The sequence below is a fragment of the Ambystoma mexicanum genome, chromosome 9 (genome assembly GCF_040938575.1).
Source record: "Ambystoma mexicanum isolate Mex_15411 chromosome 9, UKY_AmexF1_1, whole genome shotgun sequence".
NCBI classification, from domain to species: Eukaryota; Metazoa; Chordata; class Amphibia; order Caudata; family Ambystomatidae; genus Ambystoma; species Ambystoma mexicanum.
Genome location: NC_090931.1, coordinates 1,093,017,591 through 1,094,171,023, shown reverse-complemented (window position 1 = coordinate 1,094,171,023; position 1,153,433 = coordinate 1,093,017,591).

Genomic DNA, 1,153,433 nt, shown 5'->3' with positions numbered 1-1,153,433 from the left:
AGTAGAGTTAATATTAAGATATTGTAGATAGTATCCTAGCTCCTACAAAAGCCTGTTTGATATGGACTTTGCAACTTTGCATCTTTTACCAAATATTCTAATTCTCTCAGTTAAGTAGTTGCAACTATTTTACTGGAATCTTCTAGTAATACTAAAAGCCTATATTTTGATGAAATTAAGTGCTCTCCCTTCTTAAACCCTTGAGTCAATTGTGGATTGTTCTGGGATCAAGTGATATGTTCCGTAGATAAGATCCTGGCAAATAATTGTTTCATTCAGCAAGACCAAACAACATGTTTATTTTTAAGTAGTACATTGACAAGGCCATCAGGGCCCGGTGCATGTGAATGTTTAAGCTTCAATGAAAGTTCCAAGACTGTTTCCTCCGTAACAAGTATATCCAATGATTTTGAGGACATAAGCGGGACATAATCATTTTCTGCCTTGCTTTGCCCGAAACATTCCTTTATGTGCACTGTCCAGTGCATTCCAATTATTAGATTGATCTGGCCCACATTAATAGTTTCTCTATATTTATTAAACATTTGCCAACATTTCTTAATATCATTATACTGAAGTGCATTGAAGAGTTAATTTGCCCATGTGCATTGATAATTTTGTATCCAAAATTCATTAAAGTAGAACGCTTTCCTTAAGTATTGTATATGTTGCCTTGATGTTTGTTTTCTGAAAACAATTCTGGCATCATATATGAGATATTAGATGAATGGAGGCATGCTCTAATGTCAGCAGGACCAAATACAGATGTTTGTATAATGATTGAGTGGACAATAACATCAGGAGGCACAACCCCATCAAATAAAGATGTGGGGATATTAGAATTCCCATAAAAGCGATAAGTGGCATGTAAGGTGTGCTCTGACCATTACATTCTATTACCACTCAAATTAGTAAAATTTTCACCCCCTTTAGTCTGATGTTGAGAGGTTTTGTCCAAACATATAGACAGGTTTAGCATAGCATGACCAAACAATCCCTAGGTACTCTTTTCAGGGTCATTATTCTACCGAAAACCCTTGAGCTTAGGAAGAAAAAATCACTTGTGGCATATATATGCCACACATTCCAAAAAAATTACCATGGATGTCCCCTGCAACTCTACTGTTAGTCATTACAAGTTCCTGTTCAGTCGTGAACTCAAGTCTCAAGCTATTTCTTGCACTAATGTCACCCTTTTCAGAGCGGTGTGCATTGAAATCCCCTACAATAAATATAATTTCTTTTGATTTAGAAGTTTATCTTGCAGTCAACGCTAAGAGCCAAATTTACAAATTGTTTAGCATGGAGCAAAGTGACTTTGCACTGCAAAAGTACACTGCACCACACTAAATGGGCCTAATTTACAAGAAAATTGCTACATCTGTGCTAGGTAGTTAGTGCGAGCAATAACATTGCATGGTACAAATGTACTGCGCTGGGAGTCGGTTCATGGAATCAAAAGCACCCAGAAACCTGCAGCACAAAGAAAAATGAGTAGCGCCTTGCATGGCCACAAAACGCCCCCATGACAAACAGAACATAGTGCTGTCGAACATCATTTGTGCGGGGCCCATGGGAAATAAGTATTCAAGGATTACTTACAAGTCATCAGCATTATTTCCCAAACTCTCCTGCGACTGGCAAGTCCTCTTCCAAGTACCCCCACAAATCTGTGCCCCAACCCCCTACATTAAGGCATTATCCAAAAGTCCGACCTCATTCTCGTACCCACACTAACCCCAGGAATTCCGCACTAACGCCCAGGCAATAATTATGCCTGATTCAACACCGCCATTTTCTTTTCCTAATGTAACACAATAACAGGCAAGTGTCTACATTTCCATCACAAAATGGCCAAGCTATTTTAACTTTACCCACATAAAATTGACATGTCAGCTTCAAATGTGCCATTCCAGTTTTCCCCCAGTTGGGTATAGTGTCATGTTGATGTTTATATAGTCATCAGAAAAAAAACAATCATGCCACTTCTGCTTTGCTTCATAACAAATATATGTCAGTTTCAGCAGAGCTATGTTTATTTTGTAAGTACAGGTTCCTCAAGTGATCCTACTTGCGCTGATACTAATAGTACTCAAAATCTATCTTTCCTAAATATGGCAACACAGGGTTAATCTGGCCCCAACAGGTAACAGCACGTATTGAACTAAACCATTTCACAATAAACCCTTATTGCGCCTTAACTAACACACCTCCATACCAGATCTATGTTCATCTTCCAATGTTTAATCAATTGTATAATTCATCCTGTAAATTACATCTTGTAAACCAATATTTTCCTTGTCTCTTAAACCTTCTTCAAAAATGTCTTCAATACAAATGATGCAAATATGATACATCCATACAATACAAACATTGAATGTCAATTTAGCAAATTTGATACATCTATATGATACACAAAATTCATGCAGACACATGTTTTGCTTAGAGATCACAATTAATCTTATGTGGTCTCTAGTGAGATTTTTCCAGGATGTAACAATCCTTGTGACTAATACATTTAATAAACATGATCTGTATTCAATTGTTCCATAACACAATCACTTCTTAGTTTCCCATTGCAAAAATTATCAAATATTATGATGTTCTTTTTTTGGTCTATTTCTTCTCACAGTATCACCCGTGCCATGATAAGCATGTGGAATCAGCGTTCTGAGCACATGATTAAGAAAGAAGGTTTAAGAGATAAGGAAATGATTGGTTTACAAGGTGTAATTTTCAGGATGAATTACACAATTGATAAAATATTGGAATATCAACATGGATCTGTATACAGGTGTGTTAATTACATGTGGCGCAATAGGGGTTTATTGTTATATGGTCTATGTTTATTATACATCATTTAATGCATGGTCATCTTACGTTCTTCATTGTTTTCAGAAAATGATGATGCATGCTTTCTAAAATGTCACTTCAATAAGGTCCTAAATTAGTCATTTTAATTAGCTAATTTCTTAAATTCCCCTAGGCAATTGTTCAACCCACTCCTCACTTGTCATTACAAAACATCTGCAATGCAATTTCCTGTTACACCAAGAAAGTGCCCTCTAACCACTCTCTCAATAACCCAGAAATTAATGCAGTTGCTTTACCATTGCAAGAGGATGGTAGGTTTCTCAAAACAAGTATACCAATTATTGCTTTTAAGGATTATCAAATGTATCCACTATTGGTGTTACCAAAACAAATTAGGGTGATATCACAGTAACTTGGTGTCAGTGCAAGCGCAATTGGCACTAGGGCAAGAAGTGCCCTAATGCAAAAAACTATTTTGCCAATGCATTTTGCACCAGGGCAATTAACCAGGATTAGTGCAAAGATGCATTAAAATAATGTCTTTTTTGCACTAGAAAAATATTTGCCCTAGAGCTAATGGTGCTCGGTCCAGGGCAAAGTTTCTGTAATATTGCCCGTAAAAGTTTCTAGTCCATAGTACATAAAGCTTCATTTAATCATCCATTTTAATTACAGTAAACATCGGCGAAATCAACAGTACATGCATTTATATATGTACTTTGTTGCTTACATTTTTATATCGAGTATTTGCATAAAAAACATACTGAACCATGGGATAAAGAACATAATTACATACTTTATTTTATTTAGTACAATGTGTTATAGTCCCAGAGGAACTTACAAATTTACAATAGAACATTTTAAAATCTAATAGTTGAAACACTAATATCAGTTTCATTCAAATTGTTGCCAGAATCCCTCTAGCAATAAGAAATCTGTATTCCATATGAATTTACCAAACAATTGATTACATACTTCAGACAGTGATGAACATTCCTTAAATAAATGCAGAAAATGCTCTCATTTAGGCTTTCATGCCTAAAACATCCTTAGTCAGATATAGATTCAGTTTAAATCTTAAAATTGAACTCCTAAAATCCTGTGACAGATGTTTAATCAAATAAGGTGCAACATTATTAGAAGCTTTAATATCCCATCTAATATCCCATCTAAAATGTTCAAAAACACGATATTACGTCAATAACTCTCTGTTCAAGATCCAGTCTGTTTCAAAGCATTTTTTTGTAGCTCCAGGAAGAAGGCTCAACTCCTCCTCCTCCGATGAGCCAATCCCTCTTAAGAGTGTGTCACAGCTAGTTTGCCATTTCAGTAGCTCCCTAGCAAACATACAGGCTAATTCCTCTTGAAGCATGACAAACTCCCTATAGGGGTGACAAAACTTTGCCATACAAATGCAACAACCTACTGGTAGAGTGTGCCTGGAGTGAAACCATACCCAATTGGTGCCTAAAAGCCACCATAGGGATACATTTAGGTAAGACAAGAACTTTTCTCCACACAAGTGCGTCCAATTTTGCCCAATATGACTTCATCTCTAGAAACTCGGAACCCATACATCTATTTTGGAATCAATTTTTGTTGATAGAGTCATAGTGAAAATCAACTAGCCAGAAAATTGGCCCTAACAGAAGTATTAATCATGTGTTTCACCTTAGAGGAGTAAATAGTGGTACCCAATTGCCAAAAACTATTCACTACCTCAAGCTTTTATTTTATCAATGAGCCAATCGAAATTGTTCCTGCAAGAAGTTCTTCCTGATGGCTTAGGAATAAGTATTTTTGATTTATCAGAATTTAATCTCAAACCCAGTTCAGTCAAATTAACATTCAGGACCATCAATGACCTTTGCAAACCTATAGGGGTTTGGTCGCATAAAACAATATCATCAGCATAAATCAAATAATGCACAAGAATTCTACCCAGTTTTGGTGGATTGGCCTATGCACTCATTAAAACCTTCCCCACATAAGAAAAATACATCATTAATTTATTTATTGTGCATTTGTAAGGTGCTTAATCAACAAGAAAGGGCAGCGGGGGAGGGAACATGGGAACAAAGGCAAATAAAATGAGCTGATGAACAGGGGAGGGACAAACCTACTAGGCCTTGTGAGCATTCAGAACATGGAAGTTCAGGGAGAGAGTGAAGGGACAGGGAAGGGGGGGTAAGTGCTAAGAATGCCAGAGAGGGAAGCGCCAGGAGTCTGTTGTTGTGCAACTGTAAGGGCCTGGCAGAGATTGTTTGGTACAGCGTGATCCCTGCCAATAGTAAGTGCAGGACTGTGAAACACAAGCCAGTGGTTCCCTGGAGGAAAGTGCTGGGATGGGTGGAGAATGAGAGTGATTGGGCAGATGTTTGGGACCCAGGTTGACATGTAAGGTCCCCAATCTCAGTGACTGTGGGGTATTAGTAAGGGAGTGGGAGGGGGAAGGAGGTGGTGAAGAGGAATGTCTTGAGCTTCTGGAATTTTAGGCGATCTGGCTCAAAACGGAGAGGAAGGGGGAGGCTGTTCCAGTGGAGGGAGCCAGCTGAGGAGACCGATCTGCCACCTGCTCGCTGCTTACAAAAGCCCCTGACAGGCAGAGAGTTGGAGCTGGAGGAGCGTAGGGATCTGGAAGGAAAGTATTTGGTGATAGCAAATTGTAGATAGATTGGACCTCGACCCAGGCAGGCTTATAAATGATGCAAAGGTATTTGAATTTGATCCTTGCAGCAACCGGGAGCCAATGCAGGGTTTTTAGTGCTGGAGAGATACAGTCCCTGGGCTGGAGGCCAAGATTAATCTTGCAGCCCTATTCTGGACAAGCTGGAGGGGGCAGAAAGAGGCACAGATTATATTAAGGAAGAGGCTGTTGCAGTAGTACAGCCTAGAGAGTACCAGAGCTTTAGCGACATTGAGCTTCTTGGAGAAAGAGTGGAAAGGAATGACACCTCTGAGGAGGTGGAGTTGAAAATGGGCCTTCTTTGCAAGGTCCAAGATGTGAAGGAGGAATGAGAGAGAGGAGTCGAAGATGACTCCAAGGTATCTGACTTCAGATGCAGCTAAATGGGGAGAGCTCATAGAGGGTGGCCAGAGTGAAGGGAGGAAAGAGGGAGTAGACATCACAATAGGAAGGATCTCAGTCTTGGTGGCATTGAGGCCGAGATTGTTGGAGGCACACCATGACTGGATAGGAGATAGGCAGTCAGGGACGGTAGAGGAAGTAGAGAGAGCATCAGTTGGAAGTTTGAAGAAGAGTTGGGTGTCATCTGCACAACACTGGAAGTGAGGGGAGAAAGTGGATATAAGGTGAGCAAGCAGAGTGAGATAGATGTTGAAGAGTGAGAGATTAGAGCCTTGGGGAATGCCACAGGTGGAGATAGAAGTTGGAGAGGAGAAAGAGCCAAGGATAACCTGGGATGGACGGTCTGTGCGGAAGGAGGCCAGCCAGACCACTGCCCACTCCGAGATACCAAGAGTATCCTGGAACCGTTTTACAAAGATGGAGTGGTTGACAGTATCAAATGCTGAGGAAAGGTCAAGTAGAATGAGACGACGGGAGAGTTAGTGCCAAGAGATGCAACCAGTTCTTCACGGGTGTTCCGAAGAGCAGTTTCTGTGCCTCTGGATACTCTGAATCCAGATTGATGGTCGTGTAGGCACCCAGTGAACTCAGTATGCTGGACCAGCTGGGGGAGGACCAGCTTCTCCAGGAGTATCCCAAGGAAAGGAGTGATAGAGGTGGGGCGGTAGCTAGCCAGACATGAGGAATCGGTCGAAGGCTTTTTCAGGATAGGATTTACAAGAGAGTGCTTGAGGGAGGAGGGGAAAGACCCAGTAGCGAGAGAGTGATTGCAGAAATCAGCAAGTGCCATGGCAAGTGAGCTGATGTTGTCCTTAATACGTTCTAGAAGAGCAGGGGGAGACCTGTTTGGAGGAGACCTTCATAGAACAGACAACCCTAATGACCTCATCCGAAGTGATAGGACAGAAGGAGGAAAACGAGGTTGAGGGAGGTTGGGGGGCCACGGGTTGCAGGGGGATGGGAGGAGGGGTCAGGGGTGGAGGAAGAAAGAGTGCTTAGGATGTCCTGAGTTTTTGCAGTGAAGTGGGTGGTGAGTGCAGTGCTTAGGGCCTGAGAGGTAAGAGGCGAGGTGAAGACTGCAGAAAGATTCACTAATTCCTTGCAGATTTTAAAGAGTTTAGCCGTGTTGATGAATGGATGTGGGCCCTCTTCTTAGAATGTATGGTTAGACGATATTGCCATTTAAGAAGGCGACAGCCCAGTTTCGTCAGAGGATGAGCCTGTGGTCTGCCACTTCTGTTTGGGTGCTCTTCATTTGCGCTTCAGGTCTGCTAGATCGGAGTCTTACCAAGTGTTCCACTTGGTGCGTGTTTCAGGCAGATCCTCTTGACTGGGGCGAGAATGTTGAAAGTGTTAGAGATGGTGACATGGAGTTTGCTGAGAGCAGAGTCGGAGGTAGAGTCAGCGTGGGGGGAAGGAGTGGGATGAAGGTGGTTGCAAAGGCAGCAACTGACACTCGTTTCATTGGGCGCTTGTCCGTGAATGAGGATGGCAGAGCTGGGTGAGGTGTGGTCAGAGGGATGAGAGGGCCCAGGTGGGAGGAGAGGAGGGAGTGGTCTAACCAGGAGATTGGGGTTTTGAGTGGGGTGTTGAGTGACAGATCTGTGTGGAAAAAGACATCAAGAGTGTGTCCAGTCAGGTGGGTAGGACCCAAGGGCAAAATAGAGAGGAAGAGCAAGGTGCAGAGGGTGCAAAAGTGAGTGGATCCTGTGCTTGACGAGTCAAGGTGGATGTTGAAGTAACCCACTAGAAGGAGGTTAGAGGAAGATGTCAAGAGAGAGGAGGATAACTCAGCCCATTCAAAAAGGAACAGTGTGATAGAGCTAGGTGGCCTATAGATGGTGACAATGGTCAGGGAGGAGGTAGGAGAGATTAACAACTTGCAGACCAGGCTCTCGAATGAGGAGTATGGCTGGACAGGTACAGGGGAGGAAGGGACCCACCCAGGGAAGATCAGGGCGACACCACCACCAGAACGGTTAGGGCAAGGCTTAGATATGATCTTGTAGCCATCAGGGAGAAGGGATTCAAAAGCAGTGACTGAACTGGAATTGAACTATGTCTCAGTAAGAGCGAGGATATGGAGGCCAATGTCTTCGAGGAGGAGACAGAGTGTTTGATAGTGTAGGGGAGGACTGGTCCATGAGGACCCCCCCTCGCCTACGCTTTCTCCCCAGGTGAGGACTATGGCTCTCTTGGGCGTCCCCTCATGCCACCCGGGCCCAGGTGGTGGAGGGTTCACCCACTGGAGACATTGCCCACACGTATTAAATGCCCACATGTATTAAAATTTAGCTAGGCCTAGAAACCATTCTGTCTGGTAAAAATGGTGTGAGCTCAGCGCACTGTAGCGCGGCCCCCACCCTCGGAGGGATTCAGTCATCCTTGCTGCCGCAGCACCCTGGCAGATCCGCTGCGTGCACGTTCCCACGAACAAGACGGACATGAGCTAGTGTAATACACTAACATTGTAACAGTTCACCTCCCGCAGTGTATCATCGCTCCCAGCATGACCCGGCCAGCAGGCCTAGGCAATGAAAAGAACAGTAAAGTAGTCAGTAGATGACAGACAACCTTTATATATTAATGTTGAGACTACTCGCAAAGGATGCTTTCTTTCACTAAATCCCGTATATTACAAGAGCCTGTAAAATGTATAAATTACAAGAAAATCATGTTTCCCTGATATAAGCAATGGTGAGCCCACACCATTGCAGTTTGGTGCTAATGATAAAGGAACGCACCAGGAATCTATTTGTTACGTGTATTACTGGGAAACTTACACCCCATGGGCTCGCGCCATAACTGAACTAATGCTGCTAGAGGACACAAGAAAGACAAATGTAACCATACCGAGGACCCATGTAGAGGAGGCACGAGAAGGCACATGTCATGTGTGCATATCCAGGTCCTATATGTGCCACCACCGTCACGAATAGTGGCGGGATACTTTCTATGTTCTCCACCAATCCTAATTCTACCTCTCTTATTGCAAATATATATATATGCATATAACCAAATACTGTGCTTGTAGAAACATAATGTATGAATAAGGTGCTCAGACTGGGTATAATCGAGACACATCCAGCAAAGTTTAAATGCATGTTTTGTATTGTTTTGAATAAGTATTAGAGAGTGTTCAAATGTTTGTCATGTCTTTACCTAAATCGGCAACACGCGAGGAAAATACCTTTGTGAAATACGTGCAAGGCCATTCCCCCTCCCACCCTGCGGAGGCTGCCAAAGCATGAGAGCAGAGACCGCGCCGCGCTGCATTACCTCCCCCAACCAGACTGGAGCCGCTTCAAAGACTTGTAACCCCCTCTGTAGCACCCAAGGCCGCCACCCGCCACCTGCATTATTTACAGCACAGCAGTAAACCTCTGCCTGAACACACGCGCCCCCTCGTAAACCTCACAACCCACCGAACCATCTCAGACTTATGGCCCTGTGCAATCAGGACACCCAACACTTTGACAACACACAGCGGAACATCCATAACAACTTCTAACAAGGCAGAAAGACATGTACCGCCCGTCCAAAGGCCCTGAAGCTTAGCCCCTCGACCTATGGCCCCGGTCAACAGGACACTGGTAACCATGCCCTGACGTATTACCTCCAGTCCCCTCACAAGGTGCATTCCTCCTGTGTTGCATTAACCTGTTGTATAACCTATTGAAAGATTTACTAAAAAAGATAATATCAAAATGCCTGAATGACTGCAGTGTGCATGGCCTAGGGATAATAAGTCAGGAGAAGACATTCGTCTCTGCCACTGGCCGCAATGGCCCACAACACCGCCTGGATGAACTCTGCCACCCTGCCAGGCCCAGCCCAACCCACGAGGCTGACCAGTGACGTCTTCCAGCTAAAGCCAACCACATCGCAGCAGCACCTATAGTTAGTCGTCGCCACCCAATCCCATTGAACTTGTGCCCCCTATAGTGTGTAGGTTCTTATGAGGATTTTTGTAAATATATACGCCTGCCTTTGCTATTGTCAGGCAGAGCGCTCTCGGAGTTTGCAGAGTTCTTTGCATGCCCTATTCTGATTGATAAACTCCCATTTACGCTCACCCGCACTCTGTCTTGGCCTTATTCCCATCTTGGGAGAGTCCTTCATTGTCTCTCATTGCGGGGAGGATCGTGCTGTGTGGGGACGCTTGCCTTCAATAGCAGAGCAAGTATTGAGTGTGGCTAGATGAAGCAGGTCACTGCCTTTGAGGGTTTTCCGAGAAGGGGTATTGGGGTGTGGTACCTCAGTCAGAGGAGGGGGAAAATGGACAGGGTGAGTGGAGGATAGAGAAGCAGGCACAGGAAGGAAGTTGATGTGGGATGGCAGGCACCAGTCAAAGAGGAGGAGGTTGAGTTGAGGACCTTGAACCATTATAGTGTCATTGCGATAGACAATAAGGATACACCTGGATGATGAGAAGCCTGCCAAGAGCACTTCCCATCTATTGCCACCATTAATGGGTGAAGATAGTAAAGGGGAGATAACAGAGATAAATGAGGGATCCAGGAATCTGGTGAGGGGACAGAAAAGAGGCTATCAGTGAACAGCTGTCTGGAAGTTGCGCTGACGTAGGTGTCTCTGATGGGTAGACCAGGATTAGAGGCCAGAAAATCTATATTAAACTTTTTCCACCAAGATTTCCTGAGAGAGGTGATAGTATAGCAGTTGGAGAAGATATGCGAGATGGTGAGTCCCATAGGGGTGGCGGAGAGATAAGGATGGTGGATAGAAAGATAGGCTGCACAAGCACAAACTCATCAGGCGGCCTAGTAGCAAAAATGGGAGAAAACAGATACAGTGTAAAAACGTGGGTAAACAAATTGGGGGTGTAGAGTTGCACAACATACCTAGATCTGGAATTTCAAAAGGCACACAAATGCAATCCAAGAATGTGGTGTGGAGTTGTACAACGCATCTAGATTTGAGATTTTAAAAGGCACACAAATGCAATGAAGAATGGGGGTGTAGAGTTGTACAACCACCTAGATTTGAGATGTCATAGGCACACAAATGCAGAAAAGGAAAGGGGTATAGTAGGACATAGGAAACAGCAGAAATGGCTTAAGGAACAGCTAGATTACACATTTAGTCCAGAGCGTAACTCACATGAACTCCAAAATGGGAAAAAATAGCTCCATGAGGCACAAGTTCGTGGAGTAGCTAGCTTCAGGCTGGTGAACTGTTCTACAAGGTGAGGGGAGATGAGCAGCATGAGGTGTTGCATGGACCAGATGAGAGGCCCTCCAAGCCCTCTCCGGGCCCAGACAGGCCATCGCAAGGGCCTTAGAAGAGGGCCTTGCGTGGTAGGGTGGCTCTAGCCTGCCAGCTCACCAATTGGCTATTGATTGTAGAGAAAGCCAATCATGCGGCAGCCCCAGATAGATGATAAAGAAGCACTCCAGTGCCTGGCACCACTGCAATGTTGTTGGAGATGTTGAAGGGAGAGAGCCACCAGCATAAGAAATAGCCTATCTGGCCAATGTAGGTGAAATACTGAAGCACAGGCTCCCAGATGATGTTGCATGCACACACAATGATAGTAATAGCCCAGACATGCAATTCAGGCTGCGTGTGCACTCGTCATCAGGGACATATGTGCAAATGTTTTAAGTTGACCATCAGAGGCCACTGAGCTTACCTGGCAGTGCTGGGGGCACATAGGAAGGATGCTACCCCATGGTCACAGGGAGAAGCAGGGAAAGTACCTGCAAGCACAGGCAAGCTGGGAGGAAGGAGAACATTTAATTGTGCTGCGGTGGGGTTTTTGTGGTTGACATTGGGAGGTAGTTGTCTCAGGGGGCAGTGAAGGTTCCTGCACCCCTGTGTCTGCAAGCATCATGTATGTGCATCCAAGTGGGCTTAGAGAATTCAGAGAGGTAAAATAAAAAAGGGGCTAAAACACAGCCCTGGTGCAAGCCAAGGTGAGTATCAATCCATCTTGAACAAGAACCTTTTTGGATCTAATCTCACCTTAACTTTTGTATTTTCATGTAATGCCTCCAAACACTAACTATAGATTAAATTACACAATCAAAAGCCTGTGTTAGATCTAAGAAGGCCAAACAAATAGGCCTTTTGGTCAGCTTGACCTGATTAGCCAGCAAATAAAGCACCAACATAATAATCCCAACAAATGAACCATCAAACAATTTAGGGATGTTCTGACTACTTTTTTGAACCCTGCTTGGGACACATCTAAACAGCTGGTACTATTCACACAATGCTGCAACTCCTTAAAAAGTAGGATGTCAAACATTTTGATCGATGAATCTAACAATGAAATTCGGCATTAGTTTGAATAGTTCAAATAACTGCACTTTTCAAAGACGGCGGGATCACCTGTTTGGTTAAAATATAATTAAATAATCCCAACAAAACCTTAGACCAGGGGTCCCCAACCTTTTGTGCGCAATGAGCAAAATTGGCATATCAAATTAAAAGGCGAGCAACATCAATTTTTCGACCGAACATATCGGCGCACAGTTGGCGGAAAAATGATTGCAACACAAATTAGAAATGTAACAAAGTTAAAACTGCGTATAGAACATTTAATTTGCAGTACTTAATAGTTATCTAGATCACGTGTTATCTAGTCAAGGAAATGTGCAAGGCCTTTAACTTCATTTGAGGTTAAGTGGTTTCTTACAAGAAATGTTGAGGAAACTGAGTGGTCAGTAGTACATTTTTAGACATGTAGGACCAGTCCAGCTGTTCAAAAATAAAGTAGGAGTAAATAAACATTACCAGGGGTTTCAGGTTCCCGGACAAAATATTATTGCAAATGTATGGACGGTAAAAATGGCCACAAACAGAGCACTGATTTCTCAGGTCTACTGAGATTCAACCATGGATTTTATGGAATCTTTAATGGCAAATGGTGCATTCCTAAGCATGCAAGATCGGCAATACTGTTCGACAGTTATTGATGACTGTATTGTGGATGGTTTTTTTCTTCAGGAATGTTTTGAAATGTTACATTTCTTATTGATCAAAGAGTAAACACAATCCTCTTGAGTACATTTTTCAATGGCCAGGGTAGGCACCACGAAGAAGATATCTGACAGCCAGAGAGGCTGGTTGGCGATGCCTACCCTCGCAAAGGAGGCATTGGAAAGAATTACTAATTCACAAGAAATTAAGATATTCTCTTAAAACTGTTGAACAGTTCAGATGCTACAAAGGAAAGCGTCAGTTTGATTGAGTCTTTAGGAGAAACTATTGAGGACAGAGCTATTGGCAAACCGTGCCCCCAAGTTCAGGAGTTCCAGGTTATAGAAAGGGATGCACCATGGTTCGATGCAGAATGTAGAATCTCGAAAAGAAAACTGAACCATGATTTAATGAGGGGTGTGTACACTGCTGGTCAGATTTATAGTTTCAAAATGGCATATAAAATTGCCTTAAGACAAAAAAAGAATTTGAAAAACAATGGGAGCTTTTTTGAAGGACACCAAATCGTTTTATGTTTATTGCTGTTGTCAAGACAGGCATTATGCCATCCCCTTAGACAAGTATTTCTTGGACCACCAGCCCCTCAAGGTTATAGGCCAATTCCCTTACTGGACATTGGGGCTCATTACGAGTTTGGTGGCATCTCAACGGTACCGTTACTGCAACTTGGTCCACTGGTATCACTGCCAGATTACAAGTGGTGGTTTGCCAGTGTTAGTCCCCAATTATGGAGTCCGTAGCACTCCAGGGTGGATTTTGTTGGTATTTGATTGATAGAAACCTAATGTGGTGTAATTGACATTTTATTGGAGTCTGTGACAAATCTGTGGATGCTGTCCCTTCTCCCCTATGGGGGAGACCATTCCCATGGGGCCAGGGTGGTAGGTCCTTGGTACAATAGTTCCCCTGAGGGTGGTGCACAGGGAGAGGATCACATGGGAGAGGAAACCCCTCATGTGACTAGGAACGGCCCTACCCTGAGAACGCAATATCCTTGCCAAACACCGGACCCTAGAACCCCCCTTCCAATGACCAAAAGAACAACGAACAACTCCTTCCCTAATAGACTCATGAGCTATAGTCGCCCTGCCATTTCCCTAGATAAGTACTGGGACTATGAAGAGCACAACCGACCCAAGGGAGATCAAGGCTAGAAATACTGCGACGAGGAAGAATGGGGAAGATTTGAAAGATATGCTATTGACAACCACTGAGAGAAAGAAGATGCATGGAGGAATGTAGAGTGTACCGCATAACCAACATGAGCATTCTAGACAACTTGAAATAAGAATAAGTACTGGGATGAAGAGGAGGAGCGGAGGGATGAAGAGTTCTCCTAAGAACCACAATGAGCGGTTTAGTTGTTGCTGGCTGCTCATTGGCCAATGCAGAGTAGAAAAGAAAGAGGGACTCAGGAAGAAGTTGTCTAGTCCTCCATGAATGAGCTGCAGGAGCCAGCATGGTACAGGAAGGTGCAAGGAAGCACACCAGGATGCCAAGGGGGTAGCTGGAAGGACAGGGGCCAGTCCACAGTGGAAGGACCAGAAGGGAGCTGACAGAGAGGAACCTGGTGTTCCTGCAGACAGGGAAGCGTGTGAAAGGAAGACCATGCTGCCCTGGGAAAGATTGACACTACAGTGTTCCCGGGCCGACCAGAGCCCACTACAAAGGGGGAGCACTCAGGCTGGCTGGTGGGAAAATTAGACGGTGCAGTCAGCATCTTAATAGTCACAGTACCTGGCAGGCATGTGGACCATGTCTGTCCCCCAACAAGAGAAACTTAAGGGTCTGGGACCCACCAAACAAAAGCAAAATGAGTCCTCTTCCTTGTGGCGGTACTTGGGAGGAAAGGGCTCCAAGTACCCTCATGCAAAGAAGGGGGGTTTGGGACCCACTACACAAGAAACACACAAGTCCTCTTCCTCGTGGTGGTACTTGGGAGAAGAGGGCTCCCAGTTCCCGAACATAAAGAGAGGTCTGGGGAACAATCCCATGAGATGAGAAGTGAGGCAGGGAAGTGAACCAAGTTGGCCGAAGCGGAAAGAGAGAGAAGCAGAGATTTGGGACCTACAAGAGAAGGAACCAGGGCAAAGGAGTCATTGCCCCTGGTTGTGGTCCAATAAATAGAGAGTTGCCAAGAGAAGGAACCAGGACAAGGGAGTCGTTGCCCCTGGTTGTTGCAAAGTTTGTGCACCAGAGAAATATCTAAGATCTTTATGGAACTTTGTTTTACATTTAAGAACGTTGGGTTTGGAACCTTTGTTGTTTGGAACTTTTGTTACTTGGAACTCTTTGATTGGATCTACAAACTATCCTTCTGAATTTAGAAGACCTTTTGGTTTTTATAGGTTAGTCAATAGTGTGAGGGATGGAAATAGGCTTTGGACTTGTGACGGTGTACTATTTACTTTAGACAAGACATCCTGACAGTTTCATTAGTTTTGGTTGAGGTAGGGAAAGCCCTCTTAGCTTTAGGGAAAGCCAGGAGTTTCCCCAGTCCCCCACCCTTTTACTTTCAATAAAAGTATAGGTCAATCAACATGAGCCCACTGTGTCCGAGTCCTACTTCGCCATTCATAAAGGTCACTAATGGTTTTTTAAGTCTTATCCAACATGATACGCAGACATCTCAGCATCTGTCCAATATACAAGATTGTGGAATTATACATTGTTTTCCAACACCAATAGAGGTGACAAGCAGGGATGTCAGTTGGTCCCAATGTATTCTTTTTGGATGGTGATTCTAGTACTTCCCTTAGGAAAGTTAATCCACCCTCCACCTGAATGGCTCATTTTATAGCATGCTTCCTTATGCAGAAGACACAGCTATTTTGGACTTGCCCCCAGTAGGTCTCCAACAGGGCCTGCTAAACACAAGTTACTATTTTGGAAATTACAGTTTGAAATTAAATATAATAAAAACAAAAATGATGGTGTTCAGGCATACCGTGAAAACTTGCAGCTAGTTTTAAAATGAATGTAGAGATGAGGGGGCAGTCTCATTTTTATTTGAGCCTACTCTTCTGAAAGAGCGGTGCTTGCGTCAGTCATTTTAAGAAGATAGGTGAAAAGACATAATTAATGATTAAATGACTTTTTACGTTGTTATTTCAAGTTTGCTACATTCTGTTTGGAGAAGTCTCTGGAGGTATATACGACAAAGGTCTGCTGCATGATTTTAAGGCCGAAAAATCTAGGGTGGTTAGAACTGTCATTTCCTGGAGCAGTTGCAAAATATATTCCTGTGCCAAATAGCAGGTCTCCCTGCAGATACACCTGCTAGCGCCTTGGAGCTGAATTGGGGGTGTTCAATTTGAAAGTGTCAGGCCAGTTAAGAATTTTTTTTCCTTATTTTTTAAAAGCACATCTGGGATTTTCTGCTAATCATAAAGTGAATTCAGATAAAGTGCGAGTGTAGCCTCCCCTGGTGAAGAAAATACTGTGGTTATGGGTGGTTGTAAGGCACTTTCCATTTGGGTAGGGATGGGATATAACTAAATTTGGTGCATTAAGTCACCTCAAAATAGCTCAAAAGCAAGAGCTTGTCCGATGGAAAAAGAGTCAGAAGTCCAAAATATACATAGGCTGCCCACTTTAGCATTATATACAGACTTACGTACACATATAAGAGGACAAGGAGAAATCGGTGAAATAAGATCCCCAGAATGCAGGAGGCTGGTGGTAATGGTACATTTAAATGTACCCACTACTCAATAAGTTAAGAAGGTGTGCAGGAGGAAGCACAAAGTGCACTTGCAAAATAGGAGTCAACGATTTGGTCAATTTTCTGTTAATTTGCCGTTGTTTCTCTGTTTTGCAAAAGCGTGGAATGCATGGGAGCTATGTTATATATAATTAAGTGTAATGATCAGGCTTTTATATATAGCAGGTTTGAATACGTTAAAGTTGCTTTTTTATTTTGGGCTTGTTCTGTGTGAATTGTATGAAAAATATTAAACCTGTTTTTAAATGTTGCTGACTTAATGGAGAAATACGATTAAATATTATTTAGTACTTCAGGTCATTACATGGTAGGCTTTGAAGATCACTTCATTGGGCCTTTGGAGGTTACTTCCGGAGAATTATTTGGGAATGTTATGGCAAATGTTGTGTTTTAAAGCTTCAGAACGCTGTTGCATTGGTGAAAAGGTGGTTAGGAATAAAAATGAAACCTTTCTCAATTATTTGGAGCCTATTTTCTCTGCCCAAAAGGAATTTTACACAAGACCTAGTGAGAAACATTGGTTAAACCTTTGAGCATTTGATGACCACTTTATAGAGAGGTGTGGTGGTGTTAACTAAGTATTTGAATCAATTAATTGGCTTGTTAGTTTAAACCGATTAACAATAACTTGATTGGAATACAGGTCAAATTAATTATGAAAATGTGACATGCATTTACCGTACCTGCCCATTAACCATGTGCCAGATGGGCAGAGTATCAAACGATGACCATTTATCCGCTAGGACACTATGTAATGATAAATACAGGTGACACCAAAATTAATATTGTCGATAAACATGCATGCAAACAAAGGGGGGTCTGGGAATCTCTCTACCAGCATGAACACAGCCCAATGACCGGTTCTTGAGTGAATAAACCCTGGGAGAGACTCTACCAAGTCTTTAGCTCACTGTCCTTTTCACAGAGAAGAAATTTCCCCGCATATCAGCCTTTGTCCTGCCCAGGGGCAGTCCAGCGCCGAAATGCTAGGCAATTCTCCTCTGAACAAGAGTACCATCAGTAACCCCATACACGTGTTTCAGCCTTGCTGGGCATCATCAGTGAGGTGGTGAAACTGTTGCCTCTCTAAGAACAGTGAGCAAGGGATCCACGTCTGGATTGCCCTGTTAACTTAGGGTGAAACCAAAAGTTAATGTATGCAAACAAAGGGGGGTCTGGGAATCTCTCTACCAGCACGAACACAGCCCAATGACCTGTTCTTGGGTGAATAACCCCTGGGAGAGACTCTACCAAGTCTTTAGCTCACTGTCCTTTTCACAGAGAAGAAATTTCCCCGCAAATCAGCCTTTGTCCTGCCCAGGGGCAGTCCAGCGCCGAAATGCTAGGCAATTCTCCTCTGAGCAAGAGTACCATCAGTAACCCCATACACGTGTTTCAGCCTTGTTGGGCATCATCAGTGAGGTGAAACTGTTGCCTCTCTAAGAACAGTGTGCAAGGGGTCCACGTCTGGATTGCCCTGTTAACTTAGGGTGAAACCCAAAGTTAATGTATGCAAACAAAGGGGGTTCTGGGAATCTCTCTACCAGCACGAACACAGCCCAATGACCTGTTCTTGGGTGAATAAGCCCTGGGAGAGACTCTACCAATTCTTTAGCTCACTGTCCTTTTCACAGAGAAGAAATTTCCCCACATATCAGCCTTTGTCCTGCCCAGGGGCAGTCCAGCACCGAAATGCTAGGCAATTCTCCTCTGAACAAGAGTACCATCAGTAACCCCATACATGTGTTTCAGCCTTGTTGGGCATCATCAGTGAGGTGAAACTGTTGCCTCTCTAAGAACAGTGAGCAAGGGGTCCACGTCTGGATTGCCCTGTTAACTTAGGGTGAAACCCAAAGTTAATGTATGCAAACAAAGGGGGGTCTGGGAATCTCTCTACCAGCACAAACACAGCCCAATGACCTGTTCTTGGGTGAATAACCCCTGGGAGAGACTCTACCAAGTCTTTAGCTCACTGTCCTTTTCACAGAGAAGAAATTTCCCCGCATATCAGCCTTTGTCCTGCACAGGGGCAGTCCAGCGCCGAAATGCTAGGCAATTCTCCTCTGAACAAGAGTACCATCAGTAACCCCATACACGTGTTTCAGCCTTGTTGGGCATCATCAGTGAGGTGAAACTGTTGCCTCTCTAAGAACAGTGAGCAAGGGGTCCACGTCCGGATTGCCCTGTTAACTTAGGGTGAAACCCAAAGTTAATGTATGCAAACAAAGGGGGGTCTGGGAATCTCTCTACCAGCACGAACACAGCCCAATGACCTGTTCTTGGGTGAATAACCCCTGGGAGAGACTCTACCAAGTCTTTAGCTCACTGTCCTTTTCATAGAGAAGAAATTTCCCCGCATATCAGCCTTTGTCCTGCCCAGGGGCAGTCCAGCGCCGAAATGCTAGGCAATTCTCCTCTGAACAAGAGTACCATCAGTAACCCCATACATGTGTTTCAGCCTTGTTGGGCATCATCAGTGAGGTGAAACTGTTGCCTCTCTAAGAAAAGTGTGCAAGGGGTCCACGTCTGGATTGCCCTGTTAACTTAGGGTGAAACCCAAAGTTAATGTATGCAAACAAAGGGGGTTCTGGGAATCTCTCTACCAGCACGAACACAGCCCAATGACCTGTTCTTGGGTGAATAAGCCCTGGGAGAGACTCTACCAATTCTTTAGCTCACTGTCCTTTTCACAGAGAAGAAATTTCCCCACATATCAGCCTTTGTCCTGCCCAGGGGCAGTCCAGCGCCGAAATGCTAGGCAATTCTCCTCTGAACAAGAGTACCATCAGTAACCCCATACACGTGTTTCAGCCTTGTTGGGCATCATCAGTGAGGTGAAACTGTTGCCTCTCTAAGAACAGTGAGCAAGGGGTCCACGTCCGGATTGCCCTGTTAACTTAGGGTGAAACCCAAAGTTAATGTATGCAAACAAAGGGGGGTCTGGGAATCTCTCTACCAGCACGAACACAGCCCAATGACCTGTTCTTGGGTGAATAACCCCTGGGAGAGACTCTACCAAGTCTTTAGCTCACTGTCCTTTTCACAGAGAAGAAATTTCCCCGCATATCAGCCTTTGTCCTGCCCAGGGGCAGTCCAGCGCCGAAATGCTAGGCAATTCTCCTCTGAACAAGAGTACCATCAGTAACCCAATACACGTGTTTCAGCCTTGTTGGGCATCATCAGTGAGGTGAAACTGTTGCCTCTCTAAGAACAGTGAGCAAGGGGTCCACGTCTGGATTGCCCTGTTAACTTAGGGTGAAACCCAAAGTTAATGTATGCAAACAAAGGGGGGTCTGGGAATCTCTCTACCAGCACGAACACAGCCCAATGATCTGTTCTTGGGTGAATAACCCCTGGGAGAGACTCTACCGAGTCTTTAGCTCACTGTCCTTTTCACAGAGAAGAAATGTCCCAGCATATCAGCCTTTGTCCTGCCCAGGGGCAGTCCAGTGCCGAAATGCTAGGCAATTCTCCTCTGAACAAGAGTACCATCAGTAACCCCATACACGTGTTTCAGCCTTGTTGGGCATCATCAGTGAGGTGAAACTGTTGCCTCTCTAAGAACAGTGAGCAAGGGGTCCACGTCTGGATTGCCCTGTTAATTTAGGGTGAAACCCAAAGTTAATGTATGCAAACAAAGGGGGGTCTGGGAATCTCTCTACCAGCACGAACACAGCCCAATGACCTGTTCTTCGGTGAATAACCCCTGGGAGAGACTCTACCAAGTCTTTAGCTCACTGTCCTTTTCACAGAGAAGAAATGTCCCCACATATCAGCCTTTGTCCTGCCCAGGGGCAGTCCAGCGCCGAAATGCTAGGCAATTCTCCTCTGAACAAGAGTACCATCAGTAACCCCATACACGTGTTTCAGCCTTGTTGGGCATAATCAGTGAGGTGAAACTGTTGTCTCTCTAAGAACAGTGAGCAAGGGGTCCACGTCTGGATTGCCCTGTTAACTTAGGGTGAAACCCAAAGTTAAAGTATGCAAACAAAGGGGGGTCTGGGAATCTCTCTACCAGCACGAACACAGCCCAATGACCTGTTCTTCGGTGAATAACCCCTGGGAGAGACTCTACCAAGTCTTTAGCTCACTGTCCTTTTCACAGAGAAGAAATGTCCCCACATATCAGCCTTTGTCCTGCCCAGGGGCAGTCCAGCGCCGAAATGCTAGGCAATTCTCCTCTGAACAAGAGTACCATCAGTAACCCCATACACGTGTTTCAGCCTTGTTGGGCATCATCAGTGAGGTGAAACTGTTGTCTCTCTAAGAACAGTGAGCAAGGGGTCCACGTCTGGATTGCCCTGTTAACTTAGGGTGAAACCCAAAGTTAATGTATGCAAACAAAGGGGGGTCTGGGAATCTCTCTACCAGCACGAACACAGCCCAATGACCTGTTCTTGGGTGAATAAGCCCTGGGAGAGACTCTACCAATTCTTTAGCTCACTGTCCTTTTCACAGAGAAGAAATTTCCCCACATATCAGCCTTTGTCCTGCCCAGGGGCAGTCCAGCACCGAAATGCTAGGCAATTCTCCTCTGAACAAGAGTACCATCAGTAACCCCATACATGTGTTTCAGCCTTGTTGGGCATCATCAGTGAGGTGAAACTGTTGCCTCTCTAAGAACAGTGAGCAAGGGGTCCACGTCTGGATTGCCCTGTTAACTTAGGGTGAAACCCAAAGTTAATGTATGCAAACAAAGGGGGGGTCTGGGAATCTCTCTACCAGCACAAACACAGCCCAATGACCTGTTCTTGGGTGAATAACCCCTGGGAGAGACTCTACCAAGTCTTTAGCTCACTGTCCTTTTCACAGAGAAGAAATTTCCCCGCATATCAGCCTTTGTCCTGCCCAGGGGCAGTCCAGCGCCGAAATGCTAGGCAATTCTCCTCTGAACAAGAGTACCATCAGTAACCCCATACACGTGTTTCAGCCTTGTTGGGCATCATCAGTGAGGTGAAACTGTTGCCTCTCTAAGAACAGTGAGCAAGGGGTCCACGTCCGGATTGCCCTGTTAACTTAGGGTGAAACCCAAAGTTAATGTATGCAAACAAAGGGGGGTCTGGGAATCTCTCTACCAGCACGAACACAGCCCAATGACCTGTTCTTGGGTGAATAACCCCTGGGAGAGACTCTACCAAGTCTTTAGCTCACTGTCCTTTTCACAGAGAAGAAATTTCCCCGCATATCAGCCTTTGTCCTGCCCAGGGGCAGTCCAGCGCCGAAACGCTAGGCAATTCTCCTCTGAACAAGAGTACCATCAGTAACCCCATACACGTGTTTCAGCCTTGTTGGGCATCATCAGTGAAGTGAAACTGTTGCCTCTCTAAGAACAGTGAGCAAGGGGTCCACGTCTGGATTGCCCTGTTAACTTAGGGTGAAACCCAAAGTTAATGTATGCAAACAAAGGGGGGTCTGGGAATCTCTCTACCAGCACGAACACAGCCCAATGACCTGTTCTTGGGTGAATAACCCCTGGGAGAGACTCTACCGAGTCTTTAGCTCACTGTCCTTTTCACAGAGAAGAAATGTCCCAGCATATCAGCCTTTGTCCTGCCCAGGGGCAGTCCAGTGCCGAAATGCTAGGCAATTCTCCTCTGAACAAGAGTACCATCAGTAACCCCATACACGTGTTTCAGCCTTGTTGGGCATCATCAGTGAGGTGAAACTGTTGCCTCTCTAAGAACAGTGAGCAAGGGGTCCACGTCTGGATTGCCCTGTTAATTTAGGGTGAAACCCAAAGTTAATGTATGCAAACAAAGGGGGGTCTGGGAATCTCTCTACCAGCACGAACACAGCCCAATGACCTGTTCTTCGGTGAATAACCCCTGGGAGAGACTCTACCAAGTCTTTAGCTCACTGTCCTTTTCACAGAGAAGAAATGTCCCCACATATCAGCCTTTGTCCTGCCCAGGGGCAGTCCAACGCCGAAATGCTAGGCAATTCTCCTCTGAACAAGAGTACCATCAGTAACCCCATACACGTGTTTCAGCCTTGTTGGGCATCATCAGTGAGGTGAAACTGTTGTCTCTCTAAGAACAGTGAGCAAGGGGTCCACATCTGGATTGCCCTGTTAACTTAGGGTGAAACCCAAAGTTAATGTATGCAAACAAAGGGGGGTCTGGGAATCTCTCTACCAGCACGAACACAGCCCAATGACCTGTTCTTCGGTGAATAACCCCTGGGAGAGACTCTACCAAGTCTTTAGCTCACTGTCCTTTTCACAGAGAAGAAATGTCCCCACATATCAGCCTTTGTCCTGCCCAGGGGCAGTCCAGCACCGAAATGCTAGGCAATTCTCCTCTGAACAAGAGTACCATCAGTAACCCCATACACATGTTTCAGCCTTGTTGGGCATCATCAGTGAGGTGAAACTGTTGTCTCTCTAAGAACAGTGAGCAAGGGGTCCACGTCTGGATTGCCCTGTTAACTTAGGGTGAAACCCAAAGTTAATGTATGCAAACAAAGGGGGGTCTGGGAATCTCTCTACCAGCACGAACACAGCCCAATGACCTGTTCTTCGGTGAATAACCCCTGGGAGAGACTCTACCAAGTCTTTAGCTCACTGTCCTTTTCACAGAGAAGACATTTCCCTGCATATCAGCCTTTGTCCTGCCCAGGGGCAGTCCAGCGCCGAAATGCTAGGCAATTCTCCTCTGAACAAGAGTACCATCAGTAACCCCATACACGTGTTTCAGCCTTGTTGGGCATCATCAGTGAGGTGAAACTGTTGCCTCTCTAAGAACAGTGAGCAAGGGGTCCACGTCTGGATTGCCCTGTTAACTTAGGGTGAAACCCAAAGTTAATGTATGCAAATAAAGGGGGGTCTGGGAATCTCTCTACCAGCACGAACACACCCCAATGACCTGTTCTTGAGTGAATAACCCCTGGGAGAGACTCTACCAAGTCTTTAGCTCACCGTCCTTTTCACAGAGAAGAAATTTCCCCGCATATCAGCCTTTGTCCTGCCCAGGGGCAGTCCAGCGCCGAAATGCTAGGCAATTCTCCTCTGAACAAGAGTACCATCAGTAACCCCATACACGTGTTTCAGCCTTGTTGGGCATCATCAGTGAAGTGAAACTGTTGCCTCTCTAAGAACAGTGAGCAAGGGGTCCACGTCTGGATTGCCCTGTTAACTTAGGGTGAAACCCAAAGTTAATGTATGCAAACAAAGGGGGGTCTGGGAATCTCTCTACCAGCACGAACACAGCCCAATGACCTGTTCTTGGGTGAATAACCCCTGGGAGATACTCTACCAAGTCTTAGTCTATTGGACTCAATGGGAATGGGGATTTACCAAATTCCGCCTCCGAAATTCCAGGGACACCAGGGTCGTAATGCCCTGGTATTTCCGGGAGTCACGGAGGCGGAATGGTAATACGAGTCCGGCGGTAACCAGGTGGTTTTACCACCTCGGTTACCACTGGACTCGTAATGAGGCCCTAAGTCTACTATTATTTTGTGGGTTTGTAACTTTTATTTCTTTTTTACCTTCCAATCATTGACCCTCCATCCCCCTCTTAATTTGCCTTTTCTAATTCCTATATTAGCCTTTTCCTCTTCTCCTCAAGAAAACAGGAAAAGGTGAGGTAAATCATTTTCAACCGAAACCACTGAATCAATAAGTGGTTCGATACAAACTACTCATGCATGTACAACTTTGCTTAATTACACCATCCCCACCACTGGTGAGTCCTTTATTAATGACCTCACTGAGCCTCAATTGGCCTTGTTACCCTCTTCTCCCACAAACTCTCCAAGGATGGGTTGTCAATAAGCTCCAATCTAATAAGGACTCTTGCTCATTTGCAGCCTTATTAAATGAGTAATGTCATTCTTAGCAGTTATTTGGGATGAATGTTTAATTTTACGTTTAACCATCCTTGGTATGGATGAGGTAGCAATAGCCTTCTTAAATCCCTTCTCCTCAGATAACATCTCCACTTCACAAGGAACAACACCCTCTATATTCATTTTTGAAGACAGCCCATAACATGTTTAACTAAGTTAACCTGCCTCGACAGAGCTTTTAGGTGACAGAGAAACTTCTGTGACCATTTTTGCAGACATTTGGACATATTCTTTAGGTTTTTTGATTTCTTGCCCATATTAACACCGGCTGAAAAACAGTGTTTTTTAGAAGACATCAAAATGTATTTGAAACTGTTTTGTTCAATTGAATACATATATATGTAAATTATATAGCCCTGAAGATGGTGTTTCACACCGAAATCCACTGGCTGAAATGTGTTACATAGAGACCTAACCTAGTCTTATTGACTCAAGAAATTGTGTGCATTAAACTCTATTTGAGACTTTTTAAACTAAGGATCTCCTCATTTTATAATGGGTGGACGTTTTTGGAGAATATTAAGAATTAAGAGAATGGACAAGTGGAATGATTACTGAACTTATTTTGAAAGATGAAAGAGATTAGAAAGGAGTGAACAAGCTCACTAAATAAGCAATTTGAGAGCATCAGACTTAAATCGTTTTTTTTCATCAGATTTTTTCTGTTCAATGCTCTAGGTCCATGTCACAAATTGCATTTGAATCATTTACTCCAGAAATATAGCGTATTGTCACCTGGTCTAATCTGGCAGCACATTTTTACACAAAAATCAAATGCTTGGAAATTTGCAGCGCTGTGTTTTCCTGAAAGAGCTGATTCCAGATGATTTTATGAATAACCACTGAAAAGGTCAATAGGGTGGGTGGGGTGGAATTTTAGAATTAAATACGAATGATATTATATTTTTTCCAAATGAATTTTGATGAAATGTGTTTTATATATGCTGATGAAATGTTTTATGATGCTGATAGAATCTGTTGTTGTTTCTTAGTCTGTGTTGTTTGTTTTCCCTTCATGCATATGTATTTTAACTTCTTTGCTTTTACATTTTAGCTTGTAAATGGTTATCTATCCAACAAAAAATCGACTTGAAAACCCTCTGCCTCACCTATAAAGCCCTAAATCACCTTGCCCCCCAGTACCTCACCAACAAATTCTCCCTCAAGCCTAACACAAGACTCACCAGATCATCCAATACTCTCTGCCTCACCGTGCCCAGATTCTCCGCTAAAAGAGCGGGGGGCTCAAGCTTTAGTGTCCTTGCCCCTCAACTCTGGAACACCTTGCCACTGAGTATTAAATTGACCAAATCCTTCCAACTGTTCAGAAGATCAGTCATTAGCTGGCTTCTAGAGAAGGAAATCCCCAGATAAATTAAGCTCAGTCCCACTTGCGTTTACTGTACATACCTTGAATAGATGATTGTCTTAGACCTGCACCAACTGTATATATTGTACATACCTTGAAATGCTCCTACTGCCTGCCTGTATACTCTATATTTGGCATCTTAACGCCACAATTGTATAACTGATTATTTACTGTAATTATGTAACCTATCCTTAAGCGCCCATTTACCCCTGGGTCTGGAGCGCTATACTAAATAAAACAAACAAACAAACAAACAAACGTATTTGGGCTATTTTTGTCTGTGTGTAATTGGCATGAAGTGAAAAGTTCCCTGTTGAACTATAACACTAATACATTCAATTCAGATGAATTTGATGTTATAAGAATGTTTTCTTTATTGGGTTTTCTGCCAGTGCATAGCTAAATGTTATCTCTCAACTTAAATATATATTGCCATTAGTAGTCAACATACATTAATTTCCAAGTTTAATAGTGTAATCTACACAGTGCTTTCTACAAGTACCTTCAATGCATTAATTCACTTGTTGCATACAATATTTCATGACTATCTGAATTTCATGACTTCTTTGTCCTGTGTAGGAGAATGGTGCCCTTCATTAATAGCAAATGTACAGATATCACTGCATCCACATGTGTATGAACCTTTCAGCAGCTAGGAAAGCAATGAGATTTCTGAAGAGGCAATTGCCGATTAATGGCGTGCGGTTGTGTGCATCTTCGATGAGCAAATTCAAATGACTGAATTTTCTTGGCCCCCGTTATGATATACACAGGTACAAACAAACAAGAGACCAACCAATGTAGTAAATCACTGCCAATTCCCATAATTTTTTCAAGTATTGAGCTCCAGGCAGTCACAAACAAATTGACACAAGTTCACACAGACATGGCTCAGAATCATAAATGTGTGTGAATGAATATATATTGTTGAGATTAAGGCAGGTCATATTTGAACATTCAATTGTAGATAATATGCACTCAATTATGTAGAAATATTGTGTACAACATTCACATGATTTAAGATAAATGGCGTGCGGTTGTGTGCATCTTCGATGAGCAAATTCAAATGACTGAATTTTCTTGGCCCCCGTTATGATATACACAGGTACAAACAAACAAGAGACCAACCAATGTAGTAAATCACTGCCAATTCCCATAATTTTTTCAAGTATTGAGCTCCAGGCAGTCACAAACAAATTGACACAAGTTCACACAGACATGGCTCAGAATCATAAATGTGTGTGAATGAATATATATTGTTGAGATTAAGGCAGGGTCATATTTGAACATTCAATTGTAGATAATATGCACTCAATTATGTAGAAATATTGTGTACAACATTCACATGATTTAAGATAAGCACAATACAATGTGACAAAACACTTTCTTCCCTAGTCCTCAGTCATCGACCCAATCACTCACAGCTAACCGTTTACATAATTGTAAACATTGTTACAAGAACCGTTATTGTGAACATAATTGGAAAAACCAACACGTGTTTCGACGTGAAAGAAGGGGGTGCTCAAATAGATACTCTGCATTCACTGATGTTTGAAAATCTGCCAATTCATGCAGTTCTTGATCGAAGTCAAGATGAGAAGCCACCGCAAATCGAGGCCCAGCTACCTTTACATCAGGGCAATGTAATATAAATTCAGATTTCTACAAGGTAAAATGAATATTATCACTAACAGTTGTTGGTGTTGGCATGTCCTATCGACAATTTAATTGTGTGAGCTATGTGATGTGTAATGATAAAGACTAGAGACACTGGGCCTCATTACAATAGTGCCAGTCCGGAAACAAGGGTGCCGGTAAGCCTACTAGCACCGTTATTTCTGGACCGGCAAACTAAAACTCTGTGGGTGATTGCCATCCCACCCTCCAGGGTCAGACCTGTCAGGCAGGAAGGCACCCGCTCACAGAGTTCTCACGGAAGCACTTGCACCGTTGGTAACGGTGCCAGTGTTCCCGTGTCCCCATTCGCATGGAGTCCTATTGGACTCCATGGGAATGGGGACTAACGCAATTACTGGCGCCTAACTTCACCGGCAGGGTTACCACCGGACCCATAATAAGGCCTACTGAGTCCATGAAGTGAAAGAAAGTTCTCAACTTTCGAAAGACGGTTGGTTACCATGTCCGAAACCAAAAGTTAAGTAGGAGCGAGACAAGACCTTATAGGTACTAATGACAGACTGAGAACGAACAAATTGCAAATTGTCAATTAACTATGCAGGAAGTGAAATAAAAGACACACATAGGAATGCTCACATTCTATTTTCCAACATACACCACATGACACTAACACAAGTATAATCATAATCAGTGCATCCCAAGAGGCCACTCACAATGAGTGGCCAAAAGCAAATTACGCTCACGTGCAGGTCACTGGCCCTCATTACGAATTTGGAGGTAATCATGGCTCTGTCAGTGCCAAGCTGGTCAAGTGGCACAGCGAGTAGAGGACTCGCTTTGACATCCATGCAGAACCTGCCAACGCAGGTTCGAATCCTGGCAGGGCCAAACTCAGCCCTTCATCCTTCCGAGGTCGATAAATGAGCACCACACACCGTGGGTAAAATAAGCAGTGCTCAGATACCTGAGGGTTTGTAGCGCTATATAAATGCCAAATTATTATTATTATGACTATCTCCAATACCGGTACCGAGTCCGCCCTCGTTCAATGGGGATTTACTGGTCTATTCCGACCTTTGCGGGACCGGTAAGTCCCCATTGAAAAAGCCATTCCCCATTCCCATTTCAGCCCCCATTGGGCTCAATTGGAAGGGTGAAGGCGCTAATAACGATACCGCAAATTGCGGTACCGTTATTAGCTCTGAAGTCCCTTAACAGGCCCCGTCCATAACGCCTGGTAAAACCAGGCATTAAGGAAGGAACCCGCTAAGGGACCTCGGAATAGGGCGCAAAGGGATTACCGGCACCGATGTCCTTAACGGTGCCCGGTATCCCTTTGCACCCACCTCGTAATGAGGCCCACTGACTCTTAGTGCGACACAAAGATAATGGACCTCATTCCGAGTATGGTGGTAGTCAAGGTGCTATTTGCGCCATGACTGCCTCCCATACTGGTACCGACTCCGGTTTGGTTCAATGGGGACTTACCAGTCCATTCTGACCTTGGAGGGACCGGTAAATCCCCATTTACCAAACCATTCCCCATTCCCATTTGAGCCCCCATAGGACTCAATGGGAATGGGGAGGGTGCAAATAATGGGCCGGCGTATGCCAAGCCCGTTATTTGTGCCCAGGTCCCTTAACGGGTCCTGTCCATAACACCTGGTCAGACCAGGCGTTAAGGAAGGGACCCGCTAAGGGACCTCGTAGTAGGGCGGTAAGGGATTAGTGTAAGTAATTCTCTAATGATCTGCAAACAGAAGCATGAAAAGACAATATGGTGGATAAAACAATACTTAGTAAGGATGGACAATACAAAGGAAAATGCATTACCTCGAAATTGTGAGGTATACCAGACTCAAACCTGTTTATCGGTTTTCACAATGCTGCATACAGCTTGTGTCGGCTGGTGTAGGAAATGCTCCTCCAATATGGGCAGTCTGTAAACAGAGGGTGCAAATGTAAAAACGATATTCAAAATGCCATGACTACGGATGACTACGGATGTGTGGCTTTGGTTACAATGATACTAGTTGGGGTCCGACTTACCATTCGGCTGAGAAAGAATCACACCTCTGCACAGTAGGTGCTTGCAAAAATGCCTCAGTTGAACCCCTATTTTAAGGAGACCAGATCGGAAATACTTGTGTATTAGTGCTATCGGGAGGCATAAGCGTTCCAGAGCCGGTAAACGTGGATACGAATGAATCGTACATATATGGTTGGTTGGTGAATATGAGCGCCATGTTTTAGATTCTTCACAAAGGCCCGACAGACAGTGTAAACACGGGCCAGAATTAAGGAATGCCCAAACATGCTCTAGTTCTCATTTTGCTTTAACATTTTATTTATTTGTTTGATACACGCCCAGACCCTGGGGTATCACAGCGTCGTTACAGACAGCTTTGGCATTGACCATACATACATTAAAACAGTCTACAGAAGTAAGATACAAGAAAAATCATACAATAAATTCATGGGCATTTTTTACAGGTTCAGTCAGTGATCAAAGACTAAAATGCATTAGCAGATCAATATGCTAATATTGGTTGAATAACCATGTTTTTAACTTCTTCTTAAATCCAGTAAGAGAAATCTCTTTTTCATGTTGACGCGGAGGGTGTTCCAGTGTTTAGGGGCTAGCACACTGAAGCTACTGCCCCCCACTTTGGTGGTTTTGTAACGAGGAGGCACTAAGAATAGATTTTCATTAGATCTCAGTGTTCTCGTGGATTTATTTTTCTTTAGAGCATTGTTGAGGTAGGTTGGGGCTTGTTTGGCGAGGCATTTCTGGGTGATGCAAAGTGTTTTAAAGATAAGTCTGGCTTTGATGGGTAGCCAGATGGCATCCTTCCTAGTCTTGGAGATGTGGTCAAACTTTTTATCCCTAATGATGCCCTTAAAACTGAGCTGCAATTTGGTGAGGTTGCATATAGAGGTTCCTAGTAATATCACATTGCAGTAAGCCAATTTGGATAATACCAAAGCCCTGGCCAAGGTTAGGCAGTTTGTGGGGGTCAGAAATTGTTGACTTAGAGCGATAAGCTTCGATGTATAAGCCGTGGATGAAGATAGCGAGTTAATATGTTTGGTCATAGTGAGATTGGCGTCTAGGTATACGCCTAATGTTTTCACTTGCTTCAGGATTAGGATCGGGGTGCCGTCGATATTGATAGAAGAATACTCTGGGTGTAATACAGCTAATTTAGACTGGGATCCTATGATGAGAAGTTCAGTCTTCTCACCATTAAGACAGAGGCTATTTAGTGCTATCCAGTTTTGGATGATGGCATATATTTTATTAATGGTCAAAGTGTCCTGGTCGTAGTTGCCTGAGATTGGTATGAGGATATGGGTGTCATCTGCAAAAATGGTGTAGATGACACCCATATCGTCTAAAGCCGAGAAGAGGAGCTTTGTGTAGGCATTGTATAGTGTGGGGGAAAGGTATGAGCCTTGGGGTACTCTGATGGGGACCGGGATAGATTCAGCCGCTTCTTTGCCTATGGCGACTCTGGAAGTGCGATCTGCTCGAAGGATTTAACCCGCAATGTGGCATCATTAGAGAAGTTGAAATCCTTGGCGAGTGACGTGCATAGTTTGTTGTGGTCTACAAGGTCAAATGCTGCAGACAGATCTAACAGCAGGAGTATGCAAAGTTTCCCTGAATCTCTGATAGTGTCCATCTGGATTTTGAGATCCAGGAGAGCTGTTTCTTTACTGTGATTGGGCCTAAAGCCTGATTGTCTAGTTCCGAGGAGTTGGTGCTGTTCAAGGTGTGTTTGGATTTGTGTGTATGCTATCTTGTCTATGAGTTTGAGTAAAAATGGGACCGTGGTTATTGGGCGGTAATTGGTCGGTATTGTAGGGTACAGTGTATGTTTTTGAGAAGTGGGGTGACCCACGCTTCTTTGATGCTGGCTGGGACTGTATTAGTGTTAAAAGAGGAATTGACAAAGTTGGTGATCATGGGGGTGAGGGTGGATGCACATGCTTTGACTAGTTTAGCTGGGACGCTGTCCCCTTTACAATTAGAGGCTTTTAACTTAGAGATGGTATCAAACACTAGTTCTTGAGTGACTGGGGAGAAGTGGAATAGGGAGTTTGAGTTATCATAAGTGGTGATGATGGGATTGGGGGTGGATGCATTTTTATCAGCTAGTAACAATCTTTTAGTAGTAATTTTGTTTTGTAGTAGGGCAATTTTGGAGGCTAGAGCGTCTTGTATGGTAGTGCACCATTCTTTACTGGAATAGACGGTGGTTGTGGTGGGTATGGGTTTTTCTAATTCTCTAAGGATAGAGAAGAGTTCTTTAGAATCTGATGCTGTGTTACTGATATGTGAGTTGTAAGCGTTAGCTTTATGGGAGATGATGGCTGTTTATAGATTTTGTTGGCATCCTTGGAATCTTTGGCAGAGTCGAGTGTGGGATGTTTGTTGTGGATGTGTTCAAGAGAGTGTTTTGTCTTTCTTAGGGAGACTATTTCTTTGTTGAACCAGAAGTGGTTCTTTTTGTTAGTACGTCGTGTTTTAGTTTTGATAGATGCAACTTCGTCAATAGTGAGGGTAAGGCATTTATGGTAGTAATCAGCGATGACACTAGGATCGTTGCTAATGACTGAGTTTGTTTGTAGTGTTTTATTAAGTGTAGGGGTGAAATTCTCTACAGTGAGCTTCCGGGGGCTTCTAGCTTCGTAGATGTCCATGTCTTTGGCCTTCAGCGGACAGCGCTCATCACTGATAATGGTGAAGTCTAAGTAAAAGTGATCTGTCCAGCTGAGGGGGGTAGTTGAGTCTATGGTGAGATTAGTGTTAAGTGTGAAGATCCAGTCAAGGGTTCTGCCTTTGACATGGGTGGGGGTATTGACAAGTTGGATGAAATTCATGTCTTTGAGAGCAGAGTGAAGGGCTGTGGCTTTGGGGTCTAGGTCATCATTAAAGCCTAGATTCATGTCTCAGAGGATAATGCACTTCGTGTTGGGTTTAATGATGGGTGCAAGTAATAGTGGAATGTCTATTTTTGGATGACTATTGACGCTGGCTGATCTGTAGATAACCACAATATTAATTGTGGTTTTTTGGTTCATAGCGAGTTTACCTAGTAGTAATTCATACCCTGCAATGTCTTCAATGGAGCTTGATCTGATTTGTAGATCACTTTTAGCTGTGATGGCTACTCCACCTACTATAGATTTGGTTCTGTCGGCTCTGAGGATGGTGTAGTTGGGTGGGATAGCTAAGGCTAGCAAAGGTCTGGGAGGCTTGGTGAAGCCAGGATTCTGTGATAACTAATAAGTCCAGGTTTTGTTCAAGGATAAAGTCATGGATTTCGGTTGTGTGTGCTCCTAGAGATTGGACGTTGATAAGGGCACTTTTGAGGCTGGTGGGTGGTTTGGGTTCAACTACAGGGGCCACCTTGGGCATCTGGGGATAAGGGGCATTGGATGTTCTTTTGGTGGTTGAGGCAGTAGGTGGGTTGTACTCTTTGTTTTGACAGGGATCGTTCAGTGGTTTGGAAGTTGTGAGGGTAGGGGTAAGGCTGCTATGGAGTAATTTGGTATGTGATCTTAGGCGAAGCTTCCTATCGTTCCCTTCTATGGGATAGGATTTGCTACCTAAAGTGACTTTGGGGGTGAGCGAATGGGTGTAAATACACTGTTCCACACACCTACAAAATCTGCTTGGCAAGGCATTGTTTAAGAAGCCAGAACAAATACAGCTCTTCCGGAAGGCATGAACCTTATCTAGCCGATTGCCATGGATGCCGAAAAGCCATGTGTATTTGGTTGATGAACGAAACGTGGGTGTAAATATGTGTGCTATGTTATAGATTCAAGAAACAGGTTTCGCAAATAAAGTGACCACTGGCCTGAGATGAAAAGGATTACCCCAATATTCTCTGATGATTGGTATACTTTTGCATGGGTGGCATTATACTGTCCCGCACATGTATAAAATGGGGTTGGCAAAACATTGCCAATAAATGCGGAGCCCAAACATTACTACACCAACAAGTCTCACTCCTCTCTCTCATTGAAGCTATTTCTGACTGAATTTGTTAAAGATATATATTAAGCTTCTTTTTAACAGCTTGACAGGCTCTCCCCTTCTGCAGGTATAAAGTGAGAGAGAAGGATAAAGTGACACAGACTCTGGGAGCTGGGAGCTGCTGTTATCACTTTAAGCAGAATTACCAGGGTACTGTGCAGTCCCTAAAGCCTGTCGGTGTGGCGGATGCAGAGCAGAAAGTGAGAGAGAAGGAGAAAGTGACACAGAGACTGGGAGCTGCTGTCCTTTAAGCAGATTTCCCAGAGTACTGTGCGGTCCCTATTCAGTCAGTTCAGTGTGAATCGTCATCAAAAATGGGGTAAATACTTTTGCAAAATGTCGGGCTCCATCTCTCTGTGACAGAGCCCGACATTGATGAAGACATTGATGAATACAATAATGAATACATTATTTCTCGGAGTAACAAATTGGCCCTGATTTGAAAAGGACACATGCTAGTGTCGAAACATGTGTCATCACATAGGGCAATGACAATCAATAAAATCAAATTTATATGACAAGTATAAATGAGAGGCGCGGAGATCTTCGTGTGAGGACAATCCATGTCTACTGTTTCTATGCAAGAGGTTGAGGCTTGACCTCATCTCTCAGTCTTTACATATTTGTGACACTGGAGAAATCCTAATTATCCAGGGCGCAGGGCCTAGTAAAGCTGGCATACACAACCCCACCTTTAAATCAGTACCTGGAAAAGAGAGGTGAGCCAGCATTGTGAAACGCCACGACTGTTCGACTGCCTGCGTCCTGCCCACTCGAGGTTACTTGATAACTCGATAACTCCATAGTTAAGAGAGGTGGTGGAGATTCCCAGTATTGAAAAGAGACACAGACCCAGGCTCTGATCTGTGTTGCAGTAACCGTAAAATGAAACTCTATAACATGATGAGCATGACGAACATGACAAGCACTGCAGATCCAAACACGTTGCCTTGCTCAACACATGATTTGATACATGATTTGAATTAACCCAACAACTACAACGAGAGTGTGTATGAGATTTCCTTGACAGTGCCACTTTGCACAGACAAATAAATGGTTGAATCTACTTTGGAATCCAGTGGATGTCCGCTAAGTCCCAAAAACCACTTCATATAAAAATACTTTATACAGTATTTCTGACCCCGGTAGTGGGGTCATAAAATCGAACACCCAACCACATAGAGGAAAAAAAGAAAAGGAAACAACTTGTCTCAGTGGACATAGACTCAATCAAATCCCTGGATGGTCCTTCACCACTAGAGCGTGATTACACAAACACTTCAGTAACCATGATAGTGTTTCCATTTGCGCAAACCCGAGAGATAGGACGCAGTGGCACTCCTCAAAGGAAAACAGAGATAACTGCACTGCAGAAACTCAGCACAATCAATGAAGTTGAACCACCAGCCTTATACACATTTGGCTTAAACTCCAAGAAAACTGCAGCTAATAAATCTTTACAAAGTGAGGCCTCACGCCTGTGGAAGCCCAGAGGTATCACACCAGCCTAACTACAAGGAACTCAACAGTTCTTCTACACCAGGAAGAACGAGTGGCAGGCTTTGGGGGTGGGGTAACACAAACTTGGAAAATAGTAAGGTTCTCCTACCCCAGACAAAAAACTTGAGCCTGCATAGAACAACTGAAAAAATGAAACAACGAGAACTGTAGACATAATGGGCCTCATTACGACCCAGGCGGTAAGTTACCGCCTGGGCCGTGACTTTACCACCATGGCGTAAACTACGTTTACGCCATGGTGGTTGGCGGACTTACCGCCCCATTCCGAGTTTGGCGGGGCGGTAAGTCCCCAATCCCCATTTACCCTTCCCCATTCCCATTTTTGCCCCATAGGGCATAATGGGAGTGGGGAAGGCGTTAATTACGCCACCGTAAATTACGGTGGCGTAATTAACTCCATGGTCCCTTAGCGCCATGGATTTTAACACCTGCTAAAAGCAGGTGTTAAATCCGCCATGGCGCTAAGGGACCTCGTACTCAGGCGGTAAGGGTCGGCGCTGTTTACGGCGCCGTAAACCCCTTACCGCCTGAGTTGTAATGAGGCCCAATGAGTCAGGGTCCAAAGGGACCACGGGCAAACACTACATTGCTGGAATTTACATATGCCACGTCAGGAAATGAGAATTGGAAGGGGGTCGATAGTGGGAGCATCTAGAAGAAACTGTATCCACACGGAAAGCAACACATGTCGATACAGACCTCCGAACTTGGGGGGAAAAAATAAGTGCTAGAGACAAACTAACAAAACAGGACGCTAGAAAGTTAGGGCAAAAAACTACAAATGTGGCAGTAACTCATTATTCTTCAACAAGCAAACGTCAAAGGCTGTCACCTGTTGAATCATGCCCCTTCCCAACAAAGACCTGTTAATGGACCTAGTAGCCTCCAAGATGGAACAAGGGAAGGATGACAACACCTCTAATAACACCATTGATGCAAACATTATAACAGCTTTTGCCATAACAATGGCCCCCTTCATGAAGCTTATTGAAAATCAAAATGATCAACTCAAAGACCAGACTACAGTGATAGCCATGCTTCACACTAAATTAATATATATAGAAGTATTCATTACTGCACTTTGGACAAAAACACGAAACAAATTACTCACATCTTGAAAAGTATAATTGAGCCAATTATATTGGACAAGGAAAGAAGAAGATCGGAAAGATTCACTTCTAAGACACGAGTTAAAAACCAGCTACTGGTGGATGACCCCAGTAAAAAGTGCCACCAATCAGAACAACGATCAGTGGCCAATGAAGAAGTGTCCTCATCTATTGATGGAAAAAATCAATGGCCAAACAGTGGAAGTAACACAGCAGACATAATATTTGTGGAAGAAGAGCAGGGCATGGGTCAATCATTTAGGAGCAAGGATCTGGTAACACCCACACCACAGTAGGGGAGTACCCTAGGTTTTGTCACACTACCTGGTACAGATGCACAATCTGTGGAAGTGGTTGGCCATGAACAGAATTAATTGTGCCTTCAACCTACGCCCAATACTTTTAACATCTTTAGCAAATTAAAAGGGGGAGATCCGGATGGTACTGGAGAAAATGACTCTCTGCAAACAAAAAGAACTGCCTTAAAGGAAAAACTGAAATCAAACAGAAAAGGTGCGGTGAAAAATATACTAGAAGAATCCCAGCAAAAAGTCAAAATGGCTAAGACTCATTTAAAAAAATCTTCCATTATTGTTCGCAACATAACAAAGCCAACTAAAGTGGTGGTTTTCGAAAGACCTGTCAATACATGTGCATCAAACATTTACAACAACAAGAACTTAAACATTGCTCCCACTCAGGTGGACCTGATACAGTATAAGGTCATCGAAGACTCTGATGTGGCACAAGGAGATGTGGACGCTCTCATTAACCTTTCAACATACTCCGATGGGCTGGTGGCGGCTAGCTTTGACTCAACGGGTATGTCCTATAGAGGGGGTCAAAACCGGAATGAGCAGCACAATGACGAAGATAACGGTTCTGGACCAGCAGAAGAAGGGAGCGCTCCCATAGAAGAGTGAGAGCCGATATCAAAAAACTCATTAAAAGTTAGATTCTCAGCTAAAGAGCAGGCAGTCTTGAGTGCATCACCAAGAAAAGGCTGCAAACTTAATACAAATTCGTTATTAGATAGGGACATCTGGGACACAGCAAATGACCTGAAGGACCGAGATCAACATCTAGGAGATGATTACAGGAGACTGGACCACAAAAGGAAGGAACTCACAGGGAGAGGAGAGCATGCCTCTGCATCAGGAGGCAGAACAGTTTTTAAGGACAACAAGAACCTTACAGTTACATCAAAGACTGTCCACCAAGCCAAGAGCATCATTTACAAATACAATCTGGAGAGGGTACTGAAAATTTATGACAAAATGATCCTGAATAGGGCAAACTGAAAACAATTAACTCAAAGGACTTGCACTTGATAGTGTTCCCTGACGAACACAGGCTAGATCGAGTAGCAATTTACATTTCAGAACTAAGAGTGAAGACCCTCCTGGATAGAGAAGGTGCAAGACTATTGACTATGGGATTTAGTCTGAAAGAACTGGACACAAGTGACTTGATCAATAGAAGGCTGCCTGAGGGCCCCACTGGTTGGTCTAAGAAACAGGAGGAAGATGACACAAGTTCGCCCATGGGCATGTTTGATTAAAAATATACCAAATAGGAAGGAACCAGCTGGGTACCAAGGGGTCAGAAAGTGCAGCCCTTCAGAGGGGTCACGAATGATAGACCTGGGGGCTCTAAAGACAATTCCACTCATACTGGTAAAAAAAATCAACATTTGAACAGTGAGGAATGGAGTTGGCTAGCAGCAACATTGGCTTCAAAATAATAACGCTTAGAGGACACACAAGACATCACCACTTCCCCACACGAAGTGATTACATTTGGTTCTTGGAACACTAAGGGTTTTATACAACTTTTTGGGAAAGGAGACTTGGCCTTCGAGGACTATGACATCTTGTGCCTCCAGGAACGTTGGCTGAGGGACGCACCAATCTTGGAGAGTTTTGAAATGTAGCTGAATCTTGCCCCGAAAGGGGAAGCCGGGCGACCTACGACCGGTCTGATCATTGCCATTAATAGATCCTGTGGCTGGTCGGTGTGTTCCAGGAGGAACCCAACTCCTCTAGTCAACTTCTTGTACTAAAAACCAATTCAACACTGTGAGACACGTAGATCGCTTGTGGTCTGTAACCTTTACTAGAACCCGGCCTCACTTATGGCTATGCATTGATTTTACAGAAATGGTAATGACTTACATCGACGGAGAAAGGGTTGCCCATAGTAATTCAGACATACTGATATGCTGTGACCTGAATGTCGAATGCTTTGACGATGCTAAGGAATTAATAACTAATTTACCAATAAATGCGACACCGAAGGTTACACAAGGTCTCCTCTAGAGGGAGGAACTAAAAAAAATATATATTTATATAGTCAGCGGATATTTAAACGGGGATATCCCTCAAACCATTACATGGAAGAGAGGAGTCCAGATCACAATTTTTGACTACGTATTTGCCACAGAAAATCTTCTGTGAAGCTGGGAACAATGAAGGTAATAAGAACTACCCAAAGTGATCACAATCTTATACAGAAAAAAGGAAATCAGTGGAATCCTCCATTTGAATCAACTGCAATCCCTCTTAAACTTGGAACTAACGCCAGGCCAGAATCGCGTAAGAATCAACAACATAGGGCTGGATCTCCTCACGGACCTCTCAACAACTGGCTCCATTAAAGATGAAGCAGGAAACCTCCTGTCGATCCTGGAATACCCACTGGTGCTAAAATCATTTGAAGTCAAAAGAGGATTTGGAAAACGAAGAGAATATTCAGGAAAGCATGTATTTAACCAAGAAGTGGCGGATAGGAAGAAAGTGTTAAACAAACTACGCCGGACTCACAGAAAAATTGCAACCTCTACATCCGCTGAGGCAGTCAGAGGGGTCAACCAATCGCTCAGAAATTGGTTAAAACACCACAGAAGCCTGTTATTCCAACTGGATGGTGAGAACATATTGAAGCTGCAAGCTACAAAGAACATAGCTGGAATGTGGAAGACGTTTAATGCATTAACGGCTCCTCACGACGCCCAATCTTGGTAATTCAGTATCATCAGAGGCATGGGAGAACCATTATGGCAGATGAGAGAGTCCTCGTCCCAAGACCAGTGATAAGAAGCAACAGTGTATGGTCTTTTGGAGTTGACAAGGAAGAAATAGTTAATCTGATAAAAAAAATCAAGTAGTTCTAGGGCCGCTGGGCCAGACAGCCTCACTAACGCCATCTTCAAAAAAGATCTGGATTTCTGGGCAGACTTTATGGTGAAACTGTTTGAGAAAATCAAAGCCACAAAGATCATACCTAAGTCATGGACTAAATCTATTGTGGTGGCTATCTACAAGAAGGGCGATAGGTCTGACCCTACCAACTACAGGCCTATCGCCCTTCTTGATGTAGTGGGCAAATTGTTCTCAGCAATTCTTTTGAAAGAACTGAATATTTGGAGTGCGGTTACAAAACACCAGGATCCTTGGCAGTCAGGATTTAAAAAAGGCACAGGTACTGCCCTAAACCTCTTCTTGATTAACTATTTCAAATGCAGTGTAAAAGCCACAAAGAACAGAAGAATCTATTTTGCATTGATAGATTTGGCACACACATTTGATTCAATAGATAAGAACATACTTTGGTTAAAATTGTAAAAATGGTGGTGTCTGATTCACCTAAGGAACTACTCCACATTTCAACCACAATTAGAGTCAGACTTGACAAGAGAGGGACTCTATCCAGGGAAATACCAACTTCCAAGGGTATAAAGCAAGGTTGTCGACTGGCCTGGCAATCTTCAACCTCTACATCTCAGACATTGAAGAGGTGTTCACCAATGTGAGATGCTTTCCACTGCAAATCTCTGGTACAGCAGAGGGCAGACTCCTCTATGCAGATGACCTCTTGTTATTAGATCAAACAGAGATATGCCAGCAACGACAGTTAGATGCACTGGCTACCTATGTTGATTCTAATGCGTTAAAGATAAACCCAAAAACATCAAAGATATTAACGTTAGGCAACGCCAGGGGGAAACATCACATTAAGAGATCTTGATACCTAAAAAGGGAGAAAGTCCCAGAAGTGGCAAAAATGGCGTATCTTGGATCATGCTTAAACAACAGCATTAATGATTCCTTTGGACTAATGACACCAAAATCTAAAGCTAGGAATTTGGCCACCCAAGCCACAATCATCAAGCAAAGGTACTGCAAGTTCTCTCTATATCCAGTTATTGAGTTTTATAAACTCAAGGTAATGCCTATACTTACATATGCCGTTAAAAACACAACTCATGTTAGCTGGGTCAGCTCGGCAACAAGTTGAGGGCATCTTCTGGAGGAGAGTTCTCAATATGCCGAACTAATTACATGTTGACACAATACGGAGAGAGCTGGGACTAACATCGTTGTATGCAGTCATGGAGTGGAAAACAGTATCTTTCCTATGAAAATGTTTGAGTCCCCCTGGGGAAGGAGGTTTTGAAGTATTGAATAATGCCCTGAAGAAAAATCATGAAAGGCCTTTGCTTGAGTGGAGAAGCATATGTATAGCAATACTTCAAAACCTGGCACTCTCAGAAGAAATGTTGCTAGAGAATCCAGGGTACGTAAAAAAAAATCACATTCGACCTTGACTGGATCACCACATAAAATTGAATGATTTCCTTCAAAACAGGAGGGGCAACATGCATTGACTTTAGAAAAAGTGGCGTGACTCCCAGTTATAAAAAGACATTTCCATCACCTGCTCTTAGACATCAGTTTATGGGACTCAGATTTAACTTGTTTCCGACAAAGGAAGTAACATAGAGACAGTTATTTGAAAGTGAGCATAACTATTCATGCAGACTCTGTTCTGAGCCATTTGAAACTCTGTTCCATCTTACAATACAATGCTCGGCACAGAATGACTTAAGTTCGAAGCACTTGGGTACATTTCTAAACAATCCCATCACGAGGACGCCCAAAGAAGAATGGGATCTCCTGATTCAAGGGAAAAGAATTACTGTGACACTGGCATTACTAGCTTTTCTAAAGGATATTTCCGACAAGCTTGCAAAGTAGAGAACGAGCTAGTAACTCACTTGAGGTGAACAAAAAGACAGTGATTAATGCTGGATTGTGTTTTCTTTTTATCTTTCACCAGATAGGGATATTTTATTCGTTAAAGCACTCCCTGTGTTATTCTCTCTGCCTGACCTATTTATTCATTTAATTTATCTATCTTGTACATTAAAAAGTTTTGTTTTGTTTTCTTTTTGATAATGAAATTAATAAGCATAAAAAGTTGAAAATTGTAAACGAAAAATATGCTTAATAAAAAATGAAAACAATGCAAAAATAAGTGGTGGTAACTGGGTGATAATATTGCCCTGATACTAAATTGTATTACCGCTACTGCCACTTGGTCCAGTGATATTACAGCCAGATTACAAGTGGCGGTAGGTGGTGTTAGTCCCCATTTATTTTAGTCCATTGGCCTCAATGGGGGATTTTGGCAGAATTACCATAGTAGTAATTCTGCCGTAGTAATTACATCAAAATTGGGTGGAAGGTTTGCGGTCACCTCCAGCTCATCGCTGAAGGCGAATCCTCCAATTTTCCGGGTGGTGCAGTAATGCAGCTATATATGGTTATACCACTGCATTTAACCCACACCGCCAAGCTTCTAAAGTGATTTTCTCAATGATAGTCCAACGTAGATCAACGAATGTGTCTCCATACAGGGCACAATGCTCCGTTATTCTTTTGGAGGCTGAATTAGTTCTGATACGTGAGCGATGTTACAACAACTTTATAGAATCTTTTCTTGTTGTTTCCCCTATGTAAATCATATTGTATGGGGAAAATTAAGCATACATTACATTACTGGAATTACAATTCGAATGGAATCTCAGTTGCCACTTAATATTGCCATATGTGAAAAACGTAGTCATGTTGGTCGAATTACTGGCATAACAATTCCTGCAGGTGTTATGATCCCAAATTCGTGTCAAACCCCAAAGTTCTGGTAAAGTTGGGTCTCGGGGCTCTAAATAAGTCTTGGCCAGTTTCTTTTTCAGATTACTCTCTCTTTGAAAGCCAAAAGTAACCTTTTTGCTTCTTAAAGTGTGTTTGATTATGGACCAGTTATTTCTAACTGCGTGTCGCAACAAACCACTGTGAGCAAAGTACAATTTTTCAAAAACCTGTGAGTGGAGAACATAAAGCCATTAAAGACTTTAAAAGTCAATAACAACAGCATAATGTTGAGAAAGGCAGATACAGGGGGAGACATTGTGATGCTAGACAGGAAAGCATATACCAGTGAATGTGAACAACAACTAAATGATAAAATCGACCTGGATCCCACAGAACGTTTGGAACAATTGATTGTAACCAAAGTGGAAAAAGCATTTAATAGGCGATGGATTTTGAAGCAAGAGACAGAATATCTAATTGCAGACAACCCTACTGTGCCGAAATGTTATGCATTACCAAAGACACATACAACTTTGGTTGACCCATTTCTGGGATGTGTTTGATTCTCGAACCCCTATCAAAATTAGCAGATTTCCATCTTAAATCATTTGTATTAGAGATGACCTCCTGTATCCAGGACACTACACAAGAATTCCAGCAACATCAACCCTCGAGACAATTGAAGAACTGTTACATAGTAAACAGCAGAATAATTCCACACCAAACTCACTTATTCAGTGGTGCACAGAAGTTGCCCTAACGGAACATTACCTTATCATCACCTGTAACTTTATTTGGCTGTAAGGCCATCAAAGTAAACATAAACATCATTACATCATATCAATACTCGCATCAATACAAAAATTAGTAACAAGAAAACCAGGGGGTCTCCCCATCTCAAGCCATTAACCACACAATGCCCAACCCCACCAAAGTCAATCCACAGTTATGCCAATAAATAAGGTACTTAAATGTGTCTAAAATGTGTTACAGGGCCCCACAGATCTTGTTGTCAGGGGAACTAAATTGGCTACCAAAAGCATCAAAAACTGGGGCTTGATGCCGAGTGGGGGTATGAGTCCTGTGGGGAAGATGAAATTGGGGAGGTGGGAAGTGTTGATTGTGATCAAACTGCTGGACATTAGCTGCCGTTGCCGCCCAATTCCCAATATGTCTGTGGCCATTCTTGGCTCCCCTAGTTCTATGTGGATGAGATCATAGGGGCATCCCTCCCCGAAAGATAGTCTTCTGGTGCTGAGGATATCCTCTCTGTCAAAAAGCAGCATCCATATACTGACCTCATCCAGTGAGTACATTTGTTTGTGAGAGAGTCACTAGATTCGACTTTGTTATTAGAGCATTTAGGGACCCTGTGCATAAATACTACATCCTTTCTTTGAAAGTTTGGTACACTATGAAATGGTGGATCTGAAGCTGCTTTGTATCCACCTTCCTTGCCCTCCCTCCCCCCAATTTTCCACCCCCAATTTTCCACCCCATATGCAATGTTGGCCCCCTTGGGTAACCTCCCCATCAGTTCCCCACCGAAGTGGATGATCGCTTTCTGCCTGGGCAGAATTAATTATGGGACTATGGGACTGGTGGCAACGTCAACTTGGTACAGGGACCCCTTTACAGACACCACTTCCGGGGGTGCCGTGGGATCATTCTTAATGAACTGGGTCCCAACCAAGGTAAGGATGCTGCTAAATTCCCTGTCAGGGATTACAAGTCCCCTAATGTTGGCATCACACTACTTCATGTGTAACAACAGACTTTTCCACCAAACACATGGAACAACTATGCGCTCAGTGGTAGCTCCCACTTTGAAACTAGCAAATTATTGACAGATACTAATCAATACATTGGGCCTCATTCCGACCCTGGCATTAACCAAGGCGCTATTAGCGCCTTGGTTGACGCCGTTATTTTTCCGACTCCGCCATGGTGAATGGCGGAATTACTGCCCCATTCCAAGGTTGGCGGGGTCGGTAATTTCCCATTCATCATGGGCCCTTCCCCATTCCCATTTTGAAGGGTAGTCACAATGCTTACCGCACGCATTCATAAGCACTGCAAATCAGCTGGGCTTGGAGCGGGGACGCCGACTGCTCCTGCAGTGGCGGGTCCAGCTCGGAAGGAGCTCCTGCTCCGGCGCTGGATGTAGAGAAGTAAATGAAGGATGGACAGGTGGGGAGCAATATGGTAACACACGAAAATGTGAACTCAATAAGCGAAACAAATCACAAGTGTTGGATGGAGTGGGTAAAAAGTGTACCACTGTTAACATGGCTGGAGAAAGACGAAGACCCAATAACTATACTACCGCTAACTGCACCCACACTGTGCTATCAACACAACGGTGATGTTGATGTTGGAAATAACAACAACTGTAAAAGTACAATAATGATACCAGAGGGGGGGTGCCGGCACAGCAGTTCTAATGGACCACTATTGGGCCTGCGGCCATAGGGCATACCAGACATTACCTCCATCATGGAATGGAATATACACTATGGTACACTTCAACGTACCATCTCTGGTTGTGCCTCAGAAACATGTCAACATGGCCAACATCCCCAAGATGGGTGAAGGAGACAAAAGCAGGAAAAGATCTGTGACGTTTAAATAAGGTGATGAGAACAACGACGCAAACATTCTATCGAGAGTGAAAAGACAAGGAGAACCACTGACGCAAAACTACCTGTGGGGAAGATCGGAAACATCTCTCACTGCCATTCCACCAGAACACAGACTATTTAGCAGATCAGCAATGTTCTTCTCATCAATAATACACCCAGGACTGCAGGCATATGCAAATGCAAAATGGCTCCAGATAACCCAATGGGAGCTAATGGGACAATTAACTCCACCGTCAATGGATTGAATGCAAAAAAAGAAGAAGTGAGGGCGGTATGTATGGCAGCACTACAAAACAGATATGTGCTGGACCTCCTCACGGCAATGGGAGAAGGAGTCTGTGCAAAAATTGGACAATCATGTTGCACATTACCCTGCTAATGATGCAGACAATGGAACACTTACTGAAGCAGTATCACAACTTGCCCTGATGCACACGAAAATGGTTGAAGAAAGTAAAGGAATAAAGAAAGATGGCAGCCGGTTCTCCTTTTTATGGTCATGGATGCCCTAATGGCTGTCAGATGGACTAAAATTGATAGTTGGCTGTTATTTGTCGGAATGGCCGTGTTAATTGGAATGAGGGTTTGGAAAACAAGAAAAGCACGTACAACGGATGAGATGATGTAAATGGTCGGCATGCAAGCCCTGCTACCAGCCGAAGATGACAAGCACACAGACATGATTATACAAGAAAGAGAAAGGTTGCGCAAACAGATACTTGACAATCACCTAGATCCACCATCTGTGAAGGTGTAGAACCCAAGGAACCCGAGCAGCTAAGTTGGAAGATGGGTATACTGTAAACCCGGTGGCGGATGCGTTTATATGTACTGGTCATTTCAAGATCATGTCAACCACTATGGACACCTGGCTGGAATAACGAAAGTATGGAGAGTAAAACGAGGTAAGGAAAAGGATCATATTGTGGTCGACAAGTCGACCACAGGGGGGACTGAAGTGGAAGAATGGGATAACACCCTCCCCCCAATCTCATCCAGACCATGGCCTAGGGGATCATTGCCCAGGCACCCCCCACGAGAGGAGTTTGCATATTTACCAGATGACAAAGTATCCTGCTTCAAAAACATGCATATACGAAGAGTATGCCCACTAGCACGCCCGGGTCAAGCCGACGCCTGCGACATGGATCAGCTCGACTAGAACAACAGCTGCAAGTATTCACATTGTTAGAGATGCCATGAAGACATAGCCAACAAACAAGAACACGCGTGCCACCATGCACACTGGTGACTTACACACCAACCAACACAAAGAATATACTCAGTGCTATGACATAGCGGACTGACATACCCACGGACATGCATCATTGTTATTTTTCACATAGGCCTTCTACAGCATCGCAGAAACGCAGGACGCCTGAAGAGCTGTGTATATGCTTGCTGATGCTTTCTTGCTACCTATCACTATGAAGATGCCACCATGTATCTCTAATGCTGCGTATGACACTCTATCACCCTGCAACCCCCATAGTATGGATTATGTACCGCCACCCACGAACTAGGCCCAAGTAGGCCGCAAGCAAGAGTCCCCAAGCAGGAGCCTCGCAAACGAAAATCCTCCGAGAACGAAATGCAAGTTCTGACCATGCAGAATGAGCCCCAACGAGAGCCCACAGCCAAAACCACGATGTTGCAACCCGCATGTCGCACGCCCAGCGCCAAGGTTATACCTACAGGTGCCAAGCCCTCAGAGACAAAATACAAAATCTAATGCTCATAATTCTACTCCAGCTACGGTCTCCCCACACGTGACTAAGCCGAACTGACAAGGTGCCAAGCGTACGAGACAGAGAACCGCCAGTGTCCCACGTCTGGGACACAATCTGCAACAACGAAGCGACAAGTTGGACACCTACAGCAATGGGAAAGACCTGCTCACCAGCCCATAAGCAGACCTGTCCATTGTCCGCACAAACACATAGTTGCACATTGTTACTAATGTCAGGTACACCGCGAGCTGGGAACGACGATGGTCCCAGGCTTGGGGGCTCACGGGAGAACCAATCAGAATACAGGGGGGCTCATCACTGAGGCTATTACTCTTAGCCAATCACCAAAGGTTCCCTTGTAACAATTCCAATGTAACAATGTTCCAATGTAACAACTGTTAGGGACAGCTCAAGTGTACCACCTGACCCATCCTCATCCACTAACATTTCTTCCCATAGGGTATCTATACTAACCCTACCACTCGGGGAACCAACCGGAAGTGGCAATAGGTTTTGTGATGATTTTCCCAGGTGACGCAAGTAGCGCGTCATACTGCTGTAAAAAGGGCCTGCGAGCCCCTCTAAGAACGAGAGCCCCGGAGGTCCGCGGACGGCTCTGCCGGCCCCCGGGAGATCACCCCGACAAGTTGGAGGCACTGCTGAGATCACCGGGAGATCACCCCGACAAGTTGGAGGCACTGCTGAGATCTGTTTGAGGTCCATTACCCTGAGAGCACCATTCCAAGGCCTCTTGCAACGGGGAGACCCAGCAGTGCGGCCCCCTCTGCCATTGCCCCCTTTTGAGGACTACAGGACCATCGCAGAACTGCGATAAGACCGGACAGCGCAAACCAGATATTGGCCTCTGGGAGCCGACTTGAGAAGTATCCCGCCCGCTGTTGGCGAGTGTCCAGGAGTGGTCCAGATGAGGGGAGTGGCGAGCTGCTTTGGAGGGGTGCATGCAGTTGGGAGGGCCCGCCTCAAGAGGACTTGGTGAGTATGACACACCCAACAAGCAACGTAATGATGTGCAGGAGGCGGGAGGAATTGTGGAAAGGGAGGCGGGAGGTGTTTACATTGTGCTGCAAAAGATTTGATAACTAAGTGATGATAGACGAGTGAGCGGTGGCTGGACAGGCATGAGGGCCGTCTTCTACCGCGTCACAGAGCGAATTAGGTGGAGCCGAAAGGTACCAAGTGTGGTTGTCAGAAGGCACTGATTTGTTCAGATCGCGGGCACCTGTAGGGAAGGGGTGTGGCTTTCCTATGAATTGGCTTTATAGATCAATGAGTAGATGAGGATCCCTACTAATTGAGTGTTGAAGCTTGTTAGGAAGATGAAGTTTCCCCGCAGGAGGTAGCTAGTTTGTTCCCAAGTGCGGAAGACGATTGGCTGGTTAAGCTCCCCGAGAGAGGGGGCGTATCACACGCGAGGCGACGCAGCATGTTCGGTCTGATTGTAAGAGTTTATTGTGGGTTACCTTGCTCCAGTTGAAGCGGGAGGACAGCTGTGAGGTTTACGGGGACAAAAGGGTTAAAACATATTGTGCGCTCTTTTCATCTTATCAAGGTTTCTTACCGGTAATAGTTTGCGGAAGGTGGTGACGTATCCCGCAGGGCTTGTATAGGACACCGCAACCATCCCGGGTTGATCAAGGGGTGGCCGGGGGATAGGAAGTGGGAAAGGGCGGGATAGAAGAGGTGAGGGGGGCTGCACACGGAGAACACCGGTAACTCTCGATAAGGGACAGACGAAAAGGAGAGAGGTGGCTGCGCATGGAGAACGCCGGTCACGCTCAGCAAAGGGTTTGGAAAAGGGGAGGGAGAAGTATGAAGAAGAAGGAAAGGTGGGGCAGCTGTAAAAGCATGCCACACGGGGCAAGCAGCCACAGGGGGCTTCATGTGCCACGGCTGTGGGGGGCCATACTGGTGACATCAAGGGGGACAAATAATAACGGAAAAAGGACTGCATATTTCCAATTGTATTACTTTTCAGCGGATGGTCGGAAGTCCCCAGTTTACGGGGGATGTTTACTATGGAAGGGGCAGCAGAGGAGAAAGGGAGCAAAGAAACGAAAGGGAGGCAAAGAGGAGAAGGAGAACGGAGGGGGCATGGGCACGGCGAGCAGCAATGCACTATGCGAAGAAGAGAGCAAGAAGGAGAAAGAAGGATCAGGTACAGCATCAGAAGAGAAGGTGAAAAAGGAAGGGGCAGAAGATATGCCTCTGGCGAAGGTAGTGAAGAAGGAAGAAGGAGGGTTGTACCCAGTAACGGAATTAAGAGATGCCGCCAGACAACAACTGACAGCCACTGAGGAGTACTCAAACCCTGCATACAGCCCTCCACCATATGCCCCTACAGATAGCTACCAGAGGGGGGAGGAGGTGACAAGCACGATAGACTTAAACTCCACACAGGCAGGCACGAAGGGAGGGAAGAAAAGTGGGGAACACATCGCAACCATAGGACCAGACGAATAGGAAGCAGCACAGGTGCTCCTAAAGCTCAGAGGGACACTAACAGGGAAAGAAGAGGACGCAGTGAGGAGGATAGCAAAGGATGAAATGGGTATCACACGGACAGGGACTAAGGTGAGTAAGACAAGAGAAGGTCAACTGTCACAGGTAGAGGAAGAAATGCTGGAGGAAAGGTTGGCTGAATTAAGAGACACACGAAGTGCACCGATCAGACAGTTCGAGCAAGAAACACGAGGAAGGAATAAGGAGAGAAAGGAGAATAGGGACAAGCAGGAGAGGATGAAGGAACGAATGGAAGAGAGGAAGAAGGAAGCAGAGCGGATGAAGGCAATAGCAGAGAGGGTGTCACGAGCGGAGCAACGAGAAGTGAAACGGAGGGAGGAAGAGAAAGAAAGGGAAATGGAACTGTGGAAAAAGAAAATATTATCTGAAAGCGCCTGGAAATATGAAGAAGGTAAAGTAATAGAAAGCATGTTAAAAAGGGAAAGGGCCAAATGGGAAAGGAAGGAAGAGGAAGAGAGGATATTAGCGAAGGTAAGTGCAGAGGTGTTGGAAGAACTAAAAAGGAAAAGAGCGGAAATAGGTGGTGAAATAATAGGGAAAAAGGATGAGTAGAGTGGAGATGGGTGGGTGGAGCACGGAGTAAGAACATACACACGCCAGGATTCGGAGGTGGCTACACGGTCAACACAAGGGGCAGCTGTTAAAGGAGGAGAGCAAAAGGAGGCGGAACTTAATAGATTTAAGGGCGGTGACAGTGGGTGGAAAACGCACAGAGTGGGGATTGTCTTTTCCTGATGGATTTTGCAGCGAGGAGGAAGAATGTTTAGGAAAAAATGGAGGAGATGGCAATAGGGAAAGTTTAGACAAACTGTACATTACACGCACCAACTGCGAGTCACCATGGTCGTGTGGAAGGAGGGAAGAAGATAAGAAAGGTGAAGAGCAGGTAAAGGAGGTAGCAAGGAGAACGTCACAACCATTAACAATGGCACCAGTGCAAACACCAAGCCCTCTAACAACACGACCCCTAGCACCACGCCCACTGACACCAACCCTTGTGCACACCCCATATGTCGACAGACTTAGGGACATCCCAGGACGCAGACAGGAAGAACGGGCAAGCACGCCCACAGTGAAAGAAGAGGGTAAAAGGAGAGGGAGTAAGAATGAAGGGGACGATAGAGCAATTAACTGTAATATTGATATGATTGAAGAATTACAAGACACAGAGGAAGAGGATGAATACACCGACATAACCCCATGGGCACGGGGGGAAATGAGGGGGTACAATTTAATGCCACTTCTGGAAAGGGGAGGGGCCAGACCACATTATGTCCCCTGGAAGCATGCCGATAAAGAGAATATTAAATGCAGACTCCCATCACTACGTGGAGGAGCATAAAAGTGGATATGTGAGATGGAAAAACACACTGCGGGGCAAAAATTAGCGGTGGGGGATGTGAAGGGACTCCTAATATCAATATTGGGGGATTTTGCAGATGACATTTGGAAAAGGGCGGGCTTCCCAGGGATCACTATAACTGACACATCACATGATGGAGCGCCAATTGCCAACTGCAGACATGCGCTGTGGCAGGCCCTAAGGGTCCAGTACCCAGACACGTCAGACATAGGAGCTATAACATCACGCATGATGCGTGAGAATGAAGATCCTGTTGATTACATCCAGGAGATTCAGGAGAAGTGGCACCTGGAAACTCGGGAGCAGTGGGATAAAACACTAGCAAATTTCTACCATATATTAGTACAAGGGCTCCCGGAGCAAGTACAAAGACAGCTGAAGAAAATAGTGGGGATGGAAGCTAAGGCCTGATCGGAAATACAACTAACTATAGTACACCACTGCAGGATGTGGCAGGAAAAGATGACACAAAAAGAGGAAGATAGAAAGGCAGAAGAGGCAAAATTGGTGCAGAAAAAGCTATCTAAATATGCCATGGAAGGAGCACTAATAACAACGCCTGTGGTAGCAACACCAACCCCCACACAAGTAACGGTTGCACAAGACACAACACAACAACAGGTAGCACAATTACAGCGGCCAGCACAAATTATAACACAGCAGATGCCCCCGCCCCCACCATACACAGCACACGCAGGAGGAGGATATATGCCAATGGGAAATGGATACTATAACAACTACAGGGGGAGGGGCGGCATGATAAGAGGGAGGGGCTGTGGCCAACCTGCATAACAGCAAGGGGGAGGGTTCCGGGGCTACTACCTAAACAGACAGCAAGGGTACCAGGACAACACAGTGACTTTCCCATGGCAAGCCAGAGAACAACCAATATGTTGGGTTTGCAGGATGGTGGGACACATGTCACGCACTTGCAGGATGAGGCCCACCCAAACAGCCTGGGGGGAACAAGGGCGGCAAGGGCCTATGGGAGAACAACAAGCTTACCAACGACAACAAGGAATACAACAATGCCTACCACAACAACAAGCGCCACCGCAACAACCACAGCAGCAGGTACAAAAATACACAACTCCAAAGCAACAGGTGATAGCAACACAACAACATCAACTACAACCGGTACAGCAGCTTACACAAATACAGGACAATGCAGTATCAACAACTGATGAACCGCTACAGCAGACACAGCTGGGGAAGGTGACAATGGTGGGTCACAACCCTTACACAGGAAGCAGTCAGTCACTATATCCACAATAGGACAGCCCACCGATGTCTTTGATGTGTCTCATCCTATCAGTAACACCTAATACTGCGGAGGAACCATGCATACAGGTAGCGATAGGTGACAACAAAATGTCCTTCCTAGTTGACACTGGGGCCACTAGGTCCTGCATGAGGGAGGGTAAATTTAAAATGTCAGGCGAAGCCATGCACGTTCAAGGATTCTCTGGGGCTAGAGGGTTGGTTCCCTTCACTGATAACATCTCTTTATCTATAGGAGATCATAACATGTCTCTCCCACTTCTGTACTCGAAGCAGTCACCAGTAAACATACTTGGGAGGGACATAATGAGCAGATTGAATATGACCATCTCCTTCACGGAGAAGGGCATAATTTGCTCTACACCAGGAATTGACATGCTCACAGCATGACAAATACTGCAGGCTTACTGTGGCCAAACAGTGGCCCGGGCTGAGACTGGAGATGCAGAGATCTTCCAATATAGGACAGACATGGCAATTGCATGGTTGCCTGGAATTGAGGGCAAAATTTGGAGGACCCCAGAAGCATACTTATTCAGACCAGAGACACCAGCAAGTGAAATTGAGGGGAAAATGATTTCAGTGAGCATCAAGAGCATTATGGCAACTCTAGACTACATCGCAGTACATGCCCAAGACAGGGAGGGGAGAGCCTGGAGAGCTGTAATATCACTGGCAGAGGGATGCAGGCTTATACATGTGTCTGATGAGGAGCTCTTCTCAGACGACAATGGAGAGGGAGAGATGGTGTTTGGGATGAGCATTAACATTTGGTTGAAGGTAACATACAAGCAGGTGGCACAGAAAATGGCAATGGCACTAGAGGCACCTGCTCCTACACCAGTGCCATTTTACGAGGAAGACATGGCAGCTGTACCAACATCACTGTGGACCACCAGTCCATATGACGTTGGCTGCATCAAGAGCATTGGTGGCGTAAAAATAAAATTGAAAAAAGGAGAAATGCTACCAAGAGTGAAACAATACCCACTATCAAAAGAGGCAGATGAGGGCATATATGAAACAATAACCGCCCTAATAAAAAATGGTATACTAGTACCATCAGAATCTTCTTGCAATACTGATGTGTACCCTGTACGCAAAGCGAAAGGAGGGTCTTGGCATTTTCTCCAGGACCCAAGGCCCTTGAACCACATTGTAGAGGCAGAGTACCCCATAGCAGCTCACCCGGCCACCATACTATGTGGGATACCAGCAGAGGCATCATGGTTTACCGTGATTGACCTCAAAAATGCTTTTTTCTCGATACCTCTGCACCCAGACTCACCGGACCTGAAAAGCTTCACATACTGCAACACAAAATGGAAACACACAAGGTTGCCCCAAGGGTACTGTGAGTCACCATCCATCTTCAACAGAGTGATACAAATGGATTTGGGAAACATCGAGATGGAGGGCACAGTGTTGCAATACGTAGATGACATCATCATTTGCAGCACCACAGAAGAAACGTGTAGGAAGGACTCAATTAAGATGCTCACAGTGTTAGCTGAGCAGGGGTACAAGGTAGACAAGGAAAGGCTACAGTACTGCCAAGAACAGGTACTCTACATTGGTCAGCTCATCTCACAGAATGGAAGGAACATTGCACCACAAAGGGCACAAGAAATAACGAACACTCCACAACCGCAGACAGTGAGAGTGAAACTGCAGCAGTTTCTGGGCCTATGCAACTACTGCAGGGCGTGGGTTTTTGACTACAGCTCATACATAGGACCCCTGCTCGAGGCCCTCAGAGAAGCACAGAAGGGGGACAAAATGTTGGGGTGGACAAGATAAATGGAAGAAGCATTTGACGAATTAAAACATGCCATCTCAACAGCACCAGTACTAGCCACTCCAAACTATGACCACCAATTTTTGATCTTCTCACATTGCGACTCAGCACTAATGAAGGCAGTACTGACCTAAAAAACAAGCATGGGACACAAGCCTGTAGCATTTTACAGCAGACACCTGGATCCTATAATGTTAGGTCACTTCCCTTGCGAACAGAGTTTGGCCGCCACAGCCTTTGCAGTGGAAAAATCATCATCAATAACAATGGGGTGCCCCAGCACACTATTTGTGGAACATGCCCTCTTTGCAATATTGAACAAGCCCAAATTAACATTGACCACACAGAGAGCATCAGGCTATGAAATAATTTTATCCAGACCAGAATTTAAAATTGTAAGGTGCAGCAATGTAAACCCAGCGAGATTTATAGCGGAGGTAGTTGAAGATGGTGACTACGCTCATGATTGCACACAGGCCACTGAAATTTACTCCAGCGCAAGAAAGGTTGAGGAAAATGCCCTGGGGGGGGGGATAATGTACATTGATGGGTCCTCAACAATTGACCAGAGTGATGGGGTAAAAAGGACAGGAGCAGCAGTGGTTAGGCTGACAGAGGATTGGGTGTATGTACCAGTAAAATGTGTACAGCTGCCACAACATTACTCAGCCCAAGCGGCAGAACTAGTGGCCCTGATTTTGGCATTAAAAGAGAGCTATGATAAGAGTAACAATATATTCAGACAGTGCATATGTCACATCAACGGTACACTCAGGATTAATAAAATGGCAAAGAAGGGGGTTCAGAAGAGCTGATGGTACCCAGTAGAACATGCACTGCTACTTGCTGAACTGATTGAAGTAATTAATGACCCTAGATAAATAGCCCTGGTGAAGTGTTAAGCACACACTAACGGGGAGGACCCTATCTCAAAAGGAAATGAAACAGCAGACGCACATGCCAAACATGCTGCATACTTTGGTGAGATGTGGACCCTCCTAGAAAAACAAGAAGATAAAGGGAGGGTGGGAGCAAAACAGATGCTATGAAGGAGGGATACACTCACATCCCTGAAACACAGATACTGGAATTACAGGCAGCAGCACCCATGGCGGAAAAGGAGCTGTGGGTCAAAAGAGGGTGCACAATGTCCCCCACAGATGCATTATGGTGTCAGAATAATACAGGCAAGGAAGTAATGCCCCTAGCCCTATTGAAAACAGCCCTGGCTCAGCTACACCATCAAACAGTTTTGCAGTACGAATAAAGGAGGACTGGTTCTGTCCGAGTTAAATTCACATGTTGCAAACTTTATCAGCAAATGCCTAACATGTCAACAGTTCACAGCCGGTCACACGCTGCAAGTCATAAAAGATACTATACCCCGGCCAGAAGGACCCTTCCTCCACCTGCACATTGACTACATTGACATGATCAAGGTATGTGAAGGACACAGATACATGATTGTAGTGGTATGCCCATTTTCAAGGTGGATAGAGGCTGTGCCCTGCTCTCATGCAGACGCCTTCAGAGTAGCAAGATTTCTGGTGAGGGAAGTTTTCCCGAGATGGGGAGTTTGCGAAGTGCTGCGGTCAGACAATGGCCCGCACTTTGAAAACGAAATGTTTGAACACGTAACTGCACTACTTCGCATCAAACACAAGTTTGCATGCGCATATCACCCACAGGCTAACAGTCTTTGTGAACTCCTGAACGGCCTCCTGAAAGAAGAAATTGCAAAGATCCAACAGACAACAAAGAAAAGCTAGTTGTACTGCCTCCCCTTGGCTCTGTTTGAGTTAAGGAATAGGCCAGGGTCAGTTCACCACCTCACACCCCACGAGGTGATGACTGGAAGTCAGATGCCCCTTCCACTAATGCCACCATCAAGGGCCTTGACCGACTATGACTGCAAATGTTTTTGGTGATGAAATGTATCAATATGTGTCTTCTTTGATTACTAGTGTCACCTTTATCTCTCAACAGCTCTAGCGCACGCCAGCGGGTCGAAAACCACTGGACAAGAAGAAACAAACGAGGAGCAAGGACAACAAGCTAACTAGACTATTGCGGAAGGAGACCACATTCTCATCCGCAACTTCAACCGCCGGTGGAACAGCCCCGGTTCACTGGGCCCCACTAGGTGGAAGAAGTAGATCCTCGAGCTGTAAAGCTCTGTGATAAGAAAGTGTGGAACCACTTACATGATGTCAAGCCCTACAAACCAGACCCGCCCTTGCGTTGACGAAAGGGCCAACACCGCAACAACAATAACAAAGGACAACACAGCAGCAGCTGCAACAAAAGATAATTGCGACACTGCCCCTGACCCCTCCCCAACCACAGACTATAACAACTTTGGACATTTGACCACAGCCCACCCCATGGTCACGAGATCCCAGGTCAAACAAAACCCTGCCCCAGCCAGCCCGCCCCTGCCACTACCCAAATAAAGGAAATTGCCTAACAAATTGTCACGTTGCACCACACTTGTAGACGTGCATGTTCTCTTTCTCTTTTTCGTTTCGCACATGCAGGTACTGCGCACAACTGTTTCTGTATAAGGAAAAGTGAAGAAACTAACATTGCGTTTTGCCCAGGGGGTAAATGCTACCCACAGACGATAACACCCCTGAAGCTTTGTCACACCAATTTGTATACGCTATGAAAAGACCAAAATATCTAAAGAAGAGAAGGATACGTGTATATTACCACACGTTCATTTTGGCCATAGAACAATCATTCCCACATCTCCCCGAGCACTTACCAGCTCTGAGAGATAGGTCACTGAGATTAGCGTGGGAACAGCTTTTTGCCTGGGCATTAAACAACTACCTGATAGGGAGAGCTTGACAACTAACACCTTAACGCATATTTTTTAGAAATGTTTAGGCGGGGCATCTTTCACATCACAAAGAATAAGCTGCAGGACCGCAGCAAAGGTCAGAGCAAAATGCCAGTGATATTAGCTATTGTAATACAAATTGTAGGAGTGTTGGTAATCACTGGTCTACTTGCTGCCTCTGTCTGTCAGACACACTATGCTTCTCGAATGGTGGCTGCACCTAAAACTAATGTACCCCCTCCCACAGCTGCAACAGGTACGGTGTCAGGTGGTACAAGTAATACAAGAGGTAATGGGAATAGGGTTAAACGTAGCACATATGGAGTTATTAATGGGATTGACACATATCTCACAGATTCAGCACATGTCACGAACAACATGTGGTATCAGCACATGTCCAAAATTGGTAAGCAGACAACTAAGGACAACTGCTATGTGCGCTCGTTGATCCCATACGCCATGAGCGCCTCAAGGACGTTTGTAGCTACTGAAGTACCAGCAAGGACAGTAGAATGCCTGATATATATGACACGGTTCCAAACAAAAGGACGATTTAAAGGGACAGTGGTATCATTGCAATGGAAGACAAGAGACTCATACCCATAAGAAAATAACTTCATCAAAACACTTAAGATGTACAACAGCTACCGCCTACACACTCAAGGGTTCAGATACGTAACGGATGGCCCTGAAAAAAGGAGAGACGAAAAATGTAACGTTATAATACCTGCCGTGTGATTGGTATGCAAGTGAAATTGCTGGTGAACAAGGTTGTTGGGAAAGAGCTCTCATTGTAATATATGGGAAGATATACACAAATTTGTTTGTTTGTTTGTTTGTTTGTTTTTATTACTTGTATTGCGCACCAGACCCGGGGGTAACCGGGCGCATTTTATAAGACAACTTGAAGCTTAGTTACAGGAGCAAATGGCAAAAATAGAGAAGCAAAAACAAGGAAATATATAGTAATATACAACAGACATGTACAAAAATATATAATAGGCAAAAGAGGATGCATGTATTTACAGTCCTGATCAGGAACTACTATGGATAAACAAGTCCAGGCAATGGGTGAAATATTGTATGTCTGCATTTTTGATCCACGTTATGAGGTTATGTCGGAAAGTGAGGAAGGGTTGGTCGGTCTTCAAGGTGGATGGTAGGGAGTTCCAGAGTTGAGCTGCTTTCACCTGAAAGCTACATCCACCGACTCTAGTCAGTTTAACTCTGGGTATGGATATATTGTTGGAGTTAGCAGATCTGGTGATTCTTGTGGGTTTTGTTCTCGTGAATCTTGCAGAGAGGTAAAGTGGTGCGGCGTTATTAAGACATTTGTGGACGAGCGAGGCAACTTTTAGTTGGATTTTCTCCTGAGTGGAGAGCCAGTTATTGGCTCGTCTACGTTCCGTGATGTGGGCTCTCCTGGGAATACCTAGCGCTGCTCTAAGCGCATTGTTCTGCAGAGTTTGAATTCTTTTGACAACTTCCTTATTAGCCCCAATGTAGAGTGAATTGCAGTAGTCCAACTTTGATAACACGAGCGCTCTCGCAAGTGTGATGCAGCTGTTGTTTGATAGGAAGGGTTTGCCTGCTCTTATCAATTTACAGGTGTACGCAGTTGCAGAGGCCATTGTGTTGAATTGTTCATTGAAAGAGAGGGTGGAGTCCAGGTAGAAGCCCCGAGTTTTAACCTCGTGGGCAGTTGTAATTTCGTTGTTGTCAATATTAAAGGAAGAGTAGTTAGGGCCCAGTTTTTTTAGGGAAGGGGGTGTGCCCAGGATGATGATTTCAGTTTTGTCATCATTCAGGCATAGTCCGTGAGTGGCCATCCATGCCTGGATGATGAGATACACTTTGTTCACCAAGGCCAAATCCTTGTCGTAATCACCGGTAAGAGGTAGGAGAATCTGAGTATCATCTGCGGAATTAGTGTAGGTGATACCAAGATGGTCCAGATCATCAAAAAGGGGCTTAGAGAAGATGTTGTAAAGTGTGGGAGAAACACAAGATCCTTGGGGCACACCACATGTGATGGGGATGGAGTCTGCTGCCTCAGTGGTGGAGAAGACTCTCATAGTCCTATTGTTGAGGAAGGATTGGATCCAATTTATGGCTTCTTCTGAGAAGTGCGCAGCCATATCCAAGTGTCTGCAAAGGACCTTATGGTCAACAAGGTCGAATGCATCTGATAAGTCCAGGAGGAGGAGTAATGCTGGTTTGCCTTGATCCCTAAGCTCATCAATTTGCGCCTTGAGGTCTAAGAGGGCAGTTTCGGTCCCGTGCTGGGGGCGGAAGCCAGACTGCCGTTCTCCTAGTAAATTGTTGGTTTCAAGGTGTTTCTGTATTTGAGAGTATGCCACTTTATCTATAATTTTTAAGAGGAATGGCACAGTGGTGATTGGGTGGTAGTTCGTAGGTATGGCTGGGTCTAGCGTCTGTTTTTTGAGCAATGGGAGTACCCAAGATTCTTTTAGGTTACTGAGTATGGACCCTGTTGTGAATGAGGCGTTAATGAGTTTTGAGATAAAGGGGGCCAGGTCTCTAGCTGCGTCCTTTATTAGTTGTGCTGGACATTGATCCCCCTGACAATTAGATGATTTGAGTGACAGTATGATTTTTTCAGTCTCAATAAAAGATACTTTAGAGAACTTGAAGCGAGGAATGTCGATGATATTTATGGGAGCGGTGGTAGTTATTTTGGGTTTAGTATCCAGACTGAGCGATGATTTTTTCATAGCGATTTTAGATTGGAGAGTTGTCACTTTGTTAGCTAGGGCTTGCTGAATGTTGGTGCACCATGTTTTATCTTTGACACAGTTGTCCGGCACTGGGATGGGAAATTCTATTTCCTTTAGGATAATGAAGAGTTCCTTCATGCTAGAGTTGGCTTGGGCTATTCTAGTGTTGTAGGTTTCCCGTTTTGCCGACAGTATTTCCTTTTTGTAAAGGGTGGAGATGTCTCTCAGGGTGCTCTTATTTTCTTCTGATGGCTGCAATTTCCATGCAACCTCGCATTGTCTTTTTTTGGTGCGAAGCGTTTTTAGGTAGGGGGTGTACCACGAGTTGAGGTGGGCTTTAGGTTTGCTTCGTCTCACTTTCAGTGGAGCAATTACGTCCAGAGCAGATGACATAATTTTATTATACTCATTCACTAGAGTTTCAGGGTCCAGGTTATCTGGTAAAGAGTTGAGAGTGGGGAGGATAAGCAGGAGTAGGTTATCTGGGGTGATGTTTTTCTTATTCTTGGTCGGGATGGCTGGTGCTAGCTGGGCTAAGGTAGGAGTAGGTCAGTCTGTTTCTAGAAGAAATGTTATAAGGTGGTGGTCTGCCCAGATTAGTGGGGAGATCGATAGAAAAGAGGCATTGCAATTGTGGTCTGCCACCCAGTCAAGTATTCTACCCTTGTTGTGGGTAGGGTGGAGTACTTTTTGTGAGAAGCCTAGTTCAGAGAGAAAGTTAGCCACTCTGCTTGCTAGTGGGTCGTTTTGATCATTGAAGCCCAAGTTTAGATCCCCTAGTAGGATGACTTGTGAAGATTGTTTTAAGTCATGCGAAAGAATGGTGGCGATGTCCTCCTCGAAGGTACCAATAGGGCCTGGAAGTCTATAAATGAGGTGGATGGTGATGATTTGGGTATTGTTAATAGCAAATTTGGCTGTTAGGCTTTCGCAAGATTTGGAGTCATTAGAGGAAGCTAGCCTGGTGGATAGGTTGGTTTTAACAATAAGGGCTATGCCTCCACCACAGGCTTCGCTTCTGTCTTCTCTTAGGATGGTGTAGTCGTTTGGGATTGCTAACATAAAAGCTGGTCCTGCCGCAGCATATAACCAGGATTCCGTAATGGCCAGGAAGTCAGGGTTTTCGGTCTGGATAAGGTCAGCAATCTCTGTGGCGTTAGCAATCATGGACTTAGCGTTAATTAGTGCACCTTTCAGGTGGGAGAGAGTGGATGGTGGTGTACATATCTTTTCTTGGGTCGTGATAGAGGTGTGCATAGATGCATTCTGTGTCTTCAAGTTTAGACTGTGTGGTTTTTCTGTGCCCCTAGTATGTGTAGGTTTGCTACGGTTAGATGAGGTCAGTGTTCTGGCGCGTGGTTCCTAAAGTTTGGCCAGTCTGGCTCGGAGTCTAGAGTTTCTAGATGTGGTGTTACATGGTTTGGATTCAAAGGTCCAACCTTGATGAGGTATTTCAGTTTGGTTATTACGACTCAACAGTAGTTGGGTTTGAGTCTGTGTCATGGCGGGGAAGTGGGCTGAGTGTTGAGGGGTAGTGTATTCAGTGGTGGGCGCAAGACTAATTCTGTAGAATATGAGTGTTGTTAATGTGAGAAGGGCAAGTATGGCTTGTGAGGTTTGCATCTTGTGGCGTTACCGTGGAGGGGTAGGCAAATAGTAGGCGGCCCCTAGGTTTGGGATAGTAGCAACTGACTAAAAATGCAACGGGCAGTGCATTTGACTCAAAAGCAGTAGGCAGTAGGCAACATATGACTCAAAAAGCAGTAGGCAACATAACGTGTCTCAAAGCAGTGGGGGCAATTGATTCAGGAGGCAACACCTAGATTTGAGAAAGGTAACAACTGACTAGACAATGCGATAGGCAGTACATATGATTCAGAGAATAGTGGACAGCATTTGACTCAAAAGCAGTAGGCAGCAGGCAGTAGGCAACGTATGACTCAAAAGCAGTAGGCAGTAGGCAACATATGACTGAAAGAGCAGTAGGCAGCATAAAGTGTCTCAAAGCAGTGGGGGCAATTGATTCAGGAGGCAATACCTAGATTTGAGAAAGGTGACAACTGACTAGACAATGCGATAGGCAGTACATATGATTCAGAGAATAGTGGACAGCACGCAAGTGCGTGGTGCAGAGGGACTCCAAAATAATTCACTCATATATAAAGGGCAACAACTAGGTTTACGATGGGGCAACTGACTGAGGTGCAGTGGGGCCGCACATAGGTACTGTTGACTCAGAAGGCATTCGGGCAACACAGTTGGCTAGGATGCGGGACCGCACTTGAGAGTAGCTGACCCAAGATCAGGGGACAGCACATAGGTATATAAGGTGCAAAGATACTAAAAAACAATGGGGTTGATAGGCTCTTATTTCAGAATTCTGGTCATAGAAGGTCACAGTAGGCAGGTTTAGTTATTGTGGTGAGGGATTAGAGCGCGCACATTATACAAATAGTTGCAGGATCACATGCTAGCATTAAGCATATTAGAGATCTATTGCAGTGGTAGCGTGTTCAGTGTAGGCACAGCTCGGTTCGAAGAAGAGGAAGTCATGCAAACCGAGACTGGGCACATTTAGTGAGGGTTGCAACGCGGGGCTCTCAAGTTACAAACATAGTTGAGATCAGGGCGGAGCCGTGCCAGGCCGCTTAAAGCAATATGATTGAGGATGGAACAGATGAGGCAAGTCTACTTGTGGTGTAGCGTCAATGACTTGTGGCACTATGAGTGCATGGATGGGCGGCCCATGCGTGCGTTGCCAGTGCAACAGTAGAAAGGTAGTTAATAGTTTGCACTAGGTTGCAGATGATGTACTGGTGGCTGTGGCCGGGATTACTTAGCCAGGAGGGACTCGAAGACGTTTGTGCCACAGGTAGTTATTTTGATGTACTGTGGGAAGGCGAGAGCCGTGGGCATTGAACGTGCATATGCAAGGTGCGGATTGCTGAGTTACTTTAGTGACGAGGCAGTGATGCAAGGCCAGGGGGACTGGCAGACGGCAGCCTCAGCAGAAACAGGCTGCAAACAGGCGAGGGCCTTGATCAGGTGGGCCTTCGTCAGTGGTGGGCCGGCTACGCCTGCCGGCCACCAATCAGGGCCGGCAGGCCACCAATCAGGGCAATAAGCAGGTGGGCCAATGGGGCGGAAGCTGATGGGCCTGTTTAGGCTCTGGAGGAGCCCCAGTATAGGCGGGCGGCCTTCTTGGAATGGAAAGGTACCTCGTGTACCTTAATGGCGAAAGCTGCGATCGGATGCAGCATTCTTTGTTGTATCGCTCGTTGGTGGATTATTCCGATTCCCAGTCGTAGGGGGGGGCGTGTAAGCGGCGTGCAGTTTCGGCATGCAATATGAAGGGTAGTCACAATGCTTACCGCACGCATTCATAAGCACTGCAAATCAGCTGGGCTTGGAGCGGGGACGCCGACTGCTCCTGCAGTGGCGGGTCCAGCTCGGAAGGAGCTCCTGCTCCGGCGCTGGATGTAGAGAAGTAAATGAAGGATGGACAGGTGGGGAGCAATATGGTAACACACGAAAATGTGAACTCAATAAGCGAAACAAATCACAAGTGTTGGATGGAGTGGGTAAAAAGTGTACCACTGTTAACATGGCTGGAGAAAGACGAAGACCCAATAACTATACTACCGCTAACTGCACCCACACTGTGCTATCAACACAACGGTGATGTTGATGTTGGAAATAACAACAACTGTAAAAGTACAATAATGATACCAGAGGGGGGGTGCCGGCACAGCAGTTCTAATGGACCACTATTGGGCCTGCGGCCATAGGGCATACCAGACATTACCTCCATCATGGAATGGAATATACACTATGGTACACATCAACGTACCATCTCTGGTTGTGCCTCAGAAACATGTCAACATGGCCAACATCCCCAAGATGGGTGAAGGAGACAAAAGGAGGAAAAGATCTGTGACGTTTAAATAAGGTGATGAGAACAACGACGCAAACATTCTATCGAGAGTGAAAAGACAAGGAGAACCACTGACGCAAAACTACCTGTGGGGAAGATCGGAAACATCTCTCACTGCCATTCCACCAGAACACAGACTATTTAGCAGATCAGCAATGTTCTTCTCATCAATAATACACCCAGGACTGCAGGCATATGCAAATGCAAAATGGCTCCAGATAACCCAATGGGAGCTAATGGGACAATTAACTCCACCGTCAATGGATTGAATGCAATAAAAGAAGAAGTGAGGGCGGTATGTATGGCAGCACTGCAAAACAGATATGTGCTGGACCTCCTCACGGCAATGGGAGAAGGTGTCTGTGCAAAAATTGGACAATCATGTTGCACATTACCCTGCTAATGATGCAGACAATGGAACACTTACTGAAGCAGTATCACAACTTGCCCTGATGCACACGAAAATGGTTGAAGAAAGTAAAGGAATAAAGAAAGATGGCAGCCGGTTCTCCTTTTTATGGTCATGGATGCCCTAATGGCTGTCAGATGGACTAAAATTGATAGTTGGCTGTTATTTGTCGGAATGGCCGTGTTAATTGGAATGAGGGTTTGGAAAACAAGAAAAGCACGTACAACGGATGAGATGATGTAAATGGTCGGCATGCAAGCCCTGCTACCAGCCGAAGATGACAAGCACACAGACATGATTATACAAGAAAGAGAAAGGTTGCGCAAACAGATACTTGACAATCACCTAGATCCACCATCTGTGAAGGTGTAGAACCCAAGGAACCCGAGCAGCTAAGTTGGAAGATGGGTATACTGTAAACCCGGTGGCGGATGCGTTTATATGTACTGGTCATTTCAAGATCATGTCAACCACTATGGACACCTGGCTGGAATAACGAAAGTATGGAGAGTAAAACGAGGTAAGGAAAAGGATCATATTGTGGTCGACAAGTCGACCACAGGGGGGACTGAAGTGGGAGAATGGGATAACACCCTCCCCCCAATCTCATCCAGACCATGGCCTAGGGGATCATTGCCCAGGCACCCCCCACGAGAGGAGTTTGCATATTTACCAGATGACAAAGTATCCTGCTTCAAAAACATGCATATACGAAGAGTATGCCCACTAGCACGCCCGGGTCAAGCCGACGCCTGCGACATGGATCAGCTCGACTAGAACAACAGCTGCAAGTATTCACATCGTTAGAGATGCCATGACAACATAGCCAACAGACAAGAACTCACGTGCCACCATGCACACTGATCACTCACACACCAACCAACACGATGAATATACTCAGTGCTATGACGTAGCGGACTGATATACCCACGGACATGCATCATTGTTATTTTTCACATAGGCCTTCTACAGCACCGCAGAAACGCAAGACGCCTGAAGAGCTCGTGTATATGCTTGCCAATGCTTTCTTGCTACCTATCACTATGAAGATGCCACCATGTATATCTAATGCTGCGTATGACACTCTGTCACCCTGTGACCCCCATAGTATGGATTATGTACCACCACCCACGAACTAGGCCCAAGTAGGCCGCAAGCAAGAGTCCCCAGGCAGGAGCCTCGCAAACGAAAATACTCCCAAAACGAAATGCAAGTACTGACCATGCAGAACGAGCCCCAATGAGAGCTCACAGCCAAGGCCATGATATTGCAAACCACATGCGGCACACCCATCGCCAAGGTTATACCTACAGGTGCCAAGCCCTCAGAGACAAAATACAAAATCTAATGCTCATAATTCTACTCCAGCTACGGCTACTCCAGCTACGGTCTCCCCACACGTGACTAAGCAGAACTGACAAGGTGCCAAGCGTACGAGACAGAGAACCGCAGTGTCCCACGTCTCGGACACAATCTTCAACAACAAAGCGACAAGTTGGACACCTACAGCGATGGGAAAGACATGCTCACCAGCCCATACGCAGACCTGTCCATTGTCAGCACAAACAAATAGTTGCACATTGTTGCTAATGTCAGTTACACCGCGAGCTGGGAACGACGATGGTGCCAGGCTTGGGTGCTCGCGGGAGAACCAATCAGAATACAGGGGGGCTCATCACTGATGCTATTACTCTTAGCCAATCACCAAAGGTCCCCTTGTAACAATTCCAATGTAACAAAGGTTAGGGGCAGCCCAAGTGTACCACCTGACCCGTCCTCATCCACTAACATTTCTTCCCATAGGGTATCCATATTAACACTACCACTCGGGGAACCAACCCGAAGTGGCGATAGGTTTTGTGATGATTTTCCCAGTTGATGCAAGTAGCGCGTCATCCTGCTGTAAAAAGGGCCTGCGAGTCCCGCTAACGACAAGAGCCTCTCCGGATGCATACGGTCTGAGCGTATCCCTGCCATTACTCTAATAAACAGCAGTGGTTACCTTGCTCCTTGTGTGTGTCTCATACTGCTTTTGGGACGCAGGAGGAGTTGGGGCCTACCCAGCCCCGGAGGTCCGCGGACGGCTCTGCCACCCCCCAGGAGATCACCCCTACAGAAACAATCCACTGAAGAAGTTCCCACAATAGAAAAATGTCTTTAGCGGGAATGAAACATGTTCCAAAGTTTGTTTTGAGCCACTCTAAAATAGCTATGTATAGAAGTGGATTATAGCAATTTGGAAGCTACACTTAAGTAGCAAGTATAATAAGAAATTCAAACTGTGATATCAGAATTTTCTGTTAGTGAATTATATTGTTTTTCATTGAAAATTTGTTATCCTGTATGTATTTTTGCGTGTTGGTTTAAGGCCGCTCAGCTCAGCAGGTATTGCACAAGTCACTTTATTGGGTTGCATAAGTCACTTTGAATAATTGAATTCATGATGTGATTTTAATACATGTCTGAATTGTTGTTTAACATTGTGTGTTGTTGTTAGTATTGATTACAATATATGCAGGATAAGAATGGCAATACTTAACTATTGTGCAATGTGAACTTACAAATATCAATACAAATATTTTAAAATAAAATAAATGAATTAGAGAATCCTTAACACTGATTACCCAACCACATTACCTGAAGCCGCAGATTTACATAGTCAATTGATTGATGCAAGCAAACATTATTTAACAGACTAAGAGGTTTATAGACTCATGAAACAGATGGGGGCCACCATCATGTAAAACCTGTTGATATACATATTGCTAATTATGATAAAGTAAGTGTGCATATAAAGATAGGGCTAGGTGTGAGGGCCTCTTCCTCACAGCCCTCAGCAGGATCATACATCAAGTATTATTGCAGAAAACAGCACTATTAAAGCTGCCAAAGATTAGAAGGGTAAGGCAGGAAGGCCAAGTAGAGGGTTAGAAAGACAGGCACAGGCTTTTCTTATGAAATTCTATGGGATAACAGATTTTCACCATAATTAACTTCACAGAAACCCAAAAGACATTTGTTTAAAGTTAGGGAAATGAAATACATTTGACAGGGTTATCTCCTAAGGTAAGTGATCAGCTGCAGGGCGTGGCCAAGAAGGAGCAGGTTGGTGAAAATGATATATCTGATAAGGGGAGGGTAGATACCAGGAGTATTAGAATCAGACAAAGCCTTCAGAAGAGCGATTCTGATTTGATGCCTGAAAAGGCAACACTTTGCCGAATGGTGATTTGAGAACAGATCTGAACTGCCTGAAGGGCCTGGTCAAAGTTCTCCAGAAATGAACTTAATTAAAAAAATTAAAAAAAAAAAAAAAAAAAATTAAAAAAATAGTAAATCAGCTATTTTGTTTCCAATTTATATGGAAGGGACCTGGTTTCATTTATAGGGTAAGTGGTACTGCCAATCCCACACAGAAATAAATGTCCTATCCACATAAATGAATCCCCTAGCTGCACATAGTGACTAGGGCAGATACACATAATTTGACTATGGAATCAGCCGTTGATTCCACATTAATAAACATATCATTCATAAACCTCCCCCCAGACTTAATAGTGTGATAGCTGTCACTCAGAGTTGATCTACAGGGAGAGTCAGCCAAGATAAATCATTATATAGCCTTTGGAGGTACATCTCAGTCAAATGATAGCATCAAATGTATGATAAATACGCCAAAGCTACAAAGTCAGTCAAGATAGTTAGGAGATGCCCCTTCCAAATAAAGGTATGCACTGCATATGTCACAAGAATGATTGATGTGTTGTTATCTCTGAAGTTCTGGTAAATTATTCCTGCCAGAGTATGCTAAGGAAACATATTTATGACTATATCCAAATCACTTTGAAGGGTGAATATTTGTCTCAGGTTTTATTATCAAAGAATGTAGAACTCTCCATTCAGCAGGATCCAGAATTCAAATCCAGGCAATGCCACCATTGTCCATGCTTGTTATACTGAGAGTGTCAATCTGAGAAATATTAATAATAATGAAACTGTTCCCTCAGCAATTACTACTTAGTACACTTTTAAGAACATCTACTCCATTATCAAAGAAGACCACATGTCAATTCACATGAATGTATTTGTGACCGAGGATGATGATAACAGGGTGGACCAAAATGATACACAGCAATCTTGCCTCCTCTTACTCGGCCGCCAATGTAACTTCTGAAAGTAAAGACACTACCTGTATGGAAGGTTTCAGCCTAAGTTCCACAAATACAGCATGTTGAAAGGCTAACAGTCTTTGTGAACTCCTGAACGGCCTCCTGAAAGAAGAAATTGCAAAGATCCAACAGACAACAAAGAAAAGCTAGTTGTACTGCCTCCCCTTGGCTCTGTTTGAGTTAAGGAATAGGCCAGGGTCAGTTCACCACCTCACACCCCACGAGGTGATGACTGGAAGTCAGATGCCCCTTCCACTAATGCCACCATCAAGGGCCTTGACCGACTATGACTGCAAATGTTTTTGGTGATGAAATGTATCAATATGTGTCTTCTTTGATTACTAGTGTCACCTTTATCTCTCAACAGCTCTAGCGCACGCCAGCGGGTCGAAAACCACTGGACAAGAAGAAACAAACGAGGAGCAAGGACAACAAGCTAACTAGACTATTGCGGAAGGAGACCACATTCTCATCCGCAACTTCAACCGCCGGTGGAACAGCCCCGGTTCACTGGGCCCCACTAGGTGGAAGAAGTAGATCCTCGAGCTGTAAAGCTCTGTGATAAGAAAGTGTGGAACCACTTACATGATGTCAAGCCCTACAAACCAGACCCGCCCTTGCGTTGACGAAAGGGCCAACACCGCAACAACAATAACAAAGGACAACACAGCAGCAGCTGCAACAAAAGATAATTGCGACACTGCCCCTGACCCCTCCCCAACCACAGACTATAACAACTTTGGACATTTGACCACAGCCCACCCCATGGTCACGAGATCCCAGGTCAAACAAAACCCTGCCCCAGCCAGCCCGCCCCTGCCACTACCCAAATAAAGGAAATTGCCTAACAAATTGTCACGTTGCACCACACTTGTAGACGTGCATGTTCTCTTTCTCTTTTTCGTTTCGCACATGCAGGTACTGCGCACAACTGTTTCTGTATAAGGAAAAGTGAAGAAACTAACATTGCGTTTTGCCCAGGGGGTAAATGCTACCCACAGACGATAACACCCCTGAAGCTTTGTCACACCAATTTGTATACGCTATGAAAAGACCAAAATATCTAAAGAAGAGAAGGATACGTGTATATTACCACACGTTCATTTTGGCCATAGAACAATCATTCCCACATCTCCCCGAGCACTTACCAGCTCTGAGAGATAGGTCACTGAGATTAGCGTGGGAACAGCTTTTTGCCTGGGCATTAAACAACTACCTGATAGGGAGAGCTTGACAACTAACACCTTAAAGCATATTTTTTAGAAATGTTTAGGCGGGGCATCTTTCACATCACAAAGAATAAGCTGCAGGACCGCAGCAAAGGTCAGAGCAAAATGCCAGTGATATTAGCTATTGTAATACAAATTGTAGGAGTGTTGGTAATCACTGGTCTACTTGCTGCCTCTGTCTGTCAGACACACTATGCTTCTCGAATGGTGGCTGCACCTAAAACTAATGTACCCCCTCCCACAGCTGCAACAGGTACGGTGTCAGGTGGTACAAGTAATACAAGAGGTAATGGGAATAGGGTTAAACGTAGCACATATGGAGTTATTAATGGGATTGACACATATCTCACAGATTCAGCACATGTCACGAACAACATGTGGTATCAGCACATGTCCAAAATTGGTAAGCAGACAACTAAGGACAACTGCTATGTGCGCTCGTTGATCCCATACGCCATGAGCGCCTCAAGGACGTTTGTAGCTACTGAAGTACCAGCAAGGACAGTAGAATGCCTGATATATATGACACGGTTCCAAACAAAAGGACGATTTAAAGGGACAGTGGTATCATTGCAATGGAAGACAAGAGACTCATACCCATAAGAAAATAACTTCATCAAAACACTTAAGATGTACAACAGCTACCGCCTACACACTCAAGGGTTCAGATACGTAACGGATGGCCCTGAAAAAAGGAGAGACGAAAAATGTAACGTTATAATACCTGCCGTGTGATTGGTATGCAAGTGAAATTGCTGGTGAACAAGGTTGTTGGGAAAGAGCTCTCATTGTAATATATGGGAAGATATACACAAATTTGTTTGTTTGTTTGTTTGTTTGTTTTTATTACTTGTATTGCGCACCAGACCCGGGGGTAACCGGGCGCATTTTATAAGACAACTTGAAGCTTAGTTACAGGAGCAAATGGCAAAAATAGAGAAGCAAAAACAAGGAAATATATAGTAATATACAACAGACATGTACAAAAATATATAATAGGCAAAAGAGGATGCATGTATTTACAGTCCTGATCAGGAACTACTATGGATAAACAAGTCCAGGCAATGGGTGAAATATTGTATGTCTGCATTTTTGATCCACGTTATGAGGTTATGTCGGAAAGTGAGGAAGGGTTGGTCGGTCTTCAAGGTGGATGGTAGGGAGTTCCAGAGTTGAGCTGCTTTCACCTGAAAGCTACATCCACCGACTCTAGTCAGTTTAACTCTGGGTATGGATATATTGTTGGAGTTAGCAGATCTGGTGATTCTTGTGGGTTTTGTTCTCGTGAATCTTGCAGAGAGGTAAAGTGGTGCGGCGTTATTAAGACATTTGTGGACGAGCGAGGCAACTTTTAGTTGGATTTTCTCCTGAGTGGAGAGCCAGTTATTGGCTCGTCTACGTTCCGTGATGTGGGCTCTCCTGGGAATACCTAGCGCTGCTCTAAGCGCATTGTTCTGCAGAGTTTGAATTCTTTTGACAACTTCCTTATTAGCCCCAATGTAGAGTGAATTGCAGTAGTCCAACTTTGATAACACGAGCGCTCTCGCAAGTGTGATGCAGCTGTTGTTTGATAGGAAGGGTTTGCCTGCTCTTATCAATTTACAGGTGTACGCAGTTGCAGAGGCCATTGTGTTGACTTGTTCATTGAAAGAGAGGGTGGAGTCCAGGTAGAAGCCCCGAGTTTTAACCTCGTGGGCAGTTGTAATTTCGTTGTTGTCAATATTAAAGGAAGAGTAGTTAGGGCCCAGTTTTTTTAGGGAAGGGGGTGTGCCCAGGATGATGATTTCAGTTTTGTCATCATTCAGGCATAGTCCGTGAGTGGCCATCCATGCCTGGATGATGAGATACACTTTGTTCACCAAGGCCAAATCCTTGTCGTAATCACCGGTAAGAGGTAGGAGAATCTGAGTATCATCTGCGGAATTAGTGTAGGTGATACCAAGATGGTCCAGATCATCAAAAAGGGGCTTAGAGAAGATGTTGTAAAGTGTGGGAGAAACACAAGATCCTTGGGGCACACCACATGTGATGGGGATGGAGTCTGCTGCCTCAGTGGTGGAGAAGACTCTCATAGTCCTATTGTTGAGGAAGGATTGGATCCAATTTATGGCTTCTTCTGAGAAGTGCGCAGCCATATCCAAGTGTCTGCAAAGGACCTTATGGTCAACAAGGTCGAATGCATCTGATAAGTCCAGGAGGAGGAGTAATGCTGGTTTGCCTTGATCCCTAAGCTCATCAATTTGCGCCTTGAGGTCTAAGAGGGCAGTTTCGGTCCCGTGCTGGGGGCGGAAGCCAGACTGCCGTTCTCCTAGTAAATTGTTGGTTTCAAGGTGTTTCTGTATTTGAGAGTATGCCACTTTATCTATAATTTTTAAGAGGAATGGCACAGTGGTGATTGGGTGGTAGTTCGTAGGTATGGCTGGGTCTAGCGTCTGTTTTTTGAGCAATGGGAGTACCCAAGATTCTTTTAGGTTACTGAGTATGGACCCTGTTGTGAATGAGGCGTTAATGAGTTTTGAGATGAAGGGGGCCAGGTCTCTAGCTGCGTCCTTTATTAGTTGTGCTGGACATTGATCCCCCTGACAATTAGATGATTTGAGTGACAGTATGATTTTTTCAGTCTCAATAAAAGATACTTTAGAGAACTTGAAGCGAGGAATGTCGATGATATTTATGGGAGCGGTGGTAGTTATTTTGGGTTTAGTATCCAGACTGAGCGATGATTTTTTCATAGCGATTTTAGATTGGAGAGTTGTCACTTTGTTAGCTAGGGCTTGCTGAATGTTGGTGCACCATGTTTTATCTTTGACACAGTTGTCCGGCACTGGGATGGGAAATTCTATTTCCTTTAGGATAATGAAGAGTTCCTTCATGCTAGAGTTGGCTTGGGCTATTCTAGTGTTGTAGGTTTCCCGTTTTGCCGACAGTATTTCCTTTTTGTAAAGGGTGGAGATGTCTCTCAGGGTGCTCTTATTTTCTTCTGATGGCTGCAATTTCCATGCAACCTCGCATTGTCTTTTTTTGGTGCGAAGCGTTTTTAGGTAGGGGGTGTACCACGAGTTGAGGTGGGCTTTAGGTTTGCTTCGTCTCACTTTCAGTGGAGCAATTACGTCCAGAGCAGATGACATAATTTTATTATACTCATTCACTAGAGTTTCAGGGTCCAGGTTATCTGGTAAAGAGTTGAGAGTGGGGAGGATAAGCAGGAGTAGGTTATCTGGGGTGATGTTTTTCTTATTCTTGGTCGAGATGGCTGGTGCTAGCTGGGCTAAGGTAGGAGTAGGTCGGTCTGTTTCTAGAAGAAATGTTATAAGGTGGTGGTCTGCCCAGATTAGTGGGGAGATCGATAGAAAAGAGGCATTGCAATTGTGGTCTGCCACCCAGTCAAGTATTCTACCCTTGTTGTGGGTAGGGTGGAGTACTTTTTGTGAGAAGCCTAGTTCAGAGAGAAAGTTAGCCACTCTGCTTGCTAGTGGGTCGTTTTGATCATTGAAGCCCAAGTTTAGATCCCCTAGTAGGATGACTTGTGAAGATTGTTTTAAGTCATGCGAAAGAATGGTGGCGATGTCCTCCTCGAAGGTACCAATAGGGCCTGGAAGTCTATAAATGAGGTGGATGGTGATGATTTGGGTATTGTTAATAGCAAATTTGGCTGTTAGGCTTTCGCAAGATTTGGAGTCATTAGAGGAAGCTAGCCTGGTGGATAGGTTGGTTTTAACAATAAGGGCTATGCCTCCACCACAGGCTTCGCTTCTGTCTTCTCTTAGGATGGTGTAGTCGTTTGGGATTGCTAACATAAAAGCTGGTCCTGCCGCAGCATATAACCAGGATTCCGTAATGGCCAGGAAGTCAGGGTTTTCGGTCTGGATAAGGTCAGCAATCTCTGTGGCGTTAGCAATCATGGACTTAGCGTTAATTAGTGCACCTTTCAGGTGGGAGAGAGTGGATGGTGGTGTACATATCTTTTCTTGGGTCGTGATAGAGGTGTGCATAGATGCATTCTGTGTCTTCAAGTTTAGACTGTGTGGTTTTTCTGTGCCCCTAGTATGTGTAGGTTTGCTACGGTTAGATGAGGTCAGTGTTCTGGCGCGTGGTTCCTAAAGTTTGGCCAGTCTGGCTCGGAGTCTAGAGTTTCTAGATGTGGTGTTACATGGTTTGGATTCAAAGGTCCAACCTTGATGAGGTATTTCAGTTTGGTTATTACGACTCAACAGTAGTTGGGTTTGAGTCTGTGTCATGGCGGGGAAGTGGGCTGAGTGTTGAGGGGTAGTGTATTCAGTGGTGGGCGCAAGACTAATTCTGTAGAATATGAGTGTTGTTAATGTGAGAAGGGCAAGTATGGCTTGTGAGGTTTGCATCTTGTGGCGTTACCGTGGAGGGGTAGGCAAATAGTAGGCGGCCCCTAGGTTTGGGATAGTAGCAACTGACTAAAAATGCAACGGGCAGTGCATTTGACTCAAAAGCAGTAGGCAGTAGGCAACATATGACTCAAAAAGCAGTAGGCAACATAACGTGTCTCAAAGCAGTGGGGGCAATTGATTCAGGAGGCAACACCTAGATTTGAGAAAGGTAACAACTGACTAGACAATGCGATAGGCAGTACATATGATTCAGAGAATAGTGGACAGCATTTGACTCAAAAGCAGTAGGCAGCAGGCAGTAGGCAACGTATGACTCAAAAGCAGTAGGCAGTAGGCAACATATGACTGAAAGAGCAGTAGGCAGCATAAAGTGTCTCAAAGCAGTGGGGGCAATTGATTCAGGAGGCAATACCTAGATTTGAGAAAGGTGACAACTGACTAGACAATGCGATAGGCAGTACATATGATTCAGAGAATAGTGGACAGCACGCAAGTGCGTGGTGCAGAGGGACTCCAAAATAATTCACTCATATATAAAGGGCAACAACTAGGTTTACGATGGGGCAACTGACTGAGGTGCAGTGGGGCCGCACATAGGTACTGTTGACTCAGAAGGCATTCGGGCAACACAGTTGGCTAGGATGCGGGACCGCACTTGAGAGTAGCTGACCCAAGATCAGGGGACAGCACATAGGTATATAAGGTGCAAAGATACTAAAAAACAATGGGGTTGATAGGCTCTTATTTCAGAATTCTGGTCATAGAAGGTCACAGTAGGCAGGTTTAGTTATTGTGGTGAGGGATTAGAGCGCGCACATTATACAAATAGTTGCAGGATCACATGCTAGCATTAAGCATATTAGAGATCTATTGCAGTGGTAGCGTGTTCAGTGTAGGCACAGCTCGGTTCGAAGAAGAGGAAGTCATGCAAACCGAGACTGGGCACATTTAGTGAGGGTTGCAACGCGGGGCTCTCAAGTTACAAACATAGTTGAGATCAGGGCGGAGCCGTGCCAGGCCGCTTAAAGCAATATGATTGAGGATGGAACAGATGAGGCAAGTCTACTTGTGGTGTAGCGTCAATGACTTGTGGCACTATGAGTGCATGGATGGGCGGCCCATGCGTGCGTTGCCAGTGCAACAGTAGAAAGGTAGTTAATAGTTTGCACTAGGTTGCAGATGATGTACTGGTGGCTGTGGCCGGGATTACTTAGCCAGGAGGGACTCGAAGACGTTTGTGCCACAGGTAGTTATTTTGATGTACTGTGGGAAGGCGAGAGCCGTGGGCATTGAACGTGCATATGCAAGGTGCGGATTGCTGAGTTACTTTAGTGACGAGGCAGTGATGCAAGGCCAGGGGGACTGGCAGACGGCAGCCTCAGCAGAAACAGGCTGCAAACAGGCGAGGGCCTTGATCAGGTGGGCCTTCGTCAGTGGTGGGCCGGCTACGCCTGCCGGCCACCAATCAGGGCCGGCAGGCCACCAATCAGGGCAATAAGCAGGTGGGCCAATGGGGCGGAAGCTGATGGGCCTGTTTAGGCTCTGGAGGAGCCCCAGTATAGGCGGGCGGCCTTCTTGGAATGGAAAGGTACCTCGTGTACCTTAATGGCGAAAGCTGCGATCGGATGCAGCATTCTTTGTTGTATCGCTCGTTGGTGGATTATTCCGATTCCCAGTCGTAGGGGGGGGCGTGTAAGCGGCGTGCAGTTTCGGCATGCAATATGAAGGGTAGTCACAATGCTTACCGCACGCATTCATAAGCACTGCAAATCAGCTGGGCTTGGAGCGGGGACGCCGACTGCTCCTGCAGTGGCGGGTCCAGCTCGGAAGGAGCTCCTGCTCCGGCGCTGGATGTAGAGAAGTAAATGAAGGATGGACAGGTGGGGAGCAATATGGTTACACACGAAAATGTGAACTCAATAAGCGAAACAAATCACAAGTGTTGGATGGAGTGGGTAAAAAGTGTACCACTGTTAACATGGCTGGAGAAAGACGAAGACCCAATAACTATACTACCGCTAACTGCACCCACACTGTGCTATCAACACAACGGTGATGTTGATGTTGGAAATAACAACAACTGTAAAAGTACAATAATGATACCAGAGGGGGGGTGCCGGCACAGCAGTTCTAATGGACCACTATTGGGCCTGCGGCCATAGGGCATACCAGACATTACCTCCATCATGGAATGGAATATACACTATGGTACACATCAACGTACCATCTCTGGTTGTGCCTCAGAAACATGTCAACATGGCCAACATCCCCAAGATGGGTGAAGGAGACAAAAGGAGGAAAAGATCTGTGACGTTTAAATAAGGTGATGAGAACAACGACGCAAACATTCTATCGAGAGTGAAAAGACAAGGAGAACCACTGACGCAAAACTACCTGTGGGGAAGATCGGAAACATCTCTCACTGCCATTCCACCAGAACACAGACTATTTAGCAGATCAGCAATGTTCTTCTCATCAATAATACACCCAGGACTGCAGGCATATGCAAATGCAAAATGGCTCCAGATAACCCAATGGGAGCTAATGGGACAATTAACTCCACCGTCAATGGATTGAATGCAATAAAAGAAGAAGTGAGGGCGGTATGTATGGCAGCACTGCAAAACAGATATGTGCTGGACCTCCTCACGGCAATGGGAGAAGGTGTCTGTGCAAAAATTGGACAATCATGTTGCACATTACCCTGCTAATGATGCAGACAATGGAACACTTACTGAAGCAGTATCACAACTTGCCCTGATGCACACGAAAATGGTTGAAGAAAGTAAAGGAATAAAGAAAGATGGCAGCCGGTTCTCCTTTTTATGGTCATGGATGCCCTAATGGCTGTCAGATGGACTAAAATTGATAGTTGGCTGTTATTTGTCGGAATGGCCGTGTTAATTGGAATGAGGGTTTGGAAAACAAGAAAAGCACGTACAACGGATGAGATGATGTAAATGGTCGGCATGCAAGCCCTGCTACCAGCCGAAGATGACAAGCACACAGACATGATTATACAAGAAAGAGAAAGGTTGCGCAAACAGATACTTGACAATCACCTAGATCCACCATCTGTGAAGGTGTAGAACCCAAGGAACCCGAGCAGCTAAGTTGGAAGATGGGTATACTGTAAACCCGGTGGCGGATGCGTTTCTATGTACTGGTCATTTCAAGATCATGTCAACCACTATGGACACCTGGCTGGAATAACGAAAGTATGGAGAGTAAAACGAGGTAAGGAAAAGGATCATATTGTGGTCGACAAGTCGACCACAGGGGGGACTGAAGTGGGAGAATGGGATAACACCCTCCCCCCAATCTCATCCAGACCATGGCCTAGGGGATCATTGCCCAGGCACCCCCCACAAGAGGAGTTTGCATATTTACCAGATGACAAAGTATCCTGCTTCAAAAACATGCATATACGAAGAGTATGCCCACTAGCACGCCCGGGTCAAGTCGACGCCTGCGACATGGATCAGCTCGACTAGAACAACAGCTGCAAGTATTCACATCGTTAGAGATGCCATGACAACATAGCCAACAGACAAGAACTCACGTGCCACCATGCACACTGATCACTCACACACCAACCAACACGATGAATATACTCAGTGCTATGACGTAGCGGACTGATATACCCACGGACATGCATCATTGTTATTTTTCACATAGGCCTTCTACAGCACCGCAGAAACGCAAGACGCCTGAAGAGCTCGTGTATATGCTTGCCAATGCTTTCTTGCTACCTATCACTATGAAGATGCCACCATGTATATCTAATGCTGCGTATGACACTCTGTCACCCTGTGACCCCCATAGTATGGATTATGTACCACCACCCACGAACTAGGCCCAAGTAGGCCGCAAGCAAGAGTCCCCAGGCAGGAGCCTCGCAAACGAAAATACTCCCAAAACGAAATGCAAGTACTGACCATGCAGAACGATCCCCAATGAGAGCTCACAGCCAAGGCCATGATATTGCAAACCACATGCGGCACACCCATCGCCAAGGTTATACCTACAGGTGCCAAGCCCTCAGAGACAAAATACAAAATCTAATGCTCATAATTCTACTCCAGCTACGGCTACTCCAGCTACGGTCTCCCCACACGTGACTAAGCAGAACTGACAAGGTGCCAAGCGTACGAGACAGAGAACCGCAGTGTCCCACGTCTCGGACACAATCTTCAACAACAAAGCGACAAGTTGGACACCTACAGCGATGGGAAAGACATGCTCACCAGCCCATACGCAGACCTGTCCATTGTCAGCACAAACAAATAGTTGCACATTGTTGCTAATGTCAGTTACACCGCGAGCTGGGAACGACGATGGTGCCAGGCTTGGGTGCTCGCGGGAGAACCAATCAGAATACAGGGGGGCTCATCACTGATGCTATTACTCTTAGCCAATCACCAAAGGTCCCCTTGTAACAATTCCAATGTGCCAAAGGTTAGGGGCAGCCCAAGTGTACCACCTGACCCGTCCTCATCCACTAACATTTCTTCCCATAGGGTATCCATATTAACACTACCACTCGGGGAACCAACCCGAAGTGGCGATAGGTTTTGTGATGATTTTCCCAGTTGATGCAAGTAGCGCGTCATCCTGCTGTAAAAAGGGCCTGCGAGTCCCGCTAACGACAAGAGCCTCTCCGGATGCATACGGTCTGAGCGTATCCCTGCCATTACTCTAATAAACAGCAGTGGTTACCTTGCTCCTTGTGTGTGTCTCATACTGCTTTTGGGACGCAGGAGGAGTTGGGGCCTACCCAGCCCCGGAGGTCCGCGGACGGCTCTGCCACCCCCCAGGAGATCACCCCTACAGAAACAATCCACTGAAGAAGTTCCCACAATAGAAAAATGTCTTTAGCGGGAATGAAACATGTTCCAAAGTTTGTTTTGAGCCACTCTAAAATAGCTATGTATAGAAGTGGATTATAGCAATTTGGAAGCTACACTTAAGTAGCAAGTATAATAAGAAATTCAAACTGTGATATCAGAATTTTCTGTTAGTGAATTATATTGTTTTTCATTGAAAATTTGTTATCCTGTATGTATTTTTGCGTGTTGGTTTAAGGCCGCTCAGCTCAGCAGGTATTGCACAAGTCACTTTATTGGGTTGCATAAGTCACTTTGAATAATTGAATTCATGATGTGATTTTAATACATGTCTGAATTGTTGTTTAACATTGTGTGTTGTTGTTAGTATTGATTACAATATATGCAGGATAAGAATGGCAATACTTAACTATTGTGCAATGTGAACTTACAAATATCAATACAAATATTTTAAAATAAAATAAATGAATTAGAGAATCCTTAACACTGATTACCCAACCACATTACCTGAAGCCGCAGATTTACATAGTCAATTGATTGATGCAAGCAAACATTATTTAACAGACTAAGAGGTTTATAGACTCATGAAACAGATGGGGGCCACCATCATGTAAAACCTGTTGATATACATATTGCTAATTATGATAAAGTAAGTGTGCATATAAAGATAGGGCTAGGTGTGAGGGCCTCTTCCTCACAGCCCTCAGCAGGATCATACATCAAGTATTATTGCAGAAAACAGCACTATTAAAGCTGCCAAAGATTAGAAGGGTAAGGCAGGAAGGCCAGGTAGAGGGTTAGAAAGACAGGCACAGGCTTTTCTTATGAAATTCTATGGGATAACAGATTTTCACCATAATTAACTTCACAGAAACCCAAAAGACATTTGTTTAAAGTTAGGGAAATGAAATACATTTGACAGGGTTATCTCCTAAGGTAAGTGATCAGCTGCAGGGCGTGGCCAAGAAGGAGCAGGTTGGTGAAAATGATATATCTGATAAGGGGAGGGTAGATACCAGGAGTATTAGGATCAGACAAAGCCTTCAGAAGAGCGATTCTGATTTGATGCCTGAAAAGGCAACACTTTGCCGAATGGTGATTTGAGAACAGATCTGAACTGCCTGAAGGGCCTGGTCAAAGTTCTCCAGAAATGAACTTAATTAAAAAAATTAAAAAAAAAAAAAAAAAAATTAAAAAAATAGTAAATCAGCTATTTTGTTTCCAATTTATATGGAAGGGACCTGGTTTCATTTATAGGGTAAGTGGTACTGCCAATCCCACACAGAAATAAATGTCCTATCCACATAAATGAATCCCCTAGCTGCACATAGTGACTAGGGCAGATACACATAATTTGACTATGGAATCAGCCGTTGATTCCACATTAATAAACATATCATTCATAAACCTCCCCCCAGACTTAATAGTGTGATAGCTGTCACTCAGAGTTGATCTACAGGGAGAGTCAGCCAAGATAAATCATTATATAGCCTTTGGAGGTACATCTCAGTCAAATGATAGCATCAAATGTATGATAAATACGCCAAAGCTACAAAGTCAGTCAAGATAGTTAGGAGATGCCCCTTCCAAATAAAGGTATGCACTGCATATGTCACAAGAATGATTGATGTGTTGTTATCTCTGAAGTTCTGGTAAATTATTCCTGCCAGAGTATGCTAAGGAAACATATTTATGACTATATCCAAATCACTTTGAAGGGTGAATATTTGTCTCAGGTTTTATTATCAAAGAATGTAGAACTCTCCATTCAGCAGGATCCAGAATTCAAATCCAGGCAATGCCACCATTGTCCATGCTTGTTATACTGAGAGTGTCAATCTGAGAAATATTAATAATAATGAAACTGTTCCCTCAGCAATTACTACTTAGTACACTTTTAAGAACATCTACTCCATTATCAAAGAAGACCACATGTCAATTCACATGAATGTATTTGTGACCGAGGATGATGATAACAGGGTGGACCAAAATGATACACAGCAATCTTGCCTCCTCTTACTCGGCCGCCAATGTAACTTCTGAAAGTAAAGACACTACCTGTATGGAAGGTTTCAGCCTAAGTTCCACAAATACAGCATGTTGAAAGGCTAACAGTCTTTGTGAACTCCTGAACGGCCTCCTGAAAGAAGAAATTGCAAAGATCCAACAGACAACAAAGAAAAGCTAGTTGTACTGCCTCCCCTTGGCTCTGTTTGAGTTAAGGAATAGGCCAGGGTCAGTTCACCACCTCACACCCCACGAGGTGATGACTGGAAGTCAGATGCCCCTTCCACTAATGCCACCATCAAGGGCCTTGACCGACTATGACTGCAAATGTTTTTGGTGATGAAATGTATCAATATGTGTCTTCTTTGATTACTAGTGTCACCTTTATCTCTCAACAGCTCTAGCGCACGCCAGCGGGTCGAAAACCACTGGACAAGAAGAAACAAACGAGGAGCAAGGACAACAAGCTAACTAGACTATTGCGGAAGGAGACCACATTCTCATCCGCAACTTCAACCGCCGGTGGAACAGCCCCGGTTCACTGGGCCCCACTAGGTGGAAGAAGTAGATCCTCGAGCTGTAAAGCTCTGTGATAAGAAAGTGTGGAACCACTTACATGATGTCAAGCCCTACAAACCAGACCCGCCCTTGCGTTGACGAAAGGGCCAACACCGCAACAACAATAACAAAGGACAACACAGCAGCAGCTGCAACAAAAGATAATTGCGACACTGCCCCTGACCCCTCCCCAACCACAGACTATAACAACTTTGGACATTTGACCACAGCCCACCCCATGGTCACGAGATCCCAGGTCAAACAAAACCCTGCCCCAGCCAGCCCGCCCCTGCCACTACCCAAATAAAGGAAATTGCCTAACAAATTGTCACGTTGCACCACACTTGTAGACGTGCATGTTCTCTTTCTCTTTTTCGTTTCGCACATGCAGGTACTGCGCACAACTGTTTCTGTATAAGGAAAAGTGAAGAAACTAACATTGCGTTTTGCCCAGGGGGTAAATGCTACCCACAGACGATAACACCCCTGAAGCTTTGTCACACCAATTTGTATACGCTATGAAAAGACCAAAATATCTAAAGAAGAGAAGGATACGTGTATATTACCACACGTTCATTTTGGCCATAGAACAATCATTCCCACATCTCCCCGAGCACTTACCAGCTCTGAGAGATAGGTCACTGAGATTAGCGTGGGAACAGCTTTTTGCCTGGGCATTAAACAACTACCTGATAGGGAGAGCTTGACAACTAACACCTTAACGCATATTTTTTAGAAATGTTTAGGCGGGGCATCTTTCACATCACAAAGAATAAGCTGCAGGACCGCAGCAAAGGTCAGAGCAAAATGCCAGTGATATTAGCTATTGTAATACAAATTGTAGGAGTGTTGGTAATCACTGGTCTACTTGCTGCCTCTGTCTGTCAGACACACTATGCTTCTCGAATGGTGGCTGCACCTAAAACTAATGTACCCCCTCCCACAGCTGCAACAGGTACGGTGTCAGGTGGTACAAGTAATACAAGAGGTAATGGGAATAGGGTTAAACGTAGCACATATGGAGTTATTAATGGGATTGACACATATCTCACAGATTCAGCACATGTCACGAACAACATGTGGTATCAGCACATGTCCAAAATTGGTAAGCAGACAACTAAGGACAACTGCTATGTGCGCTCGTTGATCCCATACGCCATGAGCGCCTCAAGGACGTTTGTAGCTACTGAAGTACCAGCAAGGACAGTAGAATGCCTGATATATATGACACGGTTCCAAACAAAAGGACGATTTAAAGGGACAGTGGTATCATTGCAATGGAAGACAAGAGACTCATACCCATAAGAAAATAACTTCATCAAAACACTTAAGATGTACAACAGCTACCGCCTACACACTCAAGGGTTCAGATACGTAACGGATGGCCCTGAAAAAAGGAGAGACGAAAAATGTAACGTTATAATACCTGCCGTGTGATTGGTATGCAAGTGAAATTGCTGGTGAACAAGGTTGTTGGGAAAGAGCTCTCATTGTAATATATGGGAAGATATACACAAATTTGTTTGTTTGTTTGTTTGTTTGTTTTTATTACTTGTATTGCGCACCAGACCCGGGGGTAACCGGGCGCATTTTATAAGACAACTTGAAGCTTAGTTACAGGAGCAAATGGCAAAAATAGAGAAGCAAAAACAAGGAAATATATAGTAATATACAACAGACATGTACAAAAATATATAATAGGCAAAAGAGGATGCATGTATTTACAGTCCTGATCAGGAACTACTATGGATAAACAAGTCCAGGCAATGGGTGAAATATTGTATGTCTGCATTTTTGATCCACGTTATGAGGTTATGTCGGAAAGTGAGGAAGGGTTGGTCGGTCTTCAAGGTGGATGGTAGGGAGTTCCAGAGTTGAGCTGCTTTCACCTGAAAGCTACATCCACCGACTCTAGTCAGTTTAACTCTGGGTATGGATATATTGTTGGAGTTAGCAGATCTGGTGATTCTTGTGGGTTTTGTTCTCGTGAATCTTGCAGAGAGGTAAAGTGGTGCGGCGTTATTAAGACATTTGTGGACGAGCGAGGCAACTTTTAGTTGGATTTTCTCCTGAGTGGAGAGCCAGTTATTGGCTCGTCTACGTTCCGTGATGTGGGCTCTCCTGGGAATACCTAGCGCTGCTCTAAGCGCATTGTTCTGCAGAGTTTGAATTCTTTTGACAACTTCCTTATTAGCCCCAATGTAGAGTGAATTGCAGTAGTCCAACTTTGATAACACGAGCGCTCTCGCAAGTGTGATGCAGCTGTTGTTTGATAGGAAGGGTTTGCCTGCTCTTATCAATTTACAGGTGTACGCAGTTGCAGAGGCCATTGTGTTGACTTGTTCATTGAAAGAGAGGGTGGAGTCCAGGTAGAAGCCCCGAGTTTTAACCTCGTGGGCAGTTGTAATTTCGTTGTTGTCAATATTAAAGGAAGAGTAGTTAGGGCCCAGTTTTTTTAGGGAAGGGGGTGTGCCCAGGATGATGATTTCAGTTTTGTCATCATTCAGGCATAGTCCGTGAGTGGCCATCCATGCCTGGATGATGAGATACACTTTGTTCACCAAGGCCAAATCCTTGTCGTAATCACCGGTAAGAGGTAGGAGAATCTGAGTATCATCTGCGGAATTAGTGTAGGTGATACCAAGATGGTCCAGATCATCAAAAAGGGGCTTAGAGAAGATGTTGTAAAGTGTGGGAGAAACACAAGATCCTTGGGGCACACCACATGTGATGGGGATGGAGTCTGCTGCCTCAGTGGTGGAGAAGACTCTCATAGTCCTATTGTTGAGGAAGGATTGGATCCAATTTATGGCTTCTTCTGAGAAGTGCGCAGCCATATCCAAGTGTCTGCAAAGGACCTTATGGTCAACAAGGTCGAATGCATCTGATAAGTCCAGGAGGAGGAGTAATGCTGGTTTGCCTTGATCCCTAAGCTCATCAATTTGCGCCTTGAGGTCTAAGAGGGCAGTTTCGGTCCCGTGCTGGGGGCGGAAGCCAGACTGCCGTTCTCCTAGTAAATTGTTGGTTTCAAGGTGTTTCTGTATTTGAGAGTATGCCACTTTATCTATAATTTTTAAGAGGAATGGCACAGTGGTGATTGGGTGGTAGTTCGTAGGTATGGCTGGGTCTAGCGTCTGTTTTTTGAGCAATGGGAGTACCCAAGATTCTTTTAGGTTACTGAGTATGGACCCTGTTGTGAATGAGGCGTTAATGAGTTTTGAGATGAAGGGGGCCAGGTCTCTAGCTGCGTCCTTTATTAGTTGTGCTGGACATTGATCCCCCTGACAATTAGATGATTTGAGTGACAGTATGATTTTTTCAGTCTCAATAAAAGATACTTTAGAGAACTTGAAGCGAGGAATGTCGATGATATTTATGGGAGCGGTGGTAGTTATTTTGGGTTTAGTATCCAGACTGAGCGATGATTTTTTCATAGCGATTTTAGATTGGAGAGTTGTCACTTTGTTAGCTAGGGCTTGCTGAATGTTGGTGCACCATGTTTTATCTTTGACACAGTTGTCCGGCACTGGGATGGGAAATTCTATTTCCTTAAGGATAATGAAGAGTTCCTTCATGCTAGAGTTGGCTTGGGCTATTCTAGTGTTGTAGGTTTCCCGTTTTGCCGACAGTATTTCCTTTTTGTAAAGGGTGGAGATGTCTCTCAGGGTGCTCTTATTTTCTTCTGATGGCTGCAATTTCCATGCAACCTCGCATTGTCTTTTTTTGGTGCGAAGCGTTTTTAGGTAGGGGGTGTACCACGAGTTGAGGTGGGCTTTAGGTTTGCTTCGTCTCACTTTCAGTGGAGCAATTACGTCCAGAGCAGATGACATAATTTTATTATACTCATTCACTAGAGTTTCAGGGTCCAGGTTATCTGGTAAAGAGTTGAGAGTGGGGAGGATAAGCAGGAGTAGGTTATCTGGGGTGATGTTTTTCTTATTCTTGGTCGGGATGGCTGGTGCTAGCTGGGCTAAGGTAGGAGTAGGTCGGTCTGTTTCTAGAAGAAATGTTATAAGGTGGTGGTCTGCCCAGATTAGTGGGGAGATCGATAGAAAAGAGGCATTGCAATTGTGGTCTGCCACCCAGTCAAGTATTCTACCCTTGTTGTGGGTAGGGTGGAGTACTTTTTGTGAGAAGCCTAGTTCAGAGAGAAAGTTAGCCACTCTGCTTGCTAGTGGGTCGTTTTGATCATTGAAGCCCAAGTTTAGATCCCCTAGTAGGATGACTTGTGAAGATTGTTTTAAGTCATGCGAAAGAATGGTGGCGATGTCCTCCTCGAAGGTACCAATAGGGCCTGGAAGTCTATAAATGAGGTGGATGGTGATGATTTGGGTATTGTTAATAGCAAATTTGGCTGTTAGGCTTTCGCAAGATTTGGAGTCATTAGAGGAAGCTAGCCTGGTGGATAGGTTGGTTTTAACAATAAGGGCTATGCCTCCACCACAGGCTTCGCTTCTGTCTTCTCTTAGGATGGTGTAGTCGTTTGGGATTGCTAACATAAAAGCTGGTCCTGCCGCAGCATATAACCAGGATTCCGTAATGGCCAGGAAGTCAGGGTTTTCGGTCTGGATAAGGTCAGCAATCTCTGTGGCGTTAGCAATCATGGACTTAGCGTTAATTAGTGCACCTTTCAGGTGGGAGAGAGTGGATGGTGGTGTACATATCTTTTCTTGGGTCGTGATAGAGGTGTGCATAGATGCATTCTGTGTCTTCAAGTTTAGACTGTGTGGTTTTTCTGTGCCCCTAGTATGTGTAGGTTTGCTACGGTTAGATGAGGTCAGTGTTCTGGCGCGTGGTTCCTAAAGTTTGGCCAGTCTGGCTCGGAGTCTAGAGTTTCTAGATGTGGTGTTACATGGTTTGGATTCAAAGGTCCAACCTTGATGAGGTATTTCAGTTTGGTTATTACGACTCAACAGTAGTTGGGTTTGAGTCTGTGTCATGGCGGGGAAGTGGGCTGAGTGTTGAGGGGTAGTGTATTCAGTGGTGGGCGCAAGACTAATTCTGTAGAATATGAGTGTTGTTAATGTGAGAAGGGCAAGTATGGCTTGTGAGGTTTGCATCTTGTGGCGTTACCGTGGAGGGGTAGGCAAATAGTAGGCGGCCCCTAGGTTTGGGATAGTAGCAACTGACTAAAAATGCAACGGGCAGTGCATTTGACTCAAAAGCAGTAGGCAGTAGGCAACATATGACTCAAAAAGCAGTAGGCAACATAACGTGTCTCAACGCAGTGGGGGCAATTGATTCAGGAGGCAACACCTAGATTTGAGAAAGGTAACAACTGACTAGACAATGCGATAGGCAGTACATATGATTCAGAGAATAGTGGACAGCATTTGACTCAAAAGCAGTAGGCAGCAGGCAGTAGGCAACGTATGACTCAAAAGCAGTAGGCAGTAGGCAACATATGACTGAAAGAGCAGTAGGCAGCATAAAGTGTCTCAAAGCAGTGGGGGCAATTGATTCAGGAGGCAATACCTAGATTTGAGAAAGGTGACAACTGACTAGACAATGCGATAGGCAGTACATATGATTCAGAGAATAGTGGACAGCACGCAAGTGCGTGGTGCAGAGGGACTCCAAAATAATTCACTCATATATAAAGGGCAACAACTAGGTTTACGATGGGGCAACTGACTGAGGTGCAGTGGGGCCGCACATAGGTACTGTTGACTCAGAAGGCATTCGGGCAACACAGTTGGCTAGGATGCGGGACCGCACTTGAGAGTAGCTGACCCAAGATCAGGGGACAGCACATAGGTATATAAGGTGCAAAGATACTAAAAAACAATGGGGTTGATAGGCTCTTATTTCAGAATTCTGGTCATAGAAGGTCACAGTAGGCAGGTTTAGTTATTGTGGTGAGGGATTAGAGCGCGCACATTATACAAATAGTTGCAGGATCACATGCTAGCATTAAGCATATTAGAGATCTATTGCAGTGGTAGCGTGTTCAGTGTAGGCACAGCTCGGTTCGAAGAAGAGGAAGTCATGCAAACCGAGACTGGGCACATTTAGTGAGGGTTGCAACGCGGGGCTCTCAAGTTACAAACATAGTTGAGATCAGGGCGGAGCCGTGCCAGGCCGCTTAAAGCAATATGATTGAGGATGGAACAGATGAGGCAAGTCTACTTGTGGTGTAGCGTCAATGACTTGTGGCACTATGAGTGCATGGATGGGCGGCCCATGCGTGCGTTGCCAGTGCAACAGTAGAAAGGTAGTTAATAGTTTGCACTAGGTTGCAGATGATGTACTGGTGGCTGTGGCCGGGATTACTTAGCCAGGAGGGACTCGAAGACGTTTGTGCCACAGGTAGTTATTTTGATGTACTGTGGGAAGGCGAGAGCCGTGGGCATTGAACGTGCATATGCAAGGTGCGGATTGCTGAGTTACTTTAGTGACGAGGCAGTGATGCAAGGCCAGGGGGACTGGCAGACGGCAGCCTCAGCAGAAACAGGCTGCAAACAGGCGAGGGCCTTGATCAGGTGGGCCTTCGTCAGTGGTGGGCCGGCTACGCCTGCCGGCCACCAATCAGGGCCGGCAGGCCACCAATCAGGGCAATAAGCAGGTGGGCCAATGGGGCGGAAGCTGATGGGCCTGTTTAGGCTCTGGAGGAGCCCCAGTATAGGCGGGCGGCCTTCTTGGAATGGAAAGGTACCTCGTGTACCTTAATGGCGAAAGCTGCGATCGGATGCAGCATTCTTTGTTGTATCGCTCGTTGGTGGATTATTCCGATTCCCAGTCGTAGGGGGGGGCGTGTAAGCGGCGTGCAGTTTCGGCATGCAATATGAAGGGTAGTCACAATGCTTACCGCACGCATTCATAAGCACTGCAAATCAGCTGGGCTTGGAGCGGGGACGCCGACTGCTCCTGCAGTGGCGGGTCCAGCTCGGAAGGAGCTCCTGCTCCGGCGCTGGATGTAGAGAAGTAAATGAAGGATGGACAGGTGGGGAGCAATATGGTAACAGACGAAAATGTGAACTCAATAAGCGAAACAAATCACAAGTGTTGGATGGAGTGGGTAAAAAGTGTACCACTGTTAACATGGCTGGAGAAAGACGAAGACCCAATAACTATACTACCGCTAACTGCACCCACACTGTGCTATCAACACAACGGTGATGTTGATGTTGGAAATAACAACAACTGTAAAAGTACAATAATGATACCAGAGGGGGGGTGCCGGCACAGCAGTTCTAATGGACCACTATTGGGCCTGCGGCCATAGGGCATACCAGACATTACCTCCATCATGGAATGGAATATACACTATGGTACACATCAACGTACCATCTCTGGTTGTGCCTCAGAAACATGTCAACATGGCCAACATCCCCAAGATGGGTGAAGGAGACAAAAGGAGGAAAAGATCTGTGACGTTTAAATAAGGTGATGAGAACAACGACGCAAACATTCTATCGAGAGTGAAAAGACAAGGAGAACCACTGACGCAAAACTACCTGTGGGGAAGATCGGAAACATCTCTCACTGCCATTCCACCAGAACACAGACTATTTAGCAGATCAGCAATGTTCTTCTCATCAATAATACACCCAGGACTGCAGGCATATGCAAATGCAAAATGGCTCCAGATAACCCAATGGGAGCTAATGGGACAATTAACTCCACCGTCAATGGATTGAATGCAATAAAAGAAGAAGTGAGGGCGGTATGTATGGCAGCACTGCAAAACAGATATGTGCTGGACCTCCTCACGGCAATGGGAGAAGGTGTCTGTGCAAAAATTGGACAATCATGTTGCACATTACCCTGCTAATGATGCAGACAATGGAACACTTACTGAAGCAGTATCACAACTTGCCCTGATGCACACGAAAATGGTTGAAGAAAGTAAAGGAATAAAGAAAGATGGCAGCCGGTTCTCCTTTTTATGGTCATGGATGCCCTAATGGCTGTCAGATGGACTAAAATTGATAGTTGGCTGTTATTTGTCGGAATGGCCGTGTTAATTGGAATGAGGGTTTGGAAAACAAGAAAAGCACGTACAACGGATGAGATGATGTAAATGGTCGGCATGCAAGCCCTGCTACCAGCCGAAGATGACAAGCACACAGACATGATTATACAAGAAAGAGAAAGGTTGCGCAAACAGATACTTGACAATCACCTAGATCCACCATCTGTGAAGGTGTAGAACCCAAGGAACCCGAGCAGCTAAGTTGGAAGATGGGTATACTGTAAACCCGGTGGCGGATGCGTTTATATGTACTGGTCATTTCAAGATCATGTCAACCACTATGGACACCTGGCTGGAATAACGAAAGTATGGAGAGTAAAACGAGGTAAGGAAAAGGATCATATTGTGGTCGACAAGTCGACCACAGGGGGGACTGAAGTGGGAGAATGGGATAACACCCTCCCCCCAATCTCATCCAGACCATGGCCTAGGGGATCATTGCCCAGGCACCCCCCACAAGAGGAGTTTGCATATTTACCAGATGACAAAGTATCCTGCTTCAAAAACATGCATATACGAAGAGTATGCCCACTAGCACGCCCGGGTCAAGCCGACGCCTGCGACATGGATCAGCTCGACTAGAACAACAGCTGCAAGTATTCACATCGTTAGAGATGCCATGACAACATAGCCAACAGACAAGAACTCACGTGCCACCATGCACACTGATCACTCACACACCAACCAACACGATGAATATACTCAGTGCTATGACGTAGCGGACTGATATACCCACGGACATGCATCATTGTTATTTTTCACATAGGCCTTCTACAGCACCGCAGAAACGCAAGACGCCTGAAGAGCTCGTGTATATGCTTGCCAATGCTTTCTTGCTACCTATCACTATGAAGATGCCACCATGTATATCTAATGCTGCGTATGACACTCTGTCACCCTGTGACCCCCATAGTATGGATTATGTACCACCACCCACGAACTAGGCCCAAGTAGGCCGCAAGCAAGAGTCCCCAGGCAGGAGCCTCGCAAACGAAAATACTCCCAAAACGAAATGCAAGTACTGACCATGCAGAACGAGCCCCAATGAGAGCTCACAGCCAAGGCCATGATATTGCAAACCACATGCGGCACACCCATCGCCAAGGTTATACCTACAGGTGCCAAGCCCTCAGAGACAAAATACAAAATCTAATGCTCATAATTCTACTCCAGCTACGGCTACTCCAGCTACGGTCTCCCCACACGTGACTAAGCAGAACTGACAAGGTGCCAAGCGTACGAGACAGAGAACCGCAGTGTCCCACGTCTCGGACACAATCTTCAACAACAAAGCGACAAGTTGGACACCTACAGCGATGGGAAAGACATGCTCACCAGCCCATACGCAGACCTGTCCATTGTCAGCACAAACAAATAGTTGCACATTGTTGCTAATGTCAGTTACACCGCGAGCTGGGAACGACGATGGTGCCAGGCTTGGGTGCTCGCGGGAGAACCAATCAGAATACAGGGGGGCTCATCACTGATGCTATTACTCTTAGCCAATCACCAAAGGTCCCCTTGTAACAATTCCAATGTAACAAAGGTTAGGGGCAGCCCAAGTGTACCACCTGACCCGTCCTCATCCACTAACATTTCTTCCCATAGGGTATCCATATTAACACTACCACTCGGGGAACCAACCCGAAGTGGCGATAGGTTTTGTGATGATTTTCCCAGTTGATGCAAGTAGCGCGTCATCCTGCTGTAAAAAGGGCCTGCGAGTCCCGCTAACGACAAGAGCCTCTCCGGATGCATACGGTCTGAGCGTATCCCTGCCATTACTCTAATAAACAGCAGTGGTTACCTTGCTCCTTGTGTGTGTCTCATACTGCTTTTGGGACGCAGGAGGAGTTGGGGCCTACCCAGCCCCGGAGGTCCGCGGACGGCTCTGCCACCCCCCAGGAGATCACCCCTACAGAAACAATCCACTGAAGAAGTTCCCACAATAGAAAAATGTCTTTAGCGGGAATGAAACATGTTCCAAAGTTTGTTTTGAGCCACTCTAAAATAGCTATGTATAGAAGTGGATTATAGCAATTTGGAAGCTACACTTAAGTAGCAAGTATAATAAGAAATTCAAACTGTGATATCAGAATTTTCTGTTAGTGAATTATATTGTTTTTCATTGAAAATTTGTTATCCTGTATGTATTTTTGCGTGTTGGTTTAAGGCCGCTCAGCTCAGCAGGTATTGCACAAGTCACTTTATTGGGTTGCATAAGTCACTTTGAATAATTGAATTCATGATGTGATTTTAATACATGTCTGAATTGTTGTTTAACATTGTGTGTTGTTGTTAGTATTGATTACAATATATGCAGGATAAGAATGGCAATACTTAACTATTGTGCAATGTGAACTTACAAATATCAATACAAATATTTTAAAATAAAATAAATGAATTAGAGAATCCTTAACACTGATTACCCAACCACATTACCTGAAGCCGCAGATTTACATAGTCAATTGATTGATGCAAGCAAACATTATTTAACAGACTAAGAGGTTTATAGACTCATGAAACAGATGGGGGCCACCATCATGTAAAACCTGTTGATATACATATTGCTAATTATGATAAAGTAAGTGTGCATATAAAGATAGGGCTAGGTGTGAGGGCCTCTTCCTCACAGCCCTCAGCAGGATCATACATCAAGTATTATTGCAGAAAACAGCACTATTAAAGCTGCCAAAGATTAGAAGGGTAAGGCAGGAAGGCCAAGTAGAGGGTTAGAAAGACAGGCACAGGCTTTTCTTATGAAATTCTATGGGATAACAGATTTTCACCATAATTAACTTCACAGAAACCCAAAAGACATTTGTTTAAAGTTAGGGAAATGAAATACATTTGACAGGGTTATCTCCTAAGGTAAGTGATCAGCTGCAGGGCGTGGCCAAGAAGGAGCAGGTTGGTGAAAATGATATATCTGATAAGGGGAGGGTAGATACCAGGAGTATTAGGATCAGACAAAGCCTTCAGAAGAGCGATTCTGATTTGATGCCTGAAAAGGCAACACTTTGCCGAATGGTGATTTGAGAACAGATCTGAACTGCCTGAAGGGCCTGGTCAAAGTTCTCCAGAAATGAACTTAATTAAAAAAATTTAAAAAAAAAAAAAAAAAAATTAAAAAAATAGTAAATCAGCTATTTTGTTTCCAATTTATATGGAAGGGACCTGGTTTCATTTATAGGGTAAGTGGTACTGCCAATCCCACACAGAAATAAATGTCCTATCCACATAAATGAATCCCCTAGCTGCACATAGTGACTAGGGCAGATACACATAATTTGACCATGGAATCAGCCGTTGATTCCACATTAATAAACATATCATTCATAAACCTCCCCCCAGACTTAATAGTGTGATAGCTGTCACTCAGAGTTGATCTACAGGGAGAGTCAGCCAAGATAAATCATTATATAGCCTTTGGAGGTACATCTCAGTCAAATGATAGCATCAAATGTATGATAAATACGCCAAAGCTACAAAGTCAGTCAAGATAGTTAGGAGATGCCCCTTCCAAATAAAGGTATGCACTGCATATGTCACAAGAATGATTGATGTGTTGTTATCTCTGAAGTTCTGGTAAATTATTCCTGCCAGAGTATGCTAAGGAAACATATTTATGACTATATCCAAATCACTTTGAAGGGTGAATATTTGTCTCAGGTTTTATTATCAAAGAATGTAGAACTCTCCATTCAGCAGGATCCAGAATTCAAATCCAGGCAATGCCACCATTGTCCATGCTTGTTATACTGAGAGTGTCAATCTGAGAAATATTAATAATAATGAAACTGTTCCCTCAGCAATTACTACTTAGTACACTTTTAAGAACATCTACTCCATTATCAAAGAAGACCACATGTCAATTCACATGAATGTATTTGTGACCGAGGATGATGATAACAGGGTGGACCAAAATGATACACAGCAATCTTGCCTCCTCTTACTCGGCCGCCAATGTAACTTCTGAAAGTAAAGACACTACCTATATGGAAGGCTTCAGCCTAAGTTCCACAAATACAGCATGTTGAAAGGCTAACAGTCTTTGTGAACTCCTGAACGGCCTCCTGAAAGAAGAAATTGCAAAGATCCAACAGACAACAAAGAAAAGCTAGTTGTACTGCCTCCCCTTGGCTCTGTTTGAGTTAAGGAATAGGCCAGGGTCAGTTCACCACCTCACACCCCACGAGGTGATGACTGGAAGTCAGATGCCCCTTCCACTAATGCCACCATCAAGGGCCTTGACCGACTATGACTGCAAATGTTTTTGGTGATGAAATGTATCAATATGTGTCTTCTTTGATTACTAGTGTCACCTTTATCTCTCAACAGCTCTAGCGCACGCCAGCGGGTCGAAAACCACTGGACAAGAAGAAACAAACGAGGAGCAAGGACAACAAGCTAACTAGACTATTGCGGAAGGAGACCACATTCTCATCCGCAACTTCAACCGCCGGTGGAACAGCCCCGGTTCACTGGGCCCCACTAGGTGGAAGAAGTAGATCCTCGAGCTGTAAAGCTCTGTGATAAGAAAGTGTGGAACCACTTACATGATGTCAAGCCCTACAAACCAGACCCGCCCTTGCGTTGACGAAAGGGCCAACACCGCAACAACAATAACAAAGGACAACACAGCAGCAGCTGCAACAAAAGATAATTGCGACACTGCCCCTGACCCCTCCCCAACCACAGACTATAACAACTTTGGACATTTGACCACAGCCCACCCCATGGTCACGAGATCCCAGGTCAAACAAAACCCTGCCCCAGCCAGCCCGCCCCTGCCACTACCCAAATAAAGGAAATTGCCTAACAAATTGTCACGTTGCACCACACTTGTAGACGTGCATGTTCTCTTTCTCTTTTTCGTTTCGCACATGCAGGTACTGCGCACAACTGTTTCTGTATAAGGAAAAGTGAAGAAACTAACATTGCGTTTTGCCCAGGGGGTAAATGCTACCCACAGACGATAACACCCCTGAAGCTTTGTCACACCAATTTGTATACGCTATGAAAAGACCAAAATATCTAAAGAAGAGAAGGATACGTGTATATTACCACACGTTCATTTTGGCCATAGAACAATCATTCCCACATCTCCCCGAGCACTTACCAGCTCTGAGAGATAGGTCACTGAGATTAGCGTGGGAACAGCTTTTTGCCTGGGCATTAAACAACTACCTGATAGGGAGAGCTTGACAACTAACACCTTAACGCATATTTTTTAGAAATGTTTAGGCGGGGCATCTTTCACATCACAAAGAATAAGCTGCAGGACCGCAGCAAAGGTCAGAGCAAAATGCCAGTGATATTAGCTATTGTAATACAAATTGTAGGAGTGTTGGTAATCACTGGTCTACTTGCTGCCTCTGTCTGTCAGACACACTATGCTTCTCGAATGGTGGCTGCACCTAAAACTAATGTACCCCCTCCCACAGCTGCAACAGGTACGGTGTCAGGTGGTACAAGTAATACAAGAGGTAATGGGAATAGGGTTAAACGTAGCACATATGGAGTTATTAATGGGATTGACACATATCTCACAGATTCAGCACATGTCACGAACAACATGTGGTATCAGCACATGTCCAAAATTGGTAAGCAGACAACTAAGGACAACTGCTATGTGCGCTCGTTGATCCCATACGCCATGAGCGCCTCAAGGACGTTTGTAGCTACTGAAGTACCAGCAAGGACAGTAGAATGCCTGATATATATGACACGGTTCCAAACAAAAGGACGATTTAAAGGGACAGTGGTATCATTGCAATGGAAGACAAGAGACTCATACCCATAAGAAAATAACTTCATCAAAACACTTAAGATGTACAACAGCTACCGCCTACACACTCAAGGGTTCAGATACGTAACGGATGGCCCTGAAAAAAGGAGAGACGAAAAATGTAACGTTATAATACCTGCCGTGTGATTGGTATGCAAGTGAAATTGCTGGTGAACAAGGTTGTTGGGAAAGAGCTCTCATTGTAATATATGGGAAGATATACACAAATTTGTTTGTTTGTTTGTTTGTTTGTTTTTATTACTTGTATTGCGCACCAGACCCGGGGGTAACCGGGCGCATTTTATAAGACAACTTGAAGCTTAGTTACAGGAGCAAATGGCAAAAATAGAGAAGCAAAAACAAGGAAATATATAGTAATATACAACAGACATGTACAAAAATATATAATAGGCAAAAGAGGATGCATGTATTTACAGTCCTGATCAGGAACTACTATGGATAAACAAGTCCAGGCAATGGGTGAAATATTGTATGTCTGCATTTTTGATCCACGTTATGAGGTTATGTCGGAAAGTGAGGAAGGGTTGGTCGGTCTTCAAGGTGGATGGTAGGGAGTTCCAGAGTTGAGCTGCTTTCACCTGAAAGCTACATCCACCGACTCTAGTCAGTTTAACTCTGGGTATGGATATATTGTTGGAGTTAGCAGATCTGGTGATTCTTGTGGGTTTTGTTCTCGTGAATCTTGCAGAGAGGTAAAGTGGTGCGGCGTTATTAAGACATTTGTGGACGAGCGAGGCAACTTTTAGTTGGATTTTCTCCTGAGTGGAGAGCCAGTTATTGGCTCGTCTACGTTCCGTGATGTGGGCTCTCCTGGGAATACCTAGCGCTGCTCTAAGCGCATTGTTCTGCAGAGTTTGAATTCTTTTGACAACTTCCTTATTAGCCCCAATGTAGAGTGAATTGCAGTAGTCCAACTTTGATAACACGAGCGCTCTCGCAAGTGTGATGCAGCTGTTGTTTGATAGGAAGGGTTTGCCTGCTCTTATCAATTTACAGGTGTACGCAGTTGCAGAGGCCATTGTGTTGACTTGTTCATTGAAAGAGAGGGTGGAGTCCAGGTAGAAGCCCCGAGTTTTAACCTCGTGGGCAGTTGTAATTTCGTTGTTGTCAATATTAAAGGAAGAGTAGTTAGGGCCCAGTTTTTTTAGGGAAGGGGGTGTGCCCAGGATGATGATTTCAGTTTTGTCATCATTCAGGCATAGTCCGTGAGTGGCCATCCATGCCTGGATGATGAGATACACTTTGTTCACCAAGGCCAAATCCTTGTCGTAATCACCGGTAAGAGGTAGGAGAATCTGAGTATCATCTGCGGAATTAGTGTAGGTGATACCAAGATGGTCCAGATCATCAAAAAGGGGCTTAGAGAAGATGTTGTAAAGTGTGGGAGAAACACAAGATCCTTGGGGCACACCACATGTGATGGGGATGGAGTCTGCTGCCTCAGTGGTGGAGAAGACTCTCATAGTCCTATTGTTGAGGAAGGATTGGATCCAATTTATGGCTTCTTCTGAGAAGTGCGCAGCCATATCCAAGTGTCTGCAAAGGACCTTATGGTCAACAAGGTCGAATGCATCTGATAAGTCCAGGAGGAGGAGTAATGCTGGTTTGCCTTGATCCCTAAGCTCATCAATTTGCGCCTTGAGGTCTAAGAGGGCAGTTTCGGTCCCGTGCTGGGGGCGGAAGCCAGACTGCCGTTCTCCTAGTAAATTGTTGGTTTCAAGGTGTTTCTGTATTTGAGAGTATGCCACTTTATCTATAATTTTTAAGAGGAATGGCACAGTGGTGATTGGGTGGTAGTTCGTAGGTATGGCTGGGTCTAGCGTCTGTTTTTTGAGCAATGGGAGTACCCAAGATTCTTTTAGGTTACTGAGTATGGACCCTGTTGTGAATGAGGCGTTAATGAGTTTTGAGATAAAGGGGGCCAGGTCTCTAGCTGCGTCCTTTATTAGTTGTGCTGGACATTGATCCCCCTGACAATTAGATGATTTGAGTGACAGTATGATTTTTTCAGTCTCAATAAAAGATACTTTAGAGAACTTGAAGCGAGGAATGTCGATGATATTTATGGGAGCGGTGGTAGTTATTTTGGGTTTAGTATCCAGACTGAGCGATGATTTTTTCATAGCGATTTTAGATTGGAGAGTTGTCACTTTGTTAGCTAGGGCTTGCTGAATGTTGGTGCACCATGTTTTATCTTTGACACAGTTGTCCGGCACTGGGATGGGAAATTCTATTTCCTTTAGGATAATGAAGAGTTCCTTCATGCTAGAGTTGGCTTGGGCTATTCTAGTGTTGTAGGTTTCCCGTTTTGCCGACAGTATTTCCTTTTTGTAAAGGGTGGAGATGTCTCTCAGGGTGCTCTTATTTTCTTCTGATGGCTGCAATTTCCATGCAACCTCGCATTGTCTTTTTTTGGTGCGAAGCGTTTTTAGGTAGGGGGTGTACCACGAGTTGAGGTGGGCTTTAGGTTTGCTTCGTCTCACTTTCAGTGGAGCAATTACGTCCAGAGCAGATGACATAATTTTATTATACTCATTCACTAGAGTTTCAGGGTCCAGGTTATCTGGTAAAGAGTTGAGAGTGGGGAGGATAAGCAGGAGTAGGTTATCTGGGGTGATGTTTTTCTTATTCTTGGTCGGGATGGCTGGTGCTAGCTGGGCTAAGGTAGGAGTAGGTCGGTCTGTTTCTAGAAGAAATGTTATAAGGTGGTGGTCTGCCCAGATTAGTGGGGAGATCGATAGAAAAGAGGCATTGCAATTGTGGTCTGCCACCCAGTCAAGTATTCTACCCTTGTTGTGGGTAGGGTGGAGTACTTTTTGTGAGAAGCCTAGTTCAGAGAGAAAGTTAGCCACTCTGCTTGCTAGTGGGTCGTTTTGATCATTGAAGCCCAAGTTTAGATCCCCTAGTAGGATGACTTGTGAAGATTGTTTTAAGTCATGCGAAAGAATGGTGGCGATGTCCTCCTCGAAGGTACCAATAGGGCCTGGAAGTCTATAAATGAGGTGGATGGTGATGATTTGGGTATTGTTAATAGCAAATTTGGCTGTTAGGCTTTCGCAAGATTTGGAGTCATTAGAGGAAGCTAGCCTGGTGGATAGGTTGGTTTTAACAATAAGGGCTATGCCTCCACCACAGGCTTCGCTTCTGTCTTCTCTTAGGATGGTGTAGTCGTTTGGGATTGCTAACATAAAAGCTGGTCCTGCCGCAGCATATAACCAGGATTCCGTAATGGCCAGGAAGTCAGGGTTTTCGGTCTGGATAAGGTCAGCAATCTCTGTGGCGTTAGCAATCATGGACTTAGCGTTAATTAGTGCACCTTTCAGGTGGGAGAGAGTGGATGGTGGTGTACATATCTTTTCTTGGGTCGTGATAGAGGTGTGCATAGATGCATTCTGTGTCTTCAAGTTTAGACTGTGTGGTTTTTCTGTGCCCCTAGTATGTGTAGGTTTGCTACGGTTAGATGAGGTCAGTGTTCTGGCGCGTGGTTCCTAAAGTTTGGCCAGTCTGGCTCGGAGTCTAGAGTTTCTAGATGTGGTGTTACATGGTTTGGATTCAAAGGTCCAACCTTGATGAGGTATTTCAGTTTGGTTATTACGACTCAACAGTAGTTGGGTTTGAGTCTGTGTCATGGCGGGGAAGTGGGCTGAGTGTTGAGGGGTAGTGTATTCAGTGGTGGGCGCAAGACTAATTCTGTAGAATATGAGTGTTGTTAATGTGAGAAGGGCAAGTATGGCTTGTGAGGTTTGCATCTTGTGGCGTTACCGTGGAGGGGTAGGCAAATAGTAGGCGGCCCCTAGGTTTGGGATAGTAGCAACTGACTAAAAATGCAACGGGCAGTGCATTTGACTCAAAAGCAGTAGGCAGTAGGCAACATATGACTCAAAAAGCAGTAGGCAACATAACGTGTCTCAAAGCAGTGGGGGCAATTGATTCAGGAGGCAACACCTAGATTTGAGAAAGGTAACAACTGACTAGACAATGCGATAGGCAGTACATATGATTCAGAGAATAGTGGACAGCATTTGACTCAAAAGCAGTAGGCAGCAGGCAGTAGGCAACGTATGACTCAAAAGCAGTAGGCAGTAGGCAACATATGACTGAAAGAGCAGTAGGCAGCATAAAGTGTCTCAAAGCAGTGGGGGCAATTGATTCAGGAGGCAATACCTAGATTTGAGAAAGGTGACAACTGACTAGACAATGCGATAGGCAGTACATATGATTCAGAGAATAGTGGACAGCACGCAAGTGCGTGGTGCAGAGGGACTCCAAAATAATTCACTCATATATAAAGGGCAACAACTAGGTTTACGATGGGGCAACTGACTGAGGTGCAGTGGGGCCGCACATAGGTACTGTTGACTCAGAAGGCATTCGGGCAACACAGTTGGCTAGGATGCGGGACCGCACTTGAGAGTAGCTGACCCAAGATCAGGGGACAGCACATAGGTATATAAGGTGCAAAGATACTAAAAAACAATGGGGTTGATAGGCTCTTATTTCAGAATTCTGGTCATAGAAGGTCACAGTAGGCAGGTTTAGTTATTGTGGTGAGGGATTAGAGCGCGCACATTATACAAATAGTTGCAGGATCACATGCTAGCATTAAGCATATTAGAGATCTATTGCAGTGGTAGCGTGTTCAGTGTAGGCACAGCTCGGTTCGAAGAAGAGGAAGTCATGCAAACCGAGACTGGGCACATTTAGTGAGGGTTGCAACGCGGGGCTCTCAAGTTACAAACATAGTTGAGATCAGGGCGGAGCCGTGCCAGGCCGCTTAAAGCAATATGATTGAGGATGGAACAGATGAGGCAAGTCTACTTGTGGTGTAGCGTCAATGACTTGTGGCACTATGAGTGCATGGATGGGCGGCCCATGCGTGCGTTGCCAGTGCAACAGTAGAAAGGTAGTTAATAGTTTGCACTAGGTTGCAGATGATGTACTGGTGGCTGTGGCCGGGATTACTTAGCCAGGAGGGACTCGAAGACGTTTGTGCCACAGGTAGTTATTTTGATGTACTGTGGGAAGGCGAGAGCCGTGGGCATTGAACGTGCATATGCAAGGTGCGGATTGCTGAGTTACTTTAGTGACGAGGCAGTGATGCAAGGCCAGGGGGACTGGCAGACGGCAGCCTCAGCAGAAACAGGCTGCAAACAGGCGAGGGCCTTGATCAGGTGGGCCTTCGTCAGTGGTGGGCCGGCTACGCCTGCCGGCCACCAATCAGGGCCGGCAGGCCACCAATCAGGGCAATAAGCAGGTGGGCCAATGGGGCGGAAGCTGATGGGCCTGTTTAGGCTCTGGAGGAGCCCCAGTATAGGCGGGCGGCCTTCTTGGAATGGAAAGGTACCTCGTGTACCTTAATGGCGAAAGCTGCGATCGGATGCAGCATTCTTTGTTGTATCGCTCGTTGGTGGATTATTCCGATTCCCAGTCGTAGGGGGGGGCGTGTAAGCGGCGTGCAGTTTCGGCATGCAATATGAAGGGTAGTCACAATGCTTACCGCACGCATTCATAAGCACTGCAAATCAGCTGGGCTTGGAGCGGGGACGCCGACTGCTCCTGCAGTGGCGGGTCCAGCTCGGAAGGAGCTCCTGCTCCGGCGCTGGATGTAGAGAAGTAAATGAAGGATGGACAGGTGGGGAGCAATATGGTAACACACGAAAATGTGAACTCAATAAGCGAAACAAATCACAAGTGTTGGATGGAGTGGGTAAAAAGTGTACCACTGTTAACATGGCTGGAGAAAGACGAAGACCCAATAACTATACTACCGCTAACTGCACCCACACTGTGCTATCAACACAACGGTGATGTTGATGTTGGAAATAACAACAACTGTAAAAGTACAATAATGATACCAGAGGGGGGGTGCCGGCACAGCAGTTCTAATGGACCACTATTGGGCCTGCGGCCATAGGGCATACCAGACATTACCTCCATCATGGAATGGAATATACACTATGGTACACATCAACGTACCATCTCTGGTTGTGCCTCAGAAACATGTCAACATGGCCAACATCCCCAAGATGGGTGAAGGAGACAAAAGGAGGAAAAGATCTGTGACGTTTAAATAAGGTGATGAGAACAACGACGCAAACATTCTATCGAGAGTGAAAAGACAAGGAGAACCACTGACGCAAAACTACCTGTGGGGAAGATCGGAAACATCTCTCACTGCCATTCCACCAGAACACAGACTATTTAGCAGATCAGCAATGTTCTTCTCATCAATAATACACCCAGGACTGCAGGCATATGCAAATGCAAAATGGCTCCAGATAACCCAATGGGAGCTAATGGGACAATTAACTCCACCGTCAATGGATTGAATGCAATAAAAGAAGAAGTGAGGGCGGTATGTATGGCAGCACTGCAAAACAGATATGTGCTGGACCTCCTCACGGCAATGGGAGAAGGTGTCTGTGCAAAAATTGGACAATCATGTTGCACATCACCCTGCTAATGATGCAGACAATGGAACACTTACTGAAGCAGTATCACAACTTGCCCTGATGCACACGAAAATGGTTGAAGAAAGTAAAGGAATAAAGAAAGATGCCAGCCGGTTCTCCTTTTTATGGTCATGGATGCCCTAATGGCTGTCAGATGGACTAAAATTGATAGTTGGCTGTTATTTGTCGGAATGGCCGTGTTAATTGGAATGAGGGTTTGGAAAACAAGAAAAGCACGTACAACGGATGAGATGATGTAAATGGTCGGCATGCAAGCCCTGCTACCAGCCGAAGATGACAAGCACACAGACATGATTATACAAGAAAGAGAAAGGTTGCGCAAACAGATACTTGACAATCACCTAGATCCACCATCTGTGAAGGTGTAGAACCCAAGGAACCCGAGCAGCTAAGTTGGAAGATGGGTATACTGTAAACCCGGTGGCGGATGCGTTTATATGTACTGGTCATTTCAAGATCATGTCAACCACTATGGACACCTGGCTGGAATAACGAAAGTATGGAGAGTAAAACGAGGTAAGGAAAAGGATCATATTGTGGTCGACAAGTCGACCACAGGGGGGACTGAAGTGGGAGAATGGGATAACACCCTCCCCCCAATCTCATCCAGACCATGGCCTAGGGGATCATTGCCCAGGCACCCCCCACGAGAGGAGTTTGCATATTTACCAGATGACAAAGTATCCTGCTTCAAAAACATGCATATACGAAGAGTATGCCCACTAGCACGCCCGGGTCAAGCCGACGCCTGCGACATGGATCAGCTCGACTAGAACAACAGCTGCAAGTATTCACATCGTTAGAGATGCCATGACAACATAGCCAACAGACAAGAACTCACGTGCCACCATGCACACTGATCACTCACACACCAACCAACACGATGAATATACTCAGTGCTATGACGTAGCGGACTGATATACCCACGGACATGCATCATTGTTATTTTTCACATAGGCCTTCTACAGCACCGCAGAAACGCAAGACGCCTGAAGAGCTCGTGTATATGCTTGCCAATGCTTTCTTGCTACCTATCACTATGAAGATGCCACCATGTATATCTAATGCTGCGTATGACACTCTGTCACCCTGTGACCCCCATAGTATGGATTATGTACCACCACCCACGAACTAGGCCCAAGTAGGCCGCAAGCAAGAGTCCCCAGGCAGGAGCCTCGCAAACGAAAATACTCCCAAAACGAAATGCAAGTACTGACCATGCAGAACGAGCCCCAATGAGAGCTCACAGCCAAGGCCATGATATTGCAAACCACATGCGGCACACCCATCGCCAAGGTTATACCTACAGGTGCCAAGCCCTCAGAGACAAAATACAAAATCTAATGCTCATAATTCTACTCCAGCTACGGCTACTCCAGCTACGGTCTCCCCACACGTGACTAAGCAGAACTGACAAGGTGCCAAGCGTACGAGACAGAGAACCGCAGTGTCCCACGTCTCGGACACAATCTTCAACAACAAAGCGACAAGTTGGACACCTACAGCGATGGGAAAGACATGCTCACCAGCCCATACGCAGACCTGTCCATTGTCAGCACAAACAAATAGTTGCACATTGTTGCTAATGTCAGTTACACCGCGAGCTGGGAACGACGATGGTGCCAGGCTTGGGTGCTCGCGGGAGAACCAATCAGAATACAGGGGGGCTCATCACTGATGCTATTACTCTTAGCCAATCACCAAAGGTCCCCTTGTAACAATTCCAATGTAACAAAGGTTAGGGGCAGCCCAAGTGTACCACCTGACCCGTCCTCATCCACTAACATTTCTTCCCATAGGGTATCCATATTAACACTACCACTCGGGGAACCAACCCGAAGTGGCGATAGGTTTTGTGATGATTTTCCCAGTTGATGCAAGTAGCGCGTCATCCTGCTGTAAAAAGGGCCTGCGAGTCCCGCTAACGACAAGAGCCTCTCCGGATGCATACGGTCTGAGCGTATCCCTGCCATTACTCTAATAAACAGCAGTGGTTACCTTGCTCCTTGTGTGTGTCTCATACTGCTTTTGGGACGCAGGAGGAGTTGGGGCCTACCCAGCCCCGGAGGTCCGCGGACGGCTCTGCCACCCCCCAGGAGATCACCCCTACAGAAACAATCCACTGAAGAAGTTCCCACAATAGAAAAATGTCTTTAGCGGGAATGAAACATGTTCCAAAGTTTGTTTTGAGCCACTCTAAAATAGCTATGTATAGAAGTGGATTATAGCAATTTGGAAGCTACACTTAAGTAGCAAGTATAATAAGAAATTCAAACTGTGATATCAGAATTTTCTGTTAGTGAATTATATTGTTTTTCATTGAAAATTTGTTATCCTGTATGTATTTTTGCGTGTTGGTTTAAGGCCGCTCAGCTCAGCAGGTATTGCACAAGTCACTTTATTGGGTTGCATAAGTCACTTTGAATAATTGAATTCATGATGTGATTTTAATACATGTCTGAATTGTTGTTTAACATTGTGTGTTGTTGTTAGTATTGATTACAATATATGCAGGATAAGAATGGCAATACTTAACTATTGTGCAATGTGAACTTACAAATATCAATACAAATATTTTAAAATAAAATAAATGAATTAGAGAATCCTTAACACTGATTACCCAACCACATTACCTGAAGCCGCAGATTTACATAGTCAATTGATTGATGCAAGCAAACATTATTTAACAGACTAAGAGGTTTATAGACTCATGAAACAGATGGGGGCCACCATCATGTAAAACCTGTTGATATACATATTGCTAATTATGATAAAGTAAGTGTGCATATAAAGATAGGGCTAGGTGTGAGGGCCTCTTCCTCACAGCCCTCAGCAGGATCATACATCAAGTATTATTGCAGAAAACAGCACTATTAAAGCTGCCAAAGATTAGAAGGGTAAGGCAGGAAGGCCAAGTAGAGGGTTAGAAAGACAGGCACAGGCTTTTCTTATGAAATTCTATGGGATAACAGATTTTCACCATAATTAACTTCACAGAAACCCAAAAGACATTTGTTTAAAGTTAGGGAAATGAAATACATTTGACAGGGTTATCTCCTAAGGTAAGTGATCAGCTGCAGGGCGTGGCCAAGAAGGAGCAGGTTGGTGAAAATGATATATCTGATAAGGGGAGGGTAGATACCAGGAGTATTAGGATCAGACAAAGCCTTCAGAAGAGCGATTCTGATTTGATGCCTGAAAAGGCAACACTTTGCCGAATGGTGATTTGAGAACAGATCTGAACTGCCTGAAGGGCCTGGTCAAAGTTCTCCAGAAATGAACTTAATTAAAAAAATTAAAAAAAAAAAAAAAAAAAATTAAAAAAATAGTAAATCAGCTATTTTGTTTCCAATTTATATGGAAGGGACCTGGTTTCATTTATAGGGTAAGTGGTACTGCCAATCCCACACAGAAATAAATGTCCTATCCACATAAATGAATCCCCTAGCTGCACATAGTGACTAGGGCAGATACACATAATTTGACTATGGAATCAGCAGTTGATTCCACATTAATAAACATATCATTCATAAACCTCCCCCCAGACTTAATAGTGTGATAGCTGTCACTCAGAGTTGATCTACAGGGAGAGTCAGCCAAGATAAATCATTATATAGCCTTTGGAGGTACATCTCAGTCAAATGATAGCATCAAATGTATGATAAATACGCCAAAGCTACAAAGTCAGTCAAGATAGTTAGGAGATGCCCCTTCCAAATAAAGGTATGCACTGCATATGTCACAAGAATGATTGATGTGTTGTTATCTCTGAAGTTCTGGTAAATTATTCCTGCCAGAGTATGCTAAGGAAACATATTTATGACTATATCCAAATCACTTTGAAGGGTGAATATTTGTCTCAGGTTTTATTATCAAAGAATGTAGAACTCTCCATTCAGCAGGATCCAGAATTCAAATCCAGGCAATGCCACCATTGTCCATGCTTGTTATACTGAGAGTGTCAATCTGAGAAATATTAATAATAATGAAACTGTTCCCTCAGCAATTACTACTTAGTACACTTTTAAGAACATCTACTCCATTATCAAAGAAGACCACATGTCAATTCACATGAATGTATTTGTGACCGAGGATGATGATAACAGGGTGGACCAAAATGATACACAGCAATCTTGCCTCCTCTTACTCGGCCGCCAATGTAACTTCTGAAAGTAAAGACACTACCTGTATGGAAGGTTTCAGCCTAAGTTCCACAAATACAGCATGTTGAAAGAAAAATGTAGCAAATGTGGAATTGTGCAATTTCTTTCCTAGGAAGATTTAAATAGTCTGCTTACTGGAAACATGGGGAACGGAACTGCTGCACCTGGGCAGTTATTTGGACTTTCAGGTGCTGGCAGCTAAAGGTGATTGTAGGCAACCTAGTGGAGGCTTGTGTGTATGGTTACAATCAGAATTTACTGTGAAGCCATTCATCGTTTACCTGAGTGTAGTGATGTTCAAGCCATTCTTATAGAATTGAAGCATATTCACACTTTTGCACTTAATATTCTATCCTTCTATATGTATCCATAACATTGTACCCTATTAGTGTATCGCCTTGTTGCCATCTTCCTTTTGCTTTAAATTGGGTTTGTGCTGGCCCAATACAACCCAGGTCCCATATAGAACTAAGCACATGCTGGCAAAATCCTGCTGACAAACATCTGAGTGATAATGCTACATTCCCTTTTCACCAAAGCCTGGTTTCATCAGTCCGGGTTGGGCACTGCAGCGAAAAACACTGTAGGGGCCCGCTCTACCCCTGCCACCTTCTCTGATATAGCAGACAACACTACAACCACCCCAGGTACCCTGTATCCCTTCCCCCACACAACTCCCTCATCTCATGTGGGGGGACAACCACAACTACTGGTCTCCCGCTATGCCCCGCTCCTTTGCATCCTGTGACTCTACCTCCTACACCATATTTTGGGATATTTTGACCCATTCCAAGGTGCCCCACTGATCACTTTACAAATGGTGAAAGAAACAGCTCAACATGGATGCACTGACTCCTGTGCATGCAAATATCTGCAAGACTGTGTTTGGGTCACAACCAAGAAAAAGGCTGCACATCCTGCCACATGCAGCCAGGGGGGGTTAAAAACAGAGTTCTCACTGCAGGAACATGCCAGTGGGCTCTGCCACAGTTAACATGGAGCAAAGCAGCAGAATTGGGCTGAAAACCGAAAATTCCTTTTAAAATGTTAGCTTTGCAACCATCAAAAGTGCTGTTTTTTGATGCAAGATCCATTTATTTCCATTGAATCATTGAGATTAAAAGGGTACTGAAATGCCAGGATCATTTAGTGTGGCTCAGAGGAACTAGGCCTCATGACTGACAGCTTTATAAAATGTTTCTAAGGAAAAAGCAGCCCAGGAACATTTGCTTTCATTTCCACAGGTAAAACGCAGCTAAAATTGCAAAATGTAACAGAATCAGCTGTGCAGACAGAAACTTTAAACAAAGGCAGGATCCATGTATTCAGACTGCAAACAATCCCAGCGCTCAAGGGAAGACCTCATGCTGGATAAATTGTGTATGTGCTGCATAGGAAAATCGGATTTAAAAGAACTCAGTTTAATGTGTTTTTCCATTAAGAAAGTGCAAAATCGCCTGTTTTGAAAGCATGTTTTTGTTGAAAGGCCTAATTCTTTAGGAAATGTCAAAGGGTTGCTAATGTAAAAATCCACCTATAAACTGTGTTCATTTTATAAGTTTAAATGAAAGATGTGGGGGAAACTTAAGTAACCCAGTCCGGAGTTAATTAACTATTTAAAAAAAAAACAATTCTGCCTAGACATTCCTCAGCCTGGGAAAGGTTGATACTTCCCTGCTGGCAGGAGGGCCTTGCATACTCATAACAAAGGACATCATTGGATATACGTCTTTGCTGAAGGCAAAGACAATGGAAGGCTTGGACACTCATCCTTCCAGGGGAGGGTCAGGATGCTGGGAGAGGCTTCTCAGTGAACTTCAAAGGACTGGACATTTGCTCCCTTTTGGGAAGTAAGAACAAAAACTGACCTGTGATTTTGGGTTTAAATTGCTTATTTTGCCACATAACTTCATGACATTTAACTTGGCAGCAAAAATAAGTAAAGGAATGAAAAGTACATACATTGAAATCTGAATTTATGATAGACATTTGAAGACTTGGTAGGATTTCTTACTGTGTAAGGAACTGAAGTTATGAAAAAGGACTAATTGTGCAGCGACTACTAATGCAGAAAATCTAATATTGTGTACCCATGTCCTAGGTGTGATTGCACATATATGTACCGAATTAGGAACTGTTAGGCCAAACCTTTATGATTAAAATTGCCAAAAATCAATAGAAAGACAAGACCAGGTCCCACCGACTTGGGACTTGGATGTAAATGTAACACACAAAATATGTAATGTATTTGTCTGATTTTATTAGAGGACGTAAGTATATACATATATATTTGTGGGAAAGTAAAATTTTGGTCCCAATAACTATGGGAGGTTTCCAAGTCACATCATAAAACATGAAAGCCCTTTCTGTCATCCAACCAGCAAAAAGCAAGGCGGAAACTGTGCCTTTCACCAATCATAGCCTTATGGGTGTGGGTTGTAAGTCTGCGCCTACCATAAACTTAGTGATGTCATTTGGCAGGATAAATAAGGGAACCTCACAACACACAAGCACACACTGATTCCTGACTCCCTCCTGATGTTCTGCGTGGCGCTCTGTTCCTGAATTCCCCATCTTTGTTCCTGATCCAGATTTCTTTGCAAAGCCAAGGCCTCAGCATTGCTGAACTCTTTTTCAGCTAGGCTCAAATCCTGAAACTATCCCAAAACCAAAGGGAAGTACATTGAATGAGTTTGGCTTGCTACCAATAATGCTTGCCTGCTGAAACTCGCCATCCCACTGATCTACAGTGTCCAGCAAGCAGAAGGGCCAATCCAATCCAATTCAGTCTGAGGTGGCCATCCAGTTGACCAGAACTGCCCAGCTGACCTATCCCGCCAGAAGTGACCCGTTGTCTGTAGACCCGATCCGTGATGAATAGAGCCATTGATGGTCCAATCTTTAATTAAAGTGGACTGTAAGTATCAAGAGGAATCTGTAGGATATTTTGTCTTATTGGGGTAAATTCGGGATTTGGCGGTATTTACTTACTGTAAAAATATTGGTGGTAATTTTGCATTAAACTAGCCTTACATTTAGCGTGGGTTTGGTATCACACTATTTTAGTGGTCATATCTTGTTAGCTTGTATTGCGGTAATTTTAGTGGTATCTTACTTTGCGGTATTTTCAGAATTATCTTATTCCTGTGGTATAGTGGTGAGCATGTTTTTTTTCTATAGCCCAATCATAAAACAAACCTTTCCTTTCTATTAGAATACCTTCTAGTCACCTGTAGAGAGCCCCAGGCTTAAAACACTTCAGAGAACCCAATGAGTTTATTCAAGGTGTCACCTATATTTTGTGGCTGATATTACTGGCTTATGTACATCCAGTAATCTATGTGTCGGATTAGACACCCCTTCCCATCATCATGCAAGTAAGGAATCACTCATCACATTGCACACAACTCTCTACTTTGTAGCTGTTTATTACTGACTTTCTTTTGTTTGCTATTTCAGTTACAGTGGTAAATTGGAAAAGGCACTACTGCACTGATATAAATCTCCCCTCTGTACTTCAGTTGCATAAATAATTCACAGATGATGAATGACACTAAAGTCTCCGTTGTTTTTATATGCACTTTGTATTACATGCCATTTACAAGCCATCAAATATTACCACATGTTATTTACAGCATCATCTGCAACAGAACAAGCAGGTATTTTGCAAACATGGATTAATGTTCCCACACTTTGAATATAGAGAGAGAAATAAGCATATAATATTCCTAAACTCCCTGCACTGCAATAAATCCCAGCCACACACGTACGTCTGTACGACTCCATGTCCAAAGCTATCGACATCATTGCCCCGCTGAAAATGCGCAAAGGTAAACCAAAAGCTCACCTGAACTCTTGGTACACTCCTGAACTGAAACTTCTCAGACAACAAAAAAGCAAACTAGAAACACTGTGGAAAAAACTACTCCCTCTCCAGATAATAGAACTAAGCTTACTAACATTACCACTCTCTACAAAAATAAGATCCTACAACTCTAGGGTAACCAAGGCAGGCTCCAGCATGAGAGAACTATTCAATATATTGAAGGAACTTGAAAACCCCAATCCACCCACAGATACCTGCACTAAGGATAAACCTTGGTGCACAGGCATCCAAAAATAAACGACAACAACTCACCTCAAGCTCAACTCCCAGTCCAACCCCACCATCGCTCACTGTTATCAACTCAGGCTTTAATTTCAAAAAGGTAACTATACCCGAAGTACAAAAAACTATTGCCTCCCTGAAACCCTCTAACTGTAAAGGGGACAGCTGTCCTGCCCAGATCATAAAAGACACAGCCAGGGATCTATCCCCGTTCATCACCAAACTAATAAACCTATCATTCACAAGCAACTCTATCCCAAGCAACTTCATACAATCATGGGTTCTATCAATGTTAAAATAAAAAACACTCGACCCGTCTATACCAACCAACTATAGACCCATCACCACCGTCCCTTTCTTACTAAAAATCCTAGACAGAGTGGCCTACATACAAATTCAAGAATACCTAGAAACCAAGCAACTACTAGGAATCTGTCAATCAGGCTTTCGTCCTCAACATGGGACAGAAACGGACCTTGTTGATCTCAAAAGTCAGTTTGACGAACTCAAAGATAAAGGTAGGGCTGCCATCCTCCTTCTTTTAGACCTCTCTGCTACTTTTGACCTGGTTGACCACAAAATCCTTTGTAACCACCTGTCAACGGCAGCACACTTTTCCCACTCGGCTATCTCATGGATCCAATCTTTCCTCGATAACAGGACCATGCAGGTCTTCTCTCCACTAGCAGCGGCCGACCCGATTCCCATCACTTGTTGTGTCCCACAAGGTTCCTGTGTTTTGCCCACTTTGTATAACATCTTTACAAAGCAGTTATTCGACAGACTGGACCATCTGGGTGTCACTTACACCAATTATGCAGATGACACCCAGATACTCCTAACTCTATCCGGTAAGTACAATACGGACATCAGCCGGATCAACAAAGTATTCTCCATCATTCAGGCATGGATGGCACACATGGCCTCTGCCTGAATGATGACAAGACTGAATTGCTCCTTGTCAGATCCCCCAATACCATCCAGAAACTTAGTCCCAGCTATACCAACTTCACCATTGATGGTAATACTATTCCCATTACTAAAAGTGTAGAAACCCTTGGATTCTATCTAGATACCAATACCAACCTATCCAAACACATCAATATGACCGCCTCAGCCACTGCCTACACAGGTAAGCTGATTAGGGCCTGCAGACCGCTGCTATCCACCAATAGCTGCCTTACACTAGCCAGAGCACTTATTCAGTCCAAACTTGACTACTGCAATGGCTTATATGCAGGTGCAAACAAATCCGTAATCAACAAATTACAAGTCCTCCAAAATAATGCACTCCGAGCTGCTCTTAATATTCCTAGGAGAGAACACATCTCTGCTATTAGAAAATCATGTAAATGGCTCTCCATCCAGCAAAAAGTCGATCTAAAAACGAACTGCCTCACTTACAAAGCCCTCAACCACCTTGCCCCGCCCTATTTAACTGACAAATTCACCTTGGAACCCACCACCAGAATCACCAGATCCACCAACACACTAAGCCTGGTGGTGCCTAAATATTCCCGTAAAAGAGCCGGCGGGTCTAGTTTCCCGGTTTTAGCTGCCCAACTTTGGAACAAACTTCCACTGGACATCAAATCCATCTCTACCTTTCAACCATTTAGAACTCAGGTCATCACCTGGCTACGGAACAAATAACTAACACCACCTCAGGTCCTTTGGGACACCTCACATACACACCAGTATGCACCCACTACCACCGTACGCCCAATGATACAGCCTCCATAAATCCGTCTCTTATGTACTCATTACAAATGTACTGTGAAATTTTACACTTCTGACTGCTCTTGTATCTATTGTATATTTGTAAACTGTATACATTTTGGATATTTGTAAACTGTATAAATTTGGCACTATTGCTCCTATGTATATACCTGCCATGTAACCATGTTCTTGAGCGCCCACATACCCCTGGATCTGGAGCGCTTTAAAAATAAAATAAACAAACAAACAAACAAACATACGCCATACAATCTGTTCCTCACTTAGCACTTCTTACCAAGGCCAGTAATCTTTAAAGTCCCTGCACGACCTCGCTGTGTTTCGCAATCCAGTCTCAGTGCGAAACTTCCCCGTACGTGTGTGGGGAGCACCAACTGATTAGATTCAAAGTCAGGGCTCGACCCTCTTGAGACAGCACCGTCTGTCTGTCTCCTGAACCCAGCACGAACTGCCAACTCTCCTCATTTCTCTTCCTTAGGAAAACTTTGACTCAGCCCTTTATTGACGTGGCTTGTCTGCCTACAATTTCTACCAATCAGGGTAAAAAGAATGTGCCCTGTGCCAGCCTTCGTTTTCAATACAATTGAAGACTTGATTTCCAAAGCAACTGTTTCCTTTTGCTTCCTGCATATTTCTGCTCTCTACAAGCTGAATAAAACACTAGTGTGCATTTCCTCATGGAAAAAAATGAATTTTAAACAGTGCACCCAAAATATGGATTGTACCTCATTGTGCATAAAAGACTGTATTATCAAGTTATAAATGAGCACTTTAGCAGGGTTAGTAATGTTAATCAGTTATGTATTTTAATATAGTCTTCACACATGAAGCATCCAACATACATGTGCACCTCATTATTTTAACCTGGCAGCACACTACATTTTTCTATGTGTTCTCTGAATGCCTGCAGTTTCAAACTGGGCCTGGCTGTGTACTTTGTATGCTAGCAATAGCACTATATATTATATGCTGGCAAAAATGCTATATACTATATGCTGGCAAAAATGCTACATACTATATGTTGGCAATAAAACCCCATATATACCCTTACCGGCCTTTTAGTGACAATTCTGGCTAACCAAACTCACAATTGGAGGAAACACAAATTGTTCTTCTTTCTTTTTCCATCATATGTATCACAATTGAAATAATAGCAACTCAATAAAATGAACATTTAAATATTTCATAATACCCCACCGCTTAATCATAACAAAAGTAAAACAGATCCCAAACGGGCTCAGAAATCCTCAGAGAAATATTGCACACGTTTCTTTCCAACCGAAGTGTCCATGTATGTTTGAATTTCTTTACAATCATATTCTTTATATAGTTGTGAAATCAACATTTCAGTTATGACAAAACAAAATAATAAAATAAATAAATAAAATGAATAACTAACAAAACAATTAAATAAAATAATAAAGTTGTGATTCTCCATCATCCTCATTTTCAGTCACATAGGATGATATTATGCTCCACCCGCAACGCTGCAGAATTAAGTTCAACTCACTACTGCTCCATTGATGACGTTCACCATCTTTATGACCGCACCTCTGAGCCGTCCTGATCATCAACATTTCATCATCTGGTTCATTCAGTGAAATTCTTTAATCCTGGGGCTCTTGGGCATCCCAGTCACTTTGTCTTCACCTCCATACTTTGGTTCGGAGGCTTTATTTGGGCTTCATCCCGTGGACTCCAGGGCTCCATCATCTCTCGCATCCTCCAGTCCTGCGACCTCCGACCCCAACCAAATGTCACTTACTTTTTTAATTTAAATAGAAAAGGTTCAGATTAAGTACACAGCATAATACCAATTTCACCCTTTCTACCACTTTGCCAAAAATCAAATGTGGTCCAAAACATTCCAATTGACTTTTCCAATATCTGCAACTAAGCACATGTTATAGAGAAAACAATAACATACATATGTCATTATCATACATCAAAATAAAATCTCAAATGTGGTATTTTCATCTGCATTTATTTCCACACTATTTCCACACTAAACCTTATATATTTTTTATTTAATTTTTTTATGGTGTGAGACACTATGAAATAGTCACTGCGTCTTTCTTTAAATGTACTCAGGGCACTTAAGCTGACTCAAGCCTCCTGATTTCATGTTTGGGGTGACAGGGCTTAATTTTGTTAACATGAACAAATTGTTCTGTCACCATTTCACCCTCTGTCTTTAATATCTTGTAAAATACTGAGGACACCTTATCCACTGTCTGAAATGGCACTTGCCACAAATGAAACTTATATACCCTATCACCTACATTATACTCTTTCACAGATGTCTTTTTATCGTAATATGATTATGATCAGCAGCGCTTTCTAAATTTTGCTGCACAAATGCAAATGCATGTTGTAAATGCTTCCTCAGTTCTTCCACATATTTGTGAACTGTAGATGCACTCACAAGTGTCTGCTCATGTGTCCTGTATAATAAATGTTGTGGCAGTACCATTTTCCTTCCTGTTAACACCTCATGAGGACTGATACCTCTCGCTTTAGCAGGAGTCAATCTAATTGCCACTAATACCAGAGGTAATCGTAAATCCCAACTGGAACCTGCCTCCGTTACAAACTTCTTTAATATCTCCACAATAGACCTGTTGCAACGTTCAATATTTCCAGAAGATGCGGGCCGGTATGCAAAATGCAGTTTCCTTTTCACCCCCAATATCTGCCACACTTTACTCATTAAGGTGCTTGTGAAATGACTTCCTCTGTTTGACTCTATTCTTTGTGGTAACCCAAATCTTGAAAATATATGATTTACCTGCAACGTAGCTGCTGTTTGCGCACTACAATCTGGTGCAGGAATACACTCTACCCATTTCGACATCAAACAAACCACTGTCAAAAGATAACGGTTTGCCCTACTCGACCTCTTTACAGGTCCTACACAGTGAATTTGTAAATCTGACCATGGAATAGTTAAACCTCTTTTCATCATTGGAGCTCTATGCATTGGTGAAGCAGGTTTAAATTGTGCACTTACAAGGCACCCCCTGGTATTTAATTCCACATCTTGGGACATATGTGGCCAGTAAGCATAATCTTTCAGTATTTCTAAAGTCTTTTATGAACCCCTGTGTCCTGCAATTATTGCATCATGTGCATTGTGTAGCATTAGCCCTCTGACTAAAAGGGGTACCACCCACTGTATCTGTCCTGTTATGGATTCCCTGATCATAAGTCCATCCTGTAGTCTAATCCGTTTTTTATTCTTTAATAACACCCTTAACTCTTCTTTTCCTGTACAATCATTTTCAGTTAAAGGATTTTGTTCGGGATCCATCAAATAATTTTAATAGATCCCCAATATTGGGTCATCTTTTTGCGCCTTAATCAGATCTTGATCTGGTGTATCATAACTCCATTGCACTACTGGTTGTTCTACCTCTTTTGAGCTTTAGAGAGTGTAACTGCATCTATGTGTATTTCACCAATTAAGTGTTCAACAAGACTCCCATAACAGCCCCAATCTTGGCTAATTGATGTGCTTTATCATTTCCGTCCTTATCTTCTCCTGGAGTTTTCAAATGTCCACGAATTTGAAAAATTCGTTAAATACTGTTAAATCATTCTCTGACACTAATTTGTCTATAGCTTGTATCATTTTCCCATGCTTGAGGTGCTTTTTATTATATGTGATCATGCCTCTTGCTTTCCAGCCAGGCAAATATTCTACAAAGCTATTTTGTGCATAATCAGAATCAGTCACCTGGAAAATTTCACTGAATTTGTTATCAACCGCAGTAGTAATTGCTTTATAAATGGCTCCTAACTCTGCTACCTGGCTACTCATAGCTTCAATTCTCAATCCTATACTAGGAATATCTTCACATCTCAACCAGACATTTCCTATCCCTGACACCAACTGTTTGTTGATGTCATTTTCAATGTGAAAGGCACATCCGTCAACATATACAGTTGGTAAATTCTTGCATGTATTTTCATCAAATGCTTTGTGTGGTGACTGTTCAAATTCCTGCAAACTAGATTCCACCTCTACTTCTTCTGATACATATTCAGCTGCACAGTCATGTAAATCTGCCAACCCTTGAGCAATTGGGCTCTTTTTATTCTGTCCATAGCTCACTTCTACAGGGAAACCCTGCAATGCCAATGTCCATGAAGTAATTCTGGACTGTGCTATATTACCCGATCTAATACTTTTACTCGTTAAAAACTGCAATGGTTAATGATTTGTCTCAATGATTACTTTCTCCCCTTGAAAAAAGGGAAGAAAATGTTGCAATGCCCACACAGTGGTCAGAAGAGCCTTTTCACACTCACTGAATTTAATTTCAACCTGGGAAAATGCCTTGCTTGCATAAGCAATAGTTTTATGGTTCAAATCATGTTTTTGAAATAACACTGCTGACATACAATGTTCAGGGAAACCTATTTCTATAAAGAAATCTCTGTTTTTTATGGGATATGCCAATCATGGTGCCTTTATGAGACATTCCTTCAATTTAGCAACTGCCTCAGATTCCTCCTTTTTCCATTTTTCCAGGGCGTATTCAGCTTCAATAGTTTAGTCAATGGTTGAGTAATTTCAGCATAATTTTCAATACATTTGCTGTTATATCCCGTCATTCCTAATAAACCTTTTAAACCTTTCACATTTCTAGGATCTGTATGACCGCCACCTTTTTCTTTTGTGGATTTAGCCCATGTTCAGTTACTTCATGGCCTAGGAAGTTCACCTTTTTCTTGCACCATTGGGCCTTCTGTAAAGATACTTTGTCACCCGCTTTTTGCAATTGGTCGAGGACATGTCTAATTTCATCAAAGTGACTTTTTAAGTTTTCATTTTTTATCAGGACATCATCTACATATACTATGGTTCGTCTTTCCGCTGCATCTGGCATAGCCTTTCTCAAAAATATGCCAAATTCGCTCCCACTATTGACATACCCGAATGGTGTTCTAGCCCAGGCATATTGGGTTTTATCAAATGAAAATGCAAATAAATTCTGAATGTCCTCTGGCAGTGGCACACACCAATATCCAGATATAAGATCTAATGTGGTAAACACCTTTGACCCATGCACTTCAGCAAGGCCTTGATCCATTAATGGCAGTGGCCATCTAGACACTGGCACTCTTTTATTTAACTCCCTCAGGTCTGCACACAGACGGCAGTGACCATTTGGCTTTAACACACCCAAAATAGGAGTGTTGGAAGTACTATGAACGGGACTGATAATTCCCCTAGACTCCAAGTTTTTAATTATCTCTGCCAACGACTCTAAGCATGCCAGTGGCAATCGGTATTGGTGCCCGAATACTGGATTTCTACCACACCCTTCTGGTAATGTGGCCACATGTAAATTAGTTAGGCTGCAATCATATGCATCTTTGGCAAAAACTTCTTTAAATTCCATAAATATTTTTTCTCAATTCAATCTTATCCTCTTTACTATCACATGCATCTGCTAACAGAATCTGCTCCTCTACCATTTTTGAAAATTCTGGGAAATCCTCCAGTGGAGGAACCTCTGTACTCTCTTCCATCTGTGTGGCTGTATCTCTCTGCAACGCAGCCACTTTTAAATATTTTGGCATATCAGCTTAGCACTTCTTACCAAGGCGAGTAATCTTGCTGTGTTTCGCAATCCAGTCTCAGTGCGAAACTTCCCCGTACATGTGTGGGGAGCGCCAACTGATTAGATTCAAAGTCAGTGCTCGACCCTCTTGAGACAGCACCATCTGTCTGTCTCCTGAACCCAGCACGAACTGCCAACTCTCGTCATTTCTCTTCCTTAGGAAAACTTTGACGTGGCTTGTCTGCCTACAATTTCTACCAATCAGGGTAAAAAGAATGTGCCCTGTGCCAGCCTTCGTTTTCAATACAATGAAGACTTGATTTCCAAAGCAACTGTTTCCTTTTGCTTCCTGCATATTTCTGCTCTCTACAAGCTGAATAAAACGCTAGTGTGCATTTCCTCATGGAAAAGATGAATTTTAAACAGTGCACCCAAAACATGGATTGTACCTCATTGTGCATATAAGACTGCATTATCAAGTTAGAAATTAGCACTTTAGTAAGGTTAGTAATGATATCAGTTATGTATTTTAATATAGTCTTCACACATGAAGCATCCAATATACATTGTGCACCTCATTATTTTAACCTGGCAGCACACTAAGTTTTTCTATGTGTGCTCTTAATGCCTGCAGTTTAAAACTGGGCCTGGCTGTGTACTTTGTATGCTAGCAATAGCGCTATATATTATATACTGGCAAAAATGCTATATACTATATGCTGGCAAAAATGCTATATACTATATGCTGGCAATAAAACCCCATATATACTGTTACAAATCATAGTGAACCATAGCATATATTGCCTAGTCCTATCCCAACCTATGACCTATCCCATATTTAACTTAAGAACCATAATATTGTCAGAACCATTCTTGCAACTCTGTCTGTGAATCTTCGTGTTAGCGCTGATTTTCTCCTTTTTGTTGTACTAAGACCGTAAGCCATTAGTGATTTGGTATAAATAAGATAATTCCCATAAAGAAAAATGGAGTATCGCCCACGTGAAGGGTTACAAGCGGCCATGCGTAACTGTGGAGATTCACAGGTGGCATTCTCTTTTTCTTAGCCATTGATATTCAACCTGTCATTTTAACACCGATTTTCTGTTTTTCTCTGTTCTATTCTCCAAAAACACCTCTCATTCAAACTGTCATAACTCCTTCAGTTTAATAGCTACGGACTTCATTTCAACTCTGACTTAAACCTAAGACCTTTAGCTACATCACTACCCCAAAACAGTGAATTTGACCCGTTTTTCTTAAAAATTGCATAGTGAAATTGAGGCGGGAATTTGCATTTTTGCAAAGGTTTTACACATGTAAATTCCAATTCAAAGTATTTCCAAACTTCCATTCTGATTCACAGTGTGTACTGTTGCTCATTTTGTAGCTCATGTTTGTTAGGATCTTTTCAGTGTTGCTCCCATAGAGATTTATATCAATTTAAAGATTTTTGCACACTTTCCATTCTTTTTCTAAGCCATTTTTCAAATGTCATCTTAAAGTGCACAATTTCCAAAAAGATTTTCTCTCTTGTTTGGGGAGGGAAGATTACCCTGTCCACTGTCCTATATTCCTAAATACCTGCTGTTTACTTATATCTGTGTAGAATTGCTTCTTTGTGAGTTGAGAAATTTGCAGCGGGAAATCTTAATTAAAGCGCTCTCTTTCCAACAAGCCAAAACGGTTCTTTTCTATGATATTTTTATTCTGTTTTGCTATAAGTGAATTCAACTGCCTTACCTACTTTCCTATTTGTATTGGTGATTGCCTATTTGATTTGAATTTTAAATAAATAAATAAATAAATAAATAAATAAATATTACCTTTACCAACCAGCCTGATTCCTGGTCCATTGTGACCTGGAGGTATTTTAAGAAGGGGTGTGATATGAGTGGTATATCACTCAGAATATTGAACCTATAGACACAGTAAATAAGTATTTCATTTGTGCATTGCATGACCTGGGTGTATTGCCTGATTGAAATCCTTAACAATATAACCCTCTGCCTTGTAGTCATGCCATTCTTTCTTCTCATCCTCAGGACTCTCCTTACTTTTTCCTGCTGCCACTAATTTCAGGTCACCTCACACATGCACAATTTCGGGGATGTGCTGTTCTATACAGGCCACCATTCCAAAAAAGCGCCATTGTGCATATTTTTTCAGCATAGGTGGGTGGTTCCAAGTGCAGGATTAATCTCTGATGTTGGAAATCGGCAGCGTGGGAAACTGGTAGTAAAGTGGCAGTTGATCTGCGACCACCAATTTACAATTTGTTTTCTTGTACTGCCGAACTTGCAGTAAGGCTTAACGCCTTTCACTTTTTGAACATTTACTGCTTTTGTTTTTGTCGCTACTACTCTCCAAATCCCACAGCCTGATGTGTAAACATGTATATCGATCCAGATGTACCTTATGATATGTGCATTGACGTGTTTCCAGCTTAAACATAGATGTTTATCTGGAATGTTTTTCTGAAATTACAAAAATAGAACTAACAATATTATCGATGGTGTATTTCAGGGAAACTGTTTATTAAATGCAATTCTAAACATATTGCATTTAGTTTTGGTAGGTAAGGCCAGTCACTTGACATTGTCTTTGATATTGAAATGTATAATAGCGTCACTTAGGACATCATTCCTTAGCAAAATATTTCCCAATTTATTATAACAGGGTCAAGAATGAAATGCTAAGCAATTCCACAGACATGCTTTCCAAGGAGCGGGTGTGTCATTCAAGGACATCCACCATCAAATAGCGGTTGCATTCATTTTTCATCTGTTCTACATAGTCCAGTTTCTAATAAATACATTCTCCAGTGATGAATTTACCATATATATATATATATATATATATATATATATATATATATATATATATATATATATATATATTTGTTTGTAATCTTAATTTCTAAAACATTTATCCAGGCCAACTTTGTATTAAAAATCACATTCATGCCATATGCCAGAATGGGTAAAAGCTTAATCTCGTATGATTTCAAAATAGGCATCCAAAATGTACAACTAAAGCAATCCTCATTGTTTAATGTATTAGAGGGACACCAAGTCTTTTTAGTTATCATTTGTTTTGGGACAGCCAATTTAGTTTCTGATCAAATAAAATTCATAAATATGTATAATCTGTAACAGTACCTCTTTTATGATTACTACACAGTTGAATTTACCATTGCTTCTAAATATCACAATAGCATATTGTGTTGTGTTAACATCAAGATTCAAATCTTGTAAATATCCATTTATCAAATTGTAAGCCTTTTTTTAAATTTTTTTTATTTTGATTTATATTTCAGGTGAACCTGTAATTTTATCAAAAGCAGTCTTGAGAATTATTTTTGAAGAGTCTTTCTTTCCAGGTTCTTCTAAAAAGGCTTTCCACAGATCAAACTATGTGAGTGATGCAGGGTATGACAGCCACAAAAGAGGTTGTCGCGCGTTTTGTCCACTAAGCTCGCTGCCTGAAAGCGGCCTCATTTAGGGGAGGTCTCGTTGATCTGTGTGAAAGCCAGTTCGACTAAGATCGCCATGGCCACCGTCCACCGTGTGGATTCTCCGGAGATTAATCTGTTCCACATATCGTCTTCCTTGGCCAACAGGGGGTTCATAATCAGCGCTAGCAGATAAGTGGTTCTGTTGTGTTTGGTGCAGGGACAAGTTAGCACCAGGTGCCTGAGCGTTTCCACGCTCTCCGTGTGTTTACATAGCCGGCAGGTTTGATTTTCCGCCATGCCTCGAATGGCGAGTATTTCTTTTGTCTGCAGTATGTTTAGTCTCACTTTCATGAACAGCAGTCTTTTTTTCTTTTCTGGAAATTTGCTGACATACTTGATTGGCACTTTTAGTTTGTTAAACGTGGGCGGAAGGTGTTGTAATAGTTTGTTGTCCGCTGCTGCCTGCAAAGTCATAATCCAGTCCCTTTCTTCGAGTTTGCGTTTGATTTTATCCGGATTTTCTTTTTGTTCTGTTTCTGTGCATGATATATCCGATAAACTTTCTTCTCTAATTTTGGCCCATTTCTTGAAGGCGACGCAGTTACCGTACTCCAGTTCGTCTTTGATCAAAGCGTATATTGGCAGGGAGTCTGCTAGGATGATTTTTCTGAATAGTCTCATTGCACTGAACTCGGCTATCGATGCCAAAGATAGCAGTCCCAGCTCTCTTCGGATAGCCGCGATTGCCGTTGATTTTGGTAGCCCTAAAACGCCTTTCCAGACCATACCTTCTATTTTGTTCCATATCGTCTGAGGCATGCTGAGTGAGGCCTCTGTTCCAAAGATTAGCGTCGGCACAAGTTTCATTTTGTAAAAGTTGATCGCTGGGATAAATGAAAATTTGCCAGTCAGACAGTCTCTTCACTTTGTCCCAGATTGCTGTTTGCATTGCCTGATCGGTTTTTGAGTTGTCTAGTTCGAACCCTAGATATCTGATCTCTTTGACTTTTTCAATTTTGATGTAATCTAAGTGCCATGACTCTGCTCTTGTTGGTTTTTTCAATTTTTTCTCAAGTGTCATGATTTTTGTTTTATTTTGGTTTATCTCTAGATGATTTGACGCAATGTATTCTGTAAGGTTTGTTAGTTTCCTTTGCAGTCCCACTTTAGTCTGGTCGATCAAAATTAGGTCGTCAGCGTAAAGCAGGCGGGAGATGATGGTTTTCCCTATTTTAGGCGGAAATGTTCTGATGTTTCCTCAGCGTATTGCAGGTCCCCCAGGAAGGCGATTCAAATCTTGTAATATCCATTTATCAAATTGTAAGCCTATTGTAATCTCCAGCGGTTAGATTGAATATCACTGTATTTTCTGCTCATGATAAACAGCAAACTTTCACTTTCCTTGCTTTTGGAGTATTTACAATTGAAAAATGTATTCAAATATTCCATAGGCCTCCGACATATAAATTAAACACATCAGTTGCCAACTGGCAACCCTGTTTTATTCAATTTAATATCTTAATTATGTTGGATTTGCTGCCAGATTTGGAGCATGGATTATAGCATCAATTATTGCTGTGAAGGTAAATTATAATTGATCATAATACATATGGGGTCCCTCATTTATCTTTATTTTAAGTCAGAATTAAACTATACCAAAGGTGTTAGATAGAAGATTGAAAAAGCCAGCATATAACAGCAGTTTTTCCCAACATTATATCTAGATACTAAAAGATACAATGTTGCTAGGTTATCAGGCATACCCACACCCTCATATAGTCTTGTTTGATAAAAAGGCTATCATTTAGGAAGGAATACCGGTAGTCATTAGTCCACTTGAAGGTGGAGACAGTGTCTACTCTGTCTGTGCCCGGGAGGGAAAACACATCAAGTTATATATGAGACGGAGCTCAAAAGACAGGTTGCACACCTGGATAAGTTCCTAAAACCACTGTATATAAACTTTAATTTGATACACATTAAGAAAGCACACAATTAATAACAATCATCACAAAACTGCTAAGTACATTACAAAAGGGTATCCACCTCACACCCTATGAAGAGGGCAACCACCACCACCTCCGCTGGAGGCAAGCAGGCCACAGCCACTGCCAGTGTGCCTGTGCGAGCTGGGACACAGCCAGCAAATCCTGCTGCCAGTGTGACACACTACTGACCCAGCAGGCCACACCCACACCTGTCCAAGGGGAGTCCCTGGAATCACCCGCCTCCACTGGGGAAAAACTTGATGCCAGTGTGGAGCCTGAGGGAGACACCGAGGTGACATGCCCGGCCACCCCTCGCCCCGTGCCCACCCCCTCGCCCCAACACCTGCAGTCACCCACCTGCAGTGAAGCTGATCCCTGCCTCCATGACTGTGACCTACCCACCTCTGAGGAGTACAGTCCCGAAAATGCCATCCACGTGACTGCACAACCCACCACTCCAGCCCCCTCCAAAACCCTGGAGACACGATTGTCGATGGTGGAGGCCCAACAGGAGGCCATGTTAGACCTACTCCGCCAGTACATAGGGGACGGGGAGGACACCAGATGGGGTATTGCCACAGCAATTGCGGGGAATACAGCGGCCATCGAAGCCAACACAGCCGCTGTTAATGCATCGGCTCGGCTAATGAGGGACTGCCTGAGGGCGGTGACACAGGTGCTGACTTCAATGCTGCTCCATATGCAGCGGCCACGGCTTGCAGGAGGTGTGGAACCTGCCAGCGACTCACCTACTACCTCCACACCAGCTTCATCTGTCCCCACCAGCCCAGTGCGCCAGACACGTAGAAGTGCAAGGCACACTGAAATGCCGCCTCTGGACAGGAAGAAGTCCCGGAAGTAGTGTGGGCGGACAATGGGAGTGGGGTGAAGGGGTGCATCTTGTGGAGTCTATTGGGGGTATTGGTGTTGGTTGGGGGGGTTGGAGTTTGCTGGGGGGTCTAGGAGTTTGTTGGGGGGGTCTGGTAGTTTGTTGGGGGGTCTGGGAGTTTGTTGGGGGGGTTAGGGAGGGGGGAGTGGGCACATTTTTGCTGTTGTAATATGTTCAGTGGCCAACTCCCAACATTCCCTGTGTGCATGTCCACATTGGCCCAGTGTCTGACTGACATATGTCTTTCATAGTCCCTGTGGGTCAGGAGTATTCGTGAATCTGTGCTTAGCGTACTGCATGGCCATCCCATGCATCATGTACTAGCAGGGGGGCTACTTCACCTTCGTCTACATCCTCATCATCCTCACCCGGGGGCATGCATGTCAATGTCAGGTGGCAGTGGTACATTTCTCCGGACGCACATGTTGTGCAGCATGACACAGGCCATGGTGATCTTTTCCACCTTCTCAGGCCGATATAGGAGTGCCCCACCAGACCTGCTTAGGCAGCCGAAATGCACCTTCAACAGGCCAAAGGTCTGCTCTATCACAACATGGGTGCGGGTGTGCACACAAATGTACTCCTCTTCATGGCTGTTCTGCGGGTTCCGCACAGGGGTAAGTTGCCATGGCCTCAAGTCATATCCTCTGTCACCTGCAAGCAAATACATGTGTGTCACTCTGAGCTGGCACCTTCAGGAAGCACAGTCATGGCGGCAGCTATTTGGTGTGGACATGCACATGTCCCTGTACGTATGCCAAATTGTCACCTATATGCATTTTAAACTGATATCAGGTGTGGTAGTCTATATGGCATTCAATAGATGATGCAGGGTGTAATCATGCATGCTGAAGCAGATGTGCTGTGGTAGTGCAACAATGTTTAGCCTCCAATTCATGCTGTTCATTCTTCACTATGCATGGTCACACTGACCACATTGCCACAGTTGCCATCCTGTTCATTCATGCATTACTTGCCATCCCTATGGTGGCCTGGTTGTGCCTCTTACTTGCAGTCATCGATAGGCATTATTTGTGATATATGGCCCAGTGATGTGTCATGTTCCGTTTGGCCGGTTCAGGTCAGGAGTGTTTAGTTCTGCATGCATTCTCCAATCACCGGCTATTGCCACCCAGGTGCAGTATGCCCCCAACCCTTTCCCACCCAGGTGCAGTATGCCCCCCCTTATGCATCCCTACACATCAGTACCCCAAAGCACTGCCATGGGACAGTTGTGCAACTCACCAAGCAGCCAGGCACGTGGTGCAGCATGTCGCTCCATGTGACGGGGTAGCGTGGAGTTACGCAGTACCATGGCATCATGTGTTGATCCGGGAAATCGGGCGCAGCAATGTGTGATGATCTTGCTGGAGTCACATTCCATTTGAACATTGATGGAGTGGTATTGCTTGCGATTGCGGTACACTTCCTCTATGGCATGGGGGACTACCAATTCCACATGGGTGCAACACAATTGGGCGGTACAGGGTGTGGATCTGCTCAGGGGTTAGGTTAAAAGGGCTGGGTCTGGTGCGAGGGATTGGTGGTTGCCTACGAGGCACTGCTGGTTGCACTGGTGGTAATTGCTGGGCCTGTCTCACCCTCCTTCTCCTCGTGCGTCTCCTCTGTTGCTGCCTGTTGTTGCTGCTGTAGTTGTTGTTGTTGCTGTAGTTGTAGCAGAATGGGCATGTCCTCCAGCGCCATGATTGCAACAGCTAGTGGTAGCATTTTGGTGTTGGAAGGGGTGTGGTGTGTGGATGTGCTCATTTTATACTGGCCCAGCCTCCATTGACTCCACCTGTGGGGATTGTGTGCACCTGTGGCAGTTGCCTTGTATCCTGATTGCTGTTTGCGGGTGGTCCGCAATGCCTGTATGGCCGGCATCATGCAGCCCGTGATTACCGGCTTTGTGATGCCGGTATTTGCATGTACGCGTGGGTTGGGATGTCCCACTATTAGCGGCATGCCGGTATTTGCTCCCCGAAGGGGCGCGTGTATGCGCCCTTGCCACTATTAGCGGCACCGTTTTTTAGGGTGCCGCTAATACCAGGGTCAGAATACACCGGAGTGGTAAACGATGCCGGTATTACCATACCGGCATCATTTTTTCCTTACCGACAACCTCGTAATGAGGCCCATAGACTCGCACAACAGCACACAACGACTACCGACTGTAAAACACCCCAAGCCAAGCCAACGGACCCACCGGGCTGTGGCCGCCAACAGCACATCACCGCTCTCTTGCACTTTTCCAGCTTATTCCCACTAACTCACCCCCCTCCCTTTTTCAGAGCCGCCAGAGCACCACGGGATCACTCCAGTGGTGATAGTGCGAAGTACAAATATCCTTTTACATTAACATTAACATTAACATCTCAAGATTCTCCTCCTCCACATTCCAGCCAATATTTATAAGAGCATTACACTTGCAGACCATTTAATACCTTAGTCTACAATTTGGATACATTTGAACACACATTAAATAGATTCTGAGGAATCCCATTGTGTTTTTCCAGAAGACAAACACACATTCAAATACAATCCTGTCAGGTCCTTGAGGGCAGAGACATGCCCACAAAGCTGAGGCGAGAACAGTGCCCAAGAGACAGATATGTAAAGAGTCCTGCCGATAAGAAAGGATAGGCCATACAGACAGGAAACAAAGGCAGTGAACAGAAAGGGTCCGGGAATACAAGTAAGACAAACATGCTAGGTTCCTACTTGGGGTGTGCGCAGAATGGGGGAAGTGTTTTCCACACCGTATGTGGAAGCTCTAGTCCGAGCTGGTTACTATTATAGGGCTCCCCCCTGAATGCACATGGAGAGAAGCAGCAGAATTGGGTGTCTGTATACAAACAAGGAAAGAATACTCACACAAATAAAGCCGTTATGGGTCCAGCAGGAATTGAACAGTAACTGCCTCCTGAAACAGGAACCAGCACACTTTTGCACAATATGGCATGAGAAACAATACTTTAACATGACAAAGGAAAGGGGCAGAGATTGTCTGCAGGGTATCTCAGCAGCTAAACCCTGTACAAAGGAATTACACAGGCACAAGTGAGGAAAAGCACCATAACAGAAATATCCAGGGAAAGAATAGGATGTCAAAGTGAACATGGTCCAAGACAGAGAACAGAAAGAAAGAGGATAAACAAGAATCTGAGTGCACAGGTAAAGGAGACTGGAACTGCAGACTGGACATTAAGTGGACAGAACATTAGACAAGGAAACAGAAAACTCAGGACCAAAACTCTGGGTTAGGATAATATGGACTGAACTGCACACTGGTAACAAGGAATTCGAAGAACTGTCACTCTGGATTGGAATAACAAGGGCACAACTGCACACAGATAACAAGAAAACTCAGAACTGAAATCTAGAAAGCTAAAGAAAGGCAACACAAACTATGGGCACAGAGCGAGGAACTGCAGGCAGGTAACAAGAGAACTGCTGGTAGAGAACAGGGGGCTGCAGGCAGAGAACAAGAGAACTGGTGGTAGAGAGCAGGGGGCTGCAGGCAGGGAACAGACCACTTCAAGCAGGGGAATAGGGCTGCAAGGTAGGAAGCACAGGGGTGTGGGCGGGGAAGTGCAGGTAGAGTAGCAGGGCTGTAGGACAGGGAACATCGGAAACTGGAACAGGAACATGTTCTGGAAACAGCAGCACAAGTACACATCAGAAATCCAAGGAATAAAGCAGGACAAGCTGTCAACAAACTCAGTGTAAGGGCCATGTGCTCCTGCAGGCTTAAATACTGAGCTGCACTTTGCTGAACCAGGCTCATTAGGAGACCTGCAGCACCAAACCTGAAGGCAATCTGAACCCCCCTCTGTGGACCTGGGAAAGTAAAAGCAGCATTGTGCTCTAGATCTTCTGGGGATTGTAGTTCTAAGACAGCTGCATAGGAATAGCCTGATAACGAACACAAAACTCCCAAAAGGTGCATTATGGGCGATGTAGTTTGTGAAATGAAATTGGGAAGTACTATAGTCTTACAAACAGAATGTAAAGACACATATATAAATAAGTATTGACCATGGAGGATTCTGTTATGTTATGTTATTTTATATGGCATTTGTATAGTGCACAATGCCATTGAAATGGCCTCAAAGAGTTGTGGGGTGAACACATATGGAGGACCAAAGTCCAAGGTATGAGGAATGAAAGGAGGAGTTTTAGAATGATTGTGTGCTGTTTAGCCAGCACAAAGCTAGGAAGAGGTGGCTAAGTCCCTTCTAGTGACCCATGGAGATCCGGCTAGTGGATGGGTGGTGTGATAGACTGTCAGGAGAGTAGGCGAGGAGACTGATTATGTGCCCATCTGGACAACATTTTTGTCGTGGGACTCAGTCGCATTCTAATGGCAGAGGTGATGTGCATTCTGAAGTCGAGTAGTGAATTGCTGCAGATGTATGCGGGTGAGTGGGCGTGCCCCAGGTGGGATATGTCTATTTTTCATTGAGATGGAGTGCTATACGTACCAGAGAGTGCCTGTAGGCTTTGAAATACAAACCTACATCATCATCCCTGAGGGATACATGCAGGGCAGTGGCACCAGACAGCAGCGAGATTCAAAATGCAACCCTACAACACTGACCCTGTGGGAAAAGAGGTAAGGTAGTGACACAGGATATTGGCTAGATTCAAAATTCAGTTAGATTCAAATTACCGGCCTGAAACAGTACTAGATGTGTGAACAAATCCTTGTTCCGTATCTGAATGTGGCAGCAGACAGCGGTCATGGCATGGCAGAGGCTGGGGCACCCATGACAAACAGTCAAGCAGGTGATGGATGTGCCCAAGGAGGTGCCTTTTTCCTAGGCTCTTAGCTGGTTGCCCAGGCAGGATGCACTGGGCAGTCTGTTTAAGTCTGTGCAAAGCAGGGACCGCTGACCCGCTTCCGTGAGCCAATCACAGTCGAGGGGGCGGGCAGGGGGTGGGATGGAGGCAGGGCTAGAGGGAGGCTAGGGAAGCACAGAAGATACCGCTGGAGTGTTCTCGTGGAAAGGCCTTGCAGGAGGGAAAAGTCTCTTGAACTTACCCAATGATCCTCACACCGGGGAAGGCTCCTTCACAGAGCAGAATCAGGCATGGAAAGCGAAGGATGCCTCTGTGCAGTGCAAGTCTGTGTGAAGCAGGGACCACTGACCCACTTCCTTGAGACAATCATGGTGGAGGGGGGCAGGCAGTGGCTGGGATGGAGGATGGGCTAGGGGGATGTGAGTACAGCCTAATGGAATATACTCCCTGCATAGTGAGCTGGGCAGGTTGGAGCTTCGCCCAAGAAAACACAGGCGGCAAAGCCCTTCTACTTAGCTCCCTAGGATCTCCAATAACATTTGGCAGGGCCTCAAATTTTTTGGATTCCTCATTTATTTATGTCATGGTTACAAAAATCCTAGGATTGTTTGCAAAGTTCTTAAGTAACACTGTTAAGATGGATTTCTAATATCTTGCCTGGTGGAGAGATTTCAGGAGGCCAACCTAGTCACAGGGGAACTGTGAAGTTAGGCACACCCAATCAAGGTAAGCGTGGAGAGTAGTCAAGGATCGTGCTCAGGAGAGGTGAGCCGGAGTAGGGGTCCACAATTAGTCCACACATAGAAATACACAATGATTCTGCTTAGACAGGTACGTGTAAACATACTCTATTTATTATAGGCCCAAAGACACATAGAAAAATGAATCAAGGAGGTAATACTGTATTTTTTTAAACATTTTTTTATTGTGCAATTAGTTTAACAATAAAACCTTACCACGTAAATAAAATAACATCATATACAAATAATTTAAATTATCACACACATGCAACAGCTTTATACATGATGCATGCAGTCTTGAACATTACCCTGGCCTGGTGAGGAAGCCAATCTAGTTCTCATAGAACGGGGCTGATTCGGACAAATTTCCAAGTACCTGTAATAGGATGTGCTGCAGCGTGGTGGCCTGCTTTTATAGGAGCCAGGTGAGCAGCTGGGATTCCGGTCATAAGGGCATTTCCCCAACAATGTGTGAGACTACAAGATTTGGAGACAGGCTGTTTGGGCCCTCTCGACTATGGGTTTCTGGAAGGACAGGCAGCTGTTAATGGTGAAGCCTAAGGATTTTGTTGAGTCAAGAGTTGTGGATCAAAATCCTCTAGGCGCATACTATTGAGCTGTTGTTGGATATTTTGTTCTTTAGCTGGAGGACCGATGAGGATGAATTCAGTCTTGGTCAGGTTAAGTTGGAGGTAGGTAGTCACCATCCAGGACTGGATGAGGGCTAGGTAATTGTGCAGACGACTGATGTTTTGTGGGCTTTTTACTCTCATGTACAACTGAGTATCATCTGCGTATTAGTGGATGGCTACTTTGTGATCTTTGAGAAGAGTGCCCACAGGTCCCATGTAAAGATTAAAAACGATTGGTGAGAGAAAATTGATCCATGTGAGACTGCACAAGGCTGGTAGTCAGTTAGAATGCAACAAGTTCATTCGGATGGCCTAGAGTCTGCCGGAAAGGTAGGAGGTAAACCAATTAAGGACAGTGTGAGAGGAAGAGGATGGTGCAGTGGTTGGTGGTTTTGAATACAGCCGACAGGTTAAGGAGAATGAGGAGGCATGGGTCACCCTTATCCATAGTTTGGTGGACAGTATCCACCACCTGGACAGTGTCTGTCTCAATGCTACACTTGTGGTTGAACCCTGACTGATAGTCATTTAAGTGGGGAAGGTATTCAGTTCTGCCGATTAGTTGAATAGCAACTATTTATTCCAACATTTTGCAATAAACGGGAGGTTTATAATTGGCTGATAGCTGGTAAGGTCATCTGGGTCTAGGGTCATATGAGACTAGTCTTGATGGTTTCTGGGAGTTACCCTTATGTGAGGGAGGCAATAATGATGCCGAAGAGCATGTTGAGTGCCGGGCCCAACAATTGTTTAATGACGGAGGTCAGAAGGATATTGTCAGAGAAATAAAGTAAGTTTGAAGGAAGCAATCAAGTTTAGAAATTGCTGTGAGAGAGAGCAGAGAATTCAGTCCAGAGGGGCTGTGTGCATGCCGGTGTGCTAATGCTGGGGGAGTTTAAATCAGTGAACTCTCAGATTTTGTCTATTTTTTTCAAAACAAATGTGTTGATTCTGTCTCATTTTACCTGTGCTTTTTATCTTATGGTCAGTTGAGGATTTGGTAAAATGCTTTATTGCTTGAAAGAGGGCTTTGCTCCTGTTAGGAGCTGCCTTGATGGTGGTGGAGAAGTAAGAACCTTTGGCCTGGGCATGGCCTGGGCAATCAGAAGCCTACAGCAAAGAGAGATTTGAGGTTGGTGAGGTCTCCAGGATTACAGTTTTTGCACCACTGTCTCTCTAGGGCTCTGATCGAGCCTTTATTGAAGGCGAGCTCGGGGTTGTATGTGATGCTGGAAATGCATCAGAGGGACAGGGCCTCTGAATCCTTGTCCTTTACTGCTTTTTATCGTGTGTTCTGTCATGTTTTCTGCTCAGGAGTCCATGTGGCACTCCTGGCAGTGCAGCTCTCTCTTTTGGTTTGGTGAACAGACCCATGGGATACCCTTATGGCACCCATGGGTAGGGGTACAACCCTGTGCCCCTAGTGTATGTTTTTGGGCACCTGTGGGTGGCCCACAGAGCAGGGTATGGGCTGGTGGCAGCTCCATGCTGAATTTGACAGGTGCTCTGGGTGTCCTCCATTTTGGGATACCCAGGCCCTGCCATTGGGATCAGTTGATTCCTGATAGGAAACAAGATGGCCCCTGTGGCCTCTTGCTTTCTATTGACTGTTACCTTGTTTCCCAAAGTCCTGGGAAGCCCTGACTCTGTCCCTTCCCCCTGACTGGCTGTTGGGTGGAAGTTCCATATATGGTGTTGTTGTGAAGGCCCAGCTAGACTGACTGGAGCCTTCCCAGTGACTGTATGTTGTGGGTACCTCCTGTGGGTGGGACCTGGGTGAATGGAGTGTGTGACCAATATACACTCCTTGTTGTGGTTGTCTGGTTTCTGGCATGAGAGACAAAGACTGAGACAGCCCTGCCCGAAACTGACCTGAATGCAGTGTGTAGTGTTGAATGGCTGGGTACTTGTCCCAATCCACATTCCTTGTTGTGAGTGTCTGAAAGGGAGGAGTGTGGCCTGAATGCACTGTGTGCCTGATTGGCTGACTGACTGCATGAATGCCCTTCTGTATGATTGGCTGCTGAGTGTGTGCCAGCAGTGTGGATGAGAGACAGAATAGTATATCTGGGGTCCTCTCACCACTGGTAATTGTTCAGAAGCGTTCAGAAGCTGAGTCTTCACTCTAAGAGTAACTGGAACTGCTGATCCTCGACGTCCAGCTGGAAGAAGAAGACTTGCTGTTGCATTTGCTTCGACCGATCCGAAGGCTGCCGAAATCGTCGAAGACTGACACGAGAGAGGACATGGTAAGGCGCCCTCTTCCCGTGCTCCGAGGGACCATCGAGCACCGCTCCATCTTCGCCGAAGCGCCCTGGAAGACAGACCCTCGAAAGGCTGCCGACCCGAGACGGGACCGCCGAGGAGATCGAAGTGAAGCACCCGGACATCGCCGCCGTCGAGGTCCATTGCCGTCGACCAGGGTTCGCAGGTTTGTGTAACCGCTGGAGGCCCGTCGAAGTCGTGTTGCCCAGCCGTGGGAACCACTTGACGCCGTGCCGCCGACGACCGGAGCCGTCCGCTCCTTGCCTAAGAACATTTGAATCGAAGGACTCCCTCGTCCGCACCGTCGACCGCTTTATCCTGCCGGAGAAAGTCGAGGATGACCAACGCGCCGAGGAGAAACCTACCGGTGGGTTTCCCGCCACCCGAAGACCACAAAGACTCGAACGACTCGACGCCCTTGCTGGGCCTCCGTCTCCACAATCTTTGCGGTCCAGAACTATTGTCACCGAGGTGCCCCGCACGCCTCTGCCTTGCAGGACGCCGATGCTCCGACGCCGACGAGCATCGCTCGGACGAAGCTGCCGCCTCATCGACGCCGTTCTACCCTGTTTGTTGTCGGAGGTTCGACGCCCCGTGTCTCCCGCTTGAAAGGGAAGGCATTCAAGAAGGGCCGTTGATTCCCCGACGCCGAACGCTGAGTTCCTCGACGGACGTTCGACGCCCCGTGTCTCCCGATTGAAAGGGAAGGCATCCAAGAAGGGCCGTCGATTCCCGCCGCCGAACGCCGAGTTCCTCAACGCTTCTCGATGCCTCTCGACGATCCGTGACTCCCGCTTGAAAGGGGGTCGCTCAAGAAGGATCTGTCGACGCCTCTTCGAAGAACTCGACTCCACCAGGTACATTGGGAGGGTAAAAACATTATAGGAGGGAATAAGACTTGCAGAACAATATATGGACTGGGCTTGTGCTATATCTTTATTTTACAGGTTGCCCAGGTGGGGGGATCTCCACACAGAACTGTGTCTAGTGGTAGGGGCCAGTATTCTGCCTATTGCTCAACCATCTTATTTTCTCTCCTCTCTCTATTGCTGGTTTCACTCTATTGATCTGTGTGACATTGTTACAGTATTGTTGATGCACTTGAATGAGATCTAATACAAAGGGTGGTACCACTTTAGAATTGTATATATTTGCCATTGTTGATTTTCCTAAGTACAAAGTGAGTTATTATGATAAGTGTACATAACCTTGAATATTGATTATATAAAGACTGTGTTCTAACCAATACAGTGTGTGGACATTCCTTTGTGGGGGCTTGGGGACTACACTGTACTTAAGAACCAGCCTGCATCACCTCCTGAGAAGCTAGGCCTTGATTGCTCGTCCATTGCTACCGTAATAGAGAATCTTGGCTGGGGTCTTCTGTGCCTCTCTTCTACCATATAGAGAGCAGAAGTACAGACACCCCCTACCGGTCCTTTACACTGGTGGCAAGGGTGGGATGCTTATGGTTTTAAGAATCAGTGTATAACCGTGCCACTTACAAAATATCTGCACTTTATTTAATTAAGGTTTAGTTGTGTACAAGATAACTGCATTACAAACAATGGAGTCTATTGCAAATGGCAAATTGACTCGGATGAGCTTGGAGGATCTCCAGAGTGCTTGTGAAGCCAGGGAGTTAGACTTTGTGGATAAGTCTAGGGCTGAGCTGAAAGCTGCCCTGGTGGACTACCAGACTGATGGTGAAACTCTTGATGAGGGGGGGAATGCAACCAATGAGGACTCTGCCCCTGGGGTTTCTGCTGAATCTGTTTCTGGGAATGCCGCCATTCCTGCTGCCTCTGTTCCAAACCCCAGCAATTCCTTGGAGCTTCAGTTATTAAGGATGAAATTGGCCTTTGAATACCGCAAGTTGGAAATAGATGCTAAACTTAAGAAAGAGGAGTTGTCTCAAAAAGTGGAGCTCAAGAATAGGGATCTTGAACTCAGAAATAAGGACCTTGAACTCAAGAGCCAGGACACTGAATGTCAGAGAATCCAGCTAGAGATAGCTAGAGTGGAGACTTCAGCTAAAACCAGTGAGAGTGTCAGGTCCCCAGCCACCAAGTTTATGAAAGATTTGGTTGGTGTATTCGTGGAGGGTTCAGATATCCTCCAATGGATTGAAGCGTTTGAAATGGCTTGTGCGATTCATGATGTTGATAAAAGAGATTGGGCTAAGTGTTTGTTAAGCAGAGTGCCTCAAACTGGATATGACTGTATTCTGAAGCTGAGTGTGGAAGAAAGGGGTCAGTATGAGTGTATGAAGTCTGCTTTGATTGCCAAGTTTGGCAAGACACCTACCCAATACCTTAAAAGGTTCAGGGATTTTAAGAAAAGAGAGAATGTGTCTTGGGTTGACTGGGTGAGTGCTGCGCACATGAACATGATGGGGTGGATTGATGGATACAAGGTTAAGACTTTTGTTGAATTGTCCCACCTCTTGTTTTTTGAGCATTTTTCTGAAGCCTGTTCACCAGAGCTGCGTCAGTATGTGGCTGACCAGAACATTTTGGACCCCTTTAAGCTGGCTAGGTTGGCTGACAAGTGGGTCTCCCACCGGGTGTCCCCTAAGGACTCCAGTGGGAAGGACAAGGACAAAGAAAAGGGGGCCTCTCAGAAAGCTGAGGAGTCCCACAAGCAGTCACAGTCGGGTAAACCTAAACCTTCCTCTCCCAAGACCCAAAAATCTAGTGGGGATAAGTCATCTGTGGGTGGGAATAAGAGTAGTGGTCCACCTGCTGCAAAGCAGGCTCCCAGTGGTTCCAGTACCGTACCCCGCACTCCTGGAACTTGTTGGGACTGTGGGGCTCTGGATCACAGAAGGGGTGACTCCAAGTGTAAAGGTAAGGCACTTGGAGTACAGGCTGTCAGCCTGACCTACCCTTACCCCGTGTCTGAGGTGGAGGCCACTGTCCTCCCCTCCTCTACCGGTATCACATTTGGTGCTCCGGTAGAGATTTCCTTAGTGTCCCTTGGGGCCTGGGACCAGTATGCAGAAGTACTGGCGACTATCCCACAGAACACCCGTAGGTTTTTGAGAAGTGTCCTCTTGAATGGCCAGCCTTCTACTGGTTTGAGAGACACTGGGGCAAGCATGACAGTGGTGGACAGGACCCTGCTCAAGCCAGAGGACTATGTAGGTGCTCCTCTGAGAACCACCAGGTTAGCTGGTGGGCCTCCCAAATTATCGCATGTAGCCTTAGTCACACTCATGATTGGAGAGAAGACAGCAAAGCTTCCTGTCCTGGTTCAGGACAATGTCCCTGCTAACATTCTGTTAGGAAATGATCTAGTAGAGTTGGGGTTGATCTCGGATGGTCTTCCCATGACTGCTGCTGCAGTCACTAGGTCACAGGTGACACCGGGTCTGGCTGTGAGTCAGGTACCCGAGCCAAAGGCGAGGCCTAAGGCAAGAAGAAGGAAGACCAAGAAGGCCACCACTGTGGAGGGAACACCTTCTCTTCCTGCTGTTCCGACAGCACCCATTGGGATCCATGCTCCGGACGGGCTGGGTCCAGTGGAAAACCCAAACTCAACTCCTGTGGGAGAAGAGACAGAAGACTCTCCTGTGGGAGAGGTTCTCAACCCGGAGGATCATCCCGACCTTCAATGCTTGTTAGCTGAAGGGGGACCCTCCCGGGCAGACTTCTGTAAGGGACAGAGAGAGTGCCACTCTCTTGAGGGACTGAGGAAACAGTCACAAGGAGAAGTGCCTAGGACATTCCGGATTTATTGGGAGGGTGAGCTCCTTGTTAGTGAGCCCACTAAGCCTGAACCTGGTGCCCTCAAGAGGTTGGTGGTACCCCAGGTTTACAGGCCCTTCCTACTGCAGTTGGCGCATGAGGTGCCCTTGGCTGGTCATCTTGGGACCAAGAAGACTAAGCAGAGGCTCTCTGCCCATTTCTACTGGCCACGGATGGGAGTAGAGGTGGAGTCCCACTGCAGGACCTGCCCAACTTGTCAGTTGTCTGGCAAGACTGGAGGTAGTGTCATTGCCCCACTGCAGCCATTGCCAGTGGTTGGCACACCATTTGAGAGGGTGGGCATCGACATCGTCGGTCCCCTTGACCCTCCCACTTCAGGTGGACATGGGTTCATCCTGGTCTTGGTAGATCATGCCACCACGTACCCTGAGGCAATACCCCTTCGGACTGTTACTGCCAAGGTGGTTGCCAGGGCTCTCCTGGGCATTTTCACCCATGTTGGATTCCACAAGGAGGTTGTCTCTGACAGAGGATCCAACTTCATGTCTAGTTACATGAAAACCATGTGGAAAGAGTGTGGGGTAACCTACAAGTTCTCCACGTCTTCCCACTTCCAGACCAATGGTCTGGTTGAGAGATTTAATAAAACTCTCAAGGGCATTCTAGGGGCTTTGGAAGAACCCCTAAGGAGGAAATGGGATCTCCTCCTGCCATGCCTGCTGTTTGCTTACAGAGAGGTACCTCAAGAGGGTGTTGGTTTCAGCCCCTTTGAGTTACTCTTTGGACATCCCGTGAGGGGGCCCCTCGCCTTGATCAGAGAAGGCTTGGAAGCCACCCCTCCAGGTCCCGCCAAGCAAGTGGGGGACTATGTGTTAGGCCTCAGACGGAGGATGACACAGATGATGGGTCAGGCAACAGCAAATCTCAAGGCCAGCCAGGAATTGAATAAGTACTGGCATGACCTTAAAGCCTCGCTATTGGATTGGACTCCGGGACAGGAAATCCTTGTGATGGAGCCTACCAAGCCTATAGCTTTGGCAGACAAGTGGACTGGACCCTTCAGGATCATCTCCAAGATGGGTGAAGTCAATTATCTGGTTGACATGGGAGCCTCTGGGGTAGCCCCTCAGATATTCCATGTCAACAGGCTCAAGCCTTTCCACCGGCGAGCAGAAGTCTCATGTCTCTTGCTAGCTTCAGGGCAAGAAGAGGATGAGAGTGAGCCCCTTCCTGATTTGCTGCATAGCAACCCTCAGGATGGCTCAGTGGAGGGAGTACATCTCTCTCCGGATTTGACAACAGAGCAACAGAGGGCCTGCAGGGCTTTACTCCAACATTATGCCTCTCTGTTTTCACTGACGCCAGGCCTTACACCGTGGTGTAGGCATGAAATTGACACTGGTGACAGTGTGCCTGTCAAAAGCAGGTGCTACCGTATGTCAGATACCGTCAAGAACCATATCCAGGCTGAGGTCGCCAAGATGTTGGATCTGGGTGTTATTGAACCCTCAACCAGTCCCTGGTCCAGTCCAGTGGTCCTTGTCCCCAAGGCAAGTCCCCAGGCGGGTACCAATGATTGGAGGTTCTGTGTGGACTACCGAGGAGTCAATGCCGTCACCAAAACTGACGCGCACCCATTGCCCAGGGCTGATGAGCTCGTGGACACCATAGGTGCTGCCAAATTTGTGAGCACCTTTGACCTTACCTCAGGCTATTGGCAAATAGCTCTGACGGACCATGCCAAGGAAAAGACGGCCTTCTCAACACCTGAGGGACTCTACCAGTTTAGGGTCATGCCTTTTGGGTTGAAGAATGCCCCTGCCACCTTCCAGAGATTGGTCAACCATGCGCTCAGTGGGCTGGAAGCCTTTTGTGTGGCTTACTTAGACGACATTGCCGTCTACAGTTCCACCTGGGAAGAGCATTTGACACATCTGGATAAGGTGTTGCAGTCCTTGAAAAAGGCTAACCTCACTATCAAGGCCACCAAGTGCCAGATAGCTCAGGGGAAAGTTATCTATCTTGGTCATGAGGTAGGAGGGGGTCAAATCCAACCTCTCCCCAGTAAAGTACAGGATGTACAGAACTGGGAGACTCCCACTACTCAAACCCAGGTGAGAGCCTTTTTGGGCCTCACTGGGTACTATCGCAATTTCATGGCAGACTATGGAACCATAGCTGCACCCCTGACAGCTCTAACTTCACCCAAACAGCCTAGGAAGGTTAATTGGACCGAAGACTGTCAGAGGGCCTTTGATGGCTTGAAAGAAAGTCTGTGTAGGGCACCTGTGTTGTGTGCGCCTGACTACAGCCGACCCTTTATCGTCCAGACGGATGCCTGCGACACCGGAATTGGAGCTGTCTTGTCCCAGTTAGATGACAAAGGGAGAGAACATCCTATCATATTCATCAGTAGACAACTCAAGGGTAGAGAACTTAGGTGGGCTACTGTTGAAAAGGAGTGTTTTAGCATAGTTTGGAGCCTTAGGCGTTTTAGGCCCTACCTTACGGGGTCTACCTTCAAGGTCCAAACAGATCATAAGCCCCTGAAGTGGCTTATGCAGATGAAGGGTGAGAATCCGAAATTGCTCAGGTGGTCCATTAGCCTGCAAGGGCTAGACTTCACCATAGAGCACAGACCAGGGAAGAGTCACGATAATGCAGATGGCCTTTCCAGAAGGTATGTTGACCGTCTGGATGAGGGTGTCTATCCCGTGGGAGATTAGACACCCTCCACCTCAGTCTGGGGGGGCGACTGTGATGCTGGAAATGCATCAGAGGGACAGGGCCTCTGAATCCCTGTCCTTTACTGCTTTTTATCGTGTGTTCTGTCATGTTTTCTGCCCAGGAGTCCATGTGGGACTCCTGGCAGTGCAGCTCTCTCTTTTGGTTTGGTGAACAGACCCATGGGATACCCTTATGGCACCCATGGGTAGGGGTACAACCCTGTGCCCCTAGTGTATGTTTTTGGGCACCTGTGGGTGGCCCACAGAGCAGGGTATGGGCTGGTGGCAGCTCCATGCTGAATTTGACAGGTGCTCTGGGTGTCCTCCATTTTGGGATACCCAGGCCCTGCCATTGGGATCAGTTGATTCCTGATAGGAAACAAGATGGCCCCTGTGGCCTCTTGCTTTCTATTGCCTGTTACCTTTTTTCCCAAAGTCCTGGGAAGCCCTGACTCTGTCCCTTCCCCCTGACTGGCTGTTGGGTGGAAGTTCCATATATGGTGTTGTTGTGAAGGCCCAGCTAGACTGACTGGAGGCTTCCCAGTGACTGTATGTTGTGGGTATCTCCTGTGGGTGGGACCTGGGTGAATGGAGTGTGTGACCAATATACACTCCTTGTTGTGGTTGTCTGGTTTCTGGCATGAGAGACAAAGACTGAGACAGCCCTGCCCGAAACTGACCTGAATGCAGTGTGTAGTGTTGAATGGCTGGTTACTTGTCCCAATCCACATTCCTTGTTGTTAGTGTCTGAAAGGGAGGAGTGTGGCCTGAATGCACTGTGTGCCTGATTGGCTGACTGACTGCATGAATGCCCTTCTGTATGATTGGCTGCTGAGTGTGTGCCAGCAGTGTGGATGAGAGACAGAATAGTATATCTGGGGACCTCTCACCACTGGTAATTGTTCAGAAGCGTTCAGAAGCTGAGTCTTCACTCTAAGAGTAACTGGAACTGCTGATCCTCGACGTCTAGCTGGAAGAAGAAGACTTGCTGTTGCATTTGCTTCGACCGATCCGAAGGCTGCCGATATCGTCGAAGACTGACCCGAGAGAGGACCTGGTAAGGCGCCCGCTTCCCGTGCTCCGAGGGACCATCGAGCACCGCTCCATCTTCGCCGAAGCGCCCTGGAACACAGACCCTCGAAAGGCTGCCGACCCGAGATGGGACCGCCGAGGAGATCGAAGTGAAGCACCCGGACATCGCCGCCGTCGAGGTCCATTGCCGTCGACCAGGGTTCGCAGGTTTGTGTAACCGCTGGAGGCCCGTCGAAGTCGTGTTGCCCAGCCGTGGGAACCACTTGACGCCGTGCCGCCGACGACCGGAGCCGTCCGCTCCTTGCCTAAGAACATTTGAATCGAAGGACTCCCTCGTCCGCACCGTCGACTGCTTTATCCTGCCGGAGAAAGTCGAGGACGACCAACGCGCCGAGGAGAAACCTACCGGTGGGTTTCCCGCCACCGAAGACCACAAAGACTCGAATGACTCGATGCCCTTGCTGGGCCTCCGTCTCCACAATCTTTGCGGTCCAGAACTATTGTCACCGAGGTGCCCCGCACGCCTCTGCCTTGCAGGACGCCGACGCTCCGACGCCGACGAGCACCGCTCGGACGAAGCTGCCGCCTCATCGACGCCGTTCTACCCTGTTTGTTGTCGGACGTTCGACGCCCCGTGTCTCCCGCTTGAAAGGGAAGGCATTCAAGAAGGGCCGTAGATTCCCCGACGCCGAACGCCGAGTTCCTCGACGGACGTTCGACGCCCCGTGTCTCCCGCTTGAAAGGGAAGGCATCCAAGAAGGGCCGTCGATTCCCGCCGCCGAACGCCGAGTTCCTCAACGCTTCTCGATGCCTCTCGACGATCCGTGACTCCCGCTTGAAAGGGGGTCGCTCAAGAAGGATCTGTCGACGCCTCTTCGAAGAACTCGACTCCACCAGGTACATTGGGGGGGTAAAAACATTATAGGAGGGAATAAGACTTGCAGAACAATATATGGACTGGGCTTGTGCTATATCTTTATTTTACAGGTTGCCCAGGTGGGGGGATCTCCACACAGAACTGTGTCTAGTGGTAGGGGCCAGTATTCTGCCTATTGCTCAACCATCTTATTTTCTCTCCTCTCTCTATTGCTGGTTTCACTCTATTGATCTGTGTGACATTGTTACAGTATTGTTGTTGCACTTGAATGAGATCTAATACAAAGGGTGGTACCACTTTAGAATTGTATATATTTGCCATTGTTGATTTTCCTAAGTACAAAGTGAGTTATTATGATAAGTGTACATAACCTTGAATATTGATTATATAAAGACTGTGTTCTAACCAATACAGTGTGTGGACATTCCTTTGTGGGGGCTTGGGGACTACACTGTACTTAAGAACCAGCCTGCATCACCTCCTGAGAAGCTAGGCCTTGATTGCTCGTCCATTGCTACCGTAATAGAGAATCTTGGCTGGGGTCTTCTGTGCCTCTCTTCTACCATATAGAGAGCAGAAGTACAGACACCCCCTACCGGTCCTTTACAGTGTACCAAGGGGCAGATGGCTTGCTCTTAGCGCAGCTATTTTTTAGGGGGCATGAGTGTCCACTAGTTTCATAGCAGAGTCGTTGAATAATTGTAGGAGGTCTCAGGCATTATCTGTGGTAAGGGAACACTGCAAAGTTTGCTTCTAGCTTATTGAATGGGAAGATATTTTATGAGCAGCACTGACTGAAGCCTGAACTTTGTGGGTGGTAGTCGAATGGGGGATTGTTTGTGGGATGAAGTCATGGTCAGACCATTTGAGTGTGATAGGGGCTGTGCAGGTGATGAGGGGTGATGATGTAAAGACTAAGTCCAGGGTGTTGCCTTTGTTGTGCATGGCTGAGAGCACAATTTGCTTAAGATCCATGCATCCCGTTAGTGCAAATAGCATGATTCGGGTGTGATTGTCAGCTTGAAACTTGTGGATGATAAACTCTCATAGAAAGACATTATTAGAGTGTGCTAGTTTGTCAGAGGAGAAAAGTTTAAGATGTCACCAATGAAAGAGTCATTCCTGTGAGGTGGTTTGCAAATTAGGAGGAAGATGATGGATTCCTTGTTAGATAATGGGAACTGGCAGGTGAGGGATTTGAATGAGCTTCTTCTGTGAGTGGGGATGATGTTGCATTGCCAATCGATCCTCTGGATGATTGTCACTCCGCCTTCTGATTTTCTGGTTAGTCTGCATGTTGGATGCATTATCATTGATGTAGAAGGACATTTAAAACATGGGGGTGAGGTGAACCATGTTTCAGTGATGACAATGGCATCAGTGTTGTTGTAGGAGATGAGGCCAGTGATATGTGCAGCATGAGTGACTGCTAAGTGAGCACTGATGATCCTAAGTGGGAGTTGAAGGCAAACGTCTCCAAAAGGCATTACCTGCCCCACAATGAGAGGCAGTAATGGACACACCCCAAGAGGGAATGAGGCCAAGACCAAGTGCGGGTAAAAGTAAAAAGGTACTTTATCTAATCAAATAGGGCATGCAAAGGACTCTGAAGCTCCGAGAGCGCTCTGTCTGACAATAGCAAAGACAGTCTTATTTAGTACAAAATTTCATCATAGAAACCTATACACTATAGGGGGCACATAATCTTGGGAATTGGGTGGCGTCGACTAAGTATAGGTGCAGTTGTGACGAGCTGCTCCGTGGTTGGAGGACATCAGCGTGGTGCCAACGTGGGGCGGATAGGTCAGCTTGGCTCATCAGGGTGGGGCTGCCAGGCCATGCGCGGTCAGTGTCGTTGATGGACAGGTGCCCTGACATTCTGCCCTTGTGGCCACACACACAGCATTCATTCATTTAGATAATTCCGGTTGTCCTGTAAATCCTACAATAGGTTACTCTAAGGGTTAATAAGACACAGGAGGAATACATATAATGTGAAGCTCTACAAATACATCAAGACACTGTTACTTCTGACCTGTTGACCGGGTGTCATAAACCTGAGGGTCTGGTCTGAGGGCATGGGGTGAGTTGCACTGTCATTCTGGTCTCGTTAGATGTAGTGAAGAGTACCATTGGATCAGCAAGGGTGTACCACTGGCCCCTTGGGGAGGTGGGGTTTTAGGACCGGGTTGTAAATAATTCATTTGGCCGACCATGACGGTCTGGGACATAGGGGGAGGCGAATACTTGAAGCGGGTCCAGCAGAATGCGGGGAGGTGCGGCTGTGCTGGTCGCACACCAGCTTGTCCTGGTGTGCCTTGGTGGGAGGGGAGGGGAGATGGCTGTGAGCAATTCTCTGTGCTTGGGCTGCACATTATGTAAAACAAGGAAATGATTAATAAAGTTGGTAATATTAAAGCATTTACACATTTCTACAGTCTATACTTTTGTATATTATTTTATAGTTGTCTACAATAATTTGGCAGTATTTCATACATCATTAAACATCGGGTGACTATATTTTAGCAATGTCACATGGTAGTAGCTGAATAACACATGAGGTAGTATTAGGTTTGGTGGCGTACTCAGGAGCATAGAAGCAATACATTCAGAGGCGATAATACATTTTCATTCTGGCTTGTACATTTTACCGTGTCGCTCCATGCACACACACACATGCTTGCAGTAATGCTTCGTTTGCCTTCCTTTGTACTTATCAGCATTTGTTAGTTAGCCCTAGGCGGTCTGTATCAATTTCTTTTCATTAAGTCTTCTAGACACATGGTATCGTGTATGAGCTGAGGCCATGCTTGCTTTACCAATACTTATGAATTTTTATCCCTTTCTTAAACATCGATGTTTATATTTAATATAGCAATCTTTGTAAACCGTCAGGCATTGGAGTGTGGATGGACATCGACAATGGTTCATACAAAGAGGGTATTGACATCATATATTTTACATATTACGGGTTAGATGCAGGGTCGAGGCCTGTTCTGTTAGGATGGTTTTCTGTTATTTTACAGACTTGAAACGCGAGTCAGGTCACTTCGGGGACAGTGATGTACTGCGGAAGATAAATGACACAGTGTTTGTTCTGGTACTTGTTCGTGTCTGGTTGCTCATGAGAACGGGCCTTCAGTGGATCTGCCATGGAGTGGAGGCGTAAGGGGAAGGGCATGGCTCTCTGTGAGTGTGGGCCAAGCTGCAGCATTCGCAGGCAGGCTGTCTCGTTGGGATTCAGGTTGTCAGTATCTAAAATGGAGTCATGATGCTTTCCAAAATGATGTTCATGGTCGGTTACAGTACAGCATGATCAGTCCTGTGTGTCGATCAGTAGTCACCCGTCACCTGGGCCCTGGTGACAGAGGGGCCCCTGACGAGCCACGAACCTCACATAGGTGGGGCATGTCAGGGAGGGGGGTCTCCTGGACCTATCCTCCCATACAGAGTGTACATTTGGTCCTTGGGTATTGGGTGGGGCGAGGGTGTAATTGATGAGATTTGCTAGGGTAGGTTAGCAGGGGCTGCCCAAGCCACTTGGCCATTCAAAGCCTGCTTAGGGTGTGGATGGGATGTAAAGGGAGGAGGCAAATGGTGATGTCTTCTAGCAAGTAGAAGTAGTAGTAAATGCTTTGTAGATGAAATACAGGATAGTGGGTCTGGCACGTGAACTTATAATGCGTGAACAGGCACAAAAAGGTGAGGTCCTTTGCTGAGGACACCAGCGATGAGGACAACTAAGGCGGACTGGTGAAATAGATTTTGGTCGGAGCGGCTGACTGGTAGGGTCTGGTAACGTGACCAACAGCCTATTCAATGCTGTCTGCCTGGAGCTGGCCTTGAGTCCTTAACTAGATGCTTGGACGGTGTGACAGGGCCTGGTCACGCCATCAACAGCCTACTCAATGCTATCTGCCTGGCGCAGTCCTACAGTCCTTAAGTAGATGCCTGGAATCCACAAAAACTGGTAGCGGGCAGAGAACATTAGTGGCAGGGCCTGATGACGTGGCCAGTAGCCTACTCAATGCCGTCTACCTGAAGATGGCTTAGAGTCCTTAAGTAGATGCCTGGAAGGCTCAAAACAGGTGATGGATGGAGTATGATATGATATTATATGACATGACATGATATGATATTTTATTTATATTGCGCTCATACAGAAGTGTTTCAGAGCGCGACCAGACAAAGGAAGGGGAACATGGGAGAACAAAACAACGATCTTACTAGGCCCAGTGACATTGAGAATGCACAAGTGCATGGAAAAGGGGCAAAGTGCATGGAAGGGGGGAGATGTGGAAAGTGGAGAACAGATGAGATAACAGAATAAATAATAAGTTAAATAAATAAATAAAGGCGATAAGCAGTGGTACGGCAGCCAGCAAAGTGGCAAGTGCAAGATAAGTCCGATAGGGTATATCTGATAAGTGCCGAAGAAAAGTGGGAGGGGGACTGTATGTGTACAGATACGGTCCCTAGTGCAAGGGGTGGCCCAGAAGCAGTGCAGGAGGGAGGCATGGTGAGCAGGTACCTGGGCCCAAATGACAGAGGGTGGCCAGGTGCACGGTGCTGAGAGAGAAAACAGATCCTCAGGGGAGAAAAGAGGCAAAGGCAGAGGCAAAGAGGAAGGTCTTGAGGTGCTTCCGGAACCTGAGATGGTTCTCCTCAAGTTTCAAGGTGGCCGGGAGGCTGTTCCAAAGGGAGGCCCCAATCGAGGACAGAGATCTACCCCCAGCTTGTTTCTTTGAAAAACGACTGACCCTGAAGGAGTTAGAAGTAGAGGAGTGGAGGGCTCGAGAACGGAGGTATTTACGGAAGGATAGTTGAAGGTATTTTGGACCCAGGCCTCAGAAAGCCTTGTTGACAATGCAGAGGGTTTTAAATTTAATCCATGCTTCCACTGGGAGCCAGTGAAGGGATTTAAGAGCTGGAGAGATACGATCCCAGGGTTTGAGGCCAAGGAAAAGTCTTGCAGTCCTGTTGTGGATTAGTTGTAAGGGTCGGCGAGTGGAGACAGGTAGATTTAGAAAGAGGCTGTTACAGTAGTCCAACCTAGAGAAAAACAGAATTTGGAACACAGTGAGCTTCTGGCGGAAGGAGAGGAAAGGCAGAGTACCTCTACGGAGGTGCAGTAAAAAGTTGGATTTTTTAAAGACGTCAGAGATGTGCGCAGAGAAGGAAAGTGTGGAGTCAAAGATGACCCAGAGGTTCTTAGCCTCGCAGGTAGGGGTAGGAGGAGGGCCAAGGGAGGCTGGCCAGAGAGTGAGGGGAAAGGATGTTTAAGGAGTACCAATGAGGAGGATCTCAGTCTTGTTGGCATTTAGACAAAGATTGTCAGAGATGAGGGAAGGAGAGGAGGTGGCTGAAGGAAGCCTGAAAATGAGTTGGGTGTCATTGGCATAGCACTGGAAGTTCGAGCAGAAAATTGAAATGCAGTAGGCGAGAGTTGCCAGGTATTGGCTGAAAAGCCAGGGTGCAAGATTATACCACTGGGGAACACCACAGATAGAGAGGGAGATGGAGGATAGGAAGAAACCAAGTTGTACCTTGGAGGGTCGATCAGGAAGGAAAGAGGTCAGTCAGGCCAGAGCCTGATCGGTGATACCCGGGTTGTCACAGAGATGATTGAGCAGGGTAGTATGGTTGACCATATCAAAAGCAGAGGAGAGATAAAGTAGGACAGAGAGAATGTTGGATTCAATGCTGGAGAGCAGGTCTTCACAGATGTTTAGGAGAGCAGTTCCCATTCTTCTGGCAGCTCTCAAACCAGATTGGTGGTAATGGATAGAGCCAACAGCGTCGGAGTGAAGATTAAGCTGAGAGATGGGCAATTTTTCAAGGAGCTTAACCAAAAAGGGAGTAATGGAAATAGGGCGATAGTTAGCCAGACAAGAGGTATCAGCTGTGGGTTTCTTGAGGAGAGGATGCATAAGAGGATGAAGCCGCGAGGAGAAGGCCAGAGGACAAGGCCTGCACTCCTCTTTGCAGCTCCGCTGCGAGTGCCTCCATCAGCTGTGCTCGATCAGCTGGCTACTGAATTTCATCTGCTTTACGGAGCTCCAGCTGATCCAGCGCGTCTCGCGCAGATTGCGAAGGCCTCCGCCATGGAAGGCATGATCACCGCAGACAATGCTTTTGATAAAGCATCTTTTGAATCTCCCGCCGAAACGACGCCGCTTCCCGCCCGCAGCCCGCAGCCTGATACGGCTTCCCGCCCTGCCGGCTCCACCCCCCCCACCATAAAGGGAGACGGGGCTCACCGCCAGGCGAAGCCGCGAGGAGAAGGCCAGAGGACAAGGCCTGCACTCCTCTTTGCAGCTCCGCTGCGAGTGCCTCCATCAGCTGTGCTCGATCAGCTGGCTACTGAATTTCATCTGCTTTACGGAGCTCCAGCTGATCCAGCGCGTCTCGCGCACATTGCGAAGGCCTCCGCATGGAAGGCATGATCACCGCCGACAATGCTTTTGATAAAGCATCTTTTGAATCTCCCACCGAAACGACGCCGCTTCCCGCCCGCAGCCCGCAGCCTGATACGGCTTACCGCCCTGCCGGCTCCACCCCCCCCACCATAAAGGGAGACGGGGCTCACCGCCAGGCGAAGCCGCGAGGAGAAGGCCAGAGGACAAGGCCTGCACTCCTCTTTGCAGCTCCGCTGCGAGTGCCTCCATCAGCTGTGCTCGATCAGCTGGCTACTGAATTTCATCTGCTTTACGGAGCTCCAGCTGATCCAGCGTGTCTCGCGCACATTGCGAAGGCCTCCGCCATGGAAGGCATGATCACCGCCGACAATGCTTTTGATAAAGCATCTTTTGAATCTCCGCCAAAACGACGCTGCTTCCCGCCCGCAGCCCGCAGCCTGATACGGCTTCCCGCCCTGCCGGCTCCACCCCCCCACCATAAAGGGAGAGGGGGCTCACCGCCAGGCGAAGCCGCGAGGAGAAGGCCAGAGGACAAGGCCTGCACTCCTCTTTGCAGCTCCGCTGCGAGTGCCTCCATCAGCTGTGCTCGATCAGCTGGCTACTGAATTTCATCTGCTTTACGGAGCTCCAGCTGATCCAGCGCGTCTCGCGCACATTGCGAAGGCCTCCGCCATGGAAGGCATGATCACCGCCGACAATGCTTTTGATAAAGCATCTTTTGAATCTCCCGCCGAAACGACGCCGCTTCCCGCCCGCAGCCCGCAGCCTGATACGGCTTCCCGCCCTGCCGGCTCCACCCCCCCCCACCATAAAGGGAGATGGGGCTCACCGCCAGGCGAAGCCGCGAGGAGAAGGCCAGAGGACAAGGCCTGCACTCCTCTTTGCAGCTCCGCTGCGAGTGCCTCCATCAGCTGTGCTCGATCAGCTGGCTACTGAATTTCATCTGCTTTACGGAGCTCCAGCTGATCCAGCGCGTCTCGCGCACATTGCGAAGGCCTCCGCCATGGAAGGCATGATCACCGCCGACAATGCTTTTGATAAAGCATCTTTTGAATCTCCTGCCGAAACGACGCCGCTTCCCGCCCGCAGCCCGCAGCCTGATACGGCTTCCCGCCCTGCCGGCTCCACCCCCCCCACCATAAAGGGAGACGGGGCTCACCACCAGGCGAAGCCGCGAGGAGAAGGCCAGAGGACAAGGGCTGCACTCCTCTTTGCAGCTCTTCGCTGCTCGGCTGCCATTTGCCACGATACTATGCAACATCACAGAGGTAAGGAGCTTGCCCACTGCCTCCTCCTACACCAAGACTTGGCCACCAGGAGCTCCAGACTACGTGCACGCACTATAGATCCCACCATCAGCTCCAATCCTCTTCCCACTAACATCCGCAATGCGCGGCTATGCTCCCGTATCTCGCAACCCAACCCACCCACTTACATGGCCATACCCAGGCGGTTAACCACAAAGCCTAAAGCCTTCTCAATTACCCCCTATACAGTAGCAAATGATACACTCCACCCCACCCCTAATTGTTCCACCTCTACCCGCAATTTCTCCCCATCCGTGCCCACCACCACTGAAACTGCGCCCCCCAGTACAAAATGTGTGATATGCAATTCTTCTACCCCCATTGTGAATGCTATTGTGCCAAATGTGATCTCACCTGTGCCCACCACTCCCAAAACTGCGCCCCCCAGTGCAAAATGTGTGATATGCAATTCTTCTACCCCCATTGCGAATGCTATTGTGCCAAATGTGATCTCACCTGTGCCCACCACTCCCAAAACTGCACCCCCAGTGCAAAATGTGTGATATGCAATTCTTCTACCCCCATTGTGAATGCTATTGTGCCAAATGTGATCTCACCTGTGCCCACCACTCCCAAAACTGCGCCCCCCAGTGCAAAATGTGTGATATGCAATTCTTCTACCCCCATTGTGAATGCTATTGTGCCAAATGTGATCTCACCTCTGCCCACCACCACTGAAACTGCGCCCCACAATGCAAAATGTGTGATATGCAATTCTTCTACCCCCATTGTGAATGCTATTGTGCCAAATGTGATCTCACCTGTGCCCACCACTCCCAAAACTGCGCCCCCCAGTGCAAAATGTGTGATATGCAATTCTTCTACCCCCATTGTGAATGCTATTGTGCCAAATGTGATCTCACCTGTGCCCACCACTCCCAAAACTGCACCCCCAGTGCAAAATGTGTGATATGCAATTCTTCTACCCCCATTGTGAATGCTATTGTGCCAAATGTGATCTCACCTGTGCCCACCACTCCCAAAACTGCGCCCCCCAGTGCAAAATGTGTGATATGCAATTCTTCTACCCCCATTGTGAATGCTATTGTGCCAAATGTGATCTCACCTCTGCCCACCACCACTGAAACTGCGCCCCACAATGCAAAATGTGTGATATGCAATTCTTCTACCCCCATTGTGAATGCTATTGTGCCAAATGTGATCTCACCTGTGCCCACCACTCCCAAAACTGCGCCCCCAGTGCAAAATGTGTGATATGCAATTCCTCTACCCCCATTGTGAATGCTATTGTGCCAAATGTGATCTCACCTCTGCCCACCACCACTGAAACTGCGCCCCACAATGCAAAATGTGTGATATGCAATTCTTCTACCCCCATTGTGAATGCTATTGTGCCAAATGTGATCTCACCTGTGCCCACCACGTCTAAAACTGCGCCCCCCAGTGCTAAATATATCATATCCAATTCCTCTACTGCCGTCCACCACAACACCACTGGAGCCCCCAGCTCCACACCGACCATGCCCATCACCTCACCCCCTCCTCCCACATACCCCTCCCTAGTCGTCACAGAACCCCACCTCAAATGCGCCATGATCAATGCTAGATCCATCAGCGCCCACGCTCTAGACATTCACGACCTCATAACCACCCATGACCTTGACCTGCTCATGATATCAGAAACATGGCTGCACGATGCCTCTGGCCCTGCGCTCTCCCTGGCACTCCCTTCTGGCTACTCCATCACCAGACAAGATCGCCCCTCTAAAGGTGGAGGGGTCGCAATCATCGCTAAGGACTGCTATAGTATTAGAAAGGTAGAAAAACCCCTACACAGCAACTATGACTACCTCCAAGTCAAAATTATCCTCTCCCCCAACTGTACCATTACCGCTCATATTGTCTATCGCCCTCCTGGCCCATTAGAAGACTTCCAAGCCGCCCTCATCCATCTCCTATCTGACAACCTCAAAAAACATTCGAAAGCCATTCTCCTTGGGGACGTCAACTTAGGCCTCCAGGATAAAAAGGACCCAGCAGCCAAATCCTTTGACTTAGCCCTAACAACACTAGGCTATAAGAACACCATCTTTAGCCCTACGCACACTCAGGGCAGAACACTCGACTGGATTGCTCAGCACAACTGCCCACTCATCATCACTGGAAACACACCCACCCCATGGTCTGACCACCATATCATCACATTTAGCATCCTCACCACCAGCTCCTCTACCCCGCCACCCCAACCCCTACCACCTTGCCTCACAAGAAGCTCCCGCCAGCTCACTAAGGAAAGACTACTGCCCTTCCTACAAGGCCCAGCTTTCAGACCACCTTTCTCCGCAGACCCAGAAACTCTTACATCAACCTACGATGCTGCCATTAAAGCAGCTATCAACTCCATTGCCCCACTAAAACCCCGTAAATACAAACCCACCACCCACTCTAACTCCTGGTTCACCCAGACTTGCTCGCACTCCGAAACGAGAAAAAGGCAGCACTTACTCAGTGGCAAACGTCCCACACTGACAAAGACAAGCTGATCTTTAAAGCCTGCTCCACGGAGTACAAAAAAGCTATCACCCGGGCAAAATCCAAATCCTTTGAATCCAGAATTTCGGAAGCCCAATCCAGCACAAAAGAAATCTTTGCAATTTTTAGGGAGCTAGAGACTCCTACTCCCACCCCCCAGAACTTCACCAAAGACAAAGCCTGGTGCGACGGAATTCAAACGGCAATGCTAACAAAACTGAGCCGCCTCCAAAGTAAAATACTAGCTACCAAACAAGCCCTGCCCAATACTCATATCCCTGTCCCACCACCAGCCCAAGACCCTCCCCAACCCTTCTCCTTCAAATCCATACAGGAAAAGGACATCATTAACATAATGAAGAACATCAAAGCATCCAACTGTAAAGGTGATGCCTGCCCAGCCACTCTCATCAAGGACTGCACTGAAGCACTTGCTCCCTTCCTGACAGCATTTGTTAATGCCTCCTTCGCAACAGGGAAAGTCCCCACCTCCCTCAAGGAAGCATGGGTCCGCCCCCTCCTAAAAAAAACCTACTCTCGATCCCACCTCCCCCAACAATTATAGACCCATCACCACTGTCCTTTTCCTCCTAAAAATACTCGACAAAGCAGCCTATCTGCAGGTTCAGCACTACATCGAAGAAAACAAACTCCTGGGACTCCGCCAATCTGGCTTCCGCCCTAGACATGGGACTGAAACCGCCCTACTTGACCTGAAAAACCAAATGGACGATGCCAGAGACATGGGCAAATCAGCTCTTCTCCTACTCCTTGACTTATCTGCAGCGTTCGATCTCGTAGATCATGACGTCCTTTGCCATCATCTCTCCTTCACTGCCAAGTTCTCCCCTGACGCCACAGCATGGATCAAATCCTTCCTACAAGACAGAACCATGCAAGTATTCTCCGACCTAGCCTCTGCCTCACCCACTACCATACTCTTTGGCGTGCCCCAAGGCTCATGCCTCTCCCCCACACTCTACAACATCTTCACACGACCCCTCTTCCTCATCCTCGACGCTATGGGTATATCCTACACTAACTACGCGGACGATACCCAGATCCTCCTTACCCTCACAGGCAACTACGACACCGACTCCATGACCCTTAACAACCTCTACAACACCATCCAAGCCTGGATGGCAGACAATGGACTATGCCTCAACTCTGACAAGACAGAACTCTTACTGGTAGGTTCCCCCGAAACGCTAAAAAAACTTGACTCCCAATTCAGTCACTTCACCATCGACACCATCAAAATACCTGTTTCAGACTCAGTCAAAACTCTTGGAGTCTATCTAGACTCTAACCTCTCCATGGACAGACAAGTCAACGCCATTGCCTCCTCAGCCGCATATCATGCTAAACTGATCAACGCAGTCAGGCCTTTCCTCTCCAAAGAGAACTGCACAAACATAGCCAGAGCCATCACCGGCTCCAGGCTAGACTACTGCAACATACTCTTCCTAGGAACCTCAAAAAAAAACTTGGAGAGGCTACAAGTCATCCAGAATAGTGCTCTCCGAGCAGCCCAAGGTATTGCCAAAAGGGACCACATCTCGGAAGCCAGACAACTAGCCCACTGGCTCCCAATAAATGAAAGAATAATTTTCAAAGCGCTCACACTGACACACAAATGCATCCATCTCACTGCCCCCGATTACCTCTCACAAAGAATCCACTCCGTCGCCTCTACAAGACCAACAAGATCACCCTACACCAACATGCTCTCTGTGCCATTAGTAAAAAGATCCAGAGCAGGTGGATCCAGCTTCCCCTATCTCGCACCCACTCACTGGAATGCCCTACCTCCCACCATCCGCGGTGAGCCCTCCCTCCTAGCCTTCCGCAAAGCACTGAAAACCACCCTCTTCTCATAAGGTCCCTCGCAGCTGCATAATACCAACCATATTACCCACTGCCTAAGTTGTATTGACCAACCGCATAAGCTGTAATGATAACCTTGCTTGTTCCTATCTGTATTATGCCTCTTACTGATACCATGCCTGTAACTAAGCTCATGCAAGTAACAGCGCCTCAATGCCCCTGGGCTGCTTGCGCGCTATACAAATTTAAATAAATAAATAAATAAAACAAGGGAGTGCTTCAGAGGTGAGGGGAAAGATCCAGAGGCAAAGGAGAGGTTGCAGAAATCGGCAAGGGCCGTAGCAAGGGTATTGATGTGGTCCTTGATGGTTTTAGAGGAACAGGGGTGGACCTGTTTTGATGAGGCTTTCATAGATCAGACTTGTCTAGCAACCTCATCAGGGGAGAAAAGCGGAAAGGCGGAGAAAGAGGGAGGGGGTAGCTGAGGGAGGGTCTACATGCCAAGATGGAGAGGGGGAATGAGGGAGAGCAGAGGGGGGGTGGGCAAGATGTCCTGGGTTTTAGAAATAAAGTGAGAGGCAATGCGTTGCAAAGAGGCTGGGAGGCGAGAGGAGGGGTGGAGACTGCAGCAGGGTTGGTCAACTCCTTGGAGATTTTAAAGAGTTTGGCTGAGTTGTTAGATGTTGAAGAGACGCAGGCTTGAATGTGGACTCTCTTCTTCGTGCGGAAAGCAAGTCGGCATTGCCTTTGGAGCAGGAGGCAGGCCAGTTTGTCAGAGGATGAGCAAGAAGTCCTCCATTTCTGCTCAGCCACCCTTCAATTATGTTTAAGTGTAGATAGGTCAGAGTCATTCCAAGAATTGCGCTTGGATTTGGACTTCAAACGGATCCTCATGATGGGGGCAAGAGCATCAAGAGCAGCAGAAATAGAGGAGTAGAGCAGGGACAGAAGTGTGTCAGGGTGTGAATCAGCTAGGGGCAGAAGAGGGGGGGAAATGGTTGCAGCAAAATCCTCAATTGACACGCTTCATGGGCTGGATGTCCGAGAAGGTGGGTGGCAATCTTGGGGTTGGCTTGGCTTGAGGGGAGGAGATGTGGAAATATGAGAGGAGCGGAGGCAGTGATCACTCCAGGAGAGAGGAACGGTGGTCAAGACATCAAATGTGTGACCAGCAGAGGGAGTCCGGCATTTACAAACAGTTTTTGGAACACAATTCTCTTAGATTCTCCTTGGCGGATTAACTGTATTGTATTGTATATTAATTTAAAACGCATGACAAAGACCCAAAGGAATGAAGGCGCTGAAGCAGTGGAATGCCAGAGACGGAGGCAAAAGAAAAAGGCTCAAAACAGACATGTTTTCAGCTGCCTACAAAAAGTGGATAGCGCCTGAATACTCCAGGTGTGCAGTGGGAGTGTGTTCCACAAAGCGGGTGCCAGCACTGAAAAGGATCTGACACCCAGCCGGGAATGCCAAAAGCGGGGGAAAGACAGCAAAAGCTGATCAGCCAAGCAAAGGTTTCTGTTAGTTTGATAGAGAGCCAACCTTGACTCAAGGAGCAAGGCTCCTGTAGCGTGGATGGCCCGATTAGTAATACATCACATTTTTAATTCTACCCATGACTTTACTGGGAGCCAATGAAGGCACCGCAGGAAGTCTTGGGACTGAACAAGTCTAGGGGCATTAAAGGCCAGCCTGGCTGCCGCATTTTGTAGGATCTGGAGTTGTTGCATTAAGACTGCTGGTTGCCCCAAGTAGATGCCATTGCAGTAATGAATGGCACCCATAATGGCGGTGGTGACAATTTTACTCCTAGCATTACTCAGAAGAATCTGAAGCACCTTCCTCAGTACTCTAAGTTTAGCAAAACCACTGCAGCAAAATGTTAAGATCTGAGCCTCTCTGGAGCCAGATGACGTAATCTTAACACCAAGGCTTTTCATGACACTGGCAGGTTGGGGGCAGAGCCCTAGACAAGTAGACCAGTACTCTGGAGTCCATCCAATGGTCTGACTTATTACCGTTAAGTTTTAGCTGATTGTCAGACATACATTGGCAAACAGCAGAGAGACAGTCTTTCAGAAGCGTCGGGGGCCAGTCATTCAAGGCATTAAGGTGAAAGAAGGTTGGTGTGTCGTCCGCACACATGTAGAAATAAACACAAAAACTGACAATCAATCAAGCCAGGGCAGCCGTGTAAAGATTAAAAAGCAGACTGGAAAGAACTGATCCCTGGGGGGCTCCACATTCAACCGCATTGCACAGCGAAGTAAAGGAACAGAGGGATACCACCTGGGTGCACCCTGGGTGTGCCTTTAATTCTTATTCTACCCATAACCGATTTGATTCAAGACAATTCATACTGTATTATATGTAATTGCTTATTATTTCTCAAATCTATTTGATGTTTATTTTCCTATTTATTTACATTTACTTTATTGTCCTCGGGTGACGTAATAGTTCCGTTCATCAGGCCTACCGTCTTGCTGTTTATTAGCTCTAAAGAAGGGTTTCATGTTTGTTACATCTTGGATTAGTTGTTAAGGACTTCTGGATGCCGGTCGCCGACAGAGAGCTGAAGGGTGATACAACTATGCAGGTTTGTATTATGCCTGACACGTGGCACCAGCACTTTCAGGTTCTCGATCGGTTTCCATGTGAGCATGTGCAGGAAGAGCCTGAACACCCCTTTATCAGTATGAACCATGGGAACTCACATCTTGTGTTCTCCTTGAAGGAGGTAGGCGAAGCACTCACGTCACAGTCAGCTAGGAAGGCTCCAGGCCCTAAAAATATTCCCATTGATATTTTTAAGAGCGAACATGCAATCTGGGTTTCGGTGCTGACGAAAGTGATCAATGCCATTGTGTCTGAAACTTATATACCGTAAAGTTGGACTAGTGCCGTTATTTTTGCAACGTTCAAGAAGGGAGATAGGGCTGTACCTTCGAATTATCGCCACATCTTCCTTCTTGATGCAACTAGTAAAACATTTGCTAAAGCCATCTTACAGCGTTGATGCAACACAAACAAGTCCCAGTTTCACTGCGCCAAGTATAGCAAAATAAAAATCGGGAGTCCAAGTGATTTGTATGAAAGAACAGCCTTTAAAGTCCAAGGTTTAGTACAAGCAACAGCCTAACACGTGTTTTGAGCCTTCCACGGCTCTTCATCTGAGGCTTAATGAAATTTAACCTGAAGGGACAATGCCCAAAAAGTACTCTGAAGGCTTCGCAATTGCGGTTAAAGCTGGTCGGCTGTAGTCTGTCTAAACAGCCGACTCCCGATTTTTATTTTGCTATACTTGGCGCAGTGAAACTGGGACTTGTTTGTGTTGCATTTGTACTTACCTCAGTGGAATTATACTGGCAGTATATCCACACTACCCAGATACCTGCAGCCTTGACGCTCTTTGTCTAATTTATACTTACAAGCGCTGTGGATCGTGACTTTTTCTGCCAATTTGTTCTTTCCTTCATCTTAAAGTGTTGCCCGGTTTGGGTCGAGGATGTCTCGCCTTTAAATTCCTTTAAGGAGGCTTCCAGGGCAGAATATGTACAGTGGACCAGAGCTTCAGGCTCCACCTAAACATTAAACAATACTTGCTGTTAACAAAAACTAGGCTGTATGCAGTGTTTGTGGACCTGAAGACAGCTTTCAATAGTCTTCCCAGAGGGCAATTGTGGGCTAAAAACATCCCTGAAACGCTTTTAAATCCAATCCAGCTATTGAACTCTAATAACACTGCTGTTCGTTGGAGTGTAGAGGGGGAGGTAAAACCCTGGGAGTAGCTAGAGGGGTGTGCCAAGGATGTGTCCTGCCACCCCTGCTATTTTGTATTCATTTAGATCCAATAATGGATGGGCTCTTTATGGCTAAATTAGATAAATCAAGGCTAGGAAGTGACAAGGGGCCTGCCCTATTATTTGCAGAGAACACAGTGTCACTGTCCACATCCCTGATGGGGTTACGACGGGCAGTGACTTGCTTTGCAAGCAAAAGTAATGAGCTTGGGTTGGAGAGCAACACTAGTAAGACCAAGTAAATTATCTTCAGCCCAAGGATACAAAGTGATAGACTTTTGAATGTTATGGTGGTAGACGTTGTCCTAGAGCAGGTATAGTGGTACAATTATCTGGGCATACGCTTTTCACCTGGTGCCTGCCTGGTCTGCCCAAGGTCTTAAGGCTAAGGCCACTTTGGAGAAATCGAGAGGGGCTCTGAAGAGGTACTACTATAGTCATGGGTGAATGGCAGTTACACCAGCTTTAGCAGTCTATCATGTTCAGGCAAAGGCTTTGGCCCTTTTTGGGTCTGAGATTTGGGGTTATGCGAACTGCAGCAGTTGGATGGAGTGTGATATCAGCTTTATTAGTGATGAAGCAGAAGATAGCCCAGTGTATTATTGGTTGAGAGTATGGGGCAGTCACAAAATTCCATGGCTTTTACATGTGAACAGATGGCTTTTCATATTAAGCCTAATCGCGTATTTGTAAAATCCTTTGGCTATCCCCATGGCTGCAAAGCTAACAGCCAAATCAGCCTATTTCAGGTATAGGAGAAATAAAGTAAGTATAATGTGCCCTGCACTGGTCAGTGGGCTAGACTATCTGAGATGTAAGACACTGCCAGGCTACGAGGAATACCTTGATGTTATAACTATGCCATACACTCAATCATTATAGAATAGACTACATTTGAGCACCCTGCCACTGAGGTCTGTCATTGCCACCTGGGCTAAGACACAGAGTAAAAGATGCCCAATCTGTAATGCTGGGAATGAGAGTCCTGATCATTTCTTGCCTAATGTGCATGCCTTAAAGATCTAAGGAGGAAGTATTTGACACCACTGTTTACACTCTTTGGGATTTCAACAATCATGGAAGCCGTGCACCTTTGTAAATCATCTAAAAATGTGAATGTTGTATTCTTTGTCTCTGTGTATGTTTGTCGGGCATGGTAAAAGAGGAAGACACTGCTGACTCTTACAACTTCAATTTTCTCTGCCCTCTGCATTAGAAATGTATGATATTAATTTGGTACTTTACTTTAAACGCATTGTGATTTATGGTTTTAGTCTGTTTTATCCTGACCCTTCTTGTGAACAGGGATTTTTTATTGGATATTTTTGGATCTATGTGTGTTTTATGAATGTTTGAATTTTGTACCTGATGGCTCACGCTGAATAAAGGTTTATAAACAAATTAAGGCATCTCGTTCACTTTTATTTTTGTAAAGGTGCATCATTTTCTTCCTGATCTCCTTCTCCATATGTATTTTGAGTTGAGATTTGTTACAGTTGTAACTCAATAGGTAATGTTTCAATGTATATCTTCAAAGATTTCATCCTCAATCTCTCAAGGGGAGGATAGCTCAGGGGCAACGTGCTCGGTTGTCATTTGTCTGATTTCTCGTTTTTTATTGGTTCATAGTCTGGGAGCATATTGTCACCTGGATCTGTGATATCTTCGTCAGAGAACGTAGACTCAGAATCTCCACCCTCCCCTGACTCCTCACCTTAGTCTTCTTTTCTTTTCTTCTTGATCGCTCCTTTTTTTAATGTAGGTAAGGATGACCACGGAAGGAAGCCACCGTGCCACCAAACAGGTGACCAGGGGTCCCCCCCTCAGGAACGCCGAGAAGGGGAAAAAGCCCTAAGGCACAAAAAACCCCTGAGCAATCACTGTGTATCTCGGAAGATATGGAAACCAGGACACTCTTGGAGATGATGCCAGACCGGAAGCGCGGATCTGAAGGAAGTTACTGTAGAACCCCCGGAGGGGGGTGCAGTCCAGACGGAGTGTGGCTCAGAACAAAGGGAACCAGGTAGAGGATATGGAACAAGGAGAAAAAGGCAGTCCAATACGCAGGCCGGGATCTGGTACACGAGGAAGCAAAACAGCAGAAAGAATCCAAACGGGTAAGAAGAAGGCAATCCAATATTCAGGCCGGGATCTGGTACGCGGGAGAGCCAGGCAAGAGGAATACAAACAGGTAGGGGAAGAAAACAAGAATACGGGGAAAACTAGCAGAATACAGGAAGGCAGGAAAAATAGGAACAAGAGGAAAAATGGGAAGAAGGGAGGGCTAACAAAGACAGGAAGGAGAGCGAAGGGGGGCAGAAAAAGGGTTAAGAAGCAGACACTAAAAGGAAACTAGATGAAAGCAAGCGGATATAGGCAGAAGGGAAGGCTGGGATCCGATCGGGGACCAGGACCCCAAGCAACAAGGAACGGGCGAGAGCAGGGAAGGCAAAAGCAATACAGCACTAGCAGACGAAACTGGAAGCGCTGCGACGCGTCCGCAACCCGGAAGGAGCAGGCTTTAAGCTCCGGGTCGCGTTGACGTGCAACCACTAGAACGGAACTGAAAGAGGGCGTGACGGGAATGGCAGCCGCGTGCGACGGGAGTTAGTGTCTGCGCCACCAGCGGCTCCACAAGCGCCACCTGCTTAGCGGCATGACAGTATGCCCCCTCCTACAGTTCCCTCCCCCGGTTTACCCGGATGAAAAAAATGGAACTTGCGCAGCAGGGAAGGGGCTGTAATATGTGTGATGGGTTCCCAGGTGCTCTCAGAGGAGGGGTAGCCTTTCCACTTTACCAAATATTCCAATCTGCCTCTACGATGCCTAGAGTCACAAATTTGAGCTACCTCATATTATTCCTGAGTAGAAACCCGAGGCAAAGAGACCCGCTCAGCTTGACGTGCCCAGGTGTCTACATGAAAGGTCTTAAGCTGTGAGACATGAAAGACAGGATGAACCCTATTGAGGCTGGTTGGAAGTTTTAGATGAAAAGCTACAGGGTTGATCTTCTGTACTATCTTGTATGTCCCTAAGAACTTAGGGGACAGCTTGGAAGGATGGGCCCATCGAGGTAAGTATCTAGTGGAAAGCATCACACTAGATCCCACATCCCACCCAGGGACAGGTTGGCGGTGTTTATTGGCTTGAAACCTGTAACGCTTCTGAGCCGACCTACGACCTTCCCCTGCCTTCTTGTGTATTTCTCTAAGGAGAGTGAGTGAGGAATCTACGGATGGCAAGTTGATAGAAAGGCCGGAGACAGGAAGAATAGAGCGAGGATGGTAACCATAGGTACCGAAAAAAGGACTAAACCCAAGAGCTGAGTGTACAGAATTATTATAGGAGAATTCTGCTAAAGACAATAACGAGTACCAGTTGTCCTGCTGGGAGTTAGTAAAGCACCTCAGGTACTGTTCAAGTGTTCCGTTAAGGTGTTCAGTTTGTCCGTTGGATTGTGGGTGAAATCCAGATGTAAGGTCTCTTTCGATACCCAGCCTCTCACAGAGGGCCTTCCAGAAGCGGGAAGTGTATTGACTCCCTCTGTCTGAGATTATCTTTGTGGACATTCCGTGCAACCTGAAGATGGCCTGGAGAAACACTTCTGCCATTCTTGCTGCTGTTGGGACCCCGGGTAAAGGGGAGAAGTGAGCCATCTTGGTAAATGAATCCACTACCACCATTATACACGTGCATCCCTGAGATGGAGGTAGATCCACAATGAAGTTGGTTGAAATAGAGCTCCAGGGGCCATCAGGTACAGCACAGGGTTCAAGCAATCCAATCGGTCGTTGACGTGAAGATTTGCTTCGAAGACAGACAATACAAAACCTGCCTGTTCCGCCTCGATGACCCGGAAGTTTTGAGTCATGGCACCAGGTCAAAGCGATCATGCGAAAGGCAGGTGTGGGTAAGTAGAGTCTACCCATTACCAAGTAGAGACCGTCTCTAATTTCGTATGTAAGGTCCTTTGGATGTTTCTCAACCTCAAAGCGACCTCCCGAATCCTCCTTGACTTGACTGAGAAACGTAGAAACCACTCCGATGCTCTTGGTTCGGGGAAACATCTGTTCAGGGGGCATCTCTGACTCTTGCAAATAATCACAACGACGGGAAAGGGAGTCTGCCACTACATTCAATTTACCTGGAATGTATGTGATGTGGAAGTCAAATTGGGCGAAGAAGTGGGCCCATCGAGCCCGTCGGGTGTTGTAACACTCGAATTGCCTCAGGATCTGCAGGTTCTTATGGTCGGTCCGAATGGTAAACGGAAACCTGCCTCCCTGAAGAAGATGACGCCGTTCCACACAAGCAGATTTCATGGCTAGTAACTCCCGTTCGATGACTGAATAGTTCCTTTGGCTGATATTTAGGGTTTTCGAGAATATGCGACTGGATGTTCAACTCCCAGGACTTCTTGTAGGAGGACAGCTCCAATGGTGGCTGCTGAAGAGTCGGTTTCTAAGATAAAGGGCAGATTTTGATCTGGCTGTTGTAAGATGGGTGCTGAACAAAATGCTTCTTTGAGGTCTCCAAAACTGTCTTCGGCCTCCACAGACCATTTGAATGGTTCCGAACACTTCTTGAGTAGTGAAGTAATGGGTATAATCTTTTGAGAGAAGTTTGGTATGAACCTCCGATAAAAATTAGCCAAACCCAAGAACTTTTGGATTTCTTTGACCAAAGTGGGTGATGGCCCAATCTAGTATGGATGACACCTTGTAGGGATCCATAGAGATTCCTTGATTAGACAGAATATACCCTAAGTAGGGGATGGACAAGGCAGAGAACACACATTTGGCAAGCTTGACCGACACGTGATTGTTTCTAAGTGTTCGGAAGACCTCCTTGACATGCACTTTGTGTCATTCAGGATTGTTTGAGTAGACCAGGATGTCATCGAGATACACTAAAGTGGTTTGGCATAGCAGATCGGAAAACAGTCTGTCCATAAAACGTTGGAATACTGAAGGGGCGTTAACCAATCCGAATGGCATAACTTGGTACTCAAAGAGTCCGAATGGAGTCCGGAAGGCAGTATTCCATTCGTCTCCGTTCTGCACGCAGAGAAGGTGGTAAGCATTCCTTAAATCGAGTTTGGTGAATATCGTGGCTCCATGAACTGCTTGTAGAATCTCAGTGATCAAAGGCATAGGATAATGATCCTTCACTGTTACTTTATTTAAGCCTCGATAGTCTATGCATGGCCTTAGTTCTTTGGATTCCTTCTTGGAAATGAAAAACAGGGAGGCCCCTGCGGGGGATTTTGAAGGTCGAATGAGCCCATTTGCCATATTGCTGTCCAAATATTCTCTGAGGAATTTTTTCTCCTCCAAACACAGCGAAAACATCCTACAAAATGGCACCAGCGCTCCCGGAGTAAGGTCAATGCAGCAATCCTCGGGCCGATGCGTAGGCAGTTCGATGGGTTTCTTCTCAGTAACTACCTCAGTAAACTCCTTAAGGTAATGGGGCACACAATGTACGTCCTTTGTCTCACAGCTGTTCGTTGTCTTAACGGTTTCGTATCTGGGCTCGGGTAAACACTCTGCCTTACAAAAAGAGGATTGAAAATTCAGCAGGTTCTTTGTCCAGTCGATATTGGGGTTGTGCTTGCGTAGCCAGCATATTCCCAAAATGATGGGGAAGTGAGCAGCTCTGATGATGTCAAAAGTGATTTTTTCGGATGTTGTTGTATCGACAAGGTGAGTTCTTCGGTGGTGTGGGTAATCATGCCAGAGCTCAATTATTCGCCATCCACCCCTTCTACCTTCTGATCTTCTTGCTTGGCGATTCTTTTGACCCCCTTTTGTTCTGCCCAGTGGGTATCTATGAAATTGCCAGCCGCCCCACAATCAAGTAGAGCTAAGGTTGTTACTTCTGTAGCCTCTAATTTGAGAGTAACTGTGAGCACCATCAAACGTGAGTCCTCAGAAGTCTCCGATGACGACACTGAAAGAGGAGCATAAGGACTTGGACCAGCCCCTCGGTAGTGAGTCCCAACACTTACCAAGGGCGAGCGTTTCCCGACCTTCTGGGTGGTACAGCCGGGCAATCCCTTAGCATATGTGTGGATGCTCACAGTACATGCACAGACAGCCCTCCCTGCGCCTTTTACGTTCCTCCGGTGTGAGTGGGGCTCGAGTTGTGCCAATTTGCGTTGGTTCTTCTTTGGAGGTTCGTGGGAAGGGTACTGACGTGGACGGGTGAGTGTCCAAGAGAGGGGGTACGTTTAACTTGGTTCTTTTCTTTTCCATGCGTCTTTCTGTCATTCTGAAGTCGATTCGGAGAGTAGCAGTCAGGAGCTCAGCAAAGGATAGGGGTCTTTCAATCCAAGCTAGTTCATCTTTTAGGTCTTCTCTTAGACCTCGCTGAAAAATGGCATACTGTGCCTGCTCCTGCCAACCTGCTTCAGCTGCCACCTGTTTAATGGCTGTTATGTATGTCAGGAGAACCGAACTTCCTTGTCGAATATCAAGAAGATCTTCTGATGCCAAAAAAGTGCTTTCGGTACGCAGAAAGGTTTGCTGCATCAAGGTTTTGAAAGCATTGTAGTCCTGCAATACAGGGTCAGGCTGGTTCACCAGTGGGGTGGCCCATGCGAGGGCGTTACAGGTCAAATGGGTGATCATAAACCCCACCTTGGCGTGGTCGGATGCAAAGGTCTGGGGGCGAAATGAGAAGTGTAAATTGCAGGCGTCCAGGAACTCTTTGACCCTTTTTGGAGAGCCATCAAACTTGCCCGACACTAGGGGAAGCGGTGGTAGATCAGTTGGGGCTCGCTCCCTCTCAGTCATGCGTTGCTGTAGGGTGGCATTAGCTGCCTTCAGATTCTGCATTTCCAAATTCAGACTTTGTACAGCAGCTACAAGTTCTTGTACTTGCTGCGGGGTGGCCATCTTAATCTCTTTCTGGCGTCGCATGGATCTGTGATATCTTCGTCAGAGAACGTAAACTCCGAATCTCCACCCTCCCCTGACTCCTCACCTTCGTCTTCCTTCCAAGAACCCTTCTTTTCTTTTCTTCTTGATCGCTCCTTTTTTTAATGTAGATAAGGACGGCCACAGAAGGAAGCCACCGTGCCACCAAACAGGTGACCAGGCCCCCCCCCCGGGAACGCCAAGAAAGGGAGAAAGGGAAAAAAGCCTAAGGCACAAAAAAACCCTGAGCAATCACTGTGTATCTCGGGAGATATGGAAACCAGGACACTCTTGGAGATGATGCCAGACCGGAAGCGTGGATCCGAAGGAAGTTACTGTAGAACCCCCGGAGGGGTGTGCAGTCCAGACGGAGTGTGGTTCAGAACAAAGGGAACCAGGTAGAGGATATGGAACAAGGAGAAGAAGGCAGTCCAATACGCAGGCCGGGATCTGGTACACGAGGAAGCAAAACAGCAGAAAGAATCCAAACGGGTAAGAAGAAGGCAATCCAATATTCAGGCCGGGATCTGGTACACGGGAGAGCCAGGCAAGAGGAGTACAAACAGGTAGGGGAAGAAAACAAGAATAGGGGGAAAACTAGCAGAATACAGGAAGGCAGGAAAAATAGGAACAAGAGGAAAAATTGGAAGGGTGGAGGGCTAACAAAGATAGGAGGGAGAGCAAAGGGGGGCAGAAAAAGGGTTAAGAAGCAGAAACGAAAAGCAAACTAGATGAAAGCAAGCAGATATAGGCAGAAGGTAAGGCTGGGATCCGATCGGGGACCGGGACCCTAAGCAACAAGGAACAGGCGAGAGCAGGAAAGGCAAAAGCAATACAGCACTAGCGGACGAAACCGGAAGCGTTGCGATGCGTCCGCAACCCGGAAGGAGCAGGCTGTAAACTCCGGGTTGCGTTGGCGTGCAACCACTAGAACGGAACTGAAAGAGGGTGTGACGGGAATGGCAGCCGCGTGCGACAGGAGTTAGCGTCCGCGCCACCAGCGGCTCCACAAGCGCCACCTGCTTAGCGGCATGACACATATATTCACTCCTCGGTATTACAATGTTTCCAATACGTTTCTGTAGTTCTTACCCAATAGTGATTAATTCATCTCCCGACGTTTTGTGTTCATCATGAACGGAAGTACTATTTCATATAGCACTATAAATTCTGATCTCTTTAATAATCATATTATTGTCATTTGAATCTAAATTGTTTCTGGTACTCAAAAAGTAATTTGTCATATCAAAACTTGATTCATGTTCTCTAATTACATGACCATCTGAAATAGTTTCTTTTTTGATTTGTTCAGTGACAAGCCACTTATCCTGATAAATTTCAATGTGTTTCTTTGGAAGATTATTAAACTGATTCCGTTCACCGGTCCTATCCTTGAATAAAGCATCCTCTTTGGCTTAGAATAAACAAGCACTGACCTTAATATTTGTATTTGTATTTATTTGAAGAACAACAGCCTACTCAATGCCCACATTTACAGATGGCAGAGGCATTCCCATTAAGGGTGCCTATATAATAGCACAAAGATGAGAACAATTGATGAGCCAATTTATGAGGGTGTAAACAAGTGAAACGTATACCATGGCCAAAACAAACCAAATAGAACAAAGCATGTATATGTGAAAACAGAGGATTTACACATTATAGGCACAAAGAAAAGAAATAGAGAAAATATAAAGAGGCTAAATCGAAACACCTGGTATGTTTAGCATTAAAGAACTAAAAGAACACCATTTTTATAGATAAATTCTCTTTTATAGAGAACAACATTGCATCTGCGTTAAACAGACTGTGTGAACTCTAACATTCAATAATTTTTTGAATCCTTCAAGTATGTCTTCCAAATCGGTCCCCTCCCAAACCCTAGAAAATGATGGTTATCCTTTTTTTAAACAAAAGATAGAAGCCATTGGAACCCAGGGAGTCCTTAAATCAGTAACAAGTCATGCATGGATGGGATGCAGAATAACTCTTACACAAAATAAAACCAACTCAGGAAGCTGGCATAAATTATCTTCCGACTGTTTTAATATCAATTGTCTAAAACAGGGAGTTACAACAGACATCAACAGCCGTTCGCGTAAGATCTCTCAAAGCATGTCATTAAAAAACATATTCATATTGCAAAAATGTGTCATACCTGACATCATACTATGTGGAAAATAAGAGAAACCTACAGGGGTTTTGCTACACTCAAAGGAAACATCTAAGTATACTTTCTATATAGTGACGGGTTGTGGTTGGGTCCCTACAGTCAGGTGGACAACTTATGTCCAACCCTAGTGCAAGTCATCCTCATCAGTTATTAGAAACACAGTATATTATTGGCTCTCAAAATATACAGCCCTTTGTTATATGGGCCTCTATAATTGGTTGCCACGCTTGTACCCTTCTGGAACATTTCGGCTCACTAGCAGCACGTAAGCTGGTACCCCAGTTGCCAGTGGGTGGATTAGCCCAACATCTTTCATCGCTTATGCCTTCTGACATTCAGATTGACTTTGAACTTGGCCTTGCAAAGTATCCTTGCTCCTGGGAATAAAAGGGAGTACAGGCACACGCTATCTCAAGTCCAGAGCAGCATGCCCACCTTCTGTTTTCATCCTTAGCTCCCATGACAAGAGGCCATATTTCGGCCTGTTTTGCGACGTTTAATTGTCTTTAATTAACAAACTTGGCACTCATAATGTTCTTGCTTTGTACCTTAACAAGAGACGATTCAGCATCTCATGGTTACTATTGTTTTCATATAGATTAGCAGGTCTTGGCTACTTTATCATTTGACACCAGGCCAGAGAGCTCTTCCAGGCCTTTCCATGCTTTTAACTTCATGTTGCTGTGACACAGATTTTCCGATCCTTCCTTCTTTGTGGGTCCGAGCTTACTAAACATGTGACACTGATGTCCAGCTTGTATATAATGATATGATATTTATAAGGACAGATCCGGGGATCAAACATGTTTTGCTCTGTGTCATCTTGCTTCCAAGGGGAGCACGTTGCCCCTGAGCTATCCTCCCGAGACACCACCTGCAGTCTATTCATTACATATAGCCAGCCTTTATGATTACTTACTCTACTTGCGTTGCTGTATCTGTACAGTTATTAAACGACTTGTATTTTATGCAGTGCTCTTCACACATTCAATCTTCATACTGCATATGAAAGTTTACTCAATTCTTTATTACGTTATCAGACTCCATAAACTCTATACATCCTCCTCTTCAGCCACTTTTCTTAGTGCATCACGCTTACTTCTTGTGACATCACCAACTTCGCTTTCTTTCATCTTCATATTCCTTCAGGGATCTCTTCAAAGGGATTGTCATATCTACGGGGATACATCAAATAGGATTTTCTCAATAGATGCCTTTTTTCAAAGGCTCTCTGCAGAATAGGCACAATCACTGGCATTGTGCATGTTACGACTACTGGCTTCCAGCATATAGGAAGGATGGGGGCGGGACTTCCTGCAGAGGCATTCAGCTGCTCCTCTACACTTTCAACAAGTTATCACTCAGAAAGCATCAAAACTGAATGTGATGTTTGAAGATTCTGAGCCAAATGTTGCGTCATTTAAATTTCTGGAACTTACCACTTACACCATTTTTAAGCTTTTTCAAAACCTCATACTGACTATACATATGTTCGATGGAATTCTGACCTATGCAGTGAAGACTAATGCTCTGGCATTACAACATTGTGTAAGAGCTTTGGTTAATTTCTCTGTGAGGGAGGGGATTGTCTCTCAGCTGCTAAAAAACACTACCCAAACTCCACTTTTGAAATATATCTCTTGATCCTAAACTACTGCAGAATTATCGACCAGTGACAGGCCTCCCCTAGACAGCTAAAGTGCTGGAGAAAATAGTGGCCTCTCAGTTACAGGCCCATTTAGACAAGCACCAAATTCTGGATACTTATCAATCTGGGTTTCGCCCATTTCATGAAACTGAGACATCACTAGTTGATGTGTGGGATGATGTGGTGAAGAATGCTGACGAAAGGGTATTAACATTGTTGACTATTTTGGACCTCTCTGCAGAGTTTGACACAGTACATTTTGACAGCCTGCTGGCCAGACTCTCAAATGCAGCAGGAGCGTCAAAGAAGGAATTACCTATGTCTCATTATTTCTTGATGGATCATCAGCAAAGTATTAAGCTAGGGAACTTCGCCTCTTTAGAAATCAATATACATTGCAGAGTGCCACAGGGATGATCTCTGCTCCATTTAAAAGAAATATTTATATGCAACCCTTACAGAAAATTATTTCTAAATTCAAACTTCTATATCACACATATGCTCAAGGACGTTACTAGGTTTGTAAATGATCTGGGGCTAGAGCCCATGGCAAACTTAGACATCACATAACTAACTATATCATATGAACGCAGACGCCACGTCGTGCTTTCAAGCATTAATATTGGATACTATACTGCTCATACTCATTTGGAAGATCTGCTAACATGTAGCTATACTGCCACTCCAAAGTGTGAACATTCGTCCAAAAGTGCTAGGTAATACTTTATGAGGTTATATTAGGCAAAGGAAAGCCTTTGGACAGGACAGCCAAAGGCTTGCTGTGGATTGAGAAATAGTATTTAAGAAGCAGCTGGAGAGCTACCTATTTGCCACATCAGCCGTACAGTCGCTTGCTGCTGGTTGTTGGGGTTGACACACTGACAGGGGGTAGCTAGTAGGCTTACAAAGTGGTGGGACATAATTTAATTATATAATGTAGTGAACATGCCCAGTGAGCGAGCCTGAACTTGACTTAGGGGTACAAGGCGGGGTCCTCCCCCGTGAGAACATTTTTAAAAAAACCCTGTTAATATCACACATATTTCAGCACAAGTTTTCCAAAATAGCCAGAACAGTACATATGTTTCTTAGTGATCTGAATACTGTAAGAGGATTTGTCTTATTGGGGTAAATTCGGGATTTGGCAGTCTTTTTATTACTAGCCAAATAACAAGCCTTTGCTTTCTATTAGAATGTCTTTTAGTCACTTGTAGAGAGCCCCCAGACTCATGACACTTTAGAGAACCCAATGAGCTTATTCAGAATGCCACCTATGGTTTGTGGCTGGTATTACTGGCTTATGTACATCCAATAATCTATGTGTCTAATCTGAGACTCCTTCTTTTCAGCATGCAAAGAAGGAATCAATCATAACACTTACACACTACCTTGCAGATATTTATTCACTTTCCCTTGCTTGCTATTCTACATACAGTGGTAAATTGGCAAATGCACTACCACTCTGGTATAAACATCACCTATGTGATTCCTCTATATAGAAATGATTCACAGATGCATGAATGACACCAAAGTCTCAGTCTTTGTTTTTTTGGTACACTCTGTATTAAATGACAATTATAAACAGCAATACATCTTATCACATGATTATTACAGCAGCACCTGCTAAATATAAAAGGAAACAGAAACAAACAGTCATGTTGCAAAACAAATTTAGTTTTAAGCACTTTGAACATAGAGAGAAACAAACATACAGTATTTTTCTTTTTCCTAAACTCTCTACACTACCAATAAATTGTATCAACTCACATTCGTTCAGCTTTCCTCACTTGGCACTAACTCACCAAGGTCAGGGAAATCTGAAGTCCCCATGTGAACTCGCTGTTTTTGCAGACCCAGTGCCAAACTCCTTCGCATGTGTGGGGAGCCGCCAGCTGTCTAGATTTGTAGCTAGCGCTCGCACCCACCTGGAGTTCATCAGCTGTAGCACCATCCGTCTCTCTGCCCAGCACAAACTGAATCCTCCCTCCTGTTCATTCCTTAATAAAATTCTAAGACACCCCTCTGTTGACGTGGATTATCCACCTACAACCCCTACAAATCAGAAGAATGTGCCCTGTACCAGCCTTTGCTTTTCAAGACAATGAAGATTTCAGTTGCAATGCAACTGTTTCTGTTTTTCTTTCCTGCTGGTGCATATTTCTGCTCTCCACAAGAGGAAAAAGAAATGTTCACATAAACTGAGTATGCCTCTCTTCATGGAAAAATGAATTTCAAACTGTGCACATAGAACATAGAATGCATTTCATTGTGCACAGAAAACTGTATTATAATGTTATGGGTTGAAATGAGTATGTTAGTAATGGAGTTAGTACAAGGGTAATCAGTTATGTACTTCTAATGCAGTTTTCACCTGAAAACCTCCAATTTATAAAACTGTGCACCTCTTTATTTTCTTTTTTTATTTTTTTTTATTTGATTTGGCTGAAAAATTCAACCTTTCAATACAAAATCCAATTACTTCATTAAAACATGTAAAATGTGGCATAACACTACATAAATATTATATTCATTTAACTGATCACAATTCTCATAAATTATTCTAAACTATTCTAAACATAAATCACTTAAAATCATAATAAAACGAAGAGAAAAAATAAGCAACAAGAAAATATAAAAGTATGGAAACAAAAAGAGAAAATGCTGTGTTCAAGGTGCAATCAAATGGCAGTTATTTAGCATACAGAGCAAGGTGCTTTCAACATTTCTCAACATAGCATATCATTATTATTTGTTTTGATTGAGTTATTTGTTATTTTTTACTTTGCTTTTTGTTCATCATCATTTTCTAGTTTTAATTCATTTAGAAAGTTTACCGTTGCATATCCTATTGATTTTGAGTGCACATGAAATATAAACTTCCATAGATCTTTAGCCTCCATGTGTACTCAATGTTTAAAAAGGTTTTTAAAGTATTTAACTCTTAAGCAATCCAACTTTGTGCACTCAGTGAGCAGGTGTTCTAGTGATTCCTCATGCTTATTACAGAAGCGACATAGACTACATTCTACAGCATCAGGAAACCATCTAGATGTAACTTCTCTGGTTTTCCATTGGTTTAACCTCAAGCGCAGAAGTCCTGCTCGATGCAAGACATTTGGTGATTTTAAAAGATATTCTTCAGGGGAGCCAAGGGATTTTAAGGCAAAAGGATTCTGTCTGAAGCATTTATAGACTTGACATTGTTCTCTAGTACTTATCCAATCCATTTCCCAGATCTTTTGCTTAGCTTTGTCAGGAATTTGTAACAAAAGCTCATTCCCTACATCTGCTTCTTGCAAAAATCTCTGCGCTTGGGCTTTCCAATGCTTAGCAAAACTATCATTCGATGTTTTTACATAATTTGCTAAATGTTTTACCAGCCTATTCTTATGATCTTCCAGGGCACATTTCCTGTATAGCATGCATACTCTCCATTTATAGGTGGCTTGCATCGGCATAAGCCCTAATTCATGCCTTATGAGGGCTCTGGGTGTAGATCTCGAGAGTTTCAAGAGATTTTTCCAATATTCCCCTTCTTTCTTATCCCAATAGTTGCGTATTTTGTATAATCTTGTCTCTGACCCATACAATTGTATTGGCAGAGCCTTTTGCTTATAGTATGTCAGCAGGGGAGCAATGGTGAATTTACAATACTTGCCGCTGATGATTTTTGCTTGGGAGTTTAAATTATTCCATTTTATTATTGCAGTAGTCTCATATGGAGTGTCCTGTGGGTTGTTGTTAATATTCACTCCCAGGTAAATATATTCACCCACTGATTCGAGCTGCTGATTATCTAAAACCCACCTATGTTCTTTGTTTCTTTGCTGTGAGTTTCCAAATTGGATCACTTTTGTTTTTTTAATATTTATGACCATGCCATTGAATTTGGCATAATTCTCCAATACATTAAGCATATTACGTAACCCCATCAGTGTCTTTGATAGGAGAAGGAGATCATCGGCATACAAGAGCCATTTAATCTCATGCTTGCTTAATTTTGGGGAGTCAGTTATGATGTTAAGAAACTCTTTACCCATGTCAGAAATGAAGAAATTAAAAATTGCTGAAGCAAGAATACACCCTTGCTTAAGACCTCTCGATGTGTCAATGGGGTCAGTCAGCAGACCATTGCTGTTTAATCTTATCTGGAGTGAGGTACCCTGATGAAGCTCAATGATCCACTTCAAGATGTTCCATGGGCAATTGTTTCTCATTAGCTTCTCCACTAGCAGTTCCCTCAAAATAGAATCAAATGCAGTTTTGAAATCGATGAATGCAATATACAGTGGTAGATTTTTACTTGCTTACTTTGCAATAATGCATTTATAGTAAATAGGTTAATACCTGTTCCTACTAGGCCTTTAATGAAACCTGTCTGCCAAGGGTCCCTCACGTTCTCCCTGTCTAGCCAGTTGTTAAATTCATGCAAGACAAGGCGAGCAAATATTTTCCCTGGACAGTCCAGAAGGGCTATCGGTCTATAGGATCCTGGATCAAGTCGTCTCCCTTCTTGAACAACGGGATTAAAATAGATTTTTTCCATGATGTTGGAATCAACCCGGCGTGCATTACTGCCGCAAATATTTTCATCAGTATTAGTGACCACACTTCTATCTCTTCTTTGATGGTTTTATTATCAAGCCCATCCGGGCCAGGGGCCCTTGAGGAGCTTAGTTTTGAGATGTAAAATATAATGTCACTTTGATCGAATTGTATCATGTGATCCCAATTCGTACCTTTAAGAGGCATTTGCTGGATCATCATTGGTGTCTGATATATTTTCAGGAAGTAATCTCACCATGTTTTGGCCGATATGGAGTTAATTTGAACAGAAGACTGGTTTTTGTAGGTGACATTATTCAGGACCTTCCAGATTTCCGCTGAAGATTTGGAGGCTATTTTTTTAAGCATATCCTCACTGTCTCTCTGGTAACATTGGGCCTTTCTACCTCTTAACCAGTTTTTATATACTGTCCGTATGTGCCTTATCTGCGGGAGTTTCTCTTCTAATGTTAAATCTTTTGGTAGTCGTATTTGTTTTCTCATGTTAGGTTTTTTGGTTTTGACATCAATGTCAAAGACATGAGCATGTTTGTACACTTGTCCTTGTGAGGTGTTTTTCACATATGCATATTTCTGCATTATTGATACATAATCCAAACCTGGACGTATGGACAAATGTTTGTCAAAATCCCACAAGGAAGCATTAGACCACTTGATTTTATTCCTCCTGTTGTTAGCGGTTATATCTCCATTATAGGTCTAACAAATGCTTTTACTGCAGGGTTTGTCTGTTTCCCACACCAGGCAAAGTTGGCTATGATCACTTTCCCTTTTTGACTTTACCGTCATGGACTGGATTAAATTCAGCAGTGCACTGTTCACAAATATGTAATCTAGTATGGCTTCAGATGGACCATTATGCCATGTATTAGCAGCCTGTGTGTCCCCCTCCACGGTCCCATTTAGCATAAATAACTGCATGTCTTCCATTATTGCTAGCCATCTTCTTTCTTCTATCGATCTTTTTCTTTTTCCCTTATTCAGCAGGTACATGTTAAAATCGCCCATGATCATTACATGATCGACATTTCTTTCTTTAGCAATTTTGGCAAATACTTGTTGACAAAGGTCAAAAAAACAATCAGCAGTTAGATGAGACCTTCCCCAATAGATGTTTATGAGTATAAGTAGATGTGAATTACTCTTCAATTTGATGGTTTGAATAAAAGGGGTGGTGGAATCATACATTGCTGTTGTAAAGCCTTTTGATTTCTTTACTGCAACCAGAAGCCCTGATAATCGGTCTACCGCGCGGTGGGCATATTGCTGGATCCAAGTATATTTCATATCCATCCCAGATTGGGGCTTCGGCCAACCATGTCTCCTGCAAGACCACTATGTCAAACTTGTCAAGTTCAGTATTCGCCGTATTCGTAAAATGCTTAAACCCCTGAGTATTCCAACATATCAGTTGGAGTTGCTCTTTTGCTATGGGTTGTTATGAACAATCTAAATGATTACCTCTGCCCTCATTTGAGGCAGCAAAGTTGGCGCCATAAATGCGGGGAATCCACTTTGTGGAGCCTGTGACTTCTTCATTCGATTCACAGTCTTCTTGATACAAATTAAAGCCCATTTGAAAGAGAGCATCCCTAGCCTGCCATAATATATCTGCAAGAATGGTTGAGTGTACAGAAACTCTGGATCGTGTAAGATCCTGATCATCCATAAACTCAACTCTGTCGATGTCCGACGTTGATATGTTCCTCAATTGAGATATCTCCCTGCAGATGTTTATGACGCTTGATCGATTCAGGTCAAATTGCTGGAATGGTTGGTCCCTACATTCCAGTATAAAGCAGTGACTGTTCTTCTGGGCCACTGCCCTCAATTTAAATGAGACCTCTTTACTCATATTCTTATTCTTTTGCCATTGCACTGTTTTCTTCATACTAGCATTCTCCATTGTCTCTTTATTTGAGGACATTACGTTGTTTACGAGACCTCTCACTAGGCGACCTTCTGGCATGGATTTTGTCTCCATCTTGCTAGATCCAGTTTCCGTAGTCTCCTTTAACCTGCTGGCCATGTAATTTTATACAGTTTTGTTTATTTCTTCTCTCATTTGTGCCTCATTTAACCCCCTCCACCTTGAATCTACCTTTTCATTGTTGGGGAGTGCCTGAGGTTGGGCATGGTCTTCTCATTGCTGTTTCCACTGCAACTAAATCATTTAATGGTTTGTAGAATAGGCTTGGTGTGATTTTATTTATGCTGCTTAAGGGCATAGTTTGCATATGCTCACTGCTTTCATCTGTGATTTTTGATTTTTCTCTGGTTTCTTTTATAGCACTTGTTATCTTCAAAATGTGTCTATTCTTTACTTTCCCTTTAACACCCTTTGCTACAGACATGGTGCTTTTCATTTTATTTGTTAAAGATTGACCCTCTTTGTTTTGCTTGTTCTGTTTTGCATCTGTTTTCTGTTGTCCTTTTTCACTATTATTGGTCTCAATAGTTGCTTCCACGATTGGCTTAGTCGTGGGCAGCTCACCATTGCTACCTTTTGCAACATTCTGTAACAGATGCTTTGAGGGTTCTTCAAGTTTATTAGTACTAGGCGCCCCACTAAAGTTGAATTGTTTTGGTTGCAAAGGAGTCTTAAACCTGCAGTTTGTAAAAGTTGGGGGGAGTGTGGTCTGGGTTCCCGACTCTTTTGATTCACAATGTCTAAATATTTGGTATTGTTGAATGCACTCTCTTCGTTCTCCCATTTCCTGGCAGCTGTTACTTTGATCTGTCAGTTTATTCAATAATATAGTTTGTTAGTTCAATATTTGGTCCATTGCTTCGTATAGTTTGGCCAACGATAGCAGAGCTGTGTTCATGCTAATAGGACAGAATTATTCTCAATCAGGGCCTCGGCCTCTTCTGCAGGACTTTCAACAGGAATCACCGGCCGTGCTATCCCACCAGTAAGATTTTTGTTTCCCCTTACAGCTTGCCCGGGGGTTGGAGGAGCAAAAGAGAGTGATTTCACAAACGCTTCTTCCTCAGAACATTCTAACATTTCTAAAGATGTCATTGCTTTGTAATTTTGTGATGCATTCATTACGTCATCCTCTTCAACTCTACGCCTGCTTGTGTCATGTTGATGTTGTATTGGGATAGGTGACAGATTGTCTAATTGCATTAAATCTCCTGTATTGGAGTGTACAAACACAACTTCCTCTTCACTCGTCGAGGCAGAGCTACAATCCATAAAATGTATAGCTTCCTCATCTACTTGACCTGTAATTTGCAAGTTACGATAGGCCTCTCTTAGTTTCTGCTGTGCTTCGACTGTACAGGGCTTGGGCGGACTTTCAACAATTTTTTCAAGTGTTTGAGGTGCATACACTTTATCATTTTCACAAACCGTTTGCTCTCATGTTCCATGGTAGTGTCTGAGATTGCATTTCCCACTCCGACATTTGATATTACAGGTGTGCTTACTTTAATGGCAGCTACTTCGATGTCAAGGCGCTTATTCAGCTCAGTGAGCTTTTCTTGATTCAGATGACAATTTTTAATTTGTTGTTGTTGTTCTTGGGGAATTTCGGTCCCTGTACTTGTATTCAAATTATAATATAAGCGGATATCAGGTACCTTTAACATTAAGCGGTTCCTGTTTCTGTTTCCCACTTTTTTCTCCCCTGCACAGGCAGCTCCTTTCTTCTTTGAAAGTGGGACTGTTGGAGTATGCGGCATAGCGACCATGTTTTTTTAACTTTGGATTAATTCCTTCTTTAAATAGTGCACCATTCATGGGCGGCATACCAGATTTCAATGTGTAGGGACCCTTCTCCATGCTATCACAATTAAACACAATTAAACTACCCCCTTTTTTTTGATCGATCACAACTGGATTATTATTATTCTGTCTTGCTAATATTGATCGCCAAATCTATAATCTTTTTCCACGGTAGTTTACGGTAGAGATTACAATATGGGTGGGAATAATAATAAAGGCAGTAGCCTCTTACCCTTTCACGTAGTGCACAGTTTTCCCCCTTTTTTTTTTACACCTTTCTTTCTCCTCCTCGTTTACAGTATGGCTAAGTCAAGTGCTGCCAACCCAATCCACGCACCAAGCACAACGAACAGCGAACAGCAAACAGTACTTATCCGTACTTAGTGCGCGGTGCGAGTGCGCCAGGGAAACAGTACTTGTATGGGGGGAGAGGAGGAGCAACTTGCACGTCACGTGATTAGCGAGGGCGGAGTCTCCCTCCAGGAAGTGCCCTAAACAGAAAGAATGAGGACACACTCTTAGTAAGGCTTGGAGTATGTAAAGACAATAACAGGCTTATCCAAGCACAAGTCCAAAAAGAGTCCAAATATACTCATAAGACACGAGTCCAATTAAATACACACACACGGGGGGCTGGGTACTTAATCACCTTGTGGATTAGGAAGTCAGGCAAACCAGCCGCCGCATGCAAAGACGTCCTCCTGGACGATTTACTTTGCGTTTACACGGCACGGCAGCGGGCTCAATAGGAGTCTCGTGGTGATTTTCTCCAGCGGGTCCAACAGGTCCAGCAAACCAGCAAACAGTACTTATCCGTACTGAAATGGCAGCACACCATGCTAAAACATTTTTTTTTTTCTGACAACTTTGCCTGCTGGCTGTTACTGAAATAATGTCTGCAATTTGAAAAATTGGGCCTGGCTGCATTTCTATGCTGCATGCTGAATGCTGGCAATAAAACCCCATATATATCCTTACACATTCCGTCCTTTTTCCGACAATTCTGGTTAACAAACACATAATTGGAGGAAACCTTTTAAAATGTACAGATCTCGATTGAAATAATAGCATCTTATTAAAATGAATATTTAAACATTTCATAACAAACCATTGCTTAATCATAACAAAAGTAAAACAGATCCCAAATGGGCCCATTAGTCCTCACACACATGTGCATGTGCATATATAACGGAATATTGTACACGCCTATTTTCAACCGAAGTGTCCACGTATGTTTGAATGTCTTTTCAATCATAGTCTTTATATATGTGTGAAATCAACAATTTTATACATGACAACAAAACAATACAATAAAGTAAATAGATAAAACTAATGACTAACATCACTAAAACAATTAAATAAATTAACAAACTTGTGAGTCCCCATTATTCCCATTTTCAGTCACATAGGATAATACTATGCTCCACCAGCAACACTGCAGAATTAAGTTCAACTCACTACTGTTCCATTGATGGCATTTACCATCTTCATGACCATACCTCTGAGAAGTCCTGATCACCAAATTTCCATTACATCATCGCTCCGGTGGAATTCTTTCATCCTGGTGCACTTGGGCGTATTTTACAGAAATCACCTCTTTTGGCATCCCAGACTCTTTGTTTGCACCTCCATACTTCGGTCCGGAGGCTTTACTTGTGCTTCCTCCTGTGGACTCCAGGAATCCATCACTTCTGGCGTCCTCCGGTCCTATGAATATGTCAGTTAGTTGTTTCTAAATCAAATAGAAAAGGAATAGATTAAGTACATAACACAATACCAATTTTACCCTTTCTACTACTTTGCCAAAAACAAAAATGTGTCCCAAAATATTATGTTCTATTCTTCCGAATACCTAGAACCAAGCACATGTTAGGGAGAAAACAATAATATTTATATTTCATATTATTATACATCACATCAATTTTCATGCAAATTATTTTAGCCTATTGTACCATAGTAAGTTAACCTGATTCAGCACCTTCCACACTTTTTCCAAATCTGGTACTTTCATTTGCATTTATCTCCACATTAAACAATATATCCGTTTTCTCATGGCGTGAGACATATCCCACTCTATCATTAGGTTATATGCATTATGAAATAGTCAACTGCATCTTTCTTTTCCATGTAATCAGTACACTTAACCTGTCTCTACCTGCTCAAGTCTTCTGACTTCATGTTTCAGATGACAGGGCTTAATTTGGTTAATGTGAAAAAATTGTTCTGTCACCATTTCACCCTCTGTCTTTAATATTTTAGAGGCTGCAAGGGACACTTTATCCACTATTTCAAAGGAACCTTGCCATGCCGCACAAAATTTTGAGTGTTTATGTTTACCTTTCCCAAAATGAAACTTATATACCCGATCACCCATTTTATACTCTTTCACAGATGTCTTTTTTATCGTAATATGACTTTGCACTATCAGCAGCTCTTTCAAAATTTTGCTGCACAAATGCAAATGCATGTTGTAAATGCTTTCTCAGGTCTTCCACATATTCATGAACTGTAGATGCACTCACAAGTGTCTGCTAATGTGTCCGGTATAATAAATGTTGTGGCAGTACCACTTTCCTTCCTGTCAACACCTCATGAGGACTGATACCTGTCGCTTTAGCAGGAGTCAATCTAATGGCCAACAATACTAAAGGTAATTGTGAATCCCAAGTAGAACCTGCCTCCGCTACAAACCTCTTTAATATCTCCACAACAGATCTGTTGCAATGTTCAACATTCCCAGAAGAGGTGGGCCAATATGCGATATGCATTTTCCTTTTTACCCCCAATATCTGCCAAACCTTGCTCATTAAGGTGCTCGTGAAATGACTTTGTCTGTCTCACTCTATTCTTTGTGATAATCCAAATCTTGAAAATATGTGATTTACCAGCAATGTAGCTGCTGTTTGCGCACTACAATCTGGTGCAGGAATACATTCTACCCATTTCGACATCAAACATACCACTGTCAAAAGATAATCGTTTCCTCTACTCGATCTCTTTACATTCCCTACATAGTTGATTTGTAAATCTGACCATGGAAGAGTTAAACATCTTTTCATCAATGGAGCTCTATGCATTGGGGAAAAAGGTTTAAATTGTGCACATACCAGGCACCCCCTGGTATATAATTCCACATCTTGGGACAAATGTGGCCAGTAAGCATAATCTTTCAGTATCTATAAAGTTTTTTGTAAACCTCTGTGTCCTGCAGTTATTGCATCATGTGCATGGTGTAACATTAGCCCTCTGAATGAAAGAGGTACCACCCACTGTATCTGCCCTGTTATGGATTCCCTGATCATCAGACCATCCTGTAGTTTAATTCGTTTTTTTTCTTTAATAACACTCTTAACTTTTCTTTTCCTATACAATCATTTTCAGTTAAAGGATTTTGTTTGGGGTCCATCAAATAATGATAATAGACCCCCACTACTGGGTCATATTTGTGTGCCTTAATCAGATCCTGATCTGGTGTATCATGACTCCGTTGCACTACGGGTTGTTACATTTCTTTTGGAGCTTTAGAGCGTGTAACTGCATCTATTTGTATTTCACCAAATAAGTATTCAATGGGCAACAATTCTCCCATAACAGCCCCAATCTTGGCCAATTATCTGCTTTATCATTTCCCTCCTTATCCTCTCCTGGTGTTTTCAACTGTCCACGATGTTCCTCCAGTATACTGTTTAATCATTCTTTAACACTAATTTGTCTATAGCTTGTATCATTTTCCCATGTTTGGGGGCATTTTGGTATAAGTGAGCATGTCTCTTGCTTTCCAGCCAGGCAGATATTCTACAAAGCTATTTCATGCATAGTCAGAATCAGTCTGTAGGACAATTTCACTGAATTTGTTATCAACTGCAGTAGTAATTGCTTTATAAATGGCTGCCAACTCTGCTACCTGGCTACTCCTAGCCCCAATTCTCATTTCTATACTAGGAATGTCACCACATCTCAACCGGAAAATTCCTATCCCTGATTCCAACTGTTTATTGCTGTCTTTTTCAATGTGAAAAGCACATCCATCGACATATAGAGTTGGTAATTCCTTGCATGTATTTTCATCAAACGCTTTGTGTGGTGATTGTTCAAACTCCTGCAAACTGGACTCCACCTCTATTTCATCTGGTACACATTCAGGTGCACAATCATGTAGATCTGCCAACCTTTGAGCAATTGGGCTCTTTTTATTCCGGCCATATCTCACTTCTACATGATAGCCCTGCAATGCCAATGTCCATGAAGTAATTCTGGATTGTGCTAGATTGCCTGATCTAATCCTTTTACTCTGTAAAAACTGCAATGGTTGATGATTTGTCTCAATGATCACCTTCTCCCCTTGGACAATGGGACACAAATGTTGTAACGCCCATACAGTGGTCAGAAGAGCCTTTTCACATTCACTGAATTTAATTTCAACCTGAGAGAATGCCTTACTCGCATAAGCAATAGTTTTGTGGTTCACATCATGGTTTTGAGATAACACTGCTGACATACAATGCTCAGTGAATACTATTTCTATAAAGAAATCTTTGTTCTTTATGGGATAGGCCAAACATGGTGCCTTTATGAGGCATTCTTTCAATTCAGCAACTGCCTCAGATTGCTCCTTTTCCAATTTCCAGGGTGTATTCAGTTTCAATAATTTAGTCAATGGTTGAGTGATTTCAGCATAATTGTCAATACATTTCTGGTTATATCCCATCATTCCTAATAAACATTTTAAACCTTTCATGTTTCTAGGATCGTTCAATTTCTGTATGGCCTCCACCTTTTTCTTTTGTGGATTTAACCCATGTTCAGTTACTTCATGACCTTGGAAATTCACCTTTTTCTTGCACCATTGGGCTTTCTGTAATGATACTTTGGCACCCACCTTTTGCAATTGGTCAAGTACATGTCTAATTTCATCAAAATCACTTTTTAAGTTTTCATTTTTTATAAGGACATCATCTACATAGACTATGGTCCCTCTTTCCGCTGTATCTGGCATAGATTTGCTCAAAAATATGCTAGATTTGCTCCCACTATTGACATACCCAAATGGTGTTCTGGACCAAGCATATTGTGTTTTATCAAATGAAAATGCAAATAAATTCTGAATGTCTCTGCCAGCGGCACACACCAGTTCCCAGATGTAAGATCTAATGTGGTAAATACCTTTGACCCATGCACTTGAGCAAGGCCTTGATCACTGAATGGCAGCGGCCATCAAGACACTGGCACTCTTTTATTCAATTCCCTCAGGTCTGCACACAGACGCCATTGACCATTTGGCTTTAATACACCCACAATTTGAATGTTAGAGGTACTATGAATGGGTCTGATAATTCCCCTAGACTCCAATTTTTGTATTATCTCTGCCAATGACTCTAAGAATTCCAGTGGCGCTCGATATTGGCGCACAAATACTGGATGTCTACCCCACCCCTCTGGTAATGTGCAACATGTAAATCAGTTAGACCGCAATCACATGCGTCTTTGGCAAAAACCTCCTTAAATTCCACAAATATTTTTCTGAATTCATTCTTATCCTCTTTGCTATCACAGGCATCTGCTAACAGTATCTGCTCCTCTACCATTTTTGAAAATTCCAGGAAATCCTCCAATGGAGGAACCTCTGCACTTTCTCCCAACTGTGTGGCTGTATCTCTGCAAAGCTGCCACTTTTAAATATGTTGGCATATCAGCCTTCATTTCAATGTGCAGATTTCCTGTTTCTTTTTCATTTAAGTCAAATACTATACAATTCTCTTGGTGACAACACACTGTTTCATTGGAATCATAAGGGTATACAGATTGAATTTTGAACATCCCTTTGGGTTGAGAATCCAGGTACTCTGGCAATACACCCTGTGCATCTACATATCTCTCAGGGATATTTCCAATTACCATATTATTGAAATCTGCAGTGTAATGTGATTTTTGTATGGCCATTCCTAGCAAGGAATTTTCTTCTAAATGAATATCTTGACATCCTCTATTATCCACCATGATTTGATGGACCCCTCCCCAACATCTATCAATGGGGTATATTCATAATCCAGCCCTTGCTGTTTCATGGATTCATTCAAGCACACAAATGCATCAGAATCCTTCATTTGTTGTCCATTATTGTGCTTTAGTGTTATAGCAACCTGCTTGGTGATTGCAGGAACAGTAATATCCATCTTCACTTGTAGTTCAATTTCATATGGCACCAATTGTGCACAATGATAAGCCTTTTTTTATCTTCAAATTCGGGTGCAGGCCCGCCTAGCCGGGACCATATTTTTTGGTTAAGGACATCTCACACCATGCACACCCTGTGCATGATATCATTGCCCAAATAAAAATCATTTTGTGTTCCACTCACTTTCCACACATTGTGGTAGATGTTTTTTGTCCAACGTTCATCTTTAGCATACACCTTCCTGCAATTCAATTTTCAAAATCTGGATTGGCCAAACCAGAGATGTATTGGTTTTTAATTCTAAATTTCGGGATCTCCTCCCTTTCCATTATTCTCTGCAGTAGTTTCTCATGAACAAAACTCCTTTCCTTGCCAAGCTCCAAAATGGCTTTTATCATTTTGGAATGCCCATTTATATCAATATGAATCCATGGCTGCTCATCTTCCATATGTATTTCAGCAAGAGTGGTGATGTGTTTTTCTTTGTCTGCTTTATAAATGGTGTTCTGTTTGCACTTCTTCTCTTTTAAATAGAAGCACAATGTGTGTTAATATATTTCAGTTTGCCATTTCTTCTTAGGATCCAAATACATCTGGACAGATTGTTTTTCTTTTTCACTTTGCATTTTGTCCTGACACATCAAAATAATGGTGACACTAGGTACACAGCTATTCTGGAGGTACACTTCTGCTGCATCATTCGATTTTGCAACAGTATGGCATTAATTTACACTGCTGTTGTGTGACTTTATTTTCTTAGACCTTAATGGTTTTTTGGTTAAAGAACACAGAACACATTTACCCCATCAATGAAAGGAATCAATCTTTTGAGGCAATCGGTTCCCATCAAGAATGGAACTTCATACTGTTTCACTTTGATCTGATTCTGTGGAGATCTCCCTTCATTGATACTTTTTACCAATTCTTTGGACATGATTGTGGCCTGTGCAGATGTGGCAATCATTGCAAATGTATTGCACGTCTCTTCCACAGTAAGGGGAGCATAATATATGTCTCCAAAAAGTGAGAATTTTTGCTAATTTCAGGACTCACTTTTCCTAGACCCTTCTCACTCTTGCCTAAGCACATCGGTAAATGAAAGGACATTTTTCCTTCCTTTCTGTTCATTTCCATTTGAGAAACCTTACTCATCTCCCCATGTTCAGAGATCATTTGGAGTGTTGCCACTGTTCGCCCTTCCATCCGGGGATCATCAGAGTTCACACTGCAATTCTCCAACTCAATATGCACATAAGCATCAACTGATAAGTTGTCATTTTCTAATTCTGGGCATTTGTTGGTATTTGACATAACACCAGTCTTTTTTATTTCTTTAAAAATCCGTGGCTCAAATAACTCTTCAGGTGACTGATCTGTACCCGCCTTTTTAGTACTTATGCTTCCTGCCTGTATTTTATTAGCATCTTGATTGTCTAGGAAGGGTGCTCTAACATTCACATCTACTCCCTCATCAAGTATTTTATCCGTGCATGAGTTGTCTTTCTTCAATCTGTCTCTTTGTTCCTTTGGACTTTCATGTTCTTCTTGTTTTCCTTTTTCATTTGTACAAATTTCCAATGTTTGATTCAACGCTAGATTAAACCAAACCTCTTTTTTAGATGTGTTTGCAATTTCTGCCTCATGTTCATTTGCAGGTATTTTCGTTTTTAAATCATTAAACAACTCAGGGTCATTATGCAAAACCGGTGTAATCTGTCTTTTTTATAATTGCAGGGGTTATGAATATTTAGTCACTTATTATCAGAAGCCACGAGGTCACTCCTATGACCTTCTGCCCCTTCATTTGATGACTGTTTTTGAGCTGTACAGAATTTTCCTATTTGTTCTGCCAACATTTTACTTGGGCCTCGAGACACTGGAATCTTTCCATTTCTCTAGAATCTTCTCTTTGCGGCCTATGCCGATATTGGCTGTTTTCCCCCTAGTTAAATCTATTCTGGTATCTCTCAGGAGAGTGATTCCTATTTGAGTTGTTTCTGAACTCCTGATTCATGTGGGGTGGAGAGCGGGGTGTACCTATTCTTTGGTTATTATCCCCTTGTGGCGGTGATTGATTGTATTGACGCAGAGCATAGTATTCTGTCTCATGTCCTGTCTCTCATTTTGTGAGTACTGTCCCCTATGCTGATTCTCATTTTCAGTAAATCAATCCACATACCATATATCATGGTGTTGGGGTCAAATCTGCTCTGTGTCCCCAATGTCTTGTAGGGACTATTACTTCTTTGATCTTGATTTTGCCTCTGATTATTCTTCATGCCTGACATATCGGGTCGATATATTGCCCGGGGTCTGTGTCCCTAAGTACCTAGGGCTAATGTAACTCTCCCTATTACTAGGATCATGTGACTGAAACATCAATGCCGAGGGTGGCAACCTTTTTGGGGTACCCCACTGTTTGGGTGTCACATTATTTTTGATTGGACTTTGAGCAGACTCAAGTGACATTTTAGCTGACCTGATCTCCATTACTGTAGCAAAGGACTCTTTAGATTTTGATCTTGTTTCTTTCATTTTATCACTCTCTCTACCCTGACAATAGAGTACTTCATCTAGTTTTGTACTTTGGTGCACAATCCATTCAAGGGACTTCTGACAATCAAATTCACTGACTAACTGTGATATAATGTATTTCTGCAAACCATAAAAACAGGCAGTTTTAAACTCATTGGAATTGGGATCAAAAGATACATCAAAATGAGAAAAAGCTCTTTTTAAGTCTTGAAGAAATTGGCGAGGGGACGTATTTGGCCGAGCTGTAATTGTGTATGTAACTTTCTTTGCCTCCTGTAATGACTGGAATGGAGAAAAATGACGCCTAATCTCTTTTTCAAATTCTGCCCATGACATGTTCTGCTGTTCATTTAATCCCCTGATGATGCTCTCTGTGGGGGCATCCAGAGTTAAGTGAAAGTACTGTCTGTATTGTTTGTTAGGTATGTGTAGGGCCTTAAATATATTGTTCACTGCTTCTAAGTGGTCCTCTATACAGCATTCCCCTCCTTTTTTGCACGGTTTGATCAGGGCCTTGATTGACTTCATTATCTTGATAGGACCACTTGGTGCTATATTTGGGATTGCACTACTTTGTGGTTCAACCCTTGTCTCAGGTGTATGGGATTGGTGGCAACCCCAATGGGTGTGTCAAATCCCCCCAAAGGTGCTGCAACCAAGCTCAGACACCACACAGCCAGTGGGACGCTATCTCCCCGTGTAGAAATGGAATTCACTTCAATCCCATTGAATGTAATGCCCTGTCGCTTGTCCTGGGACCTGGAAATACATATCTGCTGTTCCAAATCCTTGCACTTTTTAAGGAGTCGATCTGCTTCCTTACACAAGTAATTTTTTTCATCACACATTTTATTAGTCACATTTTGCATATCACTCATTGCATTTCACATTCATTAAACTCTTTGTCTCACTTGTCTCTTTCTTGAAACATTTTAGCTATCTCTTGTTCAACATTCTGAAGCTCGTCTTCTTTCTCTAAATTCTCTTTTTGTAAAACTTGTATTTCTAAAATAGCCTCGTCTTTATCTTGTCTAATGTGACCTACCAATCCTTTCAAGTATTGCTCACTGTCCTCAAATAGTTTTCTCCTTTGAGGCAATTGAGTGTCAAATTCTTTATACTTTGATTGCATGTCCTTTTGACATACCTCCAGTTCTGCTCTTCACTTTTCTCTTGTTTACTAGCTCCATCTAATTCAACTTTTAGTCTGATAATTAGCTTGGCATCATTTTCTTGCATTTGCAGAGACCTATTTAAAATTAACCATGTTTTGGCACATAGCCGTATCAGACAATCTTTCTCTGCAGGTTGGTCAGCAGCATTTAATAATCTAAGAAGACAAACTTGAATTATGCTACCCTCTTTAAAAATGTTGTCCAATGGTTCTTTCTGAACTTCCCCATAGATACGGTCATGCCACTTTCTGGCATTATTTGATGACCATGTTCCATGTGCATATCATTTTGCCTCCAAATATTTCACCAACTCTGGGAATGTGGCATCAATTTGAGACATTCTGAGATTCACTTTCAGTGTCACACTGCTCTCACAAAATTAGTTCTCTTTCATGCACGTATGGTAGTTTGGAACGCACTTGCTATGCCAAGCAGATGCTCTAGAGTCACGTTTCCGGCCAACCCACCATTCTTGTAAGAGGATTTGTCTTATTTGGGTAAATCTGGGATTTGGTGGTATTTTTATTACCGTAATATTTTGGTGGCAAATTGGCAGTAAACTGGCATTACTGTTAGAGATATTTTGGTATTACTCTATTTTGGTGATTATTTATTATTAACTTGGGTTGGTGGTAATTTTAGTGGTATCTTACTTTGTGGTATTTTCAGAATTACCTTATTTTTGTGGTATAGTGGTGAGCATGGTTTTTTATATACTACAACCCCATCATAAAAACAAACCTTTCCTTTCTTTTAGAATGTCTTTTAGTCGCCTGAACAGAGCCCTCAGACTTATGACACTTTAGAGAACCCAATGAGTTTATTCAGAACGCCACCTATGGTTTGTGGCTGGTATTACTGGCTTATGTACATCCAGTGATCTATGTGTTTAATCTGACACTCCTTCTTTTCAGCATGCAAAGAAGGAATCACTCATAACACTTACAAACCTTCCTACTTTGCAGATATTTATTCACTTTCCCTTGCTTGCTATTCTACATACAGTGGTAAATTGGCAAATGCGCTACCGCTCTGGTATAAACATCACCTATGTGATTCCCCGATATAGAATTGATTCACAGATGCATGAATGACACCACAGTCTCAGTCTTTGTTTTTGGTACACTCTGTATTAAATGACAATTATAAACAGCAATACATCTTACCACATGATTATTACAGCAGCACCTGCTAAATAGAAAAGAGAACAGAAACAAAGAGGCATGTTGCAAAAACGAATTTAGTTTTAAGCACGTCGAACATAGAGAGAAATAAACATACAGTATTTTTCTTTTTCCTAAACTCTCTACACTACCAATAAATTGTATCAACTCACATTCGTTCAGCTTTCCTCACTTGGTACTAACTCACCAAGGTCAGTGAAATCTGAAGTCCATATATGACCTTGCTGTTTTTGCTGACCCAGTGCCAAACTCCTTTGCATGTATGGGGAGCCACCAGCTGTCTAGATTCATAGCTAGCGCTCACACCCACCTGGAGTTCATCAGCTGTAGCACCGTCCGTCTCTCTGCCCAGCACAAATTGAATCCTCCCTCCTGTTCATTCCTTAAGAAAATTCTTAGACAGCCCTCTGTTGTTGACGTGGATTATCCACCTACAACCCATACCAATCAGAACAACAAGAATGTGCCCTGTACCAGCCTTTGTTTTTCATGACAATGAAGATTTCAGTTGCAACGTTTCTGTTTTTCTTTCCTACTGGTGCATATTTCTGCTCTCCACAAGAGGAAAAAAAATGCTCACATAAACTGAGTGTGCATCTCTTCATGGAAAAAGGAATTTCAAACTGTGCACGCAGAACATAGAATGCATTTCATTGTGCACAGAAAACTGCATTATAATGTTATGGGTTGAAATTAGTATATTAGTAATGGAGTTAGTACAAGGTTAATCAGTTATGTATTTCTAATGCAGTTTCCACACCTGAAAACACCCAATTTATAAAACTGTTCACCTCTTTATTTTGAAATGGCAGCACACCGTGCTAAAACATTTTTTGTTGTTGTTGTTTTTGTGTTCTGACAACTTTTGCCTGCTGGCTGTTACTGAAATAATGACTGCAATTTGAAAAAATGGGCCTGGCTGCATTTCCATGATGCATGTTGTATGCTGGCAATAAAACCCCATACATATCCTTACAATACTGTACCTCTAATAAGCTGTGGTCAGCAGCAAGTAGGCAGATAGAAATACCCAATATAACATAACATACTTGTGCCCAAAGAACATCATGGGGCTTGCCTCTCAATATGTGTTGGAGACATCATCAACCTGACGTGCCCGAAGACACATCATGGGGCTTGCCTCTCAATACAAACCAGTGTGGCAACCTTCATCAACTTGGGTGTGCCCAAAGACACCTTTGCAAGTCCCCAACCGTATAATATGCTAGCACTGCCACTGGAAACATTTTTGATACTACTTGTGTCCAAAGTCCATCATGAGGCTTGCCTCTCAATACACACCAGTGTAGCAACCTTCATCAACTTGGTATGCCCAAAGACAATTTTGCATGTCCCCAACCACATAATATGCTAGCATTGCCACTGCAAAAGATGTTCATGCTAGTTGTGCCCAAAGACCATCATGAAGCTTTCCTTTATTAATATATGCCAGTGTTGTACCCACTATCACTTGGACTATATAACCCTTGAAAGCCATTTTGACACTTTAAAAGTGTATGCCAAGTCTTCAATTAACTGGATGCTCAGTTCATATAAACAAATAGGCTTGGTGTCTTAACTCCCCCATCATGCTATGCTGCTGCACGCCAATTATCATGGTGACCAGGACTCATGCACAGTTCACTAGTCCACAAAGACCAATTTCTCTTAATCCCCTTAATTACACTGTGCACAAGCATTCAGTATAAAAATGCTTCTGTAAAAGCAGAGGTTTGCTGATTGGCTCATCTCCCTAAAATGAGCACCATCAACAAAAAATTGTGATCCCCAAATCTCCCAGAAACAAATTGATTCATCTATCTATTATTATAAAAATCATACAACCAGCCCCAAACTTAAGGACATACCTACCAAATCACAAATACAATGCAAAAATACTAAAGTTTTCACATGAAGATGATCATGCAATATGGATCCAATATTGAACACACACACCACACACACAGTATTTGGAATTGAAACACATTATTCTGAATGTTTAAATCTTTGTGAAAAAAGGATATGGTAATTAATAAAATCTCAGAAATATGTATAAACATTCTGAAATCTGCATGTTACAGACAGATCTCCACAGCAGTCGCTCAACCTGCTGAGCTACCTCACTAGTTTCCCTCTCCTGACCTGACATAGATGCAGGCTTGGAAGGGATCATTTGAACTTGTTTGGTCGCAAAAAGGAAGAAAGGAGGAGTTACAGGGAGTTGCCCAGTGCGGGTTCTTAAAACAAACAGAGAAGGCCTATCTTGAGGCCCTTGTTAGGTCAATGTCAGTCTTTTGAATGAAGTGCAAGTGATAAGTCCAGTAAAGCACTTCATTTAGATTCACAAATATGATGAATCCTCTGGGCTTCCAATTCACAAATATGATGAATCCTCTGGGCTTCTATTATACAAATATAGAATTTTTATGAGCCTCATACTAGGGCTCGAAAATAGTTGCATGCTTCACGTTCAGATTAACCTCTTTTCACTGCAGGTGCCTCAGTTTAAAGCTAATTGGAGATATTCCCCTTTACGTTCTTTATAGCACAGTTCATAGTAACACACACAAAAAATGAAGCAAGAAAGTACATAGTCCCAGGCACATATTCATCCCTTGCGTGATAACCGCAAGTTAACATGGCCCACATGTGAGGGTATAGTTAGGCAGTGTTGCCTGTGGCTGCCGCCGCCTGCCCTGTTGTCCCACTACCAAGCCAAGTGATGAGTCGAGACTCGAGAGCGCTGCAGCACCATGTACTGCTGTTGCTCAGAGGGGTGGGGAGGGCACATGCAGCATCACAGCAACACAATGGCTGGTGATGGAGGCCATGGCCAGGCTGCAATGAGCCCTCACCTGCGCTTGCAGGTAGGCCCTGGCCCACACCCCCCTGTGAACCCAAGCAGGCAGCACAACGAAAAGGTACTTACTAGTTACATGTGGCACTTAAAAAAGCTTCTGACATAAAGAAATGCATTAATATGTAGAGAGGACTTTCCTTCTCTGACAAAAAAAAGTGTGAGAGTCTGTTTGCGGGGTCATACACATGTGAGTTTTAAATTGAAATACTGTAATCATTTTCATTTTGAGAAAACAAAACAACACTGAGATGGCACCTTGCCAAAACCATGAGAGCGCACGCCTGGAACCAAGTTTAAACCAGATCCCGCGTATTTCTGATTTGTCTTAACATCCCATGTCCACTGACCATCCATTCTGTAGGCGTAGGAACAATTTATAATATAGATAAAAGTATTTAAATGACCTTTCAAAATTGCATTATCTTACAGTAAATCTGAATTTTCCTGATGTATTTCTTTCTAAACTGAAATCACATTGCAAAAGCATAACCAGAACTCATGGAAGGCTTAACTCCTTCCCTTCCCAAAAGGAGCGTAGGACCACACAGACAGCAAGTTCAAACTGTGGTTTAATACAGCCCAAAACCAACACGTATCAGTACAAGGATAAAGCTCCTGGAACATCACACGGATTTCTGGCTCGCAGGCCAGGTTTTAGACAAATCCATGTCACAACGACGTCACACTCTGGACCCTTCTCCAGCAAACCTATCGAGCAAGTGGATTGGGTGTGGAGTGGTAGTTCTCCTATAACACTCCTTATATCATTTATTTCACTGGCTCTTCCATGTCAGGTGTCAGGCCTGGACCATCCCCAAAAAGTGCTACTTCTACAATGTTGCAGTATGCAGATCTGATGATTAGTCTATGCCATTGGCTATACACCCCTAGGATCCTGAGCTGTGATTGGTTAGAGTTGCTGCCCCCAGGCCTGCGACCCAAGTCGGTTCTCAGCTCGAAGTGTGCCTGTTCAAGGTAATAAGAGCAACTATGTGTTTGCATTGTTAGCGTGTGTTAGGGAGAATTCTCAAGAATGGCTAATTTCCCTTACCTACTGAGTCCCTCAGCAGCTTTGCTGGATTTCTAGGATGCATTTCATTCACCTGGTAAGAGTGTGAGCCCTTTTTTCCCCACTGTTACATGTGTTTTTGCTGTGTGTGTTTAACATTTTTGTGTTCATGGACTATGGAGCCTCACCTACTGCATAAGCATCATCTTTTTACTGTGTGTTACACAGCACGTTCAATGCAGTGATTCAGGGTTGTCTTTTAGACTTCCCAACTCAGACTCCATTTTCTTGGACTGACTACTGTCTCCCAGAACACATAAAGTTGCCATTAACTTTATTAGCCTATGTAAAACTACAGACCGAGCACAAACCATCTTACATGGAGTACTGGAAAGGGTTAATACTTATGCTGTTTTGTCTGTTTCTCTTGGAGCATTGTTTCGCTCCCTTTTCATCAAGACTTGGCTGGCAGAAGTGGTAACTACCCTATTTTTTCTACTGCGGTTATCTTAAATAACCTTGGTATTGTTTTAGGCTATCTTGCTAGCCTCGAACTTAAACCCGCTAGACCATATAAGTTTTATTACGGTTCTGGCTGGCTTTATTTGCCATTTCTTTTTGTAAAAGTCTTTCTCATGTTGTACTCTGCGCGCCAAACCAAGTTTGATTCCTTTGTTCACCGTCTTTTCACAGGCTTCTATTAGGCACCTGTATGTCTGGGGGAACAGAATGTGAGGGAGGGGTTTAGGACTCCCTGCATAGGGTCTCCTTGGAGACCCATGTCGCACTCTGAAATGATTGGCTGGTGTGACTGTCCCGGTGATTGACAGCCAGGCTGTGTGAATGGGGGAAAACTGCATAAAAAGCAGGTCTCTTGGTCTGGAGTTGCCACTGCAATGAAAGAACTGATGAGGAGCTGACGGAAGAAGACCCCTACCATGACTGAACCACCCGGTGAAGCCCTGATGGAGGTCTGAATCCTCGAACTCCAACGACAGAGAAGATCCTCCATGAATCTTCTTCCCCTGAGCTGGTGGGACCAACAAGTTCGCCCAAACTGCAAGCCAGGAATCCCTCCTCTTGTTGAATTCGCTGTACAGAGCTACAGTGGGACGGATAGCCAGGAAAGTCGGACCCTGCTTGGGTTTTAAGGAGCGCACCTTTTATTAGTTGCTTTGCTCTGCTGCTGGTTTCTTCCCTGGGTAGTTGTCGCGGTTCGAGGGTTCCACGATGAGTCTGAGGAATCACTGGGGTTAGATGCCGCTAAAGTAATCCAGACTTCCTTCCTGAGAGCACAGCTTGCAGGGAAAAGAAACACCTGTCAGGCCAAGGGCTCAGGCAAAAAGGCAGAACGCACAGCGGAGCTAGAGGGAAGAAAACAAACAAAGCAAATATTACATACCGTTTGTTGACAATTCCAGTCCCTCTACCCCCTCCGAGCCCCACAAGCTTACCTGTGTATTCTTTTCCTTCAGCGGAACACCTACTTGTGACAATACACAAGAATGGGAGTGCGTGAAGGTCAGGGCTAGAATGAAGGGGGACCATAGACTTCCCTCAATGATGGATTGGTGATGTCAACAGTAGAGTGTCCCCCATTCCAATGAGTGAAAACAAAATCAAATGTTCCAAGAGCAAATAGGCAAAGAAAACAGCAGAGCGTCCCACTATCCAAGGAGTGAAGCCAAGTGTCTCAAGATCCAAGGGGGCGGAGTAAATGATGAGCACAGCAAAGCGTCCCAAAAAATCCCACAAATGATGAGCACAGCAAAGCGTCCCAAAAAATCCCACAAATGATGAGCACAGCAAAGCGTCCCAAAAAATAACCAAGAAGTGAGGTTCTCCACTCGGGGAGCGGGTGGCCAGGAGTGATTTGAAGACTACGGGGTTGAAGGGGGCCGGAAACCAGAGATGAGAAGCAGAATCCAAAATCAGTCCGAGGTGTATTCCGTGGTCGAGCAGGGGAGTTGATCAAACGAAGGTCTAAGGCAGAACCAAGGAGACGATAAAAAAGGTCCAAGGTCCAAGGTAAGCATAGAACTTCAGGAACCAGAAAGGCAAGGAAAAAGGGGAGAAGGAACTTAATCCAAGAGCGTAGCTCGCGTAACGCAATGGTTTAGGAGCACCGGCTTGTTGGGGGCGTGGCCAATTATAGGAAGTGAAATGCAATCGAGGCGTGGAACGCACGCAAAAAAGAAGTAGAAAGCGTTCCAAAGGTTCCTGGCGGGCATCGTCTTCTTGGGAGATGTAGTTGATTACCGGCGGTGGCGTCGGCGTTGCCGCAAACGCCAAGTTAAACGCCACGGGCTTCTCCCCTGGGCATAAGAATACCCTAAGAAACCGGGGGACGTGACAGTAGTGCAGGACCCTCCAGTCTTCCTACTTCGTGTCAGTCCGACAGGCTTCAGGAACTGCGAACCTGCAGGAACTACCAGGAACATTCGCCTCAGCTACAGCTTCTTCTCCATTTAAAGGTAGTGTGTAAATCTGATTGTGTGTTTCGTTCAGCCGCGGTGAAGGTGTGTGAAACCTTTCGCCAACTCGAGGGCTTGTCCTTCTCTTCTCTTTAAACTAACTTTTCTGCCGACCAACTTCGTCCGGAACTCTTGGAAAAGACTTAACCGCAAACTACCCTAAACTGTGTGATCTTGAGCAAAAGGCTTTTGTCCTATTGACTTTGGCCCTAAGCCTATTTGATTTGATTCCATCATGGTAGTTCCTCTTTCTAGATTGCCCTGCTTACTTACCTGTTGGTGCTGCTCAATTTCTACCTCACTTTGTTTTTTCCTCCCTTTTTAATTACTAGAGTGCCATTTTGCTCCAACTTCATTTTGTGAGCTTAACTTGTCTGGAAATTATTGGGAGTGGTGTGGCGTATTAGTAACGTCGTTTTTCAACTGCTTTACTTTAGTGAAATATTATACAACTGATGTGTAAATTAATGTATATTCTTTTACTCAGAAACCTTGAGCCAGTGTTTGTTTGAATCATAGTAATTGCTGTCCTTCGTGTAACTATTTGATACTGCTCACTTGCTCTTGAGATAAGTCTGGCTGCTCAGCCATCGCTACCACTTTTACTGTGTAGTACAGGCTTGTACCAAAGGTGAATTTGTACTGTCACTTGTAGTCCTAATTGTGTGTGGTGTTCCCAAAGGGTACTGCATATAATTCTGCCTAACACCATGTGTGACCACTATGGACTATAAGAGTGTCATTCTCATCATGCAATACTGAGCTCCTTACTGTATCAACTTTGTTGCAAGCCATTGTCTGTCTTGTGAGACCGTTCTGCTTCCCAGCTGCTAGTTTCAGTTCATCATCAGTTTGGCCAGTCACGTGTCCAGAGGCCGTGTTTCTGCACTCCGCTGCTGTGAATTCATCTGAGTTTGTGGGGATTTTTCGTAGTTCTAGGGCTGGTGTTACTCTAGGTCAGGGAAAGGAATGTTGCTTGCCTTGGTGGCCTTGGCACCGTCCCAATACAACACAGTTGCTTTCTCCTGTTCGCTGTGAACTCTAGCTCTGTAAGCTTTTACTGATACGGTTATGGCCTACTGTAATTTCCTAAGCCATGGCCTGGCTTCTACTGTTTCGTGCTTTTCATAGGTTAGTAGTTTATGGTCCTGTCAGGTCCCTCGGGTGCCCCTTCAGTTCCATGGGATTAGTTGCATCTAAGAATTTGCAAGCCTATACAGGATCTCTTGCCTCCTTGCTGTTTCACTGTTGCTGCACCAAGCTAATGACAAAATAATAAACGCGGAGACGGCATGTATATGTCTCTGTCCTCTGACTCATAGAACTGCACGCATGTGTTCTTCATGTATTTTGGGTGTGTCATAGTGTCGGATGGCACGTGTGCTTCATATCTAATGCTGCTATGTTATGGTATCTCTAACAACTTGGAGCGCATCTTCATGGTGCTTTTAGTCAAGGCTGTCAACTGCCAACTGAAGTGTCTCTGACAACATCTGGTGACTCCTAATCCACTCCAGGCAGTGTTGGTGCTGGTCCTGGGCGGTAAGCTTGACGGAGTGGGTACCTTTCAGCGTATTTGTCAAGCAGGGGAGCAATGGGGATTGGTGCAAACTCGTATGAACGCCCATATTGTCTTCAGTTCTTCTTCTTGTTCAGAAATCACTGACCATAGTGAGGGAGGGCAAACTAAACATATGTTATGTTATGTTAATTACTTTTATAAAGCGCACACTCGCCAAAGCATCTTGGCTCTTAAGTAAACCGGAGGGATTTAGAGACCAGTTTATAATCGCTGGAAAGCAAGAAGATTTTTTGTAGCCCTAAGTGAGGCCGGCAGTTGGTTCCACAATTTGGCGGCTGCCACAGATAAGGAACGGCTCACACATGCTCAAACTGGTAGCGAGGGATCACAAGAAGACAGGAGCCCTTAGAACCTAGTTCCCAAGATGCACATAGGGGTAATATTTGTCCTGGAGATATTCCGCCCCAGACCAAGGTTCGATGAACTATCACAAGTGATTTAAATTGGATCTGTTGAATAACCGGGAGCCAATGCAATGATCAGAGAACAGGGGAATTGTGGCACTATATGGGGTACCAGTGCAAATACGTGCAGCATAATTCTGGAGAAGCTGCAGACGATGAAGGAGGTACAGAGGCTGGACTAGGAAAAGAGAATTGCAATAATCCAGCCAATTGAGGACCAGAGAAGCCATCACTAAGGGCCTTAGTCGGACAGGAAGAAATGGGAGAACCTTACGAAGAACATGTAGTTGGAAGAATACCGCTTTGAAGACAGTCCCAACTTGTCCATCCATTAATAAGGAGGAAGAGAGGGTCACTCCCAAATTCTTTACTCCGGAGACCAGAAAGGGACATGGCCCAAGCTCCGTAGGCCAAAAAGCTCGGGACCAGGTCAGAGTGAACGAGGGACCAATTGTCCGTGGGCCATGTGGGGGGTAGACCACCAGGACCTTGGTCTGGTCCCCATTTAATGTCAGCCAGTTACTGCCCATCCATTCACTCACTGCCAACAGGCATTTCCTAAACTGAGATGCGATGCCCGCTGGGTAGAATCCAGCCGGATGATGATTTGCGTGTCATCAGCATAGGAGTAACACCTGAAGCCAAAGAAGCGGATGAGCAGAATCAGAGGCTGGATACAGATGTTAAAAAGGGCCGGGGACAAGGCCAAGTCATGGGGCACCCCGCACAACAGAACCACGGCGGCAGAGATAAAGGAGGCCAGTGTCAGTGTCTGAGTACGGTCAGCTAAGAAGGAGACTAACCAGGCCAAAACCTAGCCAGAAATGCCGGCCCCCACTAGCCAGTCCAGTAGTAGCAGATGATCCATTGTATCAAACGCGCCCAATAGTTCTAACAAAATAAGGGCACCTGTTTCACCTCCATCAGCCAACAAATGAAGATGATCATACACCAAGACTAATACACTTTCTGTCCCTTGGCCCGGTCGAAACCCAGACTGGAAAGGATCCAGGAAAGAAGAGTGTTCCAAAAAGGAAGTAAGCAGGGAGGAAACAAGGGACTCCAGCAATTAAAGAAGAGGAGTAAGGAAATAGGCCGAAAATTTGCCAAAGAGGAAGGATCTAACAAAGGCTTTTTCAGGAGTGGAATAACAACAGCTTGTTTAAGCTTAGGTGACAAGAGTCGTTAACCGCTTCTGTCACCCAAGATGAAATATACAGAGAAATGTCCTTCAAGATTCTCAAAGGGATAAGGTCCGAAGGTGAGGCAGATTTGAGTGTGCCAGCCGCAAGCTTGACCTCCTATACTGTGAAAGTAGGGACCACTGACCAAGTATGTTCTGAAACATGAAGAGATGGCTGCTGCACCAAGACAGCAGAGGCAGAAGAACAGATCTGTTCTCGAATCAAATTAACTTTATTAACAAAAAAAGCTGAAAGATCATCACAAAAGACTTGTGAATGAACGACCTGAGAGGCAGTGTCCAAGGGAGAAGAAAGTGAACTAACAACTGCAAATAGTTCCCGAGGTTGGTTAAGGGCCTTTTCAACCTTACAGGTGTAGAAAGCCCTTTTTGCCACCTGGATGACAAGATGGTAAGTGCTACAAGCCAGAGTAAAAATGAATTTAGCACTGGCAGAGTAAGTTCTCCGCCACTTCTGCTCTGCCTACCGTTTATTAGCCCGCACGATCTTAAGTTCATCTGTGAACCAAGGCTGAGATGGGTGCCCTCTCAATTTGCGGAGGGTAAGTGGGGCTAAAATATCAGCCACATCACAAAAAATGTTTATTAGGGTACAAAAATGTAGTGCATCTGCAACACAGCATTGAGCCTGAATATTAGAAACAATGTCCACATTAGATGTGTTTAACCAATTTCGTTATTTGGCTTCCACCACAGGCCGCCCATATTGAGACTGCATAAGGAAAGGCACAACTAAATGGTCGGTCCATAAAATAGAGAAAGCAGGAAAAGGGGGAGGTTTGTGGGTTCACCCCTTGAGAATTCCTTTTTAATAATATGTTAACATGTTGCATTTTGCAGTGCACTTTCTGTGATAAATTCGGTAAAAAGCCAGTTTACATTCTTCTTTGTAGGGTAAGATATGAAAAAAATCCATGAGATGCCAAGTCACTAACAATGCACAGGAACATTTTCAAGCACATATGCATTAATGCCTTTGGCTACTATATGTCAGTACTACACTCTGCAAGTGTAAAACACATGTTCATACTGATTGTGCCCACACATGTCCATTCTGGCGCACCTATATAAGAAAATACTCCTGTTTGCTTTGTCCATAGTTCCAGTAATGATACTATAACAAAACATATTTATGCTGGCTCTGCCAATATATGCCAGTATCCCCATGTAAGAACATACTCCTGTTGGCTTTGCCTTAATGCCATTAAGAAATACCATTCCACAGTAAGAACACATACCCTTGCTGACGACGCAAATCCCCCTCCCCATGCAAGATATCTTATGTTGTATATGTTCCCCAACTGCAGAAAAAAATATCATGGCACAGTAAAATGAATGTCTTGCAGGCTCAATACACATGCCTCAGTACCAATATATATAAAAAAAAAAAATTGCCTTTAGCCTCAACACCAGTCATAAAACGCAATGCCACAGTAAGAAAACATGCCCTTGCTGGCTAGCCGGTAAGATAGTTGAGTGGGTTGAGTGCTCGCTGTTGCGATCTGAGTTTTGATTCGCAGGTTAAAATCCTGGCAAGGCCAACTCAGACTTTCATCCTTCCGAAGTCGATAAATGAGTACCAACTTTGTGTGGGTGATAATTGTGTCTAACTATGTTCTCTGTATAGTGATTTTGCGAAAACACTATATAAATAACATGTCATTACACAAATCCCTCCCATATAAGAACACTCATGTTGTACTCATCATGTTGTATTTACCCTATAATGGCAGTACAAAATGTCATGCCACAGTAAGAAAACATTGCCTTGCTGTCTTCTCAAATGCCCCTCACACCTCCATGTATGAACACTTAAGTTACCTTTGACCATAACACCAGTAAATAAAAACATGCCAGCCCACAGTAAGGAAACATGCCCTTCCCCATGTATTAACACTCATCATGTTGTCTTTGCCCTTAATGCGAGTACAAAATTCCATCCCACAGTAGGACCCAGCCAGCCCAAATGTCGTACCCTCCCTCCACTCCAACCCCAACTTCACACAATAACACTCAAGTTGGCTAAATTACAGAAAAACATCCATTCTCCTATCAAAAGATGTTCATGTCCATGCCCACATGGTGCCTTCCTGCCTGCCGCTCTGTTTCCCTACTTAAGGAGCCCTCCAGCTTCTTTTCCTTTGCAGATGGGGAGCAGGTGCAAGTTGATTTAGGTCACCTGGTCTAAGCCCCGCCCACCTGGTACCTTCCTGCCTGCTGCTCTTTTTCACCACTTAGCAAGCCCCGCCCACCTGGTGCCTTCCTTCACCATCACTGTCTTGTGGCCAATGTTGGATTTGACTTTTATGGACTTCATTCATTCACGGTGTGTCACTCTTTCTCAACTCTCATGCTGGACTTCCTTTGCATCTTGTACTCATGGTGGCCCTGAATCATGATGTTCCCATCTTCATCTTGTATCCTGGCTAGCAACATTATGTGTTACTACTGACTTCTGGAATTGTATTTGCTCTCCACTCTTGCTTCTCCACTCTTTTTGACTGCTTACTCTCTTTTATCTCCTCCTTTCCCTTCTCCCTTTTCCTATCTCCTCCCCTTACTTTCTTCTATGCACTTACTGTATCAGAATTGTCCCTGGACCTAATATGATAGCAACCTCATCTGTTTCCTACACCCTCCCATTACTGTTTTTTTCCTCCCCACCATCCCTCCAGCACTATCTGAAATGTCGTCAGGCCTAGTATGATAGTCGCTTGTTTTGTTCCTCCCCTCCCTTTCTGCATCCCTCTCCCTCACCTTTTGTTTTTCTCTGGCTCTACCAGAAATGTCGTCAGGGCTAGTACGGTAGATACCTGTCTGTTTCCATTTCCTTCCCACTCTCCCCCTCCCTTCCTTATCTATGTCTTAGCTCTTGCACTATCTGAAATGTCGTCAGGCCGAGAACGATAGTTAATTTCACATCCTTACTGTTCATGGCCTGTAAGAATGTGGTTGCATTTTCCCTCCCTTGCCTTGAAGCTCTTTGAAAAAAACATTGTGTATAGGCGCTATATAAATAAACGATTATATCATATGATATCATGTTCCAATGCCTCTCCCTGGGCCCCAGCCCCCAGAGTGCTTGCAAACACACACACAGATACACACAGATACCACAGGCATGCACCCATGCAGCATGTTTGTCATACACACGAGCACCAAGAAAATGTACACTGCACTCTCATTCACACACACAGTTACACACATGTACACCATTCGCCCTGCATTCAGTCATATGCATGCACTTACAGACACCCTCTTGCATACATTCACCCATGTACACACTCCTTCACATCCATGCATGCATGCATACATTCAAACATGCCTCCATACATTCCTTGCATACACACAAACAATAATTTTTTAGTTAATGCTAATAATTGGCAGCATGGGCCATGTAAAATATTAACCCAGCAGTTAAGCCGTATTCTTCAACATACAGGAGTCTACTAATATCCCCTCGGCAGGCTTGTGTCCCCTGCCTCTATATTTGCTGCAGGCAGCAGTCTAGTAAATTACTGTTCTTTCACCTTGGAGAGTGGTGTATTTGCTTACTTTTAAAGTTTTATTAAAGTAATTAAATACACTGCTCTCTGAGATGAGAAATGTAACATCTTCTTGCTGTTATAGCCCAGTCTAGGCTTGGTGTCTCACCAGAGTGATGCCTGCTGTGCTAATGTTGGGACTCTGCCAGGGCTAGCCTTTTGGGGGGTAGCCCCAAATCTTCTATCCAGGGCTACAACCAAAAGACTCAGGACTATAGCCCCACCAGCCCCCCTCTAACAACGTTGCTGCAATATGCTGATGACATCAAGCTATATTTGCGGATTGATGATCCCACTGTGCCATTGAAAAATATCATTAAATGCACTGATGACCCTGAACAGACTCCAACTTAATCCCACAAACGCAGAAATGATACTATTAGGTCCTAAAGATTTATTTAAAAGAGGCAGAACACTCACCTACTGTTCGACTTACCCTCTACATACACCACTATGGTTAAGAAACGTGGCTATTACTGGTAGTCTGATTTGCATTGTAGCCAGAAAATCAATACTATGATTCAATCAGTTTATCACAAGTGTTGGTTGCTTGGGGCATCTCTCTTGGACCACAATGATGTTCCAAAAGCTGTGGGATTTTTGGTCAACTCAAAGCAGAAATATGACAATGTTATGTTAACAGGCCTAGTCCTAAATACCAGCTTTAAATATTACAGGTGGCCCAAATTGCGGCAGTTAGAATTATTTCCAAAGTTTCAGAATTTACTTGTGTAACAAATTATCAAACCTACATTGGTTGGTGGTTGGTCAGCAAACTGATTTTAAGGTTCTATGTTTGATGCACAAATGCGTGAACCAGTTGCCCCCCTCCATATCTCGCAAATACGTTTTCCTCGTATCAGTCTATGAGATCACTTCGAACCGAAGATAAAAAAAGGGATAAAAGTGCCACTATACTGCTATGCTCAAAGAGGTTATAGACACTTATCTGTCTATGGAACACGATTGTGGAACTCTTTGCCCATTGAACTAAGCAACATTACCCCTCTACTTATATTCTGTAAAGCTTAAAAACCTATCTATTTCAAGAATTAATAAAAAAAAATACATATTTTATTGTTCAAAGCGCAGAACTAGCTTGAAAGCAGTGGAACGCTGCACAAAGGGCAGCATTTGGGCTGGCATATTTAACAGGTGCAGTATACTATGAGGTCAGTGGATCGGTATAGTCATCCATTGGAATTAGTCCTTGGTCAGGCGCTGTTGAAAGAGTCATGTTTTGAGAGATTTGCAAAATTGGAGAATTGTGGGGCATTCCGAGCAGACACCGGGATCGAGTACTGTACAGGAGAAGGATTATTTGCAGGTTCTCTCATTTGCGGATTGAGTTGTGATTGAAGCCGGCTGTTTGATTTGCTGCGTGAGAAGCATGTGCCACAATATATGTGTAGCCTAGCCACCCGGTATGCTGGTGTGCTGCACGTGACTGCTTTGTATAGGATACATGCATCTGGAACAGTATCCTAGACTGGAGAGGAAGCTAATGTGGTTCGCAGAGGATGGGGAGATCCGGTCAAATATTTGTGCCCCCATAATAAGACGTGCTGCAGTGTGGTGGACTGCTTTTAGGGGAGCCAAGTGGGTAGCTGGAAGCCCTCTCAGGAGAGCATTTGCCCCATCAATGTGCAAGATTGCAAAGGCCTGTACTATGGTCCAGAAATATGCACTGTGGCAGATGAAGGATTTCATTTTTTGAAGGAAAGACATTTGGAGCAAGGCTATTTGGGCCTTTGTTATGACCCTAGGCGGGGTCAGCTGGGTAAAGGACACGTTGGAGGCCAGAAGTACTTATTGTTACTTTAATCAGGTGTCATCAGGAGATTCTTTAGTAGTTACAGGATCAGATTGGAGCCCACTGGCTCCCACCACCCAGGCTACATCATCTCAACTGTCCCTGGGTGGAACACACACCACACAGCATTCCAACCAATCATACCCAAACACTCCATTCATGACATCACTACTCAGGCACTCATCATACACACTCCAAGAGGACAGAGAATCACCCTTAACACCTCCCTTCCTTCAAAGCCTAACTATCCTAACACCTCCCTTCCTTCAGCCAACACCAACACATCACCTCCTTAAAGTGCACAACACTCACAGGGAAGAACACCAACCACACACACAAGCACACCAAAGCCAGTACCAGGCACCTGGGAAATGTTTCCAACATGACAAAACAAACGAGAACAAGACCCAGCCGCCTCAACTACTCTCACAACCCATCAGAAGACACTGATCACCTTCCATTCCCCACCGCCACCAGGGAACCTCGCAGCTGCCACCTACGAGCGCAAACCGGCCCCACCGTGGGCATACACACCAAAGCAAATCCACAGACCCTCAAAGAACTCATGACTCCTTTTATTTGACCCCTGCCACGGGCAAAATCGTGGGGCTGCCACACCCACGCGCAAACTCCCTAGCTCGGGATAAACCAGGTCTTGCTCTGACAAAGCAACCAATAACTCACTATGAAACAGTGACCACAGGGCGATATTAGGAAGGCACCAGATACCATATGTCACACGCCCGATACCAGACAGCCAGCAACTCACACACACAGCTCATACACACGCCCGATACCAGACAGCCAGCAACTCACACACACAGCTCATACACACTAAGGCCACTCCCACCAGAGGAATTCCACAACCAGTACCCAAACACCGATCCCAGAATTGGCGGCCGTTCCAATCTGAGCCATCAGCAGTCAGATCTCAACCCAACACATCTAACAACAATGAAAACCTCCGGCAACTAGATGGAAAAGTCGAATTAGCCTAAATTACAGGGAAGTGCCACCGACAAATGACACTCTCTGCAAATCAATTTAAGAAACAAGAAAACCAACCCAAGCCAACTCACAACTTGGACAAAATGCCACTAGGTGACCTTGGGGTGAAACGCACACACCCTTTAACTCACCATCAGACGCGAGTCGTGAAGGCGTCCCCTCACTCTCGCGCCACAAACAGTATGCAGGCAGCGTCCTGCCAAACAACTATTCCTAAAACCAGTTACCTCTGAGAACACCAAGTGTAACTCACATCAATGGGCCATAAACACCCATACTTAAAATACACTTCAAAGGGCTGCACGCACCCATACTCATAATACACTTTAATGAGTAACGCACACACGTGCTCACAACAAACGCACATCAATGGGCCATAAACACCCATACTTAAAATACACTTCAAAGGGCTACACGCACCCATACTCATAATACAGATGAATGGACAACACACACCCCTGCTCAACACACTCATCAGTGGGCCGCACAGGCCCATGCTAATGATATGCAACAGGATGCACATCATACCTACAGATGATTTCTCAGGAAGTAGATAACTATCTTGACATTTCCTACACCTTTGCTCACTTTAACATTTCCTAAGTCTACACTTTTAAACATTTGCTTTTTAGTAAAAGGAACACTAAAAGTCCATGTTGCCTGAAAATGCAACGTAACCAACCTGCAATTCCTCAAATAGATGTTAGACTGACACAAGCTAACCTACCCATTCCACCTCCATGCAAACGTAAATTCTAAGGAGTGCAAAGGCAACACCTTGCCGCATTATAAAGTCCACGTTGCATGGTTCCATGATGAAACATAACATCCTGCAAATCCTCAAACTGTTATTCTGATATGCAGTGAACCGCTATTAATAGCTCGCTATATTGCTGCACTCACCGCACAAAATCACTCTGGTCGAATCTTTTAAAATCTGCAACAAGCAAAACAGTCCACACACTCCTTTCACAACAATGAAACACAATCCCTCTTTGGTATTTCCAACAATAATGTACAACCTCACAAAATCCAACATTGCATTTTCTTGGCTGTGGAACATTCCGTCAAATCAGTATCTCGTCCATAAAATACTTTGCAATGACTGACTATGCTTGGGACATGGAGAAAAACAGTAACGGTAATAACGAGGCTCAGCTGGATTATGATGAGACCCTTGCTTGCTTCGAGACCAAGTTCAGTTTAATGCCAACCTGGGAGAGGCAGGCTCGCAACACTGCCCCATAATTTCAAGCAGCACTCCTTCGATCCCCTTGAAAGGCAATGATAGACAATTCATGTCAGTCTCCACTACGACGCAGCTAATACAGGAAACCCAGTACACGGAAAGGAAACTTCATTTCCTGGCCACGCTGAATGACGTTGCAAGGTCCATTATTCGAAACCCTGAGGCAGCTCACTGGATTGCCACGAACTTCAGAGCACCGAGCATTCTCTGACAGTACAGAATCTTTATGATCCAGCATTCCACACAATCGCTGAGTCCCCCTGCTGGGTTGATGACGTCATCACTACAGGATGGGAGATGAGGCCGCAAGGAGCTCCAGGGCTCCAACTGTCACCATGCGCGTTACGGGACGGCTGAAACTAATGTATGGAATCCCAATACATGGGTCATGCCCAGTACCACGGCTCCTCACTCACATAACATCGTGAACCATTAGGTGGCTGGAAAACTGACAACCCTTCACTGCAGCACACTCTTACTGCCATCCTACAGAAATGGGTGTTTTTCCATAGACACGGCTCCTTTAGGCAGTCTCAGCATACTATTGATTTAACGGCTCTCCAGGCAAGACACACTCTTCACTTCTTAGAGCCTGCACTTCCTAGCTCCACCTCAGCTCTACACCAGCGGTGACAGATGTGTCTCTGGCGCCTCTCCCTGGTACAACAAGAGCGACTTCTGGCACAAACATTTTAACCCTGTAGTGCCAACAGGAACAGTCTCTTGGGTTACATTGCGTGGAAACTAAAACACCACCTCTCATGTTACCGGGTGCCATTATCTGTTACCATTTTTTGAAAGCCACTGGAGACACCCTCTTTTCCCCTGGGTGGTGGGACTCATCATGGGGGGCAGTGGGCCCCCTCCTTTTTTCCAGTCTCTGTGATCCTGTGCTGCACCCCCCGCAGCAGTCCTTTCTCCTCTCTCTCATCCTTTTCTCCCAATGTCTGGCCCCATTCATGCAGGTACCTGTCTTATCCAGCTTCTTCTCAGGGTCCGCCTTGATCAAGACCATGCCTCGTCGCCAATATATGTTATGACCCTAGGCGGGGTCAGCTGGGTAAAGGACACGTTGGAGGCCAGAAGTACTTATTGTTACTTTAATCAGGTGTCATCAGGAGATTCTTTAGTAGTTACAGGATCAGATTGGAGCCCACTGGCTCCCACCACCCAGGCTACATCATCTCAACTGTCCCTGGGTGGAACACACACCACACAGCATTCCAACCAATCATACCCAAACACTCCATTCATGACATCACTACTCAGGCACTCATCATACACACTCCAAGAGGACAGAGAATCACCCTTAACACCTCCCTTCCTTCAAAGCCTAACTATCCTAACACCTCCCTTCCTTCAGCCAACACCAACACATCACCTCCTTAAAGTGCACAACACTCACAGGGAAGAACACCAACCACACACACAAGCACACCAAAGCCAGTACCAGGCACCTGGGAAATGTTTCCAACATGACAAAACAAACGAGAACAAGACCCAGCCGCCTCAACTACTCTCACAACCCATCAGAAGACACTGATCACCTTCCATTCCCCACCGCCACCAGGGAACCTCGCAGCTGCCACCTACGAGCGCAAACCGCTGTGGAATGAGAGGCTGATGTCAATGGTGAAGCCTCAGGATTTTGAAGAATCCGAGAATTCTGGATCAAATACTTCTATGTGCATATCATTGAGCCATTGTTGGACAAGTTGTTTTTTAGCGGGTGGACGGATGAGGACGAATGCAGTCTTCGCTTTGTTTAGTTTGAGTTAGGAAGTTGCCATCTAGGACTGGATGATGGCTAGGTAATTCCGGAGATGAATTCCTGAGGAGGACTAATTAAATAGATGGCGGATGGAGAAACTCAGTTGCAGGGCCTGGTCACAATGCCGTTGGCCTTGGGATGGCCTAGAGTCCTACATTGAGGCTTGGAAGGCACACAAACTGGTAATGGATGGATAAACTGAATGGCAGAATCTGGGGACGTGACCAGCAGCTAACTCAATGCTGTCCGCCTGGAGATGGCCTAGAGTCCTGAAGTAGAGGCTTTCTCTCCTCCTCTCCCCCTGCTGAACTCCTGGCTGAAATTGAAAATGCACTGGTCATCTGGCCACCGTCTGGTCTCCCCTGTCAGTTGCACCCCTGCACTGCCTCCCTGGCAACCCCCGCACTTGGGGACTGTATTCTGTATCCCTACAAGTCCCCCACCAGCACTTGACTCCTGATGTCTGCACTTACCCTTGCAATTGCCACCAGCTGGCCACACTTCTTACATATTACTTTTATTTATTACATTTAATTTTCCTGTCGATCCCATGTTCTGCACTGCCCACTCCCCGTTCCCTCTTGAACTTTTCCCCAACCCCCGTCCCCGGCACTTGCGCAATCTCAATGTCACCTGGCCTAGTCAGATTCTTGTCTCTGTCTTCCCTCTGTTCCCCCTCCCTTGCCTCGTTGCGCCTTGAAACACTTGTGTATAGGTGCATTATACATGCCATATCATATCATTCAATATTACGTTACCTCACATGCTGTCTGAATGTCAATTTCAGATCAGAGCCCACATGCAATTTATCTTGCCAGGCGCACAGGTAACAGCAACCTAAGGGGGCAACTGCTACACACTAAAGATGAGTACTATTTAAATGTACACAATTACATTCATAAGCATCACTGGAGGATGTGGTGGGGCAGATAAAGGAAATAAAGACAAGAGCAGGGGTAGCTCCCTTTTTAGGAAGTAGGTGAAATTTAAGCTGCGTTTTGAAGCTATCCACAGTTGGGCTGGCTTTGATTGTTATGGGCAGTGCAGTGGGTTCAAGTGAAGTGGGCCAGCAGGGAGAAAGAAGGAAATTGAGATGAGGCACAGGGAGGATATGGGATGGTCAGGTTGAGAGTAAAGGAGGACTGGAGGCAGTGGCGGCTGGTGAGTTTGAAACCTGGTGGGGCGTATATTTCCCCAGGGCAATTTTCGAAAAATGGCCTCCAAAATGTGCAATTTACTGTTCAAAAAATCCCACCGAAATATGAAAAAAAAGCATTAGGTTTTACATACTAATGGTGGTACATTATTCTTATGTGTGCAAGTGTGTGTGTGATGGTGTATTTTACAGCAGCTTGTATTGAGAATAGCTGGTACTATGGTGTATGCATAAAGACATTCATTATATAGTCAGTAATGATGGAAACATATATGTATGTCATGCTGTTACTGGCATTCATATGTCTTCATCCTCTTGCTAAGGTGGGATTTTAGGCATTTTTTGAAAGGGGAGAAACTAAGCTAAAATATGACATTTAAATGAAAGTCCCCCCACCCCTTGTCCCCCCTGAAATTACTCCCATGAATTCAAGGTGTTCAGACACTGAAATTGTCTTCTCCCTGATACTAAAATGGTGCACACAGAGCCAATGAATATATTCACCTTCCAAAGGGCATTCAACCTACCAGCGCTTTGAAGTCATACCAATGATACATAAGGCGCTATATAAATGCCAAGTAACATAACATACCAACAATTGTGAGACATTTTCTTTGAAAATCATATTCTCTCTGGCACCAAAAAGATGTGCACTCAAGTCTTAAAGAACTATAAGGTTTGCTATTTGCATCTTTGCAAGCAACAAGAGCTTGCAAGCAACAAGAGCTTGGTATGGCCACTGAAAATAATCCACGTCTGCCGACCAAGAATTTAGTGACTTTTCCTATACATTCAACAAGTTTTCTCTGTTAAAGTGAGCAATGAGGAGGCCTGCAATGGTTGCGAGCTGTAACAATACGTTTTCCATTATAATATTTGATCTCAATCACCAACATGATATTTTTGCCCTGCTTGATAGCTCGATGGATGGCTGTGTCGCAGAGCCTCCAGGGCCAGGCTCAGTCCAACAAGCCTACAATTTATTGGACTCAATACTCTTTACAATTGCAAGTACTGTGTCAACAAACACGAACAGTCACGCTGTTCTTTGTAAAGTAAAAAGGGTCTGCATCAATGCAAACAGCGTGAGCAGATCAAAACATAATGCAGCATTTCACTTGGGCGCGTGCCTGCTTCCAACAAACAATACATTTCCCAAGCTTAATGGGACGCCTACAATTTGCAGTAAGAAGACGAGGCAGTATTATTTAGTCATTTTGGTGGCAGTGGATGGAGTTCCCCCTCTGCAGAAGGGCCAGGTTACACGTGATTGTATTCACAGCATGGGAGGCCAGTAGTAGGCTGGGGAGGCAGCCCGTTTTCTTTGTGCTGGAGCCAGCGTTTGCCTTCAAGCTGTTGGGTACCCGTCACTAGCTCAGACTGAAGATCATACCAGAAGCACAATCTGAGCCAAACAGGTTTCTGGAAAAGGTTGCTGTATTGCAACCGCAACAGTAGATCTCAGCTGTGCAAACCTCTGGGCCTTCTGGGTGGGCCACCCTGAAGTCCCAGACGGTTGCACAGCTGAGATCTACTGGGGTGAGTAACTTCCAGGAAGCAGTGTTCAGTACTCACTTAAACAGTGTAGTATGGTAAAAGAAGACGAGTGCGTGTGGTTCTTTGGTGCAGCTCTTCAAATTTATGGGAATCGAGGAAAATAGCTGTCGTATGACTTCAGGCACACGAGGACCCCACCTGGACACAACTTCTTCCATACCCTTTGTGTCAAACATCTAGAAACAAACCCAGAAATAGAAATCTGACATCCCTGTACTGCATGCAAAGGCCAACTCCCAGAGACATGCCATTAAAGAGGCATACGGGTGCTATACATGACTATTCTATGTTAGATTAAGAACTCTACACCTCCACAAGTCACACCCAATTATCCTACTGCCACTCCAACCTGTGCACCCTAACACCATGCGCACAACAGGCCCCTATTTGGACACAAATGCCTCTATTTGAGTGATGGGGCAAACCACAGCCCTCTGGACATTATGGGGTGCCGTGCCACTCCCATCAGCCCTAGCTACCACAGTCAATGGGTCGGCGAATCGTAAGAATTGTGAACCAGAGTATATGGGGGACTGCAGTTTGCCCACCGCTGCTTTATTCACTCTAATTAAACCACACAAATAGACCAACAATACCCCGTGACTTCCGAACTGCTCACAACAATACAGCAGCAAAGCTACCTTGCTTTTCCCTCTCTCCCCACTGAGCTGACCCACCTCCTCTTGGAGGTGCGCCAGAGACCCCAAGACCGAACCTTGCCCGAGGGCGCCTCGGCCACATTTAAAAAAGTAAATGAGCACTATGTATTTCAAATACGTAGTGGTCATTTACTGTTTTAAACTTGGCCTTCACCAGGATTCCAATACTGGTCCAGGTCAGGAGGACATGATTGCAATCCTGGTGAAGGCCGGGTGGAAGGCCAGAGGCACAACACAATGGTCGACGGGCCGCGGCGCGAGCTGTGACATGCAGCATCTTGCATTCGCTAGTAAGCAGAGTGCTGCAGTCTGCGGCCCGCAGCAGCTGGCCACGCCACACACGACAAACCTCTTAGTCTTCACCATGCAGCATGTCGCATGGTGAAGACTAAGAGTTTAGCAGCAGCATGCAAGCCCAACAGGCCAATTAAAACACAACTTGTGTTATAATGGGCCTGTTGGGCTTGCATGCTTTACACAACGCCGGTTACGGTTTGTTTCACTTACCTCAAATCACTGTTGTTGGAGTTGGTCTTCGCCAGATACTCTGTCGGCGTAGGGCGGGCAGCAGGCAGCAGGCACAGCAGCACACGTGGATGGGCCTACTCGCGAGGGACAGCTGGCACGCACACGACCACCACACCAGCAAGGCCCTGTCGAAAGAACGAGAAAGAGAAGGTGAGGCACTGTGTGCCCACCTAACTCCGCCCACACCAGTCCACACACGGATTGTCATTGGCTGGCAAACAGCCAATGACAATCCAAAACTACCTGTTGCTATGCTGCATGGCCTGCCAGCATACAGTAGGTAGGAGGGGTTTGGAATCACTCGCTGGTGGTGCGCTGTTTGCGCACAATTCCAAGAGTGCGGGGCCACCCCTCCAGCGCCCCGCCAGCCTCCTGAATGGCAGAGTAGTTACGTAGAGTGCGTGGAGCTACGAGCTCCACGCACTCTACATTGCAGATTTTTAACTAAATCAGGACGCGCCCCCGGGGCCTCCGCAGCAGCAGGCCAGGCCCAGCCAAACAGCACAGCATTGCAGAGCGGCAGATTAATTAATAAATTATTAATCTGCCGCTCTGCAGAAATTTAATTTGCATTTTAGTTGAGAAGAAGAGAAATACTCTCTTCTCTTCTTCTCTCTCTTTGGGGGTGAGGGGCGGCTCCCCCCCACCCATTGTAAGCAGCCGCCACTGACTGGAGGGAAAGAGATGGTGAATAAACTGAGATGTAATTAGGCAGGTACTGAGGAACAAGACCATTAATAGCTTTGTAGACTAGGAGAGGGAACTTGAAAAGAGAGCGGTTGTGAATATGGAGAGCCAACCAGCATGTTGTTGGTAAATAGAAGAAGAGGATGAGGATCAGGGCTTTAAGTGGGGTAAGAAATCGAGGGGGGGCCCTCATTTGGGGGCGTGGCTTGTGGGGGCGTGGCCTAAAACGTACGCAAATCGTAAGGTATGCACATACATAGATATGCATGTTATATATCTGTGTGCGTACCTTACTATGGTTTGTGTACTTTGCAAGCCATCTTTTCTAAACATAGAAATATGTATTTCTATGTTTAGAAAAGATGGCTTGCAAAGTACACAAACCATAGTAAGGTACGTACACAGATATATAACATGCATATATATGTGTGTGTGTGCATACCTTACGGTTTTCCTACTTTTCAGGCCATTTTTTTTTTAAACATTTCGGTTTTATAAAAGATGGCTTTGGAAGTACACAATTCAAGCCATATTTTATAAAGCTTTGACTACGGACAAAATTGTCAGTCGAAAAAGCTTTATAAAAGATGGCTTGAAATGTGTACTTTTCAAGCCATCTTTCATAAACCTCGAAAAATGTCAAGGAATCCCCAGGTTCGCCGAGGGTTAAAGACGCCTCGGCGACCTGGGGAAACAAAGGGACAGTAACTGCCTCTGGTGACCCCTCGCGCGAGAGGTCACCAGAGGCAGTTACTATGACTTACAGAAGTGGCAGCCAGGCACAGCATCGCTGTGGTTGGCTGCTACTTCTGTCAGATCGCCTGACTTCAAAACAGGCGCATCTCCTGTCGCGGCTGCCGCCGCGACGGGATAATGCATCCCGCCAATGTTGCGTGTGGTGGGACGGGGGCCCCGGCAGGGCCCCGGCTCAGTCCCACTTTTTGGAGACGGCCGGGGCCCGGCCCCGGCAGGCCCCGGCCCACTTAAAGCCCTGATGAGGATCAAGGTAGGCTGTAGAGAGAGTTGGTAGCAAAGTCGAGGACTTTGTCTAGAGGGAGTTAAGATAGGAAGGCCAAGGAGTAGACTCGAATAGTAGTCAGATGTTCTGAGCATGAAAGTGTAGATTAGAGTTTTTGTAGAGTAGTTAATAAGAAAAAGACTCATTTTTCGAATGTTGAGGAAATTTCGAGCAGCAGAGGCAGAGGTTGTGATGAATTGTTGCAGTTGAAAGTTACTTTCAAAGAGGACCCCAAGTGAGCCTTGGTTGAGGGAGGAAGAAGGTCACAGGTGAAGGAGATAGGAGTGAGGATGTATGGATGGCATTAAAAGCTGGGTGAAAGATGACTTTTATTTTTGAAGAGTGCGACATCAGGCAGAAGAGAGCCATCCAGGGATGAATTGAAGTGAAACAGTTCATAATCCATTGATGGCTGGAATGAAGGATGGACATGAGAAAAATATTTGAGCGCCATCTGCAAAAAAAGGCAATAGTGAAAGCCACAGAATGATATAAGTCTTCCTAGGGCAGAAGTATAAAGGGTGAAGAGCAGAGGTCCAAGGGCTGATCTTTGATGAACACTAACATGCAGATTGGTAGAGTCACAGGTTTGTGAATTCAAGAGATTTTAAAGAATCAACCTTCTAGGTCAATAGATTATTTTGTGAAACCCTCGGTTCTGGATAGTGAGAAAGAGAGAGGGGTAGTTGATTTTTGAAGTGGTAGAAAGGTCCAAAATGATGAGCATAGAAGAGAGTTTGGAGAGAACATTAGAAACAAAGTTGGAGACATGCCTAAGTACATTCCTGGAGGTGTGTTTACTATGGAAGCAAGGTTGAAACGGACATCTATGGCCATTATCATCAGTGTATTTAGCAATCTGGTCAAAAAGACCACCTGCTCAATGAGTTGTATATAATGGGGAAGGAGAGAAACTGGGAGATGGTTTGCTGGGACTTGATTTAGCAGAGGGTTTATTCAATAGGGTGTGGTAGGTCAAGAGAAGGCGGTGGACCAAGTGGTGTCATTTCAGTAGTACAACTGTATTTAAATAATAAGAGAAAGGCCTACTTATCCCTGTTCTAAGGGTTTTCCCTACCTAACACAAAACTAACTAGGGTTTTCGTCATCATTAATGTAGTCCAAAGCAGAAGTCCGCCATCTGTCCAAAACTAGTCTGTCCTGACCGTACCAATAAACAAAGCAACCAAAAATGGGTACAGGATAACGACTCACTTCTCCTGGACAGGCTTGCTAAGCCTTAGTAAGCTATCTTTGAATAGCTTTTTGTGATTTATTGAATTCATTCTTTTGGTTCTTCCAGGGTACTTTACCACCTCCGGGGTGTACCCTTTTCTTCCTGTACTAAAGTAACTTGGTTTATCCAAGGAGGGTTCTGACCCTTCCTCTTGTGGGCAACTTGCAGTGTCTCTTTCTCACACCCTGTATTCAAACTTGCTTGTTCAGATCCGAACCAGCTTTTCTTCTGTGGATTATTTATCCACTTGTTTCCTTTCTTTGATATCGATATACTGGGACAAATAGACTGAGTCTCCAAGCACTCAACCGATTTTCTACTGGGCCTATTAAGCTGAGTCACACTTCACTTACTCGTCGAGCATTCTTCAATTATTCTTGTACTAGGATGAGTAGGCTTTGTCCCTAAGTATTTTTCACTCATTCTTGCACTGCAACGAGTAGACTGTGTTCCTAAGTATTCTTCACTTCTTCTTGCACTTGGACGCGTAGGCTGTGTACCTAAGTGTTCTTTACTTATTCTACTACTATCTGTTTGAACTCTCCCACCTTCACTGGTACAGAGATAAGTATAGTTCTTATTCTCTTCATTTACTAATATTTTATAATTCCTTATACTTGGAATGTCAGCCTTAGAGCCAGCAACAATTTACTCTTGTTTCCCTGCCATCCCTATTACATTCTCTCTGGAGGATTGCTGTCACCAGCCCTTTTCTCAGGACATGACTTCTTCTTCTTCTAGTCAGTTTGGCTTTGCAGTCTTCTCAGTCTCTCTTGGTCTCTCAACACTCATTCTGGATAGTCCTGGTCATGGAGGTCCTGGTGCTGCTCCTGAACAGCACTGTCCACCCTTCTTTGGTCACCCAACCAGTCACACCAGGTTCTCTGTGTTGGGGTTTTCTTCTCCTTTATTCTGCTGGTCCCAGCTCCCTCAGTACTTCCTTTGTACACCAGCTGGATGCCTTTACAGAGCAAAGGACTTCCTTGCTTTGTTCTGCTGTCCCTGCAACGCAGGTTTGAACATCCCAGGCTTCTCCTTCCCAGTGCTGACAGTCTGATAACAATCCGTCTTCTCTTTTTAAGCTGCTTAGTTGGGTCCTGCACAGTGGAGGATCATTATCCTCTTTCACTCTCCATGATGAAGTCTTCATTACTCTACCATTCTTACTCTTCACAGTATTGTCCATTTTCAAATGGTGCAGTTAGCAACATTACTCCTCTATTCTTCTTCTTCTTCTGTCGAGTGTCATTGATTTTCATTGGAGTGCTAGAAGTATTGTCACAATACCAAGCAGTGGTTTATTTGAAGTTTGATTTCCTGAAGCACTGATGGTGTGAGGGGCTCATATGAGAGAGGGTTGGGGAGTTCCTGGACAGAAAGGGAGTCCTTGTCCCCAAGATGGGAGTCTCTCTGTGTGAGGGATTGCTTGCCACCACTCCTAGGGGCAATATTGCATAGTGGGCTGACTTCCCTAGACTCACAGGAAAGGCTCCCTGCTGGGTAGAAGTGACTGAATCCCTCGATTCATCATAAGTGGTAAAACAGTTACAGATTTGAAGGAGGCAGGGGAGAGTTCAGCTAAGTGATAGAGAGGTGAAAGAGTTCAGATTGGTATGGGCAAGTGATTGGGACTATGACCCTCAATACGAGTATGCCGTTCTGGAAAAAATGCTGGTAAAACAGTCTTATTATGAGAGAGTCTATTCAAATAAATACCCACAGCGGCTCTAGAAGACGAATATGCATTTAAAATAGTTTCTATTTGCCACATATGAGAATAAAAGATATTTTTTGTTTCCCGTATGTGGATTACTCTTTTTTTCAGTAATTAGAGACAGAAGAAAGAACCCACGTATATGTTGAGCTCTCTGATTTGGTGGGCCAGTAGGTAAGTGGTTGCTAGTCGAGTGCCCCTGTGCTAAGGCAAGGGATCTGCTCGCTGTGTATGTGTTAGGCAGAAACCTGTGCAGTTCCCTCTTACCAACTGCATTGCAATGGTAACACGAGTAGACTGAAACAAGCGGTCATTGAGCTTTCTGCAACTGCGAGGCATTTTGAGAACTGAATCTGGCATTGTCCTACTCTAAATGTGGAGTTCTTATTGCTGCAACCTAAGCCTCTGATGAAAAGCTGTACACAGCTTGAAACACGTGTCAGGCTTCTCTTCGCACAAACAATAAAGGCTTTTCTTTGCACAAACAACTAATTATAATTCCTTGGCGCAGTGAGACTGGGAACATCTTTGTTTTTCTTCAACTATTCCTGTGGATGTGTATTGGCAGTACACCCACACCGCCCAGATACCCGCAGCCTTGATGTTTATTTTCTTAATCACTGTATAAGCTCTGTGGACTCGTGACTTTTTCTGCCATAACTTTGTTCTCAGTATATAGAGTATACAAGATAGGGCAATTTAAACAGTAGAACAAGCAGACACGGATCAGAGCTTGGGTGTAAAGATATATAATTATTTATTTAAAAACACATCTATGAAAAACACACTGGCACTAATATGGCAAACAACTTCAATCACAGTTACTATAAGTATATATCAATCCCATAACAATATGTCAACAAGTCTAGGTTCAAAGACACCACTTATTTGCAGACAGAGGTGAGTGCTTAACCTAGATGGCACTCTAGTATTCGTTAGAAAGGGAGAGAAAAAGGCAGGGTATGAAAGCAACTCAGTACCAACACTTTTACGAAGCAAATGCAAGGCAAGCAAGGCAGGGTCTACTGTAGATCACAAAGTTCAGAGGCCAGGCCCACTCGGAGAGAGGCAAGGCGGTATGACCCAAAAGTATCACAGTGGAAATGCACTTCGAGTCTTTGTAGCAAAATGTCACAGAAAGGTTGGACAAGTTTTAGAACAAAAGTGAAGAAGGTCTGGAGGTGACCCAGTGGAAAAGTAAGGATTTAAGACACCTCACGCTAACCGTCACAAGGGAAGCCAGGTGGACACAGTACCTTGAAAGTGAGGAGACAGCTCCGGCGGGGGCAGTTGTTCCTGGTGGTGGATGCAAGTCGGGGCTTTGCCAGAAGAAGAGATGATCTCGTCGTAGAGGAAAGTTGAAGATCGTTGCACCACCAGGGAAGAGACCAGCCGCGGAGTGCTCAGTCACAAGGCACGACCTTTTGGTCACGGTACAGTGGTTAGTGGCTATCCGGTTGCCGGGGAACTCAGCACGGGCAATTCAACCACTAGACGTCCTGGAAGCGAAGAAAAAGCAAGGGACTGGTTGTTCCCACCAGTCAAAGGGAAGAAGACTCTCCAGCAGGGAGATCTCCTCTGTCGTTGGGAAGTGGTGAGTCGGTTCAGCAGGGCTCCACGGGTGGTGTCGTCATTGCAGGTCGGCTCAGCTTTACCCTCGTCGGATTCTTAGGTCCTGTGGCGACTTCTGAAGTTCCAGTCCCCAAAACCCTGCTTTTATGCAGAAAACCCCCATTCATTCAGCCTAGCTGTCAATCAAACATGCTAAGTGGTGAGCGGGGCGGCTCACCACTTGGGCCAATCACACCAGAGGGCGACTTGAGTTGGCAAGGCAACTCAGTCCAGGGTGCCTAAACCCCCTCCCACACCCCCTGTGGTACCCAGACAGAATGGCACCACTCTGGAGGGCTTCTGTGCAGAAGCCCGCCAAAAGTGGAACAAAGGGCTCAACCTTTGGTTTGGAGTTACAGAGGCGAACACATACGCCATTTTAAAAACCGAGTTCTGGCAGAAAATACCAACCGGTGAATTCATTTTAATTAAATAAACCGGCGGTATGTTAGAGACTAATGTGAAAAAAGTATTAGCCTCGAACAATGGGAAAATCCCATAGGAATATATTTGCGGTCGAATATAAAAAGTAGTATCCACTGCCACCAGCCAAAACTCGATGAGGGGGGATGGGACAGTGCCCCTTCGAACAACAGACCCAGGGGTAATCGAATTACCCCTACCAGTACGTCCACAATAGGATGGTTTGTACTGGTTCTGTTGGTAAATCTAGGTCTAGTAAAGCCAATGGTGACTTTACATGCCCTGGGAGGCAGTAGTCAGTCCCAGGGTATGGAGTCTATGGTGGGGGTCACCTAGGATACCCCAGTGTTATGGCACGGAGGGTGCTGTGTAACACACATAGCAAAACACATGAGACCCTACGGAGTAAAAGACCCCATAGAACACATTAACATTCAAAGAAATCCCACAAATCATGTCCAAGAGTGGGAGAAAAAGAGTCTCACTCTTGGCAGGATGAAAAAAACAAACTCCAGAAATCCAGCAAAGCTGCTGGGGGACTCACTAGGTTAGGAAATTCAGCCTAAACAGAGAATTCTCCCTCACAGTATGTTAGTGTCTGGCCATCCAACTGTTTATTTTAAATGTCCTTATTGGTAGGAAAATTAGCATTTATCTGATTTGTGTATTCAATATTTGATACTTACCTACAGTACTGTAACGCTCACCTGATTCTCGCAGAGGCGCCGGTCTTGACTGGGCGACTACCGTATCTTCAAAGGTGATGTGTAGCACCCGGTTGGCTCTTTGGGCTGGACCTCTGTGCACTGTATGCCTGACGTGTAGAGAAAGATGTCTTAGGTAAGTGAATGCCGAGCTCTCCATCTGCCTCGGGGCAGGGTGCTGTAACCAGTTTCTTCACTGGATAGGTAGCGCAGGCCTCTTGACTTCAGAGGACTGCTGTCCGTTGTTTACTGCACGAACGGTAAGTTTCGAGTCATTCAAATGTCTTTAAAGTCTTTAGTAATGATGTCTCTTGTTTTGCAGGGTTCCGGCGATGGCGGATGACGGGCTGAAGTGAGTTGAAGATGGAGCCCGTGTGATGAATAGAAGCGCCTGGAAGCACGTAAGTAAGCGCTTGTTGCCTGCTTCACTATGCGCTCTAACTGTCTTTTTATTTTGCAGGTACGAGTTCGGAGCGGCTGCAGGGTGCCGGAATACCCACTGGATTAGATGTGGAAAGGAGTAATGGCACGTGAGTATTAAAGTTCCCCAATGTCTTTAAACGCACCTTGTTTTGTCTTTCAGATGCGGGATGCAGCGCCGAAGGCCTCCGGAGCGTGCAAAGAGTTGGTAAACTTTTGTCTTTCAGATGCCGGAATGCAGTGTGAAGACCTCCGGAGCGCATGAAGAGTAGGTAAGCCTTTGCCTTTCAGATGCCGGAATGCTAACCTGTTCTTTCTTGTCTTTATAGGTGTTGCTGAAGACTGGATTCAGGATGGTAAGCCTTTTTCCTTAGGCCCAGGACCGGATGCAGAAGACACGATGAGCGTTCTGCTGCAGAGGTTGCAGAATAACGCAAAGCAAGATTCATCCACCGGGTGTGGTTTAAATAGCCTCCTGTAGTGCTTAGGTGTCTCCTTCCACAGCCACGCCTAAGTAAGAAAAGAGTTCCTGGTAAGAAAAGAGTTCCTGCCTTCCAGAAGAGTTCCAGTGTTCTGAATCTAGGGAGTGACTCCAGCCCCACCCAACAGGAAAAGTAGTTCCAAACAGAAGAGGATCAGAGGCTCAACTGGCAGGCAAGTAAGCAGCATGGTCTGCTGAAGGTAAGTCCACCCAAGCATTATGAGCCCGGCGCTTCCAGCGCTGGGACTGGGCATATTTATGAGCCTGGTGCCACTGGCGCCAGGACTGGGTCCAAAAGGTCCCAATTGGGACTGGTTGGCACGCGGAACCTGGGTTATGGATCTGCTTCCAAGGGAGTTGGGAAAACCCTGACCTTTTGGAAGCAGAGATCATGACAGTACCCCCCCTCAAGGCCCCTCCCAAACCGGGCTTCTCCGGGGGTTTTGGCTTGTCAGGAAATGTTCGGTGAAATCTTTTGATTAGGCGAGGAGCGTGGACATATTCAGCAGGTTCCCAGGATCTCTCTTGGGGGCCGTAGCCTTTCCAGTCAATTAGGTAGAATAGTTTAGATTTGGAGATCTTGGAGTCCAGAATGCTTTTGACTTCAAACTCGAGTTCTCCATCCACTAGGATAGGTTTTGGAGATTTGGTTAGTCGGGTTTGAGGTTGCACAGGTTTTAATAGAGAGACGTGGAAGACCGGATGTATCTTCATGTGCGGGGGCAAGTCCAACTTGACCGCTACTGGGTTTACTATGGTAGTGATGGAATAGGGACCAAGGTATCTTGGGTTGAATGTGCGTGGCCCTTTTAGAGATAGATATTTGGTGGATAACCACACTTGATCCCCTACTTGATAGTGAGGGGCTTCCTTCCGATGTTGATCTGCTCCTTTCTTGTATTGTTCTTTAGCCCTTTGAAGGTGAGAAACAGATTCCTTAAAGGCTTGGGTGATTGTAGAATGCAGGTAGTCTACTGCTGGTGTTTCAAGATCTTGGAGGGGATCCAACTCCGAGGTTCGAGGGTGACTGCCGTACAAAAGAAAAAACGGGGTTTTCCCAGTTGCCGAATGGACAGAGTTATTGTAGGCATACTCGGCTATCCAAAGGATATCTTTCCAAGTTTTTTCAGTTTGTTGCAGCATACAGCGTAAATACTGTTCCAGAGTTTGATTGGTCCTCTCGGTTTGTCCGTCGGTCTGAGGGTGGTGACTGGTCGATAGTCTCACATCAATTTGAGCCGACCGACAGCAACTTCGCCAAAAATGAGAAATAAATTGACTACCTCGATCCGAAATTAGAACCGAAGGAAAACCGTGCAGTCGGACGATGTTTTCGAGAAATTCTCGGGCCAGAGTTGCTGCTGTTGGCAAGCCTTTAAGCGGAATGAAATGCGCCATCTTGGAGAATAAGTCCACGATTACTAGAATCGTATTGTATCCGGAGCATGGAGGTAGATCGGTGATGAAGTCCATAGAAAGCGTATGCCAAGGGCGAGGTGGGATGTCAATAGGGCGTAAGAGGCCTGCTGGTCTTTCCTTTTGACTCTTGTTTTGGGCGCATACTCCACAGGACATTATAAAGTCTCTGATATCTTTTTTCCAAGACGGCCACCAGAAGTAGCGCTTGATCTTTTCTGAGGTCTTGGATATACCGGGATGACCTTCCATTAAAGAGTCGTGATAACAAGAGATTACTTTTTTCTGTAAATCTGTGCTGGGTAGGTATAATCGTTCTTGGAAATACAATAAGTTGTCCTTTACTGCAAAGTCCTTTCCCTGCAGATGCCAATTCTGTATGTCTGCTGGAGTTACAAGTTGCCTGGCTTTATCCTTAACTTCCTCTATGGATTCTGTGGCGATTACACCCAGAATTCTTTGTTCGGGAATGATTGGTACAGGTTTAGGGTTGACCAAGTGTTCTTCCACTCCCATCCGAGAAAGGGCATCGGCTTTACCGTTCTTTGTACCAGGTCGATAGGTAATTATGAAGTCAAACTCGGCAAAGAATAATGCCCAACGGAGTTGTCTAGAGGATTGGGCTTTTGCGGTCTTCAAATATTGCAGGTTTCGGTGATCCGTAATCACAGTAACGGTGTGTCGGGCCCCCAGCAGATAATGCCGCCAAGCCTTAAAGGCAGACTTGATAGCCAGAAGTTCCTTGTCAGTAATCGTGTAATTGATTTCAGGAAGCGAGAATTTGCGGGACCAAAATGCCACGGGATGCAACTGATTGGTTACCGGGTCCTTTTGTGATAGAACTGCCCCCATGGCAAGGCTTGAAGCATCAGTTTCCACGATGTAGGGGAGTTCGGGGCAAGGGTGTTTTAAGATTGGTGCAGAGATAAATTTAGTCTTCAATTCCTGGAAAGCTTGTTCCGCCTCGGTAGACCATTCAAAACGTTTGTTTTTCTTTAACAAGGCAGTGATGGGCTGGACTATTCGAGAGAATTCGGGGATAAACCTGCGGTAAAAGTTAGCGAAGCCTAACATGCTTTGCACACCTTTTACGGAGGATGGCGATGGCCATTTGAGAACTGCATCGACCTTCTTTGAATCCATACGCACTCCGCCAGGTGATAATATGAATCCCAAGAATTCAACTTCAGTCACGTTGAAAACACATTTTTCCAACTTAGCGAAAAGTTTGTGTTGACGCAATCTTTCGAGGACCATTTTCACGTGTTTCCGATGTTCAGATTCCGATGAAGAATAAACGAGGATGTCGTCAATGTAAACAACAACACATACATCTATGAGCTCTCTGAGGACATCGTTCATAAAATATTGAAAGGCGGCCGGGGCATTGCAAAGTCCGAAGGGCATGACCTGATATTCAAATAGCCCATACTTGGTGCGGAAGGCCGTCTTCCATTCATCGCCCTCTTTTACTCGTACCAAGTGGTAAGCTCCTCTAAGATCCAGCTTTGTATATATGCATGCTTTTCTGACTTGGTCCAGGAGTTCAGGGATCAAAGGTAACGGATATCTATTCTTAACGGTGATCTGGTTCAGGGAGCGATAATCGATACAAGTTCTAAGGTCTCCTTCCTTTTTTGGAACGAAGAACAAAGCTGAAGAAGCAGGGGACTTGGAAGGACGAATGAACCCATTTGCCAGGTATTGATCCAGGTATTGTCGAAGGTGAAGGTTCTCAGGCTCGGTGAGGGCATAAATTCTACTACAAGGAGGAGTAGATCCAGGTATCAGGTCTATCTGGCAGTCATAAGACCTATGAGGAGGTAGAGAGTTAGCCTGATCCTTCCGGAAAACATCTTGGTATTCTAGGTATTCGGGAGGTAACTGGGGAGTCTCTGAAGAAATTGCGGCCAGTGCAACACCAGGTGGAGGGTGACAAGTAGAGACACATTCTGGAAACTGGACCGTTCTTGCTCGCCAATCGATCAGAGGATTGTGTTTCTCTAACCAAGGTATTCCTAGAATAATCTGAAACTGAGGGGCCTTGATCACATCGAACACGATCTTCTCATGGTGTCCATCTTGACTTACTAGCGTCACCTCTTGAGTGGTATGCGTTACTGGCCCGGAGGCTATCTCCGTACCATCCACCGTAGTAATGACGTCCTTTACAGCCTTGGGACAAAGAGTTAGATTCATCCTCAAAACCATTTCATGATCCACATAATTGCCGATGGCACCGCTGTCGACGTAAGCTTCAATTGCATGTAATCGATCCGGATTATCAGGGCTAATGAGGACCATAGGTATCACGAAATGCGAGGTCACGGAACTGGTTTTCACGCTCGGCAAGAGGACCTCTATTCTTGTCGGGCGAGGTCGTTTCCCTGCTCAGAGTTTGTAATTTTGGTAACTGCAGCTCCTACTGCCTTCTTGGCAGGTTTCACCGGACAGTCTTGAAGAAAGTGCCCTGAGTTTCCGCAATATAGGCATAATTGCAACTGTTTCCTCCTTTCCCGCTCCCTTTGTGTTAGAGGACCTTTCAGACCCCCTATTTGCATGGGTTCCCCGGAGTCTACTCCTTTGGAAGGAGTTGGCGGTTTGGAAAATACTCGAGCATCAAACTTGGAACGATCGGCCTTCCTGTTCTGCAGCCTGTGATCTATTTGAACGACCAAGTCTATATAATCCGAACAGTCTTGTGGGGGATTCACTACTTGGGCTAAAACGTCTTTGAGCTCTCCACGTAGACCGCTATAAAACAGCGTAATCCTTTTGTCCTCAGGCCATTGAGTTTCCACTATTAGTCTATTGAAAGATGCAATATAAGCCAAAAGGTCTTGATTACCCTGTCGCAACGAAAGAAGCTCATTGTCCAAGGCCTGCCCCTGTGAATGTCTTGCGAACAGTTTTTCCATACTAAGCTGAAAGGCTTGAAAATCATGGAGAACCGGATCATCTTGATTAACTAGAGGGATCGACCAGTCTGCCGCATTGCCACTAAGGTACGAAAGTACAAAAGCTACTTTTGCTTGATCAGTTGGAAAGGCTGCTGGCCGGCATAAGAAGGGCAACCGGCACTGATTGATAAATACTGCAAACCTCTTTGGGTCACCAGAAAATCGTTCGGGCGGAGCCAGAGGTACATTCCCAGGTAGGTTGATCTGCACTGGATTCATAGAGGATGTTGAAGGAAGATTTGCCCCTGATGCGGGTAACGGGGTCTGTCCGGCTTGTGACTGTAGCACTTGTCTAGCAAGATTGTCTGTTCTCTCCTTGGAAATAATTAGTTCACTTCTTAGAGCATTCGTTTCCTGACGAGCTGCATGCACTTCTGCCCTTAGTTCCCCAAGTAACCGGGCTAGGGGGTCAGTATCCGAGGTTTCCATAGCGCCTGGGCGAGAGTTTTGCGGTAGGCTTTGCGTTCTGTAACGCTCACCTGATTCTCGCAGAGGCGCCGGTCTTGACTGGGCGACTACCGTATCTTCAAAGGTGATGTGTAGCACCCGGTTGGCTCTTTGGGCTGGACCTCTGTGCACTGTATGCCTGACGTGTAGAGAAAGATGTCTTAGGTAAGTGAATGCCGAGCTCTCCATCTGCCTCGGGGCAGGGTGCTGTAACCAGTTTCTTCACTGGATAGGTAGCGCAGGCCTCTTGACTTCAGAGGACTGCTGTCCGTCGTTTACTGCACGAACGGTAAGTTTCGAGTCATTCAAATGTCTTTAAAGTCTTTAGTAATGATGTCTCTTGTTTTGCAGGGTTCCGGCGATGGCGGATGACGGGCTGAAGTGAGTTGAAGATGGAGCCCGTGTGATGAATAGAAGCGCCTGGAAGCACGTAAGTAAGCGCTTGTTGCCTGCTTCACTATGCGCTCTAACTGTCTTTTTATTTTGCAGGTACGAGTTCGGAGCGGCTGCAGGGTGCCGGAATACCCACTGGATTAGATGTGGAAAGGAGTAATGGCACGTGAGTATTAAAGTTCCCCAATGTCTTTAAACGCACCTTGTTTTGTCTTTCAGATGCGGGATGCAGCGCATAAGGCCTCCGGAGCGTGCAAAGAGTTGGTAAACTTTTGTCTTTCAGATGCCGGAATGCAGTGTGAAGACCGCCGGAGCGCATGAAGAGTAGGTAAGCCTTTGCCTTTCAGATGCCGGAATGCTAACCTGTTCTTTCTTGTCTTTATAGGTGTTGCTGAAGACTGGATTCAGGATGGTAAGCCTTTTTCCTTAGGCCCAGGACCGGATGCAGAAAACACGATGAGCGTTCTGCTGCAGAGGTTGCAGAATAACGCAAAGCAAGATTCATCCACCGGGTGTGGTTTAAATAGCCTCCTGTAGTGCTTAGGTGTCTCCTTCCACAGCCACGCCTAAGTAAGAAAAGAGTTCCTGGTAAGAAAAGAGTTCCTGCCTTCCAGAAGAGTTCCAGTGTTCTGAATCTAGGGAGTGGCTCCAGCCCCACCCAACAGGAAAAGTAGTTCCAAACAGAAGAGGATCAGAGGCTCAACTGGCAGGCAAGTAAGCAGCATGGTCTGCTGAAGGTAAGTCCACCCAAGCATTATGAGCCCGGCGCTTCCAGCGCTGGGACTGGGCATATTTATGAGCCTGGTGCCACTGGCGCCAGGACTGGGTCCAAAAGGTCCCAATTGGGACTAGTTGGCACTCGGAACCTGGGTTATGGATCTGCTTCCAAGGGAGTTGGGAAAACCCTGACCTTTTGGAAGCAGAGATCATGACAAGTACTTCAGATGGCTTAAAGCTGTTGGTGTTTGCTTTCTTTGCATCACTCACCATTGTACAGTGCTTTAGGTGTGCCGTGTTTGAAGGGTGATTTGCCAAAATAGTACTAAGTAATGCATACAGAATCATTCTGATTTTGGGAGAGATTTCATATCTAGACTTTGTTCTGCTCGTGATCTCCTGATGTTACGTATTTTATTGATGTAGTGCTATTCAAGGATAATTGCACATTTTATAGGTATGCACACCTTGCTCAGTGGCACTTCTCTGTAACTGGGGAAGCTGAAGAGTGATGTGGGGATATAGATACATTTTTAGAGGTTTGCTACCTAGAGGATGTGAATGAGGCTTGGTTTGACCATAGTGTTATTTTTGTTTGTTGGACTGATATGGCCTTCTTGTGTTGGTTGCCGTTTCAATATGTCAATGTATAATGCATATCAGTCTATGCCAGACTAGCAATATAATAAAAATTATCATGCTTGCTTTAGTATACATAGCCAGTACAAAATGGCATGCCCCAGTATGATATTATAGCTAGACTGGTTTGCAAAGAAATGCCAGTCTAGCCACGCAACACCTCTTATCATTATCTTATCAGCCCACTCCCACATTATCAAAGCAAGCATGATACATGTTATTACATGGCTTGACTGGCATTTTGGTGGAGGCAGTCTAGATATAATTTCTTTCTTGATGTCTATGATATATCAAGCATGATAAGTGTTATTAGGTGGCTATACTGACTAAAATTGGTCACACCAGGCTGCATGCATTCACTCACTGGGTCATTTTTTTTGTTTTTACCGGACATCATGCCCAGTAAAATAAGCCATGCTCCAGTAATAAACACACTGATTGACAAGCGGGGACTCCTCTTCTGTCAATAAGGATGTTTACACCTTTAGCACAATAATGAGAGGCGGCGGGGCCAGACTTCTGATGACTCTCTGCCTCCCATTATTGGGCCCTATTTTTGTTACAGAGGGACGCACCACTACTCAGAGGTAGGAAGCAACGTTTCCTATACAAATAAAGCACATGAGTGGACTGTGCTGCCTGGCACCCAAGAGAGGGGCAACACCCCGCCCATAACAACAAGCCACCACTTCATATGTCCCAGTAAAATAGCTTGATGAGTTAAGAGCTCAGCTCAGTATCTTTGTGCAACATTCGCTCAAATATTTCAATCCCAACAAGTCTGACTCAGATTTGCATCCTTCTTGGGACGATGAAAGGAGTAGCATTAATCTGGATTAAAATAAGATTTACTATTACAATGCTTAGAAGATGAGAAATCCTGCATGAAGAGCTAAATGAAAAATCTGATTGTGTTATTATTTATATCCTGCTCCAGGTCCATGAATGACTACTGCTAGTGCTGTAGACTGAATTCATATTGGACCAGTTATGACTGAATATGCATTAAGCAACAACAATATCGAAGCTAAAGGGCCGTTGACAGTAGACTAACTGTTACATAATCCAGGGTGGCCAGAAATCTAAAGATCCGAAAAACACGACCTACTGTAGCACTAGAATGCAATCCTATTCCCATCAAATCCCTGATCCCTTGTCAAATTAAGAACAATGCAAGATGAAATCACTTCCATAATCAACTGATCGTTGGCAGATCCTATAAACATATAAAACATATAAAAAGATGTGTTTATGTTTTTAGACATTTTCCGAAAAGTCCTGTATTCCATGTGAGTTTTCCAGCATTTTTCAAAATACAGACCATGAATTAGTCTTTTTCCGATATTGAAAACATTGAGTTGGATTTCTTCTATTCCTTATCTCAGGATTACATGACATTTAGAAAGAAATTGGAAGCTCACTTCTTTCTTTTGTGCTTGAGCTAAGGATTGTGTTTTCATTGCCAATCTGTGAGGATTTTATCACGTACTTTATTGTGCTGAGTTTTTTTTTTATTTTTAGCACTTCAACTGAGTTTCTTGAACAATGTTCAGATGCATGGGCTTGTAATGCGATTTATAAAAGTGTCATTATTAAAATAAATATATTCTTCATCTACTGCTGATATAAACGGAACTCATATTTCTAGGCAACTCTCTCGGTAAGTCTTGGTGTAATATTGACAGCCTAAATACCATCAGAAAAAAGCAGATCAGCCTGGAAGTTTCTTTACTGTTGTTTATGACTGAAACCATGCGGCTACTGGAGACCTCAAGCACTACTTGGTGAAGAAATTCAAAAGACAATACAGCACTTGTCAATGACATTTTAACATCGGCTGCCACACGAGGCAGCCTTTGCTCCTGTATAATTTATTAATTTTTATTGTATTTACTAGCAAAAAAGTACCCGTTCTCCGAACGGGTTCTGTGGACAGACATAACAACACTCGCATCAATTTTTGAAAATCAATGATCCTGTAGATCGCTGTTCCGATTCGTTTATCGCTTGATGCGGTTTGCACTGTGAAGTAAACTGCACTGAGAATGGGTATGTTTGGCCGGCTGGCATACCCTGGAGCAGACGTTGGGGGGAGGCGAGAGTTGGCATGCTGCTGCATACTGGGACCTACTGAGCACTCTCCCACCTGTTGCCTCCCACTGGCATGGTGCAGTTTGTTGCGCTGCAAATGTCCCAGAAACCATGAATTCTAGGGTTGAGGACCAGTCCTTCAATGACCACATTGATGTTTTGCTGATTTTAGGCAACCGTCTCATGTGTGAAGGTGCTGAAATCCAGGGAAAGAGGTAGTGTGACCAATGTTATGTAGCCAGTAATGTCCAGAGGGTTCTAACAGGTAAATATGCAAATTCTGGTGCACATTGATGAAACAGTGTGGAACAACGCTTTACCAAGCCACAAACCCACAAATGTTCACTTTTATAAGTATAGATCTGCAAACATACATGCAGGGAAACAAGCTTGTTTGGTCACAACGCAGTGTACAAAAGGTAAACTAGCAGATAAACAGGTGGCAGTGGTCCTTGCATAATGCAGATAGTTTGAGTGGCATTATGATCAGGATTGAGAAAGGGTACAATGGACAGACACTGGAACAATACGGTGGACAAACTGAGGACAAGTAAGTGTCAGCTGGTAGGTAGTAAGCATGATCTGTGACCTCAAACTATTAAGTGCTAGTGTGGTGTGTTAAAAAGAGGAAATAGTCCAGTTAATAGTGAAGGGAGGTGTAAATAGCAAGGCTGGAGAGGTGAGTCAAGAGGACAGCTCGGAAGCGAGGAGGTGGGCTGTAAATTTGCTTTTGTATACATCAATGTGGATTGTGTTTTGAATTGCAGAGCGGAGGAAGTTCAAAGTAAGCAGAGTTATAAGAGTGAAAGGGCACAATCGACAGGAAGCATAGGGTGGATGAGGTGCTACAAGAGTGGTAGAGGAGGCAGAACGAAGGCTGGGGGAGTGTTTGTAGGGGTTGATAGAAGAAGAGAGATACAACAGTGCATTTCTGCAGATACATTTGTACACTAGCAGCAGAAATTATTATTTGGCCCTGTTTTGCATAGTTAGCCAGCAAGCCTGCTGGCGATAGGGGGAAGTAGGGGTAAAGCGATGGAGTCCAAGTAGCAAAGTTAATAATTTTGTCAAGGGGACAGGATGCATAGTTTGGAGGACCAATGAGAATACCGACACAATAGTCTATTTTAGAGAAGACAACAGTGGTTACGAGATGTTTGGCCATTTTGAAGGGAAGGAGGTTCCTGATTTTCCTGAAATTTAGGAGGTTTAGGTGAGCCGCCATTGCAGTTATATAGATGAAGGTAGAGAATGTGTGTGAAGGGTCGTAGATGACACCAAGGATTATAGCTGAAAAGGAGTGCAGAAAAGAGTCAGATGTGAACTGGATAGGCAGGGGGGGGACGATAGAGAACATTGGGTAGGAAAGAAAAGCACCTAGGTGTTGGAGGAGTTCAACATAAGAAAGTCTGAGGCCATGCAGCATTCAATACCAGGGAGACAGTCAGAGATGTTGGTAGATAGGTCAGTGGAAAGTTCAGGAAAGAAGAAAAATATGTTGGTGTTTTCTGCAAAGAGCTGGTACAAGAGCCCAAAGGAGGGGATAAGTGTCCTGTGAGCAGAAGTTTACAGTATGAACAGAACAGAAGGGGACACATGCCAGAGCCATGCGAAAAAACAACTGTAAGTGTAGTGAGTTGAGAGATGTTGTTCCATGAAACAGAGAATTGACCGGAGCATTTTCAGTGGAGTGATAGGAGGGGAAACCAGCTTGGCCGGGGTATCAAGAAAGGTAATGAGGTGGTTGAATACAACTCTTTCCAACACCTTTGAGTAGTGAGGAAGAAGTGACAAAGGTAGAAAATTGGTTGGCAGGTTTGGATCAGCACTTTGGGTTGTCAGGAGATGGATGACCATGGCCGTATTGAAAGTGGAGGGAAAGCAGGCAGATTTGAAAGACAGGTTGAAGAGATTAGCAAGGTGAGAGGCCAGTAGAGGAACAATAGGTTTGACAACCTGAGGCACACAAAAATCTAATGGGGCACAGGAGGGGTTAACCTTCATCATCAGTGCAAGAACTTCCTCAGTGTTGTTGAAGATGGGGGCCCACGTCTGGCTGTCATGACCCCCACATGTCTTTGAGCCCAAACACTAAGACTCGACAGATGCACCTCACTTTTAGGCCCTTCACCACCATCGTGATCTACTGGGGCACAGGAGAGGTTAACCTTCATCACCAGTGCAAGAACGTCCTCAATGTTGGTGAAGACGGAGGCCCAAGTCTGGTCATCATGACCCCCACATGACTCTAAACCCAAAGACTGAGAAACGACAGACTCTTAGGCCCTTCACCGCCATTGTCTATGTATTGCAGATTTGAGAAACATTACTCTCTCAGACAGCCATTCAGGCCATACCCTGTCGATGATCTGGAGGAGATGGAGATGTCATCAGTCAAACAAGTGGACTGACTGCAAATCAAGAAATTAAGGATGTCATCACTGACATCACAACATAGCCATACTTAGACATGAAGTACATAGCCATCCATTCATGAAGCTACACAAACATGTATTAGCTTATTGCATATAGACATGAAACACATGCTTGTGACCCATACAGGTAGATGGCATACCTATCTCTATGTATAGTCACATTCTTCACCAAAGCTAAACTGCAAGATGCCAAAATATACTTATACCAAGCTTACATAAGCCTAACATGGAAAAGCCTTAAGGACACACATGGAAGCTATCGGCCCACTGAAATGAATGAGGAAGGGGAGACAAGTTTCAAGTGCATAGAGGTTCTTGCATGATCGCTGCAGCCCGAGGCAACTAGAAATTATGCACAAGGCCAAGGATGAGTGGAGATGGAAAGTTCCTGGTTATGAAGACGATAAGCCACCTGTGAGAAATTCAGACAATCTTCATAATTACAGGCAATAGAGCTCCATTTTGTGGTCTAAACAAACTTGACCCAGAGGAACAAGACAATGCCCATTCAATCAAGGTGGATGGAGAGAAGCTGTTCCCAGTGAATCAGAGGTAAAAAGATAACAAGTGTTGATCACAAACTGCCAACTGAATGTACTTTCCCAGGCTTAGGTGGTCCGAGGCTGCAACATTAGGGAACACACAGCTCCTCCATTCTCATTCTAATTTTCTTGAGAAGGTGCACTCAGGCTGGTAATTTTCCAGGGTCCCAGGGCTGGGAGGACCCACTCTTCCCAATCCAGAGTCACCTTTCATGTGAAGATATATTATGTGGCAGGAGCCAATGATCTCCCTGTGACCTTGCAACATTGTTGATTGAAACATGCAGAGGTGGTCCCAGGAGGAGCCACCAAATATGGCTATCCAATAAAATCCAAGAAACTGTGCTCTGACTACCTTAACTCTTTATATTAACCTCATATTGTTTCAGTGAGCCGTGCCAGAGCCTTTCTAGCTGCCTTGCCTGCCTCTCTATACTTCTCTATACCTGCATTTGTGTGCTGTTTGGGCAATTTTGACATCTGTACACCTCCCCATTTTTGCATTGCATTTGTGTGCGGTTTTGGCGATTTCGAATGTAGGTGTGTTTTAACATCTGTACCCACGATCCATTTTTGCATTGCATTGGTTTGGCCAATTTCGATTTTAGGTGTGTTTTAATATCTGTAGACGCCACAATTTGTGCATTGCATTTGTGTGCTGTTTGTGCAATTTCGAATTTAGGTGTGGTTTAACATCTTTACACCCCCCATTTTTGCATTGCATATGTATGCTCCTACTTTCGCTCTGCTACCCTCTTTTAGCTATCTATCCTGTCCTCCCCTACCCTTCTTCTCCCCCACCCTCTCTAACCTCTTTTGTCACAGCACTGCACTCTCCTCTCTTTGTCTTGTCTGTCCCCCCTCTCTCCTTCCTTTACATCACAGCACTTGCACTATCTGAAATGTCATCAGGCCTAGTACGGTAGTTCTGTTCTATATTGCATCTGTTTGTCTGTTTCTATATTACTTTCCTGCGCTGTTCCGTGTCTGTACCATTAAAACACTTTAGCACTTGCCCATTCTGAATGACTCAAGGCCTAGTAAGAATGTTGTCCAGTTGCATTTTACCCTTGTTCCCACCCTTGCCTTGAAGCACTTTGAATCACTGTTCCTTGTGTATAGGTGCTTACAAAAAAAACAATAAATGAAAATAGTAGAATTGACCCCTATAGGAAATATACCTAGTTCGCCTAAACTGACCAATGTGAATGCCCAAGAGTTTTCCGGGAAGGAGCTTTTTTTTAGTGACTTCACACCTGTATAAAACTGGGTGACACACACTCAGAAGACGAGAACCCTGAAGAACTCATGTTTTTCTAGTGTGACCCCTGTCATTTTGTTAGATAATAAAGAGTCTACGTCTTCCATTCCTGTGAATTTATTTTTTTAATTTGATGGGTCTGAGTGTCTCTCTGCTGGTAGCTGGAGTATCTGCTATAGAGCCCCACCGCTACAACAAGTGAAAGCAGAGGGATGGTCGCTAAGACCCATCAGCAGTAAGCCGCCCAATACCACCACATGTACGAGGGGCTGGGTGGCAACCCACGGAAACCGACGCCTAAAACCATGCATGAACAAAAAGAGAAGAGGTTGACATGAGCCGCCTTTGGAGAAAATTCCTACATGCGTCCCATGGGAAGACAAGCAGACCGAACGGCAGAGTGACAGGTTGCGGGAGAGTCAATGTCCGATGTGCTTCAGCGAACCACTGAGTGTAAATATAGACTCTGCTATATGGCAGATGTGGGTGGGGGGAATGTTCAGCTTGATTTTTTGTGTTGCAGTTTTTTGTTTTGTGCAAGGAGTACCCGTTCTTTAGGTGGTCAGTTTGGGAAGTCAGCTTAGATGGTCAGTGGATAAAAAACTTTGACATTTATTTTTTTAAATAATAATAATAATAATAATAATAATAATAATAATAATAATAATAATAATAATAATAATAATAATAATATAATAATGACCATAATAATAATAATAATCGTTACCCTGTGAGTAAGGTAATTTAGCTTGGTTCATGGATGATTATGTATGGTTTACCTCTATATAGGTGTCAGCGGGAGAATCAAGCTTATATCCCAAAAGGTGGTTTCGTAATGTATCTCTCTGAGATGTATTCCTTTATGGCGATGCTATAGAAGAGGGACCACGTGACTTAATGTTTTACCCTGTTAGTGAGACAGGAAGACAGCTCTGTATGTGTTACATCATGTTTGTGTTTGTGTAGCTAATAAGCCGATTTAAGTGTTGGACATGGAGAATTTTTTCTCTAAGTTATTGGTGATGTCACCGGCAAAGTTGTTTAATAGGACTTGAGATGCACTGGAAGTGGTGGTTTTCAGTGGTTAGACTGTTAATTTAGTTTTAGAACTAGTGTTGAGCCGTTTGGGCGGAGCTTGAGAAGTGTACAAGTGGAATTGTGATTTGGGCCTTCTGGGCGAAGGCCCGCAGTGGGGCGGTTGTGGAGGTTTCGGGCAAAATGATGAATAAAAAATACTGAATGCGTGATTTGGCTGAATTTCGTCCGTTTGAAAAATCTGACAGCCGAAAAGTTTGACCAAATCATGTATTCAGTGCTGGGGGCTGTGGGGGTGTCCCCCGCACCATTGCTCACTGTAATGTCCTGAAAAAAAAAGGAAAGTACCCTGCGGCTCCGGTTCCTGATCACGGAAGTGAAAGGGAACAGGTGTTGCAGGGACACAGCAAGACGGAATGTAAGGTAAGTAGGGGTGTGGGGTGTGGGGTGGTGGTTAGAGGTGTGTTGGGGTGTGGGTAGGGTTGCAGGTAGGGGTGTGTGCAAGTCAGTAATGTTCAAGGAGAAAAGACTGAAGATTATTTCCAAGAAATTATATTCAGTCTTTTCTCCCTCAAACATTTTTTGATTAAGTCTTTTAACCCCAAACCATGTATGGAGCATGCCCACAGTGATGTTGGTGAGCCAGAGATGCTAAGGAAAAGATTTAATTGCGCTGTTCTGATTTGAATACATGGTATTTGAGAGAGAGCTCTGAGATTGTGGATTGCAAAATTGCTAGGTAAATTTGGATGTGTCGAATTTCCAATTTGAGGTGATGTAAGTATTGACAAGTGTTATATAAGGTGATGAAATGAGGGATACGCCTCTCCAACAGTTATGTATGTCCCTCACACAGTATCAAGACAAAATACGTGAGTATAGCATGGAATGGACTTGCGGTACCAAGGATAAATTGGTAAAGACATGGACCGAAGACTGAAGCTTTTCCAAATGTGTGCAGCAACAATTCACCAATTATTTACATGCAGCCTATAAGGGGAACAAATTAAGCAAACGGCTGGCTGTATTAGAGTTATGAAAAATGTTTCAGGATGAGGAAGGGGACTCGATCCAGTGGCATTGGATGCTGAGTCAACAGGATATGGAAGGCGAACGGCCCTCGGCTCCCCTTCTGCTCCCCAAACCACAGACATAGATGCGGCAACAGAAAGTAAGGGAATTTACCCCATTAAAGAGTTAAAAGCAGCAGCGGGATACACCAAACCCACTTTCGCACATTCAGCATATAGTAGCAGAGATGCACTTAGTGGCATAAAGCAAGCGCATAAAGAAAAGCGAGATATAAGCAGGTAATGTAAGGATCTCAGCGAGCTGTAAGAGAAGCTAAAGGAGAATGACCTGGGGAAGACAGAGCTTAGTGAGGGCCAAGAATGTATAGTCCTGAATGAATGGGTAGGCGGACAGATTTTGCACAAACTGGACAGGAATGCCGCAAGTGAGACAGGGCATGTGGGGAAGGAACTACTGAGTCGTAAAGACACAGAGGAGGAATCTAAAAAATGGGTGGAGATAATGGAGGAAGTATATATAAGGGAAAGGGAAGAGAAAGAGGAAAGCAAAAAGGTTGCAAAAAGAGAGGAAGCGGGCAAAAGAACGAGAACGAGAAGAAAAGGAGAAATGAAAACAGAAAGAGCTAGAGGACATAGCAAGGAGGAAAGCAAAAGAAGAGCAGGAAAAGCAATTTTAAATAAAGAAAGAGAAAATGAGGTTAGAAGTCAAGCAGCTCGTTAAAGAACGCCAGCACAAGGGAAGAAGAGGAGCGGAGATGCAAGTGGGATAGAAACAAGAGCAGAGAGAGACGCTCCTTGAAGGCGGTGGAGAATAAGATGGACTTGGCATGTTTAGACAATGAGGATGGGGAAGGGATGCAAAGCAGGTCAGGGGAACTCTACAGGTGTATGAGAAACAGCATGGGTGCCCTAGAGGATAGATAGATGGATAGAGATAGTAGTGCTACTGGATCCTCAGTGAGGGGGAATGCAGAATTACAGATCAAGCAAAGGGAAAGCAGCGGGAAGACCTAATGTTAAGGAGGCTTAGCTTCGAGGATTTCGTCTTGCAAATCGAGCCAACCAAACTTTGAGTTCTGTTAATGTTTAGGTTGTCTGCGAGCCGAACTTTTAAGCAAAGCAAAGACATCTTGTGCTTCATATGAACTGCTATTCGAGTGTTGTCTGCGCTCACAAGCCTCATCCTTGTATAAACACTGAAACAATGAAGAGTAAACGATGATCGTATGTTTTAGCTGAACAAAATTGTAAGAGGTTCTCGAAACAAGGTTTACCGCAGATCCAAGAACCTATACCACCATTGTATTTTCATGGAAATATAAATTCATGTAATCGTTTGCATAATATTGTAAAATTTGTCATATGAACTAGGCACGAACTCTAGACACGACTTATTAACGTGAAGAGAGGCTGGACAATATTGTAGGAAATGTATAAAAATGCCAGTGTTTAGATGTCCAGTACCTCACTCTCCTCAATGTGTCGGCTGGTATACACGGCCAGGTGTTGGGTCCAGATAGCTATCTCTTTTGCTTTGTAAACTGTACAGTAATAAAAGATACTTGTATCTTTCTAGCCCGTGATTGGTGTATTTCATTTGTGGTACTCAGCCTCGATATTTCTTTGTTCTTTCATCGGGACCATGGGGTCAGACGAGGATCCACCCAGCCGTGAGGACGGCCGCTCTAGGGAAGCCAGCCCTGATAGGGACTGAGTATGGAGATGCAAAGAAGACATGGACAGAGGAGAGGAGAACATCAAAGGGCGACTGCTGTGTCCTGAGGGTTGATAATACATCATGGACAATATCACTCCCCATGCGCAGAGGCTGAGGGCCCTGCTAGGACAGAAACAGACAGAAATAGCAACGGTGTTCACTGCCATTAATGATCACAATGGTGGAATTCAGCACCAGCCCACATTTCAGACAGAGCATGCTGACTATTATGCCTAGGAACACATGCAAGCGTAGACATGCGCTCCACCACAGACATGCACACAGGACATGCAAATGCAGCCATATCAGCCAATGATACATGCATCGCAGATACAGGGACACATACAGCAGGCACCAGCACATCAGAACATCATAACCAGGACACATGCTGACTCCACAATGTTGACTCCCGTGCAAAAGCTGGGGGGAGTGACTGTTCTAGGGGGCAATCAATTCAAAGGAATGGGAATGTCATTATACCCACAATAGAATAGTCCAAAGACAGACCTATTGTGCTCAATCCTATCCTTCATACCCATTCCGGCTGAAGAACCACATATAGGGGTGACAATAGGTGACACAACTTTTTCCTTTCTCGTGGATACGGAGGCGACACAGTCCTGTATTAAGGAAGGAAGATACCCAATATCGGGCATTGCCATGAATGTGTGGGGATTCTCTGGGGCTACAGATCTGGTGCCTTTTACTGAAAAACTTCCACTTTCCTTAGGAGAACACAACCTGACCATGCCACTGTTATATTCCTGACAGACACCGGTGAACATAATGGGTAGAGACTTGACAAGCCGACTTAACATGACCATTTCATTCACAGACCAGGGGATAGAGTGCTCAACACCAGAAATTAATTACATGAACGCGAGGGAACTTATTCAGGCAAATTGTGGACAGACGGTACAGAGGGGAGTGCCAGCAGACATTGAGTTGTTTCGATATGGAGTGGAAGTATTGATAGAATAGCTCCCGGGGATACAGAGCAGGCTGTTACGCATACCCATTGAGTTCTTATTTAGACCAGAGATTCCCTTAGATGAACAGGAAGGAAAGGTGATCCCAACTGAACTCGAGGAAATTATAATGAGAGACGAGAGAATAACATTGCATGGTACTGATGAAACAGAACGATCATGGAGAACAGTGATGACAGTGGGGGAGGGATATAGGTTGACTGACGTGACAGATGAGGAACTATTTCAGGACGATTGATCAGATCACCAGGTGGTGTTTGACACAAGCATTGCATACTGGGTGAGAATACATTACAGGGGAGTACCACAGAGAATGGCCATATTGTGAAAAGCACCACCATAATTTCTCGAGGAACACTTGGGGTGAGGACCCAGCATCTTATGGACCAGTGGCCCCTATGGGCTGGGACTACTAAAAGGGATAGGGGCTGTCAAGATAAAGCTCAACCAGAGGCTAGCTTACCAAGGGCAAGACAATATCTCCTATCAAAGGAAGCATACAAAGGTATTCATGAGACGATCGCCATGTGAGTGAAGCAAGGCATTTTGGTACCTCCAGAATCCCAGTGTAACTCTGCAGTGTACCCTGTAAAAAAGGTGGCCAGGGGTCATGGCGTTTTATTCAGGATTTGCATCCCTTGAACCAAATTGTTGAAGCAGAATACCCATTAATTCCTAATCCAGCGACAATCTGTGTAGCATCCTGACAGAAGCTACCCACTTCACGGTAATAGACTTGAAGAAGGTCTTCTCTATACCGCTCCATGAAGAGTCACAGAAATGTACCTTGTTTATATATAGAAACCAAATGTTGAAAAAGACAAGATTACCACAGGGGTACTGTTAGTCACCTTCTATCTTCAATAGGCTCCTATAAATGGATCTTGGCATCATAAAAATGGGGAGCACCATCATACAGTATGCAGACACATTTTGATTTGCAGTAAGTCAGAGGCACAGTGTCTAAATGCCTCGGTATACTTATTGACAGTACTTGCAGAAAAGGGTTACAAGGTGGACAAAGCAAAATTACAATATTGTCAGAAGGAAGTGCTATATATCAGACAGTTGATATCGCAGGAAGGGTGAACAGTGAGTCCAGAAATGGGCAGAGGCGATCTGCAGAATGCCAATGCCAAAGTCAGTGAGAGAAATGCACCAGTTTTTAGACACCTGCAATTATCGCAGAGCCTGGGTGTTTGAATATTATATATACAAGATCCTTGTTAAGCTGACTCAGTCAGGAACAGAGAGGGGATGGCAAGTTGTTATGGACACATGAAATAACTGAAGCATTCAAGGAGCTAAAAAAAGCAACATGCACAGCTCCAGTGTTAGGGATCCCAGACTACCATGACAAATTCTATTTGTTCTCATACTTCAACAGAGTAGTGATGACTGTGGTACTCATGCAGAAGATTACCCTAGGGCACAAGCTACTGGCCTATAATAGTGGACATTTAGACCCAGTGATGAGACAACATTATCAATGCAAAGAAGCTCTGGCTGCTGCCGAATCTGCAGTAGAAAAGTCAGTGAATATTACGATGGGGTGCAAAACAATGTTTTATGTGGAGCATGCTCGCTTTGCAATTCTCGAAAGACCCAAGAATACACTGACCATGCATAGAGCTTCTGGATATGAGGTAATTATCTTGAATCCAGTGATAAAGGTGGTAAGGTGCAGGACTGTAAACCCAGCAATGTTTCTAGCTGAACCAGTGGAGGAGAGAGACTAGGTACACAACTGTACTATGTACATGGAACAGCATGACAACCTTCCCAAAGTGGGGGAGAAGCCACTTGGGATGGGAGAAGTGCTTTATGCTGACAGGTCTTTAACGATAGAGCAGACAACGGCAAAAAGATATACAGGGGTGGCAGTCATGAGAATAAAGACGGATGGGACATCTGAAGTAATAGCATGTGCATGGCTTCCTTCACATTTTTCAGCGCAAGCAGCAGAATGAGTGGCTCCCATATTGTCATTAGAAGCATGCAGGGACCAGGAAGTCACAGTATATTCCGACTTGGCCTACGTGATGTCTACAGTACACTCTGGGCTGTCACGATGGCAGAGGAGGGGCTTCCCACGTGCTGATGTCAAGCCAGTGGAGCATGCACCCCTATTGGGCAGGCTCATAGTTGCGCTGCAACTCCCATCAGCCATAGCGGTCATGAATTGCCAGGCCCACACGAGGGGATAGGACCTAGTCTCATGGGGCAATGAAGCCACAGATATGGAAGGGAAGCAGGCAGTATGTTGCTCTGAAATCACAAACTTTGATAATGCATCCAACACACGTATTCATGTGAGCAATGTGATTCTAAAGGAAGGCTATAATACCTTGCCAGCCATGCAGATAATGGAATTTCAGAGAAGGGCGCTGATAAAGGAGAAAGAATGATGGGTGAGAAGGGGATTTTCAATATACCCCATGGATGCTTTGTGGCGACAGGAGAGCACAGGCAAGCCAGTGATTCCAACAGCACTATTTCAGATTACGCTCATGCAATTGCACTATCCTACTCATCTGGGTAAGGACGTACTTCCTGCACAAATTGTGTAAGAGTGGTTCTGTCCAAATATGGAGGAGCAAGTGGCCACATTCAGGGAAACCTATGGCACTAGTAAGAAATGCACAGCTTGGTATTTTTTACGTGTAGTGAGAGGAGCCACACCCTGCCTAATGGAGCCCTTCTAGCACCTCCACATAGACTAAGTAGTGAAGGCAAGTCCCTGTTTATGCTCATACCAGAAAGAATACAACCCTCCAGGGAAAAAGGCCAAGAGATTGCTTGCAAGGATAACAAGGTTTAATTGTACGGCATACAAAGGTATCAGCAAATAACTCTGCTGCTCGAGAACGTTCTGATCCAACTTAGTGTAAGCAAAAGCTTAAAAGGAAGTACATCATCATCAATATACAGTAATAACTAGTGTCACTGATTGGCAAAACCATGTACATGGGCCTGCTCCATAGGGGATGCCAGGCTACAATTGGTTCACATTTCCGCCGTCTGTCAGTTCTCATGTGGGTCACCTGGGCTCATCTCTCCGAGGAGTGAAGGGCAGGTTCCTAGTAAGTTATAGTAACAGAACTGCTATGATACACTACGACGAGTACTGCATCACTGTGGCATGCACCTGGGAGGCTCGGGGACTGGTGCCAGGGGAATGGAGAAAGAAATACAGTCATGCTGACCTGCAGTCTGTGCTTTGTTGATATCGCACCCAACGCCACCACCCTCATTCTGATCTATGATATATCCCTCCCTTTAGCGCGTATTACAAAGGATCTATTTATGCGGGGAGGTGAAACAGCCGCACATACTCAGATCTTTTATGGCCATTGGTTTTATGGCTGGGGGCTGGGGTCACTAACTATCAGGGAATGCAGGGGTTCTTGGACTGGCTCAGTGGTGTGTGCCATTAGTCTTGATAGGATTGGTGGGGTTATGAGTCTGTTGAGGGTTCAGTGGTGATGAATGGGCACTGTGAGGAGCCTGGTGTTGTCTCATGGCCTTGCAGGGCGCATTCCTTTCAGTGATATTAAGTGATTGCAACAAGGAAGGGACAAGGGGAAACTTCGTTGAGAACTGGCCGTGCAGGCTTGTCCTGTCTAAATCTTATGGGCCTAGTCGAGATCTTCTGTTGAGCTAACATTGTGCCGAGCGGCCATGCAAAACTCTGCGCCTACCATAACTGCAAAATGGCGTTTCTTTCTACGTGAGCTCTGAATCTATGCATCTATTATTCTTGCTTTCATTACATTCATGCAGAGTGTATTGGCACAGCTTTTACCCCCCGTAGCACACTATACAGCTACTTATGGGATCTGTCTCACTCTAAAGTGCATAGTGTGGTGGGATAGACTTGTTTGGCTATACCATCACAGAAATAGTGTGTGTTGTGGGGGGAAAGAGAGAGGGCAGGGTGGTGAGGAGGCAACCTAGGGAGTGGGGGGAGCTGGCACAGATGAGGGGGGCACTTGGTGAGGGCCTGAAAGCATTTTTCGTTCTGCCAATTTTTCCCATATTTGCTGCTATATCGGAGGCTATAAAGGACTATGGATGGCCTAGGGCATGTGTAGTTCAGTACCCATGGTTACATTTTCTTTTTAGAAATATTTTTGCATGTGTAGTTCAGTACCCGCGGTTGTATTCAGAGACAATTTTTTGCCTTTTGCTGAATTGCATTCTGGTATTTGTAGTCTCCCAGTCAATAATTAAAAAATATATATTTTTACAGCATCAGTGGATTTCTCATCCCTGCAGTAATTGGGGTGAACACTGCTTAGCTTCCAAGAGAGGAAGGTGTCAGCCCCATAATGCTACGTTGCCTAATAAATGAGCCTGTCTTACAAGACCACTTAGAGAAACATGCCTAAGGGGGCTGAAACTAAGCAGGGTCAGTCCCGGTTACGGCATGGAATGGAGAGAGAGTCCACTGTCCTGAATGCCATGTATTTTCTTAGTTTTAAATATTTCATAACACACAGCATCTGCATTATTTTTGTAAACTGTGCTACTGTCAAGCCTTGAAGGTTTTGCACTCTGAGACCATTTTTTTTGCCTTTTGCTGAATTGCATTCTGGTATTTCTAGTCTCAGAGTCAAGATGGGGGAATAATGCCATAATTGTACACATTTTTTCCTATCATAGTTCTATAAGGATTTACATATTTGAGGGGCACTATGGTATGTGGAATTTTCAAGTTAGCTTTATAAAGAAGAGTATTGTTGCAAGCCAGACATGGGGGTGAGGAGGGGAAATGATGAGAGGGCAAATAAGTCACAAGTATTTGCCCACAATGTCGCAAGAAAGTTTGCAATCCTGGACACAGGTGCCATTTTTTTCCCCTGCCTGTGGCTACTTTTCAGGGCACCACTAAAGGACATATTTGGGTGGATAACGTAACTCTTTTTCAGAGGGCGGAAGCAACCCCTTGGCTTTTTTTGAAGCTGGCAAGCTTGCTCAAGTATTTGGATTCTAGGATTTTACTCAGGTTGTTATGTTCCCAGTGCAGACATTTACGCACATCAAGCACTTGTTTTGTATTGGGATTTAGTTTCCCAGGGAATATTTCATGGCACATTGCTGTGTTTAAAAGGTGAACACCTTTCATACTTTGCCAGCACATTTATTGGAACATTTCCTCTCTCAGGTTATTTTTCTGGTGTTCATTACTTCCAGTGCTATTTTCTCTTGCGCACTTTTGCCTAAGGAGTAGCTCTTTTGAACTACATTTGTATATTTCACTTTAAGATATATGTTCACTTACTGTGCATATATTCATGGGTGCCAGCTTTTGATATTAGCTACGGGGACAAAAGTACCTGGGCATATGTTATTCTTGCAGCTGGTCATTTTTTTCCCTTTTACGTGCTGCTTAAATACGGTTGGTTGGGGTTTTGCGAGAGACCAGCCATAAAACACGGGGCTTATAGCACGCTGCTTAACGAAAGTGTGTGATCCCCAGAAAATAATTTAATTTCACAGGGCATTAACTAAAAACATTTGGGGATCTCAAAGCCTGCTATCTTTTAAAAATAATAAAAAAATAGATATCTTCACAGCTACAGTGGCATCAGGGGTGAAAAAACACAGGTGTCCGAGGGCTCCCATCCATGCAGTAACTAGGACCAACCGTGCGTAGCTTCAAGAGAGGAAAATTCCAACCCCATCAAGCCATGGTGCCTAACAAATGAGGCAAAGTTATAAGACCACTTAGAGAAGCATGGCCTGAGGGGGTGGGCCCCCTTCTTCACTTTGAAGCCAAGCAGGGTTGGTCCTAGTTACTGCATGGATGGGAGACAGAGCACAGTCTGGTGCTGTGTGTTTTCTTCATTTTAAATATCTCATAACACACTAAGGAAACGCATCATCCATTTTTTTTAAAAACTGTGCTTTTGTCAGTGCTTGAACGTATTGCACTCAGATACCATTTATTCAGGTATTTGTAGTCTGCCAGTGAAGGGGTGGGGGTGGATAATGGCACAATTGTAAACTTTTTGCCTAACATAGTTCAATATATTTGAGTGACACTATGGAATGTGTACTTTTCAAGTTATCTTTATACAGCAGAGTATTGTTGAAAGCCAGACATCAGGGTAAGGAGGGGAAATGATGAGAGGGCAATTAAGTCATGACTATTTGCCCACAATATGGCAAGAGAGTTGGCAATCCTGGACAATGGTGCAGTTATTTTCTCCTGAATGTTGCTGCTTTTCAGGGCACCAGTAAACGACACATGTGGGTGGGCAACGTAACATTTTTTCAGAGGGCAGGCGCAACCCCTTTTTTTTGAGGTTGGCAAGATTGCTTGAGTATTTGGTTCCCAGGATTTTACCCAGGTTGTCATGTTCCCAGTTCAGACGCTTACTCACAAGACGACAAGCACTTGTTTCATTTTGGGATTTCGTTTACCAGGGAATATTTCACGACAGATTGCTGGGTTTAAAAATGAGCACCTTTTATACTTGGCCAGCATATTTATTGGAACATTTCCTCTCTCATGTTATTTTTCTGGTGTTCATTACTTTTTTAAAAAGTCCAATGCTATTTTGTCTTGCTCACCTTCTTCTTAGGGGAAGGTCAAATTAAGTACATTTGTATATTCACTTTAAGATATATGTTCACTTACTTTGCGTATATTCATGGGAGCCAGCTTTTGATTTTCGCTATGGGTGCAGAAAATACCTGGACAGTTATGCTTGCAGCCGGTCATATTTTTCCCGTTTCCATGCTGCTTAAAGGTGTTTAGTTGGAGTTGTGCAATGCATCACAACAGTCATCAAGAGACCAGCTATATAACAAAGGGCTTGGAGCATGCTGCTTAAACAAAGTGGGCCTCATTACGAGTTCGGCAGTAGCCATGCCGCTATTGGCGGCATGGCTGCTGCCGAAATCGCGTCCGGTCCGGGGCATCAGAATGAGGAATTACCGGGCCAATCCGAGTTCGGAAGGCCGGGTAATTCCTCCCTCGAAGGACCCGGACACGGTCCTTCCCCATTCCCATTTCAGCCCCCTGGGAGAGCAAACAACGAGCCATTACGAGTTGGCCCATTGTTTGCTCCCTCTTCCCCTCGCGGGATCGGTAAGCATGCCTGGTTTGATTGTTAATGCAGCGGTACAGGGTCAACGGCGCCAGCACCTTTTACGGTGCCGTTAACCCCGTACCGCCAGGGTCGTAATGTGGCCCAGTGTTTGGTCCTTGGCAAATAATGCAATCTCACTGTGCATTTCCTAAAAACATTGTGCCTTCTCAAGACCCGCAACCTTTTATTGATAATTTAAAGAAATAGATAATATTACAGCTACAGTGAAATCAGGGGTGAACAATCACTGGTGACCCGGGGCTCTCGTCCATGCAGTAACCAGGCCCAACCCTGCTTAGCTTCAAAGCATGGAAAATGCCAGCCCCATCAGGTCATGGGGCCTGACAAATGAGGCAAAGTTACAAAACCACTCTTTTATACATAACAATACCACTGTCAAAACAGGACGAAATCAGTTTGTGATTGATGAACGTCTTTGAGCGATGGGTTGCAAGTGTTTTAAAATATAGAGTGGCCGTGCCCACCAGCCATGGCCGAAGGCTAGTGGTCTGGTAGTGTTTTAAAATGGAATGGACATTGGTCAAGGCCAAAGGCTGTGCCCACTGATCATGGCCGTAGACCATGGTAGTGGTCTGGAAGCATTCTAAAAATCTATGGAACAACAAAACCCTTGAAATTCAAGAAACAACTTTAGTTGACATCACTAATTACATTGTGTAGAACTGATTACATCAATAATGAGATTAGACATAACATCTGTTATAATTCAGCTCATGAAAACTTTGATTACCTTAATAATAATTTAGGCTGGTGACTTGGCCATGACAAAGGCTGGGGTCACTGGCCAGCACCAAAGGCCATAGTTAGTTGTCAGTTAGTGTTCACAAATACCAATGTGCATGGTTAAAAGCCATGCCTACTAGACCATCACTGTTTAAAATATAAGGTGGGCAACGTTGAAAGATGTAGTCAGTGGCCATGGCTGAAGGTCATAGCTATTACCCTTTAATATGTTAGAATATACAGTTGGCACAGCCAAAGGCTGTGGACACTGGCTAGTATTGTATTGAAGACCATGGCTAGTTAGTTTATATAATATACAGTGGGCACGGCCGAAGGCCATAGCTAGTAGCTGGTTAGTCTTGTATAATGTACAGTAGGCACTGTCAAACACCATCACGTATTGCATTTTATTATTCCATTATTTTAAAATCTACAGTAGACATGGCCAAAGGATGCACAAACTGCTCAATGTCTAAGGCCATGGTTAGTGGCCCATTTATATGTTAGAATATATTGTGGGCACAGCTTAGCGTTGTGGCCACTGGCCAGTATTGTGCTAAAGTCCATGTCTAGTGACAGATCAGTGTATATAATATACAGTGCTCATGGTTGATAGCTGTATCCACTGGTATAGGCCAAAATGTATGGTTGGTAGCATGTTAGTGTTTTAATATATTCAGTGCACATGGGTGACGGTTGTGAACACTGTCCATAACTGAAGGCCATGACTAGTACCCATTCATGTGTTATTGCCAGTTACTGTTGTAATGGCATTAGTGATGTCACCAGTGATATGAACTGGGATGTCATCATTGTGGTCATAGGCTGTGCAACAGGGGGCATGCAGTAAAGGTGGCTTTAGCTGAATTTCAGAGGTTTTGTTGCATTACGTTCTCACCTTAATGTCCCTGCAACTAAAGTGTTTTCCATGAATATATTACAGGGCCTGTGCTATTGTGGACCTGTAGTTATGGTTAAATTACTCAACCCATAGGAAGAGCACTCTTTGGTGGCTTATTACTTAGCCCCCCATGACAAATTCTCACATAACTTTGCAAAACGAAGTATATGGCCCCATCAGATTGATCCTGCAGAGTTTGGTGAGGTTTCATCAAGGGGGGGAAAAGTTATAGGGAGTCCATAAATGTGTGGTTTTTCCCATAGATCCAATGGGGATATTTTTTTGCTGATTCCTACAGCCCATTCCACTGGACGGATTGTCACCAAATTTGCACCAGGAGCAGCAGCTTGGTGTGAAAAGCGTGCTTTTGTAAATTTGGTATAAATCCATCCATTTTGTAAAAAAACGACCAAAAAGTAGGTAAAAAGAAATGTATGATTTTCTGGGTTTGGTCTGCGGACTCACTTCCCTGTTCTTTCCGTGGAAGGGCCTCCGATTAGCCCAGATGATGGCGTTATGTCTGCAGACATCGGACGCGCCCGCTGATTGGATGGTGAAAAGCGTGAGGTGCGTCAGATTTTTGGAAACGCCCGACATGTTCGATTCGCTGACAGCGGCCAGTGTCCACGGACAGCGCATTGAAAACATATTAGAAACACAACATTGAACTTGTGAAACTAATCAAACAATCTGTGGGGAGCTGAGGGGGGATGGCGATGTCATGGAATATGGCCTTAACATGCCAGAAAATTGGTGTTTGTCTTCTCCAATGTCTGCAAACAGTCCGGGTTAGTTGTGAGGAAAATGCCATCCGCAGAGTGTGTGCTCGCCTGGGCTTTTTTTTGTTTTTTAGTAATGAAAATGAATGATGAGAGATCAACCTCGGAAAATGCATCAGGCCATTCCACACACATGTTCTCTGCTAACTACATGAAACATAAGAGAAACGTGAACTCTGGGTGGACACAGCCTACAGGTACTGTCCTCCCCTGTCATGTTCAGATGAATGTGACAGCAATGGGTACATCAACGCATCTTAAGAAGGAGGACGGCCCACCTTCCTCCAGCCATGGGCAGCCTAATTAAAATATCAAATACTCCATGGATCAGCTTTTCGTTTGTCTAGTTCAGCTGGTGGCAGTGCATACTCATGAGACATAATTGAGGCAAGTCTGGAGGGGCTTGGTTGCTGGACAAGACAAGAGGAAAGCAGGGTTAACACCCCTTTGGTATGCAATGTGTCAACTTGAAACTAGTTCCCACCCTCTCTATGAAAGGCAGTGAATGGCCTGTGTGGATCCATCAGTTAACATTGGTACCCCTACAGAGGGGAACCCTTTCGGAGGGAAGAAGTATGTGATTTGGGGGAGACAGGAAGTCTGCTCTCACCACATACTTCAAGGGAAACGTGCACTTTAATCAGGAATCACCGATGGCACAGTTAACCAGAGAGACATATTGATCTACAACAGACAGGAAGATGGGTGTGATTTAGGTGTATGTTGTCACCCCTTCCCTCTCCTATTGCAGAGCACTCTGCTCCTGACCTCACACATAAGAGAGGATTGTTTGTGGGGACCCAGGATTGGTTTCATGAAGTTAGGCTTAGCCTGCACCAATCGCTGGGGCCCATTTGGCTTTAAAAGCGGGCTGAACACCTCACTTAGCAGATCATTCGAAAGGAGTAAGAAGAAATTTGGACGTGGGCTGAATGTACAGTCTACCTTACATCTTCTGGCAGTTAAGGAAGATCAGGAGTTCCAAGAGGGAAGCAAGATCCCTCCCCAAAACATCTCCCAGGGAACAAAGGGAGATACCAGACTCAGAGGACCCATCCAGCAGCTCCAGAACCGGTACCCAGCCAGCACAGAGCATGCTTGCTAGGTCCTGCCAGCAAGCTTCCAGGGTGGGTCGTATTTTGTAGTGTGCTAGAACTGTCTGTTGTAGTAATAATAAAGTTGATATTTGTATACAACCTTGACTGGACAGTCCCTTTTATCATTGTGTAATAATTGTATTTTCACTGTGTTGCAACTAACCAATAATCCCCGACCTTGCGGAGATAAGCCTGCCGTTCCAGCCATGTTACCAAAATTGGACAAGGAGGTTTATAATTGACTTGTGTTCCAATCTGATCTGATCCCTTCTGGTGTACCAGAGGTGTGAGGCTGATTGATGGTTTAGAAACTGATATTGATTCCTGGATCACTGGTGCTCCGGAAGTTGATTTGGCACAGTAGTCCTGCGATGTTCACGGACATCTGAGATGTTCGGGGTCATGTATGCCTACATCAACATTACAGGTTGTGAAAAGCAGTTTCTTGATGACTTATAACATTGGTGCCACTCGATGAAAGTGCTTGAAATTCCGGAATTTGATTCTAGACATGATTCCAAATGGTTCTGGAGGGTGTGGTGCTGTTTTATCCAGAGGGAACAAAATTAGAGGGGTGGTCCCAAAATATTGTAAAGACTTATAAATGTGGTGCCATATGATATGTCTGCACAAAAGTTTGCAAAATGATTTCAGATATAGATATGAATGTTTCTGCAAAGTTTGGTGAGATTTTGCCAAGAGAGGGCAAAATTAGAGGGGAGCTCATCATTTTTATATGGCTTATTACTTTGTTGCCATTTGACGAATGTGGACAAAGGTTTATAGAAAGATTGGAGACCCAAACTTGAATGTTTGTGCATAGTGTGAATGGATTCTGTCAAGTGGGGGCTAAGTTATATGATTATTTCATGAACCTACATGTTGACAATTTTGAATAAATAAAGCATGGGTGGATTTGCAGCAAACTTGTGTAGGAAGCATTGGCAAGGACCTGAAAGCATGGTTTTGCAAAGGAGCCCAGGTTTTATTTTTTGAAAAATGTCATAATTTAGGTACACAGAATTGTGATATACTGTCGGTGACTGAGTTATAGCCTGTGGCCATGAGCAGTGGCCAGATTGTCTTTGTCATGGCTTAAAGCCATGACCTATACAACCTGGCTACTTTCCATGACCACTAGGGACCAGCCATGGGGTTAAAGTGGCCATGGCCATCTGGCGTCCGCTATGTAGTAATGTTTTTTTTTAATTGGGATAGACTTGAAAGGGAACAAAAATATGCTTGTGGGTACAGTTTGAAGTGCTGGATGGGAATGCAGCAAATATGCACAATGAGGGTCAGCAATTACTGGAAAGCTTGGTTTTCAAAATATGTCCTGTGTTTTTTTTTTTTTTTTTTAAAGTGTAAAATGTAAGTACACAACACAGTGATATAACATTAGTGTCTGGGTAATGGGCCTGGCCGTCAGCAAGGAGAAATGTGTTCTGTAATTTGCTTATTGGGGCATGCAGCATGGCCGAAGCAGTAGGTTTGAATGGAAAAAATATTCTGCTTGCAGTTACAGCCTGAAGTGGTGGAATAGATTACAACAAACTTGCGCAACGAGCATTAGCAAGGACCTGAAAGCATGTTTTGGGAAATATGTCTTGTGTTTTATTTTTTGAAATTGTAAGAATGTAAGTAGAAAAACTAGTGATATACATTTTGTGTCTGGGTAGTGGGCCTGGTCCTCGGCAAGCGCAAATGTGTACTCTGATTTGCTCACTGGGGAATGCAACTTGGCCAATGCCTATGTCCCATGGATTTGGAGACTGGCCATCACTGCAAGCCATGAGCACTGGCTATTGGTTACATTATTAAGATATAGTGGACACTGAGCTAGGATCCAGGGTAGGTGCAGTGAATAATAGGGGTGGTTTGGTTTGGCTGGGGTCATGGTGGAGTCTTAAGTCGTAGGCAATTGAAATATGATTTCCGTGCCCAGTGTGCGCTGCTCATAATGACAGACATAAGAATTTGTGTCAAAAATGTGGTATCTTAAAGGAGGTTTATAGTTCTTTCATATATATGAAAAGAAGAATTATTAATAACTTGCGATGTTACGGTTAAGATGCATGCCACCTTTGGGACTCCTCTGCTCCGGTGCAGTGGCGTTCCACCTTGGCATACCTTGGTATTTCCCTCCTGTGTTCTCATGAGCATTTGCCCTTCTGTACTGCCTGTTCTATCTATGCACTTCTCTCACTACACAACGCATATGTTCATTTATAGGATCATTGGGTACATTTTTGTTGCATAAGTAAGGGAAATGTAGATGCAAAAGATTTATAAAAGATTGTTAAGTGGCAGTAGGTGTGTGGAAGCTTAATATGGTCATATGTTTATATGTACAGTTTTTGGACGTAATTGGTGGATGGATGTGTGACTGTTTGAAAGCTGGCATTGAGGAAGTGTTGCAAATATAACATTAAAAAGGGTAGAAGGGCGATGTGTGCATGCGCCATCCAGGTCTTTTTATGATCTGTGGCGTGGAAAGGGGACTTTGGAGACCATGGATAGTTATAATGGTCCATCTATTATGTCCCTTATTGTATGCTAGAGAAAGGTATCTGGGACAGACAATAGTTTCTGTCATTTTATATTTTTCTTTAATATAGAATTGGACATTAGCACTCTGGGTGAGGGAGAGGGTGAGGGAGCTAGACAATTGGGTGGCTAGGAATGCAGGATTGAAGCCGGTACAAGCCTGATTTCCAAGCCACCTGACAGCCGGCTATCCCCACCACCATCTTCCTCCCCACCCTCGGTCCCACTATATTTTTTCAAAAACGGTTATTTTATTTTTAAAGTAACACAATGTGGGTACAAAGGATAACATAAATACCAGGCACAATCTAGGCAATTCCATCAACAGAGGAGTATGTGAGGCAAATTAGAATACAATATGAAGCAAAGCCCTTTTAGGGAGAATTTTCATTTCAGTGCTAAATTCCTCCCAATTTAGAGACCCCCAGATCTTTTTCTGGACTTTAGGACTTTTTAATTTTAAGCCTATGTATGTCTTTTGTTTTGAGTCTGACAAACTCCATAGTCATCTACTTTGTGTATGGTGGGTGACACACAGCACCTTCAGTGCAGTGTCACAGAAACATTCTCAAGATTTCTCTTAAGGTTTAAAATACCTTTTCTTGGGTGAACTACTGTTCCCAAAAATAGTAAAGTGAAATTGACTTAACTTACCTTTTTTCATATCTAGGTCCAGCACAACCCATTTTATGTGGAGTGCTGGGGGGCTGATTAGTAGCCCCTTTTCCTACTTTCTCATGTAACATTTTTTCTGTTACTCTCACAACTTTAAATGGCTAGTGACAGTGGTTTAATGTTCCTACCATTGTGCTTTTCTACTGCAGGCTGAATCCTCAAATGCAGTGTAGCACCCATGGGTGGCCATTGTGTCAAAATGGCCCTGGTCTTCTTTTTCCATCATTTCTTGTTTTTGAGGTCTTTCTTGGGTTTTACTCTGCGCATGAAACCAGGTCTTACCCTTTTGTTTGTTTTGCCTTTGGTGGGCTTCAGTACTGAATTCTGCCTCTGGCTCCAGTGTGTCTGGCAGGGCAGAAAGCGAGGGAGGTGCCCAGAACTCCCTTTCTTTAGTCTCCCTGGTTACCTGAATGCACCTGTGTGAGTGACAGCTAAAATGTGCATAAATGAGAGAAACCTCCATAAAAGGTGAGGTTTCTTGAACTGAAGACAGAGTCGACCATTGGATGAAACATCTGATGAAGAAATCGTGAAGCGCAGCTTGCTGCATCCTCCTGGACTGTTGAACTGCCCGGTGAAGCCCTGTTGCTGTGCTGAAACTGATTTTCCGAATCAACCAGAGAAGCTCCGGAAAGGACGACTTCTTCCCTTGGGTTGGTGGGACCAATTAACCCCAAGACAAACTTTGCTGGAAGACCTTCCCCAACCCCAAGACAAACTTCGCTGGAAAACCTTCCCCAACTGGCTGTCCTTCTTTGCTACTGCTGCAACCGTGTGCCATGGGTCGAGAAATCCATAGTCGAGTGCAACGTCTTTAAGCAGGACCAAAGCTCCAAGAAGATCCTTAGGATCCTCCCAAAGCAGGATGACCCAAGCTCGAGTCACCTCACCCGAGTGCTGGATTCAAGGAGTGAAAGCAGCCCATCAAGTGTCCAATATCTGCGGTGGTGCTTTTTGCTGATAGCTGAAACCGCTGAGTGACTCTGAACTGAAAAGAGCCCGTAGCCGTCGCCCACCTTTGAACTGCAGTGCAGAAGTCCTCCAGATGTCCTCCCTTGTGTCCCCATGTCTAAGGCCAAGGAACCCAGGATCTGCAACACTGCAACCAGAACAGAAGCCAACTGGAACCTCTTCTTCTAACCTTAGGTACTGTGCCGACTATGGGTTCCTTAACTCTTTTGTTTGTACCTTGCGTTATCTAACTTGAGACTTGCAGTAGCTGCTTTTTGCAGAGTTGATCTCAGCTCAGACTTTCACAAGCTGAACAGCTTGTGGCCCAACAGTGATTTTCTACAATCTCTCTAACTTTGTACACGTTTTTTTGTGCAATCTAAGAAGTGCCTCGGCTCCACAGACATTGTTCAGATTGACTTTGGCTGTCCAGGCCCCCTGCAGTCTCTTCTGACCCATTGACTTTGATTCTAACTGTCCCTCATAGGTGATACATTGGTTTACATTGGTTTAACTGATATTGCTGAGAATTATTCTATCTAGACTTAATTGGGAGATTGAAAAGTGTACACATGCTCTGAGAACCTGTTAAACTTGTTTCCTTCTCTAGCCTTTTCCTTTTCCACAACCTCAGAAGAAAGTGCAAAAAGTGATATATAAATGCCAAGACGGTCCTATTAATTGAAGTCTCCCCTGGGTGTAGACAGTGTGTATGAAGCATCTCTAAGAGTATCAACTTGCTTATCTTGATTCTGAGAACATGTTATGAAGTGTATTTTTATTTTTGCACATTGCCTTTTTTTAAGAATGCTTATTTAAAACTGGATGTTAAAATAAATAAATAATTATTTGACTAGAAAACCTTGAGTATAAGTGTTATTTGGATACTTGCATGTGTGGATTTCGATGCTACAGCTCTACAGCTCACATGTACTCCTCTTGAGATAAGTCTGGCGCTCAGTCACTCTACCAACTTGTATAGTGCAGACCTATACCAATAGGCGGGTTACCTAATACCAAGAGCACAAGACTGAGGTAGTCTCCCACAGCGTTACTGCATACAAACTTGCCTTACAAGCCCAGCTTCCACTGCACTCCCCGCCTCCTGGTATCAAACCGTTTTACAATGGTAGAAAGTGTTGCAACAAGGAGGGCATAACCACAATATCAGGGCAAGTCTCTGCAAAGTCAATAAAGGGGGTCCATATTTTGACATACTGTGCATAAAGTCCTTCACACAGTGACGTGATTTTGTCAGCAAGCAAGATGTCCCTGATCTTGACCCACCACATCTGGACCCCCCAGCCAACAATGGACTTCCAGTTACGCGCTGTAGTCAATTTTGGAGCCAGGAGAAAATGGCCTATTAGTGTGGCCATTGGGCCAGTAAGAGGGAACTGTCCCTTGCCCATATCCCCAGAATTACCACCCGTGGGTCCATAGGGAGTTGCAGTCCTGTAATGGATATTTTTTGGATAGCACATCCTTCCAGAAGAGGCCCACTTTAGGACACGACCACATTCCATATTCTCTGCCACACCTCATCCTCTATGGGCCCACATAGATCCGTCTCCGACTTAGCTATGTATGGTGGGTGCACAACCGGGTCACCTGTGTCCAATAATTTGTACCATTTCGAGACCCAACCCCTTGTTAGAGCCCCTTGTAATGATAACTCCAGGGCTGACATTGGCCAGTTAGCCCAGTGCCGCAGCTGTGCATAGCGAAACCGTTCTGTTTCTATCAGGGTAAAGGTGCGTTTGCATTCATCAAATGTTATTGGAAGATTTTCTTTGTAAAGCTGGTGCATGTGTGACAAGCCCCCCGCCATCCACTTCCCAAACCCTCACGATCACGGCCGGGTTGGAAGCTCGGGTTTTCCCACACCGGTGAAAGGCGGCCCATTCCATTGATACTCCCCATTTGCGGAAAGCCCTCCCGATGTAATAAAATGTGCACTTGGTTGTCGCTAGGATAGAAAAACCCCACTCCTGCCCCAAGTATTTTCCATCTACATAGGGTAGTTGTGCTAGGTCCACTGCCGACTGGGCCTGTTCGATTAGCTTCCACTTTGGAAGCAAGTAAAGACATAAGGTAGCTATGCAGCTAAGTTATAGCAGAAGATATCGGGAACCCGCAGGCCACCCATACCCATTGGCCTCAAAAATACTTTCCTAGATATTCTAATGTGCTTATTCCCCCATATAAATTTGAAGATCCAACCCTGGAGTGTTTTAAGCTCCGAGTCCAGGATTCTCACGGGTAACGCCAAATATAAATAAAGCAAGCACAGTCTCAAGTTCATTTTGACCGCCGTAGTATGACCAAATCAATATATCTCCTGGCGTCCCCATCTGAGCAAATCTTCAGCCTGTTCCTGAAATAGCACAGGGAAGTTGGTCCGGTAGACCTCAGAGGCTTTGCTAGGAATGCAAGCCACCAAGTAAGGAATAAACTCCCAAGTCCACTGTATTTTAGCAAGAGCCTCAATCCCACTCTTCTCATGGGGCCTCAAGGGATCCAGCCCATGTGATTTTATATAGTTTACCCTGGATCCAGAGACCCGGCCAAACGCTTCTAGCTCCTGCAGCACATCAGCTAAGGAAGAAGGGGTGTTACTCAAGATGAGCAAAATATCTGCATAAACCACAACCCGGACGCCCTCAATCGCCCCATTATCCCTCAATTGGTTGGCAAACAGCTCTATACATAAGGCAAAAGTCACCACAGATAGTGGTCATTCCTGCCTCAAAACTCCTGGTGATTGGCAGCCTAGAGGACAGAGCCTCATTGACCCTAAAGCAAGTGGATTGGTGTTGATAGATCGCCATTACCCAGCTAATGAACCCCGGCCCGAACCCAAACCCCTCCAGGACCCCACTGAGATAGCTGCAGGTCACTGTGTCAAACGCCTTGTATGCATCCATCGCAATGATGCCTTAATCTATGCCCAATCATTTCTCCACTTCCGATAAGCTTAGGACTCGCTGCACATTGTCGGCTGCGCTATGGCCTGCAATGAAACCCATCTAGTCACTGTCTATTAGTCCAGGGTGGGCCTCCATCATTCGACAGGCCAAGATTTTCGAAAAGAGCTTAAAGTCCATATTAGTTAGAGAAATGTGGCGATATGAGTCACAACATAGCGGATCCTTGGTCGGCTTGGGGATCAGGACAGTTGTAGAGATGCCCATGGTAGAGGCAACCCCTCCAGAAGACATATAGCAGTTAAAGAGGCCCACCAGGGGGGAACCAGGAGTACACAACATTTCTTATAGAAGGGAGCTGTGAATCCATCGGGACCCGGAAGCCTTATTCTTCAGGGATTGTATTGCCCATTACACTTCCCCCACAAGTTTGGTACCTCGAAGGGTTCCCAATCCCCCACAGATAGACTAGGCAGGTGCGAGTCTCTCAGAAATTGGGCTTGAGCTTCCACTAGAGGGAGCCTGTGCCTGGGTTTGATTTTATATAATTCTTTTCACCCCTTTCCCCGTAGATATCTTATTTCGGCAGCGATGGGTGTCGCCGCTGTATTTGCTCCTTCTATTTGCCTCCTGCAGGCCACCATGGAAAGGGAAAAGGGACACCATATGGAGCCCCTCATTCCCTTTCCATGGTGGCCATGTTGGAAAAGGATTTTCCTTCCTACAGAATCCTTTTGTGAAAAACCTTTGTTAAAGGGATGTTATGATTAAGTTGCACTAATAAAAACATACAAATTTCAATGAAAAATCCCCCAGAAATTCACCAGTTATGGTAAGCTAAGCAACCACTGTGCACTGCTAATACTAACACCCAGGATATCAAAGATGACATTACAAATGTCATTGATGACATCACTGATTACATCACATATCTGGGACACTTGTTTTGGTTCACTGACATATCAAAGTCAGGCAGTTTTGTTCACTAACCTTCAGAATATAAATTACATATGTGAGTCTGTGGTTGAGTCCAGTCAAACTCCAGTGAGCAGTGAGAGCGGCCCTTTTGACTTGTGGATCACACCTTGTACTGAAAGGAACTCTGTACATTTTATTCAAAGGGCCTCCTATAAAGACTCTTTTCCTGCGCCTAGTGCCGTGCATGAGTCCGTGGTTGAGTCCAGTCGAACTTCAGTGAGCAGTGGGAGTGGACCTTTTGACTTGAGAATTGCACTTTGTACTGAAAGGAACTCATGGTTGAGTACAGTCGAACTCCAGTCAGATTCCAGGAGGAGCCAGGAGCTTATGGAGGAAGAACTCTTATCTGACCAACTGAACCGGCCTAACACCAGGGTGAAGCAGCATCTCATGCCTTCGGCGGAGACATGCCAGCGAGGCGCTTCCTCAATCCAGGAATACAAAAGTAAATTGGGCATTTGGTGGTGCTCGGTAAGTGACACAACGATTGGTATGGGAGTGAAGTGTGTGACTGCTGAGTGTGGCAATGTGGATGCTGACATAGAAATTGGATGTGAGGGTAGGCAGAACACTCGCAGTATGGGGAATGGCCAGACGAAAATGCTCAACGTAGCTGATGCAGAGTTAAATGAGATCAGATCTTTTATAGATCCTCTGCGAGAGACACCGTTGCCAACGACTTGGGGAGGGCCAAAGGACAGTTCTTCTTACATTAAACATGCCCGAACCTAGTACCAATGGTATGAAATCGCAATTTTTACTAGGAGCGACACGAAATGATAGCACGGACAAGCAAGCAAAACGAAACAAAGCCCCTCCTTCTGAAGCCAAAAGTACAATGACTGATGCAAACTGTCAGGCGAGTAGCGAAACTCTCTGTGAATCAATAACAATAACAAATGATGAATCTGCTGACGGGCTGGAAAACATGAGTATACCCGACGGCACTAAGGATGACATGCATGATGGGGAAACAGACAAGAAAAAACGAGTTGTTAATCTCCCTTTTAACAACTCCTTGCAGACGGTTTCCAGCAAAACTGGAGAGAAAATACATAATGATGGAAGTGTACACGCCTCAGCCGGTGACTTGAACAGTCTGTGAACACAGCCATCACAACTCTCGCCAAAAAATGTATCAAGTATCTATAGAGCTCGGGATGACACAAATGGCGGGAAGATAGACAACGCCAAGGCAGGAAACAACAGAGAGACCTTGTCCATCCATTGTGGAGTGACAAGCTCGACAATAACAAAAAAAATGGCCAAAACAAATGTTGACACATTACACCAGATGAAGCAATTGATGGCACATTAAATCTATTTGAGGACGATGACTTATGGGTTGAACCCAAGTCACAATGTGAAAAGGACAACAACAAGGAACTTTTTGAAAGATAATGTATGTCATCAACTGGATATCATGGAGTGAGATGAAGACTTGAAAAATCATGCAAGAAATCGAATGCCAAAGCGGTTGATCAGCAAGAGAAGGAATAAAAGAAGCTTGAGTTTGAATGAAACCTCTATTGCAGAGGAAATAAGGGAATACGAATGGTGACAAAGCTTCATTAAAAAAATAAAAATACAAGACAGACAACGCCTAGACAAGGCACAGTTCACTAATGGGACGATAAATGATAATATGGACTGCTCAATAGAAACACAAGGGAGCTGTCACAGTTCAGTCGAAAAAGAAAGATGGCAAGACCCGGTCAAAAATAATGATTCACAAAGACGGGAGATCTGTATAAATGAGAAGTCTGAAACTGTGAAAAATGGCTGTAACACTGAGAAATCGAATTCTTCTGAGGACAAGGTAATGCAAATTCCCCCAAAAAAGCAAAACACGAGGACACATGTTGCAAAAGTGTCTGTAGATAATGAGTCTCTGTTGAAAGAATCACATCATGGACGGGGAACAGGTCAGAGGAACAGACAGCATTGCAACTCAGACTATCAAAATGAAGTGGTTGTACTTGTAGAAATGAGAGATATTAGACATATAAACAAGGAGAAAACGGCAGGGAAAAAAAGGAATGATGAGGAATTAAGTAACCCAACAACTGAAAAAAAAATCTGTCTATCGCTGCAGGAATGCAGATACATAACGTTATGGCAGCATTGACAAAATCCCTAGCCCCTACAAAAAATTATATGAATCCTTAAACGATAATGTTAAGGACAATACAACAATGCTCACGCTGTTACAGTCGAAATTAATCTCCATGAAAATGTTTGTAACTAAAGTTGAGGAGTGTCTAAACCAGGAGGCATAGACTCAGTAATTTGGCAAAGAAGGCTCTGCGACCTGGCATATAGTGATCAGGGTGAAAAATCTATTATCACTCATGCCCTAATGGATTCAATAAAATGGATCAGGAAAACAGCTGAAAGTAAGGAAAGGGAGAATTATAAATTAACAAACTCTGACAAGGGTCAATCATCATCATGGAGCAAAAGCCAGAGGCACTTAGGTCAGTAAACAACGTGGCAAAGGCCTCTCAGTCTCAATCGATAAATGATGCAACATCAGCAGTTAATATTACAAAGGATCAACAGCAGCAAAATAATGAAAGACACTCCTACAACGCACAATGCAGTAGGTAGTGGTCGAATCATGGGTCCAGAAAAACTAGTGCCCTCTATTGCGGGTTCAAATGCAATAAAAGAGCGACACAAGGAGGTCAGAGAGATATTTCCACATTACCAAATCAACAGTGAAGTCAAGACTATCCCAAATACGAACTCGAAGAAAGAGACAGCAACAAATAGGAAAGTTAGCAGATGCGAGAGAATATATAATAGTGTTTACATCAAAGCAAGGGCGCTCTAAGGAAAGCACAGAAACTGTGGAAGAAACTGGAAGACATATGAATGGCAAAACTAAGCATGAGGGTGACAAAGAAAGGCAAAAAATACCTAAAATATTAAAAGTATCCCAAAATCGAAAATGATTGGCTCAAGAGCCTTTCTTTGTAACATCCATATGTTGCCACGCACTAATACCACCCACAAAAAAAAACTCAAACTAAGAGGGGAAGGATACAATGCACAGCGAAAAAATGAAAGTCGAAACTAAAGTCAACTGTTCCAGGGATGAGAGCGAGCTAGATTCAGCTGCAGAAGACTTAGAGGTGACACATGATTTGATTGATGATATCTCCTTTTAAACTGAAGAGAACAAATCGAATGGATGACAATGAATGAGATGAAGTAGGAGAAAAAGACAGCTCTTTGGAAAATCTGAATGAGACAGAGCTAAATATAACCTATGGAATATCAAGTAATGAGGAAGAAAACGATGAAGACGCCTTAGTGGTGGATGTCACTTTTGTAAGGATGGAGGAAATCGCTAATCGATTCACTGGGAAAACCAAACCAAAAGTATAGCTTGCAAATATTCTTAATGAAAAAAATGAAACAAACCTGAACCAGACAAATGTATTGCATCTCCTACACTGTGTATCGCAACTAAAAGAAATTGCCACTGACAACACTGTGGTCCCTGAATATGTAGACGAAAATAGAGTGGACAGAGTAATTCTACATCTAAACTCAGTCAAAATGAAGAACATGTTGTTAAAAGGAGCCGCCAAAGTTACAGAAAATGGGGCTATGAATTAATAGATCATAGTAAGGATGAACTGGTCAGAATCTCAAAACCAGTACAAAACAAAGGGAACAAACTAATGGCAAGAAAAGAGAAACAAGCTGAAACAAAAAATTATATAGAAAACTGGACGTAAAAACATACAGATTACGTTCGGAAACACTAGTGTGTAACATAAAAAAAAGATCATATACAGAATAAAAACTAACAATGATTGGTCATGGGTGGCAAGCTCCTTAGTTGTTACTGAAAAGGATTAGCAAATGAAGACTGGTGGAAATGAACAGGATTCCCTAATCTCCTGGAATACAAGGGGATTTCACTTGTTTGACAAGCTGAATAAAACTCTGGGGAAGGCATCTATTATATGCTTACAAGAGACTTGGATTCACAAGCAGCCATCATGTGAACATTTTGAGGTATTCATGAACCCAGCCCAAAAAGGGAGATCTCAACTTAAAATGTATAAACCAACATGGAATACCAATCCTTGACCAACTGAGACGAGGTGAATCAAACGCAGCAAAATGGATCCAGATGGCAGAAGCAAATAATTTATCTATGCTGAACGGGCAGTTGAAGGGAGACATCCCGAGCAAACTGACCTGGATGAATGGCATTGTGAATTCAACAATAGACCATATTTGGATTCTGAACAACAGTGTACAACAGGTTGCCAATTTTGAGGTAATACCACAAAATGACAGTGATCATAACATACTGAGACTCACTTGGGCAAGAAAACAACAGGAAAGGCTTTATAAATAAAAACTGGCACCGTTATAATTAAATCACAGTGGTAATCGAGAGGTATAAACAAAAAGTGATGACTGATGATGCTGAATCTTCATATGATTCCTTACTGAAGATCTTTAAAATGAAGAACACCAGAATGAAGCTACCTCTTCTTAAGCCAAAACATCAATACAGTTCAACTGTGGTAGCTAAGAGGAAACAATCAAGACAAGAAATAAAACAAATAAATAAAACAGGTAACAGTGAAAACTAAATTCGTTAAGTTAAATTAAAGAGGCAATATTACAAGAATTGGCTGATCCGGTTCCGACAACAACGGGACCAGGAGCAAGGGGAAAGGATGCTGCAAGCTTTAGCACAAGCAACTACAAGAGACATGTAGTTAATAATTAACCATCAAACCCTAAATCAACAGAGTCGCTTGGCATGTGGAGTCTCAGAAACATACTGGCTAAACCATTACTCCAGGGTGTTTGGCAGTTGGGATCCCTCTATTCAAGAGTCAGTAGCAAATAAGGCACATCCCTGGAAAAAAAGTTAGATGAAGGCCAAATTGAACATAACATTTAAAAGTTGAAAGATTCCTCAGTGGCAAGCCCTGACAGGATAACAAATCTACACCTTAAAATTGATCCGGATAAATGGTCTGTATTGATCAACTTGATATTTAAGAACATACAAAAGCAAAAACTACTTCCAAATTCATGGACAAAAAGTATCACAGTTCCAATCTTAAAAAAAGGAAAGAGATAAGACCCAATAAACTATCGGCCCATAGCAGTGCTTGACATAATTGGGAAAATATTTGCAGCAGATTTGCAGTGCTGTTTAAATGCATGGGCGGAATAAAATTGAATTATAGACACCTGACAGACAGGTTTCATGAAAGGATGTGGAGCGGAATTAAACTTATTTATTCTGTCATCACTCAAACTAATCTCCATCAAAGCCAAAGAAAAGATACACTTGGCCTTCATAGATCTAAGGCAGGCTTCTGATTGGGTAAACCGGTCTAAACTATGGGCAAAATTGCTTAATTGGAAATGCCCAGAGGAAATACTTCAACCCATAGAAGCCATCTACACAAACACTTCGACGCATATAAGGACCAACGAGGGAATATTATCCGTGGATATAAGAACTAAAAAAAGAGTAAAACAGGGATGCCCACTTGCAGCTACCCTTTTAAAATTATACATTGCTGATCTACCAGAAGCCTTGAGAAACACGTGACATTTTCCACCGAAAATAAACAACAGTGAGATATCGATGCTTTGCTATGTAGATGATATCGTTTTTCATAGATCGGACCCAAAATTGGCCTCCAACATCTTCTAAATGAATTGAATTTTATATGGCATCAAACAGTCTTGAAATTAACATTGACAAAATGAACATCCTAACTATAGGAGGAACTAAGAAAGTTAGCGAAAAACGCTTTAACTGGAAAACTGGAGATGAGAGTTTAGAAAAGGTGAATGACATAAGGTTCCTGGGCATTAGATGTAATAAATGAATTGCTGAAAAAAACTGGGAGTATGAACTATTTGAGAAAGCTAGAAAGTTATGCTCACAAGGAATCATTCTGAATGGAAGATTCAGCAAATTTACAATTGCTCCAGTACCATCATTCTATCCATAAAAGTGACATCTATTTTGGTGTGCGGAGGAGAAGATGGTCTGAATTTATCATGGAGAATATGGGCGAAACTTGAAAGTATATTTTGGAAACCGATATTGAAACTGCCAAAATGCACGCCAATTGCCACAGTAGGATCAGAACTGGAACTTCAAACCCTATTTTTTTATTTTTTATTATTGTTTATTGGTTGAACTTGTCCGAGTTGTAACTAAAAAGTTATTTTTTTAACCACTTACATTTCATACATTCAATTCATTCTCCATTAAGATATTTAGGTTAAAAAACAACACATTTCCTAAAACATCACACTACTTCCTTCCTCTTGCTTAGAATAATGACAAGGATAGAGGTGAGGAAATATAAAAGAAGGGAAAACAGGTCCAAGTCTAATTTCCCCTTATTTAAAAGTTCACATGAGCTACCAGCTTCTTGTGTTTTTCAAACTTCAATTCTTTGGCTTTACTAAGACAGCTTCTATGAGCTTAGGAACTTCTAAGGTGAGGCTAATACTCCCCCCCATAAGCATCCATTCCCATCAGAGTACGTAGAGTCTCCAGGCTGGGACAGGGAGTTAAACAGTGGTTGAGGATTTCAACAATTCCATTTGATCCACAAAATCTGCCGTAAGCTTCATTCAAGGGTATTCATTTTCTCTCGAGAGCCACTTCTCTTGTGTCCAAGATGTTCAGTCTCACTCTCAGCAAGAGATCTCTGTACATAGGAAATTTCTGCAGATATAATGGAAGCTGGTTTAGTCCTCTTTGTTCTCTTTCTCGAGAGGGTTTTCTCATATCTAAGTTCCTCAGACGCACTGTTTGATCCAGTCTTGCTCTAATAGCTTCTTCTTGATTTTCAAAGGATGATAAAATAATTAATGTTCACACAGATCGCAATCTGAATAGAATAGCCTTTTGAATAACTCACCTGATAAGCTCCAGCCAAAGCCTAAACCGCCTCAATGCCCCCTGTTTACATTCTCCTCGGTCAGATCCAGGGAAGTGGAACTCATCATCAAAGGTCTCAAGTCTTTAAGGTGCCAAGGAGACATATGCCTGGCCCCTATCATCAAGGAATGCGCTAAAGAACTATCTCCATTCATCACCACAATGATAAACTCCTCCTTCTAGAATAATCTTGTCCCTAACAACCTTAAGGAGGCCTGGGTCATGCCTCTCCTAAAAAAGCCTAATCTAGACCTGAACACCCCAAAGAACTCTAGGTCAATCACAACCGTCCCATCCCTTTTAAAAATTCTGGACAGAGTAGCCTATCTGCAAATTCAGAAACACCTGGAGGACAACAATTTACTTGGCCTCTGGAAATCTGGTTTTCGGCTTAGGCATGGCACAGAGACTGCCCTGCTGGAAATGAAAATACAGATGGACGAAGCGAGGGACAAAGGTAGACTAGCCATACTCCTCTTATTAGACCTCTGGGCTTATCATGAAAACCTCACGGAACATCTAACCACCACAGAAGCCTTCTCCACGAATGTCTCCACTTGGATAAAATCTTTTGTTATCCAACCGCACCACCAGAGTCTTCTCGCCCTCTGCAGCCCTAATGCCCATCCACTGCGGGTTACCCCAAGGTTCTTGTATATCCCCAATGTTATAAAATATATTCACAAAGCTCCTAATTGGGGGCACCCAGGCCTGCCTTAACAAGTTAGACCTGCAGTACATGTCCTTCATTATTGATGGGAACACAATCAAAGTTGCAAAGGAGATAAAAACTCTAGGGCTGCATTACGAGGAATGTGGTAGGGGTTTAACGGGGCCTGTAGAGCTGCTGGCCCCGTTAAATCCCTACTGCCTCATTACGAGGTCTCCTTGTGGAACCCGCTAAGGACGCCTGCTTTTTCCAGGCTTCCTTAGCGGGTCCCGCGACCAGACCAGGATGCTAACAACAGGCTCGTCATTAACGGGCCCGTTGTTAGCATCACTCCCATTCCCATTGAGCTCTATGGGGGCTCGAATGGGAATGGGGATGTACCGGGGTCGGCTTCCCTGAATGGGGAAATACCGGGCCCTCCAAGGTCAGAATGGCCCGGTAATTCCCCATTCAGGGAACCTGGTACCCAGAATGGGAGTAGCCATGACGCACGGCTACCTCCATTCTTGTAATGAGGCCTTAGGTGTCTACCTCTACTCGACCTTATCACTAAAAACACAAGTGAGTTCCATTGCTTCATCGAAAGCCCACACAAACAAGCTAATCAATGCCTGTAAGACATACCTATCCCCCACAAGTTGTATGACGCTAGCAAGAGCTCTAGCACTCTCCAAATTAGACTACTGCAACACTCTCTTCCTAGGAACCGCTGAACAGAACCTCAAAAGACTACAAGTCTTACAAAATAATACAGTAAGAGCTGCACTAAATATCCCCAGATCCAATCATATCTCCAGCCACAGACAAAAATCTAATTGGATTCCAATGCGTGACAGAATCACGCTTCGCACACTGGCAATCACTCACAAATGCATCTCCAAAGCTGCACCAAAATACCTCTCAGACAAGTGCTCCTTACACCAAACTACCCGATCCACCAGATCATCCCAAACTCACCTACTCTCAGTTCCCAGGTACAACCTCAAAACGGCAGGTGGAGCCAGTTTCCCCATACAAGCTGCCAACCTCTGGTATGCCCTACCTCCTACCATCAGACTCTAACCCTCCTTCAGAGCCTTCAAAACCAGCGTTAAACTCTGGCTCTTCAGCAAGCTCAACAACTGATGCCCCTACGGCTCCAGTGTTTCTTACCCGCTACTTCTGAGTCCCATTGGTCCCCCTATGCGTATATCCTGATTGTACTTACTGTGATGCCTAGACCTTTATGTAACCCAGGTCAACCCTTTCCAACAATTATTTATTTATGCTTGTCATGTTTATATACTATTGTGCAACATGTTCAAAGTTTTCGCCATCTTTGCCTACCATTTTTCCAGCATTTGATTATTGATTTTCCTTTGGCGTTTGAAGATTTCCAAGGCGGAATTAGTTTCTGCCATTCTGGTTTTCCAATACAGTCCCTATATGGGATCGTGACTTGGACATCCATAGCTCTTCTAGAAAATGCGCAATACAACAACCAGTAGATGGCTATAAAATTCTAGCCACATATGAACAGGGCAAAAGTGTGGATTTGCTCAACTACTGGAAAGAAAATTGGATGAAACAGCTAATCAACCTAGACTCCTCATTGGAGGAATTAATATTAAATCCCAATCAAGTAAAAGAAAAAAGGAAGAGACAAGATTGGATAAATATGAGGGAACTTTGACTTTCATTTAAGTAACAAAAAAATTAATCTATAGAACATTGGAAAAGAGATATGATACCGCACTATCTGACGAAGTTCCCTGATAAACAGTATCGGGAAAGGTTGATGAAAATAAGACTCAGCGTTGATCCAACAAATGAGTTTCTGCATAACAATGGGAAGCGTGCTTTGATGAATAGCTCATGCAGATTGTGCAATAAACAAGAGTGCATGGAAACAACCAAACATCTCTTGCTTGAATGTTCAGGAGTGTTTGAAGAAAGATCCAGGCACCTGAACAGTTATTTTGAATCATTTAAAGAGAAATCAAAAGAAGAGCGTTGGACCAATTTTGTACAAGGAAGAATTGTCCGACTTTCATGTGCCACAATACATTTTTTAGACAGTTTAATGAATGAGCAACAACTGAAGCAAGACAAGGTGGAGCCATAAGGATTTCAGACAAGAGCAACAATTTATAAAAGCCACAATAGTACACATGGTGTACAAAAACCTAGATGCAAGCACTTTTCAGAACCTCAGGGAAAAATTATTAATTCAAGGTAGAATCTCAATTGGGGAATGATGAAATTTGTAATGTGTAAAAGTTTATTTTTGTAAAATTAATTCAATATAAAAAACATAAAACAATATCTGAAACAAGGACCAAGGAGACACGGCATAATAGCATTGCCTCTGGACATAACACTTTTTTTCCAGTGCTTAGAAGCTGAAAGGAATGCGTCATGGTCCATTAGCAAACCTGATAAAAGGAGTGTTGTACTTTGAATTAAAAGGACTGGATCGGACAGGAGAAAGTGATGGGTAGATATCCTAATACATGTTTCATTTTAATTGCAAAATTGTTTAAACGCATATTGTGTCACAATTTGATAGCCAAGTGAATTAAAAGGTCAACTCTGACATAGGCCAGCCTGCACTTTCCAAGTCCATATTTGAGGAGTGTTGAATCAGACCTCCATCCTTCTGATGTTGATAAATTAAGTATCACGTTTTGCAGTAATAGCATTTATTTTTACAATGCTTAGAAGCTGGAGGAGTCAGGGGTCAGACATGAAGTGATATACATACACATATGGCATACCAACAATTTCACCTGCATATGGGGAAATCTAGTCCACAGTAACACCAAAACATGAAGTATTTTCGCACACAATTATAAGTCTCAGAAACAGGCAATAATCAAGGTCACTATAAATAAGATCTTCTGGGTTAAGGCATCTATTCTGCCTGTCCTATATATGCAAACATTGGCCTCAAGCTGAACCTCAGCGATTATTACACATTAGAGAAAGCCAAACTCATGATTCGTGATTTTCGAAATTAAATAGGGCTCTAACTTTAACTCTGCCTCTGCAATCCCTGACCAGGAGTCACATAGGCAGTACCAGAGAACACAGGGGAGTAACCAGGGGTCTCAGTTGATACCCCTGGAAACCCGCAAATGAAGTCCATGTTGTTGTGTGTCACGTGTAAAGGATCCAGTGTCGGGTTTCCTCTGACTTTTGTCATTCTTTCGAGTGCTTCATTTTGCAGATTCTCTGAAGACTGATGTAAAGCTCCTTCAGCCATCAAGCAAACCCATCCATGGTATGATTGTTTGTTGAAAACATCATGGTACATTATAAGGCACTACACTAGTCCAATTTTCGCACTTGCAACACAGTTATGCATTGCCAATCTCTGTTTTTGCATGGAATTACATTATCTTCTGATGACTTGTACTGAACACTTCTGATTGTCCATCTACCAATGGAAGTTGTGCTAGACCTGTTGGCTTTAGAGGATTTACCTGCAGTCTGAGCACATTTTGTTAACCAATGCCCTTCTTCTGCAGCGATCATGATAAATGTTTGGCCTCTGCACATAACTGTAATGTATGCTTGTGGCCTTTCTCTTTCCAGTATGCTTTATGGTAGTTTAAGGGCCAGGGCATGATGGTATTAATGTAATGTGTTTGTGATTAGTAAACTTGCAATGGAGGTTACCTTTTTCATGTCCCATGATCTCCCAAACCCAAATGCCCTTATCAAGATCGACACCATCAAGCACATCCATAAGGGGAAAACCTTCCTCTCACTGATCCAGTCTTGGATGTCTAGTGCATACTTGAATCTCAACCCCTCCAAGACCGAATTGCTACTCCACACCAGCAACTCCGAAATCCCAGACATACAGACCTGGATATCAACCATGAACTCTGAGGGCTTGTAAGGAAAATGGGCATCTGAATTTCAGCTTGGGCAGACTCTGTTAGTAAGAGGTGTGAACACCAGAGGTGCGAGACTCTGATGTGAATCTGGTGTGAGTCAGCTCTGCTTATAAAGCATAAAGCAACATTTTAACCTAGTGTTGCATGGTAGCCGTACCATAGCATAGTGCATCACACCATGGTATAACATGTACAGAGTTGCAATGAAGCATAAGACTAACAATTAATAGCCCCTAACCTACACATCTCTAATAGCTTTCTAATATTTACAGCTCAGTTCATAGTTCAGTCCATAGCTATTGGTGCAAAACATAGTGCAGAATACGGGTACAAATTGTCTCAATTTATGAGTCTGCAAACACAGACTGTGCAGTGTTGCTTGAAAAATGCAAGAAGTAAAGCTGCTTCTGCAATGAAGATGTGGAATATGAAAAGCCACATTGTTCAAAGTAGCTCTATTGTTCACGTTCTTTTCCCTAGCCCAGTGCTCTCAATTACCCTCATGTTCCTCTGTTGTGATGGCCCGTAACATTCCAAGCGTCAACGATAAGTAACTCTGAAATGCGCGGTACACACCCCTGAACTCAGTGCTCAGCCCTATCTCGGCTTGGAAAACTCAAGCACCTTGATCCAATAGTTGACTTGTGTACTTTATTTGCACCTCCTTGTGTTGTGCGCTTGCTATACACCTTGTGGCAATCATAGCCTTTTGCACATTATTTCACATTATAGGCTGAACACAATGGCTAATGAAGCATAGCACCATCAATCAATATGTGCCCTTGATTGGTACTGTACATCAACAGTAATCCTCGCTCATGCTGGTTTGACATCCCCCATATCTACTGCATTTACTGTGGCTGCGCTCCATGGGTAACTATCCGATCCTCCTTACTGCCTCAGAATTTGTATGAATTCTTTACTTTGCAACCTCATTTTATATAATCTTTAACCAAAAGGTGCAATCTAAAGCTCTACCCCCCATTGTCCTCAGCACCTTGTTGCCCTGCCCTTTGGTAACACTCTTGAATGCTGTTTCTCAAATGTTCCTCCCACTATTTACATCTAGTTGCACTACCTAATTGTAACAGACCCAAATGTTATTGCTTAAATGTTCCTCCCACTATCACCTGCATCTAGCTGCCCCGTATAGTTTTGATAGTTGTTGCACCCTTGGTCAGTGCATCTAGCTGCTCCATTAACACTGCTACTCACTTAAGGCAAACACATATAGCCATCCTTGACACGATTGACCTTCCTATCTGAACTCGGTCATATTTGTATCATGGCTTAACCATCCTGGCACCTTACCTAAATTGATCCACTGTGCCTTAGAGACCACTAACATCACTGCTATGTCAGATTCCACACTGACGTGGATGCTCTTAGTACTGCAATTGCTAGCACTAACTTACTGGTATCTTGTGAAATGTATATATCCTAGTCCTCTTATGGATATTTCAACCATAAAGGATCTGCCTTGCTCTGCAGGTGAATACATTCATTTTAGAAATGGCCTAGGCCGCTTACAGTGTGCCACCCACCATCCTATCCCATGCCCGACTCCATTTTCTCAACACAATTGCACCCTTCCCAGCCATCCCTGCCTTATCCAATAAACCTGCCCGTACCCAGGACTTAGCGAAACTTCACCCTTGCCTTAACGCCGGCCCGCTAATCACATGACCACCAGACGGGCCTACTAGATTACACAGTCTATCTGTGCGAACAGCCCTGAGACATTCTCACGTCTCTACAGCCTACCCAACCTCTGTTCTCTTACCACAGAAACCTTTGCTACATGACTCACAAACAACCACCCCATTACTGCCTTCATGCTCCACTGTTGGGCCTACCAAAAGATCTAGACTATCTTCATGCTCCTCCCCAGGCAATTCCCAACGACCTACTAAGACACAAATACCTACTCTTCACCCTAATAATAACTTAGGTTTCACTAAAGGATCTACCACCTCCAACTTAACTCAACCCAAATCTCTCACATCAGACACAAACCCAAAATACCCCTTAAATCTTCACCCACTTACCAAGACCTCAGCTACTACCAATAAAACCATACAAATCACTCACAGATGCATCAACAAAACCGCTCCAGCATACCTACTGAAGCAATATCAAGGACCACATCCACTCGCCCCACCAGAGCTCAGTACACCAACCAGCTACACATACCACGCATGAAGAGAGCCACAGCGGGAGGTCTAGGCTTCTCCTATATTGCACCGAAACTCTGGAACTCACTCCCTGCAACCCTTAGAGCTGAAACTTCCATCTCTGTCTTCCGCAACAACCTCAAGGCCACTCTCCTCAACTAGCAAGTGGAGGACTGCCTCCTCCACTTCTGCCATGTATATTGTAATATAACACAAATGTAATATAACTATATTGTAACCTGTATATATACTGCTAATGACTATATGTAACTATATCGCAACCTGTATATATATTGCTAATGACCATGTAACTAAGTAACTAAGCTTTGTACTGTAACAAGTGCCACGATGTCCTAGGGCTGTTGTGCGCTATATAAATAAGAATAAAACAAACAAAGTAAAAGGGACACTGATCAATGCCAGATCTATCACCGCCCATGCTCTGGACATCGCAGATGTCATAAAAACCAATGATCTAGACTTTTTAGCAGTTACGGAAACATGGCTCCATACAGCCTCTGGCACGCAACTCTCCTTAGCCATTCCAGATGACTATTCCATCTTCAGGAAGGACAGAACAACCTCAAAAGGAGGCAAAGTAGCCTTAATAGCAAAGACAGCTTTGATCATAAGAACATCTTTTGAATCCCCATTCCCGCAGGTGAAACCATTAATTTAAAATTCTCTCCTAACATACTTGCACTCTCACATTACACATCGTGTACAGGCCCCCAGGTGCTATCTCTACCTTTGAAGAGAACATCACCGCTCTTCTGTCACATAACTTGAAATGCTTCTCTCAAGCCATCATATTAGGTAATTTCAACTTAGCCTGAACAACCCTCAGTATACACACACAAGCCTTGTGGCCAACTCAATGAAAACTCAAGGTTTCATACAAAGAATGTGCTCCTCCACCCACGAAAAAAGACGCACCTTAGATTGGATAGCTGACACTAACTGCGTCACTGAAATCCTCTCTAACACTCCCACACCTTGGTCAGATCACAATACCATAATCTTCACCACTACCCTTATCACCAAAACTATGAAACACCGCCCCATAGTACTGACAGCTGATCTAGAAGCATGAAAAACATCACCCAAGATAATATGTTGCCTCTCCTAACACCACTATTGGACACAACCTACCCTACCAATGATCCATCGGTCTTGATTAACCAATATAATACAGTCATATTCCCAGCTGTCAATAAAGTAGCCACGCTAAAAAGCAAAAAAGCCAAACCTAAGGCACACGGTTTGACTCAAGAAGAGCTCACACCAAAATCCAAGTTTGTACCGCAATTATCACTGGACAACATGTTAGATGCATTCTACAAGACAATGACATAGGAACTCAACAAGATCCATGACAAACAAGGAAAAACACTGAGGAAAATGGTGCACGCCACATTTTAAAAAGAAACAAAGATCTAGTTATAAAAGAAGCTGACAAGGACGGGAATATAATCGTGATGAACAGGACTGATTATGTCAAAATGGCTCACAACCACCTTGATACACCAAATTGCTATAAGCCATTATCAACCAATCCTAAGAATGGCAGTGTGCAGGATCTAAAAAACTCAATAGAGGGATGGCATAGATAGGGGTTTATTACAGATGATGAAAGAAGATTCTTAATTGTCCTAAACCAACACTACTGACAATCTATTTCCTTCCTAAAGTGCACAAGCCATTCATCAAAATTCCAGAAGGAAGGCCAATTCTTAGTGGCATTGGATGAGCCACAGAATCCACAGCGGGATTAATCGACAACATTCTTAGAACCAAGGTATACAAAGTTCCAGCACATTTGAAAGACATCACAGCAGCAATACACATTGTAGAAGGAATTCAATGGCACCCAACCTATTACCTTGCGACATGGGATGTGAAAGCTCTGCATACATAGATCAGACACGATCTTGCTTTAGAAACGATTGATTATACATTTAAGGAAGAATCTGCATCTCATTTTACTTTTGTTTGTATGCTCAAAGAGATGCTAATTGACAATAATATCTTTCTGTTCGAGAGCCAATTTTTCAAACAAAAGAGAGGCATCGCGATGGGCGTAAAATATGCACCAGCACTGGCCAACCTGGTCATGGGTATGTTTGAAGATCTCGTACAAAACCAAAGCATACAGGAAAAGTGTCATCAAATGGACACGCTACATTGACAATGGGGGTCATTACGAGTGCGGTGGTAAGGGGTTAACGGCACTAATTTAGTTCAGTTTAGTTTAGTTTAGTTTAGTTTCATTTATTATTTGTATGGCGCGCCATACCCTGGAATATCAGGGCGCAAACAGACAAGGATATGCTCAACTTAGTTACAGATACATGAAAATCAGATGAAGGTACAAAGATACGCTGAGCTTGGTTACAGATATGCTCGGCTAATTGCAAGTACAAGGAGAAGGCAGGAAGTGTAGACATAGGCATCAGCAATATTACAGTAAGCAGATATGAACAGGAAGAGATCAAGAGCAAGGGAGCAAGGAGCATGCTCCTGCATGGTCCTGTTCACGTAATATAAAGTTATATACAGTTATGTACAGTTATACAGTTATGTACAATGTGACAAGTGGAGTGGTTAGCTGTCATTGGCTCTCAGCCACCTAGTGAGGTTTCATCTAAATTTTGTGAAAGGCTGAGGTTCTCTGACGTCATGGGGGAGGGAGTTCCATAACTGCGCAGCCTTGACCGGGAAGCTATTTCCTCCTATAGTGGCAAGTTTGAAACGCGGAACTTGGAGGCAGTTTGCGGTGGCTATTCTGGTAGGTCTGGAAGAAGTTCTTTTACGTAATCTGTCCATGAGGTAGGGAGGAGCTTTGTTATTGATGCATTTGTGGGTGAGGGAAGCGATTTTGAGATGAATTTTGTCTATGGCGGAGAGCCATTTGTATTCTCTTCTAGTAGAGGATATATGCTAATTTCTGTTAATCTTGAGTGCTGCTCTCAAGGCATTGTTCTGGAGCACTTGGATTTTGTGGATGGTCTGTTTATTTGCTCCAATGTAAAGTCCATTACAATAGTCTGGATAGTATCAAGGCTCTGGCAAGTGTAATGCAACTATCTGTAGAGAGGAATTGTTTGCTCGCTCTGATAAGTTTGCATGTGTATGCTGTGGCAGAAGCTAGAGAGTTTACTTGTTTGGTAAAGTTCATGGTGGCGTCTAGGTAGAATCCTAGGGTTTTTACTTTGTGAGCTACTTTTATGTTGTTCCCATCGATAATGAAGTTGTCATAATCAGGGCTAAGTTTGGATAGATAGGTAGTGGTTTCCAGGATGATAAACTCAGTTTTATCATCGTTCAGGCATAAGCCGTGTGTGGCCATCCATGCCTGAACGATGCTATTTATCCTGTTCACTAGGGCCAGGTCCTTGGCGTAGTCTCCTGAAAGCGGGAGGAGGATCTGGGTATCGTCTGCGTATTTGGTGTAGTCGATACCCAGATGATCCATTTCGTCAAAGAGGGGCTTCGTAAAAACATTGTAGAGGGTGGGTGACACACAAGACCCTTGTGGAACACTGCATGTTATGGGAAATGGATCTGCTGAGGCTGATGGAGTGAAGACTCCCATTGTCCGATTACTCAAAAATGACTTGATCCAAATTATGGCCTCTTTTGAGAAGTGGGCTGCCGAGTCGAGGTGACTACAGAGGACCGTGTGGGCCACTAAGTCGAATGCCGCTGATAGGTCCAGGAGGAGAAGTAGGGCCGCTTGGCCATTGTCTCTGCAGTCATCTATTTGGGCCTTGAGGTCTATTAACGCTGTCTCGGTCCCATGTTGCGGGCAGAATCCTGATTGAGGGGTTCCAAGTAGGTGGTTAGACTCTAGGAAGTTTTGAATTTGTAGGTAAGCCACTTTATCTAAGATTTTTAGAAGAAAAGGCACAGTCGTGATGGGCCTGAGGTTAGTCGGAATGGCAGGGTCAAGGGTTTGTTTCTTTAGTAGTGGCAGTACCCAGGACTCTTTTAGGTTGATCGGTACTGAACCAGAGGTAAAGGAGGAGTTGATTAGTTTGGTTATAAATGGCGATAGTTATCTCGCAGCATCCTTGATGAGTTGTGCTGGGCATTGGTCACCTTTGCAGTTGGACAGTTTAAGTCCCAGGATTACCTTTTCTACCTCTATGATCGATACCTTAGAAAAGCAGAATCGGGCTCCCGTGTTAGGCTGTGGCGGTGGCACTGGGCTCTGAGGGATGTGTGGTGTTAGCGATGCCTTCTTGATGGCAATTTTGGTTTGTAGGTTTGCTACTTTGTTTGTTTAGGCAAGTTGTATGCTAGAGCACCATTTTTTATCCTTAGTGCAGTTTTCTTGGGGTACAACGGGTGTTTCCAATTCTTTCAGAATGCTGAACAGTTCTTTGACACTAGATTTTGAGTTGGATATTCTAGTATTGTAGGGTTCTTGTTTGGCTAATAGTATTTCTTTCTTGTATTGGGAGGAGGCTTTGGAGAGGTTGAGTTTATTTTTGACTGATGGGGAGAGTCTCAAGTTTTCTTTTGGCCAGCCTGAGATTTTTTAGATGGGGCGTGTAAGGATATTTGGCATGTTACAGCACTGCACAGGATCAATGTGTAGCATGTTTTTTATATGCAGCACCACTGCATGGGTTTGGTGCATTGCTATGATGCAATTGTTTCAAGCTAATGTGTTGCCAGTGTTACATGGACATTTAAGTGAGGGCAGGTTATTCAATCAAAAACGATTTTTACATATAAAATGCAAATTATTTTTTTTGACAGTTAGAAGCATATTTTTACATTCAAAATGTGCAATATTTTCACCTGCAATGCCTATGTTGCAAGAGACACATTTGGTAATTAACAAACTAATCCCACTAACAAGACTAATGATTATAACTCATTAATAAAAGAACGTGTCTTCACTGCAAAATGAGGCCTACACTGAAAATCAGTTTTAAACACACATTCAAGTTTTTTTTTTTTTTTTTTTGAATTTCTGTGCTCTGTCCACAGTAACTGCAGGAAGCAAAGACTTCGAATAAGCAGGAAATCAGTTTGGTTATAGTTGCAACTGTATAAGCCAAGCCATTGTGTGCAGAGGGTGGTTAGGGCATGATAGAATTTTATTGGTTAGGATCTTTTGGTAGGAGGGAACCAGAGTTTTTTTGTTTTATCTCGAGGAAGGAGCAGGGGAGAGACATCTTGACACAGCTCGAGGAAGGACAGGGTTGACAGCTGGGGATGCCTGATTCCTAAAGCAGATTCAACTTGGTTGCAGAGACTGGCTTTTCCAGTCAACAAGACCCAGTTTGAGTGACAGCAGATGCTTGTCCTTGCTGGATGAATCCCTCCAGAAGGCGACCAGTCAAAGAAGTTACATACTGAATAAGCCTGGTAATTATCTCGCTGAGGTGTGGGGGCAGAGTGTGTACGAAAATATTTAGTCAGTGTCGGAAAGGAGATTCCTATGCTTTACCCACGTGTTTAATGTTACAAATTGAATTCTTGTCTCCGCCACTCTCTTTTCAGTGTATCACAAATAATGCTGTTACTGTGCTATTTCATTTATTTCTGTAAAGAGTGAGATCGTGTTTAAATGCAACTTTTATAATACACAAAAATATCTGAAAGCAGACGGGTGGTGTGTTTTATATTTACCAATACAGTGCTGATGATGTGGGGCGATGTTTAGACAGTGTAATTGTCATTTTCAAGGTAGCTAAAAATAAGATTTGGCTGCAGCCATTCAGTATGAGCAAATGTCATTCAGTATGAGCAATTATAAATAACTGTGTGTGTTATAGTCTTTTTTTGCTGAAGGTACATGAGTCAGCAAAAATAGAGACCCGGGACATAGTTCACTACCGTATATAAGTTAGTGAAAAATACCACATGATAGCTCGCTGCCGTAGATAAGACAGCGATAAATTGCCCATGGTGGCACACTAAAAGTGAAAATGTGGTGTTCCTGAAATGCAAGCCTGAGGTCTCTATGGTGATTACACGAAAAATCTAAACAAAAATAAGGGGTTCTGGATATTGGGGTCACAAATAAAACAAGGGAATTATGCTCACCAAAATACCACCAACCACGCATACCAACCACGCATACCAACCACGCATGTCTGTGTACTGAAATAATGCATACCCACTGTAGTATTATTATTCATAACCCAATCTGAATACAAGGAGTGATTGTTGCTAAATTATTTTTGGCGGTAAGAAAATACGGCAAGGCCCCAAATCTACACAAAATACCCAACATATTTATGGTGCGTTGCAGGCCGGGAAAGTGATCACAGAGCACCTACTGGGTGTGGCAAATGTGTCTCACACTGCCATCGGTACATTAAAGGGAACCTATTTCATAATAGCAGTGTGTTACTAAAAACTAATTTCAGAATGTCACAAAGGGAAACCACTTTTTCAGACCTAGTGCAATATTTAGAGGCAAAGTTGTTTGCACATGGGACGTGGTCGTCGAACAGTAAAATGGCATGACCGCATTCAGGGTGAGGTGCAGAAAGAAAAACTAGACAATATATTTGCAGAAGGCAGCATAATTCAGGTCTGCCTTACAAGATTATTGAATGCAGCCGATAAAAGTGCAGAGAAAGACTGTTTAATACGGCTATGCGGCAAAATATGGTTTATTTTGAATAGGTGCCTGCGAATGCAGGAAAATTATACCCCAGCTAATTAACAGGTTAAAGACTGAATTAGATGGGGCAAGTAAAAATCATGAAATGTTAAGAGCAGAATTGGATGTGTGCCAAAAAGACATGCAATTAAAATGCAGAGACTTTGATGCTCAGTTATCCAAAAGCAAGAAACAATTTGAGGATAGTGAGCAAGAATTGGTACACTTAAAAGCCTTAGTGGACCATATTAGACAGGATAAAGATGAGGTTGTTTCAGAAATGCAGATTTTACAAAAAGAACGTTGTGAAAAAGAATGTGATCTCCAGAGTGCAGAACAAGAAATGATTAAAATGACTCAAGAAAAAGACAAGAGAAATAAAGAGTTCAATGAATGCCAAATGCAAATGTGCGACATGCAGGAGGTGATTAATAAGATGAGTGATAAAACAACTATTTGCAAAATGAAGCAAACAGACTCCTTAAAAAGTGTAAGGACTTAGAACAGCAAATGTGCATTCCCAGGTCCCAGGAGAGGCGGCAGGGTACCACATTCAATGGAGTGGAGGTGAATTCTAGTTCTGCCCAAAGAGCTAGTGCTCCGGTGACTGGGCCGGTGACTGAACTTGGTTGTAGCGCCCTTGGGGGATTTGATACTCCCATTGGGGGCAGCCACCAATCTCATACACCTGAAAACAGGATTGAATCACAAAGTAGTGCAATTCCATGCATTGCAACAAGTAACCCCATAAAAATAATGAAATCCATTAAAGCCCTGATCAAACCATTTAAAAAGGGAGGTGAATGCTGCATTGAGGATCACTTAGAAGCGGTTCATGACATTTTTTAAAGCACTCCAGATACCGAAGGAACAGTACAGACAGTATTTTCATTTAACTTTAGATGCCCCGACGGCCAGCATCATAAGGGGATTAAATGGACAGCAGAAAATGACATGGGTGGAGTTTGAAAAAGAAATTAGGTGTCATTTTTCTCCTTTTTGAGTCTGCTCAAAGCCAAGGTAAAAATAATGTGACACCTGAACAAAGGGGTAATCAACAAAGATCGCCCTTTCCTGTACCAATGTTCCAATCACATGATCCTAGTAATAGGGAGAGCTACATTAGCCCTAGGTATTTAGGGGACAGACCCCGGGTAGGATAACGGCCTGATATGGCAGGTATGAACAATAACCAGAGACAAAATCAAGATCAAAGAAATGATGGTCCCTACCAGTCATTGGGGACACAGAGCAGATTTGATCCCAACACCATGATATATGGTAATCAGGATAGACCCCGATATGTGGATCGATTTACTGATAATGGAAATCAACATAGGGGCCAGTACCCACAATCTGAGAGACAGGACATGAGGCAAAACATGAACTTCAATCCACGTCAGTACAATGATTCCCCACCAGGGGACTATAATCAAAGGATGGCTGCACCCCGCTTCCCTCCACAAATGAATCAAGAGTTCAGAAACCATTCCAACTGACATCAATCACATGAGAGGTATCAGAATAGATCCAATCAGGGGGAAAACAACCAATATCGACCTAGGCCACAGAAAGAGGATTCTAGAGAGATGGAAAGTTTCCAGTGCCTTGAGGCCCAAGTGAAAATGCTAGCTGAGCAAATAGGAAAGCTCTATACAGCACAAAAACAACCATCTAAAGAGGGGGCTGATGGCCCTAACAATGACGGGGGGGCTTCTGAGAAGTACTTATGACACCTGCAGTGCCAGAAAGACAGATTGCCCTGATGTAATTTTGCATAATGACTCTGAGATGCCTAATGAATTAAGAATCGAAAGCACCAATAAATGAACATGTAACAGAAAATGCAAATACTTCTAAAAAAGAGGTACGGTTTAACCTAGAACTAAATCAAACATTGAAGATTTGTGCAAATAAAAAAGAAACACCTGGAATTCCAAAAGAACAAAGAGACAGATTTAAGAAAAATGACTCATGCATGAGGAATACCAGTGAACAGGGAGTAAGTGGGGATGCTATAGCTCCTTCCCTGGGCAAGCAAAACAATGATCAAACACAGGTAGAAAAAGGAAATACTCAAAATGAGGGTACGGGTCAATCACCTGAAGAATTCTTTGAGCCACATATCTTTGAAGAGGCTGAACGGGCTGGTATCACTAAATTGCTGAATGATGTTGTTACACATGTTCAGTTGGAAGGTTGTAATGTGGTCTCTGATGTTATCCAGATGGATGGGCGAACAGTGGCCACACTCCAAAAAACCTCTGATCATGGAGAAATGAATAAAGTCTCTCGCGCAGAAATGGGTAAAAAGGAGGGAAAAATGTCTTTCCATTTACCAATGTGCTTAGCCAAAAGTGAAAAAGGCCTGAGAAAGGTGAGCCCTGAAATCAGTAAGAATTCACACTTCTTATGTCTATTAGAGGAAGTTGAGGACAGATATTATGCACCCATCACTGTAAAGGAAAAATGCCACACATTTGCTATAATTGACACTGGCGCACAGGCCACAATTATGTACAAGTAGCTGGTAAAGAGTATCAATGAAGGGAGACCCCCACAGAGTCAGATCACAGTGAAGGAAAATCAAGGTCCAGTGCATAACTTTAATGGGGAGGAGGTGCCCATCATAGGTGTTACTGAGGTTGACATACAAATAGGAAAGCACAGAATGAAACAAGAGGTATTGATCACATCTATTTGTGAAATTCCATTTCTGATGGGGACAGATTGCCCGAAAATATTGTCTCCTCTCATAGATGGGGTGAATGGAGTGCTGTGGTCCTTATCCAAAAAACCATTGAGGCCTAAGAAACTAAAATCACAAAACAGCAACATAAATGAATGTCACACCGTTGCAAAACAAATGATGCTGTGGAGGTATATCTCCAGAATAGTTGCATACCTAGTGTCACTGTTATATTGATGTGTCAAGACAAAATGCAGAGCGACAATGAAAAACTACCTGTACAAATATACTTGGACCCAAGGAAAAATTGGCAGACTGCCATAGATGAGCACACATTACATTTTTATTTAAAAGAGAAAACAATCAAACAGAATATTGCTCCTAAAACAGACTCAGAAAAACACATTACCACTCTTGCTGAAATACACATGGAAGATGGGCAACCATGGGTTCATGTTGGTATAAATGACTGTTTTAAAACAATGAAAGCCACTTTAACGCTTGAACAGGAGAGGAGCTTTATTAATGAGAAATTGTTGCAAAAAATAATGGAGAGGGAGGAAATCCCGAAATTTAAGATTAAAAACCAATATGTTTCTGGGTTGGACAGTCCAGACTTTGAAAACCGAATTGCAGGTAGATGCATGCTTAAAATTAGCATTGGGCAGAAAACAATTTACCATAATGTATGGATAGTGAGTGGAGCACAAAATGACTTTTACATGGGCAATGACATCATGCACAGAATGTGTATGGTGATAGATTTCCTTAATCAAAAAATATGGTCAGCCTAGGTGGCCCGGCACCTGAATTTGAAGACAAAAGAAGGGCTTATCATTGTGCACAACTGGTTCCTTATGCAATCGAATTACAAATGAGGAAAGATACTATTATTCCTGCATTTACAAAACAGTTTGCAATAACACTGAAATGCAAAAATGGACAGCAGATGAAAGACTCTGATGCATTTGTATGCCTGAATGAATCCATAAAACAGCAAGGCCTGGATTATGAACACATTCCATTGGTAGATATTGGTGAAGGATCTGTAAACATTATGGTAAATAATAAAGGTTGTCAGGATATTCATTTAGAGGAAAACTCCCCATTAGGAATGGCCATACAAAAAATCACATTATACGGCAGATTTAAATAACATGGTGATTGGAAATATCCCTGAAAAGTATGTAGATGCCAAGGGTGAGTTGCCAGAACACCTAGACTCTCAGCCCAAAGGAATATTTAAAATTCATTCTGTGTATCCGTATGATTCAAATGAGACAGTGTGCCGCCATCAAGAGGATTGCATAATATTTAACTTAAATGAAAATGAAACAGAAATCAACCCATTGAAGTGGAAGCTGATATGCCAAAATATTTAAAAGTGGCAGCTTTACAAAAAGACACAGCCACACAGTTAGAGGAAAGCGCTGAGATTCCCTTACTAGAAGATTTTCCAGAATTTTCCAAAATGATAGAAGAGCAGATCTCCTTAGCGGATGCGTGTGACAGCGATGAGGATAGAAACAATCTGAGGGAGATATTTATGGAGTTTAAGGATGTATTTGCAAAAGTTGCTTATGATTGCGGTTTAACTGATTTACATGTGGCCACACTACCAGAAGGGTGTAGCAGAAGTCCAGTATTTGTACGCCAGTATAGACTACCGCTGGCATGTTTAGAATCATTAGCAGAGATTATAAAGAATTTGGAAGCTCGGGGAATCATCAGGCCCATTCATAGCACATCCAATACACCTGTGTGTTAAAGCCAAATGGTCAATGGCGCTATGTGAGACTTGAGGGAGTTGAATAAAAGAGTGCCAGTATCCAGATGGCCACTACCATTCATTGATCAGGGCTTAGCTCAGGTACATGGTTCAAAAGTGTTTACCACATTAGATCTCACCTCTGGATATTGGTGCGTGCCATTGGCAGTGGAGATACAGAATTTATTTTCCTTTACATTTGACAGGACTCAATACGCCTGGCTTAGAACGCCGTTCGGGTACATCAATACTGGGAGTGAATTTGGCATATTTTTGAGAAAGGCCATGCCTGATGCAGCGGAAAGAGGAACCATAGTTTACATGGATGATGTCTTGATCAAAAATGATGGCCTGAAAAGCCATTTTGATGAAATAAGACATGTGCTTGGCCAATTGCAGAAAGCAGGCGCCAAAGTATCTTTGCAAAAAGCACAATGGTGCAAGAAAAAAGTGAACTTTCTAGGCCATGAAGTGACAGAAACATGGGCTAAATCCACAAAAGAAGAAGATAGAGGCCATACAAAGATTAAAAGATCCTAAGAATGTGAAAGGAGTAAAAAGGTTGTTAGGAATGATAGGGTATAACAGAAAATTCATTGAAAATTATGCTGAAATCACTCAACCATTGACTAAACTGCTTAAACTGAATACTCCCTGGAAATGGGAAAAAGAGCAGTCTGAGGCAGTGGCTAAACTGAAGGAATGTCTGGTAAAGGCACCATGTTTAGCATATCCCATAAAAGGTAGGGATTTCTTTATAGAAATAGGTTTTTCTGAACATTGTATGTCAGCAGTTTTATCACAAAAACATGATTTGAATCACAAAACAATTGCCTATGCAAGTAAGACATTTTCCCAAGTTGAAATGAAATTTAATGAATGTGAAAAGGCCCTATTAACCACTGTGTGGGCGCTACAACATTTCCGCCCCATTGTTCAGGGAGAAAAGGTGATTATTGAAACAAATCATCAACCTTTGCAGTTTTTAGCGAGTAAAAGAATTAGGTCAGGTAATCTAGCGCAGTCCAGAATCACTTCATGGACGCTGGCATTACAAGGCTTTCCTATAGAAGTGAGATATGGACAAAATAAAAAGAGCCCAATTGCTCAAGGGTTAGCTGACTTACATGACTGCGCAGCTGAACAAATATCAAATGAAATGGAAGTGGAACCTAATTGGCAGGAATTTGAACAATCTTTTGATGAAAAAACATGCAAGGATTTGCCAACTGTATATGTGGATGGTTGTGCTTTTCACATTGAAAATGACAGTAATAAACAATTAGTGTGAGGAATAGGAAATGTCTGGTTGAAATGTGAAGGAGTCCCCAGTATAGGGATGAGGATTAGAGCTAGGAGCAGTCAAGTGGTGGAATTGACAGCCATTTATAAAGCAATTACTACTACAGTTGATAGAAAGTTCAGTGAAATTGTCCTGGTGACTGATTCTGACTATGCACGGAATAGTTTTGTGGAGTATTTACCTGGCTGGAAAGCAAGAGGAATGATTGCATACAACAAAAAGCAACTTAAACATGGAAAAATGATACAAGCCATAGACAAATTGGTGTCAGAGAATGATCTAACAATATACTGGAGAACAATTTGTGGGCATTTAAAAACACCAGGAGAGGATAAGGAGGGAAATGATAAGGCAGACCACCTGGCTAAAATTGGGGCTGTGGTGGGCGAATTGCTACCTATTGATGATTTACTGGGTGAAATACAGATTGATGCAGTAACACGTTCTAAAGCACCAAAGGAGGTAGATCAACCAGTGGTGCAATGGGGCCATGACACGCCAGACCAAGATTTGATTGAGGCACAAAAGAATGATCGAATTTTGGGAATCTATTATAATCATTTGATAGATCCTGAACAAAACCCTTTAACAGAAAATGATTGTATGGGAAAAGAAGAGTTGAGGGTACTATTAAAGAATAAAAAATGAATTAGATTACAAGATGGACACATGATTAGAGAGTCCATAACAGGACAGATACAGTGGGTGGTACCCCTTTCATTCAGAGGGCTAATGTTACAACATGCACATGATGCCATAACTGAAGGCCACAGAGGTTCACAAAAAACATTGGAGATACTAAAAGATTATGCTTACTGGCCACATATGTCCCAAGATGTGGAATTATATACTAGAGGATGTCTAGTATGCACCCAATTTAAACCTGCTTCACCAATGCATAGAGCACCATTGATGAAAAGAGGCCTACCTCTCCCATGGTCAGATTTGCAAATAGACTATGTAGGCCCTTTAAAAAGGTCGAGCAGGGGAAACCGTTATATTTTAAGTGTGGTATGTTTGATGTCGAAGTGGATTGAATGCATTCCTGGACCAGATTGTAGTGCGCAAACAGCAGCCACGTTGCTGGTGAACCATGTGTTCTCAAGGTTTGGGTTGCCACAAAGAATTGAGTCAGACAGAGGAAGTCATTTCACAAGTGCTCTAATGAGTAAGGTATGGCAAATACTAGGTGTGAAAAGGAAACTACATATCGCATATCGGGCAGCGTCTTCAGGTACAGTTGAAAGGAACAATAGGTCTGTTGTGGATATTTTAAAGAAATTCGTGGCAGAAGCAGGTACCAGCTGGGATTTACGTCTACCTTTAGTTTTAATGGCAATCAGATCAACTCCTGCCAAAGCAACAGGTGTTAGCTCCCATGAGGGTCTTGACAGGTAGGATAATGGTGTTACCACAACACCTTCTATACAGAACACATGAGCAGACACTTGTGAGTGCATCCACAGTTCATGAGTACATTGATGAACTGAGGAAGCATTTGCAACATGCATTTGCTTTTGTGTAGAGAAATATGGAAAGGGCTGCTGACAGTGCTAAGACATACTATGATAAAAAGAACATCAGTGAGAGAATACAGTGTAGGGGATCAGGTGTACAAGTTTCATTTTGGAAAAAGTAAACAGAAAAATTCTAAATTTCTAGCAGCCTGGCAGGGGCCATTTCGAATTATAGATAAGATCTCTGCTGTAGTTTATAACATTTTGAAGAATGAAGGTGATACAGCGATAGAGCAGTTTGTCCATGTAAATCAGATCAAGCCATGTCATCCAAGACATGAGATAAAAAATCTGGAGCGTGTAGAAACAGAAAGCCCTGGGGCTACTGTCCACTGATGCACACAATACAACAGAAGTCCCTTGAACACAAAAAGATAAAATAAATGGGTACAGTTAGGAGGCAGTGGCAGAGAAGAGAGAAATTACCTAAAAATGGTTGATTATTATAATGATACATGAACACTATAATATATGTAAATATATATAATATAAAAGTAAGTAAATAAATAAATAAATAAATAAAACATACACATATATAATGGAAGCTCATGGTTGGTGTGCAGAATGAAAATGGATGAAATATTGAATGTTGTTTTATGTATGCTTGTTTTCTTTTTAACTTGTGTTTAATTTCAGAAGGCAAAAAAAAAAAAGCGAAATGTTTTTACCAAGCATGTTTTATTTTTGGTAAAAAGGTGAAGTTGGTATTGTGCTATGTACTTAATTTGTTTCTTTTCTATTTGATTTAGAAAATTAACATTATTTGGTCGGAGGTTCCGGGATCAGAGGCCACGGGAAACGATAGAGTCCTGGAGTCCCCTTGATGAAGACCAAAAGATGCTTGCCTCCAGGTGGAGGTGAAGACAAGATAACCAGAATGCCAAAAAAGATGACTCCTATGGATCCAAGATTGGCAAGATGAAAGAGTACTCGAATGAACCAAATGATGTGACATCGCTCGTCGGGACATATCAGAGGCAGACAAGTGTCCTGGCATATGGAGTTCCACGTATTTATTATTTTAATTATTTAGTTTAATCTGTTATGTTAATTATTTGTTTTAGTTAGTTGTTTTATTTTATTGTTTTCAATTGACTTATAAAATTGAAACTCTGGACTAAGGACACTTCCATTGGGAAGGCAAATGTAGAACATTTTGTAAACTGATGAACTCAGATGAATATTGTGTTGATTGCAACTTTTTCATTTATGCACGTGAATATTCATGTTGTTGGATTGCTACATTGTGAAAAGAAGAAAGGGGGCAAGTTGGATTTCTTCCGATTGTGGCTTGGACAAGGGCCAAATCCTCTGAAAAGGAGCAGGTTTTTTTTTAGGGATTGGCTTGGATCGTAGCCAAATAAAAAAAAAAGGAGGGTATGTAAGGATATTTGGCGTGTTACAGCACAGAGTACAGCACTACTGCACAGGATCAATGTGTAGCATGTTTTTTTATGCAGCACCACTGCTTGGGTTTGGTGCATTGCTATGATGCAATTGTTTCAAGCTAATGTGTTTCCAGTGTAACATGGACATTTAAGTGAGGGCAGGTTATTCAATCAAAAAGATTTTTACATATAAAATGCAAATCATTTTTTTTTTACAGTTACAAGCATATTTTTACATTCAAAATGTGCAATATTTTCACCTGAAATGCCTATGTTGCAAGAGACACATTTGGTAATTAACAAACTAATCTCACTAACAAGACTAATAATTATAACTCATTAATAAAAGAATGTGTCTTCACTGCAAAATGAGGCCTACTCTGAAAATCAGTTTTAAACAGACATTCAAGTTTTTTTTTTCTTTTGCATTTCTGTGCTCTGTCCACAGTAACTGCAGGAAGCAAAGACTTCAAATAAGCAGGAAATCAGTTTGGTTACAGTTTCAACTGTATAAACCAAGCCATTGTGTGCAGAGGGTGGTTAGGGCATGATAGAATTTTATTGGTTAGGATCCTTTGGTAGGAGGGAACCAGAGTTTTTTTGTTTTATCTCGAGGAAGGAGCAGGGGAGAGACATCTTGACACAGCTCGAGGAAGGACGGGGTTGACAACTGGGGATGCCTGATTCCTAAAGCAGATTCAACTTGGTTGCAGAGACTGGCTTTTCCAGTCAACAAGTCCCAGTTTGAGTGACAGTAGATGCTTGTCCTTGCTGGGTGAATCCCTCCAGAAGGCGACCAGCCAAAGAAGTTACATACTGAATAAGCCTGGTAATTATCTCGCTGAGGCGTGGGGGCTGAGTGTGTAGGAAAATATTCAGTCAGTGTAGGAAAGGAGATTCCTGTGCTTTACCCACGTGTTTAATGTTACAAAATGAATTCTTGTCTCCGCCACTCTCTTTTCAGTGTATCACAAATAATGCTGTTACTGTGCTATTTCATTTATTTCTGTAAAGAGTGAGATTGTGTTTAAATGCAACTTTTATAATACACAAAAATATCTGAAAGCAGACGGGTGGTGTGTTTTATATTTACCAATACAGTGCTGATGATGTGGGGAGATGTTTAGACAGTGCAATTGTCATTTTCAAGGTAGCTAAAAATAGGATTTGGCTGCAGCCATTCAGTATGAGCAAATGTCATTCAGTATGAGTAATTATAAATAACTGTGTGTGTTATAGTCTTTTTTTGCTGAAGGTACATGAGTCAGCAGAAATAGAGACCCGGGACATAGTTCACTACCGTATATAAGTTAGTGAAAAATAGCACATGATAGCTCGCTGCCGTAGATAAGACAGCGAGAAGTTGCCCATGGTGGCACACTAAAAGTGAAAATGTGGTGTTCCTGAAATGCAAGCCTGAGGTCTCTATGGTGATTACACGAAAAATCTAAACAAAAATAAGGGGTTCTGGATATTGGGGTCCCAAATAAAACAAGGGAATTATGCTCACCAAAATACCACCAACCACGCATACCAACCACGCATGTGTTCTGAAATAATGCATACCCACTATAGTATTATTATACATAACCCAATCTGAATACAAGGAGTGATTGTTGCTAAATTATTTTTGGCGGTAAGAAAATACCGCCAGGCCCCAAATCTACACAAAATACCCAACAGGCGTGAACCAGGAATTGAGGTGTTTTTTTGGTTTGCTATTTCTTAGTTTAAGTGGGGCTATATGATCCAAGGCTGAGGTCATGGCTACGTTATAATGTTCAACTAACAGATTAGGGTCCATACTGTCTGGTAGTGAGTTCAATTTAGGTATTATAACGGGCATCAGATTTGCTGCTGTCATTAGTTTTTTATTTCTCGTTGGCAGAGGTGGGGCGGGTGAGGACGGGGCAGTGGCCCCGTTGGTTGTCACTGTGAATAATAGCAGGTAGTGGTCAGTCCAGATCTGCGGTACAGAGTCCGTAATATTTACTTCGCAATTATGTTCTGCTATCCAATCAAGGATGCAACCTTTGTTGTGGGTAGGTAATTCAACTTTTTGGGAGAATCCTAGCTCTTTCAAGGTCAGAGCAATCGCTGTCGATTGGGTGTCGTTATTGTCATTATAGCCTAGATTAAAGTCTCCTAGCACTATTGTTTGGGATGTATTTGTTAGGTTATTGGACAAGGATGTCGAGATGTCCTCAGCGAAGGTTATGATAGGACCTGGTGGTCTGCAGATGAGGATGATGTTTAGGGTTTGGGAGTTGGCAGTGGCTATTTTGACCGTGAGGTATTCACAGGATTGCATAGTGGTAGTAGTGATGATCCTCATGTCCAGGCTAGTTTTAGTTATGATTGCTAGACCTCCGCCTCGGGAGGTAAGTCTGTCCGCACGTAGGAATGTATAGTTGTCTGGGACTGTTATTGATAAGGCTGGGCCAGCCGCATCATGTAGCCAGGATTCTGAGATGGCCAAGAACTCTAGGTTGTCTGTGGCAATGATATCTGAGATCTCTGTGGTGTGTGCGACTAGCGACCTGGCGTTTATAAGCGCACCTTTGAGATATGGTTTGTGGTCTGCTAGGTTAGGACAGGTGGTGTTGTGACTAGCTTTGGTTGTCTGTTTGGAGTTGTTTATTCTAGGTCTGTTGGGCTTGGCCTGTTTCCTGGTGGGTTCTGCAATACCCTTCAAGGGTAGCTGTATTTTATTTTGGAATTTTAGTAGTTCAGTTTTCTCGGCAGGTAGCTCATGCAGTTTGGACAGGCGAGCACATAGTCTTAGGTTTCTGTCTGTAGTGTTACATGGCCTTTGTAGAATGGTTAGTGGGTGATTTTAAGTCCAGTATTGGGTTGTTGTGTGTTCAGCATGATAGGACAGTAGGAGTAGGACGTGGTGCAAAGACTCAGAATGTTAGCTTTGGTGCTTATTATAAGTGGTTGTATTCCTAATGTGATGAGGAGGGCGATATACAAAGGTAGCCAGGGTGACCTGTGGGCAAGACCCAGGGTGTACATGCTAAATGGCTGAGTAATAGTCAGTTAGGTGTAGTTTCAGTGGCAATTGTGGTGGCTAAGGCTAGGCAGGCTAGATGCAGCTATCAGGCTAGGTACAGTTTCAGTAGCAATTTGAAATGGTCAAGAACAGGAAGGCTGGATGCAACTATCATGCTAGGTACAGTGCCAGGGCACAAGGGTACAATGCAAGTCAAATGTGGTCTATTAGCGACCATAGGGCACAGAACAGATCAAAAGTGGTCTATTAACGACCATGGGGCACAATGCAAGTTAAATGTGGTCTATTAGCGACCATAGGGCACAATGCAAGTCTATTAGCGACCATAGGGCACAATGCAAATCAAATGTGGTCTATTAGCGAGCATAGGGCACAATGAAAATCAGATGTGGTCTATTAGCGACCATAGGGCACAATGCAAATCAGATGTGGTCTATTAGCGACCATAGGGCACAATGTAAATTAAATGTGGTCTATTAGCAACCATAGGGCACAATGCAAATCAAATGTGGTCTTTTAGCGACCAAAGGGCAAAATGCAAGTCAAATGTGGTCTATTAGCGACCATGGGGCATAATGCAAGTCTAGTAGCGACCATAGGGCACAATGCAAATCAAATGTGGTCTATTAGCGACCGTAGGGCACAATGCAAATCAGATGTGGTCTATTAGCGACCATAGGGCACAATGCAAATCAGATGTGGTCTATTAGCGACCATAGGGCACAATGCAAATCAGATGTGGTCTATTAGCGACCATGGGGCACAGTACACATCAATGGAGTCTATTTACGACCATTATGTAGGTGTGAGACCAGTAATAGTGTGTCAGAGAGCGAGTCTGTAGTGCACGAGCTGGTAAGTTGAGGTGCATGTACTGTTTCTACATGTGGCAGTGGTAAACATACTGGATGCCGTATGCTAGTGAGGGCCCATATGGGTGCCCGAGCACTCTAGAAAAGGGAAAATACAGGCAAAAGTGGCTGGAATCTGGAGTGCAACTAGGGGAGGCATATGGCCTGCCTTGCATCTGGCAGGGTTCGTAGTCAACGATCCTGAAGCCTGCTACTCCTGCAGTGGATAGCGGGATCTCCTACTCCTCTGGCCTTCGGTTGAGTTGTTGGCATGGAGAGCATGCTGCAAGTATGCGCACGGGCAGAGTAGCGCGCTCCAGCGTGCGAACAGGGAGCAAACAGGGGGCCTGCCGGCGGATGCTGCGAATTCAAATCAGGCTTCAGTAACCTGGCAACGGGGCAGCAGCCTCGATATGGCGCTGCGTTGCGACCGGCATTACAGGGTCAGGCAGGATATGGTCAGGCAGGGTCAGTCGTGGTTGCTGGTGCTGGGCCCTCTGAATTAGGCCATATAATGTGATTCCTGGAAGCAGGTAGGGGTGAGGATGGGCGCACAAGCCTTACTAATGAACCAGGGAGATAATAACAGGCTAATAACGGGCCCGTAATTAACGGGCTCATTATTAGCTCCATCCCCATTCCCATTGAGCCCTATCTGGGCTCGAATGGGAATGTGGAATGGTTTTCTGAATGGGGACTTACCGGGTCGTCCAAGGTTGGAATGACCCAGTAAGAACCCAGACCCGGACACGAGTTTGGAGGCAGCCATGGCGCTAATAGCACCATGGCTACCTCCAAACTCGTCATGACCCCCAATGTCTTTCTAATATGGAATGGGATGAGTCAGGATTTGGAAAAAATCAATGATAACATCCTTGGTATTGAATATATTGGAACTACCAGTGCAACAGAGACCAACTTCTTAGACCTAACAATCTAAGTGTCAGGAGACCTGTTAAAGACAAAAACTTACAGCAAAGAGACTGAAGTCAATTCAACATTGTTTGCCACCAGCTGTCACTGTGAACCAATAATCAAGAATATCCCAAAAGGAGAATTCATAACAGCTAGGAGGAATTGTGGAGATCCATTACATTTCGATACGGAAGTGCAACAGACACCTAGACTTCAAACTTTGACATAAAAAGACAAAGAACCACAATTAGACAACAAAGTGAAATTTATCACTAAATACTGTGCCAATAACCGCCTCATCAGGAAGATTCTTAAAAGAAACTGGTAAATGCTCAAGCTGGATCCCCAAATAGGGTACTTCATCAATGACTGTCCATCTATAATCTACAGGTGAGCTAGAACACTTAGAACCAGCTTAAGCCCCTCGTTATTACCAGAAGGCAAAGACGAGACACCTAAGACCTGGCTTCAGCAACCCAATTCAGATTTCAGGAAATGTGGCACATGTTCTATGTGTAAATATGCGATGGCAACTACAGACACTTTTAAAGATCTAAATGGTGTTCAGATCAAAATAAAGGAACAAATAAATTGTCGGTCAAAATATGCAATATATGCGATCATATGGACCTGCAAACAAGTCTACATCGGAAGCACGATCCAGGAACTACGGCTTAGGATCAGAGAACATTTATCGGCGATTGGCAGTCAAGACAAAAACTTACCTTTAGCAGAACATTGGCAGAAACAACACCAGCTGAATGACAAACAAGAAATCAAATGTATTGGGTTGAAAAAGGTGACCCTGGGTTGCAGAGGAGGCAATCAGGAACTGCTTCTTCGGCAAGAAGAAGCAAAACTCATTTGTCGCTTTAGAAGTGTGGAGTGCGGTTTGAACACAGACAACGAGATGGCATACTTCCTCTAATTGAACAACCACCACATTATTATAATTGACCATTTTATAATTGACCACTTTAAACTGACACATATTTGTATTTGTGTAATTTTGTAAAATGATGTCATATATAATTAACCACTTTAAACTGACAAATACTTATATTTCTGTATTTTTGTAAAACAATGTTGTATACAAGTAACACAAGGGCATTCAACAGAACTGCGTCATACTGGACAATAATTAGGTATCCTGGATTGGCAAGCCAGCCCAGTGTTTTGGGTTCTGTTGACATCAACCAAGTTAATTCATATGTGCGTTTCCGCCATTAACAATATGTATTAGGACAACGTTTTTGGGAACTACAAGTCCCACAAGACACCAGCATTAATAATTGTATCACTTGCACAGCCCAGTGCATTTGACAATGACAACATTGCCTATGTTGAACCTAATTTACATGTATAGTTCACGCCATTACCAACATTCATAAGGACAATTCCAATGTAATCCGTTTGGGACCACAACTCCCATAAGACACCAGTATCATTTATTTGTATCTTTTAAAATTAGCTCCCAAAAACGACTCTGTGCATGGGTCAGCCTCAGGCAATCAGCATACATAAAATAATTCATCCGATTTACCTTATGGATATACTATATATCTCATGCACTTATTACAATCTCAAATTGAGATGCACACACAAATACATTATAAAATATGAAATCACAATACATTGTCACGTGAATGCCTAATCACTCTCCATACACCTAGATTGTCAAAACCTTGACAAGCTAGGTTGGCCGTTAATTACGTACTTTCCACATTGTACAAGCACAAGTCCCAAACCATGGGTGACTTGCTCCAACACACCATGGAAACTATGGTAGGACTACCATGTTTACATCACAATGGAGATAAACAGAGCAACTTGAGGACTCACGTCCATCATTTTCAACGTGAGCCGCATGAAACAGACATTTGCAGGTCAGCCCTAGGGGTCCTAGTGAGCCCACCTACTACTCTAGCCTATTCTGTCCATATCCGTGCTGTCATTGACATGGGCATGCTAACATTGCGCATGGCCCTAATGCGAGTTTTCCAGTGTTTAAAATCAGTATAAGGACACAGGCATTCTAACATTGCGCATGGCCCAAACGCAAGTTTTTCATTGTTTAAAATCACTAAAGAACCAGCAGTATAATCTTCTTGCACATAGTGTATTTGTTACGCTCACTTGGTCTCTGCGGAGGCATTGGGGCACGGTTGCAGCCCTTCCGGGGGTGAGGTCGCTCGGGTCCGACTTCGCCCTCTGCGCTTATGTGGTGACTGGTGGTAATAGGTGATGCTGCTCGGTTTTGCTCCTGCATGGAGAATAGAGGGCGTGAGTATGCCAGCTTGTGCGCCTGATCTCCTTCCAGACCCCTTCTCCCAAACCGTGGTACCCGTGGGATGCGCTGTCCCTGGAAAGCTCACCTGTTGATTAATTTTGGCAAGCACTCCGTCCTGCTGCTTCTGGCAGAGGCACTTGTATGATCTGGACCGAGTTCTTTCACTGGTCCCTTGCACCTGGTTGTTCAGTCATGCTGCGACTAAGCCACTATATTTCAGGTAAGTGTTCCTGTTTGCCTTTGTCTTTCCTTGTCTGTTTTTGTAAAGTTTGTTGTCTTGTATTGCTGTCCGTTCCACTTTTGATGTTTGCTCTTTTGCTTTCTTCCCTTGCAGGTGATGTTGCCAGCCCGGCGGAAGCTGCGAAGCTCGAGGTGGCAGCCAGAGGGAATGAGAAATGAAGCTGCAGTGGTACAGTGGCTGTAAATTGTTAAGTAGGCGGCGCGTGGGGTTCAAATGCAGCGCGGCCCTAGGACAGATGTTCTAACCTTGTCTTTCTTCTTCTTCACTAGGTCCGAGTTTATGGTTGCAGAGTGCGTTGCTGCCGCATCGAGATCAAGATCACCGGATTTCAGGAGATGAGTCTGCAGATGAAACGATGAAGCACCGCTTTCCTGGAGGTGAGAATGCAGGAGAATGCCAGGTTTTAAAGGTAAGTAAACTGGTCCAAGCGGTGGTGAGTGTCACGTTGCACGCAAGTGCACAGTAACATGAAACACCGGCCTTAAGGATGGAACAGCTTATATAGCTGAGCTTCTGAAGCTACGCCCACCAGGTTCAGCCTGCTTGCCACACCCTGTCACACCCGATGATTCAGCACAGAAAGACCAAGGGCCTCATTACGACCCTGGCGGAAATGGAAAAATGATGGCGGAAATGCAATACCGCCATCGAACACCGCTCGTTGCGATTATGACCCGTCACCGTAAAGTACGATGCCATTAGCGACACCGCAGTGAACGGCAACGCTAACTGCACCAAGTACGCGCACGCGCGCCTTGCAAAACCGGAATCACCGCCATGGCGCAACGGTACGCGAATTCTGACCCTAGCGGACATGTACTGAACGCCATCAAGCACGTCGTAAAGTACCATTCCGCCATGGCGAGAAATACGGCATCGTGAACCAACCGTAAATGGCCCACTGAGTGCCTGTACTCCACTCCCTGGCCACATTGCACAACTCCTGGCAGGCGCAATGTACTCACACTATGCAACCAGTGAAATCTACAATTCACCCATGCATGCCAACGTAGAAATGCATGCAGGGGCTCAAAGCGCCCCGTGAGTGGGCATCCATGTACGGCATGTCACCATAGCCGTACTGATGCAGCACAGGCATGTGAAGGTACAATACATCAAAATGAAAATCAAGAACACATGACACAAAACAACAGTAGTCCCCCATCGCTTGCCACCAGCGCAAGGCAACATCCAAAACAGCATCCTGAGGGGGATTGCACCAGCCCTGTACTCTTGCCAGTAAACAAACCAACCATCAGCAGAAGCATGTACCACACAAGTTGGCAGAGTGACTGAGCAGCCAGGCTCATCCCAAGAGGGGCCGATGGGAGCTGCAGGGCACAGATGGCATGAATACAGAAGCTATTCCAATGGACATGACCCCAGTCCCCCTCCAACAAACGCACGCAAACACAGTCACCTGTGACCAGCCACATTCTGAACATCCCATCATTCCACCAATCGACCTGGCTGACAGGCACCAGTCGGCCAAAAGCCAATCCCCCGCCCCTGAACAGCACATCATGTAAACAGTCACAATGGCAGCCCCTATCCGTGACCATACTGTGCTACGTAGGCAAACGCGGCCAGTACTGTACCACACAACTCAACTCAGAAGGCGGAACACAATGCAGATCATCTCGCAATACATACCGCCACAAATCGAAAATCGCCACATCACCTGCAAAGAATAACGCAACACGACAAATATCGGAATACAATTTAAATGCACATCCAAATGACAAAGGCCCCACAGCAATTTGCAAAATAACACCAAAACATCCATCATCACCGAGGGCTGCATCTGCAATAATTGACCAGCTTCCACTTGTGTGACGCCCTGTACCATCATGGCACACAGGGCCTACATCAACGTTCCAAAAGGCAACATGGAAGCGGCAAGAACCGCAGGTCCGTCCCATGAGGCAGGCACTAGTCGAGCTGAAAGGCCGAAATGTTGCACCTAGCCACCAGTACAGCGTAAGGGCATGTGGCCCATTGGCGATCGTCCCATAAGATCGAAATGGTGCTCCACTGATTCACCCGAAGCTGCAGGTGTCGAGAGTAAAACCCATCTGGAGGAGTGGCGTAGAGATGGCATCTGCAATAGGGCAGGAGATACCTGTCACCCAAATGAAACACAAATTAACCGATTGCATTACGGGACTCATGATGCATTACAATCTTCATTCAACACACCAAATCCACACCCATATGCATGCTAGCCCACTCCAAAGGAATATACAGACCCCTAAATCAGTATCGATTCATAACGAAATCAATCGAGGTAAATACACCATTGGCAACGTCGGTTACTGTGCATGCGTCCGTCAAGATAGAACCCATGACATGGGATTAGTAACGTGCCTAGACACAAGTGTATGAAGGCGCGTCGAGACAGGGAGGATCCGACAAGGGCAGATAGACGTAAGTCCCACTATGGCAGCCTTGCATCACATAGCGCAGGGGAAGGGGAGTGATTCAAAAAACCCATGTACATGGCAGACCCTAAACGGAATCATCTGTCCATGCATCCATTCATCATTCCCTCATCCCGCAATGAAAACGCATGAATATTCACTCACATAATATGTGAAACTTCCATCGCGTCTGTGCGTAATGCAGTCTGCAAAAACCACTGTGCTCCTGGCCGGATCTGTAGTGTTGTGAAGCAAGATGGATTTGGGAACGTCCTGCCTTATCGTCCACTACGCTATTGCGCATCCCATTCAATTCATATCATTCATTGCTTGCTCGTTATGGGCCATGTCCCAAGGACATTCTACAATAGAACGTTACATTTCCAGCCAGACCTGTGGGCGTATCCTCGCCGCTACTTCAAAACCAAAAATGCTGGCCTTCGAATTCCTCACTTGCAACATTACGTCGAAAAGGCTTCTGTGAACGCTTGCATTCACAATTACATCAATGTAGTGCGGCTGTGTGTCATAATGCTAACTGGCTGCTATCACAAATGGGACGCCACGCCCGTCGGTGAAGTACGTTACTGTGCTGCATGAGGGTCGGCCATCGATCGAGCCCTACATACCACTGACTCTACACAGGTATGTAAGCGGCTGCAATCATAGCATGTGTAACAATGGGAGCATAGCATGAAAATCAGTCAAAGTACATCACACTGCCATCGGGATTTGATACATGATTCCAATCCCAAGATGCCATGCGGCCAAATGCAGCCTTACGTGCGGGACGTGCTCGGCCAGAAGGGATTGCATCTGCCACAGATTCATTCAATCAGCACAGGTGGAGGCCATACAGGCCGACAGCACATATATAGCAGACCCAAACCCCTCCCACAACCACTCCCACTCCAAAATGCTACCGGCAGGACTAGCGATGTTGGGCCTGGGGGACCAGATAGCACTGCAAGTGCTACAACTACAAGAAGACGACGAACAACAACAGGTACAACAACCGGGCGCACAGGGGAGACGGAGGAGAAGGAGGAGGAGGAGGGCAAGGCAGGGTCAGCAAGGCCCACAAGCACTGCCACTACCACCACGCAGGCGGCCCGCAATCCCACGCCTCCGAGCCGATCCGTTCAACCTCACTGCTGAGCAGATCCACACCCTCTACCGTTTGGACCGGGACACCATAATCGCCATTGTGGACATGACACATGCTGACCTCGTGAGCATGATAGATAGCCCAACCGCCATCCCACCCCTACTGAAGGTGGTGTCTGCACTCCACTTCCTGGCCACAGGCACCTACCAGCACACAGTGGGACAGTTGCATGGCATTTCACAGCCACTGTTCTCACGGACACTCTTCCAAGTGCACGATGCCCTCCTGAAGCACGCCGACGACCACATCACACTACCACGCACGTACCAGGAGATTACCAACGCAAAAGTGGGATTCCATGCACTTGGCGGCATCCCGGGTTGCATTGGTGCCATCGACTGCACCCATGTTGAATTGGTTGTCCCACATGCCATGGAGGTCCAGTACCGCAACCGGAAACAATTTCATTCAATCAATGTGCAAATGGTGTGTGACTCCAACAAGATCTTTACGCATTGTTGTGCCAGATTTCCAGGATCTACCCATGATTCTATGGTCCTGAGGAACACAAGAATACCACGCTACATGGAGCGACACGCAGGGCACAGATCCTGGCTACTCGGTGAGTCTCATTCCATGCATGACATCGTGGCCCATTTGATGCGTCAATGACCTTGCAGGAGGGGGGGGGGGCTACTTAGCACTATCATTCCACTGACACCCTTTATTCGTCTCATACAGGTGATGCCGGGTATCCACTGAAGAGATGGCTCCTTACACCAATCCGGAACCCACAGAACGAGCATGAGGAGGACTACAACCATGCCCACTCACGTACCCGTGTGGTCATTGAACAGGCATTCGGCCTACTGAAGGCTCGTTTCCGCAGCCTCAGCAGGTCTGGCGGGGCACTCATGTACAGCCATGAGAAGGTTTCTAAGATGGTCATGGCATGTGTCATGCTGCACAACATGTGCATACGTAGGAATGTGCCCATGCCCCCTGACGCTGTACTGCATGCACCTGAAGATGATGATGATGATGAGGGTGGGGATGTGGAGGCACCTCAAGGAGTCCATGAGGCACAGGATGCACGTGCAATCCGACAGAGCATCATAGATGCATGCTTCTAGCAACCACGCATGGTGCCTATTACACGGAAAGGGGACCTGTGGCACTGTGTGTGTGTAGTACAGGCACATTGTGGACTGTACGCCTATGAAGGCCTCGTACGCAAATATCAATGTCCACACATGTCATTGGATGATAATGAGGTGCTGTATTGTTAATGTGATTTGATTTATACACCCTATGGACCCGCCACCCAGTGAAGCCCAACACACCCCCTCCACCCTACTACCTCCCCCCCCAACACCAGTGTCCAAATATGCATGCTGTCCGTGGTTAGACGCTATTGCAAGCCCCCTCTACGGGTATCAGGGGCACCCCTGCCCGTGGAGCGCAGGTTCCTGCCAGATCTGCGTTGGGGGCTGCCCTGGACGGAACTTGCCACGGATGATGTCTCTGCCTGCTCGCGTCCATGCATGTCTCTGAGGGTTTGTGAGAGCTCCGAGAGCACACGGCGCACAGCAGCAAGTTCAGCACAAACGTCTTTGGACGTCGCATGCAGTTCCCCCCTCAGGCTCTCGGTGCTTTTCTCCATTTGTGCTCTCAGGCTCTCGGTGCTTTTCTCCATTTGTGCTCTCAGGCTCTCGGTGCTTCTCTCCATTTCTCCCCTGAGGCTCTCACTACTTTTCTCTATTTGTGCCCTGAGTGTCTCGGTGGATGTTTCCATGGCTGCCCTGGAACCCCCGCATTCATTTGCATGGTCCTTGAGTAGCGTGGACACTTCCTGCTGTTGCTCGATCAGCAGGTCGAGGGACTGTTGCCTCTGCTGGGCCATGGACATTTGCGGTGGTGTGACAGGGGGGCTGCTCAACACATGTTGCCTTGGCACAGGACTTGTGGGGGTTGGCCAGTCGTCGTCTTCAGGGTGCCCCTGCGTGGTTTCGTCATGGTGTAGGGGATGGAACATGCAGGGGGATTGGGAAAGGTCATGGATGGTACCTACGTCGCCAGCACTGTTTTCCGTGTCGGAGCATGCTGGCATGACAGCTGTGTCACCTATGGTGCTGCTACCACCAGAGGCAGTGCCATCAGATACGTTCTTTGGGGGGACCTGTGGTGCTGGGGTTGTGGACTTGCTGGCTGCTGGGGTGCCTGTTGCAGTCCCCTCCAGTGTGCTGCCACTTGATTCCTGCTGCTGCCGTGTCTTGATCCTTGCACCTGAGGTGGAGGCTCTTGGGACGTTGGTCCTGGCCCTCTTTGCAGGCGTGCTGGTAGGGGTGTCCTGCAGCTCGTCGTTGGTATCGGACCCTGTGGTGGAGTAAAGAGGGGCGAGCGTTAGTTATGGGTCTGTCGGATTTGGAATGGCAACGTATCAAATGCATTGGGGTGGTACATGAGGCTGATTTGGGACTGGGCCTTGGAGGTGGTCTCATTTTCGTGTGGATTGAGGATGCATTCATTTGGCTGCCTGCAGTTAGGGGGTGCATGCTGCACATGTAGGGGTTGTTTATGGCATCTTGATTGATTTGTTTATTCATTCTGACTTTTAGAGGGCGCTGTCAGGGCAAAGTATGTATTGCACTATGGGGTCACATGGTACTGCACATGTTCGTGTTTTGTGGATTTCGCATTGTTTCTCTTGGCCAACCTACCTGATTCTCCGGATGTCGGCACTCCTTTCTCCATCCCTCCGACTCCCTCTATGCTCTCCATTCCTATGGTGGAGGCGCAGATATCCTCCCAGGGGGTCAACTTGATGGGCGACTCTGAACCCCCCCCGGTAGCTGTGGCGATGTTCCTGTTCGCAGAAAGTATGCTGCGTACGCGGATCCGCAGGTCGTCCCACCGCTTGCGACATTGCTGTGGCGTGCGGGGTGTTGTCCCCACCGCACTTACGCGCTGTGCCACCAGGGCCCATATGGCCTTCTTGTTGGCAAGGGCCGTCCTGGTCATTTGACTGGAGAAGACGACGGCGGCATTTTCCTGGAGGGTCTCGGTGAGCACGGTCAGTTCCTCTCGGGAGAAGTGTACCTGCCGCTTGCGATCACACGCTTTCTTGGCTACCTTTCCCATATTTATTTTTTTAACTGGGGTTGCTAACGGGTTGGGATGTGTGTCAGGGTCGGATTTTTAATGGTTGTGTTGGGATTCGGATTTTATAGTTGTGCGGCGTGCTGTTTCCCGTTCCGGCCACATGCTTTTACTTCCGTTTCCGTATATTTACGGTGCCCGTAATTTGCGGTGCCCGCTCGTTACGGTGACCGCTCATTACGGTGACCGCTAAGATGGGTGGCGGTATTGCACCTGGTGCAGCGTACGGCAGCGGTAAGGGCCGTTTTGGGGTCATTTCCGCCATCGCAGCCTTTCGGATTCCGCCATGGCGTAATGCTCGTGCCCGATGGGTCGTAATTAGCCGCACTTTGCTCCTTCGTGCAATGGCGGAAACGCTATTTACGCTGTTGCGGTCCGGTCAGTCACTTTCCGCCAGGGTCGTAATGAGGCCCCAAGTTTAGGTAGCCACACCCGATGAGTCAACACATGAGGATGTTCTCTGGAATAAAGGTTTTCAGCTCCTGGAAAGTTCTTGTAAAATAAAAGCATTCCTGCACTGAAATAAAGTGTTCCTACTCACATCTCTATATGAGCTTGGCGCCACAGTCCAGCCAGGTCCCCTGTGTTTATGGGTCCCAAAGGGACATAAGTGAGTCAAGTGACCTATTGCCCCCATCACTAGAAGGTATGGTTTTTGTGTTCTGGGGACTGTGGCCATGACAGTATTGTAAAATGGGGCACAAGATGCGAAGACTGTAATGTAGACCACTATATTATGGAAACAGTACCAAACAAATAGTTCGGCAACGTATTCTTGCAACACAAGTGAAATTAAAAGGGGTATTAAACCAGCCTCACATTATGATATTTCCCACTGTTTCTTTTTGCTATAGATGGGATTCACCCCAGTAATAATGGATTAGCTCTACAACTTTGCACTTATTAGAAACGGCGAAGGGTAAGGAAACCTCATGAACATTTGCACAATGTGTAGGGGAGGACTGGTCCAGGAGACCCCCCTCGCCTGCGCTTTCTCCCCAGGTGAGGACTATGGCTCTTTTGGGCGTCCCCTCATGCCACCCGGGCCCAGGTGGTGGAGGGTTCACCCACTGGAGACATTGCCCACACGTATTAAATTGCCCACCTGTAGTAAAATTTAGCTAGGCCCAGAAACCATTTTGTCTGGTAAAGATGGTGTGAGCTCAGCGCACTGTAGCGCGGCCCCCACCCTTGGAGGGTTCCAGTCATCCTTGTTGCCGCAGCACCATGGCAGATCCGCTGCGAGCACTTTCCCACGAACAAGACGGACATGAGCGAGCGTAATACACTAACATTGTAACAGTTCACCTCCCGCAGTGTATCATCGCTCCCAGCATGACTCGGCCAGCAGGCCTGGGCAATGAAAAGAACAAGTAAAATGGTCATCAGATGGCAGACAGTCTTTATATATTAATGTCAAGATTACTCGCAAAGTATGCTTTCCCCCACCAGATCCCTTTTATTACAAAAGCCTGTAAAATGTATAACTCCAAGAAAGCATGCTTCCTTGATATAAGCAATGGCGAGCCCACACCATTGCAGTTGGGTGCTAATAATAAAGGAACGCACCAGGAATCTATTTGTTACATGTATCACTGGGAGACTTACACCCCATGGGCTTACGCCTCAACTGAACTAATGCTGCTAGAGGACACAAGAAAGATGAATGTAACCATACAGAGGGCCCATGTGAAGGATGCACGAGAAGGCGCATGTCATATGTGCATGTCTAGGCCCCATATGTGCCACCACCGCCACGAATAGTGGCGGGTTACTTTCTATGTTCTCCACCAATCCTAATTCTACCTCACTTATTGCAAATACATATATATGCATATAACTAAAATACCGTACTTGCTAAAACATAATGTATGAATAAGGTGCTCAGATTGGATATAATCGAGACACATCCAGCAAAGCTTAAATGCATGTTTTGTATTGCTTAGAATAAGTATTATAGAGTGTTCAAATGTTCGTGATGTTTTTACCTAAATCAGCAACACACGAGGGAGATACCTTTGTGAAATACGTGCAAGGCCATTCCCCCTCCCACCTTCGAAGGCTGCCAAGGCATGAGAGCAGAGACCGCGCCGCGCTGCTTCACCTCCCCCAACAGGACTGGAGCCGCTTCAAAGACTTGTAACCCCCTCTGTAGCACCCAAGGCCGCCACCCGCCACCTGCATTATTTACAGCACAGCAGTAAACCTCTGCATGAACACACGCGCCCCCTCGTAAACCTCGCAACCCACCGGACCATCTCAGACTTATGGCCCTGTACAATCAGGACACCCAACACTTTGACAACACACAGCGGAACATCCATAACAACTTCTTACAAGGCAGACAGACCAGTACCACCCGTCCCAGGCCCTGAAGCTTAGCCCCCCGACCTATGGCCCCGGTCAACAGGACACTGGTAACCATGTCCTGACGTATTACCTCCAGACCCCTCACAAGGTACATTCCTCCTGTGTTGCATTAACCTGTTGTATAACCTATTGAAAGATTTACTAAAGAAGATAATATCAAAATGCCTGAATGACTGCGGTGTGCATGGCCTAGGGCTAATAAGTCAGGAAAAGACATTCGTCTCTGCCACAGGCCGCGATGGCCCCAGAACACCGCCTGGATGAACTCCGCCACCCTGCCAGGCCCAGCCCAACGCACGAGGCTGACCAGTGACGTCTTCCAGCCAAAGACAACCACATCGCAGCAGCACCTATAGTTAGTCGTCGCCACCCAATCCCATTGAACGTGTGCCCCCTATAGTGTGTAGGTTTTTATGACGTTTTTTGTAAATATATACGCCTGTCTTTGCTATTGTCAGACAGAGCGCTCTCGGAGTTTGCAGAGTCCTTTGCATGCCCTATTCTGATTGATAAACTCCCATTTACGCTCACCCGCACTCTGTCTTGGCCTTATTCCCATTTTGGGAGAGTCCTTCATTGTCTCTCATTGCGGGGAGGATCGTGCTGTTTGGGGACGCTTGCTTTCAGTGGTGACCCCGATAGCGTGAATTTTACTTCTTCCTGACTCATTATAACCGTCCCCTTTTTGGCACGAGAATCTCCGGTCGAAAAGGGATACGCACGGTGAGCCGGCTCCGGGAGGCTGCCCGCCAACGGCGACCGGTACACTAAGAAGTGCGCACTCAATAGAGAAAGGGTACGGGATCCCGGTTGAAAAATCCCCTTTGAGTACCGCTCGCCGGAGCCGGGGCTGACTGTTGAGCTGACGGCGACACTGCCTGGACGGACCCAGTTTCGGAGACTATCGGTTCAAGACGGGCACGTGAGTACTGAGTGTGAGCGATTGTAAAGGTAGCGGGGAAAGAAGTGTAGGACAGGGAACGAGAAGGGGGTACGAAGATATACTAAAGATCATTCTAAAATTTCCTTTCTTTTTCTTTGCATATGGCCATTAGGATAAGAGGTGAATAAGAGATAAAAGTGACGGGAACCTAGCTCCGAAAGGGGGTGGAAGGCGGCGCCGCATAGTGCTATATTGACTAGTACTGGGAATATATGACGAAGTGAAATACAAGATAAAAGTGTTCAGCAAAAGGGGACACTGAGAATATATTAGTGATCGCTATTATTTCTTTCTTTTCTTTTTCTTTAGGGGTAGGGGGAGAATAAAAAACAAGGTTAGCACAGACCTGGGAAGGAAGTAAGAGAGAAACGGGTCCTACTATAAGGGGGGAGAGCAGGTTAAAAAAATATAAATATATGCATATGCGCATCCATCTATCTAAGTAAGACGGACAGGGACAGCCGGCTAGGGAGGAAAGGGAGGGCAGCTTGAATGGTGCATTGAGTGTTCCAAGAGGTGTGTGCACCTCGTATGTGTCAGGGGACGACTTGAGGTTGTGAATGTGCATAACGGTTATAAATGTATAATAGTTAAACGGTCTTGGTAAGCGTGATGTGCATGTTTTGATTTCCAGATTGATACTGTCAAATAAATGATGGGTTGCCCTTGTATGTGCCCCTCCAACAGAACAGAGTAGAGGCTGTGTATAGCTAGTTTTATATCGTGCAATCAGAGGAAGGGGGGAGAGCCCAAACGAGCCCAACATTGAATGTGAAATAGCACAATATATATATATATATATATATATATATATATATATATATATATATATATATTTATTAATAATCCATTCACCTTGTAGTTGCAGACGCACAGAGACACACAAGCCCTAGGAGAGTATAGAGATGGGGGCTGAAACACCCTTATCACATATTTTTAAGAGTCTTCCAGGGTACGCGGAGCGAATTAAAAAATATCACGACCAATGGGTAACTGAGTTGAAGGGAGAGGGGTTACCCCAGATATGGCCAGAGGGAGGGTCATTTGATAAAAGTGTTCTGGATATGGTGGTCACATGCATTTTCTTGAAGTACAAAGGGAAGCAGTTGCAAAATAGGAGGGAAATATTAGATCTTTGGAGGTTATTTGAAGAGATACCACCACCTAAAGCACCAGCATTAAATCCTGATCTCCCATCCACCACCGACAATCCACTAATGATACAGAAAGATGTCAAAGAATCGTCCAGTGTAGCGCAACCAGTAGAGGTAATAAGCTTGTACCCAATATTAAGAAAACCTGTACCCGCAGAACGATACAGTGATCCGATGTATGTGCCTCCTCCGACAACCACTACACCCCACCGGCCCACTGCACCCCCACCATATGAAAATACAAGGGAGCGAGGCCAGGTGAATACACAAAGGGTGGACATAGAGAAACTCACAGAGGATTTACAGTCAAGACTCTCAATAGCAAAAGATGAGCTCTCGAGGATAAAAGACATGTGCGGACAAACAGCACTTAATGCGGCTAGATCAGGGCGCACGTCTAGAGCGCCAGGCGAGAATAGAAAACCTGAAGAGGGGTGGAAGAAAGGTGAGATACTGTTCAGAATTGAAGAAGAACCAACACGAATAATTGAAATAGAGACACGAGAGGGAGATACTGACAATGATGAAAGGCCTATGGGGGATCGAGAGGAATTACTATGCGACATAAGGGACGAATTAGAAGAAAGTGACAGTTTGAGCATGGCTATGGGAGGGGGAAGCGAAGGGGGGGATGGCACATGTTCAGTGAGAACACTGGACGATGAGTGGACGGGACGACTAAGGAACAGAGTGGGGAAAATGGCATCACTGGAAAAATCAGCATCCAAATCTGGTCCGGATGCCCTAACGAAAGGAAAGCTACAGCTCCCGCTGATACACAGAGGAGGAGGGAGGCCTAACTATATCCCATGGGAACAAATGGATAAAGCCAATTTATTAAAGCTATTGCCCCCTTTATCAGGAGGGGCAAGTAAGTGGATATACGCCTTTGAAAAACATACTGCTGGGGTACCCCTAGCTATAGGAGATGTGAAAAGTCTGCTCGTATCAGCGGTGGGCGATCAGGCTGAAAGAGTATGGGTTAAAGCAGGGTTCCCGGGAGTAACGTTAGATTGTGACCGCCATGATGGGGCCTCCTTTAACACAGTACGGGCTAGGGTGTGGGACGCCTTACGCGAAACATTCCCAGATACACCGGACTTACAGTCAGTGATGCAATGTACAATGAATGAGGGGGAGGAGGCTATGGATTACATTTTTCGGGTCCAAGAGATGTGGAGAGCGGAGACGGGCACGCCCTGGTATCAATCGACATCTTTATTTTACTTCATTATAAAAAGAGGGCTCCCCAAGGAAGTGCAGAAAGCGCTCGACAAGATAGCAGGTATTGAAGCAAAGGGATGGCCAGAAATCCAGAGCATAATAGTACACCATTGTAAATGAATAAAGGAGAGGGAGAAGGAGGTGGCGCAGAAAAGGTTGGCAGACGAAGCGAAGTTAGTACAGACAAAATTGGTGAAGGTCGCAGCAGCAGTAGCTGCGCTCCCACACAGCAGGGAGGGAGAGGACGAGGAGGAGGGGCTGATAGCAATACAAGGAAGGATGGCAACTAATTGGGCGGGAACAGGACAGCGGCAGTGGAATGAGCAGGAGCAAGGTGGAGGTCCGCAGTGGCAAGAGTGGACCCCTCGAGGGGGACGAGGTGGGTACAGGGGCCGAAGGGGAGGTGGAACGGGATACGGGGGAATGGGAGGAAATGGATGGCAAGGTCCTAGAGGTGCACAAGGAAGTTGCTGGAACTACGGGAGATGGGGGCACTATTCTAGAGAGTGCAGAAGCAGACCCAATAGCGGGTTCCAAGAGGTAGAACAATATGGCCATCCCCACAAGGGAAGCCCATATGGCCTCCCAATGGGACAACAACAACCAAGAAACCCAGGCCAAGGTAATGTCGGCCAGCAACAGGGACCTCAGTATAGAACACAGAACCACCCACAAAACAGCGACAGTATGCAATATACGCCAGGTAACCCTTTCGCGACAACAGCAAACGGGGCCCCCGCACCAGCACCTTACAACGGCATGTCAGTGGTCTCAGGAAACGTATTTAATGAGGGTGGGGCGATGAGACACCCCGCATAGGACAGCCCACAGAGAACACTTGCGTGTCCAGTTCTATCTACCACCTACAGTGCAGCTGAGGAACCATTGGTAGGGGCGCAGATAGGAGACAAGCAGTTTATATTCATGGTTGATTGGGGAGCGGAGAAATCATGTGTCAGAGAGGGCCGGTTCCAGTTATCTAACAGGAAGTTAGAGACGCAGGGGTTCTCTGGGGCTGTAATTGAAGTTCCTTACACAGAAGTTTTGGATGTAACAGTGGGGGGCAAGACTGTAAAGGCACCCTTACTATATTACGAACAGTCCCCGATAAATTTGTTGGGGAGGGATCTTATGAGTAAACTTAACATGACCATATCATTTACTGAAGGAGGAATAGTGTGTTCTACACCCGGGATATGCCCCTTGCGTGCAATGTTGGTAGTACAAGCCTACACAACCACACAGGAAATACGAGGGCTGCCACAAAATGAGGAAATGTTTATTGAAGGGCTAAAGACTTTGGCCCTCATAATTCCAGAGCTAAGAAGCATGGATTGGAGGATTCCAGCAGAGTTCCTCTTCCGCCCCATAGTGTGTCCGAACACAGCACCAGGATCAGTGGTATCGTTGGATTTGCACGCTGTGCAGGTATCAACGAAAAGGATCGCTGTGATTGGAATGGACAGGGAAGGATGTGAGTGGCGCACAGTGCTGTGTACAAACGCCAACCTCGCCCTACGCGAGGTAAAAGATGAGGATCTCTTTTCAGACACGGAAGCAGATGGTGAGATAGTAATGGAAATAGCGATGCCCTGTGACATTTTGATCCAAGCCAGGGAGATCCCCGTCCAATTGATGGCAGTGGTAGGAACACCACCGTCATTTTTTGATGACGACATGAGGCTCGTACCAAACAATTTATGGACAACAGGCCCCCATGATGTAGGGCTGTTGCACGGAGTACAACCTGTGATAATAAGACTAAAACAAGGAGCTATCTTACCCCGAGTCAAACAGTATCCATTGTCCCGTGAAGCTGAAGAAGGGATAAAAGAAACAATAAATGCACTACTAGCACAAGGGATAATAGTGCCGTCAAACTCCCCATGTAACACATGTATTTATCCAATCAAAAAAGCGAAAGGGGGATCTTGGAGGATGATACAGGACTTACGCCCCCTCAATGACGTAATTCAGAAAGAGTTCCCTCTAGTCCCGAACCCCGCATCAATACTATGCAGCATCCCAAAAGCGGCATCACATTTCACAGTAGTGGACTTGAAAAATGCATTTTTCTCAATACCCCTGGCTGAAGAGAGTAGATACCTTACAGCTTTCACACTGGGGGGAAAGAGATATGAACACTGCAGACTACCTCAGGGATACTGTGAGAGTCCGAGCATATTCAACCGCATATTGCATGAAGACTTGGGAAATCTATCAGTTGAGAGTACGATTATTCAGTACGTAGACGATTTATTAGTGTGTGCACAAGATGAGGAAACATGTCGAAAAGATTCAACAACACTCCTGACCTTACTAGCAAACAAGGGATACAAGGTAGACAAGGAGAAGTTACAGTACTGCCTTACTGAGGTCCTATACCTGGGACAGCTCATATCCAAAGATGGAAAAAGAATAATTCCTGACAGAGTAGAGGCAATAAGATCAGTAGGAGAACCCACGACAGTGAAAGATATGCAGAAATTTTTGGGGATGTGCAACTATTGCCGAGCATGGATACTAGATTATGCAGCATACACGAGGCCCCTCGTACAAGCACTCAAAGAAGCACAACAGGAGAATGAAAAAATAAAATGGTCAGAAGAAATGAGCATATCATTTCAATCACTGAAAGAGCTAATTTCAAGCGCTCCAGTACTAGCAAACCCTGATTATGGACGCGAATTTTACCTATTTTCACATTGCAAAGAAACACTTATGACAGCGGTACTGACACAAAAAACATCCTTAGGACACAAGCCATTGGCTTACTATAGTGGTACTTTGGATGCTGTGATGCAAGGTCATTTCGCGTGCGAACAATCACTCGCCGCAGCCGCATTCGTGATTGAGAAAAGTGCCACAATAGTAATGGGTTGCCCTGTGACATTGTTTGTGGAACACTCATTATTTGCAATACTTGAGAGATCAAAAAGCACACTGACCACACAGCGAGCAACAGCCTACGAGATTATATTGTCCAGCGCTAACATCCATATAGTGAGATGTAAGACAGTGAACCCCGCCACATTCATTACAGAAGCATGCACATTAGAGGATATGCAGAACCACGATTGCGCAACCTACACAGGAGAAGGAGGGGACAACACAGTGGTGTGTGAGAACGCTGTAAGCGAAGGGGAAGTGTACTTTGTGGATGGGTCTGCATCAATTGATGTGGACACGGGAGAAAAACACGTTGGCATGGCAGTAGTGAGGCTAGAAGAGGGTGAGTATGAAACACTAGTACAATACCGCCTCCCGTCACATTACTCTGCACAGGCCGCAGAGCTGATTGCGCTCATAGAAGCACTACATGCAGCAAAGGATTGCGCAGTGACAACATACACAGACTCAGCTTACATGACGACGACTGTACATGGAGGTCTAGCAAGATGGGGGCGTAGGGGATTCAGACGGGCAGACGGAACACCAGTACAGCATGCAGAATTGTTAAAAGAGTTAATTGAGGCCCTACAAAACCCTACTGCAGTAGCAATAGTGAAGTGGAGGCCCATACATCCAACACAGACGTTGTGTCTTTAGGGAACGCGGCAGCGGACGCTGCCGCCAAGGAGGCTTCCTATTTTCAGAAATACGACACAGGTGAGTTCATGATTAAGAACAAAACAACCGAAGAACTCCCAGAAGGGTACAACATGATGTCCGAATCACAAATAGTAGAATTACAGGAAGGAGCTAGTGCAGAAGAAAAATTGACATGGACAAAACGGGGATGCAGCCAATCGGGAACAGACCTACTATGGCGGCAAAATAACTCAGGGAAAGTGGTAATGCCACTACAGTTACTAGAAGTTGCATTTCAACAGCTACACTTCCCTGCACATAATACTAAACAGCACATCGCAGCAGAAATACAAGAAGAATGGTTCGTGCCCTGTCTCCAGGAGCATGTGTCTCGATTCGCAATGGAATGTACAACATGCCAAATATACAACTCAGGAATGACATTACGCACACTCCGGGGAACAATTCCCAAACCCATTGGCCCATTCAGAGAACTACATATAGATTACGCAGACATGGGGGAAAGGTGCAATGGCGCACGGTACATGATCGTGGTTGTGTGCCCATTTTCAAGGTGGGTGGAAGCAGGACCCTGTGCGCGACCTGATGCTAAAAGCGCCGCCAAGTTCCTAGTAAGGGAAGTGTTCCCACGCTGGGGAATTTGTGACGTGATTCGCTCAGACAACGGCTCTCACTTTGTGAATGAACTTTTCAAGGAAGTTACCACACTATTGGGTATAAAACATAAATTGTGTTCGATTTATCATCCCCAAAGTAATGGCGTAGTGGAAAAGATGAACGGACTGTTAAAGGGCAGGTTATCAAAACTATGCTTCTCATTAAAGAAAAATTGGATGTACTGTCTACCCCTGGCGCTATTTGAATTGAGAAATCAGCCAAGCAAAGACCATCATTTGTCCCCGCACGAGATCGTGACCGGGAGACGAATAAATACAGCACACTCTCCACTGCGCGAACACTCAGATGCTCACAGAAGCGCCGCGATATTGGGAGATGAGTTTACAGACTATTTACGAAAATTGACAAAAGCAGCGCGCGCCATTTCAAAGCAACTCTCCCCACCCTTCACTAGAGAAGAGGGAAATGTAACAACATCTGTCACGGAGCCAGAGCAACAGCTACAGCTGATGCCAGGCGACTCAATTTATGTCAGAAGCTTTGTGCGTCGGTGGAATGCACCACGATTTCATGGCCCATACGAGGTAATATTTTGCACGCCCACGGCAGTAAAGGTGAAGGGCTTGAGGTACTGGCTGCACTTGACCGACGTACGGAAAGCATACAGCAATGTACAAGAGGAGATAGATGAGGAGGCACAGACAACAGCAAACGATGCAAATGAGTAGGATGCCCAAATATGAACTTGTGTGTGTGTGTGTCAGCACTGGACTACAGTGGGAGAATAACTGATAAGGATATTTCAAAAAAAAAAAAAAAAATGTGTTTTCTTTTTATCTTGTTGAGTGGTATGTAATTAATGAAATAACCAAATTATAGCCTGTATACACCCTTGTCTGTGAATACCCCTCCCCGCATCCCCACCCGCTTCCATTACCCGTCAAATTTATATTGGCACCGATGGTGCTAGCAAAATGTTTACATCCATGCACTTAATGCACTTTTATATCTCAAACAGGAGCTTCCATGGCATCTAACGGGCAGCCTGCAATGGATAGAATTAGTAGAATGAGAAATTTAGTACATGAGAGATGCAGATATTCGTATGAGTGTGGATTATCTGTATGCATCACATTGTTTTTTATGGTAATGTTTGGCCTGGTTACATATTGGTTTATAGCGTTCATCTCTATCGAGATGAACGAGGGGGGAGGGATTAACAGCACTACCGGGCCCAATGCAACTACAGGTGTCGATACCAGGGAAGGTGATTTTTTGATATGGGACGGAAATAAACTTGTATGGGGGTATCATACCACACCATCCAGTGTTGTCACCTTACAAAGAAAAAAGCAACAAGGTGAAATGCAGAACAACACAGTGTCCCCACCAGAGGTATCTAATTACAATGCCCACAGTCTAAATGACCGAAATCCGTCTGCCATATCATGGTTGTACAACACCCTCACCAGCCAGCCTGCCCCCATACTAAAAAACAACCTGCCAGCTAACGTCAGGAAAGAAGACGAAAAGCTACTAGAAATGCACGAAATATTATATGATGAATGGGCTAAGGGGGGCGGGAATGAGAAAGGGGGGTCCAGCTTATCCATTGCCCAGGGAGGTGGGAAGTACATGAGGAACAAGAATAACAGACGGAAGAGGGAAGCAGGGAGGAGAAAGTATGATGAGTACTATGGGCTAGGTCTAGATAAGATGGAAGACCCACGACACCCCCACCAAACAAATAAATGGTATGCAGACATGAGCGCCACAGCTAAACAAACAACCAACGAGAGCTGCTATGTCTGTTCCCTCATCCCTCACGCATCAGGTACAACCAAAGTATTACTACCCAAAGAGTTGCCAATTGTAGATGCCCAGTGTCTCCTTCATCTCACGTTATGCAGGATTAGGAACACTTTTCAGGCACACGAAGTAACTTTTCAAATGCTGCAGAACGAGAAAACCTGTTACCCAAAACCGGCAGGGGTGGTATGTTTGAAAGAACCATTTTTTGTAATAGAAGGGACACTTTTTTCTGACAACAAGCGGAAGGATGAAGAAGTACTGTGCAAAGCGGAAGCACTAAGAGGTTTGGCACCGGAGAAATTGCAGTGGATAGAAGAAACATGTACACCAGTATGGAGAGAACACATTTCAAAACTAACTTGGGTAACTGCCATTGAAAAACCGTTCAAACTACAGAGTGAAATGGACTATGAACTGTGTTTTAAAGGAGAAGGGAGAACCCCCATGGGAACGAACAAGAACTGTAACAAGACCCTCACCATCCCAGATCTAAGAAAAGGTACTGCAGCCCTCATGGACACGTACTGGGTATGCGGCAACCAGGCATACCTACACCTCCCCCAGTCATGGAGTGGCAGCTGCTCGATGGCCACTCTGCACTCAGCCCTGATGGTGATACCACAAAGCCACATCGATGGGAACAAAAGGACACAGGAACGCGTGAAACAGAGTGTGGCTCAACCAACTGCAGAGTCACAAATATATGTCCTGTCTTCCGGAAGCAAGGGAGAAGTGCTGACCCGTAACAGACGAGCATCAAATTACATATCAAAGGCATCATCAGAACTATTGGCTCAGATCCCAGACAAATATCGATTATTCAGCTCAGCAGAAACATTTTTTGCCTCGCTCGTCTCAAGTGTCCAAGCAAGGGTAAACGCAAAAAGGCTCCAGATAACCCACTGGGAATTAATTCAGCTGGCAAACGACACTGAAAAAGGATTCAATATAATAAAGGTGGAACTAAGAGCTTTACGACTAATGACCATGCAAAACAGGTATGTCCTGGACCTGTTGACGGCGATGGACGGCGGTGTTTGCCGAAAAATAGGAAGTGCCTGCTGCACTTTCGTACCTTCTGAAGACGCAGAGAATGGCTCCCTGTCCCATGTGATCGAAGCAGTCCACAACCTAGGAGAAAAAATGAAAATGGAAGGTGGAGCAGAAGACAGTACATGGTTCGACAACATCTTCTCCTGGGTTCCCTCATGGCTTGGAATGACTGTGAAATTTTTGATACCAGCCGTCGTGTTCCTCCTTTTACTTTTTTGCCTGTGCCAGGTGGGTCTTCGAGTTTGTGCTAACGCAGTACCAAATGGTGCAATGATGATGGTGACAATGGGCAACTCACATGGTACAATAAAAACGATGCAAGAAGCACAAGTACAAACAGGGATAGACAACACACCCAGGTACCAACTGGTGCCTATGTACCACGATAAGGATATTGTAGATAAGTTGTGGCACACCACCATCAAAGAGCCCCGTATACTAGAATGGTATGAGGAAGTCTGGGTAGATTTGGAAGGAGATGGTGGATGTATATATCTAATGTGTACCCCAGATGAATACGCCGGGAGAGGCGAAAGCTTAAGGGGGGTGTGCAGAGCATGGATGCCCATTAAAGGAACTCCCGCATGGGATGAGGCGGTGATGGACGAGGCAGAATGTAGGAGGATAGAAGATTTAAAGAATTTGTTACTTTAGTAACGAAAGGGGGGAAATGTAGGGGAGGACTGGTCCAGGAGACCCCCCTCGCCTGCACTTTCTCCCCAGGTGAGGACTATGGCTCTTTTGGGCGTCCCCTCATGCCACCCGGGCCCAGGTGGTGGAGGGTTCACCCACTGGAGACATTGCCCACACGTATTAAATTGCCCACCTGTAGTAAAATTTAGCTAGGCCCAGAAACCATTTTGTCTGGTAAAGATGGTGTGAGCTCAGCGCACTGTAGCGCGGCCCCCACCCTTGGAGGGTTCCAGTCATCCTTGTTGCCGCAGCACCATGGCAGATCCGCTGCGAGCACGTTCCCACGAACAAGACGGACATGAGCGAGCGTAATACACTAACATTGTAACAGTTCATCTCCCGCAGTGTATCATCGCTCCCAGCATGACTCGGCCAGCAGGCCTGGGCAATGAAAAGAACAAGTAAAATGGTCATCAGATGGCAGACAGTCTTTATATATTAATGTCAAGATTACTCGCAAAGTATGCTTTCCCCCACCAGATCCCTTTTATTACAAAAGCCTGTAAAATGTATAACTCTAAGAAAGCATGCTTCCTTGATATAAGCAATGGCGAGCCCACACCATTGCAGTTGGGTGCTAATAATAAAGGAACGCACCAGGAATCTATTTGTTACGTGTATCACTGGGAGACTTACACCCCATGGGCTTACGCCTCAACTGAACTAATGCTGCTAGAGGACACAAGAAAGATGAATGTAACCATACAGAGGGCCCATGTGAAGGATGCACGAGAAGGCGCATGTCATATGTGCATGTCTAGGCCCCATATGTGCCACCACCGCCACGAATAGTGGCGGGTTACTTTCTATGTTCTCCACCAATCCTAATTCTACCTCACTTATTGCAAATACATATATATGCATATAACTAAAATACCGTACTTGCTAAAACATAATGTATGAATAAGGTGCTCAGATTGGATATAATCGAGACACATCCAGCAAAGCTTAAATGCACGTTTTGTATTGCTTAGAATAAGTATTATAGAGTGTTCAAATGTTCGTGATGTTTTTACCTAAATCAGCAACACACGAGGGAGATACCTTTGTGAAATACGTGCAAGGCCATTCCCCCTCCCACCCTGCGAAGGCTGCCAAGGCATGAGAGCAGAGACCGCGCCGCGCTGCTTCACCTCCCCCAACAGGACTGGAGCCGCTTCAAAGACTTGTAACCCCCTCTGTAGCACCCAAGGCCGCCACCCGCCACCTGCATTATTTACAGCACAGCAGTAAACCTCTGCATGAACACACGCGCCCCCTCGTAAACCTCGCAACCCACCGGACCATCTCAGACTTATGGCCCTGTACAATCAGGACACCCAACACTTTGACAACACACAGCGGAACATCCATAACAACTTCTTACAAGGCAGACAGACCAGTACCACCCGTCCCAGGCCCTGAAGCTTAGCCCCCCGACCTATGGCCCCGGTCAACAGGACACTGGTAACCATGTCCTGACGTATTACCTCCAGACCCCTTACAAGGTACATTCCTCCTGTGCTGCATTAACCTGTTGTATAACCTATTGAAAGATTTACTAAAGAAGATAATATCAAAATGCCTGAATGACTGCGGTGTGCATGGCCTAGGGCTAATAAGTCAGGAAAAGACATTCGTCTCTGCCACAGGCCGCGATGGCCCCACAACACCGCCTGGATGAACTCCACCACCCTGCCAGTCCCAGCCCAACCCACGAGGCTGACCAGTGACGTCTTCCAGCCAAAGCCAACCACATCGCAGCAGCACCTATAGTTAGTCGTCGCCACCCAATCCCATTGAACGTGTGCCCCCTATAGTGTGTAGGTTTTTATGACGTTTTTTGTAAATATTTACGCCTGTCTTTGCTATTGTCAGACAGAGCGCTCTCGGAGTTTGCAGAGTCCTTTGCATGCCCTATTCTGATTGATAAACTCCCATTTACGCTCACCCGCACTCTGTCTTGGCCTTATTCCCATTTTGGGAGAGTCCTTCATTGTCTCTCATTGCGGGGAGGATCGTGCTGTTTGGGGACGCTTGCTTTCAAATGCAATATATGATCACCTAAATGTAGCGAAAACGTAATGCTAATTAGATATACAAAGCTCTATGAGAAGGGATTTGGATACTAAGACAAAAACAGCCAGTCGCAATCCTTGTTGCACTAAATAATATATTGAAATACATGTAACACCACAATATGCACCCTATGTATTTTGCAATTAGGGAGATACTTGACTAAATAACCAATTTCTATGGAATTGTATTGGGGAGACCCCCGGCCGGCCCATAGAGTCAGGGTTTGCTCTGCAGTACTTTAAGACGAGATAGCTACACCTTTGAGATGGATGGGGGTGCGGGTATATTACTCCAACACCAATCAATAATGACAATTCAAAGTTTGGCAAAGGGGAGTCCGGTTAATGACAAGTACAAAAAACGGGGAAACATGGAAATCAACCGTGATGCGATAGTCCGTCTCGCTTCAACTCCTGCGAACTTCATACAAACAGTAACATTTATACTCAAAAATCGTCATCATCAACGTTTAACACTCAAAAGTTAACATGCAGTTCTATTAGTTAGGCAAAGGTAACTTTACTGTAGGTACTATATCTATATCTGGTAACAGAGTGTGAGGATTGGATAAACACTATCAGGTGGGAATCTAAGCCCTTCCTTCTAACATTACTCTTGTGGACGTCATTAAGAGTATGATGTCCCATTGGTTCTGCTATCTATAGGACCCTAGATTATTTGGTCCATTGTGATTGGGTTGGCTTCAACCCCATGCATACATTTCCACTTTACTCAGCAGCACGCAGAATGGTCAGCCAGGTGCACGGTGCCCCACGATTCACCCGGCCTTCCCTCAATCCATCATTACTTTGGTGGCTATGTGTCAATTAGTTGGCTGTGGTCGGCCTCAAAACTGTGTCTTCTTGTCAGGAAAAGTTATGATATCTCTGTCTGGGTGGCTGCCAAGAGTAGGTGTGAAGCCTTTCTTCTTCTTGCTCGGATGGTCACGTGCTGCTCACACCATGAATCTGCCTAGTTTCCTTCAAATTGTGCATTTAATTCTTACTCGGCTTGCCAACTGCCTACGCCTCCTTATCTTGACCTTCCAAAGATAGGATACTCTGTTCTTAAGTTTCGATTCTTCAAGGCTACTGTTCGTTCCTTCTATTGGTCTGACCTTGACTCTTTCTGGTGCATGTTGGCCCTGCTGAGTTTCAATTCAGCTGTCCCTTCTTGTTTTAGCTGGAATATGAATCTTGTCCTGTTTGGCCTCTAGTAACCTCAGTTGATTCTGTTTTTGTGTAAAGTGGACTCACACTTGTATAATGTGCTTTGTTGAGGTAGATATGTATAGGTGGTGCTTCTGCGGCCTATCTTCTACTACGCAAGCAAGCCGCACTGTTTTCTTTTCTTTCTTGCGGTTTCAAGCATATGTACAGGTGTTAGCTGGTTGAATGACTTCATCCTGCTTTATAGTATAAGCTTCCTTGTATTTTAACATCGCTTTCTTCTTCTAGGTTCACGATATCCTTAGAAGAACCTGGGAACGTCGGTAAATATTATGCTGACCAGCATACTAAAATCAAAGGTCTTCGAGGGGCAACCACCAATATTCATTGCTTCAATTGATCTGGTGCAAGCTTTTGATCGTGTAAACAGAAAAAAACTATGGAAAAAACTGGAGAAACAAAAATGTCCATCAGCCATTCTCGCTCAAGTAAAAGCGCTATATAGTGGAACATCGATCAAAATTCGACTCAATGAAGCAGGCTTGTTGTCGGAAAATATAAAAACAAACAGAGGGGTGAAACAAGGCTGCCCCCTGGCACCGGCACTATATAAGGCCTACATGGCGGACATTGCAGATCCCGAAAATGACACCAGATCATTTCCTCCTCAAATAGGCGACTCAAAAGTGACAAGATTGCTGTATGCAGACGACATCTTATTGCTAGATCAAACAGCAATTGGTCTACAGAGACAAATAGACAGCCTCACAGCCTACCTGACTAAAAACGACTTGGAACTTAATACATCTAAAACAAAAATCCTGATCTTAGAAAAACCTGCGAGAACAAAAAAAAAAAAGAAATGGTTCGCAAACTCGGAGCCACTGGAAATAGTGAAAAGCTGTACCTACTTAGGGGTAAAACTATCGTCGAGCAAAATTGAAATATCTATGCAAGAGCATCTGATCTCCAAAACAAAAATGTTAGCAGCTCAGGCAATATCCTTGGACAGAAAATTTGGGAAATTTTCAATCCTCCCATTAATAAACTTCTATAGAGCAAAGGTAGGTCCAACTTTGACCTATGGAGCCGAGGCCATGCTATACCTGCCAAAGTCATTGTGGGCTAAATTAGAAGGTATATTTTGGCGGAGAGTACTACATCTTCCAAATTCCACTTCTGCGACAATCATTCGATGCGAATTGAGTCTCCAATCATTGGAATCTTTGGTAACAAGAAACAGTCTCCTATTCCTGGGTAAAATCATAAGGCAGCCGCGTCCTAAAATACTGGAGATAATATATCAAGAGATGAAGAGTGAAACAAACCCAATGCTATCAAGTTGGTACAGCAGACTATTGGAACAAGCGGAAAAAATTGGATGTTCTGAATGGGAAATAGAACGGATCCCGGAAAAAGTAAAGAAAAAACTGAAAATACAAGACTGGATTGAGACTTTAGATAAGACAGAAGAACTCACAATTACAACACATCACACTATGAACACCCAAAAAGTAGATGAAGTCAGAAATTACCTAAAGAAGTTCCCAGACAAACGACTGAGAACAACTTTCTTGAGAGCAAGGCTAAACATATTGAAAACCAATGAGATTCTCTTTCGAAGAAAACAGTCGACAACCAAAAACTGTAGATATTGTGAGCAGAGGGAAACCGAAACACTACGCCATCTTCTTCTTCACTGCGCAGGAACGGCAACCATGCGAACTATCCATCTCAAACCACTCAAAGATCGGTATCAAACGGCAAACGAAGAAACCTGGTGGAATATGCTAATGTGCGGCAATTCCGCATCTTTGACGGTGGCCACAGCGACCTTCTTGGAAAAATTGAAGCTGGACGAAAAAGAAATAACAGAGAGCTTTCAAACATCCCATTGAACAGAAAATTCCAGGACAGTCCCAAAGGAAAACAGGAAACAAGGATATAAAAATTTGGACAGAATTTGTAAAAATTGTAATACAATTATATACAAATAAAAAAAAGAAAGATATCCTTATTGATGATATTTTGTCTCTTGTGTCATCTTTGGGTCGTCTTATCTTCTATCTGCAAGTCTGTCCGGGCCTTCGTGACATCACCATTCATCTTCAATTAAGGTCTTTGTGGTTTCGTCCGGGACTGTATTTAGGCTATCTTCGTTTCGTCTTGCTTGCTGGCAGGGTTTTCTCAATGGATACCTTACTGTCCATGGTTTTCTAGGTATCGGTATTTCGACAGGTGTTGTTCTCCTGATAGGCACTGGGCAGAGCCCTACTGCGGTTCTCTGCTGGTTTATTTGCTCATCATACATCACATATTTGGTGCAAATGTTCCTGGTACTTCAAAATGGGCGATGGGAGTGCAGGCTTTATTTGGGACCTCCTCTACAGAATGTGTTCTTCTCTCCTCTTCTCTCTTTCTCTCTCCCTTCTTTTTAGTTTTCTTTTTCTTATTATTCTCAAATTCCCTACTCACCTCCCTGACCCCCCCATCCCAAATCTCGGTCTTTGATATTTATATTGCTCTTATTATTGTTTCATTTGCATAACAACTGTGCCTTATGGTACCATTGGGGACAAAATGTGTGTTCTAATATGATCATATGCTGACAACATGACGTATTGTGTTTTTTTTCCCATAGTTTCATGCAATACCCTAGCACCCCTACCAACTTCCGGCCCATCACCACAGTCCCTTTTTTATTAAAAATAATTGATTGTGCAGCCTATCTGCAGATCCAAAAATTCCTGGAATGCAATAACCTTCTAAGCTTAAGGCAATCAGGATTCAGACGAGGCCATAGAACAGAAACTGCCTTTCTGGGCCGGAACACGCAAATGGAACAATTCAAAGATAAAGGCAACCTTTTGCATCCTCCTATTGTTAGACCTCTCTGCAGCGTTTGACTTAGTCAACCACAACATTCTATGCCAACACCTTGAAACAGTGACCCACTTCTCACCTGAAGCCATCAACTGGATCAAATCCTTTCTCTCCAATCGGACGACGAGAGTCTTCTCTGACACTGCAGCAGCCCCTCCTGCATTGGTGACCTGTGATGTACCGCAAGGTTTTTGTGTGTCGCCTACCCTCTACAATGCATTTACAAAGCTCCTATTCGACAAGCTAGACGAAATGGGTATCACGTATACAAACTATGCGGATGATACCCAAATACTCATACCAATTACAGGCTGTTATGATGCAGATACAAAAAACCTAAACAAAACCTATCTGGCAATCCAGGCCTCGATGGGCCTCAATGAATTGTGTCTCAATGAAGGTAAGCAAAACAAAAGAGGTGATGGCTGGAAGGTTTAGAATGAATCATTACCTCTGGCATTGCTCTGGGCAACCCTCCAGACCATCGTTCTTCACCTGCCAAGCCATTACAGAAGGGGAAACACCATATGCAAATCAGGCTTGGCCCCACCCCCAAAGGGTTAGACCAGCCCGAACTGCTAGGTCACATCCCTTCTGCACGAGACCACAAGCATCCCCAGACATGTTTCAACCTTGTTGGGCATCATCAGTGAGGAGTAGCGTGGGTCTCTAGGCCCAGCAGGCACGCGACTCATGTCTGGGTATACCCGTCCCACATTCGGGGTGACAATAGCAAAACAAAAGAGGTGATGGCTGGAAGGTTTAGAGTGAATCTTAACCTCTGGCATTGCTCTGGGCAACCCTCCAGACCATCGTTCTTCGCCTGCCAAGCCAATGAAGGTAAGACCAAGCTAATTCTAATCGGTAACAAAACTAAGCTTAGTAATCTCCCACCCCCAACTAAATAAAAACCCTTGGGGTCTACATCGACTCTTCCCTCACATTAAATAGACAGGTCAATGGCATAGACTCATCTGCTGCCTATACAGCTAAATTGATCAGAGCTCTTAGGCCTTTACTCTCAACAGACAACTCAATCACGTTGGCCAGAGCTTTGATACTTTCCAGGATTGACTACTGCAACTGGCTATTCGCAAGTACTAACATAAGAAACATCAAAAAATGTCAAACCATACAAAATCACACCATCAGAGCGGCACTCAATATTCCACTCCATGAACACATCTCACCTATCAGGAGAAACATACATTGGCTCCCCGTCCATGACAGGATCAAGTTTTAAATCCTGATGCTTACACACAAATGTATCTCGAATAATGCACCAACTTATCTCAGCATCCTGATCACTAAAACTAAATCCAACAGACCTACCCCATCTCCCTATACCAACTTGCTTATCAAACCTAGATATAGAAGGCAGAAAGCAGGAGGCTCTAGCTTTCCTCTGATAGCAGTAACACCCTCTCGACTCAACTAAGAAATTACTCTTCACTATTGTCATTCAGAAAAATACCTCAAAACACTATTATTCAGATCTGAACTTGCACAATAGGCCCTTGCCCTCTACTCACATCACATAGCGCCACATTAGCCACTGCCAGGACATGCCCCTAGTACACTCAGCATGAACTGTCAAAAACTTCATACAAACTTTGAAAATGTTAATATCCTTTGTTCCCAAGCCATTGCACACACCCTTGAATGAGTAACTGTCTCTTGATCCTACCGTAAATGTACTGACTTGTAACCCTGGAAAACTTGTAACTGTCCTGCGATGAAAATGTATCTAATGGAACGTTCCATAATGTATCAATATTCTTAAATTGCAGAACCAAGATGCCGCTGGGCTTAGCACGCTTTACAAACGTTTACATAAATAAATAAATGTTCTGCTGCAGGAAGCCAGCATACAGAAATGTAACTATTTTGGCATCTGTTTGCTGCCCAGAATCTCTGTGGAAAGGGGACAGGCAAAACATGTGTTCTCTGGAAGATTCCAGAGGTATGGTCATAGGAGGTGGTGTCTGATTGGTATGTGACATCACAGTCAGGGGCAGGAAATGCTTACACTTTCTAATGGAAAGCATACATCAAAGGGTAGATCACTAAGAGAGGCCTTAAAAAGAGAAGTACAGAGAGAGTCGGGGGATGTCTCTTGGAGGACTTTCTGACGGACGATCTGGCAAGTGTCTTGCTGGGTTTGTCCTGTTGCAGAGGAAGGAGGGTGCACTGTAGGGGAGAGAGCCGTTCTGAGACTGAGAACACAAAACTATTCCTTGTTGAGTCTGCTGGTGTGAATGTTTCAAGCATTCTTTAGGTGAGCACAAGTGAGGTGTGTAGCTTTTTACAATTACAAATGTAGATATCTATTTTCATGTATAAGTTTTCACCGTCCAAGAAGCAGATTTCAAACATAACTGAAGGCTTTAAGCTGTCAAGATAAACGATAAGCTTCAAGGCCAAATATAGCAGAGTTTGGGCCAACTATCACTAAAAGGCTGATGGAAGTTCACTGTGGGAAAAAGCGTTTTATCACTTGGGAAGCATTACTATGAAATGTGCTTGTAGATATGTTTTAGCCTGAAGAATGGAGTCTGCTATTTGCAAAGGGAAAATAATGGAATAGTGATGTGCTTTCATTTCTGTGTGGCAGAAAATGTCATACCGAACTCATTGCATTGCATTGCATAAGCTGTTTTGTGTAACTCATGAATCTCATTTGTTTATAAAGTAGGTGAACGAAACATTATCAGTTTGGTCTATTTATTGTGTGCTGTAATCACTTGTGATAAATCATGGAGAGGTACAGAGCTAAGCAGGTATTTTCTATTGCAGCCCACGGTAAAAAGCGAGGTATACCCAAATACTTTCAAACTGGGGCAAATCCTAAAGAGCTGATTCCCCATATTCCAGTTTCCTGGTGACCTGGTAGGTCTATTCTGAGCCTCTACCATCAATACAATACCACCAATGCAATACCACTAAGTTCGAGAAATTGTGCCCCAGTGCTTACCAGGTCTGGTTTTTGGCTTGCCACTCATAATCCCAATGTAAGAATACCACAGCTAGTCCTGTGTATCTGGGGCTCACATAATACCCCAGCAGGCTTCACACCCAAGCTCACCTCCTGCCCAAAGTCCCTCAGGATCCACATCGACAAACACTTCTCCTTCAAGACACACATAGCTAAGAATACTCAGGTAGCTTGGTATCAGCTCTCCCACCTTCGAAAAGTCAAGCACTTCCTCCCGCTTGACAGCTTTAGATACACCGTTCAAGCACTGGTCCTGTCCCACCTGGAATGGGCCAATGCACTCCTCAAAGGTCTACCGTCATCTTCCCTTGTGCCCCTGCGAAGTGTCCTACCCGCGGCTGCATGCCTCATCAAGGGTCTACGCAGATACGACCACATCACCCCGGCCCTCATCGACCTTCACTGGCTCCCACTGCATGCACAAATCACCTTGAAGTCGTCCAGCATCATCAATAAGACAGTCGCCCTCAAGCCATCCAGCTAACTCGCAGAGAAACTCTGCATCTCGGGCAGAGAGTGCACCACTAGAAGCCAGGACACATGCAGATTTGAAATCTGCCACTGCAATAAGGAAAGGACCAGAAAACAAGACTTCTCTGCCTGCGCCGAAGACTATGGAACCTCCTGCCTGTCAGCATCAGGCTCATCCGCACGCTCCTACAATTCAGAAATAACTCAAGACCCACCTCTTCAAGGAGCCTCTCCTCCTCAACACATAGGCCATCACATCACCCCTAACGCAACCTGACTCACTAGACGTTGCCCGCCCCTCTCCTCTCCACCAACCGCTACAGCTGTACCCCTCCTCTGTCCCCCTCTGTATCCTACCCCCACTGTATATCTGTTCTGTTGCTACCACTGACAAGCACTCCATTATGCATTTGTAATGTTGCACACCTCTGTAAAGCGCTCCTTTATGTATCTGTATTTGTGTAAGCCTCTGAAAGCGCTTCGATGCTTCTCAAAACTAGGTCCACTCTCACTAAATATAATAATAATAATAATAATAATAATAATAATAATAATAATAATAATAATAATAATAAGATTCTCTACAACTGCCTACAAAATGTTTAGTAGTAGTACTGTCACCTGGCCTACCTGGGAAATTCAATGAGGGGTGGCTGGTAGGAGTCATAGTTCAAAACATCTTGTGATCTGCAGGCTGCATTTTATTAGGATGTGGTTAGTAACCTGTGATAATGTTAACGGGTGTAACCTTTTTCATTTCCTTGCAGTTCCACCTACACCCTGCCCAATGAATCGATCAATACAGATATCAACAGTTTATTTTTTGTCCTCTTTGTTTTCAGGTATTATTCTATAAAGATATTTCAGATTGATTGATTCATAAATAAGTATAAACAAAGGCACACCTGAACAAGGCAAGTCTGCATTCATCTCAGATGTTCAATTGGTGGGAACCTTGTGGTATGTCTGCGGAGGTCACTCTGTGTTGGTATGAGGTAGATGGGAGAGACACTTGCCTTCCTAAGGAGAGGAGAAGCAGGTAAGTAGCCACAACCATTCATTTAGCTTGTTCTTAAGTTGATGGGTGGACTCCGCCATGAAGCGTGCAAGTGCAAAGGTCACAATGGTGATCCTGGGATTAGGAAGCAGGGATGCCTGAACAGTATGCATGCTGTCTTTCCCCAGGAATGCCTATAGATGCTAATGATTATCTGATCATCCTCAGGGGTAATGCCTCACAATGAGTATTCCGAAAAGGGGGCACAAGCAGTATTTTCTTGGAACAATCGTGATGTAGAGAGGGATTCTTACTTGTATGGGGAGCAAACCCAGCAAAGATTTACAAGCACGAATAGGGGTCACTGAAGTGCAGGTGTCCAGTGGACAGGTTTGTGATGTTATGGTGAAAATGAAAATAGGCAACATTGTCAACTGGATAGGGATTATGAGGTTGGACATACGGACTGTCATAACAGTCAGGTCGGATGGGTATGGTGTCGATGAGAGGATTGTGGGTACTGGGATGACTTATAAAAGGGGGGAGGGACATTCGTCCTGTTCAATTTGGGTGGTTATGCAAAGCCAATTTAATGAAATGTGCATATTTCACCTTGATATGCTAATTTCTGGATACATCACATCCCATTGCGTTTGTTGATGCGTCACCCCATTTACATTTTTAGGACTTGACCCCTGCTTGCACCTGTACCCCATTGCTGAGATTGGAGGCAGATTGGCCCACCTGGATAATTTTCTCACTAGATGATGTCATTCAGTTGGAATCATCGGAGATGGCTTCCAACCCTGGCAAATGTGTTGGCAAAAAAAGAAAAGAAACATAGGTCATGTTAATGTCACGAGCCCTCACACATGAGAAGAGCAAAGCAGGCAGTGTCGTGCTCCCATACAGTATTAAACCCTTCCAAAAAAGTCCATAGAGAATGGAGGAGATACGTTTAATGAGATACAACGTAACGAGCAGTAATTGGAAGCTTCAAGAGACAGTACTGTACCCTTCAATACATATGGAAAATACACTAGTTTACAGCTGTAGAAGGTACAGGGAAGTGTATCAACTTGCCTGGGGGGTGAAGACGAGCTTGTTCTTGTTTAATGTCTTGGCATTTAGTGTCACATTTTCCATCAGATAATGTCTAGACAATTGATGTGTTTCAGAATTGAACCTGCAATAACAGTGAACTTGCCAATCGTTCTCACTTCTAAGCATTGCACGTGCCACTGTCACAGCAGCAGGTCTATCATGGCCAGTTTTCACTTGCAGTGCGGTTTTCCTTGATGCAATCTAGTGGGCTGAAAACTGTACCAGGTTTCCTAACTGACTTTGCAAGCTCAGTATGAATGCAGACAATAACATTATACCCCATGTATGTCGTGGCATGCAGTCCTGATGGGAACAATGCAGCTGACGCTTTGCTCTAGCACTGCCTCAAGAAATACAATGCATTCTTGACCCCCTGACTGATCAGTTTCGCACACTCGGAGCATCACTTTTGAACAACCATGTACTGCAATACTCTGCATTGTTTTTTAGTTACAGTAATTATATTCATATTCAAAATTTATAATCTCAGCTCACACGTTATACCTTAGCTGTGATGCAAGACCGGTCGTCTTGACCACCAGCCTGTGAGGGATGAACTGTATTTCCCATCCCATCAACAGGACAGTAGCTAACTACTAAGCTAACTATATCTCATAAAACCATACAAAATAAATACATTAATAATAATATACTATTAAAACAGTGGGAATAAATACAAACATAAATACTGAATATATTTACTGGCTTCTTTTATGTATTTCTCACATCCAATTTTTACATCCAATTTTTAAAACAATACAGAAAATAACTGGGAGGCCTTACTGTATGCATTTGGAATAACTGTTTATTATGCCTTTTCCAGGCATGTACCCTCGTCTCCAATCTATCACATGTAGACCAGGCAGGCACTCACCCCCACAGCCACCGATGCTACCACAAACCACATACTTCCGAATGCCTTCTCCCCTCCCCTTTACAGTGTGTTTGTGGCTAGGGCCACCCCATGCAGAGGAGTGTGCTTTGACCCCCATTGAATGACAGGGAGCCATCTAAGGATGAAATTAAGAATACCATCTCAGAAGGTGGTGTCTGGCAAATATCAGAGATAGATACATTAGGCCCAAAAAAGTATCCATCAGATGACCAGTTCGATATGTCTAAATGTACAGATGTCACTCTCCAGCACAGCAGTGTCATCTACAGCAGATACCAGTCTAGCAATAACTAGATTGTACATGAGTAGTTTACTGTTTCTTCTGGGCACCGAATACGTTTTCCTACCTGAGTTTTCATGCGTTCTAGCAACTCTAACTATGATTTTGCCCTCACTAGACACACAAAGCAGGCACAGACCCATCACAAACAAAGGAGGACAATCACTGCTCCAAAACCTTAAAGATCTATCAGCTAACGTCTCTGTGCAAATATGCAAACCACAAATTGACCATATAATCAGCAGAGAGTAGAAGATGAAAAGTTTGAATACAATAAATGGCTATGGCAAAGTATGTACTTGTTGAAATACAATTTTGAAGAGAATGTAGTATGATTGGTACAAACCCTAGCCAAACAGATTGCGTCACTGAACTAATGTATGTATGTCGTACAACTCCTTTGACAAATGGATTAGACTTCAGTCTAGAAGCCTGAATATATTTGCATCAAAATGAAAGTTAATACGTCATGCAATTTAGGATTCCTTACTGTACACTGTATCTACGTTCGGACTTAAATGAGAATAAATTACAGGTTTGAATGAACAGCTGGGCCTTCTGTCCTACATTTCGAATACAACCCCAGAGTACTGACGACTTCTAAATGGTGGATATCTCCCTTCTAATTAATCCTTTCGGACTACTACATCAGTAGGAAGGAGTGTGCGTGGTATGCATCTACATGACCTAAACAAAATAATGCTGTTTGCAGCTTCGTTTTATCAATGACAGTGGCTAGAGGTTTAGTGAAAGTTGTGCTTTTTCTCTAGTGGGATTTCTTTGGATGAACTATTACACACATGTCAGGGGAGAGTTGACTTGTGATCTGGACATCTGCACCATGAAATTCTATTTGGTAGTTAGACAACATAATTTGCCTTAAGGCTTGAGGACCTCACAAGGGATCTGTATAGCACTCAAGATCACTCACCCTGAACTTTGGGAGATGCATACATCTCTGGCAAAGAAAAGTAGGCCTGCTACTCTGCTTCTCTAGCAAGCCATATTTTCCTCACAATTCGCCACGGATTGCCTTGGGTAGATACTTTCTTGCAGCAGGCAATGGCTTACCAATATATCTAGACACATCGTGGGGCACCTCTAGATATGCCTGCATGGTCAGTGAGCAGAATCTCTCAATGTTTCTTGTAGACTGCCTATGCACGACGTTCATTGAAGTCTCCAGGAGCCCTGACACAAACTGTTTTGAATTGAGCTGCAAGATTTTGGTGAGAGTTTCCTGGCACATCTTTACCAGAGTTGATTAAATATTTCTAGATCCATATTCTCATAAATACATGGCGCCCACACAATACATTGAACAGTTTCCATGAAATAAGACTTATTGGGGCTCATTATTACCTTGCTGGTCTGGAAACAATGGTGCAGACAGGGTTACCGGCTCTGTTGTTTCCGGACCAGCAAAGTACAACTCTGCTGGGCAGGTCACTTTCCAGCCGCGGGGTTGTAATACCCCAGTGTTACCAGCAAGTCAGGCACCGGTAACTGTTTACGGGTCTGGCGGATACCTGCCGGTTTTACCAGCACGCTTACCGCAAGACCCGTTATGAGGCCCAAAATATTTAGCAGACTAGAAGAGTCTGAGTCAGGGACTTCCTGCAGCACTCGTCATCTGGGTTAGCAGTCTACTCTCGGTCTTTCATGGTGATGGCTCATGCCCAGGCAAGTGCAATAGAAGCAAGAGGATTATCTAATAATCTGACCATCCACTCTGCCCCTGGTGCCATATAGTACCCTGGCTACCATGCAGACATTAGGCCTTGATTCCCTTTGTACTCCCTCATCTTTAGTTGCTGTGGAAGAAAAATGTTCCCATGCTGTACAGTTTTCTCTAAGCCCCAGCTACAACAACCCGGATTTCCCTCCTGGGAGACTGTTCTATGGTGTAGCTCCTCTGTGCAAGTAAAGTCATCTGCAGATCGAGGGTTATCTACTTGCCTTTTTCCATTGATTTCTGCAGTGCCTTATAATATAGCATATTTGTATGCTTCCCTTCGTGCTGATTCTCTAAATGATTGCGGATTGAAATGCATACTCTATTTTCACTTTAACCCTACTTTAACCCTACCTTTTATTTCTTGGGTAGATAGCATACGTTCCTTGAATTTGGTTTTAAGGTACTCCTTGAAAGTCTCGGCCCTAATAAGCCGCATCCGTCATGGAGGATCTTAAATCAGAAATGTTAGTAGTGAAACCCAATTTCAGTTAAAAAACGAGTATAAGAGATAGTTTACTGGCATCGTATACTCTTTCATGGTTAGTGTGACTATGGCTTACTTGCTTAACAGGGAATTTGGTATATGGCGTGAATGAGCCGAGGCCCTAGTGCACAAAGAGCAATATGCATCATTAGCTTACAGAATGAAAGCTGCAGATCACATAAACATCCTGGATCTGGCAGATGTGGTGGTGCAGGGCAGAATCAAGGTTCCCCAGTGTGAGGCAGGTCTGACTATGTGAAACATGGGCATAAGTCAGATGGAGACTGATCCAGGATCTGGGGGGGAAGGGGGGGGGGGGGGGGGGGGGGAGAGAGAGAGAGAGAGAGAGAGAGAGAGAGAGAGAGAGAGAGAGAGAGAGAGAGAGAGAGAGAGAGAGAGAGAGAGAGAGAGAGAGAGAGAGAGAGAGAGAGAGAGAGAGAGAGAGAGAGAGAGAGAGAGAGAGAGAGAGAGAGAGAGAGAGAGAGAGAGAGAGAGAGAGAGAGAGAGAGAGAGAGAGAGAGAGAGAGAGAGAGAGAGAGAGAGAGAGAGAGAAGAGAGAGAGAGAGAGAGAGAGAGAGAGAACGAACTGGTGGGGCTGTTAACACTTCAAATGAGGATAGCTTAGATCACAACTATAATAACATTAAGGGTCAGAGCGTCTGGCGAAAATTCCATCCAACATGGTGGCATGCTCATTTTCAACAATATGGGGTTGAACACAGTGTCATACTGGGGTGTTTTGTCATGATCACAACATGAAATGGACTCTGAGATATACCACAATTGATTGAAGTAGAGTGTCCCCCGTGACCATGAGGTTGCAATGGCTTCAAATCATTATCCTACTGAAAGTGCAATTCTCCTATGGTCATGTGAGAAGCCCCTTACCCTTAAGAACCAATATATTCTCAGTCCAAAAAGTGGTGCTTTCAAGTTGTGAATAAATGAGGAATGAGGATTCTGTTTCTGGAGTTCTTTTAGGAATATAACATACATCTCCTCTTTCAAGTCCTGACAACCAAAATTCCCTGACTTTAACTCCTGCAAATATCCACATTGATTAAAAGATTCACTCTTTGACTTGAAGGTGGTAGGAGTTGGGTTACAGATTTAGGGTGATTAACATATTTGAATCTGAAGGCACAATTCATCTTATTCTGCATTGATTCACATACATTCCTACTGTTGCATGCTGGTTATCTAACTCCGGAAGAGGACAGGCCAAGGCAGATCCCTGGGAGAACAAATGGATGACAGTATGTATGGACGGCAGGCTGAAGCACAAGGGAGGAATGGAACTGGGATAATGTGTCTGATCCTACACTCACATGTACTCCCGGGCTCAGATGTCCATGTAGTTCTGAAGCAACACAAGCAAAGACAATGCAGCTGAAACTGTGGAATACAAAAAAATAAATGATGGGTCCAGTCAAAGGGCATGTGGATTCTGTAGCACAAACCAATTGTGTTTCAGAATATGGGTAACATCCAGTAACAAGGGAAGTTGATTCACACATGCAAGAGACACATCACACTGAGGAGTGCAAAGACATCCCATCAGTGCAGAAAGCTACATTGTGGGTGATGATGTAGGGGTACAACCGAGGTTGGTTAAAGGTTTTATTAAGGTGAGATACCAGGTTTTTCAGATGATGGCAGCTGCTTAGCTATGTTATATGAACAGGTGACTGGCCGTTTGATGAGATACACATTCAACAATGGTGTTAAGGAACATAACTCCAGGCTAATGTCAAGAGCCATTCAGACGGAAATGAGGGCACATGGGGCATCGTCATAAGGGTCAGATGTCTAAGGCATTTCTGTGCTCTGTATTGTGATACTGGACTACATGTAACATGTAAGCCAAGTCAAGAGTATGGCTGCTCCTAAGTGTGCACAATTAATCACTGATGTGTCTTCCACTTCTGCCCTATAGGAAAGACTAAAGGATGGCACACATTGACAGCAGGGTGCCTGGAGCTTCTAAACATGGAAGCACTATGGCAAAATCAGAGCTTATACTCAATCTTAGAAATGTGGAAGGCTGAAAAATACATGTTCTCCACTTTTTTTTTAATTTAAAGTAGATGAGTTGAAAGATAATTTCATGGATGAGGGTACCTATAGGCCTTCTGCAGTAATTATCTTGTGGATGTCTGTTCAGTCCGTCAGATGAGGAGTGGTTGTTGTAGGGGGCAGGGGGAGGTCATCTCTACTTATTACCTGTCTAGGGCGAGAGATTAATCAGCATCTTTGGGAATGCTTGTTGGCACTGTTATATTTGGTTGGACAACAATACCCCATCTACAAACTGCAGTTACAATATATTCGGTATTGATTGGTCAATGGGGCTGGTAAAATGAGGGATCCTTGCACAGTTTTGTACCTATAGAGTATAATGTGCTCTGGAATGTGTGTGAATGTGGCACCTCAGGAAAAAAAATACATACATAGAATATATGTTCTTTTGATTGCTTAACTGTCTGGGGTTATTGAGGTGATATCTGAGCATTTATTTAACTATGTATTTGTGCTGCCATGCACGGGGCTTGATACCTATGAGAACGCCACAACTCCTACCTGTAGTAGTGTCAAGGTGTACAACTGTGGGAGCAGTAATATGGCTAGTCCTGTCAGTAAGTCAGGTGGCTTTAAGGCAACCACCACAATTTCTGTTTGACACTGGCCTGTGGTGGTATCATGTACCTATTGGCCGTTTACATCTTCTAGGAGTAGGAATGTTATGGTGTGGACCAGTGGGTTCAATGTGGTGATTAGTCTGGCAGTGGTGTAAGGCTCCTAACTCCCTGGGTTTGTCAATGGGATGAATGAACATCTGTAGGATTCCTATTTGGTGTGGAAAGGCAGTGGGTAGTTACAACCAGGACGTATACACCATATAAATATGACAATGTCAATGTCTGATGATATGATTTATGTCGATGGGATATGTGAGGTGAAACGTCTGGTAATGGGTGTTTGGGTGTTTGGGTAGCTTTAGGTACTTACATGCCTTCTCAGAATGGTATTGTTGAGGTCATTCATAGGCACTTGTGTTAGTCATGCTCTGCACCATCAGACTGAAGGGTCAAGAATCAACAGGCCCTTTATATCTCTTACCTAAAGCAATATCTTGGTGTAGGTGGCATAACAGAAGTGACTACTTGTGGCAGGGTTGTTGATTACCTATAAGCACTCACCAACTCCTACTGATAGGACTATTATAGCATAGGGATGAGGCAACAGAGAACAGAGTGGTGTATTGGTTCAAGTTTAAATTTATTTCAGATGTTCACAATAAGTTCCATAAAACTACAAAATACATTAAATTCATTTCTAAGCACCACATCTCTCTATATATAAAAGGGAAATTTGTGGATTTGTCTGTGTGTGTCTGTTCTAAATGTTCAGCATACTTCGCAACATGTGTTTTATTTAAGCAGTCTGCAATGCTAGAATATGTGTGTGCCTGTTCAAAATGTTCAGCATACTTCCCAACATGCTACAAACCTGACATTTGGTGTGTGGGTAGGTTCCATGGTGTGGACAATGTAAAAAGTATCAAATAAACATTTTTCGAATTTTTGCTGTGTGCAATGCTTGGATATGTGTGTGTGTCTGTTCGTAATGTTTAGCAAACTTCCTAACATGCTACAAACCTGAATTGGCATGTGGGTAGGTTTCATGGTGTAGACAATGTGGTAAGTATAAAATATACATTTTTATATTTTCATATTTTTTTCATATAACATTTTATTGTTTTAAACTTAGGACATACAATCAATAACAATCCATCAGCTAGTCATCACAAATCAATTTAGTTACACTTGCTGTAATAAAGCCGTCCTTCCATTATTAGAAAGCAGTACTGAAACCTGATACCAAGTCATCTTTGCTCTCTATTGCATAGATATTTAACCATGTCATAACTCATCCACTGCCCAATTCCCATTTGTGCCAGATAATGCGGCCTTTCCCATGCCCAGACATGCCCGAGCAGTATACATTTGGAGTTCCATGGACACACACCTATCTACATCAGAGATCCATTGCGCAAAGCTAGGGCAGTCCGAGGCCCCCCACTTCCTTGCAATGTTACGCTTGATCAGGCCTGTTGTTGTGGATAGAAAACATTTCTCGTACCGACCATAGAGCTCATCTTCCCAGATAGCCAGCAGTAGTAGTTTAGGGTCTGTGGGTGCTTCCACTACAAGTACATTTGACAGCTCGGTACAGCATGTCTGCCAAAAGGTATGAACCTGAGGGCATTCCCATAGGATTGGAATAAATGCACCTTCCCCACTCCCGGAGTCAGAAGGAGATTGCAGTTTCACGTGGATACATCAAAGCCAGTATCCAATCCTCTGGGTCACTGGGCACCACATCCCTTTCCCATTTCATCTTGAGACTAGATAGTTCTGAAGATGCAAAAGCCATGATTGCCTGATATAGTGTAGATGTGACCTTAGTAGCAATGGGTTCCAGGAGAACATTCCACTCTAGTGGTGTGCATTGTGGCATGTCTGATGGACAAGGAAGGTGTTTGCTTAATGCATTAGTGATCTGAAGAAAATGATAATGCTCTGTGTTTGACAAGCCATGTCCCCTACTGTTACAATGCCTGCTTCCACCCATTCTGACCATATAGGTAGTTTGTTCACTTCTGGCAGGTTATTATTCTTCCATAGGGGCTGTGCCATAGTCAATTTGCCATCCCAGGCAAAATATCAATGGGCTTCTTTCCATATGTGCGCCATATGGAGTGCCAGTGTAGAGCGGGCTGCAATACTTGGATATGTGTGTGTGTGTCTTTGCGAAATGTTCAGCATACTTCCCAACATGCTACAAACCTGAAATATGGCATGTGGGTAGGTTCCATAGTGTAGACAATGTAACAAGTATAAAATATTCCTTTTTTGGATTTTATTTTGAACGGTCTGCAATGCTTACCCCTGCCATATGGCTCTTTGCGCCGTAGTTCTGCCGTAGTTCTACGTTCATTGTTTCTAAAGTTCAGCAGTTCATGAAAACCTCAGCAGTTCATTGTTCCTAAACTTTCCACACTATCAGCATTCTAGCTGACATTAGCGGCAGTCACTTTTGAAGTCATGCGGGTAACACAATACATTATATTTGTAGTAATGTGGGTGACAGGAAACAGTGCATGTCTCTTCTATGGTGTTCGCAATGACGTTGTCCGTCCCATCGTGGCAAATCTCTCATGATAACTACAGAAACTTAATTTCCCACAGAAGTTGATGAATGTATGCTATCTCAACAATACAAAGCTTACGTGCTTCAGCCCCACACGTACGGCACTTATGTTCAGGTCGCTGCTGCCTCGGCTGTAGATCGGGACACCAATAATTCTGATGCTCAATCTCAACACTCCAACTCAAAGTAGCTGGAACCGATTTACAGGATTCATGTTTTTCTCATGATCAGCTTTATGTGGCTTGCTTCAGAGTTGGAAACAAAGACAATTTGTTCACACTAGCTTCTACAGGAAAGACTACCAATATTGCCTACAAAAAAGCATTGGTTTAGTTCATTAAATAAACATCTTTTGTGTTGCCAGTGCATTTGCCCGCACCAGACCTGTTGTGATATAAATGCCACTCGGTTTTGATTTTGCATGATGAATAGGGTTTGATTCATTGTAAGGCCACCTAGTTTGTGACCATATTTTACTATGGCACCACTGACCTGTGCCATTGTAAGCACAGCTGTGTGAATGTGTGCCCAAAGGTATCAACGAGCACGATCCCTAGATATGGGATTTGTTTAACCCATGTTAGTTTACTTCCTGCAGAGATTATGATAACAGGTTTTCTTCTATATGGACCGATACACATTAAATGCGATGTTCCTGAATTCAGATGTACACCACGCTCGGCAGTAGAACCTGTAAAGCTCTAGATGTACATGGAATCAAAACCACATTGTTTGCACAGGTAATTATGTTTATGTTTTTACAAGCGATTTTTGGAGTGGTTACCTGTAGGTCCCCCCCACCCCATATCATACCAGAAGGATTTTCATTGTGTAATTGTGAAGCATTGCCATATGGTCCTTTACAGGCACTGGGGGAGTGAGGAGGGATGTTTGAGATTCATTCTGTACTTGATGAGTCGTCTCTCATTCGTCAGCTCCATTCACAATGGTTGTTTGGTTCTGAGAAGCAGCCTAAAACCTGCAAAGAAAGTAATAGTCATTAATTCACAAAGAAAGTAATGTCAGACCTTGGTCAGTGCTGTTAGTGTGATAGATGTTCCTTTGCTTGGCAGCAGTGTCAGCATTATGGTAAATCTGTCCATTTAATCCAACCCACAGAGACACATGCCTTAGACATGTAAGGACATGGAGGAGGAAGCAAATGAACATCAGATAGTGAACACAGAAGCATGCTGCAATGAAGAGGGAGCACAGCTGCTACTTAAACAGAGCCAGGAATTGAATCCTGAGATTGCAGATTAAAAGCTGTTGACTCTGGTTAGTAACACAGAAGCAGCGATGAACTCAGAGGAGGAAATTCAAAAGAAGCAGAATGCTGATGTCAATAGCAATTCTGTAATTGCTGAATAAATACTGCTGAAATCGGGGTGAGGATGGTTGTATGGTCATTCAAGACTGTGATTAAATTATATGATGTGATTTGGTATTTTAACTCACGTGTACCCAAGTGTTTCTAGGTGACACAAGACAAGAACGGGGTGCACAGAATTAAGACAGGACAACAATCCTACTAGGCCTTGTGTCATTCGGATCGTGCAAATGCGACAACAAATATGCAAGGGGGGAAAGGAAGAGGGAGATGGGCAGGGGAGAGCGAAGGGCAAAGTGCAGTCAGGGCATCATGGCTCTGATTAAATGTAGCAAGGGAGCGTGACGCTGGGTGAGTGCATGGAGGCAGTAGAAGGCAGTAGAAGTTACAATTACAACCCCTAAGGTGCGCAATAGGCCCATAAGTAGTGCAGGAAGACTTGTCATGGAAGGGCCTGGTATTGATATTGATATTTTATTTCTATCGCGCTCGTACACAATTGTTTCAGAGCGCGACAAGGTAAGGGAGGGGAACAGGGGAGAACAAAACAGCGATCTTACTAGGCCCAGTGACATTGAGAACGCGCAAGTGCATGGGAGAGGGGGAGGTGGAAAGTGCATGGAAGGGGGAGAAGTGGAAAGTGCGAAGCAGAGGAGAAACAGATAAATAACAATAAATAAATAATAAAGGCAACAAACAGTTTTAGTGCAGCCAGCAATTTGCAAGTGCTTGGTTTAAGGCAGCAGACAGGGTAGTCTCATAAGTGCAGGAAGAAAAAGAGGGGGGCTGTATGGGTACAGATACAGACCCCAGTGCAGGAGGTGGCCCGGAGGCAGTGCGGGAGGGTGGCAGGGTGAGCAGGTACCTGGGCCCGGAGGACAGAGAGTGGCCAGGTGCACGGTGCCAAGAGAGAACAGATCAGCAGGGGAGAGGGGGCGCGAAGGCAGAAGAAAAGAGGAAGGTCTTGAGGTGCTTCCGGAACCAGAGATGGTTCTCCTCAAGTCTTAGAGTGGCAGGGAGGCTGTTCCAGAGGGAGGCCCCAGCCAAAGACAGAGATCTACCCCAAGCTTGTTTCTTTGAAACGACTGACCCTGAGGGAGTTGGAGGTAGAGGAGCGAACAGCTTGAGAGGGGAGGTATTTGCGGAGGGATAGCTGAAGGTATTTTGGACTGCCTTGTGGACAATGAAGTCTCTGTGAGAATCTGCAGGTACCCGACAACCAGTCAGGGCAGGCAGACAGGAAGGTTAGCAAGTAAGAGGGAGAGAGAAAGCAGAGGAGAAATTGAAGGTCATGAGCAGCTTTCCAGAACTTCAAGTGGTCCGGATCAAATTTTAGAAGGGCACAGAGTGTGTTCCAGACGAAGGCACCTGCAGAGGAAAGAGATATACTGCTCTCTGACCCTCAGAGAGTTTGAGGTAGCTGAGCAAACGGCTCAAGCAGGGAGGTATTTAGGCAGTGAGAGTTGGATATAGCTCAAGCAGGGATGTATTTAGGCAGAGAGAGTAGGATATAGTGTGGGAGTGACTACCGAAAGCCTAGTGAACACTGCAAAGGGTCTTGAACTTGATCCTTGCAGCCACCGGGAGGCAGTGAAAGAATTTCAGGGCAGAAGAGATGCGGTCCATGGGCTTGAGCCCAAAGATATGTTTTGCAGTCCTGTTCTGGATTAGTTAAAGGGAATGAAGGTTCAATTTAGGCATGTTGACAAAGAAGCTGTTACAGTAGTCCAGCATGGATAGAGCTAGAGCTCTGGAGTCAGTGAGCTTCTTGCGGAAGGTGAGAAAAGGTAGAATACATCTGAGGAGGTGCAGCTGGAAGCGGATAAAAAGGAAAAGACTATGATACAGAGAGTCTATCAGAGGCTGGAAACTCAAAGCAAAACACACGAAGTTGAACAAAAACAATACCGCCACATGGCCAAGATAAAGGGACCAATCATACACTGTAGAGAAGGAGTACAGAGCAGGAAAGAGAGGGGCCGGGAGGATGCGCATTAAGAAAAAGCCTGATAAAAAGCGAAAACTCGATCATGCAATGGGGAAAGTGACACAATTCCCCGAATACAGACCAAAAAGGATGCCAATGGAGAAATCACAAAAAATAAGTGTTTTACTGACTGCTGGGAGCAGTAGTCCTTCAAGAAAAAAAACAAAGACTTGAATAAATGAAATGCTGTGTGCCGAAACCAAACCAAGGCCCTCATTATTAGTTTGGCAGTATTTCAGTGGTATTTCCGCTGAACTAACATCAAAATCGATCACTGTTATAGCCACTTGTTCCAGTGGGTTTTATGTGGGTTTTTGTCTGAACTACCGCCAGTGGTAGTTCTGCCACACTAATTCTGCTGAAAATTGGCAGTAGCAGGTCAGATTTAAAACTGATCCCTGTGGTGAGTTGGAAGAAGGAGTCAGACTCTTTAAGGACATTGTGATTCACTTTCATTCAAATAAGAAGAAACAGGCCGCCTATCGTTCCCTATTTCTAGAGGAAATTCCCTACGTATCTAAAGGAATGTTGTCTTTGTCTGTCATCAGGAAGTCCCAAAGAAAAAGAAGTCCTCAGTCCGAATCTAATTCTACCTGACCCTACCACTATTATAACTAACTTGAACAAGTCCAGGAGATTGGATTGATCCTCCTGGTGTGTCAATATCTTCTGACAATCTCTTTGTATCAATATTGGGCTGCTTGGCTAACATGAACTTCTGTAATTAGTCTCTCTTTATCCCTTGGATTAACTCGTGTAGCTCTTATGCAACAGTCTTTGGTATTGTACTCTCTTTAGTGATGTATCTGTGATAACTTTCGTTGTGATTCTTTATCACCTTTTGTTTGCAGTTTTAGACCTCTCATTATTGATCCAGGCTTTCTCAGCTTGGATATGGTTTATTCCCACTTGGTATTTCCCCTCCCCTGGGTTCTCTCTTTGTAACTATCTTGCTCACTTGATAGTCTTGTCTGTCCTTCTTTATTACAAGATTGTATACCGCAGTCTTCCCCCACAGGATTATTCAATATCCTTTTTACTTTACACAGTTCCAACTATGCAGGTTTATATTAATTAACTCAGAGTGAGTACTAGGACAAGGTTTGCTTCTTGTATTCAGATGACCTGGCAGCCTCCCGCTTCTCCAGTTCTCTCCATTTTCTTTTGCATGTCGGGCAACGTTGCTTGCCTTGGCATTCGCTAAGGTGATCCTCTTCGATACAGCTTTTCTCATTCCTTGGATTTGTCGCTCCCCCGTTCTCCGCTTCCTATTGGCCGTATATGGAGATTGAAGTTGGGAATCTGATCATGTTCCCAGCTGCCTTCTTGTTTTGCATTTTCGCTGGTCTCCCATTGGTGGATTCCCTTCTGACTTATAAAGGGGTTCATGTTAGGAAGCTGTTTGCGCTCCCAGTTGCCTTCTCAGATGGCCTTGGCATGTTTTGTCAGTCATCCTGCCCAACACGTTACAGATATGGTCTCGCCACCACCTGACACAGGACTCTGCTTTCCAGTTTCAGAATGGCTTCTCCATTTTTGAGTACGCCGGGCCTCGAGCATCTTATCCAAGCATTCGCCAGCTCTTGGAAAGTCACAAGCTCCGCAGCTCGTCTGAGGTCTACCTTTCCAAGACGTGCTCACACCGGGGGGGCTTCCCCGCGTAGGATGCTCTCTGGTTCTCCATGTCCCCACTCGTCCCAGTTAAGTATGCATCTTCTCTTAAAGAGACATTCTCCTTTCCTTCTCCTGGCTGGCTGGTTCCAGCATTACCTTCAGCCAATTATGCAGATGTTACATTAGTCTTCATAGTAGAAAGTCACATGTATGCTACTATGCTGTGTGGCTTAGGGAGTTCCTCACAGGAATGGGAGTCCTTGTCCCCTGAGGGGGGAGTCTCTCCCAGTGAGGTTCCTCTTGCGCAGACCGCTACGTAGGGTCTTGCAGAGCGGGCTCACCTCCTTAGCCTCAAAGGGGGAGGCTCCCCATTTGGGAGAAGAGAGGAATACCTTTGATTCGTCACTCCGGCTATTGCCAATCAAGTAATTTGGCATTGTGGGAATGTGGCAGGATGCAGCGGTAACAGAACTACTGTTTCATTCCCACCGATTTCCCCCCCCACCGCCAACCTCACAGTGAGGCCTCAAGTCTTGCAAACATTAAGCAGACAGCTGAGACATGTGGGGAATGCAGTCTAGCGTCCTACAGAAAAATAAAGTGTGCACTTGAAATGGCGAGTGCCAAAATCTAACCAATTCTCATCAGTTGAAGAGTGAGAGAACTGATGTATACCAGGGATGTCATTTAGGGGTCGCCAGATGTTGCAATTGTGACCTCTGTGGTCTCCCTTGCGACCTTTTTTTTTTTTTTATTTTTTTAATGCAAGCTCCTGGGCTGTGGCCAGTGGCACCATGTGGCTCTTTACTTCTGGATTGGCTGGATTTCTTGTTCAGGCCCCTTAAAAAAAGAAGAAAAATAAGAACAGTAGTGCCACAAGTCTAACACTTTCAGCACTGACCCTAAATAAGAAAGAACAGGAATACCAAATAATGTATCTTTCTAGAATTCTATCGATTAATTGCTAGATTCATTGAAGGTTTATTTCAGGGACACTTCAAGGGGTGAGTCACTGAATTAGTATGTTCTTAAATGCCTCAACTCAGCCTTTCATCCTTCTGAGATCGACAAATCAGTACCAACAAAGGTTTGGTGATATTGGGTGTACATTTCTTTCTATATAAAGCGCTTAAGCGTAAGTGCTATATAATAACACATCATTATCATTTGGTCATGGACGTCAGCTTGCATTCTCACTAATTTGATAATATGGGACTGTACACATTGATCTTAACAATACTTATGGCGATCCATTCTTGTATGAAATGTACATCACATTATAGTGAGATCGTAACCATATTTGTCATAGTGTACAATGCTATGTGATGCCACTTTCTCTTTTGTCAATGGGTGAAAGGTCGTGTTCCATCGCTTCCTGTGATATCACTTTGGGGTGGTGTCAAATGACATCACTTCCTGTGATTTCATCAGGGGTCATGGATCGTGTGATGTCACTTCCGCTACCCCTGGCATTTTGGTGAAATGACGTCCCTGATGGATACAGGGACACGTACACCAATGTCCTACAGAAAAGACTCTAACACTTGAAACACACTGAGTCAAGCAGGGGAGGACGCGCCAAGAGGGAGCTCTGGTGTTTTACTTAACTTCTGCACCCTGGGCCTCTTCTGTGTTTTTGCACATTTTATATCCATATTTTATCATAGTAAAAGGGTTTGGCTAGCTCAAAATGTGCAATATAAGGCAATTTTGAAAATGATTTCCAGGACTTTTTTGGGGTCCTAGTCAGCCCTTGAGCCAAAGCCAGGCCACACCTGAAAATAAAGAGACTTGATTACATAAAGGACTGTGAACTGAAAGCCAGGTCACGAATGAAAACTTCTAAGAGTGTGCAAACAGATGCATGCTGGAACTGCTTGGCACAAAACCAAAACAGGATTGAGTGAAGCAAAGGTTTGACGATTGAAGCAAGTATTTATTGGCAGCATGAAGATTAACACTGACCAGCATAACATATATTCAAAAGCTTCCAGACATTAACTTAGAAAGACAGAAATGAGAAAGGAGCGGTTTGTTGCCAGGTGTTGTGGGACACCAAAGGAATAATGTAGGCTCTTGGATACCATACTAATAAACTGTTGAGTTCCTGGATACACATTCCACCACGTGTTTCAATATAATACGTGTCTAGTTTGCTTTCAAGTTTCGTCCGTCTTTTTTTGTTCGTAGGGCGAATTGTCACAATAGACAATGAGGAAGAAGCAATTTTCCACGAGAAACACATTTTTTTCAGTAGTACTAAGCAATCAGAGGTTTGGGTGCATTCAGTGATGTGGGAACATTCCTGGTTTTCACATGTGCTGAAGCAGCTTGTTTGCAGTGTGATTGTGTTATTTCTGGAGTGTGTCATATGTGATGTGGTAGGTGGGGCTTTAAAGCTAGCGCGTATCAGATAGATGTTGTATTGTATATGATTTAGGTTCGCCATGCCAAGTGGGGGGGGGTTGCATAACTGTGGAGGGGCATGTGTAGTCAGGAGAAGGCAATGTAGATGCAACAGATGGTGATGTAATGTGGTTGTACGTAGAGTGATGTAGGGGATGTGATTTGATGTGATAGGTTGCAGTTTTGTGTGGTGTGGTTGCAGTTTGCCATAGGTGTGGAATGATGATGCCAGTTGTGAATTTAAAGGTCAAGGCTTGATGCAACACCATTGGGAATGTTGTGATGTGATGGGAATGGTGTGTTGTGATTTGACATGGTGCGTTGTGAAAAGGCATGGTATTGTGTGTTGGTGTAAATTGTGATTAGGTATGGAGTGTGTGGAGGCGCACTCTGTGTTAAATACTTTCTTCTTAGAATAAGATCAATTCCCATGTTCTTAAGTGGATTTTCAAGGTGCTCCCAGCTAGTAGAGTGCTACGTCTACTCCAACAAATGTGAAAAGAAATGGTACAACGAAAACCTTGTTTTACAAACTGAGGCACAACATAAGGCAAAACAAATTTTGCTCCGGGTTCTTTTGCAATTACCAAAAACTTAGTAGTTCATCATTTTATTGGTGCATGTTAATTCATATTAATCATCTTTATAGTCATAAATGACATTTATTCTCATATAATAATTTATGTTTCATAGATTCAAGTTATACATCACAAACAAAAATGTTATTCACTCATATATATATATTTTTTTGACAATACAGATTTCTTTCACATATTTTTCTCATGTGTTACAAACTGTTAATTGTTCACGTGATCCAATAATCTTGATATGTTTCCAAATCTAGTTGCCTATCTTCTAAACTACGTGTTTCGGGCAATTAACGCCCTTCTTCAGGTTTTAAAGAGTATTGGATTCTTTTCTGTAAAACATAAATTGAAATATATTCAAATTATTTTAATTTGTATTTTTCTGAAAACTAAGAATTACACTTTTACTAGCTCAAAACTAATGAACTAACCTTTAGAATTTGTATAAAGAAAAAAGCTTGCTGCCCAGACAGAGTAAATTTCCAAAGCTGTAATAATAAAAAATGAAATGTGTGTCACCATAAAGTGATCATCAGTAAATGGGGCGGTGGTGTGCAGAGGGAACAGTCGCTGTGGTAAGCGCTGGGTCCCCCTGCTCATCACCTGATTTATACAAGTTTCAAAAACGATACATGTTTTACAGAATTGCATTTTTCACTCACCACTGTTAAAGTAGTTGAGTCTGTGGGACACTGCCACTGTCTCATATGGTGTTTACATTTCGGGAAACCCTGAAAAAAACATCAGGGGTAGATCTTAGGAAACGTACTGGATGCGGTTATCCAAGATTCTAATGACTATTCACCTTTTCACATGTTTCCTACCTTGATGGTATGTAGGCAGTTGCTTGCTTGCTTCAAGATAACCGAAGTTGGTAAATGACGAGCTTTTTCGAATGGCTTTTACTGGGTCCTTCCCAATTTCTACTTCTCTCGTAAATCTATGATAATGAGTTTTGGATTAGTGCTAAACTAAAAATGCTACGTTGGGCATCTGTGTTCAATGTTGTAGGCGCGATCATACGTGAGGGACTATTCCTACCTGCTCAGAGCCGGTGTATGTGCTGCTGAACATCGCTCCCTGTGAATTCCTCATTCGACGCGCTTCAAAGCGTGTCGCCTAGCAACCGCGGCTGCTTGTCGTAGAGTAAGTTAAATCAGTTCTAACTCGGGTCAATTTGGGTGCCATGTTGGGAGAACTGTGGTGTTGTTTACATTGATATTACTTATCTGTCAATAGGTATAACACCTAGCATGTACGCTAGAAACTTTACAATAGATTTAAACCAGTCCAGATGTAACTTATCAATGATGTTTCTGTAACTCTAAGCATAGTAATGCTGTCTTGTGTTGAGGCGCTATTGGATTCTCAATTTAGATTTCAAATTATAAGAATAGGTAATATATAACCGACCTACCTATTTTGTTCTTTGTTCGTTCACCCATTATTAATCAGATTTTTGGTTATATTGCTTGATGCAGGTGTATGAACTTATTTTAGATACTTCCCGTGACTCTATAATCTTTAGGATACATATACCGGTTTTACCGGATTCCCAATACTAATTAATGGCAAGCGAATCCCTATGCATTCAAAATACTCATGGCACTATTATTTGAGCACTTATGTGGTCTCTAGTTCATGGCTCACAAGAACTCTGTGTATACAAATTTCATCACATTTCATTTGACAAACAATCACTGTCATTTTCACAATTTAAGAAAATGACTATAGATAGCAATTCAGATCCCAATCTAAATTCATCCCTCTGGGATTCATTGTATCAAGTTTCTCGATCCAGAATATTTCCCTTTGTTGTAACAACTTGGTGATGTTACCTCCTCTTTTGGGTAATTTTACATGTTCTAGAATGACAAACTGTATTTGTGCAATAGAGTGCTTGCCAGCATCGAAGTGTTGTGCTACTGGAGATTTCACTGAATGATTCTGAATATTGGATTTGTGTTCACCCCAACAGGTTTTTGCTTTTCTGGTTGTTAATCCAATATAATATAGTCCGCATGGGCATTTTATGCCATATATGACATTCTTAGTGTCACAAGTTGAGGTGTGTTTCAGTAAAATACTCTGACCGGTGTAAGGATGATTAATCGACTTGCCTTTCATCACATTGTTGCAGGAACTACAATTGTTGCACGGTATAGTCCCTCTGTATATTTCTTTTGTTGTACTGTATCTCTGGCTAAAGTCAGATTTGATCAGATGATCTTTTAACGATCTACTTTTGTTATAGGCGAATAGTGGAGGAGATGGAAATAATTTAGCCAATGTGTCATCCTGGGATAATGTTTCCCAATTCTTCTTGATTATTTTCTTTATTGTACTACTTTGCTGAGAGTACGTGGTCACATATATCAAATCTGTCTTTGTGTTCTTTTCTTTTGTGGTAAGTGATTCTTGTCTCGTGATATTCTTAAATGTTGTTGCATGTTTATTCAGTATTTCCTCATTATATCCTCTCTTGATGAATTTTTGTCTTAGTTCACTTGATTTTGATTCATACTCATCTTCCTCCGAGATGATACGTCTGTACCTCAAAAACTGACTTAGTGGGATACTAGACACTGTATTCCTGGGGTGAAAGCTTGTGGCCAAAAGGAGGCTGTTCCTGTCTGTTTCTTTTGTGAAAATTGTTGTTTCCAATTTGTTGTTTTTCAAGTATATTTGGACATCTAAAAACTCCATAGTGGTCCGGCTATATTTGTGTGTGAATTTAATGCGTGGGGCTAAGTTGTTCATGAAATCAAAGAACTCTAAAAGCTCTGTTCCTCTCCACTCCAAACTCCAAATGGGTCATCAATGAATCTCGTAAGGAATTTAAGTTTGTCTTTCCATCTTGGGTTGTTGATTACTCGTGTTTTTTCCAAGTAGGACATGTAGATGACGTGCCTGATATTTGAACAAAATATCTATCTTCGAAAGAGAAGAAATTGTTGTTGAGTACAATCGTCAGGAGTTTCAAAATAAAAAAGATGGTCACTTTTTACTGGTTCTGTTGTATTGAGTAACATCCATTCCACAGCTTCCAGTCCGGCTTGGTGCGTGATGTTGTTATATAAACTCGTTATGTCCATAGAAAATAGAATATCAGAGTCAGTATTAAAGATTACTTCTCCCAATTTCTTCAGGAATTGATTGGTATCTTTTATATATGTTGTACATTTTTGTGCTGAATAATCTTGTCAATATATTGAGCAATTGGGTCCAATAAACTGTTTTAGCTGCAATTATTGGTCGTCCTGGGGGTTCCATCAAATTTTTGTGAATTTTTGGTAAGCTATAGATAACTGGTATCAATGGGTGTGTATTCGTGAGGAAATTTTTGGTTTTATGGGTAATGAACTCTTCAGTTTCATCTTCTTCCAATGTCTTCTTAATGATTTTGCGTACTTGTTCAGTGGGGTCTTGAAAAATTTCTAAGTATGGATCTTGATCATTGAGTTGTTTGTATTTACTGGTGTCCATTATGACTAGGGCCTCAACCCCTTTGTCAGCTGGTTTGAAAATAATCTCTGGGTTCTCCCATAAGCAATCCAATGCCTGTTTTTCTCTTGAGGTGAGATTACCTCTTGCTCTGTTTGTAAATTTGATCTTCTTCATATCCTTAAACACTGACTTCTGGAAAGTATCCAGTGCTGTATTCTGTATAGGTGGTGAGAAAGTGCTTTTGGGTTTCAACTCCAAGAAGTCTGAATGTTGTTGTTTGTCTGATATTTCCACGGTATCAAAAAATAGTTTCAGCTTCATTTTTCTAGTCAATTTGAAAAATGCAATTTTCTCTTTCAGTAGTGTACTACTATAATGTGGGACAAATGATATCCCTTTCTGTAGTGTTTGTATCTCAAAATTGGACAGTTTATATTTAGAGATATTTACCACTAAGTTTTCTTTGGGGGTAGTTCACTTTCCTTGGAGGATTTTTTCTTTTTGCTTCGTCGTGTCGGATTCGATCTAAAAAAGAATATACTGCTTTCGATTTCTCTGGTTGACACTTTGCCGCACTTGGTACCTGGTCCGTTTCTTTTGTTTCACTTTCAACTTGTTCTGTTTCAGTAGCGACTTCTGGAGTTTCAATTTCACTACTTGATGCCTCTGATGACGATGGTCTGGTCTCTGGTGGTGGTCTGCTCTTATTTGGAAATGGTCTCCCTCCCCTTTGTTGATCTTTTTGTTGATAGTATTCTTTCCACGAGTACACGATGTCTAATTTATAGTCTAGGGTATCTCTCCTAAACTTCCTTATTTTTTTAGACTCAATTTCTCTTTGGTAGTTTTCCAATTTTGTGTCTATTTCTGTCAACAAAGTTGTTAGTTCTTCTTTAATCATATAGGTTGATAAGGACTTCAAATCCACTTCAATGGACGTCAACGATTTAGACAATTCTTCAATTGTTAAAATTATCAAATCTAGTGAACATTTATTCAAGATGAGTCTCCATCTTTTCACAAATTCTGGATTTTGTTTACATAAGGTGGGCTCGAGATCAATACGTAATGCCCTCGGGATGCGTTGGGCCTTGTAATACTGGGCTAAAGTTGTTGCATGAAGTCTTTGACTTATTTCACGTCTAATTAGCTTTTCCAATTGGTACTCTAACTCTTCTGGTTTAGCTGTTGAGTTGAGCTCTTGTTCGGTGCTTTTGATAAGTTTTAGGATTTTTGATGCTTCTTCATCAGTGAACGCGAGGGTTTCTGCTTTATTTGTGGTTAGAGATCCAATTTTAGAAAATGACATATTGTATAAGGCGGTGCGTCCTCCAGAGTTGGTGTAGCAACAATGTAATAGGTATGGGGTGTGTGGAGGCGCACTCTGTGTTAAATACTTTCTTCTTAGAATAAGATCAATTCCTATAGTTCTTAAGTGGATTTTCAAGGTGCTCCCAGCTAGTAGAGTGCTACCTCTACTCTAACAAATGTGCAAAGAAATGGTACAACGAAAACCTTGTTGTACAAACTGAGGCACAACATAAGGCAAAACAAATTTTGCTCCGGGTTCTTTTGCAATTACCAAAAACTTACATTATAACGTGATTATGTACGTTATAATGTGATAGTGTGCTAGGTTGTGATGCCTTATGTCTGGGTTTGATGGAGGATGGTGGGGGGAGATCAGGAACGTGTGTGGTATTATGGGATTAATAACGTGTGCATGTGAGTGCTTGATATGATCAGCGGACATGTTGTAATGTGGCAAGGTATATTATGAAGGTCCTGGTGTGAAATGAGGTGGCATTATAAGGTGTAGCAAGATGTGGCATGATGCTATGGGCATGAAATGATGAGGATTCTTGTGAAGGGCATAATGGTGTAATGTTAAGGGGAACTTAGCGTGTCGTGTTGTAATGTAATGATCCTGTTGTGATATGATAGAAGGTCCATGTTATGATCTGTTGGAGTGTGGTGCAGCCTGTCCTGGATATCAATTGTGAAGAAGACAAGGTTTGATGGTGGTCTGGATCGGGATGTCTTTTGCAAAGCACTTACCTTCTACCTACTTCAATGTAAATGCAGCTAAACATAGGGTGAGGCAGGGTGCATCACTACCAGGATAGCATTCCTTCAGGCTCAACCACATCCCAATAGATTGTCATTTGTATTTTTCTGTCAGAAAAGAAGGTGTGATAACCCATTGGTACCAAATCACCATTGTAATATGACATAAGCGACAGATGTTATTGATTAATTTACTGATAGGTATTCCTAAAGTACATTGGATGCACTCTCCTGATTGCTTCTTTTAAATAGTACATGTTGCACACCCATTGATGATGAACTAGCTAAAAAACTAATTGTATGTATTTTTCTATAGAGGAGAGGATACGTTGAAGGAAGTCCACCCTCCTTTTTCACAGTTACTTAAGCATGGCGATGGCCATGGGCGTAGATCATGGGGGGAACAGGGGAGACAAATCCCCCCCACAATTTTAAGTGGGGGGATATAATGGCATTTAGCCCCCCAGAATATGTCTGTGTTGTGCACTGTAAACTGCAAGCTAAAAGTACTCCTGCTCGCTTTGTGCCACACACCTGCGCATTTGGTACGTGCCGGTGCCAGGACCGGGGAGCAAACTGCACATGCCCCTGCACAGTGCGCTGCTGCGCAGTCTGTGTTTGTCCAGGCTCATCGTCGAAGCGAAGTGGAGCAGCCAGGCAGTGATGCGTGCTGACTGAGACTGAGCAGACCATCGCACAACAGCGTTTGATTATCGAGGGAGAGAGACTCAACTCGAACTAAGGTAAGTGACTACCACTAGTGTGTGTGTGTTTGTGTGATTTTGTGTGATTGGAAAAGGGGGGACAGTGTGACTGGGTGTGTGGGGGGGTTGACGTCAGGTTCCCTTGGAACCTCAAATGTAAGAACTATTGTATTACCCCTATATGGCCTGCCGCCCGCGCCTGTCTGTGCTCCAAACGCTTCGATGCAGTACCAAACCTTTAATGCCATGCCATGGGAGTGGGACCTGGGTTCTTGTCGTGTAATAAATCACAGCAACACCAACACTACGGCATGCTGCATGCCCACAGCCATGCACGCTCACAGCCACATCAGGCCAGCCCGTGATGATGAGGCAGCCCCCCCCAGCCATAACAGGTACCTCAGGTGCAAGCCGAACCTAAAACAGAATGCAAAGGAGTTAGGAAGCCGGCAGGGTCAGGCTGTTAACAATATGCTTGTCAGACGTCTGTGCTATAATAAGTCAATAGCTACTGACCCTTATTAACATTACATATCCTTATTCCTTCAATTAAAATATCTCAGTGAAGCAACTGCACATGCACGTTGTTGAGCAACCAGTAAGGCTCGAAATAGAGAAGTATGCAAAACGACCTTAATTCTAAATTTCACTCAGTCTCATGGAGCCTCACCTTTACGGAACCCAGGGTCTTTAGGTCCTTTAATCACTGCTTAGTCAGTTGAAGAACTGTCCCATTCGGCTGCAGCACGTCCCGGAATGCTGACAAAACATGCTCGTCTACATCAGCCTACGCCAGCTCCCACAGATTGTAGGCACACAGCTGAGAAATAGATGTCGCGGCTGCTAATGCTCTAGTGTGTAATAAAAATGTTGTAACCAGGTTTGTGCTCAGTCACTCGATTTATAAGCACTATGTGTGTCCTTCACTGAAATCCTGGTAAAAACAAACATTGGCAAAGCCAGCAGTTTTGGCTTGTGTACAATTATTAGGCATTTGCCAAGTACTGCTGTTAGATGCTCAGGTACTCACACCACAAGTGAATTTGCCGACACAAAAGCCCAAACTGTTGGCATTGCCAATGCTTGTTCTTTTTCAAATCAATTAGGATAAAATCAATAGAAGAAGATATTGTATGATTAGATGTACTCCATTGGTGAAAGTAAGATGCAAGCACTTAGACATGGGACTTCAGAAATAAATCCTTATAATAACAGAAGCTTTATACATTGTGGGAAGTCTCAAAACTATTAGAATAGATATTTTAATATCCAAAGAGTAACATTGTATTCTTATAATGTGAATATTGTCAGGATGAAACAATATTCTGAATATAAGCAGAATACAGAATCGCTATAATCTCAGTAAAGTCACTTGACATGTACTTGATTTTATAATACATCACACGCTTGATGCTCGACCCATGTCTTTGCTTTGGGGCCCTCTGCTTTTAGGTTGATTTCTCCTAACCACCCCCTGCATCCTTGCTGATAGGGGAACCTGAGGCTAAACAGGGCAGTTCCTGTATATGGAGAGCCCTCACAGCCCTACTTTACGTGACACTAATGCAGGTTTTGACTAATGGGTGGGCTGATGCATTCTGCTCAAGGGTGTCAGCAACAAGAGGAAATTGAATTATCCTGGACCATATGTTTTGGTTGGATTGAGCCTACTAGCACAGGAACCGAGATTGAAACCAGCTGGTGTTTGGTGGTACTCAGGCACCTCAAAGAGGAAGGGAACTTTTATTTCTATATGGGAGCACAGCCTTTTGTTATTTTGTAGACATAGAATACCCTATAAGGTCGGGACTCTGCATTTGACTCCCTTCTAGGAAGGACTTGGAATGAGGGTACCATAGGAGCTCAAGCAATGACAAAAACACACCCCTCCTCTTTGTACACATATTTGAGCAATGTCTCAAATGCACTTGGACCACCTCTGATGGTTACACACCATATACATAAAAAAAACCTCTGCATGGCAAGCCTCAGCCTCATCCCCCAGCAACCATCAATCCCAGACTCCCATGACCTTGTGTGGAGATTGGTAAAATCAACTCACTCTTTCATGGATCGCCTCCTTCTTGTCCACATCACTTCGACTCGCCATTTGCACCACATATATCAAGCAGTGATGAACACTTTTCACCACCCCATAACTTTGGGGAGGTACAGCACTGTCCTCCTATGTTTTATACAACATTGTCCAAGATAACTGGGAAGTGGCAACATTTTTACGTGGACTGAGCCTTCTGAAATGAGATGCCACATTGAAGGATTTTATACTCTGAACTGCTTTTCTTTTTCTTAATTTTCTTCTTTCTTTTCTTCTTTTCTCTTGTTTTATACAGTGATGATATATGTAATGTAATACGTACTGCTATTTTAATTTTAATTTTGTGAAAAGTCGAGTTCTTTGACTAAAACACAATACATTTAAAAAAAAGCAAAGTGCCCAAGGTGTCCCCTGTCCCATCCAGTTTTTATGTGTCTCCTACGACCCTGGCAATGGCATTGCAAATAAGAAGGATTATCACAAGGAGTTGGGGTGAAAACATGATCCAGGAGTAAACAGAGAGAGTTCCAATTGCACAGATGAAGGAACATCAAAATGAGGTGGGTAGGCAACTTATTTTGATTGTGAAAAGATGAGTGAACCCATGCAAAGTATGGTGTGCAGTCCTTTGTGAGTCTGTACATCTTTGGAAAAGCTGTTCAGTCAGGAAGTAATGCAACCAAACTGATTCGAGGCTGCAACACTGTGCTAAGGCGCAAGTGTGTGGAACCCACTAAGAGCCATGGGAAGAAAACTGCAGAAAAACCAGTGAATCGACAAGCAGAAAGCCTCCCAAATAGAACGCTGCATTCTGAAAATTGGCATCACAATCCGACAACATATTAAGTCAAGTGTATAGGATAGTGTGAAACAAGTGACACATTTTGTGAGTTGAAATCACAGCCCCACAGCATTTACAATCAAAAGAAAGATACTGCATAAATGATGTGATGTGAATCTCGGGAGGATAGGTCAGTGGCAACGTGCTCGCCTTGGAAGCAAGACGACATGGAGCCACACAGGTTCGATCCCCGGGTCCGTGCTTAGAAACCTTTGGGTATTAAGCGTGTTATAAATAACATAGCATATCATACACTGACATTCTATTGTGATAGTCAGAGTAAAAAGTGCAGCATGTTCATTAGCAAGGTAAAGAGGCTGTGAATTAATAGAATGACTATTCTGGGAAATGTAGTAAAACTCCTCTAACATTGACATTTAAGAGTAGGTGAGTGTGTGAAGTAAGAAGAATACTGAATTCTTGGAGTTGGAGTATGCACCTGATAGTGTTTTTATTGAAAGAAAAAGAGAGTTGTGTGAACAAAGCAACAAGCTGAATGTTGAAAGTTGGGTTGAACATCCACTATATTCAAAACCAAAAAAGAGACTGTGTGACAGAAGAGAAAAGCTGCATCATGGGCATTAAAATCCCTTTTCATTTTGCAGCCAAGTCAAAAAGATATCCTGATAAATATTAATCAATAAAATAGAGCCTAAGAAATGTACTTGTTTACACTGAACTTCTTTATGATTATTTGCAAAATAATTCATGAACAAAACAGTGGACATCTTGAATTGGCCATATACTGCACCAGTAGAGACCTGACCACCAAATTCCTACCCACCAATCTGAAGTAGTTGCAGTATTGAGGAGCATACAAAAACAAAAAGAAACAAATATTGAAATTCACTAAGGAGACTTGCAAGCCCTACTGCAGACCAAAGCTCAGTCAGAGCGGACGACTTTGATTGTAGTGATTATGAATATGTGTTATGCCAGCACATGAAAGGAACCTTGTTCAAACAGATATTATAACTGCTATACCATGAGGCAATTATGGAAGAGTCACACATATGCCTAGGATGGGGGCCAAACATTTTATCGATGTAGGAGCTGGGGAAATTGATAAGGACTATAGAACATGTGTAGGCATTTCCACGTTACATTTGGAATATAACCTTTGAAGTTAAAAAAGGAACAAGTAGCCCATAATATGTAAACAATTTTCTACCCTAGGTTTGAAGAACAGGAGGAGTTGAGGGTATCTGATAGAGCTGTTGCAGTATTTGTGTCAAATGATGTTCAGTTGTTGGATAAGGAATAGAGGAGCCCAAAGGATAAGGGCAACATGGAGAAACAAGTGGGTAAAATTAAATAAGCCTGATGGTCAAGAAGATTTGAAGTCCACTGATTTCACCTATGTTCAACTATTGACCTCAAACTCAAACGTAGTTGAGAAAAAAGCCAGCACCTCTGAAAAATGTGTGATTTATATAGGCATGCATTTCATTTAAAGAAGAGGATTGCATCATCAAGTGGAATTAGGTTCAAAAGAGAATGGCCAAACATGATCTTGGTTACCGGCTCCACAACCATTTCAGAAGACAGCAATGGACATAGCGCATGCTCATTTAATGGCAGCTCACCTTGAAATTGCTAAAACTCAGGATCATGTGGTAAGTGAAATGTGCTCTCCAGGGACTTCCATTTCTGTCAAGAAATACTGTAATCCATTCCTAAGGTACCATAAATATCCAGAAAACACCTTCAATGTAATAGAATAGTCATGGATATTCTGGAACCTCTGGGACTATCAAGGAGTAGGTTATGTTATATTTCCATGATTCCGGATTATGCTGTCAGATACCGATATGGATTTACTCTTTCGTAAAATGCAACTCAGATTAATTAAAAGTTACTAAATGTACATCCCCTCTATAATCATGGTCCACCACTCCTGCTAATACGTACAATCCATTCTCCAGACTGATCCAGATGTGGACAATAGCCAGATGTATGTACTGGGAGGTGGGGTTTGAACTAGGCCAGTTGGTATTATCTGGCTCTCTCCCGGGCCATGGTCAGTTCTTAACTACTATAGGTCGAACCCAATGTACTCCCGGGTGATTACGGTTGGGGGCATGGCCCTATCTGTCAGCTTGGTGAATTGAAGGGTTCCTCGGTTTGTATCAACCAAGCCAGATCCCACAATGGGCACCATATGTAACAGTGCAGAAGTAAGACTTTGACACAGAGGGTCATGGTGATTATTAGATTTATTCAAGTGTAAAAAGGAAAGGAAAACCCTATCTCACGCTAACTCTAAGAGAGGTTTCATTGCCTCAAGTGAAATAACTAGTGTCAGAATGTCCAAAGCAAATGTCTCAATGTCCAATGTCAGACTCCTGACTCTGTCCCTCACATCTAAGTTTAAACTAAAAGTCTTTCCAGCTCAAAGGGAGTGGTACCCTTCCTGTGGACAAAAGACAGTTCTGGAATCTTCAGACCTTGAAGAATTGGGGAATATCTCCCTGGCCTTGTTCAGGCTTCTCATAAAGTTCAACAACAGTTGGGGGAAATTCCATCCCTTGATTGACCCTAATCAGGCTTCTTTTCTGTCCCTGGGTCCTTGACCCTGATTGGTAGACCTGGTTCATTTTAACCAAGGACAGTTGCACACACAGTATGGATGTGTTTTCGAAACTGAAGTGGGTCCTTGACCCTGGTTGGCAGACCTAGTTTCCTCCCACCAGGCACTGTGATGAAGAAGACCAGGGATTGGATGCACTCCCCAAGCTGCGGTGGGCCCCTGACACTGGTTGGCAGAGCTGGCTTCCTTCCATCAGGCACTGTGATAAAGAAGAACAGCATGGATGCTCTTCCCAAGCTGTAGTGGGTCCCTGACTCTAGTTGGCAGACCTTATTTCCTCCCACCAGGTACAGTGAAAAAAAGTACAGCCTGGATGCACTCCCAAGCTGTGGTGTCACATACAGACTTGGCTTACTCGCCTCCCAAGTACTGCGTATTCTGTCTATCAGCATCACTGTTCTCTGTATATGGGTGCAGGTCCCAGACACTTTGTAGGATCGGTTCACTCTCCTGCCAAGCCTTAGTATAAGTCCATGTCCAATCAACCATTTCTTTCACAGTCTCATGGTCACAGACCCTCTTTTCCTAGCATCTCAGCTCTTGCCACCTCCTCCTTAGGCCTCCAGTGCCTCTTTGGTCACCTGCATCCCTTACTGCATGGTCTGCATGGTGTTGGGTGCTCCAAGGCAGCTGGGCTTGGTCACAGGGCACTGGTGGCCTTTCGTTGCCTCTCTTTCGCTCTGTGGCAGCTCTGCAGTCTTCTTGTCCTTCCGGACATCATATTTGCTTCACTGTGCTCTCTCCGGTTCTCGGCTCTCGCTCTGCAGTGGCTCTGCATTCTTTTTGGTGTTACCGGCAGTCCAGTTTCTTCCCTGCGCATTCCCTGGGTTTGAAGGATGCCCAGAGTTTTAGCCCGCCTTCTGGTCATGAGGTCCTCACATCCTGGACCAGCCTTGCACTCTCGCTCTCTCTATTCTTGGCGTCCCTGTCAGTTTACACCTTCACTCCTTGTCCATGCTTACTTTTGTGGTTCCTCCAGGGAGGGATTGACACTTCGTCAAGTCATTCTTGTAAGAGGATTCAATTCAACACTACAGCTAAGTCAACGCCTAGTCTATAATACTGAATGAAAACCCTTATTGATATACCTTTATGTCCAGTTCATGCGTTCTGGATGACTACCCCTATATAACACCCCTCTCTTGGAATCCTCCTGACCCCACTGAGCCAAGAAGTAGTTCTGTTTTGCAAGTTAAAAGGTTTATTTGATAATTTAAACAATAGATATATATATCACACTTTATAATAAATTAATAATTGAATAGCACACTTAATCTGATATGATAAAGATTAACAACGGAGAATCTGGCACCAACACGCTTCTCTAAAATCAATAAGGAGTTGACATGAAATGGATAAGGTAGCACACAGGTGAATAGGAACAAAAGAAGAAGGTGGTACAGAATGCTTTATGTAAGCTCAGGTGGATGCAATATTCAATGAATGCAGTACAGAAAAAACTAAATATGATTTCAACCAAACAATGTAATCACTTTTCTCTGGCTATTCACTCCCCCCCTCTTTATGCAATGCAAGGAAATGGGAGGAAAGCACACAGTTCTCAGAAATGCAATCAATGTAATTCAGTTCAATCCCCCCCAAGCACGCTTAAAGAAAACAGATAGGAGTTTTGAAAACACAGGCCCAAATGCTTTTATATGTGCTAGCAATGGATGAGAAATATGCTGGAAATGCTTTTAATTCCCTTTCAGAGGTTCAGGGTGAGTGATAGCTACTCTCTATGAATTCAGGATCACCTTAACAATGCTTTAGTAGTAACTAGCAGGTAACAAAGTTTTTGGCAAGGAAAAACAAAACTGCTGTCTTTTTACACGTGGAGAAATTTGCAAATCGCGGTAAAATTCGCGAATGCGCCGAGCGCTATTACAGAGGAAATACAAGGACTATCACTATCGTTTTGGGGTCCTAGGGAAGCCTAGGATCTCAGCTTCCAGATGAAAGTTACTGCAAGTCTCTAGCACAAACGGTCACGGAGATATGAGCGATTAAATAAAGGTCGTTTTTCAGATTTGAAATTTTAAAGTTCAAAAAGACAAGTGCAGCTTGCAATTAGAAAATGACAGGTGACAGCTTTGCAAATGACAGGTGACAGTTAGGAGACAGTTCTACTTAGATTAAAATAGATTGAATTATATTATTTTAACTAGGAGATTGGTTCTGCGCAGTTTTCTAGGTACTCACACTATATTCTTGAGTGAAATGGGCCTCGCCATGGATCTGGTCAGGTTTTAGACGGGACTCTGGTCTCTGCACTTCACAGTGATCTGGGTCTGCTCTCTCTCTGGATTCTGAAGATTGAGGGATTTAAAGTCTGGATCTTTCTGCACAGCTTTCTCTGGAGATTGATGGAGGTAAAGTATGGATTTTCCCGGCAGAGCTTCCAGCTGCAAATGGATTTGAAAGACTCTATCTGTCCTGTCTCTCTGCTTTTATGTGTTTTGAAAATGGGTGTGTGTGAGCATCACTGACCCTACCTCTCTCTCAGCTTCTAATTGGTCAAACTTCCATTTCTCATTTGATTGGGGGAGCTAAGTTGTGTCAGCGTGATGTCATTTTACAGCCTGCAGAAAGTCCACTCCTCCTGTCAACTTACACACAAATCTAGATTTGAACCAAATACATATTTCATAACTACACAGTGGTTTGAAATTACATGCACCCATCACATATCACAGGAGGTATACCCTGTTCAAACTCTGCTCTTCCTGGGGGCTTGCATTCAGAAATGGCGATATTTTGCACTTTTTAACTGGTTTGCAATACCGTACATTACCCCAAATTTACACACATGTGCGCAAGGAGTATGGACATTAGTTGATGAAGTGTCAGATTTTTCACATGCACACATTTTGAGTAATATCCTCTTTTCCGCTAAAACCCCCCTGAACATGCCACCGGTTCGAAAAACCTCTTAAATGTGGGCAGAAAAATCACAAGAATTATGGTATCATTGATAAAATGTTCACATGTCCGCTCTATGAATGATCCATCTTTTTAAAGTTATGTTCTGGCTCCAAAGGGGTGTGGTTTACCCTCAGCACAAGGTTGAATTTCTGGTTTTTCCAGTTCTGCCAAGCCAGCTTGCTCTCACAGGCAGTGCTCCTCCCCTTTCCTTCAGGAGGAAGCCACTTTTTACGACCATTTACGACTCCTGCCATAAACCATCTGCCTGGGTGAAGGGGGTTACATTGTTCAGAGCTCCTGTATTCTGTAGGGCTCCCCTTAATTCAATTATCAGAGAGATGGTATATCCTTAGTGTGGCCAGCAAAAGGCAGATAGGCCTGGGAACACAGTTGTGACTCAAGTTTCACTCCTGATGGGGGTAGCTGTCAAGCAAAATCAAGTTCCTTAAGCCAGACTTTCAGCTAACTGTCATGTTTTGTGTTGCTTTTTAAATTAACTTGCAATTTTACACATGCAGCTAGAATGCTGATTCTAAGTGCAAAACTATGACATTTCAACAGTTACAAAGGCATGTGACACCAAACATAGGTCACTCATTTAATCTAAACATTTTCGATTTTAGTGTCTTTAAATCCAGTGCAACTTAAACTGCTGACTCCATAGCAGTTTTGTTATAAGCATTGTTTTGGGCTCTTCATTTCCCAGATTTTGTAGGCACACAACACTCCATTCTACCAAATGTCTGCTGGTGTCCAGTGAGTTTTTAGATGTGTTGCAATGTTTAAAATAGACATTTTGAGCCTGCCTTCAGAGAAACACAGGGTGGTTTTAAAGCGCTTTGAAGCTAACCGGCGCTACTGTTTTTCCTTTGGCAACCCATTTCCCTCATGGCAACCCGGCCTATCATTCTCGCACTGGTGGGTGGCAAGTGAGGCAACCATTTTGGTGTGCGCACAAACTGCGCAGCTTTCCTGGATTTTGGCGCACATGTGGGTTTTCCGCCATCTTGAATTTTCTAAGCCCACAGCACCAAATGTTGTAGCATGATAGCTTAAACGTGGGTCAGGACACCCAACAAGCCCCCCCACGCGACTGCACTTTGAATTTGAGTCGATGGGGAGTCGGGTGCACAAGGGTTTTGACCCACGCACCGGTCTGTCCGCATAATCTTCTTCCAATTCTGCAAATGGCACAGCTCAGCATCTTCTTCTCCATCCGGTACTGATCGATCGGTTCTCCTCGCCGGTCCTGATGGGAGTATTGGGCGGTACACAGGGCCCATCGCGTCTCTGCTCCCGGTCTCCGGATCGTCCTCCTTGGCCCGTCTCCAGGTTTTCTTTCTCCTAGGACGACAAAGGAAGAGCGGCAATACCTACTCATAGACGTTTTTCCACCACTGTTGAGATAGTGGGGCAGCATATGCATTTCATCATCACGAAACATTACATTCTTATTTTGAAAAAAAAACAGTATAACTAAGAGACAGTTTCATGCAAATCACAATATTTTAGAGACTAGATGTGGTATGTTTTATGGTTGGAACTGAATTAGTCTGAGACAGTGCCCGCTAGGATTCCAGAGGATTCCTCCAGTTGTTGCAGAGTGTGCCCGGGATGGCAACATTTCAACTGGTTTATGTGGACCCACTTGTCTTCCCCCTCTGCCGAACCGCCTTTGGGGATGCGGATCTTGTAGGCCACAGGGGAGATTTTGTCGATGATCTCAAAGGGTCCCTTCCACGTAGGCAAAAATTTCCGCTGTTTTGCCTGGTTCCTTTGGAAGTTGTATAGATAGACCCGGTCCCCCACCTGATATTCCTTCCTGGAAGTCTTCAGGTCATAATGGGTCTTCATGCTATCAGCCGATCTTTCTAGATTCTGCTGAGCGTAAGCAAAAGCATGTTGGAGGTGTTTCCTTAAATTCTCCACATACTCATGAGTAGTGGAGGCATTTATCAGTGTCTGCTCTTGGGTCCTGTAGAGCAAATGCTGCGGAAGCACCATCTTGCGCCCAGTCATCAACTCAAATGGTGACATTTTGGTTGCAGATGAAGGGGTAGATCTGATGGCCATTAGGACCAGAGGTAATCGGATATCCCAACTTGGCCCAGAATCTGCCACAAACTTTTTTAAGATGCTCACAATGGTTCGGTTATATCTCTCTACTGCCCCAGAAGAAGCTGGTCTATAAGCAATATGCAGCTTTCTCTTGACCCCCAGTATCTCCCACATCTTTGTCATTACTTCACTGGTGAAGTGGCTACCCCTGTCTGACTCAATCCTTTGAGGTAGACCAAAACGAGAAAAGATGTGGTTAATCATCAAGGCAGCTGCCGTTTCTGCCTTGCAATTTGGGGCTGGGAGACATTCCACCCACTTGGTAAACAAGCATGTCACTGTCAACATGTACTTATTCCCCCTAGCAGAGCGAATCACAGGGCCTACAAAGTCGATTTGTAAATCTGACCATGGCAGTGTCATCCCCCGCTTTTGGAGAGGCGCGCGGTGCGTGAGGGATGATGGCTGAAATTGTGCACACACGAGACACCCCTTCAAGTATTGGTCGAGGTCCTGCCCCATGTGTGGCCAGTATGCAACCTCTCTTAAGATTTCCAGTGTTGTGTGAAACCCCCTATGACCGGCGGTGGCCGCATCATGGGCGTGACTTAACATCAGGCTTCGGAATGAGGTAGGAACCACCCACTGATCGTGGCCAGCTTTGGATTTCCTTACCAGCAAACCGTCTTGGATTCGGAACATTTTTGGACATTTCATCAACACTCTTAGGTCCTCTTTCCCAATGTAATCGGTATCCGTCAGGGGAAAGTTCTCAGGGTCCTCAAGGTGCTGGTAAAATTTACCAATTATTGGATCCCCCTTCTGAGCTGTAATCAAATCAGCATCAGGGGTCTCCTTACTCCATTGTGCAATTGAAAGGTCGTTGTGAGCATTTGTCTGGGACCTAGTGATAGCAGTGACCTGGATTTCCCCCAACAGGGACTCAATCTCAATTAGATCCCCTTGGATGGCCCCGGTTTTGGCCAGCTGATCAGCTAAGTCATTTCCAGTTTTGTCTGGTCCCTCTACTTTGGAATGACCCTTGATCTTTTTCCAATAGATGGTCATCTCATTCGAGGTGACCAGATCATCAATGTTTTGGATCAACTTCCCATGTTTCAAGGGTTTGTTGTTAGCACATAACATGCCTCTGGTTTTCCAATTAACCAGGTGCTCCACGAACCCGTTCCGTACATAATCAGAATCTGTGATTATGACCAGTTCGTGGAGTTGATGTTGGACAGCAGTGAGGATGGCCTGATGCACAGCCATCAATTCTGCCACCTGACTACTTCGGGGACCAATTTTGTATCCAGCGGAGGGTTCTGGGAACTCATTCACCCATGCATTCCCTACGCCGGCCACCAGTTCTTTCTCCCCGTTGGTGTCAACATGGTAAGAGCATCCATCCACATACACAGTGGGCATTCCCTCACACTTGTCTTCTTCAAAGACTTTGTGGGGGGAATTAAGGTATGCCTCCTTGTTGTCCTTTATTTTTAGACTTTCGTCCTCGAGACAGTTTTCTCTGGCACAATCATGCAAGTCAGCCAGACCTTGCGCGAGGGGACTCTTCTTGTTTTGGCCATATCGGACCTCCACAGGAAAGCCTTGCATTGACAGAATCCAAGAAGTAATTCGGGAATTACTCACATTTCCGGCCCGGATTCTGTCACTTTGGAGATATTGCAGAGGCTGGTGTGGAGTCTCCACTATGATGTGTTCCCCCTGGATAAACGGGCGGTAATTCTTCAATGCCCACACCGTTGCCAGGAGTGCCTTCTCACAATCGTTGAATTTCTCCTCCACAGAGGATAAAGTTTTGCTCGCATATGAGATTACTTTATTGACCTTGTCATGCTTTTGGTATAATACTGCCGTCAAGCACGTATTAGAGAACCCCGTCTCCAGGAAGAACTCCTTGTTTCTGACAGGGTAAGCTAGGCAAGGCGCTTGTGAGAGGCTTCTTTTGAGTTGTTTTACTGCCTCGGTTTGTTCTGGACCCCATTCCCACTTGACCCCCCCTTTCAGGAGATGAATCAGGGGTCTGGTGATCTCTGCGTAGCCCTCAATGAACTTTCTGCTGTAATTAGTCAGTCCAAGGAGGCTCCTTAGTTCCCGCAGAGTTGTGGGGTCTTTCAGTTTCTGAAGTGCTTCCACTTTCTTTTCCTGGGGACAGAGACCCTGAGGAGTAATCTCATGCCCCAAGAAATTAACACGGGTTCTACACCACTGTGCTTTCTGAAAGGAAAGTTTTGCTCCGGCGGCCCTCAACTGCGTCAGAACATAACGGATCTCCGCTATGTGTTCCTCCACAGATGAACTTTTGATGAGGACATCATCTACATAAGCCAGGTTACCCCTCGCACCCAGGTCGGGCATGGCCTTATGTAGGAAAATGTTGAATTCATTGCCGGAGTTGAGGTATCCGAAGGGAGTCCGGGTCCATGTATACTGCTGGCCCCCAAAGGTAAAAGCCAGTTTGTATTGGTCCTCCCTACTGACAGGCACGGTCCAGTACCCATTGGTCAGGTCTATTGCAGTGAATACCTGTGACCCCTGGATCTGGGCCAGCCCTTGGTCAATGTAGCGCAGTGGCCATCGGGAAGTATGGACCCGTTTGTTGAGCTCCCTGAGGTCGGCGCAGAGTCTCCACTGGCCGTTTGGCTTCAATATTCCCAGCACCGGATTATTGAAGGTGCTGTGGACTGGACGGATTATTCCCCTGGACTCAAGGTTCTTAATTATTTCAGTAAGGGACTCCATTGATGCGAGAGGCAAGCGATATTGCTTCACAAACACAGGAGTCATGCCAGGGTCCGTGGGGATTGTTGTTGTGTGGATGTCGGTGCGACCACAGTCATATGAGTCTACCGCAAAGAGATCTTGGAAATCCAAGAAAACTTGTTTCAACTTTTGCTTTTGTTCCAAAGTCACACAGGCATCAGCTAGGTTGACTCTCTCTTCCACCATCTGCCTGAAGCCTGGAAAGACTTCTGGTTTGGCTATCTCAGCGGCCTCCTCCAGCTGGGTGGAGAAGTCCCTGGTCAGAGTGCTGATTTGGACTGGAGGCTTCAGGTGGGTAAGGCAGCCCTCATGGACCTGGAAAATCACCTCATCCCTCCTGAAGTCACAAGTCACATCTTCCTTACCATAGGGGCAGGAAGTGTACACCAGGAAGTTCCCCCCATGCCGGGTAAAAATCCTGTCTGGTGTTGTGTTGTCATCACTGTCACTGTCAAAGCAGTCCTTGGGGATTGGCCCTAACAGTTCATTTCCAAGATCAATGGAGAAATGTCGGTCATCAACCGCCATTCCAATAATGGTGCCTGCGGCTAGAGTAATACTCTTTAAGTCGCTGTTATCCACCTCTATTGGAATGGTGTCATGTTCTATGTTGACTAATGGTGTTGGGTTTACCCCCAACCCTTGCTGTTGGAGAGAAGCGTTTAGATGTATGTAAGCATCAGGGTTTTTCAAATGTTGTCCTCTTTTAACTTTCACTTCCAGGGAGAATTGTCGGGTCCTTTCTGGGATGGTGACCTCCTCTTTAATCTGGATTTCAACTGCATAAGGTAGCAATTGAGCTGACCTAAATGCTTTTTCTGGATCATCAAAGCCCATGGGATTATCCGCTAATCGTGACCAAGCTTTGAAGTTTATTAGGTCCAAACTAATGGCAAAGCGATTGAGAATGTCACTGCCTAAGTAAAAGGCGGCAGGGACGTCTCGCACGACCCAACAATTGTGGACTATGCTCTTGTTGCCAATGGAGATTTTGAGCATACACCTGCTTGGCAGGAGATGTTTGGAATTAGGTGCTTCCAGGTCCATTTCCCATTTGTCTATCAGTTTGAATGTGGGAATGGCTGGATCTTTTGGGAGTTGGCGGAACATGGCTTCGCTGATGAAGCTCTTACCGTTGTTCACACACACTCGAGCGAGAACAGAGTCCTTCCCATCATTTAACTGAACGGGGATGAACAACTGCTCTCCAATTTGCTGAATATCAGCCAGGCTCTGAGCTGATTTCACATCTTTCTGGACTATAGGAGTGGGAGTTTCTGATTGTGGATTAGTATAGAATCTCAGAGTGTTTCCTTCCAGCGTGGAGTACCACTTTAGACTGGAAGGAAGGTTGATTTTCAGAAATAGAGAGGACCCCCCATCACCAGTCTGTTGTCCTACTGCTATTACTGTCACGTCTGGAATTTGGCTATTCTGGAAGTGAAATTCTACTTGGTCAGATTTTTGTTCAACCATGTGGCAGGTGCCGTTTAAACTAACATGGTTGACACTCTGTTTTAATTTCATGGGTCGGCTAGTCTGGGTCCAGAGGACCTTGTTTACGCAATCTATTAGGGGTGACAACCTTCTCAGGAGGTCATTCCCTAGTAAACAAAGGGTGCCCTCTGGAGTCACAACTATGACTGGGTGTTTCAACTTGTGTCGCCCGATCTTAATGTCCAAGTCTGCAGTCCCCTCAACGGGAATTTCCTTCCCGTCAAAGTTCTGCAGTTGTCCAGGAAGAGAGGTGAGAGGAATTTGGTAATTCTCTCCCCTTCCTGCATTCAGTTCGTCAAAGGCCCTTCTGGACAGAAGGGTAGCTTGAGATCCAGTGTCCACCAGTGCCAAGATTGTACCCTGCCCCTGTACTTGTACCGGGGCATAATATCTTCCCTCCTTCTCCTCAAGGGGGCACAGATAATGTACATTTTTGGACAACTGGTGGGCTAATTTTCTGGTTTTGGACATCGCTAGCGAAGAGATTTGGGCAGAATTCTGTGGAGAGCCTTGGGAATCTGAAAGAAAAATTTGGCAACTGGAGATCAGAGCCATTGTGGGTTCCCCTGGCTCCGGTTCTGGGCCGCCCCCCCCTTTTTGGAGGCAGTCACCAGGATGGGTTTGAACCAGGGGATTTTCTTGCTGTTGGTTCTGGGATGAGATGGTGGGCGGCGGTAGCTCAGTCTCCACATCTCCCCAGTCTGGATTTGCATCCCTAGGGACCCATTTTTCTTTGGGAGGAGTTCCCCCCTCTCTGAAGGAGAAGATCCTTTTCCCAGGATCCTCTGAGGATCCCTCTCCCTCAAATTGGAAGATCTGTGCCTCCTCCTTAAACTGTGTCTGTTTGGGTCTTTTGTTTCTCCTACCCCCCCTCTGCTCCTTAGGAGGCAGACTATCAGGGGCAGGAGATTTTGTTTCCGGTTCCTGGGTTTCCAGGGGCTGTTTACAAGTGAGGAAGGAAGCTTCCTCCAAGGCTTTGCACCCCCCTTCCCCTTGTGCCTCCTCCCTGGGAACTGGTGTGTTATCGGGGTGCTGCCCCCGTCATTGTTCTGGAGCACCAGGTCCAGAGTTGGGTGCGTTCTGCGCCGGCACGCCCATCTGAGGGTTCTGCTGAGCCCTCAGTATGTGACCCAGATCCCGCGCCATGTTTTGAACCTGGCGCTCTAACTGGGAAACCCGCTCAGGCTGATACGGGGCCCTGTTTTCTCCCCTGGGCTGATCCCGGGAAGGGTAGCTGTCCCTCCTCTGGTAATACCCCGGGTTGGGAAGATTTGGGTACCCCTCCACCCTTGGCCTCCCCTCTCCCGGATTAGGTTGTCTGGGCTCAGGGAATTGGGGAAAGAAGGGTGGAGGATTTTGGGGCTGGAAATTGGGTGGATACCTGGGGAAAAAGTTCTGCCCAGGATTCGGAGAATTTCTGCCCTCCGGTGGGAAGTTAGGAGGAAAGTTCCCTGGGTTAGGTTCTTGGCTGGATCTCCCCCCTTGGGATGGAGGAGTCCACACATAACCCAGGATGGGTCTGTTTCCCTTGTAACGGGGGCTTACATAATCAGGAGAGCGAGGGACCCCATTTGTGGGGCTGCCTCCTTGGCTCCCTGTCTGTGACTGACCCGAGGACCTTCTGGGCCTAGCATTATTAGGTGCAGGTAGGTTTTTAGGCCCCCCCATCTCCAAATCCAAAACGGGGGTGACCTTTACCTCTGCCACCTTGGCAGCAGCAGGGGTGCTGTTGGCTTTGGGGTTTTTCTGGGCATTACTTTTGCTATCTATCGGTTTCTGCACCTCATAGATCCGGGTAGCCTGTTCAATGACCCAGTCTAAAGATCTTTTCTCGTGAAAATCCCTCACGAGCTGGGTCATGATATATTTGGGCAAGGCATGGAAAAACGTATTTATAAATTCTCTGCTATCCGTGCGCACCCTTCTTGTGGTCTGTGCAAAAGCACGCTTTAACTCCTGCACAAATTCTTGTGGGGCCTGATCCTCCCCACATTGCAAATTGTAGGCTGCCTTGCGAGCCTCTTGAGGATTTCTGTGAACAGAAAAATGTTTCAAGATGGCCGCCTTATAGGTGGACCATCTTAAATGATTTTGGTCCTCCAGCCCCGCAAAGAAACTGGAGTATTCCGGGGAGAAGGTCCACTTTACATATTGAATACAGCTTTGGCTGTCCTTCAAATGGAAAGTCTCCATCATTTGTTCAAACAACTCTAAGTGCTCCCAAACAGAATACTTAGCGTTCTTATGGTAAGGCGTGATGACGCTCCTGATCGCCTTAATCTGCTTTAAGGGGTCCTTAAGCAAGGCCCTTTTTGCCTTATTGGCCTTTTTGGTTCGGGTAACCCTTGTCCATTCGTCCTCGGACTCAGAGGCACTGCTCCCAGAGGTTCCCGTCTGTTCTTCCAGGTTTTCCCGGATTCTGCGAGCCTGGGAATGGCTGGCAGACTGTGGGGACCTGGTCTCCTGTGTCCTGCGCAGTTCAGAGGAGTCTTCAGATTCCTCCTTGCTGCCAGGATTTGATGGGTACCCCCTCCACTGACCTAACTGGGCAGAGGTTTTCAGGATGCCCTTAATGGGCCTACTCTCCTGGGGTTCCCCATTGAACTGTACTGTACTTGGGTGCCCATACCCGGATGCCCACCCCTCCATTCCTGAGTGGTACTGGCCTATGAGCCCCATACTCTTAGCTGGATAGTAATCTGCCATCCCTGTGGCCCTGTGCTCATGTGCGCCAGGGGACATGGGGGTGGTAGAGTCCAGGGACTGGGGGAGATGAAGGCCCCTGGTGTTAGGGCTCCTGCGGTTATGCTCAGGAGTTTCTCTTTCCCAGCGAACCTCATCTCTATCCGCCCCTGCTCCCTGTTGCAATGCAAGAGCCTGCGCCTTCAGTTCCTCAGTTAAGGCCTTACTAGACTCTATCAGTCTCTCCTGCATCGCTACCTGTTGTTGGAGCCTATCATTGTGCTGGCAGAGAGCCTCATTCTCTCTCTGCGTTTCCTGATTGGTCCTGGAGCACTGGGCCAGTCTTTGCTGCAGGAGGTTTACCTCCTGAGTCCCATCCCTACTGGCCTGCTCCTTTCTTGCCAGAGCATCTTCCACCCTTCTGGTGTGCTCTACCAAGTTCTGGTTTTCTTTTTGGAGGTCACCCAGCCCCTGGAGGGCCAGGTGATTTTCTTCAATTTCCTTTTTTAAGTGGCAGACTTCCTGGCCTACAGTGTCTCTTTCCTGACTGAGAGCCTGCATCTGTGCTGCCAGGTCGTCCCTTTGCCTTTGGAAGGCACCAGCTTTCTGGCGCTCCTGATCAAACTCTGCCTGGGTATCCAGGTCTTTCAGAATTATTTTGTTGCTCTCCTCTTTCTCTCTATCTAGCTGGCTTTGCAGGGTGACTACCTGCTCCGAGCATGCCCTGTTGAAATTGATCTGTTGCTCCAACTTTTTCTGGTTCTGCAGTAAGGAGTCCAAACTGTCTTGGTGCTCCTTCTGCAGGGCCAGAAATCTGGTATCCTGGTCTGGCTTTTCCTGTTGTAGGATGCCCATATCCTCTTTTATTTTAATGATGTACTGCCTGCTGTCATTTTCTGACTCCTGGCTCCCCTGCAGCCTCTGCTCAGAAGAGACCAGGTCAGATTGGACCTTCTCTAACACCACCTGTTGCCTATTTGCCAGATTTTGGCTTTCAGCACATCTATCCTGCATGTCTCCCATATATAGGTACAGGTATGCTGCTATCCTGGCAATCTTATTGTGTTCCTCTTTGGCTTTAGGAGCCATATATAGTTCACTCAGGGCCACATGTAATGGACCCTGATCTCTCCATAAGTCTGACCCTGTTTCAGTGACCTGTCGCGTGATGGCCTGCAACCAGGCATCCTGGCCCTGCTCAGCCCATTCACCTCTCACAAATAGTTTATGTAAGAAGTGCTCTCTGGCTATTTTCATATCTACCAAGGTCGTCATTCTAGAGATTGGTCTCTGTCCTGACTTACAGAAGTTAGTATTTTATTTTTGCAGAACAGAACTTTTCTTGGAGTGTCCCTTTTGAGGAATGCCACACAGCGTAATGCAGCGTGGTGATCCGACCGGATGTATGTATCCCGTCAGTTAGCACACTGTATTAAGCTGCACAAGTGGTATTCTAACCCAAACGTCCCGGACGAGCCCCCAGTTTGTAAGAGGATTCAATTCAACACTACAGCTAAGTCAACGCCTAGTCTATAATACTGAATGAAAACCCTTATTGATATACCTTTATGTCCAGTTCATGCGTTCTGGATGACTACCCCTATATAACACCCCTCTCTTGGAATCCTCCTGACCCCACTGAGCCAAGAAGTAGTTCTGTTTTGCAAGTTAAAAGGTTTATTTGATAATTTAAACAATAGATATATATATCACACTTTATAATAAATTAATAATTGAATAGCACACTTAATCTGATATGATAAAGATTAACAACGGAGAATCTGGCACCAACACGCTTCTCTAAAATCAATAAGGAGTTGACATGAAATGGATAAGGTAGCACACAGGTGAATAGGAACAAAAGAAGAAGGTGGTACAGAATGCTTTATGTAAGCTCAGGTGGATGCAATATTCAATGAATGCAGTACAGAAAATACTAAATATGATTTCAACCAAACAATGTAATCATTTTTCTCTGGCTATTCACTCCCCCCCTCTTTATGCAATGCAAGGAAATGGGAGGAAAGCACACAGTTCTCAGAAATGCAATCAATGTAATTCAGTTCAATCCCCCCCAAGCACGCTTAAAGAAAACAGATAGGAGTTTTGAAAACACAGGCCCAAATGCTTTTATATGTGCTAGCAATGGATGAGAAATATGCTGGAAATGCTTTTAATTCCCTTTCAGAGGTTCAGGGTGAGTGATAGCTACTCTCTATGAATTCAGGATCACCTTAACAATGCTTTAGTAGTAACTAGCAGGTAACAAAGTTTTTGGCAAGGAAAAACAAAACTGCTGTCTTTTTACACGTGGAGAAATTTGCAAATCGCGGTAAAATTCGCGAATGCGCCGAGCGCTATTACAGAGGAACTACAAGGACTATCGTTTTGGGGTCCTAGGAAAGCCTAGGATCTCAGCTTCCAGATGAAAGTTACTGCAAGTCTCTAGCACAAACGGTCACGGAGATATGAGCGATTAAATAAAGGTCGTTTTTCAGATTTGAAATTTTAAAGTTCAAAAAGACAAGTGCAGCTTGCAATTAGAAAATGACAGGTGACAGCTTTGCAAATGACAGGTGACAGTTAGGAGACAGTTCTACTTAGATTAAAATAGATTGAATTATATTATTTTAACTAGGAGATTGGTTCTGCGCAGTTTTCTAGGTACTCACACTATATTCTTGAGTGAAATGGGCCTCGCCATGGATCTGGTCAGGTTTTAGACGGGACTCTGGTCTCTGCACTTCACAGTGATCTGGGTCTGCTCTCTCTCTGGATTCTGAAGATTGAGGGATTTAAAGTCTGGATCTTTCTGCACAGCTTTCTCTGGAGATTGATTGAGGTAAAGTATGGATTTTCCCGGCAGAGCTTCCAGCTGCAAATGGATTTGAAAGACTCTATCTGTCCTGTCTCTCTGCTTTTATGTGTTTTGAAAATGGGTGTGTGTGAGCATCACTGACCCTACCTCTCTCTCAGCTTCTAATTGGTCAAACTTCCATTTCTCATTTGATTGGGGGAGCTAAGTTGTGTCAGCGTGATGTCATTTTACAGCCTGCAGAAAGTCCACTCCTCCTGTCAACTTACACACAAATCTAGATTTGAACCAAATACATATTTCATAACTACACAGTGGTTTGAAATTACATGCACCCATCACATATCACAGGAGGTATACCCTGTTCAAACTCTGCTCTTCCTGGGGGCTTGCATTCAGAAATGGCGATATTTTGCACTTTTTAACTGGTTTGCAATACCGTACATTACCCCATATTTACACACATGTGCGCAAGGAGTATGGACATTAGTTGATGAAGTGTCAGATTTTTCACATGCACACATTTTGAGTAATATCCTCTTTTCCGCTAAAACCCCCCTGAACATGCCACCGGTTCGAAAAACCTCTTAAATGTGGGCAGAAAAATCACAAGAATTATGGTATCATTGATAAAATGTTCACATGTCCGCTCTATGAATGATCCATCTTTTTAAAGTTATGTTCTGGCTCCAAAGGGGTGTGGTTTACCCTCAGCACAAGGTTGAATTTCTGGTTTTTCCAGTTCTGCCAAGCCAGCTTGCTCTCAAAGGCAGTGCTCCTCCCCTTTCCTTCAGGAGGAAGCCACTTTTTACGACCATTTACGACTCCTGCCATAAACCATCTGCCTGGGTGAAGGGGGTTACATTGTTCAGAGCTCCTGTATTCTGTAGGGCTCCCCTTAATTCAATTATCAGAGAGATGGTATATCCTTAGTGTGGCCAGCAAAAGGCAGATAGGCCTGGGAACACACTTGTGACTCAAGTTTCACTCCTGATGGGGGTAGCTGTCAAGCAAAATCAAGTTCCTTAAGCCAGACTTTCAGCTAACTGTCATGTTTTTTGTTGCTTTTTAAATTAACTTGCAATTTTACACATGCAGCTAGAATGCTGATTCTAAGTGCAAAACTATGACATTTCAACAGTTACAAAGGCATGTGACACCAAACATAGGTCACTCATTTAATCTAAACATTTTCGATTTTAGTGTCTTTAAATCCAGTGCAACTTAAACTGCTGACTCCATAGCAGTTTTGTTATAAGCATTGTTTTGGGCTCTTCATTTCCCAGATTTTGTAGGCACACAACACTCCATTCTACCAAATGTCTGCTGGTGTCCAGTGAGTTTTTAGATGTGTTGCAATGTTTAAAATAGACATTTTGAGCCTGCCTTCAGAGAAACACAGGGTGGTTTTAAAGCGCTTTGAAGCTAACCGGCGCTACTGTTTTTCCTTTGGCAACCCATTTCCCTCATGGCAACCCGGCCTATCATTCTCGCACTGGTGGGTGGCAAGTGAGGCAACCATTTTGGTGTGCGCACAAACTGCGCAGCTTTCCTGGATTTCGGCGCACATGTGGGTTTTCCGCCATCTTGAATTTTCTAAGCCCACAGCACCAAATGTTGTAGCATGATAGCTTAAACGTGGGTCAGGACACCCAACATTCTTTACTTTTAACACAGCTTCTGTGATACAGATGTTGAAAACCACTAGAATGTTCTGGTTAGTATTAAGTACTGCTCTGCGCCTCCTGCTCATCCCAGTTCTGAGTGAGGTATGATGTAGTAACTATAGATCTTCCTCATCTCAGTACTCCCTACATTTGTTGAGCTATACAAGTATGAAGTATATGATGGTAGGGGTAGAGAGAGAGGAGATGAAGGAGAGGTGGGGTTATTGTAGGGAGGGAGTCTAGGGTCAGGTTATTGGTGTGGATACCACATTTTCCCGATATGGTCATCAGTGGTCTCAAAGGGGTTTCCCCTCCCATGAGATACACCCCCACGGGGACTATTGGGTAGCGCCCTCACCATCCTGGTGTCATGGAAAGGTGCTCAACCTTTGAAATCAGTGACGACATCTTGGGATTCGTCACATAATGTGTGTGTTCCATAGGAGACAAACTACAGTAAAGGAAGTGTAACTTACTTTTTTGTCTTCACCTTAACAAAGCCACAGTGCATCAAAGAACAGGGGGTGATATAGCATGGGTAGATGGTGGGTACATGATCCCGAAGGAACCAGAGAGTAATCCATGTGGGCTGCTGAAGGAACACTTGCACATAGAGGGAGGTTTGATCTTGCGAAACTAAAGCAAATTCAAGCATAGATGTGAAGAAGTACAACCCTCTTTGAATCTGCAAAGCTTGGGCAATGGTGTGCAAAGGCAGAATGGGGGCCACTTCCTGTGAGCATGCAAATTTTGTGTAGACAGGTTGGCATGCAATCCGTTGTTAGCACATGAAACTTGGGTGAATCCGTACAGCCATGGGAAGGAACACAACCTGATGTGTATCTGTAAAGTTTGGGCACAGCTGTTCAAAAACAATAAGGCCGTGCATAAGCTGTGAGTCTGCAAAGCTTGGGCACAGTCTAATGGAAGATGCTGCTGATTAGCCCAGGGCTGGCTAATGTGACATGCAGCATTCTGGGAGTTGGATTCGCTATTGCATAGCATTTGCAGCCAAGAGAAGGAATTGTGTAAAATAAGTGATACGCTGCATTGTGGAAGTTGGGGTGACAATTGCCTAGTTTTTCACACTATGAGATTCAATTGTTTGAAGTAAGTGAAAGTGCATTGTGGGACAATGGGGCAAAAATGCAGTGTCCTTGCACAGACATGTTTTATAACTTCAGGACTAGGTCTGATCATCCAGAGAATGCCCTTGTTGCAAAGCTCATGACCAGCAACCAGTGGACCAGGCCTCCTCAGGAAAACAAAAATCTCATGTCCCCTTTAAAACCTTCTCACAATCCCTGCTTCCTTGAATATTAATGTTTATTTTTTTAAAATATATGTTAACAATGATCCATTTGTCTCTTCACTTCAACAGATTCTGCATCTTGCCACTATCGCGTGACAACTAAGTACATTGCCCCTACTTTTAGAAACTCACTGCTATGACAAATTATTTTATTTTTTAAACGTGCCAGCACCCTTCTCTGCTTCAAAACCAAAGTAGTAAATGGTTCTTTTGCTGGCCCGGCCTCCTTATAACTATAGCACTCCATTGCCTTATGTCTTCCATCATGAATCGTATTTTTGATAACATTATTATAATTATAATTGTTTTTTTATAACACGCTTAATACCGAAGAGGTTTCTAAGCGCGAACCGGGGATTCAACCTGTGTTGCTCAGAGCCGTCTAACTTCCATACTTTTATCAGGATTTTAGAATACCTCCTTGTCATTGTTTTTTCTTTCTCTAACTCAGTAACCCAGTTGGTGCACAGGAGTTGCATAATCTGAAGCTAGAAGTTAATATGGTGTCCATTCCCATATTCACATTTACATTAACGTAGAAGGTGCATGTCAAGCCTAAGGTGGGAAACTCCACCCCCTCTTTTTTAGAGAACTGTCCTTGACTCAAATTACCTGAAGAAATGCTTCTTCAAAAGCAACTGCAATCAACAGTAGTAGAGGCTGCAGACTCAGCTCTAAGGGGTGCATTCACTCCAGTAAATTGAGCTGGTCTCCCGCCCCCTGAGCAGTCATTGTTGGTGAAACAGCTTTGTGCGTTATGTAAACCTGCGTGCACACAGATGCACTATCCACATTTTGTTACACTTCTTTAAACACTCCAATCTTATGACTCCACCCATTAATCTATTAATGATGAACATTATAGTGCTTATCAAAATGCCCACTAGCTTTATATAAAATTATTCAAAATCTATATAAAATGATGATGTCATACCATAAAGGCCACAACCCACTCCTGCATTATCAAAGCATCACCAACACCTAACACTCGTCGGCTAACTCCTCACAACTCACTATGCCTTCGACCAAGCAACAGTGCACATGCGCTCTCCCATATTAAAATCATTTTAATATGAACTTTATAGTAAAATCATTTTATATCAAGTTGAGATTCACTTTATATCAAAACATATCAAAACACACAAACACTGTTTAGCCATTTACATAAATCTGATATACATTTGACATCCATCTGATATCTTTTTGATATCCCTTTTATATTAAATTGATATCAAAAATCCTATCAAGAGGGAGAAGGACTAATGACACAAAGGGGGCATGCCCACATGTCAAAATGTGATCACGTTAAAAAACCCCCATATATTACTGATTTCATTCATATCATGACCTATGAAACAAGAAACAAGAACAATCAAGACACAATCTTACAAAAGTGCTATGTCCTCTTCACCTCCTAAAGTGCTTTTAAAGTGGCTTGAGCTTAATTGAAGGCCAATCAAAATCAATTACATACCATTTAGATTCCAATACAAATATAACATATTCCTGTTGTGCCAAGCTCCACCTATATATTTTGTTTTAGCAAATACAAAATATTTGTATGACATTGAATTTTAAACCCTCACAGCATACGTAAGGCACCTCACACCAAAATGTTTAAAATAAAAGAAGAATGTCCGTCTTTTGGTCTTATATAAGGGAAACATTTGCTATGTCTTATTTTAGTAGGAGGGAATAATGATACTTCTCAGAGTTCCCCTTCTGACATTTTTTCTTTAAATATTGCAACCGGGCAGTGACAAGTTGGTATTGAATGCAGTGTGCTGCAGCGTACACGGGTTCAATGTCATCAAAATATCCCTTTATTCTTGGTGGGAATGTGTGTTGAAAATAATGGTGTGCTCAAGAGCTGCCCCAGCAGTGCCCTAACATGTCATTGGTCATCCAATTGGAGTAAACCTTTAATCACTGTCAGAGAATACTATCCCAAAAATACATGTGTGGTCCCATAATGAAAAGATGTTGGAAGCTTTTAAACCGTACCATACACATCACTCCTTTAGAGGCTACAACCTCCTCTAATGCATCTCAGTATTTCAAAAGTATGAGGGGTTTGAATTGAATTGTTTATGAAATACAGACATTCCTTATCTCAGGCCAAACTGCATCTCTGAAATATTCATGTAGAGTGACAGCATACCTTTTCAAACATCATTCTCAGTAGAGACCAGTTGCCAGATGTTTTCCTACCCCAATGCTCGACTAGTAAATGGATGCTGTTAGGGCTTGGGATCTATGTTTCTATTGTAAATGACATAACACACTCACCAAAAGTTTTGGAGAAGCTTAAAACTGCTGTCCCTCAGCAAAATAAAAAAACCAAGTCACTTTTTACTATTTGTGGCTTTCATAGACAATTAATAGTGAACTGTTTCCCAAAGTAAAGACATGTTGATATTTGATTCGCAAATATGTTCACAAAGGCCATTATTCTGTTCAGGTGACCCTATTGGAGGCAGTTGAGTTCAAAATGTGAAACAAACTAATCAGTGCATCTTCACCATGGAAGCCCTAGGTACAATAAGCAGAAGGGGCTCACTTGAATGGGGCATGGTAGCAATAGGTGCATTAACGCAAATGGGACTGCACATGATAATTAGGATTTTAACATTATTTAACATTAAAGCAAGGCAGATCAGGTGAAGTCATGACTTTGTAAGAGTTTTATAACAGATTTTATATAGATTTAATATGAAAAGGGTTTAGGGCATTTCTAGACACACCGTTATACTTTTATAATGTGAAGGATAGTCCTGGGAGGTTTGTGGCTATTTTAACACCAATTCAATTTGAATACAAATGATTTTAGAATTGGGTGTGCACACCATGGTGGGGCATGCCTGGCCATGTTTTGTTTATGAAGCGGACATTAAACCTTTGAAAATATTGACATTGGCTTTTGCATGGGTTGCACAATATAGTGTTCACAGCAACACATCTGCAGGTCGATAGGCAAACTGAAACCATTTGAAAATATACAGTGTTCACAGCAGAGTCCAAAATAATTAAAGACTGTATTTCAGGGGTGTATTCATGTTATACATAGTGCCAAATTCTATATAAGCAAGACAGCCAAAAGTGTCTATTTAAAAATACAGCAGGTTTTTGCTGGCAGGATCTCACACACACACACACACACACACACAGCAGCTCTGCTTTATCTATGAGGACAGCAGCACAGGCCATAGAATTCACAGATGATGACACAGGCGGCTGTTGGACCTGCCCATGTATTCAAAAATATATGAAACCGACCTTAGAATGATACAACCTGACCATGAAGCCCCAAGGCGTGTGCAATCTCCAGATGTCATGTGCTGAGTTGTCTAAACTGCATTTGTATTCGACCATTCATTGCAAGGTCACCGTAGCCCAGAGGCACGTGTAATCTACAGATGTCATGTGCTGTGTTTGTCTAAACTTCTTTTGAATGAGCCCATTCATTGTAAACTCAAATTGACTAGCAGGTTTTCAGAGGCACGTAGCAGACTGCATGTGGAATATGCAGGATGGAGGTTGTTCTGATACAAGGGTTGGGGGCTGGGCGGGAACACTAACTGAATGTCTTTCAAACCCAGGCTTTGGAAGCCTGCCAAAATAGCACTGTGGATTTCGGGAAATTAGCTTTATCTGAAGACATTGGTTGGAACTGAAGACCTCCACAATCTACAAGTCCTGTGATGACAGTGGCCTCATTTTTGAAAGACAAATAAGGTAATACGTGTTTTATTCATGTATTTTATGTAGCCAGCATAGAGATTTGAAAGCATTTTTAAATAGTGTTTTTTCTGAGCAGGCGGGCTGTGTTTTAAATGTTTAAAATATGTACACACTCTCTAAATCTAAAGAAGAGTATTTCTAGTGCTAGAAAGTGCTTCAAGGTGCTAACGAGTTTGTGACTGTGCATTTCTAAGTGCTTATAGCCCAGCTATTTCATGTGCAATATAAACAAAATATATCTGTTTTTAGGAGGACATGCCAGAATGAATTTGGGTTTACTTTGTGAAACACACATGTTGATGTACTGCTTGTAAATATTTTTAAAAGCTATGGTTGTTGTCAAATGCAGCTTTTATTTAAAGTTTATTCTAGAATCTGGCATTGTGTATTTTTAAGTATGGGCCTGTTTGAAAGGTGCAAAGTGATGCATAGTTGCAATGGTAGAACTGCCACATGTACAGGCTGGTGTTAGAGTAGCTGGTGTAAATATTTTTATTGTTGTGCTTCTGTAAGTGTTGGAACACGAAGCGCAGACGTTTTTACTGCACTGCTCCACACGGCATTGCGAGCCGTAGCTCTTGCCGTACCGCTTCCTGGAGGAGGCGTGTCTTCAGCGCTCCACGTGACCAAGCACGTGACTAGCCCACGGGCTTTTAATAAGTCTGGAAGCGCCCGAGCGGCGTATTGTTGTGCTTCTGTAAGTGTTGGAACACGAAGCGCAGACGTTTTTACTGCACTGCTCCACACGGCATTGCGAGCCGTAGCTCTTGCCGTACCGCTTCCTGGAGGAGGCGTGTCTTCAGCGCTCCACGTGACCAAGCACGTGACTAGCCCACGGGCTTTTAATAAGTCTGGAAGCGCCCGAGCGGCGTATTGTTGTGCTTCTGTAAGTGTTGGAACACGAAGCGCAGACGTTTTTACTGCACTGCTCCACACGGCATTGCGAGCCGTAGCTCTTGCCGTACCGCTTCCTGGAGGAGGCGTGTCTTCAGCGCTCCACGTGACCAAGCACGTGACTAGCCCACGGGCTTTTAATAAGTCTGGAAGCGCCCGAGCGGCGTATTGTTGTGCTTCTGTAAGTGTTGGAACACGAAGCGCAGACGTTTTTACTGCACTGCTCCACACGGCATTGCGAGCCGTAGCTCTTGCCGTACCGCTTCCTGGAGGAGGCGTGTCTTCAGCGCTCCACGTGACCAAGCACGTGACTAGCCCATGGGCTTTTAATAAGTCTGGAAGCGCCCGAGCGGCATATTGTTGTGCTTCTGTAAGTGTTGGAACACGAAGCGCAGACGTTTTTACTGCACTGCTCCACACGGCATTGCGAGCCGTAGCTCTTGCCGTACCGCTTCCTGGAGGAGGCGTGTCTTCAGCGCTCCACGTGACCAAGCACGTGACTAGCCCACAGGCTTTTAATAAGTCTGGAAGCACCCTTGCGGCGTTAAGCCCGGCGGTGACAAGGCCTCTAACTGTGCTGTTGTGCGGCTGTTGGCGGAGGGCGGTGAGGTGACTTTGCTAGATATTGGTAATATTTGCTATAATTCCAATCTCACAGAACCATTTACGAGACTCTGTTTAATCCAACTTTAGCTCATCTTTCAACCTATGTTATTAATATCATATATCTCAGTGTCTAATTCACAATAAGGGAAAAGTTGTACAACTTCAAATTTCTTTACCTGATTCATCCAAATGTTCACTTTGAAAACAGGCATGCCTTCTGATGCTACTAGAGATTTAATGGTGAACCCGCCAAATGATATGCCAAGTTCGTCGGATCATGAACCTCTCCCACAAACTCCCTTAAATAAGAACACTCCTAAAATACAGGATAAGTCTAAAAGTGGGACGCGCATCTCAAAGAAAAACATCATTCTAACTCCAACTAATAAAACTCCTAGCCAACATGATATTCGCAATTTTTATGAAAAATTGCAAAGTGGTAGAGCTATGACCGACCCGACCGACTTGGCTTCTCATGCAACTACTTTAACTAATTTGCCCGTAGCTAAATGTATTCCAAGTGATCCAAGTTCACCGAAAATCCTTCTCTTAAATAATGATATCCTTGTTCCCCCCTTAAGTGTTACTATTTCCGATCAAACTTTACTAACCATATCACATTCTCCAATCAAAAAAACCAAACTCGTTCAAACATTTGCCACAGTCATTGAAGAATCTATGCAAGAGTCTGTAAATATAATAAATGAAGGTCATACTTCAGCACGAGAAACATCTACCTTGAATGGCTCGATGGCATCTGTAATTATTGAAAATGTAGGGCAAGTTAGCCCAATTAAGTCTCTTTCACCCCCATGCCCCACCTCTTCTGAATGTAGGGACTTAGAAAGTTCGAGGGCTTCAGTCATGACTGATTATGCACAACCATGCTCCATGGATTCGACAAGACAGGATGAGGTCTCTTTTTTACAACCTACACCTCGCCGATGTCTAACTACTGACAGAAAAAAACAAGCCACTCTGTCTTTACCCAATCCTGCCCTCATAGAAATCACTTTGGGGGCCATTAATACCACTCTATCTAGCCTATTTAAGCTCTTTGATTCTTTGGACCAGAAAATAATTGCTCAAACAAGTAAGCTAGACTATATTAGTGAGTGGATGAGAGACAATACAGTTAAATCTAATAAATGTTTCTCACTAGAAAACTTGGAGCAAAGAATCAGCCTCCTTGAAACACACATATTATCTCAGCAGGGTTTGGTTGAAAATTCTGGTGTGCCTATCATGCAACGTCTTCGAACCTTAGAAACTACAAGCCAAGCACCTTATATCACTAACTCAGTATTACCAACATTTTCTAAAATGATTCGACCAATTGAGTGTGTCGAAGAAGTTACGACCACAAAAAACAATGAGTCTTGGATTAGTGTAGACTCCCCGGCGATGACTGTCAATCAACCTACTGTTAATCCTAATCCTCGTGGTTGTATTAAGCAAAATCCATCAAAAAATAGCCGCACAGCCGTGAATAATAGGAAATTAAAAGCTGTGCCAGCTAAGATTGGTATAAAAAAACAGTCCCAAATTAATCCTATGATAGAAGCCCCAAAAATTAATAAGTGCATTCCATCTACCCCCATAATTAGTGGTGGTGAAATCACAAACAGAGACACGGTTGCTACATCCAGTGATCTCCCAGTTGCGTCATGTAATTCATCCCTTCCACAAGTTGTTTTTAAGGAGGATCTAGCCTCTTCGGTTGATTATGACCCTCTGATTGAGTTGGTAAATTTATTAACATCAAATTCTGATAACACATTAGTAAGACAAGAATCGCCTGCTGCACAAACGACTCCCGCACATTATCAAACAACTTCAATTGGTGAAGTCAAGCGAGCACAGAAAGTCGTCCCCATAACAGGCGTTGATGATCGTCTAAGCTCATTAAGAGATGCAGTAGATTCTTATTTATTAAAAAGAATCTCAGAGGTTCTGCCTGAAGTTTCAAATGGTAATGGCCAGCCGCCTCACAGTCAAAAGCCACACATTGATAGCGTAATTGAGGTACCTGCCTGTAAAAACAGACCGGTTACCTGTTCAATTCTGAAACCACTTCCATGCAATAGTCGTCATAAACAAGATTTTATTAAACAAAACACCGGAAAGAATTCAGAAACTAGCAAAGCTGGTATAAAATCTCATATAAATGATGCCAGTGCTGCCTTGTCAAAGAAATTTAATTCATTCCATACTTTAATCTTGAAGTGTCGAGACGGGCCCTTCCCAAAATACGACTTATGTCGAGCTAGTGTCTTTAACATTTTTGGAGATATTGAAGGTTTGGATGCTATTTCTTCCACCGATATAGATCAAATAGAGTTTTTGTGTGACAAGAACCTTTCCATAATTAGATTGTGGATAAAATCGGGAATTGTCCGCAACACCCTATGGAATGCTAGAATGGACCTTTTTAATCTTGGTTTCTTACTAGCACAAGATCCAGCACGACAACCTCTCAAGGAGTCTAACACCAATGAGTCCTCAGTTGGTAATAATCTTCAACCACTGTGTGATTGTAACTACTGTTTGAATGAATCACTTTCAGATCTCGTGGCTCCTGCCAATCCTTGTTTATAACCACGAGCAAATTCTTCCATTACTGAAATTTCACTTGCTTGTTGGAACACCCGAGGCTCCTCTCACTTGCAATGGACATTAAATAACCATCTGAATACATATGATATAGTAGTACTACAGGAAACATGGTTACTAAAGCCGCCTACATGGGATGACCATGAGCTTATTCTTCTTCCAGCAGAACATAGTGGCAAAGGTAGACCTACTGCTGGTTTGTTAGTAGCGGTGAAAGTGAGTAAGGGTTACAAAATCTCGCCCTGGCAAGCACCAAACAAATATATACAAATGGTTAAGATTTCTTTCAACACACAAATATATGCTCTTATCAATGTGTATCGAAATCCTGTAGGTATTACTGATGATAGTTTTTATACTGCTCTATCGTCCCTCTTTGAATTGATCTCTGCTCAGGGCAATATCTCTGGAATTCTAGTAATGGGTGATTTAAATTTCTCTTGTGTTGAGTCTGATACAAGGAGCAAAAATCGCGATGGTGTAAGATGGTTATCTTTTATGAAAGATCTGGATTTAAAAATTGCAAATGGTGCAATCACAGGAGACATCCCTTCAATGAATACTTGGGAGCGAGGTAACTCAAAAACCACAATTGATTACATTTTTATGTCCAACAACATCTTTATGAACACTACCAAATTTGTTGTTGTAAAACAAACAGCTAGTGATCATCATCTTTTATCGTTATATTGGTCAGTCGAAATGACAAACTGTTTAAAAATTGTACGTCGTTATGAACAGACTTTGTTAGTTAACAATGGCAAAAATCGATTTAAATGGTCCATTAACAAATTACTAGCATTGAATGGAGCAATTTTAAATAATCAATGTTCTCAAGAGTTTGCATCCTATATAGACGTATTAAGCACCTTTGCAAATCTCCAGCCTGTTCAGAATAGGCCACCCAGGAGTCACGTTCATGGGTTTGATTTGGCTCTCTGTGAGAGAAAGAAAGCTTACAGAAGGGAAATCAGAAAACTTCGGAAACTACCATTAGATGATCAGATTAAAGTGATTAGATCTGCCAAGTCAAGATATCGAAATTGGGTACAGTCAAGGAAGGCTGCATTATACCAACTAGATAGTGAAAACTTTCTACGAGCATGTTGTAATAAAAACTCTGCTCTGGTCTGGGAACTGCTAAATAAATGTAGCACAGCACCACAAGTATATCTCCAACTTAATGGTGTCTCAGAAACTGCGTGGGTTGCACATTTTTCCACACTATATGATGATCCCGAGATGAGATGTTACAAATATATTGGCAGTTCTGCAAAATGTTGGAATTTGCAATGTACAAGAAATATCATTCAGTCCTTCATTAAAACATCGTCCTCGTCAAGAGCAGCAGGCCCTGACGGACTCTCAAATTGGATGTTTAAACAAAATATAAATGAATGGGCATTAATCTTGAACAACACATTTCATTACATTTTGCAAACTAAATGTATACCAGACTCCTGGCGTTCATCTGTGATTATCCCGATCTATAAAAAGGGTGATCGCATGGACGCCAAAAGTTATCGTCCAATAGCGCTATTGGATGCTCCAGGGAAGATTTTCACTAAGTTGGTATTAAGAGATTTCAACCTTTGGTCATCAACAGCTAGTCAACGTGACCCAGCACAAACTGGTTTTGTGGCTGGCCTGGGTACTGGTGTTAACTTACTCACTCTAAATGCCATCAGACAACAAGCACAGAGTAAGAGACAGCCTAGATACTTTGCTTTTGTGGATCTTCACTCCGCCTTTGATTCGGTATCACGACCAAAACTCATTGATAAATTAATCAAGGCGGAGTGTCCCTCTACTCTTATTGATATCATTTTTGCTCTTCATTCAAAAACCAAGGTTTTTGTAAGATTAAATGCTGAGGGCCTGCTAACATCTCCAGTTTACACGCATAGAGGGTTGAAGCAGGGGTGCAGTTTAGCGTCAGCCCTGTTTAATTTTTTTATTAATGACGTACGCTGGAAATTTAGCCAAATAATGGCTGATGCACCGAAACTAAACGGTGTCAAAATCAATGCATTATGGTATGCGGATGATCTTGTCCTAGTGTCAAAAACACCCAGTGGCTTACGCAATCTGTTGTCAGTACTTTGCTGCTACTTCAAAGAAAATGAATTAGTAGTAAATACTGCTAAAACACAGATTGTTACGTTTGTCCCTAAAGGTCAACGCAAGCATTTGCTAGAATGGCAAATAGAGGGAACGCCCATAAAGATAGTTCCAAAATATGTTTATTTGGGCGTCATTTTTGACGGTTGTCCCACATTAGAGTCGCAGCTGAATAAGATCAAACAGAAGCTAACTCTGGCAATCTGTCAAACACGAATAATTGTTGCCAAATATGGCAAATTTTCAATTAAAGCAGCTCTCGTATATTGGAATCAAAATGTTGTCCCAACTATTCTTTATGGCTTAGAAACGCAAATTGTTCCCTCTGGATTTCTTAATTTAATAGAATCCAAATTCTGGCGTGCCATTTTGCGTCTACCACAATGTATTCCCGGGGTGATGATGCGATATGAATTGGGCCTAATTTCATTATCTGCCCTACATAATTGGCGCTTATGCGCCTTATTACGCAAATGCTTGCTTTCCACACGAGACACCTCTACATTGTCATCTATCTCTAGTTATCTACTTGAATCATCAGAAGAGTTTCCCAAACATTGGTCCACAAATGTCCTCGCCATTATGGTGAATGCCGATATATCGCTTGATCTTTTAATGGTTCATCCGGAGCGAGCAAAGAAGAAAGTATACATGATGGACTGGATTGACACTCGAGCAAAGTGCTTAACTTATAAAGATTTTGACTCGGCAATATTTGGACCTAAATGCTATAAAGATACTGCATCCTACTTATGTTTAGCCCCTTCTGCTGCTATTAGATCTAACATTCTACGGTCGCGATTCAATATTTGGGCCACTCGGGAGGTTAAATAAAGAAGAAAGCAAATATCATCAGATCTTAATTGGTGTAGGTTTTGTCAAAATCCAGCTATTGTTGAGACTCTGCAACACTTATTATTGGAATGTTCAGCCCTCTCGAGTTTAAGAAGTATTCATTTCGTCAACTATCTCTCGTATTTTGCACAAATGGACCCTAGTAATAGATGGGTGGCTCTAGCGGCAACAGAATGTATAGGCATAAGGGTTGCTACCATTAACTTTTTAAAAGCCTTGAATATGGAATGATAATGTTACTTGAAGATGTCTGTCTGTAAATGTATATTAATGTTTGTTACATTGTTCATACTTTTTGAAAATTTGGATTTTTTATGTATAAATTGAAAAAGTTGTAATTTCAACTATATTCAATAATAAAATAAAAAAAAAAAAAAAATATTTTTATTCCAAACTAACTGAGGAATGTACACATTCTGGCTTTGAAATGTGCCTGGCTAAATAAGGTAGGCTTGCACTATGAACATTTATGTGCTATAGGGTTCAGGCAGCCTGCAGCAATGGCACTAAGCCCTATTTTTAGATTTAAAAAATGTCTAATATTTTATAATGCACACTCGTAAATAACCAGGGCATGTTTAAAGAGTCTGCACACACCACAATGTTACAACTTTGAAAGTACATTTTTAAAACCAAAATTATTTAAATGTGTTTAAAAATGCTAAACCAGGATAAAGGCTATGAAAGCAAATGTGTACACAAGCTACATGTGGCACTGTGAATTTGCCGTCAACAAATGGGTTCATATTAAACACCACAGCCCAGGGGGGTAATGTATTTTTATTTAACGTGGTAAATTACGACAATTTAAAACAAAAAGTGTGTAAATTCTTGGTGGGGACATGCTGGATTAACAATAAGCTGTGTTTTGAAGCTGGTTTGAACAACCAACACAATGAGTGTTAATAATCTCTGCTGCCGGCTAGATAAGCCAATCCCTGAACATGCAACCTTGTTTTTCATCATGTTTCCGGGGGGCGGCTTCCATCTCTGGTGTCATTGCCACGTCCGCCTGCAGAGGCAAAGCTTCACAGTCCTTGTCTTCAGAGCTCGCATCAGCCGCAAATGACTGCTCCATAACTGCATCATCATGGTCCCAAAACTCTTCAGGTTCATAACAGGCCATTAAGTCCTGAGCATCCTCCATTCCCTCATACACCATAAAATCCATGGGTGTTCCTGGGGTTGTTCTCCCCTCATCGTAGCTATATCTGATCATATGCACCATTTTCTGAATAGCCCTTGGTTAACTCAAAAAGTGCTGCGTTTTCCACCCCGTTGCAAAACGCTATATATCTGGGTTCTAAATCCCAACCCTGTGTCACCCTAGCCTTAAGCAAGCCCTTGCAATTTTATATCAAACATTCTTAAAAAATATACTGGCTTTATGTAAAAATAATATAAAATATATATAAAGTTTACATAAACTTTTTCTAGGTTCTTGTCAAAAACCCTGCCCACTTTTTATAAAACTAATAATGTTTATGTAAACATTACTTAGGTTGTATCAAAATCCCCTCCAGCTTTATATAAAAATTATTCAAAGGCTTATCAAAATGCCCACCAGGTATAAAAAAATTATTCAAAGTTTATATAACATTATTCAACGGTTTATCTACAACAACTGCGTATAAAATCTATATAAAATGATGATGTCATACCATAAAGGCCACAACCTACTCCTGCGTCATCAAACCATCATCAACACCTAACACTCGATGGCTAACTCCTCACAACTCACTATGCCCTTGACCAAGCAGAAGTGTACGTGCTCTCTGCCATATTAAGATCATTTTAATATAAACTTTAAATATTAACATCATGTGTATATCAAGTTCAGATTCAATTTAGTCAAAACATATCAAAACACTGAAAACACACTTTATAGCCGTTTATATTTTATTTATTTATCCATTTATATAGCGCACATAACCCAAAGGTATCTAAGTGCAGTTGTTATGAGTACATTAAGGTTACAGCAGAAAAGAACATTGCATTTACGTTCGACAACAGAGTAGATAGCTAACCATTTCAAGGTTTACAGTTAGAGTTATATCATAAATACAGAGGCGGGCTAACATAGAAAGAAGAAGCAATTAGTATACCTGAGACTTTTGATTGTATGTGACACATTACTGCTCCTGTGCGAAAAGCCATGTTTACAGACTTTTATAAAGGTCCAAAAAGTTGGTTCAGCTCTTTATGCCAATGGCAAGGTGTCCCATAATTTGGCCGCAACCACCGGGAAGCTATTGCCCACTGCTTTTTGAAGTTTGTATCTAGGAATAGTTAGAAGGTGTGCTTGTGTGCACCGTGTAGGCCTGTTAGTTTGTTTTTTTTGTGAATTTGTTTGTTAGATATTTAGGGGTTGAGTTCGGCATTTGTGCGTCAGTGATAGAGTTTTGAAGGAAATTCAATCCTGCACTGGTAGCCAGTGAACATTCTGTCTTGCCTGGGTAATGTTATTCTTCCTAGGGATTTTCAGGGCTGCTCTTAAGGCATTGTTTTGTGTGAGCTGGAGTTTTTTCAAGTTACGACTGTTTGTTCCAACATATAGGGCATTACAGTAGTCTAGTCTTGATAATAATAGGGCTCTGTCCAGGGTGATAGAGCTGTTGAGAGGAAGGTTTGAAATATAGGCTGCCACCGTTGCATTGTCTTGTCTCGTTAGTGTCAGGACAGAATCGAGGTAGACACCTAAGGTTTTGACTTCTTTGGATACTATAATGGTGTTATTGTCAATGGTTGTCTAGTTTGTTTATGGTATGAAATGATAGGTTATTTATAACACAGAGGTTTCTAAGCGCGGACCCGGGGATCAAACCTGTGTTGCTCTATGTAGTCTTCCTTCCAAGGCGACCACGTTGCCCCTGAGCTATCCTTCCGAGCTATCCTCTCATTTCCTGTTGGGCTAAATAAGGAGTAGCTCTGTTTTGTCATCGTTTAGGCATAAACTGTCGATAGCCATCCAAGCCTGGATAGTTTGGTATATTTCATTTAATAGTTTGGAGCCAGTGTCATATGAGCCTGTGATAGGGCGGAGGATTTGGGTGTCATCCGCATAGTTAGAAGACGCATCCTTCGCTCGGCTGAGAGGCTCTGGGAATATGCTAAAGAGAATGAACCTACTATTAACCACACGAAAACAGAATTGATACTGTATAGTCATGGCAAGGTGAGCCGCCCGAGAATGATGTTGAGAGGAATGGAAATTCAATACACACAGTGCTATAAATATTTGGGAGTGGAATTTGATGCCAGTGGGAATTTTCAATCCTGTGTGCAAAACCGTAAAATAAAAGCGGCCCAATTACCTGCTCTGATCTGTAAATTCTCCCGCAACCAGAGTGGTTTTTCTATTTGGGCGGCTCGCCAACTCTACATCCAAAGTTGGGTCCCTATGGTGATATATGGACTAGAAGCCCTGGTCGATCTTAACCTTGACTGGCTCCAAATACTGGAGGGTAAATTCTGGCGTAAGCTTTTAGGTTTACCACAGGGAATACCGATGGCGATACTGAGGTTAGAACTAGGCCTACTTTCGTTCAAAGCATTGGTCTTAAAGAAAAGAGCTGTCCTTTTCATTAAGATGCATATGAACAGTACCAATCAACTCCTGATGATGATGAAAGAGAACATAACTGGGAATAAACAGGTTAAGCTTGTGAGAGAAATGACCACCCTATTTGAGATGATCGAGTGGACACCCAACTGGGATGATAACTTTGAATACTCGAAAGCTCAAATGGGGGTAAGACTAAACATTTGGGACTGGCAAAACAACTTTAAACATCTGGAAAGCCTACACAGCTATGGGTTTATATCCCATTTACTTTACACCTATAGAAGGGCACAAAGATATTTGAACCTATGCCCTTCTGATAATTTAAGACGCTTTATATTACTCTTGCGTATTAATCACCTACCTGTCTTAACTGTGATAGGACCTGAACGGGCCATTCCCAAACCAGAGCGATTCTGTAGGATGTGTAAAAATGAAATCTCACCCGAAAATGCGAGACACGTCCTTACGCTATGCCCCAGACTGAGTCTAACTTATATAAAACACTATAGCAGCTATGTCCATAATCTAGATCACATTAAGTCGAAAGATTTTTGGTATATGTGTATTAATACTCTGAATGCAAGTTTACATCTGGCTCTATATAGAGTATGGCATATGGGCAAAGGAAAATTTGAAGAATAGTTACTCCCCCACTCAAAGTTCGCTTAAGAATTATAGGTGATTGGTGATTGATGCTTAGTATCCATTGGCTATAGGGACGGAGACTTTATGGCTCTGGGGGATAGCCAGTTTACAAGAACAACTACGGGAGGGACTGATTAGTGATCAATGGATTACGGGTGGATTGATAAATTACATTCTCCTTGCACGGTCAAAAACATTTTCTTCTCTACTTATGGATTTTACTCAACACAGGTTTATATGAAATTGAAGGTAGTGTACTCTTTTATATTGTATATAATTGTATGAAATTCGAATTGAGTATCTGATGAAGTTATATGAAAGAATAGACGAAGATGAAATATGTGTAACTTGATAAATGTATATGATGAAGATATTTATTTTTATTTTTCTGTATTATGTAATTTGATAACAATTTTATGAAATCATGTGTAAAGTTTTTGTTTAAAATTTTACATTAAAATAAAATAAATAAATAAATAAATAGTTAGTAAATGTGACACCCAAAGCATCCAGATGGTCAAAGATTGGCTTAGTAAAGTGGCTTAACAAATCTGATATACATTTGATATCGATCATATATCTTTTTGATATAATTTTTACATTAAATTCCTATTAAAAATCATATCAAAAGGGGGCAGGACTAAAGACACAAAGGGGCGTTCCCACCTGGCAAAATGTTATTGGTTTAAAAACTGGGCCCCATATACTACTGAAATCTCCTTTAGAGTTAATTTTGTTTATATTGTTTTAAATATATGTATGCTTTTGTGGGTTAAGGCCTGAAATAAATCACTCAAATAGAATCTGATTACTGGGTATGCTGTTCTGTTTTCTTTCGCTCTCCTCTATCTGCATGAATGCCTATTTGTTCTCTGGCCTCAGTCAGTACACTCAGTTTATCTTGGCTTGCATCCTCTTGTATGAAGTTGATCTCCTTTGGTTGCTACAGCCCTTCAAGGTCCTTGTCTGATCTACCCTATGTGTGGGCATTGCCTGCATCCCCATTGCTGTTTCTTGTCCTTGAGAGTTTTGTAAGGTACGTTTAACAAAACCATCAAAGACCCTATCATTGATTGTCTTATGTATTGCATAGACAGTAACCGTAACAGAAATTGTTTGTGAGGAGCTCACTGATCTTTGGAATTATAATGAAACCTGTGCTTCTTACTTCATATCCCTTTCTCCATTATTGCCATACCCTTCTAGCTCGCTTAACCTGATTGTTAATGTTTATGTTTTTTGGTTCCTGAGAGCATATGGTTGATGCTTAGCATCCAGAGAGGAACCACATAATCATGTGAAACAATCATGTTCAAGGGCTTCTGCACTATATTTTCTGGTGTAGTAATGAATGCTGCTGGCTCAAAGGAATCTCTCTGCCACTGTGGATGCCTGTTGCTTTATCTGCAATCTGCATGCATCCTCCCCACTCCCTTCACTAACCTCTTTTCTTGTTGGGCTCATGTGCCTCCATCCCCTTTTGTAACAACCACTACACGCGCTTTCAGACTACACTCTTCCTGCCAGAGTGCTCAGCGGCCATCTCAAAGTGAATGTTCACACATGTTTCATTTTATCAGCTCCACAAAAGATGGGTATGCTTTGCACATGGCCCAGCAGCTGGTTGCTAAGAGCATTATTGACTGGACTCCGAGGGCAATACTGAATGTCATGAGACTGTACTCCTCCTTATATGCCCTTGCTTTGGACAAGACCTTAAATAATGCTTCCAGCCTCTTAGCAATCAGGATTGTCTGGGTTTTAAGCAATAGTGCTTACATATTAACTATTTGTATGATACTCATCACATGCCCATGCCAATGTCTTTTACCTTGTGTCTTCTTTGGACATTGGACAGCTGTCCTTTCTCTGGGGTATTGCTCTCTGTGTGATGACTGTCCAAACTATCAGGGAGAAGAACCTCTATTGATTTGAACATAGCATTCAGTAGTTTCATTTTGTTATAGTTTACTGGAGAGTGTCTGGTTAGAGTACATTCTTCTGAACATTCTCAGGGGTCTCCGTCTCCTGCATCACTGTGAATAATAGAAAACGGATTATTCAGTCACATTGTCAAATATTGTGTACGGTTCTGTTGTGTGAATGATTGTAAGGTGTTAAAACCTAACAAAATAAATCCATTTGAAACGTTCAAGTAAAACTACATAAATTGTTCAAAAATACATCAGTCTTTGAATCACTGAAAAATATGTGGTTTGAATTATACTCAAAAGGTCAGCCAAGTACATCTCCTGAACCAGTTAATGTACGCATTTGGGATTGTGTGCTGGCCTTCTGCCACTGCAGCTTTTTCATATTATCCCATGGCTACAACAATCACAGTCTACGCAAACCTGTTTCCCTTGATATACAGGCATTTTAGACTATGCCTGCCAAGATCCCTCATGATTGAATATTCTAAGGATGATGAAGTTGTTGGCAATAATATATGAAGAGCTGAATGTTGCTTACTCCTGGTTTAGGCAGGTAGGCTCTGGGGTCATTGAATTTGCTTTTTGTGGTATTACAATACGGTTATGGTATTGATATAACTGGGAGCTGGGCATTATTCAACCTCTGCCAGTTGCTTTAAAGAGCATGGTTAGCTTATGTCCTTTGTGTCCAACAAAACTGCTTTCATAAAAATATACACGTGACAATACTCGTGTCTTGAATATTTGAGTGCCTACAATAAGCACCTTAATAAACATTTCCAATTGTGTTGTTTTTCAACTATGCCATATGATGGGCACGCAACCTTTTGAGCTCTTTGGTGTTTGCAAAACCTCAAAGTCAGGAGTTGACCATGGGCATAATACTAAGCCGATACCCATTGTCTAAGCTGTTACTCTGCAGTATTTTAAGAGCTTGATTATTTTTTATCTTACTACATTTAGAGTCATCTATAACATATTAAAAAAATAATGTACCTAATTTTGTGTACATATGGCTTTTAGAAAAAATAACAGTGTTTGAATGTCATGTTGAAGTTAGTTTTGCTAGGCACTAAAAACATTGAACATACTGCAAGGTCTCTAGAATTAGCCCCACTCACTGGTTGCAGTGCCATACACAGAAGCCACTTTTAGTGTCTGCATATCAACGCCTTTTTATGGTCCCTGCATTTAAATCCCAAGGTCACTACTGCCAAAGCTACCACCCACAGTTGTATCCTTGAATGCATACATGCAAGATCCAGAGTCTCGCCTCTACAATATTGCCACTATTCTATGTCAAAACACTGCTTTCTACACCACTACACCAAAATTCCAACTTTATTGCACAGGTCAAAATTCCACAATTAATTTGCATATCAAATTCATGATCACCCAGAACATTCGATCCAAGAGCAATGTGTGCATCAACGTGACAATATTCAGGTGTTGCAGTTGGTGTCTACTGAAGAAATAGTTTCTGGGTAGTCCACCGATGAAGTGTCCAATTATGAATTTGAAACCGTGCACCACAGCACTTAGGGGTTAGCCAATAAGACTGTCAAAATATTGAAATCCAACACATGAAAAACAGTACTGGGATACTCCACAATTCAACCTCAAAATAATGTGCTTGTGAACTGGAGTAAAACTGTGTCAAGAAATGTTTAACTTGAGGGTGTCGAATAAGGTGTTTATGTTTAAAGCTAAGAAGAAAATGTTTAATTTAACCAGTACAGCTTTGACTAAGTCTGAATGAAAATCCCCAAATGTTCATGATTCCCAGGTCATTCTTTGGGGTACGAACATGCCCCACTTGCATAACCCAAAAGCAACCCACTTTCCGCTTTGCCGATGCTCCCCCTCTACGCCCCCAGGCCTCCCACCTCTCTCAAGCACCATAAGAATTGTTTCAAATATTTTTCTATTCCCTAGACAAGAGCAATGGACATCCGAAAAATTGTTGAATCTGCCACTTCCCTTCCTAGGCCTGCCAAGCCTCAGTAGGGCAGTGGGCCATGCTAATGGGTGCTGTGTAGGATTTAAGGTGCCTGCCTTCCATTGCAGTGCCCTTATTTAACACCTTAGTGACCTCAAACATTTTCAGACAAATCTCCAGAAAAGTTCCGCAGATTTCTGGGACAACAAAACTAAGCATCTTTTTTCCAACCTTAGGCATTTCTTTCCCCAACTAATGGCTGATGTAAAACGAGTCTATTTCATTGGATTGATGCACATTATTTCCTGGTTGATGAAACCACAACTGTAAAATAATATTTCTTTCACAATATGTCCCAGTCTACCTAGAATCTAATATATGTTGGACTTATAAAAAGGAAATTATAGCAAGTGCCATGACAGTAATGCATGAAAAGACAGGCTGGCAGCAGAGTTTGCAGGGATTAGTTTCCTAAAAAACATTTGTTCAGAGAATACATAACAATGATTTATATTATTCAAGTGAATGGAATTTAAAATAATATTAAAAGGTTGCCGCATCATTTACTCACAGCGGTACCTATTCCACTCAAAAATCATTTCGTGTAGCCTTCAGGCAGATATCACCAAACTGCAGCCTTTTCGCTGAACTCTTGACCCATAAATCAACATTTATGGTTCTTGTCTGGCATGCACATACGATGTTGTGCGTACAATTGTTATTTCTTTTTACTTTCTTTTCACAGTAATAGGAAGAACTACTTGTAGACCCAGTGAACCCGAACACCCTTGCAATCACATCATTCCAGCTTAGTTCTGTTATGTGATCCAGGACAGACATATGCGCGCACAGAGGACATGCTGCTCACTCCACCATGACAGGTTACAGTGAGACAAAGAGCAAAAAGTGCTGGCAAGCACCACCTGCTAATTCACGAAAATGTAGACACCTCCTTTGCAATGTGTTTCTTTTTTAGTTTTAACTTGGATATTTGTTCAGTCCAAATAATATGTTTCGCTGCACCTCACACATACATGTAAAGAATAAAGCCATACTTTAACTTTAAAATACCACTTTGCGAGCAAGATAGGATCGTTGAAGAGAAGCATGACTGTATAGCCTTAAATACAAACTATATGTGTTTGGTTAAAAAGGGTTTACTAACATTTTAAATATCAGACATACCATACATAAAATATATACCATGATTTAACATAAAAAAATATCGGGCGAATAATACATTTTGAATTATTGAATTAAACATAAGAAGGCACAAAACACTAGATAGAAACAAACATTCACACCAAGTAATTACTATCAGTAAGTATGCAAATAGTATTGTGAAAGCAAGAAAGTATTATATCAATAATTAATAGTAGTGTTACTGGAGTCATAAAGGAACCATGATATATATATATATATATATATATTGAGGGGAACTGTTTGGACCTAAATGCAAATGTAATGTGACGCTGCTGGCCATTTACGCCTGATAGCAAAATGCGCTCCTATAAGTTTTCAATGATTTCCAGAAATAAAGATATTATTAAGAATTATAAATGATACCTGTTTTGTTTTGATGAAAATCACACAAGCCCACCATGTTCGCACAGATACGGAAGGTGCTGTTTTCCAATTAGTGGTTATTGTTTTTAACAGTTGTGGTTAATTTAAGGCTAAGCTAAAGTTGTAAGAAACAGAAATTTAACAATGGGCTTTATTGTAGTTATTTTATTTTGTATGAATTTTAGTCCAACGCTGGCTCTACCCAGAGGGTCTCGGAGCGCATTACATGGTTCAAAAGTGCAAAAGTTGGGAGGTGAAACAGAAGGTACAAATAGTTTTTTCGGGATAGCATAGGATGATTAGGATAGATATGTCAAAGCAGGGGAGGTGGATTGGCTGGATTAGGTGGAATAGGTGTGGAAAACATGTATGTTTTGAGGATTTTGCAGAGAGTGTTGATGGAGGGTGCAGTACGGATTGAAATGCTAGAGTGTTCCATGGTCTAGTACCCACTGAGTAAATATTTGTTTATTAGTTTGCAGAATTGAATGAAAAGAAAGTGTTGGCTAGCATGTCTGATATTTTGTGGGTTTTGGGTTTCAGTTTGTCAAGAAGATAAAATGGGGTTTTAAGTTGGATGGTATAAAATACAATGCAGAGTCCTTTGAAGGAAATTCCCTGGGGCACGGGGAGTGGAGCTGGGTGAGAGCTGGGGTTATGTGTGAGAGTTTGCATAGGCCGTGCATACATTTTGTTGCTGTGTTCTGGCATGGCTTTCAGGGGTACAAGGCTGCAGTTGGGGTGTCCAGTGAGGAGAGCATTACCATAGACCAGCTCGGACAGAACCTGTGCTTGGATGTTGTCATGGGGAAGTATGTGTCTTATCTTGCGGAGTAAGCGTAATTGTAGGTTCTATGTTCCGGTGACAGCAATTTTGTGGTGCATGATGGAAAGGTTAGGGTCGATGGTGAAGCTTAGTCATTTGGCAGTTATGGAAAGGGACATGCGTTGGTTGACTGTGGCATGCAGATGAGGAGGTATTCCATTTTGGAAGGTTTGAGTTTGAGGTAGTGGTTGGGCATCCAGGTGATGGTTGTTCAGAGACATCTGCGAGGATGTGAAATTGTGAAGGGGAACAGATTTGGGAGTATATTTGTGTGTCCTTTGTGTTTTGCTGCAATGTATCTTATGTTTGCTAAGGGTCTGTCCGAGGGATTTGAAAAACAGTTTAAAGATTGAAGGAGACAGGGAAGATCCTTGTGGGCCCCCATACTTGATTGGGTTTGGGTCGGCGCGATAACGGGGCATGGAGACAAAATGTGTTCTTTTAGTGAGGAAGTAGTGAACCATGTGAGGATGGTGTCTGAGAGTTTTATACTGTGGGATAGGATTTTGAGAAAAATGGTGTGGTTTATGGTGTCGAAGGCTGCTGCAGAGAGGTTGTGGAGAATCAGAAGGACAATGTGTCCTTTGTCTGTGATGTTGTGGATGTCATTGAGGATGTGAAGTGTAGAAGTGTCTGTACAGTTGCCAGTTTGAATAACACATTGAAAGAGGGACAAGGAGGTGTTTGTGGTAATGTGTTGTTGGAGTTGGGTTGAGATGAAGCATTCCATGATTCTGGCGAGATAAAGCAGGATTTTGATAGAGCTGTAGTTTTCGGGAGTGTGGGATTGAGGTGTGGTTTTTGGATGATGCAAATGTTTGTACAGTTTGGGGAATGGAGGGGATAGTACCATGGGAGAGACAGAATTTCTTTCGTTTTTTACGTTTTACAAAATAAACCTTTACAAATAAAACACATTTACAAAGTTTAAACAAGAGACATTCGTATTCATTCAGTTAATACAAGTCATCATTTAAAATTGCACAGTTCTATTCAATCCCATTCAATCATACAACATTTCTAAAAATGTAAAAGAAGTTAAAATCTCTAATAATAAGCTAAAACAAGGAGTATTAACAGGTTATACCCCTATCTCTCCTAGCTTTAAGGAATTTAAATACACAGGCCCTCATTCCGAGTTTGGAGGTAAGGGAAAAATGATGCCGGTAAAGGATTACCGGCATCTCTTACCGCTACAGGCTATTCTGACCAACCAGACTGCTATTAACGGCACCGTAAAGTACAATGCCGTTAGTTAATAGCGGGCTGGGCGTGCGCACCCGACCCACCATGCCAGCATTAGCGGCATGCCGTAAACCGGAGTAGATCACAAGTGAGGCAGACATGCAAATAACAGCCTCATGAAGGTGGAAAAAGTGCCTACTGGCATGCCGTAAATACCGGATTGCTGACCTGCCGTAAAGAGCCCTGAGCAGTGTTTCCAACAGCCACAGGTGCACACAATCAGCACAGGTGGAGGCAATGGAGTCAGGCCCAGTACAAAAGGAGCACACCCACACACAACACCCCCTCCCACACCAAGATGATTCCAATTGTAGTAGCATTACTGGAGCTGGTGGACCTGCTTGCATTGCCACAACATCAACAACAACAACAACAACAACAACAGCTGCCACCACAGAGGAGACGCAGGAGGAGAAGGAGGGTGAGACAGGCCCAGCATGCCCCACCAGTGCTGCCACGGTTACCATGCCGGCAGCCCCCAATCCCTCGCATCAGAGCCAGTCCATTCAACCTGACCCCTGAGCAGATCCACACCCTGTACCGTCTGGACCGGGACACCTTCACCACCATAGTGGACCTGATACATGACGACATAGTGAGCCTCATTGAAATACGCACCACCATCCCCCCTCTACTGAAGGTAGTGTCTGTGTCCACTTCCTTGCAACAGGCACCTACCAGCACACAGTGGGGCACATGCATGGCATATCACAACCCTTCTGAACCAAGTGCTGGATGCCCTCCTCAAGCACAAAAGGGACTACATATCCCTACCACGGACTCCCCAGGAGATATTTGATACAAAAGTTGCCATCCATGCAGTGGTGGGCATGCCAAATTGTGTAGGTGCCCTCAAATGCACCCACGTGGAGTTGGTGGTCCCGCATGCCATGGAGGTGGTGTATCGCAACTGCAAGCAATACCACTCCATCAATGTGCAGATGGTAAGCGACGCCAGCAAGATCATCACACATTGTTGTGCCCGATATCCCGGATCAACTCATGACTCTTTGGTCCTGCGGAACTCCACGCTACCACGCTTCATGGAGCGACATGCTGGACGACGTGCCTGGCTGCTTGGTAAGTAGCAGGACTGGCACATGGCATTGAAAAGGGGGGTGAGATGAACACACCACCATGCAGCCAATGTTGATGTGACTGCACGATGTGCACATCACCAAACATTGTGCTCCAAACTAACACATACCGTACAAGACAAACAAATCCGATATGAATGAAGGTCCACACCTATCACGACATGACTAACAGGAAACCACCCCACATCCCACGACATGTGCACCACCCATCAGCGACCCTCACCCTCCGTAACGCCATCCTGCACCATGCAGTGCATATGCACCATGTTGATGTCTCCAGCATATCACCATAGAGGACAAGCATCCCTGGGAGTGCATCATACTGAACCTATTAGAGAATCCACTGTCCGGAACAGGGCCGGCACAATCACAGGAGTGCTGCATGTTACCATGGGAATGCTGATGCTGATTGCCCAATATTGCACAGACTACTGCCAAATCTCACAGGACACAACACCTCACTATTTTGACACCAACACAGCTGTATGCATACACCATGCATGTGCAACTAGACATCAATGCACACCATCATCTTGAATATGAAACCCACACCATTAGACCATGGCACAGGACACATGGAGGGACGGAAAATGGTGGCAATGCATACAGGGACAGGTGCATGTGGGCAACCATAACCTGCAGGCATGTGTGACTAGTACAGCTGTCCTTCATGATTCCCCTGACATTTACCTTAATTTTTCTCCCATACAGGGGATAGTGGCTATCCCTTGAAGCCGTGGCTCCACACCCCTGTCCGAAACCCACAGAAGAGGCACAAGGAGGACTACAATCATTCCCATACCCATACACGTGTGGTCATCGAGCAGACCTTTGGCCTGTTGAAGGCACGATTTCGCTGCCTCAGCCGGTCGGGTGGGGCACTCCTCTACAGGCATGAGAAGGTGGCCAAGATCACCATGGCATGTGTAATGCTGCACAATATGTGCATCCGGCGGAACGTGCCCTTGGCCCCTGACATGGAACTGCTACTACCTAATGATGATGAAGGGGAGCAGGAAGATGTGGCAGGACATCATCACGGTGCCGATGCACAGGAGGGACGTGCTGTGCGGCAGTCAGTGATCGCATAATATTTCTGACCCACATGTCAACAGAGGGTGAAATAATGTTTGGACATAGGGCACTGGGTGTGGGGGTACATGTACACTATGCACTGTGAATGATTAAATGACACATGCTCAATGATGAATGTCCACCCAGGTCTTCTTTTTCACACAACCGGTGTATTTAATGTAACAATATTAACATAAGTGACAAAACCCTCCACCACCTTCCCCCCTCCCCCGCCAAGTCCCCCACACACCCTCACCCCCCTCCACCTCCCCCACAACTCCCCCACACACCCTCACCCCTGTCCCGCTCCCACACAACTCCCCACACACCCTCACCCCCACCCCCTCCCCCCACAACTCCGCCACACAAGTCCCACTGAGTCCACGAAGCCTACATGAGGCTGCCATAACATTCACTCGGCACTCCCAGAGCCAGAGGGTGGCATGTCCCGTCGGCGCAGTGCACGGACCGACTGGCGGAGCGGGCTGGTTTGGGTTGAACTGCAGCAAGATGGTGTGGCCTCCTGCTGAGGTTGAGGGGCGGGACAACCTGCTCCAAGGCATCAGCAATGTGCCCTAGCACCTGCCGGAGGGCCGAGACCTCCTTGCAGAGGCAGTTGGTGTTGTCTGTAAAGGACCGGCCCATTTCTGACAGCTCTGTACGGCACTCAACTCTGGCCTGACGGTTGTCCTCTACAAATTCTCGGATGAGTGCAGTGAGCACGTCAGCCCGCTGTGGTCCTGCGGCTGCACCTGTGGGTGTGCTGGGAATCTGGCTGGCATGCCCATCCTGCTCATCCTCCCCAACACTGAATACTGGACTGATATGTCCCTGGGTGTGGTCATGGACAAAGTGCTCTGGGGTGTTGGTGTTCACGGTATCGCTCGTAGATACCTGGGGGGATGCAATTTGCGTTGGGGTATGGGCCACATCCATTGTATCATCCTCCATGGTGCCCCAGATGTCCTCCTGGCTGTCTTCCACTGTGAGGGGTGCCGTGGCTGCCACCTCCCCAGCCACACTGGACTCCTCCGAAAGGGGTGTTTCACAGGTGTCTCCAGGCAGAACAGTGGGTGGGGGGGTGGTGTTGCTGTGCTCTCCACGGGCCTTGGTGGTACAAGTGCAATGTGTACCTGCGGTGACCTGGTTGCTGGGACACGGCAACCCCTGGCTTGTCCCCTGGAGGTTGACGGACGGTTGCTGTCCTCCTAGCACCTCTAACTGGGTGTGGCATGTGCAGAGGTGGGGTCCTGCTCTTTGCTGTCATGCTCACTGCCTGTGGGGGTGGAAGAGAGGGACGGCATGAGTGATGTCTGGATAGGCATCATAAATACATTGCAACAATTGCTCATCCACACAATTGTGGGTAATAGGCAATTGTGTTGGGAAGTGCACGTCATTTCAAACATGGGTGGTAAATGCAGCCATATGTTGGCGTCACTCATGTTGGCCAGGAACAGTGCTGTCTGACATGCTCACTATTTTGTTAATGCACGCAGTGTGCCTCGTGGAATTTCCTACTTTGTGTGGTATGTGTCATGTACGATATGGCCTTGCAGCAGGCATCAGCATGTGTCTCAGTTTCTTCGGCCTACTTTACAGGGAGTGTGTGTGTGGCCGACCATGGCGTTACTCTTTGGACAGACATTGGCATTGACTTTCATCAGATTTGGCTTAGCAGTGTTTACTTTGGACACTCACCTCCATCAGCAGATGTCGTGGTGCCACACTCCACCTCACCTACGCCTTCAATCGATTCCGACCCAATCATGCTAGCACATGTGTCCTCCCACGGGGTGAGCTTTATGGGTGAACTAGGTCCTCCTCCAGTTTCCATGGCCTGGGTGCAGTTGACCGATAATATGTTGCTCACCCTTAGGCGCAGATCATCCCACCGCTTACGGCAGTCTTTCACCGTGCAGGGTGTGTTGCCCACTTCACTAACCTTCTGGGCAACAAGTGCCCAGATCTCTTTTTTATGCAGCACTGCCTCTCTCCTCATGTTGCTGCTGAAGACTGTGCCTGCATGCTCAGGCAAAGGGTCCACGAGCATCTGGAGTTCGTCCTGATTAAATCTTTCCTTTCTGAGGTGGGCAGATCCCTTCTTCAGAGCTTTAGGCATTCTTGTGTTGTAAGAGGTACTTTTCAGTTGATCAGCAGTGTCCCAGGGGTCCTGTGTGCTGAGGATAGCAATGGATTGTGTTTTTTTAAGATGGCCGCTGTGCTCCTTTCCGTTCCTGTGCGATGAAGCTAATTATGGTTCCGCTATTTGGCAGTGACTGTAAATAGCGGTGTCTGCTAATTACGGTCACTGCTATTTACGGTTGTTAGGGAGAATTCTCATTTATGGCTAATTTCCCTCACCTAGTGAGTCCCCCAGCAGCTTTGCTGGACTTCTGGAGTTTATGTTTTTTGTACTTGGTAAGAGTGAGAGCTTTTCCCCCACTCTTACCTGTGTTTTGCTATGTGTTTCTACCTGTTTTTGTGATTGTGGACTCTGAAGTACACCACTTCAGTAGCCCCCTTTTTTGTGTGTGTCAAACAGCAACTTCAGTACCGTGGCACAGGGTTGTCTTTAAGACTCCCTCGACTCCATTTCTGAGGCGACTACCGTCCCCCAGAAAAGGGTAAAGTTACCATTAACTTTACTTAGTCAATCAACAACAGATCCAATAAACCCCATCTTCCATGGAGTACTGGAAAGAGTTAATTCGTATCCCTTTTTATCTGTACCTCCTGGAGCATTGTTTCGCTCTTTTAACATTTAGACTTGGCTTGTGGCAGTGGTACCTACCCTAACTTTTCTACCGCAATTATATCAGATAAACGTGGTACTGTTCTTGGCTATTACATTAGCCCCGAACATAAACCTGTTTGACCAAATCTTCTTTCTTTTGGCTCCGGTTGGGTTTATTCGCTATTTCTTTTTGTTAAAGTACTTCTTGTGTTTTACTTTGCACGGCAAACTAGGTTCGCCTTTTTTGTTCACTCTCTTTTGGCGGGCTTCTGCTCAGAAGCCCTCCTCAAGGTGTCTGGGTTTCTAGGTGGGCTGAATGTGAGGGAGGGGTGTAGTCACCCCCTGCACAGGGTATCCTAGGAAACCCAAGTCGCACTTTGTCATGATTGGCCAGGGTAGTTGTCCGGGCTGCACAACCCCCCTGCTGGGTGATTGACAGCCAGGCTGTGTGAATGGGTTTTTTTGCATAAAAGGCAGGTCTCTTGGGCTAGAAGTCAGAGAGTCGCCACTGGAACTACAAGGAACCAAAAAAAGAAGCAGTGAGAACGATGGCTGCTGCAACTACCCTGTCCCGGTGAAGCCCTACTGCAGTCCTGAGCTATCTTCCTTTCAATGACTCAGAGAAGATCCAGTCTGGAGTCTTCTTCCATTGAGCTTGGTGGGGATAACCAGCTCATCTTCTACAGCCAGAGGATCCTCTTCCTTGGTCAAAATCGCTGCACACTGCTGTAGTTGTCCGGATAGCCATCTGAAGAGCCTCTCCTGTTATTAAGGAGCACACCTTTTATTCCTCATCGCTGCTGCCGGCTTCATCCCTGTGTGTTGGTTCAGACCCCCTTCAGACGTCCTCCTTCACAACGAATCGCCAGGAATCGTGGGTCTGCGGGAAACCAACAGGAACAACTGCCAGGGCACCAGCTGCACCATTGGAACAAGGCACTGTGTTCTGCTTGAGGAAACTGGGTGAATCCCTTTTCTTCATTTCCAAGGCTTGCCCATGTCTTCCCTCCTTCTTATAACTTTTGCTTCCAAACATTGACAATATCGAAGTACTTTTGGCTACGTTGAATCGTGAACTGTCTGACTGTGTGATCTTCGGCAACAGGCCCCCGGTGTCTTTCGACCCTGGCTCCGACCCTCTGACTTTTAAACACCTGTCTCTCAGTGTTCCTCGATTCTGCCTGTATAACCAAAATATTGCCTGTGATTTGTGCCTCCAACTCCCTCTGGGTATCTCAGGTGCTAAGTGTGTTTTTGCCCCGGTAGCATTTCATGTCACGGATACCCGTTTATTTAGTAGACCGACCTGTCAAAAAGTGATCGCAATCGTATTTGCGGAAACATGTTTTGTTCGTAACACCGGTTCATTCAAACACAGGGTACTTACCTTGAGACTTACTGTACAAAGTGAATTGGTTAGTTGTAGTATATCTAACATGTGGTTTTTATTTAAGTTTAATAGAAGTGTTGTGTTTATAATGAATGGTTTAAAAATAAATGTACTTATATTTTTCTACCTGAAACCTTAAATCAGTGTTTGCTTGAGCCACAGTGATTGTGGTCCCTTTGTGTAATCTCTGCTACTGCTCATATACTCTTGAGATAAGCCTGGCTGCTCCGACACTGCTACCACTCTGACATAGTAGTACAGGCTTGTACCAAAGGTAAAACTTGTATTGCCACCTGTAGTCTTAATTGTGTGTAGTGGTCCCTAAGGGCACTGCACAGGATTCTGCCTAATAACGGTCACCGCTTATGACGCATTGGACTATGTCGGTAGTGTAATCTGCGCCTAGCTTGATGCCGGAAAGGGCTTTTTGGTTGCCTTTTGCGGCATGGCGCTAGGTACCTTACTGGCATGGTGCAAAGTTCGTGCCCGCAACGTCGTAATAGTCCTTTATTAGCGGACTGGTGCCAACACAGGCACGCTATTTGCGCCATGCCGGTAAAGGACGTTACTTACCAACAAACTCAGAATGAGGTCTACAGACACTGGCCCTCATTACGACCCTGGCGGAGATCCATGGTGCAATTTGCACCATGGTCCATGGCGCTAAACTGCCAACTCCGCCATGGTGGTTGGCGGACTTACCGCCCCATTCCGACCTTGGCGGGGCGGTAAGTCCCCAATCCCCATTTACCCTTCCCCATTCCCATTTTTGCCCCATAGGGTATAATGGGAGTGGGGAAGGCGTTAATTACGCCACCGTAAATTACGGTGGCGTAATTAACAACAAGTCCCGTAGCGCCATGGATTTTTCCGCCTGCAAAAAGCAGGCGTAAAAATCACCATGGCGCTACGGAAACTCGTAGTCAGGCGGAAAGGTACGCCATGCATTACGCCGGCGTAAACCCCTTTCCGCCAGGGTCCTAATGAGGGCCACTGTGACCCATTGACGTTGATTCAGCCTTTAAACAACACTTCCACAAATTATCAATATTAGCCCACTTTATTGTTAGTAAGAGTTTCTTAAAATAAGCCACCAGTCTATCCACACAGAGGGCCGGACATTCCAATAATAGGGATCTGATTGTTTCTATTGTTTCGCCATCCTTGCAGAAGAAACAACATGCCTCAGAACTATTCATTTTACCCCTTTTTAGCAGCATCTCATTAGTTGGTAACAAGTTCCATTGTGTGTGCATTAAAATTGAACAAATAAAACTGTTAGGGAACATGAGCAAATAAGGTGCTGCCATCCCTCTTTTGTTTATGCTTGTGCGACAGGTGCAGGAGAGGAGAGATGGATACTTATGGAATTGCTCAAATGTGTCCTATTTCCATAAAATAGGTCGATCTTCACTTTCCAAGGAGTCGCCACCAAATCCTTCACACCATGGTTAATATCCCCAAACAATATTTTGCAATACTCTCCCACTGATACGGCGGTTACCCTGACTTAATCCGATTTGCGAATATCCTTAAATTAACATTGTAATATAGAGAACCTTCAACAGAGGTTTTAATCTTAAAATACGCGCACAAGTGCCATCCCTTGGCTTGCACCTGTAAAGAAAGTATTCTCAATTCGTAGTGTATTGCTTCGATTGGGACTGCATTAGGTACACATAAGACCCGTCTCCACACAGAGGCCACGATTTTGTCCAACCAACCATAGACCCCGTTGGACCATAGTCCTGAGCCATAGAGTAGTTTTGTCAATATTACCCTCAAAAGAATCTACAGCTGGCTTCATTGAGAAGCGCCCATACCTTCTATCAATTTTAAATAGCTGATTAGATAGAGATGCTGCCTTTTGACTCAGAATGATACAAATATCCTGCAATGATTGTTGGCTCGTAATGTGAAAACTCAAATAGTTGACACTGGCTGAACTAGACAGAGTATATATTCTAAATGCCACCCATATCGATTGTGCTTCCTCCCCTTAATACATTTCAAAATTCAAGTGTTTCCAGGGTTCATAATAAGACCATTTTCTTTTGCATATGAACCAAAAGCTGTTAAAAGACACTGTAAACCTATTCTCATATATCAATGATTAAAAAGTCATCGGCATAAGCAAGCCATGTGACTTTAAAGGAACCCATCTTAGGGGGTATAAATATGGTGTGGCTTTAATGTTTCACATCACAAATGTACATATTCAAGAAGCAGAGTCGCCAATACACATCCCTGCTTTAGACCAGACTCTGTCTTTTTTCTACGGGAGAGTAATTCCTCTCTATTCAGTCTCAGTTTTATATCAGTGGATTCATGCATACCCATTATTAATTTCAATAGCCCTCCTGGAATTCCCCAACTGGCCAACTTCCCACAAATCCTTCCTCGGTTCACTCGATCAAAGGCTACCAAGAGGTCTATTGAAGCCACATTTGTACAAAGAGTCTTGTCTGGCCAAGCTTGCTCTTGTACTGCTCTCACCACCAGGCTATTTGCATTTTAGAGTACCCTTTGTGAAAACCAGCTTGGAATTTGCACAACCGACCAATGGATGTGGCCCATTCCTCCAAGTGCCTCAGTAAGAGAGACAAGAAGACTTTACTCTCTACATCGATCAAAGTAATAAGTCGGTAATTCTTTGGGTTTGTCTTCTCTCCCCTATTAAGAATTGGCATCACGATCATTCGGATGATACAGAGACAGGAATTGATGATGTTGAGCCAGCGCGGTGGGAGGGTGGTACTGCATTTTGATGCAGCTTGAGGTGGGTGCATCATCCAGGAATTGTGCAAGTTTTGTTTTGGTTATGAAGGTAATGAAGGTGTCTCTGTAGATGGGTGTCAGGACTATCAGACTGTCCTACTGGAGACCACGGGATCTGCTATGTCCTCCTCACCACTAGAATTGCTGCGCACCCCCAAAGTCCCTTCCTCCTCCTCACCTGATGAAGTAGAATAGTTCAGCTTCTTTCTTTGGGAGTGTTGCGCTTGAGACTTCTTCTTTGTGAGCAGATACGGTCTGCCTCGAAAGGAAGCCACTGTGACTCTATATAGAGAAATTCACGATGACTCCTCTCCGCGACAGTCAGATATGTTTCAGGGGAAAAAGCCACTAGGACACAAAAAAAAAACCACGATGCACAGAAGAGGACTGTCGATAGGCTGATCCGTTGTGAGGTAACTTGTAGATACGGAAGCAGAATCTCCAGAGGAGTACTCCAAAAGACGGGTGTGAGATGCAATATATATACTGCCACAACGTAAACAGAATGTTGCAGGAGGAGGAGAGGCAGGGAACCAGGAAGTAAGAGGCAGGGAGGAAGGGGAAGGAAAAACGGGAAAATATGGTAGTAAGGAAGGAAAATGGAAGCTGGGGAGAAGGAATGAGGCAGACTAAGACCGCAGAAGGAAACACAGAAACGAGCGCACGCAACACAGGAAAGCACAGTTGCAACGCACTGAGCTGCCGAGTAACGAATGGTGAAATACTCAGTGGTTGGCCATGTTGGAAAAGACTAGACCGCGCAATAGCGTTTCGAAGAAACATGGCAGAAAAGTCTAATGGCGTCGGAGTTTCCACCTCCGCCAGACTCGCCAGCTGCCAGCTGTCGTGACAATGGGATGGAAAGTGTTCCATGTGATTGAATATTTGGGAGTGATGTTGTGATGCTGTGAATTTAAGAGTTGAAATAGTCCATGAGGGTGTTTCAAACTGAGGTGGATGGGGCATGGATGGTGTGGATGTTGGTTATGAGAAAGACTTGAAAAGTATCCTAGTTAACATATTCTTCTCTTCATCCTCTACAAGAGTTTAGACACTTGAGTCGCTCTTCCGGAGAAATATTTTACATTTAAATCTGGTCATAAGTTCAATATGTTGCTAGATCCCATTCTCATATTTTTCAATATTTCTTAATTCAATATTATTGAATAGTGTTGTCCTAGTTACATTTGTACAGCTTCATTTAGCATCAGAGTGGCTCTCTGTTCAAGGTGTGTCCACTTGCATGCTGAAAATTCGAATGTAGAGGATGAGGACAAGGGTAAATTGACAGCGACACCTTGTAAAAATATTGATAATGGTAAGAAGTAAAAGGCAACAAAGGTACTTAAGGATGAGGATACGAGAACAAGCCCAAACAATATACAATCTTAAGGATGAAAACAATGGGCCTCATTACAAGGTAGGCGGTAGCCATGGTGCTATAAGCGCCATGGCTATCCCCTTACTGCATTCTGGGTCCGTGTTCCCGGAATAGGGATTTACCGAGTCATTCTGACCTTGGAGGCCCGGGTAAATCCCCATTCCGGGAACCATTCCCAATTCCCATTTGAGCCCCCATAGGGCTCAATGGGAATGGGGAAGTAGCTAATAAGGGTACTGCAATTTGCGGTACTGTTATTAGCTCTGAAGTCCCTTACCGGGTCCCGTCCTTAACACCAGGTCAGACCTGGCATTAAGGAAGGGACCCGCTAAGGGACCTCGTAGTAGGGCGGTAAGGGATTACCGGCACCGGTAAGGGCACTGGTGCCGGTAATCCCTTACCGCCTACCGTGTAATGAGGCCCAATGTATTAAAATATTTGGTTATTGAAAGCCAGACAACATTTTAACAAGGTAAAAATGTGCATTAAATCAATGGAATTCAAAAGCCACAAGGATTAATTGGGTACATAAAGAAATGTTTTTATTGTATTTAATGTTTTTGGCTGAAGGTTTTTAGCCTTTTGCATACGGTACAAAATATTACATGCTTCAAAAAACAACATACTGTTCTCTACATTAAAAACCAATAACAACATGTATCCATGAGTAATAGAAAAGAAAACATTATGTACAATACTAAATGGATGCATGTACTAATATCATCAATATCTAAAAACCCGCAGTCTGTTCAGTTACTACCATCGAGGTCCAACATACATTCAATATTAAAAGCACATTCACTTAAGGAAGGAAGTCAAATTCATTAATAAACATTGGGCATTTCAGCTGGTTGGCAAGTTCTATTCAGTTACAATCCTATTATTTAAACAGATTCTTTGAATAGTCTCCCGAATATGCATGGCTGCAGCGAAGATCACAAGAGAGTTTGCATCTAAAATCGTGGACCAAAACTGATCTGTTTCACTACTGCTTGGCTGGGTACAAAAACGTTCATAACCTTTATCATAGAGTTTTGTTAACGTTTCCCATGCAGTCAGTATATGTCTACTGGATTCTATAGATTTTGCACACAATCAACATAATATTTTATCATGTGAGATGTTCTGCCAGACACCAATGCAATCCATAACCGGCATGATATTTAGGCATAATACATAATAAAGCTCCTTAAAGGACTAGTACAGACCATAGTCAAGTAACTACATGGCTTATGGTATGGAAAACATGCTTTACATATTCTGCGTAGTGTTGAATTTTCACAATAATCAAAGTGCTTTTTACTCTATACCATTCCTGTGTTTTATTCTTTAATTTATGCAGGAAATAACCAATATCGCCTGCTCTGGTCAGAGGCAATCTGATGTTATCTAAAAGGTCCTGTACCGAAATTGCCATATCAAGATGTGCTGTATTATCCCTCCAGAAACAGGCATGTGCCTTGCACATCGAATATGTATCTGTTATGGCCATAGTGGTGTTGGCTCTTTCAATGTTTAGGAATAGTTTACTGCAGGTCAATTTTTGGGTAGTCTATGAAGATGTTGAAGAGGAAGTGTCGGGTATTGTCACCACTCCAGTTCCCCCCTCCCATTACCTATTGAGTTCACACCAAAGTATGTGACTATGAATATGTTATATAGTTAGTTTAAACGTGTACAGATGCAAATAACTGCAAGAGGCAAAGAAATCATGAAGCTTGCTCATGCTTTATAGTTGGTAGATTGCAGCAAGTGCCAACTTTTACAAGTATATACCTCAAGAAGCACTTTATGTATGAATGTAAGTCCACTACGCACATAAGCAGAATTAACAAAGGTTACAAAAGGTCACAGATGGAGTGTGTCGCAGCAAGAAAATCGAGACTCAAGACAGAACAAAACTCAGCAAAGGGATGACCATGCCAAGAAGCTAAGGTCTTATGTGACTGGAATGGGCCGACATTGGATACAATTAAGGAGAGAAAAGAACAGAGGATCCTATTCAGAAAGGTCAAGATGAGCCACAGACGTCAGAAGACTAGTAGTATTAAATCAAATATACAAAAAGACACGAAGAAAAGCAGATTTCACAGTGTCCAGTCGCGTGACAAAGGCAGGCTGGAAGGGTTAAACTTTCACACCTACGCATGGATCCCCGCCATGCCCATACTCCTTAAAAGTTCTCAGAGTACAGAACAGACACAAGGCCAAACTACAAAGCAGTAATTGACACATGACCACTGACGTAATGATTGATTGTAGCATAATTGGTGGGAAGCTGGAGTGCAGACGAGCTTCTCTGCACCTGGATGTTGTTTGTGTGCTGCTAGACGTAGGTGGAAATGTATGAGTGGGGTTGAAGCCAACCCAATCATAGTGGACCATGTAATCTAGGGTCCTATTGTGAGTAGAGCCAATGGGACGTCATACTTTTAGTGACGTTCATAGTGGCCATTTTGAAGGGAAGGCTTAGTTGCCCTACCGACATTTATTATCGAATCCCCTCTCCCCGTTACCATATACAGATATAGTACCTATGTTAAGTTACCTTCCTATAACCAATCACATTGCATATTAGGTTTTTAAGATTGCCACAAAGAATGGCGCCAGTACGTGCGTAGGTCGTACATCAGCAATGACAAGTGTTTGCTATAAATATTGTGTTTTTTCTAAAAGTAAAGAGAGCGAGAAGATTGAGAGATTGCTGATGTTCGTTGTACTCCCCATTTTATGAACATAAATGGACTCCCTTTGCCAAACTATTGAGCTGTCTTAATTATTTGATGTATGAGTATGAACCTGCATCCCCATCTATCTCAAGGGTACTGCTACTCATCTTAAAGGGCTGTTTGGAGATCATCCAGTTCACTTGGTAGCAGAGATTAGATGATTAGATTAGATGAAGATTCCCATTGACGGCGACATAAGTAACTTCGGGTCCTCGACAATATCATACGTCCTTTGCCATCCGGCTGATAGAACGAGAAGCTCCCTGCAGATAGTGGTTAGGTTAATTAAAAAACCCTGCAGGTTAGGTGTGACGGGTTGCTTGCTTTCCCCCAAAAAACCCTCCCACTTCTACAAATAGCAGATTGACGGGCGGCACCGAGAGACGGTAACGAAGGTGGTGATCCTGAGAGTCCGTAGATGTAAGACATGCGAACGGTAAGTAAAAAAGACTAACGGGGTAATTCATAGATTTCAGCGCAGTGGCAGCGCACGCAAGCAGCGCAGAGAGGAAGCGTGCACCAGCATGCGCCAGCCGTGTGCGCTAAACAGCATTCTGGCGCACTGCGTATTCATGGAATTTCAAAGCCATTTTGAGCGCTGGCTGACACAGAGAACATTCCGCAGCGGCAGTTACGCCCCCAAGAATGCCCCTTGCGCAAGGGAAAGGCATTGAAATCCCCAATGCAGCGCAAAGGGCCACGCTAACCCTGCACCAGTTCACAGGGCTGGTACAGTTTATTTCGGGGGAGCGCAGGAAGTTTTACACGCGATAGGGCTTGTGCGAGTGGGGTACGTGTATTTCGGGGGTGCACGGGAAGTATCACACGTGATAGGCCTTGTGCGAGCGGGATATGTGTATTTTGGGGGTGTGCGGGAAGTTTTACATGCGATAGGGCTTGTGCGAGTGGGGTACGTATATTTCGGGGGTGCGCGGGAAGTATCACATGCAACGTGTATTTTGGGGGTGCACAGGAAGTATCACACGCGATAGGCCTTATGCGAGTGGGGTACATGTATTTCGGGGGTGTGCGGGAAGTTTTACACACGATAGGCCTTGTGCGAGTGGGGTACATGTATTCTGGGGGTGCGCGGGAGGTTTTACACGCAATAGGGCTTGTGTGAGTGGGGTACGTGTATTTTGGGGATGCGAGGGAAGTTTTACATGCGATAGGGCTTGTGCGAGCGGGGTACATGTATTTCGGGGGTACGCAGGAAGTACCACACACGATCGGCCTTGTGCGAGAGGGGCACGTGTATTTCGGGGATGCGCGGCAAGTATCACATGCGATAGGGCTTGTGCGAGCGGGGTACATGTATTTCGGTGTGCGCGGGATGTTTTACACGCGATAAGGCTTGTGCGAGCGGGATCTGTGTATTTTGGGGCTGCGCAGGAAGTTTTACACGCGATAGGCCTTGTGCAAGCGGGGTACGTGTATTTCGGGGGTGCGCGGGAAGTATCACATGCGATAGGGCTTGTGCAAGCGGGGTATGTGTATTTTGGGGGTGCGCAGGAAGTTTTACACGCGATAGGGCTTGTGCGAGTGGGGTACATGTATTTCGGGGGTGCGCGGGAAGTATCACATGCGATAGGCCTTGCGTGAGCGGGATACATGTATTCTGGGGGTGCGTGGGGAGTTTCACACACGTTTTCGCTAGCGTGAGAGGGGTACGTGTATTCTGAGGGGTGCGCAGGGAGTTACACACGTGATTTGGCAGTGTGGTCCCTCCCTGGTGTTTCCCTACCCCCTTCCCCATGCCCTACAGGCAGTCCATCACCCCTGGGCATGCCCCGCAGGTAGGCCGCATGGCACCATGCACCTGGGAAACTTCACACATGTCCCCCACCCACCATTGACGGGCACCTGCCAGCAGGCCCCGACTCATGTCCCCCCACCCACTAACCCAGCCAGCAGTGACAGGAACCTGCCAGCAGGCCCCGAATCATGTCCCCCTGCACCCCCACCCACTCATCAGTGACAGGCACCTGCCAACAGGCCCCTGACTCATGTCCCCTGAACCCCCACCCACCAAGCAGTGACGGGCACCTGCCAGCAGGCCCCGACTCATGTTCCCCTGCACCCCCACCCACCCAGCAGTGACGGGCACCTGCCAGCAGGCCCTGACTCATGTCCACCCACCCACTCACCCACCCAGCAGTGACGGGCACCTGCCAGCAGGCCCCGACTCATGTCCCCACCCCAACATATCATCACGATACACACTCCTGGCCCTGCTGGGCACCCAAATCCCACCCCATGCCACCCCAGTCCAAACACCCAACCAAGCATTACATGCACCCCACATTGAAATCCTCATTACATGATACATCCCAAATGGCAAGTGTGTACATCAATACATGTCCGTCTCACACACACACACAATGGGTGCAAGTGAATGAGAAAACCCACATCGTGACATGCATGAAACCAATGAGAGAATACCACACATTGAAGTATGAAACAAAAAAGTATTAAATGCAAAAGCAAGGGAATGAGATGAAATCACACAATAATGGAAAAAATAAACAAAATGCTGCATGTCCAAAATAATAGAAAAAAAATGTATGAAAGCAGAATCCAAACAAATCCAAATGAAAAAGGGTCCAAAGTGTCCGTCCCTCAAACCAAATCCAAAGGTAAAAAATAAGAAAAATCCATTGATCCATGGTAAAATAAAAAAAGTGAAATCCAGTCTTCAACTATATACAAAGTACAAATCCAGGGTCCATGAGCCCAACTATTCAAAGGAAATCTACAAAAAACCCTACCTAATAAACAACTATATACAAAAAGGTGGGGCATTGTCCAAGCGCCCCAAATGAAAGAAAAACAGAAAAAAAATCTAACACTAATTAACTATATACAATGGCGGCGGGCAAGTTCTACAGCTCACTTGTTGATTTCCTGGGCCAGGGCATCATCGAACTCCTGTTCTACGTCCTGGAGGCAGGCCTGCTCCATGGCCCCGAGGTTTCGCAGGGATAAAGCCATGTCCAACTCCCTGCAAATTGCCTCGAGGCACTCAGCCCACCTCAGCGCCCTGCGCATGGAGTTCTCCGCCCTGACCATAGTGAGCCGTGCCTCTTCCGCCCACCGCCGCTCCGCATCTATTTGCTGGCCCAACCACTGCCACATGGAAGACACTCGCAATCCAGGGTCCTCCTGCCCTCCAGCCGATGCCTGCCCCTCTGATGTTGATGTCCCCGAGCCATCATCGCTCCCACCTTGAGCCTGCTGCTGCCGTGCCTTTGCCCGCCTCTTGATGCCTGCACGTCCTCCTCCTGCTGGGGTCCAGTCATGGGGGGCCCACCCCTGCTGGACCTCCGACTCCCGACTGTGGCAGGGATGTGTCCTCCACCAGCCTGGCCGCTGGGTCAGAGGCAGTTCGACAGGGTACCCAGGTATACTTGGGTGGGAAGATGGCACGGAGGATGACTGGCGCATAGGGGGTTCAGTTGAGGAGGGGGTCGGTACAAGGTCCAGCAGACAGAGGAATCCAGCACTGGTGACCCCCCTAGTAGGTCAACACAGTCAAAGAGGCATCCCAGATAATGTGCAGAGTCTTCACGAAAACCCTGCAGGTCATCTCGGATGCCCCGTTGACACAACGCCATCCCAACCAGGACAGGCTCAACATGGTCCCAGATTGCCACGTCCGCATGGAGAGGAAGGCCAGTTGTTGTGTGCTCATTCCCTCCCTGAAAACGGGTCTGGACGAAGGCATCCCTGCTGGTGTGGGATGATGCAGTCACAGGATCAGGGACAGGATTACACACAGGCACCTCCGCGGCGGCTTGTGCTGCCTCTTGTCCCTGCCCCTGGACTGCACCACTAGCACCAGTGGAATTCCCCCTCCAGACCCCGTGTGTGTCCCTTCCGCGGCCTCCTCCTCAACCAAACCCCCTACCAACCTGGATGACTCCGTGACATCTTCCTCCATCGGACCATGTGGGGTCTCAGCTGCCCCTTCTGCTGCTGAGGAGTCCGCCTCCAACCTCCGCCTCTTGGACCTACCCTCGGCAGCTGCGGCCACGGACGCGACACCAGACTCCTCACTCCCCAACAAGATGACAACATGGGATCGGAGCTGGGCCTTGCGTCTGCGGCTGGCGGTGTGATCCCTGCCGCTTTGCTCCACAGCACCGTCTCCACCCTCTTCATCAGTTGACGCTGCAGACAGGGAGAGATAGAACACAGGCATCAGGGCAGTGTACAATGTTCTGATACACACATGACAGTTGCACATGAGTGGCAGTGTCAAACTTCACACATGGCATCACACTCCCCAACACACATATCATTTCAACTCACACACATGAGGAAATCAACAGGAATGTTGCACCTGGCAGCACCATCCATACACAAACAACAGCATGAGCAGCCGAAGGTTAGCCTGACATCACATGCAACACGGGGAGTGCAGAACACATGCACACACGCCACCAGACATACATGCATCTGTACATCTCCACCACCTGTCGCAGTGATATCATCACCATCCATGTCACATCTGCCAATCAGCCTCCTACATGTCAGTGTCACATGCATCCATGGTGTATCACAGTTGCACACTTGTCAAATACACACACATGCACATGTACATAGTGCAGATACATGCAGGTGGAACCAGCATCCATGTGTGACACCACAGCCATGCCACAGTACATACACAGAAATTTAAACATGTGTGCACCCACACATGCATTCGGCCAGCACGCATTCCAGAAAATACACCATTGATGTGTCTCACACATGACAGGACTCACATGCGGCAGGTTCATGTCCCTGTACATACACATCCATACATGAGCCTACAAAGACATATGTGCAACCTGCACACTCCTGGCACACCTCAACATGCACAGCGTCCAATCAGTATGCATGTACACTTACCGCTCGACTTCGGACAAGTCTGCCTCTCAAGGACCTGGAGGTGGAGCGCTGGGTGTATACGTTCTAGGACCCTTATCTGGTTGTTGGTTAGGTGGACCCGGCACCCCTCAGCATCCGCTGCCTTCAAGAGGCAGAGGGCCTTGTTGAGGTTCCTGGACCTGAAGTCGTCCCAGCGCTTCCGGACGTGTTGAATGTCGCGGACTGCCACTCCCTCCACGTTGATGGCAGCCACAATGGCCATCCAGATCCTCTTCCGTCCTTCACTGTCGGCGCACAAACTTCCAAAGAGGGCATCATACTGCCCCAAGACTCGCTCCACCAGGATACCAACTTCATTGGCAATGAAGCTGGTAGCCCTCGGCCTCTCTGCTGGGGGGTTGCCACTGGTGCCAGATGGTGTTGTGTCCGACATGGCAACCCCCGAGGAATGTGTGGGTGGGCAACTGGGTCCTGGGGCTGGGCTGTGGAGCGATAGAATCCGCCATCTGCAGGGGTGGTCACAACAACTGGACCCCTGCAGATAGCTGACGTGCAGGCACCAAACAGCAGGGCACGTGGCCAGCAGGCAGGCAGCAGCAGATGGCAGGTGGGAGCATGCTCGGATCTCTGGGGGGCAGGAAAATGGCCTTCAGGGCAGGAGCGTGGTCTTCCGTGTGTTGTTGCATGGCCAGCTTGATACGGAGTGATTTGGCACGTGAAAAAACTGCATGTCAGCGTGTAATTTGAGGAAAGGCCCTTAGTATTAAGCGCATCTGTGACGTGACGCGCAAGGGCGTTTCCCTCAACACGGGTGCATGTTGATTGTACACATGCAAAAACTGCATGTCCGGGTGTCACTGCGTGTAATTGGAGGAAAGGCCCTTAGCGCATATGCGCGTAAGTGACGTTGCACATGTGGGCTGGGTTAAAAGGTACACGTAGGACGCCATTTTCTTGTATGTGCTTTTTGTGGAGAGCGAGTGGGTGATTCTTGTACTTCTTGTCGGTTCACACACGGTTCCAGTTCATACTCCCTGTATACTCAGACAGCGTTCAATTCTTCTTTTGGCGGGGGGGTTGCCAACACGCACACGCACGTCTTTTTCACATTCTTTTTCCAGGCAGACGGTGAGTCGCGCATGGATTATTCAACTGTGGTTACCCCCGTTTGTCGCGTACCCATTCAGAGGTCATTGTAGCCTGCGTGTACCATGCATACATTTTTGTGTTTCTGGGCGCCACAGCGTAGTGCAGGTTCTTTATTCCACGCAGGTGGTCTACCAGGGGTCGCGTGCATGTTAAATTTTGTTTTCGAGGTGCCTGAGCGTTGCGTGACCTGTCATCTTCCCCCAGGGGTCACAGACAGCCTTGCTAGAGCACTAGGGTACATATTCCATCTAGTACCCTACCCCTTTCACCCCCTTTGTCCAGGAAAATTGTTTACTGCACCTCCCATTCGCACAACAACATCAGTGCCATGGTTGGGAGGCGACCAAGCAGTAAGGGAGGCAAAGGTGGCCGACCTCAAAGAGGTGGGCGTGGTAGGGGACATGGCCAGGATGTGCAGGGTAGCCCAAGAGGCGAGTGTGTGGAGAAGGACCAATCAGGGACACCTATGCCCCCCCAATGGGTCAGGGAGATGTAGCTGACACCATCCCAGCTCAAGCCCATATTGTCAAACGAACTGACACAGGATGACTCCCAGGCTGACTTCCATGTCACCAAGTCAAAGCCACGTGTGTTGGCATGTTGGCATCCGACAGGGACCAACGGGCTGGACTGGAGACTCTGTGCACAGCCATATCTGCAGAGTCACAGGCCCACAGGGAAGTCCTGAGGTTAGAACACAGGTCCGTCAGAGATACTCTGTGCGAACCTGAGGTGTCCCGGAGTACAAGGTCAGAACAGCAGCTGGAGCAGCTGACACGCACACTCTCAGCTAAGCTCCAGGCAACCCATCGGAGATCCGGGCATCACGTGAGGCCTTGCAGGCAGAAATGCATGCTACCCGTGAGGTGCTGCATGGGGATCTCCGTACCATCATCCTGCAGAACCAAACCTTTGACACCCGCATGCTTGCTGCCATGGAGGAGCATGCCAGGGCTTTGCGTGCTCTGCCTCCCATATCACACCCACCTTCTGATGTAGCACCAGAGGGTGATGACAGCGATGGCAGTTCTCCCACTGTAGCGTAGCCGTGCAGGCCATGAGCCCATGGAGGGTTTTTTTTTATTCTCGACATCCACGCATGTGGGTGTTGGGGTGCACCCTGTACCTCATCCCTCCTGGGTGGCCTCACCCCCCCCCAGTCCACACATGGTCATTTTTAAAAAAAAAAAAATATTTTACAGTGTGTTGCTTTGTTTGGCTCCCGTAGGCATCCACTGTGTATTCCAGCTGGGCACATGCATCATTTGGTTAGAAATGTGGGTTCCTGACACACACCCCTCCTGCTTCCCCTTTCCATGGGCTCCCAAAGGGTGTGACCAAGTGACAGTAACTTACACAGTGACATTGGGCTCCCATAAGTTGTGTGGGCAGTCTGTAGTCAAAACTGTGTATACATCCCTAGTGGGGATTGTTGTTCAATTCTCCACTGCATGGTGGATTTATATATAGTTCTACATCCATGACTTTATCCTTATATACATGTACCTTCTTCATGTCTTAACAAGCCTGTCTCCTTTGCAGATGCAGTTCATGTTGTATGCAGTACACTGACACATTTGCCTACCAGCAACACTCTGCAGTTAGAAGGGGTCGATGTGCTACCTTGGTCAGGTTGTGACACTTGCACTACTTTAATTTTTTAATGTCATATATTGCCACTGTTTGAGCCTGTACTGATGTTTTGCCTTGCTGGTAAGTATTTGTTCATGTGTGTTGTTGTTTTTTATTCATTACTGAGAGCAAATTGTCTATGGCCTGTTTCCATTTGGGACAGTGCACTTTGTGACACTTGTGTCATATGTTGTGCATTCATTTGGTTGCTTTCACATTCCATGCCATGCCATGGTGTGTTGGGTAGCTGAGTTGGGGAGGGGTTGGGTGACATGCCACTATTTTGATGTGGTATTTTGCAAGGGGGTATTTCTTCATGATGCATGAATGTGTGGCTTTTTCTGACACAGCATTGGGTGACTTTAAGTAGCTAGGGATGCACACAATATAGCACTTCCAGGTGTACAATCTCAGGCTGGTATGGTTGTGACAGTTGACTGTCAATTTTGTCATCATTGATTGTCAGCTGGTATGTGCTAGGCCTGTGTGCACTCAGCAGGGGTTGGATTTAGGTGAAGTAATTTGCCACAAGCTGGGTAGGCACTGTCCCCTGGCGAGGTGATAATAGTTGTCATTAGTGGGGTTTTCACATTTCTCAGTCTCTGACATGCATGCATGTGCAGAGGCATTTATACTCACCAATTAGCCATGTGTCGCCATGCCGCCCAGCTTCCAGGTCCCGGTTTAGGGGTGACATTCTGAATATGAAACTATCATGGCTGGACCCTGGATAGTTGGCATATACTGAGGTGATGATTGCCTTGGCATTACATACAACCTGCACGTTGATGGAATGCCAGTGCTTGCGCTTTCAATAGATGTGCTCAGTGGTCCTGGGAGGACGTAGAGCCACATGGGTGCAATCAATGGCACCTAGCACTTTGGGCAAGTGTGCCACCCTGTAAAAGTCCTGGATGACAGCCTGCCTTCTGCAGGTGTTCTGGGCATGTATATGTGCCTGCAGACTGAGAGGTGTGCAGTCATGATGGCCAACACCTGATGTAGGCAGCGTGACTGTATGGCCTGTGAGACACCACGACTATGGCACTTGTCCACTGAAATGACCCAGTAGCCAAGAAGTGTAGTACATTGAGCACCTTTTCCAAGGGGCTTAGTGCTTGGGAGCGCAGGGTGGCTGATGTGAGGTCATCCTCCCACTCCCTGACCAGTTCTAGGATTATATGTGGTGGAAACCTGTACCTCCGATACACCTGGTCATCGGGCATCCCAAATAGGTTGGTCCTGGGCAAATAAATGTGGGGCCTGGCTATCCTCCTCCTCCTGCGGTGTCCCACAACCACTGCTGCAAGGAACGGTATATTCATCATAGACAGGAGATGAGGATAGAACTGATGAGATGGCATTCACACAGAACGAATGGATGGGAGGTCAGATTTTATTGAAACTCAATGGTAAAGTCATTAAGGACATGAGACAAAAGGGAGAACGAGATGAACAAGAAAGTAGGGATAAGGAAAATGCCAGACGATTGAGAGATGAAGGAGAGAGAAAAAAGGATAGGCAGAAACGAGAGCAGTTATACCATGATGATCAGATCTGTGAGACTGCCCTTGCGGGAAATTGTTCACAGTCTGTTGTGGCTGTAAGTTTTGTTGCTCTCTCGGCGCTTGATGCTGTACAGTTTGATTCTGCACAAATCCATCTCCACCACAATATGCCATTTGAGTTTAATCTCATTTATTGGGTGAAAATGATTAAAAGAGAGGTGCCACAGAGGATGATGATGGCACAAAAACGCCCTGAATATTTTGATGACGACATGGCAAAGGTGCCTGTCTCAGTATGGACTACAGGCCTTTATGATGTAGGCCTACTAAAGGGAGTTGGAGTAGTGAAGATTAAGTTGAAACCAGGAGCAATTTTACCAAGAGCACGACAATATACCATGTCTAGAGAGGCAGATGAAGGGATTTTCAAAACAATTTCTGCCATGATGGAGCAAGGTATCTTAGTGATGTCAGAGTCACCAAGTAATACGTCAGTGTTCCCGGTGAAGAAAAGTAAGGGGGTGTCTTGGAGGATAATATAAGATCTTCGACCGATAAACCAGATAGTAGAGGCTGAGTTCCCTCTAGTCCCTAACACATCTACAATCTTATGTAACATACCTGTTTAGGCACGTTATTTCACGGTGATTGACTTAAAAAATGCATTTTTGTCAATCCCATCACACAAAGACTCACAAGATTTGGCTTAGCTGTTCTCAAAATAGCTTCAGCTCTTTTAAGTTCCGTCAAGTCCATCTGAAAAGCACACAGTTGTCCCAAGGTTATTATGAGTCTCCTTTGATTGTCAATAGAGTCCTGCAGATGGACCTAAGCAACATTGTATTAGAGAGTGTTGTTTTGCAATACGTGGATGACATTTTAGTCTGAAGCACAACAGAGGAAGAGTGCAGACGCGATTCCATTTGATTATTCACTAGACTCGCTCCACCAGGATACCAACTTTATTGGCAATGAAGCTGGTAGCCTTCGGCCTCTCTGCTGGGGGGTTGCCACTGGTGCCAGATGGTGTTGTGTCCGACATGGCAACCCCCGAGGAATGTGTGGGTGGGCAACTGGGTCCTGGGGCTGGGCTGTGGAGCGATAGAATCCGCCATCTGCAGGGGTGGTCACAACAACTGGACCCCTGCAGATAGCTGACGTGCAGGCACCAAACAGCAGGGCACGTGGCCAGCAGGCAGGCAGCAGCAGATGGCAGGTGGGAGCATGCTCGGATCTCTGGGGGGCAGGAAAATGGCCTTCAGGGCAGGAGCGTGGTCTTCCGTGTGTTGTTGCATGGCCAGCTTGATACGGAGTGATTTGGCACGTGAAAAAACTGCATGTCAGCGTGTAATTTGAGGAAAGGCCCTTAGTGCATAAGCGCATCTGTGACGTGACGCGCAAGGGCGTTTCCCTCAACACGGGTGCATGTTGATTGTACACATGCAAAAACTGCATGTCCGGGTGTCACTGCGTGTAATTGGAGGAAAGGCCCTTAGCGCATATGCGCGTAAGTGACGTTGCACATGTGGGCTGGGTTAAAAGGTACACGTAGGACACCATTTTCTTGTATGTGCTTTTTGTAGAGAGCGAGTGGGTGATTCTTGTACTTCTTGTCGGTTCACACACGGTTCCAGTTCATACTCCCTGTATACTCAGACAGCATTCAATTCTTCTTTTGGCGGGGGGGTTGCCAACACGCACACGCACGTCTTTTTCACATTCTTTTTCCAGGCAGACGGTGAGTCGCGCATGGATTATTCAACTGTGGTTACTCCCGTGTGTCGCGTACCCATTCAGAGGTCATTGTAGCCTGCGTGTACCATGCATACATTTTTGTGTTTCTGGGTGCCACAGCGTAGTGCAGGTTCTTTATTCCACGCACGTGGTCTACCAGGGGCCGCGTGCATGTTAAATTTTGTTTTCGAGGTGCCTGAGCATTGCGTGACCTGTCATCTTCCCCCGGGGGTCACAGACAGCCTTGCTAGAGCACTAGGGTACATATTCCATCTAGTACCCTACCCCTTTCACCCCCTTTGTCCAGGAAAATTGTTTACTGCACCTCCCATTCGCACAACAACATCAGTGCCATGGTTGGGAGGCGACCAAGCAGTAAGGGAGGCAAAGGTGGCCAACCTCAAAGAGGTGGGCGTGGTAGGGGACATGGCCAGGATGTGCAGGGTAGCCCAAGAGGCCAGTGTGTGGAGAAGGACCAATCAGGGACACCTATGCCCCCCCAATGGGTCAGGGAGATGTAGCTGACACCATCCCAGCTCAAGCCCATATTGTCAAACGAACTGACACAGGATGACTCCCAGGCTGACTTCCATGTCACCAAGTCAAAGCCACGTGTGTTGGCATGTTGGCGTCCGACAGGGACCAACGGGCTGGACTGGAGACTCTGTGCACAGCCATATCTGCAGAGTCACAGGCCCACAGGGAAGTCCTGAGGTTAGAACACAGGTCCGTCAGAGATACTCTGTGCGAACCTGAGGTGTCCCGGAGTACAAGGTCAGAACAGCAGCTGGAGCAGCTGACACACACACTCTCAGCTAAGCTCCAGGCAACCCATCGGAGATCCAGGCATCACGTGAGGCCTTGCAGGCAGAAATGCATGCTACCCGTGAGGTGCTGCATGGGGATCTCCGTACCATCATCCTGCAGAACCAAACCTTTGACACCCGCATGCTTGCTGCCATGGAGGAGCATGCCAGGGCTTTGCGTGCTCTGCCTCCCATATCACACCCACCTTCTGATGTAGCACCAGAGGGTGATGACAGCGATGGCAGTTCTCCCACTGTAGCGTAGCCGTGCAGGCCATGAGCCCATGGAGGGTTTTTTTTTATTCTCGACATCCACGCATGTGGGTGTTGGGGTGCACCCTGTACCTCATCCCTCCTGGGTGTCCTCACCCCCCCAGTCCACACATGGTCATTTAAAAAAAAAAAAAAATGATTTTACAGTGTGTTGCTTTGTTTGGCTCCCGTAGGCATCCACTGTGTATTCCAGCTGGGCACATGCATCATTTGGTTAGAAATGTGTGTTCCTGACACACACACCCCTCCTGCTTCCCCTTTCCATGGGCTCCCAAAGGGTGTGACCAAGTGACAGTAACTTACACAGTGACATTGGGCTCCCATAAATTGTGTGGGCAGTCTGTAGTCAAAACTGTGTATACATCCCTAGTGGGGATTGTTGTTCAATTCTCCACTGCATGGTGGATTTATATATAGTTCTACATCCATGACTTTATCCTTATATACATGTACCTTCTTCATGTCTTAACAAGCCTGTCTCCTTTGCAGATGCAGTTCATGTTGTATGCAGTACACTGACACATTTGCCTACCAGCAACACTCTGCAGTTAGAAGGGGTCGATGTGCTACCTTAGTCAGGTTGTGACACTTGCACTACTTTAATTTTTTAATGTCATATATTGCCACTGTTTGAGCCTGTACTGATGTTTTGCCTTGCTGGTAAGTATTTGTTCATGTGTGTTGTTGTTTTTTATTCATTACTGAGAGCAAATTGTCTATGGCCTGTTTCCATTTGGGACAGTGCGCTTTGTGACACTTGTGTCATATGTTGTGCATTCATTCGGTTGCTTTCACATTCCATGCCATGCCATGGTGTGTTGGGTAGCTGAGTTGAGGAGGGGTTGGGTGACATGCAACTATTTTGATGTGGTATTTTGCAAGGGGGTATTTCTTCATGATGCATGAATGTGTGGCTTTTTCTGACACAGCATTGGGTGTATTTAAGTAGCTAGGGATGCACACAATATAGCACTTCCAGGTGTACAATCTCAGGCTGGTATGGTTGTGACAGTTGACTGTCCCTTTTGTCATCATTGATTGTCAGCTGGTATGTGCTAGGCCTGTGTGCACTCCGCAGGGGTTGGATTTAGGTGAAGTAATTTGCCACAAGCTGGGTAGGCACTGTCCCCTGGCGAGGTGATAATAGTTGTCATTAGTGGGGTTTTCACATTTCTCAGTCTCTGACATGCATGCATGTGCAGAGGCATTTATACTCACCAATTAGCCATGTGTCGCCATGCCGCCCAGCTTCCAGGTCCCGGTTTAGGGGTGACATTCTGAATATGAAACTATCATGGCTGGACCCTGGATAGTTGGCATATACTGAGGTGATGATTGCCTTGGCATTACATACAACCTGCACGTTGATGGAATGCCAGTGCTTGCGCTTTCAATAGATGTGCTCAGTGGTCCTGGGAGGACGTAGAGCCACATGGGTGCAATCAATGGCACCTAGCACTTTGGGCAAGTGTGCCACCCTGTAAAAGTCCTGGATGACAGCCTGCCTTTCTGCAGGTGTTCTGGGCATGTATATGTGCCTGCAGACTGAGGGGTGTGCAGTCATGATGGCCAACACCTGATGTAGGCAGCGTGACTGTATGGCCTGTGAGACACCACGACTATGGCACTTGTCCACTGAAATGACCCAGTAGCCAAGAAGTGTAGTACATTGAGCACCTTTTCCAAGGGGCTCAGTGCTTGGGAGCGCAGGGTGGCTGATGTGAGGTCATCCTCCCACTCCCTGACCAGTTCTAGGATTATATGTGGTGGAAACCTGTACCTCCGATACACCTGGTCATCGGGCATCCCAAATAGGCTGGTCCTGGGCAAATAAATGTGGGGCCTGGCTATCCTCCTCCTCCTGCGGTGTCCCACAACCACTGCTGCGAGGAACGGTATATTCATCATAGCATATGAGCTAGTTTGTTGTTTGGGTGCACTTTTATGCTGCGCGGGGCCGCTTACACCTGCTTCCTGCTGGCGTATTTGTTTCTGGATTAGCGCGTCTTTTTTGGCGCACGGATTTTCCCTGTTCGATTCCATGAATACGTGTTGTTAGCGCGCGCGTGGGCGTTGCAAGCATTTGCCTCCTGTACTTCCCTCGTAACACCCACATTTTCACGCGTTGTTCCCCATTCCGCGTGTTATGCCCCGTCTTCCACCCACTTTTCTTGTGTGCGCTACACAATGTGCGCTTTCCCTGTGTGCATCGCGCATGCCGTTTAGTGACGTGTGCGCCCACGTGCGCCACCCACGGATTTGGCGCACATCCCAGGTTTTACAAGTGCAGCGCATTCCATGAATCGATGAATGGCTGCGTGCGCGTCTTTAGCACGCGTGCGCTGCAATTTTCACGCTTGCGCTCCCCTTTTCGGCACACATTTATTCCATGAATTACCGTGTGAATGTTTTGGCAAAGCATGCATGCATAGAAAACAAGTAAAGGGAAGGTAACAGAGGGAGGCAGGATAAAATATAACGTCAGAATAACAGTGTAATGTATATATAAGAGGAATGAAATTGAATCGAGTGTGGCCGAGCAATATAGTTATTGTGAGTGTGGCAGCGATAAGAGTATATGCCCAGTGCCTAGGTTTTAAAGAACGCTAGCAGAAGCCCTTATCTAAGTCCTGATTAATAGGATGACGTAGAAGATCAGATTGATTAAAGATGATCTGAAAGAGATAGGCTTGAATTCCATGTTGGAATAAACATAGGGGTAAGATGCGTCTTAGAGAGCAGACAGCATAAGGTTCATGTGGCTGGCCAGAGTTTGTCTGTTTGTTTTATGTGTTTAAGTAAACTTGTGATGTCATAATCGAAAACTGAGCATGAAAATTGCAAGGTTGTAAAAGGAAATTGTTGCATGACATGAATTGGTGGTTGTTTTTTAGCAAGAGTAAAGTAAAAAATATTGTTGACATAACAGGATTGGAGCTTTGCGATAATTGGTGCTCGCTCATATTGTTGATTGTTGAGACGTAATTGTAATAAAGTGTAAAGTGAAAAAATCAGCAAGTATTATATGAATATTGGATAAACAAGTTAAGCATGGAAGATATCACCGCAGACAAAATAGTTATGCCATGGCCCAAGGCGGATTGCTATCTAAAATGGTCCTACAGCACATGACGACATATTTGCATGCTGCATACACTGTTCAAAAGTTAGAAAAGAGGCCGGCTAATTAAGAACTTTGGAAGATGTACCAGGAAGAAAGAGAGGAGGAGCCACCATTAGATTTGATACTGAATATATGCAAAGAGGGGGGTGAAGAGCCTTCTGCGCCACCTGCCCCCATCTGAAATAAAAAAACAAAGCTAGTAAAGATGAAGGATTGTACCCACTAAGAGAACTTAAAGCAGCAACGGGATATAGGAACCCGTCATATGAGTCACCTATGCAAAGTAGTGACGAAAGCTCAGAACAAGACAAGGAAAGAAATATCACCTCCGAAGTCCCCAGGGGCAAGGAGATACGCGAAAAGGAAAAAGGTGATCAAACACAAGCAAGTACATCTCTAGGGACAGGAAGAGAGGTAAAGAGATGGACAGGAGATGAGGATAGAACTGATGAGATGGCATTCACACAGAACGAATGGATGGGAGGTCAGATTTTATTGAAACTCAATGGTAAAGTCATTAAGGACATGAGACAAAAGGGAGAACGAGATGAACAAGAAAGTAGGGATAAGGAAAATGCCAGACGATTGAGAGATGAAGGAGAGAGAAAAAAGGATAGGCAGAAACGAGAGCAGTTATACCATGATGATCAGATCTGTGAGACTGCCCTTGCGGGAAATTGTTCACAGTCTGTTGTGGCTGTAAGTTTTGTTGCTCTCTCGGCGCTTGATGCTGTACAGTTTGATTCTGCACAAATCCATCTCCACCACAATATGCCATTTGAGTTTAATCTCATTTATTGGGTGAAAATGATTAAAAGAGAGGTGCCACAGAGGATGATGATGGCACAAAAACGCCCTGAATATTTTGATGACGACATGGCAAAGGTGCCTGTCTCAGTATGGACTACAGGCCTTTATGATGTAGGCCTACTAAAGGGAGTTGGAGTAGTGAAGATTAAGTTGAAACCAGGAGCAATTTTACCAAGAGCACGACAATATCCCATGTCTAGAGAGGCAGATGAAGGGATTTTCAAAACAATTTCTGCCATGATGGAGCAAGGTATCTTAGTGATGTCAGAGTCACCAAGTAATACGTCAGTGTTCCCGGTGAAGAAAAGTAAGGGGGTGTCTTGGAGGATAATATAAGATCTTCGACCGATAAACCAGATAGTAGAGGCTGAGTTCCCTCTAGTCCCTAACACATCTACAATCTTATGTAACATACCTGTTTAGGCACGTTATTTCGCGGTGATTGACTTAAAAAATGCATTTTTGTCAATCCCATCACACAAAGACTCACAAGATTTGGCTTAGCTGTTCTCAAAATAGCTTCAGCTCTTTTAAGTTCCGTCAAGTCCATCTGAAAAGCACACAGTTGTCCCAAGGTTATTATGAGTCTCCTTTGATTGTCAATAGAGTCCTGCAGATGGACCTAAGCAACATTGTATTAGAGAGTGTTGTTTTGCAATACGTGGATGACATTTTAGTCTGAAGCACAACAGAGGAAGAGTGCAGACGCGATTCCATTCGATTATTCACTATACTTGCGGAGCAACGATATAAAGTTGACAAGGAGAAGTTACAGTATTGTCAGCAAGATGTAACGCTCACCTGATTCCCGTAGAGGCGCCGGTCTTGACTGAGCGTATACCGTATCTTCAAAGGTGATGTGTAACACACGGCTGGCTCTTTGGGCTGGACCTCTGTGCACTGTATGTCTGGCTCGAAGGGTAAGATGTCTGCAGATAGAAAATGTGGGATTAATGAACTGGGTTATTGAATGTCTCTCTCTTCTTCCCTTTCTTTTCTCCTGTAGAACCCCAAAGGTTAACGCTCTCACCTTAGGTAAGTGAATGCCGTGCTCTCCATCTGCCTCGAGGCAGGGTGCTGTAACCAGTTTCTTCACTGGATAAGGGGAGCAGGCCTCTTGACTTCAGAGAACTGCTGTCCGTCGTTTACTGCACGAACGGTAAGTTTCGAGTAATTCTAATGTCTTTAAAGTCTTTAGTAATGATGTCTCTTGTTTTGCAGGGTTCCGGCGATGGCGGATGGCGGGCTGAAGTGAGTTGAAGATGGAGCCCGTGTGATGAATAGAAGCGCCTGGAAGCACGTAAGTAAGCGCTTGTTGCCTGCTTCACGATGCGCTCTAACTGTCTTTTTATTTTGCAGGTACAAGTTCGGGGCGGCTGCAGGGTGCCGGAATACCCACTGGGTTAGATGTGGAAAGGAGTAATGGCACGTGAGTATTAAAGTTCCCCAATGTCTTTAAACGCACCTTGTTTTGTCTTTCAGATGCGGGATGCAGCGCCGAAGGCCTCCGGAGCGTGCGAAGAGTTGGTAAGCTTTTGTCTTTCAGATGCCGGAATGCAGTGTGAAGACCTCCGGAGCGCACGAAGAGTAGGTAAGCCTTTGTCTTTCAGATGCCGGAATGCAGCGCGAGGCGTTGGTGACAGCCGATGGACCAGGTAAGTGAAGAGCTGTCACTGAAGACCGTAATGCTAACCTGTTCTTTCTTGTCTTTATAGGTGTTGCTGAAGACTGGATTCAGAATGGTAAGCCTTTTTCCTTAGGCCCAGGATCAGATGCAGAAGACACGATGAGCGTTCTGCATCTGAGGATGCAGAATAACGCAAAGCAAGATTCATCCATCGGGTGTGGTTTAAATAGCCTCCTGTAGTGCTTAGATGTCTCCTTCCACAGCCACGCCTAGGTAAGAAAAGAGTTCCTGTTTTCCAGAAGAGTTCCAGTGTTCTGAATCTAGGGAGTGGCTCCTGCCCCACCCAACAGGAAAAGTAGTTCCAAACAGAAGAGGATCAGAGACTCAACTGGCAGGCAAGTAAGCAGCATGGTCTGCTGCAGGTAAGTCCACCCAAGCATTATGAGCCCGGCGCTTCCAGCGCTGGGACTGGGCATATTTATGAGCCTGGTGCCACTGGCGCCAGGACTGGGTCCAAAAGGTCCCAATTGGGACTGGTTGGCACTCGGAGCCTGGGTTATGGATCTGCTTCCAAGGGAGTTGGGAAAACCCTGACCTTTTGGAAGCAGAGATCATGACAGTACCCCCCCTCAAGGCCCCTCCCAAACCGGGCTTCTCCGGGGGTTTTGGCTTGTCAGGAAATGTTCGGTGAAATCTTTTGATTAGGCGAGGAGCGTGGACATATTCAGCAGGTTCCCAGGATCTCTCTCGGGGGCCGTAGCCTTTCCAGTCAATTAGGTAGAATAGTTTAGATTTGGAGATCTTGGAGTCCAGAATGCTTTTGACTTCAAACTCGAGTTCTCCATCAACTAGGATAGGTTTTGGAGATTTGGTTAGTCGGGTTTGAGGTTGCACGGGTTTTAATAGAGAGACGTGGAAGACCGGATGTATCTTCATGTGCGGGGGCAAGTCCAACTTGACCGCTACTGGGTTTACTATGGTAGTGATGGAATAGGGACCAAGGTATCTTGGGTTGAATGTGCGTGGCCCTTTTAGAGGTAGATATTTGGTGGATAACCAGACTTGATCCCCTACTTGATATTGAGGGGCTTCCTTCCGATGTTGATCTGCTCCTTTCTTGTATTGTTCTTTAGCCCTTTGAAGGTGAGAAACAGCTTCCTTAAAGGCTTGGGTGATTGTAGAATGCAGGTAGTCTACTGCTGGTGTTTCAAGATCTTGGAGGGGATCCAACTCCGAGGTTCGAGGGTGACTGCCGTACAAAAGAAAAAACGGGGTTTTCCCAGTTCCCGAATGGACAGAGTTATTGTAGGCATATTCGGCTATCCAAAGGATGTCTTTCCAAGTTTTTTCAGTTTGTTGCAGCATGCAGCGTAAATACTGTTCCAGAGTTTGATTGGTCCTCTCGGTTTGTCCGTCGGTCTGAGGGTGGTGACTGGTCGATAGTCTCACATCAATTTGAGCCGACCAACAGCAACTTCGCCAAAAATGAGAAATAAATTGACTACCTCGATCCGAAATTAGAACCGAAGGAAAACCGTGTAGTCGGACGATGTTTTCGAGAAATTCTCGGGCCAGAATTGCTGCTGTTGGCAAGCCTTTGAGCGGAATGAAATGCGCCATCTTGGAGAATAAGTCCACGATTACTAGAATCGTATTGTATCAATAGGGCGTAAGAGGCCTGCTGGTCTTTCCTTTTGACTCTTGTTTTGGGCGCATACTCCACAGGACATTATAAAGTCTCTGATATCTTTTTTCCAAGACGGCCACCAGAAGTAGCGCTTGATCTTTTCTGAGGTCTTGGCCATACCGGGATGTCCTTCCATTAAAGAATCGTGATAACACAAGATTACATTTTTCTGTAAATATGTGCTGGGTAGGTATAATCGTTCTTGGAAATACAATAAGTTGTCCTTTACTGCAAAGTCCTTTCCCTGCAGATGCCAATTCTCTATGTCTGCTGGAGTTACAAGTTGCCTGGCTTTATCCTTAACTTCCTCTATGGATTCTGTGGCGATTACACCCAGAATTCTTTGTTCGGGAATGATTGGTACAGGTTTAGGGTTGATCAAGTGTTCTTCCACTCCCATCCGAGAAAGGGCATCAGCTTTACTGTTTTTTGTACCAGGTCGATAGGTAATTATGAAGTCAAACTCGGCAAAGAATAATGCCCAACGGAGTTGTCTAGAGGATTGGGCTTTTGCGGTTTTCAAATATTGCAGGTTTCGGTGATCCGTAATCACAGTAACGGTGTGTCGGGCCCCCAGCAGATAATGCCGCCAAGCCTTAAAGGCAGACTTGATAGCCAGAAGTTCCTTGTCAGTAATCGTGTAATTGATTTCAGGAGGCGAGAATTTGCGGGACCAAAATGCCACGGGATGCAACTGATTGGTTACCGGGTCCTTTTGTGATAGAACTGCCCCCATGGCAAGGCTTGAAGCATCAGTTTCCACGATGTAGGGGAGTTCGGGGCGAGGGTGTTTTAAGATTGGTGCAGAGATAAATTTAGTCTTCAAATCCTGGAAAGCTTGTTCCGCCTCGGTAGACCATTCAAAACGTTTGTTTTTCTTTAACAAGGCAGTGATGGGCTGGACTATTCGAGAGAATTCGGGGATAAACCTGCGGTAAAAGTTAGCGAAGCCTAACATGCTTTGCACACCTTTTACGGAGGATGGTGATGGCCATTTGAGAACTGCATCGACCTTCTTTGAATCCATACGCACTGCGCCAGGTGATAATATGAATCCCAAGAATTCAACTTCAGTCACGTTGAAAACACATTTTTCCAACTTAGCGAAATGTTTGTGTTGACGCAATCTTTCGAGGACCATTTTCACGTGTTTCTGATGTTCAGATTCCGATGAAGAATAAACGAGGATGTCGTCAATGTAAACAACAACACACACATCTATGAGGTCTCTGAGGACATCGTTCATAAAATATTGAAAGGCGGCCGGGGCATTACAAAGTCCGAAGGGCATGACCTGATATTCAAATAGCCCATACTTGGTGCGGAAGGCCGTCTTCCATTCATCGCCCTCTTTTACTCGTACCAAGTGGTAAGCTCCTCTAAGATCCAGCTTTGTATATATGCATGCTTTTCTGACTTGGTCCAGGAGTTCAGGGATCAAAGGTAACGGATATCTATTCTTAACGGTGATCTGGTTCAGGGAGCGATAATCTATACAAGTTCTAAGGTCTCCTTCCTTTTTTGGAACGAAGAACAAAGCTGAAGAAGCAGGGGACTTGGAAGGACGAATAAACCCATTTGCCAGGTATTGATCCAGGTATTGTCGAAGGTGAAGGTTCTCAGGCCCGGTGAGGGCATAAATTCTACTACAAGGAGGAGTAGATCCAGGTATCAGGTCGATCTGGCAGTCATAAGACCTATGAGGAGGTAGAGAGTTAGCCTGATCCTTCCGGAAAACATCTTGGTATTCTAGGTATTCGGGAGGTAACTGGGGAGTCTCTGAAGAAATTGCTGCCAGTGCAACACCAGGTGGAGGGTGACAAGTAGAGACACATTCTGGAAACTGGACCGTTCTTGCTCGCCAATCGATCAGAGGATTGTGTTTCTCTAACCAAGGTATTCCTAGAATAATCTGAAACTGAGGGGCCTTGATCACATCGAACACGATCTTCTCATGGTGTCCATCTTGACTTACTAGCGTCACTTCTTGAGTGGTATGCGTTACTGGCCCGGAGGCTATCTCCATACCATCCACCGTAGTAATGACGTCCTTTACAGCCTTGGGACAAAGAGTTAGATTCATCCTCAAAACCATTTCATGATCCACATAATTGCCGATGGCACTGCTGTCGACGTAAGCTTCAATTGCATGTAATCGATCCGGATTATCAGGGCTGATGAGGACCATAGGTATCACGAAATGCGAGGTCACGGAACTGGTTTTCACGCTCGGCAAGAGGACCTCTATTCTTGTCGGGCGAGGTCGTTTCCCTGCTCAGAGTTTGTAACTTTGGTAACTGCAGCTCCTACTGCCTTCTTGGCAGGTTTCACCGGACAGTCTCGAAGAAAGTGCCCTGAGTTTCCGCAATAGAGGCATAATTGCAACTGTTTTCTCCTTTCCCGCTCCTTTTGTGTTAGAGGACCTTTCAGACCCCCTATTTGCATGGGTTCTCCGGAGTCTACTCCTTTGGAAGGAGTTGGCGGTTTGGAAAATACTCGAGCATCGAACTTGGAACGATCGGCCTTCCTGTTCTGCAGTCTGTGATCTATTTGAACGACTAAGTCTATATAGTCCGAACAATCTTGTGGGGTGTTCACTAGTTGGGGTAACACATCTTTGAGCTCTCCGCGTAGACCTCTATAAAACAGCGTAATCCTTTTGTCCTCAGGCCAGTGAGTTTCCACTATCAGTCTGTTGAAAGACGCAATATAAGCCAAAAGGTCTTGATTACCTTGTCGCAACGAAAGAAGCTCATTGTCCAAGGCCTGCCCCTGTGAATGTCTTGCGAACAGTTTTTCCATACTGAGCTGAAAAGCTTGAAAATCATGGAGGACTGGATCATCTTGATTTACTAGAGGGCTCGACCAGTCTGCCGCATTGCCACTAAGGTACGAAAGCACGAAAGCTACTTTAGCTTGATCAGTTGGAAAGGCTGCTGGCCGGCATAAGAAATGCAACCGGCACTGATTGATAAATACTGCAAACCTCTTTGGGTCACCAGAAAATCGTTTGGGCGGAGCCAGAGGTACATTCCCAGGTAGGTTGATCTGCACTGGATTCATAGAGGATGTAGAAGGAAGATTTCCCCCAGATGCGGGTAACGGGGTCTGTCCGGCTTGTGACTGTAGCAATTGTCTAGCGAGATCATCTGTTCGCTCCTTGGAAATAATCAGTTCCCTTCTTAGAGCGTTCGTTTCCTGACGGGCTGCATGCACTTCTGCCCTTAGTTCCCCAAGTAACTGGGCTAGCTGGTCGGTATCCGAGGTTTCCATAGCGCCTGGACGGGAGTTTTGTGGTAGGCTTTGCATTCTGTAACGCTCACCTGATTCCCGTAGAGGCGCCGGTCTTGACTGGGCGTATACCGTATCTTCAAAGGTGATGTGTAACACACGGCTGGCTCTTTGGGCTGGACCTCTGTGCACTGTATGTCTGGCTCGAAGGGTAAGATGTCTGCAGATAGAAAATGTGGGATTAATGAACTGGGTTATTGAATGTCTCTCTCTTCTTCCCTTTCTCTTCTCCTGTAGAACCCCAAAGGTTAACGCTCTCACCTTAGGTAAGTGAACGCCGTGCTCTCCATCTGCCTCGAGGCAGGGTGCTGTAACCAGTTTCTTCACTGGATAAGGGGAGCAGGCCTCTTGACTTCAGAGAACTGCTGTCCGTCATTTACTGCACGAACGGTAAGTTTCGAGTAATTCTAATGTCTTTAAAGTCTTTAGTAATGATGTCTCTTGTTTTGCAGGGTTCCGGCGATGGCGGATGGCGGGCTGAAGTGAGTTGAAGATGGAGCCCGTGTGATGAATAGAAGCGCCTGGAAGCACGTAAGTAAGCGCTTGTTGCCTGCTTCACGATGCGCTCTAACTGTCTTTTTATTTTGCAGGTACAAGTTCGGGGCGGCTGCAGGGTGCCGGAATACCCACTGGGTTAGATGTGGAAAGGAGTAATGGCACGTGAGTATTAAAGTTCCCCAATGTCTTTAAACGCACCTTGTTTTGTCTTTCAGATGCGGGATGCAGCGCCGAAGGCCTCCGGAGCGTGCGAAGAGTTGGTAAGCTTTTGTCTTTCAGATGCCGGAATGCAGTGTGAAGACCTCCGGAGCGCACGAAGAGTAGGTAAGCCTTTGTCTTTCTGATGCCGGAATGCAGCGCGAGGCGTTGGTGACAGCCGATGGACCAGGTAAGTGAAGAGCTGTCACTGAAGACCGTAATGCTAACCTGTTCTTTCTTGTCTTTATAGGTGTTGCTGAAGACTGGATTCAGAATGGTAAGCCTTTTTCCTTAGGCCCAGGATCAGATGCAGAAGACACGATGAGCGTTCTGCTGCTGAGGATGCAGAATAACGCAAAGCAAGATTCATCCATCGGGTGTGGTTTAAATAGCCTACTGTAGTGCTTAGGTGTCTCCTTCCACAGCCACGCCTAGGTAAGAAAAGAGTTCCTGTTTTCCAGAAGAGTTCCAGTGTTCTGAATCTAGGGAGTGGCTCCTTCCCCACCCAACAGGAAAAGTAGTTCCAAACAGAAGAGGATCAGAGACTCAACTGGCAGGCAAGTAAGCAGCATGGTCTGCTGCAGGTAAGTCCACCCAAGCATTATGAGCCCGGCGCTTCCAGCGCTGGGACTGGGCATATTTATGAGCCTGGTGCCACTGGCGCCAGGACTGGGTCCAAAAGGTCCCAATTGGGACTGGTTGGCACTCGGAGCCTGGGTTATGGATCTGCTTCCAAGGGAGTTGGGAAAACCCTGACCTTTTGGAAGCAGAGATCATGACACAAGAGGTGCTGTACATAGGCCAATTGATTTCAATTTAGGGAAAAAGGATACTCCTACAAGAGCTGAAGCTATTTTGAGAACAACTAAGTCACACACAGTAAAACAAATGCAACATTTTGTAGGATTATGTAATTATGTCAGGGCATGGTTCTTCGTCTACAGCTCTTATACCAGGCCCTTATTACAAGCCTTAAAGAAAGCACAGGCAACAAAAGAAAAAAAATGTGTGGACTAAGGCCATGGAGGAAGGGTTTGATGAACTAAAAATGCCCATTTGCACGGCACCAGTTTTACGGATTCCCAATTATGCAGAGGATTTCTACCTGTTTTAACATACAGATGCTACTCTTATGACAGCAGTCCTTACACAGAAAACCACGTTGGGGTACAAGCCCCTGGCATACTACAGTGGGATTTTAGACCGAGTAATGAGAAGTCATTTCTCGTGCAAACAATGTTTGGCTGCGGCCACGTTCACCATAGAGAAAGCTACAACCATTGTAATGGGGTGCCCGATGACGTTATTCGTTGAGCATGCATTATTCGCCATTTTAGAGAAACCAAAAGGTACATTGACATCACAAAGAGCTTCTGCTTATGAAGAGGTCATATCAAATCCAGCGATTCAAATAATTTGATGCAGAATAGTGAACCCGCTATGTTTATAGCAGAACCAGTTACTGAAGGAGAGCCAATACATGATCGCAGTATTTGAACACATCAGCTTGGTATAAAGCACAAGTTTTCATCAGTGTATCATCCGCAAGGGAATGGAACATGCGAGAAGCTCAACTGCTTGTTAAAAGAAAGGATAGCCAAGTTGCGAACTAGAGCTAGATGTGATGCTCAGCCAACAGGAGAATCGCTAGGATTGGAAATGCAAAACTACCTGAAATGTATGACTTCCAGTTTTTCTGTAATTTCAGGATAGCTGCAGCGACGACAAGGAGGGTGTAGAGAAGTACAGAACACAGAAGGAGATACTACAGCTGACAAGGTTCCGGAGTTTCGTATACCTCAACTATACCCTTGGGATACCGTGTTAGTTTGGAATCAAACAAGGAAAAGGTGGGACGAACCAAGGTTCCACTACCCATTCACTGTAGAGGATACTATGCCATCTGCAGTCAAGTTACAGGGAAGAAGGGCTTGGATCTTCCTTGGAGACATCAAGCCATATGTTGGAGAGTCCCCTCTGCCTGCACCCCAACCCGGAGAGACTACAGACAATGGGGAAGAACCACAGCACATGCATACGAGATCCATGACGAGGAAGAAGGACGCATTACCAATCAAGTGAAAAAAAGCAAGGAAAACTTTGTGATAAGGTTGTGGCCCAGTTATAAGACATTTCCTTTGAGCAAAATAAGGGAAAAAGGACACACATTCGAACACTCTGTACATCATAGTTGCAGAGTAGAAGAAGAATTGCGTTTATTGAGCCACAAATAGCTTGTTGACTTTGGACTTAGGCACACTAAAACCTTGATAAGGAAAGCTATGCCAAATTTTGATCGAGGATATATAAACTGGAAAAGAATACAATATCCTGAGTCCTTCCACACAGAGTCTTTGTTTGGACTTACTTATGGTGTCACACAATAGTGACCTCACTAGGCACATACTGACCTATTTCGAATTGGTATTGAGGTATTATCCATCACTGGTGGGGAGACTTACAAGCATAACATAATTTCTTCAAGATCCTGATAACGAGAAAACAATAAGAAGACTGCTCACAGTGATTGCAGAACAGTTTCTTTTACTTCCAGAGTACAGTGAGGACACCACAAATGTCCCTATCACCAGAGAATCATAGACTGGCAAATTCAGTATTTTTTTCATTTAATTGAAGACTTTCCAGACCTTGTTAGGAGACATGCCAATGTTGATGTACTCACATTCATCCAAGATCCAGCTAACACAATAAACTTGAGTATGCTTCTGCATAGCATAATTATTCAGGTTGCACTTTCTTCTCATCAAAATCACAGAACAGTGTAAAGACTTTCATTCGAGGCACAGATCATGGAAGTATTTGCAAAAAATATACTTTTGCTGACAGGGAAGCAACATGTCATCTGGAGTGAAGCAGATTTGAGGTATAGACTGGGAACTAGTCTACATGGAACATGTATTGTAGACTTACCAAGGTCATCGTTCAATTTTGGAACATTACATTGCAAAAAGAACTGTTTCCAGAGACAAAAGACAGTCCATTATCCCGAATCAGAGGACAACTGGTTCACAACTATTGATTTGTGAAGCAGAGACAGCAGAATCCAGAAAAAATGATAATAATAAAAATGTATTAAAGAACCAGTTTTTGCTTCTTGAGATGATCGAGATGGGAAGCCAGAGCAGCAGCATTGTTCTCCCTGAGGAGGATAGACATTCATATTGCCCAAGAAACAAATGCTGTAAGATGACCTACTGATGCATTTTTTATTCATGCATTATATTCATAATCGTATTACTGTCATTAACGACCAGAACTGCCTTTTTTATAGGTATACAAAGTGTTGTTCCCGTGCACCCACCTGAGAATGCACGCTTCATACCCACAAGATCGCTCCATACATTATATAGTCATTCCTGTTCCAAGAAATAATGACAGAGTGACTGAGCTTGAAATGGAAGTGGTAAGCAATGACACACACACGACACTTGTTTTAGCAAATGAGTTGAAACGCCGGAGACAGGGTCAGCAAAATAAACCGGACAAGGGATTGATGAAAGTTATACCCACACACATAATGCATGCAGATACACCTCATCCAATGACAAAAGGCCCAAGTACAAGTCCCACAAGACAATCACATGCAGAGATGATATCAGAATCAATATGGCCGTTCATAAACAGAGTCAGAAAGAGGCAGAGGGATAAAGAAAGACTTACTGAACTTTCTTCTACTCAGAGAACCCAAATAGATGTGCCTGAAAATCCGACAGCCAGAAGAAGTTATACCGATGTGTTAAGAGATATGGTTATAGCAAACTACAAAAAGACTTTGAGAATTAAAAGAAGCACACAAGATGACAACAACTAATTAAATGATTACCTGGATAGCACAGCACACTTGGGAAACAACATATGATACCAACATATGAAGGAAATTGGAAGACAAACTTCGGATGAGGAATGCTTTGCATGTGCACTTCTGCCCTACAGCATGGCAAGGTCAAAAATCTTTATAGCTATTGAGATAGATGTGCAGACAGCACACTGTCTGTCACATATAACAATGTGCAAAACCAGAGGTCAGTTCATGGGAAGTGATGTTTCTCAAATGGGTGACTGAAAAAACATATCCAGATGAAGATGATTATGTACAAGACATACAGACAAGAAACAATGCCAAAACGAAGAATATTGTAATCAGATATGAAAAACCTGGAATAAAGGGAGCAGAGATCAGAAGAGAAGTGAAAAAAAACATTTGAAACTACAGGAAAGACTTCAGAAGAATCTCAGAGATGGAAGAACAGAGGTCAAATGCAAATCTGGGGAACAGTGCTTTCACCAGATGGATGGGAGAAAGGAGTAGTGATTTGCAGAGCATGGGTAATAGGTTGTTACCATGCTACCATTGACATAGTGCAACATAGATGCAAGCCTTTATGGCCAAGGATGCTAAATTACTGACATTGGTCGCGGACAGAGGAGGACACTTGCAGATAATACCATTGGAGAGCCCAACATTCTGTTTCAGAAATAATGGCACAAGGAAAATGGGAGAGAATCGCAATTGTAGTCGAGTCTTTGACATTGCAGGAATGGTGCATGGTACTGCAGTGATCATGGATCACCATTGGGCATGTGGATCCCAGGCATACGTGAGATTGCCGAAAAAATGGGGAGGCATACATACATTGGTGAATGTCCATGTTCCAGCGTTGATGATTCCAAAAAGTGATGTGAACATTGACAGTTTCCCGAAAGCAGATGCTCACCTGAGAAAGAAAATATCTCTGGAGCTTATGATGAGAACATGGGGGAAAATTATTTCTCTGCAAAATCCATAGAAGCTTTTGAAGCTATCCCATACGAACACAGGTTGTTCAGCCTGACCTCATCAGTATTTACGATGATCCTGATGCCAAGAATTCAGGTTGGAGCAAATACTAAATGGCTGCAGTTAGTGAGTTACTGCAGACCATCAACACAACCATAAAAGGATTCAATGCAATCAGAGAACAGCTGAGAGCAATCAGACTGATAACACTCCAAAACTGATATGTCTTAGACATGATCACAGCTATGGATGGAGGTGTTTGTGCAAAAATTGGAGAATCATGTTGCACATTTATACCTTCACACGCTGACGAGAATGGAACCTTAACGGAAGCCATATATATGCTGAAAAGACTATAGAATCAGATGATAGATGAGGCTGACAAAGTTGATGATGACAGTTGGTTTGGAGCACTGTTGTCATAGACTCCACAATGGATGGCATTCAATGGATGGCATTCAAGTTCTTAGGAGCTCTGTAGGTGATGATATTACTTGGATTCTGTGATATAAAATTAATAATCTCACAATCCCAGAAGACTGCAAAGAAAGCCATAGAAATGACGATCATGTTTGATGTTGAATCAGGGTGGAAGCCCAAAGACCTAACTGATGAAAAAATCAGAGGCTTTGTAAAACCAGCATTTATGCACCAGAAGGACCCAAGTTCGTGTATCCAAGAAATCATGAGAAAATATGTGGGAAGATGGATCTATTGCAGTCCAAGTGGAGAATGCCAACTGATGACATGGAACAAGGATGAGCATGTAAGAACAGCAGGGTGCTTGAAAGGAGTCATAAAGATATGGACCCCAAGGAAGTACCTCTTCAGACCAAAATGTCTGGATCCAGAAGATGAAATAAAAGTGAAGGATGAAGAAAAAGTAGATGCAAAGAAAGAAGTGAGAGTGGTCGATGAATCACCCAGAGGGGGGAGTGAAGAGGAAGTTCTGAGTATCTTCCCCATGCAAGTTGCCCCCTCCCATTAGCTATTGAGTTCACACCAAAGTATGTGACGTATGAAGAACAGGTGAATCAGCAAAGAGCAACATATGGGCTCTGCCCAGTACCTATCAGGATGACAGCACCTGTTAATATACCAAAACCTGGACAGTAAGGTATCCATTAAAAAAGCCATATCTACATTCTAAACATTATGACGGTGTTATAATAAAATACCTCAAGAAGCTAAAATGATAATGAAGGAAGATGAATGGTGACGTCATAAGTAATTGGACTGACGCACATATAGAAGATATAACGACCTGAGACTACTGACAAGAGAAGAAATACCATGGATAAATGACATCTTGAGCCTAAGGTTAAGAAGTTGATGTCAAGATGAAGAAACTTATGCCACAAACATGATTAAGACATTTAGTTAGTTTAAACGTGCACAGTTGCAAGTAACTGCAAGAGGCAAAGAAATCATGAAGCTTGCTTATGCTTTATAGTTGATTGATTGCAGCAAGCACTGACTTTAACAAGTATGTACCTCAAGAATTACTTTATGTATGAATGTAAATCCATTACGCACATAAGCAAAATGAACAAAGGTTACAAAATACCACAGATGGATTCTGTCGCAGCAAGAACATTGAGAATCAAGAATGAACAAAACTCAGCAAAAGGATGACCATGCCAAGAAGCCAAGGTATTATCTGACTGCAATGGGCTGACATTGAATACAATTAAGGAGAGAAAAGAATAGAGGATCTTGTTCAGAAAGGTCAAGATGAGCCACAGACGTCAGGACACTGGTAGAATTAAATCAAATATATGAAAAGACACAAAGAAAAGCAGATTCCATGATGTCCAGTCACGTGACAAAGGCAGGCTGGAAGGGTGAAACATTGACACCTACGCATGGATCCCCGCCATGCCCATACTCCTTAAAAGTTCTCAAAGTACAAGGCCAAACTACAAAGCAGTAATTGACGCATGAACACTGAGGTGATGATTGATTGTAGCATAATTGGTGGGAAGCTGGAGTGCAGACAAGCTTCTCTGCACCTGGATATTCGTTCTGTGTGCTGCTAGACATAGGTGGAAAAGTATGAGTGGGGTTGATGCCAACCCAATCCTATTGGACCATGTAATCTAGGGTCCTATAGTAAGTACAGCCAATGGGATGTTGTACTTTTAGTGACATTCATAGTGGCCATTTTGAAGGGAAGGCTTAGTTGCCCACCTGACATTTATTATCGAATCCCCTCTCCCTGTTACCATATACAGATCTAGTACCTATGTTAAGTTACCTTCCTACACCCAATCACCTTGCATGTTAGGTTTTTAAGATTGCCACGTAGAATGACATTAGTATGTACGCAGGTTGTACATAAGCAATGATGAGTTTTTGCTATACATATTGTGTTTTTTCTAAAATTAAAGAGAGCGAGAAGATCAAGCGATTGCTGATGTTCATTGTCCTCCCTCTTTTATGAACTTGTCATTAAACGGACTCCCTTTGCAAACTATTGAGTTGTCTTAACTATTTGATGCATGAGTATGAATCTGCATCCCCATCTATCTCGGGGGTACTGCGACTCATCTTAAAGGGCTGTTTGGAGATCATCCAGTTCAATGTAATACCAAGTTCCATTCTCACAGCGGCCACTGGAACTGACAATGGAAGACCCAATAATTACCCAAGTATTTTCAGCTGGTCAAAACAACCCATGTGTTTTCTGGAATTGTTTCCATGCCATATAATATACAAAGAACTATTGCTTTGGTAAATACTTTAGAGAGTCCCACTATTGAATTTCTACCCACTCTTTTAATAGCACCCCTCAACACCAGCCATCGACGCAGTGCTTTGGTTTTTATGTATGCATAGTGTTTAGCAGATGTGGGGGCACTAAAGAAGGGTAATCCAAGGTAAACGTATGTTTTAACCTACTCCAACCCAGTATCATTAATATACCAATTAGAGGTGGTAAAGAGTTTACCCTTCTCTTGTATGTGCATGACCTTGGTCTTTGTATAGTTGATTTTAAGCGATTGCCTTCTGAAAATTGGGCCAACTTGTAAATAGCTCTTTGCAAGCCTATGGGTGTATGGTCAAGTAATACCGTGTCATCTGCATACATAATCCATGTCACCTCAACCCCACCAATCCACGGTGGAAAGGTTTGTGGCCTGCCAATAATTTCCCCCATGTCAGCCACATATAGGCTGAAGAGCAGGGGTGCCAGAATGCACCCCTGCTTCAGACCCCTATTCTTGGACATGGAGGAAGTAATGCCCCCCTCGTATGAAAGTTGAACAGTACTGTAGTGTCCGTATAAAGAGCCTTAATGAAGTATAATACATGTTTACCAATGCCACATCTTTCCAGTTTGGTCCATCAAATCTGCTGATCAACACAATTAAACGCTGTTATATAGTGGACAAAATATAAGTAAAGATTTCCTTCCGACCAATTTAATATTTCAGCTGTTAGCAGGGACAATATCCACATTGCCTGTAAACCTAGTTGATGGGCTTTAAGCATCTGATTGTCAGTAGTCCACTTGTTCAGCAGTTTTAGCAATATTGTTGTAAACATTTTACTACTTGCGTCTAGCATAGCCAGTGATCGGTCTTTATTGGGATCTGTACGGGACCCACTTTTGAGGATCGGGACCAATATTGAATTTTGCCAGCTGGAGGGAATAATACCATAATTGCATATTTTAGTGAACATTTCATGCAGTATTCGAGTGCAAAACTGGGGATTGGATTTCAATACAACATTGGCCAAGCTGTCCGGTCCTGTGGCCATCAACGGTTTTAGCCTTGCCAAAATGTCCAATATAATCCCTGAATTCGATGATCAGGGCCAGTCCACATGTATTTGTAAAGGAGGTTTCTTGTTTTGCGTTGCTCTGGTCCCAGTAAGCACTCAGCCCAGTAAAGACCCCTCACATGTACCTTCCAGTCTGCTTCTGCAATGGTGCAAACTTCCTTAGGGACTGTTGCCGCCAACTATGTTTGATATAGGAACCAGAATTTATGAGAATCGTGTGTATGAATCAGCCCATATACCATTTGTCCAGTTTGCTGATTCAAGGCTGGATTTCTGGCGGCGTAGCCAATTCCGATGTTTGGTACTCACCACCCCAATCTCCATTTTTTTTCTTGTTAAGTCCACATCTTGCAAGTCTTGATGGCCTTCACTTTCCTGCGAAACCAACGCTTTTCTATGTGGTTTCTATGGTAAAAATTGCAGGGTTATACCTTCCTTGTATTGATGTTTTGCCTGCCACGTAGAGAAAAGGCTTTATTAATACACAGGGCCTAATTACACGGTAGGCGGTAGGGGTTCACCGGTACCGGTAAGGGCACCGGTATCGGTAAACCCCTAAGGCCTTACTACGAGTTCCCTTTGCGGGACCCGACTTTAACGGCTGGTTTTACCAGCCGTTAAAGTTGGGTGCCGCAAAGGGACATCGGAGCTAATTATGGTACCGCAATTTGCGGTACCGTAATTAGCACCTTCCCCATTCCCATTATGCCCTATGGGGGCAAAAATGGGAATGGGGAAGAGCCTTGGTGAATGGGGAATTACCGCCCCCGCTCACCTTGGAGTAGGGCGGTAATTCCGGTTCTCGGGAAGTTTCACACGCGATTATCCTGGGTACGTGTACATCAGGGGTGCGCGGTAAGTAACACACGCGATACCATCAGGGCACATGTACTCCAGGGGTGCGCAGGAAGTAACACACGCAAAAACAGCAGGGTACGTTCATTTCAGGGGTGCGCGGGAAGTATCACACGCAAAAGCAGCAGGGTATGTGTATTCCAGGGGTGCGCGGGAAGTATCACACGCAAAAGCAGCAGGGTACGTGTATTTCAAGGGTGCGCGGGAAGTATCACACGCGATTCCATCAGGGTATGTGTATTCCAGGGGTGCGTGGGGAGCACCACACGTGAATTGCCTGTGTGGGTCCTCCCAGGTGTTCCCTCTACACCCTCCACAGCCCCTGCAGGCGGCCCACACCACAGGGGACTACCCTGCACATGTCCCGCAGGCAGCCCATCCACCATGCCCATGCCCCCCAGCCAACCCACATGTCACCTTGCACTATTGCCCACCAACACATGTCCCCCTACACCCCCAGCAGCCAGGGGCACCCTCCACCAGGCCCCCACTCATGTCTCCCAGCACCCCCACCCCCCAGCAGTGCAGGGCACCCTCCACCAGGCCCCCACTCATGTCCAACTCATGTCTCCCATCACCCCCAACCCCCAGCAGTCAGGGGCACCCTCCACCAGGCCCCCACTCATGTCCAACTCATGTCCCCCTGCACTCCCACCCCCCAGCAGTCAGGGAAACCCTCCACCAGGCCCCCACTCATGTCTCCCAGCACCCCCACCCCCAGCATCCAGGGGCACCCTCCACCAGGCCCCCACACATGTCTCCCTGCACCCCCACCCCCCAGCAGTCAGGGGCAGCCTCCACCAGGCCCCTACTCATGTCCAACTCATGTCTCCCAGCACCCCCACCCCCCAGCAGTCAGGGGCACCCTCCACCAGGCCCCCACTCATGTTCCCCTGCACCCCCACCCCCCAGCAGTGCAGGGCACCCTCCACCAGGCCCCCACTCATGTCCTCCTGCACCCCCACCCCCCAGCAGTGCAGGGCACCCTCCACCAGGCCCCCACTCATGTCTCCCATCACCCCCACCACCCAGCAGTGCAGGGCACCCTCCACCAGGCCCCCACTCATGTCTCCGAGCACCCCCACCCCCCAGCAGTGCAGGGCACCCTCCACCAGGCCCCAACTCATGTCTCCCATCACCCCCCACCCCCCAGCAGTGCAGGGCACCCTCCGCCAGGCCCCCACTCATGTCTTCCATCACCCCCACCCCCCAGCAGTGCAGGGCACCTCCACCAGGCCCCCACTCATGTCTCCCATCACCCCCGCCCCCCAGCAGTCAGGGGCACCCTCCACCAGGCCCCCACTCATGCCCCCCTGCACCCCCACCCCCCAGCAGTGCAGGGCACCTCCCACCATGCCCCCACTCATGTCTCCCAGCACCCCCACCCCCCTGCAGTGCAGGGCACCCTCCACCAGGCCCCCACACATGTCTCCCATCACCCCCACCCCCCAGCAGTGCAGGGCACCCTCCACCAGGCCCCCACTCATGTCTCCCATCACCCCACCCCACAGCAGTGCAGGGCACCCTCCACCAGGCCCCCACTCATGTCCAGCTCATGTCTCCCAGCACCCCCACCCCCCAGCAGTGCAGGGCACCCTCCACCAGGCCCCCACTCATGTCTCCCATCACCCCCACCCCCCAGCAGTGCAGGGCACCCTCCACCAGGCCCCCACTCATGTCCAGCTCATGTCTCCCATCACCTCCACCCCCCAGCAGTCAGGGGCACCCTCCACCAGGCCCTCACTCATGTCCCCCTGCACCCCCACACCCCAGCAGTGCAGGGCACCCTCCACCAGGCCCCCACTCATGTCTCCCATTACCCCCACCCCCCAGCAGTGCAGGGCACCCTCCACCAGGCCCCCACTCATGTCTCCCTGCACCCCCACCCCCCAGCAGTGCAGGGGCACCCTCCACCAGGCCCCCACTCATGTCCAACTCATGTCTCCAAGCACCCCCACCCCCCAACATCCAGGGGCACCCTCCACCAGGCCCCCACGCATGTCTCCCTGCACCCCCACCCCCCAGCAGTCAGGGGCAGCCTCCACCAGGCCCCCACTCATGTCCAACTCATGTTCCCCTGCACCCCCACCCCCCAGCAGTCAGGGCACCCTCCACCAGGCCCCCACTCATGTCTCCCAGCACCCCCACCCCCATCATCCAGGGGCACCCTCCACCAGGCCCCCACACATGTCTCCCTGCACCCCCACCCCCCCAGCAGTCAGGTGCAGCCTCCACCAGGCCCCCACTCATGTTCAACTCATGTCTCCCAGCACCCCCACCCCCCAGCAGTCAGGGGCACCCTCCACCAGGCCCCCACTCATGTCCCCCTGCACCCCCATCCCCCAGCAGTGCAGGGCACCCTCCGCCAGGCCCCCACTCATGTCCAACTCATGTCTCCCTGCACCCCCACCCCCCAGCAGTGCAGGGCACCCTCCACCAGGCCCCCACTCATGTCCCCCTGCACCCACACCCCCCAGCAGAGCAGGGCACCCTCCACCAGGCCCCCACTCATGTCTCCCATCACCCCCACCCCCAGCAGTGCAGGGAACCCTCCACCAGGCCCCCACTCATGTCTCACAGCACCCCCACCTCCCAGCAGTGCAGGGCACCCTCCACCAGGCCCCCACTCATATCTCCCAGCACCCCCACCCCCAGCAGTGCAGGGCACCCTCCACCAGGCCCCCACTCATGTCTCCCATCCCCCCCACCCCCCAGCAGTGCAGGGCACCCTCCACCAGGCCCCCACTCATGTCCCCCTGCACCCCAACCCCCCAGCAGTCAGGGGCACCCTCCACCAGGCCCCCACTCATGTCCCCCTGCACCCCCACCCCCCAGCAGTGCAGGGCACCCTCCACCAGGCCCCCACTCATGTCCCCCTGCACTCCCACGCCCCAGCAGTGCAGGGCACCCTCCACCAGGCCCCCACTCATGTCTCCCATCACCCTCACCCCCAGCAGTGCAGGGCACCCTCCACTAGGCCCCCACTCATGTCTCCCAGCACCCCCACCCGCAGTGCAGGGCACCCTCCACCAGGCCCCCACTCATGTCTCCCATCACCCCCACCCCCCAGCAGTGCAGGGCACCCTCCACCAGGCCCCCACTCATGTCTCCCATCACCCCCACCCCCCAGCAGTCAGGGGCACCCTCCACCAGGCCCCCACTCATGTTCCCCTGCACCCCCACCACCCAGCAGTGCAGGGCACCCTCCACCAGGCCCTCACTCATGTCTCCCATCACCCAAACCCCCCAGCAGTCAGGGGCACCCTCCACCAGGCCCCCACTCATGTCCCCCTGCACCCGCACCCCCCAGCAGTGTAGGGCACCCTCCACCAGGCCCCCACTCATGTCTCCCATCACCCCCACCCCCCAGCAGTGCAGGGCACCTTTCACCAGGCCCCCACTCATGTCCAACTCATGTGTCCCAGCACCACCACCCCGCGGCAGTGTAGGGCACCCTCCACCAGGCCCCCACTCATGTCTCCCATCACCCCCACCCCCCAACAGTCAGGGGCACCCTCCACCAGGCCCCAACTCATGTCACCTTGCACCCCCACCCCCCAGCAGTGCAGGGCACCTGCCAGCAGGCCCCCACACATGTCCCCCAGCCAACACGTCATCACAATCCAGATCCCAGGCTCCTATGCCCACCCAAATCACACCCCACACCACCTCAGTACAAACACCCAACCAAGCTTTACATCCATTCAAAATTGAAATATCCATTACATGATAGATAACAAATAAGCAGTATGCGCATGAGTACAAGTCGGTCAGACCCACACAATGGCAACACATGACTGTGAAAACCCACATTGTGGCAGGCATGAAACCAATGAGAGATGTCCACACATTGAAGTAAGAAACAAAAATGTATTACAGTGTAAATGAAGTGAATGAAATCAAAAGAAACAATAATGGCAACCAAAATCAAAATTCTGCATGTCCACCAAAATAATAAATAATGAAAATGGGAATCCAAAATAACCGTAATGAAATTGTGTCCAAAGACACCGTCCAACAAAGCAAATCAAAAGGGAAAGTAAAGTGAAAATCCATTGCTCCATGGTGAAAAAATAATAAAAGATGAAGGCCACAAATCCACTGTCAAACTATGTACAAAGAGCAAATCCAGGGTCCATGATCCCAACGATGTAAATGAAACCTACAATAAAACCCGCCTAACTAATAACTATATACAAAAAAGTGGGGCATAGTCCAAGTGCCCCAAATTAAAAAAAATAAATAAAACCTAACACTAATTAACTATATACAATGGCAGCGGGCTAGTCCAACGGCTCAGTTCTGGATGTTGCGGGCCAGGGCATCATCGAACTCCTGCTCAATGTCCCGGAGGCGGTCCTGTTCCATGGCCCCGATGGTCCGCAGGGACGACGACATGTTCTCCTCCAACTCCCTGCGGAATGCCTCGAGGCACTCGGCTCGCCTCAGGGCCCTCCGCATGAAGTTCTCCGCCCTGACCATCGTGAGCCGTGCCTCTTCTGCCCGCTGCCGCTCCGCATCTATGGCATGGCCCAACCGCTGCCACACGGAAGACACTTCCCGTTCTGGGTCCTCCTGCCCTCCGGCCGATGCCTTCCCCCCCGATGTCGAAGGCCCTGAGCCATCGTGGCTCCCACCTACAGCCTCCTGCTGCTGCTGCTGCTGCTGCTGTCCATGTGCACTGTCTGATGGTGCCTGCACATCCTCCTCCAGCTGGGGTACAGTTGTTGATGTGGCCACCCCTACTGGACGTCCGACTCCCGACTGTGGCAGGGATCTGTTGTCCACCAGCCTGGCTGCACGGTCAGAGGCAGCTCCACAGGGCACCCATCTGATACATGGGTGGGAAGATGGCATGGAGGACGACTGGGGCATAGGGGGTTCCATTGAGGAGGGGGTCGGAACAAGGTCCAGAAAACGGAGGAATCCAGCCATGGTGAGCTGTCCCAGTGGGTCAACGCGGTCAGCGAGCCATGCGAGAAGACGTGCAGTCTCATCATGGCAGTCTCATCAGGTCAGCTCGCATGGCCCGTTGACGCAACGCCACCCCACCCTGGACAGGCTCAACCTGTTGCAGGATAGCCACATCTGCAGGGAGAGGAAGGCCAGTTGGTGTAAGCCAATCCCATCCGTGAGAACGGATCTGGAGGTAGGCATCCCTGCTGGTGCAAGATGATGTAGTGACAGGAGCAGGGACAGGATTGCACACAGGCACCTCCGCGGCGGCCTGTGCTGCCACCTGTCCCTGGTCCTGCACTGCACCACTAGCACCAGTGGAATCCCCACCTCCAGACCCCACCTCTGTTGCTTGCACAGCCTCCTCCTCCACCAAACCCCCCGCCAACCTGGATGACTCCGTGCCATCTTCCTCCGTTGGGCCCTGTGGGGTCCCAGCTGCCCCTTCTGCTGCCGAGGAGTCCAACTCCAACCTCCCCCTCCTGGACCGCCCCTCGGCAGCTGCGGCCTCGGACGCGCCACCGGACACCACACTCCCCGATGAGATCACAACCTGGGAGGGGAGCCGGGCCTTGCGTCTCCGGCTGGTGGTGCGACCCCTGCCGCTGTGCTCCACAGCACCTTCTCCGCCCTCTTCATCAGTCGACGCTGCAGACAGGGAGAAATAAAACACAGGCATCAGGGCACTGTATAATGGACTCATAAACACATGACAGTTGTACATGAGTGGCATTGGCAAACCTCAGACATGCCATCACAATCCCCAACACACATGTCATTTCAACTTGCACACATGAGCTATACCACAGCCATATCGCAACAGCCAGCACCATCCATACACATACAACAGCATGAGCAGGCAAAGGTGAGCCAGACATCACATGTGACACAGGGAGTGCACTACACATGCACACACACCACCACACTTGCATGCATGTGTACACCTCCGCCAACTGTCGCAGTGTTCAGATCAGCATCCATGTCACACCTGCCAATCATTCTCCCACATCCTTTGCCATGCAAGCCTACACACACAAGCACCATCCATGTGTCACACATGAGAGCCCTCGCATGTGTCAGCCTCACGACCCTGTACCTCCCGCATACTTGGCCACATAAAACCACATGTGCAACCTGCACACTCCTGCCACACCACCACACACACAGCTTACAATCAGTATGCATGTACACTTACCGTTCGACTCCAGGCGGGTCTGCCTCTCAAGGACCTGGACGTGGAGCGCTGGGGATATGCGTTCCAGGACCCTCATCTGATCTTCCGATAAGTGGCCCCAGCGCCCCTTCGCATCCACGGCTTTCAGGAGGTGCCGGGCCTTCTTGAGGGTCCTGGACCTGAAGTCCTCCCAGCGCTTCTTCACATGATGGAATAGTCGGAATGCCACCCCTTCCTCATTGATGGCAGTCACGATGTCCGTCCAGATCCGAGTCCGTCCTTCCTTGTCGGCGCGCAACCTTCCAAAGAGGGCATCATACTGCCCCAGGACATGCTCCACCAGGACACCAACTTCGGTGGCAGTGAAGCTGGTGCCCTTCTGCCTCTCTGGCCGGGGGTTGCCACTGGTGCCAGATGTTGCAGTGCCCGACATGGCAACCCCAGAGGCAGGAGTGGGTGGGCAACTGGGTCCTGGGGCTGGGCTGTGGAGCGATGGTATCCCAGTCGGGAGTCTTCGGTTCCAGCAGGGGTGGTCACAGCAACAGCACCCCTGGCTGATGTGCAGGCAGCAAATGGCAGGACACGTGGGCAGCAGGCAGTCAGGCAGCAGCAGATGGCAGGTGGGAGTGTGCTCGGGGCTCTGGGGGGCAGTAATTCAGCCTTCTGGGCAGGAGCATGGTCTTCCGTGTGCTTACGTGTGGCCAGCTTGATACGGAGTGATTTGGCACGTGAAAATCCATCACGTCTGTGTGTAATTCGAGGAAAGGCCCTTAGCGCGTAAGCGCATCAGAACAGGTACGTTAATTCATTGGCCCAAAGGCCCCCAGGCGCATCTATGATGTCACACGCATAGCCGTAGAGAATGTCGCGTGTCCGAGTCTCAAAGCGTGTAATTGGTGGAAATGGCCTCAGCGCGTATGCGCGTATGCGCGTCTGTGACGTGTGTATAAAAGGTATGTGTAGAACACCATTTCCTTGTACGTGCTTTTCGTGGAGAGCGAGTGGGTGAAATCTGTACTTCTTGTCGGTTCACACGCCATTTACTTCACGCCGTTTCAAGTTCGTACTCCCTGTTACCTCTGACAGCTTTTTCTCTTTTCCTCTTTTTCCTGGGCCTGTTTCCTCAAACAGCGTTCCCTTCTACTCCTGTCCTGTCTCCTCAGACAGCGTACAATTCTTCTTTTGGCAGGGGTGTTGCCAACATGCACACGCGCGTCTTTTTCACGCTTTTTTTCCTGGCAGACGTATTTAACATCTGTGCTTGCCCCGTGTGTCGCGTACCCCTTCAGAGGTCATTCTAGGCTGCGTGTGACACGCATACATTCATTCTTGTGTTTCTGGGTGCCACAGCGTAGTGCAGGTTTATTTTTCCACACACGTGGTCTAGGAGGGGTTGCGTGCTCCTTACTTCCCTTTTTTGGGGTGCCTGTGCGTTGCGTCACCCGTCATCTTTCCCCAGGTGTGACATACAGCCTTGCTAGAGCACTAGGTTACGATTACCATCTGGTACCCAACCGCTTTGACCCCCAATTGCCCAGGACAATAGTTCACAGCGACTCCCATACGCACAATAACATCAGTGCCATGGCTGGGAGGCGAACAAGCCGTAAGGGAGGCAAAGGTGGCCGAGCCCCAAGTGGTGGCTGTGGTGGATCCGGTACGGGACGTGGCCATGACTTGCAGGGTGCCTCTAGCCCCCCATGTGTGGAGGACCAGTCAGGGACACCCATGCCCCCCCCTTGGTTGAGGGTAACGTGGCTGACACAACCCATGATCAGCCCTTGTTGGACCAGCCCACTGTGGCACCAGACCTGGCACAGGGTGACTCCATGGCTGACTTCCAGGTCAGCAGGTCTAGGCCACGTGCGCCGGTGCACGTTGGTGTCATCAGGCTGTAAGAGGATTCAATTCAGCACTACAGCTAAGTTAACGCCTAGTCTAGAATACTGAATGAAAACCCTTATTGATATAAGGTCGTTTTTGGGTTTGCAAATTTCAAAAGCTCAAAATGACAAGTGCAGCTTGCAACTAGCAAATCACAGGTGACAGCTTTACAAGTGACAGGTGACAGTTAGGAGACAGTTCTACTTAGATTAAAATAGGATTGAATTATATTATTTTAACTAAGAGATTGGTTCTGCACAGTTTTCTAGGTACTCACACTATATTCTTGAGTGAAATGGGCCTCGCCACGGATCTGGTCAGGGTTTTAGACTGGACTCTGGTCTGGTCTGGTCTGGCCTCTGCACTTCACAGTGATCTGGGTCAGCTCTCTCTGCTGGTCTGGGTCTCTCTGGGTACAGCACTGCTTTCTCTCTGGTTCTCCTAGTTCTGGATAGATTGAAGTCTCTAGTTTGGCTTTCTGGAGGTTGATGGAGGTAAGTATGGATTTTTCCGGCAGAGCGTCCCGCTGCAGATGGATTTGGAAAGTCCCTATCTGTCCTGTCTGTCTGCTTTTATGTGTTTAGAATGTGGGTGTGTTCTAGCATCACTGACCCTACCTCTCTCTCAGCTTCTAATTGGTCAAACTTCCATTTATCATTTGATTGGGGAATGAACTGTGAGTCAGAGTGATGTCATTTTACAGCCTGCCGAAAGTCCACTCCTCCTGTCAACTTACACACAAATCTAGATTTGAAACAAATACATATTTGCAGAGGTACATATTGTTTTAAAATCATATGCACCCATCATGCATTACAGGAGGTATCCCCTGTTCAAACTCTGCTCTTCCTGGGAGCTTGCATTCAGAAATGGCACATATTTCACTTTTTAACTGATTTTGCAATTTCTGACATGGACCCAACTTTACATACATGTGTGCAGGGAGTAGGGACATTAACTGATGAAGTTTCAGATTTTTAACATGCATACATTTAGAGTTATATCCACTTTTCCGCTGACACCCCCCTGAACACGCCACCGGGTCGAAAAACCTCTTAAAATGTGGGCAGAAAAATCACAAGAATTATGGTGTCATTTATAAAATTTTCACATGTCCGCTCTATGAGTTATTCATCTTTTTAAAGTTATGTTCTGGCTCCAAAGGGGTGTGGTTTACCCTCAGCACAAGGTTGAATTTCTGGTTCTTTCCAGTTCTGCCAAGCCAGCTTGCTTTCACAGGCAGTGCTCCTCCCAGCTCCTGCCAAGAGGAAGCTACAATTTACGACTGCGGTAATAAAAACCTTTGCCTGAGTGAAGAGGGCTTTGTTCACTCTCTTGCAGAGCACAGATAATTCAATTATCAGATAGATGGCATATCCTTAGTGTGGGCAGCAAAAGGAAGGTTGGCCTGGGAACACAGTGGTGACTCAAGTTTCTCTCCTGATGGGGGTAGTTGCCAGGCAGAATTCAGTTCCTTAAGCCGGGTTTCAGATAAAATGTCACTTTTTGTTCCCCAGTTTCTGCATTCAAATAAAACTAAACATTTTCACATATGCAGCTAGAAGGCTGATTCTAAGTTTAAAACTATGACATTTAAACAGTTACAAAGGCATGTGACACCAAACATAGCTCACTCATTTAATCTAAACATTTCCGATTTTAGTGTCTTTAAATCCAGTGCAACTTAAACTGCTGACTCCATAGCAGTTTTGTTATAAGCATTGTTTTGGGCTCTTCATTTCCCAGATTTTGTAGGCACACAACACTCCATTCTACCAAATGTCTGCTGGTGTCCAGTGAGTTTTTAGATGTGTTGCAATGTTTAAAATAGACAGTTTGAGCCTGCCTTCAGAGAAACACAGGGTGGTTTTAAACTGCCGGCTTTTGGATAGTGGTGAGTACTGGTACTGCACCCATTTTTGGGATTTAAGAAAATGAATTCCCAACAATTCTAGGTTGCATTTGGCAATCAGCATTGCCATTCCCAATGGTTTCAGACTACTGTGCGGGTAGTCCAATGGTGGTTTTAAAGCGCTTTGAAGCTAACCGGCGCTACTGTTTTTCCTTTGGCAACCCATTTCCCTCATGGCAACCCAGCCTTTCATTCTCGCACTGGTGGGTGGCAAGTGAGGCAACCATTTTAGTGTGCGCACAAACTGCGCAGCTTTCCTGGATTTCAGCGCACATGTGGGTTTTCCGCCATCTTGAATTTTCTAAGCCCACAGCACCAAATGTTGCAGCATGATAGCTTAAACGTGGGTCAGGACACCCAACAAGCCCCCCCACGCGACTGCACTTTGAATTTGAGTCGATGGGGAGTCGCGTGCCCATGGGTTTTGACCCACGCACCGGTCTGTCCGCATAATCTTCTTCCTCTTCTGTAGATGGCACAGTTCAGCATCTTCTTCTCCATCCGGTACTGATCGATCGGTTCTCCTCGCCAGTCCTGATGGGAGTATTGGGCGGTCCACTGGGCCCATTGGATCTTCGTTCCCGGTCTCCGGATCATCCTCCTTGGCCAGTCTCAAGGTCTTCTTTCTCCTAGGACGACAAAGGAAGAGCGGCAATACCTACTCATAGACGTTTTTCCACCACTGTTGAGATGGTGGGACAGCATATGCATTTCATCATGACGAAACATTACATTCTTACTTTGATAAAAAAAAACAGTATAACTAAGAGACAGTTTCATGCAAATCACAATATTTTAGAGACTAGATGTGGTATGTTTTATGATTGGAACTGAATTAGTCTGAGACAGTACCCGCTAGGATTCCAGAGGATTCCTCCAGTTGTTGCAGAGTGTGCCTGGGATGGCAACATTTCAACTGGTTTATGTGGACCCACTTGTCTTCCCCCGCTGCCAAAGGACCTTTGGGGATGTGGATTTTGTAGGCCACAGGGGAGATTTTATCGACGATCTCAAAGGGTCCCTTCCATGTAGGCAAAAATTTGCGCTGCTTGGCCTGGTTCCTTTGGAAGTTGTATAGATAGACCCGGTCTCCCACCTGATATTCCTTCCTGGAAGTTTTCAGGTCATAATGGGTCTTCATGCTATCAGCTGATCTTTCTAGGTTCCGCTGAGCATAAGCAAAAGCATGTTGAAGGTGTTTCCTTAAATTCTCTACATACTCATGAGTAGTGGAGGCATTTATCAGTGTCTGCTCTTGGGTCCTGTAGAGCAAATGCTGAGGAAGCACCATCTTGCGTCCAGTCATCAACTCAAATGGTGACATTTTGGTTGCAGATGAAGGGGTAGATCTGATGGCCATTAGGACCAGAGGTAATCGGATATCCCAACTTGGCCCAGAATCTGCCACAAACTTCTTTAATATGCTCACAATTGTCCGGTTATATCTCTCTACTGCCCAAGAAGAAGCTGGCCGGTAAGCAATATGCAGCTTTCTCTTGACCCCCAGTATCTCCCACATCTTTGTCATTACCTCACTGGTGAAGTGGCTACCTCTGTCTGACTCAATCCTTTGAGGTAGACCAAAACGGGAAAAGATGTGGTTAATCATCAAGGCCGCTGCAGTTTCTGCCTTGCAATTTGGGGCTGGGAGACATTCCACCCACTTGGTAAACAAGCATGTCACAGTCAACATGTACTTATTCCCCCTAGCCGAGCGAATCACAGGGCCTACAAAGTCGATTTGTAAATCTGACCATGGCAGTGTCATTCCCCTCTTTTGTAAAGGCGCCCGGTGTGTGAGGGATGTCGGCTGAAATTGTGCACACACAAGACAACCCTTCAAATATTGGTTGAGGTCCTGGCCCATGTGTGGCCAGTATGCAACCTCTCTTAAGATTTCCAATGTTGTGTGAAACCCCCTATGACCGGCGGTGGCCGCATCATGGGCGTGACTTAACATCAGGCTTCGGAATGAGGTAGGAACCACCCACTGATCGTGGCCAGCTTTGGATTTCCTTACCAGCAAACCGTCTTGGATTCGGAACATTTTTGGACATTTCATCAACACTCTTAGGTCCTCTTTCCCAATGTAATCGGTATCCGTCAGGGGAAAGTTCTCAGGGTCCTCAAGGTGCTGGTAAAATTTACCAATAATTGGATCCCCCTTCTGAGCGGTAATCAAATCAGCATCAGGGGTCTCCTTACTCCATTGTGCAATTGAAAGGTCGTTGTGAGCATTGGTCTGGGACCTAGTGATAGCAGTGACCTGGATTTCCCCCAACAGGGACTCAATCTCAATTAGATCTCCTTGGATGGCCCCGGTTTTGGCCAGCTGATCAGCTAAGTCATTTCCAGTTTTGTCTGGTCCCTCTACTTTGGAATGACCCTTGATCTTTTTCCAGTAGATGGTCATCTCGTTCGAGGTGACCAGATCATCAATGTTTTGGATCAACTTCCCATGTTTCAAGGGTTTGTTGTTAGCACATAACATGCCTCTGGTTTTCCAATTAACCAGGTGCTCCACGAACCCGTTCCGTACATAATCCGAATCTGTGATTATGACCAGTTCGTGGAGTTGATGCTGGACAGCAGTGAGGATGGCTTGATGCACAGCCATCAATTCTGCCACCTGACTACTTCGGGGACCAATTTTGTATCCAGCGGAGGGTTCTGGGGACTCATTCACCCATGCATTCCCTACGCCAGCCACCAGTTCTTTCTCCCCGTCGTTGTCAACATGGTAAGAGCATCCATCCATATAGACAGTGGGCATTCCCTCACACTTGTCTTCTTCAAAGACTTTGTGTGGGGAATTAAGGTATGCCTCCATGTTGTCCTTTATTTTTAGACTTTCGTCCTCGAGACAGTTTTCTCTGGCACAATCATGCAAGTCAGCCAGACCTTGCGCGAGGGGACTCTTCTTGTTTTGGCCATATCGGACCTCCACAGGAAAGCCTTGCATTGACAGAATCCAGGAAGTAATTCGGGAATTACTCACATTTCCGGCCCGGATTCTGTCACTTTGGAGATATTGCAGAGGCTGGTGTGGAGTCTCCACTATGATGTGTTCCCCCTGGATAAACGGGCGGTAATTCTTCAATGCCCACACCGTTGCCAGGAGTGCCTTCTCACAATCGTTGAATTTTTCCTCCACAGAGGATAAAGTTTTGCTCGCATAGGAGATTACTTTATTGACCTTGTCATGCTTTTGGTATAATACTGCCGTCAAGCACGTATTAGAGAACCCTGTCTCCAGGAAGAACTCCTTGTTTCTGACAGGGTAAGCTAGGCAAGGCGCTTGTGAGAGGCTTCTCTTGAGTTGTTTTACTGCCTCGGCTTGTTCTGGACCCCATTCCCACTTGACCCCCCCCTTCAGGAGATGAATCAGGGGTCTGGTGATCTCTGCGTAGCCCTCAATGAACTTTCTGCTGTAATTAGTCAGTCCAAGGAGGCTCCTTAGTTCCCGCAGAGTTGTGGGGTCTTTCAGTTTCTGAAGTGCTTCCACTTTCTTTTCCTGGGGACAGAGGCCCTGAGGAGTAATCTCATGCCCCAAGAAATTAACACGGGTTCTACACCACTGTGCTTTCTGAAAGGAAAGTTTTGCTCCGGCGGCCCTCAACTGTGTCAGAACATAACGGATCTCCGCTATGTGTTCCTCAACAGTTGAGCTCTTGATGAGGACATCATCTACATAAGCCAGGTTACCCCTTGCACCCAAGTCGGGCATGGCCTTATGTAGGAAAATATTGAACTCATTACCGGAGTTAAGGTATCCGAAGGGAGTCCGGGTCCATGTGTACTGCTGGCCCCCAAAGGTAAAAGCCAGTTTGTATTGGTCCTCCCTACTGACAGGCACAGTCCAGTATCCATCGGTCAGGTCTATTGCAGTGAATACCTGTGACCCCTGGATCTGGGCCAGCCCTTGGTCAATGTAGGGCAGAGGCCATCGGGAAGTATGGACCCGTTTGTTGAGCTCCCTGAGGTCGGCGCAGAGTCTCCACTGGCCGTTTGGCTTCAATATTCCCAGCACCGGATTATTGAAGGTGCTGTGGACTGGACGGATTATTCCCCGGGACTCAAGGTTCTTAATTATTTCGGTAAGGGACTCCATTGATGCGAGAGGCAAGCGATATTGCTTCACAAACACAGGAGTCATGCCAGGGTCCGTGGGGATTGTTGTTGTGTGGATGTCAGTGCGACCACAGTCATATGAGTCTACCGCAAAGAGATCTTGGAAATCCAAGAAAACTTGTTTCAACTTTTGCTTTTGTTCCAGAGTCACACAGGCATCAGCTAGGTTGACTCTCTCTTCCACCATCTGCCTGAAGCCTGGAAAGACTTCTGGTTTGGCTATTTCAGCGGCCTCCTCCAGCTGGGTGGAGAAGTCCCTGGTCAGAGTGCTGATTTGGACCGGAGGCTTCAGGTGGGAAAGGCAGCCCTCATGGACCTGGAAAATCACCTCATCCCTCCTGAAGTCACAAGTCACATCTTCCTTACCATAGGGGCAGGAAGTGTACACCAGGAAGTTCCCCCCATGCCGGGTAAAGATCCTGTCTGGTGTTGTATTGTCATCACTGTCACTGTCAAAACAGTCCTTGGGGATCGGTCCTAACAGTTCATTTACTAAGTCGATGGAAAAATGTCGGTCATCAACCGCCATTCCAATAATGGTGCCTGCGGCTAGAGTAATACTCTTTAAGTCGCTGTTATCCACCTCTATTGGAATGGTGTCATGTTCTATGTTGACTAATGGAGTTGGGTTTACCCCCAACCCTTGCTGTTGGAGAGAAGCATTTAGATGTATGTAAGCATCAGGGTTTTTCAACTCTTGTCCCCTTTTAACTTTCACTTCCAGGGAAAATTGTCGGGTCCTTTCTGGGATGGTGACTTCCTCTTTGATCTGAATTTCAACTGCATAAGGTAGCAATTGAGCTGACCTAAATGCTTTTTCTGGATCATCAAAGCCCATGGGATTGTCCGCTAATCGGGACCAAGCTTTGAAGTTTATTAGGTCCAAACTAATGGCAAAGCGATTGAGAATGTCATTGCCTAAGTAAAAGGCGGCAGGGACGTCTCGCACGACCCAACAATTATGGACAATGCTCTTGTTGCCAATGGAGATTTTGAGCATACACCTGCTTGGCAGGAGATGTTTGGAATTAGGTGCTTCCAGGTCCATTTCCCATTTGTCTATCAGTTTGAAGGTGGGAATGGCTGGATCTTTTGGGAGTTGGCGGAACATGGCTTCGCTGATGAAGCTCTTACCGTTGTTCACACACACTCGAGCGAGAACAGAGTCCTTCCCATCATTTAACTGAACAGGGATGAACAACTGCTCTTCAATTTGCTGAATATCAGCCAGGCTCTGAGCTGATTTCACATCTTTCTGGACTATAGGAGTGTGAGTTTCTGATTGTGGATTAGTATAGAATCTCAGAGTGTTTCCTTCCAGCGTGGAATACCACTTTAGACTGGAAGGAAGGTTGATTTTCAGAAATAGAGAGGACCCCCCATCACCAGTCTGTTGTCCTACTGCTATTACTGTCACGTCTGGAATCTGGTTGTTCTGGAAGTGAAATTCTACTTGGTCAGATTTTTGTTCAACCATGTGGCAGGTGCCGTTTAAACTAACATGGTTGACACTCTGTTTTAATTTTATTGGTCGGCTAGTCTGGGTCCAGAGGACCTTGTTTACGCAATCTATTAAGGGTGACAACCTCCTCAGGAGGTCATTCCCTAGTAAACAAGGGGTGCCCTCTGGGGTCACAACTATGACCGGGTGTTTCAACTTATGTCGCCCAATTTTAATGTCCAAGTCTGCCGTCCCCTCGACGGGAATTTCCTTCCCGTCAAAGTTCTGCAGTTGTCCAGGAAGAGAGGTGAGAGGAATTTGGTAATTCTCTCCCCTTCCTGCATTCAGTTCATCAAAGGCCCTTCTGGACAGAAGGGTAGCTTGGGATCCAGTGTCCACCAGTGCCAAGGTTGTACCCTGCCCCTGTACTTGTACCGGGGCATAATATCTTCCCTCCTTCTCCTCAAGGGGGCACAGATAATGTACATTTTTGGACAACTGGTGGGCTAATTTTCTGGTTTTGGACATTGCAAGAGAAGAGATTTGGGCAGAATTCTGTGGAGAGCCTTGGGAATCTGAAAGAAAAAGTTGGCAACTGGAGATCAGAGCCATTGTGGGTTCCCCTGGCTCCGGTTCTGGGCCGCCCCCCCCTTTTTGGAGGCAGTCACCAGGATGGGTTTGGACCAGGGGATTTTCTTGCTGTTGGTTCTGGGATGAGATGGTGGGCGGCGGTAGCTCAGTCTCCACATCTCCCCAGTCTGAATTTGCATCCCTAGGGACCCATTTTTCTTTGGGGGGAGTTCCCCCCTCTCTGAAGGAGAAGATCCTTTTCCCAGGATCCTCTGAGGATCCCTCTCCCTCAAATTGGAAGATCTGTACCTCCTCCTCAAACTGAGTCTGTTTGGGTCTTTTGTTTCTCCTACCCCCCCTCTGCTCCTTAGGAGGCAGACTTTCAGGGGCAAGAGATTTCGTTTCCGGTTCCTGGGTTTCCAGGGGCTGTTTACAAGTGAGGAAGGAAACTTCCTCCGAGGCTTTACACCCCCCTTCCCTTTGTGCCTCCTCCCTGGGAACCGGTGAGTTATCGGGGTGCTGCCCCCGTCATTGTTCTGGAGCACCAGGTCCAGAGTTGGGTGCGTTCTGCGCCGGCACGCCCATCTGAGGGTTCTGCTGAGCCCTCAGTATGTGACCCAGGTCCCGCGCCATGTTTTGAACCTGGCGCTCTAACTGGGAAACCCGCTCAGGCTGATACGGGGCCCTGTTTTCTCCCCTGGGCTGATCCCGGGAAGGGTAGCTGTCCCTCCTCTGGTAATACCCCGGGTTGGGAAGATTTGGGTACCCCTCCACCCTTGGCCTCCCCTCTCCCGGATTCAGTGGTCTGGGCTCAGGGAATTGGGGAAAGAAGGATGGATGGTTTTGGGGCTGGAAGTCGGGTGGATATCTGGGGAAAAAGTCCTGCCCAGGGTTTGGTAAATTTCTGCCCTCCTGTGGGAAGTTTGGAGGGAAGTTCCCTGGGTTAGGTGCTTGTCTGGATCCCCCCCCTTGGGCTGGAGGAGTCCACACATAACCCAGGATGGGTCGATTTCCCTTGTAACGGGGACTTACATAATCAGGAGAGCGAGGGACCCCATTTGTGGGGCTGCCTCCTTGGCTCCCTGTCTGTGACTGACCTGAGGACCTCCTGGGCCTAGCATTATTAGGTGCAGGCAGGTTTTTAGGCCCCCCCATCTCCAAATCCAAAACGGGGGTAACCTTTACCTCTGCCACCTTGGCAGCAGCAGGGGTGCTGTTGGCTTTGGGGTTTTTCTGGGCATTACTTTTGCTATCTACCGGTTTCTGCACCTCATAGATCCGGGTAGCCTGTTCAATGACCCAGTCTAAAGATCTTTTCTCATGAAAATCTCTCACGAGCTGGGTCATTATATATTTGGGCAAGGCATGGAAAAATGTATTGACAAACTCTCTACTATCTGTGCGCACCCTTCTGGTGGTTTGCGCAAAAGCACGCTTTAACTCCTGCACAAATTCTCCTGGGGCCTGATCCTCCCCACATTGCAAATTGTAGGCCGCCTTGCGAGCCTCTTGAGGATTTCTGTGAACAGAAAAATGTTTCAGGATGGCCGCCTTATATGTGGACCATCTTAAATGATTTTGGTCCTCCAGCCCCGCAAAGAAACTGGAGTATTCCGGGGAGAATGTCCACTTTACATATTGAATACAGCTTTGGCTGTCCTTCAAATGGAAAGTCTCCATCATTTGTTCAAACAACTCTAAGTGCTCCCAAACAGAATACTTAGCGTTCTTATGGTAAGGCGTGATGACGCTCCTGATCGCCTTAATCTGCTTTAAGGGGTCCTTAAGCAAGGCCCTTTTTGCCTTATTGGCCTTTTTGGTTCGGGTAACCCTTGTCCATTCTTCCTCGGACTCAGAGGCACTGCTCCCAGAGGTTCCCGTCTGTTCTTCCAGGTTTTCCCGGATTCTGCGAGCCTGGGAATGGCTGGCAGAATGTGGGGACCTGGTCTCCTGTGTCCTGCGCAGTTCAGAGGAGTCTTCAGATTCCTCCTTGCTGCCAGGATTTGATGGGTACCCCCTCCACTGACCTAACTGGGCAGAGGTTTTCAGGATGCCCTTAATGGGCCTACTCTCCTGGGGTTCCCCATTGAACTGTACTGTACTTGGGTGCCCATACCCGGATGCCCACCCCTCCATTCCTGAGTGGTACTGGCCTATGAGCCCCATACTCTTAGCTGGATAGTAATCTGCCATCCCTGTGGCCCTGTGCTCATGTGCGCCAGGGAACATGGGGGTGGCAGAGTCCAGGGACTGAGAGGTATGAGGGCCTCTGGTACTAGGGCTCCTGAGGTTATGCTCCGGAGTTTCCCTTTCCCAGCGAACCTCATCTCTATCCGCCCCTGCTCCCTGTTGCAATGCAAGAGCCTGCATTTGTGCCTTCAGTTCTTCAGTTAAGGCCTTACTGGACTCTATCAGTCTCTCCTGCATCGCTACCTGTTGTTGGAGCCTATCATTGTGTTCACAGAGGGCCTCGTTTTCCCTCTGTGCTTCCTGGTTGGTCCTGGAGAACTGGGCCAGTCTTTGCTGCAGGAGGGTTACCTCCTGAGCTGTGTCCCTATTGGCCTGCTCCTTTCTTGCTAGAGCATCCTCCACCCTCCTGGTGTGCTCTAACAAGTTCTGGTGTTCTTTTTGGAGATCACCCAGTCCCTGGTGGGTCAGGTGATTTTCTTCCATTTTTCTTTTTAAATGGCAGACTTCCTGGCCTAAGGCGTCTCTTTCCTGACTAAGAGCCTGCATTTGTGCCGCCAGGTCGTCCCTTTGCCGTTGAAGGGCACCAGCTTTTTGGCGCTCCTCATCAAACTCTGCCTGGGTATCCAGGTCTTTCAAGATCAGCTTGTTGCTCTCTACCTTCACTCTATCTAGATGACTTTGCAGGGTGGCTACCTGCTCCGTGCATGCCCTGTTAAAGTCTAATTGTTGCTCCAGCTTTTTCTGGCTCTGCAGTAAGGAGTCCAAACTGTCTTGGTGCTCCTTCTGCAGGGCCAGAAATCTGGTATCCTGTTCTGACTTTTCCTTTTGCAGCACATCCATATCCTCCTTCATTTTAGTGATGTACAGTCTGCTGTCATTTTCTGCCTCCTGGCTCCTCTGCAGCCTCTGCTCAGAAGAGACCAGGTCAGATTGGACCTTCTGTAATGCCAGCAGTTGCCTACTCGCCAGATCTTGGCCTTCAGCACATTTGTCCTGCACGGCTCCCATATGTAAATATAAATACGCCGCTACCCTGGCAATCTTATTGTGTTCATCTTTGGCTTTAGGAGCCATATATAGTTCACTCAGGGCCACATGTAAGGGACCCTGATCTCTATATATATCTGACCCTGTTTCAGTGACCTGTTGTGTGATGGCCTGCAACCACGCATCCTGGCCCTGTTCGGTCCATTCACCTCTCACAAATAGCTTATGCAAGAGGTGCTCTCTGGCTATTTTCATGTCTACTAAGGTCGTCATTCTAGAGATTGGTCTCTGTCCTGACTTACAGAAGTTTGTATTTTATTTTTGCAGAACAGAACTTTTCTTGGAGTGTCCCTTTTGAGGAATGCTTCACAGCGTAATGCAGCGTGGTGATCCGACCGGATGTATGTATCCCGTCAGTTAGCACACTGTATTAAGCTGCACAAGTGGTAAATCTAACCCAACGTCTCGGCTCGAGCCCCCAATTTGTAAGAGGATTCAATTCAGCACTACAGCTAAGTTAACGCCTAGTCTAGAATACTGAATGAAAACCCTTATTGATATATCTTTAGGTCCAGTTCATGCGTTCTGGATGACTACCCCTGTATAACACCCCTCTCTCGGAATCCCCCTGACCCCACTGAGCCAAGAAGTAGTTCTGTTTTGCAAGTTAAAAGGGTTTATTTGATAATTTAAACAATAGATATATATGACACTTTATAATAGATTAATAATTGAATATCACACTTAATCTGATATGATACAGATTAACAACAGAGAATCTGGCACTAGCACACTTCTTTATAATTACTAAGGAGTTGAGATGAAATGGATAAGGTAGCACACTGGTAAATAGGTACAGAAGGATAATGTGGTAGAGAATGCTTTATAGGGTTCAAGGAAATGCAAGGTTGAATGAATGAAATGCAGTATAGAAAATACTCAATATGATTTCAACTAAACAATGTAATCACTTTTCTCTGGCTATTCCCTCCCCCCCCCTTGATGCAAGGCAAGGAAATGGAAGGAAACACACAGTTCTCAGAAATGCAATCAAATGTGATTCAGTTCAATCCCAGCAAGCTTACAGAAAACAGATAGGAGTTTTGAAATCACAGGCCCAAATTGCTTTGATATGTGCTGGCAATGAATGAGAAATATGCTGGAAACGCTTTTAATTCCCTTTCAGAGGTTCAGGGTGAGTGGTATCTAGTTAATATTAGTCCAGGCTCACACTAGCAATGAGGCAGGGATAGTTAACAGGTTAAACGAATTTCTGGCAAATGGAAAGCAAACAGCAGCAGTTTTTACATGTGAAGAAATTGCAAATCGCGGTAAAATTCGCGGATGCGTGTTCCGCGATTGCGGTAAAACTATAAGGGGTAGGAATGCGGTACTTGGTGCGCTTCAAAGCTACGATTCTAAGCTATCAGAGGAAAGTTACTGCAAGTCTCTAGCCCAAACGGTCGCGGAGATATGAGCGATTTAATAAAGGTCGTTTTTGGGTTTGCAAATTTCAAAAGCTCAAAATGACAAGTGCAGCTTGCAACTAGCAAATCACAGGTGACAGCTTTACAAGTGACAGGTGACAGTTAGGAGACAGTTCTACTTAGATTAAAATAGGATTGAATTATATTATTTTAACTAAGAGATTGGTTCTGCACAGTTTTCTAGGTACTCACACTATATTCTTGAGTGAAATGGGCCTCGCCACGGATCTGGTCAGGGTTTTAGACTGGACTCTGGTCTGGTCTGGCCTCTGCACTTCACAGTGATCTGGGTCAGCTCTCTCTGCTGGTCTGGGTCTCTCTGGGTACAGCACTGCTTTCTCTCTGGTTCTCTTAGTTCTGGATAGATTGAAGTCTCTAGTTTGGCTTTCTGGAGGTTGATGGAGGTAAGTATGGATTTTTCCGGCAGAGCGTCCCGCTGCAGATGGATTTGGAAAGTCCCTATCTGTCCTGTCTGTCTGCTTTTATGTGTTTAGAATGTGGGTGTGTTCTAGCATCACTGACCCTACCTCTCTCTCAGCTTCTAATTGGTCAAACTTCCATTTATCATTTGATTGGGGAATGAACTGTGAGTCAGAGTGATGTCATTTTACAGCCTGCCGAAAGTCCACTCCTCCTGTCAACTTACACACAAATCTAGATTTGAAACAAATACATATTTGCAGAGGTACATATTGTTTTAAAATCATATGCACCCATCATGCATTACAGGAGGTATCCCCTGTTCAAACTCTGCTCTTCCTGGGAGCTTGCATTCAGAAATGGCACATATTTCACTTTTTAACTGATTTTGCAATTTCTGACATGGACCCAACTTTACATACATGTGTGCAGGGAGTAGGGACATTAACTGATGAAGTTTCAGATTTTTAACATGCATACATTTAGAGTTATATCCACTTTTCCGCTGACACCCCCCTGAACACGCCACCGGGTCGAAAAACCTCTTAAAATGTGGGCAGAAAAATCACAAGAATTATGGTGTCATTTATAAAATTTTCACATGTCCGCTCTATGAGTTATTCATCTTTTTAAAGTTATGTTCTGGCTCCAAAGGGGTGTGGTTTACCCTCAGCACAAGGTTGAATTTCTGGTTCTTTCCAGTTCTGCCAAGCCAGCTTGCTCTCACAGGCAGTGCTCCTCCCAGCTCCTGCCAAGAGGAAGCTACAATTTACGACTGCGGTAATAAAAACCTTTGCCTGAGTGAAGAGGGCTTTGTTCACTCTCTTGCAGAGCACAGATAATTCAATTATCAGATAGATGGCATATCCTTAGTGTGGGCAGCAAAAGGAAGGTTGGCCTGGGAACACAGTGGTGACTCAAGTTTCTCTCCTGATGGGGGTAGTTGCCAGGCAGAATTCAGTTCCTTAAGCCGGGTTTCAGATAAAATGTCACTTTTTGTTCCCCAGTTTCTGCATTCAAATAAAACTAAACATTTTCACATATGCAGCTAGAAGGCTGATTCTAAGTTTAAAACTATGACATTTAAACAGTTACAAAGGCATGTGACACCAAACATAGCTCACTCATTTAATCTAAACATTTCCGATTTTAGTGTCTTTAAATCCAGTGCAACTTAAACTGCTGACTCCATAGCAGTTTTGTTATAAGCATTGTTTTGGGCTCTTCATTTCCCAGATTTTGTAGGCACACAACACTCCATTCTACCAAATGTCTGCTGGTGTCCAGTGAGTTTTTAGATGTGTTGCAATGTTTAAAATAGACAGTTTGAGCCTGCCTTCAGAGAAACACAGGGTGGTTTTAAACTGCCGGCTTTTGGATAGTGGTGAGTACTGGTACTGCACCCATTTTTGGGATTTAAGAAAATGAATTCCCAACAATTCTAGGTTGCATTTGGCAATCAGCATTGCCATTCCCAATGGTTTCAGACTACTGTGCGGGTAGTCCAATGGTGGTTTTAAAGCGCTTTGAAGCTAACCGGCGCTACTGTTTTTCCTTTGGCAACCCATTTCCTTCATGGCAACCCAGCCTTTCATTCTCGCACTGGTGGGTGGCAAGTGAGGCAACCATTTTAGTGTGCGCACAAACTGCGCAGCTTTCCTGGATTTCAGCGCACATGTGGGTTTTCCGCCATCTTGAATTTTCTAAGCCCACAGCACCAAATGTTGCAGCATGATAGCTTAAACGTGGGTCAGGACACCCAACAAGGCCACGTGGATCAGGGGCAGCTAGGTCATCTGCTGCCCCGCGTAGGCAGGCTGGGGAGGCTGCAGGGGCAGCTGCTGCTCCATCCAGCCCAACTCTCACTCACCCAATTAGGACAATGTTGTTCCTAGTCCATCCTGCTGACATTCCCCCTGACACCATCACACTTGAGCTAATGCCTGCACCAACTCCCATGCTGAGTGTGTAATCCCGCCGCTCCTGCCCCTAGTGTCCAGAGCGGCGTAGGACACTCAGGATCCCCACCACCTTCCAAGCGGAAGAGGAAGAGTGCTCGTCCAGTAGAGGCTGATGCCCCAGACACGGCTACACAGTCCGGCCCGTCAAGGAAGCCCAGCTTCAATGAGGTCGAACTGAATGCACTTGTAGAGTATGTGTCCGCACATGACCGCGAAATGGTGATTGTTGCAGGATCCAAAACCACACCTGCACAACGTCTGGCACACTGGCAGACCATCGCGGACATCATAAGTGCCCTTGGAACCGTGAGGCGCACAGCTACTGAATGCTACAAGCGCTGGAATGACCTGAAGCGCAGGGCAAAGAATAAGCTGGCCTCAAGTCATGCCGCTACTCTAGTGACTGGAGGTGGGTCTCCAGCAGAGGACATAGAACTCACTCCACATGAGCATGTTGCTGGGACCTACGTCACGGAGGAACAGATCCAAGGCGTGGGAGAACTGGCAGATTACGAGGCATTGTCCGGTGAGTGCACATGCATGTGTGTGTCATCCATGTGAATGAGGGTGTGTGTGCCTGAGTGGTTTGGGTCACTCATGTGCCTCATCCAATACATTCTGCGCACCAGCATTTGGGTATAGCAGTATCCCTTCTGCCAACAGTAGACATCCAGCCCAACACCACGCCAGTTGCCCTTGAAGTGTCATCTTGCCACAGCATTGTTGCTTATTTTTCTCTGTTTATTCAGGCAGATTGTTTGCATTCCACCACTTTTACTAGGCATTTCTCAGTCCTATTGTCACATGTCTGACATGGCTATGGTACAGTGGACTGACTTTTTTTCCTGGATATCATTTGTTTAGACATGTCCCTGTGCTATAGGACCATTTTGGACTGGCAGCTCCAGGTTACACATTTGAACCATTTCAATGAAAAAAGCAATTTCATGAGCAAACTAGACTGAATGAACAATTGGTGCCCTCCTCTCCCTCTTCACTTTATGGCTAGGGTACATGCCATCTGTGTGATGGCATGTGTATTTGACCTGCCAATCACAGGCCAATGTGTGATGCCACTGCTAGGCAGCATGCAGCAAATGTGTTCATCTTCCATCTTGGTGTCATCAATGTGTGCCATCTGCCTCCCCTTCACATGCAGTGACGGTGCATGCATGGGAGGGTTTTAGTCATGTGGGACATGTGTCAATCAAGTACTGTTTCTGTAGCTTCTCAGCCCTAATTGTGTGCCATAGTGCTAATGCCTGTTTCCATTTCTTTTCTTTTATGTCTTTGCAGGGGATGACACACTTGATACTGCTGGGGTTGTGGAGATGGTGCAGACCCAGGAGGGGTCTCAGTGCCGACCGACCACCAGTGAGGGACGTGGTGTGGTGGTGAGTGAGAGCCCACAACTGCTGCAGGTCGTGCTCTCAAGGGGTGTCTCTGGGTGCACCTCCCCCGAGCTGTATTCAGGTGTCGATTCGGATGATGAGACCTATGTGCAGTCGCAGGTGAGTGTTCCTGGGAGGGATTCTGTTCTGTCCGACCCACCTCCACCAGGGGTAGAACCCTCAATGGGGATGTCAGTGTTGGCAGGTACGCCTTTGGTGGTTACGGATGCAGGGTCACACTCCGCAACATCTGATCCTGTTCCTCGGCCAGCAGATCAGAGGGGGAATGCAGTCCCGCAGCCTTGCCCCAGACAGGTGTGGTGCCCGCCGACGTGGTGGCCGTACGCCACCTGGCAATACAGCATCGGAGCAATCCATATACGGTATGGCAACCCAACAGGCAGCATCATCAGAAATGATGGCTCAGGCCATGGATAGGGTGGCCACTTCCATTGTCCCCCCAGAAAAGCTGATGGAGCGACTACAGCAGGCAACAGACTCCATCTGCCAGTCACACAGGGAGGACATGTTGGCGTCCAACAGAGACAGGCGGGCGGCACTGGAGACTCTGCATGAAGCCATTTCTATTGAGTCCCAGGGCCACAGGGAAGCCCTGAGGGTGGAACTCCGTCAGCTCAGGGCAACTCTGGTTGGGCTTGAGGCTTCAGCTAACACTAGGACATAACAGCAGCTGGAGCGAGTCACACGTACGCTCTCAGCTGAGATGCAGGCAACTAGGGCGGAGGTCCGGGCATCCCGTGAGTTGTTGCATGGGGACCTACGCACAATTATCCTCCAGAACCAGACCTTCCACACCCGCATGCTTGCTGCCATGGAGGACCAGACTAGGGCTTTGCGTGGGCTGCCTCCCATAGTGCCACCACCTCCTGATGCAGCTGCAGAGGGTGAGGAGAGCGACAGCAACGATTCTCCCACAATAGGGTAGCCGTGCAGGCCATGAGCCCATCGAGGTGTTTTTTTTTCGCAAGATCCACACAGGTGGGTTTTGGTGTGCACCCTGTCCTCAGACCTCCTGGGTGGCCTCCCCCACCGCCCCAGGCCCATTAATGGCCATTTTTTTTTTTTTGGACAGTGTGTTGCCTTGTGTGGCTCCCGTGGGCATACGCTTTATTGTGGCTGGGCACATGCATGCTTGTCATGATTTTGGGTCAGATGCTTGGGTTTGTGTGACACACACCCCTCCTGCTTCCCATTTCCATGGGCTTGCAAAGGGTGTGCCCAAGTGACATTGACGTACACGTTGACGATGGACTCCCATTTGATGTGTGGGCAGTCTGTAGTCAATACTGTGTATACATTCCTAGTGCATATTGTTGTTGTATTGTACACTGCATGCTGTATTGATATGTGCCTCTGCATCCATCTCATCCTCCACATTTGCAGGTCCATTTCTCATGTCTTCACAAGGAGGTCTACTTTGGAACTGGAGTCCATGTTGTAAGCAGTGCACCTACACTCTTGTGTGGCGCTAACACTGTATACTTGGAAGTATTCGAAGTGCTGGCATTATCAGGTAGTGACGCTACCAATTTTTTAAGTCCGTACTGTCATGTTTAAGGTAGGTTGGAGGCTGTGTAGGTGATTGGTATTCTTGGTAAGTATTTGGTAATGTGTGTTGTAGGTCCTGCATTACTGTGAACATTTCATGTGTGGCCAGTTTCCATTAGGGACACTGTAGTTGGTGACACTTGGGGCATGTTGTGGGGATTAATTTGTTTGCTCTCACATTGCATGACATGCCATGGTGTGTTGTGTGGCCGTGCCGGGGAGGGGTTGGGTGACATGGCACTGTTCTCATCTCATATAGTATTTTGCAAGTGGGTATTCATTTCTTCTGCATGGAAGTGTGTCTTTTGATGCCACTGCATTGGTGGTGTTTGTGTAGGTAGGATGCACACATTGTGACACTTCCACATGAACAATCTCAGGCTGCCATGGTTCTGACAGTTCACTGTCCCTTTGTTCGTCATAATTGTCAGGTCGAGTCATCATTTCTTATCAGATGGTATGTGCCAGGGCTGTGTGCACTCCACAGGGGTGTGATTACTATGTGAAGTAATTAGCCACCAGCTGCGTACGGGCTGCCTCACCCCGTGCCCTTCCCCTCCCATGCGCAGCAGGCGTGCATGTGGTTGGGGATGTGGGGGCACCACCATGTCCACAGCCAGGCCCCGGCGTGTTGCAACATTGTGCAGGACACATGCTGCCACTATGATCCTGCACACTACTGGGGGCGCATATAACAGCTGCCCGCCAGAACGGTCAAGGGAGCGAAAGCGTGACTTGAGCACTCCGAATGTGCACTCCACTATGCCCCGGGTTGCAATATGGGCTGTGTTGTATCTTACCTCGGGAGGCGTGATGGGGTTCCGAATTGGCGTCATCATGTGGGTGCTCAGAGGGTAGGCACTGTCCTCTGGTGAGGAGGTGATGGTTATCATTAGTGGGGTAGTGACATGACTCTGCATCTGACATGCATGCATGTGCAGTGGCATTCATACTCACCAAGCAGCCATGTATCGCCATGCCGCCCAGCTTCTAGGTCCCGGCTTAGGGTAGACATTCGGTAAATGAAGCTGTCGTGGGTGGACCCTGGATAGTTGGCATATACTGAGGTGATGATTCCCTTGGCATTACATACTACCTGCACGTTGATGGAATGCCAGTGCTTGCGGTTCCTATAGATGTGCTCAGATGCCCTGGGGGGATGTAGTGCCACATGGGTGCAGTCAATGGCGCCTAGCACTTTGGGGAATTGTGCCACACCGTAGAAATCCAGGGCGGCAACCTGCCTTTCTGCAGGTGTCCTGGGAAGGAATATGCGCCTGCGGACTGATGGGCGTGCAGTGATGATGTTCAAGACCTGGTGTAGGCAGCGTGACTGCGTGGCCTGTGACACCCCACCCACTATGGCACTTGTCTGCTGAAATGATCCAGTGGCCAAGAAGTGCAGTACATTAAGGACCTTCTCCAGGGGGCTGAGTGCTTAGGAGCACACAGTGGGTGATGTGAGGTCATCCTCCCACTCACTCACCAGGTCCAGTATTATGTGAGGTAGAAACCTGTACCTCCCATACACCTGGTCATCAGGCATCCCAAAAAGGCTGGTTCTTGGTGTGAAAATTCGGGCCCTCACTATCCTCCTCCTCCTCCTTTGGTAACCCACGGCCACTGTGGCTAGGAACGGTATATTCATCCTGGCGTCTGAGCTTGTTTGTTGTTTGCGCGCACTTTTATGCTGCGCGGGTCGACGTACGCCTGCTTCCTGCTGGCGTATGTGTTTCCTGATTAGCACGTTTTTTTGTGCGCATGCCTTAGCCCCGTTCAATTCCATGGATACGTGTTGTTGGCGAGCGTGTAAAACTTCCCGCGCACCCCTGTAATACACGTACCCAAGCAAATCGCGTGTGAGAATTCCCACGCACCCCTGTAATACACGTACCCAAGCAAATCGGGTGCGAGAATTCCCACGCACCCCTGTAATACACGTACCCAAGCAAATCGTGTGTGAGAATTCCCGCGCACCCCTGTAATACACGTACCCAAGCAAACCGCGTGTGAGAAGACCCGCGCACCCCTGTAATACACGTACCCAAGCAAATCACGTGTGAGAATTCCCACGAACCCCTGCAATACACGTACCAGGCCAATTGCATGTACGCGCACTTTCATACAATTACACGCAATGATACTCTGACGTGCAGTGTTTCCACGTGTGCTCTGTCATCACGTGCTATGAGGGAAACACCCACGCGCGTCACGTCACAGACGCGCATATGCGCTAAGGGCCTTTGGTCCAATGGAATCGGATATGTGTGCTGATGCGCTTACGCGCTATGGCCCTTTCATCGAATTTCACGTTGACGTGCAGGATTTTCACGTTCCAATTCACTCCGTATCAAGCTGGCCACGCGTAAGCACACGGAAGACCACGCTCCTGCCCAGAAGGCCGAATTACTGCCCTCGAGAGCCCCGAGCAGCCTCCCACGAGCCATCTGCTGTTGCCTGCCTGCCTGCTGCCACCGTGCCCTGCCATTTTGTGCCTGCACATCTGCCATCTGCAGGGGTCCAGTTGCTGTGTCCACCCCTGCTGGAACAGAAGACTCCCGACTGGGATACCATCGCTCCACAGCCCAGCCCCAGGACCCAGTTGCCCACCCACTCCTGCCTCTGAGGTTGCCATTGTCGGAATCGAAATGATATTATGCCTCCTATCGCAGTAATTGGATGTGTATTGGCCTACGCCAAGTTGTCTAAAATATCATGCGAATAGACTCTGCGGCAAGGTCTTGACCTTAAAGAAAGTAATGTAAGTCGCCATCTTGGATTCAGCCGCCATTTTAGGTTCTCTTGTAATTTGGCAGTCACCCTGAACATCAAAATGGAGGCTGAATGACGTTCTGAGAAGATTCTGGCCTTTGTGACCTCTGCACACACGAATAATTAATATGCCTGCAGGCCACTTGTCGGGGTCGCGAACTGAGACCTTGTCCTATTGCTGACCTATGTGTAAATGAACAACTATATCAGCGAAACTGATCAAAATGCATACATTATAGGATTGACCTGGCAAGGAACCCTAGGCCTGATCCCAAGAATGGTTAACTCGCGAGAGGGTTGGCCAAGGGCTGGACAAACCATATAAAAGACCCAAGTATTCCAATGTACGGTCTCTCTACTAATGCATCGAACTCTCGTTGAAGTTCGTTACGTTACTCTGAGAGCCGAATAGCTATCCGTTTGTCAATTGACTTTGGTAACTGTTGTAGATTTTAAATAAAGCACTTGTATGTCCTTTGTAACCTGTGTTGGTGTGTTTCCTTTGGGCTTCCCAGCCTCATATCAATTTTTATGTTTTCACACCATGTCGGGCACTGCAACATCTGGCACCAGTGGCAACCCCCGGCCAGAGAGGCAGAGGGGCACCAGCTTCACTGCCACCGAAGTTGGTGTCCTGGTGGAGCAAGTCCTGGGGCAGTATGATGCCCTCTTCGGATTGTCACGCGCCAACAAGGAAGGACGGGACAGGATCTGGGACGACTTGGTGGTTGCCATCAACATGGAGGGGGTGGCAACCCGCAACATCCAGAAAGTCAAGAAGCGCTGGGAGGACTTGAGGTCCAGGACCCTCTTGAAGGCCTGGCGCCTCGTGGAGGGGGGCCGGGGCCGCATGAGTACCATCCAGCTGAGGGTCCTGGAACGTGTAGACCCAGAGCTCCACACCCAGATCCTTGCGAGGCAGACCCGTCTGGAGTTGAGCGGTAAGTGGGCAAGCATTGCTGTGTGAGACAGGGCATGTTGCAGTGTGCTGGTTGTCTGATGCTTGCCTGTATGTGTGACATGGGCCATGTACGCATGTATGTGTGCAGGGACATCATGGTCATGCATGTGAGACCAGTAATGTGTGAACCACACGGTTGGTGCATGTGTTTAAATGCAACATGGGGAGTCCTATGCGGATTGGACACATGAGAGCATGCCAGTCTCTGTTCCTGGACATGGGTGGGGGTCAGGGATGGATGCTGGTGCCATGTACATGTATGGTATCCATGTCTGTGTGTCTGACCTGCGTGTCTGTGATTTGTGAATGCCATGGATGCATGACACATGTCTGTGACAATGTACAGATTCACAGATGCAGCCTAGTTATCCTTGTATCCACTGTGTCTGGGGTGTACAAGGCCAGATGGATGAAATTACGTTGATGTGTGTGCATGTGATAGGCATGACCCATGATGCATGTGAGTTCCATAACCACATTGTATGTTTTGAGAGTCCCTTGGACATGTATGCAAATGTCCATAGCATGTGCCATGCCTGTTACTGCATGTGTTTTGCCTGCACTGACCCATGTGTTGTGGAGGGACATGATGGAAGTGATCTTTGACAGTTCCACTCATCTGCTATTGCTTCCTGTCTAGGGGACCATTGTACAGTACCCTGATGCTTGTGTTCTATGTCTCCCTCTACACAGCAGCAAGTGAAGAAGAGGGCGGAGATGGCGCTGTGGATCAAAGCGGCGGGGATGCCCCCACGGCTGCAGCGGAAGGGGTGGGTGAGCCCCCACAGGGGCTTGCAACAGCAGAAGACGGTGTGGAGCCATCCAGGTTGGTGGTTTCCACAGAGGAGGAGGAGACCGCTACTGAGGCGCACATGGGGCCTGGTGGGGGCATCCCTGCTGGTGCAAGTGGTGCAGTCCAGGGGCAGGAGGCAGCACAGGTCGGCGTGGAGGGGCCTGTGCATCTCACTGTCCCTGACACTGTGACTGCACCACCATGCACCAGCAGGGATGCCCCATCCCAGGCCGGTCCGCAGGTAGGGGGGATGTCCATGTCATCTGACTCCCCTCCACCTGCGGACGAGGGGACCCGTGGCCGTATGGAGAAGGTCCTGATTGGTGTCGCGTTGCGCATGGGTGTCATTCGTGATGACGTGCATGCTTCCCGGGAGGAGCTTGCACGTCATCACGAAGAGCACCGTGCCAACGTGGCCCAGTTGGGATAGGCCGTGGTCGGGGGTTTCATACATGTGTCGACCAATCTGGCGGCCCTCTCCTCCTCTGTGGAGACTATACGCCAGTCATTCTCCGTGCCGTCTTCCGCCCAAATGCCACCAGGGCCCCCTGTGGACCTGCCCTGACCAACGCAGCCAGCTTGGTGGGGATCCCATCCCTGCCACAGTCGGGAGTCGAAGGTCCAGCAGGGGTGGACACCACAGCAACTGGACCCCAGCAGATGGAGGATGTGCCGGCATCATTGGGCAGGGCACGTGCACGACGGCGTCGGTGGATTCCATAAGCCTGGATGCCGTCATGCTGGCAGAGGCAGTTGCGTCGGAGGCAGCAGCGGAGTCAACGTGGGAGGCATCATGGCTCAGGGCAATCTACATCGGAGGGGCAGGCATCGGCCGGAGGGCAGGAGGACCCAGAACGGGAAGTGTCTTCCGTGTGGCAGCAGTTGGGCCAGCAAATAGGTGCGGAGCGGCGGTGGGCGGAAGAGGAGCGGCTCACAATGGTCAGGGCGGAGAATTCCATGCGGAGGGCCCTGAGGCGGGCTGAGTGCCTTGAGGGAATCCGCAGGAAGTTGGAGGAGGACATGTCGGCGTCCCTGCAGACCCTCGGGGCCATGGAACAGGACCACCTCCGGGACATCGAACAGGAGTTTGATGATGCACTGGCCCGGGACACCACGGAGTGAGCCACTGGACTAGCCCGCCGCCTTTGTACATAGTTAATTAGTGTTAGGTTTTATTTCTTTTTTTTTAATTTGGGGCGCTTGGACTATGCCCCACTTTTTTGTATATAGTTATTAGTTAGGTAGGATTTATTGTTGGTTTCATTTACATCGTTGGGATCATGGACCCTGGATTTGCTCTTTGTACATAGTTTGACAGTGGATTTGTGGCCTTCATCTTTTATTTTTTTTTTCACCATGGAGCAATGGATTTTCACTTTACTTTCCCTTTGGATTTGCTTTGTTGGACAGTGACTTTGGACACAATTTCTTTACGGTTATTTTGGAGTCCCATTTTCGTTATTTATTATTTTTGTGGAAATGCTGCTTTTTGATATTTGTTGCCATTATTGTTTGTTTATATTTCATTCACTTCATTTACACTGTAATACATTTTTGTTTCTTACTTCAATGTGTGGACTTCTCTCATTGGTTTCATGCCTGTCAGAATGTGGGTTTTCACAGTCATGTGTTGCCATTCTGTGGGTCTGACGGACTTGTACTCATGCGCATACTGCTTATTAGTTATCTATCATGTAATGGGTATTTCCATTTTGAATGGATGTAAAGCTTGTTTGGGTGTTTGGACTGGGGTGGCGTGGGGTGGGATTTGGGTGGGCATAGTAGCCTGGGATCTGGATTGTGATGACGTGTTGGCTGGGGGACATGAGTGGGGGCCTGGTGGAGGTTGTCCTGCACTGCTGGGGGGTGGGGGTGCTGGGAGACATGAGTGGGAGCCTGGTGGAGGATGCCCTGGGCTGCTGGGGGGTGGGGGTGCAGGGGGAAATGAGTGGGGGCCTGGTGGAGGGTGCCCTGCACTGCTGGGGGTGGGGGTGCTGGGAGACATGAGTGGGGGCCTGGTGGAGGGTGCCCCTGGATGCTGGGGGGTGGGGGTGCAGGGGGACATGATGAGTGGGGGTCTGGTGGAGGGTGCCCCTGGATGCTGGGGGGTGGGGGTGCTGGGAGACATGAGTGGGGGCCTGGTGAAGGGTGCCCCTGACTGCTGGGGGGTGGGGGTGTAGGGGGACATGAGTTGGACATGAGTGGGGGCCTGGTGGAGGGTTCGCCTGGATGCTGGGGGGTGGGGGTGCTGTGGGACATGAGTGGGGGCCTGGTGGAGGGTGCCCCTGACTGCTGGGGGTGGGGGTGCAGGGGGACATGAGTTGGACATGAGTGGGGGCCTGGTGGAGGATGCCCCTGGATGCTGGGGGGTGGGGGTGCAGGGAGACATGAGTGGGGTCCTGGTGGAGGGTGCCCCTGGATGCTGGGGGGTGGGGGTGCTGGGCGGCATGAGTGGGGGTCTGGTGGAGGGTGCCCTGCACTGCTGGGGGATGGGGGTGCTGGGAGACATGAGTGGGGGCCTGGTGGAGGGTGTCCTGCACTGCTGGGGGGTGGGGGTGATGGGAGACATGTGTGGGGGCCTGGTAGAGGGTGCCCCTGGATGCTGGGGGGTAGGGGTGCAGGGGGACATGAGTGGGGGACTGGTGGATGGTGCCCCTGGATGCTGGGGGGTGGGGGTGCTGGGAGACATGAGTGGGGGCCTGGTGTAGGTTGCCCCTGACTGCTGGGGGGTGAGGGTGCAGGGGGACATGAGTTGGACATGAGTGGGGGCCTGGCGGAGGGTGCCCCTGGATGCTGGGGGGTGGGGGTGCTTGGAGACATGAGTGGGGGCCTGGTGGAGGTGCCCTGCACTGCTGGGGGGTGGGGTGCAGGGGGACATGAGTTGGACATGAGTGGGGGCCTGGTGGAGGCTGCCCCTGACTGCTGGGGGTGGGGGTGCAGGGGGACATGAGTTGGACATGAGTGGGGGCCTGGTGGAGGGTGCCCCTGACTGCTGGGGGGTGGGGGTGCAGGGGGACATGAGTTGGACATGAGTGGGGGCCTGGTGGAGGCTGCCCCTGACTGCTGGGGGGTGGGGGTGCAGGGGGACATGAGTTGGACATGAGTGGGGGCCTGGTGGAGGCTGCCCCTGACTGCTAGGGGGTGGGGGTGCAGGTGGACATGAGTTGGACATGTGTGGGGGCCTGGTGGAGGGTGCCCCTGGCTGCTGGGGGTTGGGGGTGCAGGGGGACATGAATGGGGGCCTGGTGGAGGGTGCCCCTGGATGCTGGGGGATGGGGGTGCAGGGGGACATGTGTGGGGGCCTGGTGGAGGGTGCCCCTGACTGCTGGTGGGTGGGGGTGGTGGGAGACATGAGTGGGGGCCTGGTGGAGGGTGCCCCTGGCTACTGGGGGGTGGGGGTGCAGGGGGACAACATGAGTTGGACATGAGTGGGGGCCTGGTGGAATGTGCCCCTGGATGCTGGGGGGTGGGGGTGCTGGGAGACATGAGTGGGGGCCTGGTGGAGGGTGCCCTGCACTGCTGGAGGGTGGGGGTGATGGGAGACATGTGTGGGGGCCTGTTGGAGGGTGCCCCTGGCTGCTGGTGGGTGGGGGTGCAGGGGGACATGAGTGGGGGCCTGATGGAGGGTGCCCCTGACTGCTGGGGGGTGGGGGTGCAGGGGGACATGAGTTGGACATGAGTGGGGGCCTGGTGGAGGGTGCCCCTGACTGCTGGTGGGTGGGGGTGCTGGGAGACATGTGTTGGTGATCAGTAGTGCAAGGTGACATGTGGGTTGCCTGGGGGGCATGGCCATGGTGGATGGGCTGCCTGCGGGACATGAGCAGGTTTGCAGGGTAGTCCCCTGTGGTGTGGGCTGCCTGCAGGGGCCGTGGAGGGTGTAGAGGGAACACCTGGGAGGACCCACACTGTCAATTCATGTGTAGTACTACCCGGCACCCCCGAAATACACATACCCTGCTGAAATCGTTTGTGGAACTTCCCGCGCACCCCGGAATACACGTACCCTGCAGGATTAGCATGTGGAACTTCACGCGCACCCCGGAATACACGTACCCTGCAGAATTAGCGTGTGGAACTTCCCGTGCACCCCATAATACACGTACCCAGGCCAATCACGTGTGGGACTTCCCGCGCACCCCGGAATACACAGACCCAGGCAATTTGCGTGTGGGACTTCCCGCATACCCCGGAATACACGGACCCAGGCAATTCGTGTGTGGAATTTCCCGCGCACCCCGGAATACACGTACCCAGCCAATCGCATGTGGGACTTCCCGCGCACCCCGGAATACACGTACCAAGGCAAATCGCATCTGGGACTTTCTGCACACTCCGGAATACACGTACCCAGGCCAATCGCATGTGGGACTTCCCACACACCCCGGAATACACAGACCCAGGCAATTTGCGTGTGGGACTTCCCGCGCACCCCGGAATACACGGACCCAGGCAATTCGCGTGTGGAATTTCCTGCGCACACCGGAGTACACGTACCCAGCCAATCGCGTGTGGGACTTCCCGCTCACCCCGGAATACTCGTACCCAGGCAAATCGCGTGTGGGACTTTCCGCACACCCCAGAATACACGCACATGCTATTTTTCACACAGCGGGTGTCCGTGTTTGTCGCGTACCCCTTTGCACGTAATTTGTCTTAGAGGGCCACAGTATGTGACATTCATCATGGCTGTATGTAGGTGCTTTTTGTTGGCGCACATTTTGGCGCACATTTATTTCAGGGGCAGGGACACTACCGCCTGCTTTCTTGTGGCGGACGTGTTTGGGCCTGTGCGCTGGTTTGACCGTGCGCTGGTTTGCCCTATTGGATTCCATGAATACGTGTTGTAGGCGAGCGTGTGGGCGTTCCGTGCACTTGCTCCTGTACTTTCCCCGTGACGCCCGCATTTTGACGAGTTGTTCCCCATTCCGAGTGTTACGCCCCGTGTTCCGCCTACTTTTGTTGTGTGCGCCGCGCTATGTGCGATTTCGCTGTGGCCGTGGCGCACGCCGTTAGATATCCCGTGCGCCGGCGCGGGCTGCGCAATGTTTCAGAAAACATCTGATATTTTTCTCGTGCACGGCCTTCCATGAGTCGATGGGCGCTGGTTTCCCTGCAATTTTCACACTTGCACTGCGATTTTCCCACTTTTACTTCGAATCGCACGTTTTGGCACCTCTGCGCGGGAATTTTCGGCGCACATTAATTCCATGAATCAACACCATAATCTTTAACAGCCTTTTAAATGGATCTGGTGCATGCAAGCATACTGGGAGCTGTCTTGTAACTCGCCTGCTGGCAAGTCTCTGCTTTCCGAGCAGCCACACCCAAAACATGTAGCCTTTACCTACGGCCACAGGCTTCACGCATCATGTATCAGGCATGGTCCGTCAGGCTCGGAACAGTAGCCACACTAGCCACCCCCTCTACTGCCGTCTGCCTGCTCCACTCACCGTCTATGCCTCCACCAGCGATAGGTGCAACCGGCACAACGAGGTGCGACGTGCGGACATCGACAGCAGTTGCGGAGAGAACGAGACAGCAGATAGTTTCCAATGGCTACCGGCTGCTTGGAGGATAGCGCCTCAGCATGTTATAGACGTGCAGTCTCAAGCTGCACTGACATCGATCAACGTGTCTCTCTCTGTCAGCCGCTACCGACACTCTTTCGCTACATAAAGAACATTTGAAAATGATGTTTTTCTTTTTACTTTATCAATGTGGACCTTATTAATCGAATTACTAATGAACTACAAAAACGCAAGACATTAACTCTTCAAATATTTCTTATGTTCTATTTTCTTCAGTTTGAGTATTGGAAATAACCCAAACATTTTTCTAAATATTATTTATATTTTAATATGTTTGTTAGATCTTATAAATGCAAGAGTATTTTCTTTATTGTTGATAAATCTGCAATGGACAAGTGAATGTGCAGATGCAGTCTTAAAAGGAAGTTCATGCGACTCTAAATCTGTATTTAGTGGAATTTAGGTCGAAGCACATCTGGGCAATTGTCATATGCCTTTCTTCAAAAATATGGAATTGCCCAGTAGTGTATGATGAATCAAACAAAGACGTTTAAAAGAAATGTGTTGATAAATTGCTAACCAATGAAGACAGTAAGCATTTAAAGTTAGAGCAAAAATTGGCATTAAGCGCAAGTCGGGCGGCACAATCCTGAATGATTTGAAGGCAATTGCAAAGTTATGATGAAGTAGAGGACACTTGCATAGTCAGGAAGACATTAGAGCTGAAACCACTGATGGTCTAGAATCTGTGGAAATAAATGGAAGAATTTTCTTCTGTAATTTTATAAAAGCAAAACAGCTGCTGGATACAGCATTAATTTGAGCAGCACGTGATAGATCATAATCCAATTTGATTCCATAGTTATGGACATTAGATGCCGGGATAGGTGTGGCTGACAATTCAATGGGCTAGTATTCTGAGCTTCATCTATTAGTATCACTGCTGACCGCTAACTCTTCCCTTTTGCTAGTATTAAGTTTCAAGAAGTGACTAGACATTCATTGCTCAATGGCTCGAGACATGCTGTGAGTCTGCTCTCATTAGTGTCTAATTCAGGGTCAAGTCATAGTAAAATATGGGCGTCGCCAACATGGAAATAAAAGGGAAAAAACCTCATGAAAAGATGTATCATCGGTTGTACATGAACACTTAATAACAAAATGGATAGATTGGAACCCTGTGGGACTCTGAGACAGATGGAAAAAGGTTTAAATAGAAAAAAGCAAGAGAGATAGCCTGAAAGTGGTCTGTGAAAAAGTAGCAAAACTAGCCATGCACCCTGCCCTTGATGTCCATGTTGGCCTGTTGCTGTAAAATGTGCCAAGTGCTGCATACAGATATACAAATACAGGACTGAAAAGCCATTGACATATTAGACAAGAAAAAGGTCATGCAAATGCAGAGGGGAACACTGATTTTGTTGCACTAGCTGGATGACAGCCTACCTGAAAAGGATTTAATACATTAGACTGTTCCAGGATATCTTGGAACCAGGATCTCACTACACATTCAAGTAGTTTCCCCATGGCAGGTATTAAGGAACTAGGGTGAAAGTTTGAGAAAACCTCTAGATTAAGATATGTTTTTTAGAAGAGGGAGCAGAAGTGCAGTTCTTTAGGAACACAGCGTTCTATGATGAGAATAATTATTTTGGTGTTTAAAGTCTGGAGTTAGAAACTCAGAAATGTTTTTGAAAATTTAGATTGGGAATGGATCAAGTTGTGTCGGCGATTTATTCGACAAAGAAGTATAATGCTCCAGCCTTTCCTCTCTCACTCTGGGCGCCCACTTTGAGCCCTCTTCCTGCTCCTTCCTGTGAGGCTAGGAACCTTGGTGTCATCTTTGACTCCACCCTCACCTTCTCTCCTCACTTCTCTGACGTTTCTAAGAAGTCAAACTATCAGTTTCACACCCTCTGAGTTAGTCTTCCTTTCCTCACTTTCCCCCAGAAGCTCACTGACTCCAGAGCTCTGTTCCTCTCTAGGCTAGACTATCGCAACAGACTCTTGGTAAATCTTCCTCCCTCTACTCTTCGACCTTTACAACTTATCCAGAAGAGGAATACGAGACTTGGCCTTGGCTTCAAGCCCAGGGATTGTATCGCTCCAGCTATGAAATCTCTTCACTAGCTCGCTGTGGCTGCAAGGTTCAACTTCAAATCCTCTGCATCATCCACAAGGCTTTGTGGGGCCTGGGACCACTTCACCTGCAAATTTCTCTTCCAAAACATGTTTCTTCTCGAGCTATCCGCTCATCCACCTCCAAGTCTCTGAGAGTCAGACGCTTCTCCAAGCAGAGAGTTAGGGGCAGATCTATCTCCTCGACTGGTGCCTCCCTCTAGAACAGCCTCCCTGCCTCTCTCAAACTTGAGCAGAACCACGTCCCATTCCATTTTACTTCTGCTTTTTCTCTTCCTTTCCCCTGCTGATGCACCTGACTGCTCTGCGCACTGGTCACCCGGTCAGCCTCTGAATTCGGGCCCACGCTCTTGCATTTTCCAGTTGCCCTTGCCCTCCCCCCCAGGCTCCACAGCAATTAAGGGTCTGTATGTGCAACCCTACAGTCCCTTCTCTCTGCATTTATGAGCCACCCGCTGGCTGCACTTGTGAGTTAACTGCACTTCCCCCTTCGCCTCCTCCCTGGCACTTCTCCCCTTCCCTCTTCCCTGCGCTTACACGATCTGATTGACACAAGGCCTAGTAAGATTGTTATTTTGTCCTCCCTTTGTTTCCCCCTCCTTGTCTTGTTGCGCCTAGAAACACTTGTGTACAGGCATGTTATAAATGCCACATCATATCATATCATAATGGAGTCCTTTCTGTCACAGCTATGAAAGATGACCAATTACTAGTGGTAAATACCATCTTGAATTGAGTTGGGGTGGCCATGATGATCGGACAGCGTGTAGATGCTGTCTTTATGCTTCCTTAATCTAGAGTACATTGTTTTAACTCTGTCTTAAACAAGAAGTTAGTCCATCCATCAGTTATGGAAACCAAGTTTCAAACAATCTGTATTAGTGGCTGTGGTGCCTCAGTCATGGATGGGCAAGCCTCCCGTGCAGTGATTGAACACCAATTGTGTTCAACCGCTCCGCAGTTATGGATGAGTATGGCACATTAAGAGTTTAGTATGATCAGGTGACCTGGCGAGACAACCAGACCCTCCTAGCTAGTAGAATACCACTGGCCACCTTAGGATGGTCAAAATGCAAGTGAAATCTATTAATTGAAGATATAAAATAATATAAAACTTCTACCCAGACACTTACCAGCTTCAATATCGAGGTTACCAGGAAACCAGAAAAAAGACAGAGTGGATGCTGACAAATCACTGCGAAGTAATCCCTTGCAAGGAAAAGATGAAGGGGTAAATAAAATAGAAAAAAAGAAAAAAACATCAGCATACAGCTGATCCCCAAGCCCCTCGTAAACTATTAAGACTATTAATATCAATTTCATCCATTTGTCAAAATGCTAAGGGCAGCGTAAGTGACACATATCCGATAACATCAAATCAAGAAGCATCCTCTGGCCTTTGACCATGACAACATCACAGGAATTGATCTCATATGACCATATGCCCTTGGTAAAATGACAGGAAGTGAAGTGACAAAATGTAAAAAATAACAAAAAGTGTATGATTAATAAAACAAAAAATACTACTAGATTAGACAAAAGGCTATTATAGTTTTCAAACGTGTACTAACTGCTGTGGTGCCTTTAATATGTAATGGGTGCAATCATGATATGTCAGTGGCACACCCAGCCGAGCAGCCATAGGTCACGAGCACTTGTTTCTCATGCCAGAACATCTTAATATGGCCAGCTACTAATATTTTACCTCTGTTAAATCCTCACATGCAAGGTAGATTCCTCACCTCTGAGTTATCCTCTTTACCTACCTCGTATCTGCCTGCTAGATAAACATTTTTCCTTGCCACTCACATGCTTCTGTCCCTCAATTCCTCTGCCTCCACTATAGCACTTCGCCATTCATGGTCACATCCAGAGCACAGCTAGCCGTACCATGCTTGCACTTAAAAGTGCCCAGTGTTCATTGTCCTTAATCTATGTATGTAAACTTACGTATTTTCCCCAGTGATTGTTCCTTTTACTCCCCTCCACAACCTTGTCAGAAAGTTCCTCAAACTCACCGCATTTCTGATTTCGTATCTGTTGTACAGTCTTTTGTGATCACAAGAGCATTGCTCCACCTCTACATACATACATAAATAAATAAACAAACTAAAAATAAATGAACAATATGTTAAATACTGCCAGGCAATGCTAAAATATACCCAAGAATTACCATCTTAGTCCAGGTTAAGCTTGGCATGACATGTAGGTTTATCATTTGCAAGCTACTGCCAAGTGTTGTGATTGCATACCAAGTGCAGCCTAAATCCCTCAAGTACTTTTGTATTATTCCAGTTAAAGTCTGATATCCCAGATATTTGGTACAGCTTGATTTCTTGTATTTCTTTTTTTAAATACAAATTGAACCGAACCCCTTCAGTTTGATCTCGGTTTGAGAGGTTAAGGGAAATTAGCCTTTATGATGTAAAGTGATCTCCCTAGTATTGCAAATGTTGCTTAAGCTCATGCACAGAGCAATACACAACCAAGGCGCAGAATTCCGGAGAGACAAATTACGCCTAGATCAGCCAAAAAGAATGCTCAGACCAAGCAACGACATTCACCTGGAACCGAAACCCTACAACAAAAGAAACCTCGGTGGATCTTTTTTCTCTCACCAGGCACTGAAAACCTGGAACGACTTACCAAAGAACATACGGAACACAAGAAACCACCTACTATTCAGGAAACTGCTCAAATCCTGGCTCTTCAACCACAGGAACACACACACACAGCCAAAACAACGATGAATGAAGATAACTGTCCTGGCTCCCACCAAGAAATTCAACTACAAACAGAATCTAAGGAAGACACTCCACGACATACCAAACCACATGATGAGAGACAGCCACGATAGGATGACACAAAGACTGAATACATAGACAGACCAAGACAAAGGCTCTCGGATGATTCATCAATAGGACCCTGGCCCTATACCACACCCAAGCTCCAACAGACCGATGTCACACAGCAAGAGAACAGGGGGCACCCAACCCTCAGCCCCAACACTTAAGTGGGAGAACAGACACACCCAATCACACTATAGAAAGTTTATTAGAATACAGCTGGGAGTGTGCCACGCCATCAGCCACAACAGCCAGGCGGTCAAGAAAGGAAAGCAGCAACTAACCCCACCCATAGGAATACAAATTAAATCAAACAAGATGTGCCATAGCCAGGATGGGATGTCACACAGCAAGAGAACAGGGGGCACCCAACCCTCAGCCCCAACACTTAAGTGGGAGAACAGACACACCCAATCACACTATAGAAAGTTTATTAGAATACAGCTGGGAGTGTGCCACGCCATCAGCCACAACAGCCAGGCGGTCAAGAAAGGAAAGCAGCAACTAACCCCACCCATAGGAATACAAATTAAATCAAACAAGATGTGCCATAGCCAGGATGGGAGTGACTACCCACTAACCTTACCTTCACATTTCTGCATACCCGAAAAAATTCACACAGCCATCTCTCGCCCAGCAAGCCGCACACACTTTAACACACCACATCAACAACAAATTAACAGGACATAAACAGCACCAACAGCACACAGGTCTTGCCCCAGGCCAATACTTACACCAAAGCTCAGCGCCCAATGTATACCGAACTGAAGCCGCCAACAGCACACCACCTCTCTCACTCTCCTATTCCTTCTTTTCCCGACTAACCCAACCCAGCCCAGCCCAGCCGTCTCTTATTTACAGAACCACCAGAGCGCCTGGTGACCAACTCAGTTGGTGACTGTGCACAATACAAATACCTTTAACATTTAATATTTACATTTAACATTTAAATGCAGATGCTGTGATTTGTATCAAAGTGGTGTGTTTCATTGTCTCCCATTAACTCAGAACGCAAAATCTCCTGCTATCCTGTCTTTCGTCTAACGCCAAGATATTAACATTATTGCATTGAGTTCTTTCATGAGCAAATCGTTTTTGTTTTGTTTTGAAAGCGTGAATGTGATGCACAAAACCACATTTTAAATCAGTCTGAACATAGAAAAGAATCCTTTATCAAACACAGTTTATTAAAACAAGCAGGATTTATTGTAATAAGATGCAGATGCAGGAAGAACAACACACACACACAAACTCTCTTTCGCACACACTTCCCTACAACATAATAATTCTAAAGATGGCATGCCAAGTGATATTGTGTATAATGTGTAGCTTCCTTATGCCAGTGGACAAATCTGGTACTCCTTCATTCATTCATTTTTGTCATTTGTATAGCACCTTTCACCATAATCATGGTCCCAAAGCGATGTTTGATTGAAATTTGGGAGAATTGGGAGGTGCTCGCATTTCGACTATTACAGCTAGTTATAAGGGGGTGGCCAAGACCCTGCTAGTCAACCATGTCTGAATGTCGTGTGGATGGGCGCTGCTGGGGTAAACTATGAATTTAACAGGGTGGATTGTGTTTTAGGAGATAGAGATTATGTTGGAAGATACAAATCGAAATCTTGTCATTAAAGGCAGCACTTTGATAAACCACGAAAAGTGGTTTACTACTTCTAAAGGGAGAGAGATGGAGACATGTATTTGCGTCAGAGATGTGAATTCATGTTTCCTAGCATCCCCTTAATGATATTATGTTGCTAGAAATCTATCGCTCCTCACACAACTCACATTTGTAATGAGAAGGATCTATTAGAGAACAGTATGTTATGTTAAAGACACGTATACCGCTCACACGCACCCATAGGTCTTTAGTTGCTAGGGTAAAGTGAGAGACAGTGGCAAATATTGGTCATTTTCAGAAAACTGACATGATTTTAAGAGTGCAATGCCCAAATGCCTAAGGAAGTGAGGTCTATACTATTATTGCCATGGATAGAAGAAGCTGTGAGAGCTTCAATTTTACTGTTTCGCAAAGTAAGAGAGTGACAAGGACTGTTTTACATTCATTGCTTAAAAATGAAGGTCCCTTATAGGGTGCTCTTATTCAAAAGCTGAAGTTAGCTGCATACTTAGAGCTGGTTTCTTATTCAACCAGCTTCGCCTTCACTGTCAAAAGCACAATAGTTCACTATATGGGCATTGTCTAAACTAGAAGTGACTGCCTCATTTTTAGGCATTTCATCGCTTCAGGGGAAAGCAGCAGAAGACGTGTGTGCAGGGAAGAACATGGTGAAACGGCTACTATCTGCGGAATAGAGAACAACTCCGATTCATTTAAGAATCCAATGTTTAATTTGTTTTCTTTGTGGAAGTACAAGTTCTTACTTAGCTCATGTTGACAGAGATAGGAATACCAGAGGTCATATTTACCTACTACAGTCAGAGCCGTATTATTGTATAGATTCTGCATTTCCTCTAACCCCTCTGCTCTCAAAGTTTACCCTCATGGCAGGCAAAGGTGATACAACAACTCCCTCCTTAAATGCCAATTGTCTAGACAAACAGCCAAGTGTAGGAAGATATTTAACTACTGCAAAGGTAAAAAGGGAACTTCATCTTTTACAGGAGAATTATATCTGTAAATATATGGTGAAAAAATAAAAGGCTTATTTATTGAATACATAGTTGTTTTCTCAGCACATGGTAAGAGAAGAAGGGTAGCTAGCTTGCTGGTTTGGATCAGCGGTGCCCTAATACCTCATAGGAGGGGATATTCTGGTGGTAGGTTCATCCATACTAGAATAGATATCCAGAGATCTTAACTGAAGATGGTGTGTGTGTATATAGTTCCACACCTGATGAAAACCTCTTTCGGAAAGAGACTGCCACAAGAGTCATGAAGATTAGTGTGAACCATTGGTATTTTATGAAGAGATTAACATACTGATGAATCCTCTACTGCACACATCATCCAGACGAACACCCATCAAGAACTCAGAATTCAAAGGCAAAGTTCAGAAACATTTTCAAAAGATACAAACGTATAGTTCAACTCCTCATTTTGATAGTGGTCAAGGTTCATGAACACAGGACATTTAATGTTGCCAACCCAACTGGGAATCAGCACTTGTTGAGCAGCTCTATATTACTTGTAAGTCTTTGTTTGACTGGAAACTGCTCCAAAGTCCCTGATATGAGTACAGTCACTCTATGACCAAAAGGTGAGCCTTTGGTATTGTAAAGGATAAAGCAATGGCATTGATGGGCAGAAACAGATAAAGTAGGATATTCGTGGGCTACGGGAGGGTAAAGAGTTCACAAACTGAGATCTCAGCAAGTAGATTCCAGCAAATACATTACCTGGATTCATGATGTTTTGGAAGTCTCTCTACAAGGAAGTCCTCTGCCCCACATAATTCTAATTCAGGACTGCCCTTCAACTGAAGGCCTGTGACAGCATAGAGTGCCTGATAATGGATCAGGAAATGTGGGTGGGAATGCATGGAATGAAACCCCACAAGGATCCATAAGATGACCAGCCTAGAGATGAGTTCTATAAATCCTTTTAAAACCTATTATGTCCTCAACTTCAAACTTTCTTTTTGTCTTTACACCCTGTGGGTTCTATGCCAGGGTCTCTACATAATGCCCTCATTTTTGTTATCCCTTATCCTGGCACGCACCAACAGAGGACCGTAATTGTCACCTAATCACTTTTATCTATCAGGACTGCATGGTGAAGGTAATCCATTTTTTCTGCTGGCACTGGCATTTCAACAATAAAAAACATAAATCATGAACAAATTGTATATGCCAACATACGTCCTAATAGATCAGATTAGTACTAGTGGGCCAGCTATTAAATGCAGATCAATTAGCCTTCCTACTAAGTAGATACTCTGCGAATAATGACAGACTGGCTTGCCAAGTTATAACCAATAACAGACCCATCTCTGCGCTTAGTGTCCTCATGTTTTAACACTCTTTGAAACAGTGTCTTGGAACTTCACTTTCCAAACAAGGGACCCCTTAGTCTTTGGAGTAAAACAGCTTATTATTACTAGGATTTATTATTATGATTATTATTGTTACAACTACTATTATCATTTGTTTTTATTACTATCTAGTGTACGTATTGCGTGCAAACTTATCTTTGGAAAGCAACCAAGCGCTTTGCAGAGTAATAGGGAGAAAACATGAAAGGTAGAGTTAGAAACAAGGGGTACAACATAGGTGTAGGGCCGATTGTTTAAGGGGAGAAGTGACATACCATAGATGCAGAGGACAGTGGGCTAATGCAAGATAAATCTACGAGGAACAGAGTGTTATTCAAAAGATGTTATTATAGTGTCAGGCAGAGGAACACAGCAGATTGCTATATAGGAGGGGTACATTCTTGCACAGGCTGGTGGGAGAGGGAAATGCGAGAGGCCATTAGGAGGAGGGGGTACATAACAGCCCTAAAGGTTCAGTTTTCAGGGAGAGCAAGGGTGAAGTCCTAGATGTTGAGGAGGAGCAAGTCCTTGACGAGTAAGGTCTTAAGCTCCTTCCTGAATTGCAGAAGAATGGTGGTGAGACTGAGGTTGATGGGGAGAAGTGCCAGATTCTCAGGGCATAGACAGAGAGGGCATGTCTGTTAGTGCTTTTCTTCCAACAACAGCATTGTTCTAGTGTGATCAAACCTTGTCTTCTTGTGGATAGCTGCCTGCCAGAGATTGCGAGATTCATGGCAACATAGATACGGTAGTTGAGAATGACCATCTTACAGACGATGCAGCAGGAGTTTAATTGGATGTGTGCATATAGCAAGAACTAATGAAGCTTGATGAGGGGCTGTATGACGTGGTCAAATTTTGTGAAGTCCTATGATGAGACATGCAGCTGCATTTGGGGAAACCTCTCAAGGGAGCTTGGGTATATCTTGAGGGGCCTTTCAGAAGAGCAATGCCACCATCCAAGTGGGAGAGGATGAGGGCTTGTCTTTGCTATGTGTGTTTTGAAGATGTGGTTTCTGTTGATGAAGAACACAAGGGACGTGCTGAAGGTGTGGCACCCTTGATTTTCATGGAAGAGAGCCAGGTCTGAATGGCTGAATGTTTGGTGGTGTTAGTGAACAGGAATTTGGTCTTGGATGGGTTGAGCTTTAGGTGAGAACTGAATAGCCAGAACTGGTTTAGTGTAAGGCAGGCATTGAGTCTGTGGATGTCTTCAATGAAGGGGATCTTGATGTAGAGCTGCATGCCATTAGTGTATTGGTGGATGTGGTGGTTAGTGAGGTAGGACTTGAACCATTTGAGGAATGTCTTGCTTATGCCGATGCAGTTATATAGGATGTCAGTGAGGGCTAGGTTGTCTACTGTGTCGAATGCAGCCATGAGGTTGAGGTGAACCAGGAGGAATGGATGTCCATTGTTGAGGGCATCGTAAATAGCTGGGATGGTTGCCATCTTGATGCTGCATCTGGGTTTGAGTTCAGATTGGTAAAACTGTAGGGAGATGTTGGTGGAGTTGCGTGGCAACTAATTTCTGAGGAACTTGCCTAGGAAAGGAGGATGGGTGATAGCATGGTAGTTTCTCAGGTCATAGGGGTCCATTGTGGGTTTCCTGATGAGAGGGAGGATTGGTCCAGTCTTGAAGGCTGAAGGGAAGGTGCCTTGTGTGAGGAGCATCTGGGGATTGTAAGGAAGGGGTGGAGTGTTTCTGTAGGTAGGGAATTGAGGACATTGGCTGGGAGGGTGTCTTCCACGTACAATGTGGACTTAAAAGAAGCTATGGCTGATGTGGTCTTAAGGGATGCTATGGTAGCAGTCAGGTGTTCCATGGTGAATGTTTTGCATGCTGTCCAGGGACATGTGGTGTGTTTGTTGTGGTACTGTCATCTATGTTCTGGTGGATGTGCTGATCTTATTTATAAAGTTGAGTGGAAGCCAGTGGTTTTTTCAATGGAGTGTTGTTTAGGTGGGATGGTAGAAGGTGTATGCAGCACTTGAGGGCCTTGAATAGGGCTCTGCTTTAATTCTGTATGGCTATGATATTCTCTTGCTAAGTGGCCTTGGCCATGATGTACAGTTGTAGACAGATTAACCTTAGTTAATTGATTATTGTGAGGTCAGAAGCACTCTGGGATTGGCGCTAGTTGTTTTGTTGTTTTGTGACACCTCTTGTTGAGGTACCAGGGTGGGGAAGGTTTCAGCCTGAGGTTGCATTGTTTCACTGGGGCAAGAGAGTTGATATTGGATGTGAGGGTGGATATTCACTTGCGATTGTACAGGCTATGTAAGGTGAAGGTTTTAAGGTCCTTCTTTGAGTCGTACACTAGGAAGTTCTTAATTGAACTGAGGGCTAGTTGGCATGGTTTCTGGAGAATTTGACAGGGTCATTGTGCATAATGACAAAGGATATTGCTACATGGTTTCCCCAGTTGAGTGGAGTGGAGATTTGAATCAGATGAACACAGGATACTTAATGTTGGGCAATCCAGCTTGGATAATAATATTTTCTGCAGCAGCCAGTGGCTGTCCACACTGAGTTGATGATCCCTGACATGTGGGTCAGCTTGTTTGAGCTGGGTTTTAAAAAAAAATCTTTTCAATGCATCGGTTCACATGGAAATAATGTCCTCCTGTGAATAGCAACCACATGTGCTTTCATCTTTCCCCTCAGGCGTATGCTGTTTGAAATTTGTTCCATTGACTCTGAACTGAGGGTACTGAAAGGATTGCAGAAGATACTTCATTTTCCCCAAACAAAATAATGCATGGGTCCTGTCAGAAGGTTGAAAGTAGGTGTATGGCCAGTTTCACTGATTCTATAGCACCAGGCATTTTGTTTTCACATATCATGTTGAAAAGATCTAATTCCAAGTGATACGCTAATGGCAGAATCTCACTAAGTGGCATATGGTACAGGCTAACACCCACGGTGGCCTCTTGGAAAGGCTGGAGTAAAGAGAAAATGTTGTCCAGCATTTACCACTGAATTAATGTTAGGTAGGCACTATCAAGGTGACTAGTCCACCTATTACAATAGTGGTTCAGTGTTGCACTGTTCTCACAGACACTCTAGCATATGCGAGGTTGAATTTAATTGAGTCTGCATTGCAGTTTTCATTTGCTTATGAGGGTGTTGGTGGCATGAGATCAGCTTTTCTACCATATGTGGAGCATTATAGTTGGCTCAGATGTGTTGGGTCACACTGTTGGGTCACACTTACCATTGCATCTATTTATGAGTAATGGCTTATGAATATATTCACCACAAAATGAAAGAAATTGCCAAGGCAGGGCACATACATGGTTTTGCTTATCCTTGCGGACCGATTAGAACCATTCCAAGCTGCCACAAAACCCACTGGCAATCACCATTGTAGGCTCGCACAAAGGTGCCAGCTATCAAGTGCATTAAGAAAACCACAGGAGTCCAATTGTCACGACCTAAGGGCAAATTAAACATCAGAATCCCCAGGGATTCTGTTTCCAAACATGTACTTGTGTTGGAATTGAAATAATATTATGCCTCCTATCGCAGTAATTGAATGTGTATTGGCCTACGCCAAGTCGTCTAAAATATCATGTGAATAGACTCAGCGGCAAGGTCTTGACCTTAATGAAAAGTAATGTAAATCGCCATCTTGGATTTAGCTGCCATTTTAGGTCCTCTTGTAAATGTGGAAGTCACCCTGAACATCAAAATGGAGGCTAAATGACATTCTGAGTGAGATTCTGGCCGTTGTGACCTCCGCACACACAAATAATTAATATGCCTGCAGGCCACTTGTCGGGGTCGCGAACTGAGACCTTGTCCTATTGCTGACCTGTGTAAATGAACAACTGTATCAGCGAAACTGATCAAAACGCATAAATTAAAGGATTGACCTGGCAAGGAACTCTAGGCCTTATCCCAAGAATGGTTAACCCGCGAGGGGGTTGGCGAAAGGCTGGACAAAACATATAAAAGACACAAATATTCCAATGTACGGTCTCTCTACTAATGCATCGAACCTTCGTTGAAGTTTGTTACGTTACTCTGAGAGCCGAATAGCTATCCGTTTGTCAATTGACTTTGGTAACTGTTGTAGCTTTTAAATAAAGCACTTGTATGTTCTTTGTAACCTGTGTTGGTGTGTTTCCTTTGGCCTTCCCAGCCTCATAGCAATTTATATGTTTACACAGTTGGCGCCCGAATAGGGACCCTCAAGATTGATGCCGGATCATTGAAGGTTGACGCAGACTATCGAACCGGGATCGGACGGTGTGATACTGCGGGCCTGACCGAACGAGACGCGATACCTCGGCAGCGCTGCACGATCCGATCCTTGGACGATAGTCGTGTGGTCTGACACGGCATCTTGACGAGGGTCCATTTTTTGAGGCGGGCAGATTTGTCGAAACCACCAAACACATGGTAAAATTTGTTAGGTAAGTTCTTTGATAAACCGTACGGTCCTCCTTAGGTTTGGTCAGGTGCAGTCGTGACCTGGCTCTTAATTTAACCCTGACAATTTGAATTTGGCGTATTGTATCTGCAGACACAATTATTGACCAGGTAACACCAATTTTTTGTGAAATGCCTGGGAAATTGTCTAGCTGCTTTAGGGCTCTGTTCCGCAGCAATCGACAATCTTTGGAATTTAGCCATCCGGCACCACAGGATCGGTCGCCGGCATGTACTATGTACTGTAAGTATGGCATTGGTAGTATAGTATTTAATGATATTTGGCACAGACAGACCAGACATGTCTCCGAATTTCAGTGGCCAATCAATGGCAGTTTTGAGATCCCCCGTATTGAAAACCTAGAATCGGTCTTGCTAAAAAAGAAGGCTAGACCTGCAGCCTTTGATGTTTTACAGAATTGGAAAAAAGAAGCATTACAGCAGCTTAAAAGTAGGGATAAAAATGCACGCCTTCATAAAACAAATGCAGAAAAAGCGTTGTTATATGATAAAGAAAAACATTCAGAATCAGTTAAAAATATGGATAGGGCTTTTTTACTCGGAATACAGAAAATGTACCCCTCTAAAGATTTTCATGTTTCTGAAGAATTTATTGAAAAATTGTTAAACGAACGCAGGCCTGGTTCCTCTGCGCCACCTCCGTATGATCCCTTTTTGGGCGCTCTGCCCATTCCTGCTGTTGTTCCTGCTGTTATTTCTGTTCCCCCTGAACAACCTATTGTTCCTGTTCCTCTAGTTGTTGTTCCTCCACCTATCGCACCGCCCCTTCCACCTGCGCCGATAGTCGCACCCTTATTAAATTTACCTGCACCTCTGCTCCCGAGTGGTCCCGTATTGACTGAAGTTGATCAAGGTGCAGGGTCAAAGATTGTCACTCGTAATACTGTTTCTGTAGATAAGAAACATGAATTGTTTGCATGGGCTAAGCACTGTATGGAGAAAGGTGATCAAGTTGATGTTTTTCCACATTATCTAATTTGAACAGTTTTCCCGAGAAAAATGTTTTTATCGAAGGTTTGGGGACTCATTTATGTGCGATGTGGGGTAGATTACAAAATTCGGATCTTCCACAAGGGGTAAGAGATCTAAATGCTTTGGCACTTTCGAGGGACACAGAGCAGAAAGTATATGGTCATGTTGAAAGATTGTTTGAGTATAGGAAGGACTTTGAAAAGTCACGAGATGAGGATGATGAAGACGATAGTATGTATGTACAGAAACGGTTCCTTCCGTGTCGTAGATCGGCACCTGAGGAAGTACGAATTTGTACCAAAGATGCGATTCGATGGATCTCGGATTCATCGATTCCGCCAGATGAAGTATATGATATGTATAGTCAGTATACAGTAGAAATGCAAAGAAAGGTAATTCAGGTAATGGTACAGTACCTGCAAGAAGAATGTGTAAGAAAGAAGGTTAGTTGCCCCATAGAGTTGTTGGGGATTTGTAAAAGGGCTTTTTCGCCCGACACTTCTTCGGCTGCCTTAGCGCTCGACCTGGCTCTGTTGCTTAGTAAGCGGCCGGAGGTACCTACATCTCAGTTGCCTATGAGAGAGGTTCCTCCGACCTTCGTCCCAAAGGTTGAGATTCCCGCTAACGCTGGGACCGGTGCACCCGCTGTGGATATCCCTGCGCATTATGTATCGCAATTCGTTCACGTCCCGTTTTCACGACAGGAAGTGAACACTATTAGACAATCAGTTCCCGATTTCAGGAAAAACCCGACAGGGTTTTACAAAGAGATAGAGTCTGTCTTGCAGTCCTCTGTGTTCACCTTAAGTGATATTGACTTGCTATTCCCTGTACTCCTATCCGTAGATGTATGGAAGCAGGTTCGGACAATAGACGATGTGCCAGGGTTGGGAGATACGTGGGCTAATATGATTAGGGTTGATGGGGAAAGACCAGCAGGTGAGAAACCACCTCAGGTAATACTTACTTTGCCTGATAGAATTGTCGCAAAATTAAAAACTATAATTCCAGAGAAAAGAATTATTTGGGACAAGTTTACGGCCTGTGTTCAAGGGAAAACTGAAGGCGCCACCGAATTCTTTAACAGATTCGAGCAGGTATTTTCTGACTTCAGTGGGCAGGACTTGGTTACAGAGTCTGGGAAAAGGTTGTTTGTGGACAAATTTGTACGTAGATTGTTGCCCGACATCCAGTCACAGATTATTTCCTCTGAGAGCGCTTGGCAGGCAAAATCTCAATCTGAAGTTTTGCACATGGCTCAGTATTATGAGAACCGTGTTAATAATGAGAAGGAGAAAATAGAAAAGAGGAAAGGAGATTTGAAAACCAAAGTATTATTACAACAAATTGTTAAAAACCCCAGAGGAGGTACGACACAGACTAGAGGTCAGTATCTCCCAAAAGGAAATGCTCCTTTGGGTTCTGTGAATATTAATCAATGTGCTTATTGTCGCCAGGAAGGTAATTGGCGAGCACAGTGCCCCGTCCTTCGACAAAGGTCAAACAGTGCGTTTGGGAGTATGGGTAGACGACCTAGGGGCCGCCCTGGAGCAGGGGGCCCTGATAGAGGTCAGTTTTTGCAAGATCCTCAGCAACCTTTTTCACGGGAAAATCAGACTCGAGGAACATATTTTATCACCCTTCTGCTGCCTACCTTTCTGAAGAGCTTCCTTCCGACGATACTCTATTTCATTAGGACTGCCCGAAGCAGGGTTTGGAACCTTCACCTATTCCCGTTAATCAGAGAGGCACCTATGTTGAATTATTAGTAGGGAATAGGAAACACCAGTTTTTGATAGACACTGGAGCACAGAAGTGCTCCATTGATCATTCTCGGGTTCCAAACATTCCACTGTCAGGGCAAACGAATGTTTCTGTAGGGTTTTCTGGTATACCAATTGTCTGTCCGGATTCTTCACCAGTGTCTGTTTCTTTGGGTCCCTTTACGGACCATTGCCCTTTTCTTTTGACTTCGAACTGTGGAGAGAATTTGCTGGGGTTAAATTTGTTAAAGAAATTGAATGCAGTAATTCATTGTTCCTCTGATGGAGTACGGCTGACGGTTTCACCACAGCAACTTCCTAATTCTCAGTTTCTGATTCGACCTTTGCCTCCTGAGTTTAGCATTGTCCTGGAATGCTTATGGGAGGTTGACGACAATGATGTCGGGGTACTACAGATTGAGCCCGTTAAAATAGTTTTGAAACATGGAGTTAAACTACCTTGCATTCCGCAGTATAAAATATCAGTTGAGGACGAGCGTGCTTTGAAATGCATTGTCTCCGATTTTGTGCATCGTGGGGTGATCGAGGAGATTACAGGTAGTTTGTGTAACAGTCCGATCTTGCCTGTATATAAGAAAGGCGACAATGCAATCCCATACCGGTTCATAATTGATCTTCGTGCTATTAACAGAGTTGTTTCCCCACAATTTCCAATCGTGCCTGATGTAACGAAGATATTGACAATGATCCCTGCTACGGCTACGCACTTCAGCGTTGTGGATTTAAAAAATGCTTTCTTTAGCATTCTGATACATAAGGAATGTAGATATTTGTTTGCGTTCACCTTGGGGGGACATTCATTTACATTTACTAGGGCACCTCAAGGGTATACTGAAAGTCCAAGCATTTATAGTAGAGATTTGAAAGAGCAGCTCAACACCCTTGAATTGCCACCTACTTGTACACTGCTTCAATATGTCGATGGTTTTCTTTTGGCTGCAGACTCTGAAAGTGCTTGTAAAGAAGGCACTGTACTGTTGCTTGTTCATCTAGCTAAAAATGGTCATAAAGCTTCGCTCAAAAAATTTCAATATTGTTGTCAGGAGGTCGCCTATTTAGGCTACCTCCTGTCAAAGGAGGGGAGAAGATTGACACCTGAAAGAATGAAACACATTTCTGGCATGTCTGTTCCAAATACACAGAAAGAAGTCAGAGCCTTAATAGGTATGGCTTCTTACTGTAGGTTGTGGATCCCGAACTTTTCACTAGTGATAAAACCGATGTTGGCTTTGACGAAGAAGGGCATTTCTCGGCCACTGCCATGGAAATCGGAACATCAACGATCATTTGAGCTTCTCAAAAATGCGTTATGCTCTGCACCGGTTCTGGGTACTCCAAATTATGACAAGGCCTTTGTGTTGTTTGTGCATGAATATGATGGATGTGCTTTGGCTGTGTTAACACAGGAACACAGAGGGAAGAATAGGCCGTGTGGCTACTACTCCGCCCTTGATCCTGTCGCATGCGCTTTGCCAAGATGTTTGCGAGCTGTCGCTGCTGCTGCCGCGTCTGTAAAACAGAGTGAGGGAATGGTCCTAGGCCATGATTTCATTTTGATGGTACCTCACTCTGTAGATATCCTATTGAACAAAACCCAAACGCAACACCTCACCTCTGCACGGGTAACAAGGTATGAATTAATTCTGTTTGCCCCTCACATTCAAATTAAGAGGTGTCGTGTTCTTAATCCGGCTGAACTCTTACCTTTCCCGCAAAACACTGTTTGTGGTGACGAAGAATTACATGACTGCCTGTATACCACTGAACAAGAAACGAAGGGCAGGATAGATCTTATAGATAATCCTTTGGACAATGCAGAAGGGGAGCTGTTTTGTGATGGCTCCTGCTTCAAACTTTCAGATGATACATCTACAGATGCTTACGCAGTTACTACGTTGAGTAAAGTTGTTGAAACTAAGAAAATTTTGTATAACTCCGCGCAGGCCACAGAGATTATAGCATTGACCCAAGCTTGTGAACTCTCCGAAGGGCGTATAGTAAATATATATATACTGATAGCCAGTACGCCTTTGGGGTGGCTCACAACTTTGGGAGGCTCTGGTCAGAAAGAGGGTTCCTGACCTCACATGGGACCAAGATTCAGAATGGCCCCTTAATAGTGCAATTGCTCTCGGCACTCTCGCTCCCTAGGCAGTTAGCGATCATGAAATGTGCAGCACATCGTAAGGTCATAGATGATGTGGGAAAAGGGAACACTTTTGCGGACCTGATAGCCAGGCAAACGGCCACAGACCTTAGCACGGACATGTATGCTCTAAGGGAAATGAAAGATGCTTATGTAATGGATGAAGGTATTTGGGTCTGTGCGAGATATTCAAACTGATGCCACAATAGAAGAATCTAAAAGGTGAGCCGAAGGAATGGGGAAACTAGATGATGATGGGTGTTGGGTGGATACATCTGAAGGAAAATGGTTGCTCCCTGATTCATATGTGCTGGGAATGGTTACGATGGCACACGGTCCTACACATGTGTGTGCTCAGCAGATCACGAAAATGTTAGAACAAGCCTGGGTGAATAACAAGATTCCGGAGACTGCACAACGTCATGTCCGGAACTGTATGATCTGCTTACAGCACAATGTGGGCAAGGGGACAGTAATTCCAAGGGGAAGCTTTGGGCCCCTTCTGTTCCCGTCGAGGTCATTCACTTTGATTTTATTGAGATGGAGCGGTGTAACAATCTAAAATATGTTCTTGTAATTATTTGTGCTTTTAGTAAATGGGTCGAGGCTTTCCCCGTTAAAGATGCTACTGCCATAACCACTTCAAAGACTATGGTAAAATAATTCTTTCCTCGATTTGGGCTCCCAAGGGTAATTTGGTCGGACAATGGTCCTCATTTTGTTGCAGCAGTAATTTTGCAGATATGCACAGCGTTACATATTGAGAAACAATTTCACTCAGCCAGACATCCTCAAAGTGCTGGGTTGGTGGAAATACATAATGGTATCTTAAAGAATAAGCTTGCAAAAACATGTGCCGATACCAAGCTGAAATGGCCAGATGCTTTACCTGTTGTATTATTAGCTATGCGTACCACACCTCAAACTAAGACTGGGCTTTCTCCATTTGAGGTAGTAATGGGGAGGCCTGCTAACATTTGGGGTCTCCCAAAGCCTGAAGCCCTGAGAGAGGTGGAAAATGTATTGCTTGTAGACTACTGTAACCAGTTAACTAAAAACCTGCATTTCATTTATCACCAGGTTTATTCAGCTTTACCTGTACGTTTTACGGGCCCAGGACACGATATACAGCCTGGAAGTTGGGTCCTAGTGAAGGCCTACGAAAGGTCTTCCTGTCTCGCTCCTCGTTGGAGGGGACCCTACCAGGTGCTGTTGGTCACCCGGACAGCAGTGCGGGTGGCTGAGAAGAAACACTGGATCTACGCGACGCATGTCAAGAAACTTCCTCACCCGACGCCACACGTTACAGAAGAAGCAGAACCCCTCGCTCATGCTATAGTCTCTGATCTTGGAGTAGCAAACAGCGCTGTGAGTGCGTCGGAGAATTTCTCTGAGCCCGTGGAGCTTGGGGAACAGTCCATTTTGTCTGCACTCTCTTGAAAAATCACTTCCGGAAAACACTGTTTCAAGTCCTGCGACTTCCGTCGCCTCTGATACGTCGCTTCCCTCAGGAAGTGACGACACCTTATTTTCGGATCAAACAGTCTTGGGTGCCACCAGGTACAACCTTCGACGAAGGAAATAGAACTACAGCACATGTTTTTCCGTGCATTTGGAAAAGAGAAGTGGTTGAAAGTTTTTCTTTTGTATAAGAAAGTTTCTGTTGAACAAAAGGGATTCTGCTGGCTAGGGTTGGGAAGGACTAAGAAATCACGCGACCGTAGCGTCGCCAGCAACGAACATTGGGGTCGTCGATTGAGGAACTACAATGCCTGCCACCTCCACTGCTGCTCCCCGCACTGGACTTGTGAATAGGGGGGTGACCAACTTGGACAATGAACAATGCGCCTGGGCCCCGAAAACGTATTGCTGTGTTGTGATAATAATAATTGGTATTTTTGCAATTACCGCTGTAGGACTTTGGTACTTTGAAGAAATTTACCCTCTAAAACCTCTACTACCAATCGAAATTGTACCAACTGCTTTGACTCCCTCTGTACACCTTCACACTTTGTCCCCTAGAGACTCCCAACGTAGACAAAAGTATCATAATAACACTTTAATGATAGTAATGAATGCAACGCATGCCATTTTTAATAAGAGTAATTGTTGGATTTGCACTCATTTACCGCAACATGGGAACAAGGGGCTAGGATGGTATATTCACCCTTTACCTTTAACGACTGCTTGCTATGCCTCTCTTAGAGCACTATTATTTGGCCGTTGGAATGATAGCATCTCAGGGAACTTTGATGGAACTAATTTGAATGATTTCGAGAAACGTGAATTGACTCCCCTGGGATGCTCGCTTTTTGCGAATAGAAGTAAACCTAACGTCGCTTCTATTAGGCCGTCTGATAAACTATCTCTTCCCTTTCAAACTCTAATTTCCTTTAAAATGGCTCCGATAGGCAATAAGGACGCTGTGCCTCCTTCCTACTCTATAAATCATAGCCCTGATTCAGTCCCCTTTTATGTACAAAGAAATGGCACTCGGCCAATGGGAGATTTTGAAGGTTGTGTGAACATTGTAAATTTGACTGGAGAAAACAGGCCTCTGTATGTAGGGGGGCCTGTCTATTTTGTTTGTGGTAGTTTAGCATTTCCCTGGTTGCCCAAGGATTGGCAGGGAACCTGTTATTTAGGAATCCTGTTACCTGGGGTATTTGTAGCTAGTACATTGGAGGTTTCTAAGGCTCGCCCACGGCGGGACAAGAAAGGAGATACCCCTGGGCAAGTATTGGGAGATATAGCAAAATCAGTTGTGCCCTTTTGGGGACAGATAACAAACTCTGAGAACATTAGGGGATTAGCAAGGGTACTGGAGAGAACTATCAACCGGACCACGGACATACTCTACAATATGACACTAGAACAAAAAGCAATAAGATTGGTAGCACTCCAAAATCGGATGGCATTAGATGTCATTCTGGCAGAACGAGGTGGAGTATGCAAATTGGTGGGGTCCGCTTGCTGTGTTTTCATACCAGATTCCTCGCCGACAATTTTTAAAGCAATACAGAACTTACATATCCTTAGTTCTGAAGTACATATCCCTGTAGGAGATTGGAATCTTAGCACCTGGTTTTGGGATTCTTTACGATCTTGGGGCTGGAAGGTGCTCTCTGTCATTCTGGTTATATTGGGGATCCTGCTATTCCTTTGTTGCTGTTTTCAATGTCTTCCGAGTATATTTGGATTGCTAGGGGGATGTTGTGCCCAAGCAGTGAGAACAATAGGGCATAGAATATATGCCCCAGATACAGCATCTAAAGAGTTTGTGTTACAAGAGGTTCTGATGAACGACCTAATGGCTATAGATATTACAGAAAATGATTCGGGATGTATGGATGACAATGCATGGAGTTATTTGCAAAAGTATTAGAAATGATATTAGCACTTGGCATAGGCCAAAATGAGGGTCTGTTGGAATTGAAATAATATTATGCCTCCTATCACAGTAATAGAATGTGTATTGGCCTACGCCAAGTTGTCTAAAATATCATGTGAATAGACTCCGCTGCAAGGTCTTGACCTTAACGAAAAGTAATGTAAGTCGCCATCTTGGATTTAGCCGCCATTTTAGGTCCTCTTGTAAATGTGGAAGTCACCCTGAACATCAAAATGGAGGCTAAATGACATTCTGAGTGAGATTCTGGCCGTTGTGACCTCAGCACACACGAATAATTAATATGCCTGCAGGCCACTTGTCGGGGTCGCGAACTGAGACCTTGTCCTATTGCTGACCTATGTGTAAATGAACAACTGTATCAGCGAAACTGATCAAAACGCATAAATTATAGGATTGACCTGGCAAGGAACTCTAGGCCTGATCCCAAGAATGGTTAACCCGCGAGAGGGTTGGCCAAAGGCTGGACAAAACATATAAAAGACCCAAATATTCCAATGTACGGTCTCTCTACTAATGCATCGAACCTTCGTTGAAGTTCGTTACGTTACTCTGAGAGCCGAATAGCTATCCGTTTGTCAATTGATTTTGGTAACTGTTGTAGCTTTTAAATAAAGCACTTGTATGTTCTTTGTAACCTGTGTTGGTGTGTTTCCTTTGGGCTTCCCAGCCTCATAGCAATTTTTATGTTTTCACACTTGGAATACAGTCACAACATGCACCAACTTAGCAATTGCTCTGTTTGATTCATTCAATACACCAAGCCCGTCTTCTGAAGGCACTGCTGCAGAATCAATGATGGTATCTTTTATGACAGGAAATGGTCAGAAATGTTGTGACATCTATCTATGGAATATCTTTTCCTTTCCCTTGTTTCAAAGAATAGGAAGAAATATCATCAGCTTTATTGCGGTTTAAAACCAGCACACTAATACAGTGTCAATGTCAGTGAGAACAAATGGACAAGCAACATACAAAAATTAAGCAAAAATACATTCTTAAAATCTAGTTACTTTTATATAACAGAACTTCATCTAACCTTTCTCAATAACGGTGGTATTGGCACATTAAAATATGATTCCTAGCACAACTTACATTTAGGATTCATGTTCCAACTTTCAAAATTAATTGTTTCGCTTAAGCCAATGAGGCGACTAATAACTAGTCTAAGTGATAAAACTGCCCTGATTGGGCAATAGTAGACATAAAAACAGAGACAAAGACATCAAAATGGTAATGAACAATTACAATCCTCACAACTTGTTATATAAATGCCCTATCACTGCACAACATATTCCAACTTCTAAGCCATGCCCTGTGGATATTTTTGGCAATTAAATATAACATGCTATGATCTTCACATTTTCAAACACCCTCCTAATACCTTTTAATATGCAAATTGGCATCAAATTGACAGTAAGTACATTGCCCGGAGATCACTATATCTGGGGCATAGGAGCATATAATGGAGGACTGGTTCATTGGTCACTCCCAATATCGATCAAGACCCAGCTCTTTATATGTCTCAGCCAAGAAACTGTGAGACTGCCTTCTAAAGCCAGGAAATTTGGCATTAGCTCTTTGAACAAATGCAGGACGGGTGCTGACCAAATGCGGGACAATAAGAATAAAAGGGTTAAGGCTATTATATGCTTGATCAGTCGCACATCGCATTCTAGATACAATGTGGCATGCGGAGCACTGGTTGGTTGTGATATTATTGACTTTAAAGATGTATTTTCAACTATGCCCAGGCTTGCCGAATTTTCACAGCTGAGAGCTCTGCGATGTATACTGCTGCAGATACAGCTTTAGGCCGGTAAAGTTCCAGGACTGGTGTCAGTGAGCCTTTACCGTGCATACAACAAAACCTTCTAATACTCCCAATGTGGTTCGAGGTTGCTTTAGAAACTTGACCTCACCAGGCTCCATTCTCTGCAAAACACAGGCCCAGATAATTATACGCTGTGACCTGCTCTAATTGAACCCCTTCTTTTTTTCATACTTCGCGTGCCCTGCTCTTTTAGCTCTAAAGATTACAACCTTTGTATTACTCTTATTAATCTGCAGGCCAAGATTGGCACAAGTATTTGTGAAAACGGATGCAGTGTGTCATGCCCATTGGTGATGTTGCCAGAAACACTGCATTGTCTGGGAAGAAAAAAGTCCTGAGAAACGAAGGGGGCCAACCCTGAGTGTGTCCATACCACTGTTCACCAACACCTCTATCAACCTGATTGTATAAATACAAAAAAGGAGCGGGCTGAGCACACAGCCCTGTCTAACCCCTCGCCAGAGTGGTTAGACAGTGTTCTCACGACTCAATCCCCACCTAACAGAAGCACTGTTATTTGAATACAGAGAATGAATGATTATCAATAGGCCAGGAAGAATGCTGTAGTCTTGTAAAACCTGCCATAATTTCCTGTGAGCGACAGAATCTACAGAAAATCAGCAAAGATTGCATATTATTGACAGTTAATGATGCATGTATATTTTTCCACAAGTAAATTAAGTCTCCAACACTGCTCAATAGTGCCCATACCCTGTTGGAAGCCCACCTGTAGTGGGACCATTTAAAAAAAAAATGTTTTCATTATGTTGACAGTTATGAAAATCTTTTACATATTTATTGTTTTAACACATAATACATCATATATAACTTCAAAAATACCTTCATAAAAAACACAATTCAAAATCAATTACAGTAGACTAAAACAAAATAAAACAACTCTATTTACATAGACACCAAACAAAAAAACAAGAGGGTATCACATATAACTAACTAAAGAGAACAATCACGGAGAAAAGACCTCAAAGCAAACAATCCCTACAAGGGAGACATCATTAATGCATTTGGGTTCTAGCTAGTGAGCTTTTGTAACAGTTTTACCTCTTCCTCAAACTTTCTTAGAAGCTTGTCCGCACATTTCCAGATCTGCGTAATGGCTATAATAAGAGTCTTGCTCTGCCCACCCATACATCTCAGCCAAAATGCCTCCCCTTTAATACATTCGATATTCTCAACATATGCTGAAAAATACCATCCATATGCCGATTTCATGCCTGGGCAATTGGTAAAAATATGTCTGGCAGATTCAAGTTCATTTTTATCAGCACACATTCTACAGGATCTTTCCTTAGCTGGTACATTGGTCCAGGCCCCTCTACTTTCTAAAATATTCAGACGATTTAAATGAATATTCATAAAGATTGGTCGTGTTTTCAGGGAGGGCAAACGTTTTAAGTATAGCTGAGGTTATTTGCCCCTAAACGGCATTCATGCAAAAGTGTGCAGAGATTTTAGGCTCGCCACCTTTTCATGGCTTTTAACCCAGTCAAACTTTTCTGCACAATTTTTTAGTGATTTAACTAAGGCTCCTTCCCCATATTCCCATCTAGGGCCCTCATTACAACCCAGGCGGTAAGTGTTTAACGGCGCCGTAAAGAGCGTCGGCGCCGTTAAACACTTACCGCCTGATTACAAGGTCCCTTAGCCGGATGGTGACTTTAACGCCTGCTTTTTGCGACCTTGGCGATAATTACGGCAACCGTAATTTACGGGGCCGTAATTATTGCCTTCCCCATTCCCATTATGCCCTATGGGGCAAAAATGGGAATGGGGAAGGGGCCATTGGTGAATGGGGAATTACCGCCCCACTCACCTTGTAATGGGGCGGTAATTCCGCCATTCACATGTGAGCAGCGACTGTTACCCCGTACAAGGCAGCAAAGGCAAGCTCGTTAAAGAAAACTATATAGAGAGTCGTTCCATCCCACGTGAGAACATTTAGAAGATTTATCTAAATGAGGAGCGGCACGGGATAAAGTCAACTATTAAATAGAACAGGAATCCACAAAGTAATCACGCTAGGAATGCCTCCCAGTGATCGCAGATAGTGGTATCCAGTTGAGAGCCAAGCACACCCCAACATCAGACAGACTTTAACTAGGAAGAGGATTGTAAATCGAGGGGGACCCCCCAAGAAGACACATAAGAAGAAGTCAGCCTGTAGAAGTGTATACGTTTTTGAAGGTTGGACCCTAAAGAAAAGTGCGATGGGATCTCATTGAAAGCTGACCCCGCAAGAAATTAAGTCTACAAGAAGACTGATACGATTGTGCATTTAATTGAATGTTGTGTAAATTTTACCCCTGAAGAATTTCCTTGTCAATAGTGTGTAAGTGTGTAAGGAATGAAACATGTCGGGTATGGTATGGATGTGGTATGAAAGTTAGCATGATTTTTAGGAAGAATAAGTGAAAGGTTGTTACGGACTGGGTGCTTGTCTCGACGATAGGGGTGAGCAACTTGTAGATCCAGGATAAGAGATGAATTTTTGCTAATTATTAAATGGTCAACTGTTACATGAGATTAAATGTATACAACGATATTGCATGGTAATGGTGCAGATATTGTGATTTGCATACTATCAGAAATACTCCTTTTTAAAAAAGATAAAAAAATTGGAACTGTGAAGAAGAAAAGATAAAAGAAAAAAAGTTTTTTACTGTTGAAATATGAAAAATAAAATACTATTTTTTGATACAATGTGGTGAAGTATGAGAATCTAATGGCTATTAACCTCATACAGTAAGGTTCAACCAAATATGGACTTGGGGAAGCAAGGGACCGAGTGAACATTGTGTATTGTTTAAGAGTTCTGTTTATAGAGGGCTGTTCACTATCGGTCATAGGAAATATTACCTCTAGTCTCTCTTAAGTTTATTGGGAATCGTAACTTTAGCAGCATGGACCGTGGTGCTAATAGCACCATGGTCCTCCACCAAGGTTGTAATGAGGGCCTAGGTGTCCAGCACACAATCTCAAAGAACTGTTCATTCATGGATTTAAATCTGTTTACTGAAGTTCCTATCCCATCTTCGAAGGCTGAGCGAAAACTATATAGAAGGTTATGCGAGCTAGCATACATTGGGCCTCATTCCGAGTATGGCGGTAAGGGATACCGGTCACCGTTAACGAGACCGGTGCCGGTAATCCCTTACCGCCACATTCCGAGTTCCCTTTGCGCCCTCATCCCTAACGCCTGCTTTTAGCAGACGTTAGGGACGAAGGTCCAAAGGGGCTTTTTAGCCAATAACGGTGACCGTAAAGTACGGTCACCGTTATTTGCAATTTCCCCATTACCATTGAGTCCTATGGGGGCTCATTTGGGAATGGGGAAGGGCCCTGGGGAATGGGAAATTACCGCCCTGGTCAACTCGGAATAGGGCGGTAATTTACCATTCCACCAGGGCGGTGCCAGTACGGGTCCGGTGCCGACCAAGGCACTACTACCGCCATTGGTTAGCACCGGACTCGGAATGAGGCCCATTATCTTAATATACAGCTTGGCACGATTGATTTTAATCTGGGTGGAGAGCAAGATTAGTCCCATCTCAAGTCTTATCGCTTCAATGGGCGTGTAACTGCTAAGGCCCAGAATTTTTCATCATATGTGGCCTTCAATTTTATCCGGCCATACCGACCAGTCTGTATATGAGGCTTCAAGTGAATAGAGGAAGGCCGCAGCCAATTTCTGCTTATATGTGGTACGAATTCCAATGAGACTATAACCTTCCCTTTGTTTAGAAAAGGCAAGAACAGCTCCCATAGTGGACAGAACCTTTGCTCTCTTATTCATCAGAGTTAGCATGTTAACATCTGGGGTTCCTACAATGACTTCATGCCCAAGGTATTTGTACTTTTTACGCTGCCAATCGGGCAGGATATGCTAGTCTTCCTACATTGTCCTTTTCCTATGACCATAAATTGGGTCTTAATAGGTGAATATTTAGGCCATTAGTATGCGCATACTCGCAGATAGCCTTAGTGCTGTTACATATGCCAAATGTGTCATTAAAAATGACAATGTAATCAGCATAGTCGATCCAGCACAACTTATCCCTTCCTAGCCTAGGAAAGGCATTTAGTTTCTCCAAAAAGATATCACCAAAATCTGCCAAAAACAGATTAAAGAAGGTGGGCACCAAAGTACACCCTTGACGGACTCCCATCCTCACCGGTATCCAGTCGGACATGAGACTCTCATTGTTCAATCTAACCCTAGCCCAGTTCTCTTCGTACATGAGCTTACAGATGTAGAGGAGGTGAGATGGCATACCCATACGCTCAAGCTTAATCCAGAGTTTACACCTGTCTACCATGTGAAAGGCAGATGTAAAGTCCACAAAGAGAATGTACAATGGGGGACTAGAGAGTTGTTTAGCATGTTCGATTAAAGTATTTACCAAAAGGATGTTGTCCACAGTAGAAAATCCTCTATGGAAGCAAGATTGGGCCCTATTCAGAATATTACGTTTAGCTATCCACTCATTTATCTGTTGGAGAACAAATGTGCAGAATATCTTGCTTGGTACGTCTGTGAGTGTCAGCAGACAATACTTTTCGGGAAGGTTCCTTACTCCATAGTGGGTAAATTATTCTTGACACATCCACCCATCCCAGAAATGTTTTGGCATACAACTTCCCCACCCTGTCGAGCAGGGAAATTGGTCGATAGTTTTCTGGTTGATTTTTGACCCCTTTTTAAGATTTAGGACTATTACAGCATCACACCAGGTGTTGGGGGCTAGGCCTGTTGCAATCACAGCATTACAAACTCTTGTCATCACCGGGCCCCATATTTTCAATGACTTTTTAAAACAATCCATGGGTATGCAATCAAGGCACATTTACACCCCCCAAGGCTCGGATGGCAGCAGCTACCTGCTCACTGTGACCTCTGGGTCTTGCCCAGGCTGTGCCCCATCCTGTGTAGCCAAAGTGATTATATCGCTAAGAATCTCTGGGTCTTTATACAAATTAGAAAAATGGGCCTTCCAGGTTTCCGGGTTCATACTGTTGGGTAATGCACGATCTTCATCAGTGGACATACTCATTATCAGCCTCCAAAAAGCCTGAGTCTCCTTTGCATTACTGCCTCGATCAGATATTGGCAGCTTGCTCTGTAAAACAACTTTTTTTCAGAGGCAATCATAATTTTGTATTTTGCCTTCAAGGTATTTAACCTAGATGGATCAACAACCGGTCTATTTTTCAGGCGGTTCAGGATCTCCTCACAGGACTGGCATTCTGCATCATACCACCCCTCGACAAACTGCTGGTTTCATGAGCTTGCCCCCTGGTTTGGTAAACACTGGGTACGTGGCTATTACCAGATCATCATAGTGTGCCAACACGTCCTGCGGGCCCCTGGTCAGGTCGCAAATAGCTTCAATGTGTATTATGATTACTACATATATATCTGGCAACCAATCTTTGCTCACCACCTTCTCATAGGCTCACTATTATCGACAATTATGGAGTTAGCATCTAAGAAAGACCCGACATGTGTGTCAGACGCTAGTGCAATACTGCAAATAATGGGTCTATGATCACTCTCATTCCGTTCGAGAACTTCAAATGATCTAGTAAGCCCCAGTCTTTGACACTTATCATTACATAGGGCCTCATTACACGGAAGACGGTGAACCATGGCGCTATTAGCGCCATGGCTCATGCCGGTAAAATACCGGCACCGCCTTGGCGGAAAGGGGATTTACCGCCCCATTCCAAGGTTGGTGGGGCGGTAAATCCCCCTTCCGCCATTGCCCTTCCCCATTCCCATTTCTGCCCCATAGGGCTCTATGGGAATGGGGAAGGCGCTAATTACGGCACCGCAATTTTGCGGTGCCGTAATTAGCTCCGAGGTCCCTTAGCGGGTTGGTTTTTAACGCCTGCAAAAAGCAGGTGTTAAAGCACCAACCCGCTAAGGGACCTCGTAGTAAGGCGGTAATGGTTAACGGTCACCGTTACCATTAACGGTGGCCGTTAACCATTACCGCCTTCCGTGTAATGAGGCCCATAGTCTTTTTCACTCGTGCAGTTGTTACCAAAAAAGTAGGTTTAGGAGGTTGGTCCTCAGTGCGTCGACCATTACAGGCCCTAAGATTGATGGTATTCAAGAGGTGAGCCACTTCATGTGCATGACAGTGTATTTTCTCGGGGGGGGGGTCTGCTTCATCATTATATTACCAGCTACAAGAGTTGTACTGCTGTCGCCTGGCTCGCTAGTCTTATCCTCTATGAGGTATTGCAACTTTGTTAACATTTTCACTGGAGTTGAACTCATGGGTCAATTAAAGATGTTGTATAGGTGCACCCTTTACCCATTGTTGTTTCCAAGATAAGATATTGCAGATCAGTCGAATCTGTTGGTACTTGGGATACTTTCCAGTTGGGCAAGGAGCTGACCCAAGGTAATATTCCCCCGCTAGGACGACCTCTTGCCCCCTTAGATGCTGGTACTGTATAAACTGAGTACCCTTGTATGTCAATATACTTCAAGGCCCATGTCTCCTGCAAGCAGATCAGGTCAAACCCTGAGATAAAATATCCAGTCCAGATCTATAATATGTTTTGCTAGACCTGCAATGTTCCATGAGAGGACTCTGATTTCGTTAGGAGCTGTATCCAGTAAGAGGACCTGCGGATGGCTGAGTCAGTCAACTACTTCCAAACCAAAATCAGCTTGTGCACGCGTCTGTACATTGTCAGGCTGCCCCAACACTCTCATTCTGGTTGAGTCATGGGGCGGGGATGAAAGCATGGTAATGTCGGTACAGCTAGTTGAATGAGTAGCCTCTATGGATAGAAGGCCATTTGCCAAAGATTTGTATCTTAGTGTCAATTCTATAAAATCAGAACCACTTTGGGATGATTGTTTCATTCTGCGTGTAAGAATGTCCTCTCTAATTAGTGAGACACAACCTCTTCTGTGCCTGATCCAATGAATTGCTTTTTTGGTAAATTATTCACAATTTTCATATTGGCCTTTTGACAACTTCTAAACATTATGCATGTAAACACTGCATTTGTCCTCGGCATAGTTACCACTAGCCTGCAGCTGGTTTGGTCTGTTGTTCCTCGTATACCCAGGGCCATGCACTGGTTTGGGCAGGATTCTATTTGATGGACATAATTGCGAAGTCCACCTGCATGGGTTATCTTGCACAAATGTATCAATGACTTTGCAAATGCCCGGAGAAAAATAATTTCTCTGGGGTTTTGTGGCAATCTGGGCAAGTTGGTTTGAATGGCTCTGTCTTGCTGGGGGTGGTTTGGCTACCCCTTTATTTGGGGCAAGCACAATGGAGGGGTTCTTTAGCTGTGAATGTTTTTTTTGGCAGAATTGATGACAGATAACTTCCTTCAATGCCAAATGTAGCCTTACTCAACCTTGGGTAATCAGCTGACAAGTGCCACCTCCTTCACTTTCATGCTGATGCTTAGCTCTGATCTTACATTCGGCACTTGAGTGCAGGTTTAGCAGCACCTAGCAGCAGATCCCTCTTTTACAGGAGCGCATTTTGGGTCACTCTCTTTGCTGAGTACAACTCACACTCGAAAATCTATTTTCCTGATGAGTTCCTTGATTAGAGACTTAATTTCACCCATATCATCTTTGACAGAAATAATGCTTGGCCCGTTGGCATCTGCCCTCTCTTAACCACTGGAGACCGTACTAGAAACCATGACAGGGGCTCTGTTATTACCAGTGTTCTCTAAGTTTTTTGCAGGAGTAGCAGTCATAACTGCTCGATCTTCCATAGCTGATGTTGTTGGTGGGACTGCCAGGGCAGAATATCTATTAGATAAAGCCAGATGTTTACTTCCTGTCTCTGCCCTCTTCTTTCTCCTCCTCTTGCAGTTGCATTGACCCATACAATTTCATCAGACCCTATACCCCCCTCAGTTATGTGAGCTGTATTTCCTGTCAATTGCTCACCCACGTAGTAGTACTCTGTTTACCATCCTGTCCCGTATATCTTTTTGGCCCACCAGGCTTCCTAAACATGTCTTCCTTGTTGACTCTCAGCATTAACAGGGACTTCAGCAGTAACTAGGTAATTATTGGGTGTGGAGAGCTGCTAAGGGGATTTCCTCCATGGTTGTTACCACGCTGGTAGTCAATGAGGGTTCTAAGATGACTAGAGCACTTATTCCTTCAGTGGCATACCAGTGCACTAACCTTGTTTTCTCTGACAGGAATGCAATAATGTTTGCCTTCAGTCTGACACAGTCTCTTATATACCTCACAGCCATCTAATGAATCAACATGTCCTCCTTTTTTGATACAAGGTCTGGGAGTCTCTGCTGCAATGCTGCTCGATGCAAAGTCAATGATGTCCAATGTGCCTCTGCTCACGATGCAATTAGCTATAGCTCCACCTCTCTTCAACCCTCCTCTTTCCTCGAACATATCGATATCATTCAGCAATCATTTGATCTCAATCACAAGCAAGTTTACTTCATATATTGGCTTAAAGATCTTGTCAAGTTTGTTCCTTCCATCAATGGGGGAGATACTGCGAGTGGCCTTTAACATAGCCATTGTGCTTAGCTCATGCAGTCTGATATGAGACAAAAGGTCCAGGGGATATAAACAATCTTAGTCAACAGTGAATCAGTCAATCAGATACCCTTACCTTACATACAGCTTCTCTGCCAAGGTAGTCGTTGATATAATGTGGGCGCAGGCTCAGTTTCCAATAGAGAAACGGCAAATGTAGAGGTCTGCTTTGTCTGAGGAAATAGCTTTTTTCTGGTCCATTTCAAGCAACTAACATGTACAATCAAAAGCATGGTGTGCATGACCTCTGAGCCATCTTCTGACCCCCCAAGCAGTCACTGCTGCTCCAAACAGGCTGCTGCAATCCCCGCAGCACCGATACCCTTGCAGCATTTCCCACCACAACAATCTGAGCCAAGAAATAGGCTGATGTGATTGATTTTATTTTTTGAAAAATGAATCAAGGTATTAAATATGGTGGGGGCGCTGTTGAGCAGCCTGCAAATTGGTTGCCTAGCTTCTTAGCTCTGCATTACACCTAAACAAGACTGACCAAGGCGGCGGCTCCGCCAATCCTTCGATATCCATTTCACTGCTCTTACCTGGTGATACCTGGGGCACTGTTGGGCTGGATTCTGGCAGGATTACCCCCCCAGAGCTGAGATCCTACTGCCAGCAGCCTAACAGGTGGTGAGCAGCAGGCCCTGGTTTCTCCTCCCCCTGTTCTGCGGAGACCTGCCAAAGTGGGTCAGTTTCTGAACGTTCCGCCCATACACATCTTGGAGTGTTGGGCCTGTGGCCTGAGAAATACTTCCACCCTAGCCCCCCCACCCCCTTCTGATCACTGTTTTTAACGGTTGACGGCTTGGGGGTGTGGGACAGCGATTTAACTGAAACAAAGTTTTTTGAGCGGTTTGCCTGTCTACCGGCGCTGCTGATCGCCTGCTCTTACTGCCTGCTGGCACGAGCGCCGTACCGGGGGGAACTGCGTGCCTCTGCGCCCGGCTGGCTACCTGCATCTGCAGCTATGTGAGCCCGAACCAAGAGCATTGCACTAGAAAGGGGACAACAGACCACAGCGCAGCTGGTTCTCCATGTCCCTGTCTGATCTGGGACCCCGGCTCCACATCTGCAGTGGACCTATCCCGGGGCATCGAGGGAGACAGAGCCCGACAAACTGCGCCAGCTCCTGACCATTGCATGCTGTCCCCTGCATGGGAGCCCCGAGTGTGTGGTGGCCTCTCCCCACCGACCGTACAGGAATAATTTAATCGCCTGTTTTGGGTAAGAGGGGGTGTACCCCGCAGCCGGGGCGGTCGCCCGACCCCGGTCCCGCACGGATGAGCTGAGGCCCAGGAATTACTTCCACTAAGGACCCATTAGCTCCTGCGATCCCCGGAGAACATTGGTGCGGCAGGCGCCGTGCACTGTGACACTGCCCTTGCGGCTTAAGTGGCGGGAGGTAGACATCTACACTATGTGACTCCCTTGCTTCCTCTGATCCAACTCTATGCTGATCTACCTGGGCACGGCGGCCCTCCCTTGGTCTCTGGGCCGGCCCCATTCTCCTATGTACTCAAGTAAATGAGGGGATGTGTGTGGGTCCTGGCCGGGGAACTTCCCAAGATTGCACCGTGAAACACTAGTGAGGCAGGTCCCCACAACTCTGGGCCTTCCTTGTGCCACTGGCTGGGTTGGTCGCCCCCCCCCAGTATCTGCTAGGGCCCCGCCTAATCCCTCACCCATTTGGCAGTTACTCTGCAGCGCGAAGGTGCTTACATTCTATGGATTGCCATCCTAAACAACTCCATGAGGCCCTCCTACTGTAGCGCATAAGGTGCGGGAGACCCTGATTGCTGGCTCATTGCTGTGGGGCCGCCCCTCCTGCTGCCTTCTTGTGGCTTTCCGTCCTGCTTGCCGGTACTGAGGATCCACTTTGTAACTTCTCAGGGGTGCAACACTGGCCCCTGCTGGGGACACTACCTACTTGGCGATTGCTGATATCCTCAAAAGACACTCAACCGGCCCCTAGAAGGCCCCCAGCTACCTGCCACGCCCCACGGTATCTCATCTGGTATACCAGGCTGCTCTGGGGCTTGTCCACGATCGCCAACTCTGATAGGAAGTCTGGGTCTGGGCCCAGGCGGGGTGCCGTGAAGGGAGTGTTTACACCTAACATGACTAGAGGTGCCCGGGGGGAGTAAGAAAATCAGAACCATGGACACATTTTCAAAATAAATGCCAAGGTCCGAACAGGGGCAATCGACCCAAGGTCAGGCTGACACCTCCATGCCTATTTCTGTTCCTGCCCCTGATCTAACCAACATGATGGAGGCTATGGCCAAAAACTTTGCATCCATCCATGAAAAACTGGATGATATCAACACTAATGTGGCGTCACTTAAGTCCCAGTTGGCCCAAGAGGGCGCCAGTATCACTGAAGCCAAAATCAAGATCGGAGCCAATGAGGACGATCTACATGCACTCCAGGACATGGTGGCAGACCTTACCCGGGATATGAAGTTTGTGAAGAACAAGTGTGATGACCTCGAGTCCCGCTGACGCAGAAATAATATCTGTGTAGTCGGGGTGCCCGAGAATGCATTCACAGAGAAAATGGAACTGGCCACCGAGAACTTACTCAAAGACCTTCTGGGGAACCCGGATCTGTCCCCTTTCTTTGCTGTGGAGTGGGCCCACCATGCACTGACCCCATGCCCCAGACCTGGTGACATCCCCAGGTCCATTATTGCAAAAATACTGAGCTTTCGGGACAGAGATCATCTCCTTCAGCTTGCCCGAGAAAAAAGAAATTGAAGTTGGGATCCCAGACCATCAGGATCTTCCCGGACTTTTCCACCGGTGTACAGTAAGGCCGGCACCAATTCCTTGGGGTGAAAAAGATGCTCAGGGAAAGGAATATTCAATATGCCATGTTGTTTCCAGCACGCCTCAAGCTCACTTTCCAGGGCAAGCTCTACTCTTTTACTGTCCAGAGTGAGGCAGTGAAATTCATTGAAGCTCAGATACCAGTGAACAATCCTGCTGACGATCAATTGGTGGACAACCACGCTAACTGAGAATACCTGGTTTATATCACACTGCTTGAGCTCATTGATCCCCTTACCAGCATGAGCCAATAGTGGCACAATATAACTACATTCGTCTCCCCTACTATACGACATGGGTGCTCCACCCAAGATCCAATATAGGTGGTTGTGTGGCAGCATCGTACCCTCTTGCAGTTGCAATGTTCGTTTTTGGGGTTAAGTTGTTCTCATGTCCCTGGTGGACCACTCAGAAAAGTGTAGGGGTGGGAGGGTTGATGTTCACAAGAGAGGTGGTGGAGGGGACTGGGAAGGGGAATGGCACTGCTAGATTGTGGTTTGCAGTGGGGGGGTGGGAAGGCGATTGTTTTGAAGCTACCTGGGACAGTGCTTGGTTGGGGAGGGCAGTGCAGGAGGGGGGTATCCAAGTTGGGACAAGCAAACACAAAACTGGCAAGAGCAGCGTGGCAAAACACACATTTGGAATTGAACATATGAATGTGACAGACGCACTATCTGGTGATCAAAGGCGGGATACCTGGGATGTCCCCTAAAATGTGAGATGGCAACTAAGTTAATGTCATGGAATGTCAGAGGGGTAGGTAATTTCACTAAGGCGTGCAGAATCATCGCATATGCACAGAGGCATGGGTTAAAGATACTACTCCTGCAGGAGACACATGCTATGAGGCACACAGCGGCTGGCCTAGCACCATCCTGGGGACCCAATCCATTCTACACTACCTTCTCAACACATACAAGGGGAGCATTGAGGCTAATTCATAAATCAATCAGATTCACATTGAAAAAGAATTACACAGACCCCGAAGGCAGATATGTAATCCAAAATTGCGTGATTGCTGGCGGGGAGTGAACCTTTACTGCCCAAATGTTGACACCCCTGAGTTCTTCGATAAAGTGGTCTCCATCCTAAAGGGGTACAAGGGGATCCAGATCATCTGAAGGCAGACATAAATCTGATACTCAATGCTTTCCAGGACAGAACGGGGTCGGCACCTAGGTCCTTGTCAAGGGTGTCCCCAAGATTGACCTCACACATGACATCATTAGGCCTACAGTACGCCTGGAGAGTATTACATGCTCAGGAAAGACAATTCTCGTTTTACTCATTGGTATATGTTTCTAACAGCTTGTACCTTGATAGGCAAAGTTGTGAAAACTGAAATACTCGCCTGCACGTTATAAGACCACTCTCCAGTGACACTGTCAATAGTGCTGGGATCGACACCACCCACTCATGCCACCTGGAATTTTAAATCGGAGGCCCTGTCGGATATCGTATTCAAGGCAGAGATCCAATCTGACATCGCTTTTTTTTCCGATTGCAACACTCAACATGACAGGACTGCAGGAGTAAGATGGGAGGCCTTCAAGGTGTACATACGGGGCATGTCTATATCCAGGGAAGCATGCATATTGAAAGTGATTAGGAATGATCTTTGTCGCTCAGAAGCAAAATGCGGGGTGCTGGAGCAGGAATGTACAACTGCGGCGAGCCCTGATAAACTGGCACAGATACGAACCAAGTTAGAAATCTTTGAGTCGCACACCCTTTGGGAAATTCATTATTTCTCAAGCCCGCGTGTGGCAAAAAAATATGAGGAGGTAGAGAGACCAGGTAGGACACTAGCTAAGTTGACCAGGATGCAGGGAAGTCGAATCCAAGTGGAATGTATTACTGAGGAACATGGCGCCCTGCAATGGGCGGATCATCACATTCTTGATAATTTTTCCAAATGTTACAGTACCCCGTATACATCGAGCCAACCATACGATGTAGCTCCATTAGCCCCCAAATTAGAGATAACCTCGAAAGCCTGATCCCCTTTGATGAATTAGTGGAAGCTATAACTGTGCTTCTGAAAGGTAAGGCCCTGGGGCCGAATGGCCTCACTCCAGAATTCTACCAAGAACACGTAGTGCTACTTACCCTGCAACTACTAGAGGTCTGGGACAAATCACTCCGCAAGTCCATTCTCCCCCCTTCCCTGCACGAGGCCACCATCACTATCCTCTTGAAGCCTGGTAAACCGGGAAATGAGTGTGGATCATATAGGCCCTTCTCACTTATGAATATAGATACCAAAATATTTGCTAAAACATTAGCAAATAGGTTTTTACCACTCATGCCTCACCTGATACTCTTTAATGTAATGTCCTGAATTTATCAAAGGGCAGAGGCAGTGGCTGTCGCACTCAATGCTCATAAGGCTTTCAACATGGTCTCATGGCAATACATGTGGGATGTCCTGGAAAAGATGGGTATTGGGGTATAAGCGATTAAGTACATCAAAATATTGTAGATATGTCCTACAGGAAGTGTATTAGTCAACTCCCAAAGGTCCCCCCCTTTGTTGAGCTGAGGCAACCAGCAGGGCTGTGCGTTCTCCCCCATCCCTTTCGCATTGGTCATAGAACCTATGGCAGATTACGTTAGAGCATGACATGCCCAAAAGAGGATACAGCTGAAGGACCACCCTGAGATAATATTGTTATATGCAGACGATGTACGTTTATACATCAGAGATCCATCCACGAATTTGGATCCAATATTGAGAGATCTGATCCGTATGGGCACCGTCTCTGGATTAACGATTAATTGCAGTTAGTCTGACATTTTCCCACTCATCATGGCAACCAAACGTCCCACATGCGAATACCCTCTTCGCTGGTCAACCGATGGAATCAGGTACATAGGGGTCCAGGTGTCCAGAACGAGACCAGCGCTAATGGCTGATAACTATTTCACTGCAGAAAAATATGTTGGAAAACAATACTTAGATAGGCTAAATGGCATCTGCACACAATTCCTTTGACATGCCGGGCAGTACGTAAAAAGTGGACGCATATGACTACCCTACGAGAGAGGTGGCTTCACCGCCCCAACATCAAACTATATTAGATAGCAGCACAGGCCCAATATGCCTCGTACAGGTATGCTGATGCTGGGAACACACCTCATGTTAAATAAGAACAGTTGGCAGCAAGTGAAATAAACCTTAGAACACTGATTCTACATCAGACCTACAAGGAGGACTCCCCACTGGACCCCACAACCGCCACGTTGCTGGCATGGGGCCGAGTATTATAGTCACTGCCCGAGTCACGCCCCTACTATAAATGGCACTCGATCTGGGGATTCCCTGGACTCGTAGCTACACATGATGCAGCACTGATGCAACATTGGCAGGGACTGGGATACAGGGCGCTTACCAACTTATTCCCAGAGGGGAGGTTCATCATACCCCAAACATGGCTGCCTGGGCACGCAGGGTCAGCACTGGAAATGCTACAATATTATAGGCTTTGCGCCTCCTTCCACGCCACATGGCCTTGCTACCCAGATGGGTCCCCTGACATACCAGAAATACACTACATTGCAAACCCCAGTGGAGCTCATGGGGTAGTTTCCTCCTTATATAAGATGTTACTAAAGAAAATCCCTGACCAGTCATCCAAAGTACATGATGCTGCTGCAAATGAATTAGACCTCAAAATCTCAGACACCATGTGGAAAAATATGTGTTCCCACACACGAAAGGCCTTCCTCAATTTCCAGTTCCGTTGCATGCAGTACAAACTTCTGAATAGGCTATACTACACCCCTCACAGACTCAACAGGTTCACCCAACACTCAACTCGCACTTGCCCGAGATGCCACGCTGCAGAGGCCTTCCATATACATATGCTTTGGACGTGTACCAAATTCCAAAACTTTTGGAAAGAGATCCTACAGGTGCTCTCCGAGACTGCTGGTTTTACTATTGGCCTGGATCCAGTCGGGGTCCTGTTTGGGATGTGGGAAGATATCGGAAGTAAGAAATCGCTAACCTTTTAGAATGTATGTTGTACGGTGGCCAAAAAATGTATTCTCCAACACTGTAAACAACTCTCTCCCCCGTCTTTTGCAATGTGATTTAATGCACTTACCTGGACTCAAACATGCGAGGAGGAATATGTAAACTCACTGCCTTCACCATCTCACCCGAAAAAAGTATGGACTGAATTCCACACCTACCTTTCCAACCAATCTGATGGCAGTCCTCGATCACCCGAACTGTGCCTATCTGAATCACTGCCCTAGCACATAATATGTAAAGTAGTAGTGACTATAGATAGTAGGCACATATTTTTTAATAGATATAGATACACAGATACACATTGTTTGATTTTACTTTTGCGAACCCATCAATATACAGTATAGGATTATTTATAAATGAAACTCACCCCTCTCTGAAATGAAAATGGAAAGAATTTCTCAACAAAATGTTTGAAACAAAACATGTACTTAGTTTTCTCTGAAACCACTAATATGTAATGGAATCAGAGAAATGTGTGTACTTTACAGTACAGTCCACTCATTCTCAGACTGATTTAAATCAAAAATGTTGGATGCGATCTATTAAAAACTATGGGCCCTAGCTTGGGCATAGATATTATTTCATATCTTCTGTGATGTTGGTTAGATGATATATAATTTTGTGGTTTTCTCAGGGTTATTTTTGCTTTTGGAATGCTGGTGCAACAGTGCCTAACTCACTGACTATTTTCAAGGAATCAGGTTCATCATCACAATACCCTAGTTCCATATGTTTATTAAGGTGTAGAGGTCAATTGGTTTATTGACTATGAAAGAACCCTATCAAAGGACTTGTCATTCCACTTTTCAATTTGAGATATATAAGGCTGCCAAAGATCCCACATTTCAGAAAAAAAATGCTATTATGTCAATGCTACCTAAGGTTTCAATGTGAATTGTAAAGCAAAACATACATAGACCTTGCACTGTTTCCCCCTTTGTCAGTGATATCACAGTTAAGCAGGGTTAAGGGACTGCTAAAAATACATTCAAATGCTATTCTAAATGCAAATAATTTTTGGGAAAATCGTATTAATAATCTGCGGTTATGATACTGACTTTCAAAATCCCATGACAGGTATGGACAATGACTGGCCTCACGCAGCTCTGCTACGTAAGCCCTTCCTTTCAACATGTGTGCCTGCTTCCAAACTTTACCCCTGCATGCATTCAGTCCAATGTGAGAAAGGAACCTTTTGGGGAGATTTCCCCATTAGTTACTTCAAGTTTGTATCCAATCTGCTTCTCTATTGCTGGATGGATTCTCTTCTATGTGTTTGAGCTAAAATACTGAGCAAACACCACCCAATGAGCATCATTTGACAAGGCATTTTGGATTGTACAGAGTCTGTGAAAGGTTCCCTTCACTTTCTCACACCATACAAGGTTCACCTTCTTGTTTCGAGTTGCGCATGGATTTGTATTTATTGTATTTATGTATTTATTTATTTGGATTTGTATAGCACACATCTGCCCGGGGGCATTGTGGCACTGTAAGCAGTCTTACTTGTTACCTAGCATACATGGTGTATAGATTGAGACAGGACAGAGCATATTTACATACAGTTGTGCTTATTTACATACAGTTGTGACATACAGTAGAATAGGGTGGGGAGGAGAGGGTTATTTGAACAACGTGGTTTTGAGTAGTCTGCGGAAAGCATGGTATGATTTCTCGTTCCTTAGTGCGGTGGGTAGTGCGTTCCAGTTTTTGGGTGCTAGGATTTACTTCTTTTGAATGTGGGTACGTAGTTCTGGTTAGTCAGGTGTGACCTGGTGGGTCTAGTGGATGTATTAAGGGTGATTCTTTCAGAAAGATAGGGCGGAGCGTTGGCGGAGAGGTATCTGTGGGTGATGGCCATGGATTTGAATAGGATATGTTCTTTTATTGGTAACCAGTGGGTTTATAAGGGGATGTGAAGTACAAATGAGTCCTTTTGTTTGTAGTAAAATTGACATTATATTGAACTGGAATACTATGTATTTAAGCAATTCTCCATCTGGACATGTGATCGGGTAACATTGTTTATATTTGTAGGAATATTTTCAATACAAAGAGATCTTAATGTTTTTGCCACTTGGTGCACAATGAGATTATGAAAATATTCCAACTATGCCTAAACTATGCATTTAAGTATATAATGTTTATATGCATACGATTCTCCCTTACTTTCTGAATTCAGATCTATATTTCAGTTTAGAGTGAGACCAATGGTTCTGAATTTACCCTTGATAATATATGTCCAACAGTCACTTTGAATACATCTTTTGCAAGGGGATTTTATACATCTGTTGATTTGCATTGTCTGTTTCACTCATCTGTGGGTTTAATTTATCATTTAACTTAGCAAAAGCACAAATTGGTAAATATATCTGTGTAACTCAGGCCTAATGGTACAATTGTAAATTATTTGTGAAGCATGCTGCTCCCCAAGATCCCAAGTAAATAACCTGTATCAATCCACTTCTTTAAAGTTTCACTTGCTGATTGATGAAGCACTTATCAGTCATTAGTTGGGTAACTTCATAGATTCGCAACAGAAAACAAGACCAGTTAACTGATTTTTCTGATGCAAACTATTGGCATTTCAATGCATTTCTTGTGGTTTGCAAACAGGTAGCATTGTCTTCTCTAAAGACAGATAAGACCATTGATCTTCCATTAATTGATCATAGTAATATATAATTGTTCTGGACATGCATCCTTCACTAAACAGCTGACATCTACACAGAAACAGACATTGTGGTTCCTATGCAGTTCACAGAACGAAAATGATGTTTGCAATGTACATTGTACTATATAATATGCATATGATTCTCCAATTTCTGCTGAATTCATATCTTTATTTGGGTTCACAGTGAAACCATTGTATCTGAAATTACACTTGATAGTATATATCCAATGGTCACTTTGAATCTACCTTTTTAAATCGCATCTTACTATGCTTCTTTTTAATTGCATTTTATGCCTCATTCATCTGCCGGTTAAAATGATCATTTAACTTATAAAAGTACAAATTGATAAGCTATTCATTATGACTTTGGCCTAATGGTACAGTTTTAAATTATTTAAATTTAAATTATTTGTGAAGCATACCGCGGCCCAAGATCTCAAGTGAAGAACCTCTCCCTAAATGCTTCTTTAAAATTCCACTTACCGATTGACACGGATCTCATCAATTAATGTTGGGGTAGTTTTATAGATTATCTAAAGAAAACAAGACCAGTACATTGATTTTTTATGATGCAAAAATACTGGCATTTAAATGTGTTTCTTGTAGTTTGTAAACAGGGACCACTATCTGCTGTAACCACAGATGAGCACATTGATCTATGAAGTGAACTAAGGAATGCCTGGGCATTCTTGATTGACTAAAGATCTGAATTCTGCACAAAAGCATGCATGTTGGTTAATTTGCAGGTCACATAATTTCAATGATATATGTTAAAGGAAAATGTCCTACTTCGGACATTTCTTCTTGTACTGGCAATAAAAGGATCAATATGTTGATTCGTTCGTAGATATGTTTGATCTGATGTTATTCGTAATTAACTCACTGTGCAGCAATTCCTTATAAAACACTACAATTCAGGTTGTACCATATTCTCTTATACATGGCAGCAAACGTAGAAGGGCACTGGAGTCACATTTTTCTATTCATAAGGACTGCACACATAGCATTTTTTCATCATAAAAGAATGACTGTAAATTTCACTTTTACTTTGTTCTGTCTGTGTATCATTAATTATATAATATTTCAGTATACAATATCATTCTGACTTAGTATCTTTCAAACAAATCATATTTTGCAAAGGGCATAGATGGTGTTCTTAAAGCAGCACAGTGAGCAACGCAAAAATCATAAAAACATCATAACATTGTACTATAATCAACTCTTTCTCACGTTAAGTGAAGGTAAACAATGAGCACTATCCACTGCAAGGAGTCACATTTTTTCTATTCATAAAGCCTGAAACATAGCATTTTTCCTCATAAAAGAATGACTGTACATTGTGCGTTGATGTTGTTCTGTTTGTTTATCATTAATTACTTGATGTTCCAGTATAGCTGCGTTGACTGAGGGTAGGGTTATTTTCGTGGGATAATGACCATCCACCAAGTTAGCCTGGGGCTATAAATTGGGGAAGAGTCATTATCCTGAGAGATAATGACACCTCCCATAGTCTATAAGGCTATTGGCACATCGTGGTAATTGCAATATATATTTTGGAGACTTCGGGGTAAAGAAAAGAATTATAGAATGGTAACAAAAGTAAAGAGAAAACTGTTAGTAAATTAAATGTGGTTTTATTTTGTAGTATTTAATTAACAAGATTGTCTTTATAAGTTAAGCATTTTGGTTGAAAATGTGGCTGAACTATAAAATGTTTTAACATGAGAATGTGTTAGGAGTAACAAAAGAAATTGATTTCTCTAAAACAAAAGTGAAAGCGTTTTCCAATGTTTAGCTTTCTCTTTGGTGTGTTAACTTGAATGTTGCAGTGAATACATCTGCGTCCAGGGAGGGATTGTATTTCAAAAAAAGATTGTGCCCTAAAATGTCATTGTTGCTTCACTGTCTACTTTGGGAAGTGAACATGTTCAGAATGCGGTCAATACCAACAATAATATGTGAAATCAGCAGGCTGTCTGAAAGGAGTCATAAAGATATGGGTCCCTAAAAAGCTCTTCTTCAGAAAAGAATGCCTAGATGTGAAGGATGATGAGAGAGTGGTCGATGAATTTCCCAGAGGGGGAGTGTAGAGGAGGTGCCAAGTACCCCCCTCCAACTTCCCCGCCTCTATTACCTATAGAGTGGGAAACAAAGTATGTGACGTATGTGGAACAATTGAACCAGCAAAGAGCAGAGCGTGGACTCTGTGCAGTGCCAATAAGAGTACCTATACCTAAGATGATCTGGGAGGCAAGGTACGCATTGAGAAAACCGGACCTGCATGCCACACAATATGCTGGCCATTTAAATGAGATTACTGAAGAAGCAGAGCAGATGAAGGGCGAAGATGAATGGTGACGTCACACAGAGAGGGATAACGCACACAGAAGAGATGCAGAGACCAGGGAATGCAGATATTGTATATGGTATCAAGAAAATATCAAGGATAAGTGACATCTTGGGACCAAGGTGAAGAAGTTTATGCTACAGCAACAGATGAAGATATTAAGCTAGTTTAAAGGTGGACAGATGCAACAGAAATGCAAGCAGCAAAGTAATCTTGAAAGCTAGCTTCAAGCTTTATAGTAAATAGATTGCAGTAAGCGTCAATATATATATATAGATGAATATGGACAAGTAAAAGATAGATGTTTCCACTACGCATTATAAAGCCGTGCTGAACATTAACAAGAAGGCCTCACTTCAGTGTGTTGCAGTTAAAAGCAATTAAATTACAAATGAAATCTCAGCAGAAGGAGTTGAATGAGCCAAGAAGCCAAGGTCTTATCAAACAGGAATTGGCTGACATTGGATACAAATTATGTGAAAGAACAGAGACTCCTGTTCAGAAGGCTTGAACAAAACAAAAGACACCAGAGAACTTTTAGAAAATAATATTAAATACACAAAAAGGCTCGATTTCATGGTGTCCTGTCACTTGGAAGGAGGAAGTCGGATGATCGAGGTGGTCACACCTGCGCACGAGGGCAAGCTGTGCCTGCTCTCCTTATAAATTCTCAGAGCACAGTACAAACTCAAGGCCAGTGTTCAAAGCACTAATTGACACTGGTGTCAGGAATCAAGGGAGGTCGATTCCGTCTCCGTATTGTCAAAGACAGTATGGACATTCCAGGGTACGAAGTACACACATGCGCTCGCAGACGCCAACACATGAAACCCCTTTTAGGGAGAAAGGAACATCTTGCAGACCCCAGCCATTACAAAAGTACACCTCTTGTTCCTCCCGGTGGAGGTTGCCATGGAAATTGAGTGCAAGACGCTGATGCATCCGACGTCAGACGCACGTTACAATCATGTGACCGTAAAACTCCTCCTCTCCCGACACTCATTGCTTCTGATTAGTTGCAAACTATGTTTTGTTCTTGCTGTCAAGTTGCCTACTTTGTGATTATTGCCGGTGTGAAAGTCTAGTAAGAGACTTATTCCTTGCCATCTCCATACCCACCATTTTCCCCTTCCTCTTCTGTGCCTTGTTCCCACTACCTGTGTGTCTATTCCCGCTTCAGACCTACCTCTTCGTCGCCCTCCCTGATCCCCGTTCTCACCTGGACTGATTAGTGGATTGCCTTCGCCTCACGATTTCAACGCTGTTTGCTTCCTGCATGTTGCCGACCCGGACTGCTTAACGGATTGCCTTTTGCCTCCCGATTGTCCTTCTCTCGTACTGTGATCCGGAAACTTCCAGACCACTAAACCACCACGGACCCATATCAACGCAAGTGCTCTCCTACATAAGACTGTGGATACTCCCTCCTCGCCTTTCTTCAGTACGGACTAGAGACTGCCATTTGTACCCTGGGAAGAAAGGGGGGAGCATCCTCGTTTCGTCGGGTGTACTTGTGGGACTTCCTCTCCATAGGCATTTGCGTGCCGTCGGGAATAGTCCCAGACCTGTTGTACCTTACAGTCTTATTTTGGAGCACTTGTCCTGCCTCTATTTGGTTTCCTGAACCACCTAGGTAAGAAATGTCTGTCCTGTTTTGCTTTTCCTTCATGCTTTGGTCACTTGTGAGTATTTAGAAGTTTTTCCATTGTGTTTTCTCTTGTGCTTAGAATCAGAGTTCCAGGGCTCCCATTCTGTGATACTGTTTTCACGCTTCTTCCCTTGGGGTGTTTGAGTATCTACATTAAGGTATTAGATTTATTTAGTTGTTACATTCTTTGCTTAGGAAAGAAGTAAGATTGTTGTTAACCAATCTTTTCCTTTCCGGTTTAGGGAGTCTTCTGCCACGCGTTTGGGTCCATTCTTCCAAACAATCGATCCCTGGTGTTGGTTTCATTGTAGTCACACACAGGGTTATATTGTAGGGTAGAATTCATCAGCTACACTACGAGGGCAAGCCCGCACAAGCGATCCTGACAACTGTACTATTGAGGTGATGATGGATTGATATATTAATTTGAGGGAAGCTAGTGTTAAAACGAGCCGACCAGCACCTGGACGTTCAGTCTGCATGGTGCTAGACATAGGTGGAAAAGTACTGACGGGGGTTAGAAGTCAACCAATTGTAGAGAACTGTGTAATCAAGGGTCCTATAGTTTGTGTAGCCAATGGAACGTTGTGTATTTAGTGATGTTCATAGTGGCCATTTTGAGGGGAGGGCTTAGTTGCCCCACCTGATGTTAAGTACTTTATCACTCTCCTTCATAGTTCTATACTGATATGGGATTTATACTTAGATATTCCCTTAGAGCCTATAACTTTTCCTGATAAGTTTTGGGGTTTGCCACGTAGGTAGTGATGCAGGTCAACACATCACTGATGATGATTTTATATTATATAACCTCAGTTTCTGCTAAAATAAGTTGAGTAAGAGGAACAAGCATAATTTGAGTAAGAGGAACGAGCAAATTCTGATGTTCGTTGTACTCCCTGTTTTAGACCTTTAATATTAAAACAGACTCCCTTTTTCCAAACTACCTGAGTTGTCTTGATTATTGATGTATGAATACAATCTGCATCCCCATGAATCTCCAGGGTATTGCTACTCGTCTTAAAGGGCTGGGCAACCCAGTTTAGAGTAAACAAGTATATTTCCTTTGTTTTTCCTGTGTTGTTTTTTACAGTTTTTTTCTCGTGAAAAAAGGTTTAATATGGACTGGAATAATACTTCATTGTTTTTTTCCTAACAGGCAGGTGGCAAAACAGTGCCAAAAGCAGTGTGTCTATGTTTACCACAAGTGCAAACTTTACATAATGTGCCATATACTGGGCAAGCCAAATCTTTCGGGATGTGCTCCCTGTTACACGGCAGAAAAAAGGTGTTGAATAGATTAGTGGAAAGCTTCAATTGGTGATTTTTAGTATGTTTGAAAGTAAAAAAGTCAGGTAGCCATTTCTGACAGGGGCATTGCTTGTAGTTTTAAGATTTTGCAGACTGCAAGCAGTTCCCAAGAAAAGGGATAGAAGAATATCTATGTCCATTAATTTCAGAGTGATTGTGGAGTGTGGGAGAAACATATGACTAAAATTATAGAGCAGCTAGAACCAAAGGTGTTTTCTGTATTTGATCTGATTATGCAGGCTCTATATGCCTATAAGGAAGCAATCCTGTTGCCAGAGATATCTTCACAACTGTTCTTCCAGATTGAGTTGGGAGTGATTGTGCTGTGCCTGGAGAAGGGGAGTGTGGACAGATGATCTTAACAAGAAGATATTTTACATCTGAACATTCGTCCTCGTCATCTACGGATGTCTCAGCCTGTGAAATGCCTCCCTATGTAGGTGCAGACTGTATGCCCCATAGTGGTCCAAGGGGCAGTCATTGCAGAAGAAGAGGTGGTTGGCATGGATGGGGATGACATTGTGTTCCTTTGTTCCTATATAAGATGAACAACAAACTGATATCTTGGGAGGCAGGAGTAGGGGATCTGGCACCTGGAACATAACCCCACAGCGTATTCACAAAAGATCAGCCTGAGACATCATACTGAGCATCAAAGGCCAAAGGATAGTGCCAAGGAAGCGAAACCTTTGAGCTCATTGTCATGGAATCCATTCTTAGGCTCTTAATCCATGACACATCAGATAGTAGAGATAGTCACCAGAAAATGGAATCTGAGCAATGCTACCAAAATACATCAGTGGAAGCACATTGATATTAAGTTGAGAGCTTACAATGTATTGCTTATGAAGAGGGTGTAACACAATCATCATGAAGCCGTGGAAGAACCCTAGAATTCAGCTTCAGGGCTCACATGTTTTAGAGAAAATATGATCCTTAGAAGACTTTGTAATTCCACAAGGTTTATGGAGTTTGATAATAATGCCAGATGGGAGATTCGTAGTGCTGTGGATGAGCTTGCTGCCTTTCATGATATCTGGGCCATATAAATGCACTCCTTACTCAGGTTGTACTTATCAGGGAATGACACCACTTTTGTCGAGCAGCTGTTCAATTTCAGGGGGTGATGTGCATTCAAAGATTAGATGCCACAAAAACCAAGGACTGTGACATAAAGGTGTGGCATTGCTGTGCTGTCAGACACCCCATTCTCTGAGGTGAGGGTTGTGCCTGGGCAGGGACCTTGGAGCACCACACGAGGCACATCTTGGTTTGAACCTGGTAACAAAACCTGTGGAAACCTATTTCAACAATAGGAGAAATGTGGTGGTGATAATTTCCTTGCAAGTTTTCAATTGGCCGAAGAATTGATAAGAAAAGCTTAACCCATGTAGGTACAATGGAACAGAATACATCATCCATTCAACCTGAGATACAGCCATCTTCACACAGGGAACCGCTGTCATCACCCTTTGGTTTAGACAATGAATATGCTTTGTATGAGATGTTCTCAAAAAAGTGAACTCAATGCATAATAAAATGGTAGTGCATGGAGTGTCCAAAAAGTCATACATAATTGCACATTGGAATGTCACGAAGCATGGGTAAATAATCTTAACCACTTTGTGAGGAGCAACATCTGTATGCAAATACTTTACAGGTTGCTAGTGGTTCTTTTGTAATATTCTGGACAGTGCAGCCATGGCCAACGTGTTTTTTTCCACACACTTTTAAATGATACCTTTGGTTTATGAGTTATTTAATGCATAACTGCGCTCTGCTTGGACCGTTTGATACCTACATCCCCAGAGTACAAGACCTGAGCTAGACCTATGCTGTTTGTCATGAGCTAATGCCGTTTTAAGGAAAATTGGCCTTTACTTTGTCTGAAGGCGGTTAGGATATACAGGAGCTTAGCTAAAGCCTGTGATTCCTACAATCACTTCCCCAACCCTGAGCTGTCACCTGATAGCTTAGAGCTATACCACTATGCCCTGGTTAGTAGAGCACTTGATATATGATTCCCACATAAATGTAACAAACATGGGGTGTGGATTTCAATCCCTGTCTGTGTTTAGTGGGCGTGTGTCAAAGACATGGAGCGTCTGCCATAGAATTAATCTGATACAAAATCTGTCAAAGTACTTTCTCTCATAAACACAAAATGTAAAAAGTGCACCTACCGGATGATCTGTGCTCTAAGTGCATGTGCTTTAAATATTCATTTCGCAGCTGAAAAATATTTCTTTTTGGGGACACCCACTCATGTCAATTAAGCAACACTCGCCAAAATGACCTGTTTTGGATTCTTGTACAGATGAGAATAAGTCCTTTTGATGGTTTCACAGTACAACAATAACACCTGATATTACGAGACAAGAAGCAAAGTGTAGCATTTGTAGCATTACTTCTATTTTAAAATAGAAAACATGATCAAATGTAGATTATTTACAAAATGCAGCAAAGGACGAGTTCATATGTTTCACTGTTGGCAAACACAGGTTTTATCTGTGTTCATTAATGTATAAAGTGCTTTCAATAAAGCACTGTAACGCAATATAACAGTATGATAAAATTAACATGCCAAATTACTTAAACATTAGGTTGCGGCAAAGAGGAAAGCAGAAAAGCTTTAAGGCAAGAGCTGAATTGACAAACGGATGGGAGAAGATCTAATGACAAGAGATAAGGGATTCAATTTGTTAAGACAGTGCGAAAGAGCAGAAATCGGATTGCGCCCCAAGGGGCTTATGAACAACAAGGAGAAAGTGTATTTAGGAATGAAAAGTGTGAGACGAAACATAGATAGAAACCAGAGAAGATCAGTAAGAAGGGGCCAGGCCATTGATGCATTTAAAGACAATGAAGGAGAAAATGGGATTCAAAGAGAAATCAGGAAATAGAAAAAGAAATGGAAGTGGGAGATGAAAGGCAGAATAACATCGGAATAGGCAAAATTAAGATTTACAATGGGGGAGAAAGTTGACAGGCAGAAAGAGAGTCAAGATGGGACACATCGAGCGTGTGGAGATGAGTAGTTTTGAAGCATGGAAATAAAGAAAAGAATGAGCTTTATGTGGAAATGAAGACGACACACTGGGAGGGTTAGGAAGCAGCGCAGGGTTGGAATCCTATGTTGTAGGATTCCAACTAGATAAATAACATACATCACAACACTTCTCCCCCCCATAATCCTATAGAAAACATACCAGCCACACAAAACCACTCATACACTACGCACCCCCATACAATCAAAAGCGCTCAACGAAGAAGGAGGAGGAACGCTAAACTGGGATACAATAACAACCGGAAGAACCCTACTGCACAAGGGCACCTACAACGTAATCATTACATTTGGAAGGCATCTTCCTCTCCCGCATGGTGTAATTGTTGATCCTAATGGGGGCAGTGTAAATTGAGGTGGCAACCGGGGTGCCGACCCCGGTAACCACCCCAGAACCCCCATCAGCACAGGCAGCCTCAGCAGAAGCAGAACCCGCACCCACGTCCCGGCACTCTGACTGGACGCCGGCATCGGTACAAGGTGGATCAAAAGTTGGACTCACAGTTACCTCGGAACTAAAATCCCAGGAAGGATCCTCAGGATTGACCCCAGCGCCACCCACACCCTTATCATCCTTATCGGGTTTACAACCCACTTGCCCTTACTCTACAACCACCACCCTCCTCTTGCACCACCTGGACCCATCATCGAGTTTGACATATCCTCGACCTGTCTTCACCATCACCCGGGGCTGCATATACCTGCTACACCCTTTGGGCACTAGCCTACGGTTCCTAACTTGGAGTAGATCCCTTACTTTCACCGCCAGGGGCTTCCTACACTCCAACTGTTTCTGAGCGAAAGTCTCTTACTTGCAACGCACCCGATCTAATACCCCTTGCATGTTAACCTCTGAGTGGGTCCCAACGCCGGCACCCTCAGTTTGGTGCCAGGTCTCCTCCCCCGCATCAGCTTGAATGGGGAATGACCTATAAGCACTGACGGAGTGTAACTGTATGCCCTAAGGGCCTCAGAAACCAGATTCCTGCACGGGAGACCATTGGCAAGAGCGAGCTGAATGGGCGCCTTTACAAACTGGTTCATTCTCTTTACAAGGCCGTTGGCCTCAGGATTGTACAGTGAAACCCTGTGGTGACAAATACCCAGGTTCCTTAAAAACTCCTGCATGTGACTGGACACAAATTGCACCCCGTTATCGGTAACAATCGCAGCTGGTACCCCTGCTCTATCGAAAACACTGGTTAAGAAATCAACAACCTTCTCGGCTTTCACGGTAGACAGTGCAGTGGCCTCCACCCACCTAGATGTGTAGTCAACCAGCACCACTATAACCTGAGGCCACCACCCAGGGCGTCCATGAGGCCCATTATGTCAACAGCCACTTTTGATCAGACTTCCTTCGGGACTTCAACTGGATACACATGCTGGGGGGAGGGGCCTTACTCTTGTCGCTCGCGGAACATGCCGCACACTCCCTCACCACATCTTCCACCTCACCATCCATCTTAGGCCACCAATATGATTCTCTCAACGTCCTCTTTGTCATGGACCTTCCCAAGTGACCCTTGTGAGCCAACGCCACAAGCTTACTCTTGAGTGACTCCGGAGGAACTAATCTCTGGCCCCTAGCAACTCCCCACGGGCCCTCTGACAGTTCATGCCAGACATGACCATAGAACTTGGTCAAACTATCACTCAAAATTCCACTCTTGAGAGCAGACCTGATCTCAATCAGCATGGGGTCATAAGTGCACTCCTCGCTCCACACCAGCTCATCAACAGCTGGAATGACGCTTGCTACCAAGGTGCACTCATCACCATCCATTTTGTGCACCTCATCAACACTGCCCAATCGGGGAAATAGTGACAAGCAGTCCGCCATGGCATTCTTTACCCCAGGAACTTATTCTATTCTGAAATTGAACTCACTCATGTCTGCCATCCACCTCATAATTCTAGATGAGGCATGCGATAACCCCTTTGTGGTCAAGACATGCCCTAAAGGCTTATGATCTGTATGAAGGGTATATTCCACACCCCACAGGAAGGTTCTAAAGTGTATTGAAGCCCAGACAGCTGCCAGAGCCTCCCTTTCTATGACTGTGTATCTATGTTCCGCCTCTCTCAGTACCCTGGAGGCAAAAGCGATAGGGCTATACTCCCCACCATCCCACTGTTTCAATACAGCACCAATTCCAAACTCACTGGCATCAACTGTCAGCACAGTTTTCTTGCAGGGAGAAAATGAACCCAGGGAAGGAGCTTGATCGACTTCTCTTTTCAATCCCTCAAATTCCACTTGACACTCGCCAGACCACTCAAAGTGAACATCCTTCTTCAATAAAGCCCTCATGTTGACGATTTTGTCAGCATATGATAACACAAAGCGACTGTAATACTCAGCAAGACCCATGAACGATCTAAGCTGCTCTTTACTTGTGGGAGCCGGGGCATCCTTCAACACCCTCACTAGGTCCTCCTTGGGATGAATTCCCTTTGCATCCAAGGTGTGCCCAAGATAGGTTACACTGGGTACTCCCACCTTACACTTGCTTAATTTGACAGTGAGGCCACTACTTTTCAATACCTCCATCACTTCCAAAACTCTCCTATCATGCTCGGCACGACTCTTGCCCCAAACCAAGATGTCGTCCTGAAAGCGTTCAACTCCCTGAATGTTCCTAAACAGTTTCTGCATGATTCTTTGGAAAACCGCAGATGCGGATGCCAATCCGAAAGGCATCCTACAGAACCGAAAGGCTGCAAACGGGGTCACAAATGATGTTAATGGGCAGGATTCAACATGAAGATCAATTTGGTGGTAAGCAGATGAAAGATCAAAGGTGGAAAAGCAAGAAGCTGCCCCCACCAAAGTAAACAATTCGTTTATACGGGGCAGGGGATGCCTATCTAACCAGATGCAAGAGTTCAAATCCCTAAGGTCCACGCACATCCTCATGTTCCCATCTGCCTTCTACGCCAACACCGCAGGCGCCAACCATTCGGAACTCTCCACCTCCTCCATTACAAGGGCTTCCTGGAGCTTGACCAGCTCACTCTTAAGCCCCTCCCGTGCTAACATGGGGACTCTCCTGAGCTTATGTACGCTGGGAATGGCCCCTCTCTTCAGTATTATTTTGTGGGAGAAGCCCTTTATTTTTCCCAATGTCGAAGTAAAAACAGTGGGAAACTTTCCTTCAAGATCTTCTGCAGTCAGCCGCACGACCCTCATGGCACCCTCCTTGTCCTCACTCACACTCAACCCCGGGACAGCTTTACCAGGTAGTATTTCAATCTCTAAGGCTGCTTGTTCATCCCACCCGACTCCGGGATCTCCCTTGTGGGCCACATATAGCTTCCCTCAGGTCCTACCCCTTCAAACTCAATGGTGACCCACTCGAACCCCAGAACCTTTATTGGAGCTCGGCCATAAGCACATGGATTAATGTCTGAAGGAGGCAATTTGGTTACTTGCTTCTGAAACTTCGCGATGTAGAGTTCAGGGGGAATCATTGTGTAAGGCGACCCAGTATCGACCATCATCTCCATAGATGCCTCATTAACCATCAGGGTGGCCTACGCACCCTTCCTCCCATGGTTATTGCCCACACTCAACAGCAATCCCTCTCACACACCTTCACTCTTGGGGTTAGGGTTACTCACATACCCCACCACTGTCACATTTGCTTCATCTTGGTCAGCACCCACCATCCTAACTACCTCTCTGTTTTGTACAACACTTCTACACATACGAGCATAGTGCCCCTTCCCTTTGCACTTTTTACAGTCAACTGTGGAAACGGGACACTCCTTTGATCCTGTCCGATGCCCTCACCATCCGCATCTTCTGCATGCATCCCTCGGTACATAAGTCCCTTTTGTGTCCTTGGATCTGCCTCTGTAATCATCGCCCCTCCTGGGCATCACAGCATGTACATTCTCTCCCTTGTCCGTCATTTCTCTGACACTCTTCTTGGATTCTTCAATGGCTCTCGCTATCTCTATGACTTTTTCCAGAGGTGGATCCCTCTCTATCTATAGTCTCTCCCTCACTCTGGAGTCGCTAGTGCGCATCATGACCTGACCCCTAATATACTTATCAACCAAGCCAGTGAATTTGCATGTGGCTATCAAAGTTCGTAGAGCTATTATGTATGAGTCAATGCTTTCGCCGGTTCCTTGTGCCCTGGAAAAGAAATGGTATCTCTCCAATACTACGTTGGCTCTTTTTCTGAAGTGCGCCTCCAACTTCCCTAAGGCTGTCTCGTATGCAAGTATTACACCTTCACTTGCATCTCCTGCATCCCCACCATCAGTACGGGGGGCACACACATTGGGACCCTGAAGATGCCTGAAAATCCTGAGCCCTTCAGTGCCCAGGCAATTCAACAGGGAGGCCTCCTTGTCATAATCTGTGAGTTTGGCCCTACCCGCAGCCCTGAGATACACTTTAAAAGTGTCTGCCCATAAGTCCCAAGCTATGGGCGGCTTGCCTGGATTGGGAAGGAAGGTGGGAGGCGGGCACGCATTGCTGTGTTGAATAGTTCACTTTGGTTAACTGTAACACGTGAGGTGAACCTAGTTGCTTGATAGACTAGGTAGCCTGCATCACTGCTCAATTGGCTGGTTAAAAAAAAGTTTCAAATGTTGAAGAGCAAGTGCTACTGGCATTCACAAGGTTTCACCACTCTGGGTGCCTACTTGCTGCGGTTGGAGCAAGGGTTACTCTAATTTATATGCTCTGAAGTGGTAAAAGCCCTTGCACACTACTATCCCTTGGGTTCCGGCTGTCTTCTCTCCACGTCCTCTCTCTGGGAAGGTTTTTGCGAAACCGGGTTGTGAGGTAAGGGTTGCTCCTCCCCCTCCCCACCTCCAGATTGCGAACTACATGCTTGTTCGTATAAGGATTGGGCAGAAGGAGAGACGTTCCCTTTCCCTCCTTCGCTGCCTAGTTGAGAAGGGACACACCCCTTCTCGTTGACGGACAGCTGGGCGAGTCCCGATGCGGCTGCCTTTCTTGTCCTGGAGTACGCGGCATTCACAACGTCGTGCAATGCATAGAGCCGAGGGGCGGGACACCAAAATCGGCTTCCTTCAATTAGTTGGCTGCAGGGGTGGGGAGCTTCGGGCAAATGCTATGCACGGCCTCTCACCTGGACATGGACGCTGGAGACTCTTGCAGGCAGCAGGAGGCGGCAACGTGCTGACTCCTCGCTTGGGAGCGTAGGTCTCATGGGACCTCACCAGGCCTTTCGACAGTTCGCTCTCCGCCAACACGACGCTGGAGACTCTTGCAGGCAGCAGGAGGCGGCGACACGCTGACTCCTCGCTTGGGAGCGTAGGTCTCATGGGACCTCACTGGGCCTTTCGACAGTTCGCTCGCCGCTGTGGGTGACAGGCGGTGGCAGGAGGTGGAGGCAAAATGCTTTCTCTTCACCTGCTGGGCGTTGGGCTCATAAGGCACGTGGGTTGGTCAGGTCAGCTACCCTCGTCGCCAGTGTGGAAATGAAGACGACACACTGGGAGGGTTAGGAAGCAGCTTTATTGTAGCCAACCTGAGCCCAGCAGGACTCCGCCATCACCTCTCCAACCGCTCATCTCTGGAACCTAGAACCCTCACGTAAGTAAACACGAAGTATACAGCAGGGTTGGAATCCTACTTGGTAGGATTCCAACCAGATAAATAACACACATCACAACACTTTACAAATGTTGTAAAGTTGACATAGACATGATCAGGAAATATTAGAGATGTGAAGGGAAGAAGAGAGTGAGAAGTCGAAAATTAATACTAAGTTACATGCAAAGGCAAAAAAGCAGATATCAAAGGGAGGAAATGAGAGAGGAGGGAGAGGGAGTGGAGCAGTAACATTTGAAGTGACAAAGAAATAAATGTCAGTTTTTGAGGCATTAAAATTAAACTGTGTGAGCAGTGTGTTTCTGTGTGGACTACTGACTGGACGAGACACTGCTGACGGTCTGTTTTCCCACCTGCAGTCTTTCTATTGCCCTTACTGCAATGTTTTCTTCTGGTGGTGGACTCGAATACACAGGCACATGCTGAGCACGCAGTGTGTTTCTGTATATGTGTCATTGGGTGGAGTGCGGTCCCATTCGGAACTGGAGGCACAATTCCCATCAAGCTATATCAGGGGCTTGAAGACCGCCCCAACTGCTGGGTAGAAACCGGTAAGAGCCTTGAACGAAGGCTTAATCTATTTCTGACTTTGTTATTGACATTTATCATCTCCAAAGCCTGGAAGGGGGAGAGCGCAGGATTGCATCGGTGGCTGAGAGTTGTGGCTTTAAGACTTCCTCATAGCTGGTGGGAACAGTGGCACATAGCAAGCGTATTACCTGCCTCACCCTAACTGCCCTCGATTCCCTTGAGAGAGAAAAAAGAAATTGCTTAGTGTGGCTGGCAAAGGCTTGAAAAAAGTGAGGCAGTGAAATTGAACCTTTCTTATTCACCCCGGAGAGGAAATGCTGAGAAAGGCACCCTACAAACAAAGGGTATATAATCTTTGGAAAACTAAAAACAAGCCGTCAGTTAAATTTGGCAGCTACAAGAGGGCAGTAACCTCAGAGTCTCCGGCGACAGGTCGGGAACCCCGTGAAGATGGAGTGGTGGATGTGCAACTTGGATCACTCCCTGTGGCTATTCAAACCCACCGCCTCTGCTTCTGGCCAAATTATGAAGTATTTCCAGACCAAAAGTGCCATACCATTCAGCGGGCCAGCTGTTCTCGACAATTTTGATGAAAGAATGAACAAATCAATGGGAATGTTGCCACTAGAGGCACACTCCAACTCCACATTCAGGGATAAAGATAACAACTAACTGCTAAGACTTTGTCACAAGATGTGTTCTGGAGGTTGCTTGCTGACCGAGAGGTGGAATTTGTCTAAAGCAAATATAAACTCTACAGGTGTGGGCTCCCAAATTGCCCATCCGAAGGGCACAAAGCTTCCCCCACCTATTACTATTCCCTCTTCTTCTCAGCCATTACTTCCCCTTCCTCCCTCCTTACCACCTTTAACTATTCTGCCCACTGGAACACAGTTTTCTTCCCATCGGCTCTCTGCCAAGCACAACATGTTTCAATTTCCTACTGCTCATCCTCTGGACAGTCAAGGGGCGAGCAAGGCGGGGGGGTTGCTGTCAGAGGTTAGGGAGTCAGCCATACATTCAGGGAAGAGTTCTCCTACTGTGGGGAACCTTTCAGCACAACTGGAGGTGGGCACTGTTATGCAAAGTTTGAATGCAGTACCTTCTGGGAACACTACAAATAACTCTAACTACAGGTATAGGCAACCCAACCTTTGGTATAAGCTTGTACTAAACAGTTTTGGTAGCGTGTTGAGCAGCCAGGCTTATCTCAAGAGGGGAAATGTTAGCAGTAGTGGAGTTACACAAAGTTTCAAAGTTACAGGTTTTCAAATAAACTCTTACACTCAAGGTTCCTTGCATAAACAATTATTAATGTATTTATCAATCAGTTATAAAGCCTTCTTTAGAAGGGAGCAATATAATAGTAACACAAAAATACACTTCAATACTGTAATAAGAAAAGACCCTTTTGGGATGGTCCACAGACACAACCTACACCCACGGGTGACTTCAATAATTAGGGACATTAATATCTTACTGTTGGCATTCAGAATACCCTTAAAAGTTGGTATAAGGCAAAGGTTATTAGAATACAAGAGATCACACATTTCTTAAGCAGGGTAAAACACTTTTAGATCCTCTTAGAAGAGTCATACAATTCAATAGGCTAAGCCAAAGTCAATGGGCAAAAGTCTTGGATAGGATGAAGCACTTCTGGTAAGTAAATGGAAAGTTCTTTGCACAAGTTCTTAGGAGTCTTTGATGAAAAGAATTATCAAAATGTAGGGCCACAAGCTGATTAGACTTATGAGTTGTGGAAGTTACAAGCACTTCTGCAGCAAGAGGTAAGTTCTCTTAGACTTGTTTTACAGTACCTTAGAAATGAAGAAAAGATGCAGCTGATGACTTCTGTTCCTATGCAGCTCTACAGATCTCACTGTTCCTGGGCCTCAGTCGTGGGGACAAGAGAGAGGACGTCGGGGGACTCCTGCAATGCACTGGGACAGTCAAAACTAGCAACCGGCAAACTTCACTTTCAGTGGCTGTTTTGCGTTTCAGGTCCTTGTGACTACTGCAAATAGCAACAACCTGGTTCCTGGCTGTTGAGGTGGGCTTTCCTTGCTTCTGGGGTCCCGCACTCTGTTGAGGGGGCTCAGTCTTGGTCAGTCCTGCTTCTGGGGAGTCCAGAGAATCTTTCAAAAGCCAGCTAAAAAGCATCACACACAATCTGGTGTTCCTCTCCCTGGCTCTATGGTTTCCAGCAGCAACTCTGTGGAAATTCAACCAACTCCGAGATGGATGTCCAGGTGGCTTACTTTGGAATTGATTGGTACCACCAACTCAAAGGGAGCAGTCGTCCTTGCAGGGTCTTCCGGCACTGCAGCAAAGCTTCACCAGGCAAACCAACGGCCCAGGAGTTGCAGCAGGCGTCCTCTTCAAGTTCTTCTTCGATTCCTTCGTCCAGTGGTCGACTCTGCATTCCAAGCCAAAAGACTTGCCTTTTATTCAGTTCCCTCCCATTCATTCCAGCCTAGCTGTCACTCACCCAGCAGGCTGGCTGTCCTTGCCGAACAGTCAGCCAGCCAATCACCACAGAGTGCATTTGGGTCTCCTGGGAGACTAAGCACAGGGAGTTTCTGGCACCTCCCTCACTTCCTGCCTACCCCAGAGACTCTGGAGCCAGAGGCGGGTTTCACTTCTGAAGCCCGCTAAAGGCGAAATGAACAAAGAGACCAAACCTGGTTTGGCACGCAGAGTAAATCTCTAGAAGGACCTTTCCACAAAGAACTGGCAAAAAAGGAGACCCAGGGTCATATTCTCAAAGATGGCTCTGCGCCATTTTGATAAAGATGGCTCCCACGGTTGCTTTACCGGAGCTGTGAACGCAGCACGCACTAAATGCAAACCATGGTAGTTCAAACGAAACCACTGCCACCAGCCATTCAGTGAGCAAAGGGTAAAATAAACATTTTACATGAGGAACTATACACAGGGAATACTAAGTAGCACTCTATTGTAAGATAGTGGGGGCTGAGTCTAGAAAGTTACAATGGTAAGTAAAGTCAATCTCACTTTACTGCTCTGGGAAACAGTACAATTCCATAATGTCTTCAGTACATGATATGCCTTCTTCTGCCACTCTGCCACTTAGCCAATAAGACCATCAAATTAAACCTTATCTCCTGGCTGTTCAAACCGAACAACTGCTTTGCTGATGACTTAGAAGACCCAGTCCTTAGCATGTTCCTCACGTTTGCTAACAACATCATCCTCACAGACTTCATCTTCCCAGGCAGCATGGCTGCCAAGAGTATTTAGAAAGCACTGATCAGCCCATTCGACACACTGAACCTCACCCAACATTCTACTGACCCAATACCAAGCAGGAGAAAACTCTAGACCTTATCATTACTGTGATGCTGACTCTCCATTAAAACACACCCTTGCTCCTTGACTAGTCTGATCACCTCGCCATTCCCTTCACCATCAACCTTGTTGCCACAACCAACCAAAAACTACCTAAGTCTATCAAGCAGAAATTCCTCCTTCAAAGACTTCCTGAGAGAACCACTCAGTGATGACCTCACTAACACACTTCCTCCCTCTCTGACACACCCAGTACAAGTACGTAATCCTAGAGGTTTTCAACAACACCATGAACAGCAACATCATCACCCATTCCTCATAGAAGCAACAAACCATCAGGCATAAACAAGAAGCCCCTGTACACACAATCATTTAATATCAGAAAAATAGAAATTTGTAAGCAAGTGAAAACCTGGCGCAGGTCCAAAACTTCATCTGACCTAACTCGTCGTAAAGAACTTGCGACTGCCAGCAGTCATCTGATTGTCAGAGCCAAAGCCACAACAGAAGACCATAGAGAAAGCCAACAATGAACACAAAGCACTCTTGTAGGTATTCAAACAGCGCAACAGATCTCTTCCCAACCCTATGATCCCTCATACCATGCAGGAATCCACAATCACCAACTTCTTCATTGACAAGAACAGCACGATCCACAAAAACATTGTGGCTAATCATGGCACATACACTACCGCACTTATCTTTGTGAAACAATGCCATGGACTACCTTCAAATCTCTATTCATGGAGGAACAGCCAATACGGTATCATCACGCAAAGCCACCTCCTAATCTGATTACATGCTGCCAGCCTCCACCCTCAAGATGTTTCTCATAGAAGCACTGCATACTTGCTTGGCAATCATCAATGCCTCCCTCAACCAAAGAACATTTGTCACTACCCTTAAAACTAGACAAATATATCAATTCCTAAAAAAGAAATAATGCTGGACACTGATGACCTCAGCAGCTGTCGCCTCATTAAAAATGCTTTTTTCTTATGCGGGTGCCTCAAATTTCAAATTCAAGAACACGCTGTGTTAAAGGACTTCACGTCAGCAATCCCACTAAGTCAGTGCCTCATCTGGAACGCCCAAGGGAAGCCCTTAATTATATATTTTTATGACAAGTTATACTCTGGATGATAAACCCTTATATAACGCCCCTCTCTTAGAATCCCCCTGACCTCACTGAGCCAAGAAGTAGGTTTGTTTTGCAATTTAAAAGACTTATTGAATAATTAAACAATATATATATATCACACTTTTATAAATAAATTGATAATGGATAGCACACTTGTGAATATGAGCAGTAATCAGCAATAGGTAATCCTACAGTACCACAGTTCTTGGTTACTTATGAATAAGAACAGAGGACTAAGGTAGCAGAGAATTCTTTATATGGTTCAAGGAAATGCAAGGTGGGACAGAATGCAAGACAGAAATAATTTCATATGATTTCAGCAAAAGATAATATGATTACTTTTTCTCTGACAATTCACTCCCCCCCCCCTATGCAATGTAAGGAGATGGAGGTAACACACACAGTCTTCAGGAATACAATCACATGTAGTTCAGTTCCCCCCTAGCAAGCTTAGATCACAGGGATGATTTTAAAACACAGGCAAAATCCTTTTATATGTGGTGGCAATGAAGTAAAATATGCCAAAAATGGTTTTTAATTCCCTATAAGAGATTCAGAGTGGGTGATAGCTACTTTAAAATAGTTCAGGATCACTTCAGCAATGCTCTATGAATGATTGTCAGGTTGCAAATGAATTTCAGCAAAGGAAAGCAAGAAGCTGCTATTTTGACAAGTGAAGAAATTTGAGCCAAATAGCAAATAGGGGCACTTTTCCGAGTGCGTCGAGCGCGATTATGGAAAAAGTATAATGAATAGAAAGTCGGTTTAGAGTTTGTTGGAAAGCTTTAAAATGGAAGTTGAATCTAGCTTCTAGCACAAACGGTTCAAGAGATACGGACGATTTTGTGAAGGTAGATCCTCAAAATAAAAGTCAAGCTCAGAATGACAGATGACAGTTTTGCAGCTTTGAAATGACAGAATGCGCACACAATTCCTATAATGCAGTTCTCAATAGGTTAAAATAGTTTGAATTAGATTATTTTAAACTAAGAGATTGGTTCTGCACAGTTCTGGCGAGATACTCAGACTATAAATTTAAACGGAATGGCCTTGTCACGGATCTGGTAAATAGGTTTAGCTACGGTTCTCTCTGCTCGGCGGGTCAATCAGGCACTGGTTCTGCTCATAGCGGTCTGGTCTGGATCTCTGGTTCTGGTCTCTCTGGTTCTGATCTGGTCTGTGGTTCTGCTGTCGGCACTTCTTTCTGGGTCTGCTACCGGTTCCGGCAAAAGTTCTTGGCAAAGATTTCAACAGCTCGCCCGGCTGTAGAATAGTTTGGTTGGATTGCTGGATTCTGAAGGCCTGCTGAAAAAGGATTTAGCTGGTAGTCCAGGCCTCTCTGCTTTAAGTTCTGGAGTGAAGTTCTGGAGTGAAGTTCTGTAGTTCTCCATCAGCGTGCTGCGCAGGAATTCAGTTGAAGGTTGGAAAATGAATGTCCCTGTCTGGCTTCCAGTGGCTCTTTTTATGTCTTTTGAAAATGGGTGTGGATGCTAACTTTCTTTGCCCAACCCACTCATGATTTGATAGGTGAAGGATTTCTCTTTGACCTGATTTGAGAAGGGAGCAGTGAGTCATCAGGTGTCATCTTTATGGGATACAGAAAGAACACTCCCCTTTGCTTTTACCTTAGAAAATCATTTTCATAACTAAACACATTTCCCAGATACACAAGTGGTTTACATTACATATACACATCATATATCACATAAGGTAGTTTCTGTTCCAACTCTGATGTTTCTAAGAGCTTGGATTAAGAAATGACAACATTTTGCGCTTTTTGGTTGGTTTACCAATATTGGATTTTTACCAAAAATTACACAGATGTACATCGCCTTTCTACACATATTCCAGTAATTTTTCATTTTTCTAGCGTGAACCCCGTGTCTGCAATCTCCATAATTCATGGGGTTTTGCCTCAGAACATGGTACAGAGTTCGAACACCTCTTAAAATGTGCACAGAAAAATCACAAGAATAATGATATTAATTATATAATTTTGGCAAGTCCGTACTATGAATTATCCATCTTTTTAAAATTATGCTCTGGCCCAGAGGGGTGTGGTTTCCCAAAGCACATGGTGGAATTTCTGGTTTGTCCACTTCCTCCAACTCAAATTGCTCACAGAGGCACTGCCCCTCCCCGTTTCTCTCAAGAGGAAGCCATTTACAACCCCCCTAATTTTACATTTGCATGAGCCAAGGAAGGCTCATTGTTCAGTTTCCTGCAGTCCCCAGCTGCTCCTCCCCTAATCCAATCAGAGAGGTGTCATCTCCCTTTGGTGGGGGCAGCAGAATGCAGCCAGGCCTGGGAAGAGTGGCTGAGCAAGTTTCAACTCCTGTCGGGGGTAGTTGCCAGGCAGAATTCAATCTCTTTAAGCCAGGCTTCAGCTAAATGTCACTTTTGTTCCCAGTTTTTCTTCATCCAAATCAAACTTACCATTTTTACACATGCAGCTAGAACGCTGATTCTAAGTTCAAAACTATGACATTTAACAGTTGCAAACTATGTGACACTCAACAGTAGGTCACTCATTTATTTTAACCATTTAGATTTAGTGTCTTTCAGTCCAATTTCACTTCAGCTGTTGACATCCACGGCTCAGCCAGTTTCATTATGAACATTATTTTGGGCTCTTTCTCTTTCCAGATTTTGTATGCACACAAGAATACATTCTGCCAAATGTCTGCTGGTGTTCAGTGAGATTTTTGAATATCTTGCAATGTTTAAAATAGGCATTTTTAGCTTGCATTTCAGAGAAACAAAGGTGAGTCCGTACTATGAATTATCCATCTTTTTAAAATTATGCTCTGGCCCAGAGGGGTGTGGTTTCCCAAAGCACATGGTGGAATTTCTGGTTTGTCCACTTCCTCCAACTCAAGTTGCTCACAGAGGCACTGCCCCTCCCCGTTTCTCTCAAGAGGAAGCCATTTACAACCCCCCTAATTTTACATTTGCATGAGCCAAGGAAGGCTCATTGTTCAGTTTCCTGCAGTCCCCAGCTGCTCCTCCCCTAATCCAATCAGAGAGGTGTCATCTCCCTTTGGTGGGGGCAGCAGAATGCAGCCAGGCCTGGGAAGAGTGGCTGAGCAAGTTTCAATTCCTGTCGGGGGTAGTTGCCAGGCAGAATTCAATCTCTTTAAGCCAGGCTTCAGCTAAATGTCACTTTTGTTCCCAGTTTTTCTTCATCCAAATCAAACTTACCATTTTTACACATGCAGCTAGAACGCTGATTCTAAGTTCAAAACTATGACATTTAACAGTTGCAAACTATGTGACACTCAACAGTAGGTCACTCATTTATTTTAACCATTTAGATTTAGTGTCTTTCAGTCCAATTTCACTTCAGCTCCTGACATCCACGGCTCAGCCAGTTTCATTATGAACATTATTTTGGGCTCTTTCTCTTTCCAGATTTTGTATGCACACAAGAATACATTCTGCCAAATGTCTGCTGGTGTTCAGTGAGATTTTTGAATATATTGCAATGTTTAAAATAGGCATTTTTAGCTTGCATTTCAGAGAAACAAAGGTGATTTCAAAGCGCTTTTTGAGCCAACCGGCACTGCTGTTTTTCCTTTTGCACACATTTCACCCATGGCACTCCTGGCCCATCACACTCGCACTGTTGGGTGGTAGGTCAGGCGACCATTTTGGTGTGCGCAAAAACTGCGTGGTTTTCCTGGATCCTGGCGCAAATGTGGGCTTTTCCGCCATCTTGGATTTCCTAACCCCACAGCACCAAATGTTGCAGCATAATAACTCGAACAAGGGTCAAAACCCCTGACAAGCCCCCCCGCTCGACTGCGCTTTGATTTCAAGTCGAGGGGAAGTCGTGTGCAAAGGATGTTTTGATCCACGCGCCGGGATGTCCGCATCATCTTCTTTCAATTCCGCAGATGGCACAGTTCAGCATTTTCCTTCATCAGGGTTGTTCGATCAGTTCTCCTTGCCAGTCCTGATGGGAGTATTGGGCGGTACCCCGGGCCACTCAGATCTTTGCTCTCGGTCCGCAGGTTGTCTTCCATGGTCAGTCTCCATGGTTTCATCTCTCCTAGGATGATAAAGCAAAGCGGCAATACACATTCCTAGACATTTTTCCACCACTATTAATGGTGCGGCGAACATATACATTTTATACATCAGGATACATTTTGCAGTCTTATTTTAAAAGCAAGATATAACAGGATACATTGGCATTTAAGAATCATAATATTTTAGAGACTGTATGTGGGATATTTTAGGGTTGGAACTGAATTACTCTGGAGCGGCCCCCTCTGGGATTCCAGAGGATTCCTCCAGTTGTTGCAGAGTGTGCCTGGGATGGCAACACTTCAACTGATTTATATGGACCCACTTGTCTTCCCCTTCCGCCAACCTACCCTTGCGGATGCGGATCTTGTATGCAACTGGGGAGACCTTGTCTATAATTTCAAAGGGTCCATTCCATGTAGGCAAACATTTGCGCTGTTTGGCCACGTTCCTATGGAAATTGTATAGATAGACCCGGTCTCCCACATTATATTCCTTCCTAGTGGTTTTCAAATCATAGTGAGTTTTCATGCTATCAGCTGATCTTTCTAGATTCCGCTGAGCATAGGCAAAAGCATGTTGGAGGTGTTTCCTCAAATTCTCCACATACTCATGAGTTGTGGAGGCATTGATCAACGTCTGCTTTTGGGTCCTGTATAGCAAATGCTGGGGAAGCACCATCTTGCGTCCAGTCATCAACTCAAATGGTGACATTTTGGTTCCAGATGAAGGGGTAGATCTGATGGCCATTAGGACCAGAGGTAATCGAATATCCCAAGTTGGGCCAGAATCTGCCACAAACTTTTTTAAGATGCTCACAATGGTTCGGTTATAGTGTTCTACTGCCCCAGAAGAAGCTGGTCGGTAAGCAATCTGTAGCTTCTTTTTGACCCCAGTATCTCCCACATCTTAGTCATTACTTCGCTGGTAAAATGGCTACCTCTGTCTGACTCAATCCTTTGAGGTAGACCAAAACGGGAAAAGATGTGGTTAATCATCAGGGCAGCTGCTGTTTCTGCCTTGCAGTTTGGGGCGGAGACCTTCCACCCACTTGGTAAACAAGCATGTGACCGTCAACATGTACTTGTTTCCCCTAGACGGGCGAATCACAGGGCCTACGAAGTCGATTTGCAAATCTGACCATGGCAGTGTCATCCACCTCTTTTGGAGAAGCGCACGGTGTGTGAGGGATGATGGCTGAAATTCTGCACACACCAGACACCCCTTCAAGTATTGGTCGAGGTCCTGCCCCATGTGTGGCCAGTATGCAACCTCTCTTAAGATCTCAAGTGTTGTGTGAAACCCCCTATGACCGGCGGTGGCCAAAATCATGGGCGTGACTTAACATCAGGTTTCGGAAAGAGATAGGGACCACCCACTGATCATGGCCAGCTTGGGATTTCCTTACCAACAAACCGTCTTGGATTCGGAAATTTTTTGGACATTTCATCAACACTCTAATGTCCTCTTTCCCAATGTAATCGGTATCCGTCAGGGGAAAGTTCTCAGGGTCCTCAATGTGTTGGTAAAACTTACCAATTATTGGATCCCCCTTCTGAGCCGTAATTAAATCAGCATCAGGGGTCTCCTTACTCCATTGTGCAGTTGAAAGATCATTGTGAGCATTTGTCTGGGACCTAGTGATAGCAGTGACCTGGATTTCCTCCAACAGGGACTCTATTTCTATTAGATCCCTTTGGAGGGCCCCGGTTTTGGCCAGCTGATCAGCTAAGTCATTTCCAGTTTTGTCTGGTCCCTCTACTTTGGAATGACCCTTGATCTTTTTCCAGTAGATGGTCATCCCATTCGATGTGCCCAGATCATCAATATTTTGGATTAACTTCCCATGCTTCAGGGGTTTGTTATTAGCACATAACATGCCTCTGATTTTCCAATTAACCAGGTGCTCCACGAACCCGTTCCGTACATATTCTGAATCTGTGATTATGACCAGTTCGTGGAGTTGATGTTGGACCGCAGTGAGGATGGCTTGATACACAGCCATCAATTCTGCCACCTGACTACTTCGGGGACCAATTTTGTACCCAGCGGAGGGTTCTGGGGACTCCTTCACCCATACATTCCCTACGCCGGCCACCAGTTCTTTTTCCCTGTTGTTGTCAACATGGTAAGAGCATCCATCCACATAGACAGTGGGCATTCCCTCACACTTGTCCTCTTCAAAGACTTTGTGTGAGGAATTAAGGTATGCCTCCATGTTGTCCTTGATTTTCAGACTTTCGTCCTCAAGACAGTTTTCTCTGGCACAATCATGCAAGTCAGCCAGACCTTGCGCGAGGGGACTCTTCTTGTTTTGGCCATATCTGACCTCCACAGGAAAGCCTTGCATTGACAGAATCCAGGAAGTAATTCGGGAATTACTCACATTTCCGGCTCAGATTCTGTCACTTTGGAGATATTGCAGAGGCTGGTGTGGAGTCTCCACTATGATGTGTTCCCCCTGGATGAGCGGGCGGTAATTCTTCAATGCCCACACCGTTGCCAGGAGTGCCTTCTCACAATCGTTGAATTTTTCCTCCACAGAGGATAACGTTTTGCTCGCATAGGAGATTACTTTATTGACCTTGTCATGCTTTTGGTATAATACTGTCATCAAGCACGTATTAGAGAACCCGGTCTCCAGGAAAAACTCCTTGTTTCTGACAGGGTAAGCTAGGCAGGGTGCTTGTGAGAGGCTTCTTTTGAGCTGTCTTACTGCCTCAGCTTGTTCTGGACCCCATTGCCACTTTACCCTCCCCTTCAAGAGATGAATCAGGGGTCTGGTGATCTCTGCGTAGCCCTCAATGAACTTTCTGCTGTAATTAGTCAGTCCAAGGAGGCTCCTTAGTTCCCGCAGAGTTGTGGGGTCCTTTAGTTTCTGGAGTGCTTCCACTTTCTTTTCCTGGGGACAGAGACCCTGAGGAGTAATCTCTTGCCCCAAGAAATTAACACATGTTCTACACCACTGTGCTTTCTGAAAGGAACGTTTTGCTCCGGCGGCCCTCAACTGTGTCAGAACATAACGGATCTCCGCTATGTGTTCTTCCACAGATGAACTTTTGATGAGGACATCATCTACATAAGCCAGGTTACCCCTCGCACCCAGGTCGGGCATGGCCTTATATAGGAAAATGTTGAACTCATTGCCGGAGTTGAGGTATCCGAAGGGAGTCCGGGTCCATGTGTATTGCTGGCCCCCAAAGGTAAAAGCCAGTTTGTATTGGTCCTCCCTACTGACAGGCACGGTCCAGTATCCATTGGTCAGGTCTATTGCAGTGAATACCTGTGACCCCTGAATCTGGGCCAGCCCTTGGTCAATGTAGGGCAGAGGCCATCGGGAAGTATGGACCCATTTGTTGAGCTCCCTGAGGTCGGCGCAGAGTCTCCACTGGCCGTTTGGCTTCAATATTCCCAGCAGCGGATTATTGAAGGTGCTGTGTACTGGACGGATTATTCCCCGGGACTCAAGGTTCTTAATTATTTCAGTAAGGGACTCCATTGTTGTGAGAGGCAAGCGATATTGCTTCACAAACACTGGAGTCATGCCAGGGTCCGTAGGAATTGTTGTTGTGTGGATGTCGGTGCGACCACAGTCATATGAGTCTACCGCAAAGAGATCTTGGAAATCCAAGAAAACTTGTTTCAACTTTTGCTTCTGTTCCAGAGTCACGCAGGCATGAGCTAGGTTGCCTCTCTCTTCCACCATCTGCCTGAAGCCTGGAAAGACTTCTGATTTTGCTATCTCAGCCGCCTCCTCCAGCTGGGTGGAGAAGTCCCTGGTCAGAGTGCTGATTTGGACCAAAGGCTTCAGGTGGGAAAGGCAACCTTCATGGACCTGGAAAATCACCTCATCCCCTCTGAAGTCACAAGTCACATCTTCCTTACCATAAGGGCAAGAAGTGTACACCAGAAAGTTCCCCCCATCACGGGTAAAGATCCTGTCTGGTGTTGTATTGTCATCACTGTCACTGTCAAAACAGTCCTTGGGGATTGGTCCTAACAGTTCATTTCCTAAATCAATGGAGAAATGTCGGTCATCAACCGCCATTCCAATAATGGTGCCTGCGGCTAGAGTAGTACTCTTTAAGTCGCTGTTATCCACCTCTATTGGAATGGTGTCATGTTCTATGTTGACTAATGGTGTTGGGTTTACCCCCAACCCTTGTTGTTGGAGAGAAGCATTTAGATGAATATAAGCATCAGGGTTTTTCAATTTTTGTCCTTTTTTAACTTTCACTCCCAGGGAGAATTGTTGGTTCCTTTCTGGGATGGTGACTTCCTCTTTAATCTGAATTTCAACTGCATAAGGTAGCGATTGAGCTGACCTAAATGCTTTTTCTGGATCATCAAAGCCCATGGGATTATCCGCTAATCGGGACCAAGCTTTGAAGTTTATTAGGTCCAAACTAATGGCAAAGCGATTGATAATGTCACTGCCTAAGTAAAAGGCAGCAGTGACGTCTCGCACGACCCAACAATTATGGACTATGCTCTTGTTGCCAATGGAGATTTTGAGCATACACCTGCTTGGCAGGAGATGTTTGGAATTAGGTGCTTCCAGGTCCATTTCCCATTTGTCTATCAGTTTGAATGCGGGAATTGCTGGATCTTTTGGGAGTTGGCGGAACATGGCTTTGTTGATGAAGCTCTTACCATTGTTCGCACACACTCGGGCGAGAACAAAGTCCTTCCCATCATTTAACTGAACAGGGATGAACAACTGCTCTCCAATTTGCTGAATATCAGCCAGGCTCTGAGCTGATTTCACCTCTTTCTGGACTATAGGAGTGGGAGTTTCTGATTGTGGATTAGTAAAGAATTTCAGAGTGTTTCCTTCCAGTGTGGAATACCACCTTAAACTGGAAGGAAGGCTAATTTTCAGAAATAGAGAGGACCCCCCCCATCACCAGTCTGTTGTCATACTGCTATTACTGTCACGTCAGGAATTTGGTTGTTCTGGAAGTGAAATTCTACTTGGTCAGATTTTTGTTCAACCATGTGGCAGGTGCCGTTTAAACTAACATGGTTGACGCTCTGTTTTAATTTTATCGGTCGGCTTGTCTGGGTCCAGAGGACCTTGTTTACGCAATCTATTAGGGGTGACAACCTTCTCAGAAGGTCATTCCCTAGTAAACAAGGGGTGCCCTCTGGAGTCACTACTATGACCGAGTGTTTCACCTTGTGTCGCCCAATTTTGATGTCCAAATCTGCAGTCCCCTCGACGGGAATTTCCTTCCCGTCAAAGTTCTGGAGTTGTCCAGGAAGAGAGGTGAGGGGAATTTGGTACTTCTCCCCCTACCTGAATTCAGTTCATCAAAGGCCCTTCTGGACAGAAGGGTAGCTTGAGATCCAGTGTCCACCAGCACCAAAATTGTACCCTGCCCCTGTGCTTGTACCGGGGCATAGTGTCTTCCCTCCTTCTCCTCAAGGGGGCACAGATAATGCATATTTTTGGACAACGGACAACTGGTGGGCTAATTTTCTGGTTTTGGACATTGCGAGAGAAGAGATTTGGGCAGAATTCTGTGGAGAGTCATGGGAATCTGCAAGAAAAAGTTGGCAACTTGAAAGAGGATATTCGAGTTCCCCTGGTTCCGGTCCTGGGCCACCCCCCCCCTTTTTGGAGGCAGTCACCAGAATGGGTTTGAACCCAGGGATTTTGATGCTGTTGGTTCTGGGATAGGATGATGGGCGGCGAAAGCTCAATCCCCACATCTACCCAGTCTATTGATTCGGTTTTAGGTTCCCCTGGTTCCGGTTCTGGGCCGCCCCCCCCTTTTTGGAGGCAGTCACCAGGATGGGTTTGAACCAGGGCTTTTTGGTATTGTTGGTTCTGGGATAGGATGATGGGCGGCGACAGCTCAATCCCCACATCTACCCAGTCTGGGTTGGAATCCCTTGGGACCCATTTTTCCTTGGGAGGAGTTCCCCCATCTCTGAAGGAGAAGATCCTTTTCCCAGGGTCCTCTGAGGATCCCTCTCCCTCAAATTTGAAGACCTGTACCTCCTCCACAAAATGGGTCTGTTTGGGTCCTTTGTTTCTCCTACCTCCTCTTTGCTCCTTGGGTGGCAGACTTTCAGGGGTAGGAGATTTTGTTTCTGGTTCCTGGGTTTCCAGGGACTGTTTACAAGTGGGGAAGGAAGTTCCCTCCAAGGCTTTACACCCCCTTTCCCCTTGTGCCTCCTCCCTGGGAACAGGTGGGTTATCGGGGTGCTGCCCCCGTCATTGTTCTGGAGCACCAGGCCCAGAGTTTGGGGCATTCTGCAGTGGCATGCTCATCTGAGGGTTCTGTTGAGCCCTCAGTATGTGACCCAGATCCTGTGCCATATTTTGGACCTGGCGTTCAAGTTGGGAAACCCGCTCAGGCTGATACGGGGTTCTGTTTTCTACCCTGGGCTGATCCCGGGAAGGGTAGCTATCCCTTCTCTGGTATTACCCTGGGTTGGAAAGATTTGGGTACCCCTCCACCCTTGGCCTCCCCTCTCCCGGATTAGGTGGTCTGGGCTCAGGGAAGTGGGGAAAGAAGGATGGATGATTTTGGGGTTGGAAATTGGGTGGATACCTGGGAAAAAAGTTCTGCCCAGGATTTGGGGAATTTCTGCCCTCCTGTGGGAAGTTAGGAGGGAAGTTCCCTGGGTTAGGTGCTTGGCTGTATCCCCCCCTTGGGCTGGAGGAGTCCACACATAACCCAGGATGGGTCGGTTTCCCTTGTAGCAGGGACTTACATAGTCAGGGGAGCGAGGGACCCCATTTGTGGGATTACCTCCTTGACTCCCTGTCTGTGACTGGCCCGAGGGCCTTCTGGGCTGTGAATTGTTCGGTGCAGGCAGGTTTTTAGGCCCCCCATCTCCAAATCTAAAATAGGGGCAACCTTTACCTCTGCCACCTTGGCGGCAGCAGGGGTGCTGTTGGTTTTGGGGTTTTTGGGCTGATTCTTGTTTTCCACTGGTTTCTGCACCTCATAGATGCGGGCGGCTTGCTCAATGACCCAGTCTAAAGATCTTTTCTCGTGAAAATCTCTACGAGCTGGGTCATTATGTATTTGGGGAGATCATGGAAAAATGTGTTGATGAATTCTCTGCTGTCCGTGCGAACCCTTCTGGTGGTCTGCGCAAAGACACGCTTCAATTCTTGCACAAATTCTTGTGGGGCCTAATCCTCCCCACATTGCAAATTGTAGGAGTATTCTGGGGAGAATGTCCATTTGACGTACTGCATGCAGCTACTGCTGTCTTTCAAATGGAAAGTCTCCATCATTTGCTCGTAAAGCTCCAAGTGTTCCCAAACAGAATACTTGGCATTCTTGTGATAAGGGGTGTTGACACTCCTTATTGCCTTGATCTGCTTTAAGGGGTCCTTAGGCAAGGCCCTTTTTGCCTTATTGGCCTTTTTGGTTCGGATAACCCTGGTCCATTCATCCTCTGACTCAGAAGCACTGCTCCCAGAGGTGCCCGTCTGATCTTCCAGGCTCTCCTGGATTCTGCGAGCCTGGGAATGGCTGGCAGAATGTGGGGACCTGGTCTCCTGTGTCCTGGGCCGCTCAGAGGAGTCTTCAGATCCCTCCTTGCTGCCAGGATTTGATGGGTACCCCCCCCACTGACCTAACTGGGCAGAGGTTTTCAGGATGCCCTTAGTGGGCCTACTCTCGTGGGGTTCCCCACTAAATTGCACTGTGCTTAGGTGGCCATACCCGAATGCCCGCCCATCCATTCCTGGGAGGTACTGGCCTATGAACCCCATACTTTTGGCTGGATAGTAATCTGCCCTCCCTGTGGCCCTGTGCGCCAGGGGACATGGGGGTGGCAGAGTCCAAGGACTGGGAGAGATGAAGGCCTCTGGTACTAGGGCTCCTGAGGTTATGCTCAGGTGTTTCCCTTTCCCAGCGAACTTCATCTCTATCAGCCCCTGCTCCCTCTTGCAATGCAAGAGCCTGCACTTTCAGTTCCTCAGTTAAGGCCTCACTAGACTCTATCAGTCACTCCTGCATGGCTACCTGTTGCTGTAGCCTATCATTGTGCTGACAGAGAGCCTCATTCTCTCTCTGTGCTTCCTGATTGGTCCTGCAATACTGGGCCAGTCTTTGCTGCAGGAGGGTTACCTCCTGAGTCCCATCCCTACTGGTCTGCTCCTTTCTTGCCAGAGCATCTTCTACCTCCTGATGTGCTCTAACAAGTTCTGATGCTCTTTTTGGAGGTCACCCAGCCCCTGGAGGGCCAGGTGATTTCCTTCATTTCTTTCTTTTAATTGGCAGACTTCCTGGCCTAAGGTGTCCCTTTCCTGACTAAGAGCCTGCATCTGTGCCGCCAGGTCATCCCTCTGCCTTTGAAAGGCACCAGCTTTCTGCCGTTCTTGATCAAACTCTGCCTGGGTATCCAGGTCTTTCAAAATCAGTTTATTGGTCTCTGTCTTCTCCCTATCTAGGTGGCTTTTCAGGGTGACTACCTGCTCTGCGCATGCCCTATTGAAGTCCAGTTGTTGCTCCAGCTTTTTCTGGCTCTGCAGTAGGGCGTCCAAACCTTCTTGGTACTCCTTCTGCAAGGCCAGAAATCTGTTATCCTGGTCAGACTTTTCCTGTTGCAGGATATCCATATCCTCCTTTATTTTAATAATATACTGCCTACTATCATTTTCTGACTCCTGGCTCCTCTGCAGCCTCTGCTCAGAAGAGACCAGGTCAGATTGGGCCTTCTCTAATGCCATCCGTTGCCTATTTGCCAGATCTTGGCCTTCAGCACATTTGTCCTGTATGGCTCCCATATGTAAATATAAATATGCCGCTACCCTGGAAATCTTGTTGTGCTCATCCTTGGCCTTAGGGGCCATATATAGTTCACTCAGGGCCACATGTAAGGGACCCTGATCTCTCCATATATCTGACCCTGTTTCAGTGATCTGGGGTGCGATTGCCTGCAACCAGACCGCCTGGTCCTGATGAGCCCACTCACCTCTCACAAATAGCTTATGTAAGAGGTGTTCTCTGGCTATATTGAAATCTACCAAGGTCGTCATTCTGGAACTTGATTTCCTTCCTGACTTACAGAAGTTTGTATTTTATTTTGCAAAACAGACCGTTTCCTTAGAGCATTCCTTTGAGGGGTGTATTTACAGTGTAACACGGCGCGGTGATCCAACAGAATTTATATATCCTGTCAGTTAGCACACTGTATTGATCTGCACAAGTGATAGTTCTAATCCAGAATCCCGGGCTACGAGCCCCCACTCTGTTAAATGACTTCAATTCAGCAATCCCACTAAGTTATTGCCTCGTCTGGGAGGCCAAAGGGAAGCCCTTAATTATATATTTGTATGACAAGTTATACTCTCTATGATAAACCCTTATATAACTCCCCTCTCTTTGAATCCCACTGACCTCACTGAGCCAAGAAGTAGGTTTGTTTTGCAATTTAAAAGATTTATTGAATAATTAAACAATATATATATATCACACTTTTATAAATAAATTGATAATTGATAGCACACTTGTGAATATGAGCAGTAATCAGCAATAGGTAATCCTACAGTAGCACATTTCTTGGTTACTTATGAATAAGAACAGAGGACTAAGGTAGCAGAGAATGCTTTATATGGTTCAAGGAAATGCAAGGTGGGACAGAATGCAACACAGAAATAATTTGATATGATTTCAGCAAAAGATAATATGATTACTTTTTCTCTGATAATTCACTCCCCCCCATGCAATGTAAGGAGATGGAAGTAACACACACAGTCTTTCAGGAATACAATAACATGTAGTTCAGTTCCCCCTAGCAAGCTTAGATCACAGGGATGATTTTAAAACACAGGCAAAATCCTTTTAAATGTGGTGGCAATGAAGTAAAATATCTAAAAATGGTTTTTAATTCCCTATAAAAGATTCAAGGTGGGTGATAGCTACTTTAAATTAGTTCAGGATCACTTTAGCAATGCTCTATGAATGATTGTCAGGTTGCAAAAGAATTTCAGCAAAGGAAAGCAAGAAGCTGCTATTTTGACAAGTGAAGAAATTTGAGCCAAATCGCAAACCGCAGCACTTTTTCTGAGTGCGTCGAGCGCACTTATGGAAAAAGGATAATGAATAGAAAGTCGGGTTAGAGCTTCTTGGAAAGCTGGGAATCATAGCTCTAAAATGAAAGTTAAATCTCGCTTCTAGCACAAACGGTTCAAGAGATACGGACGATTTTGTGAAGGTAGATCCTCAAAATAAAAGTCAAGCTCAGAATGACAGATGACAGTTAGTTTTGCAGCTTTGAAATGACAGAATGCGCACACGATTCCTATGATGTAGTTCTCAATAGCTTAAAATAGTTTGAATTAGATTATTTTAAACTAAGAGATTGGTTCTGCACAGTTCTGGCGAGATACTCACACTATAAATTTAAACGGAATGGCCTCGTCACGGATCTGGTCAATAGGTTTAGCTGCGGTTCTCTCTGCTCGGCGGGTCAATCAGGCACCGGTTCTGCTCACAGCGGTCTGGTCTGGATCTCTGGTTCTGGTCTCTCTGGTTCTGATCTGGTCTGTGGTTCTGCTGTCGGCACTTCTTTCTGGGTCTGCTACCGGTTCTGGCAAAAGTTCTTGGCAAAGAATTCAACAGCTCGCCTGGCTGTAGAATAGTTTGGTTGGATTGCTGGATTCTGAAGGCCTGCTGAAAAAGGATTTAGCTGGTGGTCCAGGACTCTCTGCTTTAAGTTCTGGAGTGAAGTTCTGGAGTGAAGTTCTGGAGTGAAGTTCTGGAGTTCTCCGTCAGCGTGCTGCGCAGGAATTCAGTTGAAGGTTGGAAAATGAATGTCCTTGTCTGACTTCCAGTGGCTCTTCTTATGTCTTTTGAAAATGGGTGTGGATGCTAACTTTCTTTGCCCAACCCACTCACGATTTGATAGGTCAAGGATTTCTCTTTGACCTGATTTGAGAATGGAGCAGTGAGTCATCAGGTGTCATCTTTATGGCATACAGAAAGAACATAACTAAACACATTTCCCAGATACACAAGTGGTTGACATTGCATATACACATCATATATCACATAAGGTAGTTTCTGTTCCAACTCTGATGTTTCTAAGAGCTTGGATTAAGAAATGACAACATTTTGCGCTTTTTGGTTGGTTTACCAATATTGGATTTTTACCAAAAATTACACAGATGTACACCGCCTTTCTACACATATTCCAGTAAATTTTCATTTTTCTATGGTGAACCCTGTGTCTGCAATCTCCATAATTCATGGGGTTTTGCCTCAGAACATGGTACAGAGTTGTAACACCTCTTAAAATGTGCACAGAAAGATCACAAGAATAAAGATATTAATTATATAATTTTGGCAAGTCTGTACTATGAATTATCCATCTTTTTAAAATTATGCTCTGGCCCAGAGGGGTGTGGTTTCCCAAAGCACATGGTGGAATTTCTGGTTTGTCCACTTCCTCCAACTCAAGTTGCTCACAGAGGCACTGCCCCTCCCTGTTTCTCTCAAGAGGAAGCTATTTACAACCTCCCCTAATTTAACATTTGCCTGAGCCAAGGAAGGCTCATTGTTCAGTTTCCTGCAGTCCCCAGCTGCTCCTTCCCTAATCCAATCAGAGAAGAGTCATTTCCCTTTGGTGGGGCCAGCAGAATGCAGCCAGGCCTGGGAAGAGTGGCTGAGCAAGTTTCAACTCCTGGCGGGGGTAGTTGCCAGGCAGAATTCAATCTCTTTAAGCCAGGCTTCAGCTAAATGTCACTTTTGTTCCCAGTTTTTCTTCATCCAAATCAAACTTACAATTTTTACACATGCAGCTAGAACGCTGATTCTAAGTTCAAAACTATGACATTTAACAGTTGCAAACTATGTGACACTCAACAGTAGGTCACTCATTTATTTTAAACATTTAGATTTTAGTGTCTTTCAGTCCAATTTCACTTCAGCTGCTGACATCCATGGCTCAGCCAGTTTCATTATGAACATTATTTTGGGCTCTTTCACTTTCCAGATTTTGTATGCACACAAGAATACATTCTGCCAAATGTCTGCTGGTGTTCAGTGAGATTTTTGAATATCTTGCAATGTTTAAAATAGGCATTTTTAGCTTGCATTTCAGAGAAACAAAGGTGATTTCAAAGCACTTTTTGAGCCAACCGGCACTGCTGCCCATCACGCTCGCACTGGTGGGTGGTAGGTCAGGTGACCATTTTGGTGTGCGCAAAAACTGCGTGGTTTTCCTGGATCCTGGCGCAAATGTGGGCTTTTCCGCCATCTTGGATTTCCTAAACCCACAGCACCAAATGTTGCAGCATAATAACTCGAACATGGGTCAAAACCCCTGACAGCTGACACCATTATCCACCTACAGACCTACCAATCTGGCTTCAGGCCCAGATGTTGAACAGAGACTGCCACCATCCAAGTGGTAAACAATGCTCTCTGCATCCTTTATGGTGGACACTGATGTCTCCTGTTCTCCTTGATCTCTCTCTGCAATATTCAACACAGTACATCATAAATCTCTAATTTCCGTGGTACACAAACACATTGGAATTGGTGAAGCCTTCCTTTAGTGGTTCAACTCATGCTTAAAAGACTGGCACTGGTTTGTCCAGATGGATATCTCCAGAACACTGCCATTCTCTTGCACCCTAGGAGTCCCACAAGGATCCATCCTCTCATCCTTGATTTTGAACTTCTATATGGTGCCCCTGGGGTCCATCCTTGCCTGCAAAACATCTTCATTACCCAACAGGCAGATGATACTCAACCATACCTCAAAATATCTTCAATCAAAGAGATCCACCAGTTCGAGGCACATTTTAACATGAAACATACAGGGATGCTCAGGGCATACTTCCAACTGAGCCTCGCCAAAATGGAATTCCTTTTCCACTTCAATACAATAACACTGAAGATACTTAGATGAAGACTTCACTGTGCACCATGAACCTAGAGGAATTCCACCTCACAGTTGACACTATGTGTCAAGGCTCTGGGATACCACATAATCAGTTTCCTCTACTTCAGAGCATTGCAAAGAGAAGATAGCTTGGTACCAACTAGCTCCCTTGCAGAAAATTAAGCCCTTCCATCCAGACAATGGGTCTCATTACAAGTATGCCGGTCCAGAAATAGCGGTGCCGGTCACACTGTACTGGCACCTTTTTCATGACCAGCATACTCCGAGTCGCGATGCCGCAAACTCGTCACCACAAGTGACCTACCATATCCGGCAGCACCATGAAAAGAATCTGTATAATGAAGCGTCAGCCGTGCCTGAAACATTGGCACAGCAGTAGTATGGACACATTCCGAGTACCAACATCACGGAAACACCAGCATAAAAGTGGCAGTGGCACTGTGATGACCACGTCGGACACAACAGCTTAGCGCACCATGCGTTAAACAGTGTTGGGTGTGCCGGAACAGGCAACAGGTGGCTAAAATCAGCCCAGGTGCCCACCCTGAGCATTGTAAAAGCACAAAAGGACCATTCCCACACACAAAACCCCTTCCAAACAACCATGCCTGCAGCAGCAGTAATGGAGCTGGAGGCCCTGAATTCAGGGATACAAATGTAAGAGGCAGAGGATGCAACGTACGCACAGGATGAGAGGAGGGTCTTCATGGCCATGCAAAATAACAAAGGCCAGCAGGTAGCACCCTGCAGGCAGCCACCCATAGCCTGCATAAGGGCCACACCCTTTAACCCCAGCCAAACACAGATCCACACCCTGCACCTGCTAGACAGGGACACCATCACCTCCATAGTGGACCTGATCCACGATTACCTCATCAGCCTCATCCAGATCCATACTGCCACCCCCCCTCCCCTTGCTCAAGGTAGTGTCTGTGCTACATTTCCTTGCAACTAGCACCTACCGACACACTATGGGTGAACTGCATGGGCTATCCCAACCCTGTTTTTCCAGGGTCCATTTTCAGGTTATGGGTGCCCTCCTACAGCACGTGTCTGATCACATAACCCTATCCAGAACACTTGACCAGGTTAATGCCACCAAATTTGCATTCCATGCCTGGCCGGCATGCCCAATGTGATGGGTGCGTTGGACTGCACACATGTTGAGCTGGTGGTCAGGCATCCCATCGAGGCAGCCTATAGGAACCATAAACTTGACCACTCCCTCAATGTGCAAAGGGTTGTGATGCACACCACCTCATCACCAATTGCTCTGCAATATTTCCTGGATCAAAACACTATTCTATGGTGCTGAGGAACTCCATGCTGCCAGGGTACATGGCACATCACATCAGAGATCGCTCCTGGCTGTTGGGTGAGTGTAATTACCAAAACATGTGCACTATGCAATTGGGTGTGTGATGTTAACTGTCTCCAGTGCATGTGTGTAATGCAATGTCAGACACACAAATTGCATGTATGACTTGAAGGGCATGACTCGTCTGTGTGAAATGTCCAGATGGAGCATGCATATGCATAATAACAGCAAAGCTTGACTGGCACATGAAATGCATTACAGCTCCCACAATGCATCACACCAATGGCACAAACCCATGCAAAGACACACTGAGCACAACCCCCACCACCTGCAGCACAGACAAGTCATTCCAATGCAGCCCACCACCCCGCCTCCCCACCATGTGCATACCCCACAGCAGGTACCCAGTTCCCCTGCCTATTACAGGTGCACATACCCATATGCATGTCACATGAATGGCAACATTTTGCATGATTCATAGATGATCATCAACTACTCCCATGCAGCATATCATGATAATCCTAATGCAAGTATGGCTGCACGCATGTAGTACTTCCCAAAATATATGCAAATGCAATTTGTGCATGTAAACCAACATTAGCTTCTGTGACAGGTCTGCCTACCAGGTCTGCAGCGCCCGGCAGGGTCAGACCTGTCGGGCACACTGGCTGTGGCAGGCAGATTTGTATTTTCCCAGCCCGTAAACAAGGCTCCTGGTAAGACCAGTACACTTTGACCTGGCCAAGCAAAATTAACAGTTTCACTGTGTCATTCCAATGACACTGATGAATGCAGACAGAAAACCGGCAGATCACAGATTCAATGCATAACTATCCGTAAAATTCAGACACAGCAATTTCCATTGACAATGCGCATGGTACCAGGGTAATCTGTGAAATATGCAACGCCTTGTGCCAATCGCATGTAATAACTTGCATGTGTACACAACCAATATACAGACTGTACCAACATGATACTGGCACCACAATGATTGCGCCCCCTTTTTATACCTCTCACGCAGGTGATGCTAGATACCCCTTGATGCCATGGGTGATGACCCCCATGAGGCAACCACAGAACCAGCAAGAGCAGGGATACAACCGTGGTCACATTAGGACACAGTGCACAATTGAGCAGCCATTTGGCTTGTTAAAGGCAAGGTTCCGCTGCCAGAGCAGATCAGGGGGTGTACTGATGTACAGCCCCATGAAAGTGGGCAAGATAGTCCTGGACTGCGCCATGTTGCACAACATGAGTATCAGCCGCAAAATCCCACTCCCCCCAGACATGGACATGCACCCACCTGAGGTGGAGGATGAGAATGACAGTGATAAGGAATTGCCATTGGCATATTGCAGGGATGCCATGGATGGGTGTGATGCACGCAATGCACTGATTAACCACTATTTCGGAGCACATCACACAAGCACATGGCATAGGCCATCAAAAGCACTCTGCACTGTACAGGAAATTAAACACTCACTCACACTGTAAATGAATGCCCAGTCATGATTTCTATGCAGCACCAAGGGTAAAGTAATGAATGAAATGCAAAACAAATATGGAACTACATCCACCAACCAAACTATTCCTCCCCAGTCCCCTCCACAACTATCCCTCCCACTCCACCTCCCCAACTATCCCTCCCCACTACCACTCCCCAACTATCCCTCCCCACTTTCCCTCCCCAACTATCCCTCCACAACTCGTGTCACTTTGTCCATGTAGTCCAAGCCAAAGACACATCCAGGGCACATGTTTGTTGTTGGTTTATTTGTGTGCCCACTTGCCATCTGGCGTGCAACTGTATGGAATGGATGACAGTCACATCGACCGATGCCTTGAACTGCTGAGCACTGAATTTGAGGGTGTAGAGCTCGTGGATGGCATGTGTGTCTGCTCAGTGGACCGTCTCTCCAGGAACGCCTGAAAGCACAATGGCATGGGCTCGGCAATGGAGGATATTATACTGTTCCCCTCACGTACCCTCCTGGCCATCAGGATGAATGGCAGTTGTGGCACGTCCAAGAGCATGTGCATTGTGCTGTCCACTGGTCTGTACACTTTCCCTCATCAACTGTGCCTCTTGAAGGTGCAGCTGCACTAGGGCAGTTAAGGCATCCTGCCGTTCCTCGATACAACGTAGTTAGCCATCCATTTCCCTGACACTGGGGAAGGGTGGGCGTTGTGGTCTCTTTAGGTTTATCAGGCTAAATTCTGCAGGCTTGTAGCTCATGTGGTCGCTGTTCTCCCCTGTGTTATCTCCAGCATTGTTTGCTATGTCTCAGCACTTGAATCATGCCCACGTGCATATGGCTGTTGGGATGGTGGTGGTGTAACAACAGCAGTTGGGGCTGTCTGCATGGGCACAGCAGTGGTGACTGTGGCATTTGGGGCTGCCTGCATAGGCGCAGTAGTGTTGACTGTGGCAGTAGGGCTGCCTGCATGGGCACAGCAGTTGCGACTGTGGCCGTTGGTACTGCCTGCGTGGTGTAGCAGTGGTGAATGTGGCATTTGGTGCTGCCTACATGGGCACAGCAGTCGGAACTGTGGCATTTGGGGCTGCCTGCGTGGGTGCAGCACATGTCACTGTGGCAGTGGTCGCTGCGGTGTCCTGGTTGATGGTGGTCATTCGTGCTGTCCTGCAGATGCGTCTGGTGTCCCTTGAGGTGCTTGCATGGCCCACTCACTGTCAGATGATTTGCCTGAGAGAGTCAGAAAGGCATGTTGTCAGTGAGCAATGTGGATTCAGGAAGCACAGATACATGCATTGTGTTGGTCATGGCTGTGCTGTGACAGGGACATGGCCTGGTACATTTCATGGTGCACACATGCTTGTGTTATGTGTACTGAGCTGCAGGATGTGTGATGTTTTTACATGGTAGACTTCTGCGCTGGGGATAATGTTGTGGTGTACTGCCACTTGCTGGGTACGGTGTGAGGGGAGGTGGCCATTCCACTGTGGGATGCTGGTGTAGGGAGGAGTGTGGTATGGATGGGGCAAGCATGGGCTTGCTGCCTGGACCAGTTATAGGGCCAGTATGTGCATTTGTGTTCGGCAGTTGGGCTGGCTGGGACGAGTGGGACACATGTCATTGACTGTTTGTGTGACGGGGTCATGTGTGGGTGAAGATGGGGCTCAGCACTGCTGTGTTTTAGTGCTAGTGGAAGCAAGGCAGGTACACAGGCAATACACTGTGGCAGGGTGATGTGTGTCTGTGTGGGAGTAGATGCTTGAACAGTTGGCAGTACTGGGTACCGGTGCTGTGTGCAACAAGTATTTCAGGTATGGGTCATTGTTAGGTGGCCAGGGTGTATGTCCCTGTATGTACCCTGGATGTTGGTTCTTGGGGGGTGTATGCAGGGTATTTTGGCAGGGGGGGTGAATGGTGCAATTCCCCCTTCAGTGATATGTTGGTACAGTGGTTGGAGCAGGGGGGCAGGGATGTTGATTATTACATTGGGGTTATGTGTTCTCACCAACCCCTTCGGGTGTCCCTTCTCTGGCCTCCACAGCACCAACCCCTTCAATTGACTCCAAGTGCAGCACACTGCTGCACCTCTCCTCCCCAGGCATCAGACGTATTGGTGATGTGCTCCCGCCACCTGTGGCCATTCTGTGCCTCCGCTGGGCAGAGAGGAGGTTCCGTACCCTCAGGCGCAGGCTGTCCCAGCGCTTGTGGCAGTCTCGGACTGTGCGTGGTGTTGTGCCCTCTGCCGACACCGTCTGTGTCCCCTCCTCTCAAAGGCTCTTTTTGCACATCTGTGTCTGCCAACGCTGGTCTTTGCTGAATAGCTCACCTGCATGCTGAAAAATTGTGTCTGCAAGCATGTTGAGCTCCAGCTACGAGAAGCGTCGCTTTCACTTGTGGGTCTTAAAAACTCGAGATGCCATGGTCCTGGTTATATTTATTTGCTCATGATGGGTGGATGTCACCTTTGAGTATCAGATTGCAATGGATTGTGTTTTTGTAATGGTCGCCAGCTAGTTTTCTGTTCCGCGATCACTTTATGTCCGGTGCCACTGGGTCCAGCATCGTAATGCTGGATTCGGGGGCACTGGCACCAAGGGGAACGGTGCTGTCAATTTTTGTGAGTTTTCACAGTGTTTCCATGATGCCGGTACCGCCTTTCCGGCATGCTGGAATGTGCATGCCCGACAACCCATAATCATCTGTTACTTCCGAAATCACGGGTTGCTGGAAACGGTGGCACCGGCATGACGGTAACTAGGAAAACTTACTGGAAATGTCATAATGAGGCCCAATAACTTGCAATCCGTGGTACAGGCCCTTGACCATTCTCACCTGAAAGGTGGAAACATCCTGATCACAGGCTTACCCACCTCTACCCTGGCACCAAGGAAAGGCGTCCTTCACATTGTGGCCCACCTCTTTGAAGGTGAATGTTACCTGTTACCTTGCACGCTCCCACCTGCTGTCCACAAACTCACATTTCTGGCAGCCAAAGCTCCACAAGAAGTCAGGAGCTGGTCAGATTAGGGCTGCGAAAATGCAAAAAAAGATAAAAAGAAACAGGAAACAGACATTCTGGACCTATGCCCCCAGGCTGTAAAAACCTTGTACCCATCAACATTAGACTAACACCCACCCAATTCAGAAATGAGCTCAAGACCCTCCTCTTCAAGTAAAACCTTCTTAGGCATCATAATAGCCTGGATCTCAGCAGCCAACCCTGTGTCACCAGGGATGTCATTTCACCAAAATGCCAGGGGTAGCAGACGTGTCATCATACGACCCTTGACCTCTAATGACATCACAGGGAGTGATGTCATTTGACCCAACCCCAAAGTGAGATCACAGGAAGTGAACGAACACAACCTTTTGCCCCTTGGAAAAACAGGAAGGGGCATCACATAGTATTGTTCCTAACTACACAACGAAAAATATGGTTACGATATGATAATGTGATATACATTTCATGCAAGAATGAATCGCTATACGTATCATCAATATTGGTGTGTATATCAGACATCCGAGGCCAAATGATAATGACGTGTTATTATAAAGCACTTATGCTTAAATGCTTTTTATAGAACAAATATACATACAATATCACCCAAGCTGTGTTGGTACTCATTTATCGACCTCAGAAGGATGAAATGCAGAGTTGAGGTGTTTAAGAACAGACTAAATCATGGACTCACCACCTGAAGTGTGCCTGAAATAAACCTTTAATGAGTCTAGCAATTTCTGTATAGAATTCCAGAAAGACAAATTATTTGTTACCCCTGTTTTTTTAAACATTTTTTAAGAGCCCTGAACAAGAAATCCAGCCACTCCAGAAACAAAGAGCCACATGGCACTGGCCATAGCCAGCCCAGAAGTTTACATTTAAAAAAAAAGAAAAGAAAAAACTGATTTCATTTATTTTTTTGGGGGTAGCAAAGAAGACCCCAGAGGTAGCAAGAGAGACCTCAGGGTTCGCAGTTGCCCCTGGCGACCCCCAAATGGCATCCCTACTTATCACCCATAATTACTGCTGCTGTTGCTAAAATGTAATGTCTTCATCTAACATCTTGGGTCCAATAGCTATCATGGGCACTGTTGCTTGATGGGCAGTCTCAGCAAGTGTCAATAGCAGTGATACAAATGCCTGAGAGCTGCAAGATAGGGCTGTAAGCACATGTAAAGAAGGGGCAGTTTGCAATATGTTAATTTTTTTGTTAAAGTTGTATTATTATCTGGCCCTTTTCTTTTTCTTTCTCTTAAATACTTTTACTCACTTCCAACTAACCATTTGCAATAATGTTGAATGATTTCAATCATTCTGTAATTATTTAATTGTTATTTAGTTCACTGTGATGTAATATTGCTGTCTTTATATGTGCACTGTGGTAATATGGATTTGTTGATTGTGAAAGGTTAATTTATAACCATATACAATAAAAAAAAAAGTAATGTGACAACCCTGTTATAACTTTGCTGCATAACTAATAGTCCTACAAACATCTGATGCATAGCACTCTGCTGGGTTTTAAAGCGAGGTCAATGGTCCAAATGGTCCAAAAATATACAAAATAAATCAAAAGGCATGTGCCATGCAGTTGTAGCTTAGCAAACGGTGGTGGGTTAGCAGGATTGCCCAGCTACCTGCAAATGTTCCATGTCGGGTATGAGCATGTTATCCGGTAATGGAATCACATTTTCATTGGAGTAGTTTTGCACATTCTTTGTTAAATGCAGTATGCTATGCAACAGAGCCCATACAACTAAAAGAGATGCATTGTCCAGGTAAGATAGAGAAAACATTGTAATGAAAAGGCTGCAGCGAAACGTAACCCGGTTTTATCTCCAGAATCCAAAAAGAGACTCACAAAAAACCTGTCCACGAAATACAGAAACTGGCAAAAAATGCAGAAAGCGTCTATTAGGATGGTGAACTGGATACATCTGTTCAATTGGTTAAGATAATACAATAAGGCCATTTCTGGTGAAATTGCCATAGCTTTAGAAACTTATCACCTAAGATTGATTTAAACCCTATATCCGAGGAAAGTTGGGCAAACTACATCCGTAAACTATACTGCCCTAAAGGCCAGGTATTGGTAGAGTCAATTGGAAGAGAGAAAATAACATGGGGTAGTGTTGATCCAATTTCAAGAGCAAAACTGGAAGAAGCGTACTCTGAAACTAACCTAGAACGGCTAATAATAAATCAAAAGCCTCCCGAGCACCGGACTCCGGACGGCATACCAAACCTGGTTTATAAAGTCGATGCCAGCCTTTGGGCAAGAATCTTGGCACACCATTTTGGGGAAATATTAAAGTCTGGCCTAATACCCGAGAGCTGGCGACAATCTATGTTGGTCCCAATTTTTAAAAAAGGGGACAGATTGATAACAACAAACTACAGACTGCTGGCGATGATGGACTCTTGTCAGAAACATTTTGTGGGCGTTCTTCTGGAACTGCTGAACATTTGGACAGAAAACAAGAACATTTTGAGCCCTTTTCAAAGAGGTTTCAGGAAGAGCTATGGCACAACAACCAATATAGCAGCACTGCAATTTTTTAGAGGATTACGCCCAAAAGGGGAAAACACGTTATACTGTTGTTACAAGCATTTTTTGAATGCTTTTGACTTGATATCTAGAAGTAGATTATGATCCAAACTAAAAGCATGGGGCATTGATCCTGCTCTCCTATATTTCATACAAAAGCTATATACGAACACTATGGTGGCAGTACGTTTTAACCAAGAGGGGGTGCTGACTAAATATATTCCCACTAGTGAGGGTTTGAAATAGGGTTGTGCACTGGGTCCCATCTTGTGCAACCTATATGCGGCGCACATGGACCAAGCCTTTAAGGATATAAGAAACTTACCTCCAACAATAAACAGCATAAACATTGTTATTATGGCTTACGCTGATGATATCATAATCTTAGACCAAACACAAATTGGTCTTCAGCGCTCATTGAACGCCCTTGAGGACTACGTAAAAAGAGAACCATATCAGTATAGATAAAAAATAAGACAAGAATGATGTGTCTGAAATATTCCAACAGAAAGACAAAAAAAACATCTCGGTACCTGGATAACATAACATTGGAAATGACGACAGAAGCTTTATATTTGGGCTTCCCCATATGGGCGACTCCTTCGGCCTTGCAATATAAAGATCATATCATAATTATCATAATAAAGATATGGAGGAGGTGGTTGGCAATACAATCATACGTGGATCACAGAGGTGGTAGTAACATAGAAGGATTTATCCATATCTATAAAACCAGCCTATGCCTGTCGATCCTGTATGCACGTGAGACTCTGTCAGTAAAGGATGTTGTGTGGCTTCCCAAAGTGGAAGGTAAACTTCTGCGGTCCATAATTAATATGCCTAGGTGTGTTCCGGTGGAGGCCCTGCACCTGGAGTATGGATTACAGCCTTTACTTTCATGCTGGTCAATCAGAAAAACCCTATTGTATCTAAAAATGGAAAAAGGGGTAGCAGGAGCAAATCATCTTTTACAGCTGCTGGGCAAAACAACAAATGGTGATCGTTCTAACTACTTCATGAAGGAGCTGTGTAGTTTCACTGAAGATTACCTGTGCAAATTGGGACTAAATCTAGACTCAATATGTGAACGACCGGATTATGAGTCAGTGATCAAAAAGAAATCTCGGGAGAGGGACATGGTTATGGATATAGATAACTTGAGCAAGCTCAGCAGATACAGAGACTACTCTAATCAAGGCTTTAAGATTGGTAAACCGAAAAGCTACTTAGTAAAATGGTCTAATGCATCGCTTAGGCGATTTATGGTGCAACTAAGGTTTAACATACTGGGTTCTATAGAATACACAAATAAGTGGAAAAGAGCTGCCCAGGAGGTCGAAGACGTAATGTGCAGGCACTGTCCACTGAACTGGAAACAAGTGGACATCTATTGACATCGTGTATTGCCTTGAAACTCCTGTACATCAAAGGATATGGGGGTCGAGTTACATCTATGGAGAGCATAAGCAGGGATCAATTTTAGTCAGATTTGATTGGGGCAGAATCGGTAGTACATAATGCCGCTGCCTATAATATATGGCATATGGTGATAGACTAGATAATGAATTAAAATGGACATACAAGAAGTCATTAAATAGTTCACTTAGATAGTGATTACTGTTATATACATACTGGTGTTATTCTTTTAGCTAATTGTGCTCATTAATTTCTTTCTTTTTTATGGAGCAGATAATGGGCCTCATTACACGGTAGGCGGTAAGGGTTTACCGGTACCGATAAGAGCACCGGTGCCGGTAAACCCTTACCGCCTTACTACGAGTTCCCTTTGCGGGACCCGACCTTAACGGCTCGTTTTACCAGCCGTTAAAGTAGGGTGCCGCAAAGGGACCTCGGTGCTAATTACGGTACCGCAATTTGCGGTACCGTAATTAGCTCCTTCCCCATTCCCATTATACCCTATGGGGGCAAAAATGGGAATGGGGAGGTGCCTTGGTGAATGGGGAATTACCGCCCCGCTCACCTTGGAGTAGGGTGGTAATTCCACCATCCACCAAGGCGGACACGGTAAAATACCGGCGGCAACCATGGCGTTGAATATAAACTAAATGCATGAAAAAATACAAAAAATAAGAGATACATATACTGATTGAAACTTTAATGTACAAATTAGAAATTTCATATCAATAGAATAATCTTGCTGGGCGAAACTATTTAGCAGGACAGGTCATGCTTTTGTTGAATAACATTAGAATGTCTTTCTTTCAAGGTAAAAGATATTCCTTCAAAATATGCTGGGTTTTAATTTGCTATTACTTGGTATTCTAGTATTTGTAGCTCAACATTTATTATGTGAAATGGTAAAAGAATACTTGCGAGAATGTATAGTGATGGCAGTTAAAAAAAAGAGAACACAAATCAATTAATGTTCTTTTCAAACTTAACTCTTATCGATTTTTCCTGACCTGATCGCTTAGTCTCCACGACTGTGTTAAAGCACTGGATAACTGCTGGTCTAGTTTGCCTACTTTGTAACAATCGCTCAAAGTGACTGTTAACATTAACTAAATCAGAAGTGGTACTGCAATCATAAAACATATTTACTTGAGCTGCAAATTACATGTTGTGTATGTGTATTTCATGACAGCCTGATTGGCGCCTTATTCTATAGTATGCATCATCAGAGTTTCGCTATGCTGCAAGTCAACTTCAGGTGCCCCTCGTTTGACTTCGGGGGCCAATTTATCTAACTTGTGCAACAGTTCTAACACTGTGCAAATACTCAGATAGCACTGAATGAAGCAATAATATCTATTATCTAAATACGTTTGTTCTAAGGCAAAAACGAAGCAGACTGTTTTTGTACTTTGCTTGTTGCATGCCTTAAAAAGAAATGTATTTCCCACATGTCTTTTCTTGTTTAACTGGAGACATAGTAGATAAAACAATCTGCTTAATTGGGTTCCCATTTGAAAGCATTGTTAGATAATATAGAACGGAGCTAAAACCTTTGATCCATTCTGCATTATATGAACAGCAACATCAGTAGTAGGTTTATTTGCTCCACCTTTTGCACCTGGGCAAGGTTTTGATATTTTGGCTACCGGGGAAAGATGAACAAAATTTTACCCCTGGTCACAAATATTGGAGCAAATGTATTGAGCACCAATTTTGCGGCTTAGACAATATGAACTTGAGGATACCTATTTAGACCCCAATCATTATTGTCTACAATGTATTCACTGGCGCGAAAAGGAGCATATTGTTTATTGTTTAATGTATTATGGATGCAGCATAATATGAAGAGAAGCATGCTAAACACATGTCTTCTCATGTCATGCAGACAATGTATTAAAGAGAACAGTATGATTCTTTTTGCCATATTGGAAATGTGTTTAGATATTATTGATTCTGACCAAACCTGTTTGCTTACTTCTGTATTGTCTAGGGGCCTGATTTACAAAAGTGTTTTACAAGTGCAACCCCTTTGAAAAAGGCGTTATGAATCAGGTGAAAGTGTTAGGTAATCTGGGCCCAGTTGACTAAGACATGTAAAGAAGTTAGCTCCTCTACACTCAATTACAAACCACACATTTGGTAGGTGAGAACTAGTGTTGAAATGTGGTCTGCCTTCACACAAAACTCTAATGCTGTCCATTGTTCAAGCTGTTGATTTCCACAAAAACAAAAAATCCTTTGGCTCTGTGATGGCGTCAGTAGTTTGCAGGAGAAGACAGGATTGAGAGGGTGGGCAGACCTTCCAGGAGCGGTTGCCAGGATCGCTAAGTATTTATCCTAGTTGTAAAGTATTTTAGGAGGGGCATCATGGTCCTGCATATGAAGCTCCTCCACCTTTTCCTTCTCTAGCCTTCCTGAGCCTAGAATGTATCGTTCACCCTCATCCCAAGTATCTACCCGACTTTCCTTCTCCCTACCACTTCTGCATGTTCTATCACACGCCCCCTTTGCCTTTCTGACAAGCGAAGCACTGCAACACCATAACCCATGGCAGGAGGCACTATACAAATGCAAGGTAACATAATGTATCAGCACAGAGGAGTGTGAGGCTCTACCTTACACATGATGTTGGCTATTCCTGGCAGAACATTGTAGTATGGATGTTTTGTTAACAATAGGCCAGATAACAGACTCCACAATATGTGAGGTTTACGTTCTTATGTAGGGTTCCCTGTGTCTAAGGGAGGGCCTGCTAGCTCTTGGTAAATCACACACCACCAGTACCGCAAATAAATAAATACAGCACAGTCAGTGATCCTGTGGCTGCTTCCCGCCAATGTACACAAGCTCTCTACCCTATATTAGTGCAGTAACGCATACTTGCATCACCACATGCATGTCTGCATGTATGCAACTACAGACTGGCAAGTCGGCCCAATGGTGATCTGGCAGCCAGTCACTCTGCTCTCCCTCCCACATGCTATTACCACACTCAGCCTGTGGTGTCACATCTGCTGCCCCAGGGGATTTAACGATTTGATGCCCCTGTGCGTGACAACTCTGTTGGGATGCATGCCCAGTTCCTCTGTCCCCCCAAGAGGTTTTGGTTAAGATCCATATGCTAGGAGCGTTTGTAGATGATAACATGTGGGGGTTGGGGGAGCTATACATGAGCGGCAATTGGATATTAGTTCTTGTAGTAAGTGTAGAGATTGTAGCAATTAGGTATTTTTAGTGGCAACATACATACTGAACTAGCACCATCTTGGAAGCTAGGCCTCACTGGCCAGGACCCTATACTAGAGAATAATAGTTATGCGCCCCAGCAGTAGAATACGTTCCCATCCTCATCCCAGGTAGTAGACCAGAAAGTCATTTTTATCAATGAATGCATAGCCCTTCATTGTTTCACAATGCAGGCCCATGTATCACAAAAGGTATGTGAACCAAAGAGCACAGGTAGGGTTGCGCCTGTCCCTGAAGGGCGATCCCATGGGAGTCAAGGCGGAGGTCTGGCACTGCCAAGACACCCATCCCAGATTTCAAGTACACGTACCCCCAGACCCACCACCAGCTTCTATTTGAACTGCCAGATGCCCTCTTTTGGAACCCCTAAATCCATCAACATTCAATGTTTAATGGGGGGCAGTCAAGGGAGGGGACAGATGCCAAGGGTGGAGCCGAAGCTGGAGGCTCCTTGATTTGTGCTGTGAGGTGCGCAGGGTGCGATTAACACATTTAGGCCAACGATTGGGAGGCATGGAAGGGGCACCAGAGTGTCTGGAATCGAACAAAGCTCCTCGCATTTGGGAGAACTCTCTTGACCTACAGAGTATTCACTGAGCTCATGTCTAATTATCAGGTGCATATCACGTGGCCAATATGTGGGGAGAAGAGCCCTTTTTACTAATGAACCAATAGTGCTACAAGGGCCCAAAGGCAGCAAGGCAAAAGACCACGTGAAAGAAGATTGAAACAAGGAGCGGTAGCCAATCACTTGGTAGGTGCTCAGAAGCAGGCTATATGTCTGCAGGGAACTACCAATGGGAATGATGAGATAATACTGTAAATTGTTGCTGCATTTTAAAACGTCTTGTTTGCTTTGAACTAACCAGTGGGCTCTGTGGCAGTAGGGTTTGAATGCCCCTGGTGGCATGTATTTTTACGTTTATGAGAATTAAAACGTTGTTATCCTTGCAAAAGGTCCATCGAGCTTCTTTCCCTGGAGGGTGGCATTTTGTCTTGTCTGGTTGTCTGGAGGTCCACCTTACAAATCCAAGCAGAGTATGTGTCTCTGGGAGTGTGCCATTATAAAACACTTCTGTGAATCAGGCCCTTACCCTCTTTAGCAAGAAAAGTCTATCCCCTTGAATGGCAGGGAACATGGCCGATGTGTAAGAGGTGACAGCTGTAAGCTAGAGAATAAGGGGGACCTTGCAGCTAAGTGAAGCTCAATTTCCCGCAACATATTTCCTGTGATACATAAAACTAGGTCTGAATTGGCCACACCTACGCTAAGCACAAATACATTCAATGTGTAGTCTGTAAATGACATGAAAGTGCACCATCAAAATGTGCATGAGTGCAATCTGTATCAGAATCCGAATACATATATCATTAAAGTAATGGTCAGACCAGGGTGCAATATACCCTTCACAAACTCAAATAGCAATTTCCACATCACTGAACATATCAGTCACAAAGCAAATATGCACATTTTACCATTGGATGTATTCCATGTTTATTCTTCAACTGACTGTTATAGGAGGGACATGTAAAATGAAAGACGTTTGTATTCACTGCACCAAATTAGCTTTCATTTCCAGGACTGCAAAATACTTGCTGTGTTTGTATCATATTGGTCTGATTTTAATTAATGGGCATTGGTCTGTGCAAACACGTGTGTGTATATTAATAAGGAATCAGTATACTGAAAGGGTGTGTAATACATCATGGGCCCTTAGCATTTGTCTAGGCTATAGCTGAATTCATGTGCAAACAAACATAGAATGACCATTGCGGTGTACAAACTGCTTATTTAGGCTTTTTTTAAATATGACCATCACACGTTTAAATGTCATGCTGAGAACTTGGCAGCTTTTTAAAATTTAGAATTTATTATGCTGAATTTTTCCAAATGCAAAGAGAAAAGCATAAAAAATAAAAAATAAATAGATGTCAGCTTTTATTTATTTCCCATATAAATATAGACAATTTGGTCCTCTCCCCAAATGCAGGCAGATTAGATGAGTTAGACAGTAGTCAATTCATTTTGCATAGGAATGGCTCATTAAAACAGGGCCCCAGATTTGTATTATGATGTGATTGGACAATGCACAAAACGAATTTACAATGTCACTCAGAGATGTAGCAGGACTAATGAGCGAGGGAAAGGCGATGGGGGAGAGGGTGAATCTACAGGACAGCAGATCCATTCCCTCAGCTGGCATAGCTCACGCTACTGAGGTGTCCCTCATTATGCACGTGTCTCGGGAGCTTCCTTTAATATTTTAATAAATAACAACATCAGCCCAACAAGAAATTAATGAATAGTATCATTAATAATGAGCAAGCGGCGTGCAGTGATAGGACAGATATTAAATTGAAGCACCGTGGGGCTCTCTCTGGAGAGTTGGGATTTTTTCCAGCAGCAAACAAGGCCAGGGAATGAAGCAGCCATCACTCTGTGCCAACAGCTTTTACAACAGGTTGGGAGTAATAAAAAAGGATTTTCTGCACGATAAAGTTAAGCCCCGGAAAATCTGCTGGTGGAGATCGGTGTGAAAAGTACTGCCAAAAGTGATCCTTAATTAAACTTTAATCAAGATAACGTTTTATACAAGCGACGTAAAGGTACGGGCTATTTTCCTACAAACTTGAGAGCCGATAACAGTGCTGTTCTGCACAGCTAAAATATTGCCATGCACCTGCCTTTCAGTGTCAATAAAAAATGCATCTGCACAGCCCTACACAATGATTGTGTTGCTCCCATTAAGATGAAAAGGGCGTCTTTTGATCACATCTTTTCGGTGAAAGAAATGCCTTGTCAATCGCCTATTTATGTTTTAAGACGAACAATCCGTACCATCCCGGGAGTGTCGAAAGTTGCTTTCAGGTGTAGAGCGACAACACAGTGTCTAATCAATATTTAAATCATTTTCAAAAATAAATACACACATAGACACCAGTCTATCAAATGTTCGAATTAGTCATTACATGTTTAACTGCCTTTTTGGTCACCGGGAATTGACGTATTCATTTTGTATATACGTCAATTCCCGGTATTGTGCCTTTTCCCTCTAGTGTATCTTTGTGTCTGTACTTGTCGCATTCTGGGCAGTACCTCGTTGCACTGCTGTATGTAATGAGCGCCGAAAAGCTGGTTCAGTGCTATTGAGTGGGTAATACATATAATATACAAACGAACATATACAATATGTCCAATTGATGTTCATGCTACTTTTGTACTTCATGTAAAATTAAATTGGGCATTAACCAGCGCCTTTATTATAGTGCTTAGAAGCGTTAGGAATATGTTACCGAACTCTGATATTATTATCCTCTAGCATGTTATTCTAGCTTATAAATCGTTCAATTGTGTATAGTTGTAACCCAAATGATGAAAACTTAATAGTGCTTTACTTTTTGCAGAGCACAATAGATGTTCACGGGTGTACAATATATATTTATATGTCAAATTATAAAATACAGTCACGCTGGTGTTGGAAGCATGAGTTGGATCACCTACATGTTTAAAGGAAGCACGGGATATCGGCCAGTATTCAAACACTCTATAAATGACTCGCAGTCATGTTAGTAGCTAATAGTCTTTGAACTATTGACTGGTGTCACAGTCATAAACGCCTCGCCGCACCTCTGCCCTGTACGTCTTAAAAGCACTAGAAATATATTGAATTTTAAAGGTCTTCCTCCCTCGTTTCTTAATCAATGAATAAATATTTACAAAAGCCTTTAAGAAGAAAGGGGGTTTGTGAGTGTGCACAGGGGTTATAGCACAGAGCTGAAAATGTTCGCAGCACTTCACTAAAGGTTTAATAAAACAGAGGTAGGATGCACTCGCCGAGCTCCACGGGGAAGGCGTGTTCCCCAGGGTCGACATGTGATCGCCAGTTGCTTTTGAATGCTTCTTGGTGCTTTGGTTATATATAACCTCTTGCCATTTGCTTGCTTATTCACTACAGTGGGGTATGTCTTCAATAACCTCGCTCAAACCCCCGGCATAGCTGTTTTGTGCACGTCACATTTATTTAGACATGCTCTAAATAATTGAAACTAAAGATAAACCTGTTTAAAATTATAGTTTGATGGGCTACAAAAGAATGCGCAGCCCGAAGCAATCCATCATTCACGGCCTACGCCATTTTAAATAAATTACCCAAAATCGCCTTTGGTCTCAAGGGGGTTCAAAACCAGGAACACAGAACACATTTCGCCTACACTAATACTATTGGATGAAACACACGTTTGTGTTATTCTTCAACACAATTTAGTGCTGCGGCAGGTAGGCTGATCTCAGAATGGGTGGCAAAACATTGTTAAACTGTTTTGCAAGATCAGAAAATATAAACAGATGCAAACTAATGTGGAAATCGCATTATCACTTCCGTATGGTCTGGCAAATCAATAACACTGTTACCCCCCAGATCCCCCTCATCCCATTAACAATTCGGCCTCCGAGTTATGGGATATAATGGCGAGGGCACAGATATATGCCTTTCATTTTCCCACTGGACAGTAGAAATCACAGAACATTCCCAGCCTCTCGTATCTTCTTTAGAGTCTGAAACTTCAAACAACAGCATGACCAATCAAGAGCAGTCAGCGGTGGGGCATCAGTCACATGAGCAGGCATGGTGTCCATTGCAGTGTTGAAAGCTGAAATGATGTATGGAATAAAGCACTCCCAGCAATTCGTTCATGGATAACTGCTTGACCATTCCAGCCCATCACCTGATGTGAATTCATCGTGTGTGTTCATTTGTCTACATAATGAGAGCTAGCAAATAGCCATGAAGGGTGTTCAGAAGGAAAAAATGCACCGAATATATCCCCGTGAAGAAAAGTGTTTTTTTTTTTTTATCCACATTGAAAGTGATGTCTGTAGCACTCTTGCACAGAGATAATTAATTTTGCAAGCCCCCCGGACATGGAAACAGATATTTGTACTGAATGAAGTTGACCCTAGGCAAAATCTAGCACACAGCCCTTTTGGTGTTAGTTTTTCGGCCTGCCTCAATCTAAAATTTGCAGGAGGGCGCAGAAGACAGCTTCTGGAACAGGGCATATGGCGGGATTGTGACCTTGGACATTGCTGCCAAAGCTACATTTCATGGGCTGGAGCCCCACGCAAATGACCGCTTCCATGGTGCGAACCCGAACAACTACTGAGCGTCTCCAGGCATGAAGGCAGAACACAGTTTGGTCACATTGTGGGGAGTCTAAAATGTCACTTGGGTGGATCATTTCTCTCTTCGAAAGTTGGGAGCCATCAGCTCTTGTTCACCCCACAAAAGTGAGGGGCTATCACTGATCCCCTTGAAATAGCAAACAATATGCACAATTGTACCTTATAGCAACAGAAGCATCTCGACTCTCCTTGTGAAGAACAGGCCGCTGTATGGATCATGGGCCCACAGTGCCCAAGTGCGCAAAGAATATATCACACCCAGTACACGTTGTTCGGCTGTGCCTGCATACAAGTTTGGAGTGCTGTCATTATGACACTGGCTAGACTGATGCTGAAGCCCATACAACGCCTGTAAGAATGTTTCAATTGAGAGACACATGTTCAGGAGAACGCCTCACACGCCCACCAAAGCAAGATCTGCACAGTTACCTATTTCACATGATTTGCCTGAGAGAGGAGCCCCAGTTTAATCGTTCCAAAATACAAGTCCACCACACAATCGTTCCAAAATACAACAATCCCACCACACATTGGGACTTTACAACAATTTAAATAAGAAAAGTGTATAAAATGCAGGTCTCTTTCCTAGCAACAAAGTGTGACTTCACTTGATTCACTTCGAATAGTAATGATAAGTGCAGGATTTGAACAAAACACAAATAACATAGACTACAGTTAGTCAGCTTAATTTCCCCATCTCCGTATGGATATGTCACATGGCATCACTAATCCAACAAGTGCATTCCGTGCACGAATCCAGACATAAGTGACCATTAAGTGAGAGTGTCGAGCCAGGACACCATGCGGACTCAACAGATGTGTTGACATCACTATGAATGATATATGTTCTCAGTGAGTATGCCTAATCCTTTTCCCTTCCATTGCGATTAGTTAGCAGAGATGGTTATAATGCCGATGGGATGGGACCTAGGCGATATAATTCATTTATGAGTTCACAGATCTATGGCAATGTTAAGGACTCTGTTCTCATACTACCACGCCATACAACATCCTAAATTGACAGAACCTCATTGCTTTACAGATTTTGAGGGAAACTAGCATGGGCGTAATTTTTTGGCGGGCACAGGGGTGTTTGTCCCCCCCCCCCCACCTTCATGGCTCACCATTTTGTCCCCATTCATTGGGCTGGTGCACCCTTTCTACAGATGTCATGTCCCCCCCAACATTTTCAGTAAAGTTACTTCACTGGAAACTAGGGCTCTTACTGTGGACCCTCCTAACTTCACAAAGACCTTTTACCAATGCTTGACTACCTGGCTGACAGTGCCTTCTCCATACAGACGAATCCTAAGTCCCATGTAAGTTGAAAGTGTACAATAATTATAACTATTGGCAAGTTGGTCAAGGGACAATGTGAGCAATTAATATGCTTCACATGGATTGTCTCTATTGGTAATGATTACCATTTCACTCATGAGCAACCAATAATAAGTTGCTGTTATCCTTTGTCCTTATTGCAGAGCATCACGTCCTTTGACAGAACAGTATATACCGCTCAAAATGATCGGTAGAGATTTAGCTATCTAAGAATCAAACCCCTGAAGAATTTCCCTCCAACGATATACAAAGAGGTTTGTACGGGAAATAACCATGTTGGGTTACCTTGAGCTATAATGACAATACTATACTTTAGAAGCTTTCTTGGTTATATGTTATGTAATTATAATGGCTTGTGTGTCATGCTCTCTTGATTAACTTTCAGTATGATGAATGTTTTGACTGCATGTTCTTTGTTAGGTGGTGTGTCCCCAATCACCAGATGAGTGTAAGGAATTGTTTTGGAGTAAGTTTGACCTACACTTGTAATGTGGTTTCTTAATATTTGATGTGGTTTTTAATCAAGACAAAATAGTTTTGAATAAACTGTATGATACTTTTTCATTTTCATAGAAGTACTATTGAATCCTTATTTACCCCTCTAGTCTTGTCCTGTACACGTGTCTCTCTGCAGTTTGGACGAATCTTAGCAACCAGTCTTTGTGTATTGTTTGTCTGGATTTCCTACCAGGGTTGACTGGTTTGATTTTTCCCTGGAGTTCCCCTTTTGTATACCGGTCTAAATGAGACAAGAGTGTACCGAATTTAATTGTCTAATGTAACAAATACACAAGAAAATGATGCTGCCTTTCCAAATTTTGCTAATTCAATAATGATTTAATCTCAACAAATTACTATAATCATGTTCTTAGGAAAGGTCACAATTTAAAAAATATGCATGTAGAATTAATATTTGGGTGATGCTAGCGTCAATGACAAATATCATAGCTTCCAAAGCGGCCATGCACTGATGGGCAAAATTCCTGGCAGGTTCGGTTAACGCTGCACCTGAGCAAGCTAAAGTGAGATATTCAGACAGCTCTTAGCCTGCCACCAACATTCTAAGCAAGATGAAAAGAATGCCTGCAGTTTTCAAAACTCGAGCATCTTTTACTCTAAACCAAATGTTCATGCCACCCCTAATCCTTATCACTTTGCGTATGGTAATGCATGCATTCTCCAGACTGCAAACTGCCCCCTGATTCATCTACCAGTTCCCAAATCCTTGTTGCAGAGTGGATGTTTTAGAAGTGGCACAGGCAGCTATTGGTGCCAGGGGGCGGTGCATGGCTCATGAAAGGGCAACAGGATTCTAAATTATTCCTGGGTCCGACCTCAAAGCTGGTGAGTGTTTCCATTGAAGGGAGCTAAATATTTACCTAAATGTGCTCATGACTTAGAGAATCGAGGGAGCCCAAAATGAATAAGGTGGGTTTGAGCCCCCCACCCACAAGAACATTTTTAAAATAATGTCTTGAAATGGTGCATTTTGCAGTACAATTTGTGAGAACTGTTGATTAAAAAGTCATACAGTTTAAAGTTAGTTTTCTAGGGTAACACATGAAAAATTCTAGTACATTTCATAATTCAGGGCCACTCACATTTGGTGAATATGTTCAGTGTATATGCCTGCATTTTTCCCCACATTAGCGCATACGACAGAGCATACCGAATGAGCCCAAAAAACATGTGAGGGCTTAGAGGAGGGTGGGGGATTTCACTGATCAAGTTTTCAAAATAATGTGTTGAAATGGTGAATTTTAAAAGCAAAAATATATGGTAAAAAGCCATACAATTTCCAATTGATTCTGTAGGTCAGGGGTCTGCAACCTGTGGCCCTCCAGATGTGTTGAACTTTTACTCCTGGTGGGAGTTGTCCAAAACTTCTGGGGAGCCAAACGTTGCAGACACCTGTGCTAGGCATGACAAAATCCATGGCATCAACAGTAGACAGGTTCACTCTACACACAATTTTCATGAGGCTGCAGCTACAGTCTATCTATGCCAGTTATGGTCACTGTGAATCGTATGCATGAAGCGGAGCCCACAATCTAACTATGTCATTAATGGTCAATATAAAGCACTTCCATGAAGTTGCAACCATAATCTATGTCAGTAATGGTCACTGCAAACCTCTTGCTTGAGGTTGCGTCCGGAACCTATCGATGCAGTAATGCTCCCTTTGAATAACATGCATGAAGCTGCACCAATAAACCCATCTATGCCAGAAATGCCACTGTAAAACACATTCATGAAGCTGCAGCCCCAACCTATCTATGAAAGTAATGGTCACTGTGAATCACGTACCTCTGGCTGCAGCCACAACCTACCCATTGCAGTAAACGTCACTGTAAATAATATGTATGAGGCTGTGGCCACAGCCTATAAATACCAGTTGTTTGCTCATTGCGAATCACACACATTAGGCTGCAACCACAATTTATTCATGGCAGTAATGGCCATTTAAAATCACATGCATGAGGCTGCAGACACAATTTATCCTTGGCAGTAACGGTCACTGTAAATCACGTGCATGCGTGTGAGGCCACAACGTACCAATGTAAGTAAGGGTCACTGTTAATCGCATGCAGGAAGCTTCAGCTACAACCTATATATGCCAGTAATGGTCACTGTTAATTGCATGCATGAAGTGGAGCATGACATCACCATAGAAATCAGTATTGTTCTGTCCCTTCACCATTTTATGGTGGGGCCAGAGCAATAATGCAATGTATTTTATTCTCCAACAATGAAAGCTAATGCACTCATTTCATTCATGCTTACACTTATGGCCAGACATGCACAAACTCAGTCAGGCATGCCCTCATGCACACACTGTCACTCTGATGATAGCATACATACACAGCTACGGACTCACTGAACTAGTTTCACACTAATGCATACTGCATGCCTTTGTAGGAGATTTAGGTGGCACACATTTTCAGATAGTGCAAATTACAAATAGGCCAGGAATCACAACTCAAACTCCTACAGAAGAGATATGATAGTGTGTATGTGAGACACTGATGTGAGACAGCATTTAGAATTCATACAAACCAGAGTGGAGGGGTAATCTGGGATTTACCCTTTCAGGGTGCTGCACTTCATAAATATCTAACTCCTAACATGTAACCGATTAAAATATTTAGTGTTTAGAATGGGACAGCTGAGTGCATAGCACATGGTGCAAATCATTGGCGCAAACCTACGGTGCAACCTGGGGGTGCAAATGGGACTGCAGACACAGCCTCCTCGATGCTGCTTACAAAATAAATGTGTTTGGAATGGTGGATGTGAGGGTTAGAGAACTTGGAATTTGCAAAATCCTGCTGCCGAAAGCAGGCCTATTGTCCGAGATGTTAGCGCGGGCAGCCAGAATAAAAAATGTAACTCATTGATTCTGGTGTCCCTGGATTAAAACTCTGCTCAAAGGTGACAGTAGAAAGGAATCAAGCCTTCTGGAAGTTTACAGGTTTAGCTATGCAGAAGATGTATCTGATTCCTGTATGACATCACAGCCAGGGGCAGGAAGATCATATGCCTTCTGTAAGGGGATATAAGTGAAGTGGGTTGGCACAAAGAAGGTTTAAAAAGAAGACACAGAGAGCAAGGTGTTTTTGTTGGGGGAGCAGTGGGCTATCCTTTAAGGGAACAGCCGGGCAACCAGGGTCTGGTCACCCTGGACAGTGGGATGCATCAGCTGGGCAAAGACAGGTCTGCTCACTGGATTCTCCCAAGGGGCCAGCAGCCTTTCCTGCTTGATCCGTGAATTATTGCGATTGTTGTAGGGTTTAGTTCTGGATAATAGTTCTGCCTGGATAGGAGGTTCTGCCTGGATATGGATCAGCTATCTCTGGCCTGGCTCTGGAGTCTGGAGACTTGCAGGGTGAATGTGGAATGTTGAATGTCTGGATCTCTGGATTTTGGATGTCCTGAATTTTGAATGTCGGATTTTTGAATGTCCTGACTCCCTCTATGCTTCCTCCTTTTATAAGCAGGATGACATCAGAGGATTTGTACTATGTGGGCAGAAATAACCTGGACATACCTCTAAGATAGGATAGGTCAGGCTGTGGATGTCGCCACCTACCTCAGAGCTGATTTGACCCAGGGAAGTGACATCAGATTTAGGGTGTGTGTTTTATGATGTGCATTGTTATATCACATTTACTTTTTCCAAAATCAGTTATGAAACAAAACACTTATATTTGCAATTGTTATCCTCCTGAAAATCAGATGGGTAGATCCCATATTTTACAAGGAATATGCTGGTCCAAATCCGAAGGCTGGGCAGTGCTGTTTTGCCCTTCTGGCAATCTTTTGCCATTTCTATCAAAAACATTTAATCTAAAATTCTACAAATGGCTATATTCCCAAAGGAGATGTAAAAGCAAGGAAATATCGAGGCTGAGTACCACAAAAGGAAATACACCAAACACGGGCTATAAAGATTCACAGATCTTTAATACTGCACAGTTACAAAGAAACACAGATCTGATACAGATAGCTATCTGGCTCTCGACACCCCACAATGAGTACCAGCCCATCAGGGTGAGGAGGGAGAGTGCTGGACATCTAAACATTCGCATTTTTTACATTTCCTACAATATTGTCCAGCCCCTCTACAGGTTAATAATCTGCGGTCTAGAGTATGTGCCGAGTTCACATATAGCTCATACAATAATATCCATGCATGGATTACATAGGTTTGTGTTTCCAACAAGTTACAATGGCGAAGTGTATTCCTGGATTTAGCAGTGAGCCCTAGTACATATCCCTTCACAATGTAGTTCTGCTAGTGTCCACGCTCGACATTTACATAACATTGTCCTCGATGTGCACTGGTTAGTGCAGACAATCCTAGGACAACAAGTCATACTTGGTGCAAGGTCTCATTACCTAGTCTAAACAGTCGGCCCTCGGACAGTCTAACCATTAACAGAACTCAAAGGTCGGGAAGGCTTGGTTGCAAGTTAAAAACACAGTCCACCATTTTAGAACAGAGAATCACATACGAACAGAAATCAAAATGGCAGATGATTCTAAAATGGCGGCGAAGTCGATCTAAAATCGGAACTTTGCAACGCGGTTTTCTTTGCAGAGCGACTAGGCTTAGGCCAATATAAATCGAAAGGAGGCACGATATGATTTCCCGTTTAACAAACCCTCCTTTTGGCCTAAGCCAAGCGCTAAGCTACAACTAGTCACTTTACGAATAACTCCACGTCTCAATGTCCATACAACCAGAATCACAATCATCAGCGATATCAATCGCCATAAGGTCTGTAACAGAAATTTCCTTCAACACAAATTTGTTGGTCATTCCTGCCAGTGCACGTACCTTTTGTCCTAATGTTCCCATAGTCTGTGCACAACATCCCCTAACATTGAACATATGGCAGGAAGACATTGTATACAGCAACAGCAGAACAACAGAATACCCAGAATAATCAATAAGATTGAAAGTAGCTTCCATCCCCAAGATCGTAAGAAGTCCCAGAACCAAGCGCTAGGATCCCAATTCCCGTCGGGAACATGCACTTCTGAACTAAGGACGTGCAGATTTTGTATAGCCTTAAAGATGGTTGGGAGGAATCCGGTATGAAAACACAACAAGCGGACCCCACTAATTTACATACTCCATCACGCTCAGCCAGGATGACGTCTAACGCCATCCGGTTCTGTGGTGCTACTGACCTTATTGCTTTCTGTTCTAGAGTCATGTTATAGAGTATGTCAGTGGTCCGGTTGATGGTTCTCTCCAGTACTCTCGCTAGTCTCCTGATATCCTCGGAGTTTAGTATTTGCCCCCAAAAAGGTAGAAAGGATTTCGCTACGTCACCCAGAACTTGTGTCGAAGAATCGCCATTCTCGTCCCGCCTTGGACGAGCCCTAGAGATTTCTGTGGTACTAGCTATAAATACCCTTGGCAACAGAATTCCTAAACAACAGGTTCCCTGCCAATCCCTAGGTAGCCATGGGAAAGCTTCATTAGCGCAAACGAAGTAGACAGGTTTGCCTACATGCAAAGGTCTGTCCTCTCTGGTCAAGTTCGCAAAATTGGTGCAACCCTTCAAATCACCCATTGACTGAGTACCATTCCTCTGTATGCAGAAAGAAACTGAGTTGGGTCTATGGTTAACAGTGTAGAAAGGTGGTGTGGCATCCCTATTGCCTATAGGAGGCATCTTGAAAGAGATCAGAGATTGAAAAAGTCAAGACAGTCTATCAGAAGGCCTAATGGAAGCAACATTAAGCTTCCTTCTATTTGCTAAAAGTGATCATCCCAGGGGCGTTAGAACTCATCTTTCAAACACATTCAAATTTGTTCCATCAAAGTTCCCTGAGATGCTATCATTCCATGGGCCAAAGAATAGTGCCCTTAGAGAAGCATAGCATGCAGTAGTTAGAGGCAAAGGATGAATATACCAGCCCAACCCTTTGTCTCCATGTTGCGGTAAATGAGAGCAGACCCAACTGTTAGACCTGTTCAAAATGACATGTGTTGCATTCATTATAAGCAGTAGTGTGTTATTGTGGTAACTCTGTCTGTGTTGAGAGTATCTAGGAGATAGAGTGTGCAGATGCACAAAAGCTGTAGGTACAGTGGGTACATTTTTAGTGGGCAAAAGTGTTTCGAGCGGATGTATTTCTTCCATGTACCAAAATCCTAAAGCAATTACTATTGTGAAACCGGTTAACATGATTACAAGAAAACAATTTGTTTTAAAAGACCATGTATTCAATCGTCCATTGTCTTTGCTGGCCACACAGTCACTTATTTGTTCCGTACGGGTAGAGGCGATAACAGGCATTGTTCCTTTGAAACAAAAACACTGTAGTCCATTTTGCTTGTGATCTCAGATCACACGTTTTCTTAGTCTTTCCCTATCCCCAGCCAACAACTTTCCTTTGTATGCAAAAGATAGGGCAAAGGACAAGCCCTATGATGATTTTCCTGTTGGCACAGCTGAACCGTGCAGTAAGTCTAGCTCTGTGGACGCAGATTGCACCTTGTGACTCCTGGTACAGTGTGATCTGCAAATAGCGTGTCGTTGCTTCCTGATGGAAGTGATGAATTTGCAACAGAACCTAACATCGGTGAAAAAGGCGATGAGAGTGTGGCAATGAAGCAGCTGTTTCCCCAAGCCCCAAGGGCTCAGGGAGTGTCTGCGAAGCACTCTCAGTACCGCTCAATGCTGAGTGATCGTTGGGAGCAGAGCAAGTAAGTTTCTCTGGATTTTCTTTATCGTGTGGCAAAGGGAAGGGTATCCTCTTGACATGCAACGCATGTATCCAGTGCCTCTTGCCCTCCACCCGACTCATCATCTGTGTGGCCAGGAGGACCTGGTGCGGTCCTCTCCACCGCAGTGCGAGACAGGATGCTCTTTCGAATGTCTTAACGAGCATCCACTGCCCAGGTCGGATACTATGACCTGTCCCCTCGTACTTTGCTGGGAGGGCTTCTCGCACCTGCTGGTAAATCAAATACAGGTTTTTAGTTAACCGGTCACAATAATCAGAAAGAAGTACATGCTCAATCTCCCTCAGAGCCCTGGGTTTTGGGAGGTTCAAAATGTTAGCTGGCCTACCCATTACCACCTCATATTGGGAGAGCCCAGTCTTAGTCTGTGGGGTGGTGCGCATTGACAGTAACACTATCATTAGGCGTCCGGCCATTTCAATTTGGTGCCGGCACACGTCTTAGCGAGCTTGTTCTTTAAAATTCCATTGTGTCTCTCTACCAATTCAGCACTCTGAGCATGTCCAGCCAAATGGAACCGTTTATCGATCTGTAATCCCGTGCATATCTGAAGAATTACAGCAGCGATAAAATGTGGACCAGTGTCCGACCAGATGTCCCTTGGCAAACCAAACCTAGGAAAATATTCCTTAAGCATGGTTTTCGCCATTGTTATTGCTGTGGCATCTTTTACAGCAAAGGCTTCAACCCATTTACTAAAGGCGCAAATAACAACCAAAACGAACTAAAAATTGTTACACCAGTCCATTTCAATAAAATCAAAGTGGATTACTTCAAAGGGGACAGAAGGTGGACCAAAACTACACCTTGGTGTCGATGTGCCCTTCCCCATATTGTGCTGTAGACAGATCATGCAACTTTGGACAAAACGCTCAGCTGTTTTTGAGATGTTATCGTTCACCCAGACATTTTCTAACATTTTGAAAATCTTCCTCACGCAAATGTGGGTGGGCCCATGACCCATTGCGACCATCATAGTAATGTATGCATCTGGCAGCATCCATTTTCCCTCTAACTTATCCACCCAACACCCATCATCATCCAACCTCGCCAAACCCTCAGCCCATTGCTTAGTTTCTTCTGAAGTGACATCGGCTTGGATATTCTTTACAGATTCAATACCTTCATCTATGGTACAAAAATGTGTGGCTTCCCTTGTGTATATATCTGAATAGAGATCAGTAGCAGTTTGTTTGGCTATCTGGTCAGCAAAAGCGTTCCCTTTATCAACATCATTTATGATTTTCTGATGCGCTGTGCATTTCATTATCGCTAACTGAGTGGGAAGTGCAAGCGCTGAAAGTAACCGCACTATCAAGGAGCCATATTGAATCTTCGTTCCATGTGAGATCAAGAAACCTCGTTCTGCCCAAAGTCTACCGAAGTTGTGAACTACCCCAAAGGCATACTGACTATCAGTATATATGTTTACTCTAAGCCCTTAAGGAAAGTTCACAAGCTCGAGACAATGCAATAATCTCTGCGGCCTGCGCAGAGTTATGCAAAATTCTTTTGGTTTCCACAATCGTGCTTAGTGTGGTGATGGCATAAGTAGCCCTGGATGTACCATCCGGAAGTTTGAAACAGGAGCCATCGCAAAACAGCTCCCCTTGTGGGTGGTTCAAAGGTGTATCTTTCAGATCAATCCTGCCTTTAGTCTCTTGTTCTGTGGTGTAAAGGCAGTCATGTGACATTTTGTCAATGCAAGCAGTACCTTGCAGGAAAGGTAATAGTTCAGCGGATTCAATATACAACACCTCTTGATTTGTATATGCGGTGCAAACAAGATTAATTCATATCTCGTTAATCGTGCGGAGGTGAGGTGTTGTGTTTGTGTTCTATTTAATAGAACATCTACAGAGTGAGGTACCAACAAGGTTAAAGCATGCCCAGGACCATACCCTTGCTCTGTTTTACAGACGCAGCAGCAGCTACAGCTCTCAGACATCTCAGCAAAGCGCATGCAACAGGATCAAGGGCGGAAGAAAAGTAACCGCACGGCCTATTCCTCCCTCCATGTTCCTGCGTTAATACAGCCAAAGCACATCCATCATGTTCATGCACATACAACTCGAAGGCCTTTTCATAATTTGGTGTGCCCAAAGCTGGTGCTGAGCACAGAAGCCATTCCTATCAAGGCTCTGACTTCCTTCTGTGTATTTGGGACAGACATGCTAGAAATGATTTTAATCCGTTCAGGCGTCAACCTTCTTCCCTCCTTTGACAGGAGATAGCTCAAATAGGCGACCTCCTGTAGACAATATTGAAACTTTTTCAGTGAAGTTTTATGTCCATGTTTTGCTAGGTGAATAAGCAATAACACGGTGCCCTCCTTTCAGGCATTTTCTGAATCTGCAGCTAAAAGAAGGTCGTCAACATACTGGAGCAATGTACAAGTAACAGGCAACTCGAGTGTATCAAGCTGCTCTTTCAAAGCCCTACTGTAAATGCTCAGACTTTCTGTGTATCCTTGTGGCGCACGGGTGAATCTAAATGAGCGTCCCCCTAGGGTGAATGCGAACAGGTATCTGCTATCCTTGTGTATAAGAATGCTAAAGAAAGCATTTTTAAGATCTACGACACTAAAATGAGTAGCAGAAGCTGGGATCATAGTTAATATCATCGTTACATCGGGCACAATAGGAAATTGTGGAGCAACAATCTTATTGATAGCGCGTAAATCAATGATAAAACGAAAAGGAATTGCATTATCTCCTTTCTTATACACAGGCAAATTCGGACTATTGCACGAACTACCTGCAATTTCTTCAATTACCCCACGGTGAACAAAATCGGAAACTATACACTTCAAAGCTCGCTCACCATCAACCAAAATCTTATACTGAGGAATACGTGGCAACTTTACTCCTTGTTTCAAAATGATTTTAACAGGCTCAATTTGTAGAACACCGACATCATTGTCATTGATCGCCCATAAACACTCTGGAACATCACTAAATTCTGGCGACAAAGATCTAGTCAGGAACTGTGAGGCAGAAAGTTGCTGTGGTGAAATCGTCAAACGCATTCCGTCCGCAGAACAATGAATTACCGCATTTAATTCCTTCAACAGATCAACCCCAACAAATTCTCTCCACAGTTTGTTGTCAAAAGAAACGGACAGTGATCCATAAATGGACCCAGTGTAATTGGTACCGGCGAGGAAACCGGACTAACCAGTGGTGTACCAGAAAACCCTACAGAAACATTGGTTTGCTCTGACAGTGGAAGTTTGGAACCCGTGAATGGTCAATGGAACACTTCTGCGCTCCTGTATCTATCAAAAATAGATGTTTCTTATTCCCCACTAACATTTCAATGTAGGGACCTTACTGATTAACGGGAATAGGCGTCGGTTCCAAACCCTGCTTCGGGCAATCCTAGCGAAACAATATATCATTAAAAGGTAGGTCTTCAGAGAGATAGGCAGTAGAAGGATGATCAAAAATCTTTCTATTATCCACATTCGGTGACTGATTGTCTTGTGAAAAAGGGTGTGAATTCTGAGAAAACTGGCTTCTACCAGGACCCACTACCCCAGGGCGGCATCTGGATCGTCTACCCATGATACCTAATGTGTTATTCGACCTCTGCTGGATGATCGGGCATTGTGCTCGCCAATGACCCTCTTGTCTGCAATAAGCACATTGGTTCGCGTGTACAGGACCCAACGGCACAGTACCTTGTGGAACATACTGTTCCCTAAACTGTGTACTACCCCCTCTATGGCCTCTAACAATCTGTTGCAATAAAACTTTAGTTTTCAAGTCTCCTTTTTTCTTTTCAATCCTTTCTTTTTCATTATTGACTCGGTTCTCATAATACTGAGCCATATGCAACACTTCAGGCTGAGCCTTAGCTTGCCAAGCGCTCTCAGAAGTTATAATTTGCGACTGGATGTCAGGTAACAATCCACTCACAAATTTGTCTACAAATAGTCATTTTCCAGACTCTGTGCTCAAATCTTGTCCACTCAAATCTGAAAACACTTGTTCAAACCGATTAAAGAATTCGGTAGCACCCTCAGACTTTCCTTGGACACAAGCAGTAAGTTTGTGCCAAACAATCCTTCTCTCAGGAATTAAGGCTTTCAGTTTTGTCACTATTCTATCAGGCAAAGTAAGTATTACCTGTGGTGGTCTCTCGCCAGCTGGTCAATCTCTATCTTGTCTAGCCATATTATCCCACGTGTCCGCTAACCCTGGTACATCATCTACTGTCCTAATCTGTTTCCACAAATCAATGCGTAGGAGCACAGGAAATAACAAATCTATATCACTCAGAGTAAATACTGACGACTGTAAGACATACTCTGATATCATCTGTCTTTATAGAACCCTGTCGGATTCTTTCTAATATCTGGGATGTATTGCCTAATGGTGTTCACTTCCTGTCTTGAGAACGGGACGTGAACAAACTGTGATATATAATGTGCAGGAATGTCATAAGCAGCAGTACCTGCTTCGGCATTAGCTGGAACCTCAACTTTTGGGACAAATGTCGGAGGAGCCTCTCTCATAGGCAACGGAGAGATAGGAAACTCTGAACGCTTACTGAGCAACAGAGCTAAATCGAGCGCTAGAGCAGCTGAAGGAGTGTCAGATGAAAAAGCTCTCTTATAGATATTCAATAATTCTGTGGGCAAAACATCTTTTTTTTTATACATTCATCCTGCAGGTATTCTACCATAAGCTGTATCACTTTTCTCTGCATTTCTGGCGTATACTGACTATACGTGTCATATACTTCTACGGGAGATATCGACATGTCTGAAATCCATCTAATTGCATCTTTCGTGCAAATTCATGTTTCCTTGCTCATCGACTTACAAAGAGGAAGGAACCGTTTCTGTACAAAAATAGCGTGCAAACTATCAACATCAATTTCTTCATTCCGTAACATTTCCAACTCCCTTCTATACTCAAAAACCCTCTCGATGTGCTCATATACTTTTTCCAAAGCATCTCTTGAATATGCTAAAACATTCAGATCCCTCAACCCTTGTGGGACATCTACATCATTCAGTCTGTTCCACATTACGGATAAATAAATTCCCAGTCCTTCGATAAAAATCATTTTTCTCAGGAAAACTTTCTAGATTAGAGAGTGTGGAAAAAACATCAGATTGTTCACCCTTCTCCATGCACTGTCTAGCCCATGCCGTCAAATCACGCTTTCTCTCTTTAGACACAGTATTGCGAGTTACAATCTTTGATTCCGCTCCCTTATCAACTACAAGCGGAACAGAGCCACTTGGAAGAGAAAGAGTAGAAGAATCTTGTACAATTGGTAACAACGGTACGATCACTGGTGCAGAAGACAAATCTACCAGACCTGTAACAGTAGGCAAAGGCAGAGGTACAGATGGAGGAGCAGCGATAGGAGGAGGAACAATAACCGGAGGAAGAGGAGCAATAGGAGGAACGATAGGAGGAGCAGGCACTACCACAGGAGGAGGAACGACAGCAGGAAGAGGTAAAGCAACAGGAATAAGTACATACGGAGGTGGCGCAGTGGCACCAGGCCTTCGTTCATTTAGAAGCTTGTCAATTAATTCATCAGACACATGAAAATCTTTAGACGGATATATCTTCTGAATACCAAGTTGAAAAGCCCTATCCATATTTCTAACTGACTCTGACTGTTTACTTTCATCATACATACAAGGATAACTAAACCGAAAAGACACAGACATCCCTGACCGGGGAGAGTAAAGCCCACAGCAGCTGGACGATGACATCGGATAGACAGGAACACAGGCGGCACGCGCAGAGATTGAGTCAACCAACCCAGACAATCCCACCAACACTTTCGCCCACCCTTAATTTAATTACCGGCAGGTACCACATTGGTGTGGAATTATCGAGACATCGGCAATCTCCCCACTACCTGAGAGGTTGACATTGGCAGATGCACTGGCCACTAGAGGCTAGAGGATAAGGGGAGCTATGAGAGAGCATGTTAGTGGCGGGGACTAGTAGAGTTTGGAACCTGTATGCCAGTCAGACCCACATCAGGACAGAGCCGCAACAGGGGAGACTACGCAAGCCGAGCGCTTCAATTCAAGATAGAGACGCAAACTAACCAACCCCACTAACAATTTCCCTTTCTGCATACACCTCTCAAACTCCAAATCAAACACAACCAAAACCTACAGCACAACAAACCGCACAAACTTCACTACATTGCAACAACAAAACAAAAACACACATAGCCTTGCACACAGTACACGACGACTACCGGCCGCAAACACCCCAGGCCCAGCCAACAGACCCACCGGGCTGAGGCTGCCAACAGCACATCACTGCTCTCTTGCACTTTTCCTGCTTCCTCCCACTAACTCAACCTCCCCTCCTCTTTCAGAGTCGCCAGAGCGCCAAGGGACCACTACGGTGGTGATAGTGCGCGGTACAAATGTCCTTTAACATTAACATTAACATTAACATACAATAACGCTTTCTCAGCGTTGGACATATGTCGGTGCACATGTTTCTCTCTACTTTTAAGTTGCTGCATATCTTCTTTCTTCCAATTTTGTAATACATCAAATGCTGCAGGTGTAGCTTTTTTCTTTAACAATATAGACTCTAAATATTCTATACAAGGAATCTCAAAGCTACCATTGGTTGGCCACTGAAGTTCGGAAGCATGTCTAGTTTGTCTGTGCCAAATATCATTAAACACTACACTACCAATGCCATGCTTACAGTACATAGTAGACCCTGGCGACCCCTCCTGTGGTGCCGGATGGCTAAATTCCAAAGATTGTCTGTCTCTGCGGAATAATGCCCTGAAACAGGCAGACAATTTCTCAGGCATATCAGATTCCTGGTGTTATCTGGTCAATAATTATTTCCCGCAAGAACAATACGCCAAAATCAAATTATCAGGATACTTAAGAATCGGGTCCCAACTCACCTGATCAAAGAACTAAAGGAGGTCCGATCGGATTACAAAGGACAACTAAGGACCCTCGTGGTTGGTGATTATGGCAAAACTGCCCGCCTCGATATATGGACCCTCGTCAAGATGCCGTTTCGGACCGTGGGCTCACCGTCCAGGGATCGGGTCGTGCAGTACTGTTGAGGTATCGAATCTCATCCAAGAAGGGGCTCCCTTTCTCACCGTCCGATCCCGGTCCGATAGCTTCAACGAAAGGGCATCAATCTAGACGGTCCCTATTCGGGCGCCATTTGTAAAAGCAAAGAAATATCGAGGCTGAGTACCACAAAAGGAAATACACCAAACACTGGCTATAAAGATTCACAGATCTTTAATACTGCGCAATTACAAAGAAACACAGATCTGATACAGATAGCTATCTGGCCCTCGACACCCCACAATGAGTACCAGCCCGTCAGAGTGAGGAGGGAGAGTGCTGGACATCTAAACATTCACATTTATATACATTTCCTACAATATTGTCCAGCCTCTCTACAGGCTAATAATCTGCGGTCTAGAGTTCGTGCCGAGTTCACATATAGCTCATACAATAATATGCACATGAATTACATAGGTTTGTGTTTCCAACAAGTTACAATGGCGAAGTGTATTCCTGGATTTAGCAGTGAGCCCTAGTACACATCCCTTCACAATGTAATTCTGCCAGTGTCCACGCTCGACATTTACATAACATTGTCCTTGATGTGTATTCATGGATGAGGCTTGTTAGTGCAGACAATCCTAGGACAACAAGTCCTGCTTGGTGCAAGGTCTCATTTCCTAGTCTAAACAGTCAGCCCTCGGACAGTCTAACCATTAACAGAACTCAGCGGTCGGGAAAGCTAGGTTGCAAGTTAGAAACACAGTCCACCATTTTAGAAAAGAGAATCAAATACGAACAGAAATCAAAATGGCGGATGATTCTAAAATGGCGGCGAAGTCGATCTAAAATTGGAACTTTGCAACGCGGTTTTCTACGCAGAGCAACTAGGCTTAGGCCAATATAAATCAAAAGGAAGCATGATATGATTTCCCGTTTAACAGAGAGGGAAGGAATATTGTAGAGAGAGGGAGTAAATTGGCTATGATCGCCGACAGACAGCCAAGCTGCCCATTGCTAAGTGGCCTACTGCAGCAGAGAAAGGATGGTGCTAGAGGGAATCAGAGCCCAGCAGCCGAGGGCACATAGGCTGTTCCTTGCTGGTGCTGCAAGCACAGATCCTTTACAGTATTTTCACAAGCATTCAAGTGGCAAAGTGTGAACATTACCTCCCATTTTTATGTGACAAAATGTATGGATGTGGCGCACAACAAAAACACTTTCAAGTTTATTAATGTCAGATTCAGCTTTGAGAAGGCAGCCAACCTGTCTCACCCCCCGCCCACCTTGATGTACACCCCGTGTTGCAATGGACCATGAACCAGGCTGGTGTGTGATAATGAAATATTTATTTCTTTAAAGTTCAAATGAAAATCAAACAGATTTAGTATAGGGCAGCAATCACCAGTGTGGTTATAATTACACAGTAAAATGATAGGATACACTTAATTTAACTTTCTAACATCAGACACATAAATGCAAAAATAAACAAAAGCAAGATTACTTTTTGGGTAACACTTTTAAATGTCACCACGGTTATTCATTCCCCCTGGAACACTCCCTCAAACCTTTGTTAACCAAGCTTTGTGTGGGTGGAGCGATGTAGCAAGGAGTCAGGTATACTGGGCAAGAAACAGATCGAAAATCTGACCTACCACCCCTAAATGGGAGGCCAAAATCAGATGGAGAACCCTTGAAATTGAGCTAAATGGCACTCAGAATTACTAAATAGTTATTTTAGATGTGCGGTTAAATAGATAAGACAGGAATGTGTGTGGCTGTACTAAAGAAGTAAGAAAACTTACAAGCTACAAGGCAAGGTACTAAACAACATGCATACAGGTTAAAAAATCTACTTTGGGAAGGAAAAACAGTGCAGCAAGAATCACATATGGCAAAGATGCAATTTCTTAGTTTTCACAGGTTTAAAACAAGCAAACAGCTTCAGAAATAAGCTAAACAGACAGAATCGAAAATCGGTTTTACTGATGAGGTACAAAGGCACATAACTGGTATGAAACTAAAGTGAAAGGGTGACTCTTTGAGGTGACAGTGTGGGATTCTTAAAAGGAAAGGAAAATCGGATTTTAAAAGGGAAACACTTTCACAGGCAAACTCGGTTTTGTTAGAAACATTATTTGTTCTACTGCAACTATATTTTAATGGCTAGATTATTAAAGAAAGACATGGTATGCAAGGAGGTTAATTTGCAAGGTTAACCTATTCATGCTGCGTTCATCTCTATGGGAAATTAATTAGCTTATTCAAAATAGACTTACACAATGGACTGAAATGATGTGGAAAAAAGTATGCTACACATGCAGAGTAACACAGATTTTTCCAAGGACAGGATACACAGAGGATTCTGACAAGTTAAGTAGTTACTAGGGTACGTATAGAGTTTCTTTAATAATTGGACAGAATGCAAGGTAACACATCGGTTTATGCAGCTTTTTGGATACTGGGGAGGGGTGATACTTACAAAGTGCACTTGAATTGGGTAGTTTGGACAGCTAACCAGGTCACTGGACAGAGGGACAAGGATCTGGTCACTGCGCGGCTGTGGGCTATCGTTTAAGGGAACAGCGGTGCAACCGGGGTCTAGTCACTGTGGACAGTGGGGTGCATCAGCTGGGCAAAGACAGGTCTGGTCACTGGATTCTCCCAAAGGGGCCAGCAGCCTTTCCTCCCTTCTCCCTGAATTATTGGGATTGTTGTAGGGTTTAGTTCTGGATAATGATTCTGCCTGTATCGGAGGTTCTGCCTGGATATGGATCAGCTCCCTCTGGCCTGGCTCTGGAGTCTGGAGACTTGCAGGTTGAATGTGGAATGTTGAATGTCTGGATCTCTGGATTTTGGATGTCCTGAATTTTGAATGTCGGATTTTTGAATGTCCTAACTCCCTCAATGCTTCATCCTTTTAAAAGCAGGATGACATCACAGGATTTTTACTATGTGGGTGGAAATAACCTGGACATACCTCTAAAACAGGATAGGTCAGACTGTGGATGTCACCACCTACCTCAGAGATGATTCGACCCAGGTAAGTGACATCAGTTTTAGGGGGTGTGTTTTATGATGTGCATTGTTATACCATAGTTACTTTTTCCAAAATCAGTTATGAAACAAAACCAGATGGGCAGACCCCATATTTTACAAGGAATATGCCGGTCCAAATCCGAAGGCTGGGCGGTGCTGTTTTGTCCTTCTGGCAATCTTTTTCCATTTCTATCAAAAAAAATTCACCTAAAATTCTACAAATGACTCTACATTAGCCTTTTAATGGCAGGCATATTTCCATTTAATTTTACATCTGTGTCGTTTACGCTTTCCCCAGAAATTCCTCTTTAATGCCATTTGCGTCCCCCACATGCAAGGAAAACCCACATTGTCTTATTTTAATGGTGCAAAAATTACATTAAAACTGTCATAATTTCACATTACTGCTTTTTCAGATTACTTAAATAAATGTCTTAATGTAAAAAGTCTTTTAAATCAAATGGGCTGGCTTTGTTCCCAAAAGCGGGCAGTCTTTCCAACCCCCCAGCCAAATCTTTTTCCCTGGTCACTTGCCCAGCGGTTGCCATGGCTTCTCCTTTGAAGTGCTTCAGTTTGAATGCAGAGGATTTCAGACTTCTGAGGCAAACACATGGGTTGGAATCCCCCTTTATTCTTGGTAGCCTCTCTGCCATGCAGGCTGTGGCACCCATAATCATCACACTTGACAGTTCATTGAACAGGCCCCTGCCCTGGCAGTATCAAATCATGGGGAAGTGCAACATTTGGCCTTTAAGCCAAACTGGTCTAACAGGAATGCCAGCCTCAGGTAAGCTGTTGAAGTTCTTTTTGTGAAAAAATAAAATACACAGAGTTAATTATACCTATATTTTTGGGGATTTTCTTCCAAAAATGTTCAGTTGTGTTTCTGGGCATTTTATAGTATTCTTTCCCATTTAGCTGCCATAATGTCATTTAATTTCTTTGTAAAGTAACACGGGTTCATTTTATTTTTATGTCCATTTAACAAAATGCAGTTTTCCTCGCATTTTGCTTTCTGAAAGCATTCATAGTCTTGGTCAATTTCTGTACACAGGGATATGTTCAAGAAATGGGTTCTTTGAAACTGACACAAAGCAAAGCAAGAGAGAGAGAGCTTCTTTTGAAGAGCTGTGCGTATTTTAGTTTGTTGAAAAAGTAAACGCTGGCCGTGCAGACTGAAATGAATTTCTCTGTTCTTCACAGATCTTACTTGACAAAACAATGCTGTTCAGGGACGAATGGCCCTTATTTGATGATGTTCATCCTGAATATAGATGGGCATGGCTGTATTTTACTCGAACCAAAACTGTGTAATGTTTAAAGATGGAAATAGCACCAGTGCTAGGTCATTTTAAACACAGAACATTTTCTTTCTCAGTTTGAAGTTTTGAGCTGACAGCATAGCAGCGCTGAGCCATTCTGCCTTGGAACCCTTCTCTTTGGTGTTCACATGAGAAAACAAAATGCAGCCATTCTCGGGGTGTCTATGTTTCATCTCGCCCCACATGTGCTCAGCAGAGACAGTGCTGTCATTACTTCTGTAAATGCTAAAAACTCAGTTTTGTGATGCAAGGGAATATGTGCTCAGCAGACCCAGCACAGCCATTATTTTTGTAACTGCTAACATGCACTTTTGTGATGCAGGGATTTCTATTGGGCTGGTAAATGTACCCCACAGAATGCAGGTCAAAGTTCCACAGATAACTCCATGTTCGCCTGCCAAATTCTCTTGACGGAGATTATAACCCGTTTGTATATTGTAAAAAAGGGTTTTAGAATATTTTCGACTACATGTGTAATGTGGAATAACTTTGCATTCTGCTAATGTTCACTCTCTGTATTTCGAATGGTGCTTTTGTAAAACTGCATTTGGGCCATGTCCAGATATTGAACAAAACTGATAAATGCCAAAGAGCGCTATAATAAAACAGCAAGCTGTGTGGCTGATCCTTGTGTAAGTGTTCTTTCATGATAAAATGTGAAGTGTTCAGTACTGCATCAAGGTCTGAGTCTCTCGGCATGAGGACCCGGATAGAGTGAGTTGATTCCCCATGTTATAAATACATCATGTTTCAGGTGACCTGGTAAGTCTACTCTGGGTAGTTACCTAGCAATCCAGTATAACTATGGTAAAGACAATGTGCATTTAGTGCACAACTAAGTCCTACATTTGTCTTGGCTAATGATCCCAGTATAAAAATAATAATAGCTAGCCCTAGCACTACTCACAAAGATATCCAACACATTTTTGGTGGAGATGCCGGAGAGTAGCCTGTAAAGAGATTGCTGGGCATGGCTTTGCATAGCATAGTCATATTGTGTTTCACTGGTTGTACTTTCAATTTAGTTCACTTTGTTCCTCCCCGCAAGAGGTGTACTGCATGAAGAAGCAGTAGTGATTGTGCCGGCTGCACATTGAATTCATCTTCATTGCGTTGCTGGCACTGGGTTCAAATATGACGGAGATTGAAGTTGAATTTACTGATCTGTGTAATTATGCAAAGGCAAAATTATTCACCTTAGCAACGTTGTCATCCGAAACGCTATGAAACTGGGGCGAAAGTATTCATTCTGAAATTGAAAAAAAAAGTTTTAGTTAGAATTTTGCTGAAGGGAGCATTTTATAGACATGTCATGCCTGGCTATTTCTGCAGGGGACTGGAAACAAGAGGTTGACTGTCTCATTCGCTTATATGCCAAGCTTTGGTTTTCATTCCACAAACATATTAAGTTGCAAGAAAAAGGCTCTCATGTGATTGCTGAATTACAGTGTGATTTGCCTGCTGAATGTAAATGACTGTTACAAATGGAAGCAAATTTGAAACAGATAGAGCTCGATGCACAGCTGTGAGACAAATATGATGATGTCTGTGCACAGTTGATTCAGAAAGAGAAACAATTTTCAGATTGTAAGGAAGAGATAATGCAATCTGTTTTATATGGTGTTCAAAAAAGACAGGGACCTAGGAATTGTGGAAATTCAGACACTCAGAAAGGGTGGTAGTGAAAAATCCAAGGAATTGCATGCAATGGAAGATGAGATTTTTAGACTTATGGACGAGAATTATAGAAGAGCACAATTATTGGATCATTACAAAACGCAGGTTACTGAAATGTAGAGAGAAGTTGTTCAATTGAGAAGAGACAATTCTGCCCTTTATAGTCAAACTGAGGATCTGCAAGCCTAGTGTATGGTGTTGACATGAGAATTCAGTGTCAGGGGTGATAAGAATACAGAGCTGTTCTTGAATCCCTGTAAGCAATTGGGTATTACTCTGGGAAGGGAGCCAGCTGTGGTTCAGTCAGCAAGAACTGGCTGCTTTCCAATGCTGGAGGCTGAGTATGATGTCCCAGCACATAGAAATGAGGGCCACAATGACTCATCATGTAGAAATACACAAGGCAGTATATCATGCAATGCACTAAAGATAATTAAGTTTATCAAGGCCCTAATCAAACTGTTTAAAAAAGGGTTGGATACCTCGATCGAGTACCATCTAGGGAGTGTAATTGAGTTTTTTCAAATGCTTGAAATTCCCATGGCCAAATACAGAAGATGTTTCTATCATAGCCTCGATTCTGCATCTGCATCATATTCGAGGCCTAAATGAGAAGCATCTGTTTTGGGAAGATTTTGAAAAAGTGATTAGAAGGCAGTTCTCGCCGTTTCATTCTATTCAAGAGACAAAGGCCGCTTACAGCATGTCCGCCCATGCAAATGAGTTTCCTCACCAGTTCCTATAAATCCTAAAAAGGGCATTCTCAAATTTTGATGTGGCCTATGACCCTCACTCAGCAGATTTTAAAACTGTATTCCTTTAAAGGTTGCATCGAGACATAATTTCTCAGCTGGTGAGCAAGTTTAACAGAGACAAATCTTAAGAATTGATCATTGAACAAGCCACTCAGATCTATGAAATAATATTGCATGAGAAGGGAGAAGCTAGGAGTATGGAACCCAAGCAAAAATCTAACGAATCTACACCTGTAATTCTAGAGGCGAAATCTGGAAAGATGCCATTAGAGACAGTGCAAACTCAAATAAGGAATGACACTCAACACAATCAGAGGGGTGTGCCATCACAGAGGACACCACCCAAAACACCTGTGTTCCAATCTATAGATCCCAGAGAAAGAAGCACAAACATTTGTCCTGGGTAGCTTGGTATCCCTCCCAAGGGGGGGGGTTTGCAATGATATGTTAGGGCTAAATAACACCCAGAATCAAATGTATAACGGGCCATTACAGGCATTGGGGGCACAGAGTAGGTTTGACCCTGCCACAATGGCATATGGCAATCAAGTGAGACCAAGATATTGAAAAGGGATACATTCCAGACACATGAAAGACAGAATGCAAGCTATGCACCTCAGGTATAGCCTGACTCAAATGAATTAGCTCCTTTATGTATTTCCTCATTCACATTTTCTTATGCGTGTTCTCACTTGTGCAAATCTTAAGAAGCTGTGTTTACTGTCCAAAAGGTTTTTATTCTTACAGTTTTGATCCGCTACCTTTTCTCATTGATTAATAGCTGCATTTGATTTGTTGTCCATAAACAGCATTTTATACGGTTACGGTACACGCATGTTGGCTTTCCAGAGCAAGGGTCAGCTGTATACAAAGCAATATCCGCATGGTGGGGTAAGTGTTGCTGCCACAGTCACAGGGCTCTTACTTGGATACTAACTTTTAAATCTAGTCAGCGCTGCAATACTTATGCATTGCTACTCGCCTCTACTAATCTAAAATCATGTAATTTAATTTGGCTGAGTTCGTTGGTGCCACAGAACCTGTGTTCCCTCTGCCCCTCCCCTTGTTGCTTCCTGTCCCTTACTCCTCCTCCCTCCTTCCTGCCCACTGCCGGCCACTGGGGAATGGGCCCGTCTGTGTGTGTGTGCCTCTGAGCTCACACAGGCTCTGATCATTGTGCCTGATCCTCAAGGTGGAGTAAGTGTTGCTGCCAAAGCCAAAAGGCTCTTACTTTGGATATTAACTTTTTTAAAATCTTGTTAGCGTTGCAGCGCTTGTGCAGGGCTTCTCGCCTCTACTAAACTAAAATAGTGTAATTTAATTTGGCTGCACTCCTTGGCACTGCAGTGCCTGTGTTCCCTCTACCCCTCCCCTTGTTGCTTCCTGTCCCTTCCCCTCCTCCCTGCCTGACTCCCACTGCCTCCCATTGGGGAATGGGCCTGTCTGTGTGTGTGTGCCTCAGAGCTCACTCAAGCTCTGTTCATTGTGCCTGATCCTCGTGGTGGGGTAAGTGTTGCTTTGGATACTAACTTTTTAAAAATCTAGTTAGCGCCGCAGCGCTTGTGTAGGGCTTTAAGATTCTACTAAATTAAAATAATTACATTTAATTTGTCCATGCTCCTGGGTGCAGTAGCGCATGTGTTCCCTCCATCCCCTTGTTGCTTCCTGTCCCTTCCCCCTCCTCCCTCCCTCCTGCCTACCGCCTCCCATTGGTGAACAGGGCCAAAATTAGGTTAGTCTTCAGGCAGCCCCTGACTGGCAGCCCTTTGGCAAAGGACCCTGAGGCTAAGGATCACTCAGTGTGGCCGCTGCAAATTGTCTCTGCCGGTGCCCAGCATGGTAGCAAGTAGCCTGCATCCATCAACCTGCTGCAACATATAAGGTAAGCTTAATCTGCGTGTGTTGTATTGTGCTGTGCTCAGAAAACCTAGCCTTTTGTCCCCCTTATAGGAAAGTTGAATCTAGGTGCATTGTTCCGGTAACTGCTTTCCCACTTAGATCCCATCACAAGGCATGCTGTTCATTGTGTTAGTTACCTATTCCCCTTCTCTCTCCTTGTTGCGACCCCTGCCACCTCCCCCCTGTGCATTCTGAGCTGTGCGGCACAGGGCTGTGTATCTCTCGCTCTCTCTTCTCTCATGCCCTCTCCTCCTCCTGCCTCCTTCGCACCCACTATGGTGCTCTCTGTTTCTCCAATATTCTCTAACTGCTGCTCAATCTCCTATCCTTTCCCTCTCACCAAGTCTGAAAGAAGGAAGTTCAAGAGGGACATCCTGGTTTCCAACCTGGGCCTCCCTATCGCTGATACCTACATTAGTGCTTCCTCCAGATAGGCTCTCACGGACAACCTCTTTGTCGTTCCCTCTCCAGACTTATGGACCCCTTATATGGTACATATTCTCTCTCCATTTTCCTCCTTTCCCATTAATGGTGGCACTAGGTGGGAGGTCCTCTTGGCCTTGTCCACTCTTCCAAGACCACTCTTCCATAGACATCATTAATGTCTATCTGAATGTCACTGTCTTAGTTCAGGGCCCTAAACCCAATCTCCTCCTTTTCGATAGGTGTTACCCATGCCTTATCAACTTCCTCCCTTCTCTGTCTACTCATTCCATCACCTCTATGGCACCCTCCTCTTACACCTCTGCCTATCCTTTGGCCCCTCTACCACCTCCGCAGGGCATCCCTCAAGCCTGTACCCCTCCACGGAAGTCTTTCAAAACACCTCCTTGTAGAACCTGACCTAGATGTCCTTGCGCTCACTGAGACATAGTTCACTTCCAGTTCTGTCACACGTTTTGACACTCTCCTCCCAGGGCTACAAGATACTCTCTGAGCCTAGAACCAACGATCCCGCAGGTGGAGTAGCCCTGAACTTTTTGGAGTGGATCCCTGCCTCTGTCATCCCTATGCAGGCATACTCCTCCATTGAATGCCTGGTCTGCAGGCTCTCTGTCTTTCCTTGCCTCTCACTAACTGTGGCCAACATCAACAGGCCACCTGGCCAGGTCATCCTCTTCCTCTCTGAGTGGGATGACCTCTCCTCCTCTCTCCTTGCTTCTACCTCTAAAATTCTCATACTTGTGCAACATACATCTGGACATTCATTTCTAACTCCTCTTCAGAGCTATTCTGCAATCTCTGCGACTCTCTCTCTCTTTCTATTCTACCCAGTGGCCTGACACACTCTGCTGGGCATACCCTGGAAGTTCTTATCTCCTCTGTCATCCATCCCTCTACCTATCTCACCAGTCTCACCACTTCTCTCTCTTGAACTGACCACTTTCTTCTCTCTTGCCACCTCACACTCTCTGTCCCCAAGGCAAAGCCAACCCCAGCACTGCCATCCACCTTCTAGGTCATCTCGCCCATGAAGTGTCTGTCAGTGGAGGCTTTCACCACTACTTTCTCTCCTCCTCCTATGCCTGCAGCTGACACACACTCTGACACAGCCCTCTCTAACCTGCATCTTTCTATCATTAATATTCTTGTTGTCCTTGCCCCTGTCATGAGGATCCATTTGAAGCCCACCTCCAAGTGCAACTCTTGGTATGACTCTGACCTCACCACCGTTAAACGCAAGTGCAGGGTGGCTGAGAGGAAGTGGAGGGCATCAGGAGCATCCTCTGAAAAACTGGCCTGCCGCCTTCTCCAAAGGCAATCTAGACTCTCTGTCTTGTCCAAGAAGAGAGCATACATCCAAGCCTGTGTCTCTGCGGCCTCTAACAACATGGCCAAACTCTTCAAAGTCTGAAAGGAGCTGGCCAATCCTGCTGCAGTCTCCACTTCTCCTGTTCCCTCGCAGGCCCTTTGCACAGCACTGGCTTCTCACTTCAGTACTAAAACTCAGGACATCATGTCCTCTCTCTGATCTTCCTCTCACTCTACCTCTCTCGGCCCCTCTCAGGCCACCTCTCCCTATACTCCTCTTTTCTCCTTTTTCCCTGTGTTCACTCCTGACAATGTTTCTAGATGTGTCTTCTCTATGAAAGTGTCATCCAAGCAGGTGCTCCCCTGCTCCTCCAGAACCATCACTAACTACTTTGACACACTTGCTCCAGCCTTGGCCGATTTCTGCAATCACTCGTTTTCCACTGGAACTTTCCCATCCCTCTCAAGCACTGCTGATCCTTCCTCTCTGGCTAACTATTGCCCTATTTCTATCACTTCTTTGTTGGGCATATTCTGGAAAAGCTGACTATCTCCCAGCATGGAAACTGCTCTCCTGGACACCCATGAAGACCTGCTCTCAAATCTTGACTCTAGCCTTCCTTCTGTCCTCAAGCTCCTTGACCTTTCCTCTACTTTTGACACATTCAACCAAGCCATCCTGATCAATTGTCTCAGTGACAACCTGGGCATCATGAATCAGGCCTTAGCCTGGTTGACCTCCTTCCTCTCTGACCGACTCTCCCAAGCCCAAATGGGGTCCTGTCTCTCCACCAGCACTGTCTCTACATGTGGTGTTTCCCAGGGCTCTATCCTCTCACCCTGGCTCTTCAAACTTTACTTGGCACCTCTGGCCCACCTCATCTCTACCTTCTCTCCTAACTTTCAGTGTTATGCAGATGACACTCAGCTCTCAGGCTCCCCTCCTATGGGAGGCAAGTGACCATTTATCCTTATTTGGTAACCAAAATACTGTTCATACTTCTACAGAAAGGAAAATTCCCCAAAATACAGGTGCAGGCCAGTCACCTGAAGAATATTTCGAGCCACAGATGTTTCACGAGGCAGAAATGTAGGTAAGTGTCACACACCAGAAACGGATATGTTATCACATGACACTTGTGAAAATATAGAATGACTAGGCTTCAGAATGGAGGTAAGTGGAAATGACCGAGGCAATGGGGAAAAAACAGTAGAGGAATGTGGATGAATACTGGTTTTCCCGAGAAAGAGGGGCAGTCAGTGGTTACACTTCAAATGAGCTCTGATATGTCCCTTTGCCAAGCAAGAAGCCAGGCAGGCATAAGAAAAGTAGACCCTGAAATCAGTAACAATTCACACTTTCTATATGTACTTGAAGAATGTGAAAATAGGTATTATGCCCCTATTACTATTGAAAGAGAGGTGCAACATGCTCACAATGATTGACACAGGTCCCCAGACAACAGTGATGTCAAGAAAATTATTGTGCAGCCTAAATCTGAGAAAATCCCCACTGGACATGTTGAATTTGAGTCAAAGCTAAGGCCCTGTGCATACTTTCAATGGGGAAGAAATGCCAGTGAAGGATGTCACTAAAGTTGACAAAATAGGGAGACATGGAATGAGACAGGAAGTGGTGGTCACACCCATGGATGAGATACCATTCCTTATAGGAACAAATTGCCTCAGGAGACTTTCACCTCTTATTGATGGGGTAAATGGAGTGTTGTGGTCTTTGGCCAAAACAAAACCTGAAAGCCCATGACCCAGAGTAACAGTGCAAAAGAATGACACACCATCGCTAGATCAGAAAGTGCAGTGGAAGTGTATCTTCAAAATGGCTATGTGCCTAGTGTCACTGTTTTCCTCATGTCAGAGGGTAAAATGCAAGGAGAAAAGGAAAAACAATCTTTAGAGATTTTTCTGGACCCAGAAATAATTGGCAGATAAAGATAGATAAAAACACATTGCGATTTTACCTAAATGAGGAAAATTGTAAACCAAATTTTGCTGCAGCGTCAGATCAAGAAAGATATATTTCCACAATTGCCGATATACACATGAAAGAAGGGCAGGCCCGGATCCCTGTGTCTGTGAATGGGCATCCATTAATTATTGTTGCTGTATTGGCCCTAGAGCAGGAAAAGAGTTTCATTAATGAAAATATGTTTAAACAAATGCTTGACAAAGAGGAAATACCAAGTTTTAGAAGAAAATATCAACAAATCTTTGGTCTGCATAGGGACAGAAAATCGTGGCAAAATGCATGTTGAGAATCACAATTGATTCCAAAAGCATTTATTACAATGTTTGGATTGTAAGTGGGACCAAGAATAAGTCCTATTTGGGAAATTACATCATGCACAGATGGTTTTAGATTTCTTGAATCAGAAGAGCTGGTCTATGCTGGGTGGAGTGGCACCTGAATATGAGAACAAAGACAAGCTTTGTTTGTGCCCAAATTATGCCATATGCAATTGAGCTTCAGGTAAAGAAGGATGTCAATATTCCTGCTTTCACCAGGCAATTTTCAATAGAATTAAAGCACAAAAAGGGACAACAGATGAATGGGCATGATGCATTTGTGTTCCTTAATGAATAAATAAGCGAGCAAGGGTTAGAATGTGAATATACACCCACTAGTAGAGATCGGGGGATGGCCCCATTCAAATACAAGGTGAATAACAAGGGGTGCCAAGACATTCATATGGAAGAAAATGCAGAATTAGGGATGCCAGTGTAGGACTCCCACTACACTGAGGATTTAAACAACCCAGCAATCAGGAACATCTTTGAAAGCTATGTAACTTCACAGGGTGAATTGTCTGAGTCATTGGATACTAAACCAAGGGGGATTTTCAAGACTCAGTCTGTTTACCCCTACGAACCAAAAGTTGTGATATGCTGTCATCAGGATAATTGCATCCTATTTAAATTGGATGAATCTGAAATACAAGAGCAGCAAGCTGAAATAGACCAAATTGAAATGTAGGCCGATGTCACAAAATATTTGAGGGGGGGGGGGCTATCCAAAGAGACACTGCCACACAATTAGAGGAAAGCACAGAAATCCCTCATTTGGAGGATTTCCCAATAATGCTTGCTTCTATTGTGACAGATCAGGCATAACATGAAAGAATGTCCTAGAAGACCCAAAAAGACATCTGGGGTTCGGAAGACCCATCCTTAATGAGATGGGCATGGATGAGTCTTGCCCATGACACTCCTCCCAATCAGACTATCAGGAATGCGTCTACTAATTTCTTTGTAACAGCTAATCTTGCTATTCCTGGTTCCACAGGTGCTGATGTCACAGTACTAATGGAGTCCGGGGCTACCAGTAACTACAGTGATATCACCTTAGTAGAGTCCTTGTCCATCCCACTCATGGACAAGAAAGTACCAGAACCCATTAGAGCAGTAGATGGTACTGCATTGGTCTATGACCCTATTACATATGATACATGCACGCGACTGTGAATCTTGATGCGTGACCATTCGGAACTGCTGTCCATGAATCGTATTGCAGCTACACAATTCGGTATAAGATTAGGGATCCCCTGGTTGACCAAACATAATTCTGGGATTCACTGAGAACCACACACTTTGACCTTTTTGTACTCTTATTGCCTGGAACATTGTCTCCAGAAAAAAATGACAGTGACCACTCCAACTCAGGCTCTAGTGTCTATCAGTCATCTTGCAATATTGTCTGCTTTCCCAATAGAATACCATGCGTTTGAGGACATATTCAATAAAAAGTGGGCAGATACATTGACACCACACCAGCCTTTTGACTGCCTGATTGATTTTGTACCGGGTGCAGTCATACCGAATGGTTGTACCTATTCCCTAACTCAGAAAGAAGATATGGTTTTGAACGGCAAGCAGATTAAATCATTTGAGGATGGAAAGAACAACGTTTCCAAAGCCTAAGTAGTCTAAAGTATATTTTCTTTTTATGGGGAAAGAAACAGCAACCACGGCGGACAAAACCCTTGCATGTGCCAAAAACCTACAAAAACCTACAAACCTGCCACCCATGGTGCATGTGCGGTGGGATAGAGAACGCCCTGCAAAAATGTGCCAGTGGGCTCCATGACCAGCAAACAGAATGCAGAGAGAGAAGCAGCACTTTGCAAGTGAAACCCAAAAATTAATGTGCATACAAATGACATCTGCTTTGTTGCTAAACACTCCCAAATGCCTATACACACACTTCTCAACATTCAAAATCTTGCCAGGTGCTAAAATTCACGTATCTAATGAAACATTGTGAACATACAAAGTCCCAATGTGAAGAGCAAAACATTCTTCAGACAAACTGGATTGTCTGAAAATTGACAGCATAGGCCAAAATCTGGGTACAGTACCCGGGGCTACCTGAATGACAGCTGTCAGAGGAGTACTGAGGAAACTTTAAAAGGACCTAAAACTAAAAAGTCTGCTGGATTACCAAACATAAAAAGGATTGTTGCCAAAAAGGAATACAGATTTTAGTTGTGTTTTTTTCCCCCACAGATTTTAAGGCCAAGAAAGAAATGTATTTATGTTTGATATAACACATTTGGTTTTTGCTGGATTGAATAAGTTAATTAGCCTGTCTGAAGCTGCAAGAACTAGAAAAGCAGGTTTTCTCTCCCAGAAGGAGGGCCTTCCTCTCAGCAGAAACTCACTGGGAGATGTTAATTGCGGGTTAGAACAGAATCTTGTCTACAGAAAGTGAAGGAACAATGACAAAGCTTCAGCCCATGAAATTGGAAGTGTGAAGGCAGTCGTAAACTCTCTTGGAAGGAACAAGCAAGGAGGGGGATGCCCTGGACTGCAGGGAGACAAAAAGGGGCGGACCATCTGTTGCTAAACATGAACAAAGATCATATGTTTAAAAGACTCATAACTTGCTATTGAAAATGGTAAGAATATAAAAAGGACAGAGTTGTTGTGTGGCATGTTCTGGACAGGAATGGCAATATATGTGGGTTTATGCAAAATGTATTACTATTAGAATTGTGAAAATGTACACGCACATTCCTATGTGAAACACACACATTTGTGGAAAGTTGCCAAAAATTTGGAAATTGTGTTCATATCGAAAAGGACAACATTTTGTTGAAAGTTGAGACAAGAACCCACAGCTACAGGGTTTTGAGGAATAGCTGCTGCATAAAATATGGCATCTTTGTGTGTGATTTGTATAAAGGTGACCAATGTAGAAATGTACATTTAGTATCAAATCCAATTTTGAGACCAGTGGCTAAAGGGAGGTCTCTGAGGGTTGTAAAGCAAATCATAAAATGTGACATCATCCGGCCTTGATCCAATCACTAAAATTGCAAGGCGGAGATGAAGTGTGGTCCTATCCCAGCTCACAGGGGCAAGCTTAGCTAAGCCGGCCCACACACCCCCTTTGTGATGTCATCCTATAGCATAAATAGAGACAGCTGACAACAGATAGGGACACACAGATCCACTCACTTTCCTGATTCCGGCAAAGCACTCTGATCCAGCATCGTACATCCAACTTTAATATTCTTCCATATCCAGATGCCAAATCTGTTGCCAGCAATAGAGAACTATTTGATTTCCAGCAAGGCCCAAATCCTCAAATGTATTCTCTCTACCCAGTGAAGCACTGGGTGGTGTAAGAAGGTCTTTTGAACCAGTATCCTGAAATTCTCTGGCTTGCCACCACTAGGCTTGTCTCAGGAACTCGCAATCCAGCTGATTAAAATACCCACAGACTAGGGGAACCGGCATAGCTGATCCAATACCGTGCCTGATGTGCTATCTTTCCTAGACCAGACCCAATCCATGACCAGAACTGACGGTCTAATTTAAAAACGTATCCTGTGAGTATTTATAGGAAGAACTGTGGCCCATAGTATATTTGCATTGTCATATTCCTATTTCAAACCCATCCTATCTTTCATTCAGAACCAGTATTGTTAGAATTATCTTTGCGCTGACCCTTCTCTCATCTGAAGAAGTCGAGTTTCCTTAGCAGGCGGGTCACCCTGATCAAGTGACTATAAGATCCCTGTGTGGTATTCGCTTTTTCATAGTCATCCTTTAGTGTAAGCAAACCCATTTGTCATTTTCATAAGTGCATTTCTGTTTTCCATTCTCACACCTATCTCTCAAAAACGACCTTTACTAAAACCTTTATAACTCCCTCAGTTTTTGTGATAGAAACGAAATCTTAACTCCTACTTGTACCTAACATCCATAGCTATCCATAGAAACATGAAAAGTTTGCCGCGATTTTAAAAATCTGAAAGGTTTACACGTGTGAAATAGCTCTAGACTGCTTCTGACTTGGACCTTAAGGTTTCAAATGTTTTCGGCTGACTAAATCTTTGCTTGTGATTGTGTGCAACTGTTCAAAGCAGCTCCCGTAATAATTTAGAACAATTTAAGTATTTTTGACCACATTTGGTGTTTTTGCCGAGTCAATTCTGAAAGACAATTTTAAAGCCATCCTGACAGCTGAAAAGTCAATTCCATTTTTCTCTTGTGTTTGAAGGGGGAAGGTGGGACTGATATTCTGTTGATTTGTGCTATTCCTGAATACCTGCTCTCTCCTCCTATCTCGTTTCATTGCCTATTGGGGATTGAGGGGTATTGCAGGGGGAACCTCTAACCATAGTGCTATCTGTCTTAACTAACACAAAAGTATTCTTTTCTGTGCTGCATATGTTTTTGGTGCTCATTACTTGATTCATAGTGTATTAAAGACATTCTTCAGTGTTCTGTCACCCCATTGGTGATTGTTCTCAATCTATTTAAACATATTGTGATTACATTTTCAATGCATAAATAAATATTTACCTTTGCAAACTAGCCTGATTCCTGGTTCAGTGTGACTGGGGAGGTTCCAGGAGAAGGGTGTGATATGAGTGGTATATCGTACAGAATATTGAACTTATAGACAAAAATAAATAAGGGTTTCAGTTGTGCACTACATGCTGGGCTTTGACTTGGGTGTGTGCCGGATTGAAATCACTTACAAGTTCACTTCACTGCCCTTACTTGTAGTAAGCAGTAGGACACCTCACCGATGCAGTTATCTTCCCCTCCTTCACTGTGGAAAAGGCCCCCCAATCTTCCTCCAACACCCTTTTTCCAGCCCACTAGCAGCTGCGCTTTTCTCCTTTGGTGCCGCCTATTTCCCACAGTCACCTTATCCAGCCCACTGCTGAGCTAGATATGACAGATCTGATGCCATCTAAACCCACTCTATTACTACTCCACCTCCAGCAATTTATCAATCCTCCCTCACGAGATCACTTCTCTTTGGTCCACATCCACCCAGCCCTCTCTCATGCGCTTCACAACTCCAACCCCTTCCTACTTAAACTCAATTCCATATCTAGTGTCCCAGTCCCCGGCTATACATCTCCATGCCCTCACCCCCGCCCACCTCCAGCCTCAGCGCAATCTCAGCCCTGCCTAGGCAGACAAAGAATAGCAAATTGGTGCGCCAGGACAATGCCTCCAGAGCTCACACCTCGTCACAACACATATCCCATTTGGGTGCTTCAAGAATCAGTGCATCTCCTCCCGCACCTTACCCCCACTCCTGACTTGTCCCCCTCCATTCCCCCAACCTCCTAACCTCAACAAGAGTGAGCCATTACTTGACAAGTGCAGTCAACTCAATGTGGATCTAATCAACACCCATTACCTATGCACACATGCTACCAATATCCATGAACTCATAGGTAATCACCCCCTCAACCTTATTACTGAATCTTGGCTGGACAGTGCAGCAGGGCCATCCTTCTCACTTGCTATGCCACCAGGCTACTCCATCTTCAGATCCAACAGACTGGAGGTGGTGTTGCTCTTATCACCAACACCTCTCTCACAATAAGGGAGATCCCCACCCCCCAAAGCCAGGTCAAACCCCAAACAACCCTTAATGTCCTCATTATTTACCACCAGCCTAACCACCAGAACTGCCTAAATTGGACATCCCCCTTTTCTTCACCCCTTTCATCAAACCGTCTACCAAGGTTATGATTTCATGTGATTTTAACCTAGGCTTCAATGATGCGTCTGACACCCGAGCTAATGACCTCACTAGCTCACTCGCAGCAATGAACATTGCCCAGCAGATCCACTGCCCAATGCACACTAAAGGATGCACCCTAGATTGGCTCCTCACACTGAACATCTCGGACACCATCATGGCTATTTCACTTGTGCCCTGCTCTGAATACCCTCTCATTGAATTCAGTCTGTCTCATGCCCAAGCTGCAAATAATCTGACAACTTTATTGCCACTGATCCTCTCCCACAAAACACGTAGACTCACCGAAGATAGCCTCTCCCCATCCTTGCTCAAGCACCTTTCACAGCATATATCATCTCTTGCTGACCCTCAGGCTCACGCCTCCTGGATCCTCCCAGCCCTCTCACATACTATCAACTAAACACCCCAGTAAAACCCCCAAACTACAGTGAAGGGCAAATAGTTGGTTTAGAGAAGAACTTATCTCTCTGCGCCAACTCATATGTGCTATGGAACACACTTGGAGAAAATCTCCCACACCCTCTGATCTGAATGCCTGCCTCATCACCTCTAAAAAAATGCTGAACACCATCATAATGACCAAAGCTAAATAATTTAACACTAGAATCTCTGAAGCCAGCTCCCACTCAAAATAACTCTTTGACATCCTTAAAGAACTTGCAAACCCCACACCCGCCTTCTCCCTGACCCATGTCGACAAAACCTGGTGCTCATCCATCCAATTAGCCCTCTCCATTAAAATTGACAAATTCAAAGACAAAATCGCTGCAAAGAAACTTCCGCTCCTAGCCAAACCCTCCATGCTGACATGCCCTCCCTCCATTACCCAATCCCACTCTCCCCTACAGTACCTTTCCTCCCCTGTCACCACGGAAGAAAACGTCACAACCACCCAACACTTCAAACCTTCAGACTGCAAAGGAGATGGTTTCCCAGCACAGATAGTTAAACTATGTGCAGCTACCTTAGCACCCACCATAGCTGACTTTGTTAATGCCTCTGTTGCCTCTAATAATGTCCCTAACTACCTCAAAGCAGCCTGTGTTTCCCACTCATTAAGAAATCATCCCTTGATCCCACCCTCCCCACAAACTACTCACCCATCACCACAGTACCCTCCCTCCTTAAAAAGCTAGACTGTATTGCCTATTCCCATGTCCAAATCCACTTCAAATAACATCAACTTCTTGGCTCCAGTCAATATGGCTTCCGACTAAAGCACAGTACCGAAATAGCACGCTTGGATATCAGAATCCAACTCTTCAGCTTCAGTGACACTGTCAACATCGCCATGCTGCTCCTTCCCAACCTCCCAGCATTGTTTGATGTTGTGGATCAGGACAGCCTTTGCCAACACCTCCTATCAAACTTCCACTTCTCACATGAGACTTCTCTATGGATCAAATCTTTTTTATTGGGTGTACCTCCAGGGTATTTATTGGAGCCTGATTTCTGCTCCCATCCCTGTCCCATACAGGGTCCCACAGGGTTCTTGCATCTCCCCTGCCCTCTGTAACTACTTATACCAAGCCTCCCTTTGACCACCTCGATGCCCTGGGCATTCCTTACACCAACTTTAACAACGATACCCAAATCCTGCTACCGATTTCAGGGAATTATGTGCAGGATGTTGAAATGATCAACCAGATGTACAACGTCATTCAGAACTGGAGGGCCTTCAATATTCTTTTTCTCAATGACGAGAAAACTGTGTTGCTCATTGTAGGCTTCCCTCAACATTTAATTTCCGTGGATCCATCCTACTCTTCTTTCACCATTGATGCATGTTAAGACGCTTAACGTTACTTTGATGCCAAACTCAACATGTCACGTCACATCAATGCGCTTGCATTCACCACAGCCTGTATGGCTAAACTCATTACCCTGAGCAGGAAATTCATTTCTCCGGCACACTGCCTAACTCTTGCATGAGCCATAATTGGCAGGAAACTGGATTATTGTACATATTCTTCTCGGTACCTCCTGCTAGAATCTTGCCAAACTTGAACTACTACAAAAAAAGGCCATAAGGGCAGCATTAGGTTTACAATATTCTGAACACATTTCTGCAACACGATGAGAGGTGCACTGGTTACCCATCAAAGCAACAATAGAATTTGCAATTTTGGCTATCACTCAACGATGCCTGCACCAGAACGCCACCTCATACCTCATCCCATACATTTTGGCAAAAACAGCTGTGCACCCTCTTCATTCTTCCTCCAGCCTTGCTCTGCTTATGCCCAGGACTCTCATCTGTGTTACTGTGCCCACTCTGTGAAACGCTCTCCCTGGTCACAACCAGAATGAACCTTCATATCTCACCTTCATAAAACTCTTAGAATCTTGACTATTTAACAAACATATATATAATATGTATCTGTTATACGAACATTGGGGGTCATTCAGAGTAGGGCGTAAAGGGATACCGGGCACCGTTAAGGACATCAGTGCCTGTAAACCCTTTGCACACTACTACGAGGTCCCTTTGCGGCCCTGTCCATGACGCCTGCTTTGACCAGGCAGTATGGACGGGATCCGCAAAGGGACTTCAGAGCTAATAATGGTACTGTAATTTACGGTACCGTTATTAGCACCCTCCCCATTCCCATTGAGCCCTATGGGGGCTCAATGGGAATGGGGATTGACATTTTCAATGGGGACTTACCGGTCCTGCAAAGTTCGGACTAGACCGGTAAGTCCCCATTGAATGAGGGCGGACACGGTACCGGTAATGGTGCTAGTCATGGCGCTAATAGCGCCATGACTAGCACCATCCTCGGAATGAGGCCCATTGACTCACTCTGTCTGTACCTACTCACTCTGCACCAGTGCTGAGATACCTCTGGATTTGGGCGCTACATAAATGAAATAAATAAATAAATCCACACACTTGGTTTAGTTAGACACATTACTTACATAGCATGTCTCTGGGGCTGGTGCTCAGGGAAGGCATCAGTATTGTTGGACCCTCTCATGGGAAAACAGGGATCTGGTCAGGCACCTCATTCATATATAGCTAACATCTGTCATCCCTCTATTTGGCTCTCTTTGCAAAGATACCAGCATATGTCTCTGTTTCCCTGATTTCCTTCAGCACTCTCATCAGCAATTCCACTCCAGGTAGTGTCAGGTACCTTCCAGGCAAGGTGAAATTCGGCAAACCTCTTTCAGTATCCACCGAGTTTATTTTAGGGAGCTCTCCTCTCTCTGGCTTGTACATCCACTTGTTACCCTCAAAGACACACCTCCAAAATTTGAAAAATAGGGGGTGCTAGCTTATTAGCCCTGAATATTAATTGGACCCCTACGGTCCTCTCCACACCCAAGGCCCAGCCTCTTTCTGTGTATAGGCCTCTGGAGTTATGTAGTTGAAATGATGGGAGTGATGAATCCACCGAGTGGAGTTTTCATTGTACACTTTTCAATTTTTCACCTAAAGTCACTACATGGCAACTTTCTTCATTTTAAACATAAACCTAACGTTACGTTGACGCCACACTCAACATGTCCCATAACATCAATGCGCTTGCATCCACCACAGCCTGTATGGCTAAACACATTACCCTGAGAAGGAAATTCATTTTTCCAGCACACTGCCTGACGCTTGGACGAGCCATTATTGGCAGTAAACTGGATTATTTTAACATATTCTTCTCGGTACCACCTGCTAGAACCTTGCCAAACTTCAACTCCTACAAAACAAGGCCCATCGGGTTTACAATATTCTGACCACATTTCTGCAATGAGAAGAGAGGAGCACTGGTTACCCATCAAAGCAAGAACTGAATTTACATTGTTGGCCATCATTCAACGATGCTTGCACCAGAATGCCGCCTCATACCTCATCCCATGCATTTTGGCAAAAACAGCGGTACCCTCTTTTCACTCTTCCTCCAACCTTGCTCCGCTGACTCCCAGATTCAGTCTTAAGGGAGCTGGAGGACTAGCATCTCTGTTACTGTGCTCACTCTGTGAAACGCTCTCCCGAGTGACAACCGGAATGAACCTTCATATTTCACCTTCAAAAACCTCATAAAATCTTGACTATTTTGCAAATATATAAAATATGTATCTGTTATACAAACATTGACTTGCTCTGTCTGTACCTACTCACTCTGTACCAGTGCTGTGAAACCTCTGGATGTGGGTGTTAACTAAATTAAATAAATAAATAAATAAATCCACAAACTTGGTTTAGTTAGACACATTACTTACATAAAATGTCTCTGGGACTGGTGCTCAGGGAAGATGCCAGCATTTTTGGACCCTCTCGTGGGGAAAAACAGGGATCTGGTCAGGCACCTCGATCATGTATAGCTACCATCAGTCATCCCTCTATTTGGCTCTCCTTGCAAAGATCACAGCATCTGTCTCTATTTCCTTGATTTCTTTCCGCACTCTCATCAGAAATGTCACCCCAGGTAGTGTCAGGCACCTTCCAGGCATGGTGAAATTCTGCAAACCTCTTTCAGTATACACCCAGATTATTTTAGGTAGCTATCCTCTCTCTGGCTTGTACATCCACTTTTTACCCTCAAAGTCACACCTCCAAAATATTGCAATTAGGGGGTGCTAGCTTATTAGCTTGGAATTGTAATTAAAACCCCAACGTCGTCTCCACCCCCAAGGCCCAGCCCCTCTCTGTGTATGGGCCTCTGGAGTTATATAATTGAAATGATGGGAGTGATGAATCCACCCAGTGGAGCTTTCGTTGTACAATTTTCAATTTTTTACCTAAAAGTCACAACACTAATTGCCAACTTTCTTCATTTTACACATAAACCTAACAACATATACATTTTTAGCTTACTCTAATCATGCCACTCATAATTTACTAACTCCCGTATTGGCAGGAGGTTGCAGGTGCAAACAGCAATTCTTTTCACATTTTATACAAAAATGATGATAGTTATGTCCTTGACATTTTCTACCCAGATATCTAATTTATTAAGTTATCACATCCCCAAATCCCTGCTTTGTGAAATTTTCTGTGGAGTTAAAACACATTTTAAGTTGCAACTCTTCTCCCCAAACCTAATATATAGGTCTGCTCTGCAGCATTTTATTGATACTTGAACATTAGAGTTTGACTTATGATTCTTGAGAAAATGAACACACTATGATTGTCCATTTAAACTAATGAGAATATTCAAAAATATATGCAGGTCCTGACTTTCATTTGACAGTTCAGTTTAATTTCTCTTCAGAGCATCTACTAGAGTCTCTGCTGCGCCGTTGTTGACTTTAGCCTGCAATTACCCAATCAGCGTTTCTTCTCTCAGGGCTAATGGCCATTTTATTGCTTATATCAAAGAGCAGGTGTTAAGTGACTTCAATTCAGCACTCCAACTAAGTCAATGCCTGGTCTGGGATGCCCAAGGGAAGCCCTTATTTATATATTTTTATGACAAGTTATAATCTGGATGATAAACCCTTATATAACGCCCCCCTCTTTGAATCCCCCTGACCACACTGAGCCAAGAAGTAGGTTTGTTTTGCAATTTAAAAGATTTCTTGAAAAATTAAACAATATATATATCACACTTTTATAAATAACTTAATATTTGATAGCACACTTATGAAGATGACAGTGATCAACAATGGATAATATTACACTAGCACTCTTTTTTAATTACTTAGGAGTTGGTATAGAGAGGATAAGGTAGCTGAGAATGCTTTTATGGTTTCAAGGAAATGCAATGATGGAAAAGAATGCAGCACAGAAATAACTGAGATGGTTTCAACAAGAGATGATATGATCACTTTTCCCCTTGTGGCAATTCACTCCCCCCCTATGCAATATAAAGAGATGGAAGGGGAGCACACAGTTTTCAGGGATATAATCAAATGCAATACAAATTCTAGTTCCCCCCTAGCAAGCTTAGAGCAACCGGTATGCTTTTAAACAGTCAAAAATACTTTTAAATGTGATTTGCAATGAAGTGAAAAATATGCTAAAAATGGTTTTAATTCCCCATAGGAGATTCAGGTGGGTGAGGGGGGGGGGGTGACAGCTACTCTGAATCAGTTCAGGTCAACACTAGCAATGATTCATGAGGGATTATCAGATTGAAATACATTTCAGCAATGGAAGCAAAGGACAGCTATTTTTGACAGGTGAAGAAGTTGAGTCAAATTGCAATTTGCTGCACTTTTTCTGAGTGCGTCGAGCGCGATTGCGGAAACACTATAAGGAGTAGAAAGATACTCACTCCTAATTTTGGAATATACCATCAAGATCTGGTCAATCGGTTTAGCTGCCGTTCTCCCTGCTCTGCTGATCTGGATCTCTGGTTCTGGCAAAAGTTCTGGCACTGCACAGCGGTCTGGTCTGGGTCTGGTCTGCGGTTGGGATACAGCTCTGATTTTTGGGTCTGGTATTGGCACCGTGGTCTGGTCTGGGTATCTGGTTCCGGCAAAAGTTCTAGCCAGAAGCGAACAGCACAGCCCGGCTGTTGAATTGTTTGGTTAGGTGGCTGGATTCTGAGGGCTGCTGAGAAGGATTCAGCTTTTGGACTAAGCATCTCTGCTGCAAGTTCTGAAGTCTGGATTCTAAGTTCTGGTTCTGGAGTCTTCTGGAAAAGCGCATCGCAAGAAATCAGTTTGAAGTGGAAAAAGTGAAAGTCCCTACCTGGATCTCAGTGGCTCTTTTTATGTCTTTTGAAAGTGGGTGGGAAGGCTGACTTTCTATGCCCAACCTTCTGAGGATCCTGATAGGCTATAGGATTCTCTGTCGCCTGACTTGGCAACTGAATTGTGAGTCATCCCATGTCATCAGGCATCATTTTTATGGCATACAGAAAGAACACTCCCCTTGTCACTTTCCAATCTATTTTTGACTTAAGTGCATATTTATCTATGTACCATTTTTCTAATATTATATGTCCAGTTAACATATTTTCTGTAGCGCCAAACCATCCGATCCCTGTCTTTGTAAGATGTTGTGTTCACTTCTGACAGAATTCTGCCCTTTTCATCCAGAACACAATCTCTAAACTTTTCCAGAATTTACACAAATGTGCGCAAGGAATATGGGCATCAAATGATGAAGTGTCAGATATTTAACATACAGACATTTGGAGTAATACCATAATTTCTGCTACTACCCCCCAGAACATACCACAGAGTCCTAACACCTCTTAAAATGTGCACAGAAAAATCATACAATTTTGTACTATGAATTATCCATCTTCTTAAAATTATGCTCTGGCCCAGAGGGGTGTGGTTTCCCAAAGCACATGGGAATTTTTGGTTTGTCCACTTCCTCCAAGCTCAGCTGGCTCACAGAGGCAGTGCCCCTCCCATTTCCTTCCAAGAGGAAGCCATTTACGACCCCCTGATTTAGCAATTGCTTGGAGCAAAGGGAAGTTCATTGTTCTGTTTTCCTGCTCCCAGGTACCCCTCCCCTGATTCAATCAGAGAGGTGCGATCTCCTTTTGGTGGGGCAGCAAAAGGCAGGCCAGGCCTGTGAATACAGTTGCTGGGCAAGTTTCAATTCCTGTCGGGGGTAGTTGCTGGGCAGAATTCAGTCCCTTTAAGCCAGGCTTCAGCCAAAGGTCACTTTTGTTCCCATTTTTCTTCATTCAAATCAAACTTACAATTTTGACTCATGCAGCTAGAACGCTGATTCTAAGTTCACAACTATGACATTTAAACAGTTGCAACCTATGTGACACTCAAAAGTAGGTGACTCATTTATTTTAAACATTACGATTTTAGTGGCTTTAAATCCCATTTCACTTAAGCTGCTGACATCCACAGCTCAGCCAGTTTTGTTATGAACATTATTTTAGGCTCTTCATCTTTCCAAATTTTGTATGCACACAAGACTTCATTCTACCAGACGTCTGCTGGTGTTCAGTAAGATTTTTGAATATCTTGCAATGTTTGAAATAGGCATTTTGAACTTGCATTCAGAGAAACAAAGGTGATTTCAAAGTGCTCTTTGAGCTAACAGGCACTGCTGTTTTTCCTTTGGCACCACGTTTCACTCTTGGTGCTTCTGGCCCATCACGCTCGCACTGGTGGGTGGCGGGTCAGGCGACCATTTTGGTGTGCGCAAAAACTGCGTGGTTTTCCTGGATTCTGGTGCAAATGTGGGCTTTTCGGCCATCTTGGATTTTCTAAGCCCACAGCACCAAATGTTGCAGCATAATAACTTGAACGTGGGTCGATACACCTAACACAGGCCCCAATAAAATTCCATCATGAGCACTGCTTGAGTGTTCTGAATAGAAACAGAGTTCTTCTCACGAAATAGAAACCCAAAGTCATGTCTCTAGAAACAGGCACTTATATTTGTGAAGGATACATTTCCTTAGGCATGTGAGGTCTTTTTAATATAATTTAGTCGTGCCGCCCATTGTTCATTTTCTCATCATGATATGTTCCTTTTGGAAAGGGAAATTTTAACTCAATGTGTTTAATTTTTCAGCTGCAAAATACACCCACTTCAATGATCCCAGTTTCTATGTTTGCAAATGCCATGCTTTCCATGTGGAATAAGGCTTGAATTTTTCTTAGATTTATCAATCACATGCAATGCTCAGTCAGTAAGTAACAGTTTCAAACAGCATTATATGTGACCAAAGCGAAATGAAATACTTCCTTTTCATTTTGCCATTCATCTCACCATGCTTCCAATGCCCTGCATTTTTTTAGGCCTAATGTGGCTAAATGCAGTTTCTGTCTTCTTGGTCAAACTATATCACACAGTCTTCCGACAGCAGGAGGGCTTTAAGGTTGAATTTAAATTGTGGTAGAGAATGAACTGAGCGGAGATGGAAAGGAAGACCATTCCATGGTAGGGGAGTGAGAAGAGAGAGGGATGGGAAATGAGAAGGAGCGCAGGGGCCTCGAGTGGTGGCCAGGAGATGGGCAGAGGATGACCTTAGAGTGTGAGGGGGAGAGTAGAGAGTGAGGTTGATAGGTAGCTAAGGAGGGGCCTTGCTGTGTGTGGTTTTGAAGATGATGAGAAGACATTTGTATTTATCTCTAAGTTACATTGGTAACCAACCAATTTGGCGTTGGGCCGATGAGGTAGAAGTAAATCGGGGAAGGTTGAAAAGTGTGCAAACAGCAACATTTAGGACTTTGTCCAGCAGTGAGAAAACATAGTTGGGACGGCTGTAACACAGATTAGCATAGTAATCAGTTTTAGGAGGAGTAGGGAAGTTATGAGGTATTTGATAGAGTTGAAAGGAAGTTGATGACATATTTTGTGGACATTGAGGAGGTTTATTCTGGCAGCTGTAGCAGATTTCAAGATGAAGACCGAGAAGTTGTGAGATGGGCCAATTACAATACCAAGGTTGCGAGCTGAAGTAGAGCAAGTTAGATAGTTCGGGGAGAACAATAAGGGAGGCACTGAAGAGGGACGTAAGGTGAGGGGCAACAGTGGGTGCTATAAATTTCACTAGTTGAGGGGAGAGAGGGCACAAGAAGGATTCACTGTATGGAGAAGTGCGTACATTTCTTCAGTGTAAGTGGGGTCGAAGGTGGACATAGTGGTGAGAGAGGAGGGTAAGGGTGGTGGGGTGTAGTGGGGAGGAGGTGGGGATAGCAGGTCATTTTTGAAGGTATCTCAAATGGTAGATATTGTAGAAGCAAAATAGAAAACAAGATTGTTAGCATAGAGAGTAAAAGAGATGGTGGAGGATTTGGGGGAGAGCGAACAGAGTTAAACATTTTTTGGAGGAATCTGGGTTAGGAGGATTGGGACAAAATAAGGGAGTATTAGAAATCATGGCAGTGTCAAGTGCTAAGGAGTAGTTTGAAAGAACAAAGAGGTAGATTTGGAGATCAGGGGAGAGTCTAGATTTTTGCCAGGTTTGAATCTTTTTTCGCATAGCTGATTTCAGGATCCGTGTGAGTAGGTGTGAATCATGGCCTGTGAGGGGTGGGTTTAATAGTGAAATTGGATACAGGGAAGTTAGTATAGATGGGGGTATGATGAGCAGGGATGAAGTTGGCGAAGGCTTCATCAGGGGTTGGGAAGGTGAGTTCAGCATATGAAGAAAGTGATTGTTGTAGGTCAGAGGGATAGATTTTGAGTTTAGAGGTAGAAAACATGTGATAGTACCATTTGTAGAGGGTGGCAGTAGGGAGGAGGGGTCAAGATAGAGGCAAAGGCTATTGAATGGCCAGATGGAGAGGGGGCAGTAGAGATTTTGGTGACTGAGAGTAGGGATGAGAATAAGGTCAAGGTAGTTCCCGTTAGTGTGGGTGAACATGGAGTGGATAGAAGAGAGCGAGTGATAATGGATAAGGAAAACAAAGTTGGTGAAAGTGACCATGGAGCAAGAGGACATTTTAAAGTCACCTAAGACAATGAGATGGTGATCGGGATGGAATGAGTTGATTAGTTGGTAGAGGTGGTCAATGAATTGGCCTACCAGACCTGGATGCCTGTAGAGAGAGATGATATGAATATTGTAAGGTGCAGTGAAATTAGAGGTAGTATATTGGAAAGCAGGAGAATTGGTTTGGTGGGGGATTAAGCTGAAGTAGAGATACCTCACAATTCCTACCCGTGAGGCAGATAGCCTGGGATAAGCTGTTGAGAGGTTTGTGGAGGACAGTAGATGGAGATATACAGGTTTCAGTGAGGGTAATAATGTTGACAGAGGGGGAATGAGAGAGTAGGAAGTGAGAGTTGAAGGAGGTTTTGATGCAGACAGATTGTGCATTCCAGACAGCAATATATATATATATATATATATAGAGAGAGAGATGTGGAAGTATATTGGTGTAGGGTTTGAGGAGTAGAGAGATGTTGAGGATATGGATTTGAGGTTTTCGTTGAGATTAGACTTATGAGGGTAGTGAGAAGTGATGCGTGTATGATGACACTGAGATGCCACAACTTAAGGCTGATGAAAACTATGTGGAGTTGGCCATCAATCTAACACAGGGTGTGGTTGCATCTCCCACCACAGGTGAGCTCCAAATACCACCCCTGCCACAGGATGGCAGTACCACTGAGAATGGAACACTGTCCATTAGTCCAAGTCACACATTTCTGTGACCACAAACTTCAGAAGGAGGAGGATCTTCAAAACTGAAGCCCATGCACATCATGGGAGGAAGATATGCAAATGCATCAGCGGGCTGTGTACACCTGACAGCCATCTGCATCAGCCTGGGAGAGACTCTAATAGGGCTATCTAGGGAGGTAGTCAAAAAAATGCAGGCCCTGGTACAGGAGGCCAGCGTGATGAAAACAGAGCACATGGCTTTCTTAGAGGAGACCAGGGCATACAGGGAAGAGCATGAATAGATGTGAAACTGCATGCAGTGCACAGTCCCTTAAGATGACCTGGCTGCAAATGAGCCAGCATTTGGAAGCCATGAGTGCAGCTAACTGTACAGCTGCTGCCAACAGTCAGACACAAGCTTCTCCTTATGCTCAACAGACCTGAATTCCCAGACCCTTCTACACCTCTCACATAGCTGTCACATTTCCCAGTTCCACGCAGAATCATTGAGCCAGTCCTGTTTCTATGTTTGCACTGCATGCTGGGACTTATGACTTATAGGTTCACCCTTACAATGGGAAAAATGAAACTACAAGTTCCAGCATGCAATTGGAAGCAAAAAGCAGGTCTGGCTTGAGATGTCATGCATGGAACTGGAAAACATATCAGGGAGGCTCTCAGTATGTCATCAGCTGAGTGGAGGGCAGCACCCATGCTGGGCTGAGATCTGAGACGGAGCAAGCGCCATGCCCACAAGTGACTGACATTGGTTTTGGAACAGAGACATCTTTATGGGAGGGTGAAAGGGGCAAGTTCCCGAAGCCCACACCTTTGGGAGGAGCCCCACAGTCTACCTGATTAATAAAAGTCAGTTCCCATTGTTTACATAAGTTAAATATCACATGTCAGGATATTTTATGGTGTGTTGTTGAGGCTCTAAACCTATTGCCTGTCTGTTGTTGACAAGTACACTCTGCTCTGATCCATTCATCCTGTAATGTTTTCTGTACTCACTGTAGTAGACATAGTTTGTGCGTGCACTACGACATAACACCTGTAGCATTCTCACCTTTCTGTGGGAATACTATTGATCATGTGCAAAAGCCAAAGTTGTAAGCCAATGCATATTGATATATGTGTGCCAGGATGATTCAGAAGATAGCTCTGTGAGTTAATCACTCATTGCAGAGATATGCGTTCATGTGCATGATTATAATAACAAATTACAGCAAGGTTGACTCAGCCGTTCCTATGTCTGAGTTGATAAACTTACATGTATATGTACTTTGCTTTGTAGCACAACAGGTGCTATAATCAGCAATGCACCTGCACCAGATAGTGGCTGCAATAAAAACTAACATAGAGTCAGATGGGGAGTTGTAAAATCTAGGCAGACACCTACAATGATGAGCTTAAATTGTAAGTTTGAGAGATGATTAGGTATCCAAATTCAAGAATGTGGAACCAAATGGTTCATGCCTGTATCCTCGTTTTGCCAGCAAATGATACAATAATGCTGGGCAAATCTTCTAATATCACTGATATCACTCTACTGCCTGGTGTGTAAAGGATTGCCTTTTTTCTGGGTTCCCTAGTTTGTTGGACATGGCTCAGGTTTATTTTATTGTGAACACTTTGTTGTATTTCGTGATGTGTTAAGGTAAGACAAATACAGACGTGGTTGCTGCAGCTGTGTGTTGTGTCTCATTCCACCAGTGACTTGCATTAAGATACTGCTCAGACTCACCAAGAGAGATTACATCACGTCAACATGAAGAACCCTACACTGGCTTCCAGTAAAAATAAATGATTTCTTCAACACACTCTGAATAACCCACAGAACAATCCACAGCCATGGTGTTCATAAAGGAAAATAAAATCTATTTACAAACAAAATCAAGCACTGAGGTCCAGCAACGACATTTGGCTTGAACCAAAACAATACTGGAGTTTGGAATTGGTTGGATCAGCATTCTCCTGTATCTTGGCAAAACTTTGGAACTCACTCCCAAAGGAAATATGTACAACTGAAGAACACTTGACATTCAGAAAATTACTAAAACATGGTTCTTGGACTCACTGAGCTAAAGAGAAAACTCGTTAAAAGGGAAACAGCCATCGCAACACAAGAGAAACACTCATAACAACCTAAACCTAATGAAGCGAAACCTGGATGCCCAATGAAATTAAACACTTCAACGCAGGCTACCATAGAAGATTCTGAGTCCTGCCAAAGAAACATAACTTTTGACGGAGAAGGGCACACACCACTGTGATGATTCATAGGATCTTTTCACTTTTCCCCAGTGGCAAGCACTTCCATGTGTGGCTAGGGAGGTGAGGCCTCTACCCAATATTTCCTCTAGTGGTTGTGGAACACGGGATCTCACAGGGAGAGACTCACCTCCTGGGGATAAGGACTCACACTTTGTGAAGGAACTCCCTAACCCATTTTCCCTTGCGACTCAGTCCCTGTCAGAAATCCCTGATAAAACTATTGTCTGCTATGGTAATGTCTCTTCAGTTGTTGATTCACAAAGTAAAATAACCAAGACAAGACGAGTCAGAGAAACCTGCAGAGTAATAACATGTTGCCTTACCATGGTATTGAGAAGAGTTCGTCCAAAGGAGGCATAACGATTAGTTCACCAACAGTAAAGAAGGACTTTGACTTTATGCTGGGGAGAATCCATCTACAGGAAATAAAGCATGAGAAAAGATTGTGGAAAAGAGAGTGCAGCCAGCTTGAAGCCACCCCAGCCCGGGAAGTTCAAACCTGGGAACACAAAGCTGCACAAAACATGATCACTGGTGGTGTGAACATCAAGCTATAGTCTGCTCAGCACTGCAGTGGAAGCCACGTTCCTGACCATTGGAAGGGAGAGAAACCAGTGGTGGCATGACCTCGAGGAGGTGGGCTGGGTGGTCCTGCAACTGTGCCAGAGCTGTATGGCCACAGTCTCTGCAGAGCTACAAGGATGAAGTGGGGAGAAGAGTGAAGGAAGCAGGAAGTGCTGAAGCAACACGAGTAAGCCCATCGCCCCAAAGAAAAACTGGTGATGCTGTCCTGACATGTTGCAGGTAAAAGGAACAGCGTGAGACCTGGTAGTGGTTTGGTAGTAGTGATATCCAGAAAACCAGGAGCCATGAAAGTCTCTGGAGTAATCTCCGTCATAACAATAATGATACCCAGAGAACCAAGAGAGCTTTGGCTCAGGAGTAACAATAATGATACCCAGAGAACCAAGAGTCAAGAGAGCGTTGGCTCTGGAATTATCTTCCTTGTCACAGTGGTGAGATTCAAAGAACCAAAAGTCAAGAGAGTCCCGGGAGCAATCAACCTCATTACAGTAGTGATATTCAAAGAACCAAGAATCAAGAGTGCACCAAGAGGAATCTCCTTTGACACAGTGATCATCCAAGTAGGATTAAAGAGAGTATTAGACAACAAGAACTGTCTGGAAGTAATCTTCATAACATCATACGACAAGGAAGAATTGCTGGAATTGTAAAACAAGCTTTTCAGAATTGTTATATTCTGACCGTCAGTGAACAAAACCACCTTGCTTAGATATGTCTGTGAACAAAAACAAGTGACCCAGATCTGTGATTTCATCAGTGATGTCATCAATGACATTTGTGATGTCATCTTTGATGTCCTGGCAGTTAGTCATAGCAGTGCACGGTGTTGGCACGAGTTATATTTGCTTAGCTTACAATAACTGCTGAATTTTTGAGGTTTTTCGGTTTTACTTGTAACCATAATGTCCCTTTAGCAAAGTTTTTTCAGTGAATTTCATAGGTTTTTATGAGTGCAACTTAACCATAATGTCCCTTTAACAAAGTTTTTTCAGTGAATTTCAAGGGTTTTTTCCAGTGCATACTCATTTTCTAAAATGTACTAATATCATACTTACCCCAATATAGCAAGATCCTTGTCCAATTTAGAAAGTTTCACCTTAAAACACTGCCATTTCTCACCTTCTAGCATCATTTTTAACTCTTCTATACACTTGTTACAACTTTTCCCACTGCTTTTGTGTTTGTCAATGTCCGAGAATGTCTGATGTCATCGCGAAGCTTTCCGGATAGTGCCACGTGACCACACGCTTGTGCACGGCTTGATGATGTATCCCTGAATGCGCCTGCACTTCGCGATCGGGTCCATGGTTCAAAGACAGTTCGGAATGGTATTTTCTACTGATCTAGGAACTTTCAAGATAAAAATGTACACTTGCACAGTGCTTATACCTATTCTTACTCATTATACTTTATCAATCGAGTATACAGCACATAATTGGAAGAATAGTAGCAAAACTGCTATTTATCTTCAAATGGTATCAGCTATTGCCATCCTTCCTCCCCAAGAGCCACCACCACCACAAGTTGGAGGACCTACACAACAAAAAAAGCGCAGTACTTCCAAAGTCAATGAAGAGGGCCAAGAAGATGAGTGAGAGGAAGCACCCCGAGATAATCATGGCAGTTCTTTATCACTGTTGGGAATGCACCAAAGGCTAAAACTACCAAAGTGAAATGCACTGAGTGCAACTTTGTACTCAGTCAGGGACTACGGGACCACCTCCATGCACCGCCACACCAAATCCAACCACTGCAATGCTTTCAGAAAGGTTGTTCCTTTCTTAGCAAGCAGTAGGCTGTCTTCCTCCACTTCATCTTCCTCAACCATCTTCCTCAACCAATACTGTAACCACACAGCCTACTTTTGTGGGACACAAAATCCCACCAGCTATCTTGCAAGCAATTAAAGAGGCTGATGATCAATATCTTTACAAGACAATATTCCTCTGTGTATATGCTGCAACACACCACTCTGCAGGGGGCAGCAATTTCAAAGTGCTTTTGAAGCCGTAATCAAGGACCATTAGAAACAATTCCCCATACCTTAGAAGTAGCACAAGTGCAACATTTTCCCCTGTCCACCTGCCCATCCATTTAGTGTTTGGTGCCTCTTCCCTCATATCCCTCCCCACCTTAAGATCTAACCCCTCCTGCAAAAAAAAAGAAAAATCAAAAAACAACAAAAGAAAGGTTCCTTTAGGAACCGCCTTTCACAGTAAAAAAAAAAAAACCTAAACAAAAATCTTATAGGCTCCATCTACTTTACAATTCTCAGTAAAGTCCATAGACTCAATAAGATTTTCCAACATTTCCATTAGCATTTTTTGTTATGCTAATGATTAAAATGGAATCGATCCCCGGTTCCAGGCACTGGAACAGAGGATAATGGCCCGGCAGCCCAAGTTATCGGCCCAAGCGAAGTAAGGGTGGATAACAAGAGCGCTGGACCTTTATCCCCGTTCAAGGCCCTGCAATGGGGGATGAAGGTGATTAGCACCCTGGGTACCATAAGCGGTAAACCGGGGTGCTAAAAAAAGGATGTTTCTTCTTAGACCGGGACGCGCGCAGCGTACCGCTGTAGGAAGGAAAATCCTTTTCCAAGATAGCCACCATGGAAAGGGAAGGCCGGGCCCCATACAGAACACCTCTACCCTTTCCATGGCAGACTGCAGAAGGCGAAGAGAGAAGCCTATGACCATATTACCTTAAGCTCATTTTTTTCCCTTTCAAACCTATCCCACTTTTGAATAACTTTACCACATACCTGGTCCCAGGTGGACATGACCACTTTAACCCCATTGACCGTCCCTCATGGTCATGGCCAGTAGCCCGATTGCCTGGGTCATGACCTTATGCCATGACCCGGACAATCTGGCCATTGCCCATGGCCACAATCTATACCTCAGTCACCAAAGGTATATCACAATTTTGTGTACCTACATTATGACACTTGTCAAAAAATAAAACACGGGTACATTTGCAAAACCATGCTTTAAGGTCCTTGCCAATGCTCCTTACACAAGTTTGCTGGAAATCCGCTCATGTTTTATTTTTTCAAAAGTGTCAAAATGTATGTACATACAATAGTCATATAACTCATCCCCCACTTCACAAAATCCATTCAGTCGTTGCACAAACATTCAAGGTTGGGTCTATAATCTTTCTGAAAATATTTGTCCACATTTGTCAAACGCCAACAAAGGTATGAGCCATCTGAAAATGTTGAGACCCCCTCTAATTTAGGCCCCTCTTCATAAAATTAAACCAGACTTTGAAAAGACACGTATATCTGCGTTTAAAATCATTTTCAGACTTTTGTGCAGATTCATCAAATGGCGCCACATTTATAAGCCCTTGCAATATTTTGGGACCCCCCTCTAATTTAGTTCCCTCATGACGTAACAGCTCCACAATTTGCAAAACCATTCAGAATCAGGTCTAGAATAACATTCCAAAATTTCATGCAGTTTCATTGAGTGGCACCAAAGTTATAAGTCATCCAAAAACTGCTTTTCACCAACCCTGTAATGCAGAAATAGGCATAGATGCGCCTGAGCATCTGAAGTGTTTGCTAACATCACAGGACTGTACCCGAACGTCCGGACTGTTTGCAGATTTCGGGGATGGAAAAAAAGCATTGTGTTGGCTTCTTACAGCCATATCCCATGCCATCCTCAACACCCCTCACCTCCCAGAGATTGTTTGATAAGTTTGACAAATGCAATGTTTTGTTTTTTTGTTGTTTTCACCGCGATGTTCGCGGACAACGGCGGCTGTCAGTGCATCCAACATGGCGGGCGTTTCAAAAATCTGACACACTTCACGCTTTCACCATCCAATCAGTGGATGCGTGTAAACTGGGAAGTGATTCTGCTGACTGAACCCAGATATCACTAATTTTTTTTGACCTACTTTTAGACTGTTTTAAAAAAAAAGTACTGGATGGATTGACACCAAATTTACACAAGCACGATTTCGGGACGAAGCCGCTGTTCCTGCTGCAAATTTGGTGAACATCTGTCCAGCGGTTTGGGTTGTAGACGTGAGCAAAACATTTTTTCCATTGTGTCTATGGACTATGGAACAAACTGACATTTTGGAACCCCCCCTATAACTTTGCCCCCCTTGACGAAACCTCACCAAACTTCACAGAATCGATCTGATGGGCCATATACATTGTTTACAAACTTTGGTAAGGACTCGCTGTGGGGGCCAAAGTTATATGCTGCCCAAAAGGTGCTCTTACTATGGGTTGCGCAACTTAACCATAACTACGGGGCTGCTACCGCAGACTCTGTAATTGCACGGCCCGTGGTAGCAGCCGTGTAGTTATGGTTAATCCAAAGGAAGACCTTTTTTTGGGAGGCTTATAACTTCGCTTCTCCTGGACGAATCCTCACCAAACTTTGCAAAAAAAGTATTTGTGCAGCTCTTAATTTTCCCATTTTGGTGAGGTTTCTTCCAGGGAGGGCAAAGTTAAAGGGGGGGGTCCCAAATGTTTTTCAATAGACTGAATGGAGAAAAACTTTGCTCACGCCTACAGCCCAAACTGCTGGATGGATTTTCACCAAATGTGCGGCAGGAGCAGCGGATTGGTCCCAGAAGTGTGCTTTTGGTGGAAATCCGTCCAGTCGTTTTTTTTTTAAATGACCAAAAAGTAGGTCCAACAAAGTTTGAGATATCTGGGTCTGGTCCGCGGACTCACTTCCCTGATCGCTCCGTGGACAGGACTTCAATTGGCTAGGGAGGTGCTGTCATGCCTGCGGGCACATAATGTGTTCGCTGATTGTTTGGAATGAGGCGTGAGGTGCGTCACATTTTCTTGATGTGCCCGTCATGTTGGATCCGCGGATATCCGCGGACAGCGTGGCATGGAACAGAGCAGAACTCTCATTTTGGGGAGTGTGTTGGTGTGGAAGAGTGGCGGGAGAGGGTGGGGGAGTGAGAGATGGGTCAAATGCTGTATTTGTTTAGGTGGAAGAAGGTTGTGCTGTGATGAAGTTGTCCGTGGTTACTGTGGAGGTCCACGGAAATAATAAACACTGGTCAGACTGTTGGGTATTTTACTTTGCTGTGAAGTATTGGTTTTGGGTAGTTAGTTTGGGAGTATTGTGTGAAGAGAGTATGTATTGAACAGTTTGTACATTGGCAGTAATTACTGTTTTTGTGTGTTAAGTGAAGTGGAGAGGTCTTGAGGTGTTTGTGTTATGTTTTTGGGTTGTGGTCAGTGGGCAGGTGTTTGCTTGCATGGGTGTGTTATGCTGCGGTGGTTGTGGCCAGGGCCTAGAGTCTTAGTTGCATGGCTGAAGGCCATAGGCCCTGGCTACAACCACCACAGCAAAACACACCCATGCAAGCAAACATTTTGACTGTGGTATGTGGGCTTTATAGGGGGTATGTTTTCAAATGTTTGTCTACTGGTTGTCAGTAGTGTGATAGTATGTATAGGACAGTGGACATGGTGTGTGGTAGTTGGTTTGTTGGACTCTGTTCAGAATGTTGGGTGTATGGTATTGTATAGCTGGCTACAACTATTGTAGTATAACAGGTATGCACTGAATGTTATGACTCCACTCCAATTATTGTATACATACTGTTTGCATTGTTGATGCTGTATGCAGTGTTTTGCATGGTATGGGAAAATGTAGCAGACATTGTTTGTTCATTCTCTGTGATAAAAGAAAAGATCACATGTTAGGGTAGGTAGTTTGTAATGAGTTATTGCATTGCATAGCAGGCATTTATTTATTCAAACCAGTGTACTGTGTAATGTGCTCAGTTCCTGTGTGTGTTCGTATAATCATTGGGTCTGTGGGAGAAAAAAAATGCATGCAGGATCAAAAAAAAATCTTTCTACGTTATGGTACAGTCTTTTCAGTGTTTGATATCAGTAGGAGGAATTGAATAGGTGTATGGTTTTTGGTTTGGAAGTGGTGGTAATAATGTAGCAGTTAGATACCGGTTGGGGTATTCTAATTGTTTATTTCTTGTTGCATTTTAGCAGTATTCATTTATCTGTTTGGTTGTTGCAGAATTTTGGGGAAGTTAGATACCTGTTGGCGTATTCTAACTGTTGATAGTTTTGAAGTTGTTGAGGGTCTTTTTATAGGTAATAAGTGTTGCATGGTTTCCTTCATAAAATCTATATTGCAGTATTCTGGCTGTAGTTCGATACCAGTTGGCGTATTGTCACTGTTTACAGTTTTTCACTTCTGAAGGGTATGTTTTCAAGCATGTTTTCTCTTGTTGATGGATGTATACATTCATGGTTAGATAGCTGTTGCCTTATTCTATTAGTTTGTGGATTTAAAGGTTGAGGATATTTTGTAGATGCTCATACTCAGATTAGTAACAAAAATGTTGGTTTTAAGAATATTAAGTACGCGTTTATAAGATTTGCTGGTAATCTCTGTTTTAGAGTAATGAAAGTATCATTGCATTCAAACCATCCACATTTCTTTTTGATGTATGCAGTATAGTGACCTGCATTGGTTGTAGCTCCTACTTGGTAGATTATGTCTACTGTGGTGAAGGTTTTCTTGCCAAGTGATACTTGTCCATGCGTGAATCCAGTCAGCCTGCAGTTGTTTTTGGTACCATCTGCATTGTAACGCAAAAGCATTACTTTTAAGTATTCACTATGTGACTGTATGTGTAAGGTAGAACGATTATCGGAATTGCAAGTAGTACATAATATGCCATGGTTTGCATTTTTACAAGCTGCTGAAATGAAATGGATTCACAGTTAGGTATGTATACATACAGGAAGTGTTCATTAGGTAATTGCTCCTGTGCCACTTGGCTGCAGAGAGTGCATGTATGTTTACACATGTATGAAATCTGGAAGATTTCATTCATAGGTATGTTTTTTGTTTTCCAGTACTTGCAGTAAGTACATTAGAAATTCTTGTGGATCTTCTTGCGTGTTTATAGTGAATCTGACCATTCAAGCACAGTAGTCCAATTCCTGCCTTATTCCAGTGTTGTCAGGATTGTTCGTTTGATTTCTGTGAAGGACTAACATTTGTAAACATAATTGGTCTGTCCGGTTTAAGTAAATGCTTTCAACAATTGGTGGCAATTGGAATACAATATTGATTGCTACATTGGCATAGCAATTTACACCAGTGGTATTGGAAAATATGAATGTACTAGGCGGTTCTGTGTCTGAGACATTTGATGGAAGTGCACATTTTTTCTTTGAAGATGTAGTTGCTTTTGTTTGTGAAGTAGATCCTTCTTTGGTTGTGGTAATTGATGAAGTACCAGATACTTTTAATTTCTTTAGCGGTATTGTTGTGAGATCCTGTATAAGTTGAGTCTGCACTATTTTTCTTTTATAAAGTTTTGCTTTTTCAGGAACATGGTAGATTTTGAGATGGGGTGCATAGAGTACACCTAGTCTATTGTATTCTACAATGCAAAGAATATCAGCGTTTACTTTACTTGTATCAAAATTGACTATAAATAGTCCTTCCAGTCTAGGTAGGCGTGACAGTGCTACATAGCTCATGCCTTCTTTAAACACTCTGCTGCTAATATTTGTCAATGCTTGATCTAGGGTAAGACCTTGTGATTTATGAATGGTGACTGCGTATGCTAGAGATAGAGAAAATTGTTCTCTGTATACATAGATGTCTTTGAAAAGAAGGAATTGGCCTGTTGAGCGTCCTATCCTTTCAACTTCTGAAAGTTTGTCAAAGTGAATATTGACAAACTAAATGTTTTCACGTGGGTATGTTTGAAACCACCAACCGTACCAAGTGCCCCATTACCTAGTCCTTGCTCCACATCAAGGTTACGTTTCGGCATTACTCTACAGTTTAAAGACAATGTCAATATTTTCTCAAAAACCAGTTGTGTTAGAGATAAAGTTTTCTAAGGTATTTAGTCATGCTGTGGCTTGTTCACACATGGATAGTGACATACTGTGCATGTCCAGTTCATCTGTGGAGTAAATTTGAACTATTGGTTGCATTTCTTTTTTCAACATTGTTTCATTGAATTGTGCACAGCTTGCAGGAGTTGGCATCAAGGACATACAGTTTACATTTTTGTGTGCTAATTGTTCCATGACATCAGTAGCACATGAGTTATGCCCGTAGCGTGCATGGACGTGTCTTGTATTTAATATAGATTGTGCTTCTTTAGATAGTACACCAACTCTAATACTTTTCAAAATGTTGGCGTAGGTGAGGTCTGCAGACTGATGCATGTTTTCATTTAATTCTTTGTATTGGAAATGTTGCCAAAGATTTACATTTCCCATGCTGCCAAGAGTTTTACGGCATAGTTTGTGCCCTAAGGTTTTAAAAATAGGTTCACCTTTCACTGGTGTTAATTGAAGAAGATCTCTGAAAACAATAATGTGTTTTCCTCCAAAGAGTTCTTCGTAGTCCGTTTTGAGGACCTCTTGTAATCTGAGGTGATTTAAAGCCAACATTAGGTTGGAGACCATGCTCACCTCATCTATTAGGAGCATTTTCATTTGTTTCAAAACTCTGCATAGTACCTTTGGAGCTTCTGGTGAAAGTCTGCAGTAGTCTAATTTGTTTTGGTGTTCTACTGGAAGAAGTAGCAATCAGTGTAAAGTGACACCACCTATGTTGTAGGCAGCTAAACCTGCGGGGGCAGTTACAACAGCTGACAGTTTGTTGTTTGTCAATTGTTGGAGGAACTTGCTCATGATTTTTATTAAGTATGTTTTCCCTGAACCAGCTTGACCACTCACATATAACAGTATAGGTTTGTACTCTTGACAGGTACAGGTTTTAGTTTTGTGCTGCAGACCATGTTCAATTTGTTTAGTTACTTCTAGGAAAATGCTATGCCGTTCATTGTTTAATTGTGATTTGAGTACAGTGAAGTCCTCAGTAGACTCTTCATACTGGCACATGGTGTTTTCTACTTTAGGTATGGCTAATTCTGAGTCATTTGCTCTGAGTGGCTGTCCAAGTGGTTCTGGGCTTCCTGTTAGAGAAGGTTGACTGCTGTCAGTAGTTTCTATATTTAGCAGTGTCCTGAGTTCTTCTTCTTCTTGGTGTTCATTGTCTAACATGGTGTGTACTGTGAAAAATGTATATCTGTTATAGTGCTTTCATTTGCTTAGAAAGCATCTTCATAGGAGACATGGGTATCTAATAAGTGTTCTTCTTTTCTCCACGGTTTAAAAAGTTGTAGTAGGGCCATGCAATACAGTTCTTAATGTTGAAGAGTTTTTAATGACAATTTCATGTGATTGAATAGGCTGAGCGTTTGGTAAGTTTCACCAGGTGCCTTCATATTTTTTGACTCTGTATCTACCTTTCTTCTCATCTGGTTTAATATTATTTTTGTATGTGAAGTTTTGAGCTATGTGGTATAGACACATGGTTTCCAAAGCGGTATTCCTGTTTGGGTAGTATGTGTCTAGTAAGTTGTTTTTTAAATTGTCTTGGTTGTTGGGATCATTTTTGGCTATTGTTTGTACGGCTTCATATGATTTGAGAACTCTATTTCTGGATTTTCAGATTTCCCATACAGAGCAGTGCTGGTTAAATGGCCTCTGGCTTCATAGCAGCCACATTCTCTGTGGGAGTGCATTTTCATGCCAAAGCTGTACAATTTTTGGGACAGAGTTTTGTCAGATGATATGTCATCCAAGAGGTCTTTCAGCTCTGTGTTCTCTGTTTTCGTTAAGTAGGCTGGGACATATCGTGCAACTGCAGTGGTATTGTCTGCAATGTACTGCACATCTATATTTGCATTCCATGGGAGGGCAATGCATTGTTATCAACGATGTACTTTGATCCTTCTTTTCTTTCTATGCAGTATGTGTTCTTGGGTGATTTTCCTTTGAAACTATGTCTAACTGAAGACATGAAGTTGTTCACTTGTCCTTTTGTTGAAACTGGTCTAGGGAGACCAGAGCAGAATTTGGTGTAGTATTTCCCTTTGTTTTTATATTTGTGCTGACAATACTTGCCACACTTGTGTCTTTGAAATTGTAAAATGTGTTTATGTAGGTCGCTATGTGTAGTTTTGAAGGGATTTCACAAGTGACATATTTCTGAATGAATTGCAAAACAGTGGCATCACTGTCCTGACCAAATTTCAGAGCATCTTTAATCCACAAAAGCATGTGGATATGTGGTGCTCCTCTTGCTTGGTATTCCTTTCTCCAAAAGAAGTGTTGCACTTCTCTGAGGGGAGAAACAGTTTTATTACAAATGCAGTGTAGCATGGCAATAAAGCGATGAATGAAGTATCTTGATACATTTACAGGATCAAGAGAGCAGAGTTCTCCTGGTGTTTTTTTGTTTATATATGTTTTGTTTTTGTTCGCTATGCGTAGGAAATCGTGCAAATCTTCCCATGCATACTCTGCACAACTTAATGTCACAAACCATGTGGGTGGGCCAAGGTTTCTTATCATACAGTATACTTCTGCATGTCATCGGAACCAGTATTCTTATGTACCACGAATGTTTGCTAAAAGATTTGTAATACTTGACTGTAAAAGTTCATCTTTTTCTTGCACCTTTTGTAGTAATTGCATAGCAGACATATTTTGAAAATTGGTACCTGATTTCAATTTGTGAGCACCTCCGTAGCATAGAGTTGCTAGTTCACTTTCAAAGAGAAGGTTGAATATGTATTCAATTTTTTGTCTGAATATGAGGCCTTCAAAAGACATTTGTAAAGAGCAGGATTCTAATGCTGTCATTTGTGTGAGTCTTTCATCGTACCTTCCTCCTTTTCCACTAGGAAAGAGTAGAGGAAAGGCTCGTGCTTCTACATTTTTTCCCATATGCTGATTGGAGATCCTTTGATTTGCCACATTTGGTAAGTTTCCGGTACATTATTTATGGTGTCTTTGGTGTGCAGTGGGTGAATTGTATAATGGTCTAAAATATTGGATTCTGTAGTAGGATCTAGAAGTTGAAATTGGCCAGTTCCTGATGAGTCTTGAATTATTTCAGTGGTTTCCCTCAGGTTTTCTTCAATGTTTATTTCTTTGTAGTATTAATTGTTGTCTTTTCGATATTGCAGTGCTTCTCTAACTTTATGTAAGTCCACTAGTTGCTGGCAAATTTGTTTGTCTTTTGTAGGTACGCCATTCACTAGGATAATCAAAAATTGATCTATTGGCCGTTGCACTCTCAGAGTGTCTACATTTTCTTTGAGATCTAATGGCAAATAAACTACTTTGGCACAAATGACTTTCAGTAATTCAGAGGGAGGTAGTTTTGCTGTTTCTGATTGAAGGTGTATTATTGCTTGAAATGGGTGCACTGTTTGAATTATAATGCTTTCATACAAGTTACGTTGTTGCAGTGGTTTTGGCAGTGGGCATATTTCCAAGTTATTAGTTATATCACGTGAAGGTATTTGGTTGTTGCCAAGTATTGCAGTGCAGTATCTGCAAAGTATTGAGGGGTTAGTAATTATTTGTTTTCTGCTATAAGATAGATAGATAATTTAAACCACTTTGATTGTTCATTGTCTTCTATTTTGTACATTATGTCTACAGTTTTTGTGCTCTTTTTATGAAAAGTTCTGCGGCAACACACACACATGGTTTGGTACTTGTTGTTGCTACTCTGTTCTAAAGATATTTAATTTTGTAAGTGGGTTTCACTTCCAAAATATTTTCTTTGGATGTGCTCTATTTCTTCGAGTAGTTCTTTGACTGTACCATGTAGAAGAATGTTATTTACATTGTCCAGTGCTAAAGCAGGACTTTTTGCATAGTGCAGTTTATGAACATGATTTGTTACAGTTGAATGGTGTGCTCCTAATTTTTTGATATGATGCAAGGTGCTTCTGCAAGTAGGTCCAGAAATGCAGGCTAATAAATGTCCTTGTAGTCCTATGTATTTGCGCACTGGACAGGAGTCCATAGTTTTAATAAAATGTGGCTTTGCCTTTCACACACTGATTGAGGAACTGGTGTGAAGATGTAAAAGATTTTTCTGTACGTTACACATTGATGTGCACAGCCATTTGTAGACTGGACGTATTGGTTCGGTGGAATGAAGAGTTGATGCTAAGTTTGCGGGGGATATTTTTGTGAGCAGCATTTCTTGTTCCATAATAATGGTATTGTTTTGTATTGTATAGTATTGTTAACCTTTTCATACCCTCATCCCGTGCTATGCATGGCAATTGGGTTTGTTTGCATTTTGTTTGTATGCTTCTCCATTGAAATATGGTTCTGTGCTGATGGCGTGACTCCACTCACCTGCACAAATGTTTGCAAAGCTATCTTTGTTGATATTACGTTGTGTAGTTTAGTAATTAGTTTTGTTAGTGGTTTCATTCTGTTTAAAACTAATATAAATAATGTCCTTTTGAGAAGGATTGAACTGTCTCTGAGAACTTCTAAGTTTTCTGCTGTAGGTTTTAAGGGTTGAGCATGATTTGTCCCCTGTTTTTATAAGGTTCTGAAGGACTCTGTGGCGGAACATTTTTTGTAAAATAATGTTTTGGTGTGCTTACTTGTGGCTACATCACGATTTATAGGTGCAGGGTTAGCACTAGTGGTAGTTGCAGTCTTCTTAATACCTTTCTGTTTAGTTTTACATTTTGAAAGAGGAGTCAAGGTTTCTTTCCTGCAAGCTGCTTTAGTTTTGCTAAGTGACTGTATTAGCTGTTTTGCTTGAACTTTTTGTATGCATTCTGCTAGAAGTGGATGGCTATTTTGTACACTTTTAGTTTGATTTGATTTATGTCTGTGTTGCTTTCTACAGAGTTGCTTTTTGGTAGGCATTCTTTGGTGTCTGTTGGAGAAAAAAAGAAAGTGTGGGTTGGGCCGTTGTGCAATGTATGTGTGCATTGTGCATGAGTGTCTGAGTATGAGGGTAGGCATGCATGTAGAGGTGTGTCATTGTGGAAAGGGCTCTTACTTCAGGTTGGGAAGGCAATTCTCGTATCTGTGTGTTACTATATTGGTGTTCAAATGACAATTCAAAGTGTGCACCTGCTGAGGTGCAATCAGTAATACTGAATCTAATGCTGTAGGGTTGATATAATTGTTTGTTCTACAATACAAGAATACTACACTGTTTGATTACTGCAACAGTATTGCACTTACTTTGTTCGATGCAAAGAGTAGGTTTCTTCTGGGTTCTGTCTTGTACTTGAGATGCTACTGGCTTTCAGGAGTGTGCTCTTCACTGCAATTGGGAAAGAAGGAAGTTAGTACATACGCATGTTAATGGCACAATCATTTCACTTGGAGAATAGATTAGTTACAGTTGCAGAAGGATTTATTTCCAGGAACAGGTACTGTATGAGTTAAATTGCATAGCTTTGTATATGAATGGGGATTGTGGAGCATCAGCATCTTTGCTAAGGGGGTTAGTGGAGTATTTATAAGTGTGTCCTATGAGGTGCACATTTGAAAGTGTATGTGTTTCTGTTGCACTATTTACTCTGGTAATGGATTAGTGGAAGTCATAGTAAAACGAAAAAATCTTGGAAAGATGTACAGTTTGAAAAGGATAATGTTTTTGTGTGTGGAATTCCATTAATTTATCTGTGCATAGATACTTGCTACATGAGTGCAGGAAACCTTTCAGTTATTTGACTTATTTATCCACATTTATATCAGCACTGTTCTGAATGAACACATGTATTTGTTTGGATTTGCAAGAATGGAAAGTGGCAGGCACTCTGTTTAAATGCATGTAATGCATGCACATGCCATGCTTTGGCAAAATACCAGCTGGTTTCCTGTTTTGTGTGCATTCTAGGAATTTCATAATCGTGTTTAAGGGGAAAGTGGTTGTGAAAATGACAGAAGGAATTAAGAGAATAACAGTTTGCACATTAAAATGAGTAATATGGGTAAATGAAAACTTGGAAAGCAGACAGATTTGTTAGTGAACTTGATTATAGGAGATGGGAGAAATGACAGTATGCTCTTTTCTTCAGATTATGCAGGGTCAGTGGCAGGCACCCTGCTCATATGCATTTACAAAAGAGTTGGAAATGTACTGTACACACAATATTCATACCTGTAGTTTGTATTGATGTATGTAGATGTGGATGAATCTGTAAGGAGAAATCTTGGAGAGTTTAACTGTAGTTTTAGCTGTAGGTTCTTTTCAATCACAGGAGACTTGTACTCAGAGTGGTACACAGTTCATCTAAAGTGCTGAATTGTGATGACAGAGTTAGATGTAGAGTTCTTGGATATGATTGGTGGATGGATGTGTGACTGCTTATGTATAGCCAATGAGAGAGTGGTGCAGAGAGTGATTTGGAAAGGGAAAAAGGGCTGCCCCGTGTAACGGGGTCTGCGGACACCGCAATAGTTTGCGGACAGGGCGTGCCAAATACGGGGCTTCTCAGCATGTCTAGCATGGAAAGGGCACTGTGGGGATTAGCCAATCAGGTGTTGAAGTTGTTCTTTGTAGGAAGAGAGGCTGTGTGTAGTGAAGATGGCAGAGGTGAAGAAAGTGAGGGTTTTGGTAGTTGGAGATTTGTTTGTAAATGTTTTAGAGAGGTATGCTAAGTCTAAAGATATGGCTGCCAATTTTGGTTTTGAAGGAATGGAGGTTTTGTGGTCAACTGTGCCTGGTTCCAATATGCAGGCAGTGGTTGGAGTTTGTAAGAGTGTGTCCATGTGGAACAGTCCAGATTTAGTGGTACTGCATTGGGGTGCTGTCCATTTGGGATACATCGGTGCTCCTACTTTGTTGAGTGCTCTTGAAAAATTGGTTCAGGCAGTGATAGCGGTTCTTCCAAGTGCCGAGGTTATTTTTTCTGAAATGCTACCTAGGGTACTATGGGATAAATTTAATGTTTTCTCTTCCCAGCAAAATGGTGCAAGGTGTTTGGTTAACAAAGGCATGTCTGTTTAGAGCGGAGATGTAGTCTTGTAATAATGAGAATTTTAATTCTGTTAATGTTCATTATTTCAAAGCAGATGGCATTTCTTTATCATACTGCGAAATGCCATGTTATTTCAAAATATAAGGAATGGGCTAGAGAGGATAATATAAAGAAATATGGAGGAAAATAAGTGGGAAAAAATGAAAGGTGTTTCTTTAGAAGCACCTTTATAAAAAAAGCTCTGTTCAGAGCCCCCATCAAAGAGGAAATGGAGTAGCTTGCTTACATTTTCTTTCCCCACCCTCACAGATTTCACGATATGTCCGCGGACACTACGGTCGTCCACAGAGCGTACATGTCACATCCGGGGATTTTGAGGCTTGCAGGCATGAAAATGAGACTGTGCAGGCCATTGGATTGGTGAATAAGGTTTACTGGGTGTGATCTGTAAGGAGAGACTTTGGCGGAAAGTCTGTTTGCTGAGAGGAGAGCAGATAGCTATGGCTGTGTCTTACAGGAGGCAGAATGTCTGAATTTTGAGTAACTCCTGGAAAATTGGTTGAAGGTGAATGCAGGGCACTGTGGAGTGGCTGCACCACTTCGATTCCCTCACGTGGATGTGCAGTGGCATGGAGTGGGCAGAATGAAATGGCTGGATTTGGTTCCACTTTGTGTCCCTTTGATGGCACACCATCATCCAGACAGTATTATTACTCATTGTGGAGGGAACAGTTTAGGACATATTACTGGAATCTCCTTGCAGTTTGCAATGAAAGAAGGACTTGTAAAAGTCATGGACATGTTTGCAAACTCCTGAGAAATATTTTCTCGTATTGCGCAGAGGCAAATGTGGCTGCGTTCTTCTTCATTTGGTCCGCAAATTGAGAAAGTGAGGCGCAATGTCAACAAGGCTGGAGAGAGGAAGTTGTTGGGTGGGCCTCCCTTGGGTAGGTGGCACGCTTTCTCATCCTCCCGGACCGAATCCTCAAAAGCACTCTGAAATTGTTACCCCCCTGCAGAGTACTGCATCGCAGTACATACACAATACAGTGACCCTCGAAAGGTAAGGGTCTACTGCATCACATAAGGCCTGCAAGGCTTGTTCAGGGATGCGCTGTCCCAGAGGAGTGTCTCTTGTGGCGACAGAAGCCAATTTGGAGGATATTGTAGAGGAACTCAACCTACTGCCTTGTTCAAAGGGGACGACCCTCCAAACTGCTGCCTTGTGGTATGACCTAAGGTGTCGCTGCATGGAAGTTGTCCCGTAGCTGTACAAACACGGTTTGCTATGACTGAGCTCCATGTAGCACTCAGTGCAGCACATCTTGTGTGCACGTGCCTTGGCTACCCCTCCAACAGTGTTAAAGAACCTCCACACCCAAGACTCTCGCTGACTGGCAGTAGTAAGGACTTCCACTACCACTTCATTGTCTTCCTTTCATCCCTCTCTACATCTACACACCTGTTCCCCTCTCCAGGCCCTGGTGGAGGGCGTGGGGGTGGTGCTGAGACAGAAGTAGCACCAGAAGCAACAGCAGCTATGGATGCCATTAGGACAGCTGTCAGGAATGAGGAATAGCAAAAGCTGAATAACCTTGATTAGCAGAAAGGAGCCAAAATTATTTGCGGTATTTTCCAAATGGAATTAAGGCACGAGCAAAAGCAGGTCCAGCAAGGATTGCAAAAATCAGCAATCTGTAGTAGTGCTCTGTCTTAGACAGAAAGACAGAATGAGGAGCGGCTCTTCAGTGTGGCCTTTTATAGGGGTGCTTTAGAGCGCTCCGCGTACATCGCTCTGTCCGTACACACTTCGAACAACAAAAAGGGCTCAAAAACTTCCAATAAAGTATCCAGATCGGTAGGGGCATAGTCTGGAACCTCTACAAGGGTGAAGTTTAATTGCAAAACATCTTGAATTCCTCAAAAAAGTGCTTCTTCGGTGTCAGGGGGCCCGGACACTGTCCGCGGTCACGGGCGTACCTTCAGCGTGTGTGCAGTCACATGATGATGTCACGGACATGTTCGTGAATGGGACGGCTGTCTGTAGGAACCCTATTGTGCGCGATCGATTGTGCGCATGCGTACGGGTGTTCTACGGACAGGGTTTGCATCCCCAAACTAATTAAACGTGCGACACACGTGCGGCGGACATTTCTGGACAGGCGCGATGTTCGTAGGACCTTAATGGTGGGATTTGCATGTGGATAAGTGTCTGCCGGACAGGGCTATGGTCCCCGAACTAAATAAAGGTGCGTCACATTTTTGCAGACATGCGGACATGGCAGGTGTTCTACGGACACCTCCATTTTGATTGCAAGCAGACCGGACAGGTTAAGTGTCCGCAGGACACCCCCATTTTAATTGATTACAGACATTTCGGACAGATGCCTTGTTCATAGGACCCTGAAAGTGGAATGCTCATGCGGTCAGGTGTCCGCTGGACAGGGCTAGGGTCCTCAAACTAATTAAAGGTGCGTCACAGCTTTGCGGTCATGCGGACATGTTATATGTTCTACGGACTCCTCCATTTTGATTGCGTACAGTACGAACAGGTTACGTATCCATAGGGCACCCTCATTTTGATTAATTGCGTACATTCCGGACAGTCGTGCTGTCCATGGACTTGAAAACAGCTTTTTTTTTTAAAACACAGACACATACAGCTACAGTATTCATAATACTTTTTTTATATACAAAAATATAGAAATTATGAATGAGAGGGGGGAGCAGAAATGGAGACATATACGGGGAATAAGGGTCTCCTAGAGGTAGTTTGTTAGGGGAGGAAGGGATTGAGGTCTCATCATAATGTTTTTGGTGATGGGGAATTTCTGGGGATGGTTGACTGGGACAAGAAGAAGGGGTACAGGTGCACGTGGGGCAGTGATATTTAATTTCCTCCATGATATGTCTTTGTACAAAGTCTTTCAAATCAAGGAAATTGGTCAATAATTGATCAATTTTTCCTTCTAAGAGCACTAGGTGATTTGCCACAGTGTCTGTTTGTTGTTCCATATGTTGTTGGAGTACTGCATGATGTACTGTTTTTGGAGGATTGTAGTTATATTCTGTATGTACTGTTAAAGAAAAAAATATATTAGATACATGTGAAATAAAGTGTATTAATTGTATTACTTTGGAAACTGCAGTGTGTACCAGAGGTATCACTGTCTTCACTCATTTCATCCTGGGGAAAATGTTCCTCAAGCCACTCCAGGGTGCTAGACATTTATGTTTAGAAAAAGATAAATTATTGTTTAGTGTATCCTACTAAAGGAATTCATGTAGTGTACTTACCAGTGTGTTTTTCAGTTGTGTTTTTGGTATGATCCATTATAATGTACATCCTACAGAACTGCATTGTTTGTTTCTTAAATATACACTTTGTATTTCTAGTTTATTTTTGTTTGTAATTCATTTATGTGCTGCTCTTTGAACATGTTCAGTGTGTTTGTTGTATGCTACAAGAATGTAAGGTACCCCCTGAGCTTTTGGACAGTGTGGATGTTGCCCAGGTCCACGGACAGTTGCATAGTCTGCGGACCCTATGGCTATTAGTATGGGCTAGGGTGTTCAGTATGTTGTATGGTATATGTACGTAAGTGTACACTGGTAAAAACCTATGAAATTCAGTGAAAAAGCGTTGTTAAAGAGACATTATGGTTAAGTTGCGCTACTAAACACCTATGAAATTCAGTGAAGAAATGTTGTTAAAGGGAAGTTATGGTTAAGTTGCGCTTCTAAAAACCTATCACATTGATTGAAAAAACGTTGTTAAAAGGATGTTATGGATACAAGTAAAACTGAAAACCCCCTGAAATTTGCCAGTTATGGTAAGGTAAGCAACCATAACTTGCGCCACCACCGTGCACTGCTAAGACTAATACCCATGACATCAAAGATAACATCACAAACATCATGCATGACATCACTGATGACATCACATGTGCATTTAGTTTTTATGCACAGCCTCTACAAGGAATTGTCATTATAGTATTGGCAGAAAAATGTCAAAAAATCATTGGAAGAACTATCATGTGCCAAATAGTTCATAAGGTGATGCATTGCTATACACGCCATTGTGTTACTGACTTCATTCCAGTATATGAATGAACTCCTATACAAATGTAGGCATTCTCTGCATCATGCGCCATAGAGCTGCAATATTCAAAACCTTACTATGTTGGATAGTAAAATGATGAATCCTTTCGTTTCAGCGTTTTGTGCACTATGACACATGTAATAATTACCTAACAATGCCTCCCTTACTGCATAATTGTACTACTACACACAAAACATAAAGAGACCACAATGCACACAAATACGATTATATACAGGGAAAGTAAAGTAAGCACAAAACCAGCAGCATTACCAGAAAGTGTTCATAACTATTTAAGTTCATGCACAGACATGATTGCTGTGTCTCAAGGCTGCTTCTTCCCTTATGTATAGTATTTTATGATGTGAGTGTAGTGTAAGTACATAAGAGAAGAGTAAGGTCTACAAATATAGTACCTTTTGCATTTTTACTTCCTGGCTGTCAACGAAGAAAACCACCTGGCCCAAATATGTTAGTGAACACAAAGAAAGTGTAGCCAGACATGTGATGTCATCTTTTATGTCAAGGATATTAGTTTTAGCAGTGCACAGTTTTGGCGCCAGTTATGGTTGCTTAGCTTACATATTGAAATCAGTTGCACCAAGGATTTTGCAGAAAGAATAGCTAAATGAGCTGCTATGTCTGTGTCAGAAGAGGAATACATTCCCCTTGTTAAAAGTAGTCAAGTTCTCTCTCTATACAAGACCATGAAAGGTTTGGCTCAAATGTAAACGTATGCCCCCTCTAGTGAGGAAGATAACTGGATAAGAAAGGTTTTTCAATTATATGACTACTATCTGTGGTGAGATGACTATGAGTGATTAGTGGCACGCATTATATTATTGTCACATCTTGTCAGGATGTACCATGGCCAGCCTCTTGTGGGGGAAGAAGGGATGATTATGTCAATTAATAAGTCCTGGTTTGCTCCCAAGTTCAATAAAATGGCTCATAAGTTCTGTAGGCGTTGCACCATATTCCTCCAGAATAACATGGGGAGACTGTACCTGCCACACAGGGAGCACACTGGGTGGAGGCATATGTAACGTTTACCTCTGGTGTCTTGCAGGAGTGCCAGGTCCGGTCTGTTCCGAAGCTTTGCCGGCACTCGATGGACTGGTTATGATGGACACCCAAACCACTCCTTCACCACTGTCCCACTGAAGAGCTGTAGCCCAGTGACCAGTGTGTTTGCGAGTGGCCCGGTAGGATTCTGAGCCTCTGGTAAGGTGTGCAAGGGAGTCTGGATGGAGAACTAAGGACAAGGAAGTACAGGTATTCAGTATGTGTCTCCCGACTCTACCCCACCTCCCACTTGTGTATTCCTTAGCTATGCTGGCTGGCGCACAGGCAGTTGTGCTCACCGTGTTTAAAAGAAGAAAGGCTGAAGGTCACAGGTAAGCATCCGACACCAGTTGCTACACTGGGAGTAGTGGCCCAGGCCAGCTGCGGCACATAAGATGTGGTGGGTGCTGAGGTAAGTCTTTGAATAGCACATCGTTAGAGTTCTGGCAGCTTGCGACGCGAAGCACGGCTTGTTTTGTATGGTTCATTCTTTTCTGGTGACGCGGTGCGCTTTAACAAGACTCTTTCTCCTTTCTTTTCTGCAGGTGTGGATCACGCAAAATGCTGTTACAGATCAGGCCGCTGCACGAAGAATGATTGAAGCAGCAACCAAGCAGGAATCTAGCCGGCTGACCACTTGTTCTGGTAAGTGTGTTCTCAATGGGGAATTCGGGTGGGCATTGTCATCAACTTCAGACTCTTACTGAAGTTTCTCTGTTTCAGGAGCTGCAGTTGCCACAGGACCTGATCGATGAAGATTTCAAGTAAGTTTCAAGAACTGAGGCTGCTACAGAGTGCGGTCAATGAAGTCTTCAGATAAGTATGGATGCAAAGACAGATTCGAAATGCAGATGAGTTTGGGCATGCACCGGTAATTAAAAATCCCAGCGCACGTGGAAACAGGAGCGGTAAGAATTACACTGCTCTTGTAGGTAGCAGAAGAAACGCTAAGCATAGGGTGTGGCCAGGGGCATGGTTTTATAGCCTTGAGCTGCACCCTGTAACACTAGACCAACAGGGATCTCAGGCTCATGGACCAGCTGGGGGCCATCTTGAGTTCCAAAGCAGGTCCTAACTTGGTGGCCATGTTGGTGTGGGTCGTAGTAGTTTCCTAATAAACGTCGGCACCAGCCAGCCATGTTGAATGTCCAGTCCCTTCCTACATTACCATATGAGTGTGTGCCTTGTGTTCTCACTGCCCTGCCTAGAGGACCACTTGTACCCAGCCACTCTCATTAACCAGGAAATGTTGTTCTGCTGAAGATGCATCAGATGAAGTCGGCTTTGGCTCTATGTTGGAAGGGGCATCTGCAGAATCTGTTGGTAATTAACTCCTTTGTTAAATTGCAAGGACACATGATATAGGTCCATGTGACCCACTGCAAATGGGCTGCAGCACCTATGAAATGGAACAAATCAAAATGTCTGTTTCATACACTTTGGTGTCTTGTTCCTTCTCCTGGTTTCCAATGTTTCTTATGCCTCGTCTTCTGAATTAAGGTAGAGCTATACCCGCTCCAACATGGTCATCACCTCAGAACTTGAGATGTAGCCATGGTACTGAAGGGGGTACATAATTCACTGACAAGGAGGCACCTCTGTGTTCCTTGGATGCTGGGAATGTGGAGTGCCTTTGTTTCTTGGATTTCTCCCAAAAACTGCCAGGCATCCCCCAGGGCCCTTCCTTATCTCTGCAAGATCCTCTCCAGTTGGATCTCCTTCAAAGACTACCCCAGTACCTTAAACACTGAGCTACAGTCCTCAAAATAAACCCCACTCTAAGAGTGTTGTTAACGAATGAGACCTTTGTTACTAAACCAACCCCAGCCCCTGAAATGTACCCTGAACCCTACCATATTTCAGGTTTAATGTATTACTGTCACTCTAGTCTGTACTCTAGACTGGGAAGAAAGGAAATTCTGAAGATTATCTACTGGTACCAATATGTGATGTATACAATGATAGTGGTGAGAGAAAGGATGCAAAGAGGTAATGAGCGCAGGGTGGTTGTACTGAAAAAGTGCAGTTTTAAAGATAATAGTGCAATATTCTGAAATGATTATAATAATCCCATGGATATATGCTGATATTATGTACTAAGTACTTTGAATTCCACAAACAATATTGAAGTGGTGAGGGTGTGTTCAAATACTACTCGTGTTTAATGTCAATGCAATGCTGACTTAGATAATATAATGTGCATATGTAATCCTGTTTTGGGTGTCACTTACATTTAATGTCACTGTGTTCATGAATAAGAGGCAGATGTGTAGCCACTCCCTATGGGCTGGCACAGTAAGTAAGATAGATAAATCAGAGTTTAGGTATGTTTTTCTGAGCACCACATTGGCCACCTTGATTTTTACCATCCTCTTGTCTGCATTTCAGGTCATGACTCTGCTTCCCTACAGTTCAGAGGGGGCCACTATCAGCCTTCAGAAGCAGACTGAAGAGTTGTGCAGAGAAGGAAAGAAAATGGAAGTAGCTGATCCTATTTGGGATGGGGACAATACAGCCCTTGCAGCTATGTATATAAGGGGCCATTTAGGCCTCTTAAAAAGAGCAACAGTGCTTATCTCTGGGGCACAGCTCACCAACATCAACAGTGAGGAGCAGCACATAATAGGCACTCTCAGCAGACTGCCAGGAGATGCCTAATCTGAACTTTAGTGCTCAGCAAGCGTGAGTACTGTGTGAGCATACTTCTTGCTATTCATCCCTACTCTTCTGTGCCCCTCAACAATGTTCTCGAATTGCACTCCTTTTAACCTACACAGATTCTCTCTATTTTTTTCACCCTATCACTGTGGTGGATGGCTCCATGGAAAGTTGCTCTTTGTTTAAGTTCCCACTGCTCATCTTTAAATACATACATAGACCACATCTAAATGCACTCTTCCCCTCAGATGATCTGCTATGCCACTTACCCTCATTTTTCCTACTCGCTCAGCCACACTGGACTTCTCTGCCCTGGGCCATACTTGATATTGTATTTGTTGAAAACTCCAATACATGTCTGAGACTCTATCTTCTACTAAAGAAAGAAGCTCCCCACACCCTGCTTAGCTATACTAACAGCACATTTCATCTCTCTTGCTTTCAGCCTTCAGAATGCTCTATATACATTTTAATTATGTAGATCCAGAACACAGGCTCTTAGTGTTACCTAACGTTTGTTTAAAGTCGTTTCACCAAAGGCCTGTCTCCAATCTCTCTTATTCCTTACTTTGTAAGGCATTTCTGTTCAAAATGATACCTTTGTTTTTCAATAAGGGCAAGTACAGATACGAACACTTGATCTCACCACCTGGGGACACGTTCAGCACCACTGTCTGAGCCTAAACCCAACCCTGGTCCCCAATCCACATTTCACAAAACGTGGATTGGCACCAGCATCACAGTCCAAACACGGAATTTAATAAAACACCCGGAACCCCACATTGGAATCTCACAATCAAGACTTCAACCCCATGATAGCCTGCCCTCCAAAGCGTGTGCATCCTCCTTTGCTGAATGTGCCTTACAACCAACCACCAACAGTTCAATTGGAACAATGTTTGTTGCTTCACTACATTCAAGGCTAGCCATTAGTGGCCAGAGAATCAAAAACAGTGCCAGGGAATCAAAAACAGTGCTGTTAAGTGACAAGTGTGAGGTATACAAAAATCTGAGATACATAACTGCAACTTTTGTCAACTCTTTATACGGAGAACAAAATATAGAGGTGTGCACGTGAGATGTTATAACGCTATTGGAGCCATTACATGGATTGTTATGCCTCAACAACATGTAAGGTTTTTTTATTTCCCACCTTAGCATTTTACTGTTGCATCTCCTTTCTGATTCTCTTGAAGTTGATGTTACTCTAAATGTGTAAATACTGCAAAAACCTATACTTATATACTGATAATACATGAGACTGAAAAAAGCAGAGCTTTGAGATTGCTTACTGATAGTAAACCAATGGAATCCTATGGAATTTGACTGAATTTGCCACCTAGTGAAAGCAGGCGGATTCCATAGGAAACTGTTGCAAATGCCTCCTGTTATCAGGAATTGCGGAGACAGAGTGAATGTTAATGGAGAATTTGACAGTATTTTACTATTTAATTTCTACTCTGTTTTGGAAATGGAGACAATTGTCCTTAAGTACAAATGTTCTTGGTCCACTCCCATGTAACATCCGTCTTTTTCAAAATGACCTCATGTCTGTCTACTGTTCTAAGGCCTTCTGGTGGCATTAGAACTCACTCTAATTCTTCCCATTGGCTCCAGATTCCCTTTTTATAGCACATTAAGGGCCTGATTCACAGAAGCATTTTATAATGGCGCAATCCTGTAGGCAAATACTCAGTGAATCTGGCCCTAAGACGTTAATTCTATCTTACAGAGAATGCGTCATTTTTCTAATAAAGTGCTATTTCTGAAACAAAGATTAGGTATCCTCACTCCAGGGGAGTTCAATTGAAAATGTGTTGATAGATAATTGTTGCAAAGTTTGTCTAGGTATATCTAAAATCAATTGCAATTCCTATTCTTTTTCCAAACTATGCTTCACTCGGGAGCCTCTGGCTTAGACCATTGTTCCTTTATTTCAAATATTAAAACTGTCCAGGAAGCATTATATATGTGTCGCTCAGGAATTGAAAGCATGTATGTATGTATGTATGAGTATTTATAAAGCGTGGCAAAGACCCAAAGCCATCATGGCGCTGAGGGCAGATGCCACCAGAGAAGAGAGAAAAGCAAACCAATTTAAACAGACACGTTTTTAGCTGCTTGCGGAAGATGGATATGGATTGGATGGTCCTGATATGCAGAGGGAGAGCATTCCACAAAGTCAGGGCCAACACAGAAAAGGATCTGCCTCCCGCACGAAAGCATCGGAAGCGGGAGACAGTCAAAAGAAACTGATTGGCCGAGCGAAGATCTCTCTTAGGTTGGTAGAGAGGCAGTTTTGACTGAAGGAACTTAGCACCCAAGGAATGGATGGTGTGTTGGACCATACAGAGGACCTTGAACTTAACCCAAGTTCTAAAGGGCAACCAATGAAGACGCTGAAGTAGGTCCTGAGAATGGGATAGTCTAGGGGCGCTAAAAGCCAGCCTAGCTGCCGCGTTCTGTAGGATCTGAAGTTGTTGGATCAATACCTCTGGCTAGCCCAGATAGATGCCATTACAGTAATCAATTGCACCCATAATAGCAGCAGTGCCAATTTTGCTCCTGGCCTTGTTGAGATGAAATGGGAGCACCTTCTTCAGAACTCTAAGTTTTACAATGCCACTCTGGAAAACCGCAGAAATGTTCGCCTCTCTAGAGCCTGACATCATGATCTTGATTCCAAGACTTTTAACAACAGAAGTGGGTTTGGGACAAGGTCCCAGGCAAATAGGCCAACACTCAGAAGTCCAACTATTGGGTGCCTGGCCAATCACTAGTATCTCAGTATTTTCCCCATTCAAGTTAAGCCAGTTTTTGGACATCCAATGACATACCGCTGAGAGGCAGGCTCTCAGAAGTTCAAAGGGGCTTTCCTTAGGGGAGTTGAGATGAAAAAAGATTTGAGTAACATCTGCATACATTAAAAAAAATGCACACCAAAGCTGCAAATAAGCCTAGCCAGGGTGACCATGTATAAGTTAAAAAGCAGAGGGGAGAGCGCCGATCCCTGAGGGACTCCACAGTCAACCACCATAAAGGGGGATGTAAAAGGAGGGAGAGACACCACTTGAGTGCAACCAGACAGAAAAGAGGAGAAACATTTCAGGGTCACATCTGAAACATCAGCATCCACTAGACACTGCAACAATCTCTAATGGTTGATGGTATCAAAGGCAGCGGAGAGATTGACTAAGATAAGGACGCACGTCTCTCAGCAGTCTTGTGCCAGCGCAATATCATTGTGGAGTGCAATCATAACTAATTCTGTACCCATCCCTGGTCAAAAGCCCGCCTGGAATGGGTAGAGGATGTTATTGGCTTCAAGATGGGTTGAGAGCTGGGGGTAACAATTGATTCCAACAGTTAAGTCAAAGCGGGGATAAGCGGACTCAGGCAGTAGCTTTTCTGCCAGGTAAGGCTTTTTAAGCAGCGGGGAAACTACAGCATGCTTGAGGGAGGGAGCAATGAATCCGGCAGTACATGAGTATTGAAGCGCCTCAGTGAGCAATGGAACCAAATTCGAGTACAGGTCTTGCAGATTGTTAAAGGAATAGGATCTGCGGATGAAGCAGATTTTAACTTTAGTAGCACGTCAGTTACTACACCTTCCCTAATAGTAACAAAGTTAAACGTGCTAGAACATTTGACAATTGGGCAATTCAGAGATGAGGCAGTGCCAGGATGAATAACTCTCTCAGTACATATCTTCTCTCTAATAGTGCACATTTTATTGTGGAAGAAAGAAACAGGAAGATTGCAATGGAATTGCAAGTGGGTGGCCATGGAAGGAGCTTGGGCAGGTGTACTAAGCTCCTTGGCAACCGTGAAAAGCTCTTTGAGGCCTTGAAGATACGGTCAGCATAATGCTGGGCTTTAACTGCTTTAGCGCAATCTTGATAATGATTCCTAGCTTGAGTATATTCCAACTTAGATTCAGGGACAGATAGTAAACACCACTTCCGCTCCATGCGATGGCATAATACCAGGGGGTTGAAGGCACACTGCGCGTATGAAGTAGCTGGAGAGAAGCTAACGAATCTGCTGTGTCCTTAAGAGCTGCAACCAAGGCATTACAAATGTTCAGTCCCTTGTTTCTATTTTGTTGAGTAGATTCAGTGACAGTGTGGGAAATAGTCTCAAAAGGAACCTTGGACCAGAGCCTTTGAAATGTCATAAGGGGTGGGGGGGCTTGGCCTTACAAGAGAAATGGGGCCAAGCAAAAGGAATCAGAAAATGATCAGACCATAGCGTGGGCAGAGAATCAAAAACCTGGAGACCAGAGATATTTGAGAAGATTATGTCAAGTTGATTACCACCAGTATGAGTACGACTATAATTCCAAAGAGAGAATCTGGAGTCTGTGAGAGAAGCAACGAGATTCTGTGCATGAGAGAGGACTGCAGAAAATGAAGATTAAAGTCCCCGAACACAACTAAGTTGGAATAGGTCAAGGCAAGATCCACAATAACTTGTACAAAATCAGCCACAAACTGGTTGGTAATATAGCCAGGGGGGCGATACACCACAAGAAAGAAAACAGCGCATTCTGGGGAAGCCTGCAGTTTAGTAAGAAGCAATTCACAAGGAAGATTATGCGCAAAAGATACAGACTGGCAGTTATAAGATTTCTCAACTACCAGCGTGACACCACCACCAGTCTTGAGAGGTGGTTGGTCTAATTGCATGTCATAGTTAGCTGGCAAAAGCTGGACAATGTCCGGGCCAGAGTTTGGATTGAACCATGTTTCGTTAATATAAAACACGTTAGGAGCGTGTGTTTCTAAGATGTCTCTGAGATCATACCAATGCGCAACCGCCATCTTTAGTGTTTCAAACTACCTCTGCTATCTAAATCTTTTTATTTTCTGATTTTAGAAAGTTTTTAATGTTTTGTTAGACCAACTAAAAAATGAATTTCCGAAAGGGGGATATGTGCTCTGGATAAAATGAAGTCCTATGTGTTGAACATGAACATGACACCCTTTCATTAAGGGCCTGCTATACAGAACATATTCCATTGGGATTGCGCCATCATAAAATGCTTCTGTGAATCAGGCCATTAATGTTCAAAGTCATTGGAAATCCATTTGACTTTTAAGCCGTTTTACGATGTTGATGTTTAAGTGTTTTTATACATGGTTGGCTGTTGATTTTTATATCATGCCTAATTTCTACTTATTTCTTGTCCACTATCCATAATAGGAACATTGAAAGCATGCACCATTTTGTTTTGCTGTGTTCTGTATTATGCATTGGTAACTTTCTGTGTTCTGCTACTGTACTTATGAAGTGTTTTTCAAATATCAGAAGGTGTTACCAGACCAGCCAAACTATCATTAACCGGGCCTGTGGTTCAGTGGACTAATGCATACACTAGAGTGGACTGTGTTTGACCTCCTGATCACAGGTTCAAATCCTGGCAGGTCTACTCAGCCCTTCATCCTTCTGAGGTTTATAAAATGAGTACCAATAAGTTGGGTAACAATAAACATCTGTTATTAGCGCCAAGATGGCCCTTTGAGGTGAACGAGCGCTATACAAATACACGTTATGTTGTCAGTGTGATTTTGTGCTTAATCGTTTGTGCTGCATTTTTAATTTTTTTGGTTTCAAAAACAAACCTTTTTGCTGCATGACAGTTAACAATAAAAAGAAGGCAACCATTCATATTTCGTGAGTGAATTTACCAGGGGCGAACCCCTTATCTTACATGTGAAAGTAATCCTACTGAACTGTGCAGAGCACGACTTGAAGTCTCTTGAGCTCCTTCAGATTCAGCTTTAGCTTTCCTCTGATTCGGGTCCCCAGTAACGGCAAAGGAATCCTTCAAGAAGGGTAGCAGTGCCAATGTTAATGAGACTCGTTCTCCCAGCATTAAACAAATCCACCAATCCTTTGCCAATAGAGTTGTGAAGGGATCGAAAAACCTCCCCAGCCACTTTGACCTCAATTCTCTCAGACCAGGGCATATCAATGTTAAATGGAACAGTCATTCTCATTTGGCTACACATAGTCTGCATTGAACGTCTCACAGTTCCTTTTCCTTTCTAACTTCCATAACTTCTTTTGTTGGCATCAGATTCAGACAGACGCACAGGAACTGAGCATGCAGATGTCGGCTGAGAAATCTAGATAAATAAGTGGGGACCGTGCCCCTGGCCCTTATATCAGGGAAGTCATTCCCATAGAGCTTAGAGGTTCTCTGGTTCTCTAATGTCTTTATACAATCAAGGTTGTGTAGTTTCCTTTTTACCTGTACTGGATTCTTCAAGAGGCTAGCTTTAGATTCGATCAACTTTATCAGTATGGCGAACCAAGACGACCTCCAGGCCAGCAGTAACTGTTCAGTGGAGTTAGTCATGTCTTTCTTTAGGGCTGCAAAACCTCCCTCGGGTTGTTCCAAGCCACACTTTCGAAAACACAACAGTGTTTTTAACACTGTTACGGTATACAGTGAGGTAACTCCAAGTTCAGCTCTTATGACCTGGATAGGCACACAAATAGGCAAAGATAAAACTCCTCTCCAAAAAATGCCCTGGGGTTTAGACCAGACCCAGCAGATATAGTGAAGGACGCCTCTGCAGAGTATGTCAGGATTCGCATCACTTTCAGACAATAAAATTAAATCACTGGGATCAAGGAAAATTTGCAGTGCTGTGCCGTTCCTGGGCAGCTGCAATGTAGTTTCTCGCTGGGCATATGAGGAGCTATCATTTAAGCACATGTCAAGGCGTGTTAGATATTCCACTTCCAGGATATTTTCCCATTTAATGTACCAGCATTTCACTTTTCCCTTTTTAACCCCTTGTTTGTGGCCAAAACTCAGGATACAAGATCGTTGAATGTTTATTCTCAGTCTATTAGAGTGCACATAACACGCCAGGGCATCCAGTTGTCTTTGTAGACCCACATGGGTTTGATCTAAAAGAATCAAGTAATCAGAATAAGGTAGAAGCCTGATTGGTACTACGGCTTATACAAGGTGGAAAACATCTAATGTTTTTAAAGGCATTACGGATGTCCGATATAAATAAGTTGAACGATGTTGGAGCTAGGGCGCATCCTTGCTTCAGTCCATTAAATGTACAAATGGGTTCTGTCAAGTTTCCATTGTAGTCTAACCTCACTCGTAAGGAAGTTTGCACGTGAATCTTCTTCAGAGCATCTCTAATATCTTGAGGGGATCCCCACTTTTTTTTAATTTTGCCCAGAGGAGTTGCCTATCTACAGTGTCAGAAGCCTGTGCTAGGTCGATTGATGCGAGATATAATTCAGACTCGTTCTTCCTCTTAGCTTTGGACTTTAGAATGTTATTGGTCGTAATGGTGTGATAACTTGAGCAAGTGCAGAATCAATGAACCAAAAACCTTGATGATTACTTTGAGCAAGCCGATTGGCCTATAATTGTTAGGGTTGGCACTTTCGCCTTTCTTGAAAACGGGCACAATTATAGAAGTGGTCCAAGACTCTAGGAGTCTTTTTTCCCTCTTGATTTCACCAAAGAGTTTGTGTATCCTGTCTGCCAATTTCTCTGGTTCTTTCTTCAGCATTAGGTTTGTAATGCCATCAGGACCAGAGGCCCTGGAATTGCTGGCCTTCCGAATAAGGTTCAAAATCTCGCTCTTTTATGTTGAGAAAATCCCCTTCGATTACTTCACAATTGTCCGGCATCCAAAAACAATGATCTAAAGTTTTCCACCTATGTCTCCGGTGATATTGGATTTGAGATCAAAGATGTCTGTGGAGCATTTAGACTGTTCAGTAACCTCCACATTTAGGATGTGTTTTTCGTGGTCACTAACTTCAGCATTTTTTTTGCTTCCTGTTGTAACATTGTAAACGTGTGCCCTTTTAGCCAGTTTATAACATTTTGTTTCAATACCCTTGATGTCTGCCTCCACTCTGGTGTAGATTCAAGGTCGTTTGTGTGTAGATTCAAGGAAATTTGCTCTAACAGCTTTCTTCAGGGCCTTTTTCTTCTTCGCCACCTCAGCGTCAAATTTGTGGCAAGCAGAAAATCCACATTTTTGAGTGCTTGTTCTAACTTCGTTGAAGGCGGTAAGATAGGGACTTGCCTTAAAAAGTGCATTACCTCCCAGGGCCACACCTGCATTGCTAGCGGGTCCCGGCTTTATCCTCAGTCTATTTCTGCCAGAGCTGACCACTAGGTTTGCCAGTGTTCTAATGGCTGGCTCAGTTATCCATCCATTGATGGTACTTTTATAATGTTATGATCACTGAGGTCAGTATCTAGCACCGTCAAGTTAGATCAGTTGTCCAAAGCAAATATATAGTCAATTATTTTTTTCTCATGGCCCCTAATCCAGGTTGGTTTTGCAGCCACATCCCCAGTAGTGTGTTCATTAGCCAGGAAGATTTTTCTCAGGGCTAAGTTGTTCCTCCATTGAAGACCTCTTGATACCTGTGGAGTGGCTAATGAAGTATGCTCTTCAATCAATTTTGAATTGTCATCGAAAAGAGGGGATGTTGTAATCACTGCATAATATAATATCCACATTTGTCCAACTCCCCATAGCCTCATCCACAAGATCCAACACTGAGCCAGCAAAGCCTCCAACCTTGGGTGAGGCAAAGTTCCATTAAAGGTTTGTTATCATCACCATCTTGACGGGCTCGTTTTGACAGGGTCCCATCCTTATTGTGAAAGCCTGTATAAGAGGAGATGGTTGACTTTCAGAAATCACTTCAAAACCTCAGCTATTTTTTAATGCCATTAGGAGGCCCACTGTTGGTCTCCCAGTAGAACCCTTGTCTGCTGGTTTTAAGTAGATAGTAAAGTCGTCCAGGAGGGGGGATTCCCGGAGCCACGTCACTTGTAGACAGATATCAAAATCATCAAACTTTAGGGCCCCGTTCCCAAAAAGGTGTGCGAAGCCTCTGGTGTTCCAGCTGCAGAGCAACATAGGATGGAGATCTGGTCTGTTGGACAGTTCCACCTTCAACATAGGGCGCAATGCCAGCGAGCTTCTGGTAGCCAGAGCCCCTACCAGCCAATCCCAGCTAACTTCATCTAATTTGTGCTGCTGAAAACCATCTTGGTCTCTTTTCTCTACCACTCTGCTGTTATTTCCAATTACAATGCAGGTATTTCCAATTTTTAGGTGCGATGCTTGCGTCGAATGAGTGGGCCTGTACTCAATTTTAGGCCTCTGTTTGTCTAGCTTATTTTCAATCAGACTTCTCTCAGATGGTCATCTTCACGTGTGCAGCATTAATTCCACCCTTGTTGATTTGTGTCATAGTCCGATAGAGCGAATCCCATACAGAGCAGATTCCCCATCACCCGAATAGGAGATTTGTTTTCCCAAACGAAAACAGATACATCACTGCTTTATCCAGATGGTCTTCTACTGGATATTCTATCAGGTGCACTTCCTTAGAATGAATTTGCCTTAAAGCAGATATTTTGTGGAGGAGGCGTAATACATTTGCTCTGTTTAAGATTACATTTTCTTTGATATGCAACACCCTTTCCAGTAATAGTCTAAATGTGTCACTAGGCCTATCTTGGTCACTTTTCATTTGGCCAAGCTCTCAAGTGTTCGACTTCTTTAAAGTGGCATCGTAATTGCCCCTCGTGGCCGTCGTGCCTTTGTGGGAGTCCTTTCTTCTTTGCTCCAGTGTCTTGTCAGGAGACAAAGACTCATACTGGTCACTACCGTTCCCCAGGTGATGGGCATTAGCTTGGTAGACATCATTGTTATCCCTGACTTCCCTGGTGGATTGGTCCCTCCTCCTTCAACAATTGCCATGTTATTTCTCCTACGAGATGTTTTTTCCCTTTTTGATCTCTCTGCTGTAGGGGAGAGTTCCATCATCCTCTTCTTCCTCACTAAGGCTCTCCAGTACACTGGAGTCATCTTGAGTAAGACATCTGCGAGAGAAGGGCTCATCTGCCCCCTAATCACAGGCAGTGATTTCCCCTTCTTTCCTCTTGTTGTTTCACCCAGATCTGATATTTCATTTCCACAACCCAAAACCTACTCCTCTGCCTTGCGGTAGAAGAAGCGTTGTTTGGACAGTAGATTTGCAGGGGCAAGACCTCTAGGTTTCCCACATGACTTCGGCGACAGCTGTGCATGGTTTCTTTGTTGGCCCTTTGAATCGGCTTTCCCAAATCCATATACGACCATTGCTTCAGGGATAGTAGTTGTGCCAGAGTCTGAGGACGGCATTGCACTGCCTACCAAATTACCACTTTCTTTTTGCAGTTCATCCGTTAGCTTGGGGGAGGCTTCCCAGAGCTCAACACCATTCAAACCAGAGATGCCTCTTGATGACACGTGGCTCCTTCCTCCTCTCTTTCTAGGGTGTTCAGCGGTGATACCGTAGTGGCTCCTATTTTGACCTGAAACCAATAGTGCACGATCTAAGGGGACGAATCCCCCCCTCCTTATCGCCGGATGGTGTGGGTGCCTGCTCTTACAGTGGAACTATCCCATGCCCACCTTCTTCCTGGTCATAGCAGATGTCTTTATTAGTTTTGATTTCACACCCTCCGGTGGAGATATTCAGCTGAGACAATGTGAATCTCCGGTCTTAGCCTCGTGTGTTGGTCTTTTTCGGCAAGTCCGGCGTCCAGTATCCTAACTGTGTTTTGGTTAATGCTGATGGAGGCCAGACCGGGGAGACGTTTTCTCTATTGCTATCAGTGAATTAATCACTCCTCGCCTACAGGCCACCCTTAGATGCTTACCGTTCTCCTTTTTTATTGAGACCTCTTCTTGGCTCAGCTCTGATCAAAGGGGTGTTCCCTTGCAGTCTCCGAGCCAGACTGCGACCCGGGCTCACTTCAGGTTACTATTGGCTTTCTTTAGCACGCTTCTCAAGCCGTGTAGAACGCTAATGATTACTCCATAATTACAAGTGTACTCACATGCAAAATTCAGGTTCCGGGATTGCGGCTTGCTCCTGTTGCTGTCTGCGGACTGCAGACTGCCACTTAGTACCACTTCATGGCTGCTTCGCGGATCCTGTGTTGTTTTAAGCTTTACAGGGGGATGGAGCTCATCTGCCCTACACAGCTTCCCCAGGCCGAGGAATAAAAGGAACAGCAGCCTGAATGCTCCTGGATGGATAATAAGCACTCCAACAGTTCTGAACTGGTTTTAGATTCCTCCGCAGAGCCGTAAACAACCATCAAGCTACATTACTATAAACCACGGCTGACCCACTTAAAAAATAAAATCATGACAGGATTACCAATCACCCTGTCATGACTTGCGCCTGCGCCTGTTTCAAAAGGTGCAGGTGATGAACTAATTTCAAGGCATTTAAAAACACATCCCATTTGTGAATTTGAGACGTGCTTTTAAATGCCCTGAAACGACCCATTTTTTTGCACAAATCTGCTCATTGAGAAGACCCTTGTGAATTGGCTTGATCCTTTTTGATTTTTGGGAATCAAGCCCTCTGTGAATATGATGCGGAATTTCATCAATATTCTGAAATGCTATTCAGGGGTGGATGCAGATACTGTGTGCATTATTTGAAGAATGAAGCAATAGTTCTAAGCGTTACATGATTTGCTCAGTGTCACAGTGTTGTTTTCACCATGTTATATCGATCAAAAAGGGGCATTATTGTCGAATGGTCTATATGTCTGCCAATCAAAAATTACAATTAGCATTTTATCACAGCGACACATTTAGAAATTAAAGCATTTTTTTTGACTACAAGGATCTAAATTCAAGCTTAGAGACTTGCCTAATAGAGATTCTGTTAATAAACACTTCCTGCAAACACATTTCAAGTTTATTTCTGTATTGTTGTGTTTCTCTAACTTTTCTGTTGTGCAATGTCCATTCCTTGTTATCTCTCTACTGCGTGTCCTGTCAATGGGACACACAATAACACACACGTACATTGTGGAGACATTTATTTTGAACAAATATTCGTTTCCAGTGGGATAAGAAATGTGGCATTTTCCGAGTGCTAAATCTAAAATGCCACTGCTGTACCATCTTCTCACCTTACATCAAAGTAGCATGCATTACTTTCTGTCTGCTTGCACAAAGCTGCTGAGCCTACAATTGTATTATTGCCCTTAATTGTGCAATTTGTTAATTGTTTTTATTTACATTTAAATGGCGATGCAATAAAAGGAAATCATTGCTAATTTATATGGATTGTTTTCCCCTCCACTAATCTGCATTTAATCATAAAACCATCCAGTAATGAGAAAACTGCTGGTGTTTTTGCCTTTGATGTGCGAGATCCCAAGGTTCCCTCCTCAGTGATTACGTTTAGTAACTCCCTTTCGCTGTCTGACGGCACAGGCAGTTTCTCCATAATAAAAAGTGGATTAACATGTACCAGGAAGTGGAACCACCAGCTGTCGCTTTTGAAATCAGGCTAGTCTAGCCCGCTTTCAGGATGATAATGGATAAACTAATAAATGGCAGGCAGTTTTTCTGTTTTTATTAAATAAGTGGCTAATGCAGAGTAGCGCCATCTGTAATAAAGCAAAAGGAACGGGCCAAAGACGTTGCTGTAGTCAAATAAAAAGAGAAACGAACAGCATTGGCATCTGGAACCTTATTTTAGTAAATAACATAATGTGTATTGTTTTACATGCTTCAGCACTCGACCATATGTGCCATTTCAATTCCCAGAATCCATTGATAAATGAACACTGCAGTATTGCATGCTGGGAAGGTGGTGGATTCCCAAGCCACCTGTACTTTGTATCCAGCTCGTACAGTCTATATTTGCCAATTCAATTGCTGAACCGTTGATAAGACTGTGTGTGCCAGTCATAAAACATGTTCATGAAGTTACATGTTTTTTAAAAAAAAAGCATATTTTATAAGTTATCAGACACGTTTGAGCTTCACTTATGATATATCTGTAACGCACTTTGCCAACGAGGTTCTGAACTTGTATGCCTTTAGTCTTTCTTTCCCTGGCATCTCAAATAACTGCAGTGATTCAGACGTACCAATGTCCTGTTACACAGAGTCCCAAAAACATAGCTTGTATTACCGCTGTCTAGTTGCATATCCATCAAGCCAAAATCCTCTCACTGTGAGAGACGCCATTTTATCTTGGTCAGGCCTCAGTAAGTACAGAAGGGGGTCCCCCCGGGGTGGATTTGGGCACTGCACAGGTCAGCGAGCTGGCCTGCGCATAGCGCGCCGCGGGGGGGTATTTAAGGGGCAGGGAAGGTTCGAGAGCAGGAGACCGTTAAGGGCAAGTTTTTGTCAGGGTCTCCTGCTCTGGAGCTTTCCTTACCTCGGGGCCTACTAGGTAGCGGAGGTGAACAGGGAGGGCTAGCTGAGCCGGAGGTGGTGGGGGTTGAGCGGGTGTAGGGCTAGGGGGCAAGAAAAAAAAAATATATATAATATAATAAAAAGGGGGAATAGGGAATAGCGGGGGTAACGTAGATAAAGTACCCCCTCCTTACCTGGGGCGAGGTCTGGGTCATCACTGGTGTGGGGCGAGCCGCTGCCATGGGGCGGAGCGTGGCCGGCGAGCATGTTAGGTCAGGGGGGAAGGCTGTCGCGGGCCGGCGAGTGCTCGAGCTTGGGCGGCTGGTGCTCGCCGAGAGCAGCTGCAGTGGGGAGGGGCCGGGCGTAGAAGCGCATGCCTTAAAGGGGCTGCGTTAGAGGAAGAGCAGGCTGTATGCCGCACGCGAGTGCAGTGTGATCAGAGCACCTTCAAGTGGCGTGAGGTTTCAGGAAGGTGGGGTAGGGTGAGGGTGTTGGGACGGCCTCAGATTTCGGAGGGGCATAGCTGCCTCTCTGGGCCCAAGGGGCAAGCAGGAGGGAGAGGGGGCAATTTGGGGGGTAGGATATATAGATAAATAAAATAAAAAAGGGTTATAAAGGGATTAGTAGCAGGTGGGAGGGCTAAAAAAAAAGAAGAAAGAGAAAGAAAGGAGGGGCGAGATAAGGAGTAGTAGAGGCACAATTGGGACAACCCATAGTTAATACACAGTGTGGGGGGAAAAAGTATGTTGGGTGAGGAAGGGGGGTGCATGATTTGGGGTAACCTTGGGCGTTTGCTTGGCTGGGGGCTGTGGTAGAGGATCTGGGCAGCAGTTGGTAAGGCAAGAGGCTGAAGAAAAGGAGGCTCCAGGGGCGGTGCTAGCAATCGTAGGTTGGCACGTGTTGCATGAGGGAGGGCAGGATGGTGGGCCGCGGGGAAAGCAAAAAAGGGCTGGTTGACGCCAAGGCATTGAGGGAGGCCCTTGCGATTATCAGCAGGGCCTCCAAAACACAGTTGGAGGGGGCAGTGGTGGAAGTTACTGGCGAGGGTGATGGGCAGGGGGGAAGGCCACAGCGGCGAGCGGTGGTGGACGGGGCACTGGCGGCGGTCACAGTATGCAGCCTTTTGGTGGTGGGAAAGGGGGGTCTGGGAGGTGGGGGGTAGGCAGAGCAGGGGGGAGATCCCTAGGAGAGCATCAAAGAGGTCCAGGGAAGAGGGGAATGGATCAAGGAGGGTTTCGGGGGAGGAGGTCGAGGGAGAGGAAGGAAGAGAGGGGAATGTGCACAGGGGTGCTGGTGGTGGGGAAGAAGAGAGTAGGGGTGCTGAGGGGCGGGGGGTACGTTAGGGCAGAGAGGTAGGGGCGGTAGTTATTTGCAGAAGGGTGTCAGAGGTAGAAGGAGGGAGCGGTCGCCGGAGAGCAGCGAGGAGAGGGAGAGGTGCGGAACGACCTCCCCAGTGAGGATGGCATCGGTTGGAGGGCTTGGGGCGCCCCCCACAGTTCTGCAGGAGCGGCCAGGAAAGGGCTTAAGAACGGCCCTCTACAGGTTATCAGGGAGCAGCCTAGAGGGCGCAGCATGGCCCCTAGCAAGGAGGAGCAATGGGTGGAGGTGAGGACCCCTCGCCCAAGAAGAGAAGAACAAGCAGGGGTTGCTACGGCCCCGCAGAGAGCGAGAAGGAGCGGCGGGGCGGACGCCCTGAGTTCAGAAGAGGAGGAGCTGCCCGGCCCAAGCATGTGCTCGCAACGGCCCTGGTATGGCATAGGGGATGATGAAGGGGTCGAAGAGTATATGGGGCAATGGTTGGAGGAGGGGTTTGGTGGGGCTAAGAGGAGGGGAAGAGGCTTTGGGTCAAGGTGTGAAGAGGATGACGAAGGGTAAGGAGTTCAGCAAGGGTGGGGTCTGGGCAATTATCGGGAGAGGGTTGACATGTTTTCTTCTCGCACCAGGAGCTCATTGAGGAGGGAGATGCGGAGCATTGGAGTTGAGGCAAGACTGCAGACGGGTGGCAGGGGGGCAGAGCGAGGTGAGCAGGGGAGGGAATGGTCAGTGGTATGGCAAAGGAGGGATGGGAGGTTGGGGGCAAATGGGGAAGGGTCAATGAGAGAGGTGGGCATGCAGGCCATGGGAGCAGTGGGTGAGGAGAAGAAAGTGTCCTCGGTGGAGGTCCAGACTGACAGGGCGACTGAGCCCGGGGCAACTGAGGTTCAGGTAACAAAGGAAAAGGATGGAGAAGGTAAAAGAAAAGAAAATAAGTTGCCCTACATGGGCATCACTAAGCCATTGGGAGCGCACTTGATGGCATCTACAAAGGAAAAGATCTGGGCGGGTTAATTTGTGGACGATTTCAAGTTATTACATTGGGAGGTCAGAGCAAAGGAGGGCTCCAAGGAAGAGGAGAGGGAGTTAGCGATGCGCCTGAAAGTACCTGTGTCTATAGAGAATTGGACGCCTGCATTTATCATATATGCCAGTGTGTATTGCGAGAAATTTCCGGAGAGGTGTGTAGCACTGTGGAAGTATATGGATGTGATTAGGAAGGCTTTTGCGAACTTTGGAGGTTTCATGTGGGTGTGGTACGACGAGGAATTTAGGGAAGACTGGCAGAAGACAGCCAGGTGGTCTGGGGGGAGATTGACATGGACCTCTGGCTACAGTGGATGGCGCCGACAAGGCCTGCGCCGACGGTGCACACGGCAAGTAGCTTACCTGTGCCTTACCGGCCCTTTCTTGGTCGCCCCACCCATGAGAGGGTGTTGGGGATGAGGCAGGGGCCAGCAGTCGGCAGTGTGTTGGGGCTTCAATAAGGAGGGCTGCACGAGAACAGCGTGCAGGTTCAGACACGAGTGCACCAGATGTGCAGGTCGGCACCCAGTCACACAGTGCTTTCAGCAAGGGGATCGAGGGCGGGGGCGGGGAGCAGGTCGAGGGGTTGTGGGGAAAAGCTTTTACTCCAGTTAAAGTTGAAATTCCGGAGAGGTGGCTCAATTTTTATCCAGATAGGGAGGGAGCGAAGATCCTGGGGGATGGTTTTCGGGAGGGATTCAGGCTGGGGTACCAAGGGCCAAGGGTGCGTAGATGGGCGGAAAATTTGAAATCAGCCAAAGAGAATGGGGAGGTGTTTCCGGACAAGTTGCTCAAGGAAGTGGAGGCAGGGAGGGAGGTAGATCCATTTGTAGATCTGCAGGACGATTTGGTGATATGCCCATTGGGGGTAGTGCCCAAGAAGGTGTCGGGGGAATTCAGGTTGATTCATCATTTATCTTGGCCAGAGGGCTTGTCTGTCAATGATTTTATTGCCCCGGAGGATTGTGGGGTGTCATATGAGAGCGTGGATGAGGCAGTGGAGTTGAAATGGAAGGTGGGTCGCAGAGCATTTTTGGCCAAGTGTGATATCAAGGCAGCGTTCAAGTTGCTGCCGGTGCACCCAGAGGATTTATGGTTGCTGGGGATGCAATTTGAAGAACGCATTTTCGTGGACAAGGCTCTATCGATGCGGTGTGCAATATCCTGTGCATTAATTGAACGTTTTAGTTAATTCTTGCAGCAGGCTTTTACGTTTAGTTCAGGTGCGGAGTGGGTTTTGCACTATCTGGATGATTTTTTGTTCATCGGCGGGCGGAGGATGAATCAGAGTGCAGGAACATGCTAAAGTCTTTTCAGGCATTGATGCAGGAATTTGGGGTGCCTTTGGCTGAAGATAAAACGGAAGGGCCGGCTGTGGTTTTGACCTTTTTGGGGATTGATCTGGATTCCAGGACCATGGCCCTCATTACAACTCAGGCGGTAAGGGGTTTACGGTGCCGTAAACAGCGCCGACCCTTACCGCCTGAGTACGAGGTCCCTTAGCGCCATGGCGGACTTAACACCTGCTTTTAGCAGGTGTTAAAATCCATGGCGCTAAGGGACCATGGAGTTAATTACGCCACCGTAATTTACGGTGGCGTAATTAACGCCTTCCCCACTCCCATTATGCCCTATGGGGCAAAAATGGGAATGGGGAAGGGTAAATGGGGATTGGGGACTTACCGCCCCGCCCAGGTCGGAATGGGGCGGTAAGTCCGCCAACCACCATGGCGTAAACATAGTTTACGCCATGGTGGTAAAGTCACGGGCCAGGCGGTAACTTACCGCCTGGGTCGTAATGAGGGCCCATGACTTCACGCTTGCCATACGACAAGGTGAGTCGTTTAATGGGTTTGCTGGAGAAGGTGGTGGTGACGCGGAAGATGACCTTGCTGGAGATGCAGCAGTTGATAGGGCATTTGAATTTTGCATGTAGGGTGGTGGCTCCGGGCCATACTTTTTGTAGGAACATGTTGCGGGCCATGGTGGGAGCTAAATGCCCATATCATCGGGTGAGGGTCTCAGGGGCGGTGCGGGAGGATTGTAGGATTTGGTTGCATTTCTTGGAAGGTTTTAACGGGGTGTCCATGTGGCTTCAAGTGGATCCTGTAAATTGGGAGGAGCAGATATTTTCGGATGCAGCAGGTGCGGGTGGTTTCGGAGTTTTCTGGCAAAGCAGATGGTGCGCAGAGAGGTGGCCGTTGCGGTGGTTGGAAGAGGGAAGAAGTACAGCATTCCTTGAGTTCGTTCCTTTGTTGGTGGCGTTGGAATTGTGGGGCAGGGAGTTTTCAAATATGAAGGTGAATTTTAATGTGGACAACAAGTGCTTTGTCAATGTTGTCAACAAGCAGTTGGCAAGGGACCAGAGGGTGGCGAGGCTGATGAGGGAATTTGTGTTGCAATGCATGGAATGGAATGTGCTGTTCAGGGCAACACACGTGCCGGGTAAGGATAATGGCATCGCTGATGCATTATCTCGTTTTCAATGGCGAGATTCCATGGATTGGCACCTGGAGCAGACCAGATTGGGCAGTGGATCCCCGAGGAACTGTGGAAGCTAGGAAGTTGAGAGCTCTGTCGTTAGTGGAGGGTTCCCTGGCCCCGGCGTCTAGGGCAGCTTACAGAAGGGCGGGGGAAGAATTCATGAAGGGGGGGTGTGTAGCTGGAAGGGTAGGGAGGATGCTGAGGAACGCAGACAGGATGATGTGGTCAATTTTCTGTTATGGTGTATGGATAAGGGTAGGTCGAAGGCGACCATAGCTGGGAAATTAGTGGGAATAGCTTTCTATGGCAAATGGTTTTGGGGATTCCCACCTAGTGGCGGGGAGATGGCGAGTAGGATGTTAGAGGGATGGGCGAGGGAAAGGGGTAGGGAGAAGGATAGCAGATGACCGGTAGCAGCGACCCTGTTGGTCAGCTTGTGCAGGGCTTTGGAAGAAGTTTGCTGGTCGGCCCGGGAGGGAGTTATGTTTCAAGTCTGGTTTACGTGGTTGTTTTTCAGGGCCTTCTGAGTATCGGAGCTTGTGGGGGTTAAAAAGGGAGCTGGTGGGTTGCAGTGGGAGGATGTCCATTTCTCAGATTTGGGGGTGGATATTAGGATTGGGAGGTCAAAGACGGACCAGAGGGGAAGGGGCTGCTGGGTGTCGCTGGGGTGGGGAAGTAAGGAGCTGTGCCCGGTAAGGGCAGGTTTGGCATGGAAGGAGCTATCTGGAGGGAGGTCGGGCATGGTCTTCCGGCATGAAGGGGGGTCAAGCGTGTCAGCAGTGCAGGTGCTGGGGGTACTGAGGAAGGCATTGGAGGTAGTGGGGGAGAAACCGGAGGAATTCGGGACGCATTCATTCAGAATGGGTGCGGCCTCTGAGGGTAATCGCTTGGGATTATCAGAGGACGAAGTTAAGAGCTTGGGCAGGTGGAGGTCTGGGAAGTGTAAGGGATATATGAGGGAGCTGGGAAAAAGGACTGTTTGAGAGGGGGCAGCAGGTTGTGGTGGGGGGCTGAGGGGGTTTAGGATGGTGAGGTGATAATATGATTTCTTTTTCAGAGACGGTGACAAGGCTGGGGCAGATGCGGCAGATCTCGATCGTCGGGCACTCAATTGTGAAGTGGGCGGGTAGAGAGGCATAGAAGAGGATTTTTGGCATGCAGTTGGGTTGCAGCTATCAAGTAGGGATTGTGAGGTGGTCGGGTCTCGGGGGGTTGCGCTGGGACCAACTGCTGCCCATGCTGGCGGGGATGAAGGAGCTTTTTGGGGTCCTGCTCGGGTTGATCATTCATGCTGGGGAGAATGATTTGGTGCGGGATACAGGAGTAGCTCTTTTGAAGAAGATGAAAAGGGACCTGGCATGGCTTAGGGAAATATGGCCTAAGGTAAGTCTGATATGGACTAAGTTGTTACTGAGGAGAGTGTGGAGAGGTGCGGTAAGTGAGAATGCGGTAGAGCGAACATGGAAGAAGATTAACAGGGAGATGATAAAGTTTTGTGGTTTGTCAGCAGTGCGAGTTTTGGGGCTCAAGGAGATTGTATATGAGAACTTTGAAGTTTTTAGGGAAGATGGGGTTCACCTGTCAGTGTATGGAAATAGCTACTACCTTTTGGATTTGATGGTCCTAGTACAGGACATGGTGAAGAGTTGGAGGTAGTACGCAATTCAGTGGTGGGGCAGAAAAGAACACCTCAGGGGAGGGTTTTTTCTGGGGCTGGGGCGCATGGCCCCTTTGGATGAGGGGGGAGGCAAGCAATTGGGGGAATAGCGTGGGTAAGGATAGGGGTGGTGCTGTTTGCACGAATGGGCTACCCCGGGGGTGCGGAGAGGGGAGCAGGTCTTGAAGATGGAGGGTCATGGCCCCAGGGATATGATGCCAGAAAGCGGGAACGAAGGTTTGAGTAGATGGTAAGGGAATGATAAGGACCTGGGGATAGGTAGGGAGGTAGTTGTGGTTCATTATTTATTTATTTGTTGGGGGCATAAAGAGTTATTTATTTATTTAATGTTTTGGCAAATTGTTAAAGCGGTTAATTATAGTCTGTAAGGACAGGGGCCAGGTTAGCGTTTATTTGTGAGCTTTGGCCTGTCACATTAAAGGAACCTTTTCCACTTTTAAGCGAGTCTGGGTTTTTGTACAGTAAGCCCAAAAGTAACAGCGTGACTGCTTTTCCAACTCAGCCTCGGTAATCTGAATGCCTCCATTCTAACGCTGGAGAATGCATCCCTAAGCCCCTCAGCAGCTGCTCCTCTTGCAAAGCGTGAATGCTAGGAAAGCAAGACTGGTCAGCTGAAGCTTCTCAATACATGCTATTCAACCATGGAACAACCTGGCAGGGCACATACGACAGCGAAGACGGGAACATATCTGCCGAGGAACACATAAATGCTATCTGTAGTCTGTAGCAATACAATGTTTTGCTCTTGATTAAGACTGCATGGCAACAGTTTATTGCACTGCACGTATCTGTCCTGCACAACCTCCTCAATAAGCCTTTCATATAGGTAGGAAAACTAATCGCACTGATTCCTGTGATCAATGCCTACGTACCTTTAATCCACCATCCAAAGAAGGCATGCCTACATGAACGAATTACTGTCACACAGCACTCTCTCATCCCGACATACAATTTCTCTTGAAAGGCTTTAAAATGCTCTAACTACGAGGTGCTGCTGCTTTCTTCCGAAATATGAAAACTTTGTAACTGAACTCGGACTTCCCCTTCATTTGGTGAGCGTTACTAAACTCCTACCTCCCACTGCGGCCATTTTAAAGCTGCACTGCAAATGGGTGTCAACATGCAAACTCCCACTTGAACAAGTGCTGCGTCTTCTGAACTCTTCTTTACCACTACTTGATTGTTGGGACTGGGTAGCCTCCAGAGACACTCCAGATGATCAATGCCCTGAGCTTTCCAAGCTCTCAAGTGATACCTCAGCTTACTTCACCAATCCGTATGCTCTGCTCAAACACAGTTTAATTCCTCTCACATGGCGTGAGGCACCTCACATTCCTTTCACTTCTATTACTGTACTTAATGCTGGTGTCTCTCTTCAATCTTCTAAAAAAATATATCTTCACTTGTTACTACAATTTAACTTCTGTTAATGCATAGCCCTCAGTAAATAACCAAGAGCTTGGAACATCTAAGCTCACCTAACAAGCACACTCGCCCCAAGTCAGACGTCACATTGATCATGGCTATGTTCATGCACCCCTCTGCGCCCCTGTAACGGTACCTATCGACCTGGCCAATCTTTTCCTCATTTGTACCCTACTTTCTTTTTGCCTTTTGAATCTCCTCTAGTTAGTCTTTTCTGAAAACCAACACTAACTTCCCATTGTGATGCTGGAAATGCATCAGAGGGACAGGGCCTCTGAATCCTTGTCCTTTATTGCTTTATCATGTATGTTCTGACTTGTTTTCCGCACAGGAGTTCATGTGCGACTCCTGGCAGTGCGGCTCTTCCTGTATTTGGTTTGGTGAACAGACCCTTGGGATACCCTAATGGCACCCATGGGTGGGAGTATGACCCTGTACCCCTAGTGTATGTTATTGGGCACCTGTTTGTGGTTCTCAGAGCAGGGTACGGCCTGGTGGCAGCTCCCTGCTGAATTGACATGTGCCCTGAGCGTCCTGCAATTCGGGATGCCCAGGCCTTGTCATTGGAATCGGTGGATTCCTGATGGAGACAAGATGGACCCCGTGGCCTCTTGCCATCCATCGCCTGTTACCTTAATTTTCCTGAATTCCCAGGAAGCCCTGACTCTGTCCCTTCCCCCTGACTGGCTTTTGGGTGGAAGTTCCATATATGGTAGTGCGGGGAGGTGCCGACCAGACTGGCTGGAGCCTTCCCAACGACCGCATGTTGTGGGTACGCCCGTGGGGTGGGACCTGGGTGAATGGAGTGTGAGACAAATACGCATTCTGTGTTATGGGTGTCTAGTATCTGGTGTTTGACACACTGACTGAGACAGCCCTGCCCGAAACTGGTATGAATAAAGTGTGTAGTGCTGAATGGAAGAGTAATTCTGTGTTTTGAGTGTCCGGATGGAGAAGAATGGCCTGAATGCACTGTGTGCCTGATTGGCTGACTGACTGCCTGAATGCCCTTCTGAGTGATTAGTTGCCTGAGTGTGACCCAGCAGAATGAATGGGAGATCAACTAGTATATCTTGGGGCCTCTCACTGCTAGAAATTGTTCAGAAGCTGAAGTTGATACTTGATGCTTATTCTCGAAGCCGAGCCGGAAGAAGGTGAACCGCTGTTCCCTTCCATGTAATCTGAAAGCTGCTGTGCCTTCAAGAACTGATCCAAGAGAGGACCTGGTAAGGAGACCTCGTCCCGAGCTACTAGGGAGCATCATGAACCAGCTGATCTTTGCCAAAGCTCCCTGGTAGACAGACCTATGAATGGCTGCCGGCCGGAGAAGGGGACCGCTAAGGAGAACAAAGAGAAGCACCGGACAGCCATCGCTGACCAGAGCCGCCGTGCTCCAGTTTGCCTAAGAAAGTTTTGATCCAAGAACTCCCTTGTTCATAATCGTCGACTGCTTTTGTCCTGCCGGAGAAAGTCAAGGCTGCCGACGACCGAGGCAAATCCTCCAGTGGGTTTCCCGCCACCCGAAGACGTCAGAGACGCTGACGAATCTACTGAAGCCAGCCGTGGTCATGTCCCGTTCGCCATACGCCAGATGCCAGATGCCGACGACTCCACACCCTTGCTGTGCCGAAGTTCTTCACTAACTCTTTGCGGCAATGAACCATTGTCGTCAAGGTGCACTGCATGCCTCCCCTGTTGCAGGACATTTTCGATCACTTGTCTACGAGCATCGCAAGGACCAAAGCTTCTTTACACCCATTAGTGGTGATAGTGCGTGGAGTGAGGGTGATTGACATTAATACTATCCTGTCTGTTGTGTGATGCTGGTTCCTATCACTTTATGAAGCCTTTTCAACTTCCCTCTACACCATTGTTGTTGTTGATGTTAAGGTCTGGCAAGGCAATTTCTTGGGTGGATTAGGGAGTTTTTGTAAGATTCCCACGATATTGGCACTGAGTATACAGTTTATTTGAAGATTCTTGATGTTCATTCAATTTGTTTGGTCAAAGTCTGTTGAAACATCGCACTGATCACCGACCAGGGAGAACGTCAACAATTGAGGCATTCTGCCTCCTCAGAAGCACTATTCAGTGCACCTTACCAAGAACAATTCGGACACCACGCTGCATCATTCCTTTCCCCCAGAACATTCAAACATCCTTTGATAAAGACCCCTGTGTGGTTGAAATACGTGTCAGCACTCACAGGGACAATAGAGACCTAATGGCACAATATTAGAGCAAGTGTGCTCCCTCTTTCAACAAACAGTGACCAAACAAATTGAATGAACATCAAGAATCTTCTAATAAACTGTGAACGCAATGCCAATATCATGGGAAACCTACAAAATCTCCCTAATTCACTGCCTGGGCCATATGAGCCGTGCCCCATTGGATTCCTACCAGTGGCTGCTTGTATGTAACTCTTTGAATTGGATAAGTTCAGCGCAGTAGCCAAATGTTCCCGCTGCTCTCACCCGTTTTCTAACAGATTTTTTAGGTAGCTGTTCATGTATTTTTTTTTTCAAAACGCAGTTTTCTTTATACAAACTTCCTGTTAGGACTAGAAACATGTCTGAGTAAAAAGGGGAAGTTGAAGGAGTACTTAAGGTTTCTGTAACTATTTCTTTAACCCTACTACTTTAGTTGGTGCTGTCATCATTTAATTTGACCAAGATTAGATTAGATTTTATTCACGCTTTCGACTCAATGAGTCTTTCGTGACGAGAAAATATAGTGCATACACAATAATCTACAAAAAGAAATGTACAAAATACGTAAGAAATACTAAACATGACGGAAAGATCATCATATTAAAACAGAACCTGAAAAAACATAATAAAACATTGAACATTTCATGGGAAGACGGGGATAGATGGTAAATATAAAAACGTATCTTAGAACCACACCAAAAAATAACGAAATGGCACAATGATTAATCCTCAGTGAATAGCCCTTTAGTATTTTCTCAGGCTCTAAAACAAGAGGGATAATTTAGACCTTAAGGAAGAGCTGGTGATGATCCTCCTGTATCTCTGGCCATGCTTGCAGCCCCCGGGCCATTTCTAGTACCAACAGTTTCAAACCTTCTTAGGTCTCTGACTATAAGCTCCAAAAATAAAACTTGCAATAGCTTTGGTCCTATTGCTATCCTGGTGCCCCAGAAAAAAAAATCATAGCATCACCTGGATTGTCCCAGAGGCCTTCACTTCTTAAGAGAGGCAGAATATGTTGAGCCCATAGAGAATTGTAAACAAGGCCTACCAAACTAAAATGGAACACGTCCTCTCTTTCTGCTGAGCAAATTGTACATCTTGGATGTGATTATTCCTTCCATTTGTTAGTGACAACCGCAAGGGGTAAAATGTGTTCTCAGCAAGAAAAAAGAGGCTTCTCATCTGCGGGTTAGTGAGGGTCGATAGGTTTGGTTGGTGGCTTTCACATCCTACAAATATGTTACTGTAGAGGATATGCGCCAAACCGGTTATCTATTCCTTACTCAGCCTCAGTTCTCTATGTTTTTAGGCTTTGTTTAAATTAAGCAGTGTGAGCCGTAGCTATCAGCTGAGTGAAAGTCCTGATTGAGAATGGGCCCAAGGCCCAGTTCAGTAAAGTCCTTCAACAGATTTTTTCTATATGGGGAAACAAAAGTTTGTAAAGCGTGTTCACACCATGCCATATCCACTGCTTCTTTTGACTCTGTTGTTATCCTCTTGATGGCATATCTGGCCGGACTGTCCAACACCCTTCTTTCTTGTTTCTGGAAGGTTAGCATCTGCATAAGGTACAGCAGATGGGAAACTTCTGGGTAGGTACATCAGGTTCTTTCAGATGAGCCTCTTGCAAATGTCTATTTTCGCTACTGAATTGTCGAATCCCATAGCTCTGTGCCACATGCTACTGTGTGACCCAGTTTAGCACAGAATCCCTTTTCAATTACTGCTGTATAGTTGTCTGTGTATTTACAGGTCAACTTGATGATTGCTCTACCAGCATTAGAGGCTTTTCTACAAGCAAGCTCAATGTAGGCCTTCCAACAGAGGTTTGATGTGAATGTCACTCCTAAATATGCAAACCTATCCAGTACTTCAATTAGTTCCCGCTCTAACGTAAAACTGGGTTTTGACCTAAACCTGTTTGCGTTGCTGAATATCATCACTTTTGACTTGCTTTCATTTAAGATGAAGTGATTGCAAGTACAATAAGAATAAACAGCCTGTAGCTGGGCTCTGAGGGCATTAGGAGTATGTAGAGACTTATGTTTTCGCCTCGCTGCAATCACACGCACTCGTGGGCATTGTTTAGAATGCGAGCCGCGTGACCACAGGAGGCAGTTGCTGTAGAGTTTTGAATAGTGAGGCCGTAAAATACTGAGGGCTCCGGGGAGCTCCTTTTTAATAAAGAACTCACTTGATTTCCTGTGCCGCCTAAATCCTTTCAATTGGCGACGAGGATGGGATGAGGCATTTCTCGCTGACGCAAACTTATCACCACCTATGGCAATCAGATAGGTGTCAAATAACTTTTTCCACCTGTCCCACCTTATTGATGGAGCACCAGGTTCTGGTAGAAACGGTGGTGGTGGTGCCATACTTGCTGCAGCCATCTTTATATAGTTCCTGATGTGCTCTCGCACCAAATTGCACCAATTCACAATTGCCTTCCTTATGTTCTGTATTGCGTTCTCCACAACTGTACAAACGCCTTCTATTTGTCTCTCCCTTTTTTTTTTTTTAAATCGTTTTCCTCCTCACAGTGTTCTCCTTTGCAAGTCTTGCCAATCCAACCTTCCTTTACTTGCACCTTATCCACAACTCCACTGGTGCCCAGCTCCTCCTAAAGATTTCTTCTGGTGCCCAGCTCCTTACTCCGATCACTTTCTTTATATTATTTCTGGGCCTGTTGGCCTCAGTTAGCCACTCCTTTCTCTTCTGGTTGTGCCCTGCCCCACACCCCCTGCTCCTCACCTTAGTGTCCAATGGGAAGCCGGGTGGGCGGCACCAACCAGGAACAGGACCTGCTGCGCAGGCTTCTCAAGTGCGAGCGGAGGTGGGGAGAGCGTCCTCCTGCAGCGCCACGCTCCCTGGGCGCCGCGGAGACAGCCGCTCGTATCAAAGGTGAGACAAATCTCCTCTGGCAGCGCCGTGCTTCCAGGGTACTGCGGAGACAGTCCCCTTGCAGCCCCTCACCTCACCGCTCACAATGTGGCCTGAGCTGCTGCCGGTTGCGGCCGCAGCGCTGTGGACGTCCCTCTGCCTCAGTATTTTTTTGCGGCCTCACTATTCAAAAATCTACAGCAACTGCCTCGCTGCAGTCACGCGCACTCGTGGGCATTGTTTAGAATGCGAGCCACGTGACCACAGGAGGCAGTTGCTGTAGAGTTTTGAATAGTGAGGCCGTAAAATACTGAGGGCTCCGGGGAGCTCCTTTTTAATAAAGAACTCACTTGATTTCCTGTGCCGCCTAAATCCTAGCAAGGAGGGCAGAGTCATCAGCAAAAAGAAGCATAGGTACATAGGTAAATTTAAATTTGCAATGTCCCTTGCAGCTTCCTCCCCATATTTCGGCATGTCATTTGCAAATAGACAAAAAAGGATTGGGGCACATAGACATCCCTGTTTTGCACCTTTTGTAGTTAGGACCTTTTGCGGCGGCTGCCCCTTTGCTCCTAACCTTATTTGGAGGGTTCTCTTAGTATAAAGGGCCCTGGTGATGTCTAGCAAGCTTTTTTCTATCCCCAAGGCAGCAAGTTTCGTCCAACCACTACATCAAAGGGAGAGGCGAAACCTAAAAAAACAACGTAAAGGGACATTTTCTTAACAAAGGCATACTTATGAGAACGATGACAAGAAAACAAAAGCCTGATTGACGGTGGACAGCCCTGATCTGATGCCATAAAGGGCAAAGTATAAGACTTCGTTTTTATTAATCCATCTGTTTAATTCCTGAAGAATCATGTGACAACAAATGTACATTCGATACCTATCAGGACGTATCAGGCTAATGGGCCGATAGGACTTAACATCATTTGTGGGACCTCATTACTCACGTCTGAGTAAAAAGGGGAAGTTGGAGCAGTGTAAAGGTTGCTGTAACTAGTTCTTCAACACTGCTACTTTAGTTGGTGCTCTTGTTCTTCAACACTGCTACTTTAGTTGGTGCTGTCATAATTTAATTTGACAAACTGCTGGATGGTCATGAATTGCATGACCTGTGCAGGACGTTGTGGCACTTTCGGAGGTCATTGACTCCGTGTTGATAAATATTTATTTCCCGCTAATCCTTTCTTCCATTATTAAGAAGGATATTTGGACCTATACCACATTTTCACTGAGCAATATGTTTAAAGTGCTCTTTTCTCTACACAGTATCTCATTAAAATTGAAAATGATAAATGTGTTTCTTTTGATAACAAAAACGCAGATTTGTAAAATCATTGAATGTTTTACTTTGGAAAGATTCATCCATGGGTTCATCGAGCAGCACTCTCTCGTTAATGTAAAATAAAGACAACGTTGTGGACACTGCATTTGTTAGTTACCATATATAGTATACTGGGAGGAGGGGGTCTTACAAAATATCTCAGAAGGTAGTCTATGTTTGGACAGACAATATGTCGAAGTCCACAGAGCAGGTTCTAACGTGGAATAATATGTTATTTTTTGCCATAGGGTGTAATTGCCAGTTTGGTCGTATTGCCTCCAGAAGTACCTCAAACAGTAATGCCATTACAGCATATGGTACAAAAGCATGCAGAGAGGAATATTATTCAAGTTTGAGACTCATAGTTTGATGAAGTGGTAAAACATCCGGTATCTGTAATCAGCGCCATAGTTTGAAATAAGCCATGAATCTCACATCGGCCTTGCCAAAGCCCATTCGATATTTCAAGAGGGATCAATAATCCATGGATCATGCTATTTGGGCATCAGTTTTAGACAGACTAATGTAGGACAGAAATGTACGGTAGGATTTCTCTTTAAAAAATCCACTAGATTGCATTCTTCATTGAATAAAATACAGAAGTGTGGGAATATTATTCAAGTTTGAGACTCATAGTTTGATGAAGTGGTAAAACATCCGGTATCTGTAATCAGCACCATAGTTTGAAATAAGCCATGAATCTCACATCGGCCTTGCCAAAGCCCATTCGATATTTCAAGAGGGATCAATAATCCATGGATCATGCTATTTGGGTATCAGTTTTAGACAGACTAATGTAGGACAGAAATGTACGGTAGGATTTCTCTTTAAAAAATCCACTAGATTGCATTCTTCATTGAATAAAATACAGAAGTGTGGGTCCAAGTGTGAGCAGTCCAGGCAGCGTTACACAGGAGGACCCCAGCATGAAAACCCAGAAGTTCTGCAGAAATAAAACACTGGTGCAAAGCTCAAGAGCGAAGTGTGTGTCCAAGTGTGGGCAGACTAAGCAGCATTACACTGGGCCTCATTACGAGTCTGGCGGTAACCAGCCGGTTTTTCCGGCTCGGTTACCGCCGGACTTGAATTACCATTCCGCCTTCGTGATTCCCGGAATTACCGGGACATTACAACCCCGGTGACCCGGGAAATCCGGAGGCGGAATTCGGTAAATCTCCATTCCCATTGAGTCCGATAGGACTCACTGGGAATGGGGACCATGGAAACACTGGCACCATCTCGTGATGGTGCCGGTGTTTCCACGTCCGCCTGCAGGCGGGCAGTGTTAAACCCGCCAGGTCAGACTTGGCGGGAATGACACCTCCGCCTGCAGGACTCCGAATCACCCGGTATGGAAACAATGGTGGCGGCGAGTTTAACGCCACCGTTATTTCCATACCGGGTAACTCGTAATGAGGCCCATTGTCTTTTTCCTACGCTGTTGAAGGATTGGGGCGGATCCTCAGCACAAAATCCCTGAAGCTCGGAAGGAATAAAACATCAGCGCTCGAGAAAAGCGTGGGCCCAAGTGTGGCCAGTCTAAGCTGTCCAGGCAGGAGGTGCAGAGGAAACCTGGGGCCTCACCTTTGTTGCAGAAGGGTCTCAGCACCTAAGGAAGTTAAGAAAGAGTGAGATGCCGTCTTTGAATGGTTCCGGATTTGACAACAATGTCTTATAATTTCAGAAGTCAAAAAGGAACTCCTCTTTTGCCAGTTATGCAAGCCCTTTGGATTTAGCACAGGAGGACATGCCTTTAATCCATCTATTTCTCTGGAAGCAGCACTGAGAAACAATTTAACTCAGATAAGCAATAATTTACGGCATAAGCAACTGGATGTCCAGCTTGAGGAAGGAGGAGAGAATTCTGGTCGATCTGTTGCCACACCTGAACCATAACCAGTTAACAAAAAGAGGACTATAAAAGACCACTTCAATATGTTTCAAAAGGAAGAAGGTAAAGCATGGACTGCTAAGGTACAGCAAATGGAGAGGGGGCCAAAGCCATAGGAAAAATACGCTTTGCAGAAAGACCTCCCCAGAATGCAAAGCTAAATTCTTCTCCTTTTTGTCCCTATGCGTGAGCCTTGAAAACTCATGTAAAGAATATATGCCATTATGTCTTCCCTGGATGGACGGAACTCTGAGTTCTTTCTTGGACCAATCTACTCTGAATGGAATCTTCAAACTTATAAGGGTGGGTCAGACACTATTTAACACCTATACCCTTTACTTTACTTTTACTTGAATAAATGTATACCACGCAAACCATGAAACCATTAGCTTAGGGCGCAAAGACAACAGAGAAGACAGACAACAAGCAAAGGATAGTAAAGCCCACGCTAATCAGAGAGGAAATCCAGGATGGGAAGCAGGGTTAGTCAAATAACAAAGTTTTCAATTATTTCTTGAAAAGTTCAGTAGACTTCAGATCCCTGAGATCAGGGGAAGACCATTCCATACTCTTGAAGCCGCATTCTGAAGTGCTCCATTTGTGGCCCTGGTGGTGTTACATCTGGGGGAGGCCAACTGGTTGGTATTATTGGATCTAAGGGATCTCACATGAGTTTTTTCTTTGAGCAGGTCCTGTAAATAGGCGGGCATCTTGCCCAGTCCACATTTGTGAGTGATTAGCAGAAGGCAATATAATATCCTTGTCTCAACTGGAAGCCAGGGTAGACCATATCTGGCCTCAGAGACATGATCTTTCCATTCGATTCCAGTAACCACTCGTACTGCGCTGTTCTGTATTATCTGCAATCGGTTGCAGTCCGCTTTGTTGATACCATACATGAGACTGCAGCAGTAGTTAATATTGGCACCCACTATGGCCCTTGCAATGGTATCAGCATTGGGTTGTGTAATAAACGTTCATAGATTGGCCAAAAGCTTGATATAGTATGCTGAGTACGAGACCAGACTGCCAATATGAGCTTTCATGTTTAGATGTTGGTCGAGGAAGACTCCTGGCTTCTTAAACTTTTTTTGTTTTTTGGGAGGCAATTCTGGTTTCCTCTCTGCAAATGCTTTCATACACAGGTCCCAATTTCCTTATCAGGTTGGGAGTACCAATGACCATAAGCTCAGACTTGTCTCTATTCAAGGCAAAGGCATTCTGTACAATCCAACTTTCAATACATGTGTAAACCTCATTAAGATGAAATTCATCTTTGTCATGATGTGCCGGATACCCTGTGAGCCTTACATTTGGTTCGGTAGCACTCCATGAAAAGATGGCCCCGGATATTGCCATTCACACAGGAGCATTGTTTGACCTCAAATTCCAAAGCACGGATCACTATAACATGTTTGTGAAGTACAACACAGAGGAAGAACAGCAATATTTTAGCTGTAAGTCTCTATTAGCAGGGTAGAAGAAGCCATGCCCCGTGGAAAAGCATGATTTTTAATGGGAATGAAGAACCACACAACCCTAATGTTGAAATAGAGGTGCAAAGGGAGGTGTTGTGGAGAAAGAAGGGCCCAACAACTCACCCCCCTGAGGTTTAACAGAGAAACAAGTAAGATGACCGAAAAGAAGGGCAAAGGAGTGGGTGAGAAAGATTTTCTGCCATTCCGAAGGTGAACGATGATCATAAATAACCCATGACGGTGGCAGGATAATCTCTAAAATAAAGACATGCCTAAGTTTAGGTATAGTGCATGGCACTACTTATGATCATGACTGCCACCTCCCAATTTATATTGTTGATGTGTCAGCTCCTTTGAGTCAGCTCTGCTGTGGAAGGTGATGTGTATTCTGGTCAACCAGGTCTAGGCTGCCAAATGGCAGGACAGGAACCTGGAGGGCCGGGCCTCCTCTTTGATCTCTTTGTGAGGTCAGGTAACACCCTCTATGCAATAAGGCTGCACAGCAGGCAGCTTTCCTGGATCCAGGTATCAAAAGAGCACACCTGTTCAAAAGTAGTAGCCTCACACCAGGGTTCTGCATCTTTAATGATCTTTGTTCTTAGTGAGAAGGGCAGGTGGGATTAGGATAGGCAGGAGTGCGCTGGTCAATGGAAGGAGACTTCCACCATTTTGTTTCTGAAGAACTCATTGGACTTTCTTTGGGAAAGTCGCAAGCTGACCCAAACCACTGCAAAGTCACTCATCAATCCCCCTCAATGGCTAAATCATGACTCCTACTACATGCCCGCTTGCTGCTTGGGCCTACACAATCCATCAAGCCCAAACTTAGCTTGATCCATTTGCTTCATCGTTCGACACCAGGTCTGATTCTATCAGCATACTAAGAACTGAATCCAGGTACTGTTGACTCTGAACTGCCCCCTCGGTCCACTTGGACCCTAGAAACTGGTTAGGTCATGATTGCTCCTGTTTTCAACTACCATATCCATTTTGTGGCTAGTCATTTACCTACCACCCTTGGAATTATGCTCAGAGTGCTGCTTTACTCAGTTTGTCACATCTTCTCTGCTCTTCATTCATGGTGAGTTTTCGTACAGTGTTTTGTGATTGTTCTTTTTGCAGATGGTGTATTTGATTAAAGTATATATATTTGAAGAGGGGTAGTTGAATCATACACGTGCTCCCCCTCCCATAAAACACATGGCCCGGAAGAAGAACCGATGATACCATGATCGCCCATACCATTTTGGACCAATTGCCAGTGCTCCTATGATAGACAAGTATGTCGAGAGGTACCCACTCAGCCACACATACAGCCCAGAAGCAGTGCAACCACTACCCAGAGTGGACGAGGAGCCTCAAGATGCAACTAAGGAGACCTCAATTGACAGTCTTGACTAAAGTGTCAAGAAGCTCTGCTGCTGACATCGTTAGAGACACCACAACCTAGCAGCATTAGACATGAAGCACACGTGCAATCAGCACATCGGGACACCAAACACGCACCCGAATGCATGAAGAACATCTGCGGAAAAGTTCTATAAGTTAGAGGACAGATACATATACATACTGCCTTCCCTTTTATTATTTTGTCATTAACTTAATCGCAGCAACGCAGAACCACAAGAAGCTAGAGATCCTGAGCAAGCTTGCAGATGCTTACATGCAAATAACAAATGGAACTTCAAAAGCAACTACGGGACCTAACAGCACCAATGTGTTACTAACATATGGGGAAGTATAGAATAACACACATATGTAGGAGCCATGCCATGGCTTGGGAAAATCACAATAGGCCACAAATGTCTTTGTAAAAGCCGAGCTTAGCTGAATTCAGACTGAGCAGACAAGCAACCGTGTGAGACAGGGCCGACTGCCAAAACCACGAAGATACAAGCAACATTCCATTCTCTGAACGGCAGTAACACCAGCTGCAATAGGGATGAATAATTCCACATAAATCGGAGTAATTCAAAGCTCAAGAAGCCCCAAAATATGGTCTCTGAACACGTGACTCAGTAGCTTGGATGATGAATTGAAACCAATGCTGGGAAAGAGGACCAATCTCACGCCATCAGACAGAAGCATGCAACAAAGACGTTACAGCAAGAGACAAGAGTTGCATGATGAGAATGGGCACTGGCATAGACTTTGGTGGTACACACACGTTACAATGCAGACACACAGTTGTTCTTATTACCTTGAAGAGGTACACCTCGAGCTGGGAACCATTTTGGATCCCAAGCCTAGGGATGTCAGCTCTAGCCAATCACAGTCCAGGTCCCTAGGGGTGGCTAGCAATGGGCAAGAACTAATGATCAGACCTGCATACTGAAACATTGTTTAGTAGCAGCAATATTGGGATGGGCCAGGCCTGATATCTGACATGGGCGAGCCAGTAAACTAACACGGATAAGGTCCACTATAGGTGGACGACCACTCAACACCCAATACCGAGAGGCAATAGGTTTCCTGGAGAAGGGCCCAGGTTGTGACGTTCTCGTGATGCAATGTCCCATCAAAACTGGCCTGCGAACCAGAGCTCAATGAGATGTTCCAGGATTCTTGCCTATCCTTGTACTTATCCCTGTTGGTTTTGGCTGTAATAAACCACAGTTTAAACTTCCTGTCTGGCTGGGTCTATGTTCCTTTTGGGGGAAGGTGTTGGGCCTTCACTGAGTTTGCAAACTCCTAGTAGCCCTCGTACCTGCCTGGGAGTTCATCCCCATCAAGTTGGTAGGCAGAGGATGGTTCTCTGCACCAGCCCGTCACTAAGCCGGCCCCTTCACCGCTGAACCTTAGAGGCTGTGGGACCCTTGCATGTATTTTGAGAAGAACGGGAAACACGTTCCCGTTTTCAAAGGTTGTCGGGAGCTGTTTAGGAAATCATCCTGCCCGAGATCAGCGAGTTTGTCCAAGCAGACCACGATGGGGAAGCAAGCACCTTGATGGGGGAGCCGGCAGCCGCGCAGGGCTGGTGCAACACGGAATGTAAGTATTGATCCGGACTGACAGCAATTGTGGGTGTGAGGGAGGGTGTTAAGTACTGGAAAGTATTGTGTATTGTTATTGTATATCATCAGAGTATTGTCTAGTATTTAGGTAGGGACTGGAGCAGAGGTAGAAGTACCCTTTTCTATGTTTAGGTCATGTTTGGTCTTAGAGGGCTTGGATGACGAGATTTAATGAATAAAGTATTCCTGTGGGTTGGGCGTTGTAGCTCGGGTCATAGATGATGTATCCCCATAAGGGTTAGCTGGAGCCATCCTAGATTGCTGAAGGTGAATTGACTGGTTAAGTCTCCTGGAGAGAGGTGCTTCACACGTTAGACAATGCAATGGGTGCAGTTGGATCACAAGAGAATATTGGTATACTCTGCTCTGGTGAAGCAGGAAGACAGCTGTGGCGTATGTGTGGGGTTGGAGTAATGGGTTATTGTTGTGTGTGCACGATCATCCATCTATCTCTATTGTGAATTCAGCTTGGTGATGTCACCCTTAAGATGGTGCTGTTGGGATGGAAATGAGCCTAGCCCACCCCACCAGGTGCTTCCACATAAGGCAAAACCCATATGAAACAATCTAACGTACAATGGGGGAACAGTCTGCATCCCTGGCCACCATATAAAGACCTTGTAGTGCATAGAAATGAATGCTTAGCACTAGAAATGTCCATATTACACAATTCCATTGTGTAATAGGCCCCAGACAAGACAGGCCACAGACCCATGCTTCTTGTGTTCCCTATTTACAGAGCCAAATTGCTACATAGCATGCAGGCTCCGCTTGAGCCTTGTTCCCACAGAAGTCCATATCCCTCTTGTCCCTGCAGTGTGGCAAATACTCAGTATCGCCTTCAGGAATGTGCCCGATACAGAGTGTGAGACAGTACCAATCCCCAGGACGTGTCTTTTCATCTCCACTAAACTGCCATCGAGCCTCTGACCCTCTCCCAGCCAGCCTGGTGCCGGCTGCACATCCCTAACCTGACCCCCACTCCCCTGGTTCTCTGATAAGCACCCGACCCCAGGTCCTAACCTCCGTAAAGTGCCCACCAAAAGATCTAAATCCCACATGACTGTATTTCTCCCTAGCAGAAACACATGTCCCAAGTAACATGATATACAGAGAAGGGTAAATCAAAGATCAATCTCCAGCAGGGATACATTAGGTGCGGGGACTGTGGGATCAATGGATCCCTGAATGTATGTGTCAGCATGACTGTATCTTATCCTCCCCTCTCCTTGGCACCCCTTTGCTGTGCTGCCCAGGTGCCTGTCACAATGAATGAATAGTCTCTCTTAGTTGTTTAGCTTAGCTAGGAAACAATGTGGTTTATGTCTGCCCTGACCTTCACTGTAAGCATGAGCCCAGCTGACCCACATGGAGCCATATTGACAGAGAAGAACCAGCCAATTAGTGCTTGGCATCCCCTATGGAGTGTGCCCATGTTTAGGGTGCCTCCAATCAGGAGCACCAAGCACCAACATTCTTGTATAGCTATGGCGCTTTTTGTGCTTATAACCCCATGTTTGATGATGTAAGACTAGAGCGCTCTCGAGCAGCAGAGTTCTTTGCTGATATTTGTATTTTGTACGAGTAAACCTTGTTATCCTTGAAAAGCTATCTCTTGGCCTATTTCCCTAGTGAGTTGTATTTACTCTGTAGTGTGTGTATAAAGGGACTTGCCTTCATTTGGTGACGTGATTCCTCAGTCCCCGTACTTGCAGCGATATCCAAGTGGCCTCTCCGAAAGGGTAGTGCTCACCTACAGTGCCTAGTCCGACAAAATGCATCCTTGTGGGTACCAGCTTTGCAGAAACCTGCTTGCTCGTTGGAACAGGGTGCGGCCCTAGGGGAGGCCCAGACCTGTTTTTTAATTCCCGCGAACAGAAGCTGTCAGAAGAACATGAACACGTGAGTATAGATTGCAAGGAATAACAATGTCTGGGGCACGGTATGGAGCAGTATGTTAGAGGGGAACACGCAATGAGTGAAAGTGAATGGATAGACTGTTTTTTTTATTGCTGATGTTTTTATGGCCATTTTTTATTTATCTTCTAGTTTTTATGGTATATGAAGAATATAAAGAGGAAGGAAAGGGAGCCTGTCTGTCTGTGGAGAGAAGGTGGCAGCCACAGTGCACTGTCCCAACCAGTGCAGGAAAATAAGAATAAGGAGAAAGCTAGGGACCCCGTATAAGTAGAGGGCTCTGGAAAAAGTAGCAGTTGTTGTTTTAGCTTGTTATTTTAGTCCACAAGGCCTTCTGGGACCTGGGGCCTCAATACCTTCAACTCTCTCTTCCTAAATATCTTCTTGTCGGCTCTTCGCTCCTCCGCCTCCGCCTCCAACTCCCTCAGGGTCAATCGCTTCTCCAAGCAACGAGTTGGTGGTAGATCTCTTTCTTCGACTGGGGCCACAATCTGGAACAGCCTCGCTGTCTCCCTGAAACTTGAGGAGAACCATCTCCGGTTCTGGAAGCACCTCAAAACATTCCTCTTTGCTTCTGCTTTCTCTCCTCCTCTTCCCTGCTGAATTCCTGGCTGAAATTGCACTGGTTACCCGGCCACCTTCTAATCTCGGGCCCAGGTCCCCTCCCTCACCAGTTACACACCTGCACTGCCTCCCTGGCAACCCCTGCACTGGGGACAGTTTTCTGTATCCCTACAGTCCCCCATCAGCACTTGACACCTGATGTCTGCACTTACCCTTGCACATGCCACCAGCTGGCCCTACTTCTCTTATTGTTTTATTTATTCTATTATCCCATGTACTGCACTGTCCCCACCCCCTCCCACTCCTCACTTTTCCTCTTCCCCCTTCCCCTTGACTTGCGAGATCCGAGTGACACTTGGCCTAGTAGTATCTATATCTCTGTCTTCCCTCTATTCCCCCTCCCTATAAATGCCATATCATATCATATCATAACCGCCACTAGCCTGATTATTCTGAAAAAAATAGGGCCCAAACCAAACTAAACAAAATATTTGTAGATACCATGGGCCTCATTACGAGGTGGGCGGAATGGGTTTAATGACGCCGGTAATGGTGCTGGTGCCGGTAAACCCATTCTGCTCTATTACGAGGTTCCCTTGCGGGTCCCGCTCAGAACGTCTGGTCAGACCAGACATTCTTTGCAGGTCCCGCAAGGGGACCAGGGGGCTAATAACGGGTTATTAGCTCCCTCCCCATTCCCATTGAGCCCTATGGGGGCTCATATGGGAATGGGGATGGGTTTTTTGAATGAGGAATTACCGGGTCCTCCAAGGTTGGAATGACCTGGTAATTCCTCATTCAAGGAACCCGGACCCGAGTTTGGAGGCAGCCATGGCACTACTTGCACCATGGCTACCTCCAAACTCGTAATGAGGCCACATGTCTTGTCTCATGCCCAACCCGTATTTACTGCTGAATGTCTTCCCTTGTCTTTCCATGCTATCACCCGGATTGTGGCTTTATGAGTCCCACGCAGAAAAGAATCATCAAGACACTGTGAAACTTCAGAAGGAGGAGACAGACCAATGTATGTCTTGTTCAACAACATTTATTATGACATAATAAAGAAAATGCCTAACTTTCCTTAACCTAAGGATTTCCCTACCTTACCAAACTAAACTAGGGTGATCATCATCAATAGTAAAGTTGGTAACCAAAAGTCTGTCCTTCATCCCAAAGCTAACCTACTCTGACTCTACCACTTATAGTAAATAACAAAAAAGGCCAGCAGAATGACTTCCTTCTCATGGGTTGCTTTTCAGCACAGGTCTCACGGTTGTCCTTAATGAGAAAGCCTCAGGTAGTCCATTGCCACTTCTTGTAGCAAATCTTCCAGGCCCTTGTATTCAGGTTCTTTTTTTCCTCTGAGATTTCTCTGAATAATGCAAATGATAAATGATAAACAGGAACACCCACTTGCATACTTGTCAGACACCTTTTCTGAAAGTAAACACAACTACACTGTGTTAGAAAAAAAACTTCTCACAATAAAGACAGCCTTGAAGGAATGGCAACCTCTACTCCTAGTAGCCAGACAAACAGTGGAAATTCAAACTGACCACAAAAGCCTCCCAGTCTTACAGCAAATGGAGTGTTGTAATAGTCGTCTGACACGGTAGGCATATTTTATCTCCCAGTATGACTACAGCATCACTTATATACCTGGAAGTACTAACACAGTGGCTGATCCTTTTCTCTTTTACCCTTCCAAACCTACTATTTGTAATGAATCTATTCCCAAATCAGATTCTTTCATATTCCACATTGACACCTTTATGTTGGCGGTTCAAGAAGAAACACAATAGTCTATTCAGGAAAAGCCTTCCTTTTTACAATCCAGCAACTATACCTCCAAAGAAGGTCTTCTCTTTAAAGGTTCCAAGTTGTTTATACCCAGTCCATCTCATGAACAAGAGAGTATGTTACTATGTCATGACAGTAAGATCAATGGAAACAGAGGAGATACAAACACTACAGAAATCATTCAGCAATCATTTTGGTGACCTTCCAGGTGTATGGATGTGGAAATGTACATTGCATCTTGTTCTGTTTGCTTTGTGAATAAACACACGACTACTCAAGCTATAGGTCAAATACAACAGGCACCATTACCAAGTAAACCATGGGAGATCATAGCCACTGCTTTTGTGGTTGAATTGTGCTTCACACAATAAAGACAGCCTTGAAGGAATGGTGACCTCTACTCCTAGTAGTCAGATACACAGTGGACATTCAAACTGGTAGTGCACCGCAGGCCTTCCTATTGCAGACACCTATGCAACAGCTTCTGCCATAGAGAATATCACTGACATCCTCTTCTTCGTTAACTCACATGATCTATGGACTTGCTACATGGTCGGCTTTCTCTCTCCTATCGCCTCTTCACTCATTAATGGTGACACTCACTGGGAGGTTCTCCTTGACCTCGTTGCCATTTGCAGAGTCATCATTAATGTTTATCTCAACCCAACCTTCTTCTCTTTGACAGGCTCCTCCTTCGCCTCTCTAACCTCACCTCTCCCTCCATCCAGACTCCCTTGCCTTCTGTGCCTTCCTCCTTATCTGCACCGGCTCCCTTGCCGTCAGTGCCTTCCTCCTCCTCTGTACAGGTTCCCCTGGCTTGCCGTACTGTCCCTGCTCTCTTTTTGTCCTTGGCTCCTTCCCCAACCTATACTATCCCATGGCCCTCTTTCTGTCCTCTGGGGTGACCACCGTCCCCTGTGCCCCCCCCCCCCCGAGGAAGACTCTCAAAGGTGGCAAGCTGCACCACATTTCCACTCTCAACACTCGCTCTGCGGTCAAATACTCTACTGACATCTGCAACCTCTGCAAACTCATGGATCTCAATGTGCTCGCCATCACTGAGACTTGGTTCAAGGAGAGCTCCATCACAAGCTTTGACACACTCCTCCCTGAATGCTACAAAATCCTCTCTGCACCCAGGCCTAAGAAGACAGGTGGGCGAGTGGCACTTATCGTCCCAGAATGGATACTTGTGTCCATCATCCCTACTCAAGCATACTCCTCCTTTGAGTGGCTAGTTTGCAAACTCTCACTATCCCCAAAATCTTCTCTCATTATGGTGACCTTCTATCGGTGACAAGGTCAGTCCACTCTCTTCCTCTCAGAATGGGCAAAACTGGTCTCCACCCTTCTTTCCTCTTCCTCTCAACTCCTCTTGATGGATGATCTGAACATCCATCTGGACTCTCCTAACTCTGCAGTCCTTTCTTCAACCTTTGGGATAATCTTGACCCTTTCCATCCGTCCCTCTAGCCCCACACACTCTGCCGCCCACACCTTGGGTGCTCTCATCTCTACTGACATCCCTCTCACTACCTCCCTCTCTTGGACTGACCACCCTCTTCTCTCCACACACCTTAAACTCTCATCTCCTCTTGCAGCAATACATCCGGCATAGCCACTGGGCTTCAAAAATACCAGATCAATGAAAAAAGTCACAGTGGCTGCTTTTGCCTCCTCCTACACTCCTCCACCTACTCCCTCGGCTGACTCCCACCCTGACACAGCCCTCGCTAACCTCAATCTCTCTATCTCCAACACCATTGACACTCTTACCCCTGTCATGAGTGTCCGACTGAAGCCTTTCAAAAGTGCAACTCTTGGTACGACTCTGACCTGGCTGCCCTTAAACACAAGTGTCGGGAAGCTGAATGGAAATGGAATGCATCCGGCGAACCATCTAACAAACTGGCCCACTGCCTCCTTCAAAGACACTATCGACTCTGCAGCTGGACCAAGAAAAGAATCTTCATTCAAGCTTGAATCTCTGCGGTATCAAACAACACGGGCATACTCTTCAAAGTCTGCAAGGAGCTAGCTGATCCTGCAGCTGCATCGTATTCACCCACTCAGGAACTTTGCTTGGCACAGGCTGCACACTTCGCCACAAAAATGCAAGACATCATTTCCATCATCTCTTCCAAACCACAGCATACACCAACATGGGAGCCTCCCTTGGCTCCCCTTCATTTACCCACTCTTCTCTCTCACCTGTCACATCGGATGAGGTTACCAGACAGGTCCTATCTATGAAGGCTTCATCTAAACAGGTGGACCCCTGCCCCTCAAAAATCATTAAAGACAATATCGACTCCTCGCCCTAGCCTTGGCTGAGCTCTGCAGTCTCTCCGTCTCCACTGGAGTTTTCCCAACTGCATCGAAGCACACCCTTTTGCACCCTCTGCTCAAAAAACCCTTTGCCAACCCCTCCATTCCAGCAAACTACTGCCATATCTCCATCACTCCCTTCCTGGCCAAACTCATGGAGAAACAGGCTGACCCTACACACTGAATCTATCGTTTGCTTCCATGAACATCAATCTGGCTTTCGCGCATCCAGAGGCACAGAAACTACTCTTCTGAACACCCTTGAAGACCTGCTCTCAAATCATGACACTTATACCCCATTCTCCTTGACCTCTCCTCTGCCTTTGACAAGGTTAACCACAATATCCTGATCGCAAGTCTCTGTGACACCCTGGGAACACAAGTCAGGCTATGGTGTGGTTAACCTCCTTCTTCTTCGACCACCCATCCCAGGTGGAACTCAGGGCCTTTCACTCGACTATCACTCTCTCAACCTGTGTTGCTCCCCAGGGATCTAACCTATCCCCCTGGTTCTTCAACATCTTTTTGGCTGCACTGCCATGGGTGATTGCCACCTTCACCTCTAACTTCCAGTGCTATGCGGATGACACACAACTCTTTTTCAGGCTACCCTCAGCTGCCTCATCCTCCTCGCTCATATCTGACTGTCCGCTATTCAGTCATGGTGTGCTGCAAATGACTTCTGCCTTAATGCCACTAAGAATGAGATTGTTTTCATTGGGACCCCTGCTCCCACTTTCCCACTTTAAATCTAGCCAGCCTCCCTTGGCCCTGCACCTGCACCCACCTGCGAAGCAAGAAACCTTGGGGTCATCTTTGATTCCGCTCCTTCTACTCTCACATTTCTGACATCTTTAAAATGTCTAACAGCTACACCTCCTCAGAGGTACTCTACCCTTTCTCACTTTCCCCCAGAGGCTCACTGTCTCTAGAGCCCTGCTTATCTCCAGGCTGGACTATTGTAACAGCTATTCCTCAACCTACCTTCTTCTGCCCTGCACCATCTACAACTCATCCAGGACAAAACTGCAAGACTTATCCTTGGCCTCAAGCCCAGGGACCGCATCTCTCCGGCACTGAAATCCCTCCACTGGCTCCCTGTGACTACAAGGATCACATTCAAGACCCTTTGCATTATTCACAATGCCCTCTGGGGCCTGGAACCCATCTACCTTCAATACTGCCTACCTAAATACTTTCCCTCACAAACTCTCCGCTCATTTACCTCCAACCTTCTGCAAGTGAGCCGGTTCTCCATGCAGAGATTTGGTGGCAGATCCTTATCCTCAGCAGGTGCCTCCCTATTCGAATAACCTCCCTGCCGCCTTACGTCTTGAGGCAGATCTCCTGAAATTCCAGAAACTCCTCAAGACCTTTGCTTTTCCTTCTCTCTCCCGCTACCCTTCTAACCTAGTTCTCTGTCCTTTCCCTCTCTTCCTCCTATTTGTTACAGCATGCTGACTGGCTGCCTGGTGTACCTACCTCAGAGTCTCACTGGTCCAGGCACCCCCAGCAGTCCTCTCTCACACTTGCCTTAGGGCCCTACACCCAACCCACACTCAATGCACTGAGAAATTAACCCAAGAGAGTGGCTCTCAACCGACCGGGTGCACTTTATCCTCACCCCCCCCCTGTGAACCTCTGTGCACTTGCACGATCCATACGGACCAAGCCTGAAGACCGTCTGTCTGTTTCTCCCCTGTCTTTGCCCCTTATTGTACTGTTAAAATTGCGGAATCGATGTCAGGCCTATTTGCTCTATCCCATACTGTTAAATGTATTTTATGCACTTACTCTGCCTGTGCAGACTATTATCGTCTACGATTTTCAAAGGCTATGAGCGACTGTTGTTTTTTCTTCATGTTCCCATGCTCCTAGAGTGCTTTGCCTGTGTATAGGCGCTATATAAGTAAATAATACCATGCCATAATATACCATACAATACCATTGCCTCCTTCACAAGGATATCAGGCAGGAAGTCAAAGATCCATTAGAGAGAGAAATATTCTACACTGAAATGCCCATCGATTGTGGTGTTCCACAAGGCACTAGTCTAACCCCGCTTTTGTTCAACCTCTAAATGGGGTTTCTCTGCATAGTGCTTGATAACATAGGAGCCTATTTCACAAACTATGCAGATGACACCCAGTTGGTGGTGGAACTAAGCAGGTGTTACATCAAGGACAGCGCCAAGGTGGAAACCATCTACAATACCATCAAAGCATGGATGGTGAGGAATTGGATGTGTCTGAATGGGAGTAAGACAGAGTTGATGATTTTTGGCTCAACTCAAGCCCGAGCCAAACTCAGCCCAGAGTTTAAGTCCTTCACTATCAAAGATGCCTCCATTATTGTTAGTGAGAAAGTATACAAGTTTGGCCTGTTCCTAGAAGCCTCCATGGATGCTGAGGTACAGGTTATGTATCTGCACAAAAACTGCCAGTACTATCTCCTCCTCAAGTCCATCCGACCCTACCTTAGCGAGGAGAATTGTGCCACCATTGCTAGAGCAACAATTCTTTTGCAGTTGGACTATGGGAACACACTGATGTTGGGTGTCAGTAAAGGATCCCTAATTAAATGTCAGATAATCCTAAACAATGCACTGAGAATAATTAAGAGGAGAACAAGGAGAGAGCATATCACCATTGGCTCGCCATTGAAGATAGGGTACTCTTCAAACGCATGGCAATAGCACACAGATGTTTGTTCATTCATGCCCCAGCCTATCTTAAAGAAAGGATCACCCAATATATACCAATAAGATTCTTAAGATCAGATGCCTTGAGTCAGATTAAATGCCCAGCTTTCAAACGGTCTAATGGCATGGGTAGAGCATTTTCAGAGAGTAGACCAAAACTGGAATAGTCTCCCAATCGAGCTAAGCCTCGAAAGGAACCATAAGAGCTTCAGAAAAAAGCAGAAAATGCACCTTTTTAAGTGAACATATATGACACAGTATTCCCTCTACCTTAGCTGAGCTGACTTTTGTCATGTATTTGTATATGTTTGTATATGTTTGTTCTTTGTCTTTTTGGTACACCCTGAGGCCTGGGGGCTTCGGCGCGGTACAAACCAATGAATAATGAATAAATAATACTACTGCCATCATTGTTGTAATCGATGCATACACAAAAAGGGCTCATTTAATTCCCCTTAAAAAAATAAACATAATAATTGAAATGGCTAGTGTTTTTCTCAGATAAATATTTCAACTCCATGGCCTTCCATCCACCATAATATCAGACCGAGGATCTCAGAATACTTCTACATTTTTGAGTGTTTTATGTAAAGCCCATGGCATTCAACAGGCTCTTTCTTCAGGCTAGCACCCCCAAACCAGCTTACCGAAAGAGCAAAGCAGACAATGGAGCAGTATCTGTGTTGTTATTCTACCTTCCATCCAGATGATTGGGTGTCTTTATCACCCAAAGCTGTATGTTCATATAATAATGCTCTACAAAGATCTATTCATATGACCCCTTTTTGGTATACCTAAGATCTCCATCCTAGGATTTTACCTATGTCAGTGCCTTCAGAATCAAGAGTATCCACAGTCGATCAACACGTACACCATTTCCAAGAAGGACACATAAAGCTTTAAAACTGCTTCTTCATAAGCAAGAACAAGTTAAACGGTGTGCAGATAAACATAATCTCAAAACTCCTGAATACACAGTAGCAGATTTTGTATGGATCTACTTAATATTAACCACATATTCATCCTTCAAAATTGTGCCCTCTGTAAATCCTGTAGCCTTCAAGCTATCACCCTTCTTGTTCTTGTGATAGAATTCACATAGTCTTTCATAGCCCTTCGCTCAAACCTGAAAACTCCAATCCCGTTTCCAGGAAGGGACACACTGGCTCCTGCACCTGTAGTGATTGACAACAAATGCTGATTCTTGGAATAGAATCCACCTAGTCTTTCACAGCTCCTTGCTCAAACCTGAATATCCAAGCCCATTTCTTGGTAGGAACAAATTGTCTACTGTACCTGTAGTGACTGACAACAAATCTGAGTATATTATTAATCATATTTGTGACTCTCTGTACCACCAAGGACAACTACAATATTTAGTTAACAGGGAAGGATATGATATCTCAAAATAATCTTGGGAACCTTTAATACATGTACATGCCCCAAAGTTAGTACATCGTTTTCATCTACTCCATCCCTGTAAACCAGGACATCTACAACATGGGAAGGGACATACATTCAGATCATGTAAATTTCAGGATCGCTTGTCTTTTCTGCAACATTGACGTTTCCTGTGCTATACCATTCCATTACATATCGACAATACATATCGGCACTACTTCTACTTTGCACGCTCTAGTTTATTTAAAAGATGGCACCTGCCAAAATCCAGTTTTGGATTTAAGCACTCAGAGAAAATAGCACATTACTCTGAAACATGGGTAATCCTGTAGACACTCCTTTCTTCTCACTGTTTCCTTCTTGTATGCCTGACCTTCCTGGTCATTCTGTACCTCTGTTTCCTAGAACTCAATTTTTGCTCATCCTTTCTCCAGGTGCTTGACTCCTTCTCCACCTCCAATTGCAGCTGATGAAGAATCCTGGCTCTGAACTCCTTTTCCAGTCTCCACATCGACTATATCTCCACCAAGGTTTATTTGCCTGTTGTCTTTTTTCCTCTGGACTCATTACAGCCCTTGCTATCTTTTGGGGTTGAGATGTACTCTTTCATCTCACCCCTCAAATTGCTGAAGCTGCATAGTCCCCCATGCCTGGCTGTGCCATTTTCCATCAATTGTATCATGGTAAGAGGTGGGGTACTGGGTGTATTATTGGACTGTATCTGACACATATCAACTTGTCATGATGTTCACCATACTCTGCATGACAGAGCTTAATATCCACCCCAAAGGCAGTTTAAATTCCCACCTGGGGCTATGGAAGGTTTTGTGGCAGAGAATAGTACTGTACCTGTGGCAAAGCTCTGGAGAAAGTTGGGTCTTGGTGCTTTAATGTAAGAGAAACTACTACCCCACAGCATCTGACAGGCTTACTATTGGACAGCAATATTGTTCTGGGTCCACCTTCTAGGTGAATCTATGTATCAGTGCTTTCTACTAAATCAACAAGTGTTTGCACTTGCAATATAGTGTCTTATATACTCATAAATTGAAACACATTAATAATGTTCTCACTTTAATATTTAGCGTGTATATATATTCTCTTGTACAGATAACATATAAACATTAAAAATAAAACAGTCAAGAAATATAGAGTTCCTAATATGAGGAATTTTCTTTTTTAATGGTTTATTACAAACCTTTAAAATATGTTGCATTCGTACACGTTTCTATTCACATTGCTGAATTGCCACTCACCAAATTGACCTCATATTCTTTGAGTTCAACATTCAGAGGAAAAGTAAAGCAAGACAGACAATAATGATAGAGCTAACATGTGCAAAGCAAAAACATGGGAGAAACTACAAAAAACAAAACAAAGTGATCAAATTTGCTCACTTCCATAACTCATGAGCAAAAATATTTACAGCTCCTCATTCAAAATTAAAAAACTAGACAACATCTCTCCCAAAAGAAAATGTGAAATCAATAGTCAAAGCCCTGTCAGTCTCATCAAACATTATCTGTCACCAGTCTTCAGCACCTCACGTAGGCGAGTTTTCCATAAATTTTCCTCAGATGGTTTGTTCTTGCTTGTCGGTTGCCGGGCAAAACAGCGTCAAATGTTTTAGGGTTTCTTCATTAGATTTGCAAAGTCTACATTGCATAGTCATGTTGTTAAGTTCGTCCCAGAGGCTTACTTTTTCTTTTGTTTTAAACAAGTTTAAGTGAAATTTAATACATGTTCTCCTTAGTTGGGCATCAGGGAATAACTTCCAAACGTTTTGAATCTCATTGAGAGCTCTTTTGTCCTGTGGGACATGCTGCATTATTCTGTGATTACTTTTCTGAACACAAGTACAGCACCAATCCTGTCTCCATAAGATTTTTTTTGAAAGATCAGGGTTAGTTTATCGAACATCTAACTTGATATCAAGCTCTATCATAATGTCTTTGCATCGATTCACCCACAACTCAAATACTGAGCTCTCATTACCAGGTCTAATTACTTGCAGAATCTTGAACTGAATTGGAGCATCTCTCAGCGTAATTTTCCTGTATAAGGAAAGCATGTTCCAGCACACCTGGGCTTTGATGGATGTTAAGATGAGTTTGTGACGGATACATGCGGTCGGAGTTCCCTTAGGTAAACACAGGACTCTGGACCAGAAGATATTCTCAAGCGTGCTCCAAAGATCTTCTGGACAACCAAGTGCACATATGGGGCCAAAAATTAAAGCAAGGACCACCTTTGATTTATAAAATGCCAAAACCGGTAGCAAGGAATATTTCCCATGTTTCCTGTTTAAGGCAGTAGCCTGAATTGCTAAGATATGACATTTTTTCTTGGTTATTTCAACCCACGGAGAATCGTTTAAGTTTGAGTTGATTTGCATGCTCAAATAACGAACATTTATTGTTAGATTCAGAGGAGTTTTGTCTAGGTGCCAAAAGAAATTTGGACGTAACTTTTTCTTTTGTCTACTTAGATTTTCAAGCACAAGTATCTCCGATTTGGAAGCATTGATCTTCAACCCATTATTTCTTACATAGCCATCCAGTGCGTTTAATTTTCTTTGGAGGCCAATTGGTGTTAAGTCTAATAGTATTAAATCATCTGCATACAGCAGATGACTTATGGGCACTCCATTTATAGTTTCAATAGCTTGGTCAATATCGGAGATAGACAAATTAAAAATGATGGCAGCCAAAGGGCATCCCTGCTTAACACCACGCTGAGTTTTAATAGGTACCGATAGTTTACCAGATTGATCTAGTCTGATTCTTATTGCAGTGTTCGTGTGTAATTCTTTTATTGCTAACAAGTGGCTTAAAGGGCAGTTCCAGTTAGACATCTGTATCCACAGTTTCTCTCGATCTATGCTGTCAAAAGCCTGGGATAGATCAATTATAGCTAGATAGATCTTGCTGCTTGTTCTTATCGCATCCATCTTCAATATGTTAATCATTATTAGATTTAAACTGCACCCAACACCTTTAACAAAGCCTGTTTGCCTCTGATCGATGTGGTTAGTAGATTTAGACCAAGCTAAAGCTTACGTTGTAATTGCGTGGCATAGATCTTACTCAAAACGTCCAATAATGCAATTGGGTGGTAGTCACTTGGATTCATCATATTGCCCTTTTTAAATATTGGTATAATTATGGCACTTTTCTAAGAAGACGGTGTCGCACACACTCTTGTGATATCCTTGAATAAATTGCAGCAGAAATCCGCCCAGGTCTCGGCGTTTTGTTTTAATGTTAAGTTGGTTAATCCATCTGGGCCTGGCACTTGTGAAGTACTTATTATGATAATAGTTCAGAGGATATCAAGATATTCAAAACACAGGTCCCACGTCTCCAGCACTGGCAGAACAGGGTCAAGAGAGTTTTCTATCTTCTTGTAAAGCTGTTCGTAATGGTTTACCCAAGCATTTTCCGTCACAATATTTGTCTGAAGTGCTACCTGGAAACTCTCCTGCTCATTAATTAGAGTCCAAAACTGCTGTGTGTTCTTATTTTGCATTTTACATAATATCAGTTCAGCATCTTGTTGAAGCATTATAAAGCAATGTGACTTGAGCCAATTTTTATAGGACTGTTTAGCTTTTTTAATAGTCACCAAATCCTCAACAGTATATGGCTTCTTATATGCTCTGATTTTACATCGCAACTGTCGCTTATGTTTCAAGATGTCGAGATCAAAGGCATGTTTGTTAACAAATATTTGTTTCCTCATGCCTTGTTTAGCTGCAAAATTGGTTAATAGATGTTGATATTCCACACACCCATTTTCCAACTGATAGGCATGATTAAGCGATCTCACATTTTGTTCTTTTAATCTAATTCTAATACAATTAGGTTCAACCGCTATGTCATGTTTCCATATTTGTGACAGCCCAATTTGTGGGCAGCAGGGAACCAGTCGTACTAAATAATTGTGGTTGCTTTCAAGTTTAGGTACTACATGGAGTTCTTTGACACATTTGTGAAGAGTTTTGGATACAAAATAATAGTCCAAAATTGATTGTTGTGTCTCTCTCTCCCAGGTCGGGTTAGTTGGTGTGTCGCCGGGGGTGTTGCCGTTCAGAAGGTGCAGATCTCTCAGATTCATTTCTGAGCACCATTGAGCAGCTTTGGAAGCACTTCTCACATTTCTAGTGGATTTTTTGTTTGGTAATTCTAAGCAATGTATGTTCAAATCTCTGCGGATTAGAATTTTCGGTGCTTCTTCTTGTACGTAGATTTGGCCTTTGAATTGTGTTGCCAATAAACATTAAAGATGTATAAGATTTCTGTTTTAGACCCAGGTCGTCCGCCCATGACTAATACCGCTTTTTGAATATATGGTGAGATGGTAATGTCTTCCAAGATTTTATATCCAGAGTTCCTTTGTACAAGTATCAGTAGCCCCGCCAAAGTTCTGCCCATTTTCTTTTCAATGGCTGGATTCAGGGCAAGTTCATAGCCATCAACTATCGGGCATTCATTTAGCCATGTTTTCTGCAAACAGGCTATCGCCAAATGATCCAGCCTATTAGATTGAAACAAGTGGGTAAAACCACGGGTATTCCAGCATCCAATATTAATTGTCTTGGGTGCCCCCCATGTCATGACATTAGCTTTGAGTTTGAGCGGCAAGGGCTGATGGGATCCAACTCCAGTCTATAGTGGCAGCACTTCAATGTGTTCTGCTAGCCACACAGCCATTTTCTCCAAGTGTGTGCCCCTCATGAACAAAGGTTATCTTGATGGGATCTCTGGATTCCAATGCCTGTGTAATCATTGGTGAGTCTTGTGGCTGAGGAATATTTTTAATGTCTGATGTATACTGTCTTTAAAAATCGCGAAGACTTCCTCCACAGCATTTGAACTTATAGCTGCAGGTCGCGCTGGGTTTTGGAGGTCAATATTACACCCTCTAAGGTCATCCGATGTCGATGGTAGTTGCAGATCACCATTTGCATTATTTCCTGCATTTTGTACACTTTCTACCGTAATTTCAGCAGTTGATGCGGATACAAGTACTATCTCATCTTTATCGACATTTGCTAGAATCGATGGAATCAGAGGGTCCTCGCAAACTGTATTTCCCTTCCCTGAAATGCTTTTTGTTGGCACTTCATTGGAAACAGATGTGACCTTGAACAGTTGGGTTGTTGTCAAGTTTAGTTCTATTTGTTCAGTATTTGTTCAGTTTCCGGTGAAGGCTCTTCAGACACTTCCTCTACAGCTTCTTTGTTTGCTACCTCTATGTTTAGTTCATGAGCTACTAAACATGGGCAAGCTGGCTCACTGTCATGGTGACTATTTCCATCATATCGAAGATGTTTTTGATGTCTTAATAGCCCAAGAGCTTCTTTGGCCACTCCAGCCAAGAGCTTTTTATCATCAGTATTCATTTGCCAAGGAGCAGTCGATTTTATTTGTTGAATCATAAAACATTTGCTTAAATAAGTTATTGTCACACTCCAAATTAACTACTTTAGAGTTCATCATGGCAACTAATGTGGTTAAATCATTCATGCTGTCCTTCATTTGTTCATACAATTTAATGAATGCACAAGGAGAGAGAGATTCATTGAGGATATTAAAATTGGCTGCACCTCACTCACAATTTTGCCGATTGAATCCTCTTGTTTTGGAGGTTCAGCCAATGATCTCGACTTAGTTCTATGTTGTGTTCTTCGGATTTTTGGTTACTCTCGTTCTATAAATGAGGAATTAGATGAAGAGTCGTCGGAGCTAGATTAATTTTCATTAAGCGGGGAAATCCGGTTCAACAATGAAGCTGTAAGTCTCTGGGCAGAACCATTATTAGTTTTTGCTGTGTGTATTGCATGTTGATTCATCAGATTGTATACAGGCTGTTGTGAGCAGACTATATCTGGAGAATCAATCTCATCAATCCTCCTGCCTTTAACGGGGACAAATCGACCCATGATGTCACTACAATAGGATCTTTTTGGTGAAATTGGGGTAGATCTGTCTGCTATTGTAGAGCGAGATCCAATTGTAGACTCGTCTAATTTTGCTGCAACTCGGGCCAGATTGATTGTGTGAGATCTTGTAGTAATGTATTCACTACTTCTAGTGAATTTGTGCATGACAGTCCATTGCTAGGATTTTCAGGCACACAATTGAGATAAATGGAAATAGTTTCCCCAACATGCTGAATGCCTGCTGGATTATCCTGGCCTACAGGAGTGTGTGCCAATGTATGCCCATGCTCAATCGTCAGCTCACTTATGGTCTTTTCTTCAGGTGTTCTGCGGCATCTGCCCAACTGTGAATCTTTTACAAACGCGGCTTCCTGTGTAGAGACACATGTTCTAGATTCATTTAACCCTGCAGTGTTGTTGTTGACTTTATATGTTGTACAACTGTCTTCAAGGAATTTACTTTCTGTGGAGACAGCGTTATAAAAAGATTCTGTGCAGTCTCTATCGAGTGAATTGTTCGGCAAACTTAATGATGCATTAACTGGGAACGGAGAGTGTGTTATGTGTTTAAACACACTTCCCAATGCAGCTCCAGGCATCTCTCCACAGTTTCATCCAATGCAGAGAAAAAATGAGACACTTGCGCAGGGGAATCCACCTCCCTGCCAAGCGTCAGCAGCCCGAGAGGCTCGCATAGCAGCCGACGATGGAACGCCTGCACGTGCGCGGTGAGCACTGCCAGAGCAGGAACAGCCCGCCCACAAGCCATCCGATGCCCTCTGCCGGCCACGAGCCCTCTGCCGGGTCCAGGCATCACCTTCATGCATACCCCGACGGGCTCACTCACACCTGAGTCCAGAGCCTCACCAGCGTCCCCAGTCGCCGACACCAAAGCCAGCGAAACAGTGAGTGCCTTATTAGGCTTGTTGGTCATGTTAGGGGAAAACGCTAAAGCTGGCGCGGTGCTGATGGGGTGCGGGTGTGAAAGCTGCTTGATTCCCTTCTGCACGATGCTCAGGGGGGTAGCGACAAGGCATTGGCGTTGGTTGCCATCGGAGTAAACAGATGAGCCCCTGTGTCTGAACTTTGAGAACAGCTGTGTAAATTCATATCAGTTTCACTTGGTATACATGCTTTAGGCCTGGAGGCCGCCACACAGCTAATAACATTATAATCAATGTCGTTATCAGTAATTGGTCTTACTTGAGTGCCAAACGCTGTTTCCAGTCTATGTGCAGCTTCATGCAGGTGCGTGCGCTCCACAGCTCCCCAGCGCAGCTGTGCCCGGGTCAAGGGATGTTGCAATCTGCACACTCGTCCCTTTAGGCCCGAGGGAGTTCAGGTTCAGGTTCATGCTCAAGTTCATGCACTCGGTCTTGCATTATAAATAGCCGCACCACCACACCTCCAAAGACTCTCAAGACTCAGCTGACACTGCGTCCACTCCGCGAAGAGTCTTGGGATTTATGGTGTGGGTGGCAAAAGGCTCTGCCTCCAGACAGGAGCAATAGAAGAAATCCTTAGGCAGCAGAGTAAGCAGGAAACAGGAAGACTCTCAAGACTCAGCTGACTCCGCGTCCGCTCCGCTGAGAGTCTTGGGTTTTATGGTGTGGGTGGCAAAAGGCTCCGCCTCCAGGCAGGAGCAATAGAAGAAATCCTTAGGCAGCAGAGTAAGCAGGAAACAGGAAGACTCTCAAGACTCAGCTGACTCCGCGTTCGCTCTGCGGAGAGTCTTGGGTTTTATGGTGTGGGTGGCAAAAGGCTCTGCCTCCAGGCAGGAGCAATAGAACAAATCCTTAGGCAGCAGATTAAGCAGGAAACAGGAAGACTCTCAAGACTCAGCTGACTTTATTACTATGAGTAATAAAGTAGTCAAGTAGGTACCCAGCATCTTACTCTTCTAAAAAATTTAAAATGTGCTACTTCCAGTCACAGATTTGCATGTAGCCATTGTGGCCCAGGAACACTTAAAATCATACCCACAGTTTTGATGCTTAGGATTGGCAAGCCAGGGGACAAGTGAGTTTATATGGACCAACATCTGGAAAACCAATTAGGGGGAAAGGGTTAAAAGCTCTGTCAAAATGTTCATGGCATCTATGGGTAGTTAATAAGGAACAACCTAAAAGTGATCTAGAGCCAAGTGTCGACAAAGATTGCATGTAAAACATATCAAAACCCCCTGGAAAGGATTCCCCATGCCCATCCTCTGTGCTTTGATGGTGTCCCTTATCCTGGCCAAAGAAGTATGAGGGGCAGCACAGGTTATATATGGATCATGTGCCGGACGGGATCCGGACCGGGTGTGGGTTGTTTGTTCGTGCCACATTTGTTTACAGCCGAACTGACTTTAGCCTAATTGCTCGGGACTCATTTTCATTTCCATCTTGTTTTCCACCGCGGTCAATATAATGGAGGTGGGGGACACCCTGCCCCCCCAAAACCCCAAAATAGCAAACATGGAGAGAGGGGCACACCCCCGCAGCCCCTGCTCTTCATGTTCAGTTATTTTGGTCTTGAACAAATTGGTAACACCCAATTTGATCAAAACATCCATATGGACATTTTGTTTCTCGATCAAATTGGGTGTTACTGCCAAATCTCATTCCACACTTGAGTGCTTCATTAGCACAGAGAAAGATTAAAGTCTAACGTAACAAAAATACATCAGGGTGTCTCTTAATGGTTCGACCATGGAAAATAAAAATACATGCTGAAAAAATTGGTATAAATTGTTTATTTCAGCCCCAACAATACTGAAACCATCAAAAAGTAGAATTTGGAAAAATGGGCAAACTGGCAATGTTTAGCCCCATGAGTAGTTTTCTCTCAAAGGATGAAGGAATCTGTACGCTGTTTGCTGCTTGTTTCCAAGGCAGTACATTAGTTTTGCCTCCCCATTATTGAAGCAAGCATCAAAAATCAGAATTCTGGAAACTTCACAAATGGGTAGTTTTAGGACCAAAAACTAGAAATACAGTCTTTCTATAATCATTAAATCTTCTTGCCTTTGTTACACAGGCATGTCATGATCTTCTGCATCAGCAGTGTCCTCCAGTTCCTACTCCTTCATGGTTCCGCAAGGTGTGACATCTCAGAAACTCCTCCAAGCTTCTCAAACAGCTGATTTTTAAAGGTTAAGAACCACACCTGTTGTCATGTTAGCCAATCACATTCAAACAGATATCAATGTGAGTGTTTTACCTTGTTTAAAATATTGTGTATGTTTGTGACGTCCTGTATTCATTGCTGCGTATGTTTGAAAAAAATTGCTTGGAAGTTTCTAAGCTTAATTCAATAACAATACTGATAAAGTGATCACACACTCGTTAAATCTCATCAAAGAGATTGTTTGAAAACCAATGTAGCAACCTGTACAAGGATAGCAAATACACTTGTTCTTAGGCAATGTCTTATACTGTGCATGCTGCATATAAATAAATATATGTGTTCTAAATGCAACAAGCTTTTTGGTTTCCAGCTGACAAATTAACAACATAATGCGTTCTGAAAATTGTCAGTAATGTTCTGCATATTTCCAATTTTGCTTGAGAAGAGAATTCTGGCAAAGGCATTAATTAGAAGGGATATTTGTCAAATGCTTCATATGTGACAACAAGCTAATTTTGGCCTGGTTTGCAGTTTAGAACTGCTCATATTACAATGCAATTTATGACAACCATACCACAAAATGAATTTCAAAAGCTCAGAAATTCTGAAAATATCCAACACAATTCTGGCCTCCCTTGTCTATCAAAACCTTTTCAAAAGATACTAGCTATTCTAGGCATAACATACGCGCTTCTAGCATATCTTAAAGGTCAATTTCGGTCAGTAATTCATAGGGTCACTAATGTCCCCCTTCTGAAATATCGGAATTACCACCAATTGCTTCCAGGAAGGGGGCATAGGTCCCTGTGATTCATTAATGGTCATTGACAAGGCTAAATGTATCAGATGGAATGAGAGGTATGGCCTGTATAAGAGCAGTATCTAAGTTCCATCAATCACACAAGCCTCTATGATGTCTCTTTGTAGATGCGTGATTGTCAAACTTGTTCCTTTGAAGAGTCCTTAATGGCATAAGATTGTGTAATACCATAATTACAGTACCTGCTTTAAGTTTTAGCTGCAGCATTTCACTCTTTGGAGACTGAATTGATGAGCCAGCTATTAACTGTTCATTGACACTGGAACTGCTGTGCCCTATGTGAATAGAAGTGGGGATGGAAAGAAGTAACTTACAAATGTTTGTGATAGTGTAAGGTGAAGGTGACCGCATAGAACTGTGCTCATTCGGTTTGTTAAATGGTAGCTGTTGTTTAAGTGGGTGCACTTTGCCATTTGGAAAGCAGAGGGCTACCTAACACTGATAAATTGCATCAACTGAGCACGGAAACATACCTAAGCATTTTACATATATAGATTCTCAGCACCTAAACATGTCGAAGACAACTGATTCATTAACTAACTTTACTGAGGATTCTTATCCTGCCACAGGATGGAATCAGCTTTGTTCTCAACATAGACTGATTCGCTTTAAGAATATTTTGAATAAACAGGAAATGTGCTGATTACATCATATGTATGGCATGGGCAAGTCCAATATGGTGGGCACTAATTAGATTACATCAAATCAAAGTAAGATAGCACATGTTTATGTTTTAAACCCTGCACAGTAGAAGCAGGAGACATAAATATAGATATGAAATGATAATGTTTTATTAAATAAATCTTCACAACAATGCTTTGAATTCTATGTGCCAGGTTTGAGGCAGTGGGCTCAAAGCCAGGAGTTACATTAGGCCTGCTACCACTCAAAAATACAAAACTGCTAACTCATAGTGTAATGGACACCGGAAATCAGTGATAACATACTTCATTCCCGAAAGAAGTGCCTGGCTTTGTCTGTAGGCATTTGGGCTTTATCCCAGCTAATAAAACAATATATATGAACACCCCCATGATGAAGGGTTGCAAAGGATATGAGGCGATAGGAGGCTACAAGCAGACCAGACAATGCAAACAGAGAGCATTCCAATAAACAGATGCCAGCATACATTACAAATGAAGAGCGACTTCACTGAATATTACAATGCATTTTACAGTGCCCAAGGCTCCTGTCATTTTGTATTACCTTTCATAAATGAATGGGTCAGCATAAATTGGGGAAATCTCCACTCTATGATGGCAGCTAAGGAATACCAAATAACAGTTAGTGGAAACTGACAAGGGATGAGGAAAGAATGAAGTTAACATGGGAAACAGTTGACAGGCAAGACTGTCAATGTTTGCTGGTGGCCTGCTCTGGAATTTTCCACCTTCTTGGGAGCTCTCCAGCTCTCTGTGATTTCAGCTGCTATCTGAAATTATTAGAAACCAGACCTCTTGTGTTGCTGCTCGCATATCCCTCTGCCTCCCCACGCCAAGATAATGCCTCTAATTGCACAATCTCCCACTCCCCAATCACCCCTCCACACCACCAATTGCCATTGTCACCTTAAGGTTGTCGGGTTCTTGTAGCGGAGTGTCCTCCATGTAGTCCGCTGGGTCCTCTCTATCCTGACAATGCTCTCAGCAATATTGCTATATATCCACAGTGTGCTATGGTGTGATGCTCCACAGCACGCTACTGAAGCCCAAGTTTAGCAGCAACCATGTTCGGTTTTTTGTCACAAAAGAGGACTTGCTGATTTCCTCCCCCCTCTCCTCAAACCCAGAGCAAGACAAATATATGAATTCCCATGCAGGCGTCCCATCTTAGTTTCCTCTCTCAACTTTTAGAGGTATGCTTTATGGAAGCAGGTGGGGCATTAGGGAAAGAACAGTGGTATTTAGGCTGCATTTCTATTTCTCAACAGATGCTCTTAGTTTCTACAGTTTCTTTGATAACCAACCCCCGCTTCACCATAACCAACCACTCATGTCAAGGCCTGATTACTGACTATGTCACCCCCCCCCACCCTTTCTCCTAAGTCTTCCTCATTTCCCCCTCTCCCTGTGAGCTGTCTGGCTTTGGATACTGTACATAAAATCATCATTGGCTTATTTCAAGATGTCCGATGAATGAAAAATGTTATAAAGCAAGGAACCACTTCACAACATCAATACCAATTGTGCATGGCATGTCACCAACTTCAATACATGAAAATGGGGCATAATGTAAACTAAATGCATAGACACCTTATGCAAGGTTCTAATACATTTTGTTCATATTAAGTGGAGCTGAAAATTTTGCGCCAAAGTGTTTTTGTGCCATCTTTGACAGGGGACTCCAAGTCAACATGGACGAGTCGAAGTAGAAGACAACAAAGTAAATGTGGTTGATAGACTCACATAGAACTGTATGAGTCTGGTTTGTGTTTGTGTTTGTGTGTATGTGTGTGTGTGTGTGTGTCTTTATGCATGCATGAGCCTTTGTACATGTGCTTTTTTGAGTGTGTATGTGTGTTTGTGTGTCTGCGTGTATATGTACAAAATAAGTTGTTTGTGTCTGGGTGCTCTTTGAGGTAACGCTGAGAACAAGGTGCATGGTTGTGTTTTAAGGACTTCTACTGGGTTGACCAAGAGGCTGGTAGCCTCTCCAAGCTTGCAGATGATGGGCCTGGGAGTGGTATAGAAAGGATCCCGAGGTTACCACCACTTTATCCCTTTCATTTGGTAGGGGACATCTGGAGATTACCTTTTGGCAATCATAGATGTATCTCCTGTTTTCCCATTGTTAGGGAGAATTCTCACCCAAGTGCTAAATTCCCTCTACCTTAGAGTCCTTCAGCTCTTGTGCTATATTTTGAGACTTTGAACTTTTCATTTTCAATGTGCTTTACTTTTGTGTTCTTTGGATATGGAGTTTTAAAACAACTCCATAGGCATCATCATTTTATTTTGTGTCACAAAGCACTTTCAGTGCAGTGGCACAGGAATGTCTTTCAGACTTCCCAAGGTTTAAATACCATATCTGGGACTGACTACAGTCTCCCAGAGCATGTCAAATTAAATTGGCTTTACTAGTGTTTTTAAATGTACAGACCTAGTTCACACTATCTCCCTATAGAGTATTGGATGGGTTGCCTAGCATCCCCCGAGTGTAAACACTCATGTAACAGTCAAATGTTACCCTTTCCCTCTTGAAATGGCTGGTGGCAGTGGTTTAGAGCAAACTACCATGATGTTTCCCAACCGCGAACACCGGTAGCTAAAAGTCAAGTCAGCCATGTTTTTCAATATGGCGCCCAAGACCTATCTGTAAAAACAGACTCCGGTCATCTTTGTTCACCGTTTCTTTTAGGAAAGGTCCTTCTTGTGTTTAACTCTACGCGCCAAACCAGGGTTGGTCCCTTTGTTTGTTGGCCTTTGGCAGACATCCGTGCTGAAGCCCTCCTCTGGCACCTGAGTGTCTGGGGTGGACAGTATGTGAGGGAGGTGCCCGAAACCCTCTGTGCTTAGTCTCCTAGGAGACCTGAATGCACTGTGGTGTGATTGGCCGGTGGCTGTCCGTCAAGGACAGCATTCCTGCTGGGTGAGTGACAGCCATGCTGGAATGAATGGGGGAAAACTGTTTAAAGGCTGGCCTCTGGGACTTGGAAAGCAGAGTTGACCACTAGAACGAGAGAACCTAAGACGAACTGAAGGAAGACGACTGCTGCAACTCCTGGTCCACCGGTGAAGCCCTGCTGCAGGTCCAAATTGCCTGAAACCCCCTCGAGTTAGAAGCCCTTCAAGGACGACTTCTTCCCTTGAGTTTGGTGGGAACAACCAACTCACAAGTCACCTGGACACCGTCTCTATACTGGTCGAACTTTCTTCAGAGTGCTGTTGAAAACCGGATAGCCATTGAGAAGGATACCATTTTGTGGTCTTTAAGGCACTCACACCTTAAACCAATGGTTTGACAAACTCGTGTCCTCTTTCCTGGGCAGTGCAGGAACCTCACGATTTCCTCCTTCTTGTCCCCACGACTGAAGCTCAGGAACAGTGAGATCTACAGGAACTGCCAGGAACAACTGCTTCAGCTACAGCTCTTCTTCATTTAAAGGTACAGTGCAAACGCTGTAAGGAAATCCTTTCTGCCGCAGTGAAAGTTTGTGAAACTTTCCCAACTTCGAAGGCTTGTCGTTCCCTAAACCGACATATAACTTTTTGTCTGAACACTACTTCTAAAAACCGTGGCAAAGACTTTACCGTTTACTACCAGAACTGTGCTATCCTATCCAAGACTCTGAACCATTGACTTTGGCCCAGGCCTATTGAATTGAATTCCTGGTTGTAGTGACCTGAAACTATTTGCCCTACCTCTGAATGTATTGGTGCTTTTGATTCTTTTAACCTTGTCTTTTTACCTCTTTTTAAAGTAACTGAAGTGCCATTTTGGTCCCACTTCAGGGGAGCTGAACTTGTTCAGAAACTGATTGGTTGTGTATTGTAGTATATTCGATTGTGATATTGAGCTGCTCTTGCTAGTGGAATGTTTTCGAACTGACTGTGTAAATAAATGCGAATTCTTTTACCAAGAAACCTTTAGTAAGAGTTTGTTTGAACCACAGTGATTGCTAGTCCTTTGTGTAACCCCTTGTACTGCTCACTTCACTCTTGATATAAGTCTGGCTGCTCATCCACTGCTACCACATTACTGTGTAGTACAGGCTTGTACTAAAGGTGAAATTATACTAACACTTGTAGTCTTAATTGTGTGTAGTGTTCCCAAAGGGTACTGCATGTGATTCTGCCTAACACCCGTCTAAGGCTCGCAGGTGTTCCCAGAATGTTTAAACCTGCATATATCATCCCTTTAAGAGAACAGAACTTTAAGAGTTTAGGAAAATATGTAGTATATAAATCATTTGTTTACCAGCACTGACAGCCGGGGATAATTTAGACAGCAGAGGCACATGGAAAAGACTTGCTCAACTCTTACCAAGAGCTCACATAGAAAGGTTGCTCTCTCGTACCAATCCAGAGCAAGAACATACAAGAGGTCAAGCATGGCACAAGGCAGTAGCTAGGGATTTCCCATGTGAAGGGGCTAACCCCAGATGTGAGGACGATAACATGCAGGGTGACATCAAAGTGGTGATGGTGTGCTGCAGGTGGTGTGGAGGAAAAGCTCAGCGGCATGACAGGATGGTGAAATGGTCCTCCTGACCCTAGCATGTTGAAATGGGAAAGGCAATCTGGCCTGGCCTATCTAAGTGTTATGGAGAAGGTGGAACTTTACCTATAACTGGTGGTGATGTCCATAGACGACCGGATAGGTGGAGGGACTCTGGGGCATATCAACTTTAAAGAAAGACCATGTGAGCACTCCATGAAGCACAAGGGTTCACATTTTAAGATGCAGGATCAGGGACCCCTTTAAGCCAAATGCTACAAACTTTGAAGAAGTATGAACCTGAAGACACAGATAAAAAAACAAAATAGGACACAGATACATTTAAAAAATGTGTATTGCATCATTTGGTTTGAATGATTCAAACCTTAACGCATTCACATAACAAAGAAGACCAAGGATGATACATTACAAAAATACTCATTAAGATTATACGAAGTTAGTCAAAAGAAAAAAAAATACATATTCTAAGATCCATTACATAGCATTCTATTACTTAAAAATGTTTTATACAATTCACCGATCCAATAGCAGCAAGAAATTGGTAAAGTGCAATTAACATGGTTAATGAACAGTAATGCATAGAGAACCTGTCCCATAAAATCTCCCACAGCGTGACTCTTAAATCTTGCACACCCTTGTAAAAATATGTATTACGTAAATCTATGATAGCATTACACCCAGCTAATAAATGATATAGGCCCTGATTCACAGAGCGTGTTCAAATGGGTTTTTGCCTTTATAAAACGCTTCTTTGAATTAGGCCCACACTGTCTCTGGGCTTGCTGCTCAGTATCGACAATCCGGCCCTTTAGCATCAGAATCCTTTTTCACATGCAATGATTTACTGTGTTCAGGAGTAGGTTACAACGGAAACGCAGTACCGTACGTGCACATTTCCATGAAGGATACTTAATAAGATAAGTCGCATGGGGAGCCCAATGTCTGTTGCCCTTTCACTAAGCCCCCAAATCTTTCATAGGAATTTAATTTATCCACAGTGTTCGTCAAATCTTGCCTACATATTTTTTTCTTGCACTGAGCAAGCTCTGTGGGGAACTCATCAGAATCAAAACCCATTTTATGATACTATGCCATGCAAATCTTAACAAGGGGCTTAGCAATTCCTACATTGCTAGCATCTAACATTTCATACAAAGAATTGGGCGGGGAGTTAATTAATCTATCATGTTGTAGCCTTTTCCAAAATATGTTTGTGTTCAAGGATGCTAAGCCTAATTCGTATCTAATGCAGGTCATTGGAACTGATTGATGGAGCCCAAAGCACCCCTCCAAAATATACTTTCTAAAAGATGGAAATCAAAGTTGCTCAAAAGTTGGTACATTTCTAAACAATAGAGTGGGAAACAACTTTGCCTCATAGAACAATCGCTGGTTTCAAAGAATACCTGCCAAAATGGTTCTGAAAATGTTTCAATTGCGGTAAGAGGCGCTTAGTTTTTTTCTTTTTATAGAGAAAATCAATTATTGAAGTTTACTCATTCAAGTACAAATATGGAAACCTAAATATCTAAATTCTAACCCCTTCTCTAAGCAAGCATCATTCAGTTTCCATCTCCAGCATTTGAACTTTTTCCAAGCTTTAAACATGAGTAGTTTCGATTGAGAAACACTTTTGAAATATGAAGTACATGCACCCTGGTATCACAATGACTGGAAGGAGTCAGCCACATTTCAGTGGAATACAACACTCAAAATGCCACAGCAATTTCTTTGTTCTTATTTCTATACAAACACTGCTGGAGTTTGTCAGCAATGGCACGCTCCCAAAGTTCATGCCAGGGATTTCCGTTAACCACACCTGTGCTTGCTTGTGCACAGCCCAATCGTACAGATTCACCCTCACTGTCCTCCCTGTTAGCACTGCTTATTAGCTGACACGCCCCCAAGATCCCTGTACTTGCATTACATTCTCAACCTCGTGCAGCTGTGACCCATTTGCAATCATTCTCTGCCTTGCTCAACATTCTTCCTTTTGGCTTGACAGTGCTTCTTTCCAGCTCCTCTCCTTCCTTGCTCCTATTCTTACAGCCCTGCCTTGCAGGCCCAATCCTAGACCTTCCGCTTGCCGCCAAAGTGTTTTCTTGCCACTTTGTTCTATGTCCCTGCCGCCATTTCCCCTGTTCTTGTACTGATTCCCTGTATTTGCCAGACATTGCTTATTGTGTCACGTCCCTCCAGCTTCCAGCTTCTGTCACTTGCACAGTTTCCCTTCTGTCTCCCTTGTTCTTATCTGCTCTGCCTTCTCGTGCCTTTTCAGGTCTATTTAGTTTTCATTTTTTATTAATATAATTTTAACCAACGGCTATGTATATACAACAAATATTACATTACAAAGGCAACACAAAATCCAAACAGGAAAGTTCCATTGATGGCAAGACAGTGTCACAACATCCAACACAGAAAAAACAGTATCTAATACAATTTGAAATAAAGTCATTTTCCTGTAAAATATCTTTCTAACATTAAAAACCTAGAACTACACCCATATTTAAAACAAAAATACCAGTTCTAAAAACTGTTTAAAATATCAACAACACGTAAGTAAAATAGCACCATAAAATAGATAAGGATACAATCATGACCCTGCATAAAATGATGCCACATGTTGGAAAGATGGCCAATATCCAACATATTATCATAGGATTTTAGATATTTCAATCGCCGTTCCAACATCAAATGTTCTAGGGGTTCTATCACCTCGCCGAATACGCATAGATCTGGACCACCCCAGCTGCTCACCTTTAGTTTCTAGAACATCATAATTATTACATTTCATCAATAGATAAAATCGAAAGGTTTTAGGACTAGGATAGGCCATAATATATTTGGGTCTAGATACACGGGCCAGTCTATGTTGACAGTAAGGGCCACTGTGTGATTTCGTTGCTAAACCCACAAGTGGCGTTCGTGGCTTACTAGTGCCAACCTCTTATTCAGCGCACCTTTTAATTGCTGATGCACGTTATGTACAGAGGTTTGGACAAATCCAACGGCCCATTTAACATACATGGTTTTAATTTTACCTAACATTCCTATAGATTTGCTATTCTCAATTTGCTCAAAGGCCCGCTGTTATAGCTCAGAACCATTCCACTTATGACTTCAGACTCAATGCACTTCATACCGGATTCGAGAAACAAATATTCGACAGATATGTTTCTAGGTGGCCGCATGAGTTTGCGAAGCAACAAGGCTTCAAGCTGCCTCAACTTTGTAACATATCTATCTCCCCAGATTTCAATTTTATACAGGAGCATTGCACGAATATTTGTTGTATACAACATTAAAACAGCGAAGCTGAATAGACATTATTCCTACCTATAAAGGCACTGAGTGCACTGGCCGATACGAGGCATCTTTCTTTAATAAATTGCCTTCCCCATCTAGGTTTGTCATCTACTATGACACCAAGATATTTCTAATGATGAACTAGTTTGAGCGTCTCATTATTCAGTTGCCAAGCTACTTTTCTTTTAGATGTTTTTGCTGGGAAGATCATGACTTTGCTTGTGCCGATGTTTATTGTGAGCCCATTTGCAGTGGAATAATCAGCCAGTGCGTCCATCAACTTCTGTAGGCTCGAAGGGGTATAATCCAACAACAACAAATCGTCAGCATAGGGCAACCATCCCACAAGGGAAGTGGCTACCTTAATAGGGCAGGTTGATGGTATCATAAAAACCTGTTGCATGTCTGCCAAATACAGGTTAAACAGGGTTGCTGCCACTATACAGCCCTGCTTAAAACCACAATTTGTTGGTATTAGGGCTGACAATTTCCCTTTCGCATCGAGTCTAATACTTACTGATGTATCCGTGTACAGAAGCATTAACATTTTTAATAAGCCCAATGGGATGTTGCATTTGCTTAGCTTCTTCCATAGATGGTTTATGAGGACTGAGTCGAACGCCACAGACAAGTCTATAAAAGTGCAGTAAACGCGTTACTCTCTCCTTTTCCAGGCATATTCAATAGCTGAGGTCAGAATAACAAGGTTGTGCGTAGTGCTATACCTTTGCCTGAACCCAATTTGATTTACTGGCAAAATACCATTAGCACTAATCCATTTGTTCAGTTCAATTATCAAAACCAGTGCAAATATCTTTGAAGGGATATCCAGCATCGCTAGCATTGTTAAATTGCTAGGATCATCCCATGCACCTTTTTTTTGGAACCTGTAAGAATGTGACTGATCTTCCAAGTTTTAGGTATCATTCCAAGCACACTGACTTCTGTGAAGAGCATGTGGAGGGCGGTTGCCCACAATTCAGGAGCTAGTTTTAATAAATTGTTACATACACCGTCTGGGCCTGCTGCCAGAGAATTGTTCAAGCGAACAATAATAAAGCAATGTGACCCGAGTGGCGGGGGCATTACCGACTCAGGTAATGCCCCCGCCATAAGGGTCATATTGCTTTTAGTAACCCGGCCCGCATGATTTTCATGACCGGGGCACTAAAAGCATTTTTTTCTGTCCCGAAACATTACGGGGCAAAGAAAAAAGACCAAGAAAATAGCCGCTGTGAAAGGCAAAACAGAGTCCGTTTTCCCTTTCCATGGTGGTCATCGGGAGCAAATGTGCTGGAAACAGAAGTGTTCTCAGCACAGTTAGGTATAGTGGTGGAGTGAGTGCACACCCAAATAGAGGAGATGTTTGAAAATATTATTTTGAAAACCACAAGGAGTGGTGTCGATACTTTTATGAGGTGCAGAGGAGGAAAAGAGGGTTTTGGCACAAAAACCCTATAACAAATCAGAGCAAGGGAAGAGGACCCAAGGCTGGAGTCCTCCCGTCCCCTGCACACTCTTGGACTATGGAACAAGGGCGTAGATTCTTAAGGATATAGTTAGCAATATTCGTTTTTAAGTACTCTTTAGAGAATTGATTCGACAAAATTTATAACATGAAACAGAGGAACAATGGTTTTTGTATTTTAGGTGTTCAGGGATGAAGTGAGCACCTATTTATTTATACATAAAAATGTAGTGAAGACAGGAGAAATTGCATAACAACATTATAATGTCAACATAATCAAAAGTTGATGGAAATTCCACTCTCAATGGCTTGACGCGTTTCGAGGTGATACCTCTTCTTCAGAAGCCTCTGTGGATCTACTGTCTAGTCAAAATGCATTTAGGGAAAAAATCAACAGTTGGTAAGTTCGTCAACCAAATAAACAACAAGCAGCATTACTTCATTCAAATTAAGTATCTACATGTAGTGTGTTAAACAGTGCAAACATTCAATTTAGTTTGACCAGAGTAACTATCTGGCCATGTTTTTAAAAAATTCAAAACACTGTCTAGTATAATCCCGTGCACCTCTAATCGGAATCAAACCAAATAGAATATCAATAGTAATCTAAAAATGGAAGCTATAATGAAAGCTTCTAAAATTCAATTCAACAAATGAAACATATTCGATTTTAAGGGCATATTCAACCAGTGTATGTTTACTGTTAAGCATGGTAAATACAAACTACACACCAAAGAAGGTTTTTTTTCCACAAAGAGGATATTTTACATTAAAAAAGTACTAACCTATTGAGGTTTAATGTTGTAGCAGAAAAGCCATCTATGGCGAAAAATAAGTCCAAGTGGACATGCTTGCAGTGCCAAGACCTCGATTTAGGTGTTTTCTTGTTACAGAAAGGTACTTCAATACTTCCGGTAATCTCTGTGGATAGCAATGTTAATGTACGGGTCACTGTGTGTGACTAAATATCTATTCACAAGTACAATAATGCGTTCATTAGTGAGGAAATGACCATATACCTGCTATAATTCGTGCGGTAGAGCACGCGGGTATGTTGCGGCAGGGTTCAATGTACGGCGGACGTGCAGGATTCCTCTGTGTTGCATCTAACGTTGCAGGAAGAACGGGTGCAGATAGATCTGGGAGCTCGTAAGTACGAATGCTTTCTGTGGAGGACAGTGTGGTGCTAGTGAGTGTTCAAGATCATATGGATCATTGATCACACGGTCAAAAACGTGTACAGAAGTGTTCTCAGCACATCCATTCCCGAAAGAAGACAGAGAAGAAGGTAAGTGGGGTTGGGAGGGAGGAAAGAAGGGAGGAAAAAAAAACAAAAAAACAAAAACATACCTGCGTTGCCAGCAGGGGACGATGGAAGCCTCCAGCCGTGTGGAGGCACGGAGCAGGGATGGCCCCACTCCAAGTCTCCACACAGCTGTAGGATGCCATCGTCCCCCACCGGGGACAAAGGAGCAAGAAGGTAAGTGGGGTGGGGAGGGCAGGGAGGAGGGAAAACAAAAAAAAGAAGCCTTACCTAAGTCCCCGGCAGGGGGCGAAGGCAGCCTCTCAGCCGTGGGGAGAGTCGGAGCAGGAATGGCCCCACTTCAAGCCTCCTCATTGGCTGAGGGGCTGCCACGCCACCTGCCGGGCACAATGGCCATGGAATCCCAGCCGAGGGAATCCCGGCCGGGTAATGCCTCGGCGAGGGCCATTCTGAATGGTTGTTTCATTCTGATTGCGCCCTCGCCTGGTACTAATGTAAATTATATCTAGGACAGATGTCTTACAAGACCCACTATTGGATGGTAATGGAAATGCCTCACTATTACATTCTTTCCATCCTAGTGTAGATGCAATATGGGAGGACCATATTTTTTCTGATATGCAATTTATTGAAAGCTCTCTTTTTTTTGCACTGTGGATAATTTTCCATATACCAGTAGAGTTACGCGACTAAGCAAGGAGGGTGATGTCTTGCCATCGCTTGATTTCACGGCTGAGCAGATAATGTCGAAGCCATTGTCTATAACCAATTTTTAATAGATTTTACCTTGGCAGAGACACTCTCAGAGGCAAATCCTACTTGAATATAATTGGTCACCACCGCAATCATGCTGCGCATAATCTTTTTTGCTTTACTAATGGACTTATCTTTGTAGCATCTACTAGTCCTCACTTTATTGTATCTTTCTAGTGTAGATTTATAGGTCCTTTGCTCCTGGATATGATCACTGATATCGGATATCATCTCACAAAATGTATGTATGATACAATTGCTATTGTTATTATTAGCAAGCAAGCTATCTGATATGAACACAGGTATTATGCTAGTCACCACCATATTTGCCTTATCAAGATTGTTCTTGTGCCAGTGAATATGATTATGACCCTCATTAATAAAGATATGCCCATTCTGATCATAGTTAGGTGCCGTTTTGCAAACTTTTGGGAGAGCCAAAAGAACACATAAGGGGAAATGATCGCTCTCGTCTTTTCTTACGATGCCCATATTCACTATTGTGATGCTGGAAATACATCGGAGGGACAGGGCCTCCGTATCCTTGTCCTTTACTGCTTTTTATCGTGTGTTCTGTCGTGTTTTCCGCGCAGGAGTTCATGTGGGACTACTGGCGGTGCAGCTCTCTTTCTTTTGGTTTGGTGAACGGACCCGTGGGATACCCTTAAGGCACCCATGGGTGGGGGTACAACCCTGTGCCCCTAGTGTATGTTTTTGGGCACCTGTGGGTGGCCCGCAGAGCAGGGTAGGGGCTGGTGGCAGCTCCATGCTGAGTTTGACAGGTGTACGGAGTATCCTCCATTTTGGGATACCCCGGCCCTGCCATTGGGATCAGTTGATTCCTGATGGAAAACAAGGTGGCCCCGGTGGCCTCTTGCTTTCTATTACCCATTACCTTGTTTTCCCAAAGTCCTGGGAAGCCCTGACTCTGTCCCTTCCCCCTGACTGGCTGTTGGGTGGAAATGCCATATATGGAGTTGTTGTGAAGGCCCGGCCAGACTAGCTGGAGCCTTCCCGGTGATGTATGTTGTGGGTACCTCCTGTGGGTGGGACCTGGGTGAATAGAGTGTGTGACGAATATGCATTCTGTGTTGTGGGTGTCTAGTATCTGGTGGTTGACACAATGACTGAAACACCCCTGCCCGAAACCGGTATGAATGCAGCTTGGAGTGTTGAATGGCTCGGTGCTTGTCCCAATACACATAACTTGTTGTGAGTGTCTGGAGAGAAGTGAATGGCCTGAATACCTCATGTGCCTGAATGGCTGCCTGCCTGCCTGAATGCCCGTAGTCATGATTGGATGCTTGAGTGGGACCCAGCGGAATGAATGGGAGATCAACAGTATATCTGGGGACCTCTCACTGCTAGGAATCGTGTTCAGAAGCTGAAGTCCACTACGACGAGTAACTGGAGTAACTGACGCTTGACCTTGAAACCTCCGCTGGACGAGAAGGAGTGCTGTGGCTCTCCCTCGCAATCTGAAGGCTGCTGTGTTTCCAAGGACTGACCCAGAGAGGACCTGGTAAGACGCCCTCTTCCCGAGCTATGAGGGACCATCGTGCACAGCTGATCTTTGCCAACGCTCCCTGGTAGACAGACCTTCGAAAGGCTGCCGACCCGATATGGGGACTGCTGCGGAACTCCAAGGAGAAGCATTCGGACTGTTGTCCGCCACTGTCGATGACCGCCGTCGCCGACGGGAGCCGCCGTGCTCCCGTTTGCCCAAGAACTTCAATTGATCATTGGACGCTCTCGTCTGCATCGTCACCCGCTTGTCTTCCGCTGGAGAAGGCCTGACCGTCGACACGCCGAGGAGCATCCACCGGTGGGTTTCCCGCCACCTAAAGACCACAGAGATGCCGACGACTTGACGCCCTCGCTGGGCCACAGTTCTTCATCATCTCTTTGCGGTCCAGAACTATCGTCACCGAGGTGCCCCGCACGCCTCTTCCTTGCAGGAAGCCAATGCTCTGTCATCGACGAGCACCGCTAGGAATGAAGCTGCCACTTCCCTGCCATAGTTCAACCTGTTCACCGTCGGACGTTCGACGACCCGTGACTCCTGCTTTAAAGGGAGGGCACTCAAGAAGGGATGCCGATTCTCCAACACTGAAAGCCAAGTACCCCGACACCTATCGACGATTTGTGGCTCCCGCATGAAAGGGAGGCACTCAAGAAGGATCGGTCAACGCATGGTCGGAGAACTCTACTCCACCAGGTACATTGGGGGGGTAAAACCTTAATAGGAAGAAGTGAGACTATTGAACATATGGACTGGGCTTGTGATATATCTTATTTTACAGGTTGCCCAGGTGGGGGGATCTCCACACAGAACTGTGTCTAAGGTACGGGGCCAGTATTCTGCCTACTGTTTCAACCATCTTACGTTCCTGCCTATCTCTATTGCTGGTTTCCTCGTTATTAATCTGAGTGACATTTTAACCGTACAGTTGATGCACTTTAATGAGATTTGATAACATTGGTGGTACCACTTTAGAATTGTATATATTTATCATTATTGACTTCCGAGTACAAAGTGCGTTATTGTGATCGTGACATACCCTTGAATATTAATTATATAAAGACTGTGTTTTCAGTAATACAGTGTGTGGACATTCCTTTGTGGGGGCTCGGGGACTACACTGTACTTAAGAACCAGCCCACATCACCTCCTGAGAAGCTAAGCCTTGATTGCTCGTCCATTGCTACCACAATAGAGAATCTTGGCTGGGGTCCTCTGTGCCTCTCCTCTACCATATAGAGAGCGGAAGTACAGACACACCCTACCAGTCTTTACAACTATGTACTTGAGACCTATGGAATTAACAACTACATAGTCAAGGGTTGAGGCAGAGCATCCATCAACACGCGTAAATGCCATTTTAGAGTCGCTCATTGTGCGCCCAGTTAACATAATTATGTTATGCTGTATCTGTGTTTTATTCCATAGCTTACCTTGTTTATTTGTTTCGCACAATGGAATAGGTGACGAGGTATGGTTATTAAAATGCACGGTAGTGCTTACTGCAGCACCAATTTTTGCATTAAAATCACCAACAATCCATATTGGGTATTTATGCCCACATAGATTAAGGCTATTGTCTACCACTCTTGTATTTTCTTTAGTGGCTGACATATTTGGTGGATCGTAAACATTTACCAATAGTAACACTGTCTTTTGATACAATAACATTGCAACCAATATGTTTGATGTGGATTCCCCTATCATTGTCACCACCCATGGGGTTTTTACAGATATAATTAATCCACCTTTTGGTCTCCATTGTGATCCTTTTACTGCTACTCGCTGTATTGTACAACGTCCATTAAATTGTATAGATTCAGTACACCAGGTCTACTGCAATGCTACAAATAATACATTATCTAGTACAGTTACTAAACCCTCAGCATCAAATAAATGTGCATGTCCCCTGGCATTCCAAGTGTATAACAAGTCAACATCATCGATGTTCAGACATGAAATGGGACTTGAAGGCTAATGGGATCCACTACCAGTATCCAGTGTTAGATAACTCATGGGTGTTATCCCCATGGTCTCTACTTGTATTAACGTTCTCAGTGGCAATCATTGCCTTCTTGCTACCACTTAAACCACGAGAGATCCCTTTGTCCCGAACGGCTGCCACAGGAGCCACTTGTGTGACCTTTGAGTTAGTATTCTGTGGACATGATTTATAGGACTATTGGGAAAACAGTTTTGTGGTTAAGATCAAAACCACTTTGCATGTGCCACCCAATCTTAACAAATCAACCTCAAACTTCATTACATACTGTAAAGTGGTTTCAGTAACAAACCAGACATTTCTTATATACTCTGCAGCTACTTCGACCTGATCGACAATCTTTATGTCAGGGTAGTGATAGTTCTTAGTGGTACCACAGAATGTGGAATGCACAACACGGCAGCTCTATTTAATGGCATCTGATTTGCTTCATGGCAAACTTGGATCATTTGTAAGGCTTTTACCTATAGGCCTTCGTCCAATACATTGATGTCATTTCCAGCAGGTTTATTTTTATACCTTGGCACCTGCCAAGGTATAAAAATGCCTTGGCAGGTGCCAAGGTATTTTTATGTTATGCCAAAGATTTCTCAGTGTACTTTGAATCTTGCGGAGGGCTATCTGGTCTCCTAATTTCCCCCTCCCTAAACTTGAAACAGTCAACATCAGCGGTTGACAAAGTTATAATTTCCTGTTGTGCAACCAACACCGCCGAATTGGAACCATTATGACTAGAGGGCTCTTGCTAAGGTGCCACCACAAGCTGAGCTTCATCTACTTGTGAGCCTTCTTTGGTGTTTACTGGCATATTTGTCACTGTCTTTGTATTTCTTGTCTATTCACACAATTTAACTTTGTCACTATACATAAAGGCTTATTTAACTGGTGCTGACTTACGTTTCACAAGTTATTTGTGTTTCCTTTATTTCCGTTCTGGATGTGAAGCTTACCACTTAGATACATTCATGGGAGCAGGATCAATCTCTATCACAAGGTCTGAGTCTAATACATTTGACCCTACGGATCTACACAGAGAGATACATTTACCACTATTGCATACTAATTTACGATCAGGGTTCCACTTTTTGTGCAGCATTAGGGTTTGGATAGCCATATTTTGTTCCAGACCCTCACATTAGAGTTTTCATCAGATTCTCAAATGCATTGACCATATCATCAGAAGACATACTTATATCATTGACACTTACCTTTGCACTTTCACTTGGGTCAGAGATAGCCTTAAGCATGGCTCTCTCAATCTTCACATGATTTACTCACAAACCCAAAAAGAGCCTAATCAGACATTATTTCACACTGTCCATCAATTTGATTAGTTTGACATACGGAAACAAGACAAGGGACAGTATTTACAGTATGACTGCCCATATGCGCAGACATTTCCATTAATATTTCTGGGGTAGGTGTAACCTCAGAGGATGACATATTCATGATATTGCCAAGATATTCTATATCAGGTTCCTCTAGGTCACAATTGGGCAAATTAAGACTGACCGTAGCTGTCTTAATAGCACTCTCTGACATCATGCACCATAGCCTGCACACTATAGTTATTTTTGTCTCCTTGGGGGGCTAACTTAGCACAATCTACTCCCTGTGCCATGGAGGCTGTGCAGCCCTTTTTCAATAATTTGAGCATGCTCTGTGCACCACTGAAGCTGGTACCTGTGACAGTAACAGACCACATAGAGTTGTTACTGAGTATGCATGTTACACCATCTGGGAACTCATATTGTCCACACGGCCCACACTGTCTGGGCATTCTTGAACCAAACATAACATCATCTATTAATTTAGAACTTACACACCCCAACCCATTTGTCAAGTCAACAATCAATTCACTTGTGGCCATACTCTGTGACAGCCCACCTGGAAATTATTTTTTGGGAAATATTCCGTCAGCTGCTTACACAGTATTCCACATGTCTTGGAATTTGTGATGATTTTTTTGAGACATATGCGCCTCCCACATTGTACCTTGTGCGGGCTTACATCTACTATGTTCTCATCCATATTCAAGCTCTTCAAACGCTCTTGGGTGTGTGCAAATAGAGATTCTGGCCTAGAGCACCTGAAGACTTGCACACTGGCCCTGGCACACTGGCTCACACTGGCACACTTGCACACGGGCGCTGCCCGAGCAGGGTGGTAACTAACAAGCCAACAGGCAACAATGATCAGACTAAGTGCGCATCAATGTACGTACGTCATGTATAGCTGTTCATAGTAGATAATTGTAGTCAATTGCGAGCTTAATAACATACTCTTACCCAAGCTAAACTGTGATTTCAGGCACACGTTACAGCTGTGTACTAGTGCACTACTACTAAATTTGCCAGGGTAAAGAAATTCCAATACAAGTACACTGCAAACAGCCCAGGACAACACAACAGAAGAGAGGAGATAAAAAACAGAGGTTTGAAATTCGGTGGAGATTCTGGAGAATAATCAAGTTGTTTTTTTTTCAAGCGAGTTTCAGCTCACCTGCTCACTTTGAACTCATCCAACGTATTCCCAACTTCTCCCATACTCATGGTCACTAGTATGCGTGGAGACGAACGTCAGAGAACATGTGCATATAGAGAGCCAAACGACCCATTACACTTCAAAGTAGTATTGACAACAATTGATGCTTCGAGACGTATTGTTGCCAGGATGTAAACACTGAGTGGGCAAATTGTTTTACGGCCCTACCCCCGAGCCGTCAAACAGCCAAACAGCGACTTTCCAGCAACTTCTGAAAGCGAGTGCGGAATAGCATGCAGGCCCCAGATTTGTAGGGCTTCTGGGATTAAGGGTGTGGCCTCAACCAGAACTACAATAATCTAAAGAATACAGGTTAAATACTTAAGATATTAAGAAGGTCCACTTTAAGTCCAGTTGTAGTCCCCTTTAGAGTTTGCTGATGTAACACAGTAATACTGCTGCTCCGTACCGTGTTGAATCAAATACGGGTATTCAGAGCACTCCACCAGCAAACAGCAACTTTACAATGACTTTTTAAAGCAAACTCGGGATAGCGCGTGGTGCCCATATATGTAGGGCTTCTGGGGCGTGGCCTCAATCAGATCACGTTGAAATAAGTATGGGTATTCAGAGCACTCCACCAGCAAACAGCGACTTTCCAGTGACTTCTGCAAGCCAGACTCTGTTTTACTTGCTTATGTGTGTACCGCTCCCTTATTTCTGGTCCTGTGTTCCACAGTCTTGCCTTGCATAGTTTGTCTGTTTCCAGTCCAGTTTCCCAACCTGATTTTGTTAAATAGATTCAGGAACCTCAGACCAGCACCCTGCTTTGTTACCTTGGACCAGTACCTTTCCTCTATTCCCTCATGGAGGTACCTTGCCTCTCTTTCCTTGTACCAGTACCTTGTCTCTGTTATCTTGCATCAGGTTATTGACTCTGTTACCTTGCCCCAGTTCAGTGCTATGCTTTTCTGCATTCCTAGTTACTGCTTTCCTGCTCTGAATTCTTGTTTCCCTGTTGGGACCCTTGGTGTCTGGTGTTTTATTTTATCCATGCCTGTGCCTCAGTGTATTCCTTTGTACAGAGATAGGCTCCTATAACCTAAAAGGCAATCTCTGCCAATTCCATTGTCACATCATACCTGTATTGTATAGTTTATTTCATGTAACAGTGAAATGCTTTTTGTTCCCACAGAAGGCATCCACCGTATGTTCTGGCTGGGCCCACACAGGTTGGTATTGTTAATGTACACTCCTTGTTGTTGTGTTAGGGTCCAGAGACAGAAGCCACTCTTGCTGCCCCTTCCATGGGTTTGCAGGCAGGCTGTGATCCCTGTAAGAGTAACTTGCACAAAAGCATCAAGCTTCTCTTGTTTTCATGGCTAGTGTCAGGTCCGACCGGTGTACACCCCTAGTAGGATTCTTCATTGTTTGTCCAGTACATGGTTCAAATCTGTCCTTGTCAACCACTGCAGTCTGCCTTTCTTCATGTTCCATTGTCCTTATTTAACTTGTCTGTTCTTCTTTCTTGTTTACCCTCCTGTTGCATGTGCTTGCATGTTCCTTTATATCAGCATAGCAGCTCCCAAGTCTACCTGGAGTGTCCTGTGCACCTTGTGACAATATCTTCTTTGTGGTTGGTTTTCCTTTCTGAATGAGATTCTGATTGGCCCTTTACCTTAGTGTGTGTTTGTGGAGGAATAGTTTTCACGGCTACTGTGGAATTCCATCAGTAACTATAGTAATGAATTACAGTTCCTTTTGCACTATAAAATCTATTGCTGATTAGAATATTTCTCAGGAAAATTGTGCTGTAAGATGTACTGTTTTGAAAATGCACTAGACAAAGTTTTAAAAAACATCTGGTTTGGTACATTATTGTGTGAATTGGGAGGTATGATGCCTCACTAGTCACACAGTTCACGGGAAAACCAAGGCTGAATGTCATGATATCTAATTCAAGGTTGAGTTGAAAGGATAGAGAGCCCTAGGTGCATACGTATACATGTCTATGATTTAATTCAAAAGATGTGTACTTCCAATTAATCGGCTATAACTTTAAGTATGTCATCTCACCTAGTTTAGAGGGTTTAAGACTAATAATTCAGAATTCATGAAAATGACTGTTCCTGTGGCCAAACCCTATTTAGTTTAATTTGTACTACTTTGTGCAGCCTACTGAACAATTTGGGACGATGTTCAGATGTAACAAATTGACACAAGCGGGCAAAATCAGTTGCTCTGTACCACACTCTACAAATATGAATATGCATTAACAAAGTACTAGTATGTCCGTTTTGTGTGTGTGTCAGCCAAGAATTAGCATAATATGTCCTGTTACCCAAACCGTTTACAATCTATGTCCATCACATGCACGTTTGCTTTGCCTGAGAGCAACATTTGAATATGAGCATCTTGTATCGTCTGCAATTGTCATTGTATTGACACATATGGCCCTATGACCCTTTTGGCAACAACATCTCTTGAGTTGTGATTGATGCTGCCACGGGAAGTGCCATCTATGATTTTGCCACTAGGTGTACTGTGACATTCAACAGAGATATGTATGACTGCACATGGATGTCTTGTTAATCGAGCACATGAGCATGCTGCTCTCAGGAATGCAAGCTCTAAGGTGCATGTCGCCATCAATGCATTGGTAGAGTGGAGCTTGGAACACTAGACAAGCACACAAAAAGCAATGAGTGTACCAAAGTTGTCCTTTAATTTTCTTTTTATGTTCACCTTTGTTCATCCATCTTTACCACTTTTCTGCCAGGGCATTAGAAGCCTCAGGGAACTAGTTACAATTGTACTATGACATCATTAGTCTAAAATATGAAATATGCACAGTTTGTTTCTTCATAGATGACCAGTTGTTGTAGGGCAACTGGTTGTTGCCAGACCTTGTCATCATTAACCTGAAATTATAATGTAGCCTATTATTTCCATCTGTGAAATATAACCTGCCTAGATGACTTATCTACACATATACTGTTGTTTACTGTTGTAATTTCGCAGGTTCCCGACTTAGGCTTTCCTAAAAGCTGCCCCTCCCATAGGTTTTAGACTCTGGCTTAGCTTCCTGAAGCAGCTGTATAAGAGTCCAATTTTAACCTCGTTCTCTAAGGACTTCACTTCCTTTATCTTCCTCCCCAGAGTGCCTCCTTATTGATACTCTTTATGGCTTTCCCTTTGCTCTTCCAGTTGTTTCCACATCCTTTCTTTCTGTAGCTCCTGCTTCCCATACATTCCTTTCCATTTTCTCTCGGATGCACGTCCTGTTCTGACTACACTGAAGCCTCACCTCCGCTTTGCTCCCACACCCTCTTCATGTCATGCCTCTGCTTCTTCGTTTTCTATCAGCAAATGATTTGCTTTCACTCTGTCTCCTTCTCTCTGCTTTGAGTTTCCACTCCATCATCATGCCTTTGGTATCCTTCCTCTTTCTCTTCTCATTTATCTCTCATTAATCTGCCTTCTCCTCTGTGTCTCCCCCTCGCCCTACGTTCCTCTGCACCCCTACTTTATCACCTTTCTGATGATTTCCCTAAGTATCTTTCTCTTCTTCTTTCTCACATAAAGTTCCTCCCCCCACGCTGTCTATCTCTATGTACTTCAGCCCTGCTATCTCTACTACTCCCTCTCTATCTACATGTTCCTACTCCTCCACTCATCCCCCTCTATATTTCTCATCTTCAGACTCTCCTTCTGACACTCATTTGATTCCCAATCCGCTTCCTCTTCAACCATACATAATGTGCAGCAGCTGTGCACAGGTTAGGAGCAAGCTTGACGATTGACGTAGGCTTGGGCAGACTATATTTCCCTAGGTGATCTCTTCAATGGACCACACTGCAATTCAGGGTACCGAGATTATAAAAAGACAATCCACCATCTTGGTATCTGACTGCATTTCCCGTGTGGGACCACTGAGGTTTGCGGGGCAATTATTCCTGAGCTATGGAGTTTAGTTTTCCCCTAAAGACCATGGACGCCTGCCATCTGATGTGAGCTGAGCTTGTGATGGTGTTTGCGAGCGCGGCTTGCATAACTGTTTCTCCTTCCTATCAGATGAGACTTGCTAATGTTATCTGGCTGCTCACTGAGCCCTATGGTCTCTCGTCTGAGTGCGTCTCGATCTGCATTATTCAGGCTTCTATTTTTGGAACGTATGCGATAGTTCATGGTCTACAATGGGGATTTTGCTGTGTCATGTGAAACTTGACACACCGACCATGGTGATGCTCTTTGGATTGACACATAAAGTAAGGGATGGGGTTGGGCCCTGGGAGGTTCAGAATCATATATTAGTTGGTGTTTCCTGGTTTCAGGGTTTGCCCATCCCCATCCAATAGCCACCTGCATGTCACCTTGTTACATTAGCACATGTGTTACATGACAGGCTGTCCGTGTTCAAGAACATGCATTACAGGTTTACTGTAGGTATTTGCCCAGTTTAATGATATGAAATATTGTAGAAAAAAAAGTAGAATATTGAATTGTGCTCAATAGCCTCTCTGTGAAAAGTTGAATTTAGAAGTGTGCCCAATAGCCTCTCTGTGGAAAGTAGAATATAGAAGTGTACCCAATAGCCTCTCCGGGAAAAGTTGAATTCAGAAGTGTGCCCAATAGCCTCTCTGTGAAAAGTAGAATATAGAAGTGTGCCCAATAGCCTCTCTGTGAAAAGTGGAATTCAGAAGTGTGCCCAATAGCCTCTCTGTGAAAAGTGGAATTTAGAAGTACATTTAGAAAGTTGCATTTAGAAATGTACCCAATAGCTTCTCTATGGAAAGTTGAATTTAGAAGTGTGCCCAATAGCCTCTCTGTGAAAAGTAGAATATAGAAGTGTGCCCAATAGCTTCTCTATGGAAAGTTGAATTCAGAAGTGTGCCCAATAGCCTCTCTGTGAAAAGTAGAATTTAGAAGTACATTTAGAAAGTTGAATTCAGAAGTGCACCCAATAGCTGTGAAATGTTGCACTTAGAATTGTGCTCAATAGCCTCTCTGTGAAAAGTTGAATTTAGAAGTGTGCCCAATAGCCTCTCTGTGGAATGTAGAATATAGAAGTGTACCCAATAGCCTCTCCGGGAAAAGTTGAATTCAGAAGTGTGCCCAATAGCCTCTCTGTGAAAAGTGGAATTCAGAAGTGTACCCAATAGCCTCTCTGTGAAAAGTAGAATTTAGAAGAGTGCCCAATAGCCTCTCTGTGAAAAGTAGAATTTAGAAGTACATTTAGAAAGTTGCATTTAGAAGTGTAGCCAATAGCTTCTCTGTGAAAAGTTGAATTTAGAAGTACATTTAGAAAGTTGAATTCAGAAGTGCACCTAATAGCTGTGAAATGTTCCATTCAGAAAGTTGAATTCAGAAGTGCACCCAATAGCTGTGAAATGTTGCATTCAGAATTGTGCTCAATAGCCTCTCTGTGAAAAGTCAAATTTAGAAATGTGCCCAATAGCCTCTCCGTAAAAGTTGATTTTAGAAGTGTCCTCAATAGCCTCCCTGTGAATTAGAAGTCTCTGAAAGTGCATGAAACCCATCATATCTCACCAACACGCTTACTCTCTCCTTACATCACCACTCAACTAGAACACAGAGATACTATGACACCATTCGGTATAACTGTTCTCATATCAACATTCGCTGCTCACTCCACATCATTCTAAATAATCACTGCTGGCTACACACCCCCCAGCAAGGCGTTCTCCTCAGGCCTAACGCAGCCACATCCGATCTGGATTAATCCTGCCAGAACGAACACATACTCCTGACCTCTCAACCACCACACCTACCGCTAGAAAGCAGCTATTACACTGATACTGCACGAGCTGTACACATACCTGGTGCTCACACGCACCTTTTGACTCTCTCTACTCTCTCTACTGATATGAACTTCGGTTCCCAAGGGCGTTCAACCTACCAGCGCCTTCAGACCATACCAATGGTATATAAGGCGCTATATAAATGCAAAATAACAATAACAATAACAAATGTTCTTTTTAATGTGTTGCTTTGGTAATGGCCATCCTCCTGTCTGTCTCACGAAGTTGTAGTGTGTCCTAATACTACTCTTCTATCCCTCTCCATCGTAACATCCCACTTCTTTATCTAGGAATCAGAAGGGAATTGAGTCTCAACAGGCCTTTGATCTACCGTGCGATAAAATCAGCCTTTTTGCCCAAGTCACCTTCATTGGAATTTCATGTGTGGTAGGGGAGCCGGGGGTGGTGTACTTTCTTGGGTCATACGCATTCAAGCATGCTTGGTATCTGGAACGTTGATGATTAGAATACTCTGGGACAGAAACAGTCCCAAGCATATGCGAATGTCCTACTCCTTAGCAAGTATCTCTTATTTTTCTAAATTATATTGTAATTATGCTATTATAAATATGCTTAGCACACATCTCAAGAAATAGTGATTATTTAACAAGTGATTAGTGCATGCATACGTATACTGGATGCCTTTAGGAATGAAAATGACAGTGCAGCAATGTCTACGAATAAAACTCACTTCTCCAAACCTCAAAGGTGACATGTATATTTTATCATATTATATTAAATAGGAGTGTTTGGTAAATGTTTTCTGTGGTTTCTGTATTTGCAACGATCAGCCCTCCACTGCAAATACGATGTATCCCATTTCTAATTGGGTCAGCAAAATTAAACATAGAACTGTCAGGTTGTGTCATGATGGCAGAGGAAGAAAATGAAATGCTTAGCACACATGGAAAGTGGGGGTTCAACAGCTTTATTCTTAGTGTGAATGGGGTAAAAGATCTACAGCAGCAAATGTTACCATTCTCAGCTGTACTTTGGAAACTGGGAATGGGATTGGAACAGACAAAAATGAAACATTTAGAATTACCTTGGTTTCTACACCTAGAACTTGCCTCCCAGGTAGGGACCCAATGTCACTTCTAGGGATTAAACTCATCACCAGGACTTGGAGCTCAGGAGCATGGTTTGGATGAACGCCAAAAGTCTGTAGACCGACAGCAACTGAAACTCAAGAGTGCAGGTCTATGGCTAATGCAAGGGTTAATACAAATAAATGGCAGGTCCTATTTTAAATTGACCTGGTGTCTCAGTCATGGTTCAGGTTCGTACTATTAATCAAAGAAGCACATGATTTATATGTCCGAAGGGCTTCTGTCAGCCCACTGATGGTTAAATCAGCCCAGTACACTTATTTCATGAGCATGGCAGTTGCACCTGTTGCAGATCTGGTTCTCCTTTGATCTTGGTTCTCCTAGGCTTTGTACATGTTGACACAGAACACATCAGGAATACCCCAACTGGCCATCAACAGACATTTCTCCCCTGATTCCTCAATGACTTTTTAACTGAAGTTATTCTAAACCACTAACAAGCAGTCTCCTTCCTCGACCTGAGCCTTTCACTGGCCCTGCTCTATTTCCAAGCCTTTAGCTCCTGCCAGGATGTATCCCCAGCAGGTTTAGTGATACTCGGTAATCTCTGTGTCGCAGGAACATCACCAGGGGTTGGATTAGAGCCGCCAGTAGGCTAGTAAAACAGGTTCTTCTTTATGGCTTTTGGCATCCAGATTCTTGCACCAAGCTCTTCTTTTTCTCTCATCCCTTTCAGGGATTGTGCTAACTGTTTCAGCCACCTGATCATCTTTCCTCCTCTCGCTTACTGTGCTAACCCCCCAAACTCTCTGGAATACCACACTAACTCCCTCACTGATGGTGACTCCTTTATTATTTTATAATTAAGCTCATGTTCCTTAATAATATTTGGGATTGGCTGCACCTTTTCCCGCTAAACATCTCGTCTGAGGATTGGCTATTGTGTCATTGTCCACTTCTCTCCTTTGTTTATCTAATCTCATGTCTCGTGCTTCTTCTGATTGGCCGTGTTTCATGATGGTGTGATTCATTGAAATCCTGCTGGCCAAGGGCTTGAATGTGACAACCCTCATCTTAACAGTAGGCATGATTTCATGGGGTCTAAGGAGCTCTCTGAGTTGGCTCCCTGCGCTATGAGTGAATGTCCTACCAAGCTAGTGTGTCCTGCTGCACACTGAGAACATATATCTGGCTTGTTTCGTGTTATTCTTCAGCAAACTCTACTCTCTATCCATGACCCTCCCACAAACCTAATAATGCAGGGGATCCTGCCCAGCTGTAACATGTGTGAGCTTGTTGCACTGTCAACTAGATTAATTGAATTGTTAAGCAAACAGGAAGAGCATTGTTAAATTAATGTATTATTTGTAGTTATATTACATTTTTCAGGAATGTGCTAGTTTTATTAATTAGCTATTTTAAATGACATGCTTTTATTACACAGCCAGGGTAGTGGCTGTGTAGTTATGGTTAAGTTTCTATTCCCATAGGAAGAGCACTTTTTGGGCGGCTTATAACTTCGCTCCCCCTGGACGAATCCACATCAAACTTGCAAAAAAAGTATATGGCCCACCCTGAATTTTTTCTGCAAAGTTTGGTGAGGTTTGGTCCAGGGTGGCAAAGTTATAGAGGGGGTCCCAAAACGTATTTTTTCTCACGCCTACAGCCCAAACGGCTGGACGGATTATCACCAAATTTGTGTCAGGAGCAGCGGCTTGGTGCCAAAAGCGTGCATTTGTAAATTTGGTGAAAATCCGTCCAGTAGTTTTTTTAAAAAATGACCAAAAAGTAGGTCACAAAAAATTAGTGATATCTATGTCCGCTGCGCGGACACACTTCCCTGTTCGCTCCGCAGACAGTGTACTGATTGGCCAATCGGCTTGCGTAATGTCCGCAGACATGCAACGTGTCCACTGATTGGATGGTGAAGGGCGTGGAGTGCGTGGAGTGCGTCAGATTTTTTGGAAACTCCCGCCATCTTGGATCCACGGACATCCGCAGACAGCGCAGTGACAAATGGTGGTGAAATGCAACTTTGGCAAGTGTGTTGGTGTGTAAGAGTGTTTGGGGAGGGTAGGGGAGTAAGAGATGGGTCAAATAATGTTTATTTAGGTGGCAGGCACCCTTGTTGTCCGTGGACAGCTGCACTATCCAGGATGTCCGTAATTGGGCAAACAGGGGTGTCCGTAGGACACTATTCTTGTTCATACTGTCCGCAGGCAAGTTGAAACTGTTCTAAGAGCGGGCCTGGTGTCTGGGATGTCCGTACCTACCAAAAATGGGGGTCTCCTAAGGACACTATTCCTGTCCGTAGTGTCCGCATGCAAGTTGAAATGTTCTAAGAACAGGCGCGGTGTCCAGGATGTCTGCAATTAACCAAAATGAAGGTGTCCTAAGGACACTATTTCCTGTGTCCGCAGGCAAGTTGAAACTGTTCTAAGAACAGGCGTAGTGTCCGGGATGTCCTTAAGCAATCAAAATGGAGGTGTCCTAAGGGCACTATATCTGTCTGTGCTGTATGCAAGCAAAATAAAACTGTTCTTAGAACGTGTTAGGTGTCCGCGGACATACAAATGCCCATACTGTATGGTTAAAATGTTTGGTTCTATGGGTGTGATCTATGAGTGTGATATGCTGCGGTGGTTTTGGCCAGGGCCTAGAGTCTTATGCTGTGGTGCTTGTGGCCAGGGCCTAGAGTCTTGGGTGCATGGCCGAAGGCCATAGGCCATAGGCCATGCACCCAAGACTCTAGGCCCTGGCCACAACCACCGCAGCATATCACACCCATAGATCACACCCATGGAATTGAATATGTATGAAATATTTGCAAATCTACAGTTTATGTACTGTTTGATTTCTATAGATTGTATGTGAAGTTTTGGGTACATCATGCCATTAAGATTGTAGAGTTTGGTAACAAGCACTGCAGTATAACATATCCATGGAAGTAAACATTTTGCATTGTGGTGTACGGTTACATGTTTGCTTCAATGGTTGTGTTATGGAGCAGTATTTATGAGTTGTACTTATTATAATATACTTACTGTTTGGTTTGGTAACTGGAGCACATATATTCTTAGTCAATTTCTGTGATAAAAGAAAAGATCATGTTAGTGTTGGTAGTTTATGTGGACTTATAACATTGAATAGTAGACATTTTTGATTCAGTTCGACCCTAGTATTTAGTAGATTACAAACTAGTGTACTGTGCAATTTGCTCAGTTTCTATGTTTTTTGTTAAATCATTGGGTCTGTGGAAAAAATAATCCATGTTGGATTAAAAAAAACTTTTTTTCTTTTGGTACAGTCAATTTATTATTGTGTTTTCAGTGTTTACTTGTTGTTTTTGGCTAATGTTGGCTTGTTGCAGATTGTTAGATACTTGTTGAATTGTAACTGATTATACGTTTTATTTATATTCTCAAATTGTTAATTGGGTTGTTGCAAAATCTTGGGGCAGTTCGATACCTGTTGGCGTATTCTAACTGTTTATTTACTGGTATTTATTTATCTGTTTGGTTGTTGCAGAATCTTGGGGCAGTTAGATACCCGTTGGCATATTCTAACTGTTTATACTTTTTTTAATTGAAGTTTTATTAATGTTTATGCACAGATTAGTTATTAGTGGTATTGATTTATTTGTTTGGTTGTTGACAAATTTTGGAGCAGATACCTGTTGGCATATTCTAACTGTTTATAGTTTTCTAATTGAAGTTTTGTTAATGTTTAAGTACAGATTAGTTATTACATTTTGATTTTAAGAAGATTAAATAAGCGTTCATAAGATTTGCTGGTAATCTCTGCTTTAGAGTAATGGTACTATCATTAAATTCAAACCATCCACAATTCTTTTTTATATATGCAGTGTAGTGACCTGCATTGGTTGTGGCTCCTGCGTGGTAGATTATACCTATTGTTGTGAATGTTTTCTTACCAAGTGATACTTAACCATGTGTGAATCCAGTCAACTTGCAGTTGTTTTTGGTACCATCTGCATTGTAACGTAGAAGCATTAATATTACGTATTTACTATGTGTTTGTATTAGTAAGGTGGCGCGATTATCTGAATTGCAGGTAGTACATAATCTGCCATGGCTTGCATTTTGTAAAAGTTGCTGAAATAGAACGGATTCACAGTTAGGTATGGATACATACACAAAATGTTCATTAGGGATTTGTTCATATTGCACATTGTTGCAAGAAGTGCATGTATGTTTCCACATGTATGAAATCTGGAAGATTTCATTCATAGGTATGTTTTTGTTTTCTAGTACAATTCTTGTCTTATTCCATGCACACTGTAGGTGTTGTCAGGATTGTTGGTTGTGTTTCTATGAAGGACTAACATTTGCAAACACAATTGCTCTGTACTGTGTTAGTAAATGTTGTCAACAATTGGTGGAAATTGAAATAGAATATTCATTGCTACATTTGCGTAGCAACTTACACCAGTTATCTTTGAAAATTTGATTGGACCAGATATCTATGTGTCCAAGTCATTTTTTTGGAGTGCGTGTTGCTTCTTTGAAGAAGTACCTGAGTTACTTTGAGTAATAGGTTCTTCTTTGGTTGTGGTAATTGATGAAGTATTAGTTTCTTTTACTCTCTTTGGAGGATTTGCAGTGAGATCCTGTTGCATTTCTGTTTGAACTAGTTTTCCTTTACAACGTTTTCCTTTTTGTGAAACAGGATATGTTTTTAGATGGGGGTGTATAGTGAACGTAGCCTATTGTATTGTAAGAGGATTCAATTCAACACTACAGCTAAGTCAATGCCTAGTCTGGGATACTGAATGGAAACCCTTATTGATATATCTTTATGTCCAGTTCATGCGTTCTGGATGACTACCCCTATATAACACCCCTCTCTTAGAATCCCCCTGACCCCACTGAGCCAAGAAGTAGGTTTGTTTTGCAAATTTAAAAGATTTATTTAAAAAAAATTAAACAATGTATAGATATATCACACTTTGATAATAAATTAATAATTGGATATCACACTTAATCTGATATGATAAAGATTAACAACGGAGAATCTGGCACTAGCACACTTGTGAATAGGAACAGAAGAAGAAGGTGGTAGAGAATGCTTTATATAAGTTCAGATGGATGTAATGTTGAATGAAAATGCAATACAGAAAATACTCAATATGATTTCAACAAAACAATGTAATCACTTTTCTCTGGCAATCCCCTCCCCCCTTTATGCAATGCAAGGAAATGGAAGGGAAGCACACAGTTCTCAGAAATGCAATCAAATGTAATTCAGTTCACCCCAGCAAGCTTAGACTACAGATCGGGGTTTTAAACACAGGCCCAAAATGCTTTTACATGTGCTGGCAATGAAGTGAAAAATATGCTAAAAGGCTTTTAATTCCCTCTTGAGGTTCAGGGTGAGTGGTATCAAGTTAATATTAGTCCAGGCTCACTTTAGCAAGGATCTAGGATGGTTCTTAATAGGCAAACGAATTTTTAGCAACTGAAAGCAAGAAAACTGCTGTTTTCACATGTTGAGAAATTTGCAAATTGCGGCAAATTCGCGAGTGCGTTTTCCGCGATTGCGGCAGAAGTATCGAGGGTAGGAATGCGTTTCTAGGTTCGTAGGAAAGCCACGGTTCTAAGCTTTCTGAGGAAAGTTACTGCAAGTCTCTAGCACAAACGGTGACGGAGATATGAGCGATTAAATAAAGGTCGTTTTTCGGATTTGAAATTTTAAAGTTAAAAAAAAAAACAAGTGACAGCTAGCAACTAGAAAATGACAGATGACAGTTAGGAGGCAGTTCTACTTAGATTAAAATAGATTGAATTATATTATTTTAACTAAGAGATTGGTTCTGCACAGTCTTGCTAGGTACTCACACTATATTCTTGAATTAAATGGGACTCGCCACGGATCTGGTCAGGTTTTAGACTGGACTCTGGTCTGGTCTCTGCACTTCACAGTGATCTGGGTCAGCTCTCTCTCTAGCCTCTCTGGATTCTGGAGATTGATGGATTTGAAGTCTGGATCTCTCTGCACAGCTTTCTCTAGAGATTGATGCAGGTAAAGTATGGATTTTCCCGGCAGATCGTCCCGCAGCAAATGGATTTGAAGGTCCCTATCTGTCCTGTCTGTCTGCTTTTATCTGTTTTTAAAATGGGTGTGTGTGCAGCATCACTAGACCCTACCCCTCTACACTTGCCATTGGCCCAATTCTCCCCTCTCCCATGATTGGGGAAGGAACTGTGAGTCAGAGTGATGCTGTAGGTTTTATGGGTCAGAGGATCCTCCCCTGTCAAATTGCACACAATCTATATTTGATAAAAAAAAACATATTTCATAGCTACACAGTGGTTTGAAATTACATGCACCCATCATGCATTACAGGAGGTATACCCTGTCCAAATCTGCTCTTCCTGAGAGCTTGCATTCAGAAATGGCAATATTTTGCACTTTTTAACTGGTTTGCAATACCGGACATTAACCCAAATTTACACACATGTGCGCAAGGAGTATGGACATTAATTGATGAAGTGTCAGATTTTTCACATGCACACATTTTGAGTAATATCCTCTTTTCCGCTAAAACCCCCCTGAACATACCACCGGGTCCTAACACGTCTTAAAATGTGGGCAGAAAAATCACAAGAATTATGGTATCATTTAAATAATTTTCACAAGTCCGTACTATGAGTTATTCATCTTTTTCTAAAACCATATTCTGGCTGGCAGGGGTGGGTCTTTTCAGGTCACATGGTACAGAAACCAGTCTTTCCAGTTTCTGCCAAGCTCAGAGACCCTGCCCCTCCCAGCTTCTGCCAAGAGGAAGCTGTTTTACGACATCTGCAATAAACCATCTGCCTGGGTGAAGGGGGTTGCATTGTTCAGAGCTCCTGTATTCTGTGGGGGCTCCCCTTAATTCAATTATCAGAGAGATGGCATATCCTTAGTGTGGCCAGCAGGAAACAGCCAGGCCTAGGAAGTTACTTGTGAATCAAGTTTCACTCCTGATGGGGGTAGTTGCCAGGCAAAATTGGAATCTCTTTAAGCCAGTTTTTAGCCAATGTCATTTCTGTTCCCCAGTTTTCTGCATTCAAATAACTAACAATTTTTTACATATGCAGCTAGAATGCTGATTCTAAGTTTAAAACTATGACATTTAAACAATTGCAGCCTATGTGACACTCAAAAGTAGGTCACTCATTTCTTTTAAACATTTAGATTTTTAGTGTCTTTCAGTCCAAATTTACTTAAACTGCTGAAATCCACAGCTCAGCCAGTCTTGTTATAAACCTTCAAGTCACTTCAGAATATAACTTTTCATCCTCTTTCCAGATTTTGTATGCCCACAAGACTTTATTCTGCCAGATGTCCGCTGGTGTTCAGTGAGATTTTTGGATGTGTTGCAAATAGGCATTTTGAGCTGGCATTCAGAGAAACAAAAGGTGATTTTAAAGTGCGGTTTTTCCTTTGGCACACATTTCACTCATGGCACCCCGGCCCATCCTGCTTGCATTGGTGGGTGGCAAGTTAGGCAACCATTTTAGTGTGCACAACTGCGCGGTTTTCATAGATTCTGGCGCACATGTGGGCTTTTTCGGCCATCTTGGATTTCCTAAGCCCACAGCACCAAATGTTGTAGCATAATAGTCCAAACGTGGGTCAGAACACCCAACAAACCCCCCCGCCCGACGGCACTTGGATTGAGTCGAGGGGATGTCGGGTGCACAAGGGTTTTGACCCACGCACTGGTATGTCCGCATAATCTTCTTCCAATTCTGCAAATGGCAGAGTTCAGCATCTTTTCCTCCATCCGGTACTGATCGATCGGTTCTCCTCACCGGTCCTGATGGGAATATTGGGCGGTACACCGGGCCCCTTGCGTCTCTGCTCCCGGTCTCCGGATCGTCCTCCTTGTCCCGTCTCCAGGTTTTCTTTCTCCTAGGACGACAAAGGAAGAGCGGCAATACCTATTCATAGACATTTTTCCACCACTGTTGAGATAGTGGGTCAGCATATGCATTTCATCATAACGAAACATTACATTCTTATTTTGAAAAAAAAACAGTATAACTAAGAGACAGTTTCATGCAAATCACAATATTTTAGAGACTAGATGTGGTATGTTTTATGGTTGGAACTGAATTAGTCTGAGACAGTACCCGCTAGGATTCCAGAGGATTCCTCCAGTTGTTGCAGAGGGTGCCTGGGATGGCAACATTTCAACTGGTTTATGTGGACCCACTTGTCTTCCCCCGCTGCCAAAGGACCTTTGGGGATGTGGATTTTGTAGGCCACAGGGGAGATCTTGTTGATGATCTCAAAGGTTCCCTTCCATGTAGGCAAAAATGTTCGCTGTTTGGCCTGGTTCCTTTGGAAATTGTATAGATAGACCCGGTCCCCCACCTGATATTCCTTCCTGGAAGTCTTCAGGTCATAGTGGGTCTTCATGCTATCAGCTGATCTTTCTAGATTCCGCTGAGCATAAGCAAAAGCATGTTGAAGGTGTTTCCTTAAATTCTCCACATACTCATGAGTTGTGGAGGCATTTATCAGTGTCTGCTCTTGGGTCCTGTAGAGCAAATGCTGAGGAAGCACCATCTTGCGCCCAGTCATCAACTCAAATGGTGACATTTTGGTTGCAGATGAAGGGGTAGATCTGATGGCCATTAGGACCAGAGGTAATCGGATATCCCAACTTGGCCCGGAATCTGCCACAAACTTCTTTAATATGCTCACAATGGTTCGGTTATATCTCTCTACTGCCCCAGAAGAAGCTGGCCGGTAAGCAATATGCAACTTCCTTTTGACCCCCAGTATCTCCCACATCTTTGTCATTACTTCACTGGTGAAGTGGCTACCCCTGTCTGACTCAATCCTTTGAGGTAGACCAAAACGGGAAAATATGTGGTTAATCATCAGGGCAGCAGCAGTTTCTGCCTTGCAATTTGGGGCTGGGAGACATTCCACCCACTTGGTAAACAAGCATGTCACAGTCAACATGTACTTATACCCCCTAGCAGAGCGAATCACGGGGCCTACGAAGTCGATTTGTAAATCGGACCATGGCAGGGTCATCCCCCTCTTTTGGAGAGGCGCACGGTGCGTGAGGGATGATGGCTGAAATTGTGCACACACAAGACACCCCTTCAAGTATTGGTCGAGGTCCTGCCCCATGTGTGGCCAGTATGCAACCTCTCTTAAGATTTCCAATGTTGTGTGAAACCCCCTATGACCGGCGGTGGCCGCATCATGGGCCTGACTTAACATCAGGCTTCGGAATGAGGTAGGAACCACCCACTGATCGTGGCCAGCTTTGGATTTCCTTACCAGCAAACCGTCTTGGATTCGGAACATTTTTGGACATTTCATCAACACTCTTAGGTCCTTTTTCCCAATGTAATTGGTATCCGTCAGGGGAAAGTTCTCAGGGTCCTCAATATGCTGGCAAAATTTACCAATTATTGGATCCCCCTTCTGAGCGGTAATCAAATCAGCATCAGGGGTCTCCTTACTCCATTGTGCAATTGAAAGGTCGTTGTGAGCATTTGTCTGGGACCTAGTGATAGCAGGGACCTGGATTTCCCCCAACAGGGACTCAATCTCAATTAGATCCCCTTGGATGGCCCCGGTTTTGGCCAGCTGATCAGCTAAGTCATTTCCAGTTTTGTCTGGTCCCTCTACTTTGGAATGACCCTTGATCTTTTTCCAATAGATGGTCATCTCATTCGAGGTGACCAGATCATCAATGTTTTGGATCAACTTCCCATGTTTCAAGGGTTTGTTGTTAGCACATAACATGCCTCTGGTTTTCCAATTAACCAGGTGCTCCACGAACCCGTTCCGTACATAATCCGAATCTGTGATTATGACCAGTTTGTGGAGTTGATGCTGGACAGCAGTGAGGATGGCCTGATGCACAGCCATCAACTCTGCCACCTGACTACTTCGGGGACCAATTTTGTACCCAGCGGAGGGTTCTGGGAACTCCTTCACCCATGCATTCCCTACGCCGGCCACCAGTTCTTTTTCCCCGTTGTTGTCAACATGGTAAGAGCATCCATCCACATAGACAGTGGGCATTCCCTCACACTTGTCTTCTTCAAAGACTTTGTGGGGGGAATTAAGGTATGCCTCCATGTTGTCCTTGGTCTTTAGACTTTCGTCCTCGAGACAGTTTTCTCTGGCACAATCATGCAAGTCAGCCAGACCTTGCGCGAGGGGACTCTTCTTGTTTTGGCCATATCTGACCTCCACAGGAAAGCCTTGCATTGACAGAATCCAGGAAGTAATTCGGGAATTACTCACATTTCCGGCCCGGATTCTGTCACTTTGGAGATATTGCAGAGGCTGGTGTGGAGTCTCCACTATGATGTGTTCCCCCTGGATAAACGGGCGGTAATTCTTCAATGCCCACACCGTCGCCAGGAGTGCCTTCTCACAATCGTTGAATTTTTCCTCCACAGAGGATAAAGTTTTGCTCGCATATACTTTATTGACCTTGTCATGCTTTTGGTATAATACTGCCGTCAAGCACGTGTTAGAGAACCCCGTCTCCAGGAAGAACTCCTTGTTTCTGACAGGGTAAGCTAGGCAAGGCGCTTGTGAGAGGCTTCTTTTGAGTTGTTTTACTGCCTCGGCTTGTTCTGGACCCCATTCCCACTTGACCCCCCCCCTTCAGGAGATGAATCAGGGGTCTGGTGATCTCTGCGTAGCCCTCAATGAACTTTCTGCTGTAATTAGTCAGTCCAAGGAGGCTCCTTAGTTCCCGCAGAGTTGTGGGGTCTTTCAGTTTCTGAAGTGCTTCCACTTTCTTTTCCTGGGGACAGAGACCCTGAGGAGTAATTTCATGCCCCAAGAAATTAACACGGGTTCTACACCACTGTGCTTTCTGAAAGGAAAGTTTTGCTCCGGCGGCCCTCAACTGTGTCAGAACATAACGGATCTCCGCTATGTGTTCCTCCACAGATGAACTTTTGATGAGGACATCATCTACATAAGCCAGGTTACCCCTCGCACCCAGGTCGGGCATGGCCTTATGTAGGAAAATATTGAACTCATTACCGGAGTTAAGGTATCCGAAGGGAGTCCGGGTCCATGTGTACTGCTGGCCCCCAAAGGTAAAAGCCAGCTTGTATTGGTCCTCCCTACTGACAGGCACGGTCCAGTATCCATTGGTCAGGTCTATTGCAGTGAATACCTGTGACCCCTGAATCTGGGCCAGCCCTTGGTCAATGTAGGGAAGAGGCCATCGGGAAGTATGGACCCGTTTGTTGAGCTCCCTGAGGTCGGCGCAGAGTCTCCACTGGCCGTTTGGCTTCAATATTCCCAGCACCGGATTATTGAAGGTGCTGTGGACTGGACGGATTATTCCCCGGGACTCAAGGTTCTTAATTATTTCAGTAAGGGACTCCATTGATGCGAGAGGCAAGCGATATTGCTTCACAAACACAGGAGTCATGCCAGGGTCCGTGGGGATTGTTGTTGTGTGGATGTCAGTGCGACCACAGTCATATGAGCCTACCGCAAAGAGATCTTGGAAATCCAAGAAAACTTGTTTCAACTTTTGCTTTTGTTCCAGAGTCACACAGGCATCAGCTAGGTTGACTCTCTCTTCCACCATCTGCCTGAAGCCTGGAAAGACTTCTGGTTTGGCTATCTCAGCGGCCTCCTCCAGCTGGGTGGAGAAGTCCCTGGTCAGAGTGCTGATTTGGACTGGAGGCTTCAGGTGGGAAAGGCAGCCCTCATGGACCTGGAAAATCACCTCATCCCTCCTGAAATCACAAGTCACATCTTCCTTACCATAGGGGCAGGAAGTGTACACCAGGAAGTTCCCCCCATGCCGGGTAAAAATCCTGTCTGGTGTTGTATTGTCATCACTGTCACTGTCAAAGCAGTCCTTGGGGATTGGCCCTAACAGTTCATTACCTAAATCTATGGAAAAATGTCGGTCATCAACCGCCATTCCAATAATGGTGCCTGCGGCTAGAGTAATACTCTTCAAGTCGCTGTTATCCACCTCTATTGGAATGGTGTCATGTTCTATGTTGACTAATGGTGTTGGGTTTACCCCCAACCCTTGCTGATGGAGAGAAGCATTTAGATGTATATAAGCATCAGGGTTTTGCAAATGTTGTCCTCTTTTAACTTTCACTTCCAGGGAGAATTGTCGGGTCCTTTCTGGGATGGTGACTTCCTCTTTAATCTGAATTTCAACTGCATAAGGTAGCAATTGAGCTGACCTAAATGCTTTTTCTGGATCATCAAAGCCCATGGGATTATCCGCTAATCGGGACCAAGCTTTGAAGTTTATTAGCTCCAAACTAATGGCAAAGCGATTGAGAATGTCACTGCCTAAGTAAAAGGCGGCAGGGACGTCTCGCACGACCCAACAATTATGGACTATGCTCTTGTTGCCAATGGAGATTTTGAGCATACACCTGCTTGGCAGGAGATGTTTGGAATTGGGTGCTTCCAGGTCCATTTCCCATTTGTCTATCAGTTTGAATGTGGGAATGGCTGGATCTTTTGGGAGTTGGCGGAACATGGCTTCGCTGATGAAGCTCTTACCGTTGTTCACACACACTCGAGCGAGAACAGAGTCCTTCCCATCATTTAACTGAACAGGGATGAACAACTGCTCTCCAATTTGCTGAATATCAGCCAGGCTCTGAGCTGATTTCACATCTTTCTGGACTATAGGAGTGGGAGTTTCTGATTGTGGATTAGTAAAGAATCTCAGAGTGTTTCCTTCCAGCGTGGAGTACCACTTTAGACTGGAAGGAAGGTTGATTTTCAGAAATAGAGAGGACCCTCCATCACCAGTCTGTTGTCCTACTGCTATTACTGTCACGTCTGGAATTTGGCTATTCTGGAAGTGAAATTCTACTTGGTCAGATTTTTGTTCAACCATGTGGCAGGTGCCGTTTAAACTAACATGGTTGACACTCCGTTTTAATTTTATTGGTCGGCTAATCTGGGTCCAGAGGACCTTGTTTACGCAATCTATTAGGGGTGACAACATTCTCAGGAGGTCATTCCCTAAAAAACAAGTGGTGCCCTCTGGAGTCACAACTATGACCGGGTGTTTCAACTTGTGTCGCCCAATTTTAATGTCCAAGTCTGCAGTCCCCTCAACGGGAATTTCCTTCCCGTCAAAGTTCTGCAGTTGTCCAGGAAGAGAGGTGAGAGGAATTTGGTAATTCTCTCCCCTTCCTGCATTCAGTTCGTCAAAGGCCCTTCTGGACAGAAGGGTAGCTTGAGATCCAGTGTCCACCAGTGCCAAAATTGTACCCTGCCCCTGTACTTGTACCGGGGCATAGTATCTTCCCTCCTTCTCCTCAAGGGGGCACAGATAATGCACATTTTTGGACAACTGGTGGGCTAATTTTCTGCTTTTGGACATCGCTAGCGAAGAGATTTGGGCAGCCTTCTGTGGAGAGCCTTGGGAATCTGAAAGAAAAAGTTGGCAACTGGAGATCGGAGCCATTGTGGGTTCCCCTGGCTCCGGTTCCGGGCCGCCCCCCCCCTTTTGGGAGGCAGTCATCAGGATGGGTTTGAACCAGGGGATTTTCTTGCTGTTGGTTCTGGGATGAGATGGTGGGCGGCGGTAGCTCAGTCTCCACATCTCCCCAGTCTGGATTGGCATCCCTAGGGACCCATTTTTCTTTGGGAGGAGTTCCCCCCTCTCTGAAGGAGAAGATCCTTTTCCCAGGATCCTCTGAGGATCCCTCTCCCTCAAATTGGAAGATCTGTACCTCCTCCGCAAACTGTGTCTGTTTGGGTCTTTTGTTTCTCCTACCCCCCCTCTGCTCCTTAGGAGGCAGACTTTCAGGGGCAAGATATTTTGTTTCCGGTTCCTGGGTTTCCAGGGGCTGTTTACAAGTGAGGAAGGAAGCTTCCTCCAAGGCTTTACACCCCCCTTCCCTTTGTGCCTCCTCCCTGGGAACCGGTGAGTTATCGGGGTGCTGCCCCCGTCATTGTTCTGGAGCACCAGGTCCAGAGTTGGGTGCGTTCTGAGCCGGCATGCCGATCTGAGGGTTCTGCTGAGCCCTCAATATGTGACCCAGATCCCGCGCCATGTTTTGAACCTGGCGCTCTAACTGGGAAACCCGCTCAGGCTGATACGGGGCCCTGTTTTCTCCCCTGAGCTGATCCCGTGAAGGGTAGCTATCCCTTCTTTGGTAGTACCCCTGGTTAGGAAGATTTGGATACCCCTCCACCCTTGGCCTCCCCTCTCCCGGATTCGGTTGTCTGGGCTCAGGGAATTGGGGAAAGAAGGGTGGAGGATTTTGGGGCTGGAAATTGGGTGGATACCTGGGGAAGAAGTTCTGCCCAGGATTTGGAGAATTTCTGCCCTCCGGTGGGAAGTTAGGAGGGAAGTTCCCTGGGTTAGGTGCTTGGCTGGATCCCCCCCCCCTGGGCTGGAGGAGTCCACACATAACCCAGGATGGGTCGACTTCCCTTGTAACGGGGACTTACATAATCAGGAGAGCGAGGGACCCCATTTGTGGGGCTGCCTCCCTGGTTCCCTGTCTGTGCCTGGCCCGAGGACCTTCTGGGCCTAGCATTATTAGGTGCAGGTAGGTTTTTAGGCCCACCTATCTCCAAATCCAAAACGGGGGTGACCTTTACCTCTGCCACCTTGGCAGCAGCAGGGGTGCTGTTGGCTTTGGGATTTTTCTGGGTATTGCTTTTATTTTCTATGGGCTTCTGCACCTCATAGATCCGGGTCGCCTGTTCAATGACCCAGTCTAAAGATCTTTTCTCGTGAAAATCCCTCACGAGCTGGGTCATTATGTATTTGGGCAAGGCATGGAAAAACGTATTAATAAATTCTCTGCTATCTGTGCGCACCCTTCTTGTGGTATGTGCAAAAGCACGCTTTAACTCCTGCACAAATTCTTGTGGGGCCTGATCCTCCCCACATTGTAAATTGTAGGCTGCCTTGCGAGCCTCTTGAGGATTTCTATGAGTAGAAAAATGTTTCAAGATGGCCGCCTTATAGGCGGACCATCTTAAATGATTTTGGTCCACCAGCCCTGCAAAGAAACTGGAGTACTCTGGGGAGAATGTCCACTTTACATATTGAATACAGCTTTGGCTGTCCTTCAAATGGAAAGTCTCCATCATTTGCTCAAACAACTCTAAGTGCTCCCAAACAGAATACTTGGCGTTCTTATGATAAGGCGTGATGACGCTCCTGATAGCCTTAATCTGCTTTAAGGGGTCCTTAAGCAAGGCCCTTTTTGTCTTATTGGCCCTTTTGGTCCGGGTAACCCTGGTCCATTCATCTTCTGACTCAGAGGCACTGCTCCCAGAGGTTCCCGTCTGTTCTTCCAGGTTTTCCCGGATTCTGCGAGCCTGGGAATGGCTGGCAGAATGTGGGGACCTGGTCTCCTGTGTCCTGTACCGCTCAGAGGAGTCTTCAGATCCCTCCTTGCTGCCAGGATTTGATGGGTACCCCTCCCACTGACCTAACTGGGCAGAGGTTTTCAGGATGCCCTTAATGGGCCTACTCACCTGGGGTTCCCCATCAAATTGCACTGTGCTTGGGTGCCCATACCCGGATGCCCGCCCCTCCATTCCTGGGTGGTATTGGCCTATGAGCCCCATGCTTCTGGCTGGATAGTAATCTGCCATCCCTGTGGCCCTGTGCTCATGTGCGCCAGGGGACATGGGGGTGGCAGAGTCCAGGGACTGAGAGAAATAAAGGCCTCTGGTACTAGGGCTCCTGGGGTTATGCTCAGGAGTTTCTCTTTCCCAGCGAACCTCATCTCTATCCGCCCCTGCTCCCTGTTGCAATGCAAGAGCCTGCGCCTTCAGTTCCTCAGTTAAGGCCTTACTAGACTCTATCAGTCTCTCCTGCATCGCTACCTGTTGTTGGAGCCTATCATTGTGCTGGCAGAGAGCCTCATTCTCTCTCTGCGTTTCCTGATTGGTCCTGGAGCACTGGGCCAGTCTTTGCTGCAGGAGGGTTACCTCCTGAGCTGTGTCCCTATTGGCCTGCTCCTTTCTTGCCAGAGCATCCTCCACCCTCCTGGTGTGCTCTAGCAAGTCCTGGTGTTCTTTTTGGAGGTCACCCAGTCCCTGGTGGGCCAGGTGATTTTCTTCCATTTTTCTCCTTAAGTGGCAGACTTCCTGGCCTAAGGTGTCCCTTTCCTGACCAAGAGCTTGAATTTGTGACGCCAGGTCGTCCCTTTGCCTTTGGAAGGCACCAGCTTTCTGGCGCTCCTGATCAAACTCTGCCTGGGTATCCAGGTCTTTCAGGATCAGTTTATTGCTCTCCTCTTTCTCTCTGTCTAGTTGGATTTGCAGGGTGGCTACCTGCTCTGTGCATGCCCTGTTGAAATTGATCTGTTGCTCCAGCTTTTTCTGGCTCTGCAGTAGGGAGTCCAAACTGTCTTGGCGTTCCTTCTGCAAAGCCAGAAATCTGGTATCCTGGTCAGCCTTTTCCTGTTGCAGGATGTCCATATCCCTCTTTATTTTAATGATGTGCTGTCTACTCTCATTTTCTGACTCCTGGCTCCCCTGCAGCCTCTGCTCAGAAGAGACCAGGTCAGATTGGACCTTCTCTAACGCCATCTGTCGCTTATTCGCCAGATCTTGGCTTTCAGTACATTTATCCTGCATGTCTCCCATATATAGGTACAGGTATGCCGCTATCCTAACCATCTTGTCTTGTTCATCCTTAGCTTTAGGAGCCATGTATAGTTCACTCAGGGCCACATGTAGGGGACCCTGATCTCCCCATTTATCTGACCCTGTTTCAGTGACCTGTTGCGTGATGGCCTGCAACCAGACCATGCGGTCCTGGTGAGTCCACTCACCTCTCACAAATAACTTATGTAAGAAGTGCTCTCTGGCTATTTTCATGTCTACTAAGGTCGTCATTCTAGAGATTGGTCTCTGTCCTGACTTACAGAAATTAGTATTTTATTTTTGCAAAACAGACCTTTTTCTTAGAGCGTTCCTTTGAGGAGTGCTTTACAGCGTAACACAGCGTGGTGATCCGACCGGATATGTGTATCTGGTCAGCTGGCACACTGTATTAATCTGCACAAGTGATAGATCTAATCCAAACGTCCGGCACGAGCCCCCAATTTGTAAGAGGATTCAATTCAACACTACAGCTAAGTCAATGCCTAGTCTGGGATACTGAATGGAAACCCTTATTGATATATCTTTATGTCCAGTTCATGCGTTCTGGATGACTACCCCTATATAACACCCCTCTCTTAGAATCCCCCTGACCCCACTGAGCCAAGAAGTAGGTTTGTTTTGCAAATTTAAAAGATTTATTTAAAAAAAATTAAACAATGTATAGATATATCACACTTTGATGATAAATTAATAATTGGATATCACACTTAATCTGATATGATAAAGATTAACAACGGAGAATCTGGCACTAGCACACTTGTGAATAGGAACAGAAGAAGAAGGTGGTAGAGAATGCTTTATATAAGTTCAGATGGATGTAATGTTGAATGAAAATGCAATACAGAAAATACTCAATATGATTTCAACAAAACAATGTAATCACTTTTCTCTGGCAATCCCCTCCCCCCTTTATGCAATGCAAGGAAATGGAAGGGAAGCACACAGTTCTCAGAAATGCAATCAAATGTAATTCAGTGCATCCCAGCAAGCTTAGACTACAGATAGGGGTTTTAAACACAGGCCCAAAATGCTTTTACATGTGCTGGCAATGAAGTGAAAAATATGCTAAAAGGCTTTTAATTCCCTCTTGAGGTTCAGGGTGAGTGGTATCAAGTTAATATTAGTCCAGGCTCACTTTAGCAAGGATCTAGGATGGTTCTTAAGAGGCAAACGAATTTTTAGCAACTGAAAGCAAGAAAACTGCTGTTTTCACACGTTGAGAAATTTGCAAATCGCGGCAAATTCGCGAGTGCGTTTTCCGCGATTGCGGCAAAAGTATCGAGGGTAGGAATGCGGTTCTAGGTTCATAGGAAAGCCACGATTCTAAGCTTTCTGAGGTAAGTTACTGCAAGTCTCTAGCACAAACGGTTACGGAGATATGAGCGATTAAATAAAGGTCGTTTTTCGGATTTGAAATTTTAAAGTTAAAAAAAAAAACAAGTGACAGCTAGCAACTAGAAAATGACAGATGACAGTTAGGAGGCAGTTCTACTTAGATTAAAATAGATTGAATTATATTATTTTAACTAAGAGAGTCACAGTCTTGCTAGGTACTCACACTATATTCTTGAATTAAATGGGCCTCGCCACGGATCTGGTCAGGTTTTAGACTGGACTCTGGTCTGGTCTCTGCACTTCACAGTGATCTGGGTGAGCTCTCTCTCTAGCCTCTCTGGATTCTGGAGATTGATGGATTTGAAGTCTGGATCTCTCTGCACAGCTTTCTCTAGAGATTGATGCAGGTAAAGTATGGATTTTCCCGGCAGAGCGTCCCGCAGCAAATGGATTTGAAGGTCCCTATCGGTCCTGTCTGTCTGCTTTTATCTGTTTTTAAAATGGGTGTGTGTGCAGCATCACTAGACCCTACCCCTCTACACTTGCCATTGGCCCAATTCTCCCCTCTCCCATGATTGGGGAAGGAACTGTGAGTCAGAGTGATGCTGTAGGTTTTATGGGTCAGAGGATCCGCCCCTGTCAAATTGCACACAATCTATATTTGATAGAAAAAAACATATTTCATAGCTACACAGTGGTTTGAAATTACATGCACCCATCATGCATTACAGGAGGTATACCCTGTCCAAATCTGCTCTTCCTGAGAGCTTGCATTCAGAAATGGCAATATTTTGCACTTTTTAACTGGTTTGCAATACCGGACATTAACCCAAATTTACACACATGTGCGCAAGGAGTATGGACATTAATTGATGAAGTGTCAGATTTTTCACATGCACACATTTTGAGTAATATCCTCTTTTCCGCTAAAACCCCCCTGAACATACCACCGGGTCCTAACACGTCTTAAAATGTGGGCAGAAAAATCACAAGAATTATGGTATCATTTAAATAATTTTCACAAGTCCGTACTATGAGTTATTCATCTTTTTCTAAAACCATATTCTGGCTGGCAGGGGTGGGTCATTTCAGGTCACATGGTACAGAAACCAGTCTTTCCAGTTTCTGCCAAGCTCAGAGACCCTGCCCCTCCCAGCTTCTGCCAAGAGGAAGCTGTTTTACGACATCTGCAATAAACCATCTGCCTGGGTGAAGGGGGTTGCATTGTTCAGAGCTCCTGTATTCTGTGGGGGCTCCCCTTAATTCAATTATCAGAGAGAAGGCATATCCTTAGTGTGGCCAGCAGGAAACAGCCAGGCCTGGGAAGTTACTTGTGAATCAAGTTTCACTCCTGATGGGGGTAGTTGCCAGGCAAAATTGGAATCTCTTTAAGCCAGTTTTTAGCCACATGTCATTTCTGTTCCCCAGTTTTCTGCATTCAAATAACTAACAATTTTTTACATATGCAGCTAGAATGATGATTCTAAGTTTAAAACTATGACATTTAAACAATTGCAGCCTATGTGACACTCAAAAGTAGGTCACTCATTTCTTTTAAACATTTAGATGTTTAGTGTCTTTCAGTCCAAATTTACTTAAACTGCTGAAATCCACAGCTCAGCCAGTCTTGTTATAAACCTTCAAGTTACTTCAGAATATAACTTTTCATCCTCTTTCCAGATTTTGTATGCCCACAAGACTTTATTCTGCCAGATGTCCGCTGGTGTTCAGTGAGATTTTTGGATGTGTTGCAAATAGGCATTTTGAGCTGGCATTCAGAGAAACAAAAGGTGATTTTAAAGTGCGGTTTTTCCTTTGGCACACATTTCACTCATGGCACCCCGGCCCATCCTGCTTGCATTGGTGGGTGGCAAGTTAGGCAACCATTTTAGTGTGCACAACTGCGCGGTTTTCATAGATTCTGGCGCACATGTGGGCTTTTTCGGCCATCTTGGATTTCCTAAGCCCACAGCACCAAATGTTGTAGCATAATAGTCCAAACGTGGGTCAGAACACCCAACAGTATTTTAAAATGCAAGGAATATCAGCGTTTACTTTACTTGCATCAAAGTTGATTAGAAATAGACCATCAAGTGTACATAAGCGTGATAGTGCTACGTAGCTCACGCCTTCTTTAAAAGTTGTGTTCCCAATATCTATCAATGCTTTATCTAAGGTAAGAACTTGTGATTTGTGAATGGTGCCTACGTATGCTAGAGTTAGAGAACATTTTTCTCTGCGAACATACTTGTCTTTGAAAAGAAGGAATCGAGCTGTTGAGCACCCAATCCTTTTTACTTCTGAAAGTTTGTCAAAGAGAATATTGACATACTGAATGTTGTTGTCACGTGGGTATGTTTGAAAGCCAACAGCTGTACCCAGTGCTCCATTAACTAGTCCTTGCTCCACGTCAAGGTGACATTTAAACATTACTCTACAGTTTAAAGGTAATTTGAATATTTTCTTCAAACCAGCCGTGTTGGAGATTGAATTTTCAAAGGTATTTAGTCTTGCTGTGGCTTGTTGACACATGGGTAGTGTCATACCATGTACATCCAGTTTTTCTGTTGCGGACATTTCTGGTTGCATTTCTTTTTTCAGCAATGTTTCATTGAATTTGGAACTGCTTGCAAGAGTTGGCATCAAGGTCATACAATTGACATGTTTGTGTGCTAATTGTTCCATGACATCAGTAGCACATGAGTTATGGCCATAAAGTACATGGATGTGCCGGGTTTTTAATATTGCTTGTGCTTCTTGAGATAGCACACCAACTCTAATACTTTTTAAAATGTTGGCGTAGGTGAGGTCTGCAGACTGTTGCATGTTTTCTGTTAATTCTCTGTATTAGAAATGTTGCCAAAGGTTGACATTTCCTATGCTGCCAACAGTTTTACGGCAGAGTTTGTGTCCTAAGGTTTTAAAAATAGGTTCACCTTTCACTGGTGTCAATTGAAGAAGATCTCCGAATACAATAATATGTTTTCCTCCAAAGAGCTCTTCGTAGTTTGTTTTAAGTACTTCTTGTAATCTGGGGTGAATCAAAGCCAACATTAGGTTGGAGACCATGCTCACGTCATCTATTAGTAGCATCTTCATTTGTTTTAACACTCTGCGTAGTTCCATTGCAGCTTCTGTATAAAGTTTGTAATATTCTAATTTGACTTTGGTGTTCTACTGGCAGGAGTAGTAATCGGTGTGAAGTGACACCACCTATGTTGTAGGCAGCTAAACCTGTGGGGGCAGTTACAACAGCTGACAGGTTGTTGTTTGTCAATTGTTGAAGGAACTTGCTGATGATTTTGATTAAGAATGTTTTGCCTGAACCAGCTTCACTACTGATGTATAGTAGTATAGGTTTGTAATTTTGCCAGGTAAATTCTTTATTTTCATGTTGTACACCATGTGCAATTTCTTTTGTTACTTCTTGAAAAATGGTACGCTGCTCATTGTTCAGTTTTGATTGTAGTACAGTTAATTCTTCTGTATCTTCATAGTGACACATGGTGTTTTCTTCTTCTTTTATTGCAAATCTCATTTGCTATTAGTGGCTGTCCCAGAGGTTCTTGGCTCCCTGTTACAGAAGGTTGACTACTGTCGGGAGTATGCTTATGTAGTTGGGTCTGGTGTTCTTCTTTATGTTGCTGTTCATTGTGCAACATTGTTTTGTAGTATGTAAAGTGTAAACTTTGTGTTACATTGGTTATAGTGCTTTCATTTGCTTTGAAAGCGTCTTCAAAGGAGTCATGGTTATCTAGTATCTCTTCTTCTTTTCTCCATGGTTTAAAGAGTTGTAGCAGGGACATGTAATATAGTTCTTTATGTTGAGGAGTTTTTAATGAAAATTTGATATGATTAATTAAACTTGGTTTGGTAAGTTTTACTAAGCTGCCTTTACAATTTGTCATTCTGTATCTACCTTTTTTTCATCAGGTTTTATATTATTTTTGTATGTGAAGTTTTGGGCTATGTGGTATAGACACATGGTTTACAAAGTGGTACTTCTATTTGGATAGTATGGGCCTCATCACGAGTTTGGCGGTAGCCCTTAAATCTGGCGGTAGCACTGTGATTGCCGGATTAAAGGGTCCGCCAAATCACGGCTCTGGCTGATTTCCCCCAGCTCTGAGCTGGGGGGAAAGCCATTTTTGATTTTGCCAATTTCCGGCGCGTTTACTGCCGGTGGGAAATCCACTGGTGGTAAAAGCGCGAAATTTCCCCATTGAGCCCAATGGGGAATGGGGAATTCCCGAATGGGCTCAATGGGGAATGGACAATACCCGTTCCGCCAAACCTGTGATCCAGTGCTAATAGCACTGGTGGGTTTGGCGGTCAGGCTAATAATGCCGGCGCTAAGCACCAGCGTTACCGCCCAACTCGTGATGAGGCCCAATGTGTCTAGTAAATTGTTTTTCAGAATGTCTTGGCTGTTGGGATCATTTTTGGCTATTGTTTCTATGTCATCGTATGATTTGAGAACTCTTTTTCTAGATTTAGCAGGACCAAGACTTAGCCATAATTTAGTTTCAGATTTTCCACAGAGAGCAGTACCGGTTAAATGATCTGCAGCTTCATAGCAGCCACATTCACAATGGGAGAGCATTTTTATGCCCAAGCTGTACAATTTCTGAGACATTGTTTTGTCTGATGATTGGTCATTCCAGACGTCTTGAAGCTCTGTTTTTTCTGCTTTGGTTAAGTAGGCTGTAACATATTGTGCAACTGCAGTGGAATTGTCTGCAATGTAATGCACATCTATGTTTGCATTCCATAATAGGGCAATGATTGGATTGTAATCATTGATATATTTTGCTTCTTCTGTGCTTTTTATGTAATATGTGTTTTTAGGTGATTTACGTTTAACACTATGTCTAACTGAAGACATAAAGTTGTTCACTTCACCTGTTTATTTAACTGGTCTAGGGAAACCAAAGCAGCAATTGGTGTAGTATTTCCCTTTCTTTTTGTATTTGCAACAACAATATTTGCCACATTTGTGTCTTTGAAATTGTACAATTTGTGCATGAAGATCACTATTTGTTGCTTCTGATGGTATTTCACAAGTGACATATTTTTTGATAAACTGTAAAACAGTGGCATCACGTCTTGACCAAATTTAGGAGCATCTTTAATCCATAAAAGCATTTGGATATGTGGTGCTCCTCTGGCTTGGTATTCCTTTCTCCAAAAGAAGTGTTGCACTTCTCCTAGGGGAGGAAGAGTTTTATTACAAATAAAGTGTAGCATAGCAATGAAGCGATGATGGAAATATCTTGAAACATTAACAGGATCTAGAGAGCAAAGTTCTCCAGGTGTTAGTATATCTATGTTTGTTTTGTTTTTGTTTGATATGCGTAGGAAATCATGTAAATCTTCCCATGCATATTCTGCATAACTTAATGTAACAAACCAAGAGGGTGAGCCAAGGTTTCTTATCATACAACATACATCTCTGTGACATCGGAACCAGTACTATTTAGTGCCATGCATGTTTGCTAACAGATTTATAATGCTTGATTGTAAAACCTCATCTTTTTCTTGCACTTTTTGTAGTAATTGCGTAGCTGACATATTTTGAAAGTGGGTTCCTGATTTTAATGTGTGTGCAACTCCGAAACATAGAATTGCTAGTTCACTTTTAAAGAGTAGGTGGAATATGTATTCCACATTTTGTCTAAATCTGGGATCTTCAGAATACATTTGGAATGAGAGGTATTCTGATGCTGTTATCTGAATAGGTCTATCATCATACCTTCCTCCTTTGCCAGTAGGAAAGAGTAGAGGAAAAGCATGTGCTTCTATACTTTCTTCCCATATGCTGATTGGTGATCCTTTGGTTTGTCGCATTTGGTATTTTTCTAGTGCATCATCTATGGTGTCACTAGAGTGTAATGGATGAATTGTATAATGGTCTAAAATGTTGGATACTGTAGCAGGATATAGAAGTTCAAATTGACCAGTTTCTGGTGACTCTTGAATTATTTCATTTGTTTCCCTTAATTTTTCTTCAATATTTATTTCTTTGTAGTATTCATTATTATCTTTTAGATATTACAAGGCGTGTCTTTTGTAGGTACACCATTTACTAAGACAATTAAAGATTGCTCTATTGGACGTTGCACTCCCAGAGTGTGCACATTTTCTTTTAGATCTAATGGTAAATAAACTACTTTGCCATGAATGCCTTTCACCAATTCAGAGGGAGGTAGTTTTGCTGTTTTTGGTTGAAGGCGTATTATTGCTTGAAATGGGTGCACTGTTTGAATTATGATGCTCTCATATAAATTCAGTTGTTGCAGGGGTTTCGATAGTGGGAATAATTCCAAATTATTTGTGATAGCACATGAAGGAGTTTGGTTGTTGTCAAGTTTTGTAGTGCAGTAACTGCAAAGTATTAAGGGGCAGTTATTTCGTATTTGTTTTCTGCTATAAGGTAGAGAGCTAATTCAAACCATTTGGAATCTTCATTGTTTTCTATTTTGTATGTTAAATCTATAGATTTTGTGTTACTTTTATAAAAAGTTCTGCGGCAACACCCACACACATGGTTTTGTATTTGAGCAGATGTACTTTTAAATTTTGGTATTTCTTTTTGGTATGTGTGTAGTAGAAGATTGCCATCTGTACAATTCTTGATAGTTTTTTGTACAGCTACTGTATTTTGTAAGTGGCTTTCACTTCCAAAATATTTTTCTGGAAATGCTCTATTTTGTCCAGTAGGTCTTTGGCTGTACTATCTAGAAGATTGTTATTTAAATTGGCTAGTTCTAAAGCAGGACTTTTAGCATAGTACAATTTATAGACTAGATTTCTTATAGTTGATATAATTTTGATATGATGGAAGGAGCTTTTGCAAATAGGTCCTGAAATGCAGGCCAATGAATGTCCTTGTAGTCCTGTGTATTTGCATACTGGACAGGTATCCATATTTTGCAGCAGTTTCATTTTGATTTTGTCTTTCCCTTTCACATATTGATTGAGGAACTGTTATAAAGATTTGAAAGATTTTTAGGCAATGTTACACATTGACGTGCATGGACATTTGTATACTGGAAGTTCTGGTTCAGTCGAATGGAGAGTTGATACTGAGTTTTCTGAGGATAATTTTGTAAGTAGTATTTCTTGTTGCATTATAGTAGTTTTTCATAACCTCGTCCACTGCTATGTATGGCAATTGTGTTTTTTGATTTTGTTTGTTCGCTTCTTCATTAAAATATGGTTCTTTGCTTGTGGTATGACTCCATTCACCTCCACAGATATTTAAGAAGTTATTTTTGTTGACATTCTGTTTATTGAGAAGTGTTTTTTGTAATTTAGTAGTCAGTTTTGTTAGTGGTTTCATTCTGTTTAACACTAAAATAAATAACTTTCTTTTGAGAAGGATTGCACTGTCTATCAAAGCTTCTAAGATTAATTTTCTACGGTAGGTTTTAAGGGTTGCGCATGATTTGTCTCCTGTTTTTATAAGATTCTGAAGGACTCTGTGGTGGAACATTTTTGCTAAAATACTTTTTTGGTATGGTTACTTGCCACTATATCAAGATTTATAGGAGCAGTTTTAGCAGTAGTGGTAGCTGCATTCTTGTTAATCATTTTTGTTTTCTTTTACATTTTGATAGAGGAGGCAAAGTTTCTATGCTGGAAGATTGTTTTGTTTTGCTAAATGACTGTATGAGCTGTTTTGTTTAAACTTTTTGTACAAACTCTGCTAGAGATGGATGCTTATTTTGGACACTTTTATTTTCATTTGCTCTATTTCTGCATTGCTTTCTATGGACTTGGTTTCTGGTAGGCATTATGTGGGGTCTGTTGAAACAAAAAAAAAAGAAGGTATGGGTTGGGCTGTTGTGCAATGCATGTGTGCTGTATGCATGAGTGTCTGAGTATGATGGTAAAGATGTATGTGGTGGTGTGTAATTGTGCATTGGACAGCTACAATTATTTGGGAAGTCTATTCTTCTATTTGTGTGTTACAATACTGCGGTTCAGATGACAGTAGAAAGTGAGCTAGTGGTGAGGAGAAGCACTAATAGTAAATCTAATGGTATAAAATTAAAACAGTTCTTTGTTTTGTAATACTAACATTATAAGGGTTGTGATATTATTTGTGTTAAAACAAAAATGGGGATTTGTGTGTCATTCTGCCTGCTAATCCCTGTTTAATAAATGGTGATTTGTGAGCAGAATGGTGCACAAATCTTCGTTTTATTGGTGCACAGATTATATGAATCAACCACACAACAAAACAATAAGTATAGCAATTAAACTGTAGTGCAGTAGAACTGAGAGGGAGGGGTGGGGAAGAGGAGGAGGAGGTAAACAGATGGGGTGAAAGGTGAGAATGGGGGAGAAGATAAGGCAAGGGGGGAGGGGGAAAGAAGAGGGGAGTGGTTTCATGGCGGGGAATGGAGAAGGAGAGATTTGAGGGAAGTGTGGAATGGGGAAAATGTAGAAATAGAACAGAGTGAGAGTGGTAAGGAGTGCCAGTCCAGAAGGGCTAGGAGATGGAAGGAGTAGAAACAGGATGTGGCACAAGGGGAAGGAGGAACAGTGAGAAGGAAGTGGTCAGCAGAGCGAAGGGAGTTGGAGGAGTATAGAAAGAGTTGAGGGAAGAGAGATAAGGGGGAGTAAGACCGTGGAGATATTTAAAGATTAGGCAGAGAAATTAAGGTCATATTGTACTTTTGTGGAATGAGCAGGTTTCTTTGGAGTTGTTGTTTGTAGTTCAGATGCTGCTGATTTCCAGGAGAGTGGTCTTCACTGCAATTGTAAAAGAAAGAAGTTAGTAATGTTGTGTGTTTCTGGCACTGATGTTAATTGAGACGTTGATTTTTATGTTTTTGTATTAGTATTCTTGTTTGATATCTGAACATGGTGTATGCATGTAGTTTCATTTGACTATGTGTAGCAAACTCATTTTGTACAGCTGTGTTATAGGATGTTAGGAGAAAGAAGAAATAATGATATATTTATTTTGCAATTTTTATAAGGTGAATGGCAGAAACTGTATAGAAAAGCATGGAGTGTAGGCATTTGTGAAGATGTGGGTAATAAAGCACAAGGATGTGATTTACAGATAGTGGTGTTATTGCAGCAGGGATCTTTTCAATGATAGTGTCTATGTGTGTGAGTGTACGAAGAAGCATGACCTTTTGCTGGCTGTTTGTAATTTTATAATACACTACTAAGTTTTTTTCCACAATGATATTGTTATTTCTTTCATCTTCTAATATTATAATTTTTTAGATAGGTGTGTGTGTAAAATAAAAAATGAGATAGCAGGCAGGTTTGGAAATGGCAGTTGATTATAGCAAATGGGAAAAATAACAGTAAGTTCATTTTAAAGGTTATACAGGTTAATTTGCAGTTACTCTGTTTATATGCATTTATAAGATTTGTACATGTACTGTGCAGAAAATATGCATACCTGTAGTTTGTATTCATGGATGTGGATATGCATGCAGCTGCAAGTAGAAATCTTGGTGTCTTGTAGACTAGTTTTTGTAGTAGGTGCTTTCCAATGATATAAGCCAGCCTTGTACTCAGAGTGATCAACAGTACATTTGAAGTGCTGAACTCTGATGATGGAGTTAGATGTAGAGGTCTTTGGTATGGATGGTGGATGGTTGTGTGACTGGTTAGCTGTATCCAATGAGGGAATGGCACAGAGAGTGAAGTGGAAATAGTAGAAGGGCTGTCCAAGTTACGATATGTTCGCGGACATGGCGGTAGTCCGTGGACATTGCATATTACATACAGGGATTTTGGGATGAAGAGGCATGCAAATGAGAATGAGCAGTGGAAGGGATTGGTCAGTAAAGTTTACTGGGTGTTTTGTGTAAGGAGAGAGTTTGCCAGTAAGTCTTTTTCCTGAGAGAAGAACAGTTAGCTATGGCTGTGTGTTTCAGGAAACAGATTATCTGGATTTTGGGAGATTCATGGATACATTGGTTGAAGGTGCATGCAGAATGCTGTGGAGTCGCTGCAGATCTTGGATTCCCTCATGTGGAAGTGCACTGGCATGAAGTGCGTGGAATGAAGTGGTTGGATTTGGTACCTCTCTGTGCTACTTTGGAGACACAGTGTCATCCAGACATAATTATAATTCATTGTGGAGGGAACAGTTTAAGATATGTGTCAGGAATTTGTTTGCAATTTGCAATGAAAGAAGGACTTGGGAAGGTCATGGACATGTTTCCAAATTCCCAAGTAATTTTTTCTCGTATTGCGCAGAGACAAATGTGGCTGCGTTCTTCTTCATTTGGTCCACAAATGGAGAAAGCAAGGCTGAATGTTAATAAGGCTGTTTGTGCCTTTCTAAGAGATGCTGGCATGTCTTCTTTCCACAATGAAAATATTATGTTTCGTAGCACATACATTTTTCGCAGAGATGGAGTCCATCTTACCTATGCTGATAATCAGATTTTTCAGAGAAATGTACAAAATGCATTACGACCTTTTGTGCAATTGCAGCCATCTATTTTGCAGTAGGTGTTGACTATTTTAAGTTTTTCAAACAGAAAAAAACACCACCAAAAGGCTCTTTTCAGAGCCACCACTTCCTCCCAGAGAAAAGTGCAATGGTTTTGATAGGGCTGCCCTCTTAAAATTGTAGATCTCCGCGAACTGTCTGCGGACTTCTAAAAATAAATCACAGGGTCATGCTCAATTTATTTGCCACTTCTATTTTTAGACTGTGAAATGCGGCTCTGAAAAGAGCCTTTTTTTGGGGATTTTCATTGTTTTATATTTTTTTGGCTTTTTTACACACGACACACTAGGAGAGGAGGGGAAAGGAGGGTAAGGGGGGACACCAACCACGGGGATAAGAAAGGGCAGGTGGAAAGAGGAAGATGTAGGGTGGGCCTTACTTAGTTAGTGGGCAGGTCTTCTTGTGCTCCTTGACCACAGTCTCGAAAGCACTTCGAAGTCTCTCCCCCCTTCAGACTACTGCGTTGCAGTACATACACAAAACTGTGACCCTTGAAAGGTAAGGGTCATCAGCATCATGGATGGCCTGTGAGGTAGCTGGAGGGATGCGCTGTCTCACAGGAGTGTCTCTTGTGGTGACAGGAGCAGAAACAGAGGATGTGGTAGAGGAATTCAACCTACTACTTTCCTCACAAGGTACAACCTCGCGAACGGCCCCACCGTGGAACAACCTTAGGTGTCGCTTCATAGATGTCGTAACAAAGCTGTACGAACCAGGCCTCCCGCAACTCAGCACCATTTTGCACTGGTTGCAGGTGACCTTGTTCGCACATGCTTTTGGTACGCCACTATGAATGGTAAATAACCACCACACCCAAGACTCACGGCGAGTGCTGGTAGTAGGGACTTCCACTACCTCATCCTCGTCATCCTCTCCATCCTCCACCTCTACATCCTCACACCTGTTCCCCTCTTCAGGCCCTTGGGGAGGTGGTGGTGGAGGGGGTGGGGGTGGTGCTGAGACAGATGTAGCAGCATGTATTGATGCCATCAGGTCTGATGGAAAGCAGCAGCAAGAGCAGCAAAATCTGGAAGATTACTAGCAAAGTAGACAATGCTCTGTCAGATAGCCAGAAGCACAATCAGGATGAGCTCTGGGGTGTGACCTTTTATAGGGGTGCGTGGGCGCACTTCGCGGACACCTGCGCTGTCCGCGGACAGATCGAACACCCAAAAAAGGCTCAAAAAGTTCCAAAAAGTATGTAGAAAGTCAGGGACATTGTCTGGGACATGTGCTATGGTGATTTATTACTATGACATACTTTGGATTGCCTTAAAAAGTACTTTTTAAATGTTCAGGGACCCGGACAGTGTCCGCAATTCAGGACACACACTCAGCGTGGGTGCGGTCACATGATAACGTCGCGAACACGTCCACGAAGGGAACGGGTGTCCGCAGGACACCAAATGTACGGGAACGTCTGCGCGCATGCGCGCAGGTTCTCTACGGACAGTTTTCGGGTCCTGAAACTAATTAAAAGTGCGACACAACTGAGACGGACAGTTATGGACAGGCGCGATGTTCGTAGGACTTATGGGTGTGGTGCGCATGTGCGTAGATGTTCTACAGGCAGTGCAGACAGGTATAGTATCCTTAGGACGCCTCCATTTTTGTTAATTGCAAACATTCCGGACACCGAGGGTGTTCTAAGAACACTTTCATCTTGCTTGCGGACAGTACGGGCAGTTATAGTGTCCTTAGGACACCTCCATTTTGGATAATTACGGACAACCCGGACACCCCCGTGTTCTTAGAATAGTTTCAACTTGTTTGCAGACAGTACGGATGGGTATAGTATCCTTAGGATACCTCCATTTTGTTTAATTACGGACAACCCGGACACCGCGCATGTTCTTAGAACAGTTTCAACTTGCTTGTGGACAGTACGGACGGGTATAGTGTTCTTAGGACATTTTGGTTAATTCCGGACATTCCGGACACCCGTGCTGTCTGCGGACATCTTAAATGCCTTTTTAAAAAAAAATAAGACACAAAGGACTGAATTAAAACACAGCTAATTTCTTTTTATTATATATAGATATAACATTTATGCAAGAGAGGGGGAAGCAGAAACTGACACAAACACAGGGGAATTGGGGGTTTGGAGAGGATGGATGGGAGGAGATGAAGGGATGGAAGTCTCATCATAACGTTTTTCTTGGTGGGGACGGTTTGGGGATAGTTGATTGGGACATGGAGAAGGGGAACAGGTACATGTGGGACAATAATATTTATTTATTTCTTTTATGTGGTCCTCCACAAAATGTTTCAAAACCTTGAAGTTGTCCATTAGCATGTCAATTTTTTCTTATTCCATGCGGTGTAGAGTATGTTCTAATATGTCTTTAGGTGTATTATTCTCAATGTTTGTATGGTCTGTGAAAACATTTAATGTTAAGTACATATAAAGTTATGATTATTAATTTGGTTATATAGAGAAGTGTCTACCATTAGTATCACTATCTTCAGTCATTTCCTCACGTGGAAAATTTTCCTCAAGCCATTCCAAAGTACTGGCCATTTCTGTGTAAAAAAATATATATATTATTTTTAGTGTACCTAATACAGAAAGTTTAGAAATATATAAGAAAAATGAAGTTTACTTACCAGCTTCTGGTAAACTGTGTTCTTACTGTTGTGTACGTCTGCTGTTGCTCCTAGCTGTGCAGTTTCTGTGAGGTAATCATGTTGGGGGCATATCTTTTTTGTTTTGGTATATTCCATTTTAGTATGTATGGGGCCAGATTACAGAAACTTTGCACCGGTGCAAGTGGAAAGTTGCACGGTATTAGCACTAGGGCAAACTTTGCCCTGATGCAAAATGCAGTAGAAATGCATCTTTTTTGTACTAGGACAATGATTGCCCTGGTGCTTTTAATATGCCAAACTGCCCTTGTCATGGTACAGTAGTTTTCTAGTGTGTGCCACTGTATTTAAAAATAGGGAAAACTTTGCTCTAGTGCTAATACTGTGCAACTCTGCCCTTGCCTTGATGTCATCAATGACATGTGTGATGTCATCTTTGATGTCCTGGGTGTTAGTCTTAGCAGTGCACAGTGGTGGTGTGAGTTATGGTTGCTTAGTTGGCGAATTTCAGAGGGTTTTCGGTTTTACTTGGAACCATAACGTCCCTTTAACAAAGTTTTTTCACTGAATTTCATAGGTTTTTAGTAGCACAACTTAACCATAATATCCATTTAACAAAGTTTTTTTACTGAATTTTATTATACATATTTTTGTTTACCATCTGGTGTCATGTCTTAAATATTTTTTTACACCACAAATGTGCCTCATTAAAGGACATCGCTTTAATCTTTACTAGAATATTTTCCAACTACATTTCCCAAAATTCCCTGCATTCAGGTGAGATTCACATCATCAACTAATGCCACAGTGCCTAAAAGACGTCTGTAGGCACTTTGAGTTTGTTAGGTCCTGTTTGGGTGTGAAACAGAATTCAGTGCTTCTTGTTGTTCATTTTTATGTTTCCTAGTTTACCATCACTACCCAATCTTGTTGTAAATTATATTTTAATTATAGGTACTGTAGGATACTGTATTACAATCTTTGTAATATGGTGGAATGGTATTGATGATTGTAGTCCAGTTGAGGATAGTGTTTATGGAATATGTATTTGTTTCTTTGTGAAAATAACAAATAGGCAAATATTTGGTATGGTTACTTAGTTGCAAATTGTAATAAAACTGTAATCTCTAGTTCTTTTTCTGTGAAAAACCCCCCTAGTATAATCTGTTAAATGGGATAGTTTAAAAACTTTAATTGCAAACAATGTTACATATACATTTACTTTTTGACCCTCATAAACAATACATTATATGTACTATGATTGGCACAACATTAGTGCGTGCTACACTGTTGTTGTATTGACATTAAATAATCATCGGGTCATTGGGAAATAAAATCCATAGAGGATTAAATAAACCCTATTATAATTATGTGAGTGTGAGTGTGATAGTATGTTTGTTTGAAAGTGTGTTGTAATTAGTCTGTATTCTAAGTATATTGGACTTCATAAAATGTTTTACAGTAAGAATAACTATGATGGCATATTGGAAGTGTATTGTAATGAAGGGTATTTTAGAAGTAGTTAGATACCTGTTGGTATATTCTAACTGTCTTGGGTTTTAAAAGTACTATTGTGTTATTTTAGATGTAGTTAGATACCAGTTGGCCTATCCTGCTGCTTATTATACTACAGTTCAGTGATTCAATTTAGGATGAAGGAATATTATGTAGGCATTTGTTCGTTTTGGTGGTAACGTTGGCATATTGTAATTATATTGGATTTTACAAGAAGTATTGCATTAACAACTGTTATGGCATATTTGAAGTCTATTGCAATGAAAGGTGTTTTTGAAATAGTTGGGTACCTGTTGGCGTATTCTAACAATTTTGGTTTTTATTGTACTATTGTAGTATTATGGATGTAGTTAGATAACCGCTGCTGTATTCTAACTGTTTATTGTTCTACAGTTTTGTGACTAAATGTGGGTTGAAGGAATATTAAATCGGCATTTGTTAGATATGCTGGTATTTTTTATGTATTTATTTGTTTATATGTTTTAGTTCATAGAACATAAACGTATTTTGTATTTAAAGGTACAATACATATATGTTCACATGCATAAAACAGCTATAAAACATATAAAACATATACTCATATAGCAGAATTTATTTAAAGTACTCAAAATTCTCAATCTTCTACCACATCAGTCTACTTCATTTTCAAATAACTGGTAACCTTTGTTTGGATCAATAGAGGTGTTGTTACATTCAAACTAACCACATATGCATATGCAGTAAAGTGGCCTTAAGTGGTTGTGGCACCAGTGTGGTAGATTATGCCCACTGCTATGAAGGTTTTCATGTTGGAGGCATATCTTTTTTTGTTTTGGTATATTCCATTTTAGTATATATGGGGCCAGATTACAGAAACTTTGCCCACTGTTGTGAAGGTTTTCTTGCCTAGGTATACTTTGCTGTGTGTGAAGCTAGTAAGCTTACAGTTGCTTTTGGTACCATCTGCATTGTACCTTTGAATCATTAGTATCACATATTGGCCATATGAGTTTATTTGTAAGCTGGAACGATTGTCTGAATTACAGAAAGGGCATACTATGCATTGATTTGCATTCTGCAGAAGCAGTTGTAATGGAATGGATTCAGAATTTGGTATGGATACATACACACATCGTTCATTAGTGATGTGCTCTTGGGAAACATGGTTGCAGAGAGTGCACGTATGTTTCCACATATATCTGGAAGATTTCATTTAAATGGATGTTTTTCGTTTCCAGTACTTGTAGTAAGTACATTAGGAATTCTTGTAGATCTTCCTGTGTGTTTATGTGAATTTTCCCATTCCTGTGCAGTAGTCTAATTCTTGCCTTATTGCTGAGACACTTTAAGTGCTGTCAGGATTATTTGTGACATTCTATGAAGGAGGAGCATTTTCAAACACAACTGGTCTGAGCCGTTTAAGTAAATGTTGTGAACAATTGGTGGCCATTGGAAGAGAAGATTGATTGCTGCATTATCATAGCAAATTACTCCAGTTGTGTTGCTGAATTTAAAGGGAACAGAGAGTTGTGCCTCTGCTCCTTTGATGGGCCTGCAGTTGTTTTTACAGAAGAAACATTTGTCTCTTTGTCTTTTGATATGCTGTTGATTTTATACTAGACACGTTTGTAGTTGTATTATGTGATGCAGCAGCAGTTGGCCTTTGTTTCTTTAGCGGTATTGTTGTGAGATCTGCTATACGTTCTATTTATATTAGTTTTCTTTTTAAAGGTTGTCTTTTTTTGAGATACAGTGTACATGTATTCTCGGATGCAATGAATGTCAGCATTGAATTTGTTTGCATCAAAGTTAACTATGAGTAGACCAGATGCGAAAGTGATATGCAACTCATACCTTCTTTAAAGACTGTGCTGCCAATGTCAATCAATACATGATCTAGGATCAGACCTTGCGATTTGTGAATAGTGACAGCATAGACAAGTGATAGAGATAATTGTTCTCTGCATACGTACATTTCTTTGAAGAGAAGGAAACATGCTATTGTGCAATTTTTTTTTAACTTCTGCATGTTTGTAAGAATTGATGTTGACAAACTGAATGTTGTTATCATGTGGATATGTTTGGAAGCCAACAGCTGTACCAATTGCTCAATTGACTAATCCTTGTTCGCCACCAAGGTAACATTTTAAAATTACTCTGCAGATTAAACACAGAGTTCATACTTTTTATAATCCAGCTATGTTGGAGATTCATTTTTCTAAACTATTTAGTTGTGCTGTTGCTTGTTGAAACATTGGGAGTGTAATGGTTTGCACTTTCAGTTTGTCTGTGGAGCTGATATGCAGTATGGGTTACATTTCTATTTTCAACATTGTATCTTTGAATTGACAATACAATATAGGTTATTCTAGCCCCAAAAGATGACCCACAAACCATTTCACTCACTCTACTGCCTGAGGTCGACAGAATTTATATGAAAAAAGAAGAGACAGGAAAATGCAGTATACAACTCAAACTGCTAACTGATTATTATTCAAACTGTAATGCTTGGTCCTGAAAAAAAATGACTCACTAGCATGTTAAAAAAATTACAGATTCAATTTTATTAGAAATGTATATTCATTTTTAAACATAGTATACATCTAAAAAAGTTCTATGAATACAACACCCACACAAATGATAGGAAGATTCAAAAAGCACCTCACATATGAAACATACATAATAATAAATACAAAAACCTAAAACCATTTCATCTACCACAATATGACACATAATAAATCCCTGCTTGCCCGATTTGTTTAACAACAATTGTCGGCCCAACATGTTTCTGTCCCTAGCACCACAATGGTTGATATTCATCAGGGAATGTCCACTAAAGTACTTTAGTGAAGCTTCTGATTCTTGTATGGTCAGTGGGTTGTTGGTCACATTTATTGCAGATGGGGTAACAACCTCCCATTAATATATCCCAAACATCAAAGGTTAACATAAGAAAAACAGAAATAAAAGAGAATAGTCACCACTACTACACACCATAATAGATTCATCTGTATAAACCAGAGAAAAAACTTTATTTAGTCTCATCCAGTCAAAGTTTGTGCGGAAAACACTAACTTCACATTTAGCAGCAGTACCTGCTTGTTGTGCATGGTAACACCATCTCACTGGAAAATGTATTTTTCAATCCTGTTGAAAAACGGACTCAAATTGGCCACTGCACCCCCCTGCAAAAGACACAAAAGACATAAGAGACCTACTCATTAACGAGCAAGGGATTTTCAAATTCACCTCCTTGCAATATTTATTTGCATCACACAGAATTCATAACACCCACATAGGTCTGGCCTCCTCATTACTATAGTGGCATATCTTTACAGGATCAATGCAAGTCCTCTGAGCGCTTCGACTCAACAGGTGATGACATTTTCACCAACATTCCCAGTAGTGGTATAGAACAATCCAATAGTCATCCAATTACAGCCAGAAGGGAAATCAGACACAGCCATGTTTCTATTACTATGCTGTAAAACCACTATAACCTATCTCCAGGCAACCATATGTGTCATCCAAAAATGGTACCCCCAAAGCAAGGAAGAAAATGCGGCTCTGCGGGTAACCATGTGTCTGTACTGAGACACACACTGCATGTGTAACAGGCTATGTCTTCGGCAAAAAAATGTCTAACAGCCCACAACTGGCCGTATTGTTTACACACACTGAGGACACACAAAGGCACCTTTGTGAGGCATCCTAAAAAGTGCTGGGGCAGATATCCCCAACCCACATGGGTATATTTTATAGATGGATAGCCTGAAATGTAACCCACCAGGCACTATAGCCCCCAGAAAGGCCAAAGCTGGGGCAGACATATCAGATCATGCTCAAATAAAAAAAACTCAACTGAAACAGCTTCTTACCTGGTTAGGAGATCTAATTTATTCCAAACCATGCCAGGTTCTCAGTGTCTACTCTCCAAAACAAAGGTGTCAGGCTGCTTGCATATCACAAAACAAAATTAATAAAGAAACCCACGACACAAATGACATGCGGCCATTCACAAGTATTGATCTACATGGCAGACAGCTTAGCAGGGCGAAAACAGTACACGCCTCTGTGGCTATGTGAAGATATCAAGCAATGTACTTGTCCTTTTTTGAAATCTGATCTAGGGAAGCCAAAACAACATTTGGTATAGTATTTACCTTTGTTTGTATATCTACGTTGACAGCATTTGCCACACTTATGTTCTTGGAAGTGTAAGATGTGTGAACATAGGTCACTATGTGCGGTCTCTGAAGGAATAAACTGTAAAACAGTGGCATCACTGTCATGGCCTAATTTTGGAGCATCTTTTATCCACAAAAGCATGTGAATGTGTAGTGCTCCTCTGGATTGATATTCTTTTCTCCAAAAGAAGTATTGCACTTCTCTGAGCGGAGGGGTAGTGTATTCACAGATTAAGTGCAGCATAGCAATGAAGCATTGGTAAAAGTACCTTGATACATTGACAGAGTCACAAGAACCAAATTCTCCTGGTGTTTTCATATCTATTCCTTCTTTATTTTGGTTTGCAGCGATTAAGAAGTCTTGCAAGTCATCCCATGCGCACCCTGCACATCTTAAAGTAACAAACCATGTGCATGGTTCCTTAGCATAAAATGTACATCAGTGTGACGTCAGAACCAGTATTTGTTTGTACCATGCATGTTTGCCAAATGATTTGTGATACTTGACTGCATAACTTCATCTTTGTCTTTTATCTTTTGGAGCAGTTGGGTAGCGGATATGTTTAAACAATCAGAGCCTGTTTTTAATGTGTGTGTAACTCCATAACATAGAGTTGCTAGTTCACTTTCGAACAGGAGGTGGAAAATGTATTCTATGTTTTTTCTGAATCTGGGGTCCTCGAGATACCTTTGTAAAGAGCGATATTCTGATGCAGTTATTTGTTTGGATCTTTCATCATATCATCCTCCTTTTCCTGTAGGAAAGAGTAAAGGAAAAGAACCTGCTTCCACACTTTTTTCCGATATGCTCATCAGCGATCCTTTGGCTTGATGCATTTGATATGTTTCTAATGTATCTTCAGTGGTGTCTTTGGAGTTTAATGGATTAATTGTATACTGGTCTATAATGCTGGCTGTAATAACAGGATTTACACTTTCTAATTGGCCAGTTGATGGTGAATCTTGAATTATTTGGATGGGTTCCCTTATGTTTTCCTCTACGTTTATATCTTTGTAGTTATTCATTGTTTTCTTTGAGATATTGTAGGGCTTGTCTAAATTTGTTTAAGTCGACTGATTGTTGTCAAATTGTTTTTGGCTTTCGTTGGCACATCATTAACTAGCATAATAACAGATTGATCTATTGGCCATTGTACTCCTAGAGTTTCTACATTTCTTTCAGATCTGATGGAAAATATGCTTCTTTGCCACAGATCCCTTTTAGTAACTCAGATGGAGGAAATGTGGCTGTTTTCGGTTGAAGGCGTATTATAGCTTCAAATGGGTGTACCGTTTGGATTATAATGCTCTCATACAAGTTAAGTTAAGTTGTTGGAGAGCATAAGTTAGTGATAGCATTTGGTTATTATCAAGCTTTCTATTGTAGTATGTGCAATCTATTGATGGGTCAGTTATTTTGTATTTATTTTCTGCTGTTAGATATACAGCTAATTGGAACCATTGGAATTCCTTTGTAAGCCATATCTACTATTTTTGTGCTCTTTTTATAAAAGGTTCTGCGACAACCGACACATACTTGGTCTTTCAGAAGATGTGTTTTGAAACGTAGCTATTTCTTTATTGTATGTGTTTGTTAAGAGGTTGGTGTTTGTGAGGTTTGTGCTAATGTTTTCTGAAGTTTTCTGAAGTTACTGAATTTTCTAAGTCAACTTCAGTTCCAAAGTATTTACTTTGGACATGCCCTATTTCTCAAAGAAGTTCTTTGGCTGTTCCATGTAGGAGAATGTTATTTAAATTTTGCAGTTGTACAGTAGGACTTTTTGCATAGTATAATCTATGCATAAGATTCTATATAGCCAAATGTGTGTTGCTAACATGTTTATGTGGTGGAATGCAAGAGGTTCCTGAAATGCAGGCTAATTAATGTCTTTGCAGTCCAGTGTGGCTGTGCCCTGGACACGAGACCATGGTTTGTAAAGTTTTATTCTACTTTTGTCTTTTAGTTTCCCACAGTGATTGAGGAATTGTCATAAAGAGTTGAAGGATTGCTGGCATATGTTACACATTGCACTGCATGTCCATTTCTACACTGGATGGTTTATTTGGGCGAAAGGAACATTTGGGTGAAAGTTTGTTGGGGATGTTTTTTCAATAAGGGTTTCTTTTGCCACAATGGTGTCTCCTACCATTTCATACCCTGGGCCGTTACTGTCTATGGCAATTTGTTTGTTTTTTTGTTTTTGTTTATAAGCCTTTTCATTGAAATATGGTTATGTGCTGCTTGTGTGAATCAATTCACCTTCAGAGAAGTTTGAAAAGGTATCTATATTGACATTGTGCATGTTTAGATTAACTTTTGTAATGTATTGATTGATTTAGTTAGTGGTTTCATTCTGTTTAAAATCAACATAAGCAAAGTTCTCTTTAGTAGAACTGCACTGTCAATTAGATCTTCAATGATTAGTCTTCTTCGGTAGTTCGTAAGAGTAGATCTTGACATTACAGTACTTTTTATAAGATTATGAAGACCTCTACTGTGGAAAGTATTTTGTAAAATACATTTTTTTATATGCTTTACCTTAGCTCCACTAACATTGGTAGATGCCGTGTTAGGTTCACTAGTAGGTCTGCTTTTGTTTATACATCTTTTTTATTTTTATTTTTTGCAAGAGAGGCCTTACTTTCTTTTAGTGGTGGCTGGTTTAGCTTTGTTGAGTGAGATTAATAACTGTTTTGTTTTAATGTTTTCTATAAAGTGTTTTAGAGGTGGATGAATATATGGCTTGCTTTTAGTCTTATCTGCTCTATTGTTTCTACGGAGTTGTGTATTGCATATGCATGTATTTTGCATTGGTGTATGATTGTGATTGTTGAGATGACTAGAGTACAGTGTGTTTGTCTAGTGGGATGGTAGGTGTGGTCGGGAAGGTTGCAAGAGTAAGAGTCTGTACAGGTTTGATGGGCTTTGGTTAGTGAGTAAGGGAGCAGTGCTGTGATTGAATAAGAAGGGACAGAATGATGTGTTGGGGAAAACAGTGGGCGTTATAATTGAGGTATTTAGATGGGAATAGAAGGAGTGTGATTGTTGCGATATAATGACTAAGAGTGAAATTAATGTTGTTTATTCAAAAAGAATACTATAGGCTAATATATAGTGAACATACATTGTTATGATTAGAGAAATATACTGCATTAATGTACGTACTTTGTAGGATGTAAAAGAGTGTTTGTTTTTTGGTAACTGTGTTTGGCAATTTTCTTTCCTGTAATTGTAAAAGAAAGTTAGTCAGTATATGTGGTAATGGTGAAGTACTTTTAGTAGAGAGGCTGCTATTTATGAAGGTAGGAAGAGTTGTTGGGAAAAAGAGCTAATAACGTTATGTTATGGGTGTTCTACAAAAGTATGTTAACTATATTTTAAAACAATTGGAGTGTGAGTAGTGTTGTTTGGGACATTAGAAGGAACGGTGCAAAATGGGTGTGAGAAAACTGTGCATGTCTAGGCTTTGTTTGAACTGATGATTTTAGTGAAAGAAGTGCTGTGTTTGTGGTTCAATGTATTTGTAATGTGTTGCAGTGTTTTTAGAGAAAAGGTAAACAGTGGCCTAGTGGTAATGCAATGGTGGATTGTTGTTGCAGTGATTTTTTGTTTCTAATAGTACAGTTTGAGTAAGAAGAATACTTTGGCGGTATACAAAAACAAAACTTTGTGAGCAAACAGAGACTTGTGGCAGTGTAGGGGATGTAATAATTGAGGTTTGAAAGTGTGACATTTATATGGAATGAAAAATGAAAAATGCTCAGCGTTTAATAATGTTTGTTTTTAGCAGCATTTTCATAAAAGTTAAAAATTGCATATGTGCATTTATATCAGCATTGTATGTAACCTTTTTGGAAAAGAAAAGAAAAGCACATTTTTGAGTATTGAGTGGTACTTGGTGTGTGGAAGTTTAATATGTTGGCAGTACATTACATGCCAATATGATCCATTCCAATATGTAGGTGCTTATCAAGTGTTGGTTTTATTCTTTGCATTCTGCGAGTTGTAGTTGCACTTTTCCCATTAGGAAATTTGGACAACAAGGCCCAGAATGGACAAGTCCAAGAATTCAGAGCACTGTATAAAACCTAATAATTGGAATGGGTCATGCTTGCAGGTATGCAGGTATATTAAAACTTCCACACACTAAGTTGCACTTAAAACTGTTGTATATATCTTTTGCACCTGCTTTTTCTTTCTTTTACAAAGGAGTCACATACAGTGCTGTCATAAATGCATCTATGCATTTCTTAACTGTAATGAAAATGCTTCTAAAAAGAAATATTTTTATACACATAGATTGGAATGGGTCATGTTGGACAGTATGCATGCAAGAGCCATTTAATAATGTAGTACACATTTTTTCAATCTGCTTTTCATTTCTTTTAGAACAAAGGTTACACACAGTGCTGCTATAAATGCACATATGCATATTTTAACTTTCATGAAAATGCTCCTAAAAGCAAACATTTTAAATGCACAGCATTGTAAGTAACTGCCACTTGATTTGAGCCGGTGTTGCATGCTGCAATGCATGCATTCGCTAGAGTGGTTAAAAAAGACAATATGCTTATTGATTAGGTTATTACAGGGTTAGCGGCAGGAATCCTCAATATATACATTTGTAAAAGAGTTGACAAAAATACTTTAAAAAATATAAGCATACCTGTATTATGTCTTGTTAGATGGAGATGTTTTTGAATTTGCAAATAGAAATCTTGGAGAGTTTTACATACGTTTTTGATGCAGGTGGATGTGAGTAACAGGAGACATGTACTCTGAGAGTTAAAGAGTACATCTGAAGAGTTGGACTGCTATGACCAGGTTACATGTGGAATTTTTGGATGTGATTGGTGGATGGATGTGTGCCTGTTTGAAAGCAGCCAATGAGGGAGTGTTACCAACATAAAAGTAAAAAGGGTAAAAGGGTCCTGTGCTATGGTGCATGTGGTCACTGCAGTAGTCCGGAGACACTGCACATGCCATTTGGGTCTTTTAGGATGTATGGCATATAAAGGGGACTGCAGAGACCACGAACAGTTGGGGATGTCCATGGACATTGTGGGATCATACAATCAGGTTTGCTGGGTGTGGTGTACAGGAAGAGAGGGTTGCAAGGGTTTTGTTTGGTGAGTGCACTGAAGATGGCTATTGCTATTTCTTTGAGGAAGCAGAGTGTCTGGATTTTGAGAGACTCTTGGATCTATTGGCTGAAGGTGTATTGCGAGCATTTTGGATTGTCTGAGAATCTTTGATTAGATGAGTTTTAAGTTTCATGGTATGGAGTTCAAGAAATGAAGTGGGCAGACTGCCTCCAGTTTCGTGAGAATATGGTTCACTTCAATCATCCAGACATTATTGTAGTTCACTGTGGAGGCAACAGTTTGGGCTATGTTACTGGAATGTCATTACAGTTTGCCACAAAGGATACATTTGGAAAGTTGATGGAACTGTTTCCACATTCAAAAATATTTTTTTCTCTGAAAGCTCAGAGACAAATGTGAATGCGTTAGAATGTATTTTGTCTGCTTTTTAGCGGGATGTTGGCATGACATCTTTTCATAATGAACATTTTAGACTTTATATTGTCAACATTTTTTGAAGAGATGGAGTATTTCTGACTGATGTGGGCAATCAGATTTTTCTTTAAAACATTCAAAATGCATTGAAGCAGTTTCTGTGAACACAAACAATATGGATTCAAGTATTCTTTAGTAGTTGAAGTAATCAAAAACGAAAAACAGAAAACTATTAGAAGCACTTTTTGCGAAATAATTAATTTCAGTCGATTGTTAGTTCAGTTCATAAAACCAAATCATCAACAAACAAAAAAAGCCAAAAAGAAAAAAAAGGTTTTTTTAAGAGCCACCATTTTTGAACAAAAAACAATTAAAATGATTTTTATTACCCCACCCCACGCCTGGAATTTTCCAGGTATCTTCGGACTATCGCAGGGTACAAAGGGTCCTGTGATATTTTTTTTAACTTCTATTGTTTAACTGTGAAAGGTGGCTCCTAAAGGAACTATTTTTTTTATATTTAGTGCTTTTGTGTTTTTTACAGGAGAGGCAACGTAAGGTGGGGAGGGAAGGATGGGAAGGGAGTTAAGGGGCACTAACCACAGAGACGGCGGGGCAGGTGGACATGCGTAGATGTTGGGCAGGCCTTAAAAGGTAAGTGGTACTATTTCTCGGGCTCCTTGACTGTGGCCTCAAAAGGAAAACTGCTCCCACTGCAGATCAGTGAATCACAATACAAACATAGTACTGTGACCCTCAGAATCTGACCATGTCTGCCCAAGCCTTCAGTACACCCCCAACGGTGGTGAAAAACCACCACACCAATGACTCACTTCGGGTGCTGGATGTAGGCCCTTCCTTTAGCTCATCTTGCTCTTCCTCTTCATCATCATCTGCATCTCTGAGCCTGTTCCCCTGTCCAGGCCCTCCAGATGGTTGTTGTGGTGGTGCTTGAGGCTGGGGAGGAGGAATGGCCATTACAGATGCCATTGGATTCAAAGTTCTGCAAAGCAGGTCTTTTTTAAATGTTCCATACTGGTCTGCCAGATTGAGAATGAGGAAAAGTAAAGGGTGGGCATAGACCGCGCTACTATCCCCAGACTACTGAGTCAAAAATAGGCTTTGGAAAGTTATAAAAAGTTGACAGATCAACTAAGAATGGCTCTCAGAGCTCTGGAAGGGTAAACTTTCAATTTGAAACACCATAGATTGGCTGAAAAAAATATAGTTTTAAACTGTCCATGGGCAGGCCGTCAAGCTGCACAGGTGTGGCCATATGATGACGTCCCTGGACATCACGGCGCTGATAGCTGCGAACACCATTGGGCGGGAGACCACCAGGATTCTCCATAATTGTTTCTTCATATAAAGTATGTGCTTTAAGAAAATAAGATATTATTTCATAGGGTTCTGTATATATTACATTATTTGTTAATATTTACAGATGTATTATTTACCATTAAAGATGTCATCATCACTCATTTCTTCTTTTTGGAAGTCATCTTCCAACCACTCAAGTGCGTTTGCCATTTTTGTTAAAACAAATAAAATAGTGCTTTTCGCCTATAGGAAATGTTTACATAATGAATGGTAATGAATGGTAATAATAGAGAAATAACTACATTTTACTTATTATTTGGTAAGAGGTTGTTTTGGAAGGAGTGTCTGGCATATGTGAGTCTGTATGAAGAGTTGTCTTGAAGTGTTAATATGAGGTGTACAGTTATGGTTTGTGCTTGGTGCATTCCATTATATTGTGTGCTAAATAATGTGTACAGTTTGAAATGATGATTTGTACAAAAAGGCATATTTGGGTGTAGCACATATAAGTAATGTTGTTTTATGTATATGTGTTATTTGGTTGAAGGGTACAACATTTTCTTTTGTCTCCTGTGCTTCTGTGCTCTGTGAATGCTACCTGCCGTCCACTGACTTTCGTATTGTCCACGGACTCTAGAGCTGCTACATTGGGGGTGATTATAATACAAGGAACCTTCAGCAAATTAAGGGTGCACTGGTAAAAAAACCTATGAAATTCAGTGAAAAAAACGTTGTTAAAGGGACATTATGGTTAAGTTGCCCTAATGAAATAACTATGAAATTCAGTGAAAAAACATTGTTAAAGGGACGTTATGGTTATGTTGCACTCATAAAAACCAATGACATTCAGTGAATACACTTTATTAAAGGGACGTTATGGTTACAAGTAAAACGGAAAAACCACAGAAATTCACCATTCATGGTAAGCTAAGCAACCATAACTTGCACCACCACTGTGCACTGCTAAGACTAACACCCAGGACATCAACGATGATATCACAAATGTCATTGATGACACCACATATGAAATACATTTTGATGACAAATGCCTACAAGGGGTTGTGCTTACAATGCTAGTAGCAAGATATTAGGGGTGATCGCGAGACCGCTTATGAAGTACTTCATGTATTATAAAATTTGCTCATCTGAACAAAACATTATATTGGAGGGTTGTTGTTAATACAGGAACCTAACAATACATATGCATAGGCAATAGGTGCAGCATGCACCATAGAAGTACATTGTTTTTAATCTGGTAATATTGGCTGATAAATAATAAATGCAAACCAATCAGAATGTTGACTAGCATTAAACTTGGAATTAATAGCTAGCAATACAAGACTCATTATACACTTCTGTTAGTATAAACAATACATATGCAGAGCCACAATGCATAGAAATCGGAGGCACATACAGGGACACTCCAGTAAGCAGGAAAGAAACAACATCACCAGAAAATTACAGTAACATTCAAGTTGATCATCATGTACTCAAATAAATTGGGTGTTTGAGGCCTGCGTGTTGCCCATGTATGTGCACCATGAGCTCAGATCAAACTGTAAGGAAAGTATTTTAAGAACATATGAGAAGGTTGATGTCTAGATAAATAGCACCTTGTCGATGTTTGACATTGGCACTGTTAGTGAACCAAAGCAACTAATCTAGATATGTCAGTGAACACAAATAAGTGTGCCAGATATGTGACGTCATCAGTGGCATCATCAATGCCTTTTATGATGTCATCTTTGAAGTCCTGGGTGCTAGTCTTAGCAGCGCATGGTGGTGGCGCAAGTTATGGTTGCGTAACTTACCATAACTGGTGAATTTCTATGGGTTTTCGGTTTTACTTGTAACCAGAACGTCCCTTTAACAAAACATTTTCACTGAATTTCATAAGTTTTATAAGTGCATCTTAACCATAATGTCCCTTGCCAAGTGTTAGAGCATTCTGTAGTCCGCAGGTCTGTGGGTTTGTGTGGTTGTGTGGCTCCTGAGAGCAATCCAGACAGGTTTTGGACCCACTTTAAAAAGTTACCTTCTAATTTGAACTCTTTCTGCAGTAGTTGATCAGAGACCATTGCTAAAGTAAACTATTGGTTTACCCTGGAAAGCACACGCGTCGGATTGGAGTGAAGGAGAACCAGCAGATGACTTTAGGAGTTAAACACATGTTTTTCTTTTTTCTTTCTTATAAAATGGGGAAAATACACTTTTCAGGTGAAGGAAACCCTTTTGGGGTTTAACATATTGAATTCCCGGGCAGCGGCAGTGAACGGTTGCAGAGCAGCAGAAGCTGTCAGCACCTGGGGAAACTCGGGAATACCCTGGGCTGCAGCAGTGATTTCAAAGCAGCATGAATCTTTGCCTTTGAGCTCGTTCACAGTCTCGAAGGCTTCAGATAAGTGAAAGTTTAAGTTAAGCCGCCATCAACCCTCACCTCGCTGACTCTCCTTTTGACTCCCCCTCGCCCCTCTTTTTCACCCAGCAAGAAAGGCCCCGGCCGCACAAGACATGTGGAGGACATCAATGAAAGGTGCAATGAGGGGTAATTCAGCTGGTATACTTAACACGTGAACCCGCGTCCGGCTGCTGAATGAAGATAAAAGTTTGCAGAGAGGAGGGGTGGGAGGTGGTAAAGAACATACGATGCCAGCAGGGAATGCCAGTAAGATTACCGACTACTATAAACAGGGCATAAGTGAGCAACCAGTTGACAAGCCCATGGAGGAAGACATTTCTGGTGGTAGCATTAATATGTCTGACTGCGACTTTGGAGATATTGATGGTGGATCTCTGCTGGCTATGTGTTATACATGGCAGGCAGCTACTGGAATTCGAGTGGAGGAAATGTCCAGGTGGGTCGAAACTGCAGCGTCAGGGGCCAAGGCAATGATTTTGCAGTCTGAGATTCCTGAAAGCCCCCAACAACAATCCAGTGATCATGTTCCCTGCCCCCTACTCTAATGATGAAAACAGTGGTTATCCATATCTCCCAATCTTTATGAAGCATCTGAACCAGTGGAAAGGGACCTGAGCATTTCAAACGGGTGCAACCGCTTTAACCAAATTGAGGGAAATAAAAGGCAAGTGGATGTGCTACATTTTGCGGTAAAGCTTCTACTAAAGCTATTTGGGATAATACACAATGGTGTACAGAGTCAGGGCAACACACTGGCCCCATTGGACAACAGAATGGAAGAACTGGTAAAGAGGTCCGGAATAGGGTTGGAATGAATGCCCCGGACAATTGTAGTCCTACATTGCGAAAAGGCCATATTGCATTTGAACAGTCAAAGGTGGGCCCCTCTAAGGCCTCAATCCTGATGGATGCAGCATTACTGGAAACCACTATCCATATGACTAGAAAGGAATGAAGGTTGGCAAAGAGGGCCAAGGCCCATTTTAGAACTAACCAAAATGTTGTAGTGGGCAACAAAACTCCTAAAGTGCCATCACCCGAACCCCTGAACTCCACAGTCATATCTCATGAGGTGGGTTACAAAAGGAAAGTAAAGAGAAAGTGACCAGAAAGCAAAGGAGGCTACCAAAAACTGTTGGAACACTGACTAGTTTCATATTGGCCGACGGAGGCCCACAGTATGAAATAGGGCACACCGGTGGCGTTTGCGAAGTTGTGGAGCGAAGTTGTGGAAATCATCCAATCCTTTCCCCTAGATGCTATTAGCTGTGCTCCTGCAAAAATAACCCCTGATCCTATTATCCACCAGCAGAAATATGTATGTGGTAATTTACCACAGGTGGACTCAGGTGAAGAGGGTGGTTTGTGATCATCATCCTGGCAACTAGACAAAACAATCTTTACATTGGGGAGAGGAGCTCAGACTTTTACTATATAAATAACCAACAGATCAGACCTCCTATTAATCTGCAACAAAGTTCTCCAACTGCAGGTCCTGTCGTCGGCCAACTTCAGCTTTGTAGAGCCACTGACCCATGTGGGTGGTAGCTACATCAGGGTCCACTGTGTTACACCTGAGGTTTCAGCACTATACAACCCCACCAACCGATTTTAAAGGAGGGGTATCAGGAGAATGAGTCAGCCCAACAATTCTCCCAGGTGATAAAGGGAGCACAAGGAGTACCAGGAGGATTATCACAAAAGGATTCGGGGGAAGGACAAGTATCACAAATCAGGAAAGCGGATGCCCATGGATGGGAATGGTTTAAAAGATTTATGAAGAAAAACCTAATGGAATGTGCATGAAATGTAATATTATTAAACTGGAACACTAGGGGGCATAGTCACTTGTTGAGTAAGAACTGGGTCGCTGCCACTTTTGTGTGAACACGACATTCTAAAAATGGTTGACCAAGCCGATACAACTCGAAGGATATCTGGTATTCCAGCAGCTGGCAACCAAAGGCCACGTGGTCGGCCATTCGGGGGCCTGATTGTGACAATTAGACAAAGCCTGGGACTTGGGAGTGTGAGAATGCTACGTGCAACTGACAAAATACTAGCCATTGAGGCAAAGGTCGGAAATAGTAGCACCTGTTGCTCGATATTAATGGTAAACCTGTATATTCTGCCATCACTTGTGGGTGCTGATGCAGAGTAGGAATCCTTAGATAAGCTGTGCGCTGAGTGGTTTACCGTTGATGCAACAAGTGTGCTATAGTAGGTGGTGACTTGAATGCACGGACCATAATAAATGTGAAAGCTACAAGTTTGTGTACCCAGTAAGTGTGTTAAAACAGAAGGGGAATTTAAAGGGGGCCTCTTGGTTACCGATCTTGAAAGAATGGGGGTTGTTTATGCTCAATGGGAGAACAGAAGAAGACCAGCCAGGGAAACCGACATTGTCCCTGAATGGCAAAACATCAATCCTTGTTTATCTCTTTGTTAGTAACAAATGTACTGTGATGATTGAGTCACTGCAGGTATGTGAGTCAACGTATAGTCACAATTCAACAATGGTACTGACACTTAAAACTGGTTCCCCTGGGACAAAAGATGAGGGAGGGGCTGGCGTAAAAGTAAACTACTCTGGTAACAGAATCTTCTGCACAGAAAGAAACATCAGTAAAGCTACGTGGGCCACCAGGTGTCTCTATAAATAGGAGCTACCTAATTTTCTTATGCTGAGTGTATCCGAGATGGGCGATCGTCTGACCCAGTTGGCTCAGATGACTGGTTCTCTATCAAAAGGCAAATTGTGTTCTATCCGGCAAAGCACAAAAATCTATTTGATTATGAAGTGCAGCTAGCAAAGCAGAATAGGCGCTGTAAAATAAGACTAGCCCAAAATGAGGGTGGTGATACTGAAATCCCTTAGATGCGAATTAAAAAGCACAAAACAGCATATAAACAATGGCTCAAGGAAAGGGCGGGGGATTAAAAAATGGCCATTGGCAGAACATGATCAAAGTAATATGCAGTAGGAACACCAGAGAGATATGGCAGCATTTATCCAAAGCAAAGGGTGATGAAAGGGTGATGAAAAACGGGGTCTAGTAAATTCATAGCAGCTATATGGATCAAATATATAGCATCCAAACACAAAACTTCCAAGCAAATCTCATATGATCAGGTTCCACTGGCTTCCTGGCCGCTTCAATTCACGGCAGACAAAGTATTTACGGCAATGGTTTGCCTCAAGGGATCTTGTGCAGCAGGATAAAGCGGTCTGTCAAATTCTGCATCGAAGGCAAACCGCACTGAGTGGACCGAGTTGCTTAAGACAATGTACAATAACATCTGTAAGTTTGGTGTGTTACCGAAAGATTGGCAGCGTGCTATATTGTTACCTGTGTACCAGAAAGGTGATAGGGAAGCACCGGCAAACTCCTGATTGCTTTCCCTACTTGATGTATCAGGAAAGCTTATTTCCTCTCTGTTCTCGGCCAAACTGCAGAAATGGGTAGAAAACATAACTGCATTGCATCCAACACAAACAGGGTTTAGGCCTGGGTCGAGCCCCACGCATAATATTAGACCGTTGGACTCAGTGAAAAAAGGGGGCTATAGGGAAAGACAGCCTGGCCGGATATCTAATATTTGTAGACTTTTTTGCAGCATTTGATTCTGTAAATCACGCAAAACTATGGACCAAGTTGTTAGAGCAGGGTTGCTCGGACTGGCTAAAGGACATTGTCATAAGATTTCACACTAATACATTGTCCAAGTGAGACGTGATGATAGGGGAACTCTGACACAGGAGGTAATGATGAACAGGGGGGTAAAACAGGGATGTGTGTCTGCCCCCCTGTTGTTTAACCTTTTCTTGTCAGACTTTATGACCCTGAAAGAAATGTTTAAACTAAGCTTGAAAACTGGAATTGGGTAAGTAAGTTTGACTCATTGGGAAGCTAAAAGTCTATAGCCATGTTTCAGGTGCCACGTACACATATCTAAAACCTGAGCAATATCTGGCAAAAAGCCTGAGCCCATTGGTAAGAGACTTTCAATTGCGACTGAGCATAAATCAATTACCACTGTTCAGTGTGCAGGGAGTCTACACCCTAATCCCATTTGAAGAGCAGTTTTGTTGCATTTGCAAGAACAGAAACGAGCCCAAGAGTGCCAGGCATGTCGTGACTCTTAATGAAATTTTCCTAACTAAATTTTTACTGAAATTATGTTTTTATAAATTTCAGAAAATGAAAATAACCTCTTTTTAAGTTGACATGTATAAATATATGTGATGCGTAGTGCGTAAATTATATGAATTGTAATGAATTGTAATGTAATATTGTCTGTTTGTTTGTCCAAATGGTAAATGTGTTCCTGTTTTTTGTAAAAGTTCATTATTTGGACTAAAAACAAATACATGTATTATTATAATGTCCCTTTAAAGTTTCACTGAATATTTATATGTATATATCTGACCTTCTTCAGCTTAAATGATGTGGTAGACAAGACAAAAGAGCTTGTAGACATTGGAGTCTCATTCATAGGCTGGTCTACTGTTGTTGTAAAATTCGTTGTAAAAGTCGTTTTTTAGGCAAAAAAACCGTTAGAAACAACAATTCACAGTCATTGAGTAGCTCAAGAACATTATTTGAAACTATTCAGAACCTTCTCAAGCCGATATATATATATATATATATATATTTGGAGTAATTCCATCAACACATGAGCATTGTGAAGCATTTATTCCAGATGAAATTACATTTAGTTCCAGTTATTTGTTGTCCTTTGTATTTAATGCACTCACTTTAGTGTCTTCGAGAAGGCCTCTAGTGGAGGAGACAAGTTTAAATTATTTAAAGTTCTTTGCTTCACTAAACTTCTAATGAGGTTACTCCAGCGATGGCTACTAAAGAAAATGTGGTGGAGATTGCCCCCACCATTATTAGGTTCCTTAATCTATCACTTACTTTTGGATTAATCCCCAATTCCATTAAAACCGCTTTTCTCTGCCCCTAACTAAACAAGTCACATCTGGACCATTGTAATCTAAATAATGTTCAACTCATTGTTAGGTTTCCTTTGCTATCAGACTTTTAAGAATTAATTTAGAAAAGCTGGTTGTTGTTCAATTAAAAAAGCAATAGTTCAAATATCTTGCCATGGACTGCCATGGAACTGAAACAGCTGTGATATCTGTTTGGGCTAACCTGCTGAAAACAACTTATGATGGATCTCTTAGTCTGCTGGTTGCGATGGACACAATCGACATAGACCTCTTAGTGGACCAACTTAAATCCAATTTAGATGTTGTAGGTACCTCATTGAGCTGGTGTTGCTCTTTTCTTGGCTAAAAACGCAAAAGGGTGCTATTGGGTCAATTAAATCCTTCATCAGTTGTAGCAAGTTGAACTTAAGGGCTCCTCCTTATCCCCTCCACTATTTAACATTTACTTACACCCTCTATTAGATATTATAACCTCATTGCATATTCACTATCATGCCTACGCGAGTGATACATGGAAGTGTCTGTGTGTCAAAGGGCTGCCAAGATGGGTTTGCTTCATTGCTTCGTGGACTTGAACCAGTCCAATTTGGATGAAAGAATAGTAAACGTGATCTAAATATGTCTCTGAAGGAAATCCATGTAATAGGTCCAGCACACATATTGGTAAATCCTACTAGATGCCTTGAGCCACCCACTGTTTTTGCGCAAGTAGTTTTATTTGCCAAATATGTACAAAATGTTGGGGAGAGGGGGTACTTATAAATGTAGGGGTCTCTTTATCAAATCAACACCATCTGCAGGAATTCATTTTTTCGGCTTCACCAATAGAGTCACATCTTGACTTTTCCTCATGCAAATTTACATTGCCTAGTGAATGAATGCCTAAATAATTCTAAACTGGATTAATTTTACCACTCTTTTTGCAGGTCTTCCTGAGTGCCTGATGTAATGTCTTCAAGGCATTACAAACGCAGCTGTTTGACTTATTTTAAGCATTGAAAAAGAGATCCTATTCACCTATTTCTTCCAATCAATCTTTTAGCCATGTGCTTTTATTGAGGATTCCATCATCTAGGCCAACAAAGAAAGTGAAACAGATTTTTATTTCTGGCTCCCACACTTTGGAACCCCCTTCCACATGAATTTGGTGGCACTGGCAATCTAATTGCTGTTAGATAAGCCATTAAGACATTGCTCTTCTCTTGACTAACGTATTTCTTAATTCGTCCAGTGCCTACATGACTACATGCAATTTAGTTTGCAGAGTTGCAAATCATAATCATAGATTAGATATAATTTCCCCCACACTACCCTTTCCTCTTCCAGATCCCCCCACCCCCACAAGTGACCTACATCAGGAACAGCTTTTCCCCTGGCATTGCCAGCCTATGGAGAATTGGCAAATACAATTGCATATAATCCTTTCAAAGTTCGTCCACCACACTACCAATGAGCGGCCCCTTTTGGGGTGGAACCAAGCCTGATATGTATATGGTATTTCCCCCTTTGTAAGGGCTTGGCAGGTGAAGCGCGAAGGTCTGGAGGGTTTCCCAGCGCAATCCCAGCCGTCAAGATTAATTCTAAACTTTCCAGCCATCACCTATTTTGTTTTGCCTTTGCCTTTCATTTTGAGCAACTAACCATTTTCTTTTCTGTGAAGCAGACTTCAACCTGTAAGGGGTAAACAACAAGTATTTGCCCAATAGATGACAGCTTGCCTGCTCACAAAAACCAACTAGATGGTGAGATTTGTCTTGCTTGGTGTCAATTACATTTGCACTTCAAGTGGCAGTCGAGTAAAGGATTGCATTTAACTGTGCGCACCGAGTCATCCATCAATCTGATGATAGCCTTGCATAATCACAACCCCTTTGGCAAGTGATCTCTGCTGTCTCTTGTGTGTCACCAAACAATAACTTTACTTTGCATTTCATGTGAGGGTAAAAACAGTATACAGTATATGCTTGCCTAATCGAACGTGCGAGAATAACTCATTAAAATTAATCCCACAGTAAGGAGACAAAAATATAGGATTCTAGATGTCTCAGCAATATAGCTTTAAAAGTTTGGAAGAAAGTGTGTTACAATTTTAGGATTTGCTGCACTGTGTTTCGTATTCCTACATACACCTGAAATAGGTATTAGGTTCACAATGGAGTAAGTGACGAGTATTACAATAGTTACTGTGTACTGATGGCTAAGTTAGACTTCTTATAGGAAAAGCACTGTTTCACAACCTTATAACCTTAATGCAATTTAACAAAACTGCAGGATATTTGATGAAATAGTATGCATCCAACTCTGATTTTTTCAAAACGTTTCATTAAATTATTTTCTGGAAGGACAACATTAAAATGGGGGTACCAAATATGTCTTTCCTCTGAAAAATTCCACTTGTTTCATTTGCTCTTTCCTACAACAAAAACCATCCATCAGTCAAAATGACCAATGAGCATAGATGCTGGATATTCCCTGTAGCTACACTCATGCTCTGACAAAGCCTGGGACATGACTGAAGGTCATAACCTCAGCAAACTATTCACTTGGCAAGACTACATGCTCTGCCCAGTGGTCGCTGTAGGTTACTAGGTGATGCCAGTAGCTGAATGCCAAGACCCAGGCAAAGGGAACATTGGGCATTGTGGACTGATGAAAGCACATTGGGCACTTTAGGCATCTAGGTTGTGCCTGGGGCATGGTTTAGGGCAGAGTTTGTTCAATGGTGGCTGGGTACTGTCACCCACTACATGTTGCAGGACCAAGGGTAGTATGGGGAGGATACCCTCGTCTACCCACGCTTCCATCTCTGCATGGCCAGACACTGGCCTTTAAAATATCCTACTCTCCTTACGTCAGCCATTACTATATGTCCCCTCTACCCATCGTAGGGCCATAACAATAGGCCAAATGCCATGGAAAGCCATATTTATAAATGGGTATCCCCTCAACAGGCTGTCAGCTGAATTGGACCTGCAGCTCTGTGGTGCAGAGAGCTGTGAGAAAAAGCAGGACAAAGTCCCTACAGTCTTATGAAAGTTGAGCCCTGCATACATACCAAAAGTATTTACTTAGAAAACAGAACTAGGAAGATCAAGAGAGACAAGGAGGAGGCGGAGAGAGAAGAAGAAGGAGGAGAGATGTGACCTGGTGTAGGAGGAGGTGACAGACCAGGAGGTGGTCGAGTTAGTAAAAGAGTGGATAGTGTTGTCTCTCAGAATGGTGAGGGGGATAGCTCAGGGGCAATGTGTTTGCCTCGGAAGCAAGACAATGTAGTGCGACACAGGTTAGAATCCCGATCCCACGCTTAGAAAACCATGTTTTTAGCATGTTCTAAAAGCACAATTATAATGCCTGGGCAAGAGCGGGAATTCGGTGGGAGCCATGCAGTTGTGGCAAAAGAGCAATAGGAGCTCATTCCAGACAACAATATGGTACAAGGTGGAAAGGCCAGAGTTCCCGAGGAGTGTGATAGTTGGAGGTACTTGAGGAGAGTATCCAAGAACGGGAGTGGGGTGTCAGTCCGATTTTCCCCAGATAGGAGATAGAGGATCCCCTCAACTACACAGCTAGGTGAGAAAGTAGTGGGGATTTCGGAACAATAACAAGAACGTAATACAAACTTATATGACACCGAAATATGTTTGAAATAAGTTTGAAGTATGATTCACATAAAATCTTATAAGATAAAATCATGAGAAGTAAACCACTATGAAGAAATTGAAGTGTGTGTGTGTTGTTCAAAATAAACCCTCGGGAAGTCTTGTAGTTGGGGCAATGTGTCCTTTTGACACAGTGCAGGAGGCAGCAGATGTGTAAATCAGTGAATGTGTTCTATTGTACTGGTAATGGGCAAGCATTAGCTCAAATGAAGCCTCGTTCCAAAGTGGGTTGTGGCAAAAAGTCTGTAGCACAACAGGAGTGACCAAGGTGAGAAAAAATGATTACCCAGCCAAGGAACGCTCTTGCAGGGATTTCGGGTATTTGAAAATGCCATAGGATGGTCACAAGATCTCTGTGGAAAAATAAGACTTATACACATGTCCTGTTGGCTCAATTTTAGACATAGTCCAGCCAATGAGATCACTCAGCAGCATTTACACCATGGCAGCCCAACCACTTCCTGTCCCTAACTTGTTATAACTGTTGTATTGTCCACTTCTGATAACCAGCTAAAGGCATGGGACATTCTCTGTGAAGGCACTGCGGGATATGTTGACTACATGATTGTAAATCATGGTGGTTCCATAGACACCGTCCTAATCCCAAATCCTATATGTCCCCAAGGTTTGATGCACAAGAGGATCATCAGCAGTATTGCAAGATTCACCCTAGCTGCTGACATTGTGACTGGAACCTCAGTTAAAATGGTGGCTAAAGGATTTGTCATTGCTTCAGATATCTGCAGACATTAAAGATGGATGACCAGCCAACACGTCTCCTCATGATAGAGTACATATTCAGATGATGTGTTCCATGAAAGACATAATTACAGGAAAACGTTCTTAATTAACTCGAGAATCCTAAAGCTCCTTAAAGCATGGGACTTCCTCCTACCATGGAGAAACTATCTTCTACATGAGTAGACAAAGGGTCAATGATTCTGTCATAGCACACAATCGTCGACGAGTGAAAGAGTTGCAACAACTCCAGATCACTGGTATGAATGGAAATAAATACTCTGATTCACCATCTCCATCCATTTGTCTTCAGGGCATGGAGCAACTGAAATGTGGGCTAGGCGTAATGGATTCTGGCCATGAAAATCATTAGCCTGCGAAACATCTGGATGGACAATCCAATGCAGAAGGTCAGCAGTAGATAGGCTGCAGGCCCAGTAGAAGGGATCATTTAAGCACAATTACCAGTGCATGCATTCAGAAAGAGTGCCACGTTCATAGGACTGGGAAGGTAATGTGGCATCTTTACTCTGAGCATTAAAGTGGGTAAAGGGGGAAGCATGCTTTGAGAAATAAGTGCCGGTTTAGTGCCACAGAATCTGTGGTGAAGCTGTGGTGAAGCAGCTCTTGCAGGCGTGTTCGTCTCACCACTTAGAGATGTAGGAGTGCATTCTCAAAACGCAGGTTCTGTCGCTGTAGCAGATTGCCCCAGGTGCTTTTCTTCCAGCATCTCTATTATTGGGATTCATTATTAATATTTTCTTCTTTTTCATGGCGTAATAACTTCGAGATAATAAATCAAGGAAAGGAACCAAAACTGCTCCCTTCCATCATCCACAGAAGTCGTTCAGCCCTTTTGCTTCTCCCTCAAATACAGACAACAGAGAGCGCTTGCGAGAAATGAGTGATGTTGAGTGTGCAGAAGGCTGCACTTGCTCTGCTGTGCACCACCATGCACTCACGTGCCACAACCAACAAGGCTCGCATCTGATGTCCGTGTGCACTGCATGTGCGCATAAGCTGTGAGTGCTACAGAAAGAGGAATATCACCCCTTGTTGGCATTGGAACCAGAGCTGCAGCCTCTCATTCCGATGTGTTCAAAGGAGTCCAAACCGCACACTCCCTATGGCAACACAACTGCTGCCTGGGGTTTCTGTGGGCAGAGAGCCCTGCAGGTCACTGACACTCTCAGGGCAAGAGTCAGACAATCTGTAGAGGAAAGCCTCGCCAGTGATAGGCAGCTCACACATATGCATGCATATGTAGGTTACCCGCAGCTTCCAAAGAGGCAGAATTATTTGTTTATGTGAGCAATCAGACAGCATCTCCTCAATTTATCAATGCATTGTTTTTCAAGACAACTCCTGCCACCTTTTACACACACCATCCGATCCATTAACCAGTAGGAGCAGGAGCTCCCTCCACTGCTTGAGCAGTGCCCCAGCTCCTGATTTGAGCCGGGGACATCACCTTAGTGAAAGGTAGGCTGCGTGGTATTTATGCCACAATATGCTGCAAGCTTCATCTAATTCCATGACCATATCAGGACTCCGCCTGATAATTCCTCTTTTCTGCAACTGATGCATGCAAATTGCGTTATGGGCCAAAAAATCGCATTATTACATTGAAGCCATGCATCTCTACTGTGCCACCATTACAACACACGAGGCCGTCGGCTTCCCCTGTGTTGTTGCCTAATTCGTCCTGCCTCTTGATCCTGCTTCTCGACCCCATTGGCCAGGGCTCACTTATCTGAGCCAATCATTCGCTGGGAGGCGAACGCCAGACCAGCCCACAAAGGGCCACACAACAAGGAACTGGTCCTGTCCCGAGCCTGTCCAGAGCCTACAGAGCCCAGGGCCAGGAACTCTGCCCGTGCAACTTAAAGCTGCACACAACCCTTTCCTGCGATCACCGTCTGTTAAGCGGGTAAGAAGACCTAAATCGGAACTACTGGAAACTTCTTTCCCACGTGTACGCCTACCACCTGTAATCTACTGTCAACTACCCAGCTTAACCACCCTCGATCTCCTTTGTTGTGCACCCTATCCGTGCCTTTTGCTCAGCATTGACTCCTGAACAGTGCTCATTCCATCCATTATATCAACCCACGTGTTGCCCCTGCTACCACTATATGTTGCACAACCACCTACCAATTTGGTCTTGTTTGCAATGTGGATTACCATGCCTATTATCTAGGTGATTTCATTTGCTCCATTGTGCCCCTATTTTGTCTGCAATGACCCTTGTTGTTATGCTCAGATCTTCATACTCTGCCTCCTTGCTGCCATTGCGACTGCTTCCAGCCTACCGCACCCCTGACAATGCATGAGCCGCTGCCTCTACCTTTAGCCCTTTGCATCGTCGACACTGCATCTAGACTCTGCCACTGTATTTGCCCTTTGTGCCTGATACTTCATCTAGCCTCTGCCACTGTATTTGCCATTTGTGCCTGATACTGCATCTAGGCTATTTGCCCTTTGCACCTGATACTGCATCTAGCCTATTTGTCCTTTGTGCCTGATACTGCATCTAGCCTATTGGCCCTTTGTGCCTGATAATGAATCTAGCCTCTGCCACTGTATTTGCCCTTTGTGCCTGATATTGCATCTAGCCTCTGCCACTGTATTTGCCCTTTGCACTTGATAATGCAGCTAGCCTCTGCAACTGTATTTGCCCTTTGTGCCTGATACTGCATTTAGTATTTGACACTGTATTTGCCCTTTGTGCCTGACACTACATTTAGCATTTGACACTGTGTTTGCCCTTTGTGCCTGATGCTACATTTAGCATTTGACACTGTATTCGTCCTTTGTGCCTGATACTGCATTTTGCCTACGGTGACAGAGTGTAAAATGTTGCCAACCCTAGACTCATCTGGCATACTGCATTGGTCTCAGTGGCTGCAGCTCACCTACTGGCTATCACTGTATTTTAGATCTTCTGCTTTATTGTGTTTTCTAGTCTTGAGTCTATAAAAGAAAGCTTATAAGTGAGTAACCTAGGCCAATCTATGCTGCGAGAAAACACACAGCCCCGACCTAGAACATTATTACTAGCTTAGGTGCAGCTGTCAGACTGCTCAGACTGCTAACCCAAAAACAACAACAGCCATGACAACCTGGACTATTTTCATCATATTTCCCTTTTTCTGCTCGACCTACCCTGCACAGGATTGCACTTCCGCTCCCACCCTAACGGTTTTAGCAGGCCAGTATGTCCAAGGCACCATCCTATCCCATGTCCCACCCCATTCCTACCCAACATAAACCTATTCCAGCCCGCCATCACTGATTCTCACCCCACGGCAGACACTTGCAGTATCCAAAAAGCAATGCGTGACACTATCCATTGCATTCCTACCCCAAAGAACAATACTATCAGGAACTCCTATCCCTGCATAGGCACAATGAGACAGGACTACCTCAGATCCAGGACACACACCACCTCGACGACTCCTAACATAGGCTCATGCAAAAGCAAAACTAAACCCAAACCAGCCACTCACATCACACACACAACAGTATCTCCCGACCAGTTCACGCCCCGTTCCAATGCCTCCTCCCCCGTACACTCAACAGAAAACCACATCAAGCTACCACCGAAACAATCAAAGGCGCACTTATCAACCCTAGATCATTAGTCGCCCATGCCCTAGACATAGCAGACATCATCTCTCTCAACGATCTAGACTTCATAGCTATTACCGAGACCTGGCTCCACGCAGTATCAGGACCCACCCTAGCGCTAGCTATCTCCAATGACTACACCATCTACCGCGCAGACAGACAAACAACCAAAGGCGGCGGTGTAGCCATTATTGCAAGAAGCTCCCTTAACATAAGACACATACAAAACCAATCACTCCCATCTGCTGAATTACTCACCATCAAACTTTTCACAACTAACACAAGCACTATCACCACCCATCTTGTCTACAGGCCGCCGGGCCCCATATCCTCATTTAACGACGATATAGCTCTTCTGCTCTCAAACAACACCAAACCCAATTCATGGTTACTTATTCTAGGTGACTTCAACCTGGGGTACAATAACGAGAAAGATGACAAAGCAAGCACAGTCGCTAATACTATCTCAGAATTGGGACTCCCCCACCACATCTCTCAACCCACACACAATAAAGGCTGCATCCTTGACTGGATAGCAGACCTCAACTGCAACACCACCATCCTCTCCAACACACCTTGTGCCTGGACTGACCATCAGCTCATCACTTTCACCATCAATAAAGACAAACAAACACCTGCGTCCCTTCCTAATGCTCTACCTACACTCACAAGAAACAGCAAAAATATATCAGTCGAGAAACTCATCCCCCTACTCCAACCCATCATTGACTTCACACCTACCATTACCAACCCCACAGAATTAGTAGACCTCTCAAACCATTCTCAAAGCCATAAATACTGTAGCACCACTTAAATTACGAAAAGCCAAACCACGTGCACATCTCAACTCCTGGTTCACTCCTGAACTAAAAACTCTCTGCAAAAACAAAAGACAAGCTGAATCAGCTTGGAAACAGTGTCCTTCCGCTAATAATAAAACATCCTACTCCCTAGCCTCCAATATCTACAAGTCAGCAATCATCCAAACAAAAAAATACATGTACAATGAGAGAATTTGCAATGCCAAATCTAACACCAAAGAGCTCTTTAACATCCTGAGAGACCTCGAGTCCCCATCTCCCATCCCAGACACATGCACCAAAGACATCTCTTGGTGTACCAACATACAAAAAGCACCCCTTGGTAAAATTGCTATGTTACAAGCCAAAATTGAGTCAAAGAAAGAAAGTCTCATCTTCATAGACAATCCCATCTCTCCCACCCACACCTCACAAATGGACAATAACAACCTATTTGAATTCTCCACCATCACTACCAAAGAGGTTGAAGCATAATAAACTCTCTGAAACCCTCCAAATGCCAAGGTGACATCTGCCCTGCTCCAGTTATCAAAGACGTGGCCAAACATCTTGCCGCTTTCATCACATCTCTTATAAACTCATCCTTCACATCCAGCATAGTACCTAACATGGGTTTTACCTCTACTCAAGAAACCCACGCTAGACTCCAGTGTCCCCACGAATTGTAGACCTATTACTACTATGCCCTTCCTCCTAAAAATCCTTGACAGAGCTGCCTACCTGCAGATCCAGAACCACCTAGCGACAAATAACTTGCTAGGACTAAGATAATCGGGCTTCCGCCCCAAACACAGCACAGAGACAGCCTTGATCGATCTAAAGACACAAATGGACAACCTCAAAGACAACGGCAAACTAGCCCTTCTTCTCCTCCTCGAACTGTCGGCCGCCTTTGACTTGGTAAATCATGATATTCTCTGCAAACATCTAGCCTCAGCAGCTACATTCTCCGACAAGGCCAATGCCCGGATTTAGTCCTTCATGAATACTAGATTCATGAGGGTCTTTGCTCCCACAGCCTCTGGCAAACAAGCCCCTGTTACATGTGGCGTCCCTCAGGGCTCGTGTGTTTCCCCCACACTATACAATGTGTTTACAAAACCTCTCTTCGACATTCTGGACCATTTGGGTGTCATCTACATGAATTACGCAGATGACACTCAAATACTCACCCCACTAACAGGCGATTATTCCACCGACAACACAGTATTCAACAACATTTATTCCATTGTCCAAGAATGGATGGCCAAACACGGCCTCTGCCTCAACAACGACAAGACCAAGCTTCTTCTCCTAGGGTCCCAATCCAGACTCAATAAACTCGACAAACATTACCAGACATTCACCATTGATGACAACAACATTTCTGTCTTCAACAGAGTTAAAACTCTTGGGATTTACCTTGACTCCTCCCTTACACTGACAAGACAAATCAACACCATCTCATCCGCCAACGCTTACACATGTAAGCTCATCAATGCCAGTAGACCTTACCTCTCGGCCTCCAACTGCACTACCTTAGCCAGAGCACTAGTACTTTTTAAAGTCGACTATTGCAACGCTCTCTACCTGGGTGCCAGCCAAAAGAACACCAACAAGCTTCAAGTTATCCAAAATAGCGCACTAAGAGCAGCTATGAACATACCCAAACACAAGCACATCTCTAATGCTAGACGCTCCTGTCAATGGCTATCTATACCCCAGAGAATCAAATATAAAACATTCTCTCTCACACACAAATGCTTATCCAACCAAGCACCTAGATACGATTCGTACAACTTCACGCACCACACCCCATCTCGGCCAACTAGATCAGCCCAAACACATTGCTTAAATATCCCCAGATTTAGGCTCCAAAAAGCAGGCGGCAAAAGCTTCCCTGTGCTTGCCGCTAAACTCTGGAACTCACTACCAGCCGATCTCAGATCCGAACCATCCTTTCAACGATTCAGACAAAGTCCCAAAACTTGGCTACTGGCCAAAGAAGCCTTAAACGCCCACTTATTATCATACAAATGTATATACTGCCTGTATATTCTGCACAACTACAAACCTTGTAAATATGTTATAATGTGTATATTATCAGTAACTGTTCTATAATGTCTATATTACCTGTGATGCTTACCTACTGACCATGCTTGTAATATTTTGGCTACGTTGTAACCATGCCAATCGCCTGGATGTCCCAGGGCCAGGCGGTGCTATGTAAATAATAAACTAAACTAAACTAAACTAAGCTTTTAGTTCCCTCAAAGCATTTTAAATGAAAGTATTACAGGAGGGAAACGGTCCACAAGACTGTCAGCCTGATTCATTGAACTATTTGCGTGAAAAAGGCAGATTTGCGCGCCTTTCTGCCCGAAAATCCCTGTGTGAAGTATAGCGATTTTCGGGCAGAAAGGCACGCAAATCTGTGTTTTTCACGCAAATTATTCCATGAATCAGGCTGTTAAACACAAGAATACGTTAGGTCTCTTACAGATTTGATAAAAGGTGCAATGGCCTATCTTTCTACCACCTGTGGAACACTGTGCCAATGTACAAATGGACGTGTGTGTAGTAATGCTAACTCTTCAAAGTTAGTGACCTTAAAACAAAGAGAATGTGAGCCTAAATTGTCTTCTTAATCAAGTATTGTCTGTTGAATTTTTGTGGAAGGAGATGAGTGCCACTAGTTGCAGAGAGGCAACTCATCTACTCTCAACGTGTCTGTGCCTCACAGACATTCTGACTAGACATGTCTATCACTTGTGGGCATAGTGGGTGAGGGCATAGGGTGGACTAAGCTGCACATGATATATGTACCCAATTGCCCCGTAATCACAGATGAGAAATTTCACTAGGCACAGTACGAAATGCAAGATAAGGCAACATACCATTAATTTGACTTGATGCTGCAGGTTTTGAATTAATTTAGCATGTAAGCACTAATGAAGTATTCTATCCAATTAGCACATCATGGCCAGAATCCATTATTCCCAGTTAGCAAATAATAGCCAGCGATTCACCATGTATTATGAGCAGTTATAACACTTCTGTACGATTCCATTGCATATATACTATTGTACAGGGCCGTGTACACGGCCAAAGTGCAGGTTTTCATTAACACAGTAGTACCACTATAGATCCTAAGCCTACAGCTGCCTCTAGCAGTGACAACAGGCAAAGCTATGCAAATTGGCATTGTCTCTATGTATCCTAAGGCAACAGCTCCCTCTAGCAGTGACAACAGGCAAAGCTATGCAAATTGGCATTGGGGGTCATTCCGAGTTGGCCGGTAAGGGTTAACGGGCACCGGTAAGGATGCCGGTGGCAGTAAACCCTTACCGCCCTATTCTGAGGTCCCTTAGCGGGTCCCAGCAGGAATGGCTGGTCTGACCAGCCGTTCTTTGCGGGACCCGTTAAGGGACCTTGGAGCTAATAACGGGCCCGCAATTTGCGGGCCCGTTATTAGCGCCTTCCCCATTCCCATTGAGCCCTGTGGGGGCTCAAATGGGAATGGGGAATGGTTTACTGAATGGGGACTTACCGGGTCCACATAGGTCGGAATGTCCCGCTAAGTCCCCATTCAGTGAGACCGGACCCAGACCCGCGTTTGGAGGCAGCCATGGCGCTAAAAGCGTCATGGCTACCTCCAAACTCGTAATTACCCCCATTGTCTCTATGTATCCTAAGGCAACAGCTCCCTCTAGCAGTGACAACAGGCAAAGCTATGCAAATTGGCATTGTCTCTATGTATCCTAAGGCAACAGCTCCCTCTAGCAGTGACAACAGGCACGGCTATGCAAATTGGCATTGTCTCTATGTATCCTAGGTCTACAGCTCCCTCTAGCAGTGACAACAGGCAAAGCTATGCAAAATGGACCATTGTACATCCTAGGGCAACAGCTCCCTCTAGCGGAGCATTCTGTGAGTTCGGGCAGCCTCTGTTGCGCATGACGGCATCGGACAAACATACATATGACCTTTTAATATATAGTAAGATAAGTTGTATACACAGTATTTGACATCAACATTTGTGATATTGGCTGAAATTAACCCTTGGAAGACCCTTTCTCTCAGCGGATGATCGTTCACTCTGTGATGTGGGGCTATACAAACTGTTCTGCATATCTGCAAGATTTTTGCAGAGCGGAGTGACGTTGACGTAAGATGATTTGCTAATGTTTTTGTATGCTTCTACGGTCTTCATTGTTATGATGTAAGTTGTTGAATGTTTTGGATGCCTCCTCCAAAAACTGGCTAGCCATGGGAGCTGGGTTGCATCTCATCTCATCCAAAGCCGTTTATAATTTGCCTAGTTCTTTTTTCTTTTGCTGCTTTTATTTACCCGTTGACAGATGGAACAAAAACACATAAGGGAAATATAGGGTTGAAGCTTGTGTACCTTTGGGGCATGAACTTGCCTCTCGCCTTGGTTGCTGAGGAGTTATACTGCTGTCTGTGCAGCGATGCGTGATCATCTGAGGCAGTCTTTCCATGGGCCTTTGCTTTAGAACCCCTTTACATCCGACTCGACGTATTAGTACAATCTCTATAAACAGTCACATTTTTAAATTACTACTGAATTTAATATGCATGCTTCTCTGTGGAAATGTGCACTTCAATTTTGACAGTTTTAAAAAACAATGTCTTTCATTTGAATTTTGTTTTGGGTTGCTTTGGGGTCATGGCAACAACATTGCAACTTGCTTAGTATATGACAATGGGATTGTCATTTAGTGTGAAATGGCTCGGTTTGGGATCTCTATGTATTGAATCTTGGTTGTTGGTTGTCTTTACTCCTAAGCTACTTCTATTTTTTACTCCACATGTTTTAGACTTCCGAATTGTGTAACGGTTTATATTTATGGAAATGCATAATGATGTTTTGGCCACTTTGTTATACTTTCTTTAATTTGACTTTTGGGTTGAGGATGAGGGTGTCCCCGTGAAATGGAGAGGTTAACTGCCTACAGTGGTATTGTTTTGTATTGTATTGGTTTCTACAACACTTTGCTCAAACCTCTGTAAATAATAAAATGGTACAAAACATATGATAGGACAATTTCTGAGAACGTACACAGTGAGCAGAAGAAAGGATAATGTTTTTTTTAGATTTAGATGTAATCATGAACGGGTAGACAAGGGTGTAATGTCAAGGGATAGCTAGTGCCAGTTATAAGGCACAACGAGAAGAAAGGACTAGAAAAAAGAGAGGGTGCACGGAGGTTTGGGCCCAGCAAGTGAGAATTAACCTTGTTAACAAAGGGGACGACAAGGGACATAGAGAGTGTGCAGTGAAGCCAGATAAGAGAGAGACTGTCCATGTTAGAAACAATGCATAGGAAATGAAAGAGTAGCCAAAATGTGAAAGACAGCAAGGGAAGGACCAAAGGGGGGGAGGGGAGGGGATAGAAGTATGGGCAGAAAGCATTAGTATGAATGGAAAAGTAATACATTGAGCGGATTGGTGTGAGACAATAGGCAGGAAGACTAATGAGTTAGGCAGAACAGTAGTCAAGGCGAGAAAGGACCTAGTAGCGATAACTCGTTTGGTAGCATGAAAAGAGAGGAAGGGACTGGATCTACGTGTATTTTACAGTTGATGGCGACAGAAACGTGCTGTGTTAGAGATATGTGTGATGAAGGAGACACAGGAGTCAAAGTAAATGCCAAGCTTGCGAGCTGGGGCTGAGGACGAGAAATTGGACAGAGGAAAGAAAATAGAAGACGTACAGCATGGGCAGGTGAGAAAGGAAATCCGGTTTCTGAAGCGTTGAGATGGAAGAAATGGGTGTGTATCCAGGAATGTATTACTAAGAGCCAAGAACGGATAGCGTTCTGGAGAGGGTTTGAGAAAGAAGTACACGAAACAAAGATTTGGGAACCCGAATTACAAATTATAATCGTGTCATTGCTTGCTTGTGTAATTTAACTGCAATAACCTGACCCTAGATCACTCGGTGTCTCTCAGACATGTGTCCTAGCTAAGAGCCCTCATAGGACCCCTGCGATTATAGGCAAATATGGGGCAAGACTTGATTTATGCATGTAGGATTAGTATAGTGACTAAAAACATAGTGGCCCTCATTACGACCCTGGCGGAAAGTAACTGACCTGACCGCCATAGCGTAAATAGCGTTTCCGCCATTGCACGATGGAGTAAAGTGCGGCTAATTCTGACCCATCGGGCACGAGCATTACGCCATGGCGGAAGTGCAAAGTCCGCGATGGCGGAAATGTCCCCAAAACGCCCCTCACCGCCGTCGTACGGCGCCCTAGGTGCAATTCCGCCACCCATCATAGCGGTCAACGTAGTGAGCGGTAATCGCAAAATACGGTGACCGTAAATATACGGAAACGGAAGTAAAAACATGGGGCCGGAACGGGAAACAGCACGCCGTACACCTATAAAATCAGAATCCCAACACAACCATTACAAATCCGACCCTGAGACACATCCCAACCCGTTAGCCACCCTAGTTAAAACAAGCAAAATGGGAAAAGTTGCTAAAAAAGCGTGCAACCGCAAGCGGCAGGTCCACTTCTCCCATGAGGAACTCACCGTGCTCACAGAGACCCTCCAGGAGAATGCTGCCGTCGTCTTCTCGACGCAAATGACCAGGACGGCACTTGCGAACAAGAAGGCCATATGGGCCCTGGTGGCACAGCGGGTAAGTGCGGTGGGGACCGCACCCCGCAACCCACAGCAATGCAGAAAGCGATGGGACAACTTGCGGATACGCGTACGGAGCATACTATCAGCCAACCGTAACATTGCCACAGCTACCGGGGGAGGATCGGAATCACCCATCAAGTTGACCCCCTGGGAAGAAATCTGTGCCTCCACCATTGGAATGGAGAGTATAGAGGGAGTCGGAGGGATGGAGAAAGGAGCGCAGACATCCGAAGAATCAGGTAGGTGGGCCAAATAAAACAATGCTAAATCCACAATGTCCAATCATGTGAAGTACCATGTGTCCACATAGTGCAACAGAAACACATGTCCAGGAGAACGTCCACATACATTGGCCTGATAGCGCACTTTAAAAGTCACATTAAATACATGAATAATGAAAAATCCTAAAAACACCCTCTACACGTGCAGCATGCACACCCTAACTGCAGGCTGCAAAACAACTGCATCCTCAATCCACACAAAAATGAAACCACCTCCAAGGCCCTGACCCAAATCACCCTCAGGTACCACCCCAATGCATGTGATACATTGCCATTCCAATTTCCACAGACCCATAAATAACGCTCGCCCTCCTTTACTCCACCACAGGGTCCGATTCAAACGACGAGCTTCAGGACACCCCTACCAGCACACCTGCAAAGAGGGCCAAGACCAACGGCCAAAGACCCTCCACCTCAGCTGCACGGATCAAGACACGGCAGCAGCACAAATCAAGTGGCAGCACACAGGAGGGGACTTCAACAGGCACCCCAGCAGCCAGCATGCCCACAACAGCAGCACCACAGGTCCCCCCAATGGATGCCACAGAAGGCACTGCTTCTGGTGGCAGCAGCACCATAGGTGACACTGCAATAATGGCAGCATGCTCCGACACAGAAAACGGTGCTGTCGATGTAGGACCCATCCATGACCTGTCTCAATCCCCCTGTTTGTTTCATCCCGTACACCATGAGGATACCACGCAGGGGCACCCACAAGACGGCGACTGGCCATCCCCCACAAGCCCTGTGGCAAGGCAACATGAGGTGATCAGCCCCTCTGTGACACCACCGCAAATGGGCATGGCCCAGCAGAGGCAACAGTCCCTCGACCAGGTGATCGTGCAACAGCAGCAACTGGCCACGCTCCTCAAGGAGCATGCTGATGAATGTGGGGGTTCTAAGGCAGTCATAGAAACATCTACTGAGACACTTAGGGCACAAATGGAGAGAAGTACAGAGACACTAAGGGTACAAATGGAGAGAAGTACAGAGACACTAAGGGTACAAATGGAGAGAAGCACCGAGAGCCTGAGGGGGGAACTGCATGCGACGTCCAAAGACGTATGTGGTGAACTTGCCGCTGTGCGCCGTGTGCTCACTGAGCTCTCACAAACCCTTAGGGACATGCATGGACGTGAGCAGGCAGAGACATCATCCGTTGCAAGTTCCGTCCAGGGCAGCCCCCAACGTAGATCTGGGAGGAACCTGCGCTCCACAGGCAGGGGTGCCCCTGATACCCGGAGAGGGGGCTTGCAATAGCGTCTGCCCACTGACAATGAGCATCTTTGGACAATGGTGTTCGGGGGGGAGGTAGGAGGGTGGAGGGGGGGTGTTGGGCTTTCTTGGGTGGGGGGTCGATGGGGTGTGTAATATAATTTCACATATGCTATAAACATTTCATAATCATCCAATGAGATGTGTGGACATTGATCTTTGTGTACGAGGCCTTTATAGGCGTACAGTCCACATTGTGCATGTTCCAGACACACACAGTGCCACAAGTCCCGTGTCCATGTATCAGCCACCAGGCGTGAGTGCTAGAAGCATGAATCTATGATATTCTGACGAATTTCACGGGCCTCCTGTGCCTCGCGGACTCCTTGAGGTGCTGCCACATCCCCACCCTCATCATGACCATCTTCAGGTGCTTGCAGTTCTGCGTCAGGGGGCATGGGCACATTTCTACGTACGCACATGTTGTGTAGCATGACACATGCCATGACCATCTTTGCAACCTTCTCATGGCGGTACAGGAGTGCCCCGCCAGACCTGCTGAGGCAGCGGAAACGAGCCTTCAGTAGGCCGAATGCCTGTTCTATGACTACACGGGTATGTGAGTGGGCATGGTTGTAGTCCTCCTCATGCTGGTTCTGTGGGTTCCGGAGTGGTGTAAGGAGCCATCTCTTCAGTGGATACCCGGCATCACCTGTATGTGGACAATAAAGGATGTTTGTGGAATGACATTGCTACGTACGCATCCACCCCCCCCTTCCTGCCAGGTCATTGCTGCATCACATACCCCACATTATCATGCATGAAATGAGACTCACCGAGTAGCCAGGATCTGTTCCCTGCGTGTCGCTCCATGTAGCGTGGTATTGTAGAGTTCCTCAAGACCATAGAATCATGGGTTGATCCAGGAAATCGGGCACAACAATGTGTAAAGATCCTGTTGGAGTCACACACCATTTGTACATTAAGAGAATGATATTGTTTCCGGTTGCGGTACTGGGCCTCCATGGCATGTGGGACAACCAATTCCACATGGGTGCAGTCGATGGCACCAATGCAACCCGGTATGCCGGCAAGTGCATGGAATCCAACTTTTGTGTTTGTAATCTCCTGCTCCGAGCGTGGTAAAGAGATGTAGTCTTCTGCGTGCTTCAGGAGGGTATCGAGCACTTGCAATAGTGTCCGTGACAACAGTGGCTGTGAAGTGCCATGCAACTGTCCGACTGTGTGCTGGTAGGTGCCTGTGGCCAGGAAGTGGAGTACAGACACCACCTTCAGTAGGGGTGGGATGGCGGTTGGGCTATCTATCACGCTGACAAGGTCAGTGTGTGTCATGTTCACAATGGCGGTTATGGTGTCCCCGTCCAAACGGTAGAGGGTGTGGATCTGCTCAGCAGTGAGGTTGAATGGATGAGCTCGGAAGCGTGGGATTGCGGGCTGCCTGCGTGGTGGTAGTGGCTGTGCTGGTGGGCCTTGCTGGCCCTGCCTTGCCCTCCTCCTCCTGCGTCTCCTCTGTGCGGCCGGTTGTTGTAGTAGTTGGTGCTCGTCTTCTTCTTGAAGTTGGAGTACTTGCAGTGCTATCAGGTCCCCCAGGGCCAACATCGCTAGTCCTGCCGGTAGCATTTTGGAGTGGGTGTGGTTGTGGGAGGGGGTTGGGTGTGCAATTTATGTGTTTTCAGGCTGTATAGCCTCCACCTGTGGTGATTCATTCCACCTGTGCCAGCTGCAATCCCCTTTGGGCGAGCACGTCCCGCACACAACGCTGCAATGTGACGCATGGCATCTTGCTATTACAATCATGTATTTAATCCCGATGGCAGTGAAATATTGGTTTATATGTTCATTCTGCTATGGTCCCATTGTTTCACATGCTATCTTTGCAGTCGCGAACAAACTTGTGAAGGGTCAGTGGAATGTAGTACTCGATTAACGGTGGACCCTCATGCAGCACTGTACCGAGGTTCACCGACGGGCGGGGCGTCCCATTTGTGAGTGAAGCCAGTTGCCATTTTCACACACTGCCGCACTACATGGATGAATTTGTGATTTCAAGCGGTCACAGATGCCTTTTCGACGTGATGTTGCAAATGAGGAATTCGAAGGACAGCGCTTTCGGTTTTCAGCTAGCGGCGAGGAGACGCCCACAGGTCTTACTGCAAATATAACGTTCTATTGTTTAATGTCCTTGGGACAGGGGCCATGGCGAGAATGCAATGATTGATATGAATAGTATGGGATGCGCAATAGCGTAGTGGACGATAAGGCAGGACGTTCCCAAATACATGTTACTTCACAACACTAGAATTCCGGGCTGGAGCACAGTGGATTTTGCAGACTGCATTACGCACAGACTCAATGGAAATTTCAAATGTGATGTGAGTAAATGATCAGGCGTTTTTATACCGGGATGAGGGAATGATGTATGGATGCATGGACAGATGATTTAATTGAGAGTTTGCCATGTACAAGGCTTTTTGGAATCTATCCCCTTCCCCTGCGCTATGTGATGCAGAGCTGCCATAGTGTGACCATCGTCTATCTGCCCTTGTTGAACCCTCCCTGTCTCGACGCGCCTTCAAACACTTGTGTCTATGCACGTTACTAATCCCATCTAATGGATTCTGTTTTAACAGACGCATGCACACACACACTCGTTTGTAATAGTGTTTTCACCTCGATTTATATAGTTATGATTCGCAAGTGATTTTTGGGTGGAAATAATCTTTTTGAGTGGGCTAGCATGCATATGGCTGTAGATTTAGTGTGATCATTGAAGTGAGTAATACAAATGAAGTTCTGATGCCCATACTATTCTTTTTCATTTCATTTGGGTGACAGGTATCTCCTCCCCTTTTGCCGCTGCCATCTGTATGCTACTCCTGCAGATGGCTTTTACTCCCGACACCTGCTGCTTCGAGTTAATCAGTGGAGCACCATTACGATCTTATGGGACGATCGCCAATGGGCCACATGCCCTTATGCAGTACTAGTTGCTAGGAGCTACATATCAACCTTTCAGCTGGACTAGTGCCTACCTAATGGGACGGCCCTGCGGTTCTAGGCGCTTCCATGTTGCCTTTTTGAACGTGAATGTAGCCCCTGTGTACCATGAAGGAACAGGGCATCACACAAGAAGAAGCTGGTCATTTATTGCGGATGCAGCCCACAGTAATGAAAAATATTTTGGAGTTTATGACCTAATAGCTGTATGGGCTTGGTGAATTTGATGTGCATTAAAATTTTATTCTGATATCAACCGTGTAGCGTTATTCTTTGCAAGTAATGTAGCATATTCCTATTTGTGGAGCGATGTATTGTGAGAAGATCTGCATTGGGTTCCGGCTTCTGAGTATAGTTGCGTGGTACTGTACTGGCCGCGTTTGCCTACGAAGCCCAGTAAGGTCAGGGATAGGGGCTGCCATTATGACTGTTTTAATGATGTCATGCTCAGGGGCGGGGGATTAGCTTTTGTGTAACAGATGCCGGTCAGCCAGGTGGATTGGTGGAATGATGTGATTATCAGAAAATGGCTGGTCACAGGTGCCTGTGTTTGCGTGCGTTTCTTGGAGGGAGACTGAGGTCATGTCCATTGGAATAGCTTCTGTATTCGTGCCATCTGTGCCCTGCAGCTCCCATTGGCCCCTCTTGAGATGAGCCTGGCTGCTCATTCACTCTGCCAAATTGTGTGGTACATGCTTATGCTGATGGTTGGTTTGTTTACTGGCAAGGGTAGAGGGCTGGTGCAGTCTCCCTCAGGATACTGCTTTGAATGTTGCCTTACACTGGTGTCAAGCGATGGGGGCCTGTTGTTGTTTTGTCTCATGTTTCAGTTCATATTGCTGTACTTGAACCTTCACATGCCTGTGCTGCATCAGTACGGCAATGGTGACATGCCAAATATGGATGGCCACTCACAAGGCACTTGGAGCCCCTACATTCATTTGTTCGTTGGCATGCATGGGTGACTTGTACATTTCACTGGTTGCATTGTGTAACTTCATTGCACCTACGAGGAGTTGTGCAATGTGGGCAGGGAGTGGTGTACAGGCACTCAGTAGGGCCATTTACGGTTGGTTCACGATGCCGTAATTCTCACCATGGCGGAATGGTACTTTCCGCCATGCTTGATGGCGTTAAGTAAATGTCCGCTAGGGTCAGAATTCGCTTACCATTGCGCCATGGTGGTAATTACGGTTTTGCATGGCGCGCGTGCGCGTACTTGGTGCAGTTAGCGTTGGCGTTCACTACGGTGTCGCTAATGGCATCGTACTTTACGGTGACGGGTCATAATCGCACCGAGCGGTATTCAATGGCGGTATTACATTTCCGCCATCGTTTTTCGATTTCCGCAAGGGTCGTAATGAGGGCCATTGAGTAAATGAAATAAAACATAATTAATACTTGAATGTCAGTAACTACAGTACGATCAGTAGTATCCACCATATAGAGCAAAATAACATTGGTGGAAAGGATTGGAACATGATGCACAGTTAATTGAGGGGTTCTCCTAGATTGTGATCCATGACCAAGTGGTATGCACTCCACCTCTAATATTTTTAATAGTGAAAAAGCCCAGAGAATGTTGAACACGTATTGGCACATGTTTTTTAAAAAATATATAGCCAAATAAATCATCCAGAGTGCGATCAGACTTACATGACGTGATTGTTTGGAGTATTAAGGGCCACTATCTCAGGCGCAGAGCGCATGCGACTTGGTCGTAGACCAAAATGTGTGTAACAAAGGTTACCCAGTGCTTTGAAAAGGTATCGACAATTCACGAGCATGCCGCACTCTCACACCAACTGGTAACATCACAGCAGGTGTAGCGCAGAACCACACCATTCAAGCCTGTGTTTTTTGCCGATTAGTTCTCACAGATTGAACCCTGGTTCTTAAGCTAATGCGGGCAAGCAGGCCGGTGCACAAGCTCATATCCGCCAATGTCACAGGAAAAGACAGGTACCCGAATGCCTTTGTGCTTCAAAGGACATCTACAGCACACTCCCCTCCTCAGAGTGTGTTCTGCGGCCAGGGATTACACAGGCAGGTTTTCCAGCCCCTGTTGAATGAAGAGGAGCCGCCCAGTTAAAAAACGATGATCAGCATCTTGGGAGGCTGCGTGGAACATGTTTGAGAGGAACCTGAAAGCCAAAAATAGATGCGAAATGTCCCTATGTGGACACCGATTCGGCGATAAAAAAAGAATTATATTTTCTCTCTGTTGGCCAGAATAAATGTATGGGATTTTCAAAATGCAATCGTATCTGGAAAGCACTGGTGCATTGTATATGGGGCATGCACAAAGCGGGTAAGTAGGGTGCTAGGTTAACAGAGGTTTCATGAATGTGTAGGGTGAGCACAGAAGGTGGGACTCTAAGATGGGACAAGAGAAGTAGTGTTGTGGGGAATGATCAGCAATTGGCAAGAGGTTCTTTGAATAGGGGGTGTTTCGGGCCCTTGCTTAAGTGTTGGATGGAGATGGCCAACAGACATCAAACATCAGAACGTACACCTATAAGACCAACTTATATACCACATCCTCAGCCAATGCTTTTTAGCACCATGGTCAGACAAGTCCCCCCTTCGGACACAGAAACCTCTATGCTGGTAACATAGAGCAACTTGAATGCAGAACACGCTGTACCTCTAGCCTGCATACATCAGCACAACAGAAAAGCTATCTTTCAGGGCACCTGTAGGTCACATATGCATGGTAATGAAGCACTTTATAAATACCAGTTACATAACATTTGGCATATGTTCCATCTGTGTTGCAAGGCCTGATTCTATTATGCCCACTGAGCAGTACACATCCTGATTTCATTATACACTACTAGCACTACAATGCCGGATTCAATTATTCCCCCCGATTGCGACTGCACACCCTCATTCCAGAATTCCCAGTTAGCACAATCCCTATTCCCCATCAACGTCAACAGTACCTCTGCCAGGAACACCTGGAGACGGGGAGAGCTGCCTTCCCTTCGCTTTCTTTCTCCACATCCATTTCCGCACCCTTACAGCAGAATCCGAAAGCAGATGAGGATAATGACAACATCCGGGAAATCATGCAGATGAAGGTGGGGGATTCTGGGCCGATTTACTATTGTTTTAAGTACTTACTAATTAGGTTAAACTGAAAATGGTGCGTAACTGATTAATAGCTGCTTGGGTACGATATGATAGGTTATATATACCCAGAGGTTTCTGAACGCGGACACGGAGATCGAACCTGTTTACTACTTCTCGTCTTGGTTCCAAGGCGAGCACGTTGCCCCTGAGCTATCCTCCCGGCTAAACTCTGTATACATCACTCGTTGTGCTCTCCAAACGATTGAAACCATTTACACTTTGTATTTGTCCCGAAACATGTTGGAAGGGAATTTCCCCACATGACACGGCACTCACCTCTGCCCACTTTGTTTGTGTCTTTCACTGCTCGTCTGGTGCCCCTTTATGTGGCTCCATTAGAGAAGTGGCCACAGATATCATGCATATTACCGCCATCTCCATATTTCGAGGCTTTCAGGTTTAATCAGGAAACCGCTGAATCATCTGAGGACCATCACAGTGCACCATTGGAAAAGTAGGATTCCAAATTATGCTATTTTCAGTGCAATTTACTATGCTTCACTGTTCCTTGAGAAGGAGACACCTAAAACCAATTAGGTTGCTTAACTGCAAATGTTAATACTGTAATAAACTTCAGAATTGACATTCCCATAGTGTGAATAAAAATAAGCTAGTTTAGTGGATTTCCTTTTGAAAGATTCTGGCTTTCTAGTTTTCTTCTCATCCATAATGGCTTTAATGTTATATATGACAGTCTTTTTGACATGTATAACCATGTACAGAGCCAATGGCTAGCAGACCCTCTGGGATTTGAGCCACAAAACGTCAATTCCTGAAACTCTTACATTCAGCAGAAGAGTTAAAGAATAGGGTACACTGTTAAAAGTGTGTGAAGCACTAACACTTCATTGATTTTATACTTAAATACTACTCAGTTTCAGAGACTGAAACCGCCATTTGTTTTAAAGATGCAAGTGTGTTCTTAATTATTGAACAGATGAGTAACAGCAGTGTACATCGTTTTAAATTTAAAAAAGATATGTATCAGGAAGAAAAAGCGCCTCCCTTGATGGCGGAGCGCTGGCCAGTTACTTAGCAAACATCATATAATGCGTCTGCCACGAATGTGCTTGTATATGGTCATTGGCCTGCTGCAGTTTAAAAGTATTAAGGATATTCACATTCACCAGATGGATGGTTCAGTAACTGACGTCACCAGCGCTCGTAGTATGAATCTTTTTATAAATAAGTGCAAGCTTTTTAAAAAAAAGTATTGTTCTGCATTTAGAATAAATCCCAAAAAATGAATGTTTTACTGTTATGCAGTCTTTTTAATTCTAAATCACTTGTGTACAGGGACATAGGTATTTATTTATAATTTCCCTAATAGTCTGGTAATGACTTTTAACCATCGTAATGACTTTTGAGACCTCAGAACACCCACATTTCTTAAAATAAATTCAGATGGCCTGGTTATAAAAACATGGAATGGTTGTAGATGAAGAGAGTTTTTCCTGGCCCACGAACTCTTTGAATAGGCTAACCTTCAGGCATTGGAGACTTCAGCAGACTCTGTACTTGGCCTCCTGCTGCGTTGATTGACGTGAACATTGGTTGCAAGTTTATTGTGTGGGAGTGGCCGGCTGTCTGGTCTGCAAGTGGAGTCACTAAGCTTGTGCCAGAATAGAGCAAGGACACATCTTGCCCCTGCGCCCCTGGATTGAGACTCACAGCATTAGAAGAAGGAAAGCAGCTGGTGTACTACATTCTACCGCACCAAAACCTCCATCGAACCATTGCCAACCAGGTTCATATGCATTCAAACCAGCGGAAGATGCAGTGCTGTATTTGGCACTTCTTCAAAACATTTCAAACCAATGTTGTTGCTCCTCAAACCAGTTTGCTGTTGCATCATGCCAGTTGAGTGCATCACTTGCTCTGACTGAAACAAGAAGCTCACCACTGTGGAAGTCTTTCAACTGCCATATGTTCAACAGCTCCTTGAACCACCTGCATCTTTGCAATGGACCCAAAGCTCAACCATCAACTCGGGCCTGGTGGCCGTATCGACCTTCATCCTTTGAACTCCAGATCAACCCAAAGCAAGCTTCATCTCATACCCGACTCAGAGCCTGCCCCCGTCTGGATGACTGTGACAGTAGAGTCCCGTGAATGGAGATGAGAATGCCGTCCCTTTCGGTTTCTTGTTAGAAAGTCGAGCGAGTTCCGCCTGCCGATTTCAGCCTGTAAGGAACGAACAACACTCATTTTCAAGGTTACCATGAGGAATTTATTACAGATTACTATCTGCCCAAGATTATCACGCACTTGACAAGCGTTTCAGCAATAAAGGTTCGTCATCCACGCTATTGGGTGTGTCAACACAAGGAGTCTATAACTTTTGTGGAAGAAGAATAGCAACCTTATCATGTGAACCAGAAGGTTCAGAAAACTGAGCAGGTTGGAACCCATATGCGCTGCGCCCACTATACTATACTGAAGATTCCAGCTACGGGACTCCCCAAATACCCCTTTCAAATTGAAGGGGTCTGGTTCAAATTTGCCCTGAGGAAGGCTTCAGCAATTGCCAAGCAGTTGGCAAGATGCCAAAACATGTACAAGTGCCCTACAAGACTTGGAGGGGCCCCTCAGTGAATTTATAATGTGTACATACACGTACATGAATAGTTACTTACCATGCTTGTGCTTAGAGGAACTTCAAACGTTTTGGGACATTACTAGTCATACTTCTATCATTTAATAAGCACCAATGATAAAAATTGGGACTTGTTTACCCTTTTCATAGATGATGATATTTGTTTCCTCTCCAACTCCGAAATCAATGTATGTTCTTTTTGGTTTTCTTTCTTTTCTGAATTTGAAATCAATGTATGTTGTCTTCATGAAATTCAGGATCTATTTCCTGTTGTCTCCTCTTTCACCAACCACACCCTTTGTCAAAACATTTGTATGTGTCTGAAAGAGTATATATCATTTTTGTAGCCTTTTACATTTGTCCATCAATTATCTTTCCTGTGTTGTTTGAATACAAACATTCCAATCAGAGAAATTGCGTGAATGTGTTCAGATTGGTATTGGGATAGCACAATGGGATATCATGATTGATACTTGTATCGGATAAAAATAACAATTCATTTAATGAGGAATAAGACTAGTTGTAGGGTGAACCTTAAAACAGCATTTGAGTGGATGACTGTGTCTTGCTACAGCTGACCCTAGTTCCAGCTGTATGAAAAATGTTAAGAACCCTGTTGTAATGTTGTTGAACCGATAAAGTTACTGTTGGAAATACCCAGCCCTCCTGGTCTATTTGCTAAGCCTATTTGTTCACCTTTTTTTCCAAAGACATATTCTGTTTTTTAAAAACATTATCGAAATGTATTGCATTTTTCCTACGTGCTAAATATCCAGAGTGGTCATACCATAATATTCATCATGTCTCTGTCTTCCTTGACAGGGGATGGCTTTTATTGCTCTCCAGTAAAGTTTTTTATTGTATTTTGGCATATTCAAATAAAGTATAGATATTTGTATAGAACTTGTATTGGACATTCCTTTATTAGGGGCTTCTGTGCTATTGCTTTTTGTCTCCCATTCAGACACCTCTTCAAATTACAGCCTGCCCTCAGCCCAAGTTACTACAAAATACGAAGGAGGAAAGGCGCTGAAGTGTGACTGTTTCACCTTAATGATTGGTGTGAAGGGTTGCCATCAGGGGTGTAGAATACATGGCTTTTTTGATTTGCATTAAATTAATACAATTATGCAGGTAATTTCGTCTCTAAAGGGGTAATCTGCTAATCAGATTCCCCTTTCATAACTCTTATGCCAAAAGCATAGTGTACACTTGCTCACTACCGCATCAGTAGCCCGATCTGCAGCACCTTCTCTCCAGTGGCACAGAGCAGTTTCAGAGGTTATAGGTGCCATCTGACAGCTGCAGTGACAGCCAACTCTCTACAGCGCAGAGGCCAGTGGTCGAAGTGTACGAAAAGAAGTAGTGGAGCTATGTTCCCTACTGGTCTGCACCACTCCCAGCAAACCCCATCGCCATACCCCCTCCCATGCACAGTATAAACCCCCAAATGCATGCGCCTGCAGTTTAAGGGAATGTTCAGTGCACTGCACTGAAAGTGCAAGTTTCAACTGCTTCCTACACATTTATTTTAAAACAAAACCGTTCCGGAACGGTTTCTTTTTAAAATAATAGTGTAGGAGCTGTAAAAGGTAATTTAAAAAAGTATAGGAGCACCGCTCCCGACCGCTCCCGCTCACTTCGACCACTGGCAGAGGCTGCATTTGCAATATGCATCCATGTTTCAGAAACTACATAACTATGAGGATGCTGTCCTCGTGGCATGCTAAACTGTAATGATAATCCATACCTATACTAAAGGAGTGGTGTCCAGCATCTTTCATAATTATCAAAGCCACATCCATTTAATATCACACATATGTCATCCCTGTGAGCCCAGCTCAGCTATAAAAGGATTATGTGCATTCCCACATCCAGGCTGCCCTTGCTGCAGCCAGCAAGACTGTAGTGCTTGGGTTTTTTACACAAGGAGTAGCCTTACAATAGAGTGCTGCATACCAGACAGTTTTTGATTCTCAAGGGAAGGGAAGGGAGTGGGGTTAGTGTAGCCAAGGGAGCAGAGTATGCTGGATGTCATGTCAGAAGGCAAATTCCATTCTTGTTTCAAAAGCAGATATTGGACCCTTAAAGCAGGCTTGCTTTTCGTTCCCCAACCACTTCAATGATTCATTCTTGACCAAAAGCCAGAGGAAGAATTCATTGCACCTCTGCTGGGAGAGTTGATCTTTCCAAGGTCATCTGCCACTGAGATGAAGACTGAATGTCCAATGCAGAGGAAGGCTTTGTTCCCTAACCATCCCCAAAACACATTGGGGGTGATAAGATACATTGGGATAAGACTTTCGTCTCTTCCAGCCACAGTGGTAGCCAAGACCTCATTGTGTTGAAGGATACCTGCTGTGGTGGACCACCATCCCTGTGTTAGGGACCCAGAGAACAAGATCTAAAACGTAACCTTGAGTTCCTGCATTTGGTCTCACTGCAATCTGAAAGTCAAGGCTTCCAGAATCCCTGTGCCCCTGAGATCAAATCAATTTTAACCATGATTCAAGACTTTTTGAACACATCAAACCAACGGGACCATCCAGAGCTGACTTTGGCACTCACCCGCTCTTCAAACCGCTGAAGAGCATGTTTGAACCTTTTTGCTGTTGCACTGCACTAGCTGAGAACGACTGCCTCACCTCAAACTAGAGCTTGTTGTTGCATCGAACCACTTGAAGCAAACTGAACATCCATTCTCCAGATTCTTCACAGTCAAACCGACTGTTGAACCAAACGTGGGGCCCTCATGATCCAAACAAGCTTCTGTTTGACCTCTGCTTGACACTCCCCGCTGCAAAAAAGCAGCAAACCACTGAACTGCACATTTGAACCTCTTCACCATCGTACTATGCTAGCTGATAACGTCTTTGCACTGGCACAAACTACAAGCGCTTTGTTGCATCTGCCACCTTCGAACAGCTGCTCGCCCCACCAGTATCTCATCTGCTGATCTTCATCGCCAGTCGAGCCAAATCTGGTGGATCCTTGAGTCCCATCCATTAAATGGCCTTCAAGATCTGCACTTTTTCAAGCATCGCGTTCAAATGAGCTATGTTCGACCTGTGTTCAACACCGCTCCCCATCTAGAACAATATGCCTACAGCACCCAAACTGCGTTGAACAGCACACACAGCTATTAGAAGCCTGATTCCATGCTGCTAAACAGCCAAGAACTGCAAAAGATATTATTCTTTTGTATTTTATTGTTTTAATATAGATTGATAAATGCCCTCTTCGTCCACCTTTGGGCCCTAGAGACTGATTAGATCACCTTTAATCCATGTTTCCACCAGAACATATCCTTCAAAAGAACATTGTGGTCTTTACTTGCCTTACACCACTGATTTATTACTCAGAGTGCTACATCTCGCTATCTTTCATTATTCTATGTTCTTTCCTAAGGGATGGGTTTTGCATAGTGGTTTTCTATTTTAGTTGTTTTTGCAAATGCTGCGTTTAATTAAAGTATATATATTTTATAAAACCTTGATGGGACACTCCCTTTCTTTTGGACTGTTGAACTGTTGTTGTTTGGGGTGCTCCTGAATCACATACACACCCCTCCTGTGATTATAGCCTTCCCTCGGCCCATGTTAACTGGACCAAGGTAAGGCAGTATATGCCTTAACTGTCATTGTATTAAATGTATTTATTTTGTTTTGTAGAAGTTTGAGGGCTGTGTAGGCACTTTAGCCACTACTCTCTTGTACTCCTGCAGAACAGAGGTTATTTCATAACAATTGATATAAAATTTCTTCATAGAAATGTGACAGCTCAGTAGGCGGTTTATCCAGTACTCTTCCTTATACTCCTCGAATCGCAATTACCCATCACAATCTCAAATACCAAAAACAAAACAGCATCATTCATAGTCATTACCAAGTACTAATAATTATGATTTATTTGGAACTAGCTGATTTACCTGAAATTGCCCAGGATTTGATTTTCATACAGGTACTATTTGTTAGAAATACCTTAAGGTAAGCTTTACACATTTCAGAAAGGCTCCATATAAAAGGTGAATAGAGAAATTCACTAACTTTTTTGATTATTTCTCATTTAAAATAAAGACAGCACAACACAATCGCCCTCATTACAACCTTGGCGGAGGACCATGGTGTTATTAGCACCATGGTCCATGCCGCTAAGGTTACGATTCCGCCATGGTGGATGGCGGAATTACCGCCCCATTCCAAGGTGAGTGGGGCGGTAATTCCCCATTCACCATTTGCCCTTTCCCATTCCCATTGTTGCCCCCATAGGGCATATGGGAATGGGGAAGGCGCTAATTACGGCACCGTAAATTACGGTGCCGTAATTAGCTCCAAAGTCCCTTTGCGGGTTGGCTTTTTAACGCCTGCTAAAAGCCAAATGGTTTTCCCTCCTGAGATACATTGAGGATCATGGGGATGGGCCTACGAGTGAGGCACATCTGTAGGTTCTCTGCCTTCATGTTGAGAGTCCTGTGAGGGGCATGAGGGTCAGATTTGGCCACCCATCTACAGTCCTCCCTCAGGTCAACCTGTTGACCACACCATCCAAACAACTCTCTTGGTTTGTCTGCAATTTTGGGAGCCAAACCTTTGTTATCCCTCCAACATGTCCATAGTATTTTGCATGGTCATCAACACTAATATCAAAGCTGCTGACAGTACTTTCAATCCAGTGGCCATCCATATTCATATCCATGAGAATATATAAAACAGCCAACCTTTGTCCTTTCCTACATTTTTTGTTTCTGTGATGGCCTCTGTCAGCCTCCCATTGCCTTTGCATTGGAAGAAACGAATGTACAGCAATAATACCCGATCTTAATGCAAATGCCTCCCTCCATGGCTGTGAGGAGATCTAGCTGCTGACAGTACTTTCAATCCAGTGGCCATCCATATTCATATCCATGAGAATATATAAAACAGCCAACCTTTGTCCTTTCCTACATTTTTTGTTTCTGTGATGGCCTCTGTCAGCCTCCCATTGCCTTTGCATTGGAAGAAACGAATGTACAGCAATAATACCCGATCTTAATGAAAATGCCTCCCTCCATGGCTGTGAGGAGATCTAGAACATATCTATTCTAGAGGGTTATTACCCTAACTGCTCTCAGCTCTTCCTTGATGGCCTTGAACCCCTTGATGGCAGAGTTTACTGTCTGTATCAGCTCCCTACAAGTAATCTGGAGGCATTTGGCCATGTAGTTATGGTTACGTTGCTGTTTCCATAGGAAGAACACTTTTTGGGCGGCTTATAACTTCACTCTCCCTGGACGGATCCTCACCAAACTTTGCAAAATGCAAAAAAAAGTATTTGGGTCACTCTGAAATTTTTTGCAAAGTTTGGTGAGGATGCGTCCAGTAGTTTTTTATAAAATGACCAGAAGGTAGGTGAAAAATTAGTGATATCTGTGTTCAGTCCGCGGACACACTTCCCTGTTCGCTCCGCGGACAGTGCCCTGATTGACCAATCGGCTTGTGTGATGTGTTCGCTGATTGGACGGCGTGGAGCGTGAAGCGCGTCAGATTTTCGGTAGCGCCCGCCATCTTGGATTCACGGTCGTCCGCAGACAGCGCAGTGAAACTTTCTTCAAAATGTGTATTTAGTAGAGAGTGTTGGTGTGTAGGAGTGTTTGGGGAGGGTGGGAGTGTATGAGGTAGGATGAAAGTTGTGTTTTTTATGTGTTAGACATTCTTTTTGTGTTAGATTTGTCTGCGGACATCACGGGTGTTCTGAAATGTTCTAAATAAACTGAATGGGGGGTGTTCTGAGGACTCAGTGTCCGTTTTGTTTGCAAGCAAACTGAAACTGTTCTAAGAACACTCACAGTGTCCTGAAATGTTCGCAAATAAACAAACTGGGGGTGTCCTGAGGACGCTGTCCGTATTGTCCATTGTCAAGTTGAATATGTTCTAAGAACACTTGCGGTGTCCTGAAATGTTCGCAAATACACAAAATGGGGGTGCTCTGAAGACGTTGTCGAACACTCGCTGTGTCCTGAAATGTTCGCAAATATGAATGGGGGTTGTGGCTGACAAGTTGAATGTGTTCTAAGAACACTCGCGGTGTCCTGAAATGTTCGCAAATAAACAAAATGGGGGTGTCCTGCTGACGCTGTCCTTATTGTTCTCTGTCAAGTTGAATGTGTTCTAAGAACTCTCGCGTTGTTGTGAAATGTTCATAGGGGGTGTCCTGAAGATGCTGTTCATATTGTTCTCTGTCAAGTTGAATGTGTTCTTAGAACACTCATGGTGTCCTGAAAAGTTTGCAAAAAAACGAAATGGGGGTGTTCTGAGGACACTGTACATATTGTTCGTTGTCAAGTTGAATGTGTTCTAAGAACACTCGCGGTGTACTGAAATGTTCGCAAATAAACAAGATGGTAGTGTTCTGAAGACGCTTCTAAGAACATTCGCGGTGTCCGGGGAATGTTCGTAGGGGGTGTCCCGAGGACGCTGTCCGTATTGTTCTCTGTCAAGTTGAATGTGTTCTAAGAACACTCGCGGTGTCCTGAAATGTTCGCAAATAAACAAAATGGGGGTGTTCTGAAGACGTTTCTAAGAACACTCCCGGTGTCCTGGAATGTTCGTAGGGGGTGTCCTGAAGGTGTAGTCCGTATTGTTCGCTGGCAAGTTGAATGTGTTCTAAGAACACTTGCAGTGTCCAAGGACATTAAAAGTTTCCATAGACCATAGTTGAAATGTTTGACTCTATGGATGTGATATGCTGCGGTGGTTGTTGCCAGGGCATAGAGTCTTCGGTGCATGGCCATTTGGCCATGCACCGAAGACTCTATGCCCTGGCAACAACCACCGCAGCATATCACATTCATATTTGCTTATAACTTTGGGTGAAAAACAAATGTATAAGGAACAAAGGTATTAGATACTATGGATGTGATATGCTGCTATGGTTCTCCTTATTATTGTATACTTACTGTTTGGTCTAGTAACCGGAGTACATGTATTTCTTGTTAATTTCTGTGATAAAAGAAAATAGCATGTTAGTATAAGTATTTTTTAATGACTTATTACATTGTATAATCAATATACTTTTTTTTTTGGACCCTCATATTTAGTAGATTACAAATCAGAATACTGTGCAATTTGCTCAGTTTCTGTATTTGTTGCTAAATTCATTGGGTCTGTGGGAGAAAAAAAAATCCATGTTGGATTAAAAAAAAACCTTTTTCTGTTATGCTACAGTTTATTTGTTTGTTTGTTTTCAGTGTTCACTAGTTGTTTCTGGCTAATGCTTTATATTTTGGCTTGTTGTATTTTTTTGGAGCAGTAACATATTATTTATTTGTTTTGATATTATAACATTTCGGAGCAGTTAGATACCAATTGGCGTATTCTAACTGTCTATTATTTTGATATATTTTAGTGGTATTGATTTATCTATTTGGATATTGTTAAATTTTGGGACAGTTAGATACCAATTGGCATATTCTAACTGTGTATTTTTTGGTCTAATTTAGTGATATTCATTTATCTAATTAGTTGTTGTAGAATCTTTGAGCAGTTAGATAGCTTTTGGAGTATTCTAACAGTTTATATTTTTTTAACACAAGTTTACTTAGGGTTTAAATACAGTTTAGTTATCAAATTTTGGTTTTAAGAACATCAAATAAGCGTCTGTAAGATTTCCTGGTAATCACTGCTTTAGAGTAATGGTACTATCATTACATTCAAACCATCCACATTTCTTTTTTATATATGCAGTGTAGTGCCCTGAATTGGTTGTGGCTCCTGCGTGGTAGATTATACTTATTATTGTGAAGGTTTTCTTACCAAGTGATATTTGACCATGTGTGAATCCAGTCAGCTTGCAGTTGTTTTTGGTACCATCTGCATTGTAACGTAGAAGCATTAGTATTATGTATTTACTATGTGTTTGTATTACAAACGTGGAGCGATTATCTGAATTGCAGGTAGAGCATAATCTACCATGGTTTGCATTTTGTACAAGTCGCTGAAATGGAATGGATTCACAATTAGGTATCGATATATATATGAAGCGTTCATTGGGGATTTCTTCTTGTGTCACATTGTTGCAGAGAGTGCATTTATGTTTCCACATGTATGAAATCTGAAATATTTCATTTATAGGTATGTTTTTGTTTTCCAGTACTTGTAGTAAGTACATTAGAAATTCTTGTGGATCTTCCTGTGAGTTTATAGTGAATTTCACCATTCCAGCACAATAGTCCAATTGTTGTCTTATTCCATAAACACTATACGTGTTGTCAGGATTGTTTGCTGCATTTCTGTGAAGTACTAACATTTGCAAACGCAATGGGTCTGTACTGTATAAGTAAATGCTGTCAACAATTGGTGGTAATTGAAATAGAATATTCATTGCTACATTTGCGTAGCAACTTACACCAACTATATTTGAGAATTTAAATGGTCCATGTAGTTCTGTATCTAACTGCTTTTTTTGGAGTTTGTCTTCCTTCTTTAAATAAGTACCTGGTTTACTTTCCCTAATTGATTCTTTTTTGCTTGTGGTACTTGATGAAGTATTAGTTTCTTTTAATCTCTTTGGAGGATTTGCAGTGACATCCTGTTGCATTTCTGTTTGATTTATTTTTCTTTTATAACGTTTTACTTTTTGTGGAACAGAATATGTGTTTAGGTGGGGGTGTACAGTGGGCAAAGTCTATTGTATTCTAAAATGCAAGGAATATCAGCGTTTATTTTACTTGCATCAAAGTTGATCAGAAATAGACCGTCAAGTGTACGTAAGCGTGATAGTGCTACATAGCTCATGCCTTCTTTAAAGACTATGTTACCAATATCTATCATTGCTTTGTCTAGGGTAAGACCTTGTGATTTATGAATCGTGGCTGCGTATGCAAGAGTTAGAGAAAATTGTTCTCTGCGTACATACATATCTTTGAAGAGAAGGAATCTAGCTGTTGAGCGTCCTATCCTTTTTACTTCTGAAAGTTTGTCAAAGAGTATATTGACAAACTGAATTTTGTTGTCGCGTGGGTATGTTTGAAAGCCAACAACTGTACCCAGTGCTCCGTTAACTAGTCTTTGGTCCATGTCAAGGTTACGTTTAAGCATTACTCTGCAACTTAAGGATAATTTTAATATCTTTTCTAAGCCTGCTGTGTTTGAGATTGATTTTTCTAAACTATTTATTCTTGTTGTGGCTTGGTCACACATGGGTAGTGTCATTCCATGTACATCTAGTTTGTCTGTGGCGCTAATTTCCATGATTGGTTGCATTTCTTTACTTAGCATGATTTAATTGAATTTGAAACAGCTTGCAAGAGTTGGCATTAAGGCCATACAATTGACATTTTTGTGGGCTAATTGTTCCATAACATCGGTAGCACATGCATTATCGCCATAAAGTGTATTAATGTGCCGGGTTTTCAATATTGCTTCTGCTTCTTTACAAAGTATACCAACGCTGATACTTTTTAAAATGTTGGCATAAGTGAGATCTGCAGATTGTCACATGTTTTCTGTTAATTCTCTGTATTGGAAATGTTGCCAAAGGTTGACATTTCCAATGCTGCCAACAGTTTTACGGCAGAGTTTGTGTCCTAATGTTTTAAAAATAGGCTCACCTTTTACTGGTGTTAATTGAAGCAGATCTCCAAAAACAATAATGTGTTTTCCTGCAAAGAGCTCTTCATAGTCTGTTTTGAGTACTTCTTGTAATCTGAGGTGAATCAAAGCTAACATCAGGTTGGAGACCATGCTCGCTTCATCTATTAGTAGCATTTCCATTTGTTTCAATACTCTGTGTAATTCCATTGCAGCTTCAGCAGAAAGTTTGTAATAGTCTGATTTGTTCTGGTGTTCTACTGGTAATAGTAGTAATTGGTGTAATGTAACGCGACCTATGTTGTAGGCAGCTAAACCTGTGGGGGCAGTGACAACAGCTGACAGTTTGTTGTTTGTCAATTGTTGAAGGAACTTACTAATGATTTTGATTAGGAATGTTTTGCCAGAACCAGCTTCACCACTGACGTACAGTAGTATAGGTTTATAATTATGGCAGGAACATTCTTTATTTTCATGTTTTACACCATGTGCAATTTGTTTTGTTACTTCTTGAAAAATGCTACTTTGCTCATTGTTTAGTTTTGATTGTAGTATAGTTAAGTCTTCCTTATTTTCATACTGACACATGGTGTTTTCTACTTCTATCATAGCTAATTCTGCCTAATTTATTATTAGTGGTTCTCCCAGTGGTTCTTGGCTTCCTGTTACAGAAGGTTGACTACTGTCAGGAGTGTCCTTATCTAGTTGGGCTTGGAGTTCTTCTTCGTGTTGCTGTTCATTATGCAACATTGTTTTGTACTGTGTAAAGTTTACATCAGTTATAGTGCTTTCATTTGCTTTGAAAGCATCCTCATATGAGTCATAGTTATCTAGTAATTGTTCTTCTTTTCTCCATGGTTTGAAGAGTTGTAGCAGGGACATGTAATATACTTCTTTATGTTGAGGAGTCTTTAATGACAATCTGATATGATTAATTAAATCTGGTTTAGCGAGTTTAACTAAGCTGCCTTCACAGTTGGTCACTCTATATTTACCATTTTTTTCATCAGGTTTCATATTATTTTTGTATGTGTAGTTTTTTACGAACAATTCAGGACACCGCGTGTGTTCTTAGAACAGTTTGAACTTGCTAGCGAACCCCTCGAACAGGTATAGTGTTCTTCAGGACACCTCCATTTTCATTAACGTACGAACATTTCAGGACACCAATTGTGTTCTTAGAAGAGTTTAAACTTGATAGCGAACACTACGGACAGATATAGTGTTCTTTAGGACACTTTAATTTTTTTTACGAACATTTCAGGACACCGCGTGTGTTCTTAGAATAGTTTCATGTTGCTAGCGAACAGTACGAACAGGTATAGTCTTCCTCAGGACACCTCCATTTTCGTTTATTTACGAACATTTCAGAACACCTGCACTGTCCGCGGACACCTACATTGTTTTTTTAAAAAAAAAAAAAAACTATTTACAACACAATATAAAAAATTAAACTTTATTTAACATATATTAATAATTTATGACAGAGAAGGTGAGGCAGAAACAGAAACAAAAACAAAAACAGGAGAATTAGGGATTTCATCATGATTGTTATTAGGTGAAGAAGGGATGGAAGTTTCATCAAAACGTTTTGGGTTATGGAGAGGGTTTGGGGATAATTGACTGGGATATGGTGAGGAGTGACAAGTACATGTGGGGCAATGGTACGAGGTTTTTGGTTTAAAATGATCTTCCACAAAAGTTTTCAAATTATTAAAATTAGTCAACAATAAATCAATTTTTTCTTTCTTCTATACTGTGAAAAGTGTTATCCATAACAGGTTTTTCTGAAGTATTTTCTATTTTGGTATGCTCTGTACAAAAATAAATATATATATATATATGTTAAATGTATACAAAATAATAATAATTAAATGGTTTATATTATAAAGTGTTTACCATTACTTTCACTATCTTGTGACATTTCTTCATGTGGGAAATGTTCCTCTAGCCATTCCAGAGTACTAGACATTTCTGGGAGAGAAAAAAAAAGATAATATATGTTTTAATCTAATACAGAAAGATTATAAATATATGAATAAAATTAAGTACACTTACTATTTCAGGTAAGATATGTCCTATGCACTCAGTGGGTCTGCTCTTGTTCTCAGTTCTGTCGTGTTTGTGAGGTAATTATGTTGGAAGCCAATTTATTTTCTTGTGGTATATTACATTTTAGAACATAGTGCATTTAAATGAATGGTTAGTGTGTTGTATGTATGGGTTAAATTTCTTATGTATGTCATGATCTCTGCTTCCAAAAGATCAGGACTTGCCCAACTCCCTTGGAAGCAGACCCATAACCCCGGTTCCGAGTGCCAGCCAGTCCCCATTGGGACCTTTTGGACCCTGTCCTGGCGCCAGTGGCACCAGGCTCATAAAGATGCCCAGTCCCAGCGCTGGAAGCGCCGGGCTCATAATGCTTGGGTGGACTTACCTGCAGCTGACCATGCTGCTTACTTACCTGCCAGTTGAGCCCCTGATCCTCTTCTGTTTGGGACTACTTTTCCTGTTTGGTGGGGCAGGAGCCACTCCCTAGGTTCAGAACACTGGAACTCTTCTGGAAAGCAGGAACTCTTTTCTTACCTAGGCGAGGCTGTGGAAGGAGACACCTAAGCACTACAGGAGGCTATTTAAACCACACCCGATGGATGAATCTTGCTTTGCGTTATTCTGCATGCTCTGCAGCAGAACGCTCATCGTGTCTTCAGCTTCTGATCCTGGGCCTAAGGGAAAAAGGCTTATCATCCTGGAATCCAGTCTTCAGCAGCACCTGTAAAGACAAAGAAAGAACAGGTTAGCACTACGGTCTTCAGTGGCAGCGCATCTCTTACCTGGTCCATCGGCTGTTACCAGCTCTTCGCACGTTCCGGAGGTCTTCGGCGCTGCATCCCGCATCTGAAAGACAAAAGAAGGTGCATTTAAAGACATTGGGCAACTTTATTACTCACGTGCCATTACTCCTTCCCACGCCGAATCCAGTGGGTATTCCAGCATCCTTCAGCTTCTCTAAAGCTCCGAACTTGTACCTGCAAGATAAAAAGGGACAGTTAGTGCGCATCGTGAAGCAGGCTACAAGCGCTTACTTACGTGCTTTCAGGCGCTTCTCTTCCTCACGCGGGTTCGATCCTCAATTCTCTTCAGCCCGCCATCCGCCATCGCTGGAACCTGCAAAACAAGAGATATCATTACAAAAGACTTTTAAGACATTTGAAGTGCCCAGAACTTACCGTTTGTGCAGTTAACGACGGACAGCAGTCCTCTGAGGTCAAGAGGCCTGCACCCTTATCCAGTGAAGAAACTGGTTACGGCACCCTGCCCCGAGGCAGATGGAGAGCTCGGCGTTCACTTACCTAAGGTGAGGGCGTTAACCTTTGGGGTTCTACAGGAGAAGAGAAAGGGAAGAGGAGAGAGGCACCCAATAACCCCAGTTCATTAATCCCATATTTTTCTATCTGCAGACATCTTACTCTTCGAGTCAGACATACAGTGCACAGAGGTCCAGCCCAAAGAGCCAACCGTGTGTTACACATCACCTTTGAAGATACGGCATTCACCCAGTCAAGACCGGCGCCTCTGCGGGAATCAGGTGAGCGTTACAATGTATTAGTACATATAATGTGTTTGTGTGCTTCTTTTTGAATTTGTTAAATGTTCCTATGTTATGATATAACAATCAAACATACCCCCCCAGAGTTTTTAGGTAGTGGTACTGTTCTTCGAACATGTCCGCGAACATTAAATGAGTTTGTGGACATCAAGTACAGTAGAAGAGGTTCAGTCAGTTCCATATCATATGTATATAAAGTGAAAGTCATTATTGTTAAGTTGCACTACTAAAAATCTATGAAATTCAGTGAAAAAACTTTGTTAAATGGACGTTATGGTTAAGTTGCGCTACTAAAAACCTATGAAATTCAGTGAAAAAACTTTGTTAAAGGGACGTTATGGTTCCAAGTAAAACCGAAAAACCCTTGAAATTCACAAGTTATGGTAAGCTAAGCAACGATAACTCGCGCCACCACCGTGCACTGCTAAGACTAACACCCACGACATCAAAGATGACATCACATGTCTTGCTCACTCGTTTTTCTTTTGCTGGCATTTCTAGGCCACATGGTTTTCTTTATTAACAGTCAGAAATTAAAAATTATATTTTATTTGTAGACATATTTTTCAAGTAGGTTCTTACAGTAATTCCCTTAGAGTCCAGTCACATCATATGAAACATATACATACGGGAAGACACAAGCCTGAAAGACAGCAATCCTTTTTGCGCATAAAGATAATCAATAGACTTATGAGCACTTTCTGATAGTTCTGTTGTTTTTTTTTTTATGGCTGTACTTTCCCTGTGGGTCCAATCACATCAAGTGATACATATACATAGGGTAAATAGCAGCTTTGAAACAGAGCAATCATTTATTTGCATGAAAATAATCAGTTAAGTTATGAATTGTTTCTGTTACTGCTTGTGCTTTTTTGCTAACTTCACTTTCCCTGTATATACACATATTGGTATGTGTTCTTGTGTCTTTGTGTTTTGTCTATAGTAATGCAATTATGTAATACATGTGTTTTATTAGCTACCTATTACATATTTCACAGTACACAAAAATCTATTAAGAAAACAATTATCGTTTCATTATTCAACATATTAACATTATGAATATTATATCTTCATCTTGTACGCTGCACACAATGTTATGTTTCTGCATGAGTAGCTTAGTATTCTAAATAGAACCCCACAATAGAATGCTATTTATATCAATGCATCGTTCAATGCACTAATTAGGGTATGATATTTATTGCAATGATCCTTGACACTTGTTTCGCAACATTATAATAAGAATCCCTTGTACACATATTTCATGAAAAGTACATACACATGTGATGTCATCAGTGATGTCATCAATGACATGTGTGATGTCATCTTTGATGTTGTGGGTGTTAGTCTTAGCAGTGCACGGTGGTGGCGCGAGTTATGGTTGCTTAGCTTACCATAACTGGTGAATTTCAAGGGTTTTTCGGTTTTACATGGAACCATAACGTCCCTTTAACAAAGTTTTTCACTGAATTTCATAGGTTTTTAGTAGCGCAACTTAACCATAATGTCCCTTTAACAAAGTTTTTTCACTGAATTTCATAGGTTTTTAGTAGCGCAACTTAACCATAACGTCCCTTTAACAAAGTTTTTTCACTGAATTTTATATACATATATATATATATGTATATATGCGGTCAATTGTGAAAAGGTCAATTGTGACCCTTTAAATTCAGTCAATTGTTCATTTGAACAATTGTAAACGAACAATTTGGGTAATACCGAGAGAAAAACATCAAGGCAAAACAGCAAGGTACCTACAGTGGCCGTCACCAGCAGGTATTGACATGTGAATCATAGATGTAGGCAGCACTATGCATTCTCCTTATTCAGGACATAGAACAGCTAGGCCTGCCAAATTTGGTTGGAGAATGCACAGGAACACAAGCAAGCAAGGTCCCAAGTCTTGGCATGCAACTCAAGAAGGTGGCAGTTCAGTGGACTACTCTGTGGTAGAGCTGGACGGTTCACTAGATGGCCTAGGAACACTTCTGAAGGGGCTCATTCGGTGGGAAGGCAGGGGCGGCAGAGTAGTTGTTCCCACTACTGCAACGGGGCAAAGCGCCTTGGCAGGCCTTCTTGATCCAGGAAGAAAGCAGGGGTCTGACGAGACAGCAAAGGGCGAAGGGTGGCAAAACCTTCCAAAGTGTCTCTATTCAATTTCACAAGTCTGTTTCTTCATGCAGGAAGCTTGGCTCCATCGTAGTTTGGTGTGAAGTCAGGTGATTGACATAGAATGGATGCAGAGCCCCTTCTCTTATCCAAGATTAGCTTTGCACCAAAATCGAGGACTTCCAATAGAACATCTGCTCTCATGCATGCATCCCATTTGTGGGCCAATCACGGTCCCTGGTGGTTTCAGTCATTCAGGCTCTCCAGACATCTTGGCACCATTAGTGTGGATTGGGACCAGACAATCCCAGCCTGCTTCCTGGGCACACACATGTGACAGGCAGAAGCCTGCAAAAGAGATTGGATTTCACGGGAGGCTACATGCCCAAATAAGGAAAACCTGGGCTACTCGACCTGAGTGAAGGCAAGGGTCAAAATGGCCATGGGACAGAACAAAAGACTTAGTGGCTCAGCCATTTTTGGACCTGGCCACAGTGTGAAGCCAAACGCTGTAAACACGATGAGATTCCATAAAAAAGAATTAAAACACTATTAAAAGTAACTGCTGCCACCAGTTCGTCACAGGCACACATGTACAATCACCAACAAAAATCCTTTGAGGGTGTCTAGGGCCAAAAAACAAAATGGACCCCAGGGCACGGTATAAGACGGTACATTGTGCACTGTTAGAATTTTACCAGGGAATGGAAACATAGTCAAGGACTAAGGGAAACCTAGTTGCCCAGTACTGACAGTCTGAAGAACAGTTTCTCCATAACAAATGCGCAAAAGGCCAGGGGAGTTCAGTTGAAGGCTGGGCTCCACTGGAAAAAGTCAGGATACGAAAGCCAAACAAAAGTAAAAAGTTTGGAGGGTCCACAAATGGAGGGAAAATTACACATAAATGAAATCTAACTGAACAAAGCGCATGGGCCCAGCTCTGTGAGGCACTTGTCATTTTCTTGCTTTACTACTTCCATTGGTCCATTAGGAGAGCATGTGCTTTGCTAGCAACCACTCCTTCTTTCCATTCCGTCTGTTGTGTATACCTGTACCTGTCCATACACCAGAATCCCCTGTCTTTACCAGCATCCTGGCATTCCTCCTATTTCTATGGGTCCTTTTTTGGGACACTGTAACTCTTTCTGGGTCGCTGTCTGTACTTCTTCTTTGCACTGACCCTCTGTGATATACTTTTATCTGTATTCCAGTAATCGTCCAACATTTCCTGAATCTTTATGTAGTTATCTTTGTACGAGAATGTCTTCGTGGACATCCACCTTAGTGTAACATGCTTCCCTTCAAATCGTCCTCTTTTGGTGCATAGTGATACATTTATGAGGCATTGTGCTCTTGGCGCTCTAATTTCAGTTGCCATGGATATTCTCAATGTACTCATGGCATAGGGGATGAGAGAGAAAACATAACAGCGCTCTTCTGTTCTTTCCCCACTTTGGCCATGTGGCTATACCACATGTTGTTTGATACACAGGCCGAATCAGCAATGTAGGAATTTACCTCATTGAAATCTACCTCTGCTCTGCGCCTAACCCTCTTTACTTCTTTTGCAGTGCCTATTGCTTGCCTAAATATGGCTTCAGTAACAGCAAGGATCAGGGTTACATTAGTGAGGGTCAAAGCTCGTGCTTGGGAAAACAACAATCTTTGTAGAACAAAGTGTGTAAAGAGTTAGAGACAGCAGAAGGCACAAAACTTCATTACAATGTTATGAATTACATTTCTTATGTTGTTATTCTTGAGTGTTTCTTGCGTTGATCCAAAGGTCTGTGCAACTCACCTGAGAAGTCTGAGAAATGTGTTGTTGTCGTGTTTGTGTCTGTTAGATTGAGCTCTACGCATATAGTATTGGGCAAGTTCAGTGAAGAACAATCACCCCCACACTATACGGATTCTCAAATCACCAAGCAGAGTAAGGATAGATGGATTTCCACGGGTCAACTGTGGGTATGTCTGGGCTACATAAAACAAAAGGGCATGAAAAAACAATGGTAGAGGATACATTTGTTCAATTTCTGTCCATATCACAAAGCAGAGAAAGCATTCCTGAAATAGGTTCAGTGATTTTAAAACCATATGATTTGGACAATTCTTACTTTCTCGATGAATACCTATTGTTAAGAAAAGAACGTGTGCCTAGTCTAGGTGTGCATATTTTCTTTCCCTAACTCTGTTGCTCTGGACCGTGCTATCCACAGGTGTTGATATTCTTCCTTGTCTTCTTCTTGCATTAAATAGTCTTCTCTTAGACTGGAAGAGGTCTCACCCCGGCAGGGCTTAATGTCTCCAATGTAGATCATTGTTTTTTCCCATTCCATTTTATTGATTGGTCTGTGGCTTGCTTTACTGCTTAGGGGCCCTCGAATCAATTCCGTACACAATTCCGGAGTAGGAATGTGCCCCTGGATAAAGTAGTGGTTCCTTAACAAGTTTTTTACCAGCAATTGGGATGATATTTTCCTCAATGTTCTTCGAACTCTCCCCCTGCAATTACAGTTCGCGAGACATAAAAGAGGCACTAGCCATCAAAGAAGCCACATATTTACATATTTCATTTCCAAACACATCAGAGGTTGCATTTGCATCTGTCAATGCTCTAGTGGGAGGAGCAAGGGGTAGTCGCATGCACCATCCTGTTACCACTTCATGTGGCATTCAGTGGTGGTCGGATCCGGGCTGATTACACAGTGCGAACAGAAATAAGGGGAAACAATGGAGCCATCCTTTTTTCATGGTTACTTTTATGTTTGCAATGTTTTCCTTGAGCAGGCCATTAAGGCACTCACACACTCCATTCACCTTCGGGTGACAGGCACATGAGAATTTGTGCTGTATCCCCACTAGGGTTGTGTGATGTGCTCAAAAGTCTCAGTCACAAAACGAGGCCCATTGCCTGACTGCAGTACCTCACACCCCCATCCCCCTATTGCAGGTATACCTCTCTAACAAAGCATTCTGCAGCCCTGATGGCATCGAGGTGTGAACAGGGTCCAGCTTCGATCCATCAGGAAAATGGGCATACAAGCACTAACATGTAGCAGTAGCCCTGGCACACCTGGATCATATTGACTTTGTCAATGTGGAGATATTGTAAATGCCAGATTGGGTGAGGTATGGCTCCCCTCATTACATGTAAAGTATGTCCTGCAGTGAACTTTGTACAGGTGACACAGTTTTCCATGAATGTGTCTATATGCTTCGCCATATTAGGAGAGAACTAATCTTCTCCAATGTGGGCAGCAAGTACTTCTTTACCCATATGAGTAGGATAATGCAGCTGCGTAAGTGCAATCTGCAATAATGCTGTTGGGAATATGTCGCCACATTGAATCTGTAGGAGAAATTAAACATTCCCTTTTCACCCATAAATCTTTCTCCTCTGTCGAAGCCCTTCCCTGAAACTCCATTATTTGTGCAGCTGGTAACATATTAAAGCCTTCCTTTAGAATCATATTACAAATATGGATATGTGTGTTTGATGGGGTTTTAAAGTCTGTTATCACTGAAAAATATGCTTCATGCTTTGCTTCCGCATCTGCTGCTTCATTGCCCTGGGAGACTGGGGCATCCCCCCTGCTGTGGGCCTGACACTGTACTACTGCTATGGCTGCTGAGAGTTGGAGCACAGCTATCAGCCTGCCCAATAGTGGCAGGTGCTGCACTGGTGTGCCATCAACACATCTGAAGCCTCTCCTCTGCCATCATGACAACAGCCCAGAGTGTACTGTAGACATCACGCAGGCCGAATCTGGCCCCTGTGCACTTCTAATGCCATTATGAGAGCCACCAATTGTGCTGCTTGCCCTGAAAAATGTGAAGGCAATCTCGGGCTTTCTATTAAGTCTGCTGTAGTGTCTGCTTTTAGTCTCACCACTGTTGCGTCTGATTGTATTTCCACTGTTGTCTCATCTATTGTCGATGACCCGTAAATATAAAGCACTTCTCCCCCTCAAGTGGCTTCTCTTCAAACTTTTGAAGGTCGGCATACTGTTCCGTTTATATAGTACAGTTGTGTTCCTAGTCTCCCTCTTCTACTGGCTCAGCTAGAAATATCACCGGATTAACAGTCCTGCACCACACAACCTTGATTGCTGGGTTTGAGAAAATTACCTCATATCCAGAAACAAGCTGCGTGGTCAGCACATTCTTGGGCTTTCAAGAACTGCAAAGATAGTGTGCTCCATGAAAAATATGGTGATGCACCCCATAGTGATACTCTCTGACTTCTCTACCGTGAATGCTGCAGCAGCCAGAGCTTGCTCAAAAGGATAATATCCACTCATTGTTGGGTCTAAACATCTGCTATAATAGGCAAATGGCTTGTACCCTAGGGTTGTCTGCTGCATGAGTACCACACTCATTAATACTCCATTGGAGTGTGAGAACAAAAACCATTTGTCTTGATAGTCTGGGATCCCTAGCACTGGAGCTGTGCATATTGCTTTTTTGAGCTCTTTGAAGACTTCAGTCATTTCATGTGTCCATACCAACTCACCATTCCCTCTGTGCCTCCCTAAACCCACTCAACAAGGGTCTTGTATATGTACTATAGTCAAACACCCAAGCTCTGCAAAATTTGCAAAGGCTCAAAAACTGCTGCATTTCTCTCATTGTCTTTGGCATTGACATTCTAGGGATCACCTCAGCCCTTTCTGGAGTCACTTGTCAACCTTCTTGTGATAGCAACTGCCCTGTATATAGTACTTCCTTCTGGCAATATTGTAATTTTGCCTTGTCTACCCTGTAAATCTTTTCTGCAACACTGTCAGCAAGTATACAAGTAATTTGGACATTGTTCCTCTGACTTGCTACAGATTAAAATGGTGTCCACGTATTGTATGACTGTGCTCACTATCTGTATGTTTCCTAGATCCATCTGAAGGACTCTACTAAAGATGGAAGGTGACTCACAGTACCCTTGTCTGAGTCTTGTGTGTTTCCAATTCCGGTTTCTATATAGGAAGGAAGTTTACTCCTGTGACTCTTCGTTAAGGGGTATAGAAAAGAAGGCGTTCTTCAAATCTATTACCATGAAGTGCAGCTTCCATTGTGATGCTGCACAGAATTGTCGCTGGATTCGGAACTAATGGGAGTTCTCCTTCAACAATTTGGTTCAAAGGGTGCAAATCCTGGATGAAACACCATGACCCCCGATGACCTTTTTCACCAGATACACTGCAGTGTTAAACTGTGATTCTGAGGGTACCAGAATTACTTGTTTCATTAATGCAGCAATCGTCTCATGGATGCCCTTTTGCTTCCCTCCATAGGGGATATTGTATCATCCCTGGTAAAATAGCCCCTGGTTTAACCTTTATCTTGACCACTCCTATCCCTTTTAACAGGCCCATGTCATAAGGACTATTGGTCCATAAGACACTGGGCACCCACCCTAAGTCTTCCTCAAGAAATGACAGGGTCAAGTCATGTTCTCCCACAGAAAGTGATAATTCGTCAGTAAAAGCAACCAAATCCATGGACCAAGAGAATCCCTGCAATTTCATGGCAATGCTTGACATTGGTTATCTCCCCTCCCTTATACATGATCTAGTTGCCCCCATATCCATGAGAAAGGAAAACGCCTTGTCACCTATTGCCACCTCTATATGTGGTTCCTCAGCCAGATTGGGTTTAACAGATAGGACTGAACACATTAGGTCTGTGTAGGCTGTTCTGTTTTATTGTGGATATAATGACATTCCCGTCCCTGTAAATAGATTGCCCCCTACACGAGTCGCCCCTCCCAGCTTTCGCACAGGAGCTGACTTTGTAGAACCTGCATGTGTTGTGATTATTACATTCTGTTGAACTGGTCACTACTGTGCTGGTTGTGATTGCTGCATGTGTCCCTGCATCTGTAATGCATGTGTCATGGGCTGATATGGATGCTTTTGCATGTCTAGGGTATGCATCTATTGTTGTGTGTACATCTGTGCATGTGTGTGATCTTGGGAATTATATTCAGCCTTCTTTGTCTGATATGTGGGCTGTTGCTGCATTCCCCTATTCTGAGGAACCCCGCCCCTGTATCTGCATTCTCGCGACATGTGGGCAATCTTTCCACACACCCAGCATCGTGCGGGACCACCATTGGTCTTTGCTGACTCCCATGAAACTCTCCTACATTCTGCGGCATTGGGTATCCAAACCCTCTTGGTCGAGGAATCCCTCCTCATCCTCTCGGCCACTGATTCATATCTCTTCACTCTGAAAAACCTCCACCTCTCATCTGTGGTCAGTTCTGTGCCTGCTGAGCAACTATGCCTTCTCCGCTTATTAACATTGCCCCTTCCATTGTATACCTAGATAATTTCTTCTGCACTAACTTTGCTTCTTCTTGTTTCCTCTTCTCACACTTTTCTCATACTTCTTTCTCGCATTCTCTTGTATTAGATCACCTTGCCTCAGCGGCCCATTTCTACCCCAAGGCAATAGCTTGCATTGAATCATTCCTGTCCAACATGCCCATGAGAGTCTTCTCACCATCATCATCAGTCTTCCTGCCCCAGTCCCATGTGGTGTCCCTCAAGGTTCCTGTGTCTCACCTATGCTATACAACATAGTCACAAAGCCACTCTTCAACCTCATCGACTCAATGGGAATCTTCTACACTAACTATACAGATGATACCCAAACCTTTTTCGCCATATCCGGTCAACTACATTATTCACACTAACTCACTGACCACAACCTATCAAAGTATCTGGATAGCTGCTGCTCATTGGATCACAAAAACATTGTATCAAACTGGACAAGGCCTACACATCCTTTACCCATAGATCGCAGTTCAATCCTAGTCTCCAAAGAGGTAATAACCTTGGGAGTATACCTGGATGCATCCCTCACTCAAACCAGACAGGGAATGCAATATCCTCATCCGCAGCCTACACAACTAAATTTACCAATGCAGGCAGACCCTTACTGTCATCCGACAGCTGAATTACCCTAGCAAGAGCCGTCATTATATTCAGACTCGACAACTGCAATGCCCTAATTCGGCAGAACATCTATGGGCAATGTAAAAAAATGACAAGTGATTCAAAACAATTAACAAAAAGACCACAAAAATTCCACTTATGCGCTCCAAATTATAATTGTATTCCAAACAGATTCAAAATAATTCCTTTCATTATTTTTCACATTTGTTCCATTTACTCCAATGTTAGAAAATGTATAGATTCATTTTCATTCACATTTGTAGCTCTCGTATTTATACAAATGTTGAAAATATAGTCTTCAATTGCATTTGCTTTTGTTACTCTAATGTACTTTGTGGCTTGTAATAAGACCCTCTACACGTATTTCACCAACAATTTGGTTTGTATGGTTCTTCAGGAGGGATTTAGGTTAATTGTGTATGGGAAACTATCTCGATGCTGTTATAGCAGTTGGGCTAAAGGAAAGGGAACAAGAAAAATAACCATGATGTTGACTTAACCTGTGCGCTTCATACCCAGTGCCATTCAGTAGTAACATTAACTTCTTTACTTACTTGTGCTATGCTTTCGTTTTGTTTGTGCTTCCTAAGTTCACTTGTTTGTTGACAGCATAGCCATATGTGGATAGTACTTCATTCTGCCCAAGGTTTTCTATAAAATAATAACGGGTGAAATTCGTATTGTATAATTTACCATTCTAACATTATGTAGCTAAGATATTAGTGCTTTCTCTGTGGCATTGGTATTATAAAGCACACCTTGGTCTTTAGATGCTGCTGTTCGGCGTTGTGGCAACCCAATTTTGACGAAATGCATCGGATTCGATTGTCCGATGCAATCCTCAAAATGGCCGCTCTAAATATTGCGTCTGGAACATCACGACGCAACGTGATGGCGTCATCGCGCTCCAGACACAACGCGTGTGTCCTGGTCACCATTTTGGATCAGGATTGATGCTGTTAGGACCCTATAAAAGAATTATCTGCATATTTATGCATAAGGGTATATATATTGTGACTTAGATTATTTTCCTTGAACTGAGTGCTGGTGATAATTACAGAATTTCCAAATCATGATGTTGAGTCATTTCTTGTGATTTGTTTGACTAAGCAATAGTGCATTAAGATTACAAAGTACATTAAGGATTCTTGTTGACTCTCTTGCTTTACATAAAATGTCCCATTTCTGTATCAAAATTTAGGCCGAGGTTACAACAGTCTAGGATACAAATTAATTTTGCTTCATGCTTTCGGAGTTTCTTCTCCCTATTTCCTCCTCTCTGTCCAATTTTGACCTGCTCTATGCCGAAAAATCTTATCCCATCTATATCATCTTGTAAATGTTCAAGTGCAAAATGTTTTCCAAGAGGGTATCTGATGTCTCTGTTTCTGAAATCCGAAATTCTGATTTTTCAGAGGCCTTACTGTGCTGCCTATATAGATCTTAGTGCATATGCATTTAATACCATATATTGTATAGCCTGTGTTTCAATTCATGAAGTCAATGATTGTATGCGTTTTTTCATTAAGTAAGCTAATTTCTTTTTTGACATTTTCTGCGTATTTGCAGTAATTGCATAGGCCACACTTAAAAAATCCTTTGAGTTTGGCTTGTGACCATAGTTGGACTTTTCAAAACAATGCCTTAAGAGCAGCATTGAATATCCTTAAAAAATACCACATATCTGCGGCCAGAAAAAGTGTCCATTGGCTCCCAGTTCGCGATCTGACCACGGCTTAGCCTCCATTCCAACTGGTTTCTTAAGCTGCTTTTGCACTTGATCAGGTAACCCCTCACATAATATGTGATAAAGAAAACATTGTTTTGTCTCATGTTTTTTTCGTATCAAGATGCCATTTCTCTGGAATTTGTTGAATATATGTTAGTGGGTCTGCTTCCTCACGCATTTGTTTTCCATGATCGCACTTATGTCCAAAGTGTCTGGGTATTGCACCCTTAAAGCTTGCCATTCAGCCGTTCAGCAGTTATTGAATGGCCCACCATCATAAGCCGTGTTTTCTGCAGTCACTCAAGGATATCCTGCTCTTTTCCATACATCATCAGCTACCTCCCAAAAAATGTCTGAGAGTAAGCTCTTTATGTCCCCTAATGCAAATGTTGTTCCTGCTGTCAGTCTTTCTATCTCATAAATCGACTTGCTAGCCCCAGCGTTTTATGAAGACAGCTAGCATCTTAAATTTTCTTTGCCCATTTGCTGCTCTGGTATATATTGAAGTTGTTGCCCACCCTTATTGAGTAATGGGAACTGTGTCAGTGTTATCCCTCAGTCCAGTCTACCCAGATCTTTAGTGGTGGTGCCATCTCTGTCTCTGTCCATCCTAGCCAGGCACTGAACCTCTGCGCATATGGAGTGATATTTTCTGCACTCTGCGACCCACCCTTGGGATGTGGTAGTCGCACTTCGATGTCCTCCTCTCCTCTACCCATATATTTTCTTTGCCAACCCATATTGTGCCTCAGTCTGGGCTTCTCTAGAGTGTTGAGAGTGTATTCTCTCCTCCTTGCCTTTGCTCCCCTGTGAATCCTCATTTGACCCCACGATCCCAATATTAATTTCACTGTCCTCTTCTCTGTCTTCCTCGAAACTAAGTCTCCTTAATGTTGTGTCTTCCTGCTGCTTCCCCTTTGTTCAATTTCTAACTCGGTGTTCCCCCCTCAGTGAGGGTTCAGCACTCCTGCTGACCGTGGGGCAACCGTGCTGCTCCTCCTGCTCCTATAGATTTCCCCTAACCTTGTTTGTATACTTTACCCATCCTCATCAGCTAAACATGACAAGTCCATCATACTTTGTACCGCTTTGCAAAGAGTGTCTTTCTCTGCTCTCGTTCGCATCTGTGCTCCTCTCCTTCCCTCCATTGGAGTTCTTTAGAAAAACTAGCCTAGACATGTCAGTGAACAAAAACAAGTGGCCCAGATATGTGATGTCATCATTGATGTCATCAATGCCATTTGTGATGTCATCTTTCAGGTACTGTGTGTTTGTCTTAGCATTACACAGTGGTGTTACGAGTTATGGTTGCTTAGCTTAGTATAAGTGGTGAATTTATGTTTTTTTTTTTCGAAATTACCTGTAACCATAACGTCCCTTTTAATAATGTTTTTTCTTTGAATTTCATAGATTTTCATCAGTGCAACTTAACCATAACGTCCCTTTAACAAAGTTTTTCCATTGAATTTCATGGGTTTATATTAGTGCAACTTTACCATAACATCCCTTTAAAACGTTTTTTCAGTGAATTTCATAGGTTTTTACCAGTTCACCCTGATTTGCTACAACACACTAATACCATCTTTACCCCAATATAGCAATATGTTTCTCCAATTTAGAAAGTTTAATCTTATAACTCTTCCATTCCCCACTTTCTAGCATCATTTTTAACACTTCTATACACTTTTTGCAACTTTTTCCGCTGTTTTTAAGTTTGCCGATGTTCGCAAACATCTGACGTCATGGGGAACTTTTCGAACAGTGTCACTTGACCACACCCGCATGCGGCAAGATGACATGTTTCTGTATGCATCTGCACTTCCTGAACAGGTCTGTGTTTCATGAACAGTTTGGAACTGCATTTTCAGCTGATCTAGGAACGTTGAAGCTCAAAATGTATCCTTGCACAGCTACTACATCTATTCTTACTCAATATCCATTACCAACATAGCACACAGCACATACTTGGAAGAATATTAGGAACACTGTTATATATGTTTCCATCCCTATTTCAATCCCTCCTCCCCAAGAGACACCACCACCAGCTAGAGGACCTACACGGCGAAAGAAGCACAATACTTTAAAAGACAATCAAGAAGACCAGATATAATCAGTTCTTTACCACTGTTGGAAATGTACCAAAGGCTAAAGCTACCAAAGTGAAATGTACTGAGTGAAATGTTTGCTAGGCAAAGTTTGTATGTAGTACCCTCTAGGACCACTAACACAATTAGGACTACCAGTGTAAGCAAAACCAGCCTTTGGTATAAGTCTGTACCACACAGTTTTTGATAGCGAGCTGAGCAGCCAGGCTTATCTCAAGAGGGAATGTGAGCTTTTAAAAAAGGCATAAGTTGATAAAATGAATATTACAGTTACTTTAAAACAGTGCAAATAGTTTGAGTTCACCAGAGGAGTTGATTCAATGCAATAGGTCGGCCAAAGTAAATGGGCTAGTGTCTTGTATAAGTAAAAACGGTTCTGGTATTTAAAACGGAAAAGTATTTGCCATGGTTCTTAGAAGTAGTTCACGGAAGAAAGGTTTGTATGTCGGGTCACACGCTGACTAGGCCAGCAAGTTGCCAACGTTCCACAAACTTTCGTGGTGAGAGGTAAGTTCTCTCGGTCGGGTTTTCACAGCACCTTATATTGAAGAAAAAGATGCAGCTGAAGACTTCTGTTCCTGGCAGTTCCTGCAGATCTTGCTGTTCCAGAGCATCAGTCGTGGGTAAAAAGAGGGAGGACGTCGGGGGACTCCCTCACTCTAGGGGGACGGGTCACAAAGCTGGCAAATTAGCAAATCTTCGATTCCGGTTGTTGTTCTTCATGCACACAAGCTGGTGTCCTGTGCTTAGTCTCCTAGGAGACCCAAATGCACTTTGGCATGATTGGCTGGCTGACTGTCCGGCAAGGACAGCCACCCTGCTGGGTGAGTGGCAGCTAGGCTGGAATTAATGGGAGAAAACTGTTCAAAAGTTGAGTCTCTTGGACTGAAAGGCAGAGTTGACAACTGGAACGAAGGAACCGAAGACGAGCTGGAAGAGTACGGCACCTCCCTTACTTCCTGCCCACCCCAGACACTCGGGCGCCAGAGGCGGTCTTCAGTCCTGAAGCCCACCAAAGGTATAGAAACAAAGGGACCAAACCTAGTTTGGCGCGCAGACACAAACTCTATAAGGACATTTCCAAAAAGAAATGGCGAAAAAAGAAGACCGGGACCTGTTTAAACAAAGGGGGCTCAGACGCCATCTTGAAAACATGACTCCTGTGATTTTTATCTACCAGTGTTCGCGGTCTGGAAAAATCATGGTAGTTTGTTGTAAATCCACTGCCACCAGCCATTTCGATAGGAAATGGTAGTATTGGACGGCTAAATGAGTTTCTAGACATATGGGATACTAGGTAATCCCTCCAGCACTCTATGGTAGGATAGTGTGTGCTTGGTCTAGGAATTTAAAAAGACTAGTAAAGTCAATTTAACTGTACATTTTCTGGGAAACAGTAGTTTATCCCAGAGAAGGTATTTAAACCTTGGGACATCCTAGAAAGGCTTCCCTGTGCCACTGCACTGAGAGTGCTGAGTAACACACATGAAAAGATGATGCCCATGGAGTTGTCTTAAAACACCATAATCAAAGAACACAAGAGTAAAACACACATCAAAATACATGAGAGAGTGGGAAAAAAGGCTCAAACTCTCTATAGGAAAAACAATCAAGCCCTCAAAAATCCCACAACGTTGCTGGGGGTCTCTAAGGTGAAGGGAATTAACACATTTGTGAAAATTATCCCTAACACTGTTGTACTCAGTTGTAGACAACCTGGGCAGTACTCCTATGGGACCACCTCCATGCGCCTCCACCCCAAATCCAACCACTGCAATGCTCTTAGAAAGGCTGTTCCTTTTTTAGGAAGTAGTAGGCTGTCTTCCTCTACCTCATCTTCCTCGACCAATGCTGTAACGACACAATCTACTTCTGTGGGACACAAAAATCCCATCAGCTACCTTGCAAGTGATAAAAGAGGCTGTTGATCCATATCTTTCAAAAACAACAGTACTCCGTATATACAGAAACACAACACTCAGGGGGAGCCATTTCAAAGTGCTTTTGGAGCTGTAATCAAGGAGCATGAGAAACACTGTCCTCTACCTTAGATTTAACACATTCACAACATCTTCCCCGTCCACCTGCCCCTCCATATCTGTGGTCAGTGCCCCTTCCCTCATTTCCTTCCCCACCTTATTTCCTGGCCTCTCCTACAAAAAATAAATTAATAAAAAACATAATAATGGTTCCTTTAGGAACCACCTTTCACAATTAAAAAAGAGAACTACAAAAATAAGCTTATAGACTCCAACTTCTTTACATTTTCCAGTAAAGTAGTTAGATTCAATAAGATTCTTCAACATTCCCATTATCATTTTCTACTATGCTAATGGAAAAAATGGACAATTGTATGCTAGCAAAAAAAAAAAGGACAGAAACAGATTTCTGTCTGAAATTCTTCTCTCTAGTATAGAATAAACACCAAAATTGTGTGCCATTTATAAGTATCCACCGTCTAGTCCATGCCTTATTAGAAAACCCAGATTGCACAGCGCACACCATCACACAAAAAAGACCTTCTCCTCTTTTTATTGTTATGTTTGTAACACTCCCTCATTGCCTGCTTTAAACCAGAGAACAATTACAAACCAGGCTGACTACCCCTCTCTAATGGTCCTGTGAAGACACAGGTTTAGATACAGAGAGGCTGCTTACTAATTTTACAGACTATGCACCTTATGGGAAAAACCTATTTCAACTCAATGCAATGTAGCATAATTATAAATCACTTTAATGTTACTTCATAAAAACATCATTAAAACACATTGGCTTCTACGTGAAAAAGTCATACCTTTCATTCCACTCATACGTTTAACAAACACGGGGTTCTACAATTTGAATGTTCTTCTAGCATATTAGTTATTCGTGATATGCATGACATAGGAAAAAACATTTAGTTTCCTTTTGAGTCGACATATGTGTCGGCCCTTGATGGAGTACCACCGTTGTCGGAGGTGGTCAATAAAGCAGATGTTGGGCCATCTTCAGGACATTCATTTTTTCTTAGATGATTAGTTTACTTCCTCATTCACATATAAATGCCAGATCTGTGATGCGCACCATTTAATAAGGACCAGTGAGCTAGGACTTCTGCATATATGGATTATTCTCCAGTGTCCGGAACCGGAGGGCACCTCTGTGTAGGTATGTCTTCAAAACCACTTTTATATTAGTATCGTTGAATGGTGGACAGCTTCCATCATTTGTGGCTTGATCAAGCCGGCTGGCGCTGTTTTCTTCAATACGTGTATTGAAGAAAACAGCACCTGCCGGCTCAAATGCAACCAAGGATTTCCAAACGAGCTCTGACTCACAAAGAGGCAGCACTCCAGTTAACAGAGGTGGATGCACATGCTCCAATAAGTAACTCAAAGTAGGCATTCGTCCTTGCTGCGGGCCAGGCCCATTTTCCATGCACAAAAATTATATCACTATTTTTTGTGCTCACATTTGGACATTTTCGAAAAATAAAACATAAAACAGATGTGCAAAACCATGCTTTCGGGACCTTGCTGATACTCCTCACGCGAGTTTGTTGTAATTCAGTAGTGGACTTCAGGCTGTAGCCGCAAACAGAATATTTCTTCCCATTCAAACCTAGGGTTCGGCCTTGCTGCATACCCCAATAATCAAATTAGAGTACACGATTATCAAGCAATTGCAGGGCTGTAAAATGGGTAGATCATTGCGCTTCATCTACAACTTTAAACAGATTTCCCTGTTACTGGTGATGGCATTTTGTTCTGAGGGTGCCCTTCCTTATTCAAGTGTTTCAAATAGGACAGTGAGCCCTGTTCACCTCAGCTCTGGGTTCAACAATAAATAATGGTTGTTGTAATGAAGCAGTCTTCAAAACCATTCTTGATGCTATATTTATTGTTAGAATTCAGCTGACGTGTGATTCGAATCTCTAGGGTCTTTCTCAAGGCATGTGGCTAGCGGGCCAGTCATTGCTGCAAGGTGTAAAAATGAGTCTGGCATCCAATCCCAATATATTGTGCCACTGTGGTCGCAAATAAGGGTGTTTAATTATTTCAAAGGGTGGCCTGCTGGCCACGTGGGCACCTGGTTTGCTGTGCTTGATAATGATCTGCTGATAACCATTCTCTCAGAGTGTGTGCAGCGATAGTCACAGCGATCTGTTGATGTGATGCTGTGCAGCACTTCGGGCTGTAACCTCAGACAAAATCTCTGATACAGGCGGACTTTGTTTTCCCATTCAAACCAATGCTGATTTTGAAAAACTTCACCACATAGCCAGTCTGTGGCCTTTGCCCAAGCCTTGGATAATCTAGCCACTGCCCATGACCACAGGCCTTAACTCAGACAATCTGGCCACTGCTATACCTCAGTCACCAAAGGTATATCTCTATTTTTTATACAAAACCATGCTTCCAGGTCCTTGCCAATGCTCCTTGCACAACTTTTCTGTAAATCCATCCATGATTTATTTTTTTAAAATATTTTGTCAAAATGTACGTACATAAAATAGTCATATAACTCACCTCACAGTTGACAAGATGAATTCAGACTTTGCAGAAAAAATCATGTTTGGGTCAATAATATTTCTAAAATCTTTTGTGAACATTCGTCAATCGGCAACAAAGTTATGAGCCATCTAAAAATGTTCAAACCCCCCCTCCCCCTAATTTTGCACCCTCTTCACAAAATCCCACTAAACATTGCATAAATATTCAAATCCGGGTTTTACATCTTTTTTGCAACCTTTTGTGCAGTTTCATGAAAGGGCACCAAATTTGTAAGCCTTTAAAATATTTTGGGACCTCCCTCTAATTGTGTTCCATCTTGGGATAGCAGCACCAAACTTTGTAGAACCATTCAAGGTTAGATCTAGAATGATATCACAACATTTCATACACTTTCATTAAGGGTGCCAAAGTTTTAAGCAATCCAAAAACTGCTTTTCACCGACCCTGTAATAAAAAATATATATAGATGCCTCTGAACATCTGAGATGTTCGTAAACCCCTCAGGGCTGTCCAGAACTGTTTGCAGACTTCGAAGGTGGAAAATCCACTGGTTGTTTGGCTTTTTATGGCCATATCCCATCCCACTCTCATCACCCTTCACCTCAAAGATAGTTTACAATGTTGTGTTTTATAATATGTTTTTACTGCAATGTCCGTGGACAACAGCGGATGTCAGCAGATCCGATATGGAAGACGTTTAAAAATATATGACGCAGCTGGAGTTTTTCGACATTCATACAGCGGGTGCGTCCGATGTCTGCAGACATAACGCCACTATCTTATTGGTCTGGGAGGGTGTCCACTGACTGAATAGGGAAGTGAGTATGCGGACCCAATACAGATTTCACAAATTCTTTTTCCCTACTTTTGGGCCATTAAAAAAAAAAAAACTACTGGACGGATTTACACCAAATTTACAAAAGCATGCTTTCTGGACCAAGCTGCTGCTTCTTGTATAAATTTGGTGAAAACTTACCCAGCGGTTTGGGCTGTATGCATGAGAAAAAATGTTTTTCCATGATATCTATGTTAAAAAAACACACATTTGGCACCCCCCTATAACTTTGCCCCCACTTCATGGAACATCACCAAACTCAGGGGCCATAAACCTGTTTTGCAAGGTTTTGTGAGAATTTGTCCATGGGGGGGTGGAGTTATAAGCCACCCAAAAAATGATCTTCCTATGGATTGAGCAACTTAACCATAACAACATGGCCACTACCGCAGGCCGGGTGATATATTCAGGGAAAACACTTTCGTTGCATGGACGTTAAGGTGAGAACTTAACACAACAAAACCCCTGAAATTCTGCAAAAACCACCTTCACTTTGTGCCCCTGTTGTGCAATCTGTGACCACAATGATGACAACACAGATCACATCACTGATGCCATCACCAATTTCAGGTTGTGGGAGAACACTGATCACATTACAAATCATATCACTGATAGCATAACTGATGACAACACTAATTACATTGTATTTAACTGATTACATCATTAATGGATTTAGATATTACATGATTTATAAGTTAGCTCATGAACACTTTGATTACCTTAATAACCATTTAGGCCATGGACTTGGCCATGACAAAGGCTGTGGTCACTGGCCATCAACAAACACCATAGCTGGTGGTCAGTTAGTGTTGCAAAATACTAATGTGCATGGTTAAAATGCCTGTTAGCTGATCACAGTTTTAAAAGATACAGTGGGCTACGTTGAAAGTTGTAGTCAGTGGCCCTGGCAAAATGCCATAGCGAGTGACCATTAATATATTATAATATACAGTAGGCACATCCAAAGGCCGTGGCCACTGGCTAGTATTGTGTTGAAGACCATGGCTAGTGACTGGTTAGTGTAAATAACATGCAGTGAGTCTGAAGTTGTGTATTGTTGGTATTTTAAAAAATACAGTGCATATGGCCAAAAGATGTACAAACTGCTCATGGTCAAAGGCAATGGCTCATGAGGCCCATTTATATATTAGAATATATAGTGTGCACAGCCAAAGATTGTGGCCACTGGCCAGTATTGTGCTACTGCCCATGGCTACTGGCTGATTATTGAATATAGTGTATATAATATGCAGTGGACACAACTGAAAGCTGTACGCACTGGTGAAGGCCAAAGTAAATGGTTGGTGGCCTGTCAGTGTTTTAAAATATGAATGCAACTAAAGTTTTTTCCTTGAATTTCATAGGTTTTGTTACAATGTCTGTAACTTAGCAAAATGATTTAGCAAAATCTTGAACACCCTGCCGCTTCCTCTCAGACCTCAGGAATCATTTTGAATCTTCAGGAAACAACTCAAAACTTACCTCTTCACCCAAAGTGTGAGTAACCCAGCACCCCTCTCAACTAGCTCGTCTCCACCCCCACCCCTCACCTGAATCTGCAAGCTCTGTCTGTTATTATGTTGTCGCCCTCTGTCTATAATGTTATTATCTTCACTTTGTCTTTTGTGTAACAATTGTAACTTCTATACTCTGTAAGAAAGCGCGCAGATGCCTTTGGGATCAGGTGTAGGCAGAATGGACTGAGGTTCGGTGTTAGTCAGTGGAAAATAACTAGTAATTGTATTGGAATTCTATGGAACAGATGATAAATACTGCTGTGCTAATCTTGCTACATGCAATTTCACCTTATGTTTCACATGAGCCTTGGTATACATTTCACCCACTTCACCCCAATGTACCTGGCCAAGATGTTGAATAAATACTAAGGTTCCCAACCTTTGAGATGGCTTGTTTGAAGTTCCCCTCTTCAAAACCTTACCACAGAAATCGCACATGACCTCCTCCTGTTTAAATTGCGGCAATTGAAAAGGATGTACTAACTTTGTATTCCATTCCATGGCAGACATCTTTTTAATTTGCAAAATGCTGGTGTGCCTTGCAACCGGATAAAGACACTGTTAGTAACCCAGTCTAATGGACCAGAGTCCTAATAGCAATAAGCCCAGAGCAAGAGGGGCATTACTGCATCAAGTAATGCCCCAGGATCTTTGTTAAGGCCCTCACATCAGTCTGACCTGTAACTATGGGCTCTTGGGCATTGCCTTAATAATAAGCCCCACGCTCAGGGCTTATTATTAAATAATTATTTTCTGCAACGCAGATGTGGATTGTAGTGCACATTTAGATTGAAAAGACACTAATTCCCCAAACCTGTGTGTAAATTGATTTCTTTGCATGTTTTTCATTTTTATTGAAAAGTAATATGCATAGAAAAAAAGAGTTAACTATATAGATCTTCTTGAATCTGCAAATAGAAATCTGTAAAAGGATAAACAATAGTTGATCATAAAACAATCTTGAAATAACACAACAAATGCACTCTCAGACATTCCACTGTAAATAAAGCTGTAAATATATACTGACACTTACTATTTGCCTATCCAAAAGACCCACAGATGTTTACATCATCAACAGTGACTTCTGCAAACTTATAAATAACACCATGTCTAATGCCGTAAGTGTTTCGTCTATGTACACATAATCGTTTTGTTTTTCTAACAGTGACTAGAGGTAAGCATTACACTGTCTTGTTTCAGTAAAGATTCTATCACCCATGCTATAACAACTTCTACTTCCGGTTTCAAAGGATACGTTAGACTGTGGTGAAGTTTCTTAAACCAATCTATCCTAATATTAACAGGATTAACATTTTTAATGCAGCCCATTCAATTAACATTTAATGACCAAAGCAATTCAGGGACAGCATCAATCAATTCCTTACTGGAGACACTCTTAAACACTCCACCTGGGGACAAAACAATGCAATGTGCATAGAAGGTCTCTCCCAAGCAGATTGGCGGAAGCTGATGGACTGTGGACAAAAACGTGTGTTTTAGTGTTTGGACCTAAAGGAACTGTTACAGGTTTGATAATGCAATGAGGGACAGGAATATTGGACATGCTGTTTGTCTTCAATGTATCAGCAAACAAAGGGATATCTGGAAAAAATAACACTGAATAGCTGTCCTGCTTGCTCCAATGTCTACTAAACAGGCATAGTGATGGAGGTAAATCTTCCACTTTAAGACTTACCAAGGCAAGATTACCACTTGGAGTAAATCTGTCAAAATCCTCATGGATTCCTGTGGACTACAACAATGGGGATCAACACCATACACCCAAAGAATCGAGTGGCAGTAACAGTAACCTAATTTTGCGCTAACTCAGCAGATGTATTGCTGAATTGCAGCTAAACCCGTGATAAGGGCCATACAGATGTAATTTCTCAGGCTGTCTCAGTAGTGGTCTTCTTCATTTCAGGGTTGGTATAACTCTGGTTATTCAGAGTAAACTTTGAAGCTTTATGATTTGTGAATGTACCCTGCCCTGGTGAGGAATAAAGAAGAATATGTATCTGATTGTAGAGGCATTCATTCCCCCAGTGTCCCACCTGTTTGCAATAATTAGAGGACATGGAATCTATGTGCAGGTCGTCCCTGCTGATCCCCGATCAGGGCACCACTTACCTTCTCTCTGCTTACACCCCCAAAACCTTCTCTAAACCTGACCCTACATGTAGGGGGACCCATAGAGTTTCTGTATATGTATTGTCATAAGTTAATTGTCAATGTTTTCCTTCTTTTTTTAATCAGCACGTTACACAATGATTTGCTAACACCATCTGTGAAAATGGTTTAATTTTCCAGGCTATGTAAAGGGCTTTCAACTGAGCTTGTTATTTAGGCTGTAGAAATTAAGCTCACATGTCAATTTCGGGTGCTGACATACACTTGAAGCTGAATACGCTGTTTTACAAGCCAAGGAAAAACAGAATCGCAAATACTGTAACCCGACCTGCCCTCCAGACCACTGATCTTTATTGGCTATTTTCTGTCTATCAAAGAGCATATGCACAAAATAATTATAGGGGGTGCAAGTAGTGGTAAAGTTAATGAAATCGAGGAATAGCTTGCAGCCTGCTATTAAAAGAAAGCTGAGGGGCTTGGAACTCTGATGAAATAGGGGGTGTGGAAAATGTTATTTTATTGTCGAGTTTTGTCCGTAAAGGCTCAATTGTACTTCACTAAGTGTGCCAAGAAAATAACAGGAACTGCAATATAGTCTTCAAAATGTTGTAGATCCAACTCTTTGGGCCTCATTCCGAGTGCGGCGGTAAGGGGTTAACGGCGCCGGTAACAATACCGGCGCCCTTAACCCCTTACCGCCGCATTACGAGGTCCTTTAGCAGGTCCCGCTAAGGGCGGCTGGTTTTTACCAGGCGCCCTTAGTGGGAGCCGCTAAAGGACCAGGGAGCTAATAACGGACCTGTTATTAACGGGCCCATTGTTAGCTCCCTCCCCATTCCCATTGAGCCCTATGGGGGCTCAAATGGGAATGGGGATGGGGAAATTGAATGAGGAATTGCTGGGTCCTCCAAGGTTGCAATGTCCCAGTAATTCCTCATTCAAGGAACCCGGACCCGAGTTTGGAGGCAGCCATGCCGCAAATAGCGGCATGGCTGCCTCCAAACTCGTAATGAGGCCCTTTTTTGTTTTCAGCATAGGTTGGTGATGATAAAGAAAGACCCACACATGTTCAGAAAATGTTATTTCTTGAGTATGTAAACAAGATGGATTCCAAAACCCCCAAATGCCTGGCCCATAGAGTACAATAAACATCCACTATGCCATTGTAAATTCAAAATATATAATACAATTGTAAGGATGTATACATGTTGCAAACATGAAAAACCCCACCAGTAGCTTGAGCTCTCTTGTTCCTCAGCATCTTATAATGATATTGGGCCTCATTACATGGTGTTCCCGGAACAGGAACTTACCGGTTCATTCTGACCCTGGAGGACCCAGTAAATCCCCATTCCGGGAACCATTCCCCATTCCCATTTGAGCCCCCATAGTGCTCAATGGGAATGGGGAAGGAGCTGATAACGGTACTGCAATTTGCGGTACGTTATTAGCTCTGAAGTCCCTTAGCGGGTCCCTTCCATAACACCTGGTAGAACCAGGCGTTAGGGGAGGGACCCGCTAAGGGACCTCGTAGTAGGGCGGTAAGGGATTACTGGCACCGGTGCCCTTACCGGTGCCAGTAATCGCTTACCGCCTACCCTTTAATGAGGCCCATTGTCTGTTAAGGGTCTGGTGAAATATCCTACCCAGATAATTGCCTTATTTTCTGTCATATATTTAAAATTAAAACATTGTGAATGCTAGTACATTCGATTTAGCCATAGTAATCCTTAGAGCCAATTTAGACATGTATGTTGTGGAAGCATGAAATAGGTTGTTGTTGTTCAATCAACGTCCTTGTCAGTAATGCTGAATCTTCTAATGTCCACAAGTACTGGATATTCTAAAATAGTCAAATGAACGACAATTAGCACTAATACCAATTCAATTAATTGGGCTTCATTTAGAGTTTGGCAGTAATTCAATGGCGATTCAACTGAATTAACACCAAAATTGGATGCCGTTGCCACCACTTGGTCCCGCGGTTACAAGTGATGGTAGGTCGGTGTTGGTCCCCATTAACAGGGATATTTAGGTGAATTACCAGCAGCAAAATTACTGAGTGGTAACTCAGAGGATTTTTGGAGGAAAAGTGGAGGATTTTACTCCAGCTGGAGGTAAATCCTCCACTTTTTCTCCAAAAATTGGTTGAATTCCCAGTCAGCAATTCTGCCATTGGTATCTCCATCAAAACATGTAATTTGGCAGTGCTGGAAAAATTGAATTAATTCCGTTACCACCAAAAAATGAGGCGGTAACTGAATTATCTCTGCTTTTTTACCACACCACCAAACTCAGAAGGATGCCATTGTACCTTATTTATCATACATGTCTTTTATATTTATAGAATAGCACAATATTACAGACCAATCCTAGATAAAATCATTGACAGCAGTTCTATGGAAACAACTCCTAAAACAGGGCTACAAAATCTACATTCAGTACAATTTACTTGCATCAAATAAACCACACACAATCAATAAAATGGAGAAATTATATCGTCACATAGCCCTTTTAAAAAACATCAAAGCATGTAAAATATTAAAAACATATAACTGCCCAAAATCAGCTAGAGAAATGTTCTCCTCTTTTGGTATACAATCAAAAAGAAAAGATAAAATGTCTCTTGCTTTCAATCAAATGTAGTTCTTTGCCTCTAGAAAATAACCAGACAAGATAATTTGTGTATCCCCATACTATTTTTAATGATAAACAACTCTTGAATCTTATTTTAAAACATGCATACTTATCCAATCATAGAACCTATATTTTAAAAAGCTACGGGAGTTAGTTTGAGTGATCACACATACATGCCAAAGCCAAAGCAAGTCTAGCTCTATTCAAATATTATGTATACATATAAGCCATTTTCATTTTGGGGATTCTGTTGTTTCTGTCAATTCCCATAAAAAAATATTCATGAAATTGCAGGTTGAATTAAGACAGAGCCAAAATAAAATTGGTCTACAATAAGTGTCACAAATTATCAATTAAAGACCAAGTTAATGATACACAGGTACTATTGGTGCACTGCTGGTTAGTGCTAAAAAATGTTTCAGGGGCATTTTTCCCCTATTATATGGTGAGGATATCGGACTACATCTCCATAATTCAGCTCTGTATAGGATGGCACAGCAAACCTACAATTGGTATACTTCAGCATTTGGGATTACCTCCTTAACACTATGTGTACAATTTAAAGTAGCACCTACCCTTTGAGCAAGTTTGCTCTAACTATGGGCAACTTAGAAGTACAGAGGCCAAGGCTTAACCTTATCTAACTCCAGTTTTGACTTTAAAATTTCTACTTGAAGCTACCATCTTGTTTTTATCGCACAATGGCTAAAAATTACTATGGAGGTCCATAATCATTTCCAGCAGATCCAATGGGCTGCCCATATTTGATAGGACTAGACAGCAGCTGTGATGAGATCCAAAAAAAAGCAGAAACAATTTTGTTCTTACTCATATAGTCTGTATTTGCTAATGTCAAATAAAGATTAATCAACTGCAAACTGGCACCCATGCCCTCTCTGATCCCTTAGTGTACTGGTGGCATTATCCCGTTTGCTTCAATCCAGTATTCTAAATTAGCTATTATCACTTTCCCAAACATTGTTAGAGTTCTTTCAAGAAGGTATATACGTCTATATAACCCTTACAGGAAATGAGCCTCCATGCTTGGAGAGGATGTAGTGTAGGTCGGCGGACTGCAACTTAGAACGTGGGAAGGTACCATTGAGCGGCAACCAAAAATGCACTTCAGGGGCACTGTCAAACTAACTGACATACTAACCAATTCCCCCCTTCCTGCTCCTCCAACATAACCACTGCCACTATACACAACTATGAGCTAGCCATCCTACACATAAACGAACTGAGAACTAATCTAATCCTCGCACTCATCGAACTCCTCTGAGACCTGGAAGCAACCTTAGAGGAACACACCCTTAAACATAGTCCATAGATCCACTGACACTTCACATAGGAACACCAACACAATACAATAAAAAACTTAACTATCATCTGCGACTCTGGACACCCTTATGGATACAACTTATCAGTGTGCCGACTACAACCCCACTCCATCCTCAAATGACCCACACACCAAACGGAAATACCAGCACACATCTGAGGCACTGAGTCCTACCCATATGGTTACAAATGGTTGGGCCTCTTGAATCAAATCGAACCAACTCCAACATGCAAAACAATGCACAAAGGCACTAATTCCTCCTGCATCTGAACCTATCCTATCCCCACTAACATACCCTGCACTCTTTTCTTTCAGAGCCACGTAAGCACCTGGAGACTGCCCTCAGGTGGAAGCAGTTTGCGGTATAAATCAACACAACATAACATATAATATGTTTGTGAATATCCGTCCTCTTTTTAAAAGATGGAAACTATAACTGCAACATACCGCATAGAGCTAGAAGGAATCATCTCATTTCAAACATTACACAATAATTGTTCCCAAACTTAAAGGTTCCCCTTAAATTCATCCATTGGACACATTCAAAACCAGAGGTCATGTTGGCACTAAGTTTCCTTATGGCCATATTGACTTCTACCCTGGTAAATCTTGCTGTACTCTCAAGCTTACTAAAAAGTGGATCCCACCATGGATCATAACTTTGTCATGCCTTCCCCAATGGCTGGGTTATATTGTTTAACAAAATGATTGATCCAATCTGCTAGAGAGACATTCATGCCTAAGGTTGGTTACCCCCTATGCACTGGGCCCCCTCCAATCATTCACAAAAATGCATGTGCATTGGTTTCATCAGCAGCCACACACTAGACTTTCCCAAGCCTTATGTCGCAACTCTTTTTTTTGTTTTTTGTAACGACTAAGAGTACCGTTTCCTGGCCTGAAAAATATCAATAGTATTCTTGGGAGCACATTTGGTTGCAAGGAGTCTAGATGTAGACATTTTGCAAGTCTCATCCAGCCAAATACACTTCAGTTTCTTATTACTTGTTGGGTCCAAGTTGTTTCGTGTTTGATACCATTCATTAAAACTGCAAAGTTCAGTAAGATATGCTCGGAGCAATCATCTACTTTAATTTAACATTAATATTTTAATATAGCGTGATTTAAAGGTCATACTTAATGTTTAGTATTCATCAATCCTGATTCATCTCAGAGATCATCTACTAGGGATTACTATGTCTTCAGCGGTCACAAGATCATCCAACACTCTCTATAAATGTTTTTTAAGAGCGAGACACGGCGGCACTTCAAAATGTTGAATTAATTGCAAAGAGGTGATTGGAGTAGCAATGTTTTCAATAGTAGACTTGCATCTGCTGCCAAACAAATATAGTTTCCAGGTATATCATCTTTGCACATACATTCATAAACCGTAACCAATGTCCACTGCTCATCTTCATAACAGTTCTCGATATGCCCTATAGTTCATCTTCAAGGGCATCCCAGTCCTTGTATTCATTGTGTCAATGGGATATCTCGTCCACCCCACTACACCTGATAGCTTGGCCTGAGTTGCTTGACCATATCTACCAATAGGTGCGCAGAGGAAAGAGGACAGTGTTTGCACATTTGTGAAACAGTGTCTAGCCCCCCATCTACAGTCTGCAGTAAAATCAATGATGGCTGTCACATATAAACCAGATCTATTTGACCAAACACATGATTCGATGGTGATCTTTTATAGGCAAGTAAAGGACATGTGAGAGGTAAGCCAGAACTTGCAAGAAAGTGTCCCTTATACATCCGGGGAGGGAGGTGGGAACTGTAAAATATCATAGAAAAACAAGGTGTGGATGAGATATCAAGAGGCAGAAACAGAGGGATTGGACACTGCAATTACCAAAGAAAATCAATGGGAAGGTAAACAAACAGAATGGCCATCTGGAGATTCTCCTAACAAGATCCAAGAGGCCTGGAGGCAGCATCATTTGTTCAAAGATAGACGATAGGTTTTATCATTATGTTTAACCCTGAGCTTATAATCACGTAAAGATTAAACATATTTCATAATGGCATACAAGTGTGGTAATTAAAAAATAAACACGTTTTAAACATGGCTAGTTTCATAAATGCACTATACATCATTCTAATGAAATTGAGCATACGAGTTCTGAGAAGCAAGGCCCTGGTGCTGGCTGCCTTACAATCCTTCTAATGATGAATTGGCAAAATAATAGAGTGTGTGACATATTTATGGAAACCACAAATATACATGTACAGAGATACATCTCTTATTTACTTATTTCTTTGTATGAACCATTAATAGCAAGTACAGGATATATTGGTGTGTTTGGTCCTTTGATTAATGTCGTGCGATTGGCTTCCTTTGGCTTGTTAATTGTTTAATTCAAGTGTATGCTAATATAAGCAAAACACTTTTATTAATGCACCAATCAAATATATTGAAGCACATATGTGTTAAATACATAATTGTTAAATAGGTGATCTTTCTTAAGAGAACATTACGTTGTAAGCATGGCTCTTTATTTATGATACCGTTCTGTGGAGATACTGGGCCAGCTGATTTTAATTTGCTTAAATTCATGCTATTAGACAGCCTATTTATTAATGCTCGGGCATGCCGCTTGCACTAAAAAATACAATGAACTCCAGAAACGGCACTTCAATTTAGAATATTTTCCATCCACTTGGCAGCTGTTTCAGTAAAGTGCATTGTTTTTTCGAAACCACTTTACATAATAAGGTAGATTAAAGTGCAACAATGTTTTCATTGTTTCATTTTAAACCGTGACTTTCAAAAAGTGTAAGGTTAGCAATAATGACAACACTCAGTATAATCTACATCAATGTAGGCTGGGAAATGGAGGTATGTAAAATTGGAGTCTCGCAGATTAAAGTCCAGATTGCCAAACGTTTTGAATACCTGTAAGACTACAGGGGATCGTATGTGATAAGAACACATGCCTGCGCTTGTTTCTTTTTTCCTTTCGTTCTTTTCCTTTTTCCTTGCTTCCATTGAGTTTCTCTTATACACATATTTACACTCACATGTTTCTAAATATCCCGAATTTTCTTAGAATCTAAAACAAAAGCCTACGGGCATTTCGTCCTGGTAAATTAAAATAATGCTTTTGATGCGAACAGCCTTCCGTTTCTCATTATGGGGACTTTGAAATAAATTAGGATCCACACTGTTGTGATGTCAGAGTGGTGCGTAGTCAGGTTTCCACTGCTTGAACTGACAAACAGAGCCCTATCACTCACCTTGTGCCTCACAGTCCCTACAGTCCTGAGACCAAAGGCAATTGGCCGAAGGGTGGCTTGTCCAATCTATTCCCTTCCCACAAGGTCTCCTCAGCCACGAATCATCACCCCGTACACAAAAAATAAATTGATCATTGCCATTAGTGCTTGTTAGTGAAAGGTTTACTAAGCAACTACAAGAACTTTTCCTTTTTACCCATTTTAACCTAATCGTCTTTTCCCTTGTCTTTTCATTTGTTCAGTTTCTCTCTTTTTCATTTTACTTTTCTTCTTCTTTTCTAAAACTTTTTCATTTTTGTGGCATTGTCATTTTAGTGTTGTCATTTTTGTGATTTTACATTCTCCTCCAAAGTTGGATATTTCAACATGTCTGTTATATTTGTTTTTCTTTATTTTGACATGTATTTCAGCGCACAAGGTAGGCATCTAAGTGCTAGGTACAGACAATGCAGGCACATTTATAACAGCTTAAGACATAGTCAGTTTCGATGTAGCTGCATCTACTGCAAGTTCGACATAAGGACAAAATCAGTAGGTTTGCCCAACTGGGGGAGCCACGCCTCATATTACGGGGGGCAACATCAGAATTACATCACAGCAAATTAGATGAGGATAACAGCAGATATCAACATGGCTAGATTCGATTTTGTGTAGGCAGTTCAAATGCAGACATTTGAATACAGCAGCAGATTGAAAAAAACAGCTATACTCAGTATGTAGGCCGTCAAGGGGAATATGGTAACATTAGAGTACAGCAATGTTGGAAGCACAGGTGTGAGTAAGTCACATAGCGCAGATGTTAAGAAGGTCATGAGCATGGTAGTTCGAGAGAGGACAGTCAAAAGTGGTGCCAAGGCACTGGGAACTAACAGTTATTTTGGCAGTGGTGAGGGCAGGGCCCCATCAGCGGGTCAACGTGGTATGGGGTGGCAGACAGCAGCATGGATGAAGATGCGCAGGGAAAGGGAAGCTAGGCTGCCTAGTCATGTAGCAAGTGGCCTTCACCTGCGATTGGGCATGAGAGGCTTACTCGGTATGGAGTAGGTCGGCGTGCAGAGCCCTGGTACTCCGTGGTGAAGCAGGGGGGTGTGCCTTCACAGACCCACACAGGTTCAGACAGGGTGGATTCAGACCCTTGTAAAGGAGGCCCTTGAGAAGGGGGGTAGCAAATGCCTGCTTGCTTTCTGAGCTACCTGTGATGTAGAAGTTGGCCAGCCGATCCTGTGACACCTCCAGTGCAGGTCGGGTCTACCTCAGATGAGCAGGCAACCCAGTGGCCATGTTGGAGAGACCCCAGGGAAAACATTATCCATGCTGTCCCAAAGGACCCAGGGGCGTAAGAAATACGGAGTGTGATGCTCCTGATGCAAATATGTACCTCAGATGAGGCCAGACAGGGTGGATGCAGACCCTTGTAATGGGGGCCCTTGAGAAGGGCATCAGTGAATGCCTGTCGGCTTTCCGGGCTTCCTGTGATGTAGAAGTTGACCATCCAATCCTGCGGCACCTCCAGTGTGGGGTGGGTCTGTATCAGATGAGCAGGCAACCCGGTGTGCATGTTGTAGAGGCCCCGGGGAACAAAGAATTCATGCGGTCCCAAAGGTTGCGGCGGCGGTGAGGAATGTCTAACCATTGGCTCCTTCGAGGAGGACATCACAACAATACTCTCTGATTACACCAAAACTTACCTCGCAAATATGAATGTTAGGGGATTCAACCTAGGCTTCAGTGATCCTAATGACCAACATGCAGGAGCATTATCTAATACACTCACTGAACTTGGTTTTATGCAAAGAGTCAACCAGCCCACTCATGTTATAGGTAGAACCTTAGATTTGGTAGCAGATCTAAATTGTCAGACTACAGTCACCTCTGTTGAACCTTAGATGTGTACAGACCATTATTTAGTAACTTTCACCACACTAGCTAGCAGATCGGCAATCAAGACAAACCCAATAGCTCCGCCGCTCCTCACTAGGAACAAACGGATTATCACAGTAGACAAGCTACTGCCCTTGCTGTTTCCTACCTTGAATTAGATACCAGACACTCCTGACCCAGCTCAGCTAGTAGAGCTATACAACTCCATCATGACACAAGCGCTAGACACTAGTGCTCCACTTAAAATGCAAAAAGGTAAACCCAGAACCCACCTAAACTCATGGTTCACACCCCAGCTAAAAGCCCCGCAGGCAGAAAAAAGAAAATTGGAAGTCCTGTGGAAAAAAATGTCCTTCCAAAGCGAATAAACATAACCTCAAGGAAATGTCCACAAAATATAAAGTGGAAATCCTGCTAACCAAACACAAAACGTATAACGATAGGATCAACAAAGCCAATTCCAGTACCAAGGAACTATTTGTCATCCTAAGAGAAATGGAATCCCCCATCCCCTCTGAGGACTCGTGCACAAGGACAAAGTATAGTGTACTATCATACAAAATGCACTATCTAATAAAATAGCCACACTCCAAAACAAAATTGCAGCCAAAATGCTTAACATCACTAACCGCAAGCCCGAAGAATACTCTCCCAAATCTATACAGGGTTTTCAATTCTCCCAAGTAACCACCTTAGAGGTGGAAAATATTGCATTGCTCAAGCCGGCAAGATGCCAGAGAGACATCTGCCCAACCCAAATAATCAAAGAAGCTGCAAGAGACCTGTCTCCATTCATCACCAAATTAATCAATGCCTCATTTCAAACATATAGTGCCCTTACCAACCTGAAGGATGCTTGGGTTCTACCACTTCTAAAATCATCCCTGGATCCAACTATCCCAACTAACTACAGGCCTATTAAAACAGTCCCGTTCTTACTTAAGACAATAGATAAAGCAGCATACCTCCGGATCCAAATGTATATGGAGACTAACAAACTTTTAGGACTGCAACAATTAGGTTTTAGGCCACTACATGGCACAGAAACTGCGCTGAAGAACTTAAAACGCAAATTGATCAATTTAAAGATAATAGGCAATGTGTGCTTTTACTCCTACTAGACTTATCAGCCGCTTTTGATTTGATGGATCACAAAGTGCTCTGTAAATACCTTTCCACTGCTGCTCACTTCTCCCAAGAAGCCACAGCATGGATTTAATCCTTTCTCAATAATAGGTCAATGGGAGTATTCTCCCCTTCGGCCTCATCAGACCGTTCACCTATTACATGTGGTGTGCCGCAATGTTAGTCCAAAATAGGAGGCTACTGCAAAGAAATGAAGCCGCACCAGTCATGAGGAACAATATATTAAGTGAGCAAAAATGTGTGGGCGTAGATGTGTTTTATGCACCTTTGAAATACTGTGACGGATTCGGGCTAGCTCATCATGTGATAATGACTTGTGACCTATAGATCTATGGACGTGGGCAGTTTACCATGGCAACATGTGCTTGAACACTCCATGTTACCCTGCAGACTATTTACTGTCTCGGAAGCAAAGCAGAGAGGGGTGTAGGAGGATATTGTTTTCTCCAGCACAAGGTAACATTCCTTGCAGTACTTTATCTATGTTATTGCTAGACTAAAAGGTCAGTCTGTATTTCTACTCAGTAGCTTGATCATTTCAGAAACAGAATATGCTGTGAATTGTGTCTCGCTTTAATTGCCTGGATTACACATTCACAATTAGCTGCGGAAAACAAGAAGACAGGATGGCACCTAATTTACAGATTAGCTACATTAGTGGAGTGATTCAAGGCTCTCTGTTACAAAGTTCAGCGTTCTCAGCGGTTTCAGCATTCCTGTGTAGGGGCATGTTTTAGGGAAGCTTCCAAAGCAGTGACTGTATGAGCCCTCACTGCGTTCAGAATGAAAACTGGGAAATGAGAGCAAAACAGCTAAAATGGCGTCTTCGGAAACCGTGATGGTGCAGTTCAATTGTTATGTGCTTAGGCCAACATCATAATGCAAAATACATTTATGTTTACAGCAAGGCTCTTGTGTCACCCACGATGTACAATATATTCACGAAGCCTGTGTTCGATGATCTCGACCATCTGGGTGTCACCTACACTAATTATGCAGATGGCACCCAGATACTATTAGCCCTCTCTGGTGACTACGATATAGACCTGGCCCTAGTAAATAAAATGCATCTAATCATTCATGGCCTGTGTTTCAATGATGACAAGTCAGAGATCTTGATCCTAGAAGCCCTGGCTAACCTCAATAAACTGAGTGACAAATGCACATCCTTCATCATTGATGGTATTGCCATCAAAGTTGCCAGGAGGCAAATACTCTAGGTTTCTACCTAGATTCAACTCTGAATTTGGGCAAACAAGTTAATGCTACGGCCTCTCCAACAGCGTATACATGCAAGTTGATACTTGCTTGCAAACCCTTCTTATCTACTGAGAGTTGTATTACATTAGTGAGAACCTTAATTCTCTCAAACCTCGATTATTGTAACGCCCCTTACTTAAGAGCCAGCAAATACGTTACCAACAAACTCCAAATTCTACAAAATAATGCACTTAGAACAGCAATAAGTATCCCTAGGAGACAACACATCTCTGAGGCTAGGACAAAGCACAACTGGTTATCTATCAATGACAGGATTCAGTTCAAAACAGTTTCCATCACCCATAAATGCCTAAACAATGCTGCCCCACATTACCTAAGAGAAGAAATTGTCAAAAAATCATCAACATGTCCCATGAGGACTGCCAACTCCTTCTGCATCGTAGTTCCCAGATTTACACTGAAAAGAGCGGGTGGCAGTAGTTTTCCTGTCCTTGCCGGCCAAAATTGGAATGCCTTCCATCCCTTCTATAGCTTCAGGAAAAACAGTAAAAGCTGGCTAGTGACAAATTACATATGATTTCCATCAGGACACCCACCAATTTTTGATACCATAGCTGCCTGATTCTTGTAATGTACCTTTCCTCTTGTAGTATACTATATGACACTTGCAGTATTATTGTATATGATGTTTGCAACTATTCTATGTGTAACTGTAACCTTTAATTTTCTTGTGACATGCCCTTACACCCAAGGGTTTGGTGTGCTATATAAATTAACAAACAAACAAACATGACAACAGCAGCAGCAGTGATAACAATGCCATCTGGTCCCCAATCCATCGCCACCCACAAAGAAAGGCACAGGAATAAAAAACCCCTGCAGACAGTTGGAGATATTTCAAGGTCAAAGAACACTGCTCTAAAAATGAGCCAGAGGATGTGCAGTACACTTTGTGCATGAAGTCTCTAAAACGTGGGCCATCAAATGTGCCATTGCAAAGCCTTGAGAACATATGTAATGATCAATCATCTAGTGAGAGTACATTGGGATGATGGGATGACACATATCAGAAATCGCACCAATACCACAAACTTAAAATGCATGGGGCTCATGCATTACGTGCACGAAAATCAGCACCACCTCCAGCACCTGCATCCACCAGTGAGACGTCACAGACATTAAATTAACCCTCAACTTCTGCAACAGTGTCAACTCCAGCTGTTCCAATTTTACCAGATCTGTTATGAGAGTCATGTGTGAAGTATGCCACCAATGGGTAGCCGTGGGAGGTGGCACAACTAAGGATGGGGAGAAGTTAATATCTCAACACCATATTAGCTGACATCCTTTGTTTTTTAAAGGGCAATTTTGTTTCCCCCTTTTTTGAGAAAAAAAAATACAAAAATATAAAACTAAAGAAATACCAAAAAAAGATATATGTTCCTTTTTATTTTAATTCCCTTTGTTATATGTTTTCCTGCCTTGTTCTGTCCCCAAAAACAGCCATTTTAAGAACCACTTTTCAAGTTACAAAAATAGATTAAATTGAACACAGACTGCAAAAATATGTATTACAATATCTATTGTAATTTATTTATGCAGTTTTAGTGACTAAAATCCCCCAAACATTCACTTTTAACCACAGTTATAATGTTGCAGGATGGGCCGGTTGTCACAGATATAATCACTCATTGGCTGGTGCTGTAGCCACAGCTACAAATAATAATAGAAAAACAAATGTACAAATCTGTGCATATACATATGTGCATTGTACATATATATTATATTTATGAAATGTCTTACCCAATACCTTTATATGTGTCATCTTCATTGCTGAGTAATAGTAATTCTGAAACAGAATGAAATGTATTTCATAATAAAATAAAAAGAAGAATATGCATGTGTTTTTTCATAACATACTAAGTGCATATTAAATGTATTCCTCAAGCACAACCAATAAAGGCGGTATTCATTAATCATGCTACAACTTCTCGGAGAGAAAAAAAGAAAACTCTATTCACTTCTTTCAAATATTTAATAATAAATATATATATATATATATATATATATATATATATATATATATATATATATATATATATACAACTGATATACTATCTCACTTTCTACAATTAAATCTATATGACACATTAAACATAAATGTTAATGATTGTATAAATGAACAGTATGTTGATAAAAAACATAAAATCATGTTTTAAAGAGGGGTATCTACAGTATAGATAAAATGAATGCTGTACAATTATCTCAACTACAGTAACCATTTCGGTAACACGAACTTGGTTTTGCATCAAGAAATTCTAAATAGAATTTACCACAATATCAATAGTTTGTGCATTTCACTACAATGAAGATATGTTTCAATACTGTGCAAACATTATTTAATATTAAATGCTGACAAATGTGCTGATTAATTTACGCAACCCTACCCAGTAAATCAAGACATATATCTTAACTATGTCTTCAGTTTGATAAATAAATGTATGAAGACATGCCAACATTGTAACATTATTTTCAATATAAATCTTTTTAAAGTGTAGTTATACCAATATTTCAAATAATAGTTGGACAATAAAAACCTTTGTATGTGTAAACATATTAATGCTTGGCAAACTCTACACTAAGAACCTAACAAATGGAATTTCCATACTTTTTAGCAAGCTTTTTAACAAGCTAATGCCAATTTTGTATAAACTACTATAAAAAACATAAAACATAAAACATTCACGGTGTAATGACACAATACATTTTATGCACACTGAAAGGTGCAGGAAAACCCCACACTCTGGACCAGAGTATTAGTGTACCAGAGTATACATAAATATGAACCCTAAAATGGATTCAATATTTATGTAATGAAATGCACTAATTATGAATCAATGCACTAATTATCCCTGTATAATCTTGCTATTTCCTCCACATGAAATGTGTATGATCACAATAATTATACAAAATGGGATCTATATAACAGGGTGGATCTAACCAACAAAATATAACTGATCACATCCCCGAATGTTCTCCTCATGAATGTTGTTCTCATGAAGAACATTCGGGGATGTGATCAGTTAGATTTTGTTGATTAGATCCAGCAAGTTTATGTAGGGATTATTAGTGCATTTCATTACATAAATATTGAATCAAATTTAGGGTTCACTTTTATGGATTTGCGGATGAATGGTTGGCATTGGTGTGAGTGGTAAATGATTGAATGATTTTTGGTGAATGATGTAATTGTTTGGCCATTTCGGGCCTGGTAGTTTATGATCTCGTGCAACACTTATGAAATGTAATGTGTGGAATCATTTATGATAACATCTTTGTGTACAATTAATGTATCATAGTAAATACATGTTGATACTTTGAAAAATAAAACGCCCTCTGGACAATTCTTCAGACTACAATACATTTTATGTATTTTCTGAAAATATCCACAATGCATATAGAAGATCTTTAAACATTGAAAATACTTAAAGAAAGCTGTTTTTATGGTTTAATTGAATTGGATTACTTTTTTAAAATGTTGTGTGCGTCCATATTTTGGCCACCTGTAACACATGACAAGTGAGGCACAGTATATCTAAATCCTTCCCTAAAACTCTTATTTGTAGTTAGATGTCATTTATTTTATAACATTGTACTTTATTGTGTTTGTATCATCATCCTACTGATTACATATTTCCTATGTAGACAGTCATGACCTTTTACACTCCTTAAGACTCACAATAATGTACATGGAACCATGTATGTAACCTAGCACTCATAGGGAAGATTGCAGAATGCTGTTTTCTCTTGTATGTAATTTTCAGAATATTATTTCTACATTTATTTCATACTGATTTTAAAATACATTCTATTAACAATCCATCTTCTACTTTACATAAAATGCTTATTATCCTATTCTTCCATTTCAAACTTGTATTCTGCATGTTTGTATTCACAAACAATATAAAACATATTTTAAAACTTTGGTTCTAACAACATTAAGTAAGCATTCTTTAAAACCTTTGGCAATCTAGCTTGGTATGTGACTGTAGAGCCATTACAAACAAGCCAATCTACTTCTGTATGCATCCATGTTGTGAAATGTTCACAGTGAATGGATGTCCCCTCATGAAAAATAACTGCACATGTCTTAAAAGTGTTCTTACTAATAGAAACTTCACTATTTACAAAATTCATTCATTGCTGACGATTATTTTCCTACCATCTACACAGTATCTTTGAAACACAATCAACACATACCTTTTAAAAACTTGATTTTGCAGTGTAGATTGTAAATTACAACCACAGTAACTGCATTGCATGTCATGGAATGCTTTAGTGAGAAGATCAAGACAATGTACACTTTTCTGATCAGGGAATGGAATATATACAAATCTTTCAGAAATATCCTGAGTAGCGTATTTTTACGTACATTGTGGACATATATGATTCCACTCATAACCAATTCCTACATTGATATCTACTGATTTCCTGCAGTAATAAATCAAAGAGTCATTAACAACTCTTAACTATCTTCCTTGGTATTTTGCCAAAATTGTTATAATTTCCACTTGCAATACCTACTACATTTCAGATTGACATTGCTGAATGTGTACTGTGTGGTTTTTCATCTAAGAAATTAAAGTTCCACACATAGCTGCTTGTTTGAAGCAGAAGCTATTTGTCACAGCAATGGCATCATTTGAAACAACATACACAAAGCTGCATTAGAATAGCATTCAACTCCAGTTTCGTTACTAAATCTGCAATGAAAGCGTGTCTCCAACTCTGGTAGATTATGTTGTTTTTTAGTCTTAAAAGGAATGATTTTATTTGAATATAGTTTCACTGACTCCTTTTGTTTCCTGGCTAAGTGCTTTGTAGGTACAGGTATAGGGTTCATGTGAGGAGCATGAGGTACACATAACCTTTAATATTCTTCAACTGTCATGTTTCTTTCATCAAACTTTATTAAAAATAAACCTTTAATATTTTTCACACGTGAGTTAGTTGAATATGCCATTCCTTCTTTAAACACTGTATGATCAATGTCAATAAGTGCTTCTTCTAAAGTCAAACCTTGTGATGTATGAGTAGTAATTGTATATGTAGAGCACAATGGAAATTGTGCACATGTCACAAAGGTATCCTTAAACGCATAAAACATGCAGAGGTCATAGAAATCAAATGAGTTTCTTCTACATGATCAAACTTTACTTCAACATATTCAATATGTGTACCTTGAGGAAAAGTGTGAATTGAAATCACTCTCCCATTGCTCCATTGACTAGAGCAAATCGTACATTCAGGTTCCCCTTTAACATTACTCGTGCATAGATACACTGTTCTAAAACTGTGTATAGACCTGCTTTTTTTCAGAAATTGAAATCTCTAGTTGAAATAATCAAGCATTTGCTCTCTTATCCAACTCTAATGGCATAACATGACCATCTAAAACATCACACGATTGTATCTCCACAATACTCTGCTTCTCTGACAGTAGCATTGTAGAGTCAAACTTGTCACACTCCGCAAGTGTGCACCTGAAAGCAACACAAGAAATCTTTATTTCCTGAAGAGTCCACATGACATCAGGTGGACTGCAATCTGCATGAAACATGTTAGAAATCAGCCTTCCCTTTAAGAATTCTTTCACATTCTCCTCAAGAACACCTATACAAACCGTATTAAGCATTTCTGCATGCCTAAGTGTGCACATTGCCTCATATTAATTGTAAATTCCTGGAATTCAAAACAATCCCAAAGGTTAAAATGACTAATACTACCTATAGTTTATTTACTATCCTTAGATTGCAGCATTTTAAAAACTGGTTGACCTTTCACAGGAGCTAATTGTAATAAATCTCCAAAAACAAGTACTTGCTTACCTCCAGACAAAACATTGTAGTCAGTCTTCAAAACCTCTTGCATTCACAAATGAATGAAACTAGCATCAGATTAGACAACATACTTCATTTACAATCAAAGTATTCAATTTTCTAAGAACTGTACCTACTTCTTGTGCTGCACTTGATACAAGTGTTTGATACTCTAGTTTGTTGTCATACTCCAGTAATAGCATCATCAGTCAATGTAAAGTAACACCTCCTAAATGTAATGCTGCTAAACCTGTTGGAGCAGTTACAATACATGACAAGGAGCAATCAGTTACATTTTGGATCATGGCTCTTATTGCATCAATAAAAAATTAGATCTAGCTGTTCCTGATTGTCCACTAACATACAACAATACATGTTTGTATTAGATATAATAACATTCATGCGTGTTATGCTGTAAACCATACAAGAACCTATCTTTGATTTCATAATGAACTTCTTTTTGCTCTATATTAAGTTTACTATTTCCTCATAATTTGCACCTGCAAATTTGGTTTGTTGCATTGCACTTTCTACTTCTTCAATGGCAAGCTCAACATCAGTTCAAATAATTGGCCCACCAAGCACATTTTGACTACCTGCTGCAGGATCTTGACTGCCTCAGGAGCTCTTTTGTTAATTTAGCAGCCAAAAGTTCTTCTTGATGTAGTTATTTCTCCAGCATCTCCAAGTACTGCTCACATTTTGGACATGTATTTAAGCTTGTTTTAGCAAATAAATATTCTTGAAAAGTGTGTAAACTTCCAGGCAAATCATTCTCTGCACACCATGGGAAGAGCAACTGCAAAAGACAAAAATGAAATAATTTCCTTTTCTCTGTAGTTTGTCAGGACAGTGTCATGTGGTGGATGGGACGTGCCTTCTCATGTCTCACTAGTCAACCAGTACACCTATGTACTTTAAACCATACTCTGTCACAGTTTGCTTCAATATTTGTATATGAGTAGCATTATACTACTTCATATAAACAAAGATCCTCCAGCTCTACAGATCGATTTGGATAATATTTATCAATCATCCTGGTTTTCAGAATCTCTGTACTACTGTACTGTTTCAGCTAACTGCTGAATTTCACTCAAAGACTTCAGTACCTGATTTCTAGTATCAGCTTGGCCAAGACGTAACCAAAGTACATAGCCGATCTGCGGCTTTACAACTACCACACTCTCTATGTGAGAGCATCTGCAGACCAAAGCTTAGACGTTTCTGGCTAAGACTTTTATCTGCTGATAAGTCTGCACATTTCTATGCCCATTCCTATGATGTAACAAAAAAGCAACAGCTGTTGTATCATCAGCAATATATTGTACATCAGTATTTTCATTTCAAAGCTGAGCAATGACGGAATTGTAATTATTAATTAATTGACATTCCTTACCTGTTTTGAAATGAAAGGTATTTCTTGGTGACTTGCCAGTAGCATGGTGTTGAATAGATGCCATCAAATTATTCACTCAACCAACTGGTGTCACAGGCCTTGGAAAGCCATATCTATCCTGAGTGTAGTAATTGTCTTTACTTTTGTATTTTCTCTGACAGGACTTACCACATGAGTGCCTTTGAAATATTTCCACCTTGTTCCATAGATTAGCATTCACATGCTGAGCTGAAATAAAACAAGTAACATATTGTTCAATCAACTCCATCACACAGCCATAACTTTCTTTACCAAACTGAGGAAAATCTTTAATCCTCAACAGCATATGTATATTTTGAGCCCCACATGCCTGGTACTCTTCACTCCAAAAGAAATGTTCCACAGTGCTTGGGGGATAATCTACTTTATTACATAAGAAGTGTAACATTGCTAAACATCTGTGATGAAAGAACTGCAATACACTTACAAGGTCAATGGAAAACACTGCTCCCGGTGTCATGTGTTCTATGTGTTCATTCTGTGGATTAGTTTCAGTCATCAACGCTACAAGATCATCCCAACCATACTGAGCGCAAACCAAGTTGGAGAGCCCAGGTTTCTGATAATGCATCTAACCTTGGAGTGTCTTCTATACCAATATTCCTTGGTTCCCATCATTTTTGCAAGAATATTGGTAAGTTTACCATCTAAAACTTCATCTTTTTCTTTCACCTGTTGTAGCATCTCACATGCAGAAAGGTTTTGAAATCTAGTTCAGGTCTGAAGCATACGAGCAACAGCATAACATAATGTTGAATATTCACTTTCTTACAATAAGTGAAAAATATATTAAACATTGGTGCGGAATGGGGAATCTTACAATATAATCTTGTACAACAATATTCTGAAGAAGAAATTGGAACCTTCCAATCACCCGATCTGCCTCCTGTACCAGTAGGAAAAAGCATAGGGAAAAAACAAGCTTCTAAACTGTCACTCATGACTTTACGTAAATGTAGAGAATGAATAGTGTTATGATCATACAAACTATTCCTTTTTTTGTTGACTCAACATCAAGCATAGACAAGTCTGGTACAGTCACACTGCCTTTGTATAAATCATTGTGCTCCAATAGAAAAAGTCAATGCCTTGTTTTTACCTTTCTAATAACTATAAGCTGTTGCCAAATATTCTTATCTTTTGTGGCAACACCTGTTACTAAAACAAGCAAAGAATCTGAAATGTCACTCTTCACTCCTAGAGTGTTGACATTTTCTTCAAAATTGAGGGTTAAATACACAACTTTGCCTCTCACACCATGCAGTAATGATTTTTCAGGCAAGTTTGATATCTCTATTTGTAATCTAATAATAAATTGAAAAAGATGAACAGTTTGCAATGCAATCACTTCAAACATGTTCAATTGTTGAAGCACAATAGTGATATCAGGCACTACCAGGTCATTCAAGACATTTGATTATAAAACCCAACACAGGCGCCGATTCATGGAATAATTTGCGCGGCGCAAGTGGGCAAAAACGTGCGATTCGCAGTGGAATAGCGAAAATCGCAGTGCAAGTGCGAAAATCGCACGAAAAGCAGCGCACATCGATTCATGGAAGTCCGTGCGCGAGAAAACCAGCAGATGTGCGATAAAAAAGGGCACGGCGCACGTTGGCGCACAGGCCATCAAACAGCGTGCGGCAGGTCACAGCAAAAATCGCACAGGCCAGAGCGAAAATCGCACATAGCGCGCCGCACGCAACAAAAGTAGGCGGAACACGGGCGTAACACTCGGAATGGGGAACAACTTGCCAAAACGTGGGCGTCACGGGGGAAGTACAGGGCACAAGTGCGCGGAACGCCCACACGCTAGCCTACAACACGTATTCATGGAATAGAATAGGGCAAAAAAGCGCACGCTCAAACCAGCGCACAGGCACAAACACGACCCCCACAAGAAAGCAGGCGGTAGCGTCTCTGCGGCTGTAAGAAATGTGCGCCAAAAGGTGCGCCAACAAATAGCACCTATATACTGCCATGATGAATGTCCCATACTGTGGCCCTCCAGGACAAATGATGTGCAAAGGGGTACCCACAAACACGGACCCGCTGACAAAAAATACGTGTGCGTGTATACCGGGGTGCGCGGGAAGTCTCACACGCGAATGGGCCACTGCGAGCAGGGTACGTGTATTACATGGGCGCGCGGGAAGTTCCACACGCGATTCCATTAGGGTACGTGTATTTCAGGGGTGCGCGGGAAGTTCCACACGCGAATGGGCCAGTGCGAGCAGGGTACGTGTATTACATGGGTGCGCGGGAAGTTCCACACGCGATAGTCCCAGTGCGAGCAGGGTACGTGTATTTCAGGGGTGCGCGGGAAGTTACACACGGGATAGTCCCAGGGCGAGCAGGGTACGTGTATTTCAGGGGTGCGCGGGAAGTTCCACACGCGATTCCATCAGGGTACGTGTATTTCAGGGGTGCGCGGGAAGTTCCACACGCGAATGGGCCAGTGCGAGCAGGATACGTGTATTACATGGGTGCGCGGGAAGTTCCACACGCAATAGTCCCAGTGCGAGCAGGGTACGTGTATTTCAGGGGTGCGCGGGAAGTTACACACGCGATAGTCCCAGTGCGAGCAGGGTACGTGTATTTCAGGGGTGCGCGGGAAGTTCCACACGCGATTCCATCAGGGTACGTGTATTTCAGGGGTGCGCTGGAAGTCCCACATGCAAATTCTGCAGGGTACGTGCATTTCAGGGGTGCGCGGGAAGTTCCACACGCGAATGGGCCATTGCGAGCAGGGTACGTGTATTACATGGGTGCGCGGGAAGTTGCACACGCTATTCCATCAGGGTACGTGTATTTCAGGGGTTCTGGGGAGTACTACACGTGAATTGGCCTTGTGGGTCCTCCCAGGTGTACGCTCCACAACCTCCACGGCCCCTGCAGGCAGCCCACACCACGGGGGACTACCCTGCACCCCTGCTCATGTCCCGCAGGCAGCACATCCACCATGGGCATTCCCCCAGCCAACCCACATGTCAACTTGCACTACTGATCAACAATGCATGTCTCCCACCACCCCCACCCCCCAGCAGTGCAGGGGCAGCCTCCACCGGGCCCCCACTCATGTCTCCCACCACCCCCACCCCCCTGCCACCATGGCCAGCCCCCACCAGGCCCCCACTCATGTCTCCCACCACCCCCACCCCCCAGCCACCAGGGGCAGCCACCACCAGGCCCCCACTCATGTCTCCCACCCCCCACCCCCCAGCAGTGCAGGGTCACCCTCCACCAGGCCCCCACTCATGTCTCCCACCACCCCCACCCCCCGGCAGTGCAGGGTCACCCTCCACCAGGCCCCCTCTCATGTCTCCCACAACCCCCACCCCCTGGCAGTGCAGGGTCACCCTCCACCAGGCCCCCACTCATGTCTCCCACCACCCCCACCCCCCAGCAGTGCAGGGGCAGCCTCCACCAGGCCCCCACTCATGGCTCCCACCACCACCACCCCCCAGCATCCAGGGTCACCCTCCACCAGGCCCCCACTCATGTCTCCCACCACCCCCACCCCCCAGTAGTGCAGGGGCAGCCTCCAGCAGGCCCCCACTCATGTCCCCCTGCACCCCCACCCCCCAGCATCCAGGGTCACCCTCCACCAGGCCCCCACTCATGTCTCCCACCACCCCCAACCCCCGGCATCCAGGGTCACCCTCCACCAGGCCCCCACTCATGTCCCCCTGCACCCCCACCCCCCAGCATCCAGGGTCACCCTCCACCAGGCCCCCACTCATGCCTCCCACCACCCCCACCCCCCAGCAGTGCAGGGGCAGCCTCCACCAGGCCCCCACTCATGTCTCCCAACACCCCCACCCCCAGGCAGTGCAGGGTCACCCTCCACCAGGACCCCACTCATGTCCCCCTGCACCCCCACCCCCCAGCATCCAGGGTCACCCTCCACCAGGCCCCCACTCATGTCTCCCACCACCCCCACCCCCCAGCATCCAGGGTCACCCTCCACCAGGCCCCCACCACCCCCACCCCCCAGCAGTGCAGGGGCAGACTCCAGCAGGCCCCCACTCATGTCTCCCACCACCCCCACCCCCCAGCAGTGCAGGGGCAGCCTCCAGCAGGCCCCCACTCATGTCTCCCACCACCCCCACCCCCCGGCAGTGCAGGGGCAGCCTCCACCAGGCCCCCACTCATGTCTCCCACCACCCCCACCCCCTGGCAGTGCAGGGTCACCCTCCACCAGGCCCCCACTCATGTCTCCCACCACCCCCACCCCCCGGCAGTGCAGGGTCACCCTCCACCAGGCCCCACTCATGTCTCCCACCACCCCCACCCCCCTGCCACCATGGGCAGCCCCCACCAGGCTCCCACTCATGTCTCCCACCACCCCCACCCCCCGGCAGTGCAGGGTCACCCTCCACCAGGACCCCACTCATGTCCCCCTGCACCCCCAACCCCCAGCATCCAGGGTCACCCTCCACCAGGCCCCCACTCATGTCTCCCACCACCCCCACCCCCCAGCAGTGCAGGGGCAGCCTCCAGCAGGCCCCCACTCATGTCTCCCACCACCCCCACCCCCCGGCAGTGCAGGGGCAGCCTCCACCAGGCCCCCACTCATGTCTCCCACCTCCCCCACCCCCCGGCAGTGCAGGGTCACCCTCCTCCAGGCCCCCACTCATGTCTCCCACCACCCCCACCCCCCAGCAGTGCAGGGGCACCCTCCAGCAGGCCCCCACTCATGTCTCCCACCACCCCCACCCCCCGGCAGTGCAGGGGCAGCCTCCAGCAGGCCCCCACTCATGTCTCCCACCACCCCCACCCCCCAGCAGTGCAGGGGCAGCCTCCACCAGGCCCCCACTCATGTCTCCCTCCACCCCCACCCCCCGGCAGTGCAGGGTCACCCTCCACCAGGCCCCCACTCATGTCCCCCTGCACCCCACTCCCCAGGATCCAGGGTCACCCTCCACCAGGCCCCCACTCATGTCTCCCACCACCCCCAGCCCCCAGCAGTTCAGGGGCAGCCTCCACCAGGCCCCCACTCATGTCTCCCACCACCCCCACCCCCCGGCAGTGCAGGGTCACCCTCCACCAGGATCCCACTCATGTCCTCCTGCACCCCCACCCCCCAGCATCCAGGGTCACCCTCCACCAGGCCCCCACTCATGTCTCCCACCACCCCCACCCCCCAGCATCCAGGGTCACCCTCCACCAGGCCCCCACTCATGTCTCCCACCACCCCCACCCCCCAGCAGTGCAGGGGCAGCCTCCAGCAGGCCCCCACTCATGTCTCCTACCACCCCCACCCCCCAGCAGTGCAGGGGCAGCCTCCACCAGGCCCCCACTCATGTCTCCCACCACCCCCACCCCCCGGCAGTGCAGGGTCACCCTCCACCAGGACCCCACTCATGTCCCCCTGCACCCCCACCCACTAGCATCCAGGGTCACCCTCCACCAGGCCCCCACTCATGTCTCCCACCACCCCCACCCCCCAGCAGTGCAGGGGCAGCCTCCAGCAGGCCCCCACTCATGTCTCCCACCACCCCCACCCCCCAGCAGTGCAGGGGCAGCCTCCACCAGGCCCCCACTCATGTCTCCCACCACCCCCACCCCCCGGCAGTGCAGGGTCACCCTCCACCAGGCCCCCACTCATGTCTCCCACACCCCCACCCCCAGCAGTGCAGGGGCAGCCTCCAGCAGGCCCCCACTCATGTCTCCCACCAGCCCCACCCCCCGGAAGTGCAGGGGCAGCCTCCACCAGGCCCCCACTCATGTCTCCCACCACCCCCACCCCCCGGCAGTGCAGGGTCACCCTCCACCAGGCCCCCACTCATGTCTCCCACCACCCCCACCCCCCGGCAGTGCAGGGTCACCCTCCACCAGGCCCCCACTCATGTCTCCCACCACCCCCACCCCCCAGCAGTGCAGGGGCAGCCTCCAGCAGGCCCCCACTCATGTCTCCCACCACCCCCACCCCCCAGCATCCAGGGTCACCCTCCACCAGGCCCCCACTCATGTCTCCCACCACCCCCACCCCCCAGCAATTCAGGGGCAGCCTCCACCAGGCCCCCACTCATGTCTCCCACCACCCCCACCCCCCGGCAGTGCAGGGTCACCCTCCACCAGGACCCCACTCATGTCCCCCTGCACCCCCATGCCCCAGCATCCAGGGTCACCCTCCACCAGGCCCCCACTCATGTCTCCCACCACCCCCACCCCCCAGCATCCAGGGTCACCCTCCACCAGGCCCCCACTCATGTCTCCCACCACCCCCACCCCCCAGCAGTGCAGGGGCAGCCTCCAGCAGGCCCCCACTCATGTCTCCCACCACCCCCACCCCCCAGCAGTGCAGGGGCAGCCTCCACCAGGCCCCCACTCATGTCTCCCACCACCCCCACCCCCCGGCAGTGCAGGGTCACCCTCCACCAGGACCCCACTCATGTCCCCCTGCACCCCCACCCCCCAGCATCCAGGGTCACCCTCCACCAGGCCCCCACTCATGTCTCCCACCACCCCCACCCCCCAGCAGTGCAGGGGCAGCCTCCAGCAGGCCCCCACTCATGTCTCCCACCACCCCCACCCCCCAGCAGTGCAGGGGCAGCCTCCACCAGGCCCCCACTCATGTCTCCCACCACCCCCACCCCCCGGCAGTGCAGGGTCACCCTCCACCAGGCCCCCACTCATGTCTCCCACCACCCCCACCCCCCGGCAGTGCAGGGGCAGCCTCCAGCAGGCCCCCACTCATGTCTCCCACCACCCCCACCCCCCGGCAGTGCAGGGGCAGCCTCCACCAGGCCCCCACTCATGTCTCCCACCACCCCACCCCCCGGCAGTGCAGGGTCACCCTCCACCAGGCCCCCACTCATGTCTCCCACCACCCCCACCCCCCGGCAGTGCAGGGTCACCCTCCACCAGGCCCCCACTCATGTCTCCCACCACCCCCACCCCCCAGCAGTGCAGGGGCAGCCTCCAGCAGGCCCCCACTCATGTCTCCCACCACCCCCACCCCCCAGCATCCAGGGTCACCCTCCACCAGGCCCCCACTCATGTCTCCCACCACCCCAACCCCCCAGCAGTGCAGGGGCAGCCTCCAGCAGGCCCCCACTCATGTCTCATACCACCCCCACCCCCCAGCATCCAGGGTCACCCTCCACCAGGCCCCCACTCATGTCTCTCACCACCCCCACCCCCCAGCAGTGCAGGGGCAGCCTCCAGCAGGCCCCCACTCATGTCTCCCACCACCCCCACCCCCCAGCAGTGCAGGGGCAGCCTCCAGCAGGCCCCCACTCATGTCTCCCACCACCCCCACCCCCGGCAGTGCAGGGTCACCCTCCACCAGGCCCCCACTCATGTCTCCCACCACCCCCACCCCCCGGCAGTGCAGGGTCACCCTCCACCAGGCCCCCACTCATGTCTCCCACCACCCCCCCAGCAGTGCAGGGGCAGCCTCCAGCAGGCCCCCACTCATGTCTCCCACCACCCCCACCCCCCAGCATCCAGGGTCACCCTCCACCAGGCCCCCACTCATGTCTCCCACCACCCCCACCCCCCAGCAGTGCAGGGGCAGCCTCCAGCAGGCCCCCACTCATGTCTCCCACCACCCCCACCCCCCAGCATCCAGGGTCACCCTCCACCAGGCCCCCACTCATGTCTCCCACCACCCCCACCCCCCAGCAGTGCAGGGGCAGCCTCCAGCAGGCCCCCACTCATGTCTCCCACTACCCCCAGCAGTGCAGGGGCAGCCTCCACCAGGCCCCCACTCATGTCTCCCACCACCCCCACCCCCCGGCAGTGCAGGGTCACCCTCCACCAGGCCCCCACTCATGTCTCCCACCACCCCCACCCCCCAGCAGTGCAGGGGCAGCCTCCAGCAGGCCCCCACTCATGTCTCCCACCACCCCCACCTCCCAGCATCCAGGGTCACCCTCCATCAGGCCCCCACTCATGTCTCCCACCACCCCCACCCCCCAGCAGTGCAGGGGCAGCCTCCAGCAGGCCCCCACTCATGTCTCCCACCACCCCCACCCCCCAGCATCCAGGGTCACCCTCCACCAGGCCCCTACTCATGTCTCCCACCACCCCCACCCCCCGGCAGTGCAGGGTCACCCTCCACCAGGCCCCCACTCATGTCTCCCACCACCCCCACCCCCCTGCCACCATGGGCAGCCCCCACCAGGCTCCCACTCATGTCTCCCACCACCCCCACCCCCTGGCAGTGCAGGGTCACCCTCCACCAGGCCCCCACTCATGTCTCCCACCACCCCCACCCCCCGGCAGTGCAGGGTCACCCTCCACCAGGACCCCACTCATGTCCCCCTGCACCCCCACCCCCCAGCATCCAGGGTCACACTCCACCAGGCCCCCACTCATGTCTCCCACCACCCCCACCCCCTAGCAGTGCAGGGGCAGCCTCCAGCAGGCCCCCACTCATGTCTCCCACCACCCCCACCCCCCGGCAGTGCAGGGGCAGCCTCCACCAGGCCCCCACTCATGTCTCCCACCACCCCCACCCCCGGCAGTGCAGGGTCACCCTCCACCAGGCCCCCACTAATGTCTCCCACCACCCCCACCCCCCGGCAGTGCAGGGTCACCCTCCACCAGGCCCCCACTCATGTCACCCACCACCCCCACCCCCCTGCCACCATGGCCAGCCCCCACCAGGCCCCCACTCATGTCTCCCACCACCCCCACCCCCCAGCCACCAGGGGCAGCCACCACCAGGCCCCCACTCATGTCTCCCACCACCCCCACCCCCCGGCAGTGCAGGGGCAGCCTCCACCAGGCCCCCACTCATGTCTCCCACCACCCCCACCCCTTGGCAGTGCAGGGTCACCCTCCACCAGGCCCCCACTCATGTCTCCCACCACCCCCACCCCCCGGCAGTGCAGGGTCACCCTCCACCAGGCCCCCACTCATGTCTCCCACCACCCCCACCCCCCTGCCACCATGGGCAGCCCCGACCAGGCCCCCACTCATGTCTCCCACCACCCCCACCCCCTGGCAGTGCAGCGTCACCCTCCACCAGGCCCCCACTCATGTCTCCCACCACCCCCACCCCCCGGCAGTGCAGGGTCACCCTCCACCAGGCCCCCACTCATGTCTCTCACCACCCCCACCCCCTGCCACCATGGGCAGCCCCCACCAGGCCCCCACTCATGTCTCCCACCACCCCCACCCCCTGGCAGTGCAGGGTCACCCTCCACCAGGCCCCCACTCATGTCCCCCTGCACCCCCCAGCATCAAGGGTCACCCTCCACCAGGCCCCCACTCATGTCTCCCACCACCCCCACCCCCCAGCAGTGCAGGGGCAGCCTCCAGCAGGCCCCCACTCATGTCTCCCACAACCCCCACCCCCCAGCAGTGCAGGGGCAGCCTCCACCAGGCCCCCACTCATGTCTCCCACCACCCCCACCCCCCGGCAGTGCAGGGTCACCCTCCACCAGGCCCCCACTCATGTCTCCCACCACCCCCACCCCCCGGCAGTGCAGGGTCACCCTCCACCAGGTGCTCACAATCCCCAATCATGTGCGTAATGGACAGCCTCCACATCCAAAAAGCCCTACCAAGTAACCCATTCACCCACATGGAAATGGAAATCACATGTCACACCCCCAATGTTCATGAAGCTAATGAACCCATGTCCGTCACACACAATGGTTGCAATATAATGGGAAAACACACAACATGACATGCATGAAACCAATGAGATGACACCACACAGTGAAGTATGCTAACTAAATTGTATTAAAAAAATTAAGAATGCAAAAGAAAGAAAAATAACTACAATGTGAATGAGAACAAAAAACATGCATGTCCGTATAAAAAACTACCAAGTGTCCATGAGCCCAATTGAACAAAGGAAACCTACTAAAAAAACCTACCTAAAAATCAACTATATACAAAAAGAGGAGCAGTGTCCGTCGACTCCAAATCATAATTCGAAAGAAAGGAAACCTAAAACTAAATAACTATATACAAAGGCGGCGGGCTAGTCCAGCGGCTCACTCCGTGGTGTCCCGGGCCAGGGCATCATCGAACTCCTGTTCGATGTCCCAGAGGCGGTCCAGTTCCATGGCCCCGAGGGTCCGCAGGGACGACGCTGTGTCCTCCTCCAATCCCCTGCGCATTGCCTCGAGGCACTCGGCCCGCCTCAGGGCCCTCCGCATGGAGTTCTCCGTCCTGACCATTGTGAGCCGCGACTCTTCCGCCCGCCGCCGCTCCGCACCTATGGCGTGGCCCAACCGCTGCCACACGGAAGACACTCTCTGTCCTGGGTCCCCCTGCCCTCCGGTCGATGGCCGCCCCTCCGATGTTGAAAGCCCCGAGCCTTCATGGCTCCCAACATGTTGCTGCTGCTGCTGCTCTGCCTCTGCCCGTGCACTGCCTCCTGCTGCCTGCACATCCTCCGCCGGCTGGGATGCACTTGTTGATGTGGCCACCCCTGCTGGACCTCTGACTCCCAACTGTGGCAGGGATGCCTCCTCCACCAGCCTGGCCGCACCGTCAGAGGCAGCTCCACAGGGCACCCAGGTGACTGATGGGTGAGAAGATGGCACAGAGGACGACTGGCGCGTAGGGGGTCCAGTTGAGGAGGGGGTCGGAGCAAGCCCCATCAGACGGAGGAATCCGGCCTGGGTGACCTGTCCCAGCAGGCTGACGTGGTCAACGAGCCATTCGAGATGACGTGCAGTCTCTCCATGAAAAGACTGCAGGTCACCTCGCATGGCCCGTTGACGCAACGCCACACCAGCCAGGACAGGCTCAACCTGGACCTGGATGGCCACGTCCGCAGGCAGAGGAAGGCCAGTTGACGTTAGCTCATCCCCTGCCTGAAAACGGGTCTGGACGTAGGCATCCCTGCTGGTGCAAGATGATGCAGGGACAGGATAGGGGACAGGATTGCACACAGGCACCTCCGCGGCCGCCTGTGCTGCCTCCTGTCCCTGGTCCTGCACTGCACCACTAGCACCAGTGGGATCCCCACCTCCAGACCCCGTCTCTGGTGCTTGCGTGGCCCCCTCCTCCACCAAACCCCCCACCAACCTGGATGACTCTGTGCCATCTTCCCCTGTTGGGCCCTGTGGGGTCCCAGCTGCCCCTTCTGCTGCCGAGGAGTCCAACTGCAACCTCCGCCTCTTGGACCTCCCCCCGGCAGCTGCGGCCTGGGACGCGGCACCGGACTCCTCACTCCCCGACGAGATGACAACACGGGAGGGGAGCCGGGCCTTGCGTCTCCGGCTGGCAGGTCGGATCCCCGCCGCTGTGCTCCACAGCACCTTCTCCACCCTCTTCATCAGTTGACGCTGCAGACAGGGAGAAACAAAACACAGGCATCAGGGCACTGTACAATGGACACATACACGCATGACAGTTGCACATGAGTGGCATTGGCAAACCTCAGACATGTCATCACAATCCCCAACACACATGTCATTGCAACTGGCACACATGAGCCATACCACAGCCATTTTGCAACTGCCACCCCCATCCCTACACATACAACAGCATCAGCAGCCAAAGGGGAGCCAGACATCACATGCAACACAGGAAGTGCACCACACATGTACACACACCACCACACTTGCATGCATGTCTACACCTCTGCCAAGTGTTGCACTGTTCAGACGGGCATCCATGTCACATCTGCCAATCAGGCTTCCACATACCGCTGTCACATGCATCCATGTAGCATCACTGTTGCACCCTTGACAAATACACACACATGCACATGTACACAGTGCTCATACATGCAGCCGAAAACAACATACATGCCTGACATCACGGACATGTCTACTTACATACACATTCATCCAAACATGTGTGCACGCACAACTGCATTTGCCATGCAAGCCCACACACACAAGCACCATCCATGTCTCACACATTACAACCCTCGCATGTGTCAGCCCCACGGCCCTGTACACCCCCACCCATACTCCACCCCATACAAACAGATGTGCAACCGGCACAATGGCGAATGATCACCACACGCCCTGCTCACAACCAGGATGCATGTACACTCACCGCTCGACTCCAGACGGCTCTGCTTCTCTAGGACCTGAACGTGGAGCGCTGGGGATATGCGTTCCAGGACCCCCATCTGTTCTTCCGACAAGTGGCCCCGGCGCCCCTTGGCATCCACTGCCTTCAAGAGGCGCCGGGCCTTGTTCAGGGTCCTGGACCTGAAGTCCTCCCAGCGCTTCCTGACATGTTGTAAGTCCCGGACTGCCACCCCCTCCGCGTTGATGGCAGTCACGATGTCAGTCCAGATCCGAGTCCGTCCTTCCTTGTCGGCGCGGGAACTTCCTAAGAGGGCATCATACTGCTCCAGGACTTGCTCCACCAGGACACCAACTTCGGTGGCACTGAAGCTGGTGCCCCTCTGCCTCTCTGGCCGGGGGTTGTCAGTGGTCACAGATGTTGTATGCCCCGACATGACAACCCCAGAGGCAGGAGTCTGTGGGCAACTGGGTCCTGGGGCTGTGCTGCGGAGCGATGGTATTCCAGTCGGGAGTCTTCGGTTCCAGCAGGGGTGGTCACAGCAACAGCACCCCTGGCTGATGTGCAGGCAGCAAATGGCAGTGCACGTGAGCAGCAGGCAGTCAGGCAGCAGCAGATGGCAGGTGGGAGCGTGCTCGGGGCTCTGGGGGGCAGTAGTTCGGCCTTCTGGGCAGGTGCGTGGTCTTCCGTGTGCTTACGCGTGGCCAGCTTGGTACGGAGTGAATTGGCACGTGAAAATCCTGCACGTCAGCGTGAAAACTGAGGAAAGGCCCTTAGCGCGTAAGCGCGTCAGCACGCATACGCGAATCCGTTGGACCAAAGGCCCTCAGCGCGTAAGCGCGTCTGTGACGTGACCCGCACGGGTGTTTCCCACACACCACGTGATGACAGAGCACACGTGGAAAGACTGCACGTCAGAGTCTCATCGCGTGTAATTGGACAGCACGTCAGAGTCTCATCGCGTGTAATTGGACAAAAGTGCGTGTACACGCGATTGGCCTATGTACGTGTATATGAGGTGTGCGCGGACACTTACTCACGCAAGTACGTCAGCGCACCTGTATGCCGGTGTGCGCGCCAATTTCCACACGCTATTCTACTGGGCACTGGATTGGAGGGGTGCACGGGTCACACGCTCGCCTACAACACGCGCAATGCATTAATTTGCGCGCTAACAAAATAACTAGCTCAGACCCAGGATGAACATACCGTTCCTAGCAGCAGTGGGCGTGGCCTACCAAAGGAGGAGGAGGAGGATAGTCAGGGCCAGAATATTCACACCCAGAACCAGCCTTTTCGGGATGCCTGATGACCAGGTGCATGGGAGGTACAGGTTTCCACCACACATCATACTGGACCTGGTGAGTGAGTGGGAGGACAACCTCACATCACCCACCCTGTGCTCCCAAGCACTCAGCCCCCTGGAGAAGGTCCTCAATGTACTGCACTTCTTAGCCACTGGATCATTTCAGCGGACAAGTGCCATTGTGGGTGGTGTATCACAGGCCACCCAGTCACGGTGCCTACACCAGGTCTTGAACATCATCACTGCACGCCCATCAGTCCGCAGGCACATATACCTGCCCAGAACACCTGCAGAAAGGCATGCTGCCGCCCTGGATTTCTACGCTGTGGCACGATTCCCCAAAGTGCTAGGTGCCATTGACTGCACCCATGTGGCTCTACGTCCCCCCAGGGCATCTGAGCACATCTATAGGAACCGCAAGCACTGGCATTCCATCAACGTGCAGGTAGTATGTAATGCCAAGGGAATCATCACCTCACTATATGCCAACTATCCTGGGTCAACCCACGACAGCTTCATTTACCGAATGTCCACCCTAAGCCGGGACCTAGAAGCTGGCCGGCATGGCGATACATGGCTGCTTGGTGAGTATGAACGCCACTGCACATGCATGCATGTCAGATACTGAGCAAGGTCACAACCCCACCAATGATACCAATCACCACCTCCACAGGGGACAGTGCCTACCCTCTCAGCCCCCACATGATGACGCCAATTCGGAACCCCACCACGCCACCCCAGGTAAGATATAACGCAGCCCACATTACAACCCGGGGCATAGTGGAGCGCACATTTGGAGTGCTGAAGTCACGCTTTCGCTCCCTTGACCGTTCTGGCGGTCAGCTGTTGTACGCTCCCCCAGTAGTGTGCAGGATCATAGTGGCAGCATGTGTCCTGCACAACGTTGCAACACGCCGGGGCCTGGCCGTGGACATGGTGGTGCCCCCCCATCCCCAACCACATGCAAAGCTGCTGCACATGGGAGGGGAAACGGCACGGGGGGAGGCAGCCCGTGAACAGCTAGTGGCTCATTACTTCACATAGAAATCACACCCCTGTGGAGTACACACTGCCCTGGCACATTCCATCTGACAATCAATGATGACTCAACCTGACACTGATCCTGAATGTCTGGAGAAAGAACCGTGAAAACCATATCAGCCTGAGATTGTTCACCTGGAAGTGTCACAATGTGTGCATCCCTACCCACACTGACACCACCAATGCAGTTTTGTGAAGTTACAAATTCAAGCAGCTGAAATGAATACCCACTTGCAAAATGCAACAAGAGGACAGTGCCATGTCAGCCAACCCAACCCCAGCACCGCCACACGACACACCGTGCCATGTCATGCTATTTGCACGTACACAAATTAATCCCCACAACATGACACTAGTGTCACAATGTACGGTGTCCCTATTAGAAACTTGCAACACCTGAAATGCTCACAGTAATGCCGGACCAACAACAAACTTGAGCACGTACTACCATTAACATGACATCATTAATGTATAATATTATGAGTCTCACCACCTGGAAATGCCTGCACTCCCACCACTACTAACTGTGCAGTGTTGGCGCCTGTAGAGTTGTAGGTGCACTGCTGCCAACATGGACCACATCTCCAGACTAGAGGTCCTTGTGTAGACATGAGGAAGGGACCTGCAAATTTGGAGGTAGACACAGAAGATGAGTTACACATCAATGCAACATGCAGTGTACAACACAACAGCAGTATGCAATAGGAATGTATACACAGTATTGACTACAGACTGCCCACACAGCTCATGGGAGTCCAACGTCACTGTGTAATTCACTGTCACTTGGGCACACCCTTTGCAAGCCCATGGAAACGGGAAGCAGGAGGGGTGTGTGTGACTCAAACCCAAGCATCTGAACCAAATACATTACAAGCCTGCATGTGCCCAGCCACAATGCAGCGTATGCCCACAGGAACCACGGAAGCCAACAAATTGTCCCAAAAAAATTGGGAATAAAAGAAATAAAAATTAAAATAAAAAAAAATAAAAATAAAAATAAAAAATGGCCATTGAAGGGCCCGGGGAGGTTGGGGAGGCCACCCAGGAGGTCCGAGGACAGGATGCACACCAGAACCCACCTGCGTGGATCCTGGGAAAAAAAACACCTCCATGGGCTCACGGCCCACACGGCTACCATATTGTGGGAGTATCACTGCTGTCGCTATTATCACCCTGAGCAGCTGCATCCGGAGGTGGTTGCACTACGGGAGGCAGCCCACGCAAGGCCCTAGTCTGCTCCTCCATGGCTGCAAGCATGCGGGTGTGGTAGGTCTGGTTCTGGAGGATGAGTGTGCGGAGGTCCCCATGCAACAACTCACGGGATGCCCGGACCTCCGCCCTCGTTGCCTGCATCTCAGTTGAGAGCGTACGGGTGAGACGCTCCAGCTGCTGTTCTGTCCTTTGGTGTGTAGAAGCCTCAAGCTCAACAAGAGTCGTCCTGAGGTGAAGGAGCTCCTGCCTCAGGGCTTCCCTGTGGCCCTGGGACTCAATGGAGATGGCCTCCTGCAGAGTCGCCAGTGCCACCCGCCTGTCCCTGTTGGACCCCAACATGTCCTCCCTGTGTGACTTGCAGATGGAGTCGGTTGCCTGCTCTAGTCGCTCCATCAGCCTTTCAGGGGGGACAATGGAAGTGGCCACCCTATCCGTGGCCTGAGCCATCATCTCTGATGATGAAGCCTGTCGGGTTGCCATACCGTAAATGGATTGCTCCCATGCGGTATTGCCAGGTGGCGTACGGCCACCACGTCGGCGGGCACCACACCTGTCTGGGGCAAGGCGAACTGCGCCTTGCTGTGCCGGCACTGCCTGAGGCTGCAGGACTGCATTCCCCCTCTGATCTGCTGGCCCAGGAACAGGATCAGATGTCGCGGAGTGTGACCCTGCATCCGTAACCACCAAAGGCGTAGCTGCCAACACTGACATCCCCATTGAGGGTTCTGACCCTGGTGCAGGTGGGTGAGACAGAACAGAATCCCTCCCTGGAACACTCACCTGCGACGGCACGTAGGTCTCATCCGAATCAACACCTGAGTACAGCTCGGGGGAGGTGCAGCCAGAGACACCCCTTGAGAGCAGGACCTGCAGCACTTGTGGGTTCTCACCCACCACCACACCACGTCCCTCACTGGTGGTTGGTCGGCCCTCGGGCCCCTCCTGGGTCAGCACCATCTCCACAACCCCAGCAGTATCAGGTGCGTCTTCCCCTGCAAAGACATAAAAACAAAGAAATGGAAACAGGCATTAGCACCATGGCACACAATGAGGGCTGAGAAGCAAGAGAAACAGTACTTGTTTGACACATGTCCCACATGACTAAAACCCTCCCATGCATGCAGCCTCACTGCGTATGAAGGGCAGGCAAATGGCACACACTGATGACACCAAGATTGGAGATGAACACATTTTCTGCATGCTGCCTAGCAGTGGCATCACACATTGGCCTGTGATTGGCAGGTGAAACACACATGCCATCAGACAAATGGCATGTACCATTGCTATTGAGTGAAGATGGAGAGGAGGGCAGCACCTATGCATACTGTCCAGTTCCCGCATGTAATAGCTTTTCTAATTCTAACAGGTCAGATTCTTCACCTGGAGCTGCCAGTCCGAAATGGTGCAATTGCACAGGGACATGTTTGAACAAATGATATCCAGGTAACTAAGTCACTCAACTTTACCATAGCCATGTCAGACATGTGACTAGAGGACTGCGACATGCCTAGTAAAAGTGGTGGAATGGTAAATATCTGACTAAATGAACAGTGCTAAATTTTGCAACAATGTTGTGGCAAGGTGACACTTCAAGGGCAACTGGCGTGCAGTTGGACTACATGTCTACTGTTGGCAGAAGGGATACAGCTATGGCCAAATGCAGCTGCGCTGGATGTATTGCATGAAGCACATGGATGACCCATACGACTCAGGCGCACACACTCTCACCTGGCACACAAGCAGAAGCCCTCACACACACCATGCACATGGATGACACACACATGCATGTGCACTCACCGGACAATGCGTCGTAATCAGGGAGATCTCCCAAGCCTTGGATCTGTTCCTCCGTGACGTAGGTCCCAGCGACTGACTCATGTGGAGTGAGTTCCATGTCTACAACTGGAGACCCACCTCCAGTCACTAGAGTTGCGGCATGACTTGAGGCCAGCTTACTCTTTGCCCTGCGCTTTAGGTCATTCCAGCGCTTATAGCAATCATTGGCTGTGTGCCTCACGATTCCAAGCGCACTTACGATGTCCGCAACGGTCTGCCAGTGTGCCTGGCGTTGTGCAGGTGCGGTCTTGGATCCTGCAACAATGACCATCTCGTTATCATGTCCGGACACATACTCGACAAGTGCATTCAGTTCATCATTCGTGAAGCTGGGCTTCCTGGACGCGCCGGACTGTGTAGCCGTGTCTGGGGCATCAGCCTGTGCCGGACGAGCACTCTTCCTCTTCCGATTGGAAGGTGGTGGTGATCCTGAGTGTCCTGCGCCGCTCTGGACACTAGGGGCAGGAGCCCTGGTGGACTCTGTATCAGGAGTGTGGGATTGCACACTCAGCATGGGAGTTGGTGCAGGCATTAGCTCTAGTGTGATGGTGTCAGGGGGAATATCAGCAGCATGGACTAGGACCGACACTGTCCTGGCTGGGTGTGTGAGGGCTGGGGTGGATGGAGCCGCAGCTGCCCCTGCAGCCTCTCCGCCCTGCCTACTTGGTGCAGCAGATGACCTTGCTGCCCCAGATGCACGTGGCATGGTGACATCAACGTGCACCAGCGCACGTGTCATAGGCCTGCTGACCTGGAAGTCAGCCATGGAGTCAGCCAGGTCTGGTGCCACAATGGGCTGGTCCAACAAGGGCTGAGCATGGATGGTGTCAGCCACATCAGCCTCAACGGGAGGGGAGGAGGGGGGGATTATGGGTGCCCTTGACTGGTCCTCCACACATGGGGGGACAGGCTCACCCTGCAAGTAACGACCATGTCCCCTACCGGATCCACCACGGCCACCACTTGTGGCTCTTCCACCTTTGCCACCCTTACGGAATCCTCGCCTCCCAACCATGGCACTGATGTTGATGTGCGTATGGGAGTGGCTGTCAAATATTGTCCTGGGCAATTGGGGGTGAAAGGGGTTGGGTACCAGATGGTAATTGTACCCTAGTGCTCTTGCAAGGCTGATTGTAACACCTGGGGAAAGATGACGGGTCACGCTACGCACAGGAGCCCCAAAAAAGGGAGATGACGTGCACGCAACCCCTCCTAGACCACGTGTGCAGAAAGAAAAAACTGCACTATGCTGTGGCACCCAGTAACACAAGAATGAACGTATGCGTGTCACACGCAGCCTAGAATGACCTCTGAAGGGGTAGGCTACACACGGAGAAAGCACAGATGTTAGATACGTGCGTGACTCACCGTCTGCCAGGTAAAAGAGCGTGAAAAAGGAGCGCGTTTGGTTGGAAACACCCCCGCCAAAAGAAGATTTGTACGCTGTCTGAGGAGACAGGACAACAGTAGAAGGGAACACTGTTTGAGGGAACAGGCCCAGGTAAATCAGTAAAAGCGAAAAAAGAGAAATATCTGTCAGAGGTAACAGGGAATACGAACTTGAAACGCCGTGAAGTAAATCGCGTGTGAACCGACAAGAAATACAGAATCCACCCACTCGCTCTCCACGAAAAGCACGTACAAGGAAATGGTGTTCTACGTGTACCTTTTCTACAGGCCCACACGTTCAACGTCACTTACGCGGCGTGTACGCGCAAGGGCCATTTGCACCAATTACACGCTTTGTGACTTATGCGTGTACGGCCATTTCCACCAATTACACGCTTTGTGACTTATGCGTGTACGGCCATTTCCACCTATCACACGCGATGAGACTCTGACGTGCAGTCTTTCCACGTGTGCTCTGTCATACCGTGCTGTGTGGGAAACACCCGTGCGGGTCACGTCACAGACGCGCTTACGCGCTGAGGGCCTTTGGTCCAATAGAATCGCGTATGCGTGCTGACGCGCTTACGCGCTAAGGGCCTTTCCTCGGTTTTCATACTGACGTGCAGGATTTTCACGTGCCAAATCACTCCGTACCAAGCTGGCCACGCGTAAGCACACGGAAGACCACGCTCCTGCCCAGAAGGCGGAACTACTGCCCCCCAGAGCCCCCAGCACGCTCCCACCTGCTATCTGCTGCTGCCTGACTGCCTGCTGCCCACGTGCACTGCCATTTGCTGGACCCAGTTGCCCACCCACTCCTGCCTCTGGGGTTGTCATGTCGGGGCAAACACCATCTTTGACCACTGACAACCCCCGGCCAGAGAGGCAGAGGGGCACCAGCTTCAGTGCCACCGAAGTTGGTGTCCTGGTGGAGCAAGTCCTGGGGCAGTATGATGCCCTCTTTGGAAGTTCCCGCGCCGACAAGGAAGGACGGACTCGGATCTGGACTGACATCGTGACTGCCATCAACGCGGAGGGGGTGGCAGTCCGGGACTTACAACATGTCGTACGCAGGAAGCGCTGGGAGGACTTCAGGTCCAGGACCCTGAACAAGGCCCGGCGCCTCTTGAAGGCAGCGGATGCCAAGGGGCGCCGGGGCCACTTGTCAGAAGATGATGGGGGTCCTGGAACGCATATCCCCAGCGCTCCACGTCCAGGTCCTAGAGAAGCAGAGCCGTCTGGAGTCGAGTGGTGAGTGTACATGCATCCTGGTTGTGAGCAGGGCGTGTGGTGATCATTCGCCATTGTGCCGGTTGCACATCTGTTTGTATGGGGTGGAGTATGGGTGGAGGTGTACAGGGCCGTGGGGCTGACACATGCGAGGGCTGTAATGTGTGAGACATGGATGGTGCTTGTGTGTGTGGGCTTGCATGACAAATGCAGTTGTGCGTGCACACATGTTTGGATGAATGTGTATGTAAGTAGACATGTCCGTGATGTCAGGCATGTATGTTGTTTTCGACTGCATGTATGAGCACTGTGTACATGTGCATGTGTGTGTATTTGACAAGGGTGCAACAGTGATGCTACATGGATGCATGTGACAGCGGTATGTGGAAGCCTGATTGGCAGATGTGACATGGATGCCCGTCTGAACAGTGCGACACTTCGCAGAGGTGTAGACATGCATGCAAGTGTGGTGGTGTGTGTACATGTGTGGTGCACTTCCTGTGTTGCATGTGATGTCTGGCTCCCCTTTGGCTGCTGATGCTGTTGTATGTGTAGGGATGGTGGTGGCAGTTGCAAAATGGCTGTGGTATGGCTCATGTGTGCCAGTTGCAATGACATGTGTGTTGGGGATTGTGATGACATGTCTGAGGTTTGCCAATGCCACTCATGTGCAACTGTCATGCGTGTATGTGTCCATTGTACAGTGCCCTGATGCCTGTGTTTTGTTTCTCCCTGTCTGCAGCGTCAACTGATGAAGAGGGCGGAGAAGGTGCTGTGGAGCACAGCGGCGGGGATCCAACCGCCAGCCGGAGACGCAAGGCCCGGCTCCCCTCCCGTGTTGTCATCTCGTCGGGGAGTGAGTAGTCCGGTGCCGCGTCCCAGGCCGCAGCTGCCGGGGGGAGGTCCAAGAGGCGGAGGTTGCAGTTGGACTCCTCAGCAGCAGAAGGGGCAGCTGGGACCCCACAGGGCCCAACAGCGGAAGATGGCACAGAGTCATCCAGGTTGGTGGGGGGTTTGGTGGAGGAGGGGGCCGCGCAAGCACCAGAGACAGGGTCTGGAGGTGGGGATCCCACTGGTGCTAGTGGTGCAGTGCAGGACCAGGGACAGGAGGCAGCACAGGCGGCCGCGGAGGTGCCTGTGTGCAATCCTGTCCCCGATCCTGTCCCTGCATCATCTTGCACCAGCAGGGATGCCTACGTCCAGACCCGTTTTCAGGCAGGGGATGAGCTGACGTCAACTGGCCTTCCTCTGCCTGCGGACGTGGCCATCCAGGTCCGGGTTGAGCCTGTCTTGGCTGGTGTGGCGTTGCGTCAACGGGCCATGCGAGGTGACCTGCAGTCTTTTCATGGAGAGACTGCACGTCATCTCGAATGGTTCGTTGACCACGTCAGCCTGCTGGGACAGGTCACCCAGGCCGGATTCCGCTGTCTGATGGGGCTTGCTCCGAACCCCTCCTCAACTGGACCCCCTACGCACCAGTCGTCCTCTGTGCCATCTTCCCACCCATCAGTCACCTGGGTGCCCTGTGGAGCTGCCTCTGACAGTGCGGCCAGGCTGGTGGAGGAGGCATCCCTGCCACAGTCGGGAGTCGGAGGTCCAGCAGGGGTGGCCACATCAACAAGTGCACCCCAGCCGGCGGAGGATGTGTAGGCAGCAGGAGGCAGTGCACGGGCAGAGGCAGAGCAGCAGCAGCAGCAAGATGGTGGGAGACATGAAGGCTCAGGGCTTTCAACATCGGAGGGGCAGGCATCGGCCGGAGGGCAGGGGGACCCAGGACAGAGAGTGTCTTCCCTGTGGCAACGGTTGGGCCACGCCATAGGTGCGGAGCGGCGGCGGGCGGAAGAGGCGCGGCTCACAATGGTCAGGGCGGAGAACTCCATGCGGAGGCCCCTGAGGCGGGCCGAGTGCCTCGAGGCAATCCGCAGGGGGTTGGAGGAGGACACAGTGTCGTCCCTGCGGACCCTCGGGGCCATGGAACTGGACCGCCTCCGGGACATCGAACAGGAGTTCGATGATGCCCTGGCCCGGGACACCACAGAGTGAGCCTCTGGACTTGCCCGCCGCCTTTGTATATAGTTCTTTAGTTTTAGGTTTCCTTTCGTTCTTATTATGATTTGGAGTCGACGGACACTGCTCCACTTTTTGTATATAGTTGATATTTAGGTAGGTTTTTTAGGAGGTTTCCTTAGTTCAATTGGGATGATGGACCCTTGTTATTTTTGTACATAGTTCTTTGTTGCATGGAGAGTTTTTACATTTCACTTTGGACAACATTTTTTTGATTTGAATTTCCAGTTTTGTGTTTTTATGCGGACATGCAGCTTATTTTTTCACATTTACATTGTAGTTAGTTTTCTTTCTTTAGCATTCGTAATTTTTTTCAATACATTTTTTTTGACATTGTTCACTGTGTGGTTTCATCTCATTGGTTTCATGCATGTCATGTTGTGTGTTTTCCCATTCAATTGCAAAAAATGTGTGTGACGGACATGGGTTAATTAGCTTCATGAACATTGGGGGTGTAACATGTGATTTCCATTTCCATGTGGGTGAATGGGTTACTTGGTAGGGCTTTTTGGCTGTGGAGGCTGACCATTACGCACATGATTGGGGATTGTGAGGACCTGGTGGGGGCTGCACATGGTGGTGGGGGGTGGGGGTGGTGGGAGACATGAGTGGGGGCCTGGTGGAGGGTGACCCTGCACTGCCAGGGGGTGGGGGTGGTGGGAGACATGAGTGGGGGCCTGGTCGGGGCTGCCCATGGTGGCAGGGGGGTGGGGGTGGTGGGAGACATGAGTGGGGGCCTGGTGGAGGGTGACCCTGCACTGCCGGGGGGTGGGGGTGGTGGGAGACATGAGTGGGGGCCTGGTGGAGGGTGACCCTGCACTGCCAAGGGGTGGGGGTGGTGGGAGACATGAGTGTGGGCCTGGTGGAGGCTGCCCCTGCACTGCCGGGGGGTGGGGGTGGTGGGAGACATGAGTGGAGCCTGCTGGAGGCTGCCCCTGCACTGCTGGGGGGTGTGGGGTGGTGGGAGACATGAGTGGGGGCCTGCTGGAGGCTGCCCCTGCACGGCTGGGGGTGGGGGTGGTGGGAGACATGAGTGGGGGCCTGGTGGAGGGTGACCCTGGATGCTGGGGGGTGGGGGTGCAGGGGGACATGAGTGGGGGCCTGGTGGAGGTTGACCCTGCACTGCTGCGGGGTGGGGGTGGTGGGAGACATGAGTAGGGGCCTGGTGGGGGCTGCCCATGGTGGCAGGGGGGTGGGGGTGGTGGGAGACATGAGTGGGGGCCTGGTGGAGGTTGACCCTGCACTGCTGGGGGGTGGGGGTGGTGGGAGACATGAGTGGGGGCCTGGTGGGGGCTGCCCATGGTGGCAGGGGGGTGGGGGTGGTGGGAGACATGAGTGGGGGCCTGCTGGAGGCTGCCCCTGCACTGATGGGGGGTGGGGGTGGTGGGAGACATGAGTGGGGGCCTGGTGGAGGGTGACCCTGCACTGCCGGGGGGTGGGGGTGCAGGGGGACATGAGTGGGGGCCTGGTGGAGGGTGACCCTGCACTGCCGGGGGGTGGGGGTGGTGGGAGACATGAGTGGGGGCCTGGTGGAGGGTGACCCTGGATGCTGGGGGGTGGGGGTGCAGGGGGACATGAGTGGGGGCCTGGTGGAGGTTGACCCTGCACTGCTGGGGGGTGGGGGTGGTGGGAGACATGAGTGGGGGCCTGGTGGGGGCTGCCCATGGTGGCAGGGGGGTCGGGGTGGTGGGAGACATGAGTGGGGGCCTGGTGGAGGCTGCCCCTGCACTGCTGGGGGGTGGGGGTGGTGGGAGACATGAGTGGGGGCCTGGTGGAGGGTGACCCTGCAATGCCGGGGGGTGGGGGTGGTGGGAGACATGAGTGGGGGCCTGGTGGAGGGTGACCCTGCACTGCCGGGGGGTGGGGGTGGTGGGAGACATGAGTGGGGGCCTGGTGGAGGCTGCCCCTGCACTGCCAGGGGGTGGGGGTGCAGGGGGACATGAGTGGGGGCCTGGTGGAGGTTGACCCTGCACTGCTGGGGGGGTGGGGGTGGGGGTGGTGGGAGACATGAGTGGGGGCCTGGTGGGGGCTGCCCATGGTGGCAGGGGGGTGGGGGTGGTGGGAGACATGAGTGGGGGCCTGGTGGAGGCTGCCCCTGCACTGCTGGGGGGTGGGGGTGGTGGGAGACATGAGTGGGGGCCTGGTGGAGGGTGACCCTGCAATGCCGGGGGGTGGGGGTGGTGGGAGACATGAGTGGGGGCCTGGTGGAGGGTGACCCTGCACTGCCGGGGGGTGGGGGTGGTGGGAGACATGAGTGGGGGCCTGGTGGAGGCTGCCCCTGCACTGCCAGGGGGTGGGGGTGCAGGGGGACATGAGTGGGGGCCTGGTGGAGGTTGACCCTGCACTGCTGGGGGGGTGGGGGTGGGGGTGGTGGGAGACATGAGTGGGGGCCTGGTGGGGGCTGCCCATGGTGGCAGGGGGGTGGGGGTGGTGGGAGACATGAGTGGGGGCCTGGTGGAGGGTGACCCTGCACTGCCGGGGGGTGGGGGTGCAGGGGGACATGAGTGGGGGCCTGGTGGAGGGTGACCCTGCACTGCCGGGGGGTGGGGGTGCAGGGGGACATGAGTGGGGGCCTGGTGGAGGGTGACTCTGCACTGCTGGGGGGTGGGGGTGGTGGGAGACATGCATTGTTGATCAGTAGTGCAAGGTGACATGTGGGTTGGCTGGGGGGCATGCCCATGGTGAATGGGCTGCCTGCGGGACATGAGCAGGGGTGCAGGGTAGTCCCCCGTGGTGTGGGCTGCCTGCAGGGGCCGTGGAGGTTGTTGAGCGTACACCTGGGAGGAGCCACACGGCCAATTCACGTGTAGTACTCCCCAGAACCCCTGAAATACACATTCCCTGCTGGTATCGCGTGTGGAACTTCCCGCGCAGCCCTCAAATACACGTACCCTGCTCGCACTGGTACTATCGCGTGAGGAAGTTCATGCGAACCCCTGTAATACACATAGCCCGCTCCCCCAGGCCCGATCGCGTGAAAAAATTCACGCGAACCCCTGAAATACACGTAGCCCGCTCCCCCAGGCCCGATCGCGTGAGTAAGTTCACGCGAACCCCTGTAATACACGTAGCACGCTCCCCCAGGCCCGATCGCGTGAGAAACTTCACGCGAACCCCTGAAATACACGTACCCTGCTGTAATCGCATGTGGAACTTCCCGCGCACCCCTGAAATTCACATACCTTGCTCGCACTGGCCCAATCGCGTATGTAACTTCCCGCGCACCCCTGAAATACACGTACCCTGCTCGCACTGGGACTATCGCGTGTGGAACTTGCCGCGCACCCCTGAGATACACGTACCCTGCTCGTACTGGGACTATCACGTGTGGAACTTCCCGCGCACCCCTGAAATAGACGTACCCTGCTCGCACTGGGACTGTCGCGTGTGGAACTCCCTGCGCACCCCTGAAATACACGTACCCTGCTCGTACTGGGACTATCGCGTGTGTAACTTCCCGCGCACCCCTGAAATACACGTACCCTGCTCGCCCTGGGACTATCGCGTGTGGAACTTCCCGCGCACCACTTGAAATACACGTACCCTGCTCGCCCTGGGACTGTCACGTGTGGAACTTCCCGCGCACCCCTGAAATACACGTACCCTGCTCGCACTGGGACTGTCGCGTGTGGAACTTCCCGCGCACCCCTGAAATACACGTACCCTGCTCGCCCTGGGACTATCGTGTGTGGAACTTCCCGCGCACCCCTGAAATACACGTACCCTGCTCGCACTGGGACTATCGCGTGTGGAACTTCCCGCGCACCACCTGAAATACACGTACCCTGCTCGCCCTGGGACTGTCGCGTGTGGAACTTCCCGCGCACCCCTGAAATACACGTACCCTGCTCGCACTGGGACTGTCGCGTGTGGAACTTCCCGCGCACCCCTGAAATACACGTACCCTGCTCGCCCTGGGACTATCGTGTGTGGAACTTCCCGCGCACCCCTGAAATACACGTACCCTGCTCGCACTGGGACTATCGCGTGTGGAACTTCCCGCGCACCCCTGAAATACACGTACCCTGCTCGCCCTGGGAGTGTCGCATGTGGAACTTCCCGCGCACCCCTGAAATACACGTACCCTGCTCGCCCTGGGAGTGTCGCATGTGGAACTTCCCGCGCACCCCTGAAATACACGTACCCTGCTCGCACTGGGACTATCGCGTGTGGAACTTCCCGCGCACCCCTGAAATACACGTACCCTGCTCGCCCTGGGAGTATCGCGTGTGGAACTTCCCACGCACCCCTGAAATACACGTTCCCTGCTCGCACTGGGACTATCGCGTGTGGAACTTACCGCGCACCCCTGAAATACACGTACCCTGCTCACCCTGGGACAGGGCAGCCCTTGTTCTGTAGTTTCACTAATTACTTTCCTTTAATTGTTTATTTTTTCAGGCTAAGAATCCCCAGAAGTCTTAGTACACACAGGACAAACTACATTCTTAGAATACTAACCAACTTTGGGTTGAATAGGATATATGATGAAGGTCAGGAATTCTTCTATAGAACATAGAAATGTTTAGGAATTGTGTACACCAACTAACAAAGAATGGTGGAATGAATAGATGGTTGAATTAGAAACACTCAGAAACTTTTGATTGTACTTTGAACTTGTTGGTACTCATTTTCAAAAAATTGTGATTAGATTGAGGTGTCTGTTTTTTATATATATGAAAATGCCTTTTGGATAAACTGAGATTTTTTGTCTGGACCAATCAGATTTAATGATTAGCAAGTATAAAAACAACTTGCAAATCTGTGGTTCAGAATACCTCACTGTTAAAAAGTATTTTAGATCCAATAAATTATAATGATAATTTATTACTATCTAATGTGAATCAAATGCACAGACTATTCTTTATGATTTCAATATAACTGAATAATTGATATTTATGTTTGATTTTTTTCTGTAAATAAAATTTGAACGTATAACACGCCCCTGATGAAGAGAATTTCTCGAAACACATTGGGCCACATGAACATTAAAATGTTATGTTAAATTCATATCAAATTGTGGTGTCTACTTACTATAACACAATTTGGTAATCTAATGTCAACAACTGAAATTATTCAAAACTTAAAGTGATAACGTTCCTTTTGTTCGAATGACCTATTTAAAAACTGTTGGGCTCACCTATTGAACAATCGAAATTGTGCAGGGGACGGGAGTTCCCTAACTCAGAACTTTTTTCTGTTTTTGTTCAATTTACAACCCATATGCCAGAGTTGATTCTCATCTCCTCTGCACTTGAGGTTGAAAAAAACATACAACTTGTAAATGTACACAAGAGATATACCTGTCAATACACACTGCAAGATAGGAGTGCTAGGTGCTTACACATTGGATCCACAGTTGACTTGCTCAAAGAAACCATTCTAAATGATGAATACTTCAAGTTCTGAGACACATGTGTCTATAAACTGAATAGATGGGTACATATCGCTTTGATAAAACTTACAGTAACCTAAGCTATCACAGAAACTAATTTTCTAAAAAAGTCTATAATATCAGAAAATGTCTTTAGCACTGAACCTCACAATACTCTTTTAAATGTCTTAAAACATGGTAAATATTCTACATAACTTGTGCAGGCAAAATCAACCCATACTCCAACTATTAAATGTCGGCTATGTTGCACTGCTGACAACCATACTGTACCTCTTTCATTGGGAAAATTCATACAGAAAAATGAATCAGTGACTCTTTCACCTAATCAGAGACTTCACTACTGAGAGCATTCTAATGGTGTTTATGTGAGCAGATTTAACTGCTAAACCTATAGCTATATAAATGATATGTGACGCAACTCTGAACAGCTAAGGTGCTGACAAAAATTATTCTAAATGATGAATGCGTCCACATGTATTACTCATGCTTTTGCAAACTGAATGGATGGACAGTTACATTAGACAAATACAGGCAACAGGACTCTTTTCCACTTCACAGAATTTTTTAAAGGAAGGGAAAAACTGACTTCTTCAATGAGAGTGCTTCCATTTCTGCAGCTTACACTGTGTTCATATGCATGCAATGGTGCTTTACATTATGGTATCAACAGTGTTCTGAATACAATGCAGTGATGAAATGTACTTTAAACTCTGTGACAGTAATGTCACACTCGGGGGCCGATTCATGGAACAAACGTGCGCCGAAAATCCATGCGCAAGCAGGCGCAAGGGAGCGCAAGCGTGAGAAACGCAGCGCACGCGCACGCGTGCGATTCAAGGAAAACGCTGCGCGTGTTTCCCGCTGTCCGTGCGCCCAATCCAGCCATGGCGCACGCAGGCATACACGGCGTGCGCTACGCGCACAGCAAAAGCGCACATAGCACGGCGCACATAACCAAAGTGGGCGGAACAGTGGGCAAAACACGCGGAATGGGGAACAACGCGTGAAAAAGAAGGCGTAACTGGGGAAGTACTGCAGGGAACTACACGGAACGCCCACACGCACGCGAACAACCCGTATTCATGGATCCGAATACGGGAAACCCGCGCACGGCAAAAGACGCGCACAGGCGTCAACGCGTTCGCCACACGAAGGCAGGCGGAAGCGTCCCCGCGCACAGCATAAAAGTGCGCGCAAACAACAAACGCGTATATACAGCTACGATGAATGCCCCATTTGTCGCAGCACTGATCGTGGGACACCGCATGAGGAGGAGAATAGCCAGGGCACGCATTTTCGCACCACGGACAAGCCTTTTTGGGATGCCTGACGACCAGGTCTATGGCAGGTATAGGTTTCCACCCCATATCATCCTAGCCCTAGTCAGGGAGTGGGAAGATGACCTTACATCCCCCACCCTTTGCTGCCAAGCATTGAGCCCCTTGGAGAAGCTGCTCAATGTCCTGTATTTTTTGGCCACAGGGTCATTTCAGCGGACCACTGCCATAGTGGGGGGGGTCCCACAGGCCACGCAGTCACGCTGCCTACACCAGGTACTGGCAATCATGACAGTGCGCCCCTCAGTCCGCAGGCACATATACATGCCCAGAACACCTGCAGAAAGGCAGGCCGTTGTCCTGGATTTTTTCAGGGTGGCACAGTTCCCCAAAGTGCTTGGTGCCATAGATTGCACCCATGTGGCCCTACGTCCACCTAGGGCCACTGAGCACATCTACCGAAACCACAAGCACTGGCATTCCATCAATGTACAGGTGGTATGGGATGCAAAGGGAATCATGTAACGCCCACCTGGTTCCCACGGGGGCGCTGATCTAGTCTGGATTACTGCAGCCTCTTCTAGCGTGATGCGCAGGACCCGGAACACCGATTGGACAGGACCTCCAAATCGTGCTTCCTTGGCCCATAGGAATATCCTTCTGCAGATGAGAAAGGGGATTAACAGTCTGCAGAATGGTGTGCTAGCTCATCCTGCTTCTGGTGCAGGGGCGTCCGTTCGTCCAGTTACTTCACTGGTTTTCAGAATGGCGCTGGCAAAATCCACTTGACTTTCCTGAGCGATCGGCCGTAAGTATGAAAGTTCAAAGTTCAAGTGAGGCCCCCTTTATGCTGTCTTTCTCACCTGTGATCTGTCCTTTATTTCAGGTGCAGAATGAAGGCGATGCATCGAGGGGTTAACCTGCCGAGGTGAGTAGTAATGAGGGCGATCCCTCTAGATGTCCTTATCATTCATCTGAAATGTCTCTAGTCCTTTCCCCATAGGGGCCGGGGTACGGTACCTGCCAACGGGGAGGCACCGACCCGAAATGTGGAAGAAAAGCCGGTAAGTATTATGGCTTTTAATCAGGCTTTCCTTCTGTGTGTCCTTCTGCTCACCTTTTGTTTCTTCCTCTCTCCCCTAGGTGCAGAGATGTGGCGTCCGATGCTGACAGCCGCGATGGAGCCGGGAGATGTCTCGAGGACAGGACAGGTGAGTGAAGCGTGGCGCTGCACCGCGCAACGCAATGCTTTTAAATTGAAGTCTTCCATCAGGGATGCTGGCGAGAAGATTCCGGATGCAGGTAAGAAGCTTGAAATAATCCTTGGTTTTCACCTTTTTCTTCTCTTCCTTCCTTGCAGGTCTTCCAGGTTCAAGACGGGTGTGGCTGTAGTCCAGGAGCAGGAGCAGACACGGTGAGCGTTAAGCTGCAGGAAGCAGAACAACGCGAAGCATGAGCTGCTGTCTGGGCGTGGCTTAAATAGCCTCCAAAGAAGTCCCAGGTATGTATCCTTCCCCAACTAGGTGTGTATCCTTCCCTGGCCACGCCCGAGTGAAAAAATAGTCCCTATGAAAAAATAGTCCCTTTCAGGTCTCAGGGAGGCCTGAAGCGTGCAGCATGGTCTGCATCAGGTAAGTGAACAAAACATATTATGGCTTTTAATCAGGCTTTCCTTCTGTGTGTCCTTCTGCTCAACTTTTGTTTCTTCCTCTCTCCCCTAGGTGCAGAGATGTGGCGTCCGATGCTGACAGCCGCGATGGAGCCGGGAGATGTCTCGAGGACAGGACAGGTGAGTGAAGCGTGGCGCTGCACCGCGCAACGCAATGCTTTTAAATTGAAGTCTTCCTTCAGGTATGCTGGCGAGAAGATTCCGGATGCAGGTAAGAAGCTTGAAATAATCCTTGGTTTTGACCTTTTTCTTCTCTTCCTTCCTTGCAGGTCTTCCAGGTTCAAGACGGGCGTGGCTGTAGTCCAGGAGCAGGAGCAGACACGGTGAGCGTTAAGCTGCAGGAAGCAGAACAACGTGAAGCATGAGCTGCTGTCTGGGCGTGGCTTAAATAGCCTCCAAAGAAGTCCCAGGTATGTATGCTTCCCCAACTAGGTGTGTATCCTTCCCTGGCCACGCCCGAGTGAAAAAATAGTCCCTATGAAAAAATAGTCCCTTTCAGGTCTCAGGGAGGCCTGAAGTGTGCAGCATGGTCTGCATCAGGTAAGTGCACAAAACACCTCCCTTTATGAGCCTGCCGCCTATGGCGCCAGGACTGATGTCCAACATGAGCCTGGCGCCAAAGGCGTTAGGACTGAGTCCAAAGACTCCCTATAAGGGGCCGCTGGGCTTTTTCCCGAGGGCATGATGCCTGCTTCCGGGGGTTCTGGGCCTGGCCTGATGCTCCGGGGGTAGGCATCATGACATCACTCCCCCCCAAGGCCCCTCCCAAGGTCGTTCCTTCTGGAGGTTTCGGTTTGTTTGGGAAATTCCGATGGAACCTTTTTACCAGCCGAGGTGCATGTACGTGATCACTGGGTTCCCAAGACCTTTCCTGAGGCCCGTACCCTTTCCAATCAATTAGATAGAAAAGCTTTGATTTTAAGATTTTGGAATCCAAAATGTTCTTTACTTCGAATTCTGGCTCTCCATCTATCAGGATTGGGTCTGGTGGCTTTATTAATCTGGTTCCTGGTTGTACTGGTTTCAAAAGTGACACATGAAAAACGGGGTGAATCCGCATGTTGGCTGGTAGATCGAGCTTGACTGCTACTGGGTTAATTATAGCTTTGATTGAGTAAGGGCCTAAATACCTTGGATTAAAAGTTTGAGGTCCCTTGAGCGATAAGTGTTTGGTAGCCAACCATACTTGATCCCCAATTTGGTACGGAGGCGCCTCCTTTCAATGTAGATCCGCATTCTTTTTGTATTTCTCTTTCTCATGCTGCAAATGTGCAGTTGCATCCTTGAAGGCTTGAGTTATCGTAGAATGCAAATGATCCACTGCGGGCATTTCAAGGCTCGAATGTGAGTCCAAGTCTGAAGTACGAGGGTGATGTCCATATAGGGTAAAAAAGGGACTTTGACCCGTTCCAGAGTGTATCGAGTTATTATAAGCATATTCAGCCACCCACAGAATATCCTTCCAATTACCCTCCGATTGGTGCAACATACATCGTAGAAATTGTTCAAGGGTCTGGTTCGTTCTCTCCGTCTGACCATCGGTCTGTGGGTGGTGGCTGGTCGAGAGTCTTACGTCGATTTGTGCCAGCTGACAACACTTTTTCCAAAAATGAGAAATAAACTGGCTTCCCCGATCGGAGACTAGTATGGACGGGAATCCATGCAAACAGATGATATTCTCGAGGAATTCCTTGGCAAGAACAAAGGCTGAAGGTAATCCTTTCAACAGAATAAAGTGGGCCATTTTGGAAAATAAATCCACCACGAACAGAATAGTATTGTAACCATTACAAGAGGGCAGGTCCGTGATAAAATCTAGTGACAGGGTGTGCCAAGGTGCTGGTGGAATGTCTAAGGGCTGAAGAAGACCGGCGGGTCTTGTCTTTTGACCTTTGTTTTGGGCACAAACTCCACAGGACATCACGAAAGATTTAATATCCTTTCGCCAGGAAGGCCACCAGAATTGCTGTCTAACCTTTTCCTCAGTTTTGGCAATGCCAGGATGTCCTTCCATCAGGGTGTCATGATGACGGGAAATAACCAGTTCTTGCAATTCCTTTTCTGGCAAAAATAAGCGTCCTTGGAAGTAAGGTAAGCCATCCTTGACTGAAAAGTTAGACCCCTTTTTGATCCAATCCTGCAAGGCTGAAGAGTCTAGGACTTGTTTTACTCATGCTTGAATGTCTTCAAGGGTTTGTAAAGTGGTTATTCCCAAAATTCTTTGTTCGGGAATTATCGGCACAGGTTCTGAGTTTGTGTCTATTTCTTCCATTCCAATTCAGGATAGAGCGTCCGCCTTACCATTCTTAGAACCGGGGCGGTAGGTGATTACAAAATCGAACTCAGCAAAGAACAAAGCCCATCGGAGCTGTCGAGACGATTGGGCCTTGGCAGTTTTTAAATATTGTAAATTTCGGTGATCAGTGATCACGGTGATGGTATGCCGGGCACCGAGGAGATAATGCAGCGAAGCCTTAAAGGCGGACTTAATGGCTAATAGTTCCTTATCGGTAATCGCATAATTTATCTCCGGCGGTGAGAACTTTCTGGACCAAAATGCTTCGGGTGCAGTTGGTTGGTTTCAGGGTCTCTCTGAGACAGGACAGCTCCCATGGCTAAGCTGGACGCGTCGGTTTCGACAATATATGGGAGATCAGGACGCGGGTGCTTCAAAATAGGTGCGGACGTGAACTTAGCTTTCAACTCCTGAAAGGCCTGTTCGGCTTCCTCGGTCCATTCAAAACGTTTATTTTTTCGCAAGAGTGCAGTGATGGGTTGCACCACACGTGAAAACTCCGGGATAAACCTGCGATAAAAGTTGGCAAAACCAAGCATGCTTTGGACACCTTTCACTGAACTAGGTGATGGCCATTTGAGGATGGCATCCACTTTCCGTGAATCCATTCGGTCCCCTTTAGGTGTCAGGATGAATCTGAGAAACTCAACCTCGGTGGTATGGAAAACACATTTTTCCAGCTTGGCAAACAGTTTGTGCTGGCGCAGTTTCTCTAGGACGGCCCTGACATGTTTTCTGTGATCAGATTCCGAAGAGGAGTACACAAGAATGTCATCGATATACACGATAACACAGACATCGATGAGTTCCCGAAGGACATCATTCATGAAGAATTGGAAGGCAGCAGGCGCATTGCACAACCCGAAAGGCATCACCTGGTATTCGAATAGTCCATATTTTGTACGGAAGGCCGTTTTCCATTCGTCGCCTTCTTTTACTAGTACCAGTTGATAAGCCCCCCGGAGATCTAACTTTGTGTATACGCAAGCGTCCTTCACCTGGTCAAGGAGTTCAGGGATCAGAGGCAGAGGGTAACGATTTTTAACAGTTATCTGGTTCAATGCGCGGTAATCGATACAAGTCCTAAGGTCGCCCTCTTTTTTAGGCACGAAGAACAAAGCTGAAGATGCCGGGGACTTTGACGGACGAATGAAACCATTGGCGAGGTATTGATCTAAATATTGTCTCAAATGCAGATTCTCAGGTTCAGTAAGGGCATAAATGCTGCTACAAGGGGGTTGTGCACCGGGCACCAGATCGATTTGGCAATCGTACGATCTGTGGGGAGGTAATGTGTTGGCCTGTTCCTTTTGGAAGACGTCCTGAAAGTCTTGGTACTCTGGAGGTAGTTGCACGGGGACAGAGGTTACTGATGCTAGATTAATCTTTGGATTTTCTGGGTAGCAGGTTTGTGCACAATCCGGGAAGGTTATTCTCTTCGCTCGCCAATCAATTCGAGGATTATGTGTCTCTAACCAAGGGACTCCGAGAATAAGCTGAAACTGTGGAGCCTTGATCACATCAAACACAACTGCCTCCCGATGGCCATCCGGACCTACATGACACATGAAACTAGGGAATGCATGAAAATGTACTACCTGCATGAACACATACACAATCCAAACGAACTTGGACATCATTGTCATGGCCTCAGCTGTGGAATGTGTTACCGGTCCAGAGGCAATTTCGGTTCCATCTACAGTGGTGATGACATCTTTGCTGGTTTTAGGACGCAGAGGGAGGTTTATCCTAGAGACCAATTCTCGATCCACATAGTTTCCTATAGCCCCGCTATCGATGTATGCCTTTATAGCATGTAACCATTTTGGCTGTTCCGGATCTATGAGGACCATTGGCACAATGAAATGCGAGGTCTGAGAGTTAGTTTTCAAGCTCGGCAAGTGGACCCCTACGCTCTCCGGGCATGGTCGTTTCCCGATACAGAGTTTCCATGGATTTTATCAGCGGCTCCTACCACCTTCTTGGGTGGCTTAACCGGGCAATCTCGTAGAAAGTATCCTGAGGACCCACAATAAAGGCATAATTGCATCTGTCGTCTTCTTTCCTGTTCTTTTTGAGTTAGGGGTCCTTTAACTCCTCCGATTTGCATAGGCTCCGAGGCATCAGCCCCCTTGGGGTTAGCGTGGGTTTTGGCCCACACCCGGGTTTCAAACTTGGACCGATCTGCTTTTCTGTTTTGCAGCCTGTGATCCAACTGGACCACTAAGTCTATATATTCAGTGCATTCTTGGGGCGGATTTACAACTTGTGCCAGGACATCTTTAAGTTCTCCGCGTAGACCTCGATAGAATAATGTGATTCTTTTATCCTCTGGCCAACCAGTTTCCACAATTAGTCTATTGAAGGTTGCAATGTAGGATAGAAGGTCTTGATTGCCCTGTCGCAGAGATAGAAGTTCGTCATCCAGAGCCTGTCACTGGGAATGTCGAGCAAATAACCTTTCCATGCTTGTTTGAAATCCTTGAAAATCACGAAGAATCGGGTCAACTTGAGTTACTAGTGGGACTGACCAATCGGCAGCACAGCCGCTGAGATATGACAACACAAAGGCTACATTGGTCTGATCATTAGGGAAGGCCCCAGGTCTGCATAGGAAGTGAAAACGACACTGATTCATGAATACGGCGAATCGTTTGTGGTCCCCAGCAAAGCGTTCAGGTGGGGCCAGCGGCATGTTTGCAGGTAGATTAATCAGCACAGGGTTACTGGAAACCACAGGAGTGGGGTTCCCCCCTGAACCGGGTAAAGGAGTTTGTCCAGCTTGACCTTGCAAAAGCTGTCTAGCCAGGTCATCGGTCCTTTCCCTTGTTACAATCAGTTCTCTTCTGAGGGCATTAGTCTCTTGACGAGTGGCGTGTACCTCGGCCCGTAATTCCCCCAGTAGTTGGGCCAGTTGGTCAGTCTCAGAAGTTTCCATAGCGCCTGGGTGGGAATTTGTAGGGAGGCTTCGCGTTCTGTAATGCCCACCTGGTTCCCACGGGGGCGCTGATCTAATCTGGATTACTGCGGCCTCTTCTAGCGTGATGCGCAGGACCAGGAACACCGATTGGACATGATCTCCAAATCGTGCTTCCTTGGCCCGTAGGAATATCCTTCTGAAGATGAGAAAGGGGATTAACAGTCTGCAGAATGGTGTGCTAGCTCATCCTGCTTCTGGTGCAGGGGCGCGCGTTCGTCCAGTTACTTCACTGGTTTTCAGAATGGCGCTGGCAAAATCCACTTGACTTTCCTGAGCGATGCGCCGTAAGTATGAAAGTTCAAAGTTCAAGTGAGGCCCCCTTTATGCTGTCTTTCTCACCTGTGATCTGTCCTTTATTTCAGGTGCAGAATGAAGGCGATGCGTCGAGGGGTTAACCTGCCGAGGTGAGTAGTAATGAGGGCGATCCCTCTAGATGTCCTTATCATTCCTCTGAAATGTCTCTAGTGCTTTCCCCATAAGGGCCGGGGTACGGTACCTGCCAACGGGGCGGCGCCGACACGAAATGTGGAAGAAAAGCCGGTAAGTATTATGGCTGTAAATCAGGCTTTCCTTCTGTGTGTCCTTCTGCTCACCTTTTGTTTCTTCCTCTCTCCCCTAGGTGCAGAGATGTGGCGTTCGATGCTGACAGCCGCGATGGAGCCGGGAGATGTATCGAGGACAGGACAGGTGAGTGAAGCATGGCACTGCAGCGAGCAACGCAATGCTTTTAAATTGAAGTTTTCCTTCAGGGATGCTGGCGAGAAGATTCCGGATGCAGGAAAGAAGCTTGAAATAATCCTTGGTTTTCACCTTTCTCTTCTCTTCCTTCCTTGCAGGTCTTCCAGGTTCAAGACGGGCGTGGCTGTAGTCCAGGAGCAGGAGAAGACACAGTGAGCGTTAAGCTGCAGGAAGCAGAACAACGCGAAGCATGAGCTGCTGTCTGGGCGTGGCTTAAATAGCCTCCAAAGAAGTCCCAGGTATGTATCCTTCTCCAACTAGGTGTGTATCATTCCCTGGCCACGCCCGAGTGAAAAAATAGTCCCTATGAAAAAATAGTCCTTTTCAGGTCTCAGGGAGGCCTGAAGCGTGCAGCATGGTCTGCATCAGGTAAGTGCACAAAACGCCTCCCTTTATGAGCCTGGCGCCTATGGCGCCAGGACTGATGTCCAACATGAGCCTGGCGCCAAAGGCGCCAGGACTGAGTCCAAAGAGTCCCTATAAGGGGCCACTGGGCTTTTACCCGAGGGCATGATGCCTGCTTCCGGGGGTGCTGGGCCTGGCCTGATGCTCCGGGGGTAGGCATCCTGACAATCATCACCTCTGTCTATTCAAACTACCCTGGCTCCACCCATGACAGTTTCATTTACAGAATGTGCGCCCTGAGCCGGGCCCTGGAAGCTGGGCAGCATGGCGACACATGGCTCCTAGGACAGTACAAATGCCCTTGCACATGCATGCAAGTCACACACAGACAAATATCCAAACCCTAATAATCGCAACTATTATCACCTCCCCAGGGGACAGTGCCTACCCTCTGAGCAACCACATGATGACGCCAATCCGGAACCCCTCCACACCACCCCAGGTAAGAGACAACGCCACCCATATTGCAACCAGGGCCATAGTGGAGCGCACATTCGGAATGCTCAAGTCACGTTTCCGCTCCCTTGACCGCTCTGGTGGGCAACTACTCTATCCACCAACAGTAGTGTGCAGGATCATTGTGGCAGCATGTGTCCAGCACAATGTTGCAACACGGCAGGGCGTCCCGGTGGAAATGGTGGTGCCCCCACATCCCCAACCACAGGCACAGGCGCTGCCCATGGGAGGGGACAGGGCACGTGGCGAGGAAGCCCGGACCCAGCTTGTGGCCACATTTTTCACCTAAACTCCCACCCCTGCGGAGTGCACTCAGGCCTGGCACATACCAGGTGACAATCGATGATGACAAAGAGACAGTCAACTGTCACAACCCTACCACCCTGAGATAGTTGCCATGGAAGTGCCACATCATCTGCATCCCTAGCTACTTAAACACAAGCTATCCCGTGTGACCAAAAGGCACACATATGACATATGACATGATATGGCCTATACACGAGTATTTAAAGGTGCGATGAGGCAGGGAGGGGGGAACAAGGGAAGACAGACAACGGTACTACTAGGCCAGGTGTCATTGAGATTGTGCAAGTGCAGGGGTAGGGGGAAGGGAAAAGTGCAAGGGGAAGGGGGGAGTGCAGTACAGGGGAAGTAGCCCAAAAAAAAAGTACATAGGTCGGCTGGTGGCAACTGCAAAGGTAAGTGCAGACAAGTGCTGGGAAGGGTGTGCTGTAGGGATAGAGAGACAGTACCGCAGTGCAGGGGTTGCCAGGTAGGCAGTGCAAGTGGAGAGTGGCTGGGCCAGGGACCGAGGTTGGGGAGAGTGGCCCAGTTGCAGCTCCAGTGCAGTTCCAGTGAAGAATTCTGCAAGGGAGAGGCAGAGAGAAAGCAGAAGCAAAGAGGAAGGTCTTGAGGTGCTTCCAGAACTGGAGATGGTTCCCCTCAAGTTCAAGTGAGGCAGGAAGGCTGTTCCAGAGGGAGGGCCCTGCCGGGGAGAGAGACCTACCCCCAGCTAGTTGCTCTGAGAAGCGGATGACCCTGACATGCAAGGTGTGCATCACACACACCTGCAAAACAGGCCATGGCCATCACTGTCATGTCACTCAAACCCTCCCAAACCACATGACATGGCAAGCAATACCCATACACCAACACAGTAATGATAAGGTACACATTGCCATGTCCTAAATGTACAGTGGCATCAGACAATGATGCCTGACCCGGAATCAGATGAAATGACAGAACAAAAAAATCTCCCACCCAAAATAAGTCGTTTCCAAATGCATTACAAGAGTCGTAGACGTAACATAACAATGAATGCTTGTCTACATGCACATTGTGCATTGCAAAATCAACACTGCAGCTCATGTGTGCAGTGTCCTACTCCTGCAACACACTGCTCAGCGCACAGCACAGTGAACAGCCATTGTGTGTGATGCACACCCTGAGCATCACATCTAAGTGACAGACCACATCAAACAGCAAATTAGGCATGTACAGGATCCATAATCGGTCACAGAACATGTGCTGCAGGGACACAGTGGGCACCAGAAGGCAAACAGTGTACACGTGGATATGCAAGGGTGGGAGTACATGTAGTGCATCAGAGTGCAAGTGTGTGGTTCTGCAAGGACATGCACTCCACATATGCATGTGCACTCAAGTGACCATTAGTGTTCTCTACACATCACATGTGAACATTCACCATGTGCACACCCCAGCATGTCAAACCACAACTATCCCCTCGCACCTGAAAGGTAAACACAACACACGAACAGGCATTGATCAGCAGAACACAACATGTACATAGGATACCACCATTACAATGTCAGAGTTCCCATCATACTGCAGGGCAAGGCAACTATCAACAACAACCCCCCCTCCCTCACAAATAACCATGACCCACTGAAAAACTGCACCTGGGTCATGGAGCCTTCAAACCTCAATTCCACCTGGCCACAGGATTACCTTTACCCTTTGTCACCATCACCCACCTTGTGTGTAAAAAGGTGCCTGCACCCTCATAATCAATGTCCAAAATCACAGAATCCAAGCCAGAAAAACGAACCAGAACACCCTCCAGTAGATGACTTGACGTAGCAGTACCTCACAAAGGCCAAGTAGTACCACAATGATGCAACAACCAAGGTAGCACAGTAAAACAATGTCACGACAGGATGTGAAACATGTGTGGTACATGACATAGAATGATGCACCATGAACGGATGTGTACTGTCACAGGTCCCCTGTACAGGCGCAGGAGTGTCACGAAACAACCACCCCCACCATGTCCTGGGTGCCTGCAAGGTCAAACTCACACAGGCCCCTGAGACCCTGATGGGGAAGGAGGTTCAGGGATATGCAGTCGGGACAAGTGTTGACATACTGGATGACTGGAAAGAGTGGCAGGAGAGGGGAGGAGGAATGACACATGAAACTAGGGAATGCATGAAAATGTACTACCTGCATGAACACATACACAATCCAAACAAACTTGGACATCATTGTCATGGCCTTCTGTAGTCCAGGCTCAGGAGTGGTACGAACCAACCACCCCCTCTAGGGTTTTGGCGCCTGCAAGTTCGGGGCTTACACAGGCATCCGCAACCCCAGCGGGGAAAGAGGGTCAGGGAACGTTGCTTGGATAGGTACGGGAAGCAGGAACACCAGTTAGAGGGTACAGGGTTCAAAATTGCATAGGATCACGGGTGATTAGGGAGAAAAAACATACCAAATTGAACCACACATACATCCATGCATTAGTACACTCCCCAGCAAGCCTATGCAGAGCAGTTCGAAAGAAAAACAACAAGACACTTAGCTCTGGTTTTGAGTACTGGCCTCCTGCCTGCGCACTCTCAGGTCCGGTTACAGGAGCACTGCAATGCTGCAAAGAGAGCCACAGTCAACAACCTGTACCTGCCAATTACACAAAAACACAACACCAAACATGCCCCATAGCAACAAACTACTCTACAAACAGACAATCTGGTGTAGATGCTTTGTACCCATATATAACATCACCCCTGTGATGGGTCATACACAGTCAATGCAGTAAGTCAGCCACTGGTGGGTGCGTGGCAAATGGAACACCAATGTGTCACAATTCACACAACATGAAATGTTCCTGGGTAAGCAGACAGACCCATATAGCAAGCCATGACTTCAGAGCAAGTTGGTTACCACCATGACCGAAACAAAGTTGGCAGTGCATTTATCATAAAGTACATGGAAAAGACATGCTCTGCACCCGAGTAAGTTCCTTGCTGTATGTCCCTGTGAGCTGCCCCTTTCCATGTCTCGGAAGGCTACATGGTTGATACAAGTGCCTCAGTGGACCTTGGTGTACCGGAGTACACATGTACTGCCCCTGCATGTGTCCCAGACAACCCTACTATCAACAGCCATCAGTCCACCAACACATCTGAGCTGCATTGTGTGCTTCAACACCAATATTTGTCTAAGCTCACCCTCAGTGCTGTGACTAAGCCTGCATGTGCAACTCGCCTGGTGCAAGCTTTGCTGTGTCGTGGCCCCCATGTGCTGCTTACCTTGCCTGGAGTTCCTTGGAACATGTCAGCAGTTCTAGGATGTGGGTCTGCAATCCCTGTGCCTCTGCTTGTGCACACATGTGCATGTGGGCACCAACAAACGGGTCCAGAATTCCGTCGTCCAATGGGCCATGGCTGCTGGCAAAGGTGCTCTGGAGGCTCATCCCCCTGCAGAAAGGGCATGAAACACATGATTAATGCTTCAAAGTCATCTGTGTGTGTCTCATCAGGCATCTCATTACTTGACCATGTCAGAGAGTCACATCACAAATCACACCATCAGTCCGTCTTTCACATCCAAACTGTGGAACACTATCTACAGCATGAATTGCAACAAGCACGTGTACAGGAAAGATATGAAACATACTACACAATGCATAGCAATCAATGTACACATTAATCATGACACACCCCATCTAGCAAAAGCTGAACAGTGGACAATAACACCAAAATCATCCCCACTAGGGGTGTCAACACAAGTCACACAGCACCAGACATGCCACAGATATGACAGTCCAAAGCCCTTGGTAATATTCTGTAACACCGAACCATCCTTGCGAGCCCATGGATAAGGGAGGCAGGAGTGGCATATGTGAGTCAAGGACCCCAAGCAGCAAACACATACACAAGACAAGCCTGAAGGGCCCAGCTGGAACAGACAGTGGATGCCTTCAAAAGCCACAAAGCACCGCACCGTCACATGAAAGCACAATAGACTAGCAATTTTAAACTAAATCAACTATTAACTAATTACACTAACAATGGAAAACCTACATTACCTAATTAAACTAACTATCAAACAGAAACTTAACTTACTAAACTAAAAGAAAAATCAAAAATGGCCACATACGACCCGGGGGGGAGGGGAGGCACCCAGGAGGGGGGAGGTATAGGGTGCTGCTCAACATCCACATGTGATGATGCTGAGCCAAAAAAAAAACCTCCATGGGCTCAGCGCCTGCACAGCCCGACCTATGTGGGAGATAGATGGTCGTCCGAGTCTGGCTCATCCTGTAAAAGAGGACGTGGCACAGTAGCCTGGCCACGCCTAGCCGCAGCTTGCCCCTCGTCGGCAGCAAGTCTGCCGGACGGGTGAGCCTGGTTCTGTGTGGCGATGTGATGTAGGTCTGCATGCAGAACCTCACGTGATACACGTGCTTCCTCTTGCAAGGTAGCATGTGTAATACGGAGTTCCTTCTGCAAGGCCTGGCTGGACAACCGCTGCACCTCCCGGCAAGCCTGTAGCTCAGCCGAGATGGTACGCTCAAGCTGTGCAAACCTCTCCTCTGCCTGCTTCCTCTGGGACATCATAAGGACACCCAGAGTGGATCTGAGGGAAGCATACTCCTCCCTCAGGGCATCCATGTGCGCCTCTGCGTGAGCAGCAATTGCTTGACGCAGAGACGACATTTCAGCCTGGCGTGCCTTGTCTGAGGCCGCCATGCCCAGCCTGAGTGAGCGGGCCGTGGCCCGTGCCACCTGCTGCTGGAGAAGCACCTGCCAAGCAGGGGGGAGCACATATCGGGCCACACGCTCCATGCTCTCAGCGATGTTCTCCATTGCTGCCCTCTGCCGTTTGGAATTGGCAGTCATGTCTTGCTCCCACTCAGTATACAGCTTTTGCGCGCAACGACCGCATTGCCGGGCTTGACCCCTGCGGGACCCAAGGACCGGGGGTCCTCGCTGTGTTGGCACCGCCCGCAGCTGCACGACTACATGCCCCTGTCGACGTGATGTCCCAGGCACATCAGTGACTGGTGTGGAGGGTGACCCTGCGTCCCGATCCACCACGGGCGGAGGAACCAAGACTGTCTGATCCCTCAGTGCAGGGGTCGCAGACAGAGGAGTGTCCACATCAGAATCACTCACCCCTGACACATGGGGCCTCATTACGACCCAGGCGGTAAGTTACTGCCTGGGTCGTACCTTTACCACCATGGCGTAAACTACGTTTACGCCATGGTGGTTGGCAGACTTACCGCCCCATTCCGAGGTTGGCGGGGCGGTAAGTCCCCAATCCCCATTTACCCTTCCCCATTCCCATTTTTGCCCCATAGGGCATAATGGGAGTGGGGAAGGCGTTAATTACGCCACCGTAAATTACGGTGGCGTAATTAACAACAAGGTCACTTAGCGCCATGGATTTTAACACCTGCTAAAAGCAGGTGTTAAATCCTCCATGGCGCTAAGGGACCTCGGAATCAGGCGGTAAGGGTCGGCGCTGTTTACGCCGCCGTAAACCCCTTACCGCCTGGGTCCTAATGAGGCCCATGGACTTGATGCTCATCCAACTCAACATGGACGTCAGAGTCGTCATCAAGGCTGGACTCATAGGCAGCCAGAGACAAGATGGACTGCAGCACTTGGGGGGTTTCGTGGCCTACCACCCCACGACCCCCACTAGTGCCGGGTTGTGTTACCAACCCTGTGTCTGGCATGACAACACCATCCTCCGCCTCCATTGCATCATCACCTGAAAAATAGAGAAATAGAAATAGAAAAAAGGTCACTACACATGTCAGAAGCACACGACACACACACACACCGAGAGCAAACGCATCCGGCAGAAATGTGACACACAACATATAACCTGGATTGCATGCTGGGTCAACTTTGAATAGCTTCTGTGATCAGACCTGTTGAAAGGTGGCAGTTTCCATGGAAGTGGGTCTATGCAGTGCAGAAAATGTGTACGCCACTCACTACCTACATGTACAAGCACTCCATGGTGTGTGCCAGGAAATGTGACATCACGTGCTTTGTGCATTCAATGTGTACCATATCTAGAAGCCAAGCACCCCTCCACCCCAGTACCAAAGCAGGGATGCCTAGCATGGTATCAAAAGGCTGACCATACACCTGTGTATTGACAGGCAGTGTTGACTGGCATCAACAGCTTAATGTGATTCAAATGACAACACTGCAAATGATGCTGGGACAGTAGGCAGGACACATGATGAAAACTCCGGAGGCCGCCCACGTGTGAAGAAGACACAACAAGAGTTGGACAGAGTCATTGGCCATTGAACAGGCTGAGGCCTGTGAGCCACACAGATTGTCAGAGCCTAAACATGTGTGCAACGCAGGACTGAGCCACAGTTGACATGGGAAGGCTGATGAGATGGCAGGCAATGTATGTAACCAAGGACTTATATTACAGTGATCATCCAGTCAAGGACACATAGGGGCATGCGTGCAATGCACATGGAGCATGAATGGGCACTCATGTCCCTGCGGGACATCTGACCCATGCACAGTACAAGTGAGATACCCTGCATCGAGTACTAAGGCTGTACCACACGGCATATGTCTGGCAGATTCTACGCTGGAAGTTAGCATCTATACAGGACACATGAATAAGAAACTACACATTGGCAAGATTGAAGCAGACCAGTGCAAAGGTGGAACTGGGGTGCAGAGTGGTGGAGGAGGGGCAAGGGAGCATGCCTACATGGAGTCCCGCATGCAGGCAGAGGAGACATGCATGACGGAAGCATTGCATTACTTACACATCAGAACCATGTACACGTCACATGTAGCAGCAATCATGCACAACACATCCCACAAGTGAAACACACACATCCTCAACAAACACGCATCAACACTCACTGGACTGCGCATCAAAGTCCAGCATCTCTCCCACTCCTTCGACCAATTCAGGTGGTATGAACTCCGCAACGAGAGCCTCATGCGGAGTGAGCTCTTCCTCCTCTGGTGCAGGCCCACCGCCAGTCACCAGAGTCAAGTTGTAATTAGAGGCACGCTCAGCCTTAGTGCTGCGCTTGATGTGATTCCAACGATTTTTGCACTCTTGCGCCGTGCGCACCTCATGGCCGAATGAACTGACATGTTCTGCAACATGCTTCCAGTGGGTGTCACGTTGGGCAGCCGTAGTCTGACTATTGGCACCCACTAGCATGTCACGGCTGTGGCCCCGCACGTAGTCCACGAGGAAGTCCAGTTCCTGCTTACAAAAAGGCTTCTTCTTCGACGTGCAGGAGGTCGTGGCTGTGTGTGGGGTCCCAGCCTATGCTGCAGGTGCAACCTTCCTCCTATTGGACTGTGGCGCAGACCCTGGCTGGCTAATGCCGCCCGGACCAGTATGGCCAGTGGGTTCGGTGGATTGAGCCAAGGGAGTGGCAGGTGGAGGGATGACCAAAGGCCTGACTCGTGTCAGTGGCAGCTGGGTGCCCACTAATGGACCCTGCGCAGCAACATCAGCTGTGGCAGGATCATTGACCGCAATGGTCCTGGTTGGCAGACTCACAACCGGGGTGCTGTTGGGTGAATCTGCCCCTGCACTTGCCAACACCCGGCTGTTCGGGGCAGCAGATGACATGACTGCCCCAGGGACACGTGTCTTGGTCTGAGCAGCCCGGCCTGCCCCTATGGTTTCCCCCCTGGCCTGTTGGAGATCTACCAAGGGCTCTTCAAGTGCCAATGCAGCCTGCGCTGGCAGACCCTGAGCCTGGGTGGCAGTGTCCACAGCTGCACCTGCAGCTACCACTACCCTTGGGCCTGTGGCAGTCGATGGAACGGACTGCCTGGTCGAAAGGGTGCCAGTGCCAGATGCAGGAGCTGCATCCCCCGGAACCACAGGGGGTGGTGGCATGACTGCACCGACACATGGCACAACATTGTGCTCAAGTGGCGCACCCCTGCCTCTTCCCCCTCCGTGGCCGCCCTGGACACCCTGGAGTCCCCCTACTCCCTGGTCACCACGGCCACGTCCCTGACCACGCCCGCCACGAGGAGGACGCCCAGCTGAGGCGCCCCTCACCTTTGGTGGCCTCCCAACCATGGCACTGATGTAGTAGTGCTGGCACAGATGGAGTGGTGCCAATGGGAGGTGTACACCACAATTTACCTGGGCAATTGGGGTGAAGGGGGTGGGAAGCAAGATGTTAACAGCCCCCCTGCACCTGCAAGGCTGTATGTGACCCCGGTGATGTGGTGACGGGTCACGCAACGCTCAGGCACCCCAAAACTGCAGTAAAACCGTGCACGCAACCCTGCAGCCTACGTGCGTGGATTCAACCTCCCACAGTACGCGGTGGCACCCAGTAACACGAATAACGCATACGCGTGGGACACGCAGGCAACTATGACATCGAAAATGGGTGCGATACACAGGGGCACCCGCAGTGGGAAAAAGATTGTGTGCGACTCACCGTCTGACTAGCGCGATGCAGAAAAACACGCGTAGCCAATACCCCCGCCAAAAGAAGAGATACGTCCTTGATAGCTGTCAAGTTGTGATGGCGCGTGAAACAACAGGAAGCAGCAACACACGTCGGTCTCCACGAAAGGCACGTACAGTGAACTGCTTAGCCCGCTCACCTTTAACCCGTGCTGAGGGAAACGCACGCGCGCGTCACGTCACTTACGCGCATGGGCCCTTTCCTCATATTACACGCGGACGTGCAGTTTTTCACGCGCGCTGAAATGCCCCTGCATGCCTGTACGCGTCACGTCACAGGGGCGCTTGCGCTTGAGGGGCCTTCTGTCCAATGAAAATGCGTATGCGTGTAGACGCGCTTACGCGCTAAGAGCCTTTCCTCAAATTACACGCTGACGTGCCGAATTTTCACGTGCCAAATCACTCCGTATCAAGCTGGCCACGCGTAAGCACACGAAAGACCACGCTCCTGCCAAGAAGGCCGAACTACTGCCCCCCAGATCCCCAAGCATGCTCCCACCTGCCATCTGCTGCTGCCTGACTGCCTGCTGCCCACGTGCGCTGCCATTTGCTGCCTGCACATCAGCCAGGGGTGCTGTTGCTGTGACCACCCCTGCTGGAACCGAAGACTCCCGACTGAGATTCCATCGCTCCACAGCCCAGCCCCAGGACCCAGTTGCCCACCCACTCCTGCCTCTGGGGTTGTCATGTTGGGGCAAACACCATCTGAGACCACTGACAACCCCCGGCCAGAGAGGCAGAGGGGCACCAGCTTCAGTGCCACCGCAGTTGGTGTCCTGGTGGAGCAAGTCCTGGGGCAGTATGATGCCCTCTTCGGAAGTTCCCGCACCGACAAGGAAGGACGGACTCGGATCTGGACTGACATTGTGACTGCCATCAACGCGGAGGGGGTGGCAGTCCGCGACTTCCAACATGTCAAGAAGCGCTGGGAGGACTTTAGGTCCAGGACCCTGAACAAGGCCCGGAGCCTCTTGAAGGCAGCGGATGCCAAGGGGCACCGGGGCCACTTGTCGGAAGAACAGATGAGGGTCCTGGAATGCATATCCCGAGCGCTCCACGTATAGGTCCTTGAGAGGCAGACCCGTCTGGAGTCGAGGGGTAAGTGTACATGCATCCTGATTGTGAGATGTGCGTGTGGTGATTTTTCAGTAGTGTGCAGGTTGCACATCTGTTTGTATGGGGTCGAGTATGGGTGGGGGTGTACAGGGCCGTGGGGCTAACACATGCGAGGGCTGGAATGTGTGAGCCATGGATGGTGCTTGTGTGTTTAGGCTTGCATGCCAAATGCAGTTGTGCGGGCACTCATGTTTGGATGAATGTGTATGTAAGTAGACATGTCCGTGATGTCACGCATGTATGTTGTTTTCAGCTGCATGTATCAGCACTGTGTACATGTGCATCTGTGTGTATTTGACAAGGGTGCAACAGTGATGCAACATGGATGCATGTGACAGCGGTATGTGGAAGCCTGATCGGCAGATGTGACATGGATGCCCATCTGAACACTGCGACACTTGGCAGAGGTGTACACATGCATGCAAGTGTGGTGGAGTGTGTACATGTGTGGTGCACTTCCTGTGTTGCATGTGATGTCTGGCTCACCTTTGCCTGCTCATGCTGTTGTATGTGTATGGATGGTGCTGGCAGTTGCAATATGGCTGTGGTATGGCTCATGTGTGCGACTTGAAATGACATGTGTGTTGGGGATTGTGATGACATGTCTGAGGTTTGCCAATGCCACTCATGTACAACTGTCATGTGTGTATGTGTCCATTGTACAGTGTCCTGATGTCTGTGTTTTATTTCTTCCTGTCTGCAGCGTCAACTGATGAAGAGGGCGGAGAAGGTGCTGTGGAGCACAACGGCGGATATCCCACCGCCAGCCGGAGACGCAAGGCCCGGCCCCCCTCCCATGTTGTCATCTCGTCGCGGAGTGAGGAGTCCGATGCCTCGTCCCAGGCCGCAGCTGCCGGGGGGAGGTCCAAGAGGCAGAGGTTGGAGTTGGACTCCTCGGCAGCAGAAGGGGCAGCTGGGACCCCACAGGGCCCAACAGGGGAAGATGGCACGGAATCATCCAGGTTGGCGGGGGATTTGGTGGAGGAGGAGGCCGTGCAAGCAACAGAGACGGGGTCTGCAGGTGGGGATCCCACTGGTGCTAGTGGTGCAGTGCAGGACCAGGGACAGGAGGCAGCACAGGCCACCGCAGAGGTGCCTGTGTGCAATCCTGTCCCTGATCCTGTCCCTGCATCATCTTGCACCAGCAGGGATGCCTACGTCCAGACCCGTTTTCAGGCAGGGGATGAGCTCACGACAACTGGCCTTCCTCTGCCTGCGGACGTGGCTATCCGGGTCCGGGTTGAGCCTGTTCTGACTGGTGTGGCGTTGCGTCAATGAGCCATGCAAGGTGACCTGCAGTCTTTTCATGAGGAGACTGCACGTCATCTCGAATGGCTTGTTATCCACGTCACCCTGCTGGGACAGGTCACCCAGGCCGGATTTCTCCATATGATGGGGCTTGCTACGACCCCCTCCTCAACTGAACCCCCTATGCGCCAGTCGTCCTCCGTGCCATCTTCCCACCCATCAGTCACCTGGGTGCCCTGTGGAGCTGCCTCTGACGGTGCAGCCAGGCTGGTTGAGGAGGCATCCCTGCCACAGTCAGGAGTCGGACGTCCAGCAGGGGTGGCCACATCAACGAATGCACCCCAGCCGGCGGAGGATGTGCAGGCAGCTGGAGGCAGTGCACGGGCAGAGGCACAGCAGCAGCACCAACATGGTGGGAACCATGAAGGCTCGGGGCCTTCAACATCGGAGGGGCAGGCATCAGCCGGAGGGCAGGAGGACCCAGGTCAGAGAGTGTCTTCCGTGTGGCAGTGGTTGGGCCACGCCATAGATGCGGAGCGGCAGCGGGCGGAAGAGGAACGGCTCACAATGTTCAGGGCGGAGAACTCCATGCGGAGGGCCCTGAGGCGGGCCGAGTGCCTCGAGGCAATCCGAAGGGGTTTGGAGGTGGACACATCGACGGCCCTGCGGACCCTCGGGGCCATGGAGGAGGACCGCCTCCGGGACATTGAGCAGGAGTTCGATGATGCCCTGTCCCGGGACATCCAAAAGTGAGCCGTCAAACTAGCCCGCTGCCCTTGTACATAGTTATGTAGGTAGTGTTAGGTTTCATTTATTTTGGACCTTTTGGACATTGGCCACATTTTTGTATATAGTTTATTTTATTAGTTAGTGTAGTTAGATAGGTTTCCTGTCTTTTGTTGGGATAATGGACCCTGGCTTGTTTGTATGTACATAGTTCACTGTTGGATTGTATTTTTCTTTCACATTTTAACCATGGAGCAATGGCTTTCAATTTTATTTCCCATTGGATTTTGTTTTGTGGACAGTGACTTTGGACACCATTACTTTGGATTTTGATTTTTGGTTTAGCTTTTTTTCACGGACATGCTTCTTTTCATTTTTGTACATTCCCATTTAGGTTTCTTTATTTTTGATTCTATTTATGTTTCCTTTAATACATATTTTTTTATCAAACTTCAATGTGTAGTATCATCTCATTGGTTTCATGCATATCATGATATGGGTTTTGAGATTCACTGACACCCATTGGGTGTATGTGAGGGAAATGTGTTTGTTTTGGAACTTGCAATTGCTGTTCTGTCATGTAATTGTCAATTATGAGTGGGTGGATGCAATACTCGGGTGGGTGTTTTGCATTTGGAGGCTGACCATAGGGACCAGGGATCTAGATTGAGATGATATGTTGGCTGGGGAACATGAGTTGGACATGGATGGGGGCCTGGTGGAGGGTGCCCCTGCACTGCTGGGGGGTGGGGGTAGTGGGAGACATGGGTGGGGGCCTGGTGGAGGGTGCCCCTGCACTGTTGGGGGGTGGGGGTGGTGGGGAACATGAGTTGGACATGGGTGGGGGCCTGCTGGCAGGTGCCCCACAGTGCTAGGGGGTGGGGGGGGTTTCTGACATGGGTGGGGGCCTGTTGGCAGGTGCCCCACAGTGCTGGGGAGTGGGGGGGTGGGAGAAATGGGTGGAGGCCTTCTGGCAGGTGCCCCACAGTGCTGGGGGGTGGGGGGTGGGAGACATGAGTTGGACATGGGTGGGGGCCTGCTGGCCTGGTGGAGGGTGCCCCTGCACTGCTGGGGGGTGGGGGTGGTGTGGAACATGAGTTGGACATGGGTGGGGGCCTGCTGGCAGGTGCCCCACAGTGCTGGGGGGGTGGGGGGGGTGAGGAACATGAGTTGGACATGGGTGGGGGCCTGGTGGCAGGTGCCCCACAGTGCTGGGGGGTGGGAGGGTGGGGGGTGATAGACATGGGTGGGGGCCTGCTGGCAGGTGCCCCACTGTGCTGGGGGGTGGGGGTATTGGGAGACATGAGTTGGACATGGGTGGGGGCCTGCTGGCAGGTGCCCCACAGTGCTGCGGGGTGGGGGGGTTGGAGACATGGGTGGGGGCCTGGTGGAGGGTGCCCCTGCACTGCTGGGGGGTGGGGGTGGTGGGCGACATGGGTGGGGGCATGGTGGAGGGTGCCCCTGCACTGCTGGGGGGTGGGGGTGGTGGGAGACATGGGTGGGGGCCTGGTGGAGGGTGCCCCTGCACAGCTGGGGGGTGGGGGTGGTGGGAGACATGGGTGGGGGCCTGGTGGAGGGTGCCCCTGCACTGCTGGGGGGTGGGGGTGGTGGGGAACATGAGTTGGACATGGGTGGGGGCCTGCTGGCAGGTGCCCCACAGTCCTGGGGGGTGGGGGTGGTGGGAGACATGGGTGGGGGCCTGGTGGAGGGTGCCCCTGCACTGCTGGGGGGTGGGGGTGGTGGGGAACATGAGTTGGACATGGGTGGGGGCCTGGTGGCAGGTGCCCCACAGTGCTGAGGGGTGGGGTTGTGGGGGGGTGGTAGACATGGGTGGGAGCCTGCTGGCAGGTGCCCCACAGTGCTGGGGGGTGGGGGGGTGGGAGACATGAGTTGGACATGGGTGGGGGCCTGCTGGCAGGTGCCCCACAGTGCTGGGGGGTGGGGGGGTTGGAGACATGGGTGGGGGCCTGGTGGAGGGTGCCCCTGCACTGCTGGGGGGGGGTGGTGGGAGACATGGATGGGGGCCTGGTGGAGGGTGCCCCTGCACTGCTGGGGGGTGGGGGTGGTGTGAGACATGGGTGGGGTCTTGGTGGAGGGTGCCCCTGCACAGCTGGGGGTGGGGGTGGTGGGAGACATGGGTGGGGGCCTGGTGGAGGGTGCCCCTGCACTGCTGGGGGGTGGGGGTGGTGTGGAACATGAGTTGGACATGGGTGGGGGCCTGCTGGCAGGTGCCCCACAGTGCTGGGGGGTGGGGGGGTGGTAGACATGGGTGGGGGCCTGGTGGCAGGTGCCCCACAGTGCTGGGGGGTGGGGAGGTGGGAGACATGGGTGGGGCCTTCTGGCAGGTGCCCCACAGTGCTGGGGGGTGGGGGGGTGGGTGACATGAGCTGGACATGGGTGGGGGCCTGCTGGCCTTGGTGGAGGGTTCCCCTGCACTGCTGGGGGGTGGGGTGGTGGGGAACATGAGTCGGACATGGGTGGGGGCCTGCTGGCAGGTGCCCCACAGTGCTGGGGGGTGGGGGGGTGGGGAACATGAGTTGGACATGGGTGGGGGCCTGGTGGCAGGTGCCCCACAGTGCTGCGGGGTTGGGGGGTGGTGGGGGGTGGGAGACACGGCTGGGGGCCTGCTGGCAGGTGCCCCACAGTGCTGGGGGGTGGGGGGTGGGAGACATGAGTTGGACATGGGTAGGGGCCTGGTGGCAGGTGCCCCACTGTGCTGGGGGGTGGGGGGGGTGGGAACATGAGTTGGACATGGGTGGGGGCCTGGTGGAGGGTGCCCCTGCACTGCTGGGGGGTGGGGGTGGTGGGAGACATGGGTGGGGGCCTGGTGGAGGGGGCCCCTGGTGGCTGGGGGTGCAGGGGGATATGCGTTGGTGGGCAGTAGTGCAAGTAGATATGTTGGCTGGGGTGCATGGCCATGGTGGATGGGGTGCCTGCAGGACATGTGCAGGGTAGGTCCCTGTGGTGTGAGCCACCTGCAGGGGCCGTGGAGCGTGTAGAGGGAACACCTGGGAGGACCCACACTTGCAATTCACGTGTGGTGCTCTCCGTACACCCCTGTAATACACGTACCCTGATGGAATCGTGTGTGGAACTTCCCGCGCACCCCTGGAATACACGTACCCTGCTGATGTTGCGTGTGATACTTCCCCCGCACCCCGAAGTACACGTACCCTGATGAGATCGCGTGTGGAACTTCCCGCGCACCTCTGAAATACGCGTACCCTGCTCGCACGGGGCCAATCGCGTGTGGAACTTCCCGCGCACACCTGAAATACACGTACCCAGCTGATGTTGCGTGTGAAACTTCCCCGGCACCCCGAAATACACGTACCCTGCTGAAATCGCGTGTGGAACTTCCCGCGTACCCCTGAAATACACGTACCCTGCTGAAATTGCGTGTGGAACTTCCCGCGCACCCCTGAAATACACGTACCCTGCTGATGTCGCGTGTGAAACTTCCCCCGCACCCCAAAATACACATACCCTGCTGAAATCGCGTGTAGAACCTCCCGCGCACCCCTGAAATACACGTACACTGCGTGAATCGCATGTGGAACTTCCCGCGCACCCCTGAAATACGTGTACCCTGCTCGCATGGGGCCAATCGCGTGTGTAACTTCCACGCACCCCTGAAATACACGTACCCTGCTGAAATCGAGTGTGGAACTTCCAGCGCACCCCTGAAATACACGTACCCTGCGGGAATCACATGTGGAACTTCCAGCGCACCCCTGAAATACACGTACCCTGCTCGCACGGGGCCAATCGCGTGAGGTACTTCCCGCGCACCCCAGTGATACACGTAGCCTGCTTGCTGTGCTGGTACAGGGTTAGCGCAGCCCTTTGCGCTGGATTTGGGATTTTGATGGCTTTTCCCTGCGCGAGAGGCATTCTTGGGGGCGTAACTGGCACTGCTGCAGGGTCGCTGCGCCACTGTGCGCCACGGCTGGTTTTGGTGGCTGGAATCCATGAATACGCTGTGTGCGGTAATGGATTTTAGCGCACGCGGCTGGCGCAGGGATTCGCACGCGCACACTGTGCGCCAGCCGCGTGCGCCACTTGTGCGCTGAATTCTATGAATTACCCCCTCAATTTCACATATATTCTTAGGGACAAAACTGTGGAAAGCTATGGTACATAATGCAACAAAACTCAGACAAAACACCCTATTTCTTAAGCTAAAATGCATTGTTTTCCCTAACAAATAACTTCTAAGAGTTCTGCTAAAAATGTGTCTTACATACAGAAAAATAGTACATTTGTTATAACTCATAAGGAAGATATAAACAAAACATTCCCTAAACCACATTATCAACACATTATTAGGAAGTCCTTCAACAAAACAGTCATAAAGAACCTTTAATGGGAATTATATTTTTCTCACAAATAACCATAGCATTACATGTACTACTGGTTCATCACTCTTCTGAAAACACTATAATAAAATATGGAAAACCAGACTTTCCAAATAATACCTATAAACTGTACTAAATTACAAACCTAAACATACTTAATATATTGTAAATAAACAACAATTCATAATATACATACAAAATATAAAAAACACAATCACTGACCTTCAGCAGTTCCAAATAATGAAGAGATCTTCACAATAGTCAAACAAAGAACATCTGCACACTCTAGAGTCTGCAATCAGAATGCCAAAAGTTCAGAAAAATTGTCACTTTCATAGTTTCCAGAAATCAATAGCACAAAAAGAGGACTGTACAACGCAAACTAGTAAAATGGTCAACGCAGTTTTTACTACAACCTATTCCAGTCAATTAACCCCACAACAGTCCTTCTAAAGACAACTTTATAGAACATGTAGAAAGACAATTAAATGAAACCTATTTTTTCTTTTTAAATTAGACAAACTCCATAGCCATGGCTATAAACCTGGTTACACTGAGAGGACCCTCCCATAGCCATGAATACACGTACATTTTTCCATAAATTTAAAAATACATATTACAAAGGTTTCAAATTTAAATCACACAATCCTTGAGGTGAGAGCATCCAAACAGAAAGACATGTGCAATTCTGTGGTGAAACATCCATAAAATAATATCATCACTGCATCAAAATACAAACAGTTTCAACCACGGGTAGGGCAGGCGGGCTCATACCCGTGTCTACACTAGCCAACCAAAATGCTTGATATGCAATTGGACCACTGATAGCCACGGGTGTGTAAAACTGCCAGTAGTCACGGCTATTGGTAACATTTTTACAGATTCAAAAAGACATATTAACAAGGTGTAAAAATTCGAACATCATGAGGGCATTGAATCAGAAACACATGTAAAATTGTGTACTGTAAAATCCATGAAAAAAACTATACCTGTGGCTAAGACATAGTTGTAGCCGTGGCTGTGCGCGCCAATAAATTGTGTAACCTCCAATTGGTTTACTGGTACCTGCAGCTACAACCCCATAGGACATGATGTTTCATTGACTTCAGTCATAGCCATGGCTACTTATAAAAAAGACATCAAAGGTGCTGTCATTTTCCAATATACTTTGAAAGTTCTCTGGGAGGCTCTTAAAATAGCCTTTGGATTATTTTACCAATATATAACCAAAACATATATTTTCAATCAGAGAAATATTCTTTGCCTGTATTACAATTAAAACAATCTTGGAAAATGTCTCTGTGTTCTTTCTTTAGATGATTCATTAATTTTCTTTTTTCCAAAGAGAAAACAACCTTTGCTCCCTTTCGAAAATGTTTCTCTGCAATTGCAGCATAAACCTCTCAGTTCAAACAGTCTGTCTAAAATAATATGTTGTAAGCCAATGCTTTGACCACAAATAACCAATGTTCTCAGCCTCACTATCAACCCCATTCTCAAGATTCTGAAATTCTCCACAGTCTTCGGAACAATGAAATTCCTCTCCTTCTGAAATTGGCTCCATGTTTCAAAGGTATCCAATGAAAAACAATAAATACACCCCAAAAATAGCACAATCTCCAAAAACGACACCTCACTCTAAAGCAATAAAATGTACTATATAGAATAACTCTTAATATAATGATACAATATAATCTACAGTTTCGGTGCATATAAACATCACTCACAAAAAATACATTCTCTGATAGTTTCAACAGTTGAACAGCATCTAGGGTTTTGCCATCCTATTGGCAGCTATCCACCACACAGACAATAACCAACCAATCAGAAAGTAAATACAAGAAATTCCACCTTCTCTCCTCATGTAATCTTCCTCCATTTCTAATTCTAATATCTAATATCTGAGGTGACAAGCATTATTTGTTTCTATCACAGTGCAATGGGAAACTACATGGAATGGTTGCAGGACAAACATGCTACAGAAGAAGAGTATTTCCATACTTTATATTTATGTAAAATGAGACTAACAATAAAATGATATTGAATAGATATCAGTCACCAAACAGATATAGTTTATCATACTTCTTTTAAATATCTATGCAACCAACACAAATATTTTTAAAGTGTATTATATCTTCCATTGTTTAAAATATTAGTACCCAAACAGATATAGTTTATCTAACAAGTTTTTCTAACTAATTTTAAATATCTATGCAACCAACACAAATATTTTTTAAGTGTATTATATCTTCAATTGTTTAACAAATTAATTCAAGTATCACAAAGAATTGACCAAAAGCCCCACAAGAACTACCAACACAACTAATAATGGATTCATGAAAAGAGGGATTGAGCCCTGTTCACCTGAGCCCTGGGTTTATTAAAAATGTACTATTGTTGCAATAAATAGGTTTGGAACCAATTGTCGGTGCATTTATTGTTGGAGTTCAGTCAACACGTGGTTCGACCCTCAAGGGTCTTTCTGAAGGTGTGTGGAGTAAAAGTCCAGTCATCGCTGGGTGGTTGTGGGAGAAGGTCTAGGGGCAATTTCACTTTCTTGTCCCAGTATTGTCAAAATACCATGTAGGTCCTGATATGGAAAGTTGGCCCAGTGTCCATATTAACACCCATTTTGGTGTGCTAAACATTATTTTGCTAAGAGGGAAGAGCTGTGAGGCCAGTAGGGCTTGTGGTGCTGGCAGCAGCAGTCACAGCAATCTGTTGATGGATTCATTAACAGAATTAAAACAACTATTAATTAATGTTCAAAAGAAGTAAAATCATTGAAAAAGGACATTGAAACGTTTAGATAAATCATGGATGGTAGGAATCCAGATAATTGGTCTAAGGATGAAGATGTATAATGTGTTCAAAGTGAAAGAAAAAGAAAACCTACAACCACATTCACCCAAAATAAACCTGTTTTTAACAAACTTTGCATATGTATTTACCTTTTTAAAGTATTTTCACGTATATGTATTATTAATGAATAACAAATATTAAAATTCAAAATGTTACAATAACTGTTTACAAATGCTAAACTCAATATTTCTTAAAACACCTTTTCAAGACGACTACTCACACACATGTATTTATTTTTTTAAATACATTTTAAACATCTGGGGCTACTCAAGGCACGATGCACCGGTGCTGCTTCCTAGCCGCAGGACAGGTTTGGAATAGCTACGGGTAAATACCCCCAGTCGTTGCTGTTTCTTAGGCATGATCCTCAATACACCAACGTAGTCTTGGCTATAGGATTTTGTTTTTTTTTAATAAAAAACTGAGTATGGAATATGAATAGCAAAAGAGCCAGTAGTGATACAATGGTAGTTAAAAGGAGTCATGTAAGTTAGATGAGAGAGCACGCCAAATGTGCTAAAATTCTACACTCAGTGTATCCCAAACCAGTCCTTTTAAGGACTACTTATCACATATAAATATACAAATACAATGAACTAACATTCATCACATATAAATACACAAATACGATGAAATAACATCCCAAAAACATTTTCTAAAATAACTCACTAATCACTATGAGTTCACTATGAGTTCACTATGAACGGCTAGAGTTAATTGACTTTTTTCTAGCCCTGGTTACAATATGAAACTTTGGGGGGTAAGTCACATAGAGTTTTATTCATATATACATAAGAGATCATTCTTAGAAGGGACTCTTTCAGGTACAACATCATACCTTTTTGCACATTGAAGCCTATAGCCGTAGGTATGGACCAATGAACCTGCAGGTATGACCCTCCCCAGTCATTGCTGTGGATAACCACACCTCCGAAATTCAACACCCCATTGTGCGATACCGTAGCCGTGGTTATTCATCTATGTTTAAAAATTATAATATCCTTCTATCTGTAAAAAAAGAAAATGTAATTAGTTAAAGAACACACACAATTTAATACACACCTTTTTATGACCCTCATATCTTGTATGCAGTGCATCACATGCACTATATAAGATACATCATTTGTGCATACAACACTGTTGTATTCTTTGCAAATACTAATCATTGGGTCATTGGAAAAAGAAATCCAATTTGGATTTTAAAAAACCTGTACAATAATATAAAAAGGTATTACAACTGTCACTACAATAGATCAACAGCAATATACAAACTGATTGAGGATACACAGGGCAAATTATACTAGGTAGTTGCAATAGAACGGATGAGATAGGCTAAGTAAACTTGGACAGCAAGAGAATTTGGGAAACTTGGAGACTGAGCTACCGTTAGTGGTTTCAGCTTTAACTCCATAAAAAAGCAAGGTACACAAAAACAATTGCTGACAGTTGACAATATTCCCGGCGAAGGATCAACAGAGCAAAAAGGCGATCGATAAAGTGATGTACAAATTCTGTGGAAATGTTTAAAGAGGTGTCCTTTGCACAAGCCATCACACAGTTTAAGAACCTCAAAGTTCATTCAACATTTTGTCTGCTTACATTGGAGTGAAGTGAAAGAGTCATATTGGAAGGCTCATATGAAACATAAAGTCAAAGCACATGGAACAAAATCAGCAAACCAGTCTTCATTATCTGCACCACAGTGTACAAATACTATCACTATTTTCCACCAACCAACACCCAAACCCATCCAATTCTGCCTGCACCCGAACCGTCAAATTGTTTGGTAATGTGTAAAACCTATCACAGCTTGATCAAGGTGGAAGATGTCATCCTAGACGGTTTGGACAAGGCTGTTTCAGAACACCAGGACAATTTCCAATGCTGGGTGCAGCATTCAAAACTAGAACAGGGTGGCTGAAGTTGAAAAACAGGGAAAGGATGGGTTGGACACAAAGAATAAGAGTATTGTGCACAGCGGTACAGAAGATAAGGGTACAATCCACAGGGAATAATACAGTAGGAGATGTGTGACCCAACTGACAGGAGTCATCATAAAATAGCGTAGGTTCACAATCTATCCCCACCACATAAAAAGGCTATAGGAATGAAAACTTGTGCACACATGGGTAAACTACATAGACCTGATGTGGATACACTAAAACTACAATAAAACACACAACAAACTAGCAATAAAGTTATATAAACTACCACTAAAATAAACAAGCAGGGATATATAAACTTGGTGAAAATAAACAAAGGACGTTATACAGGCTGGTTGCAGGACAGGGGATGGGGAAGGTTAAGGTACATTTGGAGTATAGGGTGGGATAAGTCAACTTGGAGAACAAGGGATAACAATCACACAGGAAGAAACGTTAGTGCTATCATTTTTTAGCAGTCTTTTTCATACCACACAAAATCAATCTCCAAGAAGACTACTGCAGATAGTTGGACATATTTAAAGATAAAAGAACACTGTTTTTTTAAAAAAAATGGAGAAATTAAAATGCACCTTGTGCAAAAAGACACCAAGACGTGGACAGTGAAATGTCCCCTTTCAAAGCTTGGAAACATTCAGTTTCAGTTGGATGCCACCGACAGTGAATCAACCCTCAACTTCTGCAGCATTGTCAATTCCACCTGTTCCAATTCTACTGCTCCCAATGTTTCAGTTATGAGAGTAATGTGTTGCCTATGCCGCAATTAGCTTCTCCCGGGAGATGGCACACTAGCCAAATTGAGAAATGACTCTCTCCAAACATAATGAACATTGCCATCACTAATTCACTAACAATATACGTACAATAAAAGTAAACAAACTGTTACTATAATCAATGAACATACATATATAAACTGGATGAGAACAAACAAGGGACATTATGGGAAGGAATTACAAAAGAGTGTGTCAGGGTGATTATCCCGAGGTCGGCAGAGCCGTCGGCGGACCTCTGGGCTGGGGAGGCTCCAACTCCTCCCCTGTCCCCAAAAATGAGTATGAGACACACACAAGGAGCAAGACTGAGACTGCTGTTTATTTCAATGGCAGAGATGGGTTTCTCGTATGCATCCGAGAAAGCGCACCTAACCTCTCAGAGGGGCTCACAGGCCCTTTTTACTACAGTATGATGCGCTTCCCGCGTCACCTGGGAAAGTTAGTACAAAAACCTATTGCCACTCAGGATTAGTTCTTCGAGTGGTAGGGTTTGTATAGTTAGCATATAGGGACATAGGTTATTGAAGGAACCAGATCAGGTGGTATACTTGGGCTGTCCCTAACATTTGTTACTTCAGAATTGCAACAAGGGGACCCTTGGTGATTGGCTATGAATAATGGCGTCTGTAGTGAGCCCCCCTGTGTTCTAATTGGTTCTCCCGCGAGCCCCCAAGCCTGGGACCATCATTGTTCCCAGCTCGCGGTGTACCTGTCATTAGCAACAATGTGTAACTATGTGTTTGTGCAGACAACGGACAGGTCTGCTCATAGACTCAGAAGCGAGTCGTTCCCATCGCTGCAGGTGTCCATCTTGCCGCTTCGTTGTTGCAACCTGCGAGACCCTGGCGGCTTCTCTGTCTCGTAGGCTTGGCACCTTGTCAGTTCGGCTTGGTCACGTGTAGCGAGACCGTAGCTGGAGCAGAATTATGAGCATTTGATTTTGTATTTGATGTCTGGAGGCTTGGCGTTTGCAGGTGTGACCTTGGCGCTGGGCTCTCGGCATGCGCGTTGCGACATCGTGGCCTTGGCTGTAGGCCCTCGTTAGGGGCTTGTTCTGCATGTCAGCACTTGTATTTCGTTCTGAGAGGGTTTTCGTTTGCGAGGCCTCAGCCTGGGGACTATTGCTCGCGGCCTACTCGGGCCTAGTTCACGGGTGGCGGTACATAATCCATAGTACGGTGGTAGCGGAATGATAATTCATCAAATGCAGCACTAGATATACATGATAGTGTCTCATAGAGATAGGTGGTGAGGAAGCATCAGCAAGCATATGCACGATGACTTCAGGCGTCTTGCGTTTCTGCGATGCTGTAGAAGGCCTATGTGAAAAATCAAAAAGATCCACGTTCTTTGGTGTGACAGTCCGCTAGGTCATAGCACTGAATATGTTCTTTGTGTAGATTGGTGTGTGAGTGACCAGTGTGCATGGTGGCACGTGTGCTCTTGTCTGTTAGCTATGTCGTCATGGCATCTCTAACGATGTGGATACTTGGAGTCGTTGTTCTAATCGAGTTCATCCATGCCGCAGATGTTGTCATCAGCCGTGCGGGCCTGGCTGGTGTTGGTCGTACTGGTGGGCATACTCCTTTTATGTGTAAGTTCCTGAACCAGGGTATTTTGTCATCTGGCAGATAGGCAAATTCGTCTTGTGGAGGGTATCAGGGTTGTGATCCCCTAGGCCATGGTCTGGATGAGATTGGGGGGAGGGTATTATCCCATTCTCCCACTTCAAGTGAATCGGGTCGGTTAAGCAAATATGCATAACAAGAAAGGATGAGGTAGGTTAAGTAAACTTGGAGAACATGGGAAACAAAACAGTCACACAGGTAGAAACAGTACCCATGACCAATCAGGACACCCGAGTTTCCATATATCAGATATCTACCACACCCAAAAAAATTACTTTATATTGATCATTGCAAACAGTCCTTGTTAGTCAACAATGTTCCCATCTCAAAGCTTAGGAACATCAGTACTGATCAACTATGTGTTGCTGTTGCACTAGGACAATGAATGAAGAAAAGCAATACCACCTCCACCACCTCCATCCACTCTTGTGTTTTAGATATGGGTTAGCCTTTCACAGGAGTTAACTGTACAACATCTGGTGTGAGTCCACTGGGATGAGAACGATTCATATCGAAATTGCACGAGCACCTCAAAATGAAATGATGTGCCTTATGCATTACATCACAGACAATCAGCAGCTCATCCAGCAATTCCACCCACCAGTGGAAACCTTCAACAAACAGTCAACCCTCAAATTCTGCAGGTACTGCTTCAATTCGACCTCTTGCTAATCTACCGGTAACCAATGTATCTGTTAAGAAAGTGTACCATAAGCCACAATTTGATTTCCAAAAAAGATGCAACAACGTACGTTTCACACAGAGGTACATCTACTTTTGACCTAATCCTCTTTTCCCTTGACAAGTTATTTCTTCAGTTTTTCTTCATTCACTCCTCCAGTTTGAATACAGGTTGACCTTTCACTGGAGTTAATTGAACAACTTCTTCAGTAGCCATAGAGCACCTTGAGTATTTGCATCCTATCAGTACCTGTCCACCATAAAAGCAATACAGACCCAATCATAAAATAAATGCAAATAATCCAACTTTCCCTCAACAGATACAAAAAAAGCAGCCACAAGAAAATAAAAAATGACCAAAATTAACTTGCAAAACACCATCAATTGTAATACCTCACAGAAAACTCAAAACACTTAAGAGTACTGCACAGCTAAAAGTGCATTGACACATACAATCAAATACACCTTCAGCCTCACTAACATGAAAACAAAAACAAAATGTCTGTGTACAAATGCCATTGATTGACCAATCAAATTGTGTAGGTCCATGTTAGAGAAAGTAAAAAAATCAATAAGAAAATACTTGCCAAACAATCAGAGGAGGTGATAAAGTGATAATAAACACCAACTGATAGCAGTGGTTCATATAACTAACACACACAACACTGCAAATAAACCTTCAAATATGTACATATTTATTAACACTTACTATCACATCAGCCACACTCCTGCCATGTGCACGGTGAGAGTTATGTAATCAAAAGGATACAACTGCAGAAAATTGTGGCTTTTATACTTTCCAAAATGAACACTGAAAAAAGAGGACTATATATTAATAAAACTATCATAATAGATGACACATTTTCACTAGAACCTATCACACAGAGCAACACAAATAGAACAGTAACAATAACCAATAACAAACAATGAAACTCATAGAAACATTTTTTCACCCAGTATCTTTCATAGCCGTGGCTGTTCAACGCAGCTGCAGATTTTGCTTTGTAGGCGTAGCTACAAGCACATTTTTTTCCAAACTCAAAAACAAACTAAGCTAACCTTCAAAACTTCAAACAAAACAAAGGAACACCTAAGCACATATAATAACGAACACAAATGAAATCATGTGCTGTATTATTCACATAACAATATAATTACAGCACAGAAAATCTATGGTTTAACAGACGCGGATATAACCATAGCCACGCCTACAGGTACAAATAATAAAATGACAAAAAGCGTTGATGTGTCTACGCACACGCTTTTTTATAGATGTGGTTATAGAAAAGCCCCTTCATGGCTGTTTGCTCTTAGCTGCAGTTATATGAAAAAACTATTAATAAAACATTTATTTCTATTCCGCCACACTCCAAACAAGTGTCTCTAATACGCCTACAAGCCCCTTATCCCCTCCACTCCCCATGGTCCTCCTCCACTCCTCTGGTCTCTCCCACTCCCCCAAAACACTCACTGCATCTATGATGCTTCTCCACCCAAAATGTCGGAAAGACGCAGCTACCACGCATCCACAAACGCACAAGGTGCCATTAGCTGGTTTATAGCCGCAGTTCTTCAGGGCACCACCTATACTCATGGGTTGTAAAGCAGAGCACTAGGTGGGCCTGGGATAGCCACGGGTGAACACCACTCAGAAGTTGCTGTTGCCAGGCGTGATCCTCCTCAATTCACCAATAACTTCCCTTTTTTTGTATAGCTGCGGCTATAATCATTCTTTTTTTAAAAATCTGAGTATGGAATATAAAAGACAAAAGAGACAGTAGTGATAAAATGGTGCTTAAAAGGTGTCAATACAATAAATGACTGTTCATTGAGTCATTTAAAGTGGATGATTATAAAGTATACACAGCACTTAGGATATAGAAGATTGTGGTTTGGTAGGGTGAATAGGGTTCAAAAACAGGTAAAGGATGGGTATTTTGTACACAAACAATAAGAGTATAGTGCATAGAGAGTCCTACAATTAGAAAACTGCATACAATTATACCTTTTATACTTTCCAAAATCAAAACCACAAAAAGAGGACTATATTTACTGACCAAAATACTAAAATGGCTGACACATTTTGAGTGTAACCTATCACAGGCAAAAACAGAATTACAACAGTAAATTCAACCATTTAGAAACACCAAAACACACACATCATTCATGCCCATTTCATACAAATTACTACACATTCAAACTAGGGATAATTTTCCTGGAAACAGAGAAAGACTGCAGATGTCATTGCTGGTTTGAAAACTGTGTGGCTGATCGGAGAGTGTTGGCTGTTATCGTTACTGGCTTTTTGTGAGAAACTAAATATTAACATGGACCTATGTTTGAGAGATTAATAGCCTGATTCATGGAATTATTTGCGTGAAAAAAGCAGATTTGCACACCTTTCTGCCTGAAAATCCCTGTTTGAAGGATTACCAAATTATCTTTACCAAACTGAGGAAAATCTTTAATCCTCAACAGCATATGTATATTTTGAGCCCCACATGCCTGGTACTCTTCACTCCAAAAGAAATGTTCCACAGTGCTTGGGGGATAATCTACTTTATTACATAAGAAGTGTAACATTGCTAAAAATCTGTGATGAAAGAACTGCAATACACTTACAAGGTCAATGGAAAACACTGCTCCCGGTGTCATGTGTTCTATGTGTTCATTCTGTGGATTAGTTTCAGTCATCAACGCTACAAGATCATCCCAACCATAATGAGCGCAAACCAAGTTGGAGAGCCCAGGTTTCTGATAATGCATCTAACCTTAGAGTGTCTTCTATACCAATATTCCTTGGTTCCTCTCATTTTTGCAAGAATATTGGTAAGTTAACCATCTAAAACTTCATCTTTTTCTTTCACCTGTTGTAGCATCTCACATGCAGAAAGGTTTTGAAATCTAGTTTAGGTCTGAAGCATACGTGCAACAGCATAACATAATGTTGAATATTCACTTTCTTACAATAAGTGAAAAATATATTAAACATTGGTGCGGAATGGGGAATCTTACAATATAATCTTGTACAATGATATTCTGAAGAAGAAATTGGAACCTTCCAATCACCCGATCTGCCTCCTGTACCAGTAGGAAAAAGCATAGGGAAAAAACAAGCTTCTAAACTGTCACTCATGACTTTACGTAAATGTAGAGAATGAATAGTGTTATGTTCATACAAACTATTCCTTTTTTTGTTGACTCAACATCAAGCATAGACAAGTCTGGTACAGTCACAATGCCTTTGTATAAATCATTGTGCTCCAATAGAAAAAGTCAATGCCTTGTTTTTACCTTTCTAATAACTATAAGCTGTTGCCAAATGTTCTTATCTTTTGTGGCAACACCTGTTACTAAAACAAGCAAAGAATCTGAAATGTCACTCTTCACTCCTAGAGTGTTGACATTTTCTTCAAAATTGAGGGTTAAATACACAACTTTGCCTCTCAACCATGCACTAATGATTTTTCAGGCAAGTTTGATATCTCTATTTGTAATCTAATAATAAATTGAAAAAGATGAACAGTTTGCAATGCAATCACTTCAAACATGTTCAATTGTTGAAGCACAATAGTGATATCAGGCACTACCAGGTCATTCAAGACATTTGATTATAAAACCCAACACAGCGTTTACAAATAGAAAGTCCCTTACTTGAGTCAAATCGTTGTTCTACAAACAAACATAGATACCTTTCTTTCCAAACATCTTCTACACTCTGTTTCATTTTCTACTCAATGTACATTAGTTGCACTTGCGACTTATAAAAAGTGTGTCGTCAAGATACACAAACAATACCAGGTCTTTCAGTAGAAGACAACTCAAACATTGCAATCTTTTTTTATACTGTTGAAAAATCTAATCCTCTGAAAGCATAGGATCATCATTTCCACTTCCTGTACATGTTTCATCTGCATACACATAGGGGGTCATTACGATCCTGGCGCTAAGTGGTTAATGGCGCCGTAAAAGGCTGCGGCGCCGTTAACCCCTTAGCGCCTAATTACGAGGTCCCTTTGCGGGACCCGACCTGAACGGCTGGTCTGGACCAGCCGTTAAAGTAGGGACCTGCAAAGGGACCTTCGAGGTAATTATGGTACTGTAATTTGCGGTACCGTAATTACCGCCTTCCCCAGTCCCATAGAGCCCTATGGGGCAAAAATGGGAATGGGGAAGGGCCAATGTTCAATGGGGAATTACTGCCCCGCCAACCTTGGAATGGGGTTGTGATTCCCCATTGAACATTGGCAGACTCGTTACAACACTGGCAGCAACCGTGGTGCTAATAGCGCCATGGGTTACCGCCAGTGTTGTAATGAGGGCCATAATCTTTTAAATGCATTATATTTATCATTTGCACAGTGCAAACTAAACTTTCTACAGTTCCAGTAAAAAGGGCTTGATTTAAAAGTGCAAGAAGCATAGTTTGTATTTTGCACTCATATAGTTTATCTAAAAGGTATCTCATTTTAGTATGATGTGCAGCCAGCATCCGTATTTGAAGAAACTGACTCCTATATCTAGTTTTATCAAGACCATCTAGAGAATGACCCAGAATTCCTGTCACAGCCATCTATTCTCTGTAGCATCTTGATCTGTCTTTGAACATTATTATTTTTGTGCAAAATTTGAAAAAATCTCTTTAAGACTTTAAAAGAACGCTTATCAATATTGCACATACCTCACTTTGCTTTTTAGGTTTTATTGTAGACTGACCTAAACTTTCAATATCTGTATTGTAAAAAAAAAAAGAATATAATTGCTGTATATACACCTCTTGTAAAATAAAAATTAAAACTGTTAAATGCGGGGCTACAATGCAATACTGACACCCATGGTGTATCTGTTTGTTTGTCAAATTCACACAGACAAATGATTTGGAGACTCTTTTTCATAATCAAGTATGTCACCACTAAGAGCATTCTAATGGTGATTATGTGTGTAGATTTAACTGCTACTCCGGTTGCTATACACATTATATATGACCGAAGAGTGCACAGTTGACATGCTGAAAAAAGTTCCTAGTTAGGGAACTCCCATCCCCTGCACACTTTCAATGGCTCAATAGGTAAGCCCAGCAGTTTAGAATAGGTCCTTTGAACAAAAGGAACCTTATCACTTTATGATTTGAATAACTTCAGTTGCTGACATTAATTACCAAATGTTATTATGGTAAGTAGACATCACAATTTGATATGAATTTAACATAGCATTTTAATGTTCATGTGGCCCAACGCGTTTCAAGAAATTATCTTCATCAGAGGCATATTATACTTTCAAATATTATCTACAGAACAAATTCAAACATAAATATCAGTTATTCAATTATATTGTAATCATATATTTGATTCACATTAGATAGTAATACATTATCATTGTGATTTACTAGATCTTAAATACATTTTAAAAGTGAGATATTCTGACCCACAGTTTTTGCAAGTTGTTTGTATACTTGCTAATCATTAAATCTGATTGGTCCAGACAAAAAATCTCAGTTTATCCAAAAGGCATTTTCATATATATAAAAAACAGACACCTCAATCTAATCACAATTTTTTGGAAATGAGAACCAACAAGTTAAAGTACAATCAAAAGTTTCTGAGTGTTTCTAATTCAACCATCTATTCATTCAACCATTCTTTGTTAGTTGGTGTACACAATTCTTAAACTTTTCTATGTTCTATAGAAGAATTCCTGACCTTCATCATATATCCTATTCAACCCAAAGTTGGTTATTATTCTAAGAATGTAGTTTGTCCTGTGTGTACTAAGACTTCTGGGGATTCCTAGCCTGAAAAAATAAACAATTAAAGGAAAGTAATTAGTGAAACTACAGAACAAGGACTGCCCTTAATGTCCAGTGAGCCTAACCAACCTAGTTTACAAAAAGTAGAAGGATCATTCTTATCCTGATAGGTGGTGGTACCTTGTAAATATTTCAATGGAGCCTGGTCTGTGGTAAAGAAGAACGGTAAGGTGGGGGTCTTCAAGTACCCACTAGTTGGTGGAAATCCATGGAAGATTCTCTCAAAAACTTGTTTTGGGATCATTAAAAGCTGTGATTCTACTAAAATGTCTAAGATAGATACAGTTTCTAAATATTCTTACTCTGTGTAGACTGCCTAAGCCGAAATGGAGAATGGCTTGAAGAAAACACTGCCATAAAAGGTATTTCAGATGGATGCAGCGTTCATCCCACCTGTAAGTAGAAATGCAGGGACTTAAGAACATGCCCATATAGTCATAGTTTAAAGATCTACCTCCATGTGTATGGAAGGTTTACTAAGGTAGAGTAGAAGAAACCCTGTTAGCGTACTTACTCAGATTGCAGATGTGTCTAGGACGCTTCTGTATATTGAGGCGAGTTTGTAAGAAGAGACAAGATGGCCGCTTAAAATAGCAGCGATTGGTAATGACGTCATCACGTTGAAACGTGAGTGAGGTCATATGTGTAAATAATACCCCCGTCATCTTGGATGCGAGTGAACGTTAAAAAACTAGATTATTTTACAATGTGTTAATTGTTAGTTACTGCTAACATGAAAAAGCCAAAGTATTGTAAATGTACTACTCTGTAAAAGGACCTGAGTTTTATCATGTTTATTCGCATGACCTGTCATATATATAATACGGGTATGGGTCTTGGAAAATTCGACTAGTGCACTGTGAAACTACTGCACTCATCTAATTGTCAAGTTATGGTCAATATCATGCTGTTTAAGTTGTTAAAATGGATTCCTAATGTTCGTAGTACTGTGTAGGTTTTATAGTCACATAATGTTAACTTACTAATACTGTGTTGAACAGAGACCCTGTTTAGGTGTTCATATTCTAACCATGCTATCTTCGTAATAATCAGAAGCTATGGTCCATCCAGTGGGATATACTTACTGTAAATGGTTGAGATCTGATATATACAAATAAAAGTGTGAAACCTAAAAAATTGCTTCACACTCATAGAATATTAAGCTGATAGGATTGTATTCAAATTGTTGTAAGAATGTTAGGATCGCAATGTTACAATACTAGCTATGTGAAGTGTTGTATGATGACTGTAACTGATCTTAAATGATTGAATGGATTGAATATGGGGAATACCCAGTTTAGAAAAACTGAAAATTAGCACAAATAGATGGTTTGGTAAGCATATGCTAACAGGCAGTGTTCAATTCGATACCTAGAACATACAACTTTAATGAAGGAGTACTCTAAAGATTTAATGCTTATTTTCTCAATTAGCTATCCTCTTTTTGTCACGGAGGAAATCCTGACTCCAGAAGATGGACTTCACATTCTGTATGTTTATGAAATCTAAATACACCATATTATGTGGAAGGAAATTTCAAATGGGTGAAACAACACTTTATAGCAACAACAATCAAGATTGTGAAATACTTATATTCACAATATCTAGGATCTGTCTCCTTCTTGGAGTTCACATTCTTAATAGATGTCTCTATAATCTATGTACCATCCAAACCACTTAGTGGGTTAGAAATCAAATCATGCAAAACATATACAAACCAAATCTAGGATCTGTCTCCTAAATGGAGTTCTCATTCTTATTAGGTGTCTATATAATCTGTTTACCATCCATGACCATTACCATTATTGTTTCAACTACACCCAAGTTGATCTAAGGCTATGGTTGTTTTTCTTGTGTTTTTTTCCTTACTCGCGATATTATGTACTAAGTCAGTATATCAGCTGATGATGAATCATTTTAGAGAAAGTGGTGTCATGATTCCTGCCCCTCATGTCTCCAGCCCTCCAAGATGTCAGGCTGGAGCCAGGCCACGATCACCTACATGGCCCTCAAGGGCCACTCCATCCCTCCAAAGACCCACTTGTGGCACCAGACTCATTCACTCCCATAGGATAACATTGGGGATTGGACTTGTAGTGCATTGATGGGGACAAGATGGATGCCCCCACATATTTCGGTTCCCAGAACTGCATGTGCAGTCTAGTCTTTTGGGCGTGGTTCAGCCCAGAGACACCTGGGATACCCAGAGACTATTTAAGCCACGCCCAGGCTGAGAAACATGCTTTGTGTTTTCTGCAGCGTGACACTCACCGTGTTCGTATCGGTCTCCAGTAGGCCTGCATCTTTCTTCTGCTCTCAGCTCCTGCAAGAACAAGAACACTGTTAGGAACAGCCTTACCTTGAGGCACTTCTGCCCATCATTCATCATTTATTCTGTTCTGCGGGCATCTTCGGCGGTGTTATTACCATCCCGGCACGCCGCTTCCTAAGGAAAAGGGAAAAGAAAAGAAAAAGGCATTAGTAAGCATTCAGCAAATCTTCGCTTATTTTTAAAGGCTGTACGAGCTTCAAACGCTTACCTGAATCCAAGCCACTCTGGGGGAACTCTGTCTCTGGAACTTCTCATCCATCTGCAAGAGGGAAAAGACACTCCATGTTAGCGTGGAAACATCTAGAGGCGCCGCATACCGCGCTTACTCACTGCATTTCTTCTTCATAACCGGCATCCACGCTGAAAATGTCGTGGCACCTAAAAGACCCAGAAAAAGAACTCAGTTCAATACAAATACGAAAGGGTCGCACTAACCTTCAGCGATACTCATCTCAGCAGCACGTCGCCACCCCCGACGCCAGCCATCATCTAAGGAAGGAAAGGAACGAAGTTAGAGAACTGTTCAAAAGACTCATTATACTTACCTGTCGGACTCTTGCCAGTGAAGTAACTAGGCAGCAACGAGCCCGCATCAATCAATGCACCCCTGCGCTCAAAGCAGGACGGAGAGCACACTTTCCAAGAAAACAAGGTGAGCTGTGGATCAAAGGGAAGGGTTGGACCGCGGGGAAGAAGGGGTTCAAGCACACAGAGACAATAGGGAGTTAAACTCTACCAATCATGTGTTTCGGGCCCAGTCTCCAGTCGAGTAGACTCCAGGGAAGGGTTCAAGCTCATAAGAGGTCAGAACAGGCTGAGTGACATCCCCCTGGATACCAGGTGAGCATTACAAGGGGCCAAGATAGTATTCCTCATTTAATCTCTGTGGTGTCATAGCATCTAGTTTGTGTATTCAATACAGCTCTCTGTGAGCCAATCTTTTTGCAAGGTCACTGCCTCTTGGTAAGGCATGAATTACTTCTAATATGACATATCGTAATTGCAATATGTTATGTCAATTTTCTTGGAAGTGTCTGAACACTGGTGATTTTATGTTACCATTTCTAATGTTTGACTTACGTTCAGTCCAACGTTCTTTAGCTCTACGGGTGGTCTTCCCAACATAGTATTTACCACATGGACATCATAGTGCATACACTGCATTTTTATTTTCGTAAGAGGCATAATCCTTTAGTAATATTTTCTTCCCACTATTGGGGTGTCTGATGTGATCACACTTTGTAAGATTGGAACACTGTTGGCAAATAAGGTAAGCATACGTGCCTCGTTTTTGTGTTCTCAAGGCTACTTGGCTTTGTTTATTTGTTGTTCCTGCTCTGATTAGGGTATCTCTGAGGTTTGTACCTCTTTTGTATGCCAACATTGCTGGTTCAGGGAATAGTCTATTGAGCTTGGGGTCTGATCTAATCAGATCCTAATTCTTGTTGATGATTCTCTTTATTTGGTAACTTTGACTTGAGAATTTTAAAGTATGTATCATTCTGGTGTTTTCCTTTTTGGGTTGTTCTTTCAGTAGATTGTGTCTTGTCAATGGTTCAGTTCTCTTTATAGCTTTGTATACGATCTCATATGGAAATCCTCTTTTTCTGAATCTCAATTTCATATTCTCATATTCATTTTGCAGATGTGTTAAATGTGATGTTATTCTCTTTAATCGTAAAAATTGACTGAATCAGGTTAAAAGATCAGCAAGTATAAAACCAACTTGCAAAAACTTGCAAATCTGTGGTTCAGAATACCTCACTGTTAAAAAGTATTTTAGATCCAATAAATTATAATGATAATTTATTACTATCTAATGTGAATCAAATGCACAGACTATTCTTTATGATTACAATATAACTGAATAACTGATATTTATGTTTGAATTTTTTCTGTAGATAAAATTTGAAAGTATAACACGCCCCTGATGAAGAGAATTTCTCGAAACACGTTGGGCCACATGAACATTAAAATGTTATGTTAAATTCATATCAAATTGTGGTGTCTACTTACTATAACACAATTTGGTAATCTAATGTCAACAACTGAAATTATTCAAAACTTAAAGTGATAACGTTCCTTTTGTTCGAATTACCTATTTAAAAACTGTTGGGCTCACCTATTGAACAATCGAAATTGTGCAGGGGACGGGAGTTCCCTAACTCAGAACTTTTTTCTCTTTTTGTTCAATTTACAACCCATATGCCAGAGTTGATTCTCATCTCCTCTGCACTTGAGGTTGAAAAAAACGTACAACTTGTAAATGTACACAAGAGATATACCTGTCAATACACACTGCAAGATAGGAGTGCTAGGTGCTTACACATTGGATTCACAGTTGACTTGCTCAAAGAAACCATTCTAAATGATGAATACTTCAAGTTCTGAGACACATGTGTCTATAAACTGAATAGATGGGTACATATCGCTTTGATAAAACTTACAGTAACCTAAGCTATCAAAGAAACTAATTTTCTAAAAAAGTCTATAATATCAGAAAATGTCTTTAGCACTGTACCTCACAATACTCTTTTAAATGTCTTAAAACATGGTAAATATTCTACATAACTTGTGCAGGCAAAATCAACCCATACTCCAACTATTAAATGTCGGCTATGTTGCACTGCTGACAACCATACTGTACCTCTTTCATTGGGAAAATTCATACAGAAAAATGAATCAGTGACTCTTTCACCTAATCAGAGATTTCACTACTGAGAGCATTCTAATGGTGTTTATGTGAGCAGATTTAACTGCTAAACCTATAGCTATATAAATGATATGTGACGCAACTGTGCACAGCTAAGGTGCTTACAACAATTATTCTAAATGATGAATGCGTCCACATGTATTACTCATGCTTTTGCAAACTGAATGGATGTACAGTTACATTAGACAAATACAGGCAACAGGACTCTTTTCCACTTCACAGAATTTTTTAAAGGAAGGGAAAAACTGACTTCTTCAATGAGAGTGCTTCCATTTCTGCAGCTTACACTGTGCTCATATGCATGCAAGGGTGCTTTACATTATGGTATCAACAGTGTTCTGAATACAATGCAGTGATGAAATGTACTTTAAACTCTGTGACAGTAATGTCACACTCGGGGGCCGATTCATGGAACAAACGTGCGCCGAAAATCCATGCGCAAGCAGGCGCAAGGGAGCGCAAGCGTGAGAAACGCAGCGCACGCGCACGCGTGCGATTCAAGGAAAATGCTGCGCGTGTTTCCCGCTGTCCGTGCGCCCAATCCAGCCATGGCGCACGCAGGCATACACGGCGTGCGCTACGCGCACAGCAAAAGCGCACATAGCGCGGCGCACACAACCAAAGTGGGCAGAACAGTGGGCGTAACACGCGGAATGGGGAACAACGCATGAAAAAGAAGGCATAACTGGGGAAGTACTGCAGGGAACTACACGGAACGCCCACACGCACGCGAACAACCCGTATTCATGGATCCGAATACGGGAAACCCGCGCATGGCAAAAGACGCGCACAGGCGTCAACGCGTCTGCCACACGAAGGCAGGCGGAAGCGTCCCCGCGCACAGCACAAAAGTGCGCGCAAACAACAAACGCGTATATACAGCTACGATGAATGCCCCATTTGTCGCAGCACTGATCGTGGGACACCGCAGGAGGAGGAGAATAGCCAGGGCACGCATTTTCGCACCACGGACAAGCCTTTTTGGGATGCCTGACGACCAGGTCTATGGCGGGTATAGGTTTCCACCCCATATCATCCTAGACCTGGTCAGGGAGTGGGAAGATGACCTTACATCCCCCACCCTTTGCTCCCAAGCATTGAGCCCCTTGGAGAAGCTGCTCAATGTCCTGTATTTTTTGGCCACTGGGTCATTTCAGCGGACCACTGCCATAGTGGGGGGGGGTCTCACAGGCCACGCAGTCACGCTGCCTACACCAGGTACTGGCAATCATGACAGCGCGCCCCTCAGTCCGCAGGCACATATACATGCCCAGAACACCCGCAGAAAGGCAGGCCGTTGTCCTGGATTTTTTCAGGGTGGCACACTTCCCCAAAGTGCTCGGTGCCATAGATTGCACCCATGTGGCCCTACGTCCACCTAGGGCCACTGAGCACATCTACCGAAACCGCAAGCACTGGCATTCCATCAATGTACAGGTGGTATGCGATTCAAAGGGAATCATGTAACGCCCACCTGGTTCCCACGGGGGCGCTGATCTAGTCTGGATTACTGCGGCCTCTTCTAGCGTGATGCGCAGGACCCGGAACACCGATTGGACAGGACCTCCAAATCGTGCTTCCTTGGCCCGTAGGAATATCCTTCTGCAGATGAGAAAGGGGATTAACAGTCTGCAGAATGGTGTGCTAGCTCATCCTGCTTCTGGTGCAGGGGCGCGCGTTCGTCCAGTTACTTCACTGGTTTTCAGAATGGCGCTGGCAAAATCCACTTGACTTTCCTGAGCGATGCGCCATAAGTATGAAAGTTCAAAGTTCAAGTGAGGCCCCCTTTATGCTGTCTTTCTCACCTGTGATCTGTCCTTTATTTCAGGTGCAGAATGAAGGCGATGCGTCGAGGGGTTAACCTGCCGAGGTGAGTAGTAATGAGGGCAATCCCTCTAGATGTCCTTATCATTCCTCTGAAATGTCTCTAGTCCTTTCCCCATAGGGGCTGGGGTACGGTACCTGCCAACGGGGCGGCGCCGACCCGAAATGTGGAAGAAAAGCCGGTAAGTATTATGGCTGTTAATCAGGCTTTCCTTCTGTGTGTCCTTCTGCTCACCTTTTGTTTCTTCCTGTCTCCCCTAGGTGCAGAGATGTGGCGTCCGATGCTGACAGCCGCGATGGAGCTGGGAGATGTCTCGAGGACAGGACAGGTGAGTGAAGCGTGGCGCTGCAGCAAGCAACGCGATGCTTTTAAATTGAAGTCTTCCTTCAGGGATGCTGGCGAGAAGATTCCGGATGCAGGTAAGAAGCTTGAAATAATCCTTGGTTTTCAGCTTTCTCTTCTCTTCCTTCCTTGCAGGTCTTCCAGGTTCAAGACGGGCATGGCTGTAGTCCAGGAGCAGGAGCAGACACGGTGAGCGTTAAACTGCAGGAAGCAGAACAACGCGAAGCATGAGCTGCTGTCTGGGCGTGGCTTAAATAGCCTCCAAAGAAGTCCCAGGTATGTATCCTTCCCCAACTAGGTGTGTATCCTTCCCTGGCCACGCCCGAGTGAAAAAATAGTCCCTATGAAAAAATAGTCCCTTTCAGGTCTCAGGGAGGCCTGAAGCGTGCAGCATGGTCTGCATCAGGTAAGTGCACAAAACACCTCCCTTTATGAGCCTGGCGCCTATGGCGCCAGGACTGATGTCCAACATGAGCCTGGCGCCAAAGGCGCCAGGACTGAGTCCAAAGAGTCCCTATAAGGGGCCGCTGGGCTTTTACCCGAGGGCATGATGCCTGCTTCCGGGGGTGCTGGGCCTGATGCTCCGGGGGTAGGCATCATGACAGCACTCCCCCGCAAGGCCCCTCCCAAGGTCGTTCCTTCTGGAGGTTTCGGTTTGTTTGGGAAATTCCGATGGAACCTTTTTACCAGCCGAGGTGCATGTACGTGATCACTGGGTTCCCAAGACCTTTCCTGAGGCCCGTACCCTTTCCAATCAATTAGATAGAAAAGCTTTGATTTTAAGATTTTGGAATCCAAAATGTTCTTTACTTCGAATTCTGGCTCTCCATCTATCAGGATTGGGTCTGGTGGCTTTATTAATCTGGTTCCTGGTTGTACTGGTTTCAAAAGTGACACATGAAAAACGGGGTGAATCCGCATGTTGGCTGGTAAATCGAGCTTGACTGCTACTGGGTTAATTATAGCTTTGATTGAGTAAGGGCCTAAATACCTTGGATTAAATGTTCGAGGTCCCTTGAGCGATAAGTGTTTGGTAGCCAACCATACTTGATCCCCAATTTGGTACGGAGGCGCCTCCTTTCGATGTAGATCCACATTCTTTTTGTATTTCTCTTTCGCATGTTGCAAATGTGCAGTTGCATCCTTGAAGGCTTGAGTTATTGTAGAATGCAAATGATCCACTGTGGGCATTTCAAGGCTCGAAGGTGAGTCCAAGTCTGAAGCACGACGGTGATGTCCATATAGGGTAAAAAAGGGACTTTGACCCGTTCCAGAGTGTATCGAGTTATTATAAGCATATTCAGCCACCCACAGAATATCCTTCCAATTACCCTCCGATTGGTGCAACATACATCGTAGAAATTGTTCAAGGGTCTGGTTCGTTCTCTCCGTCTGACCATCGGTCTGTGGGTGGTAGCTGGTCGAGAGTCTTACGTCGATTTGTGCCAGCTGACAACACTTTTTCCAAAAATGAGAAATAAACTGGCTTCCCCGATCGGAGACTAGTATGGACGGGAATCCATGCAAACGGATGATATTCTCGAGGAATTCCTTGGCAAGAACAAACGCTGAAGGTAATCCTTTCAACGGAATAAAGTGGGCCATTTTGGAAAATAAATCCACCACGACCAGAATAGTGTTGTAACCATTACAAGAGGGCAGGTCCGTGATAAAATCTAGTGACAGGGTGTGCCAAGGTGCTGGTGGAATGTCTAAGGGCTGAAGAAGACCGGCGGGTCTTGTCTTTTGACCTTTGTTTTGGGCACAAACTCCACAGGACATCACGAAAGATTTAATATCCTTTCGCCAGGAAGGCCACCAGAATTGTTGTCTAACCTTTTCCTCAGTTTTGGCAATGCCAGGATGTCCTTCCATCAGGGTGTCATGATGACGGGAAATAACCAGTTCTTGCAATTCCTTTTCTGGCAAAAATAAGCGTCCTTGGAAGTAAGGTAAGCCATCCTTGACTGAAAAGTTAGACCCCTTTTTGATCCAATCCTGCAAGGCTGAAGAGTCCAGGACTTGTTTTACTCGTGCTTGAATGTCTTCAAGGGTTTGTAAAGTGGTTATTACCAAAATTCTTTGTTCGGGAATTATCGGCACAGGTTCTGAGTTTGTGTCTATTTCTTCCATTCCAATTCGGGATAGAGCGTCCGCCTTACCATTCTTAGAACCGGGGCGGTAGGTGATTACAAAATCGAACTCAGCAAAGAACAAAGCCCATCGGAGCTGTTGAGACGATTGGGCCTTGGCAGTTTTTAAATATTGTAAATTTCGGTGATCAGTGATCACGGTGATGGTATGCCGGGCGCCGAGGAGATAATGCCGCCAAGCCTTAAAGGCGGACTTAATGGCTAATAGTTCCTTATCGGTAATCGCATAATTTATCTCCGGCGGTGAGAACTTTCTGGACCAAAATGCTACAGGGTGCAGTTGGTTGGTTTCAGGGTCTCTCTGACACAGGACAGCTCCCATGGCTAAGCTGGACGCGTCGGTTTCGACTATATATGGGAGATCAGGACGCGGGTGCTTCAAAATAGGTGCAGACGTGAACTTAGCTTTCAACTCCTGAAAGGCCTGTTCGGCTTCCTCGGTCCATTCAAAACATTTATTTTTTCGCAAGAGTGCAGTGATGGGTTGCACCACACGTGAAAACTCCGGGATAAACCTGCGATAAAAGTTGGCAAAACCAAGCATGCTTTGGACACCTTTCACTGAACTAGGTGATGGCCATTTGAGGATGGCATCCACTTTCCGTGAATCCATTCGGACCCCTTTAGGTGTCAGGATGAATCCGAGAAACTCAACCTGGGTGGTATGGAAAACACATTTTTCCAGCTTGGCAAACAGTTTGTGCTGGCGCAGTTTCTCTAGGACGGCCCTGACATGTTTTCTGTGATCAGATTCCGAAGAGGAGTACACAAGAATGTCATCGATATACACGATAACACAGACATCGATGAGTTCCCGAAGGACATCATTCATGAAGAATTGGAAGGCAGCAGGCGCGTTGCACAACCCGAAAGGCATCACCTGGTATTCGAATAGTCCATATTTTGTACAGAAGGCCGTTTTGCATTCGTCGCCTTCTTTTACTAGTACCAGATGATAAGCCCCCCGGAGAACTAACTTTGTGTATACGCAAGCGTCCTTCACCTGGTCAAGGAGTTCAGGGATCAGAGGCAGAGGGTAACGATTTTTAACAGTTATCTGGTTCAATGCGCGGTAATCGATACAAGTCCTAAGGTCGCCCTCTTTTTTAGGCACAAAGAACAAAGCTGAAGATGCCGGGGACTTTGACGGGCGAATGAAACCATTGGCGAGGTATTGATCTAAATATTGTCTCAAATGCAGATTCTCAGGTTCAGTAAGGGCATAAATCCTGCTACAAGGGGGTTGTGCACCGGGCACCAGATCGATTTGGCAATCGTACGATCTGTGGGGAGGTAACATGTTGGCCTGTTCCTTTTGGAAGACGTCCTGAAAGTCTTGATACTCTGGAGGTAGTTGCACGGGGACAGAGGTTACTGATGCTAGATTAATCTTTGGATTTTCTGGGTAGCAGGTTTGTGCACAATCCGGGAAGGTTATTCTCTTCGCTCGCCAATCAATTCGAGGATTATGTGTCTCTAACCAAGGGACTCCGAGAATAAGCTGAAACTGTGGAGCCTTGATCACATCAAACACAACTGCCTCCCGATGGCCATCCGGACCTACAAGTGTCACCTCAGCTGTGGAATGTGTTACCGGCCCAGAGGCAATTTCAGTTCCATCTACAGTGGTGATGACATCTTAGCTGGTTTTAGGACGCAGAGGGAGGTTTATCCTAGAGACCAATTCTCGATCCACATAGTTTCCTATAGCCCCGCTATCGATGTATGCCTTCATAGCATGCAACCGTTTTTTGGCTGTTCCGGATCTATGAGGACCATTGGCACAATGAAATGCGAGGTCTGAGAGTTAGTTTTCAAGCTCGGCAAGCGGACCCCTACGCTTGCCGGGCGTGGTCGTTTCCCGATGCAGAGTTTCCATGGATTTTATCAGCGGCTCCTACCACCTTCTTGGGCGGCTTAACCAGACAATCTCGTAGAAAGTGTCCTGAGGACCCACAATAAAGGCATAATTGCATCTGTCGTCTTCTTTCCCGTTCTTTTTGAGTTAGGGGTCCTTTAACTCCTCCGATTTGCATAGGCTTCGAGGCATCAGCCCCCTTGGGGTTAGCGTGAGTTTTGGCCCACACCCGGGTTTCAAACTTGGACCGATCTGCTTTTCTCTTTTGCAGCCTGTGATCCAACTGGACCACTAACTCTATATATTCAGTGCATTCTTGGAGCGGATTTACAACTTGTGCCAGGACATCTTTAAGTTCTCTGCGTAGACCTCAATAGAATAACGTGATTCTTTTATCCTCTGGCCAACCAGTTTCCACAATTAGTCTATTGAAGGTTGCAATGTAGGATAGAAGGTCTTGATTGCCCTGTCGCAGAGATAGAAGTTCGTCATCCAGAGCCTGTCCCTGGGAATGTCGAGCAAATAACCTTTCCATGCTTGTTTGAAATCCTTGAAAATCACGAAGAATCGGGTCATCTTGAGTTACCAGTGGGACTGACCAATCGGCAGCACAGCCGCTGAGATATGACAACACAAAGGCTACCTTGGTCTGATCATTAGGGAAGGCCCCGGGTCTGCATAGGAAGTGCAAACGACAATGATTCATGAATACAGCGGATCGTTTGGGGTCCCCAGCAAAGCGTTCGGGTGGGGCCAGCGGCATGTTTGCAGGTAGATTAATCAGCACAGGGTTACTGGAAACCACAGGAGTGGGGTTCCCCCCGGAACCGGGTAAAGGAGTTTGTCCAGCTTGACCTTGCAAAAGCTGTCTAGCCAGGTCATCGGTCCTTTCCCTTGTTACAATCACTTCTCTTCTGAGGGCATTAGTCTCTTGACGAGCGGCGTGTACCTCGGCCCGTAATTCCCCCAGTGGTTGGGCCAGTTGGTCAGTCTCAGAAGTTTCCATAGCGCCTGGGTGGGAATTTGTAGGGAGGCTTCGCGTTCTGTAATGCCCACCTGGTTCCCACGGGGGCGCTGATCTAGTCTGGATTACTGCGGCCTCTTCTAGCGTGATGCGCAGGACCCGGAACACCGATTGGACAGGACATCCAAATCGTGCTTCCTTGGCCCGTAGGAATATACTTCTGCAGATGAGAAAGGGGATTAACAGTCTGCAGAATGATGTGCTAGCTCATCCTGCCTCTGGTGCAGGGGCGCGCGTTCGTCCAGTTACTTCACTGGTTTTCAGAATGGCGCTGGCAAAATCCACTTGACTTTCCTGAGCGATGCGCCGTAAGTATGAAAGTTCAAAGTTCAAGTGAGGCCCCCTTTATGCTGTCTTTCTCACCTGTGATCTGTCCTTTATTTCAGGTGCAGAATGAAGGCGATGCGTCGAGGGGTTAACCTGCCGAGGTGAGTAGTAATGAGGGCGATCCCTCTAGATGTCCTTATCATTCCTCTGAAATGTCTCTAGTCCTTTCCCCATAGGGGCCGGGGTACGGTACCTGCCAACGGGGCGGCGCCGACCCGAAATGTGGAAGAAAAGCCGGTAAGTATTATGGCTGTTAATCAGGCTTTCCTTCTGTGTGTCCTTCTGCTCACCTTTTGTTTCTTCCTCTCTCCCCTAGGTTCAGAGATGTGGCGTCCGATGCTGACAGCCGCGATGGAGCCGGGAGATGTCTCGAGGACAGGACAGGTGAGTGAAGCGTGGCGCTGCAGCGAGCAACGCGATGCTTTTAAATTGAAGTCTTCCTTCAGGGATGCTGGCGAGAAGATTCCGGATGCAGGTAAGAAGCTTGAAATAATCCTTGGTTTTCACCTTTCTCTTCTCTTCCTTCCTTACAGGTCTTCCAGGTTCAAGACGGGCGTGGCTGTAGTCCAGGCGCAGGAGCAGACACAGTGAGCGTTAAGCTGCAGGAATCAGAACAACGCGAAGCATGAGCTGCTGTCTGGGCGTGGCTTAAATAGCCTCCAAAGAAGTCCCAGGTATGTATCCTTCCCCAACTAGGTGTGTATCCTTCCCTGGCCACGCCCGAGTGAAAAAATAGTCCCTATGAAAAAATAGTCCCTTTCAGGTCTCAGGGAGGCCTGAAGCGTGCAGCATGGTCTGCATCAGGTAAGTGCACAAAACACCTCCCTTTATGAGCCTGGCGCCTATTGCACCAGGACTGATGTCCAACATGAGCCTGGCGCCAAAGGCGCCAGGACTGAGTCCAAAGAGTCCCTATAAGGGGCCGCTGGGCTTTTACCCGAGGGCATGATGCCTGCTTCCGGGGGTGCTGGGCCTGGCCTGATGCTCCGGGGGTAGGCATCATGACAATCCTCACCTCTGTCTATGCAAACTACCCTGGCTCCACCCATGACAGTTTCATATACAGAATGTCTGCCCTGAGCTGGGCCCTGGAAGCTGGGCAGCATGGCGACACATGGCTCCTAGGTCAGTACAAATGCCCTTGCACATGCATGCAAGTCACACACAGACAAATATCCAAACCCTAATAATCTCAACTATTATCACCTCCCCAGGGGACAGTGCCTACCCTCTGGGCAACCACATGATGAAGCCAATCCGGAACCCCACCACACCACCCCAGGTAAGAGACAACGCCACCCATATTGCAACCAGGGCCATAGTGGAGCGCACATTCGGAGTGCTCAAGTCACGTTTCCGCTCCCTTGACCGCTCTGGTGGGCAACTACTCTATGCACCACCAGTAGTGTGCAGGATCATTGTGGCAGCATGTGTCCTGCACAATGTTGCAACATGGCAGGGCGTCCCGGTGGACATGGTGGTGCCCCCACATCCCCAACCACATGCACAGGCGCTGCCCATGGGAGGGGACAGGGCACGTGGCGAGGAACCCCGGACCCAGCTTGTGGCCACATTTTTCACCTAAACTCCCACCCCTGCGGAGTGCACACAGGCCTGGCACATACCAGGTGACAATCGATGATGACAAAGAGACAGTCAACTGTCACAACCCTACCACCCTGAGATAGTTGCCATGGAAGTGCCACATCGTCTGCATCCCTAGTTACTTAAACACAACCTATCCCGTGTGACCAAAAGGCACACATATGACATATGACATGATATGGCCTATACACGAGTATTTCAAGGTGCGATGAGGCAGGGAGGGGGGAACAAGGGAAGACAGACAACGGTACTACTAGGCCAGGTGTCATTGAGATTGTGCAAGTGCAGGGGTAGGGGGAAGGGAAAAGTGCAAGGGGAAGGGGGGAGGGAGTGCAGTACAGGGGAAGTAGCCCAAAAAAAAATACATAGGTTGGCTGGTGGCAACTGCAAAGGTAAGTGCAGACAAGTGCTGGGAAGGGTGGGCTGTAGGGATAGAGAGACAGTACCGCAGTGCAGGGGTTGCCAGGTAGGCAGTACAAGTGGAGAGTGGCTGGGCCAGGGACCAAGGTCGGTGAGAGTGGCCCAGTTGCAGCTCCAGTGCAGTTCCAGTGACGAATTCTGCAAGGGAGAGGCAGAGAGGAAGCAGAAGCAAAGAGGAAGGTCTTGAGGTGCTTCCAGAACTAGAGATGGTTCCCCTCAAGTTCAAGTGAGGCAGGAAGGCTGTTCCAGAGGGAGGGCCCTGCCGCGGAGAGAGATCTACCCCCAGCTAGTTGCTCTGAGAAGCGGATGACCCTGACATGCAAGGTGTGCATCACACACACCTGCAAAACAGGCCATGGCCATCACTGTCATGTCACTCAAACCCTCCCAAACCACAACATGACATGGCAAGAAATACCCATACACCAACACAGTAACGATAAGGTACACATTGCCATGTCCTAAATGTACAGTGGCATCAGACAATGATGCCTGACCCGGAATCAGATGAAATGACAGACCAACAAAATCTCCCACCCAAAATAAGTCATTTCCAAATGCATTACAAGAGTCGTAGACGTAACATAACAATGAATGCTTGTCTACATGCACATTGTGCATTGCAAAATCAACACTGCAGCTCATGTGTGCAGTGTCCTACTCCTGCAACACACTGCTCAGCGCACAGCACAGTGAACAGCCATTGTGTGTGATGCACACCCTGAGCATCACATCTAAGTGACAGACCACATCAAACAGCAAATTAGGCATGTACAGGATCCATAATCGGTCACAGAACATGTGCTGCAGGGACACAGTGGGCACCAGAAGGCAAACAGTGTACACGTGAATATGCAAGGGTGGGAGTACATGTAGTGCATCAGAGTGTGGTTCTGCAAGGACATGCCCTCCACATATGCATGTGCACTCAAGTGACCATTAGTGTTCTCTACACATCACATGTGAACATTCACCATGTGTACACCCCAGCATGTCAAACCACAACTATCCCCTCGCACCTGAAAGGTAAACACAACACATGAACAGGCATTGATCAGCAGAACACAACATGTACATAGGATACCACCATTACAATGTCAGAGTTCCCATCATACTGCAGGGCAAGGCAACTATCAACAACAACCCCCCCCTCCCTCACAAATGACCATGACCCACTGAAAAACTGCACCTGGGTCATGGAGCCTTCAAACCTCAATTCCACCTGGCCACAGGATCACCTTTACCCTTCGTCACCATCTTGTGTGTAAAAAGGTGCCTGCACCCTCATAATCAATGTCCAAAAATCACAGAATCCAAGCCAGAAAAACGAACCAGAACACCCTCCAGTAGATGACTTGACGTAGCAGTACCTCACAAAGGCCAAGTACTACCACAATGATGCAACAACCAAGGTAGCACAGTAAAACAATGTTACGACAGGATGTGAAACAGGATGTGAAACATGTGTGGTACATGACATAGGATGATGCACCATGAACGGATGTGTACTGTCACAGGTCCCCTGTACAGGCGCAGGAGTGTCACGAAACAACCACCCCCACCATGTCCCGGGTGCCTGCAAGGTCAAACTCACACAGGCCCCTGAGACCCTAGTGGGGAAGGAGGTTCAGGGATATGCAGTCGGGACAGGTGTTGACATACTGGATGACTGGAATGAGTGGCAGGAGAGGGGAGGAGGAATGACACATGAAACTAGGGAATGCACGAAAATGTACTACCTGCATGAACACATACACAATCCAAACAAACTTGGACATCATTGTCATGGCCTTCTGTAGTCCAGGCTCAGGAGTGGTACGAACCAACCACCCCCTCTAGGGTTTTGGCGCCTGCACGTTCGGGGCTTACACAGGCATCCGCAACCCCAGCGGGGAAAGAGGGTCAGGGAATGTTGCTTGGATAGGTACGGGAAGCAGGAACACCGGGTAGAGGGTACAGGGTTCAAAATTGCATAGGATCACGGGTGATTAGGGAGAAAAAACATACCAAATTGAACCACACATACATCCATGCATTAGTACACTCCCCAGCAAGCCTATGCAGAGCAGTTCGAAAGAAAAACAACAAGACACTTAGCTCTGGTTTTGAGTGCTGGCCTCCTGCCTGCGCACTCTCAGGTCCGGTTACAGGAGCATTGCAATGCTGCAAAGAGAGCCACAGTCAACAACCTGTACGTGCCAATTACACAAAAACACAACACCAAACATGCCCCATAGCAACAAACTACTCTACAAACAGACAATCTGGTGTAGATGCTTCGTACCCATGTATAACATCCCGCCTGTGACGGGTCATACACAGTCAATGCAGTAAGTCAGCCGCTGGTGGGTGCGTGGCAAATGGAACACCAATGTGTCACAATTCACACAACATGAAATGTTCCCTGGGTAAGCAGACAGACCCATATAGCAAGCCATGACTTCAGAGCAAGTTGGTTACCACCATGACCGAAACAAAGTTGGCAGTGCATTTATCATAAAGTACATGGAAAAGACATGCACTGCACCCGAGTACGTTCCTTGCTGTATGTCCCTGTGAGATGCCCCTTTCCATGTCTCGGAAGGCTACATGGTTGATACAATTGCCTCAATGGACCTTGGTGTACCGGCGGGTATGTGCCACTGCCCCTGCATGTGTCCCAGACAACCCTACTATTAACAGCCATCAGTCCACCAACACATCTGAGCTGCATTGTGTGCTTCAACACCAATATTCGTCTGAGCTCACCCTCAGTGCTGTGACTAAGCCTGCATGTGCAACTCGCCTGGTGCAAGCTTTGCTGTGTCGTGGCCCCCATGTGCTGCTCACCTTGCCTGGAGTTCCTTGGAACATGTCAGCAGTTCTAGGATGTGGGTCTGCAATCCCTGTGCCTCTGCTTGTGCACACATGTGCATGTGGGCACCAACAAACGGGTCCAGAATTCTGTCGTCCAATGGGCCATGTCTGCTGGCAAAGGTGCTCTGGAGGCTTATCCCCCTGCAGAAAGGGCATGAAACACATGATTAATGCTTCAAAGTCATCTGTGTGTGTCTCATCAGGCATCTCATTACTTGACCATGTCAGAGAGTCACATCACAAATCACACCATCAGTCTGTCTTTCACATCCAAAGTGTGGAACACTATCTACAGCATGAATTGCAACAAGCACGTGTACAGGAAAGATATGAAACATACTACACAATGCATAGCAATCAATGTACACATTAATCATGTCACACCCCATCTAGCAAAAGCTGAACAGTGGACAATAACACCAAAATCATCCCCACTAGGGGTGTCAACACAAGTCACACAGCACCAGACATGCCACAGATATGACAGTCCAAAGCCCTTGTGTAATATTCTGTAACACCGAACCATCCTTGCGAGCCCATGGATAAGGGAGGCAGGAGGGGCATATGTGAGTCAAGGACCCCAAGCAGCAAACACATACACAAGACAAGCCTGAAGGGCCCAGCTGGAACAGACAGTGGATGCCTTCAAAAGCCACAAAGCACCGCACCGTCACATGAAAGCACAATAGACTAGCAATTTTAAACTAAATCAACTATTAACTAATTACACTAACAATGGAAAACCTACATTACCTATTTAAACTAACTATCAAACAGAAACTTAACTAACTAAACTAAAAGAAAAATCAAAAATGGCCACATACGACCCGAGGGGGAGGGGAGGCACCCGGGAGGGGGGAGGTACAGGGTGCTGCTCAACATCCACATGCGATGATGCTGAGCCAAAAAAAAAACCTCCATGGGCTCAACGCCTGCACAGCCCGACCTTTGTGGGAGATAGATGGTCGTCCGAGTCTGGCTCATCCTGTAAAGGAGGACGTGGCACAGTAGCCTGGCCACGCCTAGCCGCAGCTTGCCCCTCGTCGGCAGCAAGTCTGCCGGACGGGTGAGCCTGGTTCTGTGTGGCGATGTGATGTAGGTCTGCATGCAGAACCTCACGTGATACACGTGCTTCCTCTTGCAAGGTAGCACGTGTAACACGGAGTTCCTCCTGCAAGGCCTGGCTGGACAACCGCTGCACCTCCCGGCAAGCCTGTAGCTCAGCCGAGATGGTACGCTCAAGCTGTGCAAACCTCTCCTCTGCCTGCTTCCTCTGGGACATCATAAGGACACCCAGAGTGGATCTGAGGGAAGCATACTCCTCCCTCAGGGCATCCATGTGCGCCTCTGCGTGAGCAGCAATTGCTTGATGCAGAGACAACATTTCAGCCTGGCGTGCCCTGTCTGAGGCCGCCATGCCCAGCCTGAGCGAGCAGGCCATGGACCGTGCCGCCTGCTGCTGGAGAAGCACCTGCCTAGCAGGGGGGAGCACAGATCGGGCCACACGCTCCATGCTCTCAGCGATGTTCTCCTTTGCTGCCCCCTGCCGTTTGGGATTGGCAGTCATGTCTTGCTCCCACTCAGTATACAGTGGTTGCGCGCGGCGACCGCATTGCCGGGCTTGACCCCTGCGGGACCCAAGGACCGGGGATCCTCGCTGTGTTGGCACCGCCCGCGGCTGCACGACTACATGCCCCCGTCGACGTGATGTCCCAGGCACATCAGTGACTGGTGTGGAGGGTGACCCTGCGTCCCGATCCACAACGGGCGGAGGAACCAAGTCTGTCTGATCCCTCAGTGCAGGGGTCGCAGACAGAGGAGTGTCCACATCAGAATCACTCACCCCTGACACATGGACTTGATGCTCAGCCAACTCAACATGGACGTCAGAGTCGTCATCAAGGCTGGACTCATAGGCAGCCAGCGACAAGATGGACTGCAGCACTTGGGGGTTTTCGTGGCCTACCACCCCACGACCCCCACTAGTGCCGGGTTGATGTGGTGTTACCAACCCTGTGTCTGGCATGACAACACCATCCTCCGCCTCCATTGCGTCATCACTTGAAAAATAGAGAGAAAAAAGGTCACTACACATGTCGGAAGCACACGACACACACCGAGAGCAAACGCATCCGGCAGACATGTGACACACAACATATAACCTGGATTGCATGCTGGGTCAACTTTGAATAGCTTCTGTGATCAGACCTGTTGAAAGGTGGCAGTTTCCATGGAAGTGGGTCTATGCAGTGCAGAAAATGTGTACGCCACTCACTACCTACATGTACAAGCACTCCATGGTGTGTGCCAGGAAATGTGAAGGCAGTGCAATGTCAAATTCAGACATCACGTGCATTGTGCATTCAATGTGTACCATATCTAGAAGCCAAGCACCCCTCCACCCCAGTACCAAAGCAGGGATGCCTAGCATGGTATCAAAAGGCTGACCATACACCTGTGTATTGACAGGCAGTGTTGACTGGCATCAACAGCTTAATGTGATTCAAATGACAACACTGCAAATGATGCTGGGACAGTAGGCAGGACACATGATGAAAACTCCGGAGGCCGCCCACGTGTGAAGAAGACACAACAAGAGTTGGACAGAGTCATTGGCCATTGATCAGGCTGAGGCCTGTGAGCCACACAGATTGTCAGAGCCTAAACATGTGTGCAATGCAGGACTGAGCCACAGTTGACATGGGAAGGCTGATGAGATGGCAGGCAATGTATGTAAGCAAGGACTTATATTACAGTGATCATCCAGTCAAGGACACATAGGGGCATGCGTGCAATGCATATGGAGCATGAATGGGCACTCATGTCCCTGCGGGACATCTGACCCATGCACAGTACAAGTGAGATACCCTGCATCGAGTACTAAGGCTGTACCACACGGCATATGTCTGGCGGATTCTACGCTGGAAGTTAGCATCTATACAGGACACATGAACAAGAAACTACACATTGGCAAGATTGAAGCAGACCAGTGCAAAGGTGGAACTGGGGTGCAGAGTGGTGGAGGTGGGGCAAGGGAGCATGCCTACATGGAGTCCCGCATGCAGGCAGAGGAGACATGCATGACGGAAGGATTGCATTACTTACACATCAGAACCATGTACACGTCACCTGTAGCAGCAATCATGCACAACACATCCCACAAGTGAAACACACACGTCCTCAACAAACACGCATCAACACTCACTGGACTGCGCATCAAAGTCCAGCATCTCTCCCACTCCTTCGACCAATTCAGGTGGTATGAACTCTGCAACGAGAGCCTCATGCGGAGTGAGCTCTTCCTCCTCTGGTGCAGGCCCACCGCCAGTCACCAGAGTCAAGTTGTAATTAGAGGCACGCTTAGCCTTAGTGCTGCGCTTGATGTCATTCCAACGCTTTTTGCACTCTTGCGCCGTGCGCACCTCATGGCCGAATGAACTGACATGTTCTGCAACATGCTTCCAGTGGGTGTCACGTTGGGCAGCCGTAGTCTGACTATTGGCACCCACTAGCATGTCACGGCTGTGGCCCCGCACGTAGTCCACGAGGAAGTCCAGTTCCTGCTTACAGAAAGGCTTCTTCCTCGACGTGCAGGAGGTCGTGGCTGTGTGTGGGGTCCCAGCCTGTGCTGCAGGTGCAACCTTCCTCCTCTTGGACTGTGGCGCAGACCCTGGCTGGCTAATGCCGCCCTGACCAATATGGCCAGAGGGTTCGGTGGATTGAGCCAAGGGAGTGGCAGGTAGAGGGATGACCAAAGGCCTGACTCGTGTCAGTGGCAGCTGGGTGCCCACTAATGGACCCTGTGCAGCAACATCAGCTGTGGCAGGATCATTGACCGCAACGGTCCTGGTTGGCAGACTCACAACCGGGGTGCTTCTGGGTGAATCTGCCCCTGCACTTGCCAACACCCGGCTGTTCGGGGCAGCAGATGACATGACTGCCCCAGGGACACGTGTCTTGGTCTGAGCAGCCTGGCCTGCCCCTATGGTTTCCCCCCTGGCCTGTTGGAGATCTACCAAGGGCTCTTCAAGTGCCAATGCAGCCTGCGCTGGCAGACCCTGAGCCTGGGTGGCGGTGTCCACATCTGCACCTGCAGCTACCACTACCTTTGGGCCCGTGGCAGACGATGGAACGGAGTGCCTGGTCGAAAGGGTGCCAGTGCCAGATGCAGGAGCTGCATCCCCCGGAACCACAGGGGGTGGTGGCATGACTGCACCGACACATGGCACAACATTGTGCTCAAGTGGCGCACCCCTGCCTCTTCCCCCTCTGTGGCCGTCCTGGACACCCTGGAGTCCCCCTACTCCCTGGTCACCACGGCCACGTCCCTGACCATGCCCGCCACGAGGAGGACGCCCAGCTGAGGCGCCCCTCACCTTTGGTGGCCTCCCAACCATGGCACTGATGTAGTAGTGCTGGCACAGATGGAGTGGTGCCAATGGGAGGTGTACACCACAATTTACCTGGGCAATTGGGGTGAAGGGGGTGGGAAGCAAGATGTTAACAGCCCCCCTGCACCTGCAAGGCTGTATGTGACCCCGGTGATGTGGTGACGGGTCACGCAACGCTCAGGTACCCCAAAACTGCAGTAAAACCGTGCATGCAACCCTGCAGCCTACGTGCGTGGATTCAACCTCCCACAGTACGCGGTGGCACCTAGTAACACGAATACCGTGTACGCGTGGGAAACGCAGGCTACTATGACATCGAAAATGGGTGCGATACACAGGGGCACCCGCAGTGGGAAAAAGATTGTGTGCGACTCACCGTCTGACTAGCGCGATGCAGAAAAACACGCGTAGCCAATACCCCCACCAAAAGAAGAGATACGTCCTTGATAGCTGTGAAGTTGTGATGGCGCGCAAAACAACAGGAAGCAGCAACACATGTCGGTCTCCATGAAAGGCACGTACAGCGAACTGCTGGGCCCGCTCACCTTTAACCCGTGCTGAGGGAAACGCATGCGCGCGTCACGTCACTTACGCGCATGGGCCCTTTCCTCGTATTACACGCGGACGTGCAGTTTTTCATGCGCGCTGAAATGCCCATGCACGCCTGTACGCCTCACGTCACAGGGGCGCTTGCGCTTGAGGGGCCTTCTGTCCAATGAAAAGGGCCTTTCCTCGAATTACACGCTGACGTGCCGAATTTTCACGTGCCAAATCACTCCGTATCAAGCTGGCCACGCGTAAGCACACGGAAGACCACGCTCCTGCCCAGAAGGCCGAACTACTGCCCCCCAGAGCCCCGAGCACACTCCCACCTGCCATCTGCTGCTGCCTGACTGCCTGCTTCCCACGTGCGCTGCCATTTGCTGCCTGCACATCAGCCAGGGGTGCTGTTGCTGTGACCACCCCTGCTCGAACCGAAGACTCCCAACTGGGATTCCATCGCTCCACAGCCCAGCCCCAGGACCCAGTTGCCCACCCACTCCTGCCTCTGGGGTTGTCATGTCGGGGCAAACACCATCTGAGACCACTGACAACCCCCGGCCAGAGAGGCAGAGGGGCACCAGCTTCAGTGCCACCGCAGTTGGTGTCCTGGTGGAGCAAGTCCTGAGGCAGTATGATGCCCTCTTTGGAAGTTCCCGCACCGACAAGGAAGGACGGACTCGGATCTGGACTGACATTGTGACTGCCATCAACGCGGAGGGGGTGGCAGTCCGCGACTTCCAACATGTCAAGAATCGCTGGGAGGACTTCAGGTCCAGGACCCTGAACAAGGCCCGGCGCCTCTTGAAGGCAGCGGATGCCAAGGGGCGCCGGGGCCACTTGTCGGAAGAACAGATGAGGGTCCTGGAACGCATATCCCCAGCGCTCCACGTCTAGGTCCTTGAGAGGCAGACCCGTCTGGAGTCGAGTGGTAAGTGTACATGCATCCTGATTGTGAGATGTGCGTGTGGTGATTTTTCAGTAGTGTGCAGGTTGCACATCTGTTTGTATGGGGTCGAGTATGGGTGGGGGTGTACAGGGCCGTGGGGCTAACACATGCGAGGGCTGGAATGTGTGAGACATGGATGGTGCTTGTGTGTGTAGGCTTGCATGCCAAATGCAGTTGTGTGGGCACTCATGTTTGGATGAATGTGTATGTAAGTAGACATGTCCGTGATGTCACGCATGTATGTTGATTTCAGCTGCATGTATCAGCACTGTGTACATGTCCATCTGTGTGTATTTGACAAGGGTGCAACAGTGATGCAACATGGATGCATGTGACAGCGGTATGTGGAAGCCTGATCGGCAGATGTGACATGGATGCCCATCTGAACACTGGGACACTTAGCAGAGGTGTACACATGCATGCAAGTGTGGTGGTGTGTGTACATGTCTGGTGCACTTCCTGTGTGTTGTCTGGCTCACCTTTGCCTGCTCATGCTGTTGTATGTGTATGGATGGTGCTGGCAGTTGCGATATGGCTGTGGTATGGCTCATGTGTGCGAGTTGAAATGACATGTGTGTTGGGGATTGTGATGACATGTCTGAGGTTTGCCAATGCCACTCATGTACAACTGTCATGTGTGTATGTGTCCATTGTACAGTGCCCTGATGCCTGTGTTTTATTTCTCCCTGTCTGCAGCGTCAACTGATGAAGAGGGCGGAGAAGGTGCTGTGGAGCACAACGGCGGGGATCCCACCGCCAGCCGGAGACGCAAGGCCCGGCTCCCCTCCCATGTTGTCATCTCGTTGCGGAGTGAAGAGTCCGGTGCCGCGTCCCAGGCCGCAGCTGCCGGGGGGAGGTCCAAGAGGCGGAGGTTGGAGTTGGACTCCTCGGCAGCAGAAGGGGCAGCTGGGACCCCACAGGGCCCAACAGGGGAAGATGGCACGGAGTCATCCAGGTTGGTGGGGGGTTTGGTGGAGGAGGAGGCCGTGCAAGCAACAGAGACGGGGTCTGGAGGTGGGGATCCCACTGGTGCTAGTGGTGCAGTGCAGGACCAGGGACAGGAGGGAGCACAGGCCACCGCGGAGGTGCCTGTGTGCAATCCTGTCCCTGATCCTGTCCCTGCATCATCTTGCACCAGCAGGGATGCCTACGTCCAGACCCGTTTTCAGGCAGGGGATGAGCTCACGACAACTGGCCTTCCTCTGCCTGCGGACGTGGCTATCCGGGTCCGGGTTGAGCCTGTTCTGACTGGTGTGGCGTTGCGTCAACAGGCCATGCGAGGTGACCTGCAGTCTTTTCATGAGGAGACTGCACGTCATCTCGAATGGCTTGTTGACCACGTCAGCCTGCTGGGACAGGTCACCCAGGCCGGATTCCTCCGTATGATGGGGCTTGCTACGACCCCCTCCTCAACTGAACCCCCTACGCGACAGTCGTCCTCCGTGCCATCTTCCCACCCATCAGTCACCTGGGTGCCCTGTGGAGCTGCCTCTAACGGTGCGGCCAGGCTGGTTGAGGAGGCATACCTGCCACAGTCGGGAGTCGGACGTCCAGCAGGGTTGGCCACATCAACGACTGCACCCCAGCCGGCGGAGGATGTGCAGGCAGCAGGAGGCAGTGCACGGGCAGAGGCACAGCAGCAGCAGCAACGTGGTGGGAGCCATGAAGGCTCGAGGACTTCAACATCGGAGGGGCAGGCATCGGCCGGAGGGCAGGAGGACCCAGGACAGAGAGTGTCTTCGGTGTGGCAGCGGTTGGGCCACGCCATAGATGCGGAGCGGCAGCGGGCGGAAGAGGCACGGCTCACAATGGTCAGGGCGGAGAACTCCATGCGGAGGGCCCTGAGGCGGGCCGAGTGCCTCGAGGTAATCCGCAGGGGTTTGGAGGTGGAAACGTCGACGGCCCTGCGGACCCTCGGGGCCATGGAGGAGGACCACCTCCGGGACATTGAGCAGGAGTTCGATGATGCCCTGTCCCGGGACATCCAAAAGTGAGCCGTCAAACTAGCCCGCTGCCCTTGTACATAGTTATGTAGGTAGTGTTAGGTTTCATTTTTTTTGGATTTATTTTGGACCTTTTGGACATTGGCCACATTTTTGTATATAGTTTATTTTATTAGTTAGTGTAGTTAGATAGGTTTCCTTTCTTTTGTTGGGATAATGGACCCTGGCTTGTTCGTATGTACATAGTTCACTCTTGGATTGTATTTTTCTTTCACATTTTAACCATGGAGCAATGGCTTTCAATTTTTTTTCCCATTGGATTTTGTTTTGTGGACAGTGGGCCTCAAGTACTCCGGTCCGGAATTAACACTGCCGGTAAAACCATACCGGCACCGTTTGCATGTCCGCGCAATCATGACCCGCGGCCCCGGTAATAGCACCACCCTAAACCGCCACCGCGGAAATAGGGTTCCCCTTAATTCCGCCTGCACGGAAACCCCTCCGTTACCGGCAAAACGAAACACCGTGAGCATCACAACTAGCGCGGACACGGAAATACCGGGAAAAAAATGGCGGAAATACCGTGATCACGGTGGTGGAACCGCCGCCACCGCGAACATGGCGTTATACACTGCCGGCTGAACTGAATCAGGGCACAGGTGCACCAAATCAGCCCAGCTGGACCTAGCAGGCCACTGGGAGCCTACAAAAGGGCCACACCCAGCCCAACACAACACAGAACCATGCAGGCAGCAGGGCTAGTAGCACTGGGACTGGGCCTACTCAACCAACAGGCAGTACTGCACATGGTGGCAGCAATGGCGCAGAGGAGGAGGCGTAGGCGGAGGAGGCGCAGGCGGCAACCAGCCAACCATGCAGCTATGGCAAACCCCATTGCCCAGCCAGCCCGACCCCGCCGCCAGCCACCAATACCACGCATCAGGGCCTCACCCTGGAACCTCACCCCAGGACAGATCCACACCCTATACCGGCTGGACCGTGCAACAATCATGCACATCACCGCCATGATTGAGGACAACATCAGCAGCCTAATTGACACCCCCACCGCCATCCCCCCCTCTTGAAGGTTGTCTCAGTTCTGCATTTCCTTGGCACTGGCACCTATCAACACACGGTTGGTGAGCTGCACGGCATATCACAACCGTGTTTCTCAAAAGTCCTGGTACAGGTACTGGATGCCATGTTGCGCCATGTGTCGGAACACATAGCCCTACCCCGCACCCTCCCCGGGGTCATTGCCACCAAGTTGGCCTTCCATGCCATAGCAGGCATGCCAAATTGCATAGGCGCAGTTGACTGCACCCACGTCGAGCTGACAGTACCACATGCAATTGAGGCGGTGTTCCGCAATAGGAAACAGTATCACTCTTTGAATGTCCAGATGGTTTGTGATGCCATGCAACTGATTACACACTGCTGCGCACGTTTCCCAGGCTCATCACATGACTCAATGGTACTGCGGAATTCCACGTTGCCACGGTACATGGAACGCTATGCCGGACAAAGCACGTGGCTATTGGGTGAGTACAGCTGACGATGCTACAACCCTGTCGGAGTGGTGTGTGTGTGTCCAGGCAATGAGCATTGTGAGTGTGCCGCTGTGACCGCACATGCATCACCCCCCTTCCATCTACCAAATACACAGCGGATGCCAAACATCATGAAGGAAGACATGACAGGGCACCACAATGTGCCCGTGCACACGCTGCCACAGCCAATCCCGTCACTGTCCCATGAACCCTGTGCCACTGCAGACACCCACCCTCAATTGAAACACTGCCCCAAAAAGCACGAGAGGCGTGTAAATGATACGACGAGTATTTACTACTTCCGTACAGTGGAGTCACTCTGCCATGTGTGGACAGCACTGCACCATGACATGCACACAATCAAATGTCACCCGCAGGGCACAGCAAACATGCAAGTTAATGTGTAGGCCCATATGCAGTCAGCGACATTCCTCGTGATGGCCAAAACATACCTCCAGACACTGCATGGTTCATATGCATGAATGAATGATGATACAAGAATGCACAGCAGCAGATGAGGACATGATGCCACAAACACTGACATGTTCCCCCATCTACATCCCATGTAGGTGATGCGGGATATGCACTCACGCCATGGTTGATGACACCTGTACGGAGACCAAGGAACAGGCATGAAGAGGCATACAATAGGGCACATATCCGCACACGTGGAATGATTGAGAGGACATTTGGACTGCTGAAGGCCCGTTTCCGCTGTCTGAGCAGATCTGGCGGATCACTGCTGTACAGCCCAGTGAAGACGGGCAAAATCACGCTGGTATGTGCCATGCTGCACAATATATGCCCGCGCAGGAACATCCCAATGCCACCAGACGCAGATGAGGAAGATGGGGATGGGGATGGGGATGGAGATGGGGATGGGGATGGGGATGGGGATGGGGATGGGGATGGAGATGGGGATGGAGATGGGGATGGAGATGGAGATGGGGATGGGATGGCACCGCCTCCCCCTGGGGGTGCACATGATGGCCAGAGAGCACGGGATGCCCTGATTCGCATTTACTTTTGAGTCACAGCACATTCACAGTAATGCACAAACATGGTGACGACAATGAATTAATAGTTGCACTGCAAAATAAATGATCAATTTCCACACATGTATGTCTTGATTTGAAATGGTGATGTATTGATGTAATAACAACAGGGAAGAAGGTGCATTGGTTAGGGAAGCTGTACACCCGGGGCCACCCACCACCCAAACGTGCCCACCCCCACCCAGAGCCCATTGTCCAAACCCCCAAAACTACCTACCCCACCACCCAAACGTGACCACCCCTCTCACACCCTTGTAGTCCACATGTGTCCTGCACTGCCCCACACACATGCCATCACTTCCGTGTGCGCTTCTGTGCAACCTTGCCCAAGGGACCCGTTAGCCTACTCGAGCGCCTCCTTGGACTGGCAGTAGTGGAGCTGGATGGGGTGGTAGTGTTTGATTGGCCAGAATCAGGGATTGAGGGCATCCGTGCCAGATTTGCCTGTTGGCCAACCAACATGGCCTCCACAAGCCTGGAGGTGTGGTCATTGCCCTCCCGCACATGGCGTGCAAGGGTCACTATGGTGCTCGCAAAGCGTCCAATGGACCTCGACAGGCGACGCACTGAGGCGCTGTAGCTCTCCCTCTGCAGCCTGGATTCCTCTAGCTGCCTCTCCACCAGCTGGGTGAGGGTAGCCTGCTGGTCCTCCATCCCCTGCATGCGGGCATTCAGTTCGGCCATGGATGGGGTGGGCGACCTCATGTGACTCCCCAGTGAAGTGGGGCTGAACCCCAGCTCATGGAAGGAGCCCAGGTCTTCCAATGTGGGCATCTCCCCCTGTGGCCCCGTTTCCGAGTGCTCTTGCGGGGCACTGTTATCACTGCAGGCCGCCCCCTCTGCAGTGCTGCTGCCTTCGGTGTTTTGTTGGGTGGCCATGATAGGTTCCTGTGGCACCTGTCTGGACTCAGCCAGTGTGGAGATGGTGGGGATGTTGGTGGTGGTGGTGGTGTGCTGCACATCTGTAGTGGCTGGTAATGTGGCCAGAGGTGCAGAACTGCCGGCAGCATCCTCCTGTGTGGTGGCGGTGGCTAGTGTACTTGCCGATGCTGATTGGCTGGCCTGTTGTGCAGTATCACTGTCACTTGAAACGGCTGTGGGGACACAAAGGGCATGCAATTAGTGTTGTTGTGGTGGCAGATGGGTGCATCACATGCGTCTTTAAGATTGTACATTGAATAGTGTTAGTCACATGCATCTGATTGCTGGTGTCTGCATTCAGTGACATTGGTTGCCATACGGATCATAATGGGTCCTTTGGCCCACACATGCACTGCCTGGGGGGGGGGATTGTTAATGGGTCCTTTGGCCCACACATGCACTGCCTGGGGGGGGGGGGGGATTGTTAATGGGTCCTTTGCCCCACACATGCACTGCCTGGGGGGGGGGGTTGTTAATGGGTCCTTTGGCCCAGTACTCACAACTGCATATTTACATGTGGCATTCATGTTTGGGCACTTACCGGCATCTGCAGGTGGGCTCACTCCTGCCTCAGCCTGCCCAATCCCATGGATTCCCTCTAGGTGGAGGACGCTGCTGCAACGCTCCTCCCATGCTTGCAGCCTCAGTGGGGAAGGGGGTCCTCCGCCTGTCCCACTGCTGCGTTGGCGGTGCGTGGAAATGAGGTTGCGTACCCTCAGCCTCAGGTCGTCCCAACGCTTGTGGCAGTCCTTCACGCTCCTCACTGCCACGCCCACAGCAGTGCACTTGCGTGCAGCTTCGGCCCACACCTCCTTCCTCCGCTGCTGTGTGGCACGCCGTTGGTCGGCGCTGAACAGCATCTCAGCATTGTCCACAATGTGCTCCACCAAGACGGTTAGCTCCGCCTCGCTGAAGCGCTGTTTGCGCTGCCTCTGAGCAGGAATCCTGGCAGACATGCTGGTGGTCCCTTTTGGCTTCTCAGAGTCAGGATTGTGCTTGTGCTGGCTCTGGATGACAATGGATTGTGCTTTTATATGATGGCCGCCTCTCTGTTTCCTGTTTTGGCGATCATGGTATTTCCGGTTCCGTGTCCGTGGCGGCGGAGGCGGAAACGGGTTTTGCGCCACTTGTGGCTTCGTTATTTCCATTTCCGTGGGGTATTCCGTGACGGCGGTAACAACGTTTCCGAGTCCGTGTGGTGCGCGCGACCGACAGCGTGTAATCGTGCGGTTTTTCCGCACCCTTGCGGACACGAAAACGTTTTTACCGCCATCACGGATTTTGCACGGTCCCGGACTGGCAGGTTGTAATTTGGACACCATTACTTTGGATTTTGATTTTTGGTTTAGCTTTTTTTCACGGACATGCTTCTTTTCATTTTTGTACATTCCCATTTACGTTTCTTTATTTTTGATTCTATTTATGTTTCCTTTAATACATATTTTTTTATCAAACTTCAATGTGTAGTATCATCTCATTGGTTTCATGCATATCATGATATGGGTTTTGAGATTCACTGACACCCATTGGGTGTATGTGAGGGAAATGTGTTTGTTTCGGAACTTGCAATTGGTGTTCTGTCATGTAATTGTCAATTATGAGTGGGTGGATGCAATACTCGGGTGGGTGTTTTGCATTTGGAGGCTGACCATAGGGACCAGGGATCTAGATTGTGATGACATGTTGGCTGGGGAACATGAGTTGGACATGGGTGGGGGCCTGGTGGAGGGTGCCCCTGCACTGCTGGGGGGTGGGGGTGGTGGGAGACATGGGTGGGGGCCTGGTGGAGGGTGCCCCTGCACTGCTGGGGGGTGGGGGTGGTGGGAGACATGGGTGGGGGCCTGGTGGAGGGTGCCCCTGCACTGCTGGGGGGTGGGGGTGGTGGGGAACATGAGTTGGACATGGGTGGGGGCCTGCTGGCAGGTGCCCCAGAGTGCTGGGGGGTGGGGGGGTGGGAGACATGGGTGGGGGCCTGGTGGCAGGTGCCCCACAGTGCTGGGGGGTGGCGGGGTGGGAGACATGGGTGGGGGCTTTCTGGCAGGTGCCCCACAGTGCTGGGGGGTGGGGAGGTGGGAGACATGAGTTGGACATCGGTGGGGGCCTGCTGGCCTGGTGGAGGGTGCTCCTGCACTGCTGGGGGGTGGGGGTGGTGGGGAACATAAGTTGGACATGGGTGGAGGCCTGCTGGCAGGTGCCCCACAGTGCTGGGGGGTCGGGAACATGAGTTGGACATGGGTGGGGGCCTGGTGGCAGGTGCCCCACAGTGCTGGGGGGTGGCGGTGTGGGGGGGTGGAAGACATAGGTGGGGGCCTTCTGGAAAATGCCCCACAGTGCTGGGGGTTGGGGGGGTGGGAGACATGAGTTGGACGTGGGTGGGGGCCTGCTGGCAGGTGCCCCACAGTGCTGGGGGGTGGGGGGGTTGGAGACATGGGTGGGGGCCTGGTGGAGGGTGCCCCTGCACTGCTGGGGGGTGGTGGGAGACATGGGTGGGGGCCTGGTGGAGGGTGCCCCTGCACTGCTGGGGGGTGGGGGTGGTGGGAGACATGGGTGGGGGCCTGGTGGAGGGTGCCCCTGCACAGCTGGGGGGTGGGGGGGTGGGAGACATGGGTGGGGGCCTGGTGGAGGGTGCCCCTAAACTGCTGGGGGGTGGGGGTGGTGGGGAACATGAGTTGGACATGGGTGGGGGCCTGCTGGCAGGTGCCCCACAATGCTGGGAGGTGGGGGGGGGTGGGAGACATGGGTGGGGGCCTGGTGGCAGGTGCCCCACAGTGCTGGGGGGTGGGGGGGTGGGAGACATGGGTGGGGGCCTTCTGGCAGGTGCCCCACAGTGCTGGGGGGTGGGGGGGTGGGAGACATGAGTTGGACATGGGTGGGGGCCTGCTGGCCTGGTGGAGGGTGCCCCTGCACTGCTGGGGGGTGGGGGGGGTGGGGAACATGAGTTTGACATGGGTGGGGGCCTGCTGGCAGGTGCCCCACAGTGCTGGGGGGTGGGGAACATGAGTTGGACATGGGTGGGGGCCTGGTGGCAGGTGCCCCACAGTGCTGGGGGGTGGGGGGCATGGGTGGGGGCCTGCTGGCAGGTGCCCCACAGTGCTGGGGGGTGGGGGGGGGTGGGAGACATGAGTTGGACATGGGTAGGGGCCTGGTGGCAGGTGCCCCACTGTGCTGGGGGGTGGGGGGGTGGGGAACATGAGTTGGACATGGGTGGGGGCCTGGTGGTGGGTGCCCCTGCACTGCTGGGGGGTGGGGGGGATGGGAGACATGGGTGGGGGCCTGGTGGAGGGTGCCCCTGCACTGCTGGGGGGTGGGGGTGGTGGGGAACATGAGTTGGACATGGGTGGGGGCCTGCTGGCAGGTGCCCCACACTGCTGGGGTTGGGGGGGTGGGGAACATGAGTTGGACATGGGTGGGGGCCTGGTGGAGGGTGCCCCTGCACTGCTGGGGGGTGGAATGGTGGGAGACATGGGTGGGGGCCTGGTGGAGGGTGCCCCTGGTGGCTGGGGGTGCAGGGGGACATGCGTTGGTGGGCAGTAGTGCAAGTAGACATGTGGGTTGGCTGGGGGGCATGGCCATGGTGGATGGGGTGCCTGCAGGACATGTGCAGGGTAGGCCCCTGTGGTGTGAGCCACCTGCAGGGGCCATGGAGGGTGTAGAGGGAACACCTGGGAGGACCCACACGTGCAATTCACGTGTGGTGCTCCCCGCGCACCCCTGTAATACACGTACCCTGATGGAATCGCGTGTGGAACTTCCCGCGCACCCCTGAAATACACGTACCCAGCTGATGTCGCGTGTGAAACTTCCCCCGCACCCCGAAATACACGTACCCTGCTGAAATCGCGTGTGGAACTTCCCGCGTACCCCTGAAATACACATACCCTGCTGAAATCGCGTGTGGAACTTCCCGCGCACCCCTGAAATACACGTACCCTGCTGATGTTGCGTGTGAAACTTCCCCCGCACCCCAAAATACACGTACCCTGCTGAAATCGCCTGTGGAACTTCCCGCGCACCCCTGAAATACACGTACCCTGCTGAAATCGCGTGTGGAACTTCCCGCGCACCCCTGAAATACATGTACACTGCGGGAATCGTGTGTGGAACTTCCTGCGCACCCCTGAAATACGTGTACCCTGCTCGCACGGGGCCAATCGCGTGTGGAACTTCCTGCGCACCCCTGAAATACACGTACCCTGCTGAAATCGCGTGTGGAACTTCCCGCGCACCCCTGAAATACACGTACCCTGCGGGAATCACGTGTGGAACTTCCCGCGCACCCCTGAAATACACGTACCCAGCTCGCACGGGGCCAATCGCGTGAGGTACTTCCCGCGCACCCCAGTGATACACGTAGCCCGCTTGCTGTGCTGGTACAGGATTAGCGCAGCCCTTTGCGCTGGATTGGGGATTTTGATGGCTTTTCACTGCGCGAGAGGCATTCTTGGGGGCGTAACTGGCGCTGCTGCTGGGTCGCTGCGCCACTGTGCGCCACGGCTGGTTTTGGTGGCTGGAATCCATGAATATGCTGTGCGCGGTAATGGATTTTAGCGCACGCGGCTGGCGCAGGGATTCGCACGCGCACACTGTGCGCCCGCCGCGTGCGCCACTTGTGCGCTGAATTCTATGAATTACCCCCTCAATTTCACATATATTCTTAGGGACAAAACTGTGGAAAGCTAAGGTACATAATGCAACAAAACTCAGACAAAACACCCTATTTCTTAAGCTAAAATGCATTGTTTTCCCTAACAAATAACTTCTAAGAGTTCTGCTAAAAATGTGTCTTACATACAGAAAAATAGTACATTTGTTATAACACATAAGGAAGATATAAACAAAACATTCCCTAAACCACATTATCAACACATTATTAGGAAGTCCTTCAACAAAACAGTCATAAAGAACCTTTAATGGGAATTATATTGTTCTCACAAATAACCATAGCAGAACATGTACTACTGGTTCATCACTCTTCTGAAAACACTATAATAAAATATGGAAAACCAGACTTTCCAAATAATACCTATACACTGTACTAAATTACAAACCTAAACATACTTAATATATTGTAAATAAACAACAATTCATAATATACATACAAAATATAAAAAACACAATCACTGACCTTCAGCAGTTCCAAATAATGAAGAGATCTTCACAATAGTCAAACAAAGAACATCTGCACACTCTAGAGTCTGCAATCAGAATGCCAAAAGTTCAGAAAAATTGTCACTTTCATAGTTTCCAGAAATCAATAGCACAAAAAGAGGACTTTACAACGCAAACTAGTAAAATGGTCAACACAGTTTTTACTACAACGTATTCCAGTCAATTAACCCCACAACAGTCCTTCTAAAGACAACTTTATAGAACATGTAGAAAGACAATTAAATGAAACCTATTTTTTCTTTTTAAATTAGACAAATTCCATAGCCATGGCTATAAACCCGGTTACACTGAGAGGACCCTCCCATAGCCACGAATACACGTACATTTTTCCATAAATTTAAAAATACGTATTACAAAGGTTTCAAATTTAAATCACACAATCCTTGAGGTGAGAGCATCCAAACAGAAAGACATGTACAATTCTGTGGTGAAACATCCATAAAATAATATCATCACTGCATCAAAATACAAACAGTTTCAACCACGGGTAGGGCAGGCGGGCTCATACCCGTGTCTACACTAGCTAACCAAAATGCTTGATATGCAATTGGACCACTGATAGCCACGGGTGTGTAAAACTGCCAGTAGTCACGGCTTCTGGTAACATTTTTACAGATTCAAAAAGACATATTAACAAGGTGTAAAAATTCGAACATCACAAAGGTACACATGAGGGCATAGAATCAGAAACACATGTAAAATTGTGTACTGTAAAATCCATGAAAAAAACTATACCCGTGGCTAAGACATAGTTGTAGCCGTGGCTGTGCGCGCCAATAAATTGTGTAACCTCCAATTGGTTTACTGGTACCTGCAGCTACAACCCCTACCCCCGATAGGACATGATGTTTCATTGACTTCAGTCGTAGCCATGGCTACTTATAAAAAAGGCATCAAAGGTGCTGTCATTTTCCAATATACTTTGAAAGTTCTCTGGGAGGCTCTTAAAATAGCCTTTGGATTATTTTACTAATATATAACAAAAACATATATTTTCAATCAGAGAAATATTCTTTGTCTGTATTACAATTAAAACAATCTTGGAAAATGTCTCTGTGTTCTTTCTTTAGATGATTCATTAATTTTCTTTTTTCCAAAGAGAAAACAACCTTTGCTCCCTTTCGAAAATGTTTCTCTGCAATTGCAGCATAAACCTCTCAGTTCAAACAGTCTGTCTAAAATAATATTATAGAACCAAAAATATGTTGTAAGCCAATGCTTTGACCACAAATAACCAATGTTCTCAACCTCACTATCAACCCCATTCTCAAGATTCTGAAATTCTCCACAGTCTTCGGAACAATGAAATTCCTCTCCTTCTGAAATTGGCTCCATGTTTCAAAGGTATCCAATGAAACAATAAATACACCCCAAAAATAGCACAATCTCCAAAAACGACACCTCACTCTCAAGCAATAAAATGTACTATATAGAATAACTCTTAATATAATGATACAATATAATCTACAGTTTCGGTGCATATAAACATCACTCACAAAAATTACATTCTCTGATAGTTTCAACAGTTGAACAGCATCTAGGGTTTTGCCATCTTATTGGCAGCTATCCACCACACAGACAATAACCAACCAATCAGAAAGTAAATACAAGAAATTCCACCTTCTCTCCTCATGTAATCTTCCTCCATTTCTAATTCTAATATCTAATATCTGAGGTGACAAGCATTATTTGTTTCTATGACAGTGCAATGGGAAACTACATGGAATGGTTGCAGGACAAACATCCTACAGATGAAGAGTATTTCCATGCTTTATATTTATGTAAAATGAGACTAACAATAAAATGATATTGAATAGATATCAGTCACCAAACAGATATAGTTTATCAAACTTCTTTTAAATATCTATGCAACCAACACAAATATTTTTAAAGTGTATTATATCTTCAATTGTTTAAAATATTAGTCACCAAACAGATATAGTTTATCTAACAAGTTTTTCTAACTAATTTTAAATATCTATGCAACCAACACAAATATTTTTTAAGTGTATTATATCTTCAATTGTTTAACAAATTAATTCAAGTATCACGAAGAATTGACCAAAAGCCCCACAAGAACTACCAACACAACTAATAATGGATTCATGAAAAGAGGGATTGAGCCCTGTTCACCTGAGCCCTGGGTTTATTAAAAAATGTACTATTGTGGCAATAAATAGGTTTGGAACCAATTGTCGGTGCATTTATTGTTAGAGTTCAGTCAACACGTGGTTCGACCCTCAAGGGTCTTTCTGAAGGTGTGTGGAGTAAAAGTCCAGTCATCGCTGGGTGGTTGTGGGAGTAGGTCTAGGGGCAATTTCACTTTCTTGTCCCAGTATTGTCAAAATACCATGTAGGTCCTGATATGGAAAGGTGGCCCGGTGTCCATATTAACACCCATTTTGGTGTGCTAAACATTATTTTGCTAAGAGGGAAGAGCTGTGAGGCCAGTAGGGCTTGTGGTGCTGGCAGCAGCAGTCACAGCAATCTGTTGATGGATTCATTAACAGAATTTAAACAACTATTAATTAATGTTCAAAAGAAGTAAAATCATTGAAAAAGGACATTGAAACGTTTAGATAAATCATGGATGGTAGGAATCCAGATAATTGGTCTAAGGATGAAGATGTATAATGTGTTCAAAGTGAAAGAAAAAGAAAACCTACAACCACATCCACCCAAAATAAACCTGTTTTTAACAAACTTTGCATATGTATTTACCTTTTTAAAGTATTTACACGTATATGTATTATTAATGAATAACAAATATTAAAATTAAAAATGTTACAATAACTGTTTACAAATGCTAAACTCAATATTTCTTAAAACACCTTTTCAAGACGACTACTCACACACATGTATTTATTTTTTTAAATACATTTTAAACATCTGGGGATACTCAAGGCACGATGCACCGGTGCTGCTTCCTAGCCGCAGGACAGGTTTGGAATAGCTACGGGTAAATACCCCCAGTCGTTGCTGTTTCTTAGGCATGATCCTCAATACACCAACGTAGTCTTGGCTATAGGATTTTGTTTTTTTTAATAAAAAACTGAGTATGGAATATGAATAGCAAAAGAGCCAGTAGTGATACAATGGTAGTTAAAAGGAGTCATGTAAGTTAGATGAGAGAGCACGCCAAATGTGCTAAAATTCTACACTCAGTGTATCCCAAAAAAGTCCTTTTAAGGACTACTTATCACATATAAATACACAAATACGATGAAATAACATCCCAAAAACATTTTCTAAAATAACTCACTAATCACTATGAGTTCACTATGAGTTCACTATGAGCGGCTAGAGTTAATTGACTTTTTTTCTAGCCCTGGTTACAATATGAAACTTTGGGGGGTAAGTCATATAGGCCCTCATTACGACCCTGGCGGAAATCGAAAAACGATGGCGGAAATGCAATACCGCCATCGAATAGCGCTCGGTGCGATTATGACCCGTCACCGTAAAGTACGATGCCATTAGCGACACCGTAGTGAACGCCAACGCTAACTGCACCAAGTACGCGCGCGCGCGCCATGCCAAACCGTAATTAGCACCATGGCGCAACAGTACGCGAATTCCAACCCTAGCGGACATGTACTTAACGCCATCAAGCACGGCGGAAAGTACCATTCCGCCATGGTGAGAAGTACGGCATCGCGAATCAACCGTAAACGGCCCCACTGAGTGCCTGTACACCGCTCCCTGGCCACATAGTACAACTCCCCGTAGGTGCAACGAAGTCACAATGCAACCAGTGAAATGTACAAGTCACCCATGCATGCCAACGAACAAAAGAATCACAAGAGGGGCCAATGGGAGCTGCAGGGCACAGATGGCACGAATACAGAAGCTATACCAATGGACATGACCTCAGTCTCCCACCAAGAAACGCACGCAAACACAGGCACCTGTGACCAGCAATATTCCGATAATCACATCATTCCACCAATCCACCTGGCTGACCGGCATCTGTTACACAAAACCTAATCCCCCGCCCCTGAGCATGACATCATTCAAACAGTCATATTGGCAGCCCTCACCCCTGACCTCACTGGGCTTCGTAGGCAAACGCGCCCAGCACAGTACCACGCAACTATACTCCGAAGCTGGAACCCAATGCAGATCTCCTCACAATACATCGCTCCCCAAATAGGAATATGCCACATCACTTGCAAAGAAGAACGCTACACGGCCCATATCAGAATAGAAATTTAATGCACAACAAATTCACCAAGCCCATACAGCCATTAGGCCATGAACTCCAAAACACATTTCACCATTGTGGGCTGCATCCGCAATAAATGACCAGCTACTTCTTGTGTGACGCCCTGTTCCTTCATGGTACACAGGGGCTACATTCTCGTACGAAAAGGCAACATGGAAGCGCCTAGAACCGCAGGGCCGTCCCAATAGGGAGGCACTAGTCCAGCTGAAAGGCCAAAATGTTGCTCCGAGCCACTAGTACTGCGTATGGGTATGTGGCCCATTGGCGATCGTCCCATAAGATCGTAATGCTGCTCCACTGATTAACACGAAGCAGCAGGTGTCGGGAGTAAAACCCATCTGCAGGAGTGGCATACAGATGGCAGTGGCAAAAGGGGAGGAGATACCTGTCAACCAAAAGAAAAGAAAAAGAATAGAATGGCCATCAGAACTACATTCGAACAACTCACTTCAATGATCACACTAGATCCACAGCCATATGCATGCTAGCCCACTCCAAAGGATCATCACCACCCCAAAACCACTTGCGACTCATAACTATCCATATCGAGGTGAAAACACCATCACAAACGAGTGTACCTGTGCATGCGTCTGTGAAAACAGAATCCATCAGATGGGATTGGTAACGTGCATGGACACAAGTGTCTGAAGGCGCGTCGAGACAGGGAGGGCTCAACAAGGCCAGATAGACGATGGTCCCACTATGGCAGCCCTGCATCACATAGCGCAGGGGAGGCGGACAGATTCCAAGAAGCCCTGTACATGGCAAACACCGTATCAAATCATCTGTCCATGCATCCATTCATCATTCCCTCATCCCGTAATGATAACGCCTGTTTCCATACTCACATAACATGTGAGAATTCCATTGAGTCTGTGCGTTATGCAGCCTGCAAAATCCACTGTGCCCCAGCCCGTAATTCCAGTGTTGTGAAGTAACATGTATTTGGGAACGTCCGGCCTCATCATCCACTTCGCTATTGCGCATCTCAAACTATTCATATCAATCATTGCATCCTCGCCATGGCCCCTGTCCCAAGGACACTGAACAATAGAACGTTATATTTGCAGTCAGACTTGTGGGCATCTCCTCGCCGCTAGCTGAAGACCGAAAGCGCCGCCCTTCGAATTCCTCATTTGCAACATCACGTCGAAAAGGCATCTGTGGCCGCTTGAAATCACAAATTAATCCATCCAGTGCGGCTGTGTGTGAAAATGGCAACTGCCTTCACTCACAAATGGGAGGCCCCGCCCGTCGGTGAACCTCGGTACAGTGATGCATGAGGGTCCACCGTTACTCGAGTACTACGTTCCACTGACCCTTCACAAGTCTGTTCGCGACTGCATAGAATGCATGTGAAACAATGGGACCATAGCCGAATGAACATATCAACCAATGTTACACGGCCATCGGGTACTAATACATGATTGTAATAGCAAGATGCCATTCCTCGAATTGCAGCGTTGTGTGCGGGACGTGCTCGCCCAAAGGGGAGAGCAGCTTGCACAGGTGGAATGAATCACCACAGGTGGAGGCCATACAGCCTGAAAACACATAAATTGCACACCCAGTCTCCTCCCACAACCACACCCACTCCAAAATGCTACCGGCAGGACTCGCGATGTTGGCCCTGGGGGACCTGATAGCACTGCAAGTACTCCAACTCCAAGAAGAAGACGAACACCAACTACAACCGGCCGCACGGAGGAGATGCAGGAGGAGGAGGAGGGCAAGGCAGGGCCAGCAAGGGCTGCCAGCACAGCCACTACCACCATGCAGGCAGCCCGCAATCCCACGCCTCCGAGCACATCCGTTCAACCTCACTGATGAGCAGATCCACACCCTCTACCATTTGGACCGGGACACCATAGCCGCCATTGTGGACATGACACAGGCTGACCTTGTCAGCATGATAGATAGCCCAACCGCCATCCCACCCCTACTGAAGGTGGTGTCTGTACTCCACTTCCTGGCCACAGGCACCTACCAGCACACAGTCGGACAGTTGCATGGCATTTCTCAGCCACTGTTCTCACGGACACTATTGCAAGTGCTCGATGCCCTCCTGCAGCACGCAGACGACTACATCTCTCTACCACGCTCGGAGCAGGAAATAACCAACACAAAAGTGGGATTCCATGCACTTGGCGGCATACCGGGTTGCATTGGTGCCATCGACTGCACCCATGTGGAATTGGTCGTCCCACATGCCATGGAGGCCCAGTACCGCAACCGAAAACAATTTCATTCACTGAATGTACAAATGGTGTGTGACTCCAACAGGATCATTACACATTGTTGTGCCCGATTCCCTGGATCAACCCATGATTCTATGGTCTTGAGGAACTCTACAATACCACGCTACATGGAGCGACACGCAGGGAACAGATCCTGGCTACTCGGTGAGTCTCATTTCATGCATGATGATGTGGGGTATGTGATGCGGCAATGACCTGGCAGGAAGGGGGGGGGGGTGCGTACGTAGCAATGGCATTCCACATAATTCGTTTATCGTCCACATACAGGTGATGCCGGATATCCACTGAAGAGATGGCTCCTCACACCAGTCCGGAACCCACGGGACCAGCATGAGGAGGACTACAACCATGCCCACTCACGTACCCGTGTAGTCATTGAACAGGCATTCGGCCTACTGAAGACCCGTTTCCGGTGCCTCAACAGGTCTGGCGGGGCACTCCTGTACCGCCATGAGAAGGTTGCAAAGATGGTGATGGCATGTGTCATGCTCCACAACATGTGCGTACGTAGAAATGTGCCCATGCCCCCTGACGCAGAACTGCAAGCACCTGAAGATGGTCATGATGAGGGTGGGGATGTGGCAGCACCTCAAGGAGTCTGCGAGGCACAGGAGGGCCGTGAAATTCGTCAGCATCTCATAGATGCATGCTTCTAGCACTCACGCCTGGTGGCTGATACATGGACACGGGACTCGTGGCACTGTGTGTGTCTGGTACATGCACAATATGGACTGTACGCCTATGATGGCCTAGTACACAAAGATCATTGTCCACACATCTCATTGTTTGATCGTGCATTGTTTATGGCATATGTGATATCATGTTGAACACCCTATCGACCCGCCACCCAAGTGAGCCCAACACACCCCCTCCACCCTCCTACCTCCCCCCCGAACACCAGTGTCCAAAGATGCTCATTGTCAGTGGGCAGACGCTATTGCAAGCCCCCTCTCCGGGTATCAGGGGCACCCCTGCCTGTGGAGCGCAGGTTCCTCCCAGATCTACGTTGGGGGCTGCCCTGGCCGGAACTTGCAACGGATGATGTCTCTGCCTGCTCACGTCCATGCATGTCCCTAAGGGTTTGTGAGAGCTCAGTGAGCACACGGCGCACTGCGGCAAGTTCGGCACATACGTCTTTGGACGTCGCATTCTTTTCCCCCCTCAGGCTCTCGGTGCTTCTCTCCATTTGGACTCTCAGGCTCTCGGTGCTACTCTCCATTTGGACTCTCAGGCTCTCGGTGCTACTCTCCATTTGGACTCTCAGGCTCTCGGTGCTACTCTCCATTTGTGCCCTAAGTGTCTCAGTTGATGTTTCTATGTCTGCCTTAGTGTCCCCACATCCATCGGCATGGTCCTTGAGGAGCGTGGCCAGTTGCTGCTGTTGCACGATTAACTGGTCGAGGGACTGTTGCCTCTGCTGGGCCATGGCCATTTGCGGTGGTGTCACAGAGGGGCTGTTCGCCTCATGTTGCCCTGCCACAGGGCTTGTGGGGGATGGCCAGTCGTCGTCTTGTGGGTGCCCCTGCGTGGTATCCTCATGGTGTACGGGATGGAACAGACAGGGGGATTGGGACAGGTCATGGATGGATCTGACTTCGACATCCCCGTCTTCTGTGTCGGAGCATGCTGCCATTAATGGGGTGTCACCTATGGTGCTGCTGCCACCAGAGGCAGTACCTTCTGTGGCATCCATTGGGGGGACCTGTGGTGGTGCTGTTGTGGGCATGCTGGCTGCTGGGGTGCCTGTTGATGTTCCCTCCTGTGTGCTGCCACTTGATATGTGCTGCTGCCGTGTCTTGATGCGTGCAGCTGAGGTGGAGGGTCTTTGGCCGTCGGTCTTGGCCCTCTTTGCAGGTGTGCTGGTAGGGGTGTCCTGGAGCTCGTCGTTTGGATCGGACCCTGTGGTGGAGTAAAGGAGGGCGAGCGTTATTAATGGGTCTGTGGGAATTGGAATGGCAATGTATCACATGCATTGGGGTGGTACCTGAGGGTGATTTGGATCGGGGCCTTGGAGGTGCTTTCATTTGTGTGTGGAGTGAGGGTGCAGTTGTTTGGCAGCCTGCAGTTAGGGTGTGCCTGGTGCACGTGTAGTGGGTGTTTTTGGGGTTTTTACTTATTTATGTATTTATTGTGAGTTTTAAAGTGCGCTATCAGGCCAATGTGTGTGGACGTTCTCCTGGCCATGTGTTGCTGTTGCGCTATGTGGACACATGTGAGTCACATGATTGGACATTGTGGATTTGGCATGGTTTTATTTGGGCCACCTACCTGATTCTCCGGATGTCTGCACTCCTTTCTCCATCCCTCCGACTCCCTCTATGCTCTCCATTCCAATGGTGGAGGCACAGATTTCTTCCCAGGGGGTCAACTTGATGGGTGATTCCGATCCTCCCCCGGTGGCTGTGGCAATGTTGCGGTTGGCAGAAAGTATGCTACGGACGCGTATCCGCAGGTCGTCCCACCGCTTCCTGCATTGCTGTGGGTTGCGGGGTGCGGTCCCCACCGCACTTACCCGCTGTGCCACCAGGGCCCATATGGCCTTCTTGTTCGCAAGTGCCGTCCTGGTCATTTGCGTGGAGAAGACGGCGGCGGCATTCTCCTGGAGGGTCTCGGTAAGCACGGTGAGTTCCTCACGGGAGAAGTGGACCTGCCGCTTGCGGTCGCACGCTTTCTTCGCTACTTTTCCCATTTTTCTTGGTTTCACTAGGGTGGATGACGGGTTGGGATGTGTCTCAGGGTGGTGTTTTTAGTGGTTGTGTGTATTTTGTGGTTTTATAGATGTACGGCGTGTTGTTTCCCGTTCCGGGCCCATGTTTTTACTTCCGTTTCCGTATATTTACGGTCACCGTACTTTCCGGTTGGCGCTCACTGCGGTGTCCGCTATGATGGGTGGCGGTATTGCACCTAGGGCGCCGTACCGCGGCGGTGTGGGCCGTTTTGGGGTCATTTCCGCCATCGCGGACTTTGCACTTCCGCCATGGCGTGGTGCTCGTGCCCGATGGGTCGGAATGGGCCGCACTTTGCTCCATCGTGCAATGGCGGAAACGCTATTTACGCTGTGGCGGTCCGGTCAGTCACTTTCCGCCAGGGTCGTAATGAGGGCCATAGAGTTTTATTCATATATACATAAGAGATCATTCTTAGAAGGGACTCTTTCAGGTACAACAGCATACCTTTTTGCACATTGAAGCCTATAGCCGTAGGTATGGACCAATGAACCTGCAGGTATGACCCTCCCCAGTCATTGCTGTGGTTAACCACACCTCCGAAATTCAACACCCCATTGTGCGATACCGTAGCCGTGGTTATTCATCTATGTTTAAAAATTATAATATCCTTCTATCTGTAAAAAAAGAAAATATAATTAGTTAAAGAACACACACAATTTAATACACACCATTTTATGACCCTCATATCTTGTATGCAGTGCATCACATGCACTATATAAGATACATCATTTGTGCATACAACACTGTTGTATTCTTTGCAAATACTAATCATTGGGTCATTGGAAAAAGAAATCCAATTCACTACAATAGATCAATAGCAATATACAAACTGATTGAGGATACACAGGGCAAATTATACTAGGTAGTTGCAATAGAACGGATGAGATAGGCTAAGTAAACTTGGACAGCAAGAGAATTTGGGAAACTTGGAGACTGAGCTACCGTTAGTGGTTTCAGCTTTAACTCCATAAAAAAGCAAGGTACACAAAAACAATTGCTGACAGTTGACAATATTCCCGGCGAAGGATCAACAGAGCAAAAAGGCGATCGATAAAGTGATGTACAAATTCTGTGGAAATGTTTAAAGAGGTGTCCTTTGCACAAGCCATCACACAGTTTAAGAACCTCAAAGTTCATTCAACATCTTGTCTGCTTACATTGGAATGAAGTGAAAGAGTCATATTGGAAGGCTCATATGAAACATAAAGTCAAAGCACATGGAACAAAATCAGCAAACCAGTCTTCATTATCTGCACCACAGTGTACAAATACTATCACTATTTTCCACCAACCAACACCCAAACCCATCCAATTCTGCCTGCACCCGAACCGTCAAATTGTTTGGTAATGTGTAAAACCTATCACAGCTTGATCAAGGTGGAAGATGTCATCCTAGACGGTTTGGACAAGGCTGTTTCAGAACACCAGGACAATTGCCAATGCTGGGTGCAGCATTCAAAACTAGAATAGGGTGGCTGAAGTTGAAAAACAGGGAAAGGATGGGTTGGACACAAAGAATAAGAGTATTGTGCACAGCGGTACAGAAGATAAGGGTACAATCCACAGGGAATAATACAGTTGGAGATGTGTGACCCAACTGACAGGAGTCATCATAGAATAGCGTAGGTTCACAATCTATCCCCACCACATAAAAAGGCTACAGGAATGAAAACTTGTGCACACATGGGTAAACTATATAGACCTGATGTGGATACACTAAAACTACAATAAAACACACAACAAACTAGCAATAAAGTTATATAAACTACCACTAAAATAAACAAGCAGGGATATATAAACTTGGTGAAAATAAACAAAGGACGTTATACAGGCTGGTTGCAGGACAGGGGATGGGGAAGGTTAAGGTACATTTGGAGTATAGGGTGGGATAGGTCAACTTGGAGAACAAGGGATAACAATCACACAGGAAGAAACGTTAGTGCTATCATTTTTTAGCAGTCTTTTTCATACCACACAAAATCAATCTCCAAGAAGACTACTGCAGATAGTTGGACATATTTAAAGATTAAAGAACACTGTTTTTTAAAAAAAATGGAGAAATTAAAATGCACCTTGTGCAAAAAGACACCAAGACGTGGACAGTGAAATGTCCCCTTTCAAAGCTTGGAAACATTCAGTTTCAGTTGGATGCCACCGACAATGAATGAACCCTCAACTTCTGCAGCATTGTCAATTCCACCTGTTCCAATTCTACTGCTCCCAATGTTTCAGTTATGAGAGTAATGTGTTGCCTATGCCGCAATTAGCTTCTCCCGGGAGATGGCACACTAGCCAAATTGTGAATTGACTCTCTCCAAACATAATGAACATTGCCATCACTAATTCACTAACACAATATATGTACAATAAAAGTAAACAAACTGTTACTATAATCAATGAACATACATATATAAACTGGATGAGAACAAACAAGGGACATTATGGGAAGGAATTACAAATGAGTGTGTCGGGGTGATTATCCCGGGGTCGGCAGAGCCGTCGGCGGACCTCTGGGCTGGGGAGGCTCCAACTCCTCCCCTGTCCCCAAAAATGAGTATGAGACACACACAAGGAGCAAGGCTGAGACTGCTGTTTATTTCAATGGCAGAGATGGGTTTCTCGTATGCATCCGAGAAAGCGCACCTAACCTCTCAGAGGGGCTCACAGGCCCTCTTTACTACAGTATGACGCACTACCCGCGTCACCTGGGAAAGTTAGTACAAAAACCTATTGCCACTCAGGATTAGTTCTTCGAGTGGTAGGGTTTGTATAGTTAGCATATAGGGACATAGGTTATTGAAGGAACCAGATCAGGTGGTATACTTGGGCTGTCCCTAACATTTGTTACTTCAGAATTGCAACAAGGGGACCCTTGGTGATTGGCTATGAGTAATGGCGTCTGTAGTGAGCCCCCCTGTGTTCTAATTGGTTCTCCCGCGAGCCCCCAAGCCTGGGACCATCATTGTTCCCAGCTCGCGGTGTACCTGTCATTAGCAACAATGTGTAACTATGTGTTTGTGCAGACAACGGACAGGTCTGCTCATAGACTCATAAGCGAGTCGTTCCCATCGCTGTAGGTGTCCATCTTGCCGCTTTGTTGTTGCAACCTGCGAGACCCTGGCGGCTTCTCTGTCTCGTAGGCTTGGCACCATGTCAGTTCGGCTTGGTCACGTGTAGCGAGACCGTAGCTGGAGCAGAATTATGAGCATTTGATTTTGTATTCGATGTCTGGAGGCTTGGCGTTTGCAGGTGTGACCTTGGCGCTGGGCTCTCGGCATGCGCGTTGCGACATCGTGGCCTTGGCTGTAGGCCCTCGTTAGGGGCTTGTTCTGCATGTCAGCACTTGTATTTCATTCTGAGAGGGTTTTCGTTTGCGAGGCCTCAGCCTGGGGACTATTGCTTGCGGCCTACTCGGGCCTAGTTCATGGGTGGTGGTACATAATCCATAGTACGGTGGTAGCGGAATGATAATTCATCAAATGCAGCACTAGATATACATGATAGTGTCTCATAGAGATAGGTGGTGAGGAAGCATCAGCAAGCATATGCACGATCTCTTCAGGCGTCTTGCGTTTCTGCGGTGCTGTAGAAGGCCTATGTGAAAAATAAAAAAGATGCACGTTCTTTGGTGTGACAGTCCGCTACGTCATAGCACTGAGTATGTTCTTTGTGTAGATTGGTGTGTGAGTGACCAGTGTGCATGGTGGCACGTGTGCTCTTGTCTGTTAGCTATGTCATCATGGCATCTCTAACGATGTGGATACTTGTAGTCGCTGTTCTAATCGAGTTCATCCATGCCGCAGATGTTGTCATCAGCCGTGCGGGCCTGGCTGGTGTTGGTCGTTCTGGTGGGCATACTCCTTTTATGTGTAAGTTCCTGAACCAGGGTATTTTGTCATCTGGCAGATAGGCAAATTCGTCTTGTGGAGGGTATCAGGGCCGTGATCCCCTAGGCCATGGTCTGGATGAGATTGGGGGGAGGGTATTATCCCATTCTCCCACTTCAAGTGAATCGGGTAGGTTAAGCAAATATGCATAACAAGAAAGGATGAGGTAGGTTAAGTAAACTTGGAGAACATGGGAAACAAAACAGTCACACAGGTAGAAACAGTACCCATGACCAATCAGGACACCCGAGTTTCCATATATCAGATATCTACCACACCCCAAAAAATTACTTTATATTGATCATTGCAAACAGTCCTTGTTAGTCAACAATGTTCCCATCTCAAAGCTTAGGAACATCAGTACTGATCAACTATGTGCTGCTGTTGCACTAGGACAATGAATGAAGAAAAGTAATACCACCTCCACCACCTCCATCCACTCTTGTGTTTTAGATATGGGTTAGCCTTTCACAGGAGTTAACTGTACAACATCTGGTGTGAGTCGACTGGGATGAGAACAATTCATATCGAAATTGCATGAGCACCTCAAAATGAAAAAGGATGTGCCTTATGCATTACATCACAGACAATCAGCAGCTCATCCAGCAATTCCACCCACCAGTGGAAACCTTCAACAAACAGTCAACCCTCAAATTCTGCAGGTACTGCTTCAATTCGACCTCTTGCTAATCTACCGGCAACCAATGTATCTGTTAAGAAAGTGTACCATAAGCCACAATTTGATTTCCACAAAAGATGCAACAACGTAAGTTTCACACAGAGGTACATCTACTTTTGACCTAATCCTCTTTTCCCTTGACAAGTTATTTCTTCAGTTTTTCTTCATTCACTCCTCCAGTTTGAATACAGGTTGACCTTTCACTGGAGTTAATTGAACAACTTCTTCAGTAGCCACAGAGCACCTTAAGTATTTGCATCCTATCAGTACCTGCCCACCATAAAAGCAATACAGACCCAATCATAAAATAAATGCAAAGAATCCAACTTTCCCTCAACAGATACAAAAAAAGCAGCCACAAGAAAATAAAAAATGACCAAAATTAACTTGCAAAACACCATCAATTGTAATACCTCACAGAAAACTCAAAACACTTAAGAGTACTGCACAGCTAAAAGTGCATTGACACATACAATCAAATACACCTTCAGCCTCACTAACATGAAAACAAAAACAAAATGTCTGTGTACAAATGCCATTGATTGACCAATCAAATTGTGTAGGTCCATGTTAGAGAAAGTAAAAAAAATCAATAAGAAAATACTTGTCAAACAATCAGAGGAGGTGATAAAGTGATAATAAACACCAACTGATAGCAGTGGTTCATATAACTAACACACACAACACTGCAAATAAACCTTCAAATATGTACATATTTATTAACACTTACTATCACATCAGCCACACTCCTGCCATGTGCACGGTGAGAGTTATGTAATCAAAAGGATACAACTGCAGAAAAGTGTGGCTTTTATACTTTCCAAAATGAACACTGAAAAAAGAGGACTATATATTAATAAAACTATCATAATAGATGACACATTTTCACTAGAACCTATCACACAGAGCTACACAAATAGAACAGTAACAATAACCAATAACAAACAATGAAACTCATAGAAACGTTTTTTCACCCAGTATCTTTCATAGCCGTGGCTGTTCAACGCAGCTGCAGATTTTGCTTTGTAGGCGTAGCTACAAGCACATTTTTTTCCAAACTCAAAAACAAACAAAGCCAACCTTCAAAACTTCAAACAAAACAAAGGAACACCTAAGCACATATAATAACAAACACAAATGAAATTATGTGCTGTATTATTCACATAACAATATAATTACAGCACAGAAAATCTATGGTTTAACAGACGCGGATATAACCGTAGCCACGCCTACAGGTACAAATAATAAAATGACAAAAAGCGTTGATGTGTCTACGCACACGCTTTTTTTTATAGATGTGGTTATAGAAAAGCCCCTTCATGGCTGTTTGCTCTTAGCTGCAGTTATATGAAAAAACTATTAATAAAACATTTATTTCTACTCCGCCACACTCCAAACAAGTGTCTCTAATACGCCTACAAGCCCCTTACCCCCTCCACTCCCCATGGTCCTCCTCCACTCCTCTGGTCTCTCCCACTCCCCCAAAACACTCACTGCATCTATGATGCTTCTCCACCCAAAATGTCGGAAAGACGCAGCTACCACGCATCCACAAACACACAAGGTGCCATTAGCTAGTTTATAGCCGCAGTTCTTCAGGGCACCACCTATACTCATGGGTTGTAAAGCAGAGCACTAGGTGGGCCTGGGATAGCCACGGGTAAACACCACTCAGAAGTTGCTGTTGCCAGGCGTGATCCTCAATTCACCAATAACTTCCCTTTTTTTGTATAGCTGCGGCTATAATCATTCTTTTTTTAAAAATCTGAGTATGGAATATAAAAGACAAAAGAGACAGTAGTGATACAATGGTGCTTAAAAGGTGTCAATACAATAAATGACTGTTCATTGAGTCATTTAAAGTGGATGATTATAAAGTATACACAGCAGTTAGGATATAGAAGATTGTGGTTTGGTAGGGTAAATAGGGTTCAAAAACAGGTAAAGGATGGGTATATTGTACACAAACAATGAGAGTATAGTGCATAGAGAGTCCTACAATTAGAAAACTGCATACAATTATAGCTTTTATACTTTCCAAAATCAAAACCACAAAAAGAGGACTATATTTACTGACCAAAATACTAAAATGGCCGACACATTTTGAGTGTAACCTATCACAGGCAAAAACAGAATTACAACAGTAACATCAACCATTTACAAACACCAAAACACACACATCATTCATACCCATTTCATACAAATTACTACAAATTCAAACTAGGGATAATTTTCCTGGAAACAGAGAAAGACTGCAGATGTCATTGCTGGTTTGAAAATTGTGTGGCTGATCGGAGAGAGTTGGCTGTTTTGGTTACTGGCTTTTTGTGAGAAACTAAATATTAACATGGACCTATGTTTGAGAGATTAATAGCCTGATTCATGAAAAACGCAGAGTTGTGCACCTTTCTGCCCGAAAATCCCTGTTTGAAGTATGGGGATTTTCGGGTAGAAAGGTGCGCATCTCTGCGTTTTCCACGCAAATAATTCCCTGAATCAGGCTATTTATGGTTTGGTTTGTGTGCAATGCGTTGGTTCAAAGTTTTTCCAAAATTGTTCAGGCTGAGAAGTACAGGGCAGCCAGACGTCAGATTAATTCATTGTGGAGGCAATGATTTGGGGAATGTACGAGGTGTGTCCCTTATTTTAATGATGAAATAAGACATGGAAAAACTAATTGAACTTTTTCCTCACACCATCTTTATCTTTTCCAATCTGACTCAGAGGTAAAAATGGAGATTGGCCACCAGATTTAATGGTAAAATTGAAAAATCACAGAGAAATGTTAATAAAGTAGTATTAGTTTCAGCATTCATGAGAGCCCACAACCAATTATGGATTTCAAACAACAACATACAGTTCTATATGGGCAATTTCTATAAACATGGTGGCGTACACCTAACTGATAAAGGAAATGCAGTGTTCCTTCATACCATCAAAACAGTATTCCAAATGTGCTAAAATACTACACTCAGTGTGCCGTAAGTAGTCCTTTCAAGGATTACTTATCACATATAAATACTACACAAAAACAAGAAAATAACATCCAAATATCTTCTAGTATAACCGCGACTAGAGCTCATTGACTTTTTTTATAACTGTGGTTACAAAGTGTTAGTTAAAGGGGGGGGGCTCACACTGGGCTTTATACACATTTAAGTAATAGATCATTTTTAAAAAGGCCTCTTTCAGGTACAAAAAGTACTTTTTCAGCATATTGGGCCCTAATAGCTGAAGGTAAGGTCCATTGAACTTGCAGTTATGAACTCCAGTCATTGCTGCGATTGCCCATACCTCCAAATACCAGCTTCACATTGGACGATACGTTAGCCACGATCTATGTTAAAAAAAAAACTGCATTTATGTGGAAAGTCAGTCAGAATAAAGAGGTCAGAGTATAGTTAATGGCTAAGGTACAGAAGCTGTGAGATTCACTACACATAGAAAAGGGAAGATATCATAATGTCCTTCTATCTGTAAAAAAGAAAACATAATTAGTTAGAGAATACACACACTTTAAGAAACACAATTTAATTCTCACGTTTTGTGACCCTCATACCTCATATGTAGAGAATCACATGCACTATGTAAGATACAGCATTTGTGCATAAAACACTATTGTTCACTTCACACATAGTAATCATTGGGTCATTGGGGAAAATAATCCAAGGTGGACTAAAAAAAACAAAGTGGCAGTACACCATTAAATTCCACTTCTGCCACCAGGGTCACTTCCTCCCAACCTCATCCCATCTTGCCTGCAACCAGTCTACAAGACTGCCAAGAACATGACAAAAAAGAACCATCCAGTTATTTGGAAAAAAACATGGTGGATTGAAAATAAACAACTACATAAAAACATGTTGTGGGAATCTTGTGCTTTACCTCCACTCAAAAAACAATCCAAAAGCTCAGAAAGCTCTTGCTCATAAATCACACTATTTTTGGATCAAGGAGCAAGACAGTAAGAAGGACATTCAGGAAGTGCAGCGTACCTTTTGTACAATAAAACATCTCAAAGTTTGAGAACCTCAAATACCATCCACCACCTTGTTCAGGTCCATTCACATGACAAGGAAGAACCCTACAGTAGGGCTCTTGTTCAACACAGTTTCAGCACATACCCTCAAAAACCTGCATAAAATAAATAAATAGATTAATACAAATACTATTGAATTTAAAAAGCATATTAGTAAAGTAAAAAAAAACATCAAACATTAACTGCCATTAAATGTCAGTATATGAGAAATAGTACCAAAGTATACCTTCTGACATTAGTAATAAATATAATTGACACACATTTTAATAAGCAGCATTAAAGTACAAGGTACAAAAATAAAATAAAAAGAAACTATCACTTAATCTAATTAGGCCCAAAATAGTGGCAATACATACCATCTGATAGCAGTAGAAATGTACCGGACACATAACACCCCAAACAACTTTTAAATATTGACATCTTTACGGGTGCTTACTTCCACAACGGCCACACACTCAGCATAGTCTACTATGGAATTCTGCAATCAAAATAAGAATACTGAACAAAATGGTGGCTTTCATACTTTCCAGCATCTCTTGTAGACGCGGCTATTCCACACGGCTATAAATCTTACAATGTAGCCGCTGCTACACATACATTTATTTTTGCAAGCTCAAAATCGAACTAAGCCGCCCTTCAAAACCTTAAATGAAACAAGAGAACAGCTAAGCACATACAATGACAAACAGAAATTACATTCTGTGCTGTATCATCCAAATAAAAAATTTAAAAAAACAATCTGAGTATGGAATATGAATGATGAAAGATCTATACAGTAAATGTAAATGACTGCTTATGGAGTTATGTAAGGTAGTTAATGATAAAGAGAGCAGAGTATCCATGACAGTAAACTAGGTGAGGACACATTTAATGGGTACAATTACACAAGATATAATAGCATGGGTGAGAATACACAAGCTAAAATACAGTGGATGGGGCATCTAAAACTAGAGTAGGGTGTCTCCTTTTTGTATTGATTTTTTTAAACAATGTTCTTCTTTTTTTCCCACAGACTCACATGTAAGAAAGTCTGAAAACACACATCCGAAATAGATAAGAATCCCAAATACCTACTATGTCACTGACCACAGTGAGTTTTCACACCCAACATCACTATACTTGTAATAATTAATTAAAAAAATAAATAAAACAAAAACATGCCAAAATCTATAGCCGCCTACTCATACCCGCGGCTGGAAAAACGTCCAAAAGAAAATGCTTTCCTGCCCCGTCCCAGGCCCTTGCCAAGTGCCCTCCTCATCTGTACCAGCTCCCTACACTTCTCAGATGGACATCCATTAACTCCAAAATTTCACTCAGTGTCCTCCAGCAAAATTCCCCACCGCTAAACTAAAGTCATGTGCAATTATTTTAACCTGCAAATAGCTATTTAACTACCTGCTATTCTCAGCTATAGCCACGGTTATCTCTCCATCAAGTGAAAAAACAAGATGGTGAGTGTTTCATTTCTAAAAACCCTGGGCTTTGGGTAAATCCCTGAGATATAGCTATCTATTTTGAGAAAGGGGCACCCCCTTCTCCACCAAATATTTAAATAGCTACTGGACAGAATAACCCCAAAACATAAAAAGGCCTCTTTTAAATGCTTTGTGCCCAAGGTGTTTCAGACCTGGGCCAAATCCGTCCAGTGGTTTGGGCTGTGTGCTTTGGCAAAAATGTACTTTGTCTATGGGAAAATGAATGGAAAGTAGGCCACAACTTTGGAAAAAAATTATTTCTCTTCTTAATAACATTCTTATTATTTAACATACCTTTACGGAACTTGTCAGGCTGGTTGGGGCCCATGGGTCCCTAATCACGTTCAAAATATCGATAAAATCCGTTACTTGATTCAAAAGTTATTAACAATAGAATTTTAAGGGGTTCCTATGGGAGTCCGACTCACCTTAATTATAGGCTGTCTATCACCCCCTACAATGTAAAAGTTGCCTGTCTACAAAGGGAAGTTTTGCTATGGCATTAGCTAAAACTAAACGTTCACTCTCATTGCCTATGCTGTGACTCAAACCCCTCCATGGGAAACATTATGGTTGTGGATACCTACAAATTTACATGGGCATTATAACTTTGAAGCTGGGAAGGACAATCATGATCAAAATACAAATTTGTCATTTAAATGGTTGTGTGCATTTCTACGTAGACAACAAATGGGGACGGCATAATGTATATGTCTGTTCTCCAAATGTGCACCTAGATCATCTAAGGCAGAAGACGTCAGTTCATAGTTTTCTTCATAATAATTATGTCTCACTATTATGAATTTACTCCTAAGTGACACAGATGGTCTCACCTGAAAAAGCGACTCTGTGGCAGCATTGCAGTCACCTTTCCCATGTTTTCACCTATGTGTAAAAACAACATCACATGATTCATGCATGAAATATGGGTGTAAATGAGCCAATGATAGAAGGAAGCTGCAGTCATGATAAGAGATGATGCTGCAATCTATGACAGAGGAGGTGATACACAGGGAAGCTGATATGGTTGCACACATTTTAAGTCAGCATCATCATTAAAGGTAGGCGACACCACCTGAGAATTGGAAACTGGAACGGGAGTCATGCAGCACTAGATACCTGATCAGGCTGTATTGAGTAGAATGGAAAAATCCACGAAAGGGGGTGGTCTGAACCGCATAATTGGGGTGAGGGGAATTGTTCAGGTGCTATAATGCCATGCCCTCCAAAGCGGCCTGAGGATGTGTGATTGGGAAGTTCATTCTTCATGTAACCAAGTAAATGTATCACACTGAATTTTCTGTCTAAGGCTCATTGTATAAAACCTTATAAAAATGCTGGGATTCTGTTCTCAGGGGCAACATTTTTGGGACAGAGATACTCTGTCAGTGTCCCTGCCCATTTCTGCACAGGTGTATAAGCCTTATGTCCGCCTTTATTCCTGGTTTTACTATTGGATTATTTTTGATGGGTTTCCTGATTAGTCATCTGGTTGACCAAATTTTTCTTGATGAAAGCTACATTTACAGCCCATTGCAAGCATAAATATTGATGTGGGCCTTAATTCTACAGGTTTGGTTTACACAAGACGGCAGAGTAACATGTAATGTATGACTATGGGAGCTCTTTACTCAGGGTATGCTGCCACCAGATACCCCCTTTTTGAAATCCAGTGTTAGGCCTTGAGTCTAACTGATACTGATACTCCAATGAGAGAATGTCTAACTTACTTAATTCGCTCTTCCTGTAAGAATAGCAGAGAAGCTTTGTATATCTGATTTATAGATAGGCTTTTGATACTGTCAGTAGAGGCTTTGGAGTAAACTACACTGCTGGGGGATGGATCCAACACTTTTGCATTTCATTAATGTCTTATACTCTGACACTTCTGCTCAAGTGACAGCAAATCAGGATGGCAGACTGGGAGAACCAATATATACTAATCACGTCTTAAAACAGGGGTGCGCTTTGGCGCCCACAATCTTTTATTTATATTTGTCTGATTTATAAGATACGTTGAACAACTGTTATAGTGGTTCACCCAAGGTAGGATGACATTTGTTGGGGTGGCTGACATATGCAGATGATACAGTCATCTTTGACCGTACCCCCATCAGGCTGCAACAGAGTTTGGCAGCACTCTATGAATACTCCAAAGTAAATGATCTAGACATTAGTTTGAGGGAAATAAAATGATGATCATCAATGGGAGACAGGAAAGAAGATCTAAGCATGTCATATGGAAAATCAACGACACTGCCATTGATATTGTAAAGCATTATAAGTATTTGGGAATGTTTATACACAACACATTTGATTTAGAATTATTGGCAAAAGATATCACAATTACAGTGATTCAAAAATGAAATGCTACAAGATCATTTATAACAAATAATGCAGGCTTTTGAATGGAAGGCCTACTTATGATCTTTACCCCCTGTATTGTCCAAAGTGCAATGTATGGCCTTGAAATGTTGACAGATAAAGAGCTTGAATGGCTAAGAAAGCTCTACGGCAAACTATGGTGACATACGTTGGGGTATTTCCAAGCACACTTGCTGAGGCCCTATGTAGTGAAATTGGGCGTCGCTACTATGCACACCCGATGTAAAATTCATTGGAGTGTATGCTATTTTCAGCTAATACAGCTAAGTCCAAATTCTAAGAATATATGCTGCTGTTTTCATGATATGTTGGGTTTGAAGTTGCCAGCTGGCGTAGTATGAAAACGGCTATTGGATATTAGTATGTTATGATATGATATGATATGGTATTTATAACGTGCCTATACACAAGTGTTTCAAGGCGTGACGTGGCGAGGGAGGGGGGAACGGAGGGAAGACAGAGACAACGATCTTACTAGGCCAGGCGACATTGAGATTGTGCAAGTGCAGGGAAGGGGGCAGGGGAGTCTAAAAGTGCAAGGGGAAAGGAGGAGGGGGCAGTGCAGTACATGGGATCAACAGTAAAATAAATAAAAAACAATAAATAAAGAGTGCGGCCAGCTGGGGGCAAGTGCAGGGGTAAGTGCAGACATGAAGTGTAAGTGCTGGTAGGGGACTGTAGGGATACAGAAACAGCCTCAGAGTGCAAGGGTTGACAGGGGGGCAGTGCAGGTGTGCAACTGGCAGGGAGGGGACATGGTCCCAAGATCAGAGGGTAGCCAGGTGACCAGTGCAGTTTCAGTTTCAACCAGGAGTTCAGCAGGGGAGAGGAAGAGAGAAAGCAGAAGCAAAGACAAAGGTATTGATGTGCTTCCTGAACTGGAGATGGTTCTTCTCAAGTTTCAGAGCGACAGGGAGGCTGTTCCAGAGGGAGGACCCAGCCGAAGAAAGAGATCACCCACCAACTCGTTGCTTGGAGAAGCGACTGATCCTGAGGAATTTGGAGGCGGATGAGCAAAGAGCTTGAGAAGGAAGATACGTACGATGAAAAAGTTGAAGGTATTGAGGCCCCAGCCCCAGAAGGCCTTGTGGACAATGCAGAGGGTTTTGAACTTAATCCTCGCAGCCACTGGGAGCCAGTGCAGAGATTTCAGTCCTGGAGAGATACGATCCCTGGGCTTGAGGCCAAGGACAAGTCTTGCAGTCCTGTTCTGGATGAGTTGCAGAGGGCGGAGAGTAGAATGACATGATGACACAGGGTGTATTGCGATAAAACCCAGGAATACGCAATTAGACATTAAACAGATTAAGAAAAAAAGCTATAAAATGGGACGGAATTAACAATATAGAGTATCTTGTCTAAGAAAATTACATTTTGTCAATATATCACACAAGGATTTACAATGGGCATTCCATCTGCATATATTTACAAAGTTCGTAATTCCAAGGTACATCGTTTCATCATGAGGATACGATTTGATCAGTTGCACACTTTGGAAAGACGTGGGGCTTGGACAAACATACTGTACAATGAGCTACTTTGTTTTATATGTAATGGGAATATTGAAGCCGCATTACACCTTTTAACCACATGACCTTCATTGGTCGAAGTTTACAGGAAAGGATATGGTAAAATGGTTGCTGAGTTAAAAAATATAGTAATTGATCCATTTTGGTTACAATTATATTCAGACACGAATTTAAAACTGAATTATGTAAACATATTACTTCTGGCAGTTGCTTATAGAAAAGCATCTAGAAATGATGGATTCAGATAAAATTGTAACATTTTAATAGTTTTATTTGGATATTAACTTAACAGAGTGTATACATGAAGTATATGAAATGTTTTGTGTAAATGTGTGATATTGTTCTTCGTATTAATGTTAATTGTTTTTTTGTATGGGTTAATGGTATGTTTTACCAATAAACCTTTAAATAAGATTGCTCCTTTGGTTCATTTTCTGCTCGTCTAGTGATCAGCAGGTATTCATTTGCCTTCGTATAATTTGTTCTCATTTCTCATTTTGAAGCACACTGGAGCTGACTCTATTGTGTGTCCATTACTTTTTTGAACTCTGATTTGTGAGCTTTGTTGAAGTTCATGAAAACTGCTTATCAAGAGGAAGTGCCCCATTTCATATTGCCTGCCATGTGCTAGTTCCCTGATTTAGGAATTAACACTAGTTATGAAGTGTGCTCTTGTAGGTTGTGCCTTAACAATTGATCCCCCTCATTATCATGGGCATAGATATAGGCTTATGCGATAACCCACATTTTGGATTTTAAAGAGGACTGGAATTTGAAAAGGCCTTCATCATGACATTGATACACGTGTTTAGGTCCTGGTAAAGGCTTGCCACAGGTTGCAGGCATCCCAGCCAAAACTTAAGTTGAAGTTGAGGCACCACCTTGAACACAGTTGTATAGTTTCACAAACACCACAGAGAACGAATTCTACGAGTCGCGTAGCCACTGTTCAAGAGTAACACCTCCCAGTTTGCCTGGAGAAAACCGAAACCTGTATTGGAATTTTAAATGTAACATGTGCCCCTTTTTTCTTTCCTGAAATGGCTATGTCATTAACACAAATCACCACTATGTTGACTTAAAATGTTGCACATGAACAGGCAATTTAAAGTTATCACCAATCCACCCTTGCCTTTTACAATCAAGGAGGTCAAAGTTCATGCTTTTCATTAGATGCAAACTATATACTGACGTGGAAGATGTGGAGGCAAGTTAGCACAGGTAAACACAGTTCGTCTGAAGATTGTACTTTTTGCATTCTAGCACTTGTTGTCCAGATGTATAAGGCCCTACAGTAGATGCTTTCCAGAATGGAAAGGGACAAGTGGGCATGTATGTGACTGTGACATGCGCAGAACCTTTTAACGTGATTGGTTGCCATTTTAACTGAATTCAGGCGGTTGCAAGTTGCCTCTTGTTCTGTGCAGCATGGGGGAGAGAAGGGAATGTTTATGATTTGGTGCCTTATCAGTCAGCAAACTCTTTACGTTATCTGTTATTTAGTTTGCACAACATGTCAAGAGAATTAAATATTCACAGTTCAAATGCATTGCAGTAGTTATCCTACCAGGGTCAAAAGCAGAGAAGTGAGAAAGTACAGTACTTATCTTCAACATTTGTACTGTCGGCCAACGTGCAGTCTACCCATTGCCACATACATGATTCCCTGTGTCTCAGGGAACAGTATCCAACATTTATATGTTCTGTTTCCCCACTGCAGACACATGTAAGAGCAAACTAACCACTCATGTCACGGAGTAGCACTGTGTGCTAAATTCATGCCCAAGCTTTAGTAGTACACAACATTTCACGGTTATATGTGATATTGCCGAAGCACATTTCAGAGTGGTACATTTCACTGCAACAAAAAGACCAAAAAAATACAGAACTTTCCTTTATTTTATTTGGGGGGTGCCCCCCTAAATCTCTGTATTTCTATCCTTATAACCTCACTCAAACCCCATCCTGACCCATTTTAACCCCATACCCCACTACCCTATATATATTTATTTAATATTTTCAGTATTTTTCAGTATTATGGTTGCAGTGAAATGTACCACTCTGAAATTTGCTTCAATAAATTGACTGGGTACCAGTTTTGTATTCGTAGGCTGTTGAAGAATTACATTATTGCAACACAAATAAATAGTTGATTGTTCCTTGGTGAACATATTTTGTATAACTGATCATATTCACTTTAATGGTGCCAGGCACCATCTTTGGGAGGGCAAGGACTGCCTACAGTGCGAACAGTTGATATTGTGAAATGGTTACCCAGTCAATTTACCGAAGCAATTTTCAGAGTTGTACATTTCACAACCATAGCAACGAGAGGTGAGAACTGTGCGTGTTTTTGAACTGTTAAATAATGGTCTGGGTTGGTAAGGCAAAACTTGCCTTGCATACATTTGCATCTGTAAAAGAAAGAGATCAGTGTAAAATGAAATGTTTGTTTCTTATAACTTTTGTTATAACTATGTTGCTTCACTAAAGTGTTACTAGAATGACCCCCACACCCCCAAGTTCATAAAGAAGTGTAAGATTTATCAGAAACTTTAAAGCCTCAAGATCACACATTTTAGTCATCTTGGAAATACTCCCTTGAAGCTTTCATCTATAGCTTAGTGCTCTGCCTCATTTATACAACTTGCAGCATAGGTTTTTAAACGTAATTTCAAGAAATACTTTACACACAGATTTGCTGTCACATGTAAACAAATCCTGGCCTTTATTGTAAACAGGTGTGCTCGAATTGTAGCAATCATTTGCACTAAGCCCTAATTGCAAGCATGTTTGTCTTTTCATTGGTAAATATGTGCTACTATACACAAGCCAACACGCACCATGTTAATTCAAAGAATGCTAACCGATTCCCCTTCCTTTGCATCCTGGGGCTTGTAGCCGCCTGCTTTATACTGGGAAAAGCAAAACTACAAACCCTGAAATGTAAAAATAGAAAAACAGGACTCAATGATCGTCTCCCAAATAACAATGGCTTCTTCGGCTGTATGCTATCCATACCAATCATTGTCAAAGCCAAAAGTTTTCACTTTTGTGTAGGCATCCAGATTTTCCAGGCATTATCATACTATTATTGCCCGATCATAAGAAGGCACCATCAGGTCAATGGTGCTTTTACCTGCAGTGTCCAGTGCATGCCTATTCAATGTCCATAAAATAGCCAAACTGTTGGTTTGCCAGGAATTCAGTACAAGGAACAAATGCAACAAATGTAAGGACACACCTGCTGCTTACAAATTAAGTGGGTGAAGGCACACTTGGTTAATATAGTTGTATTAAATCAGGAGCTGGTTTATAGCTGTACCAATCCGTTACCTTTAAGAAGGCAGATCAGACATTACAGAACTAGAGTCAAAGAGATCCAGAGGGGGTGTGTTTTTGGCAATTGGGGGAAGTAGTTAACATCTCCATCCAGGAAATCAGCTCTGCCGTCAGATCACACCTAGGGCACCACTATCCATGAATTCCCTTAATTTGAAGAGAATGCTATGACCTGCAAGATGCATCTCTTTTCTCTGCAGTGAAGGCAGAAAATATGGTTGCTGTATTGGCACCAGCAACCCCCAGCAGTGACCACCCCCACATCCTGGAGGAGGCAGAGGAGGGAATAACAGGGGAGGATCCAGCTAATGTGCAGGGGGAGAAGCCAGAGGGATTGGATGATTTGGAAGAAGGCGTCCTGGATATGGCAGTTTTTCTCCACTGTGGAAGGTATGCCAAAACCTTGTGCTGCCCAAGTGTACTTCAGTGAATGGTGTCTCACACTCTGCCATGGCAAATCAGGGCACTGGCCTTCATGAGATCAAACTTCTTCCACCTTGTCCTTTTGCTCCACATCTCATTGGGCATCCAACATCCCTGTTGGGCAGGGGGTTCCTCCCTCCACATCACAAACAATCCATGAGGTAGGTGACCATTACCTTTAGCTGTCAACTGTCATCTGTAATGATTGTACCTTCTGAGAAGTTTTGAAGGGACTGTGAGGCCACCGTTCAGAAACACACAAAATGTCCCTTATCATAATGTATAAGTGTTCTAGTCCCAAACTCCTCCTCCTGTTATCATATTTTCTGGTGGTTGGTTGCAAAAAGTAACAAACAAAAAAAAACACAAAACAGACTAATCATACTTGCTGTTATATTTCTCCCATGAATGTCTGTGGACAGGCTGAGAGGACCATTGTGTAGGTGATCACATTACAGAGAATACAAAGGCCAATACAATAAGTCTAAGCTCTTTTTTGAAACTAACATTGGTAGCACTTAAAATAATCGTTTTGGTCTCTCTTTTCTCAAACAGAGACACACTGCATGGTAAATGTTACATAACTAGTGTCCGGTCCCATAATCAGTGAGATGCACTCCATCCTCTCAAAAAACATTAATTGCATCTTGGTGAATGATGGTACACAGTGGCCACAAAGAAAGGTAGAGACGGCTTTAGTCACATTGGAACAAGTGCTTTGAATTTGGGGATACATGTTTTGTGATCTTTTACACAATTGCCTTTGAGCAGTTCCAGAAAAGATAAGTGTGGTTTGTGGGAAAAATGTATTTGTTAGAGCCAAATGCAAAGATATGCCAGCAATATATCCCAAACTTTCCTAAATTATTACGTACACAATGAATAATCACATGTGGAAGCTTGTATTTTAGCATGCGCTGATATATGTGACAGAGCCAGGCACCCGACCCTGTCAAGGAGAGATGGTTATCCCTCTAAACCTGCGGGCCTTCCAGGGTGTTTGCCAGGGCCGTTCCTGCCCCAGATGAGGGATGAGGGAGTTGACGGCTACAATCTCGGTCCTCTCTAAATGTGCCTTGCTTCAAATGCAAGGTACTTCTTTTGCTCACCACATAGCAGCCGTACCCGGTTCTGGCCTGTGTTTTCTTTCTTCCGTTTCAGGACTGCAGAGAACAGATGTCTTTTTAATATTAAAAGGAATACACAACCGTGAGTAAAGCTGCAACAAACAGTGAGCGAGCAGAGCAGTGTGTGCTGCAGGCTGGATGCTTAAGACTGCTTCCAAAATAACCTTGAAATTGACTATTTTGGTCATGGGCTGCCATTTAAAAACTCTGACAAACCCATGTGTGAGAAGGGTGTGAACCTTAAGAAGCACTTGAAAGCCTCACACCTGTTTGACATAATCCAAGGGAAAGAGCAAGACATATGGGCCTCATTACACGTTAGGCGGTAAGGGTTTACCAGTACCGGTAAGGGCACCGGTACCGGTAAACCCTTACCGCCTTACTACGAGTTCCCTTTGCGGGATCCGACCTTAACGGCTGGTTTTACCAGCCGTTAAAGTAGGGTGCTGCAAAGGGAACTCAGTGCTAATTACGGTACCGCAATATGACATCAATGGCATATGGGTTGTTCAGGTGAGGTCAAGGGCGGTAGGAAGTGGACCAATAAACAGACAGAGGAAAGACATTAAAGCAGAGCATGGAGGGGGAGGATTACATAGAACATGTGTTAGGTAAACTACTGGTTGGTGAGCGAAAATGGTACTTGGTGTGAGAGTGCATGCAGGGTAAGTGACAGGTTAAGTGTAAGACTTGAGGGAGGGAATGTTACTGAATGAGAAAGGTGAATAGGAGCGTAAACGTAGGGTGACTGTTAGAGAACGAGAGGTGGAGGAACGTGTAAACAGCGTTGGAAAGTAGTGGGGGATAGAGTAGTGAGTGGTTAGTGGGGCAGTGGCTGGTAGGTTCAGAGAATTTTGTAGAGACTGGACAGTAGTGGTGTTCGAGAGTATATAGTAGGGAGAGTAGCCAGAAGTAGAGTTCAGAGAGTAATAGAGAGTAGTGGGAGTGGAGATTAGTGATAGAGGAGAGTGGCAGAGTAGTGCTAGTGGAGAATGGAAAGGACGAGCAGGGAGTAGTAGAGAGACAGTAGAAGTAAGGAGAAGAGACCAGAGAGAGAGTGAAAGGATGCATTATCAGAGGGATGGAAGAGAGAGTGGTGACGTGATACTAGAGAGTGTGAGTTAGAGAGGAGAGAAGAGTAGAAGGAACCAAAAGGAAGTACAGAACATGAGGGTGAGGAGCACAAGGGTGGGTGAGATAAAGATCAGGTGAGACCTGGGTGTTTGTAATACACTATTTTGTGAAGATCAGTTTTCTTGTGGGACCCCAGATTAGGATCCACCTAGAAGATTCTGGAGGCAGTAAGAGAGGTAAGTCTGTTGCCTTTAACCCTCACTACTAGCTTGCCAGAGTTGAATGGCTGTGGAAGTTATCAGTTCTCTTTCAGTGCGGGGTGTGAAAAGGGCATGGCAGGTATGCTTTAATAAACCCGTTTAAAAATGGAATCAAACACGTTATAACTATATTGTAGTTTACTGTGACACTGTCATTGTACACTTTTACTTTAATCAAAGTTAATCAAAAACAAATGACCACTCACACTTGAAATGGTAATCACTTGGGGGAAATACAATAAAAGCACTAATGCATTTAAAGACGTGTCTCCTGTCAATGTTTGCATCTAAAATGTAAACGTAAACAGCTCTATCCATCTTTGAAAGATTGAAATGCAAGAATAACCCTGATGCTGCCACACCTAAAGAGAAATGCCTGGAAGACTGTTTACGTATCCTCCTATACCTATTCCAAACAGGAGAGTGGATTTCTGTCATTTCTGCACAAGGTGTATCACGTATACATTTAAGTTGTGCATTTCAATGTACAGAAATGAACTCTTAAATGCATAATTATAAAAATACAAATGCATTTAAAAGAGCAGATACATGTATACCGCTATTGAACATTTGCAAACATTGCTCAATAATAGTATTAATTCTCCCTAATTTCCACAGAATCCTGAATCAAACAGAGACAAATGTACAACAACGACAATCACTGCTTTTGACACAGCATATAAAATCTTCACTTCAATATGTAGCCACGATAACCTGCGTTAGGGATATCCATCTTGTACTACAAAGTCATTAACCAACTGACTACTTATATGCAGTAATGGAGCAGGTGGATGTTATCTCCCTAGCTTCCACCCCCTATCAGGAGAAGAGCTATATGTGGGACTCCATGTGTTGTCCCTATGCCACACCAAGTGTATGAGAGATGATATACACTCAGGCAATAATGCCGATGTACCATCATACTGAAATAGTGATAGGATGTCAGCATGCACCATTGGACATCATGGAGCACTGAGTGAAATCTGCCCCGAGCAGAGTAATGTCATGAACAAGATATACGAGGAGATACTGAAATGATATGAAAATACTTAAGAGTAACAATGTAACTGAAGTGACAAGAGAAACATGTATGAAATGATAAAGATATCATATATAAAAAGAAGATAAAGTAACTTACTGACCAATAAGTGTAAATACGCAGTAACGCAAGGAAGATAAGACATATAGAAGCTTGCCCTAGAGGAAAATATAACGTGGTTAAGGTGGCCATAATAGGATGATGGACGTCAGCTCGTGTCAAGACTTAATCCAGCTACCTCAGAGACAGACCTGTGATGCAGAGTCAGGAGACGTTGGAGAAATAGCTTTGTGTGGAAACTAAAGAGGAGTCAGTGTTGGCCTGGGATCAACAGTGCTATTTTAAGAAATAATTGCAAGGCACACAGGGAGGCAGACAGATGAACTATGTACGATAGACTTATCTCTCTTAGATTAAAGAAGAAGAAAATATTTGCAAGAGCCAAGTATTGGATAATTATCAGTGGATAAGGTCTATACAAGATGGAGTGAGCAAGTCTCTAGAGGCCAAGAGGTTCAAGAACATCCAGTATAAATAAATCCAATAGCAGTAAATAGGAGGTTGAAATTGAAACATTTGCAGACTCCTCAAACGTGATTCAGAAGTTGAAAGTAAGGGCTATTAATTAAGATTTGGATGAAGATAGTGATGTACTTACACTCCCTCAAATGTCCTAGAACAGAGAGAAGACAACAAGGTCAACTGCAGACGGGAAACTTTGGCTTGTGTCCGGACTGATGAGAGATGATGGATTAATTGGGAAAGTGGGAGAAATCTGATGTGACTCTAGCACCTGCATTTTGTTTTGCTTATGTGCTGCTAATGAGCCAAAAGTCCAAAGCTGAGCGAGATTGCTAACCAATCAGAGGGTCCATGGGGCAACATGCTATACAATGTTGCATAGACCAATCTGCTGACATTGTCTCTGCAATAATCAGTATTATACATATGTAGAGGTATTTCGAGGTGTACCTTACAGATAAGTGGCAGCCAATGAAGGACTAAAACCTATGGATACCATAGGTACATATGTTCCCTTAACCAATCCTTCCCGTCAATAGGTTTTGCAGTTTGCCATGTAGGATGGCATCATAAATGACGCATATTGGGGTATATAACTTCTGTATATACAAGTTTGTGTGTGAGTGTGCAAGCCTCAGACCGATGTCTGCCAGTTTGCCATACTTTATTAAATTGAGAATAAAGTAGTATTTTGCATATTGCTGAGTCTGTCTGGTTATTTGGTCTGAGATCTTTGGTCTGAGATGCTTGAAGGTGCTAGAGCGCATTTTCGTAGCAGTGTGAATTGTACAGGTCTAATCGACCTAGGCCCAGATCCAGATCTTGGGACTTTGGCTGCTTCCGCCATTAGTCAGAAGACTGCGGCGCTTCAAGCAGAGAATGGTGTGTAACAAAAAACATGTAAGAAGATACATTTGGCAGGTCCCTCTTCAACGAAATTCCTGTCTGGTCCCTGCAGGTGCACTTTGGACTGAAGGCAAACTGGTTGGTTGAGGATAAGTCGATGCCGAGGGATTCGAGCTGAGCCGCAGATGTAAGTAGAACATTGAAGGTTGCAAAAATAGTGGATTGTGTTGTAAATATAAGGTTTAAGGTAAATGGATTTTTTTTGATATTATAAAGAAGAGAAATCGGTACCTTGATTCCTGGTTCCACGGGGATGGAAGAGTATGCACTAAAAAGAGTCCTCATAGGGATGTTAGGGATTCCTGAGGCAATGCCAACAAGAAGAGTGTGTGTGAAACTCCACGATGGAGTAATACATTAGATGAGATATATTTACTAAAGGTAGTAAAGGAATACGTATGCAGGGAAAAGTAATTAAAGTGCACATGTGTATGGGGATATAATATGTCAGTGCAATATTTGTGTTGTGTTTAGATCAAGAGATATACAATGATAGTAAAACATTAAAGTGAATATTAGACTTTTTAATAAAAATATTAATGTCAATTAGGAGGATGAAAATCAAAGGAAGCTAATAAAAAAATAAATAAGAGATTCTTAAAATATCAATGATAAAACAACGAAATACTAAACATTGATAGAAAATGTAAACAAAGGAACAAAAAGAACATTGTTGCATAGATGGGGTAAAATATTTAGATTTTTGGATAATAAGCAGCCATTGATGGTACCTACTCAAAATTATCAGTGTGGTATATTTGGTAGGATAAAGAGAAGAATAAAAGGTTGGGTAAGTATAGACAGTCGAGAGTGACTGGTCATCAAGGGGGACACTCCTCTTCTACTCTTATGCACAACATTGTCAAAATACACAGCAAAAATAAGGAAGTATCATTTGGAGTGGGTTTGAGGCACGACAAATAAGACAGGTGGTCCTCAGGAGGGTTTGTTGTCAACAACAGTATTGCGACTTATGATGATACATTTGCATGCATATGATGACATATTTGCATGCAACCTATAAGGAAAAGAAGTTACATAAAAGGTTGGCTATTTTAGAGATATGGACGATGTATCAGAGTGAGAAAGAAGATCTAGCTGCGAAGGGGTGGATGCTTAATCAGCATAAAGCCGAGGATGTAACACCTTCATCTCCCCTTTACCCTCCTGAAAATAAGAGCATAGAGAAGGGGTTTTATCCCTTAAAATAATTGAAAGCAGTGGCAGGGTATGTTAATCCTACATATAAACCCCCGGTTTAAAACAGTGAGGACAATGCGGAAGAGAGCAAAGCAGAGCACGCAAATATATATTGATACGCAAAGAAAATAAACAGTTTGATGAGAGGAATGATAGACAAGCTAGACAGATAAAGATAGAGGAAGAACCAAAAAGAAATAAAGGACAAAGCTAAGGGAAAAACAATAGTACAGATTGAATGGATGGGAGGGCAAATATTACTTAAGCTGAATGACAAATGCATTGATAGGGTTCGAGAAAGAGAAGAGCGGGAAAATAGAAGTAGAAGAGAGAGTATACAAAGAAGAAAATGAAAGAGAAAGCAAGAGAAGAGTAGAATGAAGAAGGTATGAAGCGAGGAACGAAATGGAGAGACTAGAAGAGAAATAGTGAGAGGTGGTAGAAGCACAAAGAATGAAAGTACATAGGTTGCAAAGAAGGCGAGAGGAAGATGAGAAAAAGAGAAGAAGAAATTAACAAAAGTAGGGGATTAAAAGATGACGAGATAGATTATCTAAGTCATAGAAATATAGTGCGGATTGAAGCACAAGAACCACTTGAGGAATATAGAGGGTGACAAAAGCCCTGCAGGGAGATACAAAGGATACCAAGAATAGCACCACGGGCTGATGAGCATAAAGTAGATAACGTGGGAAAAATAATTGGGGATTCACACAGTTATCAAACTTAGCCATAGAGGGAGCGGTATTGATGAGTAATGAGGGTGTTGTGGCACAGGAGATGCGACCAACACAGCAAAATAACATTGTGTACCCCACAGATCAGGGTGGGTGCGTATTATTGCATTTTCAAGCTGAACATTACTTAGGACAATCTGGTACCTAGGTACAATTCTTGACTGAGAGGAAGAGGGAATAGGCCTAGAGGAGGAGGATGAGGGGGCTACAGAACCTTAAGAGAGGAGGATTTAATGGCGGACAACCGCAACAATATTGGAATTGTGGAAGAATATGACACATATAAATGAGGGCTAAAGAAGGGTATATAAATATGACATAAAATGCCTGTTAGCAGCCATTCTAGGGGAGAGGGCTGACCACATTTGGAAGCACGCAGGATACGTAGGTCTGACTGCACAAAACACAACACATGATGGAGCACCATTTAATATTTGCAGAGAAGATATATGGAGGGCGCTCAGAGTACAATATCCCGGATAAATGCCCTGTTACCTTTATTCAAGATATTCAAGAGAAATGACGCCTTGGGTTGAGAGAATTGTGGGATAAAACTGTAGCATTATTTTACCACATTTTGTGTCAGGGTCTGCTGAGCCAGTGCAATGGCAAATGAAGAAACAGGTGGGAATGGCAGTAAAACTATGGCCAGAAATACAGTTGACGATCGTGCTTAATTGCTGATTGTTATAGAAAAAGAACATTGTGTACCCCATAGATGAGGGTGGGTACGTATTATTGCATTTTCAAGCTGAACATTACCTAGGGCCATCTGGTACCTAGGTACAATTCTTGAGAGGAAGAGGGAATGGGCCAAGAGGATAAGGATGAGGGGGCTCCAAAACTCTCACGGAGGAGGATTTAATGGTGGACAACCGTAACAATATTGGAATTGCGGAAGAATAGGACACACAGCCAGAACATGAAGACGCAGAGGAGGCATGCAGCAAAATTGGCAATCTCCAAGAAGGGGGATGTGCTACGTTCTGCTATATAATACAGGACCACAGGATTATTATGCCCAAGATCACATGCAGACTCAGACACGTGTGCCACAATTACAGCAGACACAGCAAGTGCCATTGCAAATTCAATCGCCACAAAGGCATACTCAGCAAGTACCCATGCAAGCACAACAGGTACAAACTCAGCAGGCAGAGACCCAACAGGCCATGACACCACAATTGAATATGAATATAGGAGTTCAGCAAGCACCTGCATCCAAGTTAGGGAGTGTGACCGTGATAGGAGGAAATACTCTCACAGGTAAAGGGATGAATTTATATCCATAATAGGACAGCCCACAGAGGGACCTTATGTGTTCAGTACCATATATGACACTAGACCCCAGCCTGTGGCCATATTTTGTCACTTCTCTCCACAATCAATACTGCCAATAAACGTTGTATAGCTCCTATAGCCAATGGGATTTCCACTATCTCTTTTTCAAAAACATAAATCAACTTGCACACCCTCGCCATTAATGAAGGCAGACTACAAACCAAATTGTCCCTATACATTGTCTGCCATGGCATGTAGTGAATGTCGCCCCTTGCTTTCTGCAAAAAGGGCATCTGTGTGCGAGCTCTGCATTTATTGCCATGGTGTGGTCTTGTCGTTACTGGTATTCTCTTTTTTCTACTCCGAAGCCTATTTCCCCAATCTCCCAATGTTTCCTGTCTATTCTCCTCTTCTCTCTCAATTGGTCTCCTTCCCCTGCTCACGTTTGTCAAACTGCATGTCTCTAACTCATCATCCCCATGATCTTTGTTGCCACTGTCCTCCCAATCTGCTGCACACATTCTGTAATGTCATCTTCACCATTGTCCCCAGTTGTAGATTCTAAATTGTATGCATCCTGCTGTCGCCACTGTTCCTCAGCTGTTTTTCCTTGTCATTTTCCTTTTTTCCCTATCTCCTTTTCTATGGCTTTCTCGGCTTCTGAACACAGAGTCAAGTTGCTGATGGGTGCTCTTTTTAATGGCCATTGAATATTTCTCCCTCCCCTTCTCATCCTTACTACTGGTGCTCGCTTTACCCTCATCTTTCCTTTTATGTGTTCCTTCCTTATCTTGAGACACTTGTTTAGGATTTGTATATCCTGCTGCTGGTTTTTGTAATGGATAGATCTTATATGGAGGGGGCTGGGCACGACCCTGTTCCTCCTCCTCTTTCCCCTTCTCTTTATCTTTTTCTTCATACAACTTCCAAAGTCCTAAAATGTCCTGCCTGTTTACAAGCTTTGCACCTTTCTGGGTAGCCGACAAATATAAATACATACTGTCGATAATATTTTTGTGGAACGTTCCCTCTCCATGCCATTCCTTGTAACATCGCCCCAGGGCAGGACAAAGACTGATATGTTTAGGATATTTCTCCTCTGTGAAATATAGTGAGCTAACGACTCTGGGTAAGGCTATTGTAACCAGGATTCATGTCTGGCAGAGAGTCTCCCAGGACCCCCTTGTTATTAAGTAACTTTGGGTGTCACCCTAACTTACTAGGGGAATCCAGACGTGGACCCCTTGCTCACTATTCTTAGAGAGGCACAGCTACCCTACTGATGAGGTTCAACCAGACCGAAACACATGTCTGGGGTTGCTGTTGGTACTGTTGTTCAGAGGAGAATTGCCTAGCATTTCGGTGCTGGACTTCCCCAGGGCAGGACAAAGATGATATATTTAGGATATTTCTCCTCTGTGAAAGAAAGTGAGCTAAAGAGTCTGGGTAAGGCTCTTGTAACCAGGACTCATGTCTGGCAGAGCGTCTCCCAGGACCCCCCATGTTATTTACATTTCCCGACTGTGGCATGTACCCACTCAAAATGGCACTTTGTTATTTTGTCACAATATTGGGGCAGTTTCCTACACATGTGGTTAATTGTTGAGTCCATCTAATAGGACGTCATTATCGTACCTTAATCATTATTGTTGCAAAACTCTTCCCTTCCTTATTTCTCTTTGCCTTTATAATTTAAACCTTTTCACTTTGAAACCCTTATTTAATCAATGGCACTCAATCAATGTTATACTTACCGCTTACTCGTTCACCCTACTTTCATTCACTCTGGCCCTCTTCACAGGCCCCACCCTTTCATACCTTGCACTCTACACTTGCATACACTGATTGGCCTTCTCCAAAGGCCTGTCTTGTTAGATTATATTAATATACAAATGTTCTTCTCCCCAGGCCCAATACCTTTTAAAATGCCCTATGTTAAAGGAACAGTTACTCCTTCCTTCATTCAACGGCACCTTTAACTCGCGCTATGCAGCTCTGTAAATATTTACACATTATTTAGGCTCTGGCCCTTCCGTCATCTCCATAGCCACATTAAACAAATACTATGACCACATTCCACAACACTAAAAAATAAACTGCTGCTACTCACAAAACATGTGCATGCATGTCTCTCAAAGAATTCTTCACCAGAGAAAAGAAAATGACACAACTATACCAATTGTCTACACTACGAACAACTTTTGTCTAAAAATGCCCATCACTTACTACCCAACCCTCTGCTCTAATGCAATAGTCCCTCCCACCCCTTGTGCTTTTCATGCACGAGTACACTCATGTATGCTTTTAGGAGATTCTTCACTTCTCTCAACCTCAGAGTCTACCTTTAAAGGCTGCACTTCAGTCGAAGTGAAGGCAGCGCCGGATCAGGTAGACGTTTGGGAAAGTGGCGTCCGCAGACCTCCTCTTGCTCAAGTTCTTAGTACTGGTCAACGGCTGTGACAGATTCAAGGCAAAGGACCCCGTGGGCAAACATGACAGAGGGCCCCAGGTGGGTGAGTGATGGAGGCGGAGCTTAGAATGGGCAGAGTTGCATGATGAATTTTAGGGAATAATGGAGTTCTGAAGAGTCAGGGAGAAATGACAAGTGAGTGAGGGCAGGATAAATGGAGGGAGGGAGGCAAGTGAGTGAGGAATGGGGAGTGGAAGGGGCTGCAATGTAAAGGCAACTGGTGTGACGTGGGTAAACGAGGGAAAAATGAGTGAAGGTTGGCAGCTGAGTATGCAAATAGCAGAAAAATGAGGAAGAAAGTGATATTTTTATAACAAAGAACCTTCAGCAGAAATGGAGAAAGAAAAGACAAGAGGAGGATTAAGAAAATGAGGCAAGAGCAGGGGATGACATAATGTTCAAAAAATAGCAGGAAAGAGTACAATAGTATAGAGAAAATTGCTGGTAAGGAAAAAAGAGGGGGGAAAGAATGCTTTGTGAAAGAAAAAGTGTGCTTTGATCCTTAGGCATTCCCAGAGTAAATGTAACAGAGTCCCCACTCCCCTTTCACATTTTAGGCAGGTATTATCAGCAGACCTGCCCATTCTATAATGCCTGTCCCTGTAGTATTAATTTCTGTGTTTTACATTGCGCTGGTCTGAGCCTAGTAGATATATTGACCTCTCTCGTTTGCACTTCCACCCATTTTTCTTACTCTAGCAGTCCACGTCGAATTCCCACCAAGCTTTCAATTTTGTCAGGGGGAGTGAAGTGTTCTTTTTTATTACCTAATATAGTATTGTGATTGCTTTACCCTCCAAATGTTCAGAGAGTAAATAGACTTCAAGGGCAGTGTGTTCCGGGATAACTATCTCCCTTCTGAATTGAGTCGTAACGCCATGTTTCACTCTCATTTATGTGTAAAGATCCCTCTGGAGTAGCCCGTATTTCTCCGGCAAGAATTGAAACACCATTATGTCATTATTACATATTATGTCTCCTGTTTTGTAAATCCCTTTTTCCACCCATCGTGACGGTTTCCCTAGTTTGCTTACTTTAGGGATGTTTGGTTCGACCATAATGTGGAGAATTTGGTGACCTTTCCATTCCATGCCATTGCATTTATGACTTCTCTTCTAATCTATACAAGCTTTTGCCCCAGGCCACCCTCCCAAACCAACCTCAGTAATGTCCTGAACACTATCCATTGGGTGCCTTGACCCCAACTAATCCCTCTAATTATTGCCTCAATCCTTGCAAATAACAAATTTTGGGAGTGCCACTGGGGTGTTTTGTAGTATGTATAACAGTCTAGATGGGGAGTGCTATAATTTTAGAATAAATTGTCTCTTCCTATCATTGCAAGTGGCCAATTGCAACAGTGTTTTGGGTCCTCTTGCAGTCAGTTAACTATTGGATCAATGTTATTTGATAGGAGTTTTGAATTGTCTTCATGCACCTTAATGCTGATGTATTTGAATGGTGTGTCAGTAGACTGAAGGGGGCAGTTGTATGGTATTGCCTCAGACCCCCGTCACCGGTACAATGACAGATGTATGCCAGTTTATTTTTAACCCTCAGTGTTTATCAAATTCCTGTAATATCTCCATCACTCTGTGGTCTGTCTAGTTAGGGTCCCCCAGGTATATCAGGAGGTCATCCGCATACAGAGAAAATTCTCTCCTCCGATTCCCCGGTCCACCTGAAGCCCATCGGTGATTGGCCTAATCTGATCATTTCAGCAAGTGGTTCGATCACTAGAACAAACAGCATTATGGACAGGGGGCATCCCTGCCAGTTTCCCCTTATTAGTGGAATGCTTCAGGAAGTGAAGCTGTTGACTCTTACCTTTGCACGTAGATACACATACAATAATTTTACCCATGAAATTAAGTTAGCCCCAAAACCTGCTTTTCCCATTGGCAGCAACAAGAATTACCGGTAGGGGGCACACAATTATTTAGGTTTACCTTTTTTATGTATGACCACTATTGTGGCAGTCCTCAGGTCCCTCGGGAACTCCCCTTTATTATGACTCTCTAAGAACATGGCTAGCCTTGGTTTCACCACTGTGTCTCCCATTCGGGCCTCAGGGTTTTCCCAAATGGCAGGTTGCAGATTGCATCCTATACCTCCTACACTGTGATGTCCCTATCCACCTCAAGCTGTGCCAGCTCTCCAACCACAGGCAGGCTAATCGCTTCCAGATATGTCAGGATTCTATCTTCATCTGGGCCTGCTACTTCTCCATACAGTCCCTGATAGAAATTTGCTAATTAATTTACAATTTGACTGCCTTTTTTATATTGTTCACCCCGTTTGTCCTTATTTCCCTGACCCATCTGGACTCCTCTCTCTTTTTTAACCATACCAGTATCTTCCCGCTTATTACCTATTTCATACACTTTGGCTTTCATAGTCCAGTATGCCTGCTTAGCCTCATCCGTGACCACATATTTGTACTTGGTGATAACCTTCAGCAGCTCCTCTTTGCCTCAATAATTTTTTCATCGCTGTAAATCTATTCCTTAACCTCTATCTCCTTTTCTAGAATCTCTAGCCTGACCCGCCTTTGCTTCCAGTGTTGACCATAGCCCTTCCCCATAGGACCATTTTGTATGCCTCCCAGAGAGTACAACTACTTTTCTCTGTTCCCTTGTTTTACCCGAAGTATTCTTCCGTTCTTTCTTTCAACTCCTCCAGTATTAACTCATCACCCAATAATAAGCATTTAACCTCCATTCCCCTTGTCCTTGAGCAGAGCATGATTTGATATACCACTTTGTAAATATTCAGCTTTCATCACCCTACCCACCAGCCCTACAGATAAGGGGTGTATCAGCCACTTTTACTCCCTAGAAAATGGCCAAATACTCCCCAAAAATAAAAATAGGGAGTAAAAATACACCCAACAAAAAGTAGGAAAAATACATGTGGAATCTTGCACCCCTGCTTTCACGCTCACAGCTCCCTGAATATTTTTGGACTAGTAGTGCACCTATTGCCACAGGAATAAACTACTATTTCAAATGCCTTGATTGGAAGAAGTAAACATGTATTTTTTAATGTGCATGAAGAACTAGGTGCAAAGAAAATATTACAAAAGCATTTCAGTTTTTCAGTTAAGACATATTTTTATTCGCTTATAAAATACTCTCATTGGAAATAGGACTTACATTTTTACTCCCTTAAAGTCATTTTACTAACCAACTTTAAAAAACAGGGAGTAAAATACTCTCACTTTCAAGTCTTATCTGGATCAGTGCTACCCTCTTTGGTGCATGGTAGAAAGATCTAAGCTAAGCAAGACAATGATGCATGTCCACCTGATTAGAATGAGAAACGCTGTTCCCTGGGGTACATTCCTCTCAAAACATCCCTCAGAACTGTTGCTTCAACAAATGTCCCTAATTTTGTCTGTGCTATGTTTTGAGATGGTCTTTTCCTATGCAAGCTCCTGTCTAAATCGTCCTGCATAATATTGTTAAATTCCCCACCAACTATTGTCAGGTCTACCCCATGTGTAGCTAGCAATGATTGGACTACCATCAGTAACTCCATTTATAGGGTTGTTGGTGCATAGATGCTTACTATGGTGATTGTTTCTCCCCCTAGGTCACTTGTCACCGGAATGTACCTTCCGTTTTAATCCCTTTTTACCTGGAAAACTTTGAGAGGGATGGTGTGTTTTATTAAACTGTTCGACCACCTTGTATGTTCCCCTACCCAGGAACTTACATGCTGAACCCATCAGATGCAACTCCTGCAGGAGTGCTATGTATGCTTTGTGCCTGTTGAGATATCTAGAGACCAAGCTTTGCTTAATATTATGATCAAGCCATTCACATTCCTGGTGAGAGATTTCAGTTCTCTACAAATCTTGCCATTCATCGTTATTGGTCATCATAAATCCCCCCCAATTGACTATGCCGATTGAAGTTCTGTGGTGAAGGCCCCTGGAGTGTCGACTTTTCCCTGCTAACCAAACCGACAACAAGAGATCTGATTTAAAACCCCCACCATATACTACCCCCCAACTTGAAGCAAGGGTCATCCCAGTTTAACTGAAAAGCATTCAACCCCACCCATCACTGAGAGTGTTAAGGGGGGACCTGCACTCCGCTCCAATTACCCTACACCCCTGCCTTCATGCATTCTTATGCTGAGGAACTCCCTCCCGCCTCCCTCAAGTACATCTTCACTTACTGGTGTCTTAGTTCCAATGTCTGTTGCGTTCTTTCTTGATTGATCATATGTGTGAATACTTTTGCCTTCTGTTATCTGGAGCTCACTTGCAGGTGCATTGTCCTTTCATTCTCTGGTAGTCCCCCTCGGTTCACCCATTTTATTATTGATGGGGCCTGTGCTTTCAGCCCAACTCCATGCTTCCATCGGGTATATTAGATATCATACTCTTTGGAGACCTATCACTCTAAGAGTCACTGGGAATATAGTAGCATATTTTATTTCTTGTGCCCTCAGTTTCTTCCGAACCATGTTGAAAGATTGGCAATCCTTATGAACGGCCTTGTAGAAGTCAGAGTAGATCGCCACTCTGGCCCCATTGAACACCAGAGGCCCCTTCATCATTTCGGCTTGCAGGATTTTAATATGAGTCTCAGAAATTTAGCAATTTTGCAATCACCTGTCTCAGAGGGCTTCCTGGAGGGGGCTCCGACTCAGCACTCAGTTCCCTCAGGCCCACCCATTCTTTAAACCATGCCTCCAGGAAGATTTCCATTGAGGGTCCTTCAGACTTCTCTGGAAGGCCGCTGAAACCTATATTATTTCATCTCGCCCTGCCATCTGCATCTTCCATTCTTTCTTCCAGCTGTCGAGTCCCGTTGAGCACTTGTTGCACAGTCGATTGTAGATGAAGTCTGATATGCGCTTTTCTGCCTCCCCTAAACTTACTGAAACTTTGTGCAAGTCCTGTCTCAGCAGCCCTACATCCAGCCCTATGACATACATTTTTTTCTCTAGTGTGCTTCTAGCCTGTGAAAGGGCACGTAGGATGTCCTGTATGGAGGGGTCTGAGGCCATTTCTTTGCCTTGCTGCATTGTGCTCTTTCTTGCGTCTGTCTTCTTCACCTCCTGATGCCCTCCTGTTGTGAATTTGTCTATTTTAGGCTGCAGGCTCATCTTTTTATGAGATTTATCCTTGTCCCTGGTCATGGTTGTGTGGTTCTTTTTTTTTTCCTACACACCTCAGTGTTATCCTATGTCGAAGGCCAACTTTCTTCCACCCACTAGCCCTGACTGGGAAAGCTCCCCTCCTCGGGTGCCGTTAGTCTCGCTCTGTTCACTGTGCCCCAACGGCCGACTACCTATAACTTTGTGGACTGCTTCCTCTGTGCGTGGGCCGTGCCACGGTATTATCTGCCTGCAATGGGTATCTGTTTGGAGCAGGTTCTCCATTCCATGGGGAGGAGGGGGCCGGGTGCAGGACAGTGTCCACTTCCATGCTTCGCCACCTCCTCAATTAGATCCACAGTGGTGGTGTTGTAATCATGGAGAGTCCTTGTTCCTATGTTCTCCTGTGCCTCCACAGTCCCCACTCACACACCTCTCTCATCCATGCACCTTTTCTTCTATGAATTATCAAGACCTGCTTGCGGTAACATCCCTTCCGGCAGTTCCTCCATTGGTCTCCGCTGCCAGCCTTGCTGAGCACCACTCTTCCAAGTTTTTGTTTTCTGCTTCCACGGCCGTAATCTTGACATTCTAGGCCTGGTCTCCTCAGATATCCCCTTCCCCAATTCTCAGCTCTCTGGGTTGCTGCTGCTCCTCCATCATGTATTCAACCCCTCTAGGGGTTCACTGCACGATCCTCTCCCTTAATGGAGTCGACATCCACTGCAGGTGGCTATTTTGACTGCAGCCTGTGTCATCGGAGCATCGTCCCCACATTTTAGCTAGCTATATCACAAAACAGGAGCCTTTATTGCTATTAGCATTGGCCCTAGTGACAAAAATACTCATATATCAAATCCCTTGACTTTTTTCAGTTGAAGAGATCAAGGTAGTTCTCTCTTCCCAAAAGGGGAATAAGGCTCCACGCCCAGATAGAATCTGTGTGGACCCATTAAAATCTGAATCAAGATCTGGCCCCCTATGTCATGGGGGTTTTTAATGTCATAACCACTTCAAAATCAATCCAGGATTCATGGACTGGGATGCAAATAGTCTGACTTTATAAAAAGCTGTGGGGCGGGGGTGGAGGAGCTGAATTGCAATCAAAGTACCACCCAATTTTGAAAAATGTTGTTAAGGCCATATTTGGGCTAAAGGGTTGGGTGGACGAAGGATCTTTGATAAACCATCTGAAGGCAGGATTTAGGGAGGGCATAAGCACAGTGGACCAATGTTTTAGGTTGTCCCCGATAGTGGATAAATATTTCACCCGTAGAAATATGAATCTATAGACACTATTTATCGACCTAGGCACCGCTTTTGATGGCATTTCACAAATGTTGTTATGGGATGCACAACATTTACAGGGAATTCCACATGCAATACTTTCTGCCATATTGCTGCTTTACAAAGACAATATTGTCCTACATTACATGTTTTCTTGAACGATGCTAGTAATACCCTCAATCTGGTAGTACCGTTACTGGCTACCACATAGACAGAATCACTGGGCATATTTCAACTCCATGGGTGCACACCCCGCAATACCGGAAACGGTGGTACCAGCATGACGATAACACTGGCAAAAGAGAGAAAAACATGCGAGTAACAGCAGTTTCGTCCCCAATGTGATGGAAACGCAGGCAGCATTGATCCCAGTGCCGGAAACACCAGCAATGGTAACACCGGCACCGGAAAAAGCACCATCATAGGGAGGAACTGGAAATTGGCCGGCTGCCTTTTTGGAAAACTCAATCCATTTAAAATCAGGCATTTCCTGTTGGTATCCATTCACGGTAACACCGCCAAGATGTTAGGCGTATCAAAAACTAGGTTGCCTGACGTCCATCTGCGAAAGACTTGCTTCTCTGAAGCAAAACTGACTGCACTCACAGACCACATAGTGGCAAATACACATAAACATTTGTGCCCAGACACCCGCCGCACCAGCCAATGCTGCAAGTCAGCCATATGGCAGGCGGTGGACAGTAAAGTGACAGCAGTGGGGCCCATCCCCGAACCCTGAAAGACTGCTGCAAGAGGTGGGATGACGTGCGGCTGCACAACCTACTGGCAGCCCACTGCCGTGAGTCCATAGCCACAGGAGGTAGATAGTCACCCCCATAAAGGTCACGTCTTGGGAAGACTGATGCAATTGGAGGTGTCGAGTCCGGAGCAGGAACCCAAGGGGATGGTGGTGTGTACAACAAGCTACACCTGAATGTTCAGCATCGCACAAATAGTGCACACACAACAGATCAGGGAAATGTGTCCAAGGAAACGGGTAGTAAGTGTGACATCATCATCAAAAGTAACTGTGCACACATAGATGACAGGTGTCAGAGTCAATGTAAGACATGCAATAACATTGTGCAAAAAGAGTTTCCATGCACATGAGCACTGTCGATGTGTTCAATGACATGACTGGACAAAAAGCACATCCCTAATGCACACACACCAACAAGGCACAGTGCCGTTAGGTCAACCAAAATGGACTCACACCACACACGCATGCATGCATGCATCAGTGCACAATTCACCCCAGACATTTTTTTCCAGACCAGGGAACATGCAATGTTGAATACGTGCAATGCATGTGCATCGATGACATTCACAGGCATCTAACCACTTTGTCATCTCACCCTTACAGGCACTTCCGATGACAGAAACACCGCTGGGCCATCCTCCGGCTGTGCGAGATCTGGTCAGGCTGCCCAGCAGCCCACCTCCACCAAAAACATGGCAACACCAGCTCCACTGAGCCAGGCAACAGGCCAGGACCAACAGCCACCCCCAGAGGCCCAGACAGCAGGCCAGAACCAACAGCCACCACCACAGGCCCAGGCAGCAGGCCAGGACCAACAGCCACCACCACAGGCCCAGGCAGTGGCACACACTAGGCGCACATATAAAACACCCATCATTCACCAGCCCCTCATCTACCACAGCACCACCTCCAGTGATGCCAAGGCAGAAGAAGGAGTGCAAGATACTGATGCCTCACCAGAGTGCTCCACCTATCCCTCCCCACCTTCAGTTTCTCAATCCTCCACAGCCCGCCACAATCACCAATGCCTACCATCAGTGAGATGGATGAACGCATCCATTTGATGGAGACATGCCACAGTGAAATGGTGGAAAAACAGCACCAGCACCTGAGCAAATCCCAGTTTATACAAGAGTGTATACAGGCAACAAGCCGGTGCTGTGCCCATGTGCTAGGCCGCACTACATCATCCCTCATTCTCCTTGCACAGAGAGTCCGTGAGGGCAATGATAGGGTGTCAGCTCTTGCTGAGTCTGAGGCAATCTCCCTGCAGGCTAACCAGGAGTGCATGGGTGCTCAGGGATCCAATCCCCCCTCCAGTACCAACACCGCTGTGAGCTCAGTGCAGAGCAGCCCTAGGCACCGCTCACAACTTGTAACAGGCACATCCACCCATGACAGAGATCATGCCATGAAAAGACACAGGGAGTGAAACTGTAACCTTTCACATGAGACACATTGTTGTTGGGGGGTTTGGGTAGGGAGTGGTGGGTGTGGAGTGTGAGCGGTGGGCACAGGGTGTCATCTGTAGACCGTAGTAAATTTCAATACATTTATTTTGTCACTGGCAACAATGAGTTGACAGTCCTTATTCATGTGTATGTTTTTATTGAGTTGAGTGAGTACAGAGTACATCAAATGCAGTAATGTAGCCTGGGTAGTGCACAGTGGGTGGGCCTCATAAGAAGTTGTCTATGAGTTCTTGTTGGACAATACACGCGTCCTTGGTGTCCATGTGCACGTGCCTGTGCCTGGATGGTCCTACTTCGACATCATCATCATAATCTCCGCCCTGTGGTGGTGACATGTCCAGGTCTGGGGGAAGGGGTATGTTTCGTCTGATTCAAATATTATGCAACATTGCACAGGCCAGGATTATCAGCCCCACCTTCTCTGGCCTGTACATAAGTGCACCCCCTGACAGTTGTAGGTATTGGAAACATTCCTTTAACAGTCCGATGTCTGCTCAATGGTTGCCCTGGTTCGCACATGGGCACGATTGAATGCCGTACCCTGCAGCTACTGTGGATCCCTCAGTGGGGTCATTAGCCTGGGCAGTAGTGGATATCCAGAGTCACCTGCAATGCGGGGACACAAGGTGAGCCATGGCATTTATGTGGCAGGACTGATGTTCTCATAGCACATTATAGCATTCCTCCATACAGCATGCATCTCAGACCATGGAAATGTTGTGCATCATGCACTGTGCTGAACCGTATGACGGCCAATGTGTGTCATCCGTACCGTGCTGTTTTGTACTCCCAGGGGTGCATTGCTGTGGGTGGGACTACACTAGCCATCAAACAGGCCCTGCATGCATATCCCCATGGTGTGATGTGGCAATCACATGCCACCGCCCCAACAGTGTCTGCACACACTACATGACACCCGCACTGTGGTCTTGACATGCATCAACATAGCATCTGGGCTTACATGCACAGTAGGCATGGTATACACATGACATGTTTGACATGTCAGTAGCTGGCAATGGCACTCCATGAACATGTTGTCCATCTCCCATTCTATCCAACGGACTTATACCACCCCTGTGCTAGTCAGATAGCAGTGCCAATTGTACACCGAGCATTCACACAAGTGGCAATGGTGCACTGCATGGGGGACTTTGATGTTTGTATTGAATACATGCATGCATGGCAGGTGTTGCATGGCAGTGGTGTTGCCAGTGACTGAGGGTTCAACACAGTCAGTGCATGCCTGCATGCATGTACCTCACAAGAACATGCCCTCATTGGCCTGGGTGGGACAGTGCACTGCACGACTTAATACGGTGTAGTGCCAGTGATGCATTCTGGTTCCTGTAGTGTGTTGCCTGTTTTCATCCTCAGAGTTCATGTATGTAATTGCCACTGACTGACACAACAGCAATCTGGTGATACACCAGTGTTCAGCGGACTGACTATTGGGCATACACTGGTTGTTCCTGCTAATGCATGGTGGTTGTGGTACATGCATTTGAACCATGGCCTGTGACCCACGCAGCAATGTGTGTTTACTTGTCCATGTTCACCCAAAATACAGGTGCTTTGTCCACTGTGCCACGTCATGTATGCTGGCAGGGTGCTGTTCTGCAGAACCATGCAGTTGTGGGTTGACCCCGGGAATGCATGATTGTGAGGTGAGAATCATAAGTCATCCGTATGTTGAGGGAATGGTACTGCTTCCAGTTCCTGTATACCTCCTCTGTGGCATGTGAGGTCACCAGCTTAACATTTGTGCAGTCCAATGCACCAAGCACATTTGACATGACTGCAAGCACATACAAGCAGGTCTTGGTGACATTTACCTGTGTCAGGGTAGTTGGGAGGACGATGTGCTGGCCCACATGGTACAGGAGGGCCTCCAGTACCTGCACCAGAACCCTGCAGAAGGCAGGGTGCGATATGCCTTGCAACTGGCCCATGGAGTGCTGGAACGTGCCTGTGGCGGGGAAGTGCAGAGCAAACACCAGCTTCAACAGCGGTGGTATGCCTGTCCAGATGCCAATCCTGCTCCCTATGTCGCCCTGGATTAGGTTCAGTAGTTCATGTATTGTCTCCCTGTTTAGCCGGTACCTTGTATGTATCTGCCCATCTGTCAGGGCCCAGGGTGTGGCCCTTGTGCGTGGTATGTCTGCTTGCCACCGCCTCACCACTTGCATCCAGCCATCATCCTCCTCCTCCTTCTCATCTCCCTGGCCTCCTGTCACCATTGATTCTGCAAACACAACTTACAGGGACTAGGTTTCAAAAAACTTAATGGGTCACCAAATGCATTCCTCTATTACATCTCATTGTCTCATAACACACAAGAACGGATTTGAAGCACTCTCAAGCGTAAGACAGCTCAAAGCAGAATTTCATTTAAAAAAAGTCACTACCACTGTCCCTAAGTGGAAGAACACCCTGACCCTAGCCGGGGGTACTATCCATAGGAAGGCAATGATGCACCGCCCTAAAAGAAAAGAGGGAGAAGGCTGTCCCTACTTAACTAAACCACCAGATGATGGGGCATCAAAATTTGTTATCTAAAAACTCACACAAGAGTAACCCATGACAAGAGAACCCAGGTCCCTGTCTCTATATGCACATTAGATGAACATTGCTATGAGGGATTTCCTATTGTTTATTAACCAACATTGCAGTGTGCATATGCACTGGGTACTTGTGGGTATTTAAAAGATCAGGAAAGTGTGCATGGCAAGTGCAAGGTCTATGAAGGTTAAGATCCCTGTTATGAGGAACAGGTCTTTGTTATTTAAAAGTGTATGTAACCTATAAACCTTAAGTGGATATCATAGACAAAATGGAAAAAGGTAGACCGGTTTTGATGACTCTGGCATCTGATGTCATCATCTTCAGAACCAGATCAGTAAAACATAGGTGTTACTCCCTTAGATCTGTTTTGTAGGATCAAGCCATAATCCCGTCTCCTAGGAAAAAACAGGGATACATCTCAGTGAGTTGTATCTATGGGAGGGAGTGGGTTTTAATAGCTAACAAACAATTACTGTGGTGTCATCCTTTGGTGACAGAACATGTGTCATAGCTGTGGACACTTAAACCATGAAAATGGGTGGGAGGGCAGGGAAAGGGGAAACCACTCCCACCAGGTGGGTGGTAAAACCTTCAGAATAAGCACCTCCCAATCACTATGGATCGCCTTGTGTCTGTCTCGTGATTCCATTAACTCAATACTCAAAAATAAAGGCTAAGGCAGTGCCATACACATCCCTCCAGTCCATGCATGGGTGAAGATATCAGAAGGGAAGGGGGAGGTGTGAGGACTGGCCGTGTTGCGTCCGAACCTGAGTCCCGATTCAAGGTGAACTGGATGATCTCCAAACAGCCCTTCAAGATGAGTAGCAGTACACTTGAGATAGATGGGGATGCAGATTCATGCTCATGCATCAAATAATTAAGACAACTCAATAGTTTGGCAAAGGGAGTCCGTTTAATGGCAAGTTCATAAAATGGGGAGTACAACGAACATCAGCACCCACTCGATCTTCTCGCTCTCTTTACTTTTAGAAAAAACACAATATTTATAGCAACAACTTGTCATTGCTGACGTACAACCTGCGCACGTACAAATGTCATCCTACGTGGCAATCTTAAAAACCTAACATGCAACATGATTGGTTATAGGAAGGTAACTTAACATAGGTACTATATCTTTATATGGTAATGGAGAGAGGGAATTGGACAATAAACGTCAGGTGGGGCAACTAAGCTCTACCTTCAAAAATGGCCACTATGAACGTCACTAAAAGTATGACGTCCCATTGGCCCAACTTACTATTGAACCCTAGATTACATGGTCCACTATGATTGGGTTGGCGTCAACCCCACTCATACTTTTCCACCTACGCCTATCAGCACACCAGAAACAACATCCAGGTGCAGAGAAGCTTGTCTGCACCCCAGCTTCCCACCAATTATGCTACAATCAATCATCACCTCAGTGGTCATGTGTCAATTACTGCTTTGTAGTTTGGCCTTGTGTCTGTTCTGTACTCTGAGAACTTTCAAGGAGTATGGGCATGGCAGGGATCCATGCGTAGGTGTGATAGTTTCACCCTTCCAGCCTGCCTCTGTCACGACCCAGGGAAGTCCAACATGGAAATAGTTAACAAAGAAAACTCCACACAAACATCCCCCTTCTCTAAGAATCATCAAGAAAAGGACTGTCAAACAGATCTTGTTGAGTCTAGTCATACAGGTATACCTCTGCAGGTGAAGACTTTCCCTATAGCAACTGGCTACGGGGATAATACATCATGAGCGATCCCTATACCAATGAACAAGTCTGTTCTGCCAGCCACTCTTCCATCTGACAAGGACTTTTGTCTAAGGAAAGCTAAAATGGCCAGTATCACAGACCCCATTCTAAGGAATTTCATTAGGGATTCGCGAAATGTTATTATTACTAACGTTCCTAAGCCTAATCAGTACAAATCTAGGGAAGCCCTGAAAAATAAAATCTTGGCATGGGCTAATTCTAAATTAGGGACAAACTGTGTAAGAACGCAAGACCTAAAAGCGTTGCGTAGAATCAAAATTACGAACTGGTGCTTGAGTGAAAACACTGACTGCATCATTTTGGGATGTGGGTTTAGTAGTTTACCGACATACCTAAATAGAATCTCCCTTCCTCAGCAAGTCTGCTCATCTACGGCCCTGAGAATTGTCCTGAACTGAACCGCTGGACATTTGTACTGTCTCTTAATCTTGGTTGGACTATATCTCCATGGCCATAATTTATTCTTTTCCAGCTAGGTTGGTGTTACTTACTCATTGTAATTAGTTTTTGTTTTATGTTCTGTTGCTTGTTTTCACCTTGTTTTGATGTTTTGTTAGATGTATGTTTTGTTATGCGCTTTGATGCCTAAGGGCTTTGGCGCTATATAAATGTACAAATAAATAAATAAATAAAATGTGACAGGACATCGTGAAATCGGCCTTTCTCCGTGTCTTTTTGTATATCTGATTTAATTCTACCAGTCTTCTGACGTCTGTGGCTTATCTTGACCTTTCTGAATAGGATCTTCTGTTCTCTTCTCTCCTTAATTGTATCCAGTGTCGGACATTTCAATCAGGTAAGACATTGGCTTCTTGGCATGGTCATCCTTCAGCTGAGTTTTGCTATGTCTTAATTCTCGATATCCTTGCTGTGACACACTCCATCTGAGGCCTTCAGTAACCTTTGTTCAATTCTGCTTATGTTCGTAGTGGACTTACATTCATACATAAAGTGATTCTTGAGGTATATACTTGTAAATGTTGGCGCTTGCTGCAATCTATCAACTGTAACGCTCACCTGGTTCCCACGGAGGCGCGGCGTCGAAGGCGCAGAACTCTGAAGATGGACAGGAAGGGCCCCTATATTCTGGCTTTCCTGGCTCATTGGATACCCTCCTGTGCGTGAAAAGGGAGTATTACCAACTGTGGAACAATGCTCAAGCCTCCCACTCCCTTCCAACCCTCCACGATACCTCCTCCACGATTCCCCGTGAAGCCTCACCTTAGGGTTTGGAAGGATGAGCTCTCCATCCTGCTTCTGATGCAGGGGCGCGTTGAAACCCAGTTACTTCACTGGTTTGAGGATTGATGGGAGTTCAGGTAAGCTTGACTGTTCAGGTAAGGCGCTGTAAAAGTTCTGTTCAAAAGTTGAAGCTTAATAATAATGTTCGTTGTCTAATTGCAGCAAGCGCTAATGCTTATGTCTTTTTCCCCTTAGGGGCCGGGGTTCGGAGTGCCGGAGATATGGCGCCGACCCGAAGTGAAACAGTTCTGGATGAGCGCTCAGGTAATGTCTTTGCATTCGCTCATTCAATGTCTTTGTCTTTTTTCCCCATAGGGGCCGGGGTCCGGAGATGCCAGGAAGCGGCAGGACCCGAAATGCAGTGGGAATAATCCAACAGGTAAGACTTAAAAGGAAAATGAGCTTTCCTTATTTCTTTTCTCCCTCTCACCTTTGTTCTTGTCTTTTTTCCTCTAGGCGCCGGGGCGTAGCTGAATCCGGAAGATCGCTGCTGAAGATGGAAGCGCCTTGCAAAGGTGAGTAAAATGCAGCGCTGCAGCGATCGAAACAAAATGCCTTTAAAATGATGTCTTCCTTTTCAGGGCCGTTGGAGAAATGACTCTGGGATGCAGATTTAGCAGGTAAGGGCTTTTCTTCTCCTATTCTCTTCCTTTCTCCCCTTGCAGGTGTTCCAGGGTGCTGGCAGGCGTGGCTGAAGTCAGGATGCAGGAGCTGACACGGTGAGCGTCCAGCTGCTAGGTGCAGAACAACGCGAAGCACGTGTGGCTGTTCGGGTGGGGTTTAAATAGCCTTGGAAGAAGTTCCTGGTATGTATCCTTCCACCAATCAGGTATGTATCCTTCCCCAAACACACCCGGGTGGTGAAGTAGTCCTACAGGTAAAGTAGTCCCATTCAGGCCTCAAGAGGGCCTGGATGAAGCAGCAACGTCTGCATCAGGTAAGGGTGCACCCAAGCACTTAAACACATATCCTCTTCTATGAGCCTGGCACCTAAGGCGCCAGGACTGGGGTCCGCTATGAACCTGGCGCCTAAGGCGCCAGGACTGAGTCCAAAGGGCCCCGACTTGGGCCCGCTGAGACTTCCCTGGGGAAAATGATGTCTGCCTCTGGGGTTGCTGGGCCCGGCCTGGCTCCTTGGAGGTAGGCATCATGACAGTACCCCCCCTCAAGGCCCCTCCCAAGGTCTTTTCCTCCGGGGGTTTTGGTTTGTGCGGGAATCTTCGATGGAATCGTTGAATTAATCATGGTGCGTGAACATAGTTACTGGGTTCCCAAGATCTTTCCTGAGGTCCATATCCTTTCCAATCAACAAGATAGAAGAGTTTCGACTTACCTATCTTGGAATCTAAAATGTCTTTCACTTCGAATTCTAATTCTCCATCAATTTGGACAGGGCCTGGGGGCTCAGACAGTCTGGTTCCAGGTTGTACTGGTTTTAGAAGAGATACGTGAAAAACGGGATGAATCCACATGTTGGATGGTAAATCGAGTTTAAAGGCCACTGGGTTGATAAAGGCTTTGATGGGGTAAGGCCCAATGAATCTGGGATTAAAAGTTCGCTGACCCTTGAGGGGTAGATGTTTAGTTGCTAGCCATACCTGATCTCCTACTTGGTAAGGAGGAGTTTTATTTCGGTGCAAATCAGCGTTTTCTTTATACTTTTTCTTGGCTTGCTGTAAGTGGGTTGTAGCTTCTTTGAAGGCTTGGGTTATTGTGGAATGTAGGTGATTTACTGCAGGCATCTCCAGGGTCAGAGGTGGATCTAGGTCAGAGGTCCGAGGATGGTGACCATACAGGGTATAAAAAGGAGTCTGTCCGGTTCCAGAATGCACTGAATTGTTGTATGCATATTCTGCAATCCAAAGGATGTCTTTCCAATTTAACTCGGATTGGTGTAACATGCACCGCAGATATTGCTCGAGAGTCTGATTGGTTCTCTCGGTTTGTCCGTCGGTCTGGGGGTGGTGGCTGGTGGATAACCGCACGTCTATTTGTGCTAGTTGGCAACATTTCTTCCAAAAGTGGGAGATAAATTGACTTCCACGGTGGTCTGAGACTAATATGGAAGGGAAACCATGTAACCGCACTATATTTTCCATAAATTCCTTGGCCAAGGTGGAAGCTGACGGCAATCCTTTTAAAGGGATAAAATGGGCCATTTTGGAGAATAGATCCACTATTACGAGAATCGTGTTGTAACCACCACAAGGAGGCAGGTCAGTTATAAAGTCCATTGACAAGGTGTGCCAAGGTGCTGGTGGAATGTCCAAAGGTTGAAGTAGGCCGGCTGGCCTTTTCTTTTGACTCTTATTTTGGGCACAGATTCCGCAAGACAACACAAATGACTTCATGTCTTTTCTCCAAGAAGGCCACCAGAAGTGGCGTTTGATCTTTTCTTCTGTTTTCGCGATGCCGGGGTGTCCTTCCATTAATGATTCATGATGACGGGTAATGACAAGTTCCTGCAATTCTTTACTTGGCAGAAATAACCGCTCTTGGAAGTAGGGTAAATCATCCTTAACGGTGTAGTGAGGACCCTTTTGACTCCATTCCAGTAAGGCAGAAGAGTCAAAAAGCTGTTTTACTTGAGCTTGGATGTCCTCAATGGTTTGCAATGAAGTCAAGCCCAGAATTCTTTGTTCCGCTATGATTGGCACAGGTTCTAAACTCGAATTGGGTTCTTCCATGCCTATCCGGGATAAGGCATCTGCCTTACCATTCTTGCAGCCAGGGCGATAGGTAATTACAAAATCAAATTCCGCAAAGAATAAAGCCCATCGGAGTTGTCGCGAAGATTGAGCTTTGGCCGTCTTTAAATACTGCAAATTTCTGTGGTCCGTAATTACGGTGATGGTGTGTCTTGCACCGAGAAGATAGTGACGCCAAGCCTTGAAAGCTGATTTAATAGCCAGTAGTTCTTTGTCGGTAATTGCGTAATTGAGTTCAGGTGGAGAAAATTTTCTGGACCAAAAGGCTACAGGGTGTAGTTGGTTAGTTTCTGGGTCTCTTTGCGACAGGACAGCTCCCATGGCCGAACTGGATGCATCGGTTTCCACGATGTAAGGGAGATCTGGGCGCGGGTGCTTCAATACAGGTGCAGAGGTGAATTTGGTTTTCAGGTCCTGAAAGGCTTGTTCAGCCTCAAGAGTCCATTCAAAGCGTTTATTTTTCTTTAGGAGAGCTGTGATGGGTTGAACAGTTCGAGAAAATTCCGGGATGAACCTTCGATAGAAATTGGCAAAGCCAAGCATGTTTTGCACTCCCTTCACAGAGCTAGGAGATGGCCATTTGAGAATGGCGTCCACTTTCCGCGAGTCCATTCGGATTCCTTGAGGTGTCAGGATGAATCCGAGAAACTCCACTTCTGTGGTATGAAAAACGCATTTTTCGAGCTTGGCAAATAATTTGTGCTGGCGCAATTTCTCAAGAACTGCCCTAACATGGTTTCTGTGATCAGATTCTGAGGAGGAATACACCAGGATGTCGTCAATATAAACGATGACACAAACATCGATAAGTTCCCGAAGAACATCATTCATGAAGTACTGAAAGGCGGCAGGTGCGTTGCACAAACCGAAGGGCATTACTTGATATTCGAAGAGCCCAAATTTGGTGCGGAATGCAGTCTTCCACTCGTCGCCCTCTTTTATACGTACCAGGTGGTAAGCTCCTCGGAGATCTAGCTTGGTGTACACACGAGCATCTTTTACTTGGTCGATAAGCTCAGGTATCAGGGGCAAAGGGTAACGATTCTTAATCGTTATCTGATTTAGGGCGCGGTAGTCAATACAGGCCCTAAGGTCTCCTTCCTTTTTAGGTACGAAGAACAAAGCGGAAGAGACTGGTGACTTTGATGGGCGAATGAAGCCATTGGCCAGGTATTGATCCAAATACTGGCGCAAATGCAGGTTCTCAGGTTCAGTAAGAGCATAAATCCTACTACAAGGTAGTTGTGCATTGGGTACCAAGTCGATTTGGCAATCGTAAGATCGATGGGGAGGTAAGGTGTTAGCCTGCTCTTTCTGAAAAACGTCTTGGAATTCTTGGTATTCAGATGGTAGCTGTACAGGGGTGGAAGTTACAGAGGCTAGACCCATAGCTGGATTCCTTGGGTAACAGGTTGGTTCACAATCAGGAAAAGTTATCTTCTTTGCTCGCCAGTCTATTCTCGGATTATGTGTTTCTAACCAAGGGATACCAAGAAGTACATGAAATTGTGGGGCCTTGATCACATCAAACACGATTGCTTCCCGATGTCCGTCCTGACCCACCAGAGTGATTTCAACTGTGGAATGCGTTACAGGCCCTGAGGCTATTTCGGTTCCATCAACTGTAGTAATTACATCTTGGGTTACTTTCAGGCGGAGAGGAAGCTTAATCCTGGAAGCCAATTCACGGTCTATGTAATTTCCAATAGCTCCACTGTCTATGTATGCTTTTATAGCATGCAACTGCTGAGGCTGTTTTGGGTTCACAAGCACCATTGGCATGACAAAATGCGAGGTCAAAGAGTTTGTTTTCAAGCTCGGCAAGCGGACCCCTACGCTTGTCGGGCTAGGTCGTTTCCCGAACCAGGTGTCAATAACTCGGTATCAGTGGCTCCAACCACCTTCTTGGGTGGTTTAACTGGACAACTTTGAAGAAAGTGACCGGAAGTTCCGCAATACAGACAAAGTTGCATTTGTCGCCTTCTCTCTCGTTCCTTCTGTGTTAATGGTCCTTTAACACTGCCAATGTGCATAGGTTCGGAAACGTCAGTACTCTTGGAGTTAACGTGGGTCTTGATAGGTACTCTGGTTTCATACTTGAGCCGATCTGCTTTTCTATTTTGAAGTCTGTGATCAAGTTGAACCACTAAGTCTATGTAGTCTGCGCAGGCCTGGGGTGGATCTACTATCTGAGCTATAACATCTTTAAGCTCTCCGCGCAGGCCTCGATGAAACAATGTGATCCTTTTATTTTCAGGCCATCCGGTTTCCACAACTAGTCTATTAAAGGTGGCGATATAGGACAAAAGATCCTGATTACCTTGTCGTAAGGATAGCAGTTCGTTGTCAAGGGCCTGTCCCTGCGAGTGTCGAGCGAACAATCTTTCCATGCTGGCCTGGAAGCCCTGGAAATCCCGGAGAATGGGATCATCCTGATTTACCAATGGAATAGACCAATCGTCAGCACAGCCACTGAGGTAAGATAGTACAAAGGCTACTTTGGGCTGGTCGTTGGGGAAGGCCCCGGGCCTGCATAAAAAGTGTAAACGGCATTGGTTCATAAAAACGGCATATTTCTTGGGATCCCCCGCAAAACGTTCCGGCGGGGCCAAAGGCATGTGTCCAGGTAGATTGATTTGTACCGGGTTATTCGAACCCATTGTTGTAGAAATATCTCCGGAAACAGGTAAAGAAGTGTGCTCTGCCTGGCCCTGCAATAACCTTTTGGCCAGATCATCAGTTCTTTCCTTGGATAGGATTAGTTCCCTTCTGAGAGCATTAGTCTCCTGGCGGGCTGAGTGCACTTCTACCCGTAATTCCCCTAAAAGATGGGCCAGCTGATCTATCTCGGAAGTCTCCATAGCGCCCAGGAGGGAAATTGTGGTAAGGCTTCGCGTTCTGTAACGCTCACCTGGTTCCCACGGAGGCGCGGCGTCGAAGGCGCAGAACTCTGAAGATGGACAGGAAGGGCCCCTCTATTCTGGCTTCCCTGGCTCGTTGGATACCCTCCTGTGCGTGAAAAGGGAGTATTACCAACTGTGGGACAATGCTCAAGCCTCCCACTCCCTTCCAACCCTCCACGATACCTCCTCCACGATTCCCCGTGAAGCCTCACCTTAGGGTTTGGAAGGATGAGCTCTCCATCCTGCTTCTGATGCAGGGGCGCGTTGAAACCCAGTTACTTCACTGGTTTGAGGATTGATGGGAGTTCAGGTAAGCTTGACTGTTCAGGTAAGGCGCTGTAAAAGTTCTGTTCAAAAGTTCAAGCCTAATAATAATGTTTGTTGTCTAATTGCAGCAAGCGCTAATGCTTATGTCTTTTTCCCCTTAGGGGCCGGGGTTCGGTGTGCCGGAGATATGGCGCCGACCCGAAGTGAAACAGTTCTGGATGAGCACTCAGATAATGTCTTTGCATTCGCTCATTCAATGTCTTTGTCTTTTTTCCCCATAGGGGCCGGGGTCCGGAGATGCCAGGAAGCGGCAGGACCCGAAATGCAGTGGGAATAATCCAACAGGTAAGACTTAAAAGGAAAATGAGCTTTCCTTATTCCTTTTCTCCCTCTCACCTTTGTTCTTGTCTTTTTTCCTTTAGGCGCCGGGGCGTAGCTGAATCTGGAAGATCGCTGCTGAAGATGGAAGCGCCTTGCAAAGGTGAGTAAAATGCAGCGCTGCAGCGATCGAAACAAAATGCCTTTAAAATGATGTCTTCCTTTTCAGGGCCGTTGGAGAAATGACTCCGGGATGCAGATTTAGCAGGTAAGGGCTTTTCTTCTCCTATTCTCTTCCTTTCTCCCCTTGCAGGTGTTCCAGGGTGCTGGCAGGCGTGGCTGAAGTCAGGATGCAGGAGCTGACACGGTGAGCGTCCAGCTGCTAGGTGCAGAACAACGCGAAGCACGTGTGGCTGTTCGGGTGGGGTTTAAATAGCCTTGGAAGAAGTTCCTGGTATGTATCCTTCCACCAATCAGGTATGTATCCTTCCCCGACCACACCCGGGTGGTGAAGTAGTCCTACAGGTAAAGTAGTCCCATTCAGGCCTCAAGAGGGCCTGGATGAAGCAGCAAGGTCTGCATCAGGTAAGTGTGCACCCAAGCACTTAAACACATATCCTCTTCTATGAGCCTGGCGCCTAAGGCGCCAGGACTGGGGTCCGCTATGAGCCTGGCGCCTAAGGCGCCAGGACTGATTCCAAAGGGCCCCGACTTGGGCCCACTGAGACTTCCCTGGGGAAAATGATGTCTGCCTCTGGGGTTGCTGGGCCCGGCCTGGCTCCTTGGAGGTAGGCATCATGACATCAACTATAAAGCATGACCAAGCTTCACAATTTCTTTGCCTCTTGCAGTTACTTGCATCTGTACACTTTTAAACTAACTAAATATCTTCATCATGTATGTGGCATAAGTTTCTTCCTCTTGACATCAACTTCTTCACCTTAGGCTCAAGATGTCACTTATCTATGGTATTTCGTCTCTTGTCAGTATTCTCAGGTCATAATATTTTCTATATGTGCGTCAGTCCAATTTCTTATGACGTCACCATTCATCTTGCATCATTATCTTCTTTGCTTCTTCAGGTATTTTATTCAAACAACCGTCATATTGTTTAGAATGTAGGTATGGCTTCTTTAATGGATACCTTACTGTCCAGGTTTTCTTAGGTGTCGGTATATTAACAGATGCTGTCCTCCTGATAGGTACTGGGGAAAGCCCATATGCTGCTCTCCACTGATTGAACTGTTCTTCATTTGTCATATAATTTGGTGTGAACTCAATAGGTAATGGGAGGGGGGAAACTGCAGTGGGGATGATACTCAACACTTCCTCTTCACTCCCCCCTCTGTGCGATTCATCGACCACTCTCACTTCCTTCTTTGCATCCACTTTTTCTTCATCCTTAACTTTTATTTCATCTTCTGGATCCAGCCATTTTGGTCTGAAGAGATGCTTCCTTGGGGTCCATATCTTTATGACTCCTTTCAAGCATCCTACTGTTTTCATGTGCTCATCCTTATTCCATGTCATCAGTTGGCATTCTTCCCTTGGACTGCAATAGATCCATCTTCCCACATATTGTCTATGATTTCTTGGATACAGGAACTTGATTCCCTATGGTGCATAAATGCTGGTCTTCACAAAGTCTCTTATTTCTTCATCAGTTAGGTCTTTGGGCTCCCATCCTGATTCAACATCAATCATGATCTTCATCCCTATGGCTTTCTTTGCAGTCTTCTGGCATTGTGAGATTATTAAGTTGATCACACAGAATCCAAGCAATATCATCACCACCAGGGCTCCTAGGAACTTGAATGCATCTGCCATCCATTGTGGAATCCATGAAAACAGTGCTCCAAACCAACTGTCATCATCAACTTCGTCAGCTTCATCTATCATCTGATTCTGTCGTTTTTTCAGCATGTCTATGGCCTCTGTTAAGGTTCAATTCTCGTCATTGTGTGAAGGTATGAATGTGCAACATGATTCTCCAATTTTTGCACAAACACCTCCATCCATAGCTGTGATCATGTCTAAGACATATCTGTTCTGGAGTGTCATCAGTCTGATTGCTCTCAACTCATCTCTGATTGCATTGAATCCTTTTATGGTTGTATTGATGGTCTACAGTAACTCCCATCTGGTTATCTGCAACCATTTAGTATTTGCTCCAACCTGAATTCTTGGTATCAGGATCGTCGTAAACACTGACAAGGTCAGGCTGAACAAACTGTGTTCGTATGGGATAGCATCAAAAGCTTCTATGGATTTTGCAGAGAAATAATATTTCCTCTTTGTTCTCCTCATAAGCTCCAGAGATCTCTTCCTTCTCAGGTGTGCATCTGCTTTTGGTAAACTGTAAATGTTCACATCACTTTTTGGAATCACCAACGCTGAAACATGGAAATTCACCAATGTATATATGCCTCCCCAATTTTTCGGCAATCTCATGTATGCCTGGGATCCACACGCCCAAAAGTGATCCATGATGACTGCAGTACCATGCACCATTCCTGGAACATCAAAGACTCAACTACAATTGCGATTCTCTCCCATTTTTCTTGTGCCATTATTTCTGAAACAGAATTTTGGGCTCTCGAATGGTATTATCTGCAAGGGTCCTCCTCTGTCCTCAACCCATGTCAGTAGTTTAGCAAGCTTTGACCATAATGGCTTGCATCCATTTTGCACTATGTCAATGGTAGCCTGGTAACAACCTATTACTACTTATGCTCTGCAGATCACTACTCCTTTCTCCCATCCATCTGGTGAAAGCACTGTTGCTCAGATTTGCAATTGACCTCTGTTCTTCCATCTTCAAGATTCTTCTGAAGTCTTTCCTGTAGTTTCCAATTTTTTGTTCACTTCTCTTCTGATCTCTGATCCTTTTATTCCAGTTTTTTCATATCTGATCACAATATTCTTTGTTTTGGCATTGTTTCTTGTCTTTATGTCTTGAACATAGCCATCTTCATCTGGATCCGTTTTTTCAGTAGTCCATTTGAGAGAAGCATCACTTCCCATGAACTGACCTCTGGTTTTGCACATTGCTACATGTGACAGACAGAGTGCTGTCTGCACATCTATCTCGATAGCTACACAGATTTTTGAATTTCCCATGATGTAGGGCAGATGTGCACATACAAAGCATTCCACATCCAAGGTTCATCTTCCAACTTCCTTCATGGGTTGGTACCATATGTTGTTTCCCAAGTGTGCTCTGCTATCCAGGTAATCATTCAATTCATTATTCTTTTGATATGAGCTTTCACAAGTATGTCACGTAATGCTTCTGTATAGCTCTTTCTTGCTGGAGGATTCTCAGGCATCTCCATCAGTGATCTGGTTGATTTTACTTGTACTGTTTGCATAGGAGATTGTGCAAAATGCTTCAGCCTTTCAATTTACCAATTTGGCATGAAAATGTCTCTTATAATTTCTGTTTGTGTCTTCTTTCCAGGCACTGCCCTGATATCATATCTTGCAGGATTAGGTGTCCTTTCATGTGTTGTCTCTTTTTGCTTATTCTCTAAAGCCTTTTGTCTCTTTAAAATTTCAGCTTTCTTTGTCTCTCAACTTCTCTTGGTGTGGAGCTTCTCATCGTTGTTTGTCCAAACTCTCCCCATTCTTTGGAATGTGATTCTGAAATCATTGACACTAGACCAGGTGGGTTTGTACTCACCCTCGCTACCCCTCATGACAAGCCACTTCCATCACTGCCATCCATCTTCTCGGTCATCCGAACAATGAAGCGTGTGGCAGTTGAGGCTTTCGCAGCCCTCTTTTTACCCCTCTCCCCCTTTGGCTGACTCTCACCCTGACACAGCCCTCTCCATGCTCCACTCTGCTATATCCGATACTCTTGATGTCCTTGCCCCTGTCATGAGAAACGCCTGAAGCCCAAGGCCAAGTGCAACTCCTGGTTACGACTCAGACCTTGCCACCCTAAAACGCGAGTGCAGGGTGGCCGAGAAGAAATGGCGTGCTTCATGTATAGCCTCTTACAGACTGACCTGCCCCCTGCTCCAAAGGCTCTCTGTCCTTACCAAGAACAGAGCTCATATCCAAGCCTGTGTCTCTGTGGCATCTAAGAACTCAGCTGAACACTTTAAAATCTGCAAGGAACTGGCCAATCCTGCTGCAGACTCTACCTTTCCTGTTCCTTCCCATGACCTCTCCACGGCACTGGCTTCATTCTGTCCTCACTCTCCTCCTATCCCCCCTACTCCCTGCTCTTCCTCTAGCTCTTCTACATCCACCTCTCCTCCCTCTTTCTCTGCCTTTCCCCAGTTCTCTGCAGATGAGGTTTCTAGACAAGTCCGATCTATGAAAGTCTCGTCAAAACAGGTTCACCCCTGTTCCTGCAAAACTATCAAGGACCACATTGACTACCTGGATCCTGCCCTGGCTGATTTCTGCAATCATTCCATTGCCACTGTCTTCCCACCCCCCCAAAGCACTCCCATATGCACCCTCTTCTTAAGAAACCCTCTGCTGACCCCACCTGCCCAGCCAGCTATTGCCCAATCTCCATCACTCCCTTCCTGGGCAAGCTCATGGAAAGACTGGCCATCTCCCAGCTTAATCTCCACACTGAATGTGTTGGTTGTCTTCATGACCATCAGGCTGGCTTCTGAGCTGCCAGATGCATGGAAACTGCTATTCTGAACATCCGTGAATACCTGCTCTCTGACATTGAAGCTAACATCCCTTGCATCCTCATCCTGCTTGATCTCTCTTCTGCCTTTGACACTGTCAACAATGCCATCCTGCTCAACCGTCTCTGTGATAACCTGGGTATCACTGATCAGGCTCTGGCGTGGCTGACTTCTTTCCTTTCTGATCGACCCTCCCAGGTCCAACTTGGGCCCTTCCTCTCCGCTATCTTTTTCTCTACCTGTGGTGTCCCCTAGGGGGACTAACCTCTCTCCCTGTGGTTCAACCAATACCTGGCATTCCTTGCCCACCGCATTGCAGCTCTTTGCCCCAACTATCAGTGCTATGCGGATGACACCCGGCTCATTTTCAGGCTACCCTCGGCCTCCTCCTCTCCTTCTCTCATCTCTGACTGTATGTCTGTTATCCAGGAGTGATGTGCTGCAAACGACCTCTGCCTTAATGCCAGTAAGACTGAGATTCTCCTAATCAGAACACCGCTCCCTCCTTTCCTTTAGTTCTCTGGCCGGCCTCTCCCACCTGCAAGGCTAAAAACCTTGGGGTCATCTTCGACTCCACACTCTCCTTCTCCCCTCACATCTCAGATGTCCCTAAGAAGTCACACAACCAGCTGTATCTCCTCAGAGGTATTCTTCCTTTCCTTTCCTTCCCCCAGAAGCTCACTGTCTCCAGAGCTCTGGTTCTCTCTAAGCTGGACTATTGCAACAGCCTCTTTCTAAATCTGCCTGCTTCCACTCTCCGCCCTCTGCAACATATCCAGAACAGGACTGCAAGACTTGTCCTTGGCCTCAAGCCCAGGATCGTATCTCTCCAGGACTGAAATCTCTGCACTGGCTCCCAGTGGCTGCGAGGATTAAGTTCCAAACCCTCTGCATCGTCCACAAATCCTTCTGGTTCCTGGGGCCTCAATACTTTCAACTCTCTCTCCCTAAATATCTTCCTTCTCGAGCTCTCCGCTCATCCGCCTCCAACTCCCTCAGGGTCAGTCGCTTCTCCAAACAATGAGTTGGTGGTAGATCACTTTCTTCGGCTCATGCCTCCCACTGGAACAGCCTTCCTGCCTCCCTTAAACTTGAGGAGAACCATCTCCGGTTCCAGAAGCACCTCAAAACCTTTCTCTTTGCTTCTGATTTTTCTCCTCCTCTGCTCTGCTGACCTCCTGCCTGTAACTGGAACGCACTGGCTACCTGGACACCCTCTGATCTCGGGCCGAGGTCCGCCAGCATCACACACCTGCACTGCCCAACTGGCAAGCCCCACCCTTGGGGACTGTTTCTGTATCCCTACAGTCCCCCTACCAGCCCTTGCCACCTGATGTCTGCACTTACCCATGCACTTGCCACTTGCTGGCGGTTACTTGTTTTATCTATTCTTAATTGTTATCTATTTCCATGTACTGCACTGCTCCAGCCCCCCTTGCCACGCACTTGTGCGATCTGAATGGCACCTGGCCTAATAGGATCGTTGTCTGTCCTCACTTTGTTCCCCTCCCTTGCCTTGTCGCGCCTTGAAACACTTGTGTATAGACGCGTTATGAATGCCTTATCATATCATATCATATCATTATCTGTGTAGGTGTAACGTTCATCAATCTCTTGTCTGGTTTACTTTGCCGACCCTGTCTCCAGCGTTTCAACTCATTTGCTAAAACAAGAGTCATGTGTGTGCCATTGCTTACCAAATCCATTTCAAGCTCAGTCGCTCTGTCATTTTTTCTTGGAACAGGAATGCCTATATAAGGTCTGGGTGCTTGTGTGGGTATCAAGCAGGCATTCTCAGGTGGGTGCATGGGAACAACACTTTGTGCACCTATAATAAATGCAGTTCTGATCGTTAATGACAGTAATACAATTATGAATATGATGCATGCATAAACAATGCATCGGTAGGCTATTTTACAGCATTTGTTTCTTGGGCAATATGTATGTCTCTGCTCCTGAGGGAGAACAGTGCTGCTGCTCTGGCTTCCCATCTCGATCTCTAGTTAAGCAAAAACAGGTTCTTTAATACATTTTCATTATCATCACTTTTTTCTGGATTCTGCTGTCTCGGCTTCAGAGATCAATAGTTCTGGACCAGTTGTCCTCTGATTCTGGATAATGGTCTGTCTCTTGTCTCTGGAAACAGTTCTGTTTGCAATGTAATGTTTTAACAATGAACGATGACCTCAGTAAGTCTATAATACGGGTTCCATATAGACTAATTCCCAGTCTATAGCTCGAATCTGCTTCAATCCAGATGACATGTTGCTTCCCTGTCAGCAAAAGTGTATTTATTGTCAACACTCCCACAATCTGACCCTCGAATGAAAGTCTCTACACTCTTCTGTGATTTTGATAAGAAGAAAGTGCAGCCTGTATCGTTATGCTATGTAGATGCATACTCAAGTTAGTAGTGTTGGCTGGATCATGAATGAATGTGAGTACATCAACATTGGCATGTCTCCCAACAAGGACTGGAAAGTCTTCAATTAAACGAAAAAATACTGCATTTGCCAATCTATGATTCTCTGGTGATAGGGGCATTTGTCTTGCCGTCGCTGTACTCTTGAAGTAAAAGAAACTGTTCTGCAATCACTGTGAGCAATCTTCTTATTGTCTTTTCGTTATCTGGATCTTGAAGAAATTCTGTTATGCTTGTAAGTCTCCCCACCAATGATGGATAGGACCTCAATACCAATTCGAAATAGGTCAGTATGCGCCTTGTCAGGTCACTATTGTGTGACACCATAAGTAAGTCCAAACAAAGACTCTGTGTGGAAGGACTCAGGATATTGTATTCCTTTCCAGTTTGTATATCCTCGATCAAAATTTGGCATAGCTTTTCTTATCAAGGCTTTAGTGTGTCTCAGTCCAAAGTCAACAAGCTACTTGTGGCTCAATAAATTCTGTTCTTCTTCTACTCTGTAACTAGGATGCATGCACAGAATGTTCATATTTGTGTCCTTTTTCCCTTATTTGTCTCAAGGGAAATGTCTTATAACTGGTCCACAACCTTATCACACAGGTTTCCTTGCTTTTTTCACTTGACTGGTCATGCATCCTTCTTCATTGTCATGGATCTCATCTGCACATGCTGCGGTTCTTCCCCATTGTCTGTAGTTTCTCAGGGTTGGGGTGCGGGCAGAGGAGTCTCTCCGATATATATGGCTTGATGTCTCCAAGGAAGATCCAAGCTCTTCTTCCCTGTAACTTGACTGCAGATGGCGTAATATCTTCTACAATGAAGGGACCGTGGAACCTTGGCTCGTCCCACCTTTTCCTTGTGTGATTCCAAACTAACACGGTATCCCCAGGGTATAGTTGAGGTACACGTAACTCTGGAACCTTGTCAGTTGTAGTATCTCCTTCTGTGTTCTGTACTGCCCTACACTCTTCTTGTCGTCAATGCAGCTGTCCTGAAATTAGAGACAAACTGGAAGTCATACAGTTCAGGCAGTTTTGCATTTCCAATCCTTGCACTTCTCCTGTTGGCTGAGCACCACATCTAGCTCTAGTTCGAATCATTAAAGGCATCTGCATTCTTCTGCCCGTCACAATTTCATGAGGCGTAAGATGGTGGTCACAATTAGGCTGGTTTCTGAGTGCATACAATGCCAGTGGAAGGCAGTGCAACCATCCTTTCTTCAGACTAAGCTTCAACTTGGCTATCCTTTCTTTTAACAAGTCGTTGAGCTTCTCGCATATCCCATTCCCTTGCAGATGATACGCCGACATAAACTTGTGCTTTTTGCCAAGCAACAAGCAGATCTGTTCAAATACTGCATTAACAAAATGAGGACCGTTAACTGACCTCATCACTTCACAAATTCCCCATCTGGGAAATACCTCCCTCACCAAGAATTTGGCCGCACAGGTAGAGTCTGGGTGTGAACATGGACCTGCTTCTTTCCATCTAGAGAATGGACACACCACAACAATTTGATACCTGTACCCATTAAATACTTGAATCATATCGACATAGTCAATGTGCAAGTGCTGAAAAGGACTATTAGGCCTTGGAATGACTCCTCTGATCACACGTAGTGTATGCCCAGCCGTAAATTTCTGACATATTATGCAATTTACCATAAAAAATGCAACATGCTGCGCTAGGTTTGATACAAACCTGTTTGGGCAATGGTTGTTGCTAAATTCTCTCTTGTTATATGCGCTGGATATTGTAACTGTTCCAGTGCTATCTTCAGTAGCGCCATAGGCTTTGCTTCCAAAGGTTCTTTTCTTCCTGAGGTGCCTCCCCTTGGAGCTACATTAACTGTGTACTTGGCATATTACTATAGCCTTCCCGCTCACTCCTTACAACAATCATTTTCTTATGCGCATCAGGCATTTCCATATCCATCATTATGTCATTTTCAGTTGCCACACACTTGGCTTCAGCATCTGCTGCTTCATTTCCGCGTGAGATAAAATCTGTCCCTTTCATGTGGGCTGTGCATTTCACCATGGCTATGCCCACAGGGAGTTGTAGTGCCTTAATTAGCCTGTCCAATAAGGCTGCGTGCTGCACTGGCATGCCATCCGCTCAGAGGTAGCCCCTCCATTTCCAGTGCGCTAAGCCTGCGTGCACTGTCGACGTCACATCGGCAGAGTCACTGTAAGCCATTACTTCCTGGTCTGTGTGATTCTCAAGCGCGAGTATCAACGCCAATAATTCTGCAGCCTGTGCTGAATAATGAGAGGGCAAACGTGCACAAATAACTACTGAAAATTCCCCATTTGCTGTGTGCTTCACCACAGCAGCACCTGTATATCTTCGTCCATCATTTTGATCGATCCTAGAAGAACCGTCAATGAAGACGATTTCTCCTTTTGCCAATGCATTTTCATTTACTCTTGGGATCTCATCATAGAATTCTTCATAGTTCACACAATCATGTATTGGCTCTCCTTCAGTAACTGGCTCTGCTATAAACATAGCTGGGTCGACTATTCTGCATCAAATTATTTTAATTGCTGGATTTGATAAGACCACTTGATAAGCGGAAGATCTTTGTGATGTCAATTTACCTTTTGGTTTCTCTAGAAAAGCGAATAATGTGTGCTCAACAAATAAAGTCATCAGGCACCCCATTACAATGGTTGTAGCTTTCTCTATGGTGAACACGGCGACAGCCAAATTTTGTTCGCATGGAAAATGACCTCTCATTACTGGGTCTAAAATCCCACTATAGTATGCCAGGGGCTTGTATCCCAACGTGGTTTTCTGTGTAAGACTGCTCTCATAACAGTGCCATCTGTGTGTGAAAACAGGTAGAGTTCCTCTGCATAATTGGGAATCCCTAAAACTGGTGCCGTGCAAATGGCCTTTTTTAGTTCATCAAACCCTTCCTCCATGGCCTCAGTCCACACAATTTTTCCTTTCATTGCCTGTGCTTTCTTTAAGGCTTGCAATAAGGGCCTGGTATAAGAGCTGTAGGCAAAGACCCATGATCTGACATAATTACATAATCCCAGAAAACTTTGCATTTGTTTCACCGTGTGTGACTTAGCTGTTAAAATAACTTAAAATAGCTTCAGCTCTTGCAGGAGTAACCTTTTTTCTCTCATGTGAAATCAATTGGCCTATGTACAACAACTCTTGTTGACAATACTGTAACTTCTCCTTGTCAACTTTGTATCCTTTCTCAGCAAGTATACTCATTAGCTTAATCGAATTGCGTCTGCACTCTTCCTCTGTTGTGCTGCAGACTAAAATGTCATCCACGTATTGCAAAACAACACTCTCTAATGCAATGTTGATTAAGTTCATCTGCAGGACTCTATTGAAAATCGAAGGAGACTCACAATAACCTTGGGGCAACCTTGTGCTTTTCAAATGAACTTGCCTGAACGTATAAGATGTCAAATCTTGTGAGTCTTTGTGCAATGGGATTGAGAAAAATGCAATCACTGTGAAATAATGTGCCTCAACAGGTATGTTACAGAGGATTGTAGATGGGTTAGGGACTAGAGGGAACTCGGCCTCTACTATCTGGTTTATTGCCCTTAAATCTTGTATTAAACACCAAGACCCTCCCTTTGATTTTTTAATCGGATAAACCGAAGTATTGCATGACGACTCTGACGTCACTAAGATACATTGATCAATCATGACAGAAATTGTCTTGAAAATCCCTTCATCTGCCTCCCTAGGGACGGGATATTGTCGTGCTCTTGGTAAAATTGCTCCTGGTTTCAATTTAATCTTCACTTCTCCAACTCCCTTGAGTAGGCCTACGTCATAAGGGCCTGTAGTGCATACTGAGACAGGCACCTTTGCCATGTCGTCATCAAAATATTCAGGACGTTTTTGTGCCAGCATCATTCACTGGGGCACCTCCATTTTAATCATTTTCATTCAATTTTCACCCAATAAATTAGATTAACCTCAAATGTCATCTCATCCTCACCTATTTGTTCTTCAAACAGATCATCATCAGTGACGTCAGTCAATCTGTAACCTTCCCCAATGGCGATTATAGCGCACCATTGTCTGCCTTCATCATCACAGCCATCAAGCAAAGCCATCTCTTCTTGCACTATGTCTGCATGTATTGTCAAAGGAAACACTTGTCCCCTTTTCTCATGCATAGGTATTCTTGGTCTGAACAGAAATTCATCTGGTGTTATCATTGTTCTGTCTGCAAGGCCTGGTAGCCATGACATTAATAAGCGCACTCCATATGCGAATATCTCAGGTTCTAATGGAATAGCTCTCATAACCACTCGTCCTGCATATGCTCTAATCATTTCGCACACGTTCAAATAATGCATTCCTAGAGTTGAACACACTATGCCTTCCTCAGTGAATAAGATTGTCATATTTAGCTTTGTCATCAAATCTCGACCCAATATATTGACAGGTGTCTGTCTCGAATATAATAGTGGCACTTTCATGTCACATTCTCCTATAGAAACTGGACGTTCTTTTGTGAAAGGAACATGGCTTGTGGCCCCTGTAAAACCTTGGGTATTCATGGCCAGATAAAGAAAACTTGCCTTCACGTATACACCAGCGTGTCACACTGGTGTCCACTAGGAACAAATATTCTTTATCCCCTATAGTGACATCTACCCTTGGTTCCTCGTGAGGGTTTGGTGTCACTGATAGGATGGAACACATTAGGTTTCCCAGTGAGCTGTCATAGTACATCTACAATTTAGTCCCACAGTTAGTGAATGGATTTCCTCCATCACCTGTGGCATTTCCTGCTCTAGAGTATAATACCTGTCCTGTGCCTGTAGTCTGTAGAAGTGGCATCAGAGACTGTTGAGACTGCCCTTGTGGGAAGTTGGTCACAGTCTGTTGTGGCTGTAAGCTTTGTTGCAGTCACACCGCTTGCTGCTGTACAGTTTGATTCTGCACAACTCCATCTCCACCCTGGTGCGTATGGCGATCAAAAGACCCCTGATATCTCCTACAGCCAATGTATTACCTTCCGTCATTATTTCTAACTAGTATCTCCATTTCCCAGCTCCAGATGTCAACATTGGGAGTTTGTTTTTTAAATTCTCTCTATCCATTTGTGGCCATGGTATATACTGTGGCATTGTCCCTCCATTCTCTAATAAGAGAAACTGTGACGCGTTAAACTCCTTTTCTTCTCTCATCATTTGTTTGTCTGATATTGCCTGTGCCCAACTCATGCAGCTTCTCTCATCTTCCTCATTTCTATTTAATGTTAGCCGAGCTAACAACAGCTCTCTATGTCTACTGCTGTGTGAAGCGTCCTCAGTGTCATACAACTGAGTGCTTTCAAGGAGCTCATCTTTCCTTTTCCTTGGGGTATGTTTTCTAGTCCCATCTCATCATACATTCTATTGATTGTCTCTTCGATGCTTCTGGTGTTGAAGTCATCTTCTAGAATTACTCTAGAGGTGCTTGATACTGAATCGTACTCAGGAAAGAATTCTTCTGTATCTTCCCATTCTGCCACTGGATTCGGTTTTCTAACCTCCCTTTCCAGATATTCAAGATCACGTGTTCTCTGTCTTTGCTTGTTTTCTATATCATCAAATTCTCTATGCTTCCTTGGTTCCTCTCTAACCCTATCTTCCTCTTTTTTGCCCTTTATATTTCCTCATCTTTACGTCTTTTTATTCTCTTCTTTCATATCTTTTTATCTTCTTCTTCTATTCTCCTTTGTTCTATTTTTTCCTGATTATCAGCTGTTCTTTACTTATTATCATGTTTTCTTTGTTCTTCCGCCTTTTCCTGTTTTCTAGCATGTTCATCATGGTATAACTGCTCTCGTTCCTGCCTATCCTTTTTCTCGCTCATTCATCTCTCAATCGTCCTGCCTTCTCCTTATCCCTTCTTTCTTGTTCGTCTTGTTCTCCCTTTTTTTTATCATGTGCTCAATGCCTTTACCATTGAGTTTCAATCAAATATGACCTTCCATCCATTCGTTCTGTGTGAATGCCATCTCATCAGTTCTATACTCATCTCCTTTCCATCTCTTTACCTCTCTTCCTGTACCTAGAGATGTACTTGCTTGCGTTTGATCACCTTTTTCCTTTTCACATCTCTCCTTGTCCCTCGGGACTTTGGAGGCAATATTTCTTTCCTTGTCTTGTTCTGGACTTTCACCACTATTTTGCTTTGGTGACTCATATGACGGATTGCTATATCCCGTTGCTGCTTTAAGTTCTCTTAGTGGGTACAATCCTTTGACTTTACTATTTCAGACGGGGCGGGTGGCACAGAAGGCTCTTCATTGCCCTCTTTGCATATATTCAGTAAGCAATCTAATGGCGGCTCCTCCTCTCTTTCTTCCTGGTACATCTTCCAAAGATGCCAGGTGCTTTTCTAACTTTTTATCAGTGTATGTAGCATGTATATATGTCGTCATGTGCTGTAGGACTATTTTAGATAGCGATCTGCATGGGGGTCACGGCACAAAAATGTTGTCCGCGGTACCTTTAACCCATTCCGCACTGTACTGTTTAAGCTTAGGTGCGTGTTTTGGCAACTGTTTACACATGTGTATTAATCGAGTGATGTCTTCAATGCCAAAGCATTCAGTCTTTTTTACTTACCGTTCGTATGTTTTTCATCTACGGACACTTGGGATCACCGCCTTCATTACCGCATCTCTGTGCCACTCGTCCGTCCCGCTACTCGTAGAAGTGGGAGGGATTTTTGGGGGAAAGCAAGGAACCCGTCACACTTAACCTGCAGGGTTTTTTAATTAATCCATCCATTATCTACGTGGAGCTTCTCGTTCTATCAGCCGGATGGCAAAGGACGTGTGATATTTCTGAGGACCCAAAGTTACTTATGTCGACGGTCGATGGGTATCTTTATCTAATCTAACCATCTAATCTCTGCTACCGAGTGAAGTGGATGATCTCCAAATAGCGCTTTAAGATGAGTAGCAGTACCCTTGAGATAGATGGGGATGCAGATTCATGCGCGTGCATCAAATAATTAAGACAACTCAACCCCCACCTACATCTAGTAGCATGCAGACAGAACATCCAGGTGCAGAGAAGCTCGTCTGCAACCCAGCTTCCCACCAATTATGCTACAATCAATCATCACCTCAGTAATCATGTGTCAATGACTGTTTTATAGTTTGGCCGTGTGTCTGTTCTGTACTCTGAGAACTTTAAAGGAGTATGGGCATGGCAGGGATCCATGCGTAGGTGTGATAGTTTTACCCTTCCAGCCTGCCTCCGTCACTTGACTGGACACTGTAAAATTGGCTTTTCTCTGTGTCTTTTCGTATATTTGATTCAATTCTACCAGTCTTCTGACGACTGTGGCTTATCTTGACCTTTCTGAATAGGATCCTCTGTTCCCTACTCTCTTTAATTGTATCCAATGTCGGCCAATTCCGGTCAGATAAGACATTGGCTATTTGGCATGGCGCCCTTTAGCTGAGTTTGCTCTGTCTTAATTCTCGGTTTTCTTGCAGTGACACACTCCATCTGAGGCCTTTAGTAACCTTTGTTCAATTCTGCCTTTGTGCCTAGTGGACTTACATTCATACATAATGTGCTTCTTGAGATATATACTTGTAAACGTGGCTCTTGCCGCAATCTATCAACTATAAAGCATAAGCAAGCTTCACAATTTCTTTGCCTCTTGCAGTTACTTGCATCTGTACACGTTTAAACTAACTAATATCTTCATCATTTATATGGCATAAGTTTCTCCATCTTGACATCAACTTCTTCACCTTAGGCTCAAGATGTCACTTATCCATGGTATTTCATCTCTTGTCAGTATTCTCAGGTCTTATATCTTCTATATGTGCGTCAGTACGATTTCTTATGATGTCACCATTCATCTTCCTTCATTATCTTTTTTGTTTCTTCAGGTATTTTATTCAAACAACTGTCACATTGTTTAGAATGTAGGTATGGCCTCTTTAATGGATACCTTACTTTCCAGGTTTTCCTAGGTGTTGGTATATTAACAGGTGCTGTCATTCTGATAGGTACTGGAAAAAGCCCATATGCTGCTCTCTGCTGATTTAACTGTTCTTCATATGTCACATACTTTAGTGTGAACTCAATAGGTAATGGGAAGGGGGCAACTGGAGTGGGGTTGATGCTCGACACTTTCTCTTCAAAGGGCTTGTATGTCTTGCCTGCAAATGAAAGAAGTAGGCAAAAGAATGGTGACTACCAAGGATCCGCATTCCACAAGGAGCACTGTGCATGCTGTATACGGTTTTTACTGGCCCCAGAGCTTGGGGTACGGCAGAGCGTCATGCTTCAAAAAAGCAGAAACCAGTTTACGGTCTTAGCCGCAGCGGGTCAAGGCGTCAATGCAAAGCGGGTCCAGCAACTGCGAACTGAAAGTGACACGGTATGTGCGCGCAATGCTAGTCGGCCCAAATAATGCTTGATACCTGAATCTTTTCATTCTATTGTTTTATTTAAAACAATGTCTATCAGTGAGAAAAGAATTGATCTTCATCACCCAAAGTTGTTACAAATTATCTTTTTGCCCTCTACCACAGCTTAGTGATAGAAAGTGATGACCAAATCTGTGCTCACATTTAGACATTGTTTACATCATTTGCAATATTATCATGAATTTCATAGCATTAGATACACAAGTTCCCTAATGTATCATCATTTGTGTGAATTAATTTCTTAATTGCAACCTTTTGCTTAGTTTCAGTATGACAATAGTTAGCAGGTATATTGTCGAGAAGTGCATATATTTTATACAAGAGTTTTTATGAGATTGTTTCAAGTGATCATTTTATGTCTTTACCTAAATTGCTGGTATGTTGTTCTGTAAACTCTGCTTGTTGAAAGTCTATGGAAGTAATGCAACATAAAGTAGGAATTTCGAACAGTAAAGCGACAAAGAAATCCATTTAGAATATTATTGCAATATATGGGGAACACAGAGCCAAAACCTAAATAGTTCAAATTAAATGAAAAGGCAGAATTTTGTTTAGATGCAAGCAGAGAGTTTGGAGGTTGATGGAAACATTTTTCTTCTAACATTCTGAAATCTCCTAATCACGTGTTACTGCTATCAGTTAATTGAAGAAGCAGGTTATTTAGTGTGACACCAGCAGGTTGAAAAATAACCTGGAAAGTGTTGTGTAATCTGTCATCTTCAGGTGGCAAATTCACAGTATGTGCATCAATAACTCCTGTTGGTCCAGCAGACTAGTTCGGAATGGCTAAGGATCCTCCATCAATCAACGAATTCAAATTGGGCGAACTTTTAGCTTTTTTTTACTTTTCTTATTGACAAGGTCAGACTTACTTTTTGAACCTTTGTTAGAATGGAACAAGTTCTCAGTGTTATTTCGTTGTATTAACTTTCTTAAGAATTTCCTTGACCCATTATATTTAATTGCAGCTGTGTTTTTCAATTGTTTTGATCTTGTGTTCATTTGAACATGTTCTTATTGAATAATATTGCCCTTTTTCATTTTTGAAACATGTTAGAGTGGTATCTCATTGAAGGAATCCAACGATATTGAACTTGAAAGGGATAATCCATGTGTGTTTCTGGAAGATTGTAATAAGGCCTGTTGCTGATTGGAGGAAGCCCGCTCACTGAGTTCTCAGCTTCAGCGGGGAGTCTAGTTTGTCTATTGCTCCCTTGATAGGTAGCAACAATTAATCCTTCCAGGAAACTAAGTTTGTTGGTGGATGTGTTCTATGTGATTTGGTGCTCTTTTTTAATTTCTTTAATATTGTCATTTAAACGTACCTGAGAATTCAACATGACTTTAAAAGCAGGAATGGAAGCCAGACCTAGGTTTTTAACCTCTTGAAGAGGGTTTATTAACTGGGGAGAGTGTAACTGTGAAGAGCTTAGATTACTTAAGCCACTGGCAAAGTGAATCAGAGTTACATAATTGTTCCTATTCAGTTGGAACAAATTATCTGTTATTATTGAAATTCTTAGATTTTGTGTATGGATTTGTGGAGGAACTATCGAAACAGAATGGACTCACTCAGAGTTTGCTACATGGTCAGTGTACATATTTAAAAAATAAAAAATGTCAACATCAGTAATATTGGTGGAGACATGATCCATTGGTTTATCAAGAGGAGCAGCAAAATTGAAAGGCTAGAAGTTACAAGCTCCTGAGGAAGTAATTGATAAGAAGTAGAGGCTGTATTTATTACAGCAGAAGCGGATACAGCATTGTTAAAAAATGGTGTGATTTTATTCTTTGGAACAGTCAGTGTACATTTAGATTTGGTGGAGGAAATGACTTCACACATTTCACTCAGTGATTTAGGCACAGCTTTAGGCACACCAAGCTTGCTCTGTAAATTATACATTGTGACGACTCACAGGATCTCGTCACTTCTCCCATGAAGGGAGCCCTTCCTTGTAAGGATAGGGAGGTGAGCCCCCTATGCAACATTCCTCCTAGGGGTGGCGGTAGGTAGGAACTCACAGGGAGAGACTCCCCTCTTGGGGACAAGGACTGTCGTTCATCAAGGAACTACCTAAATCCCTCTGTGAAGAACCATAAAAACCATCAAGGTTTCAGGAGAAATATCCTCCACAAGTTAATGTTTGGTATTGTAATGTCACACATTTCACCCCCAGACAAATAAACATACTGAGAAGAAGAAGAGGTCAGCATAAATAAAGATTACCCATTGGTGGTTGGCAGCCAACCATTCTGGGACTAAGAAGATTGAGTGAGGGAGGAAGAACGCTCATGAGAGAGGGACTAAGTAATATGGTTCTATTCTGGGGAAGGGCAAGTACTTCCTCTTTAGGTTCAAAGTTGTTGAGAGTTAAAGACCAGAGAGCCATGGGAAGTCCTCGGCTCAGAGGATGCCGGCAACCACGAGTCAGAAGAATCATGGAGGGGGGCAAGTGGCACACTGTATTTGCCCAAGAGCGAGAATTGAGATGGTGGAGTGTTCCTAAAGAGCTGGACCGGCTGGTGCTCAAACAATACAGAGACTGCTACTGGAAAGACTCAATGGAGCTGCACACCGGTGTTGGGAGAGTGGAGGCACGCTAGACACAAAGAAGAGACAAGAGGCAGCCCAACCCCACAGGAAGAACCAGTGATGCCAATCCCTCAGAATCAAGGTAACGGGAAACACAGCAGACCTGGGAGGCAAACATGTCAGGAAGAGCTTCAGGGGACTAATCATACTCATCCCAGTGGTTGTGAATACCTTAAAGAAAGTGAAGAATATAACAGGACACATTGGGTGATTGTAATTATATGCAGACTACATCCGCTGCCTGGAAACACTCTAGTGTGTCATCTTGGTCTGGAATCTGCAGCCCTACTGTGGTAGGTTGGAGATCGTAATATTGCACATTGAAATCACTGGCACCATTTTCCATCATCCATCCTGTATCCTACACATCTCAAAGGTTGAAACATGGAGTGAATAGCTGACATGAACAGCCAAATCACTGTCACCTCAAACAATCCCTGCCCATGGTCGGACCATCACATCATTGCCTTTACCTTCCCCTCAATAAAACAAGCTCCACCCACCCCACAACCACTACCACCCAGCTGGTACAAAGCTAAAAGAAATCTCCAGCGAATATATGTTCACCTACCTCGTGCCCCTAGCTCTGGAAATCCTAGCCTCAAATGACCCAGTACATCTAACTGAGATCTACACAAGCACTTTAACCAAAGCCATAGACTCAGTTGCCCCAATCCTTCCCAGTAAAACAAAACATTACAGACCACCGCAACCCCTGGTTCACCCCTAAGCTCCAAAAACTTCACTCTCAGAAAAGACAAGCAGAAGCTCTCTGGAACGAAAACCTGCAGAACACCCCAGACTGGCCTTCAACAACATCGCAAAAAATATATAAGCATGCCATTACAACTGCTAAGCAACAATCAACAATGCCAGAATAGCCAAAGTGAATTCCAATTCGCAAGAACTGTTCAGAATATTGAGAGTACTTGAGAACCCTGCATCACAACCCTCACCAGTCAACAAAGACGAAACATGGTGCATGAACATACAGAATGCTTTGCATGTTAAACTTTGCCTAGTCCAGAAAGATAAAAAAATCAAGACTAGTCCTATCAACCCTCCCCCCACCATAACTTTGCACACTACACACACCTTTTGTTTTAGAGAAGTCCCAGAGCTGGAAACAGTGAATATCCTAAAAAACCTGAAGTCAACCAAATGAAAAGGAGACATATGCCCAGCATCAATCATGAAAGACTGTTCAGCAGCCTTAGTCCCCTTCATCACAAAATGAAACAATGCCTCAGTCGCAACAAACCTTGTCCCAACAGAACTCAAAGAATCCTGGGTCCTCCTACTATTGAAAAAATCCTCACTAGATCCAACACTGCCCAACAACTACCACCCCATTACCATAGAACCTTTCCTGCTAAAAATCCAAGACCGAGCAGCCTGCAAGCAGATCCAAAATTACCTAGAATCCAATCACTTCCAAGGGATACAACAATTAGGTTTCTGTCCTGGCCATGGCCCCGAAACCGCACTACTTGACCTTAAGATCCAAATGGACTCCTTGAAGGATGAAGGCAAGCCAGAACTCCTCCTTCTACTAGACCTGTCGGCCGTGTTTGTCCTAGCAGACCATAACATTCTTTGCCATCATCTTACGGCCACAGCCATCTTCTCCAAGGAAGGTTCTCTTTGGATCGCCTCCTTCCTAGAAGGAAGGACCATGAGAGTTTTCTCTGACATGGACAGCGCTTCACCCATCCCCATCCCATGTGGTGTTCCCCAAGCATCATGTGTTTTCCCAACCCTTTGTAACATATTCACCAAACCCTTATTTGACCTACTGGACAACCTCAGCATATACTCCACAAACTACACCAATGACACCCAAGTGCTTCTCCCCCTGACAGAATCGTATGACACAGACTCATTAATGCTCAACAGCATTTACTCGACAGTCCAGTCCTGGATGGCATCTAATTATTTGTGTCTAAACCTCGACAAGACTGAAATCCTACTGGTAGGATCACCAGCAGTACTAAAGAAACTCAGACCGCAATTCAAATCCTTCATGATAGATGGAATCCAGATCCCCATCTCAGACGCAATAAAAACCGTATGCCTTTACCTAGATGCATCCTTATCTCTCAACAGACAAGTCAGTGCTATTGCCTCATTAGCAGCTTATACAGCAAAACTAAACAACGTAGCAAGACAATTCCTTAACTCATATAGTTGCATGACCATTGCCAGAGCAATTGTGGGGACAAGATTGGACTACTGCAATGTCCTATTTACAGGCACATCCAAAAGGAACTTAAATAAACTGCAAACAATACAGAATAATGCCCTCAGAGCAGCAGTGAACATCCCAAAAAAGGACCACATTACAGCCGCCAGAATCAAGGCTCACTGGATCTCGATCAAAGAAAGGATTATCTTCAAGACTCTCTCTATCACCCACAAATGTTTGAGCAAGACTCCCCCCCAACACCTCTCTCAAAAAATTGAAAGAGCAAAATCTGTCAGACCAATACGATCCATCCATGCCCACAAACTAGCCATACCAAGAGTGATAAGAGACCAATGAAGGGGGGTAAGCTTCCCAACAGTGGCAGCAGTTAACCACTGGAACTCCGTCCAAGCAGAACTAAGAGCAGAGAACTCATACTGGGCCTTCCGTAAAACCCTGAAAACCTGGCTCTTTGCCTAAACTTTCGCCGACCAAGATGTCACCCTGCATGCACTCCACATCCTGAATGTCCTGAACTCCCCTCTCTGCCCATTCCCAATATATTACTGTTATAACCCCTCTTATGAATCAAGCTAGTTTATAAGCGTAAATAGTCGGCAACAACCCTGCCGCCCTGATGTCCAATGGTTTAGGTGCTCTACAAGTGAAATATATAAATAAATAAAGTGGGGTGCACTGCATCCATTTTGTGTGCTGCATTCATTTGTGATTCATTTTTAAATATGTGTATCTAGGTAGGTGTGTTTTCCACCCTGCATCCATGTTGTGCACTTCTTTCATTTGTAATCAATTTTTCTTTAATTCTTACCTAGGTGGGTCTTCTTTCCCTCCTGCATCCATGTTGTGCACTGCATTGTGATCCATTTTTTAAAATTCGTATCGATGTGGGTGTGCTTTGCATCCTGCATCCAGTTTGTGCACTGCATTGTGATCCTCTCATAATTGAATCCTGCACCCCATCTATTGCTCTGCATTTCTATTTGTGTCCTTCTTTATCTTCTAGGCCACCTTGGAGTAAGGGCCAGGACTGTGCAGTGTAGCCCACCTTCTTTCCCTGTCTCATCTATCTTCTGCCATTGAGATGTCACTTACCATCTCTCCTATCGTCTCTAAATTCACCTATCCTCCCTCTCCTAAGAAGTCTGGATGAAAAAAGCACAAAGAAGACATTCCAGGTGCAGATCCTGGCCTTCCCATCCCAGACAACTATGTCAGTGTATCTTGCAGAGAGATCTTCACCAATATACTTTTCTCTGTCCCCTCTGTCCCCTCTCCAGAACTATGCACTTATCATCTCATCTCTACTTTATCCTCTCCCATAATGGTGGGAAGTCCTCTTGGCGGGTTACTTCTCATCACTCTGCATCATTAATGTCTACCACACTGGCACTGTCCTGGTTCAGGGTCCTCAAGCCAACCTCCTTCTCTTTAAGAGGATCCTGCCGTCCCTCATTAACTTTCTTCCTTCTCCTGCCTCTCCCCTACCTCTGTCTATGCCCACTCCCTGACTGAAGTACCACACCCCTGTAATCCACCTAAGAAAACCTTCAATGGCAGAGACTGTCTCCACCTGTCAACTCTTAATGCGACGCACAGCCAACAAAATCTCTTCCGACAACTGCCTCCTTCTTGAAGACACTGACCTTCACATTCTCACACTTGCTGAGACTTGGTTCAATGCCATCTCAGTCACTGGTTTTGACTCCCTCCTACCTGACAGCTTCAAGATAATTTCCAAACCGCAACCTCACTGTGCTGGCAGTGGGGTTACTTCTTCCATCCTATTCACCCAGACCTACTCTTCCTTTGAGAGCCTGGTATACAAGTTGGTAATCTCCCCCTCCTCTACCCTGACCATTGCTACCATCTACCGGCCTCCAGGCGCTACCTACCTGTTCCTCTCTGTATGGGCTCATTTCCGTTCCTCCTTACTTTCAACATCCCCCAATCTGCTCCTCTTGGGTGATTTCAACATCCATTTGGTCCCCCCTGGCACAGCATCCACTCTTTTCACTGACCTCTCCACCTCTCTAATCCTCTCCATTCCCCCTTCTGGTCCAACACACTCTGCTAGACACACTGTGGATGTCCTGATCCACTATGACCTCCCTCTCTCATCTCTTCTGGTCACCCCTCTCTCTTGGTCAGACCACTCTCTTCTCGCCTCCCACCTGGGTTCCTTTGGCCCTCGAAGCGCACCCCCAAAAGCCCTGCCATCCTCATTCATGAACATCCGCCTGATGAAACGAGTGTCAGCTGCTGCCTTCACTTCCACCTTTATCTCCCCTTATGCCCCTAACCCAGACTCTAGCACTGACACTGCTCTCAACAGGTTCCACTGGTCCTTCACCAACACTCTTGACATTCTTGCCCAAGTCAAGAGGATCCACCTGAAACCTGCCTCTAAGCATAAGACTTGGTACGACTCAAAAATTGCAGCCCTGAAACAAAAGTGCAGAGCGGCAAAATGGAAGTGCCAAACTTCAGGCTCACCCTCTGACAAACTGGCCTGCCGCCTGCTCCAAAGGCAATACAAAGGCTCCATCCATGCCAAGAAAAGGTCCACATTCTGGCACGGGTATCTGGTGTGTCCAACAACATGGCTTAATTTTTCAAAATCTGCAGGGAACTAGCCAACCCTTCTGCAGTCTCCTCCTCCCCTCTTTCTTCCCAGGCCCTCTCCAATGCACTGGCCACTCACTTCATCACCAAAACTGAGGACATCCTGAACAGCCTTGTTACTCACCCTCCCAACCTATACCATACCCCTGTCTCCCTTGGCTCCTCATCTTCCTCACTCTCCTCCTTAGCCCTTGTCACACCTGATGAAGTGACCAGAGTTGTCTGCTTCATTAAATTCTCTTCCAAATAGGTTTCCCCTTGCTCATCCAGAACCATCAAGGACAACATTGGCTCTCTTGACCCCTCACTCACTCACTCACTCACTCACTCACTCACTCACTCACTCACTCACTCACTCACTCACTCACTCACTCACTCACTCATCTCTGCAACCACTCATTTGCTTCTGGTTGTTTCCCCTCCTCCCTCAAGCACTCACGTGTGTGCTCCCTCCTGAAAAACCCTTCACCAGACCCTACCTGTCCAGCCAACTACTGCCCTATTTCCATCACCCCCTTCCTAGGAAAACTGCTGGAGAAGTTGGCCTTGCCTCAACTCAACTCTCATACTGGATTTGTTGGTGGTCTCCACGACCATCAATCTGGATTCCGAGCATCCAGAGGCGCGGAAACTGCTCTTCTGAACACCCGTGAATAACTGCTTGAATCCCTGGATTCCAACTCCCCACTAGTCTGCTTCTATTATGATTGGAGGTAAAACACAGTTTTAAATCATCACATTACAGACAGATAATAAAGTTGAACATCACCACTCGAATTTATACAATAATTCACTATGTAAGAGAATCATGAAACAATATTAAAACTCTGTTAATTCTTGAGAGTGAGTTACATTTGTATCTGTTCCCAGAAACACATGGCTAAATTAGAAAAGAATGTTCTGAGTTTAGTGTCCATCGTTGCCCCCTTACACTTGTTGGAGGAACACATTTTTAAAAACAGAAAGGTTATTGGTTTTAAAAAAAGAGCTATTTTAAAGAATTATGTTAGAATTGATGACCAAGGCTGGAAAAACAACCTCTTGAGTGTAAACCTCACCTGCCTGTGCCATTTTCATGCTCTATCAATGTGCATAGAGATATCACATCTAGTGCCAACAAAAACATGTTGACCTTCTAAAGGAGACTGTAATGACACTTTAGCACATCCCTATTGGCTTAAATATAGGATGACAGCTGATTGACTTTAATGGCAAAAAGGGTAAATGTAACTTTGTCATGATCGCCTACATCCAATTGTTTTGTGGTGCCTTCAGAATTGTGAAGAGCCAAGTGGAAACTTCCATTTGGTGCTATGCTCATTAAGTGTGATTAACATAGCAACATACCATAACTGAAGATCAGTGAAACAATCTACTGAACATAAAAAAGGTCACCCCCGAGGATTTCTGACAGATGTATGCACGCTAGCAGGAAGGTACAGGGTGGGTATTTTAGAAAATAGGCTATAGAGAAAAAATATATGTCATATTTAATCAGTCCTTACAGATGCCAACATATGTTTAAGTGTGATATTTGCCTGTTTGGAAGGATCTAAAGACATTTTCTTCCAACATGAGGCATCTCTTGGTTGGCTTCTGATATACTAGATGGCCCCTTTTATCTGAGGGTGTAGACCCTATTGATTTATCTGCTTCAAATGTTTGGAAAAGCTGCAATCTATTCATCCTGTTTTAAACCACTGGATGTATTGATATTGGTGTCATTTCCTAATTCAAGGCAGTTTCAGATGTTATTATATTTTACAGCTCATTATTCAATGGGTCAAGAGTGTTGAAAGTGTATATCTCCTTCTAAACATGCTCAGAAGAACAATGACTTAAACACCTGTCACAGGTCCCTCTGCAAAATAAATGTGTTTCATCAGCTTCCAACACAATTTAAAGAGGCCTGGTTAGTGTGTTTTTCCTATTCTCAACCCTCCTGGTCTTCCTCCTTGTGGACATTGTGTGACATCTGGGACTATGTAACAGACAGACACTGCATCTCCTAGTCTGTACATTCGTGTGAGTGATGGCAATTTCTTCTTCACTGGAATTACCTAGATTAGATAAACATGTGTTATTATTACTTTCTGGAGTTACTAGTTATTGCTCATCAGCCGTTTTACACAGCTGACCATACTGCTTGGCAATGGACAATGGCATAGCCTTGCTTAGGTCTGGTGAATCTAGGTGCTTTGCATTATTGTATTTCCTTTGTATATTTTAATATGTTAGCCAACATCTTGTCTAGAAAGCTCTTAGTGGGTTCCTTTTCCATACCTGTATTGAAGTCACTGTTAAATATCTGCCATTTTTATTCATTGCGAAAACGATTGTAGCGCTGCTATGCAGAAAAAAGATAAATGCTCTCTCTGTGTTTGAATGATTTTTTACTAGAATACAACACAGGACAGGCAGGCAGTGAAATATTTACTCTCTACCTGGTTACCTTTTTTCTTCTGAGTCACGCCGGACATCAGCGCCAGAGGCAGGAAAGAGGATTTCACATAGTCCCTCTTAGGACTTTAAAACACTCCATAGGGGCATCAATGAATCAAGGAGAAGCCCACTCCAAAAGGTAGGGTTGCCTTACTTTTATAACGTCCTTGACATATCTTTAGAGTAGTGATTGTGTGACTATGTAATTCATATGGTATTAGTGGCATGTTTAACCTTAGCCATTTTTCTTCAACAGGGTAATAGTTTCTCCACCCAGAAAGAAATTCTTTTTGAGGCATTCATTGTGCCAAAAATATGGAAACTCAACATTTAATCCTTACCAGGTGAATAAGTACTAATCAAACCATGACAGATGAAAGAAGTGTTAGAACTTCATAGTCGTTTGAAGAATTTAATTGTGAAACGTAATACTAATGTGATATACATCCACAAAAGGGATCATATCTCAGCTGCATGGAAACAGGCCCACTGGCTACCCATTAAAGAACGTGCCCTTTTCAAAACACTCGCCATACAACACAAATGCATCCACCACACAGCCCCACAATACCTAACTCAAAGAATACATAGATCCTCCTTCACTAGACCAACTAGAACACCATATGCCAACCTACTCACAGTGCCCAAAGTGAAACGAGCTACAGCTGGGGGCTCCAGCTTTCCGTTCATTGCTGCTACACAATGGAACTCCTTGCCAATCCACCTCAGAGCAGAAACATCCCATCTCGTCTTTCGCAAAGCCATCAAAACCTTGCTCTTTACTTGAACCCGGCAGCTCATTAGCTAACGCACATACTATGCCTTGCACTGGACATTATTACAAGTTGCATTAGGATACTGCACATTACAATTTGCATTTGGTCGGCAATGTCTATACATGTTACACATCATGTGTGCTCCATGTAACAGCGTCTCAAGGGCTTTCGGGCTGTTTGTGCGCTTTATACATTTATAAATAAATAAAAATAAATAAATACATGTGTTTAGATCACAGACCCCGCCATGAAATGAGAATATTAAAGTCAAGGAAAGATTGATAGCTCCTGAGGAAGAGGGTTTTCCACGAGACGCATAGAGCTAACCTAAATTGAATTAATTTTTGCATTTTGATTTAATGTGAAATTGTAAACTCATCATATGCTGGAATGTTTTATGATGTTCTTATGAAATATACTTAAAAGGAATATGGTGCAAGTGTGTTTTTGGACAGGAAAGTCTAGAAAGTTGTAATTGTAACAGTATGGTCAAATCTGGACTCTTGTTTTCAGGGGGTCCTGTATTTAAATAATCTACATGACATTTAAATATTGACTGGTGTCCAGTATCTACCCAGTATCTACAGGTGTGTGGGGGATGGGAGTGACCCACGACTCGTGGGCACTTAATTGTCAGTTCTTAATATATGCCAGTTTCCCCATGTTAGAGCATCCTCCTGTTGGCTTTTCCATTAGAAAATGCTATATTACAATAGGAAAACATGTTCAGACTTGCTCCACCAATATAGGCTAGACTCGACACAGTAACACTTATGACTATGCTTTATCATATATGTCAAGTAAAAAATGCCATGCCACTGTGAGACATTATAGATAGACTGGCTGCAGCAAAATGCCAGTCTAGCCAAATAATAATAATACTTATCATCCTTGGCTTATCTTAGAAGCACAGTAAAAAATGGCATTACCCAGCACCCACCATAATCATCACTCTGGGCTGGGACAAATACAAGTGCACCCACATTCACATGCTCATTCACACAGCATTCATTCACTCACTCACACATGACATTCATTCGCTCTTTCACACACATGACCATACCTTATAAACTCGCTCATTCACATGTGCACCCAGCCACCCATACCTCCTACACTCACTCATTCATACATGCAAACATAACATACATTAAAAGTAAAGAGCAGATCTTACCATCATCCCTGTTCAGGACTATGTTCCTGCTGCATCCCATAACGAAGGCCTTCTGACTCCTGCATTCAAGAACGTTCAAGAATAGGAACCAGAAAGCACAGAGGGCTTCCTTGTTCCTGCACATGCACAGAAGAGTGGGAGCAGGTAGGTGCATAAGGGCAACATACTCACATTCTGAGGTGCAGTTCCCCAGCCTACATGTCCAAAGCAGCATGTAAGCCTGAGGAAAGAAAGACAATCCCTGGCATTACATGGTTCATTGGACATGCACACTGGGAATTATAAATGTCAAAGGGAAACTACACTTCACACTGCTAGCTATATCCAGCTCAAGAGTGCTCTCTCAGCTGCTTGCTGCTGCACACGAAGCACTGAGCGTCTTCATGGTGCTGACTCAGCTCCTCCACAGTGGACAGTTTTTGGCAGGACAGCGCCCGTTGCCCATTATGGACAATCTGCCCCTGATCACACATACGATATATATGTTATGTTATGTTATTGGGCATTAGTATAGCGCCTTTTACTTTTGTTATGATTTCAAAGCACTGTGGGTTGAATGCCCTCTGGGACCGTAGTCCAGGACAGTGGAGAGAGTGGCGTAGTAAATAGTGCTTGGGTGCACTCAGCATGTGTGAAGCCCGGGCGGATTAAGTGGTTTGTAGCTGCATTCTAGTGCTAGGTGTGGTGAGGTGGTTGAGTGAAAACAGTAGAATGTGTGCGGCAGGGCCAATATATATGTTAAATATGTTCTGACCTAACATCAAGGCTTTTTCAACACTTGCCATTCAAATGGGCTCCCACCTTTGCTCCCCCCCTGTGACTTAGACACAGAAAGCGTAATAGCTGTTCTTAATTGGTTGGTTTAATACTCCCTGCTGGCTGAATTTCTTTGTTTCACTGTGTAGAGGCAAACACACCTGTGTCATGATAATCTGCAGCCACTCACCCTCTACCTTCTTTTGCTTGTGTGCTTTATGTAGGATTTTGCAGCAGAATAAACCCTGAAGATGGGGCTTTTGGTTTACACATCTTATTCAATAAAAATGACATCTGTGCACATATACTAAAGTGTGCCACTTTAAAGGTGCATTTGCTGGTCAAAGAAAGACTTTTCAATACGTGTTAAAACAAAATGCAGACATGTTTTACTCTGCTTTCACATCTGGAGATGTGAGGCAGTGAATATGCTTGGGGATAAATGAAGCTAAACCTGGGGCTCCTGTTGAGCAACCTTAATTATAAATCTAGGGAAATCACCCATTGGAATTTGCATTAGGAAACGTAATCTCCTTTATAATGTATGCTCCCCACATATGCCTTCCAACCAAAGTCCTTTACCTATGTTAAACTGAATTCACTGCTCCCATTCTGTATACTAATTAAAGATTCTGCATGTGCCCCCCAAAACATATTTACTATTTGTCCCCTATTTTGTACCAGCTTAAACTTCACCAGATCAATGCACTTATTTAATGCTATGTTTTACACACTTATAGTGCACATCCACCCAAGGCCATCTTGGTGCTAGGATTACAACAAACGCAACTGAAAAACAACCCCTTAACATCCAAAATAACAATGATTTCAATGAGGCCCCCCGAGTACCTGCTTGCCTGCAGACGCTGATTGGATCATCTCGCTTCCAAAGGTTGCTGGGATTGCTTCTCTAAGGATTTGGATTCATTTCAAAATTACCTAAACACTGCTGCAATACATAATTGCTGGAACCAACGCCCCTGCATCACGTCACTATAACAGGGCCAGGCTGAGCGCATCCACGAACGCACATCCCGGAGTGCCCCCAAGTTTTTGGTAGCCTGGAGACACTGGCCAGATCATCTTGATTCCATGTTTTTGGGATTGCGTCTCCAAGCATTTGGACTCATTTCAAGTATGCTGAAGAGCAGGATTTGTTATAAGTGATTTCAACGGTCTATAATTATTATTCCTACTTACGTTTATTTTGTCTTCCCTTTTAGAATTACCTAAACGCTGCTGCAATGCATAATTGCTGGAAACCACGACCCTCCAGTAGGTCAATATAACAGGGTCGGGTCACGTGCATCCACACACGCGCATCCCGGAGTGCCCTCGAGTGCCTGTTAGCCTAGAGACGCTGAGCGGATCATCTTGCTTCCATATGTTTTTGGGATTGCTTCCCTAAGGATTTGGAATTATTTTAAGTACACTGAAGAGCAGGATATGCAATAAGTGACTTTAACGGTCTATCATTCTTATTCCTACTTACATTTATTTTATCTTCCCTTTTGGAATTACCTTAACCCTACTGCAATACATAATTGCTGGAAACCACGCCCCCTCAGCACGTCACTATAACAGGGCCGGGCCTGGTGCATCCACACGCACACATCCCGGAATGCCCCTGAGCGCCTGTTAGCTGTTTGCTGGGTCGAGGCTTTGTGGGGGCAAGGTATAATTCTTGTTTTTGTCAATTCGGGATTGAGACATTGGATATTTCAAGATAAATAGGTGCATGTGCCGTCAGGCTCTCCTGGTACTTGTATTTGGCATTTCGCCATCAACAATGAATCCAAATCCTTGACCCAGGAAAGCAAAGTCAGGTGGGGCGGGCATGTTTCAGGAAATACCGTCTGCTCCACTTATCTTCACACTGAAAAGAAACATCTTGGCTAGAGCTATGGCGCTTCCTCTCCCTCCCTCTTCCCCTTCTCCTGTCAGTTTGTTTGAGGTCATTCTTGAGGAACAGGGTGGTGAGCTTTCGCCGCTCCTTGTGTACTCAGGATCTCCTCCTCCACTGTTGGGTATTGAGCCTGGACCCTTCCAAAAATCCATCTTGCAGGCTCCACTGCAGTCGTGTGGAGCTGATTTGTCCTTTATGGACACTCCGCCCATCTTCTTGACTGGTGAGATTTCGCTCCTGGCTTTCTCCCAATACCCAGCAGTTTGGGCTGAGAGCCTGGATGTCTCCCTCTCGTCGGCTCAGGAGCCGGCTCCTTCAGCGGCTGGGGGGTGTTGGGGTTTTTGTCTTTTGGGGCAATTTCTGGATTTGGCAGTATTTTCTTAATGTAATAATTTGGCCGGATATTGGTGGTAAACTGTTCTTACCATTAGAGATAGTTCAGTATTATCCTATTTTTATGATAATATATTGTTATCTTATATGAGCAGTAATTTTAGTGGTATCTTGTTTTTGGTAGTATTTTTAGAATTACCTTATTTTTGTGGTATAGTGATGAACATGTCTTTTTATACTATTGCCCCATCATAGAACAAACTTTCCCTCATTGTAATTGGGACCCACCTTAGGCTGTCTGGAGGTACTCTGTGGACTTAGCACCTTTAGGGAACCCAGTGAGTTTATTCAGAATGCCACTTATTATATGTAAGCCGTGTTACTGACTTATGTACATTCAGTAACCTATGTGCTCTGAGGCACTGCTTTCTCTTCACAGCATGCAGAGAAAAGGGCATTCAAAACATATCCACACACCTTCCTATCTTGCAGAGATATATATGCTCTTCCTTGTTTACTACTTTTAGCACTGGTGATATAATGGCAAATGCTTTAGCGCCCCAGCATGAACATCAAACCCTTATAATTTCCCTTTCCCTTGAAGAATAACCAATAGACGCATGAAATAAAGCACAACAGAAAAACCCAATATACTTTCAGTACACAATCTATTACACAATCATGATAACATGGTCACATCATGTGATTTTACAATCATTTACTCTTACCACGTTGGTCACAGCATCAAGCCTACAAAGATAACAGAGAAGAAAAAAACAACAGAAACCAGCACTTTGCAATAGCAACTATGCAGAGAGAAATCTGACACGTTTTATTTGTCACTTGCTACACTGCCTGGGAAACATACATCATTTCTTATTATAACTTCAGCACCCTAAACTGCTCTAATTACATGTCAGCCACCCACGTACTCCTCACTTAACTTCACTCACCCAGGCAGGCGAAGTTTAAAGCTCTTGCCATCAGGGTTTATCAGAGCGACCTCGCAGCTCATAAGCAGAGTTCGGAAGTCTTCTGGTTTAAATGCTAGCAAGCCATCCTTTTTATGGGCTGCCAGCTATGTTCAAAGCTGCATTCACTGAGCCCCCATTCAAAGAGACATCAGGAGCATCTGAATCCCTGGCTGTTCACATTCAAATCCCAAACAGCTCTGCCTATTTTTTTCAGCTCAGCTCATTAAAAAAACTCTCCCTGTCTGTCACTCTTTGGTCAGCTCTCTCTTGACATCAGCTTTTCCACTCCTTCGTTTACCAATCAAATTATAAGGATGTCCTGCACTATCTCCTCGCCTGTCAGTACAATGGAGACTTCATCCCAGCACGCCAATTGTTTCAATTTCCTTTCCTGTCGCACATTAATCTCCTCTCCATTGAAGAACACTAAAATGGAATGGGTTTCACTGTGTTTAATGAACTGCATTATATATTAGAAGAACAGTTAATATTTTAGTGGGACAAGTTAGTGTAGGATTAGTTAAATAAATATTTCCAATGCAGTTCCACACAGATGAAAACCCTCAAATTGTAAAATATGCACATTTTCTGCATTTTAAAATGACAGCACACTGTACTAAATGCTTCTAAAACTAAACCCATTTTGCTGGTTTGGCTAAATTCTTTTCCAAAAATTATTGCTTGCTGACTTATTGCTAAAAAGCTGTGCCTCGCACCTACTTGGAAATGGCTGAATTTGAATACTACCCAATGAAACCCCCACTTTTGCTCTTTTTGCACGAATATCCCTACAGGGGTCGGACGCATCTGGCCTGGGAGGTTCGAATGAGGCTATACTAGACGAATTAAGGGAACATACCAAGTGTCTAAGGGCAATTGTAAAACAATTGCTCAATTTCAATAGTGCAATGGGGAGAGGTTCCGCAAACATCTTCCAACCCCTGTGCCAGATGTTGTCGACCTACACAAATCACTCGGTCTAGTAGCCGAAACTATTACAAAATCAATTGACGCCTCTTTAGAGGTTAAGGGACATAATACAACAATCTAAAATAATTCTCCAGCGAATATGCAGCCCGAAATGGAAGGTCGCCCTCCGGACATCAATAGGCCCACAGAAAGTACATCTGCACCCTCTGGCATTTTCAACCAGACTAAAAAGGGCAGAGAAGGAATAAAACCAGAGAAACCCAAAGAATGTTAAAATTGGTTCCTGCCAAAAGTATGAATAAGCCAGCCAGAAATTCATGGTGGAATATGGTAAGGGAGGAGGTGGCCGACTCCCTTTCCAATTTCCATGATTATTGTTCTGCTAGTGAGGCTGATGAATGTATTGAAATTTCAATAATTGAAAAGATGCTAGAAGTCACTCTTTTGTTGGCCTTTGGGGAGGCGTACAGGAATCTCTACAAGACACCGCTTACTTTGAATAATGCAGGGAATGTCCTCAAATTAAATACTTTATTTGTGGCAGATTTTTGTTCCCTAACACTAGAAAGAAAGTTGTACTTGTGTACACATGCCTGCTTTGTTCCATATATTGATTCACTAATTGAATAATCTGTGAAAAAACCTTTTTTTGAAACGTCTAGTCAAAGGCACAAGTAGGGTTTCGATAATGTGGTCCAAGGGAGGAAAGAAAAGTTCCGTAAGGCAATTTGCCAGATAATGAAAACCTCCAATTTATTGGAATCTAAGCGAGAGCTTGCTAGGAGGGAAAAACAAAAGTTAAAAAATTAGTTAAAGGGGCATCGGGCTAGCATGTACCAACACGATAGCGAAAACATGGTTGCTGCATTAAAAGATGGCAGCTCCAGGCAATTCTGGGTTTTGGTCAATGCCATAGAATCTTTACAAGTCTTGGCCCAAACCAATTCTATCTCTGCAGAGTTGTGGGCAGGACATTGTGGCTCCCTCTATGAACGTAAGAATCAGTTACATTCAGAACTGGAAGACTTAAAAGATTGTGCCTGGGATATTAGGTTTACTATTGAAGATATTAAGAATCTTATTAACAAGGCCAGACCCTTGAGAGCAGCTGGAGCTAACCAGCTAACAAATGCAGCCTTTAAATGCAACCCTGACCTATGGGAAAGGGCTCTATACTTATTATTTGCAGATGTTATTCAAACTAGATGCATACCACCATCTTGGCATTCTTCATATGTGGTCCCAATTCATAAAAAATGCGGTAGGTGCAGCCCCCTGAACTTTCGTCCAATTGCGCTACTGAATGCTAACTCTAAAATATTTTCTGGTATTGTCTTAAAGTATGTAGAGGATGTGTGTGACAGGAATGACATCCTGGCAAAAAAACAACACATTTAGGAAAAAAGTGGGCATGGATACTGTTGGGCTGCGTATTGTGTATTCTGCAAGGGCTTGCCTCGAAGGAGAGTGGTCCTCCATTATTTGGTTGCTATGGACCTCTCTTGCTTTCGATTTGGAGGAAAATACACATATTAGGAATGCCAGGAGGTGCTCTTCCCTTAATAATACACCTGCATAAGGGGTCCCAAATTCAAGTGCGATTAAACAGAGAGGGCCTCCTATCACTCTATATAAGAACATCTAATGGCCCCCGTCAAGGATGTATTTTTGCACAGCCATGTTTAATCTTTACATGGCGGATGCTGGTAAAATATTGCAAGAGGTTTCGCTTGTGGCGCCCAAAATTGAGGGAGCTAAAGTTTGTTGGGCTGCATATGCAGATGATTTTCTTCTTTTGGACCATACCCCAAAGAATAATGTAGTGATGCGGTTAAGTAGACAATCTTCACCTATTGGATATGGGTGGTTTCCGAATCATGAAAAACTCCCACTTAGGACCTCCATGACGTACCAAGGTTTCCCTATTTTTGATAAACTTAGAAATGCTACTATTGTAATTATTTACATGGGAAAGCACTGAAAAAAAATTCAGCAAATGAAAAAAATTGATAACAAATATGGTACATTTTCATTGGTACCACTGATGTGCTTTTATTCTGCTAAAACCATTCCTCAGCTGTGGTAGGGTCTGGAATTATTTCCAGCGTGGGCAAGGGCAGAGACAAATACATTGTAGGCCCAGATCTGGCGCTCCGCCCTGTTCTGTCTACCTAAATCTGTCCCTTTCTCAGCAATCAGATATGAGATGGGACTGCAGTTTATCAAAAGCTTGGTGGAATGTCAAAGATTATCTTTATATCGGAAACTTTATATCAGTTTGAGTAAGACACTATGCATTATTAGGTAAGGGTGTGTGTCAATGCGTCCCAGAGCAAGTGTTGTGTCAACGTTAAATGAAGAATGCGCCCAGTCTCTTGGAAAACTGGGCTTAACAAGGAAACCCTCATACTACATCTGCAAAGGCAAAAAGGCTCTTGCAATATAACGATTGGCTCATAACAGTGGATACAATACTGGTCACAAAATTGTATTCCCAACTTGTGTCTTATCAAAAAGAAAAATGGGCTGCGTAGAGCCCTATCTTATGAGATTTCCAGACAAGAATCAATGGCATAATTTCATGAGGCTTAGATTTAATGTTTTGAAAACTAGAGAGATCTTGGAAATAAGGGGTGAGTTGACTATTGAAATGTCATTCTGTAGATTTCGTAAACTGACCAACTACAATGAAATGTGGTTTCACCTGTTGATAGAGTGCCTAGAGCTAAAGAAGGAGCGGATAGATTAAAAATGTTGTAGAAAATTTAGAAATAGTTTATTTGGACACTTTGTGGTGGGACATCCTTCATAGTAGATTATTCATGATAAAAATAACAGTCCAACATTTATTTTTGATGTCTGTAAGATACTTTAGTAATTAGTTCTATATACATATTTTTGTATTCTTCAGTATCTATGTATTTCATTGTGATTTATGATCTCGGAGGCTGTGATATTGTGGTTTTACTCTGCTACTTGAATAGGATCATTTAGGGCCACATCACGAGTTTGGCGGTAACCCTTAGATGCGGCAGTAGCGCTGTTACCACTGCATTTAAGGGTCTGCCAGATCATGACCTTGGCAGATTTCCCCCAGCTCTGGGCTGGAGGTAAATCTGCAGCAAATTTGCCGATTTGCAGTGCGTTTACCGCCGGCGGGAAATCCGCAGGCGGTAATAGCGCAAATTTTCCCCATTGGGCCCAATGGGGAATGAAGAATTCCCGAATGGGCCCAATGGGGAATGGGCAATAACCGTTCCGCCAAACCTGTGATCGGGCGCTAATAGTGCCAGGAGGTTTGGCGGTAAGGCTATTAGCGCTGCCGCTAATAGTGCCGGCATTACCGCCCAACTCGTGATGAGGCCCTTAATCTAATGTCAAAATTACTATATGCAAAGCTTTCTTTCTAATTTCTGTACTAATTTTAATTCTGTTGAAAAATGTTTTAATTTGTATCTTAATTTGGTATATTTTCTTCTTCTTTGTAAAGGTTATTTTATAACCAAAAACAAAATAAATAAATACATGAGTGTGTAAACTCATAATGGTTCTCAGTGCTTCTAAGAAAAAATAGTAGCACATTCCACAACTTGGCTGCTACAACACAAAAGCCTGTCCTCTGATCCTAGATAGCCGAAATTGGGGAATGTGTCTGGGATATAAGGAACAGACCTGTCCTGTAAAAATTCAGCCCCCTGATGTTATTATGCTCGATGTACCAAGTGTAGGGACTTGAATTCCACCTTGTTAGCGTAGTAAGCCATTGAAGATAGTGAAGCACTGGGGAAATGTGGGCATCGTAGGGGGTGCCAGAAGCAATCCAAGTTGCCAGATTTTGAAGCAACTGCAACCTATGCAAAAGATAAAGGGGCTGGGCTAAGAACAATGTGTTGCAGTAATCAGTGCGACTTAGCAAAGCAACAACCAGAGGCTGACGCTAGGCAACACTGCAGATAACCTGTAGATGAAAATGGCTGGCTTGACATAAAGAACTAACCTGGGCAGCCATAGAGAGCGAGGATGAAAACTTAACTCACCGATTTTTTACAACCATCACCGGTGCTGGAAAGGCGCCCAGGGCAGATGGCCAAAAGGAAGAAGTCCACACGGTGAAGGTAGAAGGGTAACCCACCACCAGGACGTCTGTCTTGTCTAGATTGAGCTTGAGCCAATTGCTGTTCATGCAGCAACCCACCTCTACCAAGCACTCACTGAAGCGCAACAACAGCTCCGGCTGATTTAGATCAAGCCGACAAAGATCTGGATGTCGTCAGCATAGGAGTGGCAGTGGAAGCCGTAGGAGAGGACGAGGCAAGTAAAATGCTATATGTAGATATTAAACAGCATAGGGAATGAGGCAGAGCCTTGAGGCACCCCACAAGAAAGAGAGCGGGAGTGAGAGTGAAACAGATTGGCCCCTATCAGTCAGGAAAGATTCAAATCAAGATAAAACAGGGACCAGAGAGACATGCCACAGCCAGGCCATACAACAGGAGGGAGTGGTCAACAGTGTTGGAAGTAGCATCACGATCTGATAAAATCAGAGTTCCCACTCACCCTGGTCTGCCAGCCAGACAATGTCCCCCGCAACTTAGACCAAGACACTCTTAGTGCCCCACTCAGGGCGAAAACGAGATTGAAAGGGTTCCAGAAAACAAGACTCATTCAAGAAGGAACTAAGAAGAGGAGAGACCAGAGACTATAAAAGCTTCATAAAGAAAGGAAGAAATGAGATAGGATGGAAGTTACCCTAAATAGTAGTAGACTTTTTAAGAAGGGGAACACCAATAGCGTGTTTCGTTCGGCCAGAATATAGCTGGACAGGCATGAAAGATTAACTGCCTGAGATAACCAAGTAACAATCTCTGACAAAATATTGTTAAGCACACCTAGGGGAATACGATCTGAAGGGGCTGCTGATGTAAGTCCCCTAGTGGCAGCCAGTATTTCCTCAGGGGTGAACAAAGGGGAAAAATACCAAGATTGAGACAAAGGACCTCATTACAAGTTGTGCGTAATACGTTTAACGGCGCTGGTAATGGTGCCGGCGCTGTTAAACTCCTTCCGCACTATTATGAGGTCCCCTCGCGGGACCCGCTCTGGATGTCTGGTTTATCCAGACGTCCAGAGTGGGTCCCGGGAGGGGACCAGGGAGCTAATAACGGGCCCTCTTGTAATGGGCCCGTTGTTAGCTCCCCCCCATTCCAATTCAGCCCTATCGGGGCTCGAATGGGAATGGGGAAGGTCCGGCTCCAGGTTCCCTGAATGGGGAAATACCGGGCCCTCCATACTCAGAATGTCCTGGTATTTCCCCATTCAGGGAACCCGGACACGGTTTTGGAGGCAGCCATGGCGCCAATAGCGCCATGGCTACCTCCAAAGTCGTAACAAGGCCCAAAGTCACCTCCTGTGTAACTGAGACTGAATAGTCTCCACCCAGACTAGCCGATTAAATGTTTTTACATATATCCTCAATTTTAGCAACAAAGAAAATCAGACAAGGAGTTACAAAGAATTTGGGTGGGGGTCACTCCGGATGTTGAAGCTTTATAAGAAAGTGACTGAACCAACAAGAATAATTATTTTGGTTGGTTCAGGGCAGTTTCAACTTTCTTGGTATAAAAAACACATTTAGCTTCATGTATAGCTTGATGATACTGTTTAGTGAGAAGGCCTAATAGCACCATGTCATTTAACTCATAGGAGGAGCACCACTTACGCTCAGCTTGCCCTTGTTTTAGTCATAAAGCCCTCAGGTCATCAGTAAACCATAGCTCCGAGGGGTGACCACAGGGCCTGAGTGATTTAAGCGGAGCAAAGTGATCAGCTGCCAAATTAAACACCTGAGATAAAAATGACAAATCGACCAAGGAGGCACTATTGCATTCATCATTAATAAAATATCTGTCTCTACTGAGTGCCAGCTACGCTTAACCACAAGAAGTACATGCGGCATGATAGATGCCACCAGAGATTGCATTAAGAATGGTGCCACCAGACGGTGAGAACAGAGAACTTGAAACCCAGAGGATATGTAGATGAATGTAGATGAATGTCTCCACTCAAAACATAAGATCCAAAACATTGCCTAACTCATAGGTAGGCTCCAGATCAGTCATGGACTCAAAAAATAGAGCTGCCGCTGGGGAATTAGTTGTGTTGTACTTGATATTAAAATCACCCACAACTAGCAAATTAGAGAATTTAATTTGCAAAGTTATCAAAACTTCTGGAAATAGCTCAAGAAAATGAGAATCAGTGGTGTCATGTGGCTGATACACAATTAGTAATATGTGGAAAAAGAAGCTGACATCACAAAGCGTAATAGAAGAGCCTCCATTTTGATGTCATGAGACACGGGTATTAATGACCTCAGAAAATGTACTTGGAGGGTTGAAACATATATGGCAGAGTTCTTAAAGCGTCAGGTTTCTATACAGATCGAGCTGATACTGGCGCTCTTGATGGTTAATCTGATGAAAGATGGGATTAATTTTTGAATCTGGGCAGGATGGTGTACAGTTTGAAGCGTCAGCTCCTGGCTGTGGGTCTTAGCAATTCAATGCGTTATATATAGTGAAAGGTGTTGAATTTATGAATATTCAAGTCAGGGAGATGGAAATGGCTACGGTTTACAAGAAAATGATTAGGGGTAGTATATTATAGCATTTTAGTATTGAGTTTTAGTTTTTAGTATGAGTTCTAAAAAATGCGGTGTTCTTAGTGTCTTGCATCTATTTCTGAGTGGGTGGGTCTGGGATCACAATTGTATTATCTTTGTGTGGATTAACACCATTTGATGAATATGGTTTGATTAGGGAGTCTGGAACAATTGAAGATTTGAAAATGGGTGAAGAATTACGTGTGGTCACATGGAATGTGAATGGCTTGAACAACATCCAAAAGTGGAAAAGAATTATGACGTACTTGAATGATCTAAAATGTGATTTATGTTTCATTCAAGAGACGCATCTCATAAAAGGGGAGTTAGATAGTCTGAAGAAAGGTTGGATTGGGAAAGTGTATGGTTCGACATTTAATTCCAGATCTAGAGGTGTTGCAATTTTGATAAGGAAAAATGCTCCCATCAAAGTGGTGAAAAATGTGTCTGATGGAGAGGGAAGGATTATTTCATTATTGGTTAACATTCAAGGTTCAGAGGTCATTTTATGTAATATATATGCCCCGACAGTAGATGATGGTAGCTTTTTCAGGAAAGTTGCCCAAACAAATCAGAATTTAGGCTCTCGGAACATAATACTAAGAGGTGACTTTAATGCAGTGATATATCAAGATTTGGATAGGAGTACCTCAAGACAATGTGGACAGATTGACAAACATTCTTTAGCACTGAAAGATCTTCTTGAAGAATACAATTTGAAAGATGTATGGAGGTTGGAAAATCCCTTGGCTAGGGAATACAGTTTTTACTCCGGAGCACATGCTGTCTACTCCAGGTTAGACATGCTACTGACGGCAGGAAGGATGACTGAAAACTATGTGACAACCAAAATTGGTAATATTGTTTTGACGGATCACACACATGTGGTTATGAATTTGAAATTAGATTTTGCCTTACACAAACAATATACTTGGAGATTGAATACCTTGTTGCTACATAATCGAGATTTGGTTGACAAATTATGAGCAGTCATAGAGCTCTTCATGGAAAAAAAGTGTACAGGGGAAGTTAGGTCAGATGTAGTGTGGGAGGCATTCAAATGCACGATGAGGGTTATGCTAATTAGTTTAGCAAGTGGACGGTAAAGAAAATTCGAGAGGAGGTATTCAGAATTGGAATCAAGCATTAAATACATCTTTAAGAGATTGATGACTAATCCTGCCTGTAGGGTCATGGTTCCAGAATTGGTGGAAATGAAGACGGAATTGAAGACGCTGATTGCGGACCAAATGGAAAAGAAGATCTTTCATCAAAAATGTACATATTTTGAAAGGAGTGAGAAGTGCGACTGGTGGTTGGAATTTAAGTTAAGGAAAAGAGAGTCTGAACGCACTTCAATACAAGATATGGATGGGCGGATCACTTTTGACCCAAAAAAACATAAATGATGTCTTTCAGACATTTTTTGCAGAGTTATATAAAAATGAATCACATATAACAGCGGCGTAAGAAAGATTTCCTGAAGAGCTGAAGCTGCAGAAGATCCCAGAAACAACTTCACATATACTTGAGGGAGATATAACGCTGGACAAAGTAAAGAATGCAATTGGGAGATTAAATATCGATAGGTCACCGGGTCCGGATGGATTGCCGGTAGAGTTCTATAGATTACTCCCCAATTCAACACTGACTCTATTGCTGAACATGTTCACAACTTCAATGTCTATTAGCTCATTGCCGCCTACTATGAGACATGCAATGTTTTCGGTCTTTCCGAAAAAAAATAAAGATGAAGCCCTTCTGTCAAGCTATAGGCTGATTAGTCTAATTAATGTTGACAATAAGATTCTGTCTAAATTATTGGAACTGAGATTGGAGAATCTGCTTCCAGCACTGATACACCAAGATCAATCAGGGTTTGTAAAGGGAAGGAGGACTTCGAGCAACATTAGAAAACTACTCCACACCATATCAAAGGCATATGACTCTCAGGTTGACACTGCAGTCCTTTCACTAGATGCCGAAAAGGCATTTGACCTGGTAAATCTGGCAATTTCTGTTTCTGGTGCTTAAAAAAATGGGTTTTGGTATACACTTTAGGTCCTGGATTAAGCTGCTCTATTCTAATCCCAATGCTGACGTCAACACTAATGGCCTAAGATCGGATTCTTTAATTTTAGAGCAAGGGTGTCCTCTGTCCCTTTTACTGTTCGTCATTGGGATTGAACTGTTGGCAATAGCTCTAAGGATGGATCAGGGTTTGCAAGGTTTAAGCTGTTGGGGACTACAACAAAAAATATGGCTTTATGCAGATGAAATGCTCTTGGTTCTCAGGAATCTACATCAATCTTTGCCAATACTTATGGATATCTTGTCAATATTTAACCAATATTCTGGCTACAAAATAAACTGGGCAAAATCAGAAGTCCTACCACTGGTGACATGCTGTGACAAGCAGTTTATTTCGCAGCTGGGGTTTAAGTGGTGTGCTAAGAAGCTAATGTATTTGGGAGTAAGGATCACACCTGGGATCACCGACTTTATCAAAAAGAACATGAACATGATTTGTAATGCTTTCAGATTGGATTTAGAGTGTTGGAGTCTATTGCATCTCCCCCTTTGGGGAAGGTCAAGGCTCTAAAGATGATCTCAACACCTAGGATAAACTATGTTTTAAGTATGATTCCACTTTAAATTGATAGGAAGTTTTGGACAGAGCTTGATAGACTCCTTCAAAATTTCCTTTGCAACCAAAAATCACAAAGTACAATTACAAAGGGTGGATTGGAGGTGCCAAACTTTAGGGCATATCACTTGGCCTTTATTTCTCAATTCTTGGGTGATTTTCTAAAACCTAATCTGGATGAGTGGGTGTTAGCTGAAACAAGTTACAATGGTCCTCTATTGCCTAGGGTGGTTTTAACCTCAGGGTCTAAGAACAGTTGTGTGAAAGATCCCTTAACTGTGAGTCTAAGGAGTTCATGGCAGAAACTAAATGAATATCTAGGAATTGCAGTGCTAAGAGATCCTGGGGCTTCAGTCGGGATGAATCCGAGCATCAGAATAGAGGGCAAAGTGTTTTTCTGGCCAGAGTGGTTTCATGGTGGTGTACAATAGATTGCAGACCTTTTCAGGAAGGGGAGATGGATGATGGCAAAAGATGTACAATCAAACTTCAGTATTACACATTTTTATGTGTCAGACTATAGCAAACTAAAGAAAGCAATTGGTGAGATTGATATGGGAAAAAGTCTGAATATGGATTTGCTCTTAAAAAAAACAAAGAAAGGAGAGAGTGGTTTGGCCAGTAGAGTATATGGGTTGATTGTGGCAGAATATGAAAGCAATGACTCACAGTCGAAGGATTGGAAGTGACATCTCAGAGGATCATTGCTTGAGAATGTGTGTGAATGTCAGACTATGCTCTCTGGGGCTGATGGAAAGGTCACGACAAATAAAGATCATAAACCAGGTTTTTTGGACTCCGGAACGGTTAGAAAAAAGGGGCCTGAAGGATAAATCTGATTGTTGGGCATGTGTGGATGAAACTGATACACTGGAACATATGTTATGGGACTGCACGAGAGTGCGAAGATTATGGTTAGAGTATGACAATATCTGTGAGAAGGTTCTAGGTGAAAAACTAGCTTTTGATTTCAAACCCGGTATGCAGTAAAAAAATTGTGGCAAAAATGTCGCCTTTACAAAAAATGACAGCAACAATGCTGTCGTTTGACCCGGTAAAGGTGGGTTTAGGAAGATTGTACCAAAAAAAAAAATGTTTGCAGCAACCAAAAGTTCTAAAAATACTACCACCAAAGGTTCGAACACCAAAAGTTCAAACCTTTGGTGGTAGCATTGTAAAATAAAAGTGGAGGATGCAGGGGTGTCCCCCGCATCGCCCTGCTCACTATATTTTATGGTATAGTGAGCAAGGGCTGTGGGGGACACCCCTGCAGCCTTCCGTTAAAAAAAGAAAAGAAAAGGACCCTGCAGCGCCGATTCCCGATCACGGAAGTCAAAGGGAACTGGCGCTGCAGGAACCCAGAGTGAAGATGAAGGTAATTGGGGTTTGTTTATGTTGGGGATGTGGGTGGGGGTGTGCTGAGGGTGTGGGTGGGGGGGGTGTTATGGGTGTGTTGTGTGTGTGGGTGTGAGAATAAATGTGTGTTTGCATGAGAAAGGTGCAAACTTTTGGTAGTTCGCACATTTCTCATGCAAACGTTTTGCCCACGGCAGTTTCAGCCACGGGCAAACCACTTAGATTCATAACCCATTATACCATTTAAGGGGATCAGGGGTTACAGGGGTGTCCCCCACCCCTTAAATGGTATAATGGGTCTGGGGTTTGCGAGGGTGTCCCCCGCATCCTTTACATGGATTGCGGCGGTAAAACCACTGCCTTTTCGTTGCGATTCTTTTGTGTAAACGGCCATTTTTGCTGCGATTTTAACACATGGAACCCAAAACCCTGGTGTTAGTAAGTGATGACATCTTGGAAGATCTGACTGTATGTCAGAAGAAATGGATCTACACAGGTGTAATGGTGGGGAAAAAAATAATATTGAGAGGACGGAAGACGGCTGAATCCGTTAAGATTGAGTCTTGGATTTCAGAAATGCATATTTTGGCAGAGATGGAAAGAGTGTTATATCGGAGGGATGGGAAAGCTGCTTTGTTTGAAAAAATCTGGGGAAAATGTCTCTCATTGTACTGATCAGATGAAAATGGATGTCAACCTGTTGGTGGGAAGGGGAGGTGAGTGATTTCTTATTGAATTTACAAAGTAGATGTATATAGTTTGTTGATTATCTTACTTTGTTGTGACAATTTATTTTGTATATACTGTAAACTAAAATAAAATGTTCCCAAAAAAATAAAAGCTACTGCAAGCGCTACCAATGACTGAGTGTTAAACTAAATATCCGCTATAGGAGCTAGTAACACGTTGACTGCAATAGAATGTTGAAAAGCCACAGTCCACAGTGTTCCGTGCAGTGCCCAAATCAATATGCGATCACAAGTCAAATTGTAGACAGCAAGGGGAGAGGACGGTTCAGGCCCGTCCTCTGCACCGACACGCACAGGAGGCCATTCCCAGCTGTTGGCAATGGGGCACCAAATGTTATGTTGAAGTGGGACCCTTCATGTCTTCCTCCTGCCCCTTGTAACTTCATATATTAGTGCTACAAGTGCTTACGTCTGAAAACTGATCTCTGTATTTCCACTGCAAACAGCAAGTGCAGTGCGGATGTAGTTTGCAAAATTGCACAACAGAAATACATTGCTTTTCTTAATGAAAGAAGTTATGAAAATTCGGTACAGCCCTTGTTTTCTTTTTGTCTTGCTCCCCCCTCACTGTGAGAGGTGTTTGGTGTTCCACGAACCTTGCAAATTCACAATTGGAGAGACTTGAAGAAAGTTAAAGTGCTGAAACACCGCTGTGTGCTGCAATCTCATTGCACACAGGTCATCAAAAGTGAAATGTAAAGGTATCCAGTGATAATAACGAAAAGATAATAATGAACAACATTTTTAATGAATCATTTTATCTGAAAAAATACAGATGTTTTATAAATATATTAATGGGGGTGCGGTAGGGAGTTAAAACGGGCAGGGAGGGTTTCTGGGTGGGGTTATAAACAAAGGGAAACAGGGGTTAGGAGGGATCCCCCAAATAAAATAAAAAACTGTTCAGTATTTTTTTGGTAAAAATGTTTCGTTAAAAATGTTTTAATTATTTGTTGATCCATTAATATCACAGTGAACCAATTTAAATACATTTGTTCAAGCGCCTGGTAGACCGTATCTAAGCTGTAGTGCAGCAAGTGTTGATGCTTATTATTAAAAGGAGACATTTCCATATCATTTCAGTCTATAGTCCACCTTAAACCCCTTCGGCATTGATTTTTTTCTGTATTGTGGATCTATTTTCTGTTATTAAGACATTCACAATGCATATGCTTAGTCTACAAAGATGTCGTACATAGGGTACCTGTTCCAAAATACTGTCCTGTTTAGAGACACACATTTGCGATGCTATATATTTATCAAGAGCTGACAGGTCTACTTTCCAAACCCACCCGTTAAAACCACTCTGGTGTGTTAACTTGCATACCATGTGTTCTCAGTATAGCTTTCAACACCTGAAAAATTAGTCTAAGTGTTTGACTGATTATGTGGGCTGTTCTGCTTGTTCTGCTGCTAGTTCTAAAAGGGATACTCAGCAGAACTTGCATTTGTTTCATTCATTTTGTGCTGTCTGCATGAGTAATTACCTCCCTGATTTCTGAGATGCAATTGAGTAGCTTCCGCATTAGAAAACTCCAAAGATTGATAGAGCCATCTTTCCTAAAGGATTAGTTTGGAGCCGCAATTCCACCGAGTAGGTCATTCAAACTGTGCCTAAGTTTAATTTCCCATGCTTTAAAAGGTGGGATGCCTACATCTACAAGCTGTCTGGAAAGGGTTTGTTAGCCTTTTGAGCAGGTGGAGAGCTTTTGCCTTCCATTGAGGTGTGCACGTATGTATGCCTGTGGGTGAACATGCATGTGTGTGTGTGTGTGTGTGCTCGCGTGCGCATGCTTGTGCGATTTTATGTATATGGGACAGATAAAGATAACATTTGCCTTTACTTTTTTAAGGTTCAGTTCTCCTGTTATGTACAATGCGCAAATTGGAATTAATCAAAAGCATGTCCTGCACTCCTGGCATATGATCTTGCCCAGTGCCAGAAAACACATCCCCGTCACACTGGATGATTCATTTGTAGAAGGAATCCCGTCCAAGGGAGGCCTGTTAAATGAGTTTTTACAATGTTAGTACAATCCAATACTGTTGATTTGTGCGGACCTGCTTTTAACTGAGAATTAATCAATCTGGTGGTCCCCGGAATCAGTTAGATGTCTGACAACTATACCACAGAGGCTGCAAAAGCCACTACAAATGACATTATTTACAGGGAAACAAACAACACCACCTGTATCTATTTCTGTTCATCCCCTGCAGTTTTGAAGTTGCCTTTCTTGCACTTGTTTAATCTATTGTGCTTAATTTGTTAGAGCTAAGGCAAGCCGCTGCCAGTAGCCAGTGTGAGACTTTTTTTCATAAAAATCCATTTTCCATATGCCTGAATAATGACAAAATACTTTGAAAGGGATTACGAAGGCAGGTAATTTGTCTAAACATCACGTAGGTCATCATAAGCAGGCTATGCTGCTGTACTCCTATTAATATAGGGTTGCTGAAATATCATTAACATGATTGTGCTTGACTGCAAAAATGAACATTGCTATCAATTATGTAGTCTCAGACACAGCATCTAGCTTTCTTTTCTATGTACATACTTAGCTGACAATTGCTTTAAGACAATTAAAAAGTACATCTCACAGTAAATTGATAATTTTGTTAGACTATTAAGAATTGTTAAATGTTAACAATTGATAAAATTCGTTTACATTTAAAGAGTAATATATGCTCATTGTCTTGAAGAATTTCAACGATACTATGATTACATTTATTTAATGCTACTGGTTTACACTTTTCATGTCTAGTCCTGCTTTTTGAATTCCTTTTAATGTGATGTATCTCTCAATTAAGTTGGCAAGCTTTGGTGTGATAGTGGCAGATTTGTTTAATTTAAATTGCCCCCTTCTAGGCAAACCCCAGATGTTGCTCATATACTTATCATCACACATCGAAAATAGCTGTACTGATATAAGCAGTAACATGGCTCTTTAAATACACATCTGGCAAGTCAGATCAATGACTGATAATAGCATTACGTGCTGTTGTCCACATATTTCAACCAGTGTGCACCTTGGTAAACATAACTCTACAAATGTAAGCAGTTGTTCATTTATAGCACACACATTTACTTAGCATTGACATGGTAGGCAGCCTTTTATTTTTCCCACCTGAATGTATGCCCTATCATTTTTGTCTGATTCGTTCTATCAATTCTACTGCCACCTCTTCTTCTGCTAATGTTTCGCAAGAAACACTTGTCTATATTTGAGAAAGAAGTGTCTTCAATCTTTCTGAAAACGCTGTAAGCTACAATCAAAATAATACAAGTTACTCTACAGATAATTTGAGATAAAATGGTAAGCACTTGTCCACAGCGACGTTCTCAATAGCGTGTCTAAATGCAGAGGCAACATATTTTGTGTGATGAGAATTGATGAGGCAGCCTTTCTTGTAATCGTTTTGTTCTTGTAATCGGTTTGTTACATTCAGTGCTACCATGTCACTATGTAGTAAATTAAGTGCACTATAATAGCTCCAACTGAAGTGTGCGTTGCTCGTGAAGTGTCTGCCAGGTTTTCTGGTATTTTTCATCATGGGATCTCTATGACTTTCCCTGTAAAAGCAGAAACTGAAAATATTGAACTGTTGAGCATCAATAGCTGCATTAAGAATGTATTGCTAACAACTGCTGAACATATACCGAGACAACAAGACAAGGAAAAGGAGGACATCACTCCCTATTTTAAAAAATCGCCTAGTAGCGTGGACAACGTTTGGCCAAGTATGGTAATCCCCCTGTTTTGGCATATGTGGGCGCTTAAATAGAACATCTTGTGACGTACTCAATAGAAAATGATTCAAATAATTTGGACTTGGGAACCAAAACTCTGCTGACGAATCTAGATAGTAGAATGAAAGGATTAGAAGCTTTAAATTGCCAAACTAATCCCAACGTTCTTATGAGTTTAACCATGAAAACCAATGTTGTACAGAAAAAAATATTTTCCACTTCTACAACTGAAATAACTATGGAAACACAAGCCATATTAGAGAGGGAATGTGCACTCACCATTAAACTCGAGAAGAGCAAAAAATGTAAGTGTTATCCCTGCAACCGAAGAGAACCTTATTGACTTGACGTGATACATTCCAAACATATCATGAATTCCGTGTGTGGACATTTTAATGGGTTCTGGGTGGTACAACATCTGATGTGGAGGCTGGGGTTGGTCCATCAACTTTGATTTAATGCCTACAATCCTCAGTGAAACTATTTGAAACTCAGGGTATATAAGCAGGCGCACAACAGGTAAAAAATAGCAAGATAATTAACTCAGATATTTTGGGGGTAACATGTCAGATGGAGCTTTGAATACATGTTCAGATGAACAATTATCTTCATCACTCATTGATGTGGTGTCATAGGAGTGGGCTTTGGGGGTCTACGAGTAGATGATTATCCCTGGGAAAGCCCCGTATGATAATGGCAATGCAGTACCTTGGGATAAGGAAAATGATTCACTTTTGAGTTTCACAGGTTCGTTTATCTCAGCAATTAGTGCAAGAAAAGGCACCCATGGCAGCAGACATATCCTGCATTGGTAAGGTGGAACATGGAGGATTCATTTTTAACTGAAAATGAGAAGGGATGAATATACTATGTAAAATACACAAATCAAAAAGAGGTGGAATAGATGATCAATAATCAAAACCAAAAAGTCAATATAACTAATGGCTTTAGTAAAGTAGGAGGGGAGGGTTAAATAGTAGAATGAGCACTGAGTGTTATGGATACACCAGTAACAGACCCCCAATATCTGAGCTATTTCTGTGACACTTGTTCATCTTCATCCTTTTGAATCCCCCTACATTGGCCTGCAAAGATGGAACCTACGTTTCCACAACCCACAGCAAAACAGAGGTGTTTTAGGTGCTTCTTTCAAAAACAAAATGAAATAGCACACATATCTGCATTGGAACAGGACCCTGTAATGTCACTTTTGCAACCAAGGTCAGGCAAAGCACCATTGGGTCAATGAAACCAGAAGTGAAGTTGTCACAGTTTAGTACGTCTCAATCGTAATACAAGGTGGCAAAAAACCACAGATCTGGGTCTTAGCAGCAATGTTTGTTTTCATTCACTGACTCCAGGCCCTCCTTAGCTGACCAGGATGCTGTTCAGGAATTTTATTATACTCAAAGTAAATTATGTAAATATGTAGTTAGGGGAATCTTCCACCCGCTGCAAATTAGGCCTCTAAAGATCTGTGCACTTGCTCTTTCTGATTGCACCATGCAGGTACGGTGTCTGTTCCACCCTGTCCTCACTTCCTGCATGGTGGCCCATTCGTGCACTTGATGAAACTGATGCTTCATCATCAAACATAATCACTGTTGCCATCACTGTTGATTGTGTGACTTGCACAGAGGTGAACATGAGTGACTATTATGGTTTCAGTGATTGTACGGCTCTGTACAAGTGTTCTTTTTCACCCCTTGTTCCATCCATCCTTCAGCATTTTGAGAAACTTGCCTTGAGCACCTGGCATTTTGGTAGATCATTTTACACAATGTGCGATACCGTGACACAGTATGATGTGAATTTGACCTGATATATTGGATTGGTTGAGTGACACAGAGGTGGGTTAATGGAAGGTTTGGCATGTTAGTAGTGGTGTCATTGTGTTACTTGTGGTGGTAAGAGAGGAATGTCTTTTAAGTTGTAAGGGATGCACACAATTTAGCAGTTCCAGGGGCCCATTCTCAGGGTGGTGTTGTGGGCACTGTTGAATGGCCCATTGCCATCATTGAATGGCACATGAAATGTGGCATGGTCATGTGCACTCTGGAGGGAATGGGATTTACGTGAATAAAGTAGCCACAAGCTGGGTACGGGCAGCCTCTCCACGTGCCCTTTGGTCAACCATATGCAAGCAACGGCCTGTAGATGTGGGGGCACCACCATGTCCACCGGTATGCCACACTGTATTGCAACGTTGTGCAGGACACATGCTGCCACAATGATCTTGCACACTAGTTGTGGTGCAGATAGCAACTCACCGCCAGAGTGGTCAAGGGAGCGTAAACATGACTTCAGCACACAAAATGTGCGCTCCACTATGGCCTGAGTTGCAATATGGGCTGTGTTGTATCTTACCTGGGTAGGTGTGGCGGGGTTCCGTATTGGCGTCATCATGTAGGTGCTCAGAGGGTAGGCACTGTCCTCTGGAGAGGTGAGAATGTTTGACATTGGTGTCTATTTGTCTGTGTCTGTCATGCATGCATGTGCATGGCCATTTATACTGACCAATGTTGCCATGCCTCCCACCTTCCACGGCCGGGTTTAGGGGTGATATTCTGAATATATAACTATCATGGGTGGGCCGTGGATAGTTAGCATGTACAGAAGTAATGATGCCCTTGGCATCACATACAATTTGCACGTTGATGGAGTGCCAATGTTTCCTATTGCAATAAAAGTGCTCCGTGGCCCTAGGTGGACGTAGAGTGACATGGCTGCAATCAATGGCATCAAGCACTTTGGGGAAGTGCGCCACTCCATAAAAATCCTAGACCACGGCCTGCCTTTCTGCCAGTGTTCTGGGCATTTAGATGTGCCTGCAAACTGAGGGGCGTGCAATCATAATTGTCAACACCTGGTGTAGGTAGCGTAACTGCGTGGGCTGTGAAATGCCCCAACTATGGCAGTGGTCCACTGAAATGACCCAGTGGTCAAAAATGCAGAACAGTGACCACCTTTTGCAAGGGACCCAGTGCTTGGGAGCACAGGGTGGGTGATGTAAGGTCATCTTCCCACTCTGTGACCAGGTCTTGATATGAGGTAGAAATCTATACCTGCCATAGACTTGGTCATCAGGCATCCCAAAAAGGCTGGTCCTTGGTAGAAGTCCCACAATCACTGCTGTGAGATATGGTGCATTCATCGTGCATTTGTTGATCGAGCAGGATTTTTATGCATTTGTTTTTGTGCACATTGACATTTACGCCAGCTATCATACGTGTTTCAGGATTTGCACGTATTTTTCTGCGCGCCGACGAGCCCTGTTCAATTCCATGAATACGGGTATTTAGCGCAAGTATGGGCGTTGCAAGTATTTTACTGTGGGACTTCCCTCGTAACGCCCACATTTTTGCTTGTTATTCCCCATTCCACGTGTTCCACCCCCTTTTTAGGTGATTGGGCAGACACGAGCAGGCCTTCGCTTTGAGTCTTGTCCAAGGCATTTGTGGTGTTGCAGTTACATGCTGGAGTGGCGCAGATTCCTCGCAAGTCCCTGGTAAGCCCCGCACATTGTGTTCCATGAATCGACAAACGGGCACGTGTCCGCAATTTCACGTGCAAGTCCCCTATTTTCCACGGAAATTAATTTCATGAATCGGGCCCATAATGTGCTACAAGTTTCTCATATCATACTCACCCCCAATGTACCAGCTCTAGAGTCGGTGGACCGTACAAAAGTCCACGGACATCAGGTAGCATTCACAAAGCCAAGAAGCACAGGGGACAACAGAAAACATTGTGCCCTTTCACTAACAAACACATATACATAAAACAACTTTACTTATATTTATTACACCCAAATATACCTTTTTGTACAAATCATTATTTGAAAAGGTACACATTATTTTTTATGTAGCACACAATATAATGGAATGCACCAAACACACACCATAACTGTACACCTCATAGTACCAATAGAGTACAACTCTTTTTACAGATTCACATACACCAGTCGCTCATTTCAAAACAGCCTCTTACCAAAGTACACAGCATTTATTTATGTATTATTACCTTATAAGCGAAAAGCACTATTTTATTCTTTGAACTGAAATGGCAAACACACTTGAGCGTAGAAATTCGAGATTCTCCTATTTATGTTTTCCATTCCGATACTCCATCCCTTTCATAAATAAATATATTTTGTGTACCATAAATGTGTTGTATATTGTTCTATTATTATTTTTAAAAATGCCAATTGATTGTTTGTGGACCATAGAACTGTCCAAGGTGTCTGTGCACAAAATGGGGGTGTCCACAGACAGTGCGCCTAGTCTGGGCATGTCCACTATCACATGACCCACTTGCAGGCAGCGCGCCTGTTTGCAGACATCCATGTGCGTACCACTGGTGGTGCAGGGGGCTCTGCCACCAAATGTCCTGGACTAAAAAAAAGAAAAAAAGAAAAAAGATTTTTGTTTTCTTTTGGTCATTTTGCCTTCATGAAGAAATAATTCCTGTTACAGCGTAAAATAATTCATGTCTTAATGAAGGCAGAGTGACTACACAAATAAACTATCTCTTTTTGAACTCGAGGGGCTCCCCCACCCCATGACATGGAAGCTTCTGGGCTGGAGGCCTCCATGTCATGGGGTGGCGGAGCTCTATGACTTCAAAAGGAAATAGTTTATTTTTGAAGTCACTCTGCTTTCATAAAGACATTATTTCCATTATTTTTCAGTCCTTAACAGAAATAATTTCTTTATGAAGTTGGAGTGAATTCAAAAAGAAACCATTTCTTTTTGAAGTAATAGGGCTCCCCACAACCCCATGACATGTGTGTGTGAGTGTAGGTGAATGGGTGCACACTTAAATGTATAGGCGGCTGCCTGTGTGAGTGTACATTGTAAGGGTTCACACTTAAATGTATAGGTGGCTGACTGTGTGAGTGTATGGTGAAAGGGTGCACACTTAAATGTATAGGTGGCTACCTTTGTGAGTGTATGGTGAAAGGTTGCACACTTAAATGTATGGGTGACTGCACGTGTGTGTCTGTATAGTGAAAGGGTGCACACTTAAATGTATGGGTGGCTGCCTGGGTAGGCATGCATGAAGAAAGGGTACACACTGAAATGTATGGGTGGCTGGGTGTGCATGTGTGTATGGTGAATGGTGTATGTGCTTGTGTCCAGGGGCAAAACAAAAATGACATTTCAAGGGTGGGTGCTAAGTTCACGGATGGTGGGGAAGGGGCAAACCTATGTGTGTGGGACATCTAACTTCTTTATGCATTCTAATGAGACTATTCAGCTTCAATGTTACAAGCAGTTAATTCTCTTCTTTGAGTCTGAAAGCACCCATTTATGGACTGCTGTCAGAATAAGCGGTCTCCTGTTCCATCTCTACCCTTCCAATTACTTCCCTGGTATGCAAGTCCTAAACCCACATCAAGATTTCAAATGCCTAAAGAATTATGCATTTGAATTCAGGTACTAACAGTGAAATGCTTTACGTTTGTAATTGCTGGGCCTTTCTTAACACAGAAACCCAGATGCTGTTTAAAATCTGTATCCTTTTCTGTCCAGCAACCGCTCTGTAGGTTAGCCAGGTCGAGCCAACACAGCCCTAAATTTCAAGGGGGGAGGGGTTGAGGAGGGGAAGGCTAAAGCCCAGTCAGCTCAACTGTGTTATGACACTACTTGGTTATTTATTGGTAAACTCCTTACTCATAGCCATATTCTTCCTCATCCCAGTACTTGTGCATGAGGCACTTTGACTCATACACAAGTATTAGGATCAGGTAGAGGGACATGAAGGTAATGCCTGGCTTAGTTACCTGTAATCTTCATTACTCCTAGTCCCACTCTTGTGCGATAAATCATAATGGTCATCCATGTCCAGGCTAAGCAGCCATGAGATGTTGTATTAGTGGCTAGAGAGGTATTTTGGTGCAGCCAGTCTAGTCATTTCTTAGTTTGGCTTGACTTTTTTTTGACTGGGCATCTCTGATAAAGCAGTCCTGCTAAGTGTAATATCTGGCTGGACTGGCATTTGGGTGCTGCCAGTCTAGCCATTTCTTACTGCAGCATTGTATATTTTTCTGTGCATCTGTGATAAAATAACCATGGTAAGTGTTATTGCTTCGACTGGCATTTTGGTGCAACCAGTCTATGTATGTCTAAATGTGACCTGGCATACTTTACTGTAATATGTTATTACGTGTCAAGACTGGTCTACATTGTGCAGCCAGTTGGACATCTTTTCATTGTGGCATGGCATTTTTTATAGCAAAACATTATATTAATTAAAGCATTAATGTTCCTGTTCACTGTTGGTGACTTGCATGGATTGGATTTTTGAATTGGTGTTAACCTACAAAACTAATGCAAACACTCTGGCCTATTAGACAGTTTTTCACAGAAAGTCTGCTGTATAATGCATTAAAACACATATTTATATCTTTCTGCTAGTGCAATGTGCAGCGCACCCCTGCAGCAGTATGTTTGTGCATATTGTGCAAGTGTGGTAATCTAGGCCGGCCCAGAGTGTGGCGCGACTCGTGATATGTTGCTGAATTGGGGGGGGGGCTCTGCATGGCTCACAGGGGGCCACCAAATTTTGTGTTACACCACTGGCGCATATGCCCACTGGTCTTCCACAAAATGGAGGTCCACAAATGGCCAACAGTGCCACGGACATCCCCATATATCATCATGTGACTGCATCCGTGCAGCGTGATGATGTGTTCACGAACAGTGTCCATCACCCTGAATAGTTTGAAACTGCATTTTTCGGCCAATCTAGGGTGTTTCAAGTTGAAAGTTTATGCTTGCAGAGCTCCTAGATGCAATGTTAATTGATCTGGCAACTGTTTTACAACTTTCCAAGACCTATTTTTCAGTCTGAAACCTGCTCCAATGGCATCCGTCATGGCCATTTATCCTCCTTAGCCTCCACCACCACCATTACCACAACATCCATCTAGAGGGCATGGACAGGGGAGCAGATACGGAGGTGCAGATGGGAATGAAGAGGTAGAGCAAGATGAGGTAGAGGAAGAGCCTACCTCTAGCAACTGAATTGAGTCCTGGGTGTGGTGTTTTTTTTATCACAGTTGGGGATGTACCAAAGGCTTGGGCAGCCAAGGTGAGAAGCACTGAGTCATGGAAAACCTGACTTGTACTCCTACGGGACCACCCCCCATATGCCACCACACCAGATCCAACCACTTGGGTGCTCAGAGAAAGGCTGTTCCTTTCTCAGGGAGAAGCAGGTGATGGCCTCTACCCCATCTTCCTCAACCACTTCTGCCACCACACAAAATACTCATCTGGGGCAGAGGATAATGGCGGCCACCTCGTCGGCCATTAATAACACTGCTGACCTTTACCTTTCGCGGGTCACAGTACTATGTTGGTATTGCGACGCACCGAGCTACAGTGGGGAGCAGTTTTGTAGTGCTTTCAAGGTCGTAGTCAAAGAACACGAGAAACACTGGTACCAACCTTAAATGTAAGGCCCACCAACATCTTCCCCTGTCAACCTACGCCTCCGTCTCTGTGGTTGGTGCCCCTTTCCTTCCCCCATCTTACCTTGCCTCTCCAGAAGAAAAAAAGCCAAATAAAATACAAACTCACAAAACACAAAAAAACGGTTCCTTTAGGAGCCACCTTTCACAGTCAAAAAATAGAACTGAAAAAAAAAATCACATGACCTTTTGCAGCCTGCATAGTCCATGGACAGCACAGTAGCTGGCTGACATCTGGAAAATTACAGGCGTGGGGTGGGAGGATTAAAACAATATTCATTCTTTTTCATTCAAAAATGGTGGTTCTCAAAAGAGGGTATCGTATGAGTGTTGTATGAGGGATGGAATGAGTGACATTAGCACAGATAGCCTAAAAATTCTATGGACTGGGGTGTGCTTCTCCAATAAGGGATGGTAGCGAACAACAGATCCCAATTGAAAACTTACTCTAGTGATACAAGCAATTGTTGACGAACTTGAGTACCACAAAACATTGTTGATGTACAGCAGAATTTAGTCTAAATGTGTAATGTTTGTTTTAGAGTTGTGTACAAACAATCTATATAACAGTAGATGTGAATGTTTTTAGTGAAATATTTTATACAAAGAATAAATAAATTGATATTTTTGATACAAATTGGAATCGTATGTGATGATTTAATAAATGTTAATGCATACAAAAGGGGCAAACACGAATGCTCTTCGGGAAGCAAGTGACCCTGTGAATACATTATATTGTACTGTTTTGTAGAGGGCTGTTCACAAGGGGTCCGTATAAATATATCCTTTAGTCTCTCTGGTGTTTGTTAGTAGTGGTTCTTAAAAGAACCTTTTTTTTCAATTTCTGGCTTTTTTATATATTTTTTGATTATGTTGTGTTATGTACTGAGCTAACACATGTTCTCCTGAACTTAATTTGTTCTAACTTTCACAAAAAGTGCTTCTACTTTTTTCTGTTTTCCTTTTTGGTTATTTTAACTGGTAAAAAAATACTTGAATCCATATTGTATGTGTTCACAAAAACTGCTTCAATGCATTTTGAAAGTTGTGAAGAAAAATCTGATTACCCCATCATTCAGAATCACTCCATCTCTTTGAAAAAGGTTTACAATATCAAATTTGATATTTTCATTATGAAAAGATCTCATGCCAAGATCCTGCAAAAAAGCACATACAACTGTGTCCTCATTGCGCCTTGCTTTTTCAATTTGTGGAAAAAAGGAATTTAAATGCATCCACATTTTTCCATGCAGACACAGTTCCATCTAATTTCCAAATATATCCTTCATTGCAAACTGCAATGAAATTCCGGTCACACAGCCCAAACTGTTGCCTCCACCGTGTGAACAACCATGATATCCGGATGTAATCACATTCTCAAAAACTGGAGCAAGTCCACTACCTTCCTTTCTCGAAGTCCATACCAGAAAATGTCAAAATCTTAAAATACAAGATATGCAGATAATTGACGCTGCTCACAATACAGCTTCAACCAATGGACCCAAGAATCGCCCACAATCCAGACAGTCTGCTTCCTCAAAGCCATAGCCATCTTCAGAGTAGACAACAAAGATAAGATAACTTTTGCTATGCAGTCTTCCTGCACACCACACCCATCAAACCTAATTGGCTGATCCCACAATGTCCGCAGACATTCACGACTGTCCGCGGTCTCTGCAGTTCCTTTTCCATGCCAGGCATACTTAAAGGACCTGGATGGCAGATGCGGTGTACCCGGACTACCGCCATGTCTGCAGTTGGCATGACCAATTAAAGGGGGTCAGAGGTTTACACTCAAGTTAATAAATGTATTCTACAATGGTGGCTCTTAAAAGAACCTTTCTGGTGGGTTTTCGGTATTCCATTTTTTTTTCATTTGTATGTCCTTCACCTACTAAAACATGCTTTGCTATCCACTCCACATTTTCCCATTTAAGTTGTTCATATGGACTTTTTGAAAGCATTTTAACATTGAATATAAAGTTCATTTAAATGCTCTCCATCACTCTGAAAAGTATTTACGCAATTGTCATTCTCAAAAGATGCAATCCCTTAAGCAAATAAAAAGCACATACACCTTTATTAACAAGCATCGAAGCTTTTCCCATGTTTGCAATGAATGCATTTGGCCACCTCCAGATTTGATTTGGATTAATTCCAGAACAAATTATCTGCACAGTTGGAACAGTTCCATTAAGCTTTTCAAGTAATCCTTAATGGCAAACTGCAAACATACAGCAGTCATATGGCCCAAACTGGTCCCTCCACAAAGCACAACACACGCTACCCTGTCTGCCTATAAACGACAATCACAAAATGTGACTGGCTAATCCCCACAGTCCTCTTTCCATGCCAGGCATAATTAAAGAACCCGTTTATCACATCCGATGTTCGCGGACTACTGCAGTGTCTGTGGGCCCCGTAGCATAAGGCAGACCTTACGCTGTTCCTACTTTCATGTTTGTAATACTTCCTCATTGGATGATTTCAAACAGTCACACATCCATCCTCCAATCACATCCAAAAACCCTACACCTAACTCTGTCATCTCAGTTTAACACTTCAGATGTACAATTGAACTCTGAGAGTACATATCTCCTGTTAATCATAGCTACCTGCATCAAAAACTACTGTGAAACTTTCCAAGATTTCTACTGGCAAATTCAACACGTTCTGCATTTAATTAGATATACTACAAGTATGATTATATGTTCTAAAGTATTTCTTCAACTCTTTAACAAATGTATAATACAGGGTTCCTGCCACTTACCCTGTAATAAGCTACCCAATAAGCATATCCTCTTTGTTAACCACTCTAGCGAATGCCATGTGTTCTAGCATTCAGCACCTGGTCACATCAAGTAGCAGTTGCTTACAATGCTGTGCATTTAAAAATGTTGATTTTTAGGAGCATGTTCATAAAAGTTACAAAAATGCATATGTGCACTTACAACAGCGCAGTGTGTAACTTTTTTGTAAAAGAAAGGAAAAGCAGACTGAAAATATATTTGCAACATGTTTAAATGGCACTTAGCATGTGTATGTTTAATATTCTGGCAGTGCATCCATCAGTGCATCCATACTGGCCAACATGACCCATTCCAATCTACAGGTGCTTATCAAGTCTTGTGTTTTTTCTCTTCATTCTGTTACTTAGAATCCCACTCCTTCCCTTACACAACTCAGAACTCAAGTCCCAGAATGCAACAACAAACATACAGGGCTGGACCATACATTTTGTAAGTATAACATTTATATGAAATGAAAAATGCAAAATGATGTGCATTTAAAAATGTTTCATTTGACAAGCATTTTCATTAGAGTTAAGAAATGCATGCATACATGTATAACAGCACTGTGAGTAACTTCTTTGTAAAAAAAAAAAGAAAAGGCAGATGCAAAAGATGTGTACAACATTTAGTGTGTGGAAGTTTAATAAGTACATGCATACTTGGTAATGTAACAAGTTCCAATCTATGGGGCTATCCAGTCCTAGTTTTTTTCTGCATTCTGGGACTTGTAGTCCAAGATTTATAATGGAAAAAGTGCAACTTCTATTCCCACAATACAAAGACAAAAACCAAGACTTAATAAGCACCTGCACGTTGGAATGCATCATATTGTTAAGTATGCATGTACTGCTAAAATATTAAACTTCCACACAACAAGTGGAACTTAAACATGTTCTACACATCTTTTCCATCTGCTTTTCTTTTACAAAAAAGTTACATACAGTGCTGCTGTGAATGCACATATGCATTTTTTTTACTTTTCTGGAATGCTCCTAAAAAGAAACCTTTTTCAAACGCTCAGCATGTTCCATTTTTTATTCCATATAAATATCAGACATTCCAACCTCACGCATTACATTCCTTACGAAACACGAGCAAGTCCCAGTCTCACTGCGCCAAGAACGGTAGCCAATAAGAGCATAATGTCCAAGGAATTTATTCAGGGAAAAGCCTGACACGTGTTTCGAGCCTTGAACGGCTCTTCATCTGAGGCTGGTATTAAACATTACTACAATTAGAAGCAAGATTAATTTGCAATTTTCGTACCGTTTTCAATGGATTAAACTCTAACCATGAATTTGCAACTTTCCTGTAACATTATTTTGTTTTAACAATGCCACCATATATTTGTGCCACTGTGTTCACTCTATTATGGGTCCTTTTTCTGTGCATCTATAATCAGGTTCATGTACAATTAGACTTCAAACATTTGGCCTGCAATTTATGCATTTTGTTGTCATCGATTCATTTTCATTAAATTGGTCATATCACTCTCAATTTAGATGTCTCTGCAGCAGCGCACTCACAGACAGCACTCTGTTTCAACTTTGTTTGGCCCTTCTCAGTTATAAATTGATTGCTCCCCCTTTGTAATTCTTCCTTAATGGCACACTCGGTTGAGTAAACCCAATTGTACTTTCTTTAATTTAGTTTCACCCTTGTGCGCGGTTTCATACTCTTTATATGAAGATTTGTAACTAACACTTCGTAATTGTGTCCGGGCTCCACGTTTTGTTGTCAAGCTTTAATTGGTTTTGGCAATAACGGTTCATTATTATCTAACTTGTCTACTCTATTTCTGTCATTCAGTACCTTTAACATGGTGGGTTATTTTTTGTTATTTCACGGCCTTGGTCGCTGGCTCAAATTGGTTTTGGCAATTTCGGTTCTTCATTATCTAATTTCTTCACTTCGTTCCAGCTATTCAGTACACCTAACATGGCGGGTTATTCTTGTTACCTTGCGGACTGTGAATGGTCCATTCATCTTCACCTACTACATTCTATTTTAGTCCTTCCTTCATTTCGCGGTTCACGCATTTTTTCCTTGTCATTTCACTCGTATTTCAGTTCAGGTAAGACGCTTTTCTACAGCCCCTCGGCACCACAGTCTTTTCAATTTAGCTCACTTGTTCACTTGAGCTTTCCAATTAAGGGGCTGATTCATGGAATTTTATTTACGCCGAACAACGGGATTTGTGGCACATTCTGCCCGCAAATCCCTGTCTAACAAATGGGGATTTGCGGGCAGAATGGCGCACAAATCCCCATTTTTTGGCGCAAATAATTCCATGAATTAGCCCCTAAGTAATTCATGACTTATTGCTTCAGGTCATTTACTGTCATTTAGATTGATCGCGTGCGACCCCCCCTTTCACGCATGATTCCATCATTGGTGTTTCCTCTGATTCTAATACGTTCTCCAGTGTTTTTTCATGTATTTCTGCATTAGCGAAGCTTTGAGGTATGATATCTTTATTTCGCTATTCATTTTATTGGCTTTTGCAATTTGGACAACTTTCCTCAGTTAATTTTTTCTTTTTCAGAGGTTTCTTGGCATTGTCCGGATTACACAATATGCTTGGTCCTTCATCAAGTCAAGGTAATAATTCCCTTTGACTTGTGGGGCTCCCAATACAAGTTTACCAATACATATATTTCTCTTCTTTGGCATTAAATATATGGCAGAGCTCTGATTGCGCTGCTGCAGCGGTTGATCATTTACAATTTGTAACCCATGCATTATTTGGTTTCTCTCTGTCTTCCTTTTCCCTCTATTCTTGTGTTTTTCACTTAGATACCTACCTCTAATGAACATCAAGCAAATGTGGTATTATTCTGAATTATTTTTAAACAAATTTTGATTTATTGTGTGTCGCCCCCCACACTCCTTGTTTTTGTCTAAATTGGCTTCGTTTTGAATTTATTTGAATATTATATCCATGCTATATGGCAAATCTACCACTTGTTTCTGTCCCTGGATGTTATGCCCTTTCTTGTTGTTATTATTTGTTGATGTTGCAACTGTCTTTTACACTGTATGTTGTACAATTTGTCTTCATTTTTGAATTGTAATTTGTGTTCAGTACCAGCCTAAAATGAAGAGCCGTTCAAGGCTCGAAACACGTGTCAGCCTGTTCCCTGAATACATTCCTTGGACATTATGCTCTTATTGGCCACCTTTCTTGGCACAGTGAGACTGGGACTTGCTTGTGTTTCGTTTACATTTATCACAGTGGAACTATACTGGCAGTATATCCACACTCCCCAGATACCTGCAGCCTTGTTGCCCTCTGTTAAATTGTTTTATACAAGCGCTGTGGCTAGCGACTTTTTCTGCCAACTTGATCACATATGTGTATACCGCCAAAGTATCTATATACAACACTTCACCTTACATTTAAACTGCTCTTCTTTCCCAACCTCTACTATACGACACCAAACACTGCTGTAACAACAATCTGCCATTGCATTACCACTAGGCCACAGTTTCTTTATTGTTTAAAAACAACACTGCAACACATTAAAAATACATTGCGCCACAAACAGAACAGCTCTAAAATACTCTAGACATGCACATGTTTTACACACCCATTTTGGCCCTGTCCCTTCTAATGTCCCAAACAGCACTACTAACATTTGTCCCAAAAGCATAGTTAACATACTTTAGTATACCAACCAGAACACAACTTTATTAACTCTTTCCCAACAACTCCTCCTACCTTCATGAATAAAAAACCCTGATACTAAGTACTTGACCATTACCACATATTCCAACAAACTTTCTGTTACAAAAAAAAAACACTCTTCACATCCTAAAAAGTAAGTACATTAACATAGCATGTATATATTTCTAATTGTAACAACGTACTTTCACTATATATTAGCCTAGAGTATTATTTATGAATCAAAATTTATTTCACTCTTATTCATTATATTGCAACATTCACGCTCTTTCTATTACCATCTAAACAACACCATTATAACACATACTGTTTTCCTCAAAACATCAAACTGTCCCTACATATTCAATCATACCACAACTCTCTTACTCACTAACTCAGACCCATCACACATGTACAGACTCTTACTCTTACAACCTTCCCACCCACACCTATCATCTCGATACACAATCACACAGAACTCTATTCATCTCTAGAATCACAACGACACACCCCTGCACAATACATGCATTTACATTCCACAACTTTCAAACCTAAACTTTCTTTTTTTCCTACAGACACAAAAAAAAGCAACTCCTTAGAAAACAAAGATAAAATACAGCAGATAAGAACCAAAGCAAGCAAAATAGTCATCTACCTCTAAAACAATGTATAGAACACATTAAAACAAAACAGCTAGTAACCTCACTCAACAAACAAAACCAGACACCACCAAAAAGGCCCATCTTGCCAAAACTAAAAGTAAAGAAAAATGTACACACAAAAGCAGACCTACTAATGAACCTAACACTATGGGCCTCATTACGAGGTTGGCGGAATGGGTTTACCATGCCGGTAAACCCATTCCGCCCTATTACGAGGTTCCCTTGCGGGACCCGCTCAGAACATCTGGTCAGACCAGACGTCCTTTGCGGGTCCCGCAAGGGGACGAGGGAGCTAATAACGGGCCCATTATTAACGGGCCCATTATTAGCACCATCCCCATTCCCATTGAGCCCTATAGGGGCTCAAATGGGAATGGGGATTGTTTTTTTTAATGAGGAATTGCCAGGTCCTCCAAGGCTGGAATGGCCCGGTAATTCCTCATTGAAGGAACCCGGACTTGGAACCCGGTATGGAGGCCCACATGCCCTTATCAAGGGCATGGCTGCCTCCATACTCGTAATGAGGCCTATATCTGCCAATGTTAATGTGGCTACAATAAAGCAGACACACTGTAGAGTTTGTCACAATCTTATAAAGACATCTGAAAAGTCACAACCTGCCCTTAAAAACGAATGCAGAAGACTAATCCTCAAAGATCAAAATTATTGTGCATTACTACTAAAGAGAAAGTTGTTTATATTGACTTTAAACAGAATGAAACCAGTAACTAAATGAATCAATACATTACAAAAAGTACTTTTAGACATGCATAATATCTATATTAATAACTTTTCAAACTTCTGTGAAGGTGAATGGATTCACACAAGCAGCACAGAACAATATTTCAATGAAGAGGCTTTAAAACAAGAACAAAAAAAAACAATTGCTATAGACAGTGATGGCCAAGGGTATGAAATGGTAGGAGACACCATTATTGAAAAAGAAACCCTTATAGAAAAAATGTCCCCAACAAACTTTCAACCAAATATTCCTTTCGCCCAAACAAACCATCCAGTGTACAAATGGACATGTGTAATGTACACTCATACTCATTTAAATCTTCATGACAATTCCTCAAACACTATCGGCCTCATTCCAAGATTTGAGGTAGCCATGGTGCTATTTGCACCATGGCTGCCTCCAATACCGGGTCCGGCACCAGTCTTTTTCAATGGGGACTTACTGGTGCATTCCGACCCTGGAGGGACTGGTATGTCCCCATTGAACAAACCATTCCCCATTCCCATTTGAGCCCCCATAGGGCTCAATGGGAATGGGGAGTGCGCTAATAACAGGCTCGTCACTAGCAAGCCCGTTATTAGCGCCCTGGTCATTTAGCGGGACCTGTAAGGGACGTGTGGTCAGACCACACGTTCCTTACGGTTCCCGCTAAGGGACCTCGGAATTGGGCGGTAAGGGATTACCAGCACCAGTCTCCTTACCGGTGCCAGTAATCCCTTACCGCCCAACTCATAATGACCCCCATTGTGAAACTAAAAGACAAAAGTAAAATGAAATCATGGACTCTTGTCCAGTGCGCAGCCACACTAGACTTTGAGTACATTCATTAGCCTGCATTCCAGGAACTGCTTGCAAAAGCACCTTCCATCACATCAAAATGTTAGCAATTCATCATTCCGCTATAAGGAATCTTGTGCACAGAGTATACTATGCAAAAAGTCCTTCTCTAGAACTGCAAAATGTAAATAACATTCTCCTACAGTGAACAGCCAAAGAACTCCTTCGAGAAATAGAGCATATCAAAGTAAATACTTTGGAACTGAAGTTGACCTGCAAAATTCAGTAACTTCAGAAAACATTTGTGAAAACCTCACAAACACCAACCACTTAACAAACACATACAAAAAAGAAATAGCTAGGGAGGCGCTGTTCAGCAGCCTAGAAAATGACTGCCTAGCTAGACAGCTCCGTGCTTGCCGACGAGAAATTCGAAAACAGCCTGGGTTCCACTACATGGTTCTGCTCATTATTGATACCAGCTGCTTGTGATGGTGTAGACTCTATCTGCCCCAAAAATTGTGTGGATTCGCTGCCCAGGGGCCGAGTCTTGCTCCCCTGTATCTCACACACAACACAGCAGCACTGGTGGCTGAGACGCGGCAGCAATGGCTGCGTGATTCTCCTGCCCTTGAAACTGGGCTGAGGCCGGCAGCCGTGTGAATGGATTATTGCGGCCCGATGTGCATGCTGCTATGGAGCCGGTGAGGCGGTAGGGTGGAGACGTCTGCCCTGTGGAATGGTGGCCGTGCAGGCAGAGGCGCCGTGGACTGGACATCCGGCCCTGGCCTGTCATGGATCCTTGAGCGCCCTTGGGCAGAGAATTGGCATGACCTGCCCTGCTGTGTGTGTGAACGGGCTGGCCCGCTGTGCGGCACGCGCACCCATCTTTCGTTGTGGGCGACATCTGCGGCCATCAGCCCTGCTGCTGGCGGCTTGAGAAGTGGACTATGTTGGTCCTGCCTTCGGGCGGCCGTGAGCTGGGGGGGCCAGAAGACCACAAAGTCAGGTAGGCTAGCCCGCAGGGGCATTGCCCTGCTCCTTCCTGACAATGCTGCAACACCCTGCCCTCCTGCCCCTCGCTGCTGTAATATCCTCTTGAGATGCGGGGCTTGGCTGGCCCGCCTTCCTCTCATCACTCTGGCCTCCTGCCAGTTGATTGTACGTGGGTCTTCCCACCGGACTGCCTGCCTCTCAGGCACTGAAAATGGGCTGCATTGTTTTTGGCCCCTTTGACTACGCCGGGCCTACCAGGTCTTACATCACAAGCCACAGGCCTTGAGATGCAGATTATGATGTGAGGTAGGAAATGAACATGGTTGAGCACTCTGTTTTGCGAAGCATCTGCCAGCTCCCTACTCAACAGTGACTCTCCTGATCATTTTGCTGGGCTCATTGCTTTCCACGCTGCCGAGGCCTGGTTGGGCCTGCTTCCTGCTTCTAGGGGCTGATGCCAGAACTCTTGGTTCCTTGAAGGCTCACGTTCTCTGAATCTCTTTCTAGCTAGGGCCCCACTGTCTATTTTTCTCCTACTAGTCCTACAACCCAGGGGTGCGACTACGAAGGACTACTACCTTCCTCCCTCCCTGTCGCTAGGCGGGCTGTCCTGGTTGGGGGTAACCAACAAAAGTAATAATCCTGACCTGAACCTGGCGGTCCATAATTGGTCCCATATCTCTACGCAGTATACTGGTACTCCATACCCGCCAGCAGCACCAAGCAACATCGCTTTACCCTTACCTATTACAAGTCTGTCTGACAGATTCGCAGACGTGGGTGGTGCCCTGGTCCTGGTGACCACAGCTGGTCCCTGCTGGTGGTCTTCGGTCCCATTGGGCCCACACACGTTGATTTACCACCTTGCCTGCAAAATCTGGTGCTATTAGGCGCCCCGTACCTGGTCCTACAGAGAGTTCCGACTGCACTGATCATGTCCAAAAGATCCCAGGGCGCTGGTAAGGTCGGCGCCATGGACAAGTTTGCCAAGGCAGCACCCAGGTCTGAGCCGGGCCAACCTTCAGACAGCCAAGAAGATGTGATCACCCCACAGAATGCGCCCGTCCCTGACCTCACCACCATGATGGAGTCCATGGCTAAAAACTTTGCTTCCTTTCACGAAAAACGGGATGGTATAAACGCAAACGTAGCGTCACTCAAATCTCAACTGGACCAGGCTGGAACCATAATTATGGAAGCGGAGTCTAGGATTGGTGCAAATGAGGATGGGCTACACTCCCTCCAGGATACGGTTGCTTCCCTTACATGCGACATGAAGTTCGCGAAGGTTAAATGTGACTATTTAGAGTCTAGATCCCGCAGGAACAACATTCGAATTATAGGGGTTCCGGAGAATGCTCTCAAAGGCTGTATGGAACAGGTAGTCGAAAACTTTAATAAAGAATTGTTGGGCAATCCCGAGTTATCTCCCTTTTGCACTGGTGAATGTGCCCATCGTCTACTGGCTCCACAACCCAAACCCGGAGATTTCACCAGACCCATTATTGCTAAAATTCTGAGCTACAGGGACAGGGACTAGGTCCTACGACTTGCCCGGGCGAAGGGGCAGATGCGCCTGAAGGCCCAAACCATCAGAATTTTCCCCGACTTTTCAGTGGGAGTGCAACAGGAAAGACACCAATTCATTGGAGTGAAAAAGATGCTAATGGAACTGAACATCCCCTATGCAATAATGACTCCAGCGCGCCTCAAGTTCACCTTCAGGGAGAAGCTATACTTCTTTACAGTCCCGACGAAGCTGTGAAGTTTATTGAAGCACATATTCCGCTGAACAGTCCGGCAGATGACATTATGGAGAATGACTAACTGGCAACAGACAGCATCTGATCCGCCGGGTTCTTGTAGACTTTTATTCTTCAGTGTTTGGGTCGATGGTAGCATTGGTACCGGCTGATTTCCTGCCATATGTAGGAGTGAAGTATGGCATCCTGGTTTGCCTTGTCATAGGTGGGGCATATGCAGGGGCCCCCTGTGTTCTGCAGTGGCCATCGCTATGTGATAGGAGCTGGTATTGACTGCTATTTGTTACGTTACATCATGCATGAAATGATTGAAATTCATATCTATTGAAGGCTGGCATTGTCACAATCTTCATTATTCATTGCTCTGTAAGGATTCAACCATATTGTAGTGTTGTTAACTGCCAGTCATGTGTTCTAAATGTGGCAATCCACTATTCCTGTTAAGTTGGCCGCACAGCAACAGTGCCCCCCACTGCGGCTGCAATCGTGTCTTTAGAGGGTTTGTTGGGCACATGACCCTCTTGGGCTGCTGGTACAGAGGAACTTGGTTCATGGTAGTCCACTAGTATCTGGGGTTGGGGGGAGGTTGAGGACACTGCCAATTGGGGTTTTGCGGTGAGGGAGGGGGCAGGTACTGTTTGGGGAAGTTATTTTGAAAATGACAGAGGTGGATCAGCATTTCACGTTAAGGTGTCACAATGGGAATAGTAATTTCAGTAGTTATGTTCTGGATTATGCTAACTGGGATGTACCCTAGGGCATTGACATGTCCATAACTGTGATGTCTTGGAATATCCGGGGATTGAGGAACCACAACAAAACCCGCAAAATCATGGCGTATGCTCAAAGACATGGCGTTAAGATACTGTTGCTGCAAGAAACACACTCCTTATGCCATTTGGTAACGAGTATTGCACAATCCTGGGGCCCTAATAGATTTTATACAACTTACTCCACACAGGCCAGAGGTGTGCTAACTGTGATTCATAAATATATTAAATTCACACTGCATAAAAAATACATAGACCCAGAAGGTAGATATATCATCTTACACTGCACAATAGTAAACAAGGAATACCTCCTTGTAAATTCTTATGGTCCCAATGTAGATATCACTGATTTTGTTGATGCCATTGCTTCTATACATCTGGGCTATGTGGGGATCCCGATCATCTAGGCAGGATATATGAACCTGATACTCAATGCCAGCTTGGATAGGATGGGAACTGCACCCAGAGCCCTATCATGTGCAGCACGCAGACTCCACACGCACAACACAGCACTTAACATCCGAGATGTCTGGTGAAGACTCCACCCGTGGCTGCGTGAATAAAGCTACTACTCGTCAGCTCACAATAGCTGCTCCAGAATCGATCTCTTCCTGGTATCTAGTGACTTGATGGGGAGGGTTGATAAAGCGCAGATAATTACCCATACTCTGTCCGACCATGCTCCGATCATCCTGTCAGTGGACTTCCGAATGCCTGTGCCTACATTTAGCACATGGCATTTCAAATCCACTGCCCTCCTCGACATTGTATTTAAGGCTGACATACTGACAGATATTGAGACTTTCTTAACATGCAACTCCATACAGGCCACTAATGCTGGAATCCGCTGGGATGCCTTCAAAGTATATATCAGAGGGATGTCCATCTCGAGGGAGGCAGGAGTGCTGAAAACCATTAGAAACATCCTTAGTCGTTCTGAATCCAAGCTACAGGAGCTGGAACAAGACAGCTCGGCAGCTGCCGACCCTGCCAAACTCGCACAGATCAGTGAGGAACTCAAGGTCTTCGAGGCACACGCCATGAGGGAGGTTTGATATTTTAGTCGTCCACAAGCGGCATGGAAATATGGGGGGGGGTGAAAGACTGGTCAGGACACTGGCAAAACTAACCAGGCCCCGATCACATCCATTAAGGACGCAAAAGGGGTTCCACAATCGTCAGACCAGCAAATACTGGAGATCTTTACAGAGTTTTGTAAAGACCTTTACACTTCACCCCCGGAACATAGTGAGCAACAAATGAGAGACCTCCTAGACCAGATCCCCACAACATGTATCTTCTCCTCGACTAGGGATCAATTAGATTCACCAATCCTGCTGGAAGAGATCGACAGAGCCATATTAGACCTTCCGAAGGGCAGGGTGCCGGGACACGACGGTCTCACTCCTGAATTCTCCCAGGAACATGTTGCCATTCTTGCTCCCAAATTATTGGACGTCTGGGATGAATCTGTCCTCCCTCCCTCCCTTTGTGAAGATGTCATTACGGTGTTACTTAAGCCTGACAAACCTAGTGATGAATGCAGCTCGTACAGGCCCCTCTCCCTCATGAATATTGATACTAACATTTTTGCAAAAAAAGTAATTGTGAACCGCTACCTCCCAATAATGACATATTTGGTCCACGAGGACCAAGGGGGCTTTGTACTCGATAGATCCACTTCTCACAATATCCAGCACCTTTTCAATGTGATGGCTAGAACAGACCAGGACATGAGCGCTGTTGCAATCACACTTGATGCTCAGAAGGCGTTTGATATGGTATCGTGGAAATATATGTGGCTGGTTCTAGAGATGATGGGGATTGGTCCTAACATGATTGGGTATATCAAACTGCTATACACTACTCCAGTTGCGAGGGTCCGGGTCAATTACCTAACATCCACATTGTTTACGTTCTTCAGAGGTACCCGACAGGGTTGCCCGTTCTCCCCGATTCTTTTTGCTCTCGTCATAGAGCCAATGGCTGACCATGTTAGGGGGCGCCATGTCCATAGAAGGATACGATTAAAAGACACCTCAGAGATAATATCCTTATATGCCGAAGATGTGTTGTTGTACATCAGGGACCCCGCCACCCATCTTGCGGGATATCATAGGCGTGGGCACCTACTCTGGTTTTACAATCAACTATTCCAAGTCCGAGATACTTCCGCTTACTAACACCACTCAACAACCCACTTCGGAGTATCCACTTCGCTGGCCCCCCGGCGGTATTAGGTATCTGGGAATTCGTATGTCCCTCTCCAAGTCCACCCTGCTGGCAGATAACTACCTGGCTGTGGCACAACTCGCCCCGTCAAAAATGGCACAGTGGTCCTCTCTCCCATTGTCGCTCGCCAGGAGGATCTCTCTCATCAAGATGGTTCTCGTACCCAAAATGCTATACATCTTTAGTAACGTACCTATCTGGCCCGGGAAACAATACTTCGTGAAATTGCATAAATCATGTGCACAGTTCTTATGGCACTCTGGTGCGGTTCGCAAGAAATGGTCAGACATGACGCTTCCATATGATAGGGGGGGATTCACGGCTCCGGGTATCGCACTGTATTGGATGGCCGCACAGTCCCAATACACCACTTATTGGTACCCAAGTTCCCTCAGTCACCCTCATGTCAAGCTGGAATCTATGGCAGTGACGGCAGTTAACATTATGACCCTAATATTTTATCGAGACTATGGGCCTCATTACACGGATGGCGGTAGGGATTTACCGGTACCGGTAAAATACCGGTACCGGTAAATCCCTACCGCCTTACTACGAGGTCCCTTAGCGGGTTGGTGCTTTAACGCCTGCTTTTTGCAGGCGTTAAAAACCAACCCGCTAAGGGACCTCGGAGCTAATTACGGCACCGCAAAATTGCGGTGCCGTAATTAGCGCCTTCCCCATTCCCATAGAGCCCTATGGGGCAGAAATGGGAATGGGGAAGGGCAATGGTGGAAGGGGGATTTACCGCCCCTCCAACCTTGGAATGGGGCGGTAAATCCCCTTTCCGCCAAGGCGGTGCCGGTATTTTACCGGCATGAGCCATGGCGCTAATAGCGCCATGGCTCACCGCCTACCGTTTAATGAGGCCCAATGTAGCAAATTCCCCTTTGACCTAACCCTAACCCTAACCCTAATCCCCTTTTGATCCTGTAGCGACCACCCTGCTTGCTTGGGGCCATCTCCTGAACACTACCTCGGAATCCTGCCCCTATTATAAATGGCTCCCCATCTGGGGGTTCCCCGGCTGGAACCTACACACGATATAGCTTTGGCTAGACCCGGGGGCGCCTTGCGCTATCAGGCATTGACCGATTTCTTTCCTGACGGGAAGTTCATTGATCCACAGACATGGAAACCGGGTCATTCTGGGTCTGCACTTGAGATGCTTCAGTATTATAGGCTTTGCGCTGCTTTCTGCGCCAGATGGCCCACCTTCCCCGATGAGCCGCCTGACACCACAGAGGTTGCCTATATTGCTAACTCAACCGGCATCCGCAGTGTCGTCTCCTCATTATATAAAATGTTATTGATCAAAAAACCCCCTCCCTGCCTTCTACAGCACGTACCGAATGGGCTGATGAGCTGGGCCTTGAGGTCTTTGATCATCTATGGAAAAACATGTGCTCACACACCAGTAGAGTATCCATTAATTTCCATCACCGAATCATGCAGTTTAAATTACTGAATAGGCTATACTACACTCCTCTCAAAATCTCTAAATTTGCTCGCACGGTCGTACATACTGGCGCTCGCTGCAGGGCGGAGGGTGCACACTATCTACACATGTTCTGGACATGTCACATACTGGGCGATTTCTTGGACGGGATTTTGAAGGCTCTCACTGATATCACCGGCACAGTGATTGATCCTACTCCACTGGGAGTCTTGTTTGGAGTATGGAACACTGATGATACTAGACGGTTGGCTAAATTTCTGAATATTAGCTGCATGATAGGCAAGAAATGTGTACTTCAATGTTGGAAGATCGCCTCCCCCCAACCTTTCAGAAGTGGTTCAACACACTCACCTGGTCCCGGACTTGTGAAGAAGAATACCTTACCATGCTCCCTGCTCACTCTCGTCCTAAAAACATATGGTCTCCGTTTAACAGTTACATTATCAATCAGGCAGAAACAACATCTGAAAGTGACTCATCCCCGGGATGAACACGAATGTCTTGGTATTTCACTATTGACTGATTTTCTTCTCTTCTTGATGTATCATCCGCTCTATGAATGTATTGCGTCCGATGAATATGCTGATTGTATATTATGCTTTGACATGTGTGTATATTGTATACTTCTGCCACAAAAATAAAAATGTTAAAAAAAAGAAAAAAAAAGAAATAACTAAGTTTCAAAACACATCTGATGAAATACCAGACCAAAGGCCTCATCACAAGTTGGGTAGTATCCCGGCTGGGATACTGCCTAACTTTATTTGCGTTAGCACCCACCCATCCTGCAGTATTATTGCTAGATCATGGGTTGGGCTAACTGTCATTCCCCATTGGGTCCCTTGGACCCAATGGGGAATTGTTGGCACAAATACATCACGATAATACCGCCAGAGGTAATTGCACTGAAAATGGAAATTTTTCTGGTGTGTTTAACCCCAGCTCTTAGCTGGGGGTAAACACGCCAGACTGGAGATTAGGTGGACCCTTAAATGCAGCGGTAAGACTGTTTCTGCCGCATCTAAGGGCTATCGGTATGTGTCTATTGTTGCAGAACAATTTATAAAAAGAGCACAGCAATAGTAGATACAGCCTTCAAAATAGAGGACAATGAGGAATGCCAATGGTTCCAATTAGCATTATATCTAACAGCAGAACATAAATACAAAATTACTAACCCCTCAATAGTTTGCACATACTGCAATACAAAGCTTGACAATAACCAAATACCATCATGTGCTATTACTAATAACTTAGAAATATTCCCACTTCCAAAGTCTCTCCAACAACTTAACTTGTATGAGAGCATATGTGACAAAGTAGTATATTTGCCATTAGATCAAAAAGAAAAAGTAGAAACTCTAGGAGTATAATGGCCAATAGATCAACATTTGATTGTACTAGTTAATGGTGTACCAACAAAAGACACATTTGTGTGGCAAAAACAAGCCCTACAATATCTGAAAAAAACCAATGAATCATACAAAGATATATACATAGAGGAACACTTAAGAGAAACCACCCAAATAATTCAAGATTCACCAGCAACAGGTAAATTTGAATGTATATATTTCCCCCACTACACTCCAAAGAAACCATTGAAGATGCATTAGAAACCTATGAACTGCACGACTGCTTCAAAAGATAAAAGACAAAGATGATGCTTTGAAGTCAAGTATCACAAATCCCTTGGCAAACATGCGTGGTACAAAAGAATATTTGTTCTGACGTCACGCTGATGTACGTTGTATGCTAAGGAACCTAGGCACATCCACATGGTTTGTTACTTTAATTTGTGCAGAGTATGCATGGGATGACTTTCACAACGTCTTACTCACTACAAACCAAAATAAAGAGGGAATAGATATAAAAAAACAACAGCAGAACTCTGTTCTCTTGACCCTGTCAATGTGTCAAGGTATTGTCACCATCACTTCATTGCCATGCTGCACTTCATCTGCAATATACCTACCTGAGAAGTGCAACACTTCTTTTGGAGAAAAGAATATTAATCCAGATGAGCACCACACATCCACATGCTTTTGTGGCTAAAAGAGGCGCCCAAATTCAGCCATGACAGTGATGCCACTGTTTTACAGTTTATTGAAAAATACATTACCTGTGACATCCCTTCAGAAACCACACATAGGCCCTCATTACGACCCTGGCGGAAAGGGGTTTACGCCAGCGTAAACATCGCCGACCCTTTCCGCCTGAGTACGAGGTCCCTTAGCGCCATGGTGAGTTTAACGCCTGCTTTTTGCAGGCGTTAAAATCCATGGCGCTAAGGGACCTTGATGTTAATTACGCCACCGTAATTTACGGTGGCGTAATTAACGCCTTCCCCACTCCCATTATGCCCTATGGGGCAAGAATGGGAATGGGGAAGGGCAAAATGGGGATTGGGGACTTACCGCCCCACCAAGGTCGGAATGGGGCGGTAAGTCCGCCAACCACCATGGCGGAATTGCACCCTTAGCGCCATGGACCATGGTGCTAATTGCACCATGGTCCTCCGCCAAGGTCGTAATGAGGGCCATAGTCACCTACGTACACAAATCTTACGCTTCCAAAAAAATAAGTGTGGCAAATACTGCCAATGTACATATAAAAACACAGGTATATACTATACCAAATGTCACTTTGGCTTAAATTGTTTTATGCCTTCTGTTAGACACAGTGTAAAAAACAAATCCCCTAAAAACGCATAAAACTTTAAAATGGGTGAAGCATCCAAGTACATCAATGATTACAATGCAATCATTGCCCTCTTGTAGATTGCAAATATAGGCATACAATACATTTCAGACAATTCCACTGCAGTTGCAAGATATGTCACAGCCTATCTCACCAAAACTGAGAAAACAGAGTTAATAAACCTCTGGGATCACATATCATCTGACAAAACATTATCACAAAAATAATACAGCTTCGGTATAAAAATGCTCTCTCATAGAGAATGCCGGTGCTACGAAGGTGCAGACCGTTTAACAGGTACAGCCTTATATGTCAAATCTGAACACATTGGCCCTCATTAGGACCTTGGCGGAGGACCATGGTGCAATTTGCACCATGGTCCATGGCGCTAAGCTGCCAACTACGCCAAGGTGGTTGGCGGACTTACCGCCCCATGCCGACCTTGGCGGGGCGGTAAGTCCCCAATCCCCATTTTACCCTTCCCCATTCCCATTCTTGCCCCATAGGGTATAATGGGAGTGGGGAAGGCGTTAATTACGCCACCGTAAATTACGGTGGCGTAATTAACTACAAGTCCCATAGCGCCATGGATTTTTCCGCCTGCAAAAAGCAGGCGTAAACATTCATCCATGGCGCTACGGGAACTCGTAGTCTGGCGGAGAGGTACGCCATGCACTATGCCGGCGTAAAACCCTCTCCGCCAGGGTCCTAATGAGGGCCATTGTCTGGCTAAACTTACCCTTAGCTTAGTCTTAGCCATAAAGAATTCGAACAGCCAGGACATTTAAAAAAAAAAACGATTTAATTGACACATACTACTCAAACAGAAGTACTGCTTTGGAAAGCATGTGCCTGTACGACATAGCCCATAACTACTCCTTCAAAAATAATGCCACATCATATGAGACAAATGGCAAATATTCAGTCTTAATTTTTGAAGGAAACCTAGTGAAACTTACCAAATTCAGCCTTATGAACCATATAAAGTTATCATTTAAATCTCTGCAACATAGAGAACGTTATTACATGGCTCTATTGCAACTTTGTAAACCTTGGTGAAAAGAAGTAGCATTATTAGGTGACCATGACTCATTTGAAGCTGCATTCAAAGCAAATGAAAGCAGTATAACAAATGTCAATTTCAAACAATGCCAAACAATGTTGGACAATGAACGCAAACAAGAGGAAGACATTAAAGAGCTACTAGATAAAGACACTTGTGTGGGCAGCCAACATTCCCTTACAAGAAGCCAAGAACTACTTGGAGAAACACTCATTTTAAATGAAGCAGAAATATCCATGACTTTGATAGAAAATATCATCTATCAATCTAAACAATCTGAAGAAGACTTTTCAGTGCTGAAATCACAGCTAAATGATGAACAATTTACCATTTATCTAGAAGTCACTGAAGAAATTGAACATGGTTTTAAAAATGAAAATAAAACAGCAACCGTTCATCTGTTGTAACAGCCCCAACAGTTTTAGCTGCATACAGCATAGAAGGTGCAACTTTACACCGACTATTGCTCCTCCCACCCAGTAGAACACCAAAACAAATTAGAATACTTCAAAATATTGCCAGAAGTTGCTACTGAAGTACGCAGAATTCGGAAACAAATGTTCCTGATAGACGAAGTAAGCATGGTTTCCAACCTCATGTTGGTTTTAACTCATCTCGGAATGCAAGAAGACTTAAAAAACAACTATGAAGAATTGTTTGGAGGAAAACATGTTATTGTTTTTGGAGACCTCTAACAATTAACACCAGTAAAAGATCAACCTATATTCAAAACATTAGGATACAAATAATGCCGTAACACACTTGGCAGCATTGGGAATGTAAATCTCTGCCAAAATCTCACCTATGCTAAAATTTTAAAAAGCATTAAAACTGCTCTGCTTATTAAAAATGAAAAATCCAACTTAAATTGTAGACTATTACATGAGCTGTATGGGCGAAACACATCTGCTCCTGATCTGATGGAACAATTAACTCAACAAAATATAAAATACATGTCCTTAATGCCAACCCTTGCAGTGTTGAAAAAAGAAATGCAATACATACCGCATATCAGCTCCAGAGACACACTAGAAGTGCACGGCATGACACTCCCTATGTCAACAACAGCACGATTAAAAAGCTTAGAAAAATGAATCTCCAACCCAGCTGGATTAGAAAAAGTATTAAATCTGTGTCTAAACTGCATAGTAATTCTAAAACATAACCTTGACGTAGAACAAGGTTTAGTCAGTGGAGCAATAGGTTCAGCTGTTGACTTGCAAACATATAAACATGACAACAACATCCAGTTTGTCAGCATCCACTTTGCCAAACTTCCAGAAGTAAAAAAAAATAGGCCACACAATAGCACCTTTCCTTCTTTTCAAATACATGTAGGTATGCAGAGAACAATTCTCTCTATCTTTTGCATATGCTGTCACAATGAACAAAACGCAAGGTCTAACCCTAGATCACGCATTGATTGACATTGCCAGAATAGTCTTTAAAAAAGGTTACGTAGCACTTTCATGTCTGAGTACGCTCAGTGGTCCATTTCTAGTTAACTTTGATGCAAGCAAAGTCAACACTGGCATTCCTTGCATCCTGGAATACAATAGGCTATGTGCCCTGTACACCCCCATCTACATATGTACCCTGTATCTCAAAAAAGAAAACCATTAAAAAGAAAACTAATAGAAATAGAACCTATAACAGGTCTCGAAATAATAAGGCTAAAAAAACAAAGAGCAAGTGCTGCTCCATCATCAAATACATCCGCAAAACTGTCTAGTCCAAAATCAACTGCACGTCCATCAGAAGACAAAGAGATAAATGTCTCTACTCAAAAAATTGCAAGCCCATCAAAGGACAGAGAGGCACGACTCTCTGGTCCATTTAAATTCAGCAACATAACTGGGGTAAATTGCTATGCAAATGTAGCAATCAATCTTCTCTTCCAATTGCCACCAATTGTTCACAACATTTACTTAAATGGCTCAGACCAGTTGTGTTTCATAGAAATGCCACAAATTATCCTGACAGCATTTACAGTGTCTTGGGAATAAGGCACGAATTAGATACTGTACAAGAATGGAAAAATTCACCATAAACATACAGGAAGATCCACAAGATTTCCTAATTTACTTACTACAAGTACTGGAAACCAAAATCATCCCTTTAATCTTCCAGATTCCATACATGTGGAAACATACATGGACTCTCGGCAACCATGTTTCACAAGAGCACATCCCTAATGAATGATTTGTGTATATATCCATACCAAATTCTGAACCCATTCCATTTCACCAGCTTCTGCAGAATGCAGATCATATCATATTATGCCCTTTTTGTAATTCAGACAATCGTTCCAGCATAAAAAAAAAATTCACATGGTCAATATGTGATACTAATTCTTCTAAGGTACAATGCAGACAGTACAGGCTTCACACATGGCCAAGTATCTCTTGGCAAGAACACATTCACAACAGTGGGCAAAATCTGCCACACTGGTGCTACAACCAATTCAGGCCACTATACTGCATATATCAAAAAAATAAGTCGTTGGTTTGAATGTAACAACAGCTCTGTTATTCCAAGACATATGTGACCAGCAAATCTAACAAATGCCTAATTAATATTCCTTCATCCCAAATTGACTCACTAAACTGTAGCACAATAAACAATAACAATACACCAATGGGTATCTAACTGCATCCATAATACTACAATAGTACTTTTAAAACCAAGACAGTTAGAATGCGCCAACAGGTATCTAACCACTTCAAAAATACCGTTCATTGCAATGCACTTGATATACGCCATCACAGTTCTTGTTACTGCAAAGCTTCTTGTAAATGATAATATAGTTAAGATACACCAACAGGTATCTAACTACTTTTAACATTTCCTTAATAATAGCACACTTCAAACAAACATATTATCACACTTGTGTATCCTCTATGGATTTGTCCCTAATGTTTATTTCATGTCAATACAAAAACAGTTTAGCACACACTAATGTTGTTCCAAACACACTGTAGACAAAGAGCCAAGTACCTCTAACGTATGTCCGGCACCCATTCTGCCTATATGTTGGCAGCCGGAAATTGCAACATGCGCAAAGGCAATAATGGTACCTAAACCACAAAGAGTCCTTGAAACAAGGTATCCATTGAGAAAACCCTATATGTATCCACAAACAAATGACGGTCTTCTGAAGGAAGTTCCAGAAGAAGTGTGAAGATGAATGAAAGAGAAGACTGGTGACGTCACATAAAGTAGAAATGACACATCCAGAAGAGATGCCAATGAAAAAAGAATATAGACCTTATAGAATCTGATGACGAAGTCAAAAATTGAGCAATGTTTCATGTGCGGAATGAAGATTGCATGTGCCAAGAAGCACTGAAGAAAATGCGAAGCCATTTCATAAATATACAGATGCAGTAACGCAAGTAGATGAAGTAATCATGAGGCTGGCTATACCTAGTGAATAGCCTGAAGGCCTTGCCGCCTATATATTTATAGGCAGAGGACGTGGTAAAACAGTAGGCCAAAGAGGAAGAAAAAAACAAGGCGAGGCAGGCGCAGTATCCGCAATGAATGTGTTAAAACCGGAGTGCTTAACACGCTCTGGAACAAAGAAATGAAGTTAATCACTCCTGCAACACCAGATATGTCCATAATTAACCTCTCTACACATGTACTGACCTTGGCTGAAAAACAAGTACTAAAGCTGGGGTTAAACTTTTGTCCTACGTCTGTTTATGACTATGCCGAAACCCGCATAGACTTTGACAAATATATGCGAAAAATCAGGCTAAAAAAATTCTTCGCAATGTACCCGCCTAAGCCAAGACCTAAAGTCTGCCATCAGGGATATACAGATATCTCGATCCAGGACACTCACCTCTTGCATGATCTTGAAGATTTGGAATGTGAAAGTACAGACCACATTGATACCATCGATCAAAACTTTGAACTAATGAATGTTGATGTTAGCTGGCCAGGCAAAACAGCACTTAAAGTTTAATCCGGGAGGCCATGTAGAGACATTCCAGGACCTGGTCATCAATGATCTTAAAAAGATCCAGAAAAAATGGGCCCCAGTGAGAACAAACCTCACCCTTGCACAACAACACACAGTGAAACAACTAAGTGCAATGACGGAGTATATAATCAAACCGGCAGACAAGGGAACTAATATAGTCATCATGAATCAGACTGACTATATTAAGGAGGCCCATAGACAACTAATGGACAAGAATTGCTATGCCACACCACAAGCCATGAGTGTTCAACTATCCAATCTTCTACAAACTTGGAAGGGGAAAGACTTACTAGATGAAGACATATGTACATGTTTACATCCCAAGTTTCCTATCATTCCTACATTTTACTTTCTGCCCAAAGTCCATAAGAGCCTGTCCAAACCCCCAGGCAGACCAATAGTTACACTATGTGGGGCATTGTTGGAAAATCTCTCATGTTTCGTTGATGAAACCTTGATTACTTTTGTCACCACCTTACCTTCCTATTTGATAGACACTAAAGATTTCTTGAGTAGGATTGAAAGTATACCATGGGAAACCTCTTTTCTTTTGACAACATTAGATGTAGTCTCCCTTTATACATCAATCAGACACTCTGATGGACTTAAAGCATGTGAGCACTTCTTGTACACCAGGTCCATGAATTACCTGCAACACAGCCTAATGATACTAGAGATGATTAAACTCTGTTTAACCAATAACTGTTTTCTCTTTGACAAAGAGTTCTTTATCCAGCTCCAAGGCACTGCTATGGGCACTACATTTGCCCCCTCATATGCAAATCTGACAATGGGCTGGTGGGAAAAATGTGTTGTTTGGCATCCCAGTAATATAAAATATACAGACAAAATAGCACTGTGGCTATGCTACAGTGATGATTTGTTTGTCATCTGGGATGGTACTGATCAGGAATGGTTGGACTTTGTGAGGGCATTCAACTCTTAACAAGCTTAACCTGCAATTTACTGAAAGTCACAGTAAGACGGATATTGTATTCCTGGACATAAAAGTCTCTGTGGCAAACGGCGAACTCACCGCCAGCTTGTATAGGAAGCCCACTAGCTCCAACATTCCATTACATGCGAAGAGCAGTCATCCCACGGCCATGAAGTGGAGCATTCCCTATGGAGAATTTGTTTGCATTCGAAGAAATTGTTCCAACATTGACGTCTTTGATAGCGAATGTGCCTTGATGGCCCACAGGTTTAAAAACCGCGGGTATCCAATCAAAGTACTGGAAAGAGCATTTTTAAAAGCAAGGGATATGAATCGCTCCCTACTTTTGGTTTCCAATTCTGTCCAAGCTAAGACCACGGACAATACGGACACACGTCTAATTTTGACCTACGGCAGTGGTGCACAGAACATTCGCCAGGTGATACAGAAACACTGGCATGTTCTCCAGTTAGATGAACACCTTGGTGAACTGCTGGCATCCAAAGTGAACATCACCTTCCGTAGATCGTCCTCTTTTAAAGATACCCTTGTACCAAGTTTCATGAGTCCTCTTCACGATCAATTGGGAGCCAGTTGGATGAATATCAAAAGGACAGTCTTCCAAAAATGTTCTAAATGTAAAGCATGTACTTACGCTGTTAATACCAGTTGCTACCTACATCCTAGGATCACTTGTGAAACTGAATTTGTGGTATACGTTTTAAACTGCCCATGCAATAAGTGGTATGTCGGCAGCACCAAAGGTAAACTGAAACTGAGGGTGCTACAGCACATTAGGGCTATTAAGAATGCCGATCCAACCTACCCTATGGCCCTCCATTTCAAGAACAAACATGGCGGTAAATTAGAGGGTTTCACCTTTCTTGGAATTCATGCAGTCAATAAACCACTAAGAGGGGGTAACCGTGAACTTACACTAAGACAATTGGAAACCAAATGTATTTTAGACCTCGGAACAAAAAAACCCAGGGGTCACAACCTTGATGAGGAGTTATATACCTTCTTGGGTACCTGAGGCCTTTTTCAGACTCTTTCCTAGAACTATTTGCAATGTACTTATATGCATCTTACTGTGGTCTACTAATCATTCATTCCTTTCTAGGTATAGATTGGGTTAAATGCAGTCTTTGCTGTTCCTTGAAACATAAAATGAATTTTTTAACTATATTGGAGTATTTTACGTATGAATATTTTCCTCTTTTTTCATGATTTTTGAGTTATTCTGTGTGAACTTATATACATTGTTGGTTTGGATTGTTTTCTCTGTAGATAGAATGATGTTTTTCCCCCTTTTTTAAATACTGTTTAAAGATGGGTAGCTGTATAGGTTTAGGTACTTATTGTAAGCGCCCTCTCAACTAAGAGATTTTTGGACTTGTTTTTATTTGTCTTACTGCTAAAATTCGAGATCATTGACAATGGGTGTAACACATAGTAATTTTTAAATATATTCGAAATTTATTGTATTTTTAACTTACAATTGTATGCATGAATATGGGCAAATATTTATTCAATATGACTGATAGGCAAAAAAAAATGTTTTCAAAAAAATATGGATACGTAATGCACTTTGCACTTTAGATCAATGCAACATTTGCATGCACTTAGCACTTTATCAAAAGAGGGAATGTTTTTCCCCCTCGATTTTTAAAAAAAAATTAAAAAAGTAAAGCAAGCAGTCCATGCATGTATTGATAGCTCCCATAGATAAATAAATATTAGGATATTTGTATCTATATTCAAACATTTCTCTATTAAGCACCATACTTATGGATTACATGCATGGACGGAGAGCACTATGCACTTTATTTCTCGCTGCTTTACAAATACAAACCCTTTCAGTGTTAAAATGCATTTTGCACTAACTTGTGTATTTTCTTTCTTTTGCGTATTTGCACAGCCTAACTGAACAGGCAATATTATTATCATGCCTTTTTAGCAATGCCCATTTTCGCTGGTTAACATATATAACTCTAGCATCATACTTTCAAATGTTTTCAACAAAGTCGTTTTACTTATACACAGCTTTTACATTATTTTCATCATGCTAGTTTAAAAAACAGCAACTGCATCTTAATACTGTTTAGATTTGTGGTTTATGTGAAAATGTACTCTGTGTGTAACTACCCAAGATGATCATGTATCTTTTTGAATGTTTAAAGATGTCCGCTCGGTAATTGTCAAGAGTTGTCAAAGCTTTAAAACTATAGTCCATCATCTGTGTTGTTTGTAACCTACATGATCAAGCGGTTTGCATACCGCGAAACGCGTCGTTTTTTCTACCAGGATGTTTCCCTTTCCTGATGCATAAACACTAATAAAGAAGACATTTTTGTTGCCAGGAATATTTGAGGTGTCTGGTTTCCTCTTATTTGTTGCAGGGACATTTTTTTCCTCTGCTCCTGCTCTTGGGAGTGCACTCCACCAGCTGCCTTTCTCAGCAAAAGCTTCTTTTTGCCATATAGATATATATATATTACATGGCCACGTTAGTGGCCATGTAGTTATGGTTAAGTTGCTGTTTCCATAGGAAGAGCACTTTTTGGGTGGCTTATAACTTCGCTCTCCCTGGACGGATCCTCACCAAACTCTGCAAAAAAAGTATTTGGGTCACTCTGAACTTTTTTGCAAAGTTTAATGAGGATTCGTCCAGGGGGGGCAAAGTTATAGGGGGGGTCCCAAAACTTTTTTTTTTCCCATAGACTAAATGGGAAAAAAAATGTGCTTGCGCTTACAGCCCAAACTGCTGGAAGGATTTCCACCAAATTTGGACCAGGAGCAGCGGCTTGGTCCCGAAAGCGTGCTTTTGCAAATTTGGTGAAAATCCGTCCAGTAGTTTTTTTAAAAATGACCAAAAAGTAGGTAAAAAGAAATTAGTGATATCTGTGTTCGGTTCGCGGACACACTTCCCTGTTCGCTCCGCGGACAGTGTCCTGATTGGCCAATCGTCTTGCGTGATGTTCGCGGACATGCAACGTGTTCGCTGATTGGACGGCGTGGAGCGTGAAGCGCGTCAGATTTTTCAGTAGCACCCGCCATCTTGGATTTGCGGACGTCCGCGGACAGCGCGGTGAAACTTTGTTCAAAATGTGTATTTTGTAGAGTGCGTTGGTGTGTAGGAGTGTTTTGGGAGGGTGGGAGTGTATGAGATAGGATGAAAGTTGTGTTTTTTATGTGTTAGATGTTCTTTTTGTGTTCGATTTGTTTGCGGACATCACGGGTGTTCTGAAATGTTCTAAATAAACTGACTGGGGGGTGTTCTAAGGACTCAATATGTGTCCGTTTTGTTCGCAAGCAAAGTGAAACTGTTCTAAGAACACTTGCGGTGTCCGGGGAGTGTTCGTAGGGGGTGTCCTGAGGACGCTGTCCGTATTGTTCTCTGTCAAGTTGAATGTGTTCTAAGAACACCCGCAATGTCCTGAAATGTTCGCAAATAAACAAAATGGGGGTGTTCTGAAGACGTTTTTGAGAACACTCCCGGTGTCCTGAAATGTTCGTAGGTGGTGTCCTGAGGACGCTGTCCGTATTGTTCTCTGTCAAGTTGAATGTGTTCTAAGAACACCCGCGGTGTCCTGAAATGTTTGCAAAAAAACAAAATGGGGGTGTTCTGAAGACGTTTTTGAGAACACTCCCGGTGTCCTGGAATGTTCGTAGGGGGTGTCCTTAGGACGCTGTCCGTATTGTTCGTTGTCAAGTTGAAAGTGTTCTAAGAACTATCGCGTTGTTCTGAAATGTTCGTAGGGGGTGTCCTGAAAACGGTGTCCATATTGTTCGCTGGCAAGTTCAAAGTGTTCTAAGAACACTCACATTGTTCGCGGACATTATAAGGAACAAAGGTATTAGATACTATGGATGTGATATGCTGCTATGGTTGTCCTTATTATTGTGTACTTACTGTTTGGTCTAGTAATGGGAGTCCATGTTTTTCTTCTTCATTTCTGTGATAAAAGAAAATAGCATGTTAGTATTAGTATTTTGTAATGACTTATTACATTGTATAAGCAATTTGCTCAGTTTCTGTATTTGTTGCTAAAATCATTGGGTCTGTGGGAGAAAAAAAAATCCATGTTGGATTAAAAAAAAAAACTTTTTCTGTTATGCTACAGTTTATTTGTTTGTTTGTTTTCAGTGTTCACTTGTTGTTTCTGGCTAATGCTTTATACTTTGCTTTGTTGTCTTTTTTTTGGAGCAGTAACAGATTCTTCGTTTGTTTTGATATTATAAAATTTTGGAGCAGTTAGATACCAATTGGCGTATTCTAACTGTCTATTTTTTTAATATATTTTAGTGGTTTTGATTTATCTATTTGGATAGTGTTAAATTTTGGGACAGTTAGATGCCAATTGGCGTATTCTAACTGTGTATTTTCTGGCCTAATTTAGTGGTATTCATTTATCTGATTAGTTGTTGTAGAATCTTTGAGCTGTTAGATAGCTTTTGGAGTATTCTAACAGTTTATATTATTTTAACACAAATTTATAATTTTGGGACAGTTATATACCAATTGGCGTATTCTAACTGTGTATTTTTTGGTCTAATTTAGTGGTATTAATTTATCTGATTAGTTGTTGTAGAATCTTTGAGCAGTTAGATAGCTTTTGGAGTATTCTAAAAGTTTATATTTTTTTAACACAAATTTACTTAAAGGTTTAAATACAGCTTATTTATCAAATTTTGGTTTTAAGAACATCAAATAAGCGTTTGTAAGATTTGCTGGTAATCTCTGCTTTAGAGTAATGGTACTATCATTTCATTCATTTCATTTCATTTCATTCATTATCATTATTATTATTATTATTATTCAAACCATCCACATTTCTTTTTTATATATGCTGTGTAGTGCCCTGAATTGGTTGTGGCTCCTGCGTGGTAGATTATACCTATTGTTGTGAAGGTTTTCTTACCAAGTGATATTTGACTATGTGTGAATCCAGTCAGCTTGCAGTTGTTTTTGGTACTATCTGCATTGTAACGTAGAAGCATTAGTATTACGTATTTACTATGTGTTTGTATTACTAACGTGGAGCGATTATCTGAATTGCAGGTAGAGCATAATCTACCATGGTTTGCATTTTGTACAAGTTGCTGAAATGGAATGGATTCACAATTTGGTATTGATATATATATGAAGCGTTCATTGGTAATTTCTTCTTGTGTCACATTGTTGCACAGAGTGCATGTATGTTTCCACATGTATGAAATCTGGAAGATTTCATTTATAGGTATGTTTTTGTTTTCCAGTACTAATAGTAAGTACATTAGAAATTCTTGTGGATCTTCCTGTGAGTTTATAGTGAATTTCACCATTCCAGCACAGTAGTCCAATTGTCGTCTTATTCCAAAAACACTATGGGGCCGATTCATAGAATTCAGCGCACAAGTGGCGCACGCGGCTGGCGCACAGTGTGCGCGTGCGAATCCCTGCGCCAGCCGCGTGCGCTAAAATCCATTTCCGCGCACAGCGTATTCATGGATTCCAGCCACCAAAACCAGCCGTGGCGCACAGTTGCGCAGCGACCCTGCAGCAGCGCCAGTTACGCCTCCAAGAACGCCTCTCGCGCAGGGAAAAGCCATCAAAATCCCCAACCCAGCGCAAAGGGCAGCAGCAAACGCAGAGCTGGGAGCGTGTATTCCAGGGGTGTGCGGGTGTTTCCATACGCGGCTGGGCTGGGTACGTGTATTTCAGGGGTGCGCGAGAAAGTCTACACGCGATTGGCCTGGGTACGTGGATTTCAGGGGTGCGCGAGAAAGTCTACACGCGATTGGCCTGGGTACGTGGATTTCAGGGGTGCGCGAGAAAGTCTACACGCGATTGGCCTGGGTACGTGGATTTCAGGGGTGCGCGAGAAAGTCTACACGCGATTGGCCTGGGTACGTGGATTTCAGGGGTGCGCGAGAAAGTCTACACGCGATTGGCCTGGGTACGTGGATTACAGGGGTGCGCGAGAAAGTCTACACGCGATTGGCCTGGGTACGTGGATTTCAGGGGTGCGCGAGAAAGACTACACGCGATTGGCCTGGGTACGTGGATTTCAGGGGTGCGCGAGAAAGACTACACGCGATTGGCCTGTGTACGTGGATTTCAGGGGTGCGCGAGAAAGACTACACGCGATTGGCCATGGGTACTTGGATTTCAGGGTTGCGCGAGAAAGTCTACACACGATTGGCCTGGGTACGTGGATTTCAGGGGTGCGCGAGAAAGACTACACGCGATTGGCCTGGGTACGTGGATTTCAGGGGTGCGCGAGAAAGTCTACACGCGATTGGCCTGGGTACGTGGATTACAGGGGTGCGCGAGAAAGTCTACACGCGATTGGCCTGGGTACGTGGATTTCAGGGGTGCGCGAGAAAGTCTACACGCGATAGGCCTGGGTACGTGGATTTCAGGGGTGCGCGGGTGGTGGGTGTGCGGGAAGTTCAAGACGTGAATTGGCAGTGTGGGTCCTCCCAGGTCTCCCCTCTACCCCCTCCACGACCTCTGCAGGCATCCCACACCACAGGGGACTACCCTGCACCCCATGTCATGTCCCACAGGCAGCCCATCCACCATGGCCATGCCCCCCAGCCAAGCCACATGTCCCCTTGCACCCCCACCCCCCAGCACTGTGGGGCACCTGCCAGCAGGCCCCCACCCATGTCTCCCAGCACCCCCACCCCCCAGCCACCAGGGGCACCCTCCACCAGGCCCCCACCCATGTCTCCCAGCACCCCCACCCCCCAGCCACCAGGGGCAGCCTCCACCAGGCCCCCACCCATGTCCGACTCATGTCTCCCAGCACCCCCACCCCCCCAGCCACCAGGGGCAGCCTCCACCAGGCCCCCACCCATGTCTCCCAGCACCCCCACTCCCCAGCCACCAGGGGCACCCTCCACCAGGCCCCCACCCATGTCTCCCAGCACCCCCACCCCCCAGCCACCAGGGGCAGCCTCCACCAGGCCCCCACCCATGTCCGACTCATGTCTCCCAGCACCCCCACCCCCCAGCCACCAGGGGCAGCCTCCACCAGGCCCCCACCCATGTCTCCCAGCACCCCCACCCCCCAGCAGTGCAGGGGCAGCCTCCACCAGGCCCCCACCCATGTCCGACTCATGTCTCCCAGCACCCCCACCCCCCCGCCACCAGGGGCACCCTCCACCAGGCCCCCACCCATGTCTCCCAGCACCCCCACCCACCAGCCACCAGGGGCAGCCTCCACCAGGCCCCCACCCATGTCTCCCAGCACCCCCACCCCCCAGCCACCAGGGGCACCCTCCACCAGGCCCCCACCCATGTCTCCCAGCACCCCCACCCCCCAGCCACCAGGGGCAGCCTCCACCAGGCCCCCACCCATGTCCGACTCATGTCTCCCAGCACCCCCACCCCCCAGCAGTGCAGGGGCAGCCTCCACCAGGCCCCCACCCATGTCTCCCAGCACCCCCACCCCCCAGCCACCAGGGGCAGCCTCCACCAGGCCCCCACCCATGTCTCCCAGCACCCCCACCCCCCAGCCACCAGGGGCACCCTCCACCAGGCCCCCACCCATGTCCAGGAACAGAGACTTCCATGCTGTCATGTGTGCAATCTGCACAGGGCTCCCCATGTCACATTCAAACACATGCAACAACCATGCAGTTCACACATTACAGGTCGCACATGCATTACCATGATGTCCCTGCACACATACATGCGTACATGGCCTATGTCACACATGCAGGCAAGTATCAGACAACCAGCACACTGCAACATGCCCTGTCTCACACAGCAATGCTTGGCCACTTACCGCTCAACTCCAGACGGGTCTCCCTCTCAAGGACCTGGCTGTGGAGCGCTGGGTGTGCGCGTTCCAGGACCCTCAACTGGATGGAACTCATGCGGCCCCGGCCCCCCTCCACAAGGCGCCGGGCCTTCATGAGGGTCCTGGACCTCAAGTCCTCCCAGCGCTTCTTGACCTTCTGGATGGTGCGGGTTGCCACCCCCTCCGCGTCCTCTCCCGTCCTTCCCTGTTGGCGCGGGACGATCCGAAGAGGGCATCATACTGCCCCAGGACATGCTCCACCAGGACACCAACTTCGGTGGCAGTGAAGCTGGTGCCCCTCTGCCCCTCTGGCCGGGGGTTGCCACTGGTGTCAGATGTGGATGTGCTCGACATGGCAACCCCAGGGGCAGGAGTGGGTGACCAACTGGGTCCTGGGGCTGGGCTGTGGAGCGATGTCATTTGAGTCGGAACTCTTCTGTACCAGCAGGGGTGGACACAGCAACTGGAGCCCTGCAGATGGCTGATGTGCAGGCACCAAATGGCAGGGCACGGTGGCAGCAGGCAGGCAGGCAGGCAGCAGCAGATGGCATGTGGGAGGCTGCTTGGGGCACTGGGGGCCAGTGAATTGGCCTTCTGGGCAGGAGCGTGGTCTTCCGTGTGTTTTCGCGTGGCCAGCTTCATACGGAGTGAATAGGCACGTGAAAAATCTGCACGCTGCGTGTAATGCGCGTAAGCGCGCATGAAAAACTGCACGTCCGCGTGCAATAGGAGGAAAGGGTCCATGCATAAGCGTGCGCGCGTGAAAAACTGCACGTCCGCGTGTAATGCGCGTAATGAAACGTGAAAAAGTGCACGTCCGCATGTGACGTGACGCGCGCGTGCGTTTCCCTCAGCACGGGTTAAAGGTGAGCGGGCCCAGCAGTTCGCTGTACGTGCCTTTCGTGGAGACCGACGTGTGTTGCTGCTTCCAGTCGTTTCGCGCGCCATCTACTTCACAGCTCTCAAGGACGTATCTCTTCTTTTGGCGGGGGTATTGGCTACGCGTGTTTTTCTGCATCGCGCTAGTCAGACGGTGAGTCGCAAACGCTCCTTTTCCCACTGCGGGTGCCCCTGTGTATCGCACCCATTTTCGATGTCATCGTAGCCTGCGTGTCCCACGCGTACGCGTTATACGTGTTACTGGGTGCCACCGCGTACTGCGGGAGGTTTAATCCACGCACGTAGGCTGCAGGGTTGCGTGCACGGTTTTACTGCAGTTTTGGGGTGCCTGAGCGTTGCGTGACCCGTCAACACATCACCGGGGTCACATACAGCCTTGCAGGTGCAGGGGGGCTGTTAAGATCTTGCTTCCCACCCCCTTCACCCCAATTGCCCAGGTCAATTGTGCTGTACACCTCCCATTGGCACCACTCCATCTGTGCCAGCACTATTACATCTGTGCCATGGTAGGGAGGCTACCAAAGGTGAGGGCGCCTCAGCTGGGCGTCCTCCTCGTGGCGGGCGTGGTCGGGGACGTGGCCGTGGTGACCAGGGAGTAGGGGGACTCCAGGGTGTTCAGAGCAGCCACAGAGGGGGAAGAGGCAGGGGTGCGCCACTTGAGCACAATGTTGTGCCATGTGTTGGTGCAGCCATGCCACCACCCCCTGTGGTTCAGGGGGATGCAGCTCCTGCATCTGGCACTGGCACCCGTATGACCCGGCAGTCCGTTTCATCGACTGCCACGGGCCCAAGGGTAGCGGTAGCTGCAGGTGCAGTTGTGGACACCGCCACCCAGGCTCAGGGTCTGCCAGCGCAGGCTGCGTTGGCACTTGAAGAGCCCTTGGTAGATCTCCAACAGGCCAGGGGGGAAACCATTGGGGCAGGCCGGGCTGCTCAGACCAAGACACGTGTCCCTGGGGCAGTCATGTCATCTGCTGCCCCGAACAGCCGGGTGTTGGCAAGTGCAGGGGCAGATGCACCCAACAGCACCCCGGTTGTGAGCCTGCCAACCAGGACCGTTGCGGTAAATGACCCTGCCACAGCTGATGTTGCTGCGCAGGGTCCATTAGTGGGCACCCAGCTGCCACTGACACAAGTCAGGCCTTTGGTCATCCCTCCACCTGCCACTCCCTCGGCTCAATCCACCCAACCCACTGGCCATACTGGTCAGGGCGGCATTAGCCAGCCAGGGTCTGCGCCACAGTCCAAGAGGAGGAAGGTTGCATCTGCAGCACAGGCTGGGACCCCACACACAGCCACGACCTCCTGCACGTCGAGGAAGAAGCCTTTCTGTAAGCAGGAACTGGACTTCCTCGTGGACTACGTGCGGGGACACAGCCGTGACATGCTAGTGGGTGCCAATAGTCAGACTACGGCTGCCCAACGTGACACCCACTGGAAGCATGTGGCGGAACATGTCAGTTCATTCGGCCATGAGGTGCGCACGGCGCAGGAGTGCAAAAAGCGCTGAAATGACATCAAGCGCAGCACTAAGGCCAAGCGTGCCTCAAATTACAACTTGACTCTGGTGACTGGCGGTGGGCCTGCACCAGAGGAGGAAGAACTCACTCCGCATGAGGCTCTCGTTGCGGAGTTCATACCACCAGAATTGGTCGAAGGTGTGGGAGAGATGCTGGACTTTGATGCCCAGTCCAGTGAGTGTTGATGCGTAGTTGTTGAGGACGTGTGTGTTTCACTTGTGGGATGTGTTGTGCATGATTGCTGCTACATGTGACCTGTACATGGTTCTGATGTGTAAGTAATGCAATGCCACCGTCATGCGTGTCTCCTCTGCCTGCATGCGGGACTCCATGTGGCCATGCTCCCTTGCCCCCCCTCCGCCACTCTGCACCCCAGTTCCACCTTTGCACTGGTCTGCTACATTCTTGCCAATGTGTAGTTTCATGTTCATGTGTCCTGTGTAGATGCTAACATCCAGCTTTGAAACTGCCAGACATATGCCGTGTGGTACAGCCTTAGTACTCGATGCAGGGCATCCCACTTGTACTGTGCATGGGTCAGATGTCCCGCAGGGACATGAGTGCCCCTTCATGCTCCATGTGCATTGCACACATGCCCCTATGTGTCCTTGACTGGATGATCACTGTAATATGAGTCCTTGGTTACATACATTGCCTGCCATATCATCGGCCTCCCCATGTCAACTGTGGCTCAGTCCTGCGTTGCACACATGTTTAGGCTCTGACAATCTGTGTGGCTCACAGGCCTCAGCCTGTTCAATGGCCAATGACTCTGTCCAACTCTTGTCGTGTCTTCTTCACACGTGGCCGGCCTCCGGATCTTCCATCATGTGTCCTGCCCACTGTCCCAGCATCATTTGCAGTGTTGTAATTGAAATCACATTAAGCTGTTGATGCCAGTCAACACTGCTTGTCAATACACAGGTGTATGGTCAGCCTTTTGATACCATGCTAGGCATCCCTGCTTTGGTACTGGGGTGGAGGGGTGCTTGCCTTCTAGACATGGTACACATTGAATACACAATGCACGTGATGTCTGATTTTGACATTGCACTGCCTTCACATTTCCTGGCACACACCATGGAGTGCTTGTACATGTAGGTAGTGAGTGGCGTACACATTTTCTGCACTGCTTAGACCCACTTCCATGCAAACTGCCACCTTCCAACAGGTCTGATCACAGAAGCTATTCTAAGTAGACCCAGCATGCATGCAAGGTCATATGTTGTGTGTCACATGTCTGCCAGATGCCTTTGCTGTCGGTGTGTGTGTGTGTGTTGTGTGCTTCTGACATGTGTACTGACCTTTTCCTCTCTATTTTTCAGGTGATGACGCAATGGATGCAGAGGATGGTGTTGTCATGCCAGACACAGGGTTGGTAAGACCACATCAACCCGGCACTAGTGGGGGTCGTGGGGTGGTAGGCCACGAAAACCCCCAAGTGCTGCAGTCCATCCTGTCTCTGGCTGCCTATGAGTCCAGCCTTGATGACGACTCTGACGTCCATGTTGAGTTGGATGACCATCAAGTCCATGTGTCAGGGGTGAGTGATTCTGATGTGGACACTCCTCTGTCTGCGACCCCTGCACTGAGGGATCAGACAGTCTTGGTTCCTCCGCCCGTGGTGGATCGGGACGCAGGGTCACCCTCCACACCAGTCACTGATGTGCCTGGGACATCACGTAGACGGGGGCATGTAGTCGTGCAGCCGCAGACGGTGCCAACACAGCGAGGACCCCCGGTCCTTGGGTCCCGCAGGGGTCAAGCCCGGCAACGCGGTCGCCGCGCGCAACCGCTGTATACTGAGTGGGAGCAAGACATGACTGCCAATTCAGAACGGCAGGGGGCAGCAATGGAGAACATCGCTGACAGCATGGAGCGTGTGGCCCGATCTGTGCTCCCCCCTGCTAGGCAGGTGCTTCTCCAGCAGCAGGCGGCACGGTCCACGGCCCGCTCACTCAGGCTGGGCATGGCGGCCTCAGACAGGGCACGCCAGGCTGAAATGTCGTCTCTGCGTCAAGCAATTGCTGCTCACGCAGAGGCGCACATGGATGCCCTGAGGGAGGAGTATGCCTCCCTCAGATCCACTCTGGGTGTCCTTATGATGTCCCAGAGGCAGCAGGCAGAGGAGAGGTTTGCACAGCTTGAGCGCACCATCTCGGCTGAGCTACAGGCTTGCCGGGAGGTGCAGCGGTTGTCCAGCCAGGCCTTGCAGGAGGAACTCAGTGTTACACGTGCTACCTTGCAAGAGGAAGCACGTGTATCACGAGAGGTGCTGCATGCAGACCTATGTAACATCGCCACACAGAACCAGGCTCACCTGTCCGGCAGACTTGCTGCCGACGATGGGCAAGCAGCGGCTAGGCGTGGCCAGGCTACTGTGCCACGTCCTCCTTATCAGGATGAGCCAGACTCGGACGACCATCTATCTCCCACATAGGTCGTGCTGTGCAGGCGTTGAGCCCATGGAGGTATTTTTTTTTGGCTCAGCATCATCGCATGTGGATGTTGAGCAGCACCCTGTACCTCCCCCCTCCTGGGTGCCTCCCCTCCCCCCCGGGTCGTATGTGGCCATTTTTGATTTTTCTTTTAGTTTAGTTAGTTAAGTTTCTGTTTGATAGTTAGTTTAAATAGGTAATGTAGGTTTTCCATAGTTAGTGTAATTAGTTAATAGTTGAGTTAGTTTAAAATTTGTAGTCTATTGTGCTTACATGTGACAGTGCGGTGCCTTGTGGTTTTTGAAGGCATCCACTGTCTGTTCCAGCTGGGCCCTTCATGGTTGTCTTGTGTATGTGTTTGCTGCTTGGGTTCCTTGACTCACATATGCCACTCCTGCCTCCCTTATCCATGGGCTCGCAAGGATGGTTCGGTGTAACAGCATTTTACACAAGGGCTTTGGACTGTCATATCTGTGGCATGTCTGGTGCTTTTTGACTTGTGTTGACACCCCTAGTGGGGATGATTTAGGTGTAATTGTCCACTGTTCAGCTTTTGCTAGATGGGGCGTGTCATGATTAATGTGGACATTGATTGCTATGCATTGTGTATTATGTTTCATATCTTTCCTGTACACGTGCTTGTTGCAAATCATGCTGTAGATAGTGTTCCACATTTTGGAGGTGAAAGACGGACTGATGGTGTGATATGTGATGTGACTCTCTGACATGGTCAAGTAATGAGATGCATGATGAGACACACACAGATCACTTTGATGCATTAATCATGTGTTTCATGCACTTTCTGCACGGGGATGAGGCACCAGAGCACCTTTGCCAGCAGACATGGCCCATTGGACAACGTAATTCCTGACCCGTTTGTTGGTGCCCACATGCACATGTGTGCACATGCAGAGCCACAGTGATTGCAGACCCACATCCTAGAACTGCTGACATGTTCCAAGGAACTCCAGGCAAGGTGAGCATCACAGGGGGGCCACTAGACAGCAAAGCTTGCACCAGGCGAGTTGCACGTGCAGGCTTAGTCACAGCACTGAGGGTGAGCTTAGACAAATATTGGTGTTGAAGCACACAATGCAGCTCAGATGTGTTTGTGGACTGATGGCTGTTGATAGTAGGGTTGTCTGGGACACATGCAGGGGCAGTGGCACATACCCTGCGGTACACCAAGGTTCATTGAGGCACTTGTATCAACCATGTAGCCTTCCAAGACATGGAAAGGGGCAGCTCACAGGGACATACAGCAAGGGACATACTCGGGTGCAGTGCATGTCTATTCCACGTACTTCATGATAAATGCACTGGCAACTTTGTTTTGGTCATGGTGGTACGCAACTTGCTCTGTAGTCATGGCTTGCCATATGGGTCTGTCTGCTTACCCAGGGAACATTGCATGTTGTGTGAATTGTGACACATTGGTGTTCCATTTGCCACGCACCCACCAGCGGCTGACTTACTGCATTAACTGTGAATGACCCGTCACAGGGGTGATGTTATATATGGGTACGAAGCATGGAGCACAGATTGTCTGTTTGTAGAGTTGTATGTTGTTATGGGGCATGTTTTGTGTTGTGTTTTTGTGTAATTGGCACGTACAGGTTGCTGACTGTGTCTCTCTTTGCAGCATTGCAGTGCTCCTGTAACCGGACCTGAGAGTGCGCAGGCAGGAGGCCAGCACTCAAAACCAGAGCTAAGTGTCTTGTTGTATTTTCTTACAAACTGCCCTGCATAGGCTTGCTGGGGAGTGTACTGATGCATGGATGTATGTGTGGTCCTATTTGGTATGTTTTTTACCCTAATCACCCGTGATCCTATGCAATTTCGACACCTGTACCCTCTACCCGGTGTTCCTGCTTCCCATGCCTATCCAAGCAATGTTCCCTGACCCTCTTTCCCCACTGGGGTTGCGGATGCCTGTGTAAGCCCCGAACTTGCAGGCGCCAAAACCCTAGAGGGGGTGGTTGGTTCGTACCACTCCTGAGCCTGGACTACAGAAGGCCATGACAATGATGTCCAAGTTTGTTTGGATTGTGCATGTGTTCATGCAGGTTGTACATTTTCGTGCATTCCCTGGTTTCATGTGTCATTCCTACTCCCCTCACCTGCCACGCATTCCAGTCATCCAGTGTGTCTACACCTGTCCCGACTGCATATCCCTGAACCTCTTTCCCCACCAGGATCTCAGGGGCCTGTGTGAGTTTGACCTTGCAGGCACCCGGGACATGGTGTGGGTGGTTGTTTCATGAGACTCCAGCGCCTGTACAGGGGATCTGTGACAGTACACATCCATTCATGGTGCATCATCCTATGTCATGTACCACACATGTCTCACATCCTGTCGTGACATTGTTTTGCTGTGCTACCTTGGTTGTTGCATCATAGTGGTAGTACTTGGCCTTTGAGACGTACTGCTATGTCAAGTCATCTACTGGAGGGTGTTTGGGTTCCTTTTCATGCCTTGGATTATGTGATTTTGGAAATGAGTGTGGATTCTGAGGGTTCAGGCATCTCTTTACACACAAGGTGGGAGATGGACACGAAGGGTAAAGGTGATCCTGTGGCCAGGTGGGAATGAGGGTTGGAGGCTCCATGACCCAGGTGCAGTTGTTCAGTGGGTCATGGTCATTTGCGAGGGGGGGGGGGTTGTTGTTGATAGTTGCGTTGCCCTGCAGTGTGATGGGAACTCTGACATTGTAATGTTGTTGTCCTATGTACATGTTGTGTTCTGCTGATCAATGCCTGTTCATGTGTTGTGTTTTCCTTTCAGGTGCGAGGGGATAGTAGTGGTTTGACATGCTGGGGTGTACACATGGTGGATGTTCACATGTGATGTGTAGGGAACACTGATGGTCACTTGAGTGCACATGCATATGTGGAGTGCATGTCCTTGCAGAACCACACACTTGCACTCGGATGCACTCCATGTCCTCCCACCCTTGCATATCCACGTGTACACTGTTTGCCTTCTGGTGCCCACTGTGTCCCGCCAGCACATGTTCTGTGACCGATTATGGTTCGAGTACATGCCTAATTTGATTTTTGATGTAGTCTGTCACTTAGATGTGATGCTCAGGGTGTGCATCACACGCAATGGCTGTTCACTGTGCTGTGCGAGCAGTGTGATGCAGGAGTAGGACATTGCACACATGAGCTGCAGTGTTCATTTTGCAATGCATCATGTGCATATAGCCAGGCATTCATTGTGATGTTACGTCTACGACTGTTGTAATGCATTAGGAATCGACTTATTTTTGGTGGGACATTTTGTTGGTCTGTCATTTCATCGGATTCCGGGTCAGGCATCATTGTCCGATGCCACTGTACATTTAGGACATGGAAATGTGTACCTTATCGTTACTGGGTCGGTGTATGGGTATTGCTTGCCATGTCATGTTGATGTTTGGGAGGGTTTGACTGACATGACAGTGATGGCCATGGCCTGTTTTGCAGGTGTGTGTGATGCACACCTTGCATGTCCAGGTCATCCGCTTCTCAGAGCAACTAGCTGGGGGTAGGTTTCTCTCCGCAGCAGGGCCCCCCCCCTCGAACAGACTCCCTGACTTGAACTTGAGGGGAACCATCTCCAGTTCTGGAAGCACCTCAAGACCTTCCTCTTTGCTTCTGCTTACTCTCTGCCTCTCCCTTGCAGAATTGTTCACTGGAACTGCACAGGAGCTGCAACTGGGCCACTCTCACCAACCTCGGTCCCTGGCCCAGCCACTGTCCACTTGCACTGCCACCCTGGCAACCCCTGCACTGCAGTACTGTCTCTCTATCCCTACAGCCCTCCCTTCCCAGCACTCGTCTGCACTTACCTTAGCAGTTGCCACCAGGCGACCTATGTAAAAATTTTTGGCCTACTTCCCCTGTACTGGACTCCCCCCCACCCTTGCACTTTTCCCTTCCCCCTACCCCTGCACTTGCACAATCACAATGACACCTGGCCTAGTAGTACCGTTCTCTGTGTTCCCTTGTTCCCCCCCCCCCTGCCTCATTGTGCCTTGTAATACTTGTGTATGGCTCATGTCATGTCACATGTCATGTGTGCATTTTGGTTGCACAGGATAGCTTGTGTTTAAGTAGCTAGGGATGCAGACGATGTGGCACTTCCATGGCAACTATCTCAGGGTGGTAGGGTTGTGACAGTTGACTGTCACTTTGTCATCATCGATTGTCACCTGGTATGTGCCAGGCCTGTGTGCACTCCGCAGGGGTTGGAGTTTAGGTGAAAAATGTGGCCACAAGCTGGGTCCGGGCTACCTCGCCACGTGCCCTGTCCCCTCCCATGGGCAGCGCCTGTGCCTGTGGTTGGGGATGTGGGGGCACCACCATGTCCACCGGGACGCCCTGCCGTGTTGCAACATTGTGCAGGACACATGCTGCCACAATGATCCTGCACACAACTGCTGGTGCATAGAGTAGTTGCCCACCAGAGCGGTCAAGGGAGCGGAAACGTGACTTGAGCACTCCGAATGTGCGCTCCACTATGCCCCTGGTTGCAATATGGGCAGCGTTGTATCTTACCTGGGGTGGTGTGGTGGGGTTCCGGATTGGCGTCATCATGTGGTTGCTCAGAGGGTAGGCACTGTCCCCTGGGGAGGTGATAATTGTTCAGATTATTAGGGTTGGTATATTTGTCTGTGTGTGACTTGCATGCATGTGCAAGGGCATTTGTACTCACCTAGGAGCCATGTGTCGCCATGCTGCCCAGCTTCCAGGGCCCGGCTCAGGGCGGACATTCTGTATATGAAACTGTCATGGGTGGAGCCAGGGTAGTTTGCATAGACAGAGGTGATGATTCCCTTTGCATCGCATACCACCTGTACATTGATGGAATGCCAGTGCTTGCGGTTTCGGTAGATGTGCTCAGTGGCCCTAGGTGGACGTAGGGCCACATGGGTGCAATCTATGGCACCGAGCACTTTGGGGAAGTGTGCCACCCTGAAAAAATCCAGGACAACGGCCTGCCTTTCTGCGGGTGTTCTGGGCATGTATATGTGCCTGCGGACTGAGGGGCGCGCTGTCATGATTGCCAGTACCTGGTGTAGGCAGCGTGACTGCGTGGCCTGTGAGAACCCCCCCACTATGGCAGTGGTCCGCTGAAACGACCCAGTGGCCAAGAAATGCAAGACATTGAGCAGCTTCTCCAAGGGGCTCAATGCTTGGGAGCAAAGGGTGGGGGATGTGAGGTCATCTTCCCACTCCCTGACCAGGTCTAGGATGATATGGGGTGGAAACCTATACCTGCCATAGACCTGGTCGTCAGGCATCCCAAAAAGGCCTGTCCGTGGTGCAAAAATGCGTGCCCTGGCTATTCTCCTCCTCCTGCGGTGTCCCACAATCACTGCAGCAACAAATGGGGCATTCATCGTCGCTGTATATACGCGTTTGTTGTTTGCGCGCACTTTTATGCTGTGCGCGGGCGCGGGACGCCTCCGTGTGGGCGGACTCGTTGGTTTCCCGTATTCGGGTGTCATCGCGTGTGATCGGAGGGGAGCGAGCGTACACGCGATTGGCCTGGGTACGTGTGTTTCGGGGTGCGCGGGTAGTTCCACACGCGATTGGCCTGGGTACGTGTGTTTCGGGGTGCGCGGGAAGTTCCACACGCGATTGGCCTGGGTACGTGTGTTTCGGGGTGCGCGGGAAGTTCCACACGCGATTGGTTGGGATCCACGTGTGTACTGTCATCACGTGCAATGAGGGATACTCCCTCGCACGTCACGTCACAGACGCGCTCACGCGCTGAGGGCCTTTGGTCCAATGAAAATGCGTATGCGTGCAGACGCGCTTACGCGCTAAGGGCCTTTCCTCGAATTACACGCTGACGTGCAGAATTTTCACGTGCCAAATCACTCCGTATCAAGCTGGCCACGCGTAAGCACACGGAAGACCACGCTCCTGCCCAGAAGGCCGAACTACTGCCCCCCAGAGCCCCGAGCACGCTCCCACCTGCCATCTGCTGCTGCCTGACTGCCTGCTGCCCACGTGCCCTGCCATTTGCTGCCTGCACATCAGCCAGGGGTGCTGTTGGTGTGACCACCCCTGCTGGAACCAGAGACTCCCGACTGGGATTCCATCGCTCCACAGCCCAGCCCCAGGACCCAGTTGCCCACCCACTCCTGCCTCTGGGGTTGTCATGTCGGGGCAAACTCCATCTGTGACCACTGACAACCCCCGGCCAGAGAGGCAGAGGGGCACCAGCTTCAGTGCCACCGAAGTTGGTGTCCTGGTGGAGCAAGTCCTGGGGCAGTATGATGCCCTCTTCGGAAGTTGCCGCGCCGACAAGGAAGGACGGACTCGGATCTGGACTGACATCGTGACTGCCATCAACGCGGAGGGGGTGGCAGTCCGCGACTTCCAACATGTCAAGAAGCGCTGGGAGGACTTCAGGTCCAGGACCCTGAACAAGGCCCGGCGCCTCTTGAAGGCAGCGGATGCCAAGGGGCGCCGGGGCCACTTGTCGGAAGAACAGATGAGGGTCCTGGAACACATATCCCCAGCGCTCCACGTCCAGGTCCTTGAGAGGCAGACCCGTCTGGAGTCGAGCGGTGAGTGTACATGCATCCTGATTGTGAGCAGTGCATGTGGTGATTGTTCAGTAGTGTGCAGGTTGCACATCTGTTTGTATGGGGTCGAGTATGGGTGCGGGTGTACAGGGCCGTGGGGCTGACACATGCGAGGGCTGTAATGTGTGAGACATGGATGGTGACTGTGTGTGTGGGCTTGCATTCCAAATGCAGTTGTGTGGGCACACAAGTTTGTATGAATGTGTATGTGAGTAGACATGTCCGTGATGTCACGCATGTATGTTGTTTTCAGCTGATTGTATCAGTGCTGTGTACATATGCATGTGTGTGTATTTGACAAGGGTGCAACAGTGATGCAACATGGATGCATGTGACAGCGGTATGTGGAAGCCTGATGGGCAGATGTGACATGGATGCCCGTCTGAACACTGCGACACTTAGCAGAGGTGTACACATGCATGCAAGTGTGGTGGTGTGTGTACATGTGTGGTGCACTTCCTGTGTTGCATGTGATGTCTGGTTCACCTTGGGCTGCTGATGCTGTTGTATGTGTATGGATGGTGTTGGCAGTTGCAACATGGCTGTGGTATGGCTCGTGTGTGCAAGTTGTAATGACATGTGTGTTGGGGATTGTGATGACATGTCAGAGGTTTGCCAATGCCACTCATGTACAACTGTCATGTGTGTATGTGTACATTGTACAGTGCCCTGATGCCTGTGTTTTGTTTCTCCCTGTCTGCAGCGTCAACTGATGAAGAGGGCGGAGAAGGTGCTGTGGAGCACAGCGGCGGGGATCCCACCGCCAGCCGGAGACGCAAGGCCCGGCTCCCCTCCCAGGTTGTCATCTCGTCGGTGAGTGAGGAGTCCGGTGCCGCGTCCCAGGCCGCAGCTGCCGGGGGGAGGTCCAAGAGGCGGAGGTTGCAGTTGGACTCCTCGGCAGCAGAAGGGGCAGCTGGGACCCCACAGGGCCCAACGGGGGAAGATGGCACAGAGTCATCCAGGTTGGTGGGGGGTTTGGTGGAGGAGGAGGCCGTGCAAGCACCGGAGACGGGGTCTGGGGGTGGGGATCCCACTGGTGCTAGTGGTGCAGTGCAGGACCAGAGACAGGAGGCAGCACAGGCCGCCGCGGAGGTGCCTGTGTGCAATCCTGTCCCTGATCCTGTCCCTGCATCATCTTGCACCAGCAGGGATGCCCATGTCCAGACCAGTTTTCAGGCAGGGGATGAGCTGACGTCAACTGGCCTTCCTCTGCCTGCGGACGTGGCTATCCAGGCCCGGGTTGAGCCTGTCCTGGCTGGAGTGGCGTTGCGTCAACGGGCCATGCGAGGTGACCTGCAGTCTTTTCATGAAGAGACTGCAGGTCATCTCGAATGGCTCGTTGACCACGTCAGCCTGCTGGGACAGGTCACCCAGGCCGGATTCCTCCGTCTGATGGGGCTTGCCACGACCCCCTCCTCAGCTGGACCCCCTACGCGCCAGTCGTCCTCTGTGCCATCTTCCCACCCATCAGTCACCTGGGTGCCCTGTGGAGCTGCCTCTGACGGTGCGGCCAGGCTGGTGGAGGAGGCATCCCTGCCACAGTCGGGAGTCGGACGTCCAGCAGGGGTGGCCACGTCAACGACTGCACCCCAGCCGGCGGAGGATGTGCAGGCAGCAGGAGGCAGTGCAGGGGCAGAGGCACAGCAGCAGCAGCACCATGGTGGGAGCCATGAAGGCTCGGGGCCTTCGACATCGGAGGGGCAGGCATCGGCCGGAGGGCAGGAGGACCCAGGACAAAAAGTGTCTTCCGTGTGGCAGCGGTTGGGCCACGCCATAGATGCGGAGCGGCAGCGGGCGGAAGAGGCACGGCTCTCAATGGTCAGGGCGGAGAACTCCATGCAGAGGGCCCTGAGGCGGGTCGAGTGCCTCGAGGCAATCCGCAGGGCTTTGGAGGTGGACACGTCGACGGCCCTGCGGACCCTCGGGGCCATGGAGGAGGACCGCCTCCGGGACATTGAGGAGGAGTTCGATGATGCCCTGGCCCGGCACATCCAGAAGTGAGCCGTGGAACTAGCCCGCTGCCCTTGTACATAGTTATGTAGGTAGTGTTAAGTTTCATTTTTGTTTTTATTTCATTTGGACCTTTTGGACATTGGCCACATTTTTGTATATAGTTTTTTTTTATTAGTTAGTGTAGTTAGTTAGGTTTCCTTTATTTTGTTGGGATGATGGACCCTGGCTTCTTGGATTGTACATAGTTGTGGACTTGTACATACTTTCTTTTTTAACATTATCCATGGATCAATGGCTTATAAATTTTTTTTCACATTGGATTTTGTTTGGTGGACTTTGACTTTGTACTACATTACTTTGGATTTCTATATTCTTTAATTGTTTTTTTATTTTGAACGGACATGCTTCTTTTCATTTTTTTCCATTCACATTTCTGTTTATTCATTTTTGTTTCTATTCATCTTTCCTTTAATACATTATTTATTTGTTGCACTTCAATGTGTGGTGTCTCATTGTTTTCATGCATTTCATGTTATGTGTTTTGAGAATCACTGACACCCATTGGGTGTATGTGAGGGACATGTGTTTGTTTTGGAACTTGCAATTGGTGTTCTGTGATGTAATTGCAGAATATGAGTGGGTGGATGCAATACTCGGGTCGGTGTTTTGCATTTGGGGGCTGACCATAGAGACCAGGGATCTGGACTGTGATGACATGTTGGGTGGGGAACATGAGTTGGACATGGGTGGGGGCCTGCTGGGGGGTGCCCCTGGATGCTGGGGGGTGAGGGTGCAGGGGGACATGTGTGGGGGCCTGTTTGAGGCTGCCCCTGCACTGCTGGGGGGTGGGGGTGGGGGGAGACATGAGTGGGGGCCTGGTGGAGGGTGCCCCTGGATGCTGGGGGGTGGGGGTGGTGGGAGACATGTGTGGGTGCCAGGTGGAGGGTGCCCCTGGATGCTAGGGGGTGGGGGTGCAGGGGGACATGAGTGGGGGCCTGGTGGAGGGTGCCCCTGGATGCTGGGGGGTGAGGGTGCAGGGGGACATGTGTGGGGGCCTGTTTGAGGCTGCCCCTGCACTGCTGGGGGGTGGGGGTGGGGGGAGACATGAGTGGGGGCCTGGTGGAGGGTGCCCCTGGATGCTAGGGGGTGGGGGTGCAGGGGGACATGAGTGGGGGCCTGTTTGAGGCTGCCCCTGCACTGCTGGGGGGTGGGGGTGGGGGGAGACATGAGTGGGGGCCTGGTGGAGGGTGCCCCTGGATGCTGGGGGGTGGGGGTGGTGGGAGACATGTGTGGGTGCCAGGTGGAGGGTGCCCCTGGATGCTAGGGGGTGGGGGTGCAGGGGGACATGAGTGGGGGCCTGGTGGAGGGTGCCCCTGGATGCTGGGGGGTGAGGGTGCAGGGGGACATGTGTGGGGGCCTGTTTGAGGCTGCCCCTGCACTGCTGGGGGGTGGGGGTGGGGGGAGACATGAGTGGGGGCCTGGTGGAGGGTGCCCCTGGATGCTAGGGGGTGGGGGTGCAGGGGGACATGAGTGGGGGCCTGTTTGAGGCTGCCCCTGCACTGCTGGGGGGTGGGGGTGGGGGGAGACATGAGTGGGGGCCTGGTGGAGGGTGCCCCTGGATGCTAGGGGGTGGGGGTGCAGGGGGACATGAGTGGGGGCCTGTTTGAGGCTGCCCCTGCACTGCTGGGGGGTGGGGGTGGGGGGAGACATGAGTGGGGGCCTGGTGGAGGGTGCCCCTGGATGCTAGGGGGTGGGGGTGCAGGGGGACATGAGTGGGGGCCTGGTGGAGGGTGCCCCTGGATGCTAGGGGGTGGGGGTGCAGGGGGACATGAGTGGGGGCCTGGTGGAGGGTGCCCCTGCACTGCTGGGGGGTGGGGGTGGTGGGAGACATGAGTGGGGGCCTGGTGGAGGGTGCCCCTGGATGCTAGGGGGTGGGGGTGCAGGGGGACATGAGTGGGGGCCTGTTTGAGGCTGCCCCTGCACTGCTGGGGGGTGGGGGTGGGTGGAGACATGAGTGGGGCCTGGTGGAGGGTGCCCCTGGATGCTAGGGGGTGGGGGTGCAGGGGGACATGAGTGGGGGCCTGGTGGAGGGTGCCCCTGGATGCTGGGGGTGGTGGGAGACATGAGTGGGGGCCTGTTTGAGGCTGCCCCTGCACTGCTGGGGGGTGGGGGTGGGGGGAGACATGGGTGGGGGCCTGCTGGAGGCTGCCCCTGGTGGCTGGGGGTGCAGGGGGACATGCGTTGGTGGGCAGTAGTGCTAGTTGATATGTGGGTTGGCTGGTGGGCATGGCCATGGTGGATGGGGTGCCTGCAGGACATGTGCTGGGTAGGCCCCTGTGGTGTGAGCCACCTGCAGGGGCCGTGGAGGGTGTAGAGGGTACACCTGGGAGGACCCACACGTGCAATTCACGTGTGCTGCTCCCCGCGCACCCCCGGAATACACGTACCCCGCTCAATCGCGTGTGGAACTTCCCGCGCACCCCTGGAATCCACGTACCCGGCCAAATCGCGTGTGGAACTTCCCGCGCACCCCCGAAATACACGTACCCCGCTCAATCGCGTGTGGAACTTCCCGCGCACCCCTGGAATCCACGTACACGGCCAAATCGCGTGTGGAACTTCCAGCGCACCCCCGAAATACACGTACCCCGCTCAATCGCATGTGGAACTTCCCGCGCACCCCTAGAATCCACGTACACGGCCAAATCGCGTGTGGAACTTCCCGCGCACCCCTGGAATCCACGTACCCGGCCAAATCGCGTGTGGGACTTCCCGCGCACCCCTGGAATCCACGTGCCCGGCCAAATCGCGTGTGGAACTTCCCGCGCACCCCCGAAATACACGTACCCCGCTCAATCGCGTGTGTCACTTCCCGCGCACCCCTGGAATCCACGTACCCGGCCAAATCGCGTGTGGAACTTCCCGCGCACCCCCGTAATACACGTACCCCGCTCATTCGCGTGTGTCACTTCCCGCGCACCCCCGAAATACACGTACCCCGCTCAATCGCGTGTGGAACTTCCCGCACACACCCGGAATACACGTACCCCGCTCAATCGCGTATTTTACTTCCCGCGGCGCCACTTTTTTGATGCGCTGGGACTCTACCGCCTGCCTTCGTGTGGCGGACGTGTTTCAGCTTGTGCGCGGCTTTGGCTGTGCGTGGGTTTGCCCTATTCCATTCCATGAATACGTGTGGTTCGTGTGCGTGTGGGCGTTACCTCTGCTTCCGTGCAGTGCATCCCCAGTTACGCCCTTATTTTCGCGTGTTGTTCCCCATTCCGCGCGTTACGCCCCATGTCCCGCCCACTTTCTGCTGTGTGCGCTGAGGTTGTGCGCTTTCACTGTGCGCGTCGCGCACCGTCGCGCACGCCTTTCGCGATGTTGCAGTGACTTGTGCGCCATGCACGGGTTTGGCGCACATCCCGCAGTGAACACGCGCAGGGACTTCCATGAATCGCACGCGTGCGCGTGCGCCTGTTTTTTTCCGCTTGCGCCTGCTTGCGCCTGCTTGCGCCTACTTGCGCGTAGATTTTCGGCGCACGTTTGTTCCATGAATCGGCCCCTATATGTGTTGTCAGGATTGTTTGCTGCATTTCTGTGAAGTACTAACATTTGCAAACACAAAGGGTCTGTACTGTGTAAGTAAATGTTGTCAACAATTGGTGGTAATTGAAATAGAATATTCATTGCTACATTTGCGTAGCAATTTACACCAACTATATTTGAGAATTTAAATGGTCCAGGTAGTTCTGTATCTAACTGCTTTTTTTGGAGTTTGTCTTCCTTCTTTAAAGAAGTACCTAGTTTACTTTGTCTAATTGATTCTTTTTTGTTTGTGGTACTTGATGAAGTATTAGTTTCTTTTACTCTCTTTGGAGGATTTGCAGTGACGTCCTGTTGCATTTCTGTTTGATTTAGTTTTCTTTTACAACGTTTTAGTTTTTGTGGAACAGAATATGTGTTTACATGGGGAGTGTATAGTGAGCGAAGTCTATTATATTCTAAAATGCAAGGAATATCAGTGTTTACTTTACTTGCATCAAAGTTGATTAGAAATAGACCGTCAAGTGTACGTAAGCGTGATAGTGCCATGTAGCTCATGCCTTCTTTAAAGACTGTGTTACCAATATCTATCATTGCTTTGTCTAGGGTAAGACCTTGTGATTTATTAATCGTGACTGCGTATGCAAGAGTTAGAGAAAATTGTTCTCTGCGTACATACATATCTTTGAAGAGAAGGAATCTAGCTGTTGAGCGTCCTATCCGTTTTACTTCTGAAAGTTTGTCAAAGAGTATATTGACAAACTGAATTTTGTTGTCACGTGGGTATGTTTGAAAGCCAACAACTGTACCCAGTGGTCCATTAACTAGTCCTTGGTCCACGTCAAGATTACGTTTAAGCATTACTCTGCAATTTAAGGATAATTTTAACATCTTTTCTAAGCCTGCTGTGTTTGAGATTGATTTTTCTAAATTATTTAGTCTTGTTGTGGCTTGGTCACACATGGGTAGTGTCATACCATGTACATCTAGTTTGTCTGTGGCGCTAATTTCCATTATTGGTTGCATTTCTTTACTTAACATTATTTCATTGAATTTGAGACAGCTTGCAAGAGTTGGCATTAAGGCCATACAATTGACATTTTTGTGGGCTAATTGTTCCATAACATCTGTAGCACATGCATTATCGCCATAAAGTGCATTAATGTGCCGGGTTTTCAATGTTGCTTCTGCTTCTTTAGAAAGTATACCAATTCTCAAACTTTTTAAAATGTTGGCATAAGTTAACTCTGCAGATTGGCGCATGTTTTCTGTTAATTCTCTGTATTGGAAATGTTGCCAAAGGTTGACATTTTCAATGCTGCCAACAGTTTTACGCCAGAGTTTGTGCCCTAATGTTTTAAAAATAGGTTCACCTTTTACTGGTGTTAATTGAAGCAGATCTCCAAAAACAATAATGTGTTTTCCTGCAAAGAGCTCTTCATAGTCTGTTTTGAGTACTTCTTGTAATCTGAGGTGAATCAAAGCTAACATCAGGTTGGAGACCATGCTCACTTCATCTATTAGTAGCATTTTCATTTGTTTCAATACTCTGCGTAATTCCATTGCAGCTTCTGCAGAAAGTTTGTAATAGTCTAATTTGTTCTGGTGTTCTACTGGTAATAGTAGTAATCGGTGTAATGTAACACCACCTATGTTGTAGGCAGCTAAACCTGTGGGGGCAGTGACAACAGCTGACAGTTTGTTGTTTGTCAATTGTTGAAGGAACTTACTAATGATTTGGATTAGGAATGTTATGCCAGAACCAACTTCACCACTGATGTACAGTAGTATAGGTTTATAATTATGGCATGAACATTCTTTATTTTCATGTTTTACACCATGTGCAATTTGTTTTGTTACTTCTTGAAAAATGCTTTGCTCATTGTTTAGTTTTGATTGTAGTATAGTTAAGTCTTCATTATCTTCATACTGACACATGGTGTTTTCTACTTCTATCATAGATAATTCTGCCTCATTTGTTATTAGTGGTTCTCCCAGTGGTTCTTGGCTTCCTATTACAGAAGGTTGACTACTGTCAGGAGTATCCTTATCTAGTTGGGCTTGGAATTCTTCTTCATGTTGCTGTTAATTGTGCAACATTGTTTTGTACTGTGTAAAGTTTACATCAGTTATAGTGCTTTCATTTGCTTTGAAAGCATCCTCATATGAGTCATAGTTATCTAGTAATTGTTCTTCTTTTCTCCATGGTTTGAAGAGTTGTTGCAGGGACATGTAATATACTTCTTTATGTTGAGGAGTCTTCAATGACAATTTGATATGATTAATTAAATTTGGTTTAGTGAGTTTAACTAAGCTGCCTTCACAGTCTGTCACTCTATATTTACCTTTTTTTTCATCAGGTTTCATATTATTTTTGTATGTGTAGTTTTGGGCTATTTGGTATAGACACATGTTTTCCAAAGTATTACTTCTGTTTGGGTAGTATGTGTCCAAAAAATTGTTTTTTAAAATGTCTTGGCTGTTGGGATCATGTTTGGCTATTGTTTCTATATCTTCATATGATTTTAGAACTCTTTTTCTAGATTTAGCTGGACCAAGACTTAGCCATACTATATTTTCAGATTTACCATACAATGAGGTACCAGTTAAACGATCAGCTGCTTCATAAGATCCACATTCTCTATGTGTGAGCATTTTTATGCCCAAGCTGTATAATTTCTGAGAAACTGTTTTATCTGATGACAGGTCATTCCAGAGGTCTTGGATCTCTGTCTTTTCTGCTTTAGTTAAGTATGCTGTGACATATCGTGCAACTGCAGTAGAATTGTCTGCAATGTACTGCACATCTATGTTTGCATTCCATAAGTGGGCAATGATTGCATTATAATCATTGATATATTTTTCTTCTTCTTTTCTTTTTATGTAATATGTATTTTTAGGTGACTTACCTTTAACACTATGTCTAACTGAAGACATGAGGTTGTTTACTTGACCTGTATTTGTAACTGGTCTAGGGAAACCAAATCAGCATTTGGTGTAGTATTTGCCTTTGTTTTTGTATTTGCGACGACAATATTTTCCACATTTGTGTCTTTGAAATTGTAAAATTTGTGCATGAAGATCACTATTTGTGGCTTCTGATGGAATTTCACAAGTGACATATTTTTCAATAAACTGTAAAACAGTGGCATCACTGTCTTGACCAAATTTAGGAGCATCTTTAATCCATAAAAGCATGTGGATATGTGGTGCTCCTCTGGCTTGGTATTCTTTTCTCCAAAAGAAGTGTTGCACTTCTCCAAGGGGAGGAACAGTTTTATTACAAATAAAATGTAGCATAGCAATGAAGCGATGGTGAAAATATCTTGAAACATTAACAGGATCCAAAGAACAAAGTTCTCCGGGTGTTAGAATATCTATGTTTGTTTTGTTTTTATTTGATATGCGTAGGAAATCATGTAAATCTTCCCATGCATATTCTGCACAACTTAATGTAACAAACCAAGTGGGTGGGCCAAGGTTTCTGATCATACAACGTACATCTCCATGACGTCGAAACCAGTACTCTTTAGTACCACGCATATTTGCTAATAGATTTGTAATATTTGATTGTAAAACCTCATCCTTTTGTTGCACTTTCTCTAATAATTGTGTAGCTGTCATATTTTGAAAGTGTGATCCTGATTTTAATATGTGTGCAACTCCGTAACATAAAGTTGCTAGTTCACTTTCAAAGAGTAGGTGGAATATGTATTCCACATTTTGACTAAATCTGGGATCTTCAGAATACATCCGTAATGAGCGGTATTCTGAAGCTGATATTTGAATAGGTCTATCATCATACCTTCCTCCTTTGCCAGTAGGAAAGAGTAGAGGAAAAGCACGTGCTTCTATACTTTTTTCCCATATACTGATTGGCGATCCTTTTGTTTGACGCATTTGGTAAGTTTCCAGTACATCTTGTACGGTGTCATTACAGTGCAAAGGATGAATTGTATAATGGTCTAAAGTATTTGATATTGTAGCAGGATCTAGTAGCTCAAATTGACCAGCTTCTTGTGTTTCTTGAATTATTTCAGTTGTATCTTTCAAGTTTTCTTCAATATTAATTTCTTTGTAATATTCATTATTCTCTTTAAGATATTGGAAGGCTTGTCTAACTTTATATAAATCTACCAGCTGTTGCCATATTTTTTTGTCTTTTGTAGGTACTCCATTTACTAATATAATTAAAGATTGCTGCATTGGACGTTGCACTCCTAGAGTATGCACATTTTCTTTTAGATTTAATGGTAAATAAACTACTTTCCCACGAATTCCTTTTACCAATTCAGAGGGAGGTAATTTTGCTGTTTTTGGTTGAAGGCGTATTATTGCTTGAAATGGGTGTACTGTTTGAATTATGATGCTCTCATATAAATTAAGTTGTTGTAGAGGTTTTGGCACTGGGTATAATTCCAAATTATTTGTGATAGAACGTGAAGGAGTTTGGTTGTTGTCAAGTTCTGTAGTGCAATGACTGCAAAGTATTAAGGGCTCAGTTATTTCATATTTGTTTTCTGCTACAAGGTAGAGAGCTAATTCAAACCATTTAGAATCTTCATTGTCTTCTATTTTGTATGATAGGTCCACAGTTTTTGTGTTACTTTTATAAAAAATTCGACGGCAACATTGGTACTTCAGCTGATGTACTTTTAAATTTTAGTATTTCTTTTTTGTATGTGTTTAGCAAAAGGTTGCCATGTGTAGAATTGTTGCTTAATTGGTTTAAAGCTATTTCATTCTGTAAATGGCTTTCACTTCCAAAATATTTTTTCTGGATATAGTGAATTTCTTCAAGTAGGTCTTTTGCTGTACCATGTAGAAGGATGTTATTTAACTTTGCTAGTGCTAAAGCAGGACTTTTAGCGTAGTACAGTTTATAGACTAGATTTCTTATAGTTGAATGATGTGTTGATATCCTTTTGATATCATGGAAAGTGGTTTTACAAGTAGGTCCTGTAATGCAGGCCAATGAATGTCCTTGTAGTCCTGTGTACCTGTGCACTGGACAGGTATCTATATTTTGCAGTAATTTAATTTTGATTTTGTCTTTGCTTTTTACATATTTATTGAGGAATTGGCGTAAAGATTTGAAACATTGTTTGGGAATGTTACACATTGACGTGCATGGCCATTTGTACACTAGACGTTCTGATTCAGTTGAATGGAGGGGTAATTCTAAGTTTTCAGGGCATATTTTTGTAAGAAGTACTTCTTGTTCCATTATGGTATTATTCACTTTTTCATAACCTTGACCACTGCTATGTATGGCAATTGTATTTGTTTGCTTTTGTTTGTACGCTTCTTCATTAAAATATGGTTCTGTGCTTGTAGTGTGATTCCATTCACCTCCGCTGATACTTAAGAAGTTCTTTCTGTTGCTATTTTGCTTATTGAGAAGTCTTTTTTGTAATTTAGTTATTAGTTTTGTTAGTGGTTTCATTTTGTTTAACAGTAAAATAAATAAATTTCTTTTGAGATGAATTGCACTGTCCATCAATGCTTCTAAGATAAATTTCCTACGATAGGTTTTAAGCTTTGGACCTGATTTCTCTCCTGTTTTTATAAGATTTTGAAGGACTTTGTGACGGTATATTTTGGCTAAAATACTTTTCTTGGTCTGCTTACTTTGCACTATATTAAAATTTGAAGAAGTAGTTTTATCTGTACTGATAGCTGATTTTCTGTTAATTGTTTTTTGGTTTGTTTTACATTTTGATAGAGGAAGCAAAGTTGTTGTACTTGAAACTTCTTGTGTTTCACTAAATGATTGTATTAGCTGTTTTGTTTCAACTTTTTTTACAAATTCTGCTAGAGATGGATGCTTATGTTGGGCACCTTTATTTTCATTTGCTCTACTTTTGCGTTGCTTTCTACGGACTTGACTTTTGGTAGGCATTCTTTAGGGTCTGTTGAAAAAAATAAAGAAGATATGGGTTGGGGTGTTCTGGAATGTATGTGTGCTGTGTGCATGAGTGTTTGAGTAAGATGATAAAGATGTATGTAATGGTGTGTGATTGTGCATTGGGAACTAAAACTAGTAGGGATAGGTATTCTTGAATTTATGTGTTACTAAACTGGGGTTCAGATGACAAAAAAAAAGTAAGCTAGTGGTGTGGAAAAGTACAAATAGTAAATCTAATGTATACAATTAAAACAGTTGTTTGTTCCATAATATGAAAATTGTAGTGGTTCAGTTGGGTAATTTGTGTGTCCAAAAATAGAAATTTGTGGGCCATTCTGGCTGTAAATCGCTGTTTAAGACATGGACATTTTTGGACAAAATGGTACAAAATCTCTATTTTTAGAAACCGAAATAGCTCGTATTAACGTTATAGTATATTTGATTAATAATACAAATATTATGGTGATATTTTACTTACTTTTTTTTAAATTAACAGGTAACTTCTTAGTTTTTCTTTCTTCTTCGAATTCGGCTGCTTCTTTTCAGGAAACTGGTCTTCACTGCAATTGTAAAAGCTTCAAATTAGTAACTTTGTTTGTATATAGCACTGTTTTTAATATAGATTTTGATTTTTTTAATTGAAATCCTCAGTGCCTTCTTTAAAACCATTAAACTAATTTATTTACATAAGATACATTCCATCAGTTCAGTACATATGATATGTTCTTAATGAACAAATTGTATTGAATGACTAACTGTAGCAAAAAAAAAATATCTTTACTATGTCTTGTGAAATTTATAATATATTAGTGAATACAACTATTTCTATAAGTAAACTGTTCTAGGTAATAGCGCCTCAATGTCATGTCTAATTTAAAGTAATTAAGTAAATAAATAAATAAAAACAAAAAATATGAAATTGTATAAGTATTTTTATAAAGGTTTAAACATAGATTGTGTTTGCATGCAATTTTGTTTGAATATATGTAGTCTATATATTTCATTTAAAAAATGTTAGTTTAACATGATTTGAGTGTGTGTGTATAAAGAAAGTAAATAGTATAAAGGTTTATAAGTGATAGTTGATTTTAGGAAATTGAAAAAAGTACAGTAAATTCATTTTACAGATTTTACAAGGTAAAAGTCTGTTTGAAAATGTGTTCCTCTACTATACAGAAAATATGCATACCTGAAGTTTGTGTTCATGCATATGGATATGCATGGAGCTGCAAGTAGAAATCTTGAAGACTTGTACAGTATTTCTGGTAGATGCTGCTTGCCAATGATATGACACTTGTACTCAGAGAGATTCAGAGTACATTTGCTGTGCTGATCTATGATGATGCAGTTAGATGTAGAGGTCTTGAATGTGATTGGTGCATGGTCATGTGATTTTTGAGGTACATCCAATGAGAGAATGGCAGAGAGAGTGTAGTGGAAATGGTAGAAGGGCTGTTCATGTTACGATATGTCCGCGGACATGGCGGTAGTTCGCGGACATCAGGAGTTACATCCGGGGATTTTTGGGTTCAGAAGTCATGCAAATGAGAATAAGCACTGAAAGGGATTGGTCAGGAAAGTTTAGTGGGTGTGTTGTGCCAGGAGAGATTTTCTCAGATACTCTTTTTGCTGAGAGAACAAAAGATAGCTATGGCTGTGTGTTTCAGAAAACAGATTGTTTGGATTTTAGGAGGTTCGTGGATACATTGGTTGAAGGTGCATGCAGAAAGCTGTGGAGTAGCTGTAGATCTTGGATTCCCACATGTGGAAGTACACTGGCATGGAGTACGTGGAATGAAGTGGTTGGACTTGCTACCTCTCTGTGCTACTTTGGAGACAGAGCAACATCCAGACATAATTGTAATTCATTGTGGAGGGAACAGTTTGGGGCATGTGACTGGAATTTTTTTGCAATTTGCTATGAAAGAAGGACTGTTTCCAAATTCTCAAGTGATATTTTCACGGATTGCGCAGAGACAAATGTGGCTTCGTTCTTCTTCATTTGGTCCACAAATGGAAAAAGCAAGGCGCAATGTTAATAAGGCTGTTTGTGCCTTTCTAAGAGTTTTTGGCATGTCTTCTTTTCACAATGAAAATATTATGTTTTGTAGTACATACATTTTTCGCAGAGATGGAGTCCATCTTACTTATGCTGGCAATCAGATTTTTCAGAGAAATGTACAAAATGCATTGCAACGTTTTTTGGAATTACAACAACGATTTTGAAGTAGATGTTAAGCATTTACAATTGTTGACTTACAAACACCATCCAAAGGCTCTTTTCAGAGCCACCACTTCTTTCCAGAGAAAAATTACAATGTTTGTGATGGAGTAGCAACCCAATTTTTTTAATGTTCGCAAACTGTCCGCAGACTTCTAAAAAATACAAAGAGCCCTGCTTCATTTATTTTCACTTCTATTTTTTAACTGGGAAAGGCGGCTCTGAAAAGAGCCTTATTTTTTTGTTGATTTTTTGTAATTTTGTATTTTTTTTGGTTTTTCAGACACGACACACTAGGAGAGGAGGGTAAAGGAGGGTAAAGGGGGGACACCAACCACAGGGATAAGAAAGGGCGAGCTGAGAGAGGAAGATGCAGAGTGGGTTTTATTTGGGTAGTGAGCAGGTCTTCTCGTGCTCTGAGACGATAGTCTCAAAAGCACTCCGAAGTGGCCCCCACCTGCAGAGTACTGTGTCACAGTACATACATACAACTGTGACCCTCGAAAGGTAAGGGTCATCAGCATTCTGTATGGCCTGTGAGGCAGCTTGAGGAATACGCTGTCCCACAGATGTGGTCCTTGTGGTGACAGGATCAGAAACAGAGGATGAAGTAGAGGAAATTAACCTGCTATGTTCTTCGCAAGGTACAACCCCGCGAATAGCCGCAGAGTGAAATGACCTCAGGTGTCGCGTCATAGTAGTGGTCCCAAAGCTGTACTTACCGTGCTTCCCGCGACTGAGTATCATTTTGCACTCATTGCAGGTAACACGGTTCGCACGAGCCTTAGGAACATTACCATGAATGGTAAATAACCGCCACAACCAAGACTCACGCCTAGTGCGGGTAGTAGGGTTTTCCTCTACCTCATTCTCATCATCCTCTTCTTCCTCCTCCGCATCCTCACTCCTGTTCCCCTCTTCAGGCCCTTGGGGAGGTGGTGGTGGTGGAGGGGGTGGGGGTGGTGCTGAAGCAGGTGCAGCACCAAGTGGCAGTTCAGCAGCCAAGGATGCCATCTCGATGATGGTGTAGTCTGCAGGTGGCAGCAAAAATCACTGTGTTCTGAAGAATAGCCAGAAACACAATGGGAATAAGCTCTTGGGCGTGGTCTTTTATAGGGGTGCTTGTGCGCGGTTCGCGGACATGCGCACTGTCCGCGGACAGATCGAACACAAAAAAAGGATCGGAAAGTTTCAAAAGGTATATAGAAACTCAAGATTGCTATGTGGGACTTGTGCCATGGTGAGATTTTATTGAAAAATATTATGGATTAACTGAAAATGTACTTTTAAATTGTTCGGGGACACGAACAGTGTCCGCATTTCAGGACACATGATGAGTGTGGGCGCGGTCATATGATCCGTTCGCGAAATAGTCCGCGAAGGAAGCGCCTGTCCGCAGGACACCAAGTGCACGGAGATTGGTTAGCGCATGCGCATTGATGTCCTACGGACACTGTTCGGGTTCTGAAGTAATTAAAAGTGTGTCACACGTGAAACGGACATTTCAGGACACCGCGTGTGTTCTTAGAACAGTTTAAACTTGGTAGCGAACAGTAAGGACAGATATAGTGTTCTTCAGGACACGTGTAATTTCGTTTATGTACGAACATTTCAGGACACCAATTGTGTTCTTAGAACAGTTTCAATTGGGTAGAGAACACTACGAACAGGTATAGTGTTCTTCAGGACACCTCCATTTTCGTTTACGTATGAACATTTCAGGACACCAATAGCGTTCTTAGAATAGTTTGAACTTGCTAGCGAACAGTACCGGACAGGTATAGTGTTCTTTAGGACACTTTCATTTTTGATTGTTTACGAACAATTCAGGACACCGCGTGTGTTCTTAGTACAGTTTCATGTTGCTAGTGAACACTACGAACAGTTGTACTGTTGTTCAGGACACATCATTTTCGTTTATTTACTAACATTTCAGGACACCAAATGTGTTCTTAGGACAGTTTTAAGTTGATAGCGAACATTACGGACAGATATAGTGTCCTTTAGAACACTTTAATTTTTGTTTCTTTACGAACATTTCAGGACACCACGTGTGTTCTTAGAACAGTTTCAACTTGCTAGCGAACAGTACGAACAGGTGTGGTGTTCTTCAGGACACCTCCATTTTCGTTTATGTACGAACATTTCAGAACACTCGCACGTTCTGTCTGCGGACACTTTTATTGTTTTTTAAAAAAAAAAACGGAAACTATTCACAATACAATATAAAAATTAAACTTTATTTAACATATATTAATAATTTATGACAGAGAGGTGATGTCATCAATGACATTTGTGATGTCATCTTTGATCTCCTTGGTGTTAGTCTTAGCAGTGCACGGTGGTGGCGCGAGTTATGGTTGCTTAGCTTACCATAACTGGCGAATTTCAAGGGTTTTCCGGTTTTACTTGGAACCATAACGTCCCTTTAACAAAGTTTTTTCACTGAATTTCATAGGTTTTTAATAGCGCAACTTAACCATAACGTCCCTTTAACAAAGTTTTTTTCACTGAATATATATATATATATATATATATGGAATCTGGATATTCCACAAATCCACAAAGCATTTTAGCAAACTTGGACCGCATTAATAAAGGGTTGAAAGTGTGGCACAGCAGAATAGAACAGCTGATGGCAAAGGAAGATTCGAGAAGGCCTGCCTGGTCCAGTGTCAAGAGCCAGGTCACCAAGAGCCTGGTTATCTACTCGAGAAGGTACAATGAACGTGAGAATTGAGCCGACCTCCTGATTGAGGTATAATGGCAAAACACTAGAAATGCCAGGCCATCTTCATTTAATAGTATTAAATGCAACAAATGAGCTCAACACGTGGTCTCCAGTCACATGATCAGATGAAAATAGAATTTGGGGCGGGCTACACCGAGACCAGAAGATAAGGCCATGCCTTCACTCCCTTTAATTCTCAGGCACCGTGAGCCATTGCACGGCCAAGTTCAAAGACTAATTGACTGGCAGACAGCAGGAACTAATTAACTGGCAGACAGCAGGAGTGATGTTAGATGTTGGCCTAATTGTGTGGGGAGGCATGACCATGCCAACCCCCCTGCACCTGGGGTACCAGCTTGCATGCTGCTAGCGAGTGGATTTTTGCAGGAGGGTACAAACATGCCACCCATGCCAACCAATTGTAGAGGGCCATGTAGCAAGGAGCCCTCTAGTTTGAGAAGCCAAAATAACGTTGTGTATTAGTCTGACACGGTAGATGACTTGCACTTGGGGTGGGCTTAGTTGTCCACCTGACCTTAGAGATCCAATCACAATCCCATACCCCATAGAAAGTATACTTAGATGTTCCCTTTAAGCTTATCACATCCCCTACTAGGTTTTCTTATTTTGCCACGTAGTATGATGTGACTCATGACACATTTTTTGTATAAAATTGTGTTTTTTCATGTAATGCTTCGAGAGACTCTTGAGAGAGAATGCTGTTTGTTTGTTTGTTTGTTTATTTATTTAGTATGGCGCACAAAACCCAGAGGTAACAGGGCGCAACAGAGAACAGGAAGGTAAGATTACATAAAAACTTGGTTACAGGATAAGGCATACATGAATAAGAGGCATAACATTACATTGCGTGGCCTGTACATATATACATATAGAAAATAAATTGCTTACATATATACATATTTGATGCCGTGCATAGAGGCGGTCAGGTTTGATTAAGGGCATAGGCATGTGGGAGGGCTTAGTCATGGGGATCATTGGACCATAACCAGGTGAGGGTGTTTCTCCTGAAGCAGTAGTAGGATTGGTCTGTCCTAATGTTGAGTGGGAGGGCATTCCAGTGTTGGGCTGCCAAGACCGGGAAACTACTGCCAATGTGCGGCATCCGTTGATGCGAGCTGTACTCCCTCTAGTAGTAAGTGTAATTAAAAGAGTCATGTTTTGCCAAACGTCCTGAGTCATTCTGATTATTGATGTATGAGTAAGATCTGCATCCCCATCCATCTCGATACTGTTACCTCGTCTTAAAGGACCTCCAGGTTCAATACTACATTGAATGTATTGTGTATGAGGGTCAGAAAAAGTAAATGCATGTGCAATTAAAGCATTTATTTATTTATTTATTTATTAGATATACATCTAGCCAAAAGGCTTTGTATAACACATGAAACATACAACAATTACATATAATCATACAAAAACTAAAATCGGTTTACAATTCTAAAATATAACATCAATACACTTTAAAATACATCATTCAATACATTTTAAAATCGCCACAATCTTTACATAAAATATTACAAAGTAGTAGATGAGGTTAATATCATTACCTCTCATAAAAGACATCCACAAATCTGTTGTACTCATCATGTCAATTGCATTATTAAAAGGTTTAAAAGATTTCGTTCTAATCTCTGTCAAACTTTCACATTTCATAATAATGTGGAAGAGTGATTCAGTAACATTATTGCCACATAAGCAGCATTTCCTCATTTCATGTGGATAATGTGGGATAATTGTCGCCTTTTGTCTCCAATGCTTCCGTCATATTAAATTTCTTCAAGAGCTAGTGCTAGGATAGGCAACAATGTATTTGGGGGGCATAGTTCGGTTGAGATACTCTTCAAGGTATGCACCGCTATTTTACTTTTGAGGCAACATTAATAACATTTTGCTCATGCCAAAGGTCATACACTTTCATTTTTATACCCCTTTTTTTAACCGGAATTGTTGGTGTTCCAGGGACGCACCCACACAACCATTTTCTATATAGTCTTTGTAGAGTGCCAATAGTGCCAACCCACACATTGCCTTCTAAACGAAGATACACTTGAACATATGGTATGATAATCGTGTCATTAGATAGGGTGACAACCTTTTCATAGGACAATACACATAGACATATATAGGCATACCAGATGCCTTTAATAGCGAACACCAAATACAGGTATTCCACACTTAGATTTTGTGGTAGCCGCACTAGCATTCTCAAAAGTTTGGCTTCAAATACCACCATGCGATTGGCAAACGGGTGTCCCCATATCTCAACAGCATAGAGTAGCATTGACCTAATTTTAGCCAAATAAATATTTACACTATCCTGCTTAATAAATTGTAATGTTTTTTTCTGCAGAAAAAGAACCAGAGCTTTCAGCTGTATTACTGTAAGCAACTAAGTAACCATACCAAGTATAAACACATACATATTCCATAAGCAATATCCTCAATTGTACTACAATCATAAATACCGTATACACTTCAATGTTATCATTCCACCATATTACAAATACGGTATACTCCCCCTACATTACCAATAATTACTATACATATGTTACTATAGTGTGTGTGTCCAGTGGCCAGATCAGTTGTTGGGGGCATGGGCCTTTTTTCACCTATAAAGAAAGCTCCATATCAACTATATATGTGTCTCCCCTACCCTTACCAGCCCCTCTTTCTGTCACCAAATAACCTCAAATGTGTTTTCCAGACTTTTTTCCCCACTGTGCTATCCGCGGACACCGGCCGCTGTCCGCGGATCCAACTTAGCGGCCGTTTCCAAAAATATGAAACACCTCACCCTTTTCACTTTCCAATCAGTGGGTACGCATTATCAGGAAGTGAATCCGTGGACCGGAAGTAGATATCACAAATTGTTTGTACCTATTTTTTGGCCATTTTAAAAAACACTACTGGACAGATTTACACCAAATTTTCAAAAGCACACTTTCGGGACCAAACCACTGCTACTACTGCAAATTTGGTGAAAATCTGTCAGCGGTTTGGGCTGTAGGCGCTAGCAACATTTGTTTTCCATTGCGTTTATGAGGATATCCACAAATGTTGGGACCCACCTATAAATTTGCCCTCCCTGGACGAAAAAGCACCAAATTTTGCAGAATCGAGAAAAGAACCGCATGACTTATCCTTGGCCTCAAGCCCAGGACATGCATCTCTCCAGCGCTGAAATCTCTCCACTGACTCCGTGCGGCTGCAAGAATCAAGTTCAAGTCCTTTTGCATAATCCACACGGCTTTCTGGGGCCATGCCTGCACTTTCTCCAAAGCTCTCTTCATAAATACTCTCCTTCAAGAGCCGTCGGCTCAGCCCCCTCCAACTCTAAACAGAGATTTGGAGGTAGATCCTTATCCTCTGCAGGTGCTTTCCTCTGGAACAGCCTCCCTGCCTCTCTCCATCTTGAGCCGGACCTCATTAAGTTCTGGAAAATCCTCAAGACCTTCCTTGCTAACCACCTTTCTCTTCTCTCCTTCTACCCTCCTTCCTTCTCTTCCCAAATTGCTCAGTTTCACATGTCCCAGGCTCCCCCTCCAGTGCTACACTTGCCTCCGGGCCTCTGCACTCTGCTTGGCACTACTGCACTCAGAATACGCTCCATGAGAGGTTCAACCTCTCTGCACTTAACCTAGGCCCTTGCTGGACTGGGCACACTTGTCGCCCCGCCCACCCCTCCCTCGCACTTTCTGTCAGCGCACTTGCATGACCGTGAACGTACTAGGCCTAGCAATTTTGTTCTTTCCTGTCCTCCCTCTGTCTCCCCTCCCTTGCTTGGTTGTACGTGATATACTCAATCATAGGCGTATTAGTGCAGACCAACCACCAATCAATCTGAAATGTTGCCAGGCCTAGAACGGTAGTTTATTGTTCTGTATGTCCTTTTCCCTCTCCCCCTTCTCTCCCCACTCTTTGTCATGCACTTGCACTATCTGACAAGTCGTTAGGCATAGTACGGTATTTTATTGATTGTATGCCCCCCCCTTCTCTCATTCCTTCCTGTCATGCACTTGCACTAGTTGAAATGCCTCTGGCCTAATATGCTAGTTATTTTTATTAAGATCATTTGGAATCTTCAAGGCCTAAGAATGACAACTGTATTCCCTTGTTCCCTTCCCGCTTTGAAGCGATGTGAAGCACTTCACTTGTGTATAAGGGCTTTACAAATAAACAGTTACATTTACAATCATTCTGAAGGAGGCATATATGTATTTTTTGAGTTTGGTCAGGATTTGTGCAGGAGGGGCAAAGTTAACAGCCACCCAAAACGTGCTCTTTCTATGAGTTGAGCAACTTTACCATAACTTCAGGGCCGCTATCGCAGGAAGTTACTTATATCTTTATGAATATTTGTTGTACACAAATCTAGGCGCATGCCATTGCTATTAATCTCCAGCATCCTTATTGTAAAAAAGGCAGTTGACTTATTTGGTGAATTTCAGTTTTTGCAAGAGAAGAAAATGGCCTGTGTTTGCAGCATGAACTATCACCAGTACCATGTTCAAGAATACATTGATAATACAGCTCTAAATGATATGACACATTTCCAACAATATTTCATTAATGGGATTCACTTGCATTAATGAGCAAGCCTGTCTTTGGTAACAATACACATGCCACTTAATTGGTCAGAAATCTTGTTGTGGCAGATCACCATAGTGTCTAAATATATGTTCTACCAAACGGAAATACTTTGACTGTCTTTCAGCAATGAGTGAAATATTATAAGAGTTGTGTTCAAGCAGACCATTGCTCACTATTAGCGCCAGGAAGATATGCTTGTATGATTCGGGCTTTACAAAATGTATACATAAAAATACATTCACAACAAAATGAAAATTCAGGTGTTCCCTGAAGAAACTAAAAAATAAAACTAAAAAAAAAAAGATATTGTAATATTTTGAATGTATGCCCTCCTCCCAAAAATATGTACAATGTGTAAAAGGGGTCTGCGTTTTGGGGCTGTCTACCTCTGGTAATATTTCATTAGACTGTATGCTGGCACATGTGCAGACCCATGTCAATATCAGAATGAATACTTCATCGAGATGTGAGGAGTTTCTCCAGGATTTAGATATTCAAAGCTTTGAATGATCTCAAAGGCTCAACATAAATTTTGAAATGTCAAGAATAGTCTGATATTTCTTTATTTGCAAGGATTTGTATGTGATAGTAATTTGCATTTATATATCAGCGATTAATCAAACAGGCTGCCAGCATGCTGAACATTCTGAGATTTAGAAGCATGCTATACAATGCACTCATCACTGGGGAGGATAAGACACGCTGCAAATACTGCTTTCAAATCTGTTCACAGTTGACACAGAGAGGGCCAAATTCACAAAACGTTTTGGTGCTGGAGCGTGTCATAATCTCTGCCCCAAAAAATGTGCCCTATTCTGAAATTGGATTTGAATGACATCTAAATGCCCTATGTTGCCCCATTGTCGTAGTTGCACAAATCAGGGGCATTCCTACTCATTTAAAATTGATACCTTTATTCACAAATGAGATGTGCTTTAAAATGCACAGCAAAAAAAGCCATTACCTGCATTTGCTTGGCATGCATTTGCTTGCAACAGGTGCAGGGGGGCGTGCTTTGCATTTATTTAAAGTGGAACAAACCACTGATATCCCACTTGTGTTTCTCTCCCTCAAACTGAGAGAGAAGTCTTTTGTTATTTGTTCAGCATTTTAAAACAATGGGCCCTTTAAGGGCGTGTCACTGTGTAATGTGCCCCCAGGCCCCACGAGGTTGCTAGGAGTATGTAATACAGACACAAATGTATTCATATGGGATGACCAGGGCATCTTTTCTGCTTCTGTCCAGCCTCCTTAAACGGGCAGGCGACCTTTAAGAATAAACCAAACTGCACTTTCATAAAACACAGATCTGCTGCACTTTTTTCCAATTATATTAGTTTATGAAAATGTTCCGGTTTATGTTTCCTCTATAGCAGTAGGTAGTCTTGGCTAGCACGACGCACATTTTTCTGTAGTTCACTGACTGTTGATTGACAAGTACAAGTACAATGTTGAGCAAAACCGTGCAGAGCCTCACACGTGTGTTGCACCTGTTGATCAACATTCTGGGTATTGGCAGAGCATTTCAGCATAGCTGGCCCTTAAAGAGCCTGTCACTGGGGAATGTCAACAAGAAAAAAACATGTATATCCCTACTTGAGTGAAAGATATGGAGTGGGGCTGTAAAGTCTAATACCATTGCTGCCACACATGTTGAAAGACCCCGTCTTGGGGGGCGAACCCCACTGTGCCTATGTCAAACAGGCTCAAGGGGATATCGTTGTTTTCAGCACATTTTGGAGTGCATCCCGTTTGTAAAGTTGGTATGTGCTTTAAAAAGCACGAGAAGGCCCCCTACTTTTTGCAGCTATGCAACGGGGTGAACATGGGCATTGGAATGTGGGTATCTAAAATGTGCACGTTCTGATGGCGTTTCTGGGTGTCCTTTGTGGATTTAAACACACCTTTTTTAGGCATAAATGATGCTATGCATCTCAAGACATTTTTTGGAGGAATTTCTCCAAGGTCGTTAGTGTTTGTAGGACACAGTGCACTAACTCCTACAACGAAGGGGAGAAGCCACAACCTAATGTAATTAAATAAGTGGCTGAGGGTAAAAACAGATATACACGTGTTTGGTACTACAAGAATATGTCCCTCAAAAATGTGTGGAATTATGTTCTCTACTTCTCCTCAGGTTTCTCACTAAATACTCCCAAGTTATACAATGCTAATAAATACATAACTTATTGTAGCATTCATAAAAAAGATAATAAAACAATCTGATAATTAGCTCTATTTCCATTCTCGATCAGACTGAGTTGTTGTCGTGCCTTCATCAGTGCCTGATTGCCATGGGGGCTTGGATTTGGATGAACCACAACTGGCTGAAGTTGAATGGAGACTGGACGGAGGTGATGGTGGTGGGTTCTCCCCCTGATCCTTCACTTTGGGTTTCCTTCTTTTGTCCTTCCTCTCTTGGTCCTCTACCAGTTCCGGCAGTTAAGGTGAAGAACTTGGGTGTGATCATCTCTGCTTCACTTTTTATGGAGGCACAATTGGCGGCAGTCTGCCAGGCTGGCCATTTCCACCTTGAAAAATACAGCGCCTTCATAACATGACTGTTCAGGTGGCTACTGGGTCTCCTTATGGAGCCCACATTTCACCGGTGCTGCGCTCCCTAAATTGGTTGGCAGTTGCCCAGTACATCGTTTTCAAGTCCCTCTGCTTGGGACACCGTGCTGTTCATGATCAAGGGGATGAGTAGCTTTGCAACAAGTTTACTCACTATCTTCTGGCGCAGCTATTATGCTCTACCACTGCGGGTCTACTTGTTGTTCCCCAATTTCATTGTTCCTGCATTGGAATCCTCACTTTTTCAGTTGCCTCAGCACAGCTATGGAACAGTCTTCCATCAACTTTGAAACATTTTTCAAATCATCTGGCTTTTAAAATGCTAAAAACATATTTGTTAAAATAACTTCTGTTGCAGTTGATTTTTTTTTTCTCCCTGCTTTGGGTGACCGAGCGCTTAATAAATTCCAATAACATAACATAACATTCTAATCCATACGTCCATTCTAATCCGAAAAATTGATTAACATCCAATTCAATATCTTAACTAGAGGCCTGTGAAATATGTCTTTTTCCTGGAAATATGCCAGGAAGGATGTTTCATTATCTTTTTCTAAATGGTTCCAAAAAAATATGCTTTTTTTCTAATTGTAGAATTTGGGATGCAGAGTAACATAAATGTACAAATTACCAATGTGCATAGTTCAACCACTTTAATGTGCAATAGACGTGCATTTATCATGTCTGGTAGGTATCTAGCCAATAAATTGATCCAAAATATAAACTAATAAAGACAGACTCAAAGATATTGATCATCATTACGCAGAGATGGACATTGATAGCATTAAATCATAGTAACTGACGGTGATGTGAGAATTATAATCACACAAACATGTGTTACCAGAATTTGGTGTTATTAAAAGGGTAGTCCACTGGATATTCATAGAGAAAGACAAGGATGCAATAGCAGCAGCAATCGCACAACCACAAACTGTCATTGAATAGAAATTAAAACCCAATCCGACCAAATACACCTAAAATAAAACCAATTAGGAGCTTGTCTAAAAATAGTGCAGGTGGAACACGTGCATGATTATTAAATAGCAACTGCGGGCTGCCTTAGTCGGATGCACACCCCTCAGCGGATAAAGCAGAAATAGCACATGCCCGCCACATGAGCAGTTAATTGTGGAGCTGGGCCATCATAAAGCACGGTAAATGTAAAGAAACTAGCGCCAGCACCTGACCAAGCCAATCAGAAAATTGTGACACCTTCAACACCCGCACAACAATACAAAGACCAGTGCCGTTTCTTGCTTTCTGTATGTAGGAAAGGCAGGACACAGAAGGGGTACTTGGTGGCAGGCCTGTGGTTCACAACATGGCCCCAAAGGTACGGCATCCTATTGTTAAGGAAGCATGTTTATCCTATGTACCAATTCCCGCCTGAAACCATTTTGGACATACTAAATAAGATGCAACATAAAATGACCCCCTAGACAGGCGAAGTAATTCCATCCCTATTAACGTTCACCGTCATCCATCATATGTTGGCAAGTGTCACGTTTCAGATCATTATAAAGCAATGTGCATGGCTCTCCCTATTCACATTGAACACCAAATCCTGGAGGCCATCTTCCAGAATAGGCAGTCCAGTGTCTGCATGATCCACACACAGGAGGAGCAGGGCATCAAACAGAAGGTTTTCATAACATGCCTGGATGAGCAACAGTAGATGAAATACATATACCCATATGACACCCATTAGGAAACCCAAGTGTATTTGAATTGCTGGGAAACCCATTGGCTTGCTTCCCATCAAATCAATAAGACTATTTCTGGTTAAGTGCATGATGCACACATCTTTGAAAAAAGAGGGGTACTTGTACTATTTGAGGAATGGCCGTATGGTCGGTAATAGCTCCCTATTGACTACCACTATATTGGTAGAGTGTTCATGCTTGCAGTGTGGCATGAAGTGACCCCCACACAACACACAGAGAATGGAAAGCTCTGAGCATGGGGGTTGTAGCTCATAAACATGTTCCATCTGAAGTACGAAGGAGATTGTACATGGAAGACCAGTATTAAAGTGACTTAACCTCACAGTAGCATAGGACATGACAGTCTGTGTCAACCATGAAAAATCCACACGTGGCAAGACATGTGTATGAAAAAAGTAAACAGAAAATGCAGAGAACTAGATACGTCCATAAAACCCACCTGTGACATTCATGTGACCATTGGCCCTGACATTTGAAGATGGGATGTGTGTGAGGTACGTACAAAAGAGGAACCCGTGTACTTTTCTGACATGGGCATGGCAATCTTTTGGCAACATTAACGAACTGTCAAACCAATCACTTTCACCACACCTGTGACAGTGGATTTCTGCCGAGCGTGTACTTCTTGACTCCTACCACAATCCACAAATTGCAGTATAGAGAAGATACACATGGTCAGGCAATCCCACACGAGCTGTCAAAGAGCAGACACATGGTGTCCTGAAATTCCGATTCAGTTGTATGCATGCTGGATGCAGTGTTTTACCCTTTAATCAAGAGTTGCGATGCCGCATTTAATTGGCATATATCCCACTTGAGGATTGCTCGACGAGGAAGGCAAACAGCCACTTGCATGTGGGAATTGAGGTTACGTGACCTCCAGCGAGGACACAATATAAATCAAAAGAGGACAAGTATTAAAAGGACATAAGAGGAACACGCAAAAAGCAAGCAGATAAAGGACTTAAACAAAGTGGAAATAATGAGCACATCAACAGACTGTAAGACATTTATTACAGTGACAAGAGGACACACATAATTCAAAAGAGGACAAGTATAAAGAGGACACAAGAGGAACAAGCAAAAAGCAAGAGGATAAAGGACTTAAACAAAGAGAAAATAATGAGCACCTCAACAGACTGTAACACATATATTACAGTGATAAATTAAGTGCACAACTGCAAGACACTTATTGCAGCAATTAGTAACATGAATGCTTAATAAAAAGGCGCCATTTCAATCAGTACAGTATTGTTCTGTTGTTTTTTTTGAGGCCCCATCAATGCTCACGTTATGCAGATCAGGTACAACCTTGTCAATTGTGTTTTTGTGGAGCAACAGCATGAATCTGAAAACTTTCACAATAACTACACATAAGAAAATACACAGTCATTTCCCTTTTGACCAATATGTATCTTAATGACATAATGGGGCTCATTATGAGTTGGGCGGTATAAAGTAAAAGTGGTGGTAATGGAATTACCACCATTTTAACCATACCGGCAAATAAGGGGTCAGTGCTAATTTAGCAGAATTAGCCCTGGCGGAATAAGCACCAGCGGAATTACTGCCAGCAACTGCTGGAAATAGCATCAGGGCTAATTCTGCTGGCAGAATTACTGCAGAGACTCGAAACGTTAATTCCACCATATTTCAAGTTGAAATACTGCCAAAATACCAATGAAATTAGGTAGTAATTATGCCAAAAACATAGTGCAGTTACCTCCAGTGGAGGTACATGCATACAGGTGCACCCAAACCACCCAGAGAGGTTAAAAAAATGCCTACACCTGACCCTAAAACACCAACACAATGATGCCACTAGCTGTTGTGCACTGGGACATGCAGCTACTCCTGCTCCACATTGAGCTGCAGAAGCAGGAACAGCAGCACAGGGCACTGGGTGCAGTGAGGTGGAAGAAGAGGACATTCTATGCAAGGCAAGCGCGCATTCCCCCGAATCAGGCCCTCACACTCAAAAGGGACACCATCCTTGAGCCACTTGCCCTGATCCATGATGACATACACAGCAGGATTCATATCACAACTGCCTCACCCCCGTTCCCAAAGCTTGTGCCAGTCATACACATCCTTGCCACTGGCATTTTACAGCACACTGTGGGCATGCGCATGGCATGCCCCAGCTCACATATTCATAAGTGCATGCTATGTTATGTTATTGTGACTTATACCGCGCACCGCTGCCATTTTTCATGGTCCCCAGCCACTCAGGTGGATCTGGAATGGAAGGGTGTTGGGATGGTTAGTTGGTAGGGTTGAGAGGGAAAAGCGCAAGAAAGCTTTGATGTGCTGTTGATGGCTTATGTTTGGAAAAAACGGTCACTGTGTGCTAGTATGTTTTTAGTAGATTGGCATTTATGTGATGTTTTGTGGGTAGATGAGTGCAGGCATTTTATGTGCATGTTGGTTGTTGTGGAGAGTTGATAGAGTGCCTGTAGTTTGGGTGTTTTGTGGCAAAGGTCTGCCTCATGTTACTTCTGTGTTGTGTGATGGGTGTGCAGAGTGTTAGAGAGTTTTTACAGGGTTTGTTGGGGGTTGTCTGGGTTGTTTGTTTGTGATGGATTAACCCCTTGGCTTAGTATTAGTCCTATAAGGTTTGGGCTGAATCTTTCTTTTGGTGGTCCAGGCTAGTGGAGTTCTCCTGCATTGCTGTAGCAGGATTTCTCCAGTGTTTTATTCAGCTTGGTGCATTAAAGAGACATGTTTTTAACAGTTACCTGAATTTTAGTAGATCTTCTGTTGTTTGTATTTCTTTTGGGAGTGAGTTCCAGAGTTTCACCTCTATGCAGGAGAATGCTGATCCCCTGATTTTTTGGTTTGAGTAGTGTTTCGGTTTTAGGGGAATGTCGTTGCTGGATATTAGTGTTCGTGTTGGTATGTAGATGGAGATTTCTTCCTGTATAAGTTATTCTACTTGGCCATGGATCACTCTGTGTGTTATGCTGAGAGTTCTGAAGAAAATGTGTTTTTTGACTTGTAACCAAAGCATTATTCTTAGTGCTGGTGTGATGTGTTCTCTTCTAATGAGCCTACGGAGTAGTCTTGCTGCTTCATTCTGTATTTGTTGTATTTTCATCATATGGTATTCTGGCATTCTGTGGTAGATGCTGTTGGCATAGTCTACTGTTGACATGACGAGAGAGATGACAGTGAGTTTTCTGTGTGTGAAGGAGAAGAAGGCAAGTATATTTTGATCATGTTTAGGTGGAAGAAGCATTCCTTAACTACTTTGTTGTCCTGTGGTTCAAGTGTTAATTCATTGTCCATTAGGATATCGCAGGTGCATGATGCACTCCTGCGCCATGCTTCCCAGCACTTCTCCCTGCCCACCACCCTGGCACAGATAAATACCACAAAGGCACATTTGTATGCAGCAGCCTGCCTGCCAAACGTAATAGCTGCTCTGGACTTCACCCATGTTGTGTTGGTAGTCCCTGGCAAATGAAGAGAGATCCACCCACGATGTCATGGTTCTGTACACTGCCTGCATACATGGAGAGCCACATAGGCCAATGGACATGGATACTGGGAGAGTACAAATGCAAGCACACTAACTAATTTAGCAGCATGAGGGAAAGGCAATGTGAAAGGGGGGAGACATCAACACAAGTGATCAATGCATGCCCTGCCAAGATACAGTTCATGCAGGACATGTCTTCACACCATGCACATGAAAACCACTGACCCACACGACCAGGCGATCCAAGACAAAACAGAAGTATGTCAGTGATGCATATTGGCCCAACATAGTAAGTACTACACAGAGCACTGCAAGAACCACAATGCATACAAACACATACCTACACATACAATGTCACAGTTCAACACTGCACAAAGACAATGCAACACTGGCAGACAGTGTTTGCATGTAATCTGGCAATCATGTATGAGAAGCAATGATGGAAGGAAAGCTGAAACAGCAAACATGCACAAGAACAACCAATCATCCATCAGAGCACATGCATGATAGCGGGGCACAGACTCAACACAGTCAACATGCACCCTGCATTGCTATTCAAAGGACATGAAGTTCAAAACTGATGATTGAGAGCTGCGTGCATGGCATAACATGACAATTCATATCTACCCACATAGCAAATTATCAATATCTGTGATGGAAAAACCATGTTGTGCATCAATGTAGAAGAAATGCATCAACAGTGTCCATCAACATGCCTTTTGAAAACCAAACACACCCATTATGCATTCTGACTGACAACTGTTTCCTTTGCCCTTGCAGGTGACTCTGGATACCCCATCTACCATGGCTAATGACTGTGCACAATCCATGTAGGCCACAGGAGGCTTACAATGAGGCACGCGCCAGGACCAGGTTGTGCACAGAGCAGACCTCTCGCCTGCTGATGGGTCGTTTCAAGTGTCTAAACCAGTCTGGAAGGGCCTTGATGTACAGGCAGGGAAAGGTTGGACAAACATTTCTTGCCTGGACAACATCTGCCTCAGACAAAATGTCCCTCTGCCCCTGCCTGATGAGGACATGACGCCCCCAGAACACAATGATTCACTACCTGCAGGTGCAGTGCTGCCACACAGTGAGTGGGAGGGGGCAAGGTATGGTCATCTTGTGAGGCAAGAACTAGTAGGCAAATGATTCTGATCGCATTGATAATCACATGGTGCTCACCTTTGTGCATAGCCATGCATTGAATAAATCACAATGACACAAAAAGGAATTTCCATGCTTGATTCATTACTAGAATTCTATAACCAAGTGTATAAAATACCATACCCAACACACACACCCACCAACCTACCCCTACCCCCACAACACACAATCCTCAACACACACACACATGCCTCCTCATCACCAGCACACCATCCCCAAATCACACCTCCCCCACCGCTTACTCTCCAAAACACCATCCCCAACACACATACCCATCAACCTCCTGTGTGCCTATGTACAGAGTGCCGAGAACAGTCACTTTGTGGCCTCTTGTCCTCTTGTCGTTGCAGGCCTGCTCAAGCACTTTAGGAGTCAAATAATGCTGGGAGTGACACCTTGTGGTGCTGGGCACAGATCCTTCCATGGGGGTGATGGAGGTGGAGGGCTCAGACTCAAGGCCCCTAATGCTCTGCAGTGTCATCTACATGCAGGGGTGGAGGGACATAGCAAAGGCTGAAGTGCACTATGTGTGTTCCTTCATCCTCTGCCCTACTCTGGTTATGGCAGCAGTGGTCTGGTAGAGGTACTGGGAAATCCTCCTGGAGGATCCCTGGATGCAATCTCTGATCGCCTGCAGATGCTGCACTTGCTAGCCTGCAAGGTTTTCCATGGCCGACTGGCACTGCTCCATTGCATCAAGCCTCACCTATATCACTGTAATTGTGTGCTGTGGCACCAGCGGTTGACTCTGGGGAAAGATGGGGTTAAAGCAGGGTGACTGGAAGCCTGCTTAGTCCTGCTCCTCCTCCTTGTCTGGCAAGCCATTACTCTCTGTCTGCACCCCTGGCTGGAGCTGGCACAGCCTGTCCGACGCAGGTGACAAAGGGCTTTCAGGGTGCTGATGGGTGGGTGCAGGAGTGAGGTGGGCACTCTTTGGAATCTCCAACAGTGCCAGCTGTGGGGTGGCTGTCCCAGAACCTGCCTGTGCAGTGGTGGACTCCTGTGCCCCTGCTGCCTCCCTCCTGGTCTTCCTGCGCTGCTATCATGTCTGGCCTGTGCAGGTGTGGAGGTGGATGCACTGCCAGCAGTGGAGATGTCTGGGCAATTGAGGGCCCGTCCTCTTCACCATTATTGGACTGTGTACCTGTTGGGCGGATAATGACATGTTGTCAGTCATCTTGCTTACATGTTAGTGGGCTAGCAAGACACTCATGCAACATGTGGTTTGTTCATACTACACACATTTTGTATGATGGTCAATGAGTACAGCTACTGCTAGGTGGGAGTAGTGCATGCTGAGGGTTTGCACAGTGCTTGCATGTGCACATTGTCTGTTGGCCTGCCAATGTTTTTTGTTGTGGTGGAGCTGGTGGTTCACTTGGCACCATGAACTGTCACAGCATGCATTGGTGATTCTCATGGTTCGGTGGCGTCACATGCACATGTTCCCTACAGTGCATGTAGATTACTACAATATCCCACCTTCCATTGGAACATCTGTATAGTCACTGTGGCATGATACTGATTCCCATGTGGTTGCCCATTCTCCTGCCCATTTTGCTCATCTATGTATGGGGAACGCATGCTTTTGGCCAGTGCATTCACATGGGAGTGGCAACTGATAGACGTATTGCCATCCCCTTGGCTTGATGCTCTTGCTTCTGAGCTGGCAATCCACTCAATCCACTCCATGCAGAGGATGGAGCTAGACCTTTGCTCCCATGGGGTCAGAACAAGGGGGTCAACAGTGCTGCCTCCTGTGGCCGATGTCTCCTGCCGGTGTTTGGACCGGAGGTTGTGGACTTGGCCATCAGGTCGATCCAACAAGTACTGTATTCCTCACTGTCCCGTGGGATTGTGCCCATAGCAGTGACTTAGTTACAGATGCTTGGCCAGATTGCTGCCTTCCCTTGCCTTAATGTTTTCCGATGCCAAGATCCATATAGTTCATCGGCATGGGCTTCCACCTCATCTGTGAGGACCTGCTCGGCCTCACTGAACTTATTTTATTTATTTATTTATACATTTGTAAACCACATGAAGCCCAAAGGCATCTAGGCAACTTCTCCTTCCTCAGGTGTAGATCGGGCACCTTCTCTTTGCCTTCCATTTGGGACATGATTACACTCCCTTCCGGGTCTAGATGACTACAGAAATTGGGGGATTCAGAGTGGAATGTGTTTTTCAAAATAGACACCGCTGTACTTCCTGTTCCAGCGACAATTCTATTTCTGTTGTTGGTAATTCTGCTGGTGGAATAAATGCCAAATGTCCAGCGGTAATGGTGGTTCCACCAAGTCCAGGTGGAATTTCTGTTGGGGACTAATTTTCAGTGGGAATTTCGGCATCCAGCAGTTACTGCTGTATTACCACCCAACCTATGATGAGCCCCAATGACTGCAACACATCTCTATTTATTTCCACCATCTCATTTATCCCCCCTCACTAACAATATTTTCTTCATCCCTTCTTCCTCTCTAACCCTATCACCAACATCTCCCTACCTCTCTAATCACAATAGCCCCCTCAACGCACTCGATACCTATCTGAAATATTTGACTAGTGCTTGCCCATCAGATCAGTTGTAACCATAAGATGTAGAATATTCTTTGTCTATCACACCATAGATGATATCCAACCAAATTCACATGCATCAGCTGAAGTCCCATTAGCTGTTCATACGTTATGTGGGGCTTTTCAGCTGGCCCAGTGTATGTATCAGCTCAATTGTATAAATGGTTGAGCCAGTTGGCATGCATGTAATAGATTTGCATGCACATGGTCATTTACAAGGTAGTCCAGCCAACCCCTGAGCCTCTCTGTGACTCAGCTCCGTAAAGGGCCTGTCCTGGGTACAATCCACTTTCAGACACTGGTGGTTCCTGCACCAATCATGCAGACATGCATTTTTGATCCTATACAACAATCATGTTTGTCATGTACATCGTGTTGGGGTCAAACAGTTCCTACATGAGTTCACATGAAGTAGGTTCATTGTCACTGACAGCGATTAGTTCACTTTTGTATGCCTCGTCGCTCCTCGACCTTAATACCGAGTCAAGTGATGTTGTTCCTCCAAGCAATGAAGCATGGGAATCAACAGTTCTCGGTCACATCAATACACCTCATAGGACTAGCACATAGTGTGATGCTGCTGTTTATGCAGCATGACCTTGTCAACAGATGTATCAGCTGCAACTTTCTATCTGATACATCTTAAACAGCCAGATGGGTATGTGTCTGCAAGGATCCAAGCAGGACTTTTTTGCCAAAACCGGGTTCCAGGATTCAGCTTTGGTTCACCCTTTTGGTTGATGTGCATTACACCATTGCAACCCATGTAGGTGGCTTGCAATCCCTCTGCCATCATTGGGTGACCCTCATCTCATGCAAAAGACATCCTTGCAGCCCAAGATCTCCTGCACAGCCACACCATTTAGAGTCCCTTTGATCTGCCCTACCTCTACTTCCCACCACCGCTCAACCAATCCACAGCATCCAGGTCAGTGGGTTCATTTGTGAATTTGCACATGTGATATTTCCCAAATGGTTGCTCTTTGGAAGTTAGGCTCCAGTATTCATTAATGCTATAGAAGTTGTTGCATGGGAGGTGACAATGCAACTGGGGGAGGTTATGGCACTGCTGACAGTAGTACATAGTCTCTTGTCAGATGTAACCACTAATTTGGATGGACACACAAGTGACTGTGGTCAAGAGACTGTAGTCCTAACCTGCTCTCCGACTCTTTTAGATGGTAAATTTCACGTGGAAGAATATTAGTGTGTTTCAACAAGAACAGACATGACACAACCCAAGGTACTCACTTTATTTATTTATTTGTGATACAGTTTATTTGCACATTTTTCACAACTCCAATTTCACAAAGCAATCTGTTAAAACCAGACCATGATTAGACCCAAATAAATACAACATCACAAAGTACAAAATATAAAATCCAAGGAAAACATAAACAACCATACCTAGCCCATCATGGCCATTAATAGTTGACATTCTAAAATCCATCAATCTAACACAGGTTAAAATATGTAAAAGGCTTGAAATCTTCCTCTATAGTAAAGTAAAATAGATAGTGCAGACTTCGTGGTCACACTCATAAACAGGACCCCATGTCTTCCACTGTTAAATACTCCCCAAGGTCCGCTTCCTGACGTGTCTGTTGCCTCAGAATTTGCAGAGACTCACATTGTGCCTATAGATGTTTCACTCTCTCCATAGTACTCTCACCACACAGGCAACACACCTGATGTTCCCTTTGTGTCAATTTCCCGTCTTCTAACCGGATTGAATTTTCATTTTTAAATAAACCCAAACCAGAGAGTTCCCAATGAATCATTTGACATGCATAGCTATGAGCTTCCTTTCCTGAATATAGCGTACAAACTCTGAAGCATGATGATGAGTTTGCCAGGTTGACAATAGATGGTTCGCGGCCAAAGTCAGCCAGAATATATTTCATATTGGTTTTAAAGATGCTGAATGTATTGCCCAATATATTGCCTGGGGCTATTTGTGCCAACCTATCTGCCAAAACAGCAATTTTTACAATATGGCTATTGGGCATCAGCAGGGATCTAGTCGACAGCACATCATAAATTAGACCCTGTAGTGTGGTCATTGGAGCCTTAGCCAATTTCCAGAGTGTTATTGTGCAGCATAACTGGATCTTTTGAATGCTGGGCATGATGTTAAATTCTAGGTAAACCATTTCAATTGCTGTCTGTGATGACAACCTTAATAATCCCTTTAAGATGGTACACTCAAATTTACCCTCCTCCTCCACATTTGCTAATGCCCAGATAACAGTCCCATACATTATGATAGTGTTCATGGGAGGGGCAACACCCCCTTCTGCTGGCCCTTGGCATCTCTAGGGGTCAAAAAAGGAGACTCTGGAACAAGCATGAGACTCAGGCAAGTTTCAGAAGTTGTCAGTTTATTTTTTTCCAACAGGCAATACACATCTACTTCAGGGACATTTCTGGAACTCTGCTCAAATTGCTAAGTTTACCCAGCCTTATATACAGTCCTAGGGAGGTGAGCTAATGGTTTGGTCACAAAGACAACCCCTTCCTATCTCTGATTCGTTTAACTCATATGGCCTGATCAATGAGCCATTCATATTACTACTTTGTGATTGGCTGACCTCTCTGCCACTCAACTGGCCCATCTGTCATTCGAGCCTAGTCTAAACTGGTCCTGTTCATCCTTCCTCACCTCCTATGCCCTTTGGATGAACACTTATAAAAAAGATCCCCACTGGTGTCATCATGACTCACAGCAATCCACCATTTTAGGAATCGCCTGACTCTGGCTGACCTATCACAAAATGGTGAATTACCCTATTTCTGATCACATCTTGACACCTGGTCCATTTCAAGTCTAGTTTTTTAGTACAATATACTTAGCAAGAACTACTTAACAAGACTTCTATTATTTAAAACATTTTGACATATAAACATAAATCTGTTTTTAAAGCGCTTTGCTGCGAAGCAATATAATTCTAGTTTTCTGCACATTTAATGGCATAGATCACCCCACCAAGGTATCTACGCTCGGTTTAAGGTGTAGGGGGTCTATTTCCACTACATTCAGTTTAAGAGGGGGGTAGTCATTCCTTTAGTTATTCTGAAAAAGCTGAACAAGGGTTGCAAGCAGTGAAGAGCTTTGCTGCAGCATCCAGCATGGCAAGGAATTGGTAAGTCCAGGAATCATCATGATAGCCTTTCTTCAGAACCAGTACAAGAACACTGTCATGCCACGAAGAAGGAATGTTTTGGTTCACATCAATAGAGGTTGCTGACCAAATATCAGGATGGAGCTTAATAAGCGAGCTACAAATCCTATCCGAGCCGAGGGCCCCGGAAGATTTACTAGCAGTTATAAGTCTACGAATGTCACTAATACTATTCTGAAAACGCTGATGACTTTGAAGGCGTTCCATTGGCAAGGCTTCTGCATCAATACCTCCAAAGGTCTGTGTAATGTGAAGAACCAAAGCTGGATCCGAGACACTGTTGATATCTCTGGCTTTTGCCTTCGAGCCATTTATTATTTTCCAAAATTCAGCAGCGTCCATCATAATGGTGCCTGCACCAATGCTTTCCAGTGGAAACACTCCAGGGAAAATGTATGCCTTTTTAGCCATTCAGCATTGTTGTATTTTGCATCATTTGCTTTTCCATAGTGCTCCATGGGGCATAAATCCAATTTAGCTAAATTGTGCAGTTCTTTGCAGAGAGCCCTTTTGCTATTTCTAATTCCTCTATCATAAGAATGGGAATGAGGTTTACTGGAGGAAATGGTGAGCCTTTGGGTTTACCAAGGGAACATTTCTTAATGTTCTCCAAGGAAAGCTCGGATTGTGTGATAGATAGCATAGCATGCTCAATGGTAAAAGCGCCTGAGGCAGAGTAATGCATGTCAGCGTACTTAGTGAGGATATCTCGTGTCATGATGGAGGCTTTCTCCAACGATTGGTTAGAATGTTGGAGATGCAAATTAAGGAGGGCAATAAGCGGACAGTGATCGCTATAATGGCATTGTGAGATACACATTTCGTCTATCAATGTAGCAGAACTGGACACAAATAAGTCGTGCAACGTGCTGCTTTCTTCATTGCCAACTGGTATAAATTTGCAGGTTATCGGATGGGAAGGCACCATTCACCATACTAAAACCTGCCAAAAACATGGATGCCCATTTTTTTCCTCAGCGTTGAGCTCTAAGAGTACTTTAACTCTGACCGATACAATCTTCGTAAATCCATCCCCTTCCCTCATGTGCAGCGAAACCTGGAATCTTGGCATTCAAATCCCTGCAGACCAAGATAGGTATGTCAGCATTAATTTCACTAAGGACAACCTCCTTTTCCTTGACCATAGCATAATGGGTTTTCTCATAAAAAGGAACATCGATATTAAGAATGATTAGCTGATAGTAGGAATCTGATAAGACAGGTGTCTTGTCAATAAGAAGATTTTCTGTTCTACAAGTAATTTCTGACACGAGCAAGCTTTTCTTAATACCCAGAAGAAGACCTCCTTTTGGTCGTCCTCTGGGTCCCTGCACCGCAGGACGGGTGTGTGTGTTCCAGCCATCAATTGTAAGGGAGTTATCTAACCAAGGCCCTCATTCTGAGTTTGGAGGTAAGTAACGTTCTAACGTAAATAGAGTGTCTGGGCTGTCACCAGTCCGCTAATAGAGGACTATTACGACTTCGCGGGCACAAGCTTTACGCCATGCCGGTAAGGTATTTTGCGCAATGCCATTAAAGGCATCCAAAATGCCCTTAACGGCATCAAACATAGCGCAGCTAGCACTACTGACATAGTTGAAAGCGGCATTAGCGGTGACGGTAAACAGCGGTGACCATTATTAGCGGTCACCGCTATTTACGGTTACCACTAATAAGCGGAACCGGAAGTAGCGTCATCGCACAGGAACGGGAAGGAGCACGGCGGACATCCTTAAAAACACAATCCATTGCCATCCTCACCACACAGGACCCCTAGGACTTGATTTTTGCAAACATTCACCTCCAACACCACTATGCCTACGTCCCTGAAGAAGGGAGCTGCCCGCCTGCGGAAAGAACGGTCCAATGAGGATGAGCTGCAGATGCTGGTGGACACACTGCAGGAGCATGCTGCCATTGTATTCTCTAACAACATGAAGAGAGAGGCAGTGCTAAAGAAGAAAGAGATCTGGGCACTTGTTGCCCAGAAGGTCAGTGCTGTGGGGAACACACCACGCACAATTAAAAACTTCCGCAATCACTGGGACGACCTGCGACTAAGGGTACGAAACAACCTATCTGTGAACTGCAGCCAGGCCATGGAAACAGGAGGAGGTCCTAGTTCCCCGATCAAACTCACACCACGGGAGGACATCTGTGCCAGCATGATAGGGATGGAAGGCATTGAAGGGGTTGGCGAGATGGAGTGTGGCGCCACAACATCGGGCGATGGAGGTGAGTGTCCAAAGTAAACATGGCTATGTCAATTCTGTTGAAAGTCAACCAATATGTCAGTTCAAAGAATCAAGCCATGGTCGCCCAAACACACACACTTCCACCAAATAGGCTGACGCATTACAGACAAATGCTGATGCCTGGTGCAAGGCAATATGGTAATTACACATACCACACAAAGTCACACATCGTGCATGGCCAAAATACTATGCATGTCAGATAGCACTACTCCTGGGCAACATGAGTGACACCGACGTATGCCTGCATTAACCACACATGTATCAAAGAACGTGCTCATCCAAACACAAATGCCTATTACCCCCAATTGTGTGGATGAGCAATTGTCCTAATGTATGTATGATGCCTATGAAAACATCACTCATGCTGGCCCTCTCTTCGACCACCACAGGCACTGACCATGACAGCGATGGGCAGGACGCAGCCCCTGTATAGGCCACACCCTGGAAGAGGTCCCGAGATTACAGCAAACAGCCTTCAACCTCGAGGGCACAACCCAGGGGGCGTTGTATACCAACATGCAAGCCACCCAAGATACCCATTGCACCGGTGCCACCAAGGCCCGTGGAGGGCGAAGCACCACCACCACCTCCACCCATTGGTCAACCTGATGATACATGCAAGGCACCACAATCGGAGGAGTCGAGTTTGGCTGGGGAAGTGGCAGCCACGGCACCCCTGACTGTGGAGGACACACAGGAGGACATCTGGGTCCCCATGGAGGACGATGTTTCGGAGGTGGTCCATACCCCAACTCCACCAACATCCCCCCAAGCGTCGTTGCTTGATACAGAGCACGCCACCACCCCGGTCTGGTCATGAGCAGACAGAGGGACACTTCAGTCCAATTTTCAGGGCTAGGGAGGCTGAGCAGGCTGGGCAGCACAGCCAGGGGCAGACTACCTCCACAGGTGCACCCGCAGGGCCGCTGCGGTCTGATCTGCTAACTGCCCCTGTGCATGAGTTTGTCCAGCACAGCAGGCTGGCCAGAGAGGAGTGGCATCAGGACTTAGCCGCACTAGGCAGGTCCATCACGGACAACACTGCCTCCACGGTGAGATCATTCTCTGACAACACCAGCCGCCTCTGCAAGGAGGTCTCGGCCCTCTGGCAGGTGTTAGGCCGCATAGCGGATGCCATGGAGGCAGGGCATCCCGCTACACAACCACAGCAGGCGGCCACACCGTCTTCCTCTAGTTCTATGCAAACAAGCCCGGTCCGCAGGCCGGCCCGTACCCAGCGCCGGCAAGACATGCCGCCCCCTGGACCAGGGATTGCCGATTAATTGTCAGGGCAGCCTCATGTGGGCTTTGGGGACTCAATGGGACTTGTGTGAGGGAGTTGTGGGGGGGGTAGGGGGTGAGGGTGTGTGGGGGAGTTGTGAGGGGAGGGGGAGGGGGGTCGGTGTGTGGGGGAGTTGTGGGGGGAGGGGGGATGAGGGTGGTGGAGGGATTTTGCCCTTACAATTACATTGTTATAGTTAATACACCCGTTGTGTAGAAAACAAGAGCTGAGTGGACATTCTTCATTGTGTATGTGTCATTTATTCTTTTACAGTGCATAGTGTACATGTACCCCCACACCCAGTGCCCTCTGTCCGACCATCACGTCACCCTCTGCTGCTTGTGTGTCAGAAATATTGTGCAATCACTGACTGGCGCACAGCACGTCCCTCCTGTGCATCAGCACTGCAATGATGTCCTCGCGCCTTGAAACACTTGTGTATAAGTGCGTTACAAATGCCATATCATGTCATATCATATCACCCACATCTTCTTCTTCCCCTTCATCATCATCAGGTGGTAGCAGTTCTATGTCAGGGGGCAGGGGCACGTTCTGGCGGATGCACATGTTGTGCAGCATGACACATGCCTTGATGATCTTGGCCACCTTCTCATGCCTGTAGAGGAGTGCCACACCCGACCGGCTGAGGCAGCGAAATCGTGCCTTCAACAGGCAAAGGTCTGCTCGATGACCACACAGTTACGGGTATGGGAACAATTGTAGTCCTCTTCGTGCCTGTTCTGTGGGTTTTGGACAGGGGTGAGGAGCAATGGCTTCAAGCGATAGCCACTATCACCTGCATGAGAGGCAAGAAAAGGTAAATGTTACTCAATCCATGATGGACAGCTGCACTAGTCACACATGCCTTCAGTTTATCGTTGCCCACATGGACCTGTTCATGGATGTATTTACACCATCTCCAGCCCCTCAATGGGCCTCATTAGGACCCAGGCGGATTTCGCGGTGCTAAATGCACCGCGAAGCATGGCGGAAAGCCGCCGATAGCGCCATGGGGGTTGGCGGATTTACCGCCCCATTCCGACCTCGGCGGAGCGGTAATTCCCCAATCCCCATTCTGCCCTTCCCCATTCCCATTTTTGCCCCATAGGGTATAATGGGAGTGGGGAAGGAGTTAATTACGCCACCGTAAAATACGGTGGCGTAATTAACAACGAGGTCCCGTAGCGCCATGGTTTTCTCCGCCTGGTAAAACCAGGCGGAAAAGGCCGCCATGGCGCTACGGGAACTCGTAGTATGGCGGAGAGGTACGCCATGCACTACGCTGGCGTAAAACCCTCTCCGCCAGGGTCCTAATGAGGCCCAATGTGTCCTGTGGCATGGACTAATGGTGTGGGTTGCATCTTCAAGAAGGTACATGGTGTGCACTGACGTCTTGTTGCACATGCATCGTGTACACATGCAGCTGTGTTCGTGACAGAATTGTGATGTGTTGTGTTCTGTGAGATTTACTTAGAGGGTGCATTGGCAGTAGTCTGTGTAATATTGGGCAATCAGCGCTGATCATTCCCATGGTGACATGCAGCACTCCTCTGGGTGAGCTGGCCCTGTACCAGACAGTAGATACCCTAGTCGGTTCAGTTTGGTGCACCCGCAGGGATGCTTGTCCTGTGTGGTGATATGCTGGGGACAGCAACATAGTGGGGTGGTTTCCATTTAGTCATGTGGTGATAGGTATCAACCTTACTTCATTCCTATGCGAATTGGGTGTCATGTACCGTTTGTGATGCTTTGGGGCACAGTGTTCGATGATGTGCACATTGTACAGTCACCACACCAATGACACCAGGGTGGTGTGTGCATCTCTCGCCCCATTTCAATGCCATGTGCTGGTCATGCAACTTACCAAGCAGCCAGGCATGTCGCTCCATGAAGCGTGGTAGCGTGGAGTTCCGCAGGACCATAGAGTTATGAGTCGATCCGGGATATGGGGCACAACAATGTGTGATGATCTTGCTGGCGTCGCATACCATCTGCACATTGATGGAGTGGTATTGCTTGCGGTTGCGGTACACCACCTCCAATGGCATGCAGGACCACCAACTCCACGTGGGTGCAGTCGAGGGCACGTACACAATTTGGCATGCCTGCCAGTGCATGGAAGGTGACTTTTGTATCAAATATCTCCTGGGGATATGTAGTCTCTTGTGTGCTTGAGGAGGGCATCCAGCACTTGGTTCATTATGCGACAAAATAAGGGTTGTGATATGGCATGCATGTGCCCCACTGTTTGCTGGTAGGCGCCTGTGGCAAGGAAGTGGAGCACAGACACTACCTTCAGTACAGGGGGGATGGTAGTGCGTATTTCAATGAGGCTGACTATGTCGTTGTGTATCAGGTCCACTATGGTGGTGATGGTGTCCCGGTCCAGACGGTGCAGGGTGTGGATCTGCTCAGGGGTTAGGTTGAAAGGACTGGCTCTGATGTGAGGGATTGGGGGCTGCCGGTGTGGTAACGGTGGCTGCACTGGTGGGGCATGCTGGGCCTGTCTCACCCTCCTTCTCCTCCTGCGCCTCCTCTGTGGTGCTGCCTGTTGTTGTTGTTTATGTTGTGGCAATGCAAGCATGTCCTCCAGCTCCAGTAATGCTACTGCTATTGGAATCATCTTGGTGTGGGTGGGGGTGTGGTGTGTGGGTGTGCTCCTTCTGTACTGGCCCAGACTCCATTGCCTCCAACTGTGCTGATTGTGTGCACCTGTGGCAGTTGGGAACACTGCTCAAGGCATTTTTACATAGGTCGGCGATGCCGTTATTTACGGCATGCCGGTAAGCACTTTTTCCGCCTTCGTGAGGCAGTTATTTGCATGTCCGCTTCCCTTGTGATCTACTCCAGTTTACGGCATGTCGCTATTGCCAGCATGGTGGGTCTCGTGCCTGCGCCCAGACCGCTATTAATGGCACTGTACTTTACGATGCCGCTAATAGCTGTCAGGCTGGTCAGAATGGCCCGTAGCGGTAATCAATGCCGGTATTCCTTTACCGGCATCGTTCTTTCCTTAGCACCAACCTCGGAATGACCCCCCAAGTCTCCTGTAGGGCTATCACTCAAAGTGTGTACCAACAATCTTTTTCAAACAAGCTAGAATTTCCATGTGAATATTCCAACTTAGTAGGAGGAATGGTGCAGGGAAGGTATGAACAAAAGGTACCATGCCTCTCCACTATGTTTTCCAGCCATTCGCAGTGGGACTCGTCTCCCTGTTTTGCCTTCTCAAGTGAGTGGCCATGGTCACCAAGTCGCTGGGCTAAGGTGGGTGGTTTACTAAGGCAGGATGGGCCTGACTGCGGGGAATTACCAAATGTATTTAAAGTCAGTGGAATCTTCTTGCCAACTCCACAAGCACTGTCCATATGCCCCATCTTACCTTTATCTACCATCTCCACAGAAATACATTCATAACCCAACTTGAATAAAGAAGCAGAGTGCTCCAAAACATAAGGATATTCTTAGCAAAGAAAAAGACAACATAGGTAGCTTGTTTTACATTTCCAAGTATATCAACTATAAGTATATCACTGCTCCTCATAAAACACATTGGTAAGATGTCATATAATAGTTCCAAAAAGCAAAGACGGTTAATGTAAAAAATAATTCCATTGCAGAAAATGCTTTGCATTTTTAATGCCTTAACAGTTGCATTAGAGGATGGAGACCAAGAGTTTGAAGGGATGTCCCCAGATAGCTGACCTAAGTCCACCTTGGTCATCACATTAGTCATGGTAGACGGTATGCCTGTTATTTGTAGTGGATTTGCTGGTACAGTCGGGGCTTGGTTAAAGAATAGCTCTTCTAGATGATAAGATGACTCCTCAGCTGACTCTGCAATCCCAGGAAGGTTGTTAGCAAGGTCCGTCTGTCCTTCAATTGATATTTGATGAGATTAAAGTCTGCAGGTTTGAGGGCTTGCGTGGGTGTTTTCTCCTGTTGTTGACAATAGCCGTCATTCCGAGTCGGGCGGTAGGGGATACCGGGCACCGGTAAGGAGACCGGTGCCGGTAATCCCCTATCGCCCAGACCACACATCCCTTTCGGGTCCCTTTAGGGGACCAGGGCGCAAATAACGGCTTGCCATTCGCGAGTCCGCTATTTGTGCCCTCCCCATACCCATTGAGCCCTATGGGGGCTCAAATGGGAAAGGGGAATGGTTTGTTCAATGGGGACTTACCGGTCTCTCCATGGTCAGAATGGACCGGTAAGTCCCCATTGAACAACACCGGAGGCGGTACCGGTATGGGAGGCAGCCATGGAGCTAATTGCTCCATGGCTACCACCATACTCGGAATGAGGGCCACTGTCTTAGCAATCTCCGTAGAGTCAATGGTTGCACCGTTAGTCACAGTGCATATTTTTTTTCCTTAGAGTTGAGATTTACGGTGTGCCCGGATGAAGAGAGGGCAGAAAGGAAGAATATCAGTTTCACTGGAGGACCTTAGTGGTTGTTTCTTCCTCTTTTTTTCCCCCAACTAGGTCTCCACACATATCCACCTGTTTCACAGTTCTTTTCTTTACGGTCTTTGTGTTCTATATTTTCACGCTTGTCTGAAATTCAACTTCCTTTATATGGTTTTGAAATCTCTTTAAAATGTGGCTCCATCTTATCTTTCTTCTTTGGTTTCTTTCTTGTTTCCTCTCATTCTCTTTTGTCTCGGGCTCTTTACTTATTAGTTGTTCCCCATCTGCCCTATGCCCAATCGCGTTTCCGCTCTTTTTCTCTTCTGCCTCCTGTACACTGGAAAGCCCTTCCTCTTTCTCTCCATTATCTGTCTTCCTACTCTCTTTACCATGTTGCCCTTAAATCCCATCTTTTGCATTGACCATTGACATTGTACATTTTATATTGTATTCTGCATACCGTGACATGTAAATCGCTTTGCCGTATAGCGCTTTATAAATTTAGAATAAATACATAAATATATTCTTTGCTCCACTGGCTGCTCCTTTAGTTTGATTGTAGACCTGATTGTTGAAGAGAACACAAATATTAGTTACTCCTCATGGTAAAATATCGCATTTCAAGATCAGCATTTCACTTCTCAAAGTAATTTGAAGATTTCCAATCAAAGAAATATCTGATTGCCTCATTTTATGATGATTTTATGATGTTTATAGCACACTCACATAGTCTGACCAAGAAATTACTTTTTTTCAGGTTAGGTTATGCAATTTCTGCACCTGGGTATAGCCTCTGATATATGAAACTAATTTGAGCACAAATGTATCAATACATTCAGATATGTATTGGTTAATGAACCATTATCACTGGCAATAAGCAGTACTTTAAGTAGATTTAGAAAGGTTTTGTGAATCTTTAGTAATACATACATAGTGGTGTTCTTAAGTGTTCCATTATCAAAAACTTTGTTTCATCATCATTACAAATTTCTCTATGATGCAATTTTTCTACTAGTGTTACATGATCCTCCTTGATGATTGCCAGAGAATCGTGGATCACATTTGTGTAACAATTGAGAATAGATAGATGTAGTTCCATTATTTATATATAGTGTACACTATTCTTAACTACTATGTCGCTACCCTTAATGGCGTGCTTGATAAAAATAGCTTCATTTTGTGACGAATCACAAGATTCCGTAACTCCTCCCAAGGGGGAGCTTTTCTTGGGAGGCTAAGGAGGTGAGCCCGCTAAGCGATTCCCTCCCTAGGGGCAGAGGCAAGCAGTACCTCAGCGGAAGAGACTCTCCCCTTGGGGACAAGCGCTCCTGTTCTGATCAGGAGCTACCTGAGCTACTCATTCATGAACCAACAATAACACCCAGGCTTCTGAAGGGCCAAGAAGAGCAAACCACGGTTTGTTATTGTGTCTTAAAGTCCCTGAGTCAACCTTTAGAAATATCTGGTATCAATACTGTGACGAATAAGAGTGAAGGAGCACTACCGATTACTCACCTGTGTGGAATGAACAATACTGAGAAGAAGAAGAGTGAAGGTATGATACAGATCACTTGCCTGTCTGGAATGGACAATAGTGTGAAGAAGAAGAGTGAAGGATTGTTGCGGATCACTCGCCTGTCTAGGTTCAACAATAATTCTCCATTGTGGAGGGCCCAGCAAAGTGTAGTAAAAAAAGGAGAAAAAAAAACATTGGGCAGAGAGAGAGAGAATCCAGGTGGATTCAAACCAGCGTTGTGGTGAGACCTGAGCGAAACCAAGGAGCACTGTGTGCTGGGGAGGGACGCACTGACAGAGCTGGCAGCTTAAAAGACCAGGGAGAGAGCGACCCTAAGGAGCAAAGCAGTCATGAGTGGTAGCATTCCCGTGGAGGGGTGGACTGTGCAGTCTGGCAACTGCGCCAATACCGCTGCAAATTTGGAACTGTGGAGTGGATCCCGAGGAACCAAAAGCGTTAGAGGGAATATGAAAGATTTCCCATTCTGCGAACAGCCCCAGTGATGCCAAGCAGTCATGAGTGGTAGCATTCCCGTGGAGGGGTGGACTGTGCAGTCTGGCAACTGCGCCAATACCGCTGCAAATTTGGAACTGTGGAGTGGATCCCGAGGAACCAAAAGCGTTAGAGGGAATATGAAAGATTTCCCATTCTGCGAACAGCCCCAGTGATGCCAAGTCCCAGAAGAGAAGGTAACAGGAATGGCGGAAGATCCCGGGAGCTATTACAAAGATAACAATTATCAGAATCCTACTTGTCGCAGTGAATGTAAAGAGTTAAAGTCAAGAGTGACTTATTATTGGCCCAATCATAAACGTCCCAGTAATATTTGAGTAAAAATATTAAGTGAAGAACCTTACTGGCAGAATCATACTCGTCCCAGTAATCTTAATGTTAGAAAGTTAAGTGGGGAACATCCCTGGCCCAATCAAACTTGTTGCAGTAATCCAGAGAAATTGTAGCACAATGTGAATCATTACTGGTCCAAGCATACTCGTCCCAGTAATGTTAAAGAAGAAGAATTAAATGAAAATCATCACTGGCAGAATCATGCAGTGACAGTGGAAAGCATAAACCTTGTGATACTCTTTTTTGGATGAAACCTTTATATATTTTGATACCAAGAGGAAGTGAGTGTCAAGAGACTGAGAGCTTTATCAAGAGTGTTGATGACTGGCCCAGACAGTAGAGTCTTGTAGACTGGCCCAGCCAGGAGAGAAACTGGACAGCAAACCCAGAAAGCATAATAGTGCCCTATGCCAAGAGGGGGAGGGAAGGCCTTTCAGGAAGGAAAGGCCAGGGGTTAAAGCCAAGTGGACTATATATGAAAACCCTATTTTGGAAGTTTCTCAACTGATTAAAGTAGTGACCAGGAACAATTTAAAGATTGACTATTAAAGTAACCATTATTGAGAAGCAGAGTACAGGAGAATGGAGTTATTCTCATGTACATTTGTTCTTTTTGTATAGTGGTAGGGACAGAGAAGATTTGAGCTGGACAGAGAGCAGTCCTTATTTTGGAGACTCACTGACGACTAACAAGCACCCGAGTTAGTTTGATTAGGTAGGGAAAGCCTCTATATTAGGAATTGCAATGAGTTACTTTGCTTTTCCTTTTAAGTAAAAAGAAAATCAGTAACATATTTGAACCTCGTCTCTGTCCGTCTTCTGACCCGCCACAATTTTCAAAAGAGACTCTTGAGAATTTCATTATTCATCAGGGGAATAGATTTTCTGATTTTATAACTCTTCTTTTTGGAATGTAATGCTGTTCTTCTTTCCTTTGTTACTCAAGGGATTTATCCATAGGATTTGCTTGGAAAAATAAGACATGAATTTAGAAGTAGGTTTGAATTCAGTATCTGTACGCTTCTCAATGATCAAAGAAAGTTGTTTTAGTAATTCAGTGGGTGCTGCTTCCATTCCTTAGTCCAACACTCCTATCAAACACATGGCCCTAAAAGTGTGCATTGTATAAACTGATTTGGTGCAAAGTTAATCAAATTTAGATGTGATTGATTCTTTGTCAAGGGAAATATATTTTAGCTTGAGCTTGCTCATGGAATTACACAAATCAATGTTGGTATTTGTGGGTAGATGTTGGCTGAATCTTGCATACATTTTAGGCTAGGTTAGATCCTAGTTGTTTGCCTTGCCCAGTCTCTATCAAAGCTTGGATCTGGCTATGATCCCTTGTTTTCTTTCTATCTTGCTTTTTGTGATTCCTCTCCCTCTTTTCCTCTGAATATGAATTAATGGTTTTGTTTGATTTACTCATAAGTCACGCTCTTGATAATTTGTTTTCTTTTCCCCTTCTGTGTCTTTTGATTTTGGTTAAAACATTTTTGTTGTGGGTATTGTGTTGGAGCTGGTGGTGAGTGTTTCCATCCCCCACTATTATCACTTTTACCATCCAAAATGACTGGAGAAACCAAAGAGAGGATCACCACAAGGATCAGAAAGTATAAACATCACTGATGCAAATATGTTTACCAAGTTGCTCTATGTGTTGATGTTGGCTTCTAACATGTGTGTCACTTGAATATCAGCAACTTATTAATGTTCATTATTTAAAATTGCTTTTATGAGCAAATTGCCTGCATGCCTCAACCTGCCACTCTGGGAAATATACCTCTCCTATGGAGTTTCTGTCTCCCATTGAAAGGCTGTTTTATTCTTTTTAATACACAATATCATCAGGTTTTCACTTGTTCATTCTCCCCCTCTCTCTCACTCTCTTTTTCCCCC